This window comes from Rhinolophus sinicus, linkage group LG06 (assembly GCF_036562045.2).
Source record: "Rhinolophus sinicus isolate RSC01 linkage group LG06, ASM3656204v1, whole genome shotgun sequence".
Lineage (NCBI taxonomy): Eukaryota > Metazoa > Chordata > Mammalia > Chiroptera > Rhinolophidae > Rhinolophus > Rhinolophus sinicus.
This window is the reverse complement of record NC_133756.1, coordinates 58,586,609-59,627,989: the sequence shown is the minus strand read 5'-3', so window position 1 is coordinate 59,627,989 and position 1,041,381 is coordinate 58,586,609. Positions and strand designations below refer to the sequence as shown.

The 1,041,381-nt window shown below is 37.8% G+C and overlaps 2 protein-coding genes, 3 long non-coding RNA genes and 3 pseudogenes across 11 annotated transcripts; 4 read left to right on the top strand and 4 right to left on the bottom strand.

Moving 5' to 3' along the window:
* Positions 1 to 134,744: 134,744 nt before the first annotated feature.
* LOC141572139 (uncharacterized) lies at positions 134,745 to 136,069 on the bottom strand. Its single transcript, XR_012497318.1, has 2 exons — positions 135,935 to 136,069; positions 134,745 to 135,828 (listed from the first exon to the last, which is right to left on the bottom strand). It is a non-coding gene; the product is annotated as an uncharacterized LOC141572139 (long non-coding RNA).
* On the top strand, positions 135,674 to 209,179 carry E2F3 (E2F transcription factor 3). Of its 3 annotated transcripts, none has more exons than XM_019734283.2 (7): positions 135,674 to 136,285; positions 196,227 to 196,338; positions 197,567 to 197,786; positions 199,106 to 199,264; positions 202,278 to 202,392; positions 203,499 to 203,634; positions 205,649 to 209,179. In XM_019734283.2, the coding sequence occupies exons 1-7, from the start codon at positions 135,899 to 135,901 to the stop codon at positions 205,909 to 205,911; spliced, it is 1,392 nt and encodes a 463-aa protein (XP_019589842.1). In that variant the 5' UTR covers positions 135,674 to 135,898; the 3' UTR covers positions 205,912 to 209,179. The 3 variants fall into 3 exon arrangements, with proteins under 3 accessions (XP_019589842.1, XP_019589843.2, XP_019589844.1); XM_019734284.2 differs by having other exon boundaries at positions 135,758 to 136,285; positions 197,585 to 197,786; XM_019734285.2 differs by lacking the exon at positions 135,674 to 136,285 and adding an exon at positions 136,860 to 137,472 and having other exon boundaries at positions 197,585 to 197,786.
* Positions 209,180 to 239,411: 30,232 nt separating this feature from the next.
* CDKAL1 (CDKAL1 threonylcarbamoyladenosine tRNA methylthiotransferase) lies at positions 239,412 to 854,843 on the top strand. Of its 4 annotated transcripts, none has more exons than XM_019734279.2 (16): positions 239,412 to 239,516; positions 240,318 to 240,361; positions 261,591 to 261,766; positions 263,238 to 263,350; positions 349,921 to 350,005; positions 423,022 to 423,118; positions 436,759 to 436,807; positions 458,516 to 458,636; positions 530,540 to 530,643; positions 616,793 to 616,959; positions 654,466 to 654,611; positions 706,272 to 706,452; positions 737,559 to 737,621; positions 820,591 to 820,674; positions 823,607 to 823,771; positions 852,377 to 854,843. In XM_019734279.2, the coding sequence occupies exons 3-16, from the start codon at positions 261,597 to 261,599 to the stop codon at positions 852,557 to 852,559; spliced, it is 1,728 nt and encodes a 575-aa protein (XP_019589838.2). In that variant the 5' UTR covers positions 239,412 to 239,516; positions 240,318 to 240,361; positions 261,591 to 261,596; the 3' UTR covers positions 852,560 to 854,843. The 4 variants fall into 4 exon arrangements, with proteins under 4 accessions (XP_019589838.2, XP_019589839.2, XP_074191274.1 ...); XM_019734280.2 differs by having other exon boundaries at positions 239,413 to 239,516; positions 261,594 to 261,766; XM_074335173.1 differs by lacking the exon at positions 239,412 to 239,516 and adding an exon at positions 239,813 to 239,909.
* Positions 263,234 to 321,709, top strand: LOC109448703 (thioredoxin; annotated as a pseudogene).
* LOC141572138 (uncharacterized) lies at positions 278,446 to 376,055 on the bottom strand. The gene is made up of 5 exons (XR_012497317.1): positions 375,946 to 376,055; positions 291,178 to 291,397; positions 289,246 to 289,368; positions 283,036 to 283,081; positions 278,446 to 280,299 (listed from the first exon to the last, which is right to left on the bottom strand). It is a non-coding gene; the product is annotated as an uncharacterized LOC141572138 (long non-coding RNA).
* On the top strand, positions 336,615 to 336,884 carry LOC109448704 (prothymosin alpha; annotated as a pseudogene).
* Positions 694,465 to 697,953, bottom strand: LOC109448684 (small ribosomal subunit protein eS8; annotated as a pseudogene).
* Positions 854,844 to 938,652: 83,809 nt separating the features above from the next.
* LOC141572395 (uncharacterized) lies at positions 938,653 to 954,727 on the bottom strand. Of its 2 annotated transcripts, XR_012497758.1 has the most exons (5): positions 954,616 to 954,727; positions 954,136 to 954,259; positions 945,088 to 945,154; positions 944,206 to 944,377; positions 938,653 to 939,088 (listed from the first exon to the last, which is right to left on the bottom strand). It is a non-coding gene; the product is annotated as an uncharacterized LOC141572395 (long non-coding RNA). The 2 variants fall into 2 exon arrangements; XR_012497757.1 differs by lacking the exon at positions 945,088 to 945,154.
* Positions 954,728 to 1,041,381: the final 86,654 nt, after the last annotated feature.

The following is a 1,041,381-nucleotide window of genomic DNA, read 5'->3' as shown; positions in this document are numbered from 1 at the left end:
AGTACTCCTCTAAATGGAAAAAGGCTCTCGGGAAATATTCAAGAGAGGAATTTTGATTTCATAATTGCAAATGATCACCAAAAAGTGGGGGGAGGATCTAAAGACATAATTTCAATTGCAGACTCTATTTAACCCTGATTTAAAAAAAAAAAAAAAAAAAAAAAAAAAAAGATATTCATGAAAGGTGGAAGGAAGCAAAATATGATAGTAACTTATAAGGGTAAGCAAAATATGATACTGACTTATAAGAAATAACAGGAAGTCTAAAAACCAGAATTATTTAAGGCTTGCCTTGAGAGACATGACAGCATGTGGAGAGGGAAAACAAGGGTCTTAAATTCACTATTTGCTGACTTTGGGAATTTGAGCAACTTATTAACACATCTGAGTCTATTTCCCAATCTGTAAAATGGATATAATGATTTTTCCTCAAGAGAATGGAATGATATCAAATAAAGCTACAGGCCATAAGCAGTCACTCAACAGATTCCCCTTCTTTCTCCAACAGGCCTGACCTTATGTATGTTTTTATCCATGACTTGTCCGAAATCATGGACACTTTCCCTGATATCACAAATGACATGAAACTAAAGAAACAGGAACTACATCAGATGAAAGTCAGAGTTCAGAAAGGTTTCCCACTAACTTGCTATGTGATCTTTGGCATTTGTAAAACAATTTGAACCTCAGTTGCCTCGTCTAGAAAATTAAGATAATTATATATTTTTTAAAAATTGCAGGCTGCTGTGAAGAGTAAATTAAATCATTTGTGAAAACGTGTCTAAATGTAAAGCACTGTATAAATCAGTGATCACTCAAGGGTGCCAAGTTTAGACCCACAAGTGGTGCACTGTACAAAGGGCTGCATTTAAAGGAGCACCATTCACTTCATCGTCATCATAGATGCAGTATATCCACTGCAACAATTTTCTGACTGGTGGCAACAAAGTGTCTTTGCAACAAGATGGGTATATTATAACAATTTTCCAACAAAGGAATGTAAAGTGCTTTGAAAAGGGTAAGGCTTTTTTCTAATTTTCATGAAAGCAATTTATAGACTCGAGTGTCCCTGTGGCTATTATTCCAATTAATTCCAAATTACTGAATGAAACTAGTACATAAAAGCTATGGAGAAGAGTGTTTGTAACAATTATAACTTTGAAAACAAAATCAATGGAGTGAGTTCCCTGTCGTTCAGGGTATTCAAGAAAAGGCTGATTCGCCATTAATAAAGGATATTATATTAGAAACCGTTAGATTAAGTAAAAGTTAGAATTGAGCATCACTATAGGAAAGGGAGTTAATGTTAAAGCATCAACTGTGTGCTGGGTATTCTGCTAGAAGTTCACATACTGTTATCTCATTGAATCCTGATAAGAGTCCTTCAAACTTTGTGTCATTATTCCTGTTTTGAAGATGAGGCAGTCAAGTAACTTGCCAAAATTCATATAAAGCTAGTAAGTGGCAGTTAAGAGACTATCAGACTCTATACTCGTTTCCTATTGCTGTTGTAACCAATTACCACTAACTTTCTGGCTTCAAACAACAGAATTTTTTAAATCAAAATTCTAGAGATCAGAAGTCCAAAATAGGTTTCACTGGCCTAAAATCAAGATATCAGTAGGGCAGCATTCCTTTCTGGAGACTTTAGAGAAAAGTCTACTTTCTTCCCTTTTCTATCTCTAGAGGCCACTCACAATCCTTGGCCGATGGCCCTCCTCCACCTGCAAAGCCAGCAATGGCTGGCCAAGCCTTTCTCACATCACGTCACTTGGATACTAATTCTTCTGCTTCCCTCTTTTGTCTTTAAGAATCCTCGTGATTATACTGTGTCCCACTGGATATTATCCCTACTTTCAGGTCAGCTGATTAACAGCCTTAATTCCACCTGCAACTTTAATTCCCCCTTGCTAAGTAAGGTAAAACATTCGCTGGTTTTCGGGTTTAGGATGTAGATATCTTTGGAGGGCCTCTATTCTACCTGCACAGACTCCAAAGCCCTTGTTCTTCTTTACATCATACTCCCTTCTCCCTGCATCTCTAACATCCTTTCCAAGTCTCAATGAAGCTTATAGAAAACGTAGAAAAAAAGAGAAGACATGGTCCCTGTTCTTAAGGAACTTCCAGGGACAAGACTAACCTGTGTAAAGTGCAGCAATCAGTTTGGGTCTGCAAGCAACATAGCCTGTAATAGACACCACAGCTAGACCTCAGTTTACGAAATCTCTGGCTGTGGACACTTAGTACTCATTTTTTAGTCCTATCACTGCTGTCTGTGCTCATGAAAACAACTTTTTAACTTTTTGAATGCAAATGGGGAGGGCACGGAACTGATTCGTGGTTGGGCAGCACAGAGAAAGTGATGTCCCAAAGGAAGAAGAAAAGGGGACATGTGACGAGGAGGAAGTGGCAGGGTGAAGTCACAGAGGCAGGGAAGGCTCAGGGAGGGTGACCGAAGGACTGTGGAGGGGGCAGAAGAGTCGGCAACATGACATGTGTCAGGGGCCTATGTAAGAAACATCTAAACCTGAAGAAAACTTTTATAAGAGTTTCTTTGAGCCAAACTGATGTCATATACCAGGGAGCAAGACCTCAAATGCTCCACAGAATAACAGTTTTGCAGTTCCTTTTACACATTTGAAATTAAGGAAGCAATGTAAGGAAGGTTGGAGAAAGCAAGGCAGGGATTGGATTACAGGATAGTTAAGAAGGTTAGCTCTCCTGAGGGTTAATATCCCCCTTGGAGGGGTATTACTTCTGGCATTTCAAAGCTATGTTAACCTAGATGCACAAGAACAATGGGCAGGGCTGGCTTAAAACCTTTCACTAAAGAAGTTATAGACTGGGCTTGACTACCCATCGTGAGCTGCCCAGTTAGGGATTTATGATCAGATCACCATGTGAGGTTACTTTCTATAGGACCCCTTTTTTTTCATCCACAATACATTAATACCTCACCATCAGGTGAGAGCCAATGAACTGCGGCAAGAGGAAGAAAATGTGAAGAAAAAGATTTGTGTTTCCTGGTACTGTGGTCACTGCAGAAAGCAGCTTTTGGAAGTGTAAATGTGGTTGCTAATAAACATTTAGCCTTCCTAAACTGTTTTCAGACCCAGACTTTTGGGGTGCCAACTACTTGGTAAGATGTTGAAGATAGGAAAAGGACTGTATTTTTGTTCTGAAATGGTGTTATTTCAATCATTCTGTCTTTTTTATAGCTATCGGAAGAATATGTATTAATTGTAGAGAGGGTCAGAATGTCAACAGCATTTTTTTTTTTTTAAGGAGGGTACAGCTCACAGTGGCCCATGGAGGGATCGAACCAGCAACCTTGGTGTTATTAGCACCACGCTCTAACCAACTGAGCTAACCGGCCACCCCAGTATCAACAGCATTTAAAAGGAGCAGATCTCCCCGGAAGCAGATATATTCACCTCTCCACCAATGGCTGCTATAAATTATAGGCAAATAATTGTGCCTATATGAAAGAAAAGTAGTAAGTTTGATGATCACTGGATACAGCTAAAATGTTTTTCAGTTTAAAAACATCAACAACAAATGTATTACTATATCTACCATTATTGATTTTATTCCAGATGAGTGTCTCAGTGTGGCTCAGGATTCCAAATATTATGTTGAGCTGACTCACCTTTTAAAGTCCTTTAAACTATCAACACTTCTTTTTATTATGTTCTGCATAGAGGAAGAAATGCTTTCATGTTACTAAATTGCACCACACCTATCTAGAGTACTTGCCTCTAATAGGTATGGCCAAGGCTACACCTAAGTCTTTTGTGTGTTCAGGCCAAGTGAGAATTCCGTGGCTGGAGACCCGTTCTTTCCATCCTTTGGAACTTATTCACTAAAATTAGTTGAGCTACTTTTTCAAACCTAGGCTCCCATTTACTCAGATGAGCATTTAATGGAGACTATAGGGCCATAAAAAAAATTGTTATTTCTCTCTCTTCCTTTCACTTTTTAAAATTACATTTTACAGTCCATTTTCTTAGAGGATCCCACCTATTCTTCAAACTTCCAAGCCAACACTTGAGTCATGTATTCTCCAAGGGTAGGTTTTGTTTAGGTGTGTCAAGCTTTAAACCAAAGTTCACAACCTTGGCTGTATCAGAATCTCCTGGTGGGCTTTTATAAATTACTGATGGGAGGGCAGTCTTCCAGTCCAATTAACTTAAAACGTCCGGAGGTGATCCCCAGCAAAACATAGATAAGCTTATTCTAAAATTTGTATGGAAAGGCAAAGGACCTAGAATCGCTAAAACAATTTTGAAAAATAAGAAAGTGGAGAGAATCACTCCACCTGATATTGATGGAGAAACTGACCTAAGATGGTTCCCTGCCATGTGGAACTGACCTAAAATGGTGTCCAGAGCGGAGGGAGAAGTTCCCAGCCTAAGCCCCTGCCCACTTCCAAGCCACACCCCGAGCCAATCACCAGATGACACCTACCCCTTCCCCAACTCAAGGAAGTCCCCAACCCATAAAAACCTGCTTAAAACCTTGCAAGGGGCTCAGTCTTTTGGGAAAGATCCCGCTGAGCCCAATGGCATAATAAAGCTGACTCTCCTAACTCTCTGAGTGCCGCTTGGGTTCTTTCCAGTCCTGGTATCCGTAACAATATTAAGGCTTACATAGCTACAGCAATCAAGGCAATGTGCTACTGAGTGAGGGAGATACCTAGGTCAATGGAACAGAGAAGAGAACCTAGAAATAGACCCACATAAATATGCCCAACTGATTTTTGACAAAGATGGAAGAGTAATTCAATGGAGAAAGGATAGCCTTTTCGAGCAGTGGTGCTGGAGCAACTGGATGTGCACAGACAAAAATGAATCTCATTAACCTCATTCCTTATTCAAAAATTAAAATGAATAACAGACAAATATAAAATAGAAAACTCTAAATCTTTTATTTAAGAAAAAAACAAACATAAGAGAAAATCTTCAGGACCTATGGCTACATGAAGAGTTCTTAGACTTGATGACATAAGTTTGTGACCCCACAAATGGGCCTGTGTCACCTAGCTGGGCTCCTGTTCCTGGATAAGTTCCTACCCCATCCTAACTCTGTCTTTGAGAACAGCAAGGCCTACCGTTAATAGCACCTTCTCAAGAAAGGACTAGTTAAAACCAGCTAAGACTAAGATGGCTACCGTAGTGACCTCCAGAAGACCTTAAACTTCATTATAATCTAATCTCCATCTTACACGACACATCTAGGGCGCCAAGATTATTGACAATGACTGGAAGAAACTAATAAAAGGACAGAAGAAAAGGCAGAACTCTGATTCTGAGAACGTTACCGCCTCCTTCCCAGAAAAACCAGGAATGTTCCTCCTGTCATCTACCTAGACTCAACCCCACTCAACATCAAGAGCTGCTCAATCCTGAGTAGACCAGAAGCAGATTGGAGAGCTAGGCTCCCGCTTCTCCATTCTCTGGCTAGTGAATAAAGTTTGTGCTGTGAACGCTCACTTTCTGTCTTCTGTAATTGGCTTCGCAACACCTAATGGGAAAAGAACCCCGCTTGGGGTCCTTGAAAAGGGGACTTTCACCCCTTAGGTAGCAGCATGACCCATAAAAGGAAAAATTGAGACACTGGATCTTATTGAAGTTAAAAACTTCTCCTTGGGGGTGGCCGGTTAGCTCAGTTGGTTAGAGCACGATGCTAGTGACACTAGAGTTTCCAGTTGGATCCCCACATGGGCCAGTGTGAGCTGTGCCCTCCACAACAAGACTGAAACAACTACTTGATATGGAGCTGATGGGTCCAGGAAAAACACACTTAAAATAAATAAATAAAAGTAATTAATTAAGTAAGTAAATGAATAGATGGGATAAATTTTTAAAATAAATAAAAACTTCTCCTCTGTGGAAGATGCTCATAAGAGAATAAAAAGACAAACTACAGAGTGAGAGAAAATATTTACAAATCATATACCCAACAAAAGAGTTATTTCTAGAAAATACAAAGAGCTTTCAAAATTAATGGTAAAAATCAAACAATGCAATTTTAAAATGGATAAAATCATAAAGGGGTATTTCACCCAAGAGGTTATACAAGTGGTAAATAAGCCCATGAAAAGATATTCAACATCATCAGTGATCAAGGAACTGCAAATTAAAACCATGAAATATTACTACATGCCCATTAGAATGACTAATGAAAAAAACAGTGACACCACCAAATGCTGGCAAGGATGGGGAGAAACTGGACTACTTATACGTTGCTAGTGGGTATATAAAGTTTTTCCACTCTGGAAAATAATTTGGCAGCTTCTTATAAAACTAAACGCACACTTAGCATATGACACAGCAATTCCACATGTGATCATTTTTCCCAGAGAAAGGAAAACTGAGATTCGCACAGAAACCTGTACATGAATATTTATAGCAGCTTGATTCATAACAGCCCCAAATTGGAAATTGCCCAAATATCTTTCAATGGATGAATGGTTAAACAAGCCATGGTACATCTGTACTACAGAATACTCCACAAGTTGATACATGCAACAACTTAGATGAATTTCAAGGAAATTATGCTGAGAGTAAAAAGCTTATCTCAAAATATGACACATCATACCATCACATTTACTTAATGTGGGAGAGGAACAAACTTTCCTCCGCCCTCAAAGTTCTTCTGGGTGGCTTAATAACCAATAGACATGAGACAGATTAGCAAGAGAAAATAACCAAATTTAATACATACATATGTATGGAAACCCCGCATACATGAGAGAGTCAGGGACAGAAAGGCAACATGGCTATACAAGACATCCTGAACTAGGGATGAGGGAAGGTACCTTGGGGGCTTCAAAAGGTCAATGCAAGATGATAAGAAGATCAGGACTTCAGTACACAGAAGTTTGCCCTGTCCTATAGATAGATCAAAAGAAGTTATCTTTGATCATCTATTATGGGCAAGGCCTCTAATTCAAATTCTTCAAGGTAGTTAAGGCGGGTAGGTATAAGTTTCTCTTGAGCCTACGACTAAAGTTGCTCAAACAATCTGCATACCACAGAGACACATCTTGGGGTGACTCGGTCTGGACCCCCACAATAACATTCTCGAAATACCAAATTACAGGGATGGAAAACAGATGAGTTGTTGCCAGGGGTTAGAGATGGGAGAATAGAATGAGGGAGCCTTTTGGTGATGGCACAGACCTGTATGTTGATTAGGATGGTGGCTACATAAATCTACACCGGTGGTAAAATTGCATAGAAATACACACAAACACGCGTACATGAGCATATGTAAAACTGGTGACATCTCAATCAGCTCTGTGGACTATACCAATGTCATTTTCCTGGAATTGATATCGTACCACAGTGTGTGATATTATCATTGGGGAAACTGGGTGAAAGGTACATGGAGCCTCCCTGTGCATTTTGTTTTTCTTTTTGCAATTTCCTGTGGGTTTATAATTATTTCCAAGTAAAGCTTTGAAGCAAAAAACAAAATAAAATACTGATGCTTGGGCCCTGTTCCAGACCAATTAGATGAAAATCTCCTGGGATGAGCTAGGACATCAGTATTTTTTAAACCCTCTCCAGATGATTCTATCATGTGCATTCAGGGTTGAACCACTGTTTTAAGCAAGCATAGATTTCCAAAAACATATAAATTAAGAAGATGATAACTTGCATTATAAAAAGAACCTTTGTTCTAGAATACAAAATTAACCACAAGCAGTCCTTCAAATAGTGAGCCCTGTAACTCACTCAAGAAATCTCAGGTACACATTAACTTTTAGGAGCACATATATCTATTGCTCATGCTAAAGCACATGACCAGTGCTGTGGAGGTATTGCTATAAAGGAAAATGAGTGGTTTTTAAATAGATGTATGTCTGCCAGTAAGTGCTGTCCTTAGTGGTCATCTTTGTAAATATTACCATTTGATAGCAGTGCTCAAAACAGTATTAGAACTTGTGTGTTAGAAAGCCCCCGATCCATCCCTACCATTCGAAGAGTCTGGAACAAGAGTGCCAACTGAGACCATATGTCTACATAATTAAAAGTTACAAATCAAACTAACAGTTAAATAAAATGTGTTCCATCTTTCTCACTTGACAAATATGACTTCATGATAAAAGAAAAATAAAAAATGACGTGTAAAGCCATGGTTTTTATATGATGGAAATTCAGCAAAACATCAAAGGCAACTGAGTTGAATTACTATTGCAGATGTTTGGATATTTTGTGGATGGGTTGGCCAACTTGGATGTGTAAAAAAAAATTAAGATGTATAATTTGTAAATTATTTATTTCAGAAAATTTCTTTTTCTTTCCTACCTATCAGTAAAAACCACTGGTTATGCTGTACTAATTAAGATTGCCACATAATTTGTGTTCTATTGATGGTAATGATTTAAAAAAATAAAAAATGAAATGCATTTGTAATCCAAGTATATATAATTCAAATACATTTTCATAAAAATGTAAGAGATAAAAATCAAAATATTAAAATCATCTACATATATAATTTCCCAAAAAAGTCATTTTTCTTCCAAACTTTTAAAATCACCTATTAAAATAGGTGGCAGATTACAAATTATAATTAGTGAATATTAAAATTTATATCAAATTCAAGTTGAAATTTTGGGGAGTTTTCTGAGATTTTTATTTACACATTACTAAATATTTATAAAAATAGCTACTCACAATTTTAGTCTTCAATGTTCATCTAGTACCTAATGTAAAGAATTATAATCATACTTCAAACATGTTCCTTCAAGACCTACATATCTATTTTAAAATAATACCAATTGCTTAATGTTGCAAAATCTTTTTCAGCTATGATGTGCAATTCTTACAAACTACCTCCGCAGTCACAAATTGTAACATGCAGATAAGGGTGAAAACAGATACCGGGAAATGATTCTTCCTTAATAAGTAAGAATCTTTGGATTCAGCTAAGAAAATATATTACACTAATTTATTAATTTATCTTTTCCCTTACCTAATCACACCTACTGCGCAAAACCACCCAGCTCTCCAAAGCAGTGTGGGCAGGTAGGACCTCACAACATTCAGACATTTGCCTTCTGTGTCGGGGATCACTCAGGAACTGTGGAGATGTAGCTCCCTGGGGCCTGAACAGGGTTCATCACGAGGGCAGATGTTTTAAGGATACAAGTTGTACTGTACCGGTGCTGAACACTAGACCCTGAGTGACAGAGGTTCTAAGCGTTCTTTATTTTTAAGTGCGTTTGTGATATCTGCAGGGGAGCCTCTAAATCACAGGCCAAGTATCAGGACTTAACTCACCCAGGATTAAAGGCAGTCTGGCACATGTTCCATACTGCGTGTCATTTTATTATTTATATATCAATTGTGAATCTGACCCATTTGATTACCAACTTTATTTACCATACTGGGCTCAAAATAGCTTTCATTCTGAAAATTATGCCTGCCTACCAACAATGGTCTTTCGCCACTGAAATATCGCCAAAAACTATCCTGGACTCCAACGGAGAATTCAAAACCATGTGAACAGCGGCAGCTTCTCTGGAATATTGGTGTAGATTCTCAAGGTACAGCATTACAAAATAACAATACTGATTTGTTTGTTACATATCCTGTCATTTTAAAATCCTGTCTTGAAAGCTCATGAGTACCTGGTTACAGCTCTGCAAACATTAGCTGAGGCTCAGGAAGCTTTCGAGGAGATAGGGAGGTTTGAAGGTTATCACAAACTGGGGCTTGATAAGAAAGAAAAGAGAAGACAGTGGAGCTCTGGGAAATGTAACTCACAGAAGCTAAGCCCATGAAAAGTGAGGCAGTTCAGAAGCAGAGGAGGGGGCTTGTATTGTGACGATGGTTGTGGTGAACTTGGAATGACATGTTGAGAGATGGATGAGCAGATCAGACTGACGGACCAGAACCTGAAGTGTTCAAGCGTGCTGAAGAACAGTCCTCTCGAAGGAAGGCAAACATGAGGGAGAGATGAAGAGTCTTATTATTAAATCCAAGTTGGCAGAGACTAGCACTGAGCTTGCTAAGAGATTGACAACCACACTGGAAAAGGCAATTGATGATTTGGAAAGCTAAATTGACATGTACCAAACAAAGGCATCTCTAAACAGAGAATGCTGGGTCAGACTTTGCTGGACCTTCTTGGGGTGTGAAGCACCCTCATTCCAGCATGTGGCTGCTCCCTCCAGACCTCACCTGAGCCTACCTGCCCAGAACTGACCTTTAAACTGAGGGCTGACCTTTACCTGGAAGGCGGTTTTCTTCTGCATCCTCCCCCTCTTCCCACACTGCCTACGCCACTCTTCCCAGAGATCCCAGCCAGGGCCTGGGCCAAACACCTTTGGGAACAACATTTAAAGAAATATGAGTGGCAGAATAGTGTCTTTAAAAACATGTGATGTATACATTTTGCTATTACCTTTATTGACGTTGTTTGTAAAACATTCCAGATTATTCTACAGCTCTTAAACTGTATCTAAGTATATTCTCCATTTAAGAAGATAACTTTTCAGCCTAATGCATGTTTATCCCTTTCTCCTTATCAGAGCCAAACATAGAAACTTTATTGTTCCATAACCAGGACCATCCAAACAAGAAAGATGATTGTGGGAGGAGTTTGCACAACTCCAGAAATAAAATCCCCAAGCTTAAGGCATCCAAGGGCAGGCTTCTAAGTTGTTAGTGACCAAACAAAGCAACGTGAGGAGACTGCTATATAACAACCGAATCTTTATCTCATGCTTTCTCTAATCATCCCCCAACAGAACCACTCACACATCATGTGCTCCACATGTTATGTTGTCTACTTCCTCCCATATCTTCTTTGAAAAAACAATTTTTTGCCCCTGATTTAGTCAAGCAAAACGTATCAATTGTTCCTAAATCAAAAGTTCCCTGAGTTTCTTCTACAGGGAAATGGCATTTCAAGACTATAATCAGGCACTGAGGATGCTTATTGCTACTAGGTTGATCATTATTTCTAGGTATCTTCGCGGCCCAAACCAGGGTAGTTTGTTTTGTTTTTATTCTTTTGAAATAAAATATCTCACAGGTTCATACTGATACTTCCTATTCAAATTCAGGACTATAAGGCATTTACTCAACATTTTCCATGTTATATCTGTGAGTGAGTCTTCTCTCTTCCACACTGAGAATTTTGGTTCTTAAGGTCACAAAGGATAAGGTTAGAATATCCATAATCACCCATTTGTTTATCCCATGTTACACACATGATGATCTCAGAGTAACAATCTTATTATTCTTTATAGTTGCACTATCCCTACACTCTCTGCGTGTATACTCATTGCATTCCCTACTGTCTCCATTTGACCCCTGATTTTATTATTCTACATGATTCTACAAGTAACTACTTGTTCAATGTTCCTCATCAATTCTAAGATCAACATCTCCCTAGTCACCTTGGTTCTTTGAAGATTGTTTTCCAGTAGATTCCTTAGGAAGGACTCATGAAAATAATATTCTCCGAATTTTACAGGTTGAAAACAGATTATTTGTGCCCTTCATACTTGAAAGTCAGTTTTCCTGTACATAACATCCTTGGCTCTCATGTTCTCTCCTTGAGTACTTAAAATATTACTCCATTTTCTCCTGGCATAAAGTATTGTTGAAAAATCTGACGACAATCTAAATTTATGCCCCTCATAAATAACATGATCTTTCTGGCTAGATGCCCAAAGGATTTTTTTTTCTATAAAGTCTAGTAATTTTACTAAAATATGTCTTTGTGTTGGCCATTCTGGGTCAATATTATCAAGTACATAATATGCTCTTTTCAATATAGAATTGAATTTTCAATAGAATTGAAAAAAATGTTTTTTATTTCAAAAATTTTCTGGAATTAGAATTTATAATATTTGTTCTGTTCCTTAGTTGGTATTTTCCTTCAAAAATTCCTAGTATCTGTATTTTGTAACTTCTTTGCCTCTGTTCAATACTTGTCAGTTTCTCTCAAATCCTTTTATATATTTCTTCATTTATTTTTGATTTTTAAAATTTTCCTTTACATCGTCCTTATTTTTTCACCTATTTCTCTTAAGGCATTTGCTCTTTTGTTCCTTCTAGTTTCGTTTTGAGAAGTTATTTATTCTTTTTTTTTTAATTAAATTTATTGGGGTGACTTTACTTAGTTCTGTCAACACATTCTGAGTCTTTCTGATTCTGATTTATGTTTTTCTTTCACTTCTTGTATCATTTTATTATCTTTTAGCTCATTTTGAAGTGGAAGATTACAATTTTGATGTGCCCCGTGGATATGTCTTTCTGCTGGGCTTTCATTATCTCTAGAGATATTATTTTTCTCTTTATTATCTTTTTTCTTATAATAACGTTGTGTAGGATTTGAGAGCTATAAATTTCTCCTGGTTATTTTATGTGAAACTGATTTCATAAACTTTTAGAAAAAGGCGTGAGTCAGGGTAGCTTTCCTAACTTCATAGAACTCCCACTTCTGTTGCTTGTGAGCAACAGAATGTAATTAATGTAGTGTTAAAAAATAAAGTGGCTTGCTTTCTGAGATTTCTTGGGTGTGTCTTCCCTGACATTTATCTGGATTTTCTCTTTATTTTCTCTCTCTTGTCCCTGTCCACCACTAGCATGTTTTCTTCAATGTGGAGTGTCATCTTGTTAGGAAGTCCTGGTGAGCCAGTTTTGAGAGTCCATGCATTTCCAGCCTCTTCAGACCTTACCACGGGCCCCTTGTTCTCATTTGCTATTGGATTGTGTAAAATCTCTCCTGCCTTCAGCTACTGCCTATTTTGGTATTCTCTGCTCTCAGGGCCCTCAGATGTCCCAGCATTTCCTACTGCTTTCTCTTACACAGATGTTGATACCATGCAGACCCTGTGTTTTGGTATTGGTGTTGATGTTTTGACTTCACCCACTCATATTTTGGAATTTGTGAAGATATATTGTCATTTAGTTTTATTGTAAATGCTGTCCATAGGGTTTGGGTTTTGCTATCTCATTTCTCTGTGTTTTTTTTTAATAAACTTCTTTATTTCAGAATGATTTAATATTTACAGAAAAGTTGTAAAGGCAGTACAGAAAATTTCAGTATACCACTCACCCAGTTTCCCTCATTGTTAATATCTGATATTACCATGATACATTTGTCAAAACTAAGAAACTGACCGTGGTATATTATGATTGACTAAACTCCAGACTTTATTTGGATTTCATCATTTTTCCATTAGTGTTATCTTTCTGATCCAAGATCCAAATTAATTTAGTCTCCTCTGATCTGTCATAGTTTCAAGTCTTTCTTTAGTGGTCATGACTTTGAGACTCTTGAGGAGAACCGGCCAGATATCATATAGAATGCTCCCCAATCTGAGTTTGCCTGAGATTTTTCACATTATTGTACTGGGCTTATGGGTTTTTAGAGAGAATACCACAGAGATGAAGAGCCCTTCTCATTATACCATATCAGGAGGTACATGATATCCATATGACATCAGTTGGTTAAGTAAGGTGGTTCAGGTTTCTCCAGTGTATGTTTCTATTTTTCCCTGTGTATATTCTTTACAAGTGAGTCACTAATTCCAGCCCACTATAAAGGGAGGGATGGCAGGAATTAAGTTCCATCTCTTGATGAGGTAGGACGGAGGTGGAGTACCTATGTATATTATTTGGATTTTTTTTTTTTACTTATTTATTAAAACATTTATTTGTATCATTATGGACTCATATATTTATTTTATACTTTGGGTTATAATCCAGTGCTGTTTTATTTTTTATGTTACTCAAATTTTTGCAGCCCTGACTATTGGGAGCTCTTTGAGGTTGGCTCTCTTTTTTTTTTTATGTGGGGATTCAGAGAGATTTAAACACTTTGCCACTACTGCCATCTCCCCTTCTTGCATTTTTTCCATTTTTTTTTTGTAAACATTATTTCACATAGTTATGGTCATAAACATATTCACAAAATTCTATATTCTTATTTGTTATTTAAGTTCGTTCTGTCTCTGCTCTACACACAGCATTTCACTTGTGGGAACTATACTTTGCAAGCTACAGATATGCCCCATTATTTCCTGAGAATTAATTTTTCTGGTTTTCTAAAGGGGGGAAATGAAGAAATATATATATATAAATTGATCCAAATTGCCCAGGATATTTACACCGAAAACTACAAAACATATTAAAAACAGAGAAAATTAAAGAAGACCTAAATAAATGGAGAGATTATACCACATTCATGGACTGAAAGACTCAATATTATTAATATGGCAATTCTTCCCAAATTGGTCTACAGATTCAACAAAATTCCCATCTAAATTCTAGGCCTTTTTTAATCAAAATTTATAAGGTTTAAAAAAAGACTTATATGGAAGCACACAGGATCTAAAATAATGAAAGCAATTTGCAAAGACAACAAAGTTGAACATACAGAGGAAGCAGTATCTCAAGTGGCCTTGTCAAGCTGGAGCCCATGCTGTTGGGTGCATGTGTAGCTTCCATCTCTGCTATGATGGCCACTCTATCCACAAGCCCAGTTCTACGATGGCCAGTGACAGAGACCTATTAATGTCAACTGGCCTGAATCATTCTGCCTACTTGGTGGTTTGATGTGTCTCCCATGGTTCATACTTTCTGATGGGTATTAACATGTGATACAAAAATCTTCACATTTTCATATGGCCATCCATATGCCTCTAACCCAGACCTCCTTGTCTCTGATCTTCCAGTCCTTTCCCTTCCAAGCTCCTGACCATCTGGCCAGGCCATTGACGTGGCCCAGGAATCTGTGACTTGTCATGTAGAGCCACTTCTCCTTCCACACAAAGTAGATGACAAGCTTTGCCCATTTGAGATCTCCTCCACCTACTATCTTTCAAGTCCATCCTGAGTATGGCTATAATGCAGCTGCTATCCATTCTCAGGCTGTAGCCACATACTGAGCCAATCACCCACAAACCATCTTGGGCTTTTCCCTTCTTCTGGCTGTATGGGACCTACCATATAGGTAGAGCACTAGTGAAATTGCAGTGGGTGACACGAAGGTTGAGACTACCTGTTTATGAGCTGACTCATTACGTCTGGTCCTGATCGGGCTCTATCTCAGATGCACAATTTCAGTCTTATGATGGACTACAGCTGGGTCTGTCTGACTTTATGATTTTGTATTCTTACAAACATATTCTAATTGACAGTGCTAGTCATGAAGTTACCTGGTGCCCCACGTACAAGCTTTCCATCTCTACCTGGACCCAATCATATGCTATGAGCTATTTTTCAAAAGGCATATAATTTTTGTGGTAATGGCACAGCCTTGCTTCAGAACTCCAGAGGACTGCTTTGTGATTCTCCCACCCACGACTTGATATAAAATCCACACTGCAACTTTTTCAATCACTGATACCTCAACGCCACAAGATCTGCTAGTTGCATGACCCAGTTGAGCCTTTTCCCGCACCATGACCTACTCAAAACGGGCAATCTGTCAGGCCTCCTGGTGGTGAGTTGTAGCCATATTCCCAAGTGTAGGATATATTCCCTCTAAACCTCATCGAGGCCCACTGGGCACTGTGCTCCCTTCTTTGTGATAGGGGATGCAAGATGCAGCAAGCAGTCTTTACTGCAGAGGGTATGTACCAACACACCCCTGTCCACTGGACCCCTGAACACCGTCCTGAACAGAAGGTCCCTGAATCTTTGTAGGGTTTATTTTTCATCCTCTGGAGCACATGTACCTCACCAAGGCCTCCAATTTTCTCAGTGCCTCTTACTCATCCTACCTGACCAGCAGGGTATGACTGACAGAATGGACCAGTGTGTATAGCACTATTTCAAACATTAAAAAACTGGAAATGACTAAATGTCCATCAATATCCATGATTGAATAAATCACTGTATAATATCTCATAAATGAACATGCAGCCATGAAAAGGAAACAGGTCTATAAACATACAAAAGTCTCTATGATATGGTAGAATTACATAAGTAATTATACAAATTACAGAGTACTAGGTGTAGTATGATCCAGTTTATGTAAAAAGAATAAATATGTTTGTGTATGGACAGAAAAGATGTGAAAGGATGCGCAGTAAACTGTTGTGTCAGGGGATTTCCCTAGGGTTGAAAATAAAATATGGGAATGAGAATTGGGGAAGGGAGCTTTCAGTTTTAATTTCTCCAAGACTGTCAGGAAATTCTATGTTGCTCAATAATGCTTTGGACGCAATGGCATGATTTTGAAGACATGTAGAGATACCATGTTTTTAGCTCAGATGTCACATGTCTGAAATACGAAGCCCATGAATTACGGGGGAAATGCACATCCTGGTACATATACTTTTCCATATGACAATATGGTCTTCAAGTTTATCACTTTTGAACACTATGTATCCACTTACTTAAGCTTTCCCTTCCTCTTAAACAATTTTCCTGAAATTTTCCCTGGTCTCCATATAATTATATTTGAACACGCAAGTTTAAAAAACTCTTTGGGACTGTTTCCTTAGATAAATCCCTACTGGGTCAAAATATATAATCCTCTCTGCAATTCATGTTACCTGTTGACTGGTTATCCTCCAGAATGACTGTCACTTCCAAGTGACACTGCCAAAAACAATCACCATATTCTCAACTTCCTGGAGATTTATTCATTTAGTTTGAGTTGTATTTATTCCTCTGTATACATCACATCAAAGGATAGAGAAGCCTGCCTGCATTATTTAAAAGGGGGCAAGCCCACTTTCTGTCAGTGCCCTAGCCAAGACCTCACTGTCCAGAGTTTCTCTACCATGTGAGAACAAGAGTCACTAAACTTCCCTGAAATAATAGTGTCATTCTCCAACAGGTGACCTGAATAGATAAAACATAATCAAAAAAAAATATTTAATGGTAATATAGGTTTAAGAAACATGGGGTTAAATCAAGCTTTAAGATTTTCCTTTTTACCAGATATTGCAATGCTTTTAATATGCTAAGTTACATTGTGAATCTCCAATAAAGGAATAAAATATTCACCCTTTCCAAAACTTATTTGACCACGAACCTTTTTTTTCTTTCATGAACATATCTCCTGATTAATGTTCTGTGTGACTCACTTTAGGAAACATTACTCAATATGATGGAAACAACACATGTGCTTTTTTTTTTTTTTTTTTTTTTTTTTACATAAAAGCTTTTCATTTTACTCTGCCACAGTAAATTGCAATTACCACGGATTGTGAAATTTGTGATATTCCTCTTTTCAGTTGTTTCATCACTGTTCCAGTTGTAGTACTAGCTTCCACATCTCTACTCTACTCTGCATCAGTAGTATGCTTTCATTTTAAATTTTAAATTTTTCCATACTTACAGATTTGCCCCTTAAGATTTTCAATCCTTAATACAAGATATAAGACTTATTCACCAATAACTAAAGGCTAGACTACTGAAAAAAGGTTTAAAGATATAATTAAAATAATAACTTTTAAATGTATTTACCAATTATGATTCACATCCGTATCACTATAACTTGTGCTCTCTACATGAAATATTTAAATAAACACACTACAGAGTTACACTGGTACATGAAAATATAATTCAAACTGAGTCAATCCATTGATGAATTAGATAGGTGATATATTTATATGTAATACTAGATCTCTCTTTCTCTCTCTCTCTCTCTCTCTCTCTCTCTCTCTCACACACACACACACACACACACACACACACACACACACAAAACACATGCACTACAATACAATTGTATCTTATGTGATACAGTGGTTAAAGTGAAATAGAGTTCTACCCAAATGGTAGAGTTGTATTTAATGAGAAAGTATTTTACACTGCTTCAGTTTTCTAAGTTAAAATAAAAATTAAATAAAATGTGAAATACAGTTCCTCAGTTACACGAGCCATATTTCAGGTGTTCATTAGCCACATCTAACTAGCAGCGCCCACACTGGGTGGTAGTTCAAGGGAAATGCAGGGACATAGAGGAGCTTATCAAGAAATGAGAGAGACTGACACACACTGTACACTGAGGGGATGCTGATGATGTGGATGGAGAGTGAGTACCACACAGTGATGAACAGTGTCCCCAAGGAGATATGAGGACATATGATGCACAGGGACCAGGCTTGGAAAGGAGGAGGGACATCTTACTCCAGCCCTAAAGCTGCCACCATGTCCTTCTACTCCATCTGTATCTCTGTCCACCTCCATCTCTAAAAAAAGTACATAAGATTAAAGTCTCCAAAGATGATTATGAAGGAAGGAGAGGCAGTATGACATATTTTAAAAGAGCATAACCTGTAGCATCAGATAGAACTGGGTTCAAATCCTGTTTCTAACATATACTAAGTGACTTTTGTCAAGTTATTTGAACTTCTGAGCCTATTTCCTTGTAATTGAAATGGGGAAGAAACTCCTTACCTTAAAGAATGGTATGAGAATTAAATAAGACAGTTTACAAACATAAATGCTCAGCACAGTAACAGCCTCATTAGAAGCACTCAGTCTCTCATATCAGATAGTAAGAACACTCCACACCTATTTCGCAAATTTGCCTGAAACTATGTCTGAACACTGAGAACCTCAAGCCAGAATATGATAATGGAACTCAACATAACTGTCAAACAACAGAATACTAATGGTGGACTGAGGGCATCATGGGAGATTTAGACATTTTCTAAAGCGCTGTCCCTTAAGCACCATCCTTTTAGATAAGGCTTTCTGCAGCTAAATCTCCTGCCCTCACATCACTATACTATGAGACAGAGGGAGCATAAGTTATAAGTAAAGATGGTCAGATATCCTAGTCTGGTATCATATGTTTGGCCTTTCTTCCCTGTCTCCCTGAAAATCTAAACTCGGTATGACAGTTCACAAAGTATTTGAGAGGTTCCCACAGTTTTGTGGGTGGGACACCTTTCCTAGACTCTTGAAAAAGGCAATCTTTAGTTTTCTGGTAGCCAAATCAGCTCAGAATAAGCCCAGGCAATGCCCAGCGGTGAGGGACCCTGCTCTGGGGAAAATACCCAGCCTCCCTCTCTGCCTCCCCAGAGCCCCATTAGTAAGCTCTAGGGGTGCTGAGGAATAGAGAAGTTTTTGCCCCTCCAAAGCTCCCACTTCTCCCCCAGTCACCTTCCCTACCTCCACTAACTAATTAGAAGTTCTAGTCACTCTATATGTCATTTTTGTGGAGTAATTTCCCCAGCAGTAAATCAAAGCACTGCTATAAGAGTGGGTGTGCAGAATGATTCGATGACTTATAAAAATGATCAGTCTTCATAAAGCTCGTGTGCAGGTGTTTTATTATGAGGCATTTCAAGCAGACAATAAAGGAGGGAGAACAAAATAACAGGCCCTTAGTCACCACCATCCAGATAGTTCTCATTTCCCCCATCTTTACTTCAGATATTTATAAAGAAATAAAAAAATCACAGATGTAGTTGAAATCTTCTTTATACCTCTTCTTGAAGTTGCAATTATTATTATTTTTTTAACTTTAACCTTAAATACTAGGTTTTGAGCACGTTACTCATAAATCTGAAAACAGCATTCAAAGGCAAAGTGAAGTTTTTCCTCTTGGGTTGCTATGGGCTTTAATTTAGCTAATCTTAAGGCATGTTTTTCTTCTTGTTTATAATGCCTTTTTTTTCATTTTTCAAAGAATCTCAAAAACAGAATTAGAATTCATTGTGCTATTCGGTTGTGAACAAAAAACAGATCTAAATTTACTTTGAAATTCCTACCTGCTTTCAATCTATTAAAGTTTAAAATGCTCAAAGACATCATACATAAGAAGATCTTGTGTATTTTCACAAGGTGAGATATTTGATTTTATGTTGTATTTCCCCACAGAGCAGCCACGTAGCATTGCAAAAATCCCAACAAAAATAACTGAGTGCGGCTCTTGCCCAATGGAGTCTCTTGCTATTCAGTGGTCTTTTTTTCATTTCCAAAAAATCTAAATGTTTAGTTATGTAACAATTCATCCAAATTTACAGAACTCAGGGTGAGAGCCCAGCAAATGTAATAACTACGTATTTTCAGTTATTAGCTAAATTTCAGTCAGCGTCTAAGTTTTTACATCTTAGGAGACTGCGCTGTTCAGAAGTTTAGTAGTTTTTTGTTATTTCCCCAAAACCCAATTGGAAAAAATCCAAATTTCCTCATCTTCCCCTTAAATTTATTCAGATTACTCTTTCAGAGAGCGTTGCATGCTCATTCTCAAAGAACGCAATCTGTATACGCATGTGCTCTCTTTCCCCACCTACAGGTCAAAGAGTACAACAGCATAATCTTTCCAAAATACTTTCTTTGCAGGGTTCGTAAACCTTCTCAACTGTACAAAATTATCGTATTTTCCTCCAACACAGGAATTTCTGTAACACCTTCTACTTCCTTTAATTTGATACTACATTCTGTCTTGTACTACAGTTATTTGTGAACAAATCCTGTATCTCCTTTCAGACACTGGATATCTTAAGGGGTAGGTTTCTGTCTTACCCGTTCTTTTTACCCTCCATAGCATCTAACTCAGTGCTTTGCAGAGAGAAAAATGAATGAACGAACAAACGACAAAATAGACAAAAATATAAATTTGGACATATATTCTCATTTATCCCCATTTGGTGTTGGTTATATAAGATGACAACCATAAGAAGACGCTCCCTGGCAGTGTGTACAGTATAACCATGCTGCTGTATGGAAAGAATGTGACCGTGGGGATAAAATTCTTGCCTTTTTTTTTTATCCTAGCTCTGCCACTAGCCAGTTAGGAAGTCATTGGTTAAGTGACAATTTATCCTAGCCTTGCTTTCCCTTTCTCTAAAATAAAGATAATAATAGCTATCTTGTGAAATGTGTGACTATTAACATAGCATAAGAGAAAGTGCTTGCTCTCATAACAAATAAATAATAACCATCATGACTGCTCCTGGAGAAGGCGCTTACTCATAGAAAGACGGAGGATCCAGGCTCCGTTCCTGGCTGTGCCACAGGTTGACGAGCTGTACAGCCTCAAGCAAGTCATTCTCCCTCTCTGCAACTTTTCTCATTGATGAAATTGAAACATTATATGTATATTCTTTGAGGCCTCTCCCAGCTCTGTGATTTAGAAAATAAATGTTTACCATTTCAATTCATTATCATAGTATGTCTGAGTTGAGGAACTCCACAATTTCTCTTTAAAAAAAAAAAAAATAGCAACAGAGTTGCCAGATTGATAATAACTACTACTTATAAGTTTGTTTCCCCCGTAAGAAAATAAGAATCCAACTTAAAAAAAACAACCTATGCATCTTTCAGAAAAGAGTACGTAACTGCTTTTATATATGACATCTCCCACTGAGCATATATTTGCTTCAACATATTTTTGCTGCATGAATGAATAATGTTTTAGTGGGTATTTGCCAAAAGTTCAAGAATAATAATTCCTATTTGCTACTAGGTTTGATTCTTTATAGACAGGCAGCTTAGTTTTTTTTCTCCCCAAATTGGCGTTGAGTCACTGATATGATTCATAACTTTAAAAAAACAGGTTGAACCTGAAATTGCAGGAAATGAGCTAAGGAGCACACTACAAGTGAAAGGTAGATACCCCCCCAGAAAAAAAGGCAGTTCTTCTTTTCATTTTCAAGTTTCAATATGAACTGAGGAAATGTCAACTAATAGCTTTATTCTCATCTTTGATTACATTGGTTAAAATAGTAAAATCAAATGCAAAGTACAGAGCAGTTAAATCTCCAAGATCCAAATAGTGCACTTTTCAGGTATGGCCAGCTTCCCACTCCACCTCCAGATGAGTCACTCCATAGAAGGTCAGAGAGGAAGATGAACTGACATTTGTGGGCTAAAGGCACAACTGGCTTTCAGGAGATCCAGGTCAGGCCTTGACCCACAACAAAATTGTGATGCCTGACAAAGAGACACTGATGACAAGAGCTAAGAGATGCCTATCAGAGAGAGAGGTGAAGATGACCTAGCACCACCAGCCTTGCTCGTATCCTTTAAAAGATGAGAGATGGCAAAGGAACAAGATGCATGGGCGTCACTGAGAAGGAGGTCTATAGAAAGTCTGCCATGTTTGAAGATGGACCCTAAAAGATAAATGGCTAGTTTCAGTTTCCTGCTTTCAATATCCTTTCTGCAACCCAAATTTCCAGTAATATCCAGAAGACACTTTGCCTTCTCCTGGGCTATTTTCCCATGGTGAATGGTATATCCTGGTATTTGTCCAGAAACCCATAAAAGCAATTATTCTAGGAAGTAAACAAGACACTCTGGGAGAGTATAACACTGTTAAATAGGCATCAGGTGATTTCAGCCCTTAGTCAAGTGCAAGGAAGTTACCTAGTACCCACCCTATGACGTGGGCAAGAAAGGCTCCTGCTTTGGACCCATACTTCAGAGAGCTCACTCTTGCTCTTCTCTGGCCATGCCCTCCTTTTATGGCCAAAGGGACACACCAACCTGGAGCTTATTACCTCTCTTCCAAATGACATTCCAGGTACCAAAAACTCTGGAGTTCCTTTCCTAAATGACCCTGAACTCTCTTCCAGGGCCTGCACTGGTCTCTTCTCTGGGTCTGGACCAGTGGTGAACAGAACAGCCAGGATACCCACTCCGAGCCCTGTGGGTGGCCATGGACAGCTGTTGAGGAGGTGGTGAAAGGTGGACGGAGCTTATATGTGTCCACATACAAGGTGTCCACACGTACCATGTAGCACAAGACCACCACAGTACAGTATGAAGCTTGTAGTGAAAAGAGAAGAGGGGTGACATACAACACGAAGAGGTCCAAGAATTCTAAAGTTGACGTTGCCTTCCATCATGAAAGTACATTCGTCAATATAGGAAGATAGAACATATTTTGTTAAATAGGTTGGTAGCTTGGTTTATAACTTACACCTATGGCATGCAGGCCTCCTTTTCTACTCTTGCCTGGGCCCTGCAAATGGTGAAAGTAGGGTGAGTATGCCATGTATTTCAATAAAAGACTGGTTATTATAATTGCTTTTATAATGATAACAGTAGTTTGAATTTGGTCAGTATTAAAGAATTATTTCTCCAATACATATCAATTTTTCAGTCTGTCAAAGAGATTGTTATATTCTGTATTCTACAGCAATTTCAACAGAATGCCAATAATCCAAGACAATACCACAAGAGGGGCTATAGTCTTTAGTGTAAAGGAAAATGAAGGTGTCACGTTGGATTACAGTTTCTAGAAGTAACTCCAGTGACAGCTGCTCATTTTACTTAAATTTCAAGACACTTTTGTCTAAGCATCTTTATGAAAGGATAATGCCAGTTCTGGGTATTTAGCAAATTAATGCATTTTCTGTATTTCAGTTTATGTTAGAAGGAGCACTACCAAAATATTTAAGCATCTTTAATTCTAAAAAATGTTTAGTAGATCTCAAAATTTGCACTATTACTTTTGTAACTATCTGGAGCTGCCATGCTCACTTGCCTCGCTGCTCTGCAAATCACAAAAATACAAATATACAAAAAGTCTTGTTAAATGCATCCTGATGCAGTACAAAATTCTGTTCTATAGTGTGTCTCTAACATGGTTTAAGGGACCTAGTTGCCAGAGAACCTCATTACCACAGAGTCTTGCTTGGGCTCTGGTTCTAATAGAACTCTCGGGCAATAGCATTGTTGTAAAATGCCAAGGACCACAAACGCAGATGTTCTGAAAGTGTTCACAAAAAATGAGGAAGGATATATTTTGCTCTTCTTAGCTTCCTTGCCATATTATTTGGGCTTTGTGCATTCAGCTAATGATTTAAAATAGATATTAAATTCCACCATCTTATTCATTTGGTTACGCAGGGTATAGTGGTAAAAGAACATCTTGAATATAAGTTCACTCCCTTCAGGGGAGACCCAACCCTATAAGAATGATGCCTATTCAGGTAAAAATATCAACAGCCCCATTCAAAGTCCTCAGAAGAAGGGGACACAGCCTCCCTCGTTTCTGCCCTTCCAGAGGAGTGCAGGTACCCCAGGTAAATCCTTTCACAAACCCCAGGTATTATTCAGGCTGCTCTTCTTTGCCCTGAAGTATCATGTTGCTATCACTCTCTCTGCAGCCCTCTAGGCTGCTAATTGCCTTGCCTTACCAACATGACACCAAGCTGGCATTTACTTCCTAGCTGCTGGAACACAGTCACGGCTGTCACAGCAAGCACCACAGATGCTCCCCTGCCATTCCCTACCCTGACCTGGCCACGCATCACTGATTCCACCACCTCTGGCTTTGTTTGCTCTCTCACTAGTACATTAGTTCCTTGGAAACGCTGAGAAAAGAAGGGACATCTGGGCTATAGACTTTCTGTTGCCCAATGCAGGTCCTTGATGTTGCTCTTTCACCAGAGCAAAATGAGTCAAGGCAGTTCTCTAACCTTCTATACAGAAGGGCTGGAGAGTTCCATTCATTTTCTCTGATTAGCACCCTGTTTAATATCCTCTCCTCCAGGATGGTCTTTCAGCATCTCATAAGTCCCTTATCATAATACCAACCGTGTTTCCCCGAAAATAACACCTAGCCGGACAATCAGCTCTAATGTGTCTTTTGGAGCAAAAATTAATATAAGACCCCGTCTTACTTTATTATAATATAAGATCGGGTCTTATCTAACATAATACAATATAAGACTGGGTCTTATATTAATTTTTGTTCCAAAAGACGCATTAAAACTTATTGTCCAGCTAGGTCTTATTTTCAGGGAAACATGGCACTTGTCTGTATATCGCCTCGTATTTATTTGTTCACAAATACTGTGAGGTCAGGGACTGTATCTATCTTGCAAACTATTATTTCTCTAGCACGTGGTCCTGCCACACCATGAATTCCCTATAAAATTTCCTTAAACTGAACTGAACCTCAAAACTTTGGGCAAAAACTGTGCAGGCATCTTTCAGAACTATAGTGTGTGCCTACTGATGCCCTTCCCCAGCCTTCAACCACATTCCCAGCCCAACAATCCAAAACTATGATCAAAGAGAAAATCCACTATCACTTGGGTCTCCAGGCCAAGCCCCCCAGGGCATATGGAAGTTGTTCTGGATATCTGATTTGCATTTTAGTCTTGGTGACTGAGGTTTCAAAATTAGGGGTGTAAGGTGGGAGAAGCATATTTCTGTTAGCATTCGAGAGGAACACCGTATAAGCTCCCTGCCATGGAAAACTTTCTCTGCATTGTAAGAGTTTTGGGCTTCAAACTGTGGCCCCACTGTGTCTGCTTACCTGTCTTGGTTCAGTGGTAGAAATGGGATTAGGAGAGACAGGTACTGTAGAAATAGAGTAGAAGAATAAGACATACAAGAGATATGTTTACATGTTCGATCTTAACTCTTATGCCAACAAAATCATAATTAACTAATTTATAATTTCATTATCCTTTAGAGGGGATACTTCTAACTTTCCTTCTGGCATTTGGCATTTGTATATGATACTACTTGAAACAGTTCTTATCAGAGCTTGGGCTGTAACTGTGCCCTCCAAGACAAGCCCAGCTGTATCACCACTCTGAGGAGATGTAAATACTGTTCATTGGTTTGGGGCCACAGTTGCCATTTGCAGAACCATCATGATTGTTTATAAATTGGTCTCTTTGACAGAGAGCCTTTGTGGGTCAAACAGCCTCAGGCATAGCCTCGGCTACAGTTCTTAGCAACCAATGAAGAGCACTCTTTAAAGTTTTTCTCTTTTCTTTCAACTTGGTGTACTATAGTTCACAAGATGGAAAATAATGACATTTTCTTCCTGACAATTCATTTCAGAATAATTTAGTATAATGATCATAGCAGAAGAGAATGGATGAGATTCTATTGATATAAGACAGAAAGGTATTAACCTTCAATTTATCATCCAACAAACATTTCTGGAATACTTAGCTGGGTTAGTTAGGTGTTAGGTGGTAAGAATGTGAAATGACATAGAATGTCTCAGATAGCTAATAGTTTAACATGGGAGAAAGACTTAAATAAACCAGCAATTATAGCAAGTCTATTTGGTAAATGTTCTGGTAGATTTATACTTCAGTAGGGAGGAATAGGTGGAGTACAAAAAGGGCATTCAATCAGACTGGGGGAAGTGACGTCAGGAAATGCTTCTAAGATGCATGCTTAGGTTGAATCTTAAAGACCAAGTATGACATGCAGAAGGTGAAGGGGGGAAGAGAGAGCAAGAGCATTCTGGAGAGAGGCCTTCTTAGTACATGCAAAGGTGCAGAAGTACAAAACTGTGGTATGTCCTAGGACTACAAATATGGTTAGAGAAAGGGACAGGCTGGGGAGTGGTGAGAGGTGGGGCTACACAAATTGTCTGGAGCCAAACTGTGGAGAAGCTAGAGTGCTAAGCTCAATTTAGAGGAGGACAGATTGGCTTAGGCTGTCCACTGTACTATAATGCTACAAAGGTCATATAACAGAGTAAAATTCTCTCTTTCTTTCCCTCTCTCTAACTTTATCATAAATTCTAGCCTGCATTTCTCCCATGGCCTTCAGGCTAATGGTTCCTTCTATAGATATGCTAATTGACTAGAGGAATTCCACTTGAGTATTATTCAAAAACAGCTGCTTGTCAGAAGGAGTCTTTGCTGAAGACGAGGGGAAATATGTGTATAACAATGATTGTTTATCAAAGATTTGCAGGCATCTCAGGACTGGACTCAGATCAGTGGGTGTCAACTGACCAACCGGGAACAAAGAGATTTGGAGATTATCCACTCTTTCTTGGACACCTGTTGGCATCTGGGTGGGGGGACCACCACATAAAGGTATGGGGCTGGCCCAACTATAACAGGAGGGCACACACAACACACACAAGAGACATTCCTCGAGTACTGGTGCAGGTGACCAGGGAGACTGTGCCACTGGGCCCCACAGGGCACCTACTTCATAAGGCCACCTGCCCAAGACTGGGAGACATAAGCAGATTTACCTAATATATACAAACAAATACAGAGAGGCAGGCAAAATGAGGAAGCAAAGAAACATATTTCAAATGAAAGAACAGGAGAAAACTCTAGAAAAAGAACTAAATGAAATGGAGGCAAGTACACTTACAGATACAGACTTCAAAACAATGGTTATAAGGATGCTCAAGGAACTTAGGGGAAGAATAGGTGAACTCAGTGAGAACTGCAACAAACAGAGAGTAAGCATACAAAAGGACATGGAATCCATGGGGAAAAAAACAGTCAGAAATGAAGAATACAACAACTGAAATGAAGAATGCACTAGAAGGAATCACCAATAGACTAGATGAAGCAGAGAATCAAATCAACAATCTGAAAGACAAGGTAGCATAAAACACCCAGTCAGGACAGCAAAAAGAAAAAAGAATAAAAAAATAAGGATAGTGTAAGAGACCTCTGGGACACATCAAGCATAACAACATTCACATCACAGCAGTACCAAAAGGAGAAGAGAGAGAACAAGGGATTGAGAAGTTATTTGAAGAAATAATGCTGAAAACTTCCCTAACATGGCTAAGGAAATAGATATACAATCTCTGGAAGCACAAACTCCCAAACAAGATGAACCCAAAGAAGCCCACACCAAGACACATCATAATTAAAATGCCAAAGTTTCAAGAGAAAGGGAGAATCTTAAAAGCAGCAAGAGAAAGGCAACTACTTACTTACAAGGGAACTCCCGTAAGATTGTCAGCTGATTTCTCAACAGAAACTTTGCAGGAAAGAAGGGATTCACATGAAATATTCAAAGTAATGAAAACCAAGGACCTACAACCAAGACTACTCTACTTAGCAAGGCTATTATTTAAAATTGAAGGAGAGATAAATAGCTTCCCAGACAAGAAAAAGCTAAACGAGTTAATCACCACCAAATCACTATAAGAAATGCTAAAAAGGACTTCTTTGAGAAGATGAAGGGGGAAAGAGAACATAAAGATGAATAATAAAATGGCAATAACTATGTATCTATCAATAACCACTTTAAATGCAAACGTATTAAGTGCTCCAATCAAAAGACATAAGGTAGCTGAATAGATAAGAAAATAAGACCAATACATATGTTGTCCCAAGAGACCCACTTCAGATCGAAAGACATACACAGACTGAAAGTAAAGGGATGAAAAGATATTTCATATGAATGGAAAGGAAAAAGAAAAAAAACTGCAGTAACAATACTTATATCAGACAAAATAGACTTTATAACAAAGGCTATAATAAGAGACAAAGAGGGACATTACAAAATGATAAAGGGATCTATCCAACAAGCGGTCATAACGCTTATAAACATTTATGCACCCAACGTAGGAGCACCTAAATATATAAAGCAAATATTAACGACATAAAGGGAGGGATCAACAGTCATACAATCATAGTAGGGGATTTTAACATCCCCATTGACACCAATGGACAGATCGTCATGACAGAAAATCAACAAGGAAACAGCACCCTTAAATGACACACTAAACCAAGATGGTTTTAACTGATATTTTTTAAGCATTTCACTCCAAAGAAGCAGAATATACATTCTTTGCAAGTGCACCTGGAACATTTTCCAAAACAAACCAAATAAGGCCACAAAACAAGTCTCAATAAATTTAAGAAGATTAAAATCATATTAAGCATATTCTCTGACCATAATGATATGAAATTAGATATCAATTACAGGGGAAAAAACCTGAAAAACACACAAACACATGGACACTAAATAACATGCTACTAGATAATGAATAGGTCAGGAATGAGAACAAAGAAGAAATCAAAACATACCTTGAGACAAATGAAAATGAAAATACAATGACCCAAAATCTATGGGACACTGCTAAGTCAGTTCTAAGAGGGAAATTTACAGCAATACAGGCCTACCTCAAGAACTAAAAAAAAAACCCTCAAATAATCTAAACTTACACTTAGAGAAACTAGAAAAAGAACAGCAAACAAAGCCCAAAGTGAGCATAAGGAAGAAAATAATAAACATCAGAGAGAAAAAAAAGAAATAGAATATTAAAAAAATACAAAAGATCAATGAAACCAAGAGCTTGTTATTGGAAATGATAAATGAAATTGATAAACCTTTAGCCAGGTTCATCAAGGAAAAAAGATAGAGGACCCAAATAAATAAAATCATAAATGAAAGAGAAGAGACAACTGACATCACAGAAATACAAAGGATTATGAGAAAATATTATGAACAAGTATATGCCAACAAATTGGACAATCTGGGAGAAGTGGATAAATTCCTAGAAATATACAATCTTCCAAGAAGAAACAGAATGAATCAAGAAGAAGCAGAAAATCTGAACAGATCAAGTACTTCTAATGAAATAAGTGAAATAAGTCAGGTCAAGCAAGCTAAGCAAAGGTTATAACGCTTTGCCCCTTGTGAGCCCTTGTGAGACTCTTTTGGAGGCCTTATAGGAACCATATAATAAAAGTTTATTTATTTGAGAAATAATTTGTTTTGGATCATAAAATGAGAAAGATGCTCACTCCGTAGTGAGGGCCCTGGAAGAACACAGAGTAGCCTCAGACCCCCACTGAGTATCTTCAGGGAGAGCCTGGACAGCTTCTAGTGAGCAAAGATGATAAATAGAAAGTAATTTCACAAGCCATGAAGTCTACAAAGGGCCTGGAAGATAGCACGAAAAGTGTCCTCATTTAGTGGGTTGTCTTTAGGGTTTTATTCCAGTGCCGTATGTGGTAGTAACAGTGACAACTAAGTTTTCACATTGCACGTTTGTTATAAGAGCTTTACATATGTGTATAATAAGTCATTTCATCCTATTAACAACCCATGGAGTTGGTATTATTATTATTATTATTATTATTATTATTTTCATTTTATACACAAGGAAACTGATACATAGAAAGAATGTTTGGCTCCTAAGTGGTGAAGTGGCCACTTGAACGTAGCTGGTATGAGTACATGTGCACATACACATACCCCCAGGGTGGGGTTTTTATAGGAACTGCTCATCCTTCCCCTCAGTGGGGTACTAAGAATGACCAATGTGGTGACTGTCAGGGACTAATCATAAGGGCTGTCCAACACAAACAAATGTACCAGTGCTCGTGGGTCATGTACTGGGTGCTAAGTCACCACCCAGCACAGCAGCTGCTTGCTGCTCACTCCGGCCCAAAGAAGGGAACATGACCCAGGCTGAGTCAACAGAGAGCCTACCACCTGACCACAGTGATGATACAAGAGGTGGGCATGAGAATCCAATCTGGACTGCCTGATCCCTTCCCTAGGATCTTTCCAACTGAAATTCAGAGATTAAAAAACACCTCTGGTGGTTAATTCTTTCGGAATGTGACTTTGACACTTTCTGAGAGCCACTTTTTCTGTTGGGCAGAGGATGCCCATCTCTATTAACAGAGCGGGAAGCTTAGGTGGAGCAGATGAGAGAGAGAGAGAGAGAGAGAGAGAGAGAGAGAGAGAGAGACAGAGAGACAGAGAGACAGAGAGAGAGAGACAGAGAGAGAGACAGAGAGAGAGACAGCGATTGGGAAAGCACCAGCAATGTTAAGGTTTCCGGTTCCAGTCTGTGGGACACCAGAATGGCTCTGGGTCCTGCTGATGGTCCTTTGAGCTACCGCTCTGATCTTCAGATGAATCACTCTTTTTGTTTAATCTAGTTTGGGTTGGTTTCTGTCACTTGCTGCTCAGTGCCCTGTCGGAACCCTCTTGGACCTTTATGCAGCTCCATCAGTCCCTGTCCTGGGTCTCCGTCAGCTGTGAGGTGCTTCTGAAGCCCACACACACCACATCCCATGCCAGTCCGCATCCTGGGCTGATTCGCATATGACCACACCATACCATCTGCCTTCTGACCCGTGTATTGCAGAGATTTCAGTCATTTACACCTACAATTGTCGAATTTCAGTTTTGTATTCATATAGCCATCTATCTAGATATTCCCATTTTAATTGCTATTGTACAAATCTAAGGAAATGCGGAAGTACAAGAAGTGCTCTAAATGACAAGCTTAATCCTTGTCTTTAAGAACAAAATGAATAATTTACAGGTAAAATGTAGGCTGGAAAATTTTCCTAGAAGTCTGTTCCTTTCATAGTCTCTAGTGACAGCAGGGGGGGGGAAATGGGTACTTCTGTTCTCTTTGAAGTTTTGTTTTTTAACTATTTCATCTCCACTGTTTGTGAGTATGACCAAATATTTTGCCTAATGTACACCTGAGTTTGTACTCTAGTAGGCCACAATGTCTCTAAATACATACACAAAAATTGAAGTACTTGAAAGTATAAATTAGTGAATCAAAGACGACAACCAAGAAAAGGTGAGATTTAATTTACTTATATGTTTCTTCTAGGAGTTTTGACTTAAGGGCTAAATCTCAGATTCCAACTAAGTTCCATCTCATTTGGTTCTGACTTTCTTGTAGGATGGCTTTGTGAATGATAAACCAATAGAAGCTTTCTCCTAACAGACCACATCTCCTTTAGATCAGCTTCCAGGGTTTTCAACATAAGCACAGAAAGCTTTTGGTCCTTTTCCTCTCCTGTTAGCTCTGAGGACAAGCCTGTCCACCAAAGCAATCTGGAAAGTGCTTCCATTTTCTGGGTGATGCAAGAGAAAACCACTTACAATAACTTAAATAAGCTGTCACTCAAGAAGTGTTTACCGAGAGCCACCTTCAGGAAGGAAAGTAATGGCAAAGGCAACAGAGGAGGCCAGTGCCAAGGGGGTCGGCTGCCCCAAAGGCTCTAAGCAAAACTGCAAAAATGGGAAAAATTTACCTGCCCTCTTCCTTTTCTTAGGGTCTCTTCTCCCTCCTGTACCTATTCTTTTCCTAATATAACCAGTGTTTTTATGCAGTCCCACCCACTCCTCGACCTGCCATTCAATCATTCCTATATGCACACATGTATGCATTCGATAAATATATATTGGGTGTCTGTTCTGGCACTGTTCTAGGCAGTAGTGATACAGCAGTGAATAAACAAAGTTCCCGGCCCTCAAGGTGGTAGATAGAAAGAAATTCACAATAGGTCTGATGTTGATAAGTGCTGTGGAGAAAAATTAACTAGGTTAAGGGGGTTAGAGAGTAAAGCTATGTGAGCTATTTTTTAAATTTTTATTATTTTTATTTTATTTGTTAATTTCATTTTTGGTCAAAGAAGGGTCTGCTGGAAATATGAGACACAATGGAAGTGAGGGGCAAACCATGTGGAGATGGGATGCTGGAGGTAAGACGGCTCAGCCAGAGGAAACCACAAAAACAAAGACCCTAAAACTGGAGAATGCTTGGAATGTTATAAAAACAGTAGGGAATCTTTGTGGCTGGGGTCACATGAGTGAGACGCATGAACGGAGAGGAGGAGCAGGCCAGATCCTAAAGGCATGGAGGGAAGGGTTTGGGCTTCTTTGTCTGATATAGAAATGACTGGAGGGTTCTGAGCAGAATCTGTGCCTAAATCTGGCGAAAATTTTATTTAACATTGTGTCCAAAGCTTCTAGGATGGGCCAGGTAAAGGTACTCAATAAATGTATGTAGAATTGAATTAAGTTGGGGAACTTAGTAAAGGCTTTACATAAAACGAGAGTTTTTGAGCTGAGACTCAAAGGGTAAAGAGTTTATCCAGGTGGCAAATGGCCTATGGGCTAAATTTATCAACCATCCTGATACCTTTTCCCACCCCCAAAATAAAATGATCTCTCCTTACTTAGTATAAACCTGGGGAAGGGGAGGAGGATTTAAATCACAGATCTCTAACGTCTAAAATCTTTACATCTGTAAGTATCCAGTAAAGGTGGTAGAGAATATGGGAGAATATATTTTTTTAACTTTTATTTGTGTTTTTCCAGGACCCATTGGCTCCAAGTTAAGTAGTTGTTTTAATCTAGTTGTAAAGGGCACAGCTCACACTGGCCCATGCGGGGATCGAATCAGCAACCCTAGTGCTGCGAGCATCGAGCTCTAACCAACTGAGCTAACTGACGTCGCTGGGAGAATATATTTTGACTTCAGCGTTACGAAGAAGTCCATAAACCAAACCCCAAATCATAAACCATAAAGGAAAAAATTAATTAATCTCTTTGGTATATTAAACAAAGAGGCATGGTATGGAAGGAAAAGCAATATTTAGAATATAACTGAAAAGGGATATAAAAGGTGTCTGATAAATCAATGAGAAAAAGATAACGATGTATAAAATGAAAGGACATAAACTATCCATCCCAAAAAGGAATTCCAAGTGACAAACATGAACAGATACTCAATTGTGGGTAATCAGACAGATGCAAATTTAAACACTAGGCAGATGCCATTTCCTACCCATCAGGCAAAAATAAGTTTGAAGGTACCAAGTATTGGCAACAATGTTCAGCAGCAGAAACTCACTACTTGCTGCCCATAACATGTCACAAGCATTCTGGAACCCAATTTGGCATCTTTCATAAAGCCCAACATATAACCTAGAGAAATTCTACAAGTATGTACATAAGGAGACAATACCAATAATGTTTACAACAGTACTAAAAAAAATAAATTTGAAGTACCCTAAATATACAATAGTTAAATGTATAAATCATAGAGTTGCTATTTATAACAGTATAGCTGCCTAAGTAGTCTAAAAAGACATCTCATTGAAAAACATCCAGATGCTGGATTAATTACCAAAAACATGTTTTTAATGCATTGCTAAGGTGTGAAAAGTAAGAGAAGTTCCTATAGCACCCTCCATCCCAGAAAACGAAATGTGCAGATTTCTGAAATCAGAGTAGTACATGAATACAGAAGCTGGGACTTGCCTGGGGGCAAATGCTAATTCCATAAATGTAAAGCTGAGGCTCAACAGTCCGCTGCATGAGGAACAGAATACTAGGACATGGCCCCTCAAAAGCCTGAGTGGTTCTGAACCTGGGACCCACACACTCACATAAATTTGGGACCTGAAAGGGCCTTGCTATCTGTAACAGCACAGACAACAAGAAACACTCTCTGCTTATAGCAAGAAAATCCATCTCTATCAGACAAACTCCATCTCTACCAAAGGAAAAGAAAAAAAACTCACGTGAAAATTTCTATCACTAAGTTTATCTATATGTGGATCTGAGCTTTCAATTTAAATATTTGAGCAACTTCTAAATACCAAATTGAGAACTTAAATTAAAATGGCCCCAGGTTATTAGTACCACCCAGGGCCAAATTAAACAAATGCAAATCCCCACTGGAGGAAAACATCCTTATTACAGGCTTCCCCACAGATTAAGTTCTGCCAAACATGAGTTCATAATTGTTGTGGCTGCTCGCTGGTGGGTTGTGGAAGAATTCACGAGGCAGGTAGAAATACAGAAGGAAGACTTATTAAAACAAGAGGAGGATCGGCTGGGTGAAGTCTAGGCTGAAGTAAATAGAAACATTGAAACTGGTATGTGTAGTAAATGTATAGTAAACAGAGTCATTATGTTTTGGGGAAAAGAAGACAAAGAAAAGAAAGGAAAGAAAGTTTTCAAAAAGTCTCAAGCTAAATTATACTTGTTCAATCAATTATACCAGATGTCCAAATCTCAAAATAGGAGATTTAGTGCCACCATTATAATTCCCCTTGTCTTATCAACAATCTAAATGCATGAAGCACCTGAGGGAGGAAAATTCCACAAGCAAGAGTCAGTGGAAACAACAAACAAAATATTTAGAGTTCCCAATGGCTTCAGAGGTTGAAATTATGAAACACTGTATGATCAGAGTATAAAATAACTGTATACAATGTTTAAAGACATAACAGTTGGCATTTCAAGATGTACAAGGAACAAGTACAATTATTTAATTGTCTGGGAAGATTTGAAAAAAAAAAAATACCTAATAAAATTCTGAAAAAGAAAAGACTAATCATTGAAAAAAGAAACGGAGTGGATACATAAAAAGCAGACACGTGATAGCCGAAAAGACAACTAATGAACCAGTAGATAGATCTGAAGAAATTGCATATAAAATAGTAGAGAGAAAAAAAGTAGATGAAAAATATGAAGGAAAGGTTAAGAGATATATATTGTAGAGAAAGAAAGCCTAAAATACATGTAATGAGAGTTCTGAGCAGTACAAATGACAGTATTGTCTTGAAGACATAATAGCTAAGAATGTCCTATAATTGATAACAGGTATAAATTCTCAAATTTTGGGAAAATAGAAATAAAAATACACCTGTGTAGGATACAGTATAGTAAAACTTCAGAAAATCAAAGCTAGAAAGATCAAAACAGCACTCATATTGCTGGAGGGAATGCAAAATGCTACAGCCACATTCAAAAACAGTTGGCAGTTTCTTGTAGTTAAACATACATTTACCATAAAACCCAGCAATCCCACTGTTAGCTATTTACTCAAGAGAAATTAAGATACATATTGTTGACTGTAAACAAAAGTCAACTAGGTATTCTGTCACCAAGCGGGTTTATCTGGGGAAAAGGAAAGATTGCAATCTGGTATGTGCAGACAGGGCAAACCACATGCACCAAAGAGTAGTTAGAAGAGGAAGTTCTTTTACAGAAGAGAAGTTAAGAGGAGGGGCTGCTATAGCCATAGAGCTTTACTGTTACCCTAGAGTTCTTCCCATGGTGCTTTCATGATTGACATAGGGTGTGAGAGCTCCAACGACAGGCTCTCTGGTTTCCTGTCTTGTTTAAGGGCTCTGTCATAAAATATGACACTATCCACAAAAGCCTTATATGTAAATTTTTATAGCAGCTTTATTCACAAATCACCAAAAACTGGAAACAGTCCAAATGTCTTTCAACAAATAAACAGATAAACAACTTGTGGTACATCCATACGATTGGATACTGTTTAGCAATAAAAAGGAACAAATTAAAAATACACACAACATGGATAAATCTTAAAACATTATGCTAAATGATGTGATATCCAGTAAAGAGTGAAACTACAGAGACAGATCAGTGTTTGCAAAGACTATGAATGGGGGAGGAAACTGACTACAAATGGGCAATAGGGAACTTTTTATAGGATGACAAAAATATTCAATATCTTGACTGTGGTGATGGCTGATAAATTATATGTTTGTCAAAATTCATAGAACTTTACATCTAAAAAGGATGAATTTTATTGTGTGTATATTATACATTTTTAAACCTGAATTTATTTTTTTAAATGTTTAAAGAAGGTGGGAAAGCATCCAGAGATAAAGGACAGATCACTGTAAAGAAATTAAACTTATACTGACAGCAGACTCATCAACAACAGGAAAATCCAGACGACAGTGGAAAAATAAATGATGAGATCAAATAACTGTCAACCTAGAGTTATATATCAACCCCCTCAAAAAAATATATGCTTCACAATTGAGGGTAAAATAATTTTTAGATTAAAAAATAATTAGAAAGAATTAGATTTCAGTGGGCATAGAGAGGGAAACATGAGGAGCTCTGCAGATCCATTCCCTAGCAAAACTGGTGAAAATTATGACCTTTAAAAAAAAAACCAATCATTTAAAGTCTCTGAAAATGGACCCAAGGATATACAGAAATTAAAGAAACATTGAGTCAAAAAACTCTACTAAAATTTAGTAAGAACAACGAAAGTCTGTGATATTTGAACAGAGCTTCCCTCTCCCATCACAACACAGCAAATGAAAATTTCACTCTAAAAACAAAAACATAGGGCTCACTCTTTCCTAGCTCTCAATCAGGGGGCTATCTTCTCAGGGGAAACAGAATGTCAGCATTTCTTGTGGTGCCTCCAGCTGCCTGTAACTGAGGCAAAGTTCCAGACAAGAGTGGCCAAGAGATGGAGCCCCCTTTTTATCACCCAAACACCATTTATGGGATGGAGGCTCTACCTTCAGTGTGGCACTGCTGAGAATATTGAGACCCTGATTGCTCTTGACCCAGCTTGTAAGGCAGTTCAAGGATAAGCTAAGGAAACTTGGGACTACTGTCCCTCCTCTACCACCAAGAAGTTAGCTCTTAAAGTGAAAGTGTCTCTCAGGGAGAAGTATGCCATTGCCCCTATTTGCTTTCTCCAGAGCCAGGCTCAGAGACTTGCAGAGAAGCAGACCATAAAACTAATAACTCCTAATCACTTTGCAAAGGTAATGACTTTATTTGCAACAGAGAGTAGAGAAGTTCAAGTCTACAGGCACTCTCAAAAAAAAATTATAAAGAAAGAACCAAATGGAAATTCTGGAATTGAATAGTATAATAACTGAAAAGTTCACTAGAAGAGCTCAACAGAAATTTGAACTAGCAGAAGAAAGAATTAGTGTACTTGAAGAAAGATTAGTGTAGATTATGCAGCTCTAAGAAGAGAGAGAAAAGAGAATAAAAACGAACAGAGCAGCAGAGAACTGTGGGACACCATTAAGTACACCCATATACTTGTATGTGTACCAGAAGGAGAGAAGAGAGAAAGTAATAGAAAAAGTATGTAAAGAAATAATGACTGAAAATTCCTCCAAATTCATCAAAAAAACAATAAGCTACACATCGAGGAAGACCAATGAACTCCAAGTTAGATAAATGCAAAGAAATCTACAAATATCATAGTAAAACTGCTAAAAGCCAAAGACAAGGGGTAAGAGAAAAATTACTTATCAATTACAAGGGAACTTGAATATGATCAACAACTACCGTTTGAACAGGAACAATGGAGGCCAGAAGACCGTGGTATAACATATTCAAAGTATCAAAGGAAAAAAAAATATTCAATCAAGAATCCTATATTCAGTAAAGCTATCTTTCAAAAACAAAGGCTAAATAAAGACATTCCCAGATAAACAAAACTGAGAGCATTTGTTGACAGCAGACCTGCTTTACAAGAAATATTAAAGGAAGTTCTATAGGATGAAAGGAAGTGATTCCAGATGATAATTTGAATTCACATGAAAAATAAAGAGCACTGGGAAAGCTAATTATATAATTACAAAATACAGTACAAGTGTACCTCATTTTGTTGTGCTTCACTTTATTGCACTTCTCAAATATTATAATTTTTTTACAAATTCAAGGTAAGACCCTCCACCAGTAAAAAGATTATTACTCACTGAAAGCTCAGATGAGTTAGCATTTTTGTAGCAATGAAGCATTTTTTTGTTAAGGCATGAACATTGATATTTTTAAGACATAATGTTACTGCACACTTAATAGACTACAGTATAGTATAAACATAACTTTCATATGCACTGGGAAACAAAAAAATCATGTGAGTCACTTAGTTGCAATATTCACTTTACTACAGTGGTCTGGAACCAAACCAGCAATATCTCTGAGGTATGCCTGTATAAATGCATGTTTTTCTTCTTTTTCTCTTAACTGATTTACAAAGCAGTTGTCTAAAGCAAGAACTGTTAGACCTATAATATATATAAATGTAATGTATTTACCAATAAGAGCACAAAAGAACTGTATGGGAGCAAAGTTGTACTGGGCTGAAGACATGATTCCAGCTGGTAACTCCACAAGAATAAATGAAGAGAACCAGAAATAATAATATGCTTTTGAGAGTACTACAAACGCTAAATAAGCTTAATATAACAAAAGCTATAAATATATACTTGTTCTCTTTTTTTCTCTCAGCTTCTTTAAAAAGACATAAAATTATAAAAAGTAATAATTACAGCAATGTACTGTTGGGTTTATAACATTTGTAGATGTAAAGTGTATAACAATCATATCACAAAAAAGGAGGAAAATAGAATAGAGCTAAACAGGACTAATGTTTCTATATCTCACTGGAATTAAGTTTATATAAATCTGAAGCTGATTGTGAAAAGTTCTGATATATATGAGAAGCTTTAGAGGAACCAATAAAAACAAAAAAGCAAAGAATAGTAACAAAATGGAGAAAAACAAAGGCAATTCAATGGAGAAAAGGTAGTCTTTTCAACAAATTGTGTTGAAACAACTGAGCATCCACATGCAAAAAAGATGAATCTTGGCACAGACCTTACATCTTTTACAAAAATGTACTCAAAGTGAATCATAGACCTAAATGTAAAATGTAACTATTAAACTTCTAGAAGGTAACATAGGAGAACATATAGATGACCTTGGGTTTGGTGATGATTTTTTAGATACAACACCAAAAGACTGATCTATGAAAGAAAAAATTAATAAATTGGGTCAAATAAATAAAAAAGGATATTAGAAACCACTTAGGAATAAAAATGAAGACACAGCACACCAAAACTTATGGGATGCAGCTAAGGCAGTGCTTAAGGGGAAATTTATTATTGTAAATGTATATATCAAGAAAGAAGAAAGATCTAAATCAATAATCTAACCTTCCACCTTAAGATACTGGAATAAGAATAACAAATTAAACCTAAAATAAGTAGAAGAAAGGAAATAATAAAGATTATTATAACTAATAATAACTAATACATAACTAATACTATAATAACCAATAATAGTTATTAGAGAAACAGAAAAAAAATCAATGCAACCGAAACCGGTTCTTTGAAAAGATCAACAAAATTAACAAATCTTAAGCTACAAGGACCAAGGAAAAAGAGAAAAATCTAATTAGCAGAATCAGAAATGAAAAAGGGAAATTCTACCAAGTTTACATGAAAAAAATTATAAAGGAATGCTATAACAAATTGTATGCCAATAAGTTAGATAACTTAGATTAAATGGACAAATTCCTAGGAAGACACAAACTGCTAAAACTGACTAAAGAAGAAATAGATGATCTGAATACACAAATAATAAATTATGAGATTGAATTTGTAATCAAAACACTACCCGCATACACTCAAAAGTCCAGGACAAGATGGCTTCAACAACAAAATCTATCAAACATTTAAAGAATTACTACCAACTCTTCAAAAATTATTCTAAATATTTAGAAGAGGAAGGAACACTTCCAACTCATTCTATGACTCCAGCACTAACCTGATACCAAAACCGGACAAGGACACAACAAGAAAACTAAACACCATCATGTCATGAATATGGATGCCAAAATCCTCAACAAAATACTAGCAAACCAAATTCAGCAATACTTGTATATAAAAAAACGATACACCATGACCAAGTAGGATTTATCCTAGAAATGAAAGGTTGCTTTAACATCTAAAAAATCAATTAATGTAATATACCATATCAATTGAATGAAAAGAACCACAAGATCATTTCAATAGATGAAGAAAAAGCATTTGACAGAATCCAACACCATTTCATGATTTAAAAAAAAAAATTAACTAGGAATATATAAGAGAATTTTCTGAACTTGATAGAGGGCATTTATGAAAAATCTATAGCTAAAATTAAGCTGTACTTAATGAGAAAAAACTCAATTTTGCTTCTAAGATTAGGAACGGGACAAGGATGTCTGTTTTCACCACTTCAATTCAACACTATACTGGAAGTTCTAGCCATGGCAATTGGGCAAGAAAAATTAAAAGGCATCCAGATTTGAAAGGAACAAGTAAAACTACCTCTTTTTGCAAGTGACATTGTGGGGAGCCATGGTTAAAGCTAATTGCAAGCCTTAATGGCTCTGCTAATGCATAACCGGTTTGTGCTCCTGAGGCATTGTCTTTGCCTGCACCTGGAGGGTGCTTACGAACTGCTAAGGTATGAAGTGGGAACAACCAGTTTCAAGACATAGTGATGCTAATCAGGATAATTGATGGATTCTGTCATGGGACAATCATTTTGGGGAGTTTCAGAGATTAAGTAAGTTTCTGTGAAAAAGTTAAAAAATCAACTGTTAATGATGTAATGCATTTTTGTGATTGTGAGCTTATACGTACTCAAAAGATATAAATTCAGCAGAGAAAATAAACCTGGTGCTTCAGGACCACTGAAGACCGGCCGCATTAGCATATGTGTGAGTGCCTTTTTTCATTCCCACTCCCCTTGTCAGGAACCGTTCGACTCGTGGCGGCTGGCTCGCCACAAGTGGCGCCCGAACAGGGACCTGAATATAGGGGTAATAGTGAGGAACACCGCGTGGGAAGGGCCCGGCTCATTGGAGCTTATCAGTAGATGCGTGGTGAGTACGGCACTGTCCCCTCGGTCGAATGAGTGTGTGAGTGAGTGATAGCTCCACGACTTTGTGTTACGGAGCTTGATTGGGCCCCAATCTGCGGTTCCGGTTCTGTCATACGGCATAACGGCGACTGGGCTTTACAACCCACCTGTCCGGGGGATTATACCGGAGCGCCTCTAGCTAAGACGGATTTAGCCCTGCAAGGGACACGGCCAGACGGGCACCTGGGTGATTTCTGTGTAAAAGAAGGACCGAGTCAGGGAAAAGGGATGGGTCTCGCAACCAGCAAGGACCTGTATGTTAGAGGACTTAGGAAGTTGCTTGCCGCTCGCGGTAGTCGTGTAAGCCGAGAGCAGTTAGATAAATTCATAGACTTTATAAAAGAAGTCTGTCCGTGGTTTCCTGAGGAAGGAACAGTCAGCTTGGAAATCTGGCAGAAAGTGGGAGAACAATTAAAGGATTTTTACACTGTCCACGGGCCTCAGCAGGTTCCGATTGAAACATTTGGACTATGGACTTTAATCCGGGACTGTATGAACCTTAAACATGAGGAATGTAAATTACAGAAAGTAAAACAAGCCGGCGATGAGGAGGAGGGAGGCGCAAAGTTTTTAGAGGGAGTTCTTAAAGTTAACAAAGAGCCGGTTGCTCAAGAGTTTCCAGACGACATATGGAAAGATTTGAGCCCTCAGGATCAGAAAAAATTAAAAGATAAAGTAGCCAATTATGATAGGGACAAAAACCCTCCTTTAGTGGCTATGGCTCAAGGAGACAAGCAGCCTGCAGGCACTGCACTTTCTTTTGCAGATCAGCTAAGAAAGATTCAGGGACAGCTGATTGAGCTTAAAGTTGCTGTGGATGGAGGAAATTGTCCTCGGAGTCCCCAGATTCCTTTTAGAGATCAATGGAATCCTCGGGGTAAAGATCCCCCTACAGTTAATCCCTCTGCACCTCCTCCTGAGGAGCCCTGTAGGTGGGGACCTCTGCTGCAGTCTTCGGTTTGGGAAATGCCTGCTGAGCCTTCGCCAGGTTATGTTAAGCCAGGATCGGACTCTGTTGTACGATCCCCTCTTCAAATGGCTTGTGAAGAAGCTCACAAGCAGGGCTGGATCCACAGCCTGAGGCCCCTGTTGTAGCCCCTGTGACTATCAGACAATTATCAGGCGTAAAAGATCAAAGGTCCCCCCTACAAAAGATTTTACAAGATGCTAGTACAGGAGCAACTTTAAAAGGGACACATTGCTTCCTCTAATTCCACTGGAATTCTCCCATTTTTGTTATTAATAAAAAATCTGGTAAGTGGAGATTATTACAAGATTTACAAAAGGTTAATAAAACCATGAAATTAATGGGAGCCTTACAGACAGGCTTGCCCTGTCTTGCAGCTATACCAAAAAACACATATAAAATTGTTTTGGACTTGAAAGATTGTTTTTATACTATACCTTTAAATCCTGATGACTGCCCTAGATTTGCTTTCAGTGTTCCTTCTGTTAATTTACAAGAACCTTTTAAGAGATATCATTGGCTAGTGCTACCTCAGGGAATGGCTAATAGCCCTACATTATGTCAAAAATTTGTATCAGCTGCAATAAAACCTACCCAAAGGGCATTTTCAGATATTTACATCATCCACTACATGGATGACATACTTCTTGCCCACTCTTGTGAACCAAAGTTGCTTGCTGCTTTTGCTCATTTACAAAAAAAGCTCCACAATTATGGGCTAGTTCTAGCCCCAGAAAAAATTCAACAAGTGCCTCCTTACTCTTATCTGGGATATTGTTTAATGCCTCAGGCCATTGTGCCTCAAAAAATACAAATCCGGCGAGATTGTTTAAAAACATTAAATAATTTCCAAAAGCTACTGGGAGACATTAACTGGATTAGACCTCAGTTGCGGTTGACAACCGGTAAATTACAACCTTTGTTTAAAATATTACGTGGGGAAACTGATCCTACTTCTCCCCGCGAGATAACACGGGGAAGAGGCTTTGCTTGTATTTCTCCAGGTCCGGAAGAAAAACCTTTGTAAATTCCTGGTCGGTGTTAAACCATACCATAAACGACAGCCCACAGAAGAGAAGACATCTATAGATACCCATCCACGCCCCTAGGGTGTGAAAAAGCTCTCACATTCCGCAGCTGCAGAAGGACTTTCCACTTCAGACCCTGTTAAATGGATAAAGACTTTGGGTAGAGGGTTTTTGCTGGGGATATTGCTATTCTGTTTATTGTTCTGTTTATTTTACATAGTCCTCAGATGTGGACAAATAGCCCTCCGACGGGCTGTAAATAAAACAACTACATGTTCTGTGTTTCTCATGCTTCAAAAACAAAAAAGGGGGAGATGTAGTCACACAGCAGCCTAGCCGACTGTCCCCCCCATGTCTTTTCTTAAAAAAAAAAAAAAAAAAAGTCAGTGAGACTGTGCCTTTTTAGGACTTTGCTTATCTTTATGTTTTACACCTTATGTCTCTCTGTCTGGTCCCCAAAAGATGGTTTGCAGCCAAAGACGGGTAAGATATCTCACGTGAGATACAACCTAAGCCAGGCGGAACTGAGTGGGGACCCCCAATGAGCTGCCTTAGAAGATCCAAAAAGGAGCCTTTCCTCCCCTGTGCATTTATGAGGGACGGGTTAGTCAATGATGGGTAAATACTTAGGAGCCGCTTCAACACCTAATACAGGGCTTGTATGATAAAATATAAGTACCAAAGACGGGTAAGTTGAGGCAGGCGTCCTGAGATGCCTAAGACAGGCACCGTCTCCTCGCCATTCCGGCTGGATGGAAATTGCTCTTAATAAATAAAAAAGGGGGAGATGTGGGGAGCCATGGTTAAAGCTAATTGCAAGCCTTAATGGCTCTGCTAATGCATAACCGGTTTGTGCTCCTGAGGCATTGTCTTTGCCTGCACCTGGAGGGTGCTTACGAACTGCTAAGGTATGAAGTGGGAACAACCAGTTTCAAGACATAGTGATGCTAATCAGGGTAATTGATGGATTCTGTCATGGGACAATCGTTTTGGGGAGTTTCAGTGATTAAGTAAGTTTCTGTGAAAAAGTTAAAAAATCAACTGTTAATGATGTAATGCATTTTTGTGATTGTGAGCTTATACGTACTCAAAAGATATAAATTCAGCAGAGAAAATAAACCTGGTGCTTCAGGACCACTGAAGACCGGCCGCATTAGCATATGTGTGAGTGCCTTTTTTCATTCCCACTCCCCTTGTCAGGAACCGTTCGACTCGTGGCGGCTGGCTCGCCACATGACATGATCTTGCATATACAAAATCCTAATGATTCCACTAAAAGATTATTAAACTAATAAATGAGTTCCTCAAAAACTATAATATATGATCAATATACAAAAATCAATTCTATTTCTACGCTTTTGTAATGAACAATTTGTAATTAAGAAAATGTGATTAAGAAAACAATTCCATTTATAATAGCATCAAAAAGAATAACACATTTAGGAATGAGTTTAACAAAAGAAGTGTAATGCTATACCTTGAAAACTACAAAACATTGCTGAAAAAACTTAAAGAAGATCTAAATAAATGTAAGAATATCCAATGTTCATGGATTGGAAGACTTAATATTGTTAAGATGGCAAGAGTACTCAAATTGATCTATAGATTCAATGCAGTTTCTAATAGAATTCCAAATGACTTCTTTGTAGAAATTGGCAAGCTCATTCTAAAATTTACATGGAATTACCAGAATAGCTGAAACAATCTTGAGAAAGAGCTACAAAGTTGGAAGATTCACACTTCTTGATTTCAAAACTTACTACAAAGCAATGATAATCAAGACACTGTGGCAGCATGAGGGTAGACATATAGATCAATAGAATAGAAATGATAATTCAGAAATAAAACCATGTGTCCATGGCCTCCAAGACCATTCAATGGGGGAAAGAATAATTTTTTCAACAAATGGTGCTGGGACTACTGGGTAGCCACATACTAAATAAATAAATAAATAAATAAATAAATAAATAAATAAAGTTGAACCTCCATCTCACAACATACATAAAAATTAAACCAAAATGAACCACAGAGCTTAATGTAAGAGCTAATATTGTAAATTCTTAGAAGAAAATATAGGAGTAAGTCTTCATGACCTTAGATTTGACAATGGATTCTTAGGTATGACACCAAAAGCATGAACAAAGAGAAAAAATAAATTGGAGTTCTAAAAGATTAAAAACATTTGTGCTTCAAAATACACTATTAAGAAACTAAAATAAACAACCCACAGAATCAGAGAAAATATTTGCTAATCAAGTATCTGATAAGGGGCATATATCTAGAATACATAAACAACACTTACAACTTAACAATAAAAAAGCAAATAAGCCAATTTAAAAATTGGGCAAAGGATCTAAAATGAAAAGACATTTCTTCAAGGAAGACATACAAATGGTCAACAAGCACATGAAAAAATGCTTAACCTGAGAGTGTAATGCTGAGCAAAATAAGTCAGACAGAAAAAGCAGAGAACCATGTGATTTCACTGATATGTGGTATATAAACCAAAAACAACAAAAGAACAAGACAAACAAATGAGAAACAGAAACTCATAGACACAGACAATAGTTTAGTGGTTACCAGAGGGTAAGGGGGGTCGGGGGTAGGAGATGAGGGTAAGGGGGATCAAATATATGGTGATGGAAGGAGAACTGACTCTGGGTGGTGAACACACAATGGGATTTATAGATGATGTAATACCGAATTGTACACCTGAAATCTATGTAATTTTACTAACAATTGTCACCCCAATAAATTTAAAAAATAAATTTAAAAAAATGCTTAATGTCATTGCTCATCAAGGAAATGCAAATCAAACCACAATGAGATATCATTCCACAACCACTAGGATGGATTGAATCGAAAAGTCAGGTAATAACACACGTTGGTGAGGATGTATAGAAATTGGAACCTTCATACACTTCTGGTGGGAATGTAAATGGTGCACTTTGAAAAACAGTCTGGCAGTTCCTCACATGATTAAACATAGAGTTACCCTGTGATCCAGCAATTCCTACGTATATACCCAAGAGAAATGAAAAGGTGTCCACACAAGAACTTGTACACAAATGTTTATAACAGCATTATTCATAATAGCCAAAAGTTAGAAACAGCACAAATGTAAATCAACTGATGAATGGATGAACAAAATGTGGTATATTCATGCAATAGAATGTAATTTGCCCATCAAATAGAATGAAGTACTAATATGTGCTGCAACATAAATGATGCTTAAAACATTATGCTGAAGAAGCCAGACACAATATACTACATATTGTATGAAACGTCCAGAATAGGCATTTGTATGCTTTTGCATGAAATGTCCAGAATATGCGACATAGAGACAGAAAGTAGATTAGTGGTGGCCAGGGGCTGGGGAGAAAGGAGAAATGGGAAGTGTATTTGTTTTCTATGGCTGTTATAAGAAATTACCACAAACTGGATGGCTTAAAAACTGTAGAAATTTATTCTCTCATAGTTCTGGAAGATAGAAGTCCGAAATCAAAGGTTTCAGCAGGGCCATGCGCCCCCTGAAGGCCCCAGGGAAGAATCCTTCCTGGCCTTTTTCTAGTTTCTGGTAGCTGCGGGCATTCCTTGGCTTTCCATGGCTTATAGCTGCATCACCCTAACCTCTGTCTCTGTTTTAACATGACTGTCTTTCCTGAGTTTATCTCTGTGTGTCCTCTCCTCTTCTTATAAGGACACTAGTCATTGAATTTAGGAGCCATACCAATTCAGTATGATTTCATCTTAACTAATTACCTGTGCAAAGACCTTATTTCCAAATATGGTCATATTCTGAGATTCCAGGTAGGCATGAATTTTAAGGGGACACTATTCAACACACTATAGAGAGTGACTGCTAACAGATACAAGCTTTCTTTATGAAAATGTCCTAAAATTGACTGGTAATGCAGCACATTTCTGTGACTATACAAAAAGCCATTTAGTTATACACTTTAAATGGGGAATATGGCATTTAAATATGGCATGTTAATTATATCTCCAAAAAGGTATCTATAAAGGAAAAAGAATCAACAATCCCCAATAAAGTAACTTCTAAGAGATACACAGGAAGAAGAAGAAACATGATCCCAAAAGGAAGATCTGAGATGTAGGAAGGAATGGTTTACGTGAGCCGGAAGATAAGTCTCTGAAGGTCAAGGACTTCATTTTGTTAACTGCTTGAGTCCCCAAACCTACAGTAGGTGTTCCAAAAATATGTGTTGGATAGATGGTTAATGGGCAAACAGATTGGTAAATACGGGCATAAATCTAAATAAACATTTTCATTAAATAATATCTAATTTTTGTGGTTATAAACAAATAAGGTAAAACAATGTGAACAATAGCATGTAAGCTGGGAGAATGTGTTCAGCATTAGAGCAATGAAATTGCCATAGAATTTTTGAGGCATAGGCTAAAGATATAGATTAACTGTGGACTTCATAAACCAAATATGCATGAAAATACTTTAAAAGGAACAATTAAGAGAATAAAAAGGGTATATCTTCTTAGCTAATTGAGCAAAAACTTGGGCAAAAAGGTAAGAGAAACTCAATCCAGTGAAATGCTGGAAAAGAGGATATAGATAATGTAAGACAATTAGAAAACAAAACAAGAGGGCATTAAAAAAAATCCAAATACATCAAAGATAGATATAAATAGACTAAATATTCCATTTAAAAGACAGATTGTTATATAAGATTAAAAACAAATCCCGCTAAATACTAAAGAAATACATCTAAAACATAAGCACACAGTTGGGAAGCATGCACACATACACACACCTGTAACCCAAATCCTGGAACCAAATGTATTTCCAAATACAGATTAATTTTAATTTAAGAAATTAATCCAGGGCATATATTACTTAATATCCCCAGTGTGGTTTGAGGCAGCACCTCATAATCAAACACAATCATATTTCTGAAAGGAACATATAAATATTCACACTAAGTTGAATTACATCAAGACTATAGTTTCACATCAGCAAATCATTTGCTGCCAAATGAATTATGAACAAAACTTTGTTCTCAGAGCTTTTGGATTTTCATAACAGCAGATAATGCAATTATAGACCAGAACCAGGCAAATATTAGCCAAAAGAACTGGTATTTCTGTGGCAATATTAAACAAAACAGGTTCTAAGGCACACATTATTAGGTGTTACCAAATAATGATAAATTTTTTCAAAGATGGTATGTTCTTTTTATTGTCTTGAGAACACTAGTGTGCTTTATTTATTTTATTTTTATTATTTGTTTTATTAGTTTCAGGTGTACAAAATATAATGATTCGACACTTATACCCCTCACAAAGTGATAACCGCCCCTCCAGTCTACTACTGCTCTGACATCGTATATAGCAGTTACAATATCATTGACTATATTCCCTATGCTGTACTTTACATCCCATGATGATATATATATAATTATACTTAACATACAATATTATTCTACTTCAGTTTCAGGTGTATACTGCCGTGGTCAGGCATATACACAATCTCTGAAGTGATCCCCCTGGTAAGTCCAGTGCCCATCTGGCACCTTACATGATCTTTACAACATTATTGGTTATATTCCCCATACTGTATTTCACATCACCATGACTATTTTGTGAAATAATATTTTAAAAGATTCAGTTCACGTGGAAGTCTAAATTGATATACTTTTATTGAGATAGACTCCAAATATAAAGAAAAAGTGATAGTACAATTATGTGTACACACCAAATAATTTTCAAATTATTATATCCTGTCTGTTCAGTATTTCAGTGTATATCTTGTAGTCCCAACTAAATTACAATTAAATCAGTAATGTGCGGTGTTTTCACGGAGAAATGCCTTCCAAGGGAAAGGCACTGGGTGAGGCTCTTTATACTTATGACCTCCTTTGTGCTACATGACCCTACAAAGTGGGACTTGGTGTCCCCTTGTTGCAACAAGGGAAGTTAAGTAATTCATCCAAAGTCACACTGCTAAGTATCAGAGTTTGGATTTAAATTTAATTCTGTTTGACTCCAAAGATCCAAGCTCTTTTCAAGGTATCGTGAAATAAGCATAAGACATTGTCTATTGATTTAGGGAAATTAAAATAGCAGCCATTATACAGAATTAAAATCAGAACTAGGGATCTATACATACTACCGATTATCATTTTCCAGGAGGCATATTACCAAGCATCCATGCACGGGAGACATGTTCTAAGGGCTTACACATTCATCATCCTCTTGCATCTCCCCAGATCTTGCCATTTTCTCCCTGACCTTGAAATGAGGTGAACTTACAGTCAATCCCAAGATATTTTGATATGTCTTAGCCTTAAACTCATATTATGCTTTTAACACAAAAATATAGAGTTGTTTGAGTGAGAAATGAATTTAGAATTTAAAGCCTTTTTAAACCATTTTAAATGTTTTTCTACTCTCATTCACCAATTATCCCCCATAAAATAGAAAGAGAAAATAATTATAACAGAAATCGATCACAGTAACAGCACTTGGCATAAAAATATACAGTACAAAATAGTCTAGAAATAAAAACAACATATTTGCCTTTATGTTTAAATAGCACCAAAGACTACTCAAGAAGCAAAATCATACAGGGTGTACTTCTCTTCACCACCGATATCAGAGAATGCTCAAGACAAAACACTGCTCCCTCCTCACAAAGAACCTGGGAGCAAGATGGAGGCGTGCATATTCACAATTCACCACAAGAGGGCGCCCTTATCAAAAGGGAGTGAAAGGTCATCCTGCCCTAAATATGCACCGGAAGAGTAAATCCCTGTCTAAAGCGGTTGAGAATATTTGTATAATCAGGGGCTGCTGCTAGAATTGGTAAAGCAACGATCCAAATTAAGATTTTTCTCCAATACTATTTTTGTGTTGTCAATCCCATTTCTAAAATGAATTATTAGAGATATTATCTAAAGAATAACAAATTTTCCTGTCTGTACGGTAAAACAAAAACCAGATGAATTGCTCACATAAAATAATTCTAGTAAGCATCAGTTTATATGAATTTTATTTTAGGTGGACTTCACCAAAAATCGGAGAGTGAAAGGGTTTCAGCCTGCATGTCCCTTTTAGAAAGGAAGACGTGAATTTAAACCTTGTATCCCTTAAAAACTATTGAAGAGTAAAAAACTTGAGTTCAAATTCCAGTTTTATTATCTTTCAAAAGTGTGCATAGCAATGGTCTCATCCTCATTGTCTCTCCATGTCATTGGTATAGCGTTTCTGTCATATAACTCAGATCCTATAGATCTGATCTAGCAACCAAGAATCTATCCAGCTTCCAGGTACCTACGAGCCAAGAGGTGGTGTGTACACTTATGGGCAGGCTCTGGGGTCAGGCATTTCTGTGTTTGAACTGCCTCCATTTTCTACTAGCTATATAAGACCTTGGGTTAGCCTTTTAATCTGCCTGTGTCTCTGTATCCTTATCTGTAAAATGGAAATAATAATAATAATAGTACCTACCCTAGAGAGCAATTGTAAGGAATCACTGAGATAAATAATATAGAGTATACAGTAAAGTGCTTAGTCCAGGAATATACTCAAATGTTAATTATTATAACTGATTTATTCACAGCTATTTAGTGAGCACTTACAGTGTGCTGTGTACTGTTTATTCTAGGTGCTTGTGATGCATCCATGAACAAAATTGGGAATAATCCCTGCCACTGTGGGCTTGCATTCTGGCAAGGGAAGGCAGACAGTAAATATAGGCATTCTAAGAAAATAAAGTAAGCCAGAAGGTAAGCAGTAATAAGTGCTATGAAAATGAAAAGAAGTGGTGCAGACTATGGAGACTTGAGAAGGCCAGTTACAGTTTAAATAGTATGGTCAGGTAGGCCTCATTTTATGGGTGGGGCTTACGAAACAAGGAGAAGATGTGGGGATAATATGGAGTGGAGTGGGAGCATTTAGGCAAAGGGAACAGCCAGTTCAATGGCCCTGCAGCAGAAATGTGCCCACTTTGTTCCACAAAAGCAAAGGAGCCTAGGGCAGCTGGAGTGGAGAGCACATCTCCAAACCCACTCTCACATCAAGCTACATGAGGTCCAAAACAAAACACGGCGTCTTCCCCCTTTCAAACTTTCTGCCATATTTTCACTCTTTATTAATGTGAAATTCTTCCAAGATGGTAACTTAGAAGTCATTTTTATTTTTAAATTTTTTTTTCAGACATTAAAATTTTTTATTTGAATTTAAAAATTTTTAAATTATAAAATATTTCAAACATACAGAAAATCTCATGAGATTTTAACTCTTTTTTTCACTGTTGTCTCCCCAGAGCTTAGAACATGGCCTGTAACTTAGTAGCAATTCAATGAGTGTTTGTTTGTTTGTTTTTATTAGTTTCAGGTATACAAAGCAATGTGATAGCTAGACATTTACACCCCTTACAAAGTGATAACCCACTCCCACGCTACTACCCCTCTGACATCTTATATAGCTATTACAATACCATTGACTATATTCCCTATTTTGTACTCCACCACATTCCGTGACTATATATACCTATATATTTAGTTATAGTTGACATTTAGTGTTATTCTACTTCAGCTTCAGGCACACAGTCTATGAAGTGATCCCCCTGATAAGTCCAGTGCCCATCTGGCACCTTATGTGATCTTTAAACATTGTTGATTATATTCTCCATAGTATATTAACTACCAATTTGTATTTCTTAATACCTTTTTCGCCCTGTCCCAAACCCCATTTCCATCTATCCCCCTGATAGAACTAGTACCTATCTGGCACCATACCTAGTTATTATAATAATATTGACCATAGTCCTTATGCTACTGTGTTTCCCCGAAAATAAGACCTAGCCGGACAATCAGCTCTAATGCGTCTTTTGGAGCAAAAATTAATATAAGGCCCAGTATTATATTATATTATATTGTATTGTATTGTATTGTATTGTATTGTATTGTATTGTATTGTATTATATTGTATTATATTGTATTATAATTAAAGACCCAGTTTTATATTACAGTAAAATAAGACTGGGTCTTATATTAATTTTTGCTCCAAAAGACACAGTAGAGCTAGCTGATTGTCTGGCTAGGTCTTATTTTCGGGAAAATACGGTATACTGAAGTCATTTAAAAATTCCTTCTCTACTTCATTCCTTATGCTCTTTTTTCTTCTTAGTGTCTTTGGATTTATCCTTTTCTTTCCATCTTTGCTGTCATGACACGGAGACATATTAATATTTGACCCTAAGACTGGAAAAGGTATGGTGCCCTTCTTTAAGTTGCAAAGGTCTATAAAACTTCATGAAAGCTGAGGCTTTCTCATTTTTAGGTACCTGCCCCTGCTTTGTCCCTGAGTATGTGCTTAGTCTGCCTCTCAGGTATCCAACACTGCTATCTTATCACCCAGCCCACTTCTAAGTTACTTCAGTAGTTTCTTAACTAGTCACGCCTCAGTACCTCCCAGTTACAATCTATACAACACAAAATCTTCTAATTGACCTTCCTAAGATGTTGCCTTCATTGGTCATCTCTCTACTTAAGGACTTGTAATGACCATGTATTTGTTACTTACCAGAAAAGTCTAAATTGCAATGCCTGGCCTCATAATTATGAACTACTTGAGGTCAAAAACCTCATTTAAAACTTCTGTTGTAGTCAAAGAAACGCATAGCATGGTGAATGATAAATGCAGACACTCAACACTTGAATTGATTTGAAAAGAAAATTGAAAGAAAAAAAAGTAAAACTCACATAATACTAAATTCTTCCAGCTCTGAGGACCATATTGGTTTGTTTGTTTTCTTTAAAGTCAGTTTTATTAAGGTATAATTCACCTACAGTAAGATTTACTCTTTATAGTGTACCAATCTCTGAGTTTTGACAAATGCATATGGTTATGTAACCATGGTCATAATGAAGATATAGAACACAGAGTTTAGCACTCTAAAACATTCCCTTATGTCTCTTTGTAGTCCCCCCCGCCCCCTCGCAATCATTAATCTGTTTCCTATTCCTATCGTTTTTTTCTTTTCTGCATGTCATATAAATGGAATCATCCAGTATATTAACTTTTGAGCCTGGCTTCTTTCACTTAGTATAATGTATTTGAGATTTATCCATTTTGTTCCACATATCAATAGTTTGTTCCTTTTTCTATTATATGAATGGACTACAGTTTGTTTATACATTTACCAGCTGAAGAATATTTAGAAGGTTTCCAGTTTGGGGCCATTATGAATAAAGCTGCTATAATCACTCATGTACAGGTTTTTGTATGAACGTGTTTTCATTTTTCTTGTATAAATGCATAAAAGTGGAACTGGTGGAGCATGTGGTATGCTTAACTTTTTAAGGAAATGCCAGACTGTTTTTTAAGGTGGCTGTAACTGTTTTACATTCCCACCAGCAATATAGGACATTCCAGTTGTTCCCAATCCTCACCAGCACTTGGTAGCTCACTTTTTTTTTTTTAATTATTTTACCAATTCTAATAGGCATAGTTCATTGTGGTTTCAATTATGCATTTTCCTCATGACAATGTTGACCATCTTTTCATGTGCTTATTGCCATCTGTATGTGTTCCTTGATGAAATGCCTATTCAAATATTTTGTCATTTTTAATTGCTTTGTTTTGTTATTGTTGAGTTTTGCGAATTCTTTATAATTCTAGGTACAAGTTCTTTAACAAATATGTTTTGCAAATACTTTCTCCTGGTCTATGGATTGTCTTTTCAAAAAAATTTGCATATAATTGAATTCACATTGGTGTACAATCTATGAGGTTTAACACTTGCATAGATTCTTGTATAGATTTTTGCATAGATTTTTGTCTACAAAAAACATATACTACATTCTATTACCCTAAATAATACCCTCATGTCCCCCTTTTGGTCAGACCCTTTCCCCTCCGCATCCTCTGATAACTCGTTCTCTGTTGCTACAGTTTTGCCTTTTCTAGTATCTCAAGTAAATGAAATAACATAGTATGCAATCTTTTAAGACTGGCTTCTTTCACACAGCATGATGCTGAGTACTTGTCTCTTGTATGGATAGTCCACAGTTTATTTACCAAGTTGCCCACTAACGGATACTTAAGCTGTTACAAGTTTTTGGCAATGAGGATTTTGGGAAAATAAATGTAATACTCATGACGAATAAAAACAAAATATTAGACATTGTTGAAAACAACAGATTCGAGCCACACTGTTGAGAAAGTCAGTGAAGAAGGGTTGTCAGAAAAGTGGAGACAAAGGGTATTGTGGGACCACCTCCATTAGGATGACATGTCCACAAGGCATAAGAGGAACCAAAATTAGTCTGAGGAGTATCGTGAGCCAGAAAGGCAGCCCAGGTTAACACTGTACCCTGACTTGCAGCTGAAAGCAGGAAATGTGATTGACATATTGGTAACGACAACCATCCGAAGCTACAACTATATTAACTATTTTCCTTACATTTATATAATTTCTCCTTCCTACTTTTCAGAAAGTGTTACAATAATAAAAAGCTATTTGGACTAGAATATCTAAATCCTAAATCAGAAAGAAAGTTCAAAGCCATATTGATGAAGCAGCAAGAAAAAAATTCAGCTGAGAATTTGAAATGAGATGCTTATTTGTTCTCTGAGCTTCCTCTATATATTCCAGGGCAAAAGAGAATTGTTGTTCTTTTGGTTGTTAATTGGAGGAAAATCAGTTTTTCAGGAGAGGAAAACGTTTTCCTGTCACTAAATTCTCACGTAAATTTGTCACATAATTTCTTACTCGTATATAAAAGGCCCATAAGAAATATTGAATACCATCATGAAAACAACAGTTTTGCAAGAGATGCAAAAATTCCTTCATAGGAAATTGCACTGTATCCCTCTTCAGCATAATCTATCAGAACATGGAATGTGGGAAAATTTGATGTATTTATACCCAGTTTCTCAAACATGGTCAGTGTTGAAAATCACCTGAGGCTACTTGATACACAAGCAAATTCCTAAGCCCTACCCCAGACCAACTAAATCAAAATTTTGGGGGGAGCAGGAGGGGGACAGTGCACTGGAATTGGGTACATTAAAGTTTGAGAAACACCTCTACAAAAAAATTATGGCTGCTTTTAGGTCATATAATAATGCAGAAACATAAATGGAGAGGTTTAGGAAAATGAATAATTAACATATCCTTTAAATCGTTTCTCTTGATATTAATTGTTTCTGCTGTGCTTTTGGCAGCCAATTAAGAGCAGAGTCTCTGGTAAGTGCCTGGGGTGCAAACCTTTGGTATTATTAACTGAACCTCGTTAATTCAAACGCTTTGAAGTGTGTACGTCTACAAAAGAAGCTGTACGATTGCTCATATCTCTAAAAATCTTGATAAGCATATTAATAAAGAAAATAAGAGGTTGAGCTTACTTTTGTGTCTATTTGCCCAGCCTGCTTTAAGCATATTAGCACGCACATATCAGTGTCCATCGCCAACAAGACATAAACACAGACCAGGAGGCCCCGGACCTGGAAATACCTTGCCAGCAGCTTTAGTTTATGTGTGGACCTGAAAGTCATAAACAACAGTTCTTTAAAAATATTCTCAGGTTCAGATTGTGCTCCCACAGTTAGCTGAGGTTACTGAAGTGTTACAGTCTATGTTTCATGCATCTCCTTATTCTGCCTACAGGAAACCATGAGAGGATTTGACAAGTTTCCCTTTAAAAGCAGGACAAATAGAAGAGGCTAGCCAGCGATAAATAACTGGAAGTTTCAAGTCAAGAAAACATCTTGCATTTATTTGATATTCCCATTGATGCTTAGATCTAGTGCATGCCCAAAGCTCTTGCTCTACATATACTTCCTGGGAGAAGAGGCCAGCCTGTATAACAATATCCAAGGTCATTATCTGTGTCTGGCTGCAAATACCATTTGTTAAGCCCTTGTGGGCATGTGTGAAATGCTGGATGTGAAAAGCCCCAGTAAGAGCTTATTTTAGAGGGAAAAAATAATACCACCTTAACGTCGAAAGACATGTTCGAATAACTTGAATGTCTAAAACCCAATAGAAAAATAGAAAGAATACTCCCACTGAAAATAACACCATGTTGAACTTTAAATCCATAAAATAAAATACACCATTTTTTGCCTATCAGAATGTGCAAAGAAAATAAATCCACCACCACCATTGTTTGCTTTGAAAAAATTTGAAAAACAAAATATGTGAACATTATATTTGACTTACTGATTATATTTAACTTTCATTTGTATTTAATCCAAATCCTTCTGTCTCGTGGAATGAAAAATTCTGATTGTTTTTCATTCAATATGGACTACCCTTTCTTTTCCCCACCCCAATCTTCAACTCTCAAGGAATGTATTTCCTAGAGGACTTTTAAGGTCTGTGTTCTCATTTCTGCTCTGTACACTGTATTACATATACATATAAACACATACTTTGTGATGTTTGCCCTTAAAGAACTCTGATTTGGCTGATTACCCTATCACCTGATTCCTTTTCGATCCTGCAGTTGATAATAGCTGGAAGTTCCCTGAGTGTTCCCCAATTTTTAAACATTAAATCTTTTAGACTCATTCCAGGCCATTTCCTTTTCTAGTCCTTGACTCTTTCATGAAATGACCCCTTTTAGTTCAGCCAAATGTAAACAAAATTGAATTTTAGCTCAGCTCTTACAAGAGCTGTGTTTAGACTATGATTTGCTCTAGGCCAGTGCTTTTCAAAGGGAAGATTTTCATCTCTGGGTTCCTTGAAGGTGAAAGATGCCAGGGATCAGGAAGGCGGATTTTAAAATACATATATATGTATATATATTTGTCATTCATAACTTATATTCGAGAAGAAAATAAGCTTTAGATGCAAGTAAAAAGCAACTAAGCATGGAGGGCCACTTACGTAATTCAAAAATGCAAAATTATCCTATAACTAATTAAACTAGCTATTTATTTATACCCCCATCTTATTTCAAAATGGATCTTATTATGTAATTCCATTTATATGAAAGGTCCAAAATAAGCAAATGTGAAGAGACAGAAAGTAGATTGGTGGTTGCCGGGGGCTGGGAGACGGGGATGGGGAGAAATGAGTAATGGGTACAGGGTTTTTTTTTTGGAGTAATGAAAATGTCCTAAAATTAGGTAGTGGTGATGGTTGCACAACTCTGTGAATATACTAAAAACCACTGAATTATACACTTTGTTTTATTATTTTTGAATGGTATTTTTTATTAGTTTCAAATATGCAAAACAACCTAGTTATTAAACATTGATATACCTCCCCAAGTAATAATCCCAATAAGTCTATTACCAATGTGACACTGTAGCTATTAGAATATTATTGACTATATTTCCTATGCTGTACTATAGATCCCTGTGACTATATTTTAAATTATAGTTGACATTCAATATTATTTATATTAGTTTCTGGTGTACAGCATAGTGATTAGACATTTATATAATTTATGAAGTGATCTCCCCAATAAGTGCAGTGGAAATGTACATTTGAAAAGGGTGAATTTTATGGTTATGTACATTATATCCCAATAAAGCTTTTATTTTAACAAACGGATTTATATAGTTCCTCTCGGTCAATAGATGATAGAACAACCCAATAGAAAATGGACAAAGGATATGTATTGGAAACTCACATAGAAGGAACCACAATTAGACAAATAAGTGTGGAAACAGACAAGGTATCACAAGTGGTTGGGGAAAATGCAAAACAACACAACGAGATATTTCTAACCCATTATATTGGCAAAAATTGTAACACTCCAAGTGATAGCAGGATGTCAGAGTGAGAATCGCATATATAACTGGTAGGGATTTAAATTGGTATAACAGCTTTGGAGGGCAATTTGGCAATATTTCAAAGTTAAAATAAGCATATTCTACAACCCAGCAGTTGCTTTCCTCAGTGTACTCTCACATACTGGAGCAAAGATATATGCACAGAAACATCCATTAGCACTGTTTATAATAGGGAAAAATGGAAACAACTCAAATATCTATCAATAAAGGGATGGAGAACTAAACCATGGTGCATATATACACTTTTGGAATACTGTATACCGTGTTTCCCTGAAAATAAGACCTAGCCGGACAATCAGCACTAATGTGTCTTTTGGACACATTATATTAATGTTTGCTCTAAAAGACACATTAGAGCTGATTGTCCAACTAGGTCTTATTTTCGGGGAAACAAGGTAGCACCAAAATAAATAAATTAGATTTACTATAAGAATGTATTTACAAAATATATGCCACAGGATTTCTTTTAAGGGAGGTAGAATAGGAAAAATAAGATTAAGCTAAAGATTTTACGCACAAAATGAAGTTTGGCTCACCTGCAGACCCTAAACTTTCAGCCAGTGCAGAAAGGGAAATCTGATTGATTAAAGAACTAAACTGTGATGTAAAAACATACAACTCTGCCTGACACTAAGATCAGAGAGAAGCTTCCTCCAGGATTTTCAGAAAGAGGCCACCGTGAAAGGTGCATAATAAGCAATGTCATCAACGCCATCCTGTCATCTACAGAACCGATTCTCATCTCCACAGAGCTGCACTCTCCAAATTTCTGGCTTTATCGGAAGATTCATTTTTGAGAGCAGGGGTAAGAACCTGAGACGACAAAGTATTCTGCTTGGCCAGCACAGTGTTTAAAATTGTTAAATTTCAATGCCTTAGGTGGGACGTACACTTAGAATGACGCTATCGAAGAGAACTTTCTGCAGTGATGAAATGTTCTCTGCCAGCACAGGTGGCTGCCAGCTGAGTATGTGTGGCTAGTTTGAGGGAGGGACTGAATGAAAATTTGATTTAACTAATTTTAATTTAAATATTCACATATGGCTAGTGGTGACTTAATAGCATAGTAAAAGCTCTAGAAGGCCACAGTCCCTACCGTTCTCTTCTTTATTAACCCTCCCACCTACCAGCATCACACATTTAGTAGGTTATCTGGCCCCTGAAGGTGCTTTTTTGAACTCATGTTCTAAAGTACCGAGTCTTGAAGAATGGACAGATTGCAATATTATTGTATATTCTCTTTCATTCCTTTATTTAATTAATATTCATTCTACCTGTGAGGTATCAGGTCTGTGTCAGACACAGCACTTACAATCTCAAGGGCAGCATAGGCAAATCTAGGACAGCATTGCGGGATAAGCAGTACATGTGGTAGGAGAAAAGCAAGGTCAACAGGGAGCATACAGGATGGTGGTGTTAGAAAATGTACCCTGACCTTGGTGAGACGGAGGCTTGCCCTGTCAGGGACAACTAACAATGAGTACAAGCCGGCTGGAGTGGGAGCAGTTCTCAGAAGAGGAACCAGCATGGCTTGTTCTAGGGGTTCAAAGAAATTCACTAGAATTTAGAATGTGGGGGTGGGTGATTGTTAAAAATTGGCAGGAGTGAGGTCACGCAGGATGTTTGAACTGTGTGAGACTGACTTTGGACTTTGTCTTGAGGGCAATAGAAAAACCACTGAAATTTTTTCAGCGGAGGAAGACATTCCTGTCATCTCTACATTGAAAATAAATTTACCAGAATGACCATACGATCCAGCAACCCCACTTCTGGGTATCTACCCCAAAGAATTGAAAGCAGGGACTCCAATAGATCAGTGCACACCCACGTTCACAGCAGCATTATTCACAGTAGCCAAAAGGTGGATACAACCCAGGTGTCCACTGAGATATGAATGGATAAACAAAATGTGATCTATACATACAATGAATGATTCAGGCTTAAAAAAGAAGGAAATTCTGACACATGCTACATCATGGATAAACTTTGAGGACATTATACTTTATATGAGATACCTAGAGTAGTCCAATTCATAGAAAAAGAAAGAATGGTGGCGGCTAGGGGCTGGAGGGAAGGGGAGATGGGGAGTTACTGTTTAATGGGTAGAGTTTCACTCTGAGATGATATAAACATTTTAGAAATGAAGAGTGGTGATGGTTGCACAATATGTGAATGTATTTAGTGCCACTAAACTGTACACTTAAAGGTGGTTAAAAAAGGAAATTTTATGTTATGTCTATTTTAGCACAATAAAAATAACAAAATAAATCCTTCATCACCTCTTGCTAAAACAATGGATAAGCCTCCTAAATGCAACCATCTTTGATCCCTCACAGTTTATTTTCTACATAGCAGGGAGAGTGATAGTTTTGAAACATAAGTCAGGTCACGTCTAATCCTTGCTGAAAAGCTTTCAGTAGGGGTGGGCCCTGGCAATCTGGTCCCTCATCACCTCTCTGGCCTCATCTCCTCCTCTCCCCCTCTGGCTCACCCCACTCCAGCCCCAGTGGCCTCTGTGGGGCTCTCTGAACACAGTAAGCCAACTTCTACTTTAGGGTCTTCTCACTAAAAATTCTTTCCTCTGTTATTCCCGTAGTTTGTTTCCCCATTTCATGATGCCCCAATATCACCCCACAGGCACCTTCCTTGACCACCTGATCTAAAAACATTCCTTCCTTGCTTTTCTTTATATAGCATTTACAGATGGTCCCTGACTTACGATGGCTTGACTTACCATTTTATTTGACTTCATGATGGTGTGAAAGTGATACACATTCAGTAGAAACCATCCTTTGAATTTCGAATGTTGACCTTTTCCCAGGGTGGTGATATGTGGTACAATACTCTCTCACGATGCTGAGCAGTGGCAGGGTGTCACAGCTCCCCATAAGCCACACGATGACAACCGATACACTGCAGTGTGCTGTGTTGCCACAGTGTTTGGATATTGAGCATGTTTAAGCTTGGCTAAGCTAAGTTATGATGTTTGGTAGGTTAGGTGTATTAAATGTATCTTTGACTTACAATATTTGGAATTTACCATGTAATCCCATCATAAATCGAGGAGTGCCTGTGTATGTACATGCTGGTTAATTTGTTTGTTGTCTGTCTCTCCAGCAATGTAAGTTCCATGAAGGCAAGAACTTTGTTTCTGGTTTTGTATGCTATGGAATCCCCAGGGACTGGATCAGTGCCGGGCATGTAGGAAACATTTGAAAGATATTTGCTGAATGAAAGAATAATTACATTTGTGGTTTAGAAAGATTGTGAAAATGGATTGCAGTGGAAGACTAGAATAGGAGAAACCAACTGGGTGGCTTCTGTAGAAATCACACAAGCAGCTGACATGGCCGGGAGGGTGGCAATGGGGGCACTGAGAGATTTAGGGACAGAAAGATATTTAGAAGAGAGAATCAAGAGGCTGGATGGAGGGCTCATTCACTGAGCTAGAAAACTCAGGAGGAGGAGATTTGCAGGAGAAGATGAGCTCTGTGTTAAACTCATTGAGTGGACTATCCCCACAGAGATGTTCAGTGGGCAGTTAGATACGTTCAGCAGAGAGATCTGGGCTAGAAATGTAGATTTAGCAACTCATAAATATAATTTTAGTGGAAATTTTGACAACTGTTGAGCAGCAGTTAGATGGAGGTTACACTTTTTGAAAAAGTACGTGACTGTACATAGTCAACGCTGCCAATTAATTTCAGACTCATGGGCTTTCACAGTCAGTCAAGCTGGTCATATTTTTAAAACTGTATGGAAGGCAGGAAATAAAACTTCTGTTTTATTTTTTTAAAAAAAAGGTAGAGTACTAGAATACTGCTACTCTTTTTTTTTTTTTTTTTTTAAACTGCAATTGGGTCCATTTTAATAGAGGATATCCAATCCTAAGCCATACATTCTGTAATCCATCTACAAATTAAATATATAAATTAATGTTCAGCCTTCATGAGAGCATCATTATCCTTTATATCTCAAATAAATTGTCTAATCCAACTTTGTTATTCCACACATGTGGAAATAAAATCCCTCAGACATTATTGACCTGCCTAAAGTCACACAGTTGGACATGGGCAGAGTCAGAACTAGAATACAGATCTCTGACTCTGTTTCTAACTCATTCATAATTATGGGCAAATTGTTTTGATTTTTGTTTTGGTCAATCCCTGGAAGGACTGCTTCAAAATTGTGCATCATGACTGCACTGCAGTTTACCAAGACCATAGCTACCTGGATATCCTGCAGAGTCACACATCTGTTCCATCCAGTGAAGCTATTGTCAGACAGCGTGTTTTCACTCTTTATTACTTTTCAGCAATGTTGAACTCACAGTTAAATATGTAGTAAAACAGCTTGAGAATAAAGATATGACCCCCAAGTCATGCTCAGATCTCACATTACTAAAAGATACAGCCATTTCTGCCTTCTAGATTTAAAGTCTAGACTGCGATACCTCTCAAAGGCTCTCCTTGAATGAATTTCTTACATCATGGAAAAGCATCCTTAGATGGTGTCCCTAAGATTCAAAATGTAGCGACCACGTCAAGCAGTGAAAACCTTACATTAGAGGCAGAATAAAGTATCACCTCAATTGTGATGTTCAACCACCCAGAACTAGTCATTTTTCTGGCCATTCCTGAAAAGAATAGTGGAAGACTCTTTGAAAGGCTACCCCAAAGGCTTCCCAACCTCTTCTTCCTTGCAGCACCTGGAAGTGGCCAACTGACCCAACAGAGAGCCGTGAGACATAAGCAAAATCTTCCCAGGCTGCTGTGGGAAATTTGGCATGAACCACCAGCTCCCTTTCCCCCCTTTGGACAAGAAGGCTTGAACTACAGCAGCTATCTTGCATTTAGGAAGGAAAAGGCCAAGGGAATCACACAATGTAGGCCCTACCATTGTCTAACTGCTGACCCACCAACTCCAGTAGATGTGTTTTCTGTTTCCCACAACTAAATAAAGTTGTGGCCAAAACACTAATGAAATAACTCCAATTGAAAGGATTGGGGGATAGGATGGGGCCTATCAGAATATTTGTGTGTGGGGTCCAGTTTTATATTTTCATCCATCTATCTATCTATCTATCTATCTATCTATCTATCTATCTATCTATCTATCATCTATCTACCTATCTATCTATGTGAAGGTCCCCAATACCTTCTCTCCCAATTGGGAACTACTTGTATAAGGTTTTCTTAATCAGTCTAGTTTTACCTCTTTTTCACAGCCACACAATCAACTATGAAAAAAAGGACCTATAACAGAAAGTCGGTATCTGGAGACAACTTCCATACACATGGAAACTTTCCTAATTTGGTAAGCTCTGAATCATGGATATCAGAAGATATCCATGAAATTATAGAAACCATTACAGACATTCTTAGGGAATTTGTGACCAAGTGCTGAAGAGAAATCTGCTTTGTCCAGCCAGGACTGGCTCCACGCTTGTCCTTATACAACCCTGTAGCATCCCACTCCCTCGTCTATGCAGTATGTGGGGCCTCTGCTGACTAAGCTGTTGTGAGCCCTGGGCTCTGTTGCTGTTGATGCGTTGGCCACATCACGGTAAACCATCTGCTAAATTTGCCTTCATCTATCATTCTGCAAAGATCACGGTTCAATTTGTTCTACCACACTGAGGCCAAAGCTCCCTGATTGATAATGTTTGTCAATTCAAAAGTCAAACTCTTGCCAACAATGGGTTGTTTCTTAGATCTTTTGTGGTTTTCCTCCAAGTCTTAAAAATTAACATTAATAGTAGGCTTTTGAAATCCAGAGGCATTTCCTTGGTTCCCCAACTTTAAAGGAAATAACTGGGCAGATAGCTGAACAATATTTTGTCATCCTTCTTGAATTTATCACCAGCCTAGGAAATCTATAAAACTGGTGAAATCTATAAAAATTGGCCCTTCCTGGCTCTGATAGATTACCTCTTGACACCTGCAGAGCTTCTTCTTCTCCCAGCTGCCACTTGATGACTCTCAGCCTGCCCAGAACCATGCCCTAGGAAGTCTATACACATGTGTCCCAGCCTGTCATCTGCCACATTGGAGGAAGTGGCACCTCACGAACAAGCCAGCCTAGACTTAAGGTTTTATACTGCCTGGGCACTGGCCCTTTCATAACCACCCCAAATCTAAAGGGATGAACCTGATGGTACTTCTTCCGGCACCGGTGACGGATTGCTGGGAGACATTCTGTGGCAACACCAACCCCAGCATGTGTAGACCCAGCCCGCCTTCGTTAGGAAGCCTCTGCATTCTCCTGTGAGACATTCTAATTATTCCAGCACTTAAAAATAACAAAATCAAGACAAATACAATCTGTACATGTTTTATTGGTCTTCTTCCTATTATCATCTATTCCTTAAATGAAGTCATCTTTTTAGTTAATCATGTAAGTTAGAAAACGGTGTCAACGCTTGCTGTGGTGGAAATCCTAGAAGCTCACCCACCTGACTGACCTGTATACCATATCACTGGAACCATACACAAGCAAAACTTTCTGCCAGCACAAGCCAGAAAAGCAGTGCATTGGGTCACTTCAGATCAGTAGCTCTCTCCAGTGACCACTAAGGGTCATCCTGCTGGTCTCTGAGTTTGTGAATGTTCTCTATTGTGACCTAGGCTATATTTTTGTTTCATGAATTAATTTCTTTGTTTATTCTTTTTAGTACAAATGAAACATCACCTGATTGTTCTCTCATTAAGTGCATCATTAGACTCCCCCACTAATTCTGGAAATTATTTTTTTCAGTGGTATATGGAAGCGGGCAGAGTAAGTAACCTGTTAAGTCCCTGTCCTACTGCAGTGGTATGAAGAAAAAAAGCATAACAATTACAATAGCGATGTTCTAAGTACTTAAGACTGATGTCATCACTAATTTCAAACGTCCTTATAATCACAGTCTCCACTCACACCTTCTGCCAGATCTTTTAGGTCCTGTTAAAAAGAGCCTCTAAAATCATAGGAACTGTGTTCAAAGTAATTTAAGAAAACCAACTTTACAGCTTTGCAAAAATAGCCCGCTGGGACTTCTTGGTGTCATTTCCCAGCTCCACAGACTGCCTGGTGTGAATTTCACCTGCCACTTGCTAGTACCCCCAGGCTTGATTCAGGACAGCCTGAGAAGTAAACAGGAGACTTGCAGAAATATTATTAGAAGGGGGCCCCTTGTCCCATGAGTATTTTTCTATTTCTCCCTTGCTCTCTGTAGAATGGACTCCCAGCCTAAAAATGCTACCTCTTAGAAGAAGCCTAATACGCAGTGGGCAAATGCATTCTTGTCTATGATGCAAAGCATGCTGCTCATTCTTATGGGATAAAAACAAACCAACATGTATTGCCAGGAATGTGAAGTCATGGATGGAGGATTTCATCTTAGAGGCTGCTTCTGTCACGTGATGGCCGGTGCTCGAACACATCCAGACCTGTCAACCAGTCCTGCTGTGTGCCCTTCTCTCCCTGTATTGCCCTGGGTGGGATTTCACAGGAGGCCTCTGCTCTTCCAGGTGTGAAACAAGCACAATGATAACCTCACATGTTAGGTGTGACAGTGAGGATTGGCCTCACAGCCATGTCACTGTCTAATCTGTGTCATTTTACTTGCCTGCACCTGCAAGACCCACATGGAAATCTGCAAGGGGAATATCTGTTTCTCTGTCTTTATCACAACCTCTTTTCCTATTCCTGCTGCTGCCACTGTCTCTCTAGTTCTACTAACTTCCATCTGGCTGCCAATTCCTTCCCACAAAGCCAGACGGAATTACAACCCAGTGCTGTGCAATTTGAATGTGGGTTACCTACTTGCTCTATACATCCTATTTGTACTTCAATAAAATGAGAATCTTTGAACATCATAAAATGATGATTACTTTTTAGTGTTGCATGTTCAAAGGTCGCAAAGAAATATAGGAAGGAGAGTCTTATCCAGTTTCTTTTTTTAAATTGTATGCTTCTAATCAATCTAATGGGATTACATAGTGAATTTGTGTAAGAAGTAATTTTGCACCTATTGCCTATTAATGTGGGGCGGGGGGGAGGGGGGAGTAGGGGAATGACAGTGCCATCATGCAATGACTTAGGTCCGGCTTACCAAATTCCTGCAGTGACTTTGTGAGGTAATGACACTCTTAAATACTTTAAGGATTAGAAAAACCCAGGCCTGGAGAGACACATATTGATCTGTCAAACAATGTCAACCCAGTCAGCAGTTTTCCTTACTTTTAATTCTGAAGGGAATTAGACTCAGTATTAATTTTATGACAAATTTTTCAAAAGCCAGACTCAAATCACTGCTTCTCAAAAAATCTTTGAGAAGCCATACGCTTAACAATATAATATTTAGAGGCAGTACTGCCTAATGTATAGAGCTGAGCAATTAGGCTTTTGACTCAGGTAGGTTCAAATCATGTCTCTGCTACTCACCAGCTGTACAAACTTGAGCAGATTACTAAGCTTTGGCTTCCACATCTGAAAAAGGAGAATGAGAGTATTTTTGATGTTTAAATGCCATTATGAATATAAAAGAGGCACAGCATAACGGGTGAGGTGGAGTCCCTGACATGGAATCAGATCCTGACACTGTTGCTTACTAGTTATATGACTTTGCACAAATCATATAACCTCTCTGAGCTTAAATGATGCTCTGATACAAATCTTATAGGGCTGCCGTAGAATCAAATGAGACTATAGCACAAGGGTCAGCGGACTTATTTTTGAAGAGTAAGACAGTAAGTATTTTAGGCTTTGCGGGCCATATGGTCTTTGTCACAACTACTCAACTCTGCCCTTGTCACACAAAAGCAGTCATAGATAATGTTCAAATGAATGGGCATGGCTGTGTTCCCATAAAATTTTATTTACGAAAACAGAAGATAAGCCCATTTTGTCCATCGGCCATAGTTTGCTAATTTCTACTCTAGTAAATTATTGATAAATGATAAAACTAGTAAAAAACACAATAAGTAACATAATTGACAATAGGTGAGATAAAGAGAAAGAATTAAAGATTCCATCTAGACATCTATATGTTTAACACACTTACTCCATGTTAGATATCCATGATTTCTATGAACAATAGTACAGGTCACTTTCTTCTGACAAAATCCTTTAATAAGACACACACGTTTGTAATTTCTGGGGCAGAGGGGGAAGACAAATGCAAAAACAACAGAGACCAAAAAGATAAGCTTTCAAATCTAAATATTTTAACAGGACATCTCATCTACCTGGAAAGGAGCCTTGTTCCGCTTTGCACAAAGGTTCCGTGTGTAGCCGCCGCGGCGCTGGCACTAGGTATATGGTGGAGAAAAGGAGACATGGTTCCTGACTTCATAGTTCTCAAAGACTTGTGAGGAAGAAGGATAGCAAACAATGCAACGTGATGATGCGTGTGAAGGAGAATATCAAGGCTCTGGGAACACAAGACAAGAGTGCCTAAGAGCAGGGAGGGGGTAGTGGTCAGGAGAGGCTGAAACCCGAATGCGGAGTGGGCCTTAGCTAGGTGAAGAGGGAGGGGTGGGGAGGAAGCACATGACAGGAAGAGGGAACCTTGTGTGGGATGGCTGGGAGGAATGAAAGGAACATGTTTCGATGGAGGCAAGAGTGCTTTTATGAAAAGAATGTGAAGAGGGAGATTTTTCAAATGGTGAAAAACGATGTGCTGACAAGCAGAAGTAAATAATCTGGGGTCGTGTGGGCCGTGATCATGATTTAAACTTCATCCTGAGGCCTCCTACAGGGCTGTAAGCAGGAGGGTGTCATGTTCAGATTTGTGATGGTTCAGAAGACACCGTGGTGACTGTGTGGAGTGGATTGGAGATATAAGTTAGCAATCTATCTCATAGTCCAAGCATGATATAATGGTGGTGTCGACAGGATTAGTAGCACAGGGGACAGAGAACAGTGAATGGATTTGAGAAATATTTAGAAGGTACAACTGACAAAATAATGTTAGATTGCCTTCTGAGGAGAGAAAGGTATGAGGAAAACTGAAGTGAAAAGAGAATAATAATAGTCTGGGAGGAAACCAGAAGGTATGCCAGATGGCCACATCGTCTACGGAACAGGGGAAGAAGAACAGATATGATTAAGGGACAAGATGCTTCTGTTTCACACATGTTGAGTGTTAGGAACCCATGAGATATTCAGTTGGAGATAACTCTTTCCATTTCTCCTCAGCTGCCTACTTCCTGCCATGCTTTTCTCACCTGCTTATCTCCTCCTCCCTGTTCTCTTGCTCTCCTGAATCCAAGGCCTCCCAGCCTCAGGTCTCCAATTCCCATCAGAGGAAGCAAATAAAAATTAAAACATAAGAAATAAGAAAGATTAATAATGTAATACTCCCTAGAGAAGACATTTAACAACTTAATATCAGAGTCTGAAGCATCTGCTTTAGTTGGATTATGTCCAGTGGTCTGGACCTTCCCCCAAAAGATGGTTTGGTATTCATCTTATATCTGCTGATTAAAAACGGTCTCCAGTGGGATCTTTCTCGGAAGACAACAAGAAAATCACTGAAAGATAAATTCTAACATCTTTCCTTAGAGCAACCAGGGGTTCCATTTGCCCCAGTAGATGGATCACAACATGACTGAATTAGATTCATGATTTTTACATGGCATTTACTTGTGGTACTCTTTGGTCTAAGGACAAGTTTCCAAGAAATAGAACCTGAGATGGAAATTCTTGTGCAAGTGATTGGGGGAATGCTCCTGGGGAAGCAAAACAGGGTAGGGTGGAAAAGCTACCAGAGGATGTGGTCTCAGCTGGAGCCCAGTGTCATCTTGATCCCCGAGGGGCCCAGGAGCCACTCTATACTGCAGAGTCATTACCGCTAAGCAAGAGGCCAGCCTTTTGTATCATTGGCTGAGGGCAGCTAAGTGGGGTTATAACCTCCAAGCAGCCCTATGCCAAGGGCAATTCTTTGGCCAAGGGGGCAGCGGTGGGTCACAGGTAACCAATGTTTACAGCAGCTGGAAGATGGGTGCACAAGGCCTGGGAAAGGGAAGCTAGAAAGAGAACTGATGGCTTTCTTCAAACACATCTTACCTGGAAGCCTAATGGATGTAAAGGAAAACACACACACACACACACACACACACACACACAATTCTGGTAGATGGGCCTACCTGTGCCTCTGTCCCTGAGGCACTTTCACAGAAAATCCTTAAGCTCCTTATCACCTCCAGAAAAAGAGAAAGCTCATCAGTCTGAGAAATGATGGGGATAAACAGTAACCCCTGTGTTAATTAATGTTTAAACATGTTAGAAAAGTAAACAAATTAGATAAGATCATTATCATCTCAAAAAGATATAGAGTTTAAAGCACACTTTCAAAACCCTATGAAAGAAGAAAGAATAGCAAAAATAAAGATACATCTTTACAAGGAGATGCAAAAAAAAAAAGTATGACTAGCTCAATTATTGGACCCAATGCACATTGAGTGCTTTATAAAGATTTGTGGAATTGAATTAAATATCCCCCAAAACATTGTATACTGAATATTTAATGTAACACCAGAACACCATGTGAGGAAAATATAGGCAGAAATAGAACTGAAATTTGAAATGTCAGTGTTCTTAAATTCATATGTTGAAGCCCTACCTCCCAGCACCTTCGACCTGATTTGGAGAGAGGGTCTTTACAGAGATAATCAAGTTAAAATGAGGTCATTAGGATTAACCTTAATCCAATATGAGTGATGTCCTTATAAAGAGGGGAAATTTGGACACAGATTCACACATAGAAGGTAGAATATGTGAAGAGACATAGGGAGAAGACAGTCATCTATGAGCAGAGGAGAAGGGCCTTCCCTCACAGCTCTCAGAAGGAATCAACCTGCCAACACCTTGATCTTGGACTTCTAGCCTACAGAACTGTGAGGTAAGAAATGTCCGTTGCTTAAGCCCACCCCCCAGTCTGTGGTACTATGTTAGAGCAGCCCCAGGAAACCAATTCATATGCCAAGGAGCATGCTTGGGGAAACACTGAGGAAGGGCAGGTATGGCTTGCCTATTTGATTACAAGAAAAAGAAGAGCTGCTATCTCATTGTTTGATTTCAAAGGGAAATCAATAAAGTCATTATAGAATAATAAAAGATACAATATACAACAAAAGTCTCAGAACACCATGAGGGGAAAAAATAGGCAGAAATAGAATTGAAATTTGAAATATCAGTGTTCTATCTGATTAATCAGGAGAATCCAGATTTAATGAAAAAGTGTAGAGTTAGTTAGTATAATAAATTCAGTAGAATTAACAGCCTTGTGAAATCATAGAAGTTAATACATTTTCTTCCAGTGTAATGAATCACCAAAAATATCAATCAAGTAAGGCACAGAAAATTTCTTTATATAAAGAAAAAGAGACAGAGATTCTACATACCACATTCCCAAAGTCAAAAAGAGTGCAATTTGAAATAAAGAACAATAGCAGAATTGATTAAAATTTTAGCATAATCTCTTAGTAACCTTCATCAGAGGAGAAATCAACCACATAATTCCAATATATTTTAAAGAATATATTCATACTGTACAATACATACACATGAGCAACAATATATATAATTGAACATACGGCTGACACATAATTATGTAAACAATATGCAAGTAATGCATAAAAATTGTCTTTTGGTTGTGGCACTGAGCCTTAATCTTTTTTTACGTTATGAATTTTCTAAATTATCTGCTCTTTAAAAAGGAATAAAAGCATTAAGAGAAAGTAGGAAAAGGAGAACAAATAAATTAAGCATAAATAAAGTAGGAAAAAGCTGTAGGATCAATAACAAGAGGTTCTTTGATAATTTTTAAAAAGTGTTTATCATTGAAATATGAGGAAAACTCAAAATTCAGTGCCAGAAAAAAAGCTATTGCAATTTGATTCAAATTTTTTTATTTCACTGCAATGGAGAAATGTTACGTTCAATGGTATATTAAAACACTTGATAACCAAAATGAAATGGATAAGTTTTTTAAAATATCAAATATAAAAAGCTAACAGAAATAGCAGAAATGCAAGGTCTCATTCTCATTGGTGTAGCCTCCTGAATATCTTGTGAGGGTTTCTGAGAACTTTTTAAAAAGTAGTGTACAGACACCAATTACCTCTGTTATTAAACCCTTGAGTGAAAAATTAACAACAGGAGACTATTTTAATAGACTTATTATAGTAGAGAAAAAAATCCAACAGAACAAAATAGAAAAAATAGGAAAAGCTCTTTCAATATAATAATAGGAAAGGAATAGGAAAGGAAGGCCCTTGGCCCTGCTGAATTTGCAAATATTTCAAATAATTCTATCACAGGTTGTTTCAAAAAACTGGAAAAGACAATATGTTTCTGAACTGATTTTATAAGTTATACATGGATTTGTTTCCCAAGCTTATGGCCAATATCAAAAAAGAAAATTATAATTATTATCATAGATGCAAAGGAAGAAAGGGAGAAAAGGAGAGAGAGAAGAAAAGGGAGGGAAAAGGTGGGAGGAAGGTAGGAAGTAAGGCAGCAAAGGAAGAAAAAATAAAATTATGCCAAACATCGAAACACAAACGATCACTGATGAACAAGTTAGGTTTATTTCAGGAATGCAAGGTTAATATAGCACATAAAACATTATCAACATGATTCATCATATTAACAGAAAAGACTAAAGATTATATCATTATATGAATAGGTACGAAGCATTTGATTGAAATACAAAGAACGTATTTGATTGAATAAAAAATATTTTCTTGGTTACAACTCTAGGAATTTTTCTTTCTTAATTTGATACAGAGTGTGCATTTTTAAAACTGATAGTAATTATTAACACTTAGCACAGAAGAATAGAAATGTGCAGCTTAAAAACAAGCATATGTCAAATTTCCCTTTGTCATTAATCCTACTTAATATTGTATCAGAAAGGTTGTCCTTCAGTGTGCTCCAATGTTCATTGCAGCTTTATTTATGGTGGCCAAGATATGGAAACAACCAAAACGTCCTTCGTTAGATGAATGGATAAAGAAGTTGTGGTATATATACACAATGGAATGCTATTCAGCGGTAAGAAAAGATGAAATAGGACCATTTGTGACAACATAATGCTAAGCGAAATAAGTCAGACAGAAAAAGCAGACAACCATGTGATTTCACTGATATGTGGTATATGAACCAAAAACAACAAAAGAACAAGACAAACAAATGAGAAACAAAAACTCATAGACACAGACAATAGTTTAGTGGTTACCAGAGGGTAAGGGGGGAGGGGATTGGTAGATGAGGGTAAAGGGGATCAAATATGTGGTGATGGAAGGAGAACTTACTCTGGGTGGTGAACACACAATGTGATTTATAGATGATGTAATACAGAATTGTACACCTGAAATCTATGTAACTTTACTAACGATTGTCACCCCAATAAACTTTAATTTAAAAAAAAGAAAAACTGAAGAAATAAATAAATAAATGTTTTCTATTTCAAAAAAAGTTGTTCTTTGTTATTTTAAATAAGATCAAAGAGATGCCAATATAGAAAAAGGAAAAAATAAAATGTGACTTTTTAAACAAAATATTATAAATGAGTTTCATGAAGAAGCAGGTTATAAGGAAGATCCATACATTTTAATTGAATTGCTATAAATTAGTGACATACTGTAAAAAACAACCAATGAAACAGATGTGTTTGTTCTAGAAAACAAAAAACATGATAATGAAAATGAACACAAATCAGGAAAGGGGTCACTACTTAATGAATATTATTGGGATAACTAAGTATCAATATCAAGAATTATGTGAATTATTAGCTTATGTTGTACAATGAAACAAAGCCTATTTTTAAACTGATAAGCTATGAGAGTATTACAGCCATGGAGTCTTGGAAGTCACTATTGTCAATCAAAAATAAGATATCAAAGTAGCATGCAAAAAAAACAGCCAAACAACACATATGAAATTCATAAGCTTACCATTCATTATGGAAATCAAAATGTAAATAACTCTAGGATCCACCTTCTGAATGAGCTAAAAGTGATTTATATAATAGAAATCCATACTTTGGGATTGTATAGAAACAGGTGTACTAACAATAGCTGGTAAGCTATAAAGTGGTATGTCTTTCCAGAAAGCAATCTGACAATATTTAAAAGCATTATTAAATTGTTTTGAATGTTGAAAAAATAGTTATAACTTGGAAATATAGTCTCTTTTCTCTCAAAATTCCAAATTTTAAAATAACAATTTATACATAAATGTTCAATGGCAGCACTTTAACAGCAAGATGTTACAAACAGCCCAAATGCTCAATAATACTGAGACGCTTAAGCAGATGATGGTGAACGCTATGTGGAGGGCCTCCTTTCTCTTTCATAACCCTCTCAGTGAATGACAGCACCACCTAACCCAACAGAGAAACCTAAGACTGTTTTCTGTACCTTATTCCAGCCCTTCCCCCATCTATTAGCATCCTAACTGGTCTTGCCCCAATGTCATACTCCTCCAACTCATTTTCTGCAGTGGTGCCAGGGTGCTAATTGTGAAATGTGAATTTACTTAAACCTATCCCCCTCCACAATTGCCCATAAAAATAAAATCTAAACAGCCTGGCATCCAATGTTCTCTAATACCTGACCCTACCTACCAGTTTATTTCTTCCCTCTCCCCACCTCATCACACACATGCCCTATTCTCTAAGCACATGGACAATTTTTAGTTCCACAAGTCCATCATGCTGTGACAACCTTATGCTTTAGCTTAGGATGCCCTCCTCTGTCCTCTTGTCCTCCTGACAAACATACCTCATCTTTTAACCTTAACCTTAACCTTTTAACCTTAACTCAAGCTTCACTTCCCTAAAAATCCTTCCTCATATAGCAGGGTTGAAATGTATGCACTTCACCTCAGATATATTTTGCCAATATGCAAAAATATATTACTATGTTTATTTTCTCTATATTATATTATTCCTGCTAATGATAGGGGCACCCGAATTTGTCAGTTAAAAGTAATTCAGTCTCTTTAGGTTTAAAACAGTTGCTTTCAGGAAGACTGGGAAGTTTCCAACTCCTCATGAGACAATTTCTTCCCTTTCAAGGAAACTCCTGCACGCACCACTACCACCACTTCCCAGGATGGCACCTGAATGCAAGGAAATGCGTATTTTCAACACACCTCAGCCTCCTCCCTGGCTTTAATGAGATACTTGCCTTATCAGGTTTCCAAAGGTATTGAACTGGTAGCCGCTGAGATATGGCTTGTCCAACTTGTTTTTTGTTTGTTTGTTTGTGGGGTTTTTTGGACATTGTGATGATACCAGCTGCAAAAATCTGTGACCTCTGGCATGGTCCCTAATGAGGAAGGCTCCTCATTCTGGGCCCACGGGCTTTTCCACTCCTCTGGTTGTTCAGCCCTTTAATAACCCTGTTCTGAGTCATGTGGCACTTCTAGATGTCCTCAGTGCTGGGTGCAGGCTGCTGGCACCTGCCATGCTGTCTCAGACTCACAAATTTAGACCCATCCTCTGCCAATGCTATTCTGTTCTTCTTGTGTCACACGGGATGTGACAATGTGATGAATTGACCCCGAACAATACGCAAAGAAACAAGGAACTGCCCCAGTTTTCTTGGTTGCTACAAAACCACCTGGCTCTTTCTACACGATTTCCCAGCCCTGAAGACAGAGTCCAACACTGATGACTAACCTCTTGCCCTTCTCCTCCTCTCCCCAAAGCACCGTCTCTTAGTGCTGGAATGGGTCTCTAATTTCCCTCTCTGACCTATAGGAGTTACTTACATCAGTGCTTCTCAAAAGTGGATGTGAATATAAATCACCTGGGGACGCTATTCAAATGCAGATTCTAATTCAATAGTTCTGGAATGGGGCCCAAGAGTCTGCATTTCTAACAAGCTCCCCGGTGCCTCCCACCAGGTTGTTTATGACCCCTCTTTGAGAAGCAGGGCTGATCATTCCTCTTTCACTGGATTTTATTTGCTTCCCCCACTCTACCTTCTTGGGACAATAATAGCAGGCAAGGTACAGGGAAAGGAAATAGGTGAGCAATGGGAAAAGATGTCAAGAGGTATTTCACAAATATTATCCCAGTTACGCTGACCACCACAACCTTTCCTCTCCCACAGGAACGCCGCGGCTTCTTTGAAACTCCTTGTATGCTGTACAAATTTCTGCCGTTGCTCCTGTATTTGATTATGTGTATTTCTCCTCCGCTATACTATAATTTCCTTGAAAGTGTAGATCAGAATCCCCAAACTGGTGGCGACAGGCTGCATATGGCCCCACAGATGTTTTGTGTTACCATCACAGTGTTTTTAAACTATATAAATTGGTTGCCAAATGCAAAGCTCTGATTCTCAGCCCCAACTGCACATTAAAATCACCTGGAAAACTTTCCAAAAATGTCACTCCTGGAGTCCGACCCCTCTTAGTGATTGTGCTTTAATTTGTCTGGGAAGGGTCCTAGACATCGCTATTTGTTTTTAATAAACTTTTTATTGTAGAACAGTTTAAGATTTACAGAATTATTGTGAAGAAAGTACTAAGTATTTTCCTATACTCATATCCAGTTGCCCACCCTTAACCTCTTACATTACAATGGTCATGATGTGTCACAATTAATGAACCATTCTGATACATTATTATTATTATTAACTAATGCTGTACTTTATTCAGACTTTTGTGGTTTTCCCGATGTGCTTTTCTGTTCCAGATCCCATCCAGGTTACCACATTACATTTAGTTGTCATGTCTCCTTAGGCTGCTCTTGGTCATCAGTTTCTCAGACGTGCCTTGGTTTTAATGACTTGGACAGTCCTGAGAACTAATCAGGTATTTTAGAATGTCCCTCACTTGGGATTTGTCTGGTGTTTTCCTCATGATTAGACTGGAGTAGGCATAAGTATTGTTTAAAGACCCCTAGGTTATTCTAATGCCCAGCTCATGTTTTTAAAAATCATCAATTTTAAGAATGTGAAAAGTTCACTTGAGAGTTCAGAATTCTGGCTTCTCTTGACATGTGGGGCGATCTGAACACATTGAGACCGCAATCCCTCACAGGAACAACCCACTGACGATGAAAAGTGGTTGCCAGCACCCTCCAGTTCTCCACAAATCACTTCACCATTGGCCTTCATCTCCTCTCCCCCAGTGTAGACCTTAATTTTATCTATTATGTGTAACATCTAGCTAGCATGGTACCTGGAACAAAGTATGCACTTGATAAATGTTTATTAAGAAAACGAATGTGTTTATAAAGGAAATAACATATAGTTACTGAAAATGGTAAATTTGTGTATTATATGATCAGGTTAAAATATTGGGGCAAGCATTGCTGATTGATTTACTCAACAGTCATTCCAACCTACTTTCTGTATTATAGAGACTTGGAGGCTAAAAGCTGCGTTTCCTGGGCCCTCATGCAGCTAGATGTCCTCATGGGAGGGTAGTCCTGACAACCTTAGCTTGCCGAAACTTGGAAAGAGGAATGAAGCCACATAAGAGGGAATAGGGGTTTTTCCCTAAGCCTAGTGGTGGAGACATTTGGTTATTCTGAGACCAGCAGTATCCCGGTTGGTACCGAGGCAGTGTGATTCTGGGGCCCAGAGACGACCAGTCCTGCTGTGTGGTTCTCAGGGTTGCTTCTTAAGCACAGCTTTGTTAAGTCTACTCTTTCATCCTCCGGACAATTTATCTGTAAATTTACAGGATGAATTCTGTTATCCTCATTTACTCATCTTAAATGATATAATAATTGGTCATAAACTCCTGATTGCTTACCCAGTACCCATTCTTTTCTTCACTAACGCCTATATTTGGGAAGTGTAAATATGTCACCCTCTAAAAACGTATGCTCTATTTCTATATTGCCTTGCAGAATGAATGGCCAAGGAGGTGATACGGGGGACTTTGGACAGGGCTTCTGAGAAAGCTCTTTAAAGGGATCTACTCTGCCAGCAGGTACTCACATCCTCTTCCAACTTGGATGTGATGTTTTCAGCACCAGTGGCTTCTGGTGAAGAGGGAAGCCCCGTGCTAAGCATGGCAGAGAAGAAAGCCAGAAGGAGGCTGGATATTGACGCCACTGTGGTGCCATCTGAGCAGCCCTCGACTACTTGCCTCCAGCCTTGCTGTTATATGAGAGAAAAACAAAACTGTCTTGCTTAAGCTACTAATATTTAGGGATCTCAGTTCCTAAGTGTATAGTAGTTCCTTAATAATATAATATAATGTAACATAATATCCAGCTTTGAGTGTTTTCAACCCTAGGGAAAGCGGCCAACTTGGACATCTCACGTGTCTAATCTCCTTTGAACCATCAAAGTATCTCCCTCCACCTTCCAAGCCAGTTTAAGGTCTCTGGATGCTTGTCTGGAGAGTCAAGCCTAAGAGGGTGAAGGATAGCCCTGTTGTCTGGCAAGGGGATTCTAATCAGTCCTTTCACATTTTCACAAATCCCACAGAGCCCTAGGGAAAGATTGAGGAAAGGATGGTGGTCAAGGCTCTGGACTCATTTGTTTACAGAGTGCTTCCTAAATATTCAGTGTGTGTGCACTGCTTTCCAGGCACTGAGCCCCAGCAACGGATGAACTCTCAGGTCTCTGCCCTCAGGGAGGGTACACTCTAGTGGGGCCTCTGCAAAGAAGCAGAGGTGGTACAGAATCAGCCTAGTGGTGATGACTGTGCCGGTGAAAATGGAGAAGAAATATGCCACCTGACCTCAGCCGTGAAAGCTCTGCAGCCTGGAATAGAGCCCCTGGTCCTTTTAGGGAGGGTTTCTCTCAGGCCAGCCGTCATTCTCTAATCGGCCCTCCCCACTGGGAGACAAGCTGGACATATGGCTCACCAGTTTCCCTGCTACTTTGTAAGTTATGGATAGGAATGCCAGCCCTCATATTCTGGGAATGGAAGAGAGAAAGCTGGGGTACAACGAGCTTGGAGAAGGGGTAGTAGAGGACTGGTTAAATATTTAGAAAATCTTGCTTTTTAGAGACAGAAGTCAATTAGAATGTACATTGATTATAACCATTCTTTTTTATAATTAAAAAAATTTTTATTGAATGTATTGGGGTGACAATGGTTAGTAAAATGGCACAGGTTTCAAGTGTACCTTTCTATAATACATCTGTATATCACATTGTGTGCTCAGATGAACACAGAAGGTGAACAGCATGGGAGGCACTTGGTCTCACCCACTTGTCACAGGAACTCTGGAAAAGAGGTATTATTATCTACATTTTACAAATAAGATCAATGTTCAGAGAAGTTAATTATCTAGATTGGGTACAGTAAGAAATCAAAATAGATCTATCGGACTCTGAGGTCATATTCTTTCCACTTCACTATTTTCCCTGTTCCATGCCAGCCTGCAGCTAAAGCCAGTAGAGAGTATTGCCAGTCTTTATTAAGCAAACCTTGCAAATTCAAAACATAGCCACAGCAGTCATCCCATAAGAAGTGTTGCTGACTACGAAGGAGGCTGTCCAGCTTGGAGGAGCCATATGCATTTAGGAATTTAGTGTTTTTCAGTAGTATTTTTTTTTCTCAAGAGTATATCCAATCATAAGAAATATTTGACAATGCAATAATTTGCACTTTTTTTTCTTGTAATTTACATGACCTGTTCTTGCTGTGCAGGGGATTTAATGCCAATTAATACGTCCCTAAAGAGAGAAAAATATTTTATCTTGCCATTTTCACCTGCTCAGTCTTTAACTAAGACTGTAGGGTGTTCAGCAATATTCACCAGTTAATGGAACTGAACACACTAGGGGAAATTAGAGGAAAAAAAGGGAGTTGCCAGAAATTTTTTCCAGATCACCGGTTCCTCCTAGAACTAATTAACTTGAGGCATGTAGGAAGAGAGATTGTATGTCTTATGGCCAGTAGGAGGGTAGGCTAGTTACCAACTGTTCCTCTCCCCAGGCTGAGGAAACTTACTCCCCCAGATAGAATCCCTCTCCACTATCCAGATCACACTCGGAATGTCTCTCCAAATTTGTACTTACCACACATCTATCACCTCAGTATCAGGAATGATATCCTTTCATTAATGTCTCTATATCAAAATTCAGTGTTGGTGGCAAAGGACATAAAAACAAATTCAAATTGGTTTAAGCCAAAGGGGGTTAAAAAAAAAAAAAAAAGAAATCTGTTGGCTCATAAAATTGAAATGCTCAGGTCCAGTGCCAAACTGATTTAGCCTGGATCCAGAGGCTCTAAAAATACCTTCAGAATTCCACTTTTCTCCATTAACTCTGCCTCCCGCTTTGTGGCTTAGGTGCTCTGTCCTGGCAATTGCAGACTCACTTCATTCTTACTATTAGTAATCCGGGGAGAAAGATATGTTCCTGGTGCTTCCCTCTTAAATCCTGGTTTCCTTCTGATTGGAGAAACCTGAGTGACTCAGTCACCTCTGAGCCAATCACTAGCTAGGGGGATTCAGTGCAGTGATTGGCCAGCCCTGAGGCACATGCTCCATCCCTGCTTGGGGTGGAGATCCTCTGAACCATGTGGACTTTGCCAGGAAGGGTGGCAGTGATTCTCTAAAAGAAATTCATGGAGGTCTTACCAGAAGAAAAGATGGGATGGATAGTACATGACCAAAAAACCACATGTTCCTGCAGGATCCTTACTGCCTACCATAGTGCTACTATAAAGACTGTAGGAGCTCAGAAGTCTTTATTAGAATTGATTGTTGAAGGAGGAGGTACTGCCTGGTGCAGACTATGCTTGGAGTCATGCCCTGCCTCAGGCACCCTATGGTACTGGTAAGTGAGGCCCATCTTGGCTTTCTTTTCACTTGGCTCCTCTCCTCTGAGTTCTGACTCCAGCCTGGTAAGTTGCACTTGATCCTGAGTAATTTTCTCTGTTTCACAACATGTCTTCTATTTCCAATCATGACCAATCTTCCCTCTTTCCACCGAAGTAGAGCTCTTTAGCAGGTCAGACCCAAGTTTCCTCCCTTCCTGGTCTACAGAACTTAAATGAGATACTAATTGGGCCAGGTACATTGCTACACCGGGATGAAGGAGGGGAAGCAAAGGAATGCCAGAACTGAAATTCTGTTCTCTAGATCCCCCATTCCATCCTCTTTCCAAGCAACCCCTGGCCTCTTTTCCATGGTTTATCTGGGTTAGATACGGAGAGTAAGTCCAGTGGCCTTTCAAGATGGCAGCAGTTAGTGTCTAAACAGTTACAGCTGCACTGGTAAAGTTCCATCTCAGAGTATTCTCTAATTGGCCCAGAAACATTGTGTCCTTGAAACAGTAAGTCAATAGCTAAATGTTATATAGCATCTGTGAAAAGACACATTTATCTCTAGGCGGCTGTGATTTTGGAAGTAGTCTCCTACTGCTCTCAAAGAACTCGGCGTTGACTCAGTCTTCTTATATTATAAAACTCATATGCTAAGTCAGCATAACCAGATGGTAGCAATCCTCTTTGTTTTCCTACAATAATTATTTTTCCCTGTCTTTCTTCCTAATTGATGTGCTCATTTAAAATTTTACATTGTACAAGTTCTGACAATCAAGTTCGCAAACTTATTGCACCGATGTTGCTAACCTTTTCTAATATCAGAGGGATTATTCATTGTGAATTTGTACCAACTGCACAAACAGTTAACCAAGTTTACTCTTTGGAAGTGCTGAAAAGGCTGCGTGAAAAAGTTAGACGACCTGAACTTTTCGGCAAAAATTCATGGCTCTTGCATCACGACAATGCACCAGTTCACATGACACAATGTATGAGGGAGTTTTTAGCCAGTAAACAAATAAGTGTATTGGAACACCCTCCCTACTCACCTGATCTGGCCCCCAGTGACTTCTTTCTTTACCCGAAGATAAAGGAAATATTGAGAGGAAGACATTTTGATGACATTCAGGACATCAAGGGTAATGACATCTCTGATGGCCATTCCAGAAAAAGAGTCCCAAAATTGCTTTGAAGGGTGGACTACGTGCTGGTGTCAGTGCATAGCTTCCTAAGGGGAGTACTTCTTCCTAAGGGGAGTACTTCAAAGGTGACCATAATTATATTTAGCAATGAGGTATGTAGCACTTTTTCTGGGATGAGTTTGCGAACTTAATTGTCTGACCTTGTATATAACAATAATTAAACTAATCATAAAGTTGTGCTCCAGAGGATAAAAATTCAATATATTTTCACCAGCCATATCTTTTAAACAAACCTGAAATTTAAGACACTAAATGTAGTTATGTATTCCAGTTAGGCATCATATATGAAGCTTGGAGCAACCAATAAACTTGGTTTCTTATGCATGCCAAGTAGGGACTTGTGAAAGAAAATGGGGAAGTAATCATCCAGGGGACAGAGAACTTCATGAGTACCTGAGGAATTAGAGTATCATTTTACTACACTTTAGTCAGAGGAAACTGAAAGTAAAATACAGCATAGCTTATAATAAGAGCTGTATTCCATATCTGTGCAGTGTATTTCTTCATAGCATTTTGTAATCCTTATCTTGGTAATCTTTATAACCGCAGGGGGAGTTGCGTAGGCAGTCAATGACTCCATTTTACAGATAAAGAAATTGAGGTCCAGAATAATTGAGTTTTTCAAAGTCATATACATCAAAGATAACACTGGGAATCAAATCTACTCTTAATTATCAGACAGTCCAGAACTTCACCTACTCATATTTTTAGATGCTAAGACCCACCCAGCTTGGTTATTAACCTTTATCCTATACACTGTTGTTCTTTCTGTCTTCCTTGAAATCTTGTTCTTAATATCTTCCCAGATGTCAATTCTCTTCCTAACACCAGAATTTTTTTTCTAATCCTTAGTTTTCTCTCAGTATAAATTGATTTCCTCTTTGTGTTTCTGAAGCTCATGAGTGCATTTATTTTACCAGCTAAAAGACATGAGACAAAAATCCACGTGGCATACATTGAAATGCAGTTAAGTTGTTAAGTGGAGCACAAAATGTTGCAAAAATCAAAATGCAAAGGTTGATGGATGCCCAGTGTTTAGGTTTTATGTTATTCAGCACTCATTTCCAGGAGGCCTGTGTCTGTCTGTCCCTGATAGAAGTCTAAATTTAACAAATTTATTTTTTCCAGCCAGTTTTAAATAACTATTAATTTCCCAAGAGTATAGCTTTCTTTAGGGGTTATAGTAAAAAGCCTTTGCAGTACCTCTCATGGTTAGGTGACAGAAGAGTCATGCCTTTGGTTTTTAAATATGCTTTTGACAGCCAATAAATAAAGTGTTCAGAATGCTTTCTATGGCTTGCACTATATACCAAACCCTTTCTTGATCATATCAGTTGTTCTTACACATATCGCAGCTTCCAAAAGGGGAAGCATTTATTTAGCATGAATTCCTTTCTAAAATGCAGGGTCTTCTAGGCCTTGTCTCCCTAATCGAAAATGTATTGTTGAAAATTAAGTACAGAGAATAAAGAATTGATATTTGATTAGACCTTCGATAGAAAGGTAGTGCATATTGGTTAACAACTTGGGCTTCAGAAAGACGTGGATTCAGAGCCCAACTCTGCTACCTTGGAAAGTCACTTGATTTCCTGTACCTGTCCCCTTACCTATGAAACCTAATGATACCTACCATGTTTCCCCCAAAACAAGACCTAACTGGAAAATAAGCCCTAGCATGATTTTTCAGGATGGCATCCCCTGAACGTAAGCACTAATGCATCTTTTGGAGCAAAAATTAATATAAGCCCGGTTTTATTTTTGGGAAAACACGGTACTTCCTGGCATCCAGGTGAAGCTAAAATTAGATGATGTATATAAAGTTTATTATATGAATAGCAATTATTTGAGGGTACGTTTAAAAAATAAATAAGACTTTTAACTGCCCTTGTGTGTATGAGAGTCTTCAAAGCTATTTGTCACTGACGATTGGTGATAACTTGAGCCATGCATCCTTTTCTGACCATTGTACATATATTGGCATAGATGAGGCCCAAGAGAACAAGTCACCAGGTATGCGTTTATAATTTGAATGAATACAGGTTCTCTGATCCGCTTGTAGTAGAGCTTTATACTTCCATAGGAGATGAGAGAATTGATTTTTCTCTCTCGACAACGAGGAGAGAGACAGAGTTCTTTCCACCTCCTCCAGGGTCACAGAGAGGTAGTGGTGTATCCTAGATTAGAGAACTGCACTGGTTATCTTGTTTTAAATAGAAAATTTTTGCAGATGTGATGGAATTCAACTTCACTATTTTTTGCAAATGATCTAATTTGAAGCTGAGGTTAAGGCAAAAAACTGAACTAGAGCTGGAGCTTATTATGCTTCCTCTGACACCACTGTGGCCATGAGGCAGCTGAGCCATCAGAGCTTGGATGTAACCCAAACTCAGTTTCTCTTCCTATTCTGTGTGGTGTATTTTACAAACATGCAGGAAAATCCTGTGGCCAATCTATACTTATATATAACCAACAAGGCAGCTGTAATTACCAGCTTATTTATGAGTCTCCCAGTCTTTCCTTCAGGTTCACTCTGTTACAGGTGTAGAGAGCCCTGTGGATTCCCTGCTGACCAGACTGCTGGTGCTCACAGCATGGATGGAGCTCAGTAGCACTTCCATTTCCTGTGTGAATGAGGCAGACATCATGGTGTTCTTCTGGTGGGAATCAGTTAGCTGCAGTCAGACCAATAATCACCTAGAAGCCACTGACCCCACCGTCTGGCCTACCTGTGGACAAACAGCACCATCACAGCCCCACCACGCGGCCATCACCACCACTAGGAAGCAAATCAATAAGACTCCTGCATGTGGAGGGCGGTGGGCAGTCCTACTAGAGGCACATCCTCGTACCATCATTACTGGGAACAGCCATGCTAAGTATATATTAGGAATAAGGTAGAAAGACTGAGGACGTGGAATGATTCAGGAAGCAGGAAGCAGAGAAATAAGCATGCGGTTATGTTGATTAGCTATTATTATTGTAACTTTTTAAAACCACAGAATGTATGTGTGTGTACATGAGGGCCAAAACAGTCAACTAGTGTGTATTAAGCAACAACGTTTATCGCAATATTGAGTTGGATGTGGTTGGAAGTCCATCAGAAGCATCTAAATTCTGCCCATCTTTTAAGGCCTAACTTAAGTACCATGGTTTCTAAAAGCCTACCAGCACAAGAAGAATCTCTCCTCTAACCTGACCTTCCATTCTATTTATTATCTACCAAAAGGTTTCATAATTTTTAAAGCCATAAAACTATTGACTGAGGACAAAACTTCTGCAGAAGCCAATATGGAAACCAGACAGAAGCAGAGGGTCTCTGTCAAAGTGGAGATGTGATAGCCTATGTATCTCTCCACTGATAGTCTGAGGAACACTGGGCTACCTTAGAATGGCATTTGAAAAATGCTTGCCTGTATCATGTATCTGCCAGTTAATTGGCATACATTATCATATGTTTTTTCCTAAGTCTTGTGCATGTGCTAACTAGATTACAAATTTCTAAAGGACAAAGACTCAAATGAAAGACAACAGCAAGGGCTGGAAGCTAGGAGATGGGGGTTCTGGGCCTAGAGCTGCCACTAGCCAGACCTTGCACAGGAGTCCACTCAAAGTGCTGGGCCTGCACAGGGCAAACTAGACAGTCTAAAAGAAATGTGACCATAATTCCCAGTTTCAATGATAGTCCTGGTTTACATGTGCTATAAACCAATTCAGGTAATTATTTTGAAGACCCCTTTCACTCTCAAAAGCCTCCCAATTTTGATGACCAATCATATAACGTTCTGCATTTAAGGCCACATTTTGATCCAGCATAGGACTAAGGACTTAATGACTCGATATATATTAAATTAATTCAGAAGAAGACATGTTTATTAACCTAAAAGAGCTCAAAAAATGAATTGAGGGGGTGACCTACACATATGAAGCTTCTAGAAATTAATACAAACCAGTATGTAGTGAAGAGTGGTAAATTGAGAGATAAACGAGAAGGGCTACAGGCAGACCTGTGTTCTCTGTACTACAGGCAGTCATTCTCATCATAGCACATTAGATTTTAACAACAGAGCCAGGGACAGAGGTCAGATGAAGAAAGGCCAGGACCAGACTCCGCGTGTAACGTGATTGGGGCAACAGGGATTACAAGGGAGTGTGTGTCAGGGAGGCAGAGTGTGGGCCTGGTTAGATGGCTAGCTGGTTGGCAGTGCGCCACCAAGTGAGGCAATCGGCGGCAATCCAGGCAGGCAGTTGGTGTCAGGGAGGTCCATATGTGGATAGACCAACAGCAGTGGGGGCAGCATAGTACAGGAAAGCCAGGCATTGGGTCCTGGCAACCTCATGCAGCCTCCAGCCCTGGAGGCTAGAACAGGGCACAGGGGTTTGGGCAGGGACTTTCTGAAAGTCGGGGGAAAGTGGATGCTATAATTTGGGCTGGCTTAGCTACAGGATATGCTGGGATCTCAATGGTGGGTGAACACTCAAAGAATGAGCTGAAAATTGGCAGTGACCAAGCAAGAGGGATTAATTTGGTCTTGGATGTGGCCCCAAGGAGAGAAGCCAGCTGTCCAAACCGCAAACTACGATCTGACATGGGTTGGTGCCAGTGTTCAAATCCATCAGCAGGAGTCCAATCCCTGCCTCTCCTGTTAGGCAGAAGCTAGAGCAAATCCCACGAGTTAAGGTAGGTCACTGCGCATGGCACATCCTTACCAGGGTGAAAGTTACAGTGGGTGAGGCTAAAGGTAGGGACTGGGAATCATGTCAAATCTTAGACAGTCAATCCAAAACTGGGTCATAAAACAAGAGTTCAACTGAGAATAGTTTCTGAGCTAAAGAGCCCAATGGGAGATTATGAAACTAGGAAAAAGGGTGAAGAATGGAGGGTCAGGGCACACAGGACACATCCCAGAGCAATTTCACGACAAAGTACAAACCCCTGTGGTGGCCTTATATGTAGCAGTTCTAACATGGGATGACATAGATGTACTTGAGCTATTGAAAGAAGAGCTGATGATGTGTGGCAACAACCATCTTCAGGAACAGATCATACATGTTGTCAAGCAGCAGAGGGGTCCCTGGTTCTGGGAGAGTCTGGACAACTGAACATGAGACTCCACCTAGCAGCTGGAGAGAGCAGGTGTAGCCCTCCAGGAAAGGAGGTAGTCAAGACCCAAGGCAGGATGTGAGGGCCTAAGCAAGGTAGACTGGGGATCAGGGTGGAGCGTCAGTCCAGGAATAAAAGTCAGGATCTAGGACAGAGCACAATCACATAGAGAAGACACATGGATGTGAGGTGAGATGGGAAGCAGGAGCATGTTAGACCTGCCCCGGGCCTACCAGATATTAGCCGAGGGCAGCAAGACTGTGGAGTGATAGAATTGGTCAATGCTCTGAACTCAGATTAATTGGGGTTTTCATCTTGATTCTATCATTTGCTGGCTGTGAGACTGTCACCTAGTTAATTAGCATCTCTGAGTTGTGGTTGCCTCATCTTTAAGATAGGGATAACAACATGTACTTGGCACGGTTGTTGTGAAGACTAAGTGATGTAATGTGTATGACGAACCAAGCTTGGTGCCTGGCACCATTATAGAAGCTCCATAAACAGAACTATTACTATCATTAAGACTAAGTCCAAGCCACACCTATTGGAAGGGAGGCAGATGGAGCTTTTAATACACTGCCAGGCAAGTCCAGATTACCAAAGGCAATGGATGATATCCAGCCTGGAGATTTAAAGCTTAATGGTGCTGAGATAGGCAGGGACTCAGAGTGGGCTTGGCCCCATAGAAAAAGCAACAGCTAGTTTTCTAAGAATAGGAGTTTAGAGTCAGAGAAGGACCAGCTTTGGGATACTGACTTACTGGCCTCCATTTCCAGTTCAAGGAGCACTGAGCCTACAGGCAGGATCCAAACAACCTTTGCAGAAGGAGGGAAGGGACACAAGATCAGGAACCAACCAGCTCATTACACTGAAAGCCAGTTGACCCTGTATTCCAAAAACAAACAAATGAATAAACAAAAACCAAACCCTCCTAATTCAGGATCAATGGTACCTAAATCCCACCCTCATATGTTCATTTTTTTGAATTAAATATTCTTCTCCCTAGGCATTATTGTTCCAAATGTAAGCGTTGCAGGATGTGGAACACGTTGAGTCATTCATAGTTGATGTATCCAGATCTCAATCTTCTGAGATGCCTGCAACTCCCCCAGAGGATTCATGAGGTCATCAACCTTCCCCACACACAAGGCAGTTAGCACCAGAAGAGAAGAGAAAGCATATTTAGGACTATGCAGCCTTCAGACAAAGTCGAATAAAGATGGACGCTCACACAGTGTTTGTTTTCCACTTCCTGCTCACAACAGGGTTTCATGGGAATCTAGTTTATACATTCAGTTCTCTTTGTGGGACAGAGGGTCCTAAATAACAAGAGGATTACAGGTGTCTGGTCCTGGGGAAGATGGTCTAGAAAAGAAGGGAGAAGGACATTGCACAATTTCCTTGCCACGGGGCCCAAACTTCTTTGGTCTCCAGACTACCCCTGAAGAAGCTCATACCTATAAGCCGTGGACATTAAAATGGCTGAGGCAGCTTGATTTTTGGCTCCAAAGCTACATTGGAAATGTATGTGTGTGATGTGATTGGCTTGCAAAGGTTAAGTTTTTGACCTGTGCTATGCATTATACAGTAGCCAAAGCCACACATGGCTCCCAAGCCCTTGAAATGTGGCTGGTCCAAATTGAGATGAGCTGTAAGTACTAAATACACTCTGGATTCCAAAGACTCATTACGAAAAGAAAAAAAGAATGTAAAATGTCTCTAATAATTTTGTACATTGACTACATATTGAAATGATAATTCTTGGGATACGTTGGCTTAAATAAAATATATCATTGAAATTAATTCCACTTTTTAAAAACTTTTTAAAAGTGACTTCTAAAGTTTTTTCATTTCAATGTGGCTCACATTTATACGAGGTGTGATCAAACAATACAGTGAATATTCAAATAAAAAATTATCACAGTAAAAGACTCATTGCCATTAATCCCCTTCAAAATACTCCCCCTTGCTTCAAACACACTTATCCTATCACTCTTGCCACTTTCTGAAAATTCTGGAAGTCCTCTTTTGTGAGCTGTTGTGGCTGCCTTGATGTCCTGAATAATTTTGACTGTGGGGAAGAGCCAGAAGTCCCACAGTGCAAGATCTTGTGAATAAGGTGGATGAGGACACACCATAATATTTTTATTTAACAGAAATCGTCATATACCAGAAGCAATGTGTGACACGGAGCATTGTCATGATGGAGGATGATCTATGGCACACTTTAAAACACACCCTCTCTTGACCGTAGCTCACACCCGACTGACTACACTGAACAAGTTGAAACTTGTCATACAATGTTACTAAAGTTCGACACACCACTTCCGGTATTGAAGATCCCTGCCTTTCCGTTGGATGGCACTGAGCAGCAGCATTCACTGTTTTTGTGATCACAATGAAAAGGCTCTGTGTCACACATCATTGCTTCTGGTACGACAATTTCTGTCGCATAAGGTGTGGCCTCATCCACCTTATTCACCAAATCTTGTACTCTGTGACTTCTGGCTCTTCCCCAAAGTCAAAATGACCATGACAGGTAAACATTTTGAATCGATTCAAGACACGGAGGCTACCATGACAGTGCAACTAAAGACACTCATGAAAGGACTTCCAGAACTGCTTCAGAAAGTGGCAAGGATGATGGGATAAATGTGTTCAAAGTGAGGGAGAGTATTTTGAGGGGGATTAATGGCAATGTGTCTTTTACTGTAATAAATTTTTTTTATTTAAACATTCACTGTATTTTTTAATCACACCACTATGCCTATTGGACAGCACTGTTTTAGACAAATTAATGAGTTAATTTTGCCCAAGGAGCCCCAGACCCTAAAGTTCTGGGCACTCCTGCTAATCTGTCAGGGTGGTGGGGACGTGACCTCTGCCCAGCCACAGAGGGGTCAACACCTCTGATGAGAGGGAGGGTAGTGGCTCCAGACAGTCAAAGATAACTGAACATTCCTTTTATCCCTATTCTTGGGATCTGTTAGGGAAGTGCTACTGGTATCTTGCTTCTTATGAGACGCAAAAGGCACTTAGGCAGTTGAGACTCTCTCCTATCCTTCGCCACCATCACCACCTTATGGTTCCTGCCTGTGTTGAGAAACAGAAACTCTGCACTCTCTCTCTTTTTTTTTTTTTTTCCCCACTGGTACTATGGAGAACAGAGTCTCCTTTAAAGCATCTCGTGCATTTCTGTCTTGGTGAGCTCAAGACTCTGTGTTAACACCCTCTCATCTAAATCCAAAAACCTGCTGTAGCTCTACTCGGACACTAGAATATTAGTTCATTATTAGATTAACAACGACACAAACTTCACCTTATTTCTGTATTCATTCAACATATATTTGTGTTTCATCTACTACTGCCCAACATTGAAGAGAAGCGCTAACAAGCAGACAAACAGCTAACAAACGGCTAACAACCCAGCTGTTTGTTTACCAGCAGTGTTTGATGAGTCCATCACTCTCTGCTTTTTAAAGAACTTGTTTCACATGTGGCCTCTACATATCCCATTATCTTAGTTCTTCCTAGTTTGCTGTCCATTCCTCCATCTCCTAAACTAGTTCCTAATTGTCCTGATCTTAGAATATTAGAGTTCCCTTAGTCTCTCGGCCTCCTCTTTTTTTTGTCACAAGGTACATCTCTGTCCCAATGACTGTAAATATACTCTGTGCCCTGACAACACCTCATCTCCATGACCAAATGCCTGGTCCCAACCTCTGTTGTGGACCCCAGACTCATGTAACCAGCTCACCCTCCAACATTTCCACTTGGATGTCTACTAGGCATCTCAGATGTATCACATCCAAAGTTAAATTTTGGTTTCTTCTCTGAAGTCTGCTCTAATTCCATATATTGAGAATCTATTCTTCTAATTGTTTAGATTTAAAAAGAGAAATCTTGGGATCATCCCTGAATTCTTTTTCTCACATCCCATTTCTAATTTGTCAGCAAATCCTACCAGCTCTACTTCAAAATCTATCCACTTCCTGACCATTCTCTCCATCTCAACCTCTGCTCCCTTGGGTTAAACCATTGTCATCACATATGGGGGATTATTACAATTGCTTCCCAATTGGTCTTCCTGCTATTATCGTAGCCTTCCTATAGAGTCTGCTCTTCAGTCAAAAGCCAGAGTGACTGTCATGCAGGGTGCCATGCAGGGTCTCAGCTCCTGCTCCCCATATAAGAACGCAGGACATGGTGAGGCCAAAAAGGAACACCCACGGAGCCATAGATAGGGGAGTCATACCACTATAGTCTCATTGGCAGCTGGGTTGGAGAAACAGGAAGCAGGAGCCACACTATCTGCAACCTGCCGTTCACTTGTCTCTGCTAGCCAACCAACACCACTTGCTAGCTGCAATCCGCCATGCTAACTGCAGTCCACGCTCGCTAGCTCAGCCACCATCTTCTTGCTAGCCCCCATTTTCTACTAGTGTAGCCACGGCAGTTATATTAGTGACCAATGGCTCACTGGTTACAGCTGATGGCCAACTAGCCACAGTTGATGGCCATTTACTACCTGAGCCAGCACCCCTCCACATGAGGCCGAGAACCTGGAAACTGCACTCCTGGGTCTGTCCCCACAGTGACCCTCAAAAACTGTTAAGTTCTAGCATGTCACTGCCCTGTTCAGAACCCTCTCCCAACAACTTCCATCTCCCTCTACGTGAAATCCACAGTACTTACTGCATCTCCCTGACCCACCAATCTCTCCCTCACTATCTCCAACGCAGACGTTCTGGCTTCTTTGTTTTCCTCAAACATATCAGCCAAGCTGCTCCCACTTCAGAGGCTCTGACTTTGCTGTTGCCTCTACCTGGAAAACTCTTCATCCAGATATCTGCATAGCTTGCTTCCTTACTTCTGTCACGCCTCTGCTCAGATGTCCCCTTGTCCAGGAGACCGTCTCTGACCATCTCGCATAAAGTAGCACTCTGCACCATACCTTTCTATGCCCTTACCCTGCTTGATTTTTCTTCCTGGAGGTCATCACCACCTGATGTGTTGTATATTCACTCGCCTGTTCAGTGCCTGCCTTGCATTAGAATGTGAGTCCTCTGACACCAGGGAGTGCATCTTTTGTTCACTGCTGCCTCCTAGCATCTGGTACAGCACTTGGCACATGGTAAGTGCTCAATAAATATTTGTTGAATACCTGAAGGCAAAGAAGTGGTTTTCCTTTATCAAGATTATTATTATAAGAGGCAAACAATAAACACGTAAACGAATAAAATACTTAAAATTACAAGTTGTGGTGAGTCCTGGGAGGAAGCGAACAGGTGTAGTAGGGGAGAACCTACGTTAAATAGGGTGATCAAAGGGGATCTTCTACAAAGAATAACATGTAGTTTGAGATTAGAAGTAAGAGATGGGCCAGCCCTACAAATGGTGAAAGAAGACCATTCTGGATGGAAAAAATACATTCAAAGCAGGAATGTGTTTGATGCCTTCGACGAATTGAAAGGGAACCAGGGTAAAGAGGAAAACGGCAAGAGACAATGTTCAAGAGGTATCTGGAGACCAAACCATAAAGAACCTAGAGGACTAAGGCGGAGTTTAGATCTTATTCACATTTTGGTCTAAGGTTAGACATGGTAGTGGCAAGTGGAGAGGAATATTTGACATGGTGTACAGAGATGGAATTTGGATCCAGACCATTAACTTCAGACCATTAAGCACCTGCATAAAGTTTCTTAGTTGGGAATGGAGTGGTCCTCAGAAAGAGAGTATAGACTGATCACCCTGCAGCAGGGCTTCCAAGATGCCATTTCCTGTGCAGGAAGCAACAGCATTCTCCCTCCGTCAGAAGCAGCCCCCATTGCTCCAGCTCTCTGTTATTTGGCCCCCCTTTAATTATGTAGTCAGTTGGACCTCACACTACAACAAAATAAAACACATGACACTTCCAGTCCCGTTGCCTCGTCCTGCTTCTCTTCTCTGCATCCTCACAGATGTCCCTGGGCCTTTGCTCATGCTGCTTCCTTGGGGGGGAGGGGGAATGCCCTGTACCTTATCCACACCTAAATCCCAGTTCTAGTTCTAAAATAACCATAAAATCAAATTTATAGGCCTCGATTATGATTTCAAATTTACTTTGTTTATTACTGTAGTTGGCTTAATAATCTCCCCTCCCCTACTCCCATGAGATAGCCACATCCTAACGTCTGGAACCTGGGGATGTTATTTTATGTGGCAAAAAAGGACTTTGTAGATGTGACTAAATTAAGGATCTTGACATGCAGAGATTATCCTGGATTACGTGGGTACATCCTAGATATAATCACACGTATCTTTACAAGACAGAAATGGGGAGAAAACATAGAGAAGAGGAAGGCAGAGACTGGAGTGATGTAGCCACAAGCCAGCAGCCCCCAGAAGCTGGAAGAGGCAAGAAACAGATTCTCCCCTAGAGTCTCTGGAGAGAGTGTGACCTTGTTGACACCTTGATTTTAATTAAGCCCAGTAATACTGATTTCAGATTTCTGGGTCACCAGAACAGTAAGAGAATACATTTCTGTTGCGTTAAGCCTCCAAATTTGTAGTAATTTTTTGCAACAGCCACAGGAGATTAATATAACTACCTTGCACTTGACCTTGACATCTTGTCCCTTCAGGTCATCATTGCTTCCCTACTGGCTTTCCTGGTGACTTGCTAGGTATTTCCTGTTCTCTTACCCTTCTTGATGTTACACCTACCCACTCATATTTATCGCATACTAGTGTCACAGGGTGTGTAGGTATTTTCTTCCTCCTGTTCTCTTCATCTTAAAGCCACAAGCTCAAGCCAGCCAGACTGCAGGTAAATATCTTACTGGTGTCAGTATCCAGGAGAGATCATCTCAGTAGGCCTGGGCTAGCTGGGACGCTAGTTCAGTACTCCACAGTGAGATAGTAGAGTCTGGACCTGTAGGTGGTTTGAGCCAGTGAGGTTGTTTTGTGTTTTTTAATTTTGACAATACTAGGTGCCTGTAATTGTGATGACAAGAAAACAAAGGCTTTGGGCATTACTGTACCCAGGAATTTGGGGACCTGAAATGCAAGGGAAAACTGATAAGACTTAATATCTGAATAGCTCTAGAGGATGAAGAAAATAGAAACAGCAGGTTTTAAACCCGAATCACTGGAAAAATAAATACTAGTACCGTTTACAGAAATGGACATGCTAGGAAGCAATGATAGTTTCAGAGACAAAAATTATTAATTTGTTATTTGAAATATTGAGGCTTAGGTAAGTGGAAATGACCACCTGAAAGGTAATCTCCAGTAGAAAGTTTCCTCCTTAACTCTGGTGATTCCAGAATCCTCTCGTCATGACTTTATCGCAGCCCTAATAACCCTATATCATGATTCCTCCTTGTCTGTCTCCCTAACAGTCTGTGAACTTCTTAAGAGATTGTGTCTTATATCTCCAGCACCAAATATACTAAGTAGGTACTTAATAAATACATTTGTAAATGAATAAGGGAATGAGATTGAGCTCAGCCAAAAGGTTCAGTCTGGAAATGAAGATCTCGGAGTTCATAGCCCACTGGCACAGGTGGCAGATGAAGCCATAATAAAGAGCACAGCTGAAAGGATGACAGTTTGATCTGCTGTCATCTGGGTTCCACAGTAATAGGAGGTAGTTCTAGTTGATTTTTAAACTTTGACCTGATATTCTGGTGTCAAGGATTATCATAATCAAATAAGGAAGAAGACAAGAGTCTGAGGCATTGTCATCTATCCAGAGCTTTCATGAAACTAAAAGTAATTCCTCATTTGCCAGCCAGTTCAAAGTTCACTTACCCTTATCACTGTTGTCATGCAACATTATAATAAGCATCAGTCAGAGGCTTAAAAATATTCCATATGTGACATATCTGACTTCTGGGTACTGGTAATTATATTTTATGTCATATAAAAGATCTGGTCAGGTAGAAAGCACTATAGGGAATATATATATATATTGTTGGATATTACTACCCCTTAAAAGCTGCCAAAGGTATGTAGCATTCTGAAACACTTCAATTATATTCCCTTATATTCCCAGGCAGATCCTTTTGATACCCCCTGTAGGCATCAGGATATGGGGATCAACTTCTTCTTAATGCCAAAAGAAATAGATAATAATCCTGGCTGTTTTAGACACTGTTCTTACCTTCCTGGCCTGAACCTGCAGTTGGAATTCCCTGGGAATTTTATGATATATTGACCAAACTTAATTAAGTCAAGGATCTGCTCTCTGTTATCAATCTGCCTTAGCAGAACTCTACCCACAGTTATTCGATTCACACAACGTTTACTAAGCTACTAATAGTACAAAACCCTGTGCTGGGCTTCTGCTAGACACGAAGAAGAATAAGACCTCATCCCTGTCGTCCAGCAGGCCGATGTCTTGGAAGTTAGGGTGTATGTACTTTAACACAGGAGACCTAAGACAAATACTGTAAAAGAAATGTAAAAAGCTATCAACTTGATCGCAAAGTTTATCCCTGTTTGTTGGGTTGAAATGGCCAAGATCAAAATTACTTATTTGAAATAGTAATGACTCTATCTGTAGACGTTTAAACACTTGTTCTTTTAAGCAGTATTCACGAGAAATACTGACTCCTTTGGTCCTCAGTCACTTCCTTATAATTAACTCAGACACGTTCTTCTCATGACCATCATTCTTATTCCTCTACTTCTGGAGCCCCTGTTTGAATGTACACAACTAGGACGGGGATTACCTTTTAGAGAAATGCAGGGACAGTTCTAGGATGTCCTTGGGTAGCTTTTGTTTCTGTAGTTGCAGAATTCCTTTTACACATTCTTTTTTATTATGATTTTCAGTTACAATTGACATTCAATATTATTCTATATTAGTTTCAGGTATACAGCATAGTGGTTAGACATTTATATAATTTATGCAGTGATCCCCCCAATTATTACTGATTTCCAGTTCCAATAGTTCAGCATCTTGTTACCCGGAAGCTTTTGACCACTAAGATTCAACATTCACATGGCATGAGTTTCCTTTCCAAAGGACCTTAGCAAACTCTTTCCCACTCTTTCCTCCTGAGAGAAACTAATATTCTTACATGTCTTCACCACTACCCACGCTTTAAGCCAGATATTCAAGAATTGGATGAAACCAAATTTCAAATAGACATCACTCCACCCTAACTTTTGAGAGATAATTATGTTTGAAGAAAATCATAGATATTTTTCTGAATTTCATTTTACCTAATCCTGTCATATAACTTTAAGGTAAACGGTACTTCAGTGTGTGTGTGTGTGTGTGTGTGTGTGTGTGTGTGTGTGTGTATCCTAATGTATATACAGTATATCCTCACTTAACATCGTCAATAGGTTCTGCAACTTTAAGTGAAATGACATATAACGAAACCAGTTTTACCACAGGCTAATTGATATAAACAAGAATTAAGTTCCTGCACTGCTGTAATGAAACATTAAAAAAAACACTGTTATTCGAGGACCTGCTGTGTGTGTGTGTGTATGTGTGTATATCCTAAAGCGCATATATAGTGTGCATGTGTGTGTGTGTAAACTTGTAATTTCAAAATTGGTTATTTTCAGAAACTGCACCTGCAATTAGAGCAGACTACAACAAGGCAGTAAGTGCTTTGATTGCGTTACACACACAGACTTCCAGACTTAAACTGTATGTGTGGTTAACTCAAGAAGAGGATACCATGCTTTGCCTCCACACGTTAGCTTGAGAAAGTCAATTAACCTAAATCCTAGTAATCTTTACAAAATAAGAGTGGTAATATCTGCCCTCCTGAACTTTGAAAGTGGTTATGAGGAAAAATTGGATTATATTAATAAAACCACTTTATATAAAACAAGGGGGTTGCAGTTATAATTATAGTCATATGTCACTTAACAACAGGGATACCGTCTGAGAAATACATCACTAGGCAATTTCATCATCGTGTGAACACCAGAGTGCACTTACACAGCCGAGATAGTACAGCCCACTACACACCTAGACTGTATGGTATGCACCACTGCTCCTAGGTTACAAGCCTGTACAGCGTGTTACTGTACAAAATAACATGAAATTACATCAAGGATAAGAGAAAGCAATGCAATCAAGAGATGCAGTTAACACGAGAGGTGTGAGGCTGCTGCTGCTGTCACATGGCATGCTGTTTTACGGCAAACTTTTTTTTTTTTAAGTAGAAAGAGCACACTCTAATGATAAAAAAGAATTTCAAGACTTTATTTCACTAAGAGGCAACTTCAGATTCTTGGTCTCGTTTGGAAGCCTCATAACAGGCATTCCACTCAGTTTTACCAATTTTAGCGCTGTTATTGTCCAATTTGGTTTTAAGAAAATGAAGTTTGGGACTCTCAGAAGTTCCCTAGAGTAGCCACTGAATTCCTGAATTGCTTTTAGTCAGATCTGCCCATTTAACTAAATATGTGCATGAAAATTGACCTTTGCTTTTAACCAGGTACTTTGCTGGGCTCCATGGAGGAGAAAGGGTCTTAAAATATTCAGATAGCTGAGATCCCATTTTTCAGAAACTTTTCTCTAGAACAAAGGGCCTAAGACAATTTACAACAGCTCAAGCAGCCTGCAGGTCAGATGCCAGACAGACTCACTCTAAAATGGTCTCATCACAGAGGACCAGGCTGAAGGCTGAAAGCCAGGTGTAGGAAAATAAGCGACCCTCGGAGGGTCCAGGTGTAGGCTGAGCTGGGTGGCACTCTTCTTAACGAGGCGGTACAGTTTAATACTGGGCCAAACTAACTAATTTCAGTAGAAATAACCTCTGTCCCCCAAGGGGTTTTTAGACAAAAGCCAGTTTAGTCTCAAAGGACAATTTGTTTCCAAAGAAACCAGGTGGATGTGCCACATCGAGTACCCATAGACAACATATAGACAAACATTTTAGGCCTCTTTAATACATGCACACACATACACTCATACATAAAAACAAACCTCTAAACAACTCCCAAATAAAACCCAAAGAGCTTCAAAACACAAGAAGGGGAAGCTCAATTCCAGGTAAAAAAAATTAAAACGAAATAATTAAATTAAAACAAAATAAAATAAAAATGATAGAAAGTATAATATGGTAAATACATAAACTAGTATGTAGTCATTTATTATCATTGTCCAGTAGTATGTTCTGTACATAATTGTCTGTACTATACTTTTATACGACTGGCAAAGCAGGTCTGTTTACAGCAGCATCACCACATACACGTGAGTGATGTACTGTGTGATGACGTTACATTGGCTACGACATCGCTAGGTAATAGGCATTTTTCAGCTCCATTACAATCTTATGGAACTACCATTATATATGTGATCCATCATTCACTGGGGCATCGTCATGTGAGGCATGACTGTGTTCAAAAGTGTCTTCTAGACCTTTGGTTGCTTTGCTATCTATAGACCACCAGGCAACCTAGCTATTATGGGTATTGAAAGTGGACTTTTTTGTATTTCTATTAAATTTACATATAATCTTGGACCCAAAATATCTAAGACCAGAATTTATTCTACTCAGAAAATTCTAGAACTTTACCAGTCACGTATTTAATAAGTGTTCTATTAAGTGTTCCTCTGTGTCTGGCACAGCAACAGGCCTTGGAGAGTCTAAGACAAATAATTCAGAGTCCATGCCTGTAAAGGGCTTGGAAAATAGCCAAAAGATACAAATGAATACATGCAATAAAATTTTATAGCTGCTATCTAGAAGCATGTATGGAGAGGAAACAGCACAGAGGAGGGAGTGGTTGAGTCTAGCCGTGGGTGAGAAGTGTGACAAACTGCTGATTGCCTACCTAACCATCATCCTTTCCTCTTCCCCTTACATCACCTCCATTAAATAGACTTGAAAGTCAAATACTCCATTTCTCACCCTCCCTAGCAACTAAGCGTGCATGTGACATAGCTGTGTTCAATGAGATGTGTGTAAATTTCTGGGAAAGTGTTGCTTTCTCAATAAAAGGGCTTGTGGCAGATTGTGTTTTTCAAAGATGGCCACAACAGTATCTCCCACCCTACGTGCTCTTCTTAAAATGTGATCTTGAATCTCCTCCCCTTAAGAGATGGGGTCAATGTCCTCTTGCCTTGATCTGGGAGTGAGCTTTGTGATTATTAGCCAGTAAAGAACAGTGGAAGTGATACTGTGATATCTGAGGCTAGATCATAAAATCACCATGTATTTCCACCTGATTCAGTTAGGATACTTGCTCCTGGAAGCCAGCACCCATGTTGCGAGGAAGCCCAACCTAGCCTATGCCAAGAGACCACATGGAGAGATGATAACCAGATGTTCTGGGTGACAGTCAGCAGTCAGCACCAACTACAAGACATGTGAGTAAGGACAAATGGCAGCCCCCACCACTGAATCATGCCCAGCATTCAAGTCTCCCTTGCTGAGATCCCAGACACTGTAGAGCAGAGACGACCTTTCCCCACTGGGCTCCATACAAATTCCCATGCCACAGCATCTGTGAGTATAATAAAAGGGCTGTTTTACACTACTTAACTTTGGGGTGATTGGTTTTGCATCTGGGATGCGGATATGACTGGCAGTACTTTTCTGTCTTCCTCCAGCCTTGATTCTAGCTGCTGAGCAGGGTAGGAGTGGGGAAAGTCTCAGACCATGTGGGGAAAGCATGATGTTGGCCCTCATTGACAATGTCTGATCTGCTGAGCCAACACCCACAACTGTCTATCTCCAGACCTCTTGAAATGTAAGAAAAATAAATAAGCTCTTGCTTGTTTATGCCATTGTACGCCAGATTATCTGTTACTTATAGTTAGAAGCACCCTTAACTCATACAAGTGATCCCTACTGGTAAGATTTGGTGGATTCGTGGGGAATAAAATTTGATTTTAAAATGTCAACGACTGTCTAATCAGAATGAAATTAGGGATAGAAATTTAGCCTCATCTTCTGAGAAGTTTGGCTGTGAAGAAAATGGGAGACTTTTATTACTGATGGATTTTTGTCTTAAGGACACTATATTCCTCTGATTTGAAAGAAAAAATATGTTGTCATATAGACATGTCCTCAGATGACTATCAAGACAGTGGCCTTTTCCATCTGGGAATTTTCCAGCCCTATGGAGTCCTGGGCCAGTCTAACCTAGTTAAATTCTTGGCAGCAGCTTGTTTAAGCCTTGCCATGCAGAGTGCCTGCATCGTGATGGTCAAATGGACTAGTTCGTTGCCTATGTGAATCAATTCCTCAAGAACAATACTACACATCACCCAGGGCACAGGGCAGTTCGGTGACCCATAATACCTTCCATATGACCAGCTGAAATATTTCTGCCGTAGTAATTATGAATTTTCTCATCCATCTTTCCCATCCACCACAGAACTGCAATTGTGCCTATTGGATAAGCTCCAGGTCAATCTCTGGGACCCACCTCATGGGGCAAAGACTTGAGATGAAGTCTCTTTAAAAATGTAGCTAATTAAAGGAGGTCCTCTATAGATGGAATGACCTTGGTTGACTATATGTCATCTTTCCAGCTGTCTAGAAGACTTCCAGATGTCTCTCTGAAGACACGGATAGCTAAAAATGATCAACCAAGTGATTTCATCATCTCTCACTGATGTGGACAAACAAAGCACCATTCTCTATTCCTTTTTTGTGTCGACATTACCAGAACCTGGGACTTAACCCATTGTCCTCCATAGATACTTCTTGCGGTATGGCAAAGGGAACAATAGAATGTTCTGCAAAGCTGTCATTTTCAAGCCGTCAGGTATGTGCCATAACTACAGATCAGGAATACCTGAACCAGAGTTCATTCACTTTCTAGATATAGGCATGGTGATCAGGTCTCCAACCATCTGGGCTGAGTTTCAGTCCTACGAAGAATGAAAACCAGGAATGGGAACAGTGGATGTGTTGGGTGCACGGGCCATATATGGTGAGAGTTCCATTAGACAGAGAGAGGGCTTGCAATGGATGGCCATCGTATGTCTATAGCCCCACCTGCCCCCAAAATAAAGCAGCAAACTATTACCAAGCTCTCTCATCCTCTCCCCCAGTGGGCAGGGAGCTGCTGATATACACCACCTGACCTGACTCAAACTGGCTTGGGGCCTGGGGGGAGGCAGATGGCTTTTTCTAGCAGATGGGGGCGTGTGTTGCTGTGAGTTGGGGACATGAAGGCAGGAACTTGTCTCCTCTCCCCTCATCTCTCCCATTGCTAAGGCAAATGACTAGGATTAATTTATGCCTCCACTTTCATTAGCTGGGCTCAGTAACCATCAAAAAATTGGGGGGGGGGTATTTCTTTTTAATTACAAATGGAAAAATACTAGCAGATAATGGAATTCTACCCACCCAGAAGAAAAGCCAGCAAAAAACCCCTGGGAATTTAATATATATTTTCAGGACTCATTTCTATGTTCATGATAGAGACCCCAGGGTTCGTTGCCTATGTATTGTAGCAGCCTGAAATAATTTCAGCCCAAATATCTTGAAGAGGCCTATGCTCCACAGGCATCCTTTTTTTAAAAAACCCTTTTCCTTCTCCTACCCTCTGTCCCAAACACAACAGCTTGCCTCTCGCCTCTCAAACCCTTCAGAAAATATGTTGCTAGACCTAGCCAATGTGCTTTTCTTCTTCCTCCCCCTTTTTCTTTCTTCTCAGTTCTCATCACACAAAAAAAGCCCAAAAGAGCTCATCTTGCAAGGCAGGTCCTTCCACAGAGAACGAGGGAAAGAAAGAAAACTACTGGGCAGAGGTGGAATTCTCCTTTGCAGGTGGAGAGAGGGGAAAGCTGAGATCATATACACTGGCAACATTTTCTAGCCTTATATGTTTATTTTTATTAATGAATGTTTTTCTGTATCAATAAATATTCTTCTATGTAATATTTTTGAATGGCTTCATAGTATTATATTGGATGGATAAACTATACTTTCTTTAACCAAACCACTTTTAGTTTATTTTCAAGTTTCACATAAGGTCTGTGATAAATTTCATCATTACTTAAATTTTTGCAGAGATCATCAATTATTGACTTAGGATAACTCTTCAAAAGTAGGGATTCTGATGCATTTGTTCAGGTATTTTTGGCCACATATGTGACATGCAGTGGCTTTCATAACATGGGACTGTATTTATATTGAGGATAAAGTGTGAACTGGTATTGTAACCCGGCTCCATGATATCAAGGACCCAGATTCTTTCTATCATATGCTTCTGACATCCCTAGACATTGCTGTGGGCCATGTGACCTAAAAGCACATCTGTATTCCAGACAGCCGGACAAGGGAAAGGGGTAACAAAGGGCCACACCCTTGCCCTTTTAGGGCTCAATCCTGAGGCTCTACGTATCACTTCAACTCTCAACTTATTGGCCAGCACTTACTCTTGTGTCCATTCTTAGCTGCAAAGGAAGCTGGGCATATAATCTTTATTCTGAGCAGCCTTGCTACAAATTTCAATACCGTGGATAAAGGGGTTAATGTGCATACATATTTTTGAGGTTTTTGATATATACTACCTTACAGGTCTGCATAAAGATTGTAGCAATTTATACTTTCATCACCCTACCAACACAGGATATTTAAAATATCTTGCCAAATTAATAACTGAAGATCATAGTGCTATTTTATTTTTCATTTCCTTAATTTCTCGTGATGTTTGCACCATTTTTTTACATTGAGTTTCTTCTCAGAAGTGGCTTCAGCAATGGATTCTAAATGCAGAATTAAGTAGGAAGCCCAGATTTCAAAATTATAGACTCTTGTAGGGTATTCCAGCTTGCTCACCATCTTCCAGGGCTGTTTTCTTAGACAATTCTAATCCTGGTTCTCAGGGGTGGTCCCTTTTCTTTTACCACGTATAAACCTACTGTCGCCAAGTAGGTCTGCCCTTAGATTTTACTATTTCAAAGACTTTCATGGCATGGTGAGGCAGCCCCTTTGAAGCTAGGGGTATATTACTCAGAACTTGAAGGACTATTTCTTTGGGAATTTTAGCTAGACTAAGTTCAATATTATCTTTATTCATTTAATGTTGCAGGTCACCCAAGACCACCAGTCCTAACTCAGACTAGATAGCCTGATCCAGGGCCATAAAAACTCTTGTCAGGTCTGGGAGATGTCTGTTGTATCTGTCAGGAAAGGCTAGGTAATGCTGAGGTAACAAACACTTCCAAATTTCAGTGGCTTAAAACAACAAAGTTCTTTTATGCGTACGTTATTATCTATCCTGGCTCAGTGTTGGGGACTCTTCTCTAAGTTCGCCTTATAGGGGACCCAGGCTAGTCCCCAGGGGACTCACCCTCTGGAACATGGCCAGTCACTAACATGGCAAATCATGCACCCACTCATAAAGGCTTTTACTCAGAAGTGGCTTATGTTATTTCCACTCACATCTCATTGTCCAAAGCTAGTCCCGTGGCTACACTTAACTTCAAGAAGGAAGGAAGTGCAATTCTACCATGTGTCCGGAAGGAAGAGAACCAGAAATACTGGGGAATATCACTAATGACTACCAGACCCCTATTCCAATGGAAGTGGGGGGTGGGGAGTGGACTTCAGGTTTTAGGAGTCTCCAGAGTCATCTTAGTTGGTCTCCTAAGAGGTCTAAACATGTTTTCCATGGTCCTTACCAGCCTGCAGCCTCCTTAAAGACAAAAATCTTCTTATTCAGATTGGATCCCCAGTACCTAGCACATCTCTTGGCATATGGCAAATATTTATTAAATGGGGAATGAGAGAAGGAATACTATCCCTGGAATAGTTATTGTATAAAAAGTACTGGGGCCTGGAGGACATAGGACCAAAATGCTAGGAAGGGTGGCTCCTTGTTTGGGGCACTCCAAGTCATCACAAAGGAGCCAGAGATAACAAGTCCATACACTATAACCAGGAGGTATGAGTGAAAGGTGGGTGGTTAGCTAGAATGGAAAGATATTGATCCACTATTCTCATCATCATACACCCACACCTATACAATTCTGACACACACACACCCCTAGTATGTCTGAGTTCACATGTGTATGAGCTTAAGTTCCAAAGATCACATAATGCTACGTGTGCTCATAAACATGTATACACGTACACCCAACACTAGCTGACTGTAAATGTCTTGTTCCTTCTTGAAAGAAGCTTGGTAACAATTATCACCACCTTGGAAAAAGCAAGAGTAAAAAGCCTAAAAAGTTTCCATGATTTAACTCTTTATAGGCAAGAAGACAAAATAAATCCATTTTTTATGTTTTATCTTGTTAATCTTTTAAATGAAACAAGTAATATGTGCTGTGTCAATAAAGATATTTTTGTTGCAAATCCCCAAATCAATTTAGGCTAACTTAAAGCAAAAGTAAAACAAATATAAGAAACTGGGTAACCCTAAAAATCAAGGTAACTCCTAAAACCTCAAGAAAGAAAAGTCAAGTTCCGGGAATCTCTTTTGACACTGCCAACAGAAGATTCGACTCCAAAAATTATCCATTCTTATGTATCTGTATCAAGATTCAGGTTCAGAGAGTATCTGATTGGCCAGGTTCGGATGATACATATCCACTTTTATGCTGGGTGGTATGGGGAGATGGGAGGTGAGAACGGAGGAGTTCTTTTTGTTCCCAGGACATCCAATCTTAATGGACTGAAGGCAAGGCAGTTACCCAAAGGAATGGACACTGATTAGAACAAAAGTAATGGATGTTTACAAGGTGTGCTTATAATTTTTTAAAATCGAAAATAGGTATACAGAAGGGAAATTAAAATCACCTATATTCCCACCACAGGTTATATTTTGGTATATAGCCTTCAAGACATTTCTCTAATCACATACAATTTTCTCCTTACAAAAACTGAGTCATATTGTTTATCTTGCATGGTAATTTGCCTTTTTTTCATGTAAAATACTTTGTGAAAACTCTATATAAATAGCAACAGGATTCAAATATATTTTTCATAAAGAGACTCAAATGGATTATAATCAAAGATAACGATGAGTAGAATAATTCATCAATATTAGAGTAAGAAGTTTGGAGTCCTGATTTCAAGACTTACAGTATTACCATGAAAAACAACTACTACCAGTATATCTGAATTTCCATCTCTCTATGTATCTGTCCACCTACATATACACCTGTCCATCATATAGCTAGCTACCTACTTTACCAGTCATGATGGGCTAGGTTATGCCCCACTAACAAACAACCCTGAAATTTCAGTGGCTTAATCAGTGTATTTCTCACATGTCCAATGCAGGCTGGGGAGACTCTGTTCACCTAGGCAACTGGGAACCAGGGTAAGCAAAGCTCCATTTCAACCCAGCAGGTGCACAGAATATGACCAAGCACATCCAGGTTCTCAAAGCTTCACCCAGAAGTGACACCTCGTTCTACTGCCACTCACAGTTCATTGGCCAAAGCAAGTCTCAAAAGAATTAGAATATTTGTGAATGGCAAGTGCAAAGATGACACTGTGTTTTTTTGAGTTTATAAATAATTTAGTAGTAGAAATTACGTTGGAATGAAGAATAAAAATTTTCCCAATTTACAAATCCTTTAAGAGGATCAGACGATTTAACCATATGAGTCAGTTTGCATCATAGACCATTTCCATTTCTATCTCAAAGTATATTTTGTGCCTCCCCCAATCCTCTGCTTGTATAATATCAAACAAACCAGAAAGTAAGGACATAGATAGCTGGTGCTGGTAACTTGCACAGAAGATGATTTTATGACCTCCTAAAAAGCCCAGTGTTATTCATTCTAGGTGATCGAAAACAAAATATACATAGTTTTGATTATTTAAAGTATGTTTCAAAATATTCTGAGGAATTATAATAAATATTAACATTAGAGCATTATGATCAGTGACTTTGACCAGGAAATATACCAATAACCAATATTTACCAGGAAAATAATACCAATAACAATATGTAGCTTTATTTTAAGTGTTGCCTACTGAATATAATTAACTGACTAAATGTTTGAGGTCTTTTTAAAAAGTGCTATGATATATAGATGATAAGGAAACTACATCTGTAGCCACTATGTAGTGTGTCTAGTTATATCAATCTGTTACATTTATTGACAGATCTAAAGAGTCCGTGACCTTGGGGAAGAGAAAGAAGGAGTAGGTCATCATCACAGGACACCTGAGCCAAGGACAAGTTGGGTACTACTGGAACCAAAGTATACAACCTTATGTTTTAGGTGGAAGCTGAGCTAGAAGCAAAGGCAGATGACTGAGTCCTACTGGAAGCTACACATTTCAGGCAGACAGTTTCCAGGGGTGACTTTTGATGAGACTAGACACAAATGCTCGTTATAACCAATACCATCAACTCACTAGTAAATGTGCATCTGGCATGAGAAGAGAGAAAAGGGAGAAAGGATGAAACTCCAGAAATGATGGTTGGCAGCCCTTGGAAAGGGGAGCTGAGGCAGCAGAGGATGTCCTGAGGCCCAGGGAAAGGTATGCTGTTTATTTCCCCTCTCCTTGAATCGGGGACGGTTTGTGACAACTTCAACCAACAGAGTAAGCAGAACTTACGCTGTGTGATTTCTGAACATGAGTGGCTGGAACGCTCACACCTGAGCTTCCATATAAACAACCTGACTACCTCAAGGCCGCCATGCTGTGAGGAAGCCCACCCACACAGATGCCAACTAAAACACTGCAGGGGACAGTCTTGGTCTTTACTTCACGCCAGTCTAGGCACCAAACTTGGGAATGAACAAACCTTCAGACGACCTCAGTCCCCAGCTGCTGAGTCACTCCTAGCCTTCACGTGTGACCAACAGAGGCCCCACACGTCATCGGACAAACAAGCCATCTTCCTTTGTTTGAATTCCTGACTCACAGAATCTGTGAAATTAATCAAATAGTGTTTTAAGTCAAGTTTCTGGGTAATTTTTCCTGTAGCAATTGTAACCAGAACAAACATTCTTGGAGCTCTTGATATACCCTGTCAAATTGTTTTCCAGGAAGGTTGGAGCAATTTGGCCTCCCATTTAGAGTACGTGAGAGCTCCCATCTCACTGGACGTTATCCATACTGACATGTTTCAGAGTTCATCTCTTATGTAATTTTTAAATTTTTACTGTGGAAAATGAATATTCACAAAAATGAATAAATAGGCTATAAATGAAAGCCCATGTGCCCGTCACCCAGCTGCAGTAACTCCCACTCTTATTCCATCTCTTCCCTTTTCTACTCTTCTATCGGCAGAGCTGATATATTTCTACATCACTCTTCTTAAATAAAAATATATGTGCTCTTCTTGGTCAATGGAGACCAGGAGTTCCCAGAAAGAGGTAGATTAAATAATAAACAACATGGAGTAAGAAAATAAGGTATTACCAACTACATATTAAATACAGTAGTACTTCGGTTTTCAAACGTCTCCGTTGACGAACATTTCGGTTTACGAACGCAATTTACCTGGAAGCAAATGCTTCGGTTTCGAACATGCCTCAGAAGTCGAACATGCCACGCAGCTTCCGCTGAGTGCAAGATCCTGAGGCCTAGCTGTCGACTGTTTTTGAACGTTTCAGAATCTGAACAGTCTTCTCGAACGGATTACATTAGAAAACCGAGGTATCACTGTAGTTACAAGAAGCTAGGGACTATTTTAAACATATCACATGTAACAACACATTTAAGCTTCATAGGAACTCTAAAAGGTAGGTAAAATTAATTATCATCCCATTTTACAGATGAGAAAATAGAGGCACAGGAAACTAAGGAACTTGCTCAAGTTTGCACAGCTAGCTAGTAAGTGGCAGAGACAAAAATTGAACCCAAGCAGTCTGTCTCCAAAACCTATGCTGATAATCACTCCAGTACATCACGGCTCTTGAGGGAGACTGATTTCTGTGGCGCTGGTTATAGCAAATTAGTTTGTATAGCACCCTGGTTCTCTGAGCCACCATTACCACCCAGTTATTGGGGAGGTATTTAAAAGTTGGAGATAACATATGGTGACATTTTACCAGATGGCTCAAGTAGAAATATTGCTGGTTTATGTGTGCAGCCTTGTAAGGAAAAAGCCAGGCCAGAAAAGAGGAAAATGTGTTATAGTCTAAAAAGGTCAGGGCTTCTACTGTATATGGAGTAGAGTCTTTTTCATATTAAAAAGAAAAAAAAATCCAACTTCTGGATTAATGTGGAGGAATGGACCTGCCTCATAGCTGTGAAATAATGGGGGGGAAAGCAGAAGCAAGTCCTTGAAAAAATTCACCAGGAACAATCAAATGAGGAAAGGAACACACTCCAATACTGCAAACCTCAAAAAAGTAGTCCAGGAAGGACACAAGATCTGGGAGCCATGCACAATAGCATCTTGGTAGGGCTGCCAGCCCCAACTCCTCTCCTGAGTCATAGAATCCTAAGCATTCCCATCAATACTCAAATCTGCAATGAGCCAATCTGTGCAGTTATCCTTGTTTTCTGTTTTCTGATTGCGGTGAATGTAAATGGCTGCTGGAGCAAAATAGGGTGACATGGTCAACGGGAAGCACGTGGATGGGAAAGCTGCAAGCTACCCTCTTAACTGGAGAAGGGATCCAAAGCCTGTGGAAATGGAGTGCACCAAGTGAAATAAATCCTCAGATGGAAATAAACACAAAGCTTAGGGTTTCTAAGGAAAAGTGCACACAGCCTCAGCTAAACCCCCCTACCATGCATGCCCACAGGGTGGGAAAAAAAACAAAACACAGGAAACAGCAAGCCTGCCAATTATACTACTTTGGGGAAAACAAACTGGTCTCAGATAAGGTGGGAAGGCCGTCATAAAGTCACCCACACTCCATCAGAGCTAACAGGGTTTTGATAGAGCTGCCCGAATTTGAGCAAGATGAAAAGAATCAGCCCTGGCAAGGAGGCACCGATGCCTGAGGGGCTGGGGGTGGAAGGAATAGTCTAACGAAAGAAAAACACACACTGCAGCTTTCATGAAAATTTAATTCTAGGAGAAGGAAGAATTGCCCATACCAGAGTCTCAAGGAGAAGGCAGAGCCACCCAGTGATCAAGAATTCAGAAGACTACCATAGAGAGGATGGGTTGAGGGGAAGAAGAGAGCCAGAAAGAGAATCCCATAAGCAGGAATTCTCCTAAGGCCTAGCCTGGTAAGTCTGAAACCTGATTCCTCTGTGTGACTCAAGGGAGTTGTGGACAAAAAACGGGGTCCTGTGGAAAGTAACCTCACCAGGTGATCTGATCATAAATTCTTAACTGGGCAGGTCATGGTGGACAGTCACATCCCAGGCATATAACTTTTTTAGTAAAAGGTTTATATTTGCCTTAGCAAGCCTTGTCCACTTTGAAAAAAGGGAAACCACCCTTAAGAGAGCACATAATCTTGTTAACTATCCAATCCCCACCTTGCTTTCTCCCACCTTCATGTAATCTTCCCTACATTCCCTCCTTAATTCAAAATGCATAAAAGAAGCTGCAAACTAGCATTCTAAGAAGCATTTGAGTTTGTGCTTCCCAGCAATTGTTATCAGTTTGAGCTCAAATACACTCTTAAAAAATTCTCTACAGGACTGGACATTCCTTGTGTCAACAGAGTGATCCAGCTCTAGCTTTAGGACCATCATTGAACCCTTCAAAAAAAGTTATATGAGCACCATGGTGTTAGGTACTAAGCTCTTTTCATGTATTAGCTCATTTTTAATCCTTAGAGCCACCCAAGAGGTAGATACTATTATCACCCCATTTTACAGATAAGAAAACTTTAGCTCAAGGGCACACAGCTAGTAAGGTGGTCTGGATCCAGTCTATCCTCTTACCATTACACCCCCTCAGCTCTCCTTTACTCAAAAAAGGTTTACTCTTCCTCCAGAGCTAGAGGAGCCCAGTTGGTTTACTGGGTAGACAGGAGAACTAACCAGACTGCCCAGCCTTGGAGAAATTAAGAGTTCTTTGATTCTCCTATCCCCAGAGAACAGCTGGGAAGGAGGAAGTCATCTGCCATGCGGTTACACTTTTTTTTTTTTGCTAACAAACCCTTATTTCACATGTAAATAACCAGTTGAAATTAATCTGATCTCTATTAAGTGTTAAGATCTTTCTCTTAGGTAAATGAAAAGCTCTTCACCAACAGGTTTAGCTTCCCAGGCTGTAGACTACACCCCTACATAAAACACCCACACAGGTACACACAGCTTGGAGCAGTGTTTTAACACAGACATAATTATGACTCACAAATAAGCATGGTTGGAGCATAAAGCACTCAACCAGAAGTTACATAAGAAGTTACAAAATGACATCCATTTTCTACTAGAGCCGTGCTAACATGACGCATGGTGGGTTGGAGATTAAATTCACAGAGGCAGGATAGGCCATTTATTGTAATAAATTTCCGAAGGGGAGGATCTGTCTTATAAACACTAGTCCACTGTGGGGGAGTGTAATATTCCACCAATTAAGAATAAGCTCAATAATAAGCCCAAGTATTGATTCCAAAGAGGCATTTGGCCTGCAAGCCAGTGACTCTACGTAGACGTACGCTTTCCCTCTGGACTCAGTATCTTGTGTTCTAGAGTTGATTACCCTTAACTAATTCCCACATGTGCATGAAAATGAATTTTGGTAACTCCAAGAAAGTGCATAAGTTGTTTCAAACTCCTCAAATCAAGAAGAGGAAAGAGAGACAAAGCCAGGAGCCTCAGCTCAGAAGCTTGAGGGAACATGAAATGCCTACAGCAAGCAGGGAGGGCGGGAAAAACATTTGACCCAAATGCCATAATCGCCTCCTCATTTAGTCCCCATTATCTTAATTGCTCCTTGATCATTCTCTGAAATTTTTGACATATGTGTGGATGGAAAACTTGTGAGAATAGGAGGCGTGAAAGAAGTTGATTTTGACCCTACCTCCAATGATCCATTCTTTATAAATACTGAGGGTGCCAAAACAATGTATACACATGACTTGTATTCATTTTTTGTTATCTGTATATATTGAGTATTACAATTTTAATAGTTTTTTCATTTCATAAAATGTGTATGCATTTTTTGTACCCTCTGTATTTACCATATATGATTATTATTATTACTATTGCTTTCCCGATGGTACATTCACCTGTTGGCATATCTAAAGGCATTAATTGTGAAGATAAGAGCTAGAGAATACAAGTGACGTAATGTGGAGACTAGTGACTGAGAGCTATATTGGCACAGATAAAACTCCCTCCCCAGGGGATATAACCTTGGTACAGGAAATGATCTCACATCTTGAGAAAATCTGGGGCCATCCCTAAGGCAATCATGGGTATTTAGAGTCAATATAAAACAAGTCAGTAAGAACTACTATTGCTTAGAAACACCTTGAATATATAAGTACTTTGGGTGGACACATGTGTAGGGGTCAGAAGAAGGAAGTACATCAGTGGAAGAATTTGGAAGAGTAGCAAGAAAAGGAGAAGGACTGGGGGAAAACAATTTCACAGAAGCCAAGAAAGTAGAGTTTCAAGAAGGAAGGAGAGAGACTAAAGGTGTCCAAAAATTAGGCTTCCTGAAAATTTTACTCTTTAAAAAAAGTTTTTCTGGATCCTACATATTCTCCTCACAGTCTCTCCCCACAAACTGTCCAACTATACACACTCTTCCTCAAGGGAAGTCCTCAGACCTCTTCTCACTTTCCAACCCATCACTGAGTAATTCAATTTAGTATTTTCATTGTTTCAGCCACCTCCCCATCTACATGCTGAAGACTCCCAAATTTCTTCTTCCTTCCTAGACCTCCAACTATGGTTTTTCAACTACAGGTATACCTCGAAGATATTGCAGGTTCGATTCCAGACCAAAAAATAAAGCATGTCTCCCAATAAAGCAAGTTGTAATCATTTTTCTAGCAGACGGTCTTGCCTTCAATTTGTAAAAAGACACATCTGTAAAGCTCAATATAGTGAAGCACAATAAAACAAGGTATGCCTGTACTTAATAAGAAATTTCACCGGGATGTCCCACAGACACAATGAACCCTTTCTTCTCCTCTTTAGTCTGTAACTCTCAGCTGAACTCCCCATTATCTAACAGTTATCCAAACTGGAAACTTGTGGGTCATCTTTGATAACTCTTTCTCCTTCAATCCTCATTTCTAATCCTGAGAATTGCCACTTTTGGCTCCTAAACATTTCTCAAGTTCATCACCCTTTTCCAGGCTGAGTTTCAGCCTCCACCACCTCTACCACCAACATCTCTGTCCTCTACCACCACTCTGGTCTTCTGTTATTGGTCTCCCCATTTCTGGTCCTGCCTCCCTCAAATATATCCTTCCCACATTCTCAGAATCACCTGATTGCAAAGCTCACTATTTCACTCTCCTGTTTAAAATTGTCCATTTGCCGCCCATCATCCTTGGACACTGTGGAAACAACCTAAGTGTCCATCAGTGAAAAAATGGATAAAGAAAATGTGGTATGTATATACAATGGAATATTACTCAGCCATAAAAAAGAAGGAAATCTTGCCATTTGTGACAACATGAATAGACCTTGAGGACATTATGCTAAGTGAAATATAAGTCAGTCAGAAAAAGACAAATAGGGGCCGACTTGGTGGCTCAGGTGGTTAGAGCTCCATGCTCTTAACTCCGAAGACTGCCGGTTCCATTCCCACATGGGCCAGTGGGCTCTCAACCACAAGGTTGCTGGTTCAACTCCTGGAGTCCCACAAGGGATGGTGGGCTCCGCCCCCTGCAACTATGATTGAACATGGCACCTTGAGCTGAGCTGCCTCCCAGATGGCTCAAATGGCTCAGCTGGTTGGAGCATGGGCTCTCAACCACAAGGTTGCCATTTCAACTCCCACAAGGGATGGTGGGCTATGCCCCCTGCAACTAGAAAAATGGCAACTGGACCTGGAGCTGAGCTGTGCCCTCTACAACTAAGACTGAAAGGACAACAACTTGACTTGGAAAAAAGGCCTGGAAGTACACACTGTTCCCCAATAAAGTCCTGTTCCCCTTCCCCAATAAAATTTTTGGGAGAAAAAAAAAGAAAGAAAGAAAAAGACAAATAATATGATCCCTTATAGTAGGTCTGAAAATTAAGTTCACGAACTCATCCTAGAAAAAGTGCTACATACCTCATTGCTGAATATCACTATGGTCACCTTCGAAGTACTCCCCTTAGGAAGCTATGCCCTGATGCCAGCACCTACTCCACCCTTCAAAGCAATTTTGGAACTCTTTTTCTGGAATGGCCATCAGAGTTGTCATTGTATCACCCTTGATGTTCTGAATGTCATTAAAATGTCTTCCTTTCAATATTTCCTTTATCTTTGGGTAAAGAAAGAAGTCATTGGGAACCAGATCAGGAGAGCAGGGAAGGTGTCGCAATGCAGTTATTTATTTACTGGCTAAAAACTCCCTCACAGACAGTGCCATGTGAGCTGGTGTATTGTTGTGATGCAAGAGCCATGAATTGGCAAAAAGTTCAAGTCATTTTCGTCTAACTTTTTCACACAACCTTTTCAGCACTTCCAAATCGTAAACTTGGTTAACTGTTTGTCCAGTTGGTACAAATTCATAATGAATAATCCCTCTGCTATCAAAAAAAGGTTAGCGACATTTGGACTGATGGAACTTATTTGTTGTGGAGAATTCGCTGACTTCCATTGTGCACTTTGATGCTTTGTTTCAGGGTTGTAGTGGTACACCCATGTTTCATCACCAGTGATAACACGGCTGTCATGCGGGGTGTCATGCGGGGTCTCTGGTCCTGCTCCCCACATAAGAACGCAGGCCATGGCTAGGCCCAAAAAGAATACCCATGGAGCAATAGATAGGGGAGTCATACCATTATATTCTCGCTGGTGGCTGGGTTGGAGACACAGGAAGCAGGAGCCACATGATCGATGTGCAATCTGCCAGCCGCTTTTCGGTCAACAAACCTCATTGCCAACTGCAATCCGCCTTTCTGTAATCCACAATCCACAATCCGTGCTTGCTAGTTTAGCCACAGCAGTTGTATCAGTGGCTAATGGCTAACCGGTAACAGCTGATGGCCAACTAGTCACAGCTGATGGCCATCTACTACCTGAGCCTACACCTTTCCACGTGAGGCTGAAAGCCTGGAAACTGCTCTCTGGGACTCTGTCCCTGCAATGGCCCAAAACATCATCTTGCTTTTCCAAAAGGTCTTAGCAAACTTCGACTCTCCTTTGCTTTTGTTCATTGGTGAGCTCTTTCGGGACCATTTTTGCACATACATTTCTCATGCCAACATTTTCAGTTAAGATTTTCCTAACTGTTTCTCTACGCATGTTTAGTTGATCTGCTATGCTTCTCACAGTCAGCAATGATTTGGACACACAATTTGATGAAGTTTTGCAATGTTTTTGTCAGTTCTCGTTACTGGTCACCCTGACCTCTCTTCATCAGTGTTGTGTTCTCTCCCCTCAGAAAAACATTTAATCCATTTGTACACTGCCGTTTTCTTCATGGCATTATCCCCATAAACTTGGACTAACATGTCCCTGATTTCACTTCCACTCTTGCCAAGTTAAACAGGAAATTTAATGTTTGTTCATTGCTCTAATTCAAGCTCAGACATTTTCGCGATGGCACACAAAAACACGCAACAACAATAATGAACACCACTGTCATGCGGGAGACCCTGCTCGCTCCGCCATTTGTCGTGCAGGGTGGCCTGTGGGGCCTCTAATCCCGCTCCCCACATAAGAATGCAGGATATGGCTAGGCCAAAAAGGAACACCCACAGACCCATAGGTAGGGAAGTCATACCACTATAGTCTCACTGGTGGCACTATAGTCTCACTGGAGGCTGGAGTCGCACGATCTGCAAACTGCTGTCTACTTCTCTGCCTGCCAACCAACTGAATCACCAACCAACGCAGCCGTGGCAGTTATATCAGAGGCTAATTGGCTAACTGGTTACAGCTGACCACCAACTAGCCACAACTGATGGCCATCTACTACCTGAGCCAACACCTTTCCACATGAGGCCGAGAGCCTGGAAACTGCTCTCTGGGACTCTGTCCCCACAACCACTCAGCAATGCACTGCCACACATTCACACAAACACAGTTGTGAGACACTGATGTACCATGGTTACGAAACCTCACTGAGCTATTTGTATGGTGCTGCCAATGTAAGCGCACAATGGGAAGTTCACGAACTTAATTGTCAGGCCCCTTATGTGGAATAAAAGAAAACGTGCTCATTGATTACAGAGAACAGATTGCTGGTTGCCAGAGGCAAGGGTGGGAGGTGGACAAAAAGAGTGTCAATGGTCAAAGGTACAAATGTTCAGTTATAAAATAAAAAAGTCATGGGGATATAATACACAGAATGGTGACTATAGTTAATAATACTGCATGGTGGGGCTGGCCCGGTGGCTCAGGCGGTTGGAGCTCCATGCTCCTAACTCCGAAGGCTGCCAGTTTGATTCCCACATGGGCCAGTGGGCTCTCAACCACAAGGTTGCCAGGTCTATTCCTCGAGTCCCGCAAGGGATGGTGGGCTGCGCCCCCTGCAACTAGAAATGGCAACTGGACCTGGAGCTGAGCTGCACCCTCCACAACTAAGACTGAAAGGACAACAACTTGAAGCTGAACGGCACCCTCCACAATTAAGATTGAAAGGACAACAACTTGACTTGGAAAAAAGGCCTGGAAGTGCACACTGTTCCCCGATAAAGTCTTGTTCCCTTTCCCCAATAAAATCTTTTTAAAAATAATAATACTGCATGGTATATTGGAAAGTTGCTAGGAGAGTAGATCTTAAAAGTTCTCATCACAAGAAAAAAATTTTGTAACTATGTATGGTACAGATGTTAACTAGACTTATTACGATCATACTTTCACAACATATCCATATATCAAATCATTATGTTGTACACCTGAAACTAATATAATGTTATATGTCAATTTTTAAAAGAAAACTTGTCCATTTGCTCTCCAGCAACCATTAGATAAAATCTGTATGGGCCCGCCATCATCAAGCCCTCTTCAATCACCTTTCAACGCTCCCTTCCCCAAACTCCAACAACAACGAACTTCATGAGTTTCTGATTATATATGATGCTATTTTATCCCTCTATATCTCATCTTATTCCCCTAAACCCAGCCTAACCTGACTATTTCATACTCATATTCTAAGACTCATCTCTGCTTTCTCCAAAAAGCTCATCTGATCCTTCCAGTTTTCTCCCCAGTACTTTGTATATTGTAGGATTTTTAGATCATGCAGGTAAAACATTCAGAATAGTGCCTGGCTTAATGTCATCACTCTAGCTACTCCATTGCCTCCCATATTGTATTATAAGCACTTGATTTTATTTATATTAGATATTGATCTCCTTGAGGACTTGCAGAATACCTTTCATTTGCCATCTAGATCTACTCTAGCCTTCTCCTTCCTGCTCTGCTCCAGTAGGCTGATATATAGACTACATCAAATGGCTTCCTCCTCCACCAACCTCCAATTGGTTTGGAAGGGGCACCTTGGGGTAAGAGTGAGGTCAGGGAATTTATTCCCCAGCTCCCTCGGTGCTAGGTTGCCATCTGCTGACTACACCCTTGACTGAAGGCCATGTCCTGTCAAGAAGCATCCTCCAGCCCCATTTCAGGCCTAAGGATGACAATCTCTGCTATTACTAGCTTTACACTATCCCATATGGTTTCCCTAAATTCTGTCTACATTCTCTTCAAATGACCTGATTTGAAGTGCCATCTGTTTTCTGCTGGGATCCTAACTGATACAAGGGCAAAGATGGCGTCTTATTCATCTCTGGAGCCGCACATCTAGCATAGTGCTTGGTACATAGTAGGTGCTCAAAAATTGTTGAATGAATAATGAATAAATGTATCATCCTGCTGCAGTTTGCCAAGTCATGCCCAACTATGTCTGAGAAAACAGAAAGTGGTGGTAATTAATGAACTAATTAAATTTAGGTTCAAGAGGAGATAGAATGAGATGCTTCCAAAAACAGAGGTTGGAAATTAATGTCAACAGAAGGACTCAGAATTGGTTAGGATTAGAGGAAAGGGACAATGGTCTGAATCTTCCTGGTAGATATAAGAGAAGAGAAGTTCACCTTTGGAATGTGAAGACGGTTGGAACAACTGATGTGAGAGATGAGATATGGAAGATACAGAAAAAAGAATTGTCAATTAGCAGAGAAAGCTGATTTGATGTTAGTATTGTTTTCTTTGCATTTGTACATATTTGTGGTATGCTAGGGCAACACTTCTCTGACTTGGATTCAGGAACTGAATTCAAATAAACATTGTATTGAACACTCCCACATGCCAGGTGTTGAGGTAGAATCTGGAGACATAGGAATGAATGAGACAATTTTTATCCTCAAAAAGTTCACATTAGAGAGAGGAAGACAAACACGTAATCAGATCATTTCAAAACCATCTGGTAAGTACTATGGTCTGTGGGAGAACCAACAGTCACAGAAGGGTTATCCACCCCAGCCTTGGGGAGAGAATGGGAAAGAAGTCCAGAAAGGCTTCCTGAGGAGGTAAGCTCTCTGAGATGTCCTAAAAGAGTCAGCCAGGTGAAGAAGGGCAGCCTAGAGCTGAAGTAAGTACACTGAGCAGAAGAGATGGTCAAAGGGGGGGATGTGCAAGACCCCTCAGCCAACCTCAGGTCCAAGATCCAAACACTACAACCTGCTCAGAAAACACTTTCATTTTTTTATCATTAGTTTTAATTACAAAAGATATCATTAAAACATGTCTATAAATAATTTTTTAAAAACCTAAAGAAGTTTTCAGCATAAAAAGTCTGCTTTTACCTCCCTATCAATCCCCCTCCGTACCTCTGAGGTAAAGCCCCCTAACAGCTAAACAGGTTTCCCAGATTTTCTTCTATGTGTGGTGGAATAGTATTTCGGTATATTAGTCAGAATGGTTTTGTGTTCAATATTTGTTTTAGATGATTTTTTGGTAATTCTTGTTCATTTGTTGACTCTTTTAGTCATACTTCTCACATACACACGCCATTAAAAAGGACCCTGAGGCAGGGGCATTGCAGGAATCAAGACAATGCACGGCCAAAGCTTTAGATTCCAAAGACCTGGAGGAAAGGTATTCTCAGTTCTTAATGTTACAGATCACAATCAAAGCCCTGAAATATCTGGAGCTAAGAGCTCATGGCATGACCAGTAGTTTGGAAACAGAATTCCACCGGAGACTAGATAGGAAGTGGAACGATGGAAGGGACAAGATATGATGGGGGAGGGGCCTGTACAGCTCAGGATGACAGGGAGGATATGAAGCAACCACATCTATGGAAGAGGAGACTCCATCTTCCTCCCTGTGAGCAGCAGAGAGCCACCAGGGGGCCAAGGCAGTGTTTACAGAGGGTCCAACAGCCATTTGAATAAGCCGAGCGAATGAACACGTTAGCTGTCCTGGTTGCTCTCTGGTGAGGCTTCCTGTAAACAGCAGCTCTGCACAGCCATCAATTGTCCAGCAGATATGATGCCTGTGCATGCCCCAGAACTTTGCTCTTTTCAAGGTCCTGGTCATTTATAGGTGTCTAAGATGGAGGATGGAGCCAGGATACCTAAGAAATGGTGATGTCATAAAGCAAATCACAGCATCCGTATCCAGGAGCCTGGGGAGAGCCAGCTTGAGACCTCTCTGCCTCCTGGACAGAGGGGACCACAGCCCAACATAATTTGTACACAAGCGCAGAACACTGTTTAGCACGCATGGATCACACTCCATAGGCTATTCCATAATTTAATAGTTTTAACTTTCAGCACCTGGAACAGCAAGGATGAAGTAAGTCCTAAATAAATAATATGTGTTTAATAAGTGAACAATATATGGGTGATCTTTCCACACAGAACGTACAGACTTCCATTATTCTTTTTAATTGGCTGCACAGTACCCTACCATGCGGTATAATCTATTCAACTGTTTCCCTGCTACTGGGCATTTCAGCTACTGTATTTCTGTAGATTAGATGCAAAGTGCAACTGCTGAACCAAAGTATATAGACATTTTGATAGATACTGCCAAATTGTCCTCCAAAAAGGATGTACTAATTTATATTCCTAGCGAAGGAAAATGATATGATAGCCAATGTTAACTGAGAGTTTCTCTTACCCAAGCACCTTCCCAAATGTTCTGCATGGGCTCATTAGTTTATTCCTTAAAATAACCCTTTAAGACGATAGGCATTTTTATCTTCATTTTACATATTTAGCAACAGAAGCATAGACAAGTCAAATATCTTGACCAAAGTCATAGGTTAGTAAGTTGGACTCCAGAGCATATGCTCTTAACCATGTGCCTCTCTAAGGAAGGGTATCTATTTCCCCGAATATTCATTAATAATAAGGGTTTATGCCTTTTGTCAATAATGTTGGTGAATGTACTATACGAGCTCCAAAGTGGATATAAAGGATAAAAGAGTAGAATTCACATGGCTCCTTCCCCAGTAGACCCAGATTTTAATATTTTTGTGACTCAACAAAAAGTTCTAATACTCTTACTGACAACATGAGAGTATCAGACAGGGATCTGAGTTACACACAGCAGAATCCAGTCTAGCTAGTTTCAACAGAAATGGATTGATCATTACTATCAAAATTTATAGAATTTTTAGGAGGGTCAGAACCATGTTTGGTGACCACACAGCCAGGAACAATGCCACCAGGAGAAACACCCAACCAAACCAGGAGCCTGTCTAACACCAGGAAACCTTTCAGCTGCCGCCGAGACCACTGGACACCAGACAGTTGTGCCACCATCCAGCTGCCCTGGGAGAATCAGTCTCCAACACAGGATCCTATTTCCCCATGGGCAGCCAGCTCATATTCTTCACTCCACCTTTCAAATTTCTGGTGGAAGCTACTTGTAAGGGAGTCTGAGAAAGGGATTTCTTCCTTTCTAGCCTCTGAAGTACAATGCAGAAGGGTTTAGAGTGAGTTCTAAAACTGGCAGTTTCCACTACAAGTATAGCAGTCCTGCCTTTACCTGAGGGGGATACATTCCGAGACCCCCAGTGGATGCCTGAAACCATGGCTAGCACTGAACCCTATATATACTACGTTTATCCCTATACATAGATAAAGTGTAATTTATAAAATAGTCACAATAAGAGATTAACAATAACTAATAAAAAATAGAACAATTATTACAATAGACTATAACAAAAATGCGAATGGAGTCATTCATTTTAGGGGATCCCTCACTGAAGCCTCCCTATAGACTCAATGTTTTTGATGCAACACAATGCTATCACTCAGAACACATTTTCTGCTCCTGTCTTCCACCCACAAATTTAATGCCTTTTCCACCTTAACTAAGCATTTATCACGTACTGTAGCTATAAGTTTGCAGTTTGAGGTATGACAGCAAGTGTAACACAAATTTATTTTTCCTTCTTCACAATTTCACAAATAGAAGATTTGTATTTGCTATTATCATAGATCTTAGTGACCTCAGCATACAACTTTTTTTCTTTCCTTATTAAGTCGAGAACTTTCACCTTTCCACTTAGAGGAAAGCACTTTATGTCTTTTCTTTGGCATATGCGAATTGCTGGTATCACTACTCTTGTGCTTTGGGGCCATGATTAAGTAAAATAAGGGTTACTTGAACACAAGAACTGTGATACCAAGACAGTCAATTTGATAACCCAGCGGCTCCTAAGTTACTAATGGTAGGGGAAGGTCTACAGCCTGGAGAGGATGGACAAAAGGATGATTCACATCCCGGGAGAGTAGAGCAGACATCGCGAGATTTCAACACAACACTCAGAATGGCACACAATTTATAAATAACAAATTGTTTATGTCTGGAATTTTCCATTGAATATTTTCAAACCTTGGCTTGCCATGGGTAACTGAAACCACAGAACGCAGAAGCATGATTGAGGGGACTCTATAAGATATACCTTTTCTCCCTAAGAATTCAATAAAGTTTTGTCCTTTGTGAATGAGAAAAAAAAATGTGATCTATAAGCATCTTAATTTTTTCCTGAATTGGCTTTCTTGCAATTTGTCATAAACATGAGGGCAGGGCTATGAGTGAGAACTAGGCGTTCCAGCTGTGGGGAGAACAAAGCACAGAACTGGAAACTGGAACATTTAACATTCCCAAACCAAGATAACTGATCACCTGTTAATATAAATATAACAGCGATGGATATCGGTGGCATTGCACCCTAGCAATGACTTCTCTGCTCCTGAGTAGCGCAATCCCACCACCACTTCCATCTGTCTACATGGCTACTACAGGAGCGTCCTTATTTATTCACGCTCTTCATAACTCTTGCACGACTGCATCCGCCCAGCCAAATGTGACCAGTCTGAGAGTAGGCACCTGACCCAAGCTAAGACAATGAGTGCCTTTACTGGTAGCTTTGAATTTGTGACTCAGTGATGGAACCTCTAAAATATGAAACTAAAGAGCTGTCAGTAGCCCTGTCTCTTGCATATAGAGGAAGCCAGTCTGCAGTGAAATAAATGAAACCAACCCAAATGAGGGAAGCATGGTTGTAGAGAGAGAGTTCCAGTAGAGTTTGAGCTTCTGGTTCAAGCATTTCGAGTCCCAGTTGCATTACAACCTCTTGTGACTTCCCATATATAATCAAGTTGAAGACATAATCAATTAAAAGATTCACCACTATGGTATGTATTTTGTGTAAATATAGTTGCAATTAAACTATAATGTACTATCAATTATTGCTCACTTTATTTCAGAGATATTTTTATTGTAATGCAAATTTACTTCGCTTTGTTTTGTTTTCTAATATCAACGGACATTTTTTTATTCCCATCCCCCCACCCCCTCCCCTTTGGAAACCATCAGCTTATTCTCTGTATCTATTGCTCTGTTTCTGTTTTATTTTGTGTTTTTATTTGTTTTATTAGATTTTACATTTCAGTGAAATCACATGGTATTTATTTCTCTTTCTCTGTCTGACTTATTTCACTTAGCATAATATCCTCTAGGTCCATCCATGTTGTCACAAATGGCAAGATTTCATTCTTTTTTATAGCTGAGTAACATTCCATTATGTATATATCACATCTTCTTTACCCATTCAACTATAGATGGACATCTAGGTTGCTTCCATATCTTAACTGTTACTAGTAATGCTTTAATGAACATAGGAGTGCATATATCTTTTCAAATTAATACTTTTGTTTCCTTCAGATAAATACCCAGAATTGGAATTGCTGGATAATATAGCAGCTCTATTTTTATTTTTTTCAGGAATATCCATACTGTTTTCCATAGTGGCTACACTAATTTACAGTCCCACAAACAGTGCACAAAGCTTCCTTTTCCTCTACATCCTGGCTATAAAATTGTAAAGCAAATTTTAGAAACAATAAAACAGAGTCATTATTCAACTCCCCCTTGGAGTCCAAGCAAATTCAAGTTGGCTTGCTTGACTTACAATCACAAGAGTAACTAATACATTATGGACTTGCATATGTGAATATGATGCAAAGATAAGTTCCAAAGTGGGAATAAGATAATGTGAAAAAGACACAGCAGTAAGTACTTCTTAAGGGAAAAATTATTTCATGCAAGAATTATAAAGAACATAAATTACCCTGGAAGTAATTGTGATTGCCAGTGTCCTCATTTACTCCAGTATTACTTGGAAGCACTCTAGTGACCCATTTTGAGGTGAAGAATTAATGACAGTAACAATAGTTTCAAGCAAGTCAGTTAGGATGTTTTCCTATAATTATCAAACATAAACACAATTTTGAATATTGCTTAATATATATGAACATCTCAAGAGTTAGAAAGCCCTCAGAATCCATCCTCCTAATATTATTAAATGGTATTCTAATAATTAGTGATGAAAGAATGATTCGAACTAAAGAAAGCTTTAAACTCCACAAATAAGCAAACTTCTCTGGTAACAAAACAGTTTGGAAACTCAGATTTACCTTTGTCTGAGCACGTAAAGGGCCCTATCTAAAAGCCTACCGAGATTTACAAACATTAAAGGTAGTAGTCTCATCAAAAAGAATTTATGGAGCTAAACGAGAATTTATTCTTACACGTTCAACTGTCCTGTAGCCCAGTTTTACTTTAAATTTGGCTTGTGGTCTTGCTTCTGCCATAGTGGGAGCTGTGAACTCACACAGTCTGCCAGATGGCAGTGGGAAGTCCATTAGTTATGCATCACACATCCTGATCAAAACTGAAAGAAATTATGCTCAGATTGAGAAGAGATGCTCAAGAGTAAAGCAATGATTAGAATTTTCTGTATTTTTACAGAAGATTTCCCATAATCATTGTCCATAAATAAATTCATTCTTATGATCTGCAGACCCCAATCTGGGATAGCTTCCAAAGGAACCCCTCTCATGGTTTGGGTCAAAACGTGCATGTTTCCGTAATGTTCCTTAGAGAATGAGAAAGAGCTGATGCCTTCACAAGGTTATCTCAAAAAGTCTGAGAATCAGAGTGTAAGCTAATACATTAAATGCTGTGCCTTTCAGTGGAGGTCTGTTCTTTAATAGGTACTGGGGAAGAAATAGAGAAATTCAGCTACAAAAGAAGCTTATTAGAATCTTCAAGAGAACAGGCTTGATGAAAATAAATGGAAATGCAGTGTATAAATACTGCTAATGAGGAAGATTCTAAGTAGTACTTTGAAAGGGGCTGAGGGAGCCAAAGTGTATGAGAATTGCAAAGTTCATAATCTTTGAAATAAAATGTAGGATTGTGTTTGTTGCTCATCAAAATCATAAGATTGTATTATAAGCATACATTGCCAGTTTTCCACTAAGCAGACGACTTTTATGTAGGGGCTTGTTCTGATTTACTCTCCTGAGAAAAGATCTTCCTTTTTGTTGCATAAGGAGAGCCAATCATTGTAAATATGTCCATAAAAGCCAGTCCCAGCTCCACTTTGAACTGTCTTTTTGGCAAGGAGCAAATAAATAAATATTTCTAGTCCTCGGTTTCCCCATTTATCAAATAAGAATAAAAATGCCTATCTTCCCCCACACACGGGGATGCTGTGTAGAAAAATATCAGTGAGGGACGTTTCAAAGGGGGAAAGCTCTGTCTCAGATGGAGGGGGAAAAAATCTCTTTCTGCCCTATCCTCCAATTTTCTGAGATAGCTAGAGGAAATTAACACACATTCACTGAGTGTCTATTATAATTCCAAAATTAGCTCTGAGGGTAGCTTAGAGGACCACAAACATGCAAGTGCAGTAATAAAAGAAAGAAAAATTGTGCGCTGGGGTCTGGGGTGAGTGTGGCCATCTTGTTGTGAGGGATACAACTGTGGACACCCTGCTTTCACAGAGCATCCAGCCTGGTGTCCAAGCTTGGCTCTGCATCAGAATCATCTAGGAAGCTGCTTAAGAACACAATGTCCGGGTGCCTCTCCCAGATCCAGTGAATTGGAGCACCTGGAATGAAAAGGGTAGACTGGTACAGGAGATCTGATGATATCACTGGACTTCTCACTTGAACTTGCATCAGTGTCAATGGGCTCTTAATTTATGTTCAGCAAGATTCTGTTTTAACAGAGAAGTCAACATCGAAAATAAAATAAACCTTTGATTTTGAACAACCATAGATCTAATGGGATTTTGAACAACCATAGGTAAGAAATTATTTCTAGAATTTCATTCATTCATTCAAGAAATATTTATTGTATGCCTATTGTAGCTCCAGGATCTGAGCAGTGAGAACAACAAAGTCCCAGCTCTTATGAAGCTATCAGTAACATACACTGGACATCTAGGCCCCTGGCTTTTGGGTCTTTTTTAGGTTTTACTCTTTAACTGAACCAGATGTTCTTCCCATAATTCCACACGTCTCTTCTTACCCCACCCCCTTTCTGCCATTTCTTCTTACCCCACCTCCTTTCTACCACCCTTTCTTCCCTCCAGAAAGTCATTTCTATTTATTCATAAACACAGATTTTAACATTTGTCCATCTGAAGTATATTAGTCCCTGCATATTTCTGCCATTGGTTCTGAACTAGGCAATGCAGTAAAACAAGTACGTCTGTGTAACATGTGCTTGTTCCCTTGTTTCATTCTTCTGGTTTATATTTAATATGACATGTGGGAAATATGTCCTGGAGCAAGATGTGTACATGTGCATACCTTGGGTAGATATGATTTGATGGGCAACATAGACATAAGCAATCAATCAACAAATATTTATGGAGACATTTCCAAATGCATAAAACAACGTCTTCATTCTCAAGAAATATATTAAGCTTCCTGTGTGGGACAACTCAGTAAAGGTACCAGAGGCCTGCCCCCTCTGTACAGTAATCTCAGAAGAGGAGAAGGAAGGACCTTAAAGGTGACAGGCGAGTAAAGTATCTTCTCTGGGAGTCCAAAGCCAAAATAATGTCTCAGAGCGAACAGTTTCCCATTAGGTTCTCTCTCTCTCTCTCTCTCTCTCTGACGCAAGAATAGGGCAAGTGGGTCCCTAGAAGAATAAACTTTTCATTGTTCCTGGTAGATATCTCACTAGCTTTGGGCAGGATGAAAACAAGGTCAACTCTAGATAAAACCAATCAGAGGGAAGGTAGCCCTCTGAGTGTCCCTTTCTCCTTTGTTCCTCGTACTCCCCCTCAGGTAGGCTTTCTCATCATCATGGATTCATCAGCACCTATTCCCATCTTTCTGCTCCTAGAAAACTGTTCCCCAAGGCCCACTGCGTGTCCTACCTCCTTACTAGTACATGAGGATGCAGCATTCACACCCACCTCACACCTCCATTCATTAACAGGGTACGTCCAGCTTCCCCTTGATGGGTGGGCCTTCCTTCCTCCTTGCTCCAAAATGTCCCACCCAAAGCTGGCTGGTCAAAGGGAGAGGATGCTCTTCCCTGATAGAGAATGACCGTTGTCCATGTAAGGAGTCTACCAGTCTCTCCAACAACCGTCCAACCTCTTACTGTGTTTTCTCCACCACCAAATTTAGTCTCTTCCATCCAGATCCCTTAACATTGCTGGCAAATTTTAGCAGGTGAAGTAAATGATCCCATGCTAATCAGCCAATGGGAAAAGAGCCATGGAGCACATAAACACTAATCCTCTACCTCTCTCAGGTGTCATCTGTGAATTCCTACAACCTCTAAAGACAATGTCCCAACCTTTGTTCTCTAACCCAAAGAAATGACTCCAAGGGAAGGAATTTTAGGCCAGAGTACAAAGGATAGGAGATATATTAGAACTGGAAGGACCTGTACCTCATACTATTACATATAGTTCATCCTCAACCCAAAACTAGTTCAGCAACAAAAAATTCAGTAATCTTCTTGCAAGCCTCTTCTGCGAGAAGAGAAAAAAAATTAATATATGCGTATACTTAAAGTAGTTTTCATGCTTTATAAATTTTCTGCCATAGTTTAAGTTGAAAGGGTTTTCATACAACTATAATGTGTATTTCTCTATGTTTCCAATAAAATAAACTCAGAGTGAAAAAAAATTTTATAATAAAAGGTTGGGGGAAATAAACTTAAGAATTAAATATCAATTGTTTGATCTTAATTAAACCAAGGACATATTATTTTTCTTTGAACTCTCAAACCATCATTGAGTAACTAAACGATAAAAATCAAAATAAAATCAAAATATTTTTGGCTATTCATAAGAGCTTTTGTTTTGTTTTGAGAAACTGAAGATATAAATAGAAAATGTTATCCTGACCGAAAGAATGTGACCATTATTTATGAATAAGTTGTTAGCAAAGGCATTTACTTTTGTTATGTAGAATTTACCTGGTGTATTAGTATCCTAGGGCTGCTCTAAGTTGGTGGCTTAAAACGACAGGAATTTATTGTTTCACAGTTCTGGAGGCCAGAAATCTGGAATCAAGGTGTTGTCAGGACCACACTACCTCTTAAACCTGGAGGGAAATGCTTGCCTCTTCTAGCTTCCGGTAATTTGCTGGCAATTTTTGGCATTCCTTGGCTTGTGGCTACACATTCCAATCTCTGCCTTCATCATCTCATGACAATCTCCTGCGTCTCTGTATCTTCACATAACCATCTTCTTATCAGGACACCAGTCATATGGGGTGAAGGGCCCATTCTGTTCCAGTAAGACCTCATTTAACTTAACCAGTTATATCTGCAATCACCCTATTCCCAAATAAGGTTACATTCTGAGGTGCTGGGGCTTAGGACTTCAACATATCCTTTTGGGTGGGGGGGACACAATTCAGGCCATAACATCTAGGATCTGCAATTTTATTTGAGAATGACTTGGAAACCAGATCTTGTTCTCTGGAGAAGTGGCTACTCAGTTTACACCAGTGATTCATCTTCAAAGCTGTGTCATCTATAGGCCACTGGGCTCCCCTCTAGAGTCGCATGAGTTGTAAAAGGATCCTTGAATCAAGAATATGAACATATGAGTTAGAAATTCAGCTCTGCCATCTAGCAGGCGTGAGACTTTGGGCTTGGCGTTTAATCTCTATATCCCTCTGTGTTAGGTTTCTCAGAAAGTTAGAAACAGAGGGTGAAAGCTCTTAGCCTAGTTGTTTATTGTGAATTTTTAAAAAAAATTTTAAACAAGAATGTATATTACTTGTAAAATTAAAATATTTTGATGTAAAAGGCATAAGGCTTTATAATCTGTAAAGTACTCACAAATGAAAGTATTATTACATTTAATAAATCATACCCAATGTCTTAAAAATGTTAATATTCTTTCCAAAGTACTTACCATTCACCTTATGTTCCACTTGTGCAAATAAAGCATTGGAGGCAATTGTTCACAGCATTCTCACAGTTCTATATTCTCCCTCTTTCTTTTTCTTCCTCTTGCCCTTCACCTTTCTCATTTGCTCGTCTTCTGCTTTTCCACTGTTGTTTGTCTTCAGGCTTCTTCTCTGCCCACGGGCATCCTAAAAGCACACAGGAGGCTCTAATCCATATGCACGCACTTGACATAAGGTTCTACCTCATGTGCGTGTGTGCGCGCACACATGCCATGCAAGAACAGGACTAGTGAGGACCTAGAGGGATAAATTTTCACCTTTCCTCATGGTTTTCGCTCCAGCTCTGGGCAGGATGAAAGTAAAATCATCTCTAGACAAAATCAAACTACAGGGAAAGACGGTCCTGTGAGCTTCCAAGTATTGAAACCGAAGGTCTAGAAAAGACTTACTAGCCAGCCCTGGATCACAGTCCCACCTTAGAGTAGCTGTAAAAGGGCTCAGCTTCAACTTAATCACATGGTTCCTGGCAGCGGGGAAAAGGGGCCAGCAAAAGCAGTGGATGTTTTATGTGTATCTGCATGTGAGTATCACACTCATATAATCCACATACGTCTATTCACCCAACAAACATATACTAAGCATGCACTATGTGCTAAGCACCAAAAAGACAACATTTAGTCAAGGAAAAAGATCTACTCTCAAGAGGTTCACAGTTTAGTGGAAGAGAGAAAAATAGAAAACAATCAGAAATCAATAAACTATCACTTTCATTCACATTACAGAAAAAAGAGAAGGAGACATCTAAGTCTGCCTTGGTTGTCTGGTTTAATTCACTATTATGTCTCAGATAGATCAGAAGTGGGTAAACTCTTTCTCTAAAAGACCAGATAGTAGGTATTTTCAGCTTTGTGGGTTAACTGTCTCTGTCACCTCTACTCAACTCTGCCTTAGTAGCCTGAAAGCAACTATAAATAATATGCAAACAAAGGTGTTTGGCTATGATCTAATAAAACTTTATTAATGGAAACCAAACTTTGAATTTCATTTAATTTTTCATGTGTCATGGGATATAGTCTTCTTTTGATTTTTTTCAACCATTAAAAATGTAAAACGTGTAAAAATCATGCTTAGATTGCAGGCTGTACAAAAACAGACGGTGGATCAGATTTGGCCCAGGGGCCACAGTTCGCTCATCCCTGACCTAGATTTTTGCCACAGTCCCTGCCCCTCCAACCCATTCCTCACACTGCAGCCAGAGGAGTCCTTCTAAAAGCAAATCTTATTGTGTCACACCTCCGTCTCAATGAGTTTTCATTGCCTTAAGGATGAATTCCAAATGTCTTGATGATTATTTATAAGATTCATCACAATCCCCTGCTGAATGATTTTAATTTCCTTCAACAAACCATGCATTCATGTTCTCTGCTCCCTTTCTATACCACCTAAATAATTCCTACTCATTCTTCCACCTATTTCCAACTCCAGGAAGCCGTCCCTAAACTCTGCCCCAAGCCTGGGTTAGGTGGCCTTCTGCATTGTTTTAATATTGCCTCACACTGCAGCATTTACTGTATTATAATTATTATTGTAACATATTGTTATACTATTATTATAATTCCCTGTTTGCTAGTCTCTATCTTCAAGTTTGATAAGGACACCGTTAAGTCTGTTTCTCATTTATAGCCACAGTTTCTAAATCGAGGTCTGGCATAAAGTAAGTGCTCAATAAACATTTATTGGACAAATGACTAATATTGGGAAGGGGTGATCTGAGGATGCTTCACAGAGGAGGTGCTCCCTGAGCTGAGTCTTAAAGAATGAATAATAGTTCTAATTTTGACAGGAAGTGATAGGTATCTTCAAGCAGAGTGACAACTACATCAGACATGAAAGCGGAAGAGAGGATTTGTGGAACTTCAGGTTGTTCATGATGACTGGAGTGCTTGTTGTCTGTTGGAAAATGATGTGAAATGAGACAAGGAAGATAACTTGAGAACCTGTAGGCTAAGATAAGGAATTCAGTCTTAACTCTACAGGTAATGGGGAGTCTCAGAAAGACAGTTTGTTGACTCACATTTTAGAAAGTTCACTTAGATCTCATTGCCCATGTAGATAGTCTAGTCCAATTAAAATGTTTAGGATAAAATAGAAAAGATCATTTTGGCAGTAGAGGTCACTGGAGTTTGATATCAACTTCACATTAGGAAATAAATTTGGAGTCTGCAGCACCAGTTCATATATAAAATAAAGACCACGTGAATTAAGGAAATGTTAGTGAAGACATAGTGAAAGTGTAGATTTGAAACTCAGGAAAAATGGCCGGGTTGGATATACAGAATTAGAAGAAGTCACAGCCCATAGATATATGCTGTCTGATTCTCTAGCCCACCTGTGGCTATTTAAATTTGAATTTAAATTAATTAAATGGGTGAAGCGGGTCAAAAGGTGCAAACTTCCAGTTATAAATAAGTAAGTCATGGAGACATAATGTACAGCATGGTGACTGTAGTTAATAACACCGTCTTGTAAAAAATAAGTAATAAGTAAATAGAATGTAAAAATTCATTGGTCACACTAGCCACAGTTCATGTGAGCCTTAGTGACATATGGCTAATGGCTAGCTACTCTATTTGATAGGGCAGACTCATCGAACATTTTCATTATTGTAGAAAGTTCTATTTATTTGACAATACTACACTGACTGTAGTTGAAGTTGTAGCTAAGGTCAAGATTGTCCAGGGAGTTCCTCAAAAAGTTAAATATAGAATTACCATATGACCCAGAAATTCCACTGCTAGGTATGTATCCAAAAGAATTGAATGCAGGGACTTGAACAGATATTTGTATACTAAGGTCATGACAACATTATTCACAAAAGCTGAAAGGTGAAAGCAATCTAAACATTCCTCAACAGATGCATGGAATAACAAAACGTAGTATACACATACAATGGAATAGTATTCAGTCACGAAAGAAATGAAATTTTCATGTATCTTACAACATGGATGGACTTTGAAAACCTTATGCTAAGTGAAATAAGCCAGACACAGAAGGATAAATATTGTATAATCCCACTTATATGAGGTACCCAGAGTAGTCAAATTTAGAGACAGACAGTAAAATAGTGATTCCCAGGATTTAAGGGAAGTGAAGCGTGGTGGGGATTTATTGTTTAATGAGTGGGGAGTTTCTGTTGGGGATAATAAAAAAGTTTTGGGTAGGGGTGGCCGGTTAGCTCAGTTGGTTAGAGCATGGTGCTAATAACACCAAGGTTGCCAGTTTGACCCCTGCATTGGCAACTGTGAGCTGTGCCCTCTTTTAAAAAAAAAGTTTTGGGTATAGATAGTGGCGATGGTTACACAACTTTGTGGGTGCATTTAATGCCACTGAATTGTACACTTACAAGCGGTTCAAATGATAAATATTATGCTATGTATATTTTACTATAATAAAAACAAAAAAGACTGAGATGAAATTTTTAAGAGAATAAAGAAGAAAATGGTGCCATCAAGGAGATCCAGAAAGTTAGGGGGCAGAATGGGGAAACAAGAGGGAGTCCTGTCAAGGAAACCAAGGTGGAAGAGAAAAAGGATTGTTCTTCCATCTCTCCTTACCCGCATGGGTAAACAGGAAGGACATCTAAATAGGAAAACCAAAAATCCATAGGCAATATTTCCAACAAAACTTCGTGACAAGTAGCCCCACAAATTCCAAAACACGAATGAGTGGGGACAAACCACCAGGTGCCACGAGGGCTGTGTGGTATCAGCGCCTGTATATGAGGAAGGACGAAAGAACTGAGAGGTGCCTGTTGGACCAAAGAACAGGAGAAGCCCCAAAGAGCCAATGGATCTTCACTGGGATGCAAGTAGGCTGATATGGGAAGGGCAGTTGAAACTGAGAGGGATTTTGCCCTCCAAGAGCAAGTGAGAGCGAGGAACTATAGCCGCCTCACCGCTATCCTCAGATTTACCTTTACATTCCTTTTAAACATTAATTTTGAACCCACCACATTGGATTGTCATCGAAACAAAGCCATGTAGGCAAACATTTCCACAAGGGAAAGGAAAGCTATGAGCTATTTTCTTTCCAGTTGCTCCGAAAGAACTTGACAATGCAAGCTGAAGAAGAGAAGTAGAAGCCAGATGCTCAATTCACTTGGGCAATGATTAGAATGAGACCTGGAACAGGAGGAGGCAGAGAAACGCAAGCTACCTTTTCGTAGTTGGTGGTCGGGTTGCATCTCTTTTCTTATGGGTTTTAAATAGGGAACGTTGTTGACAGTGCATGACAAATGGGCCTGTGGGTACTAAATCCATACATTTGTTTTGTTTGGTTTTCTGAATCTGTATTTTTCGTTACAATAAAGATGTTTCAAAAAGGCAAGGAAACATACACCTTTGAGATAGCACCTTTCTTTTCCATCCAGTGTATTTTGTCTGAATCACACATTACTTGTTAATTGAGCAGGAAGAGCTTTAGTAAAAGAGGTAAATTGCAATCCTCAAAAGTCTAAATAAATAGGCTAACAATGGTAACATTGGTTGCTAGATACTACATACAAGGGAATTTTCTGTGCCATAGTTGTCTAAGAAGGTAATTTTTAGGACAGAGATTGCAAGATCATGGAGGCCTGTATGCCTGTGTTTCTCAAAGTGTGCTCTTTGGACCACCTGCATCACAATTATTCCGGCTTATCATGCAGGTCCCTGGGCTCCAACCAGAGATTCAGATTCAGTAGATGTGTCATTGAGAGCTTCTATGCCAGAAGTTCATCCTATTTTTATTTTAAAACACAGAAGCTCTACCCAAATAGTGCCTTCCTGGTCAAAGAACTGAAAACAAGAAACTCTACCCTGGTAACTAAACCACTATCTATAATAACTATAATGGTCAATTTTCTCGGATAAGTACCTAGAAATTTTGTTACTAGTGTTTGATGTGGTAATGGCTTACGGACATGCTCCTCTTTCTTCCTAACCAGGAGATAAAATACAGAATGTCATTTCTATGTGGGTAACTAACTGAACTGCAATATAAAAGCCTTAAAATCGTAAACTAGTCTTCTCCAGACCCTAAAATTTAAAACTATATACTCTAAATTCAATGTGGCAACCAGATTTGGCTGAACTAAATTAGAAGCACAATTTAAACTTTAGACGTTACAAGGGCATTCTGGGTTTGTGAGCAGTTTCTTTAATCTTCTATATCTACAATTTTTCCATCTGAAGATTTAATATTGAATTCCCATGCAACTGTTGAATAGTATTGTTTCTTGGGAGTTATTTATATAGATCTTTTGGATGTTGGCAAAATTGTATTTCAAAATTGAAAATGAGACTTTTAGGGAAGATTGTAACATTAAACTTTATATATATATATATAGTGTGTGTGTGTGTGTGTGTGTGTGTGTGTGAATAGGAATTCAGAGTTTATGTTAACTGGCAGGATGAGAAGAGGCAGGAAGATTAGAAACACCCATCAAGGCCTTTAGGAATACGAGTGGCCATTCTTGCTATGGCAATGAGAAATAATGGGAAGCAGTCAAGTCAGACAGCTGACTCTAGTGCTGTAGTGCTCAAAAATATTACCTGCAGGGACTTGTTAAATGAGATTCTTGGGTCCTGCCTCAAAAGATTCTGATTCATTAGGTTGGAGAAGAGCTCAGGAATCTGCATTTCTACAAGCTCTTTAGGTGAGTCAGTGCCAGGTAGCCAGTAAACCATACTTTAAAAAATCTTTAACAGGGGCTATAGCCCACGCTGGAAATTAGTACCATTGGTGTCCAGTAAGGAATGGTATCTTGGCAGCAATACACAATAAGGTGAATAGCAGCTAAGAGGTTTGAGGGTTCTGGCAGTCAGGCTAACAGACTGTATTAGTTTCCTATGGCTGCCATAATAAATTACAAACTGGGTAACTGAAAACAACAGAAATGTATTCTATCACAAGTCTAGAAGGCAGAAGTCCAAAATCAAGGTGGCAGGGCTCAGCTCCCTCCAGAGGCTCTAGGGAAGATTCTGTTCCTTGCCTCTTCCAGCATCTGGTGGCTGTCAGCATCCCTTTACTTGTGGCTGCACATTACAACCTCGGCCTCCATCTTCACATGGCCTTCTTTCCCTCTCTGTGTCTCTTCTTTGGTTGTCTCTCATAAGGACATTTGTCGTTGGAGTTAGATAATCCAGAATGATTTTATTTCTAGATTCTTAACTTAGTTACATGTGCAAAGACCCTTTTTCTAAATAAGGTCACAATCACAGGTTCTGGAGATTAAGACTTAGATGTATTTAGCGGGGCAGTGTTCAACCAGCTACACAGGCCAATTCTGGGACAACTAGCTGCTTTGGGCCACTGTCAGAGCAAGGGAAAGTGGGGTGAGGTGGTAGTTGGCAAGAACAGTCTGGCTCTAGTGCTAGAACAGTCTAACCTTTAAGGGAAGGTCAGAAGGGCTCAGACTTAGGAACCAGCCAAAAGCTGGCCACTAATAGAATTGCAGGTTAGAGTAAGATAAGTAGCACAGCTGACTTTATTTTATTACCCTGAACTGAAGTCAGGATTCTATCATCTCTACTAACCAGGACACAACTGTTTCCTTACTCTTGGACAAAGCTAAACTGCCACAGCAAGTGGATATCTAGGAGCAGTAGGAAGATTAGAGGCTGGGAGTCAGATGGGACTACAAAGAGATGCAGAGCACAACCACACGAGTAAGTAGAATTATTAAAAGCTGCTACTTACTGAGCACCTGCTACATGCCTGGCACTTTGCATTTATTATTGCCTCTTTTTATCATAACCTTTCAATATGGGGCCCTATTTAACATATGAGGAAACAGGCTTTTAAAGATTGTTATATAGCTAGTAAGTGGCACAGGCAGAATTTAAACCCAGATTACTCTGGCTAAAAAGCCCATTATCTTTCTACTAAAGTATGCCACCTCTCCACAAATTAATATCCTACCTCAAACTTTAGCATCTTGTCTTCCTCTTCTTTGAACCCTTACCTCCACCTCCTCATCCTGAGACATACAAGGTCAAAACATATTTCTCGGCCAAATACCCTCCATTAAAAATATAACTTGGCCAAGGTAGAATGGTAAATATTTCAAAGTTTTTTAAACCAGAATCACAGGTGTGGATCTGGATTATGAACACTTGCTTCCCTGTGGCTGTGTCATAGCCATCTTACTGCAATCACTTGTGGAAACTCCAGTGGGGCTCATGTACACAATTCCAAGTCCTAAGGTTGTCTCTTATCTGAAGATGCAGGTCTATAATGGCTGTATGTTGCAGCACCACTCACCCTCAACCCTCACCACCACCAAATGCATGCTACGAGTGACGTTCTGCAGGTGGTACTCTCTAATTACAGTACTAGTTTTCTCTATAGTGACCCACAGTGGAAAGCAATATTAATGGAACAATATCATGGAAGTTGCAAATACATAGCCTCTAGCCCAACCAGGAGCTGATGTACCACCTAATCTCCCCTAAAGTTAGTGTCAGTTCTATGATAAATGTTTGGGTCAATAAACGTTTGGGTACTAGGCCATGGATCGTCAACTGGCTTGAATGCAAGACCAAAATATTCTGCCTGGTGCAAGATTTAACAGTATGTTTAGCTCCTTCTGTCTCAGACAATGTAACAGGACTGGAATATTAAGGAGTCTGAGCCTGAACTGACACATCTTTTCAGGCCTTTCATAAGACTGAGCATATGAGTTTTTTGAAATTACCATTAATAATGATGATTATAATAATAAAGTCTTGGGAAAGGGCTTGAGGTATTGCAATCCTCATCACCCAGTGAGCACCAGCTCAGCAGCTATTTTGTGCAATCCTCAGTGATTGGAACTTCATGTAATGACCTGTGTCCTACACCTTTCCCCACATTCCTGCAGGGGTCCCTTTTCCTGCTCAGTCTCACAGGAGCAATCTTCAATTTTAAGAACTATGAATACTTTACAGCCATACAGACGTCAATTTAACAGTAATACAATATTTTTCTGATGACAATTTCTAGGTTAGTAAAAAAATTCTTTTAAAATATTTTGGGATAGGTTTGGGTCGTCGTGTTTGCTTTTAGTCAAGTTACTTGCTAGGAAACAGAGATTGTCAGGTGCCGGTGCCAGTACACGCAGCAGGGTTGGCTGGGAGCAAGACGTCATCGTGGGAAGGGTGTACTTCTTCGGATTACTGCTTGGCAGATTAGAAACCCGCAGATCAGTCCTAGGTTAGCCCTGATTAACTGACCTGGGTGCTTCTGGGCCAGTGTGGGGTGTTTGCTAGGGTCAGACCAATATTGTGGTGAGACTGTACTCGACAAAACATTCAGAGTTAATTTTTATTTAAACCCAATCCAGGCTAATAATGAAGCTACCAGGAATGATCTGGAATGTTAACTAAATGGTGCCCGCTTTCACGTCAGTCCAACCTTCTGCCCCCACGAAACTGTCTGCCCACATGCTTCTGTCTATCAGCCACGGCCTCCGGATCAGCTCTCGCCGCGGCATTGGTTGAATTTCAGGAAGGGAGAAACCCATGATTTAAAGGGCTCGGTTTCCACCTGCCAGGCATCCTCCGCATGGTCCAACTTGCCTTTGGCACAGATTTGGGAAAATCTCCGGTTGTTGTTCACTTATTACACTAACTGGTCAAAGGAAATGGAGTTCCCAAAGGTGTCCCCTTGGTCACCTTGACAATTTCCAAAAGCGAAACTTGCGCTCTAGATTGGATCCACAATGAGTCTGCGGGGCGCGGAATCCCTGCCCAGGTCAGCAGCGCCCGCCCGGCTGGTGGGCGGGGACTCGGGCGGAGCTTGTAGCGGGCGTGGTCTTCCGTGGGAAGAGGAAAGGCTTTGCCCCACCTCCTAAAACTCCCTTTCCCAATCAAGGCGGTCTATGCAAATAGCACCCCGGTCGCCCAGGTAACCATGATGCATGGCAGCCAATGGAAGCCATCAAGTCCCGGTCCTGCTCTACGATTGGGACTGAAGTAAGGTGACAGAGGCCCAATGGGCTGTGGGAACGGTCCTCGGCGGGTTGAGGGGCGGGGATATGCAAATATGGTTTGAAAAGCCGGCGGGAAATCTGAGTTTCGCGGGAGGACCTTGGCGCGTAAACCGTATCCCTTCATTCATTGTCAGCAGCAGCTTCCTGGAGCCATTTTTCAGCTGCCGGCCGCAGCACCCGGGCTGCCGCCGCCGCCTCGCAATCCGTTGCATCGGCCGCCCCCGACGCCTCCAACCCCCCTCGGGGCCCGATATCCGTGCGGCCCGGACCCTCCTCTCTCCAGAGCCCCGATTATTTTTGGCCCCCGGGGCCCGTGCGGTGCCGAAAAATAAAAAGAAAAGAGAGAGAAGGGGCTCGGAAGCGCCGGGCGGGGAGGAGAGAAGGAGAGACTTGGAAACTCCGACTGCAAATAATAAAGAAATTGAAAACAATACATTAATATACCATAGCAATAAAAAGAGCAGGACCGAGAGATGAGAAAGGGGATCCAGCCCGCCCTGGAGCAGTACCTGGTGACCGCCGGGGGTGGGGAGGGGGCGACAGTCGCCGCCGCCGCTGCAGCCTCCATGGACAAAAGGGCACTGCTAGCCAGCCCCGGCCTCCCCGCCGCTGCCGCTGCCGCCGCCGCCGCCCCGGGCGCGTACATCCAGATCCTCACCTCGAACACTTCCACCACCTCCTGTTCCTCCTCCCTCCATAGCGGCGTCGTCGCCGCCGGCCCCCTTCTCCCCAGTGTCCCCGGCGCGGAGCAGACCGCCGGCAGCCTTCTCTACACCACGCCGCACGGACCCTCCAGCAGAGCCGGGCTGCTGCAGCAGCCACCAGCGCTGGGACGCGGCGGCAGCGGCGGCGGCCCTCCGGTAATGCCCTCCGGTTCCCAGTGTCCCCAGCCCAGGCGGAGGGTGGGCTCGCACCTTGCGGGTTGGTGGGCGCGCTTCCCCGGGAGAGCGCGGGCCGAGTGCCGTGGGCCTCGGGGCTGCCCCTCCAACGAGGGTTTATTGTTAGACTTGTGCGCTCCCCTCAGCGCCCGTGGGGTTGGGGGGCTCCGCAAGGCGCGCGGGGTAGTGGGGATTGCCTTGGCGCGAACCACATCAAACACTCTGAAACTTTTCGCGCCCCCCCTTCTTTTCCTGCACTTTTCCCTACCCCCATTCTCCCCTCCCCTCCAACTCGAAGCTTCCTCTTTCTCCGGCGTAGGATGGGGTCACGCCCCGGATGGAGAAGGGGGTGGGGGAGGGAGTAGTGAACTGGGGAGTGGGGGACTCTGGGGGGTGGAAAGCGGGGTACTGTTGGGCTGATCATACCCCATCGGCCTTGGAGGCCCGTCGGTGGCCAGGGGTCCCTAAAGCGTGCTCGGAGCGCAGGAGCTCTGCCACACAGTGCTTGTCACATTTCGGATCTGTAACTCCCAGCAACAAAGGGGCTAGGGGCAGCGGAGCGGGGTGTGTTGGGAGGTGGTGGAGCTGGTAGCCAGGTGGGCGTGGGCTGTCTGGGGGTGAGGGGCTAGCCGGCTGGCGCCCGGGCCTGGGCGCATCCTGGCGGTGGCAGCAGCGGCGCCCGCGTGGCCCGAGTGCCCGGGCCTTCCTCGCCCGGCCCCGGTACTGCCCTTGACCCGCCTCTCCCCTTACCCCTTCCTTCTCCGCCCTATCCCCCTCCCCGCCCCCCGGCGACGGAGGGCGGGTGCGGCCGTGTTCCCGTCCCGCCGCCCGGGTCTGTCCCTCTCCCCGGGACCCGCCGGTGACGTTTCGCACACGTGCGCGGAGGACGCGCCTGTGACTGGGGAGGAGGCGGCGGCGGGAGGGGGCGCTGGAGGGGGAGAGGGGGCACCCACTTCCTCCTGCTCGCCGGCTCCCTGGCCTGGGACCGTCCCGGCGCCCTCGCACCCGCCCCCGGCACGGCCACCCTCCCTCTCCTCTCTCTACCCCCCTGCGGGCGCCCGCCCTCGCCCGGCGCCGCCGGTCTGCTCGGCCCTCCCGGCCCCTCTCCAGCAGCCCCCCCCACCTCCCCCGGAGCCAGGCTGGTTTCGGAAATGCCCTTACAGCAGCAGGTTAGTGACCCGTACCGCGCGGGGGCCGCCGCGGGGGCACCGGATTGTGTTGGGGGCTGGAGCCGAGGGGGTAGGCGGTTGAGCGGGGTTTTGGAGTGGGAACGGGGGGTTGGGTGCTTGAGGGAAATGAGTAAGCAAGAAAAATCTAACTAAGTAAATGCCCCGGCCTCCGGTTCTAGGAACCTCGGGGTGCGAGTGTCCGCCGCAGGGAATGGGTTTGGTGTTTACGTGTGTTTTATTTCTAGGGGGTGGGGGCTGTGGAAGGGCGATTGAAAACCAGAGGGGGCTTCTCGCCAATGGCCGAGTTGAGCTCTATTTTCTGTCTTCCTTTCCTTGTGCTAGAGGGGGAGGGGGCGGGTCAGAGGGTTGGGTGTCCGTAGGATTCCCAGGCCACCCGCCACCCCCTCCCTTTGTCCCTGTAATTTATAAAGCGCCTTTGAGAGATGATTTAGGTCAGTATGCGGCTTCTCTTTTTGTTGATACTAGAAAGAAGTGTGGCCCGGAGCCCCCCCCCCCCCTTCTCTCCTTCGTTCCCTTCCTCCATGCCTCCTGTCTTCACTCTCGTGGTCAGGCTTGGCCCCCACGAGGCTAGAAACGATCCAGACTCCTTTAGATAAATGGTTGGTTGATAATACCAATCGTTGACCTCACCTTGCCAAATGGGTTTATTTTTTGGAGGATCAAAATTTTGCAGGGGTCTTTAAGAAGGTCAGTACCTAGGTATACTTTGGGAAATGAGATGGGTTTTGGAGTAATGAAAATTTTTATTTCCTTACTCTTCCCAATTTCTCCCCGGGGTTGGATCTTAACTGCTTTACAGCCCCAGAGATACTTGCTTGGGGATGTGTGATACAGTCTCAAAGAAGGTGATCGTTTTGTGTGTGTGTGTATTTTTTCAGTGACTAGGGTCTGCCAGCGGGGTGGGAAACAGTACTGTACCTGCTTATACAGGCAGTGTCCGGTGTGCTAGATTCTCAGTCACAGGAATATTCCATGCTTTATTAGCATTAAATACTACTACTGACTTGACCTAAACATGCTTGGACATATTTTAAGCATATTTATCCCCTACGCAGTTGTTACTATATCATAAACCTAACATGAAACAACCAGCTATTGACATACTTCTTGGATTGGATTGGATTCAGATTTATGGGAGGGTAGTTTTGATAATGGGAATTTATGAGACCACCAGATTGCTTTTTTTTTTAAGGAATCTTAGCCTGCTTGTTGGGCCAGGTCTCCCAAACTGTCTAGCCAAACTTATGTAGTTCATTGTATTTAAAGTATAAAAAATCACCCTCACCACCTTCCAAGTTATTTCAGAACCTTGCCCTCCTTGCCATGAGAATATAATTCCAAACTCATGAGCCCTGAATATAAAGTTTGAGTTTTTTCTTATCAAAATTATATTAGACTTCTATTTAAGTCTTGAAATTTATTGATATTCTTTCCCTAAACAGTAACCACAAATCTGGGGTTGCTAAGTAATTGGCTGAACAAAGAGACCATTTAAATACTTTGTGTCCAAGAAGTAGTTGAGAACTTGTGTTCAGGTGGTCAAAGTTGCAGACTCACCTGGTTCTTACTCTTCTGTTCTGTCTCAAGAACATCTAAGAACTTAACCAGGAGCAAATTATTCACCTTTTTTTTAATGAGAAAAAAATATGCATGAGTACTAGCTTAGGTACTAGCTGATTGCCTCTCCTTTATAAGTTGTATGATACGATCTTAGGCAAATAATGTCTCAAAACAGTTTCTTCTCCTGTTTACATAGGGACAGTAACAGCACTGACTTGGAGTTTCTTTTTAAGAGTTCAGTATGATAATGCATGTAAAACACAGCACCTAGCAAATAGGAGACACCCAGTAGAATGAGTATGCAGAAATGTTATTTTCTATAATTTAGAGAAATGGTATAAGACCACATGCACAGCTGCCCCTTTATTTACATATATGAGCAAAATGTTTAAAAGTTTTCTAAAGTGAAATGTAATTGATTATACCTAATTGATTTAGGTTTCTAAATCTATAAAACATGGCTCTCCTAGCACTGGGTAAAATAGGGACATATCAGTGTGACAGGCCTATATGGAGATGATATGATGCTGAACCGCTGAATGACCGAGCATGAGCTTGTGCCTTGTGTTATGACAAATTTAAAGCAACTCATCCTCACTTTTTTGCCTGAGTTCACTCCACCCATGACTCATGGACTTGCCAACTTTTAGGTACATCTATGCTCAGTGGCTTTTGTAGAACTGAACTCTCAATTGTCACCAAGTCAGACATGCACTAGATAAACTCAGTTTTAGATGGTGAACTGTTGGAAATGGAAGGATTCTAGAGAAACCAGTCAGAAGTGCTATTTTCTGGAACAGAAAGGGCTTCTTCATGTTCTGCCTATTCTAAAAAGAAGCTGAAATTATTTCATTCTACTTCTAGAAAATTTGGGCTCTGTTAATGCAAAAGACAATAGACTATTACATCTGATTTCATTTCATCCAGTCAAAGCAACCCACTGATTATATTTGGAAAAGAATTCATAATGCTTGAAATTTTCCTGTAAGAATGGAGGAACCATAGGTGCTATAGCTGGGTCTCTTTTTTTTCCTGTACAACTATAAAAGAAGAAATATGCCAAGTTCCTGTGGTTCTGTACTCAATAATCTTGCTTCTGCTGAGATATATAGTTGATGCCAAGTTTAAGCTAGGAGAGAATATTTAGTCACTGCATACCCCAAAATGGAAGTTTTAATATAATGCACTGCCCAGACTCGGGGCAGTACAAATAGTTCAGTGCCATAATCAGTACCAAGGGCGCCACTCTAATCATCCTCTGAAACAAAGCACCCTTAAATGTGGCACTGTGAGCTAAGGAACCCAAGCTTGTGAACAGGAAAAGATTTTTTTTGTTTTGTTTTTCTATAAATCGTCACCTTGTGTAATACTTGGAAGAGTAGATTGTGAGATTAATGTGCTGTGTAAAGCTAACTTGAAAACAGAAAATAATACTCTAAGCTTAAACATGACTAACAGCACCTGGAGATTGAAAGACTTTGGGCAAAAGTTGCTTTTATTCTCATTTCCCAGAGGTACAGTGCAGTAGTTTTCTTTTAACTCTTCGGTCTTCATTGCCATCCCCAAAGATACCTTTAACCCCTTTCCAAAGGACTTGGGCCCATTTGGCAAAGCTTCAAATATTCAGTTAATTTTCTGGCTGTTGATCTAATTTAAGGTGATTTACATGTGTTCCATTTATACGTATGTCCAGTTTACATCTACTTTCTCAGGCTAACCAATTCCCATTCCTTTTTAAACACCTATTTTCTATGAACATCTTAAATTAGAATGAGTGAAAATCAATTGTCTATGCTCATCGAATCAAGTCCCTCATAGATTCCCATGAAACCACCCCAAATAGTGCAAGGTAAAAAGTAGATTTTAGTTCTTATCAGATTGTTTCACTTTGTTTTTTAAAGATAGGAACTTCCCTGAATTCTTGGAGGTACTAAGCATGTGGTTTAATGCATATTTTCATGCTTGTTAGCAGCTTAAAAATAGTGTTTCAGGGACTGTATTTACAATTGCTAAGAAGCATTTTCTACTAATCATTTTTTCATGGGACTAAGAAGGGAAGATAACTGGGAAAGCAGTAAATATAGGAAACCACTAATGGTATCTCCTTCCTCCTACTCTGATCCTCATTTTGGCTTCAATGAGTGACATGGAAAATGTATCTTACACAAAAAAAGATACACAGCAGAAGGTACAAAAAAGCAACAGTTAAGATGGGAACAGGAAACTTGGAGGGAGGAGGTGGGGGTTAATGTAGAGGGATAATGCCCATAGCTTTTGCTTCAGTAAGAAATAAATTGGTTTATTTTCTGTTCCCACTTTTGCTTCAAGATACTCTCCCCCCAAAACCGTGTGCCTTTAGATCTCAAAGAAAGTATAAGTTACAGGAATGCATTCTCATTCCCTCCCTCCCTCCCAAACCTTAACTGGGGGTCAGTCTGATGACCAGGGTGGCCACTATTGTGTACAATATGACTTTGAACAAGAAGAGATAAAGCCCACTGGTTGGCAGTTTGTATCACAAAGCCCACGCACTTTGCTTTGCTGGAGAACCTGAGGGAAGCAGACCACTGCTTTGCTTTGTAAACTAAGGCAGCAGTTTATGTCAGTGGGAGGTTGATAGCAGTGAGAATTGACAGCTGAAGGAATAGGGAGCAGATAAAAAAGAATAAATACAATTGACTTTAGTCTGCTTTCTGTTACTGTTCCTCATCTCTCTGGGTCCATTTGTAGTGTCCAGGCAACATTCTTATAACTTGACAGTCCCCAAGAACAATGCTTTAGGTTAGCATAGGCAATAGTCAATATTTCTGACAGTCTTCGAATCATAACATTTGAGAGCTGTAAAGCAACAGAATTATGTGTGACCCAATCGCCTTCACTTTGCATTAGAGGAAATCAAGAACCAATGCAGTTAAGTTACTTGCCCAAGGTCACAAGCTAGCTAGTGGCAAAGCTAGAACTGAAACTGGAGACTTGAATTCTTAGAAGCAGTCTCATTCACCATGAGAAAGTTAACTATGTCTCCCTTAACTATGTCTCCAGTGCCCTACATGAGAAAATTGGGATGTGTAGCATACATTTTAGATTGCTGTAGGGAGTAGTTACATTTTTTTAAAATGTACACATACAGTATCCTTGGAACAGTTGGTTTTCTAGTAATTCATTCTCAAAAATACAAAAAAAGCAAAACTACTTTAGATGTTAAATGAAAGGGAATTTTTTCAAATGGAAGGAATGACTGACATAATAAAAACATGATAGTATTTTTTAAAGCTTTGTTATTTGCAAATTTGATTGTTTTCTGTGGAAATGACATTTCTGGTGCTCAAAAAGGGAAACATACACTTCACGGAGAATAGAACCTAAAAGGATTTTTGACACTCTTTAGCAGAGACGCAATGCGCAGTGTGGCTCTGGAATTGGAGGTTTTGTCCTGGGCCATCCACGTCCTGAGTGACTTACGGGGTTCAGAGGGCCCTGGGCCCTTGCCCACCAACATTAGACTAGGTGCTCTTCGTCCAGGAAAGTTTCTGGTTTAACAAAGTGGCTGATCAGTTAACTCTTTCAAGAGGCAGTCCCATCCCCCAAAAGCCAGAACTAATTTCCTTAAAATGTCTTTTTTTTTACTTGTGGAACTGAGAAGCTTAAAAATAGAATCACTTCAAGCCCTGAAGCCTAAAAGTGAAACACAATCCAAGGTGGCTGTAGTTCACTGACTCACTAGGGGTAGAGACATATGGCTGGTCTATAACCCACAAACCAGAAAGGTGCCATGTGCAGGTCTGGTCTGACAGCCACTGAGCAGTAAGGAGCAGCTGATGAGAGGTGTAGTTACCAGTGAAGCTGGTTTCCCCCGGAAGATCTTTTGGTGGATCCAGTCCATCTTTCAGGGAGTGGAGGGGCAAAATGCCCTTGTTCCTCCCAGCCAGTTCATGCCTGGCCACCCTGGAGATCCTTTTGGCTCCTGCAGCATGCTCTTGATGGGCTGCTGAGAAAGGGTTCTCCCTGCTGTTTTCAGGATCCTGAATGTGGTGGCTCTGGACACTGAGTTATAGGAAGTGAACTCAGAGCCGCTAGATTTCACCTCTGCTTTGCCCTTCTCATTTCTGATGCCTTGAGGCTCCAGAAGTATACCGGAGCAGTAGCCCTGTGGCCCCACACCATCCTTCGTGACCCTTTCTGGGTCTGGCAGCCCATAGGAGAGGAGCAGGCTCATCCACACCCTCCACCTAAAAGGCAAAGTGAACAGCAGGCAGCTGAGTATTAAGAGGAAGACGATGGAGCCTAGGACCTGAGTGCCTGGCTCTTTCCGCTTACTAGCTGTGTCTTTGGGCGAATCACTTCCCCTCTGTGTCTTAATTTCCTCACCTGTAGAATGGGGAAATAATTGTACCTACCTCCATGGGCTTAGGAAGATTAAATGAGTTCATATTTGTCATGTGCTTAGGAACTGCCTTTCCCGTCCACGGACGTCTATGGAGCCGGGCTGTCCTTTGTTGTTTGCTTTCTTGGCTAGCCCTAGTGTTCACTGAAGCCCAAAACACCTTTCTAAAATTGGTGGTGATGGGGAGGCGTGAACCATGGGCCGGTTTTCTCCTAAAGTACTCTTTAGGATCTTTGTATCTCTTCATAAACTGTCCATTGACTTGGGAGAAAGAATGGAAGAATAAAGTTATTATAATAGTACTTTTGGTAGTAATAGTGTTGTGACTACAATCTTTGTTTCTATGATTAAATGTGTTAATACAGTTGCATTGTTAATGTCATTTCACTTCTGTACAGTAAACTGTGGCCTAAGACTGAATGGCAGAAATCTGGGTGCCTGAGGTGTCTGGGCCCTGGCAGCCTGGGCAGCCCTAGTCAGGGGCAGGGGAGGGGCTGTCTCCCAGAGTCGGGGACCCTGCTTCTGGACATGCTTTTCCCATTCCCGTCACCCCTCGTTTTTTCTATTATGTCTGTTCTTACCCCTCGCCTCTCCCTCTGCCTAACTTTTAGAAGGATGCCAGAATTGCATCCCTCACTGGCTGCTTCCATGACTTACCAAATTAATTACAGCCTTTCCCTTAGCATTTGCGGTAAGGTGAAATCATAACTTTCCCATTTTGTTTCCCATTCTTTCTCAGGTGGCTGAGGTTTTCCTTTCATTTCCATTCATTTGCTGGGTTCTTTCTACTCCCACTCTACCTTGCTCTGGCTGCCAACCACTGGCCCATCAAGGAAACAGTCTTCCCTGATTCCCCAGGGGCTTGGACCCCACCCACCGCTCCCGTTACTGCTTTCATGTAGCGCTACTTGGTCTTCATCTTTGGCGTTCTTGACTTACCCCTCCAAGTCTGCAAGCTGCGAGAAGTCAACCTGTTTTTTGTGTTTCCATCCCTTCGTTCCTGCAATGCCTTCTGCGTTGTAGAGTCTCAAATGTTAGAGAAGAGGTGTTTTCACTAGACACCTACAGTGTACTTGGTGCCCCCATCGTCCTGTTAGGGATGCAAAGAGGTATGGTGTTGTGATGTGCCCACTCTTGCATTTGCAGTCTCTTTGGGGAGACGGGCTTTTAACACAAGTCGATTCGAAAGCAGAACTAAACAGGAGTCGGGAGGAAAGCGAGACGCACCTAGTCATCAGTTGTATGATGTCAGCAGAAAGTGCCAGCTGATCCGTGACAATGGGAGGCCATGGCTCGTTGGTCATCATCAGTCTTAGACCACATTAGGGTACACATTTGAATCACCCGAGCGCTTTCAGAAAATACCAATACTTGGGCCGCACTCAGTTTAATTAGAATCGCTGGGGGTGGAGTCCACACATGGGTAATTTTTTTTTTTTTTATGTGTTCCGGATCATTTAATGCCCACTCTCAATTGGAACCACTGAGCTAGGTGGAGAGGGAAGATGGAGGAGGTGGTTCGTGGCTGGGGAAACATCATAAGGCAAAGGTAGGGAGGCAGAGGGTAGGTTAGCCTAAGAGACTGGTTGGACTGGAGTCAGTATGGAGGAGTCCCAGGACCTACCATGGGCTATGTTGGCAAAATTGGTCTAGATAGAGATTGTGTTCCTACCAGGGCCGGGCAGTGAATTAATGGAGAGTGCGGGTAGGATGGATAAGTGGTGTAGGGCTTGTGCTGGTACAGAGAAGAATGTCATATCAAAAGGGAGCCATGAGACCCTGGCCCAGGCCATGGCTACCAGAGGGGAAGGCAGGCCCCATTTGTTGCCAGATCTTCAACCTTAAAAGTGCCAGAAATCTTCCAGTTTTCAAATGCTGGCTCTATTAAAAAGGAAAATGTATAAGCCAAACAAAGTAGGTCTCTAGGCCAGATTTGGCTTACAGGCTGCCACTCAGCAGTGTCTGGTCTCTTGGATAAGAATAGCTAGTGTTTATCAAGTGCCTGCGTGTATGGAGGGCACTAAACTAAGTGCTTCATGCGCATTAGCACATTATCCACATAACCTATGAAGTGGGTACTGTTACCATCTCGTTCTGCATAGGAGGAAACAGACAGTGAAGGGTTAAGGGGCTGGCTCCGGGCTCCCCTGATGAGTAGAGCAACGAAATTAAACCCAAGGAGCCAGGAACCAAGGTGTCAGCTTATTCCTGGTTTTTATCCTCTGTGTTCTCTGATACTAATTACGTAGTAGAAACCCAAGAGACCTGTAGGAACCCAAAAGAAATAAAACAGTCCAATGTTTTTCCAGGCTTACCTGATAATAAGAATTTCCTGTAGCACTGGTTCCAGATTCCCATTTCCAAGTTCCACCTCAACCCTCAGTCAGAGAAGCACCGAGTCTTCTGATTTTCTGGAGCATTTGGGAGACACTGTTATACGTAGTAGAAAACAAGCAGAGGTTTCCTGAAGCTGGAATGACCAGGTGATGCAGGAACCACCTGCAGAATCCATGCACATTTTGGTCATCTCAACTGCTTTTTCAGTTGGAGAGAGCAGCCCTATAGAACCAGATACCTGGGCCAGGTGTGTTGGTACCCTATGCCTACCCTTGTGGTACCAACTTCTGGATTTCCAGGTCATTGCCAAGGCAAACCATCCAAAGATGAGTTACCCAAAACCCAAAGGAGGTAAAACAAGAAGGGTTTTCCAAAAGGTTGAGAAGCTTAGCTCCGGAGGTTCAAGTGCCAGGTATTGGCTGGGAACCAGGGCGGTGATGCCGGATGCCCTGCTCTGGAGGGCTGTGCTTTGCAGTGTCATAGGAAAGCTTTTCATTCTGTCGGGCCTGGGCCTGTCTGGACCGGGTTACCAGGTGGACAAAAAGCTAGAAATTTCCCAGGGAAGAAAACCAGGGCATACTATTTAGAGTATGGGTGCTATAGATTCAATAAGTCTGGAAGCAGGACAGCTATAGTGACAGTGTGAAAAGGCAGGATGGAAGTGAGAGAAGGCTAAGGGAGAAAAGAAATAGAAACACTTTGACACCCAAGATGCTTAACTCCTGGGGCTAAAAGAATGGATGAAGTTGAGTTTGTCCTCTGTCAGGGCGTGTGCTGTGTGGCAAGAATGGTTAGTTTGGTATGAATTGATTGTGGGTGAAACCAGAGGCCATCTGGCTTTCTAAGAGGCTAGGACTGAGCCCTGGAAATGTGTGGCTTTGGTGGACGTCTTGATGAACAATCACAAGCCAAAAACTGGTCACCCTCGTTTTTTAAAAAAAAAATTAATGTGGGACCACCAAATCCTTTCGTCATTTTCACTTCTCTCTCTATAATATGAAAACGAGACAGATTCATCAGGTTGATTTGGAGGATCAATACTGTCAGGGCTCCCAGAGACAAGCCATCAGATGTTATTTATTACATGCTTTACCAGATCTGGGCTTCTCCTAGCTGCTCTGAGAAAGCCCACAGTTTGCAGCCTCTCAAAGCAAAGACGCAGCTGGAGAGTGCTGTGCATAAAGAAAGCCCACATCGCTGTCTTGAACTAAGGTGGCTCTTTTGACCATTATGTCCTAATTTTGCTGATTAAAAAAAAAAAAATCTTGAATTTTTAGCTTATTAAAATTTAAAACAGAGTGTTGGAGTCCTTTTCTGGAGGAAAGAGCCATGGAAATTCTAAGTATCTTTATAGTTGATTTTTAAGTACGTAACTAGTATTGAATTGACTCGTTTTGAGTTGACTAGTTTTACTGCTGTATTGAGCAGCGAAACTTGGGACGATCACACTAATAGTCAAGCTCCTGCCCTTTCATGTTGCTGTTCCCTTGTTCACATCTCAGACACCCTCACTCTTGGACTAGTCTTTAGGTGGCGAGGCTTTCGGCCCGGGAGACCTGAAACACGGTGGTGGGTATGGAAGGAATGTAGGACTTGAAGATCTGCCTTCAGAAACATGCTTTGTCACTTACCAGTATGTGTGACCTTTTACAAATTATATCCATTAGCTGTAGTTAGCTAAAATAGTGTTCCTGTCTCCTTCAGTGCTTGGAAGGATTAAATGAGATAGTGCTTATAGGAAATGTACTGTGTGTGCCCCCCCACCGTAATCAAAACTCTTGGGTGTTGGTTGAATCTAGATTCTCTACATTTTACCCACTTCAGGCAAAACTATTGGACAGACACTGATTGAACACCCACTTTGTGCAGAATGCAGTTCCCAGTATTCTGGGGATTTCATAGGGGACTAACATTGATTCTCTTCTTGCCCTCAAGGAGTTTATCAGGAGATAAGGGAGATGAGATGAAACATGTTCTTCAGGAGCTTAAGACAAAAGACAGTGAGTGCCATAAGCAAATTATTTTTTTAGCAACACATTTTTATTTTACATAATTTACAGTAGTATAATCCAGAATAGCCTTCACTCTTTAACTGCAAAGTAAATATGTTTTCTTTTTTAAAAAATAATTATTTTTTAACTTTTCTGTTACAGTTGACATACAATATGATATTAGTTTCAGGTGTACAACATAATGTTAGACATTTATATAGCTTATGAAGTGACCGCCCCTGTAAGTCTAGTACCCATCTGACACCATACATAGTTATTACAATCCTAATGACTGTATTCCCTGTGCTGTACTCTACATCCCTGTGACTGTTTTATAACTGGCAATTTGTACATCTTAATTGCTTCACCTTTTTCATCCATCCCCAAACCACCTCCCATCTGGCAACCAGCAAAATGTTTTCTGTATGTGTAAGCTTATTTCTGTTTTGTTTGTTCATTTGTTTTGTAGATTCCACATATAAGTGAACTCGTATGATATTTGTCTTTCTCTGACTTATTTCACTTAGCATAGTACCCTCTAGGTCCATCCATGTTGTCGCAAATGGCAAGATTTCATTCTTTTTATGGCAGAGTAGTATTCCATTGTATAGCTGTACCACATCTTCCTTATCCATTCATCTAGGTTGCTTCCATATCTCGGCTATTGTAAATAATGCTGCAGTGACCATAAGGATGCATATGTCTTTTTGAAATTCATGTTTTGGATTTCATTGGATAAATACCCAAAAGTGGGATTGCTAGGTCATAAGGTAGTTCTATTTTTAATTCTTTTGAGGAAACTTCATACTGTTTTCCATAGTGGCTGCACCAATTTACAATCCCACCAACAGTGCACAAGGATGCCATAAGAAAATATTGATGAAGTTTCAAAGGCATCCAAACGGGGGGTCCGGGTGGGGGCAGAGAAGGCTTTAGGAAGTTTGAAACCAGAGCAGGGTTTTGGCATCGTTGACATTTTGGCCAGATACTTCTTTGTGGTGGGGGCTGCCCTGTGCATTGTGGGAAGTTTAGCAACAAGCCTGGCCTCCGCTCACCAGGTGCCAGTAGCCCCTCCCAGTTAGGATCAAAATTTTCTCTGGACATTGCCGGAGTGTCCCGGGGCGCAAAATCAACCTTCCTCCCATTGAGAACTACTGAACTAGACCTTTAACTTTGGCATGCCTAATGCTTCATGGAACCCGAGAGCTGTGATTCACTGCCCCCACTCTTCATAGGTGGTATAGCTGCCCTGTGTAGCCAGCTGAAGCCCTTTTCTGATCATGCGTTCTATGAATTGGCCACTCAAAGTTTCTCTGTAAGTTGGAGAAGAAAGGATCAAAGTCTGCAGTTCAGGGAAGGCCAAGGAAGTTTTGCATTTATCATTTACTCCGCTGGGCGATAAGGGAGACCTGCTCAGGACTAACTTCTCAGCCTGGCTGTTGATCCCAGCTTCACTATAGTAGTGGATGATTTGGACACATCACTTCCCCGCTAACCTATTTCCTTACCTGTGAAAATTGAATGCCGTAATGCCTATAAAGTGCTGGCTCCAGCACCCGCCAGTGCCAAACACTCCCAAATGTCTTTGCTGTCATTGTTACTAAGGTGAGCTTCCCTTTCAGGGCAGTTCAGCTTCTGTGGGATGCCAAGTGGTGCTTCTGTAACCACTTTCCCTTGCTCATCCATCCCCGTGCTGGCCGGTTTCTGCCTTGGGCATCCCAATTCATTTTGTTTAGTAGATGTGTATGAGGCACCTAGTATAGACCAGCCCCCGTTGTAGGTGCCGGGGAAATGGCAGTGTCAACACAGACAAAATTCCCTGCTTTTGAGTGGCTTGTGTCATAATTGATGAAGATCTTGCCATCAATGGATTGCATCAAAGATCTTACCCTTGGATGGATTCTGGCCTGTTTTCTTTTTTTTTAGAGCAGTGGTTCTTACATGTGTTGGCCCAGACCAACAGCACTAGGGAGCTTGATAGAAATGTAGACTTTCAGGTCATACCCCAGATCTCCTGAGTCGTGAACTCTGGGGTGGGACACCAGCAGTGTAGGGTTTAACAGGATCCCCAGGTCATTCTTATGCACCAATTTAAGAGCCACTGTTTGATGAAAGATAGATACCAAGAAAAAGACAGGGGAAAGCCCGAGGCCTTCATTGGGCTGCAGTGTTTTGTACATGGTGCCGTCAGAGAAGGTGTTGCTCATATAATGCAATTCTAATAGGTGCAGAGCTTGCAAAATATAGTCTTTGGTGTATCAAGACAATTCAAAACCGGCAGTACCCCCCATCTCTTCCTGGGCCAGGCCTCCCTCCTTGAGATGGGAGGACCCTGCGCTCCACAGCACAGAACTTGATAACAAACACTTGGCCGCTTTGGGGCTTTTCATCATCCGGTGAACAGGGAGACTGTTTCCCTCCCTTTTCTCCAGAAACTTTTGACATGTTTGTGTGACAGTTATTTTCTTTCTTTTCATTCTTTCTCTTTTAATCGTCCTCTTGTCTAGCACCATTAAACATCTTTATATCTATAATCCAGTTGCCCGCCAGATGTACAAGTGAAGTGGTTGTTCTCCTTACATGTCTGGTAATTTGGGTGTTTAAAAATGTACAGAGTAAATGAAATGAGAGACCATGGAAAGCATCCAGCCTGGAGCTTGGGCACAGAGTGGCAGCCACTTGATAAATGTTGGTACAAGCCCTGCCCCTACCCCCAACTCATTAGACAAACCAATAAAGGCATTGAATGGATAGCACAGTTCTTTGTGTGAAAAGCTCTCGGCTAGCTACTGGCAGTTTGAATGGGTGTGTGAATAACCATCATATAAATTATAACAAATTGTGGAATCAAAAGTTTTGATTATTTCAAACTTTTATTAAATTTATATGTAATTAAATAAACAACTTAAAAAGTCAAAGAAATAGGTGTTACCTGATTTGTTTTCATGAAGATGAATGGAGAACAAAAAACAAAACAAAACAAGAAACCCTAATCAGATTGGCAGAAATTTTCCCTTCTGTACTGGCCCAAACCTGGATCTACATTACAAGTAACTTGTCAATTTAACAGCCATCTTCACTTAACAAATGCTAATTAATTACAACCATGTTGAAAGGAGTGTTTGGGATAGATTGATAGTTCTTTTGATAAAAGACTGTGTCTTGAAAATGCATGTGAAAGATTATAAAGCTTTATTTTAGCCCTCGTTTGTCTTGGCGGTTCTCTTCTAAAAATGTCCCTGTGGCCATTGGTGGGCATTTCCTCCCTCATTCCATCCACCTTCAGCTAAAACAACTTATGGTTACAGTGACAGTTTTAAGTTTGCCGTTTGTGGCTGATTATATTATAGAGGTTAGGAAAGTAAGGCAAACAGTACTCATTTCTTGCTTCCTGCCTTGCTTGAGAAGGTGAAGATCAGCTTTTCTAAGTCCTGGACTTTGAAAGTTTGCTACTCTATATAGCAAGGGTGGCCAAGGTGTGGCCCTTAACTGTCCTCCACCCCTGAAGTTCTGAATGACTCAGCTGCTGCCATCCTTTCCAAAACCAGGTCTGCAGACTGGCATGCGGGCCTCCCTTCTTTCTGCCTTTTGGAGTCGAAGAAACTGGAATAGAGCCATACTGTCTACGTAGCTGAGTTTTATAAATATTTTTTAGGTGGATCTAGGCATGTATTATCACATTTGACAGTAACAAGTTGCCAAGTGTTGAGCTCTTCTGAGTCTTGCTTTTCCTTTGCTGTCATGTAAGAATAATGTTAAACTGGTCTGTTGGTTGGCTATCCTTTTTAGATCAGGTAGGTCTCCTGCTGTTTTTGCACCTTAGAGAAGAGATCTCAATAGGAAATGATAGGGGCCCCAACTTTCCATGATTACGAGCTCAGATTTGTTGCTCTGGGGGACTACTTTGTGTTAGTCTGAAAACTGATGAACTAGAATGCAAACTGATTCATTTATCTGGACGAATATACCTGCCTAGGAGACAGTTGCAGAAATAGGTATTGCTTTGTGTTCCCAATCAGAAGATTATTAGCTGAGTCAGAATAAAGAAACTGACGAACTGTTAGTATCTTCCAGGTGTGACAGTTTCTCTGGAGCGTACCTGCAGAGGTGGCAGTCCTGCTGGCTGTTTAAAGGACATAATGGACCCATGCATTTAGTCAGGTGTCCAGTGATGACTGTTATGAAACACTAACTTCATTGCCTTTTTCTTAAAGAAAAATACTTAATTTTAATGCATGCTTATAATTTAAAGAAATCAAAGGATATATAAATCAATAGAGTAAAATTTAAAATAGCTCCTAGTCTGTTCCCTCCTAGTTCTGCTTCCCTTCCTAGAGGTAACAGCTTGCAAGACCTTGCCCTTTTCTATCCATTTGCAAATATATATTTTATATAAGAGTGCAAATTGTGGCTTGCAGCTTATATGTAGCAAGGAATTAGACGTATTTCCATACTGATGTTCATTCTTCTTGGTAATAGCTGCACTGCCATCCATGATACAAATATGCTAGAATGTAGTTAGCTCTTCACATTTGATTGTTATTTCTCATTTTAACTGTTGATATTATAAACTGTGCTGTACTGAATATCCTTGTACATATGTTTTTGTGCACGTGTGTATTTCTGTAGGCTAGATTTCTCTTTATTTCTCTCACAGGGCACATATAGTAAAATGCTGATACCTGAAGGCCGGATTGTCCTCCAAAAAGACTGAACTTGTTCTTGGTCCTATCGCCAGTGTAGACAGTGCCTGCTTTCTCATATTCTTTCTGGTACTGGGTCACATTAGTCTTTTTGCAGTTTTGCCAGTGCCAGTGGATGGTATTTTGGGTTTCCTTAGTGATTACCACTGTTACCACCACCACTGCTGTAACTATTACTGCTACTGGCTAATAGTTATTGACTTTTTATGTGCCAGGGTTGTTTGAAGCACATTACATGAAATTTACTACTTTAAACTTCAACATCCCTATGAATTCGGTATGATTATTGTCCTCATTTTACAGACAATGAAAGAGTGGTGGATTTGTACATTTAATCCTTTATCAGCGTTGTTTACAGGGCTGTTTATAATTTTCTTATTGACTTATTGGAACTTTTAATGAGTTACAGATATTAGACTTTCTCTGGTATGTATGTGTCTGCAGTAAATATGTTTCCCTAGTTTATCATTTTTCTGTTAATTTTATCTATGAGATGTATTTCTGTCTACAGAAGTTTTGCTTATTTTTTTTAAATATAAAATGACCATTTTCACAGTTGATGAGTTTGGTGGCTTGGTTTGGGAAAGACTTTGCTAATCCCCAAATTATGGCAATATTCTATTCTCTTCTTCTGACTTCATAATTTTATTATTTTGACCTTTAACCTCTTTGGAAGGGTGAGTGTTGCACACGTATGCACATGTAATCAAGGATCTATGTTGGTCTCTATCTGGACATTCTACTCTGCTCCGTCGATATTTTTGTCTCCTTTGTAAGGAAACAGCACACTGATTTAAATACAGTCGTGTATTTAAATACAGTCGTTTAGTGTTGTTTTGCTATAAATAGGGGGAAATCCTACTCTCATCTTGTACTTGTTTTTGTTTTTCATTAAAATTATAATTTTTGTCATTACACTTTTATTTTCTTACTACACTTTCTTGCAGATTTACAAATTGGGGTTCTGTCTCCCTCAGCCACTATGAATTGAGTGTGATAAGAAAGGTAGTAAATTGCCTACCTTGTTGGTAGTTGTGAACACCGGGAATGGTAATGAGCATGTATTATTTCATCTGCTACAGCAACCCTTTCTCATCTGTAGATGAGAAAAGTGAGGCCAGCAGGTAAGCTGTTTGCTCCAGTCTACACTTCTAGACAGTGATAGAACCAGGATTCCAGACCAAGTGATTTCAGACTTCTTTTTTAACCCTGATGCTACCCAGACCCATGGAGTCCCCTCACGGGTTGTTTACAGGCCTTTGTCTAAGATGATTACTAGTTGTCCCTGTGTTCTGCAGGCAGTCGGTGGCATGTACAGCGTTTATTGTGTGAAGTGGAAAGCCTAAGATCTCTCCTGAGGATTCACATTGAGTTGAAAAACTCAGCTTTGCCAAGGGTAGTTGTTCCAACTTAGGACATGAGTCCAGGTGGGACCACAGTGTAAAATAAAAGTGAGAGGGGAGAGAAATCATTTAGCAGATGCTTCTTCTTAGGCCCGACACTTCCTTAGCCCTCTCTCAGCTCTGAGAGCTATGGGTCTGGCTGTGGGTGGGAGCACAGGTGAGGAGGACACGGTCCTGGACAATGAAGGACCAGGCATTCTGGTGGCGAAAGCCATAGACACAACCCCGGGAGTCTATACCTTTTCAAAGAAAAGGCAACAGGTTAGCTGTCTGGTGGAGGAACAGAGGTCTGTAGTGGGTCTAGAAATGCTTCGCTGTAGAGGGGCATTTAAACGGGGCCATTTTCCTCTGCATCTGAGTCGATGTACCTACCAGTATAAGCCTTCCCGTCCTGCAGGTGTTTGCCTCTTGAGTCGGTTTCTTGATTCTTAAGGGTGAATGTCAGGAAAGTAATTTTTTTTGGAGAACTTTGAAACTGCCTCCCTAACAGAAGTCCAGCTGAGCTCCCACCGGGAGCCTTGGAAAAGTAATCCTATTTATTAGCAGTGGTATATTGATTTTGTGTGTGAAATGGACTCAAAGGCCTGTGACAATGAGTCCATTTGAAATTATAATTTAAAATATCTAACAGAATAGCTGTGCAGAAATACTACCCCAGAATATAAATGATTAGATTTATAGTGAATTTCTCGAGTGCATGTAATTAAATTGGCAATGGGTAGGTCAAGTTCGTTTTCATATCCTAAATCCTTTAATTTACCTTTTCTTCAACAGTCACTGGTGTAAGCATAGAGGAATAGCTATTAAATCTTATAGGCCTTTATAAAAATATATAGTTGTGCTTTGTTCACGTATTCGTTTAATCAGTGCACGTTGCCCGATCTTGTATTTTAAAATAGAAGGCACCTCATCAAAGAATTCTCCTTTTTACTGTATGACTACACTCCTAATTTTGCGAAAGCGGACAGTTTTCCTTCCAAGTTGAAAGGTGAATGTATAATTATTTTATCATTTATTTAGCACATGCTGCCTGACCTTGTTTTGTATGTCTGCAGTTATGGCTGGTATAGCTACTCTTCCCGGCCTCCCAGTTCCTGATGTCTCTCTGATCCCACCTAGTGTCGTTCTGGGATTATGACCACAGGTGGACCTGCTGGGGCCGCACTGGTGGTGACCACAGGTGCTGGTAACCCTGACGTCCGTCCTTGGCTGTGCCTCCGCTGACCTGGGCTTTCTCTCACTCCCAGGGCTTAAGGTTAATGTGCCCACTCTGTTAGCTGTTTTTACTCCACATTTCCTTTAAAATATACCTTCACTTCTTCCCTCCCATCCCCCACCGATACAACTACCCTGGCATCCTGGCTTTTTCCATTCTTGACAAATGATCCGTCCACTGTAACTGTAGCTCCGCTGTGCTGATATCTGTTGAAATTAGACCTAGAATCTAAATGTGGCTTCATGAAACGATGGGTGAGACATTTTTCTCTTCAAATAGTCTGTGGTCTACTAGCACTCCAAATCATCTTATCTGTATCTTCTCCACTGATGTTGGGAGGGAAATGGGGTAATATGTGTCTGAAAGTGACTTAAAATGAAAAGTTCTCATAAGGAGCAGTGTTCAGTTTTTTTGAATCTATAATAAAGTAGAGAGATGTTCACCACCATGGGTGCCTGCCTTCCCCAAGCATATTGAACACACTTCAACCTAATTGCATTTCTTATCATGTAATAGGAATCAAGAACAAGAACCCTTCCTATGTTCACTCCTATAGCTACTTCTAACCCTTATGATGATATTTTGTAACCCAAAGATTAAACGTTTCATTTATGCTTCTTGGACCAAGTTACCCACTTTGTATTTGGTCCTTTTTCTCTTAGGAAAACAATAATTTGGTACTGAAACTACTCCTGCAAAGTAGATACGTGGCAAATGTGATTTTGTTTGTGCTGGAGGCAGGCCAGACTGCGTGGTGATTACTTACCCGGAAAAGGAGAGGGGTGGGCCAGGGCCTGGGCAAAGTGGAGTTTGCTGTGTAAGTCAGACTCTGGGGACCTGGGGTCTGGAGCCTGGCAGGCATTGCAGCCTGGATGGAAGTGGATCAATTATTTCACCTCGGCTCGTTTCTTGTCTATCAAATGTGAATCATCTTTTTGCCCCCCGTCCACACAGGCCTTCCATGACTTTGTCCACCAAACCACAGAGACCCAACACTGTGGCCCTTAGATTCTTAGGGACCTTGGGGAGGTTTTGCTATTCAGGGTGGCCACTCATCTGACGCCATGCATGGGAGTACCATCCCATTGGAGGTGACTCAGACCTTGTGCAAAGAGGGAATGCCAGTAGGAGTGGCGTCCCACCTACCACTTGCCACACCCCTTCTCATGCCAGACTTGGTGTCTCTTACTTCTCTTCTTTTCAAAGTCCTAAGGGTTAATTATGATGTTTACTAGTTACATTTGCATTCCTGATAATGCCCTTTCAGAGTGAGTTGGCACCAGTTCATTTTCAAGTCTTAAGTAGATCTCAGAATCAGGGTGTGGTTCTTGAGTTTGTGGATGTTACAATCCTACCGAATCTGAATACCACTGCCTGTCGGTTGCTGGGACTTTGGTTCCTGCCCTCCAACAACTCACGGAACTGTCTTCTTGCCGAGATTCTGAGAAATACTGAGAAATGGTATTTCCGGGTTACAGGTGAGGAAACAGAATGAAAGTCAAGAGACATTGAGTGGCTTTTTCCCCCCAAGATGAGAAAAGTGGTTAACGGGCTAGACTTTGAAGTTGCTTGGGTTCCAGATCTCACGAGGTGTGGGAGCTCTGGCAAGGTACTTACTGGGCTAGATCCGAGTTTCCTCATCCATGACTTGGGACAATTAATGACCTACCCCTCAGGGTGATGGAGGGAGACTGAATGAGAATGCATATCTGGAACATGGAAGGTGTTCAGAAATGTTAGCTCTTAACTATATATGTGGAGCAAGTGGAGAGATGGGACTGAAAACATGTCTCTGCTCTCAATCTTGTATATTAGCACAGGACTTCTTGTGTATAAAGAAAATTAGAAGCGTCTTTAGAGAGACCTGTTCATTATAATTATATGTAAATGTGTTTAGAACAATTTCAACGTAGATTTGGTGGAAATTGTGTTATAGTTTCTTCTCTCTCTTTTGTTATTCTAAGCTGCCCTACAATGATATTTTTAAAAATTGCTGATAACTCTGAACTGTGCAATTGCCAGGGGAGAGCCAAGACACTAAAGGTTTTCCTAGGCCTGTGGTTCTCAACTGGGGACAGTTCAGCCCTCCAGGAGTCATTTGGCAATGTCTGGAGACATTTTTGGTTGTCACAACTGGGGGTGGGGGGCAATACTACTGGCATCTAGTGGGTAGAGGCCCGGGATGGTGTTAAACATCATCCTACAATGAACGGGACATCCCCCTTCATGACAAAGAACTATCAAGCTCAAAATATCAGTAGTGCTGATATTTTGAAGTGGTGCTTTCAGGTAATCCTGTTGCTATTGCTGTGAGGCTTTCTCCCCCTATTGCAGAGTCATAATAAGCCTTTTCAAATAAGGTGTATTTATTTTCTAAGGTATATTGGGTTTTCATATAAAGTCCTGAAAAGCTAGGACCATTTCTCAAACTCTAAGGGGAGGAAGAGGCTGGAGAGGAAATAGTTTAGTTCTTCCATGTAGCTTGAGGTATGTAAAGCTTTCAGATCCAATCGGAAATTTTCTCAACAGCTTTCTTTTTGTGTGTTTTTTCCCAGTATCACATAATCCACATTGATGTTTTAGTTTTTATAAATACTACTAAGTAAACAGTAGCATGCTATGAAAATAAAATGTTGTTCTTGCTACATATTAATTGCTCTTTTTTATACAAATAATACATGACTTTTGTTCTTACACATTGATTTATAGGGGAATTTCAATATTTGTTTTGAAACTATTTTATTTCCTTCAAATTGAGTTATCCTACCGTGTTTCCCTGAAAATAAGACCTAGCCAGACAATCAGCTCTAATGCATCTTTTGGAGCAAAAATTAATATAAGACCTGTTGTTATTTTACTGTAATATAAGACCAGGTCTTTATAATATAATATAGTATAGTACAATATAATATAATACCAGGTATAATATAATATAATGTAATATAACATAATATAATATAAGAGCTGATTGTCCAGCTAGGTCTTATTTTCAGGGAAACACGGTAATTGTTAGAATGAACTATCAGTTCTAAAGAAAATCTTGTCTGTTAGAATAGGAACTTGTTCTAACTAGTCATGCTTTGAGCATTCTGTGGTTTATCGAAGTTAAAACAGGAAGTTTATATTTTAAATAGAAATTCTACTTTTAAATTCTAATTTTGCTGGTTTCCCATTCTAGAATATTAAGGTAGATAGAGTTGCCATATAAAATATAGGTTGCCTAGTTCAATTTGCATTTCAGATAGATAACACGTTTATACCTTCAGTATAAGTATATCCCACGCAGTGTTTGGGATATACTTATAATAAAAAAATTATTTGTTGTTTGTCTGAAATTATAGTTCAACTGAGTGTTCTGCGTTTTTATTTGCTAAATCTGGTAGCCCTTAAAGATAAGATTTGGGGTAATTGTTAAATACCATGAAATGTCACTCATGTCTAACATCTCCCTCCATAACTTTATCTTGGATGTTGTACTTTAGAAAAGTATTAAATAATCAATCTCAGAAAATTATTTGCCCCCCAAAAGGAAATGATTCTCTGAAGGTAATTTAGAAAATTTGTTCTACAATCACATTCATTGATCTTTAAGGGTAGCTTGAATGCACCGGAGTTTAGAAATCTCACCTGATGTTCAGAAGTGCCATATATTTAACCTACAACCTCAATTCTAGAGGTAAAACCTGGATGGGAGAGAGAATCGTTTTCATGGGTTGGCTTCCAGGAGTTACCTAGAACTTAAATGAAGTAATTGCACAATATCTAAACTCTTTCTGCTGGTCATAAGCAGTAGAATTCATTTCAGAACTGAAGGGCCTGTTACAACAACTGGAACAGGTTGAGTGTGAAAGAATTAAATTGTTTTGGGAAAAGAGCAAAAAAGTCCAACCAAAATTCTCATTTAAAATAGAGGATTTGCAAGAGTCTGTTGAAAGTGAGTGTGCCCCAAGTGACTATGTCCTCTCTACTCCCCTCCATTATGTAATGACACCCCTGTTTACCTTTGGGGAGGAAAGCAGCTGTCAGGATGCCAGGATCTTTACATCTTTGTGGCCTCCAAATGGGTCCATCAGAAATCTTGCTGCCATCAGCTGCCTTAACGATGTTTTTGCCTGGAGAAAGAAGTAGCCGTGTCAGATGTGGTCAGCTAACCTAACCGCACATTCCCCGGGTTCCACATCATAGGCTTATGACCCACCTCCAGGGCTGCGTCAATCAGTGTCCTTGGAGCTCAGATTTCTCCCTCGGCCCCACACCGACAATAGTTTGCCTCAGGTGTATTCAGCACTGCTGTTTTCTTTCTCCCAGGAAGTTCTCCAGTGCCACTTCCCCACACCACACACTGCAGCCTACAAGTAAAGGAGTTACCCCCTGGGGGCAACCCTCCACCCTTTGGGAATAGAAGAAAGCCAGTGGGTAGATGTCCCTGTTTCCTAGAACAATTTTAAGGGGCATTCTGGGTGCTTCCACGGAGGCCCCAGCAGAACTAAGCTCTTGTTACCCAGAGCCATGACCTGGTTCATATACCCTTAAATGACTCACCTGCCTCACTGTCCCTGTTCCCGCACTCCTGCTTCCTGGGGTCCCTTCCAAATAAACTGCCTGCACCCAAGTTCTTATCTCGGTCTCCATTTTTAGAAATATCTACATTTAGACACCCGTTGTATTAATGTTCTGGAGCTGCCATAACAAAGTACCTCTGTGACTGGGATGCTGAAACAAGAGAAATTTATTTTTCACAGTTCTGGAGGCTGGGCACTCCAAGATTAAGGTTAGGGTCAGTCAAGGCCCATAGGGTTGGTTTCCTCTGAGGCCTCTCCTTGGCTTACAGATGGCCGCCCTCTTGCTGCCTCTTCATATGGTCCTTGTACATTTGCACCCCAATGTCTCCCTGTGTGTCCAAATCTCCTGTTCTTACAAGGACACCAGTCAGATTGGATGAGAGTCCACCACAACAGCTTCGTTTTAACTACTTCATCTCTTTAAAGGCCTATCTCCGAACATAGTCACATTCTGAGGTCCTGAGGGTTAGGGCTTTAGCATAGGAATTTTGAGGTGGACACAATTCAGCCCATAACACCTACCTGTAAAGAAGAAAAACTCCATCTAGAATACAGGCCACCCCAACATAATTATTTGGTCTCACGTTTATGGCCACTTTCCCCAAACTTTCCCATCTTGTCCACTATAGGTCCTTGGGGAGGTGGGTCTGTGAATGTGGAGGATTAAATTTATCGAGCAGCCTCTATGTGCCCACTTCTACTCACTCTGTTCTGGAGAAAACACGCAAGGCAAGTTTGGTGCTAGCCTGAAGGAGCTTAAAATCTGAGTAAGACGACAAGACCATTAGTCGTTTATCAGCAGAGAACAATTTAGCTTTGTTTGATTTACACTATATGGCGCAGACTATAAACTTAGAAGTTTAAGGGGGTCATGCAGCTTCAGTAGGGTTGAGTTTCTTGTCCCTGAAGGAATGGTTATGTTATTGTGGGTATGGTTGAATTAGATGGTTTTTGGAACTTCTGCCTGAAATTCTGTGACTGAGAGATCAGTGTGTCCTGGCGTATGTGAAAATGTGGTGGGTGGAGGGAAGAGGGGAAGGTTGTAGGAGAAATGAATAGAAATAGAGCCTCTTCTTCCAGGGCCTTGGAAGAGACCAGAGGGTTTCTGTGAAGGACTGGAGAAGAAATGTTGAATAGGGTGTGTATGGTAAGGTCAAGTGCATTGAGGGACAGGGAGCGTTTTATATGTTTGAGCACAGGACCCACAGCACACAAGTGTTTCAGGAAGGTGTATTGGGCAGTGTTGTGCGGGAGGCAGGACAGGACCACAGACGACAGCAGCGCTTTAGAGTACAGTATGAAGAGGTCGGAAAGGCCGGTGCCAAGCTTCTTCCTGCCTCTGAGCCTTTGCCCTCTGAGCCTTGGCTCCTGGGCATTCCTGACTCAGCTGAAACTTCAGAAAGTTCCTTGCCACCATCCAGTCTAAAATGTCTCTGCCCCACCAATTAGGCTCATGTGTTCCCCCAGTGCCTAGAATGTTGCCTGGCAGCAGGCGCTCCGTGAATATTTGCTAAATGAATGAAGGTCTTGAAGTAGGATGGCAGTGAGTGGACGAGCTGAGATTTGGGAGTTTAGAGCGTCACCCTAGGTTTCCTCAGCGCCTTCCTGATGGTTAAGTAAAGACTTATATTGATAGACACAATTCAATTGATTGAGTGCAATTCAAATTTTTACTCTATGCCTATTTTGTGCCATGCTCAGTACTAATTAGATCTCAGGAAATCAAAGATGACTAAGAGTTTCAGGAGATCATAGTCCGGTGTATAGTTCAGAACCTGGGTCCCTGAATAGCATTCTAGATATTACTTCTTTATTTTTACCACCCTCTTCCCTTCCATTTATGAGTACAGGCAATAAACCACAGTAGTATTGACAATACCTATAACTTTGTCACCCACAGAAATCACACATTTTCATATCACATTACACTTGTTTCAGGTACCTTGAGATACTGTCTATGCTCCTCACGACGTATAGTCACTTTTTGACCTGCTACTGGATCTTTTTATTCATAACTTTATTTTTAATATTTTGAATAGCTATAATTCGATACAGAGTATTTCCTGTATAATCCTATGTAGTTTATTTTAGGTCTATAAAAACGTTCGTCTATAGGGGATCTAGAAGCTTCACTAGGGGCCAAAGGAGTCTGTGGCACAAAAAAGGTGAAGACCCCTGGTAGAATTATATAAAAAGAGAGGATGCTATATTAGTGATGATTCCTATCAAAAATGGTCCCACTCCCCTGCTCTATACTCATTGATTCCCTTTGAATCTCTGCACCCCCATATCTTTTGTAAATTTCGGGATATATCTTTTGTGAGATTCTTTTTTTATAGTTTGGTTGGAAGAGGTACTCACCTTGTCGGGACTGTAAGAGGATATTGCAAGCTTTGATGATTGAGCAGAAAAATCTTAGGACAGCTGGTCAAAACAAAGCTTGTCCACCTCGTGGGAGGGACAGAGCTTTCCAAATGATGTTCTGGTTAACACCTTAATTAAAAAACAACCTAAGTAAGTGATTGTGTCAAGAATTTATTAAAGGAAAATAACCATGAGTGAATCCCTATTGTGGTATTAAAAAAAGGAATGCTGTGGTGGGAGTCAGGAGGCTTGAATTCTGAACTTGGCACAAGGGAGCCAGAAACCTCAGACTGGTCACTCAACAGTATATAATCCATATAATTAGGGGGTGGGTGGGTCACCAAGATCTAAGGACCTCTGCACTTGAAGACACTACCCTTTGTGGCATAAATAGTTACAGTTTAAACTGGGATAACGAGATTTTAGAAGAAAACTTTTCAAGTAATACATCTGTTTCGCTTCTCCTATGCCTCTTACATCTGAAGACCCACTAAAAGCATCTAAATGCACCTGTGGACTTTCCAGTATTACCAAAAGTGTTCTGCTTGTTCTTTCTCTAGAAAGTATATAGAGAAACACAGGTTTCTTCCAAAATGGCTTTAGAAAGTTTAACTGTTGCACCTTGCAGCTTCACTACTTCGTTTCACATAGGACCAGAAGGGGACCGGATCGCTGAACGTCCCTTCCCTGCCCTGACACCCCAGTCACTGCTGCAAGCTTTGTAATGCTTGTGTCATAATCAGTGTGAGGGAACGCTGGGGACTGTACCATGGGCAACTCTGAGCATGAAAAAGTTAGATGACCTGAACTTTTCGCCAACAGTTCATAGCTTTTGCATCACAACAATGCACCAGCTCACACAGCACTGTCAGTGAGGGAGTTTTTAGCCTGTAAACAAATAACTGTATTGGAACCCCCTCCCTACTCACCTGATCTGGCCCCCAGTGACTTCTTTCTTTACCCAAAGATAAAGGAAATATTGAAAGGAAGACATTTTGAAGACATTCAGGATACCAAGGGTAATACAACGACAGCTCTGAGGGCCATTCCAGAAAAAGAGTTCCACAATTGCTTTGAAGGGTAAACTAGGTGCTGGCGTCGGTGCACAGCTTCCCAAAGGGAGTACTTCGCAGGTGACGGTAGTGATATTCAGCAATGAGGTATGTAACACTTTTTCTAGAATGAGTTCACAAACTTAATTATTGGACTTTATATGATCAGAACATGCAGATAGAGTGGGGGTGGGGAATTTAGAAAGTGACCAGTTCCAGGCACAGGCATTGGAGAGGAGGGCACAGGAGTACGGTGCCAGAACAGTTGGCACCTGCGCCAGGTGCTGTGTGTAGCACCTGTGTGCAAATGGGTGTGGCCTCGGATGAGTGGGGTCCTTCTGGATTATTTCAAGATATTTCTTGGTGGTTTTTATTTGTTCTTCCCAGCAACGGCTCTTCGAAGTAGTTGAGCGGTGTATCGATTTACAGAGGAAGGCCTGGAGACCTAGGTTGGTTATAACTTCCCAAAGTCATGTAAAAAATTAATAGTCAACTCCCACTATGGGGGAGACATGTATTGCTTGGCCTTTGGATTTGATGGTGGGAATAGACCACTTTAGGATAATAAAAGTCATAGAACTTTACCAAGTCAATTTATGAACTTAAAAAAAGAAAAGGAACTACGAGCATTACTAAAAGTCATTGAATTGCTGAATACCATAATTAAAGGGATACAGGAGATAAGAAGACAGGGCTCCTTTTGTTATTATACAACAATCATAATAAAAACAATAGTAATTAGTACTATTACACCTCTTTCTTTCCTTGATTTCTTGTCTGTCTCAACCTCCCCTGGGGAAAATAAAGAATTTTACCAAAGATTGAACACTAAGGAATTGTCTTGATAAAACAGGAATGTTTGAGTTTTCTCTTAAAACGTTTCCGATAGAGTGGAGACTCTGGATTTTGTACTTCAGATGTTATCCCTTGTTAGTGGCCCCCCTTTCCCCTCCTCCCTTAAAGAGAAGTACCGGGAGGAGTTGGAAAGGCAAGGGGACTACACTGCCTGTAATGTAAGTCCTTGAATTCTGGTAAAGTTCTGATACGGACTTATATGAAAGTGTAATAGTTAAGCCCAGTCATTCTTTTTAAAACATCAAAAATCAGTATTTCCAGGTGGGGAGTACTACTGAGAAATGGATTTCTGTTGGTTGTTGCTTGCTTACATGGAAAGTAAAACATCAGTTACTGCCAACTACTGTGACTGGTAATTCTGAATAGAATTTATCAGCGTTTGAAATGGCTTTAATTTAAAAGGAGTAGTTTTTGTCTCCAGGGCAAGACTATTCTTTTTCTGTCTTCTAATAATACCCTTGATCTATCTGGAGAGTAGAAAAATGGCTGATGCAAATCAAGTTTGGAAATGAAACTCAACAGCATTGTAACCTACAGAAAACATTACATAATTCTCAAAATGTTTGGTCTAAAGTGTTTCTATATTGTTTTACTTCTTAAATTGGGCAAAAGTTAGTAAAATGCATTTTACAACCCTGTTTTCGTTTAGAAAGAGTGGAGAGCCACTGAGTTGGAGAAGCATCTAATATCCAGAGAAGGAAGAAAGCCTACACTTTGAATGCTCAGTAGGAGGGAACAGAAGAGACTGAAGCTACTTAGTTTCATAATCAGCTTGATGTAGAAGGGACTTGAGCGATTCTCTACTTAGTCTTGTGCTTTACTGATTAGGAAATCAAGTCTAAGAGAAACCCTTCCCTCTGCTCAGACAGAGCCAGTGGAAAGCAGCCTTTATCAGCACCACCTTCCTATGCAATCTGTATTTTCTGGCTGAGCTTGGTTATTCTATTTATTTAATGGCATGTGTTGACTAAGACTACTTGTGATGGTGAACGCCACAGATTTGACTGGGTAATGTGATCTTTCTTATTTGCTTTAAGTTAACTTTAGCCTTTAGCATGGTGAGATGGAAAGGGCACTCAACTTGGATCCAGAAGGCTTGGGTTCAAGTTTCAACTTTGACATTAACTTTGCTTCAGCAAATCTGAGGGCCCTATTTTCTTTTTCTTTTCTTAATTAAAATTTATTGGGGTGACAATGGTTAGTAAAATTACATAGGTTTCAAGTGTATAATTCTGTAGTATATCATCTGTATACATCTATGAACATCACATTGTGTGTTCGCCACCCAGTGTCAGTTCTCCTTCCATCACCATATATTTGACCCCTTTTACCCTCTTCTACCATCTCCCCTCCCCCCTTACCCTCTGGTAACCACTAAACTATTGTCTGTGTCTATGAATTTTTGTTTCTTTGTTTGTCTTGTTCCTTTGTTGCCTTCAGTTTTATATCCCACATGTCAGTGAAATCATATGGTTCTCGACTTTTTCTGTGTGACTTATTTTGCTTGGCATCATACTCTCAAGATCCATCCATGTTGTCACAAATGTTCCTATATCATCTTTTCTTACCGCCGAATAGTATTCCATAGTGTATATACACCACAACTTCTTTATCCATTCATCTCTCGAAGGACACTTTGGTTGTTTCCATGTCTTGGCCACCATAAACAAAGCTGCAATGAACATTGGAGCACACATGTCTTTTTGGGTAAATGTTTTCAGATTTCTTTGGATATATACCCAGGAGAGGGATTGCTGGGTCATATGGTAATTCTATTCATAATTTTTTGAGGAACCTCCATGCTGCCTTCCATAGTGGCTACACCAGTCTGCATTACCATCAATAGTGTATGAGGGTTCCTTTTTCTCCACAGCCTTTCCAGCACTTGTTACTATTTGTCTTGTTGATGATAGCCATTCTGACTGGGGTGAGGTGATATCTCATTGTGGTTTTGATTTGCATTTCTCTGATGATTAATGATGTTGAGCATCTTTTCATATGTTTATTGGAGAGGACCCTATTTTCTTTTTTTTTAATTAAAGTTTATTGGGGTGACAATTTTTAGTAAAGTTGCATAGATTTCAGGGGTATGATTCTATAATACATATCTATATCTCACATTGTGTGTTCACCACCCAGAGTCAGTTCTCTTTCCATCACCATACATTAGAAGCCCTATTTTCTTAATCCATAAAATGGGAATAATAATACTCAGCTTACCCTTACACAGTTGTGAGAGTAAATTGTGAAGGGTTTTGTAAAAGTGTAAATTACTAAGAATGAGGGTTAATCGCGCATCTTTGATGACAGGCAAAAAAAGACCCATTTTCAAATTTTGGTTACTTAAATGTATGTGATCTTACTACAAATTCTTTCTGTTTTTACTCTGATTATTTTTTCCCTTTAGAATTTATTTATGCTAGGAAAGATAGCGTGACATTTTTGATTCTTTATTCAGTATATGTTAATTGCATCCTGTAGAGCCATAGGTCTCTTAAGCAAATGTTCAAATTTATATTGTGAAAATCCTAGCATGCTCTCTGTTGGGGAAATGGAGCATTGAGTACAGTTTGTGATAAGATCATCGCCTTCAAACAGCCCACCTAGGCACAGCCTTGGCAGCACAGATTGGAAGAAGATTTGGTAATTACACTCTTTAGTTCTTCTGTGAATGTAGTGCTGATCTGGGCAATTTGGGCAGCAGAGTGGATTTTTAGGCATGAATTATTTGGTCAGATTAGCCAGATAATTGCCAGCTGTCTCCTTTGCTCTTGCTCTGTAGACCCCAGCCTGAATAACTGTCTTCTGTTTACTCGTGCAAGCAAGTTGCTGGTTTCCATTTTCAAACAGAAACGAACTACATCTTAGAATGGTATTTTAATTGAGCTATTTTTGCTGCTGATTCAAAGATTCTCCACTTCTTGCCAAAGGAGTTGCCCAGTTCAGAACCCATTAATTTAGTTGATTTGGGGGCTTCCCTTGTTGACTTTGGGAAAGACTTAAATATATAATAAAAGAGATTTGGAAGTAGATGGTATGAGGTTTTGTGACACATTCAAAACTTATCTTAAATTCTGACCAAACATTTTTCTACTAATTTTCCTAACTAAATGGAAACTCCAGCTGTATAAATAATGATTTTTGTTTGAAAATATTTCTTCCCTTGTTTTTAGAACCATCGGGGGAATTAAATTATAAATAAGTAGCAGCAAAGCAGTACTTTGTCAATGTGAAACAGAATCCAAAATTGTTCAAATTTTGTTCAACTGAGTTCTAGAATATAGAGACCACCCTTCACCCTGGGTTGATGAAGCAGGTTGCCCTTTGGTGGGGAGGAGGAAGAACCTTACTCAGGCTTACTCTTTTTGTTTGTCTTTATTCTACTTCTTAATTTATTTGCCCATTTTTCTGTGGGATCTGATTTTAATACTGCATTTCTTTCCATATACTCTTAACTGCAGTGACATGTCCCTCTGCAGCTGTGTTTTTCCCCCCTCCCATTTTAGCTTTAAAAAACAAAAGGTGAATTCACATTTCACTGGCATCACAAATCTCATCCTACTGAAGCAAATATAAAGAAAGTAAGTAACTATTTGACCAATACTGATATGTTTCTCTCTGTTTGTGTTTTGTTTATAAACTCCAGTGGAGAAAGCAGTAGCCAGTCAGCCTAGCCAGGATGCTGTACCCAGCACTTCTCCGTCTCCTGCAGTGAAATCTCCTCGTCAAAACATGCTATCTGGCCCCTTCATCGTACTTTTTTGAACTCCCATTACTGTATATCAAGGATTTGTTCTTGTTACTGAACTATGAGCTTCATCACATAGTTTGAGCTCGTCTTTTGTTTGAGGGAGTTGTTTTCATTGTATTCTTCATTCCACAAATACTTAACCAGTGCATATTTTGTGACAGGTACATTACGACCAAAGAAATCATAAAAATTATTTAACTTGGTAATCCAGAAAAAGTTATAATAACTTAGATGAATAATGTCAACAGTATCTGACATTGGCATCTTTCCAGAATCATTCAATGGAAACAGATGGCTGCTGTGACTTTTTACCTGAGCCCCAGCCTGCTTCTTATCAAGGCAGTTATAATTGGAGAAATGTGTCCATCAGTGCAAAGAAGAGAGGAGAAAATTCAGCCCCTGCATGAGGGAGAGCAAATGATTCACCCATCTGTACGTGGAGGCTTGGCCAGCTCTCTCTCTCTCTCTCTCTCTCTCTCTCTCTCTCTCTCTCTCTCTTCTTAGTAGGAAGTCAATGATACCAGTAAAAAAAGCCCACTTTTCTTACTTAGGATTTGGTCTGCTCTCTGGAACCCACTGAAGAAACTTAAGTTTTCTTTCCATAATAATCCTAAGTGTTGGTAGTTACCGGCTCTGTGAAAACTCATTAAGAATGACTTATTTTCCTTTCGAAGTGGAGGTCGCTTGCTGGAACTAGCAGTGTGAAACATTAGGGCTAAGGATCATAAACCTCCTGTTTTCAGTCTGGTTCTCAGATTTATTTGAGCCTCTTCTGTCAGGAGTAATTTCAGTGGACATTTCAAATGGGGAAATGGACAGATGGTCATAGAGAGGGGAAGTGGTCAGAGGCAGGGGGGTGGGAAGACCCTGCAATCCAGTGTGGACAGACAAGGGAGGGACCAGCACGGGTGAGGGAGTCCTCTGGAAATCCTTGTTTTGTTTGTTTTATTGTTGTAAAATATGCATAGCATAAAATTTACCATTTTTAGATATATGATTCAGTGACATTAGGTACATTTATAATGTGCAACCATCACCACTATCAATTTCCAGAATATTGACACCATCCATCCCTATCGGAAACTCTGTCCCCGTTAAAGTAACTCTCCATGTCCCTCCCTGCTGCATTCCCTGGTGACCACTCTCCTCCTTATCGTATCTATGAATTTGACAAGTCTAGCTGCCTCATATAAGGGGAATAGAATATTTGCCCTTTTGTATCTCTTATTTCACTTAGCATAATATCTTCGAGGTTCATCCATGTAGCATGTATCAAAATTTCATTCCTTTATATGGCTTAATAATATTCCTGTGTACATACTCTCCAGTTGTTTATCCATTCATCTGTTGTTGATGGACTCTTGGGTTGTTTCCACCTTTGGCCTATTGTGAATAACACGGCTATGAACATTAGCCTAGAAGCATTGTCTGAGTTCCTGCTTCCATTTCCTTTGGGTATATACCCAGAAGTGGATTGTTGGATCGTCAAGTATGTTTAACTTTTTGAGGAACTTCCAAACTTTTCCACAGTGGCTGCACCCTTTTCCATTCCCGCCAGCTGTGCACAAGGCAGAGACCCTTGTTTTGACCCTTCTGAATGTCACCTAACTAATTTGCCTACCAAGGCCTCATTCATCACTGTCTCCCATGAGTGACTACTTTTGCTGCTTGGTGAGTTGGCTTTGGTTGGGGAAGGAGCATTGTTTGTTTAGTTGTTACTTGGTTGGCTGCACCAGCCTGTGTATGAGGTGAGGTACACGAAGGCCTCCTGTGGCCGTGGGTGTCTGGTGCTGTGCCACTTTGCGTCCTTCCCTATACAGGGAGCCAGCGTGGGGAAGTGTGCTCAGCCTGCCTCCTCCAGAAACAGTATGCCTTTGAGTCTTTTCATTTTCCTGGTAACCATCTTCTTGATAGCAACAGGTTCATCTAAATGAAAAATTTATCTTGTGTTGTTTACCCAAAGAAAGGGCTCCTCACATGTCAGATATTGTTTTACCAATTATCTTGGTAAGTTCTGTACATTTTATTTCTTAAAGCAAACTTTGGAATTTTTTGAGTTTCTGTAACATTTAACTTTTTGATACCTTTTTATCCTGTGGTAACAATACATTAAGCAAAGTTTAGAATTATTTGAAATGCTCTCACACCTTCAGGGGTGTGTGTGTGTGTGTTTATTCTGGACATGCTTCTTTTCATTGATCAATATAGACAAAGCCTTCAGTGAACATTTAGGTTTCTCAAATAATCACTTTTGAGGAGCTCTCAAATCCGTTTCTTTAAATTTAAACTTTACAACATTTGTGTGAAGTTTGTGGTTCATGAGCACCATTCTCTTCTTTTGGCAAATAAGGAAACAAACATGTCTGTCAATGAGGAAAGCTGGACCTGCCCACAAACTCCCCTTGAGGTGCAGGCCGGGAGGGACTGATATGGAGGGGGGCACACCACTGCCTGTGGTGGGAACAGGCATGAGTGGGGACATAGGTGTCTGCTTTCATTTCTGCGACTCTCTTCATAAATGTGCCCTTCACGTGTCCTCATTCTTTTCCTCCTCACGGAGGTACTGTGTTAGGTATGTGCGTAACTGTCCTGCACCCCAACTCATCATTTCCCCGTATCTTCACTCTTTACAAAATACACACTTTCTTCATCTGAAATCCCCAACGCGGGGTTATAAATAACATTTTCTGAAAACTGTAGTGCTTCAGATACTGTCTCAGCCTATGTGAACTCTGATAGCTTTATTGTCTATGGAAATTATTGGACAGTTAATTATGTTTACCTATATTGCATGTCGTCCATCAGATTAAAAGTTAATTATTCTACCTTATTTATTTTAATTTCCAATCAAGTATTTTATTGTTGGTTAGCTTTTTAACTGATAGGGTGGTCTTCCCAGCTAGACTGTAAGCTTTTCAGAGACAGAAGTGATATATTAGTGTCCCCATGGTGTCTGGTACACTGTAGGTATACACCACAATTCATGATTTCATACCTTGCTTTTTAGGCAAGGAGATCTTTACTGTTAGCTACTTACGAGTCATAACAAATTCAGTCTTTGTAATATACACTTTATTCAAATCCTTTAGATGTTTGTTTTTCAGTAGAACAACCTAGTTGACACCTTGGGCAGATTAAAGGTTCGTCGATTTCTTAGTTCATTCCTTCACAAAGCACTTAGTATCTCTTATGATCCCTAGTGGGCCCTCAAAAAATATTAGTTCGACCTCACATCAGGTTGTCGGTCTTTTTATTCCACTGTGTGTGAGTTCCTTCCTATCGCTGTGTCTGGGAGAAAAAGCAGGAAAGTAGTGTGCGTGCTTGTCCTTGGAGTTCTTGTTTCTATCCTCACACAAAAGCAAGATCCTTGGAAGTGAAATGTTCTGTCTTAAACAACAAAACGAAAAGAACAGAGAAAACATATTTTCTTAACCATTCGATTCAAGACTTTGTTATTAAGTCTTGAGAAATGTTGCAAGTCAGTCCAAAGGTCTTGGGAAGTCCCCCTGAGTCATGAGTGGGTGTGGGAGGACCGGGATGTGGATCTCTGGGCTTTTGCTCTAACGCACGCTAAGTTCCCCCAGGGCAGGAATCCCACTGAACACCCAGGCCCAGCACAGCTCCTGGCATGTGATAGGTGCTCGGTCTAGGCATTGGAACTGAGCTGCCTTGGCTGTGCCACACTTGGCTTCAAGTTCCTCCTCACTCAGGGTAGGGAATGTCACGGTGAATTGTTCCTTTTCTGTAAGAATGAGTATATTTTCTAAATATTCTAAGACATACATTTGTTTTCATATATCCACATGCATCTTACCATTGATCTTCCTCTACATTTGTTTATAAAAACAGTGGCACATCCTTGCGATTACATCTTGGAATCAGTAGCTTCTTAGAGCCAAGGAATTTGTTTTCTCATCACTCTTGGAGTTAAACTGGGTGATTAGGCAGGCTTGTTTTCAGGTCTCCACTTTGCCCCTTCCTAGCTGACGTTGTTTCCTCATCTGTGACGTCCAAGTTGAGGGAAGATGAAAGGATATTGTGTAGCACGGCGATTCCACTTTCAGCTGAGCCTCAGTACATGTTTAGTGTAATTATCTCACCTGAAGGTTAGGACGTACACTGGAAGGCCTTAGAGTGCCCACCGGGTGGACACGCACAGATGCTGTGCAACGCCACGGGCAGCACTTACGGCTGGCAGCAGTGCTGCTCCCGGTGTAAAATATCTGTTTGTGGACTAGGATATGAAAAGTGAAATTTGGAATCCACCCTTTGTATTATTTTTGACGGGATAGACAACTCAGAAATTTACAGGGACTCTAGAAACTTACAAGTGAAAAATAAATCTTAGCAAAAAAGCAGTTTCATAAGATGTCACTGTTGCACTGCATCTTTATAAAGAAATACAGCCACCTTGGACTCAGAAGATGGTAGTCTTTTAAATTGACTTTTTTGGGTACTATCAGGCTGTAGTCTAATAAGTTAGATTAACGTATAAGCTTGTGTCTTCTTGTCAGGGAAAATAGATAGGTCCTCAGAGCGTAGAGGAGAGAGGCACCTCCACATTATCCTGTTTAGTGTCATTTTGAAGGGAACTAGGAACTACTAATGCCTGGTGTTTTGCAGCTTTTGACAGGAATGGGGGAAGGGCATGCCTCTCGTGAGGTTTCTTACCCAAGGGACAAATGAGGTAAGCAATACTGCATTCTTAGTTGTGTGTGTGTGTGAGAGAGACAGACAGACAGACAGAGCCTTGCCATTTTGCTTCATATCCAACAACCACTCCCAGCCCTCAGCATAGGGACGTAATCATAACCCAAAGCCACCGCTTTCTCTGCTTGGGCCTCTAAACCAGAGCGGGTCTTGGGGGCAGTTCACCACCACACCAGACTGAGACCCACACCATCTTCGGCAATTCTTTTTTTCTGAATGTCAGTGATTTGCACTGAATCATCCTCTAAGGATAGGGGACCAGATAAAATAGAGAATTTAGTTTGCTATTATGATACCTTGTGCACAGACTGCTATATAGTCAGGAGTCAGAAATCTAAAGCCTTAGGCTGTGAAGTATTTTGTCCACAAGTTGGGTTACAGTACGTTCCTTCATTGTGAGCACTCACCAACAGAAGAACCCACCGTCATCGCCATAATTCATTTTTGCCAGTAAACTGGGTTTTCGGGTGACAGTAAGCGATCAGAATTAAGCAACCTGGAGTTCCAGGCTCTGTTCATGAGTGCTGTGGAAGGCGTTTGTGAGACCTCAAGTACCACCACTACATTTTGGAGATGAGCAGTTGGGGACCTAAAGAGGGGAAGTGACGGTGCCAGGGTCATATGGTGAGTTTGAGCCATATCGAGGACCAGAAAACTGGTGATTCTTGATACTCTGTCCCTGGGTCTTTCTACTCCATGTCCTGGTGACACGAAGGGTAGGATTTGACTCAGGTTTCACTCCTGAGAGTTGGTGTGAAAGGTTCTTCACTTGTCTGACTCATTCTTTTTTTCCACATAGATTACAGGCAGTACCTTTAGAAACAGCACGGGATGCTGAAAGCTAGTTTGCGTAGTGGGCCTTTTTTGGGTTGGTTGTCATGAGTGCTCTCCGTGCATAGTTTAGAAACATCTCCAGAGAAACGATAATCAGCTCTCCAAGGAGCCCTGTGCAGACGGGCATGTTCCTGTGCTTACTGGTAAATACCCTCCTATAAATTCCTGGCATAGAGAGTCCGTACGGGAGGGGTTGGCTGACTTGTTTTCTTTCACTGATACATGACCATCATAGAAACGTAACTCAGGTGCCTTGGCATTTACCCAGAGTAAGTTAAATGCATCTACCATTATTTTTTAAATTATAAAACATTTATATGAAGTTTATATTAAATTTTTATAAATGTTCTGGTAACAGCCGTCTGACCATAAGGGATGATTTTAAGATATGATATTTTAGGGAACCTGTAAGAATTGGCATCTCTTCAGGTAGACGTGGGTACTAAACCCCTTGGTTACTATGATTTATTTGTATACCGCATGTGGGGTTCTTTGTGCAGTATCTAAAGTGTCTCCTCATTTTGAGTTAGCTGTAATACAGGTTTGAGAGGTGGGGGAAAAGTAGATTGTATTTCTTGTCTGATCTGAGGAATTTTATGTCCCTGAAGTCTATAATTAGGTGCATATGTTGATTGTTTATTAAAACAAGGGTGGGAGAGATTGCCACAGAGTGAAGAAAACCTATGGCAGACGTCTGAGCTTCTCTTAAAAGCCTGGGCTGCAAAGAAATGTAAATTCATTTGGCTTAATTGGAAGAGAGTATTTATAGAAATTGAATGATCCTGTAAAACTAAAAGCCTGGCTTCTTTGGTCTTCAGAGACCTGCTGTAGTAAATGTTCTGAAAAGTCCTTGCCTGCAGAGTGGACTTTGCCATCTAATATCTGGTCTGGAGGTCAGCAACTTTGGCCTAGCCCTATCACTTGACTCATATTTACTAAGTACTATTTTTATTTTTCTTTGGCTTTGAATTGTGTTGGAAACATCTACAGGAAAAAATGTTAGGATATACCAACATTTTCTCATTTTTCACATAGTTCTCTGCAATTTGATTTCAATAACTATTCCCAAGGAAGTTTTATAAGAAAATATACTTGAAAATCTTGCTCTCAGGCCAGTTCCTATCCACCCTGCCCTCCTATGCTTTTTACAAGTCGCCATTTCCATTCGTTTCTTGTGAATTCTTCCACTGTTCATGAAAATTCAAAAATTAAATATATTTTTTTATTTTTCCTTTCTTAGAAAAGATGGCAACTATATGTTATTTTGTACCTTGTTTTTACATTTATTGATATACTTTAATAAGCTTTCCATATCAGGACATATAGAACTGCCTTGTAGTATTTTTTCGTGCTACATAATATTCCATTGTATGAATGTGTCGTGGTTATTATGAATGGGCTTTTAGATTCCTTCCCCTTTTTTTGGCTTTTATAGTCTTTCAGTCTTCTGCTATTATGAACGAAATTGCATGTGAAGTATACATGTGCAGGCCTATCTGCAGGGTAGTTGCCTACAAGGAGGATTAGAGTTTTGACCAGAGTATATGTTCATATGCTCTTGTGATAGAGTCTGTTGCCTTCACTTGTTTCATTCTACACTTCTACCAACAACTTGGAGAGTTTCAACAAAGTGGGTTATCACATTTTTGGATTTTTGCCAAGCTGATATGCAAAATATAATATCTTGATATGGTTTAAATTTGCATGCCATTTTTAAAAAGTATGAAGTCAGACATCTTCTCATACGTTTAAAGGCCCCTTGTGTTTCTTTTTTGGCAAACTGTATGTTCCTGTAGTTAACTTTCTTTTCCATTGGGTTGTTGGTCTTTCTCTTATTGATTCGTGGGGCCCTTTATTAATAGTGAGATTAATTAGTTGTAAGTCCATAATACGATCTCCAAATAATTTTCTCAGTTTAGCATTTTCTTTAGTCTTTGAAGTTTTTTGTTCGCTTCATACAGAAGTTAGATTTTACATAGCATGTTTTTTCCATTTTTCCTTTTATGGCTTCCAAATTTTGAGTCATAGAAAGCCATCTTCCACTATCCCCCTTCCACATACACATACAGAAATTGACCCTTTTTTTTTTTTTCAGACTTTCTATATATTTTTACATTTAAATATTTGCTCCATTTGGCTTTTATCCTACTCTTCTATAAAGTACAGATTCAATTCAGCTTCGTTTTTTTCCAGATGTTACTCAATTGACCTAACTACTTAAAAAGCCCACTTTTACCCCCACTTAAATGCCACAGTATAAAATAAACATTTTGTAAATGAAAAATATTTCTTTGCGCGACAAGAAACAAACCATGGGTCAAAGTTCTTTTTTATGGGGTTGGGGGGATGTTTTTAGGTCCTACTTTTTAACTGAAGATAGCTCTTACACTTTCTCCTCTAAGGGTCATGTTTTTTCATGAGTGAATGAATGAAGTTAACAGAACCCATCTGTTCCTCTCTGTAGAATAATGATAAAATTTTGCCTCGTGACATCTCAAGATTTATCTTAAGACAATGTCTCATTTCACTCACAGTAATTTGTCCCTTTATCACAAAGCCTAGAGCAGGTTAGAAACCTTTTTAGTTACTCAAGGAGCATGTGGTTGGCGAGTCCTTATAGCAGTGGTTCTCAAAGTGTGGTCCCCACACCAGCAGCAGTATCACCTGGGAGCTTGTCAGAAATTCCCACCCTACATCCATAGAATCAGAGACCCAGTGTGGTGGGGCCCAACCATCTGCTTTTAATGGGCCCCCCAGGTGATTCTGAGCATGCTCAAGTTGGAGACTCGTGACCTTACAAGTTGTATTTAATCTCTTAGAGGAAAATTGCAGCCTTTAGAGTGCTGCCCTCGTGGTGGGTAGATTTGGTCCTTATCTTGGTGTGGAAAAATGTAAAGACCAGCCGGAAATGACAATGTCTGTTCTTTAACAGTGGTGTTCTTAGAGTAGAAAACTTCTCTGGGTTTTAACAGGAGTCGCAAAGATAGCTCACTAGTGCTTTGGACTGGTACATCTCACATCCAAAATTCTGCCGATTGGGTCAGTGCTTCCCTTTGTCATATAATAAAAAAACCAGCAAAACTGGTTTCTATAATATGCTAGGAAGTTTTATAGCATTGAAAACTTGTCTTACCCTACAAAAGCATCATTGTTTCTTCTTGCCTCTTGCCCCTCTGCCTTTAAAAATAATTTGATATCAGAACAGAATCATTTACCTCTGGTGACTGTCAGCCACACCGTAATTGTGCTTATGTTTGGCAGGTTAAGGCAGGCTTCCTGTGAGCACTAGTGTCTTCTGAGCCTTCTTGGCATCCAGGATTCAGCTTAAGAGCAGTGGTTCGGAAACTTTTCTGGACCTTAGACTCATCCAGGTAGCGTTTTAAAATCCTGCCACCCACAGACCACACTCCTGTAACTTAATCAGTTACCTCATGGGTGGGGCCCAGGGATCAGAATTTTTTAAATTTCCCACCCAATTTCAGTGTGTGTACCCAAGTTTGAGACCCAGGACTTATGCATTTGTTTTAAAGTGATTTTGGTTTGAACAAAAAGGAATAGAATAGGGACCAAATACCACATGGTTTTGAAAATGCCAAATACAATCAGAATACGAAATATGTAGTTTAAATAACAACTTGCTTGAAACAAATCACTTCCTTTTTGCATTTCTTTATCATCGTTTGAAGAACCCATGTTGCAGCTTGTGTTTCTCTCTGCATCCTCTGTATTTCATGTGTTTCTGCATCCTCTGTATTTCATTGTCACAGTCTGCTGATTTTGTTGGCTACAGGGAAAGTGACAAAGTGCCAGAGGGGTCAGTATTAGACATTCCCACTGGCTCTGCTTTGATGCATGTAGCAGGTTGATTCAAACCCTCTTAGGAAACTTGGACCTCCAGAAGTCTGTGCTATCTTTGAGAGCTCCTGGGAAAGCTATGGTCCTTTTTATACCTTTTCCCACCCTTTGGTCCATCAGATACGGCTTTGTCCACAGCAGCATTTGACAATCCCTCCTAGAAGTCCATGGTTTTATTAGTTGAACCTGTTGTATAGTATTCCCTGTAGCAAGTCATAGTTGGCTAAAGGGGAGATGAGGAATGAGTACAAAACTTTTTAAATGTCCTGCCTTTCCTGAAGACAGGACCCTGCTCATAATAAAGTGAACATTTTTTCACATTGGCCCTGGGGCAGGGTGTCCCAAATGATTCGACAAGGGTGCCATTTGGTCATAAACAGTGTGGTAGGTAATAGGGTGGGGACAGAAATAAATTATCTCATCCCTTTTACAACTCCAGGCAACTCTAGAACCAAACCCTTAGGAACCCAGCTCATGACATCATCCAGTGGCCGCGGCTGGGCCACTCCTCAGGTTTAACATTAATAGTTGAAGAAGCTGGGAAAGAGCTACTATGTGTTTGGCTACGAACTAAATCACAAGTAAAGAGACTTTTGGTATTCTTAAATTTTTGTTTAGGGTCCCATAATGGTTTTTGAAGTGTATTTTCCTTGTGCTCATAACTGTAATCTAGTAAAAATTTCTGGTGAATTTAGTGTTTGCCAGGTTCCGGTCAGTACACGGGCAGGGAATCCTGCTCCGAAATGGTTAGCGCAAGGTGACAAAAGTGGTAAACTTTATCAGTAGGTGAGGCTTCAGAGACACTCAAAAGCATTTAGGCCCTGGAAAGTATTACGGGGATTTTTCCAGTTCTCTGTTCACTTTGTACAAATGAGGAAACTGAGGCCCAGGATGGCTCTGTAACTTGGCCAAGCTTTCTTTCCTCCAGTCTCACAGTTTAAAAAAATTTTTTTAAGTTATATTTTACAAAGTGACAAAAAAAATTACCGCTGATAATATCATAAAGAGCATTCTCCTAAGTTGTGGTTCAAATGGTCCTCCTTGCTTTTTGTAAAAGGACTGGCTACACACACACACACACACACACACACACACACGTTTCAGTGAGCAATGCAATGTGTGAGCACAAATAGAAATAGATTTTGTAAAAAATTAATGTCAGTCCATTAGTTGAAAAAAGTGCTAATCACAGAATTCATTAATCATATGTCTAATAAAACTAAAGGGGTTTTAGACTGCTTAATTTTATTTTATAAAACTAACATTCTCGGATATGTAAACTTTAACTGATTTGTAGAGATCACGAAGTTTTATTTATCACACAGGTAAGTATTTGTTATTTTTTTCAATAACCAGGTATTTGTTTTGCATTGGTAATGTTAATTGCAAAAAAGTTAACACTGGTAATAGGAGTCTGTAGGTGACTTCTCAGCTAAGAGCGCATGCAGAGATCTTTAAAGCTCACTTGGGGTTTATTCATCAAGAAAAGCAATGCCCACAAGTGAGCTTTGCAGGCTGAGAACCAGTGGAAGGAGAAGCAGTGGGAGAGGAGGTATGTGGGGCTCCAGAGGTGAAGAGAGTGTTTCTCTTCCATGTACCCCCCTTGCCTACATCTGGGAATAAGTATAGACTAGGGAGAAATTGTTCTCCAAATTGTCAGGTTCAATTAGAGTACTTCTTGAGATCCTTAGTCTCCTCATTAACAAATATCTGTTGAGGTAACATCTGGTGCCTAGCATTGTTGTATATAGGCAAGAGGTAGGAAGAGATAAATGAGTTAGGAAAACACCACTCCTGAAAAAGAAGACATGCTGTCAGTGTAGCCCCCTGGCTGTACCTGCCCCTCACCATTGCCACATGAGTGGGAGTCCTGTTCAAATCCACTTGCATTTCCTGTAATCATCAATCTGCTGAATCGAGCCAGGTCCTTGATAAACTTTATAGTTTGTTATTGATCTTTATCATTCATAAAGGTTAGCATTATCATCATCCCTTTCCTATACAACACACTAGCAGTTTTTTTTCAAAACTCATTTAAAGAACATTTTTCTTTATCGACATGTTTATTGAATTGACCATTATCGAGTTTGTATATTTTCAGAGCTATTGCATCCCCAGTATTCCAGCCCACATTTTGGGTAGCCTTTATTTTGAGTATGCTTTTAAGATCTTTTTGTGTGCATTGGAAGGGTGAGCACAATTTCATATGTATTTGTTAGCAGTCACTGCCGTAGGCCTTTCTGTTTGACTTTTGTTCTGTACCTCAAAGGCAGTGGCTCAGTATGAAGTAGAAGAAAGCTAGGACCTTGCTCTGAACCTTCAGTGGGTAAGTGAGAGGCTTCTGAATCCTGGTCTCTATCGGAATGTTGACCCGCCCACCCAGTATAACCGGAAGCTAAGTCCGGTTCGTGTGCTATAACCTGGGGAGTCATAAGATCGCAGAATGTGAGTGAAGGAATTTGACTCCTTTTAGATGTGTGCTTTTTCTGTGTTTATGGCTGTATTGTTTTGCCCTGGAGATCTATCATAAAAAGAGGGAATCCATACTTCGTGGTGTCCAGACTGAGGGGTCTGTAAATCCTAGGTCAAGCAGTACCTCCTGGGGGGTCGCTCTGCTGCCTGCTCTCCCTGCCCGGCTCCTCTCCACCTCCACTCCCAGACAATTCCTCCATTTCTTTGGCCTTAGAAAGCTCACTAGTGGCCCTATTGGGAGATAAATTTCCATTCTTTGATGTTTCTTTTTTAAATGTTCAATTCTCATCTGAGAGCCAGTCCATGTCTTGCTGGTATTACCTGACTCACTCGCTTTCCAAGGATTCCATTCTATCCTTTAAACTCTTAAGAGATTTCTCAAAAACAGGTAGGCCTGACTGTAAAACCCTTTCATTACAAAAGGGGTAAACCTGCATTTTTTGTGTGGGTAGTGTAATTTATATAAGCTGTTCCCCAGAAACAGGATGCTTCTTTGGTAATTACTGGGGGAAAACAGAATAATGGAGGCTCTTCTATCACTGGCCCTGGTCTGGGTGTTTTAGGGTGATTCTCTCACCTCAAAAGTTGCTTAGTCCTGTATTTTCCTTGTTTGAGATCACGTGAATTTGGGTCTACCGTGTTTCCCCGAAAATAAGACTACCCGGACCATCAGCTCTAATGCGTCTTTTGGAGCAAAAATTAATATAAGACTGGGTCAATATAATATACTATAATATAATATAGTATAGTATAGTATAATATATAATACCGGTCTTATATTAATTTTTGCGCCAAAAGATGTATTAGAGCTGATGGTCTAGCTAGGTCTTATTTTCGGGGAAACACGGTATGTAGGAGTTTCCACAGTTGTTTGCTCTTTAGTGGTGTAGCCAGAAAGAGCTCCAGTGGGAGGAATGATCTTGCGTGATCATCTGAAGAGACTCATTAATCCCAGGAACAATGACACCGGCTATAAAAACCAAGTACCACTTATACCATTAGATGAAGAGACTATTCTGAAATTCTCCTGTTATCAATATGTTATGTTTAATATTAGGCTTCTGAATAGTCAGGGTGTCAGAGAATTGACGTTCTTATGTTTGCATTGAATTTTTTAAGTACAAAGAACTTTTCATCTTAACAAATTAAAAGTTTCCTAGAGGGCCCACTTTTCCTTAATTAAAATAATCTATATGAAAGTGCGTAGTAGGCATTGCATAAAATTTGGTTTCCTCTTTGAAAATTTGGGAGTTCTAGGGAAGTGGAGACAGGTATTATAGAAATGGTCAATAATCCTAAAATCTGAAGGCTCCCCATTCCCCCTTCCTTCTTTCCTTCCTTTTTTCCTTCCTTCCTTCCTTCCTTCCTCCCTTTCATCCATGTATATTCTTTCCCTGAATTTGTTCTTTGTCATTCTTCACGGAGGCTTCCCCACACCCTATCTCCCTGAAGCCCAGCCATCTCAGCACTTCTCATGGACTGGCTGGCCCCCACTCTTCTCACCTTTACCTGCTGGTTCCTCAAATTTGTCATGATCTCGCCAGTCCCTGGGCTTTGTTTTTCACCTGTGTTTTCTCTGTTTATATTCTATTTTCACCAGTTGTTGAAATGCATTACAAGGATATGTATTGTCACACACCTTCTCTCAGAAGTACATACAGTGCACGGGCCTCCGTCGCCCTTCTTGCCTTCTTCATTGCTGTACTTCCTTCCAGGTTGTTTCTGTGTGTATTCAACAGTGGTGCGTTTTGTTTTTCACATAGGAGACCATCCTGCAAATACTGTTCTGACTTGCTTTTTTCCTTGCTCCCTAAAGCCAAAGGTGGACCTCACCGTAGAATGCTGCAGCTGTATAATGTTCTGTACTGTGGGTGTATGGACACTGTAGAGTGGTTCATTTAACCATTTCCTTACTCATGGACACTGGACATTTCGTTTTTTGTTTTGTTTTTGTTTTTTTCTTTAACTTCCCTCTGTTAAATATAATGCTGTAACAAACTTCCTTGTACATGCCTGTCTATGTACTTTTAAAAGTTTTTCTCTAGGATACATTGATTCCCAGACGTACAATTGTAGGGTCAAAAAAAATGCATGTTTAAAATATTGATTTTATTACCATGTTACCTTCCAAAATGGCCGGTCACATACCCACCCTTCTCCGTCACTAGCTCACTAGCTGACTCACACTCATTTTTTATTTATTAAATTTACTATAAAATATTTCTGATACTATGGGTAGAAAGAACAGCACCATGTAATGACATTAACAGTGTAGTTGAAGGCTATTTGTTTCCTTCCTCAGTCGCACAGTCCCCTTTTTTCTCTACATTTCCCTATATTGTTCATACTTTTCTATATATTTATTATGCATGTATACTTTTGCTACATGTATACTTTTGCTTCATATTCTATTGAATGATCTTTTCAATGTTTTAAATTTTAATATAAGGATACTTTATACCTTCTGTGGTATAGTTTTTACTCAGTATTAATTTGTGTGATTTATCTGTGTTGATAACTATGGCCCAATACTAATGCTGCTTTATAAATTCTTGTTTACACCTCCTTGTGCATAGGTGCAAGAAATTATGGTGCATACTGAGAAGTTGATGGATTTCACTAAATATTGATGAAATGTTTCTCCAAAGGGGTTCCACTACCACCACCATCACACTTCAGCAAAGTGTAATAGGTTTTACATGTTTCCAACACTTGGTCTTTTCAGACTTTGCAATCTGATGGGTGTGAAAACGTTATCTCATTTAACATACATATTTTAACATTTTGACTATTTAGTACCCTCTCCTGGGAATTGCATCATTCTTGTCTCTTAGCTATTTTTCTCTTGGGTTCTAGGCCCTTTTCTTGTTAGTTTCTACTAATTCCTTATCTATTCTGGATAAGATTGCCTAGGAGGTTATGTGCATTGCACATATCTTCTCTAAATCTGTGGCCTGACTTCATGATTTTATTGTGGTCTTTTAATGACTAGAATTAATTTTTGTGTGTGTTTTGAGGTAGGGATACAATGACATTTTTTTCTTCTCAGATAAACAGTTGTCCCAGCACATCCTTTCCAGTGGTCTGCAGTGCCCCTTTTGCAATATATGACATTTCCGTGTATGTGTGGAATTGTTTCTGGGTTTTCTATTCTATTCTTTTGGTCTGCTAGTGAAGAATTCTTTCAGCTTTTGTATCCTCAGAAAAGTCCCTATTTTGCCTTGAGATTTTATTTCTTTGAAAGATATTCTTGATGGGTATGGAATTCTAGTTTGATAGTTTCTTTCAATACTTTTAAAGGTGTTGCTACATTGTTACATAATGAGAAACCTGCTATCATTTTTATTTCTCTGTTTATAACATTCCCCCTGAACTCTGGCTGCTTTTATTATAAGATTTTCTCTCTTTGTCACTGATTTTGAGCAAAATTAGATTGTAGAATGCCTTGGTACAGATTTGATGTTTCATTTATTTGGGATTCATTGAGTTTCTTGAATCTGTAGGTTTAAATCATCTATCTCTCTGCTTAACTTTTGAACATAGGCGATACAGTTACATTAGCTTTTTTCTATGTCCTTGTCTACTCATTTTAACATCTGTGTTGGTTCTGGGCCAGTTTTGACTGGTTGATTTTTCTCCTGAATATGGGTCATATTTTCAGGCTTCCTTGGGAGCCTGATAATTTTTGGTTGGATGCTGATCAGTGTAGGGTGCTATGCATTTTTGTATTCCTGTAATTATTCTTGGAGTTGTGTTTTCAGGTGCAGTTAAGTTTCTTAGAAACAATTTGCTCTTTCAGGTCTTGCTTTGTTAGTTGGGACCAGAGCAGTATTTATTCTAGAGCTAATTTTGCCTCACCAAATGAGACAACACTTTTTTGGGTACTCTAGCCTGTGCCTCATGAATTATAAGTTTTATTTGTTTGTTTTTTGTTTTGTTTTTTGAGTCTGATTGTTAGGAACAATTGTCAGAACAAGATACCTACAATTTCAGACCCTGTGGACACTCTAGGCAGTGTTTTCTATTCCTTTTAATTATTTGTTTTTCCTGGCCTTGGGTAGTTTCCTCACATGCAGGCACTGATTAGTACTCTGCTGAATCCTCAAGACGGACCTTCTGCAGATTTCCAAGATTCTCCTTCTGGACAATTTTCTCCTTTCCAGTAGTGTGTCCAAATTCTAGCTACTTTGATCTTTCTGGACTCTTACCTCGATCTTCTCAATTCAGGGAGTTGATTGGCCTCCACTTAGGTTCTTCTTGTTATAACTGCAGCCTGGAAACTCCCAACTCCCAAATACAGGAATTGAGTTTGTCAGTAAATGGAAGTTCAGTGAGCAGGAAAGCAGTACTTTCTGGAGTTCAGGTCATATATTGGATATTCCTGACATGATGTAAAACCAGCAGATGTCAGCTTTCAGTTCTTTGTATTTCTTAAAGTAGCATTTTACTACTTGAAGAGGAAGTTCTTCAATTAGTTCTTAGGTTCATAAGTCTTCAAAGAGTACTCTTACTTCTTGGAGTCTTTATCATGCTCCTGCACCGAGAGATAATTCGTGAAACTATGTCTACCAGGACCAAGTACCTTGTCCCTTGGAGTCAGTGATAATTAAACATGTGCTCTTTTTCTGAGACTTAAGGTGCTAGCACTGTGCTGCAAGCCATTTTAGCAACTATGTTCTAAAGTAAGCTTCTGTGAACTCACTGGTTTAGATTCAGAACAGTTACCCTGAAATATCAGCAATAACTCAATGGGAGAAAGTTTACTGACAAGATTTTTTTCATACTAGTAATGAAACAGTTGAATTTACTGCTCTGTAAAACTGATCTGTTGAACCTATAGTAAGACTTTCTTTATAGGTCTTCATTGCATCTTTAAACTATCTTTTTAGCTATGAGTCATTGAGGGCATAAAAAGGAATATCTCTGAGTGTTTAATTCTTTTCTATTTATGGCATGAGGTCCAAGTATTCAAATGGACAGCTTAAATTTGCTTTCATTTTTAATACTTGTTCGTAGTCCTTATGTATAACACAGAGCATGGTAGAGACATCATTCTATTACCCAAAAAAGATGATTGACTTTCTCACTTCATAAAATTTTAGTATTTGATATGCACAGTATAAATATCCTTTAATAAAAACAATAGCAGATTGCCGGAGGATAATAGTTTATTCCGTGAGTCCATCAACTGGCCTGCTGGCCAGATCTAGTCCACTGCCTATTTTGCAAATAAAGTTTTATTGGAATACAGCGAAGCCTGTTCATTTATGTATTCTGGCTGCTTTCTTGCTACAATAGCAGAGTTGAGTAGCTACAACAGAACTATGTCCCATAAGGGTTAAAATATTTACTACCTCGTATTTTACAGAAAATGTTTCTCAACTTGAGATTTATTCCATTGGTATTGAAGTGAGGTAAAATCTTAAGGCCAAAAACTAGGAATCAGAAAAGGAAGTAGAGATAAACTAAATAGTACTCTGGTGGGAGATTCAAGTACCATTGGGAGAGACATCTGAGCAGCAGAATTAGACCCTAAGCTTCATAACTACCCACCACTAAATATATTTTAAATACTTTTGCCAACCTCCAATTTGAAATTCAGATGTCTAAAGAGAAGAATTCTTAAGTTCCATTTTATGGGCAATAACTACATATTTAAGGTTAGCAATCATTTAAATTAAAGAAAAACCCATTATGAATTTGGTAATATAAATAAATTTAAAACCATCTTTTAAATTAGCAATTTAATTGCAAGTTTCCCTGCTGTTTATTTAGAGTTCGAAGAAAATAATAAGGCTTAAACATTGTATGGGGGATAAAAACTTTTGCCCACTCTGATTTAGATTCCACTATGAACTCAAAGATATAAAGAGTCATTGTAGCATTTGTCTTATTAAAAATATTACTCATTTTCTCTTATTTCACCTGAGTAACATTAGACCTATTTCATTTATTAATCAAACCTTTGAATTAAGCTTCTTATCCATTTACTTTTAATTTGGTATAGATAGATGGGATAGATAGTAGATAGATAGATAGATAGATAGATAGATAGATAGATAGATAGATAGATAGATATAGAGATAGAGATATAGAATTAATCTGTAAAAGGTTTTCAGAGGGTTTTACTTTTTAAGATCAACATTCAATCTTGGGCTAGGGAAGCTTTTAGGGCTTCAGCTTCTATTTACAAAAGAAATCATTGCCTCTGTTACGTGAGTTCATTTACTAATATAAAGTGCCTAACACAGTACCTTACACATAGTGAGTAGTCAGTACCACTTGCTGATAAATGACAATTAAATTCGTAGAGGGACAGTTCTGGTTCAGAAAGGCAGGCTGTCATACATATTTATCTCCCCCTTGAAACTCTACAAAAATAATAGTAAACAGAATTTTTTTAACCATTGAAAATGAGAGTGGGGCCGTTAGTAGACAAAATGATTTAACAGATTCTGGAATACAGAGAATGAATGGAAGGGTCACAGTCAGTAACACAGAGCAGAGGCAGCTATGGGCAAAGAGAGTGTCAGTCAGCTCTAGAGAGCCACAGAAGCTCCCGTATGACGAAACCAACAGTGGAAGAGGAACCATGTGAAAGTCTTTATGCAGAATAAATGTCCAGAATCTAGGAGTCTTTTCCCTGGACAAGTAATTTTTGCAAAATCATCAAAATAAGTCAATTGGCTCTGTTCTCGCATTTAAGGGTATTACTTCAGCTCGAATCATACAGCTCTCAGCAGTCAGTGTATTGCTTTATTCTTAAATATGAACGGGCACAAAGCTTGACTAGACATTTGAGAAAAGACTACAACATTATAGAGTGAGATCAAGATTTTTTCTTTTTTTAATGGTAGGAAATGATGACCATGGAGAAAACAGATTAAACAGGAAACAAAAGAAAATAAAAGAAATAGTGGCATCAGAGAGGCTATCCTATTCATGAAACAAGAGCAAGATGCTATAAAAATGGATGGATCAGAAAGCAAAACAAATGTTCTTGGAAATTAAAAATTTAGCTGCCCAGATTTTTTTTTGAAGTTTAGTGAAGTGGATGCTAAATTGGATGTAATAAGGACAAGTTGCACAACCAAAAAAAGAAATAAAAAAAAGAGAAAATAAGACCTTTAGAGGATCAATCCAAGAGGAATAGGAGTTCCAGAAAGATTAAATAGAGACAATGAGAGGAATGATTTACAGCATAGCTATTTCTTGTAGCTGAAGGCCAACCAAACATTTAGTTTCTAGGAGCCCATGAGTTCCTCACGCAGTGAATGAGAAAAGAGGCACACCTGAATATGTGTTATAAAATTTTGCAATAATGTGAAACAGGCCTGGAATCTTTCAGAGAGGTAAAAAATTGAATAGCTTCAAAGGAATGAGACTCAGTGCCCACAAGTTTCTTATCAACACTGGGTATAAAAACCCCTGGAACAGTGCCTTCAGAGTTCTGAGGGCAACTGATGTTCAGCCTTAAATTCTTTACCTAGCCAAACTATCAAGTGTGCAGGTGAAATGCACATTCCAAGTACATAGGTGCAAATTTCTCTTCCATACTATTGTTCAGATGTGTTCCAGGAAAACAACTGATTAACAGTGGGATCAGGAAACTAACTCCTTTGCAAGCAACAGAATCCAGCTATGGCTGCCGTAAGCAGAAAAGGAATTTATTGCGAGGATATTGGATAACCCACTGAATTGTTGGGAAGACTAGAGAACAGGCAGGAACAGGAAGGATCAATAGCCAGAACCACAGCCAAAATGTCAAACCAACAGAGTCCAGCGGCACTAGTCGCTTCTCCCAGGCTCTCGCAGCCATCACCATTGGTCTGCTTCCTTGATGGAGTGACTCCAGATTCCAAATCCTGGGTGGTGTGTCTGCCTTTGCCAACCTAGATAATGGCCTTGGCCCATGGTTCAGGGAAGCTGGGAATGGGCACTGGCGGTCTTCAGCGTCTGTGGTACAAAGGTGACTGTGCCTCCCACCAAGACTAACAAAGTGGGAAACTTCCGAACCACAGCAGGGCAGGTTCGGAGACTGGGCAGTCAAAATGACAAGTATCCACCTCTGACTTCAACAGAGCAGAATGGGAGGGAAAACTGCAGAATGTCAGCCATGCAGCAGACAGAATTGAGGAACAGTTGAGGGTCTAGACAACAGGAGGTATGAGAATTTTAGGCAGGATAAAAAGTGGGGACTTGATAGAATACCTGACAGGGTGGAGAGTTGGCAAAAGTTGAGGATTTCTTGAGGGCAAATGGTGCCAACAAGCAGGAAAGAGAATTGGAAACTCCAAAGAAAACAGAAGAGCTGTGCAAGAAAGGAAATGCAATCTCAGTGTCGTATTCGACTCTGCAGTGAATGATATTTATACCATCAAAATGCCCAGCACTGGTTTTTAATTTGAATAAAAATAATGACCTAACCAGTGAGAGAAAGGGTAGAAGAGAGGTGGGTGTGGTATCATTGAAGGAAGTCTACATAAATAACAAAAATGGCTAAACCAGGAGAGAGCTTTTTAGTTAGAGATACAGAGGTGACCACTAAGAAAAATAGTAAAATTGGTTTCCTGGGGTGGTAAGCCATTATAAGCATTCTGAGCTAGTGGATTTTTTAAAACCATGTGTATTTACTTATTTTTAAATTGGGGTAAATTTTTTTTTACAGACAAAATAAATATATAGAGAGGAAGGCAGTCACCAGTTCATAAGTAAATGGCTTCTATTCCAAAAGTTGTGAGTTAGTTTGAGGTCCCTTTTCCTTTAGAAACATACTATGTATGTGGTTAGATTTCCAAAAATAAATACAATTTATAGTGAAGTTAAAATACCCTAGATGGGTAGCTTAAAAATCAAAAGAAAAAAAATGGCCTAAGATTGGGGGCCATTCTAATAATCCAGCACGAAATGATGGGGAGATTTAGCTGAGGTAGTGCGGTGGGCATTCAGAGGAACAAATCAGAGAGAAGAGAGATTCTGCTCACCTACTGGTGGTAGCTGGGATGTGGGGTTTAAGGGGAAATCTCCACCAAGATAAATGCACACTTGCTATTCCTGTCACCACATGCCTCTGTCAGGGCCTTCTGCATGCCTGTACAGTTCACCAGTTCTCCGAGATAATTTGGTTTCTGATTAGACTTCTCACCTAATAGCTCATAGAGGCACTGCTCCTGTTAGATGATGAATTAACCTCTGGCTTAAAAAGCCAGAGAAGACCTTAAAACTCTTTATCTTTGGTAATCTCATCTCAGAAAAAGGTTGACACTGGAAGTGCGGTTATTGGCATAGCGTTAAGAGACGATGACCTGGCCCCTGCTTCCTCTTCTGTACCAAAGCCCCTCCCTACCCGCCAACACCTCCAAACCAGGGTCCTTCCACATCTCTGTGCTGGAGCTTGGACAGCTGCTCAAGTCCCAACTCCACTCCCTTCTCTGCGAGACAGAGCCCATTGGCCTCCTAGGACTTAGCTCAGGCACTGCCACCACTAACTGCCCTCTCCAGATCTCCACCCACACTCCTTCCAGCCCTCCTGTACCCAGCTGTGGGCTCACTGCAGTATTGATCACATATTTCCTGTTACTTGTTTGCCTGTCTCCTCTTATATAGTGCGGACCACCATATCACCTTTCTAATCATCTCTCTGTGCAGGGCCTGGTACACAGCAGACAATAAATAATTGAATGGATTGAAAAACGGTCAGCCACATTCAGTTACTATGTAGTAATCACAACTGGAAGCTAGGTGTTCTTTTCTTAAAATCCTCATGCCCTAACATAACCCACTGACCTGATGGCCAGAATCCAAGTGAGAATCAGTCAGCCGCTGTCTGGGCTCCAGCTGGAGATTCCCTCCGTTGGGTTATTTCACTAATGTACTTAATCTGTTCTTTTTTTATTTAATTTCCTTTTTTTTTTTTTTTTTTCTATTTCCCTTTTTCCTCTGTTCAAAATGTCCTGTCTCTTGTTTGGCTTTGAGACAAAATGTACATGATAGTTTTTTCTTTCCCTTGCCCAGATCTGCTGTTAACTGGGGTGAAGGGGAGTTGAGTTTAGTGTTCACGCCGTGCCTTTTTCTTGAGTTAATTTTTCCTGTGGCTCAGGTGAATGGTAGATAAGAACACCACTTGCCTTCGCCCCATGAAGCTGGGGTGCCCTTCTGTAGCATAACCCATTTCTGTGTTGAACCCATAGCCATACAAACTGAATGGAACATAAGATTTTCAATAGTTAAAAAAATAAACTACCAGAATTCTTTTGTTGAACCTCAAATGGAAACGATTTTTGTTTTTCTTGTTATGCAAGTAACCCACGCTCACTTTAAAATGATTTAGAAATTAATAAAAAAAATCTAAGAAGAAAATCACCATAATCGGATCACCCAAAGATAGTCAGACTATTTAGTAAGTATCCTTAGGTATCTTATTCCTATGCATATAATTTTTCTACAAAAATACCATTCACATCTGCTTTTAAAAAACATATATAGGGGCCAGCCCGATAGCTCAGGTGGTTGTGTGCTGCAGTGGGCTACCATGTGCCGCCATGAGCTGCCAGCAGCCAGCGTGAGTGGCCGGCAGCCCGTGAGAGCTGCTATGAGCGGCCGACCAACCAGTGACTGGTGACCAACTGCCTGGGCGGTGGGGGGGTGGGTGCAAGGCTCATAATACCAGCATGGGCCCGGGAGCTGTGTCCTACACAACTAGACTGAGAAAACAACGGCTTGAACCGGAGTGGGTCTGGGGGAACTTATAGATGTGTATCATTAATTACATAGCATTCCATTATATAAATGTACAATAAATTGCTGGAGTTTTCTTCTGAGACTAGGCATTTATGTTAGACATATGTGGAAAAATATAAATACTCGAAAAAACTGGTTGTGCTGTTTTTACTAGACAAACCCTAGGAACAACATAAATGTTCTCCTATACCATGTTTCCCCGAAAATAAGATCTAGTCTGACCATCAGCTCTAATGCGTCTTTTGGAGCAAAAATTAATATAAGACCCGGTATTACATTATATTATATTATGCCCGGTCTTACAGCAAAATAAAACTGGGCCTTGTATTAATTTTTGCTGTAAAAGACACATTAGAGTTGATGGTCCGGCGAGGTCTTATTTTCAGGGAAACACGGTACTCCAAGAAGTGGAATTGCTAGGTGGAAAGGTAAAAATTTAATGTGTATATAGACACATCACTTTTAAAAATACAAATACTACAGAACTATAAATATGAAATAAATATTCCATATTTTAATTCTCAGCGATTGCCCCCACTAACACTAGATATGAATCTTTCCCGACCTTTACCTCTGTGGATACATGGAAATTTTTGTAGTGAGTTCTATAGTATAATAATTTTTTACCCCTATGAGATCATATTATGTATATCTTCCTGCAACTTTAATTTTAACCCCTTTATATTTCTTGAGAATCTTTACAAACATTGCAGGTAGGTAATGTTGGGAATTTATGATTTACCTACCACGCAACTTTTGGAATTTATTCTTTGGTTCATTCAAAATAAATAGGTAAATGTGACTGAATGCATGCCATATGCAAGGCTCTGGGGAAACTTAAGTTGCTAAAGACCTGAGCTTTTAGTCCAGTGAGGAAACCTAGAGCTCATGTGTTATGATGGTAAAATCATGCCCTGGCAGCTAAGAAGTTGCTATGACAACAGAGGAGGGGCCTCTCAACTCTCAATCAGTCCAGGGAAGTTGTGATCCCTGACAAGTTACTTAAACAGACCTGGGTTCAAATCCTAGTACCTGTAACTTATTAACTGAGACTATAGGTAATCTTTCATTTCTGTGCCTCAGTGCAAGATGGGTATAGTAATACCTACCCCACAATGTCATCGTGAATATTTATTGGGAAAATGATTATAGTAGAGGAGTGTTGAATGTCTGTTGGTAGGTGTCTGGTTAAGTAAATAAATCATGGTATATTAATTAATACAATATTATGCAGCTATGAACAATAAGGTCATTCTATGTGTACTGATAGGACTCTAACTCAGATGTGTTATTAGAGTAATATGTGGTTTGCTACCATTCATGTAAAAGTTTTTTTAAAGGTGGGGGCTGTATATCTATATGTGTACTTGTATTTACATAGGCTATCTAAAAGGATATCGAAGTAAATAGTACTTGCCTTTAAGGAGGAGAATTAGGGCTGGAAAGTAGGAGAAAGATATGCTTGCCGTGTACAGCCATTTGCGCTGTTTGAATTACCATGTACATTTATTTAAAGGAAAAAAATTTTAATTATGTAACTAAAACTCTTTAAGTGTAATCATAAACTAAGATGGTATCAATTTAATACACTCTTCAAATATTTTTATGTGGAAATGTTTCACAATAATTTTATAAAATGGTTGTAAGCAGGGACTTTGGTGGAGGCATGTTTACTGGCTATGGGGTGTTGGAAGAGTTATTTAAGCACTCTAAACCTCAGTTTTCTTCTATAAAATAGGAGATAATAATAACTACTTTGTGAGGTTGTCAAATGAGATCACACAATCATTTGGAAAGCAATTAACATGGTGCATGACGTATTGTAAGCACTCAAATGTTCATTGTGTTCTCTTTACTACGAAAAGGCCATATCTATCAAGACCCTTGGTTGCCAGAGGTAGTAATCTGCCTCAGTTGTCATCTAACAGAAAAGGAAGTTTGTTGGCTCACACAAATGAAAGTCTAGGGCAGGACTGCTTTGGGGTATGGCTGTGTGTCCACTTCCCTTGAAGGTACTGGGACTCAGTCCGTTTTCAGCTCTTCACTCTCTTTTCTTTTATGTTGGATCAGTTCCCAGGTATCTCCAGGTTTACACCCTATGGCCGAATAACTCCCAGTGTAAAGAACCCAGTATTTTCCAACAAAAATCTCAGGATTGATTGATACACCTTGCTTTGGTCATGGGCCTGTCCCTTAACCAGCCACCTTAGTCAAGGGACTGGAATGCACTGATTGGTGGGCCCAGATGGCAGTACTCACCTTTGTAACCTTGATGTAAGGGTCAGCTTAAGATGTTGAGCAATGTCTGGCCTTTATCTTCAGGCGTAGAGACACAGAAACCACCAGAACTAAGAAAAAATAGGGGTAGCAAATGCTGGGCAGATAGAAGCTATGGATGTTCCCCACAGCCCACTGCTTGGCTGCCTGGCCATTAATCCTGTTGTTTTCATATATGTATTTTCAGAAATGCATAACAGTGCAACCATTTCATTCCAGAACAGTGTGATTTTAGTGGGGACTGAGTTTCCAAGGAGGTGCCATGTGGATGATGTACATACTCGTAGTATCCATCACTCAAGTCCAGCCTGACTCCTGCTGAGGACCAGGTGGCTGGGCCTTCTACTGAGCACCAGATAAGATTAGTTGCTCAACTAGTAGGGGCCGTGGAATGTGAAGATCTGTTTATAAACAGAATAACTCTCAGTTCAGCAAGGTGTTCATACTAAACGCAAACAAATAGGAGACAACCGAGAGCTCTAGGAGATTTTCCTCTGCCCTGATACTCGGCCCAGGCAAGGGGAATGTAGGCAGAGACTACCTGCACTGTTCACATCCCCCCATCTACTTTTTGGTTTGTTTTACCGAGCATGTGTGCTTGAATTGGCTAAGGTAAGCAATAAATTAGTAGTGCTCCATCATATATTAAAATTCTTAGCCCTTCCCCAAGAGTCCAATTATTATACCCATCCTCAGATCTAAGATCTGCAAGTACTCTGTGGTCCTCTCAAGTCCAGTTCAGCCCCCACTCGCAAACAAGGTAAGAAAGATAAATGCAACCCAACAGCACCATCCGTTTGGAGAAGGAAAATGACAGAGTGGTTGCCTTCTATAGCCCGTCATGCCCTCCTCTACAGGAATGCTGGCACTTGGTGACTTGCTTGTGGAGTCAGTATGGCCACCCTGATTTCTACCCTCTCACAACTCATTTCTTTTTGGCGTAGATGTACAGGTTTAGTGGATGATTCTCTTAGAGGATGAGAATCATAGGCCTTTGCTTTCTCAGTGTAGGACTTATCTGGCGATAGAAGTGGCTTTAAATTTAGTAGATTTCCTATCTCGTATTTAGATTTGGTGAACTCTAGGCTTTGGTGCTTGGTAGCCAGAGTCACACATCCTGACTCATCCTAGTGCCTAAAGTTCCGATCTCAGTTTCTTAGCAACAGAGTTCTGGGAATTTCCCTGGCCTACAGTGTGCTGCTTCCATAGGCCTTTGCCTCAAAGCAATTTTAAACAGCAGCCTGGGATGGGGAGGCAAACCTAATATATCCCAGGCTGCTGGCCAGTGGGTGGTTCTTTATTGTGAGGGTTCAAGGACAGTACAGTGTTCGGGTCCCAAAGCCTTTTCCCGTTTGCCTCCTCCTGTGGACTTGAGCATGGGCAGAGACTACAGCTCTCTGTCTTCTTGGGTTACTTTCTGCCGAGACAAAAATTGTCTCCGTGGCCAAGCTCTTTTCTGACTCTAAACGTTTAGGTAAGCCAGCCTCAAGTAAAGCTTGTCTCTATCAGTAATAATTTCCTGAAGGCCAGAAGAGGTGACCAATGCACTCGGGCACTCTTCCACCAGCTTGCCAGTCTCGCCATTGCACCTTAACCCTTCTTGACTCAGCTAATCCCACAGGCTGTCACTTGCAACACTTACTTTCAGGTTCTCGACTCAAAGTGCTTTAAACAAAAAAAAGAGACTTTATTGGCTAATGTAATTGAAAAGTCTGGGGAAGACCAATTGTTGCCCCTGGTGTACCACCTGATCCAGAGTTTTGAATGGTGGCCTCCGACCCCATTCTCTCCATCTGTCCACTCTGCATTCCCCTGGAGGCTCCATCTTCAGGTAGCTTCCAGCTGCCAGCTTATCAACTTAACTGGGAGGGCACACCCCCTTCTTGCCAGTAGTTCCAGAAAAATGCCCCGAGTCGGCCTTTGTTCACTCAGCTTTGGTTGTGTGCCACCCTGGGCAGTCACTGTGGGGGCAGGGGAGGGAGGATGGACCACAGTGATTAGCCAGGCCTGAGTCACCTGTGTGCACTTAGCTATGAGAGAGGGGGCGTAGCTTGTCCTGATGAAGAGGGAATTTTGGTGGGCCAACTGAAGACAACAGGCCCATGCAAAAATTAGACAGATTATTTGGGAGGGGAAAATGAAGTTGAGGAAACAAATTTCCAAATTGTCATTTCTAGGCCTTTAGAGTAATATTTAGCCAACAAAAAGACAGTGTGTGCCACAAATGTAAGCCACTTAGTAAAAAATAAAGAGAGAAGGAAATAGGTGAAATAATAATTTTAATACTATCTTACTTAATATTTTATAAAACCAAAATACTATCATTTTAACATGTCATCAGTGTTAAAATTATTGAGATATTTGCCCTTTTTTGTACTAAGTCTTCAAAATCCAGTGTGTATTTTAAATTTATAGCACAAATCAGTTCAGATGGGCCGCGTGTGACTAGTCTCTTACTGTAGTGAACAATACAAGTTTAGCTGATACCATTCCATAGAGAAGCTGAATGTTTGTCATCAGCTGATAAGGTATTACTTGCATTTTTGTGTCATGGGGGTTATTTTTAAATTGTGAATCACTAGAAGAATCTGCCCTAAGATGAGCCTAAATACATACATGTGGAGTGTCTGGTAGGTGCCACATCTGTCTGAACACCCATCACACCCATATAGTTAATGCTCAACAATTACTTCTTTAATTGTCTGTCTTCTCTCTGGGACTCCAAGGCCTACAAGGGCGGAGACTCATCTATCTTCCTTATTCTGTTCCCTGAGTCCAGTTCCCAGTATATAGAAGACACTGAGTGGAAATTTTTAAAGTGAAATGAAAGTAAATTTAAAACTTAGGTGAGGACTTCTCATTTGCCAGGTTTGATGACAAAATGGCGAAACTAATACTAGTTGAAGCCCAAGGCTAAGTATTTGCAATATTTGGTACTCTGATGAATGAGCATTTGTAGTCTGTGACATAGTAACATAGTTGTGTTACTATGCAATCACTGTCATTGAATGTGTGTGTGTGTGTGTGTGTGTGTGTGTGTGTGTGTGTGTAGAGAGAGAGAGAATGAGAGATGGATAGATAGATAGATATTGGATACCTACAGAAACCCAGGCTCTGTGCCAAGCACTAGGTATACAAAGATAAATGGGAAACAGTCCCTGTCTTAAAGGAAATGAGAAACAGATTAGTAAAATAACTTATATCCAATAAGGGTTGTGATACAAATAAACACAGCGTTTGGGGAGCACAAGGAAGGGGGTTCAACTCAGGTCAGAGATGGAGCGAGGCAGCAAAGTTTCACTGGTAAACAATGAATTTAAGTTCCACGGTGCCTGCTATATTCTTAGTATTTAACCCCAGGCCTGGCACGTGTTGAATCAATGAATAAATGAACAAAGCGGCTCCTAAACCTAGTCCTAAAGAATCATTGGATTTGTTCATCTGAGTGACATGATCGTTGCAGGTAAAGAGAGAGTTTGCATGCCAGCCCGCCCCTCAGAGCTGGAACCATGGCTGTGGGGGATGGCGAGACCCTGACTAAGTGGGGCAGAGGGGGTGAGAGCGGACATGAGCCTGCAGCATTTGGCAGGGGACAGATCCCAAACAGCCTCACTTCCTTTGATTGTCTACATGACCAGGGACAAACGATTGTACTTTCTTATTCCAGGCCAAGCGAAGGCTGGAGCTAGGAGAAAGCGGTCATCAGTACCTCTCAGATGGTTTAAAAACCCCTAAGGGCAAAGGGAGAGCTGCACTGCGAAGCCCAGACAGTCCCAAAAGTAAGGATTCTTTCATCTCTGATGCTCTGGGGTGTGGATTTCCAACTTTCAAAGCTTGGGGCTGGACGGGTGCCAAGGTGTGAATAATTTTGGCATGTTTTGTTCTTTTTCATTTCTTGCTGTGCCTATCCAAAAAATAAATACAATGTCTGCAGACACCCAGCAAAAGGTTTACAGAGTCCCTCCAGTACCGAAATACTGGCTTAAGGGGAGGCCTCTTGAAATGTGTGCGGTTTCATTTTTCAACTCAGAATTCAAGCTCTTCGGCACGTTCTATAATCAATTTTAATTTTAACTTGCCTCAACGGACATCACTTCAGAAACTGGGGCTAACGGGGTGTAGACAGACTGTGCCAGTTAGTAATGTCTATATCAGCCCAAATCTCTAGCTCAGCATAAGGCGGCATAAGAATTGATGGACACCAGTAAATTGCAGCTAGTTTCCCTTCCCGTTGAGTACAATCACCGTTTCTTCTGGAGAGAGAGAGAAAAGTAGGTTAGAAAAAGCTAAATAGTCCCTTAATGTCTCTGGCATTAAATGTAAAGGCTAAATTAGACTTTGTTCCCTCATTTCCTGTAGTTTACGGATTAGGCAATCCACAAATTGTCTGTGCTGCTAAATTAAACCCTTGACCTGTGCACCTGTAAGAGACTGGATACAAAATTAAATATAAGAAATTTTATTCAAGAAGGGTGGGGAGATTTGATTAAAAGACTTCCAGATAGTCTTCATCCAAATGAAGCATTATTTGAAGTATTGATAACCAGCTATACACAGAGAGACACTGGAGCCTGAACGGCCATTTGAAGAGGGTCTGTCTGCACCCCGTCACGAAATGCTGGAGAGATTCGTAACCTGGCCCCATCAGGTTAGGCTCCACGTGTGCTGATTCCATGGGGCTACAGCACTTTTTCATTTATTCAACAGATATTTTTGAGCACCTACTATGTGTGAGATACTTCACTAGCCCCAGGTAATAGGGTAAGCCAAAGTAGAAACTCCTGAGAAATTCACAGTAAAATGCTTTCTTCAGGGATTTTTACTGTCCCTTTCTTTTCTAATAAAGCAATTTATAGCTTTCTGTAACTTACCAGCAACAACAGCTTTGCTTCCGATACTAATACTCGGGCTGCAGTGGGAAAGGGGGCTTGCTTAACTGCAAGAAACCCTTCATTTCTTTACCTTTCCCCCTACCCTCCACCCGCTCGGTTTTTGTTTTTCTTTAAGCTCCAAAATCTCCCTCAGAAAAAACACGGTATGATACATCACTTGGTCTGCTTACCAAGAAGTTCATTCAGCTACTGAGCCAGTCGCCTGATGGGGTCTTGGATTTGAACAAGGCAGCAGAGGTGCTGAAAGTGCAAAAGAGAAGGATTTATGATATCACCAATGTACTGGAAGGCATCCACCTCATTAAGAAGAAATCTAAAAACAACGTGCAATGGATGTGAGTATGAGTCACGGCCCCCCCGCCCTTCCCTGCCTCTGATGGGGTCTTTTCAAACATGGGGCTTCCTCCCAGTCCCCACTTTCACATTCATGCCCACACTTCGTTCCTTCACTCTCCTATCTTTTCTACACTCTCCTTCTCTCTTCCTTCTCCACCTTCTTTTAGGCCAGAAGTTCAAAGTTTCTTTACAAAGAGACTTATTTTGATATTGTCAGAGATAAAAGGGTTTATGTTCGATTAGCCTCAAGCAAGGGGGCCCTGGCATTAACCAGGGTCCTGCAGATGTAATGTAGAATGCCATTCATTTGTTACGTGAGGTCTGTATGTGAGCTCACGTGTATCATCTCATAGATGCTTACCCATGTTTTGGGTTTGTCTCTCATAGAATTTGCAAATTAACTATGGCTGTGTATTGACACATCTCTGTATATATAGAATCGTCAGATATCTTTACCCATGGTTCTAATAGCAGATTAACTCACTTTCTGTGTAAATTTAGGCAAGACTGAAATGCTGTAGTTCCTTCTAGAAAGCAGAGGTGATAACACTTGTCACCTATGCACCCACATGTAAAATTAAATGTATGATAATGTCATTTATGAATTATGGACAGAGCACTGAACAGCCAGTATTTTAGAAGGAACTATTAAAGCATATTGGAAGGAATAAATCTTTTATGGGGTGGCTTTCAAAAAATACTACTTCAGATATGAAAAGATGAACAGGTAACTGTTTTGTACTTTTTTGGAATTTTGTGACGATTCGGTGACCCAAATTGGCCTGTGGTTTAGAGAAAATTTTGGGGTGTTGATCTGTGTTCTTAAATGCAGCACATCTACCTGTTTCCTTAACCCCCTTTTCCTTTTTAGTTTTTGGTATAAGACCAGAAATTACCTAGCTCTTTTGTGTTTTTTGATATTTTGTTGAATATTGAATCATTCCATCTTTTCTTACAAATTTTTCTATCTATGTCTTTCCCCCTTGGTAAGCATGTGGCAGGAAGGACCTGCCTTTCTTTGCCCCTCGAATTTGAACCTTCTGAAGAAACAGGCCTCCGCTAGAGGAAAGAAACCTGAAAAATAGCAGTGTTTCTTCACTTAATTTCTATGGTGTGAAAAGTAAAGAACTGTATATATGAAAAAATACGTATAAATGTTCTAATTTTAACCCTTGGCTAACCAGCAGTGTGACCGCCTGTATCAAGAGGGCACATTTACCAAAAGGACCACTTCTCCCTGCCCTTCCTTGATTGTCCTTTTCCCTCCCCCCCTTTGGCCTCTCAAGTAGCCATGAAGCGTCTGTGTTTGGGTTTCTAGGGGCTGCAGTCTGTCTGAGGATGGGGGCATGCTGGCCCAGTGTCAAGGCCTGTCAAAGGAAGTGACCGAGCTCAGTCAGGAAGAGAAGAAATTAGATGAACTGATCCAAAGCTGCACCCTGGACCTCAAACTGTTAACCGAGGATTCAGAGAATCAAAGATATCCTTTGTGGCACCTGATCATTGGGGGTTAGTGCTTTCTAGACTATTTACAATCTTGACTTTTATGCACAAGGTAAAATTTTACTATGGTTTCATGTGTGTGTGAGAACCTATTTATCTTTGTATTAGAAGTCCGTATTTCTGGAAAGATCGTCATCAGATGATCCTATCATTTCTATTTTGATAACAAGGAGGGAACCGTTTTATAAAGCATTTTATTCATGTGTGATTGGGACATATGGATACACTCATAGCGTAAGGCAACACTATTATAAGATACGTATGGTGTCGGTATTAATATTAATGACAACATTTAGCAGATTCGTCTTCGGCTTCCCAGATTTTGGGTGGGAGTTAGCTGTCATTGTTGGGGTTCTCACATTCTATTTTCTTTTCATCAGATATCGGAGCAATTGGAATTTGTTGACTCTGTCTGGTTGAGCTATAGTTGAAGAAATTAAAAGAGTATAAAAAAATCATTCTATAACTTTTAAAGAGCATTATGCTGGTTCACAACACCAAAAACTCCTCTCAGAAGCACCACAAGGCCTGAGAAATCTCAGTTTATCTGATCACTTGTAAAAATGAGTCCTTTGAATAAAAGTATAAAGAGCCAGTTCTTGTTCTCAACTGGCTGACAATCTGTTGACCATCTCAGGAAAGCTGATTGTTTATAATTTCACTTCAGACAAAAGACTGGGGAGATTATTTCATTATTTTTGGCAAAAAGATTTTGCAATATTCTTGGTTATCAGTAGAAGACAAAAACCAATATTTTCCAATATTTTAAATTGCCCCATTTCTAATTTTAGTTAGATTATTTAGTTAGATTATAAACGCCTGATTATTCCACATGTACCTTTGTGAGACAGAAAATAAAATATGTCCTGCCCAGGTTTTTCTCGTGTCTCCTCTAACAGGCTTTCCCTTGGAGGGTGTGGAGACATTTATTTTCCAATTCAGGTAGTTTTTTGAAACTGCAATTGTTCATTTCCTCTTGACCAAAAAATTAACCTTGTCAGCTGGTGATTAGTAAGACGGAGAAGAGGTGTGCTGATGTGAACCCCCAGTAGTGGTCGGAGTGGGTTTATAGGGGAAGAAACAAGAATAGCTGTAGCTGGGCTGTTTCATTCATTGTTTAGTTGGGAGCCCCAGCGAGGAGGAGATGTGGTAGTTACATGACTGACAGCTTGTGTTGTTTATAGCATTGTCACCTACATTAGCTTTCTCTGGGGCCTTTGTTGCAGAAAATGAAACCTTCTTGCAGGGGGCTGCTAACCCAAGAAGCAAATACAGGAGAGAGCCACAATAGAAGCACTTTTAAGTTCGTAAGATTCGAGAATGTGTTTGCACAATTTATTTCAATTTGCCATTCAGTTCCGAATTTGGTACAGCTTGTTCACAAATGTGTTGAAATTTTCCTTCCTGCAGCATGTTGAGTAATTGTAGATGAGTTTTTATTTTAATAAGTTCTTGTCACATAGCTTTTTGACAGTGGGGCTGTGGAGTAAGGACCTGCTTATCAGTTTCCCCAGTGTTCTCAGTTAAAATTCAGAAACTGTCAAGACTTCTTATAAAGGTACCGGTTGACTTCCTTGATGAGAACAATGGTGACCTAAAACCTAGAATCCTGTTTGAGCAGTCCTGGTAAGCTCAACACTGAATTGGCTGTTGTCTCAACGATTGAGACTTAAAGAAGGTAGACTGTGATAATGCCCCAAAATGTACCTGCAGATTTGGGGTATATGTGCTTTTTTTCGGGTCAGTAGGTTCATGGCTTCCTTCATTTTCTAATAAAAAGCTACTATTCTAAGGGACATTATTTTCTCTGGGCTCTCTGAAGTCCTCTTTCTGTAATCAACATGTTTGATCACAGACTCTCTATTAGCTACATTCTATTACCTGTAGAAATGCCTTCATTGAGTTGTGATTTGCTATTTTATCCTAGGCATTTTTGGGTGGCTTAATAATTTAAAAATCAACTGGCTAAAGTCATTGTACGTTAATAATGTTACTCCGTGTCCCTTATATAAGAAAGCCATGCCACCTTTTCTCTCTTAGTGCCAAGTAAAAGCCTGTCTCTAGGCAAGTTTGCATGAGTACTTTTATTACATAATAAGTACCATATTCTTTCATGGTGTCCTCTTGGGTTTGGCTGCCAGAGCACTTAAAAGAATTGTTCAGTGCTCAGAAGTAACTACCATGAGTACTGAAATATTATTTACTCTCTTTACCTAAATCAGTGTTTCTCAAATTCATTCAGGTTGCAGAGCATCTGGAAGCTGCTTTCCTCCTTGTGAACACTGAAATATTGATAGCGTTAATAATGTGATACAAAGGATAATTTTTCTAGCATAAATAATGACACTCTTATCAGTAGACAATATATAATCACAACCAGCCCAGGTGCACTTAAGAAAACAAGCTGAACAGTCTTCTGAGATCTTCCACTAATAATATCTGTTTGCTACTCGTTCATTCATTTATTTGGGTGGCTGCAGACACTTGCTAATAGTTATGTAGCAGGTAGAAGCTATTGGAGTTTCCAAAAAATTATGATTACTAGAGCTTAATTTTATTTTTTATTTTTTGTAAATTGGGATCTGCCATCATGCAATTTGAGTGACAGCACATTTTTTTGGAGTTCCAGTTCCTCTGGAATGCCTATGCTCCAAAGGAATCTGGTTTGAAAATCCCTGACCAAATTAGGTTTTGGTTTCTTTTGATAAGTCATTTTAACTATTCTGCTTCTGTGTTTATTTCAATATTTTAAATAGCCATAGACTTTTTAACAATGGACTGGAAAAGGCTATACATTTCTTTTGTTGTTTAGAATATCACTGAGAAAACAAGATTCGTGGGAGATCCCATATATTTAAAGATCTAGAAGGAGAGACAGACATATTGTTATAAATCATAAAATACTTCAACATTTTTCCAGGCATCTATTTTATCTTCGTAATGGTTACATCTGAGGCAATTAGTTGGAAGATTTCCTTAACACTTATTACGTTAGCTTATGTTACATATCAAGATATTCGAAAAATTAGTGGCCTTAAAGACCAAACTGTTATAGTTGTGAAAGCCCCTCCAGAAACAAGACTTGAAGTGCCTGACCCAATAGAGGTAAGGAGACAACGTCTTTGTTCATCTGCAGAGATCTTTTTGGAATGCCTGAAGTTAAAGAATCATTGACTCATGGTTAAAGTTCATATCCACCTAAAATCTTGAAACTTATTTCCCCATCTTTTACTTAACCCTAATTTTAAAAACATTTCAATTGTTCGATACGTATTGAGTGTCCAAAAAGTCTAACTTTAATATTGCATGGCATTCAGCTCAAAGTAGTATATGATGCCCTGTCTCTCTTGTACTTTCTTTTTTTCATAATTTGTTATCCAGTGGTTTTGATCACTTTGAGCCGGTGGGGACTTTTATGTTGAATATTCTGAATATGGTCCCCACTATAACTGTAAGGTAAAGAAACGTAGTAAAAAGAATATGCATAGAAAATAAAAAGAGAATGAAATTTGCAAGCTCCCATCTAGGGTAGAGTTCTCAACTTAAATGATAATAGCTCTATGACCTAGATGAAGACTTTTAAATATTAGTATGCTACATTCTCTTATTAAACTTAGTTTTTAGCACTTAAGAATACTATTCATCCAGTGGTTATTAAAATTCAACATAAAAAAGCCCTACCATAAAGGAATAATAACGTGGAAATACTGTATTTGGAACATTTAAAGAAACTTTTAATACTTTGCAAAAAAAGTGAATATATTTAGAGAGCATAATCACCTTCTCTGTGGCAGGGGTCAGCAAACTTTTTCTTTAAAGGGCCAGACAGTAGCTATTTTTGGCTTTGTGAACCATACAGTCTCTGTTGGGACTACTCAACTGTACAACTCTGCCATTATAGCAGGAGGGTTGTTGGGGGAGGGTGGGAGACAGCCACAGGCAATCTCTAAACAATGGGAATAGACCTGACTCGGCCTATCAGACTTTATGTACAAAATCAGTTGGTCGTCTGGATTTGGCCCTTGGGCCATACATAGTTTGCTGACCCCTTGCTTTAGAGGATGACAGTCGTTGATAAAGGTGGACTACCTGTGAAAAAAGCAAAATGACCTATGAAAATTACCCTTTCCATTTTTTTATGAAAATTACTGTAGCTTTCATTTCTAAAAGAGCTTTCATTTTGAACTTTTCTCATTATTTTCTGTTCATAGAGCCTACAAATACACTTGGCAAGTACCCAAGGACCCATTGAGGTTTACTTGTGTCCAGAAGAGACGGAAACACACAGTCCAATGAAAGCAAACAACCAAGACCACAATGGAAATATCCCTAAACCCACTTCCAAAGGTAAATATTCTGCTTTTGTAACTTGGAAACTGTGTTAAAAATGAAGGTGACTAGGAGAATCCTGTATCAGAACCACAAGTCTAGGCAAGAAACAAAATCTTCTGTTGTTATTGTTATTCAGCTATCATTTTTTAACAGGCATTCTGACTAGTTTACGAAATAAAATAATGATCTTGGGCTCATGACTCCTCCACCCACTAATGGAGCCTCTCACGCTTTTGCTATTGGCAGAAACCATTTCCTTACAGTGTTTGGGAAAAAAAAACAACTAAAGCAAGAAGTGAAGCTGAGAGCTGTCTGAGTGAATCATCAGCTACACTTGGCCACACACCTTTGCCTGATGCTACAGAGACCATTAGAGAGAGAGATAAAAAAAGTTTGGAGAGAAAATCCTCTATTAAAGAAGTTTTATTTTAATTCCTCCCCCTCCTCCCAATGTGATGGAGAGGGGATATGGGAGGAAACCACCCCCAAAAATAAATCTGACTACTTCTACCACTGTTCCTAGAGCAAAGGAAACTCTTTGCAGTCTTTTTTTTTTTTTTTTTTTTAAGATTGGGTGATATGTATTTAGTTTTTTTCCCCTACTGTCTTCCAATGTAGCAGCAAGAATAAGAATGTTTAAGTGAATAGGTCTGATTTATTACCGATCAAAAAAATACACTAGTCCTCCCAGTGGATGCCTGAAACTGGGGATGGTACTGAACCCTATACAGTTGACTCTTGATCAGTGAGGTGGTTAGGGGCACCAACGCCCTCACAGTTGAAAATCTGCATATAATTTTTGACTCCCCAGAAACTTAAGTTATCCCTCAGTGTCTGCAGGGGATTGGTTCCAGGACCCCCGTGTACTCTGACCCTCAGATCGAAGACATTAACAAGTATTTATTGAAAAAAATCTCTGTATAAGTGGACCCGTGTAGTTCAAATCTGTGTTATCCAAGGGTCAACTGCATATACTGTTTGTTTTTCTTTATAAATTAGGCACAGTAAGAGATGAACCACAATAACTAGTAATAGAATAGAACGATTGTACCAATATACTATAATAAAAGTTATGTGAATGTAGTCTCTCTCTCTCTTAAAATATCTTACTGTACCAGGCACACCTTTCTTCATGTGATGGTGTGAAATGATACAGTGCCTACATGATGAGATGAAGTGAGGTGAATGACATAGGTATTTCAATGTAGCATTAGGCTACTATAAGGGTTACTGGAACACCAGCAGTCCATCTGATAACCGAGGCAGCTCCTGAGAGACTAACAGGACAGGGAGCGTCTATGGTGTGGAGACACTGGACAAAGAAAGGGATGATTCACGTCCCAAGCACAACAGACTAGTACAGCACAAGATTTCATCGTGCTACTCAGAACGGTGGCAATTTAACAGTAATGAATCATTTATTTTTTGGAATTTCCCACTTAATATTTCCAGACCGCGGTTCACTGGTGGTAACTGTAATTGCAGAAAGCAAAAGCGCAGGTAAGGGGGGACATCAGCACATCAAATGGTAAAACAAAAGACCATTTTTTTCCCCGTAGACATTCAAAATCAATATGTCTTATTATTTGTATTTTTAGAGGTATCTTTAATAAGTTGATTGTTTAAAAAAAAAAAAAGACTACCTAAATTGAAATTGGTGAGTTTCTACTAAGGAGTCAACTGTGCAATATGTATGTTTTGTTTTGTTTTTCTTTAAACAATGACTAGTTGATACCAGAGAAGTTTTTGAACTTATGAGCCTTTAATGTTTGAAGCTAACAGCATTTGTTTGCTAATAGTAGGTAGGTATTTTAAAAGATGAGTGAGTAGTCTAGAACTAAGAAAGGTTGCCAAGTCACTGCGAACAACGCTGTTAGCATAAGTCATCCATATCATGTCTTCTAATTGTCATTAGCAGAGGGTGAATGCTTTTACAACAGCAACATGGATGCTTTGCCCCAGGCTCTATCAAAAAGCATCATTTTGATTTTCTCCTAATTTATTTTTGTGTTTCCACCAATTTTTTCAGACTTGGCTTCAAGCAACTCAGGACATAATGACTGCTCGATTTCTATGGCAAACCTTTCTCCTTTGGCCTCCCCAGCCAACCTTTTACAGCAGACTGAGGACCAAATTCCTTCCAACCTAGAAGGACCGTTTGTGAACTTACTGCCTCCCCTGCTCCAAGAAGACTATCTCCTAAGCCTCGGGGAGGAAGAAGGCATCAGCGATCTCTTTGATGCTTATGATTTGGAAAAGCTCCCGCTGGTGGAAGACTTTATGTGTAGTTGATTATGCTCTGTGAACTCCCCTTATAAACCAATATTTTTTTATTATGGAACCAGAACATCTGTCATGCAGTGTTGTCCCTTCCTACCTTCTTCCTCCAAGATAGTATCATGAAGTAAACTACAAACTTCAGAACAAAGCTGACATTTTAATGAATTTTTTAAAAAATAATTGTCTAAGCGCACAGTTGCAGGCTCCCTTGGGAAACCCCTGCTTTGCCCCAGGCTCCAAAATCTCCTGGATGAGTCAGCAAGTGAGAAAATGTGCAATCAGGTGTCTCTCACCCGTACTTTTCCTCCCTCCCTCCTGGATTGGCTTGCTGTGCCTGACGGATGGGCTGTAGAGTGGGGTCTGGCAACCTGGCCCACTGGAAAACAGCAATCTTCCTTAATAGCATTTCAAGCCGTGCCTTCTCCACAGAATGCATGTCTTTGGGGTCTGCTAATATGGAATGGAACTGCAGGAACTGTAAACTTGAAGTCATGCAAAAGTATGAGATGGATTTCTTCAGCTCTTAGGAATATTTAAATTACTGTCATAATTCAGTGTAAGCTATGGACTGTGTGTCCCACTAGGAGGTCAAGAGACCCTCCACAGCCTTTTGGATGAAGAGCCTGTTTTCAAATACTTGTTGCAGATACAGAATAGTCAAGTTCTGCCACTCTCAGCTATTGTGGATTTTCCTGTCTCCATAAACCACTCCCACTCCCCTGCCCCCAACGTATTTGTGAGTTTAAAGTTGATTTGTAGCAAATGCCTACTTAGGAGTTCTTTGTGGATTGTTTTAGACGTTTTTATTTTATTAGCTGCCATTTAAGCATTCCTGTGGCACCCATCACCATTTCATTTTAATTGTTTACTTTGCAGCGTTTTTTGCTAATTCAAATTATTTAAGCAGGGGTAGAGAACCTCTCTGATCAGAACATCTAAACATGTGTGATCTATGGTTTATTTAACAGCCTCTGCAAGAAGCATTGCCCCATCTGGCTTCCTTTCCCGGAGGGGGAGCTCAGAGCTAGTCGGTCCTGGAGCTCGCTGACATTGGTGGCCCATTTGGAAGGAGAACCAGGTCAGATGACATAGCAGTCCCAAGGAGCAGCAGGCGTGGATCCCTCCGTCCTTGGGCTTCCCGGGGCCCCGTGACCGGGGAAAGGGCTCTCTTCCACTGCACTCAGGGAGACCACTTCTCAGGATGGGGTCAGATGGAGAGGCCTCTAGGGAGAAAGACATCCCATTGTGTGAGTGGCATTCTATCAGTGGCATTTACTTGAGCTGGTGAGCATAGGGAGCCCCCACTTTGTGGGGGGCTGCAACACCCCTGGCCAGAACCCGTTCCCCTTCCTCTTTGAAGGAGTAAGTTGCACCAAGGGAAGTGTGGACATAGAAAATGAAGCGATAGAATGCCCAAGTGTTTTCCCGCTTTACTCTTCAGGAACCATGTCCCAGGTTGGAGACTGTGTCAGCTGCAAATCCTACCAGCTGTGTCCCAGAATGGCATTCCCATTGGCCAGTGGAGATGGCCATTTCCCGCTGGGAATGTGACATAGTACCTCAAATCCATTCCTTGGATGCTAAAGACCGCGGGAATGAGGGAGTCTTATAAAAAACAAACCTCAAAACGAACAGTGAAACTGAAATGCTATGTGCCTGACACAGTGGTAGACACATAGTAGGCACTCGATTCATGTGTGTAATTGAATTGAAAACATCCCTTAGGAAAAATACAAAACGAAAAACCATGAACGCCCCAGCCAGTTTACTCTAGGTAGATTTCCACAATATGCAAAGTGGTGGTGGGGTGAAAACCATGACACCAGCACTTTAAATAATTTGTGTAGGTATGCATGGGTGTGTGTTTGGGAAGAAAAACAAAGGTGCAGATTATCCTCCTTTTTCTTCTGCCTCCATCCTTAGCCTCCTCCCTTCACACACACTGGACTTGGTACAAATATCGGTGTGGTCCAAGATGAAGTATTGGGGTGGGGGAGGGAGGGAGAGCTTTGTGTCAAGTGCCTACTGGAAATGCACTGTGGGGTTTTTTCCTGTATGGGAAACCAATTATGCCAAGCTTTTCCCCATTTCCCATATTTATCTCATCTGGTTAGCTGCCTCTGCTTCCAGCTTTGTGTAATTCTCTTTGCCAGCTGCACAAAGCTGATTTTTTTCCAAAGTCTAAAGACTAAGCTCACCTGGCTAGGTTGTTGTGTGTTTTGTTGACTTTCTTGTTAAACCTTTTCGTAATGTAATGCCGTATTTATTGTTTTTAAAAAATGAAAGGAATACTAATAAGTCTTAAAAGTTCCTTCATACATAAGATTTTTCCAGTTAATGGGCTTAACTGGTGTACATTAATTAAATGTCCATACTGTATTCTGTTTGCATAAGTCATTTTCTTTTTGGCACAGTATCTGGCACACGAAGTGGGTTAGTACTCCAATACTTGTGTTACTTTAAGTCTAAGTATGCCGATTTCCTGGTACCATTGAGTTGCTGCTATTAAAGCTCACACATGAAATGGCTAAAAGTTACAAGTGTGCGAATTATGACTGCGTGAGCCTTAGAAAATAAACTGTATAAAGGGCAACACATGAGCTGTCAAACAGTGTTAGGTGTGTGTTTATATGTACAGATTTTGTGCATAGCAATTGTTTTATTTAAGTTGATATGTAGTCTACTCACATTTTCATTATCTAGCAATTTTGTACAAAGATAGCAATTAATTTGTAAACACTGCCAGAATATTTTCTAGCTGGTTTGTAATTTTTTAAGAGTGTTATTTTGTTTCTGTTTTTGTTGTGGTTCTTGTTTTCATTTTTTGTTGTAAGTGTAGATCTGTAAATAAAATTGCAGTATTTAAAGCTTTAGCTTTCAGGAAAAAGAAGTAAGAACTCAGCGTGTGCATGACAACTCGTGTGTATGAGAGGAGGGATTTGAAGGAAGATGCCTTGTAGAGTGAGTCAGGTGGCAATTGTCAGATTGTGGGAATTTCTTTTCCTATGGGGTACTTGATTTTGTCAAAAGGAAGTGTTTCTCCCAAAAATTGGGAGAAGGCAAACTACTAATCAGTTTAGCTTTGTGTTGTGTGCTAGTTTAAAAAAGAAAATGTGTAATATAATGTAAAAAAAAAAAAAAAGCTTTTATGATGGATTTTGTAAATAGATTTGTTACAGGGTAACCTGTTCTCTAGCTGTGATCTTACCACTTCAAATGGGTGTAATTTGAATAAATTTTGTATGGTAAAGGATCAATAAAATGATTTTTTTTAAGAGTTTAGACTTGTGAATGGATTTTCTTACATTAATTTCATTTGTAAAGACAATCTGACAAGTTAAGGTGGAAGTTTGCACAAAAGTTTAAAACACTGTATGCCTTACCTTTTATTTGGGACTTCAGGAATATTTATTTGGGACTCCATAAATGTTTGTGCAGCACCTGTGGTGTGCTCCCCACTTTGGGAAGCACAGACACTTGCCATATCTCTGACCTCCTGCAGAGACCACTCCCAGATACTAAAGAAGGATTTTTACACTGAGAATGTGACAACTCAAGTTTTATTCCTCATAAGGAGTATGAAGTCAATAAATTGTACTTCTCAAGATTGGTAATTACCTCCTTTGTTCAGGATTTATTTCTTATCTATGGCAAATTAGGACTTTTTTGACTACCATGTCACACTCCTAACTCTGAGCTCATCATCTAAGAACTTCAAAATGTGTACCGCATGCGTGCGCGCGCGCACACACACACACACACACACAATCAATCAATACACAAGAGTATAAAGTACAAAAAAAACATTTCTGGCTCCCTAGTCTATTCACCCCAGAGGTAGCCACTATTTTCATTTTTCTTAATGTGTATCCTTCCAATCCAGTTGTTTTCTAGGCATATATAAACATGTGCATGCACGTGTATTTTAACAAAATCATACCTAATATATGCTGATTTTTAGCTTTTTTTTTCTTACTAAGTACATCTTAGACAAATTTCCACCTTTGTACTTACAGATTATGTTCACTCTCTTCTAAGGCTATATAATATTTCAGTGATTAAAAATTTATTTACCTAGGTAATTTCCTGTTTGAGAGATTTTCATTCTGCTAAAAATGTGACATTTATTGAATGCTTGTATTATGCCAGGTACAATTTTTTTTAATGTAGTAAAATATGTATAGCATAAAAATAACCATTAGTGACATTTAATGCATTCACAATGTTGTGTAAGATCACTGTTCCAGGACATCATCCCAAAAGGAAACCCCATGTCCATTAAGCAGTTCCTCCCCGTCTCCTGTTCCCAGCCCCTGGCAATTACTATGGATTTACCTATGGATTTCTGTCCCTATGGGTTTACCTATTCTGGATATGTCCTATAAATGGAGTCATACAACATGTGACCTTTTGTCTGCCTTTTTTCACTTAGCATAATGTCCTCAAGGTTCATCCAAGTTATAGCATGCCTCAGTACTTCATTCCTTTTTATGCCTGAATAACATTCCATTGTGTGGATATACCACATTCTGTTTATCCATTCATCAGTTGATGGAAATTTGGGTTGTTTAAACCTTTGGGCTATTGGAATGCCGGGTACTATTATAAGTGCTGTATATGTGCTCTCTGTTTTTTCAAAGCATACATCACTAGCTAATATATATGTTATCTCTTGCCTCTTCCAGAATGTAAGCTCAGTGAGGAGAGGTACTTTGTATTGTTCACTATTATATCCCCAGTTCTTGGAATAGTGCCTGGCAAATAATAAGCACCTAATACATATTTAAATGAGTTATTCCTACTTGGTAGATGAGCAGTCTGAGGTTTAAGAACGTAAAAAAAAACACAAACCAACGGCAACACATTAATATAATGGGCTCAAAGCTTTTTCACTTGTGCTATCATCTCATTTTTTTTTCTTACATTTTTGCTTTCATCCTTAGTTCTGCCTGAAGTCTCATTTTCCCAGAGATTGGGCACTTAATTTCTGTCATCCAGCTTACTATCTACCCAGGAATTTGCACTTTTGGTCAGCAGATATTCTATAGTCAAGCCAGTGATAAAAGCTAAACAAAATGATACAAAGATGTATTTCTTCCACTTTGACTACTGAAGGCAGGGCGTGGTGGAACCTAACACATAAAACAAGAATTTCCCATATACAAAAACAGTTGAAAAATGTAGACAAGATAAATTTGAAGCAATCATGTAAGGCTGCATCCTTTAAAAGTGAATGTCTAACTAGGATGTGTAAATATTTTATAATTCAGAACCTTACTTGAGTATTGTTTCAGAAATGGGCTCCCTCTATTCTGGGAATAATTTAGAAATCCATCTCAATAATATTAAGAGATTAAAAATAAAACCGTTATAGAAAAGTTAATTGTATCCACTCATTCAGTTTTCATTAAGAGAAACTTGTTCATTTATTCATTCAGTTACTCTTTGAATATAAAGGGATTACTATATGCCAAGGACTTGTAGGTGCTGGAGTCCAAATAGAAAAAGGCATAGTTCTGTCAGCAAGAAGAAGTGAATAGACGAGTTAGGGGAATAACAAGTTTTAGCTAGAAGTATAGTAAATACTGAAGGCCAGATACTGAATTAAATCATTTGTCTTTCTGAAGCCATGTTTGTAAGTTTTGGAAGGACAGATGGTCAGAAGCAGAAATGGAAATGAAGGAAGGATGTAGCCTTTACCAAGTAGGAGAGATTCTGATCTGGGTTGATTTAGGGACCGGTGCATCTAGATACCCAAATAGGCACAACTCAAACATAAAGAAACCAACAGATTCATTTTCTAGGATTTAGGGAGCTGGGGAGTCTCAATGTACATCTCGACTACAACCCTGATTTCATGAAGGAAAAGGACAAGAGCCAATGATAGGTCATGCACTGGGATATTAATGAGAATTCCTGCAATGGCTACTCTGAATTAACTAGCCAGGAATCAATTTTGAGTTAAAGGAAGTAACATTCATAGCAAAAAGTTGAATGCAAAAGCAAGCTTTTCACTGTGTCCTTAAATCTGGGACTGAAGACTAAAAGACAAACAGAAAAACCTATTAAAATATTCTAAAGTGTTATTAACACTAGCAATTACTATTGTGCTGTGTGTGTGTGTGTGTGTGTGTGTGTGTGTGTGTGTGTGTGTGAAGAAAGTTCTGGAGTTCCTTATGGTGGATTGTGTGGGAATAGCTGTGGGAAACAGAAGGGACAGGGTTCTGTGTTACCAGGAATGTGCCTCAGAAATAACACTGGAAACTCCAGCAGTACTTCTGTTGGGACGTTTTAGGACTTGGATATGTACCATGTAACAGAATAGATAGAGTTAGTTTTTAGGGGGAAAGGAGGATATATGTATTTTCTCTTTCCTACATCAGTTTCAGTGGCTGCCTGCACACAAGTCAGGAACACAGAAACATGGAAATTAAAAACCCACGGAATTAAGATAAACAAACCAAAAACATTAATCAAGGCCCAATTTTTCAATGCAGACAAAACCATGTTAACTGGTAAGAATCACAGAATTTGAGTTGGAAGGCAGCCTCATATCCAACAAGGAGCTGGTTTCATCATGTGACAATTCAGTTATCACTTTTTTTTTTTCCCACCAAAAAAAACACTCCAGAATCCTAGTCCAACGCTCTTTCTGCTATATCCATAAGGTCTCTTCGTTCCTCTGCTCTAACACGCATATGAGAAATGTGCCTCTTCCCAGACTTGGCCCTGGAACCATAGCTTGGCTGTCATTCATAATTTTGAATTCACACAAGTTTCTGGAAGAGCCCCGTCATATTGTCCACTAGCACTGCGATTCCCTCTACTCTTCGTTTCATGGTTGCATGCGAGATATTGTTATCCTCTGCCTGTGCTGTGCGTGACAAATGGGGAGGGATAGAAGCTGTTGGAAGTAGAAGTCTGGAGGACTTAGTGATTCTTTGGTCCTCAGTCTTTGATAAAAATAAATTTGCTCTATTTAAATAGAGGAAGAATCGAATTGGCAGTGGCTTCTAAGTAGGATGTTTCGTTTCCCCCTTAAAGACTCAGATTTCTCTTCCTGTACAGACCACTTTTCAGCTTCAGAAGCCTTTAAAACACTGTATATCTTATCCCTGAATAGTCCTTAGCATTGTACAGGACTTTACAGTTTACAAGTATTTTTATATCCCTTGTCTCTTCATCTAAAGTCATCAGTAACTGATGGCAACAGCTGCAGAAGTAACCAATCAATCTAAAAATGACAAAACAGTATGCGGACAGTGATGTAAACAGAGGAAGAGAAGCATTTAGCTTTAAGCCATACTCGAGCTCCAAGGAGCAATTCCATAGGACAGACATGAAATAATGACATCACTACATAAAAGTGAAATCATGTCAACAAAGAGAGCTTGTTTAAATGGGTTAGGAATAGGAATAGAGATTGAATGTGCTTAGAAATGGGAGAAGAGAAGGAGACCCAATAAGCTTTAAAAAAGCCACGAACTAAATTCTGCCCTTGGCAAGAAACTAAAGAACAGGTATTCCTTTGGTCAAAGAGAAGGTGCCATTACCACTGACGCAGAGTTTGGGTATCTATTAAGGGAATAAAACGGATGCAAGGGCAAGTGTAGAGGTGTAATGAAGGAAAGGAGAAGAAAGTATAGAAATAATTCCCTTACTTGGTCCTGGGAAGGAGATAACCAGCAAGCAGGGACCAACATTATTTGTCAGTGCAGAAAACAGATTGGAGAGGACTCCTGCTCTGGTAACATGGCAGATTAGATAGCCAGGAAACCCTCCTGATACAAACACGTAGATCACACAGAAAAAAATAATTTTATTGTGTTACTGAGATTACAGGGAATTGCCATGGGCCAGAAGAATTAAAAAAAAAAAAAAAACTGAGCTGAAAAGAAAGGTTGAGGAGCATACATGTGGGAAAGACAGGTATACCTAAGAACAGCTACCAATTTTATTGCCAATATTGTTGCTGACATTGAGAAAAAATAGTCCTGGGCCAACAGAGAAAGACTGAAGTACTGAACCTAAGACACCCAGATGAAACCAGAGAAATTGGGAGAAGGCTGTAGCGCTCCAGGTCATGGCCACCTCCCTGGCTTTTAGAAGAGCAAAATCCTCTCTGGACAAAGCATCCTTAATATAGGACCACAGGCTAGATCTCCCAAATATGAGTTCCCAACCAAAGATCATCAAATACATAAGGAAATAAATTGGCGATAGTAGCAGAAGTAGCAAACCTCAGAGTTAGACCTCAAAGGATTCAAATGATGGAATTATCAGATACAGAATAGAAAATAAGTAGGTATGAAATCTTAAAGAAATAAAAGTGGTATCAGAAAAATGAGCAACACGAGGTGATCGAAACCTGCCACTTAGAGAAAGAAAAAAATGTTAGAAATTGAAAATATAATTTTTGAAGAAAAAAATGACAGAAAACTAGCAGATTAGATATAGCAAAAGAGATCATAATAAACTGGAAAGTAAAGCTGACAAAATTACCCAGAATGTAGCATGGAAAGAAATGGAGATGGAAAATATAAAGAAATATTAAGAGACAGGGAGCAGGAATTGGAATTTTTTTTTCTGTAAAGAGCCAGATAATAAATATTTTAGGCATTGTGGGTCTTAAGGTCTTTGTCAAAACCACTCAACTTGCCTCTGTAACACGAAAGGAGCCATAAACAATATAAATAAATGAGCATGGCTTTATTCCAATAAAACTTAATTATGGATTTGACGTTCATGTAATTTTCACGAGTCATGAAATAGTCCCCTTTTGATTTTTTTCAGCCATTTTAAAAATGGAAAAATTGTTTTTAGTTCATAGTTGTACACAAAAAGGTGGTGGGTGGTTTCAGGTCCAAGTGTAAAACTGTAGAAATTATCACTCCTATCCCCACAGCAAGAAAAATACTGAACAATGTGAAAATCTACAACTCTCCTTAGATGCATCAGAGAATTGAAGTCTCCAGCACAAAGCACGGCCCTAAAAACTGAAGGGAAAGGCAAATCAGAGCTTACTCAGAGCAGAAATGCACCTGGAAGCAGCAACTGGGATGAAACTTAAGAGTAGTTGACTAATTGTTGGGGTCTGAGGGTGGACTCCTTTGAGAGGTCAACTCTCCTAAGGACCCAGTCTCAAGAGAAGCTCTCACACTTTCACTAGATTCTCCTCCAGGATTCCCACCAGATTCTCAGGGTGAAGAGCTGAGAAAATTTCTCTCATGCTTCTAGCAGGGGAAGGGAAAAAGTAAGTATTTTGAAATATTCCCAGAGCATTCTGTTCTCTTTAACAAAAGTCTGCCCTCAAGGAAAACTGTTTTACCAGAGCCCAACCAACGTGGATTTTGTCGGAGTCTAAATGATGTGGGGAAACAGAAATACCCAGTTTCAGCCCTTTCTAGCCTTCCTGTCTCATCTAAGGGGCAAAACAAAACAAAACTGAGAAACTTGTGAAGCTCACAGCCCAGAGGCACTAAAAGACTAAGACCTAATCATAGAATGCTTTACTTCTCCCATATCTTACCACAACATGAATAGGGCTATGTAGAATAATAGGGGACTACATGGAAAAACCTGCAAGCCTCAGACTTTATTTATAAGGGAATCTCTAAGAAAAACACAAAGACAATAGGAAAGACAAAGTCAAAGACACTAGAGGAAATTTTAGCCACTGACACCAAAGCTGCAGCAAACAGTACACACAGCCTAATTCCTAGCCAGGTAAACCTAAAACCCCACACGAAAGCCCTGTCTACCTCATTTCTTTTTATCCTATACATAATGTCTGACTTCTTGCAAAAAATGGCAAGGCATGATAAAAGACAAAAAAAAAATTTAAAGAGACAAAGCAAGCAACAGAACCAGATTCAGAGGTCTGAGAATTATGAGACAGGGAATTTTAAATAACTGTCATTCGGATGCTAAGGGCTCTAATAGAAAAAGAGGACTTTATGCCAGAACAGATGGGCAATGTAAGCAGAGAGATGGAGTCTCGAAGAAAGAGGTGAAAGGAAATGCTAGAAATTAAAAACACAGACAGAATGCCTTTGATGGACACACCAGTAGATTTGAGATGGACGAGGAAAGTGAGCTTGAAGATATGTAAATATAAATTTCCCAAACTGAAAAACAAGGAGAAAAGAGAATGGAAAAAAAGGAACAGAGTATCTTAAAACAGTGGGGAAATTACAAAAGATGTCACATAAGCTTATTGGGAAAGCCAGAAGGAAAAGAAAGAGAATGGAGGAAAAAAATTTTTAAAGTAATAATGGCTGAGAATTTTCCAAAAGCAATGACAAACACCAAAACAAGGTGGGGACCCCAAATTCCAGAAGGATCCAGGTAAGGGATGGACAGGTTCTTTGACAACTGACTGGTCTTTAGAGTTTCAAATGTGATATTTCATTGCCCAGTGTTTTGCTAACTAATTGTAGAGGAATAACATACCATAGATTGAGTTCATGTTTTTTTTTTGTGTTTTTTTTTTTTTTGCTGTGTGGTGCAGTAAAGGCTTCTGATGGAGAGATGAAAATAGAGAATTGGGTAGAACTAAGAGAAAAGCACAGCTTTACAAGTCATTATTATTATTTTTAAAGCCAAGAATTAAATCAGAAGCAAAAAACTTAGAAGATAAGCAGGGAGACAGAAAATTTGGAGTTTTACTGTGCTCGGACTACTGAGTAGTTTGGTTAGCCCTTTTTTGAAATGCTGATGTGCGCAGAGTGCCAGGAACTCCCTTGATAAAAAGTGCTTTTCCTCCAGGCTTCTTGTCCAGCGGTGTTCACCTACCTTCTCCTCAAAGGCCCCACGACTTGCTTGTGGATCCGTGTCAACAAGGTCCACGCCGACGAGAGCAGGAGCCTCCATTGATTCTGCGCTGTGTGCTTGCTCTGCCCGGTTCATAGCAATGTCATGAAAATACTAGGGAAAGAAAACCGGAGTAAGAAAGGCCTCTCTGAGCCATTCTTTCTGAGGTACTCCTTGCTTCTGTCTCAGCTCAAATTCCACGGCTTACTTTGTATCATCCTTGCACTCCCTTCCATCTTTCCTCTCTCAGGTCCACTGTGTGTCAGGCTATCCCAATCAGTGTGAACTGGTCTTGGATGCACCTGCCGAGTACTGACCCCGCCCGCACTGCCCTAGCCCAGATCCCCTCCTTCCACACAGGGTTAGTATTTGGCAACTTGGGGCTTATGATTCCAGTTCTGGCTACCACAGCGTGCAGTTAATGGAAGAGCAGAGACAATAAAATAATATTCTATTAAATATTGTCTGGAAGTAGCCATTCAACTCATTTTAAAAATCTACAGAACTTTCCCCCCATTTATTTGTACACTGCGGGGAAATGTTACCTACTCCATACATATTTTTCATCCTTTAATTATTTAGCTTCTTAAGTTAAACTTACAAAGATCTGCTCTTCATGGTGAAATTACCAATTTTCTCCTCTTGTATTTCTTTTGGCAATATCTAGCAAAACTGAAATAAATATTAATCTCTTAATGAAATACTGTATCATTTAAGAGAACTTCTCATTTTAGGATGACTCTTTCTTACCAGGGCAAGGAGGAGACATGATAATAGAAAAGGAAATGGAGACCATTCTCTGACCTCTTCCTATTGTGGTGTTTACCACTTAAAGCTGCCACACTTAGGACTGCTTGCAGGTTACCAAATAAACATCACATGGAAAGCCTCAATTCTTGGAGTTAAGTATGATAATAAGTTTCTATTGCTTCAATTACAAAAAATACATTGGTTCAACATAACCTCCCAAACTTATTTACATAGCAGTGTAATTAAGGAGATTTTTCCAGTTTGTTCAGGAAAGTTCTAATACCAGCCATATTTATTAGGATATCTATATCTGTCTATCTATCTATCTATCTATCTATCTATCTATCTATCTATCTATCTATCTATCATCTGTCTATCTACCTACCTATCTATTAGAATGTTACACCGCCATAAAAAGAAGGAAGGCCTGTCATTTACAACATGGATGGATTTTCAGTGTATTATGCTAAGTAAAATAAATCAAAAGGAGGAAGGCAAATACTGTATGATCTTACTTGTGTGTGGAATCTAAAAAGCAAAGTTAGATACAGAGAACAGATTGGCGGTTGCCAGAGGTTGGGGGGTGGGTGTGGGTAAAATGGGTGAAGGTAGTTAAAAGGTACAAACTTCCAATTAAAAATACACAACTCCTTGGGGATATAATGTACAGCCTGTTGAGTATAGTTAAAGAAACAAAAAACAAAAAAACAAAAACAACTTAGGCAATTAAGAATGAAAAAATGAGAGTTGTCTTAAAGATAATGTAGATAGGAACAAGATTAGTGTGCAAAATGCATCTAAGAATTTATCTGAGACTCTTCATAGAAAGAACACTGCTGAAATGTAGTAAACAACAAAACTTGTTCAATGCAGCAAATGTTTGTTGAGCAACAGTGGTGGTTAATCTTAATGTGTCAATTTGACTGGGCCATGGTGCCCAAATATGTGATAAAACTTTATTCGGATGTTTCTGTGAGGATGTTTTTGGCTGAAATTAACATTTAAATCTGCATGCAGCATCTACGCAGTACAAAACTTCAGTGTCTGCCCCTCCTCCCTTCTCCACTATCAAATCATAGGGCCACAGGTGGACGCTCTATTATTACAGGACACTCTTTTCCTAGACTCAACGGATTGAATACAGTCTCTTCCCAATGAATTGGAACTGGGGTTAAGAGAGACTAATGTCTATTTCGTGAATGGAGAAGATGTAACCATTCAGGAGTGTTGTACAGCCATCTTCCACGTGAGCTGAGGAGCAGAGAAAGCCATGGCGGTTAGAGAAAAAGGAGGTGAGAGAGCAGAGATGAGAGACAAAGAGAGTAATGAAGCAAGCTGCATTCTCACCCTTATAATAAATTCCCTATTATTTAATTGGGCTTGAGTTTATTTTTGTTACTTGCAATCAAAAGATTTTAACTAATATAAACTTGTGTGCAAGACAATTTGTCAGCCACTGGGATTCAGAAATAAAAAAAGATATGGTTCTCATCCCACTACATCCAACTCCCCACCAAAAATAAGACGTGGTCCCTTCCTGCAAGGAACTTTCAGTACCCAAGGGTGAGGTACCCATGTCAGAAAATAAAATCAACATAGTATAGCAAGTGAGCAGATATTTACTCTGGCCGGATTTAGAAAACAAAAATAAAAAACAAAGCAGGATGTCTGGTTAAATTTGAAATTCAGATGACAATAAACAATTTTTTAGTATAAGTGTTTCTCAAATATTTTATCTGGCAACCTCAGAGATATACTGTATACAGATATTAGAGAAGGGGGACTTAAACCAAACTGAGGTGTCTGTCTCAGAAATCTTGGTTTTTTAAAATTAATTAATTAATTTGGTTAGTTCTTTCCTGGAGAAAAGAATACTTGGGTAGAGTTTTGAAACATAAGTAAGAGTTTCCCAGGTGAACAAAGTTGGGCCGACTATTTGAGTAAAATAAACCACATAACCAAAGGTACAGAAGCATGACACCGCAGTGTGTGTGTGTGTGTGTGTGTGTGTGTGTGTGTGTGTGTAGAGAACTCAAGCACTCTGATATCACGAAAGCTCACAAGTGCCAGGTAGTGAGATTAAAAATGTCTGTAAATGTATTAGGATTAAGATGGCATGCTAAACACAAACAATGATTTCCCTTCCTGTGCATACAACTATTGGAAAGTCAGGAAAGATATTTTAAAAGCAGTAATTCATAATGACACCATAAATTTAGAAGGGCTGTAGGCAGCAGATAAAAGAGTTGAGGAATTCCTGGAAAATAGAACATTTATAGTATCAGGTTAGCAAAGACACAAGATGGAGAAACTGTAGCCAAAACACAAACAGGAGAAAGTCACTTCAGTGATATTTCAAGGGTAAGAATAAATATTCCTGTAAAAAGCCCAAGTTCATTGTAATGTCAATAAACAGAAGAAAAAAGAAGAGCCTCGATGCGTTATTATGACAATTATCAAATGATCCTACTTGGAACAGAAGAATCTGTTGGAATCCCCTCCCAGCCCCATGTGCTACCCCACAGTTTGCTCCCAGAATAAAGGTCTGAGAATGTTTTTTTATAAGCATGGCAAGGAAGGCCTGAGAGTTAGAATTATCATGGATATGTGAGTCAGAGTGCACAGTAAGGAACAGCCAGAGGTAACTTTAGACTTTGGCCAAGGCTACAGAGGGTGAAAAATTCTGTACTAAAATCATGAGCACTGCTCTTTAAAAGGAAGAGAGAACTGAATTTCAGAAGAGAGGTAGAAGGCTCCAAGTAAGAATAAGGTGCCACCATAACCACAAGGCAAGATCACTGTCTCTCTCTTTCTCTGTATCTATATAGAGATAGACAGAAATATCTGTGTCTCTATATAGAGATACATATGTACTAAGTATATATCTACCTTGATAAATACTCCTTTATAACAAAATTTTTAAACTACAAATTCATGGTTTTGCAAAATATCAATGATTTAATTAGTATTACACCTGTCTGCATATTCTATTGATAAACCAATCATGTTTAAATGTGTAAAAAAATATAAAAATTCATAAATTATTATATATTTATTCTATAACATTTTTCTTGACCATTTTAGCAAAATCACTAACTATATTTTTAGTAATTGTCAGAGATTAAACACAAAATGTAATTATATATAAAATGTACAAAATTTAAATTGTTTTATAAAAATTAACATAAATGTGAAAATTATTTTTCATATGTTTTTAAAAGTGTTAATTTCTTCTAAAATATTAAAAATTATTAAAATTAAATGACAAGCTATAAAGTTAATGTATATTGAATTTTTAAAGCTGAAATTTAAATTTAATTAAAACATTTTTTATTTAAATGCTATTAATTTTTAAATAAAATACACTAAAAGTCATAAATTTAGTTTTCATTGGCCATCTACTTGCCAATAGAATCAGCGTTTTGCTACATAGCTCTTATGTCTTAATTTAAGAATAATATGAATTGTTTAATATTGCAAAATCTTATTCAACTGCCACGTACAATTGTTTCAAATACTGAGCTAATTCATGAAAATTTCCAGATCCACAAAGGCAAGCAAAAAAATGGATACTCAGCCTTCGTAGAAAATAATCTTTCATTATGCAAGAAACTATTGCATTCATCTTGAGAGCAAGGATTTGTCACAGTAATTAATTTGTATTTTCTTTTTCTTCAGTGTTTCTGCCTCTCAAATCCTCCCTACTGAAGCAATATTCATTTATGAAATTGATAGGGCACAACTTACAAACCTTCATGGCCTTTGAATGGGCTTGTCCTTTTTCGTTTCTAGGTCATAGACATGGCATGAGGAATAGTGTTTCTCTGGGGCTTGCACAGTGTTAGCTTGTTTAGGGATGCAGATCTTGCTGTGTCAGAACTGAGTGCCTATCCTGCGTGGAAAAAGCATCTATGTATTCTTTAATCATTTATTTGTGTGCAGAGTCTTTTATGTCCAGGTCTCAGAGCATGAATGCCCCTACTCTGCACCTTGCTGCAGGATCCAGCTCTCACCTGCAATCATCAGAAATAGTTTTCTGTGATCAAAACTTGAATCCACCGATAGGTGACCAGAGTCTTGCTTTGAGCATGGGAATAAGTTGTTTAATCTAGACCCACGCAGCAAATTTTAACAAGAAAGAAAAAAAATAAAACAAAGGAAGAAACACCTAACAAAAATCAATACTATGAAAAAGAGGCACCAAATGCAACAAATAAGAGAACTGAGACTTGTATACACAGTGTCAACAAGAGGAGAGGCAGGCAACGTCCACAGCCTGACAGGCCTGATTGTTCACACTAAGGAGCCTGGACTTTATAAAGCTGTCAGAGGGCCAGTGAAAGTTTTACAACAGGGAATGGCTTTATCAAATTTATGTTGTAGACATATCACTGCAGTGTAAAAAACACTTTCAAGGGGAATAATATTAGAGGCAGGAAACAATTTAGGAATCTGTTTAATAGTCCAGATACGAGTTGATGGAGGCTTGAACTAAGGCAGTTGGGAGTAGGGATAAAGAAAATAGTCTGAAAGTACTTCATAGGTATAATCATTAGAACACAATGATTGATTGGCTGTAAAGAATTAGAATAGAATCAGTCAAAGATATAATAATATCCAGTTTCTGGTGTTTTGACTGTTTGGATCATTGTTATTAATTAATTTTGAAAAACAGAAAGAAACATATTTGGTTAAAATTAAAAGATAACAGGCATAACAATAACAGCAAATAATAATGGATAATATTTATTGAGTTTCTACTATGTGTTGTCTATAATTCCATTTTATTATTTAAAATATCTACTTCTATTACTTCAGTTAATGCTATAAACATTCTGAAGACTGGACACTATTACTTAGACCCTTTTGACAGATGAGGAGACTGAGATGTTAGCAAGGTTAAGTAACTTGCCAAAACTCACAGACAATACCCTTAATAAACAGTGTTATCCTTAAAGAGCTAATAGTTTATTAGGATTGTTTCTTAAAATGTCTGCTTTAATCTATCGCTGCATAGAACGATACCAAAACTTATTGGCTTAAAACAACACTCTCTCTCCTATGGTTTCTGTGGTCAGGAGTTCAGGGGCAGCTCAGTTAGGTGGTTCTAGCTTGAGGTGTCTTGTGAGTTTATCATCAAGATGTCAGCTAGGTGGGTAGTCATCTGAAGGCTTGAGTAGGACTGGAGGATTCACTTCAAGTTGGCTCACACTCTTGGTTGGTACGTTGGTGCTGGTTGTCGGCAGAAGGTCTCAGTTCTTTTCCACGTGGGCCTCTTCACAGGACTGCTGGAATTTCCTCAAGATATGGCTGCTGACTTCCCCAGAGTGAACGATCCAAGAAAGAAAAAGACGAAGCCATAATGTCTTTTTTGTCCTAGGCTCAGAAAACACACACTGCCATTTCCTCAATATCCTATTGGTTACACAGGTCAGCTGGATTCAGTGTGAGATGGGCATATGTCAAGATGAACATCATTGGGGTCGTCTTGGATACTGGCAGCCACATGTCCTTTAATCTGGGCTCCTGGCATTCAGTCATAGTACATTTGTACAGGGCGGTCTAGCTCTCAGCTCATCTGACTTAATCCACAGATAGATTTTTAGAGACAAGCATGTACTCCATGTCCTTAAGGCAATCCTATATTAATATTGTGTATGTCAGCCAAGCTTTATGTTGAGCATCAGGAAATTTGACCTTGTAATCCCTGACAATTTCTTTGAGGCCAATCAACCTCTCTTGGGGGCTGGCGGTATAGAAGGCTCAGCATAAATGACCTCTGCCTACTTCTAAACCTCACCTCAGGCTACTCTCTCTCCAACTGATACACTCCAGGTTCACTGGCCCTTTTCCCTACCTCAGAACCTTTGAATTTGCAATTCTCTCTGCCTCGAATGCTTTCGCTGCTTCCTCACACTCTCCCTCTCCCTTGGCCACCGTTTATTCTAGGCTTCAGCTTCCATGTCACTACCTCAGAAGGATCTGCCCTGCACACGTGGGACTCCAACGGAGCAATGGCCTCTCATAAATGGGGGCCGAGACCTCTGTCCTTCCATGAAGCAGATGAAAAGAAATGTCTTCTGCTCAGGAAAGCAGCTCCATTAGCACCCTCATGGGGAAGGAAGAAAGAGCACCATTTGTCATTGTTGTTATGAATAATAATAAAGACAGCTATTGCCGCTGCCACGCCACCATTTGTCAGTACTCAGAGAGCAGTGGCACCCTCGTCCTCATCTCCTTCAAGAATTCACTTGCATAAAAACAATTGTGATTAAAAGGGACTTTACTAAAGATGTCAGAGAAGAATGAAAAGAAAACAATCTGGGGGAAAAAAATGTCCCTTAGTTTTCCGTTTCAAAGCAACTTTCTTCACTGATCTGACATAGGGATATTTTTTCCATTGCTGTGCGGTAAATGTTTACCAACCAGCTCTTTGGGGGGTGGGAAGGGTTTATTTGTAAAGTTACCAACTGCTGTGGTATAATTACTCTCACATGTTTGATTTCACACTACCAACATGATGTCACTGAACACAAAGGTGGAAAGAGATGCCAACAACCAGCCCTTGGGAGCCAGTAGGAGCCAACTCCAGCACAGCCTGACACTCCTTCAACACCAGCCTCCGTGATTCCTTCTTCTTCCTCACAGATTCACTCCATCTCTCGGCTCCTACCATCAAACTTTGCATATCCAAACCCTATCCAACATTCAGAAAAACAAAAGACCTTTAGTTGACAGGATGCACCACAGAAAGCAGTATTTTGATAACAGAGCTTGACTCTTAGGGTCTTAGTCCCAAGAAAAACATTAGTGTTTCTTCTCTACTCCTGTACTAGGTGACAAGACTAATCCAAGAGAATGTTAAGTTCCTCTATCTCCTTATATGTGCATCATCTCATTTATAATCCCCACAATTATCATTTGGGATATTATCTCAATTTTCCAATTAGGAAGTTGAAGTTCAGGGAGTTTAAGTGACTTGCCCAAATTCAGTGAATTAGGAAGTAGTATAACCAGGATTTGAAGCTAGGGCTGTGTGATTCCATGTCAGGGCTCTGAATCCTTGCCTTCCACTAGGTGCACCTGTGAACACATGCTGTCATTGAATCTGATTGGAAAGTACTGATATAGTCATTTCTCAGCCCCAGAACTTTCCCAGGGTGTTGCTGGAGAATTACAGAATTAGCACTCTGACTCAAATAAACAAGTGAGTTTTAAATAAGGAAATTCACAAAACGCTTTTGTGTCAACTATGCACAAAACACAGAGCCAGATAGAGTTATGGGTATAAACCTGGGACCAAAGACATTTTCAACATTTGTAGAAAAGCAATGAATTAAGTTGTTTTATGCCAAATCCCATGAAGTGCTGCATCTTGGGGACAATCCAGGGAATAACTGTTAACTGTACAAAGTTTCAATATGTCAGGTGAGATCCTTAGAAAATCACTTCACACTAGTTATACTCAGTTTTTGGTGGCCAGCATCTATTCACCCTTCTTTTAATTAACAGTGCCCAGTTTCCTCTGGGAAAACCTCACCTCCCCAACCTTCAGTTCAGGTGCTTTAGGTGGTGTTCATATCGTGTCCTACCTCTAAAGAGTTCATGTGGGGTGAATTTTATGGTATATGAACTATATCTCAATAAAGCTGTTATTTAAATAATAGAGTTCATGTGACTCAGTTTGGCTAATTAGAATATTGCATTCTCCTGCCTAACGTAAATTTGTTCAGGATCAAGCTAATAAAAAGAAATGAGACTTTTCTGGGATTGCTGAAAGGCACATCTAAAAAAAAATGTTTTATTGAATTGAATCTGGGAAGATGATTTTACAGATGGCCATCTTGTTACCACATGGAGCCAGAGATAAAACCAACCTTTTCAAGACAAGAAATTGAGATGGCATTCTCATGACATTTTTGTTTAACCTTCCTCCCAACCCAGCCTTGACTGAAGGAAGATCTTGACAAGACTTTTCAGTAACATAAGCCAATAACTTATTTTTCTTCATTTAAGCTAATTTGGATTGTGGTTTCTATTATTGTGACTAAAAAGAAGTTCTACATGGTGAAGAAATTCATACCAGAACTGGAGTGTAAAAGACACTATAGCTGCAGAAGCATCTAAGTTGAGGGTAGTTTCAATAAGAGTGAAGACCCCCCTCTTTCCTAGGCTGGAAAGTTGGTAACTCTTAATCCTTAATATGAAGTGTGAAACAGCTGATCAAATGACTATCCTGTATTTTATCTTAGGACTCAGCTAATTTATTGACAAAAGATGGAATATTAGAGAACACAGAACAATGTCAGAATTTTAGAATGTGTCGGCTATGTCTTGTGGCCTATGTTATGGTTCTCCTAAAAGGAGAGCTTAGGTTAAACATGGCTGATATCTGAAATCGAAGAGCTAGCATCAATATTTTTAAAAGACTCTTGATCCCATAGGTCCCATCCAACCACCTCTCTTAATGTACTTCTGCCTGACAAAGTGGGCAATTACCATGTTACAAAAATGTGGCTGGACTGCTGGTCTGGAGCAGATTAGCTTCACCTACCTGCCCCCGAACATGATTTTGATTTGCTCAAGACAGATGTGGAGATGAAGGCCATTAAGCTAAGGATTACTGAAGAACAACAGAGCACTGGAGTCTGTTGCAAAGTAACAGAAGCCCATAGGGCCAGTTCTAGACTCAACTAGTTGTCTGGTTTTGGTTATTAGCCCACAGAATTGCATGGAAGCAAGCACTTCTTACTAAACTCCAAGTCTGGCAAACAAAGACTGATGGTTTTTTCATATCTAAAGCTTTTGCCACACTATTAGTAGCTAAAAAGGTGTGACCTCAGGAGGGGAAATCCTCTCCAATATCCACCTTAAATGTGGCCCTGAAAGAAAAGGGACCATTTTGGCCGATGAAGAAACTTGCTCCAAGGTTGGGGGGCCTTGCTAGTCCTGTCTCGCAGTGTATGATGCAAGTACTCTTCTCTTTTGCAAAGAAGGGTTGTTGGAGGTTTGGTCACAGAAACAGATGACCGAGAGATCGTAACTGCACTTTTATTCCTGATTCTGTTCCCCAGGCACTTTGGCATTGGGAATAGAGTGTTGTGTCAGTTCCAGGCTATCGGGAAGCAGATGCTGATGAAGTTAGGAGTGCAGAAGGTTTATTAGGGGGTGGCACAGGGATCCCCAGGGAGTAAAACAACAGCATTATACTATTCTAAAAAAAGATTTACTGGGAGTAATGTCTGTAAAAGATAAAGTTGGGGCAAGTTGGATTGGGTAGGGAAAACCTTCAGTAGACAATGCAGATCATACAATATCTGAGTCAATGCAATGGACAGCTCCTCAGCCAACATTGCAATTACAGTAGCCTGCACTGGACAGACATGGCTAGATAGGAATAAGCCTGTCATGCTTACTCATTGCCTGGCAGGGTTTCCCAGGAAGAGCATGGCCTCAGCTGAGAAGCTGGACTGGGTCCTGAACGTGCTGCTGATGGCGGCTGTTAGCTAGTTGCGCTCTTCACAGCTGAGCAGTATGTTCTTTCTTGAGAGCAGATCTGTTTGTTGCATTTCCATTGCTACCATAGTGTGATGCTCAGTGAATTTGACTATGTGGGAAATTTGATTCTCTCATTACCATCATTACCATTATATATTGGGTATGCTGGGCTGTGTGTGTGCTTGTGTTATTTTTATCATTTAGGTTGGGTTTTGCTACATTATATGGAGTCACCCAGAGGACTTAGACATGTGTGTTAATGAAGTGACTACTTAGGACTTTGAGTTGTCTTATTTTGAGGATGGAGTGGTTGTGCTTTGGTTGCATATGGTATTCCTGTATGGATGTATGGGCATGTTTTAAGCTATATATATGGGGAAAGGGTGTGTGGAAATGTTGAGCTGCTAGAAGGAATGAACTGAATAATGAAAATCCATTTTGCGACTCAGGAGCCATTCATCGTTCTTTAAAAAAAAATGCTCCAATTTTCCTCTATGGAACCATCCTGTCTCATGCAACCAGTTCAGGCGCTTAAGAGAGAGCTTATTTCATCTTTGCCTCCAGAAGTAGGCGTGGCTCATCCTTAACCAATCAATGCACTGCATTCCCTGTGTCATAATGATTCTACAACGATAGGCAAAAGACCCAGTCAGAGTCAATGACATGCAATACAGCTTTTTCTGTCTTTCTTTTTTTTAAGATTATTGAATGGAAAGTAATTTTTCTTTCTCTCCTGGATTTGAATCTGAAAAGTGGCCTGGAAGCTAATGACAACCATCTTGACACCTTGTAGAATCTGAGCATAAAAATGAAGTAAAGATGAATGACAGAGTCAAGAGATGTAGTGAGATGGGTCCTAGGAGAAATTATTTGAGGCTCTAAATCCACTTTTGCCTGCAGCCTGATCCATCATAAGATTTAAATGTCCCCTATTTTACTTTAGATACACACACACACACACACACACACACACACACACCACCCCCACACATACATAGTATGTATGTATACACATATACACATATGCCGTTCCATTTATATTTACTTCTATATTTTAAAAACGAGTTCACACTGACTGCTGCAATTCAAATCCAATACCACAGAGTTCATTCTTATTCTCTTTCATTTTGTATTTATATTCTCTTATTTGACAGTAAGACACTTGGCTCCCATTATCCTCAATATATTAACTTACTTGCTTAATCCTTCTGTATGTAACTGATCTCCCATTGTGTCCACCAAATCTCCTCCCCTGTCACAGACACCCTCCTCGCCCCACTTGGAATCTGATTTCTATAAAAATAAATATTATTTTTCCTTTATAATTTTATATTCCTTTTGATTTGCCAGCTGTTTCTGCATTCTTGTTTCTAATTCCTACGGTTTTTCTCTTTACTGTGTTATAGCTGCCATTTGTTCATTATATTAGTCTCTTAAAAAAGCAGCTTTTGATTTCATTTGTGAAGCGTGTTTTTAATTTCTAACATTATTATGCTTTCAGTATTTTTTCACTCATTAAAAATTTTTCTTTTCTAATACCTGAAATTGAATGTTTATTTCACTGTCTATTAGTAATAAAATGATTTGAAAGCACATATTTTTCCTAAGATCAGTTTTCTTGCATTTCAAGGTTTTTGAGAAGTACCTTATTGTTATTTTAAATAGACCTTTATTGTATTCTTAATTTTCTCCTCGATAAGTCTATTATTTAGGAGAATTAAAAATATGTTTTCATGTAATTAGGTTTTTTTGTTTCATACTTTTGTTTTTAATTTCTGTTTTTATCACAACTGATGGCCTAGAGAACATTTTGTATGCACTATAGAGTTCCTCTACCTCATTTAATGTATTACAAATATCAATTAATTCTACATTTGAAGACGGCAGGGCCTTTTATACAATACTTCATTTACTCAGTCTCTCAATATAATTTTGATTCTATCAATTGCCTGAATTTCTAACAAACACATATACACTGAGGCTTTGACACTTGGTTCACGTTCTTCTCTACCTAACTCCTGCCACATTCATAGGTAAATTATACATTCCATTTCTTAGTGTCTAGAGTCTTTACTCTCTACCCAACTCTTACTTCTTTCAATAGCCCTCTATTCAGGCCACATCCTGGACCTTGTTACAACTTGGGACTCTTCTACCTTTGATACCTCACTCTCAGGCCACATCCTTCCTCTCCATTCCTTACTCCCACAAAGAAGCAAACTCATCGAACCCTGCCCTCCAGCCCCTCAGTTCTTTCCCTTCTTCTAGTTGTGTTTATCTCATTTGGGATTCTCTTTCTTCTCAACCCAACTTCACCCTCATTTTCAGCCACCTCAACTTCATTGTCACTGGTACCTTCAAGTTACTTCCTCCCTTATTTTTCTATTCTGTCCTATCAATATATTCATCTGCCTTCTCTGCTATTACCTTCAGGAACTGCAGAATTAGTGATTCTTGATTAACAATGAGACACTAACTGGAGCTAGTTTCAAAGAAAGAAATTAACATGAGGACTCAAACTTGTACCCTCAGAGAACCAAAGTTAAGAATGTAGCCTGAGATTTACAGGGCCAGAATTAGGATTTCTCTGCTCATTTTTCATTTCTGCTTCTCTCTGCCTGACTGCTGTTTGTGTCTCTCATTCTCTCTCTCTAGAACAGCTTTCTCTTCTTCCACAGTCACATGGAAGCTCTCTAACATACAACTCCTCTGTTAGAGAGATGTGAAAACTGGCATTGGACTCTCTTAGTCTCAATTGAGAAACCATGGCAAAAGAGCTCTGATTAGCCCAGTTTTGGTCGGGATCAATTCTAAATCAATCAACTAGTCATAAGGGCATGGTCATATTTTATTAAAATGGCAGCCGGGACCCATAGTTGTTTCCATGTGCTCATTCATGAACCTATTGTCAGATAGGAGGATATGAGGAAGGGTCTTGCCCAGGTTATATGTATTCATGAAATCCTGCACTGTGGTCAGAGAAGCCCTAGGTTCTGATTGAATGGGTCTTACTCACTAGCCCACTAGTTGAGGTGGAAGTAGTCCATGGCCTCCCTAACCACATAGAATCAGAGTAGGTTCTTCTGGAAAAGGAAGAAGAACAACTATCTGAAATAGTTGCGAAATGGTAGATAAGGAAGCTGAGAACCTTCCTGGTGATTAACTACCACCTCTTTATTGAAAGTTTAATATGTGCAAGGCCAGACTATGAGCTGAGTACGTTTTTACTCAACATAACTTCATTGTTTTATTTGAAGTCCTAAAACAAAAAACCTTAGAATGTTAAAAGTATTCTCATTCATTGCTAAATACTGAATGTTTTCTTTCAAAGTCAAATATAAATGACTTTACTTTTGATTAACTATACCATTGTTTCCTTCCATTAGCCAATATAATCAACAATCAATTAAATAAACTTACGTGTGTCTTTTGTCTAATAATACATCATAATTATGTAAAAACAAATCAGCTTCAGGGAATCTAGTTTTGCTTTGGGCAAATTCATTTAGAATATGAATTCTGGTCATATTTATATGTAACATAATTAAATATATGCTTTGAAAATAAATGCTATAATTATTCAGAGTGCCTTTTTACTAAACATTTTTTCTGCCTCCTTATAAATCATTTACTGAGAAATTAGAGAGGGTAAATATAACAACACAACAAGGAATTAGTCTTGCTTCCTTTATTTTGCTCTAGTTGTTTTTTCTTTTGATCTCTGCTCTTACTCTCCTATTGAATCGGCAACTACCCCAAAGAGGGTCTTTGAGAAATTTGGAATAATCAAATAAATCAAATAAACCAAAACTGAATACTCTCCTTCCTTCCCTCTGAGCTGTTGCAGTATAACCTGGTTTTTCAGTAGCTTCAGGGGATAAATTCTCATGAAATCAGCTTGTAAGGATTGTTTGTTCCCTGACAGTCTTTGACTGTTAACGGGCTCCTCACCTTTGTTATTCCCACCACTCACTCTCAAAGAGACTTGCTCTCAGTATAATTGCAAATCTCTGAATTTCCCCTACAGATTTATCACTTGTAAGAAAATATTTGGAAAGAAGCCATTGAGAGATGTGGCTAATAGAAAGCATTTAATGAATGCATTTAAAGAAATGCATTTCTTTTCTTTTCTTTCCTTTTCTTTTTTTTTTTTTTTTTTTTTAACAAAAGCCACTCGTGTCCTGTAGTTAAAAAAGGAAGAAAAAAAGAAAGAAGAAGAAGAAAAGAATTGTCTCTTCCCACATCTTCCTGGCAGTGACCACATTCTAATACTTGCCAGTAAACTGTATTTCCAGTATAATATTTTAGTTGACTCTTGCTGGTCACTGCTAACATCTTATTAGAAAGTTCTTGTTTTGGAAAAAAGTCACGTTTCTTTAAGTTTGATTTTAAAAATAACATCAGCCAAATGTATTTAAGTTTTTAAAGTAGGTAAACAACCTTGATTTAGTGTCCAAATACTTATCTCAGGCACTGTGACGTAATGCTTAGAAAATAGTCACTGTCCTTTCTCAGGAATACCACTGAATAGTTTCCTCTGTACTAAATCATCAATTTCCTCATCTCCAAGGGATTCTTGTTATTTAGCATATAAATGTGCTCGTGTTTCTCCTATCTTAAAAAAAAATCCTTCTTTTTGAACCCACTTTCTCCACTGTTACAGTCCCATATTTCTGCTACTCTGCAGCAAATCTTCAAAGTTGTCTATATGTGATGTACTCTCTCCAATTCTTGTCCTTTCATCATCCTTGAATCCATTCAACTGTTACCCACAGCACTCCATCCAAACTACCTCCAGGTTGCTCAATCCAGTGATTAATTCTCAGACTTCGGTTTACTTAACCTGTTAGCACAAGTGGACACAGCTGACCACTCCCTCCTCCATGCTGTACTTTTATCATTTGGCATCTGGGATATCACATTCTTAGTTTTCTTCCTACCTCACTGGTTGCTCCTTCTCATTTTTCTTTGCTGGATCTTCCTCTTCTCCCTCATCTTGATATCTGAGTGCCCCAGGCCTCTGTCTTTGGTCCACTTCATATTTATATTCATTCCATAGCTATCTCATCTAGTGTTTTGGCTTTACATATCACCTATATGCCAATGATTCCCAAATTTATAGCTTCATTTCAAACTTTTCACCTAACTTCAGATTCATAACTCTAACTGTCAAGTTAATGATCCCATTGGATGTCTAATAGACATCAAGTTAAGCAGGTTTAAAATTGAGCTCCAGAAGCAACGACACCCAGTAGCAATGAGCACATCTAGTGCTTATCTCTTGGTTTCTAAATACCATTTCTCACTAAAAGGAACCAAGACTCCTTGGAGAATTGGCTGATTCCAGCCATGGGGCAGAGAAAGTATAAGAGGAGCCTGGAGCATCTTATGGTTCCAGAAATTAAGGAAGTGCTTAAAAAACAAAATAATGCAGACATGTCAAAAGAATATAGAAGCCAACCTGAAAGCCAATGGCCAAATCTGGGATAATCCAAGCCTCAAAATAATGCTAGTAATGGATTATAAACTACAGAATAAATATCCATGCATCCACACTAATATAAATAAATAATTGAACAGATAAATAAATGATGAGAAGAGACAGCTCATCTAATACTAAAAGTGGAAGGAATAGTGGAAATGGAAAACTACCTTTTGGCAAACAGCACAGTGATAATTGTTGCCTACAAGAATCATTAATGGATGTCAAAATTAGTAGGTAAATACATGCCGAGAAATGAGATACCTATATAGTCTCAAAGTTTCGTCCCACAAGACACTAATAACAAAGGGGAAAACCGTAATTTTACATGGAAGAGAATGTGTTTAAAGTACATCACTGGTAGTGAGACATATCAACATCATATGCCTCCTTGGTGTAATGGGCTGAGAGGGGCACGGCATCACTTCTGTAGCAGTACTGCCAAAAATTCACAACAATGACCAACTCAAATTGAGGGATGTCTTACAAAATAACTGATCAGTATTCTTAAAAAAATGTTAAGGTCATGAAAGACAAAGAAAGAAGGAAGAACTGTCCTAGACTGGGACAGTTAATAGTATCATAGCAATGTTAATTTCCCAGTTAATAATTATACTTCGGTTATGTAAAATGTTATCATCTGGGGAAGGTTGGTGAAAGTTGCACATTAATTAATTGAAATAGTTTTGAAACTTCAAAAAATCTGAATTGAAAAAGAAAAAATGTAATAAAAAGTAAAAAAAATATATAAAAATACCCGGAATTCCTATCTCCCTTGTAGCAATGTATTTCATCTCCATTGATGGCATGGCAGTTTCATTCTTCTTGGAGTCCAGGCCAAAATCTTTGAAATCACCCTTTGTTTCTGGTTCTCCCCGCCCCCATACTCTAAATCCAATCTACAGGAAATTTCATGAGCTGTGTCCTCAAATATGTCCAGAATCTAACTACTTCTTATCACCTGTACTGTAACCTCCCTAGTCGAAGATATCATCAGTGCTTGCATGGATTATTGCAACAACTTTGTCACTGACTCCTTGAGCCACTCCTCTTCTTATAACCCTCTAATGGCTCCCATTTCTTTCAGAGCAAAAGCCAAAGTTCTGACTGTGGCCTAGGGGCCATACATGATCTGGTTTTGTTCACTCTTTGACCTCTTTCTTATCACTCACTCACTCACTCCATTCCAACCACTCTGATCTTCCTGCTGTCTCTTGAACTGGCCAGGTGCACTCCTCCCTTAAAGCCTTTCTACTGGCTGTTCCCTTATCCTTGAATTTCCTCTTTCTTCCCCCACACATTCCTTGCTAATCTCATTATCTTTTTCAAGCCTTTGCTTAAAGGTCTTTTAGTCTGCCTCCTGTGACCACCATCTTTACAAATTGCAAGCTCTTCCTCTTGGTTCTCCTTAATCTCCTACACATTTTCGGCCATTTTTATCACCTTTGAAAGCAAAGTATAATTTTTTATTTATATCATATTGATTGTATACTGTCTATCTCTACCTGCTAGCATAGAAACTCTTAAGAAGGCAGAGATCCTGGTGTGTGTTTTTTTCTCTGAGCATTAATAAAGTCCTTGGTACACTGTGTACACTCAATAAATATGTGGCTCAGTAAGTTTATTATTTATTGATTCATATATTACTGAAGGACAGAGAAAATATCATCTGTCTCTTTCCCACAGAGATACTTATAAGCAATCAGAGAGTTAGACAACAGATGCAAATTATTTGTTTAAAAATCAAGAGAATATGTAAAAATAAGAAGCTGAGTCAGGACTATTTTAGTTGCAAGGGAAAGAAACCCACTCAAATTAGCTGAAGGGATACAAACGAGGGGATTTACTAATTCACAAAACTGAACAACTCGGAAGTAAACCTAGCTCCAGGCACCCCGGGTGTAGGGGGCTTTCAGTTGTCTTCAGAACTTCTTGAGTCCTCCCTTCACTGCTCAACTCTACTTTCCTCTGAAATAGCTTGCCTCTCAGGAAGGTGTCCTCCACAGGAAGTCCCGGAAGCTCCATCGCAGATTCTCCCAGTTGAGTGAGAGCCTAGAATTCACGCTGGCCTGGCTTCGGTTACCCTCACTGTGGCCAACGTGTGTGGTGTTCTCATCGCTCTGGTCTGGGCCACAGGCACAGCCCCCAAAACACTTATCTGAGAGTGGGAGAAGGAAAAGATGAAATTATAGAATTTAGCCATACCAATTTGTGTCAAGTGATAGAATTGAAGAGCTGGTATTAGAAGTACATAGCACTCTGACCCCTAGTGGTTAGTTTACATGGAGAAAATTCAGCGTTAGTCCAAAGGCAACAACAGCAGGTGAATTTATTTCACATCATCTTTTCCTATGATCTTTTTTTCAATTTATTTAAGAACATTGGTGTCCTTCCCTTTAGTCCTCTACGTTGAAGTTTTCACCCATTTGGGGCAAATTTTCTTTTGACACAGGTCTCGTATCTCTTCTTTTCCTCCTATCTCTACAGTCACCATCTTTCTTCTTGGATTCATACTTAAGACTACTGTGATAGTATCATAACTTATTTCCTTATCTTCAGTATTTTATGAAAAGCAACACCTGAAAAATCTCCCTAAAAACTGCTTTAGTTGTATGGTGCCCAGCTGGGGAATTAACTCTGACAATGTATCAGATGCAATTAAATTCCCTGGGTCTAGCATTAACTGTCATGTGCCCCTTCATACTTTTTTGCCTGAGAAAATATAGTTAGCTTTCTGTCACATGCAATGGGAAGCTAACATAAATAATAATATATTTCCATAATACATATTGACCTGTTGACGTTTAAAAATTGAGAACACTTATTACTTTTACTTTTCTTATCTCTTATATAAGAATAGATTAATCCATTTGATTGATTGATTTAACCTTCCTTCCTTCCTTCCTTCCTTCCTTCCTTCCTTCCTTCCTTCCTTCCTTCCTTCCTTCCTTCCTTCTGTCCTTCCTTCCTTTCTTTCAAAAGTTTATTGAGGAATATTGGGGAAGAGTGTGTTTCTCCAGGGCCCAACAGCTCCAAGTTGTTGCCCTTCAATCTAGTTGCGGAGGGCGCAGCTCAGCTTCAAGCCCAGTCGCCGTTTTCAATCTTTAGTTGTAGGGGCCACACTCAGCCCACCATCCCATGTGGGAATTGAACCGGCAACCTTGTTGAGAGCCCACGCTCTAACCAACTGAGCCATCCAGCCGCCCCTCCGGAAGCTCAGCGGCAGCTCATTGTTGTCAATCTAGTTGTGGAGGATGCAGCTCACTGGCCCATGTGGGAATCTAACCGGCAACCCTGTTGCTCAGAGCGCGTGCTCTAACTAACTGAGCTGCCCTAGATTAATCCATTTTAAATTTCATTCTATTAAACTTCTCTAATATTCTACACAGAAAATTTCAGATATGTTTCTTATCATTTTTAAGAGTGAATTAAGGGTATAATTTATTTCTCAGGAAAAGATATTGATTGGGATAAATTTATAAGCACACTGGCTAATTGCTCAGATCGTAAGCTAAATCTAAAATATGTGTTTCTAAATTTTTACAATTTTCATATTTTATTCTTTCTTGGTTAGTGGCTGAGATAGCTAGCACTCTCTAACTTCATTATTGCCTACATTTTCTCTTCAGTTTCTATAAAGACTAACATGAAAAATTGAATCAATCACTCTGAAGGCTTATAGATTTTATTTCACATTCCCCTTATCTTTTTCTCCATTTTTTTATCTAATTGAATTTTTGCATTTTAATGAAAGCAAACAGTTTCTATCTTCTGAAGTATTCATATAGTCTTTTTTAAAAAACTGAAGTCAGATTGCCTAAGCTCCAGTTTTCTCCTCTGTAAAAAGAGGATAATAAAATTATAATAATAGTACTCCTAATTTATCAGATTACTTAGAGTTATTGTGATGAATAAATTTGATAATTCACATAGAGGGCTTAGTGCGGTTACTTACACACATTTATAAGTTCTCAAAAGTGCTAGCTTTTACTATTATTTTTTATAGATTCACTTGCATTTTTAGTGTCTTTGCATACACCAACTGGTTTGTTTACCATCAAACGTCTCGTATACAGCATTTAGTATTATACTGTGGGTTGAAAAAAACAATAACATTATGGATTGTCTATTCTTGGGAAGTTTACAATCTAATTTGAGAGACAAAGAATAAAGACTTAAAATTTATAAACAAAATGTGGTATAAACATACTATGGAATGTTATTCAGCCTTAAAAAGTTCTGACATTCTACAAGTGGATGAAACTCAAAGGCATTATGCTAAGTGAAATATATGCCAGTTACAAAAGGACAAATATTGTATAATTCCATTTATATGAGGTACCTAGAGTAGTCAAATTCATAGAGACAGAAACTAGAATGGTGGTTGCCAGAGGCTGGGGAGGGGAGAAGGAAAGGTGAGTTGTTTAACCTTACAGAGTTTCGGTTTGGGAGATGAAAAAGTTCTGGAAATGAATGGTGGTGATGGTTGCACAAAAAATGTGAATGCATTCAGTGCAGAAATGATTAAAATGGTAAATTATATATTATATATCTATCTGTTACCACAATAAAAAAAGATTTAAAATTTAAATCTTCATGTAAGGGAAAATTAAAGTTCAACACTGCAGTGCAACAGATAAACTAGTGAATTATAAATTATTAAATGCCATTTTAATTTTATTCATAACATGTATCCATTTTATTTCTCTAATAAATAATACATTTTCATGGCTCAAAAATTAAAAATACAAAGTAATATACAGGGAGAAGTTAATCTTTCTTTAGAGACTCAGTTCCTTTTCCCAGAGACAACCAGTTACTTACATATCCTACTAGAGAGTCTACCTATCCACCTATCTCCCCATAGCTAACCTCACACACTGTATACACTGTGTTCCAACTCTCTTTTTCCACTCAAGAATGTCTTGGATAGCACATTCAATGCAAACTTGTTCTTTTTAAGAGCTGTATAGATATCATAAATATATTTAACCAATCCCTTATTGAGAAGCCAAGAAGAGTTTCCATTCTTTTACTATTTCAAATAATGTTTCAAAGAATAATCTAGCACATATGTCATTTTGTATAACTGTGAGCATTTCTGCAAGATAAATTCCTAGAGGGAGGGTCACTGGCTTTTCAAATGATTCAGATTGAAAGTGCCTTCACATTTCACCAAAGCAGTATTTAGTGTTAGTTGCTTTATCCCCAAATTTGAAAATCCTTGTATCCTTTTCTTTGGTACCCATCAATCACGAAGTCTTGCTGATTTTATCTCCTCAGTATGTCTTCTGTCCTCCCTTTCTATTTCCCATTCCTCATAGCCAACAACTCAACTTAGGCTTTCACTATTCATGTCTGAAGTGTTGTCCTTGATCCATCCTCCTGAGAGAACAATCTGCATATTGTCATGCTACCTAATACATGCAGGATTAGGTCTAATGTCTCTATTTTAGCAAACAAGGCTCACCCTAATCTGGTGCCTGCACGTTCCCTCTCCAGTCTTCTCTACCATCACCCAGCTTTACACTTTTTGCTTTTATGATGTACAATAGTTTATAGTTTAAGGCCTCCGTGCATTTGCTTTCACTATCTTCCCAGCCTGGAATACCTTTGTCCATTTCCCTTACCATCCATGTGGGAAGTGTTGACCTCTTCATGAAAGAGGCTCCGCCATAAAAGGAGCTCCAGCCACACTCTGCCCCTCACAGATCCACCGGCCTCCCAAGGAAGAGGCTTCCCTTTGTGCTCCATGGGTCTGCATTCATCTTCTATGGTGATCGCTATTAACTAGTGAAACTTTCCCTGAAGTAGGCTGAAATAATGGTGGGAGTTGTCTTTGTCCTTCCTAGCTCCAGCATCCAGCACAATGTTAGAGGTCATGTGGTGTGCACTACACAAAATTTCTTCAACTGAGTTTAACTAGATCTTGGGGAAAAGGGGTGGAGTCATTTGTTCATTCTTATGTTTACTGAGTGGCTATTAGGTGCAAGATTATGTGTTAGGCAGTGGGATTGATTAGAACCAAGGAGAAGATATCCTTTTGAAAGGGATGGGGCAACATAAACATACATTTATCACCGGGTGAGGACTGCAGTAGACTCCAGGTCACAGTTTAGATTCTTTTAGGGATATGTACGAATATGAGCAAAGGGTAGCATTTTAATTAGAGGGAATTACATTTATAAAATAGGAATGACATTTATAAAATAAAACAATTGCTCCAAATCACTGTGAAAGCCCAGAGTCAGACACAAAGCTCATGATTTCTGACTTCCTGTTTACGGCCCATGGTCTCCACTTTTTAAAGTGGAGACGCTTTTCTGGTGAACAGTAGGTCAAATACAGTGTCTTGAGTAAAGGACACTGTTTAAACGTGAGATAATATATATAAGACAAGGTCAGTGTCAGTATACTCGATGAAAGTTCTTTTTCTCTGCTAAACTGTCATCTAAGCATTCAGAAAAACTTGCTTGGTGTTATATGATCTATATTAAGTTTAATCTACCAATTGCTGTTTCTCCATCTTTTCTATTCTCTTCACTAATTTGACCTCTTTTCACAGAAGGTTGAGGAAGCTAGTGAAAAATGTAATAAAAAGAGCAGGTTTTTGGGGAGTCAGCTAGACCTGGATTCATAACAGAGGGCAGTTACTACTAGTGGAGTAACTTTGGAAAAGTACTAAACTTTGGGCAAGTATTTAACCCCCCAGTTTACTCTTTTGTAAAATAAAATAGTAAGTAGGTCAGGAGAAAATGTTTATGTAAAACTCTTGCCTTAACATAGTGCTTGACACATAGTAAGAGCTCAGAAGTAAGCTATTAATCGATGCTAAGAACCCGATGCCTTGGGAGAGTATTTATGCTTTTGCAAGCAAAGGAAATGTAAGCGTAATCATTATTAAATTAAATTAAACCAGAACTCGCACTTTAGCATTGACGGGATTGGATCCCTCCCGGACACCGTAGCCGCGCATGCGTAAATAGCGTGGCGGGACGTATGTGTCATGGCGAGCTCCATCTGAAGTTTCCGCAGGTTGGGGAGAGCGGCGTGTGGTCTATTTCACTTTGGACTGGTATGTTATTTCCTGACTACTGGGTAAGGGAGGCCGGTGGATCTGTGAGGGTCAGAGTGTGGCCGGAGCTCCTTTTATGGCGGAGCCTTGTTTCCCCAGTTTCAGTCTTTTTTGGCCTTTTGCTTGTATGTTTCGCAGTTAACTTGCCAGCTGGGATGGGGGACCAGGGAGGCTGGGAACACAGCTAAAAATGAGGACCGGGTCGTTGGCCTCAGGTGCTGCAGGGCTGTAAGGAGTATTTAAGGGACCTCGTTCCTTAGTGCCTAGTTTAACTCCATTCATTTTCCCAGTTTCTAGAATCCATTAGTGAATTTGTGGCACGGGAGGAGGCTTTCGCAGTTATCTGGCTTTCACAGCTGTATCTCATTAGGAATTTAAACTGAAGTTAGAAGAGTAGATGTCTTGTTTTTTCACTTCTCGTTTAATCATAAAACCTCTCTCGGAATCTCGGGGCAACGCGTGTCTTTCGGGTGGAAGGTGGTCTGGATATCTACTTCATTGCCTTAGTCCTTTTTTTTTTGTAGTTGGTGTTACTTGAATCACGCAGACGTGTTGTAGTGCTTGCTGGATAGTATTACCACGGCGAGATGCTGGATCTCAGTCATGGCAAATATGGCAGAAGTCAACACACCTGTTTTAATCGTAAAGAATTTGGAAATAGTCTGGAACATTATTAACCTTGCTGTATAAAGCAGCCTTCTCTAGAGTCTAATCTCTTTTAGGAAGTTTTAAAGAGTCCTTACTGTGGTTTTTTGAACTTAACTGCAAATTTCCTTTTTCTAATAAGTTTTTATTTTCCAGACTCTTCTTTCAAGAGGATTTGAGACTAATTGCAGGCAATCAAGGTACTCATTTATTTTATTTTTTAAAGGTTTTTATTAAAATATAGATAACATACAATATTATATTAGTTTCAGGTGTCATTGTCGTCATAGTTATTCAACAGTACGCACCTGGAACTATACATAGTTATTACCATATTATTGATTATATTCCCTATGCTAAAGAAGTGATCACTGTAATAAGTCTAGCAACCGTCTGACACCATACCATGCTATCACATTATTGACTATACTTTTTATGCTGTATATTACATCCCCAAGACTTACTTGTTTTATACCTGGAAATTTGAACTTCTTATTCCCCTTTATCTTTCTCCCCTTTTTAATTTTTCAATTACACTTGATATTCAGTATTATTTTATGTTAATTCAGGTGTATAGCATAGTGGTTAGACATTTATGTAATTTACAAAGTGATCCCCTGGACTACTACCCACCTGGCACTATGCATAGTTACACCCCTCACAAAGTGATAACCCCCACAACCTGCTGCCCCTGTGACATTGTATATAGCTGTTATAATACCATTGACTATGTTCCCTATACTGTATTTTATTCACATCCTGTGACTAATATATATATTTAATTATAGTTGACATTTAATATTATTCTACTTCAGCTTTAGGTGTATAGCTCAGTGGTCAGGCATCTACACAGTCTATGAAGTGATCCTCCAGATAAATCCAGTACCTATCTGACACCCTACATAGTCTTTACAACATTATTGATTATATTCCCCATACTGTATTTCATATCTCTGTGACTATTTTGTGACTAACAATTTATATTTTCTAATCGCTTCACCTTCTTCCCCATCCCCACCCCACTCCCATCTAGCAACAGTTTTTTCTCTACATCTCTTCTATTTCTGTTTTGTTTGCTCATTTATTTTATTCTTTAGATTCCACATATGACTGAGATCATATAATTGCCATATTATTGATCATATTCCCTATGCTTTATATCCCCATGACTATTTTATAACGGCCACTTTGTATTTCTTAATCCCTTCATCTTTCTCACCCTGCCCCCAACCACCCTCCTGTCTATCACCCCAATATATCTAGTACCCATCTGACACCATACATAGTTATTACAATATTATTGACTATATTCCTTATGCTATACCCTACATCCCCATGATTACTGTATAACAACCAATTTGTACTTCTTAATCCCTTCTCCCTTTTCACCCATCCCCAATCCCCCTCCCATCTGGCAACCATCAAAATGTTCTCTGTATCTATGAGTTTGTTTCAGTTTTTTTTATTTATTTTGTTCTTTAGATTCCACTTATAAGTGAAATCATATGACATTTGTCTTATGCTATCTGACTTATACTTAGCACAATACCTCTAGGTCCATGTTGTCACAGATGGCAAGATTTCAGTTTTTTTTAACAGTTTACTAATACTCCATAATGTACCACCTCTTCTTTATCCATTCATCCTTTCTGGGACACCCAGGTTGCCTTCATATCTTGGCTATTGTAAATAATGCTGCAGTGAACATATAGATGAGCATGTCCCCTTGAAGTAGCGATTTTGGTTTCTTTGGATAAATACCCAGAAGTGGGATTACTAGGGCCTTCTTTGTCTCTTGTTATTGTCTTTGTTTTAAAGTCTATTTTGTCATATAGGTATTGCTACTCCAGCTTTTTTGTTTGTTTGTTTCCATTTTCATGAAATATCTTTTTCCTTCCCTTTCAATCTGTGTATCTTTCTGTCTGAAGCAAGTCTCTTGTAGGCAGCATATGTAAGTGTCTTGTTTTCTTATCCATTCAGCACCGCCCTCCCCCCCCCCCCCCGCAACCCTATCTTTTGATTGGAGCATTTAATCCTGTTACGTTGAAAGTAATTGTTGATAGGTATATAGTGATTTTATTTAGCCATTTTATTCATATTTTTGGTTTTTTTTTTTTTTGTTTTAAAGAAATTCCTCTAAGATTCTGTGTAATTATGGTTTGGTGGTGATGAACTCCTTTAGCTTTTTTTTTTGTCTGGGAAGCTTTTCATCTATCCTTCAATTCTGAATGATAGCTTTGCTGGGTAGAGTAATCTTGGTTGTAGGTCCTTGCTTTTCATCACTTTGCATATTTCCTGCCAGTCCCTTCTGGCCTTCAAAGTGTCTGTTGAGAAATCAGTTGGCAGTCTTATGGGCACTCCCTTGTACATAACTCACTACTTTTCTCTTGCTGCTTTTAAGATTCTGTGTTTGTCTTTAACCTTTGTCATTGTAATTATGATGTGTCTTGGTGTTGGCCTCTTTGGGTTCATCTTGTTTGGAACTCTCTGTGCTTCCTGGGCTTGTGTATCTCTTTTGTTCGCTAGGTTAGGGGAGTTTTCCATCATTATTTCTTCAAATAAGTTTTCAATTCCTTGCTTTCTTCTCTTTCTGGTATCCCTATAAACAGATGTTGGTATGCTTGATGTTGTCCTAGAGGCCCCTGAAACTGTCCTCATTTTATTGGGTTCTTTTTTTTTTGGAGTTCTGATTGGATGTTTTCTGCTACTTATCTTATAAATCACTGATTTGATTATCTACTTCATCTAATCTCTAATCTACCTGTAATGTATTATTGATTACCTGTAATGTATTATTCATTTCTATTATTCTTTATTTCTGACTGGTTCTTTTTTATGTTTTCTATCTCCATTTTATGTTTCCTATCTCTTAGTTGATGTTCTCCCTGATATCATTTGAGCATCCTTATAACCAGTGTTTGGAACTCTGCATTTGGTAGACTGCTTGTCTCCATTTTGTTTAGTTCTTTTTCTGGACCTTTGTTGTGTTCTTTTATTTGGGGTATCTTTCTTTGTCTCTCCATTTTGGCTACCTCCCTGTGTTTGTTTCTGTGTATTAGGTGGGTCTGCTATATGTCTTGGTCTTAGTAGAGTGGCCTTATGTAGTAGGTGTGCTGTGGGACTTAGTGGTATGGTCTTCCATGTCACCTGACTTGTGCACTCCAGGTATGTCCCTTTTGTGAGTTGTGTGTGTCCTCCTGTTGTAGTTGAGTCCTGGTTGCTGTTTGCCCATCAGTGGGAGGGATTGACCCCTGGGCTCACTGGTTGTGAGGACTGGCTGTGACAACAGTGGAGGAGTTGTGGTAAATGGACTCTCTCTACAGAGCAGGATCTACCTCACAAGGCTCTGATGCCTGCCTAATCAGCCCCTTGGGTGTGTCATCCATGGAGGCGGCTGGGTGATGCTCCAGCTCATTTTGAAGCTGGCTGCTGGGTGCGCCAGCCCCAGGGCCACCTGGGAGGGGACCTGCTGTAGGTCAAGCTGAGCTGCAGCCCTGTACCCCACTTGGACCCACCCAACAGGAGCCACAAAGCAATCCACAGATGGCCACTGCCCTTGCTGTGCTTGAAGGGCCTTGAGAGGCCAAGCCACAAACCAAGGCCAGCTGCCGCTAGTGCCAGGCTTAGGGCTGCTCAGCTAGAGGTACAGGTCATACTCAAGCCAGATGCTGCTTGTCTGGGTTTTGGTGAGCTTTTGAGAGACCCTAGGAAAGTCTGTAGCATGAGCCAGGGCACGCGGTTTGTATGAAAAAGCCACTGGAAGCTGCTTGTATGTGCCTAAAAGTTGGGTGGGGCCGGGTCTCAGAATTACCTGGGTGTGGCAAATGAATGGTGTTAGCCAGCTTGAGGGAAACTCAGATATGGCGGCTGCCTGCATCTACATGCCGAGAAGGGCTCAACAAAGAAACAGTGGCTTCTACCAGCTCCTCCATTGTGAGAAAGCTCCCCCTCCAGCCTTCATCCTGACGCCAGACAATTCAGTTCTTCCCTGTATGTCCCTGTCTCCAGCTGCTGCTCCAGTGCTGGAGCTCAGAGCCAGTGATTCCATTGGTGAGTAAGTCCATGCATGGTCCCTTTAAGACGAGTACCTGGGACTCCAGCTGCCCTCCGTCTCACTCAACCGCGGTCTCCACTGGTTTTCACAATCAGAAATTATGGGGATTTCTCTCTCTGGCACTGGAACCCTGGTCTGGGGAGCGTGGTTTGGTGCTGGGACTCCCTTGCTCCTTCAAGGGGAACCTCTGCGGCCAAGATATCCTTTCCAATTTTTTTTTTTTCATTTTTTTTTCCTTTCCAATTTTTATGGTCATTCATGGGTGTGGGACTGCCTGGTTCCGTGTCTCTTCCCCTCCTACCAGTCTTGAGGTGACTTCTTCTGTATGTCCTTAGGTGTAGGTCTTTGGTTCAGCAAGATCTTAGGCGATTCTCGATCGTTGTTTTATAGTTTAGTTGTAATTTTGATGTGGTCGTGAGAGAAGGTGAGCACAGTGTTTACCTATTTCGCCATCTAGACCGGAACTTCCTGTACTCATTTATGTTAAACTTTTTATGTTTGAGTGACATGTTACCCATTATAATGTGCAGAAAGTTTAAGACAGTGATTCTTAAACTTTATTGCATATCAGAATCACCTGGAAAGTTTTTAAAGATCGCTGGACTTTCCTTAGAATATCTGATTTGGTAGGTCTAGGGCCTCAAGACCTTTCTTTTTTTTTTTTTTTTTTTTTAAATGAAGTTCATATTTATTCAGATTTACTTAGGTTTTTTTTTTTTTTTTTAATTGGGGAAGGGGAACAGGACTTTATTGGGGAACAATGGTCAAATTGTTGTCCTTTTCAATCTTAGTTGTGGAGGGTTCTGTTCAGCTTCAAGTTGTTGTTCTTTCAGTCTTAGTTGTGGAGGGCGCAGCTCAGCTCCAGGTCCAGTTGCCGTTGCTAGTTGCAGGGGGCGCAGCCCACCATCCCTTGCGGGAGTCGAACCAGCAACCTTGTGGTTGAGAGGACAGGTTCCAACCAACTGAGCCATCTGGGAGTTCAGCGGCAGCTCAGCTCAAGGTGCCGTGTTCAATTTTAGTTGCAGGGGGCGGAGCCCACCATCCTTTGTGGGACTCGAGGAATTGAACTGGCAACCTTGTGGTTGAGAGCCCACTGGCCCATGTGGGAATCGAACCGGCAGCCTTCGGAGTTAGGAGCACGGAGCTCTAACCGCCTGAGCCACCGGGCCGGCCCAAGACCTTTCATTTTTAACAAGTTTCCCAGTGATTCTGATTGTGCTGGTCTGGGAACCACACTTTGAAAACTACTGGTGTGGGACTTTGTTTCACAGCTGTGGCTATACAGATGAGAATTATTGGAAAGTTTTAAAAGAATGTTGATGCTCAGTCTCTGTCCCCAGAGGTTGATTCAACTCTACTGAAGCTCAGTTGTAGGTAGTTTTCAAAAGCTCGTCACATGAATACTATAAGCACTCAAAACAGAGAACCTCTGCTGTAAGAGAATGGTGTTTCTTAATCAGGGTGTTTAGTGGAATCACCTGGGCAGGTTTTACGTTTGCATCCCTATGTTCTTGTCTTGAAGATTCTAATTCAGAATGTGACCTGAGTATTTGATATTATAACAGCTCTCCTAACAAATCACCTATGTAAGTTACTAGTACTCTGCGAATATTGCATTCTCTTTTCTTTCTATCATTTTCACTATTTCCCTTTTCACTGACTCTTTTTTTTTTTTTTTAAAGATTTTATTGGGGAAGGGAAACAGGACTTTATTGGGGAACAGTGTGTACTTCCAGGACTTTTTTCCAAGTCAAGTTGTTGTCCTTTCAATCTTAGTTGTGGAGAGTGCCGTTCAGTTTCAAGTTGTTGTCCTTTCAGTCTCAGTTGTGGAGGGCGCAGCTCAGCTCTAGTTCCAGTTGCTGTTACTAGTTGCAGGGGGCGTAGTCCACCATCCCTTGTGGGAGTCAAACCGGCAACCTTGTGGTTGAGAGCCCACTGGCCCATGTGGGAATCGAACTGGCAGCCTTCGGAGTTAGGAGCACGGAGCTCTAACCGCCTGAGCCACGGGGCCGGCCCTCACTGACTCTGTTTTTATTCCCTTTATCAAACTCGATTTCCTCTACCTTTGAGAAAAAACTTTATATGATCCTGTTGTTCCATTATCTTGCTTTCCTTTTGTTGTCAAACTTCCATTTACTTATTAGTTATTCAAAAACTTCTAAAGGCTAGCAATTTCCTCTACCTGGTTGTTGGAAGTTAAAACTTTATTACTAGTGATGAGTGAGATTGTTCAGGTGCTATGATGTGCTGCTAATTTTAGGGATCTCTGCATTTTACTGTCTTTGTCTCCATTGCCTTCCTAGAGGGAATTTCTATGAATGGAATTGCTCAGTCAAGGGATATATATATATATATATATGTTTTAAAGTTTGATATGTACTGCCAGATTGCTCTCCAGAAAGGGTATGCCAGTTTTATCATGCTTTCAGTTAGCAGTAGGGTGTTTGTCAGTCTTTTTTGCCAGTGGGAGAGATGAAAATTCATGTTTAAATACTTGCCATTAGTGTATGTGAGTATTCTTTCCTATGCTTATTGGCTAGTTGCATTTCTTAAGTGATTGCCTGTGTTTCCTTTGCCCCCTTACCCCCTTTTCTTTTCTGGCATGTGTTTATGTCTTAGGGTCACGTTAGATTCTTGCATTGTTTGTGCTTTGCCAATGAGGCAGAGCCATAGTGGGAGAGTGTGGTGTTGAGAGAAGGCCTAGTGTTGCCACGCAACAGCCTACCTGTCTGTCTCCTCGTACCTGCCACTAAAGCAAGGAGAGTCTGTGAGACGGATCATTTCAGGGACTTTGCTTCACCTTTGTGCTTACACCTTATGTTTCTCTGTTTGGCCCCCAAAAGATGGCTGGCTAGTCAATGACGAGTCAGATTCCCCATGGTGGGGACAACCCAGACACAGCTGCATGGGGACCATCTGGGGAACTTGTGGGGTTGATAGAGGTGGGCACAGCCCCCCACCTTTCCCGGGCTAAGGAGAGCCTCTGCCTCTGTGGCTGCATTCCTTCCCACACCTGCAGGGGAAGTGACTCAATGATATGCTCTCCATCTATTTATATCCATAAAGGTTTTGTCCCTTGGGGAAGTACTTATCCTGAGACTTACAGTTCCGTTGCCTGCAGGCAAGGGTGATTGGCTTAAATCAGTTTCCTACTGTAATGTATGGGACTCACAGATCTTGAGGTTGACAAGCTTTACTTCTTTTACTTCCACACCTAACTAAGAAAAGCCATGCGTTGGCCCAATTCGGGACTCAGTCCTTGAGACTTGAGTCCCTGGGCCCCGCTTGCACTCTACTCTTGTCTACTGTCTTTCTTAACCTTGTGCCGCCCTTCTCACTTCCCACTGCTCTTGTCGTGTTGGACACTGCAGGTTCTTATTCTAGGTCTATCAGTGTGCAAATCTTTTAGCTTCTCTGGACTTCAGTTCTGTAAAATAAGAGGCTTAGCAATGTTCTCTACTTCTCTAACTCTGTGATATTGTATGTCTGCTGCAGCAAACCCCTCTTTCTTCTTCCATTCTATTTTCCTTCTGTTGTCTATGGGATGTTAAAATTGTGTAATTTCGAAAAGATGGCTTTTAATATGTCATTCAATTCATAGTTCTTCAGTAGTTTTTTAGTAACATTCAGTGGTACTACCTGGTCTTAGCCTTTCTCACTTACCTTAATTATTTCTTAGAATAATAGTGATAGGGGTTAGGAATTTACTTCAACTTTTCACCCAGTGTTAGAATTTTCTCCTGTATTATGGAAGGATTAGCTAGCAAGTATTGTGTGCCTGCTATGTGCTAGGTAGGCATTGTTATAGGAGTTGTAGATATAGTGGTGAAAAAGAGATACCCCTTTGTTCTTGTGGAGCTTACATTGTAATGAGAAAGACATGTAGTTATATATATATATATATATATATATATATATATATATATATATATATATATATATATATATATATATATGCTATCAGGTAGGTAAGTGTTCTGAAGAAAAATGAAGCACAAAGTAGGGTTAGAGGTTAGTGAGAGTGTGTGGGAATGCTTGGTCAGTGTGTGGTTATTTTAGACCTTCAGAAAGGCCTCTCCAAGGAGGCGTCATTTGAGTAGATAAGTAGGCAGCAAGGCCTGCAGATATCTGGGGGATGTAGTCCAGGCTGAAGAATAGCAATTGTGAAGGCCCCTGAGTCAGAAACTAGTTTGGAATACTCAGAATATCTAAAAGGTTAGTATGGTTGGTACAGAGTGGGCGGTGGCAGAGGGGGTAGCTAGGGGCCGTATTTTGTTAAACTGGGTAGTCTACAGTAAAGAATACTGAGAATGTGCAATATGCTAGACATACGAGTAGTTCTAGGCATCACTGGGGATAAAACAGTGAACAAAGCACACAAAACCTTTATTCTCACAGAGTATATTCTAGTAGAAATAGGTAGGCAGGAACAAAATAATGAAAACACCTAAGCAGGAGATGAAGTGCCATGGTAAGAAAACAAGGTGGGGAACTGGAATAGGAAGTGAGTGTGTATGTAGTGAGGTGGGAGTTGCTCAGACAGCCTCACTCGTGACATTTGTGAAGTTCTGAAGGGCTTGAAGGCATTCTAGGCAAGAATAAGACCCTGAGCTAAGTGTACTTGGTATGTATGAAATGGCACGGAAACCCTTGTGGTCATGTGGAGTGAGGGGTGAGTGGTGGGAAATAGGGTCAGAGAGGTAACACGAACTGATTATATATGTCCTTGGAGATATTTGGAGTGATTTTGGGTTGTTATTCGGAAGTGGAAGACGTAGGAAGGTTTTGATAACAAGCTTGAGATGAGGTTTTAAAGGGATTAGGTTTTAAAGGGATCCCTGGCTTCTTTGCTGAAATGTCCAGAATTAAGAATAGAAGCAGGAAGACTAATTGCCAGTAATCTAGGCAAGAGTTGACATTGGTTTAGACCAAGTGTGTAACAGCAGATATGGTAAGAAACAGTCAGATTCTGAATGTGTTTTGAAGATAGAGCCAACAGGATTTTCCTGGTGGATTGGATGCGAGTGAAGGAAGGAGGACTCGGATGATTCCAGGGTCTTCGGCCTGAGCAATTAGAAGGTTGGGATTGCCTTTAAACGAGATGGGGAAAGTTGTGGAAGGATCAGGTGTGGTGTTTGTGTGTGGGGTAAGGTGGGGAGAAGATCAAGACTTCTCTTTTTGACTTTTGAAGTTTGAAATAACTATTAGACATTCAAGTAGGGGTGGCGGATAGGCAGTTTGACATGTGAGTCTGAAGTTCAGGGGAGGGTTGGGGCTGGTTGTATAAGCATATGGATGGTATTTCAAAGCCATGGGACTGGATGAGATCAGGATATGTGTATAACTAGAGAAGAGAAGAAATCTGGTAATGGGGACACTCCGGCATTGAGAAGTTGGAGAGATGAGGAGGAACCGCAAAGGAGACTTGAGTTGCTAATGTGGTAGGAGGAAATCTCGGAGAGTGTGGTGTCCCAGAAGCCAGTGAAGAAAATGACTTAAGGAGGTAATGGTCAATAGTGTCAAATGCTGCAGTTGGGCTCATATAAAACGACTGAGAATTGATCATTGTAGGTATTGTTGGAAGTCATTGAAATAACAGGCAGCTTTGGTGGAGTGGTGGGGTGAAAGCCTGGTTCATGAAAGAATGGGATGGGAAAATTGGAGATTGTAAGTATAGCTAGCTCTTGCAAGAGTTTTCCTTTAAAAGGAGAGAAATATGATAGAGGAAGTAAGTGAAGGAAGCAGGGTCTCGTAAGATTTTTGTATATTAAATTGTAGAAATAATAGTATGTTTATATCCAGATAGTAATGATGCACTAGGAAGACAGTTAGTGATGATACCAGAAGAGGGAGCATTGCTGAATTCTTTGCTTGAGTAGGTCAGAGTAGAAGGATTGTTCTTAGGGAGGTGGACAGTTATTCATAGTAACAGATTGGTAGGCAGAGTACATGGGCAAAGAATGACTTCCTTCCTGGTAAATGAAGGAAGTCATCCATCTGTGTGGAATATGGGTGGGGATCTGGGGTCAGCTTCATTCAAGCTTTCTGTATTCAGTTCCATCTTTATCCTCATTAGGAGGAAATCTGTGAGAAATAAATTTTCAGAAAATTCCTAAGATAAACGAGTGTAAGTGTCTTTAGTGAGGTTCTTCATAGTCTTTGCTCCACCAGTACATCTGGGTATCTGTTAGGCAGAATTTCCTAAATTTATATGACTGCAGAACCATTTTTCATCGATAGTTAATATCTTAAATAAATAGAACCAATTTGAGAGACTAACTTAGTTCACTTCACCTTACCTAGTTTGCTGAGTTGGCCAGGGCTCTTGTTTGAAAGAGAGAAAACCCAACTCAAACTAATTTAAGCCACAGAGGAAATTTATTGGCTCACATGATTGGGCAGAGTGACATAATGGCTTCAGGCATTGGTTGGATCCAGTGACTCAAATCATATCAGTATGGCTGTGTATCTCTCCAGCTCTTACTAGGTTTCATTCTTTAGTTAGACTTCTGCCTTGTGACTGGCAGATGGTCCCTAGCATCCTCAAGGTGACATCCTGCCAACTTAGCCACTTCCATGAAAAGAGAAGCCATCTCTCCTGTTAGCTTTGGCATAGAAGTCTTCGTGATCAATCTGATTGGGTAGGCTTGTCACATCCAACCCTGAACCAATCACTGTGGCCAGGATCCTGACAGGCCTGGGTCACGTGCCGCATTCCTGTGTCTGTGGAAGGAGGAGGCCTGTGATTGACAGTCCTGCAATGCCCATGTGGTATGCACGTTAACTCTAATGTAGCCAGATCTTGATTGCCATCTGGATTATTTCTAATCTTTTGCTCTTGGTTACAATGTAAAGCTAGCTCAGATTTGAACACAGGTTTATCTGATTTATAGGGCATAATTAGTCACAGTTGTAAAGAGTATATTACAGTAAAGGGTACAAAATGAGTCTGGCTGGAAGCCACTGTTAATTGAAAGTTGTTAATGGAAAAATGGGAATCTGGCAATTGAAGAGAAGGCAAATTCATCAGAAAGGCTTGAGACCAGAGGAGAATAGGATCCTGAACACTGGTTTAAGCAGCCCAGATGAAGAATAGTGGTCACTCAGTGTGACCATACATTAAGTAGGCAATAGAGTATTGCATGGCATGTGGGCTCTGGCTCATTAGACCTGGAATCCTTGTTGTGCTGCTTTGGGTAAGTTAGCTTCTTTGTGTTTCAGATTGCTCTTTAAAGTGAGGGTAATAACACTACCTGCCTCATGGAATTGTGAATGGTTAATGAGGTGATCCTGTGAGAACTTGCTTCGTGTCTGGACATAGTAGTAGTACTACCAGTAAGTGTATTCATGTCCATTTCCTTTGGTTTTCCTTTTTATTTTTCCTGGTAGTTTTTTTTTTTCTTTTAAGTATTTTAACATAATTATAGATTCACTTATAGTTATAAAAATTATGTGGAGATGTTGTATACTTTATCCAGTTTTCCCCAGTGGTAATATCTTGCAAAACTGTAATCCAATATCACAGCAACCAGGATGTTGACATTGATGTAGTCAGAATATAGGAACATTTCCATCACCACAAGGATCTCTCATGTTCCCCTTTTATAGTCACATTGACTTTCCTGCCACCCATCCTGTCCTTAATTCTTGGCAACCACTATTCTGTTCTCCATTTCTATAATTTTGTTATTTAAATCTCAAGTATGTTATATAAATTTAATCATACAGTATGTGACCTTTTTGGATTGGCTGTATTCACTCTTCATGACTCAATGGAGACTCATCCAGGTTGTTGCATGTATCAATAATACATTCTTTTTCATTGCTGAGTAGTCATCTGTGGTATGGATGTACCACAGTATGTTTAACTATTCAGTCCATTGAGGGCATATAGGTTGTTTCCAGGTTTTGGCTATTACAAAGAAAGCTGTAAATGTTTGTGTTCAGGTTTTTGTGTGATTAGAAATCTTTATTTCTCTTGGATAACCCCCAGAAATACAGTTGCCAGGCTGCATTGTAGTTGCGTGATTAGTTTTTTAAAGAAAATGGTAAACTTTTTTCCAGAGCAACTGTACTATTTTATATTCCTACCAGGACTGTATGAACGATCCAGTTACTCAACATCCTGGCAGCCTTTAGTGTTTTTATTATTTTTCATTTTAGCCATTCTGATAGATGTGTCATGAGATCTCAGTGTGGTTTTACTTTGTATTTCTCTCATGGTTAGTAATGTTGAATTTCTTTTCATGTGCTCATTTGCTTTCTGTATATCCTCTTAGATGAAATATCTCTTTATGTCCTTTGTCCATTTCTTAATTGTATTGGTTTTTTTAGTATTGTATTTTTTTTTTTTTTTTTTTTAAGATTTTATTGGGGAAGGGGAACAGGACTTTATTGGGGAACAGTGTGTACTTCCAGGACTTTTTTCCAAGTCATCAGTTGTTGTCCTTTCAATCTTAGTTGTGGAGGGTTCTGTTCAGCTTCAAGTTGTTGTCCTTCCAGTCTTAGTTGTGGAGGGCGCAACTCAGCTCCAAGTCCAGTTGCTGTTGCTAGTTGCAGGGGGCACAGCCCACCATCCCTTGCGGTAGTCGAACCGGCAACCTTGTGGTTGAGAGGACATGCTCCAACCAACTGAGCCATCCGGGAGCTCAGCGGCAGCTCAGCTCAAGGTGCCATGTTCAATCTTAGTTGCAGGGGGCAGAGCCCACCATCCCTTGCGGGACTCGAGGAGTTGAACTGGCAACCTTGTGGTTGAGAGCCCACTGGCCCATGTGGGAATCGAACCGGCAGCCTTCGGAGTTAGGAGCACGGAACTCTAACCACCTGAGCCACCGGGCCGGCCCTAGTATAGTATTTTGAGCTCTGCATTACTAATCTTTTGTCAGATACGTGGTTTGCAAATATTTTTTCCCACTGTGTTGCTTGAATTTTCATTCTCTCAAAAGGCTCTTTTGCAGAGCAAAAGTTTTTAATTTTGATGACGACTAGATTTATTAATTTTTCTTTTTACGGATTGTGCTCTTTGGTGTCAAGTCTAAGAATTCTTCATCTAGCTTTAGGTCTAGAAGATTTTCTCTTACGAATTTTTCTAAAAGTTTATAGTTTTACATTTTATATTTAAACTCATGATACATTTTGAATTAAGTTTTGTATAAAGTATGAGATTTAGGTTGTGGTTTATTTTCTTTTGTCTATAAATGTCCGGTTCCTCCAGCACTAATTGTTGAAAAGGCTATCTTTTCTCCATTGAATTGGTTTTGCACTTGTGTGAAAAATCGCTTGGGGATATTTGTGTGGATCTATGTTCAGGTTTTCTGTTCCATTTTGTTGATCTATGTTTCTATTCTTCTACCAATACTACACAATCTTGATTGCTATAGCTGTATAATAAATTATGTCACAGAAATGGCAGCATGAGGAGAGCTTCTTGAAATCTGCCTGGAACATACAACAAATTGAACAGCTATAAGTCAAAAAAGGATTCCCTGCGCAGTACACAGGCATGTCTGAGAGACCTGCAAATCAAATTACCTAAAGGGGGGGCAAATTTAGAGAGGGGGTGGGGAAAGGAAGGAGGAAGTGCAGAGATGTGGTCCGTGAGCCACAGGACACAGACTGGAGCTCAGAGCTAACAAGGTAACAAGGCAGCTAAGAAAGGAAATGAAAAGTCTCCAGAAAATGAACTTAAAGACATGGGAATCTGTGATTTAAATGACAGAGAATTCAAGATTGCAGTTCTAAAAAAACTCAACGAGATGCAAGAAAGCACAGACAGGTAGTTTAATGAACTCAGAAACACAAAGAACAAAATGAACATTTTACCAAATAGATTGAAATTTTACAAAAGAACCAAATAGAAATTCTTGAGATTAAGAACTCTGTAAAAGAAATAAAGAGTGAAATAACCAGCTTAGGTAATAGCGCTGAAGATAGAAATCTGGAAATGACACAGATGGAAGAAGAGAGAGACTTGAGAGTTAAAAGAAATGAACTCTACGAGAGCTTTCTGACTCCATCAGAAAGAACAACATAAGAATAATGGGTATACCAGAAGGAGAAGAAAGGGAGAAGGGAACAGACAGAAAGTATATTCAAATAAATAGCTGATGAAAACTTTCCAAACTTGTGGAAAGAACTGGATCTTCAAATCCAAGAAGCAAATAGAACACCTAATTACCTCAATCCTAATAGGTATGTTATATTGAAGCTGTCAAAAATTAATGACAAAGAATTCTCAAGGCAGTCAGGGAAAGAAAAGCAGTAACCTATAAGGTAGAGCCCATTAGATTATCATCAGATTTTTAGCAGAAACTCTACAAGCCAGGAGGGAGTGGACTCAAATTTTCAAACTATTGAAAGAGAGAAATTATGAGCCAAGAATAATATATCCAGCAAAGCTATCCTTTAGATATGAAGGAGTAATAAAGACCTTTCCAGACATACAGAAACTAAGGGAATTTTCTAACAAACGACCTACATTACAAGAAATACTGAAGGATGCTATTCAACCTGAAACAAAAAATCAGAAGAATACAAAACCATGAGGAGTATTATGAACAGACAGAAGCAGGAAATCGCAACCCCTACACAAAATAGAGCACTATACACTTAAACATAGCATACAGGATAAAGAAGAAAAAAAAAAACACTTAAAGAGGAAAAAGACAACTTGCTACTGCAGCGCAGGCAGGAATCAACTCACAACATAAATAGGGATAATTTGTGACCACAAAGACATAAAAGGGGGGAGTCTAAAGGTCTGAACTGGCATAAGGGAATGGAGAAAGTAAGCATGCTGAAGAAAATGGAATACTCTATGAAACTTTCTTTTACATAAGCTTAATGGTAACCACTCAAAAAAAAAAAAAATCTAGAACTGAACTATATAACGTACTGAAAGAAGAAACAGAGAGAAAAATAATGGAATACCACCACACAGAAATAATAGACAACAACAAAAAGGTAAAGAAACAATGGAGACACAGTCTTACCAGAAAACCAAAGATAGAATGATAGGAAATTCTCACATATCAATAATTACCCTAAATGTAAATGGACTGAATTCACCAAAAAAAGGCACAGAGTAGCAGATTGGATCAAAAAACTAAATCCAACCATATTCTGTCTCCAAGAGACACATCTCAGCTACAAGGACAAATATAGACTCAAAGTGAAAGGATGGAAATTGATACTCCAAACAAATGGTATCCAGAGAAAAGCAGGGATAGGTATACTGATTTCACTGATATGTGGTATATAAACCAAAAATAAGAAAAGAACAAAACAAACAAATGAGAAACAAAAACTCATAGACACAGACAATAGTTTAGTGGTTACCAGAGGGTAAGGGAGGAGGGGTGTGGTAGATGAGGGTAAAGGAGATCAAATTTATGGTGATGGAAGGAGAACTGACTCTGGGTGGTGAAGACAATGGGATTTATAGATGATGTAATACAGAATTGTACACCTGAAATCTATGTAACTTTACTCACAATTGTCACCCCAATAAACTTTAATTAAAAAAAAAAAGATATCAGATGAAACAGACTTCAGGATAAAAAAGGTAACATGAGACAAAGATGGACATTTCATAATGGTAAAGGGCACTATACAACAAGACTTAACAGTCATCAATATTTATGCCCCCAATCAGAGAGCACCAAAATACACCAAGCAACTACTAACAGAACTAAAGAGAGAAATTGACCAAAACACAATTATAGTAGGGGACCTAAATACATCATTGACAGCTATGGATAGATCATCCAGAGAAAATAAAGAAAGAAATAGCCCTAAATGACATATTAGATGGAATGGAGATAATTGACATTTATAGAGCACTTCATCCTAGAACATCAGACTGTATGGTCTTTCCTAGTGTACATAGAACATTCTCAAGGATAGACCATATATTGGGACAGAAAACTAGCCTCAGCAAATTTAAAGATTGAAATCATACCAAGCATACTTTCTGATCACAAGGCTTCGAAATTGGATATCAACTGCAAAAAGAACTCAGGAAGAATCACAAATATGCGGAGATTAAACCACATACTTTTAAAGAATGACTGGGTCAAAGAAGAAATGAGAGGAGATATCAAAAGATACATACTGTGTTTCCCAGAAAATAAGACCTAACCATTCCATCAGCTCTAATGCATGTTTTGGAGGAAAAATTAATATGAGACCCGGTCTTATTTTAACATAAGGCCGGGTTTTATATAATATAAGACTTGGTATGTAATATAATAATATAATATAATATGATACGATATAATATAATATAATATAATATAATACAATACCGGGTATAATATAATACTGGGTCTTATATATTAATTTTTGCTCCAAAAGACGCATTAGAGCTGATGGTCTAGCTAGATCTTATTTTTGGGGAAACACAGTAGAAACAAATGAGAATGAACATATATCCTACCAAAATTATTTGAATGCAGTGAAAGCAGTTTTAAGAGGGAAATTTATATCATGACAGGTCTATCTCAAGGATGAAGAAAAGTCCCAGATAAACAACCTCACATTACACCTTAAAGAACTCGAAAAAGAACAAATGAAACCCAAAGTCAGCAGAAGGAGAGAAATAATAAAAATCAGAGCAGAACTAAATGAAATAGAGAACAAAAAGACAATAGAAAAAATTAATGCAACAAAGTGTTTGTTCTTTGAAAAGATTAATAAAATTGACAAATCCTTGGCTAGACTCACTAAGATAAAAAGAGAAAAGACACAAACAAAATCAGAAATAAAAGAGAAGTTACCATGGATGCCACAGAAATACAAAAGATCCTCCAAGAATACTATGAAGGACTATATGCCACCAGATTCAATAACCTACAAGAAATGGACAAGTTCCTAGAAGCATATAGCTTTCCTAGACTGAATCACGAAGAATTGGAAAATCTAAATAGACTGATCAACAGTAAGGAAATTGAGGCAGTCATCCAAAACCTTCCTAAAAGCAAAAGTCAAGTACCAGATGGCTTCACTACTGAATTCTACCAAACATTCAAACAGGATCTAACATCTGTCCTTCTCAAATTGTTCCAAAAAATTGAAGAAGAGGCAGTACTCCCTAACTCATTTTATGAGGCCAACATTACCCTGATACGAAAACCTGGTAAGGATAACACAAAAAAAGAAAATTACAGACCAATATCTCTGATGAATACAGATGCAAAAATCCTAAACAAAAGTCTAGCAAATTGAATACAACAATGCATTAAAAATTATACATCACAATCAAGTGGGGTTCATCCCAGGGCACAAGGATGGTTCAATACATGCAAATCGATCAATGTGGTACACCCATAAACAAAAGACAAAAATGTTATATGATTATAACAATAGTTGCAGAAAATGCACTTGACAAGATGCATTTATGATTAAAACACTTAATAAAATGGGTATAGAAGGAAAATACCTTAACATAATAAAGGCCATATATGACAGACCATCAGCTAATATCATAATTAATGGTAAAAACTGAAGCCCTTCACTCCATGTTCAGGAAGAAGACAAGGTTGTTCACTGTCACCACTGTTATTCAACATAGTATTGGAAATCGTAGCCAGAACAATCAGGCAAGAGAAAGATATAAAAGGCGTCCAAATTGGGAATGAAGAAGTTAAATTGTCACCTTTTGCAGATGACATGCTTTATATAGAAAATCCAAAAGACTCCACCAAAAAGCTGTTAGAAACAATAAACAATTACAGTCAATTTGCCGGCTACAAAATCAACGTACAAAAATCCATTGCATTCCTATTATACTAACAATGAAATTTCAGAAAAAGAAAAAAAAATTCCTTTTGCAATTGCAACAAAAAGAAAATACCTAGGGATAAACCTAACCAAGGATGCGAAGGACCTATACACTGAAAACTATAAGACATTTTAAAAAGAAATTGAAGAATACACAAAGAAGTGGAAAGACATTCTGTGTTCATGGATTGGAAGAATCAACATAGTTAAAATGACAATATTACCCAGAGCAATATACAGGTTTAATGCAATCCCCATCAAAATCCTAATGGCATTTTTTAAAGAAATAGGATAAAAAGTCATCAGATTTGTATGGAACCACAAAAGACCCCAAATAGGCAAAGCAATCCTAAGAAACAAGAATAATGCTGGAGGTATCACACTCCCTGACTTCAGTTTATACTCCTGAGAAACAGTAATCAAAACAGCATGGTACTGGCAGAAAAACAGAAACAGACCAATGGAATAGAATTGAAAACCCAGAAATAAACCCACGTAATGTGGACAGATAATTTTAAACAAAGGAGTCAAAAATACACAATGGAGAATAGAAAGCCTCTTCAATAAATGGTGCTGACAGATAATTTTAAACAAAGGAGTCAAAAATACACAATGGAGAATAGAAAGCCTCTTCAATAAATGGTGCTGGGAGAATTGGAAAGCCACGTGCAAAAGAATTAAACTAGACTGCTATCTGTCATTGTGTACCAAAATTAACTGAAAATGGATCAAAGACCTAAACGTCAGACCTGAAACAATAAATTGCATAGAGAAAACGTGCTAAACTTATGGACCCTGTTCAAAGAAGATTTTATGAATTTGCCTTCAAAGGCAAGGGAAGTAAAAGCTAAAATAAATAAGTGGGACTATATTTAACTAAAAAGTTTTTTCACAGCAAAAAAAACCATCCACAAAACAGAGGCAACCAACTGAATGGGAGAAGATATTTACAAACAACACCTCTGATAAGGAGCTAATATCCAAAATATATAAGGAACTTTTACAACCTAACAACAAAAAGACAAACAATCCAATTATGGGCGGAAGACCTGAATAGGCATTTCTCTGGAGAGGACATACGGATGGCCAATAGATATGAAAAGATGCTGAACATCACTAATCATCAGAGAAATGCAAATAAAAACCACAATATCACTTCATACCTGTTAGAATGGCTATCGTCAACAAGACAAATAAGTGTTGGAGAGGCTGTGGAGAAAAAAGGAACCTTCATGTAATGTTGGTGAGAATGCAGCCGCTATGGAAGGCAGTGTGGAGGTTCCTCAAAAAATTAAGAATAGAATTATCATATGACCTAGCAATCCCTCTTCTGGGTATATACCGAAAAAATCTGAAAACATTTATCTGTAAAGATGTAAGTGCTCTGATGTTCATTGCAGCTTTATTTACAGTGGCCAAGACATGGAAACAAAGTGTCCTTTGATAGATGATGGGATAAAGATGTGGTACATATACACAATGGAATACTACTCTGCCATAAGAAAAGGTGAAATAATGCCATTTGCGACAGCATGGCTGGATCTTGAGATTATTATGCTAAGCAAAATAAGTCAGACAGAAAAAATCAAGAACCATATGACTTCATTGATATGTATGATGTAAAAGTGAAAGCAACAAACTAACAAGACAAACAAATAAAGAAACAAAAACTCATAGACACAGACAATAGTTTAGTGGTTACCAGAGGGCAAGGGGGAGGGTGGATAGTAGAAGAGGGTAAAGGGAGTTAAATATATGGTGATCGAAGGAGAACTGACTGGGTGGTGAATACACAATGTAATATATAGATGACATATTACAGAATTGTACGTTTGAAACCTATGTAATTTTACTAACCGTTGTCATCCCAATGAATTTTAATAAAAAGTATTAAAATCGGGCAGGCCAATTGTTTTCACTTTATTGTTTTTTTACCATTGTTTTAGATATATTAATTACTTTTCCTTTCCATATAAATTTTTTAAAGGTTTTTTTTCTTTTTTTTCTTTTTTTTTTTTTTTTAAATTGGGGAATATTGGGGAACTGTGTGTTTCTCCAGGGCCCATCAGCTCCAAGTTATTGTCCTTCAATCTAGTTGTGGAGGGCGCAGCTCAGCTCCAAGTCCAGTTGCCATTTTCAGTCGTTAGTTGCAGAGGGCACAGCCCACCATCCCATGCCGGAATTGAACTGGCAACCTTGTTGTTGAGAGCTCACGCTCTAACCAACTGAGCACCCTGCCGCCCCTCCATATAAATTTTAGAACAGTTTATCTCTACAAAATATCTTGCTGGAATTATGATGGGAATTTTAAACTTTTGTATCAGTTTGGTCTTCACTGACACTGTCAGGTGGGGATGGGGCTTCATTACTGGTTGTTTGGTTTGGAAATTCAGGATACCTAGTTGGCATTCTCTGGTTCTACCCTGATGGGGTGTGTTGGGGTGCCTCATTATAGCCTCAAATGGGAGTAGTCAGGTCTCCCCACTTGGCCTTTGTGGCTTGTCTGGAGATCGGACTATAGTTTCGTGTTTTGTAAGTTTTTTCTTTTTTTTGTGGAATGGTTATTGTGTAAGAATTTTCTGTCTTGCTATGCTGCCCTCTGTCGGGTTCTTTTATAAGAAAACGGGCTTTGTTGAGGTTTTTGTTGTTTGTTTCTGTTGCTATTTTGGGTTGCTGGCTCCTTCAGTTCCAAGTCTGGGATAGAAGAGGCAAAATAAACCCCAAGGACCTCACCACTGAGTTGTTCCTTGGGTTCCAAAGTCCCTAGCCTGTCTGCCTTCTTTTCTCCACTTGTGAAACTCTTGTGTTTATTTTATCCAGAGTTTTAGCTATGCTTGGCAGGAGGGATAGGGAAAAGTATGCCTGTTCTATCTTCCTGGAAGTTGTGTCTACATTTTTTTTTCTTGATTACAAAAATGTTGAGCATTCAGGAAAATAGTATAGGACAATGAACACCAACATATCTGTTCCCTTGATTTAAGAGTTGTGTTTTCCCATATGTCTTAATCTAATTTTTGTTTTAGCACATTATAGACATAATGACATCTCAGCTCCAATATTCAACGCGCATCTCTGAAAAATAAGATTTTAAAATAAAATATATTAAAAAATGTATTCAGTGTCAAAAAAATAAGAGTTTTAAACATAAGGACAGCACTTTACATCTAATGATTTATAGTAATACCCTAATATTATCTGATACAAAGTTTGTATTTTGATTTCCCTAGGTGTTCCCAAAGTGTCTTAAAGCTGGTTGGACAAAGTGAGACCTAAACAAGTCCATGAGTTGCATTTAGTTGTTAGGCTTTTAAGTCTGCTAAGATCTTGAACAGTTTCGCTCCTTTATTTTCCTCCATGATAGTGATTTGTTGACGACATAGTTCCATTTGAACCTTGGAATGTCCCACTGTCAGTAGGATTTGCCTTATTGTTTCCTTGTGTTTCTTTAGCTCTGCATTTTCTATAAATTTGAAGCTAAATCTAAAGGCTTTATTGGATTCAGGTTCAGCAAGGATATTTCATAAGTGATGCTATGTTAAACAGATTTTTCTGAGGGATTCATAAGCTTGTATCACTTACTACCTTTTTATGTGAAGAAGAAGATGCCATCTGCATCCTGTGATTCACTGCTGGATGACATAGAAGATATTGTCTCACAGGAAGATTCAAAGCCACAAGATAGGCATTTTGCAAGAAAGTACGTTGTTCCAAAGGTGCGAAGGCGAAATACCCAAAAATATTTACAAGAGGAAAACAGTCCACCAAGTGATAGGTAAGCTTTTTTTTTTTTTTTTTTTTTTTAAATTATATTCAGCATCATTCCAGGGGAGAAGCTGGTACTGTTGGTCTATGTGATACGCACAATATCTCTTTTAAAAAATCTGTGAACTTTTTAGAGGAAATATGTAGATTTATTTTTTTATTTGAATATTTTTTAATTTAGCAAAGTAATTGGTTAAAAAAAGGTGTCAAATTGTATGTTCCTTGAAGGCAGGGCCTATGACAGTATTTGGCATAAAGATAGGATCCCCCCCTCATCTCTTTGATGTTACTGCAGTTGGTATGTAATTTTGTGTTATTTCCAAATTAAAACTTTTGCTGGAATTTGTGGTTGCTTTTTCTTAGCAAATTTACCGTTACTTATGGATCAGTTAAAGCATTGAGCACAAATAAGTTACTGTGCTGTTTACAGCGTATGTTAGGTCTTTAGTGAAATTCTAATACAACCTAGCAAGACATGATTATGCAGTTATACAGTTTTAATATGCCTATATTTATTCTAGTAAATTGTTGAAAATTTTAATACACTTGATTATTTGGTTTGGAACATTAAACTTTTAAAATCTATGAACTTAAAACTTGCTTATATTTTAATGACTGAAGTTTATCAAATTTGTCCTGAACATGTTCGTAAGGTAATTTCTGTTTAATTATAAATGATTAGGGCAATCTATGTTGAAAGTCCTTTTTTTTCCTCTTCCTAAAACGATTACATTTTTAGAATGCTTATTTTTACATCTGAAGTACTTTCAATAATGCTATAGGGTGACAGTTTTTTCATTTTGATTTAGTTATTTTAATCTGTAAGTTACACAATAAAGATTGTAATTAGTATATCCTGTCTTTATGAATAGGTACCATGTTTCCCCAAAAATAAGACCTAGCCAGACAATCAGCTCTAATGCGTCTTTTGGAGCAAAAAGTAATATAAGACCTGGTCTTATTTCACTATAAGACCGGTCTTATATAATATTATGTATAATATAATGTATGACCAGGTCTTATATTACTTTTTGCTCCAAAAGACACATTAGAGCTGATTGTCCGGTTAGGTCTTATTTTCAGGGAAACGTGGTAGATGTACTTAGTTTTTTTTCTTTATTTGCTGTTGTTATTGGAACCATTTTCTTTGTGATTTTTATTGGTGTGTACCATTCTGTGAGTTGAACTTAGTGGTAGTACATTAGTAGTACTGAATTTAAAATACAATTCAGAGAAAAGGGAGTTTTTTTTTTGGTAGAGTCTTACTGTCTTAGAGTGTAGTTATTTTATCTCGATTTTAGACTTTTGGTGTAACAACAGGTCATGGATTAAGTTGGTGCATTTAATGAATAGTTTGTGAATGGGTTATAGTGAGTGTATTTTTTTTTTTTTTTATAATTTGCCCAGATATCATCTAGTACTTTTTATTTTAAAAATCCCTTAATGAGACTTAACTTTTTTTTTTATTGATTGTTTAATAGCAATATTCCAGGCATACAGAAAATTTGGATACGAACATGGGGTTGTTCTCATAATAACTCAGATGGAGAATATATGGCTGGACAACTTGCTGCTTATGGATATAAAATTACAGGTAATGAGATCGGTGATGTATTTTATTCATTAAATTTTTCAGAGCTAATTTTTTAGAGGTATGTATTCTAGCTTCAGCAAGTAAAGGATATTTTTGCATAACTTAATTATTTTAAGGAAAAACAAAAGGTAGCTATTATACATTGCCTACATAACTACAGATATCATATTTGAAAAAAAACTTTAAAAACTATTTTGAAATACCATAAGACTTACAGAAAAGTAATAAATTATAGAATTTGCATAAACCCTTCCCCTCCCTTCCCCTAATAAATATCACCATCTTGCATAATTATAGTTTAATTAATAAACTAGGAAATTAATATTGCAATACTGTTATCTAAACTACAGGTCTTATTTGAATTTGGCATTTTTCCCATTTATATTCTTTTTCTGTTCCAGGAGCCAATCTAAGATCTCACCTTTCATTTATTTGTAATGTCTCCTTAGGTGACAGTTCCTCAGTTTTTTCTTTTATGACCTTGAACTTCTGAATAAAAATGGATTATTTTGTAGAATGCCCTCAACTCGGGTTTGTCTGATGTTTTCTCTTGAATTAGACTAAGGCTATGCGTTTTTGGCAAGAAGAGCACAGAGGTGATAGCCTTCTTAGTGCATCATATCAGGGGGTTCATGATGTCAATATGTCTTATTACTAGTATAATAAGAAATCTGTCTGCCAGATTTCTTCACACTACAGTTAATATTTTTCTCATTTGAGTAAATAGTCTGTCCTCAACCTTTTTGTCTATTTTAGTATCTGTCAGTGAATCTTTCTGCAGTAGTTATTACTGCATTGTTTGCTTTACAGTGATTTTGTGTTTTCTTCTTTCACATTTATTTATTTATTTATTTATTTATTTTTTCTTTCTTTTTTTTAATTTTAATTTTTTCCCCCCCAAGTCAAGTTGTTGTCCTTTCGATCTTAGTTGTGGAGGATGCTGTTCAGCTTCAAGTTGTTGTCCTTTCATTCTTAGTTGTGAGCCAGGTCCAGTTGCTGTTTCTATTTGCAGGGGGCACAGCCCACCATCCCTTGCAGGAGTCGAACCCACAATCTTGTAGTTAAGAGGATGCGCTCCAACCAACTGAACCATCCGGGAGCTCAGCGGCAGCTCAGCTCAAGGTGCCATGTTCAATCTTAGTTACAGGGGGCGCTGCCCACCATCCCTTGTGGGACTCGAGGAATTGAACTGGCAACCTTGTGGTTGAGAGCCCGTGCTCCAACCAACTGAGCCATCTGGGAGGCAGCTCAGCTCAAGGTGCCGTGTTCAATCTTAGTTGCAGGGGGCAGAGCCCACTATCCCTTGTGGGACTCGAGGAGTTGAACTGGCAACCTTGTGGTTGAGAGCCCACTGGCCCATGTGGGAATCGAACCGGCAGCCTTCAGAGTTAGGAGCATGGAGCTCCAACCCCCTGAGCCACCGGGCCGGCCCCTCTTTCACATTTATTAATTATAGAGTTCTTATGAAAGGAAGAGCTATCCTTTCTGCCCCATTTACTTATGTATTTATATTGGTATGGACTTAGGATTTGTTTTCTTCAATGGATTGTAGTTTGATACTATCATTATTTATTTTGCTGCTCATTGTTCCAGCTTTGGCCATAGGACCTCGTTCAGGCTGGCTCCTGTGTCTTCTCAACAGGCCCCCATTCTTGTTTGAGCACTTCCTTATTTTCTGGCACCACAAGATGGTCTAGTCTCATATTTCCCTTCCCCAGCCTTGGAAGCAACCACTTTTCCAAGGACCCCTAATCCCTTTTATTAGGAGAATGTGTTTAGAACCAGATCAGAGATCTGGACACTATGTACCCTCATTGCCACCATAAAGTGTCAGGGCTCCTGGGTCCTCTCAATGAATTGAGCTAGGAAATGTATGCATACACACATCTGTATCCTTTGCTTTGTTTATATGTATGTATATTTAATGACACCATAATTTGAGTGCTTTGTGACAGGCACTGGCTAAATGCTTCATACATGTTATCTTGCTTAGTTCTTGTGATATGAGGAAATATTGGCATCCCTACCTTTACAAGTGAGAGTGGAGAGGTTGTGTCTTACCTTAAATCACGTGGGCAGTGAATGCTCTGTCACTCCAAAACACTGCTCTGCACCACTGTTGTATACCTCACAGTTGCCTTTGTATGTATAATGGGTAAGTCCTAGCTTCAAGATAGCATGTGAGGATTGGAAACTTACTCCTTTCATAATATTGTTTTCTTCAACAACTAAATGATTGTATGTCATTAACGCTGTGTTTTTGATAACTTATTCTTCAGATAGGAAAGTTGGTGTTAATACTTTTCTTTAAGATAAAAGACTCAAAATATACTTTTAGAATTATTTCTTTGTATTTATTAGTAATTTTTGGTATAGTTTAGCTTGGAATTGCTTTAACACATTCTGATGGTACAGTTTGAGTATATTAAGAAAATAGCCTTTAATATAATTTCCTGAAACATTAAAAAATCAGAGCCTGACTTTCCTAGTTGATATTAATTATCTAGCACATTTTAATTTAAATTTTAGTCCATTAGCGGTTTGTGTGTGGTCTAAGTACTCTTCTGTGTGAAAGAACAGTTCTGTTGTGTTTATATAAGAATATTGAGCTTTGTTATGTACACCTAATTTTGATTTCTTATTTGGGAATAGTAGAAAGGGAAAATTACGGAAGCAGTCACTTGAATATGAAATTAATTTTTCTTACAAATGTCGTATATTTTATATACTTGCATTACTTGTATATTTTTGTATTTTATATGCTATTGATTACCCCACTGTAGAAATGCATCTTCAATTTTAGTCTGGCTGGCATGCAACAGACTGTAGGATCACGTTCCTCACTTGTCTAGACGCTACAGGCCCAGAAAATATGAACAATATTAGCTCTATAAAACATTTAAGAAGGAAATAGCTACAGATTTTGTATTTAGATTTGATATATGATATGAATGATTTCTGGATTACCTATGCCAAGTAGTCTCTTTCATTATTGTGGAATAGTGGGAGTTTATAAAAATTACGTAACTTAATTCATAACGTTTTATTAATCAAGTGTAGACCTAAAATATTTTCATTTAATTGTAAAATTGATTAAAATAGGTATAAAATATAAATTATATATAATGTAAACATATTATTGAAAACAGTATACAGAGAAATTCAAAATTAGCTCTCAATTACCAACAGTAGATAGTTTTACTATTTGGGGGAGAAAGAGATTATGTGAGTATATACTTGAAATTGCTGTTTTTTTTTGGAGTTTTGGAGAAGTTTATTAGACAGCTGTAGTAACTGGAAAACTTACTGCCAGAAACTCTCAAATGCAATTTTGAGACTGGTTTGGAGTTGCAGCAATTAGTGTATAACTAACAACGCTAAAGTTAGAGTGCTGAAGTTGGAGAATTTTTCCAAATTATGGTAGAGTCAATGTCAGCTCTTCTTACCACTTCTATTCTAGTGTGCCCTTGAATAGGAGAAAGGGGTTGCAGTTAGGTAATGCATCCACAATTGTGTCAACCCCCAGATCTCCTTTGGGAGGTGCTCTTTGTCACATGTGTCCTGGTAGGAAAGTAGTTTGAGCCCCAGTGGTCTAGACCCTCAGCACCCCACTCCTGGACCACACTCCCAGCTTTCTTTCTCAGGTTCCCTTCTGTGCTGTGATAGTTACATTTATCGTGATAGACTCACACACCCATGTGTGGAAAGGTAATCCACACAAAACGGTTAAAATCAGTGTTCGAGTCCTTTCTGTTTTCCTCGCAATTTTTTGGAGAGTGAAGGCCAAAAACCTCTTTCTCTAAGATCTCTCTGTACAGCAGTCCCCCATCTGTTGACTTTGGAGAGCCCTGGTAGGGACACTTCTGTGGCACTGGTGTGTATGAAGATGTTGCCTTTCCCCCAGGCTACTGAGAAGGCCAGAGGCCTGGCTCACCTCCCCGCCATGCTTCTGACCCACCAGGGCCTTTCCAGTAACGACCTGCGGTGGCCTCGAGGCGGAGCCAGCTGCCCCAGCAGTGGGCAAGTAGACAGCTGCTGATCCCCAGTCATCTGATCTGTCCAGTTCGGCCTCAGATTTATATAATCAACATGATTCATCATCTTGAATGATACTATTTTCAGGTCTTTTAATGCCATGAATTGAAATTGCTGTTTTTAACTGTGTAATAAGGAATATAATTCTTCCAGTGCAGGCTTGTTCATTACCTCTTTCAAACCCTTTTTATTTTGAGGAAAAAGGTGGTTCATAACTTATAAAATAGTGCCTACTTGCTTCTCATTTCAAAGAATGAAACTTATTGAGGAGAAATGATGTCCTTCCCTTAAACTCAGAACAATTAATTATATCATGGATACATGTTTGCATAATATAGTTAAATTGGTATCACGGAAAGCCATCAGACTGTCCCTATAGGTACAATGACTTTTTAAAGAAATATATTTGAATGCATGCATTCCATGAGTGTGTTCTTCAAGTAAGCAATTTTTGTAGACTAAACTTTTTTTTTCCTTTGGTTATTGTTTTTGGATTATTTCTTTTGGAGATGTTGGTATATCATTTTCAATGCCTTCATTGGTGGCAGATCGTCATATCTTGAGAGCACATTTAGTGTTAGAATGGTCACAGGTTATTTGAAGCCAAATATGAATAAAGTATATGATATGATATTGAACAGTACTGTTTTAGTTAAAAAATAAGGCATTTTTGTTTATCTTAATTGATTCTGAAAACTGGTCTAATAGAGTTAAAAAAGTGTTTACAGTGGTGATTCTTCTACTTTTTGGGTCTCTTCAGAACCTCACAACTCTTACATAATTTCAGCAAAGAACTCATAACGATTGCCCAGCCCAATAAAGTATGGTCTCCCAAGGTGACTGCTTTAGAGATAGGCCTCATTTAGATATAGACGTGGTTGAGGTATGTTGGAAAGAGATGTTTAGTTTGTAGTCATGTCTGCTGTAAATGAATATGGCATATGCTTTTTGGTTAGTGGAAAAAAGTCCTTCATAAGTCCATCAGCTGAGGTTCTAGTTCATAAACACATGAGAATAATGTGTTATATATATGAAATATTTGTGATAAGCGTACGTAAGTCAAAATAGAGTGTTTAGCTTGGGTGCCCACAGTTTCAGAGACATTTTAAAATTGCTAGGCTGTTACAATTCTTGATAGTTTCTTTGTGTATTTGTATATAGTTAACTCATCAAATGTTCTCTGAACATAATATATGTTACAGATTATAGTGCTAGAGGTGTAAAGACATGAAAATGAACTAGACATGGATTCCAGCCGACAAGAAGTTTATTGTTTTTTGGAAAAGGAAAAGCCTTCATACTGTATGTTAAATCTTAGCAGTTATTTTAGTAAATTGTCAAGCTCTAATGTTTCTTTATTTTGTTTTTATAACAAAAGGGAAGTAGGACCTGCTTCATTAAAAGAGTCTTTCCAATTTATATTTTAGAAATGCTTGGTGATAATGTTAAGTCAGATTATAATATTTTATGTTTGAGTAAAGAAAATTAATGTCTCTTTGTAGAAAGAAATAAACACTAGTTTATTTGGTATAGGAGGTAGTATTGTAATTGAATAACTGTAGTATATTTCCTGGACCTGGCCATTTAATTTGAAAGTGTTTTAAATTTTAAGACAGTTCAATGGGATGTGTTAGATTGGTATGTCCAATGTTTGCATAAAGAATACTTTTTGTTTATCTTAATTGATTCTGAAATACATTCAAGAATACATTCAAGGGCCACACTTGTGGTCAGTAGAATTTTAAGAATATTAAAGCTACACTTTTATGTTTGAACTTAGATTTGTGGAAATTACACTTGTATATAATTAAAGTATGAGTGGACGTAAAGTTTCTTAAAACAATAATAAAACTTTGCTTGCTTTCTTATCTCAGTTTTAAGAAATGGTAACTATGACACTTCACATTAATACCTTGAGTTTATCTGTGTAATAAAATAATTAAGATAAGATGTAGATTAATTCTGTGGGAAGCTAAAAAGGCAGTGGACTTCAACTTCAAAATAACAGCTAGATGAAAAATGTGTATTATGTTTCTCTTAGGTGACAACATTTTGTGCCAGTTAGTTTTATGTAAAATCAGGATTTTTGTATATATTTTCAGGGAAGGGAGCTGAACTGGTTAAAAGCTACTGTGTGTTAGGCATTTTACATAAATTATTGCAAGGATCAAATGAAATAACTTTGGAATGAAGTTTCTGCATATTTCAAGATGAGCTTGAGATGGGGAGAAGGAAGGCCCATGACAGCGTTTTGTTACACAATATCACCCAACTAATATGTGCTGGGACTGACATTGAGACATACCTGTTGTCTGTCACCACAGCCTCTGCTCTTTGCACTATGCTATATAGTCTCTGAAAGTTGATATTTTAAAGGTATTTCAGTTAGAAATTGAATAATATTAATGACTTGTATTAGTGTAGTTTTTATCACTGCCCATCATTTTGAAATTTCTTCTCTTTTAGAAGAAGTCTTATATATGACCCTTATTAACCCCCCTTTTTTTTTTGAGGGGAGCAAGGGCGATACATACCACTGGACTCCATACCGTAGGAACATACTCAGTTTATTAATTTCAGTGCTGAGTTAGGAGTTGGAAGTAAGTTCTTGCTTTTCTCATGGAGAGCCGTGTCAGCTGACAGCTACCTGGTCCTTTCCCACCTCCTTAATTCTAAATGCGAGGTCATCTCCCAGTGGAACATAAATGTATTATCTTGATTTTTGTATTCTTCTTGAATGTCTAGCGGAATTCAGTGAAAGAATCATTCACTATCTTAGTCCAGGGCTCTTAACTTGCCTTCCACACGTACCTCATTAATCTAGCCTTGGTTTTTCACCATCACTGTGATTATTTAAATGTGTGTAGTGTCTTACAATGTGTAAAATGTGTTCATATCTATTGTCAATTTTGTATAGCTTGGACCTGAATATAAAGACAGAGCAAGGACTTTGTTAACTTAGGCTTTTAAAAAATTATTTAAAATATCCTGATATTTAGATTTCTGAATTAAATTGTATGTATTAGTAATAAGTATTTACAATGAGAAGTTTAGTTATGTGCTGACTAGAACATTTTTCTTACTGTCACCCATAGTTTCCTTGTAGAGATGCTTTATTCTGTAGCCAAAGGTGATGTCTTTTATTTGAAGGTTCAGAAGTCCATCTGGAATTTTAGTGAAAATAAATTTTATTCTGATCATTTGCATAGTGTATGTAATGCAAGTGGTGACCATCAGCTTACAGATAAAGTTGAATCTTAGCAGTATTTTAAAGTTCAGAAGTTAAACAAATAAAGGTTATACAAGGAGAAACAAAGCCTTTCATATACATTAAATTAGGAACCGTATCTGTTGATCTATAAAATGTCCTCCTTATGTGGCCATCTCAGGCTAATTTTACAAGCTTGTACTATTTATATATACCCGATGTGCTGGAGAACTATAATCTTAAGATAATTATTTAAAAGTACTTCCTTAACTTGCAAGTAACTCACTTTCACCTTCCCCTCCTGGCTACTGTGGAAATACTCTTGTTAAGTTGTTTGCATGAGTTACTAAGAATATTCTTCCTAAGCCTTAATTGTTTTCCAGTTATTTTTGCCACTATTATTTTACACACACAGGAAGTAGAAGCAGACATTTTTTTAGGGCGTGACTTCCATCAAAATAAGAGAGAGTGATGTACCAACTGGCAGGGATGACAATTGTTACTGGATCACTGAGCTGTATTCCTTCTAGCGGGTCTCTCCAAGGAACTCAACTTTCAAGAAAAGAAGTCTCAAAGAGGTTTGGTAGCTTCCCTACCTTTGCTTTGAGCTCCCTAGACAGCACAAGCAAAACAACTCACAATGTTCGGATTTGCTAGGAGAAAACAATTTGGAGATATTTAAATATAAAATGAGCCCTCTAGGCACATTGTGTTATAGTATGTATGGTAAACAGTTGGGTTGAAATAATAAATGTATGAACCAGATAGCCTTCTTCTTCTTCTTCTTCTTTTTTTTTTTTTAACAGACCCTGTGTTATATAGGTAGATGCAGTTTTGGAATCCTATCCTTGAAGTTATGGAATGGCTACCCTGAGCTGGGAAAATAATTTTGTGATCTCAGAAGGAGTTGAGTAAAGAAAATTTGCTCTTCACACCACATTTCCCTTTTGTTGAGAAAAGTAGACTGGGAATGGTGACAAAGCAAAGAGATGTATTGGTTGAAGTTGTAGAAGATGAGCAGCAATTTAAGGGGATTAAAATAACGACTTTTCAGCTGTAAATTGCAGAGGACAGACTTGATTTCCTAAATAAAACCGAAGACTGAAATGAAAGTCAACATAGAATTAACTAGTGCGCATGTACGAGCGAGCCTGCGAGCAAGCATGCGCACGTGCGTGGGTATGTGTGAATGAAAGACTCCATTTGGAAGGATGTGGACAGGTGTAACTGAAAAACCACTTGTATATAATTGGTTTTAAAAATGCTTTGATTTGGAAGGCCATTGAGACATATAATTCATTGCCATATGTTATGCATAACTTGCTGGAAAACTGTCACTGCTGTTTTTGTGGCCTCGGATAAATACACCTTATAGAAGTGTAACAACATTGGTGTGTCACCTGAAAATGGATCCGAATATGTACGTTTTTGTAGGAAAGCATTGTGGTACAGATATTGTATAGCTTAATTGGCATATTGTATAGCTTAATTGGCATATTGTGATAATTTTTTTTTCTATATTATGAAAAATTTTTAAACAACTTTATTGAAGTAAAATTTCCATTATATTTAATCGTAAAATTTACCCATTTTACCTATAAGTTCTTATAAGGAGGTTGTCTTTGTTTTAAAATGAGTCCAAGATGACTGAGAAATGGGAGAAAATTGCTTTTCCTTACATATGCAATTGTATTATGCTTTATAATAAAAAGCTAAATACGATTCTGTATTCAAATTTCTAAAATTTAAATTATACATGCTAAAATTTTTGTTTACATTTTGTAATGCTTTAGTGGAATGTAACATTTCAAGAAGATGTTTTAATACATTTTAAAGGGGTGCTGGAACTCTTCATTAATGTGATATACAACAGGGTGCATACTGATTTTTCTGATCTGTATGTTCTGGGCTTTTTTCCCCTTCTTTACATAGGGCATGGAAATAACATAGTTTCTGTTATTTTTCATCTTGTTGGTCCAGGAATCTCCTGTTGTCATGAGATGAAACAAAACTATGTGTGTTTGAACCAGCACTCCCCTAAGTGGCACTAGTTTTGATTTTGTACTAAATTGTGTGTGATTTCTTTTACAAATTAAGTTGTGTCAACTTTTTTTTAAATCCCAAGCAGTATTTTCTTTTATGTTTCAGAGTGAACTTGCATGGTTGATTAGAATCTTCACCTTTTAAAGAGATGAAGAGAAAAATCTAGTTCACTCTTGTGAATTATAAAATATTTTGGTTCCAGGTCCAAGTTTTTCTTTGCTTGGTATTACGAGTTCTGACAATTAAATTTGCGAACTTGTTGCAACGATGTTGCTAACCTTTTTTGGTATCAAGGGGATTATTCATTATGAATTTGTACCAACTGGACAAACAGTTAATCAAGTTGACTATTTGGAAGTGCTGGAAAGGCTGGGTGAAAAAGTTAGACGATCTGAACTTTTCACCAATTCATGGCTCTTGCATCACGACAGTGCACCACCTCATAGGGCACTGTCTGTGAGGGAGTTTTTAGCCAGTAAACAAATAACTTTGGAACACCCTCCCTACTCACCTGATCTGGCCCCTAGTGGCTTCTTTCTTTACCCAAAGATAAAGGAAATATTGAAAGGAAGACATTTTGATGACATTCAGGACATCAGTGGTAATACGATGACAGCTCTGATGGCCATTCCAGAAAAAGAGTTCCAAAATTGCTTTGAAGGGTCGATGAGGTGCTGTTGTTTGTGCATAGCTTCCCAAGGGGAATACTTTGAAGGTGACCGTAGTGATATTCTGCAGAGAACTATGTAGCACTTTTTCTGGGATGAGTTCACGAATTTAATTGTTTGACCTTGTATGTCCAAAGTGAGTGCCCAGTAATAGTTAATAACTCGCATGGTAATTAAATTATTTTGATAAAAGTTTTAAACTCTTTTTCTCAGTTTTTTCACTAGTAGATGTTGGCTAAGTTCGTTATGTTTAATTGTCTTTTTTTGGGAACTTGATCATTTTTTACTCTGTTCCACTTTTACTCTGATCTTTCTGGTCACTTGAACCTCTTGTTTGTATTTCTTGTAGCATATAAATAGTAATACTTCAACTCATGTGTAGTTGTATTAATTTTTTGTGAATAAACTGCTGTGCAGTGCTAAATTATGTTAAGATGAGGAGTGTTTTCAAAATTGCTGGCATTCTGGTCTTGAACCACTTATTTTCCAGAATTTTTATGAGAGACAAATCAGCGTAGACCCATAGATTTTTAGAAATTTGACATTTGATTAATTGCTTAATGATTCAAATTACTCTTTGAGATTTTATAAAACATTTTTTTGCTAATGTAGAAATAATTTTTTTAAAGAAAATGAGCAGATGATAAATTACCATGAAAGCTCCACTTAAAAATATATTTTTTGCATTGTCATATGTGATTTTGGGGAAAAACAATTTTTTTGAGATGTTGACACTTGAATGTGTAAAATAGTTTTGCTGATTTTTGGCCTTAATTTAAAATTTTAGTGGGTTTGCATTAAATAAATGATGTATTTTTAGCTCTTGGACAATAGATGGCAGTGTTGTCTTACGTGATCCTTAGTAGCTATAACATACATGAAAAGTCAATTTCACGGTACAAATAGTCTTCTTATAAAATTGTTGGATGTCATTAAATTGGTTAACACTTTATTTTTTATGATTTATTGCTTTTTAAACTTTTTACTCGTATTTATATAAAAATTGGACAAATTGACCTTTTCAGAGGCAGCGTGATGTGCAGGTATCAGCCCACCGTATATGCTGGAGAACAGATGTGAAATAATTCGTTCACTGATTTACTGGCTGACGTCTGCATGGCTGTGTTGCCCTGACGGTGCTGCTTAGAATGTGGTCATTGTCCTCTTGTCCATACAAACTGACTGAGGTGGGAGTTTTGAATCTAAGGGCAAACATTTGTTACCTTTACCATTGCATTGCTTTCACACTTACTAAAAGCTAAACTTTGCATAAAATGCAACTTGAATTGCTCATTAGTCCTCAAATTTATTAATATGTAAGGTTAAAGAAGCTTACTATGAAAAGAGAATGGAGTCAACTACAGCCCTTAAAAATGCCCCCACCCTTTTATACTTTAACAACATGTTTTGATGGTTAATTTAAGGGGAACTGATTTGAATACCCCAGGCCTTTGTAGAGACTTTCCTTTTGGTCCTCCCTTCAATGTAGCTTGGCTGGTGATTCTCAAATTTAAGAGTTTGTAAGAATTTTTGTACAGTGTTATACACATAGATTCATGTGTATCATAAATATGTGTGATTTAATGGCCTTTTTTTTGCAGTAATTGTGCAACCTATATATTTTTTTGCAGTAATTGAGTAACTATACATTAGATCACCTAATCTGATCATTTTTGATCCAAACTCCTTGTATGCACTGTACCTCTATTTGCACTGCTGCTATTCAGCTTATGTCCCTGACTTAGAGACACAGAGCGAGTGGTACCCCAGCTAGTGCCTATCTTGGGATAGTTTATCTGTTTTACATGTTCTCTCCCATGGCATTGGAGTTCCTTCTTTCTGTCTTAGTCATCTTTACCTTTGACATCTCAGACACACTGTTGATTAGTTTCTCTGATTCGTGACTATAGTCAACTATTAAGTCGGACTATAAGACCAGCTAGTGTCATGTATTAGCTACATGGCTTTGGGCAAATGACAATATGTCTGTGCTTCAGTAGCCTCGTTTATTTGATGGAGATGACAACAGTCCTTTCTAAAGATTAAATGTGATTCAGTGTGTATTTAGTATTACCACTACCATTATTAAACATAGTACCTGGCACAAGATAGGAATTTGGGTGCTTTTTGTGTGTGCATTGGTGAAGAAGTAAAAACAATTTTTTGATTATAGTATATTAAAATAACTTTATTTTTATCTTTATAGCAGAATAAAAAAAGTATATTCTAAAAGTTAAATAAATGTGGTATGTGGTGTCTGTGCATGTGTGAATCCCTTGAGTTTTTCAGTAGAATCCCATTTAGGTGGCTGTCAAGTCCAGTCTGCATAGTCTTGACATGTCTTGGATAAGATCCTCGTACTATCACTTTTCCTGACATGGACGCTACAAATTATATTGAATCAGAAATCTAATTTAATCTATTCTTATTAAATTGGAAGCAGTAATTGCTTTCAATTTAATGGGATTGAATTCAGTATTAGAAATTTTGATGGTCTTTCAAACTTAATAAAATTTGGTTATATATATTTTCATTTATTTGTGTGTATGCATGTGTACTTGCAGAGAGAAGTGATCTTGGAGTATGACTTGTATTTAAATGTTGAGTTACTTGCAATGTTGGGTAAGGGAGCATAGTACAAGGGTGGCAGTGAGAATGGCACTTCTCATTGCCCCCTCCCCCTTTATACCGAGGGAATAAAGCAGAGAGAAATAAAACTAAGGGCCTTCAAAATGGGATTTTCATACATTCAGAAATAGGGGAAGGAAATTAAGAGCCTCTAGAGAAGATCTGGAATGTTGTTTATCTTTGAGGGTAAGCATCCAGCCCTCCTAAAGATGAAGAAAGTGTTGTGGGTGAAATGAAATCCTTCAAAAATTTATTCTTTATATTCATTCTTTCCCACTAAATCATTTTTAGTAATATCTAAGTTTACCAATTTTCATGTTTATACTGTGCTATTTCTTGACTATGTTATGAACAAGAGGTGAGGCTAATTAATGACCCAAATACATTTCTGAGTTAATGTCTAATTATTGCATTTGATCATGGATTCTGTTTCACAGAAGATGTAGTACTACGGCCCACCTCTCTGGCTCCCGCTTTGCTTTCACACTTTTCGTGTTTTCAGTAACCATTTAGCTACCATCATATCAGCCATTGTCTTTCTTTCTTTTTAATTGAGTTGCAATGTAATTTGAGATGGAATCATTACTTATTAACTGATTTTGAAATTTGCTATATAAAAAACTACTTGATGACTACAATTTGAGTAAAATTTATAACAAGTGAATCAAAGATAAATATAGATGATTGAGAATATTTTCTTCTTTCCATGTGAGAGCTGAATTGTTAGTTGGCTTATAAAAATAAAGGAACTGTGAGGGTGCTCCAGCATAATTATGTTACGGTCTAATAAAACCCTTTAGGAAATCATTGAGAGATGTAAAAATGGAAGACATTGAAAATGGTGTACAGATCTAAATATGAGATCAAATTAAGGCAAAGAAGCTTTAGGGAGAGCATTTGACGCTTATTTCCATCTCATTTGTAGCAGCTTTTTACCTTGTGACTTAGGTAAGTTGAAATTCATGTATAAACCATAAACAAGGGCTGTTTTTCCTGGGGAAAAAAAATAACTCTTTACAGTTTTAAATATAGGTTATTTTTCTATTAGCATAGAGATAGGAAGAATAGTGTATTGAAGAGTTTTTGCATTTGTGAAATGTAAACAGGTATGTGAATGTATTCAGTGTTTGTGTACTCTTCATGTAATAATTTAAATATAAATACCTTTTCCTTGCTAAATGTTTATAAAATACATTATAAAAACAATAAAATTACTTTGCAGAATCTTATGCAATGTAGAAGTGTGTGCATTACTTGTAACACAGGAAAATTATGGGATTTGACTCAGACTTTTTAAGGAATTAATGTTGGAATTTAAAAAGTAGCAATTTTGAGCCAATGATAGCTCAACCATTCTTTTTTTTCCCAGCTTAGTCTTTATTTTTATTAAAAGAAATTTTTTTTTCAGTTACAGTTGACTTCAACATTGTATTAGTTTCAGGTGTACAGCACAGTGGTTAGACATTTATATAATTTATGCAGTGATCCCCTGATTAGTCTAGTACCCACCTGGTACTATACATAGTTGTTGCAACACTATTGACCATATTCTCTAGGCTGTACTATATATCCCTATGACTATTTTGTAATTGCCAATTTGTATTTCTTAATCCCTTCACATTTTTCACCCAGCTCTCCAACCTGTCTCCCCTCGGGCAACCATCATTTTATTCTCTGTATCTATGATTGTTTCTGTTTTTGCTTGTTCTTTTTATTACGTTTTTCTGTTTCCACATATAAATGAGATCATGTATTTGTCGTTCTCAGTCTGACTTATTTCACTTAGGGTAATACACTCTAGGTTCATCCATGTTGTCTCAAGTGGAAAGAGTTCATTCTTTTTTTATGGTCAAATAATATTCCTTTGTGTATATGTGCCACCTCTTCTTTATTCAGTCATCTATTGCTGGGCACTTGGGTTGCTTCCAAATCTTGGCTATTGTAAATACTGCTGCATTGAACATAAAGATGCATATATGTTTGCAAATGAGTGTTTTGAATTTCTTTGGATAAATACCCAGAAATGGCTTAATCATTCCTAACTGAAGGATGTTTATTTATATAAGTCATTAAAATTTTCCAAGCCTCCGTTTTCTTCGAAATGAAGTGATGCTCTTCCAACCTCATGAAACCAAATGAAAACATATACAGTAGGTAATATTTTAGTTTTTGAAAATTATTTATAAATTAAAAAATGAATAACATTTATTAAGCTTGAATGTTATTATATTATAAACTGACGGTTTTTGAATTCCTTGCTTTCATCTGTTACATTTCAGATGTTTTTGCACAATTTTGGAGCTCAATTCTTAAATATACCAAAAGGTGGCACTGTTTACCTATGTTTAATATTTTAATTTGCTTTTTATGAAAAAATGTTGGATATTTTATCTGCAGATGTATTAAATTGAGGTTATATTTTTTTATATTTAATTTTCTGTTTTGTAAATGGATCTTCAATTCATGTAAGATTTACAAGACCAGGTTTCACTTTAATTTTGAAATGGTTTGGAATTTCAGATATTTAACAATCATTTTATAGACATAAACTCCTGTATAATACAGTGTAATTAATGATAAAACCTTGTATTAATGTGACAGCTAATGTTTCATGGAAAACATAGTTGCTTTTGTATAGCAAAAACCATTAATTTTTTTAAGCCTCTAAAAACAATCCAGTGATTAAAACATAATGGCCATAAATAAATGATTTGTGTGGCTTTTAGGTGACACCACATAGGTTGATGCATTTTGGAATGTTATTTTATTTTAAAAGTACCTTTGAAAATTTAGCCAAATCTTTCATTGTTTGAATTTCCTACTGGCAATGTTGTGATGAAAGGAAAATCTAGGTTCTATGAATAGCTTCTCTTGGTGAGAAATGCAAAAATTAGAGAATATGAATTTGACTTGAAGTGAAGATTATTTATATAGCAGGATGTGGTAAATACACTTCCTATACAGTTAGGTGAAAACCTCCTGATTGTTCATTCATAGAGCATATTACATCCAACACAGTTTATGACCCAAGCAAGATAATACAAGCAGGATATTTTTATGTCCAATTAAAGCTATCTAAAGAATTTGCCAATGATTTTTACTGGAAGCAGAAAAGCACAAAACACTTCTGTTACTAATATAAAATGCCTAATTCTTGTTTTGGGGATAAGGTTAAGAAACCTAAGATAATTTCAAGTGTGTTTCCACTGTTTTTTAAAATTTAGAAGTAGAAAATGTTTCAAGTGAACATGTGTGTTTCAGTTTTTATTGTTTGTCTTTCCATATCACTTTTAAGGTGATATTCTAATCCTTAGAAATAGAGTTTACTCTTTTCCCATTGAAAACTCATCGTGATAACTCTGAAGTGACTGCCTCAGTAACTAAATGTATATAGTTTGGTGAATGTGGAGACACTTGGCAGTTAGGGTTTATGTTCATGTGAGTGTATGTGCTTATATTTAAATGTTCACTCTTTTTGCTGCCTTTGTTGATGTTGGTAATATGATACACATGTGATTTATCTTAATTTTTTATTATTTTTTTTAATTTTTAAAAATGCATAATTAAAGGAGGATTTGATTATTCAGCAACTGTTCCAGTAGCCCAAGACTATCATTTATATATTTTCTTTCAGTATTTGACAATTGTTCTGTGAGCTATGAGTAGTGTGAAAAATAGAAGGAATGTATTATAACACTTGAATACTTCAGAGCCCATACTTTGAGGATATTCTTATTGTAGATATTAAAAAATAGTGTTTTAATTATTTAGCAAGAATCTGATCTGCTATTTCACCTTTTTTTTTGTAAATATAAAATTCTGTGCATTTGGTAAATAACAAAGGTTTATTTTCTAATTGATTTGGTGGTTTCAGATTTTTGTAAGGAAATTATAAAAGCAAAATGTACTCAGAATGACTTTTAAAAACTTGTTTCTGGACACTAAATGGAAAAAGACAGCTAAGTGTCCCAAAAATGCTTTCAACAGGTTTCTTCTCCCCCCGCCCCCTCTCTCCGTCCCCACCCAGGCTCTCTGTAATTTCAAATTTGTCTCTCATGGTAGGAGGTGAAGTAGTCAAATGTAATATTATACAAGCTATATTTTTTCTCCAAATAACACTGGTGATTAAAAGAAATCCAATCAAACAGCATTATATATTCGTTATGAAAAAAACATCTATCATGCGGGCTTCATCTAAGGCTCCTTTAGATGCTTTATAATGTGCTAATTTATGCTGATGATCTTACCTCATGACCCTTGTGTGGCGTAGATATGTTAATATGTTACATCTTTTTAAATTTGAGTCCTCTTTGTTGGTTGAAAATGCTTGTTAGTCCATAGTACCACTCAGCAGTCTGTGTCAAAGACTGGACAAGAACAAGAAAAGTGTATTTTTAGAATCAGTTACTTTAAGCATATATTAGTAATAGAGGAAATTATAAAATAGATGTAATTTTAATAAGATTGAACATTCACTGAAAATAGTAAGTACTCCAAGTACTGTCAGCTTTTAATTAGGAAAGAGAGTTGGGTCATTGGTTTTATTAAGCAAGGGCTTATTAACATCTTTTGAGTTTTTTCTTTGTTTTTAAAAATATCAATAAAAAATATCATAAGAGTGAGGAATAAACATAACACAGGCAGTTTTGAAGAAGTCAACCATTTTATTAACACCCATTTTTCTATTCTGTAAATTTGGTTATGTGTCTAAAAATCCCCATGGGAAGAGAATACTACATATATGTGGCTGAAGATTTCAAGAACAAGGTAAAGAAGACCAAGGTCTAAAACACGTGGGAGAACTAAAATATTTTTGAAAATTTGTTAAAAATTTCATAGAAGGAAAACAATTTACATGACTTAAATATAATTCATTTATTATCCTTCTTCACCCACAGAAACTTCTCCTTTTAAATTATATTTTGTCTTTTTTACAGAAAATATTTACTCTAGGAGGGAATTTTTTTCCTTTTTATTTATTTTTATTTTTTTATATATATTTATCCCTTCATCTGAAAGTGTAATGCTCCTTTAGCTTTGCCTTAAAGTTGCTGTCTCCTATTGTTCCGTCTCATTTTGAACTGACAGACAGGTATCCACTCAAATGTCTGATAAACCTGGGGAAATTTTTAAGTTAGCATGCTCGGTATAACTGAAAAAATATTTTTCAAACCTCTCTGGGCCTGTGACCCCTTATCTCTAAAATGGGTTATGGAGTTGCTGGGAAAATTAATAAATGGTTGATAAATGTTAGCTATTATTATATTAAGTATTGATAAAGAAGATTCACCATTATATATGTTTTAAATCTGAGTCTCTGAAATGAACTGGTAACTTAATGGAATTTGATTTAAACATGTATTTAATCCCTTTTAATCTCTCCTTAAATGTCTCTTAGTTTTATGTGCTTCTATCTTGCATATCTTTTTCTGTTGATGAGAGCTAAGTAGGAAATGAGGCAAAATAGGATACTGAAATAACATAATAAATAGATGGCTTCTTTGGGGAACCAGTGAGGCAGCATGGGGCGATTTCATAGGAATAAGAGATGAGGAGATGGAAGAGTTGAGGTCTTGCTTCAAAGATGATACTGATTATTAGTGAACTCATTTATCTTTTTTCAGCTTTTTAAATCTCATCTGAGAGATAATTCATTTTGACTGTTCTAGAAGTGTGAGGGACAGGTCAGTGTTTTTTCACACACAGTGTCTCACTTTGAAAGTGGTAAAGCACTATATTAAGAAATGCCAGGTGTGAAATCCTTCCTGAACATATCTAACTTCATTCCTCCTTACCCTGTTTCCCCCCACAACACACCTCAACTCAAGATCTTCCTTAACACCGTGCTATGATCTCTACTTGTAACACTTTAATATTAGAAGTATTGGAATTTTTGTTTACATAGCTCTCCTATTAGACTGAACTTCAGTACAGATATAGCCCATTTTCTTTGTATTCATAGTACCTACTACCATATTTGGCCTGTAATAAGCAATGTTTGTTGAATAAGTTTATATCAATATTCATGTCATTCATGAGAAATAATTAAAATTTACTGAATGATTATATAGAGTACAGATTTGGTTTCTCATTTGTGTTGCCCTTTTTTACTATTTGGTGTAAAACAGTGATGATTTTTTACCTCCTGAAAGAATTAAATTTAGCATTTTTCTAGTTCAAATAGTCTTTTATAAATTCCTGAGACCCTTTTATGAGCCTTGCCATAGTAAATGGCCTTATTGGTGCTTAACAAATGTTGTGATTCATGGGCACTTAAGTATAGATTTCATGCATAAAGTGACTGAATAAAATAGGCACATTGTTCTTTGTTAGTTTTCTCAATTGGTTCTTTTAATTTTCCTGTTCTTACTGGTGATACCTTAAGGCATCTGGCCAGTGTTGAGTATTTCTTCCTGACTCATCATTCTTTCTGCCACCTGCCAAAGAAATGCTTTTACTTTAGTCAAGAACATTTGGAGTTAGATTTCATTATTGGTGTAGGTCACGGACCACCTGATAAGTCTCACCATATCATACTAATTAGCATTGACTGCCAGCTACTAGAATGTTTAATTCTGGTGCTATACTATTTTAAACTTAAAGATGTTGTGGAGGATGGAAAAACCCTTTGTCTGAATATGAAACTAGCCACCAAATTTGAAGATTGTTTTCCCATTCACAGTGCAATTTCCCTTCGTGTGAAGCCCAGTAGATTGTATTAAATTTACTTTTATATAGTCTTTCAGGATCATTAGAATTTTTCTTTCAGTATAGTTAAATCACTCTTCTTGAGATAATTTAAATAAGAGGAAATTGAGAGCTGGGAATTAAAAAGGAAGAAAAATGACTGATAGGTCATATGTAGAGGTTTTAACCTTCCATCCTGGAAAAGATACTTCTGGGCCCTGGTACATACCATCTCATATCTGAAAGCTGGGAGGAAGCTGAGATATGTGTTGGAGGGTTCCTGGAACCTTGTGGGACCCAGAAAATTGGACTCTGTTACAGTAAGAAAGGAATCGATTGGACTTACAATATTTGGATACAATGAACGCTTCTTAGAAAGCGTTTTATCTGTTGCAAGTCAAAAAAAATTTACTCACGTTTCAATGAAATTGTAGACAGGAAATCCTGAATTTTCTAGAGAACCTGAAAAGTACAGCAACAGTCATTACAAACTGGAAGAGTAAAATACCACATATAATCCTTTCTTTCAGTACTGCAGTATATTGTAGTAAATTTAAAATACTTGGTAGGGACTTCCATTGGTTCTTTTTCTACCTTTGGTCTCCTTATCTTCCCATTAGATCTTAAAATTCCCCCCAAATATTCTCCTGCTGTGGGAATTTATGGAAACATTAGCTCCCTGACTGGGGGGAGACTACTTTCCAGATACATTTCTATAGGGGGAAACCTATGTAAATCTCTTGAGAGAAGGTTGTGTTGAGCATAAAGAATAAGTACTATAGGTGGGAGGACAGATAAGAAAAAACTTGCTCGTAAGGTGGCATCTTTTGAGTTAGATTCTGTGCAAGGTTGACCACCTGCCTTGTGATCTTAGCGAAGCCATTTAATCTTTCTGAGCCTCAGTTTATTTACATATAAAATGAATGAGTTGAACTCCAGTGCTCTCTGGTTCTCTATAAATTCACTTATTCATTAGATATTCATTGCATGCCTGTGGTGCTTGCTGTGTAGTCAACAGTGAACAAGACAGATGTGGTCTGACCCTTGTAAGAAGACTCCTATCTCCCTATCTCTGTTGATCTGTCCTTCTCCTAGTCCTTACCTTATCTAGTACTTGGGTGGATAATGAGGAAATGAAGCAATGTGAAATGATTAATTATAATTTGGGAGAACCTATCTGCTTTTATTTACAAAGTGAACCAGCATTTTGGGGGAAAAACACAACTTATAAAGAACATAGTTTATATAGTTAAAAATGTTGCTGAAATGAAGAAGTGAATTATCTGTTAGTGGAAATTACTGGGTGACTTGGGAGTGAGAGAAGTGAAAGACTGAGAATGATCTTAAGTTAATAGAAAAGATTTATCCTTGACATTGGAAAGTAATTAAAAAAAGTATTTCAGCTTTTTTGGGGTAGTTATTCATGCTGTTGTGTATGCTATAGATCAGATTTACACATAATTTTTTTGGGGGGAGTGAACCTCATTGGTATGAGTCAGCTTTGCTATCTTGAGCATTATGCCTTTAGTCTGGAGAATTGAAATTTATTATCTTGCAAAAAAGGGAAAATAATTTGAATAGAGTTAATAAAAATGAGAGGAGTAAACTTTTACTTAAGTAATACAGTAAGGCACCCAAAAGGAAAAATCCTGCATTTGGCCTCTAGATCTAAAACGACAGTCTAGTCTGTGCAGGTTGGTTCAAGAGCTTTTAACAGTGTTGGAGGCACCCAGGTTAGCTCCATAGAATTTAAAACTCTGACTTCTCCCAAGATACTGATGAAAGCAACTAAATTTATTGGTTATCAGGCAGCGAGAGTAAGTTCAATTTTCTCCAGACCTATGACAATTAGAGGTTGGTTCTAGCATATCTAATGCTTAAGTTTCAAGGCTACCTCTATTTGAGAGCTGTTTTGGGGAGATAACCTTGTAACACATACATTTTAATGAGTACATTACTTTTACCACCTGCTGAAGTAGACTCGGAGTGACTACTGACCTGAAGTGAATGCCTGTGTTCAATATTAATATGGCATGTCTGGATCCAGACAGCAATCTTTCATTTTGACATGCACATAGTCAAAGTAAATTAATGTTTAAAACCCGAACACTTTAAGTTCAGCCAGTGTGTGCATTCCATAATAATCCTTCAGAAGCAGTTTACATAGAAATGCTGAGTGCTTTCTTATACTTTATTTATTATATGTATGGGTCCACATTGCAGTATTTGTAACAAGATTTATCCAGTGCTATTTTTGTGACTCACTTGTCTTGAGGTGGCTAAAGAAATTAATTATTTTCGGATTTAGTCTTTCCATATTTTAAATAAAATTACATTGTTTTTATATATTTATGCCTGGCAAGATAATAGCCTTTCAGTTATATAACTTTCAGTTATATTATTTTTAGATTTTTTTATTAAGCTAATTCCTTACTTGATTCCTGCCCGAATAATCACAAAGACTTGAAAGTATAGTAGTAATTTTTAATAAACCTGACTTGGAAATAGTGTGTATTTGTGACTATCTGTGTAACAAGAATATTGCTGGAGCATTTTTCTTTTCTTCCTTACTACCATTTTCTAAACTGGCCTTTATTGGTTAAAAAGACATTCATGGCAGATGTGGTAATGGGGAAATTATATTAACATTTAAGTATTAAATTAGCTTGTAGCCAGAGTCTCCTACTAATATGATGACATTTAGTAAGTTCAGGATTTTAAGGACCGTTGCACAAGTCATTGTTACACATTTCCTGTTTGCTTTTTAAAAAAAAGTATGTTAGATCTGCTTTTCCAGATGGAAAAATTCCATTGTGGATTTTAATGTTGTTAGTATTTTACCTTGCTTGTCAGTGTCTGTTATTTATGTATTAAGAATATGTGTATAGTGACCATATGAGAATAGTATGTGATTGGCGCCATATGAAAACAAGACAGTTTTCATAACACTTTTACAGTTTAATTTCAAAGAAAAATCTCAAGTTACATTTATTAGCAAACATATTTCAGCTCTAGGGAGTTTTTCATTCTCCAAAAAGATGGCAGATGGAAGTGAACCTAATATGTATTTAAAGAAAATATGCTGCATTTATTTTAAATTATCTCTCTTACATCAGCATGATGCTTTTATATTTTGTCTTAGAGTTATAATAAATGCCATGCTTTTGTTATAAAAATCAAAATTAGATTTTTCGATGAATGACTGTTTTCTGTTCAGAAATAAGTACGATATTTGCTTTAGAAAGTAGACCATCAAATAACGGTTAGATTATACTTAATACATTTATAGTTTTCTGAATCTTGGATATTCCTAACATCAGAAAAATATGTGTTTTACCCATGGTACAATGGATTTAGATTGGGTTTGGAAACACTGTACAGAGAACACCTATTGTTTCCATTGAATGATGTATGCCCTATAGAGATGAATTTTTTGACCCTCTGCTCTTCCAGTAGTAATGGATTTGCACTAATTTGAGCATAGCTTCCCACTTGGTCCTGTTTTCACTTCTCATGTGTGATGGCTGGCTGGCAAAATTAAACATCTGTTTTGTGCCTGTGGAAGGCAGTGTAACTAGCTGGCTCATACTGGTTCAAATTTACAATGCTGGCTTTGATTAGAATGCTATCACTACCTGAATTAACTAGTTGTGGATAAATTGCTTATAGCATATGAACATACTCATTTTTGTTCTGCTGCATGGGGAATTTTTGTCCTCATGTAAGGTTTCATGAAAGGATGTATATATTAGCTTAGGTTAATTGGAAAATCAGCATTTTAATACCACCTCTCCCTCAGAGAGTTTGTGAGTGATTTCTGCAAAAACAATATATGAGATTATATGATTGGGCATATTATTTCTGATCTGATTTTAATTTGCTTTTTATAATTTTTCCATGAAAATGCAGAGATATTGCACCTCTAGAAAGATTAAGGAATTTAGGTGGAATGTGTGCACATGTGAGTTTTTATGGTGTCTTAGACATTTGTACAAATACACTAGAGAGTAAATGAATTTTGTTCAAGTAATAAGACCTCTCAGAAAGTAAGTAGTACTATGGAGTCCTTGGAGGTCTTCGGCTATTTTGCTATAAGCTACTCCTGTACCTCCAGTGATACAAATATGACAGGCAGACATTTTCTTTGGTGAACAGTAGTTCACAGCAGACTGTGATACATACTTCTTACAGCTTTTTGGACTTATTTTACGGGGCTGGTTACAGAGAGCAAAATGTGTACATGATTACATATAATCAAGGTTAATTTTTATCAAGGGTCACCATGTTTTTGCTATGGTCTGACAGTCACGACCTACATTGAAAAGAGCCCTGTGGGTCTGTCTGGTGTATTTTTACTTGATGTCTGGATAGTTTGTTTCAGATGCTTGTCAGTTTCATTATATATTATTGTTTGCGGCTCTTGCTGGATTTTCAGGTATACCATAAAATCAGAGGTCTTTGCAATTAGATTGTCACAAGGGAGCTTCTGTTTTATGGTGTGAAAACACTCTTTAATCTTGAAGGATGAGTAATTTTGGGGACATACTCAGTTTGGTTTTGTGTTATATTCAACTGGTAGCTTATTTTGAAATAGAGTAGACTTTAGCCCTACAACCAAGATTCCAGATTTGGTTCAGTTAATTCATTCTTCAATTAGTTCTTCTTGGGGAAAATATTTTGGAATTTTCAACTCAAATGCATTTTCCTTGCTTAAGAAAAATCCAGATGAGAACTTCATTTCACAACATAGCAAATAGGGGAGAATTTATAAGAGAAATTTACAAATAGTTCCCCCTTTTGCTGGTACAAAAGGAATGAGGGGTAGTGTTTTTAAAAATGTGATTTAGGACATTTTGGTAGCTCAAAGACAAAACTTAGTGGCAGTTAAAAATGGGTATTTGGTTTTGGAGTTTTGAAATCATATTTAATTTTGGCCATATTTATCTTAGTAGTTTAAAGGATAAACAGTTCAAACAGTAAGAAAAAAGCAGTTTGTGTTTTGTCAGTTTTCAACTTTAGATATCAGCAAATCATTGCTGAAGCCTTCTTTATCTTTTGTTTGCACAAAAAACCTGTTAGAATTATGTCTGGGGGGACCATCTGCTGTGGTTCCCAGTCTTGTCATTGTGATAAGGGATAAGCTGTATAAACAGGGGCACCACAAAAAGAGAGAGAGAGAGAGAGAGAGAGAGAGAGAGAGAGAGAGAGAGAGAGAGGCAGGTTGCTTTTAGGAAGAGAAAAGTATGATGTGGATTTAATTCTATGAGGTAGACAACAGAAAGTCATAGGATTTTGCTCAGAGTATCAGGATTGAGGCTGCAATGTGTTTATTTAGAAACCACAGGTCCATGTTATATGAATGGTTTGTCTTCACATTAATATTATGTCTTCCTTTTTGATTATATGGTTCCTATTTTGGAGGACAGGCTTTTAAAAGCTCTTTGAAAATATTTCAGTATAGCACTTGACATTGCAGTATTGTGCAGATTGTCTGTTTAGTTTTTGGATTCTTTTTCCCCTAGCTGTTAATTTTTCTCTGAGTTGAATCCTCAGAAATCATCCTTTTCCTTTTTCATTTGCAGTGAAGTCATGGTGCTTCATCAGGAACAAGCCAGTCATTTCCATGGCAACACACTCTATCAAACATCACAAATCTGTCTTGCCCCTTACCTTTACACTTTCAAGTGCAAGAAGAAAGAGGTGTGTAAGCAGTGGCATTGTTCTTATAGCATGTTGGATTATAGTAGGATTGGAGGAGGGGGAGAAAATTCAATTAAAATATTAATCTCAAAAGTACCTTAAATTCACTTAGCTGTGTGTGTGTGTGTGTGTGTGTGTGTGTGTGTTTTGTTTTATATTGAATTAAACAATGTTTTTAGCATGGAAAAATGAAAATTCCAAAAAAACTGATTTGAAGACTGATCATTTAATATGTATGAGAACAGTAAAAGAATAAAAAGAATAATAACTAACCTATATTATACATGTAAACATATTATCATATCAGTCACTCCAGTCATGAGAAGGCTGCCTTTGCTTAAAGGCTCTAGTACATTCTCATCAGTTACTTCTGCTTAAGGCAGTATTAAATCAGCATGATAGTGGTACCTTGAACTTTTAAATGAATTCCAGAATTTTGTCATTTTTTTCCTATTATGGGGTGCTAGTGAGATGATGTGATTGCTTGTTTATGGAGTGGGAGACTAACCAATGTTTCATTACTGAAAATTCCATTCCCATTGATACCAGGTATTATGGAGCACATTAAATTTAATTTTTAATAATTAAAAAGTATTTTCTGCAACAACTCTGTATAGTGGCTGGTAGGTACTAGACTAACCAAGGGGATCACTGCATAAATTATATAAATGTCTAACCACTTAACCATGGTGCTATACATCTGAAACTAATATAAAATAATACTGAATAAAAAACAGTATTATTTTATATTAGTTTAAGTGTAACGTGGTTAAGTGTAACTGTAACTGAAAAAAATAAATAATTAAAAAGTGTTTTCAAGATATATTTGATTTCTTTCCCATACAAATTTTGTAAAATTTCCGGGCTTTATTGGTGTGACCAGTGAGGAGGTAAACGTTCCCCCGTGTTCCCTGTTACGTACGCACCTCGCGGTGCATCCGTGCTAATCCTTACTGCAGTCGAGTCTCTGCTGTACTGCAGACGGAGGCTCACCTGCCTGACTCCTCCCATTTAACAGCAGGCTACCTGGCGGCAGGAGCTTTTTTTCTCTGCAGGGAGCAAGTGTTCAGTTCAAGAGAATAGTGATCAGAATGAATGGAGTTAGTTGTGATAAACTTTTTTTCCTATGGCAAAGGTAAACTTTTTTCTATTCTAATTATTTTTTCTGCGTATGTATCAAATGAAGTGGGAATGTGTTCTACGTACCTATTTTGTATCTGTTTAATTCTACAGTGTATTGGGTGTCTTGGACCCACCCCCAGTGCCGGTCCAGGCCTCATATGCAGCCATCACAAGAGAAGCCCTAAGCCTGCCTCTGTCCCCACTGCCTTCCTTTCTGGCGAGCTAACCCTGGGTCTCTGTTGTGGGACACGGAGCTGCTGATGGCGAAGGTTTTCAGTCTACTGGCACGACTTAATTGGTGGACTGCATTGACATTTTTTATTATGAAATAATTGCCAGAGAAAAGGACTAAAAGAATAAGATGAGGAACAGCTTATATATAATATATACCCTCTATGTCCAGATTGAGAAGTCGAACATTACTGATCGCTGAAGCTCCCTTACGTATGGAGGGGGGTTAGGTGGGGGTACACTTTTCATCTCCCTTTTTTCCGGTTCACTCCAGAAAAGCTTCAGCCTTCAAAGGAAATCTTCCCCTCCTCTGTGCTTTCCTAGACCCAGCTCAGGTCTGTGTGTAGATTGAATCTGCCAGTGTGTTATAACCATCTGTTCCCATGTCTGTCACCTCTACCAGGCCGTGCTCCAGCTTTGTGTTCCCGGCACCGTACACAGTGGCCTGGGTGGAACAGGTGCTCAGTAAGTGTTTGTTGCATGAATGAGTGAATAGGTACAGTTCTTTTCTCACAAACAGCATTTTAATGGAGGGTTCTGTTTAGCAAAACTATTTCCATGTCTAGTCCATAGCTCTAGAGCCTTGCTGCTCTGATTTGAACAAATTGAATTAAACATAAAATCCTGTAGAACAGATGCATTTACAAGTCTCTGCTCACACAGCTGCTGGTCTATTTAATAAAAACATTGCTGTTTTGATTGAGTATTCATAGTCTTTCTTTTTGTTAACTCTATTAGTATTGTGGTGTAAGCACAGACTACAAACTCGCTGGGCTGAGTGGAAGAATTCGCCAGTGATCAGAACTGAGAGACAATAAGAGATGGATACAATGGATGTAAATAGGATGCACAGGGACAAGGTTTTATTTTTAGGTGTAGTTGTAATAAAAAGAAAAAATACATATATTGGTCCTCCCTGGATTGTAACTCCTACGTCTTTGAGCCCATATGTCTCAGGTAATTATTCTAATCTTCCCTCTCCTAAATTACCTAGGTATAACATTCGTATTCTAAATTAGAAAGAGTCTAAACAGATGCATTTGCTTTTTAAAAATTTTAAACATTCAGGTATGATTTATATCCAATAAAATGTACAGGTCCTAAGTGTTTAGTTCAATGATTTTCCCCCCCATTTTATACATTCATGTACCACCACCTAAAGAAGAAAGAGAATATTTTCATCCCCCCAAAAAATTTTGTTGTACCTTTTCCCAATAAATCCTCCCTTCCCCCTCCCTTCTGTAGCAGCCACTCTCTAGGTCTGTTCATGCTTATTTGTAAGAGTCACATAAACTGAGTTATATAATATGTATCTTTTTGTGTCTGGCTTTCATTCAAAATAATGTTTTTGAGATTCATTCAGGTTGTTGCATGTATATAAATTCCATTTTCTTCTAACAAAACTGTACACTAGCAACCAAATTCACATTTATTTTTACTTTACAGCTGTGAGATTGAGTAATGCTTTTTTAGGAGTATTAATAGAGTTAATGACAACAACTCACATTTATGGAGTGCTAGCCCCCTTGCTGAGAGCTTTTCATGCATTATCTTACTGCATTCTGTGATGATCTGTTGAAATTAGTTCTCTGTGGCAGACGTATTGGGTGAAAGTCTTGACATCTGACGAAGGACTTGATGTTTGCCAGAAGAAATTATCTTGTGTTCTGAAATTCTGATTGTTTTCCTCTGGACTAAGCAATGTTTATTGTTGGTTTTGATAAGCTGAAATATGAACCAAGAAGAAAAATATAAAAGGCCAATGGGAAAGAGGCATTAGGTAGGGAAGAAAGTGCAGTGGCTCAGTTTAGATTCCCCTTACTTCTGTGGTTGACTGAAGGAGATTTGACTTTGGGTGGTGAACTCAATGCAGTATATAGATGATATATTATAGAATTGTACACGTGAACCCTATATAGTTTCATTAACTAATGTTACCCCCAATAAATTTAATAAAAAAGATTCTCCTTACACTGGCTGCAATGAAATAGCCTTTGTTTACATTAATGTGAAAAGTTGTTAAGCCTTTCAAAAATGCTTATAATAATGCAATACCCATCTTTCTGTTTTGAATTGTATCAGTCTAGAGTTTTTACGTGTAGATTTTGTTTTGCACTTAAATAATATCTACTATGTGCCAGATGCTGTCCTAATTGGTTTACATACATTAATTCTTACAACTCTGCAAAGTGTGAATGTTTTCTTTTGAATCTTTGTTTTGCACAGGGAGGTGCTGAGGCACTGAGAGGCTGAAAGAGTGACCACAGTCACACAGGTAGTGAGGGTGAAGCAGGGCTCTGTATCCAGGCGGGCTGGTCTCAGAGCCTATGTTTTTAACTCCTACGCGGTTTGCAACAATCCCCTGTCCCTAACGACACTCTACTTTTTCTTGATCCTGGTGGTGATGCTGGGTGAGTATTGGGAGGGTTAATAAGGATTGACAATATCCAAACAGATGTAGTGATTGGGACTTATTTTCATGACTTGTATAAAACATGAAATAGGTCTTGAAATTGTAGGGTTTTGTGTGTTTTGGGAGGGGAAAAGAGTATATTTAGGAAGGAACTATTTATAATTTGAAATCTGTGGCAGTAATAGAGTGAGTACTTGAAGCCTCAGCAAAGCTAATCGTGCAACCAATGTTGTATTCAAGCCTGTATGTATAGTGGATTGATGCGTCTCAAATATGTAGTTGTCTGTAGACCCTGGGGGTGAGAGACTCACCACATTTATTGCAGGGAAGCTCTCTGTGTGTATGTGTTTTCTTCGTCATTGGCAGTTGAAAGTATTATACCACGATGTGGGGTCGTTGTGCTCAGAAAGATGGGACACGTCTAAACTAGGTCCTTGAGTTTGGGAATTTAACATTTGGAATTCAGTTATTTCCGAGCACACAGAAAGTCCATGACATTTAGAGTTGTGGGGTTGTGAGAATTAAATAAAAATAGTGCATGTAGGAATTAGCTGTGAGAAGGCCAGAGTACAGATTCTAGTCATTTGGTTAGTGAGTGAACCTCGCAGTTTCCCACAAGTCTGTTTCATTTCGGATATTCATGGATTTGGGAAGGTCTCAGAATGCCTTCGTTTACCCTTCGAGGGGCCTGTTGCTCTCAGTCCTTTCCACGCCGGCCTGCAGGTCTCTTCCCTGGACTCAGGCCTTCGGAGCTCCTCCTGCCCCTTCGTCCTCTTTCACTTCTGTTCAGTTTTGAAAGATGAAGTTCCTGTATGTTTTATTCTCTAACTCCCCTCTCCTGGTGCTACCAGGCTGTTTATGGTTGTCACCTTTCTTAGCTGTGCGTTAAAGCATTCTGGATAGTATTTTGTCTTTTTATCACTGGGCTGTTAGCTCTTGTGTGTCTCCCTTCAACTCATGGTTAAGTTTAGTTTTTCATCGGCACTTTTTCTACCTTTGCTTTTTCATCTTAAAATACATTATTAATTTTCCCAAGAGAAGCCCAGATGTTTTTGCTGCTCGGCCTCCAGAGCCTCAGTTACTTCTTGATACAGTAGATAGCTCACTGCTTACTAATTTGGAACATTGTACTTTGTAAAAACTTCGAATGGGGTGATTATAATATACAGTTTTGAAGTCAGACTTCCATTTTGTTGTACTGTACTGTAATTTGAAAAAAATTACACATATTTCACAAAGATATCATATACCCTCTCTTTGGTCAATGTTGCTATAAATACACAATTCTTTAGTAAAGGAGTATGTTTTTCACATACTAACTCATAAAATGTGCTTCCTGAGCTTGGTTTAGGTAGAAGCCTTGTAATTCTTTGAATTTCATAAGGAGTCATTCTCATAAGACCTGCTCAGTGTGTACTGACTCGGTAAAATATACTAAACTATGTATTGTGGGGACAGAGCATCCTTATAAAGCACTCAGTCTTTTAAGACTTCAAAGGTGTGAAGCTAATGTGTTGGGCAAACCAAGTATAATTCCTTTTCTTAGAGTTCAGGTAAATATTTGAAGAAAAATTTTATATAGTATGCTTAACTCTTAATTTATCACATTAACCTTCATTAACCTTCATTTTTAATGCTCTTCCTCATGAAATGCAGGTATTAAAGAGATCCAAGAAGTGAGACAGAACCAGTAATGATGGCTGCTTTCACAGACCTAGAATTGAGCAGTGGGAGATTTACAGCCAGTATGAAGTGCCTGTAGTAAATGGTTAAAGTACAGTCTCCAGTTTTGCTATTATTTTACTTATCTGTGACTTATAATAAATATCTTGAAATTGCAGGTTTTGCCTTTTGCAATAAAATACATCAGTAAATAATGTCGCAACCTTTAACACCCTAGTTTTTGGCCTGGAAATTCATGGTAATATTTAAAACGTACTTAGCTTTTACTGTGTGCCAGGCATTTTTCAGAGCACTGTACATATATTAACTTCATGTTAAGGATTATGCATGGTTTTCAAAAATGAATGCTAAGTCTTTCTTGAAAAATACAACAAAGCTTACTTGCGTGCCCTAGGTTTGGAAAGCCCAGCCGCCCCCACCCTTTTAAAACATGTGCATTCAGATATACAAAATATATTTTGAAAAATTGACATATAGAAAATGAATTGCTTTTTGGGAAGGAAGGATTTTCTTCACGTATCTAACCCATAAAATACTTTGATTGTTTTTTCATTAAGACATTTTACAGAGACATGTTCATATATATTAATTCTAACATATTGCTTAACTATTCAGCATATCTATGAGACATAATGCTATGTGCTGAGGGAAATACTTTAAAAAATGAAAAGATTTGGTTTTTGTCTTTATTTTTTTAGTTATCTCAAATGGCAAATAAGGACAATCCCAGTGTAAGATGAGGCCCGTTTTCCCACTGAGAAGATTAAATAAGTGTTTTGATGAGCTGTTATATATAAACTTTATGAATGAAGATGAAATTGTCAAATAGGCTTATGTTTAATTAAGTTATACATACATATTTAAAATTGCATTCTATGAAATAATTTGAAAATAATTATTTTCTCCCCTAGCTTTTCCTAAAGTAATTTTATTTAAACTCTTCAAGGGCATCTCCAACACAAAGTTTTTTCTCTCTCTAGAATCACTTTTTTTTTTTTTCCAAACAAAAACGTGTATTTGAATGTTCGTAGCAACACTATTCATTCACAAGAGCCAAAAAGTGGAAACAACCATCAATTGATCAATGGGTAAATACAATGTGGTCTATCCATACAACGGAATATTATTCAGCCATATAAAGGAATAGGGTACTGATACATACTACATGAGTGAACCTTGAAAACATGCCAAGTGAAAGAAGGCAGTAGAATCACTTTTTAAGTTGACCAACACAGTTTTCTAGACTTTACGTCTACTTGATTTGTTTGAAATCCAACATATTTTAAATCTATGATGTCCCTGGAAATTTTCTCCCAGGTGCCCGTTCTTATAATTAAAGAGCAGTTGGTTTTGTCTTTCCTCCTGTGGAAGCATTTATGTTGATCTGTACAGTGTAACCACTTATTACCGTGTTTCCCCAAAAATAAGACCTAGCCGGACTGTCAGCTCTAATGCGTCTTTTGGAGCAAAAATTAATGTAAGACCCGGTCTTATATACTATAATATATAACATGATATGATATGATACGATGCGATACATAGTATAGTATAATATATAATATAGTATATAATATAATACTGGGTCTTATATTAATTTTTGCTCCAAAAGACGCATTACAGCTAATTGTCCGGCTAGGTCTTATTTTCGGGGAAACAGGGTATAATGCTTATAAAAATTAATCTTTGAAAGGCTTGTTTACAGTGATATCCAACACTTGCTAGTGTGAGGTTGTACTCCTGCGAGTTATATCAGGATGACATCTCCTTGCTGCTGTTTTTGCTGATTTCCAGTGACTGATTCAGGTGACTTCTCCAGACTTCCAGAGATGCCTGCTGCTCAGGGGAATGTCTTTTCCAAATGATACTCTGTTACTCAGAATAAGGGAGTGGGGACAGTAAGAGCTCCGGGTAATAAGAAAGACTTTATTAGAAATACAAAACAATTCCCTCTTTTCCAAGAGATATTTTTTTGGTGAAGAGTAAACTATGCTTAACATTTGGGCATTTGTTTAGTAGCTGGCTGACACCTCTTGGAAAGAGTAGATAGGTTTTATTTTAGCCCACTTTTTTCTTGCTATACTGTCACCATTGCATACTGTTTTTCCTTGCCATGGATTTAGCCTTTTTTTTTTGTAATCATTTTTCTTTGTTTTCACATTTCTCTGTTTCATATTACCTTGTTAGATTTGTTTTCCTCCTTTAGTTAAATGAAGAACATTTGTCACGATTGATGTATTCAGTATTATAAATATCTGTAACTCTTATTTTGGGTGTGAGAATAATGTTCTGATGGTTAAGATCCTACCAAATTAACTTCCAGTACATATTGATGTATTTCAGGAATGAAATGTTCCTGTGCTCTTTGCTTGCAGAGTAAAACTTTAATGTTTGACATCAGACCTGTGCAAGGTGGAAAGACAAAATACACTCCTAAAATATTTGCATGATAATCTGAAGAACAAACATTTAGTGGGAATGGTGGTAGAATTTTTCCAGGGCCAACATTTGACTTGAATACTCTGGGAGAACATATATATATATATATATTTTTAACGGATGGCAAGTGGCACAGTTGAAAAACAGGTTTTTATAATGGAAGTGCTAAGAATCTTAGCTATAGTGGTGTGACTGGTATTGTTACAATAGATATAATAGATGTATTGCATTATCTTATCTAATCAAACACTTTTATTAGTAAGAGCTCCACCCTCCAATTAGTTTCAGCATGCTAGTTGCAGAGAATGATTCCTCTCCACAATTTTAGCTACTCACAACATTTTTGAGAGACTAAGAATTTTTTTTGTCTGTGTCTATGAGTTTTTGCAGACAATAGTTTAGTGGTTACCAGAGGGTAAGGGGGGGTGGTGGTAAATGAGGGTAAAGGGGATCAAATATATGGTGATGGAAGGAGAACTGACTATGCATGGTGAACACCCAATGGGATTTATAGATGATGTAATACAGAATTGTACACCTGAAATCTATGTAAATTTACTAACAATTGTCACCCCAATAAACTTAATTAAAAAACAAAACAAAACAAAACAAAACCAGGAGTAGCCCGCAAAAAAAAAAAAAAAAGAATTTTTTTATCTTTGTCAAGTTTTAACAGCTTTAGTAAGTCTAAATTTATTTTATGAAAAATACTACTTTAAACTAGGAAAGTAACTATAGGAAACAGCCCAGATGTATTCCAGATTAGAGGATATGACTTTGCCTCTTTAATGAACATCAGTAATGTCTGCTGGCTCCCCCTGCCACCCCTTCCCCTAATGTTTCTGCTTATATTTCACATTTGATTTGTTTTCAATATCCTTACTCTTAGGGGCTCAGGAAATTGAATTACATTTTATATATTTAATTTCCAATCTCATTCTTATTTTACGAATCTGTACAATTTCTTAAGACTTTTTATAACTAGAGGTCTGTAGTGTCTATGAGTTTGTGAGGGTAGGAGGGAAATACCTACCACATAGGAGTGGGGTTTGCTTCCAGTGGGGAAGGCATTCTGTAGTGTGCTTAAAGGCAAAGGGACTCAATTCAGTCAGAGACACAGTAGAGCCCATTGGTCTGTTCTGAATCAACAGACCAAGTGTTCTCTTGGTCAGTCAGAATCTAGTACAGAGTTGCTAGTTGGGGATTTTCATCCAACAGGAAGGAAGTACTTTTTGTACAAGGAAGTTGGACACAACACTTCCACCTCCATCTGAGTGTGTGTTTGTGTGTGTGTGTGTGGGGCAGGGAGTGGGAGTAGGGGGCAGGCATGCGGTTGATGATAGCTCTGACCCCTTTGCTCCTGTGAAATGTTGAGTGTTCACAGTACAGAACTGACTGGTAAGTCTTGCACAAGTTAAGGCTGAAGCTGAGGTCCCTGGGTGGCTGGGTGGTTCTAAGAATGTATTTGTTTATTCATTTGTTCAGTAGGACTCTTGAATAATTTAATGTGTGCCAGCTTGCTGGTACTGGGATTACAAAGATGACTAAAACAGTGCATGCCTCTGAAAAGGGGTGAATCTAGTGAAGCATACAGCTATTTAGAACCATCAGAAGAGACTGTGCACATCCCTCATACGAAATCTACCTGCCTGCATGAGTTTGCTTCTTGTATGTGCTCTAGGATACCTTCACTGCACTCGAGCACTGGTCTGTGTTCCCATCTGAGGCCAACTTGACCTCTGTGCACTCAGCCCTCCTCACCTGCTGGAGGACATCGCTCCTGCAGTTTTCTCCTTTCTCTTGGATTATTTTCCTCCTTTCTCTTGGATTATTTTCCTCCTTTACTGGATCATTCCTATCATCAAACATGCTATGATATATCCTGTCTTAAAATAATCTCCTTCCTTAATACTATATTCTCTCCAGCTATTCGTTTCTTTCTTCTTTTTGTAGCAGAAGTCTTTGTAGGCAGTTGTTTATACTTGCTGCTTCCCCTCCTGTCTATTTTACTCTGGTCAGGCATCGGGGTAACGTGCTCTTGTCAGATTCACCAGTGACCTCTGTATGGCCAAATGCAGCTGTCACTTCTGAGTCCTCAGTCTTTCTGTATTTGTTAGCATTTGACACAGCTGACCACTCTTTCCTTCATGAAATACTTTCACTGGGCTTCCTACTAGATACCACTCTCTCTTGGTTATTAGTTCTTTCCCCATTTCATTGGCTGTTCTTCAGTCATCTTCGTTGGTTCCTCCTCGTATTATATCTAAATGTTGGATGTAATACTTCTGTGTTTTACTTCAGCACTCATTTGGAATTTTATGGTGCTTTATAAGTTTTAAGTACTCTTCTATATATTGACACTTCCCAAATATATATTTCCAAATCTCATCTCTGCTTTGAACCCTGGACTCTTTGCCTATATATTAATATTATCTGAATTTGGATCTTTAATAGACATGTCTGTTTCATGTGTCTAACCCTCCTGGTCTCCCTCACAAATCTCCTCTGTACTTTTCCTATCTCAGCAAAAGGAATCTGTGTTTTTTCTTGTTGTTTGGGCCCAAAATTTTGGAATCAGGGATAATTACTCTTGTTTTCACATCCCACATTGAATCTGTCTGCAAATCTTGGCTCTACCTTTAAAACATATCCAGAGTCCTGCCATTTTTTAAAATCATTTCTATTTAGGCTACCACCTTGGTCTAAGCCAGCATCATCTTGCCTAAATTATAATAACTGCCTGATTCATCTCTCTGGTTCTCTCGGACCCCCTGTTCCCTCCCCCCAACCACCCCTCCCCCTGCAATGATGGAAATGTTCTGTGTTTTTTTTTTTTTTGAAAAATTTTTTTTTAATTAAATTTATTGGGGTGACAATTGTTAGTAAAATTACATAGATTTCAGGTGTACAATTCTGTATTACATCATCTATAAACACTGTCTAATATGGTAGCCATTGGCCACGTGTGGCTCTTAAGCACTTGAAATCTGGTTAGTGCAACTGAGGCACTGAATTTTAAATTTTAATTTAAATCAGTTCATGTGTAAATAGCCACATTAATGAAAGCCAGAGTTTTCATCATGACTTGTGAGGGTTAGAGAAGCTGAACCCCTCTTACTTCTCTGACTTCACCTTCTACTACCACTGTCACCCAATTTTCTTGCTGTTCTTTGAACAAACCAAGCATGTGCTCACAGTTGTTTTTCCCTTGGCCTGGGATGCTCTTCCAGATACCCACTTGTTGCCTTCCCTCATTTCACGTCTTTGCTTAAATGTTATAAGTTCTTCTCTGACCACCCTATATAAAATAGCATCCTTCCCTCACTCTCCGTCTCTGACCTTTTTTTCCTTTGAGTAATTATCTCTGCCTGATGTATTAAAATTTGTTCATGATCTGTTTCTTCCCCAGTGGAATGTAAGTTCTCTGAGAGCCTCATGTGTTGATACTGTTGTATCACCCAGAGCTTAGAACACTTACCAGCCTACAGTAGGCACTCAGTAAATATTTAGTTAGTGAACAGTAATTGGAGTCCAGGTGATAATACTCTTATTGGCATATGAATGAAGATTTCTTATATTACAGAGGAAATTAGGAACGACTTCAACCTCAGGACTTGGAAAGCTTCGTAGAGGCAATGCAGTTTGAATTAGGTTTTAAAGAATAAATAGAAATTTGTTTAATTTTAGTAGGAAATTAAAATCATGGTCTAACTTGTAGTTCCCCTTGTTTTAAAGAATTTAGGTGACACAAATGTGTATATGAGTCCTGTTATGTGGTGGACACTGCTGGGCCTTGGTGATTCAAAAATGAATAAGATTAATAAGGTGTTTTTCCTTCCTTCCGAGAACTCAGTGCATATGATAATATTGTAGTATCCAATATTGGAAATAGAGTAAAGTAATGAAAAGTTTAAGTTAAGCTTTATTTTTGTTAACATTTTATATGGTGTATTTAATTATTTAACAATTAAGAGAAAAGCTGTCTATTTGATTCCATCAGCACCTATATGACCATTCCTTCTAGCAGTTGATGTACAGCAAGCTGTTGTTGATAGGGATCAAATTTTTTCCCCACCTCCCTCCTCTTTTTCTCATTATAGGATGGGAGTTCTATAGCTGAGACAATAAAATACTATACAATAAAATACTATAGCTGAGACAATAAAATACATCAATTGTCTACAAACTTTCAAAAATTGCAAATTTTATATATCGAGATATTTATTTCAAAAAAGAAGCACTAACTAGGTTTATATGATAATCTTGAACTGCTACAGAACAGATACTATGTGAATACTTGATGAATTTAATGCCTGTTAAAATCCAGTAATAAATTGAGACTGTGCCTTAGTTCCCCTTTCATAACAGTTTGTGGTTCATTTAGGTATTCTGGGTGATGAACGGGCTTTTCAAAAACCCTCTTTCTTTTCTACAACCCAGAGTATATTCTTCAAAGCTTCCTTCTACATCCCCTGGTCACCCAAGAAAATTCATCTTTCCTTGTAGCTGCCTATGTTACTCTTGTTTCTTTGAGCCCACCTTTGAATTTAGGACTTGTAAAATTATAAACGTTTGTAAATGTTTGATCTCTATGTCCATGGAACAGCTTTAAAAATCTTTAATCTCTGAGATGAGGCAGTCAAGAGTAAGGCATCTTCGATTACAGAATCTCTTTGAAGTTTTCTTTCTATTTCAGTTTTTCCCTCTAGCACTCCTACTTTCAGTGGCTCTGAGGTGGGTTTTCTTAATAAATCCCCCCCCCCCCCCCCTTTTGCTTAGGTCTGCTTGGCAGTCTTTCAAAAGTTTGGAGGCAACATTAGTGAAATTATACTTTGGTTGAACTTTATTGTTTTAAACTTGCTTCTCTACTAAGGTGGATGCTTGGGGTAGAAAGAGATACTTTAAAAAAATATTTTCATCTATTTTACATTTTTATTGCTGCTTCTGTTGTAGATATCATAGTCCTAGAATGAGCTGTTATTTTCCTTGACTAGACTGGAAAGCTCAAATTAATCAAGCTGTCTTGCGTCTAGGTTAGCTGCTATCTATTTTTGTTTCATAGGATTCTGTACATGTTCTATTTTATGAAATGAAAACATTGAAATCTTGTAATGTGGGATTTTCTTTTGTGGTTTTACATGAATCAAAGCCTTGGTCCAGGCAATAATATTAAATATCTTACTAGAAGATATCTTGTTATTTTTGTCTTTAGGTAGCCCTGTGTGAAATTACTAGTGGTCTTTTTGTGTCTGTGTATATCTACCGTGCTACACTAAGAAATTTGCTTACATTTTGTGACCAGATTCATGTCTTATGAATGTTCAGGCTAGATAGCATTAATCAGAGCCATTAAAATGTATGTATCGGGGGTGGCTGGTTAGCTCAGTTGATTAGAGCACGGTGCTCTTAACAAGGTTGCCAGTTCGATCCCCACATGGGCCACTGTGAGCTGTGCCCTCCACAAGTAGATTGAAACAACTACTTGACTTAGAGCTGATGGGTCCTGGAAAAACACCTAAAATAAATAAAAAAGAAAAAAATGTATGTATCGTAATATCTTATATGATGGGTTTGCTTCTGTTTTCGCCTTTATACTTAATATTCTATGGGTGCGTGCAATCTGTTTGATTTTAGATGTAATTGATACTCTTACTGAAAACCAATGACATTGAAAGGCTTAACTTTGTAAGTAGTGTTTTTATTTCTCTAATTTTGTAATTAATAATTATTGTTTCTCAAGTTTCCTCTGGTGGGTATTCTCATGGAACATTCTAGGATCCTATAGTGCTTTTTGTTTGATTAGAAAGTTATTCATTACTTGCCTCTCAGTTCTTTAGGAAAGTGTAGGGTCTCCTAATTTACATTAGTGAGATTGAATTTCAGAAAAAGAATATACCACAAAAAATACTTTCTTAATTACTTTATTAGGTAGTTTTTCTCTTATTTAGATGAAATATTAAGAATGAAGTTCATTGACTATAGAATTGTATTGCTGTATTTTAGGCATTAAAGAGGTGATACAGGAAAGAAAGCAGGTAAGAAGAATGTGTGTGATGGACCTAGGTTGTGTGTAAATCCAAGGGCCTCTTTTTTACTTGCCCTGTGACCTTGAGTAAGTTGTTTATCCTCTATACTCAGTTTTCTCATCTGTAAAATAGGATAATAGTACCTATTCCATATGGTTGTTATGAATAATAAATAAATTTAAAATATTTAGGACATTTAGAAGTGCTTAGAAGTGTATTGAGAAGAAAAACTCAATAGTATTAGGCAACTGCTACTATTATTACGTTATTGTTCTTAGTAGTATCAACAGGTAGGCCTGTGTTGGGATTCTTCCTTTGTCATTTAATAGTTATGGGACTTTCCCAGCTTGCTTTATTTTGAATCTGAGTTTTCATCTTTAAAATGAAGATTATATTATGTTGTACCTAATAAAGTCATCATGAGGATTGGAGAGGGAAAACGTAAATGACCCTACTATGGGCAGAGTAGGGGCACCATAGTTTTTTATCGTAATTGTAGTTTTATGTTTTTCCTTCCTGAAAACCCCGCCTGATACCCATATTTTCCCTTAATCTATTGTAATATTTAACTGTGTACTGCTAAATGGATCTACAGAGAGTTTTTAAAAGGAGGAACTCCTTTGGAATTCAGGGTTTTAGACACAATTGAAATAAATCTCTTAATTGCAGGCTGTGAGAGAAGCATGGTGGGATCACTAAGTTTCCACCACTGAGCATTCAAAATGGATGTGAGTGCTCAGCCAAGATTTTCTCCCTCCTCTGTCTCTGATCTATCATTCCCTCCTCTCTGTCCATTACTATCTGTTAACCATTTGTTAGGGTGGCTGAAGTGATGGTGCAGACACAGGATTCCCATCCCTTTGTTTTAGAGTGATGGCATGGGTGCCACAAAAAGCTGCAAAGACATAAAGCATTAAAAGGTTCAAAGGCACTGTTAGAAAGACGAAGTTGCATTTTCCTAAATTCTTCTATTTGTAATGATTATAGTTACAAAAAGCATTGAAATCTTTTGGAATCTAGGGAGGGCGGTGGAGTGGGCCAGTTTTGTATCACAATTTGCCTTAGCTAATGTCCCCCACAGATTTTCTTTTCCCCAGAAGGCAAAATTGTTTCTAAACTGAAACCTCAGCTTACTGAGCTGAATATTGATTTTGAGGGCCGCATAGTGATGACTGAAAAATAGATTACAGCCATTTTTGAAGAGAGAATGCATTTGAACTTTTACATTGCGTATGCCATGTGCCACATGTCTGATACGTCTTGCTAAAGCAATTCATTAATGACATGACCTCCTGTCATGAGCCTAGACACATGTTTTAAATTCATAAATGGTGGCCTACTGAGAAATGTCTGTTGTGCTCATTAAAATATACACATGAAACTAGAATCAAATTAAACATTTCAAATAGTTAATTTTATCTACTCTTAATAATTAGTTTTTGGCACTGAGAATAAAGGTAATTAAAATAGATTTGCTACATGCTATAAGATTTCTGTTTCAGGAAGATGAAAGGGGACATTTATTTTTCATATACTTAAACATTGGCATTTTTGCTTTTATTCTCTGGGAGTTTTATAACAAAAGAACTTACTGAGTTTTTTTTTTAATTACAAAACTATAATTATAAAATATCTTTAATGCTTTTTAGTCTACCTGAATGTAATTGCAGTCTGTTGGTATGTTAAAATTCCATCTTTAACTTCTGCAGTTAATAAAAAAGTATTTTCTGCTACTGTGGTGTATTGTCACATTATTTTATTTACATTTTTATTAATTGAATCTTTACAATGGGTTATATTGTTACATGGTTTAAAATACCTAAATATAAAAAGATTTACAGGCAAAAGTTTGTTTCTACCTGAATTCCTTATTTTCTCAGTTCTCATATCCTCTTCAGATTAAAGAAACCTGTTTCTTGTGTGTCCTTCCATAAAAATGCAAACAAATACAAATACATATCTTTATTTTTTCCCTATTATCACATTTTTAAAAAGTAGAAATCCAGAGATGCAAGCTAATAGATAATAAAGATTAAATGTTAAATAACTTGGGAAGAACAAAGTCACAATATTTTGGAAATCAGTTCATTTAATTATGTATCCCTTCCTACCTCTCCTATTAGTTCATGTTGAGTGTACGTACACGTTTGCTTCTTCAGAATAGAGAGTTCCTGGAGGAGACCTACCCTTTCTGGAACTGTTTCTGTTTGACCCATCCTATGCAAACTTACTCAGTCATGCAAACACTGGGTGCTTTATACAAATATTGCCACCTGTATTTTTTATTTGTGTTTCTCAAAGGAGTTTTTGGTAAAAATTTGCATAATGACATGGCTTATTTGGCTTTGTATATTTTTAAGAGTTCAAATGCTGTGGATATGAAAGATTATAGTGTGTACCAAATAAAAAGGTGCTGTGACAGGCAACGTTCTCAGGATAACTCTGTCTTAGGTATTTAAGTCTAATTTGCATATTGAATCTAGACCTATGATTATTAACCCACCTCCATTTACAGTTGATGAAAATTTGCATAAAATTGGTCTTCTTGATAGCTTGAGGTACATATAGTGAGCAAACTGTTAACTCCTTAGGTAGCATGTGTGACTCTGACTGACTGTCATGATGAAAAACTAATCTAAGCACATTCGGTATACTGATCATTTCTATAAATTAGCTGTGGTATCATGTCAAAATGTCAGAACATGTCTGACAGTTTGCCTTTTCACACTGGAAATGGTGGATGGAATGTTTCAAATCCTAGCAGATGTGCTGTATCAAATCTTCTACATATGAATCTCATTTTTCCTAGGCAGATCATTCACCGGGGGACTGTGGCTTGTGATTTTCTAATTTTGAAAAAAATTACACTAATTTTATTCACTTTATGTTGGTTCTTGCTTTATTTTTGGCATTCACTGACAATTTCCCAATCATCTGGTATTTTGTTTTCTTATTTGTTGTTTGGAGAAGGTAATTTTTTTTGTTAAGTATTGTGTGGGTGTATGCAGTGTAATGGTTTACTGTTGGCAGTGAGCTGATATAAATCACCTTTTCAGATGAAGTTCCTGGCTATTTACAAAGGTTGATTACTTAGAATAGAGATTGCCTCAGATTTTCAAAGGCAGAGGAAAATCACACCTCTTATTTTACCTTTCTACATCTGTGGTTAAACCTTTTGTAAACATTTTGCTAAGGGTGTTAGGCCATTGAATAGACCTCTGTATTTGAACAGTTTGATTCTGTCATTTTTCATTGAAGTCATTATTCTTTGTAGGACCTCAGGGTGATACTATTTTTGAGGTGGTGACTGAACAAACCTCAGTCCTTAAATAATAAAATTTCTATTAATTTATTTCCCTTTCATTATGAGTAGTCTATGCCTTGAAAATAAGTTTTTAATAAGATGGTAATTAAATAATACTCAAGATATTTACTTTTATTTATAAAGTTTTGGTTGCCTCGAGCAAATCTAATAAAGTACAAAAACCTGAATGTGTGTGTGTGTATATATAATATACATGATAAACATAGCATATAACAGTGTTTTTAAATTTTTGTAACAGTACTTATAAATTATTTCTGGCTAGCAAGCACCCTTAATATATTTAAAGTATTAGATTTGTAAAATTCGCTTCATGTATAATATTAGATTAGGATGCGTGTTATACTGTGTAAAGTGAGACATACTTCTTTGAAACTTGGCATATTTTTTGTTCCCAAATTCTGTGGTGTGCTGAATGATAAATAATTATGTTGTTAGATTGATCCCGGATCCCCTGAGGGAACTGGCATTTCCCATGGATGGAATTGCTAACTGTTTAGTCTTCCTGCCTTGTTCTCCCTGTGGCCCACACTTAGGTCAGATTACTGAGAAAATCAGTGTTATTGATGAATGCTGTGTACATGATTATAAAAGACTCACTACCTCTGAGAAAGGGCAGAAACCCATAATTGAATGCAAATGGTGGCAACTTGTTTTTTTTGAGTTAATGTAGGTTAATCCAATGTCTTTGATCACTTGGGGATAGCACTACTTGGGGGCCATCTAATAAAGATCATAATGATTCTTATATTTTCTTTTAAATAAATTAATATTTGAGGATAACAAAATTTTGTTAAATTTTAACAAAAGTTTTTTTTGGGGAGAATGTTAAATGGTTTTTCAAGTTTTGAGTTTAATGAATGGAAGGAAAAAAACTGAGAAATGATTTAAATTTGTCATTGGAGAAGCGGAGGTCAACACTCTCAAAGCTTCTCTGGTAGTGAGCTGGTAGTTGATGGGGATGAAGATGATGATAATATAGGCAAAAATCTGGGAAGATCTAGCCTATAGATACAAAACTTAAAAAATTAATACGTGATTATTGCATTGCTGAATTATAATGGAGGAAAGAACTCACAACCGCATTTAACTCAAATGTGTCTTGTAGCTAAGAAAACTGCAGCCATAGAGAATGGAGGACTTGTATCAAGTTATTGAACTAGTTAGTGGTAGCCTGGAATTCATATTTTTAAAAAAATTTTATTGGGGAATATTGGGGCACAGTGTGTTTCTCCAGTAGTTGTCCTTCACTCTAGTTGTGGAGGGCATAGCTCAGCTCCAAGCCCAGTCACCATTTTCAGTCTTTAGTTGCAGGGGGCACAGGCAGCCCACCATCCCATGGAGGGAATTGAACCGACAACCGTGTTGTTGAGACTCGCTCTCTGAACAACTGAGCCATCCAGCCACCCCTCTGGCAGCTCAGCGGCAGCTTGTTGTTTTCAATCTAGTTGTGGAGGACGCGGCTCACTGGCCCATGTGGGAATCAAACCGGCAACCCTGTTGTTAAGACCTCCTGCTCTAACCAACTGAGCCAGCCGGCTGCCCCTGGAATTCAGATTTTATTTATTCAACCCAGCATCTTTTTCTGCATTATTCTCCTTCCATGTTGTTTTGGTTATACAACATGATTGGGTTACCAGATGGTTAGATATGATTGAGAAAGGAGGTAGGAAGACATAATGCAAAAGTTTATTTCACAGTTCTACTCACAAACAGGGCTGCTGATAGTTAATAATAGTAGCTAAGGTAACATTGAGGGCTTTGCTATGTAGGAGGTGCTATGCAAAGAGCTTTTCAGTACTTACATGTAATCCTCAAAAGAGATTTATGAGGTAGGTAGCAACATTATATTATTTTGTGGATGCAAAAGCTAAGTCTTAAAGAGATGACGTAATTTGCTAAAGACACCTACCTACTGAGCATGGGAGCATAGATTTGAACTATCATATCCCATTCTGCTTCCCATTATATGTCAGCCAGCATATAAAGTAAAGCCTTTGAACAAACCCAAAGCCACTTGCAACTCTAACATCCACTGACCCCTGGATTTAAACATTTGTTTTCCTTATAATTTTTTTTTCATTTTAATAATAATATGAAAGTTAACTAATTGCATCTCACTGTAGCTTCCAAGAGGATAGACTCCTTTAGGTGGTGGAGCTCATTCAGGAAGGTCTACCAACCCTTAGAAAGGCAGGAATGAGGTAAGCTTGCCAGTATTTGGTCCTCAGGATTTCAGACTTTTCCCCACTGGTGAATGATTTCTTTCTGAAGTGGTTTTAAATCATTTTTAAAATGGTATAATTGCAGTCTTTTGAGGATTGATGGCAAATGGATAAGTTACCCAATTTACCTTAGCTTGGAAAATTGGAATACTTGCCTACCTCTTGTCTTTTCATCTTTTCTTCTTTTTCTGTGATTTGTCAGAGAGATTACTGATAGATTCAGCAGCCTCACCTGCTTGTTCTCTAATTACCCTGGGCTATCAGTTACCTGGGCTGGCTTGAAAGCAGCGAGGCGCTTTATTCTTCTTACTCATCTTGGCCTCTGATTCTTTTTAACCATACATGTTTCTTGTACTCTTTTCTAATCTGAAGAAAATGGTCACATCCAGTTTCTCAAGGCAAGGAAGAAAGCTCACTGGTAATCTTTTCTCTGGGTCTCCTTTATTGATTGGGACTGTAGTTCTGTTGTACCGATTAAATGTCAGAGGGGTGTAGATTCAGGGAGTGGCATCCATTTGTTTCCACTGTGGTTGGAAAGAAACAAGAAGGATATTGTGAGCACAGGTTGTAGTCTATGATTTTTTTTCCCCTCCTACAATTTCCTTTCTCTGTTATTTGCTTCTGGCAAGCACCAACAAGAGAAGCACAGTGTAGACCTCAAGGATTTTGGGGCAAATCTATACCTTCTTCTGCAGATAATGATTCTTCTTTTGAGAAACAGCTTCTGGCTTATACTGGGCCTTGCTAGAGACTAAATACCTAATCATGAGCTATCAGGTGACCGTGTGGCCTGAGCTTCCCATTGTGAATTGAATGTTGTCTGATCCATTTAGCCATAGATTAGGAATGAACAGCAGCAATCGTTATCAAATGGAAATGATATATGTAGTATAAGAGACCAAACTTGGGCAGGTCTGGAAGGTATTAGTAGGTTACATGAGCAGGTGGCTCACATTCCTTTAATGCCAACTTCTGTTTCATTGCTTCCTTTCTTAATCCATGACTTTGGCCTCCTGGTAATTCATATGACCAGTTGAGCAAAAAAGAAACTTTGAGCCTGGTTTACAAATGAGTCTGCGTGATATGCTAGTACCATTCCAAAGCAGACACTGCAGCAATAAAGTTCCACTCATGATCAACCATGAATGACAATGGCGAAGGAAAATCCTACCAGTGGGCAAACTTTGAGCATTGTATTTTGTTGCCTATGGTCTTTGGAGTGGGAGATGACCAGAGATAAAAATCTACATTGATTAATGGGCAGTTGTTAATGTTTTGTCTGGATGGTCAGGGACTTGGAGTGAACAGGATCTGAAGACAAGGAAGTCTAGAAAAGAGGTGTGTGACGGACCACTCTCAATATCTGCAGACTGTAAAGACGGTGTCCCTTGTGAATGCCCACCAAAGGGCATCTACTGCAAAAGAAAGTCTTACTAATGTGGTAGACAAAACAGTGTGCTCTGTGGAAGTGACTTCGCCTCTTTCTCCAGCTACCCTAGGCTTTGCTTAATTGACCTATGAAAAAGTGGCAATATTAGCAGGGCTGGAAGGTTCATTGTTCAATAGTATGAACTTTCTCTTAACAAGGTTGACCTGGCTAATGCTATTACTGAGAGCCTAATCTGCCAACAGCGCAGTCCAACACTGAGTCCCTGTTATAGCACCATTCTTCAAGGAGCCAGCCAGCCTTCTGTTAGTGGTTCGTTACATTGGGCCTCTTCCATCATCGACAAGGCAAAGATTTATCCTCACTGGAATATCCACATGTTCTACATATGAATTTGCTTTATCTACGTATACTGCTTCTGCCAGCACCACAAATTGTGGATTCACAAAATACTTTATCCACTGTCATGGCATTCTGTATTGTATTGCCTCTGATCTGGGAATTCATTCCATAACAAAGAAGGTATAGAACCAGCTCATGCCCTTGGAACTGACTGGTCTTGCCACATACCCATTACCCAAAAGTAGCTGGCTTAATGGAAAGGTGGAATGGCTTACTGAATACTCCATGATAGCACCAGTTGAGAGATAATACCACGAAAGGGTGGGGTTCTGTTTTACAGGATGCAGTATGAACTTGGAATTAGAAGGTGCTGTCTCTCCCACAGTCAGAATTCATGGCTCTGGAAATCAAGAGTTGGAAGTGGCTTTTCTCACTATTATATCTAATAACCTATTAGGGAGTCAGAATGGCTTTTCTCACTATTACCTGATAACAGAACTTTTGCGACCTGTCCTAGGGATACTGAGCTCTGCTGGTTTGGAGATCCTAGGCCCCAATGGAAGAATATTTCCATTAGGGATCACAACAGTGGCTCCATTGAATTGGAAGATGAGGCTGTCAGTTGGTGATATTGGGGTCCTTATGCCACTGAATCAACAGGCAAAAACCAAACCAAAACAAGACAAAAGAAAACACAACAACAAAATTTAATTTACTTGCTAGAGTGATTGATCTTGATCATCCAGGGGAAATTGTGTTGCTATTGTATAATGGAATGTAGGAATGAAATCCATGGGATTTTTTTGGGTACCTCTTAGTACTTCCATTTCCAATAGTAAAGGTCAATGGAAAATTACATCAGCCCAAAAGGGCAGAATGATTAATGACTCAGATCTTTCAAGAATAAAGGTTTGGATCACTCTGCCAGGAAGAGAACCCAGAGCAGCTGAGATAGTTTAATTTTTAGAGCTTCAATTTGAGTTGTTTAAAAAAAAAAGTCTTTTCTGTCTGTGCTTAATTTTTTGAACATATGTAATATAGTTACAATAACTTTTTAGTGTTTTCGTCTGTTAATTCTAACATCTGTGTCAGTTTTGATTTACCGATTTTTCTCCTCGTGGGATTTTGTTTTCCTTAGTTTTTGCGTGCCTGGTAATTTTTTATTGGATGCTGGACATTACCAATTTTACCTTGTCAGATGCTGGATATTGTATTCCTATAAATATTTTTGTATTCCTATTCATATTCTTGAGCTTTTTTCTGGGATCCTGTTAAATTACTTAGAAAAAGTTTGATCCTTTTGAGCATGACAGAACCATGCTCAGTCAAGGTCTGCTACTGAGGCAAGACCCTTGTATGTACTTTGCCCAGTGTTCCATGAACCATGAAGTTTTCCCATCTGGCTGGAGAGAGCAGGTGTTATTCCCATCCGTAAGTGAGCTCTGGATACTTTACCTCCATTCTATTGAAGTAATTCTTTCCTACTTTGGGTCGTTTTCTCCCATGTATGGATTGCTCAAAACTCAGGTGGTTATCTGAAGAGCACCTTCCACAGATCTCTGGCATTCTCCTGCTCTGTGGCTCTTTTTTCTCTGGATCAGGTTGATCTTATCTGCTTGTCCTGCCGACTGGAGCAAACCTTGGTTTCCCCAAACTCTTTACTCTCATCTTCTGAATGCAGACTCGTCTGGACTGTCTTGGTCAACTACAATGCAGACTGGAAACTCTGTCAAGGTAATAATACTCTGAGGCAATTGTACAGCCACCTCATTTGTATCCTCTCAGGGCTTATTGTCCTTCATTGTATGATGTTCAGTGTGTTGAAAATGGTTGTTTTATATATTTTGCACTTTTTTGGTTATTTTAGATGGGAGCTTTTAGTAAAGTGTTTGAGACCATATATTCGTGTGACATTTAATAGGCTAAGATTAAACAGAAAAACATACTGATTATTTAGAAAGTTAAAAGATACCTTTTTGTATAATGCGAGCCAGTTTTTAAACATTTATAACCACTTCTTAATCATGGCAAGATATTTTGTTTTTAAGATTTGTGTCTTTTAGATTTTCTTCCTCATAAATTGTAGAGGATAGAGAGGAAGCAGATAAGATCAACCTGATTGCTTCTGCAGGTTTGTGTACACAGAGAAGCTGAATGTGTAGAATTTCAAGAAGATAATAGAGAAGTCTGGGAGTAGAGTTTGTCTGAGCACCAAAAAATCGTTTGTAAATAAATGCAGGATTAGAAAAGTGAGGATTTAAAAGAGGAGCTTTTGAAGCAGCACAGTATTCCTAAGGTCTTGTCGCGGATATATTTCTGTGTTATCTATTTATTTGAGACCTGCTTAGTGTATGTTAGAAAATTTATCAGGCTGTGTGATGTTCATAAAACGCTGCAGAAAAGTTGGATGTGAAATAGGAAAGAAAGTTAACTTCTGTGAAACTTTTCATAGAACCTATTTCAATTTATGGTGAAAATTGCAAAACTGTGTGTCTTCCACTGTTTGAAGAAGGCTTTCTGGCTCTTTGTGTGAGATTATGAAGGGGGATTTTATTTATTTGGCTGCTTTTTGCCTTACTTTATGCAAGGTGTTTTACACATGTTATCTCATCTTGTCCTCTTGACAAATCCTGTGATGTATGTGGTGTCAATCTCATTTTAAAGATGAAGATTTTGAGGTCTATAGGGTTTAGGTACCATTTCCTCCAAAATAAAACCTAGCCAGACAATCAGCTCTAATGAGTCTTTTGGAGCAAAAATTAATTACGGTAAAATAAGACCGGGTCTTATATTAATTTTTGCTCCAAAAGATGCATTAGAGCTGATTGTCTGGCTAGGTCTTATTTTCGGGGAAATATGGTAGTTTACTTAAGGTCACTGCTAGTAAGTAAGCAGGGATTGTACCTGGAACTTTGACTCGTAAGCATGTATTCTTTGTATCTCGTCACACACATAGGTTGTGGGTTTATAGTTGCCTTCTCTGAAGATAATAGACAAAGATTTCTTTCCTTGGCTAACGAGCAAAAACGGAAGAACTGAAAGCAGTTCTTAGTTTATCATTTTTTTCTGGTCACCACATTAACAGAAAAAGGGAAGTAAAGACTGAGTAGCCCGTCCAACTGAGGTTTTGTGTTTTCCCTATTATTCTAACATAGTTTTTGTTGAAATGCCCACACTTATTTTGTTGAAATGGCCATACGTGTTTTTAATAAAATTGTTACATATTTTTAAATGCATATTTTAATCAGTTAATTATGCATTCTTGTTAAATGAGCCATAGACTTAGATTTTTATATCAGATGGCACTTAGAGTCATAATGTTAGTATTACAGAAGATACAAAGAATCCCTTTCCCAAATAAACTAAATCTGATCCTGAAGCACAATTTAACACTATACAAGCAGAGTTATTAGGAGAGGGGGTAATGGCTACAGATATTTTGCCGTTTTTTCTGGGGTGAAAGGGTGGTTGTAAGAACAGGGTAAAGTTGAACACATTCAGTGGCTGTATTTTTTTTTTTTGGTTTAAGCCTGTTGTATTATTAAGAATGTTAAAAAAAGAATATTAAAAAATGGTATATTGAGATAGTTCTTACTAGATAGCTTGTAGTACTTTAGATCTGAGTTTGTTCCGTTGTTCCAGAAGTAAATTAACATATGTACGAGCTCATATAGTAGATTCTAAGATTCATCATTGAACACAGACGTTTACTGAGCAAAGAAGTTTAGTGTACATCATAGAAACAATATTATTATTTGGGTAATGTCTAAAACCTGTGGCCAAAGTTGACAAAGTTCTTGAATTAATAAAAACAATTTTCATTGCTTGTGAGAGTGAAGTTGGCGCTTTGCACACCTTGATTTTCTTGGTATACTCTGTATACTTTAGGAAATTGAAAATGTTAAGAAACTGAAGATCTACTTTTTAGGTTTGTTCCTGGTCCCAGGTTAGTGTCAGTTCATATAACTGCATTGTACTATGTTCTCCTCTATCCAAAAACAAACAAGTAAATAAATCCAGTGTGTTCTATCCTTGGTATGAACACTATTTTGTTCCTGGCATATGGTTAGTCATTAGTTATATTTAATAATATACCTTCCTCATTTAATGGCACCATCTGTTAAAACTATGACTGATACCAGTAGAGAGGAAGCCAGTTATTTTTTAGTTTGTGAGCATAGAGTAAACGAGAATGTGTCTGAAGTTGCCTGCAGTCAAGTACTTTACAACTGGTTTAGTCAAACAATTGAAGCTAGTGCTACCTTGGGAAACTAGATCAGGAAAGAGCATGATAATGCTTGTTTAGCGTCTTTATCTACTCTTAGCAAGGATAATGTGTTATAAAAAATAAATAACATAATATAGTTATTCAGAAACATTTGCATGATATGCTTTGTTTTTAATGCTATCAAACGGCTGGTGTGTGTGTGTGATTTGCAGTTGTAGCCAGCATGATGAGAGTTGGAAAAGGTGTTTTCAAAATGGTTTACCAGAATGATTTTTTTATAGACTTTTGAATTTGAGACAATTTTGTACAATAAAATAAATCTTAAAATCATTGGACTTTTATAATTGATTTCTTTTCATGTCTATGACTTTATGTTGTGAAATAGTTTCGTATTGCATTTATGGGATTATAGCAGAATTGCTGGTGGTGATGGGGGCCACTGGTTTGTTCATCACAGCCCTGTGTGTGTGTGTGTGTGTGTGTGTTAATATTTTTGACTTTGAAAATGACATATGGTTGGGTTTTGGTTTGGTTTCCTCTTCACCCGCCCTTCTTGCCCAAACTCATTATAGGACCAATAACTGATATTCAGGTCAGGCTTTTCCTTCCCTCTCTTTTGCCCTCCTTTTTTCAATTTCTACCTTCTGTGTGTAAATCTTACCCAGATGATGAAAACAAAAATTAATACAATATAAAAGATAGAGAAATACGGCAACAGATTCAACTTTGGCTTAGCATCTGTCTTGAATAGTTTTATCAGAAAAGGTCTGTGGTAGTAATTCCTCTGCCCTTGAGTGACTGAAAAATGTTTCATACTTGTTGGAAAGGGTGTCAGTTTTAAGATTGACTATAATTTCCCCAGATCTTTGAGGCATTCTTTCCTTTTAGAATTCAGGCTAACAGAGAAGAGGTCTGATGTCGATCTGTTTTTTTCTCTCTGTAGGTATCTTTTTTTATTTTTCCTTTTTAGAAAACCTTATCGTTAGCCTCAGCCTGAAATATCAGAAGGGTATTTCCAGGTGTGCATGATTTTTCAGTTATTACACTTAGCACTCAATGGATTAGCAGTCAGAAGGCTCATGTCTAAGCTCTAGGAAGTTTTTTATTTTGTTCTTTATTTCCATACCTTTATTTTCTTTATCTTCTCTTTTTCTGGCAATCTTGTTATATGTGGTACCTTTGTGGACTAGTCCTCTATGCCTTTTAACTTTCCTCTCATATTTTCTAGTTGTCTTTTTGCTTTACTTTCTGGAATTCCCTTGACAATAGTACACTAAAATATACATAGTAGCAGTTAATTTTAGTGCATGTTTAAAAATCCATATATGCATTAACTATATACCTGAAGAAATCTGTATTCAGCATTCCATATTTTCATGCAGACTGTTAACATATTCTTGAATTTATATGTATATGTTAATTTTATAAGCTAGGATGATAACCATCAGTAATTTATGTGCTTATCTGTCTTGCCTCTGGAATTTTGCCACATTTATTTGCTGTAAATTACTTTCTTTTACCCTTTTGCTTTTGTTGCTTCCTTTGGGGCCAGAGAAATGAGTCAGTTCACATCTACCCACCCTGACATAATTTTCTTTTAGTTGTGACTATGTCATCAACTTCCTTTAGTGCAGAGAAGCATTGTAGACAAACTTTGCATTGTTTCTTAGTAATATAGACTAGTAAATGTAATGGACAGTTGGTTGTGCTGCCTCACTGGATGCAGGAGATATTCAGATGGTCTCAGTGAGAGAAAATGAGAGATTAAAAGTTATTTTAACATGATAATACGTTTCAGGAGGCTAACTCTTTTATTCGTATATTTTGGATAGTGGAGGCTTTCTCTGTGACCAAGGACCAACACATTTGTTACGTATTTCAGTTCAAAATGAGTAGTTTATGTAACCAAGACTCTGGTGTTTACTCTTTCTGTAATGCTTTTGGATCAAGCTAAGAATATTAAAAACATTTTTTTAATGGATTATTTATTCACATGGTACAAAATTCAAAAGAAACAAAGGATATAGAGTAATAAGACTCCATCCGCCTCAGCTGCTGTCTTTCTGAAGAAACCTAGTACTACAATTACTCTTTCTCTCTATAAAAGATAGGGATTTATAGGAATATATGTACTGCACAATCACACACACACACACACACACACACACACACACACTTTTTTTTTTTTTTTCCTCCTCCTGCTACATTAAGGCTAGCATACAATACATATGGTTTGCACCTTTTTAATTTGGCAATATGATTTGGTGATCATTTTCTACCAGTTCATTACAAGTGTCCTTAGTCTATATTTTGAAGTAGTCTTGTGTTCTGTTGTGTGGGTATAGGATAATTTATTTAACCAGACCCTTTCTTCTAGACATTCATGTTGTTTCTGTTGTCTTTTGCTATTACCAACAATGCTACAGGGATACCCACACCCGTGTTTGTGTTTCATTTTGAACATGTGTCAATATATCTGTAGAATGAAGACATGACCATCATTATTGGTTACAAGGTGTATAGATTTATAGTATTGATAGATATTGCCAAGTTGCTTTCCATAGAGACTAGTCATTGATACACCTGGCAACAATGGATGAGCTTGCTAGCTTCCCCAGAGCCTTGCCAACATAGTATATTGTCTGCTGTTTTGATCTTTGCTAATCTGATGAATGTAAAATTGTATTTCAGTGTCTTTTAATTTGCATTTCTTAGAAGAGCTATTTTTATTTTCTTTTTTGTGACCTATCCATATCCCTGTACCATTTTTCTGTTGGATGATAACTTACTAATTTGTAGGTACTCTCTATCTGGGAAAGTAACCCTTTGTGATATGATTTCCAGATTATCCCTTCTTTGTTGTATTTGTTGTCTATGGTTGATTTTGTCATGAAGAAAGTAATTTTTTTTATACATTTAAACTCTATCAGTGTTTTCTTTTACTGTAAAATGATGACTAGAATTCCTTGTTTCTGCTGTTGCTTTCATGGTTTGATTTTCTTACGTTTAAATCTTTGAGCTAGGTGGAATTGAGTTACGTGTGACGTATGCATCCAGCTCTTCCCCTTTCCCAGAAGACTGACTAGCTCTCCTAACACCATTTATTGAGTCATTTATCATTTCTCCTCTAATTTGAAATGCCGCCTTTACCTAGTACACTAAATTCTTATATACAGTTGTATTCTTGTTTTTCACATTTAAGTTATGTTTGTTTAATATGAAAAAGTTCAAATATACACTCAAGTAGAAGGAATAGTTCAATGAACCTTCTGTACCTATCAACAGCTTCAGTAGTTAAGATTTATGTCTTTCCTTTTCTGTTTTTGCTGAAGAATTTTAAAGCAATCCCAGATACTGTGTCATTTGACCTTTATATAATTTCTGCATGAGCTTTAAAAATATGTATATCTTTAAAGATAAATTAAATATTTGACTGTTTAGTCCAAATTCCAGAGAAAAAAAAATTGCAGCTAACATTTGGTATCTCTGTTCTTACTAGTAGTTGCTTCACAGGGTGATACCGTGTTAGCCCTTTGGTTGTAACGTTGTGTTAGCATGAAGCTTTCTCTCTGCACTTGCTTTTAGGAGAGGCCTGCCTCTGTGTACCGGACGTATTGGAATGTTTTATTAGTGTAGAGAAGTTCAGGTGATTTCACTAGTGGGCCACATAATGAGCAGTCTGTGTGTAGGCTGTATGAATGAAAAAATTGTAAGCAGTGGTTAAACATAGCTAAATGTGTGGATGGGAGCAGGGAAGTGATATACAAATTATAGCTTAATCTGTTTTTGACGGTGTATAGAAAGCTTAATGTTAGAAATTGATAACATTTTGATCAAATTCATGACTGCATTCTTGAGATTATGTCTTGTTTGATTCTAGAATTGTACCACTAAAATTAGTGCTCAGTTTCAGATTTGTCAGTTTCATGTGAGGAAAGACTCGTATACTTCCATAATGCCATATACTTCCATGATGCCGGGTGGGTACAAACATTTTACATAATTATAAATTTCAGTTTAGGTTATTGTATTTGACAATCACATTCAATGGCTAGTATGTTGCCTTTCAGTTTAATCTTAAAACTGAGCTAATCTTAAAACTGAGCTGGTTCTTGATAATTCAGTTATATCCTCAGATTTGTTTTCCAAAAGCAGCGTCAGAAACTTAAAACATGGCTCACATTCTTACACATCTATACAACTCTTGAAAATGAGAAATGATTTTCACCAAATATCCCTGCTGTTCATGAGGATTCGCCCAAAACCTTGCAATGATATAAAATGAATACCGACTTTAGTTATTTGCACAATTCATATATCCAGTTTGGCTAGGAATTCTTCCTTTTTTGAACAATTCCACAGTTTCTCGATTTTTCGCCAGTCTGTGTGTTTATATGACTTGTTACAATCTGTTATTGTCTAGTGAGTCCCATAGATGTTTGACAGGTTAGGTTCTTCCAAGCCCAGCAACTCCAAGAAGTAATCGGAGGAGGCATTTTTTAATTTATCTCACTGGCTTTTACTGCATAGTCATTTGATCAAATTAAAAGTCTTCATATTCTGCCTCAGCTTTTAAATATCCCCCTAACTGCTCTGTGTGTTCAGCTGACTTGGAAAGGTTACAGCACAGCACGGTCTCTTAATGAGTGATTTAGTGGAAAGCTAGTCACACCTCCCTTTGATTTGACTAAACTGTTAGAATCTTCTTTTCTTCCTTGTGTTCAATATAAACAAATTACCTACAGCAAATATAATCCGTTTTTCCATGTTAGAATTTCTCAGTTTACTTGCGGTAGGCTTTCAGCCCAGTTATTAGTTCATACATGTTGGCTAAATTGGTAAAACAAATTTGGGCTGGAAATCTTATTTTCCACATATATAAAACCATAGTTTATATTTGAGGAAAAAATTTTTTACTGTTTCCCTCCAATAGACTGAGATGGTTTTACCTCAGTCTATTGGAGGGAAATAGTAAAATCTGAAATAGTATTAACCAGGCAGTGTGTATTTAACAAGATAGCTAAAAGATTTTCTGTTTTTATAAATTTAACATCCTTTCAGGACTAGTAAATTTAGATTTACTGAAATAATTATTAGTCCAGGTTCTTAAGGATTTTTTAAAGAATTTAAATATTTGTACTGCTTGTTACGCTTCTACAGTGTGCTGGATCTGTCCTAGTAGCAACTTCGTACATATCGGCTTTAATCTTGGCAACAAATCTACAAAGTAAATATTCTCCCCAAATCATAGATGAGGAAATGGCGCTCTAGAAGTTAAATATCTTGGCTAATGTAACACGGCCAGTATGTGATGGAGATTTGAAGCTACGTTTCTGAATATAAAACTCTTTCTTATTTTTCAACATTTGATGGTTTCTATTGATGAGAATGACTAATGAAGATGAGAAAGGTACCACACTTATACTTACTGTGTCTAAATTCCCTGCCTATCTAACACCTCCTTTTTGGAGGAAGGGAACTTTAGACTTTATAATACATAATTTTTTTCCCCTTAATGGGCTTTTTTTTTTGGATAGTTTTAGACTTAAAGAAAAATTGAGCAGATGGTACAGAGAGTTCCTACATATGCCTCCATTCCCCTACGTCTTCCCCTACTATTAACATCTTACGTTAGTATGATATATTCATTACAATTAATGAGCCAATATTGGTATGTTATTATTAACTAAAGTCCATAGTGTATTCAGATTTCCTTTGTTTTTACCTAATACCCATTTTCCATTTCAGTATGCCATCTAGGATATTACATTACGTACATTTACTTGTCATGCCTCCTTAGGCTCCTCTTGCTGTGATAGTTTCTCAGACTTTCCTTTTTTTTTTAATGATCTTGACAGTTTTAAGGGCTCCTGGTAATATTAATATATTGTAGGATGTTTCTTCATTGGAATTTGTGTGGTATTTTTCTCATGATTAGACTGAGATTATGGATTTTTGGGAGGAAGACCACAGAAGTAAAGTGCCGTTTTCATATCATCATATCATATATCATATCATATCATATCATATATCATAAACATGATTTATGACTGTCGACCTTGATCAGCTGCTCAAAATAGTGTTTGTCAGCTTTCTCCACTGTAATAATTACTGCCTCCACCTTTCTTTACTGAGTTCTTTTGAAGGAAGTCACTGTGTGCAACCCACCTGAAGAAGTGGGGAGTTGTATTACCCTCCTTTAGAGTTGAGTAGCTACATAATTCATTTGGAATTTTCTGCATAGATTTGTCTCTTCTCCCTCATTTATTAATTTATTCAATCATTTATTTATATCATCAGGGATGCATATTTTGTACTTTAGATTATAGTCCAATATAGCTTTATTTATTTTGTTACTTAAATTGTTCTAGCTTTGGCCTTTGGGAGGCACAGTTGCTCCTGTGTCCCTTTGACATACTCCCATCAGTTTTTTATTTTTCTCAGTTTTTGGGCACTTTCTGGCACTTCAAGGTGCCACTTTAGGCTCATTTATATATTTTCTGCCCCATTCCTAGAATCAACTGTTTCTCCAAGGAGCCTTGGTTTCTTTTTTTGGAAAAAGGTATTAGAAACCAAGATTTGGTTGCTCCGTGTGCTTATTGCTACTGTTTGTTATTTATTTTAGACCATCTCAGATGGCAGATCAAGGAAATATGTATGTGTATACTAGCTTGTGTATATACACATATGTATAAATATTTCTACGTTAAGTTAAACGTGAGTTCTTACCTATGTCTCCAACTCTAATTGATTAAAATTTCTTATTTTTTAAGTGATTTAAAAAAAAATTTTTATTGGGTAACTGTGATTTTTCCAGGACCCATCAGATCCAAGTCAAGTTATTGTCCCTCCATCTAGTTGTCGAGGGCACAGCTCAGCTCGAGGTCCAGTTGCTGTTTTCAATCTAGTTGCAGGGGGTGCAGCCCACCACCCCTTGTGGGAATTGAACCGGCAACCTTGTTGTTAAGAGCACACGCTCTAACCAACTGAGCCATCTGGCTGCCCACCGGCAGCTCTGCTCAATTTGTTGTTTTCAATCTACTTGTGGAGGGTGCAGCTCGCTGGCCTTTTTGGGAATTGAACCGGCAACCTTGTTAAGAGCACATGCTCTAACTAACTGAGCTAACTGGCTGCCCCTATTTTTCAGTTTTTTTAAAAAACATTTTCCAAGTTTATGGCAGTTTCATCCTGTCCCATAACAGACCCTTTTCTGATGTTTAGTTTTGGTTCTATATTTAGACTCAATATGGACTCAATGTTCACTCCCAGTTGTTTCATGTAAGGACTTCTCCATAGCTGAATCATTTTCATTCTTTGATGGATTATCTCGTTTTTTATGCTCAGGTCTTCCCCTTACCCCATTGTTCGTGGATACTATATTTTCTAAGTATTTACTCATACGTTTGAAATTTTTTTTTAGTAAGAATTGCGGCCTAAACTCCATCCGCATTTTGCATCCATCTGTTCCTACGATATCTTGTCAGACCTCAGCTGTCAAAATGGTGAAGCAGATTGAGAGTAAGTGTGCTTCTGAGGAAGCCTTGAACGCTGCAGGAGATAAACTTGTGGTAGTTGACTTCTCAGCCACGTGTGTGGGCCTTACTAAATGGTAAAGCCTTTGTTTCATTCCCTCTCTGAAAAGTTTTCCAGCATGGTGTTCCTTGAAGTAGATGTGGATGACTGTCAGGATGTTGCTTCAGAGTGTGGAGTCAAATGCATGCCGCCCTTCCCGTTTTTAAAAAATGGACAAAAGATGGTTGAATTTTATGGAGCTAATGAAGAAAAACTTGAATCTGCAATCAATGAATTAATCTAATCATGTTTTCTGAAAACAACCAGCCATCGGCTCTTTAAAACTTGTAATTTTTTTTATTTATGAAAAGGAAAGATCAAGTAGAAAGATTCTACTCAACTGCCATCTGATTATAAATGAGAATAAAATATTCTACCACGTGAAAAACTGTCTGGTGTCTTTGAATAGCTTTCACAATAAATGAAATGTGGCTGTTAGATGATTGAAAAAAGATTGGGTCCTGAGAAGGAGATGTTTGAGCATTTTATCCATTCACTTTTTAATTCTTATAGTATTGGTTTTTGATTTTGGATGAATAATATTGGCAATGGGAGTGGAGGTAGTGGGTTGATGATTGAAATATTTTGTTTTCAGTTTTGTTTACTCTGCTTCCAGATGATAATTTTAAAAAGTCTATATACATTGTTTGGCTCCTTCTCAGGTTAGAACACTTGTGGTGTTTTTCTTTGCTAATTTTATTTATTTTGTTGAGTTCATTGGGATTTCAAAAAGATAGTTTCAGTGATACTGTATTATTCCGCTATCTTTTACCTTGACCAGTAGATTTTTCTCCCAAACCTTTTCCCTCTCTACCTTATTGCTTCCTTAAATTTACTGTTTACATTTATGTACAATTGTAATATATAATTGTTATCTTAGCTGTTTTTTAATACAACTCTCATTTTGTACATGGAGACTTAATTAGAATTAGCTATCATTTGCATTAGAAACTGACACACTGATTTTATTTTATTTTTTTTTAACTAATCTGAAACAAAAAGGAGACTTGCATTTGCCAGGCTCTTTTTCAATAAAATGTTTTTGTGCCTAAGCATATTTTTGAGACTAATTATACTGTTTTTGTATGGATTTTGGGGGAATAAAAATGTATATTAAGGATATTTTGTTGGATAGTGAGGCAATGAAATATAAGTCTGTTATTTCCAGGGCAAAGCAAGCATAACTTCCCTTAAAATAAATTGCTGTAGTCTCATTTCATTGTTCCAGAAAGCCTATTTTTTTTTTTTTGGTAACAAACAGAAAATAGTTTAAAGTTATAGTGAAATATATACCCTTATTTGAGAAGAATGGCAATTTTTGAAACATCTTAAGATAATCAGTAGATAAACTAACTTTGTAAATAAAGAAAGCAAACTAGTAAGTTTATGTAGTGATCCATTTGGGACATGGGGAGTGAGGTATGATATAATAATATAATATGGCCTGCCAGCTTACTTTATAGCACTTAAGTTATTTAGTGTAGTCAAGATTTTAAGATGGTATCCTGTGCAGTATACTTTCTCAACCTTAGTGGGAAAGGGAAATTGCTATGTTGTATTCAAATGTTGTTAAAATTTAATCTTATTGCTATGGTTTACAGGAGGAGTATACTGGTTCAAAAATTTTTTATGTTGTGCAAGATGCTTGCTATATATGTTTTACAAGAAAATTAGGGTGGAGGTTCGTTATTTAGTAGGGGAGGTTTTGTTGGTTTCTAAGCCATGGTGCCTGACATAAAGAAAAATAGTGCTATGCAATACACCCTTATTTTATTATGATATATTTTGATGTGCTTTTAAATATATTTGATTAAGGTTGCAGAGTCTAGAGCAAGATTGCTAAACTCAAATCCCTGTTTTACCATTTGGTAATGCATGACCTTGGCCAAGTTACTTACAACATCGGTGCAACAAGTTCATGAATTTAATTGTCAGACAGAATACATATTGCACTGTGTATTCACCACCCAAAGTCAGAGCTCCTTCCGTCACCATATTATTTGATCCCCTTTACGCTTTTCTACCTCTCCTTCTCTCCCCTTTCTAAACTATTGTCTATGTCTATCAGTTTTTGTCTTGTTTGTTGCTTTCAGTTTTATATCCCACATATGAGTGAAATCGTATGGTTCTTGATTTTTTCTGTCTGACTTACTTCACTTAGCATGATAATGTCAAAATCCACCCATGTTGTCGCAAATGGCAATATGTCATCTTTTCTTATGACTGAGTAATATTCCATCGTGTATATATACCACAATTTCTTTATCCAATCATCTATCAAAGGACACTTTGGTTGTTTCCATGTCTTGGCCACCGTCAATAGCGCTGCAGTGAACATAGGGGTACATATATCTTTATGGACAAATGTTTTCAAATTTTGTGGGTAGATACCCAGAACAGGGTATAGGCTCATATGATAATTCTATTCTTAATATTTTGAGGAAATTCCATACTATTTTTCATAGTGGCTGGACCAGTTTATGTTCCCACTATCAGTGTATAAGGGTTCCTTACCCCCCACACAACCTCTACAACACTTGTTATTTACTTTTCTTGTTGATGCAGCATTCTGACAGGTGTGAGGCGGTATCTCTTTGTAGTTTTTATTTGCATTTCCCTAATAGTTAGTGAAGTTGAGCTTCTTTTCATATATCTGTTGGCCATTTGTATGTCTTGTTGGGAGAAGTGTCTGTTCATGTCCTCTGCCCATTTTTAAATTTGGATTTTTTTGTTTGTTGTTGAGTTGTACGAGTTCTTTATGTATTTTGGATATTAGCTCCTTATTGGAGGTGTTGTTTGCAAATATCTTCCATTTGGTTTGTTGCCTCTTTGTTTCGCTGATGATTTCTTTTGCCGTGCAGAAACTTTTTAGTTTGATATAGTCCCATTCATTTATTTCTGTTTTTATTTCCCTTGTCTTTGAGGTCAAATTAATAAAATCCTCTCTGAGACCAAAGTCCATAATTTATATCTATGTTTCTTTCTATGCAGTTTATTGTTTCAGGTCTTATGTTGAGGTCTTCGATCCATTTTAAATTAATTTTGGTTTATGGTGACAGATAGCAGTCTGGTTACATTCTTTTGCATGTGGCTTTCCAATATTCCCAGCACCATTTATTGAAGAGAGACTTCCCTCTCCCCCCCATTGTATGTTTTTGGCTTCTTTGTTGAAAATTATTTTCTCAATACATGTGGGTTTATTTCTGGGTTCTCAATTCTGTTCCCTTGGTCTGTGTGTCTGTTTTTCTGCCAATACCATGCAATTTTGATTATTGTTGTTTTGTAAATTTAAAGTCAGGGAGTTTGATACCTCCAACTTTGTTCTTTTTTCTCAGGATTGGTTTGGCTATTCGAGGTCTTTTGTGATTCCATACAAATCTGATGAGTTTTTGTTCTATTTTTTTAAAAAAAATACCATTGGGATTTTTATCGGGATTGCATTAAATATCTGTATATTGTTTGTATGGTCATTTTTACTATATTGATTTTTCTAATCCATGAACATGGAATATCTTTCCATTTCTTTGTGTCTTCTTCAGTTTCTTTTAATAATCTGTTAACAGATTTCAGTGTATAGGTCCTTCACATCCTTTGTTAAGTTTCTTCCTATGTGTTTTATTATTTTGTTGCAATTGGAAAACGAACTTTTTTCATTAATTTTTTTGAAATTTCATTGTTAGTATATAGGGATGCAATGGATTTTTGTACATTGATTTTTGTATCCTGCAACTTTACTGTATTTGTTTATTGTTTCTTAGTTTTTTGGTGGAGTCTTTAGGATTTTCTCTATAAAGAATCATGTCTTCTGCAAAAAGTGACAATTTGATTTCTTCATTCCCAATTTGAATGCCTTTTTGTAGGGACGGAGTCCTAGAGAGCAGTTTCCAGGCTTTCGGCCTCACGTGGAAAGATGCTGGCTCGGGTAGTAGATAGCCATCAACAGTAATCAGATAGCCATCAGCTGTAACTAATTGTCCATCAGTTGTAACTGGTTAGCCATTAGCCACTAATATAAGTGCCGTGGCTATGCTGGCAAGGTGGTTGGCAGAGCAGCTCACGGTGGATAGCGGGTCGTGTGGCTCCTGCTTCCTGTATCTCCAACCCAGCCGCCAGCGAGACTATAGTGGTATGAACCCCCATCCATGGCTCCGTGGGTGTTCCTTTTTGGCTTCACCATATTCCGTGTCCGCCCACCGAGAGTGGGACCCGAGACCATGCATGACACTTTTATTTCTTTGTCTTGCCTGATTGCTATAGCTAGGAAGGACTGGCAATATTATGTTGAATAACAGTGGTGAGAGGGGGCATCCTTATCTTGTTCCTGATCTCAGGGGAAAAGTTTTTCACCATTAAGTATGATAAAAGCTGAGGGTTTGTCATAAATGGCCTGTATTATGTTGAGGTACTTTCCTTCTCTACGCATTTTATTAAGTGTTTTAATTATAGGTGGATGCTGTATCTTGTCAAATACTTTTTCTGCATCTATTGATAAGATCATATGATTTTTATCCTTTTGTTTATGTATCACATTGATCAATTTGCATATGTTGATCTCCTTTTGTTTGTCTGTTTTTGCTAAGAACTTTTCCTTCCTTCTGAAGATGCTGTTTGTTATCCTCTGACTCAGAGAAGTCCAGGCTGATAATAGGGTGTCCACCTCCTCCTACATCCTGTATATACTATATGAAAGTCTTGCTTTCGATGTAATTAGATCTTTACTTCTTTTTGCCTTAATGCTCTTTTAACTTGGCACCACCTCGAGCCCACAAACTCATATGAAACTGGGCTATGATTTCCCAGATTAGATCTAAGTGTTAGAATTAATTTAAAAACATCCATTTCTACAAATGGAATAGTAGGGAAAAATGAGACATGGAAATTTGAGAAATATTTCAAATTTTAGGATTACTTAGTATTAAATTTTTTACATAAGCTTCTATATGTAATTCTGCACTATATTTCTGTCGAGTATATGGAAGCCAATTTTTTGTTTGTCTTATTCAGTTTATTGTATTTACATGAACAACATGTGTTAGAACAGGTTATATAATAGAAATAGTTTCTCTGTTGTGATGATTTTGTTGAAACAAAGTTCTGTCTCTAATGCTTCTTATATGATTATGTTTTATAAAATATCTTATATGATTATGTTTTATAAAATATCTCACATCTTATATGATTGGCATAGATCTTATATGATTATGTTTTATAAAATATCTCACGTCTGTTCATTTGTTTTCTGAGTAGTAACATGATTTCCAAGAATACTTAGCACACTTAATTCAAAACAATATTTGCCTTTGCTCTGGTTGCCGTAAGATAAAACTCTAAAGTATTCTGGATAAAGATATTACAGAAACTTAATTCTCAGGAAAAATTATTTTATTTCTATTGGAGTTTTTGTAAGAGTTAAACCATAGATGTGACTTGTGTCTGTTTTTGTAACTGTATGTAGAAACAGTTACATATTCTAGTCCACTTCAGCAAACTACTTTTGACTATACTGTAAAACCCTTAAATTATTTACATTAGCTCTCTTGTGTATCAAATATAAAAAAGGCTATTAGAGTAAATTTTGTAGGTGAATTAAGTTAAAGTGTCCAGTCAGTATACATCCATTTTGCCTTTTCTGCATTGGTTAGTTTCCCAAGAATTCCAGTGATGTGTATATTAGTCTAGAAATTTTCACACAGTTCTCACAAGGGAAATATGTGAAAGTCATTAAATTAATTAAAAGTTTAAATTTTTTTTGACTTATGACAAATTCCTGAAAATTAGGGCTTTTTAATGAGTCAAGTTAGTTATATAGGTAGTGTGTAAAAGTCAATATATTGCTGTAAGGTACAGTTTAATAAGCACTTAGACATATTTGGCTGAAGTACGTTCTTTGTGTTTTAAGCCTCTTAAGTGATTTGTGATATTTAGATCTATTTTCCCAGCGGTATTAGGTAGAAGTGAGGCATTGCAGTCAGTGAATTGCTTCTGGGTAGAGTGTAATATAAACAGATTTTGCTGTAGTTAAGATTATAAAATATCATCAAAGAGAATGTGGACTGTTATGTTAAAAAAATTAAGTCAGATTCTATACAATTGTAATTGGGAAACTCTACATCCCTTTGACTAATTTTAGCTTATCAGCCTTTCTTCCTGGCTTAGGCTGAAAACAATAGCCTGCCTTAGTTGTGTTCCCTTTTCCCAGTCATTAAAGTCTGATTTAGGATCTATGTTTTCTTTGCTGCTCCTACTTTGGGCAGAGTGGGGCTTGAGGATGTGGATTGAGTATACTTTTCTTCCTACTTCTTTTATTTTGTAATTTTTTACTATTTTTTTTTTCCTCTCCTAGACTCACGGATTTACAGTGGTCTCATTCAGAGCCCACTTCCTTTAGTTTTTCTTTTTCCTGATGGCCTGTGTCATATGCCAAATCTAGCTTCATTGTCTTATAATTGTTGGTGTTGGGAGAGGTCATTTCCCATCTGCCTCATTTTCCAAATAAGTTTCCTGCTAGAAAGTAAGCTGGTTGGAAGCAGAGGCCTTCGGTAAATCTTGATCACTTTCTGTTTTTGCAGCACCTAGAAGAGTGCCTAACACATACATAGTAGGCATTTAAAAGTACACGTTGAATGAGAGAAAAGAAGTGAGGTCCAAAGAGGCTAAGGGAAATAATACATGGGAATGTATTTTATAACATACAGTATCAAATTAATATTTGTTGTGAAAGTGCTCTAAAAGGCTTATTTAGAAAGGTCAGTTATTTGTTATTAGTATTAATGCAATAGTAAATCATTATTCTTATTTAAAAATGAATTATTAGGTAACATATCCTGTGTTTAGTTAGGGATGCTTTTCATTGTATGTGAAAGAACACCTAATCAATAGTGGTTTTAAACTAATGAGGATTTACTTTCCTTACAGAAGAAAAAGTTTGGAGATAGGCATCCGCCCTAAGACATTGGCTTAGCAGCTCAACAATGTAGGGCCACTGTCCTGAAATTTTCTTGGCATTTCCTTCACGGTGGCAACCGGTTGCTCTTGCTTTAAGGCATCACCTTTCTGTTTGAGGCACCACAAAGGGGCATGAATCGACAGCAGCATCTCTTTCTCAGGAAATGAAAAGCCTTCCTGGAACACCTCTCTTCCCTTTCCTGGAAGCCTCGCAGCACAGCAGACTTCCCCTTACCGGTCACACCGCAGCTAACTGGAAGGGAGGCTGTGAATGTGTGAGTTAGGTGCTCCAGCCAATGGGAGAGGTGGGGGAAGGGAGAAGGAGTTTGGGAATAAGTATTGGGTTTGCTAGCCAGCAGTATCTGCAAAATATATCATTTTGGCTCGCCAAAATCCAAATATATGCTTCTTTTTATGGATACATTTTACAGGGACTGTAGTCACCGCCTCTCCGAGAGAGGTGGTACCTTTTCTCACTCACGACTGCCTTGACCTCGGAGTCTACGATACCTGCTTCCTGTACAGCTTTCTACATCATGTCTGGTGGTAGCTTGTCCTCTGGGGACCTGCTGTCCCAGTATACCCAGCAAGCTACAGTAGATAAAGGAATAAGATGACTATAATAAATCCTCTGACTTAGAAAAGGGGACAATTGGAACTCAAAATATTTTGTCACTGGTCCTCAAACATACCAGACACTGGCAAATCTGAATATTGAAGACTTCCTGTTCTGGCAGTGGATTAAATGCCTTAGTTAACTGATCTACTGTCCTTGTTCATGTTCCCTGGAAGGCTTTCCTTTCTCCATCAAGTCTTGATTTCTATAGCTATATAAGAAAGCTTGGAATCAGGTAGACTGATTCCGCCCACTTTATAAATTTTGGAATAGGTTTGTCTCTGTCTACCAAAAACCATGCTGGGGTTTTGATAGGAATTGTGTTAAACTTATAAGCCAGTTTCGGGGAGAACTGACATCTATACGATGGAGTGTTCCAATCCATGAATGTGCTAAGTCTTTCCAATGATTTGGTCTTTAATTTCTTTCAACAAAATTTTATAATTTCCAGCATACAGATTTGGTCCATATTTTGTTCGATTTATACCTAAGTATTTAATTTTCTTTGGCACAGTTGTAAGTGGTATTGCTTTCTTGATTTCAATTTTACTTACTAATTGTTAGTATATACAAATATAATTGATTTTTGTTTGTTGATTTTATATTCTGCTACTTTGCAGAACACACTAGTTCTAGGAGCTTTTTGTTTTTTGTTTATTTCAATTACAGTTGGACATTCAATATTATATTAGTTTCAGGTGTGCAGCATAGTGGTTACACATTTATATAATTCCCCGATTAGTACCCATCTGGAACTATATATAGTTTTTACAATATTACTGACTATATTCCCAATGCTGTACTTCACATCCCTGTGAGTATTTCATTACTACCATTTTGTACTTGTTAATCCCTTCCCCTTTTTCACCCAGCCTCCTAAACTCCCTCCCATCTAGTAACCGTGGGTTTTTTTCTCTGTATCTATGAGTTTGTGTCTGTTTTGTTTGTTCATTTATTTTACTCTTTAGGTTCTCCATATAGGTAAGGTCATATGGTATTTGTCTTTCTCAGTCTGACTTATTTCACTTAGCCTAATATCCTCTAGGTCCATCCATGTTGTTGCTAATGGTAAGATTTCATTCTTTTTCGATGGCTGAGTAATATTCCATTGTATATATGTGCCACATTTTTATCCAGTTTGTCTGTTGATGGGCGCTTATGTTGCTTCCATGTCTTGGCTATTGTAAACAATGCAGCCTCGAAATAGGGGTGCATATATCTTTTCAAATTAGTGTTTTGGATTTCTTCAAATAAATACCCAAAAGTAGGATTGCTAGGTCATAAGGTAGTTCTGTTTTTAATTTTTTGAGGAACCTCCAAACTGTTTTCCATAGTGGCTGCACCAATTTGCAGTCCCACCACAGTGCACAAGGGTTCCCTTTTCTCCACATCCGTGCCAACACTTGTTTGTTGATTTATTGATGATGGCCATTCTGACAGGTGATAGGTGATATCTTATTGTTGTTTTAATTTTTATTTTTCTGATGATTAGTGATGTTGTGCATTTTTTATATGTCTCTTGGTCATTAGACATTTGGAGAAATGTCTATTCAGATCTTCCGCTCAGTTTTTAAATTGGATTGTTAGTTTTTTTGGTGTTGAGTTGCATGAGTTCTTTATAATTTTGGATATTAACCCTTTATTGGATGTATCATTGGTGAGTATCTTCTCCTATTTAGTAGGTGGTCTTTTCATTTTTTTGGTGGTTTTTCTACAAGCTTTTTGTAAATTCCTTGGTATTTTCTACATACATATTCATTTCATCTTCAAAAAAGAGATAGTTTTATTCCTTTCTTTCTGCTTTGTATGCATCTTATATTCTTTTCTTCCTTCATTATGCTGTCTAGACCTTCCTGTACTGTGTTGATATGACAGGTAAGATGGGTCATCCTTGCCTGGTTCCTGATCTTAAGCGGGAAATAATTCCATCTTTCACTGTTAAGTATGATGTTAGCTATAGGATTCTGGTAGATGCTCTTTATGTGTTTGAGGAAAATACTGTCTATTCCTAGTTTTCTGAGTGTTTTTATCATGACTAGGTATTGGATGCATTATACAAATTTAAAAATACTGAGACAGGGAAACTGGACTATTTTTGAATTGGAAATAGGGTAGTATGTGAATAATAGAATGTAAAGTCTGAATGTTATGTAATACATACAATACTTAAGCACCAAGTACATTATCTGGCTCTCAATCAACTTCACTTACTTCTCCATATGTAGGGAAAGATTTATGAATGTAATTATATGTGAATTTTTTTCTCTCTTTGACTTTTAAAATAAATGCTCCTTTAATATAAACATTTTTAAAAAGCCCCACTTAGTCAATATCTTTATTGGTCTTGCTCCTGCCATTGTTCCCATAAAACTGACCTTTAATTTCCTATCAGGGCAAAAATACCTCCATGTGGATAGAGTCATGGTCCATGTTTTACGGTGCCTTTCATTCCCTTGTAAGGTTTTTGTGGCAGCTATATATTCTTACATCGTTGAGCAGCCTGCCTCTCCACTCTCCTCAAAACGTATAAAAAAGAAGAAAAAGGTGTTTACAGAAAAGTTGCAAGAGCAGTATAGAAAATGTCTGTCTAAGCCATTTGATAGTAAGCTGTTCATTTGATGCCTCATCACCCCCACATACTTGTTTGTTTCCTGTAAAGTTCTGCTCCAAAACTAAAACATAGCCTTCAAAACCAGGGAACTAACATTTAGAGATCAATACCCCCTAATCCTTAGACCTCGTTCATGGTGTTCCGCACATAATGCCTTTTATAGCAAGAAGATCCATTTTGGGATCACATCTTGCTTTGAGTTATCATGTCTCTTTAAGACTCTTTTGCTCTGGACCAGTTTCTCTCTCTTTCCTTCCTTTTTTATCTTTGACACTTTTGAGGAGTGCAGGCCAGTTATTTGAATGATTGACCCTCGATTTGTGTTTGTCTGATGTTTCTCATGAGTAAGTTCAAATTAAGCGTCTTTGGCTGGAATATCTACACAGGTAATGCTGTTTTCCTTTGAGTGCATCCTATCAAGTGTCACCTGACTTTGATTTGTCCCATTATTGGTGATGTTAACTTTCACCTTCACCCTCTTCTTGTGCACTGATACCCCGTACCTGTCACCCTCCCATGCAGATGCCTTCCTCAGCCTGCTTGTGCTCTGACACCGTCTCCCCCTTGGGTGGGCTCTGCCACCCACCATGCCACAGCACGCTGTTCCTTGTTCAGCCCCACCCGACGGCTTTGTACTGAAAGGTGTGGATAGGTAGGGAGGGGAGCAGCAATCCGGTGTTCTCTTAGTTGTTACATGCTCCTTCAGTCCCTGTTGTTTGCTGTCTCTCTCACCTAGTCTTTCCACTTCATAGCTCTTTTCATGAGTGGAGATAATTTATAACATTCTCAAAGTAAAATTTAGTTTTCATAGAGAAAAACAGATGACTATAAGCTGTGAATGAATGTGCAGGCTTAGTTGTTTTGGGCACTATGAAAGAAATAGTCCCTGTACATGTTTGTAAGGATAACCCACATCCCAGCACCTAACCTCAAAGGGGAAGTGGATAGTGCAGATTCAGAGAGCCTCAGCTCAGCCTTTAGAGCCAAAGACTGATCCTGCCCTTGCTTTGGGATTTCCAGTTTAGGCTGGCTCTTTGCAAGTCATGTCATCTTTCTTTCCCTGTTTCCTCATCCACGAGATGGGAATTGTAATACCTACCTTATGGGGCTCTTGGGGAGCTCAGATGAGATCATATATTTGAAAATGCTTTGCAAGTGGTAAAATGCTATGCAAATGTGGTTTTTTATTTCTAATTTATTGCATAGTCAAATTGAAATCTCTGGGAAATTAAGTCAAGCATTTTAATTGCACTTGTGACTTCTAGGCAAATGCCCTCTGATTCATAAGGTAGAGAAGAGGTCAGCATAGTTTTACTTTTCACTGCCACTTTAAGACCATTGTTCTGTCACCATTCCTCAGGCAAACTCCTTGTTGAAGTCCTGCCCCACCCATTACACCTCGGACATATTTCCATCTTCTGATGTACAGTAGTCTCACGCGAGTGCCTGCTGTCTGTCATCTTTGGTGAGAATCAGCACCACTGACCTTTGAGTTCTTTCATGCACTTCACCATTGCTTGTGGCACAGTTCTGCCTGCGTACGTCACTGGATAGGTATCTTAAAGTGAACATGTCTAATGCTGAAGTTACACTCCTCTCCTCTGCCTGGCCCCCGTCCTAGTGCTTCCATTTATGTTACTGGTGTCACTCTTTGAATTAGCCTTCTAGGTCAGAAAGCTTTAATTCTTCCTGCTGTCATTTCTCATATCTTGTCCGTAATTAATTTCTTTCATTTTTGCAAACATTTCTTTTCCACTTGAGCCTTCATTGCCCCTTAATTAAGAGCCTACTTCTGGCCCCTCTTATCTAATCTCTATTCAAATAGCCTTCTTCAAGGCCAGTGGTAGAAACTTGGCTTGCCAGGTCCAAGCCTGGACCTCTGTTGAATAATTGGATGCAGAAGACCCTTGGAGCCTAAACCAGCTCTGAGCAGCCAGCCCTTCCAGAAGAGCCAGTCAGATGAGACAGACATGTCCCCAGAGGCCTGGAAGAACTTCCAGATGGTAGGGATCAGGCTTGGGGAAGAAAGATCCCTCCCTCTTGTCAGGTAGGCCCAGACTCATGTGAGAAAGCCTCTGGGATCTCGGAAGACTTGATCTCTAGAACATAAGTGGCAGTATCTAAATATAGCTACTGTTAGCATTTTGGTACATTTCCTTCTAATCTATTTTTAATGATAGAGTTCTGCTTTTTCCCTTTTAATTTTTTATGATTATCACTATATGTATAAACTACATAATGTCTGTTAAATGAAAGCATCTTTCCATGATATTTCTGTAAATACATTTTTTTTTTATTAGTGCACAGTGTTCTATAGAATGAAAGATTGCTGCTATCTTTGTTCCTGTTAGAACAAGAAGATCCCCTGGGAGAAATACCAGATTCTCTGTCAGAGTTTGACCCCAGCTTCTGCTGAAAGCGTTTCTCTGTGTTAACTTTTGATTACTGACAAGACCTTATCTGTTTGCCTCCTCGTTCGGTCTGGGTGCTTACTCATTAACATGTCGTTCTTGATCTTTGCTGCTTTGTTTATTTATGTTTGCTGTCTGTTCCTTTCCTCTCCTCTCTCTCTCCTTCCCTCCCTCCCTGCCATCCATCCATCCACCCACCCACCCACCCACCCACCCACCCACCTACAATAAGCATATTCTTTTTTAAGTCCTGAGCTCCGCTCTGGGATTTGAAGATGAATAGTCCTTTGAGGGACTCCTACTACAGGGGGGACATGTTTATGGATCTTGGTCAGGATGTACCGCAAGCTCATCTGTGATCACAGAGGAAGCAGTGTCCTGCTCTTTCTGAAGAACGATGGTACAGAAGGCTTCCTAGGGGAGGTGTCATGTAACCGAGCTGAGAATGATGAGTAGGAGTTTGATAGGGCAGATGAGTGGAAGAGACATTCAGGCAGAGGGTACCAAAATGAGTGGTGATGGGATGGCTTAAGCTTGTCTCTAATTTGTTGTTGTTGTTGTTTTGTTTTTTTAAATGCTTTATTGAGATAATTCTCATACTATACTCCATTTAAAGTACAATTCAGTAGCTTTTAGTATATTCATAGTTTTGCATCCATCACCACAGTCAATTTAAAACACTTCATTACCTCAAATAGAATTTCTACATCCTTGAGCTGTTATCCCTCAGCACTGCCAGCTTTCCAGCCCTAGGCAATCACCAATCTACTTTCCGCTTCTTTGGACATTTCATTTAAGTGGAATCACACATGTGTTGCATTGTGACTGACTTCTTTCATTTAGCATGTTTTCAAGGTCTATCCATGTTGTAACATGTATCAGTACTTCATTTCTTTTTATTGCCTAATAATATTCCATTGTATGGATATGCCATATTTTATTTATCCATTCATCAGTTGATGGGCATTTGGGTTTTTCCCACTTTTTGGCTATTAGGAATAATGCAGCTATGAACATTGATGTGGAAGTTTTCGTTTGAACATACATTTTTATTTTTCTGGGGTATATATCCAGGAGAAGAATTGCTGGATCATAAGTGAACTCTTTACTTAACAATTTGAGGAACTGCCAGACTATTTTCCAAATCAGCTATACTATTTTACATTCACATCACCAGTTTTTCCGTATCCTCACCAACACTTGTTATTATTATATTTTTATTTTTTTATTCTAGCCGTCCTAGTAGATGTGAAGTGGTATCTCATTATAGTTTTGATTTGCATTTCCTGATGGCTGTTTATGTTGAGCATCTTTTCATGTGGTTTTGGGTTATTTATATGTCTTTAGAGAAATGTCTATTCAGATCTCTTTTGCCCATCTTTCATTGGATTATTTGTCATTTTATTATTGAGTTGTAATAGTTCTTTAAGTTGTCGCTAGGTTTTTGAATTAAAATTAAGACTAGAATACATTATTTTTGACTTTATAACTAGAAAATGAATTAAGTAATCAAAATAAAATTGGAATCACCTAAAAGAAATAAAATTTAAATCTGAAAAGTAGATTTGGAGTTAGGGGATATTAATATTAATTTTAAAAGGTGGTAACATGAATACATTCTACAAGTCCAATTCTAGTTAAATGATCTTAGTCATTTTATTAAGATAATTCTCCCTTTTTATGTACAGTGGTGTCAGATAATTAAATATTCATTTCTCTCTTCAATAAGTCCCTAGCTACTGTGACAAATGAGTAAGGTTTTCTGATAGTTCTTTTTTCCCAAATAGTTCTCTAAGGCACTATTGTTCCTTCTCTTTGTGACTACTTATTCTTTGTCTCAAATTGGTAAAACATATTGGTAATTTTAGAAAGTTTGGTATTCTCTTATTGGGATATTGTTTATTAATATCCATTAACTAATTGAACAACAATTATTGGATGCCTAGTAGGAATACAGCTGGTGCATTTTGTATCTTTCCAGGTATCATATTCAAAATGTTGATCATTGGTGTGGAATGGACACTGGTTTTAAACTACTTCACTCACATTCAGTTTCATTATTTCATTCATAGATGATACTATTCTTAGCACTTTGAAGTCTAGCAAACCTATGCCTAGTCTATAGCTTTATTTTTGACTTGGATCTTTTCTCCCTTGGCAGTGTCCTATGGATCTTTTTGTTTTGATTACCAATTGGTAATTGTTTTGATCCAGTAAGTTTGCTGGGTCAAATCCAGAGGTTTTTTTGTATTAGAGATGATATTCGGGAGATAATCTAAACTTCCCTTTAAGGAGATATTTCTGTACTCTAGAATCGGTCCTGGAAATGTACCATTCCTAGAAGATGACTTGAGTTATTGATTTGTGCTAAATAATTGAAGGTTGTATATAATCTGAACAGATACCAGATGTTTAGCAAATTTACTAGTGAGTGGTTTCTTGGTGCTTATGATATGCTCCTTGGCTAAATAGAACTCTTTTCAGTATATCATTTTAAAAATATTTGAGACAGGAAGGAAGTTTTCCATGGAATATGTGAATTTAAGGATACAACTGGACTGGCGCTCTGAAAAGTCCGCTCTGCATTGTCCTGGGTCTGGCTCCCTACTCACTGCAGCCACCTCCTGAGCGTGTCTCCTCTGCTGATCTGCTCTCAGGTTTTTTGCTAAAGTCCCCAAGCTCTGACTTTCTTTTTAATCTGTGCATTGGATCACTGATGCACACTATGTCAGATGTGGCTGTGGACACCAGCTCTGAGATCTCCACCACGGACTTAAAGGAGAAGAAGGAAGTTGTGGAGGAGGCGGAGAGTGGAAGAGACTTACCTGCTAATGGGAACGCTAATGAGGAAAACGGAACAAAGAAGAGAAAGATGGTGATGTGAAGGGAGAGAATGGAGATGGAGATGAGGAGGCTGAGGCAGCTTTGGGCAGATGGGCCGCTGAAGATGATAGATGTTGACACCAAAAAGTAGAAGATCGATGAGGATGATTAGGCAGCAAAAAAGGAAGAAGGTAAATTAACCCAAAACAAACAAACAAAAGGCCGCTGTGACTCGTTCCCTTCCCACCTCAGACTCTAAACAATCTAAACGTGGTCACCTTCTGGTGCAGAGGCCAGCTCAGCTGCCCACTGAACAGAGCCACCCACAGACGACACACGCTCGACCAACACTGCAGTGTGAATTTGTAACAGTTGAGGACCAAACCTTCCAAGGCCTTGCCTTTTTTCTTTAAAGTACTTTAAAGAGGAACATTTATATTTTTAATTTACATTTTATATTTTTGTACGTATTGTTAGGGGCAGCCATTTTTAATGATCTCCAGTGACCAAACCAGCCTTTGGAGCAATCACTGTCCTACTTCTGACTCTGCGTGTGGTGTGACCACGTTCATTATATTCTCAAAGGAGGAAAAAAACAACAACACCTTGTAAAAAAAGCAAAAGCAACAACAATAACGACACAGTCTTATTCCCAGCACGCCCATAACTTTTTGTGTATGTACTTAGCTGTATTATAAGTAGTTGGTTTTATGAGATGGCTAAGAGGGTCATAGATAAAAGTTTTGTTTTTTTTCTTTTTTTGTCTTGGAAGTTGCTGTTTATTTATTTTTTGGTTTGTTTGATATATGTGTGAAACAATAAGAAATTTTATTTTGCTGAGTTCTAGAAAAAAAAGGATACAATTGTATTTTTTAACAATTCTTTTTTTATATGTATGTAGTAAATTCTCAATAATGACTTATTTTCTATCTTACCAAAATATAGTTTCAAATAGCTGCCAATAGTATATATCTTGTTCACCTAGTTTTCAATTATCCATATATGTAGATTTCCTTTGTTTCCTTGACAGTTTTCTCAGTTGCCTTAATGGCAACCATCCGGAAGCAGGAGACTATTGCAGTGCTCTAGGTGAGATGTAGCGTTTGGTGGCAGTGGAGATAAAGAGCAGACATTTTCACGTTACTTCGGAGGTAAAATCCTTTGGGAGATGTTGGATTTGTTGTAGGAGATGGTGAAGTGAAAGGAATGATTAAAGATAACCCCTGGTTTCACCATTTGGGTAAATGTGCCATTTATGGAGATGAGAAAGACTGGAAGAGGTAAGGTTTAGTCATTTGCCTTTTGGCTCTGAGATTCAGTGTCCTGACTTTCTCTGCCTTCTGTGTTACATGGAACTGCACTTTATAGTCTTACTTACCTTTTGGCTTTTGTGGGGAGATTTGGCCAACAGGAGACACTGATGGAAGACTGAGGGATAGGAGTGGGGAGAAGGTAGGGTATTTTCCTCCCTCTCTTTTTGCTCTGGTTCGTGTCTCAGGAAGTGGCAGTTTCATTCCTGTGGTTTCATTTCCTATCAGACAGCTCCTCCTTTGTCGTCCTGGCTCCTGATGGGCAGCGCCAGAAATCGCTCTAGAACCTGCCAGATGATCACAGCTTCTGGGCTCTCTAGCCCTTAGGCTGGTCATGGTTTCCTGCTGTTACTCATCTTGGGATTGCTTCACCATTCCTCATTTGGTGTCTTGGCTTTTTCTTCACCCATCTAACCACATTTTTGTATTAATTTTTCATTATTTTAATGCCTAGACTGGTTTCTGTCTTCCTAATTGGAACCTTATGAAAATTTGAGAGTTCAGTTTGGAAATGATTTGTGTCAAGTTTAATATTTCTTTGGTGCATTGCAGTGGAGATGTTATTAGGTGAGTTGGATAGTGAGCTCAGATAGATGTCCGAACTGAAAGTATAAATTTGGTATCATCTCTCTGCATAATTAGTATTCAGAACCATGAGAGAGGAATGGTTGCAATCATCTAGTGAATAGATGAGAAGGGAACCAACATCTAGGTCCTGAGGAACTAATTCAGGGAGTGCAGAAGGGGATGGATAAAGTAAAGAGGCTAGGGAGGTAAGAGGAAAATAGGGGAGGGATGCTGTTGATACTATAAAGAAAGGAGTGTTTAACAGCGTTGTGCTACTGTCTGTGGCATTTAGTATCGGTTCCCATGATGAAAGTGGTTTCTAGAACTGGTGAGTGTTTGAAGGTCTTCACCAAAATGAAGATTGAATGAGAGGTAACAGCATGTAGAGCTGATGCAAAGAAACAGTTCTTTTGAGATGTTTGACTATGAAAGGAAGTAAAGAAATGGGGAGATTACAGGATTACAGGAAGATTTAAGACACGCTATAGTTTTTACAGTTGCTTTTTTTACTTTGAAAATACTTAATTTGGAATAGTTTCAAAAATAAGTTAGTTATACAAGGGAAAGTCTTTCTCTTACCTTGTCTCCCATCAATTCTATTCTTACTCCTTCCTCCCAATTTCTATCCATTGCTATTATTTGTTTCTTATATACATCCAAAGTCTTGTATACAAATAAAAGCAAATGTGGCTATGTATTCTAGATTTCCAGTGGTAGCATAGTGTATATATTTTTTAGTGTCTTATTCTTTTCTCTGAAAAATATGTCTGGAGATCTGTGTTACGACGTAGAGGTTATTCATTCCTTTTTATTGTTTTGTAAGCAGATTTATAGGAATCTCAATTCTGAATATACTAAAATGTCTTTAACCAGTCACCTTTCACTATTACAAATGCTGTTGCAATGAATGACCTTGCACATTTGCAAGTTTGTTTACAGTAGGGGAAATTCTTAGAACTTCTTGGTCAGAGGATATGCCTTTGCTGTTTGGTAGATGTTGTCACATTGCCTCCACAGGTGGTGGTCTTTACATTCCCATGAGCAAAGCTGGAGAGTGCTGCTTCCTCAAGTTCACAACAGCGCACTGTGTGTTTTTGACAACATAGGAAGTGAAAAATGGTGCAGTTTTTTTCCCTTGTGCAGCTGTGATTTTCATTTATTAGGAATGGAGTCGAACATCTTTTTGTATGTTCAAGAGCCATCTGTGTTTCTTTTTTTTTGGGAACTCTTTGCCCATTTTGTTTTCTTTTGGTTAGATTTTGATCTTCTCAGTTTTGGAGTTTTACCTACTATGTATGAGGGCCTAAAAGCTTGGTGTGGCAGGAACATAGCATACAAGTTGGGCGTGGTGAGCAGTGGCTTAGGGGAGAGGCGTGGCGACCAGATCAGGAAGAGCCCTCTAAAGTCCATTTGGTGTGTACATCGTCTCTTAGTTTATAAACCTATTTAAAATGTAGAAATGGAGATCCTATTAGGGATTCTTTAGCTACAGTGACTTCTGAAGTAATTATATGTCAGGATCAACAGAGCAGTTTAATTTGGAAAAAGGACGGGGATATCAGCAATGTTCTCTTCTACATGGTCACTGAAGGGTCTGTCTTGCCACTCTGGTTTTGATTATTATCAGGCCTACTTAGCTATGTAATTACTTTCCAGTAGTTATTGGTAGAGTTTTTCCATCTATTCTCATTTAAAGGAGAAAAAACAAATGCTCTTTTCCCTTCCCACAGTGAACAGAACTCAAGCTGACCCATGTTTCTTCATTTGATTTCTGCGAAGCACCTGGCAGGATTACACTTTGCCTCCACTATCTGAAAGTAGAGCATTCCTGTGAAATCTTTCCAAAGCCGAAATGGCAGAAAACGAAGGAGCAGTTACCATTAATTTGTATGGAAAAATTTTTGATTTTTCTGAGACTCCAAAAGCAACCTACCGAATCATACCAAAGAACACCTAAAGTAACACTAACATACAGTAAAGGCGCTGCCATTTTAGATGCTCGGGTGCACGCAGTCTCTGTAATGGCTCATTTGCTGCAAAACACATGCTGAATGCTATTTTTGCTGTTTGCCTTTTTTTGGTGAAAATGGAAATCCTCTTTGAATTTTTTTGCCTAGCGAAAACAGGTTTTCGTGTAGGTCTTTTGTACATGTGAAGTGGTGTAATGCAAACTTTCGAAAAGTGGGGGATACCTGTATTTTAAAAGCACAGACTTGTTCTGTGAGTAACCTCCAAGAGTAAGTGCTTCCCCTAGGAGCTCGTATGTTCTCCGTCACTCAGAGATGCACAGACAGTCCCCAGCACAATACCGTGGAGGACTGTCATGGGCGGGACGACTAGCAAAGCAGCGGTCTCACACATGTTTGTGTTTTTCCACAATGTCAGACTTTATTAAAATAAAGCTATGGATCTAGTAATACTGACTCGGTTCACCATGGGCATTCACCAAGGCTCCAGTCAGAGGATAGCCTCCAATAGTCGCGGTAGAGCAGTTTCACATGAGGGTCACACAGGTTTGCAAGCACTAGGGTTAGGCACGGAAAACAGTCTTATGAAAGAAGGAGGAGAGAGACAGAGACCGTTGTTCAGAGAGAGTCCCTACCCCGCGGGGGTGTGTAGTGTTGGGTGTCAAGCCGGGCTGGTGAGACGGTCAGAAGGCGAGGCTTCGAGCGCTCTTTCTGGGATGAGTGCACGTGCGGCTGTCAGCTCGTCGGTTGCAGCCTGAGCGATGAGCTGTCAAAGAGCTCTGATTTTATGCTCGAGACTGGGTGCAATGCGCCCATCTGCAGTCCAGTAAAGCCATCCAAATGGTTACACCCCACCCTGCATCTGGAGTTATGTGGTTAGGGCCTCACTGGGTATGCCTTTCACGTGATGCTGTGGCATGACTGTCACTTTATGACTGACATAACTATCAGAATTACTAGAGTCCATCTTGTGTTTGTAATTAATGCTCTATACAAGGGTCAATTCCTGCTTGGAGTATTTCCAGCTGGGAACTGTAGGTGCTCTTTGTCAGTCTCTTATTTCTTCTCTCCTTTTGTCTCCTCTCCTACTGCTTCCTGTTTCTGTCCCCTTCTTCTTCTCATCCTTCCAACCCTCCAACCCTAGCTGGCTAAAGGGAGAGTACTTTCTCATGGATCGCTTCCATTGCTTTTGTAAAAAGGTTTTGAAAACATGGTTAGGCAATGCTGTGTTTTGCACCGTCCCTCTAAAGAACAATAAGTGAAATGTAGAAGAAAAAAATCCATCAACCTGAATTTTATTATTAATTTTGCCTTTTATTGGTTTTAAGAAAATTATTATTCAAGATGCATCTTAAAGGTGCTTGTAAATTTTCTTATTGAAGCATATTCTAGTTTTTGTAGGCATTCAAGGATTTGTATTAACAGAGGTGCACACCCTGGGATGATTAAACGTAATGGACATTTGTTCTGTGGTAAACAACCCCCCAGCCCTCCCAAAACAAGCTGTTGGGTCAAAAACAAACTTTTTCCCCCCTCTTTGTTCTTAGTGAATTTTTATTTATATCGGTGTGCTTAATTGCCTTACCTAAATCTTTCGATTTACTGTTTTACGCATATGCTGCTCCTCTAGTTGACTTTCAAATGGAACAGTTGTGTAAGATAAATGTTTTGTTCTACTGAGTAGTGTTGATATGAACCATGCCCATCTCTTGTATGATGCCATGATTATGCAGAAGACTGCAGGGGGAAGGGAAGGTCAGTTGTTGGCAGAGTCAGCCTGTGCTTTGGAGCAATGATCCAGCACTCATGCATTCTCCCTTTACTTGCACGTCTCTCACTGATGCTGAAGGCCAAGAACTGACATGTTCAAGATCTTGGAAATTTTGGAAAGAGCCAAACAGCTCCTTTTGAAGCCCGATCATTAGTCTTTTTAGAAATATCATAAGGCAAACTCAAGGCCATGTAATACTTCTGTATTTTGTTTTTAGATATTCTCTGCATTATTTTTGATCAAGATGCAAAGAGCCACTAGTGAGGCATTCTAATTTCCTTAAATTTACAGTCCCTGGAGTCAGTTTGTCTGGATTTCTGATCTTGGCCTACACTTTTACTGTGTGATTTTAGGCAAGTTACTTTTCTAAGGCTTAGAGATTCCCCCTCTGTAAAACTGGAGTAACAAATTGGGAGGATTAAATGAAAACAAACAAACAAATCCAAATTTGACATGCTTGGCTCATTGCTGAGCACATGCTATGTATTCAGTAATGTTAGCTATTATCATTGCTAATCAGATTTTTATTACTTTAGATTTAAAAGTAACATGTTTTATATATATGAAGAAATAGTTTGGAAAGTAAATGTGTTTTGATTAAAACAAATATTAGTTTGTTTTTCTATCCTCACATTCAAAGTGGGTGATGTGTCAATGACCATCATTTTCTTGGTTCATTGAGTACAAAAAGGCTTTTAGCAGTGGGGAGAAAAGTCCCCTGGAAAATGTATATCAGGCCACTGTTTTCTTGATGGATCACAGCAGGAAAATAGTTTATGTTCTCACCTTAAAATGAAAGAACACTGTTGACTGACTCTCTAAGCTCTATGGAAAAGGAAACTTAAAAAAAATTACAAAGGCTTGATTAGTTTTCTTAAATGAAAAAGGCAACATATGCTTTTAAAAATTCAAAGAATACAGGAGAATATAAATTAAATATTAATGTTCCCTTTCTCAGGTTTAAACTTTATAAAATTATAAAAGTAATGTCCATGCAATTTAAAAGAAGAAAAGACGAATATAAAAGGTACACAAGAAGCCGGCCCGGTGGCTCAGGTGGTTAGAGCTCCATGCTCCTAACTCTGAAGGCTGCTGGTTCGATTCCCACATGGGCCAGTGGGCTGTCAAGCACAAGGTTGCTGGTTCAACTCCTGGAATCCTATAAGGGATGGTGGGCTCCGCCCCCTGCAACTAAGATTGAACATAGCACCTTGAGCTGAGCTGCCGCTGAGCTGCTGCTGAGCTGCTGCTGAGCCTCCGGATGGCTCAGTTGGTTGGAGCGCGTCCTCTCAACCACGAGGTTGCTGGTTCGACTCCCGCAAGGGATGGTGGGCTGCACCCCCTGCAAATTGCAACGGCAACTGCACCTGGAGCTGAGCTGCCCCCGCCACAACTCAGACTGAAGGGACAACAACTTGAAGCTGAACAGCACCCTCCGCAACTAAGATTGAAAGGATAACAACTTGACTTGGAAAACAAAAAGTCCTGGAAGTACACACTGTTCCCCAGTAAAGTCCTGTTCCCCTTCCCCAATAAAATCTTAAAAAAGAAAAAAAACGTACACAAATACTATATTGGAGGACGACTGAACCTTCCTCTCACTTCAAGGACAAGCACCTCAGATAATTTCATATATATGCTTCTAGACATTTTCTTTGTTTAGAACAGAATTTCTCTTTTTCTCTTTTCCGTTTTAAAACACAAATGAAATATAAGACTTACTTTTCTGCACCTTGCTCTTTTCACCTGAGAATATAACTGAGATTATTATAAATCAGCACTTGCGGATTTATCTTGCTTTTTAAACAGCTAAATGGTGTTTTTAGCTGCAGTCTCATAATTTATTTAACCAATCTCCTTCTAATGGATGTATAAGCTTTCTAGGTCTTTTGTTATGTCTGTAAATCTTCAGTAAGAATTAAAAAATGTATGTGTCTATATATGTGTGTATGTACGTGTGTGTGCATATATTGTGTGTATATATATAAATATGCATGTTTGTGATGCAAGTATCCTACAACCACGTGTAGGAGAAATTCTGAAGCACATAAAATTGATAGCTGTTCTTACATTGCATTCTAATTTCATCAGTGTACACTGCTATCAGCTGAGGGAGAGGTTGGCAGTTTCCCCATTCCTTTGCTAGCGTTAGGTAGTATCTTACTTAATATTTTCCAATTTCATTTTGTGTTTTAAAAATTCAGTAAGATCAGTGTGTTTCAGGATAAATTCCAAATAGAGCAAAGATCTAAGTATGAAACGGTATGTGTAAGACATGGGTGAATTCCTGGGAGCAATCTGGGAGCAAAGGAAACTTTCTAATTATGACTCAAAATCCAGAAGCAATAAGAGGTTGATAAATTTGATATTTAAAATACAAAAGGTATGAAGAAATTATAAAAGAGTAAAATGACAAACTGGGAAAAAATACTATAACTTCTATCATAGACAAATAATTAATATCTTCTCTGTATATAGTATCTTTATGTGTTAGTAAATTAAAATTTGAGATGGAAATGATTAGCCTTATAGAAAAGTGGGCAGAAGATATGAACAGATGGAAAACTGAAAAAAACCCTGCAAATGATCCTTAAACATATGAAAAGATGCTCAGCTCATTCCTATTAAGAGAAATGCACATTAAAACCTCACCTGGCATTCTGTTTCCCACCAAATTGACAACCATACACAGGTTGGATAGCACACTCTGTGGGCGATGCCGGGGACAGAGAGGCAACCTCATGCATTGCTCATGGGAGTACAAAGTGAGACACCCCTGATAGAGGAGAATTGGACAGTATGCAATGAAATTACGTATGAATTTATTCTTTGACCCAACAATCCCACTTTTTTGGACTTGATTCTAAAGATAATCTGGGAAAAAATACAAGATGATATATGTACAGTGCTATTTGTTGCAGCACTATGGTGTGATCATGAAAGACTAAAGAATCAAATCTTGAGGTCTAGATTCCATCTGGCTAGCCTCAATTTCGTAGGCTTCCAAACCAGTCCTGATAGCCCACCCAGCTCAGGCATTGGCAATATGTGGCTAATATGCCCATGAATTAACAGCACTGTGGGCTAAATCTCAAAGTAGGTAGAATTCTTTTTTGGGTCCTCTCCAGGTCTGCATCCCCAAGGGTGGTTGGTGCCTTCTTCCTGCCTTTGTCTTCCTTGGTCCTTACTTGTCCGTCTACCTACCTAGTCCCTTCTTTCCTCTGAGGGCCCTTCTTTAATACCGATCCTCCCTCCCAGGCACTGGAGAACCTGACATGAATGCTCAGATTAAGGCGAGACCAGAAGGCCTTAATTCACCTTCTCAGATATTTAATCCAATAACCAAATCACCTATTAGTGGTAGTAAATTCAAACACATGTTTTATTTTGGGTGATCAAGTTCTGGAAAGGTAGGTCTTCTGGTATTTCTTGATTTTTCTAGATGGCGCCACTCTAAGGTAGACATGCTAAGCTGACTCTTTTCACCTGTTTCAAATGCATTTCACCCCACCCTGCCTCCCATGTTAATATTTGAAGTTAGGATGTATCTTAAAATTGGTAAGAACATGAATGTAATGCTGCATTCCTCTTGAAGAGCTGTTGCAAAGTAGGTAGTGTTTCTCATAGTTGATGGCATCTTAGCATTAGAACCCTGGTAATGTGTTCATAAGGGGGCAAAACACATAGATCAGCATTCTTTATTGGCAAATAGCCATACCCGATTTATTTTTCTCCTCCCCTTTTGTAGTGAGTTTGTTTTCTGTTTTACTTAGTAAGAAAGGGCTTTTGCTTGGTGATTGGGTTGGCACAGAGTAAGCAAATACTCAGAATTGAGAAAGGAAAATGAAAAAGTTTGGAAGGTCATATTATTATTTTTTAAAACAGTACTAACATGTATATGTATATCTTTCTTTCTTTTTTTTTTTTTAAGATTTTATTGGAGAAGAGGAACAGGACTTTATTGGGGAACAGTGTGTACTTCCAGGACTTTTTCAAAGTCAAGTTGTTGTCCTTTCAATCTTAGTTGTGGAGGGTGCCGTTCAGCTCCAGGTCCAGTTGTCATTGCTAGTTGCAGGGGGCGCAGCCCACCATCCCTTGCGGGACTTGAGGAGTTGAACCGGCAACTTGTGGTTGGGAGCCTACTGGCCCATGTGGGAATCGAACCGGCAGCCTTCAGAGTTAGGAGCACGGAGCTCCAACCACCTGAGCCACCAGGCCAGCCAACATAGCTCTTTCTTGAACTCTTAGTGTTTAACATAACTGATTACTCCTATTTCAAATGCTTTCTTCTCTGCATTTCTATTATAGCATGTTTCCTAGTTTTTATCCTCTTGATTTATTGGCTTTTCCTTTTCAGTGTCCTTCTCATCTCAACTTCTCGACCAGACCTTTGAATGATCCAGTGTTGTCTTCTACTTTTCTCTCTCTCCCCACCCCCATATCCTCTCCTTAGATGAACTCATCCATCCCTATAAATTCAGATATCTTCTATAGGGTTTTGATTCTCCCATTTGTGTCCCCAGCCTGAAAGACTCCCCTGAGCTTAGGTTTCATATACAAATGGCTGATCAGTATTTCTTGTTGGATATTTAATAGGGATCTCAAATATATATAGCGTGGCCAAAACAAAACAAAACAAAACATCCCTTATTGGTTCTCTAGTCTCCAAATCTGATTCTTTCCAAACCCTCCCCATCTCAGTAAATGGCACCACAAACACCTGATGCTCAGGCCACAATCCTTCCCATGTGCTTAGGAATCCTACTTGATTACTTCTTGCATGACTCATTTAATCTTTCAGCAAGTTCTCTTGATTTTACCTCCAAAAAAGCTCTTTCTTCTGATCTTTGCAGATTCCTTCCCATTATTTAAGTCCCAATTTGGATTTGAACTTTTAAGGGAGACTGATTTTGGTCAGCAAACCCCCTAATTATTCTTTGTCCATTTTCCTCTTTTATTGTCTTAATATCATTGACGGGTACCTGAAGTTATCTTGCTTGTTTACCTGTTTTTTGTTTTTATCAGACTTCCGCCTTAAGACTGGAAACTTCTTGAGGGTAGAAACTCTTGTCATAGCCATATCCCAATTATGTAGAATGGAGCCTGGCATGTAGTAAATCCTCTGTGTTTTGGTTGTTGAGTGACTGATTTATGCTTGCAAGTAGAGCAATCTTTTGACAATACTGAATAAAATGCATTAACACAAAACTGAGTTCAGAAATATTGGATAAGAACCTGTGTTAACTGGAGAAGAGGCATTCTCTTTTGCGAGGTGGTTACTAAAAAATTAGGTAATTTTGTGGGCATTTTGGTGTATTCACAGGTTTCCTGTTGATTGCCACTACTGGGTTGCCAGCATAGTATTCACTTTAGTTTGAAAGTCAGTACATTCCAACATTGACAAAATTCCAGGCAAAGTGGGACGATTTGCCTTATTTATTGCTGAAATTCTCTTTGAGAGGGATTTTGTTGAAATATGGTAAGAGTTGTCTGATGGCTTTAAGGTGACTGAATAGAAGAATGTGCCGGGATACCAAGCGGGCATCTGGCACAGATAGTTCTGTCTTTGGTTTTTGTTTGTTTCAAATAAATCCACAGCCTCTCTCTATTTTTTTTATCATTAGCTAACAGACATCCATGACTTTTTCTCATCTGTATAATACATTGCTCATAGTTGTACTTCATCTTTCGAAAGTCAACATTTGTTCAGTAAATATTTAATGAGTATCCACCATGTACGTACGAAACACTGTAATAAGTGCTGGGGATATAGCTGTGAATAAGGTAATGTCTCAGCCTTCAATATTTGTTAAATAAATTGGTGACTTTCTTGAAGCTTATTTCAGAATATTAGTAGGGCCTTCCGAGCTTTAGGAGGTTGGTAGAGTGCCATATGCACGTGGCCTCACACCTTCTCTCTCTGTCGTCTTCCTTGTTGTGCCTACTTGCATGTTGTTTAGTGTTCCGTGGCTGTTTGAGTGTCTGTTCTGTGCCCCTGACTGGGTCAGGCCCTGCACATTCAGATGTTTTCTTCAGGATTTCTTAAATAGTCATAAAGACAGATGGAAAAATGAATTCTTTTAATATAGAATTGTGAAGTGCCAGAGTAGTCTACGCACAGTCGATGGGAGTGTGGAGAGGAGGCATCTAACAAACCCCCAGCTGAAACTAAGGGATGAGTAGGAGTTAGCCAGGTGGAGAGGCAGGTGAAGGGTTTATGAGTTGTCATTCCCTGAAGAAAATAAATGTATTTTAGGAAGATGAAATAGCACAAGCTTTAGGAATTCCAGGTGGTTTAGTGTGGCTGGAGGGAGAAATGAACATTGAAGTTGAGGGGGTGGCTCGATCTGTATAGGCCTTGAATACCAATGTTAAATCTTTGGAAGAGTTCAAGAGTACTATGCTCAGATTGACATTAGAGGAATATCTTTGGGGGCATTGTGGGGAATAGTTTGGAGAGAACTGGAAGAGGTAGATGAATACTCAGCATTTCTGAGTTTGAGCAGGGAAGTGACATAACTGAATTTGTTTTATAAAAGGCCACTCTGGCTGTTGGGTGGCACGCATATGGGAGAGTGTTCATGGGAGGAGTGAGACAAGTTAGGAGGCATCGTAGTATTCCGCTGATGCATAGTGATAAGGAGCTTCCCTTGCCTTTTTAATATTTCAATAATTTTTGGGTCTTGCCTGTTTATAAAAATATTTTACCATTTTTGTAATAAAATGTTGGGGAAAAACGATTTTGCCAAGTTACTCCAGCTCTGATGTGCTCACCGTCTCTCTCATGTAGTACTCTCACTTGAAGCTACACTCTCAGGCAGAGGTTGTACACACAGACGTCCGTATGTCCTTTTAGTGGTTCATGTCTTTTGACCTTAGCATCTGTTCTTGTTGAAATACCATTGCAGGTGCTGCAGTTTTCAATTGTGATTTTCCTTTCCTTGTGGTAATCCTGTTTTAACGTGTACGTCCTTTTAGGCAGCAAGGTAAATGGGAATAGCATGAAGCACTTCAGGCATTCATAAGTTCATTTCAATAAACATGATGGGTTTGGTTGAGTTATTGCATTGCACGTGAGTTTATTATGGTATATAACAATATTTAATCAAATTGTTGAGAGGAATAAAAGCCTCACTTTGAGGTAAACCTTTAATTTTTTCAAGGAAGAGAAATTATATTTTTAATAATTTTTCAAACTGAAGAATATTCAGTGTACGGTAATACATGTGCTTGAAAAATATTCACATGCAGCCCCAAAAGAGGCAATTAATTTCATATTCAGACGTTAAGATTAGGCCAGTTTCACTTTAGTTTTTGGAAGTTATTAAATATTCTCAGGTATTGAAAATATAGGAAGCAAATGCTGATCCTCTATATTTTAAATGAAAAGATAATAGTACAGGTTATACATTTTAACATTTATTTCTCATGAATATTTCAATATAGCAATTATCTACCGTATTGTAATTGCTTGTTTACTTGACTCTCTGCTACCTCTGTCTGCTCTCCCCCACTAGTCCCAGTGCCCCTTGGATATTTTTGATGATTAAATGTGATACTTACTTTTCTTTTTCGTATTCATCTTTTTAATAGAAAATGCATCCGATGCAGATTTATGGCTCCTGAATAGTTGTACTGTAAAAAACCCTGCGGAAGACCACTTTAGAAACTCCATTAAGTAAGTAGAAGTTGATTTTTTTCTTATTTTTTATTTGTGAGGTAAGAGTTAATTTCAGGAAATTAGCTTTTAAAAGATTGATAATATAAATACGTACTCAGTATGTATCAAGAAGGTATGAGATGCACTTTTCAGATTCTATCATTTTGAATTTATCTGACAATGAAACTTTAATGTAGACTTTTCTAATTGGTGGCTTGAGTATTTGTGAGGTTATCTAATAGGTGGCTTAAATTATTTGTTAAGTATTAACAGTGTACTTTTCTCAGGGAATCCAGTCTACACTTTTTGAAACTACCTAAAGCAGTCCTTACCTCTTCTCTCCCTCCTGCCCTTAGCACTGTTCTAGATGCTATTATAATAATGCCTTGCTCTCAAGGGAAATACAGTTTGTTGAGGGAGATGCGCGTGTTTATGTCCTTGGTTTTTGCTTTGTCCTCTCAAGTTAAAGTGAAGTATCTTTTTTTTTCCATGTGCTCTGAATCTTAGCCCACCCACCATCTTAGAAACTTCATTCTATAAATTATTTACTCATTCTCCTGTGGTTTCACTTTCTCCTATCCCATTGATGCCTTTTCACTGGTATTTAAACATGCTCTGGTCTAATCAGCCCCATGTACCCATGTACCCCTTTAACTACTGTCCTATTTTTCTTGCCTTCCCAGCCAGTCCTCAGATTCTTCATTTTCTAACATTACCCTCAAACTCATTCCCCTCCCCCCAAATTGGTTTTATTATGAAATATACATAGGTAAGATTTATGAAAACTATACAGTTTAAATAATAATAAACTTAACACCTATATGTCCACCACCCAAGAAATAGGACATCATCAAGACCTTAGAATCCTCATGTGTCCCTCTTCCAGTCATACCCTTAAAAACAGTAATTTTTATCCTAACTTCTGGGAGTCTTTCCCTTCCTTTTATTAGTATATGTGCTGCCGAAGTGAGCACCCCTTACTTTTATTAGTAAGTAAGTTTATCATTTGTTAAGTTCATCTGTAAACAATGTACTGTTTAGTTTGGCATGTTTTGGATTTTATTTATTGGACTTACATTGTTTGTGTTCTGAGATTTGCTTCTTTTCCTCAGCATTATGCTTTTAGATTTATCCATGTCGCAGTATGTAAAGTAACTCTGGCCACTTGATGCATGAGTTTGCCACAGTTTATCCATTTTGTTATTGGTAGAGTTGTGAGTTTTTCCCAATGTTTTGCTTGCATGAACACTGCTGCTATGAATATTTTGAACATGTTTTCTGGTGCACATGTGCAAGAGTTATTTTAGGATATATACCTAGGAGTTGAATTATTGAGTCACAGATGTGTGCATATTCAGACTAGTAGGTAAAGCCAATCCCTTTCCCTAAATGCATGTACCAGTCAGTGTTCACTTCCACCAGTAGTGGATTCGTGTAGTTTCAATTCTTGCTGATACCTGATATGTCTAAATTTTGCCAATCTGGTGGTGGAGACGGTTTCTCAGTGGTTTTAATTAGCATTCCCATGATTAATGATGTCGAGCATCTTTTTATGTTTGTTGGCCATTTGAATTTTCCTTTTTTTGTGAAATGGCTTTTAAAAAAACATATTTTTCTGTTGGATTTCTTGTCTTTTAATTATTTATTTATGGGAATACATTGTATGTATTCTAGATACTAATCCTTACTTGTTACACATGTTGCAAATATCAGTTGTATCTTATCTTTTCACTTTGTTTAGTGGTATCTTAGGATGAAGATAAATTCTGGTTTAAAATTTATCAGTCTTTCCCTTTGGGTCTGTGCTCTTAATTGCTTAAGAAATCTTTCCTTACCCTGAAGTGATTAAGATATTCTCTGTCGTGTCCAGCGCAACACAGGCTGTGGGGAGGCGAGAAGAGGTGGCTTTGGGTTAAGCTTTAAGAAAGAAGCAGAGACTCAATGCGGTTAAATCTCAGAGGGCCAAGAAGGGTCTTGCAGCCTCGAAAGACTGGAGCCCCGAATCTGACTGACTGATGGCTTTTATGTATCACATACAAGGAAGCAGCATTGTTTTAGACACAGAGTCTGTGAAACTCATGCACTACGTCAGAAAATTACCTCAAACTGAAATTATTTGTCCCTAAACAGCCAAAGCATATAGTCCTATGATGACTAAGGTGCGGTATGCACCTCCCTGGGGGGGCTAAGTCTCTGGTGGTGAAACAATTCCATGAGCTGAGCAGAAAGAGCTTGATCTTATCGTTCTAAAGATCTCTCTCACAATTAGGTGAGAGGGAGCAGCAAGAGGCAGCAGCAGCTTTTCTCAAGCATGGGGGAAGTGGAGGCAAGGCTCTTTCCCAGATCTCATAAGGCAGCTCATTGGGGGTCTCTATGGGGTTCCGTCTGGCTTGAGTTGTTCCCCCCGGGGGGAATCTTACTCGTCATTGACTGCAAACCCTTCTTTTGAAGACCAAACAGAGAGACACAAGGTGTAACAAGCTCAGTCCCAGAGAAGCACAGTCCCACAGACTCTTCTTTCCTTAAGGAAAGGTGCGGGGTGGGGGGGGGGGGGGCGACAAACGGCTAGGCTGTTGTGTGACTACAATTCTCTAATATTTTCTTCTAAAAGCATTACAGTTTTTACTTCTTACATTTAGATTTATAATCCATCTCGAGTTTTTTTTCTTCTTTTTTTGTACGGTACCAGGGAAGGCTCCTAATTTATTTTACATTTCAAAAAAAATTGTGTTTTTTATTCCAAGTAGACAGCACATTTTTCCAATATAGTTTATTGTTTTATTTCTGTTTTTAAAAAATTGATCATTTCTTTTGATATATGTATTACCCACTGTCATATGTTGATGCTTGAGTGTCTAAGTCTGTCTCTGGGCTCTATTTAGTTTTATTGATCTAGTTCTTTATTGTGGTACTTATTCTGCACAGTCATAATGAGTACAGATTTGTATTAAGTCTAGATACTTGAAGGTACAGATCAGGAGTCCATTTAGAACAGAGTTGCAGTAGTCCAGGTACTGATGGCCTCATCTCAGGTGGTGGCATGCAGAGTTGGAAGGAAGGACTTGATTTGAGAAGGAAGATTTTTTTTTTTCAATTAAAAAATTAAAAAAAATTTAAATTTAAAATTAAAGTTTAGTGGGGTAACAGTGGTTAGTAAAGTTACATAGATTTCAGGTGTGCAATTCTGTAATACATCATCTGTGTATCACATTGTGTGTTCACCACCCAGAGTCAGTTCTCCTTCCATCACCATATAGTTGATCCCTCATCTACACTTTTAACATTGTTGAATATGACTCCAAGATCTCTGACAATAATGAAATAGGAAATTCCAGAAAGGGAGTTCAGTTAGAGAGAACACATGTTTTAGTTTTGAATTTGCTGTATTTGAAGTCACAGCTAAATATTGTAATAAAATAATGCCTAATATTTGATCCTTATCAGTTGTCTTCTCTGTTGCAGGCACTGTTCAAAGTGCCTTACACCACTTGGATGTTATCTAGCTTAATCCTTGCAGTCTATCAAACTGTCGGTTTCATTTCTAGTGGACACATGAAGCATCATCTGTTTGACAGATGAAGTTTTCCAAGTCTGTTCAGTTCATAAATCGTGGAGGTGGGATTTTAACCTAGGCAGTCTGACTAGAATTTGTATGTTTAACCATTTTATTGCTATGTTTCCCAGATAAAGATGGCAGATAAGCAGTTGTAGAATTGAGGCAGATATCAAAGAGACAAACCTTTGTGATACAGATTTTATATTGTTTGCATAGAAGTGATAGTTGAACGTGATGGCATCCTCAATGTAGAAATTATAGAAGGAGCATGGTGGGAGGCAGCGGAGGGTGGTGGAGATGTGGGATGGAACAGGGGAGTTAGGGTCATGTTTGGGAGCAAGAGAAGGAAGAAGTAAACAATGAGCAGAGAAGAGGTTTATCAGATGCTGCTCATTTTCAAAGAATGCTTTTTATTTTACGAGAAGTCTGTTGTGTTCTTAGATTATCGATTTTTTTCCCTAAGGGAAAGGAAAATATGACATAAAAGTGTTTTTTGTGCTACTGATGCCCCCTAAGTACAGATCCCAGAGAATTTAGTTTCTGTGATTATCAGTCTTACAGTCTAATTAATGGCACTATTTCTAGACAGTTTCTAAAAGTTTAAAGCCTCAAATATAACTTGTGTCAGTGGTTTTTGTTTTTCATATATATAAACTGTTGTGAATGTGGATCAGAATAATGTTGCTGGGTTTGATTGATTAAGTAAGGAAACCGTGTAAGAAAAGTTTGTCATTGCAACACTACAGAGCCTACTGGAGGCAAGCACAGGTTCCTTTAATGCAATATTCTGCTTGATGGAAAGAAAATTTGAAAACAATGTTATAGGTGATTAAATATTTTTCAAAATGGCTTTGAAGGCTTTTGGTAGTTGCGACTAGTTCTTGTTAACACCTAAGCTAACATTTGAATTGTTTCCAGAATATATATCACCCTGCAAAAAGCACAATGACAACATTGAGAAAACAAAATCAAGTGACATTGATACATTAAAAGACTTCAGTGATAGATGACCTACTCTTGTCAAGCATTTTGCTTTATTTAGATGCTTTCTCCCTTGTCATCGCCATCTTCGCACTAAGGAAAACAAAGACGACTAGTTCATAAACTTACTGTACCTTAAGGCACGCTGCCCACTTGTCCTCTCTTATCCTCTAGCTCCATCCTTTCAGCCTCCTCTCTTGCATGACTTTTTCTTTTTTTTCGTGATAGTGAGGCAACATTTAAATTCAGGGAGAGTCTAATAGGGTGTTTCCTCTCTCCTTGTTTTGTTGTACCCAACCCCTTATGCTCAAATCGAAAGATTTACGAGTATGGGCTGGGACCTACTCTTTCTAGTCTGGGGACCCTCTACAATAATGATTGCTTCACTTTTCCACTTATCCCTGGGTGTCATCACTTCTGGTCATTGGCTCGTTTTTCCCTTTAAATGTATTCTTGGTATTGAACAGTTGTGTGTCTTTAATTCCTTACCACCTCATTTTATCTCTCTTGAGCCACTAGGCAGGAGACCATGTTGTTTTAACAGGAGTAAAGAAGGATAACTCTGAGGGATTTATTGTCTTTCGTGGGATTAATACAACCTCCTTGGTTAAGAGCCATGACTTGTGAATTCCTGACAAGACAACCACGGATTTTTGTTGTTGTTGTTTGGCATTTCTCCTGGTGCTGGTCAAGTGTTAGTTTTGCAGCTTCACAGTGTAAACAATATCGGAAGGAGTATTATTTAACACTGGTGAATGAGAATATTGGCTGAAAATTATTTGGAAATCTTTGTTTTTATAAACTAGTCCTGATAACAAATCATTTCATCTTTAAATAATTTCTTAATTAAGTCAAGTTAACCAATATGAAAACATGTCTATATTAATCTGTAGGCTGTACTGTTCAGTACTACACTGGCTTTCTACTAGTTGATCTAATTACTAAAGTTTTACAGTGTTTGTATTATTGATGTTCCAATTGATAAAAGTGTAGGAGTTATAAAGAACAAAAATGGAGTTAAGAATAATTTTTTTTGGCTGCCTCTTGAACTTTGAAGTCTCAATGCTGTTGCCTTTACTAATTTTGAAAAAATTGCTAATGAGCTCCATGATTTGTGATGGCAGCCTATTGGATGTGTCTCTTTCCTCTTGAGCATTTGCCAGTTGCCCCGTCCGTGTCTTATACATTATACCAATTTGATTTAGACATATGGCCTTTTACTTGCGGGGTTCTTGAGCAAACAAAGATGTTTTTGAAAGAGATCAAAAGTTTCAAAAAAACAAAATTTGCTCTTAATGAGAGTATCAAATAAGAAAACTCCTTAGTTAATGCTTTATAGAAATGTGGGATCTTTTCCATGCCACCTAAAGAAGGTCATTCAGAGGCTGGGGAAAATAAACACATCTTGTGTGTTCTGTATAAATGACAGAAAGAATAGCCAGCTTGCTTTGATCATAGACTGTCAACCTCTGTTTGACCTTGTGCATTATTAACCCAAATGGGCACTGTGGTTTAGCCCTACTGATAGTAGAGAGACAAGAGTCAGTAGTTCTTTGAACCACCTTTGCCTGTAGAAATAAATAGTAATGTTGAAGGAATGGTTTAGATATCTGACTTGAAATTACTTGAAAGAATAATTGGAAATATAAGGAGAAATGGACAAAGAAGAAAAGTGTGTGTTGAGACAGAGAATACCTACTTTGTATAATAACTTATATCGGAAAGCTCCTTATATAGCATTCTGTTGATTAAACAGATCATTGGATGGCCATTCCTATTGAGAAAACACTTTTTTGCTTTATGTAGATTTAACTTTGAATTCTTCATTGTAAATTGAAGTTGGGGGAGGTACCAGAATATTATTTCAACTTGAATTTGTAAAATGAATTTCCTTCAAAAAAGCTTGACTTATTAAGAACAGAGAAGTGCTTTTCCTCTCAGTTATTACTTATCCAGCTTAAAAGACAATTAAAAAAAAACTTGACTGGTTCTATTTTTAACTGGATTTGTTAGTAATCAAGTTATCTTTTTCTTTTCTCAATTAAGCAAAAATTAGCATTGGAAGATAAAACACCAATGTTCAGTTTGGCCTTTTGCAAGAAACAGGTTAAGTAACACAAATTGTTTTGTTAAGCTTATGTTTTAATACTGTGGGTTGTGGATTTCTCTTTAAACTTAGATATTTTAATTTTGGCTTTTCTAGCTGTATGAAATGGCTTTAGTTCAATATCAGTTTTACGTTATTGCTTAAAATGTCATTAGCAAGTATAGTGAATCACTATGTGCTTTTCCAGTCATAATTTCATTGTTTCAGCTATTCTTGCCTACCAGAAAGTTTCCCTTTGTTTAACTTAATATGTATTATTGATTAGGTATTGTCTAATGTGATTGTTTTTCTTTAAACAGTGCTATACTTTAATGAGTTTACACTTCCTCCTGCTGTTTCCCATTGTTTGGATACTATTAATATCTGTATGCTGATTACTTCCAAATCTGTTTCTGACCCTAATCTCTCCTTTTAAGATCCAAACTTGTGTATCCCAGTGCTTCCTGGACCTCTCCATTTAGACCACCCTTTGACACTTCATCATGTCAGAACTTCTTAACTACCTCACCTTTTCCCCAGCTCGTGTTTCCATTCCTAGTGCCCATCTTGTTTGGTTGCATAGTCATGTACTAGAGAGGGAGTTTCCCTTGATTCCCTGTTTCTCCCCCCTTCTTTCCACATCCTCAGGGTACTTCTAAAATATCTTTCCTTCCTCCCCTTGACCCTTTCTCCTCTTTCCTTTTGCTCAATGTTATTAGTGTTTTACTGTTTACACGGTAATAAAACGTTCGCCTTGGAACCTGCAGTGAACCACTGTGTTCTCATGTTTTATCAGATTGCCACAAACTAGACACGTATCTTCTGAATGTAATGCTTTCTCTCTGTCCCTGTTGCTAATGTCTTAGTCATGGTCCTCATTATCTCTTGCTCATAATATTGCAGTAGACTTTTAGCTCGTTCTCAGCTTCTTTTCTGCTCAAGTTCATGCTTTCCTCTCTCCTTCACACTCTGTAATGCTTCCTTCTCAGCTACAGGATACAGATGTAATTTCATCGTGTAACAAGGTCTTTTAAAAATTTTGTTCCTTGTCTACCTCTCTGACCTCTTTTTTTTTTGCTACTGCTCCATAGAGGAGTAATCATATATATTCCTTTTCTCCTAATATATATGACTTTTCAAACACATAATGTGTTTGCACTTATTTTTCCTTTTCTCTGGACTGTGCTCTCCCTTTCCCCCAAATGCATGCATATGTGCATGAGCACGTGCACACATGCCCTCTCTCTCACACACACACACATCCCATGTAATCCTGCCTAGCAACCTGTCCATCTTTTGGAACTCCTATCAAAGGTTATCTCCTTTCTAACTCCCACCTTTTACACCAAGGTCCACAAAGGTAATCACCCTCTGTTCTGTGTTCGTCTTTATCCCAAACAAACATCTCTTGTTGCATATTACATTTTATTATTTGTTTACATATTTGGCTCTCTACTAGATTGTGAAGCTTGAGGTCGGGTTATTGACCTCAGGAAAATCCTTTTTTATGGAGTCTTTGATCCTCTGACTATCCCATGTAATGATTTTCCTTTTCTTGGGAAACAGATACCGTTAATAGAGTAAGACTACTTGTCAGCTGTTCGAGGCATGCTCCCCCAAGGTCTGTGTGAATTCCTTGTCAGAAACAGTCTGTATTTGCACACAGGGGAAAGAGCATTTTTTTTCAAATATTGTATTAAAGGACCCTCTTTTTTAGAAATCATGCTTTTTTGCTTTTTATGTTTTGCTTATGGATGAGGAAGAAACCTGCCCCTTGTTGTCCTAAATGAGGCAGGAAACTTCTCTTTGTTGCTAGTGGTTGACAGTTTCTTTCCAGAGGGAAGTAGAAAAGGTGTAAGAACTCTGTCCGTCTTGGAGGGGTCCCTTGGTCATGTTGGCAGAAGCTCAGCTGTGATTGGCCGGATCCTGTATTTCCTGGCAAACTGAGTGAGCTGAGCCAGTGTCAGGACCTTAGGCATTAGATTAATTGAAGAATCTCACCTTGAGTCAGAGGGCAGGAAAGGTGTAGCTAAAAACCTGGTAGTGTTTAGCTTTGAGTTTGACACACAATTGTAATTACTTAGTACATGTTCGTATAATTATATTGAACCGATATCCTACCCTTTTTGGGGAAGAAAATTTAGCATCATTCTGCTGTCAGTATATCAGCAAGTCATTGTTAATATATTATTTTTTGTTAGGTATATTATAAACTATATATTAATATCATAGTACTTGTCTTACACTTGAGTATTAAATTGTCCAGTTTTGATGAATGAACAAAAAACATCAGATATACCCCCAAAGTGGGAGAGAAATCAATATGGCAGTTGTGGGGAAGAAGTAGAAGTGTCAGAAAGGTTAACTTGATAAAGAATCTCCGTGAGAGGAGTTTACCAGTCAGGTCTATGTGGGCACTGATACAGTCTTGCTTGATGACTGAGGGATCCTTGGTCTTTCGCACAATGCCTGGTAAACAGTTGACACTGAGTTATTCATTAGATTGAAGGCTGATTTGATGAAGACCAAGTTTCTCTGGTGAAGTTGCTACATATGTGTTAGGTTTTCTTATCGTCTGCCATATGTGAATTCATATTATTCAAGTCTGAAGTCATGGTTCTGTTTAGTCTACTTTCTGTTGTTGCTAGGAGTTTGTATTGTTTTTTTCTCCGTCAGCTAGTCTGGGGTTAATAACGGTATTGGAGTGACATGCTTTCTGGAAACATAAATGAAGAGCTCTGTGTTGATTCCTAAAGTGAGGGGTGAGAGTTATATATCATTCAGAGCAGATTTTGACCAGTTTCCTGTTACAGGCTTTAGTTGCTTGTCCCCTAACCATGGAAAAGCATGGAGATGGATGGGACTGCAGGGAAATTATTATGTGATATATCCCAGTGAGAAATTTGATTGGAAATAAAGGAGAAAGTATATTTTACGGTTGAATTCCTGGTTGACTTTAAGAAAAAAAAAAGAAAGAATAGATAAATTTGTAGTTGAAAGATTTCTTAATTTGCAAATCAGGAACAGAAAAAGCAGTTCAGATGGTAGTAAGCCATTTTAAAATGCAAAACTGTGTTTTGTAGTTATCTGAAATCTTTTTGGAGAATAGTATTTTGCATATTTCATGATTACTGTTACATCAACGGTTGCTTTGTTTTTGCCATTTTAAGCAAGAGAGTAAGTGAAAGAGGTCAGTGTATTATGTACTGGCAACAGCTGGCTGATAGCATTGAATACTTACGTAATTAAATATATGTGTTGGCTGTTGTCCTAACAACTCTGTAGGTGGAGGCCCCAGAAAGCATGCAGAAACTTGCTTTAGCAGGATTAAAGAAGAAATCAACATGATCTAAGCCTGTGCTTCCAGCCAAGAGTGATTTCCTATTGTTTTGTTTTGAAAGACATTCTACTTATTCTTAGTGTGTGTGTTTATACAACAGAGAAAAAAAGACGCTTGTGTTTTTTCTCCCCTTGCTCTGTGCGGTGAGTGTGAAAAACATAATGCTTCTTAATTTTTAGTCAGTAGTGTTGCTTAATAACTGATAACAAATGAAGGAAAAAAATGCATGACCTTTAAACTTAACATAGGACATGATACTAAAATATTAACTGTTTCCATACTTATGGTGGCTCTTAGCTTGCGGTGCCCTCTGGGCCATATTTAAAAAGTTACTTCAATTTGAGATTACACTAAGGCTTGGTTGTCTATGAATCATACAAAATTGGGATGGGTGGCATGGAAGGATAAATAAAATCCACAGGTAAAACGGACCTGTAGTTTTAGCTAGTGGTCTTATCTGTGGATGCAAATCCTACTCAAAGTATCGTGTGTTTACTTCCATTACTGTTTTTATAGTTTAAGGGCTGAGGCCTCTGAGTACAGGCATTGATGCCTGGATGGTACCTTTGTGGGAATTTGAAAAAGGTGCTAATCCTTATGGACACAATCCTGCATGGCTGTGTGTGGCTGCCCCATGTAAATAACACTGCATTTTGATCGTCTCTGTCGGTACTTTCAGAATTCCTTAGGCACAGCCGCCATGTCTTTTATCTGTATCCCAGTACCTGGTACAGTGGTTGACAATGATAGTTGAACAAATGAAGTAACTGACTCATCTGTTTGCTTTCTCTGTAGGTTCTCCCCATCCCTTCCATCCCCGACCTCCATCAGAACTTCTTTTGTAGCTTTTCATAGAACTTTCCCCATCTCTGTTTCCTATTAGATTGCATTACTTAGAAATTAAGGTCAGAGAAAACCCAAAAAGTGGAGGCTCAAGTAAGATAGGGAATTTATTTTTCTTTATATAATGCAAAGTACATAGTTAGGAAGTTGCTAGTTTTGATTTACCATTTCAGGGATCTGAGGGCTAACTCGCTGCAGTTTTATTCATCTTTCCATTATGGTATAAAATGGTTGCTACTGTCCAGCCATCATATGTACTTTCCAAAAAAAGAGGACGTACCAATGGGGACAGGCCAATAGAGCTTATCCCATCTTTAAAGCAGGAAGTCTCACTCAAAACCCTGTGTTTATATCTCATTGGCTGGAACCATGTCACACAACTACCTCTGTTTGTAAGGGACACTAGGAAATCTAGTGTATTTTCATTTGTTTTAGACAGGGCACGTTGTTGCTTCCAACTGAATTGGAGTTGTATTAATACGGAAGAAAGGGAGAATGTTCACTGGGGGCTAAAGATGTCTCTGCTGCAAGTTGTAATCTTTGGGGCAAGATACTTATTTTATTGATCTTTCTGCTCTCTCAGAACCAGTGTATTAGATGAGGTCCTCAACATACTTGTGAACAAATGACCCTTCTTTCTCCTGTTTATTCAGAATGTTTAAGAAACAGCATAGTTGACATTTGAGAGCTTTCTTTGTTTTTGGTTACCCTGAGCTGTCTCTGATGAAGTGCATAATAACAAAATACACAGGAGAAGCTTATGGCTTATATTTTGCACACACAAATAATAAAAATGATAAAAAAGAATACAGAAGGTACTTGAGTAATATTTTTTATGATGTTGATGAGAAGAAAAATAATTGCTTTCTGGCTGGGGCCACTGTCTGTGTCGAGTTTGAGTTCTCCCCATGTCTGCCTGGGTTTTCCTTCCATATCCCAAATTTGTGCATGTGAGGTGAACTGGTGTATCTGAGTGAGGTGAGTGTATGTGAGTGGCTCTGTGATGGAAGGGCGTCCTGTCCAGGGTGGGCCCTGCCTTGCCCCTGAGCTGCCAGGATAGGTTCTGGCCGCCCTGGACCAGGAACTGGAATCTGGGGTAGAAAATCCTTATCTGACTTGTTTTTGTTAATCTTTCTTTGATGTATGTAGAGCTCACATTTACTTCCGTGTTTAGTATTAGAACTGTTTGGGTCTTTGTTTAGAAGTTTGGTGATGACCAGAAATATTTGGTAGGGATTTCACTCTTGTTTCTATCAATTAGCCTGGGGTAAAATTGTTACGTATCATTTGGCTTAAATTCGTGGATTCCAAGGACCTATCCAAGACGATAAGTGAGGACTTACTGTGATAGGGATTTTCACATGCTTACTTTCCACTCTTAAGATGTGCAATGATCATATTTGAAATGGAATCTATAAGGGAAGTATGTATCTTACTGTTTCTGATATATTTTGTCATAAAACAATTGTAAACTTGGTTTAGAAACTAGAAATTTTAAAAGAATTTAGACAAAAAACAAAAGGAGAGTTTAAAATAGACAATTATGGAAGGTCTTAAATTGCAAGACGGGGTGAGACAAGTTCCTTCCATAATTAGATGTTAGAAAACAGTATTTTATATAATTCTAAAAAGTTTGTTTCAGCTGAGGACAATGCTTCTTTTCACAAGGATGGAAATTTCGTTTTACATTTAACTTGAAAAAAATAAAGAATTAGATGTAACCAGCAAAAATCTAACCAATGAGAAGAGTCCTATAAAACTTGGCTGTAGATTTTTATAGGTTGGCATCAGTGGATATTATTCGAGGAAAGTTAAGGATATCAAATTCTCATTCTAGAATGTGCTTGAACATTCTGTAACTGTGATTTTGTGTCTCTGCAGAGACACACTACTGAACCTTTGTCATGAACTCCCCAGACATATTTATGTTCCAATGGGGAGAGAGAGAGGGAGAGCGAGAGAGAGAGAGAGAGAGAGAGAGAGAGAGAGAGAGAATACATGATCTGCCTTTCTCAGTGTAAAAGAAACTGACAGAATCATATGATAGAAACTATTTTGGGAAAAAATACAAATTAAGGTGTATATCAAAGATCTCTTATGCAATAAATTTTAGAAATCAACAGCTTATCCTTTGTGCCAGCCAATGATGTGCTTTCTAGCTCATAAATTTCTATTATAAGAGGGATCAGATAAGCAAGTTTATTGCAAAACTAAAACATTTAATTTGATGCTTTCCTTAAAAGTCTGGATATTTTATGATAGTTACTGAAGGGAAGGACTTGTTTTTCTTTAAATGAGAAAATTCTTTGAGTCAACTTTTTAAAATAGGATTTTGGTCATCCACAGTTGAAATGTTGATTAATTTATTGTTTTGATGTTTTTACTACCGTATATTAATAAGTAACAAAGGTTTTGGTGTTCTTGATCATTTAGATTAAACAATGGTAATTTGAAAAACACACGAAAAGCAAATTGGTGGATATTATGTTGAGCAAATCCTGGGCACATGTTTCAGATCCCTTCATTGTCCCCCTGGCTAAGTAACTTGGGGCAACTGTGAGAGCCTTGGAACTGGGGGTTAGAGAACATAAATACAGCTGAGCTCCTGGGTCTTGGGACTAAGGTGCTCTCCGTAGTTGGGACTAGAAAAGGGGCCTCATCTGTCGTCCTAGCGGGGATGAGAGGAAGGTCAGAGACCTCGGTTTGGGTGGGTCTTCCTCTCTGCAGTGTTTCTGAACCTTAGCAGACCCAGTGCTCCTTTTGCATAACAATGTTTTGCAATGTGCCCCTTATGTTCTGAAGTGAGATTCATGAATAATATAATCTACCTACACACATAATTACAAATTACACAGTGCTCTGAATATAACTACTATAAAGGAAAATAAACAAAAACATTAAGAATGTAATATATATTTCAAAATATAAACAGTCAGGCACAAATGCACTAGAAGACCTGATGAAATAGCCTATATGTAGCATTGCATTGAATGTGGAGTAATGAATGCGGTCTGATATGTGTGTAGTCTTAACAACCTAAGTACCAGGAATGACATTGCCCTACTCTTGTGCCTTTCCAGAATGGATGACAATTCTTGGTATAATTCCTTTTTTTTTCTTGGTACAATTCTTGATGAAACAAAGTATACTTTTCCCTCCATTTTCACAGAAGTTGGATTCCTGAAAGTGACTAAGAAATACATTGTGTTTATATGTAAAATAGAGTTAGCTTCTAGGAGCAGATATTGTAAATATGTTCTTTACATGCATGAATGTTCAATGGGACATTCAGAACTCACACAGGACATGTGGAATTCTTTGTACAGGATAGACCTATGCTTTAGAAGACATCTAGTAATTCTGACTTCTGGCCCCCCAAACCAGGAAGGTTTGACAGATTTAACCACCTAATGATTAAAATTTCTATATGACTTAAAGCACCCAAAACAAGATTTAAAACAAATCTAGAGATTCAAAAAAATATATAATTTATATATGTATATATACATGAGATATATATAAGTATGGATATATATATATACACACAAATGTATGTACACGTATGTGTGTGTGTGTGTGTGTGTGTGTGTGCGTGTATGTATATATGAATAATGTCAAAGAGTGTCTTAAATGAGACCGTCTTAACTGAAAAATTTCCAAAGGGTATGAACAGGCAATTTATGGAAGAGAAAATACAAGTGGCAAATAAACACGAAAGATTTTCGTTCTTATCAGTGATCAGAGAAATACAAATTAAAATGACATACTGTTTTGTCTTGAGTAGATTGGAGAGTAGATCCAGTGCTCCCTAAGGCTGTGGGAAAATTTTTACTCTGATACATTGCTGGTAGGAGTTTGAATTACTATAATCTTCTAGGAAAGGAATTTATTGATAGTTATAAAAATTAAAAATATGTGTATACCTTGATTTAGTAATTCTGTTTTATGATTGTCTCCTAGAGATACTAAAATACTTGTCTGGAAAGATAGGATATAAAGTCAATTATTGCATCATTGTTTATAACAGCAAAAAGTGTTAAATCTTAATCCTCCTTTCCCCTCCCTCCCTCCCTCCTTCTTTCCCTCCCTTTTTTTCTCTCTTCATACTCTTTCTTTTTCCCTCCCTTTCTTCCTTCAACTATACCAGGGGTGCAAAAAAAATGTACAGAAGTAGACACTTAGGTCAACCTTTCTCAAGCAGTAGTTCGCCGTAATCAGAAGTGTCTGGACGCTGATGGTAACCACTTTGAGCACCTCTTGTAATTGCAGAAGTCAAACGTGACTTGTATTCATCTTTTGTTATTGGTGTATACTGAGTATTACAATTTTAATAGTTTTCTCCTTTCTTAATATGTGTATACATTTTTTTGGCACCCTCTGTATATCCTGGAATAATTTCATACAGGTGTATCTAAAGCTTCCTCAATTCTTTTTTTCTTTTTTGTGGATTCATAGAATACTTCTTTGTGCTCTTATTTATTTAAGGATTCATAGTGTTGTATTTTATATGTATGACATTTTATTTAACCACTGACGTATTGATAGATATTTAGGTTTTTTCCTAATAGTTGGCTATTATAAATATTATTTACAAATGTTTTGACTGGAATGTTATAGAGTATTACAAACTTTAAACTTGCATCCTGAAATAATATCATATCTACTTACTGAAAAGCTGTAAAAATAATGCAAATTATTTCCACAGACCTTTCACCTAGCTTCCTCTCATGTTCATATTATATTTTACATTACCATAATGCAATTATCGAAACAGGAAATTAATATTGATCCAATACTATTAACTATTATACAGATCTTTTTCAAATTTTGTCTCTTTTCTGGTCCGGGATCCAATTTAGGATTCTGCATTGTATTTGGTTGTCATGTCACAACCTCTTCCAGTCTGGGACAGTTCCTCAGTCTGTCTTTGTCTTTTATGACATTGACACTTTTGAAGGGTGGTCAGTTCTGTTGTAGAGTATTGCCTAATTTGAGTATTTCTGTGATATGCCTTCTAGATTAGATTCAAATGTCATGCATTTTATCAGGAATCTGTATAGGAGTGATATATGTCCTTCTCAGTGTGTCACAACCAGGAGAGTCAGGGTGTTACATCTCGTTAGTTAACTTTAACATGTAGTAACTAAGTGTTACATTTACGTAAGGTGGTGGCTTTCAGCTTTTTCTATGATAAAATTACTATTTTCCTCTTTGGAATTAGTAAGTATGATACTTTGAGATTGTACGGATATCCTGTTTCTCATCATGCTTTTACCATTAATTTTAGCATCCATTGATTATTCTTGCCTGCAACAATTAATATGATGGCGTTTATCAAATGGTGATTTTTCTATTTCCATCATGTCATTGACATTAATTAATGAAATTTTACTGTAAAGAGGAACTGACTCTCCCTTGTTTATATTCATTAATTTATATCTTTATGGAGTCAAAGTTATTTATTTTATTCTGTGGTGCATGATCCCTTAATATCATTATTTTGTTGCTTAAAGTTTTCTGGATTTAGCCAATGGAAACTCCTTTCAGTTGGCTGTTTTCTGGTACCATAAGATAGTCCAGGCTCACCTTGTACTTTCCTTGCCTGAGTCCTTCCATTGGTGAATGGTACACAGAAACCTAATGTGAGCACTAGGTATATACTCTCTGCTACTGGGATGTCAGTGCTTGTAGGCACTGTGAGTGGACAGAGCCAGGAAATATGTATGTGTACACAAGCATCTAGATTTCTATACTCACATGTATTAAAAAACATGAGATCATACTACTCCCTTTGATTTTTTTTAAATAAATGTGTTGATTTAATGAAATAAGCAAAGTATTGACATGTTTCCATTTTTAACTCAGTATTATAAGCAATAGTAAGTCTGTTACTTGCTTATTTTGCTATGTTGTAATGAAAACAAAACCCAACTCTTGAAACTGTCAAAATTGATTATCTTAGAAATCCTTATTTATAACTACACAATGTATAAAACATGGTTATGTTAGTTTTATTTTCAGGGGTACAACACTGTGGTTAGACATTTATATAACTTACAAAGTGATCTCTGCAATAATAAGTCTAGTAACCCCCTGACACTGTACATAGTTATAATATTATTGATTATATTCCCTATGCTGTACTTTACATCCCTGTGACTATTTTGTAACTGCCTATTTGTCTTTTCACTCAGCCCCCCAACCCACTCTCCCACCTAGCAATCATCAGGTTGTTTTCAGTGTCTATGAGTCTTTCTGTTTTGTTTTGTTTTTTAGATTCCACATATAAGTGAAATCGTATGGTATGTGTCTTTCTCGATCTGATTTATTTCACTTAGCATAATACCTTCTATGTCCATCCATGTAAGATTTCATTCTTTTTTTTGTCCAAGTAATATTCCATTGTATATACAAGTGTGTACCACATCTTTATCTAGTCGTCTATTGATGGACACTTGGGTCTTGTTTTCTTATCCATTCAGTCAACCCTCTGTCTTTTGATTGGAGCATTTAATCCATTTACATTTAAAGTAATTATTGATAGATATGTAGCTATTGCCATTTTGTTATTCATATTTTTATCTTGTTTTTTTTTTTCTTCTTAAAGAAATTCCTTCAACATTTCTTGTAATATTGGTTTGGTGGTGATGAACTCCCTTAGCTTTTTCATGTCTGGGAAGATCTTTCTCTCCTTCGATTCTAAATGATAGCCTTGCTGGGTAGAGTAATCTTGGTTGTGTAGGCGCTTGCTTTTCATCATTTTGAATATTTCATGCCAATCCCTTCTGTCCTGCAACGTTTCTGTTAAGAAATCAGCTGATATTCTTATGGGAGTTCCTTGTAATTAACTAACTGCTTTTCTCTTGCTGCTTTTAAGATTTCGTCTTTGTCTTTAATCTTGGGCATTTTAATTATGATGTGTCTTGGTGTGGCCTCTTTGGATTCATCTTGTTTGGGACTCTCTGTGCTTCCTGGTCTTGTATGTCTCTTTCCTTTGCCAGGCTAGGGAAGTTTTCAGTCATTATTTCTTTAAATATGTTCTTAATTGCTTGCTCTCTCTCTTCTTCTGGTTCCCCTATGGTGAGAATGTTGTTTTGATTGATGTTGTCCCAAAGGTTCCTTAAGCTAGCCTCTTTTTTGGGGGGATTCTTTTTTCTCTTTGCTGTTTCAATTGAGTATTTCCTATTACCTTGTCTTCCAAATCACTGATACTGTTCTCTGTTTCATCTAGTCTGCTGTTGATTCCATGTAATATATTCTTTCTTCATTTCAATTATTGTATGCTTTTCTGACTGGTTCTTTTTATGGTTTCTATCTCCTTTTTTATGTTTCCTAGCTCTTTGTTGAAATTTTCACTGAGTTATCTGTTCTTCCCCTAAGCTCAATGAGTATCCTTATAACCAGTGTTCTTAGCTCTGTATCTGGAGATTGCTTAGTTCTTTTTTGGAGGTTTGTCCTGTTCTTTCACTGGGGACATGTTTCTTTGTCTCCTCATTTTGGCTGCTTCCCTGTGTGTGTTTCTATATGTTAGGTAGATCTGCTAAGTCTCCCAGTCTTGATAGGGTAGCCTTATGTAGTAGGTATCCTGTGGTGCCCATTGGCACAGTGTCTCTGGTCACTTGAGCCAGGTGCTCCAGGGTGATCCTTGTATGGATTGTGTGTGCCCTGTTCTTGTAGTTGATCCTTGGTTGCTGTTGGCATCTCATTGGGTGTAATTGATCTTAATAGGCTGACTGTTTGTGAAGACTGGCTGTGACTACAAAAGATGAGCTCTGTGCAGGGGCTGAGCACACCAAGTGGGATTCACTGTAGTGGGGCCCTGATGCCTGCTGAGTCCACCCTTTGGATCTCTTGTGGAACTAACTGGGTGGTCACCAGGTATGTTGGTGCTAGGACCTCTTGAGAAGGACTCTGGTGCAGGTCAAGGTCAGCTGCTGCCTGTGCCCTGCTTGGTGCCACGTGGTAGGAGCTACAAAGTGATCTACAGTTGGTAGCTGCCTGTGCTGGGCTTGGAGGCGCCTGGGAGAGGCTATGCTGTAAACCGGTCAGCTGCCATTAGTGCCATGCTGGGGGCCGCTTACCAAGAGGTAAGTGTGCTGAGGCCATCTGCTGTTTGTTTGAGGTTTGTGGACCTTTCAGAAATTTTAGGGAAGTCCGCAGCGTGGGCTTGCCACTTGTGACTAACAGCTGCTAAAAGAGGTTCCTGCCTGTGTGTGAGGTGGGTGGGGTGGGTTTTCTGGGAATTACCAGGGTGGGGTGAGTCTGATGGAGACTCAGATTTATCCCCTTCCTGAGCCTGCAGGTTGGGTTGGGAGAAGGCTCAGCAAAGGAACAAAATGGTGGAGAGAGCAGCCCCTCCAGCCCTCATGCTGAAGCCAGGTAGTTCACTTTCTCTCTATATTTCCCTGGCACTTTTTGACTGCCCATCAACTGGAGCTCAGAGCGAGTGTGTCCATCAGCAAGTGAGTCCGTGCATGGAACCTTTAAGAGAAACGCCTGGGACTCCAGCAGCCCTCTGTCTCATCCAGACAGAATCCCCATTGATATTTCACAGACAGATGTGGACATTTCTCTTCCTGGCACTGGTGGTCCAGGCTGGGGAGCTTGGTGTGAGGCTGGGACCCCTCACTCCGCAGAGGGGACTTCTGCAGCTGCGATAGCCCCCCATGTGGGTGTGGGACCAGCCCTGTTTTTGTCTCTGCCCCTCCTACCAGTCTTGATGTGGCTTCTTCTTTAAATCCTTAGTTATGAGAGTTCTGTTTATCTATGTTTTTAGGTGGTTCTCGAGGGTTGCTGTTCTATAATTTAGTTGTAATTTTGATGTGGTCGTGCGAGGAGGCAAGCACACTGTTTACCTACTCTGCCAGCATGACAGAGGGAAGTCTCCCTTTGATTCTATTTTAACTGCATAGAATTTATTTCTGGCTTTCCCCCCTTTTTTTATATGTAACTTCATTCTATAACAGTGAGAAACACAGCTCTCATTGCTCATAATATATTTATGTTATTTTTTTCAGTTCAATTAAACACATAGAGTGGCTTCAGAATTATTAACCCATCATCCTGTGAAAAATACATTTTCTAATTAAAACTAATGTTTTTTCTAAGTCTTTTTTGTCTGTAGTCTTACAGTTTGTAGTCAAAATGCTGCTTTGCAAAGTAACATAGGTTGGTTTTTTCCTGTGCCACCCCATTCAATATGGTTATTATTAACTTGTAATTCAATTAAGTTAATTTGTTACCACTTGTATTCCATTATGGATTCTGCCCACTTCCTGTCTGGTGTTATTATTTTCCTTTTTTAATATATGAAACATTCATTAGCACAGTTCTCAAAGTCAGAAGTATACTTTAGTATAGTTTATTCAGAGAAGTATCACTGACCACTCATTCTTTTTACCATCCCCACAAGTCTCTTCTTTCCATCTTGTCTCCCATTAGCTTCTGGTTTATTGTTTTTCATTTATTTTTATTTTTATGTACAAGCACAAGTCATGATTTTTCTATTTCTATCATGTATTTTTCATTTATTAATTGGAATTTTGCTGTGAGGAAGAACTTTTTTTTCTCCCCCCCTTTTTTATTCAATTATTTATTTATATCAATGTAGACTCAGTTATTTATACTGTGGTCATAAGCCCACAGAAAAATTATACAGAATTTTACATGCAGAATCCATGTAAATTTTTAAGGTTTCCCTTTGCTTTTTACTTAAATGATAGCATATTGTAGATATTCTTTTATTCTTTAGTTTTTTTGTAATGTAACCTAGAAACTCATCGATTGATAGTGATCATTCTCATTTTTTCTTATGACTACATAATACTCTGTTGAGTGGCTATATTATGGTTTATTCAACTACTTTGCTATGTGTGGGCAGTTAGGTTGTTTCCAATATTTTAAAGTTCCAAATCGTGCTGCAGTGAGTAAACTTTTGCATGTATATATTTGTATTGTTGGATTCCTCAGGATAAATTTCTTGACTGGAGATTGCTAGGTTGAAAGGAAAGTGCATACTTAGATATTACTAAAATAATCTCCAAATGGGTTGTAATAATTTGCTTTCTTACCAGCATTGTATGAAAATTTTATGTTTCCTTTCAGCCCCTCATACAGAATGTTGTTGCTATAAACCATTATAATTTCACCATTCTGTAGGGGTGGATGGTATCTCAAGGTTTTAATTTTTTAAATTTTCATTTCTCTAATTGTGAGTAAGTTAGAATATCTTTTTTATATCTTTTTGTTAATTGTTCATGTCTTTTTCTTATTTTTCATCAGTTGTCTCAATTTTTATGAATTTGTTTTTATGTATTACGAGATATTTTTCTGTGATTTATGTTAAAAGCATGTTCTTCCAGTTTTTCAGTTAAGTTTTGACTTATGGTGGTATTTTTTGGACATATAAAATAATTTGTCATTAAGTTTACAAAATTTTTTTTTTTCTGTGTCCTGGATTTTGAGTCATGGTTAAGTCATAGCCTTTCTTACACTGAGGCTAAAGCAGGCTATACCATCTAGTCTTGTATAAGTATGCTCTGTGATATTGCACAATGATAAAATCGCCTAACGGCACATTTCTCGGAATGTATCCCTGGAATTAAGGGTGTATGACTGTATTTTATAATTATATATTATTTTATATTTGCTATGTTTCTCTAAGATACACTTATATATTTTATATATATATAAATTGTAAATATATATATTTTGTTCTTTTTCAATTAATGGAATGTTATTATTTAGGAATATTTTTTTTCTCCTATTGGTTACCTTTGTCTTTATCTTTCATATGCCTGTATTCCTCTTACCTATTTAATTGTATATTATCTCTTGTGTTAGAGTTTAAATGGTATCCTTTGACTTTTGCCAACCAGTGAACTTACTTTATTCTTGTTTCTTCTCCTTTTTCTTCACATTGTTTGCATTATTTCTGTTTTGTTACAACATACAACATTTGCATATTAATCTTCAAATTTCAAAGATCAATATTCCCCACCTTTATTTTAGTCTTAGAGCTACAGTTATATACATGATAGGCTTATCACTCTTTTTGCTGAAATTTCTTTAGTAGTCTGTTGGTTGCATTAAGCTCATCCTGTAGTAGATCCTTCAAGAAGGGACCATGGATTCTTACATGTTTAAAATTGTTTTTACATAGCATTGATACTTAAAGGACAGCTTGGTGGGATATGAAATCCATCATGTATACTTTCTTTTACTGAATTTCTTAAAAAATGCTATTCCATTGTTGCATTGCAGCTTTTTTAAAAAATTAAAAATTTTTAAAATTACAATTGACATTCAGTATTAATTTGGTTTCAGCATAGTGCTTAAACATTTATGTAATTTATGAAGTGATCCCCCGATAAGTCTAGTACCCACCTGGCGTTATGCATAGTTATTATAATTTATTGACTGTATTCCCTATGCTATACTTTACATCCCGTGATTATTTTGTACCAATCTGTACTTCTTAATCCCTTCATCGTTTTCACCCGGCCCCCCAACCTCCTCCCAACTGGTAATCATCAGTTTGTTCTGTCTATCTATGAGTCTGTTTCTGTTTTTTGGTTCTTTAGATTTTACATATAAGTGAGATCATATGGCATTGCATCTTGTTTTAGACAGCTCTGATGCAAGTCAAATTTGTTTGCCTTTGTTCATTATTTTTTATCTTTTTTGCCTAGAGGCCTTGAGAGTTCTTTTTTTTTTCCTTTATCTTTGAAGCCTAAGAGTTTACTAAGGTATGTCCTGAAGTTATTGTTCCAGGTAAATTCTCCCAGGTATTGGTTGGCTCTTTCAATACGGAGATTCAGATCTTTTGTTTCTGGAAAGTTTTCTTGGATTATAGTTTCAAGTATTGGTTTTTGTTTTTTTTTGTTTTTTTAATGTTCTGGGACTCCAGTTTTATGAATGTTGTGTTGTTCTTTCCTGTTTTCTAATACTACCACTTTCTCACTTTTCTTTTTAAATCAGTTTTTCTTTTTTAAACTTTTATTTATTTAAGTGTATTTTTCCAGGACCCATCAGCTCGAAGTCAAGTATTTGTTCCAATCTAGCTGTGGAGGGTGCAGCTCACAGTGGCCCATGTGGGGATCGAACTGGCAACCTTATTAAATGCACCACGCTCTAACCAGCTGAGCTAACCGGCCACCCCCACTTTTCACTTTTTAAAAACTTCTTTATCTCATTTTTATTATCTTGATTGTTTTACTGCATTTCTTCAGTACTCCCTGTTAAATGTTTATTAGAATGTTAGAATAGATCTTTATATGGGATCATTTTTGGACGGGCTAGTTAAGAAGGCTTTTTGAAGGCATAAGTCAAAATCTAGATCTAAAAAGAGTTCTACAATATTTATTAATAGTACGTAAGAGAATATTCCAGACAGAGTATTAAAATACAAAAAAAAAAAATCTTTATATATTATTTTCCTTGCCATTCCTACTGTTACCATTCTGATTCCAGCCCTTTTCAGGCGAGACTTGGATTGCTTAGAATGGAAATTATATGTGGGTCATGTTTTGTTCTGTTTAGAACTAGCTGACAAAGGGTTCATTATGATCAGTGGCGGTGGATAGAATAAATTAAATGAATTATTTTCCTGTAAGTAATTTGTGGATATGATATAAAGTGAATGAATGGCATTGTTATCCATGGCATGGGTCACCTTGTAGATTTGACTACTGTAGATTAGATCCTTTTAGCCATTTCTTCAGCAAATATCTCTAAGGTGTTGAACAGTATACTAGGCATTAGGGATATGGGTCCTGTCTTCAGCTATAAATAAGCTTCTTTAAAGGAGAGCTTTAAATCTATCTCTATTCTGTGTTGAATGACTTTCTAGGGAGATTCAGGTGTAATTAAATTGTATATTTCCTGAAAGATGAATGAATGTTGCTTTTGAAATTTATTGGAAGAACATCTTTTAGAATACAGTGAATGATATTATCAACTATGTTGATTTTTAAAAACTTATTTTGTAATAGACTCCCAAGTGTTGGTGGTTTTTAAAGATACAACATTATATCTGAAGTTAGTTTTCTTATAAATATGTGCCAAATTAAGGCAGTAAATTTCCTGACAGTGAAAGCACGATTACTAATGTTTAATTCTTTACATTCATTGCTCAAACCACTGCTATTCTAGGACTCGTCTTTTTCTTTTTTTAAGATGGTTAAAACTAGGACAGGTTGTCACTTTTCTGAAATTGTTCTTTCAATAAACAAGACTTTATTAAGATTGAGTGTTGTATGTCACTATCGACATCTGTGATTCTCTTTATTCTGATTGAAAGAAAATCTTTACTTGCTACATGTAGCTTTATTTAGAAATCTGGCACAACAGGGAACTTTTGGATCAAATCTCAAGCCTTAAAAAAACATTGAAAAATATAATTTAACAATGTTGGTTCTGTTTAGAAAGGTGAAGCTGTTTACAACAGGGCAGAATTAAACCTGTATTTCTTGTTTGCTATCCTGCAAAGAGGTATCTTGTTTTATCATCAAAGTTTTCTGACATCAGGCTGTGATTTTCCAGAACAGAAAATAACAGGTTTTGATACCAATGATACTAAAGTATTTAATGCCTAGAATGAACAATTGGTATTTTATAAGAAATGAGAAAACAAGTTAGGAAAGATACATGGTTTGAGTTTTGTTTGTTGCATCGCATTAGTTGGAGATATTTAGCTTAAGCCTCTTTACAGTTGGCCTGCTTTACCTCAGTTGTTTCAGTGTCGTCATGAATACATTTATAGTTCTTTTAAAAGACGGCCTCTCTGTATAGATGAATCCCTATAAAGAACACCATAGAAAGTTGTAATAACTCCTAGACATGATATGGAGTTTAAAATAATTCTAGGCAGCATCAGCCCTGTGCATGCCAACCTTTGGGAAATCCAGTTCTTTCCTGCTGCTAATAGTGCATCCCCCCCACCCCCTGACCCACATGACTGGGCAGGCTTGAACCAATATCGGCCTCAGTCTAAGTTCTGTGCTATGCTTTACAAATGTACTGAATTCCTACTTTATGTATTAGGGGCCAAGGATAAAAAAAAAAGTTGGGTGAGGCAGACTCCTGTCTTTTATTTGCTAGGCAAGACAGTATGCCAGTGTTTAATTTATTGTTTCTCATCCCCAAATCTATCCTTCTTTGCTTTGTGGGGTGGAACGGGGCCCTATAGTAATTCTCCTTTGTTAGCGGCTGCAATGTTAGCTCTGTCAGTAGAGGGTGCTGGAGGGAAACTGCAAGGTGATAGGAAAGCACTTCTCTTCCTGGTTCCAGTCCTCCTTGCTTTTTCATTCACGCAGGAGTCACGTATGGGTCTGGAATGCCTAGTGAAACTCATGTGAGAGTACAGATTCTGCTTCCTTTACAGTGACATTGGGGGTCATAGCCCTTCAGAAAGTCTGGTTCTAACTGTACCATACCATTTGTTCTTCCCTGGTCTTCCATTCCTTCTCTGACTGGATAACGTTTATCTTTCATTATCTAGATCTAACAACACTTCCTTCTTTGAAATCTTCCCTAAACTTCCAGCCCAAGTTACATTTCCTAACTTGCATTCCTTTAAAGCACTCTGTATTCACCATGGCTATATTGTCCTATGTACAGTAGCCCCTCCCACCCTTGTCCTTGGGGGATATGTTCCAGGACCCCCAGTGGATGCCTGAAACCAGGGATAGTACCAAACCACATTTATATACATATATACATACATATATATATACATATATACATATACATATAATATTACATATAGAAAGGTTTTATCACAATACTTAGAACAGCGTGCAATTTAAAACTTATGAATTGTTTATTCTGGAATTATATATAATATAATATATATTATATACAGAAGGTGCCAAAAAATGTATACACATTTTAAGGAAGGAAATAACTGTATTAAAATTGTAATAATATATACCGATAACAAAAGATGAATACAAATCATGTGTATACATTTTTTCCACAGCCCCAGTATATACATATAAATTAAATCTCCTGTAGGTATGTTAAATTAGGCACAGTAATAGATTAACAACAATAACTAATACTAAAATAGAAGAGTTACAACAGTGTACTATAGTAAAAGTTATGTGAATGTGCTCTGCCTCTCTCCAAATGTCTTACTGTGCTGTACTCACCCTTCTTGTGATGCCGTGAGGTGACGCAGTGCCTCTGAGATGGAGTGAGGTACCTGATGTAGGCTTTGTGCCCGTAGCATTGGGCTAGTGTTGACCTGAAGGATGGTAAGGTTACTGCTGCCACAGTCTGTCTGATGACCTAATTAGTGATTAGCATATAAAGGGTGGATATACTGAACAAAGGCGTGATTCACATCCCTGTGGGAGAGAATTCTTCATTTCTGGAATTTTCCATTTAATACTTTTGGATTGTGTTTAACCGCGAGTAACTGAAACCGCGGGTCAGAGAAGACTACTGTATTGTAATTTTTAGTTGACTTGTCTTTCTCTCCCAGAAAACTGTGAGCTCTTACTTATTTCAATATACCCAGTACCTACCATAGCCTCTCAATTAATCTAAATTAATCTAAATTGATTAATCTTACTGAATTAATCGAAATCTACTTTACTCTTTACTCCTTTTTTCTAAGTAGTAAAACATTGTTTTTGATGGAAAATAATAGCTGTCTTTTACTGAGTAATGTGTGAGGCATTTCTGTGTACTTTGTTTTATATAACCTTATTTAACTGAAGAAACAAGTACTCTTAAATATCTTGCTTCCAGGTTTACATGGCTAGGAATGACGGAGTTGGTTTTTAAATCTGGGTCTGTCCCATTCCAAAGACCCTTAAATGTTTAGAAGATATTAAAGGAGTTAAACAAGTTTTTTTTATGTTTCTTTTTTTGTATGTTTTTAATATTTTCATTATAGTTAGCATAGGTCCATTAGAATACCATAGCAATCCAACATTTGGTTAAAAATTTTGTTTTATTTATACTTAGAGATTAATCTGTTAGCAGAAAATTTTTTGTGGGTAGTGCCTTGTCCTCTTAATTGAATTAATAAAATGGTTCTTTTCATCTCTCACACAGTGATTTTTTAGGGAAAGAAAATCACAGGGGTAAAAAAAAACACAATGTCCATTTTATGACTATTGTATAAATCCACCTAGGAATAAATAGTGTTTTCTTTGTCATTGATTGTTGTTTGTTAAAGACTTATGTTGTGACATTGATTTTCAAAGTCATAGATGCTTCATCTCAGAACTACTCAGAATTGAATGATAAGGAATTCTGTTTTTGTTTTAAAAGGCTTATGTTTCATAAGGCTGGTTCACCTTGGTGTTAAAAAAATAGCTAATTTTCAGAAATATCATTGGTTTGTGATCCACAGACTTTTAAAAGTATTATTCTTCCCAATTATAAAGAAAAGTAGCTTGCAGATTTTAGAACATTCGGAAAATACAATTAAAAGTCACCTGTGTCCCCTTATGTAGTAGTTATCGTGGTTAACATACTGGCATATGACTTTCCAATCTTTTTTCTGTATTGGTTTCTCTCTTAGATGAAATTTTTTTGTAGTATTTTTGTATCCCACTTAAAAAAAGAACACTTAGGTGTATTACGTGATATAACATTAATTTTAAATGACTGTGTAATATTTAATTTTATGGATATACTATAACTTAGGTACGTTCTTTGGCTGAGTACTTAGGTTTTATTCAATTTGGCAATCATTACAATAAATATGTTATAGCTATCAAATGCATGAACATGAACATCTTTGGACATAAATCTTTGTGTTTATTTCTTTTTTTTATGTAGATCAAATTTGTGCATGTGGGATTTTGGGTCAAAGACTGAGCATTTTAAGAACTCTAGACTTATGTTGTCATATTGTTCTCTAGAAAAAGTGTATCAATTAGCCTCCTTACGGGCAGGGTATAAGAGTGACAGAGACACATTTTTCCCTCATGTGCTTTTAGAGTTACCAATTTTGTCCTGGCTAATTTAATGGGGATTGGGATGATAGCTCATTGTGTAATAAGCGTTTCTTTTATTCTGAATGAATTTGAACATTTTTACGTTTATTTGGGTTAGTTACCATTTGTGTTGTCTTTATTAGATTTCATGTTTTTCCGATATACTTACTTGAGCTTCTTATATATTGAGAATTAGCTGTAACAGAACTTTTAAAGTCAGGACTGCTTTTACCATGCTTGAAAAACAATAATCAAAAATGAATTTAACATTCCAACCTTGAGAGAAAGTTTTGCAGATCTAAATGAATTACATATATCCAACATTGTCTGCTTGAGTACTTTCATCAGTACTAAAAAAAGGAAATTGAGATAATGCTATGCTGTGACAATTATTTTGCTAATAAATAATGAATATATTTTTTAAACAAAATGAAATGTGTATTTCATGCAACAAATATTATTTTACTGGATATTTTAAAAAGTAGAAACTATCCAAGGGAAGAGGCAATAATGACTACGTTTTTTAAAAACCTTGGGTGGGTAAGATGCTTTATGTGAGCCAAGACGTTTTGTGGCTCACATTTGTAAGCTGCCGTTCGTTGTCTTGTCTCTTGTCTTTGGCTCTCTTTTCTCTCTAGCTTCCCTTCCTGGATCTTTGGACTAGCTCCTGCAGAAAATAGGAGTTCACAGTGGTGCTCCCTGGGCCAGGGCATCTCTGGGCCAGCTGACCTTGATCAGCCACTGCTGCTGAGAGCAGGTGCATGTGCAGATGGCGTGGTGGGGCCAGCCTGCCTTCTGTTTGGTGGTGCTGGAGAGGGTGATTGATAGTACAGTTTACTCCGTGTAATGGTCTGAGGCAAGGGGAGCAAGAAGCCCAGGCTGAATGGAAGTCAGAGCTGGCAGAACAAACACACACACACTTAATTTAATCTGTAGTTTTATTCAACTTCCTTATTAATGCTCTTAACCAGTGGCCTTGGTGCTTGTTGTTTTGTCTCCTTGCCTCCCCTCTTGTATCTTCTGTGGCAGCTGGTGATAGATACAGAAAGGGCTGAAAGCAGCTATCCTGACTTGGAGAAGGAACTCAGCCCTCAATGCTTACAGTACTGAAATTCACTTTCAGTGTAAAGGGAGCTCGTGATGGGCCCCAGTCTGGCATTTGTGTTTTCTTGTAGTTGTCTTCAAAATGGGGTGTACATATCTCTAGGGTAGATAAAACAATGCATTGGAAGTTGGGTGGGGAGAAAATAGTAAAAACTTCATTTTTATCACATTCTTTTAAAATTTCCATTTCTGTATCTGTTATGATGTGCACAATCAATTTGTAATAGCAATACAAGTATATAATTTATAAGTAAATATAAATGTATATAAAGTGGAAGGTATGTTTAGAAGTTTCTAATTTTTAACTAAGTTTTCACAGCATACAGTTTTACATTTTCTAGGACTTTGTCTTACGGGATTTGTTGTATAGGTATGGCAGCTTTTGCTTATTTTTAATACTAGGAAATTAGCACGTTAACATAAGGTTACTGTCTACCTATTAAGAGTTGTTGTTTTTTATTCCCTCTGAGTAAATCAGACTTAATAGAGTACACGTGAAGGTCATGAAGTCAAGGACAATTCTCACTGTATTTTTGGCTGGGATTTTATTCTGAATTTTAAAGTATTAAAATGACTAAGGACTTTAGAGATTACTAGTATAGAAGTATTCTCAGTTTATTTAACCTCAGGTTCCCCTGGAGTTTTATAACTGTTTTAGGCAGCTTTCTCTTTGGAACCCCAAATATCATGAGGTCTTGTGAATTCTGCCTACAACTAACAAATAAGTGTAATGATAATCATTTGTCTCTATTTTTTTCATTTTTACTTCTTTTAAATGTTTGTCTCTATAATGTGTAAAACCATTCTGGACTTTTAATTTGGTGTTCCACAGAATTTCCATCTGGGTCACAGAGGGGTTATTTATCTTTTGGATCTCTGAAATTTCATTATTCTTGTGGTTCAAAAATCGTGAAACCTAAAGTCAAACTATTGTAGAAAGCTTGCTGATGGGGAGTTTCAACTATGAGAATTTATAGTAATTAACATTTTTGCATTTTTTTCTTAAAAAAAGGTTTTATTTGGAGGCTTCACTTTTAGTTTGTTGTTGTTGTTAGCAACCTAGAATCTAAGAAAGAATACCCAAGCCTTTTGGATAAATTTGGAAAACCAGTGTTTTGGAAAGCAAAAAGAGAAGATGGGAGCTGCCAACAGTGTTAAGAAGTTAAGAGAGAGCCGGACGTGGCCACAGAGCAAGGGATCCCATCTGAGCTGCTGTCAGAAGGGGTGGCCCTTCAGGTTCTAAGACAGCCTCTCCCTATTCGTCCTCCCTTCTCATTTGCTTGACAAATATATTCTAACTGCAAATATTTATTGCCTTTTCTGGTTAGTCAGAAATACTAACCATTTCTGGTAATTTACCCAGTTGAGTGAGATAAGGTATAGTAGTTCTTATTATTCAATTCCAGGTCACTGAAATCCCTTTGAGACAAAACTTTTAGAACTATCAGCTATATGAACTTTTTGTGTGTGTTTTATAAAGAGGAAGAGGAACAGTCACTTTGCTCTTTCCCAGAAATACAGAGTGAAGAACAGGACAAATGACTGAATTATCTTTCCAGAGAGTTGAGTTCTTCCAGGGACAGATGTTCAGTACTTAGTTAATATACTTCTTATACCTAGCACTACACACGTCAGCAGCCTTACTTTCTTGCCTATGGCTTCCTGAAAGGTCAAGACCACAGGAATACTTTGCCGTCTCTTGTTATATTTCGTCCATTCAATGAGGATGATTAAAGTCTAATACTAAAACCCTTTTGTAAGACTTAGGTATACTTGAACTGGGCATTGCTTACCTCAGAAAAGTCCCTAGTTTAAATAACTTGTCCTTTGTCCCACGTGACATGAGTCTTATTGAGAACCAGCCAGCTACTTTCATAGGAGTCAGTTTTTATTCTGGATGCAGAAGAACCCCTTCAGTTCCACAGGAGAAGATACCTGTGTATCGGACGTTCTTCTTTGAGTTGTGCAGAGAAGGTTCTGTGCCCACACTTTTTGCATATTCTCCATGATTATATTAATTTTGTTATGAAGCATGAACTTGGCAGAGGTAACATGACCCATAGCTACATTGATGCCAAGGCCAAGGAAGTCCCTTCTCCCTTTCTCCAAACAGCCCGTGGAGATAATGAAATACGTCATGACCCCTAATGTACTGAAGTCCATAAAAACCAGAATGGAGGCTGTTTTCACTGCTTTTCACCTGTAGTAAAAAAGTAGAAAATGTTTTTAAGTTCCTATAGAATGCAGAGCTGCTTCTTTCCCAGCCCATAATTTTAAAAGCTACAGATACAGTATGTGCTTTTTAGGACTATGTCTTTCTGGAAAAAAATGAAGTTTTCTGGTACCTTCAGAACTGGATGTTTTCATTTTTCTACACAAAATTTGATACTGCTAGGAATTTCCAGAATTGCTTTTTAAAAGGTATATAGGACATTTAGCCCACCAGCCAATAGTCCTGGGTCATCTGATGGACCTCTTCTGTATGAATTCTCTTTTTTTACCCCACCTTGCTGAAGGGCTTGCTGTCAAAATTGTCCTCTAGGACTGCTCAGGTTGTAGGTTCATCCAGATGTTCATAAATATACATGTTTCTCTTTTAGATCTGAACTCACAAGTCATGTCAAATTGGAGGAAGTGAGTTTCTATACCACAAGGGAGCTTCGGTTTTTCCTTATTTGCTAAATCAGTTGCACCACCTAGGTTCTTGGTATCTGTTCCCACTACTTCCACCATTCTCTTGTTGTTTACCTTTTCTCTGGCCATGCAGATGCACTCTGGATTGCCACCCCTTCTGTAAGATGCTGTGTGCAGCCATCCTGGGTTTCATTTATATATATATTTTTTTATTGTGGGAAAATATACTTAATGTAAAGTTTACCATCTTAACCCTTTTCAGGTGTACAGTCCAGTGGCATGAAATACATTCATGTTGCTGTGCAACCATGACCAGTGTCCATTTCCAGAACTTTTCATCATCCCAAACTGAAAGTCTGTACCAGTAAAGTATAAGTCCCCATTTTCCCCTGTCCCCAATTCTGGTACTCAGTGTTCTACTTTCTTTCTTTAGAAATTTGACTTCCAGGTACCTCATGTAAGTGGATTCATTAATATTTTAAAAAGAGATCTGAAAAAGCCACCACATTTCTTGGGTGCATGGCTTAAATCACCAGTTCAGTTTGCATTTCTTTTTAGGTATGGCTCCATAGGCTTTCCACATTGGCTGGCTAGCTAGGAGCAAGGAAGTAATACATGGGTAGACCCCAGAAATGATGGGCCCTCCTCAGACCGATTCTGAAACATTACCAAAAAATGAAATAGAGTTCTTCCCTATATTTTTACAGGCCTCAGTGGCAGCAATGTTGTGCTTATAAAATAGGGAGAATTTCAAGTCACTTGAGGCACTAGACTTGGGTTCCAAGGCTCTAGAGATTTTTAAGGTTAGATTCTGAATTCTTTAAGAAAATTTTTTAAAGGATTCTGAAATTAGTAAAGGAAATAGAATCTGTCTTTTAGGAACAAAGAATTAGTGGTCTAATAATTAGCAAAGACAAATGGTTGTCTCTCTAAAGCTAGTATACAGACATTTTTACTTTGAACTCTTTTTTATCTCTATCCATCATTTCATGCTTAGATTAGAGAAAAATACTAGAGTTTTTATATTTAATAGTTTTTTTTAAAGTACACATTTTAACAAAATTACTTACATTTTGACCAGTTATCTCTAAAATTATTTTTAATATAAGACAGGTTAAATAGAAAGATATTATCGTGGGAGAATAATCACAACTTCTATAGATAGCATTTGAGTCAATGCAATGTAACCCTTTCTTTCACTTTTTATTAGTCCATGACCTTATCTGCCGCTCATTTTCCAGCTTTCTCCCGTTAGGACTTGATTCAAGCAGTATGCATTGAAGAATATTTTGTGTAATGTGGGTACTCTCAGAATGTCCATTTGTAATAAATTCAATGTTTTGTGTAATGTGGATACTCTCAGAATGTCAATTTGTAATAAATTCAATGTTTTCCATGTTTGCACATGAGGATTAAAAAAATATTCCTGTATATTGCTTTATCAACAATTTGACTACTGAGATGATAATCTGACCGTTAGCAGCATTTTGGTGACTCGATAAAATGTTTTTTCCTTTTACCAGTTCATTCAACATGAAAAAAATCATTAGAGAGGTGCAAAAGGAAGAAAATTGGCCATTGTTTTCCAGGGTTGGATGAATTGGAAACTACAAGATACAGTACAAAAACTCGTGTGAAAATCCTGTCAAACATGACTGAAATAATCTGATTTTGATTAAAAAAACTAAACTCCATTGAGATGTACAGATAATTCACATCTTTAAGTAAAATGGTTTGAAATTTAAAAATGCATTGTGCATCATTGTTTGAAAACAATGGCTTCTTGAAGAAAGTTTTGGTTTCTGCTTTGGGTGAGATGTTTGAAATGTCAAGTGAATTTTATTTCCTAATAGTTAAAATTTTATCTGTTTTTGAAAAGTGTGTGATAGATCAAATATGAAGGCCACTTTTTTTATTTGAAAATATAAATTGTGTAATTTAAGGGAAAACTGGCTTAATGGAAAAAAACTGGTAATTGTTGGTTGATTGTTGATTACTCAGGCTGTAGTTCTTACTGAGTTTTGAGTCACACACCATTTTAGTACTCTGAAAAAAGCTACGGACATTCTCCCCTAACTAAACAAGCACATTCATAAGCATGATAAAAGTTTTCGTACTTTTCAGTTGGATTTCTGGAAGGCCATATGTGGATGTCAAGTGAGAAATTTCTTTTCTTCTAAGGGCCGTGATGAATTGACATGTCAGCTTTGTCATGCACAACACTTAGTTTTTGCCAAACAGGTTTAAGGTAGGGGAGCTACTTTTCTATAAGACTCACACCATATTCTGCCACACAGTGATATTTGTTAATCATTCCTTAGTGAAACAGGCTCAAAACTACTAATATAGTTTGTTACATAATCTTGATGAAGGTTCAGATCTCTGTCCTTTTATGAGGTGTGATAACAAAAATATGGTGAATGTTTAAATTAAAAATAATGTATTACAGTAAAAGACATTGCCATTAATCCCTCTCAAAATACCGCCCCCCCACCCCCCACTCACACACTTCAAACACACTTATCCATCATTCTTGCTACTTTCTGAAGCAGTTCTGGAAAGTCCTCTGTTGTGAGTGTCTTTAGTTGCGCTGTGTGGCTGCCTCGATGTCTGAATCATTTTGACTTTGGGGAAGAGCCAGAAGTCACACGGTGCCAGATCCGGTGAATAAGGTGGATGAGGACACACCATAATGTTTTCATTTGACAGAAATTGCCATATACTAGAAGTGATGTGTGACACAGAGCGTTGTCATGATGGAGGATGATTTACGGCACGCTTTAAAAGACACCTTGTCTCAACCGTAGCTCACACCTGACTGACTGCACTGAACAAGTTGAAACTTGTCACACACTATCACTAAGGTTTGAGGTGCCGCTTCCCTTATTGAAGATCCCTGCCTTTCCGTTGGATGAGACTCCTCAGCAGCATTCACCATATTTTGTGATCATACCTCGTAGGTGCCTTGACCACCACTTTGTTTGAAAAGCTCATCCAGGCGAACACAGTGACATTTTAGAAGTAGGATTTGGTTAATTTTTATATTCAGCATCAGGCAACATGGGACCTTTTAGAGTTAAGTTTTGGGAGCTGTCTCTAAGGGTAGAGACTGTAGGCCTCACTAATTCTTGTGCCCTGTTCATTCAGAAGTGCGTAATGTCTCTAAATTTTTAGTCACTGTACATTTCTTGAATGTCATTACTTTCAATAGGTGAAAACCCATTTCTAGCAAGAATCCTGCCAGTCAACAAGCTACTATTTTTACAAATAAAAATTCATTTCTGAAATTTAATATATTAATTAGCCAACCTTGAGTTATTACTTGAGATGCTGATAATAGAAGTATTTATAGTAGCTGTTTCTGGAATTGGATTTCTGGTTATAGTGCCCTGGACTTTGCCTTCTTGATTAGGGCTGCTGGATACCCCTAGACTTGACGTTTGTCCTACACAAACATATCCCATTCTTGATGCTCAGGTATTTTAAAGGAACTGACAGGCATTGTAACAGCAGGTAGTAATTTGTATGCTTTATGTCAATGAGTTTCTTGTTTTCATACTCTCTTGCTTTTAATCATCTTCCTATCAGTAGTGGATTTTAGTCCCAGTTTTGTGGTAGTCAGTGTGTATTCACTTCAGTGCATTCCACTGTGTGTGGCTGTAAAATAACGGCTCATAAATGAATTTTGGTTGAAGGACTGAACATTCAAATCCCCACTGGACAAATATTTAGACAACCTTTTTTTTTTTTTTTTTTAGAATAACTTTAAATTTACATAAAAGTTGCAAAGATAGCTTCTGTATACCCTTTACTCAGTTTCTCAATTGTTAACATATTACTATATTACATTTGTACCAACTAAGGAATTAACATTGATTGGCACATTACTATTAACTGAACACTGTACTTTAGTCAAATTTCAGTAGTTTTTCCTTCATGCCCTTATCTGTTCCAGGATTCCATCCAGGGTACCACATTGCATTTAACTGTCATGTCGTCTTAGTCTCCTCCAGTCTGTGACGGTTTCTCAGATGATCCTTGTTTTTGATAGTTTTAAGGAGTACTGTTTTGTAGAATGTCAGTTGTTTTGTACAATGGTTTTCAATTTGGGTTCGTCTGATGTTTTTCACATATTTAGAGTAGGGTTATGGGCTTTAGGGAGGAAGATCACAGAGGTGAAGCACTATTCTTATTATACCATATCAGGGGTACAGCCAAACAGGTTAATTTTTAATATTTCAATCTCAGAATTGAGAGATGGGGAGAGCAAGAAGGTGGAATTGAAATCACTCAGTTTTGCCATGGTCAAAATTGTGGTAAAGATAAGGTGAGGGAACTGAATCTAAAAGAAAAATTTAAATTTATCTGGGGGAATTCAGCCTTTGGAATTCCTGTCATGCGTCACTTCGGATGTTTGAGAGTTGGTAGTATTTACATTATTTAAACACTTGACTGATATAAATCAGAGAAATGAAAAGGCCAGTGGTGTATAGATACCACGTTTCCCCGAAAATAAGACCTAGCCGGACAATCGGCTTTAATGCGTCTTTTGGAACCAAAATTAATATAAGACCCGGTCTTATATTGTATTATGTTAGATAAGACCCACTCTTATATTATAATAAAATAAAACTGAGTCTTATATTAATTTTTGCTCCATAAGACACATTAGAGCAGATGGTCTCGCTAGGTCTTATTTTCGGGGAAACGTGGTATACGTCAAGGAAGAACTGCAACAATTTTTTCAAAATCTCTCAATCAATTTTTTGAAGTCAGGAAAATTCTTAATTGGATATTTTTTCTTTTCCTCTGCTGTTCTTTTGCATTAAGGTTTATGTTTTTCAAGCCGAGTTAATGATGTTGAAAAACAATTCAAAGCATTTGTCACCAAAGTAGTTTATTCTTTAATTAATGGTGAGGTGGTTTTGAAGACAGGCGACACACTTTGATGTATTATAGAGACTAACTAGTCTTGTTAGTTATTGATTAGTAATGAATACATTACTGACATTTTTAATCATAAGAAAATTTCTTTTGAGGATAATTAATCAGATTCATGTATTTCTTAACCAGTGTAGGATTATTATCTTTTTAGTTACAAGAATGAACCTGTGTGCTTGTGCCCTGGGTAAATTCAGGATAGAGCAGGCCAGTTTGTAGATTTGTATTTTGATCTTTTATTAGGCAGATGAGAAGTGTACTTGCTTAAAAATTACTTTAAACTGCCTTTCCTGTTGAGTAGGTTTTGAACTACCTGCTTGACAGATGGTCTTGGAAGTAATTACTGAAATCATGTGTTTACCTGGACATGGACATGTGTTCACCAGATGTACCCTGTTTACCCAGAGCTGCTGATTTCTTAAAGAAATATACACCTTCTGGATAGAGTTGCATAACTTAGGAGAATGCATAAAAACTCAGCCAGACAGAGCTCTCAATCTCTCAGTTGCAGAATCAGCTGTAGTGAGAAAACCCACTTAGATCTCTTAATGAGTGTTCAGGTTAGCCCAGACAACCACTTTCAGAATTCTGGATCTTTCCTTCTTTTGATTTACTTAGTACTTTAGTTTCACCTGTCCACAAAATTATTTAACAAATAGCCCCCCAAAATGTAGATTCAACTGTAGAATAGTGATCAGTCAATGTTTTACTGTGATGGTTATGGTTTATTATATTGTTGTATTATTTTTAGTTGATATTTTTAAAAACATGTTTTCCAAACCCCAGTTTAAAGATTTGTCATTTTAGTAATTCCCCCAATTTCTAAATTCTGATTTTGGAGGTCTGGCTTTTGTATTAAGCACTTGTATTTTTTTTTAACAACTCATTGGTAATTCCTATATTCATGAAGATTGAGTATAGCTACTTTAGTGTTTTATTCATTAACCATCAAAACCTAATTAATATAAGACCTAGTCTTATATTAATTTTGCTCCAAAAGACACATTATAGCAGATGGTCCAGTTAGGTCTTATTTTCGGGGAAACGTGGTATACGTCAAGGAAGAACTGCAACAATTTTTTCAAAATCTCTCAATCAATTTTTTGAAGTCAGGAAAATTCTTAATTGGATATTTTTTCTTTTCCTCTGCTGTTCTTTTGCATTAAGGTTTATGTTTTTCAAGCCGAGTTAATGATGTTGAAAAACAATTCAAAGCATTTGTCACCAAAGTAGTTTATTCTTTAATTAATGGTGAGGTGGTTTTGAAGACAGGCGACACACTTTGATGTATTATAGAGACTAACTAGTCTTGTTAGTTATTGATTAGTAATGAATACATTACTGACATTTTTAATCATAAGAAAATTTCTTTTGAGGATAATTAATCAGATTCATGTATTTCTTAACCAGTGTAGGATTATTATCTTTTTAGTTACAAGAATGAACCTGTGTGCTTGTGCCCTGGGTAAATTCAGGATAGAGCAGGCCAGTTTGTAGATTTGTATTTTGATCTTTTATTAGGCAGATGAGAAGTGTACTTGCTTAAAAATTACTTTAAACTGCCTTTCCTGTTGAGTAGGTTTTGAACTACCTGCTTGACAGATGGTCTTGGAAGTAATTACTGAAATCATGTGTTTACCTGGACATGGACATGTGTTCACCAGATGTACCCTGTTTACCCAGAGCTGCTGATTTCTTAAAGAAATATACACCTTCTGGATAGAGTTGCATAACTTAGGAGAATGCATAAAAACTCAGCCAGACAGAGCTCTCAATCTCTCAGTTGCAGAATCAGCTGTAGTGAGAAAACCCACTTAGATCTCTTAATGAGTGTTCAGGTTAGCCCAGACAACCACTTTCAGAATTCTGGATCTTTCCTTCTTTTGATTTACTTAGTACTTTAGTTTCACCTGTCCACAAAATTATTTAACAAATAGCCCCCCAAAATGTAGATTCAACTGTAGAATAGTGATCAGTCAATGTTTTACTGTGATGGTTATGGTTTATTATATTGTTGTATTATTTTTAGTTGATATTTTTAAAAACATGTTTTCCAAACCCCAGTTTAAAGATTTGTCATTTTAGTAATTCCCCCAATTTCTAAATTCTGATTTTGGAGGTCTGGCTTTTGTATTAAGCACTTGTATTTTTTTTTAACAACTCATTGGTAATTCCTATATTCATGAAGATTGAGTATAGCTACTTTAGTGTTTTATTCATTAACCATCAAAACCTAATTTATGTTTTCCACTTCGTTTCTATTTTACTTCTGTTAAAAAATGGTAAAAATTCATTGATAGTGACCCATTTAACATGGGTGCATTAAGTGTTCAGTTTTGAAACTGAGTACATTTAACTGTCTGTAAACCCAGAGAAACAAGGAAAGTCATTGTTTCAAGATTTTGACAGGTGCAAAACTGTAAATAATTATAGGCCTGGGCAGAAACTAGAGCAGAAGTCGCATAGCAGCTGGCAGGCCTGACCTGTGACAGGTCTGACCTGAGTTAAGTTGCCTAAATTTCCCGGCAGGCTCAGATTTGTTTTATAGTATGAAATTCACCTTCTGCTACAAAAAGATTCTACAGATTGAGACTAGATACCAGTTGCAAGGGGAGAAACATACAGGATATTGAGAAAGAAAACTGCCCATTGAGATACCTTTTGTATGACTTCAGGACCAGATGGAGCTTGTGTTGATGAGTTTTAAAATTGATTTACATGTTGACTGAAATAAATCACTTGACACCAAATGGTATATAGCAGGTATACCTGAGGGTGGTGGTCTGTTTTTCTGTTTTTTTTTTGTTTGTTTGTTTTGTTTTTACAGTTTTTTTTAAAAGTTATCTATCTCTAAAACATTTTAATTTTTAGACTTATGAGCATATATGACTTTCATAAAGATGAAAACAATTTTAATGATATATCTGAGTTGTACTTTTCTAGGTCTTCATAAAGAGGAATGCAAATTTTTAATGATGTATCACCTGCAGGTTCCATTGGGCCATTCCCTACTGAAAATGACCAGACTTATTGCTGGTCCATAAAGAAGGTTGCCCATGGCTACGGTAGCAGCTCCCCTTCCACTGGGTTGTTACCCTGGGAAGCTGTAGTTTAGAAAGGACAGGTTCCGCTGCAACAGAAATAAAAAGGCTGATGACTTGGGGCCCAATCTAACCTATGGGTGGGTTTTCTTTGGCTTGTACAGTGTTTTGAAATTTTTGACAATTTTACACTGAAAAATGGATTTCTGGCTTCCTTGGAAAAACAGATGACATGGCAACACTGGGGCTGCATTCCTGCAGTTGCCTGGAACTGAGTAGTAGCTGCTCTTCTGCTCTCGGGCTTGTACCAGTCGTTCCCATTCCCTGTTGTTAATTCACTTCTGTCACCTACCTGTGGACATTTGAGTTAATGACCCTTGGACTAGAAGATGTGTGGGTTTAAGAATGGACAAACCTGAGGAGAACAGACAATTGTTTGGAGAGATTGATGGAGGCTTGGTCCAGTGAGGATTGGCTTGCCTTGTGTTATGTTCCTTCCATGCTCTCTCCATCTTATTTCATTTGACGCCTGCAGTTTTTTTTCCTCTTCACCGTTATGAGAACTATACCCACTAGAATTTAGAGTTGCTATGTTACCCCTAACCACCTTTAATAAAGTAACTATTCCAGGATCTGAGACAGGAGTTTTCTGAATGAGTACTAGTCCTTTAATTCACATAGTAATACTTCACTCAATCAGCTAGTTTTTCTCCTCATTGTTAGTAGGAATCAGGTTTATTGAAGGATGAGAGTTTGATTTGAAAAGGAATATAGACATTTTTAAAGCTCGGGGCATATCAAGAGTTAGGATATATAGTGGGATGATGCCATGGTGGGTGATTTAAGAGAGCCCGACAGTAATGAGACCCTTTACAGAGCGGACTAGAGAAGTAGGAATATGGTTCCCTTCTCTTTCATACCCCTGTACGATTCAGGATTTCAGCTCTTAGTACCCAGAGTATGTGGATAAATATGCCTTTTCTTTGTTTCTAGTTTGGATGAGAGGAGAGAATTGGAAAAGAGTTGAATTTCGTATGTCCAAGAATCTCACGACTGAAATGCATGAAAAATTTAAAAAAATCTCAATTATAAGTTGACTTTTGGCACATAGCTGACTCCTAAGTTGGGTGGTTCTGAGCTTTGTTAAATAAAGTTACTGAAGAAGAAATGGTATAGACCAGGAATCAGGAAACTGTGGCCTGCAGGACAAATCTAATTTGCTGCCTGTTTTTGTAAATAAAGTTTTATTGGAACACAGTTGTATCCCCATTAGTATACGTATACTGTCTATGGCAGTTTTCACACTGTGAGGGCAGAGGTGAATAGTTTTGACAGGGATCATATGGCCTGAAAAATCTAAAATATTTATTATCTGGCACTTTACAGAAAAAATATGCTGACTGTTGGTGTAGATGGTTGTCTCCCAAAGGAAAAAAAACCAGCCCTTTTATGTGCTCTAAGTTATTTTTGTTGAAAATAAAGGGAATTAGACATGTGATTGCTTTTCAAATTTTATATGGCTTTTTGGTGATCCTGCAAGTATTTTATACAGTTATTTCTCCATTTGAATGAAATGAAAATTTTATGATGTCTAGGATCACAATTGGGCAACATTTTTATGTCATTGACTACAGCTGTTTCTGGTGAAGATTATAATAGGAGTTAACAGGAAAACATGAAGTAATATAGTTAGTAAAAACATGATATTACTAAAAATTAGTAAAATAAAAATTTTATTATGTTTTGGGCTACAGCTTCTATGGAGGGAAGACTATAATGGCAGTAGGTATGAAAACATGATGCTATTTAATTAATTTTACACGTCGTATTTTCAGGAATATGTTTAATGCACAGATGTGCACATATGATTCTTTATGGTGTTAATTTAAACTTCGTAAACTGCTAAAAGTTTTAATTACTAGGGAACTAGTGAAATTTCATTCAGTGATCAAATTAGACATTAATAAACTTAAGTGTTTATTGTTTTCCATTTTGAGAACATTTGGAAATAGGTCTGTATTGTGGGATTCATTCAGCGTGCTTGTTGAGTGACTCAAGAATTACACACTGTTATAGGCACTGGGATTTCAGCGCTGAATAAAAGAAAATACTTAGTGAGCTTATACATGGCAAGGGGAGAAAAATAAATAGCATTCATCGGCTGAATTATTTATTGAGCTGTACCAAGTGCTCTTTTAAGTCCTGAGGGCAGAGCCGTGAATAAAGCACGTTTTCTTCTTTTATGTAGCTTACATTTTATGTAGCTTACTTGAAGCTTCTCCAACATTAGTTGGAGAAGAGAAGTAACATGTAGTCAGGTAACAAATGCTATGAAGAAAATGAAAGCAAGTTCTTGGTAGGGATGGGGGATGCTATTTTGGATAGCATGGTCAAGAAAGATTTCTCTTAGTAAGATGGCATTTGAGTGAGCTGATACCTGAATGAAATATGGTCAAGAGTGGTGGGGAGATTTGAGGGAAGAACATTCCAGGCAGAGGGAATAGCAGTGGAAAAGCAGAGTTAAGAGTATGCTTAATGGTTCAAGGAAAACCAAAAAGAGGCCTTTGGTTGGTGTAGAAAGAGCCAGAGGGAGAATGGTAGATGAGTTTAATTTCTGCTTAATGAATGGCTCAGAATATATAGTAGAGGTAAAGTCACATGGAACCAAGCTCAATTCTGTATGAAGTGCAATAGTATAAACTAGAAAATAAGGATCTGTGGGAGATGTCTCTAGACCAGAAATCAGGATATAATTTGTTCATTGTTCTTCAAATTGAATCTCACTTCTGTGAATCTCCTTGTGATTTACTGTTTCAAAATGGAATTCTACCTGATATAGTCCAGAGCCCTGAGGCCTGTATGAATTGTCGAATTTATGGTGTGCCAATACCTGTCACAGGGTGGTCATCGGTTAATTTGCAACAAAGAATATGAGGTTTGGAATGTGTGGTTCAGAAAGCTGGGGAGGAGAATAACAGTTCACATTCAATTAAGGTGTGCATAGTCTGCAATAATTTTTCATTGTACTATGGTTAAGGGGAGGATAGAAGTAGGATGATAATTAATAGTTGTAAATTTAAAAGTCAGCTTTATTCCAAGCGTTAATTTTTCCTGGAAGTGTTGTACAAAGTGGTCAAGTTCCTGAAATTATAGAAACACTGATCATGGTATTTATAATTATGAGGCATGCGAGGTAGCTGACCTCAAGTGTGAACTAATTAACTTAGGGCTTATGTAATATGCTTTAGCAAAAATAGATATTTAAAAGTAATTGACTTTTTTTTTTTGAGTTTTACAAATGGCAGTATTTAGGGTGTTTTAATTTATTTTAATATCACAGAGCATTTTTATGGTGATTCAGTTTTAGTACAGGTAGGTATCAATAAACGTAATTTTGTTTCTGATATAATAAGATTATTACTTAAGCTTATTCACAAAGTACATATTTTATAAAGACGATCATCAATCACAACTATTATAAAACTACCGTATTTGAAACAGTACAGATTTTTGAAACTTAGCAGTTAGAAATGATTATGAAATGCCATAGAAAAGACAAATGTGTACCATTCAGAGCAGTATTTTACCAGGAAAGCCCCCACATGTAAATAAATAGGTTGGGTTTAAAAAGTTCTTTTGCAAATACTTGCTGGAATTCAGGAGTAAAAATATACGTGGTAATTTAATTTTCAGGCAAACCCAAAATGTATTAGGAATCTGTATTTCATGGATTTTAGAGGACGCTAGCAGGTTTCAGCAGATCTAATTTCCAGTGAAAACCTACCTATAGTTTTTCTTTTCCTTGGTGCACTTGTTTCACCAGCACACTCCCTCTCGAGGCTGTTTAGGATTACTTTTCTATTTGCTGCCTGTGTCGCCATGTGGGTAAGGTAGTCTGTGTTCAGAGAGTTATTTTATGAGTTGCATCTACAGGTGAGGCAATTATTGACATTGCCAAACATTTAATCTTGTCACTAGCTCTTACCCAGGGGTCATGCCCATGATTATCTGCCACAAGAAAGCTGACGTGATGGGGAGAGTTGTATCACTGACCACCCATTTGCTCCCCACTTTATAGGATGGCAGGAAGTGGTGAAGGTATAGCCAGTTGGGACAGGTGGGCTCTCTAAAGCCGTACGGTGCTTCCTGTGGAGATTCCTTTGCCTTAATCTGCTGCTACATCAAGTATACCCACGCCTGTCACTTGCTGTACCTGGTGTGGGGATGCAGAGCTGTTTGGTGCTAGACATCGACTGGAGCATTGTGTGGTGGAGGAAAATAGGAAGGAGAGGAAAAAAAAATCACTTCATCTCACTTCTTTTACAGTAGGCTTTTTAAATTTCTTTTTCTTTTTGGTGAATTTGAGGTAGTGATTAGATGCCCATAGGATGACTCAACCAGCTTCTGCCTACGTTACACTCTTAAATTTCTATTAAAAATATCTCAGTTTAAATTTTAATGACACTGAACATACCTTTCTTCTTACTGTGACTTTATTTCAGATTTGTAACATTTTACCTTATTTACTCAAACCAAAGTGTTCATTTAATTTAGCCACTTAGTTTTACAACAGAAGAAATGGAATATCATCAAATATATAACTATTTAAATACATGTATATATCATTTATATATGTTATACAAAGTAATAAATAATCCAGGAGTACAGCATCTGTCTCACCTGCTGCTCCCTTTATGATGTGATGAGTCACATGAGTAATTGTATTACTTGTATAAAGTACTTGGAAGACAGTTTTACTTGCGTAAGTCCTGTGCTGCATGTCATAAAGATGAAAAGTTGGAGCCATCTGTTACTTAAAAAAAAAAAAATTACCCTAGTATACCACCTGGTGTTTAACTAGGCCTCAGGATTTGTTCCAGATACAGCACTGCTTCACTGAACAAATATTGGGGTGAGGGAGTGGGCAGGGTTTGGTGATTACTTCTGTGACTTGGGAGGGGCCCTTTTCACTCAGTCTTGAACAGTGTCATTTGGATCCTTGTTATTTCCTATTGTGGTTTGCCCATCATTAAAAACAATTTTGTCTTCATTTTGCAAATTGGATGTGAGGAGTAACATTACACAAAAACAACATTATACAATGATGGAGATAATGTTCTGTGCTGCATGATTTAATTTGGAGCCGTGGATGGCCACCTGCTAGGCCTTTGTTCTTGTGACAGTCTGGCAAGTGGCCCCAGTGTTTTGGTTCTTTCCTTGGTCACGTGGCTGTTGAGAGCTGCCTGGGTTAGTTGCAAACCATTAATCAGGTAGCACAGAATGATGGAATATTTGACTAGTGGGTATTTGAATTAAGAAAACAAATCCCTTTTAAAGTTACTATTCAGCAATCACAGAATGCTTTTATCGTGTTGATATAACATCTGAGTCTTTACATTTTATCTAGGGCTAGCTTATTCTTATCTACAACATAGAACAGAAATCTAGTAGTATTTGGCATTATGGTAACCCGCTACCATATAGCACCTGTCTGTTCACCCAGTCTGGTGGGGTAACCATGTAATTCACTGACTAACCAGGGACACTTCTGAGAGTGACAGAGGGCCAGTGATAATTATTCTGGGATAAAAGGCATAGGCATAAACACAAAGACATATGGTCTCTCTATTTATAAGGTGTGGCCATTTTACCATCCTTTGTGATCAAGAATAACCAAATACTTCATACGTATCAAAGGATGATTCTTATGTTTAAATTGCATTAATTGTGGCTGGTATGTTGCCTCATACAAAATAGGGACTCAATCAGCATTTGAAAATGGAATAAATATTTATATGTTTTAAAAAAAAACCTTGAAGCTTCCTGCCAAGTATCTTTTAAAAATACTAACATATTAAAGCAGTTTTGGGTTAAAAATCCTCTGTATTGTCCTGATATTGAGGCCCTGTCTCAGGCGTCCCCCATGGTGATGTTACCTATTGACCTATGTTTGATTTCTGAGACCATTTTAATATGTAATATATTATAAGGGTAGGGAAAACACTTAAAATTGAAATCATCTATTGTTCTGTATAAAATAATTTAAACTACATACTAGAAGAGTGAGCAATTTAGTCAAGTGCTTATGACTTATCCCAGGAACTTATTTACTTTTGCTTGTTAAAGTTGTTAAGCACTTCAATAGCTACTTAACAATTCCTTAAATTTCTTCTGGGAAAACAGGAAGCCATGACATTGAATTTACTTGTCTGATAGTACCTAGTCAGAGACTTTTATATTTTATACTAGGGAAAGATTGAAATGTTGGATAATTTTTAAAGCTAATTTAAAATTTTTGTGTTTATCACTTTAGAAATTTTCTGTCTTTTAAAAACATTTCTCTCTCTCTACAAGTCCTAATGTATTACATATTCGACATGGAAAAGGGTACAGGAATTTCTCTCCTTTCCTTTATGAGGTAATAAAATGGTGTTTCTTGCCCGACTGGCTATCTTATGAGAAGAATTGAATTCAGCTGAACCCTGAGTTGTGGGTTCTGGGTTTTGGAAAGTCATCTGTGGTTTAGAGGGACTTTATGATGTAGGTTGGGAACTTGGGTGTTTTCTTCTGGTCTGAGGTAGGCTTTTTTTTTTTTTCAAAGAGCTGTTAAAAGATCTTGGGTTCTAGACCTCTTAATTGGCTTAATATCCCATTTGTCCTAGTCTCCTTGTTTCTAATCAGAAGGAGTTGAAAGATGCTATTTAAAATCCCATTTTTTAATTTTTTGTGTGTGTGTATATTCTGATGATTTCATATCCTTGATTTTTTTACTGCATCCTTCCCTTTTTCTTCTCTACAATTTTGGTTCCATTTCTTTCTCTTGATCTTTCAGTTTTTTCTTCTTCTTCTCAGGTCTTGCCTCTGACTTTTTTTCACTTGAGTGAAAGAGTTCATGAAGTCTTCTTGTTTATTTCTACCCCAATTGTTCGTAATATTCAGATACTAGTCATGATAGAACTTGCTTCAGTGCTTCATGGTTTTTACACTGTAGAACTAAATCCTGGAGGAAATTGTTTATTCACTTGTTAATTATTTTTCTCTCCCTATTGCTATGTAAATTTCAAGGGCAGGCATTCTGCTTTGTTTACAGCTATATCCGCAGAGCTGGAAGTGTGCTGGTTGCCTAATAACAATTTTAAAAACAGTGGATAGAAATGCTTTAGCTTCCTAATAGTTTACAAAATCAGGTATTATTTAGGAAGAGTGTTGGAGTTCTTTTGGGTGATGGAAGGTGAACTGACTCTGGGTGGTGAACACACAATGTGATATATAGATGATGTGTTATAGAATTGTACACCTGAAACCTATGTATGTATCTTTACTAACAATTGTCACCCCAATAAACTTCAATTAAAAAAACAACAACAACAGCAACCTGAAACTTGGCCGGTAATTGAAACATCTAATGAGAGAGAAAGTACTTTGGAGTGTTTTTTCTTATAATACTCTAAGTTTATAGCCTATTTTCTTCCTAGTGCTTGTTCCTAGACTTGATTTTGCTATATTATCAGTGGAGATTCTTTTGGCTGCAAGTAATACAAAGCTCAACTGAAACTCATTTAAACAATAAGGAGGTGGATTGTTCTCACAAGTCCAAGAAGGTTTCAGAATGGGTTGGTTGAACTCAGTTGTTACATGAGATCCAGATTTTTCTTTCTTTTTCCTCTCCCTTTTGCATTCTTGGCTTCATCTTTAAAGCTGGTTCTTTCTGTGTTACAAGGACAGGAGCAACAGCTGAGTCCATATTTTCCTTGTTTACATCTAGTGGGAAAGGGACTGCCTTTTCTTTCTTTGAAGACCAGAGCAAGACTTTCCTTACCTATCATTGGTCCAGATTGGCTTGGGACTACTCACTCCTAAATATTGGCAAAGGAGATGGAGTTACAGCCATCGGCTTGGACTGATCTTCTCAAGTGAAATAGATGTTGGCATCAATTATAGCACTCATTAAAATCTCATATGAATTAACCTTTATAAATAAATTTCTAAAGACTGTTGATTTCCTGAGCTCCACCTTAAGACTTCCCAGAGTAATTAGGTTCATAACCAGGGTGAAGTCAACCTTATTATGATAATTGCTTTAGTAGGGAAATTACAACATTTAAATTTAAAAATGTGATAATGTTTGTTCTGTCTGCCGAAGTTTTTAATAAATATGACATGCTATGTTTTTAAGAAGTAGAAAGTAGATGTGTGAAAGTCAGTTAGAACTGTAGCTTCCCCATTAAGTGTGTTTGCACTGATAACAATTGGTATGTTTAAATTATTTAAATAAAATGAAATCTTGTTGACTGGAAAAGTGGAAAAGATAACTAGGACATAGTGAAGCTTACTTAAAAAATAAAAAGTCAACATATAAGGTAACGTGCATCTGTCACCTTCACTTACTAAAAGGTTTTTGATTTACTTGAACATACAGTAATGGATTATTTTTGTTTGGCCAGGAATTCTCAGTAAATGTTTAATAAGCAGCCTGCAAGCATTATGACGTTGTGGAGAAAGAAGTAAAATAGGAATCAGAATCCAAATTTCTAGTTCTGGTTCTAGCCCCAACAATGTGATTTCTAGTAAAATATTGAATCTCGGTGAGCACACATTTCTTTATCTGTAAAAGAGTTCCCCTTTAGTTTTCTAGAAATGTCTTTTTCTCTTCATTGGTTGTAACCACTCCTTTCCTGGGAGTTTAATGACATACCTCTTTTTTTTTTTTAGAGGTGTGGCTTTTTAGTGGACTTAAGATCATATATAATTTAAGTTTAATTGAGCAAGGAGGGGCAAATAAAAAGCGAATCAAAGTTGTGAGATAGAAATAGGTATTCTGTCTTCAGTGCATAGAGCAATTGTAGAAGAGTATTTCTGTTTTGGAATCTACATATTAATTAATCATCAGAAAGTCAAATATATTGTAGGTATAAACATATTACATTTTTCTCAATACTTGTAGTGCATTAGCCATAGATGAGCTTCTACTGTCCTCTGGGATTTGGAATGGTGTCAGACTAATAAGTTTGTGCAATGCAGATGCATAGATTGATTCCCTAGGTCACTTATAATTCAATAAAAAGAGATTTGGATTTAGAGTCACAAGAGTGGGTTGAATTCTGGCTCTGCTAGTTAAGAGGAAAGCCTGGTAGTATAGTCGAATGATAATACGAACACTGGAGTCAAACAGGCGGGAATGTGTTTGGTTTTACTCTTTGCATTGATATGTTTTCATGAATGGAGCTATTTCAGTTTGGATACTTTTGACTATAAGTAGCAAAAGACTCAACCAAAAGTAGTTTGGAACCATAAGGGTTTTATCATCTCACACATAACAAGAAGTCTGGAGATGGATACTTTGGTTTAATTTCATGACTTAACGATGTCTTCTGTTGACACAAAGGCCTTCCACCTTCTGATGCTGCTGTTCCTAGCTTGTGGCAGTAGCAGTAGTTTCAGAAATTATATGCAGTCATGATGACAGCCAGTGGAGAGATGTCTTGCCCCCCATAATTCTCTCTCTCTCTTTTATTTTTGAGGCAGCGTTTTCTTTATTTTACAAAAATAATATATAGAAAAAGTAGCAGTGCCTTTCTGAAAAAGGCTCTGTCTTCATCATATGATACTTAAAAAGACAAGCGTCTGAGCAGTTGACCACAGTCTGCCATAAGGAGCTGTAGCCCCAAAATGCTGAGCTGGGGCTACTTTGGAGTGTGGGGGGGTACTGTTTCCCCCATAATTCTCTAAGGGAGGAGACTCATTCCCAGAAACTCCACTGCACACCATTGGCTAGAATTGGGTCCCAAACTCAGACATAAAAGCTATTCACTAGCAAGGAGAATGAGGGTATCAGAACTGACGTACACTATTTTTTACCTTCTCTGGGACTTTGAGTCCGGGAAACGCTCTCTTGAGCACAGTGCCTCATAGAATGAACAACAAACAAAATCAGGTCTCTGCTAGCAAGAATAAAAGGTGTGGGTTGGGAGGACGGATCTGAGTTGGCAAGCAATAGTGAGCTAACTGTGTTGCTTAGAGTCTAGAAGGAGCTGCACATAAACCAAGAGAAGTTGGTAACAGTGATAAATACGATATAGTCTACGATGGAGAAATGTATCGGGCACTACAGGAACCCATAGGAGGAAAACCTAAGATCTAAAGTTGCAGTGGTCAGAAAAGATTTTTCTGCAGGAAATGACATCTAAGTTTTTACCTGAATAATGAGGTAGGAATTAGTCGTGGAGCCTCACACCCTTCTTCCATGTTTGTAAGAGGACAAAACCTAGTCATCATGGTGTGTCGGGACTATTTTAAGGCAAGTTTTAGGGCAAAAGTTTTGGATTCACTACCCAATCAGACTTAAGCCCCATTATCTATAGTATAACAACCAATGTTCAAAAATTATCCTTATTCTTCAAGAAAAAGTTACATAATAGCTTTCAAAGTGCCATATATTTTCAGTATGAAACACTCCTTTATCTGTGTAAGTTTCTAAGAATCAGAGGACTTGTAATTGTTCTGCTTTTACCTCTTGTGTACAAAGCAACCATTACTTACCTGATGCCTTGTAGTGAGATGAATGTTTTGTAGAACAAAAACTAGGATGGCTTCCATTATTCAGGAAGCACAGGTAAGAGACTTTCCCCCTCTGACTTTGATGCAAAGCATATACCTGAAGTTAAGCATTCTGCTATATTATTTTACTTTTACTTGCATCCTTTAAATTTGTTTCTTCTTGAGTTTTGATTGAATGAGTTGATTAATTAGAAAACACGTTAGACTAACCTGTGTTTTTTTTCTTCTTCTGATTAGGAAGTGAAGCTCCATTTTCTGTTCTCTACTGGTACTTTTACATGTCTGTCTTCTCTTTAAATTATGCTAGTATCTTAAATTCTTTTAAAAGTGATGCTACTTCTTAAAAAGAGTGCATGAAGTATATAAGTTTTGGCTAATAATCCTTATTCTCCTAATACAATATAGATATTGTATTAGGAGTTTGGAGTCCTTTTTTTTTTCTTTCTTTTTGTTACTGGGAATACAATGCCCTGTTATATTCATGGAGAACATTTGCAAGCCTAACCAACAGATTTTTCAGGTAAGCCAGAAAAAGGATTGGTAAATAGTTTTAGAAGTGAATACTTGATAAACCTAACATTCATACAATGTGCAATGATAATTCTTACCCAAAAATATTCCACAATGAGTGCATGTAAGAAACTAAAGTCACCTTTAATTTACATGTTTTTGTTTGTGTAAAATCTTAATGTGAGAAATACACTTTATTTTCTGTATTAGCAGGCTGTTTTAAAATACATCTGTGATTCTAATTTTGATCACTTTTGGATTAAAACACCTTTGGAGTTTTAATAAAATTACCCTCTTCTTTTAAAAAAAAGAAAACATAAATGTAAGGAAAATGATTTGTAGGATATTCTTTAAGCAGTTAAAAATATTCTTATTTTTCCTAGTTAGTATTTCCTGACGTTTCTCCCCCTCTATGTTGCATGTATTGTAATAAAGAGGAGCATTAAAAGAAACTTTATGTTGAAAAATTGGAGAGGCAATTTTTACCATTTTGATGTGGGTTTATTTTGCTATTCGGGATATGAGTTTGTTTTACTATTCCATTCATAATTTTAGTTTTCTTTTTTAACTCACATGAGAAAGTGAGAGAAGACTAATGTGTAAATCATCTGAGAGGACAGTTGGATAGAATTTCAGTCATTTGACCTCTGCAGTAAACCAGGCCGTGTTCTGGCTGTGTGGTGATTAAGAGAGCTTCTCAGCCTGGTAGAGGGGGAAGTAGCAAATAAATACAAATTTTAAAATAAATAAAATACAGTATTTCAGGTTTTGACAGGCTTGTTGATAAGAAAATAAGGCAGGCATAAGAATTGGGGAGAGTAGAGTAAAATGAAGTCTGTTTTCTACGGGATGGTCAGAAAAAGCCTTTTGAAAAAGGTGACATTTGTGCCATTGCAAAGCTTTGTGAAGAGCTGGGAAACAAGCTTTTAAAAATATGGGACATAAAAACAAATAAAATACATCAGGCATATGTTGGTGCCCTTGGAGGTGAGAAAGAATAGAGGAGTTTTTCTGTTTGTTCTGCATGGGATGGGTATGGGAATAGGAAATCGAGAATTCTGTCTGGTTCGTGCTTAATTTGGGATGCTTGCGAGATACCCGTCTTGGTAAGTTATATATACAGGAGGTTGGGGCTTCAGACATAAATTTGGGAGTCATCGTCCTGTATACAAAGCCATGAGGCTGAAGAAGATGACCTACAGAGTTAGGGCACGCAGAGGAGGAGGAGTCCACGGGGTGGGAGCCAGCACAGGAGGCGCAGTGGAGGTGGAAGAAACCAGGGCAGTGTTTTGTCTCAGAAGCCAAGTGAAAGATGTGTTTCAAGAAGAGGAGTGCTCAGCTGTGTAAGTGCTGCCCAGAGATTGAGTCAGATGAAGAGTGAGAATTGATCCATTGAATTTGTCAAGAGGGAGCTCGGGGTTGTTCTTGGTGAGCAGTTTCAGTGGAGAGGTGCGGATATAAGAGTGATTTGAGTGGATTTAAAACAAAATGTGAGGCAAGGAAGTGAGACAGAGTGCAGATTGCATTTTAAAGGAGGTTGTTATACAGGGAAGCAGAAATGCAGCTAGAGCTGAATGGGGGATGGTGTAGAATCAAAGGAGAGACTTCGTTTTGTATTTTTAAGGTAGGATGTCACTGCATATTTGTGTGCTGTTGGATATGATCCATTATAAAAGGAAAAAAAATGCTTAGTAGTAGGAAGGAGGGTAATTACAAAGGGCAATTACAGGAGCAGAGTACGCAAAAGGGGCTGGGGTGCTCTTACACGAGCAGAAGCATTGGATTTACATGGGAGTAAGGACAGTTGCTCTGTTTTAACAGGCGGGAAGACAAGTCCAGTTATGCGCTGCTTAACAGCAGGGATCCATTCTGAGAAATGCAGCATCCTTAGGCAACTTCGTCATTGTGTAAACATCACAGAGCGCACTTACACAAACCTAGATGGTACAGCCTACTGCACACCCAGGCTCCATGGTGTAGGCTTGCTGCTCCTAGGCTACAAGCCTGTACAGCGTGTTACTGTACAAAACAGCATGATATTTAAGCACAAGAGAAATGATGCAATCAAGAGATGCAGCAAACAAGAGATGTGAGGCTGCTGCAGGTGTAACACGGCATACTGTTTTATAGCAAACTTTTTTTTAATAAGTAGAAAGTGCACCTAAAATAATGATAAAAGGTACAGTCTAGTAAATAAATAAACCATTACCATAGTCATTTATTACCATTATAAAGTATTATGTACTCTGCATAATTAATTGTATGTGCTATACTTTTATACAACTGGCAGCTCACCAGCATCACCACAAACACGTGAGTAATGTGTTGCTACCTTGTCACTAGGTGTGACAGGAATGTTTCAATTCCATTACAATCTTAGGGGACTGCTGTCTTGTCTGTGGCTCATAGTTATGCAGCACACGACTGTACATGGGTACAGAGCAGGTAGGCTGATACTCATAGATGTAGTGGTGGAGAGAAACAGCAGTGCTATTCGGATTTCCTCTATTTTAAGTGGAAAAAGATGCAATTGTCTGAGAACCTTAATGGGGTGAGGCCATGTTAGAGCAATAGAAAATGTTTGTTTTATTTTCTAAACACTACTTAAGAAATACATTCTCAGCTGTTGGTTTTTTGTTGTTGTTCCAGTGGTTAGCAATCTATGCCCAAATGTATTTTATGTGAACAAGGAAAGTGGCATTTCCCTGAGCCTTGTTTGGCATAAATCAGACCCCCCGACCACTTTAAAGTATGGGGATTTGAAATGTAGAGACCTCATGTTTTGACCCTCTTTTTCTAGTTCTCTTATTTTTCAACTGACAAAGTAGTGAAGATGGTTTCACTTAGTTCAGTGTCCTCATCACTGGTTCTGCAGCATCTGGTGTCTTCCAGAACTTGAGAGTAGTTGAACTCATTCTTTACAGAGTGAAATGTTTTGACTTGAGCAATTCTCATGGCCTGCCACTCTAAGAAGATGGCTGGAGTTGAAACATTTAAAAAAATTGTTATTAGTTTCAGGTGTACAAAACAACATAGTGCTTAGACATATACTCCCCTCACAAAGTGATAGCCCAACAAGACTACTACTTATCTGACACTGTACACAGCTATTAAAATGCCATGGACTGTATTCCCTATGTCCTGTGACTATATATTTTTAAATTATAGTTGACATTCAAAATTATTTTATATTAGTGTCAGGTGTATAGCATAGTGGTTAGGCATTTATGCAATTTATGAAGTGATCCTCTGATAAGTTGACTACCCACATGGCACCATACATAGTTTTTATAATATTATTGACTATATTCCCCATGTTGTATTTCACATCCCCATGACTATTATGTAACTACCAATTTGTACTTCTTAATCTCTTCACTTTTCTCACCCAGTCCTCCAACCCCCTTTCCATCTAGCAACCATCAGTTTGTTCTCTTTATGAGTCTATTTCTGTTTTGTCTGTTTATTCTGTTCTTTAGATATTTCATGTAAGTGAGATCATATGGTATTTGTATTTCTCAGTCTGACTTATTTCACTTAGGATAATACCGTCTAGGTCCATCCATGTTGTCACAAGTGGTAAGATTTCATTCTTTTTTATGGTAGACTAATATTCCATTGTATAAATGTACCATAATTTTTTTATCCAGTCATCTGTTGATGGGCATTTTGGTTGTTTCTGTATCTTGACTATTGTGAATAGTGCTACAATAAATATAGGGGTGCATATACCTTTTCAAATTGGTGTTTTGGAATTTTTGGATAAATACCTAGGAATAGAATTTCTGGGTCATAAAGTAGTTCTATTTTGAACTTTTTAAGGAACCCCTATACTGTTTTCTATAGCGGCTGCACCAATTTGCAATCCCACCAACAGTGCACAGTTGTTTCCTTTTCTCTACGTTCTCGCCAACACTTGTTTGTTGATTTATTGGTGATAGCCATTTTATCAGGTTTGAGGTGATGTCTCATTGTGGTTTTTATTTGCAATTCTCTGATGATTAGTGACGTTTTCATGTCTGTTGGTTATGCCCTCTTTGGAGAAATGTCTATTTAGGTCCTCTGCCCAATTTTAATTGGATTGTTTGTTTTTGTGTGTGTGTTGATTTGTATGAGCTTTTATATTTTAGATATTAATTCCTTATCAGATGTATCATTGGCAAATACCTTCTCCCATTCAGTAGGATGCCTTTTTGTTTTATTGATGGTTTCCTTTGCTGTGAAAAAACTTTTTAGTTTGATGTAATCCCATATGTTTATTTTTTCTTTTACTTCCCTTGCCCGAAGGGATATATCAGTAAAAATATTATTCTGGATAATGTCTGCAGATTTACTTCCTATGTTTTCTTCTAGGAGTTTTATGGTTTTGGGTCTAACATTTAAGTATTTAATCCATTTTGAATTTGTTCTTGTATGTGGTGTAAGGAGGTGGTCCAGTTTCATTTTTTTGCATGTGTCAGTCCAGTTTTTCCCAGCACCATTTATTTACTAGACTGTCTTTACCCGAATGTAAATTCTTGCTTCCATTGTCATAGATTAAATGACCATATAGGAATGGATTTATTTCTGGGCTCTCTGTTCTGTTCCATTGATCTATCTATCTGATTTCATGCCAGTACCATGCTGTTTTGATTAGTATAGCCTTGTGGTATGATTTGATGTCAGGTAGCATGATACCTCCCACTTTGTTCTTATTTCTCAAGATTGCCATGGCTATTTGTGGTCTTTTATGATTCCATATAAATTTTAGGATTATATATTCTATTTCTGTGAAAAATACCATTATATTTTGATAGGGATTGCATTGCATCTGTAGATGCTTTGGGTAATATGGACATTTTAATTATATTAATTCTTCCTATTCAGGGGCATGGTATGTGTTTCCATTTATTTGTATTTTCTTTAATTTCTCTCTTCAATGTCATAATTTTCTGAGTACAGATCTTTTGCTTCCTTGATAAAATTTATTCCTAGGTATTTTTTTGATGCAATTATAAATGAGATTGTTTTCTTAAGTTCTCTTTCTGTTAGTTTGTTATTGGTGTATAAAAATGCAACAGATTTCTGAATATTAATTTTGTGTCCTGCTACTCTACTGAATTTATTTATCAGTTCTAATAGTTTTTTAGTAGAATTTTTGAGTTTCTCTCTATATAGTATCATGTCATTTGCAAATAGTGACTGTTTTATTTCTGTTTTCTCCAGTTTTATGTCCTTTATTTGTTTTCTTTGTTGTCTGATTGCTGTGGCTAGGACTTCCAGTACTATGTTGAATAAAAGTGGTGAAAGTGGACATCCTTTTCTTAAGGGGAATACTTTTAGGTTTTCACCATTGAGGATGATGGTAGCTGTGGGTTTGTAAATGGCCTTTATTATGTTGAGATATGTTCCCTCTATTCCCACTGTACTGAGAGTTTTTATTGTAACTTGATACTGGATTTTGCCAAATGCTTTTTCTGCATCTATTGATATGACCATGTGATTTTTTTCTTTCATTTTGTTTATGTGGTGTATCACCATTAATTGATTCGTGGATATCGAACCAACCTTGCATCCCAGTAGTAAATCCCACTTGATTGTGGTATATGATCTTTTTAATGTATTGCGGAATTTGGTTTGTTAATATTTTGTTGAGGATTTTTGAATCGATATTCCTCAGGGTTATCAGCATATAGTTTCCTTTTTTGCCAATGTCTTTGTCTGGTTTTGGAATTAGGGTAATGGTGGCCTCGTAAAATGAGCTTGGGAGCCTTCCCTCCTCTTGAATTTTTTGGAATAGTTTGAGAAGAATAGGTGTTAATTATTTTTTGAATCTTTGCTAAAATTCATCTGTGAAGGTACCTGGTTCAGGACTTTTGGCTGTTGGGAGATTGTTGATTACTAATTTTATTTAATTAGCAGTAATTAGTCAGTTCAGATTTTGTTTCTTCTTGATTCAGCTTTGGAAAATTGTATGCTTCTAGGAATTTATCCATTTCTTCCATTTTGTCCAATTTGTTGGCATATAGTGGCTCATAGTATTAAATTTTTTGTATTTCTGTGGTGTTGTCACTTAATCTTTTATTTCTGATTTCATTTATTTGAATCCTCTCTTTTTTTTCCCCTGATAAGTCTGTTGAAAGGTTTGTCAAATTTCTTTTTTTTCCCCCCCAGAAATCCAGCTTTGGTTTCATTGATCTTTTGTATTGTATTTTTTAGCTTCTATTTCATTCATTTCCACTCTGATCTTTAGTATTGCCTTTCTTGTACTTACTTTGGTCTTTGTTTGTTGTTCTTGAGACATTTTATTTTTTGTTCAGATTTTAAAAAAAATGTCTCACCCTTTTTCAGCAGGTGCAGATCTCCTACATATATTCTGGGTGTTTTCTTTTTTTGGGGGGTGGTACTCCATTTATCCTTTTTTGCTTTAAGTATTATAATAGAGACCAATGCTAATTCTTCTTATTTTTGTAGTCCATTTCCAGCTAGCTACTCTGAAGCTTATTATCATCATTTGTAAATTGAGAATCCCACTTTAACTCACAGATTCTTCCTGAGGATCACAGAAGCAGCATATGATATAGGTGAACATTGCTCTGGAAAAGTCTAAAGCAGTATAAAAAGAAAAAAATCCTATTGCCACAATGATAATTTTTATTATTCTTTAGAAGATATGGACAGTTGAACAGGGCTACCACTTAGATTCCTAACTTTCATCTTACAAAGACCTTCATTTCTTGTTTTATTGTTACTTTCTTATTATTTTTTCTGTTAGAGGATTAATGTAATGACTTGGCTATTCAGGATTTTAATGTGTGATATTGAAATTTGAACACCACAAACTAGAGGTGAAAGAAAGGAAGCTGAATTTGTTGACTGTTTTCTATTTTTTGTTATTCTAACCTTTGAAAACTACAAGCTTTCTCTCTTATCACACTTTTACAAGTGGATATAAGAACCAGAATTTAAAATATGAAAAATGAAATTTTTTTCTTATATTTTCATTTGCTAATTTTCACTCTACTAAAGATAGTTTCTTTTTGTGTCAGCTAGATAGTTTCATATATATATATATATATATATATATATATATATATATACACACACACACACACACACACACACACACGCACGCGTATTTAAAAAACTAAACATAGATGGTAGCTTCTTGGGGTCAGTTTTCAAAGAAGTTTTACCTTTTTCTGATTAAGAAAACCTATTTGGAAAAGAAAACATTCCTAATGATGTCATTTTGCTACTGTGGTATTTCTTCTTAAGCTTGTTGGATTTTGGTGGCAAGTGCTAAGTGCTACTTTTGGGAGCAAATATTTCCTATCACAATCAAACATTTTTAGTGCTAGAATAAGTCTCAGAATTCATTTAACTGTTTTCATGTATATGTGAGAAAATTAAGGCTCCGAGAGGAAGGATTGCCTTACTGTCAATTAATGCACTTCCACGACCCGTGTAGGTTTTCCTTCTTGAACCAGTCTGCCTGTTAAGTACAGTTGTGTTCTCAGAAAAAGTAGAGAAGTACCCATACACAGTACAGAAGGAGAGCAAGCAGAAGTGTGTTCTGTGCATTCATGATTTTAATTTTCCAGTCAGTCTTTTCAGTGTTATACATGGTAATTAATTACCATAAAATACAGAATATAAGCTCTCTTGGGGTGCTCTTTTTGAAATCTCTTCAACAATACTGTATTATTCTTTTCAGTGTCATTCGAGCTACCTCTGACAAGGATGGTCAGAGGACAGAATACAGTTTTGTTTGTACAAGCATACGTCGGGGTTCTTCCAGTTAACTGTGACATCCTGTTTATATACCATGGGTTAAAACCACTTTCTTGTGGGTTCTGAGATATATAGGGAGGTTTCAAAAGACTTTAGAGACAGCTACCACAGTTTTACTCCTATTCCCCTTTTTGTTTACTGGGAAATCTTTGGTTATTTAGTTGTAGAGTATTTTTTATTAACATATTTTATTTTAACTTTATTGTAAAATACGATAAAAATTTTAAAAAATCACAGAAAAATGTATAGGTTAGTGGATTGTTTTATGTCAAACACACTTGTAAGTGCCAGCCAGTTCAAGAAATAAGATGTTGCTTCTCCACTCTGGAACCCCTTCATGTCCCCCATCATAGCCACAGCTCTCTCCCTACCTCCACAAGGCCACTGTCTTGATTTTTGTAATAATAACTTCTCTGTGTTCCCTGATGGCTTTATCACCCTAGTTTTGTTCTTAGACAGTAAACCTAAATCTTGCCCATTAAAAGAATACCCAAATGTGTATTTTAAATCTCTCCTAATCAGCATCTTTTTCCTTTCTGTCTTTTTCTTTTCCTTATAATTTACATGTTGAAAAACTTGGGTCTTTTAACCTGTGGGCTTTCAATATAGATTTTGCTGATTGCATATTCAAAGTGCAGTTCAACATGTTCCTCTGTCTTCTGTTTTTCCTGCAAATTGGCAGCTGGCTATAGAGCCTTGGTAAGACTAGGTTGTGTTGTTGTGTTGTGTTACATTGTATTCTTTTGTCAGAAAATTCATAATGTGCTGTTGTTTCTTGTTTCGTGATGCTACCAGCCATTGCTGCATAATGCCCAGATTCATTATTTCTGTGGGGTTTTGGAAAATGGTGATATCTTATCATCTTCTTGTCATAAATTAGCTGTAATAATTTTATAAGGAGATGTTTCCCTTCATCTGCTATTTACTCATTGGTAGAGTTCATAGAGAAAGGCAGAATAAATTCTAAATTATTTTATTTACCCAGTTCCTAAGATAATGATTTATTTTCCTGCCATTCTCAGAAGGTGACTGATAGCCTCTTTTTTTAAAATATGATTAAAAACTCATGTTTTAAACATACTTGGGTTTCTGTCGATTGCAATTCTTACACACGTTCGAAGAGTCCTGTGTATGACTTTTGGGAACCCCTTCCGATTGGCTCTGAGTTCTTTTGACATGATCCTGGTACTCGTTGATGGCTTCCTTGCTGTCAGGTGATACGATAAAATGATCCGAGTTCATTTGGTACATTTCCTGTCCCAAACTTTGAATCAGCTGATCTCTAAGAAGTTCTGCTTTCTTTTAATGGGAAATGGCACTTCATGTCCACATTTGGTGCTTTGCTTCTTTGTTAGTTATTGATTCTAGGCCTTTTCAGTGGTCTCTCTCTCTCTCTGTCTCTTTCTCTCTTTTTCTCTCGTGAGTTCATATTGAAATTTCTAATTTACATGTAGGACTACAATATTTTTAACGTGATCTCTCATATATCATACCTATAAGGTGTGATAATAAAATACGGTGAATGCTGCTGCCAAGTGCCATCCAACAGAAACATAGGGATCTGCACTACAGGAAGGGGCACATCGAACCTTAGCAACAGCGTGTGACACGTTTCAACTTGTTCGGTGCAGTCAGTCAGGTGTGAGCAACGGTTGAGCGAAGATGTTTTTTAAATTGTGCCGTAAATATTAATCACGAACCACACATTAACATGAAATTTTGTTTCAAACTGCAAAAAAGTGCTAAAGAAACATGAAATGTTAAAATTAGTTTATGGTGATGCTGCAGTGACCATGAAGATGGTTTGCAAGTGGTTCAAGCGAATTTGTAATGGTTGTGAATCAATTGAAGCTTGGGATGTCCTTCAACATCAAAAACCCAGGAGAATGTTGAAAGAGTAAGCAAAATGGTTCAATCAAACAGCGATTGACTATAGGGAAATTTCTAAGGATCTGAACATCTCTCATGGTTCCATTCAAAGCGTTTTAATAACAGATTTAAATGTGAGGTGAGTGAGTGTGAAATTTGTTCCACATTTTTTGACTGTCGAACAAAAGCATTTGTCAGTTCTTTTGGAGTTGTGCAATCGTTCTGCTTCAGATTCCAGCTTTTGTAAGACATGTCATCATGGGAGATGAAACGTCGGTCTATGGTTATGATCCTGAGACCAAGGTTCACAGCTCTCATTGGAAATTACCCAATTCTCCTAGTGCAAAAAAGTCATGTTGATCAAGATCTACTTGTAGCATCAAGGGGATGTTAATTGTGTTTTTTTGACTTTGATGAGATTGTGTGAACTGAGTTTGTACCCAGGAACACTATGGTGAACTCTGAATACTATAAGGGCTTATTAGAGTGTTTAAGGAATGAAATGCATAGAAAACAGCCTGAGAAATGGGCAAATGGTTTCATCTTCCATTATGACAATGCTCCGTGTCACACATCCCTTCTGATATGGCAATTTCAGTCAAATAAAAACATTACGGTATGTCCTCATTCACTTTATTCACCGGATCTGGCACCATGTGACTTTTGACTCTTCCCCAAAGTCAAAATGACCATGAAAGGTAAATGTTTTGAATCAATTTAGGACATTGAGGCAGCCGCGACAGTGCAACTAAAGACATTCACGAAAGAGGGCTTCCAGCAGTGCTTCAGAAAGTGGCAAGAAGGATGGGATTAAGTGTGTTCGAAGTAGGAGGGAGTTTTTGAGGTGGATTCATAGCAATGTGTCTTTTATCGTAATAATTTTTTAAAATTTAAACATTCACTGTATGTTTTGGTCATACCTCATTCCTTCTTCAAGAATTCTAGTTTTCAAGAACATAGGGGATGATAGAATTAGAATTATCCCGTAGTCCTCATTAGCTTTAATCCCACTTTACACATACTGTAGTATCATCATCATCATCATCATCATCATAATACATGTACATACATGACCAATCATGATTACTGAAAAAGTAAACACTTTTTTGCAAATGCTACCCCCATTCTCTTCCCAAATATTTGTAATGGGAATTCTGTATTTACTTTGTCAAATCATAGAGCCATTGCATACTCACTCTCTCCCTTTTATCTTTTATTTGGTATTCATTCCATAAGTAACTATATATTTACTGCTTGACACTAGACTTTATGTAAATAGCCTTAGAGTTATTTTTGGTGTTTGAAGCTCATTTTTAATAGGTTCCTTAGGAATGTCTCCTGGGAACAACAGCCCCTTAGTTGTATCATGTTAACAGTTAGTGCTCTTAATACGTGGAAATCAATACTTTTGGGATATAAAACCCTTGGGTCATGTTTTCTTTCTGGCACAGAGCATTACTTTCAAAATCTGGTGACTGTAATTTTTTTGCCCCTTTATAAGTCATGTGCTCTTTTTGTCCAGATGACCAAAGGAATTTTTAAGTTTTCTCTAGAGGTCACCAGTTGTATTAGAATATGGCTTGGTGTTGGTTTTTCTGGGGCATAATAAGATCTTTCAATACATAGTCAACTATTTAAAAAAAATTTATGTCAGTTTTCTTGAATTATACTTTTTAGTATTCTGTTTCGTTGCTTTTGGGTTTCTTTTTCTTCTTCTGTAACTCCTCTTATAGTATGGATCGTCTTTCCCCATCTTCAATATGTGTCACTTTCTCTCGGATCCTTTGCTCTTGCTAAACTATTATTAGTGCTACTAGCTTTTTATTAAATTAGTTTAGTATTCATGCATACTTAGTCATTTCATTTGTGAAGAAACCTTTTAAATTCCTTTTTCTGCTGATTGTATGCCTTTTCTTTCCTTATTGTGCTAGCTAGGGCCCCTAGTACAATATTGAATAAAAGTGGTGAGAGTGGGCATCCTTCCCTTGTTTCTCGTCATAGGGAGAAAACGTGATGGTAGTTGTAGGTTTATTATACACTTTTTTTTTTTTTAAATCAGTTTGAGGAAGTTCTCTAATTTTTGTTTGCTGAGAAGTTTTTCATGAATGGATTTTGAATTTTGTCAAATGCTTCTATTGAGATCATTATTTGGTTTTTCTTTTTCAGTATGTTATGTGTAAATATGGTTCTATTTTAGGAGATTTGACTCTATTTGTTTGCTTAGGGAGTGATAAAAAGATGACAAGATCACAACTGGCTGAGAATTGGCTTCCTTTTCGGAATAGAGGAGTTGCTGGTCTTTTACGTGTGGTGATTTTGGGACCCTGTGGTAGCTTTAAGTCATTTGGTGGCACTGTTCTGCTTGCCCTTTTGCAATGCTAATGTTTATAGGCCTGTATATAAGACCTTTTATTTTTATATCGAGAGGTGTGCTTGTGGTCTTAACTTGTAGGTAAGTCTGGAAGCCAAGTGCTCCAGGGGCAAGGAGACTCAAATCATTGTTTGTCCATCTTTGATTACGTAGTTCAGCTTTTCTTAGACTGTTTCACCTTTGATTGATTAGGTTTTATATGGAAAAAATCCCTTAAAAAAAAGTTTTACACAAATTGCTCCACGATTTGGGTTGCTCATGGTCCCTTTCCCAGTTTTCCATCAATGTTATGGATTTACTCTCATTTACATTTATATTTGTCTTCTCTGTGGAGTTTGGGGAAGACAGAAATATGTGTTTCTGTTCACTTGGTCATCTCAATCCTCTGCTGTGATCAAACTCATAATTTGGTTTTACCTTCTAGAAGGACTGAGAAGATAGTAAATTCACACATCTTATTTTCAAATTTTAAATAAGGCTCTGGTGACAGCAGCTGCTGTGGTTCCACTTATAACTTGTTCCTGCATGGCAATTTTTCTGTGGTAATTCTGGGTATAATTCTCTTACGCATATTTCTTTCAGATCCTACTTCTTTTGTTTCTAGCTTCAAATTAAGAATTTTTATATTCTGTGACCATACACTCTATTTTCATGTGTAAAAACATAGATAACATGTAGTACTTTTCTTATTAGTTCTGAGATTAAAATGAGGTAACCTCAATCTAACAGTGTGTTGGTTTTCTGTTTCTCTCTCAATATATACATATGTATGTGTTTACTCACTTCTGTGCATTAGTAAAATATACAGTTACTTAATGGACCAATTAATTGATTAATTTCAGTAGAATTCAGAGAAAAATCTTGACAAGGAAACTTTTAAATTAGCCACAGATGTCAGCTAGTCTTAGTAATTAAAAAAAGCATCCCAAGAATGAAATACTTTATTTGTATAGAAGAAGTGAAATGGCTAATTTTCATGGGATGAAAGCAAACCAAATCTTTTCTTTTCATCCTTAGCATATATAATTTTTGACCCCAGATATTTCATACTTGCTACATAGAGACTGTTCAATAACTATCAGTTGATTATGTAAAAAATGTTTAGTTACTGCAGTCCTATGTGTTGTTTTTCATGTATACACACAGCTTTTTTATTGTTGCTGTACCTCATGGTGACAACACTGAACATAGGAGAGGCCTTCTGAACATGTTTTGCTTTTATGTGGTTCAGAGGGAGTCCCTAGTCCTTTTTTATATGACTCTGCTGGGCTTTAGTTTCTTCTTTATAGTAGACAATGGTAATGAAGTAAACCTCTTTTTGTTGTACATTGTGGTATACTTTGGTTTGTTTAAGTCATATAGCGAAATGGTGTCATTCTCTTGGTTATTTCCGTTGATAATTAGAGTTGTGGGTGATGTTAGTGTAATGAAGTTTGTCTTTTGGCTGGCATTGCAAATAACAGAAGCTTGAGTGTCTCCCTCCCCCCAAAATAGATTCCATTTTGTCCATTTATGTTGGTATTAGGGCATTTTCACACAAGACTAGAGGGCAGTGTCTGTTTCACTGAATTGCTTTGCTTTCTGGAGCTAGGAGTGAACAGTGGTTCCAAGACTTGTCTCTGATTATGCCAGCTATGCTGGTTGCTGCTGTAAGCAAAAAAAAATAAATAAATATTTTTTTTCCTTGTGAAGTTAAAAGTTGCATTTGTGATAAATACCTTTTTGATCTGAGGTCAGATTAATTATAAGCAATAGCTCTATTTTCTGAAGATAGGGAAATAAGATTTTTTTTTAAGAAAGACTGTTGTAAGGGATGAAGGAGAGAGTTGGGGAAATTGTGCTGTTTAAATACTAAGAAAATAATCTTAAGACTACGATAGTAATTCTTGTAAATTGTCTATTTGATTTGTGAGAGTGAAAATCCTTTGAGGATTACCATAAAATTCAAATATTCAAATGTAGATACATGGTGTTGACATCAATCAAACGCAGCTCCTCTGATTGGATTATCTATAATTCTGATGATGAACAACATAGATTCCTATTTAATAGTGGCCTTAATCAATTTTAAGAGATGGCTGTTAATTACAACTTTAGTTAATGACTGGTTCCACTCTTATGTCCTGATACGGGTTTTTCTTTCATTTGTTAAGTTGCAAGAGTTTTTTTTTAGCTGTACCCTGAGATATGTAAAGTTGTGGACCCAGAGAAGAAAGATTCATTTGATGTGAACCTGAGAAGGAACTTATCTTCTGAGATGAACTCCCCATAATCAACTGAAGGCCCAAATTTTATAAATAGAACCTAGTGGCCATTTGATGACAAGGACTTCTCACATTCCCTGTGTACTGGGAAGAACCTCATACTGAACTCTAGGCTTCCCGTGCTGTGCCATATTCGTTTAAGCCCCCTGATTCACTTGTTGTAAGGGAGTTCCTGGTTTTGGCTTTCAACTAATGGACTAAGACCTGTCTCATCCTATCAGAACTGCTCCATAACTACCAATCAGGATGTGTAATGCTGACCAATCAGGACTGTGAGTTTTGGACCAATCAGAAGTGATGAATTTGGATACCTTATTTACATAAAATGGACCTAATTGGGAACCTGCACAGGATCTTTTGCTATAATAGGTGGCTGCTTCTTTGTCTCAGTGGAACACAATTTGGGTTGCTACCTGAATCTGTATCTCCTGGGCTGCAGCTCCTTTTGCTCAAACAAACGATTTTTTTTATTGTTTATTATAATCTAAAATTAACTTTGGTTTGCAAAATGAATCATATCTAGGCATTGTCTTCAAGGAGCTTATCTTCTTGGAAGGAATAGACGTCTATTGAAAGAACTGTAGTACTGTATCAGTCAGTGCCGTAAGAACAGTACAGTTAATTTGGGACAGTGATTCATTTTGAATTAGCTTGTTCAACAAGAGTATATTAGATATGAGTTTTTTTATAAAACTGCCTTGGTATTCGCTATCTTAACATACTGGTATTTGCTGCCTCCTGCTCCTCAGAGGAAACCTTTTCATCCTGCAGGAGTTATAGCTTGCTGAAGCCCTTTTAAGGCAGCTTTGAAGGAAGTTAATTTCTTGTGTTGCCTGTCTTTTGTAGGTGGGGATTCCATGACCATGTAAATTAGCCAAGGAGACAGCCCTTGTGGCCTCACCTTTCCCAGGTGCAAGTGTCGCTTTCTTGGACACTTCTTACTATATTAAATAACAAAGTTCTTGTTACCCTCTCGAAGAAATCAGCTTTTATATTAACTAATATCTCTTTGAAAATGTGACTTTGTAAAAGATGTAAAAAGCTTGAAAATTTATTTAGAAACCTGTTACAAGTAAGTTGTTTAAAACAACTTTTTATTCAGACTATATATATAGCTAATTATAAATTCTAAATTTGTCTGGGTCTCCCACCAGAAACCAGGTTGGGATCTAATAGTACTCCAGGTCAAATTTTATACAGGATGGAGCCAAAGTATGCATTTTCCTCTAGAATATTTTATCTCTTTAATTCATTGTTTTTAGATGGAATCAGAACTGTACATTTTCTTCATTCCATCCTCAAAATATAACATAGATTTGTGTTTTAATTTAATTTTAGTGTTTCTTGGTGAATGTGATATTTAAAATACAAGGGGATGTGCAAATTAGACGGTGAATTGAATAAATGTAATAGGTAGGCAGGGCATCTCTTCTTAATGTCACTTTGTTAAGATCTTCTGTTATACTGATACACCCTTGAGTTTCCTTTTTTTCTTCCTATCTTTGTTCCTTTCCTCTGTTAAAGGATATTACCTTCTAAAGTGTTTGCTATGAGCAGAGTATCAGGATATTGATCTTAGGGGAGGTGAACTAATTACAGATTTGCTTTTCATTTTATGAGGTTAGTCTCCACAATGGGAATATACATATCAGAATTGTAGGTTATTTTTTATGTTAATTATTTTTTTACACTAAAAAAATTTTTTTTTATTAGTTTCAGGTGTGTAGTAACTACAATATATTAACTAGACATTTATATAACTCACAAAGTGATAACCCCAATAGGTCTATTACCCATCTGACACTGTACATAATTATTAGAATATTATTGACTATATTCCCTTTGCTGTACTGTATAACCCCATGACAGTTGTTTAAAATTATAGTTGACATTTAATATTACTTTCTCTTAGTTTCAGGTATACAGTGTAGTGATTAGACATTTATATAACTTATGAAATGATCATCCCAATAAGTCTAGGGCTGTCCATCAACACTATATGTAGTTTTTACAATATCTTGACATTTATGATTTATATACATGTATATGATTTATATACAATTGTATGTGTTTATGTATTTGGGGTCTCTCTCTCTCTCTCTTTTTACTTGTGGGTGCCTTGATAAAGTTTGGTGGACACTGGTTTGTAAACTTATTTGTACTTATTAATGAACTTTTTACTTCAAGTGTCCATTTATATTTCTGTTTAATTTGCATGTATATTTTTTTTGCTTTTTCAAATTCATGTGTATTCCTCGAAGCACCAATTCCTATTGATATCTGACTGGCCTGTAAGTACATACTGTACACATAATAGGCACAAAATAGTTTATTAATGAAATTGTGAAAATCATTTTAGATGAATTTGTTGATTTTCATTATTTATTTACTCTAGAAATTTTCATAGATTCATTGCATAACAGTTAGAAATGATGGCCATAGATTGAGTAAAAAGTTAAATAACATATTGAGAACTAATAGTTGACCCCAAATTAAGAGAAGAATCAATATTGTGGCTTACTGACACTATTTATTATGGGGCCACTCAGCGTTATGGATCTTGGTAAGCTCTGTTTAAGACATCATTATGTCTAAGCAAAGGGCAGTGACGGACGACTGCCAGAATTGTCTTCACTTTGACCACTGGCAAGCTATTTAATCTTTCTGAACCTCAGTTTTCTGTTTTGTAAAATGAAATGACAGGGCTACAAAAGTTTTGTGTGTCTCTTACAGATGTCCAATTCTATACGTACAGTTAGGATCTAAGGCAGCCAACTACAGGTGCAATTAGATTCACTATATATTCACATTATATTATATGGTAATATATGTAATCATTACATATGTATGTTATGTATATATACAGATAAGAAATGTAAGCATGCCATGTATATTATTAGGTTGGTGCAAAAGTAATTGCGGTTTTTGTAATTTTTAACCTTTTAAATCACAATTACTCTTGCACCCACCTAATAGAAACATTTCCTTTAGAATGGTTACATAGTTTTTGACCAAACATGGTTTGGGATGTAGACCAGTGTAAGGGATAAAGCTTTGGGAGGTAAAAGAAAGCAAATTTGGATGAGTAAGGTGAAGCTGCATGAGTTAGAATTTAATAATGAGAACATATGGGTAAAAACAGGTATTCAGTGATTAAACAGGAAATTTGGAGTAATGAACTCTCTGCCTCTGAGGAAATAAAGCAGAAGCCACATGACCACTTATCAAGGAATATTGTAGAAAATACTGACCATTTTGGGTAAAACATGTTCAATTGGGAAAGCTTTCTATCCAAAAGGAGCTCTACCAATGTTGGGGGGCTCTTTGAGGTTACCCAGAGCAAGTTAGGAAAGTTTATAGGGGGTGCTGTGGCACATCCATCATCCTAGGTGGTCCCAGCCCTGGGGTGATGCCTTACCACAGATGCTGCCGTAGTCTTTCCCGTGCCCTAATTTGGTGTCATGCTTTTAAGAACAGTGTCATGAGTGTCTTCTTTATTTTCTTAATTCCATATCCGAGAGAGAGTTGTTATATACAGTTTGGAATATTTTCTTTCAGAATTTATTCCATGCATATGCCTTCGTGAAACCTTCTTCATAAACATGGAACATAGTTTACATCCCGTTCTATAACTTGGTGTTTTCTTATAACCTTGTGTATTGTGGACATGTCTCCATGTCAGCACTTGTAGCTTTTCATAATTCTTTTAAATAATAGTGAACATTTATGAAGTCCTTACTGTGTGCCAGCACCTTTTGAAGTACATTTCATTTATTAATACATTTAACTCTCACAACTTGATGAGATAGGAACTTCTATTACAAATGCAGAAACTAAAGCACAGAGAGGTGAGGTGATTCACCTACAATTACCTAGTAAGTAGCAGAGCCAGTATTTGAACCCAGGCAATCTGGCTCCAGAGCCTGTGCCCTTAATTAACTTCACTACCATGTTTCTCAAATGACTGTGGTATTCCTTTATATGCCCGTGCCCGCATTCATTTAACTGCTTCATGGGTGGACTTGGAGTGCCCCTCTCCCCGTTGTTTTCCTCCCACAGTGTACCGGGCTCTGTTCTAAGTCTATTAATATCTCTGTGAACCAAAATATAGCCCAAAACTCTATCCTTATGAAATTCGTACTCTGGGTGGGGGACAGACTATTAAAAAAATTGAGCAAATTGTATAGTATAGGAGAAGGTGAGAGGTATGAAGAAGAAGTAAAGCAGCAAAGGGAATGATGGTGTGTCTGTGGGATGTCACAGTTTCAAACGGTTGGAAGATGACCTGTGAGCAAAGACCTGGCAGATAAAAGGAAGTGAGCTGTATGGACACCTGGGCAGCAAGTGGGAAGGTCCAGTGTGGAAGCCCGCATGGTGTTTTCCAGGGAAATTTAGAACGCCTGTGTAGCTGGAGTAGAGTAAGTGAGGAAAAGGGAAGGAGGAAAGAAGGGAGGAACGCCAGGTGGTGTAGAGCCTTGTAGGCCATCAGTAAGAACTTGGATTTTAATCTTTGTGAGGTAAAGCTCAATGAGAAGATTTTGAGGAAGACGGTGCTGTGTTTTGGTTTGTATTTTCTAAAAAGCTCCCTCTGACTGCTGTTGAGACTAAACTATAACAGAGGTGGAAGGAAGCTGGGGAGAAATGTTAGTGGTTTCGACCAGGATGCAATCAGTGGAGGTGGTGGAAAGTGGTTGGAACCTGGACATGAGGTGTGATCACAAGATATGGTGAATGTTTAAATTAAAAAAAAAAAAATTATTACAGTAAAAGACACATTGCCATTAGTCCCCCTCAAAATGCTCCCCTCGCTTTGAACACACTTATGCCATCGTTCTTGCCACTTTCTGAATCCGGTCTGGAAGTCCTCTTTTGTGAGTGTCTTTACTTCATCCTCCATCATGACAACGCTCCATGTCTCACATCACTTCTGGTGCAGCAATTTCTGTCAAATAAAAACATTATGGTGTGTCCTCATCTACCTTATTCACTGGATCTGTCACTGTGTGACTTCTGGCTCTTCCCCAAAATCAAAATGACCATGAAGGTAAACATTTTGAATCAATTCAGGACATCGAGGCAGCCATGACAGTGCAACTAAAGACACTCAGGAAAGAGGATTTCCAGAAGCATCTTCATGAATATCAATTTCTCATCTGTGAAATAATATGTCATCTTTATGTGTTTGTTATGACTCTGTCAATTTTAAGATTCTGTACAAATTATTTCTTGTGTTTGGTGCTTGCCAGAATTGAGGGAAAGTTTCTTTATGTTTTCTATATTCAGTTCATGCTCTAGACAAGGCTGAGTTTCTATTTTAATTTAGAAATATGTTTCAAGAAAATATGAATGATTATATTGAATTAATTTTACATTTAGTTTTCATTTTAATTAACATTTCAAGGTCATCTAAAATGAAGATATGGAAATGGGTATTTTTTCATTTCTTAAGGTATTATTCTTATCAGCATTTCTATTTTCAAAGGTAAAGCTTTTAAAAATATGTCTGTGCTGGTATGTTTCTAACGATATTCCTTTTCCAGACTTTTATTAACCTGAACAAAGCTTACTAAGCAAAAAGAATAGGATGGAAGAAGGGAATGTTTAGAACAAGAATAATCTTTGGGAAATTGCCTTAAAACTTTTGCTACTTTATTTGGTCACATAGAAAGTGTGGCATTAATATTTCATAACAGGGATATGATTTTTGGCTTAGATTATAGTTCTGGTCTTCCCTCTCATTTTAAAGCCAAATTCAATAAAAGCATGAAATATTATTTTAAATAAATTACTTAATCAAGCATCTCTATGTTGAAGTTTTCCTCTTAATTTTCTGGTGTTCTGCTTACTCCCTTATAATCATCTTTGGAGTGTTTCATGACTCGATCTAATGTTTATACTGTCACCAGAACATTTTCCCTCAGTTGTTACATATTGGCTGTGCTATTTTCTAATGTGTTACATAACTGGACTAACATAATGGTTACCTTGATGAAGTGCCATATAAATGCTAACCATGATTATTAGTGTTGTTACAGTATTGTTTTTAGTGGTGATGTTACCTCTTTTTCGTTTTCTGCACTAATATTTTTATTCTGTGGAAATGTTTTTACTTCTCTAAACAACCTTAAAGTTTTGTGTTCAATTGAATTGTCTCCACACCCTTAGGGGTCAGTGCATCCGTTATCATCAACTCTCACTCTGGAATACATTTCTAAAACCTACCCCAAATTTCACTCCCAGCGTCTGACTTGCATTTCCAGAGACTTGATGGGCATCAGTGGATCCTCAGATTTAGTGTTTCCTATGTGAATGTCTTACTTCCTATTCCAGTTCTCAGCCAGCTTCTCCTGACAGCTAGTGGCTGTCTTTATTTTCTTAGGCTAAGGATCAGCAAATCTGGCCTTTGGGCCAAATCTGACCTGCTGCTTATTTTTATAAATGAAGTTTTATTGGAAAACAGACACACCTCTTTGTTTCAGTATTGTGTATGGCTGCTTTTGCTCTATGGTGGCAGCATTAAGGAGTTGCAAGAGAGACCTATGACCAACAAAGCCTCAAGTATTTACAATCTGGCCCTTTCTAGAAAATGTTTGCTAATCCCTGTCTTAGACTCAAAACCTTGATATCTCCTTCGATTCCTCCTTGGGATTTCCCAAGTATATTCTAGCAAGAGAACTAGTCTCTTTTTCTTTAATAGTCTTCTTCCTCTTCCTCTTCCTCTTCCTCTTCCCCTTCCCTTTCCCCTTCCCCGTCTCCTCCTTCTTCTTCTTCCTCTCTCTCTCTCTCTCTCTCTCCCCCCCACCCCCTATTTTTCTAAATGTGGATCTTCCCCATGTATTCAAGTCCTCACATCCTTTTGCCAAGGGTATTAATTTCCTCACCTCTTGGCTTCTTTTCCCATTGTATTTCATTTTATATTTTACCTTGTCACCAGTGTCATTTTCTCAAAGCTAGGCTCCACTCTATGTCCACTCTGCTACTGAAGCTTAAGAGATTTCGTCATTGCTCACTAAATTAAATACTGCCCAGCCTCTTTCTTAAGGTTCCTTCTACAATATATGCCCTAGCCATCTCCTTTGTAAATTCTTATCAATTCTCCTTATAAAGTCTTTCTACAATGAAATCACCCCCCTCCTTTCTTCCTTCTTGTCTTTGTCAGTGGTGTAACAACCACTGCCTGGAGCTTTCTCTGCCTCCATTTTCACCCTCTCCAACTCCTGTTTCCTTTTAACCTTCTCTCATTTTGTGTGTGTGTGTGTGTGTGTGTGTGTGTGTGTGTGTGTGTGTGTGTAGCTTTTTCCAGTCTTTTCTTAGGTGCATGTTCTTTTCCCTCCATGATACTTTACCTATACATCTTTCTGTCACTAGGACATTTTACTTGATGCTGTTTTTTTTTTAATGTCCTTTTACAGCTTATCCATTATAAGCCATGAGATTGTTGAGTGTAAGGTACATGTCTTTCTCTGTATTCTGTTCATTCACTATCATGTCTTAGCTGTGCTTACTAAGTAAGTAATTGAATCACATTATAGGGAGCAGGCACTTTACTTGGATTTAATTATTAGTGACCTCACAGACTCTCTTGGATGTTTGGCAGTGATTTTAGGTGTTATGGCTGCAGTGCTTGAGGAAGCCAGATGCTATTTCCTTGGATAGATTATTAATGTAAATGAAAGGATTTTTTTCATTTGATAAGGAACTTCACACTTATTACAAGAAAACTATTTGTGTGCAACAATGTGCTTGGTGCTGATAAAAAAGTAAAACCAGGGGCAGAGGCAACAGTAGTTCTCTTGGGTGTGTTAAGCAATGTAGAAAGTCAGATTTTTTTGATTCAGTTAATAAGTTTTTTCAGAATTCCAAGTAGAAAAATTGTACCAAAGTACTCTAAGAAGTTATTGAAATGAAACACAGTTACTGTTAAAATAATATTTATATTTTGCCTATTCGTTCGTTCATTCATTCATTCATTCATTCATTCAGTCATTGTCTGGATACTTCCTATATCATATCATCTACGGTGTGATTAATAGACATGTAATTCAGAAGTCTTGTTGTAATATGTTTTTTTCCCAGCAGTTGTAAGAAAATCAAGTTTCATGCTTGATGGGCTTGTTATTATTCAGAGAACTTATATACACTAACAGAAGTTTCCACAGGTGCACTTGTGCGCAAAAGAATTCACACTGTTTTCTCTTCCATCTTTTAGAAAAGCTCAAGAGGAGAACAAGAAATTAGTGCTCGCTGGATGTGTTCCTCAAGCCCAGCCTCGTCAGGACTACCTGAAAGGACTGAGTGTCCTAGGGGTAAGCTCGGACTGGATGGGTGAAAGGAAAATCTTACATTGTTAACACATGCGATGACTCTACATTTCATTTTCTAGTTGTACGTCATTTACCAGTGGTGTTACACGTATGGCTGTCCTCAGCTTCCTTCCCCTCATGCCACCCAAACTTTGTCATATCTGTGTAACTTTTTCACCTTAGCACAAAAACATCATAGTATGGAATTTAAGTCCCTTCATAAAAGCCTGGTCATTGTCTGCCTGACCTACTAGTACCGTCTCTTGCCGTTTGATTGTCATTTTCCCATCCCACTGAAGCACTTGTCATTTATGGAATGCTGCACTTCTCATACTCCCCATCCCACCCAGGTCTCGGCTTGAGCGTTACCCATTCAGGGAGGCCTTCTCCAACCACTCTGAGCTGTCCTCAGCAATCCCGTCTCTGGGTTCCCTTCACTTACAGTGCACTTAGCCATTATTTGCTCTCTCTGCATTTCACAGAGTTACGATTTTGGGGTTCACTTACATGATTTTTTGAATAAAACCTATCTATTTAAATTATTAGCTTCACGATGATAGCTTTTCAGTCGTTTTTGAAGTCCTCACTGTGTCTCTGAAACATTTCCCATGATACCTGACAGACAGTAGGCACTCTGAGTGTTGGGTGACTGACTGACGGAATGACAGGTTATTTATGTGGATTTTTGTTGTTGGCATGCTTTTTCCCTGTTGGGCAGTCAGCTCTGTGAAGTCAGGAGATGGCTATCTGCCGTCTCACTTACTCTTTGTGGCCACCCCGTTCACAAAATGCCCAGAGGTAGTTGGCAGCCAGTCGGTATTTGTAGTCAATATTTGTGTTGTTTGTTGACTGCATGGTGGGGGTTCACCATCTTTCCCACCTTTCTACTGAAGTTATATTCAGTGTGCTAAGTAAGGGTCTTTCAAAAGGCTTTATTGGTTTTTAAAAAATATAAAAATATTCTATGTTCATAGAAAAAATTTATATGAATAATTGGCAACTGGATTGAGATGTATTTGATTTTCCATTATTTGATGTGCTGTTGACAGGTTCCTCTACTGTATTTTCAGTGTAATGAACTTGTTTTCTGCTGTGACATCCTTGCCCCACTAGCAAATTTAATAATCTTTGAACAACCATTCTTATGTTAAATAAACAAAACCTGAATGTTTGGGAACTTTAGTTTATTTTCACCATTTGTCTATTTACATTTTGATTTCTCTTGGTTTAAGGAATGAAATGAATATCGACTTCTGAGTTATCTTTTCATGTCAGACTAACTTTTTTCATAAACATAATTCTGCTGTGTTAGGGCAATAGGAAACTAGTTAGAATTCTATTTTAGAGATGGAATGTGGTAAAAGCTTGGGATTCATATTAGATTTCATCTGAAGGAATTAAATTACCAGAATAGTAGAATTTCTTTAGTATAACAAGACCCTCTTCTCTGTGTACATGATGATAACATTTTCCTGGACTCCACTGTGTGCCGTGGAGAGCTTAGTACATGTTAGGGTGCAGGGGAGATTCTCAAGATGGTGTAAGGGAGGGCACCCAGTGTTGTTAATGTGGAAGGTAGTTTCCAGGGATAATATAAGCCCATGGATAATGACAAAGAAACATTTTTTTAAAAAATTTAATCTAGCTCCCTTTTTGTTCTGCCACCTAGTTTCAATTTATTACCTTTAAAATTCTTTAGATTTATGTTAGTTTGCTCCTATTGGAGAAATAACTTAAGAACACATTTTAAAAAGTGAATAGAAAGAAAATTCCTAATTCCATCACCCTAAAACAATAATTATAACCTTGCTTATCCCCTTCAGACTTTTTTTTTTTTAAATTAAAGTTTATTGGGGTGACAAGAGTTAGTAAAGTTACATAGGTTTCAAGTGTGCAATTCTGTAATATGTATATGGTGATGGAAGGAGAACTGACCCTTCAGATTTTGAACCTTTGCATATTTTACTCCTTATAATCTCCTAATTATTTTTTCTCCTTATTTTTCCATGAGCTTTTATTCCATGAGGTTTTAACTATTTTAAATTCTTCTTTAATATTCTATTGAATATTTTACTGAACTATTCTTAATTGTTGGGTATAAGTATTTGCTGAATTTGAGGAAATATATACATTAATGGCCACAAACGGCCTTTAATTTAAACTCAGTATATTGGGAAAAGTTTACAAAAGTAGAATTACACTATCAGTAGCAAAGTTTTAGAGTTATGACTTAATTTTATCTTCAGCATTTATTATTGCTATTAAGCTGTAAGATAATTCCTTGTCCACATCGTTTTATGGAGCATTTTTTCTGTAGCAGCTTTATGACATCATCATAACTGACTCTTTATATATAAAAATTGTGTACAAAGAGCTGAACATTTTGAAAAAAAATCTGGACTAGGAAACCCAAATCATCTATAGTTAGTGTTTGGAGAGACCTCTTTCACAATAGAATTATTACAATTGCTATAAAATCAGAAACCTTCTGAAATATAAGGAGTTACAGTGAAATAAAAAACGAATTATATTGGTTTGTACAAAGAAAAAAACAATTCTGACGTGTGAAAAAATATGAAGATGTTTAAATTCATTGACTTGGGAAACTATTTGTAGGAGTATGTTTGAAATTGTATTGCACATTTGATTTACAGACTGGGAGGAAACTGTTATTCCTTCACAGAATTTTTATGATGGAGGGCGTTAATAGAGATGGAAGGAAGAACAGCTGTAACTGCATTCTGTTCTTTCACCTGTTAGGATTTGTCTTTGTCACCCCACAGTACAGGGAGGATGTTTCAATTCTGTTGACTAAATGATTGAAATAAAAAGCTGCCTTTAGATGGGGATCTGTGGGTGAGCAAACTACTTATTGCACACCTGAGTTAAAAAGACATACTGTCCCATGTTTGCAAATGCTTATAGCATTTAAGAAGATATTTAATAAGAAAGATATTACCATCATCATAACATGTTAATTTCCATCAATATCAGCTTTTAAAAACGGGGCTTTTAATTTGTTGGCATAATCAGAGATAGCAGTGTGGAGAGGGCATGTAGTAATTGGTGATTTGACCCCTGGGCCTTTTTCATTCTCTGTCTTGCTGCTTCCTGAAACTATCTAGTTGTGATTAATATTATTTGTGTGGTGGTGCACAGAAAGAAAATAGAAGTGAAAACTGTCAACCAACCTCTAGGTCCAGAGGTTGACAGTAACCATCTTCCATCCCGGAGCACAAACCTGTCTAATTTTGTTTATATTAGGAGAGGAGAAAGAACAGATTTGAAACATAGATGTTTTGAGTGAAAAGATCTTTTTTAACCAAAATTTTTTTCCTAGCATGATTAAGTGAAGTTTATATTTTATGTCTAAACTATATGTATTTGTAGGAAACCAGTACAGAATCAAGGTCTTTTAAATTTTTTCAGTATCTTGAAACATTTTACCTTACAGTGAAAAATTTCGTTTCTCATTTGGCAGATAGTTATGGTTAATCATCCACCTTGGAGTGAGATTTCATGCAATGTCATATACGTATTCATCACTGCTATTTGTTTAAATTGGTTACTCTGTCTAGTGTAGGTAGTTCCATGATCTTGTGACTATACTTGCTGAATGCTCCTTTCCTTCTCTTCAGCTCCTTTGTTGGCTGGTAAGTTGCTTTTAGTCAATGAGAAAGCAGGATGTTCTTTGTTAAAGTCTGGTAGAAAAAAAGTAGTAGACTTCAGGACTCAGAAAACCTGGCTTCAAATCCTGGGGCTGCCGCATTATTCTTCCTTCTATTGAGCGAGTATTTACTGAATGCCTACTATGTACTAGCTACTGGTCCAGGTGGGAGGAATGCAGCAGTGTAAAATCACCAGAGATCCCTGCCCTCCTGGAGCTTACATTCCAGCCTAGGAAGTTTCCAGCCTCTTGGGCCCTAGACTTATTAATCGAGAATCTTTATGTAAGGACCCACTGGAAATACACTTTGTGTCCATGGGTTAGAAGTTATGTTAGGAATAGATGGGTGAAATAATATGCATTTGCTTGATTGAGTTCTTACAGTAGCATTATTTCTCTATTATTGCAGTAGTCATTATTAAAAGACATGACATTTATTAGGAAGGTTGATTTTTTACTCTGTTACAGGAAAGCATGTTTCCAAAAACTACATTTTGTATAGATTTTCTGTGCTAATGAACAGGGACTACATTTGAACTTGGTCTTCGTATTGATTCATTAGGCTTATCTTTGTAGTAATTGTATAATTTCTCTAGAAACGTCTGCAAAATTTTCTGTGGCGAGCTGAACAAAAGTGTTGTTTAACGTAGGTATCCGGTTATCACTGGGACTGTTACCAGGTTGATTTGCAGTGGTTTAAACATCTTTTCAGGTAGGCTGCTCTAATCCTGAAAAGTCAAACAGCATGATGACTATTTCAAATGTGAAGGCTTTCATTTTGAAAATTGTATGTATAAATAAAGCAGCATTTGAAAGACGCTATATTTGAGAATATTTCCATTATATACCATATTGCAAAAGGTAAATAAATGTATGGAGTGAAACAATGTCACAGTAATGTGGCATTGAGGTGGAGGGCAAAGCTTTAGAAACTGTGTGAAGAGGGTTTATTCAACTTGTCAATCTATTTGCAGTTTACTATGATGGACACTTACTTATAAGCTCTATTAAGCCAGGGATTTTGTTTGCTCTTATTTTACATTTTTACATTACTTTCTGTGCCTAGTACAGTGTCTGACTAAAATATGTGTTGAGTTGAATACTTCTTAATTATAAGGTATGCATTTAACTTAATTTTTTCCATATTGTTCCTAGTTATTCCAGCAGCATTTAGTTTTGAAATTTTCCTTTCCTTCTTTTGTGTTGCTGACTCTATCATGTTTGTTTCTTAATTGGTGTATTAGTTTTTTGTGTCCATAACAAATTACCATACATACAGTTGCTTAAAACAATACATATTTATTTGGAGGTCAGAAGTTGGACATGGGTTTTACTGGACCAAAGTCAAGGTGTTGGCAGTGCTGCATTTTTTTGCTGGATGCTCTAAGGGAGAGTTCTTTTCCAGATTTCAGAGCCTACTCACATTCCTTGATTTGGGGCCTCCTTCTCCCATCCTAAGGGAGCAGTGCCATCAGTCAGCTGTGACGGACTCAAGTGAATAGCTTGGGCCCATCTAGATAATCCAGGCTATTCTCCTCATTGCAAAGTCCTTAATCTTAATCACATCTGCAAAATCCATTTGCCTTGTCAAGTAACATATTCATTGGTTCTGGGGATTCTGATGTGCACATGTTTGGGAGGCCATTTTTCTGTCTGCTACAGAAAGTACTGTTTATTAGTTAATGTTTTGCGTCTCTAATGTGTATTTTTGTTTCAGTTCTAATATTGCTATTTTAAACTTAAGTACAACTTTAAAAATCATTTTTTACTTTGTAAGGTCCTATTATTTAATATAATATTCCAGTGTTCCAAATAACAATTATTCTCTGTATAATTGAGTTTAGCACGTTCAGTTTTGTTACAATTACTGAAAGATTTTTTTCCCACTACAGAAAGTGTTACAGGTATTTTAATTGGATTTAAGAAGAAGTTCCTGGTACTGATACTCATCCGTCTGGCCTGGCCTCATCTTTCAATTAGTAATTTCTATCTCTTACTTAGTGTTAGTCACTCACCGGTATCAGTCAGGTAGAAAATGATAGAAAATAAGCTTTTAGTTGTGTGTGAAATGTGCTGTCCCCTATTTGTACTATTGGGGAACAACTTTTCTCAATGAAGAGATGAAAGAAGATGAAAATATACTGGGAGATGAGAAAGTTTGTTCAGAAAGTTAAACCACGTGTACCATCAAATGCTCTTTTGTGTAATTTATTGGCCAAGTTGTTCACAGGCTTGTGAATTCAAGAAATCTTCCTTCTGATAGAGTTGAAAGATGTTAAGATAACTTAGTGACTGCTATGGATTTTCCCAAATTGAAATTTGGAAATTGAGCTCTGTTCCAATAAATACCATTTATAGAGGTAAGGACTTTGCTTAACAGCCTGGAGAAAAATTTTTAGAGAGAATAGTATTTTTATAGAGAAGTCAGTCCTGCACTTGAACCTGTCAGATACTGATTATTAGATCAAACACCCTTTATGGTCAAAGTGAGAAATTTAAACATACATTTGATGGAAAAGGCTTTTTATATATATAGTTCTCAATGGAGCTAGGAAGAAAGACATTATTTTTTCATTGTAAAAGTTGATAGAGTTTTTAGGTATTTTTAAAGTTTTGTCTGATATTTCATAATTAGAATGATTTCCTCATTTATTTATATACAATCAAAATTAAAAGAGCAAATGAGAAAGTTCCTCTGTGTCTATGTTGATTTGTATCTATAATGTAGATACGCTTTCTTGCTCCTGAAAGGCTTTGAGATGTTTTGGGATAAAATCAAAGCATAGTAAAACTCCAGCCAGATTCATGTTAAGTACAAAAAAGATTCACAACCAAATAACAGAAATGGGGATAAAGAGTTGTCTTTGAACATTTTCCATGGGATTAACCTGAGCAATGTTGTTAAAATTGTTCGTTTAACCCTCCTGTGACTTCTTTTGCAAGTAGAATAAAATCTAAACTGCATAGCATGAACTATAAGATCTCAAATAATCTCTTCCTCTACTTATCTGCCCTCATCTCCGACCACTCTGACCTTCATTCACCATCATTTCTGTGCCTCAGCCCTTTGATGTTCTCTTCGCCCTGGAGGTTCACGTTGATGCTTCTGTCTTATGTGTGGTTCAGGTCACAGTAGCAACATTTCAAGTGTGCAGTAACTAAATGGGCTACCATGTTCGACAGTACAGCGTATAAACATTTCCATCATTGTAGAAAGTTCCGTTCGATAGCACCGCGCTAAACAATGAGGAAATTTCAGAACAGCACTTTTACTTGCTTTAGGTGCATTTGTATAGGTTTGTTTCTTCAGTATATGTTTAGCTGTAAATTTGGAGGGGTTCATAATAGCTGAATAAAATATTTTTATGGATTTTTTTTAAAAGTTCTGTAGCAGAATGACTCATTAATGTTATTTATGGATTGTTTATTCACCAATTCCTTTCTTCATTGTCGAGAACATATGGAGTCAGTAATAGAACATACTGCATGTCTTTTTTTTCTGTATATTTATAACTAAGTGCCTGAAGGACACAAGATACTGTTTTATTTATTTTACTTGAATTATATGCTATAGACTAGGCTCTTGTGTATTCAGGGCTACAATTTATAGTATTAATTAAGAACAGCTTTCCTTTTCTCCCCAGAATGAATTCAATATATTCTTCTTTAGTGTGTGTGAATCTTGAGTTTGTTCTTACTCGTGATTGTTTTTTCTTCTCGTGCTGCCTCCCATCCCATCCTTGTTTGGCCTCCTAACTCCGTTTAAATTCTGCCCCCCCACCACTTTTCTCTCCCTTTGTTTTCTGTCTGCCTTTTTTTTTCTCTTCCCACCCCACTGCTTCCTCCAATATCCTCCTTATGAAAAATGGAAATGACAGCATATTTTCATTAAATGACTTAAACGTCTCCCCTATTTGTTTGTAATCAAACACTGCTTGTACCCTTTTTCTTCAAGTTTGGAAGACCCTTCTTTTTAAAGTTCTGCGTTTCCCTCACACCAGCCAGTGGTTAAATTATCACATGTAGGCGACATTGATTTTTCTGCCACAATAGCAAAAGTGATCAGTTTTCTAAATCAGAGGACATGTTTTCAGCTGTTATATATTCAAGCAAATTTTCTGACCATCAGGGTGAAAGAAAATCTCTATTTCTTCAACATCCTCCCACCCCCGCACACACTTAAACTTGACATAATTTTACGCTCACAGAAAAGCTGCAAAAATAATTACCATATACATGTTACCCAGATTCCCCAAATGTTAATATTTTAAAAATTTGCCATCACTCTCTTTTTATATACACACATTTTTTTCTGATCCTGTTGAGTGTAATATACAAACATGATGCCTCTCAACTTCTAAATACCCCTATATTTAAAAAATAAAGACATTCTCATACAAAAATAAAAATTAAAAAGAAGACATTATTTTATATCACTATAGTACAATTATAAAAATCAGGAAATAATTTTGATATAATACTATATGTTAGTGTGCAAATCTTATTAATATCTTGCCAATTGTCCCAATAATGTTCTTTATAAGAAAAGAAACATCCCAGATCCAAAGTTGCATTCAGTTGTTAGGTCCCTTTAGTCTGCTTTAATTTGGAATGTTTCAGTTTTTCCTTGAGTTTCATGACCTTGATTTGACATTAGAACATTTGACCACCCTCAACATTTTTTTTTTTTTTGTAATAACAGCTTTTTTTGAGATATAATTCACATATCATACAATTCTCCCATTTCACATGTGTAATTCATTGGTTTTTAGTATATTCACAGAGTTGTGAAGCCATCACCATGATCAATTTTAGCATATTTTCATCACTCCAAAAAGAAATCCAATACTCCTTATCAGCTTCTCCCATTTCTTTCACCACACATCCATAGGCAAGTACTACTCTACTTTGTCTCTGAAGAGTACCCTATTCTGGCTATTAATTATACATGGAATTATAATACTTGACTTTTTGTCTGGCTTCTTTCACTTGGCATAGTGTTTTAGCATATATCAATACTTCATTCCCTTTTATGGTTTAATGATATTTCACTGTATGGATATGTCACCTTTTGTTTATCAGTTAATGGAACTTTGGTTGTTTCCACCTTTTGGCTGTTATAAATAATGCTGCTATGAACTCTCATTTGCAAGTTGTTATGTGGACATATGTTTTCATTTCTGTTGGATACATAGCTAGGCTTGGAATTATTGGACCATATGATAACTCGATGTTTAACATTTGAGGTTCTGCCAGATTGTTTTCTAAAGCAACTGCACCATTTTACTGCTTTCCCACTAGCAATGTATGAGGGTTCCAATTTCTCCATATCTTCACCCACCTTGTTATTGTATGCTTTTTTATTGTAGCCACCCTAGTGGGTATGAAGTAGTATCTCATTATGGCAAATATGCATAACATAAAATGTATTATTTTAAATAATTTTATGTGTACTAAGTGGCATTAAGTACATTCACGCTGTTGTGCAACCATCACCACCATCCATCTCCAGAACTAAAAATCTATACCCATTAAACAATAATTCTCGATTTCTACATTTTAGTTTTGATTTGAATTCCCTGGTTGACTAATGATGTTGAACATCTTTTCATGTGCTTATTGGCCGTTTGTATATCTTCCTTGGAGAAATGTCTATTCAGACCTTTTGCCCATTTTTAAATGGTTTATTTGTGTTTGTGTAATTGAGTTATCTGAGTTCTTTATATAGTCTAGATGTAAGTCCTTTATCACATTTATTATTTGCAAAAATTTTCTCTTAATTTTCTGTGTTGTCTTGTTACTTTCTTGATGGTGTTTTGTGATGCACCAAGAAGTTTTAATTTTAGTTTATCTTTTCTTTGTTGCTTATGTTTTTGGTGTAATATCTAAGAAACTGTTGTCTAATCCAAGGTTCCTTTAGTGATTAAACAGATTTATGATTCTGTTTTCTTCTAAGAATTTTATGGTTTTAGCTTACCCTCAACTTTTTAACCTTTAACTGTTTCCTGCACTTGTGATTCTGACTCTTCTGTACAAATATGGTTGCTTATTCGGCCCATGTGCTGCCTGACTGGGAGCAGTGCTCCCTTTGAGCTGTTATATCTCTAACATACATAAGCATTGTTATTTTGGTTCCATCATTGAATTACCTCATAATTTATTCCTTTTATTCTCTGTCTTCTTTCCTCAACTCATATCTTCTCATTCACCCACATTCCCTGGGAAATTTGACCCACTCTTCCTTATCCTACCATGTCTGTAATGTCTCGGGCAGTCTGAATGTCCTCATGTTGTCATGTCATCAACACTCTAACCTCTCTCTTTTTTCTCAACTCAAGTTGTTACCACTTTCATCCTGTTTTAGCAACTTGTCCTTATAACCTGATCTTAGACTTTACTGTTTTTCAAAAGTACTAAATGCTTGTATCTGTACCCTACTTATAAACTGTATTCATTCCTCCTTTTTATCTTTCCTGCCACTGTCCCTCTTTCCCACTCTCTCTTTTATTTCTTCCTTCTTTTCCCCAATCCCCAGCCACTTGTTTTCTCATTTCTGGCACTACTTCTTTCCCTATCTAACGTATTCTCCAAGGTGTATCTTATCCAAAATTTATAATTAACTTATTTTCTTCCATATCCTTCAAATCCATCGATAAGTCTTTCAGTGCTGTTTCCTTAGCTTTTTGAACCATCCTAGTATATGTTAGATGTTCAATAAATGATGACTGACAGACTCAATGAATGAATGACGGAATGAACGAACCTTGGAACTATCCATTTATCTAACTGTTTGGTTCCTACACGAGAATTACTGGGCTCTAAGAAAAATTACAGCTGTACATGGAGTCATTGTTAAAAAATCATGGTTTCTAATTTCAACTGGTATCTTAATACTGTCCGGCAATTTTTATGTGTCCCTAGTCATCACTTAAATTGTTTGTTTGTTTTAAATAGATACTAAATTTTCAACAGGTATTTTAAACATTCACTTTGTTCTTATTTGACAGTATGCTTTCTCACTCATAGCATAGCTTAGCATTCTATGTGACTTCAGTAACAGTACTAGCTAGCATCCATTCCCACGCTTTTCTTATAACCCCTTGTTTCACAAGAAGACAACTTGGCCCCTGTCCCATTCTCAGCTTGTGTCTCTACCCTTGTTGTGTATCTTACCTACTCCACTTTCTGAACGAACTTGCTCCATCAGTTATTACTTTTATCTTCAACTACTTTTTCTCCACTCAGAATGTACTTCCCATGCCCTCAATCAATCAATCAATCAATCAATCAATCTATCAATCCGTCAATTGAATTCATTAACCCAAACCAAAACATATATACACTCAGTTTCTCCTAGCTACCAGGAGTCCTCTTCCTCCTTCCCTGTCTACCCAGCTTTTTGAAAGAGTAGTCTATATTAGCTGTCACCATTTTCTTTCTTTTTCAACTATAGTTGACATACAGTACTATATTAGTTTCAGGTGTACAACATAGTGATTAGACATTTATCTAACTCACGACGTGATCACCCCACCGTTTTCTTATTTAAGATTCATTACTATTGAACTCCTCCCCGCCTCCCTTAACTTCACTGAGCGCCTCGTTAAATCAGGCATACTCACTGTAGTCTTAATGTTACTTGCTATCTCTGTAGCATTCGACACTGCTTGCTCCTCTTTGAACTTTTTGTTATCCTGGCTTTGATCACATTCTTTAAGGAAACCACGTGGACTTTGTTAATAAAACCAGAACCTAATGCTTGTAATGATTCCAAGTAAGCACAATCTTCAGTTAGGTAGGTTTGTGTGGGACTAAAGATCCAATATTCTCTGAGATTTCCTTTGCTTTGACAGTTTCCCAATTATATTGCTACTGCCACCAATCATGCTGGGCTCAGTGGTCAGAGGCAGAGCTGGATTCAAGTGTGTTCTCACAAGTCTTTCCTTATTTCCTGTAAGACAAAGGAAAATTTTAAATAGATTCGCCATTGCATTTTTAATAAAGTTTTTAAAAAAGGTTCTTTTTGTCTTAGTTGAGTTCTTTGCAGCATCGTTGTACAATAATGAAAGATTAGAAATAGCATAAATGTCCATCAGTATGGGAATGGATTCGGATTAATGTGTTATGGGATTGGGGTGACTAGTAAAATGTACTGATGATGTATAGAGAACAAATCAAGGGGCAGGTCTTATTTTATCCAGCATCTAGCTAGCTATCTCATAATTTGTAAAAAAAAAAAAAAAAAAATACGGAACAGAACTACGTTAGTCCTCCCTTATTCATGGTTTCACTTTCTGCAGTTTTGGTTATATGTAGTCAACCACTATCTGGTTAAATGGAAATGTTCAGAAATAAACAATTCATAAGCTTTAAATTGCATGCTGTTCTGAGTAGCATGAACGAAATCTCGCACCATCCTGCGCTGTCCTGCCCTTTCCCCTCCAGGACATGAACCATCTCTTTGTCCAGCATCTCCACGCTGTATATGCTACCTGCCCATTAGTCACTTAGTAGCCATCTTAGTTATCGGATCGGTTATCAGAGAGTGAGAGGACCATAGGAACATAACTTTTATTATAGTGTATTATTATAATTGCCCTATTTTGTTGTAAGTTATTGTTGTTAATCTCTTACTGTGACTAATTTTTAAATTAAACTTTACCATAGGTATGTATGTATACCGTGTTTCCCTGAAAATAAGACCTACCTGCGCAATCAGCTCTACTGCATCTTTTGGAGCAAAAATTTACATAAAACCCGGTCTTATTTTACTGTAAGACCCGGTCTTACATAATATAATATATAATACCAGGTCTTACATTAATTTTTGCCCCAAAAGATGCATTAGAGCTGATTGTCCGTCTAGGTCTTATTCTCAGGGAAACATGGTAGGATAAAACATAGTATATAAAGGGCTCGATGCTGTCTGTGGTTTCAGGCATCCACTGGGAGTCTTGGAACGCATCCTTCCTGGATACGGGGTACTACTGTATTTATAAATGTTTAGCACTGAAGAATGTCTTGGTAGCTACTCATCGAGCTATTAGGAGAGGTTTCATCTGAGAAATGGAAATGGAAGATGGAGGATGTTAAGGGTTACTTGATTTCCTCTTTATATTTCTGTTTTGTTTGAATTTTTTCAGTGAATATGTATCATAGCTTCTGTAATAAAACAGTGATGAGTTGAGGATTTTTAAGGTAGAAGTAATATCAACTTATGATCTATTCTTTATGTGTTCCTTTAGCTTCTTTGCTTTTTTCATTTTCCTTCTAACCTTCAACCACTGTAATCCAGTCTCCCGGGTGAGCGTCTTCTAGCCTAATCCTGTATATCCCATAAGAGTCACCTTTGATTCCCTGAGAAGCATTCCTGGATCATTCAGTCAGATTTTATTACCTTTCCTCTGTGATCCCATGCCACCCTGGGAAATCTTCCTTAGGCACTGGTGTCTAGGGCAGGAATTGTTATTATTTGACTCTGTAGTGCATGGATGTGAGCACCGTTCCCAGCACACGGTAGAACTTCATTAAAAGGGGTTTCAGTGTTAAATAATAAAGCATAGAACTTGGGGTAAATCTCCTTAATATCAGCATGTCTTTTTGTGTAGGTTGTCATTTTATACCACTTTTCTTTAATCCCTGTGTGAAAGACATGTTTTAATTAAACTTCAGTTTATATCTTAGAACATTTTGAGTTTATGTTGATAGACTCTCCTAACAGAACTCCAGGCAGTTCATTTAAATGTAGTATTTCAATTGTCATTAGAGGTCAGGAGAGTTATAATTTCATACTGCATTGTAACATAAAACGTTAACATAGAATATTTTTTATAATATCTTCAAATGCATTAATTGAAGAAAACCTACATTTGTGTGCTTAGAAAATGTGTAACGTTGACTTAAGCAGAAGTATAAATACAAATTAATATTTCTTCTCTGTGTAAACTGCTTGTTTAACAGTTTGTTTTCTTTTTAGGTTCAACAAATAGATCGAGTAGTGGAAGTTGTGGAGGAAACAATTAAAGGTAATTGTTGAAAGTGAGATAGCAGAGGTATATATTGTTTGAACTATATTATAAAGATACCACTTAGTTTTTATTTATTGAGCATTTTATGAAAATTTTTGTTTTAGATATAAAAATCATAAAATTTTGTCCCTGATTGTTTCATGCATTGACTGGTCCCATATAGGAGACATATATTTGATTAGCTTTCAAGTGAGTCAGGTCATAGTTTTTTGTTTTTGTTTTTTTAAATCTTATTTTTATTGTTATTAAAATAGATTTAATTTATGTCTCAGATCAGGAAGATAGAGTTTAAACAATTTTGAAATAAGGAAATGATTTTGTATGTTCTTTTCAGTTTTATTGCGATAACACTGACATTTGCATGTTTTCATATCACATAATTAGTTGCAGTTTTCCTCTTTAAAAGTACTTTAAAGTGTTCAATTTTGATACCATTTCCAGGTGTAATTTTTATAGTTACTGCACTAGAAAATAGTAGTAGAATTATGTTTTGCTTCTTTCATTAACCAATGTTCATTGAAACAGATTCTTATGGATGTCACTGAGAAATAAGCCATCCTTAATTCTGTAGTTAATTTTTAAATAGTAATAGTTTATTTTCCTCTGTTAGATTAGCACAAATGAAAACCAGTAATATGATATTGAAATATTAAGTTAAATGAATTGAGGGTCTCACTTAAAATTTTATCTTGTTATAGAATAGAAATTTTTTTTTTTTTTAAACAAATAGACTACTTCCACCAAATAGATAGTTTTAACCACACACTTTTCCTGCTGGCTTATATCTACTACCTTCCATATGCTGTTATTAATGCTCATTAATTTTGAGTCTTTGATTTAATAGAGATTGATGATTACAGAAGATGAGAATGAGACTATACATTAATCTGTTGAAATTCCAAAATAAAGTGAAATATGATTAAAATTTTTTAGTAGTGATAATTTTGAATGTTTTTTTCAAACTGTCCCTCAACCCCATCTTGGAGAATCCAGAATACTATCGTTTATTGTGCACTTACAGTGTGACAAGCACTGTGCTAAGTACTTCACATGCATCAAGTTATGTAATCTCCACAAGAGTTCTGTCAAGTAGATACAAATATTATCCTAATTTTTCAGATGAGGGAGTTGAAACACAAGGACACACAGCCAGTAAGTGGCAGAGCTGGGATCTGAACTCTGGCCATTGTAGCTCCAGTGCCTGCGCTGTTAAGCTTGACACTCTATTCACACTATGCCATAACTTCTCTGCTCTCGCCCAGTGGAGAATCACTGCCTTAATGGTTGTTTGATTGAGCTGCTTAAAGCAGTGCTTTAGGATGCTTGAGGGTATTGTTGCCTTATTTATCTTCTGTTTGAGAATCAGGTCCATACTGGCCACAGAATAATTTTTTTCAAGACGTGAATGGAGGTGAAGATAACACAGGAGAAAATCTAGGTGACCTTGGGTATTGCAGTGACTTTTTAGATGCAACACCCAAGGCATGATTCATGAAAGAAAGAATTGATAAGCTGGACTTCATTAAAATTAAAAACTTCTGCTCTGCAAAAGATACTGTTAAGAGAATGAGAAGATAAGCCATAGACCATGAGAAAATAGTTGGAAAAGACGTATCTGATAAAGGACTCTTATTTAAAATGTACAAAGAACTCTTAAAATTCATTAATAAGAAACTAAACAACCTGATTTAAAAAATAGACCAAAGACCTGAACAGAAAGTTCACAAAAGAACATGTAACATGACAAAGACACATATAAAGAGATAGATGCTCCACATCATATGTCATTAGTGAGTTGGAAATGGAAACAACAATGAGCTACCACCACGCACATATTATAAGGGCCAGAATCCAAAACACTGAGAAACCAAATGCTGACGAGGATGTGGAGCAACAGGATTCATAGCTGGTAGGAGTGCAAAATGGTACATCCACTTTGGGAAACAGTTTGGTGGTTTCTTACAAAACTAAACATACTCTTTCCATCTGATCCAGCAGTTGCACTCTTTGGTTCTTATCCAAAGGAGTTCAAAACTTATGTCCACACAAAAACCTGCACACAGGTGTTTATAGCAGCTTTATTCATAATTGCAAAAACTTGGAAGCAGCCAAGATGTCCTTCAGTGAATGGATGAATACACTGTGGTACTTCCAGATGGTGAAATATTACTCTGTGCTGAAAAGCAATGAGCTACGAAGCCATGATAAGACACGGAGGAAGTGTAAAAGTACATTACTAAGAGAAAGAAGCCAATCTGAAAAGGCTACATACTCTGTGATTCCAACCATATAACTTTCTGGAAAAGATAAAACTATGCAGACAGTAAAAAGATCAGTGGTTACCAGGGGTTATCGAAGGGGGAGAAAGGGTGACTAGATGGAGCACAGAGGATTTTTAGGGCAGTGGTACTATTCTGTACAGTACTGTAATGCTGGTACCTGTCATTGTACAGGTGTCCAAACCCAGAGAATGTACAACACCATAAGTGAATGGTAACGTGAGCTGTGGATAATGATGTGTCCATATAGGTGCATCGATTGTAACACATGTACCACCCTGGTGCGGGCTGTGGGTAAAACAATGGGGAGTGTGGTGGGGGAAGGGAGGGGATATGTGGGAACTTCCTACTTTCTGCTCAATTTTGCTGTGAACCTAAAGCCACCCTAGAAATTAGTCTGTTAAAAATGATGAATAGTAGTTAACGTTGTGCTCAGGAGGCTGCCAGATGGCTTGCAGAGATATAATTTCTATAGGAAATCATAGAAGGTAAAGGTAAATTATATTGTTCTGTACTCACAATACTTTGACACCAAATGTTTAGGTTTTCCACACCCAGCAGTTCTGACACTGACTAACCAGAGTTAGTGCAGATGTCACAGGTTAAAGGCTCAGTCTCACAAGGCTGCCACCACTTCAGATGCCAATCACAAGTCCAGATTGTCACCTGTGCTTCTGACAGGCCAGCTTTAAATCAGGTTCCTACAACCCTCTCCTCAGATTGGATGATTTGCTAGAACAGCTCACAGGACTCAGGAAAGCCCTTTGCTTACTGTTACTACTTTATTGTAAAGGATATAACTCAGGAGCACCCACATGGAAGAAATGCACAGGGCAGAGTATGTAGAAAGGGACACAGGTTCCATGCCCTCTGTGGGTGTGCCGCTCTCCCAGCACCCCAATGTTTCACCAGCTTGGGAACTCTCCAAACCCCATCACTTGGGGTTTTTCTGGAGGCTCCACTATATTATATAGGTAGGATTGATCAAATCATTGGCCGTTGCTGATTGAACTTCACATGGTTGGCTCCTCTGGTTGCCACGCCCATCCTTCAAGAATTTCCTCATTAGCATAAACTCAGATACAGTTGCAAGGGGCTTATGTTGAATGACAACAAAAAATTCTCCACTCATCCCCGTCAATCAGGAAATTATGAGGTTTAGGAACTCTGTATCAGGAACTGGGGATGAAGACCAAATTATATTTTTTTATTATATCACAATATCACAGGCCTATACCTACCTCCCTGTTGGGTTAATTAAGGATGGCTTCTTCTCACTGAGTAGTTTGGGCTCAAGTGGATTTATTGGCAGTTGGATCTAGTTCTAAGAGTCTACAGCAAGATATGAATTGAAGATGAAGTTGACAGGGATGTTTATTGGCAGGCCTGGTTTGAGGGTGGGAAGGGTGATGAATTAAGTCGTAGTAATGCAACAAGAGAATTTTAGCGATGGAAGAAATAATTTTTTGCGTGTCCTTAGTTTGCAGATGAGGAAGCTGAGCTAGGGAGGGATTAAGTGACTCATCTGAGATCTGGTTCATCTCAGAATAAGGCCTGTCAGTGAGCTTCTCTTCTTTATTTACTATTGCTATTGCCAATACTTCATCTAGACAGCACAAGTTAGTGAAATAATGTGGCCTTTGTAGCACTTAACTGGTTGCTTATTGTCTTTCAGCATGTTACTTTTCTGAGGCTCAGTTTTCTCAGTTTAAAATTGAGAGGGTTAAATGGATAAGACTTTTGAGATATGCAGAACATACTAGGGGATCAATTCATATTAATATCTATTTCTTACTACTATCTCCTTAATACCTAGACTGCTGGAATAACCCAACTGACCAGTGACTCTCCTTTCAGTCTGACTGGATACTGCTGCCACTGTCCTCATATTATTAGGTTGGTGCAAAAGTAATTGTGGCTTAAAAGGTTAAAAATAATTGCAAAAACCGCAATTACTTTTGCACCAACCTAATATTTTGCTTTCCTGTGTATGTGCCTTCAGTGGTTGCCCATTACCCAAATTAATTTGTGACTTCTTAGTGTGATCTGCTACCCCGATCTGCCATTTTCACTTTGTCTTCCATTAGTTCCATACCTAGGCCTTTTGCTCCAACCAGTTGTGCTGTTTGTTGTGTCTTCTGTGTTACTTGCAGTTTGCTTCACTTTCATCTTAGGGTCTTGCACAGAAGTGGGTCAGTTCAGTTTGCCCCTCAAGATCCATTCTTCACCTACTTCCACCTGCTGTGTGTTCATGGACGCTGACCTGTGTGACTGGCATCAGTGGATCCTTGTTATCTGGCGTCTCGTTGGATTTAACCCTTTGGAGACTGGAAGTGTGACTGGAGCCTGAGACAGGAGTGTTTGTTCCCCTCACAGCCCCCTCCTTCCCTGCTCATCCTGAACGGGTTGCTTCCCTCCCCTGAAGGCCACAGCTTCTGTCACGTGGTCCCCTCTATTCTTTTTCTCCAAGTTCCTGTAACTGTTCCTTTCCTTTGAGTTTTCAGGCCCAGGGGTGGAAACAGCCCACTGTCGCTAGCCTTAGAGTACTGCATTGTCTCTTGTTGGTTTTCCTAACCTTGCCAAACTTCAGTAAATAGTCCCTTTTAAAAAATCTCTTCAGTATCTCAGTGTGCCATCTGCTTTGCTGGGACCCTGATTGATAAATGCTCTGTGGAGAAGCAAGGGTCCACACGGGAGGGCCAGATGGGCTGCAGCTCGACAAGAGGGTTTTGCCGTCGCTGTCTGGTTCCACATTTGATTCCTTGGTCTCGCTTCACACGTCTTCCCTGAACAGGGTTTGGACATCAGCCTCTGCCACAGCCTGTTTTCATTCTTCTTATTACGCCTTATGCTGTACCAAGTAGTGTTTTAGAAAATGTAGTCGTAAGATACATTGATGCTGAAAGCATTTAAATCTTGTCATTAACATAAAACTGTACAAAGCATATTCCATTTGTCTCAGTTGGAACAAGATGGACCATTTTAACTTATTTTGAATGAATCCTCATTATTTCAATAGTGGCCTGAAAATTCCATCTATTTTGTAGCATTTGTTTTAGGAGAGACCAGATTACAATGAATTTAGAATTTTCTTCTGTGTCATCTTAATAATTCAATAAAATATGTAACTGAATCTAGGGGGAGAAATACAGTGTTTAAAGGATTTATGTTTATTTCTTTCTTTTAAAAATACTCATAAGGGCCTTAGTCTTGGTTTACATGGTCATTAAAACTTTTTTTGTGTGAAAGCTCTGAAGGGAATACACATTTGTATTTCTTCTCATTTGTGTACATGAAGTCCTCAAAACAAAAAATATCTTAAATAAATTCTTTGCAAAAGATAGTCTAACTGGATAATTTAAGACAAATAATTGCAAGTAAATATTGCCATTGAAATTTAAAAAAGTTTTTTACTGTTAAGTCATATTTCTTCACCAGTCAACCTTTAATAAAAATGGTCTCTATTGTTACTGATATGTTTGCTGCTATTTCATTCAGTCTAATTCCAAATGCCTCCAAGTGTTGGTAATTCAAGACTTTGCCTATATGGTACAATCTGTACATTTAGTTGATTTTCTGTTTCCCCTAACTTCTCAGTAACTGAAGTGATCTTGGATTAGAGCAGGGGTGTCCAAACTGCGGCCCGTGGGCCAACTGCAGCCCATGATCCATTGTTAAATGGCCCGTAGCAAATTCCAAAAATATATTTAGTTTACTTAAATAAACCAGGTGAGCCAATACGCACTTCACCTCCGTGAGTGGCCCGGCTGTTTGTGTATTTTACCACATATTTGGCCCTTGGTGAAAAATGTTGAAAAAAGTTTGGACACCCCTGGATTAGAGTGACCTAAATCCCCAGGGCACCTCACCAAACAGCTCTTTCTTATTTAGCACATTGCTATTAAAATTCACTCTGTCAGATTTTGTACTTTGCATTTGATGCTAATTCAGAGCATAAACTCTTCGTAAATTGCAACCGGAACTATATCAAGTGTGTTTTTATCAGTGTTAATGATGAACTGCCCTACAAAGTCCAATAAGATTTACTTGAGGATGTTTTCCAAGCATAATGAATAAGTGAATTGAGCTTGGATATGGAGCATTTTATATCTGCGACAGTAGTGTACTACAAAGGTACATTTGCTCTGTCAGTATTTGTTTTCAGTAAATAATTTTGTTGATTTTCAAAATATGCTTTGAAAGGACCCTTTTATGCATCCTCACATGTAATTTCTGATTCAGTTACTACAGGCTGAACATAGTGGAAAAAGTTGTGCATTTGGTTGACATAATGGGCATATGTCCTAGTCGCACCTGTGCAATTAAATACATGGTAACTTCTAATTTCTAATAATTCAAGGAGCAAGGAATTTACTGCTGTTATTTAGTTTTTGTCAATGAGCCTGTTCGTGTTATGTACCATGTTATATGTGATTACAGTGCGGTAGCAATTGCTTTTTGCCACCTTCTTAAATGTATCAGTTTATGTCCTTTCCTTTCTTTTCCCTCCTTTGGTTCCCCCAAATTAACAATGGGATTCTAACCTACCTATTTTCCTCTGTACATCTACATACATCATTTCTAGAATGAACTTCTTATTGTTCATTGTACCTGTCTTAGGTAGCACTTTTTAAATAATAATATTTTTAGAAATAAGAGTTGGCAAATTTTTTTATAGTTCCAAACAGCTAAAGTTCTACCATAGGACTTTGAGTTGAATTTTCACATCACCTTATTCTATACCTTGGTTTGGAATAATGGCTGAACAGGACTGTCTATGAGAGAAAACACCAAGTCATATCTTGCCTGTATTTCTATGACTTCGTAACTTAATTAGACAAATTATCAGTCCTGTTTCCAGCCACACACATACTACTGAGCAGCAACAATATTATTTATCTTCTACAAAATATACAATAGATGCTCTTGAGTCTTCTTTAAACATTGGAAATGGTCATTATGTTTACTTTTGTTTTAAATAAAAATAGTTAAGTAACTTTAAGTTTGTCCAAACTTTGTCAGCCATCAACACTTTCAAAACTCAAATAAAAGCTTAAATGTATCCCCCCCAGGTGGTTTCTGCTTCTTTATGATGGTTTCAGAATTGTTTTATATGTTTTTGGTTTGTCTTAAATTTAAGTGCATTGCTTTAATGTGATAATCACTTATATTTCCTTTTCTATTTAAAGATGCTTTTTCTTATGGTTTGAAACCACCTTTTACATATTAATGGAATTTATATGAAGATTTGGGTATTTCATTAATTCCTGATTTCTTCATTTGGGGTGGGGTTGGGGAGAGTGCAGTGTGTTGAATAGTTTGTTATGTTGATGATCTTACTGTAGTTTTCACATAACACACTGTTATAATGGTTCACTGGATTTGATTGTTCAAAACAGGAAAGGAAATTAGTTTAAGCTTGAACCTCTCAGGTTTCCCATGACCCAATCCTACTGTTGTTAGTGGTCCACTGATCTGTCTGGTAAAGGAACCCCATCCTTCCTCGTGTAAATATTAACAAGGGTTTGCCTACTGTGAAATTGGGCTTACATGTTAACTCTTGCAAATCTTCCTAGTGCCTTGGCAGACTGCATGAAGGTGAGAATAGAAGTGTTGTTGAATTCTTATAAGATGTATTATTGTAGTCTAGACGTTTGTGAAAACTGTTAATGTAAAATGGTTTAGAAATTTAAACATCCCAATATTTAAGTTTGTATATTAATTATTTTCATCAGGTATTTTGTATTCTTAGATATAACAATTTGAAGTCCCAAGGTTCTAATTTCTCTTTAATAGGAGTTATTGATAAAAAAATGCCAAGTAAATCAATTAATACTGCTTTGAGGCTCACCTAGAAAACATGACAATGTAATTTTAAAATATTTAATTACTTAAAAATAGAAAAATGTTTTCATGTGGTGTGGTCTTCCTTTATTATGACTAACAAGAGAATTGGCATGTGCTACATTGCTTTATGCTCTGCATGCATATCATATGGCTTTAGTGTGCATCTTGAAAAGTTTTAGTCTTCATTGAAAGAATCTACTATTTTTGCTTGGTAAAATGTAGTGAGAATAGTTGAGACTATAAACTTAGAGAAAAATAATATTAGCAGCTTCATTACACTTTTCAAATAGAGGGTGAAGTTGTAGATTAATTGTGGTATTTTCTGTTTTGATATGACTGTTCTTAAAACAATAGTAAATTGTATTGATAATTCTCCTTTAGTACTTTATAGTTGGGTTCTGTAAAAATAGAAATATAAAGTAGAAACCAGGTCATGTTAAAGGTACAGTATCTAAAACTTCAATAGCAAAGTAAAATATACAGTAAAATTATGGTCATTCATGAAAAATTTGTTTAAAAACATACTTTATTTAAAAACAAAAATTGTCAATAAAATCATGTATCACAGCGAAGTGAAAAAATTGATAGTATAGAGTAATTTGACACCTCAGACGTGAGTAGATAAAAACTTTTAATATGATTTTTGTTTTCTTGAAAAATTTGTTTGATAATTAGAAAAATTTACTCAATCAGACAGTTGTCGAATGTCATTTATTAGGTAATGCCATTGACCGTTCCTTAGAAAACTTAATATTGTTAGTAATGTTATAGAGAAAGCATGCTGGGTTAATTTTAACAGTTTGTAGCTAATCTTTTTAGATGTGCATCTTTTCTTGTAAAAGTTCATTCTGTAAAACTACCAAGCATGCAAGCATGCAGCATACACACACATATATATATCTCATTTACTTCTGAGACTGAGAGAATAAGTACCAATTTCATTTGTTTACTAGTTTGAAGGGGAAAAGCTCATTTGCAGAATCTTCAGTTAGGATATCAACTGGATGGATTTTAAAGAAGTTTATCAGTACTAGTCTTTTATAGTAAAGCATATGTTTTATTGAGTAATAAGGAAATAATAATTGAAATGTCCTTATAAAAGATGGTTTCTAATACATTCAGTCTTTATTGTAACTCTGAAAATGCAAGTGCACCTTTGCTTTAAGCCGCCCTGAAGTCTGTTGCTGTGATGGGCAAGAATCCTGGATTGAGAAAATAAAGAGCTGTGTTGAAATACTTGTTCTACTGCTAGCAGAGTCTTATTTACCAACCCACACAATGTCACTGGCTCTCAGTTTCCTGAGTTGTACATTGTATGACATGGAATGTCCCTTCAAATCAGAAATTCTAGGAGTGTTTGAGTCTGCAATATAAAACTGAACTTCAGAGTCTGTCATTACAATGAGATATCGACATTTTGGACAGTGATCTCTAGTAAAATTTATTAGAATGTGACTAGCTTTTTCTTCCATCCTAATCTCCGTTTGCCACATTGTATTTTTTCTTTCCCCTTGCCGTTCTACCTACGTAATAAAGCTGAAGATATTTGTGGCTAACGTACCATGCAATTTTCTGTCATATATGTCTATGTTCTCCATTGAAGAGGGTCTGAAGGAAAAGCACAGTTCTCTGAGTCGTTCATCTTTACTCCATTCAGTTGTAACACTAGCCTAGGTGGTGATGGGCAGTGTACTTCCCAGTGTTGCTTAAGAGTTTTGTGCTTTTTTGAAGCAACTTTTCATTTCTACCCTGGGACATGTTTATTTTCAAGACTTCAAGAAGGCAATATTAGTCTTGGTGCCTGGAGTTGCTGGATGAAAAAAATGCAAGGATTTAATGTAAGGTGAGAATATCCCCTGGAGTAGGGATTCTCAAGGGTGTTTACTGAGAGAGGAATGGTAGCTGAAAAGACTCCTAGCCAGAGGGGCTCATAGCAGGGTGGTTTATTAGAACCTGGGAAAGCTGGAGGGGTTGGAAATCTGCCATGTGGCCCCTCATCTAGATTTCATTGCCATTGCAACCCCTGCTACAGCTGGGAAAGGATCACACCACTCAGGTGTCCTGGGATGGGGAAACAGCCATAGTTACCCATCTTGGTTTTCTAGGCACGTTTGCTAAGATTTACCCAGGATCATGTGCAATTCCTGTCAGACTACTGTTTTCTTCCTCTTCCCTCATATTCAAGAAATTGTATCAGAATGCAAGTGAGTGATTTAACAGGGATGACTTTGAATCTACTTTAATTTATAAATTTAAAAATCATTTATCATTATCAATGTGATTATTTGTGACCTATTTCTAAGCCCTCCAGAGCTTTAAAAAAGATACGGGATCTGACTTTAACTTACAGTGTTTGAAAGTTTTGAAAATCTCCTGGCCACCTTGCTTTGGAAGAACGTCATTAGCTCTGTAGGTCTTGATAGGATTATAATTGCATTGATTGTAGTAGCAACTGTAATTAACTTCTGCCTAGCTCTCTGTAGCTTACCCTTTTCTTATACATTTGTTTGTACTCCACAGGAACCCTGACATCATAATTACACAGCTAGGCAGTGGTGTACTATGATTTGAAACCTAATCCTCTAATCTCATGTTCTTTACTTTAGGTTAAGCTGCTTACCTTGAATGGATGGAAGTGAGAAAGTGAGGCCCACTTATTATTATTTCCTTTCCTCATGCCTGTTGTTTAAGGTCATTGCTCATCCATTTCTAGTTCCCTTTCATACTCTTGCTTACATATTTTGTTCCTTCACATTTCTTGTTTCCTCTTGGATCTCTTTTCCCCCTTTCAGTTTTGCTTGCCATTTTATTTTGTGCCAACCTAAAAACTTTTTTTGGTAAGGAGTTAATAAATATTTGTTATATTTAAAAATAATTTTGAATAGAATATTTTAGTCTTACCTTACTATAAAAGAGCTTAATTTAGGAAATGAGTGAGTTAAAAGTATTCCGTAAATGTAAGCAACCAATAAAAAAGCTAATCTAACCAATTAAAAAGCTAAAGAAGGTAGTCTACAGAGAAAATTCTCTTGGATTTTTTTTTAAAGGTAATTTTTGAAGGTTTTCATGTGAAACACATTTAGTACAGTTTTTACTGTCAAATTGTTACAGAGAACAAGGGTTCTTGTGTCATTGCAGGAAGGGATTCCAGGACATGTGAAGAACCATGCGAACAAAGCCAAGCACGCCATGGATTTATTAAAAGAAAGGAAATAGTATAGTACACTCTCAGGACGGTGTGAGAGTGGGCAGACCCAGGAGAAGAGCAACTGCTCCGATGAACAGAGAAATTTAGGATTATATTCGAATGAGGGTGCGAAATATTTAGTGGTAGTTTACAGGTATTCCCAGGCGGGTGCTTGCTGACTGCTCCTTTCCATGGAGAGGAGGGATTTTTTTTTCTTTATTTGGCTCTTGTGGGAACTGTCAAGGTGGCGTGTGTGTGTGTGTGTGTGTGTGTGTGTGTGTGTGTGTGTGGAGATTTTCCCTGCCCACAACGCTAACAATATTATAATCCATTACATTTAACTAAAGTTCACCTTGAGGGGCAAGATGGCCTCCTGGGTCTGCTCTTGGCCACCGGAAGCTAGTTCTGGCCCATCTGGTAGCTGTACCTTTTCCTAAGGTTGTCCTCAGCTCCTCATTCCTTTGTCTCCTCTCACCTCCTCCTGCCGTTCCTCCCCTCATCATACCTGCAGCCCTGTTCTTTCTGCCTCCAGTAACAAAATGGTTAGGTCAAGGGAATTCTCCCCCACTTTTTACAGATATGGCCTGTTTTCTAAATCCTAGTTTTGTATTTAGGCCAGATAAATATTGAAGCTGTAACTAGAAGGATTTTGATGTAGATAACTTTCAGTCTTGAACATTTCATAACCAACATTAATTGTAATTTCTTAAAGTTCTAAAAATAATGTCTGATCATTCTTTTAATTAGAAGTCAGAACATATCTCCAGCCCATATAAGTTTGACCTCATAAACTATGTTTAGAACCATTTTCATTTTTGAAAGTGCAGTTTTTCACAATGGGTCACCTTTATGCCAAGTCTTAATAAGTCTTTTCAGTGAAACCTGGTTTTAACAATTGGCGGATTTTAAGAATTGGAAAGTGAATGACAAGGAGGAATTCTAGGAGAGAACTATGCTTGCTGTGTTCGAAGTAATGTTTTCAAATGTCCACTGAAATGTATACATTCATGCGTATAAATTGTATCCTGCTTGTTCAGGCTCCCGTGCTACTGTCACCTGTCCTTGAAGCCTTCTCTGATCTTTCCCAGGAAAGGCGACCACTCTCTCATGGTGTCCCACTGTTCCTACAAACATTGATCAGACCACCACTGACACTTCATTTCAGTTATTTGTTTATAAGTCTGTTCTCCTTAAGCACTTAAGTCTCTTTAGGGAAGAAGTTATGTGGTGGCTGAGGACAGAATAGGTTTTTTGTTGGGCGGGGGGGTGGTGTGTATTTTGGGAGTCTTTATGTTGCAAGTATATATTGATAAAATTATATTTCATACGTGATTTTTAAGCTCATCTATAGTGCAAGACTTTTGTTTCAGTTATGCATATGTATGAATGTATTCTGTTGTGATATAAAGTGTTCATCTTCTTTGTTTTTTCTAAACGTTTGTACGCTGATTTCATTGTTGCCATTTCTATAGAAGGGAAAGGGCAATAGATGCGCCTATTATAACTGTGAATTTAAAGCCAACCAGCAAGCTCCAGAAGCCTCCCTCCCTAACCGCCTCCCATTTACAGGGCCTCTATACGGCCGCCAGTACAACTGTGTCTAACTCATCATTGGAGATTAAATGAAACGCACTAGGGACAGACATTTTTTAAAGATCCATAGATGGGACAACTCTCCAGTTTTCTTTGCTTCCCATCTCTCCTCTGTCACATTTTATGGTGGCTTGAGTTGAATAGTAACAGTAGGAAACTTGAAATTTTCTTTCACAATTTAAAGTGGGTAAACGTGGCTTACAAATTCCTGTGGCTTTTATTTTACTGTTCTCGTTTCTAGCAGCTCGAATACCATTTTGTAAGGTTTGTTATCTCTGCTTTCATCACCTGTCAGTAATTTCGGGAATATAGGTTTGAGCATGAGCAGTGATTAAGCTCTGTGTTGCTGCCATGGATGCTTTACATACTGAAACAGAAACGTACATAGCTTTATTGCTGTAAACACTGAAGCCTTGGAGCTACTTAACAAATTTAGAATTCAAGAATTGCAGTAAGATAGCCAGTGACCTGAGGAGTTCTTTTAAGGATCTGTACTCATGTGGAGTTATTGATGTGGGACTGCTTTGATTTTTGAGTGTTTTGATGTGCACTTGATTTAGATTATGAAAAATAAATTGGCACCACACAAGTCTCCCACTGTCATAAAAAGTACATCCACTTACAAAAGATATAATTAAAACATAGAATTAAATGCTTATGGTAATTTGCCTCCAGAAGGTGTCTCCATTAGGGTAAGAAGACATTTTGATTATGTGGATTATTTGTTACATGTATCCTTTGTTTAATATGATGACCTTGAAAATAATTGGCACTATTAGTTGTACTAGCAGTGCCGTGCAAATGGAAGAAAAATTGCCTAAGAATGTTTCATTCCAATAAATGTTTTCAGCTTTCCATCTTCCATAGCTCTGGATCATACATAAATTTCACATCATTATAATTATGGTGTAGAACCCCCCCTCCCCTTTTTTTGATATCAAAACATGAGTTTTGATATTAAGTAATCCTTAAACTTCTAGGGATTTGCACTTTGTATTATGACCTTATCTTAGCTTCCTTTCCAACCCACTTGCCTGTCAGGTAAGGTGTTGGCTTCATGCTTTGCGTCTCTGGAGAGGCATCTGGTACATCAGGACGTCAGTTGGTTCTCTTCACTGAGGCTTTGATTCATGTTTTGAATTCTGTCTTTTTGGACAGTTGATTCTTAACATTCTTTCCTTATTTTAATATCTCTTCTAGGTATCATTGTTTTAGTTAACATTTAAATTTGTCATACTTGCTGAAATCTTAGTAGCTTAAATTGTAATGATTGTGTATTTTGGAGTCAATTCTAACACTACACGTGAAGTTTTCCAATCTCGCCTTTGATTGAGCTGCTTCTAACATTTAACCCAACTTCTTTGTTTTACTTTGGTTTCTTTTCAAATGAGAATATTTCAAGGGAGGGTCACACTGCAGTGTCAATATCAGAGAATGCTTGCTTTCTTGGGAAGTACCTACATATGAGGAATGACACTGAATGGAGTAGAGGAAAACTTATGGCTGCATTTTTGTTTTTTGTAATTAAGTAGTTAAAAATGCCTGTGAAGGATATGTCAAACAATAGCTCCGAGCCTTTTGTAGAAAAACAGATTAATTGAGCATTCCTTTCTCATGTTCTTCAATAATATTCAAATTGAAATGACTAAATGTAACGTGAGAATTATCTGCAGCACAGTTACTCTTTTTTTCTTTTTGTTTGAATTGTGTGTCAGTCCTCTCCTGCCCTCTGTCCCCAGCTCCCAACACCATGTTGGATTGCTTTACTAGGAAGTTTTCCAGCAGCCTGATCTAGAGCTTAGGATTCAGGCGGGTCTTCTAAATGTGTAGTTAACAGGACTGGATTTGTATGAAATGAGCAGTTAAGTAAGAGACCAAGAAAACTTGGCATAAGGCCTCTGGTGGTGGTGGAGGTGGGTGGTCACATATTAAGGAAACAATGAATCGCCATTAAAATCTGGTGGGAGGAATAAAGTATTGAAGGAAAGTCTGGCTGTTTTGTTTATAGAGCCTTTAGACGAAAAAGAAATTAAAGGGGGGAAAAATAAACAATAGGAGTCTAAGTTGCCAGCCAGATCACTGCTGCTTCTGTAATGTGTAATGATATTCTAAAGCTAATTTGTACAAACCGCTTTAGCTTTGGGAACCAAAAGAGGGAAGATTGGTTTGTGTGTAGAAATGTAATTAATAAATTTGTAGTTTGTAGATAGTTTTTTCTGTCACTCAATATATGTGCTTATATTTCAGGGGTTGGTTCTTTTCTATTTTTGAATGACCATTATAATTGGCTTTCTGACATGTTGACAAGACTGGGCTTTCTATATGGGTGGGATGTTTTCCCTCAGCTCTAAAAGTGTTCAGCGCAGCACTGTAGGATTTGGAAAAGATTTTTCACTCTTGAAGATCCGTAAACAGCATTGAATATTGATTCAACTAGTATGGCAATTATTGTACAAAACGTGCTTGATTTTTTCACATAGGTTTTTCATCAGTATTGTGAATTCATAAATATGCATATAATTGTGAATTATATAAAAAAACTAGTCTTTAATTCAAAATTTTGTGATATATAATAATTATAGCTAATGAAATGGTTTACTAACATTCTTCAGTGAATTAGATCAAATGTAAAAACCAGCATGGAATCAGGGTTTTGTAGCATTTTATAAATAACTGCTAAAAGCCTCAGGCTTAAAATTAAATTTGTTTAAACAGGGCTGAATTTTCTGTGACACTTGTAAGTAACAACTTAGAACGATGTTTATTAAAGATGGCTAATAAATCCACTGAGACACATTGGATCATTATTTAGTGGAAATGAAATGTGAATGTGCATTTAAAATGGAAAAGATAAAAGATACCAGAAATATAATGTTTGAGTATGTCCCATTCTACATATAAGGCAATCTTCTTTTTTCACAGTTGTATTAAAATTGCATATCTCCGTTTTAATCCCTTCACATCTTTATCGCTGTCTCTTCAGTGGTCTCTGGTTATTATCAGTTGATCTGCTCACACTGAGCATCATTCTTCCCATCTGTTCTATTAATACTTACTCCTTTCATTTCTTATTATATGTGATTGAACTGATGTAAAAACTGATGTTTTCACTCTCTTTTTCTTCCAACTCCATTGTCTTGATTTCTTTTTCCCTCCCTTTCTCTTCAATGAAATTTGCAGTGGTCAGAAAATAAGTCAGCATTCATTGAGGGCGCATTCATTTTCCATCAGCGCTAGGCGTCAGTTGCTAACCAGAAGGGATCAAACAAAGAAGCAATGTGTGTGCGTCTGTGATTGTGGTCCTTGCTTCATGGTCCCTTCATAAGTACAGCATGTTCATTTTCAGCATAAATTTCCTCCAAAAACTATATAAAAAAACAAAACTTTTACATCTTTACTTCCTCAGCATGTTTCCCTGTTCCTCAGTTCTTGTTTCCTTTGCTTTCCAAAGACATGCCTTCTTTGAGACATCTCCTTTAGTTTTATTTTTTATTTTGTCAAATTTAAGTTTGTTTTGGATAGTAACAGTATTGATAACTGCACATATAATAGGTAATGATCTTCAGTATATGTTTTTATTCTATGGTTTGTAGATTTAAGGAGCTAATTTAAAACAAATTCTGTTTGAAAAAGAATTTTTATCTATGTATTAAATTGGTTAATTACATTATACAATTTTCAGGTATAACAATGAAACTTTTATTCTGCTAATCCATTTTAAAAACTAATTGTTCTGTGGCTGAATTTCCTTCCTTTCATCTTTGAAGGAGGGAGTTTTATATTATTTCCTACTTTGTCTTTAGTGTACAATATTTTCAATTAAAAAAAACCCAGACTATTGTTAGGTCTGCTGCTCTTTAATGAGTCATTGGATTGGAAAATAACTCATATCGTCAGGCAGAGATATGTTCCTCTATTTGCATGTAGATAGTGAAGATGAATAATTTATCAAATGTTATTAGTGGAGGCTGCATATTACTCAAGTCTCAGCAGGATATAATGAAATTTGTCTTACGCTAGTATGAAAATAGCATGCCTTTGCATAGTCATTATTGAACTTTTGGCATCTCTCAGAGAACTATTTGTTATCATGCCAGTCTTCCTCACCTCTTCATTAACTGAACTATGGATTAAAGAGTTCACCTTATCTTGAAAATCTGTGAAATCTGGTATGCCACATGCCTGCTTGACTCTAGCTATGTTTCTACATCAGAGCAAGAATTTTCAGAATGAATGAAGTATGTAATGTTTCTTATTAAAGTGATTAGTGCAAAAAGGGCTATGACTGATGTTTTTATTACTGATGGTTTTATTACTTCTGGTCATGAAAAACTGTATAGGAGATGTTTAAGCAGTATATCTTTCTGAAATGAAGGGGCGATGAAACATGCATATAATTGCTTAGAATCTTATTGCTGTGCTAATTACGTGTTTGAAGTTATTTTAAATAGTTGCTTTAAAAAAGGTGGCTTTGATTTGCTTGTGACATGATTGTGCGAGGAGGTCAACAGATCTCATAAGCAATGATAAAGTTGGACAGTCAAAAACAAACCATTTCAGCACTCTGGAAATTGACTAAAAGCATTTATCCAACTGAGAAGTGTTTATTCATGAAAACAACTGAACTTTGGGTAAGGAAATGTGAGCTTGTGCTGTTTGCCTTGGGCATTCCCATTTTCCTTGCTCAGCTCTATGGACAGAGTTGTTCAACCATGGTGAAGTAGGGTAAGCTTTACTGCTGCTACCAAGAAGGCTCAGTTAACTTGGAGAACTGTCAGTTGAAGTGGAGATTTTGATGGCAAGTGATAGGGAGGGTCTTGGCTTTACCCTCCTGAAGTTCTGTGTCTGTTTGGCCCAGAATGGACAGGTGGACTAGCCAGGGATTTAACATGAACTTCTGGGATGTGAGACAGAAACAGGAGGTTTGATAAATCCCTCAGACTGTTAAGCTGACTAGAGGTGGTGCACCTGTACAGCTTAGGCTGGAGTGGGCCCAATCCACCCACACTTCCCTGCCTGCTGGAGCCTGCATGCACATCTATGTGGTGGACCCAGAAAAGCCCAGGAGAAAGAAAAAGTTGAGGTGCACTTGAAAATGGCCCTAACTTTGAATGCCTTTACCAGCTCTTACAGAAATCCAACAGCAGATAGGAGAAATCTTGTTGGCACAAGGTATTTGATCAAATGTGTGACCAGTCTTGCTTAAGAGCTATACAGATACGGAATTGACCACTGGAAAGTTGTGCTTGGGGCAGGGGGAACCAAAACAAAACTAAGAAGGGACATCAATGACTAAATTGTAGAGAGACAGACTTCGTAGATCTAGTCAAGGTAAGTTACTAAACAAAAACAGCTTTTGGGCAGGGAAGAATCTGAATTGAGAGTTGCTACAAAATGTCTAAAATATCTAGTATTCAACAAAATATTATGATACATTCAAAGAAACCAAGTATTATCATATTTAGGGAAAAAATGCAATATAAATTGTTTTTGACTAAAAATCTTGGATTTAGTAAAGACTCCCAAGTACTAAGTGAAACCATGTTAAATCATGGTGACAGTGACTTGAAAGCAATCACAAAAAGGTAGACATTACTAAAAAGAGCCAATAGAAATCTAGAGTTGTAAAGGAGAGTAACTGAAGTGAAACGGTCGTTAGAAGTGCTCAATTGCAGATTTGAAGTGGCAGAAGAAAAAAATCAATAAATTTGAGAATAGGCCAATGGAAATTAGCCAATTGGAAAAACAGAAGAAAAATGAGGAGTGCCACAAAGACCTGTGGGACAACATGTAGCACACCAACAAGTATGTCATGGGAGTCATGTGACATGGACAGGACACAGGAAAAGTGCCAAAAAATTAATAAAAAATACTGGATGAAAACTTTCCAAATTTGATGCAAAACATGACCTTATGGATCAAAAAGCTGCATGAATCACATACAGGAAAATTGCAGAGATCCACAGCTAGATACGTCATATTCAAACTATTAAAAGACAGAGAAAATCTTGAAAACATAAAAGAGAAATGACAAATTATGTACAGGGGAGCAACAATAAGATTAGTAATTGACTTCTCATTAGAAACAATAGAAATCAAATGTAGTAGAATGATATATATATATTGCTCAAAGAAAAAATAACTGTCAACTAATAATTCTGTATCTAGCAAAGGTATCCTTCACAAATGAAGCACAATAAAAACGTTCCCAAATTTAAAAAAGAATTTGTTGCTATAAAACTTTCTTTAGAAAAAATAGTAAAAGTTTTTCAGACAGAAAGGAAGTGGTACCAAATGATAACTTCAGTTCTCAGGAGGAAATGAAGAGTGCTAGAAATGGTAATTATGTAGGTAAATATAAAGTACTATATAAATATATGTATTTCACATTTTCTCTTTAAAGACATACAGTTGTATAAAACAATATAGCACTATGTTTTTGCGCGTATACCACTATAAATGTGTGTGACAACAGTAGCACAAAGGAAGAGGAGGGAAAAAAATGGCAGTTGGATAATTGAATATCCATATACAAAAAATGAACTTAGACCTTTACTATATACAAAAAGTAACAAAGGGGATCCTAGACCTAAATATAAGAGCTAAAACAAAACTTCGGGAAGAAAATGTAGGAGAACTCTTTATGCCCTTGGGCTAGGCAAAGAGTTCTTAGATACAACAGCAAAAGCGTGAGCTATAAAAGACAAAATTGATTATTTGAACTTTATTAAATTGAAAAACATTTACTTTTCAAAAGATACTATCATGAATGTGATAGACTGAGAGGAAATATTTTGAAATCATTTATCTAATAAAGTTCTTGTAAGTAGAATGTATAAAGAATTCTTACAACTCAATAAGACAAATACTCCAATTAAAATATTGGAGTAGACATTTTTATTAGGATTTTTTCCAGAGAAACAACCAATAGAACTCTGTGTGTGTGTGTATGTTTATAAAGAGATGTATTAGAAGGAATTGGCTCACACAATTATGGAGGCTGAGAATTCTAAAGATCTGCAATCAGCAAGCTGAAGACTCAAGAGAGCTGCGGTGTAGTTTCAGTCCAAGTTCAAAGCCCTGATAATCAAGAGAGCTGATGGTGTAAGCTCCAGTTTGCTCGTGGGCAGGCACAAGACCCAAGCAGAGCTGATATTTCAGTCTGAGTCTTTCAGGCTGGAAGATGACCAGTCAGGCAGGAGGCGTTCCCTCCTACTTAGCTTTTTTTTGTTCTGTTCAGGTCTTTGATCAGATAAGGTTCACCAGTGTTAGGGAGAGCCGTTTGCTTTACTCAGTCCCTTGATTCATATGTCAGTCTCATCCAGAAACACCATCACCAATGCATCCAAAATAACGTTTAGCTAAACGTCTGGGCATCATGCGTCCCACTCAAGTTGACACATAAAATTAACCATCACAGCATTTTACCAAACAGGACATACAAATGGCTCATAATCACATAAAAAGGTGCTCAACATCACTGGTCATTACTGAAATGTGTATTCATTCAAATGACAATAATATACCACTATAGACCCACTAGAATGGCTGTTGTCAAAAAAGTTACAAATGAGGTCTTGGCAGTGATGTGGAAAAACTCAAACCCTCATACATTGCGTAAAATGGTATCACCAATTCAGAAAACAATTGTTTCTTATAAACTTAAATATAAATTTACCGCATGACCTAACAATTCCATTTGTAGGAATCTGTCCAAGAGAAATGAAACCATACATCCATACGAAGAGTTATATGCAAATATTCATAGAAGCATTATTATAATAGATATTAATTGGAAACAATTCAAATGTCATCAGCTGGTCAACAGATTAATAAAATGTGGAATATTTGGTATGGGAACAGGGATGGACTATAAATAAGCTTGAGGGAATTTTTGGGATGATAGAAATTTTCTAAAACAGGGTTTTTGTGATGATTGTACAACTGTATATTTATTAGGTTGGTGCAAAAGTAACTGCGGTTTAGAAGGTTAAAAATAATTGCAAAAACCACAATTACTTTTGCACCAACCTGATAAAAATGATTGAATTGTATGTTCACAATGGGTGAATTGCATAGGATTTACCTCAGTAAAGTTATGAAAAATAATGTGTATGTACATAATGAGCAAATGATAAAGTAAACAGAAAATAATAATTGGGGAATCTGAAAGGGATGGGAATTTTTTGTACTATTCTCCCATCATTTCTACAACTCTACAGTTATTCAAAATTATAAAAATTGTAATGGCTCTTAAAAGTGGTCTAATTTTCTTTTGTCATGTTTTTCAAAAGCAACTTCAAAAACTTTTGTCTGTTTTTAAAAATGCAATCATAAAGTGTCATTTTCTCTCAGCTTGTTTATTCTTCACGTCTTTGATTTGCTGTTTGCTTTTAGCCGATAATCTGCTTTTGCATTTCCCCCCTGTAGTGCAAAACTGGCCTGCAGGCCCAGTGCCCAGGGGACCCATTCCTGCTTTTTACATTTGTCTGGTCTTTGCTGGGAGCATACCTTGTGGAATGACATTCTGAGGATGTGTGTTCCTCTCATCCGTGCAGTAAAATGTGCCGGTATTATAAGCAAAGCACTTTTGACTGTAGGACGTGAACACAGCTGTTTTTCCCTTTGGCATTATTTTTCTTAGGTTCGATAATCACATCTTCTCCTGGTTGGGTGTTTTTTTATTTTTTTCCATAGAAGAAAAAAGTTAAATGCAAGTATTAACACATTTGATGAGAGTAGGGAATTAACGTGAAGTTGTGTGACTCATGCTAATATATATTTATGCTTTATTCGAAGGTCACTCTGTGAGGCTGCTGGGTCAGAAAAAGGATAATGGAAAACGGTTGGGGGGAGCACGACTGGATTTGCCTAAGATTAGGAAGAATCCACTGATAGAAATCATTTCCATCAATACCGGGTAAGCACTCAAACTTATACAATACTCAGTATACTCCATGAATTCAGTTTTTTTGTTTTTCCTGGACAGGTGACAGAAAAGTAGTTGAACATTTTCATGGGGAAGAAAAATCAAAAAGCTCTATAGCACATGATTATAGTTCCCTCTAAAATGTTCAGATAACATTTGCAAGAAGATTTTGTATCTTTGACTAATGTTATTCTAACTTCTTTTTGGTAATAACATGGATTTCTTTTTCCAGCTGTGCCCTTGGTTTAAGTCTTTTTTAAAAAGAGTATTTTATTCTGTGCAATGGTTAACATACCCTTCATTTTTGACTATGTTTTCAATAGGGTGATAGTAAATACTGCCCAAGGTACTAACCATGTTTTGATTATTTACTGTCTGAAATACATATTTTGAAATGTCACCCATATGAGCTTTAAAGTGAAAATAAGCATTGCAACGGAAAGTTAAGGACTCTTAATCTCCTCGTCTTAGAATCTGAAGTTCTTCTGCCTGATTATAACTCTTGGTGTACTCATTCATATTTGGTTTTGTTTGCCTTTATGGAATTTGGTTCCTTTAAATTTTGACTCCCCCTGGAAAAGTCATGTGTTTCCCACTTTAATCTATGTTATTGTAGTCTGGTCCTTAAATGGTGGGAGTCCGTCCATCTGTCCATTCACACAGCGACTTCACAAATCTAAGCTCTTCTGCTCCTTTTTGATTTCATCTTCCTTTCCTGTTTTTAGAAATTGTTCCTCCGTCCATGACTTTCTTTGTACTTTTTTCCTGTTGAGAGCAGGTGAACTGACCTTGCCTTGTACAGCACCTTGCCACCTCTCTCTAAACCAGGCTCTTCATTTCCTCTTGCATTATTGTAACTATGTTGTTGCTGTTCCCCTTTTCTCTAGTCTTACCATTTTCTGGTTAATTCTTCACACTGCTGACAAAGACCAGGGAAGGTGGAAGAACTCGTTTGGTTTCTTTCCTAAAAGCCCCATGAGGTGACTTTTAGTAGACTTGTATTATTTGTCATAGAAGCGTGTCTGGCCTTCAGTGTTGAAGATTCAGAAACCTGGACTTACCAGCTGAGATACTAGGGATTAAATCAGAATATAACAGTCAGAAGTGTAGTTATTACACTGATCAGCGTGTCTAATATATTTTCTTTCTTTCTTTAATCTGAGTTAAATTTTAAGCATAAGTCTGTTTACTATTCCCTCTGTCTCAGTTATTGTTCTCCTTCCTTCAGATACGCATTTTTTTTTTTACTCCTGATTTCCTATGTAAAATTGCAGCATCCCTACATTCCCTCTCTACCATATTTTTCCGTATTTTTCTCTATAACACTTCTCACCATTGAAATTGTCTCCCCTCACTGGCATGTAATAAACTCCATGATGGCAGACTGGAGTGTTGACTCTCTTGTTTACCACTGCATACTTAGTATGCAAAAGAATGTACATGGTAGGGCTTTAATAAATATTTGCTTAATGAATGAGCCATCGAGTTGTGCAATTTTAAAGTTTAATGGTATTATGCTAAATTCTCTTCCCAGTTCAGATTACCTTGCCAGTGGGACAGGAACAGCAAAGTCAAACTCTTTCCGAGAATCTCTCTCTCTCTTGCACTCGTGTGCTTTTTTTTTTTTTTTTAATGCAGAATTGATCACTTTTTTCTGGCAAGACATATTTAAGTATGTAGATATGTTAGGGTCTGTCAAACGCTAGTGTGTTAGGATCCATTTGGTCTCTACAAAGTGACTTTGCAGCTACTTGGACCTACTATCTATTTTAACAGTTTTAAAAGATGTGTTACTGTTCTAGTCTTTGTGTACTTCTCCATTTTGTCGCTCCCCACTGTGTACTTCAGTATCCGGTCATACTGAACTACTTGAAATTTTCAAACTCAAGGTTCTTCTCTGTCTTTACGCCAGGCTTCTGTGCATGCTCTGGGATTTCCCCACTTGTCTTCTCCTTTCCCCATTCCCTTTGTCGAGACTCTTCCTGTGGGCAATATGTGTCCCTTATTTTGGGTAGCAGCTTGTTCCTTCCTCTATGACTGGGCTAAATCTCCCCTTCCATTGTGCACATATAACATTCCCTATTGATCTTGATTGTGGTGCTTCTCAGACTGTATAATTTTATTTTCCATTAAATTGTAAGCGTCTTGGGTTCTGAAAGTATTTCACTTATCATTATATTATTTATTATCTCTGAGTTCAGTGTATAGTCCAAAGTGAGTACTTAATACATATTTGTGGAATAAATGTTTTATTTTAAAGCCATTACTATGTTTTGTTGCCACACATTTTTAAAAAATTTGTTTTAGGAAGCCATTTTAAATAGCATTAAGTTAAAAGTTTTCATGTGTTATTTGAATTTCTCTTCTGCTGGATTAAGTATTTCTTAAAATGAGGCTACACTATAAACTTTTAAAAAGCTCACTGGATATTTGCTATGCACTCTTCATCGTCTCATGTCTGTCATGTCACATTATAAAAGTGACCCTTAGTAAGCACATTAGCAGATTTGCTTTTGATATTAAGAGAATTCATTCCCTACTATCTCTAATTAAGATTTGACTTTCAATGCTGCCTGACTACTAATCATTTTCCTGAATGACTTGTAGCCTTATCATTTGCTCTCAGATGAAAGCATCTCCATGAGTGTTTGTCCACAGTATCACTCTTAACATCTTTGGTTGAGTTTTATTTTTATACCTCTAGTGGAGCTCATTGCTTTTTTTCACTCACATTTAAATGTTTTAAAAGAGTTATACCCATAATTATTTCTTTCAAAAAAATTATCCTTGTCAAAATCTTGATACTTTTCAAAGTTTTATTGCTTTCAAATTAATTATGAACTTACAAGTTTCATATAAATTTTCCAATTTTCATTTAGGAAAAACATCCCATGTACACCAAGTTATATTATATGCATTAGTAAATTATTGAAGTTACCATTAGACTCTACAAAGTTCTTATGCTTTGTTACATTTCTGACTTAAAATGTAAAAGGAATACATTAGTTGCTTTAGCCAATGAAGAAGTTAAAAATTTCAGATCATGTTTGGGTTTGGATGAGCTGAGAGGATTACTGATTTGATCACACTGTGTATAATAAGGGGTTCCTTTTGTGTCTTAAATAACATTGACCTTTTATCTTTATACCCTCTATTAATTTTATGTTCAGTTGTTCATCTGTATTTATGTCTCTATATTGAGTGTAAACATTTTAGTCTGCTTGGATTATTGTTCCAGTTTACAGTGCCGTTTGTGTTTTCTGAGGTAGGCTTCTTGAGGTCAGCTGCCACTTGCCTAATACAATTCTTATTTCCAGACTGTCCCTTATGTGGTAAAGGCTCCCTGTAGAGGAAACATGATAGGGACTTGCTTCTATAGTAGGATGATAAGACAGCTATATGGACATGCCTCTGAAAAACACGCGAGAATAAAGTTCATGAGAAATGCTCATGTCTGTTGTGTGCTTGCTGTGAAATGTATACTTTTTCCTGTATGTACTCCTAGAAACAGCATTATGAGATTTTTTTTAATAGATGAGGAAACTAAGGTACAGAGAGTTAAGTGACTTCATATTGTCATGCAGCTAGTAAATGACGGAGACTGAGACTTCCCTGTTTGCTCCATCAGATACTTTTGTGGATTCAAGGGAGCGAGGAATCTTAGCTGGAGTGGTTGGCAGAGAGGGATCTTGTGGGAGCAGAATAAGCTTGACATTATAGTGACTCCTGAAATGGGCCCTGAACGATATATAGGTAGAATTTTGATAATTATCTATGGAAGTGTGTTTGGTTCCTATTGCTATTATAACAAATTACCACAAACTGTGTGGCTTGAAACAACACAAATTTATTATCTTATAGGCCTGGAGGTCAGAAGTCTAACACACATCTTACAGTGCTAAAATCAAGGCTGTTGGAGAGAAATCTGTTTACTTGCTTTTTTCAGCATCCATCAGCCACCTATGTTTCTTGCTTATGGTCTCCTTTTACCATCTTCAAAGCCAGCGACACTGTATTTCTTTGTGTCTTTCGTAGTTACCTTTCCTACTGACCCTGACTCTCCCTTTTTTCAGTGATTACATTGTGATTCATAGGGGCCACCTGGACAATCAAGGATTCTTTCCCCTTTTTAATGCCAGCTGATTAGCAACATTAATATCATAGCAACTTTAATTCCCTTTTGGTATGCAAGGTTCTAGGGGTTGGTTTTGGATAGGTACAAGAGAAAATTGTAGGTAGAGAAAAGAAAGAACAAAAGCGCAGGAGTGGACCAGGTATTTTATGAAGTAGGTAACTTTGTCCAGTTTGTCTGAAGTTTCCAGTATACATAGGGAAAAGTGGGATACATTCTCTTTTGTGTGAAGAATCTAATTGCCTTAGAGTGAGAAATTACACTTAATTCAGTGGTCAAGGAAAAGGAGAGCCACTGAAATCTGGGGCAGAGGTGAGAAATAATCGTAGGGAGGCATTAGCAAGGTTATTCTGGGACCAGCTTGTAATGTGGATGGATACAAGGAGACCACTGAGGGGGCTGTTAGCCTCCCAGCCAGGAAGGAGCGGGGCCTGAGTGGTAGTTGTGGGACTGGAAAGCAAGGATGGCAGCCAGTTGTGGGAATGGTATTAAAACACGGGCTTTGACCGACTCTGGTGGAATTATTTGTAACCATGGATTTGGAAGTTCCAAAGAATGGATGGAGATAGAAATATAAGGCAAAAGAAAAGCTTTAGTTGGAGGGGTGAGAGTGAATGAGGTCACTAAAGGTGAGTGGTCAGTGCCTATGTCTAGGAAATAGGAGGAGACAGAGGCAGCCTCTGTGTAGTAGGACTCAGGGATGGAAGTTTTATGACTGTGGAGTGACATCCTGTCAGTTGCTTATGACCCCTTAAGGAGAAATAATACTGGGATAGGGGAACCATTTTAGTACAGTGGGAAAATTAGAAACCAGGTTAGAAATTAGTAAGTTTTGCTACAGGAAGATTACTCTCTTGAGGAGTTTGGCTATAAAGTAAGAGAGGTGGTCCTTAGAGAATATATATATATATATATATATATATATATATATATATATATATTATCTGAGCTAGTTTAGAGGCAGGTGGGTAAAAACTTGAAATACAGAGGGTGCCAGAAAAATGTATACACATTTTAAGAAAGGAAGAAAAACCTATTAAAATTGTAATACTCAATGTATACCCATAAAAAAAGATGAATACAAGTCATGTGTATACATTTTTTTTGGCACCCCCAGTACATTGATGGGAGAAACTGTTTAAACCGGATCGTGGATACAGATAGAAAAGTAAGCCTTGGAAAGGAAGGGCACTTTTGTGCTTCCTTAGATGTTCTAGGAGTAGAGGACCTGAAGAAGTGTAAGTGTACAACTTACCATTTTATTTTTCTTAAAGTTCTTGACGACTTTAATGTGGTTCAGGTCTTTCTTGCTATCAGGCAAAATAAAGGGCAGCATTTCACTATTATGTCTCTTTATATTTTAGTTAATATACTGCAGTCTTTGGATTACTGTGACTTGTGCTAGGGCCATTTCTCGATTGGAACACACCCCTGCGCCCTGCCCGGGACGTGTCAGTGTTTTTCTTCCCCCGCTTCCTCCCTCTGATGGTGAAGTTCAGCTGTTACTCTACCTTACATATTTTTTATAAACTGGCAGTTACATCTCATGTGAGAGTCTCATTAAAAATTTGGCCAGAAATAATAATTTCTGAGATAAAGATTTGAAACTCGAAGATTCATGGCAGAATGTTTCATTCTTCTCATTGAATCAGTAGAGTGAGGTCATAATTCTGAAACACAACAGAGTAGGATCTGTGTGGATATTTATGTAGAAAAGTATCAATTTCACTTACATGTGGAATCTGAAAAACAAAGTAAATGAACAAACAAAACAGAAACAGACTCATAGCTGACGGTTGCCAGATGGGAGAGGGAATGAGAAGGTGGGTGAAAAAGATGAAGGGATTAAGAAGTACAGATTGGTAGTTACAAAATAGTGATGGGGACATAAAGTACAGCACAGGGAATATAGTCAATAATATGGTAATAACCATGTATAGTGCCAGGTGGGTACTAGACTAGTCAGGGTATCACTTCGTAAATTATATAAATGTCTAACCACTATGCCGTACACACGAAACTATAAAATAATGTTGGATGTCAACTGTGACTGAAAACAAAGAGAAAGGTATCAATCAACTAAGTGCTATGGGCAACATAACGGAGTCTGCATGTGCATCCACAAAAGTAGTGAGCTGAGGTTGAAAAGCTCATTTTTTTTTTTTTTTTTTGGTCAGAGGACCCCATTTATGTGATTGCCTTATATTTTCTACTACTGAGAGTGGAGTGTAGAGACAGAAGATAATATAGGGGACAAAAAGTAAAAAAAAAATCAGAAATTGGACGATAAAGAAAAATCTGTGTTTTATTTTGGCTTTTTGGTCACTGTTAAAGTTATCATTTTTGACAATACCTTGGCAGTTTTCGTTCTTCGAAAGCTGAGAGTTGAGTGCTGCTTAGCAGTTCTGATACAAGTTTCATCATTTTTCAGATACTATTATTAGGTTATCCTGAGTTTGAAGGGATAATCCTCTTCTGGGCTAAACACATCTTAGAAAATACTGTCTGACCTTGTAATACTTTACTGATACTTTTTCTTTTAAGATTTATCTTGTCTTTCTTGTTATTTGCTATCTGTCAGACATAAAATGATGATATATGGGAACCTTTAAAGGGAATCTAATTTTCTTTGAGATTATGTACTTGAATTTATTATCATTTTTAAAAGTATCTGTTACTTTTCCCCCTTTGTGACATCTTAGCTCCTGGAAAACAAACAAACTTGGATGTTTTCACTTTCTTTCTATAATGTCCAGAGTTTATCAGTCCCTATTCCAATGCTAGATACATAGTGCTCTTCCAAGTACATATTTGAATGAATGAATGAAATAACAAGAATGCAAATTTATTTCACATATATGAAGCTGCTTTTAGAGAAATATAATTACTACTAGTGACATTTTATCTTTCTCGTTCTAATGATTAAAACATAAAATAGTTATTAGATATTAATTATAATAATTAGTTATTAATTATAATAGTTGTGAAAATGTAATTATTATGTGCTTACCATAATACCTGGTATTGTGTTAGATATTATGATATATACAAACAAACATTTCTCAGATCAACAAGTAACTAACATCCACTAAAATAATCCAAACCAGGCAGCTATAAACACAAGAGTTAATTGCAGCTCCTGCGTGGAGAGGATTTGTATCTCATTCTGTTCTGTATTCTGGGCAATGCTGTCAGGTCGCAGCATGACACTCTCTCTAGGTGGTGACTCTTTAGACCTCTGAATTTAAGAGCTGTGAGATAACTCAGATATCCTCTCACTGTCCCTCCAGGAGATGCAGTGGCAGCAACACGGTAAAAAGGTATCCTTTTCCTTGATCTTTGTCATCAAACAAGACTACTGTGCACAGTGGAAAACAGAAGCCTCAAATGCTGTCTTTTTTATGGTACTCTTAAATTATAGCTTTTCAGAAAATTGCATTCCTTAAAAAAACGATTTTTAGAGGTATTTAACTGGAACTGCTCTTTATAAAGCTTGAATTAGGGTTCCAAAGAGATCCTGTTAGAAATTTGAATATAGGTGGTTTCGTCCTTATACTCAGGCGAATCTTTCTAATATTTTGGGAAAGTAAAATTTGGGGTGTTTTACATTAGAATCTCTTTGAAATGACTATATATTTCGTATATTCAATAATGATTCACTTAATCCTTAAAGCTTAGCATGGTGTCAAGAAATAAGACCTGCTTATTTTTTTTAGTTCATGCTGTACTGTTGTTCACATATCCTCGTTGTATAAAGCCATGGTCTTGTTCGGAATCTACTTTCTTGAGAATAGCTGCTGCCACCTTGGTGCTGCCCTCAGGCAGTATCCCAAGATGAAACATTTTCCTGAAAGACTTCAGCACACTTTAGCATCATTCATTTACTTTAAAATTATGAGTCAATATCTCTTTTTATATATTGGGCACTGATGACTGCAAATTAACCTAAGCCAATTTTGTCATGCATAGCTCTTAGGGATTTTTTTTTCTCTGATAGATAATAGTAGCTACCAATGAGGATTAGTTGCTTTCCTATACACCAGCTGTCAGGTTATAATGAAAACAAGTCCCCGTCCAAAATCTGCAATAAGAATTTATTAAGCAAGGTGGCACAGCCCAGCTGTTCTTGTGAGCTTGGTGAAGTCCTAATTCTCTTCTCCTTTAGGTGATAAAATCAGACCTTGCCTGAAAGCTTCCTTTTAGCCAGTTGAGACAATATTGTCAGCCTTAGGCAAAGAGAACCCTCTACACAATGTCTACACAGTGTGCGGGGAGGGAGAGGAGGGACCAAGCCAGGACAATACCTGCAGGGTTCCAGCCAGTGCTACCCAACAGCTGCTCTGTGGACCAGTGGCCCGGGATTAACTATTGATGGCTGGTCTGCAGCAAGTATAGAAATCGAGAGCAAACATTTTAGAAACTTTCAAGGCACTTTATCATTGCTGCAATGTCTTATAATTCATTTTCACTGTACTTTACCAAAAAAAAATATTAATTTACAAGAGGTTGGAAATAAAGCTCACGGTCTGTCACTATAGATAGTTTGAGAAGCATTGGTCTTGGCTAGTGTGCTGCAAGGTTCTTTACCCTAACCTGGAAAGTATTTAGCCAGTCCATTTATCTTGAGAGCCTCTGATTTCACCAATGACATCCCATTTCTATTATCTTTTATATTGTTAGTATTTAACCACTACTTTCACAAATGAAAACTTATTTCTGTCATTTGTTATGCTAATTTGCAAAGCCACTGCTGTTGACCAAAGATAAAAGACAGCTAAAACTTATCAACAACGTAGATCGCAGCTTTTCTTACTAAATACTAGCAAAGAGAGACTGTTCTTAAAGGTGTAGCTTAAAATTACGCGCACATTTTTTATTATGCTTGCTACATTAAATTCTTTTAAAAGTAAATTATAGACATCCAAGCATGGCCCATGAGAAACTTGAATGTAGAGGTTGTAACTATTCTTTTGGCACATCCCTAAGGTGAGCAGAGACCTGTTGCTATTCTTGGTTTTCTGTACGCTTAAGGAGACCCGGAACCTTATCTCTTGATCTTGAGCCTGGAATGTGGCTCCAGCCTGTTCTGAGCAGTGAAATCCTTAGTACGTTGGAGAGAGCTCTCTGCTTGGGGTTTGGAGTCATACACACTTCTCTTTTCTAGTTGCGTGACAAATAAGTTAGATACTCTTCACAGCTGATCTCTTTTCTAACATGGGAGCATGCTACCTACTGTATGTGTAGCCTGACACATTATGGGCAGTTTAATACGTGTTTTCCTTAGAATGTTGATGTTGCTATATTCTATAGTTGACCACAATTCTCCAAGATCCTTTCTCCCCTTCCTTTCTCTTTCTCTTTTGTACTATTTAGGCAAGACATTTGCTGGAAATGGAATTTAAATTCAGGTGCTTATCCAATTCATCATCAGCTCATCAATCTCCTACTTCATTTGTTCAGCTTTAAGTGACTATTTGAAAAATAAACTTAAAAAAATTAATCTTTGTTTCTCCCATAACTTCTAGTACAATGTCTTGCTCACAGTATTTACTCCATAAATATTTTAGTATTTGAGAATACTAAAATATTATTCAGTGACAGCAGTGTTACTTAAATGCAAAGTTTTTTCTGGCTGATCTGGGATATAATTCTAATTACTTCTCTTTTGCTGTAGATGATTCTTTTGTAGAAAAAAGGATATGTTAATTTGGACTATGAATGAAGTGAAACTTAAACAATTAAATGTGTGAAATTGAAGTATTTATGGCAATTCTGAACTTGTTACATTTTTACTTTTATCCAAAAACCCGTGGTTCTGAAATTTGTAGCTTTGTTGATGTCTTCCATGAAATCCCCACATACCTTATTTTCACTTCAATATTGTACACATGAAATACTAAAGCAGTTTTATTATTACTGTATTATAAAACTATACTTGGGAAAGATCATTCATAAGAACAGTGGATGGCACTATTGGCTCATACCTGTGCAATAATGATCAAGTTGCCGAACTTTCAAATGCTGGTTAAATAGATGCCTTTAAGTAAGAGGCACAGGTAAACATTTTAGGCAGTATTAGGATGGGGATTTAATCTTAAGTTTTATAAATTCTTTATGTAACCATTGTTGTATATAAACTTTGAAATTAATACATAACTTTCTTAGAAATTACATATAAAGAAATGACTGGTTTCTAATAATCACTTCAAATTCTGTCATGTTATAAGCTATACCATCGTGCTAAGAAGTGCATCTTACCACTTTTCTGATAAAATTATTTAGTTTAAGGAAGGGAAAATGAATTTGAATGAAAAAGCAAAAATGTAAAGATGCTCAAATTTACGCACACCATTAAGGAAACCTTAGATAGAAATTAATTGAGTAGAATGGTTACCACTTTCTTCAGATTAGTTCATAGATTGTATGGTGAGGATATACATTAATTATAAATAATAATAAATGCTCTTACAGTTCAGAAAGTTGACTGCTTTATTTTATGTATGTGAGACATTTATGTTTGCCCTTTAAGAAAACTAAGCAGCCCTGCATCTTGACATTCATTTATTCAACAAATAAATGTGTTTTAACATTTTTTAAGTGCAGAGGATAGAAAGATGCTTCATTGATGTCTGCCATTGAGAATCCCACAGGATAGAGAGTAAAGCAAGCACAAAACAATTAAATTATAACATTGTAAGTATAGTAGTATAGAAGTAAACAAAGTTATCTTAGGACCTTGATGGATTGTTTGGATGAGTCAGAGAGATCTCCCCTAGAAAGTGGATATTTAGGCCATGTCTGAAGTTCATCTCATACTGTGTTTCCCCGAAAATAAAATCTAGCCAGATCATCAGCTCTAATGTGTCTTTTGGAGCAAAAATTAATATAAGACCTGGTATTATATTATATTATATTAGACCCAGTCTTATATATATTATGTAAGACCCAGTCTTTTTTTTTTTTTTTCTTCTTCTTCAAATTTCCAGTTATATAATGAACAAGTCACGAGGATGGAATGTACATGGTGACTATTATTAATAATACTGTATTTCATATTTGAAAGTAGCTAGGAGAGTAGACCCAGTCTTATAATAAAATAAGACCGGGTCTTATATTAATTTTTGCTCCAAAAGACACATTCTAGCTGATGGTCCAGCTGGGTCTTATTTTGGGGGGAACACGGTGGTGGGTTCAAAGGCAATTTCAGCAGGGGGAACTCTCTCCCCTCCCATGAACAGTGGTATTGAATTGTGAAAAGCCATGTCTTATACAGAGAAGATAAGTGGGTCAGTGTGGCCATGTTTTGAATAAGGGATGGTAGGAGAAAGGTTAGAAAAAGGTAGCCTGAGAATGCTTGAGTTCAAACTTAGCCTCATCATTTTGTCATTTGCTGTGTGACATTGCATAAGTTATTCAACCCCTCTATAGGTCTCAATTTTCTCATCTATAGAATGGGGATAATATTATTGTTGTGAGAATGAAGAGATCATCTTTTTAAAGTAATTAACACAATACCTGGCTCAGAGTATTCAATATTATTATTATTTAGTTTATTACTATCACAATTACGCAGAAGACAAATCTCAGGCTTAATAAGATTGGAGTTTGCTTAAGACCATGAAGTAGTAAGTGGCAGAGTCATGACTTGAACCACATCATCTCACCAGTTCTTATAAACCACAAGTGGCTTTAAGCCCAGTTTTCTACCCTTGCATTGGAACTGTAGTTATTTAGCTAGTTGAAAGGCTAGTCAGTTAGAGCTAAAGTTTGAGACTAATGTAGAGGACAGGCTACTAAACCTGAGAAAGATGCTGCGGGCCCCAGATTTTTGCAGAGAGAATGGAAAATGTGGGCTGGCAGATGGAGGTAGGCTAGGTGAATTTTTGCTGTGTTTTTTTTTTATTGTACTGTATTAGCTGCCTCTTAAGATGCATTAAGTTCATCCAGTGGAATGGCATTTGAATTTCCTATCATGATGTTTAAAGGATGGGACTGCTAAATCATGTAGATTTAGAGATAGATGACTACTGTACCCTCCTGTCTTGTCTTGTTGTCTTTTTTTTTTTCTTTTTTCTTTAAAGCAGTGCTTGAATTAGGGTACATGAAAATGGCTGGAAGACACAGTGGGCATGAACAGTTGGGTGTATCCAAAGAGCTATCATCTGTCAATTTTCCTGTTGCTTCAAGAAAACTCATTTTCCAGACCCATCAGGAAAAGGGGGGAAATCCCAAAATTATGTAGCCCAGCTTTAATTAAGTATAATTGGTTAAACGTGATTGTGGACAAAGGCCTGTCAGTTTTTTAAATACAAAGATAATATACATCTCATATTTATTTCTGAGATCCCCCTTCGCTTTTATTTTACTACATCGCAGCATGATAGCACACGTTATTTTATTTTTTCTAACCCTGACAAAGCAGAATGTTGTGTTTGGCTTTTTGAAAAGGCAATAGTGCATGTAGTTAAGACCTCATTTACTTTATCTGATGAAGTTGTCTCTGAAGAATGTCTATTTTTCTGTAAATCCACTGAGGAAACTGGGTTTAAGGCAAGGTCATTCTTCAAAATCCTGGTATCTGTTTTTAAACAATGTGTGTAGCGTTATGATTTGTCATATGTATTTCTGTGGTTCTTTTTAGGTGATCCTTAAAATAAGTATTAATTTTGAGAGCTATTATGGGTTTAGGAAAATCTTTGTACCTTGTAAAGTATCTTTTATGTATTGTTGGATTACTGCTCTTGCGGAAAACACAAGCTGTCTGAAGTGGGATTTCTAGTCTGTTCTCCCCCACTTCCCTCATCTCTGTCGTTCTTTTCCCTCCTGCCCACATCTATATAAATTTATGAGAACAAGGTATGTAAGGCTGGATTTATTTATGTAGGACTCGAGCCCCTTGTGACTGGAAAATATACCCAATCAAGATTAGTGGTCCACTTTATTCATTGGTTTGTTCACATGTTGGTTTATTTATTCTTTGTACTCATTCACTAATTTATTCAACGAACATTTGCAGGATATCTATATGGATCAGGTACTGTAAGTGCAATTAAAGAAACAAGGCTGACTTATTGTATCACTGCCCTCAAGAGTCTCACAGTCGAGTGTAGTTTAGTTAACGGGTTAAATAATTCTGTTTTAGTTCTTCATCGAATATGATAATTGACATTATTTTTAAATATATGTGAGACTTACAGTTGTGTGCCTAGAAATGACCACAAGTATATAGAATAAATAAAATAGGACTTGTGTAAAATATGATGGCTGAAAATGGTTTGTGCAACATTGGTAACATGTCAGCTAGTGGGATCCTCTTTGGTAATTGATTAGTGTTGAGAATTCCGTCCCCATTGTCACATATTGTTAACACTCTGGATTTCAGGCAACCCATCCATGATCCTTTGTGGATTCCATGCTTACTCTGTTAAATTGAATGTATCTGATTTCATTTCTAAAGAATAGAATTGTTAAGACCCATTTTTACCTACTCCAACTTCTTTTTCATTCTTATTTCTACTACTAGTCTCCTCCCCACACCATTTTCCTACCTTAACTCTCAATTACATGCAAAGTGAGAAGCAAAACAATAAAAATAAGTACAAGCTGTCAACAGCAGCACTGATGGTGACAAGTTGAACACATTTTCTTGTCTTCAGATTTTTTTTTTTATTGGGGAATGATGGGGAACAGTGTGTTTCTCCATGCCCATCAGCTCCAAGTCGTTGTCCTTCAATCCTGCCGTGGAGGGCACAGCTCAGCTCCAAGTTCAGTCCCCGTTCCCAATCTTAGCTGCAGGGGGCGCAGCCCACCATCTCGTGCGGGAACTGAACCGACAACCCCGTAGTGAAGAGCCCACGGGCACCAACCAACTACGCCATCCTGCCGCCCCAAGTTGAACACAATTCAAAAGAGATTGTATCTGTGTCAAATGCCCATGAGAAGAGAGTGGAGGCTGAAGTTCTGCTCCTGCTGAAAGCAGATTTTAGTGGTGTGTAGTGATGCCTGAGAGTGGCTATGTGGTGTTGGCATAATGCTAGTCTTTTGTTGACTTGCACTTACATATTTTGCTTTAAACAGTTATATACCAAATGATGAGTTTTGTTACATTTATTGTAGCTTTGTTGTCCAAATATTCTATTTGGAATGTAACTAACATGCTTTAATCCTTCATTAACTTTAAATTCTTGTGCTAGATTTTGAAAGGCAAATGTAGATATATGAGGATTTTTTGTTTTGATTTTTAATTTGATTATCTTATTCTTGCATACTCGAATTCAGAATCCAGCTGTGACTAGGACTCTTACATAGAGTATTTTCCTGTTATACTTCACAAATGCTTAGTTGAAGCAACATCAGTATGACTTGTGTAATTTCTTAGTTTCTTTTCTTATTCCAATACTGCTTTGTTTATATCTTAATGATTCCTAGACAACTTTAATTGATTGATACTGTCATATCTGTATTTTATGATTTCTCTTATCTTGCACTCTCTTTATCTCCTTTAAATTATTGCTCTGTTTCTTTCCCATTCTTTCATCTTCTATCTTTCCTGTCTTTTCATGAGGTGACATTACCATCAGGATGCTTTGATTACTAGAACAGTTTGGTCTTTAGTACCATCAATGTGCTGTGTTCTCTACATCTGATACAGAATTATTAGTTGTCATTGTTTTTTTGTTTTGTTTTGTTTTTTTAAAGAGTGGAGACTGGAAGAACTTTTTTCCTGAATTAAGATATATTGATAACAGCCAAAAAGTAACTTCTATGGCCTAGACTATTCTTTCTTTTTAGCATCCAGTACTTCATTTACCTATGTCTTTTATTTTCTTGCTGTTCTGATGGTCTTAATTGCAATTAATTTTGTCATGTTTAACATGTGCTACTACATATTAAAAAGCATAGATTTTCAAATATATTTCATTAGCATGAATTAACAGAAGTGTAATTATTATGTCAAGGTTAAGAACATTTTATGGGTCTTGGACTATAAACTCAAATTATTTTCTAAGCCATTCTTACTTATAATGCTAACAATTAAGAGGATACATATTTTATTCCACAATAAAGTGTTCATTATTATTCCCATTTTATGATAATTGAGATTGAAGAAATTCAGTAATTTACCCAGAGCTACCATTTAGTATAAATGTAGTTAAAATTTGCAGCCTCATTTACTGAACGTGAGAGGCCCATTTGGCCTTGTGTTAGGAGCATGATTCTAGAGCCAAACTGTGTGGGTCTAAATCCTAGCTCCTGTGCTTATTATGTAATTCTGGGCAAGTTTTTTGCATGTGAGTTTTTTCATCTCTAAAATGGGAATTATAGTACCTGTTTCATAGTCTTGTTGTGAGGAGTAAGTATATCTGTGTGTAGCTTAGAATAGCATCTGGCAAGTAATAGTTACTATATAAGTTATTGCTATTATCGTCATTATTAATTAGACTGTGTTCTTTTTATTTATTTATTTTTACCCATGTTGAATGTTTATTCTTTCTTTCTAAAGCAACATAGATGTTTTGGATAATCAAGTTACTGAACCATTCAGACATTTGAGTGAGTGAATGAGTGAGTGAAGGAGGGAAGGGAAGAAAGAAGGGAGGGAGGCAGGGAGGGAGTGAGCCTGGAACCCACATTTTTTCACTTCTATAAGTTATGATGTTTGTTTTGTGTAGTAGATAATAAAGAATTAGTCGAATTGAGGTATATCTACTGTAAATATATGGATTTGTCAGGTATATTTTCTTGACATAGTAGAGTAACATAGTTTGTGTAGTAAGCAGCAGTTTGATTTAAGCTGTTTATTAGTGGGTTAACTGCCTGAGCTCTTTTGTCAACTAATGAGAATGGACTGAGGCCTTTTTGTAAGGGATGGAAGAAAAAAAACCTTTTAATTAGGGCTAGACTTAGCAAACTATTTCATAATTCCCTTTATTATTTGTAGCCCCTTGGCCAAATTCCAAGTGCCCACACACCTTCTTAATACAAATCTGTTTTTGGATAATTAAAAATCTTTTTGAAAGATTTATGCATTCAGAAACTGTTAGAGCCGGAAGGATTTTAGAGATTTAAAATCTTCTTTTCGTAGATGATGAAACTGAGGCCCACTAGGCCTAACCGCCCAAAGTTTGGTGGCCTGCATATTCCACGCACTTGGAGGAGACTTTCGTTCATGACAGACTGAGAGGCTACTCTGACAGACAGGTGGTGTACCTTCCCCTTTAGGATTTAGCGGTTAGTGGAAGGCCTAGAAGATTTTGTGGTCTGTAAGACATCATTAAAATGATATTTTATGTTAGCTTGTACTGAAGTATGTTTTTAGGTCACAACACCAGAAAAATGTCATCACTTTGGCCAATAATGTTTGATGAATAAACAATGGAAAACAGTGAAATTATCTTTCTATTAAGTAAATTGGATTACATGGGAGAAAGAGGCTATTGAGACTTAAGACTTCTTTTCTGGTGTGTGGGAATCCTCACAAGAACTCTAGACTTCGTATCTCCTTGTGTTCTTCTTCTAGTCACTGATTATTTGCCCCTCCTATCTGTATTTCTGGTTCTACTCTTTTCCTTTTATTCCTGTAGGTTTGTGTGTTTGTATCCTTAGCACCTAATAGTGACTAGCGTATGGATGCTCTCAATAAAAAAGTGTTTATGACTCAATTTCCAAATGCTAGTGGTTTGTTTTCATTCTAAAGTCTCTCTTACTATTTCCTGAATGTTGAACGTGTATGCCGGCCTTTCTCAGTTTGTGTTTTCTTAGAGAATTAGGTCTAAACTTAAACCTGACTCTTTTAAGGCATTCATTGTGTATAATGAATTAACTTCTCTCCTAGGTATTTAGATTGGTTAATAGTTGTGTACTGTTGCTGGGAGAATTGAGAAAATAATCACTGAGATCATTTTCTGGAGTACTTAATTATCTTGGAACACTTGTTGAGAAAACCTCATTTATTCACTTCATCAGAGCTCCTAATATTCTTTTTCTTTTTTAAATCAATTTCCTTATCTGTAGAAGTCAATTTGATTAGATGATTTCTAAGATCCTACCTAGTCTCCCTAAAGTCTCTAATTCTGTGTTGTTGTTTTTTTTAAATTAAAATTGATTAGAGTGACAATTGTTAGTAAAGTTACATAGATTTCAGGTGTACAATTCTGTATTACATCATCTATATATCACATTGTGTGTTCACCACCCAGAGTCAGTTCTCCTTCCATCACCATATATGTGACCCCCGTTACCCTCATCTCCCACCCCTCCTCCCCTTACCCTCTGGTAACCACTAAACAATTGTCTGTGTCTATGAGTTTTTGTTTCTTCATTTGTTTGTCTTGTTCCTTTGTTGCTTTCAGTTTTATATTCCACATATGAGTGAAGTCATGTGGTTCTCGACGTTTTCTATCTGATTTATTTCGCTCAGCTTAATAATCTCAAGATCCATCCATGTTGTCGCAAATGGCACTATTTGACTAATACCATTCTTAAAGCTTGTTTTTGTAAGGAGCATCATCATTGATTGATTGACTTCATTTTGATGTCAGTTGTTTCTTTAGTCCACATTTCCTTATGTTGCATAGACTTAGTTTTTACTAAGGGTTGTTGCTAAGGTTGCATTTTCCTGAATAAATTGCAGTAAATTTGGCTTATTCTTTAAAAACAAACATAAGCAATAAGTATCTAATAGAATTCTCATATTCCCATATTTTCTCATGTAAAGCATATGTTACTTGAATGTGAAACTGGTTATCACTTGAGTGGGCTTGTATGTGAGACTTGCTAGGACCATGACAACACGAGTTCCAAGGGCAAAGGACAGAGACGGGAGCTGGTAGCTTGAGAATGGTTATCACCGACTCGGCCACCACAGCTGATCCTTGAGAGTCAGCCCTGTTTTTAGGCGTGGCATCTAACACTGGTAACTGAGTTCTTATTTCGAAAGGTGTCAATATTAGATGGGTCAGGGTTCATTTATATGAAAATAAAAGAAGAAATAACATTATGCCTATTCGCAGATGACAGGATTATCTATATAGAAAATCCCATGGAATCTAAAATAAAACTCCTAGAATTCATAAGTGAGCTTATCAAAGATACAATGTAAACCTACAAAAATCAGTCATATTTCTATATAGTAGCAATGTGCAATTAGAAACTGAAATAAAAGCTATTTTACCAGTAGTTCTTAGAAAATGTACTTAGGTGTAAGTACTTAGGTATATATAGGATTTGTGTGTTGAAAGCTATCCGGAAGAAATCAAAGAAGAGCTAAACAAATAGATACATGATGTTTATGAATTGGAAGACAACACAATAACAATATTGATTCTCCCAAAATTCATCTATAGATTTAAAGTAATTTCAGTACAAGTTCCAGTTGTACTTTTATAAAAAAATAGATATGGACATTCTAAATTTCATGTGGAAAGACAAAGGAACTAGAGTTATCTAAAATTGTAGTGAAAAAGAATTAAATTGGAGGAATTGCTCTACCCTATTTGAAAACTTATTATATAGTAGCTGCAATCAAGACAATGTGGTAGTGGTGGAAGGATAGACATATAAATTATTGGAAACAGAATATCAAGTCCCAAAACAGACTCACCCAAATTGGCCAGTTGATTTTTGACAAAAGTACCAAGTCTGTTCAAGGGGCGAGGCAGTGTTTTCATCAGATTGAGCTGGAATAATTGGATATCCATATGGAAAAAGGAAAAAACTTTGACCTAAACCTCACATATACATGAAAATTAACCCAAAGGGGATCGAAGATTCAAATGCTTAATTTTAAAGTGTAAAAAGTATAAAAATTTAAAGTCACATTTTTGTGACCTGTGGTTAGGCAGAGTTCTTAGACGTACTACCCAAAGCATGAGCCACACAAGGACAAAAGATGGACTTCATCAAAATGAACTTTTGCTCTGTGAATGATAATATTTAAGAGAATAAAAAGTAAGCTACAAACTGGGAGAAAATATTTACATACCCAAGCATAGGACTTATACACAGAAAATACAGGGAACGCTCAAAACTCACTATGAAAACGAACAACCCAATTACAAAATGTTCAAAAGACATGAACAGACACTACTCCAAACAGAATATCGAGATGACAACTAAGTACATGTAAAGTTTTTCTGCATCGTTACCATTAGGAATACTGCAACTCATCTATTAGACTAGCTGAAGTTAAGAAATACTGACAGTACCAGGTATTGTGGGGTTGCAGAACAACTACTCTCTTTGTCGTTGGGTGGGATGACAAAAGATACAGCTACTTTGTAAAATAGTTTTGCAGTTTCCTTAAAAATTTAAACATAAACTTACCATGTAACCAGTAATCCCACTTCTGGGTATGAGACATGAAAACATACATTCATAGCAAAACTTGTATACGAATGTTTATGGTAGCTCCCTTCCTAATTGTTCAAAAATGAAAACAATTCATACGTTCTTCAGGGGGTGAATTGATGAGTAAACTGCTATGGTACCTCCATTCAATGGAATACTACTGAGCAATAAAAAAGAATGAATAATTGATACCCTCAGTATCTTGGATGTGCTCAAAAGCATGTGCTGAGTGAAGGAAGCCAGTCATAAAAGGTTATATACTGTATGATTTATTTATAGGACACTCAAGAAAAGGGACCAGTGATTTCCAGTGGTTAGAGGTGGTTAAATGTGCCTAGAAAGGAGTAGCAAGAAAGACTGTGTTGGGGTGATGGCACTCTTCTGTACCGTGTTGTTATAGTCGTTCCATGTATCTGTACATGTGCTAAAATTCATAGAACTGCACACTCGCCAAAAGCATAGGACTTATATCCAGTTTTACTGTATGACAGTTGTTGGAAAAGTGAATTGATCCTGCGAAGAGAAAGTATACTGAGAAATGTTAAGGTGGAGAAGCAAGGTAGAGACAGAAATTTATGAGAAAAGGTTTACACTTCATTTAAATAGGAAGCCAAGTCATCTAGACAGAGAGGGACATGGGTTTGGGCCTGAGTATTTGAGAAGAACTGAGCTTCAGGACAGTTGCTGTGGGTTAATGAAGCGTTACTGATTTTATCCTCACTGGTGAATGGAATAGTGTCACCTCTAGGTAGTATGAGAAGAATAATAAGACAGTTAAATGGCTGGATTATGTCGTGGTTTGATTTATTAAATAAAACTAATTATCTGGTGTCATTTCCCATTAAAAAAGACTATTTTTCCATGATTCCCCCCACTTGCTGTTTGTTGATGAGAGGACAACTTTTAGAAGTAGTCTATTGTTGCTGGAGGTGGAAATGGGAAAGGGTGGGATCTGGTTAGAATGAAAATGTCACAGTCACAGACGAAAGGATTGAGCTGATAATTAAGCTGGAGTCTGTGTACTCTCCTTACCTTTATGTATTTGTGCACACCAGCCTTGCAATTTTTCTTGCTACCTTTTGCATAAAGAAATAATTACTGTTTTGGAACTTGTTCCTATAAAAACTGCAAAAGTCTAACAGTATATGGCTACTTTGACTTTTATATTGATTTGTTGAAATTTAACTTAAAAAAATTTTTTTTTTAACTTTTCCATTCAGATACTGCAAATTGTAATCAGATCCTCATATTCACCATTTAATCACTTTCACCATATATTTGGGAAGAATTGCAAATCCCTCTTTTGCAGGGGCTGACTATGAAAATATGAAATGGTGGAAAATCAACAGCATGGATTCCCTACAGTATCTAGGAGCATTCAGCCTGGCTGGAGCTATTAGAGCAGCGCTCGCACACGCACTAAGCTGCTGTTGCTGCCTTTTGTTTAAAATCAAAAGAAGCTTTATTTGTGATAACCAAAAACTAGAATCAATTCACTGTCCATCACCAACCAAAAGGACAAACAAATCATCATACAGGCATACAACAGAATGCTACCCAGCAAAATAAAGGAATTAGCTTTCTGATAACATGTACAAACATGGATGAAATTAAAAATAATTATGCAGAGCGAAAGAAGTGAGACAAAACTATTGCATACTATATTATATCATCTATGTAAAATTACAGAAAATGCGAACAAATCTATAGTTAAAAAGCAGAGCAATGGTTACCAGAGGCAAGAGGGCCTGGGAGGGGGAAAGGGCGGAATTATGCAGATGTACAAAGAAACTTTTGGGGGTGATGTATATTCATTACCTTCATTGCAGTGATATATATATATATATATATATATATATATATATATATATATGTTATATATAACACTTCTCAAACTATCATGCCCAATTTCTTTAATTCTTTTAATGCTTAATAGGAAATTAAATATGTTTTAATCATGTTCTTTTTTCTTCCCTTGTCCCCTGAAAAATTTCCTGTTCCTACCCATCACCCTAATATCTTCCTTAGAATATAAAGGAAAGAAAAATCAGAAGGGAGAAGGTGGGGAAGAAAGCTAGAAGAGAGTATAAGCCATTTTGCTAACAGACTACCGGAGAGCACCTTTGTTTGCTTTCCCTAGCTTGTGCGCTCCCCATCTTCTGTCTCTTTCTCCTCTTCTCCTCCCCCCCACAACACACACGTGTACCCGGGAGGTTTTTCTTTTGTTCAGGCCTCTTATGGTGGTTATTGGCATGTTATAAGCTCTAAGGGCTCACATATCTGACTGTTCGGAATGACCTATCTTCCCACATTAACTGTCTCTCTTCACAGATATCACACGTAATGCAGTTCATGCTTTTGAGTGCGTGTCATGTGATACAAGTAACAGAATGGAAGGTACAATGCAGAAAATTAATGTTACACGTAATTCAGCCCAACTGGTTTATCAACAGGAAGTTAGTAATGTTGTCCTTGTAAATTCCTTCCTATGTAATATACCTACATCTGTGAATACATTTCAATCAGTGATTGTTTTCACCAGTTTTAATTAATATCTGATGACTGCTGTAGACCTTTTCATTAAAAAAAAAAGACACATGCACATACATGTTTAAGTGTTTCTGTATAGTTTGATGGGGTCATAGAATCCTTGAAATTCATGTTTCAGAACCCATATTAGAAACCTCTGATCTAGGAAGTGCTGTTTATGATCTCCTTCCTCTTCTACTTGTTCCCTCTTCACCCTCGTTGGGCACAGTGCTAAGCCCTGGGGTTACCCATACTTTCACCTCTGAGGCATCTGTTCACTGGAGGGGTTGCCTGTAAAGGGTAGGCAGAGTTTCCTGTTCATTTTCACCTTCAGACACAGTAATACCAAAGGTACAGTCGAAAGTCCCCAGGGTCTCCACTCCCCATGGCAACCCTGTTCCTTTGAGGGAAAGCTCAGTCTGTCTCCAGTATCGTTTCTCCTTTCCTCTTGTTCCCCAAAAGCATCAGGGTAGGTGCAGCTTTTAGGTTAGGTGGACACATCATGATGCTAGTGGAGTGACCCTCCATAGGTATTAACTCTTCCAAGTTAATTCAGCCTCACAGGGAATTTAAAAACCAGTTCAAGTGGGCTTTGATTAGGTGGATGTGAAAAGCTCTGCCCCGTGCATATCTTTGGGAATCCACATCTTTGTTTCAGGCAACGAATGGAATATATAGTACATCCAGCAAGACCGGGCATTAGGCTTCCTAAGAGGATCTGCAGACGGCACCCTAGCAGGCTTGTTTATATTTTCCCAAAATTTTATTATGGAAAATTTCGAAGAGCAAGGTTGCAAGAATTTTACAGTGAATACCTCCTGTGCACTCACTGGGAAGATTCTATCATTACATTTTACTGCCCTTGCTATTATCACATATTTACTCATCCATCTAATGCTAGCCATCCATCAATCCATTTTTCTAAACACATTTCAAATTAAATTGCAGACATCAGAACACTTCTCTCTATAAATACTTCATGAGACATGTCATTAACTAGAGGTCAATATTTGTTTACAGTTTTTTAATGTAAAATTTAGAAACAATGCAATACATACATCTTGAGTACATTTACTGAGTTGTGACAAATACATACACCTGTGTAACTCATAGCATATTAAAAAACTGTGGCCTAGGTATTACTCACATAATAATGTAAATAGAGTAACCCCTTTTGATTTATAAGGAAGTGTTGGTATATATTCTATATTTGCTGTGTTAAGAAAAAGCTGTGTAAACACCTCTCTCTCTCTCTCTGTCTCTCTCTGTCTCTCCATGGAGTAAATGATAGATTACTTTTGCCAGTTTTGTGGTTTATTTTTTAAATGTGTTATGGATTTTTAAGCATGTTCTTACACAACATGCTTAGCAAAATAATATTTCCTTTAAAGATATGTTTTCCTTACCACTGCAGTACTTGCTGTTAACCCTTAAAAAGTGGGAATGAGTTCTTTTTCTTTAGCAATAGTTTTCTTCTTTTAATACTGAAAGCATATTCATGCCCTATACATTACATCCAATACAATAAACAAACAAACAAACAAACAGAAAAAGGAAAAAACACTTCCTGAAATATTCCCATGAGGGAGATAGGAGACAGTTTCACATTCAGGAGAAGTAACTACTGGATAAAGAGAGAAACCAAAAGAGAAGATAGGCTATTTGATAGAGTGAGTTCCTGGTGCATGTGGGGTTAAGAACGTTAAGTGGAAGTACTTAGAACGATAACATATTCCCTTCACCTCAGAGGCAGGAGGGTACCAGAAAAAGGTGAATGAATTTCAAGTTTTCAGTCTTGTTTAGGAAAACAAAATAAAATGCAATATTTAGATCATTTTTGAAAAAATTTTCCAAGATTATATTTTTTATTGTTTTCTATTCTGTTTACAAGTCTTATATTCGGTTAAATCTTTGGCTATATCTATACCATACCATTTTTTAATGGCCACATATTTGGAAAGTATCTTTGAAGGTTTAGAAATGGCATATAGTTGTTCAGAAAGAATATCTTGAACACACACTGTGTGCCCGCTACAATGCTAAGTGTAAAGATACAATGATTAAAGAAGCAGTTGTGAGTGAATGGTCATTCAGAAAAGAAATACGGTACTTCGTATGAACTCAGAGACAGTAAAAAGAGAGAGCAGGAGTAATTGGGATTGACTTTCTATATTTTCTTCTAGGACTTTGTTTCCGATCTTTCATTAAGTCTTTAATCCATTTTGAATTTATTCTTGTATGTGGTGTACGGAGGTGGTTCAGCTTCATTTTTTTGCATGTGTCTGCCCAGGTTTCCCAGCACCATTTATTGAACAGACTGACTTTACCCAATGTAAATTCTTGCTTCCATTGTTGTAGACTAAATGACTATATAGGCTTGGATTTATTTCTGGGCTCTCTATTCTTTTGACACATTGATCTATATGTCTGTTTTTATGCCAATACCATGCTGTTTTGATTACTATAGCCTTGTAGTATGATTTGATGTCAGGTGTTGTGATACCTCCCACTTTGTTCTTATTTCTCAAGATTGCCATGGCTATTCGGGGTCTTTTATGGTTGCATATAAATTTTAGGATTGTATGTTCTATTTCTGTGAAAAATGTCCTTGGTAGTTTGATAGGAATTGTGTTGAATCTATATATTGCTTTAGGCAGTATGGACATTTTAACTAAGTTAATTCTTCCTATCCATGAACATGGTATATGTTTCCATTTATTTGTATCTTCTTTAATTTCTCTTTTCAGTATCTTATCATTTTCTGAGTACAGATCTTTTACTTCTTTGGTTAAATTTATTCCTAACTATTGTATAGTTTTTGAAGCAATTGTAAATGGGACTGTTTTTTTAATTTCTCCTTCTGATAGTTTATTATTGGTATATACAAATGCAACTGATTTCTGAATATTAATTTTGTATCCTGCTACTTTACTAAATTCATTTATCAGTTCTAATAGTTTTTTGGTGGAGTCTTTGGGGTTCTCTATATATAGTATCATGTTATCTGCATATAATGACAATTTTACTTCTTCCTTACCAATTTGGATGCCTTTTATTTCTTTCTCTTATCTGATTGCTGTGGCTAGAACTTCCAGAACTATGTTGAATAAAATTGGAGAAACATTATCCTTAGTAATATTTTTACTGATGTTTCCTGTCGGGCAAACGAAGTAAAAGAAAAAATAAACACATAGGATATCATCAAACTAAAAAGTTTTTTCACAGCAAAGGAAACCATCAATAAAACAAAAAAGCATCCTACTGAATGGGAGAAGATATTTGTCAATGATACCTCTGATAAGGGGTTAATATCCAAAATTTATAAGAAACTCATTCAATTCAACACCAAAAAAAAACAACCCAATTGAAAAATGGGCAGAGGACACAAAGAGACATTTTTCTAAAGAGGACATACAGATGGCAAACAGACATATGAAAAAATGTTCAACCCCACTAATCATTAGAGAAATGCAAATAAAAGCTGCAATGAGATACCACCTCACTCCAGGCAGAATGGCTATCATCAATAAATTAACAACAAGTGCTGGTGAGGATGTGGAGAAAAGAGATCCCTCGTGCACTGCTGGTGGGATTGCAGATTGGTGCAGCCACTATGGAAATCAATATGGAGGTATCTCAAAAAACTGGAACGACCTTATGACCCAGCAATTCCACTCTTAGGTATCTATGCAGAGAAATCCAAAATACTAATTTAAAAAAGTTTATGCACCCCTATGTTCGCTATTCACAATAGTCAGGACATGAAAACAATCAAAATGCCCATCGGTAGATGACTAGATTAAGAAACTGTGGTACATTTATACAATTTAGTATTACTCGGCCATAAAGAAGAATGAAATCTTACCATTTGCAATGATATGGATGGACCTAGAGAATATTATGCTAAGTGAATTAAGTCAGGTGGAGAAAGACAAATACCATATGATCTCACTTACATGTGGAATCTAAAGAATAGAATAAATGCACAAACTAATCAGAAACAGTCTAAGAGATATAGAGAAAAAACTGAGGGTTGCTAGATGGGAGTGCGGTGGAGATGAGGGAGAAGGTGAGGGGATTAGAAAGCACAGTTGGTAACCACAAGATTGCCATGGGGATACGAAAGACAGCTTGGGGAATATAATCAATAATGTAAAGATTTTTTAGGGTATCCGATGGACACTTGTCTTATTAGGGAGACCACTTCATGGACGGTGTAGATTCCTGACCACTGCAGTGTACACCTGGAGCTGAAGCTGAATAATAATTAATGTCAGCTATAATTTTATATATATATATATATATATATATATATATATATATATATATATTCACAGGATGTGGAGTACAGCATAAGGAATAGAGTCAGTGGAAGTGTAAGCTATATACGATGTCAGAAGGGTAGTAGATTTGGGGAGGGGAGTTATCATTTTGTGAGGTGTGTAAATGTCTAACTAGTACATTGTTTTGTGCACCTAAAATTACTAATTAAAAAAAAATAATTGGGATTAAGAATGCAGGTGGTTGGTTAGTTCATGGATTAGAAACCTACAAGCTGCAGACCAATCTAGGCACTACCTTTATTGGTACAGTCTGTGATCCAAGAATGGTTTTTGCATTTCTGAACAGCTGGGGAAATATCAAAAGAAGAATAATATTTCAGGATCTGAACATTATATGAAATTCAAATATCAATATCCATAAATACAGTTTTATTGGGAAACAGCCATACTTATTAAAAAAATTTATGGTGTATGACTGCATTTCATGGGACAGTGGTAGAGGTGAGCAGCGACGACAGACTGTACGTGGTGGATGTGGTGCAGGAAACAGTTAATACAGGAGTCTGGGCTTGCTGTCTTTAGAAGGGTCTGGTGGGGGTTGGGGAGATGAAGAGTGGGGTTGGTTCTTTTCTAGCATCTGGCTTTAGAATTTTAGTTTAGTTCATAAGACCCTTTAGCCTGCCTGGGGTACTTAACAACTTTTTTCCTTCTGGAAGTCTGCAGTTTTGATAGTTGTGATGTGTCATTGTGCCTCTGTGACCATCCCGCCCCCAAAACAAAAACAAAAACAAAAACACAACAACTCTGCAACCCAAGTCTCAAGCGTGTTCTCCTAGGCAGAAATAGTGGACCTGTGTGTTATTACATTTTACCGTTGGAAAAAGGAGTGCGTTTTGTGTCGCCTCTCCTGAGGGGGAAAAACATAGGAAGCCTGTGCATGATTCCTCCAGTCTTCCCCTGATGGGTTCTTTTCTCTTGCTGACGGTGGATTTAACTATAGTCTTGAGTGCAACAGTCTCCTGGCTATTGTTAGTCCTTCTAGTGAATGGCCAAATATGTGGGTGGTCTTGGAACAGGTGCTCTCAGTGGTGGCATTGCTGCTCAGCACTTTACAAATCACAGTTATAACTAACTCAACAGTGTTTTGAGTGGACGTGTATTGCTGTTTTTGTTTTGCTTTATTTTTTATTACCAGGGCATACCCATCATTTTAAAACAAAGGAAGACAAACATATATTTTGAATGTCTCACTTTTAAGGCACAATGGAGTGTGGATTATTTTGTTATCAAATTAGATGGCACAAAGCATGATGTTTACTATACAGTGACGCTCTCTACTGTGCTGAAAGAATACAACATGCCTTCACATTCCAGACGAAGCATTCATCACAGTATTACTAATTCACAGGAAAGCAGCAGTCAGGAAAATTAGACAATTTAAAATGGAAGATTTGTTCACAACAGAATTTCTTTACAAAATTAAAAAATGAAAATGAGGCTGCGACCAAATTATGTTTCTGACTGGCACTCTTGTTAGCTAACCAAGAAAAGCCATTTATCAATAGTGATTTAATTAAGTCATGTTTGATTATAGCAGCTGATAAAGTGTATCCAGTGAAAATAAATTTGTTTATTAGCTATTAGGTAAGAACAGTTGCTCAAAGAGTTGAGGACATGGGGAGCAATGTCAATAGTTACTTACAAAACAAGACAAATGATTTGAAGTGGTTTTCTTTGGTCCCTTATTAGTTAACAGATGTTTCCAATACTGCTCAATTGTTTTTATAAGAGAAGTCAATGATGAATTTGAAGTGACAGAAGAATTAGCCTCTCTGAATAACCTGTGTGGAACGATTACAGGTGAAAATATTTACAAGGAAGTTAACACTAAATCAGTATAAGCTGATGTGGAATCTGCTAAGATGTGTTACAACTGATGATGGAAAAAGTATTTGTGAAGCAGAAAAATTCTTAGACAAATTTACAAATGGGGAAAATTTAGGGTGTTTAAAGTGTATAGTTAGTTATTTGCTGTATTATTCATCAGCAGATACTTTGAGGAATATATTTGAATTTGTCATATACGCGTATTATTGAACCAGTGGTGTCTTTGGTGAACTTCATTTTTTTCTCACAGACTTAGCCATTGTCAGTTTCATGACTTTTTGTCAGAAACAAAAGCTCAATGTCTTGACTTGTCTTACTACACAGCAGTTGGTGACTTAGCAGTGGCACAGTTTTACTGTGATTTTTTTTTTTTTTTTTTTTGAGGTTGGGGCTGGAATTGAAATCTTTCTGAAGGAGTAAAACCATTCTCAACTACTGTTACTGAACACTAAATGGCATTTGAAATTAGGTTTTGCTAAAGATTTGATAATATTTCTTAATGAAATTAATCTAAAATGAAAAGGCGAAATGGAACTTATACGTAAAACTCATATTGTAGTAAAGTCATTTTGATAGCAACTAATGTTTGCATCACAGGTAATGTCAGGTTACTCTCTATACTTAATAGGCTGTCAAAACTTAAACCAAGATGCGAGCTCTCCATTCCTACCCAGATTTGTAGTAGATAAATTTTCTGAGCTCAAATTACAGTTCTAGCAGCATTTCTAGACCTCAGTGCTAGACAGAGCAAAGGAAATTTCCATACTTCTCAGTCCATTTAAGAGTGTAGCGAGCATCTCCCACCTAACCTTCATTGGAAGTGATTAGTCTGCATTGCAATGACATGCTAAAAGACAAATAGCAAGAATAGGGTTCTGTAGATGCCTTCCAAGTGATGCATATGCCCGGGTAAAATCACAGGCTTGTGTGTTGCTATCAGTGTTTGCCATACCCATCTATGTGAAAAGACATTTTCAAGGATGAAATAAGTGAAATATCTTCATATATCAGTATTAACAGGTGAACATTTGTAACCAATTTTGATGATAGGGGACATTAACTTTGAACCCAAGTTAAGTAAAATATCATTCCTCACAAAGAAAGAATTCCATTCTCATTAATAGACTTATAGTACACACACACAAAAATGTACTGTTATTATTATTATATTTTGAATTTTGTCAATAAAAAGCTAGTGGAAATTTGTTTTCTGTCATCATATAAGTACCTACTTAATAACCTTTTGGCTTTTGGCTGTAAAGCCTGGCCTGGAAAAATATTTACTATCTGGCCTTTCACAGGAAAAGTTTGCCACACCTTTGAAGTTGAATATGGAAGGGAGGTGATGGAAACAGGGCGAGACGATGCCCACAGTTTTGGGCTGGGACACTGTGGCATTGGGGTTGAGGGAGCAGAGATTTGGTGGTGAGATAAAGATGAGTAGTTGAATTTTGAGCTTGTGTTTGAGATGCCTGTGGGAGATTTTCAGCAGCCAATTGAAAATTTGGGTGTGGGTTTCAGGCAAGAAACTGGGACTACATGTGCTGTCATTAGTAAAAGACAGAAATAGAAACCATGGGTGTGGTTTTTCATGTATTCTGTATTCATTTGGAAAATAAATGCATTTTTCTGCTATGTTTTCTGTTATGAAACAAGGCTAAGTTTTTATGAAGTTCCTGAAATGATAGACTCTGGTCACTAAATAACTACTGTTCTTTGATTTTATTCTCTTGACTATGTCATACAATTCTCTTTCACCATGTATAACCTTAATTCTCAGCTACAATAGTTGAAATGAATTCAGAAGATCTTTTTTGAAGGCAAAATGCGTGCATGCACTTTGGCTCCATCAGTGTTGCTTGTAGAAACCACAGTGTTTTTATCAGGGGAAAGCAAAAACTTGTTTACAGTGGAAAGCATAACAAAATCTGTGATCTTTTTGCCTGAGGACTCTTTCCAAAACAACTTACTGTAACAGACATCCAAGGTCAGTATTTCCTAATTAAGACGATTCAGCTGGAGCTTCCAGTTGCAGCCATCACTCAGGGCCATTTCCCTCCCCCCCCACCGTCTCACACACACACACACACACACACACATTCTTTCCTTAATACAGTGTGTATTTCAAGTTATTAGTCAGCATCCAGGACCCATGCCCTTTTTAGCTTAAAATAACACGATGGAGAAAGATGTTTTACTTCATGTCACTAATGAGTTTTTAATTTTTTTTTTCTGAAACCAAATTTAGAAATCCAACATGCTGAATAGATATATCTCTTTGTTAGACAATTGTAAGCAGAGAATTTATACATTGATATTTTAGTATATTAGGAATACTTTTTGTATCTGGGGTACACGGGGATGAAGCCCTGGCCTGAGGAGGCAACATACTTCTTTCTGTTCTTGTTCTCATAAGACTGCTTCATTGTAGTGACTACTTGGTAAATATTTGTTCAGTTGAACTCAATAAAATCAGTGAAACAGAGGGTTAACAATTGGAGAATAAATAAATTTAGACAGGAAGAGAGGAGCCACTTAGAGATGAGTTGCTCTTCTTAAAGAACTTATAGTGACAAAAAATCAGAGATTGGTTTGGCTTATCCATACTTTTTAAAAACTTTTTATTCTTAGCTGATTTTTTTTTTGCCTTGAAGATATATAACTCTCTGAAGAATATGTTTATTTTTGAGGTTTTATGTATAGAAATTACTCAAGAATATTTACTTTGTTTAGCATTTTAATTTTGTAATGTGACAAAAATTTAATAAATATAAGATAGAAAGGGAAGCAGTGAGTTAGTTTAAAGATGGATCTAAACCTATAAATGGACCTCCCTACAGACTGGTAGTCATCCTTTTTATTGTGTATCCTGTTTTTCTACCTTTCACTCTTCTATATTTCCTTTATTTATTTTTTTTAATTAGGGAAGACTTCAAACATACAGAAAAGATAGGGTAGTATAATGAACCCCGAAGTAGTCACCAGGCTGCAATAATTATCAACTAATGGGCAACCCATATTATTTCATCTGTCTTCCACCACCCCTGCCCCTTTCTTGCCACAGCACAACTGGATTATTTTGAAGCAAGTTGAGGCATTGTATTATTAAACTGGTAAAACATCAATTATATATCCCTAAGAAAAGATCTTGGTTGTTCTTTTTTCTTTTCTTTATGGAGAGAGGGAAGGGGAAATGTGGAGGGAGGGAGGGAAAGAAGAGAGGAGAGCGAGAAACCAATCCAATACCATTGTCACACGAAAAATTAAATTAATGTATCTCATTACTGTGAACAAATACCCAGTCAGTCTCAAAATGTTCAGAGTTGATGCTCTTGTTCATTCTCCCTCTCCCTCTCCTTTTCCCTCTCTTCCTGCCCTCACTATCTTTATAATTGGATTTTTTGAATCGGGACCCAAAAGAGAGCCACACATTACTTTTGGTTGATGTCTGAACCAGTCACAGCACTGGTTATGTGTCCAAGTTGGCTATTAGACTGCCAAGACTCTAGTGACTTTAACATTGCTTTTATTTTGATTCATAGAAGGACAAAGAACAAGAGACAACAGGTATACCATCTTTATCTCATCAGGAGGCCTAACCTACCTACCCTAATATACAGCTTCTTTTAGCCCTCACCTGCATTGAACATTTCAACTGCCGTGCTCAAGAGCCAAAGTGTGTGGATGCCACCTTGACCCAGTGAAGACTCAACCTCGAACTTTCACTAATTCTTTTTATACCATTCTGTTATGTAGGCCAAAGGCCTTCATACCATTTCAAAGTTAACTCAATCCAGGGGCAGTTCTGATGTTTCCAAGGAAACAAGTGTGAGAAGAAGGGCACTGAGGTCATTCCCGGGGAAATCTGCATCCAGCCCAGGCCAATGTTCACCCTTTACTCATATGGTTTCTTAAGTATTTTTTCATCTGTTGTTTGTTTTTTTTTCTGCAGTTTATTTTAGGAAACCAGTTTATTTGTCCAGAAGTCTCTCACATTCTGTATTTTGCTGATTGTTTTTTCATGGTTTTATTTAATACGTTCCTTTATCCTCAGTTTAAGCTCTAAACTGGAATTTAGATCTAGACTTGATCAGCCTTCAGAATTTTGTCAAGAATACTTTATAGCAGGTGGTGTGTACTATTTATTGCATCATTTCAGGATGCTCATGTCTAGTTATTTTACTTCTGTTAGTCTGCTGTCTTAGTCCGTTTGGACTGCTAGAACAAAACACCACAGATTAAATAATTTATAAACAACAGAAATGTATTCCTCACAGCTCATGAGTCTAGGAAGTCCGAGATTATGGCACCAGCATAGAATGATCACCTTACGGTGAGGGCCTTCCTCCTGGTTTATAGCCATCATGGTGGAAGGGGCCAGGGAGCTCTGGCGGATTTCCTTACTAGGACACTAATCCCATTCATGAGGGTTCCACCCTCATGACTTATTCACCTCCCAAAGTTCCCACCTACTCATACCATCACTTTTGGGTGTTAGGATTTCAACATAGGTGTTTTGGCAGGACACAAACATACAGACCATATTATGTGGATTATGTGTTGTTGAGTTGCTCCAACTTTTATAAAGTTTTATTTATCAGCTTTTTACTTAATGGTGAAAAAAAAAAAATGCTGGACAGTTGGCTAGATCAAGGGTAGGCAAACATATTCTCTAATGGACCAGATAAATATTTAAGGTTTTGTGGGTCACATAAGATCTCTATTAATAATTTTCTTTGTGTCTTTACATGCCTTTACAAATGTAAAAGTGATTATTAGCTCCCTAGTCATATAGAAACAGCATGGGCCAGATTTGACCAGCCAGCTGTACTTTGTTGACCTCTGGCCTATATCCATTATTTTATTAAGGATTGCAGAATGGCTTGATTTTAATTCTCCTCATATTGCTTCTTCATCTTTTAGCTTGTAATTTCTCAGAAAATATTTTTTTCCAATTATTTAGTTACCATGATATACAGTTTCTATAGAAAAGGCAAGATGTATCCCTGATTCTTTCCCTTTTAATTATTGTTATTGAAAAAATGAGTTGGTTCCCTAAAATTCTTCAAAAGTAACCATTAAGTTTTGCTTTGTTTTTATTTTTTCACCAATAATCATTGTACACTTGCGGTATTTCTTTAAAATAAAAACAACAACACTTTTGATGTGTTTTAAACCATTGCATATTGGCTAGTGGGGCTCCTTTAGGTTGGCTCCTGGATCTTTTTGATATGGTCTCAGTAGTCTTTCTAATGTACCAAGTAAAGAGTTTGACATATACATGCACCCATGAAACCACCACGACAATCACATAATAAGCATTTCACCCCCAAAGTAGCATCATGCTCCTTTATAATCCATTCCTCCCTCCATCTCCATCTGCAGACAGCCGACCTGCTTTCTGTCATTATAGATTAGTTTCTATTTTGTAAAGTTTAATATGAACAAAATCATATAATATGTTCCCTTTTCCCCCAGCTTCTTTAATACAGCCTAGATTGTTAGATTCATTTATATTGTTGTCTATATGATAATTCATGGCTTTTTATTTGCTGAGTGGTATCTCATGGTAGTGATAGGTCAAAATTTGTCTGTTCACCTGTTTCTCTTTTCTGATTTCAAATAAAACTGCTTTGACCGTTGTTGTGGGGGTCTTTCCTTAGACAATCGCTTTCATTTCCTCTTGGGTAAATACCCGTATCTAGGCATGGAATGGGCTGAACTGTTTGTTCCATTTTATATTTCCATTAGCAATTCTTGTCAAGTCCAGTTTATCTGCATTGTCTACAACACTTGATGGAGTCAGTCAGTGTTAGCCATTGTAGGGGGTATGTAATTGTATCTCAGTGTGGTTTTAATTTGCATTCCTCTAATGACTAATGATGTTGAATATGCACGTATTTTTTTTAGGTTTAGTGCCTGCTCAAATCTTTTGTCCTTTTTATTGGATTGTTTAGCTTACTATTAATATTTAGTTCTGAGATTTGTATATATATTTTATTGTATACATACTTTTGCAAATATTTTTCTCCCAACATATGACTTGTCTTTTGGTTTTCTTAACATTGTTTTTTGGAAAGAAACAGTTTTAAATTTTGATGAAGTCTAGTTTATAATATTATGATATATAATTTGTACTTTTCTGTGATCTGGTTAAGAAATCTTTGTCCAATCCAAGGCCATTGACATTTACTCTTTTATTTTTTTTCTAGAAATTCTATAATTGTAGCTCTTGCATTTAGGTCTATTATGCATTTTAGGTAAAGTTGTACATGTTTTATGGGGTAAAGGTCAAGGTTCATTCTTTTGCATATAGATATACAGTTGTTCCAGCACCATTTGTTGAAAAGATAATCCTTTCCCCTGTCTTGGAACCTTTGTCAGTAGTCAGTTGACAACATATGTGTACATCTATTTCTGGACTATTCTGCTCCAATGATCTATATATATTTCTTTGTACCAATTCCACACTGAGTTGATTAGTGTTGTTTGAAATCAATAGTTTAAGCCTTCTAATTTCATTCTTCTTTTGAAAAACCAGTTATGCTATTATTAGTCTTTTGCATATCTGCAAATTTTAGAATCATCTTTTCTGTTTTTAACAAAAAAAGCCTGTTTTATAGTTTTCGATCCAATTGAGGATTTTAGTGTTTGTGCACTTTTTATGGAGTCATCTTTACTGACTTTTCTGATTTTAAAATTAAAGATGTTTATTGAAAAAGGGCTTACAAAATTTGGAAGAAGCAAAAATAGTAGGATAAAAATCAGCTAGTGTACCATCCAGAGATAGCTATTACTCACAGTTTGGTAACGTTTCATAGGTTGGTATGCATATAATTACAAGTTAATTTACCACTGAGTCAGTTTTCTGGGTGCATGCTTGTATTAGTTTTTTAGCGATATCATAACAAAGTATCACAAACTGATGGCTTAAAATAACAGAAATGTTTTCTCTCATAGTTCCGAAGGCCAGAAATCCAAGGTGTAGGCATGCTCCCTCTGAACGTAATTCTAATCCCTGCATTCATCTTCAGATGGCCTTCCTTCCTCTGTGTCTAAATTTCCCTGTTCTTATGACATTAGTCATTGGATTAGGGCCCATCCTATCCAGTTAGATCTTATCTTAACTTGATTATATCTGTAAAGACCTTATTTCCAAATAAGGTCACCTTCACAGGTTTCAAGTGGATATGAATTTTGGGGGTACACTATTCAATCCAGTATAGTATTCTATTGTTATTTTCCCTTGTATTTATTTCAAGGTCTTCTTTGTATTTTTATTTATATTAATGAATTTTATAGTCTGCTGCTGGGCAAAATCTGTATTAGAGTATATCAGCATTGTAATGTGCTTAGCAGCTAGCTATACTTACATTTTACCCATAAATACAACTTTCTATCATTACCTAACAGAGCATCATCATAGAAAAGAGAAGCAGAGCTCATTAAATATCCTTAGAGTTCATATCCTAGTTAATTTTAGAAGATGAGAATTTTCTTTCTTACATCATTTTTGAAAATCATTTAATTGTATTATATATTAAGTGAACAGAATGAAAGTGGTGTTTTTTCAAACCCAAGTTAAGAACCATAAAAAAGCAAATACAGTTAATGAAATTGTGTCATCAGACAACTCAAAAATATATATTGGTGGTTTCAGTGGGTTTTTTGCTATTGTTGTGGTCATTGATTTGTTCATTGGTTGGTTGGTTTGATTAACGAGCTCTTCCTGGACCTTTTTCTTGATATCATCCTGATCCTTGCAGAGCCTATAACATTCTCTAGTCATCTTCCTCATTTTTTAAAGGAATGCTGATATACCATCTATACTGCTGATTTTGTATTTCAAATTCAATGGCTGTTCCTTATTATGATAAATTAGTAAGTATTTACTGTTTAACATTCTAGATTAATTAAAATTAGTCTAGATAGAGGATTACGGAGGGCAGTATATGGACAAGGACCCAACAGTTTTTGAGTATATTATGTGTAATATACCGTGTGATAGTACTTACATTATTTTTCCTTAATCCCTAAAACTTTCTGAAAGATAAGTATTACACCCATTTTAAATATTACAAAGATGAAAACAAAATCACATCACTGATTATTGGTATAGTTGGAATTAGAATTTAGGCCTTAATTTCCAAGATTTTGCTTATAGCATTAGTTCTTTTTATATTGATATATATATACATGCAGACCTCACTGTAGAGACAGAAGATATGTATAAACATCCTCTATGAAGGATGTTTAGAACATCTTCTAAAGTCTTCTATATGGTTTCATCTTTAGGAGTTGAAGTAAAATTTTTCTTACTAGTTTTTTCTTTTAATTATTTAAATTCTCATACGTTATCTCTTCACAGTAATTATAGGTTTTAAAAAGTTCTATATTTGTCAGAAGGTCAGAGAAAGTAGTTGTCATGCTCATTCTCAAACTGCTTTTATTTTATGCTACTGATTTGTTTTATGTTATTGGATTAAATAATATGTGGACTTTTAGGTGTTTTAAAACCCTATCTCAAAAGAATTGACTCGTTATTGTTGTTTGAAGGGAGTTGCCCTCCATCTCCAGCAAATACACAAATACCATTTCTCTAATCAGCTTGGTGTGACCCAAGAAAGCACAGATGCACAACTATTAAGGGTTTTTATAATTTATACCAACAAGGACCCTTATAGGCTGTTTGTGACAAAATCGCTTGATCTTATAGAATGCTTTATGCAAATGATGGCAGATAGGATGAACATGAGTACAAGCTGAAGCGCCTGGCTCTCCAAGAAGCTTCCTGTTCCCGACGAAGAGGTCTTTTTACCCTCTTTTCCGAACCCTGAATCCCCACTCCCCATCCCCATCAATCCAGTTTATCAAGTAGTCATTTATATTATGGCTCATGTCGTCCTGTCAGCTTCTCCCAGCGGTCCTCTCCTCAGACCAGTGAGTCATTCCTATGATGATGACTTATTTCACAATCCCTTGTTTGGTCTTGTGGGACCAAACGTTACACTGTCACAATCAAGGTTTAGATTATGGTCTTTGATAACGTGTCTCCAACTGGAGTTTGCATTTTCTTCACCTTAGGAAATGTTTTTGGATTGAATCCTGTAAACTTCTGGGATAGTAATGTCATGTGTCTTACATTTGTACATCAGTCATTACTCACATACTATGGAGCAATAAACTCAAATTATTATACCATTATCAGATTGTCACTATTATAAAAGCAATCCAATATGAACACTTATCTTTTTTTTGTCTGAGTGTTTTGTCTTCAAGATAAGTGATAAGTTTCTTCTTATCTAAACCAAGCCAATGTTACTTTTCTATCTCCTGTAATTGAAATCAATTACCTTGAACCCAAAATTGTAGCTCTGTATTATGACCACTGAAAATAGAGAAAAGTGTCTCTGTAATTGCCCAGTCAGGGCATCAACTTTATGAGGCTTCATTTAGACTGAAAGGTTAGGCTTTGTTAGATGCATTAAATTTACATAAATATTTTAGAATTCATAGTAAAATTCTTATAAATATGTTATGCTGTGCCAGGATGGTGTATTTTTTTAAAAAATGCCACTGTTGCTCTGAAGTCACAGAGAGATCATGTGGTACCCTAGGGATCAAAGAGAGGGGCTCTTTGTTCTTTCTCTTTAGATACATTTTGATTATTGTATATATTTAGAATTTAGGTCTTAGTAAATGTTTTAAAAATCTCTTCATTCTCTATATGTTATTAACTGGTACAGCAGTTATATATTTCTTCATGAATGATGCATGTGCTTGGTAGATTTATACTTCATATTAAAACAATCATTTGGTTGAACTGTAGTTATTTGTGTTTATAAGTTACTCACTTGATCTGATTGTTTAGAACAATTTCTGATAGCACCATTTTCAAATGGTGTTTTTTTGGTTTTTTATTTTGCTCCTTCAGTGTAGCTAGCATGCATTGTTGCAGAACCTTGACTTATATGTTTTTTATGTTTGTGTTTTATTTTCTCATGTTCTGTATGCTTAAATGTTTGTATGCTTTAAGTCATTGTTAGTTTGGCTGAGATGACACTCTGCTGGGCTATCCTGAAAAGTTTCAGGTGGGTTATAAGCAGACATCTCTTTTAATTAGATGGGTAAAGGAATTAGAATGTATTTTTTTGAAATTCTGATAGGTGTGCCTTGTAGGTTTTTTCTGACTCCAAAAATTGATTTTCAGTTTTTTAGAGTAATGGCAGCATATTAATTGTTGCCAAATGTGTGTTCGTTTTTCTGCGTTTAAGGCTTGTGCCTTGTATTCCTGATGGTCACACCTTTCGTGACGGAAAATACCATTAGGTTGGTGCAAAAGTAATTGCGGCTTAAAAGGTTAAAAATAATTGTAAAAACTGCAGTTACTTTTGCACCAAGCTAATAACTAGATAATACCCGAAGGTAACTAGGTATTCAGGCACGAAGTGATACAAAAATCGTGACGCACATTCATCTTACCCTATATTGAAAGCTTTGTGTCTTAAACAAATGAGACTCTTTTCTGTACTTCAAAACAAGTACAAAGTGTGAATATTTTTTAATGTATGTGAATATTTTTATTTATATTCTGCTTTAAAATGGATTTTTTTTTAAATTTTAGAAATAAGAGTGTATAAAAACCATGTCCAAAAATTTTAGTTATCATTTTTGTTCAATATGTAAGAAGATACCTATGGGCCCCCCTCGGGTACAGGCCTCACCTGACCCCATCTGGGGATGCCTCATGCAGATACAGAGGATGCTTTGTACCCCAGCCCCCCCATTTAGGAGAGACTTCCTCTCCCTGGGCAGCGCCACCTCACAGGGCCAAACGCTGGTGTGTCACCTGCCATGGGACCAGTGCATTCCCTCCAAGAGTTTGTACATGCTTCCTGAAAGTAAGCAGAAGGTCATAGGCCTGAAAATGTGTTGACAACATTGTTACCTCTCACAGCCCTTCACAAGCAAGAATGCAGTGGTGCTGGCAGAAGAGGGTGTAGGTTTCTGGCTCTAATCACACCTCTATTTAGTCCCTGTCGTTAGGCCGGCACATTCAGTCTGGTGGGGGTCAAGTTTTCATGCCTGGAAGCCATTCTGCTCACTGATGATAATGAAACCCCTGTGCATTGTGGGTGGGAATATAAATTGATGCAGACACTATGGTAAACAGTTTGGAGGTTCCTCAAAAAATTAAAAATACAGCTACCATATGATCCAGTAATCCCACTTCTAGGTATTTATCTGAAGAAAATGAAAACACTAACTTGAAAATATATTTGCACCTCTGTGTTCATTGCAACATTATTCACAATAGCTAAGATATGGAAACAACCTAAGTGTTCATTGAGAGATGAATGGAGAAAGAAAATGTGATACATATATCTGTAGAATGGAGTATTATTCAGCCATAAAAAATAATGAAACCTTGCCATTTGTGACAGCGTGGATGGAACTTGTGGATATTACGTTAAGTGAAATAAGTCAGACAGAAAAAGACAAATACTGTATGAGCTCTCTTACATATGGAATCTAAAACAAAACCAAACCAACCCACCAAGCTCATAGATACAGAGAACAGATTGGTGGTTGTCAGAAGTGGGGGATGGGAGAAATGGGTGAATGGGGTATAAATCTATTGAAAAGTTAAAGAAGGAAAATAAAATGTAATATTTAATGAGTACCTACCTACACTGTTCTAGGCCTTTTCTAAGTAAATTAAAGATATAAATTTGTTTATCCTTCCCACCAGTGCTGTGAGCTAGGGACTCATTCTGAATTTATAGATGAGGCAAAGAACAATTAAGTAATTTATTTGCTTAAGTTCACAAAGCTAGTAAAACACCAGGCTGGTGTTCCTAACCACAGGGTAACTTGCCTTTAAGTGATTTCGCACTGTCTGTATGTGTAGACTTATTACTGACTTCTCTATTTCCTGTTCCACAAGGACATACATGCCTTACAAGGCTGTTGCTGAGGAGTGTTGGCTCTGGATGATCTCATACATTTCTGGAAGCTTTTCTGATAGATTAGAGGTAATAAATTTAGCTTGATACCTGATATACAATACAACTTCAGTAAGTATTGATATAATTATATCATTATTAACCCAATGTTCTGGAAAGAGTTACATTTTACTCGTTTATGTGGCAATAAATTAATGAAAGAAAATTAGATCCAGGTCAGCAATCTTCGGCCCATAGGCTAAACCCAGACTGTGGCCTGTTTTTCTAAATAAAGTTTAATTGCAATATGGCCACACTCATTCACTTACAGACTGTCTGTGGCTGACTTTGCTGTACAATAAAATAGCAGAACTGAGTAGTTGCAACAGAGACTGTATGGCCCTCAAAGCCTGAAATATTTACTATCTGCCTTTAGGAAAAATCTGCCAACTCCAGATATAGAGCGTTATTCCGAGTTTATGGTGTTGTATATCTTACAGTACAGATCATAATACCATTTCAAACGTTGTTACAATGAAGTAATGTTGAGGAAAGCAAATAGTAATGGTCATGACTCAGTATTCACTTACGTCTACAGAATTGATTTACTTACCAGATATCAAAAGGCAGAACTAAGAATGAAGTACTACCAGTGGCTAATGGAGCTGAACTATATATACCCAGTATTTCAGACCCTCTTTCAGTCCCTCTCTCCAAGTACAGTGTGCACACCCTAAGTCTGTCCATAGGGTGCTTCTCAGCTAAGTTCCAGAATCTCATGACCCAAGGTCACAAACCAAAGAGCATCATTTTTCCTGACTGTTTTAAATTTTGCTGTGGATCTCTGATACAGTAAATACAAACTTCTCAACATGGTGTTCAGTCTTCTGTGGAGTCTGACTCTTATCTTAACCACCACTGCTCTCCTATACACTCACTCTCATTCTCCACCCCCACTGCCTACCCCCCACCCCCAATCTCTAGGCAATTTGCTGTTCTCTCCCTCTGAGAGACAGTGTCATTCCTCTCCTTACCCCCTGGGATACAATTGTGAAATCCTACCTTCTGACTAACGGCCTGTCTGGAATGCTGGAAAGGAAAGTCCACAAAGGCTTCCCTGATTCCCCATTCCGGTTATGGTTGTTTCCTTCTGTGATTTGGCCAGTGTTATGTTCCGTGTCATTTTGTTCCTTATATACAGTTACCATGCACTTGTCTTATTCCTCCCTATTAGACTTTTCTGATGATCCAGTGTTTTGTAAAGGATAAGTCCTCAGTAATTATAGAATTGAATTGATTTGATCTAACAAATGTTTATGTGATACACTTGAGTATTTTCTATTCTACTTTAATAAGTAAAAACTAAAATGCTGGTTACAACCCATAATTTGGAAAACTGTGCTTTAAGGTATTTTTGTGGTTGGCCAAGATGGGTGGTTATTATAGCAAATTTTGAGGTTGCCCCTCAGGTGGATTCAAGTGTGGGATGGATCTACCAAACGCGTTATGTCTGTTGTTGCTGCCGTTGCTGCTTTTCCTACTCTTGCTAAGGCTTTGGTTTTATGGTCTGTAGTAGAGCTGAAAGTATGTGAAGCCTCCTAATCCTTTGTCAGAAGGGCCATGTTCTTCTATCAGGTGAGCATGTAAGTAGATGGTTTGAAAATTCTAAAGGCCCTGTATCAGTTTTCTATTGTTGTACAGTCAGCCCTCCATATATACAGTTTCTGCAACTATGGATTCTACCAACTGCAGATCGAAAATATTCAGAAAAAAGTTACACTGTTGCTGACATAGTTAGGGCTGTGATAGTTGCGTCTGTACTGAACACGTACATGCTTTTTTCTTGTCATTGTTCTCTAAGCAATACAATTAACCACTATTTACATAGTATTTACATTGTACTAGGTATTGTAAGGAATCTAGAGATGGTTTAAAGTATATGGGAGGATGTGCATAGGTTATATGCAAATACAACACCATTTTATATAAGGGATGTGAGTATCGTGGGTTTTCATCTCTCTGGGGAATCCTGGAACCAATTACCTGCTTATACCATGGGACAACTGTACAAGCTATCACCGCAAACGTAGCCACTTAAAACAACACACATTTATTATCTCACCATGTCTGAAAGTCAGGAGTCAGAAGTCTGGGCACAGTTCGGAGGCCTTTGAAAGGCTGTGATCAAGGTGTTTGTGAGGGCTGAGTTCTCATCGGAAAGTCTGGGGAAGGATCTTCTTCTGAACTCACATAGTTGGTGGGAGCATTGAGTTCTTTGCAGGCTGTTGGATTGAGGGCTCAGTTTCTTGCTGGCTGATTGTCAGAGGCCCCTGTCAATTCCCTGCCACGCGGCCCTCTCCATAGGGAACTTAAAACATGGCTGCTTGCTTCTTCATAGCCAGTAAAGGAAAGCGTTTTCTTGCAAGATAAGTGTTATGTAACTTAATCATGCAAGTGACAGCTTATCACCTTTGCTATGTTTTATTGGTTAGAAGTAACTTACAGATCCCGCCACACTTCAGGGGAAGAGGTTAGGTTACACAAGGGCATGAGTACCAGGAGGCAGGGCCTGTGGGGCTACCTAGCAATCTGTTAGCAAGAGGCCCATACAAGTACATGCATTTTTATTGTAGCCATCCATCGAGAAGAAGGGATATGGTTTGCCTATTTCTATTTAAAAAACTCCTGACTATTAAAATGGCCTGTTATTTGATAGTGAAAAGAAGCAATATATACATTAGCTCTTCTGGGAGATAGCTTTTAATGAATTAGTAATTCTAGCTGAATTTATTGTTGTGTTTCTGCTATTTCCTACCAATTCTCCTAATGAGTAGGGTGGAGGGAGGGTGAATCAAATCTTGACATCTTGATAGAATCTGAAATTGCTGATTGTTTCTTCCATCTTTAATCATCTTTTCCTTAGCTTCTAAGTAGCTCCTCTTCTGGTTCTCCTTCCTTTTACTGTGTCCCTTGCACTCTTCCTCTCCTTTTATTATTGTTTTAGTTTGTTTTTATTATTGTAGTTTAATCACTTTTGTTCTCCATATACCTTTTATATGCTCAGCAAGTGTGTTTTGAGAGTATGATTTAAATGACAGGGTAATAATTCTGAACTTGATTTAGTAAGCCAGGGGTTTTCAAAATGGGTCCTGATGGGACTGCAGGGTTCGTAGGGGTTATGAGTGAGAAGCTGAGTAGACGGAGCTGGAGCTGTAAATCAGTGCTGCTCACATGTTACCCAGTACTGCTTTGGTAAGGATTTGTTACTGGTCTAAGGCAAGACACACACGTAAATACAGAGTAAGTGCTTAGAAACTTGTCGGGTCTGTTTGTTCTGTTTTTGTTTTTGGTACTTTAGTTGTAAGTAATATTACATTGTGTCACACCCAATGCTTTCATGACAGCTCTCATGAACTTTTAAAGTATGGCTTGATTCTTCTTGGCAATATTTGTGACATGAAAGCATATTCCTTAGTGACAGGCTGTATTTACTGTAAATACTTTAAAACCTGTTGCTGACAATGCAAGTCTAATTAATGAATTTTTAAATGGTCCCAGTGTGCTGTTCAAGAATAAAGAGAGGTTACTGGTACCAACCCAAGTTGATTATCAGTTGTGACTTAATAAAAGCATTGCCAAATTCTAAATATGGATCGGTTACACAGACTGGCTCCAGGCCCCCTGCAGTCTATTTGTTGGATTTATATCTCCTCTCTATTCTGTTTATTAGATCATTTGGGGAGATTACATTACATTAAATCTGTGGGAAATTAACTACTTTATCTTTACTCACAGATAGGGCCAGAATTTGGTCCTGGGAGATGTGTTTTTACTACATGTAATTGTTTAATGTCCTCTTCAAACAGAACTCACATTTCAAGACTCATAGCAACCTTTATTCTATCTGCAGCCTTTTTCCTTTCAGATAGAAACTGGAGTTTTGAGTAAGAATTTCTCTAAATGGAGGCCAGTTCCCGGTACCAGGGGACTCAACCCAGCAGCCAGTGGTTGGCCTCATTGAGTTCATGTCCATACGGGGAGGAGGGAAACCTGCTGAGTGGATACAGTCAGGGCGACCAAAAGCGCTACTTTTCTCTCCTAAGTAGAAGAGTTTCTTGCTCTAAGATATTTTATTCTCTTAGTTATAAAGTTTCCTTTTTGTTTTTCTTTCTTGGTTCTTTTGTGCAACTGCTATTTTCAGGTGTTTTGATTTTTTTGGGGGGTGGGGGAAGTTATAAATGGACTTGTGTATTTTAGAGGTCAGGTTTAGAAGTCATCTCTCATCATGTGCCTATCTCTCTCTTTATTTTTAAACAGCACATGAGTGTCTGACTCGCACGTGGTATTTCTTGCTTGGCAGGCTGGTGCCAGACTGAGTGTCTTTTGTTTTTAAGAGATAAACGTCTGGTGGTTTTTGTTTTGCTGTGAGACACATGTGAGTCATACTTATCTTGAACTATGTCTTCCCTCCAAACCTCTAATTATTTTGGACCACTTACCTATACCTCAGCATCTGGAAGCTAATGTGTTAAAAATTTTAACTGTGTGTCTGTTTATAAAGGTTTTTGATGAGTCATCTGTATTTTTCATTCCTTTGTAGGTTCATATAATTATTTCTTAATTGAATAAACCATCAATCCTGATAGCACTAGTTTTATTTCTCTACTTATATGGTGATTACAAATTTAGAAAAAGATTAAAGAAAAAATTGTAGCCCTCAATATATGTGACTTACTTCCTCCTTGGTCTTGGATGGTACCAAAAATCTAGATCCATTAATGTATTTCCATCGATGAATTACACTCTGGAGTTCAGTGGCTCATAGTTTTCTGTTTGTTTGTTTTTTAAAGTTTTTATAGCAATACTATGATCAAAAAAACAATTGAAATATTTTCTGTTATCGAAGAGCTTGTTCAACATAATCAAAATCATCTTTATTTCCCCACTATATTACAACAGGTAATATGTGGAATGGCTAAGAGAACGGATGTGGGAGCCAGACTGCCTGGGCTAACATACATATTAGCTCCACCACCTAACCGATTGTGTGATATTTGTGAAATCAGTTTATTTCTCTAGGCTTCAGTTTCTTCTCTGTAAAATAGGGAATAATAGTAGTACCTACCTCATAAGGTAATTTGCAGGATTAACGTAATATATGTAAAGTCTGTACAGCAGTGACTGGCACTGCCCAGAAGGTGCGTTGAAGTCTTAGCCATCATTGGCCATCTTTATAAAGACTGTGTAATTTACAAGTGGCTTGTTAATAACAACAGCATTTTATTAGTGATATATTAAAAGTACTAGGATTTAAGTTTTTTACAGGTGAAAATTTCCAGTATAAACCACTTTTTATTTATAACTTTTAGGAAATGAACAATTGAAGCTAAACACTTTTCATTATCAAGGCCAATTATACAGTATTATTTTAATCATTAAAAAATAAAGAAGTTGTCCATGAAATTATGGAAGCCTACGTAATGTGGTTTTGCCTTTTTCTCATTCTGTGTGCTTCTAACATTTGCTGAGTTCCTAATTGAAGACGTAAAGACAGCTGATTTTCAGCAAAGTAGTGACCAGGTCTTCCATGTCTTTTATCTATAACTTAAGTTTTCATTAAGTTACCACTTAAGTTTTCTTGACTGTTGATACACTCCCACATTATTGTTTTAAATAGTCTTTTTTTATTGGGAACATTTCCTTGAACATTCACTTAGACTATCAAAAGAAGTTTTTGTTTGTGGTTGGAAAAAATGCCTTTAACCTGCCAACAGAACTTAAAATTGCATAAGAAAATGGGTGTTGATGCTGAGAAGTGGTGTGTAGGCAGCAGATCTCTTGTTCTGTCTGAAAACAGTGATGAAATACAAACAACAAATGTGGAATTGCTGTTGCTCTATTTTAGTGTGGGAAAGACAACTTCAGAGTGGGAGAAAACTTCTGCTTTTTAAATAAACTTTTATTATATTTAGGCATGGGATTTTGTTGGCAATCATTATAGGGATCTTGGGAAAGCTAATTTCTATAAAAAGCACCGTGGTACCTGTTTCATTATATTTTTATTGAGAGTTTATAACTTGGGAGTCATTGTTGATCTTTAGGTGATCTGTTAACTTTTGAAATTATATATAGAATTTTGCTTTCATTTTGAAGTTTTTATGATGCATTATTGTCATTAACCAATCTTTTCCTCTTTTTTTTCAAATTTTAGTGAATTACACATAAAATGTATCATTTTAACAATTTTAAGTATACAGTTTAGTGGCATTGAATATGTTATTATTTTTGTGCAACCATCACCGCCATCCATCTCTAAAACTTTTTCATCATCCCAACCTGAAACTCTGTACCCATTCCCATCCCTCACCCCCACCCCTGGCAACCACCATTCTACCTTCTGTCTTTATGGACTTGACTATTCTAGGTACCTCATATAAGTGGAATTATATAATATTTGTACCTCTGGCTTATCCATGTTTTCGTTTATATCAGAATTTCATTTTTTTAAGGCTGAATAGCATTCCATTATATATATACCACATTTTGTTTATGTATTCACCCATTGAGGGACATTGGGGTTGTTTTTACCATTAGGCTATTTTGAATGCAGTACTGAATACTCCTATAAACATTGGTGTGCAAATATCTGTTTCAGCCTCTGCTTTCAATTCTTCTGTGTATATACCCAGAAGTGGAATTGCTGGATCATATAGTAAACCTATGTTTGATTTTTTGAGGAACCAGCATACTGTTTTCCACAGTGGCTAAGCCATTTTATATTCCTACTGTTTGTAGAAATTGGTGTTGTGTACATTTTTCTTGAGAATCAATCATTAGATTTCATTAAATCCTCAGAGTAAGTCACTGTTCTAGTATTTAGTCCTTAACAATTCTTAAAAAATTCTTAAGTACTTAATATAATGAATATTGTATTACAGATATTAGTTATATTAGGCCTGTTCACTTGTTTCCTCATTGCACCAAAATTTCCTTCAGTAGATGAAATGCAAGGCATTATTTGTCAACTTTAGTCAGACAGGTTAACATGAAAATAGGTAACCGTAGGATATTTAGAATCCTGTGTTCAGCAGTCTTGAAAAGCAGTATTATTTTTCAAGTTCACCAAAAGACTGAGATGACAAACCACAAAATGTAGCATCAAATATTTTATCTTTGGTCCTTCTATACTGAGAGTATGGAAGTGGACTGGCATTAATAATTTTGATTTCAGATGCATGGATGAGATTGTATGTCAACAAACACAACTGTGTACCTTTAGGTCCTTGGATAAACTATTTTCAATGTGTATCTGATAATGAATTGGTTTATGTACATGAATTTTAACAAAAGGTTTGTTGTTGTTTCCTTTAAAATGGATTATCAACCAATGATATTATCATAGTTGAATTGTTTTTCACCTAACTTGAGAACGATGACTAGCAAAAATAAATCAGTTAATGATAGTAAAGATATTCCCTTTCACTTCCTCCAAGCAAATAAAAGAGACCCAATGACAAAAAAAGTCCAATAATATCTTTTGTCCTGTGTCCTTGTTGCCCTTCACAATGATTCTATGAAGTTGAGCACAATAATTTCAGATAGTATTCAAGATTCTATTCATTATATTTTATTTCCAAAGGCAGAGAATTTTTGCCATAAAGTATTTTTTTTTAATAAATGAATTTTGGAATCATATATTTTGGGATCCAATTTTAAAATCCAAACAAAGAAAATTACATGTAACATCTAGCATAATGAAGCTTCAGTAAAAGAAGCGGTCTCCCCCAAGATCAGTGAGGATGCTCCCCCAATCCACCTCTCTTCCCCTCTCCTCCACTCCACTCCTGTTCCCCACAGTCCATCTCACTTCTGCAGTCACGATCTGTTGTTGATGGAACTCGGGCATATTTCAAATGTTGACTTTAGGCAGAAGGAAAGGTTGAGAACCACCAAATATTAAACCATATTTTAGAAAACCTGGGTTTTGCTTCTTAAGATTAATTAGCTAAATCACTTGGTCTTCTGTTCTTATTTGTAAATGAGAAGATTGAACAAGTAAGAGGATATACTTTTTGAAGTTCTTTCTAACTCTAATTTTTTTTTGGGGGGCGGTGGGGTAGAGTATGATTTTGGGGTCTTAGCAAAACCCAAAATTCAGAAATCTAAAAAATTCCTTTGTAGAGTCTTTATAATATGTCTACTCTATAATTCTTATCTAGTTTGAAGGGAAGGACTATCCCTCTTGTAAATATCATATCTCCTAATGCAAGGCATTTCTCAAAAGTTGCACATGCAGACCAAATTGTTCAGGTTAGGAAAGGTAAAACATTATTGTGGCAAATGCCTTTTAGTTGGTTCTTTGAAATTCCTAATGGGTTTTGGTGATATATTGGTTATTTGGATCCATATATTTCAACTTCAGATCAGAGATAACCTGACGATAATGAAATATGACTTTAATAACTCAGTGTTAAGAAATGTACCTTAATCCAGTGGCTTTGTCTGTATTTTTCTGTGATTTTTCTTAGCTATACCTTTCTCTGGCTTTTAACCTGTACTTTACAGTCTCTAAAAGAAAGGGGCTGTATTTTAAGAGCAAAACAATGCTTACCCAAGACTCTCAGTGCATTTCATTGATATGAATTTTGTCCTTGTACATTTCTGAACTAATTCCAGTTTCCATAAGAATGCCATGTGCTGATTGGCTTAGGTAGTAGTTCCTGAACTAAGCATTTACTAGGAAACGAAAGTGGATTTTCCTTTGATTAATCGCACCCTATACTAGAAGTGCTAGAGGTACTTTCTCTTGATCTTTATGGATGACATGAGGGAAAAGTAGATTCCTGAACAAAACCAGTATTCTTTTAGGAAGGGGAATGGGAGTAAGTCCAGGGCAGGAATCTAAGAACATACCCTGTAGTTCCCTTTCTACTCCCAAACAGCTATATGCATCTTTCCTCTTGTACATGTTCTTAACTAAAATTTACCCTTAAATGACTTACCCTCACCATCTCCCCGCCTCCAAAGAGGGACATTTCCAAGTCTCATCTAGTTCCACTACCAGGATCTCCGGGTGATGTGTCGTCCTTCTCAGGTCTGACGGGACTCCTCACGGAACCTGTGGGCAGGAATAACTTGTGTGAATCTGTTCATCATGCTGGAGCAAGAGCAGGGTGATCGTAATAAAAATGCCCATTTTTAAAGGAGGATAATGGAAAACTGCACATATTGGTCACTCTTTCTTAGTCCAGAAATGGTGAGACTCCCTGTACTGGCCGGAAGTTAATTTCTTAGTCAGTGTATTTGACAGCAGGTGATTTTTTTAAAATCTCTGACAGTGTTTCCTTTTTCCTCTGAGGTGGCCCTTGTGAAGGCCCACCCATTTGGGACCTGCATCTTCCATTAGTTTTCTCACAGTGCACGCAAGGGTGGAAGGAGGGACCTCGGGTGCCTCGGGCAGTGGTTCTCAGTGTGGGTCTCAGGACCAGCAGCAGCAGCAGGACTTGGAAGCACGTTCTTGGCTGTCCCCCCAGACCTAAGAGCTCCAGCCCTGTCCTTTAGCAACACCTCCCAGAGCGTCAGGGGTACTCTCCGGTTTAAGAACCATTGACTTGGACATTTAGCAGTTTTTGTGATTGGGCAAATCAGCTTCCTTAGAAACTAAGTGGACTACTGGTCGGTTTATGGTTCGTTCCATTGGCAGTAACAGAATCAGAGACTTTGCCTGGTCATACTTTCTGAGCCTGTTAGAGCATGAAGACTCCACCCATTTCTTGGGACCTTAATTTAAAGGCCACTGCCCTATGTTGGCCTCTGCTTGTTCCTTCCCTTTAGGCTGCATCTCAGCTGCATTTTCACAATGAAGTTTATTGTCTTCTTTGTGAAGCAAGGGCATGACTGTTAGCTAGAGGGGCTTGCGAAAGGAAAGCTATGGGAGTGGGGGTTAGGTGTCATTAGGGCTCTAGTCTCATCTCCTGTGGAATCTCTAACTTCCCAGCCTCTGGTTTCACCAATCTTAGCTTGGTTTCCACAAGTGGACTTTTTGTTTGCTTGGTTTACTTTTGTTTTAACCCTAGTGGAGTCCACATTACTAGACTTTTAGCTTTTTGGGGGTTATAAACGAGGCAGAGAGGGCCTCTTGTATCAAAGATTTATTTTCTCCCCTCTCTGCTTTCAGCCTAAGCTTATTTTTATCTAGGTGAGAAGAAGCAGGCAACACATTTTATCATTCTTAATTTTTGTACCATTTAAGTTTCATTTACTTGAAGCAGCCATAATAAATGCTTGCAGTAATCATGAAATTTAAGGTATTAGCTCATTGGTTAAGAGTGCTCATGCTGAGCTCTTCTTATGAGTGTTAGAATCCTGTGTCTCTTGCAGGGACAGAAAGCAAATACGGTAAAGTGAGTCCCCTCTCTTTTGTCTGGACAGTCACTCCCTACTGTCATGGCCTCATGGGGAGCAGTTGGCAAAGCATGGAATCCATGAAAATAAAAAGCAGTGAACTATCATACAGTGTATAATATAGGTGAAAGACATCACACAAAAAAGAATGCACATTCTGTGATTCCATTTATAGAAAATTCTAGAAAACTAATTTAACATGAATACTAATTTACAGTGAAAGAATAGGTCCTGGGGTCCTGGGATGGGGAGCTGACGGAGTGACTGGAGGGAAAGAGGACAGACAGATACAGGAAACCTTTGCAGTTGATGGATACATTCATCCTCTTGATTGAAGCCATTGTTTCAGATGTGTTCATATGTCATCACTTATCAAATTGCATACTTTAAATATGTGCAATTTATTGTATGCCAATTTTACTTCAGTAAAGCTATTAATATTATTGAAATACTTATTTGTTAGAATAATACATAGTAAGAAATGAAACAGCATCCTCCCTTCTCCTCCTCCTCCACAAACCTCTTGAAATTTCTTATAAGTAGGAAGAGCTGGGTGCAAACAATAGTCCTGGCCCTTCACTAGCCTGTGTCTCATAAGCCCTTTTCAACTTCAGTTTTCTTACCTGAAAAAAATGGACCTTCTGCTGTGTGTACCAAGGATACTTCACAAAGAGGCTCTGCATATCCAAAGGAGGTGTGTGAGTGGGTGCTTCCCATCCTTTGAATTAGCTCCTCTTCCCCTGCCCTTTCCTTTTCCTGAGTCTTAGAAAAATACCCCATGGGTTTCTGCTCTGGCCACCTTTTCCTCTATGTGGACGGAAATAGAAAGTGAGAGTACATCTCCTATGGATAGACCACACCTGTTTTTTTAAGGGTAGTGAATTAGACAAGTAACTGTGTCATTAATTTGGAAGTGTTCTCCAGAAATGGCAGTGGGGAAAAAAAGCATTGAAGTAAATCAAATTGATGATTGTGTTACAAAGGCTGTTTGATTTGCTAAATTTCAGTCATTATAATCTACAAATGTAATAAATTTGCATATTATAAAATATTTCTTCTTAAAAAGAAAGCAACACCATTAAGGTAATCATATCTAGAAACTCAGCTCAAACTGCAGATGTTCTTTGCAAGTTGACTGTCGTTCCAGTTGAAAAGAAATAGATGATCTCGTTCCTTGAGTAAATGTGCTCTGGAATATGCATCCGATGAATAGTGACTGTGTAGGGTCTACAGCTGTTTCAAGTTAACATTTTTTTGTAGCTAACAAGTGACTTTTGTATAAGTAAGGGACACAAAAAGTTGTTTATTTGCTCAGCAATTAAAAGATCCGAAAATATAGAGTTTCTTTGAGAATTTACCATGTGTTATATATGTTTTAGTTGCTTTTAATGGTATTTTTCTTCTATAATGGTGAAATTTAGATGCCTTAGGATATGATATTTGGTTATAGATATCAGGAAATCAGTGGAATCATGTGTAGTAATCTAGCAAATTTTGATTTTGTATATTGAAATAGTATGACATGGGGCCTCTTAGTTACAAATGCCAGCCTCACCCCCCATTACTAACCTTGAATAAGTTTCTTAGTCTCATTCTGTTTCAGTTTCTTTATCTGTAAAAGAAGGACAATTAAAACACAGAACTTATGAGGTTGCTGTAAGGATTTATTTATAGTGATTTAATATATGTAAGGTGCTTATAATAGTACCTTGTACACAGTAAGCATTGTGTAACTATTAGCTTACCACTTATTGTTTTGCCAGCAAGAGTGTTTTATTTTTAAGAATCTGGACACGGAAAGATGATTTCTTCATACATTGGTTACAAATTGAACATTTTAAAAATAAAATGTTTATTAGCTTGAAAATAGAGTTATTGGGAAAAACATTGTGAGGCTTTTAACACATATTATCATATTTATTTTCAGTAAATTTATACCAATTGTTACTCTCATCAGCAATCTATGAGAGTCCCTAGAAATGGAATTATTAAGCCAAATTGGCATGATTTTATCTTGATAAATCTTAAAATGAAACAGTTTTCTCTAATCTAGGAAGAAAAAAGAAGTAAAATAAAAGGATATGTTTGGAAATATAAGGGAGAATTCTCCAATAGGATCGGTTGAAAAACAACAAAATAAACATTTAAATGTAGGAAAAGACTCTAATCTGGGAAATGCTAATAAGTGGTATTTCCTGTAATTTGTTTGTACTGTTTGGGAACTGTGAGCACTCAAGTACCTGGCCTGATCTATAACATTTTGATAAACTTTCATACTGTATTGTATCGGTTGATTCTTTTCAACAAAAGACACTTTTCATACCTTGGTGTATGCCAGTATGTCTGCGCCTCCTGGGAGCCAGAGATTTCTTACCGTTGGTTTTTGCCTCCATCAAAAGGTGGTTCCTTCAGGATTATACCCTGTGGGCTTCACCATCTCTTAGCAAGGCAGTTCTCCTCCACTGGTACATTGCTCGTCTCTAAAACAGTTCTTTAGTGTTCCTATTTGAGTTCGTAAACTGACTTATTTCCTCCATCCGTGATACATTTTTACCTTTTCCATCCTAATGTTTCTGAAAACAGCGTGGTTCTTTATAAAGGATTGAATTCTATATTTAATGGAGGGGAGAGGGGGGAAGTAGCTTTTATCACTCATCTCAATAAAGAAAAAGAGCTGTTACTGAATCAGTAGGGATTCTCACAGTCAAAGAAATAAGGTGTACTGTGTACAGAGGAGAAGATAAACCGTGTGCATGTGAGGGCTGAGTGGGAAAAGCTTTTCTCTAATGGAGGTTTGGGTGGTCAGCCCCTTAGCCAGTGATTGTACCTTCAGGACCTGCTGGCTCCCTCATTGTATCGCTGATATTTTGTCATGGCGCTGCTTTAGGTAGTAATCTTTAAAAGGCAAAGACAGGCTTGAATTTCATTTAGATTATTATAATGTTAATTAGAATTACAGCTCTCAGATTTGGAGAACTTGTTGAAATTAAAATGGTGGGTGATTGCATAAATGCTTAGGCACTACTTTTCCATGTCAATGTAAAACACCTCCTGTCTCTCTTCATTATGTAATCACACCATTATTCAACCCAAACAATTTATTTTCCCACACAGTTTAGAAAATTATCTGAATTTTGCTTTCTAGTTTCAACATGGTTGAAATGTAAGATATATTTTTTTTTTCCCCAGGATGTTTTTACCAGTGTTAGAACAATAACCTTTTATCCCAGGCGCCAAAGTATGGTACCTGTTATATGTTATAGAATTAGCTTCGGCCAGTGTTTCCTGTGAGATTTTGCCCCAGCAGACGTCATCCTCCAAAACCACTGAGGAAGCAAAAACAATAGTTCTCCTTGCTGAGATTCCTTTACTTTTTAACTATATTCAGATTTTTCTGGTTGGTGTGTTTTGCTTGTGGTTAGGTTAGTGAAACCTTTAGGAGATTAACTCTTAGATAAGTCTTTCTTTAGTTTAATAGCAGATAAGTGTTAACTCTTAAGCCACAGGAAGTAAATGTTATTTCTAATGTTATCATTGCATACATTTGGCTTCAATTCACGCATATAATAATAATACCACTTTTTGCAAATACGTAGGCCTTGGTTACATTCTTACAGATCTTTATTCAGTACTTTGGTAAGGGGGTCAGGTATCTGTACCAAAAAAGAGAAAAACAAACAAAAAGGTAAACTCCAAGATGTAGAGAACCTTTAGGAGTAGAAGTGGGGAATCTCTCTCTCCCTCTCCTTCCCTCCTTTGTGTGTGTACTTATCGATTCCTGTCTCTGGGACAAAGTCATTTTGTATGGGGTCTACAAGTCTAAGTGGCCAATCAGGTATTTTTACTTCACGAGCTGCTATTATTTTGTGATTGTATACAGCTATCTCCACTGCTGTCTTTGAAAGATATAGATAATAGCCTAGCCTTAATTTTCTGTTCCACTGTCATTGTTTTATAAAGCTAAACAATGTACGTGGAATAGAAGAAAAATTTTGGAGAAGTATGTGCTTTATGGCTGACAGAATTTCACCATCTTTCATGCTATTTTGGTAAACACATGCTATTATTGGTGTGGGACCTTGTCTCCCAGAGAGTAAACCACTAGCTACAAATATAACACTTTGAAATTTCAACTGGAATTATTGTTATTTATTAATTGTATTTCTTCTATGTCTGTATCAATTGATATGTTACCTAATTTAGGCTACTATTCAGTTAAAGCCATTTTCTTGCTATTTTTACCAGTACATCTTCAATTCTAAAGATTATAGAAATATAAGGAAACTTGGGTGAATGTTATAGAATCATCTGCTGCAATAGTTTCTGTAGACCTTGATGGATTTTTGCTGGTCTCTGGTGAAATAAGAACTATAAAGGAAGTATAATAAGTTTTGCCTGAAGCTGCATGTGTGGTCCTTCATCATGACACTTCTAGTTTGGTGTTAAAATAGGCTATTTTAATAAAATAATGACAGTGCAGAGTAGTTTAACATTTTAAAATGCTTTTACTAGGCAGAATAAAAAGTTGGCACCCAATTTGGTGGCAAGTTTTAAGTATGTGCATTTTAAATATATTGCTCTGTGACATCTCAGAATCTGAGAACTACTGATACAAAATGTACAGAGAGTTAATATTGAAAATAGATGGTCTTGATGGATGATAAATGGACTCTTTGATTTCCCTTGTTGGGTAGTGTGTTTGGCATGGTCTGTTTGGGATGGTAGCTCCTGTGTAGGATCCCTGGCCTTGTGGTTTTGGTTTGCCAGCTTTAGTTTCCTTTTCCCCGCTGCTTAACCTTGAAGACAATGCTGATCCTTTGCCTGGCAAATCCATACTGTTTCTCTGTGCTCTCTCTGTTCCCGACTTCCCTTTACTGGAGCTGCCCCAAGCAGATACAGGTAGAATTGCCAGCCCATCTTTCTGTTTAGCACTGCTCCTGACTCTGTAACCAAGTATTGGCTTGACATCTGGTCTGGTCCATTATGAAATCACCAGTAACTTGGAGTGTTTATTGATATTCAAATAGTATATAAGGCACTGTGTTAAACGCTCCAGCAGATAGGAAAATGAATAAGATGTATATACCTATTCCTTAAGTAAATTGTAATCTGCTAAAAATATTAAGCACACAAATAATCATAAATTCTTTTATCTACTTTTTAAATTTTTGGCAAAACGTACATAACATGAAAGTTGCCATCTTAACCACTTGTAAGTGTACATACAGTTCAGTGGTATTAAATACATTAACATTGTTGTACAACAACCCCCAACATCAATCCCCATAATTGTTGTCATTTTGTAAAACTGAAACTCTATACCCATCAAACAATAACTTCCATTCTCCCCTTCCCCCAGTCTCTGGCAACCACCATTCTACTTTCTGTCTCTGAATTGGACTACTCCAAATACCTCACATAAGTGGAGTCATACAGTGTTTTATTGTTCTGTGACTGGCTTATTTCACTTAACATATTGTCCTCACAATCCATCCATTTTGTAGCATATTGCAGAATTTCCTTCCTTTTAAAGGCTGAATAATATTCCATTGATTTTGCCTATTCATTCGTCAGTAGACATTTGGGTTGCTCCCCAGTTTTAGCTGTTGTCTATAATGCTACTATTGCTATGAATATGAGTGTACCAGTATCTCTTTGAGAACCTGCTTTTAATTCTTTTGGGTATATACCTAGAAGTGGAATTGCTGGATCATATGGTAATTCTACTTCTAATTCTTTGAAGAAGCACAATGCTATTTTCTACAGCTGCTGTACCATTTTACATTCCTACTAGCAGTGCGCAAGGAGTCTCATTTCTCCATATATTCTTCAACACTTGCTGTTTTCTGTTTTTTTGATAGTAGCCAATTGGTATGAAGTGGTAGCTAGTTGTAGTTCTGATTTTATTTTCTTAATTATTAGTGATGTGAAGTATCTTTTCATGTGTTTATTTGCTGTTAGTATATCTTCTCTGGAGAAATGTCTATTCAAGTCTTGCCCATTTTTTAATCTGTTTTTTTATTTTTTTTGTTGGTGAGTTTTGGAGTTCTCTATGCATTCTGGGTATTGTCCCTTGTCAGATATATGATTTGCATATATTACCTTTGATTCTGTGGGTTGCCTTTTTACTCTGTTTAATAGTGTCTTTTGATATAAAAATAAATTTTCCTGAAGTCCAATTTATATATTCTTTTATCATTGGTTTCCTATGCCTTTGCTGTCACATTCAAGAAACCATTGCCAAGTCCAATGTCATGAAAATTTTGTCCTATGTTTTCTTCTAACAGTTTCATTGTCTTAGGTGTTACATATAGATTCTTGATCCTTTTTGAGTTTTTATATATGACGTTAGATAAGGGTCCAGCTTTATTCTTTTGCATGTGAGTATATAGTTTTCCCAGTATCATTTGTTGAAAGACTCTCCTTATCTCATTGAGTGGTCTTGACACCTTTCAGAAAAATCATTCGACCGTGTATGTGAGGGTTTCTGTTTGATTTATATGTCTATATTTAGGCCATTACCACACTGTTTTGATTAATGTAGCTTTGTAGAAAGTTTTGAAATCAGTAAGTGTGAGTCCTCCACTTTTATTCCTTTTAAAGATTGTTTTGGCTATTGGTGGTCCCTTTAGATTCCGTATGAATTTTAGCATGGGCTTTTCTATTTTGCAAAAGACATCATTGGACTTTTGATGGAATTGCATTGAATTTGTATATTGCTTTGGGAATAACAATATTAAGTCTTCCAATCTACAAACATATGTGTTTCCATTTATTTATTATGTCTTTGTCAATTTCTTTCAGCAATGTTTTGTAGTTTAAGTGTTTCACCTCTTAAGGTTAAGTTAATTTTTAAGTATTTCCATGTTTTCCCGTGTGTAATGTACACTTTTTTTGCCCAAATTTGTGAGGGAAAAATAAGGATGCACATTATACATGGGTAGTACTAATTCTGTATGTATATAAATGCTTTTAATTCTTTTATTTATGCTTATGAGTTAAAAGTGTAACTCTAGAAATCAATCCAATATCCATATGCAAAATAATACCCTGAAATACGATAATAGGTTTTATGGAACTTACAACGTTGAGTTCTTGGCCTTCTATGATGAGTAAATATCGTAAATTTGTTACTGGTACATAAAATTTCTTATACCTTGTATCTGTCCTTGTGCTTTATAATTACTTGTTACATAAAATTTCTTGTACCATAATATGTTAAAAAGTAAATGCTAAAATTTCTTTATGATACAAAGAAACAAGTACCTAAATGTAAACAAGTAAAAATTTGAATTAAAAAATTAAAACGAAAGACTTTTCCCCTGAATGTTTGGGCCAAAAACGTGGGTGTATATATATGGGAGCGCATTATACACAACAAAATATGGTATGTTCTTTTTGATGCTATTGTAAATGGAACTGTTTTTGCAATTCCTTTTTCAGGTTTTTAGTTGTGAATAGAAATGCAACTGATTTGTGTGTGTGTGTGTGTGTGTGTGTATTGACTCTGTATCCTGCTACTTTGCTGAATTCATTTATTAGTTCTAACAGGATTCTTTTTCTGGAAATTTAATGATGTTTTTAACATATAAGATCATATCATCTACAAATAGATGATTTTACTTCTTCTTTTTGATTTGGGTGCATTTTATTTCTTTTACTTGCTTAATTGCTCAGGCTACGACTTTTCAATACTGTGTTACATAGAAGTGGGCGTCCTTGTCTTGCTCCTGATCTTGGCGGAAAAGCCTTCACTCAGTTACCACTGAGATGATGTTCACTGTGGGTTTTTTATACATGACTTTTATTATGTTGAGGACGTTTGTTTCTATTCATAGTTCATTGATTGTTTTTATAATGAAAGGCTGTTGAATTTTTTCAAATGGTTTTTCTGCATTAATTGATATGATCATGTGTTTTTTTGGGCCCTTCTGTTGATGTGGAATATTACATTGATCGATTTTTATATGTTGAACTATCCCTACATTCCAAAAATAAATCTCATGTGATCATGGTATATAATTCTTTCAATATGGTGCTGAATATTGTTTGCTAGTATTTTGGTGAGGATTTTTACATCAGTGTTCATAAGGGCTATTGATCTGAAGTTTTCTATTCTTGCAGTGTCTTTATCTGTCTTTAGTATCAAGGTAATTCTTTATAGAATGAGTTAGGAAACGTTTCTTCCTCTTCAGGTTTTTGGAGTAGTTTGAGAATTGTTGGTATTTATTTGTTCACTGTGTGCTCGGTAGAATTCACCAGTGCAGCATTCAGGCTTTTTTTTTTTTTCCTTCTATAAAAAGAGATAGCAATATAGGTAAATTTTTAAAAGTATAATTCTGAGTTTTAAATTATTACAGAACTTATAATGTCTAAAGATGTTCTTTAAAAGGAAAAACTGAATATATCAAAACTTAGTTTGCATTTACTTTATGTAGTTCAGGTATTTAGTTTACATGTTATTATGCATTTGAACCCTTTGAAATATTTTAATTTGTGAAAATTTATTGTTATTTCATTTGTTTAGTTTCTGTAATTTAAAAATATTCTATCACAGATGCTTTTTAAAATTTCAGAGTTAAACTTCTAAATTGAATGCCTAATGGGTCTCTGCTTTTGAGGTTTTTAGTTTTTTTTTTGGTCTGTGGTAATATAACAACAACTAGGTTAGTGTGGTGTGCTAGCTTTATCCTTCTCTCACAACAGTCTACGTCTGTCTGTTCAGGATTTTGCATCTTCCTTGCAGTTCAGCAGCCATCTTCTCTTTGGTTTTGGCTTTCAATAGTCAGCCTTCAAAGATCTTTTGTTTTCTGAAAGTTGAAGAAACCGGCTCGGTGTTACCCTGAGACAGTTATTTAATTGTTTACAGATAACTGAAACTCTCTACTAATTGTTTCTATAGTGAATCCCTATATTTCATTAAAGGTTTGCCATGCTGAAATGATTGGTATCATAATTTTTAATGATTGAGAAAATTGTATTTAAACCAAATAGCATCAAAAAACTCATTCTTTTCTGATTTTGTACTGTGTATTTTCCTGTGGATTATAACAAATCTCTTTTTTTTCCCAATGGTAAGGCACAGCAGATTTAATGCTTGGTTAGTGCTATTATAACATGCTTAAAGAAAGACACTATAGAAATTTTTACCTTATTGAAGTAATATAACGTATTTTGAAAACTGCAGATAAGATGAACCTATCTTATACGATAAAGAGTTTAGAACTTCAAAAGCATATCACAACAACCTTAATTAACCCCGAGGGAGCAGTTTAGTGAAGAATATGTTGAATTCTTAATTTAATACTTATGTTTACTGACTTATTTTCATTTTTATAAGTGTTTCCAAGTATCACTTTGTTTAATTTAAACTTTTTAGTATATTTTCATGAGTGATTTTCCATGGGGCATACATATCCACTTTTATTAAGTGAGCCATAAGGAACATATTACTTAGTTTCTACAGTTGATTTAAGCCAACCTGTCAGTAACACATCTGTTCCATAAATCTAGGTACACCTGGAACATGATAATGCATAATTATTTCCTTACAGAATTGTTTAGAACAGCCACATTAAAAAACCATCGGCCAGCATTTATTGATCACTTACTAGGTGCAGAAATATTCTAACTGCTTTACATGTGTTAATTCATTTATGTTATAAATGTTTAAAATACATGTTATGCATTCCTTCTCCTTCTGTTTTCCTTCCCCTTCTTCCAAGCTGGTGTTTCTTACGACAGTTGCTTTTAAGAAATAGCCAGGTCAGAAATACTGGTAGTAGCTTCTATTGAGCTTGTCCTCTTACGCAGCTCTCCATTAGTAGTGAAAATAAGAGAAAGGAATCAGGAGACCTAAATAGGATCAGGATATAAAGCAGATTCCCCGGATGGGTGCTGATTTAATTTGAGTGAATGCCAATCGAATCACAGCTGAATGAATGGTGGGGCCTGCTGTATTGAGTGGATCATGGAGCCACTAGAGGTAAGGAGAAGGGCAGAGAGTGGTTGGCTTTGAGCACCTGAGTGATAGAGTTTTAAAAACACAGCAAGTCAAATGAGGAGATACAGTTTGCCACAGAGCCAGTTGGAGAATGAAAAACAGAACTCATAAACAACAAGGATGAAATAAATGGTTTGGACCAGTGGATGGACAAGAAGCCTAGCCTTAGATTTCCAAAGAATAAAGAGGGAAACACATGTTTTCAACAAATAACTTCATGTACAGCAGGATGAGTATTGGCCATATCTTTGAATATATATGCTATGTTATTTTATGTTATGTCGGATGATTGCCTATCTTATGGTTATAGCTTATCTACATTTGTATTTAGGTAGGATGTTTAATAACATATTTATTCTGGGGAAGCAGCTTGGTATGAAAACAGCATGGAATTTTAAATTTGGCAGGCTTAGATTTGAACTTCAGCTGTTAAGGGTCTTGGGCAAGCTTCTTGTCTGATTAACCCCCTCATTTAACTGAGATATAGTTGACATATAACACTGCATAAGTTTAAGGTGTACAACATAATGATTTGAAGTATGTATATATTATGAAATATTTACCACAGTAAGTTTAATCTATTTAAACATCTATCATCTTACATAGTTACAGTTTTTCCTTCATAATAAGAACTTTAAAGATCTACTCTCTTAGCACCTTTCAAATATTAATATAGTATTGATAACCATAGTTACCATGCTATACGTTAAATCCCCAGAACTTATTTATCTCATAATTGGAAGTTTGTACTTTTAGACCAACTTCGCCCATCACCCATTTCCCCAACAAGCCCCCACAAATCCCACCCTCTGGCAACCACCAATTTTTTTCCCTGTTTCTGTGAGTTCTTTTTTTTTTTTCCCCAAATTCCACATGTAAGTGAGGTCATATAGTATTTGTCTTTATCTATCTGACTTATTTAACTTAGTATAATGCTCTCAAGCTCCATCCATGTTGTTGCAAATGTCAGGATTTCCTTCTTTTTATGGCTGAATAAGATGCCATTTTGTGTGTGTGTGTGTGTGTGTGTGTGTGTGCGTCATGTTTTCTTTATCCATTTATCCATCCAGGGATACTTACGTTATTTCTATGAGTATATCTTGGCTATTGTAAGTGTTGCAATGAACCTGGGGGTGCATATATCCTTTTGCATTAGTGTTTTTGTTTTCTTCAGAGAAATGCCCAGAAGTAGAATTGCTGGATCATACGGTAGTTGTATTTTTAATTTTTTGAGGACCTTCCATACTGTTTTCCATAGTGGCTGTACCAATTTACTTTCCCATTAACAGTCTACAAGGGTTCCCTTTTTTTTCCACACCCTGGCCCAGCACTTGTTAACTCTTGTCTTTTTGGTACTAGCCTTTCTAACAGGCGTGAGATGATATCTCATTGTGGTTTTGATTTGCATTGCCTTGATGATTAGTGATGTTGAGCATCTTTTCATGTACTGTTGGCCATTTGCATATCTTCTGTAGAAAAATGTCTATTCAAATTCTTTGGCCATTTTTTTAAAATTGCATTATTTGTGTTCTTGCTATGGAATTGTATCAGTTCCTTTTATACTTTGGATATTAACCTTTTATCAGATATTATGAATTTCCTTATTTTGGAATAATAAGCAAATATTATGAATCATTTACTAAATATGTGGTTTGCAAATATTTTCTCGCATTTCATAGGTTGCCTTTTCATTTTGTTGACTATTTCTTTTAGTGTGCAGAAGCTTTCAGTTTGACTTAGTTCTATTTGTTTATTTTTGCTTTTGTTGTTTGTTCCTTAGGTGTCATATCCAAAACATTATTTTCAAGCTCAAGTTCAAGGAGCTTTTTTCTATTTTTTTTTTCCTAGGAGTTTTATGGTTTCTGGTCTTAACATTTAAGTCTTTAATCCATTTGGAGATAATTCTTGTGAGTGGTATAAGTTAGTGATCTAGTTTCATTTTATTGCACGTGAATGTCCAATTTTTTCAGCACCATTTGCTGAGTACGCTCTCTTTTCCCCATTGAATATTCTTGGCCCTTTGTGAAATATTAGTTGATTGTATATGCATGCATTTGTTTGAGCTCTTGATTCTCTTGCATTGCTCTGTTTGTCTTTTTATGCCAGTACTATACTGTTTTGTTTAGTATAGCTTTGTAATAAAATTTGAAATCAGGAAGTGGGATGACTGCAGCTTTGTTCTTCTCTTTCAGTATGTCTTTGGCTGTTTTGGGTCTTTTGTGCTTCCAAACAAATTTGAAGATATTTTTTTTTTCGGTAAAAAATGCCACTGGAATCTTCATAGGGATTGCATTGAATCTGTAGGTGGCTTTGGGTAGTATGGACATTTTAACAATATTAAATTTTTTAATCCATGAGCGCAGGATATCTTTCCAATTATTTGCGGGTGTTTTTTTTCATCTCTTTCGGTATTGTTTTGTAGTTTTCAGTGTACAGATCTTTTACCTCCTTTGTTAATTTTTTTCCTCAGTGTACAGAACTTTTACCTCCTTTGTTAATTTTTTCCTAAGTATTTTATTGTTTTTATAAATGGAATCATTTTCTTAATTTCTTTTTTACATAAATTGTTGTTAGTGTGTAGAAACTACTGGTTATGTTAATTTTGTATCCTGTGACTTGACTGTATTTGTTGATTAGATTCAACAGTTTTTTTGGTGTAATGTTTAGGAATATATATACACATATACATACATACATATTCATATATAACATTGTATCATCTGCAGACAGACTATTTTATTTCTTCCCTCTCTGATTCAGATGATTTTTATTGCTTTTTCTTGCCTGATTACTCTGGCTAAGACTTCCCGTGCTGTGTTGAATAGGAGGAGTGAGTGGACTCCTTGTTTCTGATCTGCAAGGAAAAGTTTTGAACCTTTCACCATTGGGTATGATGTTGGCTGTTGGCCAATCATATATGTCCTTTATTATGTTGAGGTACATTCCTTCTACACCCAATATGTTGAGAGTTTCTTTTGATCATAAATGGATGTTGAATTTTGTCAAATGTTCTTTCTGTACCTATTGAGAGGATCATGTATTTTTTATCCTTCATTTGATTAATATGATATATCACACTTACTGATTTTTGTATGTTGAACTGCCCTCATATCCCAGGGGTGAGTTCAACTTAATCAGGGTGTATGATGCTTTTCAGATGCTGTTGAATTCAGTTTGCTGGTATTTTGTTGATAATTTTTGCATCAATATTCACAAGGTATATTAGCCTATAGTTTACTTTTTTTGTAGTTTCTGTATCTGGCTTTTATATTAGTATAACACTGGCCTCATAAAATGTGTTGGAAGTGTTCCCCCTCATCTATTTTTTGGAAGGGTTTAGAAAGAATTGGGATTACTTTTTTTTTAATTAAAGTTTATTGGGGTGACAATTGTTTGTAAAGTTACATAGATTTCAGATGTACAATTCTGTAATATATTATCTGTATTTCACATTGTGTGTTCACCATCCAGAGTCAGTTCTCTTTCCATCACCATATATTAGACCCTGTTTACCCTCTTCTAGAGCCCCCTCTCCCCTTGCTCACCGATAGTTTTGGTAACCCCTAAACTATTGTCTATGTCCATGAATTTTTGTTTCTTCATTTGTTTGTCTTATTATTTTGTTGTTTTCAGTTTTGTATACTCCATATCAGTGAAATAATATGGTTCTCTGCTTTTTCTGTCTGACTTATTTCGCTTGGCATTATAATCTCAAGATCCATCCATGTTGTCACTAATGGTACTATTTCATCTTTTCTTACCAAATAGTATTCCGTTGTGTATATATATCACAGCATCTTTATCCATTCATCTATCGAAGGACATTTTGGTTGTTTCCATGTCTTGGCCACTATAAATAAAGCTGTAATGAACATTGGAGCACACGTCTTTATGGATAAATGTTTTCAGATTTTTTGGGTAGATACCCAGGAGAGGTACTGCTGGGTCATATGGTAATTCTATTTGTAATTTTTTGAGGAACCTCTACACTGCCTTCCATAGCACCTGCACCAATCTGCATTCCCACCAAAGGTGTGTGAGGGTTCCTTTTTCTCCACAGCCTCTCCAACACTTGTTACTATTTGTCTTGTTGATGATAGCCATTCTAACTGGGGTGAGGTGATATCTCATTGTGGTTTGTATTTGCACTTCCCTGATGATTAGTGATGTTGAGCATTTTTTCATGTCTATTTGCCATCTGTATGTCCTCTTTGTAGAAATGTTTCTTCCTCTGCCTATTTTTCAACTGGGTTGTTTGTTCTTTTATTGTTGAGTTGTATGAGTTCCTTGTATATTTTGGATATTAGCCCCTTATCAGATGCGCTGTTTGCAAAAATCTTGTCCCATTTAGTTGGTTGCCTCTTTATTTTGTCAATGGTTTCTTTTGCTGTACAGAAGCTTTTAAGTTTGATTTAATCGCATTCATTTATTTTAGCTTTTACTTTACTTACCTTTGCAGTCAAATTCATAAAATACTCTTTGAACCATAAGGTTAGTACCTATGTTTGGTCCATAAGTTTAGTACCTATGTTTTCTTCTATGCAGTTTATTGTTTCAGGCCTTATGCTTAGGTCTTTGATCCATTTTGAATTAACTTTGGTACATGGTGACAGATAGCAGTCCAATTTCATTCTTTTGCACGTGGCTTTCCAATTCTCTCAGCACCATTTATTGAAGAGGCTGTCTTTTCTCCATTGTGTGTTTTTTGCTTCTTTGTCAAAAATTATCTGTCCATATTTATGTGGGTTTATTTCTGGGTTCTCAGTTCTCTTCCATTGGTTTGTGTGTCTGTTTTTCTGCCAATACCATGCTGTTTTGATTATTGTTGCCCTGTAGTACAAGCTAAAGTCAGGGAGTGTGATACCTCCAGTATTGTTCTTTTTTCTTAAGATTGCTTTGGCTATTCAGGGTCTTTTGTGGTTCCATACAAATCTGATGATTTTTTGTTCTATTTCTTTAAAAAAATGCCATTGGAATTTTGATGGGGATTGCATTAAATCTATTTATTGCTTTGGGTAATATGGCCACTTTAACTATGTTGATTCTTCCAATCCATGAACATGGAATATCTTTCCATTTCTTTGTGTCTTCTTCAATTTCTTTAAAAATGCCTTATAGTTTTTAGCATATAGGTCTTTCACATCCTTGTTAAGTTTATTCCTAGGTATTTTATTCTTTTTTTTGCAATTGTAGAAGGAATTTTTTTTTTATTTCTTTTTCTGAGATTTCATTGTTGTTATAAAGGAATGCAGTGGACTTTTGTACGATGATTTTATAGCCGGCAACTTTACTGTATTCATTTATTGTTTCTAATACATTTTTGGTGGAGTCTCAGGGTTCTCAATATATATATAGCATCATGTTACCTGCAAAGAGTAACAATTTTAACTTCTTCATTCCCAATTTGGATACCTTTTACATCTTTCTCTTGCCCGATTTCTCTGGCGAGGACTTCCAACACTGTGTTGAAAACCAGAGGTGATAGGGGACAGCCCTGTTGTGTTCCTGAATATAGAGCAAAGGGCTTCAGATTTTCACTGTTAATTATGATATTAGCCGAGGGTTTGTCATGTATGGCCTTTATTATGTTAAGGTATTTTCCTTCTATACCTATTTTACTAAGTGTTTTAATCATAAGTGGATGTTGTATCTTCTCAAATGCTTTTTCTGCATCAGTTGATGTAATCATATGATTTTTGTCCTTTATTTTATTTATGTGATGTATCACATTGATTGATTTGCATATGTTGAACCATCCGTGTATCTCTGGGATGAACCCCACTTGGTCATGATGAATAATCTTTTAATGCATTGTTGCATTCGATTTGCTAGAATTTTGTTTAGGATTTTTGCATCTGTATTCATCAGAGATAGTCATCCAATATCTTTTTGTGTTATCCTTACTAGTTTTTGGTATCAGGGTAAATTTGACCTCATAAAATGAATTAGGGAGTACTGTCTCTTGTTCAGTTTTTTTGGAAGAGTTTGAGTAGGACAGGTATTAGATCCTCTGTCAAGGTTTGGTAGAATTCACTATTGAAACCACCTAGTTCTGGAGTTTTGCTTTTGGGAAGGTTTCGGGTGACTGATTCGGGTGAATGATTGGTCTATTTAGATTTTCCAGTTCTTCGTGATTCAGCCTAGGAAGGCTATATGTTTCTAAGAACTTGTCCATTTCTTCTAGGTTGTTGAATTTGGTGGCATATAGTCCCTTATAGTATTCTTGGATGATCCTTTGTATTTCTGTGGCATCTGTGAAAACTTCCCCTCTTTCATTACTGATTTTGTTTATTAGTGTCTTTTTCCTTTTTATCTTAGTGAGTCTAGCCAATGGTTTGTCAATTTTATTAATCTTTTCAAAGAACCAGCTCTTCGTCACGTTAATTTTTTTCTATTGTCTTTTTGTTTTCTATTTCATTTAGTTCTGCTCTGATTTTTATTATTTCCTTTCTTCTGCTGACCTTGGGTTTCGTTTGTTATCCTTTTTCTAGTTCTTTAGGGTGTAACATGAGGTTATTTATCTGGGATGTTTCTTGTTTCTTGAGATAGGCCTGTAATGAGATAAATTTTCTTCTTAAAACTGCTTTCACTGCATCCCAAAAATTTTGGTAGGATGTATTTTCATTGTCATTTGTTTCTATGTATCTTTTGATCTCTCCTCTTATTTCTTCTTTGACCTGGTCCTTCTTTAAAAGTATGTTGTTTAATCTCCACATATTTGTGTTTTTTCCTGCTTTCTTTTTGCAGTTGGTGTCCAATTTCAAAGCCTTGTGATCAGAGAATATGCTTGGTATGATTTCAGTCTTCTTAAATTTGCTGAGGCTGATTTTATGTCCCAATATATGATCTATCCTTGAGAATGTTCCATGTACACTAGAAAAAAATGTGTAGTCTGATGTTCTAGGATGAAGTGCTCTGTAAATGTCAATTATCTCCATTTCATCTAATATGCCATTTAGGGCTGCTGTTACTTTATTTTTTTTCTGTTTGGATGATCTATCCATTGCTGTCAATGATGTATTTAGGTCCCCTAGTATAATTGTGTTTTTGTCAATTTCTCCCTTTAGTTCTGTTAGTAGTTGCTTGGTATATTTCGGTGCTCCCTGATTGGGGGCATAAATATTGATGACTGTTATGTCTTCTTGTTGTATAGTCCTCTTTATCATTATTAAATGTCCATCTTTGTCTCTTGTTACCTTTTTTATCCTGAAGTCTGTTTCATCTGAGATCAATATGACTAAACCTGATTTTTCTCTGGACACCATTTGCTTGGAGTGTCAATTTCCATCCTTTCACTTTGAGTCTATGTTTGTTCTTGTAGCTGAGATGTGTCTCTTGGAGGCTGCATATGGTTGGGTTTAGTTTTATGATCCAATCTGCTACTCCGTGCCTTTTTATTCATGAGTTCAGTCCATTTACATTTAGGGTGATTATTGATATGTGAGAATTTCCTATCATTCTATCTTTGGTTTTCTGGTAAGACTGTTTCTCCATTATTTCTTTACCTTTTTGTTGTCTATTATTTCTGTGTGGTGGTATTCCATGATTTTTCCCTCTGTTTCTTCTTTTATTACGTTATATCAGTTCTCGATTTTTTTTGAGTGGTTTATTTAAAAGAGTTTCATATGTAGAATTTTCCTTTTTTTTCAGCATGCTTTCTCCATTCCCACGTTCCAGTTCAGGGCTTTACTTTTCCCCCTTTTATTGGCACAAATTAGTCCTGTTTATGCTGGTCAGATAGCCTCCTTCAATATTTCTTGTAGTGCAGGTCATATGTTAGAAAATTCCCTCAGTTTCTGTATGTCTGGAAAGGTCTTTATTCCTCCTTCATATCTAAAGGATATCTTTGCTGGGTATATTATTCTAGGCTCATGATTTCTCTGTTTCAATAGTTTGAATACTTCATTCTACTCCCTCCTGGCTTGTGGAATTTTTGCTTAAAAATCTGATGATAATCTAATGGGCTTTCCTTTGTAGGTTACCATCTTCTTTTCCCTGGCTGCCTCGAGGATTCTTTCTTTGTCGTTAATTTTTGACAGCTTCAGTACAAGGCCTTGGAGAAGGCCTGTTGGGGTTGAGGTAATTAGGTGTTCTGTTTGCTTCTTGGATTTGAGGATCCAATTCTTTCCACAAGTTTGGGAAGTTCTTGTTGACTATTTATTTGAATATACTCTCTGTTCCCTTCTCTCTTTCTTCTCCTTCTGGTATCCCCACTATTTGTATATTGTTCTTTGTGATGGAGTCAGAAAGTTCTTGTAGAGTTCTTTCATTTGTTTTAAGTCTCAAGTCTCTTTTTTCTTCTATCCGTGTCATTTCCAGATATCTGTCTTCGATGTCACTGATTCTTTCCTCCATCTGGTCAACTCTACTACCTAAGCTGGCAATTTCATTCTTCATTTCTTTTAATGACTTCTTAATCTCCAGAAATTCTATTTGGTCCTTTTAAAAATTTCAATCTCTTTGGTAAAATGTTCATTTTGTTCTTTGATTGTGTTTCTGAATTCATTAAACTGCCTGTCTGTGTTTTCTTGCATCTCGTTGAGTTTTTTAAGAACTGCAATCTTGAATTCTCTGTCATTTAAGTCACATATTTCCATGTCTTTAAGTTCATTTTCTGGAGACTTTTCATTTTCTTCCTGAGCTCTTTGTTACCTTGGTTATTCATGGCAATTAATGATTTATAATTTATCTTCCTAGACATCTACAGGAGTGGCTTCTGCAACAGGTTGATAGAAAGAGGTCTTTCTTTTGTTTTCCAATAGGTGTTGGTAGAATGCTTTATTTTCTCTCTGACTGCAGCCTTTTATTCTCTCTCACACTGTAGTATTATATTTTCTCTGCACTATTCTGGCTTCTCACACAATGGTGGGATTTCCTGGAAGGTGGGTTTCTCCTCTGTGAACAGTTCGCCTGGGTCATGGGACACCAACTCCAGTGGGGGGATGTGGAGAGTTTCTGAAGTTCCAAAGCTCTTCCTGCAGATTCAGAGCTTGTATGTTTCAGCAACTGTTTACTCCTGCAAGGATCTGCCCAGATAGGTGAGGATAGGGGCGGGGTGGGTTGTGAGAGGTGCCCCATAGCAATGGCAGCGACCACCTTCACAGTCAGTCCTTCTTCCACGGGTCCCTCCCCTTTGCTGGAACTGGTTGGGCCACGAATCCGTGTCTGAGGACCACATTTCTCAGTTGTACAAATATGTTTTTTTGATCGGACATTGCTACTGTTCCACTTCTAGCACTGGGCAGGTGAGAGTGGGGTGAGCTCTGGGAGGGTAAGGAAGGGCCAGCTAGGCTCAGTGCCTAAGGCTTCCATTCTCTGTTCTGCAGTGAAGGGTTAAACCACCGTTTTCAGCCTTCTTCCCTCAGTCTTTTCTCCGAGGTCTCTGCCGTGAGCGTTGGGTTCAGCCGTGTTATATGCTGTCCCCTCAGCCCTGTGGGCAATAAGCGGAGTCCTAGCAGTCTGAGTTCTTCCCTCTCCTGCTGCTGTGGTAGTTCCGAAATGCAGCGAGCTCAGAACACTGAGCTAGGTCTGCATCCTGCACCTGCACGGCCCCGTCTCAGCACTTCTCCCTTGCCTCCTTCCCTGCTCACGCAATTTGCCCACCTTTAGATGATTTCAGTTGTGCTCCTCTTAGTCTTGCCTGTCTGCTGCGCAAGGAGTCCTTTGTGGAATTATAGTTCAATTTGTTGTAAATTCCATGGGAGATTTCAAGAGGCTCACCTCATGCCACCATTTTTATGACATCATGGCATTAATTTTTTAAATCTTTGGTAACATTCACCAGTGAAACCATTTGGTCCTGGGCTTTTTTTTGGTTCAGAAGTGTGTGATTACTTATTTAGTTTCCTTACTTATTATTGATCTGTTTTAGATTTTCTGTTCATGATTCAATCTTGGTAGGTTGTATGTTTCCAGGAATTTATCATTTCTTCTGGGTTGTTCAGTTTGTTGGCATCTTACAGGTCTTATGATTCTTTGTATTTCTGTGGTATTACCTGTATTATCTGACTTTTTTGAAGTAGGTTCTTTCTCTGTAAGATGGACATAGTGGCACCCATGTCTAGAAGCATCCAATGAGATAATTTGTGTAAAACATCTAGAAACGTGTCTGGTGCTCAATTGGGGCTAAACAAAAGTGAGTTACTCACCCAAGTAGACACAAATAAAAACAGTTTTCTCCTTTTTTTGGTTTTGTTTTGGAATGGATAGAAATTGAAAAGAGAAGACACTCAACAACTGTGAGACTAGAGTCTCTATTCACGAAAGAGAAGACACAATTTTTGTTTCATTTTTTAAAAAATGTAAATGACTTAGGAATTAAGGAATGTTAGCTTTTTAAGATTATGTCATCGGTTGAACAATAAAAATCAAAATATATGTTACTTAAGAGTCCCATGCAAAAATCATCAGAAATTAAACATTGCTAAATACAGTGATTGATATTAACAAAATTACAAGTTGGTAGGTATAATTATTAAAAGTTCACTTTTTCTCACTTTGAAATTTTAAAGCATTTATAAAATTTTAAAGCATTTAAAAACTTGCTGCTTGTAGCAATTGAATCACTGAAGAGATTTTGTTTTGTTTTTCATTGTTCTTGAGACTTATCTTTTTTGGCATAGGCCTATGTTATTATGTGTTTCTTTTTATTTTATAATAAGAAAATTAATGTTATTTTTAAATCACAAGAGTAGAACCAACATTTTAGTTTTTAAAAGACAAATTATCTATCATGTTTAAAGATTATTGGGAAATAATTCTATTTTTTAATTTTTCAAAACTAATGTTGTCATTCTACTTCTTTGCCCTCATCCTAGAGAGCATTCATTGGACATGTTTTTATATTTTTTTCTGATTTCAAGGATTGAAAAATATTATCGGAAAATTTCTAAGGGTGTACTTTTTTATGAGAATGCTATGTTGCCTATTTATTGTTATATTAGTTAAAAATTAAGTGAATATGCTTTATCATTTCTGAATAACATGGTATATACAGGAGACACAAAAATTTTATTTTTATGATCGCTTACAAAATGCCAGTGGTTTAAAAACAATATTAGTCTTGAATTTGTTTTGATTAGTCTTTTTAAGCATTTATAAACTTTGTTCTTCATGAATATGTGCATTTGACGACAATATTATATAATGTGTACAACCATTCTTGAATAGTTGAAACTTAAATAATTGCAAATTTCTGTGCCTGGTGGAAAGAAAATAAATATGAACTATGGTAGATATTTGTGTTTTATTTATATAAACTGGTAAATATTACTAAAATAGTACTTTGGTGTGTGTTTATTTTTATTTTTCCCATATTAAGTATGCACTGTCTTTATTATAGTTTATTGCTATCATTTGAACAGGTGTCTCAATGCTTGTACCTACTGCAAAACTAAACATGCCAGAGGAAATTTGGCCAGTTATCCAATTGATGAACTAATAGATAGAGCCAAGCAGTCTTTTCAAGGTAAGAGTGTCTCTAGAATTATGTACAGTTTTAGTCTTCTTAATAAATTATAGTAGTCTTTTAAGTAACACTTCACTTTGCATACGTGCTTCTTAGCATTCTGAAGAATTTGCAAATATTTCACCTTATCTAATAGATGTTGCTAGATTCAACCAATCAGGTTACAGTATTCATATTACTCTTCTTTCACCATTCTTTCATTTTTTTATTCTGACTCTAAGGTAAGTGACATAATTTGAACTTTATGACCCATCTTTAGATTCCATGGAAAAGACAGAAAGAAAAGAAATGACCTTCTTATATTAGTTAAGACTTTTGTGAACTGAGCAATACACTTGTTAATATTTCTTCTTTCTTTTGTCATTTTTGGACCATTTAGAAAATAGAACTATTAAGTGTTCCTATTAGTACCAATGAATCTTTGTGTGGGTGGCCAGCTACTTCTGAATCATCACTTGCTAGAAAATGTTATTATCTAAGTATTTATCAGCACATAGTAAGACTTATCTTTTATATGAGTCATGGTTGCATTGACACATAACTGCTTAAACCATGAACTTCCACTTCTGTCTTTGTTTATAATATGTGTATGTAACATTAATGTGTTTTTTTAACACCCAACATGAGATAATCTATTGTTTCATAATGTTGTGGGTTAATAGTTATTGGCAATGTACTTTTCCTTTTAGTGAATAACTTGGTGTACTGTGTTCAGTACTTTCACACCCTGAACCTCAAAGTATGAGTTGAAAACACATTTCTTTATTTAGTCTATGTAAAGCTTTTATCAACAAGAATTTGGAATGCTCTTGATAATAGAAAAATATTCTTGAGTGATTTATTAACTCCCCCCCACATGTTTTTTTCCTACTTTTATATTCTTAATTCAGTCCTCTCTTCCATTCCCATTCATCTTGTATTGAACAAGAAATAAAAAGAAACTCATTGACTCTTGTCAGTGTTCTGTTTTAGAGCCAGGTCATTATCCAATCTGAGGAAAAGTCTGGGTAGCTGTCTTCTCTACCACAACTACTTCATGGATTTTTCAAAAAGGACATAAAATTGCAATTTTTAAAATATATGTCAGGTAATGGAGATATTAAAACTATATGATCTATCCAGCAAACACTGCAAATGTAAGCCATATGAATTAATTCCTTTGAGGTACTTTTTTAACATTATGCGTTCTTAAGTGCGACTACATATAACTTTTGAAAATGTTCTCATTTTACTCTGAAATTTATTTGAAAAATATAAATCTATTAAATCACCATGTGGGAAGTGAAAGTATTTTCTTGGCTCCCTGATATCTATCCTCACCTATAACCTATACTAACACTTCAATATAATTGCTTCGTGACGTAATATGAACACATTTGTGTATTATATGTGAATTGAGGGGAAAAAAAGAAAGGAGTAAACATAGTTTCTGTAAAATGATTATAGAATTATTCTAAAGATACCACCCAACTTAGCTCTCTGATTTTTCTTTCAAAATGCCCTCTGAGAAACAAAGGTACAATGTGTTACTTCTGTCAAACTTTACCTGGTGGTTAACATTGAAATATCCAGGTGGATTGGGCTACTTAAGATGAGTACTTCGAAGAATATATCAGAGGTTAGGAGTGACTTAGTGACTTATAAGATTTGTATTACATTTATCATTGTCAATAGATATTTATGTGCCTTTTTATTTCTGATCATGAAATGATTGCAATGTAAGGTTTTTCTGTTGTCTTGTTATCTGTATATTAGAGTTGAACCTGAATGCTAGTTTTTGGACAGGTGAGGTCATTTGCTTGCTATGTGGTACTGTTAGTAAAATAATGAGGTCATAACTTTCCAGATAAGCCATTTTATTTAGGAAGCTTTTAAGTCGTGAAGTATTTGATGTTCTTTGCCATAAAAGTGTTTGAATTTGAAACCGTGCTCTGCTGCTTACCAGCCACATGGTCTGAACAAGGTACCTGACCTCTCCAACCCATGGTTTTCTCATTATTATGATATTCGGTTGTTTTGTTGTTACCATATTTCCCTGAAAATAAGACCTAGCCAGACCATCAGCTCTAATGCGTCTTTTGGAGCAAAAATTAATCTAAGACCCGGTGTTATGTTATGTTATATTATATTACATTAATTATATAAGACCCGGTCTTAAAACACGCATTAGAGCTGGTTGTCCGGCTAGGTCTTATTTTCGGGAAAACACAGTAGAATATGAGATAACTTATATGAAGTAATTGCCTGCATCCTTATTACTAAGAAGACATGTTACTTAAACTGAAGGGATTTAAAGTAAATCCAAAAAGAGAAATTTAATTTTGATTGAGAATATTGGAATAGCGTAACAAACATTGAATGACTAGAAACAAATGACAGCTTTTAATTGCTTGGTCTTATAATTCCTTTCCACCATAGGACAAATCAGTCTATAAGCTCACATTTTAAAGACATTGAGTTTGTCCATTATTTTTTTCCTGCAAAAGCCATTGCCTTCTACCATTATTAAATTATCTGCCCTATAATGAAAAATAAACATTACGGTTCTTTGAAAGGTTATATTAAGATGCAGAATCTAAATATGCTTCCAATAAATTTTATCGCTATGTTTAAAGTCAGTGGAAATTAAATTTCCCACCCTGAAAATTACATTTGATTTTTTTTCTCAAAATTTTTAATGACTGTGTGTCAGAAATACAAAGTCATTTTTAAGAACTCTAAACCAATTGTAGGATGGGGATTAGAACCCAGGTTGCCTGTCATATGATACAATTAAGATCACAATTTCTTCTGAATAACATATTTATTAAATATTTCATATTCATAAAAATGTATTTCTTAGTAGTCTAATGAATGTGAAGAGACTAAGGGCTAACCCAAAGGCAGGGGAGCATTGAGAATCGATTCATGAAATCATTCTGAATGTAAATGGCTTCCCAAAGCACTAAAAATATGCTGACTATACATTCAGCTGCCAAAAAAATGAAAAAGACAGCTCATTAACTTTTAAATGGATAGTATTAAAATGAAAATTGTTTGTCTTTTTAGATACAAACTTTAGTTCTCCTTTTACAAATATGTCTTCTATTTAACTGGTTTCCTAATTTTTTTTTTTTTTCCTCTTTTTCTCTCACTGAATCCGGACCCCTTCACATTTTCATTGACTATTTTTACCTTCTCAATGTGTTTATCATTTTTGTGGGCAGTTCTGCCTATGAGTGTAAGATTTACCAGGTAACTTCTGGGTGTCATTTCATTGTTCTAACAGACTGTTGGGAAACCTTCCCCCTCATGTCCTCACCTTTCCCAAGATTTAGGTTTTAAAAATTCGTGGGCATCACAGTGTCAGGCGGCTGGGATTCGACATGGTTGCATTTTAGATATCTGGAAAAACATGTCAAGCAATGACCAGGACTTTGTTGAGGCCAGAATGAATTTACAAGCTAGTGTTTTCTAGCATATTTGTATTGATTTTTCTCTAGCAGCTAATCAATCAGTTTCAGTTGTATAAGTGATGGAGCAAACCTTTTTAAGTGTGCTGGGTGAGTGGTGTGGAAACAACACCTTTCACTGCTGTCTCTGGAATCACAATGTAGAGATGATGGATGAGCTGTTTTTATAGCTATCGTGTGCTTTGCTAGATCTCATTTGTGTGTTGCTACTTTTTTTCTCTCTCATAAATCTGAAAAACCTCTGCAAGATAAGTTGCATACACTGGTTATGGAAAGGTAAATAAATTAAGAGGAAATAGTCAAAGAAGAGAGGAAATTTCTTGATGTTTAGTGGTTTTAGTATTAACATTGGAATTTTAAAAATAATGAATTCTGTTTTATTTTAAGACTTTCAAAGATGCCGTCTGTTGTATACAAGATTAATTATGAAATGCAACTGGGAAACATTGCTTCCACTCTTTTAGATTGGAAAGGATATGAGCAATATTTGATTTTTGGATGTATAAACTTCAGATTGTTGAGTTGTATGGTTCACATCAAGCCACATTTATTTGACTGATCACCTTTAGCAATGATTATTATATGTTAATTTTGATTAAGATCAAACAAATAGAGACCAATAATTGCATCTTATTAATTTGTAAAGCAGTTATTTAAATGTCTCTTTTATTCCTTTATTTTTTCATTTGTGCCGTGTTCAAATAAAATTGAGTAATCTATTTCTTCTAAAACATTAATATGGCTAATTTACATGTTTTTTATACATTGTCAACTCCCAAAAATGATTTCAAGTAGCTTACATTAAATAATTGTATGTAATAGACCATTAAAATAAAAGCTGGATAAAATGCTGTATTGTGTTTAGAAAGAGGGAAGATGATTTTACCAACTGGTAAATCCAGGCTCTCCAGAAGAATAAGGAAAAGAGTGATTTATTTCATTTATATCATTTGATATGAATGTGTAAAAGGAAGTATGTAGTTTATAGTGAGAAATGTACATGTTTCTAGGCTGTAAACAGTAAGAAGAATTATTTTCATACATCTTTTTCTAAGAGGCATTGAATAATAAAATATAAATGCCTTTAGCTGGTAATACATAGAAATACAAGATATAGTCTCTGCATGGCTTTTTCTTATGTTGATTCTTACAAAACCCCAAAATATAATATTAAATGTAACTTTGAAAATAATGTTAATGGGAGAGCTAAATAAATGCATGTAGAACATATTATTTGATAGGCGATATAGTGCCTAAATAGCTACAGTATTTTGCCATGTATAATGTGCTCTTTTTGGCCCAAATTTATGAGGGAAAAATAAGGATGCGTATTACACATGGGTAGTACTAATTCTGTATCTGTATAAATGTTTTTAATTCTTTTATTTATGCTTATGAGTTAAATGTGTAACTGTAGAAATCATAACAATATCCATACGCAAATAATACCCTGGAATATGATAATCAGTTTTGTTGACCTTAAGACAAACTTGCAAGGACGAAGAGTTCTTGGCCTTCTATGATGAGTAAATATCGTAAATTTGTTACCGGTACATAAAAGGTCTTGTACCTTGTATCTGTTCTTGTGTTTTGTTATTGTTTGTTACATAAAATTTCTTGTACCATAATATGTTAAAAAATAAATGCTAAAATTCCTTTATAATACAAAAAACAAGTTCCTAAATGTAAACAAATAAAAATTTGAATTAAAAAAATTAAAATGAAAGGTATTTTCCCCCTGAAAGTTTGGGCCAAAAACGTGGGTGCACATTATACGTGAGCGCATTATACACGGCAACGTATGGTTTTTATCAGGAATACAATTTAAATAAGCTGAGATTAATCAATTTGTTTTCAAGAATGTTAGTTAAAGCTATCCTTGGCAAAGCTGAGTACAATTTACTTGATGTTTGGTATATTCTGATCTCTGAGTTTCTAAGTCAGTGATGTTTAAACCTTTCTCCAATTGAAATTTGAAAGGTTAAGAGCAGAACTGCCATGTTTGAAGTAGAGGTGGAGGCCTGCTTAGTGATCCCTTATCTCTGATACCTTTCCTGAGGACCTTTAGGATCCAGCCTGAATTGGCTAATTTAGATTAGTATTTTTCTGGCATGTTTTGTAACACAGCAACCCAGGGGTGGCAGACATTTTCTTAAAGGGCCTGATAGTAAATATTTCAGTCTCTGTGAACCACGTGCTCTCTGTTGCAACTGTTCATTTCTGCCCTTGTAGCATGAAAACTGCCATAAACAGTACATAAATAATGGGTGTGGCTGTGTTCCAATAAAGCTTTATTTATAATAGGAGTTACAATGAAAAGGTTCAGTGGTGAACTTTGAGCAAAGCTAACTTTAAATAAGATTCTTCATGGCAGGCCTTTCTGTTGTCTCTAATATGCTAGTACATCTCAGAAATCCATAAGAGAAGTATGTAGTCTTTAGGATCTGTTATTGATCTAGAAGAGATCACTGTTCTCCATCTGGCTGTTCATTGTAGTCACTTGTCAATTTTATAAAACCAAAACCAAACTTATGTATGTGTTTCATTCATTTCTAACGATTGTGTCATAATTTCTGAGTAAGGGGGGAGGCTGCATTTTCTACAGTACTGTGTAGGTGATTCTAATGTATAGCCAGAGTTGAAAACTAGAATTCAGAACCGTTAGTTTTTATAATTCTCTGGTTGGAGCTACAAAATGAACTGACCCTCTCAACCTCTATTGGGAGGGATTGTGAGGAGGTAACCCTGGTTGACTAGTAAAGAATGAGCCAAGTTTAGGTGATTGTAGAGACAACACAATGTTGTTAATTTGCTGACTTACCCTGGTAGTTAACGGATGGTTTCGAGATACAAAAATTGCTTATTTAAGTTAGAAGGCTCAATGATTTCTGTCATCCCCAAGGTATCATGAAAGGGTCAACTGCCATTTACTATTTACTGTGCTGTGTGGGAATAAAAAAGATGAAAAAGACATGGTCCTTGTCTTCACGGAGCTCCTCCTAGTTTAGAAGGACAGAGTAGCAAGTTGGGCTAATGAAAATTAAAGTACACGTAAGCAGGATGCAAGTCTTTTGGTATTAAAAATCACTGAGCCTTTTAACTTAAATAAGCTCCTTTGGATTTTGGAAATATCCATTATCTACCTAGGGTGGTGTCTGCAAATTGATAACGCTGTGTTGCCCCTCCACCTTTCCTAACTCCTGGCCTTCTTCACTAATCAACCAGGGTTTCTCCTCAGAATCCATGTCAATACATGGTTTTGTTAGTCACTGCCATTTGATCATGCTTAGTATTCTAGAGGAAATCTACTTGTCTTTCTGCATTTTAAGGTTTATGTGATGCTAGAGGTCTATGAAAGAAAGAAACCGAACAATGACTCTTGAACTGAAGTAACTATTGGAATTACATAGCTGTTATTTTTCCAATCAGTCAACAAATATTTATTGAGCATTTATTTAGAAATAGTTTGTGTTTCTGCTAAAAGGCATGTGCTTTAGAAAAGTGGGGGTAACAGTACATTATTATAATCAGCCTTTTATTACCTCTTCCAGTAAGATAGGCCAATGGGTAAGGTTTGCTGATAATTGAGCAAACAGCTTATCCTTGCTGTGGATAATAAAGATGCAGTCCCAAAGCTATTTTGCAGAATGACATTTGTTCTTAATTCTTTGAGTTTTCATAGTTCAGAATTCATATAATCCAAAGTACAAAAAACTTGGAGCTTCTGAGAATACCTTTTTGTATCCATCCTTAGGAAAACTAGAGTGTAATTAATCCCCCACTGTTACTGGTGACTTTTATGTTTTTACTCTATGGTGTTCTACCGAATAACTTGCAAATATGTAAGTAAGTATAAATTATGTGTAAAATAATGAGACCTGGGAAAACAGATGAGAATAGCAAAATCAAGATTTGGTGTGGGTTTGGAACGCAGGAAAGTAAGCCGTAGTTACATAGGCAGTTTCAGTTTTGACTCTGAACTTCCTGAAAGCTTATTGTCTATAAGGAAAAAAAAAGAGTTTGACATTAGGTTAGAAAGATAATTTTCACATGGAGTTATATAAGAAGTACAGACAGATGCAGTAGGTCTTAACAGCATCCTTATAACATTCAAATTCACATACTGTGTTTCTTCAAGTTGTGTACTTATTTTGGCATTCCTTATTAAATCTTTCACCCATGCCCTGAAAAGCAAAACACTCTGAAGGGATTTCGTGGGAGACTAAGACAATACATTCTGAGTATTTGTGAGTCTCTAGTGATACGGCCCCACTTCCGTAGCCATTGGGCTCCACACAGCAGTCCTGCAATCACACCATAGAGGCTAACAGTTGCTCAAGGGTTTGCACACACAAGGTCATTTTGTGACGTGATACATCAGAGTGCAGGAAGCAGGTACTAGAATTTGTATTTATTTGTATTTCCTCAACTTTTAAAATTTTCATTCTTTTGTATATGTTTTATATTGTACATATATATTAGTACAATGATGCGTGGGTATAATTAATAAATACACATCTATACATATAGTCTTAAATTGTTTAATTCAGAAAAGTGATTTTTTCAAAATGTGGAGACCACTGATTCAGAGAACTAATAGCCTGCCTGTTTTCCACTATAAATCTAATGATTTCAGCCAAGCAGTTGGTCTGAGTAGGGCAGCAGAGTTCTTTGCTCTCTGTCAAGGTCCTAAGGTGCCCATATTCTGTTTTGACTGAGTGCAAATCCATCTGCTTTTGAGATCAAATAAGCAAATAATGAAGTTTATGCCCTTTGGAGGAAAACTGAAGTACTTGAGGAAGACTCTTGCCACGCATCTCTGCTCAGAGGTAGAGGTTATCCTCAGTAGCACATGTTCCCCTATTCTGCCCGTCTGTGTTTTGGGTCACTGGAAGACTAAGCCAGAGGGCATCAGGGCAGGCATATGTGACAGTGTGTAGATGGGTTTAGTAGGTGCTCAATAAAGTTGAATCAGTGGCTAATCCTGAATTGATTATGCCTGATGAAATTCCATATGTGACTTGGAACCTGTAATGAAAACATAGCCTGGAAAAGCTATATTTCTAAAGTGGGCAAGAGATATTGCTTCGTTTCAGCTGCTCTTCAGGCGTAGTTGAGTACTGGGTCTTATAACACAGGCTTGATTTTATGACACCAGATATTTTAGTGGTGGTGGCTTTCCAAGATTTGCAATAGAAAAATTATTTACTTTTGGAAATTATTTCCTGATGTTAACAAGTGTCTGTCATTTTACTAAATGGTTATATCCACTTAGATCCACGTTTATAGTTATAAATAAATATATATTTGCTTTGATGTTGTTCTTTTACAAAACGGAATTCTACAAACAATTTTTTGTGACAAGGGGACAAAAGTTAACCAAGGGTTTGCTTTCAGAGTTTGAACTGAGGCTGATCTGTCTCTGGGATCCTTTTGGTGAACTTTAAAGACTGCATGTTAGTTTTGGAAAGTTGTTTAATGGAATTTTAATAGCCCTGGAAAGATGTGAAAGTGATACCGATACCTGGTGGTTTGTAAACCTGACCTTTGTGAGATGTTTTCTGGGCAAAAGTACTGTTTTATGATGCCAGCAGCTTTATTGATTCTGCAGAGTCTGCAGTTTTCTAACACTGGCTGTCAATTCATTCCAGCTGAAAAATTATTAAATTTCTTCTCCTGCTTGTGTGGATATTAAATTGCAGTAAACATGCTTGCACAATGTCAGGTATGGCGAGCACAATTTTCTGCATGAAAAAAATGTTTGTTAGTGAGACCTTGGCTGTTCTGCAGAGGTTATAAATTTCTTTATTTCTTTTTATTTGTTGCTCTCAGTTATATTTTTTATTTCTCTTGGTGAATTCCAGCACATTTCTTGTTATTTGTAATATAAGAAAGAAAAGTTTGATTTAGATTGCTGACTTTAAAAAATATGCCCTTTAGTTAATCATTTCTGCTACTGTCAACAAAAGAAGGCATGAGAGGATTTAACCAGTGAAAATATAATTGGGGAAGAATGAGAAAGGTATGATGCAAGAATTAACTGAATGAATAAGGGACGGAATGAATGATTAGATGACCATACACTCCACATTGGTCTTTTTCATTTGTTGAATTGTAGTTAAGGAAGGTAAATGATGATGAGATGGTAATTATCTGTTAGACGTGGGTCTTAAACTTTACTGTTTCTGGGAATAGTCTCCGGTCCTCTGGGGTGTGTGTTCAAAATGCAAATACCTGGCCAGATTCCCAATTCAGTTGGGCTGCCATAGGCCCAGGAATTTGCATTTTCAAACGATTCACTCCAAATGACTCAGATGCAGGTGTGTGAGGACCACGTCGAGAAGCCTTTGTCTGGAGAACTGTATTGATTAATACACTGAGTCATTTGATCAAAATATTCAGTGAAAGTGAAAGAAAAGTACCATTTCTGTAAGGAAATAAAGTAAGAATCTGAGCCAGTATTTCCCATGTCATAGATGTAGTGTGTGGACAAGATCCATTCTTCCCACATCCAGCGTTGCATAGGATTATTTTGGGGTGCTTTAAAATACAGTTTCTTAGGCTCCACCTCAGAAGGTTCTGATTCTGTGCTCTAGGCTGAAGACTGGGAGTGTCTGTTTTTAAGGGCAGTCTAGTTCTTTTTGATCTATAAGTTTATATAGAGTTTTCCCTCTTTAAGTGTCACTTTTGTTCAGTTTGAGTTGGGCCTCTCAATGCATAATATCACACTGTTGTAATTAGAAGATCAGAGGCATTTTACTTCCTTAAACATGTTTTATAAAACAGATATGTGTGTATTGTGGAAATACTTTTTTACTGTATCAGTATGATTGAAGTAATTAGCTAATTTGTTTTTATATCTATAGAAAGAATATGTAAATTTGTATAGTTTTGTAAATATCTTTATTTCTTTGAGATAAGGTATCCCTTTTTGTATTTCTCTTTATTTGAGAAGAATTAATTCAAGAAATGCTAGATCTATATTGGAAATCCACATTTCTACTAGTTGGGAAAGCACTTAATTTTGATATGGTGGAGGATTATGCAATTGTGAATAATAATGTTTACAAATTTTATAATAACCTGGAAAATGTTGTTTCATATTTTTAGTTTTAAAACATGTTGTAAAATCATATGTACTATACAATCACAACGATTTTTAATAAGGGGTAAGCAAAAAGAAATAAGTACAGGACAAAAGGAGAAATTGAGCCAAAATATTACTTTTGTTGGAGGGACAAAGAATATTTTAAACATTTTCCTGCTTTTAATATTTTGTAAATTTTCTGTAACTACAGATCACTCTAGTTAGGCTACATACACAGAATAAACTTCACTTTAAGGAATTGCATATTATCAGTTTTTCAGTATAGAAAATTAAGTCACATTTATTTGAAATAGAGTCACCTTTTATTACTTGACTAAGATATGGCATGTCATTACTTGAAACATTTGATAAACTGCAATTTATTTGTACCTAACTTTGGAATTGATGGATTCTGTTTGATCATAGAACAACAGCCTGACATTCTGAGAATTTACTTTTAATATAATAAACTATTTTAGGAAGGCTTCTTCAGGAGAAATCTGGAAGCCACCTGCCTCGCCCTATAGGTTTAATAACAATTTTATAAATCAATCAAAGAATTGCAGAATAGCAGGACACTTTTGCTATTATCTTTACCCATTCATTTCCAGATGAGGGACCTGAAGCCTAAGCAGATCCTGGCCGCCACCCTGGTTTCCGTATCACTGCACTGTGACTTCTTCAGCTCCTCATAATAGCACTAAGACCACATGCTTTGTTGGGGGGGCAGGGACGGACACGGGACGGGAGAGAAGTTTAGGGAAAGGCAAGTTGTCGCTGGAAGTGCGGTCTCCTCACAAGAGGAGAGACTAAGTTCCTAAGTGTTGGGTGGATTGAATGGGGAGGAAAAAAAAGTTCTCTTCTGATTGAAGTCCCGGGGCCCCATACGACCTGACTGTACTCTTCACTCCAAGGTCATCTCCCCACACTGTCTGGAACCTTCTATTATCCCACTGCTCTTCCTTAGTTTCGTAAACATAGTCCTTGCTGTTCCCCTTGCTTTGAAAGGCTTTACCTATGGTCTTTGCATGGCCATCTCTTTGGTATTCAAGTATCAGCTTACATGACACCTTCTCACAGGGCCTGTCTCTGACCAACCTTTTAAGGGAGTCTTTTCCCTCTTATTTTCTATCTTATCACACACTGTTTATTTCCTCCAAAGCACTTAAATAATTTATACTTGATACCCACTTGTTTCTTCGTTTCTTTGTTTGCTCTTTACTCTGAGAGGTTAGTGAGAATGCCTGTTTTACTCATCACTGGATTTTAGAACTTGGCATAGCACAGGGCATATACCATGTTTCCCGGAAAATATGACTCAGCCGGACAATCAGCTCTACTGCATCTTTTGGAACAAAAATTAATGTAAGACCCGGTCTTATGTTATATTATGTTAGATAAGACCCGGTCTTATATTATAATAAAATAAGACCGGGTCTTATATTAATTTTTGCTCCAAAAGATGCAGTACAGCTGATTGTCTGGCTAGGTCTTATTTTCGGGGAAACATGATAGTAGGCCCATAATAAATATTTGTTGAATGAATACATGAATGAAAATCATAACTTATAAATTAATAGAATTCTATGAAATTTAGATCTATTTAAAAACATTCTTCGTAGTGTGATCTATTTTCTTTTTAGAGCAAAGCATAGACAATATAAGCTATATAAATGGTTGTCTACATCGTCATCTTATTTGGAATATATTTGCTTTCCCTAAATACGGTCCCCAGTAGGTGTAAAGTGACAGGCTTCAGTAATCGGGGTAGGGATAGTAGCAGTGTTTCCTGAGTCAGGTTTGACACAGGGTGTGTGCATGCATCTGTTACATAAAATGATCAGAGCTCAGAAATGTGGTGGAACCCAAAGTCCAAACCCAGAAGGGTAGCCCAGAAAGCCATCAAAACAAAGAGATCTGGGTCAGAGTTCAAAACCAGAGTATGAAACCAGAAAAATGGAGAGAAAAGAAGCCCAAGCATATGGATAGTAAAGGGGAAAAAGTCCCAGTGATTAATAATTAATTATAATGGATCATATTGCTTGCCACTTGCAGAATGTTGGATTTGACTCAGGGTTTAAGTGCTATGTGTGCAATGGACAAATTGTACTTTGGGCATTAAAAAGTTTTTGACGTATTTAAGCTTAGTTGATTGCTTATAGATTTCATAAATATATTTTAGAATAATGTAAGAGTTAACGAATCCGGAGAATCAACATTTCCTGTTTTCTTCTCTCATAATAGCATGTGCATAAACTACTGAAAAATCCTAGTAGACTATTACTTGGTGGTCTCCCAGTATTCATGCTTTGTGGAGATAGACCCCTTCCATACTGACAATCAGCTTGGCCATATGTCGTGCTTTGGCCTGTGGAATATTAGAAAGCGTGATGCAAGCAGAGGTTTGATAAGCACTTACATACTGGGGCTTGTTCTTGTGGAATGTTGCTTGGAGCCCTGAGCCACCTTGGGAGGAGGTCCGATACCACTGACAGTGTCATATGGTCAAAGAGAAATGCGTAGGCAGCCCACAGATATTCTAGCTTCTCAGCTGAGATGTGAACAAAGAAGCCATATTGAATGTTCCAGCCACTACATTCATCAAAAGTACTGCCTAGGTTGCAGAATTGTGAGCAGTAATTATTGTTTTAAGCCATTAACTTTTGTGTGGTGTAGTGTGCAACAAGTATATTGTTAGATATTTTTTAAAAAGTATTTTAATATTTAAGTGTCAAATGCCTTTATTATATTTATAATACCTTTTGAGATTAGCCAAATATATGCAGGCTTGTTTTTCAGGAGCTATTAAGCATAGAAAGATCAAAAAAATACAGAACCAGGCAGTTTATAGTCTACAATCTATAAGTAAGCCATTATATCACTGGGTGATAAGAGCAGTGATTCAGATAAAATAGAAGGTACTATGGCATTTTGGTTAAGAACAGAATGGGTCAAATTCTGCTTTCATAGTTTGTTAGCTCTGTGGCCTTAAGAAAGCTGTTTATTCTCAGTTTTCTTACCTGGAAAACGGGTAAAGCATACTTATTAGATAATCAGCATGGAGAATCAACAAAATAACGTAACGCTAAATGTGTGATGCTTTGAGAATACTTATAAATAGTTGCTTATTATTATAGTTCTTAATGCTAATAGTAAGAGGGCAAGAAAGAGGAAGAAGGACAGGAGAAAATAAGTGGACTACCTAAGAAAATGCTGTTGCCATATTACTCATTTTTTTTCTGTCTCTGTTCTGTGTGTATTTGTTTATATACCCACATTCTTTCACATGCCTGTGCCAGGGCTGCTGTGAAGAAACACTGACCTGTCGATGTGCTTCTCACATTTTAAAGTGCAATACAGATCACCTGGGGATTTTGTTAACTTGCAAATTTCGTTTCCTAGGTCTTGGATGGGGCCTGAGAATCTGCATTTTAAGCTCCCAGGTAATGCTGCTACTGCTGGTCCATGGATCACACTAAGTAGAAAAGGCCTATAGGGTGATATGATATTCATGGCTCTTCATGTTTTAGCTTAAATCTCTTCAGCCGTCCCCTCTCACCATTCTGCATCACATAGTGACATTGATTTTTTTCTTCATACGTCTGTGATAGTGCTTACCAGGTTTAAAATGATTTGTTTAAAGTTCATATCCTCCACTTTACCTTCTCTGTGATAAGGACTGCTCGGGTCTTACTTATCTTGATATCACAGTTAATATTCAATATATTTTTTGAATGCACACGTGCCGTTATTATTCTCATAACCGTAGACTAGAAACTTCATCTTTCACATTACCAACTGGAAGTAGTGAATGTTCTCAGAACAAACTTTCTAAATGTCGGGGTATGGATCCTGGAGTTCGAAGAAATAGTCAGCCAGTACCCTTGATTGGTAAATGAGGGAAAGATGGCTTGTTCACAGATGTGAAATAATTTAGGAAGAGGATAATGTGGATCAGGCACATTTAAGAGTATTTTTTGTGAATATTAGTATACACCTATTAGATAGATAGATAGATAGATAGATAGATAGATAGATAGACAAATAATGGCAAACTAGGTAATATTTAAAACAAGGAGAATCCTTTACCTAGGAAATGTTGAAGAAAACTGGAAATAAAAAGATAATATCTGTTTTCCTTGAAAAATTGGGTTGCTACATACTGTCTACAAGTTAATTTCTTTCTGTTTATTTCACATCTATATTTGTTCACTCTGGCTACATCTGTGCTTTATTTTTTAGACTTGAAATAATTTATATGCAACAATCTGACCTTCATTTACAATTGTACCAACTTGAAGATGTAATTCACTATGTAATTAGTTTTAGTAAAGAAAAGGGAATAGGAGAAACTTGGCACTATGTTAAGTAGAGAATAAATTGAATAAAGATTTTTAAAATAATTTCTCTAACTGTATTAGTCCAGCATTCGAATGTTTCCAGCAATATTATTTCTGCAACTAAATTTCCAAGTAGTAAGTACTTTTTGTAAGTTCGTAAATATTGCAATCACATGAAAATACACCTCTCCCCATGAATTTTGAAAATTTGTAACATTTTGCTCAGATTGACTAAAATTTTGCATTTTATTGTATATGTCTTAGAATGATGACATTTAAAATAGGTTACTTTGAGTAAGTAGAAGAGGATGGTTGAGTTTTCTTTCTTTTTTTTTTTTAGCACATTAGCCAAGGTTAGTGTGCAACTGAATCTTAATTGTTATTACTTTTATTTGTTTATTTAACAAACATTTTTCAAGTGCATATTAAGTGGAGGATTTGTGATTGTGAAATGCTGTTTGCATTTTATATTTTCTGTAGTGAATGCTGGAACATTAGGAGAAGCAATCTGTAATTTATAAGTATGACTTGAGAGCAGTTACGAAATGAATATATTTTTCTTCACTAAAATATAGAACTTGCTAAAATATAAGGTGTTACTTAAAGATAGCTGGCTTATTTAGAATAATTTAAATAAAAGGAAAGCGAAATGGAAACTTTGACCAGTGTGTTTTAGGTAAGACAAGATATTTCTTAAATTGGGTATCAGCTGATTCTTGACATCTCATTGTGTATTCAGTCACCATATTGCTAATTATTATTACACATGGACTCCAAGAAGCAAAATTTACTATCCTTAAGTAAATAAAAATTTATTTTGTATGTTACGTAGTATTTATTATAATCTACCATCAAAACACATAAAATAGAATCTTTGCATATCACTGATTTTTATTTACTCCTTGTTTTATTTTCATTCTCATTTGTGACTGATTTTTTTTTCGATGAGCACAGGGATGATTATAAATATAATTCAGAGATTATGCTGTTTTATGGGCCCTTACATTAATAAAAGTATCCAAGAAGTGGGTATCAAGTACTTTTCTGTATGCTTTTACATCTAGCTTTTCATTTCATCCTTATGTTCAGCAACTGTAATTATAGCTGCTGGTGCTTGTTCCTGTTTTAGTGAAGCACAGAGAAGTTGTACTGCAAATCTGAGGAATAGTATTAAAACAGAGATTTCCTGATTGATGGGCCAGTGCACTTTGCACTATCGTATGCTGCCCCTCAGGGAAAATGCTGTGCTCAGATACTTGATATTGCAAATGCATTGGTTGCTGTAGTGCAATTTAGTTTATTATGATAACAGGGGTCATTTCATCAGTTGGGATCATTTTGAGAGAAGCCCTTAGTGGAATTGCAGTCAGTGTTGTTGAATGGTGGCACTGACATGTTTCATGTCTTCAGTTTCATTGGTCGTCGCTGTTTCAAAAGAACAGATATTTATTAAAAACAACAAAATGCTAAAGATCAGGTCCAACAAATAATTTTAGGTTCTAGGAACCTTAATACACTAAGAAAAGTGTCTTGAGATGTTAGCAAATTAGAATGCATTGAAGTATATTCATTAAGTAGTTCATAAAGATACATTTAAAACTAACTCTAATTTATAAAAATACCTATTTTCAAGTGTGGAGATTAAAAGTGCGTAAAAACTGTTTCATGTTTTAGAAGTGTAGAGCAAATGGGTGTAGTAGTGATGTCAGGGATGCAGAAAGAGGAGTTCTATGACATGTACCTATTATGTGGAGGCTTGGGATCCATGAAGGTACTTTAAGCTTTGAATGTGCCCGTCAGAGGAGCTTGAGTGCCTAAAAACCTGTGTTCTTCTCATGCCACAGACTTGGCATTAAAAGAACTGTGCATTTAAATTTGAAATGTATTTGTAAACCATTTCCTATTAAAAGTGGATTTATAACTTGAAAACTGGAAATGCTGAGTAAATTCAGTTCATCTGTAGTTGCCAGTTGTGCCTGTTTTTAATTTTCGGCAATTGCATTTGTGGCCCGCACTTGTTTTGCTTTACTTTTTGAGAACCAGTGCTCCAAAGAAAGAAAAAATAAACCCACTTTTGTTCCTAGTTTATTTGCAAACCAGGTCAGACGCCCTTGATTAGCTCTCAGTTGGAGGATAATTTGAACCTTGACAGATTGAACCCAAACAGCAGGGTTTCTCGAGTCTGGCCAACAGATAGAAAAAAATAAAATAAAAGCTAATTCCAGTTCACAAGCCATACAACAGTACTGAATAAATGTGCAACTGTTAATGAATAGCTATTTCAAATATTTACAAAAGGCCCAAGAAAAAAGAAAAGATTAGCATCTTAGGCAGCTGTTCTAAGGGAAACCTATTAAAAATAAACATGATAAATGATGCTCGAGAGCTAATATATCTGTCAAATATCAAATACACTCAAAGAAAAAACAGTTTCAGAAAAAAAAAAAAAAACTATAAAGACTCTTTTGGGCATGGCTATCTTGCTTTGTGATTTACACCAGAATTTTGTTCTTAATTGTTTTTAAAATTTGTATTTTCTAATTCCTCAAATATTCATATGGATGTTTTATAGCTTGTAAGGGCCTGGGTACGTGAATGGAATCATTTGAGTAGTGTCCATTGTGATTAAATTGGTCAGAGACTGTAAAATTCACCTATATACATTTGAATGAAGGCATACTGTTAATTATTATTTTATGGGATTGCAGATGATACAATGGTTTGAAAATGAGAGTAATAATATTTTAGCATGACAGCAATAGTGTTAGGAAATGCTCCCTAAAAATGGAAATTGTTATTGAAGCAGTGAGGTGCTGGTTCCCAATAGTAACTGATTACAATACAATTACTATTGTCTACATGTGCTTGTCAGTGTTTCTACAAATCCATCCTACTTTCTCCAAGTAAAAGGCCGTTTGCACTTAGCTAAAATTAAAGCAAACTGTACTTGCCCTGTATTAATGACTTAATGTAATAGACCTTGGCATTTTAGACTTAATCATTGTGTTTTTAACTATTTTTTTGATACCTTGAAAGTCTGTGGAAAGAAGCAATATGAATTTTCTGAGGCTTGGATTTGTATTTCAATAGCTGGTGGAGGATCAAGTCCTATCTGATGAGTGAGTTTAGCCGGCAGCTCAGTATTTGTATCTGTGTCTTACAGAGTAAGTCTCTTGCAATTTTTTAGTTGGAGACTATTAAATCTTGGTTTCTGTGTCCAAGATGTCATTTAAAGGAAAGTCAATTAATAGTGGTATAGCCTTTGTGTTTGGATGATATGGATCTACTGTATTAATAATTGAATATTTGAAAAGTTTAAAAACAGTTGTTTTGATTAGAGGTCATTTCTAATTAGTAAAAGTATGATTCTTTACCAGGAGTGTGGGTCATTAAAGTTCAAAAGACATGTTCATGGTTGAAGTGTACTCTTTATAGGGAGTGGTATCTGTGGTGCAAATATGAAGAAAGCAGTTTGGTCATGATTTCAACCAGAAGCCAGTTAGATGAGGTAGCGTGATGTACTGTTAGGCCCACTCTGTGTTTTCAGGCCGGTTTCAGACCCAGTGCACGAGCATGCCTTCCCCAGCCCCTTCTACAGAGGTTATTATTGGGGAGGCCGTGGTGAAGGCTGACAGAGAATCTGGGACTGCATGATCCGGCCCCAGCCCGTTTCTCTCACTGCACATCCCAATCCTCTCCAGGGGTACGCTTTGTTTTAGCAGTATCTTTATTGATCCATTTTCCCTGTCCCCACCCAAACTGGCATGATTGAATGCTCCATAATTACCTAATTATCTATCACCTAGAACAGCCTTTCATCACCATTCATTCATTTCTGCCCACTAATGTGAAGATTAGAAAATGGAAGGGAAATGACTAAAGGACGTAAAACTGATGTACGAGTATAGAGGGGGCATGAGGAGTAGTAAGGAGATGAGGAACAAAGCTAGCCAAAGGAGTCTTTTCTTTTGTGCCACGTGTTGCTTTTGTACGGTAATGTTATCCTTATATTGCTGTTTAATTTCTTGAAATATACACATGTACACATACACGCATGTGAGGGGAATTGTGTTATGATTTATACATATAAGAAGGGCAGTATCAACGCTGTTGGTATTTTTCACGATGGCTTTCCTGTTTCTGCTGTGTTGAATGGGTACCAGATATCACCCTCATTGTAAAAGTGGTTTTAGTGAAATCTAAAAGAATCTGTTCTTATTCAGAAAAGGCTTTGGTTTGGGCTCCGTCGTTAACACTAAAGTTGCATGCTGTTCTGCAGTAATATTAGATCCTTAAACTTAGACTCCCTTTGTACTTCATCATTGTAATTCACACACTGGGTTGGTACATTCTCTTCAAGACAGTTTGTCTTGCGCCTCCAGCTGCTCCCCAGTAGCCATTGTGCTGAATAAGCACTTATTTCAGTATGTCCTTGATACAATTAATGCGAGCATCTGCAGAAGCGGCGGCGGCGGCAGCAGCTGCATGGGCCGTATGGAAGCCAACTTCTGCTTACCATTGTGATAAAAGAAATAGTTTTGAGCTGGAAGCTAATGTCGGCTTATTTTTAGCATAAAAAGAGTTGCACCTGCCAGGGCTAGCAGAGGACTGAGGTTTGTTGATTACACGTTCTTGTTAGTGCCATTGTTATTGGTAAAATGGGCATGATGTCATTCTTATCAGACTGAATTGGCACCCTGTAGAGTGACAAATAATTTACCCTCTGCGGTTTTATCAGCATGGGCCGCATGTTAGAAGCAGCTAGAGTGCTGAGTTTTCACAGTTGAATGCTGTGGAACTGCAGAGGTGTATGAAAATGAAAGGGATTGATACTTGTAATCAGTGCACATAGTAACGGCCAAGGTGTAATGAAACATAAGCGCACATTTAGGGTAATTATGCTGCTACCAGGTGGGGCCCTGAGGCTTTGCTGTATGGAAGCTGCTGGAGGTGGCGGATGTACCGGGAGGAATCCTGCAGCACCATCTGGTCGCTTCTCATTTTCTCATTAATTCTTCTGTCCCCTAAGTCTGGGCTGCATTGACTTTGAACAGCACTTCATCTGCTCAGTATCTCATCTCATTTTCGTTGTGAGTTGCTTTCAATACTGGGTTGATATGATGTAATCCACAGTCTCAGCTATGTCAAATACATTAAAACAAATCATGGAGTAGATTTTTTTTTTTTTTTTTTGAGGGAAGCTAACTGTCTTTAGTAACAGCCACATGATCGTCTGATTCTAAATGATTTACCACTTTTGAAGTTATATTTAAATAAGATAGAGTAGCTGTTCGAGTTGGCCAAATGCACCAAGTTTTTGGCAAGTTGGCCAAAATTATTTATAAATAAAAAAATAAAAGAGTAAATAGTTACAAAAGTATATTTTCTTTGGTAATTTAAAAATGGTTTTGCTTTATGTCTACAGGCTGATGTAGTTTTGTCTCAAATATAACAAAAACTTATTTTTCAGTCAAGCCTGAGAATAAGAAAATTATAACGATGGTTGCACAACAGTATAAATATACTTGTGTCATTGAGCTGTGCACTTAAGAATTATTAAATGTTTTTTAAAATAAGAAAATGGTAGTCACGGTTGTATATTTTGCAGGGAAGTAAACTGCTTTAAACTTGCTAAATTAATTTTTAGGAGTATTTTCACATAACATTAAGAATAATATATTTAAGGCATCTAGCATAATGTCTGTAGGTAGTTCACATATGGGTGGGTGACTTTATTAATGTGAATATTAATATCACAAAAAATTTGAAGGGAATCTATAGTAATATTTATATAGCACATAGTATCAATAAAGTGCATCTGATGGTCGACTTTTTTATTCTATGTATTATGTAACAGAGTGTAGTGTATTAGAATAATTTGGGCAATCATTTGGAGTCTGTGGTTACAATTAACTGATATTAGATTAGTGATTTCACAGTCTTTAATAAATACAAATATAGTATTTGTACAGTCTAAGTGGTTCTTTAAGAGCTTTCTATAAATACTAGAAATACCTCTATTAAAATTTTCCATCAAGAGAATTGCCATGCATTTTGCCAGTTCATTTCCATGGATTTTCCTAAAATGGAAAATGAGAGACAAACATATTACCGTGTTTCCCCGAAAATAAGACTGGGTCTTATGTTAAGTTGTGCTCCAAAACAAACATTAGGGTTTATGTTCAGGGGATGTCCTCCTGAGAAATCTGCTAGGGCTTATTTTCCAATTAGGTCTTGTTTTCGGGGAAACGTGGTAGCTTTTCCCAAAAACTCTGTAACACTCTCAGTGATGTCCCTGTAGTCAGTGCTTGTCAGGGTCCTGACACAGAGGCTTAGAGAGCGTTTCTGTCGATGACAGTGATGCCATCTGAACGTCCCTTCAGAGATTCCCGACCTGGTGTCCACATACCTCTGGCTCCATGAAAGGAGAGAGTTATTAGCAATTTACTACTTTAAAGTGCCCAATTAATTTTTTTCCACATTTCCTTTGAATAAGGCACCTAAAAGATTGGTAAAATGTATCTTATTTCTCCCTCCATTCTATTTATATAAATTCATTGAGGGCATCCAATGAGAATAGGTTGAAACTCCTTCTAAGTTATCTCTTCCAAAATTATTTGATTACTACCTAATACGTAGTATGGTGGTGGACAGAATGTATGTCAGCAGTATTTTATTTCTCTCCTGAAGTTTATGCATTTGTGTTCAGAGCATTTAAATATCAGGATTTTCTTTTTTTCTCATACATTCTGTAGACAGTAGCTGGATCACCTGTCTACCAGGCTGTGAGCTTAGCAAAAGCCTGGATAATGGGGTCAAACTATTTAAATCCTGGCTTGGCCATTAGCCAGGTATGTGACATTGAGCAAGTAATTTAACCTTTCTAAGCCTCAATTTTCTCATCTGTATCCTGAAAATAGCAATCTTTTACCTTGCATAAATTGTGAGAATTTATAACATGTAATCCTAGCACAGGGCCTGTATGTAAGTACCTAATAGATGGTGGTGTTGTAACGGTTCTTTTTACCAACAAATATAATTCAGCACCTATGCTCTAATATTTAGATTATCTTCACAGAAACTGTTACACAGGAAAACACGAGAATAAGTCGTTATCCTGTATTTACTAATACTGCATATTCTTCAAAGGACATACACCTACACAGTTCCAAGATATTTAATAGGCAAAAAATGCCACTAGGGCATTAATCAATCAAAAATATCGTCTTATGATGATATTTTTAAATGCATAAAATAAAATACATAGAATTAAAAGAAAACAAATGTATTGAAATGTCATTATAAATGTACGGAAAAGACATTTTGTGACGTAGTTTAATATATGTGTTTCTGTATCAGTACATTAAATAACAAGATACATCTGTGTGTCTAGTAATGATCATAACAAGAACATAACAGCAACAATGACATAAGCAAATACACACACTTATCAGCATCAATAAAATAATCCAAAAATAATTGAGACCAGCAGGTTTGTGTTGTATTGGCCTTTGACCAACTCTCCCGGTGCTACCTGTCAGTCCCCTCCATGAGATTAGCTGTGTCTTCAAATTTTACACTGAATAGTTCCTTGTTACTTGATTATGATTCCAAATGACTTACTGTTTTATTTGAACTAGAATACAAAGTTTCCATGAAGTGAATATAATTTTCTGTTGATTCTATTTGTGTGCCATAGGTCTGTAACATTCACTATTTACAAACAAAACATCTGTCCCTTTACCTGTGAGCAAAGAACGCTGAAGAACACAAAAGGCATGGAGTTCTGAAATAGTATGGCCTGCTTGAGTAGATGCCTTTAAAATCCTGAATGTGTTTCGACCAAAGTTGGAGCAGCTTGAAAGACCCAAGCACATTCCTTAGAGATTGTAGTTGCATAATTTTATATATCTTTAATTGTAAAAGGGAATACTCACAAAAATGTGTTTTTGAAAACATATTCAGTAACTTGCATTATTGAAAATATTTTTAGAGCAACAATACTTCTTTTTTTAGTACTCTGAAAAGCTTACTTTTCCTAATATGCATCTTTCTGGTTATTTCTTCAAAAAGTTAATTCATTATTATAGTTTTGATTATCAAAATTGTCTTCCCAACCAAATAAAAATAACAACTTCATTTAGCAAGAGTCATCATAGTGTAGAGAAAGATTAATTTTGGCTTTGAAGATGGCGTAGGAGCATAGAGGGGGTACCTTTAAGCTGGATTTCAAAGGATATGTAGGATTTGGTAGGTGTTAACGTGGGAGAGGACAGTCGCATTCTAGGCTGGAGAAATAATACGAGCAACTACTGACAGAACTGAACATGTGTTAGAGTCAGGAGCCCTGTGCAGTCTGAGTACTGGGTACATGACAGTTGTGTGATGGATTCTCTGGGCGCCAGTGTCCACAGCTAAGAAGCTTAGCCATTATTTTGTAGTTACTGGAAAGAAATCCACTTTTCCTTTTTCTTTTTTAATTAATCAGAGAACATGGGAACAAATCTGCATTTTAGGAAAATAATTCAGGCTGTAATATGAAGAAAGATTAGAAAAGGGAAACCTTAGAGACAGAGGAGATCATTAAAGGCTGTTCAGGTGTCCCAGGTGAGAGACTTCAACTGTAGTATTGGAAAGTTTGAAAAGGATCAGTTAGAATCAAGGCCTTTTTAGAATACAGATTTTGAAAAATTGAAGAATGAGAAAAACAAAAAACACACCACAGTCACAAATGACTGAGATTTGTAGCCTGAATGACTGGAAAAGGTTGGTCAGTAATGGAAATGAAGATAAAAAGGGACACCTTGTTTGGGATGAAAGGGTAATTTTAGGCGTGGGCTCACTGTAGTGCTGGAAGGCTTTCTTTGTAGAGAAATGTAGCTGTCCTTTACAAATTCTCATCTGAAGCTCTCATTTTCAAGTTTAAATGAAGATTTGGGAGTCAAACATCGGAGCAGAAAGTTGAAGAGGTGTCAGCTCTTTTTCAGTGGTTGGATAGGATGAGATTTAAGAAGAAATAATTGATGTGGCAATTAGGAACTCATTGATTATTTTAAGAAAACAATTTCATCAGAGTAGTCATTCCCATACTTTACTGTGTGTAGAATGACCTAGGAAGCTAGTAAAAAATGTAGATTTAGGAACTATTTATCCCAGGTTTCTAGGACAAGGGCAGGGCCTGGAAGTCTGCTTATATAAGCACTCAGATGACGATGATGATGATGATAGTAGCTGATACATACATATAGTTTATATGCCAGGCACTGTTTTAAGTGGATTATGTTTATAATTATGGTCTCATAAGAACCCTATTTTACAAATGATAAAACTGAATCACAAAGAAGTTGTTAAATAACTTGCCCAAATTTATGTAGCCAGGAAATGGTGACTCTGCTGCCCCTGATCTTGACCACTGGGTTTATTCCCAGTTGAGACTGAGAATCGGTACCTTAGAGCAGGGCCCATCCAAGGTAGGTGCAGGAGGCCCAGCCACATCTAACAAGGCCCTTAGTCATGGCATTTATTTCTGTGGGTGTTTTAAAAGGCTTTGCTTTGTTTGATGTTACAGTTCTTGCAACACTGTTTTGACCTTGCTGAATTCTTAACATTCTTGAAACCTTAAAAAATATAAGTGACTAGGCTTCTCCTAACTTCCAAGAGGCCCTTGGTCAGTGACTGCAGAGGCAGTTGGATTGTAGTGGAATGAGTAGCTGAGGGGAGGCGAGGAAATCAAATAACTGGGGTGAGGAGGTTAAAGAGTAGAGGTGGGTCCAGAATTCTGTGCAGAAGGGGCTTAAGGGTGGCAGTCCCAGCTGGAAGCACACTGGTGTCACTTAGACTTACGTTTATTTGTATTGCCTTGAAGGGCTTGGGTAGAAAGGAAAAATTGGAGTTGGGAGTGGGGTCAGGGGGAGATTGCTTAAGCCCCATAAAAACTACCCTTTGGTGAAGAACGGAAATGGTGTGGTAGATGATGAAATTGTATGGAGGGAGCAATATTTTTACATTATGGGCTATTTATGCATGTTTCTTGATGACAAAGCAAAAGGAAGTAGAAGGAATTTGATCTTATTGGAGAGATGGATCTTATATGATGGGAGAATCATTTCAAAGGAGGTGGGAGAGGAGAGTAAGGTTAGACAAGCAAAAGAGTAGGGACACTTCCTACTCTGATACCAAGAGGGAAAAGGAGGGTTCGTGTCAAAAAAAAAAAAAAAAAAGAGAAAGAAATTTTGAAGTGATGAAAGGTTAAAGATTTTCAAAATGAATGTTCTCTAACTCATTTACTAGGTGGGTAGCAAGGTCATTTGCTCCCAGGAAGCACTGGGGATTTGAGGAGAATGGTCGTACATCACCCGATTATTATATGTCTTTGTAGAGAAAAAAATAATAGAAGCTCTTAGGAGATGTTTTAGTATTTAGATTTAAAATATTTCATTTTTATTGTTGTTTCTGAGATGTGTAGGGGGGTTAGAAGACTGACTCCAGGAGGGGGCAGCAGCGCTATAAGCATTTAATTTGGGTATTTCCTTTTCTCTGTTCACTTGGCTTTCAAAAATGAGTAATGCGTTTTCTCTCCCTATTACCTTAACTAATGAAAAAACAGGGTCTATAAAGTTGTTTAATAATCTTACAATTTATTAATTTATTAGTCTTACATTACCAAACATAGCAATTGTGGAAAATACAAAGGTGCTGAAAATTATCCTTATGTATCATAGTATTATTTGAAAAGTTTTGCTATGATTTAGGCCTAATATTGTTCCATCTCTGCGTGTGACCTGTATAATCAATTCAAAAAAGGCTCACTAGCTTAAAAAATATTTTAAAATATAAACTGTGGGAATAGGACTAATTGGGCTTGTTGAAAGAATTTTTAACATATAAACATTAATTTTTATTGAGCACAGACTGAATTGAAAAAGGCTAAACTTACACGTTAAAATAATTTGGCAATCTAACTGCAGATTCAAAATTTCTGAAAATGTAAATAAATTAAAATGTAGGCAGTGTTTTGCCATCTGTAATGAATTAGCATTCCATTTTTACCAGCTGCTGCTGGGGTTTTTGAAGCTGACTCAGGATCTGAACACACTGGTGGGTTGCTGCTGATAAATATAAGAACCTGTAGTTTAAACTGACAGGGCTGAACTGGTGATTAGACAAGTCACTGCAATTTTAAGCAGCAGAAATTCTTCCACTTGAGGCAGGAAGTAAGGATATACTGTGTATACAGATGTCACCAATACAAGTGAGGAGGCTGGGCTGCTAAGGTGTCAGAACATTCGCGATGCCACCGCTGTTGAGTGCGGAGTCATCCTTGGAGAACAAAAATAGCAATCGTTTCTTATCTAGTAGACATATTTTAGCAAAAGTGGCAATATTTATACATTGCTGGGAAATTTTATAGTACAGGTTAAATTCATTAGTATTTTTTCTTCTTGTATTTAATTTCCAAAGCCTTTCATTTGGAGCACAGAGGAGATAGTGATTTCTTGGAAAGAATTTGAGTTTTCAAGTCAGACATACCTTGATGTGAATTCAGACTCTGTCACTTCTTAGGTGTGTGATCTTGTCCAACAAATTGCTTAATCTTTCTGAGCCTCAGTTTCCTCATCTGTAAAAGAGGGATCATATCTATGAATTGTTAGGACAATTCATACTTCTTGGAAAGCCATCTGAGTATGATACTGTTTCTATAGGCCTGAACATATGTAAATAAAGGGAGAGAAATAATGGCCTGGTTTTGGTCACTATTCCTTTCTGAGGGAATAAGGCCTATCCAGGTGATCTGTTATTTCCCACACCATGTTAAGATCTCTGATACTGGGAATAGTAATCAAGAAACAGACATGAAGATTTAGCATTTGCTATGTAATAATGTGTCCGAATGGTAGTATATTTATTTCATAGATATGAAATTACCTTGTGGTTAGTGTAGTTTTATTAGTTTTTCTGTAAGTGTAGACTTATCGAAAGGACAAATTTTTAGTAAAAGTTTTTCTTTGCTTCAGAATCGAAGCATTTTGGTGTCTTAAATCCTTACATTGTCTGTATCATGCAAACGCTATACATTCTGATTCTATCAAATTAGTAACAGATCTAAGATTCAGTGTTTACTTATTAAACATTTTTTTTTACTTGTATTTGAGGAAGACAGTTTTGAGTGTTTTGCTTTAGCATCTTTAAGTAATGAAAACAATTAGTTAAAAGATTGACCAATCCCCAGTATCTCTCCTCTTTACCCCCACCCCACACACATGTGATGTGTGTGCATATCCCTCTACTTCTTTACTGTCAGTCTTCTCACAAATTGGACTTTTAGATATTGTAAGTTTGCATGCTAGCCAAAGCCAGCTAAAAGTCAATACATTTATTCAACCAACACATTTATTTAGCATATAGTACGTGCTGGATATTGGAAGATGTAGAAATGACAGTTATAACTGGCCTCATACAATTGACATTCTAATAGAGGTGGCAGGGGGTGGTGTGGACTGCTGTGAATACAGGAGAATGCACAAACACTTACCCTTCGGTCTCGTCAGTGTGTGTGTGATAGAGAAAACTTGTGTGGTTAGTGAAACTTTTCTGTAGGCCCTGGTGTAAAATACAGACACATCACCAAAATTATATCTGGAACAGCACTTAGGACTCAGGTATGCAGATGCCTCAGCTGTTAAGTGGGGATTCTGACGCTGACAGATTTGTGCATGTCATATGCAAACCTTTGCAATCTCAGACCTGACGAGGTTCGAGGAATTTTTAGTCAAATATCGTGAAAGTATCTGCGAGTTTTCAGGTTTGTCTTTGTCTAAACTTGCTGTCCTGTTCTCACTACCACAGAATCTTCAGGTGTCTTCACAGGCTGACCAGGACCAGGATGTACTTGTCTGGCCATTATACAGGCCAGCCTGCGCTCACTCACTGCCTCAGGACTAAGACTTGTGTCACTGATTTACTGGTGACTCACCATGGATTACTCTGGCTGGCCCTGACTCTGCTTCGTCAGCTATACTTCAGTATGAACTCAGAGAACCTGTTTGTGACCCTAAATTGGGTCTGTGTGCACTTCTTACCGTTACTCATCCACTAGTGACTCATGGCTCTGTTCTTATTTTAAATGTGTGCCTTGGGGTCACTCTTCAGTGAGCCTTGCTTCTCTTCGAAGCAGAATCTCTTACTTTGTTTTGACTCAGCCCTTGAATGTTTGAAGTATCTGTGTTTGGCTCTGTCTGGCTATAATCCTAGCTCTTTAGCCTGGAAATTTAGGCCACTTGTGGTCTCTATTTCCAGCCTTTGCCCTAACCACCCCACTTCCTGCTGCTCCTGTCAAACTCACCTACTTATATTTTTCCATATGTGTCTCAAGCTTTCCTACCAAGATGATGGGTCTTTGCTGACCCGGTTTCCTTCCTTCCTTCAGGCTGTCCTCAAAATTGTCATGTTGGTTTTGGAACTTGTGGTGATTTCTCCTACCAGAAGTCAGTTCTCCCTGCTGGACGCTATGGTGTATTTAATGATATTCTACTTGTTCCACCTTGCATTGTAGTATTTATATTAGGTTTTATCATCCCTACTAGACAGTAAGATGTTTTATTCCATATTCCATGTAGTATCTCAAACACGTAGGTTCTAAGTAACATTTTGCTAGTGGAGACCCAGACTTTAGAGAGTAACTGAGAACAGCAAGATGGAACATCCTTCTCATGTGTTCTTACTGAATAAGCTTCTCCCTGTTCCCCTGCCAACTTTGATCTACAGCTGCCCTTTCTGTGTTAACCTACCATAGAACCTACCTGCCCTGTACCTACACACAACAGCTTTACACTATTGTCCTGGACTCTTTCAAGTATTAAATAAATCAGGAAATTTTTAAAGCCAACCACAACACCCCTATCAAGTCTTAAATAAATCTCTTCCTTTAGTGGTTGTTCCAGTACTAAGAGGATAGAGAGGGATCTGCACAGTCTGAAGACTGATTTTCAGGTGGGCTCTGTTCCTGTTCTGTGACTCAGAAAGCCTCTAGTGCCCTGACAAAGCCAGTCTCCCCCGAAGGGGAAAAGAACACTTCGGTGGTAGGAGGATGGTGAAGTAAGAATCTCTGATTGGTTTTAAAGTATTGGTACTCCCTGGCTAGGAGGAGCAGAATACACCCTCTCAGGTTAAAACTGCTCACGTATGCTTAAAGAAACTCTCAATAAATTTATGTACAAGGCACTTTAACAGTTTGCCATTTAATCTTCAAAACACCGTTTTTGGGCAATCACTGTTTCTGAAGAAGATGAAGAACCTGCGAGTCAGAGATTCACGCAGGAAGCAAAACTATGTTCTGGGTTCAGGCTTACTGCTGTCTCTGCCGGGTGTTTTGAAATGTAAACTTCATTCTCCTTTAATACTTGCCAGCAGCAAATCCCTTCCTATCTTTGCTGGATTTCCTAGAGTTCTCGCTCCTGACTTCCTCTGACTTTTCTTACCTCTTTGCTTCTCAGAATCACCCCTGATTCCCTGGACTTCTGGTTCCCGATCTGTGCAGCGATCACTGCTATTTGCTGCCCACATCCTGGAGTGATATTCAGTGAGAGAACCCAACCTACCATAACCAAAGAAGTTGACCAAGTTTTTAAATAGAGTCTTTTCCCAATCATCTATTAAAAGGTTTACTCCTTTTAATTGTTTAAATTACTTCCTAATAGTTAAACCCTTTGGAAGTTTATAAATACTTTTAAGGTCACCAGAGTATTATAAGGACGCTTTTAAAGAGTTAATTGATTTTCTTGATACTCAACTTCCTATAAGAAGTCATTTTGATATATTGTGAACCGTAACAATTGTATGTACAAGAGATTTGCTGCAGTCAATTACACTTTCATTTTAACAAAAAAAGTTTACTCTGACCATTTTTTAATCACAGTATGAAATTTTGGTACTTACTCCCTTCTTTCTATTTCCAGCCTTTCCTCCTTTTCTGATTCACTGCATTTTAAATCTGTGTGCCTCTTGCCTTTCTCACTTTTGGGTCTCTTTGGCTATTATGAGCAGGATTGTCTGCCGTGTCCTTGCCATTGCTTTCCTGTCAGAAAACAGTGTTTTGTTTACCAAGATAGTTTTCATTTTCTCGGTGGTTATGACTTCAATGGTTGTTATTGTTTTATATTTTTATAAATAAATTCTATCTCTTCCTCCTCACACACAGAGAAGCACTTGGGCATCTTTTATTTACTGAAATTTCTGTAAATAATTCCCTTGTGCATCAACATGAAGAAGTTTGCTAGCGGTTCCAGACTACTGAAATTGGGAATGTGAGTTAATAGTCAGTAGTTCTATATATTTCATGTTATGGATGGCTTATTTTGTGTTTTTTTTTTACCCTAGCAAAGAAACTAAATTCTTTCAGTTTTTACAACATGTTAATATAAAACCAAGATGCCATAATGTATCATAATACTGGTCTTCTTGTTGTTTATACATTTTTTTCTGTGGCCTGTATCTTATATGGTACATGTAAAGCCCCTGCATTCATATATAATGTGGGTCTGAGAAACATGTTTGAAAGTCAGTTATCTAAAAGTTAAATAATTGAGTTATATGTTATAAAGGGGTGGGGGGAGTTGCTAAATAAGTTCTCCAAAGGCTGAAAAAAAGATTATGAAAGTTCTCATTATGGGTTCATGCTCTCCTGAGCAGTTCAGGTAGGAGAACATTCACAGTGGACCTGCCTGGATGGCTTGGGAGGGGTGATCCCTTGACAAGGGGTCACCAGCTCTCTAAGGGTTGGGGCAGTTATCCAGGCATCGCCTTAACTACTCTTTTCCAACTGGAACTTATATTTAATAGTCTTCCAGATAGCGAAGCCTTTACCCATCCCTTCATTAAATACACCAGTAATTCCCCAAGTGTGATCCCAAACCAACAACATCCGCATCTTGGTTCTCACACTTTCAGGAACATCACAGCCACCTGGATGCCTTGTTCAAAACACAGATTGCTGGGCCCCATTCCCAGACTTTATGATTCAGTGGGTCTGGAGTAGAGCTTGAGTATTTGCATTGCCGTCAAGTTCTAAGATGATGATGACGCCGTTAGTCTGGGACTACACTTCAAGAAACTGAAAAATGACCTTCCTTTCTCCTGTGTGTAGTTTCTTTACTGTATATATTTATAAACGTATATTCTGTACATATGGCCTAAATCTATACACTTTCATTTTCTATTCTATATCCTGTACATTTCTTATTTAGATTTTATTTTTAGATTCTTCTTCTTCTTGTGAATGGACTCTATGAGTCCATTTTAGTTTCTAATTTTATCACGTGTAGATGGGCAGCTGTTGGTTTTGCTATATTTATGCAGACATTTTATTGAACTCTCTTATTAATTATTAATCCTGCAGCTTTTTAGTTGATACTTGTGGGCTTTCTAGGTAAAGAACCATATTATTTCCATTTTTCTCTTTGAACTCTGCTTATTCCTAAAACGGGTCTCTTTTGAAATATTTTTGCTATGCAAGCATGTTGCTGTTATTTTCTTTTGTTGTTATGGTTTTATTTCCTACCTCTGTCCTCCTTAATGCATTTTTTTATGCACTCTCAAATCTCCTGTTTCTGCCTCCAAAGTATTTTTTACTTATGTACTTTAAAATTTATTCTTTTTGGAAATTGTAACTGCCACTATAGTCAAGATACCAAACAGTTGTACCACCCACAAAACTGTCCTTTTCCAATTGTAGTCACACCCTCTTCTCACTGCAAACTCTACTAACTACAAATTTGTTTTCTGTTCCTATAGTTTTGCCTTTTCCAGGATGGCATATAAATAGAATCATATAGTATGTAGCCTTGTGAATCTGGCTTCTTTCACTTATCATAATGTATTTGAGATTCATCCATATTGTTACATGTTCATTTCTTTTTATTACTGAGTAGTATTCCATTGTGTGAATGTACCACAATTTATTTATCTGTTCTCCAGTTGAAGGACCACTGCACTGTTTCCTAATTTTGGCGGTTGTGAATAAAACCATTCTAAACATTCACATACAGATTTTTATGAGAACACAACCAAGGCAATTTCTGATTTTTTTCACCTTTTTTTCATTTTCATGTGGTCTTTATTTATTGTGATGCTTTTTTTCCCTCATAATGGCCTCTTCTGATTTCTAGAGTCTGTGTCCTTTTGTGTGTTGTTAAGAACAAGTTTCAAAACTGGAAAACAAATTTTTGTTTACATTTTATATTGATGGAATTAGTCTCTCTTTGGCACTCTGATTTCTTTTTGCTGCTGAAAATTTTATATGTTCTGTTTTCTTTGCTTATTGTTTGTGAGAGAGAAGTTTACAGTCTTTTGTGAGGTTTAGACAAAATTAGATACTCTAAGTATTACCATGAGTTCTGACAGATTGTTATAGGGCCCCACCTATAATTCTTCCAGAAGGACCTTCCCAAATCCATTTTTAAAAAAGATTTTATTGGGGAAGGGGGACAGGACTTTATTGGGGAACAGTGTGTACTTCCAGGACTTTTTTCCAAGTCAAGTTGTTGTCCTTTCAATCTTAGTTGTGGAGGGCACAGCTCAGCTCCAGGTCAGTTGCCGTTGCTAGTTGCAGGGGGCACAGCCCACCATCCCTTGCAGGAGTCGAACCGGCAACCTTGTGGTTGAGAGGACATACTCCAACCAACTGAGCCATCCGGAGCTCAGCGGCAGCTCAGCTCAAGGTGCCGTGTTCAATCTTAGTTGCAGGGGGCGCTGCCCACCATCCCTTGCGGGACTCAAGGAATTGAACTGGCAACCTTGTGGTTGAGAGCCCACTGGCCCATGTGGGAATCGAACCAGCAGCCTTCGGAGTTAGGAGCATGGAGCTCCAACCGCCTGAGCTACCAGGCCGGTCCCCCAAATCCATTTTGAAGGAAATAACAAAATCCAACTCTCACTTGGTGGCTGGATGGGAAAAGGAACAGTGAGGGATTTGATTTGAGTACAGGTGTGAGTCTTTCTTCACTTTTTCTGCATGCACTGTTTTTCCAGTTGCTGCATTTCAGTCACAAATATGGGCAAATATGACAAAGTCCAGGCAGCTGCCCCTTTCCCACATGCAGCAGGCAGACTTGAAATATGGTCCCCAATACTGTCTCTGCTGTACATACCTTATGTAATGCCCTGCCTTGAATTTGGGCAGAATCTCTGACTATCATGGGGTATTCCTCCAGTCATTTTGTAGCCACATCTGGCTATTAAATATTGAAATGTGGCTAATGCAGCTGAACTACTGAATGTTTTGCTTACTTATTTTCATTAATCTAAAAATAAATAGCCACATGTAGCTAGTGGCAGCTCGAGTTACTAATGTGCTTACCAAACTATTTGTAGTGAAGTGTACTGATGTCTGCATCTTAGTTTGAAATACATAAAAAAAATAAGAGGTAGTTATGTGGTAAAGCAAGTGTAATAGAATGTTTATCATAGAATCTAGGTGGTGGTTAAATGGAGTTCATTGTAAAGTTATTTCAACTTTTTCTGTATATTTAAAAAGTTTTATAATATGATGGGTGGAAATCTTTCAAAGGACTTTATTGAAAAATTAATTACGCCCAGAAAGAGAAGCCCAAGACCAGATGGCTTCACTGGTGAATTCTACCAAACATTTGATACCAACCCTTCTTAGACTCTTAAAAAAACAAAAACAACAAAACAAAAGAGGAGAGATCTTTAAATAACTCATTCTCTGAGGCCAGCATTACTCTGATACCAAAGCCAGAAGAAGATATTAGAAGTACAAACCAGTACCACTAAGGAATATGATGCAAAAATCCTCAGGAAAAATACCAGCCGATTAAATTCCACAGCATATTAAAAGGATTATACACCACCACCAAGTGGGACTTACCCCAGGAATGCAGTGGTGGTTAAACATAGAAAATCAGTCCATGTAACACACCACATTAAATAATGAAGGAAAAAGAACACAATCACCTCAATTGATACAGAAAAGGCATTTGACAAAATAGAACACCTCTGTATGATCAAAAACATTTAAAGTAACCAAAAGTAGAAGGGAACTTTCTCAACATGATAAAGAGTATTTATTTTAAAAATCCCTCAACTAACACCGTGTTCAGCGGTGAAAGACTGAAAGCTTTCCCCCTAAGAACAGGAACAAGACAAGGATGCTCACTTCCACCCCTGCTATTTGACGTTGTATTAGAAGTGCTTGCCAAAGCATTTAGCCAGGTAAAGAAGCAAAATGCGTCAAATTGGAAAGGGAGAAATAAAACTTTCTCTGTTCACAGAGTACATGATCTTTTATACAGAAGATCCCAGAGAATCCATAAGAAAGCCGAGAAATGAATTCAGAACAAAGTTGTAGGTTACACGAGCAGCACACAAAATCTGTTGTTTTTCTTTGCACTAGCAAGGAGGAATCAAAAACTAAAATTAAGAACACAGCTCCATTGACAATAGTATCTAAAAGATTGAAACACCTAGGAATAAATTTAACCAAGGAAGTGAAAGAATGGTACGCTGAAAACTACAAAATATTACAGAAGGTAATTAGGGAAGGCCTAACTAAATGGGAAGACATTTGTGTTCATGGGTAGAAAGACAATATTGTAAAGAGGTCAGTATTATCCAAAGCAATATACAGATTCAACACAACCCCTGTCAGTATCCTAGCAGCTTTTTGTTGTTGTTGCAGAAATGGAAAAGCCACTCCTCAAATTCATGTGGAATTGCAGGGGCCCCCAAATAGCTAAAACAATCTTTAAAAAAAGCAAAGTTGGAAGACTCACACTTCCCAGTTTCAAAACCCCATACCTCTGTGGCCAACTAATTTTTGACAAGGATACCAAGTCCATTCAATAGGGAAAGAATAGTCTCTTCACCAAATCGTACTGGGGTAGCTGGATTTCCTCATGCAAAAGAATAAGTTACACCTTATGTCACATATAAAATGAGCTAAACAATAAGACTTAGAAGAAAAAATAAAAATAAGTCTTCATGACCTTGTATTTTGCAGTGAATTCTTAGATAATGTCACCAAAAGCACAAGCAGCAAAAGAAAAAAATAGATCAACTAGACTTCATCAAATTTTAAAACTTTCGTGCATCAAAGGACAATATCAAGAAACTGAAAAGACAGTTTACTGAATGGGAGAAAATATCTTTAAATCATAAATTTGATGAGAGTTTAATAACCAAGATATATAAGGAACTCTTGCAACTCAAAAACAAAAAGGCAACCTGATTAGAAAATGGGCAAAGGATTTGAATGACATTTCTTTTAAGAAGATGAGCCCAAGGAAAAATGCTTAAAACATCATTAGTCATTAGCAAAATTCAAATTAAAACCACAGTGAGATATGTTTTACAATGGCTATGATGTCTGTAATTTTAAAAATGGAAAATAACAAGTGTTGGTGAGGACATGGAGAAATTGTAACACTCCTACATTGTTGGGTGGGAATATAAAATGGCACAGGTACTGTGACTCTTCCACAAAAAGTTAAACAGAATTAATGCTGCAGTGAACTTTGGTATACAAGTATCTACTTGATTCCCTGTTTTCAAGTCTTTTGGGTACATACCTAAGAGTAATATTGCTATGACCCTATTACTCTTAGGTATGTACCCAAAAGACTTAAAAACAGGGAATCAAGTAGATACTTGTATACCAAAGTTCACTGCAGCATTAATTACAGTAGCCAAAAGGTAGAAATAACCTAAATGTCCATCAACAGATGAATGGATAAACAAAATGTGGTCTATGCATACAGTTCAATATTTTTTGCCAATTAAAAGGAATGAAGTTCTGATACATGCTATATAACATGATGAACCTTGAAAACATTATAATAAGTGAAATAAGCTAGACCCAAAAGGATAAATGTTGTATGATTCCACTAATATGAAATATCTCAAAGTAGACAAATTCAGAGGTAGTAAGTAGGTTAGAGGTTACCAGGGGCTGAGGGAAAGGAAGAGTAGAGAGTTATATGCTTAATGGATAGCGTTTCTTTCTGGGGTGATGAAAAGTTTTAGAAATAGTGATAATAGTTGCACAATATTGTGAATGTAATAAATATCACTGAAATGTAAAATAAAAATTAAAACACTTAAGATGAATAATCATGTCATAGACTAGGAGAAAATATTTACAATACATTTATTTGGCAAAGGATTGATATCCAGCATATTAAGATTCTTAAAATTCAATAATATAAACAACTGAATTTTAAAATAGGCAAAATATTTGAAAGATACTTTACAAAAGAAGACGTACAAGTGACTAATAAGTCCATTAAAAAGTGTTCAATATCATGAGTCATCAAGGAAATGCAAATTTAAATTGCAATGAGATATTGCTGTACATTCAGTGTAATTGCCAGGATTTAAAAGATTGACACCATTAAATGTTGGCAAAGATGTGGAGCAACAGGAATTTTTGTGCATCATTGTTGGGAAATGGGGTTTCCAACCACTTAGGAAAAAGTTCCCCAGTTTCTTATAAAAGTACACATACACTTGTCCTATGACCCAGCAATTCTATTTATTTACTGAGGAGAAATGAAAACAAATGGTCACAAAACACTTTGTAAAGGAATGTTTATAGCCATTTTATTCGTAATAGCCGAAGACATTAGAAGCAGTTCGTTTGTCCATCAAAAAAGAATGCATAAACAAAATGTAGTTTATTCACACAATGGAATATTATTTAGCAATTAAAAGGAACGAACTACTGACATTAAGCAATAATGGAGATTTATGTCAAAAACATGCTCAAGGAAAGAAGCATTCCACAAGAAAATACACAGGATCTCTCGAACAGGCAAAACTAATCTGTGGTGGAAAAATATTCAATATATTTGTTGCCTCTGAGATGTGGTGGGGGTGGGAGTTGGGGGAATGGTGGAGATTGATGGGTTCATGGGGTCACTTTCAGAGAGAATGTGTGTTAATATTTCCTATCTTGAGAGAAGTTTCAGTTGTATTTGTCAAAACTCACTTAAGATCTGTGCATTTCATTTTATGTAAAATTTGCATCAAATAAAAATTAGTTAATGGTATAAAAGAAAAAGTAACTCTACGTATTGAAGATACCACACAGTGGCATAAAACTGCATGTTTTATGGGGCTGCTAGCACCGGCCTTGGGGAGTTACAACCTATTTTACAACGTACTCTACGTGTATTAGTAACTAGTGCTTTCAGTTACACTGTGATGTTCCTTGTTGCTTCATTATCACTTTGTAGACTCTAAGCAGGATGCACAATGGTGTGTATGGAAATTTTCGTTCTCAAGAACTTCCCCTCTAGTGACAACGTCTTCGGTGCTAAGATTTGAACACTGTAAGCAGCTGTGAAGAAAAAAGTGCTCAGCAACATATGTGGTAGAAATAAGCAGTAGATAATTTGATATATTTTCAGAAATTAAAAGTATTTATAAAAATCATGTTTTTTCTATTTATGTCCATTGTAATTTCAAGCAATTTGATGGAAAAGAAATACACTTGTTATCAGAACCTTCTGGTGATATCTAGTTTTTTCCTGAGCTCTCCAGTGTTTCTTTAATATTGCTTAAATAAGGATCACAGGAGGTGTTGTTCAAAATATATTTCTTACACACCTTTCCCGGAGATTCTGCCTCCACGGTCTGGGATGGAGATCATGACATTTATCTTTCTAAGCAGTACATCAGGGAATTCGCATCATATTTTTCTGGAAACAGTTGCTTTCAGATTGTAGGTAAAGGCATCATACGAGAATTACTCTTGTAATTTTTAGTGGTGACCAATAATAGCTTAATAATTCAATATAACAATAAAAAGTCAGATGGTATTATTGGATGTTTAATATAGTAACTGCAATTCCAGTCACTCTTGTAAATGCTTTGTTTGTATTACTTTGTTGAATACTCACAAAAGAAGTAGGTGCTATTATGTCACATGACAGCTGAGGAAACAGGTCCAGTGATGACAAATAATTTGCTCAGTCACAAAGATAGAAGGTGACAGTGTCAGGCTTTCAACCCAGAGGTTCTGGCTATAGAGCCCATGCTTTTTCCAGTCATTTGCTGGCTGCGATATGGGTTACAGGAATAATGGCTTCTTCTTTTTGAGAGCTGGAAGGAATATGTCTGCAGGAAAGCAATAAGACGTAATGGTGGCCCAGCACCTCCAGCCTTCTGCTCATATCTCCTTACTGGCTCTCGAAGCATAGCCATCTTGAACTGCGCAGGCGTTGGAAGGCTTTGGCCAGAGCTCTGTGGGCGTGTTGAGCCTGGCCTTACCGCCGGTTAATAACACTTGCTACGGTGTGCGTAGCACGGAGGAGATGCCAAGTGGCTGTCAGTCATTCTCCGACTCTATCCCATGTCACCCTGTGCTGCCTATCCTGCTTATTTCTTATGGGGCTCATCTGCTTTTAATGATTGTCTTTCTTATTTTTCTTTTTTTAGATTTGGTCTTATTTTCAGAGATTTTTTCCCCAGCTCTATGTTCAGTTACTCTAGCATCCTTAGAGTTTCTGCTCTTTTGTGTCTTTTCTCTTCTTTAGCACTTCTGTAACGTTTGCTTGTTGCATATCTCTGCTAAAAATAAATGTTTGCACACCCACCACCCATGAGGAACCCATACCAAAAAGTTGAATGCAGATTTGATAATGCAGAAGACATGGGGACGTGCTAAACTAAACCAGGGATGCAGTCAGCAAAATTCAGACTGTAAGAAACTTTACAGAATGAAAGACACAGTTTCTTTAACGAAGAAGAGGGGGCAGGGAGAGAAGGATGGTAGGGAGAGAGAGATAGAAGGGGAGCCTTACAGATTAAAAGATTTAAAAGAAATTGCAATGTGTGGACTGTATATGGATACATATTTAAACAAATTATTTTAAAAAATGGAAAACTAAAAAATTGAATACTGGTAATATTTAAACATTATTTTTAGACAGAATTACCATATGTATGATTTGTCTTAAAAATCCCTGGCAGTGGTCAGGGTGTGGATAGCTGGTCATGGGTTATGCGTATTTATTGAAGCTGGTTCATGAATACATGAGGATTTATTTTAATATACTGGTTATTTGTGTCTGTGTTTGAAATTTTGTGTATAAAAAGTTGAAACAATATATGGGCTTTATAACCCTTCTTCATCTTCACAAAACCTCCAGAATTAATAAAGCAGTTCTTTAAAATTGATTCTGAGGAATTTTCATTGACCTCATACTAACTATCCACTTGTACCTTGGTCTGCTATGATTTTGTTTATGTATTTTCTGACAGGGTCTTTCTAGACAAACCATACTCTCAGGAAGCAGTTGCTTTAAGCCTCTGTCAATAGAGTCTGATCAGATTGGTTAAATTAAATGAATTCAACTGAGGCAAAGTCAAGTGGATGAGCCCCTCCTTGCCTTCCACTAAACATCTGCTCCTGGTGACAGGCTCACAAAGGTCAGTTTTACTGATTTACCTCAGTTGAATTTGAGGAGCAGGTGCAGAGTTATTTGCTGCTTTTGTCCCGCACCTGTCTCACCTCAGGTAAGGAGAAACAGCTGTGGGAAGCAGAATAGCATTACCCTGTAGGTGGGTCTGGAATGATCCCAAACATGCAGCTGTTTGTGCAGCCTCCTTTTTAATAGCTGATATTTTTGAGTTGGCATCACCAAAGAAGGACATTAGGACATCTTAATAAGGTGCTAAATTCTGTGGGATTTGACTGCAGTCAGTAAGATGATTCATTGCAGTCGCTGTACTGGATGCAGCTTACAGCCTGCTGCCATGAGGTGCATGTTGGCCTCTGTTGGCCTCAGAGCAAGAAAACAGTAGGGTTCAGTGCACCTGCCTCCCTACCATGTAACTAAATGGTTCTTGGCATATTCAGTTTAGATCTTGTGCCTGTAGCAATTGCTTTTCAATAATTATGATAAAGAGTAAGGGCTATGTTATGGGATATTTTAAGGCTGGATTATTTGAGTGAGGACAGCCTGGAGGAAAAATAATGTAAAATTTTAAGTGTATTTTGCTTCATTGCATGGCTTTTGTTGTGTACATAGCTACACTGATGTACATTGTTCCTCAAGTTTTCTGTCTGGTAGTATGTAAAATGTATAATGGTTAAGTAAGTACTTGACTTCTGCAGTCAGATGAATCACTGTTCTCCTGTTTGCTGAATCTACATGGCTTTGGAGAAGTTATTTAACATCTCTGTTCTCAGTTGCCTATCTGCAGAGTGAGGATAATGACAGAACTAACTCCATAGAGTTGTGGTCGGAATCAAATGAAGAAATATGTGCAAAGGGCCGTTAGCAAAGGGCAGGGGTGGAACAATTGCTCAAGTGATTATATGATTAATCGTGATAGGAGAATGTGAGCATAAAGATTGGGTTTATAACTTTGAACATTTCTTACTAGATTTCGTATGAACAAGAAAACCCTTGTCAAAATATTCAAGTGGTGATTATAAATGAAATTTAAATACATAGAAAAGAAACGAGTTTCAAACATTTTGTGCATTTTAATCGAGAAGAGAAGGGAATTCTTGTTAAGGATATCAGTAGTTAGTTCATTTGCTCACTGGTTGTGAACTAAGTATCTAAAATGTTATTTTGGAGTCAGTCTGATGCAGTAATTTCCAATTCAGTGTCATATTGACCTCAACTATTTGATTCTTAAAGTCAGCTTTAACTATTTTTTAGTCAAATATTGATTTGTAAATTAGTATATATATTCAACAAAAATTAATTTCTTTCTATACCATTCAAATGGTCTTTTTAATTCTACAGTGGTTAGCTTACCAGCATTAGAACTTAGGGGAGAATTAACCTGTGATCTTCTGTTCTATTATATACCCTTTTTGTTGTTGTTGTGCTTTCTAACATATAGTAAATACGTTGTTTCCCCCGAAAATAAGACCTAGCTGGACCATCAGCTCTCATGAGTCTTTTGGAGCAAAAAATAATATAAGACCAGTATTTATATTATATTATATTATATTATATTATATTATATTATATTAATTATATTATATTATATTATATTATATGTTATATGACCCGGTCTTATGTTATAGTAAAATAAGACCGGGTCTTATATTAATTTTTGCTTCAAAAGACGTATTAGAGATGATGGTCCAGCTAGGTCTTATTTTCGGGGAAACATGGCAATTCTTCAAGTGGTATTGAGGAAATAACACATTAACATCTTAAAATTTTAAAGTCTTAAATTGAAGTTGTTTTGCTTTTAAAAGAATTTTGAGTGATAATCTTTGCAAAGGCTACTCTTCTGAATCAGACTTTTTATTTAGAAAAGTTTGAAGGTCTTTTGTTTCATGTTTGAGTGTTATGCGTGTAATAACTGACCCCACATTTACAGGGATAAACCATTGATTTATAGAGATAACCGTTATTTTTATTTTTATACTGTTATGTACTCTGACAAAAATTACACATGAAATATATAATGTGATATAGCAAAAAGTGGTGAATTTTCCCCAGAAAATGAACAAATGTTAGTATTATCACATGCTCTTTAGATTTTTTTTTTTCAGAAATATTACAAATACAGTTGAAATTCCCTGTCATCTCCTACCAGGTTTTATTCTCCTGCTTCTCTACCAGCAGTAACTGCTGTCATGAATTTGGTGTTTATTGTGTGTGTGTTGCAAGTTTATAATATTAATGTATTGTTTCATACTCTCAAATGTTTTTCAACTTTTTCATTTTCACTCAACCTTTTGTTTTTTAGAGAGCTATCCATGTTGGTCCATATATCTGTTTCACTCATTTTAATAGCTTTATAGTATTCCATTACATAGATTTAGAATTTATTCATCTGATGATGGATATTTGGTTTATTATTTCCAATTACAAACAATGGAATTGCAATGAATATCTTTGTACTTGTTTGTTGCATACATTCTGAGAGTTACGTCAAGTTTTATTGCCTCTAAGTGCAATTTGGGGTTAATGAATATGCTTATTTTTTACTTTGCTGGATTTTACCTAAATGCTCTCATACACTCCTTCCAGGAGCGTTTAATTATTTTCATTTTCCCACATTCTTAGTTACTTATCTTGGAATTTAGAATCTAAAATGTCTGTCAGAAGAATGAACACGAAGACCTTACCTCCTTTTGTGTTTGTGTGTGTAAGCTGATAGATACATAGATAGACAGACAGAGAAGTGTTTGTTCAGTAGGTGTTCGTCATCCTCGTGTCGATAATTTCCATTAGTACATTTCAGAGTCTGCAAATCTCTGAATTCGGTCAAGTCTCTGTCCTTTTATCTTTGTTTAACTGCCACTATGTACAGTCATTCCTGGAAAAAAAGGGAATGGCTTCCATTAATAATGTACTTGAATACGAGCACCATGTATCCAAACACACGCTCAGGTGCATGATTAGCCTGGGGAAATACGCATATTTTGATGGTCACTCCTTAAAATTGTGTTCCTCAACTTTTTTTTACCCAGTGGCCCTTTTGAGGAAGCTAAAAGTCTTACATTTTTTTGCTCCACTGCAGCTCTAACATGCTACCCTTACAGTATCGTCTCCAGTGTCACTGGACTATGTCAGAGACAAATTAGCATTCTAGGCAGTGACTGAAAGGAAACACTGACAGATAACATGTAAGAGACTGGAATTGGAAGTGGCTTTCTTTCTTTTGAAATCATGTTATGATATTTAAAAGTGGGATGTAGCAGAATAGATAACGGTCTTGGCAAAAATATATTAGTAAGTAAAACATTTATATTGTCCATTTCATGTAAAATGCATATTTTCGCAGTTACTTAGATGTGTGTTTTCCACTGCTCAATAAATAAAGGGTAAAGAATATTTTAAATAAATAATGAAAGCCATGGATTTGGTTTTGTGGTTTAGAAATAAATATGTATAGTTGGATTTGATTTGTGAACTCATCAAATTAATGCAGTTCTTTTATTTTTTCAGTTATTTTTTATTTTTCAATTCAGTTCAGGTTTCTGTACCCCATGGTTGGAGACTGAGACTACTAGATGTTACTAAGCTGAGTGTGGAGTGTGGGAGGGATCACCAAGATGAAAACTCGCTCCCTTCTCTCTCCCTACCTTTCTCAAAATAAACCTCTCCTCTCAGAGAGCTGTGACCTTGGAACTCTGTAGTATGTGCAACTCAATCAGGGTAAAAGATTCTTGAGTTCAGAGGATAGTCCCGGAAATTATTTTTTACTCAGGCTTGCTACTTGTAAAGGAAAATAAAAAGGACTTTAGACTTGGAATTTCTGTTGGTAAAGTGAATCTTAAAAAATTTCCCTTTGAAACTTAGGTTTAAAAGATGGATGGATGTGTGATCCGATTTGCCTGGTAGGTAGTGTTGAGAAATGTGTCTGTCTTGGCTAAATGTATCCAATAACTTGGAAACTAATTATTAAGTTTGAATCTTTTTCAGATTCCTACACTAGTAATATTGATTCCAAATGGTCCCAGACAATTAATATGAAGTGTTAAACAAACAGCATTCCACATGGTTCTCTTTATGGAAAAGATGACCTTAGACCACAGCTGAGATGTAAAGGGTGGGTGAGGATGAAGGCTGGTCCTGTACATCAAATCTCCTAATGCCATAAGCCTTGAGAAAAGAGGGGAGAAACACTACCGTGTGTCCCCAAAAATAAGACCTAGCCGGACCATCAGCTCTAATGTGTCTTTTGGAGCAAACATTAATATAAGACCCGGTCTTATTTTACTATAAGACCGGGTCTTATCTAACATAATATAATATATGACTGGGTCTTATATTAATTTTTGCTCCAAAAGACGCATTAGAGCTGATGGTCCGGCTAGGTCTTATTTTCAGGGACACACAGTAGTTAGGCTATTTTATATTGTTGGCTTTGAGCCTTGGTTCCTAAGAATATCCCCATCTATACCCTTTCATTCAAGATGATTCAACTGTGGAGATTTATTTAGAAACAAATTAAGTCAAGTGAAGCACCACAAGAAAAGCAGCTGTATTTCCTAACCTACAGTTGAAATAAAGAGTAGGGACGGGAAGAAGCAGGCTCAAATGAAGAACTGATGAGCATGCCACGCCCTTAAAGGGGAGGCTGTCAACTTTGCCCCAAACCAGATTGAGAGTGAGGCCACATGTCATGGCCTCTTTGACCTTGGGCATCTCGAGACTGTCAGGTGCCTCAAATAACATACAGTACAACATAGAAAAAGCAAGTCTTTGTTAGGAAATTCTTCCTAGAAATAACTCCTAAGTTTGTGTCTTTTACCTATGAAATCTTCAGTTTTATAGTTAGATAAGTCTACTTTTATAGTAAGCACAGTCTTATCCCAATTATTTAAGGAAAAAATGATGTCTCTGTGTGTATAGAAAAAAAAAACTGGATTGAAATAGCATGTGTAAGTGGATATGTCTCAGTAATGGGATTTCGTTTTTTTAACTTTATATTCAATTAAATTTTTTTCAGAGAGTGTCCATAATCTTTTCTTCCTATAATTAACATGAATTAACTCCCCCTGAATTATAAAATAATCAAAAATACATAGTTAAAGCACTTAGTGGTTTAGTGCTACACAAATAGTAGGAGGATACATTGATGGCTGTGGGGGTTTCGTGACTTACGTATTCATTTTTCAGTTAGATAGCTTTGTAACTGATAAGTCAGTCTTTTTAAGATTGGATTTTATGAAAGACTGAGTCAAGGTCTGACGAATTGATGAAATTAAGTTTCTGGCTCTGTAGAGAAGTGCCTGAAAATGTAGCTGCTCTTTAGGGTACAGTCTTATTAATCAACAGATTTTTACTCATTTATTTCCGGTCAGGGAATGATAGCTCAGCTCCCTCTTGGGTATATTTTCATTTGTGACTGCTCGATTCTGTAATGTGGGAGTACGTGGCTCTTTCTGCTGTTTTACTTAGTTTGAGTTTTGTCTTATTTGCTTCTGCATGTTTTTGTCCTGTTGATTTGTATGTCTTCCTGTCCTGCTTGTCTTCCTTTGTGCCTCTAGGTTCTGTATTGGTCCTTTGTGGTGCATTCTCTCTGCCCATTTCTCTCTCTTTCTCTTTGCCTCTCTTCTTGTCCCTGATGAATGAGTTTGTAGCCCTGTCTGATGGGATATTCTGAGTGAGATCTTCAGGCAGACTAGACAGGAATGACGGAGGCAAACTTGCTAAATGTGACTGTCATTCTGAGAGTGACCTCCTCTTTAGGCTTCCCTAGGTTCTTCTTAGGATGAACTCGTTTTTATAGGGATATTATCGTTGTGCGAAAGCGACCTACTCTCTTGACCAATGACTATTTTTCTTGGCATCTGAAATCTAAGAGATACAAACCCAATTCTTCTTTCTAAATACTATGGATTCAATGACACTAACTGAGAGTACTGATAAACTAAATATTAAAACTAAATGTTATTTAAGTGATGCCATCATGAGAATTATTGAATAAAATAATGTTTTGTAAAATCAACCATATATAAATATTTTCTTATTCTCATAAACAATGATTCTATATTTAAAATAATCCAATGATGAGGCTTTTTATAAAACAATTTCTTCCTAATTTAGATTTGCTCAAAGTAGCTTAAACTAAGATAAAATGGCTCCCAGTTTCCCCCATACAAAATATTAGTACCAAGGAGTATTGCAGACATCATCTTACTAAACTCCACATTTTATTTGTATAGAAATTGAGAGCAAGAGGGGCTAGGTGACTTGCCTGTGTCGTATAACTAGTTCTAGTAAACGTGGCACAACCCAGATGCAGTCCCCTGGAATCGTTCCCCTTCTATTAGGTTGGTGCAAAAGTAATTTCGGTTTTTGCACTTATTTTTAATCTTTTAAACCACAATTACTTTTGCATCAAGCGAGTAATTCTTTAGCCACCACATCACACTTTGTCCTATTAATGGGGTATTATATTCAGGGCAGAGTGTGTCTTGTTCCTGCTGCAATAAATCTTGTCAATAGAATGATGCTGCTTTTAAAAACCATTTATTGGGGGCATAGTATTTACCATGTGTTGTGCTAAGGAATTTACATATCATTAATTTCATTTTTATTCTCACAACCCTGTGTAGTTGTTACTATTATCTACATTTTATTGATGAGGAAATTAAAGCACAGAGGTCCTGAGAGATTTGACCAAGGTAATGTCCGTGTTTACTTTTTCTGACCATGCTGTGTTATCTTTAAGCACTTAGAAAATGCTCAGTGACTAGAGATGCTGCCTGGACCCTCTGCCCTTAGTAATACCCGAGGACACAGCTTAAGATTATGCTTGACCTTCTCAGTATTCTAGTCCTTAAATTTTACCTGCAGTAACTTTTGTTCAGAGAAAGCTTGAGATTAAATAGTCCTCCCTCCACTTTAGTTTATATGCATACAGGATTTGGCATTCTAACTCAGATAGTGAAGGTTTGGCCCAATCCCCATGAAAAGTGGTAAATAAACATATAGCTAAAATCACACTGAAGCCATTTTTCAAGACAAGTAGGTAAAATGATGTTATGAGAACAATTTTTTGATATCTTCTACTATTTGAAAGCTAGTCTCCAATGTGCCATAGCAATATACTTCAGTGCTGATGATTTTGCTTCTCTAATAAATTGTGAGAAACTCAAGGCTTATATCTTAATCAGTGTTGACACATGGCCTGCCATGTTTGCACTTCAAATATTGCATGCTCTGATGCAATATGCAAATTAAAGCACCAGTACCTCAAGTAGATGTTGCTCGTGGTCCATCATATATAGGCTACTTGAGTGAAAAAGGGTGCCGTTAAATTTAATGATGAGGCTAAGTGTTATCAACTGTATGCTTATTCAAAGAGTTTCCTCTCTAAACATCTGCTCCCTTGTCAAAAATGTCATTTTTAAACAACACCTGTAGGGTAGAGTCATTTTCAACTTCCTTTTCATGGAATCAGCTTGTTTTTGCTAATGGATTTCTTGGTAAAGCAGGAAAACACAAACTCTGTTTTTCAAAATCTTACTGTAGTATCTCTGCCAAAGTAATAAGTTGTGAAAATGGTCAACATTCCTTAAGGAAATCTTTTATGAACATGTGATGGAATATTTTTTCATTTGTGTATATCTTACTTCCTAGAAATTAAATCTTAAAATTAAATAAAAAAGTATTATCTTGAATGGTTTATGTCATTTACAATAGTTTTAGTCTCAATCACTGAAAATCAATGGAACATGCTCTTTTTGATATTCATGACAAGGTAATGTCCATTGGAGCTCACCTATTAAAATATGAACTCTTAGGTTGCCTTTGAAATCCAGAGAAGACAGCCTTACTGTGCTTGTTCTGTGTGGGGAGGCGAGAGGGGGAGAGGGAGGGAAAGAAGGAGAGAAGAAAGGCGGACTGGTGTGTGAGTAGACGGTAGTGGAAGAGACATGCATGTTAAATAGCCCTTTTCATGGTGATTATGGAGTTTTTATTTGTGACTGTTACCTTTATTTTCAGAGTGTTTTTTTCTGTTAGATTTTTTGTCTAGTATTTTTATTCAAGTGTAACATACATACATAAATGCACAACTCTACGTGTGCAGTTTGATAATTTTTTAAACTGAAACCCAAAAAACATGAAACATGTAACCAGCACTCAGGTTAAGAAATTGGGCATTCCCAACAACTCAGAAACCAGTGTCTTATCCCCAGGTCATCCACCTTGAGTCACCACTATCTTGACTCCTAATACTATGAATTAGTTGTGCCATTTTGAATGGCTAGAGTAAGAATTTTGAACTTAATCTTAAGAACAATGAGAAGTTATATCAAGAGGTTTGGTGCAGTAAGATGACATCATCTGACTGGCATTTGTAAAAGATGAGTAGTTGTAGTTTAGAGAACATAGTGTTGTGGTCCAGTGTGTAAGTGGAGGGACCAGATGAGAGGCTATGTGATGAAATCGGGTAGTTTGACCTGGTGCCATGGCAGTGGAGATGGAGGGAAACGGACAGATTCATGACACAAATACACAGACACACACTCACACACACACACTCACACACACACACAGATAAATGCACTTGCTGCACAACTGATTAGATCAAACAATTTAGATGTAAGGAAGAGGAAGGGGAGGTATTAATTGTTCCCAAGTTTATGGATAAGGTATAATGTACTGAGTATAGAAGACTGGAAGAAGCACACATTTGGCTAAGAAATTCTGGAATTCCAGTTAGGACATGTTATTTTGAAATAGTTGTGAGATATGTGATATCTCAAAGGGGGATTATCAAGGAGCCAGTTGAATATATAGCTCTATCCAAAGGAATCTGAACTGGAGATTTAAATTTGAGAGTTGTTGACGTATAGATTACCTTTAAAACTATGGAAAATGATAAAATCTCTTAGAGATGGAGTAAAGAGTAAAAAGCAACGATAACATTTAAAAAGGGATGGAATACAAAACTGGGAGGCACAGGAAGGAAGAAGCAATCCCAAAGGCACTAACAGAAGAATGACTGTTGGCGGTGGGATGACAGCAGGCTGTCTAGGCAGTCTAAGCGGAGGATGGATGAAGGCTGTGTTGAGGTGAAACCCTCCCAGCGGTGCAGGAAAGTAGTGATGTGCTCAGCTGTGATCCCATGGCTTTTGTCTACAAGTCACCCCCCTGTCTGGTACTGTGGCTGTCATTATATTCTATACACTGAATGGCATGTAGCTGTAGTAGGAAGTCACTAATTTTTGAGGAAAATTGAGGAAGTTGGAATTTGTGCATGGGAAAGGCAAATTGGTTTTAATGTATCTGTTTGGTAGTCCTGTTCACAAAAGGCTATGCCCAATTGCTCTTTTGAGTAACGAAACTTAACTACCTCTTTCCTCCCCCTCCTTCACACACACACACATGCACGCATGCACACACATGCACACACGCACGCACGCACGCATAGACACCTTTAATGCTGAATATGTGAATTTTGATTTCAAAGCTTTTCTGAGGATATTAGTCTTTGAAACACCATCTTCTGCAATCTACCAAGCATCATTATTTGGAGATGTGTTCCTGAATAAAGTGCTGCTAGAATTGGTAAATGCATGTTCATTACTTTACTCCGCCTGCGTTCCTTTGAGACTTTATAATTGGGCATCATTTTAGAAGTCTTGGGAGATCCATCTTGATGTTCCCCTTTTTAACTTTGCTGCTTTTATAGCGCCCTTACATATTTATTGGAAAAGATTAGATGATTTTCTGCTCCTACACGCTTTAGTTTGATTGCTCAATCATGATTGTATTTTCCATATAGTTGCACAGAGTAACTAAGAAAAAGAGAGAATGCCAGTAACAAAGGTGCTGCTTCTAAATAGAAAATGTTTTATTTGAAAGAGCTTATAACCACCCCTAAGGAACAAGTTAAACTTTGAAGTCCCTATGCATTTATATCATAGGACAGAGCTGGGCTTGCTTTATTTGTCAGGATAAACATAAATCCTTTTAGGGTTAGAAATTGTAGTCTTAAAAGTGACTCTGAAGAAAAACATAGTAATTAGAAAAAAAAAAAAAACATGCCTAATCCTCTCACAATCCTGGTCTAGAAGATATGTATATCAGTCCAGGGTCAATCAAGGGAAGCAGAACCATTGTGAATTATTGGATAAGGGATTTAGCACAGGAAGCAGAGCTTCCACAGTGTGGGGGGAGGTGCAGGTCCAGGATGGAGTTGCTGGAGCAGAGAGTCAGAAGCCAGGTGTGCCCAGCAGCGCAGTGGATGGTGAAGGGGAAGGTCATGGAGGGCTTTGGGGAGCTACGCTTACATGTAGCAGCCTCTCTGGATTTGCGGCCACGCATTGGGTGGTTGGCGTCGGGCTCCCATTGGTCAACAGGGACAGACTTGCTCAAAGTAAAGTGGAGGGCAGTGAGGACAAGCTGTAACTCGCCAACATCTCTGCGACTCTGTCCCCATTTCTAATCATGACGACTTTCATTCAGAGAGTCGTGGCTGCTGCTTCACTTCTGCTTCCAAATCTCACGGGAAGTCCTCCTGTGCTGGCTGTAACTCGGAACCATACAGGAAGGGCATTCTGGGGATTCTGACTGAACTGCTCAACACTGTCACAACATGGAGTAACAGGGGCTCCTGAAATTGGTGTTTTTTTCTCTGCTTCATATACCAGAATTACTGAATGCGGACAAAAGAAATGTTAATGTATTTTTCACCAGAAGACAAAAGACAGTCTTGAATATGCAAGAACAACTTAATAAGGATTAAGTACTGTCTAAATTTATCAGATTGGGATGAGTCTAAGTATAATCACTTGAAAATATTTAGTATTGATTAAAAATATCATATTTTTTTAAGATAGGAATTACAAATACGAATTTAATTGAACATTTACAGTGAATTCTTTTCTGAATCTTCATTGGCAAATAAAAAGGCACACTGGACCAGCCATCCTTTGATCTAGATTTTCATATTGACTTTGTCATAAACCAGCTATGTGACTTTACATAAATATTTAATTTTCCTCATCCTTATATTTTTTATTTATGAAGATTAAAAGAAATAATGTATGTCCAAACTAAGATGTACTAGACAGTCTTCTGATATTACCATCTTTAGGGAAAAAAGTTTCCTCTAATTGATAGGATGTTAACTTATAAACATTTTTATCCTAAGTAACCTTCTAATGTATTACATATTAAGTCTGATTTCATTGAAGTCTGTCTCAATGCAATTGTAATGTGACAGAATGTTTTTATTAAAATTTCAATACTCTTATTTCTTGGGTATTTTTCTAAGAGGAATCTTCATTTATATTTTCAGTGGAAGTACTGGTTCAGCCTCAGTCATAAGAATATTAAATTCATTTTTGTCATAGAAATTATATCCTTGGGTGTCTCGCCATGATATTTCTGAATGAATGCTAGACATTGGCTCTGTTTTAGTGAATTCTCAAACTTGCTGGTTGTTTCCCCTTTGTGTTGCTTCATCCTTTCCTGATAAACGAAACTAGATTAAATAAGTAGTCAAATACTGTAATTTTAAAACCCAAAAGCTAAAATGAGCTGTACAGTGATAAAATTGTGCATGTGTATCTGTGTGTGATTTGTGTGTATGACATGGTATGTATAATGCCCTTGTTGAATTTAAGCCTCTGTAGGACACAGTTCAAATTACACAGAGCTCAGAAATCTTTCCAAATATCTAGTACAAGAAGAAAGATGGGATTAGGTAATCAGAATTGATGAAGTGACCAAAAGTGTGTCAGATTGTCCAAAGAATATATCACAGTTCAGCACCTTGGGAATTAATTAGTCTTTATTTACTCACTGTAATTTAGTTTTGTAAACCAATGATATCTTTGCCTAAAAAGGCCACTAATCATACCTAAACTATTAGGTTGGTACAAAAGTAATTGTGGCTTAAAAGATTAAAAATAATTGCAAAAACCACAATTACTTTTGCATCAGCCTAATATTATTGCATATGCAGTCAGTAAGATTTATTTAAATGCTTCAGGTGCTTCATTTAAAATCAACTTAAAATGCAGATTTCTTTTTAATGTGGTACTTGCTTTGGTTTTGCTTTTTTTTCCTAGTATTTGAAACATATTTCAATACTTTGAGCTGTACCCAGACCACCCACAAACCAGGCCGTGTTCTGCCCTCAGATTCTCCACTTGTAGGGAGAAAGATTATTTCCCTGTTCCAGGAAGGTTTAGAATCGGAGGCAGTGGGAACACACTCCTGGGCAGGCCTCAGTTAGAGCCAAAAGAGGGTAGAACAGCAGGTACTCATTTCCATCAAGAGGTGGCCTTGGTCCCAGGGCAATGTGAGTTTAGCAGGTCATCCCTGGTGGAGTAAGCCCAGGGGAAAACAGTCTGACTAATGCAATTATCACACCCACTCCACCTCCCCAGAAGGTAAGCATTAATTTTTTGTGGTTATCTCATCCTATTTGCTACATTCTCACCTTCTAAATTAGAAAAATGTTTGTTATTCCCAGCTGTTTATTTCTAGATTCTGTTTTTACTTTATTCTTATTCTTTGTACTAACAGTTCTTCAACTGTTCTTTGTCCTCATCTAACCCATTGTTTACCAAATATCTTTTATAAGAATCACCTTGGCGATTGGTTAAACCTTTAGCTAGCTTTCCAGACCCCTTCCATGGAGAGTCTGATTTTGTGAGTTCGGGATGGAGACTGGGAATTTGTATGAATAACAAGTACCTCCGGTAATTCTTATGGGGGAACTTGAGGCAATGCTGCCTCACCTTGCGTAGCTCAGTAGCTCAGTGTGGCAATGCACCAGCAACTCACCTGCAGGGGAAGGTTCCACCTTACTGAAAAAGTATTCATTTTAATCTGAAATCCAAATTTAAGTTCCTGTGGAGAAAATATATTTGTGCTGTAGAAACAGCTATTCAAACTTTGTAGCTTGGGGACCCGGTAAATTCTAGCCAAGAGTTAGAGTTCTCCTGGACTTACAATGTAGGTCCTGCTTCAAACCTCGTTTGGTGATAGTATCTTTGCAGAGATAATCAAGCCAAAAGGAAGTCATTAGGATGGGCTGTAATCCAATATGACTGCTGTCCTTAATAGAAAGGGGAAATTTTGTTGACAGACACTCACGTAGGGAGAATCCCAGGTGAAGATAAAGGCAGCAATCAGGGTGATGCTTCTACAAGCCAAGGAACCCCAAAGATTGCCAGTAACTCATCAGAAGCTAGGACAAAGGCATCAGATTCCTTCTCACAGCCCTTGGAATAAACCAACCCTCCTGACAACTGGTCTTGGACCTCCAGCCTCCAGAATAGGAGTTTTTGTTAAGCCACTCACTTTCTGGTACTTTGTAAGGGCAATCCCAGAAAACTAGTAAACATGGCGTGACGGAAATTGGGCTGATGAGCTCCCCGTCTCATGTGTGGAAAATCTGTTGAATGAAGGCTAGACCAGTAGCATGATCTCCTTTTTACAAATGTAAAAGGTAAAACTCAGCATGATTAAATAATTTACCCACACTGACACAGCAAGTCATTGATTAAGGAGTTCATATTTACCACCATTTTATAACATATGCATATGGAATATATGGAACGTATAAATGTGAAATATGTATATACGCGTGTATTTGTAATAACCTTTGTAGAATGATTTTCGTGTGCCAGACACGTTATGTACATTAATTTAGTCTTTAGGATAACCACTGAGTTAGGTACCATTCATCAACTCCAGTGTGTGGATGAAAACTGATGCTCAGTAAGACAAAGAGCCTCGTCGTCATCGCATGGTCGCTACCAAGTGGTGGAACCAAAAGTCAAGTCCAAGTCCTCTGGTTCCAAACACTGTTCTATTCTCCTTCTAGACAAGACAAATTCTGTGCCAGCTAGTTGGCTCACTCAACAAAGGACTTGATGAAAGAAAAGAGGCTGTTTATTTTGTTGGAGTTTGTTTGTTTTTTCTCTGTAGGATTATATAATTTGGTTCACGTGCTAGTTTTGCACATGAATCAGTAATCTTTTATGTGGGCAGGTCACTCAAAATGCCATGGTTCATGAGTTTTACCAAAAATTAAAAGAACTCATACAAGTAAGGTTTTCATATTATCATAGACATTTTTATTTAGGTTCTTTTTATTTTGTCATTAGACGAGAATAGACATAGCCAAATTTAATTTCTGGGTATTAAGTTCTTACTAATGTTTAACAGTTTCCTTAAAGGTTTTCTGATGCAGAGAATAATACAGATCCTACCTCCCTCTTCTTCTTTTACCTTTCTCAACTCCTGAGATTTGTGGAACAGACTTTTAGTCTTTGAGTTTTCACTGTAATGTTTCTGCTTCAGCATTTTAACAGTTAATGTTGGCTTAGTACATTGAAAAGGAAAATTTCTCACCAGAGGTGATTTCTGTCCTGCAGAGTGTGTGGCTTCTGAGATTTGTTATTTTTATGGGGTGGAGAAGTTTCTCCAGGCTATTTCTGTGAATGAGAGATCAAAGTCAGATGGATCTGACAACTTTCCTCTGAGAAGGACCACCCAATAGTCCGATAGTTTTGTATTTTTCTACCACATAGTGAATGTTGTACCCATGATCCACTGCATTTTCTTTTGAATGAAGTGTATGAAGAAGCCCCTGTTTCTGTTGTTGATTTTTACCAGGAAACTATTGGACAATTTTATTATTGTTGTTTCTTTCAAATTTATACAATTTCCCAAATTTTCCAGGGGTAAATTTTCCCTTTATCCCTGCCCCCCTAACTTCTATTTGGCTCCTATTTGTTTCCTTCTCCTTCATCTAAAGTGGAGTTTTGGTAAACCTATTTGATTTTCCCTGTCTGGGTAGAGAAGCAACATGCTTTCCTGGACTGGGTCCTGCAGTAAAGAGTCAAGATCCTCCTGAGGTTGAGTTGGTCTCCTAGTTTCTGCAGATGAGCAGTTTTATGAGGAAATTGGTGTGTTAGTTAAGCCTTCAATTCCTAACCAAGGATAAGGCAGGAGTATAGATGTAGGACCAGTGAGGTTGATGTCCTGATTCAGGAATATAGCTCAATGAGACACGTAATAAAGAATGAAATCTGAGGATCTCTCTGTTTGTCTTTCGTAGGTCACCCTGGCTTGAAAGAGCCCATGTTTCACCCAAATCACATTCTCAGGAATGTCTTCCCTGTCCATCCTCTAAAATAGCACGTACTCCCACCTACACCTTCATGTTTTAATCGCTTTTCTAGATTTCTACATAAGAATTTTTTTTTATGATTTGGCTTATTATATGTTTGTTCATTTTCCACTGCCACCCCACCCCACTGTAGATTCCATGAGAGTTTGGACTGTATATTTTCTTTGTTGCTGTGTCCTCAGAGCCTAGAACTTAATAAATGCTCAATAGAAATTGGTTGTATAATTTTTGAATAGTTATGTTCATGGCAGAGATATTAATACTACCTATCTATTCCTGCATTATTTTCTAAAACACTACTATTTAAACAAGATTTTAAAAACTTACTGCTCCTAGCACTTAGAACATAACAGTTTTCAGTAGTTTTACATAGCTCCCTAAAAAGGTCTTTAGTTATCGTTTGAAGTAATAGTCCATTTTTCCACCATTTTAATGTATGGATTTTCTGATAGTTCTGGTACAACTTTGACAAAATTTGTTTATCATTTTTATATCTAAGGTATTGCTCACCTCCAAAGTCACATAATATACCTGAACATATTTTTACTTAGTTTATTATGGTGGGTGTAAAATTAGAGGTAGGGTAGTACGTTTTACTCCTTATAGAACTTACTTGCTGAAATACTAATGGACTTTACAATAAGATGTTCTTATATCATATTTACTGAATCTGTTAAATTTTTAATCCTTGGCTAAGCAATATGCCTCTATTTCTATATATTATAAATATATTTATATGTAAAGAATTGTATTTATTATAAATGTATTCATATTTTAAAAATCAGAGATTACTGGATAAAGGAAAAAAATAAGAAGAATTGCTGAGAACAGACATCTCTGCTTACTTCCCAATCTTAGGGTACACACAGATTGATTGATTGATTGGTTGATTGATTGATTGATTTTAGTTAATTGGCTCACATGATTGTGGGGATTGACAAGTCTGAAATCTGGAGGGCAGGCTGGAAATTCTGGCAGGAATCACTGTTGCAGTCTTGAATTGGAAGGCAATCTCTAGGTAAAATTCCTTCCTTTTCGGGGAACCTCCAGTCTTTTGTCTTAAGGCCTTCCACTGATTGGAAGAGATCCACCCATATTATGGACGATAATCTGCTTAAGTCAAAGTCTACTGATTTAAATCTTAATCACATCTAAAAAATACCTTCATAGCAGCATCTAGACAGGTGTTTGACCAAACAACTATGTACCATAACCTAGCTAAATTGACGTATAAGAATTAATCATCACGGGGTAACATATGACCCAGCAGTCTCACTTCTTGGTATTTACCCTAGAGAAATGAAAATTTAAATTTACACAAAACCCTATCAGTGACTGTTCATAATGGCTTTATTTGTAATAGCCACAAACTAGAAAAAACCCAAATGTCTTTTAACAAATGAATGGGTAAACAAACTGTGGTATGTTCATACAATGGAATACTGCTTAGCAATAAAAAGGAACAAGGTGTTGATATATGCAGCAACTTGATTGGATATCAAGAGCATTTTGTTGAGTTTAAAAAAAAAAAAAAGCCAAGCTCAAATGATTAGGTACTATGTGAGTCTATATAGAATATCCCCGAAATGACAAGATTATAGAGATGGAGAACAGATTAATGATTCCCAGAAGTTAGGGGGGAGAGGAGTAATACTGACTATAAATGGATAGCATGAGGGTATTTGACAGCTGATGGAACAAGCCTGTATGCCGATATGTGGTGATAGTTACATGAATCTATACATGCAATGAAATTTACAGAATGACTTCCCCTCTCCCCTGCTGAAAAAAGTGACTGTGGAAAAACTGGTAGAATCCACATGGGGGCTATAGTTGAGTTAACAAATTTCTAACAGTGTCAATTTCCTAGTGTTGATCATTGCTACTATGGTTATATACGAGGTCTGACAATTAGGTTCGTGAACTTGCCACCGTGCGCTTACATTGGCAGCACCAAACAGCTCGGTAAGGTTTCATAACCTTGTTATATCATTGTCTCACAGCTGTATTCGTGTCGACGTATGGTGGTGTCTTGCTGAGTGATGTTCATTGTTGTTACTGTATGTTTTGTGTGCTGTCGTGAGAATGTCTGAGCTTGCATTAGAGCAGTGAACAAACGTTAAATTTCTTGTTAAACTTGGCAAGAGTGGAAGTGAAATTGGGGACATATTAATCCAAGTTTATGGGGATTATGCCATGAAGAAAACAGCAGTATACAAATGGATTAAATGTTTTTTTGACGGAAGAGAACATGTCATTGATGAAGAGGGGTCAGGGCAGCCAGTAATGAGCAGAACTGAAGAAAACATTGCAAAAATTATTCAAATTGTGTGTCAGAATTGTTGGCTGACTGTGAGAAGCATAGCAGACCAAGTAAACATCAATAGAGAAACAGGAAAATCTTAACTGAAAATCTTGGCATGAGAAAGGTGTGTGCAAAAATGGTCCCAAAGGAGCTCACTGATGAACAAAAGCAAAGGAGAGTTGAAGTTTGCCAAGACCTCTTGGAGAGGCAAAACCATGTTTTGGGCCGTGTTATCACTGGTGATGAAACATGGTGTTGAAACAAGCATGAAACATAGCGTCAAAGTTCACAATGGAAGTCAGCCAATTCTCCACAACCACAGAAGTTCTGTCAGTCCAAATCAAGAGTCAAAACAATGTGGCTAACCTTTTTTGATATCAGAGGGATTATTCATTATGAATTTTACCAACTGGACAAACAGTTAACCAAGTTTACTATTTGGAAGTGCTGAAAAGGCTGCGTGAACAAGTTACACCACCTGAACTTTTTGCCAACAATTCATGGCTCGTGCATCACAACAATGCACCAGCTCACACGGCACTGTCTAGGAGGGAGTTTTGAGTCAGTAGACAAATAACTGTATTGGAACACCCTCCCTACTCATTTAATCTGGCCCCCAATGACTTCTTTCTTTACCCGAAGATAAAGGAAATATTGAAAGGAAGACATTTTGATGACATTCAGGACATCAAGGGTAACACAACGACAGCTCTGATGGCATTCCAGAAAAAGAGTTCTAAAATTTCTTTGAAGGATGGACTTGGCATTGGCGTTGGTGCCTAGCTTCCCAAGGGGAATCCTTCGAAGATGACTGTAGTGATATTCAACAATGAGGTATGTAGCACTTTTTCTAGGGATGAGTTCGTGAACTTAATTGTCCGACTCTGTAAGATGATTTCTTTTGCAGAATCTGGGTGAAGGATACAAGAGAATCCTACAATTTTTGCAACTTCTATGTTAGTCAAAAACGATTTCAAAATTAAACGTTGTTTAAAAGGAAGGCAAAAGAAGTGAAAGACCTATAGAAATCACTAGAGAAGTCACTGAAAATGGCAGTTAGGTGGGCAGAGAGGCAGAAGAATTGGGAGTGAAGCCCTGAAGTTGGACTGAACATGGTGGAGGTGAAGGTCAGGGAGGAGAAAGACTTATGAAAGAGGCTTATGTGTGGAGAAGTAATAGGCAGAAGGATCAGATGCAGAGGCTAAGGCCTCATTGTGGACCTCAATTGCATGCATGAGGCATTTGAAACCTTATCTCCAATGGACAAAAGAGGGAGCTTTCATGAGTTTTTTCACTAAGTCAGAATCCAGTGTAATTTAAAAGGACAGTCTTCATACTTTTACCTTTCCCTGAATGTTGAATAGTTAGAATGATATACTATGTAGCCTGTTCAAATTGGCTTCTTTCACTTAGTTATAGACATTTAAGTTTGTTCCTTGTCTTTTGATGGCTTGATAGCTCTTTTCTTTTTCGTGCTGAATAATACTCCATTGTCTGAATGTGAAACAGTTTATTTGTACACTTACCTATTGATGGACATCTTAGTTGCTTCCAGGTTTTGACAATTATAATTAAATCTGCTATAAACATCTATATACAGGTTTTTCTGCAGACACATTTTCAACTCCTTTGGGTTAGTAACCAAGGAATACTGGATTGCTGGATTCTATGGTAAGAGTTGTTTAGTCTTGTCAGAAACTGCCATGCTATTTTCCAAAGTGGCTGTACCATTTTGCATTCCCACTAGCGATGAATGAGAGTTCGCGTTGCTCCACATCCTCGGTAGCATTTGGTGTTGTCTGCGTTCTGGATTTTGGGCATTTGGTAGGTGTGTAGTGGTATCTCTTTGTTGTTTTAATTTGCATTATCCTGATGACAGTTGACATGGAGCATCTTTTTATATGTTATTTTCCATGTGTTTATCTTCTTTGGCGAGGTGTCTGATAAGGTCTTTGGCTTATATTTTAATTGGGTTGTTTATTTTTTTATTGTTGAGTTTTAAGAGTTATTTGTATATTTTGAAGTAACAGTCCTTCATCAGGTTTGTCTTTGCTCCCTCTCTGTGGCTTGTCTTCTCATCCTCTTGATAATGTCTTTTACAGAGCAGACATTTTTTATTTTAATGAGGTCCAGCTTGTCAGTTATTTCTTTCATTTTGTATCTAGAAAGTAATCACCATACCTGAAGTCACTTGGGTTTTCTCGTATATCATCTGCTAAGAGTTTTATAGTTTTGTGTTTTACATTTAGGTCTGTGATCTATTTTGAGTTAATTTTTGTGAAGGGTGGCTGTGTCTAGATTAATTTTTTTTTACATGTGGATAGCTAGTTGTTATAGCACCATTTGTTGAAAAGACTATCTTTGCTCCATTGTGTTGTCTTTTTTTCTTTGTTGAAGGTCAGTTTACAATATTTGTGGTGTTCTATGGCTCTCTATTCTGTTACATTGATTTATTTTTCTATTCTTTAATCATTGCCATACTGTACTGATTACTGTAGCTTCAGAGTAAATCTTGAAGTCTGGTAGTGTCAGTCTTCCAACTTTGTTGTTCCTTTTCCTCTTCGTCGTCATTGTGTTGACTATTGTGGGTCTTTTGCCTCTCTACATAAACTTTAGAAACATTTTGTCAGTAACTTGTTGGAATTTTAATTGGAATTAATATTGAATCTATAGATCAACTTGGGAAGGACTGACGTCTTGACAATGTTGAGTCTTCCTATGTGTGAACACAGTATCTCTCCATTTATTTAGTTCTTGGATTTCATTCATCAGAGTTTTCTGGTTTTCCTCATATAGATCGTATATGCATTTTGTTACTCTTATACCTAAGTATTTAATTGATGGGTGTGCTGATGTAAATGGTATTGTATTTTCAATTTCAAATTCCTCTTGTTTATTGCTGGTATATAAAAAAGTGATTGACTACTGTTTATTGGCCCTGTATCCTGCAATAAGCTATAATCACTTATCATTTCCAGGATTTTTGTTTGTTTGTTTGTTTGTTTGTTTGTTTGTTTTTTAAGTTCTTTTAGATTTCCTACATAGATGATTATGTCATCTACGAACAAAGATAGTTTAATTTCTTCCTGTATACCTCGTATTTCCTTTTGTTGTTTTATTGTATTACATAGTACTTCCAATATGATGTTGAAAAAGTGTGGTGAAAGAGTTTCTTTGTATCTGACCGCACATATTTTTGAAAGAAATTTAATATGCCATTTATATATCATAAGCTTTATCTGATTTAAAACCTTCTCCGGTAAAAAGTACTTATACATATGTTATTTTAAAAAGGAAAATTAGAAACATAATAATCTTGAATTATGTTGGAAGATAAGATTGTAGTTAGTTATGTTTGGGGCACTATCCTCCAATAAGCAAGTCTGCCTATTTTCCCCCTAATTGGAGAAGCACAAAATATGCGCATTGCGTACAAGCACTGTGAAGTTTTGTGTGCATCCTTGTAATCATTTTAAGGCATGTAATTGCATGTTGTTTGTTTGGGGACTTTGGCCTGCAGGTGATATTTCTTTTACTTCCACTTCAGTCTCTTTATTTACTCATATTCCTATTCCTAATTATGGTTTGTACATGGTAGGCTACCTAAAATGATGCTAACTGTGATAGATGTTAAGAAACAGTGATCGGGCCATCCTCACTGTGTGTATCCGCACAGGATGCCAAGGTAAGCAAGGATGCCAGCACTTAAGTCTTCCTGGTCATTCCTACCCTTTAGTACTGGCCCACTGCCACGCTGTGTATATCACATCTTTGAATTCTTCACTTTTTAAGTCAGAACAAAGTGTTCATAAAACAGTGGTGGTTCCAGTTAAATATACATGATTACTGATGAAAGTAGTTTTCTGTGAGAACTCAGAAAAAGCTAGTATGTCAGTAGCCATTGAGTTCCTGAAGGTGAAAGGAAAAGGGGGACAGGAAAGGGAGGATCGAAGGGGACAGAGTTGGGCGAGGTGTGTCGCATGTTGGTATGGGGGCCTGAAGCATCAGCTGTGCCTCTGCAAACTGCTGAGGGTAACTAATAGTGATTGAAAATGTTGGTACAAGGCAGTTAGGAATACTATTAGGTTGGTGCAAAAGGAATTGCAGATTTTGCAATTATTTTTATCCTGTTAAACTGCAATTCCTTTTGCACCAACCGAATACATTATTAACAGTGGTACATTTAATTCATGATTGGAGACATCACTAAAGCCAAGTCATATTTGTTTGCCGTATTTATGATGTAATAATTTGCTTTAAAACACATCTCTTTTCCAGGATGAAGGGATGAAGACTATTCATTTTCTTCTTTATGTGAGTGTTAGTTGGGTTTTAGCAATTTAGAGCTCCATGCGGCTGGCATTAGTTGTGTTTTCTGGCTGCCGAGCACCTTGTGAACATTTTCCCATAGTCGGGGCGTTTCCAACCTCATGATAATCACCTCCCCAAGAAGGAACCCAGGAAACTAACCTCCTTTGTCAGAGGGCAGGGGAATGGGACCTAGATTCCACCAGTAAACCTGAGTTCAGAAGTGAGCCCCGTGAGGACGGAGGCTCCACCTAGAAAGCCGTTTTGTAGCCTGGCTGGCGCCAGCGGCCGCCTGCTCTTAGGGGGTGGCCGTGTTTGCAAGGCTGAATTCTTGGCGCAGCAGAAACACTAACAGTTTTCCCATTAGGCCTGTTGTGCACTATGTTGTGCCTTGTTCCTGGGAGCTTAGTATTGAGCCTCATTCTCAGTATCCTCTTAATAAATTCCTTTTCTGTGCGATTACTCAGAATCAGCCTCTGTTGCTTACAACTGAGAACTTGAATGGTATCAGTTATCAGTTAGCATGTGGAGCCTCTGAGGGTTCCCAAACTAAACCTGGGCCGACTGTGTTTCAGTGACAGGAAAGGGCAGAGGGCAGCGTCTGGGCTCAAAACTTGAATGAATGATACCGATTTTAGGACAGACCTAGAAATGTAGGCCTATCCATGAGGAGTGAAGACTGAGTTCAAGATAAAGTCTGAGCTCTCTGTAGGAAAAGCTACCTCCCAGATGAGGTGAGGGTAGAGATCAAAGTTAGTGAAGTGAGTAGAACAGGTTAGATTCATGCTTGACTGACAAGTTGAAATATGTGTGATCTTTTTCTAGATTTTAGAAAATTTTAGATTTCAATACAACTCTTTGATTTTGACCTTCCTTTGTTGTTATTTCCAAATTTGTCTTAAAAACTCTCAGTGAATCAGTTTCTTTGTCTACTAGATACAAAAGTGATTAAACCAAAATTATTTTTACTGATTTTAGAACTATGTATCGCCACCCACACTTCCAATTAGTTAGTATTAAAATAATGATGTTTAATTTCCAATCATTAGTGAGCAATATGCCCAAGAGAGCACTTACGAAAATATGCTTACAGAAATTGTGAAGCTGTGAAATTTTTATTCACATACTTGTAGTTTAGTAGATTTATATTAATATTGAGAGCTTTACTTACCCTTTCTGCAGAGAATTACTGGCGCAGTAATTCGGGATTATGACAGACGGAGGCAGGATTACTTTAATAATGGTGGTCCACACTGCTAAGTGCTGTCTGTCTTGAGATTCTGTCTTAAAGCTGCCTCATACATATGTAACTAGAAGTTTCCTTCTTAAAATTTTGTATTAGAAAAATAAGATGGTAATAATAAAAACAGCTTTCACTTATTTAGTGCTGAGGAGTTCCTGTCATTGTGTTAGATGTTTTACATAATGGTCTTTGAGCCATACAGCTCCCAGCAAGGCAACTTGTTAGCCCAATCTTCCAAAGAAAACAAGGCTGAGAGAGATAAGTGACTTATTCATGGCTATTTAGGTCTGTTTTAAGTTGGTGTTTCAGAGTAAATTTAAATGAAACAAAAGGAGACTAAGGTACTTTTTCTTAAGAATCTTGAATTGTTACTTATCCTGAACCTGACCTCAGAGTTCAAGCAGAGTGGCCCATCCTAGCTTGTATCTTCAGAAAATAGTTTATCCTTAACTTCTGGACCATCCTTGCAGCTTGATTTCACAGGCTATTTATCTTTTAGCAGCTGCCAATAACTACGAAGTATCACTTCGTTTCAGTCCCTGTTGGTGAAGTAATTTCCCATAGATTTGAGCTTTACTTTCTCCAGTTTCTATTTGTCACACATGGGCAAACAGCAAACGAGGAAGAATGCTAGGTGGAGAATTTAAACCATCTTTGACTAGTTTCTCAACAACTGCAGATATCTCTACTATTTTTGTGTTTTAGGAAGAAGGAATAAGATAAACTTTTAAACTTTTCTTCTCATAGTGAGAGTTGCTGGGCCTGACATACAGTTACTTAGAGGCCTTAGTAAATTTGTGCTCCGTAACTGTGAATGAAGAGCCTCAGGTAGGTTTTCCAGAGCTGTGTACTTAAAAGCACAGAATAGTTTTGAATCAACTATAATAAGACATTTGAATAAAATTCAAACTGGTTTTGTGATGAAGGCACATATTCTGAGCCAATGCCAGAGAGATGAACCATATGAAACGTATTTCAGTATCCTTGTGCTATTTGAGGAACAAACTTTATATTTGAATAAATCATTACCCCACCAACATTCAAAGGGTCCTCTGCACTTGACGTAATGAGTCATGTATTCAAAATGCGGACCAAAACCTTTTAAATACCTTAGGTCATAAACAAATCCTCATTTTGAAGTTTTTCTTTCTTTCCCTCTTATAATATTCCTGATTGCTGGGAATTTTGTATGGGCGAGATGGGGGAACTTTATGAAACAATGATCTTACCCGAGAAATGCAGGAGCCTTGAAGAAGGGGACAGTGTCTAAACTAAGATTTTAAGTCCTTGTGCATCTCATAGTGCGAGCCCGGTGTGTGTGTGTGTGTGTGTGTGTGTGTGTATGTGTGTACTATTTTGTGAAATATAACAGGCAAGCTACTAAGTGAAAGAATGACAAGAGTAAACTGAGGGTTGCTTAGTTTCCCTGTGCATTGCATTCAATATTAGGCTTTAATTGTTTGTGTTAAACAGCTCCATGCTTTTTTACCCAGAACAGTCTGTATTTTATAAGGTCTGACTTAAGATTAGGTAAGAATAGAAAGATAGGGGTTGAATTTTATTATTTGACTTTATTCGAGCACTAACTCGCACTTAGGAAGCTTTTGTTCATTACGGGTTGTTTTAGTCTAAAGAATGCACAGAAATTTCCATCATTTACTAAATGGCTTGTAATTGAAGGTGTATCTATCTATCATTTGAGCTATCTATTAAAATGAATGAATAGCATAATTTATGTTTAAGGTATATATATTAAGTATTAAGCATAAGAGTCTTTATTGGGTAGGGTGGTATTTGATTCAAAAATGTTTTATTAAGGCAAACTAGAAGTTATTTAAAAAGATAAAGCAATTTAAAAGATACGTACATGTCTTGGATTCCATTACATGCAGTAATCATGTTATAAATAGACACATCTATAAATCATACTAATGATAAGAATTGAAAGAATATTAGAACCTCAACCAATAGTCACAATGCCAAGCCAATGATATTGGTTAGTGAATACTGTGACATTTTGAAGAATGCTTCCAGTCAATTTTGTTTCTCTTTTTTATGATGGAGTGATGATACATATAAAAATGGGGGAAAGAGATATTAACTATCTTGACATAAATGAAAATCTTGACAAGTTCCAGTATATTTTTCCTGTAAGAATTTTAGGAAAACGAAATCATACATGTTGAAGAATAGCCTATAGAGCTAGTAATAGCTCAAGTATGGTTTTCTACAGATGATGTCCTAGTGTGGACCAGTATTGCATTTTATTTAGTAAATAGAATGAAAAACAAAAGATATTGCTGCACAACATCAATATGGGAAAACTTGGTATCATCAACAGAATAAAAGAATCTAAATTAACTGTGTAAGGTTTGGTCAGAAACATCAAAAGGTGTATCGAATGTTGAACTGTAAAGTTGTTTACGTAAAGGCTTGGCACTACCCATGCGGGTGGTGGGAGGGTATCTGGGCAGCACACTTATTATGTCAAGGATATGTTGTTTTGTAATTGTTAACATTACATTGGGGTAAACGGTATAAGTATTGAGACATAAGTCTTCCATTACACTTTGGAGAAATTCATTGAAAATAGCTTAGAAAAAAAGACCTCTGAGAAAAATTAAAAGAAATTGAAATTGTTTGATTCGAAGAGAAGAATCAAGAGATGAGGAGTTATAAGGAGAAGAGGGAACAGCTGTTTTCCATTTCTTTTAACAGAGAATAAGAACATTGTCTGGATATTAATGAGAGTGGAAAATATGCAGGCTGGTTTTGTAATAGTACCAGAAAGAAAGAGCGTCTTTTCTTAGCAATTTTGAATGCAGTATATAATTGTGTCTCATAATAACTGCACGTACTCATTTGATAAATATGTATTGAATGTCTTCAGTAGAAAAACCAACTGTTAGATGCTGCTTCCTGTTAGCATACAGGAGACAAACCAGGCACTAGATGTAAGGTGTCCTCCTAGTTCTGTGACTTTTGTGAAAGTGGTTAGCAGGTTAAGTGAGACTTCTTGAGAAATGGAAAATCTATATGATATCCTTTCAGTGGGGTAATATCCTAAGATGTTAGATATACAGTCAAGAATAGAATGGCTCTATAGTTAATCACACTTTGATGTCAATTAAGCTGACCTTCATATCTGAGTGTCTGTTGAATATTCCTTAGGAAATGTCAAGAGAAGCAAGAGAAGGTTAGTAATGCTGCTCCTATTTTCTTTGTCATTATTTACAGTGTATTATGTACACAGTGTAATTCATCAGCCAACTTTAATTTCATAAGCTATTCATTGTGTTTAAACAGTGCCTTTCTTATATTAAATATTTATGTCAGTCTTCGAGAAGAATACATTAAAATGGCAGATGGGGGTCGTTTTCAACATTTCCTTGATTGAAGGCAAGGGACCCCCTTGTGAATTTATAGTCTGCTTTCAAAGAAAGTTCACAATGTCTGATAATAACCCAAGGAGGCAAGAATTCCACCAATTCCCAGCACTGTGATTTCAAAAAGCAATGGCTGCAAACAATCTTCATGCTTCAGCAGCTCCCATTTTGAAACTGTTTGCAAGGGCAGTGAAGAATGGTGAACAAAAACATTTACAGTTGTATTGCCTATTAATAATTCAATAGGCATATACCTCTTGTGCATTAATATTACTCTTTCATCGATTTTTAACCACAGTAGCAAAGATAATTGGAAAATCAAAATTTTGACATGTTAAACAGGAAGGTATGTCCTAGACTCTAGAATTCTAGAACTTGAAAAGTGCTTTGGGAATCACGTCCTAGATTTCCTAAAGGAGGGATGTGCTTTTTTGCTTTACCATTTTCTGTTTGTGTTGGTAACTAATAAGCCTGAATCTAGGAATAATGGTTATTTTCCCCCTCAGAATGCTGTCTCCTAGTTAAACTTAGAAGAACTATACATTTTTAATTACATTACCTTCTTTGATAGTCATCATAAAAGCTACTGTCTTTAATAAGAGCTTTATTGAATATAAAAAAATAAATTTGTGAATTTTTATTAAAACCTTGGAAGATTATATATTAACTGTACCATGTGATTATTGATATTTGAGATGCTTCTTTCTTAACTAGTCTTTTCCCTTGTGTTTCATGTCAAAGGGAAATGATTGTTTCTGAAAATCCTTTTTCAGAGATAGCTGCTTAGAGCAGCTATTTCATTATTGTTTGGTAAGAGCTTTGAAAGTCTCAAGCGAGAGAAACGATGACTCTCATTGTATTTAAGTCACTTGACAATCAATAGTGGCTATCCTTGACGGATAGAGTGATTATTTTACAATTATACAAAATGTATGGGTGTATGGGGGTTCCATGGGTAGGCCTGTAATTTCAGAGTCCCTTTAAACTTATATTTTTCAAGTAATTGTCCAACAGTTATTAAGTGGGGATGTGAAGAAACCGATTTCATATAGTGAAATTGTGTCTTTATTTTAAAAAATGATTTATTGTGTGCATTGAGTGAACATCATATTTTAGCATGTAGTTCAGGAATTTTTCCACAAAGGTGCTTCCAAGAATCTATGAAACCCCTGAAATATCAAGCAAAATGCGACGTGTGGCTTGTTTTGGAAAAAGGATCCATAACTTCCATTGGTGTCAAAGGGGATCTCTCACCCAAAAAGATGAGTAAAATAGCCTGGACTAATCTTATTTTCCAGATGAAGGAACTGGGAATTCAGCAAAATCAAGTGACTTATTTAAAGTGAGACAATATTGGAAGTGCTACAATTAAAATCCTTTCTTCTACTGTACTGTCGCTGAGGTTTCCAATATTTTTTAGAAGTTCGATGTTCAGAACCTGAAATTGAAAAAGTTGTGAACCTTTTCCATACAAAAATCTATTCAACCCGAAATACCTATAGCCAGAGTCCTGGATTCATATCTCAGGGATATTGTTCTGCTTCCTTCTTAGCTTGAAGGTGTTATCTATCGAAGCCAGCCAATGTTCATTATGTCTTGTAAGTGAAAGTAAAAAATGCCTCCTCCCGCTTGCTAATTTCAGCCCTACCCAGTGGAAATGTAGCCTCTCCCTGTCCTAGCATTTGTTAGAATACATTCCCGCAGTTCCAGACAATATGGAGGGCTCCCAGTAGACACTGAAAGGATCCTCACTTCGGGGTCCAAGCTTAGTGGGATAACTTTCTTGGACAGATGGTGACAACAGATGGCTTTAATGTATGCAGCCACTCATTTGCTGGATTTTCTTTGGGGGTACTCCTGGTCTTCTCTGGGGATGGGGCACATAAAGGTATTATCCCATTCTTCCTAATACAGAAGGCTAGCCTTGGTGGTAAGGAAAGCAGGCTCCAGGGCAGCACAACGCAGGAGAAAATGGAAGGGAGAACACGGAAGAGCAGAAATGGTCCCCAGCAAGAGCAATAATAGGGAAAGTAAGATATAGCCAGGAAGGCAGCGAGATGGGGATGTTCTAACACACGCAGGTATTCACGGGGCAGGAATGACAGCAGATTGGATATTTCCTGTTTAAACTTTAATACTCTTTCTGTATTTTGATGTTAGTAGCAGTGATTTTTGCTTTATATTTGGCTTTTCCTTTTATAGTCATAATTATCAAAATTTGTGTGTGTGTCTGTGTGTGTCTGTGTGTGTGTGTGTGTGTGTGTGTGTGTGTGTGTGTATGTGTGTAGCAAGCAGGATGTGGGATGATGTATTATTTTTATTTTTAATTGTTGCTGACAGACACCAGCTCTGAAGATCTGCCCAGGTCCACCTCAGAGGTCAGTAGCAGGTGTGTTCTTGCCCTGGCAGATGGGCTGCTGATGGCCTTTACTGCATTTCATCCCAAAGCCACCTCACACCTACACCTCCTCCTCGCACCCCAAAGAATACAAAGGAAAAAGGCTCAGAGATGTGGCCACATTATTTTTTTTAAAGGGTGTCAGCTCCTGGTTTATGATTTTAGTACTTGTTTAAATACTCTGAAACTATATTTTCTTTTTCCTTTAACTTGAACTCGTCTTCATAAAATTGGTTTACAAGGAAATTTCTTTATCAAGTTGATTTAGATTTAACAGATCAAAAACGTAAGTGATTTCGGGACTTCTTTCTTGACAAAAAGTACCATGAAAAGCTGCATTAAAACAGCAAACCTAATTTTAAAAACATTTAATGAGTTAAAAAGCAGACTCAGACCAAACTAATGAAAGCTTCTTAAAAGAAGTCAGTAGAAGTGGTTTTAAGCATTTATTTCATTGCTTTTTTAACTCCTTGACTATTAACACTATAAACGTGAATTTGAGGGGAAAAAATTAACTTGTTTTTGAACTCTATAAAAAGTATTTTTTTTTCTTTTCATTAACTTTATTGTTTTTAAAGCCCTGCATGAAGCTCTATTTCTGTGCTTGGGTAGTTCCCGTTTGCAAATGGGGCAGTTTCTGCATATAGGTCTGAACAGGCTATGCCATAATTATCCTTTTTATTGTAACTTTACTGTCAAAGAAGTAGTTTTCTCCTCCAAATGGAAAATCTAGAGTAACTCAAATGCCTTACTAAACATATTGTGATTTCCAGTTTCCAAATGCAATGGCCCCTGGTCCAGCAAACAAAACCCATGCTGACACTTGGAATGGCTTTAATATCTCCTCATTGTTACTTTGGCATCTCACATAATAGTGACAGCAATAGTTGCTACTCTTTGTTTTTCACTCTGTGCCAGGCAGAGTGGGAATTGCTTTGCATGGATTATCTCATTTCATCAACCCTATGAACTGTGGGTGTGATTATCTTCATCTCACAGCTGAGGAAACCTAAGCTCAGAGACATGTAGTTAGCTCCCTGAGGACTGCCTAGCTAGTGAGTGGCAGAGCCAGAGTTCTAGCCCATGCTGAGTCTAAGACTTACTCTAGCATGAGCCAGTCTGCTATACTGATACATACATTAATTGATACACATTGAATGTGTTTTTTTTTTTTTCTAGTTACAATTCATCTTTGAAGCCACTTGAACTTAGACAACTAAGTGTATGTATAAATGACCTTGTACCGGGTATCAGGTTCTGTGCTGAGTTCTTTACTGGAAACTTTGCTGGCACTGAATTGTAATAGTGCAATTTCACTATGGTCATTTTACAAACAAGACATAGGAGATATTAATGTGCTCATTGTCACTGGCTAGTGAGAGGCCATCCCAGCCAGACAAAGCTGTTCTTTTGCTGGATGAGAACTGCTCAGACAAAGTACATCAAGGGTTTAAAGGGCAGTTAAATTCTTTTTCAAAATGTCTGATGGTATTTGTCTCTGTGAGCACTTTATGAAAAATGATTTCCTACCCACAGTAACAGTGGAAAACTTTTTTTGGGAAAAAAAATGTTTGAAGCATTTCCTTCCTTTCTGCCCCATCCCTTTCCTTCCTTTAGCAAATATTAGTTGAGTGTTTAGTACATGCTGTAGTCATTGTGAAGAGCTGGAGTCACCTAAATGAATAAAACATACACCCTCACCTGAAAGAACCTCTAGATTTTTTTTTGAGCAACTACTGTGTATTGCTTACTTTGATGTTTACAAATAAAGGAGTAAAACTTCATAAAATCTTCAGGGGTTTAATTTCACAGTGTAATTTATCTCCACATGTTTAATATGCATCTCAAACGGGGGGTTCTTTCTTTGTGCTCTAGTGCCCACACATAACCATAAAATCTTGTCATTGTATCACATACTCACCTCCCCCAATCCCATGTTCCTTTCAACTGTGGTGGAAATCCTATACATCATGCTGACACATAAGCCATTTGCAAGCTCTTTTTAAGAATTTGGAACCTGTATTCCTTTTGGGGATCAGTAATTGGGAAGTATGAAATCATAATGAGTATTTACTAAATTCAAGGAGGAAATTTTAGAAGTCTTTTAAAGGAGTAAAAATATGTATATATTTTTTAGGCTTTTAATAATTAAATATGTTTAAGTTGTTGCTATGTGCTCTCCTGAGTCCTAACCCATCGTTTGTTAAAGGGTGGTTATCAGTATCACCAGGTTATCACCCAGATGTACTTGAGTAGAATCTTGCCCACGCTGTCTCTCACTTGTATTTTTAAATGCTTTATAGGTGATTCTTAAACACAGTAGCAAGCATTGAGACCCTTTTTCTTTTCAATTTTGTTTGTATTTAAGCAGAAGCAGAAGCAACTGTGGTTTGGGTAAAAATAAACTTCAGAGGGATGCCTGATGACTTGTGAACTCTACGGGAACCCTCTGTAGATCTCTGCACACTGAGCTGACACAATGCCATCTGGCCCAAAGACCTCCCTTCCTGAAGAGAAGGGAACTTCTTCAATGGTTTTTAGTAGGATGAGGCCAGAGCCCCAAACACCAAATTCTAGAGTCTTGAAAACTCTCACTTCTTAGAGAATCTAATTTCCCAACCAACACAAAAGTGTTTCCCTAAAGAAAAATGGTGGGAGAGTTATTTTCTACTTTGTTCCGAAGAGACCTTTTTCTTTTTCTGATGAATTCATGTAATCCTCAGAGGCCCCTCCTAGAGGAACCCACCAAACAATATTAACTTTTATACTTGCTATGAGCTACCCTCTGCTAAGTACTTTTTGTGTTATTGAATTTACTGTTGTTAAATTTAATAATTCTGTGAGGTGGTCATTATTTATCCTCCGGTTGGTTAAATAACTTGCCCAAAGACACTGAGATAATCAGTAGAGGAGCTAGGAATCACACCTGGGTTGCCTAAATCTTAAAATTACAGCCTTACTTTCCTAAGGAGAGAAACATGGAAGATGGAGGTTCCTACTGTGAATTACAGAACATCCATCCCATGAAGCCATCATCTTTCTGAACTCATAATCAGCAGAGTAGCACCAAGCGAAAGGACTTGCTCAGCTCTCTGTAAAAAGGGGTCATCTCCTTTCTGAATTTAAGTGTTTACCTTATCCATGCGAATGTAGTACCCTTTGCCCCGGGGCAATAAAATAATTGTTTTGGTTTTAAAGGTCTTTCCTTCTGTCTCTTACAAGATTAGAATAAACAGAAGTGATGTTTATGTCAACAATGTTATTTAGCCAAATTCGTGACACTGTCAATGTGACAGCTAGATGATAGTTGACTCTAAGAAAGTGGGTGATATGTATGAAATAAAAACTAGGCACTCAAAATTAAGAATGCCTCTGCAACTGTAACTTTAGCACATTTGCCGGAATGTTATAATGTATTCACTGTAAAGTCTAGAAGCCTTATAAATATATGACTGGCAGTTGCCTCAGGCAGAAATCTTTTACTGATGCAATGAGATAAAAGTAATTAAGCTACATGTAGACTGATGGGTAATTAAATCCATGTGAAGCATTTTGTAACTAATTGCTATGTTCTAATCACAGATTGCTTTCTATTTGTCAAGGTAAGTGTATATAATTACACAGTCCTTATTTTCTTTAATCTGAAATCATCCCAGTTGGGTGAATATTTAAGCACTGTGAATCTTAGAATATTTGGTACATTTCTTGCATAAAGGTAATTTGCATATTTTTAATTTGAGGGCCTTTTATAGTAAATAGCTTTTAGTGTCACTGACAGCAGTTCTATGGTCAATAGAGATTTCTACAGTCTAGATTCCTTGTTTGTTTTTAAATTTATTTTTTAATAGTCCAGTTGGTTTGTTATTTACTGAATGCTAGTAATGTTCAAAGCATTATATGGACGGTGATACTGATCAGAGTAGTTTGAAAAGACCAACAATCAGTAAGTGGATTAAAAATAGACTATTTCAAGTGACACAGGTAAAATAAATAAATAGCTTTGGGAGTTGCAGAGTCTTCGTATGAGAGGGCAGTGTGGTCAGCGCATGGCAGGTATGACAGGCATTTCTAGAGTCAGGGCTAAAGGGGATTTCATTTCTTGAGAGTAGAATTTTGAGTAGATATAAATACAAAGCATGTTATTTTTTGTTTGTTTTGTTTTGTTTTGTTTTTTAAATACACGTTGCTTCTGCTGCTACGTGATACTGCCAGTGTGTTCCTGGGATGTCCTATGCATCTTTGTGCTCTAAACATAGTACCTGGCACATAGTACCTGGCACATGGCTGTCACTTAATATTTGTGGAATTATTGTGTAACATGTAACATGTTGAGCAAGAGGGAATCAAAGGTCATTTTCTGCAAATTATCTTCATTTGTGAACTTCCTTTTCTCATTTTCTTAGTTGGATAGAGAGAGTTTTCTGACCTTCAAGGTGTATTATAAGGCCATTGGATTTTTATAAAACCTTTCGTTCTACGTTATACATACTTTTTATTGAATTTAAGTGTGTGACATCATTGTTTATTGGTAATGACTTTTAAAAAGACTTGCAATTTATAATGAATATTCTTTAACTTTGGTTTTCTCTAAGTGGTAACTATAACGAAAGGCGTGTTTTTTCTAAGGCTAAGTTGGAATATGTTGGTTTGGGAGCCAGATACTTTCTCCCCTCATTTCTATTCCAGCTGTTAAAGCTTCCTGCCCTGTGTGCTGTGCAGGATTGGACCCTTGTGGCCGCACACTGGACCTGCCTCCCTGCCCTCTTCTTTTTCAGATGTAAATGTCATGTTGATTCCTTTACACTACTGTACCTCATCCCCTACATTTTCCTCTGTGTTAGTGCATATGTACGTCATAAGAGATTAGATGTAACATATTATATCTTTATTCTAAGTTTAATACCTCAAAAACATATTTTTCCCATTGCTTGCTGATATTACCATCTTCACCTCTCCCTGGCCTTCTCCTTAGTTATATTTGCCTGGTTTGTAAACAGTTAACTTAAAATTTTTCTGTCCAGTTATTTTCTTTAGCTCTCTTTCATAAATGTGTCATCGGTTTTGTTATGTGCCTTGGGAAATTTCACATAGGGCTCAGTGGTGACTATTTAATCTGCTGCTTAGTAATGATAATGGCAGTCTATGACATGTTTCAGAGGGTAGTCTTTTAGTTTCTAATTGCAAACACAGTATATAAAATTCTTCTTCTGTAGGTAGTGTGTGAAGCTTGTTATTTGAAGAAGAATGTGTTCACTTGGTGGATTTTTTTAATAAGGTGATAATTTGTAGAAGCATCCGGACATTTGCTTCTACAAATTAAATCAGGAAGCTTTACTCTGTGCTGAGGGAAGTAGGCTCTTGATTTGCCTTAGACCAAGACTGGTTTGGGGCTGCAACTTCACTTGACACCTCTGCAGTACAGCTGGTAAGCAGAGGTTCCCCACATGTGGACTCTCTTGTCCTGGAAATCCGTATCCTGACTTCATCTTCCTTTTTAACTTATATTTTGAAATAAGTCCAGACGTACAAAAATATTCTAAAAATAGTCCAGAGTTCACAGGTACCCTTCATCCAACTTCCAGTACACTAATCAATGTCAGAAAAATTAACACTGATATAATGCTATTACACTACCACAGACCATATTCACGTTTCACCCATTGCTCCACTAGTATCGTTTTTCCGGTCCGGGATTCAATCCAGGATCCCATGTAACGTTTAGTTGTCATGCATGTCTCCACTCACCTCCAGTCCGGACCAGTGCCTTTGTCTTTCTCTGCATTTCGTAATCTTGATATTTTTGAAGTGCACTGGCCAGTTCTTGTATAGCACCTCTCTCAATTTGGGTTTGTCTGATTTTTCTGCGTGATTAAGTTCAGATTATGTATTTCTTGGCAAAAATTCCACCGAAGTGATGTTGTGCACTTCCCATGGCATCATGATGTTGAGATGTCTCATTACAGGTGGGGTTCATTTTTATCACTTAGGTAAGGTGATGTCTGCCAAGTTTCTCCGCCATGAAATTACTATTTATCTCAATTAATAAGTATCTTATGGGATAGACTTCTGCAAGACTCTGCAAATATCCCGTTTCTCCTCACGTGCACACTGACTTTAATATCCATCGATGATTCTTACCTCCAATGATTATTGCTCTGGTGTTTGTCAGATGGTGATTTTCTACCTTTCTTTTTACATTTAGTAATTGGAATTATAAGGAAGGGCTGTGCTTTTCCCTCTTAATTTTTTTCAAATATTTATGTAAATATAGCTTGTGGATAGTTATTCTATACTTCAAATTCTATTACTGTCATTATTTATATTATTGCTCAAATTATCCCAGATTGGCCATTGGGAACTTCTGTAGATTGGTTTCTGTGATCTTTTGATATGCTATAATAATTCTTGAGCATTTCCTTTTTCTCTGGCACCAGACAATGTTCTAGGTTCATTTGGTATTTTTCCTGCCCCAGTCCTAGAATCGACCATTTCTCTAAGCAACTCTTGTTGTTTTTATTGGAGAATGGTATTTGGAAACTAAGATCTGGCCACTGTTTTGCTCATTGCTCCTTATGTATCATCTTCTAGCTTGATCTTTCACATCTCAAATTTGTGGAGCTCTGTTGGAACTGAAAAATACCCAGTGTACTTTTGTGTAAACTGATTGTCTTCAAATGATTTTCCAGTGAAACTCTTTTTCCTATTAAAATAAAAGAATGCTTTTTTTTTCTCATTTCAAAATAAAAATATTAAGTTAATGGATAGAATCATCTCAATTTTCAATATTTCTCAGAAAAAAATATTTTACCATTTGATGGTTACCCTCTTATTGGCTAGATATATAAAAGATGACAAATTAGTGCAAAAATAGGAAACAAGTATTATTAACATAAGCTCAATTTATTATGATTATTTTTGTAGTCTTTTTTTTTTCTGTTAACTACATATATTCAGTATATTCTAGGCATTCTCTGACTGTGTAATTTCTACTCTAATGGGAATAAGCAATTATATTTTGTGTTCTATTTGAAATACTATGACTTTCTTATGTTCCTGTGAGTTAAATAACTCGAAGAACTGCAGTTGTAGCCTCCTGGTTCAATTCCAAATGTTCTCATCCCTGCATCTTCTCCTTTTCCTCCATTCCTTCATGTTTTCTTTCTTCTTGACTTTTTGTCAGGTAAATAATCTAACCAACAAGTATTCATTGAATGCCTGCCATGTCTCAGGCACTGTCCTACTGCCAGAGATACATCAGTGAACAAAATAGATGAAAATCTCAGTCTTATGCTTTCAGTCTAGCTGGGGGTGGGGTGGAGAGACAATACACAATAAAATAATTAGAAATAAATTATAGGGTATGTTAGAAAGCGTTACTTCTCTCCAATGTTTCTTCTGCATGATTCTCCCTTCGGCTGTATTCACTGAGAAAGTCTCTCCATGGACATTGCTGGACATCTTTAAAAGAAATGATGAATGAAAGAGACCCTCTTAGCAGCTCAGCTTAATCCATAATCAGTGGAAGTCACATGAAATAACACAAAAGAATGAGGGAATTTCAGAATACAGAATACGCTTTTTTTTTTCCCATAAGGATTTTTATAGAATATTTAAGTGAACTCAAGTTTGAAGTATCAAAACAGTGCTTCCTGAAAGAGATTTGGCAGAATTAATAGAAGTAAATTAAAGCATTTTAAAAACTTTACCAATACACTTATGAAAAAAATAGAATGATTTTGCTATAAGGGGCTGAGTTGGGCCAGAGCAGTTACAGCAAGTGTTCTATTTTCAAAACATTTCTGCATAGTTAGAAAATACACAGTAACATACATATATTGGCTGCAGGAATGGAGGAAAAGGTAGAGAGTTTCCTTGTAATGGTTTCGAGGGCTCGTGGGAGATAGTGGATGTTAGTTTTTATTAAATTAGCATGAGTGCTTTGGTGATGATACTTCTTTTTTTCCAAAAGAAGTGTGAATCAGACTTGGAAATTCAGAGCTTTTTAAAGGATTTCTATTCAACTCATGTGTTAGTTAACAATAAGCAAGTCATTTTCCTCAATAAGCAAGTGTTTGTTTCCTCATTTTTTAATTATGAGATAAATAATGGTTTACAATGAGAGACAATTTGTAGATCTTTGAATGTGTCAAAGTTAGGAAGGAATGCTATTTGTTGTAAAAACTGCATTACTGAACATATTTGAGGAACTTTTAAATAGTGTTAAATAGAATAATAGTCTTGCTATTTTTTGAACATTGTGAACTATATAAAATGTGTATGTCAAAGAAGACTTAACATAATACACAAAATGGATATAGTAGAATCGGGAGTTTGTTAATGGTATTTTTTATTTATTAACTTTAATATTGTGCAAATTTTAATAAAATATAACATAAGCAAATAAATAAAAACAAATGTAAGTAAATTAAGTATAAAATGTATAGGGTATAGCATCTTACATTTATCAATCATACTATATAACTGAAGAATTTTCATTTTCTCTTGGTTATTTAGGAGAAAGTACAATTTATTAATGAATTCAAGTTCATGTTAATTCTTTCAGTTCTTGATAGTAAACCGTTCTATAGTCTGTATAACAGTGCTGTCCAATAAAAATGCAATGTGAGCCATGCATGTAACTTAAACATTTCTAGTAGCCACATTAAGAAAAGTAAAAGGATATAGGTTCAATTTATTTTATAAGATACTTTAATATACTCATTTTCACGTATAATCAACATAATTCTTAATGAGATATTTACTTTCTTTTTTTCATACTGAGTCTTCGAAATCTGTGTACTTACAGCACATCTCAATTTGGGCAAGCACATTTTAAGTGCTCAATAGCCACAGGTAACTGGTGGCTATCATATTGGATAGTGCAAACTTACTTTTAATGCATTTCTTATTTTTAATGCTACTAAAGCGTTCTTTCGAGATTTCAGTTGGTACTTCTTTTGTTGACATAATTACAGCCAGTTTTCTAGGTGTTCTCTTTGAGTCATTGAATTGGGATCAAAGAGTTTCTTTCTTGGAAGTTAAGAGATTAATTCTTATCCCTGCTCTGCTCCTGGTTGTTGTATAACTTTGGGCCAGTCGCTTAACTTTTCTGATCTTCGGAGTCTATGTTTTTGAAATGAAGTGATAAAGTCTTTTGGCATTTTCTAATTAGACAATTCTGCTCCTTAAAATTATCTTTGTGTTTGTTAATCAAATACTACTTTGATCAATTACCCTAACGTGTATTGTGTACGGCATAGTACCAAAGACAAAAAGGCGTTATCTAGTGGAATCTATTTTTAGTGAGCTATGGTGAGTGGCCTGTTGATAGAACATGAAGAGAGAGAAAAGTAGCCTTCATTCACTCTCAAGTATAGAATTGTGAAAGCCTTACATCATATCTGGGTACAAATGGAGAGACCTGAATTGGCATAATTGAGGCAAGGGAAAGGATGGGATCAGCAGAGCTATTGTTTTGTTGTTTTCCTTAGTGTCACCAACCAATTACATTTTAGCTTTCTTTGAAAAGTTGAATTATTGATGGTAAGAAATTATCTGTTCCCCTTTATGAGGTAGGTATTTTAAAATGGCATACTGTTTTCCCCTTAGGCTAGAGGAGAGTTAGCATTCGATTTTTAAATAGTGAATATTAGTTCTCTCGATTAGCCTCACAGAGCAAAATTTAATAAAGGTCATTGCACTTAATTATGCTTATAGAACAACTTATTTTAAAACACACTGACTTCATTGGTTGTTTTAGCTTCTAAGTGTTGTATAAGACAAAAAATTATGGACTTTACCAATATTTATTTAATCACAGCGATTCTTTTTCATTATGTAGTAACCATGTTCATTATGTAGTAACCATGTTCACCCATTTCCCCCTTTTTTTACTTTTTATTCACCAGAGAACATAACTATTTCAGATCTCTGCAACATTAGAACTGGAAAAGGCACACGTTACAATTACAAGATTATTTTAAGGAACCCACTTTTGGGTCAGGTGACAATTATGGTAGTTAAAAAGAGTAAAACTGATCTGAATTTTTCTGTTTATCATTATATTTATTTTCTTGCTGTGGTAGGCAGTTCTTGAGAGCGAGCCTATTTTTTTCTTTAATGAAGGAAGAATGACTTTTTCCTCTCTCCTTTTTCTGCCTCATAAGAGGATTCTATTTTACTTATTTTTATTTGTCCTTCTTTCAGAAGTTGTGGCAGTACTTTCAACCTCTTTAAAGACGCTTTGAGTTTGTAGCAAATGTCAGTTTATTGGTTGTCAACTTAAATGATGCTAAGTGAGAACCGGGCCTAATAATAGTACTTAAGTTCTGTTGCGTGGAAAGAAGGAAGGAGAAAAGAATATATAAAAGACTGGTTCCACTTCCTTTCCCTCCAAGTGCTTCCAATTAGAAAGCATAAATATGTTACTAGTCTCAGGTATTTTTACTTATTTCTATTTAAATTTGTTAGTCTTGTTTCATGTATTTTAGTCAATTATAATAAATTCCCCCCTCCAAAAAAAAAGAGTGAAAGAAACTAATTTCTTTCAGAAAAACCAGGCAATTTCATGATGTTATTCCTTTTTCTCTTCCTTCTTAATACACCAAATCTTGTGACTTAAGAATTCTAAAACTGCATTGAATACTTATGAGCTTAAGCATGAGAGTGTCTTAAAACATGGAGTTTTTGAGAGCTTTCACCAGCAAGTATAATATACATAGTGCATATGCATTGCATATGACAGCGGACAGGTTATCAACATGTGATTTTTGCTTTCCTACTCTGCTCTGTGAGCTTGAGCCTCTTGCAGCAACTTACGTCACCAATTGTAATTCACATCTAATAATTCTTTTTCACCACAAACCCCTCACTTTACCCCAACCACACTGACCTCTTTGTGGTTCCTTAGAAACTGTAATCATGCTCTTGCTTGTTCTTTGTACTCATATCCCCTCTGCTTCAAGTGCCCCTCCTTCAGAGAGCTGAGCTATGTTGCTTAGTACTTTGGTTCATTCAGGTTTCGTGTCAAGGTGAGTCGTCTTCAACTATTCCCTGTAAAAAAATAATAGCAGTGTCCTCTCCCAACCATTTTGTCAATCATTTCATTTATCGTGCTTTAAAAACTTTCACTAGCGCTTATTTTACTTGACAGTGTATTATTGATCTCTTAGCTTATTGTCTCTCTCAGTTGAATAAATTTCACGAGAGCAGAGACCTTGTCTCTAAGACCTAGAACAGTGTCTGGCATATAATAATAACAAATACTTGGTAGAAGAAGAATGAGTGTATGAATGGATGATGCTTTATTTGCATTAGGGACACCTAAACTTATACCTGATGAGCCCTCCAACTGAGCATAAGAATATAATAGAAAAATGGAAAACAACCTTTACTATTTAAATACTTGAAATACTAATTTATATTTAAAGTCACATTTTCCTAATTCTAACTACAGAATTTCAGTTCTTATTTGATTTGCTGATGTTCACTTTTGAGAAAGACCTTTAGGACTAATATTAAAATGTGAGTCATACAAATATTGTATCCTTTTAAAATTTAAGTTCTATTTGTTTTTCCTTCTTTGAGTTCAGTGGCCCAAATAATGCAAAATCCTTTGCTCCCAAGTTTCCTTTATGCTCCAAACCATTCTATTAACTCTTGAAGTTAGTCTTGGAATCTAGATAAATTTCTATAATCACCATGATCAGCTGATAACAAATCTTTTCTGAGAAAAAAGTACTGTATTGCAGGCATCCATCTATTTCCTTTTTTCCTCTTCCTATTTCCTTTTGTATCTTTAGTGTTTGGACTGCTGGGAGTTGATTCTGTTGTGGTGTTTTAAAGACAAAATAGCATCCCTCCCCACATCCTGCTGAAACATCAGAGTCCGTTCATAGACACTGTTGTCTGTATTTCTCTAGGGGTGTTTGAAAAAGCCCATATATGGAACAAAACACTCTGTGGTATTAAGTGGATATACTTAATCTGCCTCATTGAGGCTTATTGCAGATTTTGGACACTGGGGAGTCAGATGCCTTGTTTCCATCTTGTCATCTTTTTGTGGTGAAATTTAGTTTGTTTTTAGCTTTCCATTATTTCCAGATTCTACAGAAGTATGGAAATAAACAATATTCTCTCTGATTATGACCTTTTGAAAAGAAATAAATTAAGTCGCCCATGTTTAGCAACATTATCAATTTATGCCAACAAGTTTTTTCTGTGTGTCACTATAATCACAGATGTCAGGATGCCCTGGAAATACTCTCTTTGTTAACTATTGTTACTAAAGCAATATAAAAGGTATTTTTAAAGTTTAACTGTTTAATTAAATAGCTAATTTATCTATCTGCACTTCTAAATAAAACATGATTTGTAGTCACTTGCTGTGCTCTCCAACATGACTGTAGAATAGTACGGAGCTTTAAGCAAGACTGCTAATCTAGTAGTGTAGAAAACTCATTGATATTTCCTTATTGGCTAATATAGGACTTAGTGCACTCCTGTACACACTCTGTGTATGTGCATGTGTATGGAACCAAAATGTATTGAATGCTTCCCAAGTGCTATGCACCGTAATCGGTCCTAGGTGTCTGGGCTTTTTAAAAAAGATTTTTGCACCTCTGCCAGGTAGATGCTTACATCCTATCAGGAGAGACAAGCAATTAAACCAGTAATTATAATGCACTGTGATAACAGAATTTGCACAAAATGTTTGGGAGTACAGGAGAGCTGCATCTAACTGAGTCTGGGTGGTGAAGAAAGTTTCCTGGAAGACGTGTGCATTATGCACAGAGTAGACGGCGTTTTAGATGGAGGGAACAGCATGTGCTATAGCACAGAGGCCTGAGCTACAGTGAGTTGCACAAGGAAATACGATGGGTTAGCCTGGCTGCAGCCAAAGTGTCATCCAACGTTAAGCTGGCAAAGAGCAGTAATTGTATTGTGATTATGAGCAAGAATGTTCTTGATCTAGAAGATATGTGCTAACTTATTTAGGTTTAAAGTGCCATCATGTCTACAAAAAATTCTCAGAAGGTTCAGGGAAAAAAATGTGTTTGTGGAGAGAGCGTGTCACAGATGTGACAAAATGTTATACATGAGTCTGAGTGAAGCTGGAATAGGTGTTCATTGTAGTAATTGTGAAACTTTCCGGTAAATTTAGCATTGTTCAAAAGAAAACATTAGAGAAAAAAACCTTCAGGTCACTAATAATTTTTGTTTCAAGTTTGTAAAAGTAGTAAAACATGATATAATTGAAGAATGGGTAATAATTTTCTTTTGTTGTGGCCTATTAATTGGGTTATTAGTGATGTAAAATTGTTATATGAAAGATAGCCTTAGTTGGTCCTCTTAGAATGCTATCTTTAATAAAATTGTCATGTAAATCCTTTTTCTACTTAACAGGATATTAACATAAAACCCTTGAGTGTCTAATAATAGGATTAGAAGGGACCAAAGAAGTTATATTGTCTGCTTCTCTATTTAAAGAAGAAGCTGAAAAGGTAGAAGGATGCCTATGAATATTGTTTCTTAGAAGCATCTCCGTTGAATTTCCATGACCTTTCAAATGTTTAAACAGAGGGTCGTATTTATTTTTGAATTTTCTAAGATTATTGTTTTAAGAAGAAAGAGCCTATAAAAATCTAATTAATATGCACTGTGACCCTTAAAAAAGAGCATCAGGAATCAAGAGCAGAGAATTTAATGAATATTAACTAAATGTAACATAATGTATGTTTAATTTGTATTCATAAATTTATAAACATAATGTATGTTTAATTAATTTATAGTTTATTGAATTTATTTTTGACCATTAAGGAAAACGAAACCTGAAGACTGGTATGGAATGGTGGAGAAAGAAGAGAGGATGGGATTTAGAGGAGGAAGGAAAGGCAGGGGAGCAATGGAGAACAGAAGACAGGAGAAGGGGAGAGAATATGTCTTTTGAGGAAGAAAAATTTAGCCGATTTTGAGGTGATTTTCTTTGTTTGGTTGATGTAGATTATCTTGCCGTCTAGGGCTCTTTAACTATTGATACCATTAATCATAGTTTACAATTTTCATATTTTTGTGATCCCTATTTTTGGAGACTCTACTTATAATGGAATAATTGAAGCAACTTATTGTGGAAATTTCCCTGGTGATAAAGCAAAGGCTACTAGAGAAATGTCACTTCTCTGACCAGATGAAATCAATCTTCACCCATATTTTAATTTATTACAACAAAGCTCATACACAGGAAAATTATAGTGAGTCATAAACATTTGAAATTGAGTTTTGGCAAAGTTTGATTTTCAAAAAAGATTTCTTTCTTGTGAGATTATTTTTTTGAGAATATTATCTTTTATTATTAACCTTTATGTCTTCTACTTTTTCCATCCTCTGTCATCTCACATCACTATGGAGCAGAGATCAGAATCTAGCTGTTGAGGTTGTTTGCTATTCAGGGAATAATAGCCACATGTTTCAACTATAGGCTGGTCTGTAATTACTTCGGTAAAATGATAATAGATTCTAATAACTAAACTTTTCCCTTGTAAGATACATTTCATTTCTCCCTAGTATTTGCTGTTCTTTTTACCAAAATCCACACAACAAAAGGCTAGATGATCTGATGAACCTAATAATGTTCATTAGAAAAGTCATATAGACTGAACAATTTAAGGAAAATGAACAAAAGTCAGGTAGATGAACAATTTTAGGAAAAATAAAATTTCACCTTGGTTGCTTAAAAGAAAAGATAATTTTTGTCTCCCAATTTTCCACCAACCACTTTTTTTTTTTTTTTTTTTTGCATGTATTTATTTTTACAGGCATGGGAGTTTTTACTGGATATTCACTGCTCTTATCTCACTTCTTCCTGCTTGCTTCTCTTTTTCATTTCATGTATTTGTTTTTCTGACGTGTATTAATTACAGTCCACTTTATAGTGCAGACTGGGCCTATCTCACTGGGGCTGACATCATATCCACTTCCAGCCAGCCCAGTGCTCCCTTCATTTTGGTTTCTAATGCCGTGTTCTGCGATACCCACCCCCTGCACCATCGCCAGTAGGGATATATGGGAAGTTCCCAGAGTGTCTGTCCCTGGCCCTTTGCCAGCTCCTGGATAATAGCCAATGTTAGATCACAGAAGTTCAATGATGTCTCCGTATCTGTTATGAGCTGGAACTGCTGCAGGGCACATAGTAGGTAGCAGCCTAATAAAGGTCCGATGGGCAAATAAATAGATGTGCAAAGGAATATAGCTCATAACTGAAGTCCTTAAAGAATGAAGCTGTTTAGGGAAGCACTTCGGTCTGTAAGTATAGCCAATTAAGTGTGCAGATAGAAGCATGCATGAGCCCCCATATCCATTAGTGATTGCAGACTGCAGCCTTCAGTTTCCCTGGTGAATTCATATGCAAGCTGACCTGACAGGAACTGCTGGCACTGTGAGTAATCACAAGAATTCTCAGGGCAGAGGATGTCAGGCGTTGAGGATTCCATACTTAGCTTCACCTGTAGTATGAAATCATTTTCTATATCCTAACTCTTCAAGGGATCAGCTTTCATTAGAATTCATGCTTGGAATACAGCCTTACAAAAATCTGAACTTTCTCACATTGATTAAGAGCAAAATCATCTTTGACAAATGTTTGGATTGAATTGGCCAGGCACCGTTTTGCAGTCCAGGGGTTTCCCATTTTGCACGTGTTCTCTCATTTCATTGTGTCGTAAGTCAGGTTGCTATTATAGAGAGCGCTGTCGCAGCCTTGATCTTGGAGACATCAAGACCATTATTCCTGTTGTTGCTGATTTAGTGTTACAGCTGCTTCCTCTTCATGTGATTTAATTTGAAGTTTCAGCCCACCAGGGGGCTATTGGTCCCCACCTATGCAGCTTTAAGAGCTGGCTGCTGCTGTTTCTGCATGGATGTTATTTCCATTCCTATTCATGGTGATTTTTCCCCTTCTGTATTCATCTAGCAACAGCAAGGCACTGTTCCAGGAACTCGCTCTCTCTACATAAGGCGTAACATGGAACCATTTGGATGGAAAAATTATAAATTAAAATTATTCTGTTCATTTTAAAATATTCATATTGTGTTGCTCAAATGCCAGTAACTGGAAAATCACGGATAATGTCCTGTTTTTATAACCTTTTTCAGAGTGTATTAAAATCTGTTTGTGTTGTTACTTAGCCATCTCTTTTCCTGGGGTGGATTTTGTGATAAGATTTTTCTTTTTTTTTGAAAAGGTTGTATGAGTCCAGTGTCAGATGGCATATATAATGTTAAAATAAAGATGATGCCACTAACTGCAACCCATTTTTAAAAATAAAATAATGTTTACTCCATGTATAGAGAATATTTATAAAACTATGAGACTACAGAGGGAGACTATAAAATGGCAGACTATTTCTTTTAAGGATAAAAATTTTTTATTAAGTGATTAAAACTAAGCAATAGTTTATTAATTTCTGGAACTGCATATTTAATTTAAATAAAGAAAACCCATATATTCATAACACTACTGACTTTCAAATACTAAAAACATCTCCAACTTTTTAAATGGAGCTTTTTATTTTGATACCATCGATTTTCTATGCTAAGTCATTGATTTATTAATTTCAGGAAACTAAAATCCTATAATCCTATTTCTATCCTTGTATTTTCTCTGTTGTATGGGTGTGGGTGAGGGTGTGCATGTTTTTGTGTGGATCAGCTATGTTTTTGATCAAGTAAATATCATTTTTGATCAAGTAAATTATATCTCTTATACGAAAGGAAACAGTAGTGATTAGAGATCTTCGTGTATGTATTTTTTCACCTCTGTCACATGCAGTAAGGAGAGGGAAGATCTTTACTTTTTGTTTCTGTATTCTGTAAATTTTAAGTTCACATTCACATAAAAGCCATGCGTTTTATTTGTTGTCTCTCTTGGCTAGGAATATTTAAATGTATTTTTGAAATTCTTCTGTTCCGTCAACTAAAGACAATTTAAAATTATAATTTTAAGACTCTTTCTAGAAACTTACACTTCTGGTTCAGGCTGTAGCCTTTCTTTGTGTACTTGGTGGATGTGTTGAGGTTCTTCAGAAGCAACAAATCACTTTACATGAACAAATTTCACAGGCCCATTGTACTGTTTGTTGAGCCTTGTGAATCCTTTGGCCTTTTAAAATAGGCTAATCCTTTAATTGAATATGCGTTCAGAAAGGTTCTGTGTGCCATGCAAACCTGGGTGGCTCTTGCTAACTCTGTTTTGTTCCTTTTACTTAATACTAAGTTATCTAAAAGCAGTTCCTTTCGATTTTTAGAAGGAAGTTACTGTAGTCTGTAATAATTGAAGACAGGATTCTTTGTAACAACAATAGCAACAAAACATGCATACATTTTCCTAAGGTTTGATTGATGAAAAATAGGATGCAAGCTGTCAGTAAACAGGTTTTCCGACTCAAATACTTAGTTTACGCAGCAACCAACTTCTTGAATGCAGCCATATCATGCATTCTATTCTTAATTGAAAAAAGACGACAAATTAGAATAGTTACTACAGGAGAAATGGATACCTCATTATTAATGATTTGTGAGTTGAATCTTAACTACACTTGACATCTTTCCTTGGGTTGGTGACAGACTGATTAGTGAGTTAACTGCTGATAGCACCTATTCTGTAGAGTGACTGTTCAGTTCCTGGGCTTATGGTATTCAATGAAATAGGCATTCTGTGTGATGGGCCTGCAGCTTTAGTCTTGATCAAAGTGCTTGGAAGCACTGTTGAACTGATTGACGATGAATGTTAATCAGTCCGTAGGACGCACTGATAATTTACAGCATGGTTGTAACTCTCTGGTGTTCATAAAATGAACTTAATAACCCAGTGCCACCATGGGATAAGCTGCTTTTTTTCCCTGCAATTGAATACCCAGACTGCCTGCATAAAAACATTGAGAAATACTGCATTAAAAGGGTGAGCAGCTGTATGATGAAGGAAACAGCTCTGCAACAGATTTGTTAATTATCTCCTTTGATTCACAGAGGGTGTGTGTGAGATATGGTTGACCAGTGAAGACACTGGGGCTTATGGCAGAGATATTGGCACCGATCTCCCCGCACTACTGTGGAAACTGGTGGAAGTGATTCCTGAGGGAGCAATGCTGAGGCTTGGCATGACAAATCCACCCTATATTTTAGAGCATCTGGAGGTAAGGAAAAGCACCCCATTTCTATGCTGACACAGACAAGAACCAATCCAGACAATGTGGCAACATCAGCATCATCACATGAGCTTCATTTTAAACCACTTTCACATTTTTAAATTTTTTTTTGTGTGTGGTCCCATGTTACCAAGAATGAATTGAGAATTCCAAATCCCCGTCTTTGTCAGTCTGCACATCTTGTTTTTGCTTCTTCACCATTAATTAATGTTGCCATCTTGTCACAGTTCTTTGTTTCTTCTTTGCAGCCCTTCAGTTTTCCATTGCATAAATTTGCTTCAATCCTCTTTGTATAACCCTTATCTAGGTCAGGGCTGCTAATATGTTGCATTAATTTTGCAGCCAACAGTGAACATCACATTATCTATTATATGATTATTAGTCCTGTCTGCAGGGATACTGGGCTGTAAGTGTGAGGATGTTTTAAATTTCATCCCTTTGTCTGGAGATAGTTAGGGGTGAGTAGATTCAAAGACACACAAAGTTGGGTATTCTTCCATTTATTCTCTTGTGATCACTGTGAAAAAAGCAATTGTAATAATGTGAGATCCTTGGTTTCAGTTTTATACCTTGCATGGATCAGGATGCTTCCCTTCAAGTGGCTTACCACTGAACTAGAGAAATAGCTGTGTGTGTACAGGTAACTGTGGTACCCGATGACAAATGCCACAATAAATATGAGGGAAGACTATAAACAGGGAGCAACCATTTAAATGATCCTAGCACATGCTAGGATCCATGATTGTTATTTGGGAAATAATATATAAAATATAGAAAATAAAATAATTATATTAGATCCATATTTATGGAGAATAAATTTAGTAAGTGCTGTTGGAAAGTCATGTGCAAAGTATATGAATGAGTCACTTGTACTTTTAATCAGTTGTGTCCTTTGCAGTTAGTTTTTTGCAGAAAAATAAGATCGCAAAAATTTAGAAGCTAGTTGCTATAATTTAATGCAGAAATGCAAATGAATATTCAAAGACTTAAAAAATTGTTTCTGTTGATTTGATTTGACGCCTATACTTGTTGAGTGTGTTGCTGAAAAGCCTTCCTAATATCAGCAACGCATTTAAAAAATTCTGAAAACAGTTGATAGCGATCTGATTGTTAATTATAAATATATGATGAAGCAATTTAGCGATTTCAGTTTTGTTATTCATGTTTTCCTAGCCAAATCTTTTAGTAAAGCTATACAATTTATATGTTAACTTTGGTACTTTGGGCAGTGTAGGACAATTATTATTTGCTATTTAAAAATAAGTTGCAGGCATGCCAGTTTTTACATACTCTTTAACTCAGCACTTGAGAAAGCAAGTGATTATTTGTAAAAATCAAATATGCTAAGAGCTATAGCAGTCTTGCTATATTTACAGTCGGTGTGAGACGTACATCGTGAAGACCAGATGAGCTAGATGTGTGATGGGTAGGAAGAGCAGGAAGCCCTACTAGTAGACAGTCAGTAAACAATTTTGTCAGGGATCGAGGGAACCATGGTAGCCAGAGTCAGAGAAGTTCAGATAGGGAGTCAACACAAGGTAAAAAATTGTGTGCTGGCTCTGAGGAGACTAACCAAATATATGTTGGAATAAATTCATCACTTCAATTAATTACAAGATTGCATAAACTAGTACCGCATTTATGGCAAATCCTAATGCTCAGCACCTAAAGTAGTACTAGTTGTTGACCTCTGAATAGATGCTCCAGGAGCATGTCTAAAAAAATCAACAGAAGATGATAAATATAGCTTTATATTTTACCTGGAAAAACATCAGGTGTTTAGTTCATAGACTGCGGTCAGAATGATAAGTTCTGATTGTCATGACATTACCGTTTTTACATTCTTGCTGTAAGATATTTATAATGTTGGCCTTTCCTTCCACATTGTCATTTTCCTGAGTCAAGGATGTTGTCATATCTTTCTCTGGACCTACCCCACCCAGGAACGGCTCAATAAATAGTGAATGAAAGAATGAATAAAGGAAGAGCCTTCGTCATAAAATAAATTGTAGAACCCACTCTACACAAGGTGTGAAAATTAAGTTGGCAAACTCATAGCAACGATATTGCTAACCTTTTTTTAATATCAGAGGGATTAGTCATTATGAATTTATACCAACTGGACAAACAGTTAACCAAGTTTATTATTTGGAAGTACTGAAAAGCCTATGTGAAAAAGTTAGACAACCTGAACTTTTGGCCAACAATTCATGGCTCTTGCATCACGACAATGCACCAGCTCACACGGCACTGTCTATAAGGGAGATTTTAGCCAGTAAACAAATAGCTGTATTGGAACACCCTCCCTACTCACCAGCTGGCCTCCAATGACTTCTTTCTTTACTCAAAGATAAAGGAAATATTGAAAGGAAGACATTTTGATGACATTCAGGACATCACAGTTAATATGATGACAGCTCTGATGGCCATTCCGGAAAGAGTTCCAAAATTGCTTTGAAGGGTGGACTAAGCACTGGCATCGGTACATAGCTCCCCAAGGGGAGTACTTCAAAGGTGACCGTAGTGATATTCAGCAATGAGATATGCAGTACATTTTCTAGGATGAGTTTGCAAACTTAATTGTCAGATCTCGTCCAGATTTTTGAAGTCTTAACATTCTGGCCAGAAGAGGCAGCAGAAGATGACAAAGTAAAGAAGCTTCAAGGGTGCGAGTTTGTCCAAAGAAAGCCACTCTTTCCTATGCACTTCCTAAGCAGGGAGTATTCCAGTCCTTCTGTGTCACATCGAAGGAGAAAGCAGTCCAAAGGAAACAGATGAAAATGAAACAAGCAGAGGTGTGCAAGAATGAAAGACCCACACTATTCAGAAGAAAGGGCTTGGAATATTTTCCTTTGTTCCTTTGACAAAACCTTTACCCCATGGAAGTTCTCATCCTCCTTTGAGTGGAAGAGCCCAGAGTTTTCAGCGTTCCATAAACACATCCTTATGTAACAGGCCAGGTAACTGATTTCCAGAGGCCTCCCAGTGTGAAAAGGGATGTTGGGGAAGGGAGCCCAGACCTGGCGAGCCTCGGCCCGTGCTCAGCAATACATTATTTCCCCATTTTCCTCCTGCTAAGCTTGGACCACTCTACAGAAATTACTTGACTTATCTAAAGAGTGCTGCAGAGAGTTCACCAATAAGAAGAAAAGAAAAGAGCAGAAAACAGGAAAACAGAAAAATAAGTAACCACAGTGAATGACAGGAGCGATACAAGAAACCCACTCTTGAAATAACTACTCCGATGCTTTAATAATCTTACAGCGACAGTTCCTTGAGAATTATATTGGTGGTACCCAACCTTCTTGTGTTTCTGGAAGATGCTTCATGGTGCAGACTTTAATTATAGAGCACTTCACTGGGCTGTTCTCCTTCTTCTTCGTTCTGTTAACGTCACATTCACCTGACTCCTGAGATTTTTTTTAAAACCCTTTTGCCAGCTTAATTTTTTTTTTTAATTGAGCAGTTTAAAGGGGCAATAATTTAAAGGAAAATACCAAAGTTTCTATCATTATTTAAAAGTATGGGGTTGAAAAATAAATCAGTTGATAATACATTTTATTAAATCTCTGGAGGAACAGAAGATACCTATTACAGTTAACATAGGATGCACTTTGAAGGTATTATCAAGAATCTAGCATTATGTGGGGAACATTATATAGAAGATATTGAGTAAATGCGTAGTGAATAAAAGGAAGGAAGGGAGAATTCTTAATCCCTAACAGACAGGAAAGTAGATGGAACTTCGACAAACACTGTTTTACACATATCACACGGCATTAAACAATATGGGATTCATTTTAAGTGACGACATAGCTGACCAGGAGGTATCTCAAGCATTTATATATGAAAAACACCCTGAAACTGAAGAAACATAATAATGACCTAATGTAAGACTTACTAAATTTGGATGTGAACTAGAAACAAGAGGTAAAGTAATAGATTAAAAAAATATTTTACCTCATTTTAAAGTCTGTGATGCCTCTCCATTCCACATAGGCTAAAGATAAGCTCTTTACCATGACATACAGGTTCTTAACATGCTTCTTCCGTTACGTCTCTGTTCTCTTGCTTTAGTACCCTGATGATGCCTCCTATATGGCCTGTGTTGTTTGTTTGTTTATTTGTTTGTTTTTACCATTTTGGACTCTTGGAATTTTTACTTGAACTTTTTCTCATTCCATACTTACCACATGATGGCAGTCGGTAATAATGAGTTAATCAGATACACAAATATTTGCTACTATGTGTGTTGACTAAAATAATGCCCCTTTTGTGGCCAATAAGATATGTTCCCTGTGTGTTTGCTTTCCTATTGCTATCACTAAGGTAATAACCCTGTCATCTTCTTCCTTCATGAAACTCTGACCTTATAGAAAGTGGAGTGGCTTGTGAATTTGATTACTCTTCAAACTACACCGCTTAGTTTTGGCCTCCTACTTGTTGGTAGCCCGCAGCTAAGGCGTTAATTCAGACTGAACACGATCCATGTGAACCCAACAAGCTGTGATGAGGCCAGTGACAGTGGGACAGTGGCTACTGTTCATTGAGCTCCAGAAGTCACGGGTAACTTCTGTCAGAACTGCATCGTCATCATCATAATAATAATAATTATAATATCAGTGCAATTTATTGAGTGCTTATTATTTTCAAGAAACCACGCTGATTGCCCTACAAACAATATATCTTTCCCGTCTTATCATAAGCTAACTATATAGATACTGTTATCCTCATTGTGTTGATTGAGAAGCCAGGTCTTAGAAAGGTTTAGTAACTGGCCAAACTACTTAACTTCTAGTTAGCAGCTGAACTGGTTTTTAACCTTGTCTGGCTAAAATGCTTTCTACTGTACCCCGACTTCCGTGAAGCCTTCTCAGGTGCTTCCCAGATTCCTTCCTTGCTTTTTTACTCTGTCCGAGATCTCTCTGCCACACTCAGTGCGCTGAATCACAATTACTTATTTACATGTAAATCTAATAAAACTGTTTTCATCTTGAGGGAGACGCTGTCTTATTCATCTTTGCATTTCAGTGCCTGTGATAACATGCACTTAATAAATGTGTATTGAGTGATGTGATAGCCCTAAGTTTAGCTGTTTTGGCTGCACGTCATATATACTGAAGTATCTTCATATCAGTGCTGAGCATCTAGTTTGGAAGAGTTTGTAGATGGTTGTAACATGTGTTTCTCATTTGAGTCATAGTTCTGTGAAGATATACTGGATGGTGGGGGAAAATCCACCTAAGGGATGTCTTTTATTGATTTGCTCTACTAAAATACAGTGAAGATAGTATCTTTAGGACTACCTACCGCAATTGAGCTCATTGTGTGGTTATTGAATATGTAGATTATCTAGGATCTGAGCTTCTTTCTTCTTCCTGCTTCTTCGCTTTCACTGTTTTTCATAATCTCCATTAGAGAAGGCAGCAGTGAATGGTCAAGGAGAAGTTAAAATCTGGTAGTTTGTCTTGTTTTTAGTTTTATGTGTTAGGTTGGCTGGTAGGGAAAAGATAGTTATCATGCGGGGCGGCCTGCGGGGTCTCTGCTCCCGCTCCCCATACAAGAACGCAGGACATGGTGAGGCCGAAAAGGAACACCCACGGAGCCATAGATGGGGGAGTCATACCACTATATTCTCTCTGGCGGCACTATACTCTCACTGGAGGCTGGATCCACACTGTCCTCAACCAGCCATCCTAACTGCAATCCGCGCTTGCCAGCCCAGCCGCCATCCTCTTGCTAGCCCCCATTCTTCTCTCTCTGCTAGCACAGCCACAGCAGTTATATTAGTGGCCAATGGCTCACTGGTTACAGCTGACTGCCAACTAGCCACAGCTGATGGCCATCCAATCACATTGATGGCCATTTACTACCTGAGCCAGCACCTGTCTTTGTGAGGCCGAGAGCCTGGAAACTGCCTTTTGGGGCTCTGTCCCCACAATAGTAAAGCTGTTAAAACAGTAAGGGATATGAAAAGTATCTGTGGATTTTATTTATCTAAGCTATTCTGACTCTCTCTGTATTATGAATAATTAAAAATAACGGTTTTCTCCCTTTAAGATTTCTGTATGTCTTAAAATCACATCAGAATTTTAGTGTGTCATGTACAGCCTCGTCTAGAGAAGCAAGTTGATTAATCTGGAGTGCAAATACTTGTTATTAAGGACTTTTCCTCAAATAATGAATAAAGCAAATTATTTATTTTTAAATTTATTATTACTCTGTAAAATATTGCTAGACAATATTGACACTAATTGTCATGCCAGGTGTCATGCGGGGTCTCAGCTCCCGCTCCTCACATAAGACCGCAGGACATGGTGAGGCCAAAAAGGAACACCCACGGAGCCATAGATAGGGGAGTCATACCACTATATACCACTGTAGTCTCACTGGCGGCTGGGTTGGAGACACAGGAAGCAGGAACCACACTATCTGCAACCTGCCGTCCACTTCTCTGCCAACCAACCAACCCCACTTACTAGCTGCACTCCTCCATGCTAACTGCAACCCACGCTTGCTAGCTCAGCCACCATCTTCTTGCTAGCCCCCATTTTCTGCTAGCGTAGCCACAGCAGTTATATCAGTGGCTAATGGCTCACTGGTTACAGCTGATGGCCATCCAATCACAGTTGATGGCCATTTACTACCTGAGTGAGCACCTTTCCATGAGAGGGCGAGAGCCTGGAAACTGCACTCCTGGCTCTGTCCCCGCACTAATATTCACATTGATATGACACTGCATTTTATTTAGCTTGAATGAAAATGTATAGTTTTTTATAAGATTTGCGTTTAGTATATTCATATTATATATATTATATATGTTATATTATGTAAGGCTAATCATAAATAGTGATATTTTAAATGTTATATCTGTCTTGGGTTGAGCAATCTTATAATCACTACAACAAATCAGTTTCCCACTATGCTTGATTTATGTATATTTACTTCTTGTTAAAATGACCTTATATTCTAACCTAAGTGTATATTTAACAAAATTAATTTATCTGGTAAAAAACCATAGATATCTGTCAAGAACTTTTACCGCATGGTAATTTATGAACATTAATAGTATATTTGGCTTGGCAAACTTAAAAATGCCTCATAGTTCCAAATAAGAACAAACTCCATCCCTGCTGTGCTTATGTTTCATCAAAGCCATACAGAATATCTAAACTGAAGTCAACAGTTCACATAGGGTCTTTACTTTTTTTTCCCTTAAGGCTGTTACTTTCCAACATAGTAAAAAAAATACGCAAATAGATTTTGTGTTGTTGCAAAATATTTCCCCCCTTTGATGCATAGAAACATGTGCTAGATGGTTTTGAGCAAGGAAATAGAAAGGAAAAGTTCTTTATTTCTGCCGTCCTCATTTAGCTTTTGGGACATGTCAGTGTGTGGTTTGAGCTTACGATTGGCACCCAGTTTCTTGTTGATTATAATCATCAGCACTTTATTTCGTTCTTAACCTGGCATTTGTGAATAGATTTCAAGAGGTCAGTGAAACCTCTGAAACTGAAAACCAAAGTTTGTGCCTATCTGAAAATTTAAGAGTGGAAAACCTTCATCAAATATTAAAAGGATTTATACCCATAATAAAAAGTTTATCAGGCTTTACTGGGAGCCTCACGCTGAGAGCTGGGAGCAGCCCTTCTGAGAGTGAAAATCCAGTGACTGGACTATTTCTGATAAAACATGCAGTTGAAATGCTGCTTCCGCTAGGCATGATTGCAGCCTCCACCCTATATTCCAACTCTGCAGCCTGTTCGTCCCTGTGGTCCTCACTTGTTCCCTTGTTCAGGCTTCAGCCCCTAATTCCAGCCCGGCCCAAGAAACCTAAGCTTTTTTTGAACTCAGTAATGCCTCAGAAAAATTTGCATGGCTTGTTGCTTCTTATTACCGAGCCTCAGTTTGGAATAGTCATTCAGTCTGGGTGATTAAGCCTCATGATTACATGCAGGCCAGAGGACCCAGAAAAGAAATGCATTCCTAAATAGACGCGATCTCAACAGACTACTCTTTGTTGCTGCCCTCGCAGACACAGACTCAGTTTCATCAGGAAGCTTGTTTTATTCTTGTCACCCAAGTATGTTTTCAGGGAAAATGAACTGTTCTATGGATGGATGTTTCTCATCTTGATAATATTGGGTACCTCTGTCTTCCTGAGGAGAACAATGGAAAATGCCTTATTTAAGAATTTTATTTATGTGGCCAGCAATAATTCACACAGAGACCTACCCTGTGGGCTTCCCTGCTGTTCCCAGTTCCAGTTTCTAAATGACCAGATAGCATGTGTGGGAGTCTAGACTCAATGTAAGAATATAAATGGTGAAATCATTTTTGGTTATCATAAAATGCTTTAATCTACTTTGTGGTAAAAACTATTTGAACTTCTCAACCACTAATATCATTTTCTTCTCTTGCCATTGGCATACGGGTAAGTTATTGAATACTCATGAAATCCAGTGACATATGGATATTTAGTCCCCAAAGAGAGGATCATTTTTCTGAGAGGAAAGGAACATAGGGATAAAGTGCGTGTCAAGATGATGCATGAAAAGGACTCTGCAGAGCCTTTATAAAGAGACTGATGTCATAGTTAAGTATCTGGAACCGTGTGTGTGTGTGTGTGTGTGTGTGTGTGTGTGTGTGTGTATTAAAGTGGAACACATACACACACACACACACACATATAATTCTAGAATACTTGAGAAGCCTAGAAATTTACATATTTCAATTGTGGCATACAAATATTCCTATTTCATATTTTAGTATTCTAGTGTACATTTCTGTTTATAAAGGAGGGCATTAGATATGGTTTAATTTGCATCCTAAAAGGCATTTCACATTGCCATTCCCTTGAATCCTAACTTTTTACACGAGTAGTTTAGAAAATTTCCGTGTCACCTGTCAAAATTAGTATAGTTCAAACTCTGCAGTACGCCATCTGTGGGCTTTGTCTTCTTCATTAATTTAGGAAGTCTGTTCTGCTCAAGCCATTGAGAAAAGCTGCCTTAGATTTTCCTTCATAAGCACAGAGGACAGCTATTACATAACACAACCAACATAGTTTACGCTTTTCTTTTGATTTTAGGATCATTTCTGTAGTGATTTCTTTGCTCTGATAACCTATGAAAGGTTACCTTAGGCACTTGCTAATTCAGCATTTAGTACAATGAAATTCTCGTATTTTATATCAGGCGGGTAATGGAATTTTTCAGGTGATTCGTGGTGTAGAACAGAAAGGTTGGTAATGCAGTTATGGTTCATAGATTAGTTGAGGGACATTCTGCATATTTTTCAGAAAGTGCAGTTCCTTAGTTCACTTCTATTTATTCCGAATCTACTGAATTGTATTTATATCCAATAAGCATCTCTTCTTTTTTCCATATCTTCCTTAGCCTACCACAAAAATAATCCACTTGAAATTAAGCTTTCAAAATTTAAATCCAAAATTATGTAATGTCACTTAACAGTAAATAATGATTGTGTCTGAAGTTGGAAACATAAGGGCTTTAAAATTATTATTATTATTAAGAATTACATTATGGGCGTGTTTTGTAGCAAAACTATCAAGTAAGTTATAATGGGCATGAATGGACTATGTACTAAATCAGTTTTAGCATTAGAGGATGCTCTATGTGGGCCAGAGAAAATCAAACTGTTCAGAGTAATGTTGAAAGTTCTCCAATTGTTCATTATTTAGGGGGAAAACCTATTCTGTTCTTTTATGGCATGTATTTTTACAGGCTTTTAATAATCACCTTGAAAAGTTTGCTACATGTAAAGCATTGTTAGATTAGAGAAAATAATGTAGGTAAGTCTTTCTCTAATATATGGCAACAAAGAAGTAACTTTCATAGTTACACATTAAAATATATCTGAAAAGTAGTTTTATATCAACTTTTAATATACAGCATAATAGGGAATATAATCCTACATTCTGATCAGTTGAAATTTCGGACATGAATCTTTTAATTGATTTGCTATAAAGGCTGCTATATTTTCAGCCTTTGTTTTTTCCACCACAACAGATCCTTATTTTTGTATCTTTTTTTTTTGACTTTTTGAAATATAAAATAGTACATTTTCTTTCTTTCTTTATTCATTTATTTTTTTAAATTATAGTTGACCTTCAATATTATTTTATGTTAGTTTCAGGTGTACAGCGTATTTGTTAGAACATTTATATAATTTAAGAAGCGATGCCCCAGATAAGTCTGGAACCCATGTGGCAGCATACATAGTTATTACAGTATTATTGACTATATACCCTATACTGTACTTTACATCCCCATGATTATTTTGTATTTACCAATCTGTACTTCTTAATTCTTTCATTTTTTTCATCCATCTCCTCAAACCCTCCAATCTCGCAACCATCAGTTTATTCTCTGTATCTATGAGTCTATTTCTGTTTGCTTATTCATTTATTTTGTTCTTTAGATTCCACATGTAAGTGAAATCATACAGTATTTGTGTTTCTGTGTCTGATCTATTTCACTTAGTATAATACCCTCTAGGTCCATCAATACTACAAATGCTAAGATTTCATTCTTTTTTTATGTCCATGTAATATTCCATTGAATATATTACCACAACTTCTTTATCCAGTTGCCTAGGGCACTTAGGTTGCTTCCATATCTTGGCTAGTATAAATAATGCTGCAGTGAACATAGGGATGCATATATCTTTTTGAATTAGTGTTTTGGATTTGTTTGGATAAATACCCTGAAGTGGGATTGCTGGGTCATATGGTAGTTCTATTTTTATATTTTGAGGAATTTCCATACTGTTTTCTATAGTGGCTGCACCAATTTGCAATCCCACCCACAGTGCACCAAGGTTCCCTTTTTTCCACATCCACACCAACCACTTGTTTGTTGATTTATTAATGATAGCAATCCTGACAGCTGTGAGATGATATCTCATTGTGGTTTTATTTGCATTTCTCTGATGATTAATGATGTTGAGCATCTTTTCATATGTCTATAGGCCACGTGAATGTCCTCTTTGGAGAAATGTCTGTTCAGGTCCTCTGCCCATTTCTTAATTGGATTATTTGTTTTTTTGGTGCTAGTTGTATGAGTTGTTTATAAATTTTGGATATTAACTTCTTATAAGATGTGTTTTTGGTGAATATCTTCTCCCTTTCAGTAGGCTGTCTTTATTTTGTTGATGGTTTCCTTTGCTGTGTAAAAATGTTTTAATTTAATGTATTCCATTTTTTAAATTTTTCCTTTTGTTTCCCTTGCCTGAGGAAATATATCAGAAAAAATACTACAAATGGCAATGTCATAGAGTTTACAACCTATGTATTCTTCTAGGAGTTTTATGGTTGGGATCTTACATTTAATTTATTTCAGTTTATTCTTCTATAGTATAAGAAGTTGGTCTAGTTTCATTTTTTTATATGTATCTGTCTAGTTTTCCAAACACCATTTATTGAGAATAATGTCTTTGGTCCATTCTATATTCTTGCCTCCTTTGTCATAGATCAATTGACCATATAGGCATGGGTTTATTTCTGGGCTTTCTTGTTCCATTGATCTATATGTTCGTTGTTTTGCCAGTACCATGCTGTTTATATGGCCTTTTTAGTATAGTTTCTTATCAAGTAGTATGATTCTTCCAACTTAATTCTTCTTTCTCAAGATTGCTGTCGCTATTCGGGGTCTTTTGAGGTTCCATATACATTTTAGGATTATTTGTTCTAGGTCTGTGAAAAATGCTGTTGGTATTTTGATAGGGATTGCATTCAATGTATAGATTGCTTTGGGTAGTATGGACAGTTTAATGATGTTAATTCTTCCTATCCATGAACAAGTTATATGCTTCCATTTTTTTTGTATTTTTTTCAATTTTTTTCTTCAGTGTCTAACAGTTTTCCAAGTACAGGTTTTTTACCTCCTTGGTTAAATTTTTTCCCTAGGTAGTTTATGTTATTGTTTTGATGCAATTGTAAATGGAATTGTTTCTTAATTTCTCTTTCTGATAGTTTGTTATTGGTGCAACAATTTCTGAATTTTAATTTTGTATTCTGCTACTTTACTGAATTCACTTACTAGTTTTAATACTTTTTTGGTGGAATTGTTGGGGTTCTTTGTATGTAGTATCATGTCATCTACTTCTTACTTTCCAATTTGGATGCCTTTTATTTTGTTACTTGTCTGATTGTGGTGGCTAGGACTTCCAATACTATGTTGAATAAAAGTGGTGAAAGTGGGCATCTTGTCTTATTCTTGATCTTAAGAAAAACATTTTTAGCTTTTCCCTGTTGAGTATGATGTTAGCTCTGGGTTTGTCATATGACATTTATTATATTGAGGTATATTCCCTCTATACCCCCACTTTACTGAAAGTTTATCGTAAATGAATGCTGGATTTTGTCAAATGCTTTTTCTGCATCCATTGATATGGTCATATGATTTTTATCCTTCATTTTGTTTATGTGGTTTATCATGTTAATCAATTTGCAGGTATTGAACCAACCTTGCATCCCAGGAATAAATCTCATTTGATCATTTGATCATTTGATCATGGTGTATGATCATTTCAATACTGCTAAATTTAGTTTGCTGATTACTTGTTGAGTATTTTTACATCATGTTCACCAGGAACTTTGGCTTATTTATTTATTTATTTGTAATGTCTTTGCCTGGTTTTGGAATCAGAATAATGGTGGCCTTGTAAAAATGAGCTTGGGAGCCTTACCTCCTCTTGAATTTTTTGAAATAGTTTGAGTAGCATAGGTGATAATTCTTCTTTGACTGTTCAGTAAAATACACCTGAGACGCCATCCAGTCCAAGGCTTTTGTTTGTTAGGAGTTTTTTGATTACTGATTTGATTTCGTTAGTAGTAATTAGTCTGTTCATATTTTCCTCTTTATTTAGTCTTGCAAGTTGTATGTTTTTAGGAATTTATGTGTTTCTTCCAGATTGTCCACTTTGCTGGTATATAATTGTTGTTAGTATTTTCTTATAATGCTCTGTATTTCTGATGTGTCAGTTGTCACTTCTCTTTCATTTCTGATTTTATTTATTTAGGATCTCTCTTTTTTCCTTGATGAGGCTAGTTAAAGGTTTATCAATTTTGTTTATCTTTTTGAAGAACCAGCTCTTGGCTTCATTGATCTTTTGTATTGTTCTTTTAATCTCTATTCTGTTTATTTCTACTCTTTATTATTTCCTTCCTTCTACTCACTTTGGGCTTTGTCATTCTTTTTCTAGTTCCTTTAGATGTAAAGTCAGGTTGTTTATTTGAGATTTTTCTTGTTTCTTGAGGTAGGCTTGTATTGCTATGAATTTCCCTCTTGGGACTACTTTTGCTGTGTCCCATAGATTTTGGGTCATTGAGTTTTCATTTTCATTTGTCTCAAAGTATCTTTTTTATTTCCTTCTTATTCTCATTGTTACCCCATTCGTTGTTTAATAGCATGTTATTTAGCCTCCATATTTTTTTTTAGTGTTTTTTTTTTTTCTCTTGTAGTTAATGTCTAGTTTCATACCATTGTGGTGGAGAAGATGCTTGATATGATTTCAGTCATTTTAAATTTATTAAGACTTGTATTGTGGCCTAACATGTGGTCTGTCCTGGGAAATGTTACATGTTCTCTTGAAAAGAATGTATATTCTGTTGCTGCTTTGGGGGTGAAGTGTTCTAAAAATATCAATTAAGCCCATCTGGTCTAATGTGTCATATAAGTCTGCTATTTCCTGATTGATTTTCTGTCTTAAAGATTTATCCATTGATGTTAGTCAGATGTTAAATTCCCCTGCTATGACTGCTAACTTTATGCAGATCTCTCCTTTTATGGCCATCAATATTTGCTTTATGTATCTAGGTGCTCCTATGTTGGGTTCCTAAATATTTACAAAGGTTATATCCTTTCATTGGATTGATCCCTTTATCATTATGAAATGTTTTTCTTTGTCTCTTATTATAGTCTTTATTTAAAGTCTGTTTTGTCTGATAAAATTATTGCTACTCCAGCTGTTGTTTTTTTTGTTTCCATTTGCATGACATATTCCATTTCTTTACTTTCAGTCTGTGTGTGTCTTTTGATCTGAAGTCGGTCTTTTGTAGACAGCATATGTATGGGCTTTGTATTCTTATCCATTTAGCTACTCTATGTCTTTTGATTGGAGTATTTAATCCATTTTCACTTAAGGTGATTATTGATAGGCATGTAGTGGTTGTCATTTATTATTCATATTTATGTTCTTTCATCTTTTTCTTAAATAAGTCCCTTTAACATTTCTTGTAACACTGCTTTAGTGGTGATGCGCTCCTTTAGTTTTGGGGGTTTTTGTTTGTTTGGTTTGGTTTTGGTTTTTGGTCTGGGATGCTGTTTATTTCTCCTTCAATTTTAAATGATAACCTTGCTGGATAGAGTAATCTTGGTTGTAGTTCTTTGCTTTTCATCACTTTGAATATTTCCTTCGAATCCCTTCTGGCCTGCAAAGTTTCTGTTGAAAAATCAGCTGACAGTGTTACAAGAGCTGCTTTATAAGTAACTAAGTGCCTTTCTCTTGCTGCTGTTAAGATTCTCTCTTTGTCTTTAATCTGTAGCATTTTAATTAGGATGTATCTTGGTGTGGGCATCTTTGAGTTGATCTTGTTTGGGACTCTGTGCTTCTTAGACTTGTATGTCTAATTCCTTTGCTGGGTTAGGGACGTTTTCCTTCATATTTCTTTAAATATATTTTCAATCTCTTTCAATGCTCTTTTCCTTCTGGTACCCCTATGATGTGAATGTTGTTACACTTGATGTTGTCCCAGAGGTCCCTTAAACTATCCTTACCCTTTTAAAATTCTTTTTTCTTTTTGCTGTTAAGATTGGGTGTGTTTCTGCTACCTTGTCTTCCAAATCACTGATTTAGTCCTCAACTTCATCTAATCTGCTGTTGATTCCTTCTAGTATATTCTTCATTTCAGATACTGTATTTTTTCATTTTTGACTTGTTCTTTTTTTATTGGTTCTGTGTCTTTTTATATGCTTACTGTCTCTTTGTGGAAGTTCTCACTAAGTTCACCATTCTTCCCCTAAAGTTCTTTGAGCATCATTACATCCAGTGTTTTGAAATCTGGATCTGGTAGATTGCTTGCCTCCATATCATTTAGTTATTTTTTCTGGAGTTTTTTCCTCGTCTTTCATTTGGGACATGTTTCTTTTTCTTCTCATTTTGGCTGTCTCTCTGTGTATGTTTCTATACATTAGGTAGATCTGCTATATCTCCCAGTCTTGACAGGGTGGCCTTATGTAGTAGGCAACCCGGGAGGCCCACTGGCACTGTGTCCTTGGTCATCTCAGCCGGGTGTTCCACGTGTGTCCAAGGTGTGTGTTTTTGTGTGCCTTCCTGTTGTAGTTGAGCCTTTCCTGATGTTGGCATGTCAGTGGGTGGGGTTGACCCTCAGATTGACTGGCTGTGAGGATGGCTGCCTACTGCCTGCCTACCACTGGAAAAGCTCACAAGCTGCTGTAAAGAGGCCAACCCCATGGAGTGGGATTTGCCTCATCGGGCTTTTGTGCCTGCTGAGACCACTCTTTGGGTGTGTCACTTATGGAGCTAATTGGGTGGTACTCTGTTGTGGTCAGAAGCCCGCCAACAGGTGTATCAGTTCTGGGGCCTCTTAGGTGAGGCTCCGGTGCAAACCAAGTTCAGCTACTGCCTGAGACTGTCCCGGGGCTACCTGGAAGGAACTACAATTCAGTCCTTGGTTTGGTATTCAATCCTTTGCTGGGCCTGGAGATGCATGGGAGAGGCCACTCTGCAATCCAAGGATGGATGCTGTCAGAACCAGGCCTGAGGTGGGCAGCAAAAGGCACAGGGTACCCCAAGTCCTGTTACCACCTCCCGGTTGCCCATAAGGCTCCACCCACTGAGAGAGCCTTAGGCAGTATACAAGTTTTGTGAAGTAGGGTCTCAGGGAGTCACCAGGGTGAGGTTAGTGGTGTTCACCAGGTTAATGGATATTCAGATTTGGCGCTAGTGCTGATCTTGGAGCCACTCAGCAAAAGACACAGAAGAATCCGAGGCCAACTGTTGTCTGCCTGTGGCCTGTTTACCTTTGACAGTTTTTAGGAAAGACTGCAGCATGGGCTGAGGCCAGCTGCCTACCACTGGAATAGCCTTTGGTAGTGAATGTTATGTGTGAGGCTGGGTCTCAGGGAATCATAAGGATAAGTGGTGTTCACGAGGCTAATGCAGATTCATATTTAGCCATGTGGGGTCAGCGCTCAACACAGGAAGGATGACACCTGCTTGCAGGCTGTGTAGTAGAAGGGCTTAATAAAGGGACAGTTGTGGCTCTCTCTCCAGCCCTCTCCCTGAAGCCATAAAACTCAGTTTCTCTCTGTATGTCTCTGGCATCCCTCGAGCTGTTGTGCCTCCGCTGGATTCCAGAGTACCTGCCAGCAAGTGAGTCTGTGTGTGGGCTTATTAGGAGGATGCCTATGCCTGGGTTTCCAGCCACCTTCTGTCTTACCCAGATGGATAGAATCTCTGCTGATATTCATCACCAGATGTTTTGGGGGCTATTTTTCCCAGCACTGGTGCTCCATGCTGTGGAGCCAAGTATGGGTCTAAGATCCCTCACTCCTCAGTGGGACCACTGCAACTGAGATATCCCTCCCAGTTCTCAAACACCAAATGTGGATATGGGATCAGCCTATTTCCTATCTCTGCCCCTTTTACTAATTTCAATGTGGCTTCTTTATATCCTTAGTTATAGGACTTCTGTTCAACTAGTCTTCAGATGGTTATCCAGGTTTATTATTTTATAATATAGTTATAATTTTGATCTGGTCACGGGAGGAGGACAGCATAGCAGTTTTCTACTCTGCCATCTTGATTGGAACTCTGTTTTTGTTTCTTCATTCCTCTCTTACTGCTTTTGTATTAGTTTCCTAAGGTTGCTCTAACAAAGTACCACAAACCAAGTGTCTTAAAATAACAGAAAAAATTTATTCTCTCAGTTTGGGAGGCCAAAGATCCAAACTCAAAATTTTGGCAGGGTTAGTTCCTTTCTTGAGGCTGTGAGGGAGAATCTGTTGCATTTTTCTCTCCCAGCTTCTGGTGGTTGCTGGCAATCCTTGGTATTCTTTGGCTGTTAGAGACATCACTGCAATCTCTATTTCACTCTTCACATGGTTTTCTCCTCTCTGTCTGTGTCCAAACTTTTTCTTCTTATAAGGGTACAAATCATTGGATTAGTGCCCAACCTAATTCAGTATGACCTCATTTAAACTTTATTATATCTGCAAAGACCCTATTTCCGAATCAGATCATATTCACAGGTACTGGGGGTAATGACTTCAACATATCTTTCTCTGACACATATTTCAACTCACAACAGCCTTCTTTTGTGGTAAACATGTATTCTCTAGTGTGCCATTTTAATACCTTGTTTTATATTATATATATATATATATAAACACACACACACACACACACACACATACACACAAAATTGCCTGAGGGATTACAATTAATGTTTTAATTTATAGCAATGTAGTTTAGGTTAATACTAACTTTATAATAATATACAAAAACTTTGCTCCTTGTATATTGCTCAGTTCCCTTTTCCCTTCTTTGTGCTGTTGGTGTCATACAAATTATATGTCTGTACAATGTATGCCCATCAACACATTTATAATTAGTGCTTTATGCAGTTGTGTTTTAAATTAGATAAGATAAAATAAGAGTTACAAACAGAAACCACATTTATACTGTCTTTTATATTTACCTTTGTAGTTACCTTTACTGTTGTTCTTCATGTGAATCGGAGTTATTGTCCAGTGTCCTTTCATTTCAGCCTGAAGAACTCCATTTATTAGTTTTAACACAGCTCCGCTAACAACACATTTTCTTGTTTTTTATTTATCTGGGGATGTCTTAATTTTTTTCTTTATTTTGAAAGGTGGCTTCTCTGGATATATATTTATTGGTTAACAGTCTTTTTCTTTCAACATTTTGAATATAGGCATTCCTTAGCAATATTGTGGATTCGGTTCCAGACCGCCAAAATAAAGCCAGTATTGCCTTAAAGCAAGCCATAGTCTTTATCCTGATGGAGTGTCTTGGCCACAATTTGTTAAAAAAAAAAAAAAAAAATCCACGTCTGAGGCGCAATAAAGCAAAGCTCAGTAAAATTAAGCAGGCTTGTATGTTATCCCACTGCTTTCTGGCCTGTGTGATTTCTAATGAGAAATCAACTTGATCTTATTGAGGATCCCTTGTATATATGATGAGCTGTTTTCTGTTACTGCTATCAGGATTCTCTTTTTGTCTTTCAAGTTTTATTGTGAGACATCTAGGTATAGATCTCTTTGAGTTTGTCCTACCTAGAGTCTATAGAGCTTCTCGGAAGTGTATAGATTAACTTTTTTTTTTTTTTTTCAAATTTGGAAGTTTGGGCTACTATTTCTTAAAATATTCTTTCTGTGTTTTTCTTTCCTCTCCTTCTGGAATCTACATTATTTGTATGCTGGTATATTTGATGGTATCCCAGAGATTTCTGAGACACTGCTAATTTTTGTTTATTATTTTTTCCTTCTGTAATTATCCGCAATTGACCTGCCTTCAAGTTTGCTGAGTTTTTCTTCTGCCTGCCCACATCTCCTGCTGAGCTCTTCTAGTGAATTTTTTATTTCAGTGCTTGTAGTTTTCATACCAGAATTTCCATCTGTGTTTTTTTTTAATCATTTTAGTTTCATTGATAGTCTTTATTTGGTGAGACATTTTCATGCTTTCCTTTAGTTCTTTAAACATGGTTTTCTTTTCTTCTTTTAACATTTTTAAATGATGACTTAAAATTGTAGTCTAGTAAGTCCATTATCTAGGCTTTTGCCAGGACAGTTTCTGTTGGCTGCTTTTTTTCCCCCTGTGCATGTTTTATAATTTTTTGTTGAAAACTAGACATTTAAATATACATTTATGTATAATGTGGCAGCTCTGGAGCTCAGATACTTCTCCCCTCCTAGGGTTTTGTTGTTGTTTAAGTCATGACTTTTCTTAATTAATTCAATAGACTCTGTACTCTTTGTTATGTGTGGCCAGTGAAGTCTCTATTTAATTAGTTTAGTGGTCAGCTAATGATTGGACAAATATTTCCTTAAATATTTGGAAGCAGGAAGTCTCTCAGTCTTTGTAGAGGAGTCCTGTGTGCATATTGGAGGGTGCCTTCAATGTTCAGTCAGGTTGCTTACAGCTGCAGCCTTATCTTCACTTCCTGCTTGTGCAAAACCTTAAGTGTAACCAGAGGTGAGAGCTGAGGGCCTTCTCAGGTCTTGACCAAACATGCACACCGCCTGATGTGTACATGTGGTCTTCTAGAGTCCCAGGAATATGTTGGTGTTTTTCAAAGCCCCTGCTGGACATCACATTTCCTAGCTTTTCCTTTTAAGCTTTTTGGTTCACTTATTGTTTGCCCTAACTGTTATTCACAGCCTCAGGCAGCCATGATGTTAAACCATTACAGCTTATTATTTTTGACAAATGCCCCTGGGAAAAAGATTGTTCTCGCTGGGTAAGTGCCAGGTCAAGTTAAATAAGCAAACTCTGTGAATCAAGTCTTCCATGGAACCAGCAGGAAGGTCAAATAATGACAATTTTCTGGGAATGGGCCTTTGAAGGAGCTGCAACCCTTTTCTGCCCTCTCCAGTGGCTTCCAGGCTGCTGATTTTCGCCATAATTGAAGGTTGTTGGTTTTCAAGACTACCACAGAACTGGGGAGTGGGAGGTGAGGAAAAGGAAGATTTAAAATGTCACATAGCTCACTGTTCCTAGATTCCTCTGTTTTTCCTGAATAAAATTTCCCCAGATTGCTATAAGCTGTTATTTAATATCCAGAGTTCTGAAAGAGTTGATTCTGACTGTTCTTGTCGCTGTCCTCCTTCCTTTTATGGAGGAGACGATTTTCAGAGATCTTTATTTTGCCATTCCTGCTAATATCAGTAGATATTATTTATGACTTGAAATGGACTGCCTCTATATCTGTCAGGTCATAAGTGTGTGTCTGGTTGCGTCAATTTTCTTGCTGAATTTTTGTGTTCCATGTCAAAGATGCCATCAGTCACTATGGTGCCATCTGCCCTCATAAAGCTCTTGAGGAAGAGCTCATGTCATTAGTAGATTATGGACAGCAAAAGATCACTGTTAATTTAGTCTCAGTGGCCTGTAACAAACATTATCCTCACAGAAAGCACAAATATTTACAGACTGAATTGTATGCCTCATTAGATACTCATAGCTCTGGGCACCACGTAGAAGCTAATACGGCATACATATTGTCATAGACTAAATCTATGACAATTAGTTCCTTTCCTCTCTTTTTTTATTATTTTATTAACCTTATCAAACATTATTTTGTTATTTCTATTCTAATAGATAATTCAACTTCCACAATCACTATCTTTTATATTATTGATGTTGCTATTGGTCTCAGTTTATAAAAATGCTTTGTATTCTTGATATATGATGTCCCCTTTACTATTCAATGTTCCATCATCTGTAGTCTTCCAGAAAGCTTTGCACATCAATAGATTAGGCATTTTGTTCATCAGAAAGTAGCTATTTGCTGTTGATGCTGCTTTACTAAACTAAAATGATATCAAACTTGTGATTAATAGCCATAAACTCTACAATTTACAATAAACTACTGGAAAATATTAGTAATTCAAGAATATTTAATTCCAAGAATAAAGAGTCATTTCAAAATCTGCACTACATTGTTTTACTGTCATGGAAATAAATACAGATTTTAAAGTGCCTCAGTTTTATTACCAACATTTTTGTTTAAATATGTTTTTGGTTTTTTATTTGTCATCCTTCTAACTGAATGGGTCATGATTGTATTGAAATGTTCTCACAAATAGAAGACCTGGGTCTGAGTCAGTTTTGTCATTAATCTGGCAAATTTGTTGAATCTTGATCACTTCATTCACATCTGAGTCTTTCTGAAAAGGAAACACCATTTTGAAGGGATTAAGCTGAATGAGATAGATTTAAAATTTTCCATTTGATCTCTAATTCTGAGCCTTCTAAAATCTTTTCAAACACATTTTACTTGATGTGACTTAGAACTTAAAAGAAAAAAAGAGCATTTCAAAAAAATCCATGTGCCATTTCATTATCTGGCGTTTGCTATGAAATAATCATTTGAACACTTGTTTTGACAGTTGTATCATACTTATATAATCCTGTGTCAGAGAGGCCTGGAACAGAAAGGCTTTCTGTTTTTGTTGTGTGCCTGGAGAATCACTTGCTTGACTTGCATCCTCTATCCAACACCTGAGACACATTTCTTTTGGATAGCATCGCCCGCTGCACTTGCAAGTGCTTTTCATATTGCAAATAATACAGTATGAAAATGAACATTACAGGAAACCGTATCCCAAAGATCTCTTTATTGTTCAAGGAATGATTGTTCTACAGACGGTCTTGTCTTGTTTCCCACCTGAAGAGGCACTAGAGACCATGTTAGTGTGTGGCTCCATGAGGCGCCAGACACACCCCTCTAGCATTCGCTCCCAAGCACACAAGGCTTGACACACTCTCTATGCTCTTATGAGCCTTTATATGTCTCCCAGTCACCAGCTTCACTTCTTTTGTATACTCTCAGTTTTATCAGTGGAAGCCTATCAGTTTCTTGCCTCTCCTTTTCAAAGGCCTTACTATTTCTGGTAAGAAGTTTGCAAAAGAAAGCAAGATAAACAATAACCTACTTCTGTCTAAAATTTTAGACTACTGAGACAACATAGGGTTTACTAAACCAAAGATGTGTGTTCTTAAAAAATAAAATACTAAAACTTTTACTGGCAACTACTTTGGTTTTGTAATGTGTCACAGATGTGGCTACTCTGCTACTACGTAATCAAAATCCTAAAGGACATTTCACATATAATGTTGCAAAGGTTCAACTTTGGACTAGGTTTTGTAAAGTCAGCTTGAAACAGATTCAACCAGTCTGTGGCTCTTCAGATCCTACACTGATTCAGAGTTTCACATGTGGCTAGTGTTTTTCTTACAGTTATTAGTAGGTGCCACAGTGTAGGAAAAAGGGCAATTGGCTGTTTCTGCTATGATTAAAGGTAGAGGTTTGCTTTCACAGTCTTGCCGTTTCAAAATTTGATTCCTTTATTACATCCAGATGGGACTAAAGAAGGCCTTATATTGTGCTTTTTCTTACTGCAAAATATACAATTTTATATAGTAATGCAAAATCCTCTGTAAAAATATAAACAGGAAACAGATGTTAGTTAATAGTTTCATTACTGAGTGATGAAATATAGTATATTCTTTTTGAGATAGACTGTGGGATATTTTCTGTCGTGCTCCCATTGTAATGTTCAGTAAAAAATAAAATGAATTTAATCATCTTTTTATTATTGGTTATTGTTTTAGACATAAATAATCAATATTCTAAAATAGTAAAAATTTCATGAATGTGGATTTTTTTTTGAAGGAACATAGGTTTTTATTTGTTTAGGAAATCTATTTTGGGCTGGAAAATTAAGATAAATTTGGGGACTAGCATAGTATTTGAGGAATATCCTCCACTCTTCAACTGATTTGCTTTGTTATATGACCTCCTAGTATCTTGTTTATCTTAAAAAGTGTTGTAGTCTTAAGTTTCTATTTGATAATACTCATAGTTAGTCTTTCATATTTATAAATGATGACAAATTATTTTGGTTAATTATTCATTAGAAATTCTCTTGTATAAAAAGATGTCCATCAATGGATGAATGGATTAAGAAGATATATAGATCTAGAAATATAGATAGATAGATATAGATATATATGTAGATATATATAGATATATTTTATTCTCAATAAAATATTATTTAGCCATAAAAAAAAAAAAAAAAAAAGGAAATCCTGCCATTTGTGACAACCTGGGTGGATCTTGAGGGCATTATGCTAAGTGAAATAAATCAGACACAAAAAGACAAATATTGTATGGTGTCATTTATATGTGGAATCTAAAAAAAAGAAGAGCTTATAGATACAGAGAACAGATTGGTAGTTGTCACAGGTAGGAGTTTGGGGACAAGCAAAATGGACGAAGATTGTCAAAAGGTACAAACTTTCAGTTATCAAATGAATAAGTCCTGAAGATGTCATGTACAGCATAAAGACTATAGTTAACAATACTGTATTGTATATTAGTTGTTAAGAGAATAGACCTAAAAAGCTGTCATCACAAGAAAAATAAATTTGTAACTATGTGGTGAGGAATGTTAACTAGACTTATTGTGGTGATCATTTTGAAATATACTCAAATATCGAATTATTTTGTTGTACACCTGAAACTAATATGTTGTATGTCAGTTATATCTCAGTTATTAACAAAATGACTTTGAAAGTTGGATCATTGTGATGGCTGTACAACTGTACAAATTTATTAAAAATTATCAAACTGTACACTTAAAACAAAAAAAATAAGAACATCTTCATGCTTAAAATGAAGAAATTTAGGTATAAACTATCTAAAGTTGAAGTTTACCTAGAAGTACACACCAGATCAGGGAAAACCCCAAAATGAGAATTGTAAATATTGAGTCTATAGTTTGTCTCACTGAAACACATTAGCTACTGGTAAAATTAGCTGCCTTTTCAACTCAATTCAACAAGAAGATAGCAAATATTTTTTATGTATGATATGGTAGTGGAATGGTGGGTGGTGCTAATTAAAATGTAGAATGTAGTAATTGCCTAGTAGAGGTACAAAGTTCTGTAAATGACAATTGGAAAGAAATTATTCTTTGTGTACATTGGGAAACACAAGAGAAATTGCTGATTGAAGTATATGGATGGGTTGTAGTAGCCAGGAAGTAGCGTAGGTGTGGGGGAGTTGCTTTCATGGCTGAGGATAATATTTGAAGAAGGGTGAAAAGCCTAGAGCTTGGCTGAGCAAACAGTAGGTCTGTTTTAAGTGGAGATATGTTTCTTTGGAATTGATATCTGTTAGAAGGGGGAAGAAAGCCATCAATGGGAGATAAGATTGGAAAGGAGCCTAAGTCCTACAGGGAAAAGTGCCAGACTACCGTGTTGTGTCGTAGACCAGTGAGTGGTGTTGAAACCATGGTTTGGCATGACCCCAAAATAATTTTTTAAAATAATGGACCGCCTCATACATTTTTTGAATGATATTGAAATTTTTTCGTGTTAAGATTAAATAGCTGCAAAAGATGCAATCTCTGGCATATTTTAAATATGGAATTGTAAAATTGTTACATCACTCTTTCAAATGTATTGAATGAAATATAAAAAAAAAATAGGAAAATTTACATTATCCTCTTTTTTCCTGGAATTTGTATTTCCTTTTTACTTCCACAGAATTCTATTAACAGACTATATTTTTAAACTTTAAAGTCTTCTAGTGATCATTCTACTGTCCTTCTCTATATCAAAATATGTGTAGAGATTAAAATAAAAACATTGTGACCACAAGCCTCTAAGTATTTTTTAAAAACATTTTTTAGAGAATTACTAAATTATGATATTATCAAAACTATAAATATTTATTAAGCATAAATGTAAAACATTATTATAAATGAAGTCTTTATTTAAATGGATGGCAGGCATGGGAACATAAGTTGCTTTGAAAAGGCAGCTTCACTAAAACTTTGTTTGGTGACTTGACAGCGTTCAATAAAAGTGAGAAGGAGGTGTGAACGAAGACCCAACATGAATCCTTTACCACAGACAAATCAGTTTTAGGAAAGGGTACAAATGGAAATTGAAGACCTGGAAATGGGTTCATTTTTAAAGGACCCTTGCCTACTTGTTTGCTTCCCGCCAGGAAGACCCACACCTACACTATGGTTTGTGAAAAAGAAGCATGTGACCTGGACAGTGCAAAGTTGTGCATAGGAGGTATATAGGGCAAAATATCAGAGACTTTGGAGGGTTGAGTAGTATAAGAAACACATAGCAACTAATGGGGTTTAGTGAATGAAGGTGAGATATTCAGAGATTTTGAAACTCTGTAACTGAGCAGGACAAGGTTGCAGTGCTAGCAAGGAAATGCTGAGTTCATTTTTTTTCTTAAATCGAGATATAATTGACATAACATTATATTAGTTTCAGGTGTACAACATAATTATTCTATGTATCTATTGCAAAATGATTACCACAATAAGTCTAGTTGACATCCGTCACCATACGTAATTAACAGTTGTGTGTGTGTGTGATGGGAACTTTTAAGATCCACTCTTTTAGCAACTTTCAAATATGCAATACAATATTCTTAGCTATAGTCACCATGTTACATTATATTCCCAGGACATATTCATTGTATAACTGGTAGTTGGTAGCTTTGCCCACCGTCACCGTCACCGACTTAGCCTGCTCCTCACCCTCTGCCTCTGGCAACCACCATTCTGTTCTCTGTATCTATGAGCTCTTTTTTTTTCATTCCACATGTAAGTAAGATCACACAATATTTGCCTTTCTCTGACTAATATCAGCATAATGCCCTCAAGGTCCATGCAGGTTGTCACAAATGGCAAGAGTTTCTTCATTTTTATGGCTGAATAATATTCATGTATACCACATTTGCTTTATCCATTCATTCATACTGAGGTTTTGTTTGTGTGTTTAAGGCGTAATAGTTAGACATTTCACCCCTCCCCTCTCCCAATCCATTGCCCCTCTGACATCGTATGTATCTATTACAGTTCCATTGACTCTATTCCCTATGCTGTAGTCCATATCCCATGACTATATGTACATATATTAAAGTATAGTTGACATACAGTATTATTCAGCTTCAGGTGTACAGTGCAGTGATCAGGCCTCTATACCGTCTATAAAGTGGGCTCCCTAATAAGACATGTGCCCATCTGACACCCTACAAAATCTTTACATTATTGATTATATTCCCCAAACTGTCTTTCATATCCCTGTGGCAATATTGTAGTTACCAATTTATGCTGTCTAATCCCTCCCCTTCTCCCTCATCCCCCTGAGTTTGTTTTTAAACTTCATATATATAATCAACAGTTGTAGACCATCACTCAATAGTTTATTAAGGGAAAAAAATTAAACACCCAGGTAGGAATATCCCATTTGTTTTTCACTTTTTATAAGTAGTTTCAATGTGTGATCCTTAAACCTCCAAGGGGTTGGGTTTTCATTTCACTCAGCTGAAGACATTACAGAGTGTTAATTTTACTCAGGGCAGCATCTGTACTTAGGATAATTTTCTTCATTTGGAATATGTTCTCCCACTTCTTGATACAATTTCTTTAGGGACACCCTTTTCAGAATAGTATCCGGTTCTTTCTAGATATCCTGTATGAACTATGCCCATTGGGAATTCTATGGAGAAATTAGTTAGAGTCCTATGAGGATAGGACAAAAGTAATGATCCACACATTATATAGAAAAACTATTCATGATTGCCATCACCTTCCATTGTGGTTCACTGGAGCATATTACACATTTTTTCAACTTATCTTTGACACAGTTCTTTCTTTTCCTGTCCTCTATATTCTCAATCTCTAGCTAATTTTGAAATATTAAAAAAAAAAAAGGCAGAGTACTTTAGAAATCATTTTTCTTACGTAAGACAGAAAGAAATTCTTAGCATGAAATATGGTACATTATACTTTCTTAATCATTGTTATTTAGACCTGTGTTTATCCAGTTCTGATGCCAAGTAAACATCATGTATAAATGATATCTAACACATCTGATCATTGGAAAGATAAATTTCAAAGTCTGCTCTACTATATTTTTTGAAAAAACACTTTAATCCTATAAAAATGGCAAAATTTAAGATCTGAAAATACTTAATGTATAAATAATTGCTTCTGTTATCATTAGAGGGAACTGTTTAAAAAGGTACATCAGATTTTTGTATTTGTAAGAGGTCACATACTTTGACAGAAAGAAGGAAAATTAAAATCTTCATTTTTCCCTCTAATATGAAGACGTCTATTGTAATTGCATAGAATTTTAATTTGCATTTGATTGAAAAATAACAGAACATTGAAAAAGTAGATCAAGTCTTAAAAGGTAAATTTGGCTCATCAAATGGAAGTTTTTCCCGATCTTTCTTTACATGCGAGACGAGCTATCTAACCCTACAACCTTGGAGCCACAGTGCTTAATAAAGCAGCAGGTTAGAATCTCAGGAAATATTCTGACAAGGTGTTCTTAGACAAGCTAGCCTACCATACAGTAACTGGAAATGCTTTCATTTCAGTTCTAATTAAAGAACTGACATGTGAAGCCAGTTTTACCAAGTGAAAACAATTAAAATAGAACAAGGAGGCAATATGTCCCTCTTTGTTGCCTTATGAGAATTATATGCCTGTTTATCAGTTTGGACTCAGATTCCATATTGTTCATTAGCAAAAGACTACAGAGATCCTATTAACTTATTATCATCTTATTTCAAGTAATGTAATGAGAGCCATTTAATTTGTGCATTGTTGAGACATTTGAAAAAAAATCCACAGAATTCTAATAAGTCCAACATAAGGAGAATTTTACAAACTAGCAAAATTTAAATTGTTTGATATGTGTGTATGTCTGTCTGTCTGTCTGTGTATGTGTATGTATGTATATTATGTGTTGTGTTGGAGAGACTTCTCCACTGCTTCTTTCCATCACTGCTCCTAGAAATCATTAACATCTTCATGTGAACTAGCTTGTGCTGTTCCTCTGGAATGACTTTAGGTTTCAGGAGGATCACAGGTCAGTCCACAGGAACGATGCTTTTGGTTGACACATTGACGGAGTAGTGGGTAGGGGAGGGAATTTTTTTCCCCTCTACCTTTCTTAGGCTCTTCAGGTGGGGTTCTGTAAGTTAGACTGACCAAAGACAGATTAACAAGTGGAAAAACAAGTTTATTAACACTGCCTCGCACATGTATGCATGGAAGCACCCAGACATCAGTAACTCAAAGTGATTGGTGTTCAGAGCTTGGGTTTATATGCCATCTTATGCTAAAACAAAATAATAAGAGGGATTTGAGGCTTCAGGGTCAGGAAGACAAGTTTTGGGAAGGCGATCAGGAAAAATATGGTAAAGAAGGATTGCTCAGTAAGATTTGTTATGCAGATTTAAGTCTTGACTTCATCATTCATAAGAGTTGTTAAAAGTCCTCATCTTCCTAGTATGGAATTTTCATATTTCCCCCCAAATTTCCACTTTTATGTAGAAATTTTCTTTACAGGAGGGGAAACAAAGGCCCTGCTTTTAGAGCTTTTTCTGGGTCTGCTGGTTCTCAGTGGCCTTTAGCTCAAAATAATTCAGAGGCCAAAGAGGCATATTTTGGGGTGGCATATTCTGGTACCTTTCAAGAGTCAGAGTGACTGTGTTTACATTCCACTGCACCATTTTGCTGTGGTGGGGAAGGTAGTTAACGTCTCTGTGTGTTAGATTGAGTAAAATCACTTCCAGGGTTTGTTCAGAAATTTAAATGAGATAGTGAATGTGACTCAGCACATTGTTTAGCACAGAAGGATGCTGATTGCTGCTATTATTATTATTGTTACTGTTACTACTACTATTATACCACTAATAGTATTGTGATTTGGAAAGGGCTGAGAACTTTCTTGGTTCCTCTAATAATCATTCCATTTAAATGAATGTTTCTGATCCATGTTTTTAAGACCAAATGTTTTAAAGGACTTTTAAGAATTCTCTTATCTTCTAATAAATTTGGGAGTGGGGAAAGAATTGCCCATCTCTCTTTACCCCTTTTAATTTTATTCTCATTTTTTATGTGCTTTTTGAACAAAGAAATGTCTTTCATGTCTATTTTTTCTACTCTGTCATCATAGCTCCAGGGACAACATTGCTGTAATGGTAATAACTTCTTCAGGAGTGAGTCTAAGATGTTTTGATGATTCTTATCTCTGATTCTCCTTTGTTTGTTTTTTTCATATTCACATTGCTTTCTCCTGTTATGCTAATATGGCAGCATTATGAGTCCCTTGAGAGTAAGTGCCTGGGTGATTTGGGACCTGCTTAGAAGAAAGGTTTTCTTTCATTTTTTAAAGAAATTGAGCTCACACCGAATGAAGTATTGTTAACAAATATTATTAGCTTAATATTTTGGTCCTTGAAAATAATTTCACTTATTCTAAACCCACTGAATAGTATCAGATATACTTTTATAGTGTAATTGTTTCAAGATGATAGTAAGAGTAATGAATATTTCTTTTGACAGTGATTGTTTTAGCTATGATTAGTTTTTCTCATTCTATTTTTCTGTTTTCCTAAGTCTCAACAATAAATATTTATTACTTTTACAATATAGAAAAGCATTCATTTTTTTTAAAAGAACACTGTTTTTTTCATTATTTTATGTATTCTAATTATATATCTTTCTTTCTGAAAGTATGTGACAGGGTCAGCCTCATAAAATCTATAAGACAAACCCCTCAAATGAGCAGTTCTCTTTTTAAAATGATTTCAACAAAGAATGTTATATTTGGTATTGTGGGAAAAGGGGAAAATGCCCCTGTCCCTCTTCTGGTTCTTATTGGCAGGTTAAATAATCAGATCAACATGAGACAGATTGACAGGAGAAAATCAAATTTAATTTCATGCACATAGGGACCTCATACCTGAGAGGCTCAGAGACGCACACGAGAGAGATTCAAAGACAAAAAGGGAAAGTTAGGTTTAGGTGACATTCTGAGCTAAGGATGAGGTGACCCACCTTGAGGCTTCAGAGGGTCATTGCAGGAGGATAAGAAGAGCAGATGTTTAGTAATTAGAGGTTTGCCTGTCATGTAAATGCATCATAAAAGGTTATCTCTCATCAGGTAACTTATCAGATAGCTTATTATGGGCAAGGCCTCTAATTCATGTTTGTCTAGATAGTTAAGGGCAGGGGCAGAAGTTTCTCTTGAGCCTGCAGGGTCTTGGTTGCCTTTAGCTCAAAATAATCCGCATACCACAGAGGCACATCTTGGGGTGACTTGTTCTGAACCCGTACAGTATACTTGATGGAAGAGTAAATAGGTAGAGAATCTTTAAGTGATCCCCAGGTGTACTGCTTACTTTTCTAAAGTGTACTTTTAAAGACATAATGGATATTATTAGGCTAAAAACAGGCAGAATTGATATGACAGGTGACTGGATTATTTTACAAAAGAGACAGCCTTATATCTTGCATACTGGTGTATGTCATGTGTTACCTGATGCAGTTCGCCTGGAAAATTTTTATGATTCAAAAGTGAACCCCATTTTGAGTGAAACCTTCTATTGTTCATATAACAGTATATTTTTTCCTCTTCTGTTCTGCCTTTGTAATTGATATTCACATCCATTCCAGTATTTAACGAAAATGGTTAGAAAAAGGACACTACACTCAGACAGACTTACTTAGGTTCTAAATCCAGTTACTCCTTCTATTGCTCTTCATTGTGGATATAGTATTTTAAACATCTCCAAATATTAGTTTTCTTCTTCTATAAAATGGCTATGTGTCAGTAGGATGCATTAGGTTATACTGTATAGCAAATGATAAAATTCTCAGAGGCTTCTTGCAACAAAAATGTTATTTCTTGCTCATGCTATATATCTATCATGGGTTGACTGAAGCTCTGTTCAGGTTGTCGCCATTTCAGAATTTAGATTATGGAGTCGGGGTGGGGGTGCTGAGGGGAGACATAGAGAACCACTAGCTTTAAATCTTCTGCCCAGAAATAGAACCTATCATCTCTGCCCACATTTCATTGGCTGTTGCATGTCACACAGCAACTCCTGAGTATCACAAGGCAGAGATTATAACATTCCCCCAAGGAGAGAAACCATAATATTTGGCAAACACTGATATAATTTACCACAGAAATAACAAAAATACCTAACATCATCAAGGGAAGAGTCAAGTGACAAACACATAAACTGCGCAGTGGAGCCTGACACAAGTAAGTGTACCGTCTTCAAAGGAGGCAGTTGTGTTCACATGTTTATAAAATGCATAGGAGGTTTTTGTCTTGCATCCCCAACCCCAGAAACGGAGTTTGATGTTTAATAAATACATGCTCAGCTGCATTGTTTAGCATACCAAGCAACTCTAACTAGGGCAGTTCTAATCACTAGAGCATTCTTTCTACTGTGTCCTGCCTAACGCATGAAACAAAAGTTATATGAAAGTAGCCTCACTGGTATATCCACTTATATGGATGTAATCGGACTGTAAATAAATGAGTGAAATATTTTCAAGTAAATCTGCCTTTCCCCTGCATGCTTTAATTATTTATATTGTGTTTAAGAGTAGCCGATAGAATTGGCCGAGCTGAATGCTCAGCCTAACTGGGCTGCACTTTCCCCACTAAATTGATCAGGTAGTGATTTGTTCTTTCAGTGTTTAGTGGCACAGTCTTTCTTCTTTTAATGAAAAAAAGAAAACTATATATTGTACATGTTTTTTAACGTATACGTGTTCACATTACATAGTGTTTGAATCACAGCAGATTTTACTGTTTTCCTTCGTTAATTTAAAATTAAGACTGTAAAATTGACTTTTTCATGTGCGTTCAGTTTTATGAATTCTAACCAATGTATAGATTCGTATGACCATCACCACCATCAGGATACAAGAACTGTTTTGATATCGTGGCCTTAGCACAGCAGAATCATAATTTAAAAATAAAACAAAACGCTGATAATATCAGTTGAAAATAAATGTGTGTGTAATTACAGCTCTTAGCATTTTGACATTAATGTGTGTATTAATGTGTGTTTTTATCTCCATAATATAAAGTCTGGTTATTGACTGACACTGAGGTGAAATGGTAACCATAAAGGGGCATTGAACTCCTTTGAACATTTCTATGAAAGCTCATTGAACAGACTTTTTGCCTCAACTTATTTTAACACAAATAACAAATAGTGTTAACTCTTTGCAGTTTAGAAGTGAATTTCCTGTTGACATTAAGCTATAGATCAAATGTAAATTAGAATCTGTTCTCAATATCTAACCCTTTTCATTTGGGACATAAGAATTGGAACTATTCTTTTCTCATGCTCTTCTCATTCACTTTTTGATGCTATTAAGGATAATTTATTGCTAAGGGTAAATGTAGGTGCTAATAATTCACTGAGTGACTCTTACAGTGTCATTAATGAAGTAGTGGGTAAAATATGACTCTGGTCTTATTTTATCTTGACTTATGTGACTTTGGCAGTGTTGAAGGCAACTCCAGAAATAGGATCTCATAAACGGCATTGCTGTTTTGACCGTTAGCTAGAAGTCTTTGTAGGACTTCCTCCGAAATAACCACGCTGATTAATTGATTGGGTCATTCAGTCATTCCTTCCTTCAACTATAATTCAAGTATTTAAGGGCCAGGCATTGACCAAAGAAATGGGGAGATACAGATAAAGTATAGCCTTGGGGGATAAGTATGTATGGTGAAATAAGTGCTAATAGAAGTCAGAACAATGAGAGTAGAACTACCAACGGCCTGGAAAAGAGATATTTGAAATAACATAAAATTGCTACAACAGGGATGAACTTTGAAAACATGCCAAGTGAAATAAGCCAGACACAAAAGATAAATATTGCATGATTTCCCTTACGAGGTACGTGGAACAGTGCAATTCATAGAGATAGAAAGTAAATAGTGATGACCAAGGGCTGAGGGGCAAGGGACATGGGGGGTTATTTAATGGGTAGAGAGTTTCGGTCTGGGATGATGAGAAAGTTCTGAAGGTGAATGCTGGTGATGATTGCACACCATCCCAGATGTACTTAGTGTCACTGAGTTATACACTGCAAAGTGGTCAAAATGGGAAATAGTATGTTATGTATATTTTACCAAAAAAAACAAAACAAAAAATACAATAGGAAACAAATAAACAAAAAATATATAATTTATAGCCCCAACCCCTGTTCTTCTCTTTTTAAGAGAACCAGTTTTTTAAAGGAATTTTCATAACTTTTTCTCTCATCTTTCATATTTATTATAATTTTTTTTAGTAAGAGCTTATGTAACAGCTAATCTATCAAATTTATGCCCTTAGATTATGTTGTTCAAGTTCATCCGTATGGGTGAAACTTGTTTTACTATCTTAATCAAATAGTATTCAGAACATTTGGAATAGTTTTCCATGAAATGACATATTTAATAAATTCTTAAACTCCTATATTTCATTTAATTGAAAAAAATGCCTACATGCATTAATATGGATGACCCTTGAAAACATTTTAAGTAAATGAAGCCAGTTACAAAAGACCACATATTGTATGATTCTATTGTTTTGAAATGTTCAGAATAGGAAATTTATAGAGCTAGAAAGTAGACTAGTAGTTGTTTAGGGCTCGGGGAAAGGAATTGTGGACTGGGGGACAACAGGAAGAGAGTGCTAGTGGGTACAGGGTTTGTTTTAGGGGAATGAAAATATTCTAAAATTAGATTGTGGTGATAGTTGCACCATTCTGTGACTATACTAAAAAACATTTAATTTCATACTTTTTTATTGGTGAATTGTATGATATGTGAGATATATCTCAAAAAGCTATTTTTAAAATGCTTAAAGGTGATGGTATAGTTTCTCTTTTTTTGAAGTCTTTCTTCAACGTATACCTTAGCTTAGTTGGAAGCAGCATAGCAATATAAATTTTAAATATGCATATGCTTCCTAACAAAGCTGGAATCTGAGAAGGCTTTTTGCTTTTTAACTATCACTATGAATGCAAAGACATCTGAATGCAAGTATGTTTTATATATGCTCACATTGAGTGACTTTGTTAAGCTGGTAGTTAATGTATATATTCAAAGACAGGCAGAATATGATGATCAACCTAATGACTTCGTGGCAATAAAAATGGAACTTAACAATTCTTTGTAAAATGTACACATACACAGGATTGCTTTTAAAGATTAAGCCTGCTTCCATTCAATTCATTATTTTTTCTTTCCTTTTTAAGTCTACTAAAAAAAAATAATAATATTGAGATGATTACCAATTTGTAATAGGAGATCACGTAAAAAACACCAGATAGAAGAAACACTACTGTCTTGGTGATCTGGTTTGCCATCCTCTGGTCCCTGCCTGCAAAATGGTCGCCATCTGTATTTTAAGCAGCCTTGATATTTCAACCCTTAAATTATGAATGTTCTTATATTAACACAGATATTATTTGCATGATAGTTGCTACCAAAACTCCTCAAGATTCTCCTCTCCTCTCCTCTCCTCCCCTCCCCTCCCCTCCCCTCCCCTCCCCTCCCCTCCCCTCCCCCCCCTCCTCTTCTCTTCTCTTCTCTTCTCCTCTCCCATCCCCTCCTTTCCCCTTTCCTCTCTTCCCCTCCCCTGTCCTCTCATCTCCCTCCACATTCCCACTTTCAGTCTACTCAGACTCTCACCAGGCTCAGAGCTCAGGGTTGCTCACGGCTGTCAATCTTCTGTTTGGCACATTTCAGCTAAGTGCTCCTTTTTTCTGGTTAACCTGGACCCTGCACATCATTTGTAAGTTACTTCCATAAGAAAATACATTGTGATTCCAATCTAAAGCTCTAACAGACTTTCAGAAATATAGCCCATGGTGGGGCTACCTATAAAGTGTTTGATTTTTTACTTACATATATATTGACTTATATATTCCCATATAATTTTTCACTTCTTCCAAAAATCAAGGCAGGCCCATTATATGCTTGTTTACCTGCTTTAGCCAAACTAAACTACTACTAATTGAAAATTTGTCTTCTATCAAATAGCAGTTATATTTTAAAGCTCTTTCTATGTATATTGATGTGGTTCTAACCCATACCTATATTTACATGTTTGGGGTATACTTAGCACAGTCCTAGTAGCCATTGCAGAGACCCAGAGAGAGGAGTAAAACAATTCCTACTCTTGTAGAGGTTCGTTATCATATTGCAAGGCAGAACCAAGGAAACACTTTGGTGACACCAGGAACAGGTTGCTGAAGAATCATAGAGGAAAAAGTAAGCACTTACGCTAGAAAACCTATAAGCTGAACCTTAAAAATAGAGAATTTTGAAAGGTGAAGAAACTAAAGGTTATCCATAAACAATAGTTCTGAGTCAGAAGAGGGACAGAAGAAAAAACAAAACAAAACAAAATATGTCTTTGTCTCTTTCTGGTATATTAATCTATGTTAAGTCATGATTCTTTTAGTAGGAGAAATACAGACTTTAATGAAGGGGCAACTTTATTTTGATTTTGATTTTGTGTTCTGGTGCCTACCATTATAAAGTTGCAAAGCCTATAGTATGTATGAAGCTGAGGTAATTACTAGTGGGAAGTCTTATTTTGAGAGCCAAAGGGAAAAACCACCAAATTTATCCTCCTTGTTTGCTATTAACATTTTAATTTGTAAATTGTCATACTGTAACAGGGCAAGCTTCATCTAGTACAGTATCCTGTTTATAGTAAGTGGGCCACCCTGAGTGTTTCCAACAGAAACTGCACTGCCCCTTCTGGCCTGGGGTTAAGTTTGCTGGGGCCACCTTTCAAATGTATTTTATGCAAATCAGTACAAATTATCTCTCCTTCATTTACTAGTTAAGGGAATCAGTTTATTGAAAAGCTATTCTATTTATTGACGGGTTCCCATGAATCTGTATCAAAATGTGTTACCATGAACTTTACGCTCCAAGGAAGAAGAGTAGATCATTTACATATTGAGTGATTACATGTAAGCACATACTGGATTATTTTGTTTTATTTTCACAACAGTCGAGTAGCCCTATGAGGTGGGGATTACCATTCTCTCTATTCTTAGAAGAGAAAATCAAGGCACAGAGATTGAGAGTGAAATTTTATGTCACTAATTGTGTTATTTGTTAAGGTCACTTTTTTACCACACTAGACATGTTGAAAGTTAACTAAAGCTGGGAGTCCTGCCCCTTTAGAAAACAAAGATTTTTGTACAATATTTTGTTTTTAATTTTTGCAATTTTTAAATTTTTCTGTTGGGGAATCTCCATCTTCTGGTGTGAGAAACCTGAAAGGCAGAGAAACATAGCAGAAGGCCAGGTGTTTACCGCAGGGTCCATCATTATCCTGTTGCCCTGCCTCACACAGACACAGTAGGTGTTGATTGAGGGTATGAAGAGCTTATTGTCTAAATACCCAGCCAAGAAATGTAATGGTATCGTGAAGAGAATTTTCAGATAATGTGTTAATCAGTTATTTTTCTGCTAAATAAGAAATTCTTCAACTCCAGTTCCAGTATAGTAACCTATATATAACAATGTATACGTACCCATTGATTTCTGGTAGAGAAGGTAGATAAAGGATATCCATGAGTAATATTGTGTGGTTATTTGGATTTCTTAGCCAAAGGGAATTTTTAAAACAGCTAAGCTGCTACTAAGGTGACTGATTGAACTGCTTTTTTCTTCCACTTTGGTAAAAATGCTCATTTTCAGTCAATGGGAAGAAAATGGAGAAACAAGGGGCATGGTTGATATGTATGTATGACTTGCCCCTGAATAATTGTATGAAATTAGCTGGCTCTTTGACTTCATACAAATTCCTCAAAATAGTGTTCTAAGGGTGAAATGAGATAAATGCGAAAGTATTTTGAAAACTCAAGATCATTGGACACATGCAAGTTAGTAAAAAGCAGCTCCTTATCTCTATTGGATTCTTCTCACTCTTCTTCTTCTTTGCCCTTCCTTCCCTCCCTTCCTCCCCCCGACCCCCCAGGTTGATGAAGAGACAGCTTACAGCAGTGGAGAAGGGCTAAATTAGTCCTTTTTTTTTATTGTTTGCATAAATGGTTAAGTTACCACAGCTTTCCTTGCGTCAGTCTTTTTCCTACTCCCTTTCTATCCTTGGGGGAGTTTTAAAACAATCTCTGGGTTTCCTAATTTGTTTCACTTAAATTTGCTCTCCTCGACTTTGCAAGATAGATTCTCTTCCTGTTCTTCCCTTATTTCCCTTTTTTGGAACTCTGCATCTCAAAATAGTTGTCAGTAGTGACCAGTGGTGAGCTTCATTGTCTGATACTGTGCCTTTTGCATAGTAAATACTCAAAAAATATGTGCTCATTAACTAGCTGACAAAGAAACATGAATAATAAATTACTTTTTCTCCTTCAGTATTTTAAAAAAGTGTTGACTTGCCCTAAATTTGGAGACTTTTCAAGTACACAGGGTTATATGGCCTCAACTGTTTGCCTTAAAATTGTTGTTTCTCCTGTAATGTAACAGGCAGAATATAAAGCTGCTTTGAGGCAATGGAGGAATGGTGTTTATTTTGAAGTACTCAAAAATCTTTTTAGGCATTACATGAGTTTATAGCTGTTTTGTCACCTAAGAGAGATGAGGAACATGAAGAAATAACTCTCATGTGGAATCCTCCAGAAGTAATATTAAATTCCCAAATGGCATCGTAGAGGACTGCTAGTTGACATTCACTTTAAGAGCCTAGATGATTGGTCTTCAGCTTTGTTTATTTGCTTCCACTTGTTAGTATTGATCTGAGGGAAACCATTCCCTGATTTGTTAAAATGATTAATGTTTTCTCCTTCCATTGTTTTAAAGGAAATGGCTAAAATCCTTAATCATCCCAGAGTCTACGCTTTCCTGCACATACCAGTCCAGTCTGCCTCTGACACTGTACTCATGGAAATGAAAAGAGAGTACTGCGTGGCTGACTTCAAAAGAGTAGTGGATTTTCTGAAAGAGAAGTAAGTCTGTTAGTACTTAAGAAAATAACCGTTTCTTTTTTCTTTCAAAAGCATGTGGCAAAAATGCGCTCATTGTAGCCACAATTAAAGGTACCAGAGAAAAGGCGAGACTTTTGAATCTTTCAAAGCCTTTAAGTTTCCTTAGGCAGCTTGATGTGGTTTTTCAGTTTCTCTTCAGTTTAAATCCACCTTCCTTCCATCTGTACATGACACACCATTAATTTGTGTAGTAGGATCGCCGGTCTTTCTAAGGTAACGTGCATTGTGATTGTTTTTATACTGAACATAATAGAAGAAAACCGCTTTAAGCTTTGCTCTGCTTAAATCTCATTTAATGTGGCCTTTTGAAAGCTGGTTTTGACAGGGAGGTAGGCCAAATCATGTCACTACAAAAAAGATAATTTCCTACTAAGTAGCATTTCTTGAAGAATATCTGGAATATCTTTGCTGTTATACACTATCCCTGTGGTGTACTTGAAGAATTGTGATTAATAAGGAGGTTTGGGGATTCTATTCTTTAAACTTCATATTGTTATTGACCAAAATTAAGACATTTGACACAATCTCAGACATGAATGATAATGTTGTTTACACAGAAAACACTTGCAGCCCATAATTATATTCTTCAAAATCCTTATTCTCATCATCACCAAGCACTGAATGTCTTCTGTGATTATACACGGCAGGAAATGCTAGTTCTGGCCCATGTCACACAGAATTCTCTCAAGTCCAGGGCAGTTTTCTCCCTCTGGGGATATGTCATTTATCTTGGCATATTTGTGGCATGGGTCTTCCTACTTTCCACAGTTTTTTCCCCCAGAATTTTTTTCTTTTGTTGTTTTTCTTAATTAAGACAAAACTTTTTATTTCCATCTTCTTGTTTATAATTATGTACCTTTTTACCATGTCGAAGTATTTCATGGATATGATGGCTTTATACAAATTGTAAGCAATTATTTTTTCCACCATCAATTAGTCACTTATCCCAACTACATACAATGTTTTAAAATCTTTTTCTTCTGTTTACTTTCTCCTTCCTTCTTCATCGTTCTGTCATGTGTCTTTCTTTTTTTTTCCAACTCTAGGCATTTGTTGATTATCCTAACCACCAGAAATAAAGATACTTAGTGTAGATTCAAACAAATACAGCCAATTGTTTGAATATTCAAATCAGTGAATAGAAGGTATGTTTATTCAGGGATTTCATAATTATAATCATTAAGTATATACAACCTTCAAAGTAGAAAACAGAATAATGACGGATCTCTGCCATCTCTAATACTTTCTTGGGCAGAACTGAAGTCAAAGCTAAACTAGAAAGATTTTTATGTATCCCTCCTTTGCATTTATTCTAGCTTTTGTGGTAAACTTATCTCATATAAGAGAGTCCTTTTGGGCATGCTGGCACTAGTGAATAGAATGTTTTCAAAATTGAAAATATATTGTTGCACCTGTGAAATTTCTGCCTCTTTCTTACTAGAGCAATAGCAAGTAATGTAGTGCAGAATTCATACCTGTTGCACAAGATTTTGCCAAGTGCAGGCATGCATCCTGTTGTGCAGAATAGACTAGAACACTTTCCAAATAGTTGGTTGCATTAATATGATTCAGTGAGGTTTAGGAATCAACACCTCTCTTTTACCTCCATCTGGGTGAGTGCTGACTCAGTTGTTTGGGGAATTACTGTGGCTACTTCACTGGGCAACAATTTCACAACAAGATCAAGCCTTTTATGTTGCTCCAAAGATGGACCTGTTAAATCTGTTGCATCTTGAACAGTTGCTACAGCATCCATGAGCTGTATAGAGGTCCAAAGATGATCACATCAAAGTATGAGAAAATAGTCTCTTGCCTTTATTCATGTGCTAAGCTCATTGTCCTTTCTTTGGACTCCAAGTTTCTCTGAGCATCCAGATAGCTTTTGTAGAACCATTCCACTGGCTGGAAGACCTCATAACCAAGTACTCTACCCAGCCGTGGAAGTTTCAGAGATCCCTGGAAAGGATATTGGAGGTGCCTGGAGAGAACACTCATCCCACATCCATCCATCTACAGTTTCAGTTTCAAGAGCTATGAATCACCGGAACTGTAGAGTATGAGTCTAGCCACTTAATCTCCAAGAGTTTTTTGTTTTGTGTTGTTTTTCTTAATTAACTCTGTATTATGTATATTCAGTGAGGGCAGAACAACCATGATATACAATTTCACACTTAGATTTTAACTTTATAACTTATAAAATGAATTGAAAAACTGTAGGAGACAGCTAGTAAGATATACCTGATATATAGAGCTGATGACTGAGAAAAATTGCAGGTACTCTTTGGAAAAGAAGAAATCACTAATTATTAATGTGGTAATCCTTGCAGTTTTAGACAGTTCATCAACCATAAAATTGTGTATTTCGTCCAGTCCTTCCTGTTGCTTGTAGTATAGCCTCACTCCTGTGAGGACACTATAATCCAGCTTTGCTCTTTAGTGAAACAGTTTTCCTGTCCTCTCAGGGAGGTGCATCCAGCCAACGAATAATTTTCAACTATGATGGACATTCAGAAATAATGTAAATATTTTAAGCAGACTTCTGCTCTGATATTCTCTTTATTTTTTTCCTACTTAGCTTTATGCCAAATCAATTAATGCTTATTGGAAACACCAAAGTTTCAGAGGTTCTGTGTGACCACTAGTTTGGATACCTGGTCTACCACAAAATTGTTCTGTCCAGTGTTTATTAAAATTCAACACAATATTGTCATTCTTAGAAAAAGGATCTAATATTTTATGCCTACCACTGTGTCATAAAATGACCCTAACTTCAAATGGTGTGTTTGATGCTCTCCTGTCCTGATTTTTAGCTTCTGTGTAAGCATTCCCATTTTCATTCACCCTTATTTCCTCTGAAGGCTTTTTTGTAACGACTCTTTAACAAATAAGTCTCATTTATTTTATTATTTCCAGCAGTGTGAGGCTTCTCAGATATTCATGTTATCAATTAGGGATGAGGTATTTCTAATCTGTTTCCTCAAAAAAAAAAATCCAACCTTTAAAACAACCTACGGCACTTAAGACTGAAATCCAAGCCATGGGAGTTTACCTGAAGCTAGGACTTTAAACTACTAATTCAGCAGTATTTGTGGTACCCTGTTTCTCCAACAGTGGCGGTGAAATCTTTTTAATTAATTTTCTTTACAGTTGAAATTGGCCCGAGTTTTACCTGGGAGCAATAGAAGTTTACATATGAGCCAACTTGAAGCTGATTCATTATTTTCTTCATTTGTTTGAAAGTTGGCAACTGTTATCATAACAGCAGCTGGATTGACGATAACCTAGGAGTGTTGGCACATGTTGAGGCATATGGGAATTTATTAAATCATGCAACCTTTGCAAAGAAAAGTGTCTAAGTTACTTAATATACTGATTTAAAACAGCTGATTATGAGCAGACAATCGAATGACTTAAATTATTCTATTCAGATTTATTAATCTAGTTGGAAAATCAAGAAATTTGATGCATTTTTTTTTTTAAATGGATAAAATGATTTCTGGAAATATGTAACTGGATTTCTAGGGATATTGAAGAAAACTACATAAAGCAAGAGGTGCAATTCTAGTTTTAGAAAGATTCATGTTTTTGTTATTTTTAATAAATGCTACATAGATTTTACTACTTTTATTAACTCTCACTCAACTGTCTTTCCAGTTATCTTTTTAACAAATTATTGGGATAAAAGAGTATAAAACTGGAATTATTTATCTTTATTTTCTTGTGTAATTTTGAAAGAGTTACTTACAGCTGAGAGGATTTTTCACTTTGATATGTTCGGGATGATATAGTTAGGGTTCCCAGGAGCTGAGGCCTTGGACATAATTTCAATTGGATCTTCCTCATCTGAACAGCATTGTACTTACACAGTCACTCTTCAGAATAAACCACATATTCACATATATTTAAAAAATGACAATATACAGAGGTCTTCTCTCAAGTATATGTTCTAATGCTAAGTAAAAGAATCTCTGAGTCCTAAAATTCACACATGAACGTGGGAAAGAAATATGTAAGACTGTCCTATTGATAGATGCATGTTAAGAAATGGAACAGTTTATATATTAAAAGAGCTGTCTGTTTACACAAATTATTTTGTTGGATGTCCAGTGGCCTTTTGGTTTATGTTAACTAGAACTTAAAACTTGGAGAACAAGATCCAACTCCCTTACTAACTACACTTTGAATTAATGACTACTTACGTCTTTACTTGCAAGTGACATAGACCTAAAGTAAGTTACACCTACTGTAGCATCTTAATTCCGTGATATTATCCACCTCAGGATTTACCATTACCATTTGTTATTGCACAATGTACTGGGGACTTCTAGATTAATTTGTCTTGTGTCTTATAGAATATGAACCCTTTTAGCTTTGTGGTATATATTCACACACCCCTGAATTTACTATACCCAGAGATTTCCTATTGGTTGTGAAATGCCACAACCAATAACTAATGAGCACTCAGGGGTAAGGGGAATATTTTGTGCAGAGAACAAACTAGAAGGGAAGTGGCAGCCACTGTATACTCAGACAGTGAAGGGACACAAGGGCACGAGCCAGGATGGCTTTGGCAGGATGAGTTCTGTGAGTCACAGGGTTATCTCATGTTGTCCAGCCTATCCTATGACCTACTTTTCCAGTCTATCTGCAAAAATGATGCTAACTCATTACCATCTGGATGGAGTTCTTTGTCTTCCCTTCATTAGTCCCAGTCATCCATGTGTCCTGGAACACAGTCTGATAAAATACAAGTTATGTTAAATTTGTGTTTTATTCTGGGTTTTTCTTTTTTTCTAGTTTTATTCCTAGTGGCTTGGAAACATAAGTAGCAATATTCATCAGAATAGAAGAAAAGAAAAGACTGATTCAGCAAGATTAGATAATTACGTTTTCTTCAGATGCAGTCCCAGATGTGTTTCTGTTCACTGAATATCAACCTCCAAAATAATTTAGGCAAAATACTTCCCTCAGAGACGTTTTCTGGCTTTATTTCATCATTTCTAATATCTTTACCTCGGTTGTTATTTTGAGTGTCCCTAAGGTCTTGTTCACTTTTTTATCTTTTCTCAAATTTCTTTCTGAGGTAGTAAAGTTCTTTTTTTCCTCCTTTGCTCACTTGCTACGTTTAAATTTTTTCAAGAGAATGATACATATCATTGGAACAGTTACCTAGTAGAAAAATATTTACTTTTTTATTTTTCAATATGGTATTGTATTTGGAAAATTTTGACATCATTTGCTAAATACCATATTATTTTGCGATTATCCCACATTTCATTCATAGTTTGAAGCAATTAAATTTTCTATTTATTTAGCTTTCTGTTTTCCTACTAGCCTGGTTAAGAGAGAAATCTCAGCATTACTAATCTCCTTCCATTTTTCCTTTCAGAGTGCTTTTCGTATTTCATGGCGCTAATGTATTATGTCATAATGTTGTCCCAAAAACCTAGCCAAGTATGTAAGGATAGGTATTTTTAATCTGCCCTTTATAAAATGAATGTCAGGGTTCACAGTAGTTAAAAAGACTTTTTGAAAGCCCACAGTGAATTAATGCATAATAAAACTAGATCCTCAGCTTCTGCTATTTAGCAGTCTTCCTACTGATGCTAATAATGCATATTAATTAAATGATTCATATTTTCATTTATCAGTTTTGTGCTCAGCACTATAATAAATGCAACCATAACACCAATCATAATAGTACTTAATATGGTACTAGTAATAAAACCAATAGACAATATTTTGGAGTTTTACTGCCATGAGGGCATTGCATATACTAGTTTACTTAATCCTTAAGGCCCAAGGATGTTAAGCAGTTTCCCATGGCCATGCAGTTAGTGATAGAACTTTGATGAAAACTCAGGCATGTGATTCCCGAGCCAGAACTCAGCCATTGTGCTTTACTGTTGTTCTTCTCTAAGGCATGTTGCTCTTGCGATGGAGACAGTAATGTGGACTCAAAAGATATTAAGGAGATCAAATTTATACTGTGTTCTTGGAAGGATGAAGAAGGTATGCATGAGTGTCAAGGATGGCTCTTTCGTGTCTTGGCTAAAGCCACAGTAGAAGACGATGCTAACCCAGATAGGAGAATGAGAAGAAGGAGGAATTTGCGTGGGAAAGATAATGAGTTTGGTTTTGGGCCTGTGTAGAAAATGAATTTGAAATGCCTGTGTAGAAAATCCAGGGGAGAGCACCCAGGCTGTAGAAAATATGGGTCAAGAGCCCAGGAGGGAGCTCAGGGTTGAGAGAGAAATGCTTGGGAGGAGTAAACAGCATTTGAGTAGCAGAAAAGCTGTGGTGATGCGATCATCCAGAAGAAAGAAAATGGAAGGCTAAGAACAGAAGTCTAGGAACACCAATATTTGAGCGATGGAAAAGGAAAGCAGATCCTGTACAGGTGGAAAAGGCAGGGGTAGGCCAGTGTAGGAGGAGACCCAGGGGGAAATGACACCACAGAAGCCAAGCGACGTTGGCAGTTTCAGGAAAATGAAAATGGCAAGGGTCAAACATCAACTACAGTTGCTTCCTGTAAGCGGACATGGGGCTAAGTGCTCTGGGTTATATGAAAAAAAAAGTGTTGTTTGATTGCTTTCTCAAAAACTGTAGGTGGTCAAAGCTATTTAGATGTAGTCATGTCTAAGACCAGAAAAAGTCTTTGTGGATCTTTGTTGACTGCTGCATCCCTAGTTCTTAGCACAGTCCTCGGTTTGTGCTCTTTGATCCTCATATCGTGGTACTGGAACCACGGCGCTGAGGGATCCCCATCACTATACTGTATCCACACACTGGGATCCATCCCCACGTCCCTGTACTGTATCCACAGCATTGGGGGATCCATCCCCACGTCCCTGTACTGTATCCACAGCACTGGGGGATCCATCCCCACGTCCCTGTACTGTATCCACAGCATTGGGGGGATCCATCCCCACGTCCCTGTACTGTATCCACAGCATTGGGGGGATCCATCCCCACGTCCCTGTACTGTATCCACAGCATTGGGGGATCCATCCCCACGTCCCTGTACTGTATCCACAGCATTGGGGGGATCCATCCCCACGTCCCTGTACTGTAACCACAGTGCCGAGGGATCCCCACTTTGTCATACTGTAACCACAGATTAAGGGGCACAAGAGAAAGAGGCAGGGATAATACTTATTTGTTTAATTAATGGCATTAACTCTGGAACCAATAAGATTAAGGCTTAGAGTAGCATTTCTCAGTCTGTTTTAATTAAAGTTCCTTTTCATAAGCAAGAAAATCTCCTGCTCTTTGAAGAGAAATTGATATACTTCCTTCAGGAGAACATAATGCTCTGTCTTCTGCGAGATTCTATGTTCTGTGCACCGCTGCTGGCTAATAACTAACAGAAATTATTAGGCAACATGTATTGAGTCTATAATATGTTGAATGTAACATACTCGGTTCTTCACAAGGATTAACTCACTTAATTTTCACAATAGTTCATACTAAAGAGGAAATATTATTACCCCCATTTTATAGATGAGGAAATTAAGGCACCTAGAGATTAAGTGATTTGCCCAAAATCACTTTGCTAGTAACTGGCAGAGTTCCGATTCATACACCAGCCTGGGGACCTCCAAACTTTATTCATTGCTAGTATGGCATCTAGCCTTTCCAAATAGGATGCTTTTTAGAAACATTAAGGAGGATCGTACATTTCTAATTAAAAATTGAACTATGCTATTAAGTAGAAAATTTTAAATTGTGCATACCTTCTCCTAAAAATTTAGTATATCTTTCTATAGTCAGTATCCCTTCCTTTTTGCTTTCACTCCCCATCCAGGCAGAGAGTTGCTGGCTAAGGGGGTGATAAGAAGCTATTCTTGAATGTGCCCTTGTGGTGAGAAACTACAAATAGGAGGAAGGCGAGGTTTATCTGTCACAATGTCTTTATCTGTAACTTCAGAGTTTCTTCATGAAGTGTGTGTACAAGGGCACATTTTAGATAAAATGCTGCCCTAATGGTGGTTATGTGTTGCAGAGCTATTAATCCTGTATAATGTGTTTCAAAACCTTTGTAAGTATTCATTTTTACTTCCTACTCATCCTTCTTTGCTAGAACCAAGTATATTAAATATTCAGCTCAACTTCCTGCTTATGGACAGTCTTCACTCCTAACACGCATCCGTTTCGTTACATGCTACTGGGCACAAGGAGAGTCAGTGATTGGCCACTCTTGCCTCCCCACACTCATCATCATGCTCTGATGAAAATTTACTGAGTCCTCATTGTTGTATCTAGAACCTTATGTTCTTGTGAGAAACCAGGAAGAAATCACGGGAGCATGTACAGTGCGTGTAGTTTTGAATGCTGTGCTGGACTTTGCAGTAATATCTCAAAGGTATGGTAACTGAGTCAGCAGCAGACAGTGAGGAAAAAATTGAGTAATGTAACCCATAATTGTCTTTAAAGAGTGAATCTCAGATTGTTAAGATCTGACCAACTTAAATTCTGGAAGTAACACCAAAAAAAAAAAAAAATCACTATAAATTCATGTTAATTTCAATAGTACCTAAGTCTTGTGTTTACTTGACTAATATTTATTGGTTACAGACTATGTAGGCACTTGTTAGGTGTAGAATATTAAGAGATTAGTCAAACTTGGTAACTGTCTTCTAGGAACTGACATTCTTAAATCATGGTGTTATATAAATATTTATAGCCACATGTTTGATAAGTATAATAAAATCCCAACATTAACCCTGATATTGGGTCGGGGGGAACATAAATGTTTATTATGGGCTTTCCATGGGTAAGAAACACTGACTAACAGTTATGTGAACACCAATCTCCCTTTAGACAGTTACGTACTATAGGTTTGCTTTTGTCTATGATACAATAAAATCTATTATAGGGAAGGGCTTTAACTAGATTACATACGCTCATACATGTGTATTTATGTATTTAAAAGTTATAGTTTGGTTTGTCTGCAAGTGACAGAAAAAAGAGTAATGACATAAAGAAAGTAAAAGTTTTATTTTTTAGTTGTGTAAATGAAGTCCAGAGCTAGGCGATTGGGCTGTATCTGGCTTCAGCATATCAGGAATGCAGGATACAGCTTTCATCTCATCGTGCGAGACGGCCGACTTGAGCTCCAGCCATCAAATTTGCATTCCAGTCTATAGGAAAGTGAGGGGAAATGGAGGGTATGTATTCCTTCCCTTCAGATACTTCCTGAAAGTCACTCATGTCGCTTTCATTATATCCAGTTGGTCAGAACCTCGTCACATGACTGCACTTAGCTGAAAGAAAGGTGGATCATTGTCATCTTTAGTTGCGGTGGCCTTGTGTCCATCTGCAAACAAAGGGCCTTATTAAAAATAAGGGGAGATGAGATAGCGGAGAACATTATAGTCTGCCACAGTCTGCCCTGTTTGGCTACTCTTCTTGCTGCATTCATGATGTATGTCTAAGAGAGATGACCAAGCCCATCTAGTTGCCCTGTCCTGTTGTACATCCATGGTCCCTGGTTGATGTGCTGTCCTCTTCAGGAGGTCTAGACATGGCTTGCTAAGGACCAGTGACTATAAACTAAAGGGCAGCCCTAAATTCCCCATTTAAAATGGAGCAGCAATAAGATAATTACAATTTTTAAAACTCCCATTTGAAAAATAGGAAAAAGGGAAACACACATCAGCTACTATTTACTAGGGTTTATCAAACCCTGCTTGGTAGGAGTCACGAAGACTTTCCACCCTGGCACTGAGGACGCTCTTACCCCATCTGATGGGCGCTGGTGTTCCTCTGTGGGAGAAACTCCATAGTTCACTTTCCTCCATTGCCCCAGTCCTCAAGGGCCCTAGCATAGGTAGGCATTATGGGGCGTGCTCTTCTGAGTGGGTTCTAATACTTCCCCGCCTTCCTTCTGGTGCTGGTTTGTGACCTGGAACTTTCTTTAAGAGACGTACAGTTGCAGGCTATACAGACAGACAGCCCTGGTGTATCTTTTTTGCAACCCAATTCCCTCATAAACTTAGTATGCTTCCACTCTATTTGTTTCCAGTCAGTTCCATGGAGAAGTGTAGTCAAGAACCATGTCTGGACATAGTTTTGACTCTGAAGACTTTATCTTTTATCTACTGATGTCTGTCCTCTCTTCTACCTCCCATCACCTCCGAATTCACTGATGAGCCCCTTGAGGCGATCCAAAGCACTCTTAACCCCATCACTGCCTGAAAACTGGACCAATATATGAAAGGGCACCGATTCTGTCCTCTCAGGGGGCTGTGGCATTGCAGCCAATGCTCGTAATTGCTTCACTTGGCTTTTGCAAACCCACAAACCTCAAAATTATAGGACTCCCAGTCCAATTAGATAGTAATTAGATTGTAATTCACAAACAGAGATTGATTTTCTTAGCAAAGTTGTTTTCTTAAATCTCAGCTTGCAATTGGCCAGCCCTAGTCTGAGTTCCTTGTTGCTAAGAGCGCTAAGAAGGAGGCAGTTAATATTTAACATTCTGAATTTTTTGTGACATTTCTGCTACTGACTTAGTTAACGCTTGCTGTGTCTTCCACTATTGAGCAGGTGACAATTTGACCAAATAATTTGCTAACATGTAACAGTAATTAGCTTTCCAGCCTGCACTGGTCCTTCCTACCTGCTGCCCAACTAAACCAGTATCATACTTCTGGTTCTGTCACATGTAGTACTCCACATTGGGTCAGTTTTGGCTGTGAATGACCAAAATCATAAACTAATATCTCAAACAACATAATTGTCTATTACTCTCTGACATTTAAAAAAAATAAAAGGAAGTAGTGATCTTGTGCTGGTGGGATGACCCACAGTCCCCAGTAGCAGAGACTCAGGATTCTGTTTTATTGCTCAGCTTTCCTCAGCATGAGTTTCTGGGGTCCATGATGACTGCTTAAAACCCATCCATCAAGTCTGCATTCCAGCCAGCAAAAAGGAGAGAGTTGAAGAAGGCTGTACCCCTCCCTACCTTACAGTTACTATCTTGGAAGTTCTACATGACACGTCCACTTACAGCTCCTCCATTAGAACTTGGACATTCCTGGCTTCAAGGGAAGCTGGGAAATAATAGTTTCTTCCAGGCATCCATGTGTCTACCTAAAAAATCTGCTTCTGTGGGAGACGGAAGGAATCTGTCCCACAACATGTGTTTTTTTTTTAAAGTTTTCATGTTACTTTAGCAGTTTAATAACTGCTCCTAAAAAGAATTGAATTCGTAATCATAACTCTAAGCATCTACTTCTGAGTATCTGGTTATTTTTCTCTTGAGTATCATATTCGGTTTTGCACATGAGCCAATTTATGCTTTTTATTTATTTTTTTTTTTTTTGCTGGTAGTAATGGTGTTTTCATTTTTTAAACAGTATTTCTACAGAAACAACCTCACAAATTAAACAATATTTTGCCATATTATCAGTTATCTATTTTGAATGATTATCGAAAACACCATTTTGTGAAAAACTTAAAGAAATTTAACTTCTGTTTGTTTGTTTTTTCTTTCTAATATCAAACAGGAATCAAAGTTACTGCAATATTTTTTGTCCTAGATTTCCTTTTTGTGGTGTATATGTAGCAATTGCCTCAGCCTCATGGTAAGTCTCTTCTTGTGGTTCCATACCATCTAGGGAGTATCCTTCCACCCAGTCATTCCATCGTATCATATCAAATAATAGATTCAAGGTCTCATATCTATTTATTCTGCTACCGTCTCCAATTCAAGATGCCCAGTACATTGGAATTGGCATGCTGCCAGAATTACTAAATAGTTTCATGTTAGAACAGAAGAAATTGGAGAAAATCACATTTTTCTTTCATTTGTCTTTGCAAGCTTGTTTCCAGGCCAGCATTTCCTCCAATTTATGTAAGGTTACTTGCATGATATATTTTTGGTTTAATTTATTTTAAGTGTCTTAAATTCTTAAAGGAATTTTCTCCTTATAAACTAATCTATTTTGATCAATGAACTCAGTAGTTTCTTGTTAAAGAAAAAAAGCCTTTAAAGTGAACAGATTTCTGTTTCCTTAGTTATTATTTAAAGCAATTGTTTTTAGGCGAATCATGTAAGACCAAGCATCAATCTTCTTTTAGAAAATGTCGTTTTAATTCCACTGTCCAATAATGATTGTTTTTTTATATACTTTTCCCTAATTTATTGATTCAATCTTTTAATTGTATCATTGGAAAAATACATTATTGAGTTTTTTCTTGAAAAATTCTGTTTCATTGTCCACTTTGTTCTAACTCTTATCAACTGTCCTAATTGGGTTTCATTCTTTTTTCTCCCTTTTAAATAACTTGTGCTTTTACGAATCATGATATAATTAAAATTTTTAAGAGTGTTTTCTGCTTATAAAAATGTCACATTTCATTTGAAAATTTTTATAGTATAATTTTCTGAATTTTACTTAAATGATAAAAGAAACTTACTTCTATAAGAAACTTTTTAGAACTTTAAGAATCTTGGTACATAGAGAGCTTAAGAAGAACCATTGATTAAATTGTAATAAATTTTAAAAAGTTATTTCTTGTGCATAAAAGATATATGCATAATTTTCCCTTTCTGTAGGCTAAAATAAATCTCCATTTTCCCCAATTAAAAAATATATATATACAAATATAAAAACATTATTAGCATAAAAATAATTAGCCTTAGAATTACAACTTTTTTTATATACAAGAGGTCCTTGAATAACGAATTTAACAATGTGTTGTTAATGAGGAAAACAAACAAACAAATCGATTCCCAGCAGGGGCGCCACTATCTGTGTGGTTTTCACATTCTCCCTTCTCTGGGTATTCCAGTTTCCTCCCAATTCCCGCAGAAATGCATTTAGGTGAATTGGCATGTCCACATTGTCCCAGTCTGAGTGTGAGGGTGTGTAAGAGCTCTGCCATGGAAAGACGTCTGTCCAGGGTGGGTCCTGCCTTACCCCCTGAGCTGCCGGAGAGGCTCTGCCCACCATGACTCTGAATTGGAATAAGATGATTAGAAAATCATTATCTGACTTGTTTTTATTAACCCTTCTTAAATGTGTGTATAGCTCACATTTATGTCAATGTTTAATATTTGAAGTCTTTTGGGTCTTTATTTAGAAGTTTGGTGATTTTTTTTTTTTTTTTTTTTTTTTTGCCTAGACACATGTCATGGGAACTTAACTCTCGTTTCTGTCAGTTAGGCTAGGGTTGAGTCACTTTGTTATACATCGTTTCACTTAAAGTTGTAGTTTCCAAGAACCTATTCATGATGTCAAGTGAGGACTTACTGTATATTGATACTGCCGTGACCTCAAATAATAATGATACTGATTACTAATATTTATTGAGCACTTAAAAGATCCCAGTCACTATTTAAATTGATTTATATATATAAACTCATTTAATTCAGTTCTCACAATAACCCTCCAAAGTACATGGTGCTGTTTTCTGTGTTTTATGTTGAGAAACTAAAGATCAGAGAAGGCATATATGTAGTGGATCTGGAATTCATAGCCTGTTTTTAATTCTATAAAGCATAAAAACTATATTCTGTCCGTGGTGAAGTTCATTTTAGACCATTTAATTACCTATGTAAATTTGTTAAAACCTTTCAAGATAAATTTTCTTTATATCAATTATCTCTATAAATGAGACATTAAATTGAATACATAAGATTTTTAAAAAAATACTAAAGACTCCTTAAACTTAAATAAAATGATACAGCATAGTTCTTTATTACTCCTTTGTTAAAGCATGTGACTTCTTAGAGGCAATTCTTAACTTTAAATGTTTATTGGCAACCCTAATTTCACTTAGTAAATATTTTTTAGAATGGGAAATTCAGATCTTTTTGTGGCTGCTTCTAATTATAATGCAGAATGTGATTTAGCATCCCCCAGTTTCCTCATCTATAAATAAAAAGGATTATGTCATTTTAAGTTCCAGTCTAACTGAAAAATTCTGATTTTTAAAAATTTGCTTAGCTTTTTCCTAATGCGTTTTAGTCTTCTATTTTCCAGTTATCTCTGTTCTCCAGAAAACCTTATCAAGCCTGCCTTTCCAGAAGTCTGTTCCAACTACACTTCATTCCTCTCATGGCCCAATTTCTCTAGAGAATGACCTCCCCTGCTGCCTGCCTCCACCTTCCCCACTTTCCGTCCATTTCTTGATTTGCTGTAATCTGGTTTCTGCTTACTCTCCTTCATTGTAACTTCTCTTGTTAAATTCCTAATTGTGGACTCCAGCAGGCAGTCTTTTCTTCCTTATGTTTTTCCTCTCTTAGGTTCGCCAACCTCCTCATCCTTGAATCAATTTCAGTCTCAATCAGTCCTTCCCCTTCCTCGGTCCCTCCCTCCTTTTCCCCTCCCCCTTCATATATATATATCATGTATCTCACTGTCTCTTGAATGATATTTCTCCACCTGTGTGTTCCTCAAGCATTCAATCCCCACCTTTCACACTTAACTATTCCCTCCCTCCTCGTTGTCTTAGTGAAGGACTGCACAATCCATGCAACCAAATCAGAAGCACAGTTTTTTGGACTTCCCTCCCACCTTCATCCACCCCGTGTAACCTGCCACCCGGTTCCATGAATTTAATCTTCCAAATGACTTCATGTCTGCCTCCTCCCCAGTCACTGCTCTCATTGAGGAGGTTCTCTAGACTTGTACCCGAATCCCTTCTAACTCCAGGCTCATTCCCTTTAATCCACCTTTCACTTTATTGCCAGAAATGTTCTTTCTACACCTTTTATTTCTTTGACCAAAATTCTTCCTCAGCTCCCCACTGCCTTCAGTACGTGAAACAGTAACAACAGCAATTATACCATCTACCGCTTACTGACTTGTCCTAGCTGCCAGGGATTGTGCGAAGTGGTTTACATACATAACTTCGTTAGTTTATAGTTTATCGCCATTGTGGTATTTACCACACTGTTCTGTGTTTGTGCGTGTCTCCCCCTAGAGACTCCGTGTTCCCTACATAACTTCATGAGCCTTTCCATGTGTACATCTTCAGCAACTACTACAGAGCCTAAAACATAAACCCATTACATCTTTGTTGTATGAAGGATGCCTATTGTTGCTGCCATACCACGTGGTGATTTCGGAATCCTGCAGTAGAAATGCTCACAAGAAGGGCAGACAGCAAAGGCTTTGCTGGCTTGGGTGGAGATCAGCCTTAGGTCCGGGGGGCCGAGCCCTGTTACCCCAAACGGCCCTCTTTCCAGTCCTTAGGCTGCATCATCCCCTGAAGCAGCAGGACTTGAGAACAGGCAGAAATGACTATTTTTGTTGTTTGCTTCAGTGTATACGGGCAACCTACTACGAGCAACCTCACACCTACATGCTCCATATTTTAAGACAAAATAATTGTATTCTGTAGAGCACAGCCTTGGAAAGTCAGTTTCCTTCCTAGCTCTGGTTTGTCTAATTCTTCACCACTGACCCTGTTCACTGAAAGACAGTGATTTCATTATTGTTGTAAGATAGCTTGTTCTTCCAAGCTATTTGATATTTCTTAAATGATCGACCTTCATGGTATCCTATGTTTAGCTGCAAAAACTGTTTTAATTTAATTCCTCTGTTTCTGAGAAGTTTTAAAGGGTGTAAACTGAGGTTATGAACACTTTTAGGTCAGGTTACCAATAGGAATTTGACATTTATATGAATAAGAATAATATCAAGAGTTACAAAAGCACATATAGAATTGCAAGGGCTATCGAGCTCTGTGCTTGAGGCCATAAATTGATTGCTAGCAGGGGTCAAACAGGAGTCTGCTTTCTCTGTACAACCTCCCTTGGGTAAGCCATTGCAGTATTTGGTGCACGCAGAAAGGGCAGAGTCAATTTACTTCTTCTTCCACAAATTGCTGTAATATTTACCTCTTTGGGGAGGTATGGATTAATAGTACTTCTTATTTAGACAGCTAGAGATAGAGCCCAACATTATTTTTCTAGACATAATATCAAGCCAAAGGAAATAAATCTAATAATTTAGTCAAGTATATACAGACAGGCTCTGTTTGGTCCACCCTGTGTGTTTCAAGACAGGGTTTCATATTTCTGTTTTTTGCTGTAAGAGCTGCTGAGAAAAAAAAAAAAAAGTTGATTCCAAATGAACTAATTCGGTGCTAATTACCTAAAACAAAATGCTAAAACCAAAGTTGATCTTTAAAATATAAATATGTATATATTGCAATGATTGCTGATGTTTATTTCCTATTGTCCTAATAGAATGTATTCTTACAAAAATGAAATTACCATATGTGAAGTATTGGAATATGCTTTTATATAAGTAATAGATTTTGTATTTAGATATAAAATGGTCTATTCTTTTGGAAATATTATGACATTGGGTGCTTTTGATAAAGATTAACTCTTAGGTCAAGCAAAACTTTAATGACCTGAAATTGAATATGTAAGTTTGTACATTATTATTTTGTTTCTAGTCATACTTTTTATTACTTATTGTGGTGAAGTTTTTCTTTGTGAAGATGGGAAGTAATCTCTTTGTAGTCTACGTTTCCTCACAGTATTTAAATGAACTTATATCCACCTGTAAACTGGGTTTGTTTTCTCAGTGGCACCATGGATGTTGTACCTAGCCCACCTTACTTTATCTTTTTTGCTTTGCCATCTCTTGTGTACCTCATGTTAGGTGTTTTGTTTTTAACTAATTGGTTTCTCTTGTCCTCATCATTGAGTTATTCTTTTGCCTTTTTCTCTCTTCTCTCCTATCTTTAAGAGCAACTATTTCTAAAGGCACCCACTGGTTACAACACTGAATGTATTACATTTTTTTGCTACTTAAGATCCCAGGAGATATTTTTGGTACTGCTGGTCAGATGCTGTGTGTAGAATTAGAGTTCCTAAAGGGGTTTTCTTTTGCATTAAAAAATAGACTGGAGGATAGATAGTATAGATATTAGTGGTTTAGGCTACAATTAGATATGTGAAATTTAAATAATACCTTTGCTAGGAACCTTAGAAGTTTCTCAGTTGTAGCAGTCGCATGTGGTTTTGCTGTTATGAATGATTAACTGCTATCTTGAATAGTGTCATTAGAGTGATTTTTTAAAAATTTTCTTACTCAATTAATTGAATATGCATAGGAATCATCTTCCATATAAGTGGGCAAGCTATAACGCATTTAAGGCTATCCTTTAAAATGTTTCATATGCCTGCAGGCCACTAGGAGATGCTAACTAACAAGATGGCTGTGTAATTTACTTGTTTCAACTAGTATTGAGGAAGGAATCTTAAAAGTTGCTTCCAGCTTAATTTTTACCTTTTATCAAAGCATTGTATTTATACAGTGGCCATTATCTCATTTTCTTTACTTCTTTGCTCAGTAAATATTTGATCTCCAAAATAAAAATGCTTCTCTAACACCAATATCCCAAATGGTATTTAGAAGTTTTAGAAGCTGTTGCTAATCTTATCAGAAACAAAAGTTTCTCTTCTGTTTTTCTTTCATTCTTTTTTCAAAAAAGAAAAAAGAAGAAGAAAATTAAGGGATCCGATATGTGGTTTTTGCTAATTTAATTAATATGATCATGAACATATGGGAGTGGAAGACAGCTTTGAAGTCATAGTCTATCTTCCCTCATTTTCAACCAAAGCCCAGAGAAGTTCACCAAAGTTTCAACCAAAGCCCCCAGAAGTTATTTATATACATATAAATTTTTTTATAGAATGGTCTTTTTTTCAAGATTTATTTTCTTTTTTTTTTTTCTTTTTTTACTGGGGTTGGGGACAGGGCTTTATTGGGGAACAGTGTATATTTTCCAGGACTTTATTGGGGAACAGTGTGTTTTTCCCAGGACCCATGAGCTCCAAGTCAAGTTGTTGTCCTTTCAATCTTAGTTGTGGAGGGCACAGCTCAGCTCCAAGTCCAAAATACATATATTTCACATCTGTTTAATGGCCAGGTCAGTCTCTAGTTTTCCTTGGTACTACTCAGCTGCCACACAAGTAAAAGGATCATTCTTTCAAAATATCAGATAGAAATATGCAAGTTGCTTCTCTCAAAATGACAGAATTATATGTTGGTTGTTTTAGAGATAGCCCCATATCTTCAACTAGTTTTTGCTGTTTTTGACAGACAGGAACTCCAGCAGATTCACAGTTACAATGATGCTTAATAGTAATAATAATAAAAAGAATGCTGATGCTTAAGTGTCTTATAACCCAGACACCACTTTGGTAGATATTCAAGTGAGGTGCTGTCATAATTTTCTTCCATGCATGAACTTTTGTGTGTGGGTAATCAAAATCAGAATACTTCTGATAGAAAATTTAATTTAGCCCAGTAACTGAGAGCACAGGTGTAGGGTCAGATAAACTAAGTTTAAATCCTGTGTATCTTTGTAGTATTGAGCAAATTACTTAAACTCTTTGATATCTGTAAAATGAAGATAATAGTACCCTCCCTTTAAGTTTGTTGTGAGAATTAAATGAGATGACATAAGTTAAGATAGGCTAAAAACAGTGCTTGGTAAGCACTCATTAAATTATTGTTGCTCCTTTCCACACAGAACAATACAGAACCCAGTCAATAAGTGACACTTAAAAAATAAAAAACATTTTTTTATACATGATAGATAAAAGCCAATAAACATGGCTTTATTTAATCTAAAATACACAAAACAACAGCATGGCAGAAGAAAAACACATTAACAATATTTTTCTGTCTTATTTTTTTTCTTTTTCTATTTTGTTTGAAGTTTATTGGGGTAAAAATGGTTAGCAAAGTTATGTAGGTTGCAATTGTACAATTCTATAAGACATTATCTATGTTCTGTCTTATTTTTGTCTTCAAATTTTTATGACATGTCTCTTTAGTTGACAGAACACATCCAAAAAGTTGGGAAAGCAATGAGCATGCAACAGTTACATATTAATCAAGGTCCACTAATGTCTGTAAGAATGGGGCCATCAATTGTGGTCATCGGGGTTGAAATTAGACATTTTATTTTCAGGACCAGAGTTCTCATCACCATTTCTAGATCTTTCTTCCCATATTCACTCCATACCCTAATTCAACCCCCAGTAGTGCAGTCCTCCAAACATTCCAGTCTTTCCTCTTCTTTGTAAACCTTTGCTGGCCTAAAACACCTCACAGCTCTGAGGTTAATTGTCACTGGTGGTTAATTTTATATGTAGTCATTCTTATTGAAGTGTCGTTGATTGATGATGTCTGGAAACTTCTTTCCTAAGTAAAATTTGCATTTAGTTGGGGTTTTTAATGTCTTAAGGAAAAAGAAGTAACAGAAAATATATTAGGAACTCTGAAGGGCCAATATGTGAAATGTTTTTGTTCAGGAAGAAATTTCAGCACCTGTCGTGTATGTTTTTATAATGGACCCACCAAAACACTTTGAAAAGCTACCAGTATATGGACTGGTTCTAACTCCCATCAGTGCCTCCCCTTTTCTAGGTCCCCAGGTATGAAATTTAGTTGCATTTAAAATCAGGATTAGATCTCTGATTTTTGGAGAGCATAAAACATTGTCTTGTTTCACTTTTTGTTTAAAAATAAATACATAAAAATATTGTGTGGCGTTATTCCACAGGTTCGTGCCTAGCACCAGATATATTTTTGAGCATTATTTTTAGGGGGTAAATCATCTTCATCCTCTCACAGCCTGGCTGCTGCCCAGAGTCCTAGGAGATGTAATCAGGTTCAGTTAATTTGAAACAATAGAGTGTGGCGGGAACTTGGGTAAGTGGAGGGTGGACTGCACCCAGACTGTTGATTTAAGTTGTCAAGAGAGCCTGACTCAGACCAGGCATGAGTCATACTAGACTCCAGTTTGGGTCAGCTGGCTTCACTGTAAACCATTAGCAGTCAACTCTGCTTCTATGGGGTGTGAGGAGGGGATGGGATGGCCCCTGTGGTCACGGTCCACCTCCGCCCGCTCCCTGCAGCCTGCACAGCCTGGCTGGGGCACCCTTGATGTCTTTGCTAAGCACAGGCTGAGGTTTCTTTATACCACGCAGGCCCATCACTGGTTATGTAGCCACTTGCCTCACTGAGGGAGCTGCCCATATGCCATGTGCTGTGTGTCATTTCTGTTGATTTCTAACTTTTGTTGGTGATGTTTAATAAATGCATTAGTATTCCACATCTATAGCACTTCATGATTTTCCTAGGGAACTCATATCTGTCTAATATACTCGGCTAGGGCAGGGCAGGAATTACATTGCATCAGCATTAATCATCCTTGTTACCTTTTGATTAGATCATTCAAGTTAAACACTGTTTGGAAGAGTGATCTAAGGTTGAATGCATAAGGATAAATATGGGCAAAACATTAACAGTTTGTTTAATGTGAGGTGTTTTTTTTTCCAAGTTTGAAGGTAACAGTTTCTCAATTTGTAATTCTTTTTTTTTTTTTTTTCTGGCATTAGCCTTTGAAAATAAGCAGTAACGATTTAAAATTTATTCCTACACAGATGGAAACTTGGTTCCCCCTCGGATACCACTTTAAATTTATTTACTCTGAGGTGACTTAAAGCCCACGTGTAGGTGTGTCTCTTTCAGTAGGTCCGATGAAAGGATACCTAAATTGAATGGTGAGGTACTATGAGGAACTAAACCTCAGAGGGTGATCCAAGGTGACTGTAACCTCACACCATCCTGTTGGTACCTGGCCCTGACTCTCAGGAAACCTTGAGGGCACTGTTTTGATAACAATTGCCTTTGTGTTCTTTCTGTAAATTAGTTTTTGGTATGGAAAGCCAGAAAGCTCAAGTCCTTTAAGTACATATGTCAAGTGAATTTCTTCTTCCATACCCTTACCAAACTTTGTACCCTAGTCTCTTTCCTGTTATAATGTTGAAAGTCTGCAAGCCATTTAAACGATTTGCTTCTCACTTATATATAGATCATTCCATTTTCTAATGAGTAGAATTTTGTCTTCTAGACAATGTCTGCTGACATTTCACTGGTTTTTATTTTACTTTCCAGTTTAGTTTTTATTTATCTTAGAACAGAGTGCACGTTTTCACTAGGATAGAAACAATAAACAGAATGACACGATATGTTTTTATTTACCATAGATCATATCTATTTAGCTTTTCCATGGCAAAATGAGAACAAATCCATCATGGCTCTTTTGTTGTTTTCTACCCTGCCACTCACTTTAATGGGGTACGTTAGTTATTCATGTGGTGTGACATGGGAAAGGAAAGGTATGATTGTTTTCTTTGGTTTGCATTATGTCTTCAAATGAGGGGAAACTGTCCTCAGTTGAAGAATGTTTCATGAGTTTTCGTGTGTGGCGTTTCCTTTTATATAAATGTGTAAATAAATATGTACTAGAGATAGTAAAATAATAAGACTCGGCAGTTATCTTTTAGCCAAGAAAATGGTAAGGTATACATATTTTCTTATGTTTGTCTGCTAGATTATACCTCACTATTATGAAATGAGAATTAACTTTAGAGATGAGTCAATAAATGTGTAAACAATACAAGCAATTTTCTTTCCTGGGACAAATTGTAGAACAGTTTGATAGGTGACCTGAGTGTGTTTTTCTAACATATTAAAATAATTTATTTATGCCTGAACTCAGGAATTGAGTAATTTACAGAGAAACATAGGAGATGTTGAATTTTTAAAAATGCAGTTGAAGAAATCAGGCAAAAAAAGAAAGATAATGTACCAAAAAATGAGATGATGCCAATGGTAAGATTACTATAAAAACACATGTCCTGCTGTGTCATACACTTATTAGACTTGGACTGCAAAGGGGACCGCAAGCTATCTAGAAGCCAATTAATGTGAGATCCGCTTGTCTGACTTGACATTACTCCTTATGAAGTTGATATGTACGAGATGATTTTAAAATTGGTTCTAGTTCATTGTCATTTGTACAATCAGCCACTCCATCCTTTCCACTCTCCAAAATTCTTTTTGCTTTTTGGATTATAAAAATGGACTAAGGTAGTATCTTTTATCATTTTAATTAATAGACATATTTTTTCTGATAAGCATACATTCTTATCTATATGCTTTTCTTTATGTTTTCAGTTCGATTTTTCCTAAAGGCATACTTGTCTGCTTTAGTTTTGTATTTTGATTTTATTTTGCTTTCTTTGTATTATAAATTTAAGCAAGTTTTAAAGAAATGCAGAAATGAATGAATGTTCCTCTAGAACTTTCAGGTCACCCCATCTGACTTATTTTTCCTTTTGGAGACATAGACTTTGATTTGCTTGTGTATTAGGGGATAGGAACGTAGTGAGCAATGAAATGAATATGAACAAAAAGAGAAAATTAGAACTATTATTTTCTGTAGGCCTGGAAGCTAAACTTTTTAGGGCATTCTTTGAATATTTAAATGCTCTAATCATTCTCTTTGGAATAAATAAATGGTAGTGATTTTATAAACCCCTGTTCCTACTTCTAGCTGCAAAGAAATCTATCAAGAGAAAGCAAGTTTCATTCTAAACTTCCCTGACAGCTTGTTCATTCATCTGCTTCCTTTTTGTTGGTGTATATTATGGATAGGGAGTAACTTTATAGAAAAAAGAATACAATGAAGATTAAATTTCAACTATATATATTCTCTGAATTTACAACTGAACACTTATTAATCTGTATTCGTTTCTCTTTCATCATTATTTTGAATACACATTTCTGTGATTCAGTGTTGTCCATATATTTATCATTTTTAGAGGTTGTATAAAATGTTATTAATTTTACATTTTCATCTTTGCAGTTATTCATCATTGTTAAACATTTGGATTGTTTTTGGAGTTTCTGTCACATAAAGAGTTGGCTAAGAATTCCTTTTCCTTTTTTTGAAATGGAGACCATAGAAGCAACTTAAAATTAATCATATACACACAAATATATTTGCAACTAATATATTAACATTAGATAATACAAAACTATTATACAGTACAGTCGTATTTTTCTTTTTCTGTCTGTAGATTGTAAGTAAATTATATATTCAAAGTATACTGTATAATTTTGCTCATTTTGAAGGATTATTTTGAAATAGGCTGTGAAGGCATTTATTTGATTGGGAGTCAAGAAATTTGTTGTTGAATTGGAAAGACTAATTTAATCTTTGTAGTTTCAATTTGTCTCATCTTCTGAATGAGATGATTAGACTAAACAAACTCTAAAGTTCACTTTTCCTCTAAAATTCTATCATTTTAATAACTTGGAACACAGTTTTACTGTTTTAAATAGTTATACATGTTTATTATTGCGTCTTTGCTTTTATGATCTATTCTTGGTCTTATCTGTAATTTACTTAATGCCGAATCATAACCAGGAGGGCAACAACCAATGTCTTTATTATTCCTGTGAGAAAAGGCAGACTTTGATGATACATTTTCAAGGAATTAATTTTGGAGAAAAGTAGAGACTGTCTGTGTGTGAAACCAGACATGCATGCAGTCTCATCTAAGATGTTACGAGAGGAAATGGTTTCATATCTGGAGACCTCTTTATCGGTCATTGGACATGAGTTTACGCATTATTTTGTCCATTTATACAGTAACACTTTAGTGAGCTGCAGCCTCCTTATGTTCTCTCTTTCCTGTTCTTCACCCTCGTCATGAACTCCATTCACTTGGTCTCTCCTAATTCTCCAATCTTCTGGTTTCCACCTGGCCTGCACCCCCATAGTCCTCTCCGTCAGTGATGCCCTTTGGTGATAGCTTTGGTATTCTTTTACTTCTGATCCTACCCACCCCTAGCGTTGGCCCTGCCGCCAGTACCCACTTTTCCCCCTCCAGATTGCTAACTGTGCCTGCAGAAGCCTGGCTTAAACTTTACTAAAGTAGTCATGTTATTTAATAACCACTGAGCCACCTTTTCTGTCCATCGGTCTGTTTTCTTTCTCAGTCCATTCCTCCATATTCATATTAGCCATATCCAATCTTTTTCATCTAGTCCAAGCATAATAATCCAACTTTACCCAGCCTATTCAGCAGTAAGACCAGGTCTTATATTGATTTTTGCTTCAAAAGACGCATTAGGGCTGGTTGTCTGGCTGGGTCTTATTTTCGGGGAAACAGGATGCCTGCTAGACTTTTTAACCTTGGTGTCCCATGGACACTTCAAATTCAGCTATGACAGAAATCATATTCCCTCTCCCAAGACAGCCTCACTATTGTAAGGTTGTTATTTCACTTCATTGTACTTGTGCTTTCAAAGTTACCATGACTTAAAATTTCTAGATACTGAACTTGATGCCGTTCTTTTTGTTCCCTGCATCTAACATCTATCTAACTGGTTGTCACTAACTCCTTTTTTTTTTTTTTTTTTTTTTTTGACCACTCTCTGAATGAACAAGAGAGAAAAGGGAGATGAAAGTAAAAGTAGGGAGAGAGTATTGGGAGAAAAGGTGATGGAGGTGGTCAGAAGAGAATCACTGTTTCCTTGGAGATTTCCTCCAAAACTTCTGTTTTGGGCTTGCCCTTTAGGATAAATACGGTAAGATATGTGGGTTGGTTGTCCTAATTTCAAGATTGTGTGAAGGTATGACCATCAGTTTTCCATTAAATCCCTTCTTTTGATGCTTTCCTTAAATTATGTACTGGCATGCCGTGATGAATTTTGTTTTCATTTGTTTTATAATAGGGAATGCATGCACATGGAAAAAAATTCAAAGCGCAAAAAGGGGACACATTGAAAGAGTAGGCTGGAGTCTCTCACTCCAGCCACTCAGTTTCTCCCTTTCTGGGGTGTTCTCCACTGGGGAGAAGAGTTGATTTAATTGTTCTTATGGCCCGTTCTCTTTCTAATGGAAGCTGACAGAGGTACTACTGGTTATCTAGTATTTCCCTTATTTCAGTCTGTTTTTAATCATTTTCTGTTACTGTGTAACAAATTACCACAAACAATGACTTAGTACAAATTTATCACCTCACAGTTTATGTAGATCAGAAGTATGGTGCAGTGGCTGGGTCCTCTGTGCAGGCTCTCACTAGGCTGAAACCCAGATGTTGGCAGGGGTCTGTATTCTCATTTGGGGCTGGGGTCTGCTTCCAACCTTACTGGTTGCTGATAGAATTCATTTCCTGGCAGTTACATGACTTAGGTCCCTGTATTCCTGCTAACTTCTTTGGACACCATTGTGCGCTCCTAGAGGCCACCCACAGTTCCTTGCAGTGTGGCCCTCACAGGTAGTTCACAGCATGCATGTTTGTTTTGCTTTCTTCTGGGCCAGCCAGAGTACTTTTTTCTGGCTTCTTCTGCCAGGAATGGCAAAAATCTCTGCTTTTATTAAAGAGCAACTAATTAGGTCATGCCCACCAGGATAATCTCCTTATTTTAAGGTCAACTGATTTGAGACCTTAATTATATCTGCAAGATCTCTTCACAGCAACACATAGTTTTGTGTTTGGTTGAATAACTAGAAGGTATCTGCCCACCAGGCACTGGGAAAGTTGGGATTGTGTTAGAATTCTGCCTACCACACTCTGCTTGGTGCTTTGTCTTGGGTTGAAAGGGCAGGGCTTGGCTAGGATATAGGGTGGAAAACAGTGTCTTGGAGAGTAGAAGTCCGGATTGGGAGTGGGTGGAACACAATGGAGCTGATTGTTTCCATGTTGTAACTGGTACGTACATAGGTCTGTCCCATGCTTTGGAGACTGACCATGCTTCATCTCCTGTTTTTATACGCATACCAAGGCCCAGTCTCTTCCAGCACATTACTTGCATGGCTTTTGAACATTATTTGTAAAATGCTTTAATGCCCCCCTCTTTTTACCATTCTAATGTTATTTCAACACTGACAACCCATGGACCTTAAGCTCACCCCATCACATCTTTTGTCAAATGAAGAATTAAGGAAATGATGATTAATAGCGTCAAATACAGTATGTTGGTCAGGTGGAATTAGGGCAGAAAATGAAATTTGTAAATTTGCCAGTGATTAGATCATAATTTCATCACTGATGGGGCAGGAGCCAGGTTATGGAGGGTTTACCAGGAAGTTAGTAATGAGGAAGCAAAGCAGCAGAGATAGAGTGTTCTTCCAGAAGTCAATAAGGGAAAGGAAGAAAGGAAAATATTTGGAAGCTGTTAGAGAAGGGGGATAGAGGAGTTAGGCAAGACAAGCTGCATTATTTTTTTTTCCTTAGTACAGGTGAGCCTGAATTGCAAGGGGAGAGTATGACAGAGTATACTAGAGAAAGCAGCGTTATGGACAAAAAGCCCATAAGGGGTTCTAGAAAAATGGAATCCAGAGCACAGTTATAAAGAAAGCAGCAAATGTGTTCCTGAGAATCTGGGAGGAAGTTACACCAAACTACACTGACATATGTGGATGAAGAAAAAATTTTGGTGTTGCCAGATGGTCTCCATCTTCTCAGTTAAGGAGCCAATGTTATCTTCTGTCACCACTTGTTGGCTTTCCAGCTCTTACTCCTGTGAGTCCCCAGCTGTACCTTTGAGCCATCATTGTCTTATCTCTGGAGAAGATTGTAACGTCCCTTAAGTATTTTTAGTAAAAAATATTTATAAAATAAAAATCAGTGTGTGGAATTACACCTGTTGAATTTCAAATAAACGGCCAATTAAAGCAGCTCATAGATGAGCTAGTCCGAAAGGTTTTATTTTACAGACTGCATACAGTTTTTTAAAGCACACATGTAGCTTGATCCCAAGACCTAAAAAGCTAGCCAAATCACTAAGGAAAACATCTGTTTTGTTATCAGGCCAACATAAACTACTGCATACAAGTTCAATACATAAAAGACTTGTTCATGTGAACATGGGGTTAGTTTAGTACAGCTGTTTGTTCATCCAAGCAAAAAATGGATAATCTAATCTCAGCACATTATTTTTGTTGTTATTTTTAAAATAACCAATTTTGTTTCAACTTGATAAATATAATGAAATCAAATATGAGCAATTCATGTATGACATTTTTCCTATCTAAACAAAAGGCACCACAAGGTACAAACATTCATTTTAGAAATTTTATTTGTGAATTGTAAACTCAATTACTTTTCTAAATCTTTTAATCTAAATTTTACAATATGGTGAATTGCCTACATGTCATGTATAATGACAGTGTTTTCACTGGTACTCACTTTAATGAAATAGAACAAAATTGAAATAGCAAATTAAGAACTTTTCATATTGAAATATTCATTCTGTTAATGTTTGTGTATGTTGATGTTAGTGCTTGAGGTTCAATATAAATTTTATTTTAGCATCTTCCTCTCTTTATCAATAACAATCTTAGGCCATCACAGAAACATATAATGTTTAATTAACATTAAATATTGCCTCAAGAGTTAAGTTCTCAATAAGCAAGAGTCTCAGACCCATTATTGGAGACTGGGTTTGTTTAAAATCCACTGAAATTCTCTTTATAGAATTATAAACAGAATTATATAGAATAAATCATAGGTGATCCCTGAAACAAGGCACATCTAACCTAATACTCTGCTAGGCATCTCCTGTACTCTGATGCTTTTCTTTACTATTCAAAACAGTGATGTAGTGGTCATAGATTTTGTTTTAAGCCCAATTCATATTTGAAAGGAAAACTTAGTTTTATATATATTTTAAACTAGTCAGGGTCGTTAGAGAAGCACCTAGTCTAGGGGTTAGTTTTTTGGGTAAAGGGCCTGGTGATATTTTAGACTTTGTAGACTAAGAAACAAAATCAAGGATTTATCTATCATCTGTCTGTCTGTCTATATCTATCTAGCCATCCATCCAGAAAACAAATTTCTACAAATTTCTTATTGATGAAATTCAAAATATAATAATACTGTAGTACAATATTTAAAATACAGATCTAATAAGAATGAAATTATTTGGACAACATTTAACTTACTGGGTTCAAAGTGTAATGTTCCCTATCATCACAATGAATCACTAATGTTCATTTTTCATCTGATGTATAGTGAGATTTTATGTATTCTTTTTTGAAAATGTCTTTTTACACAGATACGTAATGCCACATAGTGATGTCAATTCATGATATCAGTATACCCATTTTTATTGAACATATTACTTGAAAGGCATTTATAGAAATGTATTAATTAGATCCTCCTCTCGATATTTGCCTTTTATCATATCAGTTACTTCCAATTGAAGGTTAGTGTAAGCTCCTCAATCACACAGTTAAATGGATTTTAAAATATGAGCATTTCCTTTACACTTGAGAGATGAGATCTGAAAAATGTGCTGCAATAGCTTGAGCTCAGAAAATAAATACACTGCAAATTTGTGTGGAAATGGAGAGCATGGTTATTGCTTTAACTTTTGATAGCATAGTAAATCTATAAACACTTTAATATTAGTTGTGATTTAAACAACTTTGTTGTTATAAATGACTTTACTGCAAGATAAGTTTTACATAAAAACAAAATTTGCTATGCAATACTAGGTCGAATTCATTAAGAAACGTAATCAAATCTATAACAAAAGCTAATTTTCAAGACCGTTCAGTGCTTGATAATAGTGGTTGGATGAAGGTGGTTCTTCTCATTGAGAAACTTTGTTATCAACCCTGACCTAAAAAAAAATCACAATCACAATATAACTTTACCACTGCTAAGCCTCTGAAGTGGTAGGTGGTAGGGCAAGTCAAAATACTCCTCTTCTGTTTCTGACAAAAATTCCAGAACTAATGAAAAAGGTTAAGTCCACAAGAATGAATGAAATTCACTGTCACTACTGCCTCAATGACATATACCATTCAGATATTTCTACAAAGTGCCCACTGATGAATAGACTTTCATTTTCACAAGCTTATAAATTTGTCTATCTACACCCTTTTTGTCTTTCACATATATTTTTAGCCACCATCAGTTGTAACACATCATAGCAGATTTCATTTCAGATTGTCATGAATTAGTGTTTTCTCAACATCTTTGAAGATTTTCTTGCCTGTAGTTGTTCCATGCGAACTATTCAGAGGCTAATTTTCAGTCACTTCAGTTTTGACATTGACTCCACAAATGAACAAAGATAACTTAGCAGTATTTGGTATCATCTCTTGATTCGTCAGAGCCAAAGATTATCACTCAAATCATTTTCTTTTTTTTCGGTTAACTTTTAATATTGGTCCCACTGTCCTCAACTCAGTGTGAACATTGAGAAGAAGGTAGTGGGAAGAGAGGAGACCAGACAGATTATGGTGAGCCTACTAGCTTGCCATTCATAGAGACGTATATTCCAGGACATTGGTGTTTTTGGACTTTGTTTGCTTGGACTCACAATCCTTTATTGAAGAAAAAAAAAAAAAACTCAAGGGGAAACCCAAACTGTAACAATTAAACCTGAAGCTGTTTTGGTTGAAAAGTCAGGCTAGAAAGCATGGAGCGTCAAAGAAAAGGGGAGTTTAGTGGAGCTGGACTGTCACGTGTGAGATGTGGAGACCGCATGATGCACTCTATAGGGGTCAGCCTTCTGGGTGGGGCTCATGGGAGAACAGAGTGGACAGGAATGGCTGCTTTCATTACTGTCCCTTCATGACTTCAAGCTTCAGCGAATGTTCTGAATCTATCAATAAGAACTGTAAAATCTACACCTTTAAGTGACTAGATGCACTCTGAAAAAGCTGATTTTTCCTCTTGCCTTTCAGAGATCTCCTTTTTGTGCACATCTGAAATTCCTTTTGAGAACAGTCATTTCTTTTTTTCTTAAACTTCCCTAACATATCATAGTATCTTAAAATTTATTTGCGAGATGGTCAGTATATACAGCTTTTCCTCTATCAGTTTTACATTTAATCCTTACTTTCCTCATCTATGAATAAAGAAAATAGTAATTGTCCAGTAGATAAAGCAGTGGTTTTGGTAACAGCACAACCTAAGAATGAATATTCACGAAGGAGTATTATATATGTATTCTCACATTCAGCTTCTTCATTGAGAGCTGAGTCTATAGAAGCTGCTTGTACATGTGAATCATACAATAGTACAAATTGATTAGGTGTTTGTTGATGATATTGACAACTAGGAACTTCACTCCGCAATTAGTTTTCTTCTTTTTATACTGTTAACCTAATGGATAATGGTCATTCCTCTCAGCAGCTCACCGTTAAGTTTTATAATGATAGTGAAAATTCAGCATAGAAATTAGCAGCTTGTGGAATATAGAAAACATTTAAGGTCTGTACCTTCATACTTGCATTTTTATATGTTTAATTTCTTAGCTAAACATTGATGAACTTCATAATTTCCGAAGGATTTAACTAATTTTAACTTTTGGAAGCATATCTGTAAAAATGGAATCAAAACAGTATTATGCCTAAGAAATCACTCAGCTGGTTTTTCTTAGAGAATTGAAAAGTGTGGTTGAAACATGGGGGTTTGAGCCATTATGAACCAATGTCAGCCAATAGACATGCCATGTAATTTTCTCTCTTTTGATGTCTACTGTTGCAATTTTTCTGTCCATGCATGACAGTTTTCATGTTTTACATGAGGAGTTGTAACAAATGAGTGTATTTTCAGGGGCTGAGTTTGTGCACCGAACATTTCAGTCAGTTCCCATGAACAGCCCCCCATGCAACCCTTAATAAATGCAAACTTTATTTTTAGCAATGACCTTTCGTAATGTGAGCCTTGATCCGTTGAGATGCTGTTCACTTTTGATGCATCTCCAAATCCCTTTTTTTATGCATTTTAAATCAACACACGCTTGCTCTGAATTTATGCATGTGGATAGACGGAGATGTAATTTAAACACATCTGTTCAAATATGCATTTCAGATCAACTTGGTGCCGGTTCTCATAATACGATGGAGTTTTTGACGGGTATTATATCCCTAAAGTACACACCAGATGGTATTTATTAGAGAATGAATAGAAATGAAGTTTGAGGATGTTGAGCTTTTTGTCTTAAGTCACTCATATTTTAGTCATAAAACAATAATGGTCTGATGACCTGTGCCCCTAAGATAAAGCTTCATGTGAGACTGTCCCTTTAGATCAGGGGTGTCCAAACTGCGGCCCACTGGCCAACTGCGGCCCACAATCCATTTTTAATTGGCCCGCAGCAAATTCCAAAAATACATTTAGTTTACTTAAATAAACCAGGTGAGGCAATACGTACTTCACCTCGAGTGAGTGGCCCAGCTGTTTGTGTATTTTACCACACATGGCCCTTGGTGAAAAACGTTGAAAAAAGTTTGGACACCCCTGCTTTAGATGAATGTCTCTCAGTTAAGTTGAGATTAAATATATTTTTTGTTAAGTAGTCTAATCATTATCACTGCGAAAGTTAGATGAGAAAGGGATAGAGTAAATAATAAGTTGTTAACAATTAGGCACTATCTACCATTAATACTTTGTAAATCATATAAATAATAGATTTAAATAGATTGAATAGCTTCATTAAAAGTCCTCTTTCACTTTAGATGTATGTCAATGAATAGTCACAGATTTATTTTAAAAATACAGTGATACTTTGAGGTCATTATTTCAATGCCTAAAATAAGATTTCTTTATTAGTCTTCAAAGCTAAGTCCCCCACCCCCTGAAATTACTTGTATTGAGAATAAATGACATAACCATTATACAGTGATCTAAAATTTATATACAGAAATTCATTGCCTTTCAGAGTTACCATTTTCAGTTGTGAGCTATGTTTAAATGATTGTCATTTCAATGAATATAGAAAACTATGACATAAGCAAGCATTTGCTCTTCCCCTAATTCCTCACATCCCTCTCTCTTTCAAGCATCTATCCCTCTGTGAACGTTTATTTCTACACCTGCACAGGAGAAGCTGACAAGATTGAAGTAGCGCATGTGGTGGTGAGCCCTTGATGGGAGGGAGACCAGTGACTTGCAGGGTTTTCAGAGCTGTAATAACGAGCTTTTATACTTATTTTCTTCTCTAGAATTTATAACACTGAGAACCAGTTCCGAAGAGCTGGATCAAGGATAAGAAACAAAATCTATATGCACATGCCTTTTTCATGCATTTGATAAGAAGCTATATTCTCAAGTCTACAATCAGATGCAAGGAAACCAGACTTAGATTACATGTGAGCTATTATTGACTTCTACAAACAACACCACAAATTAAGTCTTTTTCTCAAAGATCGAGACAGAAGGCGTGCAAAAGGAAAGCGATGATTGGTGAGGTAACCTGCAGTTATGTTAGGCAGTAATAGAAAACATTTTAAAATATTTGAAATAATATAATTGCTTTACACTGGGAACACGTACATGAATAAAAGATGTTAGCAGGTGTCCTGCTAGTATGGCATCTCATGCTGTTGTATTTATTGGAAATATGCACACCATCAGCAGATTTAAATTTGTAAAAAGTAATTGAAACAGAAGGTTTGAATACAAAACTCAGGCTTAAAATCATGTAACTCCTTTCAACTGAATTTCCAATTTAATAAAATACAGTTTTTGTATTGTTACCCTTCTTAGATTTTTCACAATTACTCTGAAAATCATATTTTTCTTGGTATTTCAGATTTTTCTTTTAAATGCTTTAACACATAACATACAGTACTTGCCTATAACATTTTATTTCTCCAGTGCATAATTTGATAAAGCTTTTTGTGGCATTTTTATTTTTGGATGACTGGAGACTTAGTGTTTCGTGTATTTCTAGGTTATAATTCTTATGATTAGTAACCTACAGACTTTTAAACATGACATTATTATGCTCAGTGTGCAAAGACACATTTCCTTATTGTTTTATGTTCATCAGTAAAACTGATTTTCATACAATAGATTGTATGGATAACACAGTTTTTAGCTTTAAATAAAGGAATGCACATACTACAGTGCAATTTGCTTTCTGGTGAAAGTGTTCTTTTTTTGGTTTTTCTTTTTCCTTTCGAACTGTTTTTGTCCCTTGAATGTATTTAACTATCAGGGAAAATGTGGAGTCAAACTGCTGAAGTCTTAATCCATTTGAATTGGCCACAGCTTCCTCCCCAGCATTTCTTATAGCTCCGTCCTCTCGCCTCATCGTTTAACTGTAAACTCATTTCCTACCCACCATACTCTACAACCACCACACCATTCACCTCCATCCCCGCCCCTCTGCTAACAAATGCTTTTTTAGATCCTTACTGTGCACTGAGGAGTGGAAAACTAGATGTAACAGGTCCCTGCCCTCACTGCACTTAAAGTCCATCCTTTATGCAACGAACACTTCCATAGTGGCACTGGATACTCTGGTATGTGTCTGGGTTAATGGCCTCACTCTTCTTCCAGGCCTAACACCCCAGAATCATGTGGACTCCCTATTGGTCACTTTTCACTGTCTGCACTCCCTTCCACCACTACCTTCCTCCACTCAGGTCAGTCACAGTTCCGATGATTATACCATCTCTTACTCCCCCTTTCCATCTCATCTCCACTCTTGCTGTCCTAATTGAGGCCCTCCTCATCTTCTGCTCTATCATCTTTCTCTCATCTAAGTCGTTTTTAAGGTGTTGCCAGAATCATCTTACTGATCCACAAAAGCCTTTGGTATTTGCTTCTTGCCACACTTCTGCGTGCTGGTCCTAAGCTCCTTTTAACCAGAAGTTCCAGTACACCCTTTCATGCATACTACATTCCATGGTGTTTGTTATTTGTGTCTTTTCTACCTGAATACCTTTGCTCTTGCTTTCCTTCTGTGGAGAGTCTTTACTTACTTTCTCTCTATGTCTGTGCTGTCCAAGACAGGAACCCCATGTGTCTTTTGAACATGTGGAATGTAGCAAGCCCAAATGGACATGCGCTGTGAATGCGAAATGCACACTGGCTTTTAAAGACTTAGTAAGAAAAAAGGAGAATGTAAAATATCTCCTTAATTCTTATATTGATTGATTACATGATGAAAATTATAATTTATGTACATTTGGGTTAAATAATATATTGTTAATTGCACCTGTTTCTTTTTTAATGTGACTACTAGAAAACGTCAAGTTACATGTGTTGTTCACATTATATTTAGTGGACAGCGCCTCCCTGTACCGTCTGCCTCTGCCCTCTGAGCTCTCATGCCACTTTCCTAAAGGCTTCTTGCCTCTCTCTTCCCCTCTGTATTGCCTTATTGTAGGATTCATTATAATGCTCGTGAGGCACTTATTCATTGTGCCTTGAATTATAGTTATTTATCAAGAGGTGGTATCCACTGAGTGAAGAGCTCAGGATTTGGGACCAAGATCTCTGGGTTCAAATCGCAGTTCTGATGTTTACAGTCCATCCCCGCTTAATCACAAAGAGATAGGTTCCAAGTCCCCCAGTGAATACCTGAAACAGCAGTTAGTACCGAACCCTTCATATACTATGTTTTTTCCTGTACATGCATACCTATGATAAAATTTAATTTGTAAATTAGGCACAATAAGAATAACTAATGATAAAATAGGACAATTCTAACAATATATTGTAATCAAAGTTATATGAGTGTGGTATCTCAAAATATTGTACTGTACTCACTTAAAGGAAGCACTTTACAGCTTCTCTTTGGCATATCCGAATTGCCAGCATCACTACTCTTGCAGCTTGGGAGCGTTGTTAAATAAAATAAGGGTTACTGGAGCACAAGTAATGTGAAATTATGTCAGTCGGTCAATCTGATAACTGAGAAAGCTAAGTGACTAAGGGGCGGGGAGTGTCTACAGTGTGGAGACGCTGGACAAAGGGATGGTTCATGTCTTGGGCAGGATGAATGGGATGGGGTGAGATTTCATCACACTACTCAGAATGGCATGCAATTTAAAACTAATAAATTATTTCTAGAATTTTCCATTTAATATTTTTGGACCATGGTTGACTGCAGTTCACTGAAACCGTGGAAAGAGAAACTGGGGATAAGGGGGCACTGCTGTACTACTGTGTGACGTGGTGGGAGTCATTTAATCTTTCTAAGCTTCAATTTCTTTATGTGTAAAATAGAGATGATAATCATACCCACCTTATAAGAGTACTGGGAGGACTAAATGAGTTAATATATGGAAAGCACTTAGAACATTTCCAGACACAAAGTGCAATATACATGTTTTCTATAACTACTGATACTGTCCTATCACTACTAGTGGTGAATACCTGACTTATCTCGACTGAGATCTTTGAAGGCAGGGATAGCATCTTGTTGTCTTTATATAGCACAGTGCTAGAAAATAGATCTACCTTCTATGATATTGATTAAATTCATTATCAACTTAATTGATAGTATTGATTGAATTGAATTTTCACTGGGAAGTCATCAAAGCCCAGAGACTCATCTGCCCACATTTTACAAAAATGATTTCAACATAAGGGTGAACTACATGAACATTTAAGGTTCTTTCAGCCCCCTCCACACCCCCAATATGTGTGATAGTTGTTTATTCATTTTGTTTTCACTGTCCTTGGGGATACTTTCTAGGTGGGTCTCCTAGAGATACTTCCAAGACTGCCCTTACCTCCTTTCATAAAGCGTTTGGACTCACTTAAGAATATGTCATGCCTCTATGGTTTCACTGTTTGCTTTGTTCTTTCATATATCTGAAAAGTATTCTGTTCAGCATCCTTATTTTAATGGCAGTACTTAGCTTTGCATTTTGCTCTCTTGGCGTCATTTTCTTATAATTTTCTGTTATATTGTTTATGTTCATGTTTTATAAAAGTATCATCATGCAATTAAACATAATAATTCTTCAAGGCTAGCTGGAGAATAAGACTTTGACTTTAAGACATGGCTTTGTGCAGGAAACCTATGGTCACACACTATACAGCCCTGTATCTGGGACTTTGATGAAATAGTCGTTACTTGTGTTTCACCACCTGGGGTTTCTTCATTTACTTTTTTGGATCAGAAATTGATTCTGTTAAAGCTGTTTGCTAAAGGAAGTGTCTGCTGTGATTGGGGGTACATTCATAGGTTGAAGTGGAATATAAACGCTAGTGATATTACACTGTTTCAGTTAATTTCAGCAGATTCTACATTAAGAAGTGGCAATCTGCAGCTCTGTATGCCTTGTCACGCCCATAAACCTCTGCAGTTTTGTGTGTGTGTCTCTTCTCCCCCCAACCACCCAACTGGTGTTATTTCTAATTTCATCTTCTCTAAGACTCATAATCCCATTTATTCCACCATTGCTCCTTATCCCACCTTTTCCTTTGTATGATATGGAGCCTGGCTCTGTCAGTCACATCTCTGTTTATCCCCATTGGTGGCTGGAAATGCTGTGCAACCCTCTAGTATACTCATTCTGTTTTCTAATACCTTTCGTTGTAGGTATTCAATTACCATTGTTTGGGTTGACTCAGAGTGTCTTTAAATCAGGCTTTCATCTATTAGAGTATGGTTCCCTGATGCCTGTCTGGGTGCATGGGTGGTCAGAGACATTTTCTCCTTTACTTCTCTCTAAATCATGGCACAGAAACCTATTGCACGGGCTGTTGTTCCTGAGAATTGCTCAGTTTAGTAGTTTGAGAGGCAGTAGAGAATGTTCAAATCCTGATTCCCCTATGCAAATACTTCATCTCTCTGAACCTCTGCAGAGTAAAAATATCACCCCTTCCTTCTCATGGGGTTGTTTTGATGTCTGTGAAATGCCATGGAAAAAGGCGTATCAGTATGTGGGTATTTGCAGCCACTAGTTGGATCTGAATTAAATGAAAGAGATGCTTTGGTTTTTGTGCCCGGCTGTGAACTGTCCAGGACTCGATATCAAGCACCACTACAGATAGCTAAATATTCCTCAGATTCTTTTGCCAAAAATGATGTCATCAGAGCTACTCTCTAGACCTTGCATGATTTGGGACATGATGTGAAGTATTAAAAATTAACAAGATTTTTTGTTTAATCACTGCCTCTCTCAGCCAAGGGCTAGTTATATCTATTAATGTTTCTAGTCTCATGGGATCCTATCTCTCAATTTGTAATTTTGGCACCACTGAGAATGTGTATGATAAAATCTGAGCTTTCATGAATATCTTTTTGTTTACTACGGGCACAGATATGATAATCTGGTGAGGGTTTTTTTTTCTACATTTCTTTTCCTTGGGTAAAAGGATAAGTACGTGACTAAAGCACAAGGAGTCAGAAAACCTAATCCCATGCTGTCTCTACTATTAACTAGTCATCGTTTGGGAAGAAAACACATATGAACTAGTCGCACATGAGCTAGCTCGGTATCAGGTTGATATTGTGGCATTTTCTGACACCAGGCCCTGTGAACCTTATTGAGCAGTTACTTTGTGTCATGAACTCTTGTAAGTGCTTTTCATATATTGACTCATTTACTCTTCAAAGCAGCTAATGAGAGGTAATACTTTCTCCATTTTATAGATGTGGCGATGGCAGCACAGAGGGACAAAGTAGCTGCCGGAGGTCGCACTGCAGTAAGCAGTTAGAGTCCGGATCTGAACCCTAACTGTTTTCAGAGTCTGTGGTCTGAGATGACAAACTGTCTCCCATGGACGGAGGCCCTCTGACTTGCCTCTTTGCTTCCCCTGCCATATAGATAAAGGCTAGAAGTTCACTTCTTGTACTTTAAAGTAAAATCCTGAGATTTATATTAGTGAATGCAGGGTTACTCATTAGTAGGTATGAATAAAGCTTATTACCTTATTGAGTTCATTTATTCGTCGTCCCTGTCTTTTCCCAGCTCTCCCTTGCCCGTCACCTTCAATGCAATGGGCACCTTTATTGAGCCTCCACTGTCTGGGAGACTGCTGTGCTACCTCTACCTCTCTGCTGCAGAGACGACTGTGGCCTCATACCAGCCTAGCAGGTGTTTATGGTTTACTAGGAAGCTTAACACAATGAAACAAACGTGAAAGGTGCCAAGCAGATCGTAACAGGGCCATCACAGAGGCGTAAAGAAAGGAACTTGAATGGGTTAAGATGCAGAGAGAAACATCAGGAAAAATTTCATCAGAGAAATGGTCCACAAGGGATGAGAAATGTGGATAGGTAGGTGCTAATAAATTGTGGACCAGGGTTACTCAAGGAGGAAATACTCTGATTTGAATTCTGTCAGTGAGAATTTTGTGATAGTGGAAAAGTTGATCTAGACTTGCATTTTGGAGCTTAGCATATGCCCACTGTCCCCTCAAATTCACCCTGGGATGTCCTTGGGAGTAACTTAACGAAAATCAGAGTCATGGGCCTGGTTGACTAGAATCTCTGCAGATAATAAATATTTTTGGCTTTGTGCAACAGACTCTGTTGCAACTATCACAGTTACTCAACTCTGCTCCTATACCCAAAGCAGCCATAGACAATATGTAAATGAACGTGCGTGGTTGTGTTCCAGTAGAACTTTATTTATAAAACAGGCAATGGCTGAATTGACCCTGAGCCATTGTTTGCCAACCCTTGATCTGATTTTTAGGGTAAACTCAATTTAAACAAAACATAAGTTCAACTAATAAGGGATAAAGTAATTGTGAATAATTCTACTGTTTTGATGGCTTCTGGTTCCCTTCCTTCTCTCTCCTTCTCTCTATCTGTATTTTGTTTTCAGTATTATTTTTGATGATAACTATATAAATTGCATTTTAGGATCACATAAGACGTGAAATGTAATGCCTCTGAGTGACATTTCTTGGTGATGACAACACTTCCATTAAAAGTAAAAATTTGCCTAATTTCTTATTTAGACTGCATAGTAGAGGCAATGGCACTATACTTGTGTAATTTTACAAGTTATTCTTCCTGAAACCTGCTGTGTAGTCACCTTCCAATTATGCTTTCCCGTTAAAGAATGCTATGATCTGGGTTTGAGTCTCTAAAATTTCAATAACTGTATTTTTTTTTAAGTTTAATTTTTAAAGATTTAAGAAACTTGCCCAACTTTGTAGTTTTTGCCCTGTCCTGATATTCGTTTAATTGGTTCTGCTAATGTGAATGCCCTTTCAAATATGAAAAAAATAAAGCAAGAGGGAAAAGTTGATTATTTCTGTAATTGGATTTTCTCTTGAATAAAATGATTGCACCCACTTTATCTTTCTGACTTAAGGGATGGGGGTGGGAGACCAATTTCTTTCATATTGTAGTCAGAAGCAGACAGAAGAAGGTATAGTCTGTTCCAAGGTATCAGAATAGTATATTGGTTTTGGTTGTAATTAATTACTGATGCTGAATATACTCAGGCCCCTGCTTTCATTCCCAAACCTAAATTTCCACTGTGTGTAAAATAATTCCATCCAGGAAGAATTCTAATTACTTTAGTAATTATCGTCTTATCTCTAAATGGAATTCAGACATTTGCTGCAGTTTATGAATGTTAGAAATGTTTCATTTCCTTTTTACCTTGAATAACAGAAAAATACACATTACTGAATCTGGCCTTATTGAACCTTATAATTTATGTTACCATAGAAACAGAAAAACTCATAAAAATTGTGTTAACAGTATCATAGATAGTAAATACCTTCACTTTAACCAGCAATATCATACAATGATTTTAATAACAGATGTGCAAAAATTCTGTGAATTTTAATATGGTTCCTTATTTAAATGTTATAACAATATTATCCAGTATACTTACTTTTAATTTTTAAAGCAATATCTTTGGTCTTATGTAAGGCTTTATGCTTATTCCAAAATATTTGCTTTGTAATGCAAGCATAGTGTTACAGGATAAAAAACTTACTCAACATAGTACTTACCTAATTTTTAGTTAACAGTGATGATTCTTGCTTGAAGCCAAACTGTGTGCTTTGGATTTATACCAGGTTTAGAAATGTAATGGATGACACTAAATTCTTTGGTGTCATGTGCCTCTGGTTGGCCCCCTCTCTTATTTTTGGCCTATTTGACAATCATGTTTCTTTTGAGTTTCAGAAACAGTCTTCCCATATACTTGATCAGTTTTTACCACAGATTTTTTTTTTTTCCAGAACACAAAACATCTTTATTACACGGAATAAGCTAGGAGGGAGGATGATTTATTTGCCTTTCCAGGCCTTGATTTTCCTCAGCTAGAACTCCAGCTCCTTGCCTGCTAGCACACAGCCATCTGCGTGGCCACACTGGCCTGGTCTTAACGTGATGCATGCAAGAAGTGTGCCCTGCTGGGACTGCTCCTTAGAAGACTGCAGATTTGGGCATTCTTTTTCGTTTCATCATATTTCTTCTGAATTTTCTTTGTGTTTTGTTTAAAATCTTTTCCTCCTCAGTAGTCAGCTTGGCCCACATCTTGCGGCCCAGGGGCGGTGCATAGTGGGACTCGTACCTCTGTTGGAAAGGTGTGCTGTCAGTGAGCACGACGCAGTTCTTTACTAGGGTCTTGGTGCTTAGTCCTTAGGGTCTAGGGTCTTAGTTCGTTGTTGGATGCATTGCAGACCACATCAATAATCCTTGTTTTGTGCGTACAACACTAGGAGCCCGAGGAGAATTTCCCCACATCCCGTCTCCACGCACACGGACTGTGTGTATGCGGCGGGGACCAATCTTAGTGTTGGCTGCAGGGCGTCCCAGCTCATATTTTTGCTTCTTTTGGGAGGGCTTTCTCTGGCCCCCAGTCTTGTGGCGCTTGTGCCAGTTTTCCGGAGAGATGCCCGTGGCTCAGTGCCGATTGGAAAGAGAAAAGGTAAAGAGTCACAGTTTGGTTTGTCTACCACATATATTTAATAGTTATCGTTATTTTTGTTTTACCGTTCTAAATTCTAATTCCTCAGGATATCCAGAAATTTGTAAAACTTTAGCAAATCATTTGCCATTTTATCCATATTCTTCTTCCTTTCCATGTCTCTACATACTACTTTTTTACATCAAAAGAGTAAAACTGTACCAAATTGAAGCTAAGGGAGCTATCTGAATATTTTGTTTTCTTATTAAAAGGAGTTTTATTACTTGTAAAAAGATAGAATAATTTTTAAAACTAATTGCTACTAAATTTCTTTCATGGAGAAGCCTTGAAAGGCTATTTTTGGTTATAAATATCACTTACTACAATTAGCATGTGATTGTATGTTAGCATGTACATTTTGGTTACTATTTGAAAACAATTTCTTCAATTTGGTTTAAACTTCTCTCTAAAAATCAGAAATTTTATGTGTTCTACTTTGAAAAAGATTACAGATATTCATTTATAGGAATACATCTATATTTTTATTGTATTGTTTGCAAACAAAGGGGATTGAGGTGTTTCTAAACCTATCTTTTTACCATTTATTTCCAATTGTATTACTTTAGCCTAAGAGAATGTAGTTTGTGTCTATGCAATCTCATTAAAGTAGTAGGATATGGTCATTGGTGAGTTTGATTATTTTGGTCCGGGTCCTGTTAGGAAGAAAAACTATGCTAGTTATTTCTACCAGAGGACATTCAATGGAGAAATTCATTACATAGAAGACTGGAAAAGCAAAGATTAGGAGTTGAGGTAACCAGAGAGCAATGTCTACTGAAAGCAGTCACTACCACTAGGGCTATGGGAACAAAAGAAGAGGTTGTGTTCCTAGAACCTAGGAGCCAGGACCATGGGGTTGCTGCCTTGGAAACAGGAGGTAGCCACTTCCAGAAACCCGTAAGCTTCTTTCTGCTCCCACCTTTTGACCTCCTGTCCACACCTCCTTTCTCAGGACCTAACAGGAAAACAACGGCCAAAGGAACCAAATGTACTTTTTGGACTTCCAACCCCAGTATTACTGTACAGAATATATGAGTGTGAAGCTCAGAGACAGCAGTAATAACCCCAGTTTTTATCATCTCCCAAGTAATATCATAATTGACAGAGTGAGACCTGTTTTATGTTAACTGATTTTTCTATTAGGTTAAACTTTATGAAATTGATTATACCTGACCATTTTTGATTTGCAAAACAGCAATATCATCTAACTCACCTTACAGATTCTACTAAGTCTACCACTGACATGATGATTATTTCACTCAGGTTAGTCAGATGAGCCCTACTTTCTCTGCTAGAAAGAAAATGTCTAATACACAGACTATCAAAGATTAAGTATTATCCATTTTTCCTAATATTTTTTTGTTGACCCAAAAGCAGTCACAGAAATGATTCCTAATCTTATTTGGGTCACAGAAGGCTTTAAGAATCAGAAGAAAACAGTGGTCACTTCCCCCTGAAAAATATACCATTTTTCATGCAATGTTAGAGGGTCCACGGACTCCAAGAAAAGAAACTCTAGAATGACATAAAGAAAGTGTATTGTTGGCATTGGCACTTTTTTTATTTAGTGTTTCTTTAATCTTCATTCATTATAAACATTCCTACCTAAAATGCATACTGTGGATATACACCACCCTCTCGTGAGTTTTCAGTAGGAGAGTGATTCTGGGTACTGCAGTGGTGACTGTCATAGTTAGAGACATAAACGGATGGATGGATGGTTTTTCAACCCTTATCTAAATATTTCAGTGCTTTTTCTGTTTTCAACCCAGGTTCTTTAAAAAACATTTTTTAAATAAAATTATGAAAATAAATTTAAAGCTCCTGAAAATTTTCTTAAACTTATTTGAAGAAGTCATATTGTTTCTCTTTAAATTTCCTCTTTCAGAATGGTTCCTTGTAGTCATATATTGGTATTTGGGAAATAAGTTGTTTCCCTTCTTCTAGTCCTTTATGATGTCGTGCTTTGAACATAATATTCTTGCAGCCTTAACCTTGCCATTTATTATCTTTGCCTTTTCCCCTTATTTGGCCATATTTAATGGTTTGATTACACTCCATCAAAAGTTTAGCTATTGGGACTTCTTAGAAGAAGTGTTAGAAAGGATTCTTGCTATGTCTCTCTTCAGAAAGGTTTTTGTTTTGTTTGTTTTTTCAACAGGTTTTTTGTGGGTAAGATTTGGATACCATAAAATATGCACCAAATGTGAAATGTATAGTTTGAGGATTTTTAGTAAATTTATATATTTGTGCAACCAACAATCACAATTTCGTTTTAGCATGCTTTACTTACGACAAAAAGTTCTTAATGCCTGTTTGGAGTCAATCCCTGCGCCCACCCCCAGCCCCAGGCAACCCCTGATCTGTTTTCTGTCTTTATAGTTTTGCTTCTTGTAGAAATTTCATGTAAATGGGATCAAACAATAAGTATTCCTTTGTGTTTTCAAAGCTCATTCATGTTGGTGCATGTATCAGTAGTTAGTTCTTTTATTTGTAAATATATTTCCATTATATGGATTGGCCACATTTTGTTTTTTTATTCACCAGTTGATAGACATTTGGACTGTTTCCATTTTGGAGATATTATTAAGAATGCTGTTGAAAACAATCCACATGCAAGTTTTTGTGTGGACATATGTTTTAATTTCTCTCAGGTAGATAACTAGGAGTAGATTTTCTTACTCACAGTAAGTGGATGTTTAATTTTTTAAGAAACTGCCAAACTTTTCTGTAACATTTGAAATTCCCACCTACAACGAATAAGGGTTTCTTCACTTTTCTCTACATGCTCACCAACATCTGACATTTTTCAGTCCTTTTTGCAATATAGCCATTCTTCTGGATGAATGGCGTCTTATATGATTTTAACTTGCATGACTTGATTACTAACGATGTTGAGCAACTTTTTGTGCACTAATATAGCTATTCATATATCTTCTTTAGTGAAGTGTTGGTAAAATTTATTGTCCATTATACAGTTTTGTTATTTGTATTCTTATTAATGGCGTCTCCTCAGTAAGTCCATTTTATCAGTTGATCCAATTTTTTTTAATAGATTATCATTTTGGTGTTGGTTATGCTAAGAAATCTTGGCCTAACGTGAGGTTACAAAGATTTTTCCCTATATTTTCTTCTGGAAGTTTAGTAATTTTAGCTCTTATCTATATATCTTAGCATATATCTGTGATAGTAAAGTACATTTTGTGTATAATGTAAGGTAAGGGCCTAATGGCTTTCTTTTTTTTTCCTTGCATCTGTTACCCAATTGTTCCAGCACCATTTATTGAAAACATTGTCTCTTGCCTTGGCAATTTAATCGAAAATGAATTAACCATAAATGTATGTATTTTATATTTTTGGACTCTCTAAATTGTTCTATCAAGCTACCCTTATACTGCTACCACACTGTCTTGATTACTGTAGTTTTCTAGTAGTTCTTTGTTCTTTGTTCTTCAACTGTCCTTCAACAGTTCCATCAACTTTGCTCTTTTCAAAATTGTTTGGCTATTTCCATATACATTTTAGAATTAGCTTGTCAGTTTCTATAGCAAAACATGATATTTTGGAAGCAGTTCCATTGAATGTGTATATCAATTTGAAGAGACACAGCATCATCACAATACTAAAACTTCCAGTTATATACAGAGGGTGCCAAAAATATGTATACACATTTTAAGAAGGAAAACTGTATTAAAATTGTAATACTCAGTATATACCAATAACAAAAGATGAATACAAGGCACGTTTGACTTCTGCAATTACAAGAGGTGCTCAAAGTCGTTACCATCAGCGTCCAGACACTTCTGCTTACAGCGAACTACTGCTTGAGTAACATTGACCAAAGTGTCCACTTGTATACATTTTTTTGGCACCCCCTCTATATTTTCCATTTATTTAGACATTCTTTAATTTCTCTCAGCAAATTTTAAGAAAATCTCTTTAAATTCGCTGATTCTAGAGTACAGGTGTTACACTTCCCAAATTTATTCTTAAGTATTTTTTATGCTATTGTAAATGAAATTGTTTTCTTCATTTCATTTTCTTATTGTTCGTTTTTAATATATAAAAATACAATTGATTTTTGTATGTTGATCTTTAGCTTTGCTTAACTCACTAATTCTAGTAGGTTCATTGGATTCCTTAAAATTTCTGCATACACGATCGTGTCATTTGCAAAAGACAAAAAAAAAAAAAAAGCTTATTTCTATCTTTTCATCCTATATGCCTTTAATTTCTTTTTGTCACCCTTCTTCACTGAGTAGAACTTCCAGTAATATGTTTGGTTGAAGAAGTGAGAACAGAAATCCTTGCCTTGTTACTAATCTTAGTGGGAAAGCAATGTCTTTGACCTATAAGTATGATAATAGCTATAGACCCTGTATCACGTGGAGGTTGTTTTTCCTTCTATTCCTTATTTACTGAGAGTTTTGATCATGAATGGGTATTGGATTTGTCAGCTGAATTTTCTGCATCTACTAAGGTCACCTTTATTCTTTTAATATAGCTTATTGCCGTAATTGATATTTGCGTGTCAAACCAAGCTTGTTTTCCTGAGATTAAAAACTTGGTCATAATATACAATCCTTTTTATATGTTTCTGGAATCACATTGCTAATATTTTGTTATGAATTTTTGTTTCTGTGTTCATCATGGATATTGGTCTGGAGTTTATTTTTCATCTCTTTCTCTGGTCTTCAGATAGGCTACTGCTATACTCATAAAATGAGTTCTTTTCCCATCTATTTTTGAAAAAGTTTCTGTAGAACTGGTTTTCTTCTATCTTAAATGTTTGATGGAATTGACCAGTGAAGCCATCTGGACGTGGGTTGTTTTTTGTTTTGTTTTGTTTTCTTTTGCTTCGTTTTGTTGTTTTGGTGGTAAGATTTTTTAATTACAAATTTAATTTTTGTAGTAGATAAAAGACTGCTCAGATTTTCTGTTTCTTCTTAAGTCTTTCTTTATAATTTATGCCTTTCAAGGAATTTGCCCTTTCCATCTAAGTTTTTAATTTATTGGTGTAAAATATACCCTTAGTTTCCCTTTTTTTTTTGACGTATAATTGATATACAGAATTCTGTTAGTTTCAGGTGTACATCATAGTGATTCAATATTTATATACATTGTAAAATGATTCCCATTATAAGTCTAGTTACCATCTATCACCTTACAAAGTTAATACATTATTGACCTATATTCCCTATGCTGTATATTATATCTCCATGACTTATTTATTTTATAACTGGAAGTTTATACCTCTTAATCCTCTTTACCTATTTTGCCCACCTTCTAATCCCGCCCCTCTCTGGTAACCACCAGTTTGTTTTCTGTATATATGACTATGTTTCTGTTTTGTATGTTTGTTTGTTTTGCTTTTTGATTTCACATGTAAGTGTTTGTCTTTCTCTGTTTGATTTAATTCACTTAGCATAATACCCTCTAGGTCCATCCATATTCTTGTAAATGGCAGGATTTTCTTCTTCTTTATTGCTGAATAATATTCCATTGTACATAATTGTGTGGGAGGAAGAAACTTTATTCTACCCGCCAAGGTTTTTTCGGCGTTTCTAATAATTAAATTTACATGAGATATTAACAAGAGAAAATAACCAAATTTCATTACATACATATGGGAACCCCACATACACGAGAGAGTCAGAGATCCCACATACATGAGAGGTTCAGATACAGTAAGTTAAAATGAGGGATATATGAAATTCTGAGCTAAGGATGTTGTAGGGTACCTTGGGACTTCAGAGGGAAAGAAGGTCATTTCAGAATAAAAAGAAGAGCAGATATTCAGTATTTAGTGCTTTGCCCTGCCATATAAGTAAGTCAAAAAGGTTATCCCTGATCATCTCTTATTGTGGGCAAGGCCCCTAATTTGAATTCTTCTGGGTAGTTAAAGGAGGGCAGAAGTTTCTCTTGAGCCCATAGGGTCTTGGTTGCCTTTAGCTCAATCCTCATACCACAGAGGCACATCTTGGGGTGTTCTCAACCCCTACAGTATATACCACATCTTCTCTATCCATTCATCTATTGATGGACACTTAGGTTGCTTCCATATTTTTGCTATTGTAAATAATGCTGCAATGAACAAAGGGGTACATTTGTCTCTTCAAATGAGTGTTATAGCTTTCTGTGGATAAATACCCAGATGTGGAATTGCAAGATCTTAACAGTAGTTCTGTTTTTAATTTTTGGAGGAATCTCCATACTGTTTTCATAGTGTCTGCAAATTGAAGACGACACAAATAAATGGAAAAACATACCGGTCTCATGGATTGGAAGAAATAATATTGTTAAAATGTCCATAACCCCCAATACAGTCTACAGATTCACTATAATTCCCATCAAAATACCAATGGCATTTTCACAGAACTAGAAAAAAGAATCCTAAAAATTCTGTGGAACCACAAAGGACACTAGCCAAAGCAATCTTGAGAAAGAAGAATAAAGTTGGAGGTATCATGCTCCCTGATTTTAAACTATACTACAAAGCTGTAGTAATCAAAACAACATGAACTGGCATGAAATTGGATACATAGATCCATGGAACATAATAGAGGGCCCAGAAATAAACCCACACATATAGGGTCATTGATGACATCCTTTTAATGTTGATGATGTCTGCAGTGCTGTCTCCTTCATGCCTGAAGTTGGTCATTTGTGTTTTGTATCTTTGCAATCCAGCTAGTAGTGTGGTAATTTTGTTGATTTTTTTTCAAATGCACATGTATACCTTTACCTATATTGATTTTTCTCTATTTTCTCTTTTTGTTGACTTCTTCTTATGCCTTAATTATTTGCTTTATTTGTCTTACTTTCAGGTTGATTTGCTTCTCTTTTTTAGCTTCTTCAGGTGGAAGCTTAGATTATTGTGTTTACCTCTAACAGAGACATTTAAATCTATACATTTCTTTTTAAGCACTCCTTCAGCAGCCTCCCATATATTTAGATATAGTATTTATTTTTATTCAATTCAAGATATTTTTGCCCTCTGTACCTACAACTTGCTTTCCCTGGAACTACTGAGAAATTGTCCTAGAATTAATCTCCATAGGACTAAAAAATGTTTCTTTTAATCATGTGTTTATGCCTAATAATTTTAATAGGTCTGATCCCTTTTCTGATCATTTTTACCTTTTTCTTCTGAGATAACAGCATCTGTATTAGTCACACTTTTTTTCATTGTGGAGTAGAAGCTAACAATTTATTGATCTAAAGCATTAACTAGAATGAACCTTTTTCTTATTTTTGTCAGTGTAACACCAAATTGCAAAGTGAAAATCTTGAGATAAATTAAAGTCAACATTTTAATAGTATTTCAAATATAGCATCAGTTATGTTTATATGTGTATTTTTATTCAACGTAAATAAGTAAGTCTTAAAATATTGAGGCTTTCTTAAATCCTGTCCAAGGGCCAGCAAATAGGTAGTACTTTCCTCATATGTCCTGATAGATTTTATTAACTGATCATAGCATTGCATCTGCTAAGGCAGATGCATTATTGGAATCTTTTTCATTCATTCCATTTCCAAGTAATTTAATGAACCCATTTTGCCAGCAAATAGCTTATATAAGTCAGACAAAATAATGGGTCAAAATTTCTGTTATTTAACCTAAGTGAACATTTTCATTTTCATCTCTCTTTCAGAATTATTCTCTAATACTACTATGAAAACATAAATATAGGTCTTTTAAATTTTAAAACACATAATACCTAGTAATTACATTCAGTAAACTCACACTTTTAATAAATTTATGGAAATTGTTATTTTTTTAAATTTTAGTATTTTGAAATTTCATAGCTTCTCAAAAACAGCATTTACTCACAATTAGCATTTTAAATATTTGAATTAATATTGTATTTTACACCTCTTGTAATTTCCTCATAGCCACTTAAATCATATGTAATTTAGAATTTGGTCCACTTCAAACTTCTCTGATTTTCTCAGGTACTGCAAGGAATTATTTACTAGGCAAAGCAACACTGTAAATATGAGATTTTTCTTGTTGTTGTTGGTTCACTTAAGGGGCTGAATAATTTTTAAAAACATAGCATCATTTGCATATGTAAAATTAATGTATAGGTGAGCCTCATCAAACATTAAAGTGTAGTCTCTACTTTGAAAACATTTTATAGGCAATCAGTTTATATTATTATGTACTTTGAAACCAGTTAAACTCCTTTTACTTTTAAATACTGACTCACATAGGTCTTTTCACTAATTCATATTGGCCTATCCTCTCCCTTGTTATCAGTCAACTTTTTGTGTAGGTTATCAAATATATCCATTCATCGGAACATTTCCTTCCTTAACATTTATGGTGACTCCTGTAAAGGTTTGTCTTTTCTTTTTCTCTGTGGACCTTGAGGCCAAAGTAAGCAGGTGTTACATAATACTGAGCTCAACTATACTGGATCAAGAGTATTGGGGGGGTGGGGAGAAATCAGTAAGGTACTTTCCTGTGGGAATGCCCCATAATCTAGTGCCAAGTTCATTTCAATTCACAGCCTAGAACAATAACCAATTGTCTTTGTTTCTGCAGTATTTTGTAGGCAGTTTCTAAGATTTTTTTTTTTTTTTTCCTAAGGGAGATGGACTCTCCTGTGTTATTTCTGCTGTTATCCTCCATTACTTTTATTTTTAGTTGTGGATTTCTTTTGGTCAGGAGTAGTTACAAGTCAAGTGTAAAAATTGGCTCATTGTAGTTATTGACATAATTTTTCTACTTCACGTGCTTTAGTAAGTCTAGAAAAATGGTCTTTTTATCTAGTTTACCATTAAAGCATATGTTTATGATTTTCAAATGTGATTTTGATAATCACCCCTAACAAAGAAAAAAATGTTCTTATATCACAATAAAATTTAAATTTTTTTCAGATATACTGTTTTATATTTCTCTATGCATATTGTCTTCTTTTGCTATTTATCATCATAGAGAAAAGTTGCTGTCCTTGTAACTTACTAATTAAAGTTCAGTCACATTAATAGCTAAATGAGAGTAAGAAGTCAAGAAAAATCTTTTTAAAGATAAATTTGTCATTCTTTCACACAGGAATTAAAGGACTGTGCAAACTAGGTATGGAAACACGTTGTTTTAATGAAGCTGTTTGTGTTAGGCATCCAGTAATTGAATTTTCCTCATTGTTACAACCTTTGATCTCTTTTATGCTCCCAAATATTGAGTATATCTTAATGAGATAAACTGTTCTATTCATTCTTATAGAATTGCATTTAGGTGATAGAAAAATTGTATAGGTAGGTATTCAGTGATTTGAAATGTTTGAGGCTATTTTTTCCTGTTGTTCATGGATTCACAATAATATTGGAGTTTTGGATACTGTTAATGTTATTTTGTTGTTGTTACACTGTTAATATACAATAGACTATTGTGGCATACTTGAGAAATTCAGTGGCCACAGAGGAATGATTTTCAAGATGCTAACATTTGGGCCTATCAAAAACAAATGCCACTTGTTACCCAGTCACTCTATAATGAAAAGCTTTTAGTGCTTTACTCTTAAATATTAAAGGGCAGCAGGAGTCACCGTTTATTGGTGGAAAGTCTCAACCATGAATGAGAGGGACCAAAATGAAAGAACCTGGAGGAAACAGACACAGTTACACTGAGCTGAGGAAAAATTGCAAAACTCTTGATTGAAACCCTCAGAGATAAGAAAAGTTGTTGCATCTCTAAAACAAAATCAGTATGCTGTGAAAAAGAACATTGGAGAATGAGAGAGTGCTGTCAGAAATGTAAAATAAGATATTCAATTAAATTTTTTCAATAGACGAGTTGGAAGATAAACTCAAATCTTCCAGAAAATGGAACAAAAGGACAAAAATGGAAAATAACAGTGAAACGCTTAGAAAGGTGATTCAGTTCTTTCAACACTCAAAGAGATGTCCCAGAGAGAGAAAAAAGTGATTAAAAACAAGAACATAAGAAAGTTTTCTGGACCTAAAGACCACGAGTCTCCAGATTGTACCTTGTACAAAGATTTACATACCTAACACAAGGCCTATTATCATAAAATTTAAAATAATTGAGAATAAATTTAATATTCTTAAAGTTTTCAAAAAACACAGTGGGACACATATAAAGAAGTGTGCATCAGAGTGAATCTGGACATCTCGTGAGCAACCTTGCTAGCTTCAAAAATAATGGAACAATATGAAATTCTGATGGCTAATACTTTTCATTTGCGTGTGCTATGCACAGCCACTATCAGTCATTGATTGATACATGTTCAGACATGCTAAGACATTAACAAAGTTTTTCTGGTACTCTTTTTGATGACACTTCTGAAAGAATGCTTCAGCAGAATTAGGGAAAATAGAATAATCAAGAATTAGAAAGACATAGGATCCAGGAAAAAGGACATCAGGGGGTAACATTTCAGTATTACAGCTGGTTCATTATGAAAGCAACACACACCTGAAGAAAATAGGAGTGGCATTTCCAGAGGTGGGGAGAAAATGGAACGGGTGAATTACATAATATATTGAGTGTTTAGAAAATAGTATTGGTTTTTGACAGATGTGGTGGAGCTTCTGGAAAATATCAGCATAGGTACTTAGAATATTAAGCAAATTTTTTTTTAAAAAGGTGATTATGAACTCTAGGAAAAATTCAGCATTGTTACTAAGAAAACAAATGAGTATATACCAGTTGACTCCACAGTGAACAATGTCTTTGCAGTTTTTTATACCAATGGAAATACTATTAATTTAACTAAAAATTGTGCAGTGATTATATAGGGAGAGGAGGGATAGAATAGTTTAAAGAGCTAAATCCTCATATACCTTGATCAGTGAATATGGTCTAAAAATCAGTAAACCTAGAAATAGCAGAATAGGCATCCATCTTAAAATATAGAAGAAAGAACAAAGAAACAACTCAAAGAATTAAAAATGGGTGCCTCTTGAGGATAACAGAGGGCCACTGCTTTTCATAAGCTTTTACTATTTAGGACTCTAAAACTATTTGCAAATGTCCATTTTCTAAAAATAAAATTTAATTTGAAAAGGAATAATGGTATTTATAATGTCAGGGAAATAGAATAATTATGGAGGGATTGTAGTCAATTTTTGTATTTTTGTTTCATTATTTTCTAGAGTTCCTGGAATAACTATTGCTACAGATATTATCTGTGGTTTTCCTGGAGAAACAGATCAGGATTTTCGAGAAACAGTGAAACTTGTTGAAGAGTACAAATTTCCAAGCCTCTTTATTAACCAATTTTACCCAAGACCAGGAACTCCTGCTGCAAAAATGGAACAAGTTCCAGCACAAGTGGTAAGATATTTTGTTTGTAAGGTATTATATTTAGCCAACAGCTATAAAAATGCATCTGTGTTGCCTACCTGAACTCAACTGGCTGGCTCATAGTATAACCCTTAAGTTTCAAAAGATGGGGAGTTTTCCAAGTTGGGGTCAGGGCCAGGGACCTTGGATGTGTTCAATGAGCTTAGGCAACTAAAATATCACCTTTTTATCTTTTGAGGAGTGAGGTTTGGATTACACTCAGGGGAAAAAAATTAACTAATATGTAGTATTTGTCCATGTTTATAAAATAAATCTTTGAATGTTTCAAAATAAGACAACTTTTAAATATCTGTGAGCAAAGAAGGCTTCATATTTTCCCTGCTTCTTAAGAGACCCTTTTCATAATTTGTTAATTAGTGGATCACATGTTTTCCTGTTTTTCCATGGGATAGATTTGATACTTACTGTCTCTCTATCTATCTATCTGTTTTAGGTGTGTGTTGCTTTCACAGTGAACCTCGATATAATTTCATCCTTACATGTTTATAGATATATTACAGTAAGATGACTTTAATGTGAAAAAGTTTGAGATCCAATGAAGGCGAACTGTTTCCCAGAATGCCCCAGAAATTAATAGTCTCAAACAAATATTTAGTTTCTAGATTCATTGGGTTAAGATGGAAAAATGTAAATAAGCCTAAAGAGGAAATAGAATTTTTTTAACCAAAAATTTTCTACTTTGTCTCTAATAACTAAAAAAAAGTATTCCCTGCCATTTATTTTCCTCAAATCCTTTCATGATAAATACTAAAAGGAATAACCCAAAGCTTATTATTGTTTTTCTATTATCATATGTGAATATCAAACATATAACGTATAGATTCTTATTTCAAAACAAATATATATAATATATAAATAGATGTTTAATAAAGCAAATTAAACAAACATATACACCCATATATAATTATATATAAATATATAAATTTACAGATACATATTTACATTTTTCCCAGTAATACAAAAGTGAATATCATTCTTTGTTTTCCCAAAATTTTCTTCATTTTTATTTTATACGTTTCTATGTATATAAGGATAAGGAAATATTTTACAGATAGACCATTTACTTTTATTTCCAATTTAATCAATAAAAGAGCAGATTATAACACCACAGATAATTAGCTTTTCACAAACATAAAAATAAGTCAAGTTAATGTATAATTTTAATATCTAAATTATAATTTTTATTGGGGTATAGTTTACATACAGCGAATTTCACTCTTTTGGGTATACAGTTGTTTGAATTTTGATAAATTCATACACTAGTGTAACTACCACCACAATCCAGATATAGAATGGTTTCATTAGCCCCTCCCCCAAAAACAAATCCCCTTTTATTTTTTTGTGGTCATTTACTCCTTCCATCCCCAGCTTCTGGCAACTGCTGATCTGTAGTCCTTATAGTTTACTCCACTATTTTTTTAAACCTTACTTCTTTAATTTAAAAAGTTTCTTGAACTGTAACATGTGCAGAAAAGTGAACAGCTGTACATTTTCATAAAGTGAATACGTCTGTGATCAGCAGTCAGATCAAGAAGTAGAACATTACCAGTAGCCCAGAGGTGCCCTTCCCTTTACCATCCTGTCCCCCTCCTCGGCAGAATTTGTTAGACCTTATTCTAACACCATACATTAGTTTGACCTGTTTTTAAGTTTGATATAAATGAAAAAATTCATCAAGGTTTAAATGTTTGGCTCTTTTTTTAAGCTTTATATCAGTGAGACTAGCCTGCTTTTGCAAGTAGTTATAGCTCATCCCTTTTCATTGCTATATATATAATGTTCCATTGCCTGCAAATCCCAATTTATTCAATCATAGTCTGTATCTCCAAGTGACTTGTGTATATGTTAAAATCTGTGAAGTGCTGTTTCAGTTCACCGATCCTCTCTTCATCTATTTTTACTCTGATGTCAAACCCATCTATGGAATTTCTAATTTTAGTTTATTTTTTACTTCTAGAATTATAATTTGATTATTTTTCATAGATTCCAGTGTTCTAGTGAAATCCTTCATATTTTCCTTCGTATTTTTTGAACATATTACTCAATTATCTTAAAATCTTAGAATTCATTGTGAATTCTCCAATTTCTGGATCTAATGTTAGTTTGTTTCTTTTGTCTTTTTTTTTCCCCTTTGACTCTGACCATTTGTCTTTCTTTCTATGTACCCAATCATTTCCATTAAATGATGACCATTGCTAATTTTTTTGAAATTGTTTTTCAGTCTTTCTGAGGATTGGTTTATTTCCCATTTGCCCTTTTGAATGCAGCCTGTGTGTGCTGGTGTTTAACAACTGACTCTCGGTGGGAAGTGTTCTGAGTTGTAGCATTTGCCTATTTCCATAGTGTAAATACATCCACTGTTGCCAGATTCAAACTACAAATTTGACATCACTGAACGTGGAATTGGGAAGAGATGCACGCAGTGAGCTCCTGTAGCTGGTATAAAGCTGGATCCCACATACCACTGCGTAGAGCTCTTTCAGGTCTCAACTGAAATTCTGTGCTTGTTACTAAGGCCTTTCTTCATGGTGGGTCTTCAACTCAAACTTTTGTCTCCCAGGCTCCTGAGAACTCATAAGGTTCTGCATACTTTCTGAGCCTCTTCACTTTTGATTGGCTGCTCAGCCCCCCCCAGCCATTTTATACAAATTGATGAAAGCTTGGAAGGGAAAAGGGGCTCCAAATATTGAGCTTATGGACTTCTCCTCTCTCTGGGATTGTGGTCCCTCAGGTCCTCACTGCCTTGGCAATGTTTTATAAATTTTATTCACCTTTTCTAATTGTTCTTGGCAAGATATTGGTCTGATACAATCTAGTTTGCCTTAGCCAGAAGCAGAGCACAACTCATTGCATCAAATCAGCTTTCAGATGCTTTTTTGTTGTGCTTGTAAACACAGCCCCTTAGTATCTCCCTTACATATTTAGACTTTAGTCACCCAGTCCTGGCATAGCAGAAACTTTTTTTTCAGACTTTTTATTTCAGAGCAGTTTTATGTTTACAACAAAACAGAATACACAGTACATAGAGTTCCCATACGTGCCCTGCTCACACACACGTTCAGCCTCCCCCACTATCAATACGAGAGTTTGTTACATCAGTGAATCTACATTGAAACATCATCCCCCACAATCCATAGCTTACAATACGTTTCACTTTTGGTATTGTACATTCTATGGGTTTGGACAAATGTGTAATGACATGAACCCCCCATTACAGTATCATATAGAACAATTTCACTGCTCTAAAAATCCTGTGCACCACCTTTTCATCCCTCCCTGCTCCGTAACACCTGGAAACCACTGGTATTTTTACTGTCTCCATAATTTTGTCTTTTCCAGATGTCCTATAGTTGGAATGATACAGTATGTAACCTTTTCAAATTGGCATATTTCACTTAGTATTATACATTTAAAGTCCCTCCATGTCTTTCCATGGCTTGATAGCTCATTTCATTTTAAAACAACAGAAATGTACTGTCTCACAGTTCTTGAGAATAGAAGTCCAAAGGCAGGCCCCAGCCCCCTCTGTACTATGTATGGGAATTCTTCCTTGCTTCTTCCTAACTTTGGGTGGTTTGCTGGGAATCTATTTCTTTCGCTTGAGGCTGCATAATTCCAGTCTCTGACTTCATTGTCATAATGGTGTCCCTGTTTATCTCTGTATTCTCGTGGCTGTCTTCTCATAAGGACCCCAGTCATATTAGATTAGGGACCTACCCTACTCCTTCTCTTAACTACTTATATCCACAGTGACCCTTCTCCAAAAGATCAGGGGTTAGGACTTCACCATATTTCTGTTTGGGGAGATACTACTCAATCTGCAACACTTCTCTCATTTCTGTAGTTATGCTCCAGGTAAAAACTGTAGCCTGGAAGAGCTTCATTGTAAAATTTAGAACCTTAAGTAAAGGGAATTACACATTAATAATGAAACTTCAGAGATCTGCCATCAAAGAGGATATATGATGGGTATTGAGTCTTCTTTGTTCTCTTAAATTTATAAAAAATTAATAATTGTCTACGCTACCTGTCTCAGGCAGTTTGTAAAACTACTTACTTCATTAAAATAAAACACTGCAACAAAATGGATAGCAGTTCTTTCTTATCTAATTTATTTCCCGTTTCCTTGCCCAAAAAAATCAACAGTGAAAGAATTTAACCTATTATTGGAAGAAGAGTATAATACCAGTTGCTTTCAAACAACAGCTTTTTATTCTGGCTTTAGAATGTCTTAGTGGAAATATATTGTTTTCCTTGATATATTTTAGTTCCGCTAAAAATTAAGCCCTTAACAATGTTCTTTTCCTATAAATGGCATAAAATAAATAATTTCAGTATACTTTTCCCTTTCTTTATGACTACTTTTATATGAATACTAGTATTAATATAAATAAATTCCAGTGTTTTTAATGTTTTATAGTAGAGCTGTGGTAAATGAGGTAAATTATGTGATTTTTTTAAATAATTTAAATCACCAACTGAATGATTAAAGCATCATTCAGTTGACTTTTTTGTTTGCATATATGGGAGGGGTGGATTTTTTGCTAATACTACTAAAAAAAGAGTATAACTTAAGTTTATAATGAAAATAAATTAGGCAATATATTTTCTTGAACAGGATAAACTAAAATTTATTTTTTTTCTTGGCTTTTGCAAGATTATCAATGTATAAGAGATTTAATAGTGAAATCACCTAAACCAAATGAGAATGACCTTAGAGTTTTAGATGAAAGGTCGAATTTGCATGTTTATATTTTCTATTCCATTGAGTCTTCCTTCATTAGTCTTCATTAATCTTAAGTAATTCTAACAATATTTTAAAATTGTGGGTGAGATTCTAAGTCTGCCTAGAAAAGGTTGCTTAAGTTGAAAAAGTCTTTTGATCCTTAGCTATCAATGCCAAACTTTGTTTTTTAAGAAAATTTTGATAAAAAATAATGGTGTGATGAAATCTTTGAGAGACCTATGAATTGAAAAAAAATCGTTAGATGACAAGAGCTGATGTTGGAATGCTTGTTGTATTGGTTTAAAATGTTAAATTGTGATATTAAATCCACCTACTTGTTTGTCTTACGGTTTGGAACCAGAGTGTAAAGATAGTATCTTTAAATATATGTCATCATGAAAGAATCATAACACTCTTACCTGCAATTTCTAGAATATTTGCCCTAAGGATAACGAGGCCACAGTACACTGCCTGCCTCAGCCTTGAGGTGTGTGAGTGTGTGTTCTGAGAGCGCTGGAGGGACATCCTTGGGGGAGATAGATACAGGCAGTTTCGATGAAACTGTCCACAGTAGACTTCCCTATGAGGGAGTTATTCAAACCAAGGCAAGATGACCACTTGGACTAGATATTGAATAAGGAATGTTTTCAAATCATATGCAGGAGCTTATTCAATGCCATATTATGGTGCTCTCAAATCCAGAACATACTTCATTTAAAAAAGCAAAACAGAGACATACAGCATATAGAAAGAATTTTGTCACTTTCTCTAAATGTTTTTAAAACTTCTTGTTGTTTCTGAGTGTGATCCTAAAGTTTAACAACTCAGTATTTTAGAGAACATCAAGTTGCCTTAAGGGAAAGGATTCTGATACTTTTATATTATTAGAAACATAATTACATTATTTAAACAGTTTCTGAGTTTCAGATTAAACTGTTTTTTGTGGGGGGGGGGGTATTTTCAAGAGTTTTTATACTCTAGATTGTTAGGTGCATTTTATCCTAGATTGATTCCCAAACACACCTATAGAGAAGCTTCCTTTTCTCAAGATTCTTTTTATTTTGACTTTTTAGAAGAAGTATCTAGGGATTTTTATGTAGTTAATTGTATTTGATCCCTCTAGTTGGTCATTTTAATTCCTTGTTTCTGGACATATCATTTCTTTTTTTATTTCAGTTTTTTGATAGGGTTTTGTTTTTTGGTTCTTTCCTGACTGTAGTTTTGTTGTATATAGATTTCAGCAGATCACTTAACAGAGTCTTTCATGATGAAAAAGGGGAAGTACCATAGGAGCTAGATTTTAATACAAAGGGAGGGTTGGGAATCTCCTACCTTGTGTGAGTTTTAATACAGGTGGTGTTCATTTATCAAATGGAGAATCGAATTGAATGATCTCTGAGGTCTTTGAAACTCTTCTTAATCGTTGATTCTCTGTCATGATTTTAAGTCACCTTTCAAACCATATTTAGAAAGTTTAGGTTTTTTTCTTTTTCTAGATCATTGGCCTAAATATGTTATCTGCATTTCCCAATTCTTTTACCTTTTATCTTATAAATATGATGACTTTTTGTTCATAATCAATTGACTTAAATTTTTCTGGAATAGGAACTAAGAATACTATAACATAATTAAATTAGTTGTTTACAGCGGCTCAAAAATGGCAGCAAGAGACCCACAGTGGTAGAGAGAATAGTGGGCCCCCTAAGATGTCTGTCCTAATCCCAAATCTTGTGAATGTGTTACCTTACTTAGTAAAAAAGACTCTGCAGATATGATTAAGTTAAATCGTTTGAAATGGGTAAATTATAACTGGCTTATCTGGGTGGGTTCAGTGTTACCACAAGATTTCTTTGAAGAGGGGCACAAGAGATTTAAAGTTAGAGGGAGGAGATGAGAGGACAGAAGCGAAGATCAAGGGCAGGACTGAGCTAAAGAAAGCTGGTGGCCTGGAGAAGCTGGAAAAGGCAAGGGACAGGTCTCCCCCAGAGCCGACAGAAGGATCACGCAGCCCTGCCACCAGCTTGATGTTAAACCATAAGATACATTTCAGATGTCTGACCTTCAAAGCTGTACAATAACAAATTTGTGGTTTTTTAAGCCACTAAGTTTGTAATAGTTACTGCAGCAATAGGAAACTAATGTACTAACTATGGAATATTTTGATCTGAGAGCATTGTCTGGCTTTTTGAGACAGTTAAACTAATTGGTCGTTTAGCCCTAATGCTACCCAGGATTTGCTGTGACTGTAGATGACATGGGTTCGCTCCTGGGTCTGTGAAAACTTGCACTTGATGCTATCCAACAGGTACAATAATCTTTAGGCCTCATCATAATAATGACATAACAAAAATAACAGTAAGAATTAACATTTAGTGAGTAATCAGTATGTAGCACTTCATATCTATTACCTAATTTCATTCTCACAACTTGGTGAAGTAAGCACCATCATTATAGTTATTTTGCACATGAGGAAACTGAGGCTCAGAGTCATGAATTACCTTCCGTAGATCACAGAGAGAAGTTCCTGCCTCCCTTTCCACTGTTAGGTCTTGCTAACTCAATATTCTTGATGCTCCCACAACACCTGGCTGCATACAGTTCCCAGCATGCCTCTGTGTTCACCTCCTCTGTCTCCACTTCCCTAGAGGGAGCACCATGTGAAGAAACCTGGGAATAAAGAGAACACGGAAAATTTAACGAGTGTAAAATGCATGATATTTAGGGCAGTACGGTGTGTGGCAGGTCTCCGCTTGATTTCTGGTAGGGTGGAGGGCAACCTGCAGGTATAGGTTATTGTCAATGAATAAGTCCAGCGCAATAGGCATGACTTCGACTGATGCCCTTCTAAGCCATGGGAAGTAGCTTTAGACTGTCCTGTGGGGAGCAGCAGTGATCATGTTTGTGTTTGAAAGCTCATTCTAGTACTTGCAGTGGAGTGGGAATCAAAGAGTCAGAATGCCCAATTGGGAGATCATGCAAGACAGGTTTGGAGACTACCAGGTGGATATAAGAAATCTGTGTGACTTATTCCTAAGACCTTCAATAAGTATTCTTCTTTCGAACTTAATTATTCCAAATCCGAGACTTAGCTACATGTCAGCAAAGTTCTTCTGTATTCAGGGGAGACCGTTTACTCTATAGAAAGTCACTTAATTGGCTTTGACAGATCAGACATTGGCAGACCAGAACCACCTGCTAGGACCCTGGAACGTTCCTGATATTTAGGGCAATTCCAGCTTGTTTCTGCCTTTGCTCCTGCGCTGGCTGCTGCTGCTGATGTTCTATTTCTTAATGGTCATGAGATTGTTCCGGGACCAGGCCTGGGCCTCTTCTACTTAAAAGGAGAAATGCCAGCTCCTCCAGACCCCTGCCCTTGTCTACTCTCTGTCCCTCTTCCACATGATGTTATCTGTACCCAGACTGTTTCTACAGGTCAGTTAAAGGATTGGCTTTTTCCTTGTAGCCTCTTTATCTTTCTTTATATTTTTGTTTTTCTAAGCACCATAAGATAAGCTTAGCACGCGTGTGTGTGTTTGAGCCTGTAGACAATTCTGGATTTAGGAACATTTAAAGAAGCTGGCGCTCCGACTGGATCATTCGTTTTTTAAAACTCCATTTTAAATGGTGCACTTCCCTTTTGTCCTACTCTGACACTAAAAGACTAAAGGAAAAGGAGGCGATATGTTTTGTGCTTTGAAGGATGTGAAAATAACAAGACTTGTTGAGTCTCAGCTGTGTATAGGGACGTTTGCCGATGTTAATAATACCTTGGCTTTGCTATCAAGCTCTTTGCTTGTCTACCATCTTGAACCTGAAATGTTAGAGAATTTAACAAATGTGGTTGATTTGGAGTAAACCAAAGCAGAGTGTCTTGTCAAAATTTCATGAAAGAAAATAAGTGCTGTTTCTAAGAAGGAAGTGCCCTCGGGAGCGTGAAGCATGTGCGTAGATGTGGGCTGGCACGGTACTACCCCTCACCCCGCAGGAACCTGAACACAGGCCCCACTGAGACACCATAGGAGCAAGGTATCACCGGTGAGGCCTCTTTTAGTTTTTACTGCCACAGGTGATTCTGTTTTTAAGAGCATGTTTCTAAATCTTCTCAGCCTAAATCATTCTCACAGAAAATCCCAACCTTCTTTCATTGGCCACTCACTGCTCCCCCTAACTTTCTGCCCACTGAATCTGACCTCTTGCCCGCCTGCCACAGAGCATTGCCTAGCTTTTTATTAAGTCCTGATGTTATATTGATGAACTGAATTATACTATCACATAAATCAGCTTTGTGTAGTCAAACCCACAGGACAAGACATGTACTAGACATGTGTAGACTGTAACTCTAGGAAGGAGCCATGGTTTTGTGGGATTGGTTTCTGTTCAGGATGGTAAAGATAAGAAAAGAAAAACACAGATTTTTGTTGATACCTAAAACCCTTTCATGTGACTCTTCTGTTAATTACAAGCCATTGCAAGAAAAAAAAATCAGTGTTGACTATAGTTTGGGATCATGGTTTATCTTGGGAATCTTAGTATTTCAAGTGTTCTAAAATAATCCAACTTTATGACAGTGAAGAGTCAGATATGATTTGAGAGCTTTGAGTTCAATGATAGCAATTGTAATTTGCACTTCGTAGTGAGCCTGTAGAAAATCTTAAAAAAAAAAAAAGTAAAAAAAAAAAAAACCTTCTGTAAAAAAACTGCATTCAACTTACTTTCTTATAATTGTTTAATTTTCTGCTTTTGGCATTTTATTTTTATCCTGCTTTTATAAATGTATAATTACCAAAACAGTAGGAAGATGTGTGGTTATAAGTTCTTCTCTCAGATGGTAAATGTTGGTAGGTACAGGGTTGAGAAGGACTGAATGAATTTATATTAAATAAAGAGAATATAAATTCTATCCTTTCGAAAATCATCTTTATTATATTTAAATCTAACTTTTTTTCAGTGGTGATTATGTGCCTTGTTTTATATAAGTTTCAGAAAAATTGCAAGGATCTGCATAATTCTTTTAGGCCTTTCATATGAACTTGATTTATTAAAATTGTAATATTCAATTTGAACTCACTTTTTCACTTTTTATTACTTTAATAACAACTTGAGAAGTAAGTAGACTCTTTGGAACAACTTCTAAAAATAGAGAACCTTATAATGATCCATCTTATTTTTTGCTCTTATTTTTTCTATAACTATGGTTTGTTAATAACTCCATATTTATAACCTTCCAAGGAACTTATAAGTGTATTTCCAACTATTAGAGCTTATGTTAAATGTATATTTAGGTCAACAGAATATATTTGGTAATTTAACATGACACTGTTTTTTAACTCTTGCCTTTTGAAACTGTGTTTATTTAATAATTAAGGACTAACAAATCCAATATGAGCAGATACGCATTTAAATAGATAAAAATGTACTCTATCTGAAATCTTATATCTAAGACAAATGTCCTGATCCTTTATTTTTGCTTCTCATAATAAAGTACCTTGATAAAATTGGTATATAAGATTAGAAGGGCAGGGAAAAGAAAATTTTCATTGAATGTTAATATGTGCCAGAAACAAACATAGTCTATGCTTTTCGTGTACTTTGTCTCATCTTATTCTTCCAACAGTACTTTTAGCTATCTGCTATTATTTTTCACTTTACAGATGAGTTAACTGAGTCTCAGAGAAGTTAAGGACATTTGGCCAAGGTTACGTGACTATTAAGTGAAATGCCTGAGACTTAGACTCCATCCTTCCTCTGACTCCATGGTCTTATAAACAGTAAAATATAAATATTTATTCCAGAAATAGAACATTTTTACCAGAAAAAGTGTTGGTTTGCAAAGTTGTTATTCTACTATAGCAGTGATTTTTTACTTATTTATAGGCCCTATAAAAATATTAAACTTCTTCAAAATGATTTTAAATGTATAGAAAAGTTGTAATAGAATATCTAGAGTATACCCTTTACCAAGATTCATCAGTTTATAACATTTTGCTAAATTTGCTCTTTCTCAAGAGATGGACAGAAAGACTGACTTAGAAATAGATGTTTTTCCCCTGAACAATTTCAAAGTAGATTACGGACATCAGAATACAGACTTTAATTTTTAGGGTGTGTTTCCTAAGAATGAGTTTCTTACGAAACCACAATATTGTTAGCAAATTCAGAAAATTTAATGTTGATACAATGCTTTATCTAATCTATATTTCATATTTCAATATCAAGAGTCACAACAACGTCCTATTGTTTTTTTTTCTGATATAGTGCTCAGTTCAGGATCAGGTCTTATATTTAATTGTCATATCTCTTTACTCTCCTTTATATCTAGAAAGTTCCTCAGCTTTTCTTTATCTTTCATATTAATATATTGAAATACATTTTTAAAGAATACTGACCATTTATTTTATGGAATGTCCCTCAATTTGGGCTTGAATTTTTCTCATGGTTAGATTCATGTTACGTGTTGTGCCTGTTAAACTAAATAAATGATGTTGTGTCCTCAGAATAGGACATCTGGAGGGAAACTATGTCCTTTTGCCTCTTATTAATGGTGTTAATTTTGATCATTTGGTTAAGGTATTGTCTGCTTTCTCCACTGTATAGTTATTCATTTTCAGCATAATTTTTAATCCCAAGTATTTAATTTGATCATAGAAGAAAGAAAAATGTAGACCTTGAAAACTCAAAAATCTTAGTGATTTAGTTAACACTTTCAATTTTATGATGGCTTGAACTGCCGTAGTTACGTAGTCTAAAAGATTTTTCATTTCTTAGTTTTAATCTAGTCTAAATCTTCAAATTATTTTGAACAGTTTTTAACCCTTAGACTATATATTCTTTTAAACAAGATACTTTAAGTGAAGTGACAGGGGAAACTAAAATTGGAAAGGCAGAAATGGATTTCATTGAAGTGCCTGTATATTTACACAGGCACTCCCTCAGGAGCCCTAAGACCCCAGGGGGATGCCCTCCTTATTCTTACCAAGTTAACTGAGAGTCAGTCAAATGCTATTAAAATGAAAAGTGGTGCATTCTCCAAAGGTTTAAAAAGTTTATCCAAACAGGTAATTTATCAGGTACCTGAAAGCTATCTATCCCATTAAGGAACCTAAAAATCGCTGTGAAATCGTTCAGTTTGACTTTATTGAGTTATATGGAGGCTGACTGGAAGTGGAAAGAAGACTCTTACTGGTACTTCTCCCCCGTGTGCTGTGACCACAGCAGTCCTAGTGCCCACAGTGACCAAGAACATGGCTTTGGGGAGTAACTTAAGGCTCTTTGATCACTGCAGCAATCATAACTCCTGCCATGTTAACAATTATCCTTAAAACTACCATAAGGATAACTTTAATGAATTTACCTAGTATCAAATAAGCCTCTCTGTGCAAGGGCCTGAGCTGGTTGCCACACCACACATCAAGAAGACTCCTAGGTGTTCCTTACTCTCAAGTAGCATATAATCCAGAAAGGAAGACAAAGGTGATATAAATAGTGATAATACAAGACAGTGTGTCTCGAATGCTGTAAGAGTGACACAAAGGGCTCTCTTAAAACTTGGAGGCTCACGAGTGAGATGATCAAGGTCACTGTCCGAAAAAGTAACCTTTCAGCTTAGCTTTTCACTATATGAAAAATATTAGGAGTGAGGTACAATTTGTTTCTAGAAAATTGTAAGAAGTCTGGTTCTTCCAAATGCAGGGTTTCCAGTGAATAATGAGGTGGTTTCAGGCCAGTCAAGGGAATTTTAACCCTAATTGCACCGGACTCACAACCTCGGTAGCCCTTGGGACCGTTCCTACTGTAGACAATGATCACAATCTGAGCAATCAGAAGTATGTCATCCGTATTTCATAGGCCACGTTCACTCTTTGGATGTTTCCGAGCAGCAAAGTGAAACAATTTCAGTAGTACTGTAGGAAGATGAAATCAGGAACAATATGCAGGATGTATCAAAGTGGAGAAAGGCTGCAGGCAGACACTGAGACGGTAAGGAAATAGTGTGGCCATGAGGTCAAGCGGTCCAAGCTTTGCTGGCAAATATGAGAGTAGGCAAAAAGAATGAATGAGAGAGACTTTGAAGGAAGAATCCTATGACTTGTAAACTCGACGGTGCTCGTAGTTTCCACCTTGTATAGTGCCCACCATGTGCCAGGCACAGATTCATTTAATGATTGTTCTTATCCCCATTTTACCATTGAAGAAACTGAGGCACAAAGAGTATAAGTAACTTGCTGAAAGTCACAAGCCAGTGGTGGAGTTAGGATCTAAAACCAAGCATTCTGTCTCTATACTCTGCTTCCTAGCCACTCTATCTATAATAAACTCTAGTGGCAAGGGAGAAAGAAAAGCAGTGCCTAAAATAAAGCTCTGAGAGACTTAATTAAAATACAGAATCCTCAATTTCTATTTTAAATGTATAGGATTTTAGAGCCCAAATTTTACTCATTTAAAGGCAAAATGCTTTAACAAGCATGGCAACTTTAAAGATGTAAGAATCTGTGCTCACTGAGGCCTGGCAAGGTAAAGTTATTTACCCAGTGCTTCATCCGTGGTTGGGCCAAAGTGAGTGAAGGCACAGGGGGTGACAGGCAGATACCAGTCCTGTTCTCTCTGTTCGAAGGGGGTGTCTGTAAGTGTTTAGGGTCAGGCTCTGCATTGAGTTTCATCTCTAGCCTGCTCCCAGGCATCGCACTTTGCCTGCCTAACAGTTTCCGTGTTTTTCTTTTTCACCCCAGGACCAGGTCCAAGTAAGGTCCAAGGCTTAAGCTCTTCCTCGCTATGCCCAAACTCCTTTTTCACTTTGACTTTTTTTGCTAGTCTCTGTTGAAAACAGGAGAAAAACAATGGAAACTTTGAGAAAACTTACAAAGGTAAAAAAATATCTTAGTCATTCATCCTTAATTCTTAACTGTCTTGCTAGATCCAGATGTCACTATCCTAAAAACACATTTTCCCAGAAACATGTATGTATTAAGCATTGATTAAGATAGTAGTCTGAGCCCCTGTGGCCTACTGACTCTCTTCCTTATTAATTAATTAATTTGGTGTGCTTAACTTGACCTTATCTGTGTAATTATCCTTCCATAGGTCTTGTGGACTCTTTTCTTTCTGCATCGAGACCTAACAAAACAATGAGTATCATACACTTCATGAAACTGTGGGCAAATTATTTGTCTGGTACTCTTATTGCCAGATATCATTGGAAATAGAATGAGACAGGGCACACTGTTTTTTATTAGAACTCTTCTTAGGGAAAGGGACTGTATGCTAGGTTGTAACTAAAACTTTGAGAAGCCACCTGAAATGGGGCTCCAGACTCCCAAAGCATATGAGGTGTGATCAAACGATACTGTGAATATTTAAATTAAAAAAAATTATTACAGTAAAAGACACATTGCCATTAATCCCTCTCAAAATACTCCCTCTTGCTTCAAACACTTTCCCATCATTCTTGCCACTTTCTGAAGCAGTTCTGGAAGTCCTCCTTCATGAGTATCTTTAGTTGGCGCTGTCATGGCTGCCTCGATGTCCTGAATCATTTTGACTTTGGGAAAGAGCCAGAAGTCTCATTTTACCAGATCCAGTGAATAAGGTGGATGATAACACACCATAATGTTTTCATTTGACAGAAATTGCCATATACCAGAAGCAATGTGAGACACAGAGTATTGTCATAATGGAGGATGATTTACAGCACACTTTAAAACACACTGTCTTTCAACCGTAGCTCACACCCGACTGACTGCACCAAACAAGTTGAAACTTGTCACACACTGTTACTAAGGTTCGACGGGCACCGCTTCCCATATTGAAGAATAGTTTATAAGAGACCTTCATCTATCCCTAATTCTAGGTCAATGGTTCTTAATATTTTTTGAGAATCTGATTTTATATATATGTATAAAATATTTACAACACAAACATACATATGCACTCTTCATAGAAAAAAGCAGAAATGCCTCAAAATGTTAATATGTTTTTGATATACCTAGGTATCCTAAAGCCATCCATGATCCTGATAAGGACCAATGTGCATAGTGACTTGTGTCACCTGGCTGGCTTACTTCCTGTCCACAGTAGAACAACCATCTTAGGACATTTCCTTGTAGATGTAAGACACTCACAATGAATGCTTGTGGAATAGAATGAAAGATTTAATATAGGCTGACCACATAATTGCTGCAGAAGTTGGATAAAGATACTGACTTTGCGAAATTGGTTCATTCGTGAGAACAATATACTTGAACATCTGGTTAGTGAATATTCTTCATATAAACCCAATGGAGGAAAACAGGTCAAGAACAAAGATTGTACTTCCAGAATCTGTGCTCAAAGAGATCTGAGACAGAACGAAAAAGTGACCACTAAAAAGATTAGTGCAATATGACCTGAAACTGGAAAAGTCCACAGAAGCAATTTACAACTGCTCCTTACATACAGTTGAAAGAACACACATGATCTAGGTTAAATAATTGGTTGGATTTCTTTCTTACTGTTTGGGGTTTTGAGGGTGTAGAAGTTCTAGCAGAAGTAATCGTCATTTATAATGAAAAACATGCAGCCTGATTCCAAACAACTAACCTAAAAGCAAAAGTTGAAGAGTATATACCTTGTTTAAAAGTTAGGGACCACATTTATTACTTACTAATTTCTCCATATAGGAAAGGATATATAATCATAGTTATTACATAGCTGAATTCTGAATGGCAGGTATATGATATAATCACATTGGGAAGTGGAGATGGGATATATACATATGTAAATGGGGTGAGCAGGGGAAGGAATGAAAGCTCATCTTCCATAGCAAGAACTCAGTAGATAGTATCTAATACTAAAACATTATGAATAGCAATAAAATCATGTTCTTTAGCAGTATGGTCATATTAATACCAAAATAATAAACTAAAAGAGTTGAAGGTAGTTATATCTACGGAAGCAGAAATTCAAAAAGGAAGCTAGGAAAGACCGGGAGTTCTGTGAATAACAAACAGTCAATTAACACATATTTTGTATGTTATATGTATTATGTACTGTATTCTTAGAATAAAGTCAGCCAAAGAGCATATGTTATTAAGGAATCAGAAGGAAGAGAAAATACATTCACAATGTTGAAAAAAAAATTGTGTATAAGTGGACCTGTGCACTTTGAACCCATGTTACTCAAGGGTCAGCCATTAACTGGGGACAAAATGGGTAGTGCAGCCATTCCGTAAATCTGAGTGAATGGATGAATTCCTACCATTAAAGTATAGTTATGAGCATTTTGAAAATATAAAGCACTATATGCCAAAAAAAAGTGTGGACATTAACGTTGATTAAAGTTACTTTAAGCATAACTCCTTTAAAATTTCACAGCCAGGTAGTTTATTCAGCTTTTTCTAAGACAGTTGTCATTTTGCAGCCTAAGCATGCATGCATGTTAAACCTACAGGCCTTTTTGTTTGTTTGTTTGTTAAAGCACCTTAGGACCCTCTCCCACTAAAAAGCCGAAAACATACAATGTGGATAGCAGGGTCCTTCACTGCTTAGCTAGCTCTTCTTTGCTGAAGAGGGAAGGAAAGGAAAGAGTCAGGAGATGAGATTGAGGGGGATGTGAGGGCAGGATCCCCAGGCTGATGGACAGGCCTCCTCTAACCTGAGAATATGCTTTCAGTGACAGGCCCCCTAAGAATGGAGAGCCTAGCTGATGGATTACAGTACTTTAGCTCCCGAGAGGTCTGTAGGGGTGGACTCAGTTGAAGCATCACATTCTACGTATTTTCTCATCATTTAAAATGGTCAACCCTGTCATAGGGTATGTACAGTCTCTGGGCATTTTTTCCCCTACTATGTAAACATGAGTTAATTTCTCTGAAAGCTTTTCTGAATTTTATGTAACCAGAGTTGTTTGAGGTGTTGGTATGGGCATGGGAAAACCTCAGCTACTTCTTGTTCCTCCTGCCTGCCCTTTACCTAATTTTCCAGGCCCTCAGCCACCATCCCTCTCCCCACACCTGCATGCACATACATCCCTCTATCCTTCCTGCCAGTGGCTGAAAATGTCTCTAGGCTTAGAGCCAACCTCAGAAATTTTCATCCACTGGCTATTTGTGTAGTAACCTTGCTCTACAGTATGAAAAAGAATTGACTGATTTCTGAAGTGACATGAGGACGAGAGCATGGAGAAGATTGAGCTGTATATTAAATTGTCTTCTGGTTATCAAATAAAGACTCCTTTATCATAAAGGCCAAAGATAAAAACGAAAATGTGTATGTTTAATATATGGAACAAAAATAAGTCTATTTCTGACGTAGTACTTGAGGAGAAGATAGGTCAGAAAGCCCAGCCACCCCTGAAATGAATTTTAGATTCTTATTATTGCTGTGATGGGACAGAAAGAGTGATGGTTGCCCTGCTGATAGAAATGATTTTTTACAGTAGGTGCTAAATTAGATGTAGAAAGTAGGAGAGTTATCAAGCCTACATTGTCATGTCTGACCTTCCAGGTCCCGGTCGTGGAATCATAATAAAAACGAGTTGTGGGCTTATCTAGAGATGCAGCAATAACGTACAGCACAATTTTCGAGCTTCTCTTCAAATGGGGTGACACCGGGGTTATTCGGGGTCACGAAGGAGATGCATTGGTTTTGATCAGTTTTTAGAACAGTATAGCAACTTATCTGTGGGTCAGAGAAATTTAGTTTTCCCCATTCTTTTGTCATCATTTTTCCCCTGGGGGCTATGTGGATTAGCCTCTGGAAGCTGCTAGGAGGCTCTCAGTATTAATAGGGTTTATGCCGATCCACACTGCCCAACTCTGTATTTCACAGTTTTGTTCCTGAGCTCATCCTCACTGAATGTTAGATACAGTAAAGGCACATTACCATATCTTTATAAATAAAAGGAAGATAAACATTTAATGACAATACAGAAATACCTAAAACTGCAGGATACTAATTAGAAAAACCCGTACTGCATTGATTTTATCTATTTGAAAAATACTGTTCTCATAGTTACATCTCTAATATGACTTTTTTGACTTTTGTTTAATTGTATTGTGTCTTTACTAAAATAATTTACAGGTATCAGACATGATTACTAAGCAAATACGAAAAAGTTAAATAAAACCACTTGTTTCTAGCCTCTCCCTAATTTCAAATAATTTACAACATAGTAACACTTGGAAGACAAAAATAAAAACTAGAACAGAGAGAGAAGCAAATTTGTTGCCCCCACACTATTTGCTGGTTGTGATGATGGAGCACACTTCAAGAGTTTTAACAGGGTAACTGCTAATCCTTCTAAAATATCCCTGTGAGAATAGTTATCTTGTCATGTGTTAAAGGAATGTTCTAAATTTTAGAAATAATAGTGAAACCTCATCATACATGGGTAATATTTACATCTATGAATTGGTCTAGATGTACTAAAATTGTGTGAAAGAAAATTTAACAGGAATTACATTGAAACCCATATTCTTTACTTTGTCAAATTGCTTAGTTTCAAAGTAACCAAAGGGAGGGGGACTTTGGTGGGGGCAAGATGTTTATTCTTGTTCTATAAAGTGTTCGGTATGTTATAAAACCTAGTGTCTAATATGTGGACAGCAAATCAGGAATCTAACTATATTCTGAATTGTTACTGGCTACTGCGTTAAGGTAGGGGTAATCCATGTTATGCGGCTGTTGATTTCGCCTTTTCCTAATATCCCTATACCCAGCGAAAGACACTGGATGCTGTCATTCCCTTATCCTGTATATAACTTGTCAGAGATAGGAGCAAGCTTTATAAGAGAGCAGACATGTTAAGAAAAAGTTTGTGCAAGAAATATAAATTGACTCAAAAGCAGAATCCCGGGGGAAAGAAGTTTCAAATTCTGGAGTTTTTACAATTATCATCTTGAACTACTAATTTATAGTTATGAAAATAATTTCAACGTAAAATAAATTTGCATTTGATTTAGTAATCTGTGTAAGAATCATGGACAGGTCATTCATTGGCACAGCAACTTGGTGAGCAGTATTAACACCAAGTGTTAATACCCAGAATTTTGGGGATTCGTTCAGCAAACATTTCAGTACTTAACTGTGTGCCGGGTTGCTGGTTAAGTATAGTAATTGTTTATTCTCCCCAATAGTTTGTAAGCGCTATTGAGTCTAACGGCCTCATTTGGCTTGCCTCCCGTCTCACCAGGGCTTAGTATGTATGGTCCCTGCAGCATGGTGGACATGCGGTAAATATGTCAAATGAATAAATGTGCCATTCAATTATTACTAAGTTTTAGAGCTTGGAGAATGAATTTTAGACATAGAGGGTGAGAACAGAGACAGAAAAAATTGTTTGAAAGGCTCTTATGAGGAATCAGAAGAGCAGCTGACTCTCTCCTCACAGAGGAGTGACCAGGAGAGCTGAGAGGGCCTCGGTACACAGATGGGGTCCAGATCGCGTGGGGAAGTGACTGGAATAACACGAGGTGGGGATGAAGAGTCTGTCAGGAGAAAGACAAAGGACCGGGGAAGCCGAGGTTACTGAAGTTGAAGTGTTGTGTCATGAATTGAGAGCCTGGAGGGAACAGTTGACCTGGGTGGATAGTTTGAGGGACTAGACGGTTTGATGAAGGTAAAACCAAAATGTTGTGGGGCTAAGGGGGTGGCAGCATTTCTTGACAGCTCCCATATGCAAGGCACTTTAGTGAAGTGTTGTGGGGGAAGAGATTCCACCCAGATGACCAAGATGTGGTTTCTGCCCTCAAAGAGGTGTAGGTACACAGTGAAAGCGGTAGAGACCTGTGTGAGCACATAGTTAAAAAGATTCTTTTTGTTGGAGATCCAACATGAAAGAGGTGATCCTTGAACTGGACTTTTCAGAATGAATTTACCACATGGAGATGGTGAGGAAGGCATTCCAGGCACAGGGGATGTAGCATTAGCAAGAGGTGGACTCAGGAAAACGCAGATCTGTCAGATCAAGACGTTGCCTTTGGAGTTAGTGGGGGCAATGTGGCCAAGTCCTGCTGCAGTACGTGAAACTTGATTCTCTGAGCATTAGGAAGTCTTTGAAGGTTTTTAAAGAGAAGAATGATGTTAGACGACGATGCACTAGAAAACCCACTCTGGCCTCAGAACAGACGTGGGTTAAGCAACGGTTCTAATTGGCTTCACATTAGCATCACCTGCAAAGATTTAGAAAATTTCAAATCCCAGGCTGCAGCCCAGATCAATTAAATCAGAATCTGTCAATGGAACTCAGACATCCGTATTAGTTAAATCCCCAGGCAATTCCATGTGCAGCCAGAGTTTCACACCAATGGTTTGGCGTAGGGGTTGGCAAACTCTTTCTGTAAAGGGCCAGATCATCAATAGTTTTGTCTTTACAGGCCATAAGGTTTCTGCTGCAACCATTCAGCTCTGCCGTTGTATCACGAAAGCAGCCACACACACAACATGAAAGAATGAGTGTGCTTGTGTGCCAATAAAACTTTACAAAACTTTGAATAATTTCATATTATTTTTATATGTCACCAGTGAGTCTTGTTCTTTTGGGATTTTTTCAGCCATTTGAAAATGTGAAAACAAATTGAACTACAAAAAAATAGGTAGCCAGTTATATTTGGCCCACGGACCATTTTTTGTCGTCTCTTGATTTAGAGGGTGAAAATGGGACCCAGGGAGTCCAGGGTAGAAAATATTGACTACAATCATCCAGATATGAGGTAAACTCTCTTTTGTGGTCAGTTCTAAGGGCAGAGTGAAGATAAGTGATTTTGAATTGATGTTTATAGCAACTCATGTTCCCGTGCGCTACTTCTGAACACCCAGAAGTTGCCACACAAAGGAACTTTGAATGAGCCATTGTGCGTCTGTAGTACTCAGTACCCCTGGACTCTCTTTTCACTTTGCAGCGATTTGTTTTATGTTGAAAAGCTGTTTCTTTTCTGACTGCTTGTCATGGCTACTCATTTTAGCAACACCTATTACTGCAAAGTACTTAAGTCTCCTTCCTTTCTTATGTGCCAGCCTTGCCTTTGTCTCCAGAGAATGACCTTTCCTTGCAAACAAATGTTCTCTTTAGAAAATAAGGTGAATTTGATATAAGAAGATATGGCTACTTACATTTTACTTTATCAGTTACCACTGAATTAATGCAGTTTCCTATTTGCATTTTCTTTCAGCGTTTGTTGCCTAGTTAAGGACCTGCCAGGGTAAATGGTGCCACTGCGCCTCTACCAACCCCACTGGGAAAACGAGGGCTGATGGTTACACCTTCAGTTCCACCAAGGTTATTTTAGAAACCACAAGCCTGCAAAAAAAAAAAAGTGTTTCCCATTGATAGCTACTGTGTTTTAGAATCAGTGGTAGATTTCCACATTTGCCTCGTTATTTTATTTAAATGCCATTACAGATGGGTGAACAAATTCACTTATCTATTTTCGAACTTTCACTCTTAGAATTCTGCTGTTTTAATGCCCTCTAAGAAATGCTTGCAGTGTGCCCCACCCCTCACTCCCCACCCCCACCCCCACCCCCACTGTGGAGATTTGAGAAACTAAAGAACCTGATAACTCTCCTTGAATTTTGCTGTAACTGGGAGAGAAGGAAATTCAAGACTACAGTCAGAGTCAGCAGATAATCTCAGTTATCTTGTGGCTCTTACTAGAAGGTAAGAGGTGAAAAAATCTGTCGATTTAGAGCAGCCATAGTTTTCTTTATTTTCTCTACCATCCTCAGTTATTGCTCATAGAATGTGAAAGTATTATGTGTGCCTTATAAAGGAAAAGCAGATGAGATTTTTGTAGCTTGTCTATTTTCCCAAGTATGTTTGGTGATTTAGATCACCAAACATACTTGTATTTCACATTATTGATATTTTTAACGGCTTTCTAAATTTCGAGGTTCATGTTTAAATTCCAGGGACCAGTTTTTTCCTTCTTCTCAGCGATCTTGAATGCTTATCATCACCTTAGGAACACCATCCAAATATATACAATATAAAAGTGAGATTGTGATTGAGTGCTGATAATGTCAAGTGCTTTTAATTAAGCTTCTGATGTTTTATACATCGATAATAAAATAAAGGTTCGGGGTTATTAAATTAGCTTTCCATTTATTTTTCAGAAGCACTCACCAAGTAGGGAACTAAATATATAACAGCCGCCTGTTCACTGCAGCCAAAGCCTCAATGTGCCCCAGAGGAATTCCTGCGTAGAGTCCATTTCTAAGTAAAGGAAGAGGTCAGGAAATAAGGCAAAGCTTCTAACATAACATGGAGATTAAGAATGAAAAAAGCCTGCTAGAATTCAGAACCCAGAATGGCAGGAGCTGAAAGACAGTGGGGACCCGGTCTAGAAGAATAGAGGTTAACAGTGGGAAGGGACTTTAGAGATCATCTTGGTGACTGGTTCTCAACTTGAGGCACACGTTGGAAAACCCACGAGCTTTTAAATAATAGACGTGCCTAGATCCCACCATGCCAATTAAATCAGTGCCACTGGGGACTAGGACTGGAGCACTGGTGTGTTTTAAAGACTCCCCAGTGTTTCTGACCTGCAACCAGAGTTGAGAACTAGGGGCCGACGTAATCCAGCTTCCTCGTTGTACATGTGAAGTCCAGAGCAGATACCTGGCCAAGGTCAGAGAGCTATCATTTACTTGAATGTTAACCCGTCTTTTCCTCTCATCTTCTTGTCTCCTTCATTCTGTATACTCCCTGTGTGATCACATCTCCTCTCCTGTTTTAAATTATCCCGAGAGGTTCATGATTCCCAAATCTATGGTCTACATCTCTCTATTAGCAACGCAGCCTTACATCTAACTTCCTTCTCATTATCCCTCCAAATGTCTCACAGCCAGCCACCTCAAACTCATTATATTGAAAGCTGAATTCCCCTCCTTCAGTTCCTGGGTCAGTGCAGGGTGTTTCTTTCCCCTTGGTTATCTCAGCCAGAAATCTTGGAGTTTCCTCTGCTCTCATTCCCTTGTGCTCCTATCCAATCAGTCACTAAGTGCTATCCATCCTGCCTTGTAGCTATTTCTCACGTTCATCCCACTTCCCCTCCTTGCCCCTAGCTTAATTTAGGGTGTTGTCATTTTTTCTGAACCATTGCCACATCCTCTCTCACACCTCTACCCTTGCTCCCACTCTCTGTCTTTAACACCATTAGGATGTTCTTCTGAAACACTAATTGGATCGTTTGTCATGTTTCTTGCACCATGTGCTCTAATCATTTAGCCATTTCTTTGATTCAACAAAGCTACTTCCTTATCTCCCTGTCTTTGTGTGCCGATATCCAAGCTGCTTTCTTACAGTTTATATATGGCTTAATTTATCTACAGATTCAGTTCTTTTATGTCAGCTTTTATCAGAAACTAAATTCTCATAAGCTATAATATTTTCGCGCCTCCACCCAATGCTGTTTCACTCTAGACTGAATTTAACAGGCCCAGCATTGCCTACACCCTGACAACTGGAACCTGCCCCTGCAGAAAAAGTAATAGAAAACCCCAAGATGAAACTCAGACCTCCCTAAGTATCAGACTCCATCCTTGGTAGTCACTTCACTTGCCTCTTAAGGTTTCCTGGCTACTTCATTTTTCATCCTGAACTCAGCGTCTCTTGTTGCTAAGCTCTGTCCTTACTGTGGTTCTCTGAGTCCCTGACTGGTTCTTCACCTTTGACCCTCAGCCCTTTGATTTTCTCTTGCACCTCATGACCATGTCCACCCTTTTGCCTCTGCGTGTGGTTCTCCGACTTGCCTTCTGAATGGTCTGCCCCTGGCATGTCGTCCCTGACCGGTCCTTGATCCCTAGCCTTTACTGCCTGGAATTTTGACCCCAATCCTCTTGGAGTTTGTTAAGAATCTAACTGTCCCAGTCCCCACCACAGCTTCATTGCCTTGTTGTCTCCAGTGCACGTGCATGACAAACAGGTCAGCCATTCAGAACCTGACAGTCCCGTTAGTGAGTTGTCCTGGCTCCTTAGCTTTCACTCTTTCTTTTCTGCTACTACTTACCCTGTTGATTGGTTAACCACCTCTTAGGTTGTCTGCCAGAGAGGGCGAAGGAAAAACTGAGAGTGTTGAAACTCTCCTTTCTTATCATATCAGTTATACTTTAAACAAACAAACAAACAAACTCGATTTAGTGATTGCCCTAGAGTTTGCAGTATATAATACATTTACAACTAATCCAAGTGAAAAAATCCACTTTCACATAACACGACACTATTTCACGGATAGTGTACTCTGTAATAACAACATAATCCTAATTCCTCCCTCTCCTCCCTGGTATCATTGCTGCCATTCATGTCACATGTATATAAGCATATTGAATATGTGTTAGCTGTTATTTTTGAACAAACTGTTATTTGCCAGATCAATTAAGAATAAGAAAAATAAAAGTTTTCATTTTATCTTTACTTATTCCTCCTTCAGTGCTCCTCTTCTCTTAATGTTTAGTAGATCTGAATTTCAGATCTATATTATTTTCCTTCTCTCTTTTAACTTCTTTTAACATTTCTTGCAAGGGAGGTCTACTGGCAATAAATTCCCTCGACTTTTGTTTGAAAACGTGTTTATTTCTCCTTCACTTTTAAAGGATAAGGTACAGAATTCTAGGTTGGTGTCTTTTTTTCTTTCAACTCTTAAATATTTTATTCTCCTCTCTTGCTTGCATGGTTTCTGAGGAGAAGCTAGATAAATCCTTATCTTTGATCCTCCATAGGTAAGTGATCCCCACCACCCTCCCTCCCCCGGGCTTCTTTCAGAAAACTTTGATATGCCAAAGTTTTCTTGGCATTTGTCCTGTTTCGTATTCTCTGAGCTTCCTGGATCTGTGGTTCGGTGTCTGACATTAATTTGTGGAAAATTCTCAGTCATTGTTGTTTCAAATATTTCTTCTATTTTCTGTCTCTATTCTCCTCCTGGTATCCCCATTATGCATGTGTTACACCTTTAGTAGTTGTTCCACAGTTTCTTGGATATTCTGCAGTTTTCAGTCTTTGTTCTCTCTGCCTTTTTGGTTTTCAAGGATTCTATCGATATATCCTCTGACTCAGAGTCTTTCTTCAGCTGTGTCCCGTCTACTAATAAACTATAAAGGCATTTTCAATTCTGTTAGTTTTTTGAGCTCTAGCATTTCTTTTTGGTTCTTTCTTAGGATTTCCATCTCTGCTTATATTGCCCATCTGTTCTTGCGTGTTGTCTACTTTATCCACTGGAGTACTTAACATATAATAATAATTGTTTTAAATTCCTATTCTAAGAATTCCAGTATCTCTGCCAAGTCTGGTTCTCATGTTTGCTCTGTTTCTTCAAATTGTGTTTTCTGTTGTTGTGTTTTTGACTTTTGGTGTGCCTTGTGATTTTTCTTAATAGCTGGACATGATGTGCTGGTTAAAAGGAATTGCTGTCTTTTAGTGATGTAATAGTAAGGTGTGGCGAGGGGAAGTATCTGTACTGATTAGATCTCAGTCCTTTAGTGAGTCTGTGCTTCTGGACTGTGAACTTGACAAGTGTCTCTCAGTTTTTTCTTCCCCCTGTTTCAGAGGGTACAGGATGGCTCAGTGGGCTGCAGTTGGGTATTTCCCTTCCCAGCTCACTTAGGCTCTGATCATACCCAGCAGGTTAGGCTGTGGTCAACTAGTTTCCCCTGAGGGGAGGCCTCCTTAAGAAGGACAGAGTTCACTTGTGTATTTCAAAATGCTTCCTTTTCCCCTCCCTCTGCCAGAAGGAAGCCCAGGAGATTTTTCTCTGCTATTTGCTTTGGGCATCTGATTGAGCTCCAGGAGGTAAATTTCACAATATTGGGGGGGCCCCCCATGACTGGATCTCCCTGGTGTTCTTAACTCTCAGAGTTATCTGCACTGAGCTGAGACTCCAACATTTCATTAATTACAGTTCAGGCTTTTTTTTTTTTTTTTTTTTTCACCTGAACACTGGTTCCTGCGGCAGCTTCATCTCAAGTCTCTGCTCCCAGGAGCCTCATTCACTGTATTTGCATTTTGCACGTTAGTCTCTCCAATTCTGGGGGCCACAGTTTTCTCTGTGTCCCCCCTCCCCCGCCTTCTGGATCCAAGAATAATTGTTGATTTTTCTATCTGTTCAGCTTGTTACTTGTTGTTAGGAAGGAATGGTGACTTCCAGGCTCCTGGCATGTGGACCAGGAAACTAAAAGTTAGTACACTGAAACTCAAACCTGCTCTTTTGGCTTCTTACCACAAAGTATGATGAAGGCTTACTGAAACACTAATATTTTTTATAACATACCTTAAGCTTACCAAACTCTCTGAGAGCTTGTAGGCTTTATCATTTTATGAGAATACATATGTAGAAATGAAGTCCGTAGTGTTACTATAGTTTTATCTGATAATAACACTGTTTTATTTGAGAAAGCTTTAATCTACAGGTAGAGAATGAGGACAGAAAGCATTGAGTTAGTTTGGGAAACCAGGAAAAGTTAAATTGGTGGATATTATTAAAATGTAATTGATTGGATAACCTCACCTTCAAAATACAGGTTCTTATCACGTATCTGTTGCATACCTTTGATAAAAATTGAAATGATTACATTGTCTGGAAACCTGAACTGTTTAAAAAAAAAAAGAAAAAGCTCCATTGGGGCCTTTAGTTTTGTTTGGTTTTGTCTAAAAAGGCCAAAAAAATGACCTCTTTTGGCTATAAAAGGAGTCACCAGTGTTTTCTGTCCTTGAAGAATGAAATGCAAAAGCAATTTAGGAAATACTTATCAGATGGAAATCTGCAGATGTTTAGCTTCTCAGAAATCTAGAAGTTTTACCAAATTTCATACTGCCTCATCTTTTAAACCAAACTACAACCCACAAGGACTGCAGGACTCAGCATGTACTTACTTTTTAATAACTTCTCATCTCTGTGGCCTAATCCTTGGGATTAATAATAACGGAGATTTCAAGATACCTTGTACAATTCTGGGTGAGATGTTTGCCGTACTCACTGTACTTTGGCCACCCTCATTACAAGTTCATCACACAACTTGTTTAACATGTTTACTTTTTAAACACTTGGAGAATTAACAGGTGGTTGCATGACTGAGATGTTTGTTTTAACAGGCTAAAAAGTGGGAGGTAATTTAGACATACACTATGATGCAATAGGAAAATACCTAATTATTCTATTTTTGGCTCAGCTTTTAGTTTCAGTTAAAACTGTTGATAGCAAGGCTCAACAAGCCTAGCTTGTAGCATAGTACACTTAACAGTGTCTTCATAGGAAGAAACTGGCTCACTAGCCATAATGACAATGCTTTAGTTACTTGTACATGAAACCCTCTATCTGGCTTTAGTGCTAGAACTTAGCAAAAGGTCTCATCTCAGAGTATCTGTCATCAGCTGTTAGAATGTGAATATATACAGAAGGCTCTGAAAGCCCCATAGTTATTTCAGCATGCTCTGGAAGCCAACATAATATTTACTATCTGAACATAGAAGACTCAGATAGTAAAATCCTGAAAACATGACAGCTAATTGTTATTTTGCCTACTACACGCATCCCAATGTGCCAGGATATAGGTTATGATTGGTTCATGGACTGTTCTCATTGAGTAAGTAGAAGGAACGAGGCATTTGGCTGGATTGTTAGTTGTTCATTTGGTTTGGGGTCAAGGGACTACTGTCAGAAGTAAACATGATCAAATAGACAGACTCACGATCAGGAATGGCAAACTCTTTCTGTAAAGAGTCAGGTAGTAAAATACTTCAAGATTTATGAGCCATACAATCTCTGTTGTAACCACTCAACTCTGCTGTTATAGCATGAAAACATTTATAGATAGAACATAACTGAATGAGTATGGCTCTGTTTCAATAAAACTTTATTTACAAAGATAGGTGGTGGGCGGGATTGACCTAAGGGCCATCATTTGTTAACCCCCATTTTGGATCCCAGAAGATATAGTACTGAGCTATATGATTCTGACCTTACAGGAAAAATAGCAATGGTTTTCAGTTAACTAGGCTAGTACATATAACTTTCAATATTCATAGCCAAGACTTCACTACATTTATATATAATGAATTTGTTGTCAGGGGGAAAAAAAGCATTCTTTCCTCACTGGGTTCTTTGGGGGCTAATCTGAATAGTGTATTTAGTTATCACTTACACCCCACTTCCTTCCCAAAATAAATTGGGATAGCTTCTAATAAAAGGCATCTTTAGCTATCAAAAGACATATAAAAATCAAAACCCACAAACAACCTCTGAAAATTCCATATCCACCAGCAAACTCAAGCTGGTAGCTCAACCATATCTGGGACTAAACAGTGCTGGGGACACCTCTCAAGTTTAATACTGATGTGCTCCCTGTTTTATCTTCTCTGGAATAATTTCCTTTCTGGAAAAAAAAAATCCTCTATGTTTTATATTAAGTCTCCTAACAATAGAAGTGTTTGTATCTGTCATTTTTCTTCTAATTGAAGTATAAGCCAAGAACTATTACATCAACTAAGTGGGTGTATGGGAAGGAAAGAGAAAATTATAAGCTAATGAAAACTTTGGTGGGCAAGTGACCTGTTCAGCACAGATCCCAGGGCTCACAGAGCTACATCTCTGCTCTCTGAGGCAAAGGAATGTTAAATTACTTCCATGTTTGACGGTCAGAACACACCTGAGAGGTGGATGGAGGAGGTGGGAATTCTGGCTGAGTGTCAGAGAGGATAACTTTTAGGGGGTGTCAGAATGTGGAAACAAAGCCAGGTAATTGGAAGAACTGCCAACCGGAGTGGTGGCTCCAAAGACAGTTCTGAAATAGGGAAACTGGTCTATGGGAAAACCACGTGTGTACAAATGACTCTGATACAAGGTCCTGATTAATATCAGATTTGAATACTTGGCCAGGTAGCTGCAGAAAATCATATAGAACCTGGGCAGGGGGATCTGCTTAGGCCCCTGGCATTGGGGAGGGATGCCAGACATGCTCATGCGGACCCTGGAATTTAAAGGAAGGAACTACATGGGACCAGGCAAGGACTCACTCCCACATGAAGGTAGAAGAAGCTCACTTACCTGGTAGTTGATTTAAAGACATCAGAGTAGAACCAGAAGTGAGACGGGGCAGAATTAAGGACAAACACCCCATGAGAGAATTTTAAGATATGGTAGTAGCTAATCCTATGATGTACAAGAAATAAATTCTATAATTGGCAACTGGGAAGATGTTCAATATCTGTTTTAAATTTTTTTTTATCTGTTCTATAAATTTAGAAATGTTCTAACCTGTAAGTGGAAAAGAGAAATTAAAAATTTCCTACGTAAGCTGCACTTTCGTCTCTCCTTCATTCTCAATGATAAGGCAAACTGGTATAGTGTTTGGGGGAGGGGTCCATTTGCCAGTGTCTATCAAGGTAATGCACGTGAATACTGTTTGATCCTGCAGCTGGACTTCCATAATTTAGGTTTTTAAAAATGTATACTTTCAAGCTTGTGAAGATATTTGTGCAAGGATAATCGTTATATAAAAACATTGAAATGAATTGCAGAAAAAATGCCATATTCTAGAAGTTTTGTGATTTGAGAACTCCGTATATGGAATTGCAGATCTGGATACACAAGTGTTTCAAGTTAGGCAGGGATAAGTTGTGAACTAGAAAAAGTACATTTCAGCATACAGAGAATGATTCCCTTTCTTTGAAAGTAATAGTGATCATTTGTGTGTGAGGATACGAGGTGTAACAATCAAGTTGGAAAACGCATCCTACCCTGTTTCCCCGAAAATAAGACCGGGTCTTATAGTAATTTTTGCTCCATTTGGGCTTATTTTCAGGGGATGTCTTATTTTTTCATGTACAACAATCTACTTTTATTAAAACAGTCATGTCATCATCTTCTGGAACATTGTCATAACATACTAAATGTGTCCATCTGGCTGAGATCTTAACTGGGGCTTATTTGGGGGGTAGGCCTTGTATTCGGAGAAACACAGTAGTAAAAGTGCCACATACCTCATTGCTGAATATCATTATGGTCACCTTCAAAGTACTCTCCTTGGGAAGCTATGCACTGACACCAGCGCCTAGTCTACCCTTCAAAGCAATTGTGGAACTCTTTTTCTGGAATGGCCATCAGAGCTATCATGGTATTACCCTTGATGTCCTGAATGTCATCAAAATGTCTTCCTTTCAATATTTCCTTTGTCTTTGGGTAAAGAAAGAAGTCATTGGGGGCCAGATCAGGTGAGTAGGGAGGATGTTCCAATACAGTTATTTGTTTACTGGATAAAAACTCCCTCACAGACAGTGCTGTGTGAGCTGCTGCATTGTCGTGATGCAAGAGCCATGAATTGTTGGTGAAAAGTTCAGATCATCTAACTTTTTCACATAGCTTTTTCAGCACTTCCAAATAGTAAACTTGGTTAACTGTTTGTCCGGTTGGTACAAATTCTTAATGAATAATCCCTCTGATATCAAAAAAGGTTAGCAACATTGTTGCAACAAGTTTGCGAACTTAATTATCAGACCTTCATATATGCACAGAAGATCTAGAATCATGCACACAATTTTGCATGGTGGTTATGGCAGGTATACAGATCACAGTGTATGAGAAAACAAGCTGATTCTTACAGTGGGTTATACGAGAATCCCACACTTCACTGTGACAGACCCTGGGGGTAAGGTTGGGGGGCAGAGGGAACTTGAATATGCCTGAGTGCAGCTTGAGAAGAACATAACATTAGAAGTGAAAAGAGGCCTCTCTTTTCCTAACTATACATGAGGTTTACATGTCATCATTACAGATACTTATAGTTGTATGTCTAACTCAGGTATTTCATTTATTCATTAATTTAGCAAGTATGTATTGAGTGCCTGTGGAGTGTGAAACACCATGCGTAGGCTATATAGCCGTGACAAAACACAGGCAGCCCCACGTAGATAGACCCACGGTGTCACCAGGAGGTCACCAGAAGGTCTGTTGTTGAAATGGATGCATGCTCTTGCTCAGTTCAGGGTAACAGCAGTGGGCATTACAATAAAATCAAAGTTTCCTAAATGTGTTTGAGTTTTCTTTTCACATTTGTTTTGTGGTGTGTGTTTTTTTTTCGTTTCAGTCTCTGAGGTATGTGTTTAAATACAGAGTTTTTGATGATGATCAGTGTTTTAAATATGAAACCTTCTACAAAGAGGTTGCCTGGCTGGCCTGTGACAACGATGCACAAAGTGGCTTTGGTTTCTAATTGCATCATGTGTATCAGATTGACACTGTAGCCTCTCACCTTGCACAAGGAAGAATCTCTAAATAAACAATATCTTAATGCAGATAGAGAGAGAGAAAGACACAGATAAATATACATGTAGATCTATATGCACCAGTATGTTGCCACCTATTAACGCAAATATTTATGTGTTCTTCCACAGAAAAAGCAAAGAACAAAAGACCTTTCTGGGGTATTTCATTCCTACAATCCATATGATCACAAGGTAAGAGACGCATGTGATTAGTGTATTGGGTAGAAGTCTTTCTCAATGTATAGCACAATTTTCACCTACATATAGTGATTTTGAATTACACTTACCAGTTCCGTTTATATATCCATTTTAATTTTCAACTGGATCTCTTTAAGACAGCAAATTTGTATTTCTGAACTAAAATTATTATATTTTATTCACATTAAAGTCTAGTTACATATTGCCCCTGAAATCTTAAAGACTGAAATGACAGATTTGGGATTTTTTTTTTTTTTTGGTTGATTTTTTTCTTAGCCAACACTGTAGTGATGGACTTGGTTCTTGAATTGGTAAGGCTAGTTCCAGCTCTTGGTTCTCCATTGCGCCTGATAGAAAGTTATTTTTCTAAATAAAACCCCTAACAAAAAGCTGTGTATAGCATTATATCTGAAATGTCCACTGCCAAAGGTTTTACTACACAGAAGACTAAATTCTGTGGTAACCCCTGTGTATCATCCCATAGCTTTATATGTCCATGGCCAGTCTTGACTCATTTACACCTCATGCTCTCCAGTCCCTGTATTTGAAGAATTCTCAGATCTTTTCATTTATGAGCATTTCACCATGTATTTGTAAGAAATAAGGTCTCTTTTTTTTTTTTTTTAAAAAAAAAAAAAAGGAATGACTGTTTTTAAAGAAAATGCTCAACACCACATCTTCATAGGGAAATATATTACAAGATTTCTGAGAGTTGTGCAAAACTTCTATATCATGTAAGGTTCCAGTAAGACTGTTAATTTGAGGTGATTTCAGAAGCAAACAAAAATTTGCACAGTTGAATTGCTAATGTAAACTTAAATCTTTATCTATGAATTTACAAGGAGACATGTGGTGGGGATTTTTTAACTAGCCAAAATAAGTAGTGTGAAAACTACTTTCCTCAGTTGAGAATGTGAAGATGTCTGGATTCAGGAGGAAAAAATCATGCCAGTTGTTCATAGAAGTTGAACGAATTTGGATAGCTTCTAGTGTTCCTATAGTGACCAACTGACTTAAGCACCAAAAATTAGTAAAAGAAGTGTTTATACTCCATATGACCATGGCAATATATGATACTAAAAATCATGTCATTTGAAGTCACCTTTTTGAAGTTAAATCAATCACTTTGCAGAATACAGCAATTTTTTTGAAAGAGTTGAGAGAGCTAGTAGTGTCTGATAATGCAAACGGAAGGTGCATGCTGATAAGTAATACAACAGCAAAAGGAATGAGATTGGCCAGATTTCTGATGGAAAAGTTGCATTTTTTTAGATGAAGCCATGTAATTAACATAAATGCAACAGTGGCTAAAGTTAACATTTAACAACAACAACAAAAGCCTGTGACAAATCAAAGGTTTTGCTTGACTTGTCTAAATTTTGCCCACTTCTAACATTTTTAAAATCACAGTTAAGGGAAATTCCATTATTCTTTTATTAGAACTCTTAATGGAACTTAGCCATTTGCAGCTTCTACCGGCTTCCTCTTCATATCCTTTGTGGCATTGTATCAAAGTCACCTCAGATTGCTTTGGCTTCCCCTGTGAAGACTTCATTCCTTTACAAATTAGTCATCAGGCAATGAGGAACTGAATATAAATGCTCGATGGAGTTCCTTTTGATCTTTACTTTAAGATTGGTAATAAATTGTAAGTAGCTACACTGCTTGATGAGTGATTTTGAAGCTTCCAAGGTTTGGCATGTTGGCATTCTGTTTTATTCTGTGTGTGAAGTGAGGGAAAAGAGAAACGTTTCCACCCAAGCAGCTCCTGCCCCTTCGAAGCCTCTCCCCATTTTTCCACGCTCCGTCAGGGCGAGTCTGAGTTACTTTTAACCTTGTTTCATGTTGATTAATGTCCACAAAGACTAGAATCCCAGGCACTGAGCAGTGAGCATTCTTTTCTCAATCTCAGAATGTACCTTTCCTGGTAAATAAAATAGTAGAAGGTTGTGAGTCAAATTACATTGTCATTTTAATTAACCAAATAGGTTCAAACAAATTAGTCTTCAAGACAGACAGATTTTAGTTTAAAATGTTTTGGTTAAAGTTGGTTTAAACATCTCATGCTCAGAGAGATGCCTGGGGTTACCTTTAGGTTAAATATATGCATATATCGTAAATGAAAGCTTATATAACAAAATGTAGGCTGACTGGGATTTGCTTTAAGAAAGAATTCAAGGAGAGGAGTGGGTAGGTAGAGTGAAATAAGGTTGGCCATGTGTTGAGGATTATTGAAAATGAATGATGGGTTTGTGGGGGTTCATCATTCTAGTCCGTGTATTTTTTTCTATATGATTGAAATTTTCCGTAACAAAAAAAAGATGTGAAAAGTAAAATAAACTGTGGTCTGCTCCTTGGAGTGAGTGTTACAATGTTTTTTTCCTCTCTAGCTAGATTCCTTTTATTGTTAATGTTTCCCTTGATGTCATTTTTACCGAAGAAGGGATACTCCACATTTCAGTGGATTCATTATGCTGAGTACACTCAGAAATACAACTCCTGTTCTTAAGTTGGCATAATTTCCTGAGGCTTCATCCCAAATTATAGTAGGTCACTTAAATGACAGCCTTGCCTACTAGACACTGCTAAAACAGTTGTAATTACAAAAGGTAGTTCGTAAAACCGTTTTGTTCTCAGGGAATCGGTTATATTTGCTCTTCTTTTCTTTCCCCCCAACCAAGATTGCTCCTGCCTGACCCAGACACAGGAAAGTCACCAGGATAAACAAACTGTGTTGTTTGAGTCAGGCCAGGTGCATTTCTTAATCATGCCCTAAAGCCATTGTTTAGGTTGCAAATGGTCAGTTGATCTTGTCTTAAATGCTGTTGCAAAAAGCAAAGAAAACTTAGAGCAAATGTGTACTCAGAATGAGTATTAAGGAAAATACCTGATCTGATGACAAATTTTGCTGGAGACTGGAAGAATTTCATTTTGGACCGTTATCTCTGGTTCCATGTCCATTTAAAAAAAAAAAATGTTTTTCAGGAGTTCTTATATGATAGACTTACACAGAAAGGCTTTGAAAACCAAAGCTAAATTCCCACTTATTGGTCCTAATGAAAGAGAACATTAGTGAAGGTAATCCAAAGCAGCAGGTAATCTGATTGTATTTTGTACATTATACGCTTTCTTCTGTTGTTTTAATAAATACATAATAAACATAGCTTGTAATTTCTGAAAACACATCATATTAACTACCAGGAAAGGTTCAGGGCCAGAGGCTTTCTAGGTCACAGAAAGCCAACCTAGAATGGAGTTTTTCCTTCGGCTAAGTCAAGGGTAAGTACAGTAGGCTATAATCAGAACACTTTCATTAAAACTATGCAAATTAGCATGTGCTTTCTGTCTTAGGCGTGAAGGAAATATTGCCATGCATGTAAAAGATGTCTCTCTTATTTCCTTCCTTCTTTTCTTTCTTGTTAGATTTTATCAGAATTATGTGTTCAGGGGGATATCTAGGTTTATGACCTAAACACAGATGTCTGTAACCTGCTAATGTAAAAAGCTATTATAAAATATGAAAATGCTTGGAAGGAAAAAGTTACAAAATTCTGTTTAGGTTTATAGTGGTTTTTAACATCTGCAAAGTTGACTAAGTTCCTAAACACACTTAACCTGTATGAATTGATACATACTCAACCATTAAAAGTCAGTCTTTAACAGGTTGTCACTATTAGAGTTTCTGTATTTTGTGAAATGGGCTTCTCATTTTCTTTTAGACTGTTGTTATTTTAATAATTTTCTACGTTTTTAGACATAAATCAGTGGACACACATGAGAAGTAACATTATTGTGTAGCTCCTGTGTTGGTGAAGTAAGCTTTTTCTCATGATGACTAGTGTTATTTTAGTAATTTTTCTACATACATAGACATATATCAGTTGGACTGTAAACAAATTCGTATGTGTCAAAAAAAACAGCTATGTATAAATATTCTTGACATAAGTTAGCATATGAGTAGATAAAAAACAATCCTTAGTGCTTTGCTCAACCAGAGGTCTTTCATGTAGCTATCTCAGCTATCTAAAACACAACTCAGCACCTACAAGTAAGCCAGCCTGGGCCCAGACTGTCAAAATTATTGTTTAATTCTCTCTTCCCACCTCATTACTTCTTCAGTCCCCTCCCCCATCCACAAACAGTCCACTTAAAAAAAAAAAAAAGCTAGTTCTAATAAACAAAGATGCCTGGTTTCCCAAACCACAGTCAACCCTAGCAGCCCAGCCGTTAAATAGAGGGTGGTTATTGCTTCAAGAAGTCAGAGCCCCATTAAGAAGTGGCAGCATACTAAATGAAGGCAAGGCCAACGCCATAAAAACTATAAGTCATTAACAGAGGAACTCTAAAAATGCAGCTACCCATAACCACTTAATTTGGACCCAGGTACCCAAATATCCCCATGCATTTTAGTAGTCTCAGGGTAAAATAATTGGGCCTAAATTACATCAAGAAACAGTTGTTTTGTTTTAAAATAGTAGAGATGTTTATAACCTATTTTTAGAAATATTGATATTTTAAGACTAAATTGTTTATCTTGAGAACTCTCTTAGGAGCACCTGGTTCTTAAAAATGTTCGATAAAGGAAGTATTACTATAGAGAGTGGTTTAATGAAAGAGAAATAGTGAAAGTGGTTGAATGTGTGTTGGTGGTTGGGTAAAAGACACAAAATTTTGTGAGCATAAACGATGAGGAGGGTAGAATCAATATTTCCCCAAATTATTCATTTATAGAATTAGATACTATAAAGGTATTAAGTCCTCAAGAATTATTATAAGATATTTTTATCTTAAACATTACTCTAGGCATAACTTGAGTGAAATAATTATAAGTTACTGGGTCAGTACAGTCCATTTTTAATTGCAGTGTTAAATATGCAGAAATATTGGTATGTGTTTCCATATTCTACAGGTCCTAAGACTATACTGTAAGACCTGTTGTTAATGCAAACATGTCTGGGAATCCATATCTTCTACTCATGTACCGTGAAATATAACAAAAAGTGCAAAATATTTTCTGCAGCTTCATTTGGACAGGAGCATACAGCAAAAATCGATTTCAAAAGTCTTATGGGGAAAAACAATCTTGGTTTCTACCACTATCCTTTCTTTCTTAAGAGACCAACATTCTCTGTGACATCAAGTTTTGTAAATATATATATCATGCCTTCAGAAAAAGGAGCAGTTTCATTTTGGAAATAATGTGTTGATTTACATTTCTCCATTAATCAGATTTGTCTAGTGATTTCAGATAACAAAAGTCACTTTGCCCCGTTCTTTATGTTTGAAGAATAATGGCCATTTGACTCAATCCTGAGGCAGCCACAGGATTGTCAAGCCTTCATTATCCCCTGTGCTTTGAGTAACATAATGTAGCAACAGAGCGCTTTGAGTTGTTCTAGAGAGGGAAGTGGGAATTTGGATTATTGCCTGCTGGCCCCGTTGAGCTTTGAGCTATCTGCTGTCTGGAAATAGCAAATGCCGTTTTTAATGGATCCGGCACTCTACAATAGCCAGATTTTCATGGCACATGCAGATAAAGAAGCAAGTTATTGATTTGGCATGTTTGTGCCATGCTGAAAACAGTTCCCTGCAGCAGATTGTCCAAAGCCATTTGTGCACTTAACTCTATTCCCCATCTTTGGCAAAGACTAAAAACTGTTTAAAAGGTAATTTTAGTGATGTTGCTAAATATCAGGAACAATTGGATCAATGTCTAATTGAGTCCCTTTATTGTTATATTTTCACATGTCATTCTGAAATCATGCTCAGGTTATGGCCTTGAAACACAGGGAAGTGAGCACTTCAGTAAATATTAAACCCATTTGTTGGCCCAGTTGTCTCTACTCTAAAGCCAAATGAATGACTCAGCCTCAAAACACAGGGCATACTAAATAAAGGAGCTCTCTTGATGTAAATGCTGTACTTTCATTTGTTAAAATATCTTCCCTCTCAAGGTGACCATATAATTCTTACAAAAGATGCGGATACAGTTCAGCTATTTGCTGCCTCAACAGCGGGTATCTGTAGCTACCCTTTTGCTTTCTGACCGGTGCCAACCTGATCCAAAAGCATTTTCCTCATTTGTAACACTCCTCAGCTGGTGATTCAGGTTGAGTAGCAGATCATGTTGGAGCCTAACTTTGATACTGTATCTACCGTGTTTTCCAGAAAATGAGACCTAGCTGGAGCATCAGCTCTAATGCATCTTTAGGAGCAAAAATTAATATAAGACACAGTCTTATATTGTATTATATAAGACCGGGTCTTATATTTTATTATATAAGACCGGGTCTTATATTATATTATGTTATGTTATGTTATATTATACCCAGGCTTATATTATATTATATTATATTATATTATATTATATTATATTATATTATATTATTATTATATTATATTAGACCCGGTCTTATATTAAAATAAGACCGGGTCTTATATTCATTTTTGCTCCAAAAGACACATTAGAGCTGATGGTCTAGGTCTTATTTTTGGGGAAACACGGTATGTATTTTTTCTCTTTTTCCTTCTAACATGGCATTGTTCTAAAAATTAGACATATTTTTACATGTTAGTTTAGTGTGTTACTGTAACTGCAGGGATAGGTGGTATTGGAAGTATGTGTAAATGGCAGAGATTTTAATGTTGTTAAAGTGATATACCCAGGGACCGTAGATGCCCGAATTCTCTGCCAGTTATCCTGAGGACTGACAAAGAGAATTGAATCTGAGTGGATTATTATTATTATTATTAAACTATTCAAAGTACACCACATAACGGACACTATCCTCAAAGCTTAACATGCACACATAACTAACAAATTTATCTTTATACCAACCCTGTAAGATGAGTACTCTTATTATCCCCTATTTTACAGATGAAGAAATTGAGGCATGGAGAGATAAGGTCAAGGTCACACAGCTCACAAGTTACAGAGCTGTTTGGCTGCAGAGTCCATGCCTATCACCCCTATGCCACAAGTACCATAGCTGAAAATCCACAGTGTAAGACACTCTAATAAAAGGTGGATTGACAAACAGCTCAAGGTCAAGGTTGAAGTGGGCCTTCTTACCCTACTTCTGTCTGCCTGACTCCAAATCTAAATCTAAGTAGGTAAGCTTTATGTGGAAATAGAGGTGTGAGAAGCAGTAAGGAGAGACAGAGGACAGATGTAGACAGGGGAGGAGCATTGAGGATTCCATTGAATGGTCTCTCTGTAAAGCAGAAATAAAGCAGCCAAGCTTATCCTAAAAACCCCCACTCCCACCTCCACTCTTCCCTGCCTGATTAATGCACCATCCGCCTGGGGCAAAGGAAAGTGGATTTAAGCTGGACTTCAGAGCTGATATGATCAGAGACTAACATTGCCAGGAACTCTGTTTCTAATAGAGCCCCGTCTCACACGCTTGGCTCCCCGAATCCCCTCTGTGGAGGTGAGGGTGGGGCAGGTTGGCAGCACAGTGGTTCTAGCCAAAGGACTGGAATTCTTTCGGACCAACACAACGGGATGTCCAAGCCAGAGCAACAGGGTGAGTCACAGCATAAAAGCCTGAAGCACTGAGAAAGCCTGAGGAGAGAATCAGCTGAGGTCATGATACGTGCAGCTGGGATAATGGCAACAGACAAGTTAGAAACAGGCAGAATGCTGTCCTGTACCATTTATCAGGACACCAGCTAGCATTTGGGACTGCCTTCTGTGGGCAGGTGGGGTCATGACGCAGAAGATGGACCGTTTCCCGGGTCGCTGCTGAAGAAGGCCCTCTCCCCCTACCACCCCACCCAAGCACTCCCAGGAATGTTAGCGATAGGGAAAAAGCAAAGCTCATGATCAGATCCTTTGCTAACATTCAGTATAAAAGCATTGATTAAAAAGACAATCAAAGGAAGATCTACAGAGGTATAGCAGTTACTGTATTTGCAAATGATTTATCAAGTAGAAAAATACCTGTTGCTGCTGTCATTGGTTATACGCTGCCTCTGTGAAGTTCACTAGCGTGAGGAAGAACGAGGAGTTGGGGACAAGGAACTGCATTGTACGTACCAAGAGCAGAGGATGTGTCTGTACCACCCATCCCTGGGCAGCTTGTCTCCCACTCTCACCAGCCACCCCACTGCTTATCTTCTGTCATCAGTCTTTGCACCCAGGTAAAATGCATCACCGTTCTCGCAGCCTGCCCCAACGCTCTTTTTGTGTCTCACCACCAGGGTGCACTACCCCTTACCAACCTTTCCCATCCCCATTGGGACAACAGACTTGGCTGGGACACAATCCACTTGATAGGTTAGGGTTGCCGGAGTTAGCAAATAAAAATACAGGACACCCAGTTAAATTTGAATTTCAGATAAACAATGAGTATTTTTTATTAGTATATAAGTATGTCCCATACAATATCTGTGACATGTTTATACTAAAATTTTATTCATTTATCTCAAATTCATGTGTAACTGGGTGTATTACTATTATCTGGCAACCCTAGTTGCATGTCATTACAGATTTCACTTTGGCAAACTGAGATAGAAAGATGAGAAGGAAAACAACTGAAAAGGAGAGAAATAAAACGTTATTTTAAAACCTCCCCTGTATGTAGTGTGAAGGATCTGAGAAACTTGGTTCTGTTCCTCATGCCATCCTTATATAGTGTGCCTGGTCTCCCGGTCAAAGGCTGACCCTTGTGTCAGATAGAGTATTAAAACATTGCGTATTTTAGCTCAGAAGATAATACAACTTACTCATTTGATTTTGGTTCTCTAAAATCTTAGGACAGCATTTTACCCTGAGAAATCTGTCTGGAAAATTGCTTGCTTTGAAGGCACACAGAAGTTACATTTAAAAGTGTCCATACCTTATTTTCAAGGAAGAAGAATATTCCCCCTGAAAAGCATCCTTTGTTTCTCAGCAATGCCTTTTCAGTACAATGAATGACTTCTTGGTAGCTAAGGTGATTTTCATGGAGCTGTCCTGAGAAACAGTGATGGTGGCGGTGCTTAGAACACGGAATGTAGGTTGGCATGCAGTAGAGAAAGGAGGAAGCTGGTATTGCTGTGCTCTTCTGTAGCTCTGCTGCTCAAGTTTGCAGACTGCCGAGAGCCCTGTGATTGGTGGAGTGTGAGTTGATGCTGATTGTGGGATGGGCTCAGAGGCCTGGCCTATATCTTCCTCAGCACAAGACTCATGGCCCCTGCAAGGCCCCAGTCTCTGCCCTTCTCGTCTCCTGTGATGACCAACCTTTGGTACAGATGCTGACTTGTGCAATTTCCAGAATTCTGTTGACAAAGAAGAGTGAAATGAAAGTATTTCCATGGGCCTGTAACTCATTCTCTCTAGGGTTTTTGTGCAAGAATAAGAAGATGTGATTACAGTTAGCATCTCTGGTGCTTTTCTAATGTGTCCATTCACACTCTTCTCTTGAAGTGGGAAAACTAGAGAGTTTAGCATGTGGGGAGAAAATAAGTTAACCAGCTTCTGCTAACGATTGTTGATATTTTCCATTATTCAGCACTCTATCTTTGGGTGCCTTTCAGAATTCCAGAGATATTTTAAATCCACGTGTGTCAAATAAAAATAAAGGAGTTTTCAAAACTCAAGTTCTTTTTAATTGGACTCCATTATATGGAAGACACATGGGTAAGAAAGGAGACTATTTCATTTTTAATTACTGCAAAGTAAAATAATCCAGCTGCTATGCATAAAACAGAAATCTCTAATTCAATTTAGATGTTTTTTGGACAAGGATAATTTTAAAGCTGCTTGTTTATCTTCGTTCCTCACTTTTTATTTCTTATCAACACTCGCTTTTTTCTAATTTAATTTAAAACAAAGTTTTAAATTGATATAATTAAGGTTTTTTGGTTTGCTCTCTCCCTCAGCCATGGGGGCCCCTTCCTTTCTATGATGTTTTTTTTCAGTTTGTCTCTCAATGCCAGCTGATTAGCTTCTCCTATTTTTTTTTTGTTTTGTACTCATATTTATTGCTATTCCACATACTTTTGCATTTCTCCACTTAATTTCTTAGATGTTCTTGCTTGTTACCCTCCATTATGTTCCTGCTTAGGGATGTAACTCTTCGGATCTTCAACATGGTAGATTCTGGTACTTGATTTCCCTTCCTTTGGAGATAGTAATATGAAATCAGCACTGGATTCATCCATTCTCCCTAATCTTAAACTACAGAGCTGGGACGTCCCTTAGACACGTATCCCCATCGCCTGCCCCCATTCCACCTCTACTGTACAGGTGAGGAAGAGGCCGCCTTGTCTTGCTGAAACCCAGATTAATTTCACCTTCTCTGCATCTTTTCTGATGCACACAGAGAATTGTTTCCGTGCCACCAAAATGACCTGCATGTCTTTATTATCTGACTCATCATACTCTTAGAATTCAGTTCCATCTAGGGAACACACACAATAACGAGGATACAATGCTTATAACCCATGAGGCAGTAGGGCAAGATGGCAACAAATATTGCATTATAATTATTTTGCTCTGGTATATACTTATTATTGACATAACTATTCCACCCTACTACACTGTGGATGTCTTTAGGACAGGGGTCCTATCTCACTTGTCTTTTTCTTCCCCTCCAGGAAAAAGACCCTGAATTATGGACTAGAATGTGTTGTATATATGAAGTGTATTTTATTTTTCTTTTGATCTACATACCATAACTATAAAAAGCACTTACCCATCATCCCACAGCAGGTGCAGGATAAAAGTTCTGTCTTTCAATTCCTAATTTGGGGCTCTGTCCATGTCACATAGTTGGCATGTTCTGGTAGCGATAACCACAGCTATGAGAGCAGGTACTAAGTATGTTCTCTGTTTTTAATTATCAAATAGGTAATACTTGCACTTTACACCATCTTCAAAAAAGTCTCCTTCCTAACCCTGTATTGTAGACCCATGTTCTGCTTTCCAGAGGCAACCACTGTTTCTGTTTTTCTGTGTATACTGCTAAAGCTATTTTTTGCATAATCAAACACATACCTACATATGTGTTCTTATATAGATATGGGTATGCTTTTTTATTCAAACATTAGCATACTAAGAATTATCTGTTTCTTTTTCACTTTATAGTATGTCTTGAAGATAATATCAATTGGGACATAAAGAGCTGCCTTGTTCCTTTGGTTTTAAATAGATGTGTATGTTCTATACCAGATCTTTACCATCTTTATTTAACTAGACTCTTATTGCTAGGTCTTTGGGTGGCTTCTGAGCTTTGGATCTTAGAGGCAGTGCTGCAGTGTATCTATCATCTCACAAACATGCCATTTCATGCATGTATAGATACTAGCTTGGTGGTACATTTCTCGAAGTGGGATGGCCGGGTCACAGGTGCGTGCATTTCGATCGTAATCGGAATTGACCGATACCCGCTAAACAAGATATTCCAACGGATACTCCCATCGATGGGGTAAAACAGTGCTTGCTCCTCCACACCCTCCCCCACACACTGTATCAACTGACTTTCAAAATCCTTTCCTGTGAGGGAAAACATGGTATCTTATTATACAGAGGGTGCCAAAAGAATGTATGCACATTTTAAGAAAGGAAAAAACTGTATTCAAATGGTAATACTCAATAGATACTGATAACAAAAGATGAATACAAGTCATGTGTATACGGTTTTTTTGGCACCCCCGGTAGTTTTAATTTCTATTTCTTTTTTCAGTGTAGCCACTCAGTTGTTAGAAATAGCCACAAAGATAGAATAATTTGGTCTTTGATTTTATGTAGCTACCTCCACATTCAAAACTTGAAGTTGACTCCTACACATATGAGCTGTGTGACCTTGCCGAGATACTTAACGTTTTCTTTACCTCTGTTTCTGCCTCCGTAAAGTAAGAAGAATAATACTGTATGTATTTCATAGACTCTAAAACACTGTTAAGACTTGCTGTTAATTAAAATGACACTGCCCATTATAATGTTGAGACATCATTGATTAGAAGATATATCTCAAATTGAAAGATGCTAAAATTATAAAGAAGAAATGTACATTTTAGAATTAATGAAATTTACTAGTACCTGTCTTATAGGAGTATCGTAAGAGTAAAATGGAGAACATCTGGAATGGCTCCCAGCACGCAGTAAGTGCTCAGTAAATGTCTGTGACTATTCTTGCTGTAAAATGATAGTTACTAGAAAGACAGCTCCACCACTAGTATTCAGCACATAGTACATTCTCAATTAATAACAGTTGCTATTACTGTTATTAATGTAAAATTATGGTTATTAGAATGGAAGCAGGGATTTTGTCTGTTTTGTTTAACTCTGTTTCTCCAACACTTAAAACAGTGCTTGGCCTATGGGAGGTGCTCTATAAATGTTAGTTGATTCGAGAAGTTCATCTACTTCCTCTTCTAAAACTTCAGCCAAGGTATACGTAGAAATCTTAATTTTTCCTGAGTAGCAGATGCAGTGGTGTGCATCTTAGGGTTCTGTGGTCTTTACTCTCCTCTCCTCATCCCCATACTCACCAAAACTTCTAGACCTTATCACAAACCGCATGGTTTCATTTTTATTATAAAATAACTGAGCCCTATAGAGCTCAGTGTAAACATTTAAAAACCTTTATTTATGAACCCAAAAACTTTGAATACAAAGGAATCTTCAGAATATTGTTGGTATATTTTTTTCTCTCCTAAACACTAGTAGTCAAAAAGTGTGTTTCATGTCATCTATACAGGATCCTAACAAGAATTTTATAAGATTTGTGTAAGTCCTACATTTTAGCGTTTTGCATTTGTAAACTACAATATACTGGTTTTACAACTGATCTAGTCTTGAACTCTTGTTATGCAGTATACCCACTACAGAAAGAAGAAAGGAATAAAACCTTTTATTTTGAATGTGCCGTAATTTTTTTTAACTGAACATGAGCTCTCATGAGAAGTCTTTCCTTCTTCTTCCTGGCTATAAGGATGTGGACTACAGGAAAGTCTTCATATTCCTATCCTTTATACCGTGCTCTTCGAATTTTAGTATTTTTCACTTAAGCTGCTTGACTCTATAGACTTTGCTTTATTTGACTTGGTGATAGGTATGTGAATGGTCTGTACAGCATAGGTCTCTCTCTCTCTGTTTTGAGTCTTTGAGGATTTAAAAGGTAATACTGATTTAGTGTCTTGAAAAAGAGGGCTTTCAGTATGTGTTTTTAATAAATATCTGTATGTATATATGTGTGTGTGTGTGTGTGTGTGTGTGTGTGTGTGTGTGTGTGTATATGTAGGTGAATGGATGGAAGCAAGAAAGGGTGGGCGGTGTAGGTGGATTGATGGATAGATGGATAGATAGATAGATAGATAGATAGGTAGATAGGTAGATAGATAGATAGATAGATAGATAGATAGATAGATAGATAGATACATAGATACATAGATACATAGATACATAGATACATAGATACATAGATACATAGATACATAGATAGACAGACAGACAGACAGACAGACAGACAGACAGAAAGACAGAAAGAAAGAAAGAAAGAAAGAAAGAAAGAAAGAAAGAAAGAAAGAAAGAAAGAAAGAAAGAAAGAAAGAAAGAAAGAAAGAAATGCATGTTGTGCCTAAGATACAAAGTCTGGCTAATATCAAGATTTGCTGGGATAACTTAATTCTTCACAGATACCCATGTTTTCTGGCTAATATTACTTTTCCCATCTTATAAGTGGCCTTAAAATTCTTTGAATAGCTTCAAGTGTACTGGAAAATTAATTTATTTGATAGTGCTTGAGTCCGAGTCTTGTTGAAAACTCAACCTATCTGTTGAACCAGTACAGCATGTCCCTGCCCTCGGCCCTCTTGAGGAAGGAACTGAAGCACACTGGCTCTGTACAAGCATCTCAGTGTGGATGAAGGTCACTGCCACGTGCTATAAAAGTCCACTTTTATCACAGACCCGTTTGTTGACATGTTTATCTGACTTTACAGTCACTCACCTTGTACTTACTTGAAGACGATAAGGTCAGCACCTGAAAGTTTGCTACAAAAAATTGAGGCAAACCTAATATCTCCTACTGAAATCCTCTCATAGTCTGCAGGACGGTTTAGAACAACAGGTTAAAATTGCTGTCGAGCTATGACTAAATTAGTGCCCCAGAAGGTCAGCAGCTGCTGTCACTTTAGGTCTGATTAGTGATTCAACATTCCCCTTTCGTATTTGATGGGTTTAAACATTCACCAGTTTTCACTTCAGTTGTAACTTGCAAATGTACTAATTTCTAAATCAAGACAAATGGTCTTAACTCATGGATGAAAAATCTTTCTCAAATTGAGTATTCATAATAAATTTTGAATATGTGACAGACATGTATTTTAAAAGTTCCCTGAAGGATTGCAAAATCCTTATCTAAGTGTATAATTTCATAACATTTGGGTAATAGGTTCATAACATAACGTAAGTATGTTAGTGTATTGCTCTCTACCACGGTTTCTTCTCACCTCCCTGGCCTCACCCTCCATGCTTCTCCTGATTGGTCTTTTTGACATTGCTGTTCCCCATTCACGATAGTATTCTGTTCCTTCAACACCCATGACTGCTCTCATGCATCCCAAACATACATGCAGCTGGCTCCAGGGCATTTCCTTTCGGGTGGGATCTCAACCCTACTATATACAAGACTGAACTCATCTTCTCTCTCTGCTTCACACCCCTCCAACCCGCAACACATACGCTCTGTGTTTGCTACCTGGATGAATAGTAACACACCTTTCCAGCTACTGAGCCACAAACCACAATGTCATCCTGGACTCCTCCCTCTCTCTTTCCCCACTACTTTTGATTGGTCACATTTTTCTAACTCTACTCTTGTACTCCTGTAGTTTATCTAGACTTGACCTCATCATGTACATTGCAGTTGCTTTTGTGCAGGCCCTTGGCAGTTCTCTCCTGGATTTCTTCATCTGTCTCAACACTGATTTCCCTATTTTCATTCCTACCATCCTCCCAAACCTCAATCCATTCTTTCACTGCTTTGATGGGGATATTTATAAAACACAGTTCAGACTGTGCTAATCCCCTGTGTAAAACGTTTCCACAGCCCTCGGTCACTTACAGAGTAAAGTCCCAGCGTTATATGTAAGGTCCTCATGGCCTGAGTGCCTTCTCTTTCCCCTTGTACTCCAGCCCTACCGATTTACGTTCCATCCCCAATGATTCCACACTCTCTCTGTGCTCCCTATCTGTGTACAGCCTGTTTTCTGTTTCTAGAAGCTACTGTCATCTCATTCACCCATTTCATCTTTCCTATGAGATCTCAAAGGCAATCTTCCTTCTGGGAAGCCCTCCCTGCCTTCCTCTACTCCCCACCTCTCCAGGCTTAGGTGTCCCTTTACGGGGCTCCCCCAACCTCATTGTCTTTCTGTCTCCCTAGATGATCCTGGACGTTTTGAGGACAGGGATTGTGTCGGTAAGGATGGGGACAGGTCTGTAACCCTGAGTACTCGTGCAGTGGCTGACACATGGTAGATGCTCAATAAAACTTAACTTAAGGAACAAACATGATTTTTTTAAAGCTCTGACTGTCTCTTGTGCAGGGACTCTTGAACATGTATCTCTGAAGCATCTTCTGTATTCCATGCACACACAGAAAATTAAAAAGCTTGTGTGGACAAGCACTGGTTCCACGGGATTTCTATATTTCATGTTTAATATGCATCTTTTCTATTCCCAGCTATGTTACGCTCATATAAAATTCAGACGAATGATTGGAAAGCAGGGTTTGCTTTCTTTTGCAGCTGCATAAAGAGTTTTGCAGCTGCATACAATCTCCTCATAGTGGAGAGATGCCCCTTCTGTACCAGAGGTTCACAAACTTGGCACATTAGAATTACCTGGGGTGCTTTACCATATACCGATGCTCAAGTCCCACATGTCTGCACAACTTGTGTGTATGTGTTGTATTGTTTCCAAATGTTCTAAGTGAACAAATCATGTTAATTGGCTTCATGATAAAGTTATGCATTTCCTTCTCAGCTGAGCCCTCAACCCTAATCCTTTTTTGCATCTGCTGTCGGCTCCTTTTCCCATTTTCCTGACTCTTATCCTAAACCTTTACCATTTTCCTTAGTCGTCCTCGTCCCTCACCCCTACCTGTATTGCGTGCATGTACATACACACTCAGACACACTGCCCCCTCACGAATTGGTCTACTTATATTGCTCAAACGGCAGACCTGAGTACACCATTTTCAATTTCTGGTTTTACCCATATTGTACTTACTCTGATAATGTGACATATCCCTAAGGATCTTAATTGACTTATTAGATATTTTATTTAGGACTATGTTGTGAATAACCCAACTCATGCTGGCTTAAAAAGACAGTTTATATTTATAAGTTACTGGCCTCCTTAATTGGACTCTCAAGGCAGATTCTCCCTTAAGCAATGCTTCGTTCAGGACTCCACTGGCATCACCAGTGGCAGCCTTTGCTGTGTCACTTGGCAATCTTTGATATATTCCTCAGGCTCACCGCCTTGGGTTAGCAACGTGGCTGCCGCAGGCCTCCTCCTCAGACTATACAATAACAAAGAAGAGAGAAGCCCACTGTCCTGGAAAATCCATCTAAAGTTCCTTCAAACCTGATTGATTAATGTGTTGATTGACATAAGCCAGTCAGGTTTCTCACCCCACATGCTGGTGGTGCAGGTAACCCGCTCAGACCACATGGCTACAGTGAGGGGTGAAGGGCTGGTGAAGTCCCCAAGGCGTAAAGAATGAATGCAGAAAAGACGTACAACCAATGTTCACAATAATGCAGATTATAAAAATATTATGTGTCTATTGGGTTTCATCAACATTTGAGCAATACTGTATATATTTAATTTGAAGTGTTATATATGTAATATATAGTAAAATTGCTGAGTCATGTTGGAACTTGAATTTCTAGTGACGTGAACACAGAAAAAGTAGTTATGTTCTATTTCTATAAGCAATATAAGAATTCACTCTGTCATTGAATTTCTGAGTGTTTTTTTTTTACAAACAATAAAACTTAACTCCACTAAATATTAGAAATATGCTATAATAGAGTCTGAAGAACTGACTTCAAATCAATATTGTGTCACTTGACTTTGGATAAGTTATTTTCTCTGATCACCAATTTTTTCATCTGTTAGATGCAGATATAAATAATACCTGTCTTATCTCACAGAGTCATTGTATCAAATGAGAAAATATGTGTTAAGACATATAATAAAAGTCAGAGTTAATTTTTTTTCCCACTACCTCACCAGGTTGAGTTTACCTGGCCAAAGAAAATATTATTATAATTAAAATGTACTTCTGTTTTACTGATACATTGCCTTTATTACTTAAAACATGTTTCATTTTTATTTTTGTTTTTGTCTAAAGCCTCAGAGTGGCTTATATGAAAAGTGCATAATAAGATGTTTTAGGACAAAATAAGAAGGGCTGTGTTGTTCACTCCCCAAATCTGAGTCATTGCTGCAGTTGAGAATAAAAGCCTGCTGTGCTCCTGGGAAGCAGAGGCAAACAAATAAACAGCTAAATGCACAGCTCTCATTTTGTAATAACGGAAAGTATATCATTCAGAGGACTGACAACCTTTTCTTAAGGCAAATCTCTAAATAGAATATATCCCATTAATCTTTCTATTAGGGGCACTGGACAGCATAATGGACCATTGTACCATAAAATTTATAAAACCCAATAAGCTTTGCAACTATTTTGGACAGTTTTCAGTAGAGAAGCACTCTAGCCTGGGTTTTAATGTCATTTTTCAGTTGTGTAATGTAGGCGATTTGCTTAACTTCTCTGAGCTCAGCTTTCTCATGTCTAAAATGGAGATTTAAAAAATAGTACCTACTTCACAGGGTTATTATAAGGAGTAAGAAAGAGAATGTGTGTCGAAAAGATCGGTGCAGTGCTCTGAATGAGTAAGGGCTTACTAAATGTTTGTTCTTGTTACTATCAATTCCGTCAGTAAACATTTATAATTAGATATCTGCCAAAGAATATTACCGTGTTCCCCCGAAAATAAGACCTAGCCAGACCATCAGCTCTAATGCATCTTTTGGAGCAAAAATTAATATAAGACCCAGTATTATATTATATTATATTATATTATATTATATTATATTATATTATATTATACCCGGTCTTATTTTATAATAAAATTTTATAATAAAATAAGACCGGGTCTTATATTAATTTTTGCTCCAAAAGATGCATTAGAGCTGATGGTCTGGCTACGTCTTATTTTCAGGGAAACATAGTAGCAGTGAGGCAATTTTATTGTGATTAAAATATGCATGTAATTGAATACTAGAAAATATTGCCAAGGTCCTTCAAATAGATAAAAATCGAACCAGCTGAAAATCTAAAGGAGAAAAATGAAAATGTTCTGGTTTTCTGAGTTGATTAAATTGTTCTTTTTTTTTTTTTTTTTTTTTTTTTTTTAAACAAGTCATTTTAGAATAGCACTGAGGCACTCCAAGGTTTCGTAACAGTGAAAAGTCTGTGATGGGAAGGGTCATAAAGCTAACTAACATGTGTGACCCCAAAGGAGACCTTACAATTCACACTTTCACTAACAGTCCCTGCACCTTGGAATTCTGCTTAGATGTGTGTAGACTCATCAGCATAGTTGATGGGATCTAATCATTCCCTTAAGTAAACAGTGTTGTCCTACAGGAAATTATCTTTAAATTCTAACTCTAGTTTACTCAGAGGAAAAAAAGAGAATAATTACACGGGTAACTCTAGGTGTGACCCAAACTCAGATTACTTAGAATATTTTACGTGCTAATAAATTGGTGATAGATGGGTTTTTATGGTTGTCCCTTACCTAGTCAAAGTATTAGGGTATATATTTAGAATCATTAAGTGGGGGTAATTGTAAGATCAGCTTAATTCAGTCCCTTCTTTTTTCTTTCTTTTTAATTTAGATATGGAAACCTAGGTCCACAGGGGTTAAATTTCACAGGCAGTTGGCTAAATTAATAAAAGTATACTTTGAAATCAGATTTGCTGAGTCTGATAGGCCTTTCACTTTACCACAAGATGTGGGTTTTTTTTGTTTTGTTTTGTTTTTGGTGGGGGTTCATTATTTAATTTTGTGTAGCTATTGTTGATTTTGAATATTTGCATTCTACAAAATATGAACTTTTTTTATTTCCAGTTATTCTGGCATTCAAAACTCTAGTACGCTCCACATTTGAGTGCACTGGACTTAACAGTTTCAGCCCCTCAGATTGATGGGAACTTGATTTGCTCAACTAAATGTGAATTTCCAGATTACTTCGTAGCTTTCATCAGAGGCCATGCATTCAGATCACGGAAGTTGCAGTGATACAGCATAACACTCCTACTGCTCTTGGGTTATATAGCCCTGCTGTGCGTTTCTAGAAAAGAAAGCAACTGTAGCTTGCCCTTCTTCCTTCTCTGTTGGTAGAAAGCCATAAAATTGGCCAGGCTGGTAGTAGTTCTTTGCTCCCTGACAGACATCTCCATAGCCAGCATCGAAGGAGCACCGTAGCGAGGGTTGGGAAAACAAAGTGGTGAGAGGAAAGTAAGGCAGAAGTCTCCAGTGCCAGGACAAAGCTGCCAGGTAGAAGTGAATTTGATTTCTTTTTTGTCAGCAATACTGTAAACCCTCTTACCCCTGGTTTTCCGTCTCCACAAGTGGCCGAAGTGGAACTAAAAGACATATGTTCCAAAGACTAACTAATGACACTGGCTAGTGTTTATGATATACCAAAGTTCAAAAGGCAGTTACGAAACAGTGCATTCAATACAATGCCAGTATTATGTATCTGTGTTTCTGAATTGTCTACCTTTTATATAATACGATTTCTATGAGGATTAAAAGTAGTTAATATTACTTTCTTTTTAAAAGACTGTGACTGGGCCAGAGAAAATTTGAATGCCTCTGGATTTTTAAAAATCTGGTTGGATTTTTTTATTTATTTATTTTCTGTATTGTCTGCTTTAAATGTACAAGTAAACATCACTATGAATTTTAGAAATACTAATTCTTCATGACACATACTGCCTTATTGTGTGTTTATCTCAGTTACATCTAGTTCTAGAAAGATTTAGTTTCTGTGTCAGTTTAGTTTCCACTTTCTTGTTGGACCATTTGTGGTTGGATTATGTGGTCTTGTATGTTTTGATCACAACTTTTCTTTCATACAGTGCATCTTCATTGCTTTGGTGTGGTCCATATCATTATGTGTTTGTCAGAAAAGTCACCCTAAACGAGTCAACAGCAACTTGATGCTAACCACCCAATGCTCAAGTTTTAGTAGAAGTAAAACAGAGATACATTTCATGGGAGGGAGTTACTGAGATAGTTGTCATTTAACATTCCTGACACTGGGGGGAAGAAACCATAAAAACTAGATGACTACTCTAAAATGTTATTGCTTAGTTCAGAGCATTCAGTTATTTATGTTAAATTTTCACTGATTTGAAGTAGTTTCAAGGGAGACCTGAAACTGTGTTAATCATGTAACATTAGTTATTCATTGAGCTTGCAAAATAGAGTCATAATGTCTGCAAGGTCGGACTTATTTATTTTTAAATATTTTAAAGGAATATAGTTCATTACTTTCAAGTAATTAGACAAATTCAGCATTCCAAGGAGGAGTACTCTGTGATACTTTTTATGAGTAGATAAGAAGGATATATTTTCTAAGATACCAGTAAGACTTTTGAAAAGAAATGTAATTATTTAACCACTGAAAAATTCTTAACCTCCCTGGTAATTAACAGAATACAAATTTAAATTGCAATAAAGTGTTATTTTCACGTATAAAATTTCTAAAGATTTTTTTTAAATTGAGACTACTGAGTGTTGGATGACAATATAAATATTAGAAAGAAGCTTAAAGTTAGTGTCAATAAGCTCAGCAGTTCAGCTTCTGAAAATCAATTCTAAGGAAATAATCTTAAAGACAGAAATACCACTTTTCACAAAAATGTTCACTGTATTATTACTAATAATGGGAGAGAGGAAAACCTGAAATGTTCACCAGTAAAGAAATTAATTATATAAGTAAATCATAGTATATATGTGTAGTAGAAAAATACCCAACTGATAAGTATTATTTACATATAATTTATAACAACATGGAAATGCTCATATTATAAGGGCAAAGATGGTAACAAAATTTTGCATAAGTTAGGATGTAGGTCGATTTTAAAACAACATAATAATGAAGATAGAAGGAAATACTAAAATTTTAAAAACGCTCTTAAGCTCAATCACTCTACTTAGTCTTATTTATAGTAATATGCATAGCTATTCCTTTTTTCATTATTGCTACAAAAGTAAAAGTAGGCTATTCTGTTCCCAAATTATCTCACATGTCAAGTTATGAGGGTCATAATATAATTTTTATCTTAAAGCAGAAATACCTTTAGATAACACATTTAGGTTTTCCAAATATTTTCATTTCCATTGGCTTTTATATTTGTGGTTTTTAATGTATTATTTAAGTATCTCACTTGGCTGCATAACTCTTCTGGAAGAAGTTTGTATTGCCTGGAATTTTCTCCTTGCCTACACATCTGTCTATCTCCCAAAATGCCATGGAATTAGAATTCCAAAATGATATTCCAGTGGCTGTTAGACATCAGAACCTATATATTTGTTTTAAATTTTTTTGAGGTTCTATAGCCTATATGGATTATTTAACATTTTCTAAGCACACATGATCCATTTACAAAGACAAAGCACCTTGTGTTTCTATAGTTATTTTTATGTAAAGCTATTAAAGGAACAGGAAACGTTTTTTCGACCACCTTTCTCCCTACAGCTGCCCCAAAAATAGTCATTAGTATTAAACATAACAGACTAAAATTGTTTCCCATGGATCTGTGGAGAAAGGCTGCAAAGTAACAATAAAGCATTTGGGGTTATTTATAATAAAGCCTGTGCAAGAGAAACAAGATGCCAACTCACGTGTCAGGCAGACAGTGGCAGCTGCTTTGTTACTACGTGGCACTGTCCCATCCTAAATCAAATGGGAAATGGGTACTGTTTGACAGATACTGTCATCATTATTAACAGTGCAAACATTATTAAAATAATTAAAAAGCTTCTAATTCTTTTTTTTCTTTTTCTTTAATCTTAAGAACTGGCTGTTTGGTTTGTTCAGGCTTTCCCAGCTCTGTTGTTCAGGGCTCCAGCCATGAGTGTTCCTGCGCCAGATTTTTTATCTAGCCAAGTCTGAGCTACGACTTTTTATCCCGTTGGGACAGTGCAGCTATGTTCTTGGCGTTTTCTGCCTATTACCAGTTAGGGTCTGTGAACAGAATCTCCATTTGTGAGAACCTCATTGTGGATAGCACGCAGTGGTCTTTTCATTTTGATTGATGGTTCTGGTTCTGCACCATCTGGCTTCTGATAGGCTGCATTAATCATATCCTGAACTAAGAAAGTGTAGACATGTCTGTTTAATATGTACCCATACATAATGTAACATTAGTTATTCATTCAGCTTGCAGAACAGAATCATAATGTATGCAAGGTCTTTATATAGTAAAACATAAATATTAATATACGACCCATTAATGCTGCTTTTACTTGTACTAAGCTCCCCCTAGTACATTTGTTTATGAAGATTAAGGTATTAAGAGAAAGAAGACCATGTGCACATTTGCATGAACATATACAGTTTTGCTGATGTCTCAGATGCATCTAGAGTGATGTATGTCTGCAATGCTTATCTTACCCATATTTACTTTATATCACTCTCTAATTGCCTCTTAAAATACAGGTTATATGCAAGCTGCAACACACTCACTTTTTCTCATGTGAATTATTTGCATCAAATGTAGGTCATTCATTTGCTGGGTTCTCTGGGGGTGCATGTAGCCCTGCTCTTTTGTGCTGTCTGAGGGCCCACTTTTGACACACTCTGTCCCCTGCTGTGTAATAATGTCCAGAAAAGAAAAGGAGAGGCCAGGAGAGGCAGGATAGGAATTCACAAGTCAAACAAAGTTTGCTCCAGATTTAGGACCATCATACTTATTAGTAGCTTAGATTTGGTTTTAGAAATTTGCTAGGACCTTTCCCAGTTAAGAGAGATTTGGTGTGCATTAATCATAGTCCTTTCAGTATCTGGAGGAGGGAGGGTAAGGGGATTTACGTTCTCCTGGGAAGTTACCTGGTACAAAATTGCTAGAGCATATTTCTTCAGGTAGCAAATTAAAACCATAAGTTCATGAAACATATTTTATGCTTTATTAATTAGGTTTTGTCATAACAGCACATTTTCCCATGTGGTTACATCTTCTCATATGTGACCCAATTTCAAAGTGTGTATTTTAATGAATTATACTATTGAAGAACGAGTGAAGATTAATGCTTGTGTGCTGCAGAATGCAAAATACAGTCCACCTCGTAGCAGCAATCAGTCATGAAATAATGCATGGGAAACAAGGTAGACGATCATCATTTTTGTTGAGAAATAAGTAAACTATAGCTTCTGTTTGAAACGTAAATTCATTGAGGTTAGTCACATTAGCACATGAACAATACCAATAGACACTGTAGAAAATGTTAAGACATGGGTACAATCTGACATCTTAAGAGTTTAAGATATTAAGATAATATTCCATATAAAGATGGAAAAAATCATCTCAGGAGTAAAAATCAGTAAAATTAAATATTCAGCCCATCCATTTCTTATTTTAAAGCTATTCTTAGCTCTTCTAATAATGTAGATCCCATTATTGCTTAGTTCACTCTATTAATTGATTTTTTTTAAAAAAATACACTCACTGCCAAGAACACTGCATTGACAAACTAGACAGTAGAAAATCTATAATAAACAGGCTTATGACCATGACAACACTGATGTGATTCTAGGAATTTGTGAAAAGCACTGACTTTGCAGTGGTAGGTGGGGTTCATGTCTTGACCCTGCCATTCACCTCGCTGGATGATATTGAAAAGGGGCTCCAAGTGGCTGGCCTATTTCCAGATTAACCCTCCTTTTAAGATGCATATTATTAGTGAGCTTTTTATCTAACAAAGAAATACCTTTAATAACCTCAAACTTGATTTCTAATCTTGAAAATGGAAATTATCCCTGCTCTACTTTTAGTTGTGAGATTCAAATGAGGTAACGTGCATGTGCTATAAACTTTAAAAGGCTATAAAAATATATGTACTGTCATTTTTGTTGATTAATTTTTCCAGAATTTCACCTGTTGTAGTCATAAGAGTTTGCACAGAGATCCATTCTCCTCCTATGTCACAGGAAATCTAAGAACCAGTGAAACGGTGAATACGTGTGTTTCCTGGTGCCCAGGCTCCTCTGGTGTAAGTTTACAGCAGTGATTGAAAGCTGTATTTTCCCCTGTAAAGGCCCATAGGCTAGTGAAATACAACATAATTTAATTTCCTTCTTCAAGTACCATATAAACTCTTGGACTGTGCTTCTTGAAAATTAAAGAATTCATCCTGAGGCTTGGACAAGACTAAAAGGGGAAGGACTTTTAAAGCAAAACATTTCATTAGTTCAGGGAAGTGTGCCAGCAAGACAGCTTTCCCAGGCCAGGCTTCATTTCTATTGGAGGACTGGTGCGTGCAGGAGGGAGGGCATGAACAGAAGGACAGGTTAGCGAACTAGACAGCTTCCCTTCCTTCACAAGTTGTCGTTAGACTTTCATTCAAAATGCAGTAAACTCCCAGAATGCCAAATAAACCTTTTTCAAATATATAAATACAAAAACACGAGAGGTGTTTTTTTTATTTGTTACATTTTAATGAATCTACACTATTATGTTTTTGCATTATCATGAATATATGAGCACCTACATTATTACTGTTTTTATTTTTAATTTTTATTGGGGAATAGTGGGGAACAATGTGTTTCTCCAGGGCCCATCAGCTCCAAGTTGTTGTTCTTCAATCTAGTTGTGGAGAGCGCAGCTCAACTTTTCAAGATTGAAAAGTTCCCATTTTCAATCTTAGTTTCAGGGGACACAACCCATCATCACATGCGGGAATTGAACCGGCAACCTTGTTGTTGCGAGCTCAGGCTCTAACCAACTGAGCCACCTGGCTGCCCCTCCAGAAACTCAATGGCAGCTCGTTGTCTTCACTCTAGTTGTGGAGGGCACAGCTCACTGGCCCATGTGGGGATCGAACCGGCAACACTGTTGTTCAGAGCTGGTGCTCTAACCAAATAAGCCATCCGGCCGCCCCTAGTACTGAATTTTAAGCACTTTTAAATGTTGCCAGCTTCTCTGAAGGGACTTATGTATGGTTCTCCAAACCAGGCAAAAATAACTTCATTCTAGGCTACATTTTGTGTTTACTTTGCTTTAGGTGAAATTAGATGTCCTCCGTAAACTGTACCTAGTATCTGTTGAAAGTAAACGGACATCTTAAGACACGTAACCATAGAGCTGGGAGGAGTATGGGTAGAGCTGGGCCCCTTGTTAACTCTCTAGTCTTGACTTCCTTTTGAACTCTAGTAACGTCCAGGACAAGGGGGGCGGGGGGGGGGGAGGAATAATGGAGTCATGTTGGGCTCGGCCCCTTCTTTCCATGTGGGCGGCCAGTGGGCAAGACCAGCGGGCGAGCCTACACACACTCCTTGGTTCTGTTTATGTTTCTTTTTCCGAATAAACCATTTTCTTTTGGTGGATTATCTGGAGAATTATTTGGCCAGTCAACATACCACAGAGCAGACTTTTATACCTGTAAACAGTAAGTCTTGCCCTGATACCAGCATTATAAATGGAACTCAGTGATCATTCTATGAAATTTTATAAAACTCACGTTTATTTATTCAGTCACTGTATACAGGGCCTTAGGAACTCCAAGAAGAGATAATGGTGGGTCCTGTATCTCAGTGCACTCAACGTGTGTTGGGGAGGTTAGAGATAAATAGTTAATTTTAATTCTAACAGTCATACTTAATGATTAATTACTGTGTTATTAGTAATGGTATTGATAACAAAGTATAAATATATTTTAAAGGCACCATGTTATAATAACTGAAGGTCATTTGGAACTTTGAAAGCACGAGAAATTCACTACTGGATTAGCTTCACACCTAGAAACAGTTGTAGGAACCAAGACCCATTCATTATTTGATTCAGAAAAATATATTTCTCATTCCCCTAAGACTTAAAAATGTCCACATTTTCCCCCTACAACCTATATTCGTCTAAACTGTTGTGTCTCTTGTGCCAGTTCACCAAGAGCTTAATGATTCCAGCGTACCTTTTTGGGCTTCACATCTGGCTTAAATTATAACAGAGTACATACGTGTCCAAGTAACTGTCCAGTGCGTTTTCCTTAATAGCATTGCACTCTCATGTGTTATTGCTTTTGACTCTATCTCAGATCATAAAGATAATACTGAGGAATTACTTCCTAGCTATCTCTCCTGTACGACAATAAATTATTTTCCCTCTACACCTCACAAAGGCCTCCAAGGTTATTGATAGTCCAGACTGATGTCTGCCACTGACATCTGCCCACCCCCCTTACTAATGTTCCTGCCCCATTTCCATAGCTGTAGGATACACTGATTGGAATAAAAGAGGAAACTCTATTGGGAGAAGTGGACAGGGGACAGGCGGGGGAGGGGACAGTCATGCATTATGCAGAGTTTGTCAGCATTAACGGAACAAAGGGTCACCAAGACTCATCACATGGGGAGAGAACATTTACTTTTTTAGAATTCCTCATTTCATAGTTAACCTTGTATGCTACAATTAGTTTCAAGTTGATCCTGTTCTTGCTAACAAAGCGGTTTAATTTTAGTAATAGTTGATCAGCCTGTGTATTACTAGTTATAAGTTAATTCAGTTATTTACAGTCTTTACCTTCACTGAGGCAGATTTATCATATAAACAAAGGAACTATTCTTCTTAACTTATTTTTTTTTCCACAGTCTGTTACAGTTTTCAAAAGGTAGTTAAAGAAACCTCGAAATGATAAATAGGCTAAAGTCTTCCTCTAAATTTTTGAAATATTTGCCTTTTGGAAGACTATTTTTATGATTTAGTTTTTTTTTAATAAAACACAAATGTGAATTGGTTTTCTTTTCTAAAGTAATTATTTCATTAAAATTCTTCATTAAAAGAATATATATGGGATAAAATGATAGTGTAATTCCTGCTTAAGCTCATTATTTTCAGATGGCAGAAACACAGAATAATAAAAAGAAAGCTTCTTATATGGTTAATATAACTAAATATTAGATGAGAGAGGAGGATGCTTGTCATAATCAAATAGCTGATAGGCCTTAGTGTCCTTATTTTTCTCAAGAGTGGAAAGTGTTAATATCTAGTTATCCAACTTTCCCTTCCACATTTACTGTTTATAAACATTTCTAGAACAGCTCTCTGTGTAATATATACATATGCTTTGTACTCAAGAGTTTCCTCCTCCCTCCTGTTAGTCTCATTTCAGTTTTATTATTGCTGTTTTATTCATTTTCCCCTTTCTCCCTTTAACATTAGCAAAACAATTCACTTTCATATGTATACAGGGGTCATATTTTTGTTTCAAATGATGCTTGTAGCCCTCAACTCCAGAAGAACTAGGTAAATAGTTTATTACCGTTGATATTTTGTTTTGCAAAAGAAAATGATTTTTCCAAATAAATCCCGTGGCTCTGCCATAATAACCAACATTATCAGGGTGTGTGTGTGTGTGTGTGAGAGAGAGAGAGAGAGAGAGAGAGAGAGAGAGAGAGAGATTGCGGGAAGCCATCATTTTAAATCATTTTATCATTTTAACCACAGATAACCACAACCCAAAGCTTTTTTAAATGTCTTTTCTTTTATAAATATAATTTTATTTCTAACATTTCTGTAATCCAAATTTGCTAAAACACGTAGGCAGCATGGTGTGGTTTAGAAAGAGCAAGTGCTTTGCTGTGCAAGTGGACCTGCCTTGGAATGTGCACTCTCTCATTTACCAACTGTAAAACACTGGGCACGTTTCCTAACCTGACCTTCACATTCGTCATCTAAAATAGGGAAACAGTATCTCCTTTTTGTGAGAAATAAACCTCTGAAAACCGATTCGCTGTAAATAGTCATAAAATCTCTTATCCATTTCTTTTCCCTTCCTTCTAAACAATTTAATATGCTCAGTAGCCTAGACACTTGGAAATACTGAATTATTAAGTATTTTCATGTTTTATTTCTCACATCTTTCCATGGCCGTTGAGAAAAATACATTATAATGAAAACATACACATATAATGGATTAGCTCAGTCAAGCCCATTTTTTATACATAAAGTCAAAGTCAGACCCAATCCTGGAGAAAAGTGTGAGGTTTGCCTCTTGTAGCAGTTAGTTCTCATTGTCCCCTTTTCGTGACCTTTCCATTGCTTACGAACTCCACAGCCTCTCACTGTCTCCGGTCATCCACAGTCAAGCCTGCTTTCAGGAAAGAATGTGATAAACACATCCATTACAAGGTATAAATTATTGAAAAAGGTCAGTATGAGAATCTCCCTGGCTGTTTTCAGTTTAACAAAAGAGGCAAGGACGTAAGCCAAAGTATTAACTACTAATTGTTGATTCTCATATATTAATGAAACTTCCCATTTTCTAACACTCTTTCTGGAACTTGTCAACTACAGTGTCCCTGAAAATTATAACTGGGAATTGGCTTTTTTTCCCCGTTAAGAGGCAACTTTTGATGACTTGTGACCCCAGCAAAGGAGATCCACAAATCACCTGAGACTGTTCCTTCAAGCAGAAGCCCATTACACTTTGTGCAAGTGCACAAAGTAAAATGCACAGTGTCATGAAGGAAGGGAATTGGGAACAGAAGAGAAGACAGTAGCAACAGCACAACTACTAGATATAGTTATTTCTGGTCATCAGCGTGTCCTAATAAAGAAACAATAGAGCTGGAGAAGGTAGAGAAAACTAACTTCCACCTTCAGTGCACAATCAGTATTATTGTGCCTTTCCTTAAAATCTTCACTACAGAAAATCTATGAAAGTGAATAAAATCTTGTTAATTATTAGGATGTAGATTACAGGTAAGAATATCTTTGTTTTTCTCAAGTAAATTAGAATAGTATTTTTTCCAAAACCCCTAATAAAGGACAGGCTGGGAAGACTTGTAGATAATTGTTGACAATCTTAGCTTTCTGCTGACTGTCTGTTTCTCTGTTGCACTGTTCTGATGTAGGGTGTGGGTCAGACATGACAGATCAAGGAGAAGGAATAAAGAGGAATCCACTTAATTACTAAACGTTTCCATGAAACATGCATAATACACTGTCCAACACTGGATTAAACGCTGCCTTGTGTATTTGCTTAATTATGTTTTACCATGTTTCAGAAAATAAGACCTAGCCAGACAACCAGCTCTAATGTGTCTTTTGGAGCAAAAATTAATATAAGACCCAGTCTTATTTTACTATAAGACCCAGTCTTATAATATAATAATATAATATAATATAATAATATAATACCAGATCTTATATTAATTTTTGCTCCAAAAGATGTATTAGAGCTGATTGTCTGGCTAGGTCTTATTTTCTGGGAAACACCGTAGTAACTAGATTGTAAATTTATCATGGATAGAGACTATGTCTTATATTTTCAAGTGCCCTCAAAGGAAACTAGACTAGTAGTTGATGTTTTTAATAGATTCTAAGTAAATACTTGCTGAGTAGAATTGAATTTATGGTAAAGTTACTTACAAATTACTTGTGTAGAGGCCAGGTGTAAACACTAGAGGAGTCAGATGTGATTTTCTTTGGAAATTCCTTGGAAATGGCTTGTGTGGTTTTCCTCGCACATACCTTTAGGAGAGCACTTTAATTCAGACAAAATGGTACCACAGCGTCTTCCAAAGAGACTTGTCCACTTTTTGACAAAATCATCCATCTACCCAACATTCTCAACCAGCGTTGGTGTCACTGTCATGATTTACTGGTATTTAGCGCCCAGGGGCCAGGGATGCTAAACATCCTGAATATAGCGCAACACGGTCCTTCATAAAAAACAGTCGTGCTCACGAGACCACTAGCTCCCTCACTGAGAAGCACAGATGCCTTACAGCCTTTGCCCTTCCTACCACACAAACCCTGCTTGTCCTCTGTGTGTGTAAGCCTCACTGAGCTACTTGATTCTTGATCATGCCAAGCTCTGTCTACTTCTTTCTCTTTTTTTGTTTCTTCTGCCCTTGTCCTGCTTTCTCCTCTAGTGAATGGCTTGTCATCTTTCAGGGCTGGGCTCAGGCACCATCTCCTCCAAGAAGCCTTTGCTTGTTACAAACCACAAAGGATAAGTGGCACTTTTAAGTGCTTTCAGAGCACTCTGTGCTTCCTTCTGCTGTGACATTTATCCCAGTGAATTGTGGTTACTTACTTTCTGTCTCTCCCACTAGACTAAAAGCTACTTAAGAACAACCTGGATGTCCCAGGAACTCTCCCAGTGCCTGACACATACTGAGCACTTACTAGTGTATTTTTTGCGTCAGTTAATCAATAACCTTTTCAGACAGGAATTAATTCATTTAGCAAATATTTATTGTGTACTTTTCATAACTAGGAAGAGCCTTTGCATGAGGCATGCTAGGATATCAGCAACACTGGCATCGTGGGTGGGGAGGGAAGAGGTAAGGTGAAAGGAAAATTTTCTTTACAGTGGGGTTCTAGCTCAGATTTGATTCACTCAATATTTGTAAGACCACGAGTGGGACATGACAGCAGGAAGGGCCCAGCAAGTACTGTTCTAAAGCATGGTCCTCAGACCCAGTCAGTCCACAAGTATATTGATCTCAAATGAGGTAATCACAGAAGTTGGAGTAAGCATTGAGGAGTTTGACAGGATAATTTTATGTCTCTTGAATCTTATACTAACAATCTCGGTACTTTGTATGTCTTTTTAATTTCTTTGTTCTAGTTACTAATTTTTATTGTATTTTATAAGTAAATTGGTTCCTGATACATCTGAAATACTTTTTTGGAAAGGAAAGGAAGGATGGAAGGTGGGAAAATTTTTTTAAAAGCTGGTCTTCACTGCAGGTGGTTTGAGCATCACTGGTGTAGGCGATCCCCATATTGTGACACATTTCTTTCACACCAGCTTCCAAGTTGGGCGCTGAAGAAGCAGGCACTTACTGATTATTGTCTCCTTCCTTGTCTCTTTCCCGGCAAGGGAATGGCTAGCTTGAGAAAGAGGCAAGTGGTTAGGGTTAGGGTCCTTCCTTAGGACCTAGAGTTCTGGGTAAGACTGAATTGCACTTCTGACCTGACCTGAGCGACAGTACCAAGCAGAAAAACAACAACAAAAAATCCAGCTGTGTGAACAAGCCACCCTGTCAAGAGTTTTAGGAGAACTGGATTCCACAGAAATTTAGGTGCCCAGTTTTCACTTCAAGCAACAGGGTTTGTGCAATGAATTCTGGCACCTACCTCCCGGTGAGCGAGTGGCCACCGATGCACTGTCCACCATTAGCTCAAGAACCATGTGAGGCTGGCTGCATTCATAGACAGAGGACCCTCCCTGGCAGCAGTTGAGCGGGTTGTGGGAGGCAGCGGCTGCCAGGTCTAGCACACGAGGCGCATCGTGCCAGGTATGATAAGAAGATTCAGAGATGAGCAATTATGTGGATAATTTGAATCAAAAGCATAGGCAAGAGTACACCTTTAGGAAGAAAGGGTGTAGTAAGGCAGTCTTAAAGAATAAATATGAACTAGTTTGTGTACAACTTCAAGCAAGGACGCATTATTTTTACAAAAGTATTACAAGAAGTCCGAGATGGTAATGGGAATAGTGCATGCATTGACTTAAATGAGAAGAGGTGTGACCCTCATAAAGATTGTTTATGCATAGCAGGGTTGAAGTGCCACATGATAAAGCTCGTAAGCTTTACTTACAAGAGTTCTAACTAATGTAGAAGAAAGAAAAAGAACAAATCTCCTGCCAGACAGAGTGTCTGCTCTGTTTGGAATAGAAGCATAAATATCTAATTTTCCTTGTTACAGAGAAGAATGCAGAGTCTATGCAGCATGGAGCCAGCTAATCGTGCCGTCAGTGTGGAGCTCAGAGTGTAGGGAACATAATTAATTTGCTGATTCAGCCTAATCCTCATTCTCAGATGGTGAAACAAATCTGTAAATTCATATTTCATTTAGTCATGTTTTACTTCTTAGAAGCGGAAAACAATGTTGCGAGAGGACAAATAAAAGCCACCAGTAGTGTAGGTCAGAATACCCTGAATTAGGAAAGTTAAACACACACACACAGTAATAAATCTCTAAAAGCTTGTTTTTCTCTCCACATTTCTGTTTTGTAGGGTTTTTTTTTTCTATTTAAGTGTTGTGTCTGTCATCAAAGCAAGTGTCTGTAATGATAAGAAGTCACATCTGTGCAGAGTAGACCATATAACTTTTAATACTAGCATTTCACCACAAAAGCTCTTCTGTTAATTTTTCTGCCGAAGAAAAACAAGGGTGACTAACAGCCTCAAACAAAAGCTTTGTGTTTGTTTTTAAACAAAATTGGCTTGATGTTATTTAAATTAGAAATTGATATTTTATTTTTTGAATTTGTCAGGGTTTTATTTTTTAGCTGGGTCTTGCTAACCAACTGCCATTCCATGTTAGATGTTTTGGTCTCCTGATGTATTTGTAATAACAGAAGCAGATACATTTTCATTAGACCATAAAAAGGATCAACTATGCACTCTTACATAGAGTGCTCACATGCAGCATAATTGTTTAATACTGTTTTCCTTCCACATGAAGTCAACCTGAAAGACAATTGATTGTGCCAAACACCATTTCTTAACGCCATAATTCTCCAGACCTGTGTCTCCAGGGACCCTCGTCAGGAGGGTAATTGTGTGTCTTGCTGCTCTCTGGTGAGCACCCAGTGACAGCCTGTCTGGAACAACTCAGGTCGTAGGACAGTGCATCTCAGCCTACTGAGCTGCCTGCTGTTGGGGAATAAAGGAGTATCTCCCCATTAATGGCTAAATGAAGAGGGAGTTTGAAGGTGAAGAGCACCAAAATGTTGGTACGCATGTCGTATTCAGAAAAGACTAAAGTACCATTCTATATGAAGTTTTACTTTTTGCCTCAAAGTACAGAGATATGCCAAAATCGTCCTATAATTACTTCCATTTTTATAGTCCTTTATAGAAAGCACTTTACATATGAATCTTCTTACCACCCCCCTCCCCCAGCTGTATTCTCTTGAACAAGTGACTTAACTTCCTGGATCCTCAGTTTTCTGATCTGTGAAAATGTGCATAACATTACACATTGTCCTAGTAACTCCACAAAATTGTCAAGGTCAAATGACGTGGAGCCTAAGAAAGGTATCTTCCCTTCACTAGAGTCAAGACACATACATTCACTAACAAGTGTTTTCAAAGCGACTGCCATGTGGTAAAAAGCACTGTGCCATGAGCAGGGAGCCCTGTGGGAATGGGTCCTGCGATGGGCCGGTGGGTGCTGAATCACCTGTCCGTTCTTAACAGTGAAGATGAGACCAGACACAGTAAGGCTGAGGTGAGGAGACTGACAAGAAGAATGCCCTACCTTTACATAATTTCTGCGATTTCCTGTTTTAAATATTCTCATTTGCTCTAAATCAGAGATTTACACAAAGTGGCTTCGTCTTCATCAAGTGTCCAAAATTAGTTCTGTTGTGCTAGGTCATGTCCTCTTAGGTTACCTGGAGGCTGAAGGATTTTAATGTCTTCCACATGTTTCTATGAGGTCTGCAGAGCTGGGTGGCATGGAGCTCATTTGCATGCACACAAGTCACGGCCTCTGTTTCCAGGCAGTCACATTTGCTTTCTCAGAACAACGTCCTAAGTGTTGAAAGTGTGCAGATTTTCATGTGTCTGCTTAATGATGTAAAATAGAAAGTCTATAAAAATTTTAAAGTGATAATGCAAATTTTTTTTTTTTTCACTGAGCTGATCTTTTCACATTTACAATAACTATCTCCTTTGTAATAACTCCTTTAAAAAAATTCCCAAACCTTTGTTATATTGTTATGGAAAGAGATTTTTTTTTTTTTCTCTGCTGTGAAACTGTGTTAGCAACATCCCAGAAAACTGGACTTCTCTATTAACCTTTAGGTCAAGCATCCATCTTGACACACATCTCTTTATTCCATCCCCTTTATAAAGAAGCAGTTTATTCTTAATTCCTAGCTTCTTTTTAGGGAGCATTCAAAGTTAATCTCAACAAAGAACAGTAAATCAGATTTGCAGTCTGTGGTATTAGGAAATAGAGTGAAATCAAGTCAGTTTAGTGCTAGAAAGACTCATAGCTATCATCTTATCTAACCACTTCATTTTGCAATGAGGCAACCACAGCCCAGAGAAGCTAAGTGTCTGTCTAAAATCACATGGCTGATTTGTGGCCGATCCTATATAGTTCAGTGCTGTTGTCACTAGACAACATAAATAGTGCTATTGCCTAAAGATTATGATGGATTAGAATGTAACATTTTATTCAAATAAGTGCATGTGAAAACTGGCTTGTTGATTGTGCACTTCTAAACTGCTGTTACATCATTCTGCCATTCTAATGGGTCTGGAGCATGTGTGATACAGTTGCCCTGTAATAGAAAACTTATCATCACATATGGCTTTGGGAGTCAGGGACCAGGCATTTGCCTCAGCTCCAACATGTACTTCTGGGTCTTGGGGGTTTTTCCCTACTCTGAAATTAAAATAATAAAATGGCTGATATGACTGATTAACAGCTCCGTGGAGTACTATTCTTCTATAAAAATTACCAAAAAATTATTTTATTTCCTATAGCTGAGAGGAAAAAATGTTTTTGATCTCTGACCCTAACCCTTCTAGTCTACTCTACAGATTCCAAGGTAGCTTCAGCTCAGAATAAATGCAGAATGACCCAACTACACCCAGTTTCCTTCCCTCTTAACCTATGAGTTTTGGAGTGAGGAGGAAAATATGTAGGCCCATTTCTGGAGCCTCGAGTGTATTCTTGGGATAGACTGGTTTCTCTAAGATATTCTTGAAGTTACCTTCCTATCCAGGGTTCCCACAGATCTCTACGATTGTCCTAGGATCAAAATAAACCTCCTCTCCTCTGCACCTTCCCATGTGATCGAGGCCCAAATCTGCATTTCTGGAAGCCCGTCAGCAATAGCGGCCATGGCTGCCATGACCTGCCATGACCAAAGGCTGCTTTAGCCAGCACAGGCGGCCGCTTGGTGGGAGGAAATGTCGATGCCTAAGAAACTGCCATCCGACAAGTAGTTCTTTGCTGTAAGTGTGTCACAAGATCCAGGTGAGAACCAATTGGGGTTATTTTTGACACATGACGTCATTTTATTGAGATACTTCTTCACATATAACAAAAGAGTAGCTTTATTTAGTACAGAAAATGTTCAACAAAATGAAAGACTGGAAAACTTGGGTCTTCCACTTTATATTGTTTTTCACTTTATAAAAATGATTTTAACCTTTAATCGTCTGAAAAGTAGCGCCATGTGAGTAACTGGCTTTCTCACCAGACTGGCAAGTAGAGTGTGCTGGGGATTAGAGAGGCCTGTGGAGTTAGGAGATCATGCTGGACTCCCTGAGAGATCAGACCATCACACAAAGTCTCAGCAGTTAAAATAATAAAAATAACAAAGGCTAACCTGCAGTTCTGTTTCCATAGCCAATTCACAGGAGCCTTCAAAGTTACAGAAGCCAAGCGTGCTAGTTAATGCCCTGCAACCAAGACCACCCTCTCTCCTTCAGTCATGTGGGATTCTGACTCTGCTTTGACTTGAGAACAAGCTAATTAGGGGCTGGTGTGTTTTTTTTCCTTTTCGTTTTTTTTTTGGAAAGAATGATTAATAATCACTTCCATTTGGTGGAATGTCATCTGTGGAGACAACATTAATATTTTACTATCTTATAAACCAACATAAGGAAGAAGGAAAAAAACCTGTATATTCCTTTGTAACAAGTTATAAAATGATATATTTTGTCTTGAATAATTAAACAAAAACATTTTTATTCACCTAATGTTACAATCATATTGCTAATGCCAGCTTAATGCTTGCTTTTTAACTAATTCATTTTCTCATTTGTGGCAATCTAGAAAGGTTTATTAAATCTAATGACTGTTTTAGGATTAAGTAGAGGAAAAAGCATGTTCTAATTACAGGGATGGAAAATGCCAACTAATTAACCAAAAACGTGTATTTCCTTCCTCATAGATGTCTGGTCAGCCATATCTGAGATGAACTTGGGTTACCAGCTCCCGAGTTTTTAAATCATGTTTTTAGATTTCATTTTTTACACCATCTGTACCATTAACATGACTGTAATTTCTGTCACAGTTGGAAGCTTCAATTAATAAATGTTTTGTTTTGGAGGGTGGTGGGAAAGCAGGTAAGAAGGTGGAAGTGTTTATGAATGATAAGAAGATGAAAGTGTTTATGAATGAAGCAAACGAAGAGACTATGCCTTATCTGGGGGGCCCTAAAGTGATGCTGGATTTTTGCCAGTGGGAATTCGGTGTTGCTCTTTTGTGCCCCACCTTGTAACTGCGTTTACATGGGAACAATCTTAATTCATCCTTTTCTCCTAAGAAAATCTAATCTAATAGAAAATATAACCACTTCGTCAAATACTGAAATAACTTCATTCACATATAACAATATATGTACAGAATATATAATTATTTTATCATATTCAGGAACATCTATTTGTCAATGTTTTGTATGTGCTGAACAATGTACAGAATCACAGAACTATAGTTTTGAGTCCCAAATAAATTATTTTACCTTTTTTTTAAAATCACCAGTTTTTCTGGATATGCTTTTCTTTTTTGGCTGGTAACTACTACTGCAGGCTTTTTAAAACAGCACTGATTATGTTTTCAAAATTGCAAAGAATGACCAGAGTTGTCTGTCTGTTTTCAGGCAATCATTTTAACTCGGTAGTTTATTGACTTCGGTTTCTGAATTTTGAATGATTCAGTTCATATCTTTTTTAGTAAAGTTTAGTCGACATACAATAATATATTAGTTTCAGGTGTACAACATAGTGATTCAACACTTACATACCTTACAACATGATCACCACAATAAGTCTAGTAACTATCTGTCAGTATACATAGTTATGATGATATTTTAGATTATATTCCCTGTACTGTACATTACAGCCCCATGACTTATTTACTTTATAACCTGAAGTTTGTATCTCCTAATCCCCTTCACCTTTTCTGTGCATCCCCCCACCCGCCTCCTCTGGCAACAATTAGCTTGTTCTCCATATCTATCAGTCTGTTTCTATTTTATTTTATTTGTTCATTTCTATTGTTTTGTTTTTTCAGATTCCACATATAAGTGAAATCATACAGTATTTGTCTTTGTTTGTCTGACTTATTTCATTTAGCATAATGCCCTCTGGGTCCATCCATGTTGTCAAAAATGGCAAGATTTGATTCTTTTTATGGCTGAATAATATTCCATTGTGTTTGTTTATACATTCATCTATTAATGGACACCTAGTTTGCTTCCGTATCTTGAATATAGTGCATATGTCTTTTTGAATTCGTGTTTTTGTTTTCTTCAGATAAATAATACCCAGAAGTGGAATTGCTGAGTTGTATGGTAGTTCCATTTTTTGGTTTTTTGAGGAACCTTTGTACTGTTTTCCGTAGTGACTGTACCAGTTTGCAATCCTACCAACAGTGTTCCCTTGTACACTGTTGGTAGGATTGCAAACTGGTACAGTCACTATTCTTCACATCCTCGCCAACACTTCTTGTTTATTGTCTTTTTGATCATAGCCATACTGACCGGTCTGATGTGCTCTCTGGTGGCTTTGATTTGCATTTCCTTGATGATTACTGATGTTGAGTGTATTTTTATGTGTCTGGCCATCTAAATATCTTCTTTGAAGAAATGTCTATTCAGGTCCTCTGCCCATTTCTTAACTGAATTGTTTTGTTTTCTTTGTTTTTTGTTTTTTTTTATGTTGAGTTATATGAGTTCTTTATGTATGAGGTGTGATCAAAAAATGTGGTGAATGGGGACGTTAAAAAATTTATTACAGTAAAAGACACATTGCCCTTAATCCCCCTAAAAATACTCCCCCTCTCTTCAAACACACATATCTCATTTTTCTTGCCACTTTCTGAGGCAATTCTGGAAGTCCTCTTTCGTGAGTGTCTTTACTTCATCCTCCATCATGACAACGCTCTTTGTCACACATCGCTTCTGGTACGGCAATTTCTGTTGAGTAAAAGAAGTACAGTGTGTCCTCATCAACCTTATTCACCGAATCTGTCACCGTGCGACTTCTGGCTCTTCCCCAAAGTCAAAATGACCGCAAAAGTTAAACATTTGGAATTGATTAAGGACATCGAGGCAGCTAAGACAGTGCAACTAAAGACACTCAAAAGAAGACTTCCGGAGCTGCTTCAGAAAGTGACAAGAACAATGGGATAAATGTGTTCAAAGTGAGGGGGAGTATTTTGAGGGGGATTAATGGCAATGTGTCTTGTACTGTAATATTTTTTTAAATTTAAACATTCACTGTATTTTGTGATCACACCTCATATTTTGAATATTAACATGCTATCAGATATATCATTTGCAAATATCTTTTCCTATTGGATAGGTTGTCTTTTGGTTTTGTTGATGGGTTTCCTTCACTGTGCAAAAGTTTTTTGTTTGATGTAATTGCATTTGTTTATTTTTGCTCTTGTCTGAGAAGATTCGAGGTCTGACAGTTAAGTCCATAAACTCATCCTAGAAAAAGTGCTATATAACTTATTGTTGAATGTCACTATGGTCACCTTTGAAGGACTCCTCTTGGGAAGCTACCCTGTTTCCCCGAAAATAAGACCCAGCCAGACAATCAGCTCTAATGTGTCTTTTGGAGCAAAAATTAATATAAGATCCAGTCTTATATTGTATTATATCATATAAGACCTGGTTTTATAGTAAAATAAGACTGGGTATTATATTATATTTTATATTATTATATATTATATTACATTATGTTATATTATATTATAAAGACCTGGTTTTATAGTAAAAGAAGACTGGCTCTTACAGTAATTTTTGCTCCAAAAGACACATTTGAGCTGATTGTCTGGCGAGGTCTTATTTTTGGGGAAACACGGCATGCACTGATGCCAGTGCCTAGTCCACCCTTCAAAGCAATTTTGGAACTCTTTTTCTGGAATGGCCATCAGAGCTGTCATCGTATTACCCTCGAGGTCCTGAATGTCATCAAAATGTCTTCCTTTCAATATTTCCTTTATCTTCAGGTAAAGAAAGAAGTCATTGGGGGCCACATCAGGTGCGTAGAGAGGGTGTTCCAATACAGTTATTTGTTTACTGGCTAAAAACTCCCTCACAGACAGTGCTGTGTGAGCTGGTGCATTGTTGCAATGCAAGAGCCATGAATTGAAGCCATGAAAAGTTTGGGTCGCCTAACTTTTCTACACAGCCTTTTCAGCACTTTCAAATAGTAAACTTGGTTAATTGTTTGTCCAGTAGGTATAAATTCATAATGAATAATCCCTCTGATGTCAAAAAAGGTTAACAACATCATTGCAACAAGTTCGTGAACTTAATTGTCTGACCGCATATATCCAAAAAGTGTTGCTAAGACTGATGACAAAGAGTTTACTGTCTATGTTTTCTTCTAGGAGTTTTATGGTTTCTGGTCTTACAGTCAAATCCTTAATCCATTTTTAGTTTATTTTTGTATATGGTGTAAGAAAGTGGTCCAGTTTTGTTTTGTTTTTTGTTTTGTTTGTTTGTTGCAAGTATCTGTCCAACACCATTTATTGAAGAGACTGTCCTTTTCCCATTATATATTCTTTCCTCCTTTGTTGTAGATTAATTGACCGTATATGCATGGGTTTATTTCTGGGCTCACTGTTGTGGTCCACACAGATCTGTGTGAGTTCTTGTGCCAGTACCATGCCACTTTCGTTGCTATAACCTTATAGTATAGTTTGATATCAGGTAGCATGTTACCTCCAACTTTGTCCATCTGTCTCAGGATGGCTTTGGCTCTTCAGGGTCTTTTGTGGTTCCATGTAAATTTTAGGATTATTTGTTATAGTTCTGTGAAAAATACCATTGGTATTTTGCACTGAATCTGTAGATTGCTTTGGGTAGCATGGGCATTTTAATGATGTTAATTCTTCCAACCCATGAGCATTGTATATCCTTACATTTATTTGTGTCTTCTTCAATTTCTTTCATCAACATCATATATTTTTCACAGTACAGGTTATCAGCTCCTTGGTTAAATTCCTGGATATTTTATTCTTTTTGATGCAGTCAGAGATTTAAAAGCGTCTGATTGTAATTTCAAAGAGTGGTGGTATAGTGATAAAAATGTAGAAATCGATAGTAAAATTGGGGAGTGGAGGGACAAGACACAATGCAAGCTGCAGACTATTGAACAGAACTATGTACACATACTTTCCTGATGGAAAAGATTACCATTCATGACTAAAAAATTATAAACTATATGAAATGAAGACTGAATTTTTTTGTTAAGTCCTAGAATACTAGGATGAAGTTTTACATCTGGAATCGTAAGCGACATTAGCTTTAGTATTGTGAAGGAAATACCGGCATATATTGTATACCTGCTATACGCTGGGGGTTTAAGGATACAAATGATTTAGCTAGAAGCTTCCCTTGAGGAGCTTGCAGTGTAAATAAACATTGGGGGGACTAGGAGTTACAGCAAAATAGGAAATGTAGCGATTTCATTACAAAAAAATATGTTTAAAGGGGCATTTATATACTAATAAAATTATTTTGGTAGTAGGCAATGGAAATAGCACTTATATGGTTGCAATCATTTGTCGATAGTGGTCTTTTCACATTTGCAATTTTGTTGGCTCTACATCCTAAAGCCTTTGTGAATCCTCAAATTCCCAAACAACCTGATAGCTAATAGTTACAACCCTAAATTATGCTAATAAAAGTAATTGAAAATTTAGAATGATGCCTTCAGTTCTTTCTGAAAGTGACTGTGTACATTGACAATAAAGAAGCCATGTAAAGATGCAAATCCTGGGAAGCTGGCTAAGTTCACGCTTTAAGTGAGTCCATCCCACCTGCCAATCTTGAAGTAATTTGGGAATTCCAAGTTGTGCATCGCCAAAATAGTTAATAGATATATGTGCAGAACATCCCAGTTCAAAGGAGTCCCGAGGCTCTCCAGAATGCCCACATTCACTGCTCACTACCCAAATAGCACACACTGCAGGGGCAAGAAAAACGGTGGGTGCTGGTTATCAGAAGCAAGGGACATAGGTATTTCTTACTTGCCATGCTAAAAATCAAAACAGCTGATAATTTCTTAGAAAATGTCTGGTGTGACTATGCTTTCAAGGACTTTAGTCCAGGACTGGGTTTTCTGGCTATGTGTGCTTTATAACGGAATTCCACAACTGAAGAGAACATTTCAGATGCGAAGTTTGTTGTACTGAAAGTTTCCCTATAACTAAATCTTCACCATTAAAACAAAACCTACTTAGATAATAAAGGTGAGTGTATATCCAAAGCCTCCATAAAGTTTGCTTGAAACTTGGCTCTTACTGTCAGTTAGCCAGTCTTATCAATAAAACCAGTGACCTTGGAATTGATCAGATTAAACATTCATGTCAACTTAATATTTAAAATGCTTTCAAATAATTGCCACAAAGTCTTATTAAATACAGCAGTTCAATTTCAAGGTTGTCCTGTCAACTTCATCCTGACAGGCTTTCCATATTCCATTGCTGGCTTTCTAACTTCCTCTTCACCAGACTGAAATCAGAGTAATGAAAACAGTCAAACTGCTCATAAAATGTCACATTACTATGAGAGCACACATTATTTCTACAGATATGTTCTGTCACTCACTAGATCACTACTCAAATGACAGCAGTGCCTGCCTGAAACATACTTTAAAAATGACAATTCCATACTGTAAAGACTACTTCAGCAGTAAAATTAACTGATTTGTCCCTTTGATCTCAGCCTACAAAAGATACCAAATGTTACTCAGGAATAAATAAAACATTTATAGAAAAGGGGAGAAAAGGTTATATGCTTCATTTTGCTTATCAATGTCATTTCCAAGCCAACAATTTTATTAGGGGTAGGGGTATGGTGACATGCTATTTTTAGTTTGTGGGGGAGACATGTGACATTTAGAACAAATGTCACAGCATTTCTTCAATAAAAATCCATGCTGTCAGCTGCCTAGCTCTAGAGAATTATAGAAAAGCTGTACTGAACCAAAAGAGAAACAACAATAACTTGATTTTTAGTTTAACCCTCTCAGACTCAGTTTCAGTGTAGCTGGACAGAAATAACAGTTTTTGTTTGTTGTGTAGCTCTGGGAAGCAGACTTGTATTTGCACAGAGTGTTTTTTAAAAGAGACTATTCTGTCTCCTTAAGAAGTGACCCTGTGTTCAGCCAAAGCTTTGTGACCTGTTTTGTTCAGTGAGCCTTGAGGAGAAGCAGTTTTTTCACAAACAAAAGAACTCAAATACCTACTAAAATAACTAAAATAACTATTCCATTATGAAAGCCAGAAAATAACTTTATTGATGATAAATAACAAAAAACAGCAGAAGATTCTTAGAATTAAATATTTAAAAAACAGCAATGAGTATGGTTCTTGTTATGGTATGTTTTGCACTTATCGCTTCCACTTTTTTTTTTTTTTTTTTGGCATATATTCACGTTCTACCATGAAATATCTCTGGGTTGTTATTTAACTTTTCAGGGACAAGAGCCATATCTTACATTTCTCTAAATTCCCCACAGTGCCTAGCACAGTTCTTGATAAAATTATTGAACAGTTAAAGCACTGATGTGAGAAATGTGGTTCATGTCTATTCTTTTAACTGTGTAGCTCTCCCTAGCATGCTGCCTCCCACCTCAAACACACACAATGATATTTTCAGCCTTTGTCATTCTCAAGGTTCAGAGCCTACTTTCACTCCACCCTCACTCCTATTGTATAATAATAATTAGGTTGGTGCAAAAGTCATTGCAGTTTAAAAGGTTAAAAATAATTGTAAAAACCACAATTACTTTTGCACCAACCTAATAGTACTCTGCTGACAGTTACCTGTGTGCTTTTTAAATGGTTATTATCATCTTCATTCAATGAGAAGGTGGAGACATCTGACTCTTTTGGTGTTCTTCCTTTCTTTTTGCAAATAATTCTGGGCTTTGTTCGTGATCTTTTCTTTCCTTCCTGTCTCAGGAGAAGTTCCTCTCTTCCTTGTGGAAGCTCTTCCGTCCCTGGACTTTCAATCAGGTTTCTCCAGTCTCCACTTTAAGCTGCTGTCTTTCTAACTACCATTAAATTGCTATATATGAGTTGAGCGCTCAATAGGTACCAAGCATCGAGCCACGTAAAAAGGGAATACTCTTGAATAGAGTTCCTTCTCTTAAATAGCAGACAATTGCCAAACTTACTCAATAGGAAACCGGTTCTATCTATCGCCTCCACAAACATTCATTCAGCAAACATTTCATGAGTCAAATTCTAGTGTCGCAGTGACTACTGACAACAGTCCTTGCTCTCCAGGATCACAATGTTCTGCTTTTCCCAGAGCCCATACCAGCTCTACGGCTCATTTTGAACTTTTACTTATTTTCTTGCCCAAATTATAAAGTATGTTTTATATGTGTACATGATGCTTAATGCAGTTTTTCTTCAATTCTGTGAAGGCAATTTGAAGAAAGACTGTTTTTCAAAAACTGAATTACTTTCTATCTTTTGTACTCATTGCCTGACAGAGTACCCTAAACAGAAGGCCACCCCATGCAGCCACTCAGGGGACACCAGACACATCTCAATCTCAGTGCTCAAGAAATATTTTTGTTTGACTGTTGGGATATCAGCAATTTATGAAACGTCTCATTTTCTAAAATTTACTTCTGAATCCCTTCTTTCTCGTACTCTTTTTAATTCCCCTAGTCTATAAAGCCCTGTGAATAATTCATATTTTACTGGTTCAGAAGTAGGTGATGTTTTGAAAATTAATTTTTATGTGAATTAGATACATATGATTTAGTAATTTGCATATGCCCCCAATTACATTCCTAGCCTCCTAGCCTGCTTTTCCTAATAGTGTTTTGACATAACTTTTTAGTCCTCCTTACATATATTGACAACCTCATTGGCAGGGTGGAGGTAATGCGATTTCATTTCATCATTAAGCATCATCATTTCTAACCATAGATTTTCAAATACAAAAAAAAATAATTGCTCCTATATGGATTTACTTAAGACTTTAATGAATTAACTTAACGTCATTAGAAGCTGGATTGCTTGTGCCTCTGTTCTCATAAGTCAGTGAACATATGTCAGATTTGTTCTATTATGGCAAGCTGCGTAATCATCAGTAGCAATATTTTATATTAATTGTAATATAGGAGGTCTCACATCCCTATTTGTGTGCACATATGGGGACAAGCACATCATTCTCTTAGCGAACAACTTACTTCCTCTTAGGAAAAGAAATGTCTTTGTTTAGGAAACTCTGGATAAATAGTTTAATGGACAAAGTAAGAACGTGAGGCCATGCATTAGAAGGAATCAAAGCTATGAAAGATGGAACTCACTGCTCTGCTGTAGAAAGCTATGAGTAATCTTTCTCTCAGTATCAGTGAGAGAAACAGTGATAAAAGAGGGAAAGAAGTGGGGTGATAACTATTGTAATATTCAGTTTTAGGTGGTTTGCATTTTTTCCCTGTGTGCGCTTAATCACAAAACTAAGTCAGAAGACCAAAATGGGAGCTAGCTATGACCTTGAGAATGCACGTACCCTAGATGTTTAAAGTCATTTGGAGAAGGGCACTGAATTTTTTCCATAGGATAAGGAGCGGAAGATTGGATCTTAGACCTGAAGGGGCAGGAAGACCCCAAATGTCACTGGCATTTCATATATATTCATTCCAGGCTTTGAGTCCCAGCTCTGCCTTATTAGCTATGTACCCTTGGAAAAGATACTTAATTGCTCTGTGCCTAAGTTTCCTCTTCCATAAAATAGAAATAATAAAAGTACAGTTTTTCAGTGGGTTATCTTAATGCTGAAATTCACACATCAGAATGTATTAGAAAACTACTTTACATAGTGAGGACGGGATAAATGCCGGACACATCACACATACTCATGTAAACACATAGAAGATTCGGGTTTGATTTTTATGTATATGGTGAAAACTTAATTACAAAGAAATTGTATACCTAAAACCCATTCTACAGAATCAAAATTGATTCAGTATCCCTTCTTTCTGATACCTTCATTTCTCCTTTAAATGCATTTTATACCTCAAATAATTAAATGATGAGTAATTTATTATCTATATGCCAATATTATTTGGCTCCATATACTATCATGTATTTAAAAAGACCAGAATTTTATCAAAGTCTTGATATATTTTCCAACCCTTATACATTTGCTTTTTGAGGGAAAAATTAGCGCTTTGTTTCTAAAGCAGTGGTGTAACTAGGACTCATTAGACATCAGTTTTAAAGTTTTAATCATTTGGCTCTTGTCTCAATGAAATGGATAAGTAACTTACACTGTATAAGTTGTTAGCTTCAGTGGTTGCTAAATGCTGTGCTCTGTAAAATACTAAAATGCAGGGATCATGATGCTATTTTGAAAATGTAATTACTGTGTGTTTTGATTGCTTCCTTTTTGAAACCTTTAGGCCATTTAGTGCTGACCAATTATGGTAGCCATTTATGTTCATGAGAATTGTTTACCATATTGATTACAATATGCCTAGAAATTTAGTTATGGAAATAACTATAATTCAAATCTACATAATCTTCTAGAAAAACATGTTTACCTAAGTAATTGCTTTATTTTACCTAATTTTTCTCCAGAATTATTCTGTTGTTAATCAGTGTGTGTGTGTAGTGTGGGAATTAACTTTAAGAAGCTTACATTTAGTAATGATTTCTTTTATAATGGGAAGAGGACTTTTAAAGTAAAATACAGTTGACCCTTGAACAATACCAGGTCCCCCACCCCCGCACAATCAAATCCCTATATAACTTGACTCCCTCAAAGCTTAATAAGAGTGTACTGTCAACTGGAAGCCTTCCCAATAACATAGTCAATTAACATATATTCTGTATGTTATATGTATTATATACTAAGCTAGAGAAAAGAAAGTTATTAAAGAAGTCATAAGGAAGAGAAACTACATTTACAGTATTTGTTGAAAACAATCCACATATAAGTGGACCCACGTAGTTCAGACCATGTTGTTCAAGGGTACTGTATTGTCTTTTACGCCAGCTCAAGATAGAAATAGAAATAGAAAACGTGAGAGGACAAGGGCAATAGTTGTCGGGGCAGGAAGGGAAAGGACTTTGATTTGGGAGGCTCCTGAGGAAGCCTGACCTTGCCCAGGACATCCCGGCAGCCCCAAGACTTCCAGTTCCACCTCTGGACAACTTTACTCATCTTTTCTCTCCATTTTCATGGTATCCCCTTTTTTACACCCAACAAGTTATTGTTATCGCTTCCTTCATTTTCAATCTTAATAAAAAGAAAGCTCTATGAGAGCCAGGACTGTCTGCTTGCTGTATCCCTAGTACCTGGCACATTTAGAAGGTTAATGAGTATTTGTTGAATGAATTGGTTGATTCACTTATAAGTTACTTTGCAAATTGGTGATTATTCATTATATTCAAGATACCCATTTCCCATGCATTAGTTTGCAGTCTTGTTTTGGGAATGAAATTTCATGAAATCTGTGAGAAATGCAACCTGACAGTGTGTATTAAGGCCTTCCAGATATACAGAGGAATATATTATAAAGAAATGGCCATGGGTCTGAGTAAAAATAAACTTATAAGAATGTTCATTACAGAACTGTTTATAATAATAAAATGGTAAAAACAACCTAAATATCCAATAGTAAGTGCTGAGTTAAATAAATATGCTACAGTCATATGATATAATGCCACGCAGTCACTAAAAATCATGTTATAGAAGAATATTTAATGACAGAGGAATGTTCATTGGTATGTCAAAAATTTTTTAAGTATTACAAGATAACATGTATAAATGATACCAATTTTATTAAAATAACAATTATATAGTTGCTTAGGAAAAAAAGACTGGTACAATATATACCACAGTGTTAATAGTAGTTATCTCTAATTGACAGAATTCCAGGTCATTTGACGTTCTTCTTTGTGCCTTTCTAAATTTTTGAAAAATTTTAAAACAAGCATTTAATGCTTTTGTAAAGAAGGAAGGAAGAAAGGAAAGTTCTCCAGTGCCATTTTGTGGAGTGGTGGGACAAGCCCGTGAGGACGGAATTGAAACAGGAATGGAAGGTGAGGAAGGAAGAGTATTCCGTGTAAGGAAGGTAGAGAGAGATGGCTCAACAGTTCAGAGTAGCACCACCACAGAATTTGCATGGTGGGATTAATAGAATTCAAATATCTGGAAAGGTGCAGAGAGGAACCTGAGGAAGAGGATTGGTATGCATGCCTTTGTCCTCACCTTGGGTGGAATCCTCCCCAAATTATCAAGCCGTTTGAAGTAGGTAGGAAACAGGATACCTTATAAACTTTGCCACTGGGAAAGGTCTGCTGTCTGCCTGGGTGGGTTTCTTCAGCATAGGACTTAAGTACATTTTAGCCATAATATTCCTTTGGCTCTTAATTATGTGTTTATGGATTTCTTTTTCTGCACTTTGTTGATTGTTCCTACAGTGACATTTTGAAAGACATTAGGTGGAGTGAAAGAGATGGGCTTTTGAGCTTGGCAAATTCAACAGACACGATTTTGATCCCTTCTATATCACTTAATAAGCTCTATGACCTTGCACAAATTTGTTTCCATGCTCTGAGCCAGTAGTGTGAAAATGAGGCTAATAAACAATCACCTTGCAGGGCCCTAAGATAAATATATGTAAAGTTGCTAGCTCAATACCTTTCACAATAATAGACAGCCAATACATGTTAGCTTCTGTTCTTAAGATTGTCTTTCTCATTGTTCTTGATTACACGAGCACAATTACAAAATCATGCTTCTGTTGATGTCTTGTTTTGGTAAATTTTTTTACATACGTAATGTAAAGAAAAACTAAGTCAAAATCTTGACCAGTAAAAGCAAGCTGCTTTGTTGGTTCTGAGTCATCCGAACGAAAATCAGTAGTTTTGTGGTACTTCGGTTTCATTGTGACAACCACCAGTCACCTAAAGGGCCTTATTGAAACAAACTGTCTTTGAGAAATGCCTGCATGTCATTCAGCCTTGTTATGGAAAACTGACAGACACCTGGATGTGCCCAGAGGGACTGTGATTTCACTTCTCACTCCATAAGCAACATCCTTCTGTTGTGAATTAAATCTTCACAGTCAAAATCTGTGTCTGCATGTGCTTGTTTATTTGGAGAAGAAATGCTATTCAGAGGCATTTTGTTTGCAGTAGTTGTGGAGCAAATATGATATTAAGTGAGCTTAACATTGGTCTAGTGCTGTTTCCATGTTAAGATTCTTCACAAGCATTTGTTTTTCTTTCTGGCCTTACTGTCACTTATTATTAGGCCAACGGACAGGTTATAGTTTATACATATGTGTACGTATGATGTTTTACATGTGTTTGTAACATATATGAATATTGCATATATTCTGTATGTGAATTGACGTGTATATCTGAGGGTATGCGCGTTAGCAAACTGGTGTCTATTTACACACAGGGAGGTTTATTTTTGTCTGGTTTCACCCACCCTTACGTTATTCAAGAGGGTAAATGCTGTTCTCTTATCTCATGTCCCAAGCTGAGTTCAGCATCTGGAGAAGCTTAAGGTCCCAATACATCAAATTATCCTGCTCAAACTGTTGTTTATTGCAGCCCATTTTGTCCTGTCATCCCAGTGACTGAACATCAAAGCTTTTCTTTCCATTGCCTTCAGCTTTCAGCATCTGCAGGGATCTGATATGCCATTCCTGCTCTGCTCAGGGGGGAAAGCTCAAAGGATCGCGATGAGGGCTGCAAGCCCGGTAACTGCAGGCACCCGGTAACTTCTTTGCTAAAGCTTGGGGTTGCTTTGTGCCCCACCGTGTCCCTTCCTGGACCACAAACAAACATGTACTCTGCTTTATGGGTTTCTTACATATTTCTATTTCTCTTCTTTTGAGTCATGAGGAACTACAAGCAGATCATCGATGATAGTATTCATAGAAGTACTGACAGTTTAACTCTAGAAATTAAGTATGAATTTCATCACTAACTATAAGTGTGTGGTCTATAATCTGAGCTATTTAGATAAATAGAAATACTGTATCCTTTAAAACTCAGTCCAGAATAACTAAACATGCACATGAATTTCCCATTTAAGTTCTTAAATCTTCAACTTCTAACCTTTACACCTGGGTACCTAATTATGTATTTTTAGTTTTAGATAATTATAGTCATACATATAATTACATGTGATTTGTCTTTCCAGGAGAAGGATTTGTTGTGCCAAACGATGCTTTCATTTTCAGGGTAGAATGCACCTTCTCTTATTCAGATCAGAGAAAATCTGCCAATAGAAAAAACAGCATAGTGATTACAGGCTAGGAACATGCTTCTACTTAAAATCAACTCAGGTCCAGGCAACCTTCTTCTCCTGCCTGGACAATAGCAGTTACCTTCTACCTGGTCCCTCTGTATTCGTACTTGTCTCCCTCTCAAATCTATTTGTCAAAGGGAAACGAAAATGATCTTTTATACCAACAAGTATGATTTATCACTTCTCTGCTTAAAACTCCTCAATGGCTTTGCATTGTTTTTAGGGAAAAGGCAAAACCCTTCTATGTATGAGACTGAATCTCCCCCTCCACCCCCCACTTCCTCTGCTCCCCCAAGCAGATGTTGTCCTTCCCGCCGTGGGGCCTCGCCGTGCTGTTCCATTTCCTGAAATGCTGTTCCCACGTTTCTTCACCCCATTGGCTCCTGGTCACCCTGCAGATCTCAGCCCCACAGCTTCTTCAGAGAACTTTTTCTAAACCTCTCCGACTAGGCCAAATCACCACATATACACTCTCATAGCAACAGGTGACACTCCTTCAACACATATCACACTTACCATCTTACATTTGTGTGATAATTTGATCATGGTTCATCTCCCTCACTAGATTGCAAATTCCATAAAGGCAGGGACCATATGGGGTTTTGCTCACCATGACGTCACCAGAGCCCAGCCCAATGCTTGACCCATGGCCCCTGCTCAGTGAAGAAGTACAGAAGAATGAAATGAAGATGATCATATATGTAATCTATTCTGTCTTATGAAAGCATGTCCTCAGGTGCCCTGGCTCATCGAGTTCTCACAGATTCCCACTCTTAACAGTGACAAGTAGTTTGCTTCATTACCACTGGTAAGATCTTACCTCCTTTGTACGTTTTGTGGTTTGCAGTGTAGACCCTACTACAGGCAAGGTTTGAGATTCAGAAACTTCCCTTAACTTCCACCAAGCGTGGTTGGGTTTGAGGATATGTTTACATAAGAAACAAAGGGGGGATATTATTGACTCCCTAGCTATTCTTAAAAGGTCTTTGCATTGAGACCTGATTATTTTCATATTGTGTATTTCCAGAACAAAAGATGAAAAAGAAAACCTGTGACAACAAAATGTATAGGATTTATTCTTGTGATTTTGGATTACCTTTTGCTGTTGTTCATTTGTGACAGTTCTCTGAGGAAACATTTGCTTATTTGGGCAGTGTGTAAGATATTAGCGCGGTCTGTAATGATTTTTACAGATCTGCTTTAAGCCACATATACCTAGGTTTCAAAGTTTCAGAGAAAGATCAGTAAGAACCTTTTGAAATAGCATCTGAGCCTCATACCTTTTTGTTTTCATTTTGTCTTTTGATTGGATGGGGAAAAAATGATGTTTTTTTAATTCACTACAATATTGGGACATGTATTTTTACTTAAACAGTGACTAACGCAGTCAAGAAACCAGCTACTAGAAAATTAGAAAAGGCAAATGAAGGAAAAACAAGAGTCAATCTTAATACAGGAAGCCCCCTTTGTTGGCTGCGGGGTGCGATGAAGGTGGGGTCAAGGTAGAGAGAGATGATCCCCGGTTGATACCAGCCTGATCCTGAGTGTCAGCGCAGTGATGGCCTGGCTCCTGTGAGGTAAAAGACGTTATGGAAATCTTATATGGATGGGCCCATCCTCCTTACGTACTCGACAAGGCTACATTGTTTTCCTCCCCTCCAAAGATGGTGTTTAAGGTTGACATTATCAGAATAAAACTAATGGTGCTATGTTTTTTCTAAACAGCAGCAGATAAGCAAACACCATTTCCTAAGCAACAGTGACTTCCTGCTTCATTAAAAGATTATTTATGTTCTGTGTAAAACAGTATTGAAATGGTATTTCCAGCAAGCAAATTGTATCTCTCTTTCCGATCAGTGTAAGAGATAAACTGTTAGCAATAATTAAAGAGATGCCCACTGAACTGAGACTATACTGTTTAAGATAAAGAACTTTGGGTGGTTTTAATCACTTTTCGCCCTCCAAGAGAGTTTATCCCCTAATATATTTATAGGAGTGATCTATGTTTCAGATTTATAATGTTTCTGAATATGTTTTTAAACGTACACATAAAAATTAAATTTAGAGGAAAGAATCTCAAAATCACTCTTCTGTAAAACTAACATATAAACTCTGCTTTTACATTGCCTCCTTTATGGGCTTGGAGTAATTAAGCAGACATAATATAACACATAGAGGAATTTATTAGGCTTTTATTAAGGCTTGATCATTTGAGTTTCAAATTTTAAACCTCAAAGGGCTCATAACTGTTGTCATTTTCTACTAAAAGCTACATTTAGAAAGAAGTTAAGCTGTGGTGCTAAGGAAAGGCGTGTTTGAATGGAAAGTGCGAAGTGCCATTTTTATGAATTCAGCACTTGAATGCAAGTGTCTAGTGTGCCTGGCATGAGGCTTTTAATAAGTAATGCAGACACTGCTTCCAGGAGTCAATCTGTGACTGATATTTTCTTGAAACAGTGTTAATTGCAGGAAGTCAAGGTTTCAGATTCAGATATGCCTCAGTAAGAAGGGAGAGATTGGTTTCAAACTCCAAAAATATAAGTGACTAATTGGCCAGATTAATTTGAATCTTAGAAAGGTTTTCAATTTGATTATTGACTCAAGAAATATACTACGACAGTTCCAGGACTCAGCGGGGTGAATTCTGGAATGGTTTGAAACATTGGATAACCGTCTTCTGGTTAAACAGGGTGTCCTTTCCGTTTTAATCTTTGTTTCTAAAATTCTGTCTAAAATGTATTAGTGAGTATGGTATCTTTGATTCACAGAATCTTTTTTCTGACTTTTAATCTGTTTGGTACTGAAATTCTATCTATGGATACTGTAAGGTATTGATTGAACTTTACTGACCCCACAAAATTCCCTGAAATTTTGTCTTAAAAAAAAAAAAAAATCCCTGAGTATGAACCTTAATTTACTACTTTCTCCCAAGGTCTAGAGAACATCCAGTAGCATTTCCTAGTGGCATGGTTGACAGGACAACAGACAGGCTTCTCTCCATTTTGACTCCTATTTCTCCATAAAACTTCATCTGTTGGGGTCATAAAAATGACCATTTCCCCAGCAAAGGCAACATTTTTAAATTTAACAGACTCTAGAATTAAAAGCTGTACTTTTGATAGAAAAAAGGGTCAATGGGGCTCAGAACTGTGAGGCTCACTCCACAATTTTGCTGAGCCCCAGGATTTGAGTTGAATGAATTCCAGTGGATGGAGATTTTGCCCTAATATTGAAAATAAAAACAAAAACTACCCAGTGCAGTCAGGCTTAGCATCACATTTGTAGTTTCTCTGCCTCTTGTTTGTTCTAAAGGACCTATAACAAGACTGTCTTGATAGCTCATTTACTAGTATCACACCTGAACCCATCTATTATAATCCATCGGGGTGGATATACCTCCCTCACAGAATAATATTAGGATGTCAGCCTCACAACACACAGAATTTGGTCTTAAATTCATGCCTGCTATATGAAGTAGCAAATGGTCTTTTTCACCTTCTCCCCACTCTTTTCAGTGCTGCCTTGTGAAAAAATCACTTCTCTTGAGATGGCTGAGATGACGTAAAGTGGTTGTTTCTGGGCTTTGGTTGCTTCACCTGCCTTCCTGGGGTTTGTTTAATAATCTGTTCCACTTCACACCTCTCAGTACCTTAGAGGCCTCACATATATCACTAGCTGAAATAAGCTAGATGCTAGCCTCTTAAGCTTCACAATAACGCAAAACAAACACCAATGTGGAGCCACAGAGAGACCCCTCTGGAGTTGGGGGATAGAGTAGCTTTAGTGTCTTGATTTCAAGTTGCAACCTTTCCCCATTTCCCTCTGTTTCTTTTCTGCCCTTGTCACTTCCATTCTCCCTCAATGGCTCTCTAACCAATCAACCCAAATCCGTATTCTGTAGCGGCTCCTAAACCACAGACATTTGTTAGAGGAAAATCAGAAAATTGAAATTGAGTTCTACAACAAATCTTATCTTAAACTTTATAGTCTTAAAATAATGCTATCATTTTAATTACTAGTTGGGCTCCATGACCCCAGTCTTCCCCCTCTACCTCTAAATTGTAATCCAAGAATGCTCTACCTCACTGCTCCTAACTACTGGACTATTAGATGCTAGTCCAGGATGATGTTTTCACCAATTTGACATAAAGATAAGGACAATGCAACACAGTAAGTTTGAATTTACTATTTAAAAGACTCTTCTTTAAAAGTCCCTTCTTACTATGAAATGACTGTGATCATAAATACTAAATTTTCAAAGTATGTTCCTACTTGTAAAATAAAATGTGTTAACCTTATAAACAAACTGAGTTTGTTTTAAAAAACAGCTTTTCCACTGCCACCACCACCCCATTTTACTGGTGTTTAGAATCCAAAAGTCTAGGAACCATAGATATAGCTGGAACATGAATGTAACCACGTCACTGTCATGCTTCACCCCAATAGCACCCACCCGTATCTATAGAAGCAATTCCAGGCGCTTCAACATAACACACTAAGGCCTGGAACTGGCCCCTGTCTGCTTCCCGTCATCAGCTCCCACCATTCCCTCTGCAAGAACTAAACTGGCTTGATGGAATTCATTCCTAAAAGTACTGGCCAGGTAAAGATCCATTAATGATGGTATAGTGTAAACTGAGAAGCTCATATTCATAAGCACAAAGTCAAAAACTATTTGACATCTAAACGAGATCAGGGTGCCTTCTCCCTTTTCATGGCTTTTTTCTGCTTGAACCAGCCAGCCTCTCCTTCTTTATAAACCTGATTAACTAATACTCATCCTTGAAACTTGACGACCAGCTCCACTGTTAGTGTGCCGGTCTCGGTGCTCTGAACCTGTGCTTGTTGCTTTTATCAATATCAAAAACACATTCTATTGAAAAGAATCTCTTTCTTAATGTGTGTTGCCATTACCAAGCTGGAAAGTTCCACAAGGTAAGGGATCAGGCCTATTCGTCTTTGTGACCTTAGTGTGCTCTCTGAAGCCTGTTAGAACTGAAACCAACGGCCTAGACCGCCACCCTGTAGTAATCAGGTTGGAAGCAAACACCCTCTCTTTCCTCCTCCCCATGTGTCTCTTCAGAGGAACAGACTTCCTTCCTGACTTAAAACCTTGTTGCAGAATAACTGGCCACCTCTCTGGCAGCAGCAAGATGGCCGCAGATCCCCTTCCTTCCACTTCCTTGCTGCTTCCTGAGAGGAAGGATCACTTCGTTGAGCATCTGGCGCAGAAGCTTCTACTATTATGATCAGGCATAGACGTGATAAATGAATTAGGGAAAGGGAGCCCTAAATGTAGGGGTGCAGATGTATGCGAGCGCGTATTGTGTTCAGAGAACTTCATATAGTTCTTCAACATTGCCCAAAAAGAGAGAGTCCATATAAGAGTAAAAAGAGCTGAGAAATGTGCAAGCAGATGGGATTTAAATTTTTTCCTGTGAGTTTCAGGGGATCCATTAAGAGGTTTCAGGTGATTAGATTTGTATTTTATAAAGAACATCCTCCTACTGGTGTGAAGGCTGAAAAAGAGAAAGATAGGGAGAGAATGAGGGTAACAAAAAATAGATAGTAGAACATACCGGACAAGAAATGGTATAGACCTTCAGGGGTGCCAGGAACAGGTGACATGCTCCTCGCCTGCAGTGTTTTTAAAAAGCTAATTGCTTTCATACCTTTCTGATAGGCCATTAACCAAATCAAAACTAGTCATTAATCAAATCAAACATTAGTACAAGCATATTGTCCTCATCTTGAGTTTAACTACAGGCTTACCTTGAAGATATTGACGGTTGGGTTCCAGACCACCATAAAAAAGAGAGTTGTAATCTTTTTGCTGGTGGAAGGTCTTGCCTCCCATTTGTAAAAAACATACCTGTGAAGTGTAGTAAAGCAAAGTACAATAAAATAAGGTATGTCTGTATTAAAAACTTTCAGATGGACAATGGCTTAGCTTTCAATAGACTAATCAAAGAGAGCATGGTCGAAATTTTTATTGAAAGGGAAAATTTTAGACCTGTGAATATTTGGAACATGGATTTTTTTAACTAGAGGAATAATCAAATAACTAATGAAGGAGAAGTTACTAAATCTACCATACCCCACTTTGTCTCATGTGTTGCTCCTAAACATCTATTTATATCTACATCAGTGCTGGATCTTATGAGGGTGGGTGTGAAATTGGAAGATGGAAAACCCAGACTGCTGGGTGACTTTGAGTTTGTCACTGAAGTTCGGGAAGCCTCAGTTTCCTTTCCTTTGTCCTGGAGATAATACTTTAAATAGTTGTCATGAGGAGCAAACGTAGGTGAGAGTGACATGAAATCAGAAAAGCAGCGTAGGCATTGTGGCTTACCAACCCGTACATCTAACATGGGCTATTTTAAGCTTTTGGTTTATCCTCTGTTGCTTACGAATTTGGACTTCCTTTAGGTGTTTTGAGCCAGGTGAGAGGAGTGTGAGTAGTAATGCTGTTAAATTTTAATTTTTGAGTTTTGCTTTTCCAAACTATTTCTGCCAAATGCACCATCACAGCAGATTTACTCAATCACGCCTAATGAAAGTGCCCCCAAAAGTAACCATGACTGGTTCATATGAACCTTGGAAGAGCTATTTAATAAATACCAGAAGATATTTAATTAGCTTAGAAATGAAGACAATGACTAGCTTATAATAGACATGAGGACCTTATCTAACCATAGCTACTCAACTTTATCATTTTGCCTATGTCATCAGAATTATTTAACCATCTTTCACCTCGTTTTGGTCAAGAATATACACTCTGAACCATCAACAAAATGAAAAGACAACCTATTGAATGGGAGAAGATATTTGCAAATGATACATCCGATAAGGAAATGATATATCTGATAAGGGGTTAATATCCAAAATATATAAGGAACTCATAAAACTTAACACCAAAAATACAGTCCAACTAAAAAATGGGTGTGCACCTGAATAGACATTTCTCCAAAGAGGACATACACATGGCCAATAGACATATGGAAAGATGATCAACATCACTAATCATCAGAGAAATGCAAATAAAAACCCCAATGAGGTATCACCTCATACCTGTCAAGATGGCTATCTATCATCAATAAATTGTTGGTGAGGATGTGGTTAAAAGGCACCCCTCATACACTGTTGGTGGGATTGTAAATTAGTGCTGCCACTATGGAAAACAGTATGGAGGTTACTCAAAAAATTGAAAATAGCGCTGCCATATGACCCATCAGTTCTACTTCTGAGTATTTATCTGAAAAACAAAAAACTAATTCAGAAAGATATATGCACCCCTATGTTCATTGAAGCATTACTAGTAATACGTAGCTAAGATATGGAAGCAACCTAGATCTCCATCAATAGATGAATGGACAAAGAAGATGTGACACACACACACAATGGAATATTATTCAGCAACAAAAAAGAATGAAATCTTGCCATTTCCGACAACATGGATGCATCTATGGGATATTATGCTAAGTGAAATAAGTCAGACAAAGAATGACAAATACATAATTTCACTTATATGTGGAATCTGAAAACAAAACAAAATAGAAACAGTCCCATAGATACAGAGAACTAGCTGATGGTTGCTAAAGGAGTGAGGGATGAGGGATGGGAGCTTCTAAAAATATATACACTGTTCACATCAAATTTACAGAGGACTCTGTTCTTTTCTGTGACACAATGAGAATGCCCACTCTCAACTGACTACTGCAAAGCTGGTAAACTGATTAAGTGACAAAACTTCTAAGTATGATATATATATATATATATATATATATATATATATATATATATACCATATATATAACGGCCACTTGACAGCACCTTGTCTAATATATTATTCTTTGCCATTGAAGTAAATCAGGATTGTCATAGATTCCATTTTATTTAAATTAATAAAATATATTTACCATGAAGCTTCATAAGCCTTTCTCAAGGAGACACAAGGACCTACAAGCTGATGTCAGAATATATGTCTGAGATTCTGAGGCCTTCTTTTCTTTCATTCCACAGATGTCTTCAGAAGCCCTGGAAACTGTTGTGTACTAATAGACTCTAGACATGCATACCCCAGAAGGTGTAGTGGGTTACAAAGAGCTACAGAGTTGGCAGAATATTATTGTTTGAGAGACAATAAGCCTAAGGGATGGTGAGGTTATATTCCAGGCTCCATTTGGAGTGTCCTGTATGTAGCCAAAAATTGCAGTTGACTGCAGGAAGCATGCTCACTAGTGACTTGAGTACAAAAGCAGAAAATGAAGTTAAGTCAATCAATGTATTCTTTGGGAAGGTGAAACATAACTTCCGATACTGATGAATTTAACCTTCTACTCCCGGTGAGAACCAGATTCCACGCAGGCTACATCCAAGTGCTTGAGCTGTTTCATCAGTGTTGCTTATGAAGAGCATTTGAGATTAAAGCAAAACGGGGTCATCCTCAGGGTCCTAAAATGTCAACCAGCCTCGAAAGACAACCCTTTTGAGCAGATGCTCTATAAGTAACATGGAAGTATAGAGAGATTAATTTTGATTCACCATTGGGAAGAAGTTTTAATATTTAACTGACAGAGCTACACATGAGGAAATTTTTTTGTGTGTAATTGTACATTTCCTTGGATTCAGAGCTATTGTCTTACAAATCAGAAAGTAATACTCCACAATTGGGAAAAGTTGATAGGGGTAATTTCAAAATAAAACACATTCCATCTGTTTTCCAAGGACTAAAGGGACTATTCTGAAAATCAATGTGGTTTCAAAGAGCTATAAAAACAATTTCTAATGTACCCATAGCCCAGGTAAATGGCAGGCTTTTAGCAGTTTTATTTTAGGTAATACATTTACCCCCGAACCAGTAGCTCTCCAATATTTTTCTGTTTCTCTCCATCTTGCTTCTTATTCCCCTCTCTTTTTTTTTCACTCTCTTTCGTTCTTATACACCCCTTTCCCCTCTTCCCTTTATAAATATCCTCCTTCTCCAAAACATAAATATGTAAGTGTATTATTTTATGCCCATGACAGGAGCTGATTTAATGTTGATAGGCCTCTAGGGCTACAAGACAAAGTTCCAGATCAGTGGAGACTTGTGAGAAATTCATGTCAGAGGCGAGGAAGAAATTATTTCTTTAGAGGAAGTAGGAATCGATGCAGGATAATTTTTATCTACATGAAAGAAATATGGGAAGAAGCAAAATAAGATGGTCTACAAGTTGAACATTTAAAAAAAAACAATTAGAATATTGTACAAAGTCCACTCTATGGCAATAATAGAGCTAAGCAGACATTACAAATGCTATGCACCTGTGTCCCCATTGAAAACCTTTATAAATTTTTTAAAATGATATTTACCGACTAGCGTAACTGTCGGTGGATTTGTCAGGTTTCTGACAGGATAAAGAAAAATGATAGAAAAGCTATCAGATTTTTCATGAATGTACATGAGATGAATTCATACCTACCAGTGAGACAAGCAAAGTAATAGTGAAGACAGCTAATGATCTGTGGGGCATGTAAGTGAAGTTTAGGGTATACTTTCTTCAGCTTCGTCTAACAAAATGCCTAAAGTATGCCACCCGAGATGATCACCAGGACCATATTTCACTGTTACAGAAGATGGACTGGTTGACTGGAAAATCATGTACTATCATGTAATACTAGATTTAGAAGGGAAAATTATGAAAGCAGTCTTATTACTTATTTCATATATATTATCTACTTAATGGCTTTTTTAGGTTTCCTTTATAAAGTTTGGAGCAAAAAAATCATGACACTTTGTAAAATGTTGCTGATGCAATAAGCGTTTTTCATATGGAAGGTATTGGAAGGTTTCATATGGAAGGTTTTTCATATGGAAGGTACTGATATTTTCATATGGAAGGTAGGGAAAACTCCATGCCATTTACAGAGGCTAGAAAAGATAATACCCTAAACATTGCATTGCTTTTAGCCGACACCATTTGGCTGTAGGCTCATAAGGTAGTAGTGTGTTTGCAGCTCTGTCTTTAATTGCCAGTATTCTTAAGTTACTTTAGTACTAAATAGAAAGCTGAAGCAATATTATAAGCAGAAATTACAATGTGGGGAGCAGAAGTCCTGATGATCTTTTTCATTACCCACCTTTATTAGTAAGATCTTTTAAATAGCTTTTATATGATTGTTTTAAAAATGATTATTGTAGAATATCTGAAAAGTAAAAAGGTATATATTATTATATATTTTACAGAGGGTGCTAAAAAATGTATATACATTTTAAGAAAGGAAAAAACTCTATTAAAATTGTAATACTCAATATATACCAATAACAAAAGATGAATACAAGTCATGTGTAAACATTTTTTTGGAACCCCCGGTATATATATATCACCCATAGTCCCACCACTCAGAATTAGCCATTATGACCTTTTTGGACTTATTTCCTTCCTTTACACTATGTTCATTTATTTTACTTTACAATGCTGGCGTTGTACTATATATACAGGTATTTACTTTAAAAAATGTTGTGAGCATTGTTTTATGTCATCCAAATTCTCAAAAAACCTTGTGTTCAATGGCTACATACTACACCATCAAATGAATGCATCAGTTTATTAACTCTTCTTCTGTTGTATCTAATGCTTTATTATTATAAATTACCCCAAAATAAGGATTTGTACACACATTGTTGTTGTGTCTCCATAGCCATTTTCTTTAGCTGTATTCCTGGAAGCACAATTACTAACAGTATAGATATTATTAGGTTAAAGGTTTCTTGACAGATACCGCCAAATTGCTTTCTAGAAAAACTGCAATGTACACCCACCCAACCCAGAGTACTCTTCAGTTTCAGAGATTAATTTTTTTTGTATTGAAGAATGGGTATTTTAATGCTATTGCTGTTGCTTTTATTTTGCTTATGTTGTGTTCAGATTTTTGTTTTGCATCTATACCCAGAGGTTAAGATTAGTGTATGGTAGTGGATCTTAACTGTGGGGAGTAGAGCATGATTTATTTAAGAATCTCATGAAAATCATAAACCTTCCTCTCAGAAATATGAACATACTAACAAAACTCCAAACTTCTACATATTTTAAGGGCACCATTGGCAGTCCTTCCTTAAAATATCATTGTTTACATGAGGCTAATTGCTTTACTGGATTATTTCATTTAATCCTCACAATCTGGGATCACGGAGGAAAGGAACTTGCTCCAAGTGGCTTAGCTACTGAATAGTAAAGCTGAGAATCAAAATCCAGAACTTGTCCTCTGATCCATTGAATTACATCACCTTGAGGTTAAGAAACCTTTGTCTTTATTATTCTTGGTCATGTGACTGTTCATGTTTTTTTTTAGTCATAGCAATGCTGGCTTCCTAAAATCTAATGGGGTAATTTGCCATATTTTTTCTATGCTCTGGATCTGTGTCTGTAGCATGAGATTCTCTGTTTCTTAAAAGTTAAAAGAGTTCATTGCTAAGAAGCTTCTTGCCTCAAGTCTTTTAAGATGAAATTGTTTCATAACCTATTCAGTTGCGTGTATGCATATCAGTTTTCTTCTTTTATTATTTTGAGTTAAAACCAAAAATAAACATGTGGGATTACATCAAACTTAAAAGCTTTGAAGCACATCAAAGGAAACCATCAACAAAATAAAATGGCAACCTGCTGAATGGTAGAAAATATTTTTAAATTATATATCTGATAAGGCACTAATATCTAAAATATTTAAAGAATTCCTACAACTTTTTAAAAATTAAATATATTGGGGTAACAATGGTTAGTAAAATTACATAGGTTTCAAGTATACAATTCTATGATACATGATCTATATATCACATTGTGTGCTCACCACCCAGAGTCCTACAACTTAACCACAAAAAGGCAAACAATCCAATTTAAAAATGTGCAGATCTAAATAGGTATTTTTCCAAAGAAGACATACAGATGGCTAATCAGGTACATGACAAAATGCTCAACATCACCATGCATTAGGGAAATGCAAATCAGAACCAAAATGAGCTATCACCTCACATCTGACAGAATGGCTATTCTCAAAAAGACAGGAAATAAGTGTTGTTGATGATGTGGAGAAAAGGAAACTCTTGTGCACTATTGGTAGGAATGTAAATTGGTGCAGCCACTATGGAAAATTGTATGGAGGTTCCTCAACAAATCAAAAATAGAACTACCATATGGTCCAGCAATTACTCTTCTGGGTATTTACCGAAGAAAATGAAAACAGTAATTCAAAGAAATATCTGCACGCCATGTTCTTTGCAGCATTATTTACAATGGCCAAGATATAGAAACAACCTAAGTGTCCATCACACACACACACACGCACACACACAATGGAATACTGCTCAGCCATAAAAAAAAAAAAAATGAAATTTTGCCATTTGCGACAACATGGATAGTCCTTGAGGTCATCATGCTAAGTGAAATAAGTCAGAGAAAGACAAATTGGTAGATGCCAAAGGCAGGGGACAGGGGAGAGGGGAGAAATGAGTGAAGGGAATCAAAAGGTAAAAAGAAAAAAACAATCTGGAGAGGTAAGAGCTTACAGTACATGAAATAAGATTATCCATGAGTTAATTGTCGAAATAAGTGACATTAAATTGGGTTCATTATACTATTCTTAAAAAGGCAGGGTGGGAGGGAACTACAGTGTTTACATTGTAGCACACAGAATTTGGATTACACCAGGAGTTATCTGAGCTATTCTTGGGGAGAAGCCACACCACAAGACAAAACAAGCTGTATATTGCTTGGTTTGGGGTTCCCTGATGAAACCGGATAGAAAATATTTGTTTGACAGAAAAGATTGTTCAAAACTAAATTAGTAGTTACGGAAGGTTGTATAACCACTTTTTAAAATTTTTTTTAAAAAAGATTTTACAAAATACAGGTGATGTAAGTAAGAAGCTGGACCTGGAGACACCCTGAGGTGACTTTCTGGGAGGCTGTTTTCTCTAAAAAAGTAGATGCTGTGTTTCTATTAACTCTAGCTTCTCTTCTTTCTTCACTGCTATAATGCTTCAGTAATAAAATTTTTAAAAATATTTCTAACTTTTCTGTCTTCCACCATCACTCTCTGGTTCTTTTTTTTTTTCCCCCCAATTTTATTAGTTTCAGGTGTACAAAACAAGATAATGATTAGACATTTACACCCCTCACAAAGTGAAAACCCCAACCCCATCTGACACCATACATAGCTATGGCAATACCATTGACTCTACTGTATGCTGTACTTTACATCCGTGACTATATATATGATATATATGTATCATATATCATATATATAGTTACATGATATATACATCTGTATGTATATATATAATATATATACGTGTATATATATATAGTTGACATTCAGTATTATTTTATATTAGTTTCAGGTGTACAGCATAGTGGTTAGACATTTATATAATTTATTAAGTGATCCCCTGATAAGTCTAGTACCCATCTGGCACCATAAATAGTTTTTACAACATTATTGACTATATTCCCCATACTGTATTTCACATCCCTGTGACTATTTTGTGACTACCTATTTATACTGCCTAATCTCTTCAACCATCCCTCTAACCTCCCTCCCATCTAGTTTTTTCTTTAATGCAGAATATATTTATTTGTTTTCCTGACTGAGAGATAGATAAGTAAACAACTTTTAAGATGAATGAATGAATGAATGAAATAGAAAAGGATCTCCTTCACAGTAGAAACTAAGCAAATATGTGTGTGTGTATCAACAAATCTAACAAGAAATGTATAAGATCTTGATGATGAAATTGATATTTTTTTGAAGAACATAAAAGGCATATTGAAATTATAAACATAACATTTCCAGATAGAACAATTTAATATAATGGTAATGTCAACTCTCCCCATATTATTTTACAGTGTCAATATAATCTTATTCAAAAGCCCAACAGGTTTTTTGGATAAATTTTACTGCAAAACAGTAAACACTTCAATATAATGAATGGTGTAAGTTAAAAGATAACCAACAAACAAGGAAAAAATATTTACAATAATTGTAATTCAGTAATTTTAACTCAACAGAAAAATGGGCAGAGGCATTCAATGAACGTATGAGAGGAGTTCCATCTCACTGGCAATTAGAAAAATTAAAATAATAAAAATATTTAGTCACCTGTTTTGCTGGCAAAATTTTTTTTTTTTTTTTAATTTTATTGGGGAAGGGGAACAGGACTTCATTCGGGAACAGTGTGCACCTCCAGGCCTTTTTTTTCCCAAGTCAAGTTCTTGTTCTTTCAATCTTAGTTGTGGATCGTGCCATTCAGCTTCAAGTTGTTGTCCCTTCAGTCCTAGCCGTGGAGGGCGCAGCTCAGCTCCAGGTCCAGTCGCCGTTTTCTAGTTGCAGGGGGCGCTGCCCCCATCCCTTGCGGGAGTCAAGGAATTGAACTGGCAACCTTGTGGTTGAGAGCCTGCGCTCCAACCAACTGAGCCATCCGGGAGGCAGCTCAGCTCAAGGTGCCGTGTTCAATCTTAGTTGCAGGGGGCAGAGCCCACCATCCCTTGTGGGACTCGAGGAGTTGAACCGGCAACCTTGTGGTTGAGAGCCCACTGCCCCAAGTGGGAATCGAACTGGCAGCCTTCAGAGTTAGGAGCATGGAGCTCCTACCGCCTGAGCCACCAGGCCGGCCAAGGCAAAATTTTTTTTAACTGAATATATACAATGTTGGGTGTAGGAAAGGAAGCCCTCATATACTAAGTGGGAACATATAAATTGATTAAAGCCATTTTGGGGGACAATTTAGTTGTTCCACTTAGAGAAATGCTCGCCCCCAAGTGTCCAGAGGCGTGTATTGTTGTTAAGAGCAAAAAACGAAACGAGCCAAATGTCTATTCAGAAAAGTAGTTAAATAAATTTTGACATACTCATTTTATGGCCTCCTGTGTGTTCGTTTAAAAAAGAAAGTATGACTTTATGTGGCAACTTTCTCCTCAGAACAGTGGGGGATCACTGTAGGGTTTTCAGTGGAGCTGTGACATGACCAGACTTGAGTTATTAAAATCTCTCTCTAAATGGATTATGGGAAATGAATCAGAGAGACAAAAAATAGAGGCAAGAATCCCACTATGAGGTTGTTAATCCAGTCGAGCATCAATGTTGACCCCATGATATGGCAGTCAGAACTGTTGTTACACAGCCGAAAAATACTCTTAGGTGGCCATACATGTTTGTATTGTATTACACGGTATATTTGTTGGACAGTTCCTTGGTGTAAAGCACTTTCCTAGGCAAGGATGATAAAATAGGTTTCCTAACTGTAAAATCTATGTACTAATAGGTTAATATGATAAGTTTTATTATTATTAGTTTTATTAAGTTTGCCTCCAAATGAGGCCTTTCACCCCCCTCTTTTGAAACAATGGAGCTCATCCAGCTGACCGCGCTAGTCTTTGTGCTTGACTGTCAGGAAGCTCAGACAAATTCAGTGCTCAACTGCAGTGACCACATAGCTTAGATTTAAGGTATACAGTGGTCCCCGCTTCTCCACAGGAAGTGCATTCCAAGACTCCCAGGAGATGCCTGAAATCACGGATAGTGCCAAATGTATACTATGGTTTTTTTTCCTATGTATACACCTATGACAAAGTTTAATTTCTAAATCAGGCACATTAAGAGATTAACAACAAAAATAATGAAATAGAACAATTATGACGATATACTGTGATAACAGTTATGTGAATGGTCTCTCTCTCTCTCTCTCTCTCTCTCTCTCTCTCTCTCTCTCTCTCTCTCTCATAACTAATCTGGTAACCGAGACTGCACCTAAGTGACTAACGGGCAGGGAGGATGTGCTTTGTGGAGATGCTGGACAAGGGGATGATTCACTTTCTGGCTGTGACCAAGTGGAAGGGCTTGAGATTTCATCCTGCTACTCAGAATGGTGCTCGATTTAAAACTTATGAATTGTTTACTTCTGCAATTTTGCATTTAATATTTTCAGACCACAGTTGAGCACAGGTAACTGAAATCACAGAAAGCAAAACTGCAAATAAGGTGAGGACAGCGAGGGGAGGCGGGGGGGAACTACTGTAGTCAGCCGCCACTTTTTCCTCCATAGAGTTAATCTCTCATTTTCAAAAGCTACGTGGTTGTGTGTGCCTTTTGTTGTGCAATCATTATCCATTTTAATAAAGTTGACAGGTTTAAAATTACTAATAAATAAAGGAGCATTAAAGTTATCATTTAAGGATTTTAGCTGTATAGTCTATTTTGATCCCTTGATGCCTTTAAAGGTGCCATTTGGCTTTTATCTCCTAAAGTTGTGAATATTTCATATTGGTTTAGCAAAGATCTTTTAATAAGAAAGGGGACATGTTAATGCCACAGCAGGCTACATGGTAGTTATCAGCTACCCCGGATTAATTAAGCATCTGTAACATCACCTTAAAACTGTAACTTGACTTTGAAATTGAAGAGGTAATGTTTCATGTTTGTTAAGAGCTCAGACTCTGGAGCCGGACTGCCAGGTTTGAACACAGGCTGTGCCTGGCACCTACCAGCGGTGGGACCGTGGGCGAAGGACTTAGCCCCTCGGGTCCCGGACAACTTCATGGGGTTGTTCTGAGCACCAAACTGTGGTATCAGGTTGGTGCAAAAGTAATTGCGATTTTTGCAGTTATTTTTAACCTTTCAAACCACAATTACTTTTGCACCAACCTAATAGCTAATATTTGTGAAGTGTTCACTATAGATAGATATAATATTTGTTAAGTTAAAAAGAAAAGGAGAAATGAAGAGTCTTTCTTAGCACATATCTTTAGATGGAGTAGACATCTATTTCATTTAAGACTATGTGACAAAAGGAATGTTAAAAGTTTAAAGCTTTGGTTTTGTTTTTTCTTGCGTGTAAATATATTTATAGAAGAAAAGAACATTTTTCTATATATTAATCAATTAAAACCAGACATTGTTTATGAGTGTTCATTGTGTTTAATTTGGCGTTACTGTTGTTTGCAAGGCCAAACAGTGAAATGGGAGTAAAAAGGCTGTCGTTTAAAAAGATGTGCAAAAAAGGCAAATGAGTATATTAAAGTTGCAGCCCATATCCCCAGTGGTGAAATTTTTAGTCCGCTTGGGTTTCTTTTGTTTGTTTGTTTGTTTGTTTTGTTTTGGTTTGGTTTGGTTTGGTTTTTGTTTTTGTTTTGTTTGTTTGTTTTGGGTTTTTTGTGTGAACTGTAGTCTAAATAAATGAGTCCAAAATATTGCTTTGGATTCATGTGTATAGATAGCTGCCTGTACGTGACAGATGACGTGTGCACTAAAATGTGAAATCTTAAAAAGGACAAGCTGCGGCACAGGGTCTTCCTGCCCCTAGACTCTGCAAAAGCCTTCACAGGATGGAAGTTCATTACTGAAAAGTAGTCCTCACTGACCCCTGACTACTCTAGAATGATGATTTTAAAACCCACAGCTCTGCTGTCACGTTGAATTGTATACATACACAAGGCTTCTCCTTCTTAAATTGGAATCATACTGAAATATACTTTTTTACACTTTTGAGTATTCTGTTAATTTAGGTAGACTTGAAGAGAATGAAAATCTATCAAATATTGCATTGTTTTTGAAGTTAGGTCTCTTCCCTTCCACTTTCGAAGATTTTCTTTCCTCCATTTTAATACATTAGCTTATTTCTATTTTTATGGCAGTTTTTATATATCGTGATGATTATTTTTTGATAAATAGAGCATCATACACACACAGAAACACACTTTATTGTGTAGAACGTGTATCTGTTATCACATACAAGAAAGAGCTAGGTCTAGTTTGCAATGATTATGAATTTTTCATGGATTTAACAGCCTAATTCTGTTTGAAAACTTTAATATATGTGATTTTCTGGTACTCTCTTTTCATTGACTACTAAAAAAATGAATACATGATGGTAGTAGGTTTCCTGGACAAAACCAAAACACTTGATTTACAAAACAAAAGGCTTGATTTAAAGAATGTGATATGATCTTCAACCTGGCTAGGTAGTATTTAAGGTTTTCATCTGATTGATTTTTTTTTTTTTTGTAACAAGGAGATACGTTATCTCAAAAATAACTGCTGGATCTACTTAAACATTTGCTCTGTAAGGAAATTGAAGAGTCATCATTTACAGATATATTTGATGATTTTTCCAAAAAGATAACGAAAGCAAACAGAGAAATACTTTATTTTTGATAAAAAAATGTTCTCAAAGCCTAGAAACCTAACCAGAAACATTGAACAAACCAATAGTAGAAGTGAGATTTTTAAATGTAATCTTGGTATTTTAGCTGATGTTTTTATATATGTTTCTTTAATTGTAAAACAGTTAGATATACATATGCTTTTCCCGTTTTATAGATGGTAAAGGTGAACAGCTTCTCCAAACAAAAGTCAGAATCTCACTTGAATTCAACCATTTTGCCATCCCTTGATTGTTTGGTCTGTCAACTAAATAAAAAATGTGACTTAAAAGATAGTAGTAGCCTGTGTTACAGGCATAGGGCAGCAGAGGAGATAAGAAATGGAGATTCACCAGGCAATCATATAGTACCCAAGGCAAGGGCAGTGAACTGGGGAAAGAGTAAGATGAGAGGAAGAGGAAGCATTCATGAAATTATATTTCTTACCATCATTCTAAACTATATGACAGGAGTTATCTATTTACGGATCTTTTATAAGATAAAATTCTTGCACAAAACCAGTGCCTATTGTTTCTCTTGTAAATCCTCCACTGTTTATGTCATAATTCCACTGAAATTGAAGAAAACATGAATGTGCTGTTAAAATAATGTGCCCTGTGTAATTCTGAACTCAAATAACAAAGAGGAGCCCATATTTTTTAGCTTTGTTAAAAAAGCCGTTTTTAATGTTAATTTTAACTTGTATATAAGGCTTTTTAATTGGTTGAAAGGAGGGGTCACCTCGTGAAAGATGATTTTGTTAAAAGTCATTGCGAAAGGAATTAATCAAGTTCAAATGGCACTGAGTTTCCAGACAATTCCTCAATTGCTTGTCCAGTCATGGGCCTCTCTAGTTATAACGCTGATATCAATATCTCCAGCAACCTATTTTCATGCAGCAGTCGTCAGTTTCTTAAGAAGTGGCACCTGTTCTCATTTGTTAAGTGAACTGGCTACACCTGCCCCTGACCAAGGGTCCGAGAGGACTTACCCAAGCACAGGAGCATCAACGCAGACTCCACGTCCTGTGTGCAACACTGTAGTTGCTCACAGGCAGAGCGCAGCTCAGGGAGGGAGTCCAGCCCGTCACACTTTTCTTATTTTTTAAGCAAACATTTCCATTCTAAAATTGTTTCAGGGATGCTGCCACAATTTGTTTTACAAGTTTCAAAACTCTTAATTTGCCAGTATCCCTGTTATCTTTTAATCCATGACAGGGCAAGTAATAGACTCATTGGAAGGTAAGTACTTTCTCTGCTGTTCGTGTGGCACTGTCTTCCCTCACCTCTTTTCAGGTGGAGAAAAGGCCACACAACACCTTTGCAGAGAAGGTCTGGGATTTTTCCAAGACAAAGGAGAGGGTTCAGGTTGCCCACATGGAACGGGTTGGGGAGGTGGAGAATGAAAGAGAGGGAGGGAGGGAGGGAGGGAGGGAGGGAGGGAGGGAGGGAGGGAGGGAGGGATAATAAATTAGTTCATAATAGAAACATTACCTGAAATAGGCTTATGAAACTATTTGCCCTGAATCAACAATTCATTATCCTGAATTTGCTTGTTAATAGTCACATGTTTTCTTCATTTATCATTCTGGGGCTGTATTTAACCTCAAGACTCATGCTCAACAAATCACGTACTAAACATGAAGATGCTTAGTTAGGGGCAAGTAGTTTCTCGAGGGCATTACCCCTGTGTTTTTTAGGAAATGGTGGGGGATGGAGGATGTATTTTAATACTTAGCGTTAAATTCATTTCATATTTTTTGCCTACTGGTTTCTGGCAAGCTGAAGAACTTAGAAATGATCATTTATTGATAATAATATATCTTTATATTTTTAAAAATCAGAAATAAAATTTTTGTGACAGAAAACTTAAGCTATTAACTATCACTTTCATAAAACACTGTGTTTATTTTGCTACACAAGTCTCTGTCTATGTATACTCCAAGTAAAAGATTACCATCGCTTTGAATTTTAGATTTTTTTTGTTTATTGATGTGACAATGGTTAGTAAAATTACATAGGTTTCAAGTATACATTTCTATAATACATCCTCTATATCACATTGTATGCTCACCACCCAGAGTCAGTTCTCCTTCCATCACCATGTATTTGATCCCCTTTACCCTCTTCTACAGAGTAACAAAGGAACATGACAAAGAACAAAACAAAACTCATAGGCAGACAACAGTTTAGTGGTTGCCAGAGAGTGTGGGGAGGTGGGGAGGGTAGAAGAGAATTTTAGCTATGGTGGCTAATAGAAGTAAGTAGTAGAAGCAAATTTTCTCCATATGTTGCTTGAACTTCCTCATGAATCCTTCCCACCCATCTACCCACCACCACCACCATTATTTGAAACAATAAATCTGAGACCTTTAAGTTCATATCATTTGCCAGTCCCTGTGATACCAAAGAATGTATCAATGGGAGTAAATGAGTGGGGTTGGTAATGTCGGCTTTTTACAGCTCCAAGAGATTTTAGAAGCAAGCAGAAGTTAGTTGTCTGGTCTCAGTTGTAATTATCTAATCTTGCACTGATTTCTAGAAAGCTTCAAAGGGAGACATCCTAAACCAATCCGAAATAACTATTAAGGAAACTAGATTAACATTTCGGATTCTAAAACTTCTTCTCAAGTACTTTTTGGCCAAGGTGTGAATGGCTCATGGGGTTACCAGTTTTGCTTTATTAATTTTTATTCAGTTTATGTGTTCCTATAAAGGGAACTAGTATCTCTTTTGAAGAACCTTTTGGGGTTTTGTCTTCTGATTATGATTTGGTGAGCAAGCACGTATCACACATCTGACTGTCTTTTCCCCACGTCTCCTAATTCCTGAATTCTGAAAGCCCAAGTCATCTTCATCTTGCTGAAGTCAGTTTAGAAATCTAATCACAAACCATGTGTTGATTTTAAGACAGTTTTCTTGGTCTGTATTTGATATGTTGTAACTAAGCACAAAGCAAAGAACTCTAGGTGACTATTTCGATGAAATATTTTAATAATTTCCCTTCTTTCTCTATTGATTAGTGAATGATGAAAAGGAAAATTCCTCTTCCACTTCCCATCTTTTTCTACTTGACCGTGTTGTGTGGTTACTACACTACTTATTTTTCTCTTACAAGCTTGTTATGAGCGTTATTCCAGAAAGCACTAAATAAGTAGCAAAGAGATGGTGTGGTATTGTATGCTGCAGAAAACACTAGACGGGAGAGTTTGGCACCTGGGAGCTCAGTCTTACTCAAAAAGTAGCCTTGAGCAAGTTACTTAAATTCTCTGTGTTCTTCTTCCTTGAGTTGGAAATAACAAAAGTATATGTGAAGCTGAAAAATAAGGGACTATTATCAGCGCCCGTCACCAGAGTGGTACATTTGTTACAGTTAATGAACCTACACTGACAGGTCAGTGGGGGGAGGCTATGCATATATAAGGGCAGGGAGATACATGGGAAGTCTCTGCACCCTCCCAATTTTTTGTGAACTTAAAACTGCTCTAAAAAATAAAGTTTAAAAAAAAAAGTTTTTAATAAAAGCAAATAAACAAATTACTATGTCAGATAAGGTTATTACAGCTGCTGTTTGTTATGAAGGTGGTAAGAAAAATAAATGCATTTCTCCCATGACCCTTCAGGAAATTATAGAATTAAAGAATAACTTCACAGATAATTTGATTCCAATTTGGCAATTTTTCAAAAATGATCAATGCATGATAGTATAACTATAAAAATATAACTATATACTTGTTAAATTGTTAAAAGAGCTGGTTCTTTCATTCATTTATTCAACAAATATTTATTGAGAACCTACTATGTGCCAGCCTGGTGTTCAGCACTAAGCATATAGCTGCAAATAAAAGAAAATCGAATTTCATAGAATTGAGAATCTTGTGAGCTTTGACCTAGGTTATCTCCCAGAAAATATTTTAAGGTAGCAGCTTGCTCAAGGTAAACAGGAGAGTTTGCCCTGCTCTACTGCCATGCATATGTACTGTTCTTAAACTTCACATTGTCCTGTGTGCTGTGTAGAATTGTTGTTTATCACGATTCTGTTATGTTAATGAAGCACTCATTTACAAATAACTGTTTTATCTGTAATTAAAATCAGGCAGAGTTCTTCAAAATAAAGACAGTTACAATGCATAGTTGCTGGCCTGCGGTTTTGAATATGCAATTGCAAAACATTAAGAAAAGCATACCCTATTGATCACTTTTAGTGAATCTTTCACCTGGGTCCCACTGTAAGCCCCTCATGGTGTCCTGTCATCCCACCCATATGCTTCCGAAAGCAGTAACTATTCTTGAGTCTGGGCATGCCTATGTATAAAATCAAAATCTGTAGGGTTTTTCTTTTTGGTCACATATAACCAAGATTTTTTAAAAAGCAAAACGTTATTACCGTATCCTCAGTAAGATGATGTGTCCTTGACCATATCTAATGTCTGCTTAGCAATCTGAAATTCATGTATCCAAAAGGAATTTTTCTTATCCTTTTGAAAGAAGAATGATGAATATTTAAACAGCGTTTAACTCTTTCAGGCAGGCACAGAACCATGTTTTAGAAATGACAAGAAGTTGTTCAGGGGTTTGTTGTTGTTTTGTTTTGTTTTGTTTCCCCCCAGCATCGTTCATCTTTCCAATAGCGACGAAAAAAATGAGTTGTTGATTTATCAATATTGGACAGCTTTCCTCTTTTCTCCTCATTAAATATGCTTTGTCTTACTTCTCTGACATCCTTTTGAGTCATGGCTTTGAAAAGGGAGCACAAGAGTTATCTCTGCTTTTCAGGCAAGATTTCTCAAGGGGAGACAGCCAGCCCAGCAGGGCTGCTGACTGCTCCTTAAGGCTGACCCCACCCCAGCCTTCTCCTTCCTTAGCTGTTTAGCAATGGTCTAGTCTGCACATATCCATACAGGGTTCTTTCTAAAAGTTATTCCTGTTCTGAAGCAGTAATTGGATAGAGCCCCAAGACAGTTTTCTACTTAAAATTAAAATTTTCTTCTGACTACTTGAGTCAAGATATCCAGTGAACGTTCTTCCTGTAAGCGGCCTGAGGTGACCTCTGAAAATGGTTTGCTATTCGCTTGACCCAGAGAACCCCACAAAATCATGTAAATCGAGAGGTTCAAATTTACATGTTCCTTTTAAGAACACTCGTGAAACTGCCCAGGCCATCAAGGGTCTGCATATCTGAAAAGCCACCAAGTGTCTGAAGGATATCATGTTACAGAGCAGTGTGTGCCATTCCATCATTACAGTGGTGGAGTTGGGAGGTGTGCCCAGGCCAGACAGTGGGGTTGGACGCAGGGTCGGTGGCCCAAAAAGAGAGCAGAATTTCTACTGCACGTGCTTAAAAATGCAGAGAGTAATGTTGAACTTAAGGATTTAGATGCAGACGCCGGGATCACTGAGCACAGCCAGGTGAACAAAGCTCCCAAGATGTGGCGTAGAACTTATGGATCTCACGGGCGGGTTCTCCCTAAATACACGAGCTCGCCCTGCCACACAGAGATGGTCCCAACTGAGAAAGAGCAGGTTGTTCCTAAGCCAGAAGAGGAGGTTGCACAGAAGAAAATGATCCCCCAGAAGAAGCTGAAGAAACAAAAACTTATGGCCCGAGAGTAAATTCAGCATCAAATAAATGCAAATAAAAGTAAAAACAGAAAAGAAAAAGATATCCAGTAATAATGTTGAACTCATAAATGTGTTTCAGCTCACAGAGCTCTCTTCTGGTAGTGAATGGAAGGTGCATGAAATTTGGGGATTTCCTCGTGGCAGTAGACGTGTTATCGGCTGTATTATCAATAGTAATCATACTTTTCCAGCACATACCCTGACTCCTAAAAGCAAGGTTGTAATCTGAAGACAACTCAAAATTCCAGCCTGGTAATTATTTTAATTACTCCTTTCAGACAGGTAAACTGAATCCCCAAAATGTTGCTCCTGTTCGTTCTTTCATTCATCCTTGCCTTCGGCAAATGTCGTTAATCCCAGACTGTGTGTCAGCTCTGGAAGTGAAAGGCAGGAGCAATGGTGAGAAGACTAGTGACAAGCTGTCAGGGCCAGCCCCCAGCAAGTCCTTAGGACACTACTGCCACTGCTGCTGTCACCAAGGCCACTGCCTGCAGAACTTAGTATGCAGAGTAGGACACCTTACTGGTTGGATTCCTCGATGGGACTCTTCATTTAGAAACACAGGATGTGTGGCCTTACATGTTACGAATTTTAACCTCCTCCACATTTTTTTGGATGATGAAACGGGGGCTCAAAAGTGAAATGATTTGCTCCGCATCAAACAGCCAGTTAGTGGCAGAGGTGGAACCAAAGGCTTCTTGGCTTCCTGATTCGTGCTCTTCAAGCTTTCATCCTGTTGGCTGAGGTTCCATCATAAAGGGAAGGAGATTGTACCAGTGTGCCTGGGTACTTTTTGTAAGACAGGCCGTGGTCTGAGAGATCGATCGCTGGGGATCAAGATACAGAATTATCATGCTTTAAAATATAAACTCATAATAATGTGTTGCATTTGGATACTACTTTCTGGCCAACTTTAAAGTATAAATAGGCAAGAAGTTAAAAAAAAAATTACAATGTGATCTACCTATAAAACAGCAGAAATTCAGTAGGACGGAGGATTTTTTAAAAATCCACTCTACCTGTCAGATGGAAGGCAGAACCCAGCTGGCTCTTGAATATTGAGTAGGTCACCACCCAGAGAAGGGCCTTTCAGGATTTAGGAGATATCCCGTTTTGTTTTAACTGCAGACTGCCATGTGTGAGGTATGTATAGGATTAGAATATCTCACCTCAGCTCTCTGGTCTGTGTTAATGTCTTGAATATTCTCAAGGTCTCTAAATTCCATCAAGGCAGTAACTTTGCAGACATTTGGAAAATCCAGACTTACTAAATAGGTTCAATAGAGTTTTCCCAGCTACTCGCTGAGTTGGCTCAGTTTCTGCTCTTTCGTCTCAGGAACAATTGCAGAAGTTCCTGTCTACATCTGTGATTAACAGATTTTCCTAGAGCAACTTGCAGACATGGCAGTGTTCAGGTTTAAGTAGACTATGTAATAAATAATGTGTTTGGCAGGAGAGGCCATTTAAAAAAAATCAAAGCAGCCCTCACAACTAGATTCCTTTTTGAAAGGTTTTACTGATCAAAAAATATGACTCAGAATTAGTTGTTTGGATTAAATAACTGCATCCTTTTCTCTCCCCTTTTTACCCAACCCTCCCCCCAAAGTGGAATGACATGAAAAAGTATATAGGATTACTTGAAGCTTTCATCTTTCTTAGTAATCACCCTGGAAGAATATTTTGTTTTTATTCTTGGTTTAAGAAGACTCTTTCATTCTTCTCGGTTTAAATGTATATAAAAAGTGCCCACATGTTCACCTGAAACCTCAATTTTCTTGTGTTGAATTTCATGTTTTCTCAGTTTTCTGTTGTCAAAGAGAGACTAGGTGTGAACCAAACTACTCCCATTTAAATCTCATGCTACATGTATGTATATGTGCATGCGTGCTCACAGCTAATTGCTGGTGGCAATAAAACTTAGTAGAATTTCAATTTAGCTTCATTAACTCTGAGACCAAAGTAATTATTAAAGGGGAAAAACAGAATAGATGAAGTGAAACAAATAGATCAATTTTCTTTAAATAAAGACGTTTTAGGGAGAACTAGCTTTTTTTTTTTTTTTTGGTCATCTTTGCCATTTGTCAATATTATATGCCTATAAACTGAGTAGCAGGACTTGTATGTGTTTGAAGGAGCTGCGTTTTCACAGCAGGAGAGGAAATCGGGATAAAGCATTGAGAGGCAGGTGCACAGTAATACAAGTGAGCTCTTTCCCCTGCAGCCTGAATGCCAGGCCAATAAAGCAGAAGCTCTCAAGCTGAGCTCTCAGGGTCTCCCAGAGCTAAGCCAAGAAGCGTGGGTGAGGGTGGAGGGGGAGCAGGAGAGAATAATTGTTACTCAGTCTTCTTTAATGAGATGTGTTGCCCACTGCTGAAAGATTGTGGCAGTGTCTTTTATTATGCTAATTCGACACCATTAGAGTTTGGCTGTCTTTGATTTCAGCTTAATCCTTTCTGCTTCCTCAGCCTCAATCCCGGCTGGCAAATGGTTGAAAGATGGTGGTGTGTACTGCACGTGTTATTTATTGCTCACGTCTTTGCTGAGGTCTTTGGTAACAGGGTTGATAACGAAAGTTTATCTTACCAAAGGCAGTATGTATTTTGGACATTTCTTTTTTGGCTTTTTAAAAATGAATTTGAGAATGATCGATTTCTGCCTTTTTCATCCAAATGCCATTGTTTTTTATATGGTTGCTTTTACAGCTACACAAAATGGGAGATGACAGATTGGAAAATTTAGGTGTCCTCTCCTTGAATGCCTGCATTTCCCTAAAAACAAGCATGTTGATCATGGTTTAGCTTTTGGGGAGCTGCGGTCAACCAGAAAGATGGAAGCAAGAATAATTTAAAGGTCAAAAAGAGAAATTTAGCAATTCAAAATTCCTGCTTTTACAATTTATAGATATGTATGCATTTTTCCCTAAAATTAAAGTATTGCATTTACATGATTACTGCAATTAAGAGTGTTTGTGGTGAGTTAAAAAAAAAATTTTTTTTTTACATGACAAATGTCCTTCTGAAATAGTGAAATGGGGGGTTTCTGTTAAATCCTTAAAAATTAGACAGTAATGCTTTAGAGCAGCTCTGTCTAGTGGAAATGTAGTATGAACCACAGATATTATGTTAAGTTTTCTCTGGTAACTACACTAAAAAAGTAAAAAGAAACAGGTGAAATTTTAATAATATATTTTATTTAACCCAATATATCAAAAATATTTCAACATGTAATCAATATAAAATTAATGAAGTAGTTTGCATTCTTTTATTCATGTTAAGTTTTTGAAATCTGGTGTGTATTTTATACTGGAGTGTGTTTTACAGCATCTTGATTGGGCTCAACAGCCACACATGGCTCGTGGCCATTGTACTGGATGGTGCAGGTTTGGAGTAAATCAGTTGTTTGCCTAAGAACAACTGTCAGGATAAAATCCATTTTTAATGTTATGGATAAAAATTATGAGCTGTGTGACTTTGACCACATCATTTAATCTCCAATGAGCCTTAGTTTTCTCATCAGTAAAATGAAGAGTTTGAACTAAATGACCTGTTAATTCCTCCACCCATGCCAGCTCTGAATTCATGATTCCAAAAATTCACATCTAGAGGCTGGGTGAGCTTGAACTTATCCATCTTTTCCTGTAATCTAATATTTGAAAAGGAGCCTTCTTCCACCACAGAGAAAATTGGAAGGTGTCCAGCATACCACACTCACACCTTTTTTCCTGCAAATGTCTGAATCTTTCTTTGAATTCTTTGGAGTCTTATACTGTTTTGATGAAGTGTAGTGTAGGAGACTGAAGGTACCAGGCTCGCTCAGTGCTTCAGGCGTGAGGGCTTTGAGCAAAGTTCTAAGCAGAGTTGGCAAGTCATTACTGGACAGTATTCGATTACATAAACACTGAATCTTTAAACCTTGGTCGTCTGTCTTTCTTTCCTTCTCTTTGTAATATGGCTCATTTATTGTGTCATCAGGGAAACAAAAATTCTAAAGACACTTTCCAAGAAGGCAGTGTCTGTTCAGTAGTTCTGAGTGGTAAGTGTGATCACCTTTATGCCTTTTTGAGAAGCTCATCAAAGAAGATTGGCCCAGACTTGCTGTGCAATGACTGATAAAAACCAATGAAAAAATATCAGGAAGGTGGGAGTGATGGAGATAGATGTTCAATCTTAGAATTGAATTTTTAATTAAAAAGGGTTCCACACATATAATCCTGTATTGGTACCACTTAGCCATCCCGTTAATAGGGTCTCATGGATAGATCTACTAGCACGCCATAGGACTTTAGATAGTTTTAAATGTTGAGCGCTTTCCTGTACCACCGAGGCATTGTAGTGTTTTCTTGGTGTAGGAAAAACAGAGCTATCATACTTGTGCCAGGTTTGTGATAAGGAAGGGCAAGTTGTTTGGGTTTGTTAGTAGAGAGAGTAGATCTTATATTACATGTTCTTACCACAATTAAAAAAAAATTCCACAAAAGTATTGCAGGTGACACCTTAGAATGTTCTAGAACACCAAAAAATGTACAGACAGGTGGTTACAACTTGGATGTTTTTTTTATTGGAAGTTCAGTCAGCACTCGGGTATAGATCTAAGATGCTGAAAAGGAATCAGGTTGGCATCTGTCATGTAACTGCTTGCTGTGAAGAATCAATAAAGCACCGTTACTAGACTATTACTGTTGGCTCTCAACCGGCAGATGAAATAGCTTTGTTATTAGGATTGGCATTTTGCCTCCAACTGGGAAGAGACTCCCTTGGGTTGTCTTTCTCTTACTGGAGTGGGCACATGGCTAGAAAAGAACTAGCCCACGATTGAAGAAAACAGCACACAGGGCTGTTGTTAGAAGAAATGTCATAATCTAATTCTATTCAAGTGAACTACCTTGGATCTGGTCTTTGTATCATGTATTATTGCTTTGGGAGAAAGGACTTTCAAGAAGCCAAATTATTTTTCTGTTTTCCTTCATGGTTAGCTTATTTCTGATGAAGAAGAAATAATATGAAGAAGGAAAATAGGGCCACTAAGAAATTCATGGCAATTAATAATAGATACATATACCTTAAATACTTAAAGGTATGGATATTCTACCTCAAAGGCTCATTCTTCATCTTTTGAATATATTTAATCCTGTTTAATAAATAGAGCTTAAAGCGTGTGTTTGTTCACACAGAAGATAATGTTTTTAAAAATTCTAATAGAATGTATTTTCTGTCATTGTGTAAGAGTCAGATACAAGTCCAGTCCCTTTGACAATAATTGTCCACCATCTTCTCTCAAGAATCCTTAACTAGACCAATAAACTGATGGCGAGCATTTTGAATACAATGGACTGTGAGTCTCATTACTTGTTTTCTAGGCTATCATCATTTTTGACACATACTCCTGTGTCAGGGCCCTATTTCATTATAGAATGGCATTGTGGAGTAAGGATGATTATTAAATTTTAATGTTATTGCTACTATTACTGTTGACTGTTTTGAGCATAACTATGCCTGGTTCTTTAATTCCAGCTTCTGCAGGGCCAGAAAACAGAAGTGTGCATAAACAGTCAGGAAAATTACTGTATACCCTAGAGACCCAGCATCGCATGCTCTGCCTGTTGTGAATGATGAATCAAAATGGAAAGGTTATCATTTTCATTAGCTAGGAAAGAACAAGACCATACTTTTCTCCAAGTGTAATTACAGTGGTTCACTGGCAATATTACACTGCAGTAATTAGTCTAAAGGTGTATGTGAGGGCAGGCTTTTGCACAGACACTAGAAATATTATTTCAGAGTTTAAGGTCACAGCCTTGTGTTTAACATGTTCCAGGCAGCTTTTTTTTTTTTTTTTTTTGGTGGGGGGGAACTAATTTGACTGGAACTAAAGAAAGACATTTGACATTTTCCAGAGTCATGCATTCAGAAACCAGCCAGGTAGAAAAATTGTTTTTTATTATCTACAGAAAAAACAACAAAAAACATAGCTGCAGAAGTAGCATGTCAGAATATTTTGTAGGATAAACAGAGATAGAATTCAAGTTTATTAGGAACGTGATGTAAATAATTATGAGAGCTTTTGATATGTGTGTTTTTATCTCTACTTTTTCCCTAAGGCAATTGGACAGAAAAATTAATTGCTAGAAACTTTTCATGGGAAGCAAAAAATTTCTTTACCTTCTTGTGTTTTCAAGAAATAAATATTTCTCTTACACCAGTCCTCAAATAGTATATATCTGTCCTTTGTGAATGTTTTTTGGATACTCTGAACAGTTATATTGAAATATTGAACTTTAACCTAATATAACCCTTCAGAGTAGAAATCGAATTGAAATTATTTTCCAAAGCCACATCTCAGGTTTTCTGTTTAAGGAAAACAAAAGAAGAGTAAAAAACAAAGTGAAGCGAAAAGTAAACTTGACATAAAGATTATATTTAATTTCATATATGAGTTTAAAAGAAACTTTTTGCTTCTTCTAGTCCAAGGGGTACTTACACCAATAACATTTCTTACTGGGTTAAAAGTGAAGGCCCAGATACTCTGTCTGTTTAATTTTGGTATTGTCTGCCTGCCTTAAAACAATTCCTTTCAGTTTCTCTCTTTAAATCCTTATATAGCCATGTCGAATATTGTTTGTTTTAGGACAAATGGAGAAATATAGTATACTTGAATGAGCATTCATTCAGCAACCAAATTCTGTTGGAAACCACTGTTTTTTTAATGCTAGTGTGTTTCTTGTGTCTGTTATCTGGCCATATGGCTAGAACTGATGTTTCTCACAACTTCAGGCAGTTGGGAAATTTTAAACGTAGATGTGACACAAATAACACAGCTTAACTGGTTATGTAACATACTGAAAAATCTACCCAAAAATTGAATTTAAAAGACGTTGCTTTTTGTTTGTCACAGATGTTTCTCTACTCAAGGAAAAGTCATGCCCCACGGAATTAGATTCATTATGTTGTATGTTTTCTACAGCTAGTAATTAAATAGGAGGCATCAAGTAGTGGGAATGGTTCCAAAGGTACCTCTTCCAGAGTTGCACCTGAACTCCCTGCTTCTTTAACATCATTGTGATTTTGCTATTTGAAACAGCTGATTCTCTTAAAGGTCATATTTTATATTCACTTCATTGCAACTTTATTCTTTAAAAAAAGATAGATATAGATGTAGATATAGATATATTGAAGAGAACATTTATTATTTGGGTTTTGTTGTTGTTTTTTAGGACATGTGGGAATACATTGTAGCAGCTTTTGATCAAAGGCCTAGCTTTCTTATAGTCAGTTTTGCCCAGTATCTTAAAGGGAATTTTAAGAGCCTAACCAATGAGATTTAAAAAAAAAAAAAATCTATGGCTGAGAGGACAAAAGGGTGAGTGGAGAGGTGTTTGCCACTATAAATTACTGCACATAGCAGTTTTCTTGAATCCCTTTGGTAAATAATAGTTAAATACTCACCTACAAATAGTTCTTTGGTGGTTGATCGAAAGCCCTGCCCTCTTCTGTATAAACATAGCAAGTCTTTCTAACTCTCTGTGTATATATTACTGTCATCGTTATTATCTCCAGATAAAATAGAACAGCCCCAAAATGATAACTACCACTGTCTACATTAATTCTTACAAGAGGAAAGAAGCAGCATAACGTTTTCAGTGGCTCTACAATCTTACATTATTGTTAGATTAATTTCCTGAAAACTGAATGTTAGATAGTGTAATTGCAGATTTCCTTAAGAACCATTGACAGTTACTTATCCTAAGTTATAAGCAACTCACACTGTGAAATGTGTGCAAACATTCTAAGTTTTCTTCCAGAAAAATATACTTCTGTGAAACCCGATATTTGTCAGTCTTTTTTAAATAAACAGCTTAAAGTCAAAGTTGGGGGAACTTTCTGTTGTTGCTCCTTGATTTTCAAAAGAGATGAATATTGCAGAAACTTTTATAGGTTTTCAGGGAGGGAAATAAGTCTTTGATAAGTAATATTCCTAGAAACCTTACAACTTTTGGCTGAGATGAGATAGTTTAAAAAAAAAAAAAAGTAAATTATGGTGTATTTAGGTATTGGCATTGTATGATGGAGAGGGGAGAGTTTTTTGTTTTTTTCTTTTTTAATTGTTAGGTAGTCTATTTAGTGCAGCTGTGTTTACGTTTCCTAAATGGTGACTGCCCGAACATGGTGGCAGATCCCTGCATATGAGAATAGGAATTGCTCTTCAAAAATCTTCTTACCAACGTGCTTTAAAATGGCTGTATTTATCAAGTAGCAATGGCAAAAATAATTCTGGGCACAGTCATTCAATACAGCTGGTTTGCTACATCAGACATTTTGACAACCTTATGAAAATAAGTAATTGATATTTTAAATGTTACATTTCACAGTGGAATAAACTTGGAAATGGTATGTTGTGCAGGGTGTCATGCAGGGTCTCTGCTCCCGCTCCCCACACAAGAACACAGGATATGGTGAGGCCACAAAATAATACCCACGGAGCCATAGGTAGGGGAGTTATACCACTATAGTCTCACTGGAGGCTGGATTCACACGACGTGCGATCTGCTGTCCGCTTTTCTGCCAACTGACCGACTCTCTGACTTCCCTCGACTCTCCTCGACTCCCCAATGTAGCCGCGGCAGTTATGTTAGTGGCCAGTGGCTCAATGGTTACAGCTGACAGCCAACTAGCCACAGCTGATGGCCATCTACTACCCGAGCCAGCACTCCTCTACATGAGGCCGAGAGCCTGGAAACTGCTCTCTGGGGCTCTGTCCCCACACGGTAGAATTTTTCAGAATAGTCACATTTCTTTAACCAATGTTTTGTCTGATTTAACTTCTTGGTTATTAAAAATGCATGCTTAGATCATAAATGTAGATTGATACCATGGAGAATTAACAGTCCCATAGTTTTGCTGTCTTTCTCTTAAAAAAAAAAAAAATCAACATGGGGTCATGGCTGCCACAAAGAAGAGACAGTTGCCTGTGACAGCAAAAATGTATATAAGTAAATAGCTGTGTGAATTAATCAGTAATTTCAGAATCATATGCAACATGTGAAATGTTTAGGTGCAAGGACTTAATGACTAGTTTTTGGAGGCATTTTCTTTAGTGTTGCATCCCTCATAACTAAAATTAATGTTTATTACTATTCTTTCATATTGCCAAAATATTTTCGTGAATTTGGATCAGAAGCAGCTTGTTCTGGCTTGTTTCACAACTTTGTTTCAAGAAACAAAGGTATATTTAGAAGATTTTTGTATGTCTTAGAAGCCTTAATTATATTACTTACGTTGAAGGAGGAAATCAGATCAAGTTTTGTTTCATAGTTGTATAAGAAAATAAGATTTCAGACTGTGCTCATTTTATATTACTTCGGTAATATATTATATATATATATATATATATGTATATATATACATATATATACATATATATAATTAACTCTTTGTAGTTAATAGTGTCTTTCAGGAAATTTGAATCCATGATTCTTATATTAGCTGTTAGGTAACTAGCATTCTGGAGTATGCTTTTAAGTTCAGGAGGACACTGCTTACTGGTCCAGAACTGTTTGGGCTGGCATTTATTTTGGATTCTCAGGTGTTTGCCCTTAATCTTTCCTTTTTTCTCCCCTTCTCTTCCCAGATTGGTGAAAGACAGCAAGTGTTAGTAACAGAAGAATCTTTTGATTCCAAGTTTTACGTTGCACACAATCGATTCTATGAGCAGGTAAGAGACACTTCCATGTTCTTACGTTTTCTCCAAAATAAAAAAGAGTTCTGAAAGTAAGTCAGTTTAGGCGAAAGAGACTTAAAAGTGGGGAGGGTTGTAGAGTCTCGCTGCAGCAAGGCTATTTTATAGCATGAAGCCAGCCCGGCTAACGTGGGGCTTATCTCTGGCTTAGTCTACAAACATTCTCTATAAAGGAATGAGTCTTTGACAGGGCTGGCCTTAGGCTTTGGGGAGTTTGGAACAGGCAGTTACCCCTGCCAAAGTCCCCATAGCTGGCAAAGGAGAGGGGAAAGTCCTGCTCAGAGACAGGAAGGATGTCTGCATGGGCGACAGCAGCGTGGAAGGGCAGGGATTTCCTCTCACTGTCACAGCACTCATATAGGTTTGTTCGTTGCTTGGTTGTTTTGTTAGGTTCGTTTAGTTTTAGTGTTTGTTTGTTTTTTTAACTTCTACCTTGATAAAAATGCGGGGGCAAAGGGAAAAGAGTCTATTCCTTGGCTTCAACTCAAGTTGCGCGAACAACTCTGGAGAGCATTGTGAGGATCAAACCAACTTCACTTGGAGAGTTTTCTGCAAGGCCAACCCGAAAGGCTCCTTGCTTCCTTACTCCCCTTCTCTGCCTCCCCTGTAAGCCAGCCTGCCTTGCCCCGCCAGTAGCCAGACTTCTTTCCAGCATTTTGGACTCCACTTTCCCAATTGGTGAAGCAAGTCCCAAATGACTAAAGAGAACTGTGTGCCCACTTCAGGGACATTAGGTTATGAAGATGGGACGTGCCCTCTTAGGTGGGAGACTCTCATGGGGAGAGAGGGATTTCATGGGTCATTCCTGGGTTGTGTTAACTTTTTAGATCAAATGGGTTTTCTTTCTTTTTTGTTCCTTTCTCATCAAATTAGAAGTGAATTTTTTTTCTGTGGGTTGGGGCTGGAATTAGAGCATGGGAGGTCTCTTATGACCAGTGTAAGCAAGTCAGGTAAGGGATGGTCAAGGGCAGCCAACTGTGTGTTGGAAAGCAGGACAGCAGAAGCCAGTGAGGCCAACAGCATTGATGTTCCCCAAGGAACAATCTCAGACTGGGCCCTGGGTCCTCCCGAAACGTCAGGGGAGCTTTGCGAGGCTCAGACTACACATGCCCTGTCCTGTAGAGACTACAGTTGAGGAAGGATTTCCAACACTCCATGTTTGAGCTGAGTCTCTTCCCCAGTTTCCATCTCATTAATTGACTCCAGAGAGCCGTTTTCCTATTCAGGCCAACCTTCTGTTCAGCTGGGGAGGAGCTTGATTGTATTTTGGTTGCCTCTTCCCTCTCCTTTCTCTTGCCATCTGGGTTTTTGCCTCAGCAGGGAACTTTTTTCCCCCTTCATTTTAAAGGCAATGGCATGCCTCATTAGCTGTTTCCTCCAATTTAAAGTAGTCGGGCTTTTTCCAATTATTAAAACCGGAGGGGGAAAAAACACTGAGCCCTTCATTCAGATCAAGGCAGCAGATCAAGGAGAGTGATTTTCCCCCAGAATAGTACCAAATCTCCCTGGGATAGTTTACTCTAGAGATTTTCTTGTTTTATAAAAACTGATGTAAATGGGCTTTCATATCCCGATACTAAAGCTCTTTTAGTTCGCTTGCTTGCCAGGAGTAATTCACCGCCCAGGTGACCTTTTTCCTATACTTTGATGAAGCAGTGTACTCAGTGGTCATAAAAAATCAAACTCAGAAAGACCAAGATCCAATTTTGCCTGTCAGAGAAATTGGCTGTGGAACTTCTGGCTCTCATCTGACTCTTTTTGTCTCTACAACTAAGCATATCAAAGATTTCATAGGAATTATTTTTCTAATAAGATGAGTTCCAGAAGTAAAGATTGTATCAAGATATCAAAGTATTGCTGGATTAGAATTAGTCTATTTATTTTGGATCCCAACTTTAAAAGATTGGCAAGTAGCTCCAGTACTGAAATAGACGTGTGAGGGAGACATAATGCATACAAACTACCTGTAAGTCCCAAAGGAGGGGAAACATTTGCTCGAGATAAACAAGTACTTTTATCAGAAATCTCTAGTGGAAAGAGACCATCTGACAGCTTCCTGTGAACTAGCCAAAGTACCCTTCAGGGTAGCTGGTTCCACGTGTAGGTAGAACTAACAAATACATGCATTTTTTAACAAAACAGAAGAAATGAATGGCAACCATTAGTTAAAGAAGTCATTTACCTCCAAACACCCACGTTTGGGATATTGAAAAGATTGCTTTTAAATATTCTTTCTCTTCCCCCAAACCCCTTGCTCATGCATGCACACACACACACACACACACACACACACAAATATGCAGGCCTTTATTTAAAGTGTTTACTCAAACCATTACTCTGACAGCTAACTTGGAAGGTATTAAAAGTCCAAGGCTTTCATCAGTGTTGTCTCAGTTTTCTTCATTGCACGGGACAGCCATGAGCAGAATATCAAAGGCCTGTCCAAAAGTGACTGACTGACTGCTGGGGGATTTCCCAGGTCTGCTTCCACATGCCTTAGGGCAGCGGGCGTCCTGCAATGAAAGAGCACTGTCTGCAGCTCACCATTCCTCCCGCCACTGCTCCCGGAAGTGCCTTCTCTTCCTACTAGGTCCCCAGGTCCTGGAGCAGCTGGAAGATAGAGCCTACTTGGGATGGGATTCCAGAATAGAGAAAGGGCATTACTGGACAACTGAGGAATTCTGCATAAAGTATGGATTTTAGTTAATAGTAATATATCCATATTGGTTCATTAATTGTGACAAATGTATCATATTAATGTAAAATGTTAATAGTAGGGAAACTGAGTGTGGGCTATACAGGAACTCTCTGTGGTCTCTTTGCAATAATTCTATAAAACTAAGACTGTTCTAAAATTTCTAAAATTGTTTGTTTTACAAAATTAAGCGTTCTGAAATTTTTTTTTAAGGTTTTAGTGCCAAAGAACCCCACTTTCATGGGGAAAATGGTTGAAGTGGACATTTATGAATCAGGAAAGCATTTTATGAAAGGGCGGCCAGTATCAGACGCCAAAGTATACACACCATCCATCAGCAAACCATTAGCGAAAGGAGAAGTCTCAGGTTTAACAAAGGTGAGTAAAAAAGATGCTTTCCTCTGCACCCTGCTAGTAAAACAGCAGCTGTGGAAGCACAGTGATTCCAGAGCATGTTTCTGTTATCATTTATCGTTCCCTTTCTATGTATGCATAAGGTTTTAATCCTTTCTGACAGATTGAAATCTGAATTAGAAAGATGCAGTTTTGCTGATGCCTTTAGGTTTTTTTTTTCTTTCTTTTCTTTGCCTGTAAAGGGAGTAAGCTGTTTCTGCTTCTAAGCTAGAAGCAGAAGGCAAAAGCCATTATTTGCAGGTGAAGGATTTAACACCGAAGACAATCTGAGCCAGTATGTTTCTATGTCAGTAGATCCTGAGTGGAAGGGGGTGAGGAAAGGAGTATTTTCTTGCTTTACCAAGCTGTTTATAATATAGTAAAAACATACCTTTAAACAGGCACTAAACCATGTTAGTGTATATTCTTATGGTACCTTTCTCTAGGGTGTCAGCTGCATGTCTGCTTTAGTCATGTGGAATGAAAATTAAACATTTTTTTTTCTTTCTATAAAAAAGTAACCTGACCCCTGTTTTATACCTTGGTAAATATGGCTGTTTGCCAAAGCCTCTCTTACATTTCATTGAGCCATAGTTGTAAAAGCTGATGGAGTGTGAAATGAAAATGTGTATCACATTTCTAAGCATCATTTGATGTCCTCTCTCCAACACAATTGTTAAGTACTCCAAGAAAAGCATATAGCAATGACTTAACATACGGGAAAAAGATAAGTGGTATTTATCTGGCCATATAATGCCAAAACTGTTTTAATACATGTATTATCTTTTCCCTCAAAATAAATTGCTAGGGCCTGTTAATTAAACTTTGGGAGGAGTGACAAAGAGGGTACTATTATCTGTATTCTCACTTAGTACGGTGATACACTCTGGTGTCCCCAAACACGAGTGACCCCTCTCACGAGCTTGACAAGTGCATGTGAAGAATCTGTGTGTGCAGCCATCTGGCTGATAATGGAAGGATGTCGAATAGCCTTTGTCCAAACCCTGCCAAGTGTGTCATCCTGCTCGACCAGGAGTGAACTCTAAAACTTGATAAGCATAGCCGTTAATGTTTGCTGTTGTTTAAAAAAATAAACGCTACTTGGGGGTTGGGATGGATGGCCAGGACAGAACAATGTAATCCAGCATTTTAATTATATTGCTGGATTGGGGGGTGTTGATACGTTAGCTAACACTTCAGAAATTTTTAAAGGAAATTGGCTTTTTTTTTTTTTTTTTGCTTTTCTGCACAGTGTGTTTTACAAGCTTGACTTTAAAATTGCCACAGTAAAAAGGTTACAACAAATGGCAGTAGTGGGTAAATTATTATTTAAAGGCCCTGACTGATTTAATTTCTTCGTGTATGCCTATTGAAAAGGATGGTGTTTTAAAATATCATCATTGATAATATATAAATCAGGGAAATTAGTGCCCCTTTATTTCTTAACTATAATATTACTTTCTAGAAGGGCAGCCTCATTTAAATTCCATGGGGCAGGCTTTTCTACTCTACTCTTCCTCCCTCTGGCCTGTGAAAGGTGTTGTCATCAGTTCTGCCACCCGCCCGCCTCTGAGTCGCAATGGCCCAAAAGTCCGAGGGACGATGAGGATAAAGGTCAGTTAGCTGCTGGCCCCCGTGGGCCTCTAGCAATAGTCTTCCAGCGTGCCTGAGGCCAAGGGGTCAGGAATATTGATTGGGGTGTTTACATTAAGGTAAACATCAAGCAAGTCCTTTGTCACTGTTTGTGATTTCATATAAATTAATGAACGTAGCTTTGTGCTTCATTATTTGTCAGCTTCAAAGATATGTCGAACTCAGGGTCAAAAAGCCTTCGTTAATGAATTTGTCCTGATGATAAAATGTTTTTGCCGATGATATGAACCAAAATAAACTAAGCAAGAAGAGAACAGCTTCCAATTTTTTTATATGCTTTAGAAGTAGATGATGGAGGTTCTAATCATGTCTCAGACATTTCGGGCTCTTTGAACACTGATCAAGGTTCGTGAATGAAAAAAAATCAGCTTAACTCCGCGGAGGAAGCCTTAGGGTCAGGTCAACCTGGGTTTGCATCTGGACCTGCCAGCTTACCCTGGGCACGTGGCTCCTGAGCTTCAGTTTGGTCTGTTAAATGGGAATGATCATCTCTATCTCATAGGGTTGCTGAAAGGAATACATTCCATAGTGTATGTGAACCACCTAATCCTATCCCAGGACCGTAGTCAATGGTTACTAAGCAGTCATTGCCCTTCCCCCATATCTAGTTGCATCTAGAAAAATCAGATTCCGAAGATGACCTGGCACTAACAGTTTTGGTTTTGTTCGTTATTTTATCACGATCATGCTGCATGAGGGCAGGAGAGGGGGGTGAATTTCTCTATTAGGATAATCTATTCAGTGCCTGAGAACTAATCCCATCAGAATTTCTTCCTTTCAGAATGTTCTAGGCTTTCCTGAGTTTTTCTGGAATGATAATCTGGAAAGGCCAGAGCCTTTAAAGCAAAATATTGTGTTAAAAAATTATTTTCCATGGTAAATGCATTTCCTTATTTGAGAATTTTATGGTTATTCTTTTAAGTATTTAGCCCCAAGCTGCTTTGGACTTATTTTGTCTCACTTTAGGCCCTGTTGACATCTTTCGCTAAAACTGGAGAGAAGTACAACAGATTATAGGTGGAGTCAAAGGTTGGGTGAGAGTCATGAGATCTGGATTACAGAATTCGGACATTTGCGTGCCGTAACACATTGTGTGACCTTTTTACATCACTTAGGTTCCCTGAACCTCAGTTGTCTCTAAGATTCTGTGATTAAAATATTTCATTTGACAAAAATGGATTGAGTGCTGACCCTGTGGCAGGACTTTGAATTCTATAAATACTAATAGAAATCAGGCCTTGCATTTTCAAATAATAATAGGTAAATGCCCGTAACATGAAGGAAAAGGAATGCTATGTTATAACCTAAGTCAAAAGGTTGCTGTCCACTAAGAAATTATATTCTAGTGGAAACAGTATGATTATTACTATTCCTCTTTTCAGTTTGGTTAGAGGAATGGAGGATTGAAAGAAGGGGAGAATAGGAAAGGTAGACAAAATTAACCTGACTAATTTTAGTGAAAATGGGCAGCAAAATGCCACCTCCAACCTAATAGGGAACATTTCTGAACAAGTGTTATTTAAGGATAATTTATTTCAGAAAACAGTTATGGAATAATTATCCAATGGAAGGCATCGTAGATTTCAAAGGGATAAATATAAAAGAAAGGACAGAGCATGAACAATTGTCTGGAAAGTATCAGGGGACTTTGTTTTTAGGAGGAAGAAGGAACGAGAGGAAGCAGGGGATACGTAAGTTTTCTTACCTGGTCTAGGGTGACAATTCTCAGGTATGGTCCCCAGACTTACAGCATCAGGAATATCTGGGAACTTGTTAAAAAGACAAATCCTCACACCTCAACCCAGACCTGAGTCAGAAACTCAGAGTGAGACCCAGTAATCTGTTTTTGAACAAGCTCTCTGGGTAATGCTGATGCCTGGTGAAGTTTGAGAAGCGCTCTTTTAGGAAAATGACTCTCAAGTAGGGAGCAGTGTTTGATATTTAGAAAAGCAGTTTTAATGTTTTAATGTATTATATACAATAAGACCAAATTTTCACAGTACCAATTTCAGAAAATAGAGTTGAATGACTTCTTGGATAATGGACATTGTCTCTCATCTGTATATTAATAAATCTTCCTCAGGGGGTTATAAAAATGATGGTAGAGATAGACAAAAGTTGTAGGTGAGTATGGATGCATTGGAGGAGGGGGTGTGAGTTTTTTAGTGAAAGGGGTCAGAGGAATAGGAACCTTGAGAAAAACACAGTTTTAAGACGTTAAGAGCATTGATATTTTACCATGCTCTCTCATGGAACCTCAAGCTAGGGTAACATATCCTGTTCAATGTGATGATCTTTTTATACAACTGAAGTTTCCTTAGAAGATTGCTACGCTGTTGAGTCATTCCATGTGAATAAAAGCTATGCGTAAACACAACCTAATGTCACCTGTACCAAATCCATGACCATTGGATAATATGAAAAATTATCTGAGAGCCATCGTCAAAGATTGGGATCAATTAGTTGTTTTAGCTCTTTTATGGAAATTTTCTATTATTGAATTTTCGAGCATCCAGAAAAGTAGAGAGACTAGTATAATAATTTCACATACTCATCACCCACCTTTAACAGTTATCAACTTATAGTAGATCTTATGTCATCTGTGCTCTTATTTACTGCCTTCCCCTGCTTATTTTCAAGGAAATCCCATTTATCATTTCATCTAAATATATCAGAAAATATCTCAAAAAGCTGAAGATTCCTTTAAAAAAAAACATAATCACAATATAGTATCACATTAAAAATAATTAACATTAATTTTTTATCCGACCGTATTCACATTTTGCAGTTTTTTAAAGTTTGTCTGGATTGGGATACAAATAAGGTCTTCCATTCATTGCAATTAGTTGGTACGCCTTGTAAATCTTTTTTAATCCATAGGCTCTCTTTTCCCTTTTTGTATTGCAGTTTATTTGTAGAAGAAACCAGGTTGTTTGTCCTGTGGCATTTCCCACAGTGTGGAATTCACTAATTGCATCCGCTCATACAGTTTAACAGGGTTCCATGTTGCCTGTTTGTTTTATAAATTGGTGGTTAGACTTAGAGGCTTAATGAGATTCATATTTGAGTTTTTGACAGGAATATTTGTTATGGTGCTGTGCATTTCCATGATGAGGCATATAATGTCTGGTTGTCTCCCTTTATGATGTTATAGTTGATGAGCATTCCTACATTCATTGAGTCACTGGGGGTTGCAAAATGGTAGCATTCTAAATCTGTCTTTCCTTCCTCATGTATTAGCTAAAAGTACTGCTATGAAGAGAAACTTTCTCATATCAATTTTTATTTACCATGAGGTACAGTTCATGCAGGGAAGGTCAGTAAAGGGCTTGGTACCTTCTATTTACCAGTTTTCAAAATTTGAGTTAATTCCCTAGTGTCTTCCAAAAGTGAAAAATGAGATTTTTCTTAGTATTACTATAAACTTACACATTTTTACGTACTTGATATGCTTTTACCCATTGCAGATACTATACTTAGTTGGTGCTCAAATGGTTGCATTTGGGGACAGTAGAAGCTCTTCAGATTGGTTCCTCAATCCTTTTGACATTTTTTTCCCCAATTCATACTGTCCTTCAAGTCAAATTCAGGAATTGTCTGTCTTAACATCTGCAACTTCTTTTTCCACGCTGAAAACCCCAGTTCCCTGTAACACAACATAATTACGCACTTGCTTTATCTTATAAAACTTACAAAACTGTCTGATGATAACCATACCAACACTACGAGCAACATGTGATTACTAAAAACGGTTTCAGTTGATGTGGTAGTTTTGCATTTGTTTTTGTTCTTAGAGTGTATCTCTCTAAGGACTTACAGGCAAATAATGGTTTTAAAGTCACCTGAAATAGATCCTTTCCACTAGTTACAGCAACAAACCAATATACAATGAGGAACATTTGTTTCACTTTGTTTCCAGTCTTTTCTTAGAGGTTTTTTTTCAATTTTATTTCATAATTATGTAAATTCTTTTGCAAAATCAACTCTACGAAAGTATGTTCTAAGGAATCCACCTTCCACTTACTCTTGTCCCTTCTACCCTGTGACCTCTCTTACCTATTTAAAGATTTATTTGTTTTTGTTTTAGTTTTCACTTTATTCTTTCAATGGTTCAACAAGTACATGGACATATTTTCTGTCACCTTTTTCTCAGACAAATTGTAGACACTTTTGCTATTTTCACTTAACAATATATCTTGACGGTTACTGCCTAACAATATATAGAAATTCAGTGAATGTTTTCAATGATTTTTGTTAGGCTGTTAAACAGAATACATGAAAGTCTATATTGTTCTAGCGTCTGAGATGAATAATATTACCGTACGAAACCCAACATCTTTTCAGTCAAAGAAAAGGTACAATTACCGTTTAGAGACTGTCAGCTCCTACATATGCGGGAGTTGAGTGCAACATCCTGGAAGGTGTCACGGTGACCAGAGAAACAGTAGGATGGTCAGAAGGTAGGAGTGGTCAGACATTTGGCAAAACAAAAAAGGTTCAGAAGCTAACAATGGAGGTGAAAACCTGCATCCCAAAAAAGAAGACGCTTTGGCCAGTGGACTTCAAAGTCTGAAGACCATCCCAATTTAGAAATGAATGCATCTCATTGCCTTTATACATTCGATACCATTATACATTTGATGCATTTATTTTCCTTTGTTGAGTTCTGCTTACCAGACAGTCTTCTGATTATAATTTGCCTTCCTGTGCAAATGTCCCTGCAGGAAGAAAATAGGTTTGTTCAGCCCTCTAGAAGTGTGCCATTAATAAATTGGGATTCTAGTTTTATACACTGGTTTCCTGTGTCCAGTCCACGTGCTCTTTCTTGTGGGTGAAGGTCAGTTTCTGAGCTTTCAAGGCTCTTTGCCAAACCCTGGACCATGTTAAATCCCCAATTCAGCAAAGGCTACCTCATGTGGCCTCTTGAAAGACAGTAAGAGATTTTTCCTCCCTGTGTACCCACCGTGCCGTGGGCTAAATACTCGATGCCTGCTGCTGTGACTCAAAGCCAGCACTTGTGGGGCAAGTTCTGTGCTAAATAACTCACCTGCATTCACTGATATCATCCTCAAAGCCCAGTGAGGAAATTACTGTTATTCCTGCTTCACAGATAAGGAATCTGAGCATCAGTACCTCAATAAATACCTTATCCAGAGTCACAGTTAAAAGGTAGGAGAGGCAAGCCAGGATTTATATCCAGGTCTTACCAACTTTCAAGCCTGTGTTTTTGTTTTTGAATTGTGGTAAGAATATGGTTGTTCAAATATCTCTTTGAGACCTTGCTTTCACTTATTTTGGGTAAATACCCAGAAGTAGAGCTACTAGATCATATGGTAATTCTACTTCTAGTTTTTTTAGGAACCACCATACTGCTTTCCACAGTGGCTGCACCATTTTACATTCCTACCAGCAGGTCACAAGGGTTCCGATTTCTTCACATCCTCATCAACACTTGTTATTTTCTGGGGTTTTGGTTTTGGTTTTGGTTTTTTTGGTAGTAGCCATCCTGATCAGTGTGAGGTCAAGCCTGGATTTTTAAGCCCAGGTCCATGCTGCCTTCCGTTTTGATTTGCATGAGTCTTATTTGATAATGTCTGGACAATAGTTGCCTTTCATATACCAAAGTTACACTGGATTACGAGGTGGGGGAATAAAAGGATGAGAAATGGACAGGACAGTCATCTTCTCTGTGTTCTGTTAAGTCACAGTCAACTTATAACTCTGCCTTAGGAAGACAAGAAAATATGAACACAGCTGCTGCTTACCCAAGGCTAACTAGTTTTACTCCTGATGTTCCTTCTCTTTTTATGGCCTGTATTCTAACAAATCACTTGAATCCTACAATTTCTAAGATCAATACTTAAGAAATCAGAGCTATTTAGTGTCTGGTAAAAGACAGAAAAGAAGAAAATTCTCTTCTAATTCTAAACTTATAAGCAGCCAGTTTTATTACAAAGTTTTTCTCATCTTGAGTATATTCCTAGCAGTTAAGAATTGCTTAAAGAAAGAAAAAGTAGGGTGGTTTTGTGAAAAGAGCTCAGGATTTGGAGTCTGTCAGGTTTCCGTTCAAACAACAATTACAATTTCTCTGGTCTTGTACAGCTGACTTCCCTGAATCACAGTTTCGTCATTTGTAAAATGGACATAACTGATTCACAAAGGATTAAATTAGGTAATGTGTATGTAGTGCCTGGTACATAGTAGGTATATTAATATTTGATGAAGGAATTCAATAAATATAGCTTTAAAAACCAGTAATTTCCTGGTTTTTATTTTAATTTTTTTACTTTGAATTTTTAAAAAATACTTTGTTTCCATTGGTTTTCACTCTACAGTAGAGTGTAGCAATTAAGAACATGGATTCTAGATTCTGATTACCTGGGTTTGAATCCTTGTTTCACCACTTACAAGAAATATGACCCTGGGAAAGTTACTCAAGATCTTTCCACCTCAGTTCTCTCCTCTGGAAATGGGGATAATAATACTGTGTTTCCCCAAAAATAAGACCTAATCGGAAAATAAGCCCCTAGCATGATTTTTCAGGATGACATCCTCTGAACATAAGCCCTAATGCGTCTTTTGGAGCAAAAAACAATAAAAGACCTGGTCTTATTTTCGGGGAAACATGGTAGTACGCACTTCATAGGATTTACATGGATATGGCTTAGCCGTCAGTAAATGTTGGCTACTATTAATATTACCATTATCAATTTGTGATACAGGCCAAGGCATTGTTTTACTTTAAGCAATGAAGGTGAAAAGCACAACCTTTTATCATTTTAAACGCAATCGTCAGCCATGATATCCTACAAGATGGCAGATGAAAGCAGACCAACTTAGGAGTTTCCTCACATAATGAGAGTGACAAATTAACAGAAAAAGGCTCAAGAACAATCTTGTAGCATTGGCTGTTCTTACTGACAGACATTTTTCCTCTTATTCTTTATGTCCCTTATAAAGGAGAATATTCTAGAATGGCGAGCTGCATCTACCATTCTGTTTCTCACAAATGAAGGGAAGACTGCCCCAGGGTGTCTGGCTGCCACCTGTTTCTCATCTATTGGGACTTTGATCCTAATAATGGATTCACTTGAGCAGTTAGATAGCTCAGCACCAACCCAGCCAACTGCGCTTAGAAAGGAAGCAGAAGTTTTCAAGGGTGGCATGGTTTGCCTCATTACCAGACAAAGGGCCAGCAGGATATTCAGGTGTACTGAGTTTTATGTACAGGCTATGCTGTATTTTCAGAGCTTTGACCCTTAGAAAAGCACCGTTAAAATGCTTTCCTCTCCGTCTAACATTCATTTCCAAAGCCACTGAAGTGAAAGGGTCTATTAGTTCAGGGCCAGATTTGAAAGCACATGAACACTGCATTCATGAGGTTAAAGAAATGGCTTAATAATTAAGTTAAAACAGTTGAAAGTGGATCTGATTTCAAACAGATCAGCTAACCGTGTTAGAGGCAAATAAGGGCGTGTTCCTTCCTCCTTTTCCTTCCACCCCCAGACACTGGATCCAACCCCAAGCAGTTTTTCTCATTTCTTGTTTTCTTTTTTAACTTTATATAAAATTGAGTTCTTCATTTGTCCGTATGTTAAATTGGTGTCACAAACAGTTAAAAGCATAGTCCATGTAATCTTTAGTCCATTTTCTCATATTGCATCTAATTAATTTCTTTTGCACGTCCATTAGGGCATATTTGGGTTTCCCAGTCTAGATCCATAGGTTTTATTCTGTGCTGCTGAGCTATATTTTACTGGACATTACAGCTGAACTAGTATGATGATGTTGATTCAAAATGTGTTTGGTATGTTTGCATTACTTTCCATCCTCCAATTTGAGTACCTTCCAAAGTGTCATCAGAGCGAGCCAATGCTGAACAGTTAGCTTTCTTCGTTTCACTTCCATCACCAGTCGTGCAATCACTGATGATCATTTTCCTCCTCCTGAGGCTTGTAGCTGGGGCATGGTGAAGGGAATGGCGTGTATCAAGGAATAATTGTGAGTTGGTAGTAATAGCTACCACGCAGCGAGCCTCTACTGTGTGCTTGGTGTTAAGGCTTTGTGCCCCTGTTACCTCAATTTATCATTCTAGCCTGGGCTAGGACACAGGAAGTGTTCTTCACACTGCTGTGCAAGCACAAAGAGGCATCATAGGGTGGGATGGGCAGATACTTTCCCCATGTCTCTGTCCTTTGCCCATGTTGGGGGGAAGGAAACAGTGAGCTAAGGCAAAGGCATGGGCAGACTCCCAGAGCAAGGAAGGGCTGAGGGCAAGAGAAGAGATTCAGGCCCCCTGAGCTTGAATCACTCACACCCACATGCAGGTAATACCTGGCTTCTTATGATATGTTTCAGCATCATTGAACATAATGTTATCTAGGCACTAGACTGAATATTGGATATAGAACTAATAATTGTGATTTTGAACTTTAAGGAGATTTTAGTCTGGATTTTCTGGTAGTACTGCTATTCTGTTGTAACCCGTGTCGGGAGGGATTGGGATGAGGGAGAGGGTCTTATGTAGGTGCCCTAGCTGCCCTGTGCAATATAATTGCTCTTGTGGTTGAAGTTTTATAGGTGATCTTTATCAAATCTAAATGAATTCATTAGGAACAAAAGTTATTCTTCATCATAAAAGCACCAAATGGAAAAAGCTTCCTTATGAAAACTAAAGCCATATTTCAGAAACCCCCAAACCTAAAAGGCCATCTGAGCCCAATCTCCATCCCTACTGGCTGGGGTGAGGCCGACTCCAGGAGAATATTATCTCCTGTGACATTTAAACCTAGGTGTCCAGAACAGTTCTTTCATGCTTTCATTTTAGCTACATTACTTTTCCTTCAAATATCTTTCCTTACGCAGTCAACAATTATCAATGCCAAGTATGACCATATGTCTCAGTTTATCTGGGACAGTCCTCGTTTTTACCCGCTGTCCTGATACAACTAATAGTAGTGCCCTTTTTACACTCCCGCAAAGTATCCTGGTTTGGATGATAAAGTATATGGTCATCCTGTCAGTTCTAAAATACACACAGCACCGTGCCAAGCACTGCTTGGGATGCAGAAGTGTAAGAAGTGATTCTTGCCCTCAAGGAGTCGAAAGTCTAGTTGGGAAGAGAAGATATGTGCGTATGAAACAAAATCTATAATATATCAAGTACTACATTTGATGGCATCATATCATAAAGGATTGGAAGATAGGAAACCTCTGAAGACTTGTGTTATGGGTCAGGGTTCTTTGTAGACAACAGAAAACAGTTCAGTTAGTTTAAACAGGAAGGAGTTTAAAAAGGGATACTAGAGAGTTCATAGACTTGTTGGAAGGTCTGGGGAGTAGACTTTGCTGAGTTGTCCAGAAAAAAAACCCCAGAACCACATAGAGGCTGCTGGTAAGAGATATTTCCTCTGCCCTCTGCCCCAGCAAGGTAGAGCTCCCTATCTGTTTCCTCATGAACTTTACTTTACAATCAGTGTCTCACATGTGTTGTATCTGAGTTTGGAACCTGGGTCTCAAGATTGCACCCTAGGAACAAATATAGGATGGGGAATGTTCTTTGGAATCTATATTAGTAAGGTAGAATTTACAGAGTGGAGAACTATCAATATGGAGAGGGTATTCAAACAATTTCCACTACAGAGGATTTCATGGATGTGATGAGATTATAACTGGACTTTGAGGGTAAAAAGGACTTAATCAGGCAAATAAAAAAGGAAATTTTCCATATAAGAAATTTTTCTCAATGAGAATTTTTTTTGTTTATCTCCAAGTGGTGGAGTGCACAGAAATAAATATGGCTTTATTTGGGCATCCATAAGCAGATGTGGGCAGTTGGGAGAAGGTGGAAAATCACATTCACTATGAAAATTGGAACCTCCAGGTTTTAAAGTCCAATAGAGAAATTATACCTAACACGTTAAACAGTAAATCACATGTATTAGTGCATGATAAGTTAGGCAGTAACAAATTAACTCTGAAATTTCAGCCTTAACATAACAAAGGTTTATTCCCTGCTCATACTACAACACGTCAAGTACCATTTAGTGGGCAGCTTGGAATCAGGTATTGTCTGTTCCACACAGTCACTCAGGGACTCAGGTTGACTGCAAGAACAGAATTGCTGGAGAACCAGGCTTTTCATTGCCCCAGCACAGGAATGGCCTATGGTATTTCTCTTTACATCCATTGGCCAGAACTAGTACATGGCTCTACTACCTAACTTCAAGAGTTTGGGAAGTACATGTTCCTATATACATAAGAAGAAGATAAGGGTGAATACTAGAAGTTTTTACCTCGCATGTTGGAAAGTTTTTGAGCACGAGCATAACAGCATAAATCATCTGTGTGAAGAAAAGCTCATGAGAGCCAGGGCTACCTGTCTGTTCTTTTCACCACCAGCTCCGGGCCCGAGCACAGTGCATGGCTTGGAGTTGGTGCTCAGTACATATCTGTTGAATGAACTTGGCTTTCAATGACATGCAGGGTGGAATGGATGTTTTCTCCACCAGAGGCGGGGCAATTGAAAATACATAAAAAGGTTGAAATCTTCTGTAACTTCAATTTAGGAAATTAGTGTATTCTTCAAGGGCTAAAAAAGTCACAGTCAAGCCACCCAACCAGCTCTTTGAAGTCATTTGACGTTTCAATAAGCAAATTGCAAAAGCCCCTTTTTAAACTGATAATAATCTTGCAAATTTAAATTCTTTTCACAGGAACTGTAAGGATGCATACTTCAGAGCCAGGCATGCTTTCTAACCATAAATTTTAGTTTTCTTTTCCTTTTACTTTCTAGTGATAGCTTGTTTCTCCTGTCCTACTCAGGGTACTGACTTTGAGTGGTGCCTAAAATAATAGAACTGTGAATATCTTTGTTTTCTAACATAGTTTGCAAAGTTTTAAATTTAAAGGGCTTTGGAGAAATAAATTTTCTTTTGTCCTTCTATCTCCCCAATGCAATTCTGTAAAATTACTGAGAAACATAAATATTCAAGCCATATGTCAAGTTGACAGTTATCTAGTAGGAAGTCATCCTATAAAAATAGGATGCAATGCCTTTCAGATTTGCCACCACTTGAGAGAGAAATCCAAGGACCACAAAAGTAAAGAACTCTTGCTGATGTACTTCATCATGATCAGCATTTTCCTTCTAGACGCTCCTGGCTCCCAGGGCTTCTTTCTTGCAAGCATGCGTTTCGAAAGAATCAGGTATCCCCAGCACATGAGCTTAGCGGTTATGATGTAAGGATTTGAAACTTTGACTCTATCCCTTACTAACTACATGATCATTGGCTGGTCATGCTCTAGGTATATTTCCTCTTTTATAAAATTGAGGGTAACAGAATCCATTTGATAGGGTGATTTTGAAAGTGAAGTGAGATCATGCGTGGGAAGCATTCAGAGCCGTACCTGGCACATAGGAAGTGATCAGTGCATATGTGGTATGAAATTGGTAGCATGGTGATAGCCAGTGAAGATTCATCTAGGCCTAGTTAATCAAGATACTAATAATAATAGGTCCACGGGTATGGGTTATGTTTTGCCGAAATCACATATATATCATGAGAAGAAGACGTCGTCATTGGTCTTTTCAGGCATATTTATAACCAGCAACAGCATTTGTAAAGTACAGTTGCCTAAAATAAATACTTTGTTATTGTGATTAAGTTCCATTTTGTTATTGTGATCAAAGTTCCACTTTGAGTGGCTCTTTTCTTTTCTGTTATCCTTCAGATGAGATCAGTTCCTCTGAACAATCACAGAGCACCCACAGTATATGATAGTGCTATTTGCTACGGGTCTTCTTCTTTTAAATATTCTTGTGGGAGGTGATTGTCTCTTCTCTGAACTGCGTATCTGAAAATAAACAGAAACAATCTGCCTAACTGGTCTCCCTATTTCTGCCTTCTATACAGATCAGATCATGTCTCTCTTCTGCTCATACCCATATGCTGGGATTCCACATGACCCAGCATATGTACCCACATATTGAAAGCAGGCACTCAAACAGATACTTGTACACCAGTGTTCATAGCAGCATTATTCTCAATAATGAAAAGGTGGAAACAACCCAAGTGTCCATCAACAAATGAATGGATAAATGAAATGCGGTATATACATACAGTGGAATTTTATCCCTCTATAAAAACAAATGATGTTCTGATACATAATGCCACATGGGTGAACCTTGAAAACATTATGCTAAGTGAAATAAGCCAGACACAAAAGGACAAATATTATATGGTGCTACTTATCTGAAAGATCTGGAATAGGCAAGTTCATAGAGACAGAAAGTAGATTTGAGGTTGTCAGGGGCTAAGGGTGGAGATGAGGAGTTATTTCCTAATGGTTACAGAGTTTCTGTTTGGAGTGATGAAAAAGTCTTAGAAATAGACCATGGTGTTGGCTGTACAACATGACGATTTGTAATTAATGGCACTGAATTGTACACTTAATTTAAATGGTAAATTCTATTATATATGTGTATTTCTTAACACAATGAAAACTTAAAACTAAAGGAAAAAAATGTGTTTCCCAGTCACACTCAGAGTGGGATCCAAAGTCCCTGTAATGGCCTACAAGGCTTAGTGCCTTGGCCCCTCCCCCATTGCTTCGCTGATGTTACCGTTGATCTTTCTCCCCGTCAGGCGCTTTAGACCAGCCATACTGGTCTTCATGGTCCTTGAACTTGAACACAGCAGATACCCTCCCACAGTAGGGCCTTTCCACTTGCTCGTCCCTCTGCTTATGAGCTTCTCTTAGACGCTTATGTGACATGTCTGTCACCTCCTTCATTCAGGTCTCTGCTGAAAGATCCCCTTAGTAGTGAGGCCTTCCTGAAGAACCCTCTGTAAGCTAGTCACCCCATCGTCTGTCACACCCCCTTTCTGTACTCTGTTTTTCTCCATGACACAACTCCCCATCAGGCATACTAAATATTTATGTGCTTCTTTGTCTCCAGTTATAAAAATGGAAGCCCCACCAATGAGGCTGGTCTATTTCGCTTTATTCACTTCTTTGTCCTTAATGTTTAGAACAGTGCTTGGCATGGAGCAAATGCTGAGTAAATGTCTGCTGAGTGGATGAATGCATGTATTTGTGCTGGAGATATAGGTGCATCCCTTACTAAAACGGAATACAGGACCAAATATCGGGTCATTCTATATTATCAGTTAGCTATATTATTAGGTTGGTGCAAAAGTAATTGTGGTTTAAAAGGTTAAAAATGATTGCAGAAACCGCAGTTACTTTTGCACCAACCTAATACAAATGCCTCATGACAAACCACCACCAAACCTTAGTGGAGTTCAGCTGATCTCAGCCGGGCTTACTCATGCATCTTCAGTCAACTGGAGGGTAGCTAAGCAACTCTTCTAATCTTGGTGGGGCTCACTGCAACGTCTGATAGTTCAGTTGCCTGATCTCGATGGCCTCAGCTGGGACTGTTGGGATGAATCCACTCTGTTCCGTGGGTCTCATCCTGTAACAGGCTAGCCTGGGCACGTTCTCACAGTGAAGGCAGAAGGAAAACAGCAAACAAGTGCTCTTCAAGCCTCGGCATGCTTCGTGTTTGATAGCATCCCATTAGCCAAAGTAAGTCCCACAGTCAAGACCAGGGAGAACACCACAGAGCTCTGTGAGAGAAAGCACAGATACAGGAGGTGTATGAAGGCTTGGGACCACTAATGCATTCATTCTGCCACACCCTATGAAATTCCAGCTTTCTTGCTGGAGGGCTGCACATCTTTCCACCCTCTTTCTGTCGTCTCACAGGAACTCACATTCTGCTTCAAATTTAGATCCAGTCACTCCAGCTCTACAATTGTATCTTGGTTTTAGATATTGAGTTGCAAAACTGGAAGGGTTGGATCTAGTTAAAAAAAAAAAAAAAAAAAAGACAAAACTCATTTTTCACATAAAGAATCCAAAATCTAAATGTTAGTAGAAGTTAAGGAATTGTTCATGGTCTCCTATTAGGAAACTCTATAGAGTATGGTGGTGTTCTCTGACGTGTACGTATGTACCCAACAACTCAACTCAACATGATCACCCTTGGGGCCTGTGGTAGGCAGAAAAAGAGCCCCCCAAAGATGTCCATGGTCCTAATCCCAGGAACCTGTGGATGTCAGGTTACTCGGAGAGGATGGGAGATTAAGTTATAGATGGACTTAATTTGCCAGTCAAGTTGACCTTAAAGAGATTATCCTGGATTATCCAGGTGGGCCCAGTGTAATCAAGATAATCCTTAAAATAACATGGCAGCAGGGGAATCAGAGGTCAGAGTGATGAGAATGCTGATTTTTGAAGATGGAAGGGGGTCAGGAGCCAAGGAATGCAAGCTGGAAAAGGCGAGGAAATGTGTTCTCCCCTCGAGCCTCCGAAGGACAACTACACTTCATTTGATTTTAGTCCAATGAAGCTCATTTCAGGCTGCTGAGCTCCAGAACTGTAAGATGATAAATTTGGGTTGTTTTAAGCCACTCAGTTTGTGGTAATTTGTTACAGCAGCCTTAGCAAATGAATACAGGGACTGATGTTATCCCATAGACTCCAACTAAAAACTTTCCTGTTGGTCTGCAATGCCTCTGTTATAAATAATGTTTCCACATATGTGTAAATCAGTTTCTAGTCCTGTATCTGGCATCTTTTTGTATTAGTTATCTTTGGCTGTATAACAAACTACCTCAAAATTAGCAGCTTAAAGCAACAAATATTTATTATCTCAGTGCTTCTGTGGGTCAGAAATCTGGGTTCAGCTTAGCTGGATGCCTTTGTCTCAATGCCTGTCATGAGGTTACAATCGGTGTCACCCAGGAGTGTCATCTCAACTGAAGGCTCATTGGAGTGGGGGGGTGGGGGTGACTGGGGGAGGGAGGATGTGCTTTTAAATTCACTCAGTGCTGATGCCAGGATTCAGTTTCTTGTGGGTTGTTAAATTGAGGTCTCAGTCCTTTGTTGGCTGTTGGTCAGAGGTCTCCCTCAGTGCCTTCTCATGTGGGCTTCTGCATAGGATAGCTCACAACATGGCGGCTGGCTTCCCTCAGGGCAAGCAAGCAGAGAGAGTGAGAAAGGTGGAAACCACGTTTTTTTGTAACCTAATTTCAGGAATGACATCCCATCGTTTATGTTGAGTGTTATTAATTAGAAGCAAGTCAGTAAGTTTAACCCAGAGTCAAGAGAAAAGAATTACACAAGGATGTGAATACGAGGACGCAGGGATCACTGGGGGCCATCTTAGAGGCTACCCGCCACACTTTTATAGTCAGATACATTATTAAATCTCTTCATCTTCTCCCAGTTATTTTAAGTGACTTTTGATAGGATTATTATTTTTCACTTTAAAAAAAAAGTTCATATTCAAAATAGAAAGGGAGAATGGGCATGCCTTGGAATGGATTTTTGGAAGAACGTGTAAGGGAACTTAGGAAATGATAGAAAAATAGGTAGAAGTGTGAACTTTCTTCAGGTGACTGAGTTTAATGTAATTATAGTACATACCATGTAATTTTTTTAAACTAGTTTATCTGAATTTTCCAAGCTGAATAATATCGTAGTTATCTACAGGAAACATTTTACATGTTAGCTCATCATTTATGAGACTCATTGAGACAGAACAAAGCACCTGCCATGTGCTTTATTCATTTTAGGCAGTTCATGGAGCTCAATGATGCTAAAACCTTATCTCCAGTGTCATTGAAAATGATACTTAGAACAGGATGAGAGGATTGCATTGTATTTGGTTGGTGCAAAAGTAATTGTGGTTTTTGCAATTTTTAACCTTTTAAACTACAATTACTTTTGCACCAACCTAATAATAGCAGTTAACATCACACATGGCCTCTTTTTCATTTAAAGCGCAAATATCTGCCAACACACTATCATGGTTACCTAATTGGAAGAAATCCTTAGGAGTAATTTTTTTGAGTTGAATTGATTACTTAAAGATTAGCTTCAATACACCTCGTTGTTATATTTGTCAACATCCTATTCACAGCTTCCTGTATCTACTTCATGGAATGTGGATGGTTTCTGTGCGGTTCTGTGGTGGTGAAAGGACTTCATCATCCGTAGAGCATCTTGACCCAAGTCACTTTTTCTGGCTTCCTTACGCTTTGCCACCCCTGTGGAGCAGCTTTCACTTGTACTCATGCTTATCTCCAACCAACAATTGGGACTAGATTAGTTCAGATTTCTGCCACTATCGTGAACGTTATGATTATAGACTTTATAGTTCTAAATGCGCTTCTTTGTTCCTTGTTTATTTCAAGACTGTGTGTGCGCGCATGCGTGTATGTGTGTGTGTATTTGTCTATACGTCTGTGGCTGATATTTATTTAGCAGAAGAGAGACCTGCATAAGTTCTAGTAATTTCCAAACTTGGACATAGTAAATAAATAACTAGGGTTTCCCTTAAGTACGACTAGTATGAAAACCTCTTTGGAGAAAAAAAAATTTACTACCAATGAAGAAGTGCAAATAATGTATCTCCAGTTAAGACGCCAGACTTCTGATAACATACCCTTTTGGCAAAGCTTGCAACCTCTCATTTTTTGGTAGAACTCGAGAGGTTATGTATAAACAAATGGCAGTGCTCTATTGTGGCATAGGTTTTTATACTGTATTATCTATTCTCTCTCTGATTCTTCTGCCCTACCCCACCCCCCTTATTTTGGTCAATGAAACAAGTAAGACATTGAGAAAGTGTAAGTTCATTTGAATGGACATTGGTGCTAAGAAAAACTACAAAGGTTAAGGAAGGTGCAGGTATTCAGATAGAAACCTACAGCTGGAGGGTCGGGAAGGCATTCCAACACTGAGCGGCTACCTTTGTTCATTCCTTATTATCAGGGACTGACGGAGCTGATGGTATTAGGAATGCTCACCTTAAGAGGTGCTTCCTTAAATTTATATTATGGGGAGTAATGTGCACTTCTGATCAATAGCTTTCTGATAGGAAGATGATTTTGTATTCAAAGTAAACTTTTCAAAGTCAGGAGATTTTGAGTTTTTTTCTGATAGTATACCCACACTGCAAAATATATATATATTTTAAGAAAATGTCCTTGAATTGATCACATATTTGGTTTCAATAGATTTTCTGCATAGGCCATATGTTCAGGCTCAGTTAAAAGAAAAATGATTCTAAACTCTAATTGATCTTGAGTTATGAGCCATCAAATGATTTTTTTCTTCATCCCTGTTTGCGTCCACTTCAAGCTCTAACAGTGCCTTGGAGCCACAAGAAAAATGTACACATAAGAAATATTTTGAATCCATTAAAAGAAGTTGGGAGCTTACGAGTCATTTTCATTATCTCTTGAGTCGGATGAGATGAGAGTTTATACAAAATAATTATTAGATGATAGGTAGATGCCAAGCTGTGGTGTTTGATATGATTATCTCTTTTTTTCATTTAGCGTGGTTAAGTCAGAAGGTTGAGAGTTCTGAAAGAGAGGGATCACCAAGACCATGCAGGAGCACGTCAGATCTTTTCCTTTGGTGAATGTCAAGGCAAAATTATTCAGAATGTAATCCGAAATGCATTTGATCATCCAGTAGATAGTTTAATAATTTATGTTTGGCCTTATTAGCAAAGCCTTGTGTTTACTCTGCTTTCACCAAAACAAGATAAGAAAACCAAGATTATACTGATTTTTTTTTTTTGGTGTGTGTATTTTCCAGCTTAAAGTATTTTCTTTGTGAGTTTAATGACCTGATAGCAATTACACATTTGAGGTGAGAGGGGGAGGGAAAAATTACATATGAATAACATCTGATTTATAATTGCTCATGCCCAAAAGTAATACCGAAAGGCTCGTCAGTACTCTGCTGTCATTGCATAATTGTGTGACAGAGATTTTAAAATGTAAGTGTTCTCCCAAAATAAATGAAAAGTGTGATTGATTCCAAGTTTAGTTTGTTGATCCTGTTACATGCTGGTGTACCAGTAATGCCGATGGGCAATGCATATAACATTATTTACGTAGACTTCAAGAACTAGAACGTACTAACATCTTCGGTTTGGAGATAATTAGGCTTCCCTAGTGAAATGATGTTAAGATGCTCCTAATTTGAGGAATGTTTAGAAGAACAGTCGAGAAAGTAGCTGTCACCCTTGATCCCCTCCCTATAGGTCCTGGTGTCTGCTAATAACACCACACACAGGGCTAAGGTTGTCTGGCAATTCTAGGAAGGGAGATGGCACGTGGAGTACGATTATAGGGCCCTGGCCACACCTGCAGGTGTCAGGGACAGGAGAACTCATTTAGAAGCTGCACTGCAAGATGGGAAGACAGGTGGCAAATCTCTTACCAGGATATCTTTTATTTGAGCAGAACCAGACCACCTGTTCCTCATTAAAACACATTTTGCAGCATGTTCACATGTGAGCAGATCAAACACATGTGCGTATGTTCAGAGAAAGCTCAGTGACATGCCATCTACAGGTCACATTCACAGACTCAGCAGGGCTCAGCACAACAGGTAGTGGGAAGTATGTCTGCATGACCCAATGCTGGCTGTCCTGGGACGTCCTCCAGAGAAACACCAGGTAACACCATTATGTGCATGAGAAAGTGCAGCAGTAAAGTGGATAAAGTCTGTTGGGTAGGTATCTTGATCCTGATAATTATTTTAATAATTCTGTAGTGCCTTGATTTTTCTCATTTCTTCATGTAACATGATAAATGGTATGTTACCACCAAGACTGAACTTAGGATGACTAATGCCGAGCTTGTCATCTGCCTCACCATTGATACCTACTGTCTGTAAATTGGGCGAGTGCTTACGGCCAGGATTACGTCATGTTAACCACTTCCCAGGCAGTTGGGAGGATCACAGGAGCGAATGCGTGTAGAGTAGAGACCAGCTGGGCACATGGTGAATGTTCCATAAATACTGCTTCTTCTACTTGGAATTTCTACATGCAGCCTGTCCTCCACCTTTCTTGCAGGGTCCTTATGCTTCTGGTTCTGTGGCCATATTACATATTATAATTCATAAATATTTTTGATGCGAAGGAGGAGGAACTGCAGGAGAGGCCTCTGAACAGCATGACTTTCTTCCATTGGAAGGCCAAGCCCATCCGGCTCCCCAGAAAAGGATACTTACAACTGTATGAAAATACATCTATAGGATACGAAAGAATAAGTAGAAATGCAAATATCCCTTTAGAGGATGTTGATTGATGACCTCCTCGGTACCTTTTCCTTCAAATCCTTGTTTCTTTTGGCTGAAAGAGCTATTTGAGTAGGACGAATATGGCTGGTCCTGGAGGCTCGTTTTCTTAGCAAGCAGCTACCTCAGCAGGTCTGCATTAGCTCAGAGAAAGGAGGAGACCCTGGCAGAGGCTGAGCCCTGGAGCCCCCTCATCTTCCTCCACCAGCAAGCTTCAGGGTCACCAGCCATACAGTCACCGGGGGTTCCCTGTGCCCCTTGCCCTGTAAATGTGTGGAGTATCGGGCTTCTGTTGGAGCTCGTTCTCTCGTGCTCTGCTCTTCCTGAGCTGGGCACACTTTCTGGTGGGATAATGAGGTCTTCTTGGGGAATCACGTATGCCATGAGCAGTAGTACAGTGATTCCGCCACCACCAAAGACATCCACGTTCTAATCCCAGGAACCTGTGAACGTGTTACCTGCATGGCAGAAGGGACTTGGAGGGTGTGGTTAAGGTAAAGATCTTAAAATGGGGAGATTATCCTGGATTATCCAACTGAGTCCTATGTAAATCACAAGGGTGCTTATGAAAAAAAAAAAAAAAGAGAGAGAGAACTTTGCTGGTGGCCTTGAAAATGCAGAAAAGGACCACAAGCCAGAGGCTGCAGGAGGTTTCTAGAAGCCATGTAAAGGGCAAGGAAACAAATTGTCCCTTCGAGCCGCCGAAAAGAATGCACCTTGATTTTAGAACTTAAGACCTCCAGAATTAAAAGAGAATAAACTTGTATTAAAAACCTAGGTTTGTGGCAGTTTGTTAGAGTAGCGATAGAAAGCTGATACACCATGTTACTTCTCTGCTGGTGAGTATTTTTTCCCAGTGACGCTATCTCTGTGTATACTGTGTAGCGTTAGTGATGTTTGACTCTGTGTCCTGTTTACCTGACAGTCTAATAAGAAATACAAGAATAGGTAAGTGGCAATTCATAGGGAAAGATTTGCACACACACACATGCATGTAGTACTGAGGAACAGGCAGAAGTGCAAATATCCTTCCAGCTAACACTGTCCCCTCGGTGCCAGGCCCTGGGCAGCCACTGCAGAGTCAGGCTGGCCCTACTCTGAAGGCGCACACACAGGATCGTGCAGGAGACAGGAGTGGGCACGCCATTCACTACCGCTGACAGGCATGATGAGGGACGTGCAGCCCCGCGGAAGGGAGCACCTCGCCCGTCTTGTTCTGTCTGCTGCTTGCCAGAGGTTGTTCCACAGGAGGTCCTGGGTGGTTGAGGCCTGAGAAAACAACAGTAAGAGAACACAGAGCGCGTGGTAGTGGGTAGAGGGGAGATGGCTGGTGCAGGCAGGGCACAGAGCAAGGGCAAAAAGGTTTTCTGTAGAGTTGTGGGGTTGATAGTGACATTTTTCATTCCTTTTTAGTTTCCTTTGAAAACAGCATTACAATATTAGATATTAAAAGAAAACGCAGATATTATACAAAAGGGGACCTGCACATCTGACGGTTGAATCCCTCTTCATAAATTATGGAATCCAGGTTTCCCTTCCTGTATGGGATGATTTTAATTAGGAGCCTTTCCAGAAGACTCACTCCACAGATGGAGGGCCCAGACCGTAAGAGGTGCTGACTTCACTGTAGGCATAGCTTCTCCCTCCTGGGAGAGTGCTTGCAAGGACAGTACCCAGGCAGGACTTACCATCTCCAGACTGTGTAGGGTGCTGTGGGCGGCTCTGGCCTTCTCCGTTTTCCAAGCCGCAGTCCTGGAATGTAATAGTAGCCCTTTATTTAAACCTTTTGTCATCTAGGTACCTGCCTGCACTCTGGGCATGTCATTTCTAAGCCTTTCAACATCTTACGGTAGATGTTGGTATCCCTACTTCATAGAAGAGGTGACTAGGATTGGAGAGCTTAACCCACTTGGCCAAGGTCAGACAGCTGATGAATGTCTGAACTTGGGTTCCGTTTCTGGTCTGCCCAAATTTGAAACCCTTACTCATTCATTGTACTGTATGCTTCCTGTGTAAGGAACAAAAAAGCTTAAATTTGAAAAGCAAATAAAAGTGACTTGGCAATTTTGTAAAAAGAACATCTGCGGCAGTTTACACATTCCATGAGAACCACAGAATACCATAGACTACGTTGATCTTATTTGAGTTTTAAGTGTTCAAGACACATGTTATACATATCTCATTTGCTCCTCATAACAACCCATGATATGTAAATACTAGCAGTAGCTCCATTTTGCAGGTGATTTTACATGGAAGCAAAGAGAGGGTAAATCGTTGGCCCAGGAATCTTCCCATGGAGATGGAATGGGAGCCCAGCCCCAGCACCTACTACTCCTAGAACTGGTTCCCATTTGTGCCCCAGGGTGTTAAATGTGCTCAGGTTGAAGCCTGCTTTGCTTTCCCCAACAATTTGCATGCAACTGCTAAAGAAGGGGGAATCATTAAAGTTGGACTATTGTTATATCCAACCAGACAGTAGTAATTAGAGATGGACTGTAGTAACAATTTTTCTTCCGTCTTCATTCATCTTTCACTGATTAAACTCCGATCCCTGAAGTTTCTGAAACTCTAAGTTGCTTTTGTTTTGTTTTGATTTTGGTGTATATATTTGTTTCCAATTTAACAGATGTATTACTTTAATCGGATTTGATAAGCTGTAGTTTTAAAAATTCATAGAATACGTTTAAGAATTAGCAAATTAGGGAACAGTGAGATTTACAAGAAAAAAAATTTATCAGCCTTTCTTAGTGTGTCCTTCATCTGCTATCATTGGATAAATACAAGTGTCTTTTTGACTAAACAAAGGTCATATCCTGCCTTGTTTCAAATTTCTGTCTGTTTTGAAAAAGGTATTTCTAAATGGAATTGATTTCTTAAAAATTGTAAGTCTGACAGTTGATGTCTGGTTAGTTTTAGTAAACAAAAAAGTTTCTCATATTTGGTGCATTATATTTTGAGAGGTGCAATCGCATCTTGAATTTCAGGAATTAGTCATTTTGATTATGTTTAGGAGGCTTAGGGAAGTTCCAAGCCTTCTGTTTACTTTCCACAGCTATTGCTGTACTAAGATTTTCTCTATAGCTATTTATATACATTGGTGTGTGTGGGTGTGTGTGTGTGTATGTAAACTTTTATCTTACTTTGGTTATTTATCATCACTACCTATAAGCACTTTTTATTTTCATTATGGAAATGCTGTGTTATTTTCTGTTCATGAATGCCACTTCTAACTGTACATAAATCTGCTCGAGTTGTGCATTTAGATGTTTGAGCATCTTGGACTTTATGAGAAAGTCCTTATATTTCCTGTATTTCTAAATTACTTTTCCGTCAGTAGCACAGTGCCAATGACAATTGAAATGTACAAAGCTAGCTGCCTCCTGATTCCCCTGTCATCTGAGAAACTTTTTTTCAGCCTTGTATTTTAAGACATACTGTGAAACTCCTTTAATCAAGATCTTGGATTGGTAGGAGAGGAAGATAATGAAAGAAGCACAGTGCTGTGGAGACAGGCTATGTTTTCCCGCTCCTCCCCTGTTATCAAGCCCCCACCTTGATCTTAAGGAGAGAGGCAGGTCAAGTGGGCTCCCTGGGGCTGCATGTGCATACTGCTGTTCTCAGCGTGGTTCTGTGATTCAGACTCGCCCACTAGGAACAGGAGAGGGGCCCGGCACAGAATATGTTTTATGGGTCAGTTATGTTCAAATGTGTTAAATGTTTGAGAGGTGGAGGGAGGAAAAAAGCAATGCCCAAGGAAGAGTGACTGTGTTGAACACAATCACAGGTCATCCACAATGGTAGGGAACTAGCATTTTGAGACAATATTTTATGGCACATGAGTGAGAAGGAAGCAGGGAAGAAATTTGGTGACACTGGCATCAAAAGTCGAAGGGTGTGAAGCTGAGAGCACAGGTGGGTTACCTGTACCGCAGCTTTGTGAAGCAGAATGTCTGATGAACCCAACCAGAGACTTAATGCTTTAAGGCTCGCCCAGGCCCGTCCCAGGCAGCCTGACTCCTGGGCTGGCAGCAGCGATCACCGAGTGACAGCTTCTTGAATTGCAGGCACAGAACCAAGGTCAGCATTCAGAACTCGAGGTGGGGCAGAGGTAGGTTTTCCCAAAGGCTAACAGAGCTTAACCTTCAGGGCCCCACACTTTGAGGGGCCCCTTCCAAGTTCCTCTACCTAATTTTGTATTCATTTTTCTATTCTTAAAGAAAAGCTTCAGGCCGCTCAATATCTGCATCCACTCCTGGGACCTCCTGAAGTTACACACAGAAGTGTGAGTGGGGCTGTGTGCATATATGCACGGGCACTTCCACATTTTTCTGGGGACCAGTCTGTAGTCTCTATCAGCTTCTCAAAGCCATGTGTGACTCAAAACTGTTAAATTTGGGCCTAGGAGAAATGAATCAGCCTCTTAGTTCTGGTCTTGGAAACCTAGACTAAGACAGTGATGCTTTAATTGCTAGAGGCAACAGCTCGTGACTCATGTAGAAAAGTGCCCTGAATGCATCACTAGACACATTGATCACAAGAGACATAGACAGGCATGTTTTTGATTGGGTACATCTCATCTGGAAGACACACCCTCATATTCATTCATTCATTCATTCATTGGTTCATTTCTAAACACGTACTGAGTACCTCCTCTATACTTGCAGCTGTGCAGGTTCCAAGAACCCAACAATGACTACGCAGCCTCACTACTTTTGAAGAGCTCACACAGCTTCTGTCATTTGAGCTACAGGACTACATTCTTTCCCAAGGTTACTATATCCATATGAGTGCTGGCCATGAGACTTTGAGGCTATTTTTAATCAAAATGAAAGCTTGTCAACATATTCCCAATTCCAAAATACCAAGCAGAAAAAGTCAGTCTCCCAAGAGAGTGGTCTCCCGGGGCAGGGGGCAGGGGGTGGATCTCGGTGCACCGCTGAGCCCAGCCCCTGCTCCCGCTGCAGGGCAGCCGCCCAGCAGTGTGCTCCTGGCTGAGGGCTCACAGTGCAGGGGCACCAGCATGTGTCCAGAGGCCCAGGTACCTGAGGAGCGCAGAAATAAATAATGGTTCGACTGCCATCGGGCTTAGAGATTAACCCCTGTGGTTAACGGCTTTGTTAGTTTTGCAATTAGTCTCCTACAGGCGAAGCAAGAATTCTTTCGCATCTATCACATGTAACTTAGCTGGCGGATATTGGATTGTAAAACTCATCTTTATTTCCCCATTCCTATTCTTTGTACTTCTCACTACCCGCTTTCTCTGAACTCAAATCCTATCAAAAGTCTGTTGTTCCCTCCTCTCCACGCTTCTGCCACCATCCTCTCCCACCTCATCTATTGCCACAATCCTCTGCCCTCGTTCTGCTCGCTCCCCTCAACCCACCTGGCCAGAGTAACCTCTAGAAAGTGCAGTTCCAGTGCTTCTGCTGTGCATGGTGAGCTGCAACTCCCCACTTCCCACACAGAGGCAATACGGTCACCAGGAGATTGTTAGAGAGCTTGGAAGGGAAAAATACGCCAAGTGAAATGGTTATTCAGAGACATTTTGTGCTTCTGTGGATTTCTTGTTCTTCCACAGACAGACATGCCTTGTGCTGTATGTACTGCCTCTGGGTAACCCCCACCGCCCCCTGCATTGTTCCTTCCATCCAGTATTCCCCTTCCCCACACCCACCCCATCTCTCAGCATGTTATTCAAGTTTCAACTGGGGAGACACTAATTTTAAAGCCTGTACATAAGGTGGAAACCTTACGGAATGGAATCAAAATTATACTTCGAAACACTAGAACCACCTGAGAGTTGCCAGGTTTCCTCTATTTCTCCCCACAGCCACTAAAAAAGCATCAAGGAATAGAGAATACCTAAAAGATAGTGCAGTCATGTCTCCTAGCTTTTCATGCTCCCTCCAAGAAGGGTTTCCCAGCCTTTTCCATGCCTGGCACACAGAGAAAATGATAGTAGTTACTTGGCACACCAGGGCAAATGGTGGGGGGGGCTGCACGTAGGAGACAGATGCCTCTAGCCACCCAGATCACTTTAGGCCCCCTGCAGGTAGGGGGCAGTCCTTCTGTATCAATGGCCCAACTGGGAATCTCTGTCCCAAGGGACATGTTCGCTGAATAAAAATGGCTTCCATGGGTTTTGTTCCTCTTTTTTTTTTCTGATACTTGTATCCTAAAAAGTTGGAAAAATTTGTGATATGACTCCACTTGACATAAATTCTATCCTTCACGAATTCTGCCTTGATTCTCCATAAACACTGTTTGTCTCTCTCATGTAGTTTTTGTATAATCTGGAAAATCATGAACTTGGTGTGACCCTCCAAGGGAAGGAACTGTGACTTATACCTCACGTGGGGCTGCCTGGCCCATAATGGGTGTTTGAATGTGCCTCTGTTGAAGGAATGATAGTTCCTTATGTGGAACTAAGAAGCTTCTGCATAGAAAAGGAAACCATCAACAAAATGAAAAGGCAACCTTTTCTGAATGGGAGAAAATATTTGCAAATTATATATCTGATATTTGATAAGGTGTTAATATCCAAAATATACAAAGAGCTCAAACAACTCAATAGGAAACAAACAAAAAAAAAAAAACAGATTAAAAAAATGAGCAGAGGATCTGAATAGACATTTTTCCAAAGAGGACATGCCAACAGGTACATGATGGCCAAGAGGTACATGAAAAGATGCTCAACATCACTAATCATCAAGGAAATGCAAATCAAAACCACAAGGAGATATCACCTCACACATGTTAAAGTGACTCTTATTATAAAGACAAGATAGAACAAGTGTTGGCAAGAATGTTGTGAGAAGGGAATCCTTTGCACTGTTGGTGGGAATGTAAATTGGTGCAGCCACTATGGAAAACAGTATGGAGATTCCTCAAAAAATTTAAAACAGAACCCAATGTATACTGCAGCTATGCCACTTCTGACTATTTATCCAAAGGAAACAAAAATACTAATTTGAAAAGATAAATGCACTCCGTGTTTATTGCATTATTTATAATAGCCAAGACATGGAAGCAACCTGAGTGTCCATTGATGGATGCATGGATAAAGAAGATGTGGTGTGTGCATGTGTGTGTGTGTGTGTGTTTATACACACACACTATCAGACTGTTACTCAGCCATTAAAAAAGAGACTTCTTGCCATTTGTGACAACATGGTTGGACCTTGAGGGCATTATGCTAAGCGAAATAAATCAAACAGAGAAAGACAGAAAGACAAATACTGTATGGACTCACTCATATATGGACTTTAAACAAAAAAAGAAAGAAAGAAAAACAAATGAAAAACCTGAGTTCATACATACAGAAAACAGATGTTGGTTGCCAGAGACAGGCAGTTGGGGGTGGGCAAAATGGGTGATAGGGGGTCAAAAGGTACAAGTTTCCATTTCTAAAATAAATTCTAAGGATCAACTGTAGAGCATGGTAACTATAGTTAATAATACTGTAATGCATATTTGAAAGTTGCTTTGAGAGTAGATCTAAAACTTGTCATCACAAGAAAAATAAATTTGTAACTTTGTGGTGATGGATATTAACTAGACTTATTGTGCTGATCATTTCACAGTATATAAGAACATCGAATCATTTTGGTGGACACCTGGAGCTAATACAATGTTCTCTGTCAGTTACATCTCAGTGAGAAAAAGAAGTTCCTTCTGGCGACCCAGTACTTGATTGATACCACAATGGGGCTTTCTTTGCATTCTAAAATTATTTTCCCTTCTGTGTTTCTCTCTTTCTAGGAATTCAGAAATACACTTGGAAATCACCTGAGCTCAATACTTCACACCTCTGCTGCAACTCAGCGGGACCCAGCGAGTTCCAGAATGGTGCTGCAATTGCAGAGGCTGCATGCGCTGAGGATGTCTGTGGGCCTGGCTCTGTTTGCTCTGCTTTTTGCTTTTTTTGTCAAGGTCTATAATTAAAACTCAACTAAATGAAGCATCTTTGAAGAAGAATAAATTCCTAATTAAAATCTTCAATGAACAGGAAAGCAACCACATCGGTTCTCAAAGGCCATTAATTTATGCTGGTCTCACTGCGTCCTCTTCAGCCACACTTTTTAATGAGGCTCACCCTGTCTCATGTGGAGTTGGGCCCATTGGTTATTTGATCTAAAAACTAACAACAGCTGCCATAGCATATCTTTTAAATTAAGCCCCTTTTGGTTTATTTTTAGCAAGAAATGCAAATGGTTGTATCTTCTTTAAATCTCCAATCTTGAAATCAGAACCTAATCATACCGTGTGCCTACTCACCTTTTTCTTATGTGGGAAGAATTTTCCATCTATAATAAACATATTTAAATGCACCTTCCTCTTTATACGTTGTTTGGAGTCCCGATGCTACGAACATCTTATTTTTCACAGCAGGTGTGTTTCTGAAACATTTATATTGAAACCTTTTTTAGACCTTGAATCCTTTTGGAATACACAGGGAGGCTGCCAGTTAAAGGACTCTCAGCAACAGTTTGAGAAGTGTGAGGAGTCACCACTTCTTTGGTGCCCACCAACTTTCAAAAACTAGATTCGTCGAAAACAAGCCGTGCCCTTTTTCTGACCAATGGCAACAAATGTTCATGTTTGACCAATGGCAACAAATGTTCATTTCTACCTGACATCAATAGCCTTCTCTAAATGAAGTGACTCCTTTCACGATAAAAGAAATTTGATGTAATAAGCAAATCGTATGACTATCAGAATTTAAAAAGTTACTTGGATTGTATCAGCACAGGGAAATGAGGTGCCCGGTGGTTACCATAGGAGGACATTTTTCATCTTTAAACCCACCCTCCCACCCTGTTAAGCTCTTCCTTTTATCTCGAAACATTTCGGCCTTTTATGTATCTTTTAAGGAATACAAATTAAAATTGAATCATGTCATCAGTTGGTGAGTGTAAAAAAACCCAGAATTTTAGTGTTAATACATTTCTCCCATAACTGGTGTGTGAATCCAAGAGAAAGTCACATTGAAAAAGCAAAGGATGTGCCCGAGAGTCCTACAGAGGAACATCCACTGTGGGTCAATCACCCGGACTCCGCAGTCCTGCAGCGTGTAGGAGCCTGGTGGGCACTTCCTTTCTGGAGACACATGCAGTCATTTTTTTTTTTGTTGTTAATAAACAAAGTGCGTTCCTGTGTGCTACATATTACTGAAAAACCTAGCAGAAGTGAAAATACTACTCCAAGCCTAGAGTCACACTATGTAGGACATAAGAAAAGCTTTATACCTCTAACCCGGTTGGAGACAGAAAGTTTTTCTCTCTTTCCCGAAGCTCACCCTTTCCCCACCATTTTCCTCTCACCCGCCTCATCTAATTTTTTCTTCTTTGCTAGCTGTATGCTTTTCTTCCCTCCCGTCTCCTGCTTTCATTTTTTCTTCCTGTAAGACAATGATACACGCAGCCATCCAGCAGCCCCACTGCCACCTCACCGAACATGGGGGGCATCCTCAAGGATTGTTTCGACCATACGGGATGCCCCCCACTCTGCCCAGACTGTTTATTACCCCCAGTTAGGCTGCAACTCCGCTCTGCTCTCTGTCCAGAAAGTTGCTTAGCCACTGCTCTGCTGCAGGGAGCACGTGGTATTGGTCATTGTATTTATTGGTGCCAGTTATGACGGGGGTGGCAGGGGTTTGGAAATCCAGCTTACTTTTCTCCAGGACGTCCTGCTAGAGGGAGAGAGGAGAGAAGTGTGTGGTAGGTGTCGACAGCACAGTTCTCTGTGGACAGGAGTCAATGCAACTGCGTCAGGGAGCTGGAAGAGCAAGTGTGGTCATCAGTAGCATCATCGCCTTTCCAGCGCCACTCCTTCCTGCTCTCGGTGGTAGCCCTGGCTGTGTGACCTGCTTTGGCCAGGGCAGGCGGAGTGGAAGTGTCATGTCTTTGTCTGCAGCAGACACGTTCAGAGCCCATGTGCAGTCTGCCGTGTGTTCCTCCCACCACCAGGGTAAGCGTGTGCACATATGCCAAGACGAAACCTCTCAGCCTTGGTCCCGAGTAATGTGAGGAGCAGAGCCCTCAGATTAATGTGAGGGCCAGCATGTGCTAGGCATGCGTCAAACAAGAAAGGAGCTTTGTCGTGTGAAGCCTCTGAGTTTTGGGAGTGATCACTACAGCATAAGCTAGCTAGCCTTCCCTGACCCATACAGAGTCAACCATGATAGGACAATTCATCTGCACTTCGTAAATATAACTGTTGTACCTCATGTTGTCTCTTCATGTTTTCCCTTAGTACCAAAATTCTTTTTTAATTTTTCTTTTTTCTTTTTTTTCATCTGGCCCTCTCCGCTGAAAAAGGGAATTTGTAGAAAGATCTGTCTTAGTCTGTTCAGGCTGCTATAATAGAATACCATAGGCTGGGTGGCTTAAACACAAATTTATTTCTCATAGTTCTGAAGGCTGGAAAGTCCAAGATCAAGGTGCTGGCAGATGCGGTAGTATGTGAGGGCCTACTTCCTGGTTCATAGATGGCCATCTTCTGGCTGTATCCTCATATGATGGAAGGGACAAGGCAGCTCTCTGGGTCTCTTCTTATAAAGGCACTACTCCCATTCATGAGGGCTCCACCCTCAACCTGGTCACCTTCTGAAGGCCCCACCTCCCACCATCACACTGGGGATTGGGTTTCAACATGAATTTGCGGGCACGGCACACATTCAATCTAGCGCAAGATTTTTTCAATGCTTTGGCCAATTTTTTTTCTTAAGGTAAACAGAGTAAAACAGATGAAAATGTGCATAAATCATAGGAAACTGATGGATTTTCAAAAAGTGGACATACATTGTAACCAGCACCAGTAGACTCCCCATGCACCTTCCAAGCCATTAATTCTGCCCCCCAAAACTAACTACTATCCTTATTTCTAACATCATAGACTGGCTTGCCTGTTTATGAGCTTTATATAAATGGCATCATATAGTATGCACTATTTCATGTCGGCCTTTGCTCAACATTACTTGTGAGTCGCATCCAGTTGTTGTGTGTAGCAGTAGTCCATTCATTTTCATTGCTGAATGGAATTCTATTGTATGACTATACCCCATTGTATTTAACGATTCTACAGTTGAGTTTCCAATTTTTTGCTATTATGAATAACGCTACTAAAAACATGTGTTTTGATACACATATATAAGTATTTGTGTGCTGAACATATATCTAGAAGCCAAATTTCTGAGTTGGGGCATTTGCATATGCTCAGCTTCAGTAAATACTGCCAAATGGTTTTCTTAAGTGGTTGTCCCAAAATTTACATTCCCAGAAGCAGTATATGAGAGTTCTGTTTGCAATCCATTTGTTGACATGAATTCTGCCATTCTCCCCACTATTTCTTCTCTCTGTACCCTTGACATTTCTTCGGCAGACCTTATCTCTACTGTCTGCCATCCATGGGTCAGCCCTATTTTAATAAAAATCTTGATAACCATTAACTGTCTAGCCCTTAAATGTGCCACACATCATGATGTGCGCTTTACAAGTGTTAATCAGTCCTGAAAAGGCAACTTTTGTGATAGGTTTTCTTATTCCCATTTTATTGGAAAAAAAAAAAGGTTTCTCCTTTCCCCTCCTTTCCTCCCTCCCTCCTTTCCTTCCTTCTTCCTTCCTTCCTCTTTCCTTCCTTCCATGTCTCCTGCTTCAACAAGGGTAAGATAGTCCATAGGACAATGTAAAGAATTTTTTGGTAAAAGCTTTGTTGCTGGGAAAAAGTGTCTATACATCAGATTTCCACGTGCCATCCAGTCAAAATATGCTTTTCTATGGACTTCTTTCCAGATTGAAGTTTCAGTGTATATTATGTCACCAAGAGAGAATATGAGCTACAAATGAAGTTTCAAGAGGTTTTATCATTATAAAACAAACTAGAAAGAAAAATGAAGGGGCAGAAGTAGACAACGGAAGGAAAAATAGGAAGAGAAAGAAGAAAAAGGAAGAGAGGAAAAATATTCTTGAGACTTGCCTGGCACCCCCATGGTTGTTCTGTGAACTCATAGGAGCACCCTGGGATGTTTTAAATTTCTGAGGGAAATACAGCAACATCTGTTAGATTCATGCAAACTACTACGAACTCAAAATAGTTCACAATTTCAACACTAGAATTCACAACATTGTTTTGATGGCACCCTATCTTTGTCAGACTGGATTTTTGGCACTTGCTTTGATAAAAAGCAAGTATCAAGTGAAAATCGATGTGGAACAAGATATGAAGGTGCTCTTAATTCAAGGTTTGAGAGTGATGCCGTGCCCAACAGATGCGCACTTTCCATTAATAAGTAATTACGGTAATTTTAGAATAAAATAAAAATATGTTTCTTTCAATTTACATGTATTTTTCAAACAGTTTTTAACAAGCTATGAGGACATAAATATTTACTAAGTTGTTAGGGCCTACCTACTTAAACAGAATGGTTAGCTGTTTCTTTTGGCCTAGGGAGTGCCTTGCATCAAGAAAACTTGAGAACTTATGCTCTGTGGTACACCCTAATTTAGAGGACCCATGTCACACTCATATTTAATATGGGGACCTAATCACTTCTCAAAATATTTTCCCTGTATTTTATAGTTGATTTATGAATAGCACGTTTGGTAAATTTACACTTACCACTGAGCTTAAATTTTATGGTGTTCAAATCATAAAATTTGAGTTAAGAAATTATAAAAGAGTCAACTAGATTCAGATCACAGTTGTTTCCAATATAAATTTGAGGTCAATAAGGGAAGAGCATGAGATTTCTGACATCTGTAAAAGTTTGGTTCAAATTTCAGCCAGTCCACTTTCTCTTTCTGAGCCTCATCCATAAAATACTGGCGTGATTCCTTTGTAGTGTCACTGAAAGACAAAATCAGCTCACCACATATCAAGTACTGTGTCCTTGGCACACATCATTTCTTCCCCTTTCATGATTACATTAGCCATTGAAACCTGAAAACCAATTTTGTAAATAAAACTAGGTGTTTTAAATGCTGATATTAACACATGACCACCCAAAAGAATTATATATGGAATAAAAAGATTCCTGCCTCAAGGGGCTTAGAGTCTAATTCTAACAAACACAGCAAAGGAAGAAAAAGTCAAAGTAAATGGATTGCAGCTGTATTTGAGGAAATCAAATTAATGAATAGCATGGAGCACAGATTTGGGTGGCCGATCTTAGATCAAGAAGGAGGTTTTCCATGGCCAAAGATGAAAAGAGCAAACAGATTAATAGGGAAGCCTAGAAGTCATGCCCTCCCCCATCCTGCCTTGGGGGTAAAGGGAAATGCAGACACTATTATTCTTCATTAGTTTTCTGTCAATTATTTCCTACCAGTACTATTTCCTAGAGTTCTTTAGCCAAAACATCCCAACTGTGTAGCAGTTAAAGATTTCATTTGGTCTCTTATGGTCTTCCTACTTTATGGGCACCTAAATACATTTATGTGTACGGATGAGGCAAGTGCTGAGGGGTGGGGGAATACTTATATAGACTTAGATCAAGGTAAAGGGAAAGTTGGAGTTCAGGAAAGCCTAAAGAACGGGGAATTTTAACTTTCGGTTTTATTTCATCTGCTTTTAATATACCTAATTAATCATAATAACTATAGATGTTATCCCAGACTGATTACAAGGTCCAACCATTTAACTTCTGTTTTTACTCCCAGTTTCCATAAAAAAGGATAACATACAGGTGGTTTTTAAACAGACCTAAAGATTTTCAAATACCGTAGATTAAAAAGCATGTTGTTTACTTATGACTTACTATACTTGGGCCTAACCTTTGTGAGCTAAAGCATGCCATCCACATAATGCATATGTAAGTAATGAGTAATTACAAACTACAGCTTACTCTTAAACTGAGTGTTATCTCCTTCAAAGAGTCCTTTGGAATGACTCTGATGACAATCCTGAAAATCATTCCTGGTACTATCTTAACGAATCTTTGCCCTTACAAGAGGAATTTGTGTTATAATCTCTACTCAAGGAGGTATAATTTGTGTTGAAATTACCAGAAATAATTTAAACATCTGGTGAGCGAAGTGTAAGGTTGAACTAGGTGTATTGGTAGGAATCCCTAGGAAAATTCTTTTGTTGGTCTCGGCCCTCTTTAGAGAATCCCTTGAACCAAGATTTCTTCCCTTAAACACTAGACTTTCCCCCTGGATAACATGAACAGAGAAAAGTCCTGGACCAGATGGCTTCACAGGTGAATTCCACAAAACATTTAAAGAATAATTAACACCAATCTTTCTCAAACTCTTTCCAAAAATGGAAGAGGAGGGAACACTTCCTAACTCATTCTATGAGGCCCGCATTACCCTGATATCACAGCCTGATAAAGATACCACAAGAAAAGGAAATTGTAAAACAATATCTTAGGGATAGAGATTAAAAAAATACACAAGAAAATATTAGCAAATTGACTTCAACAGCAAATTTAAAAAATTGTTCATCAGGAACGCAGGGGAGGTTCAACATAAAATCAGTGTAACAACACATTAGAATGAAGGGGGAAAATGTGATCATCTCAATTGACTCTGCAAAGACAGAATCCACCACCCTTCATGACAAAAACCTCTTAGAAAACTAGAACAATAGAGGGGGAATTCCTCAACTCAGTAAAAGATACTTATGAAAACCCACAGCTAACACCATACTGAGTGAAAGGCTGAGAGTTTACTCCCGAAGATCAGAATCAAGGCAAGAGTGCCCACTTTTACTGCTGCCATGCAGCATTGTATTGGAAGTTCTAATGAGAGCTGTTAGCCAAGAAAAAGAAATAAAAGGCATCCAAATTGGAAAGGGAGAGGTAGAACTGTACTGGCAGATGACAGGATCCTATAGAGAGAATCCCAAAGATTCCACAAGAAAGCTACTAAAGCTAATAAACGAATTCAGCAAAGTGATAGATTGTAGGATCAATACACATAAATGAGTTGTCTTCCTCTACACCAGCAATGAACAATACAAAGAAAAAAAATCAGAAAGCAATATCATGTACAGTAGTTATCTAAAAGAATTAATACCGAGTAAAAGGAGTAAAAGACTTGTACGCTGAAAACTATAGAACATTGCTGAAAAAATTTAAATATCTAAACAAACGAAAAGGTATTTCATGTTCATGGACAGGAAGACTCAACATGGTTAAAATGTCAATACTACCCAAAGCAAGCTACAGATTCAACGCAATCCCTATCAAACAGCCTTTTTCTTTTTTCTTTTTTTTTAACAGAAATGGAAAAGCCAACCCTCAAATTCACAAAGAATTACAAAGGGCCCCAAATAGCCAAGACAATCTTGAGAAAGAAGAATAAAGTTGAAAGGCTCACAAACACTTCCCAACTTCAAAACTTACAGCAAGGATACAGTAATTAAAACAATATGGTACTGACTTAAGAACAGGCATTAAGACCAACAGAAAAAAATAGAGATTCCAGAAATAAATCCTCACATATATGGTTATCTGATTTTTTTTTTTAAAGGATGGCAAGACTATTCAATAGAGAAAAGATAGTCTTTTTCAATAAATGGTGTTGGGAAAACTAGATATCCACATACAAAAGAATAAAATTGAACCCTTACCTTAAATGGTGTTGGGAAAACGGGATATCCACATACAAAAGAATAAAATTGAACCCTTACCTTACTTATACCACATATGAAAGTTAACTCAAAGTTAGTAAAAGACCTAAATAAAGTTAAAATCTAAAATTATAAGCCTCGGGCCGGCCTGGTGGCTCAGGCGGTTAGAGCTCCATTCTCCTAACTACGAAGGCTGCCAGTTCGATTCCCACATGGGCCAGTGGGCTCTCAACCACAAGGTTGCCAGTTCAATTCCTCGAGTCCTGCAAGGGATGGTGGGCTCCGCCCCCTGCAACTAAGATTGAACACGGCACCTTGAGCTGAGCTGCCTCCCGGATGGCTCAGTTGGTTGGAGCACGGGCTCTCAACCACAAGGTTGCCAGTTCGACCCATCCCCAAGGGATGGTGGGCTGTGCCCCCTGCAACTAGTAATGGCAACTGGACCTGGAGCTGAGCTGTGCCCTCCACAACTAAGACTGAAAGGACAACAACTTGAAGCTGAATGGCACCCTCCACAACTAGGATTGAAAGGACAACAACTTGAATTGGAAAAAAAAGAAGTCCTGGAAGTATACACTGTTCCCCAATAAAGTCCTGTTCCCCTTCCCCAATAAAATCTTAAAAAACAAACAAGAAAATATTTTTAAAAATAAAATAAAATAAAATAATTAACCTCTTTAAAGAAAACATTGGGGAAAATCTTCATAACTTTGGATTTAGCAACAATTTCATAGAGGCAACACCAAAAGAACAGGCAACAAAAAGAAAATATAGATAAATAGGACTTAATTAAAAGTAAGAACTTTTGTGCATCAAGGGACAACATAAGGAAAGCAAAAATACAACCTACATAATGGAAGAAAAGATTTGCATCTCGTATCTCTGAGAAGAGATTAGTATCCAGAACATATAAAGAACTCCTATCACTCAAAAACTAAAATGCAAACAACCTAATTTAAAAATGTCTAAAGGACTCAAATACACATTTCTTCAAAGATGCACACATGGCCAATAAGCACATGAAAAGATGCTCAACATCATTACTCATTAGGGAAATGCGAATCAAATTACAGTGAGATATTACTTCAAACCCATTAGGATAGCTGCCATCAAAAAAAAATCAGAAAATAACAAATATCAATAAGGATGTGAAGTTGGAACTCCTATACATTTCTGGTGGAAATGTAAAATGGTGCAGCCATTGTGGAAAATAGTTTGATATTTCTCCAAAATTTAAACCTACCGTACGACACAGCAATTTCTCTCCTATTATATAGCCAAAAGAATGAAAGCAGCAACGCGAACAGATATCTGTACACCAGTGTTCATAGCAGCATTATTCACAATAGCCAAAAGGTGGAAACACCCAAAATATCCATTGATGGATGACTACATAAACAAAATGTAGTACATACATACAATGGAACATTGCTCAGCCTTAAAAAGGAGTGAAGTTCTGATACATGCTACCGTGTGGATGAATTTTGAAAACATTATGCTTAGTAAAATAACCAGACACAGAAAGACAAATATTGTAGGATTCCACTTGTATGAGGAACCCAGAGTAGACAAATCCACAAGACAGAAAGTAGAATAGAGGTTACCAGGAGTTGAGAGAAGAAGGAAAAGGAGAGTTACTTTCTAATGGGTGCAGAGTTTATGTTGGGTATGATGAAAGGTTTTACGTATCGATAATGGTGATGGTTACACAATACTGAATGTGTTTGATGCCACTGAATTATATACTTACAAATGGTTAAAATGATAATTTTATGTTATGCCTATTTTACCAACATGAGTAAGGGCTTCGTAGTATCAAAGTGCATGCTGAATTTGAGGAGCAGTATAGCTAGAGTGAAGAATCTGTAAGGGAAGGAACGGAAAATAAGACAAAGACATAGACTCAGGTCACATTGTGAAGGGTTTTGATGCCCTTTAAGGAATCTAGACTTTCTTCAGTCAAGTAAGAACTACTGTAGGCTTCTAAACTTTGCAGGCTCTGATGAGATTCCTGTCTGGAAAGATAAGCAGTGACAATGTGAGGGTGGTTCGTTCTCCTTCTGTTGCTCCAGGCCCAGGGGGCTCCCCTGACCTTACCCTTCACTGACACTTGCAGAAACATGAAGTGTAGTAATCACTTTCTCAGGGACTGTGAAGCAAGGCTTAGGGAGAGTTAAATCTCTGCTCTTGCATTTGAGTTTTTTCTCTGAGGCCAAGCTTCTAAGTGTGTGCATTTCCAGGAGCGCAGTACCGCCCCAGCACCGCCCGTCCGTGGTGGCTCCTGTGACTGCTGTTCTGACACGGGTACTGCTGACGCTGGGGGGTGGTTTGTTTTACAATTGTTGCTGTTATCACATAACTAAAACCGGATGTTGGATCCCATCATTATTTTAATTAAGATCGTGGCTCAGTAAGAGTCAAGCTCCTGTCTTTGTAACACAGCATCTTTAATCCTTAATCTTTGCTTTGGCACTTCCACACTGGGTAGATTCTGGGGACCTAGCAACCCTCTATCCCTCCAGCACCTGCTACCATCTCTGCTTATCAACTGTGATTGAAATGAGAGACTTGGCTTTCAGGTTTTGATCTCCTGTATCTCAAATTCTGTTAATACACCTGTTCAGTTAGAATTCATAGGCTCTATTCTCAATAAATGGATGTGAGTACTTGACCAAAAACCACCTGTGATAACTAGCTCAGGCCATGATCTTAGAGAGCAGATGCTCCTGGTTTTATGTTTCTAATGGGGTTTTTTGTTTGTTTTTAGCCGGTATGATTTCTGCAACCTTACTTGGCATCATCAGTTGAGATATAAGTGGGGGGGGGGGGGTTCTGCTGCCCTAGACACCAATTCATGATCCACTACCCTCACCTCTAAACTTCACAGGACAACCCTAAATTCCCGATTATTGGCGCATTGAATTGTTAAAACTTGTCATGTCTACAGGCCTGGAAAAACCAGACTGTAATTTGGTCTCAACATCATGTTTTGACCCTGAGTAGGTAAACCTGATTACAGCATAGTCTCTCACCCAGGAAACAATGATGAATGGTCAATATCACATCTTGTTTCTTTCCACATCCAGAGTGAAATCAAAAATCCAACAGAAAACAAACCAGAAGATGGAGCTTGTGGAGTCTGGTCCCATCTAGAGGATCTTTAAAAATCTACTTTTAAATGGAGAAACATTCAGGATGGATTGGGTTTTTTGTCATTTAAGAGAGTGATCTAGAAACCTTCAAAGAAAGGTTTGCTATGGCTGTTGCCCCTGACCACTTCTCACCTGTCATGATTTTATGTCTTTTTCATCTCTGATTCCTTGACAGTTTTTCTTCTCGCACGTTTTTCCTAAGTATAAGATCTCTAACCCCATCCACAGAGGGTAAGATTTTCAAGCTGCCAATTAAGACCCATCCTCTCTTTTTCCCTCTTAACGCAACATCCTCAAAGATTTTGCAAGTCAGAAAAGTTGAAAGTTCCAAAGCAATCTTACAAAAAGTAAACATTGGTTAGGCAGTTGAAAAAAATAATCTTATTAAGCAGCCTTAGGCGATCAGAATTACACAAGCTACAAGAAAATTCAGTAGCTAATAATGTTGTATTTCGGGTTGAAGAACATTTTTAATGTCTCTAGATACACCAATCAAAAGGAAAGTTGGGGAGGGGGAAGCAATTTAACACTAGCTTTCCCTCACGCTATGTGGCAAAGTCAAGCTGTCTATCTGAGGAGCTGCAGTAACTCTAATTAATATTGAAAGCAAAACCTGTGGCAATGCAACATTGAAGTAACAAATGTAAATTTCCAGAAAGTCACCACCAGCTGCCTTCTGGTACTCAATCCTAAACAGTGTCTGTTTCTCTGTAATGTATTGAGGAGTTTAAACTATCCCACAATAGTATTTGAAATTTGAGTTGAGATTTGAGTAGGTTGCATGGAAAGACTGCTCTTTCTCAACACTTGATAAAAGGGAACCAGTGTGTCCCCCCACTTCACCTGGGACCTGGTCTTGTTTCAAAAGGCAGACGTGGCCAACCCCACAGGTCAGCCTAGAATAATAGTGAGAGTGGCTCACAGACCATGGAGTTGGACACTTTTATTTTATAGATGGAGAAACTGAGGTTAGGAAGAGTTAAGTAACTTGTCCAAGGCCATCCCTCTAGTTTGGAGTGTTTCTATAGAACGATCCCAAGTGTTCTCTTTGGTGCTGAGATGCTTGGGGGTGAAACTCTGGACTTACCTGTGTCCACAGCTGTATCATAACTCAGTGCATCACCTGAGGCTCCCCTCACATCTAAAGACAGAGCCCATGCAGCCCGATGCCAGCTTGGGCCTGACATGCCCCCTGAAGCTGTCTCCATCCCCTGCGTTCTCAGTCCTAACCCCAAAGAGAAGGCAGTGGGCAGTGCTGTGCTGAACTGACCCAGATTGACTCTGGTGTCTCCCCTGCAATGGGGTTAGGGAAAGCTAGGCTATAAAAAGAAACTTGAGTGGAGTTGTGAAAGGGAATTCCTAGTCCTTGCACTCATGAGTTTATAGACTCGTTATTACTGCTATGTTATATTTTATAACATAGCAATCGACACTCTCAATTTTAGGCACTGGTGGTTGATCCGGAATCCCTGCCTTCTCCACACCTGGGGCACTGCAGACCTTCCTGTTTTCCTCCTAAGATTGACCCAGTGGCCCCGTTTACTCTCCACCAGGTTTGGTGCCTTTGATTGAGCCAGATTCCCTGCAGCAGCTTCAGCGTGCTCAGTGCACGCACATCCGGGGGCCACCCTCTAGTGGGAGTTACAGCCCCGAGAGCCCGGGACTGCCCAGGATTTCAGGGGCTGGTCATCTCACTCCATAATTCTGTTACCATAAATGTTGCCTTTCATTCTACACTACTTTAAAAGACAAAACATCCTCACTCATCCTCTATCAGCAGGGACAATTTCTTAACACTTCGTGGCTGGGGTTAAGATTTGGGGCCTGTGACTCAAGTTGGGGGCACTCTCTGAGGCCATGAGAGGGCACGTGGAAGACTTAGTTGTTGGGGTTTCTGTTCAACTGTTGGAGCAGGAACAGGAGGCCTGGGCTAAAACCCAGGATTGAAGATGGCGGGATGACCCGGACTAGAACAGAAATAAGAAGGGTCTCGGATGACTACTTTGGAGGAAGCTGACGTCATTGTAATTTGCCATTATTGGTTTTGGAAATCACATTTGCGGGTTGGTTTGGGTTAGCACAAGAGTCAAGGCAAATTGAAGCAATAGCCAAAAATACCTTTGATGCAGGTAGCACTAATAGTAACAGTAAATAATAACAGCCTCCTCCTCACCACCATCATCATCGTAATAGTAGCTACCGTTTACACAGAGCCAGGTTCTTTCCCAAGCACTTCAAATATGTCAGCTCATTTAATCCTCAGAGCTACCCTGAAGAAGGAACTGTTACTCTAGATGAGGAAACTGAGGCATAGAAGAAATGACTTGTCCCAGGTCGTTAGCTGCTAAGGGGCAGAGCCCAGATTATAACCCAGACCCATGTGGTTCTAGAGTCCTGTACTTCAGCAGTTTGCTTTCCTGCTCTCCAGCTAGAGGCTGTAGGCCCTGCAGTGAGCCTTAGTGTGTGTGGGCAGGGCCGCAGCAGAGGCGCTGGGTCCATGATCACAGATAGCTCAGCAGTAAGGAGGTGCTCGAGGGTATGGGACGGCCCTGGGAGAAACAATTCCTCGTGGATTCTCGATGAAGACTTGAAAGAGGAAGACCACTTGCCACATGTTTGGTGAACACTTGCTATGTGCCAAACAGTGTGTTTGGCCTTGGGACAAAAAGTGTTAACAAGACAGACACTGTCCCTACCTTTGTGAAGCTTGTGGGCAATTGTAACCCAGCCACTTGAGGTAGAAAATGCAGGGAATTTTCAGAGCATGGGCGGGACAGCTCACCCAGATGGGGTACGTCCACAGGCTTCCTACAAGGAAAGGGAGCCCACTGAGGATCGATACAAAGAATACTAAGTGTTTTAAAAGGGCCAAGGACAGGTGTAATGAGACTGTAGGGTGAGCAAGGTGTATACACAGATTGCTGGAAGATGAGTGGATTCAGCCAGGAGAGAGGTGGGGTCGAATTCTGCGGAGCTGGGGTAGACGATTGGGGAAGAGGTGGTATCAAATTCTAATACATGAAATTTGCCCTAAAAATCATCAAATGAGGAAAAGTAAAGCCCAAATCTGAATTTTCTCTAATGTCTAAAACAAAAAACAATGCCACAGACTGTATTTTCCTAAGCCTTTATATTTACCCCTTCTTTCCTTTCTGACCCTCCCTGGGGAAAAAAAGAAAAAAATTCACTTAGTACTTCTCCTATCTTCAGAGGGTGGCAGGTAACAGGTCCTTCCCTTTGCAGATAATTTTCTCTGTCTAAATGTTTTGTAATCAGATGTGGTAGTTCCAAATTCTCTTTATTCCAAACATAGCCAGGAAGCAATTTCTCAGACAGTTTAACTTTGATAGCAGGTAATTTTAATCCATTGCAAACATCAACCTGACATGGACTTGCTATCTTCATTATTTTAATTACACTTTGGGGTCATTTCCTCTCCCCCCCCCCTTTCAGGAAGGAGTGACTAGAAATTGGCAGCTTTTAATCTTATCATACCATGGACCAGATAATTTCTTGCTTAATAATGACATCATTTAGTTTCATACCTTAAGTAATGAAATTTGTTTGTGAAACTCTTTATCTTAACCAAAAAAAAAAAAGAGAGAGAGAGAAAGTTACTTTTTTTGATGGGAGGTCACCCATCTCTGTCACACGGCTGTCTGTGCTGTTCTGAACAGCTGACAGTTTCTGTTAATTTACTTTCAGTCCCCAGTTCAACTTCCCATATGGAAAGCTGGAGTGATTTTTGAATAACAGCAAGTAATATCTGATGTGGCAGCAACTGGCAACTCTGACATTGAGCTTGGCTGTGGCCATTACCCAGGATTCCTCACTTCTCCTTGAGAAGCAATTACAATTTCACAGGCTGGAATTAAAATTCCCTGTGGTATGCAATAGAGCAACTGACACTGTCAAAGTGATTTCAAGCTGCTAATCTCTTGCTGGGGTATGAGTGAAAATAGAGTTCCTCCTCGTGGAAACGAAAGCCTGACAACTTTGAAACTTGGACTCTTTGATATATTTTAATTCACACCGAGGTCAGCAGGCACTGGCTTCCCCCAGCAAAATTTGTTATAGCACTGGAGTGCGGGAGATGGGTGTTTTCATAATGATGAAGGTGAAGTCGGGTTCGAGGGAGAAAGAAGAAGTGTTCAGACTGGGAGTGAAAAGAGTGGAAACAAGCCCTGGCTCTTGTATTAACCAATTGAGGAAAAAAGGGAACACGTACAAACTCTGAGACCTAACCTGGTGGAGGGCACCTGTGGCAAATGCCCTTCATGGCAGTTCTCCTATGTATTAACATTCAGTCTGATTCTCCAAAGTCTTCCAGGAGATCCTCTTGTCACAACTCAGACTGGAGAAGCCCCACTCTGCAAGGAAGAAACCAGAAGCTGTGTGTGATAACAGAAAGCTCAGAGCTTTGGGAATTAGAACTGAATCAGATCCTGGCTTCTCTTACTCAGTGATCTTTCACACCAAAATGTAACCTCAACATTCAATTTTCTTTTCTGTCAAATGGGGCTCAAAATCCCCATTGCAGGCGTGTGATGGATCAGGTGTGAAAAGTGCCCTTCACAGTGGCAAAGCCATAGTATATGCTGATTGACTATTAGCTGTCATTAACAAACAGAAAGGCTTCATCTCATCATAGCGTTTCTCAAACCTCATGACTTTTGTCTCAGCAAAGTACCCTCGCAGAATCATTTCCTTAACAGTTTGCTTCCAATCAATCATTTTGGAAACTTAAATTTATCAATTTTTAAAGAAAACTTTATATCACAAATGGAAAATTTGTATCACTTGCTATACATAGGTTTACCATTTTAGAAAAATGAAAAATGTTAATAAATTCCACTTAGCATTGCTTAAAGAAGGCTCCAGGCTTGAGGCTTACAGGAGTCCGTTAAAAAAACAAAACAAAAAAGAGGAGACAGAGACACAGTAGAGATGTCACAGCCATGCTTGCTCCAGACTGAGACTCTTCCCTCAGCTGAGGGCCCAGTCCACCTTCCTCCCCAGCTGCCCACCCCAGTTTGCATGTATGGACCTTATTAATTTCCATTAGATGCTTGGTCCAGTTCCTGTAGCCTCCTTCTTACATTTGAAAGTAGGGAAAGATATTATCTAGCAGAGAAGTGCTCTGGGTTTTTGTTTGTTTGTTTTCACTTTACTCCCTGGACGCTGATATGAGTTTACACATGAAAACACATGGGTAAAACTCATGTTCTTTCTTTCTTCCTGATGAACAAATGTGCAGCACCTATGAATGAGACTTGGTAGCAATCCAAAAACATCTATTCCACTCCTGAATTTCTTGGTGGTCAAGGACCTGGATGGGACAGAGCCAGGAGTCCTTTCACCCAGACCCTGGCCTCATTCCCTCCTTCCCTGAGTGTCCAGGCCCGAGTGCTGAAGCCTCTCGTTCCTTTTCATGTTGTTCAATAACACCCTGGGTTAGTTTTGCTCTGACCAGTTTTTCTGAGGAAAATTATGAAGCAAGTCTTTTCTCTGTAACTACCAAGTCACACTTTGTGATTTTAGTCTTCACACCCCCCCCGCCACCCCAATTGCATCTGTTTTCTTTTGATAGAGCTTTTCTGTAATTCTCCCACTAAGCCCATGTCCATTCTGGGAATGACAAGATCTCTTTCAGCTACATTTTAAAACTGTATTTAATGAAAAGATCAGCGATAGCCAGAAGTCCAAGGCGAGCTCTAAGGTGGCTACATCAGTATTTGGGGGATAAAAAGGCAGGTTCAGATGATGAGAAATTTAAATTTCTAAGGCAACCTTTCCATCTTGCACTGTTGTGACCTCTTGGCGTGCTCCGGCAGCTCACACACCCCAGGTTACCGGTATAGGCCAACCCCTTGGAAAGTGTTGTCTGCTCATTCTCAGTCATATTGTTCACAATCTGACCCCAGAGTGAATCCAGGGGGAAATAATTATGCAAAAGAATGGAAATATTTATGACATTGAATAAAACTTAGATTTCGGAGGGAAATAAGATAATAAAATTGTTCTGTAAGAAGGCATATAAACACAAAGAAATTATTGAAATTAAGTAATAGATGAAATGTAATTCCTGGATTCATCTTTTATGTACAGTTATCACTTAGCATCAGGCAGTGACTTGGGCCAGTGGTTTCAATGAATACAGAGGTAGGATACCTTTTATTTTTCAACTTTTTTTTGCCAACATAGTGTCAAGACAGTCTCTGGACTTCAAAGATCGCTTATTTGTCTTGGGGAAGGCGTTTATACTGACAGTTATTACGACCTGTATTCACAAATCTAATTGTTAAACAGAATAATGGTGTCAATGATAATCTCTAATGTACTAAAATTCAGTCTGATTCTGTAAGTTTAATTCAATTAAAACCTCAACACTTTTCCCTGAATAAAGACTCTAGACCTGAATGAATATAATTGCACAAAAAATTCCCCTTCAAGGAATCAAAGAAGCTCCTGTGGGTAAAATGTTGCATATGCTTATAAAATACAGTGTCTTATAAATGTCAGGGGTCATTTGTTACATTTCCCTTGTTTGTACACCATTTCCATTGATCATGTTGGTAACAACTAAATTTAGAGCTGCAGTTCACCGGTGCTTGCAAGAGGTCATATAAGAAACCCTGACATTGTCCCTCAAAGTCTTTCCTCCTCACAACTGGAATGCAACCTTTTATTTTTAAGTTGAGGTGAATTTCACATAACATTAAATTGACCATTTTATTTTTTGTTGTTTGTTTATTTGTTTTTAAGTTTTATATTAAAAAGTATATAGCTAACATACAACATTATATCAGTTTCAGACTGAACAACCATAGTTGTTCACCATTTATATACCTAAAGAAATGATCACCATGATAAATCCAGCAACCACCTGATACCGTACCATCTGTCACAACATTATGGACTATATTCCCCTACTATCTGTTACAGCCCCAAGACTTATTTGTTTTATACCTGGGAGTTTGAACCTCTTATTCCCCTTCACTTCCCCCCCCTTTTAATTTTTCAAATACAGTTAACATTCTATATTATTTTGTATTAATTTTAAGTGTATAGCATAGTGGTTAGACATTTGTACAATTTAAGAAGTGATCCCCCTGACTCGCCTAGTACCCACCTGGTACTATACATAGTTATTACCATATTATTGACTATATTCTCTGTTTTACTTTACATCCCCAAGTACAATTTGTACTTCTTAATCCCTTTACTTTGTTCATCCTGCCCCCCAATCCCCTCCCATCTATCACCAGAACAGATCTAGTATCCATCTTACACCATACATAATTATTACAATATTATTGATTATATTCCTTCTGCTATACCCTACATCCCCATGACTACTTTGTAACAACCAACTAGTACTTCTTAATCCATTCCCATTTTTCACCCACCCCGTCAATCCCCTCCCATCTGGCAACCATCAAAATGTTCTTTGTACCTATGAGTGTGTTTCTCTTTTGTATGTTTGTTTATTTTGCTCTTTAGATTCCACATATAAGTGAAATCACACTGCATCTGTCTTTCTCTGTCTCACATAGTCCATTCAGCAGAATACCTTCCAGGTCCATCCATGCTGCTGCACATGGCAAGAACCCATTCCCATCCATAATCAAGCAGTATGCCATTGTATATATGTACCATCTCACTTTTATCCATTCTTCCTTCAACAGACACCCAGGCTGTCTCCACATTTTGGCTATTGTAAGGAATGCTGCAATGAACATATGAATGCACATGTCCCCTCGAAGTAACATTTTGGGTTTCTTCTGATAAATACCCTGAAGTGGGATTACTGGGCCTTCTTTGTCTTGTTATTGACTGTTTTAAAGTCTATTTTGTCTGGTATAAGTATTGCGACCCCAGCCTTTTCTGTTTTTTGTTTGTTTGTTTGTTTGTTTAATTTCCGTTTTCATGAAATGTGCTTTCCATCCCTTTAATTTCAGTCTGTGTGTGTCTTTCAATCTGAAGTGAGTATCTAATAGACAGTATATGTAAGGGTTTTGTTTTCTCATCCATTGAGCTATCCTTAGCTTTTCATTGGAACATTTAATCCATTTACATTGAAAGTAATTGTTGATACATATGTAACTATTGCCATTGTATTATTCATATTTTTTAAATCATTTTTTCCTTTTTTTCATCTTAAAGAAGCCCCTCTAACATTCCTTGTAATACTTGTTTGGTGGTGTTTGAACTCCTTTAGCTTTTTTTGTCTGGGAAGTTCTTTACCTGTCCTTCAATTTTAAATGATAGCCTTGCAGGGTAGAGTAATCTTAGTTATGGGTCCTTGTTTTTCATCACTTTGAATATTTCCTGCCAATCCCTTCTGGCCTGCAAAGTTTCTGTTGAGAAATTGGCTGACAGTCTTATGGGAGCTCCCTTATAAGTTATTAGTTGCCTTTCTCTTGCTGTTTTTAGGATTCTCTCTTTGTCTTTAACCTTTGCCATTTTAATTATAATGTGTGGGCCTCTTTGGGTTCATCTTGTTTGGGACTCTCTGTGCTTTCAGGGCTTATATGTCTATTTCCTTCACCAGGTTAGGAAAGTTTGCAGTCATTATTTCTTCAAATAAGTTCTCAATCCCTTGCTTTTTCTCTTTTCCTTCTGGTACCCCTATGATGTGAATGTTGTTATGGTTAATGTTATCCCAGAGGTCTCTTAAACTATCCTCATTTATTAAATTCTTTTTTCTTTTTGCCGTTCTGATTGGGTGTTTTCTGCTACCTTGGTGTCCAAATTGTTGATTTGATCTTCTGCTTCATCTAATCTGATGGTGATTCTTCCAGTATATTCTTCATTTCAGTTATTGTATTCTTCACTTCTGACTGGTTCATTTTTATAATTTCTATATCCTTTTTTACGCTTGCTATCTCTTTGTTGAAGTTCTCACTAAGTTCCTTGAACATCCTTATAACCATTGTTTTGAACTCTGTCTCTGGTAGGTGCTTGCCTTCATTTTGTTTAGTTCTTTCTCTGGATTTTTCTCCTGTTCTTTCATTTGGGACACATTTCCTTATTTCCTCATTTTGTCTGACACTCAGTGTATGTTTCTATGTCTCCAGTCTTGGGCAGGTGGCCTTATGTAGTAGGTGTCCTGTGGGGCCCAGTGGCACAGTCTCCCTGGTCCCTTGTGCTGGGTGCTCCAGGAGTGTCCCTGGTGTGGGTTGTGTGTGCCCTTCTGTTAGAATTGAGTCTTGATTGCTATTGACACATCAGTGGGTAGGATTGATCCTCACGCTGATTGGCTGTGAGATTTTGGCCACATCCACAGCTTATGGGCTGCTATACTGGGGGGCTTACTACATGGAGCAGGATTCACCCCAGTGGGCTCTGGTGCCTGGTGAGACTACAGTTTGTATATGCCACTTGTGGGACTAATTGGGCAGTGCTCTCCCTGGTCTGAAGCCAACCTCTAAGTATATTGGTTCTGGGCCCTCTTGATAGGGGCTCTGGTGCAGGCCGAGGTCACCCACTGTCTGTTACCAGTTGGGAACTACCTGGTACGATCTACAAAGCAATCTATGGTTGTTTGCTACCTGTGCTGGACCTGGAGGCATGTGAGAGAGGCCACACTGTGAATTAAAGAAAGCCTGGGGTAGCTCCACAAAAAGCTTGGACACACTGAGGCCTACTACCACCTGCTGCCAGTTTCCAGTTACAGTAAAGTTCAGCTGCCAATAAAGCCTTCTGCAGTAGGGAGTGGGTGTGGCAGGATCTCAGTGAGTCAGCAGGGTGGAGCAGCGGGAGCTCACCAGGCCAATCAGATTCAGATTTGGCCATAAGCATAGCGGGTGGGCTCAACACAGGAAAGATGGCCCCAGCCTGCCATCTGCACAGGAAAAGGGCCCCACGCAGGGAAAATGCCTACTATCCTTCAGGCCTTCCCCTGAGGCCACACACCTCAGTCTGCCCCCCGCATATCTCAGATGACTTCTGAGTCACTGTCCCTCTGCTGGAGTCCAGGGTAAGTGGCTGTGAGCGAGTCTATGCGCGGGCCCTTTAATAAGATGTTTGAGTTTCCCACAGCCTTCCTTCGCACCCAGATGGTCAGAATCCCCAGTTTTTCATGGCCAGATGTTAGGGCGCCTTTCCCAGCACCAGTACTCCTGGCTGGGGAGCCTGTTGTGAGGCTGGGGTCCCTTGTTCTTCTGTGGGGAAACTCTATGGCTGAGATATCCCTCCCAATTTTCACCTGCCATACAGAGGTTTGAGGCCAGCCTGTTTCGCATCTCCGCCCCTCCTACCAGTCTCAATGCAGTTTCTTTACATCCATAGTTCTAAAACTTCTGTTCAGATTTCAGATGGTTCTCCAGGTTGACTGTTCTATAATTTAGTTGTAATTTTGATGTGTTCACAGGATGAGGCAAGTGCAGTGTGTACCTACTCTGCCATCTTGGATTGTTCTTCCTAAATTAACCATTTTAAAATGAATATTTCCATGGGATTTAGTACATCGACAATGCTACGCAGCCACCACCTCAATCTGTTTTTAAAACTTTTTCATCACAGAAATGGGAAGTATGTACCATTAAGCAATAACTCTTCATTCTCTTTTAGCCCCTAATAACTTCTATTCTACTTTCTGTCTCTATGAGTTTTCCCATTCTACAAAACTCACATAAATGGAATCATAAATACCTGCCTTTTGTTTCTGGTTTATTTTACTTAGCATAATGTTTTCAATTCATGTTGTAACATGTATCCAAACTTTACACTTTTATGGCTGAATGATATTCAATTGTATGTATATACCACATTTTTTAATCATTCATCTGTTGATGGATATTTAGGCTGTTCCCCTTTTTTGACTATTGTAACTAGTTCTGTTATGAATGCGCATATACCTGTATTTGTTTGAGTCCCTGTTCTCAATACGTTTGGGTATATACATAGGAGTGGAATTGCTGAGTCATATGCTAATCCTATGTTTAACTTTTTGAGGAACTGTCAAATTGCTTCCTAGAAGTCCACCTTTGGTAACTAATTCTGTTGGATCATGCACTTCCGTCTCCTTATCTTCTTAACAATTTGCTATAAAAATTTCCACACATATCTGAAAGTTTAGAGTACAACAAACCCCATGTACCTACTCCTCACCTTCAATAGGCATCAACCTTCTGCCACACCTGTTTCATCTATTTCCCTTTACCCACTGCCCCACTTTTTAATTTTTACTGGAGTATTTTAAAATTAATACCAGACATCATGTAATTTCCTCCAAAAAACTTAAGTATACAACTAAAAATAGGGAGCAGCATCTTCTTAACAAAATTAACACTAATTCTTTAATGTCAACCAATACACAGTCTATGTTTACATTCCCACAATAATCTTAAAATATTGTCTTGCCTCTAATTTGTGTGAATAAGGATACAAATAAGATTCATTGTATTTGATTAGTTTATATTGGAAGTGTCCTTTAAATTGGTTTTTGTCTCTTGTCTTTTTATCCATGTTATTGACTTGTGAAAGAAACCAGGTCAGGTGTCTTATAGAATGTTCCCATTCTGAAACAGACTAATATTTTCCTGGTGGTGTTGCTTATGTCCTCTCTTAAAATAAACATTTCATTTCTGTAATAGTGAAACAGGCAATTCCTACAGCTGTCATCCTCAAGCTATAACACCAACAATAGGAATCACCTGAGATACTTTTTTTTTTTTTTTTAGCAGATTCCTGGCCTTTGTGCCCCTGATTCCACTTTTTCTCCACAGAGTCTGGCTAGAGCCCAGAAATATGTGTATTTTCATTACAAATTGCTTCTCAAGCAATTTGGATGCAGGTGGTCCCTACTACAAGGTTTATAGCAGCTTTACACGTAATTGCCAAAATCTGGAAGCCACCTCTCTGATGGTGATGGAGTTTTACCAGATCATCTTTGCTCCATAATCAGAAAAACAACTCTGTTCTGCTAAAGTAGATCCCAGAAGGTACCTTAGTGGCACAGTTGGGATGACACACACAGATTTCACCCTGTTCACAATTTGGCTCACTTTGGCCAACTCAGCTAGAGATCATTCTGATAATGCATTAAGCAACCATGGGTCAGCTAGTTCGGGGATGAAGGCCCACTTTGGGAAAAGGTCACTATGCATAGCCCACACTTAAGGAGAGGGGAGTCATGTTCTCGCTGACTGAGAGCTGAGTATCTATGTGAGTAATTTGGGATTCTTCTGAAATTTTTTCTCCCCCATTTATTTATTTATTTATTCAATTATTGATATCGGTATGGGCTCATGGATATTTATTTTATACTTTGAGCAACAATTCAACACTATTTTATTTATTTTCTTGTTCAAGTTGTCCCAGCTGTGGCCATTGGGAGCTCTTTCAGTTGGCTCCTATGTCCCTTTGATATGCTTCAATTGATGTAGTGGGTTTTGTTTTGTTTTGTTTTGAATACTTCCTTACTTAATGATACTATTACTATGCTCTAGGCTCACTACTATGCTCTAGGCTCAGCCTTGTCCAGTCCTAGAATCAAGCATTTCCCTGAGGAGCCCTGTTTCCTTTTTTTGGAGAAGGTATTAGAAACCAACATCTGGGTGCCAGGTGTGCTCGTTGCTACTGGGCTGTCATTGCTTTTAGACCCTCTCAGCTGACAGAGCAGGGAAATGTATGTATAGACTACTAAACCCTGTATATACAAATTTCTGTAAATATTTACATATGTAATCACCTGTATCTATATACATGAAGCCAAAAAATATGAGAGTTCATACTGATGTCTTCATCTCTACACTGTTACCACATGTATCATTCTAGCCTGCTCTCCTTGCTTTCCTGTAAATTCCCACTTTAACAGTGAGAAACCATCCATCCTACCATCCATTAACTATCCATTAACTTAACTGTTCAGTTTTAGAATACATATGAAGAAGGTCTCACAATTAAGTTCATGAATTTATTGCAATGATGTGGCTAATCTTTTTTGATATCAGAGGAACTATCCATTATGAATTTGTACCAACTGGACAAACAGTTAACCAAGTTTACTATTCGGAAGTGCTAAAAGGCTGCACTGAAAAAGTTAGACGGCCTGAACTTTTCACCAACAATTCATGGCTCTTGCATCACGACAATGCACCAGCTCACACGGCACTGTCTGTGAGGGAATTTTTAGCCAGTAAACAAACAACTATGTTGGAACACCCTCCCTACTCACCTGATCTGGCCCCCAGTTACTTCTTTCTTTACCTGAAGATAAAGGAAATATTGAAAGGAAGACATTTTCATGACATTCAGGACATCAAGGGTAATAGGACAGGTGTGATGACCATTCCAGAAAAAGAGTTTCAAAATTGCCTTGAAGGGTGGACTAGGCACTGGCATTGGTGCATAGCTTCCCAAGGGGACTACTTCAAAGGTGACCATAGTGATATTCAGCAATGAGGTGTGTAGCACTTTTTCTAGGATGAGTTCACAAACTTAATTGTCAGACTTCATAAGTCCCAGTTCTTGCCACTAGCTAGAATCAACACCTGTAAAACCACTCTGGAAATACATGTATTGTCCTTAATCAAAAGAAAGGGAAAGAAACCAACATATGCCTTTTTCATTTTTCTGGGCACAATAGAAAGTGCTTTACAGGAGTCATCTCATTAACGTAATTAATAATCTTTAGAAATAGTTCACTAATCCATATAGAAATGAAACAGGACCTGTAAATAATGAGACAAATTAAAGAGGGGTATATTTTCTTTAAGGAAGCCCCCAAGGATTCCTCATAAAACTCAGAGGAGAAATCTAACAGTGGAGAGAAATTGAGCCCCGTAGTGAAACAATGTTATTTATAAAGACCTCAACTTTTAAAATGTCCCATATATAATGAATCATTTTATCTGTCTTTTGAGTAACAACAAAACTATCTTAAGCCACTTACTTTACCACCAGAACAGGAAGTTGTTTAAAAACTGTTCTTTCCCATTAAAATTTCCCTCCATCTAAGGAAAGCGTCCTGCTCCCCTCTTGACATAGCCATCCTTCCTCCTTTCTTTCTTCCAAACATTTAATGGTCTCTGTTACGTGTTATGCTCTGTTAAGTAATGGGGATGGAAAGGTGAAAGAGACACAGTCTCATGCACAAGGAACTAACAATCTGTAGCCAGAAAGAAAACTCTGTAAACTACCATTTGGGGATGGTGGTTTACAGAAAATGTTCTGTGCTCAGAAATGCTAGAAAAACAATAGTTTCAATTGTTTTGCGTATATATCTATGTATCTATATATATATTTTTACACATGTGTACAATAAATGGCACAGCCCTTAATTCTAGAATCATGAAGATTGAGAAGTAGCCAGATTCAAGAAAACTTCAAAAAGAGTCATGGAACTAACAAGTGATGAACCAAGAAGAGAAAAAATAATAATAATGGCATTTTTCAAGTAGGTTATCCCTAAAATATAAATGTTCTCTGCCATGATGCTTTTGTTTCTTCCCATTTTGTTTTTAATTCACACTTTCTGCCTTGACTTCTTTGTTACTTTTGCTGTGGCTACCTTTTTCTATTAGCTTTATCGTATCCCCTTTTTCTCTGGATGGTGTATCTTCCAGTACAAAGAGGGTAATTGTCTTGCGTACAAGAAGTCCGTAGATAGGCTGGTATGATGGCTCTCCATGGCTGCAGAATCCCAGATTCTTTCTAGCTTTTAACTCCAATATTCGTAGTTTGCAGTGGTTGTGGCATGGCTGTCTAATCTCTAGCCTCCCATGTGTGCTTCAAGCAGGAAGAAGGAGAAGGAGAAGGATCAAAAGAGTTGGCTCCTTTTAAAGAGCGTTTCCAGAATCCTCACTCTTTAGCTTCTGCTTCTCTCATTGGGCAGAGATTTGTCACATGTTTACTCACAGTTGCAAGAAGCTGGAAAACGTAGTGTTTTAAAGCTGGGCACATTGTCACCAGAACAAAATTGGTGTTCTATTAGTAAAGAATAAAGAGAAGCATGGATGTTGTACAGGCAACTAGCAGAGTAGTGTGTCCACCTTAAGTCACTCAGGCCATTCAGGACTGATGTGACTCTCCTTTTACAGTAGTCCCTCATGTTTGTGTGTCCTTGGGCTGCACCATCTCCTTCATCCTTGTTTGATCCCAATGCTCAGGGCCTCATTAGGGCAGGACTCTCCCCATGGAATCGCCTAGAGAACTTTAAAAGTCCCAGTGCCAGCTCACACCGCAGACAATTCCCATTAGAAACTCTAGCATACTGGTTCTCAACCTTGGCTGCACAATGGAATCTCCTGAGAAGTTTAAGAAATGCTGATACCTGGTGCCACTTCCAGAGAAAATGTCATTGGTCTGGGGTGAAGCCTGGGCATTTGGACTCTTTAAAGCTCCGCAGGTGATTTCTAATATGTAGCCAAGTTTGGGATTCACTGTGCTACTAGCAAGACCCACCCATCAATAGCTTTTAATGCCCCTTCCCCTCCCCCCACCCCCCACCAGGTGACTTCAATGTGCAGCCGAGACTGAGAACCACTCCATCAGGGCAGCTTCCTTCTTAGCAGAAAGCTCATTGGTTCTGGTTTGGGAGCAGCTGTGGGTCTTTCTGCCTGTTCTTAACATCCGGCATTTGGGCGTCCGTATCACTTGGGCCTGTAGACGAGCCGCAGAGAAGAAGCTGTTTAAAGACAATGATTAAGAAAAAGGAATAATTTAATCTCTACAGACTTGTAAAACAATATTAATTGACATACAGATTTGTGAAGGACTGTGTCAGGAATTTGCCATCCTTCAACATTTTTACGTCTCCCATCCCTTCTCTGTGTGAGGGACATCTCAACAGCTGGGTGAGAGTTGCATGTTTTAATTGTGGGCAGTGGGGTACGAGGGTGCAGTGGGTAGGGTGAGGGAGTGGCCCTTCTGGATTTAATGAGTTTTCTTCCCAGAGATGGTCTGTGCATTGTTCAAACTCTTATTAGGGATTTTGTTTTCGACGGACCCGAGTCTGTGGTCAAACTATCCTTTTAATTCTGGAAGGGGGAGATGGTGCTATGTTCACAATCTGCCTTCTTGGAATTTAAAAAGAGGTCAAAACAAATATAAGATTATTTTTTCCACTCATTTATAATTAATAGCAATTAAAAATTTAATATTATTGCTTGAAATATGTTTGAGTTGGATGATTTCACCTATGGCAGAATATATCATTTCAGGGAATTTGTTAGTGATTTTAAAATGCTTTTAAAGCATTTCCAGAGCTTGACCATTGGTCCAAAAGCTTGCTTTATGGATAGGCTAAGCTAAGGCCACTTTTGGGAAACACAGTTGGTTCTACAGCAAAGACGAAAGAGAGAATCAAACTGGAGACTCACTGATAATTACTATGAAAGGACATTTTGAAATTGAGAACATAGGTCTGGCTGTCAGAGTCAAGGTGTGACCAAATATAAGGAGGGAGCTTTGTGGATAATTCCCAAAAATGTCACCCTGACTCATTCTATATGTACATTGGTCCCTCCTGGAATTCATCCAAAGGTTTTCGTATTGACATACCTCTATTGGAGTATCCAATATAAATTGGAGTATTATATGAGTTTGTTACAATAATATATACCATGGTTTAAAAACCAATTTTGTACAGGTGCTGTTCTAGGCCTTTTCTGCATATTACGTTATCTGATTTTCACAACAGCCCATCTTACAGAAAAATAACTGAGGCTGAGAGGAGTAAAATGACTTGACTGAGCAAGTGACAGAGCTGGTATTTGAAACCAGATCTCACCTTAAAGGATTCCTTTAATTGCATTATTGGAAGAAAGAGGAGGAGGAGGGAAAAAGGAGAAATGGAAGAAATCTGAGAAAATGTTACAGAAATACTCAACCATCTGCGCCTAATTTTTCAAAATATTTCTACCTGATAATTCCACATCCACATTTATTTCTAGAGATGGGATAGTCATTTCATCAGCCATAGTAATATGGGGGGTCATGAGAGGCCGTCTCTAAGTGTGAACTGAATGCATGAATGTGGTTTATGCCCAGTCTTCTCGGCTAGTAGGTGAGAGATAGCGGGACCACCTGAGAGCACTAGTAGCCAACCAGTGTGTGCCTAGTTTTCACAACAGTGAGTAAACCATTGGCGGCTCCTATAAGCACAGAGTTGTTCTTATTGGGGGAAAAATCACTTCTGTTTGTATCATTGTGGCACTCCCTATCTTCGCTGGAATGGTCAATGTCAGCTAAAATTTGCAAAAGTGGTAAATACGGCCTCATCATCTGCTTTCGCAGTTCCTCCCTTCTGACTCTCTTTGAATTCATATTCAGTAGGAATTTATTTGGTGCATTTTGTGTGTCCACCATTACCCTGAGCATTATGCATATCCCAACCTCCCAACCGTAATATTCAAACCAGAAATTTATTCTAAGTTTATTCCTATTTAGAAAAGTCTTAAGGCTGAAGTTGATTTTATGAATCACTACTGGTTGCCAGTTGCTGACCACATAACATCTAAACACCTTACCCTGATGTATGTTCTCACTACATGGCTGCCCATCTCCCTGGCCAGTCGTGTCCATGGCAACTCATTCCAGCTCTTCTGAACTTTTCATTATTTTCTGGGCCATGCTTGGTCAACTGATGATTCCATGCCTTTGCTCATACTGTGTTTTGTGTTTACAGTACTTTTTCCTCTTATTAATGTAGGGTACTCCTATTCATCCTTCAAAACCCTGCTCACACATCTTCCCTCTGTAAGGGCTTCAGGCAAAGTGAGTTCCTTTATCTTCTGTTTCCGTGACTGTTTACACTTCTGTGACAATATTTTCTATTAGATCTTCTCTCCCAGTAGAATTTGAAATCTTCGAGGTCTGGGGCTAAGTTTCATTTATCTTTGTCTCTTTCATGCCTGCCTATTGTAGTAAAGTAGAGGTTTTGTTGAATAAATTAATAAAACTGCACAAAATTGAAACTGTGTCAGATAACCTAGGATGTGGGGGGTGTTCTTATGGGCAGGAAAGAGAGAAAAAAATACCATTCTTAAACATATAAAGTTTAACAGATTTAGAGTGAGATGGTTGATATGAAGGAAATCAGCAGGGTATTTAAACCTGCTTAAAATGAATATATTGCATGGCAGTTAAAAATACAAAGAAATTCAAAGTAGGTATGTGGTGTCTGTTTATTTGACATTGTTTCTGGAGAGTTCATGGAGGAGGTTAATTTGAAACCTATGCATGAGTGATGGGAAGGAAGGATCTCTTTAGTTGATAGGAAAATGGTCCCAGGGAGCCACTTGCATCAAGGAAAATGAGCACGAATCCCAAAGTGTGCATAAGCCAAGTGCCTGGCATCTGGCAGGTCCTCAGTAAATGCACGATGTTGCTGGAGTGTTTGGAGCGTCCCCCATGAGTGCCTCATCTACTCCAATGTTCAGCTACTTGAGAACAAACACTAGGGGTCAAATGAGGAATACAGCTATTGGCTTCATTACCCAAAGCATGCCTTTCCTGGAAAACTGTGGACAGTGTGCCCTCCACAGCCTAAACCAAAGCCTAAAACTTAAACCTCAGCTGGCCTTCCTGCTTCGAGTCTCAAAGATGTGGGCTGGTTTTCACCACTTGCAGAGCTGGGTCTGCAACAAAGATGCTCAGCCAGCACAGGAAGTCACAGTTACCTAACAAACCCAGTCAGGGGCACAACAGAGCAAGCCAGAGAGTGGAGGAGGGAGCTAAGGGCTCCTAACCCTGCTTCTAGAAGCCAGACCCTACTCCCTCCACCAGAATGAAGACCACAGGCTCTCTGCCATCTTCACTAGTCAGTGGGAGAACCTGGTGAAAGAGGGGAGAGGGAGGCTGCTTACCTCTTGATCCGGAATAAAAATGACCCCACCCACTAGTGCCACAGTCTTCCCAGGCAGATAAGTGACTCTTCTTTTTTGGAAGAGTGAGCAGGGTGTGGAAAGAGGAGCCACCAGCATTCTCCCTACATGGCTGTCTCCTTAGAAATGGGGTTAATTCCCTTCCCCTCTGCAGAAGCGTGGGCAGAAGGTGGAGTGGGATTAATAATTTCTGCAAAAGATGCACTGCGCAGAAGGTGTTTCAGGGCTCAGTACAGCTGTCCTGCAAGTGGCAAAGGTGGGTGCAGAAAGATGAAGAGAATGGGGCTGTGCCTAAGTCGTGGATGCTGAGAGTGGCGTGGGCAGAGCAGAGGCTGACTTTCAGGCCTGTGGCTCTGGGTAGGTTGACAGGTAGCTGTGTTGGAGGGGTAGTCATGCTTAATGGTGATCAGAAGAAAAGTCTTTCGAAGAGGAGGCAGGACCCATCAATGGGTTGGAATGAGTCAATTATCTGTCATGGCCAAATGGGTCAACTCTAAAAATAGCCTGGCATGTTTAATTCCCCTTTTTCATCTGAATTTGTGAAAGATTTGGTAACCCCATGTAACCGCCAACATTAGCAGAATCATAGTATGTAAGAGTTGAAAAGTACTGGATGACCAACTATTTTAACCCTCTTATTTTACAAATGAAAAAACAGAGGCCAAGAAGGATTCTTTGTCAGCCTTACAGTTTGATTACACTCTCTGAAAACATCGTAAATCTCCTTAGTTGTTCTGTGGTGTCACTCAAATGACTACCTTGTCATTTTCAAAAGGTGTCAGGTTTCGGACGTGAGACACAAACCTACGATTTACAAGCATGCCTCTTCACATTACATACAACCTCTTTCGGATTCATCGTTGACTACTGAAAATTTAAGGTCAACGTGGTATGAAAGAAGTGTTAAACTATGCAGTTAATGGAAGTAGCTTGTGCTAAATTGGCTATCTGCAAGCAGCTTTATGAGCCATAAAAGTCAACATCTTTTTTTCATTACCTTTAAAGTCTGTTTACGTAAAAGATAAGGGATGGCCCAGCCAGAGCACTCAGAGAGAATTAGTGGGAGGGTCGAGCAGGAAGAAATAATAGGAAGTCTGGTCATAGCATAAATGACTGGACTGTTGAGACAAGAAAATTACAGACAGAGGACCTAGCACTTCGGTTATTTTTTCTAGAACTCACTTGTCACAGTAATGTGGGACCAGGCTAAATATGGAGGACGCAGTGAGGAAAGGCCCTTGTGGCCGGAGCTTCCTTCTTCCTTTAACCCCATGTGATTTAACAAATGGTCTTCTACCTCCAGAGGGCATACCACAGACTGTACCATTAACACCCACACAAAATTGGAAATCGGGCTAGTTTCTATGCCATACATATTTTCAGGGTCTTCTTTGTAAATTCTTGGTGTTTCCAGCCTTGTTCCCTGCTAAGGTCTGAATGTAACCCTCCAAGTTCATATGTTGCATCCTAACCCCAAAAGGTGAAGGTATTTGAAGGCAGAGCTTTTGGGAGGTGCTGAGGTCATGAGGGCAGAACGCTCACAAATGGGAGTAGTGTTATTTTTTTCCAGCTTTATTGAGACATCATTGACATAATAACATTGTGTAACTTTAAGGTATACAATATGGTGATTCGATACATGTATGTATTGCAAAATATTTACCACAGTAAGGTTATTTAACACATCCTTCACCTCAGTAATCATCATTTTCTTATTGTTATGATGAGAACAGTAAAGCTCTACTCTCATAGCAACTTTTAAATGTAAGTATACAGCAATATTGCTAACTATGGTTTACCATACTGTACATTAGCTCCCTGGAACTTAATCATCTTATAACTGAAAGTTTGTACCCTTTGCCAATATCTCCCCATTTCACTCAGGCTTCAGCCCCTGGGAGCCATTCTAATCCCTGCTTCTCTGAGTTTGATGCTTTCAGATTCCACATGTAAGTGAGCTTACAGTATTTGTCTTTCTCTGTCTGACTTATTTCACTTAGCATAATTCCCTCAAACAGCAGGATTTTCTTCCTTTTGTATATTCCAGTGTGTGCGTGTGTGTGTGTGTGTGTGTGTGTGGTGTGTACATCTTCTTTATCCATTCATCCTTTCATGGATAGTTAGGTTCTTCCATGTCTTGGCTATTGTGAATAACACTGCAACGAACAGATATCTCTTCATAATAGTGATTGTACCTCATTTGGATATTTACCCAAAAGTAGGATTGCTGGATCATATGGTAATTCTGTTTTTAATTTTGTGAAGAAGCTCCATACTGTTTTCCATAGTGGCAGCACCAATTTACATTCCCAACTGAAGTGCACAAGTGTTCCCTTTTCTTCACATCCTTGCCAGCATTTGTTATCTCTAGTGTTTTTGATAACAGTCACTCTAACAGGTGTAAGATAACATCTCACTGTGGTTTGGATTTCACATTCCCTGATGGTTAGTGATGTGGAACACAATTTCGTGTACCTGTTGGCCATTTGTATATATTCTTTGGAAAAGTGTCTATTCAGTTCCTCTGCGATTTTTTTAAATTAGATTCGATTTTTGCTATTGAGTTGTATGAGTTCCTTGCATATTTTAGACATTAAACCCTTATCAGATATATGGTTTGCAAACATTTTCATCTATTCTCTATGTTGCTTTTTCATTTTATTGTTTCTTTTGCTGTGCAGAAGCTTTTTAGTTTGATGTAGTCCCACTTATTTATTTTTGTTTTTGTTGCCATTGCTTTAGGTGTCATACCCAAAAATTCACTGCCAAGATTAATATCAAGGAGATTTTTACATATGTTTTCCTGTAGGAGGTTTATGGTTTCAGGCCTTACATTCAAGTCCATAATCCATTTCAAGTTAATTTTTGTAAGAGGTGTAAAATAGAGGTCCAATGTCATTCTTTTGCACATGGGTCTCTACTTTTCCCACCACTATTTACTGAAGAAACTATCCTTTTCTCATCATATATTCTTGGCTTCCTTGTCTAATATTAATTAACCATATAAGAATGGGTTTATTTCTGAGTTCTCAGTAGTGTTTCATCAGTCTATGCATCTGTTTTTATGCCAGTACCATTCTGTTTAGGTTATTATTATAGCTTTGTAGTATACTTCGAAGTAAGGAAATGTGATGCTTCCAGCTTTGTTCTTTTTCAAGATTGCTTTGGCTATTTTGGGTCTTTTGTGATTTCTCATGATTTTTAAGATTGTTATTTTCTATTTCTATGAAAAATGTCATAGGAATTTTGGTAGGGATTTTATTAAACCTATAGATGATTCTGGGTAGTATGCACATTTTAACAGTATTAACTCTTCTGATCCACAAACATGCCATAGTTTTCCATTTATTTGTGTCTCCCTCAATTTATGTTTTCAGTGTCTTATGGTTTTCAGTATATTGATCTTTTACTTCCTTGGTTAAATTTATTCCTAAGTATCTTATTGTTTTAGATGCTATTGTAAATGCAATTGTTTTCTTAATTTTTTTTTTTCCAGCTAGTTCATTGTTAATGTATAGAAATGCAACTGATCTTTTTGGGTTGTTTTGTATCCTGCAGGTTTACTGAATTCCTTTATTAAGTCTAACAGTTCTTTAGGATTTTTTATATATGAGATCATATTATCAGCAAACAGTTTACTTCTTTTTTTCTGATTTGGATGACTTTTATTACTTTTTCTTGCCAAATTGATGTGTCAGGACTTCCAGTACTATGTTGAATAAGACTGTCGAGTGGACAGGGCAGCTGGACGGCTCAGTTGGTTAGAGCGCAAGCTCTGAGCAACAGGGTTGCTGGTTCAATTCCCACACGAGCCAGTGAGCTGCACCTGCCGCAACTAGATTGAAGACCACAACTTGAGCTGAGCTGCCACTGAACTCCCAGTAGGGGGCCGGATGGCTCAGTTTGTTAGAGCGCGAGCTCTTAACAACAGGGTTGCCGGTTTGACTCCCGCATGGGATGGTGGGATGCACCCCCTGCAACTAGATTGAAAATGGTGACTGGGCTTAGAGCTGAGCTGCGCCCTCCACAACTAAGATTGAAAGACAACAACTTGACTTGGAGCTGGGAAAAACACACTCACTCTTCCCCAGTAAAGTCCTGGAAATAAACACTGTTCCCCTTCCCCAATAAAAATCTTCAAAAAAAAAAAAGAGTGGACAACCTTGTCTTGTTCCTGAAATTAAAGGGAAAGTTTTCAATCTTTCACCAAAATGATGTTAGCTGTGGGTTTGTCATATATGACCTTTATCACGTTGAGGCATGTTCCTTCTATGGCCAATTTCTTAAGAATTTTTATCATGAGTAGATGTTGAATTTTGTCAAATGCTTTTTCTGCATTGAGATAGCATGTGATTTTTATATTTTGTTCTATTAATATTAATATGCTGTGTCACATTTATTTGTTTGCATATGTTGAACCATCCTTGCATTCTAGGGATAAATCCCACTTGATCACAGTATATGCCTCATAATGTGGTGTTGAATTTCATTTCCTAGTATTATGTTGAGAATTCTTGAATCTATATATTCATCAGGTATGTTTGGCCTCAGTTTGCTTTTCTTGTAGTATCCTCCTCTAGCTTTGATATCAATTAATGCTGGCCTTGTAAAACAAACTTGCTAGTATTCTCTCCTCTTCAATTTTTTGGAAGACTTTGAGAAGAATTGGCATTAATTCTTTTTTAAATATTTGGTAGAATTCACTTGTGAAGCCATCTGTTTCAGGATTTTCTTTGGGGGGAAGTTTTTGATTGTGATTTAGTCTCTTGTTATCGGTCTGTTCAAATTTTGTATTTCTTCATAATTCAGACTTGGTAGGTTGTATGTTTTTAGGAATTTATCCACTTCTCATTTATCCAATTTCTTGGCATATAATTTTTCATAGTAGTGTCTTATGATCCTTTATATGTCTATGCTATCAGTTGTAATGTCTCCTCTTTCATTTATAATTTTATTTATTTGATTGTGTTCTTTTTCGCCCCCTGGTAAGTATAGCTAGAATTTTATCAATTTTGCTTATCTTTTCAAAAAAACAATTCTTAGTTGTTGTTTTTTTAATCTTTTCTATTATTTTTGTATTCTCTATTTTATTTATTTCTGCTCTCATCTTTATTATCTATCTCCTTCTGTTAACTTTAGGCTTAGGTTGTTCTTGTTTTCCTAGTTACTAGAGGTGTAAAATGAGGTTGTTTATGTGAGAGCTTTGTTTTTTCTTAATGTAGGCATTTATCACTATAAACTTTCCTCAGCACTGCTTTTGCTGCATCCTATAAATTTTGGTATGTTGTCTTTCCATTTTTGTTTGTTTCATGATATTTTAATTTCCCTTTTAATTTCATCTTTGACACAGCAGCTGTTCAAGAGTGTGTTGTTAAATTTCTGTGTATTTTCTTTTAATTTTCCAGTGCTCCTTCTGTTATTTATTTCTACTTTCATACCATTGTAATTGGAAAAGATACTTGGTATGATATTAATCTTCTTACATTTTCTGAGACTTGTTTTATGACCTAACATATGATCTAACCTGTAGAATGTTTTCTGTGCACTGGAGAAGAATTGTATTCTGCTTTCTGTTGGGTGGAATGTTCTACATATGTGTATATATTATGTCCATTTTTTATAAAGTATAGTTGAGTCCAATGTTATCTTATTGATTTTCTTTCTGAATGATTTACCCATTGTTGAAAGTAAGGTATTGAAGTTCTCTATTAGTTTTGTATTATTGCCTATCATTCCCTTCAAATCTGTTAGTTTTTGTCCTAATATATTTGGCTGCTCCAATGTTGGGTGCATTTATATTTATAATTATTATATTGTCTTGATGAATTAACCACTTTATCATTATATAATTGACCTTCTTTGTCCCTTACACTAGTTTTACTTAAAGACTATTTTGTCTGATATAAGTATAGCTACTTCTGATTGCTTCAGTTTCCATTTGCATAGAATATCTTTTGCCATCCCCTCACTTTTAGCCAACATGTGTCCTTGAAATTGAAGTGAGTCTCTTATAGGCAGCATATAGTTGGTTGTTTTTAAATCAATTCAACCATTCTGTGCCTTTTGATTAGAGAATTCAGTACATTTTTATTTAAAGTAATTATGACAGGTAAGGACTTACTATTGCCATCTTTTTAATTGTTTTGTGGTTGTCTTGTAGTTTCTTCATTCCTTTCTTCCTTTATTGCTGTCTTCTTTTATGATTTGATGATATTCTATAATGGTATACCTTTGATTCTCTTCTCTTTACCTTGTGGTTTTAACTTACTATAGTTTTTTGTTTTCTGGTTACCCTGTGACCTACTTGAAACATCTTATAGCTATAACTGTCTATTTTAAACTGATAAATTTGCAATCAAAACTCTATCCTTTTACTCGCCCCACAATTTATTTTTGATGTCATAGTTTGCATCTTTTTATATTGTGTATTCATTAAGAAATTATTATAGCTATAGCTATTGTTAATACTTTTGTCCTTTAATTTTTATATTAGATGTAAGTGGTTAATACACCTCCATATTACAGTGTTAGTGTTCTAAATCTATTTATTTAACTTTACCAGTGTATTGTACATTTTCATATGTTTTTATGTTACTAGTTATTGCCATTTTGTTTCATCTTGAAGAACTCATTTCAGTGTTTCTTGTAAGGTAGGTGTGATGATGATGAACTCCCTCAGCTTTTGTTTGTTAGGGAAAGTCCTTATCTCATCTTCATTTCTGAAGGACAACTTTGCTGGATAAAATACTCTTGGTTGGTAGTATTTCCACCCATTCAACTCTTTGAATATATCACCCCACTCTCTCCTGGCCTGCAAAAGTTTCCACTGAAAAATTCACTGATAGCCTTATGGGACTCCCTTGTATGAGAGAATTTTTTTCTCTTGCTACTTTAAAATTTTTCTTTGTCTTAGACTTTAGACAGTTTTATTACAATGTATCTTATGAGGATCATTTTGTATTGAAATTGGGGGTCACCTATTAGCTTCATGAACTTAGATGTCCAAATCTCTCTGTAGGTTTGGTGTTCTGCGCCATTATTTCTTTAAATAAGCTTTCTACCTCTTTTTCCTTCTCTTCTCCTTCTGGGACTCCAATGATATATAGATTGTTTCTCTTAATGGTATCCTATATGTTCCATAGGCTTTCTTTATTTTTTGTTATTTTTTCTTTTTGTTTCTCTAAATGGATAATTTCAAATGTTCTATCTTTGTGCTCACTGATTCTTCTGCTTGATTCTGTCTGCTATTGAAGTTTTCTATTGAATTTTTCAGTGAAATCATTGTATTGTTCAGCCCTAAACTTTCTGTTTGTCCTTTTTTAAATGTTTCTTTGTTGAACTTTTCATTTTGTTCTTGTATTGTTTTCCCAATTTCATTAATTTGTTTAATCTATGTTCTCTTGTAGGTCTCTGAACATACTTAGAACAACTATTTTGAATTCTTTGTTGGGCAGTTTCTGTATCTCCATTTCTTTGGGGATTTATTGTGTTTCTTTGGTGAAGTCATGTTTCCCTGATTCTTTGCCAGAACATGACCATGTGGACACCCTGAGTTTGAACTTTCAGCCTCCAGGACTGTGAGAAATAATTTTCTATTGTTTATAAGCTACCTTGTCTGTGGTATTTTGTTATGGCAGCCTGAAGTAGCATTCCTACTTCATATATGAACAGTTCCCTAAATGAACCTGATGTGGTGTAGTTTAGATATTCACTTACAGAAGAAATGCAGGTTATTTATTTTTCATTTCATAATTTAAATGCAGGTTAAATTATTTGTTCTCCCTTATAAGCCTCCCACTTCATAGGTAATTGTAGGAGAGCTAGAGTGATAGAGGAAAGGATAGGAAAATGGTTTCACTCTAATCCAAACTAGTAATCTAGTAATACTGATATGACAGCTAACATGTATAGAGAGTCAAGTGTGTGCAAGACTCTCTTCTAAGCATTTTACAAATATCAACTCATTTAATAATCATAACACAATGATATAGTTGCCACTATTAACCCCTTATTACAGATAGGAAACCGAGGCACATAGTAAGGTTATATGGTGAGCCCAACGTTGCACATTGAATAGTTGGTGGAGTGGGAACCTCTTTGATGACACAGATAAGTGATCAGTCTTAGATAGTTCTACCATTCTTCTTGCTCTTTTTGAATGTGACATCTAGCAAGATCTAGGGAAGGGCTGTAGTGGCAGAGAAGGGACAGGTTCCTATATTCCCATAGTAACCTCTGTGTTCTCTCTAGTCTGGAGTGGTTGGACAAAGGTGCTACCTAGTCTGGGACCTCCTGTCTAGCATAAAAATGGTCTTTAGGCTTTCAACAGAAATTAAAGACCATCTTTAAAAATGAACATGACATGCACCCATTGAGCTTAGTATGCTCATAATATCTGTAGAACATGTTTGGGTGAAATGTAAATCCCCAAATCTCTCTTTCAGACTAGGCTGAGGTAGTAGAGGTCCTCATTTGGAATTCAAGGATGAGGAATATAGCATTCCTCTTGTAGAATGCACCAGAAGGAACATGTTATTCAAAATCCATTAGAATGACCCAGGTTGGAAGTTCCAGGAAACAACATTTTAGAATACTGTAGTATTTGCCACAGAAGATATGTCTGCAAGTAGAAGATAGAAATCAACTCCAGTTCTGGTGTGTATATAATAGGGCCCTTTGGCAAAGAGGCATAGGTTACATGACTTCTTGATGATCACACAGGAATACATTTGCTAGAGATTGTTTCATCGATGTGCAATGGGTTCCCTTGGGAAAGGACCTGGCTGAAAATAATGGTAGAGGACCCCCTTGAAAATGACTGGTTTACACCTCCAGGAATTTCTTCAAGGTCATTCATAACTAACAATTACATGGTGCGTTTTAGTTCTTAGTGAGATATGAAAATATGCAAAGAAAAGTAGAAGGAGAATTTTAGTCACAAAAGAACTCATCATTTGTACACCTAAAGGTAGAAGCAGCCCAAATATCCATCAATCAATACATGGATAAAATATGGTATATACATACAATGGAATATTATTCAGCCTTACAAAACCAGGAAATTCTGACACATGCTACAACATGGATGAAACATGAAGACACTATGACTGTGCTAAGTGACATTAAGCAATTTGTCAAAGTTATTATCTCCTTAAGGACATTATGCTAAGGCAGTCACAAGAAGACAAATATTATTGTATGAGTCTACTTACCTACATGAGGCATATAGAATATTCGTATTCATAGAGACAAAAAGTAGAATGGTTATTCCCATGGACTGGGGGAAGGGGAGAATAGAGAGTTGTTTAATGGCTATAGTGTTTTAATTTTGCAAGATGAAAAGTTCTGGAGATTTGTGGTATGACAATGTGAATATACTTGACACTACTGAACTGTACACTTAGAAGTGGTTAAAATGGTAAATTTTATTTTTTCTGTATTTTACCCCAATTAAAAATGGAAAACAAAACAAAACATTTAACTCATCAAATCCAAAATGTGCCATTAAGATTGCAATAACTTGTTTCTGTGGTGAAGGAAAATGCCTCCTAAAGTATCTCTGTAATTCCCTTTTCTTAAACTACATAAGTTCAATGAAATTATGAAGCCCATTTTATTCCTCTTAATATACTCTCCCAAGAACTTTTCTAAAACTTTTCCTTCATGAATGAAGGTCTATGTAGAAATTCTCTTGGTCCTGGCACAGATAGGGTGAATTCAATAATGAAAGTCTAGTGGGTATTTTAAATCAGTAATCATCTCAGCTTTCTTGATAAATTGAAACATCTTTATTGCAACTTCATACTGCAATCGTCTCTCCCTCCCTCCCTCCCTCCCTCCCTCCCTCCCTCCCTCCCTCCCTCCCTCTCTTCCTCTCCTTTGTTGCTGGTCCACCCATTAGCTTATACTAAGGCTACACTCATCTTCCCTACTTACTGCCACATACCTGCCAAGTGCTTTTGTGTATCACATCATGGGGCACAAGGGCAATTGGGTGAGAGTGTGGGGTGGTCAGCGCCAATTAGGCAGGGCCAAATGTCGGGGCTCAGAAAATGTTTGTTGCATTTAATGAATCAAGGCATGAGTGAGACTTGAGGATGAATCTCATGCCCATGTGAAGGATGGTTAGTAACACTGGCCCACAAGGAGGCCTACAGCATCCTCATAATTAGTCACGAAGTGACAGTTTTAATCATGTAACAGAGTGTACACGGGCCTGTGCTGAGAACCACCCTCTCAAACAATGAAGCACTCACACCAAAAATGATCCAATGCTAACAACTCCTTACTGGCCTTTCCTGTTCTGTCGGCATGTCTCTCATCTTCTCACAGGAAGTACCTGTGGGAAAGCTGTCTATTGCTGGCACTGTTGCCAAACAGCTTCAAGCACCTCTGCCACTTGGCGTTCATCTCAGAGTTGAACTAAAGTAACGAGTTCTCTTCTTTCTGGGAGTGACATGGCATTGGTTAGGTTTAGAGAAACATTCCTACGCTCTGCATTTGAGCCCTCTACAAATTGGGGCTCAAAGCTGGTTTAAATGAACAGCTTTGAGACTTTAAGGAGAGGAAGTCGTTTTAAAGAGATGCTAGACTGTTCCAGTTTCCTAGGGCTATTGTAACAAATCACCCCAAATCGTGTGGCTTAAAATAAGAGAAACTTAGTCTTTCTCTGTTCTGGTGGCCGGAAATCTAAAATCAAGGTGTTGGCAGGGCCCGACTCCCTCCGAAATCTCTAGGGGTGAAGCCTCGATGCCTCATCCAGTTTCTGTGGCTCCAGGCGTCCTTTGACTTAGGGTTGCAGAATCCTGCCTCTGCCTCGTTTTCATGTGGCCTGCTGCCCTGTATGTCTGAGTCTCTGAAACCTCCCTCTGCTTTTTTCTTATGAGAACATTTATCATTGGGTTTAGGACTACCCCACATCCAGGATAATCTGATCTTGAGATCCTTAACTTAGTTACACCTGCAAAGATCTTTCTTCTAAATGAGATCACATTCACAGATTCTGGTGCTTAGGATTTGGACATGTCTTTTGGAACGCTAGTATTCAACCCACTGATTGTGGCAATGTTTCCGCTGAGATGGTGGGGAGAAAGCTAAAACCTCTTTGGAACACTGCTGGCTAAGTCCTGCTCTGCATTTCTGTTCTCTGGGCCCCAGGCCTCCCCAGCCTGGGCCCAGCATCCCAGGAACTCCGTCTCAGCACTCCCCACCACCCCTCCCCAACCTCCTACTATCTCCTGTCCTCTCCCCTCCAAGCAGAAAATGCCCTTTTAAACACATGGGCCTGGAGAAATGAAACATTTTGTCAAGGTCATTCAACAAGTTAGCAGAGGCTGGGTTGGAGCTCAAGAGTTCCAGATTTCCAATCCAGTGTCATTTCTGAAATAGTTATTTTAAAATCATATTGCTGTGCTTGTAACGCATGAGGAGTAGAGCTTTAGGATTGGAACCTTAAGCTGCCTGCATTCCTGGCAACCTTTACAGGCTGTTTCCAAAGAAACTTATCAGCCTGTCAACATTCTCACCAGCCCCTCTTACCTCCCCAGCGTCATAGGCACGACAAAGTGCAGACAAACGCGCTTCTCACAACCTCCTCAGCCAATTGCTATCTAGGCAGTTTTTCATGTCTCATGTCCAAGGTGTATGATGGCAGCAACGTTCAGGCAGCTGAGCCATGCACTAGCTCTGTGAACTATGCCGTCAATTTTTATTTTAATCCTCTTTTATTCACAGTTTGATTTCATTTAGGATTGGCCTCACTTCCTGTTCAAATGCCAGACCTGCGGCCCCACACTAACTGGCAGAACTATCTAGTCCTCACTACAAAGAAAGAACTCTGCCCTCAGACTCTTGTAGAGGAGTTTGGCTTCTGGGTTGGCTCAATCTTCCTGGACAGCTCCCATTCCTGAAGCAACAGAGAGCGACAAGGAATTCCATCTTTACTTTGTTTCTTGGAACTGCACTGGCTTGGAAATCTTTTTTCTTTCTTTCTTTCTTAGATCATGTTTTTTGAGGGGGAGGAATTCATGTACCACATCATAGGTCTCTGAAATGATAGGCCCCTTGAAAAGATTTTAAAAGGGAAATGAATAAAGTATTCTGAAACTGGCCTTTGAGTGCTTATGAAGTCAGAAAATGCTCTCTTTATTTAGTGCAGGATTCATTTCAGGTCAAACGTGAAGGCACGAAGCTGATTTTTCAGCAAACACTACATAGAAATGTAGTCTAGAAAACAGAAATGGGGCCAGAAAAGCTCATTTCCATGACATTTTCAGTTTGGCATCTCAGAGTGACCAGCAGGAGCGACACCACTGCAAGGAAGGGCAGGACGCAGCTCCTGGCTGCGGCCTGAGGGAACACCCTGAAAGGTGTGCCCGTTGTTTCGCCCATATTCTCTGATGTCTGCCTTTTTGAAATACTCATTTACAGTTGGTAGTTGTTGTTTTTTCAATCAGAGAGGTTAAAGCCTAGAAAAGCAGATGGAAATCTGAGCTCAAATTTGAGCTGACTGGGAAGCCCAGATTTCAGGAACAGCCAGAGGATAAAGTGAGTTGGATACACATCAATTACACGAGAGCAGAGGTTGGAACCAGGTTGGAAATAAGCAAGTATGAAATAAAGCTGGGAGCAGGAGACAAAAGCAAAAATGGTGCTCAGATCTGCTCTCTTTCCCAATACAAGGCCAGAAATCAGAGTATACTCCCCATGTGTATTCTCAAATTTAAATGACACGGGCCCTGTAAAAAAGGAGGGTATGTAGATTCCTGAAGTTTCCCACTCTTTTCAAGTTCAAAAACTGTCATCTTCTCAAAGTCTTTCCAGTTTCCCTCCCATTTATTCTAAATTAGCAGTTTATTCTCATGTACACCCATGAATGGGACTTTGTACCTCTTTTGAATTACATGGAAATGATTAAACTCTGGCTCAGGGAATTGAAGAAATTTGATAAAGCTCACACAGCTAGTAATGCTCAAAGCCAGGACTCAAAACATGTAATCCCAACTTCATGGCCAGTGTCTTTTCCCTATTTGGGGGAAGGTAAATAATTTAAGTACATAGAGCTTGATTTGCCAACATGGCACACATTTGGGGTTATGAAACATGTAACAATGGGTCAAGATCTATAAAAAGCCTAGACTGGGAATGTCATTTTGGGAGTGATGTACTTGAAAATTATGAGACTGATGAGAATGTTCAGTGAGAGACAATTGAAGGAAGCAAAAAATCTTGATTATGAACGCTAAAGGAATTCCCCAATTTGAGGAGTGAAGGAAAAAATGTGGGCAGGCGAAGGAGATAGAAGGAGCACTGAGAGAGGTGGGAAGAGAACCAGGAAAGGCTAGTGCTGTAGAAACTAAATTATGATAGAGTTATAAGGAGGCAGTTGTCAAGAGGATTTAATTGGAGACAACAGTTTGTAGGGGATCAGCTCCAAGAAGAATCTGTTTGAATTAAAATTAAAGCAGCAATTGACCTTAGAGGTCTTAGTCTGGACTTCTTTTCTGAGTTCTGCACTTGTATACTGAAGTATTTACTTGACCTCAAATTATATATTCAGATGTCCTGAACTTACATCTTCCTCCCCGTCCTCCATTCCCCAAATCTGAGGCCGTTCCATTGTTCTTATTTCAGTGATAGTATTTATTATCTATTCTGTTATCCAAAAGTAGCCCTTTGTGACATCTTCCTTACCAACTGTATGGAATCCAGCATCTTCTTAGCTGCAAGGGAGGCTGGGAAATTGCCTGGAGTTGGCTTGGACCAGAGCTGGACAAATGCTTTTTGTAAAGGGCCAAGTAGTAAATATATGAGGCTTTGCAGGCCATGTGTTCTCAGTTGCAGCTACTCAAATCTGTCCTTGGAGTGTGAAAGCAGCCATAGCCAATAAATAAATGAGCGGACATGTCTGTTTTGCAATAAAATTTTATTTACAAAACCAGGTGTAAAGCTAGATTTGGCCCAATGGTAGTTTGCCAACTGCCGGCTAGACAAAACACAGCTTACTTCTAAGAGTTGGGCACACTGTACTTCCAAACAAAGTCATGATTCTATAAGCAAAAAGTCAGAGGGGACTGGCTACTGGGGGGCTATTAACAGTGTCTGCCATGCCTGGTCAGTGGTGTTTATTTTTCAGGCAGGGGAACTGCCCCTTCCTATGACTAACAACGATGAACTGCTGGAGGTCTTGTTGAATGATGGAACTGTGCTTTTGGTTTTTAATGAAGAGTGCAATTGAATTCCCCCCCCCCCCCGACTATTGTTGGTAGAAGAGTTAGTCACTGATCAGTGACTTTGGCAAAGGGACCCACTAATTCTACAAATCACCAAATTATAAAATTTCTGAACTGATGCTCTGGCTTTTGAAACGGGATGGAAGGAAAAGTAGGATTGAAATAGCTGGAGGGAGCTGCGAGGCCAGAGCACCTGTGCCGGAGTGTATGTTAATTTGTTTGGAAATATTTATCTATGCATTCAGAGATGGTGCACTTGATGAGTAACGAGATTTGTGCTGCACTTACATGCTTTTTCCTCCGCCTTTAATGCAATCAGTGCACATTATAGAGGCATGAATATGCAAATGATGAGTAAAGCTTGAATTTTTTAATTAAAAAAGCTAAATCAGGGGAATTATAAGCACCCAATTTAACATTTTAAATATGAAATGAAACGTTCTCCTTCATTCCCATTCATTGCCATGGATTTTGTTGATATTCTGCATAGAACTTGGTTATTTTATGCCGATCCGTTTTTAAAGGAGTTGGCTTGGGTTTGGGTGAGATGAAGAGGAATGGGGGTGGGGTCGGGGAGAAGGGTAAGATTGAGAGCAAAATGACTGTCTAAAGGTTGACTTTTTTCCTGTCCTGGTTGATGTCGTTGGCACATGAGGTAGCTTATTGCTTGTGTACTCATGAAGAGTACCAGCAGATAAATACTCTGCTGGGAATTAAATTTCCAAAAGGAAGCACTTTCCCCACTCAATTTTCTCTTAATTCAGAAAAATTACTTTTAAATTGATGTAACACAGCAGCTTATAACAGTTCAATTATCCTCCCCCAGGAATAAATGCAGGCTCTTCTCTGCTCCCTTTTCAAACTGGTAAACAAATGCTCTCTCTTCAGGCTTCCGTCTTTCCAAAGAGGAAAGTGAGCCTCTGCTGGCGTGGGATTAAAGAATCCACATCACAATCGGTTGATTATTTATTAAACACGTCCTCGTGTGGGATTCAGTACTGTCCATAATTAAATTACAAAGACCCATGCCAGGCTCTTTGGAGTTTAGAATCTTCTATGGTCTAAGCAGCTGGGTATTCTTGGCCAAGTGGCTGGTCATGATATTAATAGTAATTAATTATACCTTATAATTATGCAGCAATTTATTCAAAGTACTTTTTCCTGTGTGTCTTCATTTAATCTGAAACCTACCTCTGGGCCTCAGGAGGAGAATGGGTCAAGCTTTTTCAAAGTGTCTTTTGGAACTACCACTATGAGTTCCATAAGGTGTTTAAGTGGGGCGGGGGGGGGGGGGAGAGAAAGTGCTCGATTAGTAATAATTGCACCAATTTTCACCCTAATTGACATGCTGGTGTGAACAAGTAGTAGGAAATCTAGTATGCGGTGACAAAACAATACTTGGTCCATGCTTGCCCATAAGCTTTCAGAATTTGTAAAGCTTTGCACTTAGGTTTCCTGGTTTGGTCACTTTGTAAAGGAGAAATTCCTCCTGCAGTTGATCTTATCCCTCGGATTTTATACCAGTTCCTATCCTCAGAGTTCAAGGCATGCAATCTGGAATTCTCCAAAGAATGTGAAATTCTTCAAAGGCTGAAGCCCTTCTTACAACAACGAAGAGACTACAAAGTGTTCAAGAAGTGACTAAATGATCTAGTGACTATGGGCATTCAATTTATAGCTACAGCAAAATTTTCACCCATGTCTCTCTATTACCTTGTCTTTTCTGAAATCAGAGGGCTGGCAAGAGGTTGCTTTATAACACCAGTTTAAACTAAAGGTTGCTTTTATTTACACCCAAGGGAGGAAAATATATATTTAAAAACATTGAAATAAGTGTTTTATTGTGGAATAATTCTAGATTTATAGAAAAGTTGCAAAGATCATGCAGAGTTCCTAAACACCCCGACCCAGGTCCCTGTACTGTTAACACCTTACATTATTGTAGTACCTTTGTCAAACCTAAGACATCGACATTGATACATTACCATTAACTAAACACCAGACTTTATTTGGATTTCACCAGTTTCAGAAAAATATTTTTAAGTTCCAGGTGCCTGAGTTTGTATCCAGGGGTCGGCTCAGCTGTTTCAAATTCTATGAACCTGAGGGTATGGGATCAATGTTATTGAATCACAGAATGGCATAGTAATAAAGAATTTTAGGATTCACACAGTGCTAATGCATCCTCATAAACAAGGCAGATAAGCATTTTGGGGAAACTGAAATCGCACAGGGCCAACAACGTAAGTTGCACAGCATGCTCTGCCCAGACAGCTCTGACTAGTGGCCCCTTCAGTCTTGGCTGCCCTTTTCTTGGTGAGAAAGAATCCTTGTATACACAGACACGCATTCATGACACATTGAAATGAAAAGTCCCTCATGTTGTCATGTGCAGAAAGATCCAAATTTCCATGGTCCTTTTAATCTATTAAAGGAAGAATTCAGTGGCATGAGCCATTGCAGAACAGATAGGTGGGATTTACAAAAAGGGTGTGATGGAGGTGTATTTCCAGCTTTAAGCACTACAGCAGCAAAATGAGTCACCCTGACACTCTTAAGATTGCCTGGGAGTAGGTATTTTATTTGGGCCATCTGTGTGGATACGGGTTAATCCCAGGTACGTGTAAGGTGGTGTGATCTTGCATGTCAACACAGCAAGGAGCGCAAGAAACACCCTGTCAACATGCATAACCATTAGTCTATCTACAGCTGATGCCTTTGAGCCATCTTATGGAGAATCAGGGCGACCCAAACACATTCCTCCCTAGCAGTACAGATGGATACCAGGAAACCGAGCAGATGCATTGTAGCTAATCAGGCAGAGGCACAGCAGGGTAACTAAAAGCTAGGATTCACATGCCTTCATGAACCTTAATTAAAGAGCTTGGTGCCTCCTTTTGTTTTATCTGTTGCCAGTGTTTGGTCTCCTATTGTGACAGTCTTTTTTTTTTTTTTTTTCCCCATAACCATCAATTTGATGCAATAATCTAATGGGGCGACAGTTCAGTACCATGTCTGTGAAAGAGCAGTAATGGTTGTGGCTGCCCCAGAGTTAAGAAGATGCTGCTCCTGCAGCCACAGACCAGCACTTGTAAAAACCAACTGCAAGGGAGGCGGAGAGAGGGTGGGAGGAATCGGGATACCTCAACTCATCCCGCACAGTCTTACACAGCAGCTGACAGAAACCAAATGTCCTTAAGGAAGAGAGCGCTAAATTATTGAGCAGGCTCTTAACAGCAGGCAAGTGGAAAAGGCATCTGCAGATTTGTGCTTCACGCCCCAGTAATAAACACAGTGTTGAGAGAAGAAATCTGTCCTAAAAAGCATGGGGACAGGGACAGACTAACAGGCTCTTCCATCTTGCAGAGATTTGAGACAGAGCTTGTTGTCTGGGCCCAGTGCCCTTCCATGTGAGCTGGGGGGGTGAGGGGGGGGGTGGGAGGGTGAGGAAGAGATACCTAAGCTCATAAATAACTAGCTTCCTGTAGTTGAGTGATTGACCCCACAGCAATTCAAGAGAAGCCAAGGGAAAACTGGGCACTGTGGAGAATGTAGGAAAATGTATCTTCATGCAGGGTCTGGATTAAACGGCCTGTTGCTCCACAGATAAAGAACAAGAACAATCTCTTATTTGCCTTTCTCTTTCCAGTTCTTTGAATAGTCCCTGGCATGTAGAACTCGACTCAATACATGTTTCTTGGGCCTGGTTTTGCAGGTGCTTTTAAATGATACAACCTCATATTTGTCACTGGAAGGCAATGACAAGGCACATTGTGTCTTCACAATTTGCATCTAAAGATAGTTGGATATCCTTGGGGAAATCACGGGATTAGAAATCAGAAGTCCTGGGGTCTATCTGTAGCCTGCTTTTTAAATTCAGAAGATCCTTTGCCAAGATATGTAACCTCTCTCTGTGCCAGCTTCTCAGGAGGATCCTATCTGATAGTGACAAAGGTTGACAATGGGCGTGTCAACCTGCTCCAGGCTATGCTGCCCCTTTACAGCCTTATCACCCCTACATCTGTTAATACATAAATCCATATTTTTAGAAGACTGTCTCATACCCCTCCTTCCCTTACCCCCCAGAGCCATGAACTGCAGTTACAGGGATTACAGAGACCATAGGCATCCAGAAATGAAGATATTCAGAAGGTTTGAGTGGTGGGCCTATGCGTGAGATCCGCCCTGTTTTAAAGCCCCCAAATGCCCCAACTCTGGCTCTTCCAAGGAACTGTGCTCACTCACTCATCACTAAAAATGTTCAATCACAGTGGCCCAGGTTCAGTGACCTCATTTACTCATCCTGCAGTGCCTGCTTGACCTCAGCTCCCTGCTCCTGTCCCCTGGCTCTTGGACCATCTGGCTTCATATTCTGGATCGTGATATAGACCTCAGGTTGACCATGTTTTGGTGACTCATTGGACATTTCCCGGCATGCTTCTCCTTAGAACACAATAGACCCAAGATGGTGAAAGAAATGAGTCTTGACATGTGTGAGTTGATGCCTGGTGTTTAGTCAATTACAATTAGTAAGTTATTAAGTCAGTCCAGAAACAGAAGCATAGACTCATTGTAATCTCAAATCTCACAAGAAACCAGCTGACTAACCATGTGGAGAAAGTATTCAGCCCCCATTTGGGGAGCCCACCATGTGCTTTCTTCTAGTGGAAAAAGAGTAGGGGAGAAACTATTGTATGAATCCTTTCTCGTTCGCTAATAAGTTTTTCTTTAAAGCAAATACCTTTCAAAAAGTACAAAATACTTTATTTTCATTAGTTACTTGTGAACCAGAGTATGGGGCTCATAAAAGAAACATTAATATTAAATATGAGTGAAGATTGGACTGGTTGAAGACACCTTAATTTTCCTTTAAATTAAACATGCAAACATGTAATTTCCTGTTCTTGAATTTTTGACCTGCATGGCAGGGTGGAAAGTATGGATGTTGATTGGCCGTTTTGACTGAAGATGATAGTTGGCTAGCTTGGAGGCCCCTTGGATTCTTAAAGCCTTCAGTCTATAGCTCATGTGTTAACTTAGGCTTATTGTGAAAATATTTCTGTGCTCCCGAACAATTTCATATTTGCGAAAAAGCACTTCGGGACTTTGAGTGCAAGTTTGAGTTCATGTTTGTTGTATCCCTGCACACACTACCATTTCTGTACCTCTAAAGGGCTAATGTTCGTTGGCTCTCAGCAAAATGTCTTGGAGAAATACACCTCTGTGCACGTTCAGCAGTCCTGTAGTGGCATTTCTAACACGGATGGGGATTTGTGTTCATTGTCTACTGGTGACTCAGCATTTCTAAGTGAGCACATTGAATTTACTCCAGGGCATTTGGAAAAACACTGGAGTTTGGGAGCTGATGCAGCCCTTGCATTTTTTGTTACTCATCTTTACGGTTCAGCCAAAAGCAAAACATTGAACGACCACTGTGTAGGTGCTGACCACCCCCCTAGAAGCTCAGGACAGCAACACGGAATGGAGAGGTCATTCTGAGAAGAGTGTAAATGGCAGTGAAGCTAAAAAGTGAAAGTGACAGAAACAAGTTAACACACCCACAACCATCTTACCATTCTCACCAGAAATAACCTTCCCAGCAGATTGATTCCGGTGGCATTTTAACTGCTACTAGGGTACAAGTGCTGCAATTTTCTATCAGAAAGCCAGGTCTATCTGAGTCAATTGACTTTCTAATTCATTAGGTGATTTTTTAAAAAGTTACTTAGATTTAGCGACACACACTCTGAGCTAGTGAAAAACGTTACTGTCCACTAGTTTAGGCTGCATCATGCAGTTCACAGAATTTTGACAACACAAAGGAGATGGGATGAAAAACAAGCTCATGATGTGTTTCTCTTTAGTCCTCCCTCTCCTACTGAACTTGACCCATCTCCCACGTGCATTCTTAATTTGAAATGTGTATCCATAACAAAAACTATTGCCGTGACCATGGAAATGGATTGAATAGAATGCGCTTGGGGCACAGGCCTCTTACCCCCTCTTGCCCTTCCTGCTGCCTATTGCCATCCCACATTTATGCTTCTCTACCCCTTCCTGACCAGATGCAACCCAGCCTCTTGGGAACTCAAGACCTCTGAGGCTTATAATGTGACCGTGTCCCCAGGTTTGTGATCCTTAGGCTTTTTCCTTTTCTGCTGAGATTGGAAGTCCTTTTCCCACTTTCACCAGAGCTGGCGCACAGCCCCCCTACCCCCAACATTTTAGAGATTGCTCTGGGATGCTTTAGAACGAAGACACCTGTCCTTGGCACCCTTCCTTTGAGTTTCTGTAAGGATAGCACAGTCCAGAGTTGTTCTAAGCTTTCCCTAGTAGCTATAAAGACAAGCAGACAAGCCTGTTTGCGTCTCCAAAATGGTTTGGAAAATCCAGGACAGGCCCAAATAAGAGGGAACTTGGCTGTGGGTGGGTGTGGTGCTTGCCTTCCCTTCCTCAGCTGCCTGTGATGCTTGAGATTGCCCTAAATGGTTGTATGAGAACTTCCTTTTATGATAACTAAACTGTTTATCTTCCCAGATCTTATCTCATGAGCAAAATTACCATTCCTAAACACGTCCTTTATAAATATCTTGAATTCGAGGGTCTCCTAAGAGTTTCTGGGCGTAAACAGAATCTCAGGGATCCAAGCAATGGCAGGCCAATTAACTACTACTGTGTTTCCCACAAAATAAGACCTAGCTGGACAATCAGCTTTAATGCGTCTTTTGGAGCAAAAATTAATATAAGACCCAGTGTTTGTTATGTTATGTTATGTTATGTTATGTTATGTTATGTTATGTTATGTTATGTTATGTTATGTTATGTTATGCTATGCTATGCTATATTATACTCGCTCTTATAGTATAGTAAAGTAAGACCGGGTCTTATATTAATTTTAGCTCCAAAGACGCATTACAGCTGACTGTCCGGCGAGGTCTTATTTTTGGGGAAACAACAGTATTAATAGAACTGCTTAAGTAGTTAGGATTCTGACATGGTAATGAGTTGGATGCCTCAGGAGACAGTGTGTTAGCTCCTCACAGCAGAAGAGATTAAAGCAGAGGCCAGTGAAGACTCTATGGAGAAGATAGAAATATCTAATGGGCACAGGTAGCAGGCAGCCTCTGAGATGCCCCTCAGTGACCCCACCTCTTGGTATGCATGTCCTGTGTAATTCACCCCTCTTAAGTGTGGGATAGACCTTCTGACTTGCTTCTAATAAATACAAAAGGTGATGGGATATTGCTTCAGATAGTTTTCAAAAGACTGACTTCTGTCGTGTTCATACTTTTCTTGCCTTCTCCTTTGCTTGCTTGATGATTTAGCTGCTTTATTGCAAGCTACTGTACGGAGAGGCTCACATGATAAGGAATGGAGTAAGGCCTCTGGCCAACAGCTTATGAGGAACTGAGGCCCCAGTCCAACAGTCCAGGAAGAACTGACTCCTGCCCACTGTTTCTTGAGTGGGCATGGAAGCAGATCCTTCCCCACTCCAGCCTTCAGATGACAGTAGGATGGCAGCCTGTAAGAGGCCCTGAAGCAGAGGAGCCAGGTAAGCTGTACCTGGATTCCTGAACTATAGAAGCTGTGAGATAAAAAGAAAATGTTATCATTTCAAGCCACAGAGTTTCAGAGTAATTTGTTATATAGCAGCAGGTAGTAATCCAGGATGTTGAACCGTTGACCTCTGATATCCCTCCCAGACCTTGGGTTTTTATGAGTTTTTCAGGGGTTTAAAAAATGAGACTCAAAGGTATCAGCTATATTGATGTCTAAGCTGTTCTTTCTTTTTCTTCCTCCTCTCTTCTTATTAGATAAATAGTTGTGCTTATCTGCTGGGGTTCATTTTTCCTTGTATTCAGGCTTGTCAGCCAGCTGAAGCCTTATTAGGCTGGCCAGAGAAACTAATTCAGACAAGAGTCTTTGGGAATCCTAGTGAGTCTACCAGGAAAAGGAAGATACCATCTGGTGGCTAATGCAGTGTTCTTTGCATGTGAAATAAGAGCAATCACAGCTCAAATAAGCAATTCTCAGGTGTCATTGATTGCTCTGGGTCTGAGCAGTTCTTTCTAATCTAACCTATTATTTTCACCTTTCGAGCCTGCGCCCATCAGTGCTGGTACTGAATGGTTCCTTCTGTCATCTATTGGAGGAGCTGCCACAATTGCTTTCTGCATAGATATATTTGTGACTTAAATGCTATTGGTTCAATAAAAGAATTATAGTGCTTTACTGGGACTTGAGGAAGCCCGGGCAAGATTTTGCCACTGCAGTCCTGAAGATCTATTACTCTGCCAGACCAGCTCACTTGAGTTAATGTTCTGTATTAAGATTTCTAGTCTTCATTCCTAGAAACAGAGAGGCAACTGACATGCTAACGCTTGATGTTGTTGAAAGACATAAAAGATATAGTTTGAAATTTAAGAGATTTAAATAAAAGAAAAATCTCAGCACAATGAACCAAATTGCCCTTCTTTTCCCACCAGGCACATGGGCAGACGTCACAATACTTGAGCTATGGTGTGTTTTAAACCAACAAAGTGGTCTAGAAGACAGAGCCTAAGGAATTCAATCGTGTGAAAAAAATCGTCCTGTGCTGTCAGCATATCAAGTACCCAGAATACATTAGAAAAAAGTACAAGTGCCTATTTATGCTTCTAAAGAGTGTTCTGATTGCAAATTGTGACTAGCAGTTTATCTTAGGCTCTGTTTTCCTCTGGGGGTAAAGGTGGAGAGACAACAAGAGAGGTTGAGGTGATTGGGATGTGTGGGGGAGTGCAGCTGTCACCTTTATATCTCGTCCCAGTGGCTTGGTGTCATAGACAATTTCAGCCAATTTGTGTGTGCTCAATATGGCGGTTCTTAAATTCAATTTATTAATACATGCAAGTTTCCATTTACAAAGCTTTTCACAAAATGGTTTATTATACTATGTATTTCCTGTAACATACCAAAGAAGATAGATCCAAGAATGAAACTGAGGAAGTAGAAACCCAGAGGTTAAACCTTTCTGTGTGTGATAAACTATAACATATACCATAAAATTGACGATTTTAGCCATCTTAAAGTATGCAATTTGGTAGCATTAAGTACATTCATCATGTTGTGCAACTATTATCACCATCTAGCTTAGAACTTTTCATCATCCCAAGAGGAAGCCCCTTAGCCATTAAGCAGGCACTGCCCATCCTTCTCCGCCCAGCCCCTGGCAACCACTAATCTGCTTTCTCTCTCAATGGATTTGCCTACTTAATGTATTTGATACACATGGAATCATATAATATGGCCTTTCATGCCTGCCTCTATCAGTATTGCATTCCTTTTTAATGGCTGAATAATATTCCCTTGTACAGATATATCACATTTTGTTTATCCATTCATCAGTAGATGGACACAGGTTAAATGTTTTTCATATTAATTAAGAACATTAGTGAAAAGTATTTTAAGTATCCATGACCAATTAATAAATGACTATATTAATAATAATGATCACTTAGAAATAAATTTCAAAAATGGAGTACTTTCTTAGCCATCGGATCACAGGAATAGACTCCTTTTTCTGACAGCAAGATTCATTATTCATCTTTGTCTTCTAAAACACTCAGACAGACGGAAAGATATTTGAAAGATGTGAATGTCCTGAAAAAATGGATCTACTGAATGCTATCGGATATTTTTACTGGGGGAAAAGGTGGTCCCATGATTACGGAAAGCCTTTTGGGTGGTTCCAGGAGGGAGGTCCAGGAGCTTTCTCTTAGGGTATATGTGTGTGGAGGCTCTGTTTCTGTGCCATTCTGGCTAGAATTTTTTCAGTGCATGAATGATTCTACCTCAGGCAAGCAAATGATCATCCCCTATCTGTGATGTGCTATGGATCTGGGGTTTCTGTTACTCCAGTGTTTCATCACTACTCCCAGTATTACTGCTGTACCTGGCACTGTTGAGCTGCAGAATGGGATAGAATGTAGAATGGGAGAACCCACAGGCAGAGCTCTTGGCAGGGGTCTGAGATGGAGAGGTTTGGTTGGATGGACAGAGGTTTCTCTAACCCATAGTCACATGAGGACAATGTGTGTCATCAGAAACCTTGTGTTTAAACACGAGTTGATTTGGGAACTTCTGAGGATAGGTGGGTATCACAGACAAGAGGAATGAGGGCACATTTTGTTCTATAGTTTCCACAGGTCTTGGCCAGTTTTAGTCAACTCAGCCATGTATATTTGGAGACTTACATTAGAGTCTTCTTTCAAGATATTTCTCAAACTCTGGCACTTATAGCAGAGGAGGGGAAAAATTCCAATTGCTTCTTAAATTGGGGAAGTGGGAACACAGGTGTTCGTAATTGTATGATTCTTTATACCTTCTATAGATTTTATTAAAAAATCATATGTAACTTCTGATTTTGTAACAAATTCTTCAAATGTTTACGCAAGCCAAGAAGTTACAATTAAAATGGATAATAATAGCTTTTCCTTCTAGAAAAACAGCCCATGCCCTTAATTAGATCACTGTGTATTCCACACAGCATCTGTTTTTGTGGTGCTTACTGGAAAGTCTAAATGAGCGATACTAAATAACCATGCCCTCCATCCTACAGCACTGCAGATCCCACAGGTAGTCTGCCAGGACCACTCCAATTTCTGGTACTGGAACTTCTCCCTGGCCCACCTCTGCAGTTGTTTGGACAAGATCCCAGATTGGACTGTGTCAAAGTCCAAGTAACTCATGAACCTGAAAATAATTTATCTACCTATGCAGGATGGTTTCTGAGGGAAGCTGCATTGTCTTTCTAGAAATATTATCATAGTACTTTAGTCACGATAATGCAACATGTCCTGGAATAAATGCACATACTACATATGACTATAAGTGTAAAAGGGAACTAATAGAATCTGGAACATGGTTAGTGCTCGATACATGATCTTTCATTTTGAAAACATTGGAAAAGGCCTAAGTAAGGGGCCTAGAATATTTTCCAGGCGGAAAGGATATAAACAACTAAGGCATATGCCAGGCTTTGTAGCACAACCTACCAAACATTTGTATTTTCCTCTGAGACATGACCAAAAAGGTTTAGGTTGATTGCGTGTGGGTTCTGCACACCTCTCATGGTGGAGCTTCCGGATAGAGGCATAGAATTTGGTGAGACACTTCAAGGTTTCTAGAGTCCAGTTCTTCATGGAAAAAATGTAAATCCTTTCCAACCTCTCTGCTAAGTGGGCATCCATTTGAACATCTGCACCAGCAGGATCTCACTACTCTCTTTTCTGAAAACGAAACATTTGCCTATTTGTGCTTTTATGCACAGGCACTATTCCTCATAATTCTCAACCAGATCAATTGCATGATGAATCAGTTGCATTAATTATAAACTGTTGGAGGAAAGTTGTCCCTTAAGTTTCTTACTGCTTGTATCCGTTTCCTAGGGCTACTGTAACAAAGTACCACAAACTGGATGGCTTAGAGACAACAGAAATGTATTGTCTCACAGTTCTAGGGGCTGGACATCTGAAAGCAAGGTGTGGGCAAGGCCATGCCCTACCTGAAGGCTCTAGGGGAGGAGACTTCCTTAGCTTCTGGTAGACCATGGTGTTCCTAGGTTTGGAGATGCATCACTTCAATCTCTACCTCTGAAGTCACATGGCATTTTCCCTTTGTGTGTCTATGTCTCTTCTCTTCTTCTTTCAAGGGCACCAGTCATGTAGGATGAAGGGCCCAGGATATCCCAGTATGACCTCATCCTACCCTAACTAATAACATCTGCAGCCCCCCTATTTCCAAACAAGTTTCCATTCTGAGGTACTGGGAGTTAGGACTTCAGCATATCTTTTGGGAGGACACAGGCCAACCCATAACACAACTCAGTCTATTTTTCCATGTTCACAAAAAGTGACCTCAGCCTTGCTGAGTCCCTAGAGAAAAGATGTCTCAAGGAGTGTTAAGAACAAAGGAGCTGTGAGGATATCATCTGGTGCTCTTATACCCAATGGTATTATTGAAGGTTTTACAACATTGCTGATCAAATGCTTGCTTGCTGAGTGTTATGATTTTGTTCCCTCTGAGTTCTTATTAGATTTTCTTTTGTTTAATTTGAGTTGCAATGCTGCTGTGCTTCTCAACCTTTTCAAACTCATATAATACCTTTTTACTTTATCATCTGTATATCCCTACCAGCTAAACCATTTTTATTGAACTTTGATTTTGGAGACTTTTGTCAATAAACATTAGATCAATTCAATGTGCTTTGCCAGCTACACATATCCAGTCTCTGCATTTTGAGGCCTTCTTCTGAGAGAGGGCATGACCTTCACCCGTCACCTTGAGAGACTGCAATAATATATGCTGCTGTGATTTAGACTGGAGTGAGGGCAGAGCTTGCTAAAGAACTGCCCATAACCATTTTTTCTGCAACTCAATGCAATTTTCCATCCCATGTATGAGAACAGGTGCTCCAAGTTTAGTTAAGGTTGCTGCTTGGTAAGAGGTGATTGGGGGTCAGAGAGCGAGAGGGGGAGTTGAGCGGGAAATGGGTGTGAGGAGAGAAGATCACCGTGCTCACTAGGGTTATCTGAACAGCTCCCGAGGCACCTGAGATGCAATACATTGATCACTCCCACATCCCAATCACTTGAATTATTTGCCAGGCATTTCCACGGTAGGATTCCTGGTCTCCAGGTGGATTGGAAAGAGATAGTCCCAAGTGTGGGCGGTGTGGGGACACTGGTGAGAAAGTCTAGAGAAAGATATCATTCATTTGATGGTTCACACAGAAGCTTTAGAGTAACACTTATTATAATATATCTACTTTCCTTACTTGTGAGATTAAAAAAACACCACTTCCAATTGACTGCAGGCTTATCAATTATTGTCCACACCATTTACCTTCCTTTGTTAATAGGCTAAATGGTTTTTAATGGTTATCAAAATGGTATCAACATTTTTGATAATTTTGTGAATTAATGAGTCAAATCTGTGGTTATTGAAATAGTTTCAGCTAACACTGGTGAGAGAAAATTTAAAAACAAGTTGATTATTACCACTACGGTTTCACAGTTTTGCCAGCTCCTGGGGACATCTTCCTTTGAGAGGGCTCTGCCCACACACTTCTCAGCTCTCCACTTAGAGGTGGTTTACTCACTGCTTGGAGAGTCAAGTGTCACCCTCTTTCAGTGAAGTGAGTCCTTTGCTACATGGAGAAGGAATGGGAAGAGACGGGACGAGTGAGACAGGAAGGCTAGGAGAACTGGGGTATACATTTCTCTTCTCCTTTGGGAATTCCATTTAATCCTGGGAAGAAAACATTGCCCAAACCCTTAGGGTCCCTGGAGGAACGAGGAAGTTCACAGCAGAAGAATTTGCTATGTGGGGGGCAAAGACATGGGGGGCAGCCTAGTGCAGCAGAAGCTCTGCAGCTTCTGTTCAGAGCCTCAGAATGGATTCCTACACTTCCTGTTGTATCGCTCGTGACCACCACTCCTTTTGCTTTTGTGATTAGCAAGATTTAGAGCCCACTGGCATTTCTCATCTGTTAGAAGAAGATAGTGTGCTAGATAGAGCTGCAAACTCAGGATTTATCTGCTATATTAAAATATAGGAACCAACTTGTTAAATTCTCTGAGAACTAATAAGAGCAAAATTATCATAATCATAATGTGATATATATATATACATATATACACATATATATATATATATATATATATATATATATATATATATATATATATAAATATCCAAAAAAAGGTATACACATTTTAAGAAAGGAAAAAAACTGTGTTAAAATTGTAATACTCAATATGTACCAATAACAAAAGATGAATACAAGTCACATTTGACTTGTGCAACTATAAGAGGTGCTCAAAGTGGTTACCAACAGCAGCCAGACACTTCTGATTATGGCGAACTACTGCTTGAGCAACGTTAATCAAAGTGTCCACTTGTATACATTTTTTGGCACCCCCGGTGTGTGTGTGTGTGTATATATATATATATATATATATATATATATATATATATTGCAAAATGTTTATTATAGAATATTTAGCACATGCAGAAAAACCCTAATAAGAAAATAAAACTACTTGTAATTCTACCATTTAGTGATAACCATTGACATTTTGACATATCATTCATAAATACACACACACTCGCAATTTGAATTGTATTGCTTATTCTGTTTTGGGGTATTTTCCCCTTAATGATATTGTTAATGTTTTGTTACAGTGTTAATTATGTCTCTAAAAATTACCTTAAATGACTACATAATATTTCATTGCATGGCTCTGACATAATTTTTCTAATCTTCTAATTATTGGACATTTGGCTTGTCTGTATTCTTCACCTTAAGTAATGCTACAATCAGCATCCTTGTATGAAACTGTTAGAACACATCCTTATCAGATAATTGCTTTGTTGTGTTCATTTCCCTGTTCTTTTAATTTTCTCAATACATGTGTATTCACCTAGCAATAGCAATTTTAAGTTGTACTTATGTACTATATTAAGGAAGATCTTGTTTTCTTTGCTCTCATCCAGGAAGCAAGTGTATTTTCTGTGTTAAAAGAACTTCTTAAATTTAGGTAACTAGAATGAACTTAAAAATTATTATATTCGACTACAAAACACACTTGAGCCTTGGACTATGTATTAGTCTGCTTGGTCTGCCATAACAAAATACTGTAGACTAGTGGCTTAAATAGCAGATATTTATTGTCTCACAATTCTAGAGGCTAAAGGTTTAAGAACAAGGTTCTGGCCAGTTCACATTCTGGTGAGGACTCTCTTCCTGGTTCTCAGACAGTCACCTTCTCGCTTCATTCTCACATGGCCTTTTCTCGGTGTGCACATGCTCATGGAGAGAAAGTAAACTCTCTGGTGTCTCTTCTTATGAAGACACTAATCCAGTTGGACCAGGGCCCCACCCTTATGATGTCATTTAACATTAATTACTTTCTTAGAGACCCCCGTCTCTGAATATAGCCACATTGGGATTAGGGCTTCAACATATGAATGAACATAGACACATTTAGTCCAGAGCATTCTGTCCCTGGATCCCCCAAATTCATGTCCTTATCACATGCAAAATACACTCATTCCATCCCAACAGCTCCCAAAGTCTTAACTCATTCCAGGGTTAACTCTACCACTGCATAGTAAACTCAATGGTTTAACAAAACATACCTTTCTTAGCTCATTGTATCTGTAGGTCAGGAGCATCTATTCAGGGCTTCACACAGCTGCAACCGAGATGTCAGCTGCACTGCATTCCATTTTTGAGCTCAGAATTATCATCCAAGCTCATGTGTTTGTTGGCTGAATTCAGTTCCTTGAAGTTGTAGGACTGAGGTCCCTCTTTTCTTGCTGGCTGTGGGTTATGGCCTGCTTTCATGTTCTCAAGGCCAACTAATGTTCTTTTCTGCCTGGCCCCGTCCCTTCTTTCAGCAGAAAATCTCTTTCAAGATTTTCACCTGATTAATTCAGGTCCAGCAAGGATAATCTCCTTTTTCGTTTACCTTGAAATCAACTGATTTGGGGCCTTAATTGCACCTGCAAAATCACTTCACCTTGGCAATATTCTGTTAGCTAGAAACCAGTCACAGTTTCTGCCCTCACCTGTGGGGAGTGTGCAAGGATGACACACTGGGGTCACCTTAGAGTGTATCTGCCACAACCTGTAAAGTTATACCTGATCAACCTATTTTAGATTTTACTGAGTTCCTTTCTTAACACATAGTATTTCAGCTCTTATACCTCCCCTTCCTCTCTCCCCCCCTCGCCTCTCACTTGAGTTATATCACTTTATAAAAAATTAAGTCCATGTTTGAAGGCTTTGTTCCTTTGTTATGTAAATTTGTGGTGGACAGATGTCACATTTTGTAACTGCAGAGTCTCCTCTGAATAGTGTTGCTGTTTGTAAGGAATTATAATCTGTCAGGTGTTGCCCCTGTGTTTCTCCATTATCTTCTAGTTTCTAATTTCGATGTTGAGTTGCCTGCTGTAGACTAAATTGTCCAAAATTCAGATGTGGAAGCCTTATGCTGCAACATGCCTGTTCTTGGAGACATGGCTTTTCAGAGGTAATTAAGATTAAGTGATCTCATAAGGAAAAGAAGACAGAGAGCATGCTCTCTCTCCACATGCATAAAAGAAAGTGAGGACACCACAAGAAGGTGGCTGTCTGCAAGCCAGGAAGAGAGCTCTCACTGATCTCGGCTTCCAGCCTCTAGAGCTGTGAGAAAATAAGTTTCTGTTGTTTAAGTTGATGGATTTTGTTATGTCAGCCCGAGCAGACTAACTGGGCCCAGTGCTGCTCTGACTCTGCTCCTTTGTGTGTAACCTAGGTTTCCTCTCTAGAGGTGTTTAGGTCTGTTCTTTGTTTCTAGTGTTATGAAATATGATAATATATCTGGATATGGGTCATGTTTTTTAAAAAATTCACTTGATGGACATTTTCAACTTGGAGATTCATCTTGTTTAGTTTAGTTGTAGACTTTGGCCTTGTATTATTATATTGTTCTCCCTAATGCTTTCTCTATTTTCTTTTGCTGGAACTCCTATTATTTGGGTGTTGGACAGTCTTGTCTAACCCTTAATTTTCTTGCTTTTTTTCTTATTGTCCACCTTTAACATTTTTTTAAAAAGTCTGCTTTATCATCCAATTGCTTTATTGAATTTACAAGTTTGACCCCCCCAATTTTAACTTCTAAGAGCTCTTAAATGCTGATAATATAATTGTTAAATAGCACCTTATTCTTGTTTCATTTATGCAATATCTTGAAGTTTTTCTTCTGTTTTCTGCATTGTTTTTATTTCCTCTGAGTTGTTTTCCCAGGGAAGGGGGCAGAATTTGTTTACTGTTTTCTCCATTTGGGAGGTTTTTCCTCAATAGAGGTTGAGAAAGAAATGAGGGTCAACTTGTTTCTCATACAGAATTCCAAATAATTTCCTGTCTTTATCTCCTATCTCATATGTATCTCATTCTTACTGAAACTGATGTCTTCAAAGCCTGAGCTTTTCAGGATTTCTAACCTGCCAAATGGCTTATTTCTTAGCATGTCATTCCTACCAACACTTAAGCTTGAATCCTCCCTCCTCTGCAAAGTATTTACCATTCCTCCATCTTCTGTCTTTTTATATTGTTGTTTCTATTACAGACACCTTCTGGGCTCATTAAACAGAGATTTTATGTTTTCATATCTTTGTTGTTCTGGGTGGTTTAAGGGATTATTTTTAGGAGAAGGGCCCACAACCATGTTGACTCCACTATCTTGAGTCCAGGAACACTCAAGATCATTTTAGAATGTTTTCCCACCTCCCTGGGGGGAAGGGCAGGCTTTTGAGTCCCTTGTCATGATAATGGAATTTAAAGCCAGGAAAGGGCCTTTGCACATCCCACAGTGGATCAATGGATGCAGAAGACTGGAAAAACTCAATCCCATCAAGAATTTTCTGAAATGCAGAATATGAATAAATGGTCTATTTGAATTATGGCATTTCCTGTTTTATAATGCATGTTGCTTGTAACCAGTTGGTCAAAATTAGATTTCACAGAAACATTACATATTGATTACAATGTCAGGATTCTACAGTAAGACATACAATGTGATTTGAAGTCCTCTGTCAGAGTGAATTTTTGTAAGCTGTACTTGCTCAGCCTTTAGAAGAACAGAAAAGTTGGCAATGCTCTCAGGCCAGGATGAAGCACAGCATGGGAATAACCATGTCAGATTTAAAATGGGGGTGGTAGAATGCTGCCATTTTAAAAAAGACAATCCCGGTGAAGATTAGCATTCCCCAGTGACCAAAGGGAATGATGTGGGGCTTGGCTTGGGGCTTTTCCAGGGTTCAAAATTGTATTCTGATTCCCTGCTCTCAAGGTTAGTGAAGGAATAATATTTTTGAAAAGGCTTAGTTATTTTGTATTTGCTATTTACCGAACTCAAAAAGAGTATGGTTTACATTAGCAGGACTTCTGCAAGTTGGGTGAAAGGGATTTAAAACCATTCCCTGGCTTGTATGAAAAATGAGCCCACAGTTCCTGGCTTCTCAGCGTTCCTTGTGGGAGCTGTGGTGTAAAAGGATTTGATATATGCCTGGTTGGAACTGTGGGCCAAGCAACATCTGCATTTTTTTTAAATAAATGTTTTCTTGTAGAAGTGAAATTTTCTTCTTCAGACCTTTTCTTTTTAGTGCTAAGTAGATTGATTCATCCACACTACTGTGTTTCCCTGAAAATAAGACCTAGCTGGACAATCAGCCCTAATGCATCTTTTGGAGCAAAAATTAATATAAGACCGGTATTATATTATATTATATTATATTATATTATATTATATTATATTATATTATATTATATTATATTATTATATTTATTATATTATGACCCGGTCGTATATTGTAGTAAAATAAGACTGGATCTTGTATTCATTTTTGCTCCAAAAGACTCATTTGAGCTGATTGTCTGGCTAGGTCTTATTTTTGGGGAAACGCGGTAGTACTTAGAGAAGAATTGTCCACAGATTTAAAATACACATTTGAGGAGATTTTGTGGTGATTATTGTGTAAGTGTTTTGGAGTCAGGGTTCTACACTTTCCTTCTAAACATTGTTTTGTATTCCGGGAAAATTCCCAGTAGCCCAGCTTACAGGTGTGTCTGAGCAAGGCAGCTTTTTCCTACAGGCGGACCTTCTGATATGATTTTAAACACTCAGAAAATGTCCCTACCTCTCCAAGTAGTTTATTGACAATATTACCCCCTCATAAAGCCTTTTATTCTACATCTAGAGGTAAATTCTCCACGTTAGCAACCCTGGGAGAGGTAACACATTGATATATATTTCCAAAGGCACAAGTGTCCCAGGTCCGATTGTGAATCCGCTTCTCAGCATGGAAGTGACAGAAAGGAAGAGCTGGAGCTGTCAATAAAACAGGAGGCAAGGGCTTGGTTAAAAGAAGGATTTTGTAGTGAGACAGGCAATATGATGTGAAAACCACAAACTACTTAGCTGTCAGACTCAATTTTTAGAAGCCCAAAGCCAGAAAGTTTGCAGAGATGAAGGCAGGCAAACTTTTTCTACTTTTAAATTTTGCAGAGGGCAAGGCTTGCAGATGGACTAGGAAGCGGAAACTTTCCTGTCACATCTGGTGAAAACGCAGATGACAGGTAGCAGCCCGGGTCCTGGAGTGTGGTTTCCCAGGACATCAGGCAAGCTCTAAACTCTGCTTTCTCCTCTGCCTTCCCAGAGCAGTTTCCTTGACATACCCGGCCCCATGGACATCTTGGTGACGTGGCTCCAATCAGGAAGGATGCGATTTACATTCCTAGAAGCATTTGCTTATAGTTTCCAACACTTAGTAAGGTAACAAGTTCATTTGTTTGAGAGGATAAAAGAAACCAAAAAAAATTCTAGCTTCTCTAAAACTAAGTGAGGATGGTTGTTAAAAGTAGTTCTTTAGGAGCAGAACCCCAACTTCTTTGTAATCCAGGAGAAAAGACTCTGGGTCCTGACATTCTCCAGCTTAAAAATGTTCTTTAAAAACTTGCCTTGATCTACAACAATGGTTCCTTACCTATAAGAGATTTTTTATTTTTTTTAAAAAAGCTGTTCCCTGGAAAATGTGTGTGCATGCTTGCACACGTGTACACTCTCTACTTTCAATTTTTAGGGGCCTTTCACATTTTCATATGAAGAAACTTGACCTACAGGACAAACCCCAATTGCATAAGCTTTCATCTCGATCTTCCATAATTTAGCCCCAAGGGACTTCTCCATTAAGGAATTATTCTTTGAGGCAAGATTGTGCCTGGAGACTATGCAGAGTTCTAAGCCAAAGTGATGTGTAATAGTCTCCAGACATTACGTAAGGGAAGATATTGTGAGGTAGTGTGTGAAGTGCTGGAGTGGGCATTAAGTTTTATAATTTAACGAGTTTTGTAACTCTTAATAGTGTAACCCTAGGGGAGAAATATTTCGTTTGTTGGGATCTCAGTTTCCTCATCTGCGTAACTAAGGGTGGTTCAATAATCTCTCATTTCTCTCACCTCGGGAGTTTCTAGAGTTTATAATTCCAAGTTATCACCTCCTCGTGTGCCGCCAAGCCCACTCCCAAGAATCATTTATTAGGTTACTTACAATGTAAGGGCGCTGTAGAGGATCCCAAACCATGGAGTGTAGGACCCTGACGGCTTTGTTGAGAAGCAGGTCCAGGATGTTTTGAGTACACACAGCTTCTATCCCCAATCAGTGTCAGCCTCTAATCCTCCCATCTTCTGGGTCCCTTTCTCCAATTCTTTGAATTCTTGGCTGAAGAGTACCCACTGACTTATCACTGGGTAGGCCCAGCATTTGCATATTCCCTGTTACATTCACTTCCTTTTTTTGGGTTTCTTCAAAATTTATTCTTAATTACAGTTGACTTGCAATATTATGTTAGTTCAGGTGTACAAGATAGGGATTAGATATTTATATAACTTATGAAGTGATCACCTCAATAAGTCTAATACCCATCGGACACCATACATAATTACAATATTATTGACTATATTCCCTAGGCTGTACTTTACATCCTCGTGACTATTTTTGATAACTGGCAATTTGTACTTCTTAATCCCTTCACCTTTTTCACTCATCTCTGCACCCTCCCTGCATTCACTTCCTTTGAGAAGTGGATTTCCTGCTTTTGACTCACTTATCTACCTGGCCCTTCTAGTCATATCCACTCTTGGCAGAGATGTCTTGCCTGCCTGACTCATGTTGCCTTGCTTCTTTTGGCTGCTGGCTCCTCTGGCTGCCCTTATCGCAATATGACACAGAGATATGGCCTGAGAATGACCATCCCTTTTTCAGGGCATCTCTCTTTCTTAGTCTGCTTGGACTGCCAGAACAGAATTTCACAGACTGAGTGGCTTAAATAGCAGACATTTTTTTCTCAGAGTTATGGAATCTGGAAATCTGAGATCAAGGTACCAGCATGGTCGGGTTCTGGTGAGATCTCTCTTCCTGGGTTACAGATGGCTACCTTCTCACTGTGTGCTCACATAGGGAGGAGAGAGGGGACCCTGTTCCCCTTCAGTTCTCACCATAAGGGTTCCATTAGCTCATCTAAGCTTAATTACTTCCCAAAAGCTCTATCTCCAAACACTACGACATTGGGGGCTGAGGGCTTCAACATAAGGATTTGGGAGAGATGCAAACACCCTCCTCTCTGACTATAGACTGAAAAGGTAGAAGAAAGGACTGTCAAAGGAAAAAATAGAGACTTTGAAGCAGGGGCAGAAGATGAGGAGAAGTAAGGAGCTTGAAGGTCTTTGGATTTTCATTCACCAAATATTTCCACTGTTTCTAATTTTAGCTTTAGAGAACCTTTCTCAACCCTCATCCAAGCACCTTGATGCACATGTAATTTTCATGCTGAAACATCTTCTAACTTGAGAGGAGAGGTTTTCTGGAAAAATATAGCACTTCATTTTGAAACGAATGGAGTTGGTGGCAGCAATAGAAATAGAAGTTCTTAAACAATCCTCTTTCAGGTCTATATACCTTTTTCCTGGAAGAATCACCTACAAATTTCAGGCATCCTCTGGCTATATGCTGGCTGGAGACAAGAGTCTGTCATAAACAACAGGAATATAATCTCTAAATAATTTCATCCTTGGCCTCAACAGAGCAGAGTGTTTCCACAGAGTTGCCTTTCAGAAGAAGGTCAAGATGAGCAGAGACCACCAAGCACATTTCAAGAAGGATATTAGATTTCAATGGGGCCAGGAGCTAAGAAGTGAGTTATTAGAGTTTTGTTTACTATACCCTCTGGCTATACTCTTAATTAGGTGGAACTGATAAGCTTGATAAATTCTGAACTATTGCTTTCTGTTTGCCAATAACAAAATATTACTGTGTAGGATGTTAGTTATTTTCCGCATCAAACCCTTTCTATTTTCCTGAAGATATCATTAGTATCCATTTCAATGGACCTTTTGTTTAGAGGGAGAAGAATGTCCTTTTTACCTTTTTTAATTAAAGCACCTTGGTGACTAATATACAATTTCTTTAGACTTTCCTCTGAACTCCATTCTCTATACTTCCTTCTCTGCAGGGCTCTAGGATTTTGCTCTCTCAGGTAATAATTAGATCAAGCAAAGGATTCAGACACAGGTTATTTCTTTCCAACTCTAAGCATTTCTTAGCTTATATTTTCCTGTTTTTTTTGTTTTTTTTTTTTATCTCCTTCATTTCCTTCATTCTTCCTTTCACCCTCCCTCCTTTCCTTCCTTTCTTCTTTCCTTTCTAACTGTGAATTAAGCAAATCCTATTGTCACAGATCTCATACCTATAAACATTATATTCCTGTTTTTAAATAGTGAGAAGCTACATGGACAGTATTTTAAGGAACTACAAACTACCAGCATGAACAACAACAACAACAAAAAATAGAAAGAAAATATGTGTTTATGAAGCAATTGCATACATAGGCTTATACATACAATTAAACAAACGTGACATACTGGAATATTTTCTTAGTAATGTCCTGAAACAATAATTATATCTTAATGGAATATTTAGTTATGTTTTAACAGGTCCAAGAATAATTATTTTACTGTTCTTTTTGGAATGCAAACTTAGAAGTCTAAGAGTTCAATTAATTATCTCAGAGTTGAAACAGGTTGAATGTAGGATTTTTTTCTAGGGTGGTATTGAATATAGATTTAAGTCTCGGTTCAGTTGCTTCAGGCTAGGAAGCTATCCTCTTGCTAACCCCCTCATTCAACAATATCTAGGAAGAATATTCCAAGTAATCTTACCTAGGAAATGAAGCTCATTGAGAGGTAAAGGGAAGCATATAGATTTTAGAAATGTACAGCAAATGCCAAGAATATCTGTGGGAAGGAATAAATTAGCAACCATTCAAGCATGAGGTTAATGAGTTGTAGTAAGTTACCCTCAAAACAGAAGAATGTGAAACAATAGGCTAAAATGCTCTTTTATTTTACATAGGAAGATTGCTTTTAGGGAGAGACTATTTAGGAAAATGGTACTTGAATCATTTTTGTAAAAGATTATTCCTTTCAGAATTTATATCAGAAGTCTGACTTCGGGACAACAGTTAGTTCAGGATATTTTCTGTGGTAGCACCATGTTATCCTGTGGCTGGGCCACTTTGAGGGAGTTATAAGAGAAGATTGTGGTAGAGCGCATAGTGGAGGAAAATAAAACTAAGGGTTAGACATGGCAAAGATATGGGTAAATATAAAAGATTGTACAAATTTATTTTTCTTGTCTCCTAAGTTCTTCAAAAAAATTTAAAATTGTATAAAGCAATAATTATAGTACTGCATTGTTGGGTTTATGCTATATACACAGCAGGTCTCAAATAACATTGTTCTGTTCAGCATCATTTTGTTATGACATTGATGAGGTACTATGGGAATTTAACTCTTGTTTGTGTCAATTAGCCTCTGGTAAAATTAGTTTCATTATATGTCATTTTGCTTAAAGTTGCAGAGCCTACCAATGAGGACTGTACATATAATATGTGTGGCAATAAAAACATAAAGGAGGAGTGAGGAAATAGAGCTACATTGAAACAAACGTTCTATATTTTACCAGAATTAAGTCAGAATCAAACTGAGGTCGATTGTTGTAAGTTGAGAGTCATGTTGTAACCCCTAGAGCAATCACTAAGAAAATAGCTTTAAAAAGAGAGTTAAAAAATAAAAAGGGGAATTAAAATAACACACTAGAAAATCTCTATTTAACACAAACAGGAACAAAAATGACTTGACGCATGGAAAACAAATAGCAAAATGTAAATCCAAATAGATGATTACATTATATATGAGTGTACTAAACACCCAAAAGGCAGAGAGTGGATGAAAAAGCAAGATCTAACAATATGATGTCTGCAACAAATACACTTGAGGGTTAAGGCACAAATAAACTAAATGTGAAAAGATAGAGAAAGTTTGAGAGGTTACATGAATATCAGACAAAGTAAACTTTAGTCAAAAAGTATTACTAGAGACAAAGAGGGATATTTTACAATGATAAAATAATCACTAGAAGAAGATATGACAGTTATAAAGGTATACATATTTAAGAACAGTGCCCCCAAAATACATGAACCAAAAACTAACAGGAGGAAAGAAGAAATGTTAAATTCACTAATCAGGAATGGAGATTTCAAAATTTCACTTTCTATAATTGAGAAAATAAACAGAGAATGATCAAAGATGTAGAAGACTTGAGCAAATACTATCAAACTTGACCTAAATGGCTTAAAATGAAATTTATAGAACACTACACCCAACAACAACATAATACATATTCTTTTCAAGTACAAAAGGAATACTTCCCAGGATTGACTATATGCTATGCCGTAATACAAATCTTAATAAATTTAAAATGATTGAAACCAACCATAAAAGAATTAAGGTAGAAGTCTATAACAGAAAGATATTTGGTGATTCACCAAATATAATATTGGGAATTAAATGACATAATTCTAAATAACTCATGGATCAACTAAGACATCAAAAGGGACAGTACAAAATATTTTGAACTGAATGAAAATGAAAACACAACATACCCAAAACTATGATGCAGCTATAGTAGTACTTAGGCAGAAATTTATAGGTTTAAATACCTGTATTAGAAAAGAGGTTCTCAGGTCAATAATCTAAGCTTCTACTGTAAACAAGTAAAAGAAGAGCAAATTAAACCTGAAGCAAACAAAAGGAAGGAAATAAAGAGTAGAAATCACTGAAATAAAGCAAAAACACAATACAGAAAACCAATGAAATCAAAGTAGGTTCTTTGAAGAGATGAAGAAAACCAATAAAACTTTAGTTAGACTGACCAAGCAAAAAGAGGGAAGAAAAGACACAAATCATCAAAATCAAGAACAAATGAAGAGGTATTACTACTGATCCTACAGAAATGAAAAATAATATAAAGGGAATATTATATAACTGCATGCCAACAAATTAGACAACTTGATAAGATGGACAAATTCCCAGACAGGCATTAATTACCAAAATTGACTCAAAAGAAAAAGTAGAAAATATGAATAAAATTATAATAAGTAAAGAGATTGAAATAGCAACTAAAAACATTCCACAAAGAAAATCTCAGTTCCAGATGGCTTCACTGGTAAATTCTATCAGCTATTGAAGGATGAAATAATACCAATTCTAGACAAATTCTTTCAGAAAATCAAAGAGGAAGAAGCACTTCCCAACTTGTTTTTTGAAGTTACTATTACTCTGATACCAAAGCCAAACAAAGATAGCACAAGAAAAGAAAACAACATGTCAGTATTCCTCATGAACATAGATGCAAAAACTTAGAAAGTATTAGCAAACTGAATCTAGCAATATCACACACACACACACAATGACCAAGTGAGACTCATCACCCAAACACAAGGTTGTTTTAACATCTAAAAATCAATTTAATGTAACGTACTACATTGATATAATAAAGGATCAAAAATACTCACATGATTAATTAATAATAATCTCTTAGTAGTTAACTGAATGCTTTTACCACTCCTACTAAACTTCATACTAGAGGTTCTAACGAGTGAAATCAAACAAGAAAAAGAAATTAAAGGAAGAAATAAAACTGTTTTTGTTTGCAGATAACGTGATCCTACATAGAAAATCCTAAGGAAATTACAAATATGCTACCAAGACTAATATGAGTGTTCATCAAATATCCAGGATAAAAGATCATTATACACAAACCTGTTGTTTTTCTATGGCTTAGCAACAAACAATCCAAAAATGAAATTAGGAAACAAACCCATTTATAGTAACTTACAAAATAATAAAATGCTTCAGAAAAAAATTAACAAAACAGTAAGTCTTTTACACTGAAAATTGAAAAACATTGCTGACAGAAATTTAAGATCTAAATAAATGGAGAGCTATCCCATGTTCATGGATTGGAACTTTCAATATTGTTAAAATGACAGTTCTCCCCAAATTGGACTATAGACTCAACACTACCCATATCAACATATCAACAGGCATTTTTTTTTAGTATGAATTAGCAAACTGATCCTAAATATACATGAAAATGCAAAGGACCTAGCATAGCCAAAACAAATTTGAAAAAGAACAAGGACAAATTTGGACAACTTACACTACCCAATTTCAAAACTCAAAATAAAGGCATAGCAGCTAAAACTGTAGTATTGGTATAGGAAAAACATATAGCTCAATGGAACAAAATTTAGCCTCCAGAAATAAACTCTTACATTTATGGTCTACTGATTTGGGGCAAGAGTACAAAGGCAGGTCAGTGGGAGGAAGGACAGTCTTTTTAACAAATGGTGTTGGAACAGTTGGCAATTTTTTACCATAGGGGAAAAAAAAAGAAACCTTCACTTAAACCATACACAAAGATGAACTTAAAATAGATCGTAGACTCAGATGTAAGGCCTAAAGCTCTAAAACTTCTAGAAGAAACAGGAGAAAATCTTTGTGACCTTGGGTTAGTCAATGGTTACTTAGATAGGCATCAAAGTTACCTTCCATAAAAAAAAAAAAGATAAGAATCAGGTCCTTGGGGTCAGCCCTTCGTGTTGGAATCATGGGACCAGTGAAGCTCAATTTCTGTTGGGGTCATGAGGGGATATGATGTCATCCAGTGGCTGTTGGAAGCCACCTTTCTTCCATAAAGGGAAAGCCCATCTGAGAACAGAGGGAAGGAAACAAAGCCAGTAGGTGAGGAGAGAGATGGTTCCTGCTGACGTAATCGAGGACACAGGAAGGAAAATCTCTCATAGATCCCCCTGCTCCCTCTGCCTCCTGAGTGATCCTGGTACTTCTCTGTGTGGCCCTGAAAGGTGTGGTGTTCCCTCTCCTCGGGGAACTTATGGCTCACAGCTTGTTCCCTTGGGAACCACATTCGTTGCTGTTGGGACTTGCTGTGATCATTGTCTTCAGTCATTTCTCCATTAGTTGTCCTGATAAAGTCCAAGCACTACATCACTACACGCTTCTCAACCTGGAGGAGACAAAGCCCCAATTCTGTGTAGGGCTCTGAGATATCTTTCTGGAGCATTGGTTTATTACATGATTTGAGAAACCCAGTACTTTAATAAGAACCACCCATACCCCACAAACATGGAAGAAAAGAGCAGGGGTGGGGAGAACAATCCAGTCTCTGAAGTTTCACTTGGGTGGGGGCGAGGGGTGAAACTGCAGTGAGGGCAGCCTCTCCTCTTGTCCCCCAGGGGGCCCAGGCTGTCCTCCAAGCTCACCAGCTATTTTAGGTATGGTGCTTCTTAAGGCCACACATATGCCAGGGTACCATTCTGATTTGAATCTGGTGCAGAGAACACTGGGACAGTTTGCACTCCTCTATGATCCACAAGACCCAGTCCTTTACACAGCATGTACTTCTTGCACTACTCCCAGCCACAGCTGTTTGTGTCCAGCCTCTGGCCGATCTCCCGCACCATGTGGCCAGCCTCCCTGGTGCTCAGCATTTTCAAGTTCAGCATTTAATATTCAGGAAGAGTGGCTGACCTTACCAGAGTATTTTACTGTTGCCCTGCCTTGGCTGTCCACCATTTAAGCATTACATTGTCTTTACTTGGTTCCACTTGACACGTTGCTTCTTGGTGGATGGCCAACAGCAGGGGTGGCTTAAAATAAGGGTCAAGAACCTCCTAGCCACCCTCTGACAACCCTGGCTGTGGCCCGAGGAAGAGGCTGGGGTCACACCATCAGGATGCCCAGTATGGAGGGAGTTGTCCATGTTTGTTCCCCTGGGGCTCCACTACTGCTGCTGCTGCTGCTGCTTTTGGTGCTGTGGGTGGAGCGGGACCCCCAAGGGTCACACTGGGGGGCTAAGCTGGGTGTGGCAGTCCTTGACTCTGGACTGTGTTGGGGAGTGCTGGCCCTCGTCTTTGGACTGGGTTGTGGAGTGCTGGTCCTTGGCTTTGGGCTGGGTTGCGGAGTGCTGGTTCAAGATTCCGGGCTGGGTTGGGGAATGTTGGTGCTGGATTCCGGGAGGTATTTGGGAATGGCGTTCTTCGACAACAGGCTGACCAGGAACTCGCTGGCTCTCTGGCCTTCTGGCCTGATGGCTGAACCTTGCAGTTTGGGGAAGACCCAGGGCTGTTCACGTCTGAGGAAAGGGAGGGCCTTACTTTGATGGTGAGGCCCTTTACTTTGGGTTTTTTTGGTGCTGAGGATCGGGTACGTGGCCATCAGTCTGTTGTAACTCCTGCGTGCCATTGAATCATAGATATGGTCCCACTGAAACGCCATTTTCATCATCCTCTGGGTCACCCAGGGGTCCCGGTTGTCACAGAGTAGTTCAATGTAAGGCCTGAGTTCCTCCTGGCCCAAGTTTAGCCATCGCTCCTTCATTAATATTTCTAGCGTTCCTCTGTCGCTGGGGTTGACTGTCATTAATTTCTTCAAGATCTTAGGCAGTCCAAAAATATGTAAGAGGAGACTCGGAAATGCCCTCTCAGTATCAGCTCCCGTAGCTTATAGAAGCTTATTCCCATGCACGGCAGGGTCCCAGTGACCATCTTATAGAGCAGCACTCCCAGGCTCCACAGGTCTATTTTTGGGCCGTCATAGTCTTGGCCCAAGACGAGCTCTGCAGCGGCATAAGGGAGGGTGCCACAAAACGTGCTCAGCTGATAGCTGATGAACTCTTTGCTCAGGCCAAAGTCTATAACTTTTGCATTCCATTCTAAATCCAGAAGCACGTTCTCTGGCTTCAGGGTCCAGTGAACAATGCCCCTCTGGTGGCAGTACTCCAGGGCAGATACCAGCTGCCTGAAAATACCTTGAGCCTTGTTCTCATTCAGGCGGCCATGGTTTGTCAGGTAACTGTGCATGACCAATCCATGCACACGCTCCATAACAAGATACAGCTTTTTTTTAGTTTCAATAACCTCAAATAACTTCACAATATTTGGGTAGTTCAACACCCTCAGGCAGTGAAATTCTAACTGTCTGCAGGAGCCCTGCTGGTGAATGACTTTGACAGCTACCTCTGTCCCCACCAGAATGCGCTGGGCCAGCCTCACCTTGGCAAAGCTTCCCTGGCCAATGGTGTTCAGGAGCTTGTGATGGTCAATATCGGGCTCCTCATTAGTAGAGATGGCTGCAAGGTAATTAGACATGGTGACCTGCTAACTACATTAACAGATAATACTATCAATGCTGACTATGCTAACAAACAGTACTAATTATGCTAAGTACGTGAACTAGTACTAACAACGCTTATTATGTACTAGTACTAACTATGCTTCCTAACGATGCTAATAACTGATACTAACTATACTATGCTGATACTAACAATGCTAACTGTGCTTACTAACGATACCAATAACCAATCCTAACTATGTATGCTGATACTAATACTAGCAATGCTAAATATGCTTTTTAATGATGCCAACAAGTGATAATAAATAATTCTAACTGTACTAAATATACTAACAATGCTAACAAAAAACTTTTAAAGAAAAAAATGAGAAAAAGAACAAGGAAAATGAAAAATAGAGAAAAAAGAGAAAAGAACAAAGAAAAAAATTGAGAAAAAGAAAAGGAAAAAAGAAGACTGAGAAAAAATAACAAAAATAAGAAAATGGAAAGTTATAAAGAAAAAAGAAAATGAGAAAAAGTATAAAGTAAAAAGAAAAAACTAAACAGAAAAAAAATAAAAGAGAAAAGTCTGACAGGTCGCCACAAATCAGCTTCCAGGACTATAGGGACAAAAACCTCGGCCCAGCAGGGACCTTATATAGGATGTTTTGTAATTCCATCACAGTGGTGCCTTATGAGGTTGGAGCAAAATACGAACACTCATGCCTGGGCATAAGCCACAGTGGTTTTCTCACTTATTGGTGTCAAAACCCTTTTACTCTGGGGGAAAAAAAAAAAAAGAAGAGAGAGAGAGAAAAGGACCCTAAAGAGCTTTTTGGTTATATGGAATATTAAAAGCTGAAATTTGCTTCATTAGAAATTAAAATTTGTAGGATGCTACAGAAACTTTTTAATTTATAATTTGAAAATCTGTCATAATTTTTGTCTTTTAAAGACCTTATAGTGTATGCACTTAAAATATTCAATTCCTTTTCCTTAAACTCTGATTGGTCTCAAAATGATGCTACAACTGAACTGATATCATGATATTATAGGAAAATGTTCTGTTACATAGGACCGGATAAGGTACATTATTAACATTTATAAAGCTGAGAGGAGTTAGGTTTCATCCTATTTTTGCCAATAAGTTCCTGAGCAGATTTCTCATCAGAAACCACGGAAACCTGAGGGCAGTGGGTTGATGTATTCAAAGCATTGAAGGAAAAGAGCTGTCAATTAAGAATTCTATATCTTGGAAAAGCATCCTTTAACACGTTGCATACGGATCACAAGAATCTTCATGAGGGATTTAAACCCCGCCGTACGCAACGTGTTAAAAATGAGGGAGACATTTAGACATTCTCAGATAAACCATAGCTGAGAGAGTTCTTTCCCACTACACCTGCCCTGCATGAAGGCCGTTCCGCAAGTTGGAACGAAAGAACCTGCGTGACTCAAGCCTTAGGAAGGAATAAAGATCTCTGCTAAAAGTAAATGCATGGACGATTATAAAAGCCAATACCATTGTGACCTTCATCTGTAGCTCTCCTTTATGTTTTCTACTTAAAAGACTACTGCATAAAAAACCATTATTAGTCTGTGTTCTGGGACACACAACGCATAAAGATGTAATTTGGTGACATCGATAACTGGGTGGGGTCAGAGCTGTGAAGGAGCAGAGTTTTGCTATGTTCTAGAAGTTAAGCTGGTAAAGACTCACATAAGAGTGTTATAACTTGAGGATGTTAGGTCATTCAGGTGACCAAAATATGTTCCTCATGTATATTTGTTCTTCATTGGAGGTTCTTGGCTCATAGTACCCTTGAAATTTCCTGAGCTATTTGAACAATGGGAACATTTTTTTATATTTGGTCTCTTATCCTCAGTTCCTGAAATCACTTCAGAGCTGTCAACGTGAACTGAGTTTCTTGTTAGTCATAATAAGTCCCTTTCTACCACCACTGGGTTTGTGTTAATGGACTGACTTTTGGAAAGCCCCTAGGGATGAAGGCTTGTTGCCAGGGAACCTGGTTATGAATAGAGGGTTGGAACTTTCAGTCCCACCACCTGATTTCCAGGGAGGGGAGTGGGGCAGCAGGTCGAATCAATCTCCAGTGGTCAGTGAGTTCATCAATCATATCTATCTAACAAAGCCTCCAAGAAACCCAAAAGAAGAGGGTTCAAGGAGCTTCCAAATTGGGGAACCAGAACACTTCCAAGTGCCACCATGTTAGGCCCCAAACCCCACAGGGACAGAAGCTCCTATTTTCAGGAACTTGTCCCACGTATCTCTTCATCTAGCTGTTGATTTGTATCCTTTAACATCCCTTGTAATAAACTGGTAATCTAGTAAAGAAAAAAAAAAAGATAAGTTGGACTTCATCAAAATTAAAATCTTTGCTATTCAAAAGACACCATTAAAAAAAGAAAAGGACAAGCCACAGATTAAGAGAAAAAAATGATTACAAATCTGATTAAGGACTTGTACCCAGAATACACACATGTCCAAACACACAGAGAAGATATAAATATATATATATATATATATATATATTTTATATATATATATATATATATATATATATATATATATATATATATATTACTGCAAATCATATATTTGTAATAACTGATAGAGGGCTTGTGTATGAAATATATTTTAAAATTCTCTTAAAACTAAATAATAAGACAATATCCCAATTGAAAATTGACAGATTTACATAGCCACATCCCTAAAGAATACATGCAAACGCTAATAAGTACTTTAAATAGTGCTCCACATCACTAGTCAGTGGGGAAATACAAAGTAAAACTTAGGTAAGAAACCACTGCATACCCACTCAAATGGCTGTAATCAAAGTCTAACAATACCAGTGTTGATGAGGACATGGAGAAACTGGAACTCCAATACTTTGCTGGCAGGTATATAAAATAATACAACCAGTTGAGAAAACAGTTTGACATTTTCTTTAAAAGACTAAACATAGACTTAACATACAACTCAGCAATAACACTCTAGGGTATTTACCAAGAGAAATGAAAACATATGTCCACACAAAGACTTGAATGTGAATATTCATAACATCATTATTTATAAATAGTCCCAGACTGGAAAGAAACCAAATGTCCAGTCATTGGTAAGTAGACATAATATGGCATATCCATATAATTCAGCAATAAAAAAAGAGCAAACTGTTGATAAACATTACAACATGAATGTACTTTAAAAACATTATGCAAAGTGAAAAAAGCCAGGCAGGAAAGACTACGTGGTTCAATTTATATGAAATGTCCAGGAAACAGGTCAGTGGTTGGCTGCGACTGGTCCTCGGAATGAGGACTGGCAGTAACCAGGCACCAGGGAGATTTTTAGAAATGTTCTAGAACTAGATCATGGTGGTGGTGTGATTACTACACAATCACACAAATGTGCTGAAAATCATCACATTTTACATTTATAGTGGATGAATTTCATGCAAATTGTACCTGAGCAGAGCTATTTAAAAACACCTTAAGGTTAGATATTCATGGAGGAGGTTGCTTGGTAGAACTGTCAGAAATTTTTATACGTAATCTACAGGATTGGTGAAAATATTTGTAAATCATGTATTTGATAAGGGGTTAATAGGGGTTAATAGCCTAAATATATAAAGAACTCATACAACTCAATAACAAAAAAACAAAACAAAACCAGAAATCCAAAGAAAAAAATGAGCAGAAGAACTGAACAGATGTTTTCGTTTTCCCAGGGAAGACATACAAATGGCCAATGGGTATATGAAAAAGTGCTCATCATCAGGAAAATGCAAATCAAAACCACAATGAGATATCACCTCCGATCTATCAGAATGGCTATTATCAAAAACACAAGAGATAACAAGTGTCCGGGAGAATGTGGTGAAAGGGAATATATGCACTATTGATGGGAGTGCAAATAGTTTAGCCACTATGGAAAACAGAATGGAGGTTCCTCAAAAAATTGCAAATAGATCTACCTATGACCCAGCACCCCTTCTGGGAATTTATCTAAAGGAAATGGAAACAGGATCTCAAAGAGATATCTGCACTCCACTATTCACTGAAGCATTATTCACAATAACCAAGATATGGAAACAATATATATATATATGGAAATTGTACACACACACACACACACACACACGCATACATATACTGGAGGGGCCAAAAAAATGTATACACATGACTTGTATTCGTCTTTTGTTATCAGTATATATTGAGTATTACAATTTTAACACAGCTTTTTCCTTTCTTAAAATGTGTATACATTTTTTGGCACTCTCTATATATTATTCAGCCATGAGAAAGAAGGAAATCCTGCTGTCTGTAACGTTGATGAACTGTGAGCGTATTATGCTAAGTAAAATAAGTCAGGCAGAGAAAGACAAATGCTGTATGATATCTCTTATATGTAAAACCTAAAAAAGTTAAACTCCTAGAAACAGAGTGGAGTGGTGGCTACCAGGATCTGGGGGGGTGGGGGGATTGGAAGATATTAGTCACAGGGTACAAACTTCCAGTTATCAGATGAATAAGTTTTGAGGATCTAATGTACTCCATGGTGATTATAGTTAATAATACTGTATTGTATACTTGAAAGTTGCTAAGAGTGTACATTTTAAATGTTTTCACCACAAGAAAAAAGGTGATTCTGTGACGTGATGGTGGTGTTAGTTAATGTTGTGTTAGTAATCATTTTGTAATATGTAAGTGTGTATAAGTGTATCAAACAGCACTTCATACACCTTAAACTTACACAATGTTATATGTCAACTATATCTCAATAAACCTGAGGGGAAAAAAGAAAAATATCTAGTCTCCCTTTCACTCTTAGTTGATTTTTAAAATGCTGGACTTAACTGAAGTTTGTTCTGGCATCAAGCCTCACACTGCAGTAAGTGGTACAGCAGCCAACAGTGTTTCAAAATATATTGTGTAACTGAGTAATTGGTACTGATGCTGATGCAATATATTTTAATTCCAACAGAATATTTTTCACCTCCCCAAATACTTTATGAATTTTCATTGTAGATTTTTAGAAATGACCTTTTACAATTTTGTAGGCAAATATATTTAGTGGACAATAGGAGAATTCGCTCTATAGACTATAACTATTATCGTGTGCTTCTCTGAATTGGTTGAAGCCATTGTGGCCTAGCCAGGAAAAAGATGTGTTGTCAGAAACAAAAGTAACTGGCCTTTCTCTATGACTGTTTAATGGGAACTTGCATTACTGTGTATTAATGTATCCAAATTAGTGTCATTTTTCATGCAGCGGAAGTTTAGAAATCGAACCAGAAGAATGCTATCACTTCCTTTGTTTTACAAAAGTAAATCTGAACAGAATGGTCAATTATAATGTGGCTAGTTTGCATGTACTGTAAGTACATTTTGTTTGGCCCATATCCACAAGAATAATAAAATTTTAGTATGTTGCATTAGAACCTTAATGATGCCTCAAACGCATGAAATATATATATATATATATATATATATATATATATATATATATATATATATTTTTTTTTTTTTTTTTTCTGCTTTGTCTTCTATCACTTAAATCACACAAACATATCATGTGGTATAAAGTCATAAGTCTGATTGTTAAAAAATACACATGCTAGAAATTATATCCCAATGACATCTACCACCTCATCACTTTAAGCTTATTAAAACAATGTTGCTCAAACCAGTTTTGACTCTTTAAAATAAATATAGCCAGAACTTGTCTCAGATTGTTTTTAGTAGTAAAGTTGACAAATCTTTGTGCTAAGAGGTTGTTTGGAAACAATTGGGAGTGTTTCAAGGCCAAATTTGCTGATTAAGATGGTTTATGAGGTTGGAGAATGTAATTTTTAATTTGAAACAGATATCCCAGTTCAGTATTGAGATATATACCTCTTTGATTTACAAATTGTTTTAAGGTATCACAGTATCTATAGATATCAGAGCACTGCTTTTTTTATGGAGATAAATTTTCTAGTGAGAGGGTTTGCTGGGGCCTGGCTGTGGTGTCTAGGATGTCTGCCTTCTCTCCCTGGTTCTGAGGGAATTTTTTTCTCTATAAATCCCATTTATTTTCCCATCTCTGGCCTTCAGTCTCTTTCTCCAACTGAAGGTTCCTGTCTCTTTGAGAGCAAAGGCCTACTACAGAGGGACTAGGCCCTTAATGAGGCATTTTGCCTCTTTCCCGTAAGGCCCCTCCTCCATGGCACACAGGTACTCTGGGAGGCATAGGGATAGAGTTCAAATTTCAACCTTATACTGTATGCCAGCTTCCTTCACCTTTTTGTCACTCAGGCTCAGTCATCCAGCCCACTCCACCCATTTTATTCTTGACATGGTGGTTTTCTGTCAGCTGCTGTTGTTCCTCTGTTGTCTGCCAGCACCAGCCCTGACCCATCCCACCTCCAGAGTCCATCAGTTATGTTAGTGGGTGTTGATCTCCACTCGTGGACAGGGTTTGTGTTCTTTCTATAGGGCTCCTGAGCCCCGTTATAAAGCAGAGTCTGTAACTGGATAATTGTTCAATTGTCCCTAAACACTTTCTAGGAATTAAGGAAACATTCTCCAGAATGCACAGCAGACACTGAGTATGGTGGGTGGGTATTAACTCTGCTCAGCCACGATATCGTTGGCATCCCTCATGTAAGAATTTTTATGTTCTGGTTCCTGTCTACCTCTCCAGGCTCCTCCCTGTCCATCCACCAGCCAACCTGAACTACATGCAATTTTCTAATAGGCCATGCACTCTGTTCTTGTTCATTCATCCAAACAAATGTTTGAGCATCTATTGTGTTCTGAGCTCACGAGACAGAATGTGACAGATGAAGATTCTGGGGATAGAATGAAGGTGCTTACATTCTGGTGGGGGAGGAACTGAAACAAACAATCACATAAACAAGAGAATATCATATGTCAATGGATACCGTGAAGAAAATATGCTAGAGAGTGGGCTCTTTATGCTGGGGACCAGGGAATTCCTCTCTGAGGAAGTGAGGTTTAATCTGAAATCTGAAGGACATCAGCTCACCTTGAGCACCTCTTGGACCAGGATAAGGAGTTTGTATTTTATTCTAAATATAAGGGAAGACACTGGAGAATTTTAAGCAGGGTAGTGATGTCTTATAATTTGCTTCTGGACATTGGATTTTAGAGGGGCATGGATAGAAGCAGGAAGACAAGTGAATTAGTTTGCCAGGGAAGTCATAATAAAATACGACAGACTGGGGGGCTTAAACAACAGAAATTTATTTCTCACAGTTCTGGAGGCTGGAAGTTTGAGATCAAAGAGTCAGCAGGATTGGTTTCTTCTGAGGCCTCTCTCCTTGGCTTGCTGACGGCCACCTTCTTGCTGTGTCCTCACTTGGCCTTTCCTCCATGCATGTGCATCCCTGGTGTCTCTGTGTGTGTCCCAATCTCCTCTTCTAAGGACACCAGTTGGAATGGATTAGGGCTCACCCTAAGGGCCCCATTTTAATTTAATCAATTAATTAAGCCTCTATCTCCAAATATAGTCACATTTTAATGTACTAGGGGTTAGGGCTTTATCATATTAATTTGGTAGGGGACAGAGGACACAATTCAGCCCATAACAACCAGTTAGGAGTTGTTATTAGGAAGCTATGGCCGAGTCCAGAGGAGAGAAGACAGGGCTTCTCCTAGGAGGTCATGTGAAGGTAGAACTAGATGGATTTGGAATACATTTTAGAGTAAAGTTAACAGAACTTGATGATGACATGTGGGCAGTGAGGGAAAGAAATGGGATCAAGGGTGACTCCTAGGCTCTAGCTGGGGCCATTGGGTGGACAGTGGTGCCATTTATTGAGAAGCGGGCTGCTATACCTTTGGACAGAGTATTTCCCTGTGTCGGGAATTTTCATTCATGCGCACCCACAGTCTACCCACCCAATGCCCACTCTGACACCCCACTCTTCCTTCTCATTCTGGCTAACTCCTACTCCTTCTTTAAAACTTCAGCTGGAGAGTTAGCTCCTCAGGGAAGTCTTCTCACCCTCTCCCATGCAGAGGCATCCTGGGTGAGTGCCTCTTCTCCACACTTTCTTGGTACCCCGTGCTTATGCCTGTACACTCATAACAATGTCTTTTTGTGGCTGGGTTGCTTCTCTGTCTCCTCCATCAGACCATGAGGACAGCAAACACGGCTTAGTCATCACCATATTTCAGGGCCTAGAGCAGTGTCTGCACATGGTCCACAACAAATATTTGTTTTTGCAATGGAATGAAGCTACTTGTGAGGTTTTAGTGGTCTCCATTATGCCTCCCAGCTGCCACTTGGCAATGGTAAGTTTTGACATTTAGGGAATTTTTCCACTTATATCTTTTCAGTGTTGACCACGGCTATGCTTTTTAAGGTGCTGGTGATGTCCGTTTCAATGTGTGTTTATTTAAGACAGCAACATCTGGGGGGTTGGAATGAGTAGAGCAAACTGATGATTGCCACATCTCAGATCCCACCTGCTTTAAAGGCTTCTCACGTGCTCGTGTTGGCTGTATTGTTTTAGCAAGATTTTTGATCACAATTTTCTCAGCCTTATTGGGATTTTGCAAGTACATTACTTTCCTTTGTTTTCATAAGTACCTTCAGTACAATATTAAATAAAGCTCAGATGATTTCTTTTCAAATAGTGCCTCTCTTAACGTCCCCTGAATTATTATTTATTATGATGCTAAGTTCCTACAGTGTAATGTAGGCAGTGACAGACCCATAGAAGATCAAGTTTTCTCTTGGCCGACACAGATCTTATACAGATGGTCCCTGACTTACGGTGGTTTGACTTACGATTCTATGACTTTACAATGGTGGGAAAGCAATATGAATTCAGCAGAAATCATACTTCAAATTTTGGTATTTCCCCAGACTAGCGATATGCTGTAGCTACTCTCTCATACTGGGCAGCAGCTCCAGCGACACGCAGCTCCCATCAGCCACGTGATCCCGAGGGTCCACACCCGATACTCCATGGTGAATTCCATTGTGTTAGATGATTCTGCCCAACTGTAGGCTAATGCAAGTGTTATGAGCATGTTTAAGGTAGGCTAGGCTAAGCTATGATGTTTGGCAGGTTAGGTGTATTAAATGCATTTTTCACTTAGGCTATTTTCAACTTATGGAGGGTTTATCGGAAGGTAAGCCCACTGTGAATCGAGGAGCATTTGAATATGGAATGTATTGATATGGAGAGTATCAGTACTCACGGCCAAATTCATGAGATAATGGGAATGAAACTTGAAACCGGAGAACCTGCTCTCAATTACCAGAGAGCTAATCAAAAGCTGTCAAACACACCTCTGATGTACACTAATTATAACGAAAGTCCCTGCATGTGGGTGTCTCTTCTTTGGGCTTTCTCTTTTTGTCTCCTTCTCCCTTCCATGTAGTTCTCTCTATATTCCCTCCTCACCTTTTTTTACCTCTTCTTTCTCTGTTCACTCACTACCTCTCATATGTCCCTGTTGAGGAAAAAAATTGAGAAAATAATTACTATACATATATTATACAACATACACGTATATGTGGTTTGTACATATTCAGAGTTATATGCATTGCTTAAATATACATATTGCTTAGTATAAAGCTTCATAGTTCCAGTTTTTAATTTTAAAATGGGTAAGTTGAATATTTTCTACTTCTCTACCTGTCAAAAGCCTTTTAGCTTTGTTTTTAATTTGTATGTGAGTCTTTCTTATTTATTTATTTTTCTTTCTAAGCATCACCTCCCCACTCCCCACTTAACCCTGCTGCATCCCTGCTTCAGGCTGAGCAAATAGAGGGGAGAGGAATGGTATGCGATGCGCTGAGGAGGAGCTGGGGGCAGGGACTCCCGGTCACAAGGAGTGTGTTCCCCTTCACTTTTGCCCTTTTCCCAGCTAGAGCTCTGGACCCAAAGCTTTGTTTAAAACAGGAGCTATATTTTCCTCCACAAATATCGGAAGCCATCTTTCCCGTGACAGGGGTGCTTTGCTCCCATCCAGAGCCTCATTTCTCAGGGGCTGCTTAAGCTGCCAGCTCAGCACCATACCCAGGGGGAGCCTTCCTCAGGCTCCCCCTCCTCACTGTCTCATCAGCACAAATGAACCAGAACACTCTCTGAAGTGACAGGACCCAGCAGATAGAGGCTTGATTTCTTTTGTGCGCATGGGTGTTATGCACAAGAAATCATTATTTTTCCTTAGATTGGGGTCATTTTCTTCCTTCTTTTACTACAGACCTGTAAATTTAATTATTTGGTCACTGCTGCTTTAATTAAAAAGTCTTACTTATCTTTAGAGGTTTCCTTTTTAAATTTCTAGAGATTAGGATTATCCACAGCATGTCAGCTCTTTTTATGTCCCTATACTATATGGTTTCTATAATGATATAAAATGAATTACGGAGATAGTTGAAGCTAATCATATTCTGCATTTCTCTTCTAATAATCCCAGATTACATTAATCATAAATGTCAGCAGTGTCTCTAGATGACTTCTTGACTTCTGACAAAAAGCCTTCATTTTGGCCCTTTAAATTCCAAGGTCAAGGAGAATGTAACATTCAGAATAATTATTAGCATTATTTTACCTTGACATTTCATCCCTGCTTCCAGTTTAACATTCCACCCAGGCAATGAAGACGAATGTCATCTTTCGATTCACTGGAGGGAATTACCCCAATTAAACTTGACTTAAAGGCTATTGGAAATGCTGTATTAATTTGCTGTTCTTCTTTAAAACAGAAAATATTTCATGAAGGAGAAGAATTTTCATTACAAGCATTAAGGATTTACCATGACATGAACAAGCAATTTTTGAATTGACTTTTTTCTCCCCGGGCTAGAATAATAATCACAGGGCACGTTGGCTGGACCAGGGTCGCCCTGTCAGTGGGCATTCCACTGGGGCAAGCCTCCTTCTTTTCCTTTTAGCTCAAAGGTCATCATTATAGGTTTGTCACATCAAAAACGATTAGAAGTGTCTTTTAGAGAGTCTGGCCTTGCCATATAGAAGGGTTTCCTGCCTGTACAATCTCTTGATTATACTTCCTCTCCCGAAACATTCTCCCACCCCTCACCCCCACACATTAAAAAAAAGTGTTGGGCTAAGGTTATTGGGGCATGTTCTAAAAAAGTCTCATCCCAAATTTGCTATTTAAGATAGGGGTGGTGAGCTACTTCCTAGAATATCAGCACCATGGAGACAGAGACCTTTTCTGACTTTTGAATGCCGTATCTCCCACCCGTAAGACAGACTCAGGGAAGTATTCTTGGTGTAAGTGAAAGGAGGCCGTAAAACACAGGGACTGAGATTGTGAGCTCTGGAATCAGACAGGCTAGGATTGATCCCCATTTTGCCATCTACTGGTCTTGTATCATTGTCCACTTATGTCACCTTTCTAAGCCTCAGTATCTTCATCTGTAAATGGGGATAATTGTACCAACTTCATGCGGTTATTGAGAGAATTACATGAGATAATGCATGTAAAGTGCTTAGTTCCAGCGTGGCAAACATGAAGTCTTCCCCGCTATGCAGAGATGGGTCAGGGCTCATACCCTGATCTCTTCCCTTGTCTGTTTTCTCCTGGCAGTTACCCTGGGGTGGGTGAAAAAACTAACTATCCATGTGCTGGGTGGTTTGGGGCCTGTATTCTATTGCAATTGTTCACTTTCCAAGCTTCAGTCATGAAGTTGTAGAAATCTAACCTCCTCTCTAAGATTCTGAGGCAGAATTCCTCAACCAGTCCTTCTTGACAGAATGGGATTCCTAGTCTGGCCACCAATCTTAGCTTAGCTTAGTGCCTGGAGCAAGTTGCACTCTGGATGCTTGTCTATTTGGACTGCATTTCTGAACCTGACCTCCAGTCCCTCAGAATGGGGCCTGGCTCACCGGGATCTCACCTATACCTTTGCAGCAGCCTTGCCTTCCCTGTTGACCTTGGCAGTGTCCCCTGGATTTGGACGGTGTTAACCTGCCTGACCCCCATCTCCTGTGATGAGTGGCCTGACATGGGACACATCCATCCCCCTGCAGTCTGGCCTGACTCTTGGTTTCAGTCCCTTGTAGTTGTCATTTCAGATAGCCACCTACCACTTGCCACTCCTTGATGTCGTCTCCTGCACAAAGTTCATATTGCCAGGTAGTTGGGCTTGTCCTACTGTCGTGTTCATTATAGCAAGGAACATTTCTTCCTAATGCTACTTGCTCACATATGCAAACAAAATAGCTTGTTCTAACATGCAAAAAGGTTAATAATAATACCCACGGACATTTAACAAATGTTGACATTAAGCTGTATTTGCTTCATATATTAAAAGAACTGAATGGTACAGATACAGATGAATCCCCTTTCCAGATCCCTTCTTGGTACCAATTCCTCCTTGTCTCCTTCCTTGGGGGGAGGCACTAAGCTGAGGTTGGTCTTTTCCCTTCCACAGATGTTTTTATACGTTCACTGTACATTTAGATATCCATAAGTTACATACCACATTGTTTTGTGTTCTAACATTTTATATAACTTACATTTTTTTAATGTATTGTGCTAAATGTATTTGTTATAGGTTGAATGTATTGTCCCCCCTAAATTCATATGTGGAAGTCCTAACCCCCACATACCTCGGAATGGAATCTTATTTGGAAAAAGAGCTATTGCAGGTATCAGTTGAGTTATAATACGATTATACTGGATTAGGGTGAGTCTCTGTGAATGGTGTCCTTATAGAAAGAATGTCATGAGAAGAGACAGAAGTACCGACAGAGGTAAGATGATGTGAAGGCATTATCACAAGGTGAGGAGCCCTGAGGTCCCAGAAACTAGGAGAGGCAGGGAGCAGATTCTCTTTCACAGCCCTCAGAGGGAACCAACCCTGCCTGCGTCGTGATCTCAGACTCCCAGCCTCTAAATTGGTGAAACGATACATTTCTGTCATTTTAACGAGTTAGTCTGTGGTACTTGTTATGGCAGTGCTAGCAAACTAACACAGTATCCTTCTGCAAAGGTGCTTTCTTTGCCTCATAGATATGCTTTCTAGATTTAGCCATGTTGGAGAAAGCAGCCCACCACCCCTATCTTAAATATCAAATGTAGGATTACAGGTTTTTTCAAAGAACATAGCCCAATAGCACATGAAGCTCTTGTTTATTCTTTCATTCAGTAAAAATATACTGAGCACCAATTATGTGCTAAACCCTGGGGAGAGAGCAGGGAGGGTTAGTGAGCTAGGGAGAAAGTCTTTTAGGAATGAAGGGAAGTGACCCAGGCTTTGGACGTATGCCAACAGAGAAAGGCAATGAATAATGTGTTCGATGGCATGAATGTAAGCCAGTGGCTTCTAGGGAGAGGGCACAGGCTATTGCTTGGAAGTGTCATATTCTGCAGCTGTTGGAACGCTCATTCTCGATTGCAGAGCTTCTCACACTTCATCAGCCATCAGGATCGCATGGAGGGCTTTTTATAACACAGATTTTTGGGCTCCGCTCCCAGGGTTCCTCATTCAGAAGGTCTGGGTGGAGACCAAGAATTTGCATTCTACAAGTTCCCAGGTGATGCGAAGCCTGCTGGTATAGAAAACACACTTTAAGAACCATTAGGATATATTGCATTTGATGACACTCATTGTAGTTTGTACGCGTATTTCCTTTTTTATTTAATAAATTAATTTTCAGCACGATTTTAAAAAAAATCTATGACATGTCCTGAGTTGGAAAATTTTTGCTCCGATTTTTTAAGTTTCTGTGGGGGTTTTAGACATTTCAGTGTCCCTGGAACAGCATTTTACATTAGTTTCTCAGTGAGTAGCTCCCACACCATGCAGGCAAGATGGGTTCAAAGCCCACACTTGTATATATTACAAGCTTGGGTTTTATTTTCCATAGGACTGGTGGTCTTTCCCCCTTCCCATCTAAGCCCCTGATAAATGGCAAGCTTTCTTAAGCTTTTTTTTACTGCTGCTTTGAGCCTGTGTGGAGTTTTGTCAGCCCCTGTTATGGACTGAATTGTATCTCCCCAAATTCTATGTTAAAAACCTAATACCCAGTCCCCTAGAATGCGATTGTATTTACATATAGGGCCTTTAAAGAGGTGATTAAGCTTAAATGAGGTCATAAGGGTGGGGTCCTGATCCCATAGCACAGGTGTCCTTATAAGAAGAGGAAGTGACACCAGGGAAACGCGGGTGAGAACACAGGGAGACAGTGGCCTCTGCAAACCAGGAAGAGAGGCCTCGAGAGGAACGAAATCTGCTGGTACCTTGATCTTGGACGTCCAGCCTCCAGGCCTATCTATGAGAAGATAAATTTCTTCTAAGCTACCCAGTCTGTGGTGTTTCATTATGGTAGCCTGAGCAGACTAATAGTACAGCCCCTTCCAATCGCTGGGGTAGCTCTTCTCATGGGACGTTATCTTCTCATCACTGTCTAAAGGTAAAGGCTCTACTTCTTATCTCAGGGCCACTAGAAACTCACTGCTCTGCATCTGGGAACTTTGGAAACCCAGTGAAAATCCTGGGGGCTGCTTCTCATCCACTCATACTCACTCCTCTGGCTTTGATTTCTTTCATTTCTGGCACCTGATGGCTTCCTGTATTTTCCTTGAAATTCAGCTCTCCCTCTACATTTTTAAATGTTAGATTTTATCCAATATTTGGGTATCTTTGTAACTGAAGGAATCCAGGCCACATCAGGTTCATCTGCCATATTGCTAGAAGTTCAATATTACATTCTTTAACTAATTAAACACTTTCTTGCATCCTATTTGATGTACATTTCATCAATGGTTTTCATAAGATAGTATTATCACCCTCAGGTTACAGATGGAAAACTAAAGATCAGAGTGTTAAAGTGATTTTCCCAGTGTTGATAGTTAATAAATAATGGGACTTATTCTGGAACCTACCAGGGCTCCTTCCACCCCACCCCAGCACCTATTACAGCCAAACTGCAATGGTAGCCTTTCTATAAAGTATGAGTGATTTTCTAGTTATACAGAATGGAGCTTTGTTTGAAAAGCCAGAGAATATGCTTGAAAACTCTCCAAATTTCAGAAAATACTGCTAAAATTCTTCCAAGTAAAGCTGTGAGATGCTGTCAGAAACATCTACATTTGACTGTTTCTCTTCCATAATTCTAAAAGCAGCTTTCGAGAATCTGAGAAAACTCTCTTCCACACCATCCATGTCATCAGTCCCAAGAGACAGATTTTCATTTCTGTTTATGCCTGAAATTTAGCAGAAATTCTCTATTTTCTTCCCGTAGATTCTCGTGCCGGCATCCAAAGGATTTTCCTCTCTAGGATATAATCTTGGAAAACTTTAGCATGCAATGTGTATTATGGGGTGAGGAGTAGGGAAATATAACTTATCCATTGGGATATAGATTCTAAATGCTCAGCTTAGAAATAGATTTTAAGGTGAGTTTTCTCCTTACGCCCATGGGCTTGGGTATAGATAGATCCTTGGGTATAAAGTAGGTCCTTTTTGGAGAGGAACATTTCCACATTGAGACAGCATTCTCTCCTGACTTAGCTCTGTTTGCTGCTCTGCATTTTGTAATTAGGATCTTGTGATCTGTCTTCATCCTTCACCCCCAGCCTGAGTTAAGCAAATTGAATGTTCTCCTTCCCCCTGTAAACTCTAGAAAGATCCTCTAGTTTCATTTAGACTCTCTCAGTTCCTGCCCTAGGTTCATCCCATTTCCATTCACCTCCAGCCTTTTTTTTGTCTTAATCTCACAGACGCTTCTTGCCAACGCCCTTCAGTCACTGCCTTTCCTGAAACTCATTTCCTGGCTGGTCTCAAGAGAGCCACAGTGGATTTACATTTGATTCCTTTAGCTACTTATCTTTCTCTCTTCACATCGGCTGCTGGAGGGCCTCCAGTGAAATTTGTGGCCCGGCTTTTGCAGCATACTGGACCTTATCACATGTACTTTACATGCTTAAGTTGCAGACTTCTTCCAACTGTTGCCTTCCCTCGTGTAATTCTGTTCCAATTCCCTTACTGGCCTTTTTTATTCCGTTACGAGGAACTGTCAGGTTGGTAGGCAAAATGTTTCCACATTAAAAGCTTTCCTGAATAAATACCAAAGGTCATTAGATTTTGCTTTTTTTAAAAAAAATATGGAACATTCTATTTTTATTTATTTTTGTTTTTTTCGTTCTTTTATCTCTTTTTCCTTTTTTACATTTTCTTTCACTTTTTCTTATTAGTTTCAGGTGTACAAAACAACATAGTGATTAGACATTTATATAATTTACAAAGTGATAACCTTTTAATAATTAATAAGTGTATTACCTAGCTGACACTGTACATCGTTATTACAATATTATTGACTATGTTCCCTATGTTGTACTATATATCCCATGACTATTTTTTAAGTTATAGTTGACATTCAATATTATTTCATATTAGTTTCAGGTGTACAGCTAAATCTAACTATAGTTGGTATACAATATTATATTAATTTCAGGTGTACAATATACTGATTCAACATTTATATACCTTATGATGTAATCATCACACTAAGTCTGTCACCATGCAAAGTTATCAGAATATTGACTATATTCCCCTTCACTTTTTTCACCCATCCTCCCACTCCTCTCTCCTCTGACAACCATCGGTTTGATCTCTGTTACTATTAGTCTGTTTTTGTTTTGTTCTGTTTATTGTTTTTAGATTCCACATATAAATGAAGTCATACAGTATTTGTCTTTCTCTTTTTTCTGTGTGACTTATTTCATTTAGCATAATACTCTCTAGTTCCATCCATGTTGTTGCAAATGGCAAGATTTCATTCATTTTATGGCATATATATGTAATATATATCTATTATATATATAATAGATAATAATAGATAGATATTATATGTAATATCTATCTATCTATATCTATATCTATATATCACAAACATCTTCTCTATCCATTCATCTATTGATGAACACCTAGGTTTCTTCCATTGTAAGTAATCCTGCAATAAACATAAGGGTTCATATATCTTTTTCAATTAGTGTTTTTGTTTTCTTTGGCTAAACACCCAGAAGTGGGATTGCTGGGTCATGTGGTAGTTCTATTTTTAATTTTTTCAGGAATCTTCATACTGTTTTTCATAGTGGCTGCACCAACCAAGTTACAATCCTACCAACAGTGCACTAGGGTTCCCCTTTCTTCACATCCCTGCAAACAGTTGTCATTTGTTGACTTTTTGATAATAGCCATTCTGACAGGTGTGAGATAGTATCTCATTGTGGTTTTGATTTACATTTCCCTGCTGATATTGAGCATCTTTTCATATGTCTGTTGGCCATCTGTATATCTTCTTTGGAGAAATGTCTACTCATGTCCTTTGTCCATTTTTTGATCAGATTTTTTTTTTTTTGGTTGTTGTTATTTAGTTGTATGAGTTCCTTATATATATATATTTGGATATTAACCCCTTATTGGATGTATCATTTGTGAATATTTTCTCCCATTCAGTAAGTTGTCTTCATTTTGTTGATAATTTGCTTTGCTATGCAGACGATGCTTAGTTTTAGTTTGATGTAATCCCATTTGTTTATTTTTACTTGTGTTTCCCTTGCTGGAGGGGACATATCCAAAAAGATATTACTAAGACTGATGTCAAAGAGTTTACTACATATATTTTCTTCTAGGAGTTTTATTTTCAAGTCTTTCATTTAAGTCTTTAATCCATTTTGAGTTTATTTTTGTACATGGAGTAAAAGAGTGGTCCAGTTTCTTTTTTTTTTTTTTTTTTTTTTGTATTTCTTCAGTTTTCCCAACACTACTTATTGATGATACTGTCATTTCTCCATTGTATATTCTTGCCTTCTTTGTCATAGATTAATTGATCATACAACCAAAGATTTATTTCTGGGCTCTCTGTTCTTTTTCATTGATCTGTGTGTCTAATTTTGTGCCTGTACCATGCTGTTTTGATTATTATAGCTTTGTAATATAACTTAAAATCAGGGAGTATGATAACTCCAATTTTATTCTTCCTTCTCAAGATTGCTTTGGCTATTTGTGGTTTTTTATGTTTGATAGAAATTTTAGGATTTTTTTTTCTAGTTCTGAGAAGAGTGTCATTGGTATTTTCATAAGGATTGCACTGAATCTGTGGATTTCTTCAGGTAGTATGGACATTTTAATGATACTAATCCTTTCAACTCATGAGCACTGTATATTCTTCCATTAATCTGTGTTCTCTTCAATTTCTTTCTTCAGTGTTCTTAATTTTTAAAGTACTTTTTATTTTCACAAAGTAATACACAAACTTGTTATTACAAACAACTTGTTTAACTATTACATTGTTTTGTACACCTGGAACTAATAGTAATAATAATAATAATAATAATAAACTTGTTAATGAGAGTTGTTCATAATTTCAGAGTTTAAAAATGGTTAAGAGGGTAAATTTATCTTATGTGTATTTTACCACGATTAAGAGAAAACCCAAAACAACTTGTCTTAGATTTTACATATTTTTGCAAGCTGCCCAAATCCTTTTCTGTAACAAGTCTACTTACAAGTTAATGTATAAGGTGTCTGCATTGCCACCATTCCATTCTGTCCATCTGACACTGGCATACAAAGTCTACCTTTGCTTCTATATGCATGTGTTTTTCAGGGACACAGAGCTATAGTCACAATATGTGTTTGAGGCCAAAGGATTCTTCTTACCTACATGCATCATGATGCTTCTTTTTTGTCACCCTTTCAGTGCGTCAAAGGAACGCTATCCAGACAGATGTGGATGCTCAGGGCCAAACACTCCTTTATGGTCCTTGTTGCCAGGATTGTCCCATTATAGTAGCACCCCTGTCTGAGTTCTCAGGCACACGCCATACTATAGCTAATCATGGAAAAGAAAGTGTATGCTTTGGAGTAAGGTCCTCTAGCTCTGTTTTCTTCTAATATATTAAAGAGGAGAAAACAAGGTTGAGGTCAAAGCCCACGTGGTCCTGTCAGCACAAAAGGCATTTCTCAACAAAACTGTGCCTGAAGCATCATGCTGACAAGAAGTCACGGGGATATCAAAGCAACATGGAGGTGTGGTCTCTTCTCAGAGACAGGGGATGGGGGGGGGGGGAAGATGCCGCTTGCACCTGCCCCATGACCTTTGATGACTACCTCTGGCTTCACTGGGTGCTTACATGCTACCCACACACACAGCTGGCCTTAATTATGCCAGGAATCTGTTTAATTGTCTAACATGATTTAAAGCCTCTCAGGAGATTCAGGTGATTATTTCAAGCTGCAGGAATTTCCTACAAAATGGCTGGGGGGATTCAAAAATCAGAAACATAGCAACACTTGGATCATTTTTGAAGTGCATCTATTTTTATTTTCTTCCTGAGACGAATGAGCTTTTGGCAAAGTCTGTCCCTAAAATGATGAAGTCCAAAAGAAGGCAGGGGGCCGAGTGCACTAGGAAGTAAAGCGGGAAACAGAAATCCAACTGAGAATATTTGCCTGGGACTGCCTGTGTGAGTGAAGCCTTGGACAAAATAGAGCTGTCCTCATGTGGTAAGAGAAGCCGGATATTTACTGATAGCTCCTTACCTCACAGTAGTACTTGGTTCCAGCAGCGGCTTGTGCAAATGATGAGAAATTACAGAGGTTTCTGCATCTGCAAATTAAATGCTCTTGGAGACTTTTCTAAACACAGCAAAAACATCATCCAAATAATTGCTATGAAGGAATTTGGCTTCTCGGGTGGACTTTAAAAGTCTGTTAGCTTACCAAGATTTCCCATCTTTCCATTCCTACTGATGTATGTTGGCGAAGAAATCAACTAATAAAGCCACTATATTTGTCGTGTAGTTTTACACTTACCTCTTCTCTCACTTAACCCATTTGGTGAGTCCTTGTTTTTGTGTTTCTGCTCATTTTCTTACCTCACCTTGAAAAGTGCTAGCACCTACATGTCTTAGAACAGCCAGCCACGTTTGATAAGCAGTCAGTGTTTGGGGCTTTTCTTATTTATTTATTTTTTATCAGTACTTCTCAATGCATTCTGTGCCCTCGGGTATTAAAAGAGGGTGATGATGGATACTACTTACGTTGTGCCAGGCACAATTCTTAGCTTTTTAAATAAATTAACTCATTTAGTCCTCTTAGAGTTTCTATCATTATCCTGCTTGAATAATGACATCCAACAGGAAGCAGAGGCACAGGCTGGTGAAGGAGCTCGCCCAGTGTTTTCTAGGAAAGCTGGGAGGGGAACCCAGGCCTCACCCTGGTCAAACACACTGGACTCACTGCCGGTGGGGCCCCAGAAATGGTGTGCTGTGGTTGAACAACCAGGTTTCAAACAAACCAAAAGAGAGTCCTCTGACTCCTTGGTTTAGTACTCTGGCTGATTTCAAGCTGCCAGTGGGAATTCACCGGGCTCCCAAGCTTCTGAAAATGGAATCATCAGCTCATACTGGCTCTGCATAACATCTGTTTTCATCAAGAACAACTGAGGGATGGTGTATATGCTGGGTGCAGCTGCTTTGACAAATATCCCCACGACTGGACGTATAGGGAGACTTTCCAGGGCTGGCTGGCTGCTTTTGGGCCCACCTCCTGCCTCCTCAGCCAGTACTGACTCCTGGCGCTCGTCCCTTTATGACGTCTCCTTCATGTTGTGCCCGGACTCAGGAAGAGGCCTGTGAGCCCCACTCTAGGGTCAGGTGTGGGAGGACAGGGGCCAGCTTGCTTAGACAAATAAACACACAGGAAAACGAGTGGGATCTTTCTGGAGAAAGGGTGGTTCTGCTCCCTCCTTCTCTAGGTGACAACCTGGGTTTAATGAAGGTAACTGCCTGTGCCAGGGCACTATTGTTAGTTTATGACAGACCCATGTCTCTTGAGAAATGGGCATTTATTTTAATACTATTAATAAGGACATGTATGAGTACCTCTCCAACCCCCAAGCTGATTTTCACTGATGCCTGCCCTTGATTCACAAAGAGACCAGTGGCACACGGGCAGTGAACTGTCAGAGAAGTGCCCAGCAGGAAGGGATGGCAGCCTCCCTGACCAAGGCTCTGTGAAGGACAACACAGTTGACCAGTTTCCATACTTATGTTAAGACTCTTGCTTTGATTCTTTAGGGATTGACCTTGTGGCATTCACATTGTGTCTCAGTACAGCTTTCCTTGACGCCCTGGACTGGGCCTGCATTTTGCTTGATGTCCACAAGGTCCTTAGAAATGGCTTAAATCCATACACATGGAATCAGCCCGTGAGTTTTCTGAAGGCAGGGGATGGGAGAGTTGCTTGTGGCAGCTTCTGCTGAGGTTGCTGCTGCACAGAAAGTGGATTTGGGGTGAAACACATGAGAGAACCAGAGTAGGTTTTTTAATTTTTGATTGATTTGTGTGTTTTGGAGGTGTTTTTGTTGCTAAGGGGAAACCTCCTCTGTGTTATATTATCATTTTTATTTTCATGTTATACTGCTTACCGTACTGCATTTCAGCTCTGCTCTCTTGTTTCTAGTCTTGATTTCCACTGAGAGAAAAACCTCATTCTGTGTCATACGACATTCAGGGAAAGAACTGCTCTGAGGGTGTGAGTGGGGCGAGTGGGGGCCTCACCTTGGTGCAAACCAGTGAGGCAAGAAATGACCCTCTTCATCATTCCTTCTGTGTCTGTGCCTGGTTCCATCCTAGTGGCTAGGCACCTTCATCACTGCTGCTAAGGCTGGACGAGCTTGTTACACCTCTCCCTGCTTCCAGAGGGTTCTCTCTGAGTTTCAGACAGAATGATTAATGGCCCTTTGGGCCAACCCTAAAAGACTGAAGAGACAAATGTACCTCATTCATGGGGAAACAAGCCCCAGGACATATGTTATCTAGGAAAAATGAGATGGCCAGTGAGCTGTTTCATTGGGTATTTATCAGATGTATTCTTTATTGTAGGATTTTATTTGGTTTTTATATACATGTTGTGGACAGAAAAGGGATGTGTGTATTTTTGAGAGAAGTTAAAAGAAAGTAGTTTGTCGTAGTAAGTTGATTATTTCTGCATGGGGAAAAGGAGACAAACTGAGAAGGATGAGTAAAGCTGTAGGTTAGTGAAAAAGAAATATTAAGAAAGGAATTTTATATGAGAACCCAATTATGCTTACCCCCTAACTCAACATAGACTACTAATTATATTAATTCAGATAGAAGCTGAGGTGGATGGATATATATATATATATATATATATATATATATATATATATATATATTTTTTTTTTTTTTTTTTAAATGACCCTCTATAATGGCTGATGAGGCACAGAAAATTTATTTATGAAACTCTTACTGTCCTCCTGGCCTCTAGAAATTTTTAGGTAGTAATTATAATTTACACCATTATATTCTTACAGCCTTAGCCCCTATTAAACCTTAAAGTTACAGTTCCCAGTTATACAACTAACAGAAATCAGACTGATAGATGACACTTGATTGTTTCCAATGTAAAGTAGACTGGCCATATTACATCAAAAATGTAAATGGTTATGTCCCCAATCAAACTGGAATTCTGAATTTACCCAATCCTGGCACATCGTATCCACCTCAACAAATAACAATATATGGTATATGGGGAGGGGACATTTTTTGGGGGAAGGATTAGAAAATTCTTCTGTCATGCTAACTGATTTCTATTGTAGTGATACCAGGTTTACAGGAAATACTATAGGAATATAGTATAATACAAATTAACTTGGCCTGAGGTTAATAAAACCCATGATAATATTGATACCGAAAATCCAATGCATTGGGAAATTGAACTTAATCCTCCCCATGAAGTCCTTTCTACGGAAACTAGTAGGCCAAAAGAAAAATTAGAACTTCTAGATCATAAGGTAATAGAGAGTCTTCATTCATCTGGCCAAACTTATCATAAGGTACAAATAGCAGTAGATGAGGGAGGAAAACATATTATTAGTTTAATAAATAATTATGATAATGCATGTAAAGAGTTCTTTGGTTGGCTAGGATGTTTGCTCCCCTCAGACTCATATTTGTCTAATATTGGACACTTTCTGCTCCTAATCAGTGTTACTGGTTTAATACTATTGCTCTTGGTCCTAGTTTGTACATGTTATACTAGATGCAAAAAAAACAACATAAGACAGACAGAAAAATAAACTCAGATCTTGATAGCTCAAAGATAAAAAAAAAGATCCAGGATATACTTAACAAAGACATATAGGATCTGACTGCCTCCCATTTGCTCACCTTTTCTTTTAAATAAATAATTCGGCCTTGACTGCCTTCTAAGGTTATGGTCATGCCCTACCCAGAATGGTCCAACATTCAGCATGACAAATGCTAACACTAAGATTTCCTAGGAGTGAGTCTTCCTAGCACTGTGGCACCACGCTATCCAACCAAAAGGTTGGTCATCAATGCATCCTTCAGATTGACTTATGACCAAAAGGGGGAAATGTGGATGGAAAAGGGGCCACATGTTAAACCTGACAAGCTCAGGAGACTGAAAATAACCCATAGGATGGTGTGAACATAAAAATTCCTAACTAAGGTGGGCCATGGAGGGAAGTCACATTCTTGGCCTGTAGCTTCCTTGACAAAGGTCAATCTTTACCTTAAGTGAGCCTGTCTGTTGTCTTTTTGCATCAAAGATAACATACCTTTTGCAATGTAGAGTAATCCCTTTTTTCGGACCCCCCAGGGGGCACAACCCACCACACCAGAGCAGGAAACTACAAAATCTGTCATTGTTATTTTGTTCCCCAAATACCACCTTTATGTGCTGTAAAATGCTATTAACTATCCTTTACCCACCTATGTAAAAGAAGTGTCTGTCTCTCCATTTTGCTTTTTATCCGATCCCAGAGATTTCCCCACTTTGCTTTCTACCACCTCCTCAACCTACCACCAATGGATTTCATGTAACCCTCCTCCTTTGATTCTAATGTATAAAATAAGTTGCAAAATGGCCATTTTGTGGAGCATTTTCTCAATCCGTTGAGACTTTGCTTCCTGGCAATTGTCATCAGTTTGGCTCAAATAAACTCTTATAAGCTTTCTCTTAGGCTGGATGTTTTTTTTCATTGACAAAAAGCAAGTAGGATTATATTGTATATACAGTGTTATAATCACCTTTTTAAACTTAATACAAAGTGAGAATTAAGCAGAATACTTTATGGAAAACATTGTAACATACTACTTAGTAGTATCTACTAAAGAAAAGTTAGTTGTTGTAGTCATTATTATTTTCTTTCTGTCTCAAATGTCATTACCGATTTTATTTCTAATTATAAGCAATCCTATAATGAATATTTTTATAGATAAAGCCTTTCACAGCCATTATTATTTTTTTAATATAACTCCTGAGAGGAGAATTGCTGGGTTGAAGGATATTCACTGCTTCGTTAAATGACTCTTTACTGAGCCTTTACGCTCGGCCAGCAACTATCTCAGGAACCAGAAATAACCAGCAGGATAACGAGACATACATGGTAACTGCTCTGGCGGAGTTACCTCCAGGGAGACAGAAAACAAGTAAACGATTATAGGAACCAAAGAAAAGCAAATCCAAATGGCTAATAAACCTATGAAAAGATGTTTAACCTCCCCAGTAGGGAGGGGAAAATGCAAATTAAAATAACAAAGAGGTGCCACTTTACACCCACTAGATTGACAAAATAAACTAACAAACACAAACGCCAGCCAGGATGTGGGTGCTCTCGGATTTACAAAGCTGGCTGAAATGTGAATTATTGTTACCACCTTTTAGGAAAGTAATCTGGCTACATGTATACAAAATAAAGTATACATATACTTTAACTCAGCAATGCAGGAGTTTATCCCACAGAAATAGTATTTAATAACATACATATGAAGGAGAGCTGAATATGCCCCCCAAAATATGCCACGTTGGCATGAGGATAATTTTGAGCTGGAAGATTCATAGGAGGTCTTCTCTGCCCTCCCCCTTTCTGTGTCATAGAAAGGCCTAAATTTCCTTTGTAAAGGTATCCTTCCTAACCTCTCCCGTAGCAGGAAGAAGAGGTGACTCTTATCACTGGAGACAACACTAACTTGAGTCTGCATAAATGAATATTACTAAAATGACCATTGTCTCCATTAATCCCCCCTATATACCTAGCTTTCTACAATTTACCACCCCTAAAAACCCAGATACCTTTTCCTTTATCTTATCACTTCTCCACACTTTATCACCCTCTGTTAAAATGGTATGTAAGCCCTGGGACCTAACCACTTGTTTGGATTTTCCATTCTTTACCATGAAACTTCGGTGTGCATGTGTAATATACTTTTTCTCTTGTTAATTCGTCTTTGTTTCATTCGCAGGCCCCTGGAACTGAACTTGAGGGTAGAGGAAAGGTTTATTTTCTCTTTTTCTTTCCTACACATTCAATAGTATTTATTACAGTGTTGCTCATAGTAGCAAAGATTTGGAAACAAAGAGATCAAAAGAGGAATTATGATATAGTCACTCCATGGGAATTTTTATGCATTTTTTATTTCTCGTGTAATATTATCCCATATATATGACATGTGATGAGAGAAGGAGAAGGAGAAAGGAAACAAATATTTTACAAACATGAAAAGGCATGTTTCTCTTTCAGTGACACACAAGCCAGCAAACTCATAAATATATGTATAAACTTGTGTGGTTATATGATCAAGGAGAAATGTGTATACTAATGCAGTATTAATATAGGTTACTGCAGTATTAATATAGGTTATACCTTACCTTGTATTACTTTTGTAAAGTACCAAGTAAAGAGAATTTTAACAATTAGCGGTTTTTCACTAATCCAATACGACAGAGCTGATTGAGAGTGTTCCGTGAGCATATAAGAAGCACCTAGCCCTCCAACTCCAACTTCAATGTGTAGTAATATTATCCACCTGAAGGGCTGGCTACAGGCTAGATCCTTGTCCAGGGATAAAGAGCCATGAATGGGCACACCTAACAAGTCGTGGCTGTAATTACTGGTCATTGTTTTTACTGTTAGATAGTATTCACTTGGATAGATGGCTGTTTCTTGGGCTCACTGTAGTTAATGAAAGAATTTTAACCAAGGCACAGAATTCAAAACAGATTATATGTAGGGCAGAAAAAGGGTCACTTTTTAGCTCTGGAGCATTCCGCTCTCTGATCCTCCTAAGTCCTTCATCAGTACGGTTGCTACCTTCCCTTTACCCACACAGCAGGATTGCCAGCAGGAACACATGAGATTAAAAATACATGGAAAATGCCTAGCAGAAAACCTGGCACATGGTAAATCCTCCAAACATGTTCCTTGGTCTGAATCTGCCCACTCAGTCTCACAGAGCCATCATAAAGAACAAAGGAGGAACAGATGTGGGGGCGCTTTGGAAAGTGTGAGGCGTGATACAAAAGGGAGGCAATAAGAGAGGCTGCGAGAGAGCCAGTTTAGGACCCAAGGGCCTTGGCATTCCCTTCAGTTCTTGGATATGCTCTTTGCATACTGTCACTGCAAACTGTTTCACTAAGTTCAAGAAATCGGTTACTCGTCTCATGGCCGGAAGAATGAGGAACTGGATGAAGTGAAGTGCTCCACAGGAATGTCTGGCACAGAGTCCTGATTTCCAGAACTTTCCAGTGTGGCAGGTGTGAGATTGTGCAGTCACCGAGAGCCTTGCCAAGGAGATTCGGTGCTAACTGCTGAACACCAAGGGGAAAGTCCCTCGCTGGGCCGTGTGTGCTGTTAAAGGCGAGTCACAGAAGAGGGTACAATAAATAGTTCCCAAACACTTTGCAGGCATTGAGACTTGGCCAGTTTCAGCATCAGAGTGTTTTGGCATGCTCTGAAGTGTGGGGCGAAAAGCGATGAGACGAAGCTTGTCTCCTAGCATTCTTTTTATAATGTTCTGTGTGTATCAAGTGTCTCAGAGGACAAGGTGAAAATATTTGAAAAGAAAAGGAAAAAGGTACTGGTTTATATTCACGAAAATGAAACCTTTGAGTCTATCTCTTTCCCTCTATATCCACCTAAAACACAGCAAGCGTTCCAGCTTTTATCAAATCCAGCTTTAATTATGCTGCGCAATTTTTTTCTGTATGCTTTGACCTTGAGGTCGATATATCTGCTTCCAAACAGTTTCCAGTCCCAAATCTTCTTAGAGAAGAAATGGAGCTTTGTGATGGCTGGATGCCCCCACATGTACACCAGCTATGTACAGGAATGAGGCAAGGGCACCCTTGGTCTGTAGGTAGGTCAAAGTCAAAGGCTAAAGGTCAAAGGATGAGTCCATAACCAAATATATATATATATTTCAGTTTTGAGTTCTGAGGTAAAAGTTTTGTCCTGGTCTGCCTCCTTATTTACCCCTCTTTAATCTGCCCCTTCCTTGCTTGATGACCTAATTATCTTAGGTTAGTCATGGTGGAAATCCTGTTAAATAAGTGACCTCTGCCAAAATCCCCTCCTGTTCTTACATCCTGTGGTCAGCAGAGGTAGCCGTAGATAGTCATTAATTAACCCGTTAGTGCTTTCTATTTCTCTTGGCCACAAACTCACAAGGCTTTGGCGTAAAAAGAGCAGCCACTGATCTCAGCTCAGTAGTATCCTGGGATTATGTGAAGAAGTATTCAGAAAAATTGAGGGTACTGTGCAATCACTTAAAAAAAAACAAAAACCGGTTGCAAAATTGCTATAGGTCAGCTCTTTGGGGTGACTCTAGGACTGGCTCTGCCGCTGTTTAGGAGGGTGTGTAGCTTCATCCCTCCAGGCCTCCTTTTTCTCATACATAAAATGAGGAGATTGAATTAGAGGACTCTATGGTTCTTCTTTAAAAAAATCTAAGATTCGATCATTCCGCTGACCTCAGGCAACAGTTTAGGATTACCAGATGTAGTAATATCTGGGACATACTTATTCTAAAAACTTATTCGTTATTTATCTGAAATGTAAATTTAACTAGGTATTCTGTACTGTATCTGGCAACCGTACAATAGTTAAAATATTGTTAGGAGGAGAACAGCTACCCCTGGCTCTGTTCCCTTGCCGGGTAGCAAAGGGGACAAGCAGATAGGGCCTATGACAACAGGTTCCCTCCTGCCCCATCTCTCCTGCTAACTCCGGTTAGAAAAAGGCCCCATCGTCCCAGTCAATGTTTCTCGGATCAGGGACATGTCACACTAAATTCTTTGGGGGCAGAAAAGCTCAAACTTGTATTGGATTTGGCCTTATTTCCAATCAGCATTCAAAAAATAAATAACCAAAAAACTCTTTCACTACAAAGAGAAAATTCTTTTTTCTTTCTCCATGGAATTCAGTTCTAACACATGGCCAAGCAGGTAGGTTGCTCTTCAACAGAAAATCTTGGACATTGTGTACATGAGAATAAAATTCACTCCGTGAAGGTGACATAGCACCTTAGTGAAAATAGGAGTTGTCAGAATCTAGAAGCAGGATTTGCCTTAAAAAGAAAAGGGGAGAAATTACATCTGTACAGCATTTGATAGCTTACAATTTTTTTCTCACATGGTTGGATTTAATTTTTACAAATAACCCAATAAAGGGGATGTTGTGTTAGTTCAATTTTATAGGTAAAGCATTTGGCCTAGAAATGTTATTTACTCAAATTCCTCAGCTAGTAAATAATGACTTACCCAAATCCCTCAGCTAGTCAGTGGAAGAACCAGGTTCTTGAAACAGTGACCAGCCTTCTCTCCACTCAGATGCTCTGCTACGTGAAGACACATCTTAGAAGGGAGTCATGGATTGAAAGGGTCCCTGTGGAATTCAGAAAGAAAACGTCAATACCTTTCGATGCTTTTGGCAGAAGGGTAACACGTCAGTCTTCCTCAGCCTCCTTTTTGCTTCCCCGCTCTTCTAGGCCTCTCCAAAAAGCTACAAAGCAGGGCTTTGGGAGCGGGCTGGTAAGAACCAACCAGTCTGATTAGCATTGTTTCAACAAAGGAGGAGACTGCCGCACTCAGGATGTTGAAATGAGAACCTAGTAGAGATTCAGGCGAGCCTCTGCTTGCTTCCTTTCCCTCCAGTGACGAGGCTGTGCTCAGCCCTGGCGGCTTGGGAAATAGAAAAGTTTGAATTCAGAATAGGTAATAAAGAACACACATATTTCCTACCAGTGGCTTTAGGAAAACTGCACACACTCTTCTTTCTCTCTTCTGTTGTCGATATGGGAACACACCCTGAGAGTGTTTGATCAGTGGCTAGGAATAACTCAGTCGCCACTGGTCAAATTCATTTCTGTGTTCTCTGGATGGATGGACTAGACTGGTTTCCAGGGGCTGTTTGTGCCAAAAAAAAACTGGAAAATGGACCAGGACTCTTTCTCTACAAGCTTCCCTATACGTCTCTGAAAAAGACCAGCTAGTCTCAGGGCTTTAGATACTAAGTAACACTGTTTTCTTGTACATTGAGAGTCTAGATGTTTTCCTGTGCAATTTTACAGTAAGTTTACTGATTTTATATCTTATTATTTAATTGTTTAGCTCCTGGAAAATAAATTGCATGCATCCTGTATTCTGTGTGGATAACATTTGTATTTATTCATTTCCATGTTTTATATATTTATATATTTTTCATCACCTTATGAGGAAGAATAAAACCCACTGAAACCATATTAGATCAATGACTTTAAGAAAATACATACTAGCTGAGATGATGGGGGACTTTTCAGTTTCTTCTTTCCCTCTCATAAATATAAAATCCCTTAAAACGATTATAACAGAAAGGAAACCTTCACTGCTGAAGCCTACATCTAAAAACCAATCTCCACAACTGCTTCACAGTCTCATCTCTTTCTATCTGTTGACAAACAACACACATTAACATAATTGAGATAATTAAGGGCAGTGCCAGGTACTGTTATCATACAGGCTTCTGCAGTTCAGGGACTGCCAATTTCCGCTCCCTTCTAACAGCCTGAAGGCATGGAGATTAACACCTACAAAGTGTGGTGGTTTGAATATAGATGGGGGGAGAGAGACTGGCTGCTTCCTTTGATTAAAACATTAGAAGAATAATTATTACAATAGTGAAATGGCTTCAGCCTTCTGTTAAGATTTTTTTTTTCTCCTTCAGTTTACTATCTCTCTCTGAAATATTTTTTTCATTTCTCCATATGGCAAATTACTGTCATTGAAAATCTTACACTTCAAGTTGAACACATTTTGTGTAGAGTGAGTTAGTGGTCCCCAAGACCGGGTAATTTTCATTATTGCTGAGGAGAGGCGAATATTACTTCTGAAGACCCAGCAGGCATTTTATTAAACAATTGTACCAGCTGGAAAACAAATTATTGCCTGTATTTGAAACTACCATTTAGAAATCGAATGCTTTCATTTCAATGGGAAGTAAGTGTTAGGACCAGCTAAGGTTCTCATGTCCGTGGATTTCCTAGCAGGCCAACCTAGACCCAAATCATGACCAATGTTAAGGTTGCTGTTTTTATACCAAGGATTGTGATTGCTTTTAACTCAGAAGCTGATTCCACTGTCACTCTTTCCTCTGTCTAAGGCTTTGCAATATTTATGAAGGCATAAAGGGAGGGAGACACACATCTTGGGTAAAATCCAAATGCAATATTAATGCACCTCTTCTTCAGCTCTGATTTCTACAAAATTATTACATAGACTATTGCTGCAGCTTCTGCGTCCTACTATGTATTGTATGAGACAAGATGGGTACCACATTTTTGCAAAGGAAGAAGCAATGTCTGCCATTATTTCTAAAGGTGGTGTGATCCAGAACTTGGTTCCATTCTTAGAAAACAAAACAAAACAAACAAAACAAAACAAAACAGAACCATGTTCTGCTAAAAGTAGCACAGACCATATTATCAACTAATATATCCATTCTGTATATTTAGTGGGAAAATAAAGTATATCAGGACAGTGTAATTTAGAAGGGTGGAGAGAGCCACATAATTTCCAGGGCAGGGTAAAGAGTGCTCTTTGGTGCATTTTTGGTGGAACTGATCTGTTTTGGCAGTCATTTCCAGTTTCCTCTTTTTTTTTTTTTTTTCTATGCATAGTCTTTTTTTTCTTTTCTTTTTTTTTTTTTTTTTGTAATGGAAAAATACAGCATAAGACCCTGAAAGTTAAGAAGTGGTTACTGAGAACATTGCTTATTATTTTCTTACTAGAATTTGCTTACTGCTGCCTTCTTCATGGTTACCTGTTTATAAGTAAAATTAAGTGCCTTCCTGTCAGAAATTTAATTGAATTGGGCTTATTCAAATCTTGGGGGGTTGAGGGGGGGAGTGCCTTTTGGTAATTTCGTTCCTTGAAAATGTGCTATGCCTTTTGACCTGATTGATTAAAACAAAAGAGCCTTCCATGTAAATTGTGCAGGTCAGGAGCCCAGATAATTTTTTCAAGTAAATCGTCCTCCTCAGCCCTCCCCCAGGGTGCAGACTCTACCACGTAATTTCTCAAGAGAGACAGAAGTCAACTTTGGGTAAACAGGCAGCTTTTCTGAAGATGATGAAACTGAGACAGAATTAAAATATTGCACTAGATTAAATGGGGGGGGGGCAGGAATTAGGGGAGGCTTGCTCTTTAGATAACAGACCTAGGAGGTTAGCCAGATAGAATCCCATTTCAGTAGCTCAGAAACTAACTGTTAAAGAGGTGTTCCCACTGTTTAGAGCAGACTGAGAAAATGGTGCCAAGTACAGTAGCATGACCTAATTCTCTCTCTGGGAACCAGTCCCTGGTGAAAGTTTGTGACCACCTCCAACTCCATTTAATTTGGCTGGTTGGTTGGTCCTGGGAGAAGATTCCTTTCCTCTCCACCTGCAGTCCCTCCTCCCATCCCAACAATGCTTCTCTTTGAAACCAAGGTTGGTGCTTTCTGCCTGTTCCAGAATCAGGAGAGGAGCTGAAATCAAGTCTGTGTGGCAGGCTTGGTATGAGGCCTGGGTACGTGGAGATACAGAATTGCAGCAGCTCAATATGAGTGAAACATTTCTTTTTCTGCATTTGAAATTTAACAAAGAATACATTTAAAAAATTAAGTGCCTGTGTTCATTTCTGTTGCTGCTGTAACAAATTACCGTACACTGGTGGCTTAAAACAACAGAAATGCATTCTCTCACAGTTTCGGAGGCTAAAAATCTAAAACCAAGGTGTCAGTAGGGCTGTACTCCCTTCAAAGGCTGTCGGAGAGAATCTATGTCTTGGCTCTTCCAGCTTCTGGTGACAATCAGCATCCCTTGGCTTGTAGCTGCATCACTCTAATCTCTGCCTCCATCTTCACATCACCATTTCCTCCGTGTATCTCTATTAAGGATACTTCTCCTTGGACTTAGGGTCCCCCCACATGATCCATAATGATCTCGTCTCAAGATCCTTAATTACATCTGCAAAACCCATTTTCAAATACAGTCACATCCAAAGGTTCTGGGAGTTAGGACGTGGACATATCTTTGGGGGTACCATACCATCTAGCCCACTACAGTACCCCAAACTGATTGTTTCTCATAGGAAGTTGTTTGGAAACAGGTGCAATATTATAAATTGGTTGATTTGCATAAATGTATTTCTTTCTTTTGTATTTCTGGAACATTTGTTCCAGAAATGTTTTAAGATAGATCTATACATGACCATACATTGTTTATGAAATGATGTGTATTCTAGATTTGTATTGTTCTTGCAGGTATACTCTGTGGTGTCTGGGACTTGCAAGGAGTGCACATTCACAAAAGGAGGGAGAGGATATTTCTGCTCCTATCTTCCCCATGTTGTATCAAGGACCTTGTCATCCCAGTTTTGCCTCAGCTCCTGGTAAGTTTCTCCCACAAGCTCTTTGAAAAACAATGATTCTCCACCTTCTTGCAATTATAGACACTTATTAACTGCTTGTTGACTCATGTTCCTTAAAGGAGGTTCAAGGGAAATTTTTTCTCAACATCCCAGATTTCTCCTTGATTAGGTAGCCAAAGATGAACACACAGAGGGCCTCAATTGACCAGCATGCACTCTTGTCTTGCAACAGGCAGTACAGCCAACAAACTTAAGTGAGACATGATGACTGGGTTGTAAAATGAAAGCCATGCTCTCTTCTTCTGTGTGCTTTTGCCCTGTTCCCTGAAGCTCGCACACCATTCCTCTCTTGCACATCTGGCACAAAGGCAACATTGTTAGTAAACTGAGTCAGAATCCCTCTTAGGGCAAATCCATATGTTCAACTCTAACTCCCCATAATCGTGTTTAAATTCCAGTTCTTGGATTTGGTGATAAAGGGTGAATGGAGTCCCTATTTAAACTTTAAGCAGTTTGCAGCCCGGGTGCAGACATTCCTGGGTTCCCAGTCAAAAAGCCTTCAAAACATCATCAATACTTCTTCAGGGGACACTCACGTCTTTGATTGGCTCAATGAAATATTATACTATTTGTACTTGGCATCTGGTGTCACAAAAAGGAGTATTCAGAAACTATGGACTATAACTAAACCCCATACTACATCTTGGCTAGGTCCTGTGCCCTCTACTCAAGAGATTGCAAGGGAAAAGAGGCCCAACCATCAACTTGGATTGTGACCAATCAGATTAGCAATTCCTCCAAGGAATGAGAAAAAGCAGAGGCAGATATTGTGAGGAAAGAGCAAAATACATTTCCCTTCCAATTTTTGCAGTTACCTTGGTTGGACTGAACTTGAGTCTAGGATGTGATGGTCCCTGTTTCATTCAGTTATCACTCTGCTGGGTCAAGGTTTGATCAAAATCCATGTTCTGTCTTAGGTCAGGTGCCATGGGGCCTTAACCTGTCTGGTATCTTAGTCTGACATTTTTTTCTCTAAAATGTCTTCTTTTCTGTAGCTTATATTTATGCTTAGTGAAGGATTTCCTAGATTCTGATCCAAGAAGCACAAGTCCTGAGAGCTGTGTTGACAAGAAGAATAAAAGGGATATAGTGTCTAATATGTTTGGAAAACTCAGCATGCTATAATCCCCTCTGGGAAATTCATAGTAAACATTAAAAGCCTTCTTAACCTTGGTTAATGAGGAGTTTCCCAAACTTATTTGACTCCTGAACTACTCTTTCACATAATACCTATTAATAGAAAGAGATACATTCTAGAAAATACGGGCATATTAGAAGATGTGTTGGACTATGAAACAGAAGGCCTGTGTCTGAATCTCCACTCTATAATTTTCTCACTGTTAGCATCAGATAACTTATTAGTAAGCCTCAATTGCCTTATATATAAAATGAGTGTACATAACACTCACCCATATCTACCAGGGTTGTGAGAAATGAAGATGTCTGTGAAAACACTTCTAAAATAATAGACTATTCAAAAATAGTTACGTCAATGTACATCTATAACAGGAATATGGCCCACAGACTGACTCTGATCCCCTGCCTGATTTTGTAAATAAAGTTTTATTGGAACACAGACATGTTCATTTGTTTACATATCATCAATGGCTGCTGTTGCATTACAATAGTGAATTGAGTCATTGAGACAGAGGCCATATGGCTCAGAAAGCCCCCAATTTTTATTATTTGGTCCTTTATAGAATAAATTCACTGACCCTTAATTTATAATAAGAATTAATTTATATTCAAGGATATGTTATGTCTGTGAGAGGAGAGATGACAGATGTGGCTCTGCTCCACTTGGGAAACTGTGACGTGAGATGTAGATAGGGGAAAGCCATGACTTGGATTCTTGTCTCAGGGTGCCCAGGTGGCTCTCTTTCCATAACCAGGTAGATCAGGTGGTAAGGTCTCCAAGCCTAACAAGAAGGTGGTGAAATAACTGCACACAGACTTTCTCCCGATAATGACTTGGGTGATGAACATGCCTGGACAGTTGTAGCAAGTCTTGGAAGGTTGCCCAGTCCACCCTGAGTAGAAAGAAGAGCCAAAGATAACGCAGCTCCAGGCCTTTGGAAGGGGCAGAGTGACAGTCTGTCACAAATGCATTACTGAAAGTTGTAGCTGAGAGTGTAATGTTCTATGAGTTTTTAAAATTCTTAGCGCCCAGAGACAGGTATTCACTTGCAAGAGCAATTCTCAAACGATTAACAGAGCATTGAAGCATCACAGTGACACTTCCAAACATGTCATCCTGGGGTCCCCTCTGGTGAGTGGGCTGGTGTTTAGGACCACTGGGTGTCCCCTCTCAGACTGGCCACAATACAGTGAAACCAGTGTTCTGAAAATTCACCTCAATGAGTTTCTGAAGCTCAGCACCCTAAACTCAGTTGCTTCACATTCACAGACCAAGAATGCAAACAGAGAAACACAAGAACAAGGGGGCAGTTCCTGGAAAGAAGAATGTTCTTCACTTACTAGGTGGGTGAGTAGCGTGATAAGAGCTTTAACGCCAGGACCTAGATTATGGTGGTATCACTGCGGCTCCTGTTTCTGGTCTTCGCAGTCATGAGCTGCTAACAGCATCTGGCATCCATAACTTTTGGTTGAGGAATGCTTGTGGGGCTATTTGTGGAGCCTATCTCTGAGAACACACTTAAGACACCTCATATATTTCCAGCTTTCCTCCCCACCACGCGTGGGGGCGTAGGCTGTGATTATGTTTATGACGGGGAGGGATGAAATGTTTTGGAGAGTCACCATGACATTTCAATGCTCCGTTAATCTTTTGAGAATTGCTCTTGCAAGTGAAGACATACTACTAGTCCCTAAGGATTTTAGAAACTCACAGGAACAGAGTAAAACTCATAACTTAGAAGAGTCGGACTAGCTAATTATCATTCTGCCTCTTTTATCCTCCAGAGCAGTCAACATCCTTAGCCATTTAGTGGCAAGTGGACTTTCCTCCCTCTTGGATTTCAAGTCCTTCTGCTATCTGGGAACACTTTTACTCCCCATGACTCTTTGGCCTTCCGCATCAGGCAGGTGATGCATTACTGTCCCCAAATAGTCCACCCTCACCCTTCTCCTGGCCTCACTCCTGCCATTCCCTTCACCTTGCCTCCCATGCCCCATCTTCATGAGGCCTTTCCTGACATCTCTAAGCTCTTTTCTCTGAACTCCTTCAGAACCTAAGCTCTATGCTGCTTAAATTAAACATTTAATTGATGCTATTTAGAGTCCACTTTGAAAAGTGTACTTGACTCTTCTCTCCAGCAAGAACATCAGCTTTTTGAAGGCAGAGACCATCTACTTCATTTGAGCCTACCCCACCAGTCTAAAATTGTGATTAGCGTATAATAGTTAGTCAGTAAATGCTGTTGAAAATGAGAATTTTGAATGTAGGTTTTTAGGGGCCTCTTTGTCTACTACATTTAGAAAAAAAAAAAAACAAACACGACATGTTTCAGAGAGATATAGTAGAAGTTCCAGCTAAAGAGTGTTAGCTGCGTTCATCCTAGGTCTCAGGGGCATCTGGAAAACCAAGGGTAGACCCACCAAGACCTTTTCGCCTTTGATCCAAGGAATTTCTTGGTAAGGAACTCACCCTCAGGGAAGAGAGAGTAAAGGGTCTTGATATTTGGACAAGGCCTATATAGACGAGTGAGGCTCAGATAGGGTTCATTAGTTTCCTGGAGCTGCTGTAACAAAGTACCACAAAGTGAGTGGCACAAAACAGTAAGAATTTGTTCTCTTGTAGCTCTGGAAGCTAGAAGTCCAAAATCAAGTTGTTGGCATGTCCATGCTCCCTGCAAATCTTCTCGGGGAGGATCCTTCCTCACTTCAAGCTTCTGGTAATCCCAGGTGTTCCTTGGCTTGTGGTTGCATCACTCCAGTCTCTGCCTATTTCTTCACACAGCCATCGTCCCTGTTTGTGTCTATGTCTTTACCTGGCATTCTCTCTCTTATAAAAACAGCAGTTATATTAGATTCAGAGTCCATCCTAATGATCTCAACTTAATTACATCTGAAAAGACTATTTCCAAATAAGGTCACATTCACAGGTACTGGGCATTAGGACTTCAACACCTCTTTTTTGGGGGGACAGAATTCAACTTATAAATAAGAGGCATCTTTAATAGTTATATATCGTGTTTCCCCAAAAATAAGACCTAGCTGGACAATCAGTTCTATGTCTTTTGGAGCAAAAGTTAATATAAATCCCAGTATTATATTATATTACATTTATATTATATGACCCAACTTATATTATAGAAAAATAAGAACAGGTCTTACATTAATTTTTGCTCCAAAAGATGCATTAGAGCTGATTGTCCAACTAGGTCTTATTTTCAGGGAAACAGTCTTTAATACCATTCTTTTCTTTAAAGGCTGAGCTAAAAGCGTCTAAGGAGAGAAGTCAGTAAAAACATAGTATCTTTATGAAACATTGGTTTGTTATACATGTAAACATGGGTCATACATATGTATAACACTATCTTGGGGCTCTAAGTGGATTACAGGAGCTCCAACTTACAGTGGGGTTTCCTCCTGATAAACCCATCATAAGCTGAAAATATCATAAGTCAAAATGTTTTGAATGCACCAAACCTACCAAACATCATATCTTAGCCTAGCCAACCTTAAACATGTTGAGAACACTTACATTAGCCAACACTTGGCAAAATCACCTACCACAATGGAATACACTGTAGAGTATGGCCTGTTGACCCTCTAGGCCAGGGGTGTCCAAACTTTTTTCAATGTTTTTTACCAAGGGCCATATGCGGTAAAATACACAAACAGCCAGGCCACTCACTCGAGGTGAAGTACGTATTGCCTCACCTGGTTTATTAAGTAAACTAAACATATTTTTGGAATTTGCTGCGGGCCAATTAACAATGGATTGCGGACCGCAGTTGACCCGCGGGCCGCAGTTTTGACACCCCTGCTCTAGGCTGATGGGGAGCTGAGCTCACTGCCACAGCCAGCCACATGAGAGAGTAGCCACGGCATACCCTAAGTTAAATTTGATGCGAAAGGTCAAAATTCAAAATCTGAAGCACAGTTTCTACTGAATGCATATTGCTTTCACACTGTCATAAAGTGGAAAGTCGTAAGTTGAACTATTGTAAATCAGAGAGTGTCTGTAGAAGTGCAGTTACAGGGCGCTTTCTCCCCTGTAGCCTGGAAGCTGGTGGGACCTGACCAGACAGCCCAGTCTGAGCAGAGGCAGGCCCACCCTCACCTGGAGTGGCGAGGCAGCAGGAATGGGGACTTTGACAGGAGGACAGGCCTAGAGGCCTGTCTGTACGCACTCTGGAGACAAGTCAGGCCTGACCAGTGACTGTGAGGGTGCTCTTCCCTCCTTCCCTCCCTGCCTGAGAATTCTCGTCCACCTCCAAACTTTCGTCTGTAGTGTCGTCTTTTTTGCTCACCTCTCACCATCTCATGCTGTCCCTGCTTCACCTTCTACCCTTTCTTCCTTGTGTCAGGAGTGGAGCAAATCATTTTATGTAAGGAGGAAAAAAAAGAAACGGTTTTCTCCATTAGAGAGTGTCATCCATGGCTTTATAGTTCTCTTGACTCTGTTTTTAATTGTGCAGCTCTCCAGGAGAGTCTCGTTGCCTCTAAGAATGAACCACCATTGGTTGTGCTTGGAAATGAATCTCCTGGAGGAGTGCCATGGTCTCTGTTCCCTTATAGATTCAGAGCATTCTCTAACCTGCCCCACCCATGCCGTGGGGTAGATAGCCCCTTGTAGCTTTAGGTGTAGAGAGAGATTTCTAGAATGTGAGAAGCCTCTTCTGCCCTCTCACTCTCCCTCTCCCCTCAATGGGCAGAGAGTAGAGATTCTAAGATGCTTCCAGGTAGCACAGATAACCATCGGGCTTTAAAGCTCTGGCTGCATCCCCTTCCGACTGACCCCCACCCTGCCCAGAACTATGCAGTGGGTTAGAGCCCAGTGTATGTGCCTTGGGCTGAGCCGACTTTTAAATGTCCCCAGTCAGCTCTCTCATCACCCTTTTCACTTGGTTATGTGCATCATCTGTTCTGACGTAAAATAGGAATGAGGCTAATATCTGCCTCTCAGTCTTGAGGCCCTAATTGGGTGCCTTGGGGGAAATCCTGGGGTGGAATGCTGTCTGTTGATTAGGGCCAGCGGAACCCGAGTGTTGCCAGGGAAGTGATTCCCAGGAAGGCTGCAAAGGCAAGGTTGTGTGGCAGCAGACACAGCCCTGGCAGACCCTGCAGAGCCTGGCCTCTGGGGATCTTGTGACTGGAAACACGAGCTTATGCTGGTGTCACAGCCTTCTCCTAAGGGGCGGAGGGAGCAGGGAAGTAATGAGCTCACCCTTCCCCTCCCCGGCCAGCTTGGCTCTGTGCTGTGCCCTTGCTCACCTCCTTGTCACTGAGGCCCTCGGCAGGCTGGCGCTGACAGGGCAGAAGGCTGCTGTGGTCACAGGCGTGCCAGCCAGTCTCCACTTGATGCTTCTGCGGAGTGTGTAATCAGGGCATTAGAGGTAACTAGACAAACAGAAAGAACGAAGCAAAGACCTGAGATTTGGGCCGATTTTTAGGAATTGAAAAATCTTTGTTAACATGAGAGTATCTCTGGATGCTATGTTCTTGCATAGGTCTGTGCTTGTTTACCTATTTACTTACAGAGGCATAATCATTAAATCACATTATCCCCTGACAATGTTCCCAGCAGCAACAAATCTCTTGGTATGAGATCGCATAGCAATAAAAACTTGTGACAGGCAGGATGCTGCTGGAGTGTGTAAAATAAATTTTAAAAACTAGGTTAAAACAGTAGGAGGCATGATAGCCTTGCAGAAATAAAAATGACAGTGTGAGATTGTCAATTCTAGAGCTTCTTTTCCTGAATAATCCATGAACTATTTTTAGCCTTTTTTTTTTTTTTTTTTTTTAGTGTGTAAAAATGGTGATAACATCGCCTTTTCTCTCAGTTCCTACCCAGAGCTTCCCCATATTCCTCAAGTCTGGAATCAATATAATGTAAAACAAAGAAAAAGCGACCCAAAAAAGGATATCATTACTTGATAGACTAATAACTTGATTCAACAAATTGGGTTCAGAATAAGTGATAGGAATGAGGGAGAAGGAAGGAGGGAACTTTAGGGAAATAAAGCATTCTTTCACGTTCTTAAAGAGAAATTGGCTATAATTTTCAGCCTGATATCAGTTCGTCAAGATTAATAATAACATTGATAATTTGAGTGGCCTGTAATGTATGTGGCAGCATGGTAGCTGCCCTTTCTCATTAACTACTCAATCACACTTTCTCCCTGAGGAAGGGGTAATGTCACCTGTTTCACTGATGAGAAAACATACTCAAAAGACCCAATGACTTGCCAAGGGTCACACAATTTGTGGCTGTAAGAGACTGGCCACAATACCATGAGATAGGTGTCTTGACTGTTGATATTCAAGCCTCCGTGTTCTGTGTCCGTGTTCTGCGGCTGTTCAGTTGTCTTGTATCATCTTTACCCTCCCTCTTTCCCAAGAAGCCAACCCTTGCACTGTGCCCTACAGCTTTCTGTGCTTCCAAAGCCTTTGCTACTTACCCAGGCTCCCAGGAATAGACTTAGAACAAATGGAGACGTTTCCTGCAGGCAAATCTGGAGGCCAAGTGATTAGGTCATTGTAGCCGTGGATCAATTATCAATTAGAGGACTTGAAGCTGTCCCAGTTCCTGGCCTTCTCTTCCCATGCAGAGGTGGGTGGAAGTGATGCTGCCTCAGTGAGGAGACCCTGGGATGGTGGGGGTGGGAGGGTGGCGGTGAAACCAGGCGGGCACTCAGCTGTACTTAACCCTATGGACTTACATGTTCCGAAAGGATAGCCCGTGAGATATACAGAAGTTCGTTTTCATCTCTGCTCTGGAGTGGTTTGTATGTGCTCTGATTAGAGACATCCACCCTCAGGGGGGGTTTGTTAGCTTTTGTAGTCCTCTGTTCCACCTTCCAGAGGTAGCCCCTTCTAGGCTTCCCTTCTTAGCTGTCTCCATCAGCCGCAGACGCTTTGTGGTTTAGCACAGGTGATGCTAGAAAACATTTTTCATTGTCGAGACAAGTGGTGTCCAATAGGCACAGACTGGCTGGGAACAATGTAAGGCACGTCTGCCCTTTCACACACAGGGTTAAGGACGCAGTGAGCCTGTCACTTGCACTCTGTGGCATAGCATTTTGTTTGGCGCTGATTCTGTTACTTGATACCCACTGGAAAATAAACCAAATCCTGCTGCGAGGGCTTGGGAATATGCGCCTCACATGAGCCTTTTTCATAAAGCATTTGTTGGAGTACCTAAAAGGGCAGAGACCTGGGCTTTACCTGCCTTCCAAGAATGTGTACTGTGACTGCGTGTGTGTCTGTTTGCCAATAAGTATCTATGGAATCGGTCTCAGATTTGCTTTCTTTATGACATATTCCTGGTTGTAAGTGCGCATACCTGTTGTCCCCCTGGTGTGTTGGAGTTGCACACACTGGCCCATATGGGTTCAAAAGAAGTCCGTTTGCACACTCTGTGTGCAGAGACATCACAAGTAGCTTAAAATCCACCACCAAAATAGGCAAATGCTATACATCGGGACTTTTATTTTTCCTGGGAAAGCTGGTCGTTAAACATTTACCGGCACACCACTGCCTCTAGCCTCTGAAGGCTAATTGAGAATGGCCAAATTAGTTTAGGATCGTTTGCAATAGCCCTATAATAAATCAACCTGCTTACCCCTATTTTCAGCCCATGATCATGCTCAAACAAGATTTTTATTTGTCTTGAAGAACCATAACATGTGTGTATATTTACAAACAAGGCATGAAAATAATAAAAGCAGCACACAATTAATACAGAATATTAAGATAATACAGAGAAGTAAAAATGCTGAAAAAAAATCACCCTTAAGTTTAACCTCCAAAGATAGTAATTTTCAAAATAGAATCTTGCAAAGTTAAGTTACTTGACCAAGCTTTACTTTTAAGAAAGCAAAAAAAAAAAGGGAGGGGGGTCAAGCACTCTTTTTCATTATGTTGAAATGACCCTTATTCATTGTGGAAGGACAATTGGAAAGGTTAATTTTCAGTCTTTCATGATCACTTAAATTAGTCATGGTTTCCAAAAAGAAAACCTGCTTTTCCACAAACTTAAAAAAGTGCCAGTTGCCCTCCTTTTGTCTTAGATTCCAGTGTCCAAACAGTTACAATATTTGCTGACTTTTGTGTGTTAGCAGGAGTTTAGGGGTTATGAAATAATAAACTACAGTTTGCTACATATGAGCTCCCTGAGAAACTGTCTTCTGAAATGAGTTCAGTCTTTGGAATCATTTAAAAACGAAGGCCTCTTCCAATTGCACCATGAGAAAGTCAGCAATAACTGTGCTGCATTTGAGTATCCACCAAGTGCAACTGTCAGGGTCTGGTCGGGTTAAGAAGCACGCATTAACTGAGATGTGTTTGCTTTGGAACTCAGACTATTTTAGAAATAAATTAAAGATCCAACTGTAATAAAAGAAGCAGAGAGAAGACTCTTCTTACAAACCAGCACTTGTAACTTGTTACCCCACATTTTTAACGCTGTCACATTACAGATTTGAGCTGAACACCCTGCACCTGGCACTGCTTAAGTAATCCCAATATATCCAACTGGCCGACCTTATAACCTTATAGGTCAGGACAATCATCTCTGTCCTGAAAGCTCATCCACATGATATCATGAAAACACCCCTGATGGCTTATTTAAAGTCATGCTTGTGCCTATTTCAGAACTTTAAGATAAATATAAGCCCATAACAATAGCAATGCAGAATATTGAAGGCTGTTGGAATTGTACAGAACTCAGAATTGAGGTCCCTGCACTCATGATGCCTGCCTCTGATGGGGACATACAGTAAGCATCAATTTATAAGACTTAGGAGAGCCCAAATTGCAGAGCAGGTGACATAAAACCTGTTGCTAAAATGCTTCTGTCTACCAAGAGTGAACCCTAAAGGTAAACTATGGACTCTGGGGGATAGTGACGTGTCAATGTAGGTTCATCAGTTGTAACAAATGTCCTCCTCTGGGGAGGCTGTGCATGTGTGGCCAGGGGGAAATGGGGACTCTGTGTTTTCCCCTCAATTTTGCTGGGAACTGCTCTAAAAAATAAAAAAAGCTTTCATGTTCTAAGGAACCATTCTCAGGGTGAGAAGAGTCAACTGCTAGAGCTGTGACACTTCTGGCAGATACCAGGAAGCCAGGCCCTGAGTAGTGTGTGTTTGGGTATGCTCTGGACCATGAGTCATTAGAAAAAAGGAAGAGAGGGAGGAAGGTGAGAGAGAGAGAGAGAGAGAAAGGGAGGGCAGGGGATGGGAGGAGAGGGGAGGGGAGGGGAGGGGAGGAGAGGGGAGGAGACTCATTTGAAAGTTTTTGTTTCCAAGAAACGTATCAAAGGTTTTCAGTTATGGTTTCTTTGAGAACATTGTTTTCAGAAAATTTAATTTGTGCTTTTCAATGTGGTCCAATAGAGAGGGGTGATAAAGGTCGAGCAAGGGAGAGAGTCAAAGGAAGAGTGATCTGCAGTATGACTCCTAGTATGACTCCTTCCTGCAAGTCCACAAATCTCCAGTAAGATCTGTAAAAAATAAAATAAAATAAAATTTTAAAACACCTACTTTAACTGGATTTATTAAAATAATTGGAGAACGGGTTAAGTTTTGTGTCCTGGGAGTCTTAGAGATTGGAGGAAAGAGAGAAGCATGAAAGAGAATATGATTGTCAAAGGAAAATAATTCAATTAGTGCTGGTTTTCTTAACTGTAATGGTCAATTTTGGGAATATTGTTGCAGCCAGAAAGATCCCTCTGGTGAATACAGTATACCCCTAACCTAGAAACTGCTGACATCAACACTTAAAATAGATGGTGGTTTGTAAACTGGTTTGATAATAGACTCTAGAGTCATCACACAGAAGGTATAATAGTGACTGACAGGATAGTTCCAGTCACGTGAGAAAATACTCATAATCTATTAATCCTAGAAGATTATTCCAGAAACAGAAATTGGCTGGGTTTATTGTTAGAAGATAGCTCAAATCATGCTGAGAGGAAGTCATGACATCTGCTAAGGATTCTGAACTTGGCCAGAAAATCATATATCTCTTCTTGGTGACTGACTTCTGCAAGGTGGCTTTGATAAGACTTACTGCTTTTCAGTGTATTCATAATCAGACAAGAAAGAAGGTGCCAAGTTTTTAGTAGGATGCTCAAAGGCATATTTGGGAGAAATGTGTGTGTTTATGTGTGTACTTCCTCTTCTGCTAGACGTGGAGCAGATCTGAAACATCATTGTGTTAGATTTATAGAGACTGGGAAGCATGATGAGAACAGGTACTCCAAGAGGTGGATAATTGAGCCCACACACATTCCAGGCCTCTGAGGTGGCAGGCCTTGCGAGAGACGGGGTGGGATGCTTGGTAGGAGACCACAGCACCATGATAAGCTTGGCACTGAGGGAGTGACATCAACACTTTGAGGGAATTATGTAGACAAGGGAATAATAGCAATACGACTAACCACAGACCGAGGAGCGGTTGCTCTTCCATTTTCCTGGGCCCAAAGGCATGTTTTATAACCAGGGTAGTTACAGGTGCCCTAGTATCTACATCAAGTTCCATCTTCATCTGCCTCCTCCACACCCTTTCCTAACTAGGTGTGATCCATTCTCTGCCCTCACCTATGGTTAAGCTCTTATTGTCCATGATATGAGACCAATACCTGTGCCAGGTGGACATGTTTAAGAAATCTTTAACTCAGGGCTTCTCAACTCTGACTGTGAATTAGAGTTACCACGGGAAGATTTTAAACATAATGATCTCCATTCTCCAAATTTGATCTCAGTTGGCATGTTGATAGGTTGGGTATTGGATTGAGAGGAAAGCATAGTCCAGTGTGGAAAACCATTTCTTAGCTGAATCTACATCTGCGTTCTGGGTAAGGTTTATCTTTTGCTTCTATGGTATTGACTTCTGTTGACTGGACCTTGTATTGACTATCCAGTCTGCCTGGGTTCTGACCTTTGATAATTATTTGTCTTGTTTCCTAACCTACTGTTTTCTTGGCCTCTGAAACTTGCATTTTCCTATGCAAGCTTTCTTGAATTTGGCTTTTCCTGGATAAAAGCCCAATCATGTCAAAAGATATTTTAGGGGAACCTTTGCCTCTAGTGGCCAGGACAGGATTTTCCAGTTCCTTCTTCAGTTTCTGGCTGTGAGACACTACACGCAGAGCACATTTGGCCATAGGAGCGTCTGGGATCACAACCCCAAGACTGTAATAACCAGTCTTCAGGGCTCTTGCGATCTTCATGGATCCTGCAGCTCAAGACCCAAGAGGGAGCTGGAAGGTGAGTGTGGCTTTCCAAGCTCTCCGACTCAGAGCCAGCACTCTGATTACAGAATCTGATACATCTAGTACAGGTGGACGGACATACAGGGTGATCAGCATTCATACTTTGCCTTAGTAAAATGTATTTATCAAAGGAGGCAAATTTTTATTTCTGAAATGCCTATCGTCTACTGTATGACTCCTGTGTCTTGTCTAAACTTCATTTCATGATTGAGGAAACAGAAAGGACAATGTGTGGCTTATGCCAGGATTTAGAAACAAGGTAGAACTCTCATAAACTTTTATTAGGCCTCACAAATACCTTCCTCACTCTGTGTATGTAAATCCTGAGGCACTGGCTCTCCAGCGTTGCAGAGAAAGAACTTGCCACATCTCAACAGCTTTGATTAAAACCTCCAGGAATCCTGGTCTCTTGAAAGTGAGAGGTTAAAAAAAAAAGTTTAGAAATTGTGAGCGCTTCCTTTGAAACTCTCATTTGCCTTCAAACCTACTCTTTTGCCTTAAAGAGGAGAGTCACCTATGTTACCCAGAGCGGGGGCTGATTGGGAGAAATGTTCAGTTCTGCAAAGCTAACTAGGTGTTTCATAAGATTATTTCTTTTTCTGTCTTAAATGTTTTTGCTATGCAGATGGATCCCAGAGCTCAGATTCCGTGACCTGATGCACCACCCCTAGGTTATCAATCTGAAATTTGGCTTTAAAAACCTGCTTAGATATGGTCGTATTAAAAAAAAAAAAGGAAGAAAACAAAATCTAACCTCCAAATAGACTTTTAAGTAAAGACTCGAAAGGTATTGAATAGTGTATTTGCTAAGTTAGGCAGAAATATTGTTTAAAGCAGCTTGATTCATTAAATTCCTCTTTGTTCATCATACAATTTATAATAGTTTTCTAGGTTTGCCCCTTTTTGTAGTTACCAGTAGGGTAGTGGTGCTAATTTTTCAAGAAACTGGAATAGGGATTTAAAATAAAATATGGGTTTAGTCAGCCTTGTGAAATTCAATGAAATCAATAAGAAGCTCCTAGGTTTGCATTCTTAGCATTGGGACTGAGGAGATGTTAAAGCACATACATTTCCCAGTAATGAAACTTCAAGATGTGCTTCTTAATGGAAGATAATCAACTGCAATGCAAATTTAATGAACTCTGATTTTGAAATGCAGACCAAATCCTATATCCCATGGAAAATTAACCTAGTCAATAATCTCATTTGAGCTTTAAGCTGTGAGAACAATGCACCGACTGACCAAATCCGCCTTTTCAGATGCTCACCCCATGGAGGTGGCCATTCTTCTCAGGTTTGCCACCTGTTCCTACATAGTAAGCTTTTGGCTAAATGCTACCACTCTTATCCTTAGCGAGGGTGCAATTGAACTTACAGTAACCACCCATGAAATGTTAGCTGCGGTAAGACTTTGGGGAAAACAAAACAAAACTCTAGGCTCATGTGAAAGAAGAAGGGAGGAAAAACTCTTTCTCAGCCAAACTCGGTTCCAGTTAAACATGGGAATCCACCCTCCAAGGGACAGTTCCCCCTTTTCTCCCTCTGTCCTCCATTAAGTCCTGGGCAGCTTTTCTTAGTCTTTTGAACCACGCATAATCTCTGTTGGCCCACCCTCCTCCAAAAATGGGGCTATTTGCCCTGCATCTACACTTCAAAGTGGAACTCCCTTCCATGATTCCATGACCTTTTGTCCTCCAAAAGTTCTCAGAGAAGGAGACCACCTGCAGAGTACTCTTCTTTCCAGTGTAAAACTACTTCCTGTGGTTACAGGGTGCTTCACCTCCCACCCTCTTAGGAGTGGCCTGCAACCAGTGGGTCCAAGATGTTTTTCTGGCTATTTTGATGAAGCACTCTAGTGCCACGTTGAGCAGGCAGTTCAACATGTAGGTCTGGAACTTAGGAGAGAGGTCACAGCTGGAGACATGGATTTTGATCACCCCCATGGAGTCATTAGTTGACATCATTGCAGAAGGTAAGAATGTCAGCCAAGGAGATGGAAAATGGAAACAAAATTCCACAGCTCCTGGAATCCTGTGAAAAGTGTGGATAAGTTCCATGGAGACTGCTCTCTTGCATGTGAGAGAAAGGAGAGAGAGAGAGAGAGAACAGCAACTGGAAAGCCACACAGCACAGAGAATACTTATGGCACAGAAAAAGGATGCAATGCACTTTTGTGCAGCTTTTCCTAAATTAATGAGGAATATAGGTTATTAAGCCTTTTGAAGAGTATTTTGGAGGCAAACAAAGCCTTCTGTAGAAGTTAATTTATAAAGATTCATAGACTTGGTACTGAACAATTGTACTTACAGTAAATGCATAGGAAGGTGAACACTTAACAATAACAGCCTGGAGACAATAAGGGGCCGCCAGAACACAGTTGGTGTGATTTGAAGTTCACAAACCACATATGGTATATATAGTGGGATCAAGACTTGAGATGAAGAGAGATTGTTTCCAAAGCCACACTAGTTAAAGGTTATCCCCACCCTGCCCCCCAGTTCCTTAGAGGAAAAAGAATTGAAGGCATGTGTCAAAACCCACTATGTAAACTTTATAGTTCATTTTGTATAAGTAATCATAATAGGCATTGTAAACCGAATCTGGGTTGCCACACTTAGCCAATAAAAATACAGGATGCCTAGTTAAATTTGAATTTCAGATAAACAATAAACAGTGGTTTCGATGTCTGTCCATCCTATGCAATAGTCGTTGTGTGTTTTACAGGACAACCCTAAACTGAATCTAATTCTCATTAGAGGGTCATACTGTGTTCGACATCTCAACCCAAACCTACTGTTTTCCTCATAAGAACCCAAGTTAAAGGCCCTGTCGGTATGTTGTTGTCCTCTGAACTGACTTGGTGTCCTCAGTAGCTCCACCACATGTTGTTTCTCTAATTTTTCTGCAGTCTCTATTCCCTTGTATACCAGTGGCTTCAAGGAACACTCCAGATTTCACCTCCCAAACCTGCTATATCTTTTGTATCATTTTCTAGTGTTGACCATTTTCTTCTAGTTTTTTTTTAATCTTCTTTCTATACACTCCTCTCCCACTTGGCTTTTCAGATGGCCCCTTGCTTCCCAAGGTGATCCTCCTCTCATCTGTAGATTTCTTCTGCTTCCCACCCCATAGCTGGCAGCCAGCCTTGCCCCTTTCCAAATTGTAGCCCAGCTTGGAGGATCATGGCTAAGATAGTGCTCTGCATCCTACTTACCCCAGTTAGCAAGACAGACAGATCTGACGGATCCTCTCTAATTATTCAAGTCAAGAATGTCATGCCCATAGTGGTCCAGACCCGGAGAGAAGTCCCTGTTATGGAGCGCTGTCTCTTTAAGGCTGAGATCTGCAAGGTGCCCACAGGGATGGATGCTTGGACAGGCCTAATAGGGAGGGAGGAGCCAGTTTTAGAAATCACTTGGTTAAGGGAGAAGTGCATCTGAGAGTATTTTTACACTATTTTATTTTATAATAACTAGGATTTGGGGGAAAGGGCATTGCACAATTTCCTTAGCAGCTCTAGACTCAAGCTCAAAGCCTAATCCCAAAGAACCCTAACTACTATGCAGTACCCCTGAAAAGTAATATCATATCGAATGTCAATTGTCATTGAAAAATAAAAATTTTAAAAAATCAAACAAGTGAAAAAACAACCCTTTCATATTTATTCATCCTGAAATAAAAAGATTTTAATTTGAGCTGACAACCTCAACATTTCATTAGCACTGAAATCATGTAAAATCAAGTCATGTCACCATTAGTGTTTGTGATAGAGAAGGAATAAAATAAATAGAACCAACAGTGGCAGATGTCACCCAATGGTTACAGAGAGGAGAAGATGACTTTCTTCCCCACTGATGTACTTAATTCCACTGAGTCCCTCAGAAGCTGCCTTCCCTGGTTATCTCTGTGCTGTTATCTCAGCATTCCTTACCACCTGGAGTCCTAAGAGTTCTGTTCTTGGCTCTTAGAGGCATTTTTACCTCTGCCCAGGCTGGTGGTGATAAATGCCATGCCTTTTTCAACCAGAGGTTATTTCTACCCGAGTTCTGCTGAACTATTTCTACCAACTCAGTACCTGGGTATAGTTTCTGCAATGGCCCAGGGTGGATTAGATCTGGGCAGGATCAGGGCAAGCTCCAGGGACCACTCCCAGCTAGTTAAAACATTATTTCCATGTGAGCTAATGCCATTCCTACAGCTTTTCATGGAAACAGCTCAGCATTCTCTAGCAACATCTGGAATGACTCGCTCTCGCTTTTCCCTCGAAGCATGAACACTGTCAGAGAGTTTTACTTCATGTGACTATTTGCCCTGTAAATATGATTATCGTTGTAACTGCATTTAGCCACATGGACAGATGAGTTTGTACATGAAAAATCTTTGAGGCTGAGGCCAAACAAGGCCCCTTTCAGAAACAGATTTTTGCCACCCTTCAGTCCTTCTGGCTCACAGCTATTTTTACAGCAGCACTAGAGTCTGGAGTTTTGGGAACCAGCCAAATGTTTTGGGTGTGTCTGTGTAGACTCGAAGATCTTTGGGAAAAAAGCAGCAAAAGGAAACAATTTTCCTTTCCTTGATTTCTAAGCATTTCTGTTAATCAGCATCATGTATGTGAGTGTTGTGCTAAATTGTTTTACATTTTGGGGTGTAGACTGTATTTTAATATTCTCTTTAATCTTGCTTTTCAGACCCTCTCAAGCCCTTTTTTCTACTGCCAAATCACTGACCTGTCTAACCTTTGCTGCAGGGATAAACTCTGACCTTCGTGGAAATTCCACCATCTCAGGAAAGGAAAACTTTAGCTCCAGCCAGGTCTAGAATCTTGCAATGAAGGGAAGCCAGAATGAGATTTTTATTGGAATAAGGCCCTGTCAACTGCTTACCCAAAATGGACATTTTAAATTTCTTTTGTTAAAAAATTGTCTCTAGCATTATTATTTTGAAATAGTATGTAGCTTTAGTTGGTGCTTGCATGTAGACCATTAAAAAATCATAAAATAATAATAAACTCAATGTTTTCTCATACTACACAGATCCTACATTCAAATGCTAAAATTTTATAATAATGACAATAGCTCTTGATATCACTAATATGAAAAGCTACTTCATGAATTATTTAGTCTTTTTCTTCTCTATCTTCCCATATCCCTTCCCAATTCTGAAGGGCATTTTCAATCACTAAATACACTTGTGATATTACTTTTCAAAACTTTTAATTCCATGGGCTACGGAGGATTTATTAAAATGGGCATGATTCCAAACACCATAGAAAAGGTATTCCTTTATTTTATTTTATTTTTTTGGATACTATTGAGCTATACTATTATACTTACCTTCCAAAGTGTTATTTGATTTCCAGGAAGAATTTATATATTAGTTTGAGGTCAGAATATTCAGCCAATATGAAAAGTGAAATAGAAATCGACAGTAGTTAAATTCAGACTCCGAGTAAAGTTGTTTGCTATTGGTACGGAAACAGTTGAGCTAAGCCCTGGGAGAGGATAGTGGTGCCATCTTTCCAGATGGAAAGTCTGAGGGGCTCCAGAATATGGAGTAGAATCATTATTACCTGGCTGATGAAATAAGAGTCAACAGGTAAAATGCTATAAGCATGAGCGCTTTTACCCACACATTCTCTTACTGGCATTTCATGGCCCCTCTTCTCTCCATCAAAAGTAGGAGAAACAAACAAGCAAAATCTATGTTGAGCCCCTATTATATGCTGTGAGATAGTTCAAAAGGAAAAGACTGGATTTTTACCTTACCACCCAACCTAGCTTTAGAGCTGACCTATGTTCACGTGAACTCAGAGCCTGGCCAGAACAAGCCAAGCTTCCAACTTCGTAGTTTGTGACATTTATGCTCCAGAAGGGACATCACAGTCAGTCCAGTCCCCTGGAGAGCTTGTTGAAAATGGAAGGAGAACTGACTTTGGGTGGTGAACACACAGTGTGATATATAGATGATGTGTTGCAGAATTGTACACTTGAAACCTATGTAACTTTACTAACCACTGTCACCCCTATAAACTTTAATAATAAATAAAAAAACAAATAAATGAAAAAAAAAGAACATGCAGATTACTTGCACTTCATCCTCTGAGGTTCTAATTTAGTTAGCAAGTCACAGAAACCAGGAATCTGCATTTTCATGAACACCCATGGTTTCTAAATGTAGCAAATCAAAGCTGTCCTCATTTATACCAGGCTTCATCTGTTAAGAAAATGTTAGGCAAGAGAGATGGGCCCCAGCTGATAAAATTTGCTCAGAACCTATGCACTGAAGGATAGATAGCCTTGAGAATTAATGGGTCTATATCTATATCTACATATTTAAATTTTTAATTATATATATTATATATATATTTTAAGTATATATAATTATTTTATATATATAATTAAAAAACAAATATATATAATTAAGTTATATAGAGGATGCCAAAAAATGTATACATATTTTAAGAAAGGAAAAAAGTGTATTAAAATTGTAATAATATATACTGATAACAAAAGATGAATACAAGTCACATGCATACATTTTTTTTTTTGGCACGCCCGGTATATATAGACAGGTTTTATTTAAAGTTGGAAAATATTAATGTTCCTTAGTAAAGAGAATTCTTTTTATACCACATGAGAACTATTTTTGGAAAATAATTCCAGCAGGGGGCTATTTCTCAAATTCTTTTAGCTGGATTCTAAAAAAATCATTCAAATCTGTTGTGAGGACTTCTTGTGGCAGAAAGTCTCTGTGTTATATGTATATAAGGGAGTTGTGTGCCCACAAGGAGTATATAAGTTGTATGTATATACGGGAGAGAAGGAGCAGAGCTGTGCAGTTTTCATTCGGCTATTTGCTCCTCCAATAGTGCATGAAGTACAGTTCTTATAACCGACTGTGGGAGGAAGTTAAAAACTCCTGAAAGAGACGTGTCACATTCTTGACACCAACAACTTATTTCAAAAGCTCAGCGGCAGTCCTATTTTCAGAGTTTCTAAACTGGCATAGATTTGAAGTGCCAGCTAGTTAGAGAAGGGAGAATATATTAATAGACTCAGGTGGTGTGACCCAGAGGCATGGTGACTTTTACATTATAAATAAGACTCCCAATTTTCACAACGTCCTCATACCCACCTCCAGTGTGCCACACTTTCTACAAATTGGTCATAAATCCTCAAGTTCCTATAATTGAGAACAGTGCCTCCTACTAAAAAATCCCTGAGATATGTTAGCACATGGACTGCAATGCATGCTAAGCCTGAGAAACGGATCTCAAACCCTTACCTCATAACATTCTTATTCAGTGTTTCTCGGTGAGGCCAGACATGTGCATGTTAGCAAGCGTTTTAATCCAAGGACTTTCTGATGGGGGTGATGCTTGGACTGCAATTGGAGCTCTTCTATCTTAAGTGTTCATGCCTGATGTCCAATTCATTCTCCAAAAGAAGAGAGAACCCTGGGCCGATCATTCATGGGAAGTGCAGGGAATATGCAAGCTTGGGGCATAACACCACCCTCTTCACTCTTTTCCTCAGAATTAGCCCTTGACGATCATCTGACCTAGACAGGCATTTAAAAATCTAGAAACAAATGACACAGAATTGAAAAAGCTTTTCACCTTCTTCAGGAAAGTATGGTTAAGCTTGTAGGATGGTACTGCTTTTTACTGGGGGAGGAGGGTTTGAAGCCTTTAAGTCTATAACTCAATGAATAAATATCACTGGTGTTTGTTCTGGAGAATGGAGCACCAGCAGTGGAACAACCTCCCAGGCAGTTGGGGAACCCCCACCTCCTCATCCATTCTTTATCAGGAACATGCATAAGCAGAGTTCTGAGGGCACAGACACTTCCCTGTGAGGAAGATTGTGCTTGAACTTGTGACCGAGAGTTTGGGAAGTCTGCCGAGGAGACTGTTTGGGCATGAGGTTGATTTTTCCTTCAGGCTTTCCAAGAGTGGCAATGGCTTCAGAAAGACTGAGTGTATGGAAATGAGGCTGGTCCTGGGTCAGAAGGAATAGGTCTCCTTGGCCAAGATTGAAATCCCAGGAAGATCTGAAAACTGAATGATCTTGAGTGAGGAACCACCTAGGAGAAGATGCGGGACCCTTTGCTGAAAAACGGAAGGGGACTCTCAGCCAGAGGGGTGTGGAAGTGGACCTCACACCTGGCACAGGGAGCTTCTCAGATCTACACTGGACCTCGGCCAACACTCCTCCGTGTTCTAGTCACCTAGTAAGTGCTGCCAGCAAGTAAAATGGGATGCCCTTTGATACATTTACTCTGACCCTGAGTGCCAGTGATTTATGTGCTCTAGAGTTGTGCCAAAAGCCTAATTTGGTTTATATGTAAAAATCGCTATTTGTGCACATAACTTATTTTATTTTTTTCTGTTTTATTTGTTCATTAGATTCCACATATAAATGAAATCACACTGCATCTCTCTTTCTCTGACATACTCCACTCAGCACAATACCCTCCAGATCCATCCATGTCACCACAGATGGCAAGAACCCATTTCTTTCCACAGGTGAGCAATACTCCACTGTATATATATGCCACCTCCTCTTTATCCATTCATCCATTGACAGACACCCAGGCTTTCTCTCTATCTTGATCATTGTAAATAATGCTGCAATGAACATATGAATGCACATGTCTCCTCAAAGTAGTATTTTGGTTTCTTCAGATAAATACCCAGAAATGGGGTTACTGGGTTCTTCTTTGTCTCTTGTTATAGCTTTTGTTTTAAAGTTTATTTTGTTGGGTATAAGTATTGCTACCCCACCTTTTGTTTGTTTGTTTCCATTTTCATGCGATATCTTTTCCCATCCATTCACTTTCAGTCTGTGTGTGTCTTTTGATCTGAAATGAGTCTCTTGAAGGCAGCATCTGTAAGGGTCTTGTTTTCTTATCCATTCAGCCACCCTATCTTTTGATTGGAGAATTTAATTCATTTACATTTAAAGTAATTGTTGATAGATATGTACTTATTGCCATTTTATTGTTCATATTTTTTATCTTTTTTTTTTTCTTTGTCTTCTTAAAGAAGTCCCTCTACATTTCTTGTAACACTGGTTTGGTGGTGATGAATTCCTTTAGCTTTTTCTTGTCTAGGAAGTTCTTTATCTGTCCTTCGATTCTAAATGATAGCTTTGCTGGGTAGAGTAATCTTGTTTATAGGTCCTTGCTTTTAATCACTTTGAATATTTCCTGCCAGTCCCTCCTGGCCTGCAATGTTTCTGTTGAGAAAGCAGCTGACAGTCTTATGGGAGCTCCCTTGTAGGTAACGAAGTGCTTTTATCTTGCTCCTTTTAAGAGTCCCTCTTTGTCTTTAAACTTTGGCATTTTAATTATGATGTGTCTTGGTGTGGGCCTCTTTGGGTTCATTTGTTTGGGACTCTCTGCGCTTCCTGGGCTTGTAAAGCTATTTCCTTCACCAGGTTAGTAAGTTTTCCATGATTATTTTTTCAGATAGGTTTTCAACTCCTTGTTCTGTCTCTTCTTCTTCTTGTACCCCTATGATGCAAATGTTGGTATGCTTGGTGTTGTCCCAAAAGCATCTTAAACTCTCCTCATTTTTTCTTTTTGCTGTTCTGATTGGGTGTTTTCTGCTACCTTATCTGCTAAATTACTGGTTCAGTCTTCTGCTTCATCTAATCTACTGTTGATTTCCCCTAATGTATTTTTCATTTCAGTTATTGTATTCTTTATTTCTGGTTGGTTCTTTTTTTATGTTTTTTATCTCCATTTTTATGTTTACTGTCTCTTTGTTGAAGTTCTCCCTGAGATCATTGAACATCCTAATGACCAGTGTTTTCAACTCTGCCTCTGATAGATTACTTGCTTCCATTTTGTTTAGTTCTTTTCCTGGAGCTTTGGTCTGTTCTTTCATTTGGGACATGGTTCTTTGTCTCCCCATTTTGGCTGCCTCCCTGTGTTTGTTTCTATGTATTAGATAGGGCTGCTATTCTGCTTGGTCTCAGTAGAGTGCCCTTATGTAGTAGGTATCCTGTGGGGCTCAGTGGCACAGTCTCCCTGGTCAACTAATCTGGGTGCTCCAGGTGTGTCCCTTGTATGGGTTGTGTATACCCTCCTGTTGTAGTTGAGGCTTGGTTGCTGTTTGCACATCCATAGTAGGAATTGACCCTCAGGCTGGCTGTGACTACAGTGGAGGAGTTATAGTGCAAGGGCTGACCCTACAGAGTAGGGTTCGCTTTAGTGGGGCTCTGGGGCCTGCCCAGTCTGTCCTATTGGTGTGTTGTCCTTGGAGGTGACTGGGGGATGCTCTGGCTTGATCTGAAACTGGCCACCAGGTGTGCAAGCCCTGGGGCCTCCTGGGAGTGAACCTGCTGCAGGCTAAGATTAGCCACACTCTGTGCCCTGCCTGGGGCTACCTGGCATGAGCCACAAAGTAATCTGCAGGTGGACACTACCCGCACTGGACTTAGGAGTGCCTCAGGAGGCCAGTCTGTGAACCAAGGCTGGCTGTTACTAATGCCAGCTTAGGGCTGCTCAACCAGAGGTTTGGGACATGCTGAAGCCAGATGCTGCTTGTTTGGGTTTTGAGAGAGTTTTGAAACTCTGCAGCATGAACTAAGACAGTTGTTTGTATGGAAAAGCCACTGGAAGAGCTTGGGTATGCCCAAAAGTTGAGTTAGGCATGGTCTCAGGGAATCACTATGGCAGAGCAGATGGAAGTTGATAGTTTGATGGAGACTCAGATATGGCATCTGCCTGTGTCTGCACACAGGGAGAGTTCAATAAGGAAACAATGGCTTCCTCAGATACTCTATCCAGTAGAAAGCTGCCCCTCCAGCCCTCAGCCTGCAGCCAGACAATTCAGTTCCTCCCCATATGTCCCTGATGCCTTTGGAGCCACTGCCCCAGTGGTGGAGCTCAGAGCAAGTGAGCCCATCAGTGAGTAAATCCGTGCATGGTCCCTTTAAGAGGAGTGCCTGGTAGTACAGCTGCCCTCTGTCTCACTCAGACATAATCTCTGCCTAGTTTTCACAGCCAGAAGTTATGGAGACCTCTCTGCCTTGCACTGGGACCCTGGGCTGGGGAGCCTGGTACGGGGCTGGGACTGAGGTATATCTCCGCAGCCAAGATATCCCTCCCAATTTTTAATGGTCATGTGTGGGTGTGCAACCAACCGATTCCATGTCTCTGCCCCTCCTACCAGTGTCGAGGTGGCTTTTTCTATATGTTCATAGTTGTAGGGCTTCAGCTCAGCTAGACTTCAGGTGATTCTCAACGATGGTTGTTCTATAGTTTAGTTGTCATTGATGTGGTCCTGAAAGGAGGTGAACACAGTGTTTACCTAATCCACCATCTTGATCAGAAAACAAAAACAAAAAACTGTACATAACTTATTTTAGACCACTCATTTGATTATATGTCTGAATCAGACTTGAGGGCAATTATAAAAAAGTAGGAAAAATTACCTTTCCTTTTCGGAAAGGCTATCATATCCTGGAAGTAACTTAGTCACAAGGATGTAAAGCACAGCATAGGAAATACAGTCAATAGTGTTGTAATAACTATGTATAGAGTCAGATGGGTACTAGACTTGTCAAGGGATCACTTCATAAGTTATATAAATTTCTAATCACTATGCTGTACACGTGAAACTAATATAAAATAATATTGAATGTCAATGTAATTGAAAAAAAATTTTAAAAAGAAAAAAGAAATAAATGACATGATAGGTGAAAACAGTTAACTTGTTCTGTAAACAGCAGGCATTGTCTTAGATGTTGGGAGAAACAGGAATTAAAAGGCTGTGACTTAGTGGAAATGATTTAAGAGATCTTCCTAAATATTAGTTTCCTAGATGAAGAAGTGCGTGGTCAAATGATTTGTTCAGATAGAACAGCTAGTGGAACTCAGGTGTGTGTGTCTGGTCCACGTTCTTTCTGCTGCACCAGGCCTCTCCTGCCAAAGCCACAGCTTCAGAGACAGTAGATAGAGAAGACATAGGAGAAATTATCCACGCTTCCAGGCATAATTTTACAGATGAGGCAATGCAGTTAGGAGAAGAGATGGAAGGAGAGAAACTGCCATCAAGCAGAGCAACTAAGTACAGGATTAGAGTCAAGAGGAAAGTTGTTACAAAGTCCTGTAAAGAGGAACCATTTCAGGTGAGGGAATCAGAGAAGGCCTTAGGAAGGAATTGCATCAGTTGGAAGGACCTTGAAGAAAGAAAGGAATGTAGAAGTCAGATGAGGGAGCAAGAGAAGGGACAGGAACCCAGATGCTGGAGAATGCTTGTGACATTTGTGGTCCAGTCTGTTGTTGTAGATAAAGCTGAAAGGCAGGCTGGGGACAGTTCAATGTCAGGCTAAAGGTGCTCCAGTTTGTGTCATTGATGTGTCACTGTGTCGCAGAACAGATGCGTACTGTGATCAAGCCCAGTTTTTAGGAAGATTAATCTGGAAGCAGCAGATAGGGTGGAATCATGCAGGGCAGGAATGGAGTCAGAGACAAAAGAGATTCTTGGCATAGTAACGGGAAGTGTTAATGAGAGCCTGAGCGCGGGCAGTGGCAATGATGGCCTTTGGGACACATGGACTGGAAGTTAAGCTGGGCCTGGTCAGGGAAAATTATGAGTTTGGTTTTAGATCTGTTGCATTTGCGATGTTGGCAGGCTGTCCCCATGGTCATGTCCAGCTGGCAGCTGAGAAAATGAACCTGATGATGGAAGCACTGGGTTAAGGAATAGAACTTAGTAAGGAGCTGCCTATGTTTTTAAGGTCAGGATGAGAGACAAGAATGAGGGCAAGAGGTAGAAAAGGAGGCCTTGCTGGAACACAGCCTGACAGAAGCCAAGGAATCAAAGCATTTCAAGGACAAGAGGACAGTAAACAGTGTTCCCTGCTACAGGAAGCCAGGTCTGATCATCCTGGGGCCGGGTGCAGTTGGTATTAGTAATACAGCCAGAGGACAGAATAACTCGGTGTGGAAGTGAAGGACTAATTTAAACTTACACCAAGGGAGTAGTGTAGTTGACGGAAGGATTTTCAAAACATTCATTCATTCATTCACTCATTCATTCATTCACATTACTGTAGGAAAGACATAGGGAAGTATAAGGAGAGAGTGCAGAGATTGAAGATGTAAGCAGGCCGTGTCATGGAAATGGTTCAGAGAAGGTCAGAGAGGGTGGAATGAACAATAGCACAGAGCACAGGCATGGGAGAGGCCCTCTTTTCTTTCAGGACAAGATGGAAGTTGCTGGTGAGAGTAGGAGGGAAGTTAAAAGAGAAAGGATGTTATTTAGTGGGTACAGAGTTTCAGTTTGGGATGATGAAAAAGCTCTGGAAATGGATGGTGGTACAACATTGTGAATGTACCTGGTACCACTGAACTGTACACGTAAGAATGGTGAAAATGGTACACTTTATGTTAAGTATATTTTACAATAAAAAGAGAAAGAAAGAGACAACAGGAGCAAGTGCGGGAGGCTGGCCATTCAGTCTATGGCGTTTTCCTGAAGTGCAGTGTGTGTGAGAGGCTTCTGTTAGCAACAGCCGCTAGACGAATTTGAGCCCAGTTAACTACAAGGAGTCCCTATTGGCAAGACAGACACAGGGGTTTGGAGACACCCCAGATTAAAGCAAGCACATGGATGGCTAACCACCTTGCTTCGGACCATCTAAGAAGGCCAAGGGCCCAGCTTAAAAGGCACAGGATTCAACACATGCAGAGGCCAACTCCAAACCAAACCAGAGTACTACCAGGTTTGACCTACAAGTGACACACCCAGAGGGAATTTTCTACAGGCACAAGAGCCCATAGAGGCCAAACCACATTTAAGTAGTCAACCTTCACACAGCAGAACACCCTGCGGTGGGCCAAGTCTTACAACTAGTCAGCCTAGGAGTTAACCCCACCTACTCACAAGTGAAAAGCAATTAAAGATCTTCTTTAACAGGACAATATACATAACACAAGAATCACCTTTGGAGCACACGCAGAGGAGAAGAACGAAGTAGTGCAAGTCGAATATAAAGGACACATACTGCATAAGATAACCCAGCAAGAACTAAGAACTCTAGGGGATCTACCTAATACATCGAAGCAAACACAGAGAGTCAGCCAGAATGAGGAAACAAAGAAACATGTCCCAAATAAAAGAACAGAAGAAACCTCCAGAAATGGAACCAAATGAAACAGAGGTAACCAACCTATCAGAGACAGAGTTCAGAACACTAATGATAAGAATGTTTAAGGAGCTTAGAGATGACATAAAGAAGGATGTAGAAATCATAACAAACAACCAGTTAGAACTAAAGAACACAATTACCAAAATAAAGAACTCACTTGAATGAATTAACAGCAGGTTAGATGAAGCAGAGGATTGAATCAGCGACTTAGAAGACAAGTTAGCAGAGATCACCCAAACAGAACAACAGAAAGAAAAAAGAATAAAAAACAATGAAGATAATTTAAGAGACCTCTGGGATAACATCAAGTGCAACAACACGCGCATTATAAGAATACCAGAAGGTGAAGAGAGGAAGCAAGGGATTGAGAACATATTTGAAGTAATAATATCCAAAAACTTCCCTAACCTGATGAAGGAAACCAACATACAATCTCAGGAAGTGCAGAGAGTTCCAACCAGGATAAACCCAAACAGGTCCACACCAAGACACATTATAGTTAAAATGGCAAAGGTTAAAGACAAAGAGAGAATCCTAAAAGCAGCAAGAGAAAGACAGAGGGTTACATACAAGGGAACTCCCATAAGACTATCAAATGACTTTTCTACAGAAACATTGAAGGCCAGGAGGGAGTGGCAGGAGATACTCAAAGTGATGGAAAACAAAGGCCTACAACCTAGATTGCTTTATCCAGCAAGGCTATCATTTAAAGTTGATGGAGAGATAAAGAGCTTCCCAGAAAAGAATAAGCTAAAGGAATTTATTACCACCAAGCCAGCATTGCAAGAAATACTAAAAGGACTTCTGTAAATAGAAGAAAGATGAAAACAATCTAACTACAAATTATAAAATGGCAATAACTATGTACCTATCAATAATCACTTTAAATGTAAATGGATTAAATGCTCCAATCAAGAGACATAGGGTGGCTGAGTGGATAAGAAAGCAAGACCCTTGTATATGCTGTATACAAGAGACTCACCTCAGATCAAAAGACACACACAGGCTGAAAGTGAAGGGTTGGAGTAAGATATTTCATGCAAATGGAAATGAGAAAAAGCTGGAGTTGCAATACTTATATCTGACAAAATAGACTTTAAAATGAAGAACATATTAAAAGACAAAGATGGGCACTATATAATAATAAAGGGATCGATCCGACAAGAGGACATAACCCTAGTAAACATCTATGCACCCAACATAGGAGCACCTAAATATATAAAACAGATATTGACTGACATAAAGACAGAGATCAACAGTAACACTATCATAGTAGGGGACTTCAACACACCTCTGACAACAAGGGACAGGTCTTCCAGACAGAAAATCAATACGGAAACAACAGCCTTAAATGATACATTGGACCACTTGGATTTAATCGATATTTTCAGAGCATTTCACCCCAATGCTGCAGAATACATGTTCTTCTCAAGCGCACATGGAACATTTTCCAAGATAGACCATATGTTAGGCCACAAAACAAGTCTTGATAAATTTAAGAAAATTGAAATCATACCAATTGTCTTCTCTGACCACAGTGCTATGAAATTAGAAATGAACTACAGGAAAAAAACTGGAAGACACACCAATTCATGGAGGCTGAATAACATGTTACTAACTAATGAACAGGTCAAGCAGGAGATCAAGGAAGAAATGAAAAGTTATCTCAAGACAAATGAAAATGAAAACACGACGACCCAAAATCTATGGGATGCCGGGAAAGCAGTCCTAAGAGGGAAATTCACAGCATTGCAGGTCTACCTAAAGAAAAAAGAAACATCACTAATCAACAGTTTATCTTCACACTTAAGGGATCTGGAAAAAGAACAGCAAAATAAGCCCAAAGGGAGTACAAGGAAGGAGATAATAAAGATCAGAGCGGAAATAAATGAAATAGAAACCAGAAAAACAATACAAAAGATCAATGAATCCAAGAGTTGGTTCTTAGAGAAGATAAACAAAATTGACAAACCTTTAGCCAGACTCATTAAAAAAAAGAGAGAGAGGACCCAAATTAATAAAATCAGAAATGAAAGAGGAGAAGTGACAACAGACACCGCAGAGATACAAAAAATCCTAAGAAATTACTATGAGCAACTGTATGCCAACAAATTTGACAACCTGGAAGAAATGGACAATTTCCTAGAGGCATAAAACCTTCCAAGGCTAACTCAAGAAGAAGCAGAAAACCTAAATAGACTGATTACCACCAGGGAAATTGAATCAGTAATCAACAATCTCCCAACAAACAAAAGCCCTGGACCAGATGGCTTTACAGGTGAATTTTACAAAACGTTCAAAAAAGAATTATCAACTATTCTCAAGCTTTTCCAAAAAATCCAGAAGGAGGGAAGACTCCCAAACACTTTTTACGAAGCCACTATCACCCTGATCCCCAAATCAGACAAAGACACCACAAAAAAAGAAAACTACAAGCCGATATCGCTAATGAACATAGATGCAAAAATCTTCAACAAAATATTGCCGAACAGAATTCAGCAATACATTAAAAAGATCATACACCATGATCAAGTGGGATTCATCCTTGGTATGCAAGAGTGGTTCAACATGCGCAAATCAATTAATGTGATACACCACATTAATAAAATGAAAAATAAAAATCACATGATCATATCAATAGACGCAGAAAAAGCATTTGATAAAATCCAGCAGCCATTTATGATAAAAACCCTTAAGAAAGTGGGAATAGAGGGATCATATCTCAACATAATAAAGGCCATATATGATAAACCCACAGCTAACATCATACTCAATGGGGAAAAGCTAAAACCATTCCCCTTAAGATCAGGAACAAGGCAAGGTTGCCCACTTTCTCCACTTCTATTCAACATAGTGCTGGAAGTTCTAGCCACAGCAATCAGACAAGAAAAAGAAATAAAAGGCATCCAAATCGGTAAGGAGGAAGTAAAATTGTCATTATATGCAGATGATATGATACTATATAGAGAACCCTAAAGACTCCACCAAGAAACTATTAGAGATGATAGATGAATTTAGTAAAGTAGCAGGATACAAAATTAATATTCAGAAATCAGTTGCATTTGTATATACCAATAATAAAACATCAGAAGGAGAAATTAAAAAAACAATTCCATTTACAATTGCTCCAAAGACTATAAAATACCTGGGAATAAATTTAACCAAAGAAGTAAAAGATCTGTACTCAGAAAATTATAAGACGCTGAAGAAAGAAATGAAAGAAGATACAAATAGATGGAAACACATACCATGTTCATGGATAGGAAGAATTAATATAGTTAAAATGTCCATACTGCCTAAGGCAATATACATATTCAATGCAATTCCTATCAAACTACCAATGACGTTTTTCACAGAAATAGAACATATAATCCTAAAATTTATATGGGACCATAAAAGACCCCGGATAACCTCAGCAATCTTGAAAAATAAGAACAAAGTGGGAGGTATAACAACACCTGACAACAAATTATACTACAAGCCTACAGTAATCAAAACAACATGGTACTGGCATAAAAACAGACACATAGATCAATGGAACAGAGTATGAGAGTCCAGAAATAAATTTATGCCTATATGGCCATTTATTCTATGACAATGGAAGCAAGAATGTATGGTGGTGTAAAGACAGTCTAGTCAATAAATGATGCTGGGAAACCTGGACAGACACACGCAAAACAATGAAGCTGGACCACCTCCTTACACCAAATACAAAAATAAATTCAAAATGGCTTAAAGACTTAAATGTAAGATCCGAAACCATAAAATTCCTAGAAGAGAATATAGGAAGAAACTTCACAGACATTACCCAAAGTAAGATTTTTACTGATATATCCCTCGTGCAAGGGAAGTAAGAGAAAAAAATAAACATGTGGGATTACATCAAACTAAAAAGTTTTTCACAGCAAAGGAAACCATCAATAAAACAAAAAGGGATCCTACTGAATGGGAAAAGATATTTGCCAATGATATATCTGATAAGGGTTAATATCACAAATTTATAAAAACTCACTCAACTCAACTCCAAAAAACAAACAACCCAATTAAAAATGGGCAGAGGACATGAAGAGACATTTTTCTAAAAAGGACATACAGATGGCAAACAGACATATGAAGAAATGCTCAACCTCACTAACCATCAGAGAAATGCAAATAAAAACCACAATGAGATACCACCTCACCCCAGTCAAAATGGCTATCATCAATAAATCAACAAACAACAAGTGCTGGCATGGATGTGGAGAAAAGGGAACCCTTGTGCACTGTTGGTGGGATTGCAGATTGGTGCAGCCACTATGGAAAACAGTATGGAGGTATCTCAAAAATCTGAAAATGGAACTACCTTATGATCTAACAATTCCACTCCTAGGTATCTATCCGGAGAAATCCAAAACTCCAATTCAAAAATCTTTATGCACTCCTATGTTTATTGCATCACTATACACAATAGCCAAGACCTGGAAACAACCGAAATGCCCATCAGTAGATGACTGGATTAAGAAACTGTGGTACATTTATACAATGGAGTATTATGCAGCCATAAAGAAGAAATCTTACCACTTGCAACAACATGGATAGACCTAGAGAACATGATGTTAAGTGAAATAAGTCAGGCAGAGAAAGACAAATACCATGTGGTCTCACTTATATGCAGAATCTAAAGAAAAGAATAAGTGAATGAACTAATCAGAAACAGTTTTGGAGACATAGAGGAAAAACTGAGGGTTGCTAGATGGTTGGGGGGGTGGGGATAAGGGGGAAGGTGAGAGGATTAGAAAACAGTCGGTAACCAAAAGATGGCCACGGAGTTTTGAAAATTAATTTGGGGAACGTAATCAATAATGTAAAGATTTTGTAGGGTATCCGATGGACACGTGTCCCATTTGGGAGATCACCTCAGGGATGATGTAGATGCCTGATCTCAGCACTGTACACCTGAAGCTGAACAATAATGAATGCCAACTATAATTTTATATATATATATATATATACATATATATGTATGTATGTGTATAGATATATAGATATATAGATATATAGATATATAGATATATAGATATATAGATATATGTATGTATATACATACAAGAAGCAGAGTACAGCATTAGGAATAGAGACAGTTTAAATGTAATGCCTCTGTGCGATGTCAGAGGGATAGTGGATGGGGGTAGGGGGGTTCACACAGTGTGAGGGATATAAATGATAAACATCTAAGTATTACTTTGTCTTGTGCACCTGAAACTAATTTAAAAAAAGAGAGAGAGAAAGAAAGAGAAAGGATGACCTTAATCTTTCAGTTAAGTTGAAGGGTAAGCTGAGTGCTGTGAGGCGGACCTCATCTGGGGCCACTGAGGGTGAGTTTACAGGCAATGCCATCAGAAGCCCACAAGAACTGGGTGCCAGAATGCTCCGGTTTTAAGGGTGATGTGAGCGAGTCTCTTTTTTCCTTGGTAAAACTCTATCCTATCATGTTCATCCTTTGCTTAAGACTTGTCAGTGGTTTCCCATTTCTCTGAGGATAAAATTCTAATACTACCAGGACCTCCCAGATTTGGCCTGAGCTGAACGTTGCTTGCCTGTCTAACCCTGAGCCACCCCATACTTCCCCTCAAACTCCTCAGCCACACAGGACTCCTCAGGTCCTCAGATGTAACCAGCATATTGTCTACCCAAGGCATCTACATGTGCTGTTTCCTCTGAATGGCCCCTCTCATCCTTCAGGTTTCAGTGTGAATGTTCCCTCCTGAGGAAACCCTTGAAGTAGCCTCCCTTCCCCCACTGTCCTTGATCACAGCATTCAGTCATTTCCTTTACAACACTTGTTGTTGGGCAGTGGTGTATGTAGTTGTGTGTCGCTTGTTTATTTGCTGTCCCCCCACTACTCTGTGAATGTGATGGGCATAAGGATCACCATTTTTGTTCTGTTTATTCCCAGGGTCCAAACAAGTGCTTTTCACATGTAATAGGAACTCAGTAAATAGCTGTTGAATGAATGAATGAATGAATGAATGAATGAATCGATCAATCACTTTACTTTTGCAATAAAGCCCATGAGCCTGGGCAGGAGAATAAAGAGCCGAGAGTGATTACATAGGACTGGGGATGACAGTTGAGAGGGTAAGGAATTATGGGATGTTAGGAAGAACACTACTAATAATAAATGATCGATTCTGAAGTGCAGGCTGAAAGTTGAAGTAATTGAAGCAGGAGGAAGGGAGATGGGCTGGATTAAGAAAGTCATCTCAACAAGCAGAGGCGCTGACCAAGAACATTCTGCATGTCCAGTTTCATAATGAAGTGTGTCAGTACGCGTGAACACGTATGAGAAGTTGAGGGTGGGGTGACTTACCATATTCCAGAGAAATGGATGCATAAATCCATTAAGACCTAAAATAGAATGACTGAGGTGAAAGCACCCAAACAAGGGCAGGGTGCACTGTGTAGCCTTTGAGGGTGGGCAGGCCAGAGAGCCCACTAGATTCCCACCGGCTTTCCCAAGTGCCCAACTTGGTCTGAAACCTAAGTAGTAAAAACTACCATTGAGTACTTGCTCCAAATCAGTGTTTGCACTTTACTCATTAGCTTATTTAATCCTCACAACAACCCTCTCTGGTAAGAAATTTTTCTGAAGATCAAACAGTGAGCAAAGTGGCAGAGCCCCCATTAAACTCAGGCCTCTATCTGCAGACGTGGGCTTCGCTCTCCTAGATTTTTACCAAGTGTACAGGGCTTCACATTCATGGTCACTGCTCTTCAGGAGATGCCAACCCACAGCAATCCCAGAGAGGATTGAAAATGAAGATAAACTCTAAGAAGGTCGACAGAAGACAAATTTTCTATGTGCTCCAGTGAGACAATTAGTTGGTCCCTCATACAACATTTAGTGACCAAATAACTTGCATTTGGGCCTAGAATCTTTTCTTTTTGCAAAGGATTATTTAAAAATACCTTTCCCAGAGTATAACCTTTAATGGTTACTTGATTGGAGAGCTCTGAAAGCAGCACATATTGAGTCCCATTTGGAGTCATTCTTTCTCCCCTTTTTAAGTACCAAATGCTGTCTGTCTTTGGCACTTTGCAGATTGGACATAAGGTGTTGCCTTTAGGGGCGTAGAGTGAAAGCCATAATTTTCTGCCCTGCTTAATGCTGTATCAGATTTTAGTTTTCTGTTATAAAAATCATTAGGACCAGTAGTATAGGGAGCAGCTTTTGGGGTGGAGTTTTGTTGAAATTTCAGCTTGGGAGCTTGGAAGGAAAAAGTAAGATCAAAGTGAAGTAATACGAGGAAAGGTAAATATTAGGGAACTAGCCTGGAGAGGATGATGAAATGCCAGTCCATCTGACAGCTGATTTCCAAGGAGAAATGTACTTTCATGACCACCTCACATGTAAATACCCAACCAAATGGGTTATTTTGGCACAAGTGAGTTCAGAAATTCTGCTTGATAATATTCACTCAACCTGCTTTGCCTTCCTGTTGATGTCAGTATTTTCCAGCCTAAGTCAGTGCTCATAAGCCACACGGAGGGTGTGATCCTGGGCAGAATGCCTTCCGCGAATCAGCCTCCTTTGGGCAATGGACAGACAGTTCCATCTGGGATCTGCAAGGATGTTTTTCCGTCCTGGCAGTAGCAATCATAGGCCAAAATAAATCAGTCGGTGCTTCCAGAGATCTCTGCTTCCTTTCCTGACTCCTGCTGAGCCCTGAATGAATGGTCTTATCAGTAATAAAGATATTAACATACTTAAGTGCAGAATTAGTGTGCATGGCAGAGGAAATGTTGATGTTATAGCTCCATGAATTATTTTTCCTTATTTTCATTTACATCTGTGCTGCTCTTGGAGTGGCGGCAACACACACTGGAAAGATTCAAATAATATTAAGGATACAGGAAGAAGGTTGTATGGGAAGCATAGATTGAAAACAGTCCTAAGGGTCACTGTCATCTTCATCAGACCACACCTGTGTGGCAAAGAAATTAACTTGTTAATAACCTGAAGTCGACAAGACTTACCAGAGGTGAATAACTGAAATACATTACAGTTTGCATTTAATCATAAACAATGAAGAGTCCTATTCATTGCTGTGAGAATATCACACATTATTCTGTAAATGCAAAGCTGATCGGGAAACCCATGGGAAGCTATCTCAAGCTTACGTGGTTACCCACACGCTTCATGATGAGAGGGCCCTGTTCACGAATCATAGCATTTTAAATACAAAGTTGTATTCATTTTCTAAGACTGCCATAACAAAGTACCGCACACCGGGGGGCTTAAGCAACAGAAATGTATTGTCTCACAGTTCTGGAGGCCAGAAGTCCTAGATCAAGGTGTCAGCAGGACTGTGAGGGAGAATCTGTTCCAGGCCTCTCCTCTAGTGTCTGGTGGTTGCTGTCAATCTTTGGTGCCCCTTGGCTTAGAGAAGCACCACCCTCATCTCTGCCTGCATTTTCACATGGTGTTCTCTTTGTGCGCACGCGTCTGTGTCCACGTTTCTCCTTTTCTAACAACACCAGCCATATTTGATCAGGGCCCATCCTACTCCAGTATACTTAACTAATTACCTCTACAATGGCCCTATTTCCAAATAAGGTCACATTCAGAGGTGCTGTGAATTAGAATTTCAACATGTGAATTTGGGGAAACACAATTCAACCCATAACAAAAGAGTTTGCCTCTTAACTTAGGAGCTTATTAACTAGTTTATAGAGTATGTAGGCTTTTGATTTTGCCTTTCTTTTTTTTCTTTTGCTGCCCAGATTCTTATAATGAAAGTTAAGTAAAGAAAGAAAGGGGAAAAAAGTAAATTTCAAGCCAGTGTATCTCACTTTGTTGCACTAAGCTTTGGTAACAGAATGGGAGTCAATGTGAGGCTTTTAGCTCATGGTGTGTATAGGTGGCTTCCCATCACCATGATAGATAATGAGGTGGTAGCTGAATTTAAGTATAGAATGCCGGACCTAATTATAAGTGACATTGATGAGGTCAAGATTGTCATCCAATTTGAAGTCAGGAGGCGCAATATTAATATGTCCTCTTCTAATGGCTCACTGCCATGTGATTTGTTTGACACCTTGGTCAAGTATATATACATAGCAGTTTCAGCTTTAGGCTGACCCCAGGAAACCCACACTCCGTGGGACAGAGCTGGCACATCCCTGCCTGGATGCCTGAGACTTGGGACAGTGCTGACATGCTGTTTGTCCTTGAAGCAGGTTGTGGTGCACTGGACAGGCTGGGACAGACTGGTGGGCTTCATACCAACAAACATGCTTGTTTGCAGGGCAAAAGGTAATGTAGCTCTTATTTTAAAAAAACCCTCTTCCTTCCCATAAATCACTACACTACCTCATTTACCTTCTAACCCATTCTCAAGACCTCAGTCATGTTAGGCATGCTACTTTGCCCCATCTTTCCATCTCATTTACTTATTTTAGGGGAAATAATTTTAACAGATTTTTCCTAGGGATATTATTCTGAAATTTCGACCACCAGAGTTTTTCCAGAACGTTCTAAAACTCAGCAGTAACTTTTTAAGGTATCAAGAAGAAGCTGTTGAGAAAATGACATTTCATTTTACTAATTGCCACGCTGCATAGCTGTTAGAGGGCTGTGGTTAGGATTACGGGAGAAAAGCACCAGAGTGGATTACAACACACGCTGACCTTTCACCACCCGGCTGAAGCTCAGAAAACAAAACCAAATACCATCTTACTAAACCATACCTGCGTCTTTTCTGGGAAATACCCCAGAATACAAGTTTGTTTGTTTTTTAAGATGGTTTTCCTTGCCTGGGAGAGCAATACCGAAACTTAAGTCAATAAGGTTCTCATACTCCATGAGCATTTTGCTTCTTCGGGTTGGGCTTGAGGCCTTTTTTTCCTTCTTTCGCTAACACACATCAAATGCCTTAGATTGCAGTTTGTCCTGGCCAGGTTATACAATTTTAATCTTAAAAATATGAAAATAAAAGGCATGATTAAAGCTAAAACAGGACACTTTATTTTTAAACCAAAGGATGCAAAAACAGCAACAGAGAAGAAAAGAGCCTAATTAGAACGGTCTCTGGGGCAAGTGTACATTTCTCCGAGTTCCTTCTATTCTCTCCACTGTTTTCTTTATCCCTATCCCAACACTCTCAGCCTCCTCTGTCTTGTCTCCCTTGGTGTAGATCTCGTGTTCTAATTCTATCCCAGTTTCTTCCATTAAAATAATGAAACTTAGAAAACAAATTTAATTCTTCAATGTCCTTGTAATAATGCATTTTTCCCTCTCAAGAATAAAGGGGGTTTGGGGACCAGGAGATACATGAACCAGTGAAATGAATTGCTATTGGTGTCGGGTAAGGTGGTCCCAGGTGGCAGAGGTGTCTTTTCCTACTGGAATAGACCCTGTTCAGAATAATGGCTAATATTTATTAAACACTGATTATGTGTGGGTATGTTAACTCATTTGTATTTTATAGCATTCTATAATAAAATGTAAAACTGTTTCATTTCACAAGGGAGGAATTTGAGGTTGAAAGAAATTAAATTATTTCACAGGTTGCTCAGCTCTCTCTCCTGGCAGAGCTGGGAAAGGAACCTGGGTCTTTCTGACCAAAACATTAACCATTATTTTCTATCTAATAATAATGGGAGAAGAACCAGGAGAATAGAGAGGCAGAGATGACTTAGTGGTCTTGAAAGCAGAGTTACTTAAGATTCAGAAGTCGGAAGTGCCAGGGAAAGTCATTATATTCCAGTATTTTCCATTCTCCTTTAGCCATGGGGAAGGGTGAGTGTGGTCTTGACTATAGATGAGGCCAGGCAAAGGTTAAAACTGAGGTTTAAGTATCAAATGTATACATACAATGGACTATCATTCAGCCTTCAAAGGAAGAAATCCTGCCATATATGACAGCATGGATGAACCTGAAGGATGTTATGCTGAGTGAAACAAACCAGTTATAGAAGGACAAATACTGTATGACGCAACTTATAGGAGGAAGTTTAAATAGTCAAATTCATAGAAACAGAGAGTAGATGGTGGTCGCTAGTAGGGTTTCCAGGTGGGAATTCCCATCCATTCTCGGGAATTTTTTTCACTTTCCCGTTTCCGAATCCCGAGATATAAACTATTTTCTGTTCTCCACGATGAATCATTTCCACAAAGTGATGGCAGATACTACCAACCACCTGGGTTCAAGGAACCGATTTTCCTGATTTTCCAACCAACTTTTCTTGGGATTCGGGAATGGAAAAGCAGAAAAAAAAAAAAATTCCTGAGAATGGGCAGGAATTCCCGCCTGGAAACCCTAGTTGCTAGGATGTGGGGTCGGGTGGGATGGGGAGTTGCTGTTCAACAGATACAAAGTTTCAGTTACGTAAAATGAGTAAGTTCTAGGGATCTGCTGTACAATGTTGTATCTACAGTTAACAATACCATATTGTATACCTAAAAATCTGTTAAGAAGGTAGATATCATGTTTTATGTTCTTGACCACAATAAAAACAAGAACAAAACCAATCTCAGATGTATAATGGGACCAATCAACTTTTTCCAGACATAGGACGGGGGCTTGGTGCAGGCAGCGGTAGAGAAAGTGAGTGGTTAGAGGGACCCTGAGTGGTGGACTTAGTGAGACAAAGGATGAGAGGAGGACACAAGGGAATGGAGGGTGCTGGGGAGAGAATATTGGGGGGTCCAGGGTTCCACGCAGGTAAGTGAGGAAACAGGCCAGTAACTTGTCTTCCCGTGCTTCTCTTGCCCTTTCCCTCTTGCTGGTGGCCTCCTGCTCACAGCGTGGTTCCTCCACTTGTAGCTGGCATGCCTATTTCCAAGTAGAAGGACAAATAAAGGTGCCAGATGTGTCTGTTCCCTGCTATCAGGAAAACACTTTCAAGGACATTCCCAGAAGTCCTTTTGGCCAGAACTGGGACTCATGGCTACCCTAGACTAAAAAGGAAGCTGGGAAAACAGGTCAGTGAGCTGGGGCTTTGGCTATGAGCAAGAAAAGAATGGGTCAGCCAGCAACTGCATCTACTGCTGCTGGTGCTGCCACACCTTAGTGTAAATAACTGGTCAGTTTCCTTTTTACCTTAAGTTACACTACAGGAAAGGAATTTGACAAGTATGTAGGATGGAAATAGACCCAAGGTGAGAAAACAGAAGGATCGTTTCAATGTATGGTGTACTTTAAGAAGACAGGTTCCTGAGACTTCAAAGTGCAGATTGTTGTAGAGATAGAAAATAGCCAGGCAGTCGGGAGGGCTGGGGGGCCAAGGTGAAAGTAGAGCCAGGTGATGAGACAGCAGTGATGAAAGCAGGATGCGATGGCAACAATGATGACCCCAATATATTTTGTAATTTTCCTGGGATTGACAACTCTTCTGATATGCCAGTTGCTAAACATCTTCTCCGATGCCTTTTTTCTTTCGTTTGCCATACAAACTTAACTTCACAAATGCCTGCTGTAAAAAACAAACAAACAAAAACAAAACAAAAAACCCAGCCAGGACCCTTTGCAGATGATTAAGAAAGATGCTGGCAGCCCACAGCACAGCTAGGGCTGCGGGTGGAGGGCATAGGAACAGGCCGTTGTGGCTTTGGGTCTCTGTTGCCTCATCACCGGAGCTGTAGGACTTCAGAGGTGTGGGGCCGTCATGATGCCCTGCAAACTGCCTGCACTTAGAGCTATTAGGGCCAATCTTGAATTCGTTTATCAAGAACAAGACCAGTTATGAAATTACTTCAGCAGAAGGAGCCAAAAGGAGGAGAAATTCTAAATTATCCATTTAATTTCTTTTCTCTCATTTTTTCCACTTACTTTTATTTCCATTTCACCTTGGATGTTCCTTTAGCTGGAAAGGCATCGTTTTCCTCCCTCCCTGCTGCGAGGTCAAGGCCTTGGGCTTGGGGAAGATCACTTACATTCTTGGTCTCCTGATAGATAGAGCTCCTGGAAGCTCTGGAAGGCAGACAATGACTTTTTGTGGACACCGCAGTGGGTGATTCGGCAAAGGTCATTTAGGGAGCTAGGGGAAAGCTGCCATCCATGGGACACCCAGTTGACCTCATGGCTCACAGGAAGCCCAGAGAAAAGGTTGTCCTTTGGTGTAACTTCTATCATTTCTGCTTCAAGCAATTGGCATCAAATTGCTGGAAGATGATTTTTTTAAACTTGCCTTCTTTAAAGAGATTCTATTGATTTCTCATGCTACCACAGCTACTTCAGATTCCCAGTATGTGAGTAAGAGGGATTTATGAAAATGTTTTTATCTTCTAAAATTGTAATTCTTGAATGTTGGTGGGTTCTTCTCCAATGTCCTTAGCATTGAACTCTGATTGCATGGATCACCCACCTCCCCTTTAAAGTCTTCCCAGACCAGGTGTTTGTACCTGATAATTCAATGTTACACTCTCATCCTTTTTATTACAAACAACAACAACAAAACATCTAATTTTTAAAAATCAAGTATTTTTATTTGGAAAAAGTCAGATGATGGCAATAGTTCGATTTATTTTAGAATTTTGATACTCTGGTGAGATTAATATACTAAGATTTTAATTAATCATCTCAATTACAAAAATATATTTATCAAGTGCTGATGCTAGAGGGGCTATCTTAGGCATTGTATAAAGAAAACAAACACATAATCATCTGGGAAGTAGTTTTCAATCTAGGGAATGAATTGCTATTTTCTATTCAAGTCCAAAAAATTAAGTTCAAAGTGATTTAAAAATTAATTGTACAGTCAACTGTTTTTAGGTTTTTCTTTGCTTCCTCTGTGGTCTCACAGGTGTTTGTAGATGCCGCCATTGTAACATGTGCCACACTGAATTTCAGCTATCCATTTATTTGCTGGACTCCTCTACCAGCCAGTAAGCTACTAAGTGATTTTGGATGAATAAATAAACATCTGGGAATGGGAAGGTGAGTACAGCTGAACCATTATTAATGTGTTGAAGCACTTGTAAAAAAGGGTGGTAATTACTGGAACAGAAATGCACAGTGCAAGGCACAGACTTACTAAGATAGCAGTATAAAAACACAAGAAATATTTTCATCTTACTCTGCCAAACATAGGATCCTTTTGCCAGTGGAGAGCAACAAGAGTGGACATGAAAGTTCTGTTTTCAGACCACTGGTATTTGCTTCTCCATTCAACTCAGAGAGGGTCCACCCTCATTCACACCCTCACCATCTTATTTGGTTCCCACTACATTAGCCACCTGAGTTTGATATCCACTTAGATAACCTTTCTAAGTTATAGGCCTGCATATGTCATCCCTTCCCTAAAAGCCTCATCATCATCGTAAAAGAAAGCCAAGCATCTCAGCATGACCTGCCTGCTGGGCTCCCGCACGTTCACACCCCCTCTGCCAACACCAAATTGACCAGGTGTAGAATGGCCTTGAATCCCAAAGTGTATGTGGATTTAAGTTCCAAATACTATATACCACTTTTAGGGAAGCCCCCTTTCTAGTTCTAGAGCAGTGGTTCTCAAAGTGGGATCCCAGACCAGCAGCATCAGAGTTACCTGAGAACGTATCAGAAATACAAACTCTTGGGCCCCGCCGTAGACCCACTAAGGCAGAAACTGTAGGGCCAGGCCTCAGCAGAACAGAGAGTTTTTGAGGATAAGATCTAAAACTTTTGATTAACATGAAAACATTTACCTGAAATGAAAAAGGCCTGTTGATGTTGTTGAAGTTCATTAGCCTCAAGGTCTGTCACGCCTCATTGGAGAGAGCAGAGGAGACAGTGGCAGATAGTGGACAGAGCATGGCTTTGAAGTTAGGGGATGCCTGAGTTAGAATCACACCCCCAACACTTAGAAGCTGACAAACTCCTTGACTTTCATGGGCCGTAGTTCCATCAAATGTGAATGGGGAATAATAATCCCTACCCTATAGGGGTATTGGGAGGATCAAATGGGACAGAACATATGCAGATGCTGAACAAATGCTAGCCCGTTTCCTTCCCCCACCACCTGGTAAAAGGCGGATCCTGGATCGCCTTCACAAGGGGGTTTCAGGGTAGGACAGAATCCATCTTTTTGCACCTGGGGCGAGGTTACCACACGGCATCTCAGCAAGGTTACGGTTGCCAGATAAAACGAGGACACTCAGTTAAATCTGAATTTTAGATAAATGATGGATAACTTTTTAGTTAGTGTCAGTGCATCCCATACATTATTTAGGACATAGTTATGCTAAAAAATATTTTGTCATTTATCTGAAATTAAAATTTAACTGTTTGTCTTGTATTTTTATTTGCTAATCTGGCAAGCCAGGATGGCCTTAGGGTAAAAGCAATTTCCATGGCGAGGCTTTTCTCCCCCATCCCTAACATTTGAATAAAGGCCATTTCTGAATGGAATATGCTGGGCACTTCTGATGAGGAAAACCAGCACCAGAAGACACTGGGGAATGTGGGCTCCAAAGGGGAGGCCCTTCTAATTGCCTTGGAAATTTGGTGGGAGGGAAAGACAGAGGGAAGTGGACCAATGATGATGGTTGACACACCAGAGATTCTTGCCTCCACCAGAAAAAGACTCGAAAGCCTCCCTCTTCCCCTTCCTCCCCACCCCAAGTATTTCTGGAAGTGAACTTGTGGTCACCGCCTTATTTCTGTGCAGTTGTACAAGTTTAAGTCAGATAACGCATTAAAAGCATTAACTGTCCTTTTTAGGATCCTGTGGTACTTATTTTTATTTTCCAATCTGATGCCAGACTGGAATGAGGCTTCACTAAACCTAGCAAACCGCTGGGTCTTAAAGCATTTGCTTATTTCCACCCCTTTGAAAATGTTTAGCAGTTGAATTATTTAAACTAGAAAGAGATGCAGGAGTTAGAAGGGAAGGCTGGTGCCCCAGGCATAGCCAGGGGAGGGTGCTAAATGTGGTTATCAAGAGATCAAAGAACCCAGGAGAGACTCCTTTGATCTGCTGCTTGTCAGAGTTGCAATTAGATCTTTGAGACTCTGCACTTGTCCACCCCCCTTCTTCGCATTTCTCCTTTGGTTGTGGAAATGCTAGACCAAGGCATGGCCTAGAAACAGCCCCTGTGGCTGTGGGACATCATCTTTCCTGGAGGAAAACCCCTTTTCTAAATACAGTTGCTGTCATTCGTTAGTTTTGAGAGGAAAAAAGGTAAATATGAAATCCCCCAGTTATACCTGCAGATGCATGCCCCAGTGTGTGAGCTGATATTAATCAGCCTGGGGTTTCAGTGCTTTTCTTTTGATACAAACAGGAATGGTATCTATTGGCTGGGACTAACTTTTGGTTGCCTACGTTTTCCAAATGTTTGGGGCGGGGAGACCCAAGGGAGGTCAGTCAGATCTGAGTAAAGCCTGCTGTATACCCAAAATTCTACCTCTTTTGATTTCTGTGATTTTTATTTTCTAAATAACATAGGACTACCCAATTGCATTTAGAACCCTGCTCCATCTTCCCTTTACCACGAAAGGCTTCTTAACAGGCAGAGCCTTTAAGGTCTTCTTCATGGCTCTCTTCTAAGCAGCCTCTGCCTCATTCTGAGAATTTTTTTACACAACTTGTACTAGTCCCAAATGTTCAAGAATATTGGGTACATTTCTGCAGAAGAGTCAAATGCGTCATCCCTATTAGTCTGTTCAAGACACAGCGTGTCTGTTCATTTCCTTAATGGACAAGATTTGATATGTGTATTTCCTAATCCCGAGCTATTGAAATATTGATTCTCATCCTGACCTGGCCTCCTGGGAATGGAGCCAGTATATCTGCATCTCTCCGCTCCACATTTAGACTGCCTTCCTGCTGGCCTAGCCTGTGAACACCAGAATGAGATTAGATTTGTTTTGGGGCTGGAGAATGTAAATCCCAGTGAAATAGCTTTCTGGCCTCATTTCTATTTGACAGAATGGGGCAGCCATTTGTAACATTTTTGGCCAGTGTTATCATGTGTTTACCCTAATATCCTTTTTTGCTTCTTTCTTCCTATTTCATTTAAATGTATATAGGGTGTCCCATGAGAAATCCTAGCTAAAGAGTCCATTTGAACTTCTGAAGAGGATTGTCTGAACAATGTAATATATTTTACAAGAAATTCCAGAAAGATGAGTAATATTACACTACATCAACGATGTCTCCTGACATGAAGAATATTACAAGCCTTTCCATGACTTGTGTGATCATTGAATATACGAGATGAAAGATGGCTTAGAACCGTGGTGTCACAACCTGGTGCTGGGCACAGGGTCAGACAGGCTATAATTCCATCCTATTTGAAGATGGAGGGATGGGGAATGTGTGTGCCATTGTTTGATGATGATGAATTATTGCACCCTGACAATATTTAGGAAACAGAACAAAGGTGAACCCTGAGGAGGCGACAAGGCCTTTCTATAACATGTTTAGAGTTTTCTAAACATTGCTAGATTCCCTTCATCGTCCCTCTCTCATTCACCATTTAGACCCACACACTTGTTCACCTGGACCAGGGTGATGAGTTCCTACTGGGCCTCCCTTCTCAGTCTGTGGCTTCCGATATTCATTCTCTACACAATTGCCAGACTGAGGTTTTGAAAATGCCTGCTTGTTTACAGTACTCTAGGAGCTCCCTACTACCCAGAGTTCCATGCCCCTTTTCTAACATATACAGTCCTCTGTGATCTGACCCGCTTCCCTCTGCAGACTTGGCTTCCTTTCAAACCCATCTTGAACTTCACCTTCCAGAAATACCAAAATGCTAGTTATCATGTTTGCTTTTGCTCACGTGATTCCTTTTTCTTGGAGGTTCAAATCTTTCTCTTTCCCCTGACTTTCCCCTTGGAAACTCCCCTCAAGGACATCTTCTCCAGGAATCCTTCCATATTTGCCATCTCTCCCTCCATGAACTGCCCTTCCCTGTACTTCTTTGGTGGTGCTTGTGTTTGCCTCCATCACTGCCCTCACCACCTCTACTGATTTTTTTTTTTCTTTTGGCCCATTTAGCTCCTTAACTACTAACCTTCTCAAGAAGTAGGAGCATGCCCTATTCACCTTTGTATCCACTGTGACTTCTGTAGAACATGGACCGTAGGAGGTGTTTAAGAGTGTTTTTGAACTAAATTAAAAAAGGATGCTGAGAGGAGAAACAAAAATAATAAAGGCAAATAGAAACAGGCATTGATAGCATTTTGATCTTGGTAACAACCCTTTGAGGAAGGATTATTATCTCTGTTTTACTGATGAGGAAATTGAGGGTAGTAGATGTTTGGTCAATGGTCACAGACAACAATTGGGGGAGCCATAATTGGAGTATGAACACCTAGAACAGCTCCAAAAAGGGATCAATAAGGATTGATAAGTATCTGTTGAATTGAACTGGTTGCTAGAATATCTACAAGCATTACCCTTGAGTGGGTTCATCATCCAATCACATGTAGGAAGAGGTTCTTTAGAGACCATCTAATTTTTCTGCTTCTTTCTGTAGGGTTTTATTTTGACAGTACAAATTTGATATAGAAAAATTAGGTAACCGACTCCTGGATTTAAAATATTCATTCATTAGCTCCTTCAGCAAGTATTTATCAAGTACCTATTATATGCCAGGCACTGTGACAACACATGGGTGTATGATTTAGAGCAAGAAAACCTGCCCCAGTGAAGCTTTCCTGGAAAATAATCTGCCAGAAAAATCCCTCTAATGATGTGAAATGAACTAACTGTTGACTCACCAGTGGATGAGATATTTTATCAGCCAGCTTCCTAAATCATGCACACTGGTAGACCCAAATCACTGAAACCAGAAACATTTATGAATCTCCAAGGAGTTCTGGATCTTTTGGGTTTCTTAGTTGCAACAGAAAGATAATAAGCAGAAAAGGAATTTATTGAAAAGATTAGTTGACTCAGAAAACCACTAGGACAGCTGGAGGACCAGGGAATTGGGCAGAAACAGAGTTAGGCACTATATCAGGTCCTTGGCTGACATCCCTCTGCATAATGGGCCAGAAGGGCTTCTGCTGCTGCCCACCAGTCACCGTGGGCTGTGTGGCTGCTGCTTCTGAACTCTGATGCTTCTCGTACCACCAGAGAAGAATTATCCTCTGTCCCCACACCTTGCTGTCATCAGTTCCTGTTCCTTATGGTTACGTATAATAGGTGATTCCTGTGCATACGTAAGTCTGTGTCCTGGCTGGAAGGGATGCTGGGAATGTGGGTACCGATCTCTGCAGCTAATCTAGAAGGTCAGAGGCTCTGCCTCCCCAAAAGCGTTATACAGAGGAGAATTCTCCAAGCATAGGAAGGGCAGCTGGACAGCCAAAAACATGACTAATTTCCATTATAGTCACTAGGATTAAGGTATTTCACCAATGGGCACATAGTACAATATGAAGATGAATAAATATATCTTTTCTAACACGACTACTTAAATTATTGAACTGCCTAGGGTAATTAGCTTCAGTGTGTTATAGAAATAGTGGTCCGAGTTTTACCATATGCATTTCTTTCTAGAAATAGTAAAAAATGAAACAATATATTGTGACAATACATGTTTCCCTCCCTCCTTCCCTTCCTCCCTCCCTCCCTCCCTCCCTCCCTCCCTCCCTCCCTCCCTCCCTCCCTCCCTCTCTCCCTCCCTTCCTTCCTTCCTTCCTTCCTTGATTCTGAAAACACTTATCAAGTGCCTACTATATACCAGGCACTGTGTTTGGTACTAGAAAATGAAAGATAAATAAGACTTGTTCTTTACTATCAAGTTGTCCCTAACATCATGGGGGAGAGACAGACATGGAACGAGTAATTTCCCTGCAATATAACAGGTGCTAGGATAGAAATATAAACAGAATTCAGTCAGGACACAACAGCTGGTGTGTTCCTCTTTACCCTGTAGAACTGAGAGGTGAGAGTAAAGCTTCACAGAGGAAGTAACACTTGAATTGAGTCTTTTAAGATGTAAATGGTCACCATGCTAAAAGGCAGAGGGACATTCCCAAGTGTGGGGCGTGACTCAATGAGAGAATGAGGTCATAAAAAAAAGGTGGCTAGTCAGAGCAACTCTGAGAGCTTGGAATGTCTGGGACGTAGGGTCTGGGGAGAATGAGGAGGCAGGCGGCCCATGTGGTGTGAAATAAGGCCTGAATGAAATAAAGTTAAAGGCAGGGTACAAAGTGAAAGGAGTTCCTTGTTACATGCAAAGGGGGTTGGAACGTACCTTGATGGGCTACAGAGCCGCTGTAGGAATAACATGACCCGATGGACATTTTCGAAAGATCACTTTGGTGGCAATGGCGAGAAAGATCTAGAGTGGGATCAAAGACCAGGGGACCCATTAGGAAATTATCACAGTCCAGGTGGGAGGTGGTAAGATCCTGAAGTACTGCAGTAACAGTGGGAAAATGGAATTGCGGAAATGAAGTAACTTTTTACAGATTGGAGTCTGTAGTTTGTATGGCCGAGGGGAAGGCTGGTGGTACCTTTCACCAGAGACCTGAGAGGAATCATAGGACTTGGTTTAGGGGAGAGGGGGCTGCTTGGGTGGAGCCTAAGTTGACACATTAGGCTTTAATCTGGGTGGAGATGTAGTATTGGTTGCATATAAAGGAAGAGTGTTCAGCAGGTCGAAAATAAGAGATTCATCTCCATAATTACCTTTCCAAGAAATCTCTAGGCATCCCTAGTGACTAGAGAAAACTAGTAACATATGTCTCAAAATATGAAACTGGAAAATTCAGTCTTAGTCTCTAAATCCGAAGTAGGAGCTCAAGTCTTCCCCCTCCTAAATCTCAGACTCTTTAAAGAAAATAACACTACATTTAGGGGGAGATGCAAGTTTTGACAATGAAGAAGACACTGGGTTGAAAGTTAGCTTTGTGTTTTCTATACAAATTCTACCCAGGACTTGCTTTGTGATGGGGGTAAATTAACCTGGACTTTATTAGTTCTTCTCGGCAAAATGAGAACTAAATGATCTCTGCAGTCCCTTTTGGTTCTAAATTGGCCTGAATGAGTGGAGTCCCACCTTGGGTATAAATGAAACCCTTTCATTTTTCAAATTGAATCTGGCTTGGGCTTCCAGAGATTGGCAACACATCCAATCCATCTCTCTAAGTTATCCAGGTTACTCAATTCTAGTAATAACACTTCCTGGAGACAAAACTGCCATAGATGCCCAGTCCACTAAGTAGCCCACTTGGGACTGCATTTGCTGCCTTCCTGTTGGCCCAAACAGTGCTTCATCCTCTCCTGTGACAATGCCATTGCTGACCAGATCTTTGTGCTGAGTGGCTCTTTATTGCAGGATGATGACACACTCTCCAGGTCCGCAGCTCTTGATTTGAGTTTCCTTGCTCAGCTGTTTCCACCCCCCACACCCACGTTGTCGGCCCTTCGCCAGAACTGCCTCTTCATCCCTCTGCTGTTGTACCACTGGGGTCACGTTTCTAGACCCTCCCTTTGCCATCATCATGTGTCCTAGTGTGGGACTCTCGGTGTATTTTCCTGCCAGCAGACCTAGGTCAGTCTACTCTAATCAACCAGAGACTAGTTAGTAGACGTAGCCATTTACTTTACAATTAAAGGTATTCTTTCTGGAGCAAGGGTTACCTCAAAGAGGGCTTGCCACCTCTAAGATAGAGACATGGCTGCAAATTTTAAATAACTACTTACTTTCCTTGAAAAATAAAAATAATTCTGATTAACCAGGCACCCATTAAACATTAAATGTCTCTATATAAAGGATGAACGATAGTAAGAGAAAGGGGGACGCAAAAGGAGAGAACCGGAAAGAACTCCGAGAAGTGAAATATTTGTCAGTTGACATCCCATTAAACAGACACAGTCACTGGCTGGAAATCATCTGCCAGGATCCACTTTGCAAATGAAGCTGTGGGAAATTCTTGTGGTGTGTGGGTCGGGGGTTGTCCATCATTGTGAGAAGGATGGGTTGTACACCACCCACCCATCCATCAGCCCTCTGCATATGGCAGCCACATGCTGTGAACTGCTCTTACAGCTTCTCCCAGCTTGGATATGAAAGCGAGGGTCAACCATGTACTGCCTGGGGGTGAGAACGTCCACCCCACAACATCACAGAACAGTGGGTGGAGCTAAGCCAGCAAGTGGGAGGGCCTCTGAGACTGCTGAGTGATTTTCAAAGAGAAAAGGCAGCTTTGCAAAGCAGTGTGGGGAAAGCAAGCTGGACTGATGCACAAGGAGGCAAAAACAACCCAGAAAAACATTACCATTCTTGCATAATCAACCACTGAATATGTGTCATCAAACACGAGACCATCCTTACCTGGCAATAACACAGCTGAAATACATCATTTAAGTAGTTTTTCATTATTACTGAGCCCAGCATGGCCTTGAACTGATAACCATCCCATAACAAGAATACTGACATAATAGCTTGAAGTTCAGGAACATTTTATTTTCTTCATAATCAAGATGAAAATGTTGTGGGTACAGAGCCAGAGAATATGCTTGTATTTGATATTTTTTGGTGCCTTAAATTTAAATAGCTGGTTTTTCTTTTCTTTTCTTTTTTTTTTTTTTTTTTTTGCAATAACTGCATTATCCTAGTAAACTTTTTGAGATGAAATGAATGATTTGGGTTTTATTGGGGAAAATACATTCATCTTAAAGATGGTGCACATCTTTAGCAAAGAATCAAGATTTTATTCTCTAGAGATGAGTTCATTGAGAACCAGGATACTGTTTCTGCTTTGTATTCATCCTGTGTGTCAGGCAGATATTAAAGAGAGGCCAGCAGATTGACTTCAGCCATGCCAGACTGATGTGCAGAGCATGAAATACACAATGTATATAGTTCCAGGACCCTACATCCCATCTAATGAAAACCTGCAAAAAGTGACTTGTGATTCCTGGTTTCATAATTAAAAGTTTGCAGGAACAGACCAAGTCAAGAGAAATGTTACACTTTTTCCTAACTAGTGGTTGCTATAATTAAAGTTATTAGTTAAGGAAGGGCTGTTACTTGGGGCAAAACAATCAGAAGGAAGTTTTAGCAATTAAGTCAAATTCACTGTGGTTGTGAGGTTTGGGGTTTCCCCCTCTTTTTTTCTTTCTGGAAAATAAAACAACCTCAGGCAAGTGTTCTGTACTTTTCAGAGAGCATCTTGACTCTGTAGTGGCTGGAGAACAAACAGCAAACAGTGAACTGTGCTGTTGACTCTATCAGCAAGTTAATTAAGAAGGCTGTTAGCAATGATTAAAAAAAAAAAAAGCCCGCACATTTTTAGTTTGTATTGACAAAATCCATGACCTAGGCAGAATTGATGTTTGTTCAATACTAGGAAGACATGCTAGAGGCATTTAGAGGAACAGGCTGACAAAGAAAGCTTCAAGTCTAGTACAGGACGTCCCATATTAATAATGTAAGCAGAGTTGATCATTTGAAATTCCATGTGTTTTTTCCTCTCGTGTAAACCATGGCCTCAGATTCACTCTGAAAAGTCTAGTTCACTCATCATGGTGCTAACTACCACAATGGAGCACTGGTTTGGGGGTTGGCAGACAGGGCTCTAGTCCTGGGTCTGAAACAAATGTGCTATGGGGTTTGGGACAGTGGATTTCACTCTGGGTTTCCACTTCTAGACAATGTGTACCTTTAGTCCAGTCCAGTCTCAGGAACACAATAAACCCACCTTCCCATGTGGTATCTTCCACTGGGGGAAATCTGTTCAAAACTCGAAAGGATGGTAGGAACAAATGCAATGCCAGTGATGCAAGGGCATTGAGTGGACCATCTTCTTGCGAGACAGCATTGTCTTGCTCCAAATGCTACACGGGGTGTGTGTGGGGGGCGAATCCTGAAATCAGACTTGACCAGCAAAAAAGCCCCCAGTTCTCTAGTTATGCTTGTACGTCATCAACCTTGGGTTTAACTCTCCCACTGCTCTTCCCATGGACTTCACTTGTTCCCAACTCCCCGGCCTTTGTCCCCTCGGAAACTCCACAGCCTTTTCCTCACACCATCAAAAGAGCACATGAGTGCTTGTAGAATGGTTTAGGGGACATGGAAAAGGAGTAAAGAGGGTTCCTGCTGGACCTGGCATTGGCCTTCACCCCCTGCCCCCTATCTCCTTTAGGGAGGTCACATGGGTGAATTCCCAGCTGGGACTGGCCGAGGGCAGCAGCCAGTATAGAAAAGAAAGCCAGAGAGCTCTGGGATGTAAGGGAGCGGTAGATCACAAATCTCTGACTGCAAATAAGAAAAGTTAGATGCATTCAAAATATTGTTTTAAGTCAGTTACTCACCACCTCACAGATGAATTAACAAATCATTTCTTGAGGCCTTTTCTGTCTGTCAGTATTTAAGCATCTTTAGTGATCTAAGCTTTACATTTAATCCTGTGATATATTAGACTCTTTTAAAGTCCAATGGTTAAAGATAAAAGTATTGACTCCCAAAAGTGAGTTCAGAGATGTGATTAAGAAATAAAAATACATTTAAATGATCTCACTCATTAAATATAATGTCTGTGCATGGGAGCGATGATATTGTGTGGCTGGGTGAAGTAACTAGATGGCATATGGAAAACCCCAAATGAAAATGAGGAGAGAGTTGTTAGAAGTTACATGGAAATGAGAGTAAGAACACTAATGACACAGATTTTTTTTTAAGTGTCACCTCCATTTGAGAAATGTACAAAAATGAAAATTTAAGAATATGGTCTCTATGGTAGGTCTGATTGATTGAAATTTAATGATAACAATGGAATGACATTGTAAACAATGGTATCAATTCACTTGGAAAGCTCTTCTCAATGCACTTAGAAAGCTCTTCGAATTACAAACGCTAAAGTCAATCACCTATAGAGCCTCACTATGGTTTTTCAGTTGAGTGAAACAGATGTCCAAACTTCAAAAATAAATTGACAGCAAAATGGAAACAAAAGACAATGCAGAAATTTTGTTCCCAACTCATGTGATGAAATATTGGCTTATAAGATTTACAATACTGTGATAAACCTAACAAATTCGGAAATTGCCATCTTCATTTGAGACAAAAGTTATGACTCTTTAATTTCAGAAATCCTGGGTTGGAAAGCTTAGATTTTTCTTTTATGGGGTCTTTTAAAACAATATATATTTGCTGATCTCTGACTCAGGTCTCACTGTAAAGATACTACTAAGGTTGCAGAGACATTTTTAATTTCATTATTTTATTTATTTTAATTAATTTGAAATATTTTATACATGCAGAGAAATCACAGAAGCTAATATTAGACACCCTGTATAGCCAGCATCCTGCTTTAACATGCTAATATTTTGCCACATCTGCAATATTTATTTCATATTTTACATCTCATCCTTTTGTGTGACACTCAGAATAAATTTTACTCAAATTTTGAATTCACTAATTCATTATGATTTTCTTGATTTTTATTTTTAGGCAAAATTTATATAGAGTAAAATGTACATTTAATAAATGTAAGTCCAATGACTTTTGACAGACATATACACCCGTGTAGAAAACATCCCTATAGAAATGTACATTTTCATCACTCTGAAAAGTTCAATTGTGCCATGCTGCAGTCAGTCCCATTCAAGGAGCAAATCCTGTTTTATCACAATAGATTATTTTTGCCTGTTCTTAACTGTCATTTAAATGAAATCATATGGTATGCTCTCTTTTATGTTTGACTGCTTGAGCACAACATAATGGGTTTAAGATTTATCCATACTTTTGCATGTTTTAGTAGTTTTTCTCTTTATGTTGCTTAGTATTCAATTGTATGAATATACAAGTTTCTTTATCCATTCTCTTGTTGATGGACTTTAGGGTTGTTTCCTGTTTGGGATTATTATGAATAAAGTTTTAATGAACATTCTTGTCCAAGTCTTTTTGTGGATATATGGTTTTATTTTCTTGAGTTAAATACCTAGAATAGAATTGTTGAGATATAGGGAGGTACATGTTTAATTTTATAAGAAGCTGACAAACTTTTTTCATCGTCGTTGCTCCTTTCTGTATTCCCAGCTATATGAGAGTGCCAGTTGCTGCATATTCTTGCCAACATTTGATGTTGTTAGTCTTTTAAATTGTTATCTTTTTAGTGGAAATGAAGCAGTAGCTCATTGTGGTTTTACTTTGCATTTCCTTGTTGACTAGGAATATTGAATGCCCTTTCATATTATTTTTACGTTTTCAATCTACTTTGGTGAAACGTCTAAGTATTTTGCCCATTGGAAAATGTTTTCTTTTTTTACAATATTGATTTATAGGATTTTTATGTATTCTGTACTCAAGCCCTTTGTCATATATATATTGAAATTTTTTCTTCTATTCTGTGACTTGCTTTGTATTTTCTTAATGGTATATTTTGATTAGTAGAAATGCGTAATTTTTGTTTCTCCTTTCCTGCTTTCATTTGGGTTAATAAACATTTTTTGGTATCTATTTTAGTTCCTCTATTGACTTTGTAACAAGCAGCTTTATATAAGGCATAGTTAACATACAATGAACTACACATATTTAAAGTGTACAATTTCATACGTTTCGTCTTATGTGTATGCTTGTGAAACCATTACCATACCAAGATAATAAACAATCCGTCACTCCCAAAAGTTTCCTCAATGTTCCTTTGTAGTCTTTTTTCCCCATCTCTTCTCCTACCCCCTCTTTTTTATCCCCATGTATTGAATACTGATCTGCTTTCTGTCACTGTAGATTAGTTTGAATTTTTTAGAATTTTATACAAATGAAATCATACTATACATACTTTTTTAAAATCTGGCTTGTTTCATCAGAATAATGAATTTTGATTTGTCTTTGTTGTTGAGCATATCAATAGTTCATGTCTTTCTATTACTGAGAAGTATTCCTTTTGCTTATCTACTCATCTACTGATGGACATTGGGATTGTGTTCAGTTTTGGGCTATTATAAATTAAATTTCTATGAAAATTATGTTCAAATCTTTGTATTGACATATGCTTTATTTTCCCTTGGGTTAATATCTAGTAGTGGAATGGCTGGATCCTATGTTTAATATTTTAAGAAACCATCAAACTGTTTTCCCAAGTGGTTGTATCATTTTTTTATTGCCATCAACAGTGTATGAATGTTTCAGTTGCTCCACATCTTTACCAGCACTGATCTGATCATGGCAATTTCAGCCATTCTAATAAATGTTTCGTGGCATCTCATTGTGGTTTTAATTTGCATATCCCTAGTGACTATGATTGAGCTTTTTTTTTTTTTCCTGTCTGCTTATTTTCTTCTTTGGTGACATATCTGTTTAAATATTTTGACCATTTAAAAGAATTCTGTTGTTGTTTTCTTATTATTGAATATGGGCATTCTTTATTTTTTCTGGATACAAGTCTTTTATCAGATATATGGTTTGCAAATATTTTCTCCCAGTTTGTAGCTACTCTTTTTATCTTCTTCATTTTATTCTCATGGCAGAAATTTCTGATTCTGATTAAGTCTAATTTATCAATTTGTTATTTTATTGTCTTACTTTTGGTGTCATACGTAAGAAACCTTTGCCCTACCCAAGGTCACAGATATTTTGTACTATGTTTTCTTCTATAAGTTTTAGAGTTTGGGGTTTTATATTTAACTCTATGATCTACTTTGTGTTAAACTTTTTATGTGGTGCAAGGTATTGATTGGACTTCTCTTTTTTTTGCATATGGATATCTAATTGTGAAAGCAACATTAGTTAATATCTATTGACCTTTTAGGTATTCCTCTTTGTATTTGTTTTTAATTGTTGCTCTAGGATTTATACTATGCATTCTTAATGTATCACAGTCCACTTGAATTAATATTGTACCACTTCATATGGTACAAAAATATGAGACTCTTGTAATTGTATAATTCCATATACCCCCACTCTTTTATAAATTCTCATATATTTTACTTTTATATATGTTATAAAATCCATAACACAATAGCATTATAGTTAAACAGTCATTTTCTTTTTTAAAAAATTTAAAGATATGTTTTTGTGTTGTTGTTTTTTTAAAAATTTACCCACATATTTGACGGGTTGTATTGATTTCTTTCTGTATAACTTACTGAGTTTCCATCTGTTATCATTTCCTGTAAGTCGGAGAACTTCCTTTAGCATTTCTTGAAGGGAGGATATGCTGCTTATAAATTCTCTCAGCTTTCTTTTATCCAGAAATTTATTTAAACCTCATTTTTGAAGGATATTTTTACTGGCTGTAGAATTCTAGGTTGACAGTTTTATCTCTGTGTTTTATAGATACCAATCCATGTTTTCCACAATTAGTAGTCATTCATAATTCTTATCTTTGCCCCTGATACACAGTGTATCTTTCTGAATGTTTTATGATTTTAGTTTGTTTCAGTGCTTTGACTGTGATATACCAAGGTATGATTTTCTTGATGATTGATATCTTTCATCAATTTTGGAATATTCTCAGCTACTATTGCTTAAAATGTTTTCTCTATTCTCTCTCTTCTCCTTTTATATCTTCATTTACACTATATTAGATAACTTTATGTTATCCCACAGGTCACTGAGGCTTTGCTTATTTTTATTTTTATCTTCTGTCTCTGTGTTCATCAATTTGGAAAATTCTGTGGAGCTATTTTCAAGGTCATTGACACTCTTTTCTGTAGTGCCCAATCTGCTGTTAAGCTTATACAGGGGATCTTTCATTTAAGATTTTATATTTTTCAGCTTAGTATTTATTTTGGCTCCTTTTTTACATATATAATTTTTATATTTTGACTGAGATTACCCATCTTTTAGTCCACATTTATTCATGTTTTATTATACATCCTTTGGCCAATTTATAATAGACGTTTCTAAATTATTATCTGCTAATTCTAACCTCTGGGTCATTTTAGGGTCTGTTTTCATTTTTTCCACCTTGATTATGGATTATACCATCTACTTCTTTGCAGGTCTAGTAATTTTGTATTGCATGCTAGACATTATTGATGATACATTGTAGGGAGAAGGGATTATGATGTCTCCCTTTAAAGGGTATTGAGTTTTGTTTTGGTAGCAGTTATATGTAGGTAGTTGTTGACCCTGTCAGACTTTGTTTTAGGCTTTCTTAGTGTGGTCTATTACCACTTTTGTCCTGAGTTCTGGGGTATGGTCTTTACTTTGGGACATAGATAATACTCATAAAAGATGGCTTTTCTAGGGTCTCAATTTAATGCCTTATGTTTTCGAGTGTTCTCCACCCTGGCTGGGATACAATGCCAATGTCTCTAAACTCTGTGTGATCTCTACTATCTGTTCAACTCTCAGCTTCCCAGTGGCAGGGTTCACAGAGATAGGCCAAATACATGTGCTTCTCAATTCTTAGTCCAGGAGCTGAGGGGAATTTCCATGCAGATTTCTTGGGTCCCCACTGTGTGTAGTTCCCTTTCCTCTGGCCATTGCCCCACCAATTCTAGCTGCCGCCAAAACAGTGTTTGAACAGTAGTGGTAATATTAGGCAGCTCTATCTTGTTTCTAATCTTAATGAAAATATGTTTAATATTTCATTTTATTATTTGTTGGTTTCTGAAAAAATACTCTTGGTTTGGAATTTCCTTCTATTTTTGTTTTACTTAAAGATTTTACCATGAATGCCTACTGAGTTGTATCAATTGTTCTTTTGTCATATATTGGTATAATCCTATATTTTCCCCTTAATTTATTAATGGATAAATTATACTGTTAAAATTCTTAATGTTAAGTCATTCTTGGATTTCTGTAATAAATACTTATTTTATATACTGCTAGGTATGCTTGTCAAATTTTTAGGCCATTAACATTTGAATTACTAAAATAGAACAATTAGTTTTAAAATGCAGGGTGTTAAAAAAAAGGAAAAATGCTTATTAAGCTTCAGTCATTTTGTTTTACTTAAACCTACAAAGGCAAGTTGATTAATAATAGTAAAAGAAATTTATGACAACTGCTTATTAAAGACTCAGTTGATATTGTGAAGTGAAAAGAATTTAGAATCCTAGTTCTGCCACTTATGATCTGAATAACTTTCTTTAAATCAGTTACCCTCTTGGAGCTTCAGTTATCTTCTTTGTGACATAGGTGTGGAAATCATACCTACCCTGCAAGGTTACTGTGAGCATAAAATGTGGTGATGGGTGTGAGCCTGTTTTGTACACTTGATCTTAGCCAAAAAGCCGAGAAGTGATGCCTGTTTTATAAATGGTAAGTTATTGTACAATGTTAGTAGGTTTTGTTTTTTTTGTGGGTTTTTTTTTTTTCAGAATTGCTCCACTGTATTTCCCCACCCACCCTTTCCCCCTTTTTAAAGACTTCATTATTTTAGACCAGTGTTAGGTTCACAGCAAAATTGAGAGGAAGGTATGGAGATTTCCCATATACTCTCTTCACCACACACGTAGCCTCCCCCATTATCAACATTCTCCACCAGAGTGGTACACATGCTACAATTGATGAACCAACATTGACACATCATGATCACCCAAAGTCCATAGTTTAAATTAGGGTTCACTCTTGGTGTTGTGCATTCTATGGGTTAGGGCAAATGTATAATGACATGTATCTATCATTATGGTACTATACCAAGGATTTTCACTGCTCTGAAAGTCCTGTGTTCTGTCTATTCATCTCTTCCTCCCCAACGTCCTGGCAATCACTTGGGGTCTTTTTACTTTTCTATAGTTTTGCCATGGCTTTTATTATCAGTGGTCCCCAAGGAATATACAACTGACATAGGACATTCTCTGTTTAGAGATGGGTTATGGGAAAATTCTCTCTTGACCCTTGTTGTCATTGTCCACTCTTAGATTCACTGTCCTGACTGTTGGGCCCTGAGGAAAGCATGAAAGGAAAGAAGAAATCCACTCTCACTTCTTGGGAAAGAGGTAAAAAGGAAAAGGGAAGAGAAAAATCATACATTCCTGAATGGAGGAGAGAAATATAAAGGAAATTCAATTCTGGAGACTAAGACTGTGGAAAAGGCAGAGTTCTTACATTGCTTCCAACATCTGTTAGGATTATTTCATTATTTTTCAAAAAAAAAGGAAATAATTTTAATGCTCCAATTTAACTGCCTTAAAGTTTATATACATTTTCAGATAGTCTTCGAAACTAAATCTCCTAAAGAATTCTGTTTTTAAGGAAAAAAAAATGCATTCTAGATTTAAAAACAAACAAAAACTTTACAAAGATATTTTGTAACTTAATCTGCCTTTCTATTTCCACTCAGATCCTTTATATATTCATTTCATGAACTCAAGCTCAAAATGCTTAAATGCACAACAGTAATTCTTATGAAGGTTTCTATATGGAAAGGGAGCTTTTGAATAGCCAAAGAATGGTGAGCAAACCTCAGGATATAAAGCAGAGGAAAGCAGCTATTTTGTTTTGGAAAGCCATAGAAATGCTTTGGAATGGTCTTCAAGGAGCAGTCGCCAAGCCTTCAGTTGAATGTTATTAGGTTGGTGCAAAAGTAATTGAGGTTTAAAAGGTTAAAAATAAATGCAAAAACAGCAATTACTTTTGCACCAACTTAATAGATATTCAAGGCTGCCCTCATGCCAGACAATAAGAATAATGGACAGTTGTGAGCAATTCCAGAGTTGAGTGTCCTAAAGAAAAATCCAATAAACCTAATAAACCTATTTTTGGCTAGGTGGCCAAGGTTCTACATGTACCCAGACAAAGTATTAATTAAACAAGTGTGCACATATGTCCTCAACTTGTGGCTTTGGGCAATAAAGCCATTAAATTGTGATATTAAGATTTAAGTACATTCACTTGAACTAATTTAACTTATGTTTCAGATAATGGGTCAGTAAAGTTCCTGGAATATGCCTCTTCTTACTATTTTTCTTTCTTATTTAAATCCAAGTTCACCCAGGGGTTTTAGTATTCTGGGAGATCTGATTTGCCCAAAATGGATGTAAAGAGAAGCCCCTCTATATTTATAGCCAGAACAGAGCATGTTTGGTGATGAAATAAACATCCCCAGAGTTCAGCTCTAAAACACTGAAGACAGCTAAAGAGAAGTTGGGTTGGGGGCAGGTGTCTGTTGGTGGCATGATGCACTTAGGTGATCTTCTGCTTTTCATCTGTAATGTTATCTGTTTGGTTAGTAGCCTCATTTGTGGTTTTTCAGGAAAGATATTGCAAAGATAAACATGTGTTTCTATGTTGCTGTCCTCTTGGTTTCCACAATCCAACATATAGGCCTGCCTGCTTTTCCATGTGTCTCCCTTGGGAAACTCAAAATTGACTTATTAAGTTGGATTAGTTTGGGCTGATGCAAGGAAAGGTCAGAGATGATTCAAAAATAGTGATGGAAAAAAAACAAAAAAAAACAAAACAACAAACCCAAGATGGCGGGAGAAAAGAAAAAATAGGAAGAAGTGAAAATGATGATTGATGTTGATGATGTAACTGAGAATTTTAAAGGCCACAAAACATTGAGAAACAAAATTAACAACCTGGAAAATGAACTCAGATTATGAAATGTCCGATTGGAGGATAATCTTGATGGGTTGGAAGTAAGAGAGACAGTGACATTCCTCCCCTCCACCCCCCACATAGGACATTGCAGAACTGCTTTGGATGAATAATTTTTAATTCCTTCCATGAGCTGTGTCCTAATTTCCCTGAAACTTGATGCAGTGACAGCAATCTGTATTTTACGTGTGAGATGAGAAATTCTTGCAGGGAAAAGGCTAACATCTTAAATTCCTCTGGCCTCTGATAGCTTTTTGTTTGTGTGGAGAAGCTGACAGAGCCACTACTTTGTTCTGTTGTATGTAGGGCTTAAACCAAAGTTTTAAAGAGCTCTAAACATTCTGAGTCAAATGCTTATCTGGCTGACTGCAATGAGCATACCTAAAACACGTACTTACTCCCTTGGACTATTATAATGATGGGTGTCTTGTGAAAGTTGTGCTGAATCAAAATAATTTTTTTAACTTGAAAGAGGAAAGTGTTTTAGAGAGGACGTGAAGTGCAGTACATTTTCTTTCTTCCTGATTCTAGTTGGAGATTACCAGAACCTGTCCTAGAGTCATAGTGGGTGAGTGGCCTTTTATTAGTGGGACTAGGTATGGTGGATAATTATCACAGGAATAATAGACAACAGTAATTTAACATTTGCTCTATGCCAGACACTGTTTTAAGTGCTTTACGAGTATATGAATAAATTCTGTTTGTTTTCACTACAATAAAAAATGGCAGGTATTATTATCATCCCCATTTTAAAGATGCAAAAAGCAAGCTGCAGAGGGATTAGATCATTCGCTGAGGTCACACAACTATTCCAAGAGGCAGGATTCATTTTCGAGTTATTCTGCCTCCAGAATCCACACTTTCCACCTCAATACTGTAGTTCTGTGTTATATAAAGACACTGAAATTTAAAAAATAATCTATTTCTGGCTACTGGAGGAAAAACATATTCATTTATTTCAGGAATAGTCATGTTAGCAAGAGGAAGTCTCTTGTCTGTTACCCACTCATTTCATAAAATGAGTTTAAATACAAAACAAGTCTGAGCTTTTGCACTGCCAAAGAGTGCAGTAAGGTATGGAGTGAGCAAGAGAAGCACACATTCAGGAGGGACACTGTATTATCTCCCTGTCCTGAATGAGATCAAGTTAGATGTATTTCCTTTCTAAAAAAAAAAAAAAAAAAAAAAAATGGAGATAAAATTTAAAGAATTAATTTTTATTTTTTAAATTATTTTTATTTCCTTTGACATAATGGCTTGTTTAAATTACCCAGGAGCCGTGAGTGATAAACAAAACACTTTAATTAAGAATACAGAAGAAAGAATGTGTTTTTAACCATGAAGTCAGAAGGTGTGAGAAGCTCCTGAGTCACCAGGAGCAGAGCTACTCTTAGAAGCAAAGAAAGAGTTGGCTACTACACCCATCTGAGCAATAGGAAACACAGTGTGTCTTAACATGATGGATAGCTCAACACCATAGGATTACAAATAACATCTTTTTTTTTTCCACCAAAGAATAATTTAAACAGCTTCTCAACATGGTTGAGGTAGCTATAAGCTGGCCAATGTTCCTTGAAAGGTGGAAAGTGCATGTGGAACAAAACAGAGAGGAACCTGGAAGGAAAGTGGAAGAGATTGGCCCCCAAAATAAACAAAACTGGGAACTCTGAAGGGGGATGAAAGAGAAACCCATGATAGCCACCAAACTACCATCGATTTTTTCTTCCTGCTTTGTAAGGTACAATGTTTGCAACAAAAATGGAAGAAAGTATATGAGTTTGATAGCTTAGACTGGTGAGAGGAAAGGCACTGAAAGTAATAGTTGTAAGAATTTAGAAAAAAAATCTTAAAAGCCATAGAATTCCATCAAAACTCAACAGCAATAGCTGTACATCTTGGATACCACTGCTTAGAGTTAAAGGAAGGCTTAGCTTAGATCTCTACTTTCCACACTGATAGTAAGGCAAAGTTTAATTCTTTTTATGATGTTTCCTGGCCACATGAGTAAAATTCCTCAAAATTTTTCATGAGGAGAGATGGTGTCATGCAGGGTGTCATGCAGGAGACCCTGCTCGCTGTGCCATGTGTCACGTGGGGTGTCATGCAGGGTCTCTGGTCCCGCTCCCCACATAAGAACGCAGGACATGGTGAGGCCAAAAAGGAACACCCACGGAGCCATAGATAGGGGAGTCATACCACTATAATCTCACTGGCGGCTGGGTTGGAGACACAGGAAGCAGGAGCCACACGATCTGCAATCCACACTCCACCACACTACGCGCTTGCCAGCCACCATCTTCTTGCTAGCCCCCATTTTCTGCTAGCGAAGCCACGGCACTTATATTAGTGGCCAATGGCTCACTGGTTACAGCTGACAGCCAACTAGCCACAGCTGATGGCCATCCAATCACAGTTGATGGCCATTTACTATCTGAGCCAGCACTTTTCCATGTGAGGCCGAGAGCCTGGAAACTGCACTCCTGGCTCTGTCCCCACAGATCGCTTAACATAACTTAGTTGTCTCTTTTGCAAAGAGACAATGTCCTTGTGATTTTGTTAACTAATTTATTTGTTATATTATAGATTAAGCCCATATTTGATGAAAATCCTGATGAATAAAACATGATCAGGGGCAGCCGTATGGCTCAGTTGGTTAGAACGCGAGCTCTGAACAACAGGGTTGCCAGTTCGATTCCCACATGGGCTAGTCAGCTGCACCCTCCATAACTAGATTGAAGACAATGAGCTGCCACTGAGCTGCTGGATGGAAGGCCGGGTGGCTCAGTTGGTTAGAGCACGAGCTCTCAACAACAAGGTTGGTGGTTCAATTTCCGCAGGGGATGGTGGGCGGCTGTGCCCCCTGCAACCAAAGATTGAAAACAGCAACTGGACTTGGAGCTGAGCTGCGCCCTCCACAGATGGAAGCTGATGGGCCCTGGAGAAACACACTGTTCCCCAATATTCCCCAATGAAATTTTAAAAAAGCCAAAAACACATGATCAGACAGTGATTATTACAGTGGACTAAGAATCCAGATTTTGTGTTTGGAGACACGGGCAAAGCAGGCAAAATTTCTCTTGGCAAAATAATTTCTAGTTGTGAAATGGGACAGCCCACCTAGTTGCCCTTCAGTAGTACGGATTGATGAGATGGTGGTGTTGAATAATCATTCAGCACCTACACAGTGCTAGGCTTGACAACCTGTGAATAGAGATTTGAGACCTTCAGGTGCTACAATGTGCAAGCCATCATTATCATTTGCAAGGTTTTACATTTTGGAATTACATATAACATCTCTTATTGCAGATTGCTCATGGAGTCTCTCAAAGGCATTTTACTTCATGTTTTATGGTATAATACAATTATGATCAATTTCATGCACATCCAAAGAAAGAGGTGAGTTTTAGTTAGGTTTCATTTGCGACATGAAAGTTTAATACAGTAGAGAGTCTAATACAGTAAATACAATGCCACTTTACAACTGGGATGAAGAAGTAAAATTCAACTAAATATCTATATTCTCACAATGTATGTTCTGTATATGTTTTCCAAAATTAATGCACTTTACGCTTTTATCATAAATTTAATACCCATTCATTAAAATATGGAAAAAACAGGAATAAATATGAATCTATCTTAAAGGGTCAAGAACCTTGAGCAGTTTCACACGTAGTGAGAGGTGGAAGACACATGAGGAAACCAAGGACTCTGATTTTCAAGACAATGCTCTCTTTACTAGATTACAGCTGAGAGTTTAGCTACTTTAAATTTTTGCATTTTTTCACTTAACGTTGTGACAAAAGAGTATTTGACATAAAACTTTCTTAGGGGGAGGTATGATGTTCTATCAAGCACTCAAATAGTCTTTTTGAATGTTCAAAAAGAAGCACGTTGTGGAATGTGATTGTTTAGGGTGAAGATCAGGAACGCTGGGATATTTGTGCTGTGGTACCTAGATCTTGCTGGAAACACAGGTTATTTAGGGATTTTGAACAGCCAGCAGGAGGGGGCAATGACCACACCTGTCTTTATTTCTAGGAAGTCAGAGAGTGGTTTAGTAGATTTTGATTGGGAAGGAGATAGAATTCCTAGGAGGAATAAATTTTAAGATAAGAGAAGAAAAGGAAATTTGTTTCCTAGGGATCTTTGATGAAAGAAAGGATTAAAAAAATCTCATCTATCTGGCATGGTTAAACTGCGTCTCTGAGCTGAGTGTATAAGGGTGTAAATTAGTTACTTCTAAGCGTTAGATCTATAGGGAATGGAAAAAAGTAAGAAACAAAACAAAGCAAAGCAAGTAAATAATTTAACATAATACTCTCAAAAGCCAAAGTAGAGTAATGCTAGCACCCAGGTTTTCTAGGATATGGATTTTACGAAGACAAGATTGGAACCCTCCATTCCTCTTAGATGTCCACCCCACCTGCTTTGAGCCCTCCCCTACGCGGGTGCTCTGCTCTCTCCCAGGAAGCTGTTGGCTGTTCCTGCATCCGCTGTTTCCTGTACTCCCCAGTTTCTTTCCAGGAAATCAGTCTATTCCAACAAAGACACAAATGTACCTTGTCAATGGATACGTCTCATGTGTAGATATACTCTACAACTACTGAAGTATGAGACGCATTTTACTGTTTGGAAATTAGTTTCCAATTCAGTCTCAACCTCTCTGGCAAAGCTTTTGCAGCCAAGAGCTGCAGCTCAGGTCTTGTGCCTTGGGCAGCCCCCCCACATTTGTGCCTTGGGCAGCCCCCACCTTTGCGCACAGCAACCGGATCTATTTTTTCAGCAGAAGCACATGCACCGCCTCCTGCTGACAGGCACTAGTTTTAACATTGGCTAATCACCAATAAAGTCTGGGAAGTGAGATTCATAGATGCTGATTGCATTTATTGCATAAATTAGTTCATTATTAAAATCAGGTCATTTGAGCCCCTAAACCATTAACATGGAGGTTATTAACATAATTTCATAAGCTAATAAATCAAGCACAGGAAAAGAATTAAAGGGTTCTTAGTGATAAGTGTTTCTTCAGAGATTAAGGCACACAATTTTCTTATGCATATATTAACATTTTATGAGTGGATTCATGCAAGAGTGATTTTTTTTCTCAGCTTACATGACTCGTATTTCGTCTTCTTTATACTCCGCTTCTGAAGCTCGTTTTCAAAATTAAGGTGTTTTATTTCCCTTTTCAAATAACTATAAAGCAATTTTCAACTGAACCCATTACCCTTCTGTGATATGTACTACCTACAAAATTCTTATCTTTTCACACTTCGTAGACTGCAAATGCTTTGGAGTAAGGGGAGGAGACAAGGTAAAGTTGGAAAGAAAAAATATCTTGGATTGGTCTAAGATAATGCACTTTTCATTCTAGGTGAATGTATTCCTAGTCTTAAGAGGTTCTAGTGAAGTTCTAATTATTTCTCTAATTACAACACATACTGAGGTTAAGTGTTCTTATCAAATGGTGCATTAAAAATGGATTTTATTCTCAGGCTGGGTCTAATAGGCAGATACTGGCCTGAACACACAGAAATTGGTTTTCTTGTTCATTTCACTTACCAGATTGTGAGAGATTCTGAAGGCTGCAGCCATCATTATCCAGTGCAATGATGTTGCCTAGGAACGAAGATAAGTTCCAATGTAAATTAGACTATAACAACTTTATCCTTTGTGCAATTTGTGTAATGTTTTTAGCAAATAGCAACTGATGGATCATAACTGAAGTACATGAAATGTTGTTAGCAAGCATTGCATGTGATTTTACAGGTGAAGTAGGGAGACGGGTGAGACTGGCAGTTTTTTCTAAGAACAAGGGTAGTGACAACAGCACGTCTTCCCTCTACAATCTTCAGTGACTGGGAATATTCCTCTGAATAAAGTACAAACTTTCCCAGACCTGCTTCTGTCTCCCTGCTTAAAACCCTTTAACGGTTTTTCATTGCTCTTAGGATTTAAGAAACAAATAAAAATAAACTCAAAAATACATTTCTCAGCATTGCCTATAAGCCCCAGGTGGTCCAGCCTGCCCTTATTGGTCCAGCCTTTTCTCCGAGCTTGCTTTGCGATGCTGCTTGCTTTCAGTTCTTCATAAATGCCGTTTTCCTTCCCATCATAGGACCTTTGCACAGGCTTTCCTTTCTGATTATAATACTCTTCTCTGATCTTCGAACTCATTAACTCCTATTCATTGTTCAGATCTCAACTCCAGGAAACCTTTCCTGACTTCTCTGATGAGGTCAAATCTTTCCTGGCTGTGATAATACCATGAATGTCTCATTTAAATATTTGTCACAGTTGCCGTTTTTAATTTCATACTGTGGCTACTTTTTTAAATTGTCAACGTGCTTACATGGATAAAAACTCAAAATGAAATAAAAAGATTTATGCTAAGCTATCTAGCTTTGATTCCTGTTCTCACCTACCTCATTACTTCTCCCTTTAGAGGTACACATTTTCTATGAGTTTCTTATTTATCTTTCCAGTATTTCTTTTTTGAAAGGATAAATACAAATATATATTGTGTCCCCCCATTTTTTAATATAAAAAATAACGTAGTTTATACATGTTCTACACCATGCTTTTTCCTCCCTAACAATATATGGTGGAGCTTATTCTATATCAAGACATAAACAACCCCTCTTCTTCTTTTTGCAGATGCATAGAATTCCACTGTCTAACTCTTCCATTGTTGATGGAACCAGTTCCTTATGCTGACAGTTAAGTTGTTTTCAATCTTTTACTATTACAAATAATGCTGCAATTACTAATCACATGTGTGCATGTTTCTGTATGTTATTTTATGCATGTGCAGGTTATATATAAATATCCAGAAGTAGGATTGCTGGGTCAAAGGAGAAATTCATCAGTAATTTTGGTACATATCTCCAGATTACCCTCCCTGTGAGCTGCACCTCCATCAGCAAAACATGAGCATCCGTTTCTCCACAGTTACACCAGGAGTGTTGTCTAACTTTTGTTTCGGAGGTGAGAAATGATACCCAGTGCAGTTTTAATGTGCGTCTTCCTTATTTTGAGTAAGGTTGAGTATCTTTTCAGTGTGCTCAAGGACCACTTGTAGGTTTATGTGTATGAACTGTCTGTCCATGGTCCTTGCCCGTTTTCTATTGGTTGCTTAAACTTTTTCTTCCTGTTATCTGATACTTTTTACTGTGGAGACTAGCCATTTATCTGTGATATGTGTGGCAGATATTTTCCCTGGTCTGTCATTTGTCCTGTGACTTTCCACATGGTGTTTTGGATAGTTAACATCTATTTCCCCTGCTTAGAGACTAACACCAGGAGGGCAGGTCCCACATCTCTTTTGCTACCACTATGTTTCCTGAACCTGTTTCTTCATCTACGAGATCAGACAATGAAGTTCATGAACTTGTTGCAACGATGGTGCTAACCATTTTTGATATCAGAGGGATTATTCATTATGAATTTGTGCCAACTGGACAATTAACCAAGTTTACTGTTTGAAAGTGCTGAAAAGGCTGCATGAAAAAGTTAGACGACCTGAACTTTTCGCCAACGATTCATGGCTGTTGCATCACGACAATGCACCAGCTCACACGGCACTGTCTGTGAGGGAGTTTTTAGCCAGTAAACAAATAACTGCATTGGAACACCCTCCCTACTCACCTGATCTGGCCCCCAGTGATTTCTTTCTTTACCTGAAGATAAAGGAAATGTTGAAAGGAAGATATTTTGATGACATTCAGGAAATCAAGGGTAATATGATGACATATTGACATATTTTTCTGATAGCCATTCCAGAAAAAACGTTCCAAAATTGCTTTGAAGGGTGAACTAGGCGGTGGCATCGGTACATAGCTTCCCAAGGGGAGTACTTCAAAGGTGACCATAGTGATATTCAGCAAAGAGCTATGTAACACTTTTTCTAGGATGAGTTTGCAAACTTAATTGTCATACCTCATGTAAAAAATGTGAAACTTGTTATAGATGGTCTTCAAGGCCCCTTCACCTCTGAAAGTCCACGATTCTGTTTGTTTGGGTTTTTTTCCCTGACACTTTGGTTTACTATTTCCCCTGTTTTTTCCCACCTCTGCCTCTCTGTGATTGGGCCCAGGGGCCTCACATATCTTTGGGAAATGTGGGCCTAACATAGTATTAGCTGAGAAGTGCCTAGAAAGGCTCCCTCCCCCAAGTAGCCCACCTAATTTTCATTTGACCTTGCACCATTAGTGACACATTCTGTCTTCTCAATTCCCACTAATTTTGTTTAGGTCTTTGTTACCTCTTGTCTGAATTTAAGCCAGTCTCCAAGATTCTCCACAGGATCCTGTCTCTTCAACCTCCAGTCTACGTGCTGCCTCCAAATGACATTTCTTATAGAATAGCCTTGATCAGGATGCTTTCTCATCTAACTTTCTTCTATGCTCATTTCTTTCATTATTAAAGTTCCAAGACCCTCACAATATGGTCTCAAACTACATTTTCAGCTGCAAGTTCATTATGCCCTCCCTGATACCTTGTGTTCCATCATGTAGGCGACTCACCACCATCAACTTCTGTGCTCTTCTCAGGCTGGTCTTTCTAACTTACTTGTCTTTCTTTTATCCAGGTCTAATTCTACATATAAAGGATTACCCATTTCTTACCATCTTCCTCTCAAGCTTGGGTTAAACTGCATTCTGAGTGCCCTCATAATAGTTCAAATAAAAATTCACGTTGTGTGTTTTCTTGGGAGATGGCTCTCTATCTACCAGAGTATAATCTCTTTGAGGGCGAAAATGTATTGTACTCTTTTTAATCCTTATATGCTTCTATAAGTAATAGTCTCTAAGGCATTTATTGATTAGAACTGAAGTAACACTCAGTCTTTGAAACTTTAATTTTCATTTAATTTGCATGATATTCCTAGAATGGTAGTGAGTTAAATCTTAAACAGATAAAAGTTAATTAGCTTAGGAGATTTGTTTTGTTTTTTCTTAAATTACGCTTCATGAAAACATAGCGTGCACCTTTGTGTGTGTGTGTGTGTACATGTGCATAGAGAATAGTATTGAAAGGGAGAGAAACTAAAGGTTAAAAGTGGAGAGTACTGAAGGGAACATTTTTTAACTTTATGGTTTTGCAGGAAAGAGCAACTCTGCTCATTCCTGAAATAGCCTGTGTCATTATCTGAATTATATTTTCCCCATCTTTTTGATTTTGGATAAATTTACCCATGAGAAATTTTCTGGTTAACCCATAACCACCAGCCAGCCATCTTGTATTGCTCTGATAAGGTAGCACATTCTGCATGGATGTGTTAAGACATTATTGAAGCACTCTAATATATCTTGAGTTATCTTTCATCCATTTTATCTCCTCTTTGAATTGTCCTTCCTGACAGTACTCTAATTTAATCTTGTTGCCCTTCCAGAGAAATAGCTTATGATTATGGGATAATGAGAGAAGTCTTCAGGATATTTGATCTGGGTCAGATCCTATTGATCTTTCCCCACAACCCCCTCATTTAGCTCTGCCCATGATTGTCTGGAATGAGGACGACTTTTTCCAGCCTCCCTTGCAGCTAGGTGTGGCCATGTTCTAAGTTCTGGTCAATGGCATGTAAGCTGAAGTGCCACATTTAACTTCCAGAAATGTTGTTTTAAAATAATAAGGTGCCCTCTTTTGGACCCTTTCTCCTTCCATCTGAGAAGGATGCCAAGGTAATGGATAAAGCTTGAGCAACCATATTAGATTGTGAATTGGAATGCTTATGCTAAAAAATGGCAGTACAGCAAGATAGAAAGAGCCTGAGTCATCAATGACTTTCTGAACATAGACTGCTAGACTACCTACATCCAGACTTCTTTTACATGAAAGAGAAGTAAGACTTCTGTCTGTTCTAGGTCTTCATTATTTAGGGTTTCATTATTCATGGCCAAGCCTAATTCTAATTGAATATAGTCATAGAAAAGAACACGGCTTGGAGAATTACAAAGAGCCCACAAATAAAACCCAAACTGATGTTATAGCTGGATAATTAATAATAATATTATTATTAAAAGGGAGAGAAAGAAAATCAAAATTATATGGTAAAGGACGTGTTTCCTTCTCCTTGGTGAGAGCAGAGGAAGTGCCTATAATACAGTTTAAAGATTCTGGAAGGGCAGAAAGAGAGCTAAAGTGTGAACAAGAGGAAGCTGGAATATAATGAATACTGACATTTTAGACTATGAGTCGCTGGTTTCAAAACCTGAGAGATGTGGAATTTTGTGGCATGGTATCTTCATTTCTCAACCATAGAACTAATATTTGTCTATGGTGATTAACATATTAAAATAACTTTGTAGTAATAGTACCTCTCCTTATTTAAGTTCTTCTCAGGAATTTGAAAGTAGGGAGCAAAGAATTCCAGTCTGGCATTCTTTCACAAAGCTAACTACCCAGGGATATTCTTGTCAAGAATGCAATGACATGGCCCTTACATACAGGTAGAGATATTGAGGTCCAGAAAGGAAAGTGACTCACCCTAAACCACCCAGCTAGTTAGTTCATAACAGAGTTAAGCTTTGAATTCTGCTCCCTTGAGGAGTTCTCTCTCCTTGGCATCATTTTATCTACCACTTAATCTACTCTCCCACCAGGAAAATTGGTTGTGCCCTGGAAAATTGGGCTGAAGTGGAGTAGAATATTCACGTTTGCCATAAGGTCATGGGTAATCAAACATTGAGCTTTCATCTGCCACCCACAGAAGAACAATTTAGCTTTCAAAATGTCTGCAAAAAAAAAAGTTCTTTCAAGTTGTGTGTCTTTCTGATTGTAAGAAATACATTTTGCATGAGATAATATGTGATAAAGCAATTTGTGTGCTGAGAAGTGCAGTCCAACATAACACTCTAATGTCTGTCCCACAGAGTTAGAAATTTCCAGGTCCCAAGAGCTCACAGGTGGATCAATCATATTTGCAGTTACAAAGTTGTGCTTGGGATAATGAAATGAAAAATAAATATAACTAACATTTTCTTTGGTACTATACGATGATTTCCCAAAGCACAGAACTCTTTAAACAATAATATTGCTATTTTAAAAAAAAATGTTGTTTATTTCTACTAAATCTTTCAGCATATTCCTTACTGATTACAAATTTCTAATACCTGTCTGTGTATAATGGTATTAAATCCAAGTTGGATACAATGAATCTTAATATAAAGGATGATTAGCTTTTTCATATGTTCTCATCTCCATTGCTTTAGTAAAGTGGAGTATCTTAGAATCTCAGGTTTTTAAGATTGAAAGAAACCTTTAGTTCAATATATAAATAACCCAATGCCCTCATTTATAAATAAAAAAAATTGAGGTTCTACGAGAAGAAAGATTGTGTCCAAGTTCACAAAACTAGTTAAGGTTTTAATACGTATCTCTTCAATTCCTTTTATATCTTTGCAGAACAGATTAAAAAGAAATAGTTTTTGCTCCCTTTTTGTTTTCTCACCCATCTAGCATTCCAGATGAAGTCCCATGTTTGGAATCATAAATATGGTACAGCAAAGTACTACTGTAAACAATTTATCAAATAATTATTATTTCTTTTACTCTGAAGGAACAAAATGTATCATAACCATTCATTCTTTCTCACTGTCATGGCCAGCTTTTCATGCACGTGTTGAACTGACTGTTCTTTGCACTGAGGGGTGTGTGTGTGTGTGTGTGTGTGTGTGTGTGTGTGTGTGTGTGTGTGAAGTTATCAGGTGTTAACCGTTAATTAGTAGCATTTCAGAGCAGAAGTAGACCTTGCTAACACAGCCAAGTTTCTGTGTCAAGGTGGTGCTGGATGCAGTGCCTTCTCTCAGGTATCAACAAAGCCCAACACAATGCAGACATTAGCCCAGGGGTAGGACAGGCTTCTTAGAGCAGCCAACATCCTCATTTGGCTGTTGTTCTGAGCAAACTGCTAGATGCCTAAAGGTCCCTGGTAACCCAGCGCCACTCATAACACCTCTTATATTCACGAGGCAGAAACGGCTGGCACCCAAAGAGGCAGCAAATACTTGGGAAAAGAGTTATAGTGTTAAGAGAAAGAGACTGAGGTTGTAGCCACCACACTTCCTCTAGATGGGTGATGTTCCCACCTAATTCACCTGCATTTGTCAAAATAATATTTGGCCAAGCTTTCATTCCTTGGACAAAGTTATCAGGAAAGAGGAAAATAACAAAATGGCATGCTTTGGGGGGAGGAGGAGAGGTAATAACATATTAATATAAGATAACTAGGAGGTGATAAAATTCACATCTTCTATACATAATTTATTTGATCTGCTACTGACAGTATCGCTAGTGTATAAAATATCAAAGCTCTATTTAATGCATTCCAGGGAATTCAATATTTTACCTTTCTCAAAATTGATTAGGATGTAGTACTTTTTACTTTTCATTTCAGACATTTAGAATGAGAAGCGCGCTTGCTTTCCTAGCTTCAACTCAGAAAAAAATAACTCATGAATTCATCAAGTATTTATTCAGCACCAACTCAATTTGCATGTGACTGTGCTTAGAGATACTGGGATGTACGCTCGGACTGGCTCAATTCTTGGAGTACATTTTAGGCAACATGTAATTCATACAAACACCCTATTGAGTACCTTTTCTGGACCAAGCAAAGAAGGCTGTTTTGACATTATTATTTTGAGATTGCCACTTGTTAATTGCCACCTTCACTCTATTTTATTTCTCCCTTCACAGGGAATACAAAAATTTCTGAACTCTTGTAACTAGTGTGTAATGAAAACTAATAGAAACTGATTGTTATGCAGAACCCAAAGGATATAATTGGTTTCGCAATTACTTAGTGCTCCTGGAAGACAAACCACAGGGACTTCTAACTAAACATGGCACATTAAAAAAAAACACACACAAAAAAAACATGATTGTACCTCCAGTTCCTCTCAGTGTCCCACTAAGGTGACAGTAAGAGAAAGGAAGAGCACACATCAATAAGAACTATGAGAACAAAAGAGGAAATAGCAACATTTTGAAAAACAGAGAGCAAATGGATGGGCAACAACTGACTTACTAGAGAGGAGAAAGCAGAATTGCAAGAACCTGTAAGAAGTCCAAAATCAGGCTTCATGGAGCCACAGAGGGCTGGATAGTGTCAGCTTAAGAAGCATCAGCTGCCTTGGAAGGAGGGTGGGCAAGACTGAAACCAGGAGGAGGGGTTAAAAGTCTGTTTAAGGAGTAGTTCTCCCGAGACTCCCTGCAGTGTCCTGTACTGCCCGCAACTGTCCATTCCCTGCCCAGTACAGGACTGCAGGTTTGTTCTCAAAAGAGCTTGACTGAGAAGGTTCTGGACTAGGGAACACAGCGCACAGCTGAAAGCACTCAAAGTCTCAAAAAGAAGCCTCCAATGCACCATTTTTCAGGAATCTACTAGAGGATGTGCTCCTCTAAGTTGAGGAGAAAACATAGAAAGACAAAGCTATTAACTAAGAAGCAGGGCGTTCTCCAGGAGAATGTAGCCAAAGTAACCGTGATTACTATGTAGCTGACCCAAAGAAAAGAGGACTGCAAGAGAGGGACAGACGGCTCCAGAGGGAGGGGTCCAAGAAGGTGGGGGAAGAAACTGGTAATCCATCTGTTGCACCTGTTCATAAGAAATGTATGCTTACTGTCAAGAGTTTGGAGCTGAATTTGTGGTAAGTACATAGAAAAACTGTGCAAACTCCAAATAAGACAATTATTTACTCTGAGAATCAGAGCAGAAATCTTTATATAAGAAAGAAAATACAACCCAAGTTCACTGTGAGATCTAGTTATACATAAATGTCCATCATTATAATAGCGCAAACACTGAATTCCGATTTAGTCCAATTGGTGATATATGATATGATATGGCTATATAAAGAGAATGGTGGTGAGGGGAAGTACACATGTGTGTATATACCAGGGGTGCCAAAAACGTGTATACAAGTGGACACTTTGGTCAACGTTGCTCAAGCAATAGTTCGCGGTAATCGGAAGTGTCTGGATGCTGACGGTAAGCCCTTTGGGCACCTCTTGTAATTGCAGAAGTGAAACGTGACTTGTGGTCATCTTTTGTTATCAATATATATTGAGTATTACAATTTTAATACAGTTTCCTTTCTTAAAATGTGTATACATGTTTTTGGCACCCTCTGTATACTATTTGTATGTGGTCGATTGCAAAAAGGCCCACAATTCTCTTCTCCTTGTATCTTTCATAATGTGACTTTATAGCATCTCCCTTCAAGAGGTGAAGTCTATTTTTTTCTTCCCCTCACATCAAACTGGTCTTGGGAGAGAATGCAACAGGAGTACCAGGAAGCCAGCTCTGAGCCTGGGCCTCAAGAAGCTTCACATGCTTCTACTCGCACTATTGGAGCCCTGCCACCCTCTGTGTGAACAAGCCTGGCCTAGCCTGCTAGAGGATGAAAGACCACATGGAGCATGGACGAGCCACCCCAGCTGAAGGCACTTAGGCCAGCCAGCCCCCAGTCAACCCAGTAACTGAGCACAGCTGCATAAATGAGCTCAGCCAAGACTAGAAGGATCATCAAGCCCAGCCCCCTGTTCCAATTGCTGATCCACAGAATTGTGAGTATATAAATGGATACTTTAAGCCAATTTGTTTTGGGGTGATTTGTTATGCAGCAAAAATGAATTGATACTGTGTGTATGTGTGTCTACAGGAAAGTGTTAATACAGTAAAGCTAACTTTTTGTGTTGTATAATGGGAAATCTATACATCTATCTAAATCTGAAAACATAAAGCAACACAGTAGAAGCAGGTTATCTAGAAACATGGAGACAAAAACAGTGAACAGATTCTAAAGTGGGTATCTGAGGAGTATAAATCAGGGGTCAGAAGGCATAGAGTAGAGGACTGTAATTTTCATTATAGGCTTTGTAGAATTGTTTTTTTAATTATGTACACATTTCATTTTGATAAAATTGCAAATTAAGTGGAAACAAAAGAGCAAAATAACTAAACTTCCAAATTATTGACAGTTAGCTGGTGCAGAGCATCTGCCACCCCCAGCAACAGTCATGTGTTCAACACATGCCCTGGTGGCTAGAGGAATTTCCGACTGAGACACGGCCACAACCAACCCAATTTTGCCTTTTGATTAGTATTCAGTCTTTATGCTTGCATACTTGTGGTTAGTACACAGTGGGAGAATTGAAAAGAAGCACATGGCAAAGTTGGATGCAGTCTCAGACACTGCAGGTGTTCTCCAAGTTGCTAGTTTCCATTCTAATAGAGTCAAATAAGGACCTCAAACATCAAAAATAATGGAAAACTGGCAGCAATCAAAATCAGGGCATGGAAAAATTGGTCATTAGAAATTATTCTGTGGTAACACTGTTGACTTGGCATGGATAAAAAGTGGAGAAAATCGCCATATTCAACATGGTGAAGTGGCACTGTGCAAAGAGCACACACACACACACACACACAATGGTGGTCAAAATAGCTGTTGTCAGGTGATCTCTGTCTTCTTCCCTGATACTACTCTCTGTGCTTTAAGTGTATTTTTCTCTGTGTAATTATTATTTTTAAGTGTGTCCATTAAGTCCCTTCTCCTCTATTAGGTTGGAAATAAGTAAGTAGTATGTAGAAAAGGCATAGAAGGTAAAAATATGATACCAGACATGAAGTGATGTATTTATTAGTCAGAACAGGCGAGGGTAGGCTGTAGCACTGAGAAACCCCAAATCTCTGTGACTTAACATCTCAAGCTAGATATCCAAAGATGGGTCTTCAGAAGGACTCTGATTACCTAAGTCACTCAGAATCTAGGCTGATATATATATGTTGCCACTATCGCTTCCCCTCAAAGCTGACCAAACATGATACACATCACTTCTGGTCATATTTTGTTAGCCTCAGCCATTCATTTGGCCATGTCTACATTCAAATGGGTGGGGAAATGCAATCCTACAATGTATTCAGAGGCACTGGAGTATTTGTGACATACTCCAACTATATCTTGTGCTCTCCTTGTTGTTCAACATAATCATACATCACATAGAATATAAATTCGTTATGTTTATTTTTATCCAAAGTGTAGGAACTTTCCCTAGATGTGTTTCACTCCAGAAAATTATTATGCTTTAAAGGCAGATGATTAATCTGGCTAAAGAAGGAGGGTCTGGGAGGTTATATGAGGTACTAAAGTTATGTAAACTAATGTGGTTTCCTTTTTTTCTTCGTGCGGTTTAATGATGCAGCACTGTATTTGCAGATCAATCTTGGTCTTCCTTAAGTGGTTTCTATAACAAGATAATTTTCTTTCACCCGATCACTAACCAATTTATTTTTGCTTCCAAGTGGAGTCTTATTTTTGCCTAAATTTTGAAAATTCTGAGTTTAATGGAACACCACTTTCTGCCTGTTTAAGAAATATCCTGAGGTGGCCTGGAAATAAAAATGCAAATGTACCAATGAGAAAACTTTGTTTATCTAAATTTCAAAGCAAATGTTTCACTTTGAGAAGGAGAAGTTAAGTCGAGCAGGGCTTACAGATCTGGAGGTTCAAAGAAGTATAGTTTTCAGATGAGACAATGTGGAGGGAGTAAGGAGCAGGGTAGATTTCCATCTCTGGGGACTAAGGGAGGAAACTTATTTTCCTGCAGTTATTTCTGAAGAACTTCAATGAGAAGCCCTGGGCTTCTCTCTTGCATAAAAATGGAAATAAAGAAGTAGGGGTTCCAAATATTTAGCCAATGTCTCAAAAATGTCTCGCCAATGTCTTTGATCCAACAACTTCAAATACATTGTGCATCTAATCTAAGTATAGTTACACCTCCTCGCTAAAAGCCAAACAACCAGAAAGCTGAAATAATCAGAACCCTTCATTGCAGGGGAGTAATAAAAACACATGGTAAGTAAGCCAGTTGAAATCAGGCATACCGTCTAAAGAAAAGTAATTTCCAGAATGTTACAGGGTTAGGACTGATTTCCGCCAATTTCTTAGCTTCTCTAAAACACATGGCCCCTTCAGGCGGAAATAAACTTCACTGAGATGAGCTGCTTACCTAATTTTCTTCATTCTGCACTAAAAAGTCTTTGTTATGGAAGGTTCCAACTAGTCTGAATTATAAATATTAAAGTCTTTAACATTAAGGGACCAAATGAGATCTGGTGTGAATATTTATACCCATGAGTATGTGCCATAAACTTCAAACTCTATCAAGGGTTCTGAGAGGACCCTCCAGTTCTTACTCTCTAGCACGCTGGTGACATGTGATGACCAGGGGTCTGAAGGAGTGATGTGAGCTGGTGTGCTCTTTGGTCCTATGCTACATGTATGCAATGCTTCTGACTTCAGACCTTTTACATTGCAAATGGCAATTTATTGGGTATAGATTACTTTATCATATGTATTCCATTATATAGACATAGATTTGTAGATTATTCACTTGTTCACCTGTAGTTCTTTTTGTAGTTTATTAATTGATTTCTGTAATCAGGGTTTCTCAACCTTGGCACTACTGATATTTGGGGTAGGTAATTCTTTCTTATGGGCCGGGGGGAAGGCTGTCTTGTGCATCATGAGATATTTAGCAGCATCCCATGTCTCTACCAACTAGCTGTCAGTAGCACCTGCTCCCTCTAGTTGTGACAAACAAAAATGTCTTCAGACATTGTCAAATGTCCCGTGGAGGCCAAAATCACCCCCACTGGAGGATCACTAAGCTAGACCATTGCTGTCCAACAGAAATATAATGCAAGACACAAGTGCAAGCCTCAGAGGTAATTTTAAATTTTCTAGTATTACATAATACAAAAGGAAAAAGAAACGAGCAAAATAAATTATAGCCTTGTTTTTTACTTCACCCAATATATTCAAAATATTATCATTTTAACATGTAACAATATATAAGATTATTTGTGAGATATTTTGCATAGTTTCTTGTTTTTGTTTTTTTGCTTACTAAATCTTCAAAATCTGGTGTATATTTTATTGTCACAGCACATCTCACTTTGGATGAGCCTCAATTCAAGGGCTCGGTAGTTACATGTGGCTAGTGGCTCTCTTGTTGAGCAACGCAGGTCTAAATGGCTTTTATAGGCTTCATGTGTGTGTCCCTCCAAAATTGATATGCTGAAACCCTAACCCCCAATGAATGGTGTTAGAGGTAGGTTTGGGAGGTAATTATGTTCAGATGAGGTCATGAGGATGGAGCCCCCATGATGGATGGGATTAGCGTCCTTGTAGGAAGAAATTAGAGTTGCTCTCTGGGCCATCTGAGGATACAATAAGAAGACTGCTGTTTGCAAACCAGGAAGGGGGCCCCCATCAGACACCAAATCTGCCAAACCCTCGATCTTGGACTTCAGCCTCCAGAACTGTGAGCAATAAACATTTGTTGTTTAAGCCACTCAATCTGTGGTATTCTGTTATAGAAACCCGAGCTGACTAAGACAGTGGCTTTGCTTTTTGTCCAGTATCTCCCTCAAAATACTGCCTGTTTTGCTTGTTGACCGTTTGGATGCCAACCTTCTCTATCTCTGTAGCTAGAATATAAGTTCTAGAAAGTCAGGGACCATAATTATCAGGCTCACAGCTGGAAATCCATTGCCTACCGCAGTGCCTGACACAAAATCAGCACCCATTGTCGAATGAATATGAGTACTTGCATGTACCCAGGCATGATGCTTTCTCTCTGTTGACTGTGTCCTCTTGCTGGCTGTGGTGATGAAAAGAGCAGATAGTGCAGACATTTCTGTTTAGTTACGTCAGGCCCATTTTGTGTGAGTACGTTTGCACCTAAAGAATTGCACAACGAGAACTAAAGATATAACTGACCATCTACCATGTTCTTTGATTTATCAAAAAAAAACACACCTATATGCACGATATGATTACTGTTAAATACATTATGGGAAACGGTAAATATCTTAATTACCAATTTATCACAATGTTGGATTAATTAACATTGTGTATGAAGTATTCTGGGGGAATGGTAAGTTTGTAATTTTGTTTCATTGTATTAGGGTTTTGGATGAATCCTATTATAACACTGGTTAACAGAGCTGTGCAACAAGGAGGATGAAAGAAACCTCAACCATGGCCATCCTTCCCTGTAAAGAGCCTTATTTTCATTCAAGACTACCATTTAGAGAATTAAAACAGGTCACAGAATAACACTTGAATATGAGCTAGTGTCCCTGGGTCTGTTGCTTCCTTGGTAAGAATGACCTCCTCGTCTTTCTATATATTTTCCTTTGTGTTGTTTCATTCATGAATCTCTTTGCCCTGACAACCATCTCCAGAAATGCTGACAAGATGATGAGTAACATATCCCCAGCCCAAATTCTTTCCCTTTAATTTTTTTCTTCTAATCAGAGTGTTTTTGAAATCTTCTAATACCATCTGCTTTCCAAACTTGCAAGAGCATCAAAAACCTTTGGGGGGAGCTTTTTAAAAGACTAAAGGGACAGAAAAATGGAAATGACAAAAAATAGATAAAGAGGATCATGAGAATTAGGACATTTCCAAACAGGAAATAAAAAAAACCAATATGAAAGTGTGTCAGGCAGTTGACTTGTTGTGGAGACAGAGCCAGGAGAGCAGTTTCCAGGCTCTCGGCCTTACATGGAAAGGTGCTGGCTCGGTTATTGAATGGCCATCACCTATGATCAGATGGCCATCCACTGTGGCTGGGTGGCCATCAGCTGTTGCCGGTTAGCCATTGGCCACTAATATAACTGCCGTGGCTGCGTTGGCAGGTTGGTTGGTTGGCAGACAAGCGGACAGCAGATTGCGGCCAGCAGGTGTGGTTAGCAAGCGGGTTGTGAATTGCGGATTGTATTGATCCTACTGCCTGTGTCTCCAACCAGCCGCCACAGAGAATATAGTGGTATGACTCCCCTATCTATGGCTCTGTTGCTGTTCCTTTTTGGCCTCACCATGTCCTGTATTCTTGTGCGGGGAGCGGGAGCTGAGACCCCGCATAACACTTGTAATCATGTTATTTTTCTAGGAAAAGTCTAAAAGGACCCTGCCTCTAGAGATGGTATCTCATTCACTCTGGTATGGGTCCTGATTGTTGCATGTTTTTAAGCCTCACAGGTGATTTTGATGATCACCCATATTTGGGAACCAGTGGTTTAATTTCCTGTATGAATTAAAGAGGGAGTGTGTGATAGGGAGACCTACCCTAAGATCTTTTGTTTTTCTCTTGTGATCCCTTCTCTGGGCTAAGTAAGATCTTGTCCACTGGTGGGTAACATCCTGGCCATAAATGAGGGTTAATGAAAAGTACTTTGAGCTAAAAGTGAAGAGAGCAAAATTTGTTTTTATCTGTTATTGACAATCCTGTCTTTTAACAAGTCATTTATTCTAGCAATCAGTTTTTCTGCCTGCAAAAAAGATTTTGTAAGCAATGATCCTTTATGTTTGTTGAAAATGTGGTTCAAAATGAATTTAGGCTGCATAAAGTACATTAATTAAAACTATCATGATTATTCATTGGTATATAAAACAAAAGATCACATTTGCTTCTCAATATTTTCCCCAAAACATTCTCTTACTATCTTATTCATTGGTAGAAAATCGCTTTTGTTGTTCCCATAGAAAACATCCTAAGACTCAGTCTGATGGAGATACAAACACAGTAGGACCACAGATACCTAATAGAGATAGACAAATATAGTAGGTGGTTTCTCTGACCTCAAATAAAATCTCAAATTAACATAACATTAGTTTCATAAAATTATTTCTTATTGTTTCATAGTATAGTTTCAAACATATGTCCTCTTTTCTTATGTGGATAATATTTCATATTTGGTACATAGAAATTTAAAGCATTTACAGTATTCTTTTGTTAATATGTTCTAAGTGATAGAGTTAATTTCAATGAGGCAGAAAACTGTGGTTAATAACTAAGTATGAAAATATGGCTAGTTAGAATTAATCTGCATATGTAAACTTAATTAACATTTATTCATATCAAGTAATTTGCATAAAATTTTAAGGTTATTTATTTTATGGCATGTTTTCATTTTGTTAAAGCTCTGATACTTTATGAATATCACAATTGCTCCAAGCAATTATTAATCTGAGATAATCAATGTGTTATGATGATAACTGAAATTTTGTTGTCAATTTATTTTCATGGATAGCCATTATTATACATGTATAACCCATCAAGTGTGTCTAGGATTGGTCTTCAGAGACAAAGAAAATACACATACTTATTTATCTATGTAAAATCTCAATGACCTGGATGGGTGGAAGGTGGTGTCACCCAACATTAGGCTGTTTTGCCAAAAGGATACTCCTCTGATTAGTTTCATATTTCTTGTGAGGAGTGGCACACACATGGAAACCATCTCAGATCGGAGCCAGCACCATATGCCTCTTATAAAATACCACCCTCCGAGGCAGTGGAGAAAAGCTTTTTATTCCCATCTCCACCCAGTTTCCTGCAACTTCTGTGAAGTCACAGAACTTGGGGAAATAGTGATGCTTCCTGGCCTAGATTTATCACCATCTGGGAACCAGAATGAGATACTTGGTGCTGCCACCACCACTTTTATCTGCCACATTCTCAGAACTTCATCACCCACAGGGTGATTCTAGCCAATGAAAGTCACCTCATCCATTGGGAAGAGGAAGAGAAATAGTGGGGAGTGAGTCCTGCCCAAAAACCTCCAGGCTGCTTCTTGCTACCACATCCTGTATAAAAATGCCTTAGGCTGGCTTCCAAGGCCCCACCCTGCCAGTTTCTCTCCTAAGCCAAATTGGTCTCACTAATCCATGAAGAGCCTCCTTTCTGCCTCTGTCCTTACTGAGGTTGTTGCTCTTCCCAGTTCTTCCAGGGGCAGCCGAAGTCTCAAGTCTCATAGCTGTCTCCCCTGGATCCTCCAGCTCACACTACTGTTCCTCCCTCTGACCTCACCATTTCGTCTATAACAAGTAATTTAGAACCTAATTATGTGTTAGGATGTATTGTCCTTTGTTTCTTGTGTTAATTTTAATTCCCCAATTAAATTGTAAGCTCCTTCAGGATAACTTTTGTGACTGATGTCTATTTGCTAATCTCTCCTACTTTCCCTTTCCTCCAGTAACCATGAGAGTGCTAAACCCGTAAGTGTTCAATAATTCATAGAATGTTAGAGTTGGGACTTTTAAATCCAGCAAATAAACTCTGCTACGTTAGAGAGAGAAAGCCACTTCCATAGCCCTTTGCTCTTTCCTCCCTCCCTCCTTCCCTTCTTTCTTTTCTTCCTCCTTTCCCCCCTTTCCCTCCCTCCTTCCCTTGCTTCCACATTCATGCAGAGTTAAAATCTCTCCAATTATAACTTTTATTAATTTATTACTCAACAAAGATTCTTGCTGAACTCTGGGAATACAAAAGTGACTATAGCCAGGCTCAGTCTCTTGGGAAAGACAAATTAATGGATATGGTACAATGTGAAGAGAATTATGCTGGAAGAAGGTTTAAAATTTCTGAGAGAGCATCTGCCGCCCTCTGAGGGTCATAGCTTTGCAGTCCTATAAGGTCAAACCGATTGTTATTAAGGCTTAACTAGCATTGACTCAGTTGTGAAAACCTGCTACAGATTCTTAGGAAGGAAATGAGTAAGGATGGCTTAAAATCATACAGGAAGTTTGCAAATTATACACCAGTTGTGTCCTACCAGTTCATTGCTAAGAATATTCTTTGGAACACCTTTTTCTAGTTTAAACACAGTTTTGCATAATGATTATGTCCTTGGGCTAGCACATAAGCCTGCTATATCCAGTATGTACTAAAGTTTAGCACAGCTTAATACTAATCCCATAGAATCTAACCATATGTAAATTGATTGCTTCAGGAAGCAATCGAGTTCCAACTTTGCACATTGGGACCATAGCACCCTGCCCACTCTCACCTGTTTTTCTCCTACCCCTACCCCACCATTCAGAGGGAGAGGAAGCACCCTCTTTCCCTCTTACCCCCATTTAGACAACACTGGGGTAAGTAGTCAGTTAGCCTCTCTCATGGCAGCCTGGGATCAAAGTGTCAAGGAAAAACCCGGAGAACATCTGAGAAGATGAGAGCTCTGTGTACCATAGCCATATTTTCTCATTTCAAAATAGTGATAAGCAGTGTGACAAAAGATTTTTAGACTCTTTTCTTCATAGAAGAGGCAATCTGGGAGATGCTTTGTCACCCATTTCTGAAATTTCTAAGACATTTTATCTGTTCCTGGGTTGTTGAAAGAATTAGAGATAATATATGTAAAGTATCTATGTACGAGTAGTAATGACAATTATGAATAAAATAAATTTAGTATTTATCGATAGCTTACTATTACAATTTATTATATTTTCACTGTTAATTGTCACAACAACCCAATGTACTATTACGGCCAATTTACAGATGAGAAACTGAGACTTAGAAGGTTAAGGCAGGCCACTCAGGAAATAAGTGGCAAGCTGAGATTCAAACCTGTGCAGTCTGATTACAGAGCCCAGAACTTTGGCTTTTGATGTTCCTGTTGGTAGGAACAGTAGAACAGACATTTAAAATAGAAACTGCCTTAGAAAATTTGGGACACAAAAATGCTCTTGGTGGTTTCCAGTGAGTGGGCTAAGGAGAGGGGGCAGAGGCTCACGTGTTAAATTGTAAGGATGCAACGTGAAGACCAAGAGGAGAGCTGGTTGGCTAGCACCATCTGTCTAGAATCTGACCCTGTTGACCCACACGCCCACACCCTCAGGTCCCACGCACACGCCTGGGACCCATTGGAACGCCACGTCAGCTCCCTTTGTCTTCTACCCAGGGACCTGTTATCAAGCTTCCAGTTTTCACATGCATGGCTTTAGGAAACCAGGGTTCCTTTCTTCCTGAAACTCCCAGTTTTCTCATTTGTCATCTTCCAGTGGAACCACAGCAGTCTGCGGCTTTTGCCACCCCCACCCCTTCCTCAAAGATTCACTAGATAATACATGCTAACAGCAGGTTATTCCCAAACACGTTGTCTATACTAAAAATTACTGTTTGTTTTAGTAAAATCCCAGTCTCAGGGCACCATGGAGGACTGGTTTCTAGAACAGATGAAAAGAAACATCAAGGGCTTTCGGAAAGTGGGGCTG

Bases quoted from the DNA above. Each gene is read 5' to 3' on its own strand.
- E2F3 (XM_019734283.2), top strand. From the start codon at position 135,899: ATGAGAAAGGGGATCCAGCCCGCCCTGGAGCAGTACCTGGTGACCGCC. The intron at 196,339-197,566 runs GTAAGGATTCTT...TTTTTCTTTAAG, and splicing joins AAGCCCAGACAGTCCCAAAA to CTCCAAAATCTCCCTCAGAA. The intron at 203,635-205,648 runs GTAAATATTCTG...CAATTTTTTCAG, and splicing joins CCCTAAACCCACTTCCAAAG to ACTTGGCTTCAAGCAACTCA.
- CDKAL1 (XM_019734279.2), top strand. From the start codon at position 261,597: ATGCCATCTGCATCCTGTGATTCACTGCTGGATGACATAGAAGATATT. The intron at 458,637-530,539 runs GTAAGCACTCAA...TCATTTGAACAG, and splicing joins ATCATTTCCATCAATACCGG to GTGTCTCAATGCTTGTACCT. The intron at 820,675-823,606 runs GTAAGAGACACT...TTTTTTTTTAAG, and splicing joins ACAATCGATTCTATGAGCAG to GTTTTAGTGCCAAAGAACCC.